Consider the following 1,150,553-nt stretch of genomic DNA (forward strand, 5'->3'; position numbering starts at 1 on the left):
GCTCTTGCCAATTACATTCAGCCTCAAATGTTGCAGCTACAAGGTGACTTTTTCTTCTTCTCCATCACGCACACACTCATCTGTCTTTTTGTGGGCAGGATTGACTTGTCATGTACTTCTAATAGGCAGCACAGGGAATCATTAGTCCACCTCGCCTCTCTGACTGATGGCTATTTCACTCCAATCATCTGAGCCCTGTGCGTGCACATACACACAGACACGCACGACCAAGCCTCCACACCTCCTCCTTGCCGCTATTGACGGAGCGCGTCGGAGCTGAGCGGAGACGTCTTAATCAAGTTGGACACAGCGGCCATTGATTTGACAAGCTGTTGTAATGACCTCCTTGTTTTGCTAAAGGATCACTGTTTATCTGGGCCACGGCTCATGTGCTCGGCATGCCTCATCGTCATGGAAACCGTCATCACGGCTGATTGGCGGGCCTCGGTGTCTTCGGACCGCTGCTTGTCACGCACGCCTGCAAAGAAACGATATATTGGCACGGTGTAGCTGTTTGGTTAGACATTTCTCACATGCTTGAATGTGACAAGTTTTAAGACATGTCCAAATATTACACGTTGATGTGATGGATGCAGTACCACGGCTTCTAATCGATTACCCAATTTGACTATACTGAATTGCTATGTCTCTATACATTTCGTAAATCCGAGATTTGGGTTGGAATTCATGTTTGGGTTTAGAGTAGGATAAACAAAAGTGTTAAAGACCACCTGCTATATGACCACGACGCATCCTGCGGAAGACTATAACGTCTCCCTAGATATTTTTCTTTTTGGCAAGAATTTCACATTAAACTTTATTGGCGCCGTGACATCCCGCGGCTATGCCCAAACGTGTAAAATTGTTAATAAGGAACAAGAGGGCGTTATTGGCAATGATTAAAATCATAGCTTATTTTGCAGCCTGCTACTGACTGGAGAACTTTGTGTTGTCTCGCAGAGGTCACGTAAACGCGGAGTCGTCCTGCTCTCTCTTTGCAATCGAGGATTTTACTTTAAATGATGTACGACGGTCATCTCAAGCGTGCGCTGATGTCGTCTTTTTTAGGTACGGCTGAAAACCTGCTGTTTGTTTACGTGAAACCGCCGTCATTAGTTATTTCAGCGACCTCCTTCAGGGAAAGCCTCAATGTGACACCGTGATAAGGCCCAGAGTGTTCCTCAACCTCACCCCCCCCTCGCACAGAGCAGGTAAGTCATTACTTTTAAAGGCGCACTATCTCCAAGTCACAGAAGGACACGTTGATAGCAGAATAAAGTACACAATCGTAAATGTTTATGCAGTATTTCTCAGCGTACGATTGCATTTTTATGGTTCATATTGTGATACGGCGGCTTGTTTTTTCCTGCCATCACCCGTGCAATGAACGGAGACGCCGAGGGGGCATTTGGACGTCTCTTTACGATACAGGGAGGAGTTGGAATCTCTCGCTCGGTAAACACACGGCCGAGCTAAGCGGCCGATCAATCAATTTCAGAGAGATCGATCGGCATCAGTTCCGCCTGCACGCGCACACCCTGAGCCACTTTATTGTAAATTAATCATTTTGAAAGCATCTCACAGAGGCTTTGAGTGTGTCCGTGTGTGTGTGTCTATTAAAAGGCTTCACTAACAAGCCATCAGTTCCCACTGCCTGAAAGCAAGCTTAGTATCTGGGCACAAAAGGAAGCCTCACAAATAAAACTAAAAAAAAAACTGAAAGGATCATCAGCGTTTGCTAAATGCACGTGCCAAAGTGATTCAAGTTGCGTTGAAGTCGATTCATCGACGATGTCATTAATAACACACTTGGGTGGTCTCCCATTTTTTTCTTTTCCTCCTCACACCTTTCAATGTCTTCATCAAACACCTCCGCCTCGTGTTGTGACTGCTGCCGCGCCCTCGTCACCTTGTCCACTTCTGACGACGCGTCTGGCGAGGGGACGCGTGCCGAGCCCCTCGACCCCCCTCGAGCACGCTCACCTGGGGCTAACTGTGTTTGCACATTAGAAAGAGAAATGAGGACAAATGCCAGGCCGGCTGGCGTTTACATCGACTGCCTCTTTGACGGCAGAGTGTGAAATTGCTCACGAGATGGAGAGTCTTGATGTAAGGGAGGAGGGGGGGGGGGCAAGTCATCATAACACCTCCAAATTGGTGCTGCTGGTGACGTTTGAAGAACTCCCGGCGATGAGCGAGTAGCCTTGACACGGGTGACACCTTCCATCTCCAGGCACCTTATATCTGTATGACGGCAAGGTGAAACCAATCTTTAATGTTTATCTTAGATACATTTAGCTCCAATCTAACCAGTGAATTAATCAGGTTCATCACCAGAGCTAGCAAACTCCACATTGACCTCAGAAGTGTAAGGTAGATATTTGAACTACTACTCGACCCTGCTGCCATTTTAGTAGCAAACACCCGAGTCCCGTTTTCCTGGATCTTTCTTATGAAAAGCTCCAAAGAAACAAAAAGTTCTGATGCTGCATCTTATGTAAAATTAATGCACGTGCGACATCTCGTCCTAAAGAGTCGCCTTGCCTGCTGATGCACGGCCCGAACCATTTCATTCCCGGACATTACAGTGGACTGACAGAGTTGACAGCTGAAAGTGATGGAGCAGCTAATAACATGTCACTATACGTAAATCAAGACTAATGCCGCAAGAGCGTCTGTATTGGCGGTGGCTCAGAGCGAAGGGTCACCGAGGAGCCCCTGCGTCGTCCTCCCTGCAGCTTGGGGCTTGGCGGTGGAAGCCGATGGATGATATTTTACATTTAACACTCAAGGTCAGACAGTGCAATCTATCAGCACCTGTCATTTAAGGGGAGTCAGTGTGAAGCTGCGCACTGACATTTCTCTGACCTTTATAAACACATACCACACCGGCATAGGAATTCATAATCCTCTGGACATAGTTCTCATTATTATATACGGTTATTACGAAGGCCATCACGTGATGAAACGTTAGCTTCAACGTGGGTAGGGGCGAGGTATGTCAGAAAAGTTTCAGGAGTGGTGTCACAAGAGATATATATATTTCCAACCCATTTTTCTCCTTCAATGAAATTCTTTTCCACATGCTTTTCGATACAAAGTCAAAGGTCAAGTTGATGGCATTCCTCCGTCTTGCCAGAGGGCCACACAAAAAAATACTGCGACTTACTTCTTTGAATAGAGCTGACACGCTTCAACGCATTTGGTCACAACGCCGGTTCCTGGCCGATAAGAGCATTGCCATGCAGGAGCAAGCTCCAGTCTCCTCTGACGTGGATCTGTGTGAACAGGTTCAAGAGGGTGGACAACATTGCTTTGATGGAGATGCCCAAACTTCCATTTAGCATTTAAAACAGATCATTTGTGACAGGTGTTTCTCCATCTTATATTTGAAACTGGTAGTGAAAGAACAGAAAAGTCAGTTTTTTTTTTTCCGGTTTAGAACACAAATACATCCATTTTAATTTGAGAAAAATACAAAAAGAAACCATGTACAATCTATGTACAAACATTTTGTACAAGACAGTATAATTATCAGCAGATTATATTTGACAGAGTCAGGTAGATCAACTCAGCACCATCAAAATAATCCATCATGTCTAGACCACATCCAAAACAAATAGACTGCTTTGTCAAACTCCCGATTTGCTGCGGTGGACGGCGACGACGACGACGTGATGCCTGAAATCCTTCTTTAAATGATGAAAAGAACGACGACAACAACAAAAAAAAAATGCAAACTTCAATGCATTACTTAAGACTTGAGACCCAACTCCAGTCTCTGTATGTGTGATATATTAGAGCTAGTACAACTCCCAGCAAATAAGTTCATCTAACCATTCCTTTACAGCAAAAATAGATCAACTCATGAAGTGCAATGTACAGTCAGTCACATGACGATGGCTTAAGTGGACAACGTGTGCATCGTTCAGTCATCTGTACTCTAATCCCAACGAAATACGCCTAATGCCACTTGTCGCGAATAGTTGGGCTTGACCCGGGCCCTCCTCTTGACCTTTGAGCGCTGCCTGGCACTGCACCGGCATAGAGGCGCAGATGATTCGGATGTTCTCCACACCGGTGCAAGACAACAACGTCACAGTGAAAAATGAACGGAAAGCGAGCTTGTGTCCCTGAATGACTGAAGGATGCTCATCTACAACGCTTCATGGCACTTCAAAAACAAACAGAAAAAGAAACCACAGAGCAGACGCCTGACAAGGAGACGCGTTGGGAAAATAAAAAGCCTCACAATCAACAAAAAATCAGACAAATATTGCATTCATCGGTGGAGTCATGTTCAATTCGGTTTGCAGCGTAAAGCGTGTGATATTGTGATTATATTTAAGAACCTCAGAAGAAAAGAAAAACATCTGTAAACAAAAAGACGCCCAAAATGGAATGTTAACGCTGTGTGAAGACGGACGGGGGTCATAAAAGGCAGGAAAATTAAGCATGTTCTCTCAGATTGGTGCTAGCTTGCCATCTTGATTCCATGTTGCTGCTATGATCAAATAGGAATCCAATTTCGGAATATTCTCTTTTCTTTTTTTTTTGTTCTCTGCGAAATCTATTTGCTACAAGTGTGACGACGATGTGATCACAGTTCAAAGTTCACTTCAGGACAATGCGCATGAGGCTTCAGTATAGTTGCACCACAGCCAATAGACGGACATTAAAGCTTTTCCTGGCGTGCTTTTTAGCTCCGATAAAAGAAACGAGCGTCTATACCGTATAAGTAGATGGGCTTGAATTTACACAAACACCGACAGCACAATATCATGTTCTTCTCCACGTACGACTTGGTTTACAGCCTATAGACGAGAGACGCGGCAACAATTTCTCTCTTTCTTTTAAATTGTAATTTGTCAAATCAACCGAAGAAATGAACACAAAATAAACATACACAGGCACACGCACGAAAAACAACCGACGTGGTCACACTTTGCAATAGTGTGCACTTTCTTTCGTCTCGGGACCTAATTTAGGTCAAACGCAGTCGGAGGAAGCGACGCTATCATCTATTATTGTTATTAGTCTTGTAGATATACATTTAGATCCGTTACTCTTAAACCATTTGTTCAGTCCGCGTGTTTGTAGCTAAGGGTGCTTATTCGTCCGCTTCGGTTTCAGCTTGTGCAGGGGCGAGCTGCCAGGCTGAAGATGGCGTCGTTAGCCAGTTAAAAAAATACTCTTTTGATAAAAGCATAGATGTCGGGCGGGGCGGAAAGCAATGCGATGTAATCGTCTAGCTTTTTTGCCTCTATTGTGAAGGCCGTACGTTTTGGGAAATGGGAAAACCACGAGCCGTTGCATCTCCGCCCAACCAGGTTTGAGCTTTTCCTTGAGCAGCCCAGCGCAAAGCAGCTACACTCCTGAGAGTGTTTTTTGATTTCATCGAAGCATCTGGGATTGGCGACGGAGAACATCCGAGCGCCGCCGTGCCAACCCCGTGCCAGGCAGTCTCGAGTAGGTCAGAGGAGGACCCGGTTGGCGCCCACCTTTACGCGATACGTGGCAATTCTTTTTTTTAAATGTATTTTTTGTGATCCCGAAAGCTGCTGCTGCTGCTGCTGCTTTTGTTGCTCAAACGTGGTGGGGTCACGGTTGGGATGCAACGTCGACCTTCCGAGGCTACTTGGCTGTTTCTTCATTCAGACGACCCTCCGGATGAAATGATTTGCATGATAGCCCCCTTCGTAGTCACAGTTCCTCGTTAACGTCACCGTGTTGTCGTTTCTTCCTTTTTTTTTTTAGTGCAAATAGAACAGAAGTACACAAGATGGAGAACCGTGAGCCCGGCTGGCTGGAAGAGTCGCATCCGGTGGGATCTTTGGGGCAATGACGCGAGCCTCGTCCTCCGGTCACCCTTAGTCAACTATTGCAAAGCGTTACAGGAAGTACTTTTTCTCCTTCTCTCCCTCTCTTGTTCGCTCTCGTCGACTCTTCAAATAATAATTCCCAAAAAGTGCTAGGGGGGAGGTGGGGGTCTGTACAATGCCTTATTTGATTGTCATTATGTACATCTCTATTGATACATCAATAAATAAAACAAAGTCCAAAGAGCATGGAAGTAACATTAAAGGTATACACATAGCAGGGCCAGTTTGGTTCCCTGTCCAGTTCTTATTGTCCTCGTCATCATGACTCCAAGACGTCCGCTGAGCGGGCCAGCCAAAACGTTAAAAGCGGTTCAGCATTCGTCTTCGACTTCTCGGATGGGGGGAATTAGACTACTTGTGGATTTGTACTGGTTGACTTGGTTGGCCATGTGAGTGCTCATGGGCTTGATCTGAATGTTCCGCGGGTAGGCGTTGTCCGGTTCATCTGTAAACCATTTCTTTTCTAGAGACAAGGACAAACGAAGGCGACACAGACACAGAGAGACCAGAGGTCAGTCGGAAGAAGAATCACGTTGCATCAATGCAAACAGCCTCAGTTGAAGGGATGGGTATTGTGGTCAGCATCAAAATCGGGACAACTAGAAGATAGAACCAGAAATAGGACTGAACCAGCCTGATCACTTGAACTCTTTCTGATCTAGAACACCATTTGTGTGCGTGTCCACGTGCGGCGATTCATCTGTGTGGGCTTCACGTAGGCCGCCAGGTTTTTGCAGCCCATTTGATGTGGGGCAAAATGTCTGCCGTCTCCTCACTTTGGACTTGTCGCCTCAAAGCAGCACATCAGGTGTGCTGCTTTAGGAGGAGAGGGACTCGTACGACTCACATCTCCTCCAATTTCAGATCGGTCACGCCTCCTACTTTCTCAGTGTGACCAAAGCTGGTCGCAACCCCCCAAAAAAGTAAGTCCCACGGCTGTTTTAGGAGGATTCGAATCAACGTGACCTACATGCGTCATTGGCCCAAATGGCGCTACAAGTCGACTGCGAGCAACAGATGCGCAAACACACGGCCCTTTGCTAAACATCTTCAAGTGGAACGGGAATGATAAGAGGGGAGCGATAGATGGCACAACAAAGCCACGATAGCAGGGAGCGTTCGTACGTAGACCAACCAAAGTTTGTCAACGTCATGCATTGCAGAGATGGGCTTGGGTGGTGAGGATGAGGAGGAGGAGCGGGAGGAGCGGGAGGAGGAAGGCGCGGCAGCAGTGTTTGCTTTCAAGCAAAACTGAAAGTGAGGCATGTATCCAAGTGAAGGTCGTCAATAAAAGCAAAGGCCCCGCCCGCCCGCATCATAACGACGTCCGCAGAGGACGGACGCGGTTATGATCCAACGTCAAGGTTGCCAAGTCATGCAGAATGGTTAACTTGCGTACCTGGGCCCATTCTATTCATCCTTGTTGCACTTCAGAGAGAGAGGCGAGCAAGCTACGGTAAGTGAGTGAATATTTACAGTCTACACAGCAAATACACAAGGGACAGATCATACACGCTCACTTTAAGGGCTTAGCAGAGTTTAGGAATGAGTACAATTACGTTTACAATGCAGCTGATTTATCTGCATGCTTTTCATAACTGTATCTCAGTTGTACAATGATACTTTAACTTACTAGAGATACCAGGGCCACACTAAATAGAAAAGAGAAAAAAAAAATCATAAGATTACTTTTATCGGAAGGGGAACAAACAGAAACCACCATTTGAAATTTGATTATTTTATTCTTGTAAGACTCTGATTTTAAAATAGCTATAATAATAATAATAATAATGAAAGGTACATGAATTTGTAAAAATATGTCCATGTTTTATGATCTTTTTATGTTAAAATTATGAGTTAATTCCCAAAAATGTGGCAATATTTTATCTAGGATTTTTAAAAATATTTTATTCTAAAAACAAAAAAGCACCTTTTTGATGAAATGAATAAATGATTATGTAAAGCTTTATTCTTTTGAGAGTTCCATATTTTTGTTTTACTCAAAAATTCAAAGATTCCCCTTACTCTAAAAAAGAAGAATTCTATTATTGTATTATTTATTATTGAGATCTTTCTTTCAATGTGGCCCTGAATGTAATTTAATGGCAACAGTCGGCTTATCTCGTATAACAAAACAGGAAGTGCCTGCTAACATGCAGTGAAGCACCTTGAACAACAAATGTCAAACACAGCTCATGAGCGATGACATTTATCTACTTGTGTTATTAAATTTGCACAAAAATTCGGCAAGAAAACAGGCAGGTGATATTATGTAGTCCCCGCGAAGTAATAACTGTCCGGGCACAGTGAGGAATCCTGGTAAATGACAATTTTTTTATACTTATACAACAAAGTGGCATGTTAAAAATGTTTTGGTGTCTCGTAATAATTTTTTTTAAAGATTCTACCGGTCCATGAGTGTCGCAGCATGGTTAGTGTTGGACTGGAGAGCTTTCACGTTATTAGATATGTCTTTGATAGAAACTACATAAGAAACATGGATTGATCAGTGATTCTCAAAGCTCTCTCTCGTTCTCCAGGAAAGACTTACTGAAATAAACAAAAAGTGCAAGTTTTCTAACATGTCGCTCGTTTGACCATGGATCCAGTCTCCACTTTTCAAATCATCCCCAAATTTAGACTGGACCATAAACTTCGCAGGGAGTACAATGCCTCATAAAAAAAATTAGAATTGTCTTATGATTACTACTGAATAGTCACAAAAAGGACAAGACAACAAAACAACAGGTCCACCACTATTGACAACCATCAACGTGAGTGTAGTTTTAGGCTACTTTCCAACCGGGGTGACACAAACAACGATAAATTTGTGACTTCATGTCATGTTCTGACGACACAGTGGATATGACGATGGCAGAAAAGCATAAGCAAGGAAGCAGAACACAACAAGCAAGCAAACTCACAACACACAAACACACCAAATAAATCACACATATAAAAGGTTGAGCTTGCATGCATTGGACGTTCTGTGAAGGGCACGTACTTTTGTTTGTCGCGAGCTTCCCGGGTTTTACTGCTGCGGTTCTGCCGGTTGGAGGCTGTGACGGAGTGAACGGACGAGCTCTTCTTGCTGGAGGAATGAGAGGAGTGGGACGAGTGGGACAAGCTGGTTCGGGACTGGCCCGCGTTGTGGTCGAACTGCATGAGGCAGAAGATCAAGTCTGTGGGCACCAGCTCAAACTCGTACGGTGGGTTGGTGATCACATATCTGCACACACACGACAGGAATGTTAGGATCACGCCTAAATAAATGGCCGCCGACGGGTTGGGCCTTCAGGCCTGGCAATGACATCATATTGAAATGTTACATTTTACCGTTTTGTACACTGGCTTGGTATACTTAGATGAGCGTCTCTCAATCTGTAGATTCCAAAACACAGCATGTTGTACGTTTTGAGTGCTTTGCAGAACAAATCCCCATAGCAGCCACCGTCCTGGTGAGAACACACAAAGGCACGTTAGAATGCTCACAACATGGTGTCGAAAAGCGTTCCGCATCCACCAGAAGCTGCTGGTGTTCACACGGGATTAAGAACGGCGACTAGCGGAGGGAGGCGTGGAAATGCACGCTGCCGGCAAAATGTGTCATCTCCGCTTAAACAAGCTCTTACCCCCAAGTCAGCGAAGGGCCCGTCGTAGAGGGCGAGCTGGGCCACGCGACACCTGTCTCTGTTGGCCAGCGTCTGCGGCGTGCTGTAGCCTCCACGCAGAGCGTTCTCCTCGGCGAGGAGGGCCTCCAGCTCTGGCGTGGCTCCTCCGGTGACCAGAGTCCTGATCAGTGTGAGGATGTTGTCGTTGAAATAAGTCTGGGGAGAAGACGGAGGAGGTGAGATACTTTCAGTTGCGATGGGATATTGAGCGGCCGTTCGGGGACACTCCCGAAGTTCAGTGACGGTAAATATTTGTGTGAAGAACACCCGCCATTTGGAATTTTCAGTATTCGACATCTGCAATCATGAAGGTAAAAAAAAGACCCTCCATCACGCTCGTGCAGGATGTATTGTGATTTAGGGCTAGCTCCACTCTGCCTTCACAAACATGGGACATGACTGACTGCCCTCTGCGGGCGTCAGCGTCTCCTGTCCGTCAAGCCGATCACGTGGCGCTTTTGGCGGCGCGCGAAGACAGTCGGTGTCAGTCGGCAGGGGAAGCCGAGAGTGGCAGCTCCTCTCGGCGGGCCCCTGACAGGCCTGCGGAGCCTCATGATGGATGAGCACTGTCCATTAGCCGCCTTCACCTCTGACCGCCGCCACGCTACAGCTGATGCCCACTCGCGCAGCTTCTCTAACCCCTCGCTCACTAAGCGAGCCACTGGAATGAAGCCATCACGACACCGAGTGGAAAAACACACTTGGCCAAGAGTGGGGGAAAAAAAAAAAACGAGGTGTTGAAGGTTATATTTTCTCCCCGCTTGCCTCTTCTTTTTTTTCCCCCCCTGATCTTTGATGGGGTGGTGGCATTGTCAGGAGATGAAAGAACGTTGGCGAGGCCTGTTAAAGCGGAGCTGGTGTCAGTGCCATTACGCTAACATTCCGTACTTGCTTCATTAAAAGACTCTAAGTTGAATTGAGACGACTTCAAGTGAGGAGCCCTGCCAACTATCTGGCTTTGATGTCAGGGAAGCTGGCAGATGTGTCGGATCAATGTACCAGCTCCGGCTTCTTGGTGCAGTCGCTGAAACGTGAAGCTCCAATAGCGCTCCCCAAACAGAAAATTGTGAATTCCCCCAAAGAGGTTATACATAGATACGATGGTGTGGATTCCTACTCACAGCGCTCATCAGGGAGTCGAGGACGCTGATGGCGAAGGCGGTACCGCAAGCAAAGGGCTGAGTGAGGTACAGCTCGGTGTCGGGGTCGTCGTCGTCGTCTTGGTCCAGAAACTGAACGTTTGAGTCGTTGACTGGGAGGACGCAAAAGTAGCAGAGTTAGCTGCAACGTGCAGTGAAGACATGAAGACAACTTTTTAGCTGGCCTCTTCGAAATCAAAATGGACACCACATGAATTCTTTTAAGCAGAACCATGTGCTGTGTCCCAGCTCATCCATCAAGGAATAAAGCAATTATGATAAAGTTGCCGTTTCATTTAAATACAGTAAAATAATGTATGTGTGATTTTACAATTTATGTCAAATTAAGTTGTCACACATACAGTATCATTATGAGTATACTGTAATTTCACTCACTGATGCAATTATCAATCAATGTATGAATGGTGAACCTTTGAAAATAATCTACACAATATCTCATGCAGGAAATTAATTTCAAAAATCAAGATGTGACATATTGCCTGGTGTCATAACCATTGTAGAAGTCCACTGTTAAGTGATATTAGGATTTAAAGCAAACACACAAAATACATTTATTGTAAGGATAAAATGGAAAAACAACATCACTGCCAATAAATCCTGATGACATTTTTTCTTTTACACGAGACTTCAACAATGGCCTTCGAAACGTCCAAAATCCATGCACACCAAATGTCATGCTAGTTTTCTCGAGTTGATAGATGCTCTCTCACATCATCCATCACTCCTCACACATTTACCTGAACCCTGAAAATGAATGTTGTCATCACACTTTTGATAACAATAACAACAACAATTGTAGTTTTCTCCCCAGTACAGTGGTTCAATACCTGCAATGAGTGAAGACTCTAAAAACAAGCATCACACTAGAGCTAAGGAAGACAGTTTGAGCTTTGTTTGCGTTTTATTTTGAAATCTGATTTTGTTGCAGGCTCCCTGAGTGCTGGGGATGTCAGTCAAAGAGAGAAGAGGCTGATGCAAACAGGCCAAAGACGTGAATTGGGGGGGGTTGGACGTGTGAGCGTAGGAGGAGGAGAAGGAGGGATGAGAGGTGTTGCTATGAAAACAGCCACAAGGACAGAGTGAACATGATCAAAGGTCTTAGCGAACACAACTGGAGGGCGGGATGAGGAAAAAAAAAAAACAAAAGCAAAAAAAAATCATTAAAAAGAAAGGGCGCCGAACAAGACAGTCAATTTCAAGAAGAAGGAAGAATAAGAATGTGTTCAAAGTGAAGCCATGGGAGCAGCGTGGGCCTTGACTGCAGCCAGATAAATCAGGACAAGCTGATGAGGCGACGGATGGACGGGCGGGCGAACGGGCGGGCCGACGGCTAGCGGAGGACAAAGGCTCATCTTACCCAGCTCTGTTATCATTTGTATGTTGGTCCCGCTTTTTTTTTCCTGACTGAGTGAAAGCGATGGCAGCGCTTTGCCCGGCTTATCTAATGGCGACGAGGCAGTGCAGAGAGGGGAGAGATGGCGTCGTTATTGAATCCAAACACTTTGCACAAGAGCGAATAAAAGACATCTCACTGGCTCCCTCCCATCCCAATATAGAGCAGCTTGGAGTTGAAGTACCAAAAGGGCGCAACAAGAGGAACTGGATAGTCCAAGTGTACCTAATAAAGTGTCTTTTCCTGTCAACTCTCCAATTGAAGAATAGCTCCGAGCTTTCCCTGCTTTATTTCCTGCTACCTTTCACCGCATGAGAGCGTCTAGCGGGGGCCGTGCTGACGCGGGTAGAATGGCGCTCACGTGTGCGGTCAAGCTCTCTGCGGGTAATGGCCGACCCGGTTACAAGTAACATTAGCTACAGCTCCTTTTTCTTGCTGGCCTTCTCTTAGCTTGCGCTCATGCTCCATTGCTCCCTAATTGGGTCAGGGGAGACAGAGCAAGCAGTCTCTGGTGCTTCCCAGGACCCCTCGGAGATCTGAAAGTTTCATGAGTCCCCAGCACCGTTGGGAATACAGCCACTGCCATTGTTATTAATAAATGGAGCCATTTTGCAACCAAGGCAGTTTTCACCCCCTTTTCGCTCTCTTTTCTACCCCCTCTTTCCATTCCCTCCCGTCAGGCTGAGTTGCTCTTGTGCATTAGTGGACAAATTGCAGAGGATGTGGTGGCGGTCCTTTAAAAAAAAAAAAAATCACTCACGGTAGAGTTAGTCCGTGCTGTTAAATTAGCACTGCAAGAGTTAACAGTTGACACGTCCACACGTTGGTGTTAAATGAAGCAAACGCCAACACACAAGTGAACCAAAATTCCATTTGATCGTGAGTTGGAACTTTTGGGAGCGGGATGATATTTCATAGAAGGGAAAAATGTGATGACGACAATAGAACGGGAAGTGGGACGGAAGAAAGTGAAAACACGTGTCGCTTCAAATCAATATGTATTAAAGGTATTCAAATTGCACGGTCAGCGGCGGGTAGTTAGAAGAGACTCACTCTGTGTTTATAATTTGACTCTAATGCAGTCAAGCAGCAACATGTGTTTGCCAATCATTTTTTCACGTCACAGTCCAATGAGAAACATGGGAGGCCAAATCTTCATGCTTTCATTTTCATCTAAAACACAATGTCAATATCGTTCGCTGTGTTTCACATAAAAAGAAGAAACTCACAAAAATTGGCTTTCACGCTTTTTGTTGGACAGTGACAATGATTTGTTGGCATTTGCACTGGAGGTGACGTTTTACCTAATTCTGTGATGATGGGGATGTTGGAGCCGGTGGTGACGGAAGCCTGACGCACAAAGCCATGTACTGGACTGCTGTCTGGAGATGACCTGTCCATTCCAGGAGGCGTGAAACCTGCACATCATTCAAAGAGGTCAGTGAAGAACCATCAATCTGGACTTTTTCATTGCAGTTTCATTGTTTAATTCTACAGTCCGAAACCTCTCAGCAACATAGCCTTTAAAATTGTGACTTAATGGCGTGACATGACACCATTTTCTATGAAAAAAAAAGTTTGAAAGGTCAACTAACATCATGTCAACTTTGAAGGTACCACTGTAGAGCAAACACGGTAAAACATAGATGAGTGCATGTCAGCTAAGCATAAAGTTGTTTGGCATTTTTCAAACTTCACAATGACAAGGAAGATGACAGCAGCCTAATAAAAATAAAAAATAAAAAAAAGTGCAGCAGTATGGATGTGGTGCTTTTAAGGGTCAGCTAGGACATATTTAGCATTCATGGCCCTCCATCAGCAGCCCAGCATCAATTTTACATGTCGCTCATTTTGTAACAATAAAAGTTGGCGGAGTGGATAGCAGAAAACCTTTTATGGAAAAGAGCGTGGATGGCGACAGCAAGTGACAGCCACGCAAATGCGCTTGACTTGACATTTTTGCTTTGCCTCAAAGTGACAAGTAAACACCTTAAATTGGTAATGCGAGATGCATAATGCATCAGCCGTGTTTTGACATCCATCATTTAGTGCTGACTACAGCGAAAATGCCACCAACCAGGAAGTATACAATACATTCAGGTCACCGTTTTATCACTGTGTGCGTCTTCCCTGACAAGACACTCAATGAGACACACAAAAGAGAAAAGAGCCACCTAGCCCATCGGCGGTGCGGCACCGCTAATCATAAATCTTCTTACTCTAATTATCGCACTTGGATTGACATTCTAAGTCATCAGGTTGACTTTTGTCCGTGAAGGACAAAAGGATGATGTTATCACTTTTCTGGACTCAACTTTTATTCCCTCTTTCCCGTCGGTTTGTAGACTATGCAGCTGTTGACTACCGCAGCGAGTCAGTGAGAGAAAAAGACAACAGCCTGACGCTGCTGCTGCTGCTGCTAATGCTGTTACAAACCTCTTCGACACGTGAGATGGTGAAGATGACTTCTATCTCGTGCAGTATCTGTCATAGAAAAGATCATACGCCATGCATTGCCACTAAAGTTGCACGAAGGCAACAAGCCACCCGTTACCTTTGAAACAGAATCCGGCAAAGCGGCAACAACGTGGGATGACATCAGTGACCATGCAAAATACTTCACCATTTTGTTGCATCTTGAGATAAAAGCGGGTGTGTTTGTCCGGAAGGACACCCGATGTAAAAATAAATCCAAAAATCCACAAGTCACTTCTTCACCGTGAGTAGTTCTGTTGAATGTCTAAATGTGTTGCTGCATCATTTTTGTTCAATATCATTTGCTCATAAGCATGGGCCACCATACAGTGCTCACTGCTTGCAACACACTGTCAGAACCTCAAATCATGTTTTTGTATCAACACACCACTGCACTCTTCTCAAAATGACACATCACTCCAAAATTTGAGGATTTTGTGCCAGAGATGTCCAAAACGTGCTTTCAACACCAAAAGTTAGAGGATCGAGTCTCTGGTGTGAAACTCCTGCAATGTTTCTTTTCAACCGTCTGTATGAAATGGAGCCATGACAAAAAAAACTATTGTGAAGGGCGACTTCGTACCCCTTCATTGCGTGAAAAATAGCCCACGCAAAAAAAGAAATACCAGCTTCACCGCATCCACCTGCCTAGCTGTCAATGAAGTGATTGTGTTTTTAACACACAACATCACCTCGAGGCGAGTGCTGCCTTCAAGTGTTCGGCAGGATGTTGCAACAGTGGAGCGAGATCTGGCTTAGGTAGCCCCCACCCCTCACCGCTGTAGCCCCCCGGGCACAGCCATGCTCTGCGGTTGACTACAGGCTATAGCCGCCGTGAGAAGCTCTCCCCCAGGAAAGCTCTTGTTTACTTATTCATTTGCGCCTTCTTGTTTTCAATCCCGCAGACGCTACGTGGATTGGGAGCGTCGCTGGGAGGGAGGAAGGAACCCCCCAAAGCGTTACTATGATCCAACGCAAGTGTCTGGCTATGTGTGTATTTCCCGATGTATGCACGAGTGCACTGCGCTCAAGTGAAGTCTTTTTCACCGAAATGAGTGAGACCCAATTATTGACGACAATGGGCGCCATCCATCGACCCTGGGAGAAGACACGGGCAAGTGGCTTCTCCGTATTGGGGTGGCTTCCTGTGAATAGCGCTCGCCTCACTGATTTACCTCTTCTTATTGTTAGCCGGCCGCACGGCCATTGACAGCGCATCAGTCACTCAAGGCTGCAGGAATAACAGCATGGGCATTCTCCTAAAACATGTGCAGGTGCTCGGCACTAAAACCCTTCCGCTTTGATTTGTACTTACAACAGTAGCACTAAATAGTCTGCAGCTCGAGCCACGTCGTCTTTTAAGCTAATCATAAAGTGCGGATTAGGCGCACGTGGATGGCTTTGACCGCGCTGGCGGCCGCGCCATCCATTGGGGAAGTGGTCGCTGTTTGCTCGTGACTAATGAGCGCCACCCGGTGTTTTGTACTCGCCGCTTAATGTTGATGAGGCCTGATGGGAGGCCCGGATGGCGCGTTTGTCAGGCAACATCTACAATCTGTTCCGGACGAAGCGCCAGACATGGGAAACAACAACATTAAAAATGACACCAGCGTGTTGGGATTAAAAAGTATTAGCGGGGAGCTTGTAATTACCAGCGAACAAGACTGGAATGATTAGACAATGACGCGGGGTAAACACTCTTCAAAAGCCGCTGCACTGTCGGAATATAGAGCCCACTCAAAAAGCATCGTGCTTGCCGACCGCAATTTGACGTCATCCCATCGGTTGCTTGACTTGACTGAAATGGGGAAGACATCAAATGGACCTTTGACTCACAACCGATTGATGGATTGAGCGTTCCAACAGTGTGATTCTTAAAGTGCCTAAAATATAGTCACGGTGACTGTCATCTTCCTATTTCAAAAAAAAAAATCCTTGACTTTCCTTTTTTCCCACAACCTGTCCCCTTGAGGCAGAGGTAGACCCAGAGTTCCTTACCTTGGGAATTAGCCTGCAAGACCCCAATGCTGTCATCAAACTGCATAGACTTGATGTTGAGTGACGCCAAGATGCATTCTTTATCTTGCAGCGAGGCATCCTCGATATTGTTCTGATTGGCTGACAGTATTACGCACATGTCGCAGAGGTTGATGTTGACAGCCCTTAAATCGGCTCGACTTAATGGCGTACCCTTTGGGGTGAGGCGGCAAGAGAGAGAGAGAGAGAGGGAAACAAATTGAAGAAGTGAGCAAAGGTAGTTTTGTGCTGTGGAACGCTAGCTAACACGTTTCACTTATTAGCTTCATTTTGGAGGCCTGGACTGAAGACTTGCTTCATTCATCACTCAAACCAGACTAAACAAGCTACAGTGGGGTACACTCACAGGCAAGATGGAGACCTTGGGGAAGTTGTGTAACGTCTCCCACTCTCGCCGCAGATAGTCCAGCGAGCCCACAAAAACGATGGGCTTGAGTTCATGATAATGAAAGTTGCTGGCTCTTAAAGGCATCACCAAGTTTCGCAGCCCCACTAAAGCGGACGTGACATCTCCAAATATACAGACCACCACATGGCCACTCAGTACCGTCATGGAGGCTTCACTTCGAGTCTGCAAACACAAGAGGGACAGGGAGAGAGAACCCCGAAAAATAGAATGAGGGGATGAATTGCCTGCTACATCTGCTGTGAAGAGAAAAAGTCAACTAATACATGAGATGTCATATTCAGAGCAGCTGACTCAGAGTCAGTTGCTGATGAAGAAACGCAGTTTAGAGACTTCAGGCAAGTTGGGTCAAAAAGCTGTAATATTGTAAAGGGTAATGTCATGCAAGTCGGAGAGAAGATTGCTCTTAAATCTTTAGGCATGGTTGAAAGAAGTATTATCAAATGGTTTTGAAAGAGAAAACAAATAAAAATCGTCAGCATCTATTTAACGGCATCGATATACATAGTACAAAGTCTATTTGAGAGGAGGTCCTTTTTTCTACAGCGTGAAGCAAAATTCGACGAATTCTATGTGCCCATTTCCTCTTGGCTCCTATTAATAATGCAGTGTGGTTGGAGCCGGAATCAATTGTTGACTACAAGGTGAGGTAAGGCAAATCCTGGTAAAAAAAAAAAAAAAAAAAAATCGGAATGAATGTCGTGGCGATACTGAGGACACAAATGATTAATGGGTGCACCGGAATGCTTGCAAACTGCCCAGTTGCAGAGACATCGCAGCAAAGGCATGCGTGGACGACTTCAACCTCGACGCAGAGATAAAAAGAAAACCGTAAACTCACCTTGAAGCAGAGAGGCAGAGAAAAAAATGTCAGTACATATTAGTATGGGATTAGACCACTTGGCAAGTGTGTGCGGGGGGCCACTCCTTAGGATACTTACATTGAGTTTTTGTATATGTTGTGATTTGCTTTTCTTTTGATAGAATAAAGTCAAGGAAGCAGGTTTCACTCACCAGGATGACTTTTTCGATGTCTTTTGATGGGCACCAGTGAAACATCCCGGTGGAGTCATACCTCTTCACATTCATGTCCATGTTTTCCATTTGTTCATTAGCAGGTATGAGAAGAGGGTCGTGTCTACTGTAAAACAACAACTATAGAGTCAGCCACTCCATTTGCATGATGCGTTCAAACCTGACAAAAAACAAAGCAATGTTTCTCATTGGAAATCATATAAATGGAATCAATCCGTTCCAGAGTCTGGAATCGAATGGGCCCAAAATATTGTCACACACTTTGACCTAATTGTACACGCTTGATGTGTGAAAGATGAAGGGAGAGGACAGTTTTGTACGATTGAATTATTTATTGAGTTTTATCATCACGTTGTCTTTTTTATGAATCAAATGTTTGGAACGCTTCATTTCGTTTATTTCAAACATGTGGGAAAAAAAGAAACGTTCTGTCGTTTGGACTACGAAGGTTTAAAAAGAGGGCAAGGTGTGAATCCTAAATAAACATGGACACAAATGTCCGCATTTTCAAAAGGGGAGGGGTTTGTGCCACATTGCATCATTTTTTGTATAAAAAAACCCCCAATAGATGTGTTTGGGGAGCAAAAACTAAATAGTTGGCAAAGAAGGGCATGCAAAAACAAATAGTAGAATTTTACCTCACTCATTTCCTACGCCGTTCACAACCCCTCGGGGACACGCAAGGCGTCGGGGAATTGCTATGATACGCTGTGATGATGTGTGATCTATTAATCAGCGTTAGATTCTCCATTTCTTTTGTTGCCATTCTGCCGGGGCGACAGCTTTTCTCAGCGTAGACACGCAATTTCTGAGGGAATTGCAATTTCGACTTGTGCTCCTTGATGTCAAGTCATCAGGAAGCTCAAAGGCGCTCGCAGCGGCGGCAACCCGAAGAGCGGCAAGACTTGAACGTTGCAGACTGACACGGCACGCAACACAGTGCCAATTAGCAGCTTTTAGCCTCTTTTTCCAGCTCCTGACGCCACGCCGTGCAAACAGTAAAAGGTGCCAACAGGCGCCCACTTTAAATATTTCAAGCCTTTGCCCAATCACATTGCGCCTCGCCAACTGACGGCCATGAATGTTTCAGCAGCGTGTCACAAGCAAGCGGGCTAATCCACAGCAGTGGGGCGTTGAGTTTTATCCACTGTAACACTGACCATGAAAGGGTTCCTGTCAGTCCGACTTTAACGCTGCTCTTGCTCTTGCCTTTATTCTACAAGACGTCTTCTCGCACTTGCTACAAAGGCAATGCAGACATTTCGATCCACAACACTGACTCGTCGGGATATAGAGCAGAAACAAACTGCATGCACAATAGCAATAATAGTAATCATGTATTTTGATTGACTTTTTGAAATCAGGGTATTTAGGAAGTACATTTTAGCATAAGTTTAAATCTTGGAAGTCAGCCAAGGACCACTTTGTGTCATCCAGTTTAGTTTTTTTACTTCTGAGTTTTTAACCTAGGTTGAATCATTGCTCAAAATGTTTTTAATTGACAGCAAGCAACAGAAGTTGACACTTTTTTGCACGAGTATCGTGCTACTCAAATACGATACGGTTTTACGATCGATTATGGATATATGTGTGCGTCTGCTCTGCATTGTAAGGTAAATCAATAATAATAGAGAAGGAAAATCACCCAAATACAATTCATATCTAATGTATTTTTCTGGTTGAAGTCATTCAATATTCATCTAATATATTGAACTGAAGGGGGAACAGATACATTTGAAAAATATAGGGGGGAAAGAGCTCTGGAATTTGACAGATATTGTTTTCAAATCCTCACTGTCTATCCTCCGTCAGAGCTGTCATTCACTGACAAGGCTTTGATGGCGATGCTTTCTTCACTCTACATTTGGGTTGCAGGGACAAAAAAAAAAAAGAATGGGGGAAAGAAAGCTGTCAATTAGCCACCCACCTTTCTGCTTCCCTCTATCAGTTAGCGCAGATGATAATAACACTGAGAGCATTTAGTGTTTTTACACTCAGCCTGAATCTTTCATCGGGAGCCCCGCGTTGCGCCAATCAACCTCCGCCGCGCCGCTGCCGTCACTTCAATCTGCTCGGCATCGCTCGCCTCCTCACCGGCGCTGACTGGCGCATGGCTGCACCTCCCTCCCTCCCTCGCTCCCTCTCTCTCTTCCTGCGTGTCAAGACAGCTATCTTTCACCCGACTGTCAGCGACGTGACTGGCAGCCTGTCAGTGATGCCACACACCTCCTCATCCAACCCCCTCTGTGCCTTCTCCCTGCCTCAGCTTGAACCTTCCGCCAAGCTCAGGCAGAGCAGACGGCGGTGCCACGCCCAGGGGATAGCGCATCCAGATGACACTGTTTTTGCCATTTTGGAAGTGCGGCCGGCCGGCCGGCGTCACTTGCGGCGGGCCCGTCACAAAGCTTGGCGAAGACGGCGTTAATGCGGCGCTGACAATGCACACCTCGTTAGCGAGGTGAGACACGGGAAATAAACAACAGCGACGTGGCCGGGTCAACTCAAATGATGAAGTTCTATTTTTAACTCTGATAGAAGAGATGTATTTCTGCACCGCTACTTTAATATGAAATGGGTGAAAAAGAAAATGAAATTCTGGCCTAATCCAATTCTACTTTTGTTTCTTTCATCCGGATTATATCCACATTGATTGAGGTCAGAAGAACAGAATTTTACAAATACATCTTCAGACGGGCCATAAAATAGACACGATGCATATAATTCAGTATCTTCCTCACGCTGACGCCAGTGCAGAAAATCCAATCTATTTACTTTCAAATGGCCAGAGTTGCACATCTAATCGACCGTCAGATCTAAATTACGATTGTCTGGAAATAAAGGAGTCTAAATTGTAGTTGAAATAGTTTTGGGCCTAAGCTATAAATCTTTTGGAAAATAATCTATTGTGATCGTTTTGCCATCGCTGGTCAATGCAGAATTTGACGAGAGAAGAATTTATATAGGACAAGTATTTGCTTTACAGTACATCTCTCCCCAGTGCCCCCCCTATTCTTCAGCATGTATTTCAAACACTTGAGTTATTTCAGCGAAACGCTCGGCAGTCGCAAACTGGGGATGGTTCGGCTGCTCCCCCAATGCCTCCCTGGCAGACTCCGAAGGCGCTTTGAAAATTTTCCCCATCATGCAAACTGACAAAGGCGTGCTTTTCAAAAGCCCACAGCCAATCTGTTGATCATTATTTATTTACAAAGGCCTTCGGGCGGCGAGTCCTGTAAAAACCACGCTCGCTCGCTGGCTGGCTACGCTACGTATGCTGGCTCTCTTGCTGCATCCCACCACCACTCCTCCCGCCTCTTTCCTTGCTTGTAGAGTAAAGCATCCCTAAGGCTACCTCAAACAATCACTTTTCATTGTGCATAAAACCCACCTCGTAAAGCATAACTGTTTAATATAAATGCTCTTCTATGTTGACAGGGGCAGCTGTGGGGAAAGGGGGCTGGCTGCCTGGGCTGTGATGGGTAATTTGATGTTGTGCTGTGGGCTAAGTCTCGGAGAAAACATCTACACCTATAACGGAGGACCTGTCACGGCAGTACCCGAGAGCTTTCAGAACACCGAAGCATCCCTAAAGCGGAGAAAACTTGAACGCCGCTTTGAAGCCGCTTGCAAACTGAGAAAGTAACTTGCGCAAAATGATTATCGCTGCAAGATCAAAGCTAAGAGGCAGATCGTATAGATCGTGGCAAAAGGGGACCGAGCGTCTTTAATGCCGGAGAGGAAGAGGAAAGGCTTTCGTGCGGGAAATTTAGGCAAACTAAAGTAACTTTGCTGGAAAGCTGCCAGGCTGAACTTGTTTTTATAGTGCACAGGGCATCGCAAATAAACGATAGTCGGACTGAAGGCTACCGCTCTTGTGCTAGCCTAATGGTTTTGCCAAGCTTATTAAGTGCTTGTTGAATGCAGAACTGAGGGGGAGGCCCACAAGTGCACCAGATTAAAAAACATATAGATTTGCCAGAGCAGTGGGAGGGATGCTGCCTCAGGGAGGAAGACTGAGGACAAAACAACTTGCTCCTAACCAAAATAGAGGGAAAATAAAGTGTTGGCAATTATTTTTACTTTTAAGTAGTGTGTAACTTTCACTTATCATAGGAGACTTTTTTATTGGGTCTCATTGGATCGCGTATTTGATAGTTTTACTTTATAAATACTGACAAGTTGCGTCGAAGCGCACGGCTCTCGCCTCGCATTCATTAAGACCCGGCCGGCATAGCTCTGAATGTTCCTGTCCTGTCAGATCTCCGCCACCGCGGTGGCCTCTCTGTTTTTCATGAGGCTAACCCCCTGCCTTGTAGCATGAATACCTTGGCCCCTTTTATCTTTCAAAATCAATTAAGAGCAATTTAATAGCACAGGACAGGATAAAAGGAAGGTAATATTTGAATTCATATTTGATTGTGGCAATGCAGCTCGCATATGGCCGTTAAGTAGCAGAAAGACTACTCACAATAGAGAGGTAGCCTCGGGGCAAAGGAACTATGCAGGTCTTTCTGATTGGCCGCCGGTGTCATTAGTGTCAGCAATGTTTAAGGACTACATGCGGACCTGACCGGAGGAGGTGACAGCTGGGACTTTAAAGGCAGCCGAGGGGGGCTGGTGCATTTCAAACGACTCCTCGCTGACTTTTTTTTTTACTGAAACATTATTTCAGCTCTGTCATTAACAGCTGACAGCGTGCCAACCTAAACAGCTTCAGCCTATCAGGGCGCATTTTTCTGCGCGCCCCCTCCCACCGTGAGCAGCATCACCTCTGAAGTGTCTGCTGTCTTTCCGTCCAATCCCTCCAGCCCCCCCTGCATCTGTCTTCTTCCCCATTTGAAGAGGGCGAGGCGAACGCAAGCGTCTCTTACCTCATCATTTTGGGAGAGCAGTTGGGCGAGTTGCGCATCCCTCCGTTGCGCTGCTTTTTTTGGGGCGACAGCGTCGACGGATGCTCGTCTTCGACTGCAAACACACGCGCGCAGTGTCAGAACAGAGACGGAGACGGATGGCGAAGTGAGCTGGACCTGACATGAAACTCAACAAATAAACTGTCAACACTCCATCATAGCAAACACAACAAAAGTGAACAGAAAGAAAAGGGGCAATTAATAACTCGAAGAAAACCAAGATCGATTATTAGTAACGGGGGAATCTTTAAGGCAGGAGACAACCCCGGAGAAAAACCAATTGATGACCTGAAAATGACCTGAAAAGGACGTAAGGGCCTTATGGTTTTCTTTGCATTAGGTGCACCTGGCTTTTTTGGACCTGGAAGCAGTCTGCATCAGAGTGACCATGCCTACCTACACCAATAACTGCCATGTGATTGGCATTGTCAGTGGGTCGTGGGCAAAAGCAATGACAATGAGATCAATTAAAAGGAGGTTATGGCGATGGATCTTATGGTGGCTCGTTTTCGGGGGGGGCTAAAAAGCCTATCGGGCCCATTATTCCGGTTCTAGCGCAGAAAATGGCTCTTCTACTGGTCTACCTCCATGCCAAGAGAACACTCCACACACATTATGAAGGACACGCTAACAGGGGGATGAATTAGTGGGCTAGACATGTCAGAAGCGGCTAGTAAGGACAAATAACCCTCCAGCAGACGAAGGTCAAGACTAGCTTGGGAATTAATGATGCGTGTAAGATTAAATATTCAATTTTGGGGGCTTGACACTTTGGTCGTAAGCACTTTGCAAGACTTTCCCAGACTGAAAGGACAAGGAAGAGCAACCAAAGTGAGGTCAGGGCCGACCGGCACTAGTCTGATCTTCACTACTGTCTGCGTTTAAGAGCTTCCACCAGACACCCTTCTGGCTGCACCACTGCACACTTGTATTAGTCCTTGGGTTAGAAATCAATAACAGCATGTGATCTTAGCACGAATCAGAGGACACAAAGAAAGCAGCGGCATAAAAGTTGCTTACCCTTACTTACGTTGTGTCATCCGTTGCTGCTAATTTCACAACAACTTCTCATTCGTTAACCATCAAGGTCGTGTCATTAGTTAAAATGGACCACACAAAATGATATCAGCCTAGAGAACATACTAAGGATGGGCAGGGTAAACAACAAGAGGCAGTCGTAATGGATTTTCTAGCAGGGGGCGCAGTTCATTCAGACCCAAGCAATTTGCTGCCTAAACGAGGTGAAACAAATGGTAAAGAGGAAGCCCAAAAGAGTTTGTCTTGGACTATTCTGAAATGGGAAGCTACAGCCCAAAGTGAGAAAAGAGCGGCTAAGTGAGCATCTTACTCGAAGCTTAAAATCTTAAAACGAAGCTTCAAATTTGCTTCATGAACCGGTTGCATTTTTGGCTCCTCGAGATGGCACTCAACATTGGCGGAAAGTTCACTGACTTGCCATTTCTTAAAGCTCTTTATTTAAAAACCAACAGTGCCATCTGGAGGAGTCAAAAAATACAACAGTGTTCGTGAATCCAATTTGAAGCTTCATTTTCTCATCACTATCACATGTTTGAATATATATGAAAAGAAAATTCCCAAACATCCACGAATAGTTCTTAGACTGCCCATCCCTAGTACGACATAGCAAGTCAAAGAAGGTAACACCAACTGGACACCCAAAGCTGAGTCTCCAAGCTACGGGCTACTCACAACCCCTCAGCCTGATGGCTGCTAAAACCGTGCAAAGAGTGGCAGCCCCGGCCGGCCGGCCGGCGGGCGGATTGAAGCATCATGCAGCAAACAGCACAGGCAGGCTACCGACTAAGGGGGGCAACCTACAGTGGCTACTGTGACTGTGCAGCATGGCATTACTGGGGTGGTAGCGGTATTTCACCGGCAGACTGCGGGCCCGGTTCAGCCGACTCTCCGCCAAGGATCTGGCGTCTTCTGGCACCGAGATACTCAGGCGCAGTTTGGTATGGCGGGCCGCAGGCGTGGGAAGCAGACTTCCTTTACGGTTATTAACAAGGGGGACGTTGATGGCGCCTGGCTTAACCGAGGCGTTCTGGTTGCTTTGCAGGGCGTTGGGCGACAAAGCGTTTGAGGTGATGGCGGTGGAAGGGCAGCCGGCGCTGGTTTTAACGGATCGTTTTTGAAAAGACGCTCTAACGTCATCCGTTACTGTCAAACAATGGAGAATACAAAGTGTGAGAATGCTTTTAGATTAGCAATTAGAAATCAACAGATTGACATTTTATATCATCACATGGTTTTATCTGGGATTTCAGAGAAAAGTCAACGACTAGGAAAGGAAAAGGACAATATCCGACAAGGCTCATGTTGTGCAAAAGAATGAGGAATAGCTTAGCTGACATTTATTTCCCTTTTGAAAAGCTAAAATAAGCAGGCACGATCATTTCTTTGTTATCGGACTTTTCTTACTGTCTTGTCATCTGCCCGCATTTTTGTGACAAACGTGAATTAATTACAAGCGAGGCTGGAACAAAGCACGGGAGAAAGGCAGCCAGTCATATGACGTTAGATGTTTTGTCACGTCAACATACACAACGTGAACTCATAATTTATGATAGCGCTCATTTAAAAGCATTCGACACGGGGAAGGGAGCACTTTGGATTAAAATTGCGCGGCTTCGGTCGTCCCGTGTGTCTCCAGGCATCCTGTTTCCTATATATGACAATAAATTGTCACAAAATGCACTAACGGGGTCGAGGCGCTCGGCAGGGAGACGAGTCAAACGTGCGCTTGTAAAGTCGGCCGGCAGAGGCCTGCCTTGGGTGGGAGGGTGGCCGCTTGGTCCTTTTGGAGGACAGAGCATGCTTGGGTGGCCCCGGGCGATAAACAGACATTTATCCCAACAGTCAGCTGCCTCCTTGATTTACAGGGCGCCACCGATAGCTCCTGGATTCATCTGGCCCTTGTCAAACATGCAGAGCATTAGAGCACGCTCAGCCGCCTTGGCAGCTCCACTGTGCTTTCTGAACAAGCCAGACGGCAACTGTCCTTTCCTGAAATGCTAATCGCATGACGCTGCCGCGCCGCGTGCAAACGGATGAAGAACAACGGAAAATGTTGACTTGAGCATGTGAGGGCTTTTGTTTTTTGGCAAACGTTTTTCGTCTTCTGCACAAGAAAGGGTGTTTCGACCCCGGCTTTTTGCTACAGTTGAATAAAAAAAGAAATCACATGGATATTATGATTACGGCAGATGATTAAAGGAACACCTTAGATTGCTCTATATTTCTGCACAAAACAACAAATGAAATTATACATGGACTTCCATAGCATTTTTATAGTTTTATCCTTAACCAGAAGGGACAATTATTTACCTAAATTGCAATCAGCTTTGAATCGAACACCAGTCTCTTTTTGGCTTCCACTGTTCCCTGGTGTTGTAGCGCCATCTGCTGCTAGATGCAGCACAATACAAAAGAACAATGGTTCATGGAACGCCAAGTTGTTATTCTTATTATTATTTTTGAACACAAAGCCATTTCTTATACAATCTACTGTCAATATAGAAAAATAACATTATTTCTGGTTGCATTAGGTATTAACAGTGTTTTCAAAGTTATATCGCTGGCAACACTGTTGGAACACAAATGTGCTCTTAAAATAACAATACGAAAGGGTTACATGCTAAGGGAACATTAGACAGGGAGGAACTAATCGTGTTACATTTAAAAGGGCCTATAGATCCGAACGGGGAAGGACAGAGAAACACACTTACGTGATCTGACATATCCGTTATACTTATATTTGGCTGAGGAGAATGCAAAGACAAGTGGCAGGTCACACGGGGGGAGAAAGGATGCCGTGAAGCACACGGTAGGAAATAAGAGACATCAACGTAAGAGTGTGGCATGGGAATGAGGTGAAAGACATCAATGCATACATCGGACTAATGGAAATGAATGCGGAAGATGAACACAATGAAGATGGTTTGTGGAATGCGCTTCATAAAAGGGAAATGAAATGATTTGTCCATTGTCAGGATGTGCTGTGCTTCATCTAAAGAGCTATTGAGAACATTTGAAAACTAACCACGATTGATGTGAACAATTAGAAAACATTTGAATACGATAAATGCTCGATGAAATCTGGAGAACAATGCAAGACAGTGAACAAATCTATCTGAACAATGATATGTTTTAGAGATGGGCATTTCATGAAATCCCAATCAGAAAATCAAATTTTTCAAATATTATTTTAGATGAAAAAATAAAAAATACCATTTCAATAAGGGAAAGGTTTTGGCCAAATAATCGATGATGATGCCCATCCCTAATATATGAAAAAGAAGTGTTTTTCCTTTACACTGACACCTTTCTGGAACTGTTGAATGCAAATAAAATTGGGGCCATTAATCCGCTTTCTGGGTTAGTATTAGAGCCAGGACGACAGCTGGCGGAAATGCCGTCATGCGGGCGAATCCTCCAAGTTGTCGTTATCTGACTCGTCTAAATGTGTATACTGCCAGCAATGTTCAACTTTACCGAGTTTTGCGTAAAAATCAAATCTGACTTTGTCACGGTTCTGATGTTTGTGTTTAGCAGCGTAATTATCCGCTTCCATTATATCATACGCCAGCGACCCTGACTCAGGAGACACGGAATGAACATAGTGGACACTTAACTCAACTGGGCAGCGCTGACACTCTCGACTCAGGGTCTTTTCCATCACTAAAGGTCACAATGAGCGCCTAAGGCTGGCCTCTGACACAGATCCTCATACAACAACCCACAGTGGCCCTGGCATCTGTCCGTAGCGATTTGCCCGCGCCACCAAAGCGGCGGACTAACCGGCTAGCATCTCGGGAAACAGGGTAGGGGGGGGTTGTGTCCCCGTCTGCCTGGTGGACAGCAGCTGTCAGGGCAAGTTTAGTGACGGACCAGCAAGGCCGGGAAAATGAAAACATAATTTCGGTGTCGGGAGAGATAAGGTCTCCAGCAATCGGATGCAGATGCACAAGGAGAGGCAAGACGCATGCCGGTACGCACCGATGGAAGGTCACGGAAAAGCCTTGGATATAATAGCACAAGACCGCACCCCTTGTTCCTCATGCAAACGTTTGATGATATCATCTTTTGTATCTCAACACTTGGTGGTCAGGACATAAGACAGACCTGAGACCGCTATGAGAATTGAGTACATCATCTTGGCAACCTTTGGGCATTACAATCAGGTATTCAGTATTCTTTTTTCTGATTTTTGTAAACATCTTACACTGTTTGTAAAAAATGTCTCTTTGTAACTTTGGATTCATTTTGCATACAAAATAGGCAGCTCCCATGTCTGAAAATTATTTAGCATATCTGTTTTCATTCACTTCAGCTGCACACTTAATCAGTACATGAGAAACTATGAGTGGTGAAGCACAATCTAATATGGGCTAATATAACCCAAATCAGTGGCAGCTACCAACAATCACAGGATTCCATAGCAACTTCGCTCGACAAATTCGCCTAAATAGCGCAAGCGGTAAAAGTTTTCCGACCAAAGAAAATCGAGTCCAGATGCACAAGAAGGCATGAAGTCATCACGTATAAAGATGTCTTATCTGGTCGCAGAATGAAGAAGAGGAAATGGCAAGAGGAAATCCAGTAATCCTCAACTTGACAAGCACTCTTTCGCTAAAACTTACTTTGTTCATACAGATGGGGGGGGGGGGGAGGAGGATCCAAGGAAGGGGAGGCTTTCCTGAAATCCTACAAGGAGCTCCAGGGAGAAGTGAGATCAGTAACCATGTAATGGCCAGTAATTGGTACCGAGGGATACCAGCGCAGTGCCGAACCAAGTACACGGGGCCAAACTAAACTCATCATGGCACGTTTGACATTAATCTAGGCTGAGTCGGCCGACGTCGGCAGAATGCTGAAGAGGAAATCAGATCTGCACGTCGGAGGCCCGGCCTTTGATAGCCGGGCCTACCGCTGCCATGTCGAATCCACAGACAATTTAGTCCTTCCAAGCCTCTCAAGAGCAAACGGCAGAGAGGCCATTTGCCCACTTTGTGCGATCACAATATCCCTATCGAGCCAACATCTTGTTTTGGTTTTTCATTTCGTGTTTTCTGCCGGGGTTCTCTTTGGGATGATGATATTGTCAAACACGGAGATAGACAGTGTGAACCAACTCTGATCGGTGAGATCAGCGATATTACAACATAACTTGGGGCCGATGGTCTTATTTATGATTGTCCTAAATCTTTCATTTGAAGTAGGCCAACAAAAACATGAAAGAAAGAAAGACAGTACTAACTGTAACAAAAATACAAACTTAAAAAAAAGTGAACTCAGGGTTTGCTACACCAAACGTACATTGCAGAATAAGAACAAAGCATTACATTGCAGAATAAACCTGTACAATGAAACATTATGTCCATTCTTCCCGGACACACATCTTACCTTAGATTGTCAACAATCGTCAAAAACACAACAGTCAGTCTCCAGAAGTGATTTTTCATCACAGAACTGCATGACGAAATGCAGCATGCCATAGCTAGCTGGCCATCTACAGTATTGTACAACACAGCAGCACCACAGAGCCACAACACTACACACCCACCAAAAGACACGATACACTGAGTGAAACTAAATGAGCATGATAAATCAATGAAGACGGTGAGGAAAAACCCAATCAAAGTACACAAGTGCTAGCTAGCAACGTACGATTAAGGATAGATAGATAAGAGAGTTGGAAAGTGATTGAAAGAGAGCAAAAACTAGTGATTGCTATCTGCTATCGATGGACAACTGAGACACATATCCACACACCTAAACACAAATCGAGAGATAGATAGATAGATAGATAGATAGATAGATAGATAGATAGATAGATAGATAGATAGATAGATAGATAGATAGATAGATAGATAGATAGATAGATAGATAGATAGATAGATAGATAGATAGATAGATAGATAGATAGATAGATAGATAGATAGATAGATAGATAGATAGATAGATAGATAGATAGATAGATAGATAGATAGATAGATAGATAGATAGATAGATAGATAGATAGATAGATAGATAGATAGATAGATAGATAGATAGATAGATAGATAGATAGATAGATAGATAGATAGATAGATAGATAGATAGATAGATAGATAGATAGATAGATAGATAGATAGATAGATAGATAGATAGATAGATAGATAGATAGATAGATAGACAGACAGATAGATAGATAGATAGACAGATAGACAGATAGATAGACAGATAGACAGATAGATAGATAGACAGATAGATAGATAGATAGACAGATAGATAGACAGATAGACAGATAGATAGACAGATAGACAGATAGACAGATAGACAGATAGATAGATAGATAGATAGATAGACAGATAGACAGATAGACAGATAGACAGATAGACAGATAGATAGACAGATAGATGGACAGATAGATGGACAGATAGATGGACAGATAGAGACAGATAGAGATAGAGATAGAGATAGATAGATAGAGATAGATAGATAGAGATAGATAGAGATAGATAGAGATAGATAGAGATAGATAGAGATAGATAGATAGAGATAGATAGAGATAGATAGATAGAGATAGATAGATAGAGATAGATAGAGATAGATAGATAGAGATAGATAGAGATAGATAGATAGAGATAGATAGAGATAGATAGAGATAGATAGATAGAGATAGATAGAGATAGATAGATAGAGATAGATAGAGATAGATAGATAGAGATAGATAGAGATAGATAGATAGAGATAGATAGAGATAGATAGAGATAGATAGATAGAGATAGATGGATAGAGATAGATAGATAGATAGATAGATAGATAGATAGATAGATAGATAGATAGATAGATAGATAGATAGATAGATAGATAGATAGATAGATAGATAGATAGATAGATAGATAGATAGATAGATAGGTAGGTAGGTAGGTAGGTAGGTAGGTAGGTAGGCAGGCAGGCAGACAGACAGACAGACAGACAGACAGACAGACAGACAGACAGACAGACAGACAGACAGACAGACAGACAGACAGACAGACAGACAGACAGACAGACAGACAGATAGAATGATAGACAGAAAGACTGCTAGCTAGCTACACCATTAAAAGTGGCGCCTTATAAATCAAATGTATTATTATTCTTAGTGTGAAAAACAGTGATCGACAATTACAAAAGAAACTAAAAGTGAATGATGCCACAAATCCACATCTACACAAAGTCATGGGACCACAACCGCACGTGGACAACGTCAGCGCGACACGTGTACACACGTTACGGTAGCTGCAGCGCATGGTAACGGCACACACGGAAGCACAGGTCACAGACGACACGTAACAGCATGTGTTGGGCGGTGTCACTTACAGGCACGTAACGTGGTTGCGCAATCATGAACAGACACAGAGGAAAGTGGGTAGGCCCTCTGAAGGGTGTCCATGTTACTATGTACACTGCCTGACATGCAAGAGCAGTCTCGCTCTGAACGGCCGCAATCAAAACAACATGCCAGTTTCATTCGCTTGTAGACGGACATCTTGGCTACAGTCACGTGTCAGGATGAGAGGAGAGGAGAAGCAGCAGGTTAATGGCAAGAGGAGAAACTATTCATCCAGGGAGGAAGTCGGAAGGTCACTTCATCAGAATGTGCAGGCCTTAGCAGACTTGAACCCCCGTCCGTGAAACAGACATGCCCAATTGAGTCACGTTCACACGAGATTTACACGAAGATCTGCTCGTGACGCTCAGCTCGTCCCATCAAAGTCGAGACACGAATGAATTCATCGGCGCCGTTCAGGGGCTCAAGCTGCGTGCTAAGGCCGAAACAGGTCAAAAAGGCAAAACCATAAGAGTGGGAAGAGGGTGAGGAGAAAGAGGGGGAGGCATTCAGGGGGGAGGAGGGGGAGAGGCATGAGCAATGTCTTCAGCAGCAAACTATGTCATACATTTTACATTGACATCCCGCAAACCGCTGGGTCTGAGAAGAGCGGAGCACGTACCTGTATCCCATCATGCAGCAGCGCTACGGAAGCGCGCCTCGGTCCAAAAAAAGGCCATGGCGCTATTCTACGGGCGGTGCCGGACGCACGTGCCAACTCATGCTGTCGCTTGCACAAATGAAGTTTCACTGCTCCACGCCCAAAGGGAAGCTTCACTCTAACGTGCATTGTGTTGTTGTTGTTGCAGGGGGGTTTATTTTCTGGGACTTTTCAAATATGTCTGATAAGCATGTTGACATGTTTTGGGGCCATTCGTCAAATCTAAAACACAAGTTGACTATTTAAAACAAATGGGGAAAAAAATACTGTATGGGCTGCTTGATGATGTCATTATGATATGTATCACTGTTCTTTAATTAATTACATAAATTATTATTATTATTTTATTATTTCAAACAAACGGAAAAAAAACGATGTTTTTCAATGGGCTGCATGTTGATGTCATTATTATTATTATTATTATTATTATTATTATTATTGTATGAAACAATGAAAAAACAAGAGATTCATATAAATGCTTACGACTACAATCAAAACGTAATGTAAACATTACAGAAAGTCTTTTACGCAAATAAAATATTTACTATTAATCATTATGCTTATGAGTGTTTTCATAAGAATCGGTGTCATCAAAACCTATGAAAAATACTTTCTGATGTATTAGATTTTTGTCGAGCATACAAATAATTTTCTGTTTTTGGAAAAACAGATCGCATCATCTAACGTACTGCTGCAGGATTACTTGATAAAAGCACATGATTGGTGCCAATCGACAGTAAATAGTCTTGCAGCTGTAATGCTGTCACGCTCGTTCGGATCTGCTCTGCCTGCGTGTGAAGCCCGAGGGAAGCGGGAGTGAAAGTCCCCTGAGTAGCGTCTCCAGATTACCGTGTGCACCGCTCCCCATGCTCTCATTGGCCAGGTGCAAAGTGACGGCCGACTAATAGCGTCTGGCGCCTTGACACTCGCGGCTCATCTTTGACGTGACTTTGACGCACGTACGACAATAACGTCCCCAATGAAGCCCTAGGTTTCCAGGCCGAGGAGAGAATGGGACACGCGGGTTTTCGGGGATCGTCCAAATCCCGTGCGTGCATGCGTGTGGCCTTGTAGAACATGCAGAAAGAAAGTCGTTTGGGTCTCAGCGACAAAGGGGGGGAAGGTGCAAAGGTAACTGTTCACAGTCATGAAGCAGTTTGGAGAGAATGGCAGACAAGAGCGGCGAGGCTATCGGGTCATGCCGGAACTTCTGCGCTTCAGAGTTTTCACTCGGGGATGGGGGGGGATACTGGGACCACAGTCAACGTATGTTATGTTCCAGTGAGAATTGACACATGGTAAGTGTGCTGTGGAGTAATGGAGAACACGACACAGACACGCTGACAATGTCTTCTGACTTCTCGCAAAGAAGCAGATTTCCGCCTAGAGGATGATGACAAACGAACGGCTGGATTTACACGCCACGCTTTGAGCGCAACAATCCCCAACAATTTTGGGCTTAACCACAAATTGGAATCAGGCCTACGCCGAATGTGGATCTGGCAATGCAGAAACACCCGTGTGATCGAAACAAAGCGACAGTTTGATTCATTTGAGGTCCACTGACCAGTTTATGTCGTACATTTTCTATTTTAATTAAACATTTGCTGCATGTCTTCCCGCTGAACATTTGAAATGATGGGGTTTCATATCCTGGCACAATAGCACCATCTAGTGGCCAGCTATTCATTTGACAATTGACAGTCGCTGAGATGACCTCGAAAGGTTAGCCCAGATTGTTTTCATTGGGTGATTTTTTTTTTTTGTAGGGTTTGTGCTTGGTGGGATTTAAAAAAAAGTTCCCACCAAGCACGATCACACATACAAAACTTCGTCTGACAGATTGAAACCTCACTTCATAGCTTAGCTATAGCTCTCACATGTGCATTGAGGACTTTCCTGGAGTGTGTAAAGTGTGGGTTAGTGGTGTTTGGTCACGGTGTCACGCTCTCTACCGTTGCCTATTCAGAGCACCATCTGAATGGAGCAGTGATGAAAAAGGCTCCTTTCCGCTACTGCTGGTTTGAGCACAGTGTCAAAATGAGAGGCGAGGAGTGGGATGCAGAAGCTACACTGGTACATGCAACATTGATACAGTGTGCTATTTGCTGAGGAGGAGAGGAGGAGGAGGAGGAGGAGGAATAAAAGAAGACTTTGAAGAGAGTAGGACACTCATTTCTTTTGGGTTTTACTCACAATAAATCACTAGTTAAAATTAAGTGGTGTTTTCCAATGGCAGCAAGGGGAGGAAATACATCAAAAAGTGTGTCATTGGTCAAAAAGAAACATGGAAGGGGGAAAAAAAACAAAAAACAAATATGAGAGAACAGATTTTTGGGGAGTTAACAGTTTGTCTAAATGAGGTGAGTAAAGGTCAGCCAATTCTAGTGAGTGGGCAGGCTATGCATTTCCCTGATGAATTGAGGCGACACACAAAATCGGGAATTAGCGAGTCTCTCGTTTCGAGCGCCGCTTTATCTCGCTAATGTAATTGTTACTGACCTTTTAGCTCAATATGCGCTATTCACTGGATGGCTCAGGGGCTTGGAGGTTCATATAAATGTTTCGATGGGCAACAAGAATCACACTTTGGGATTGTAAAATGATATACACTGGAGCGCTAAGGGTTAATCGAGTTGAGAGGTGTGAAGGGACGTCGAGTGAAACAACAACTGAATTCAAATGATTTGTGTCGCAAATGTGGCTAGCGCATTTCGTATTTTCATGTTACTATATTAACCGCTGTGAAAACAAAATATTATCGTAAGTTTTGCCACAATGGACACAAGTTGTTAAGAGTGTAATTTGGTGTTTGCTTCACTGTATCATTTTATAGAAATGCATTGCGGCTGACCTTTATGTCGATTGACAAAATTGAAAGAAATATTATTGTTAAAAAAAATACAAATTGTCTCTATAGATTTCCCATTCCTCAAATGAAAAGTGTGCAGGTGTCAACAAATACATTTTTATCGCATAATATAATTAATTAAGAAATGTACAGCAAAATAAGTTATTAATTTCCATCAGACTAGTCAAGTGACGCAATGGTTAAATCAAATAAACTAAAAAAGGATGACACTAACTAAATATTTACCAAAAAGTAAAACCGATGATCATACTGTAGCGCGGCATTCGGAAATCGATTTACCTTTAAACACACACTCAGCAGTGACTCGACGGGAAGCGTAATAGCAAAATTGAAAAAGTAGCAGACAGAAAGATCCACAAGGGAATGCTGGGGAATGAGGAGGGAGGGGAGGGGCAAGAGAAGGAGGGAGCACCACGTAAAGGCCGGGATACTCACGTCGTTTGCAGCCGCACTTTTTGATCCGCTTGGGGTCGGTGATGTCGTCGTGACAAGCTTTACAGTAGAAAAAAGCTCTGGAAAGGGACAAGCGGATCTTGAGTAGGTCTTCAAGCACCAGGGAAGCATCAGCGTTTACCTCTTGACTTCCTTTGCATCGCTGGCGATAAAAAAGCCCAGCGTTCCTTCCTGCATCTTCACATGGTTGCCCGGATTGATGAGGATACTGGGGAAGGAGAAACATAATAGAACAAAGCACTCATTATTTTTGGAGGGACAATGCTCATGCTTACGGCTGGACACCACATGCTAATCAAGAGGAATGGTACATACACGCTTTCGTCAGAAAGTCAAGGGGGGACGGGTTCAACTCATTGGCCAGGTGAAACATTTAATATACATAATTTTTGTTGTTATTATTTAAAGGTATTTTAAAACATTTTCGCAAGCCTCCTCCAACTGTGTCGCTACTTTTTTTGGAGACTGTCATTTGAGAAGAGTGAGCAAAATGGCTACCACGCCGACGAGTTCCAATTCAAGCGAAGCAGAAGTAACACGGCTAGTGCTACAAATAGCATTGAAACACAGATTTGTTTGAACGTGCATTGAAAATTACATTTACAAATTGAAGTCGAGTTTAGCTCTTAGTGGGTTTGCGGATGTTAATCATGCGGCGGAACAGAGTGTAAAACAATATGAACGCAGAGGATTTTATTATTTTTCTTTACTTATCATCACTTGGACAAATATTGTGATGACTGCAGATTTGTTTTATAAGAAAAATGATTATAGTATGTTATTCTTGGACAGTGGGATGCAGGGGAATGAACAGTGGCTCCTCATTAGTTCATCCTAATTGTTAAAAAATACATTATTCGGTTTGGTTCGTAAAAAGCGATTGAAATATTGATTTCCGTTTTAACTTTATATGAAAATATGAAAGTGCAACAGGATGGGAGTGCGACTGTACTGTAAATGGCTGTATCATTCCCCGTTAATTAGACTGACATGAAGAGGAAACATCACACACCCACGCACTCATACGCACACACACTCACTCACACACACACACACACACACAGGTCATTAATGGTTACCTATGGGCAACAGTCATCAATGATGTGAGTGTGAAACCAAATTGAACAAAAGACAGAATTCACAGACCTCGAAGGTCACACTCCTCCACAACATGAGCCCAGGTGAAAGACTCTTCATCAGATTTGGACATTTGCTGTATGTCTAAAATCAATTTGGAGTGTAATATCTTTCCTCTGGACTCTGCCACACTCTAATAATCATATCACAAATATCAAGGGAGCAATTGAATCCATATCTCAAATTGTGCAAGTCATGCGGCTAGGATTTCAAAGTCCACATTCAGTCATCATGTATAAAAAAAATAAAATAAAATAAAACATAAAAGTCAGAATTCATTCAGATTGAATAGCCCCCCAGAGAGATAAGCATGCACATTAGTGGAAAAACAAACAAATAGAGCAATTAAACCACTTGCACAAAACATTGCTGCCCCAATCTGAGAATTTCCAGGTGCACTGCATGGTCAGGTGGCGAATGGAAACTCCCAAGAGCGTGGAAACCTCATATTGTGAGCAACAAGGTAGGCGGTCCATGTGAAGGCGTCATATTCAGAGCATGCAAAGATACCAAACGACATGAGGAGGAGGAAGAGGAAGAGGAGGGGGGGCCACTGCAGGAACAAGTAGACGTAGATGCAGACGGTTGCAGTAACTTCTGTGCAGTTGGATTGTTTCTCAAACACCAAACTGACAGGAAGTGACCTTACTTGAGGACATCTACTCGAGAGACGTACACACACGCACGCACACGTATACAGTGTATGGGAGTGAGCGGACAACGCAGCTTGACACACACGTTCGCACATCTCTTCCCAGTCCATCACATACATCAAGCAGTGACGACATGAGGAGGTGATGGAATGCAAAAGTGAATGCATATGAGAAGGGAGGGGGCTGTGAGAATTCCACTTTGGATATGCTTAATGTTATCCAAAATGTCCATGCCTTTTTTTTTTTTTCTCTGAATGAATGGTGTAATCAACCCGTGTTGGACGAGACGCGTATTAAACACTGCCGGCAGATAAAATCAGCGGGTAGAACAAGATTATCAGCAGCAAGTCTTCCATATTTTGATGCAAAAACTTGAATTGACGTAATTGGATCCCCCCCCAAAAAAGATAAACACACATAGTTAGGTCACAACTGAAAGAAAGGAACTGAAAGTGAGAGAAATCAACTAAGCGGCGGGTTAAATCAAATAAGAGGTAGATGTGGAGAGGGTGAGCGTTTGGCCTTGGTACACTGACGACAGCAAAGACACGGAAACAGCACTCCTACAAACATGTCCAATTCATCTAGTTGCTCTCTTTCTTTCTTTCTCTGCCTGCAAAGAAGTTAGTGCATTGAGCACATAGGGACACCATCAAAAAGAGCAACGAAAAGAGTTAGGAGGAGGGAGAAACAAAACAAAAAAAAAAAACAAGAGGCCTGTGTGAGATAGCGTTTGGGGAATATTCCTTTAAACTCCCAAAGTCAGAAGCATTAAAGTAGTGGCGGAACTTTGGAAGTAAGATAGGGTAGAGGGCATACCGCTTTCGGCTTCTGCAAACAACAAGAACAAAATCTCAAATCAAACAGGAGAACAACGTTTGCTGATTGGCATGTTTTTTTGCGTGACCGGCTCATAAAAAGCATGATGTCTAGTTTCTTCAGAATCCATTGGGATAAAGCCGACATTTCCAAACACATTGTAAAAACAGATTATTTATAAGGCTTCTGGTGTGCTGAGCATAGGAAAAAAAAAACACCGGAGAAGTGTTCAAGGGGAAGAAGGAGTTTAGAGTATTAGGGCCACACAAAAAAGGAGAAAAAATACTCAAGTACACAAAAATTAAGCACCAAAGTGTCAACTTATGTTGATCATAAAAAAATCATGATCACTTTTAAGAGTAATAATTTTACAAGAATAATTTAAAGCCAAAATATTACAATAAAATTGAAAATGTAGGAAAATAATTACTTTTTCCTGACAACTCCAAAATTGGATTTGATTTGTGATGTCATACTAAAGAAAGAAAATCATTTGACTTCAATACCAATTTCTTAAAATTGACAGGAAAAGTCATCATTTCACACAATCGTGACAATGAAAAAAACTTAATCTTATGAGAATCAAGTCTTGAATATTGATATTCTTAACATCCTTAACAAATATATGCCATGTCTCCGATTGCTTTGCTGACCCCCCTTCCTCTTTCTTCACAATATTTATTCTCATAACATTAAGACTTTTTCTCCTAACTGGATTTCTTTTCAGTGTAGCCCTCATACTGATTTGGCAACTGAGATGGCCGCTATTTTGGGAGGGGTTATAGGTACAGTATTAAAGCAGCCAAGGAAACACGAAAAGTTAAGAGGGGGGGGGGGGAATGACATGAAATTGAAATGTGCATTTCATTATCTTAAAAATGATCCCAAGATATTAAATTTTGTGTGCTGTAATCTATTGGTTGGTCCACTAGAAAGAACGGGTTATTAAATTGGTGCTGAGGTTCCGTAACTCTGTAAAAGAATCAAGAAGACACCTGAGAGTGTTTTGTTTGACCAAAGTAATGGCGGGAGCGTTCGTCCCGTACAAACCTGCTCTCTCTCTGCTCGGACTTGTACTCGATGGCAATGAGCAACAGCTTCAGCTTCACGTAACACAGTCTGGAAGACAAGCGGCCCGGAGAATATTAGGAGCTTCTTGTCGGTCGACACGTGCGTTCTGGCTCCCGCTCGACACAAAACCTACCGTGGCCGGCGGGCCGGCCAACGAGGGGGTACTTACTCGCACACGGTGGGGAAGGTGAGGCCCACAAAAGCACTGGACAAATACTCTGTGTACATCTCGTTAGCCACGCCCTCCAGATAATATTTCTGCCAGGTGTCCTCCTCGATCTGGAAAGAAGCGGTAGAGAAGTCAATATGGCGCGCAGATGCGGGGCCTTGCTCATTATGGACGGATCCATCATCGTAATGTCACCACAACGGTTCTTTGATGGAGGCAAACACCTCTCAGGGCTCGGCCGCAGAAATGGATTCCAGATGAAATATTACGGTAAAATATGAAGTGTTGGGACGTCTGAAGGCACTAATGGGAAGTCTGTCTGGCTTTGGACGAGGATGTCTCGGTTCTGCCTTGCATCACGTCGGCCTGGCCTCATGAATCGCTTCATTGAAGCCAAAGGCAACGTGAGCCCCTGCGTGACGGCGGGAAGGAGTTACCTCAATGAAGGACCTCATGGAGAAGAGGTTGGCCAGCATGGTGGACAGGCCCTGGGCCAGGCAGCTCTGGGCGATGAAGCCCGCTTTCAGCTCGGCCAGGCAGATGGCATCGTCGCCCTCCTTCCAATTCCAGCTCGGAATGTTCAGCAGATGGGCCTTCGCCACAACATACAAGCGGAGGTTGTCATGAGGGACTTTAATGAGTGAGCCCTTTTTTTTTTTTTGCTGTTTGTGAGGTTACATGCAAGGAAGCTGTTTCAAGGTCGAGGGAATATCTGTATTGGTTGAGGCCCTTGTGATGAAAATGTATTTGTTTTTTTAAAAAAACTCATTCCCATGGTGCCTTCCTACCTTCTGGTGCTCAGGTTTTAAATCATAAATAAATCTGCAAGCAGCAATGAGCTCACCAGGGCCTCACCAACATTGCTTGGGGCTCTCAGACGCCCCGCCCGCCCCCCGAGATTGACACCCTGGCTTGCTAATGTTTATTGTTCTTGTGAGTCACAGCTTCGGTCCGTCGACGGCGTCTCACCTTATTGTGATACTGAAGCATCTGTGTTATTATTCTGATTTTAGGATGGTAGTTCTTGATGGAGATGACCCTATTGAAGAAAGCAGATTTAGGAAAAAGCACACAAAAACATACAATTGAAATTAAAAATAGAGATGATGTGACCCAGTGAAGCTGATGTGCTACCTCATGATGTTGGAGGCGTCTTCAGCATCAGGATCAGCGCAGTATTTATTGGCCAAGATGAGACAGGCATCTGCTGACTCAATCTATGCGCCAGTGGAGGTTTGAGATTCAAAAGTATTTTACGAGAATAAAGACAACACATTCATGGTCATGACTTCCATACCTGTAAACTTTCCAAATATGTATGAACATTTAGTCTCAAGATCAAAAAAAAAAAAAAGTTGACTTTAATTCTACCGTAATTTTCGGACTATAAGTTGCGGGTTTTTTCATCGTTTGGGTGGGGGGGGGGCGACTTATACTCAGGAGCGACTTATATACATATATATGTTTTTTTTTTCACTTTTTTGGGCATTTTATGGCTGGTGCGACCTATACTCCGGTGCGACTTACAGTCCGAAAATTACGGTAATCATTATTTCAGCTTGGTCTACACTAGATGTATGCTTTTTCTGACCACCTCATCTGTCACTTTTCGTGGATTCTCACTCTAACACAGATCAGATTTGGATTGATAATCCCAAATTAAAACATTGCACATGTCTGCTACATTTCAATCAATGTACCTTGACTCGAGCCAGGTCGTGAGGATTGAGCACAGATCCCTGGTAGAACTCTACTTGTGTAAAATGGCGTTTGAACAAGGCTTCCAGCTCAAGATTAGGGGAAATACTGGCGCACAAGGACAGATTGGAGGAATACATGAATGCAAACTTCCCATTACCCATTGCTTTTGGAGCACAAAGAGGTGAACTTACTTATGGAGAAAAACAATTTCTACATTGACATCATCCCTGTCCTTGTGTAGGAAGTCTTTGAGGAAGTTGGAGACACTTTCGAGGGTAATATGACCACAGACCACAATATGCCTGAAAGGAGGGGAAGAAATCATTTTGAGTGGGCAGCATAAATCATTGCAGACACTGGCATGTCTCCCAAACATCATCAGCCAAACCCAAAGCACCAAAAGGAAAAAAAGAAATGTCTTTTCAAAGCAAACACCAAATTGAATTAGATTGTTTTTGCCATTAAAGTGAATATTTTCCCCCCCTTGTCATGAAAAGTGGTTTAAACCTGCAGGACGAGCGCAATCAAACACTTAACCGTGAGCCACTTTAGCTAATCTAAGTTATAATCACGCGGCCCGCAGCCCGCAGCGGTCGGCCCCTCATCCGTTCTCAATCTTGGAGTCGTCCCTCTGGCCAAACCGCCCCCGTGTGAGCCCAATGGATGTTGACAAAGACACGTACATCAATCTGATGGCACTCTTTTGCACAACGCCGCCAAAGACCTTCAAAGGGATTCGGGAGGCCTCCGCTTGACTCCAAGTCTAAACAGGACCCGGTGACAAGAACTTGGCAAGAGTCGGTCGGTGGCGGCCGGTGATTAGATCCGCGTTTGGATGTACGCGCCGCGCCGCAGGCTATAGTGATCAAGTGCGACTCTCAGCGCCGCCGCCAAACAAAAGCAACATTGATGAAAGCGTGGGGACTTTTGGCTAATTTCTATTCTGCGTGATCAGCGCCATGTCGCTTGGATGTTTGTTGTCTCTTTGGTTATTCCGACTCTTCCTGTGAGAGTGAATAGCCTGCGACGGAAAGTCAAAGCTCGACTCCTCTGACTCTTTTTGAATGTCAAAACAAATCAAGAAGAGCATAGCTTACCAGAGCAAAGTTGTAATTTGATGATGAAAACCTTGGCGTAATTTGAAGGCATACAATTTATTGTGGAAAAATTCAGAATTGATTTTTGTATAATGTATGAATTATATTGGACATCGTTTCACAAAAATGACAAAATAATATCTAAAATAATACAAAAATAAACATAATATATAAAAAACAATATATAAATAGATAGGAATGATTCCTTCTTGGAACATTTGGCTAAAATTGCTGCTTATATTGTCTGAATTGAATGCTGATGAGGTTATCATTTTCTGCAAGATGATATTGTCATGGGTTATGAGATATGGCGCCTATGACAAAAATAGAATTACATTTTTTTATGAGAAAAAAGATACAGGTCACCCCTCTAAAATGTGCGCACCATTCCAAGTATATGGCAATGCCCATAAGTCTTGATGAGAGTTTGTAAACGGAGTTCCTCTTAATGCGATTCCCTCTACATAAACTGTTTGTACCCCAGATGTTTTAACTAAGGCCCTGATGAGACATTGTTAACTGCGTAGTTCCAGGATGAATTTAAATGCGAGTCTGATGGCGTTCCGTTTCCAACCTTGGATCCAAATGTGCCCTTCTCCTGACGCAGATGACTTCGGACACTTGGCTGACGTACTAATTACCCGATGGACATGTGTAACGATATCTCATCATGACGACGGGCCTCATCCGCTTCTTAGCATGACGTGCCAGGAGACAATTGGGACACTTTAGTTTTGGGCTGGCACCGAACACCTCTGCACTCCAAAACCAAAAGGATAAAGTTACTCTTTCCTCAAATTAACTGCGGTCATGTTCCTATTCACGGCTACAGATTCGTCGTGACGGCTTGGCCTAACGTCGTCGTTACGCTCTCGTACGGCAGGAGGAAACTTTAATCGTCAATTGTATCGAGTGAAATCAATTGGAGGAAATACAAGTTGATGTCGGTCGAGAGCTGCGGTTGCAGATTGATGGGCAGCGTCCGGTAATGGACGTCGTGGCGGGTGATGGCCTTCCCAGATGCCTTTTAAAAGAATCGAACAGGCAGCTGGGACGACTAAGCGAAGAAGAGGGGCCCTCGGGTCTGATGAGCTGACATGCGCGGCCAGCTAGCGGCATTTGGCACAAAACGACGGGAAACATCGCTCACGATTTACGGCGTGATTTCAGTGACTCTACGCCCTTCTCCGAGTTGATGACCATTGGGTATGACTCGGGTTATAGACAGACGTTATCGATGCAGCAGATAAAATGCGTGGCCAATAATAAATGTGAAACAAAAATGAACAAAAACCCCAAGTTAGCTACACAATTCATCCCTATTTCATACTGTATTATAAAAGAAATAAAAATAAATACAGATTAGATACAATAACGTTGAATGCAAGCGGGCAGTGCATAGCATGCACACAGGACATGCAAGTCGGGGCAACATCCCAGGATGTGGTCTGGAATGATTTGAAAATGAAAACCAAGAGCTCATCAAACATCAGCAACTTATACAAAAACTGGCCACTGCTCTAATCCTTTGCTTAGCCGGAACATGTTTGCATTGTAACTGGCCCAATGGAACAGCCTCTTCTTTACATGGGGGTTGGGGTATTTAATTATAGTTTTTTTATTATATAATATAGAATAATATTACAAATAAATATAAATTGAAATAAAACACACACAAAAACAAACTATATATATATATATATATATATATATTCATTCTGATTATTTTTATAAGAAATGGCTATAAGAAATTCTTTCAAAAGGTAGACGTCACAGAGTTCGGGACCAGATTCCGTGCCAAGCCCTTTTCAAACCAAACTCGGGCCTAATGAAAACCATAACGTCAAACCCAGCTCCGCCCCGAGAGCGCCGCTGCCAACTCAACGCCACTCTCATCATTATTTCATCAACACGCACAAGCCTGGCGCCGTCACTCAGCTGGCGGGTGTGCGCTGCGCTGCGGCGCTACGCTACGCAGACTAGCGTGAGCACGAAAGAGAAAAATCCCGCTTTGTCTTCCTCTCACGTATTGCGGTTTCACATGACAAGATTCAATGAAAGCAATAGTTGACAATGTATCGTGACCTGTAATCAGTCATATACTTGTAATCAACTAATCTTATTTCCTTCTCTCGATGCAGGCCAAATTTTGCCTAAAACCTAAACGCACGCATACATACGGACGATAGGAAGTCATGTCTTTGCTTTGGGTTGATATCATGATTGTAACCACATGTTCTCTGCGGAAGAAAAGTGGAAGAAGAAAATAAAGTGTGTGGGAGAAAGTATCCCAGATTTTTGACAAGGGCTTCTCTCAGCACCCATTTGTGAGTCCAGCCTGGAGTTTCTAGCCAAACATAACATTTCATCAATCTTGCGCCGCTGACAGGCAAACACCGTCCAACAAAGCTTTTCTCTGGCCTCTTTTTATTCGAACATCAGAAGACGAGGCAGAATCGCAGAAGAAATGAAAAGAAAAGAAATCTGCTTGCTGAATATCGATGAGGTTTGAGCCACAAAGAGAAGAAGCACAAGCAAGACGCACAATACTGTACAACGAGCACTGTGTACAGCGTCACGTGCTTCGAGAGCCTCTGGAAACAACCAGCAGCGGACAAACAGAGGAACCGGGCAAGCAACTGAGAAGAACCAAGCAGGATAAAAAAAGAAATGAAAAAAAGAGACAATAAAAAGCAAGCGAGAGCCTCCAAATGGGAGCGAGGCGAGGCGAGGCGAGGCGAGGCCAACCGGCATTCAAGGGTGTGGGAGCTGACTGAAGATCAGGGCCAGAGTGGTGTCACACGTTGATGGTGTCATGGGTCGAGCGGTGACAGACAGGAAGGAAGGGAAGGTGGCTTTTTCACAGTGGATGGAGAAGCCACACGTCATTGCCGAGGACATGCCAGAAATGAACCAGACGCATCCCACAAAAGCATGCAAGCAAAATGAAAGCAGAAGAGGACATGGATCATGATACTCCGGCAGACCGCCAATGCTAATGCATTTGCAGATCTTTTATTCGATGATTTTTATCGGAGATATTTGAATACCTTGTTGGGTTTTCATGACTACGGCCAATGTTTCAAAGAGTCGAGAAGGAGAAACACAGCGCACAAATGACTTGAGGAGTATGAGGGCCACAGTGAAAAGGAAATAACAATGAAATCAGAAGAAGAATTTCATTTTGGGAGGAAAAATTGTGCAATATTCTTAGGGAAACATTTGAGGGAATATTACACGTAGAAAAATATATATATATATTTGCAGTTCAAAATTCATTTATTTAATTTTTTTTCTGGGCAACTAATCTATCTGATGAAATATTCACCTATTAGTGTTTTTATTTTATTTATTTTTTTGCAATAATGTTGCTACATGTTTGTGTATAAAAAATAAATGTATAATATTACTTTTAAATTTTACCTAATAAATAGGATTGATACTGCTTTTATGATTACTGAGTGTCACATTAACACACATGCAAGTTTTAACATTAACTCATGAAACATTTGTCTTCTTAGGATTCTTAAGATTTATTGATCCCATTTAATTTCAAATTTTACTCACTGACTTTTTTTTTTTCCTCGTAACCTTTTTCAGTGTGACCCTCGAATGAGCTCAAAGTGAAGAAGATGGCAAAGAGCGCCAAGATGGGTGGACATGTGAGTTTTAATGGCCGAGGTCTCCAGTCACGCAGTGTGACTTTTTGTTACCATTATTTTAAATGCTATCAAAATATAGATACCACCCCCCCTGAGTGAAATGGGGGTGGGGAGGAGAAAAGGGGGGGGGCGTTCTCGAGTCACACAACCACACCTTGTATGCGTTCCAACTTACTTTCGGCCTCGTGTGGAGTTATAAGTCCCTCCGTATTTCTTCCGATTAAGGATGAGAGCAGCAATTTCTGGCACGTAGCGAGCAAACATGGCCTACATGCATGGAACAGAAATAAAAAAAAAAAAAAAAAGCACAGAACAAAAGGCATGCAGAGAGGGTTCCACCGCACACAGAACGACAGCAGAACCGTCTGGAATACTTACTTTCTCCCATTAACTGCACTATAGGAACCACCGTATTTCTTGCGGTTTCCTATTAACTCTATGATTTCAGGGACGTAGCTGGCAAACATGGCCTAAGGAGAAGATAGAAGACAGAAGCAGAAGCTAAACACGAGACTGGAGAGCGGGTGGCCGGGGCGAGCGTCGACCCACATTTCTCCAAAGGAGAGAAATATGACTTTGGAAATCCGGTGGGTCACTCACTATGGAGGCCTTCATTTTGGCTTTTGGGGGCAATTTTATCACAGAAGGTTTATGCGGAGTCTGTGATAGGAGCGTTTTTTTTTTGTTTCTTTGAGAATGTTAACAAAAACCCAAGTGCCATGTTTCGTCCAACAAACACAGATGATCGGCTAGGTTGATTTGAGTAGGCCGTCCTGGTGTCCCGCGGCTGCAAAACGCATCGACACTCATTTGTCGGGAGTCGGAGAATGAGCTGAATGCATTTTGCCCCAACCCTCTGCCTGATACCATCCCTAGCTTTCAAAAGGTGGAAAGATTTCCAGAGCTCTCAGCTAAATACACAAGCGATCACCATGGCGACACCGCTGGACACAAAAACAACCGCGGGCCATCATTGCCGATAGTGACAGTTGTCTGGCGAGATCTCTCTCTCTTTTTTTTTTTTTTTAAACGACAAGTGTGTGTGGTGTCACACGGAAACTCACGATAACATATTTGATATTGATAAGGTAATATTATTTTGTAAGGCACCCTGGTTTTTATTCGACAGCATTCACAATTTTGGGGGGGGAATCTATTTGACTTTGGAGTTTCCACTAAATGTAATTAGTTTCTCAAAAGCCTCTCAACTTATTTTTCTAGTCTCGTCCAAAGTTCTCAATGGTTTTGAAATATAGCAAAACTTGCTGCTTGATGATTATTTTTACAAATTTCATCAAGCCTGTCCCCTGTTATTATTAGCGTTAAGGTGGCCGGACGGCGCTAGGAAATGAAGAAAAAAAAAAAAACCTGCCGGGAGGCTGCTGTTGCCGTGGTAACAGTCAAGCCGACCTAAGCCTCATCTCCCTGCCCCTGTGTTTGTTGGAATTGTGGGAAGGGGCACAAGAGGGAGGGTATCCTGAAACCGCAACTGTGAATATTAACAATATCGTTATAGAATAGCGGCAAGTGAGACGTACAGAGAGGAAGGGGACAAAGGAGCACAGAGTCATTGCAATGCACAAGAGACAGGAGGCCAAAGAGAAGGATACAACGTCACAAACATTTTCTCATTTGGGAATGGTAACTTAGCATTGTTTCATTTGCATCATAGTCAAGTCTATGCAGTATATTGAAAGGGACGGACAGGTTCCAGGGGAAGATGTTCGGGGCAGGGGAAGGAATAGGGGAAGGAAGGGAGGAAAAATTCAAATGGCATTTTACCAAACCACCGAGGATGAAGAAGACCATGAACAGGCGCCCCAAGGTGGTTTTTGCATAGACATCCCCGTATCCCACTGTGGACATGGTCACCATCAGTAAGTAGACACATTCCCAATAAGAGAGTGACTGGAAGTTTTGGAAGTTTTCCCAAGGATCCCCTGAGTTTTCCACCTAGGATGAAAGGAGGGGAGAGAGGATTTGGAAAGGTGCTGATTATTTCAAACGTGTGTGGTAGACCAGCTTTTATCTTTTGCTTGGGGCGAGGAGTTGTCACTATAGCAAGGTTATACTCCCATCTAGTGGTAAACCTGGTCAATGGAGCAATGCAGATGAAAAGTATTCAGTAAATGTACGATACGGTCATTATTTTTGCCATCTAGTGCACAGAATATTCCCCAATTGTCTCTTTAATGTCACACAAATACGACATTATAAGACATACAGTGCTACCGACCAATGTATTTTATTTTATTATGTTACAGTAGACAATATGTATAACCTTAATGTTATTTTTAGTGGAGATTCAATCATAGCAAATCCAATTTTTCAGGCTGACAATTGTAAATATTAAATGAGATCCCATTGTAATAGGACACAAGTAGAGGAAAGACGGTTTGAATTGATTGGTTGATTGATTCCATGAAAAATGCATGTATAAATTAGCACGCTAACCGGGCGAGAAAGGGTCTTGAGGTGGAACTTGTTTAAATAGAATGTGACACGTACGGTTATGCACAGACGGGTGGTGCCCTCCCTCGTGGGATCTCATGCTGACGCTGTTAATTAATCACCGGACGGCGCCGGATGTCATTTCTGCGCACTTACCAAATGTATGAATCCTGCAGCGGTGAGCCATGTGCTTATGAAGATGGAACACAGGTTCACCAGCTTTATGGAATTGCTGATGAGGAAGAACCACACAAAAAGACAAATATTTGAGTGGGAAATAATAAACAAGAAAAAACGATCGTAGAAATTCTGAAAGCTTGGGTTAGTAGCATTTGACTAAACATACAGTAAATCTTCATTACGTGCTGAATAATTAACATGTCGTTTATAATCATAGTCCCTGCACTGCAGTATTAATAAATACTATCATTATTTATTTCTCTGCCCGAACCCATAATTATCTAGTAAAACATATCATTGCGCTACTAATCATGGCAGTTCTAAGTGAATAAATGACAGTTAAAGCTGGATGTGCTTGAAGGGAAGGAAAACGTTACCTTGTTTTCAAGATATTCAAAAACTGTAAGATTTCCGAGAACTGGATCAATCTGAGCGCTCTCAGGAATCTTAAACCTGTGAAGCAGATAGAAGGGAAATTAGAATTGAATCAAGTGGAGGGAATATAAATGTAGCTTTCACAAGACAGGTCAAAAACATGGCAGGGGGTTAAGCACAAAGTCACTTAGCTCGCCGCACTCTCGATGATATCTTGATACCTTTCTGGATCTTTAAAGGGTTTAGCTCTCATGAGCCGACACCCCGGAGCAGCTCGCTTGGGGATTATGACGCAACACCTATCTGGCTGGCTTTTTAATAACACGAGCAATAAGGGTGTGCTATTGTTTCCAACACTGCATCCGCGTAATGGAAGAGGGAAAGTACATCAAACAATTAGGACTAAAATGACAAAGGCAGCAGCATCAAATCTGTTTTTTCATTGTTTTAATTTGTCCCAACATTACGTGATCATCCTGCGTAAAATGATTCAGACGCTCCGAGAATTATTCAAGCCCCTTTTGAAATGTTTTCACCTTTAGGAAATGGAGGCCTCAACAAATAAAATGGACAAATCACATGAAGGCCAGAACAAGCAAGGCTTGACAGGCCTTCAAAAGAAAAATGTTACCCCAGTTGAAGAAGTAGCGCAAACAGGAACGGAAATGATAGTACGCTCCCATCTGCCTTTCGGGCGCCTGCACGGCATGGTGGCTCTGCTTCACCCGGTAGCCGTTTTGAAAAAGATCGCTAGAGGACTTCTTTCGTCGAGGGGTTTCCTGAAGACCGTCCAAATGAACCTCGCAGAGCGTTCGGCGGTACACGAGCAGCTTTGGTGGTATCATGGCTCCCGGGGGAATTTTTGATTCTGAAAGGATTCTTGGACGGATGTCTTCAAAGAATAAATAGCAATCAATGAGGAAACCAGAACCTTTCTACAAAGATCCAAAGGTGACTGCATCTGCAACAAAACACAGCTACACCTGCTAGAACTCGGAGAGCTTATGTGGCTCCGAGCAAAATCAAATCTCATATAATATTTTTTTTTTTTTCATTTTGTTACAATGCTTTTAATCCTAGACACTCAAACAGTTTCAGCGCTCATCAACCTTTGTTCAGTGTTCCCATCAACGCGCGGTGCTTTGCCCAAAATCCTTTTTGTCAAATGAAAAATGAACTTTGCAGGGGATTAACAGCAATGAAAACAACAAATGGGAACATTTCAGAGCAATGGGATGATCTAACCCTGACGGACGTCAGCTTTATTTTGTCACCAGGCAAAAGACAATGAGCAGTAGCTCATGTGAAAAGTGTTCACGTCAGATAGCCGCACTAAAATCTGTCAGGCATGAAAAGAACCACTCTGTCAAGTGTGCTGTATTTTCTCAAATGGTGGCCTCAAGTGGACTGTCCACCTAAATATATAAGAAAAGTACTTTTCAGCCAAGATTGTATTTAAATATGTATTTAAAGATAAAAACGTAAAAAAACACATGGAGAAAGTTTTCTATTTTATTCTGAAGATTCTTGAGTTTTAAGATACAAACCGATGGGAAAATTAAGATTCAGATTTGCTTCATGAACCAGTTCTATTTTTCTTTTTTACTCTCTGGATCACATTGTTGTTTGCCACCAAAAAAAAAAAAATGTCGAATTGTTTTTACTTGTATATCTTTAAATTGGGGGACAAAACAAGTGAAAATTAGCCGTCTTAATTCTTTGTCGGAAATGCAGCAAAGCTAATGTTCACATGAGTCAAACATATATAAAACATTTTGTTGGACTGAACCACTTCAAAATGTATTGAAATATGTTTTCTTGAAATTTAGAGTTCAGTAGTTTATTCATTTGCCTGAATAAACACAGTGCAGTGTCTCTACACGTGTTATGTTGCTGGAAGGGGGGGGGGGGGGGTTACCAAAAAAAATCTCAATGAACTTCCGGTGCCTCTGCAAACACGTGCGCTCTCCTATGAGGCAAATCTCTTTGCCACACATGCCAAAGCCTCTTGTACACATGAGGTCGAACACACGTGTCGGCTGGCCAGATGCTCATTGAAGAAAAAAAAAAAAGGCTTTTCCGGAGGCTTCATTGAGGCTTTGCGAGGCAGAGCGTGTGTTCTGGCATGGGCGGGTGCACCGGTCGGGGCCTTTTATCAATCAGCGGTCTGCAGGATGCTTCATCTGGGATTATACCCTGCTCAGATTAGATGATGCCACGCTCGACACGCATTCGACAGTCATTCATATTGAAATGATGAAAATCTGCAATATTGGTCCGCACGCAGTTTGGTCTGGCCAGGTGGGCTAGAACCTCTCCAGGCTGACTTTGGGAGAGGTGAGTTTCAGCCTGGATTTGTTGACAGCCAATCACAAGGCATAAAGACAAACAACCAACCAACCATTCAGTACATTCTTCGTCAAATATGCTCAAAAGTCATGTAAATTTGTTTATCTAACCTAAATGTATATTGTGGCTTACTGCCAGTTTCTAATCCCCTAAACGCCCGTGAGCATGCATAATATCAACACGCAGTGCACAAAAGCACCACTAGGGGGCAGTATCTGTTCGTATTATGGGAGCCAGTGCATCCCTGTCATGAACGGCAACACACCAATAAATTCATTGATTCTATTTAGAGAAACCAACGATGTGGATCCTGACTGAAAAAGGTGGACTAGCTCTGGAGGGTTAGCATATGCTAATGCCTCTTGGGGGCAATACAAAATATAAAATCAGTTGAAGGGGGATTCATTTCTGCAGGGACTCTTTCATTAGCCACCCGCACATCTCTTATGCTCCTCCACCGCCATCCCACTTCACAGCGGCTGCGCTGAGAGGACAACTTGACATGCACATCATGCCCTGTTTGGGCTGGTGCACCATGCACTGGACGGATGTCATGGGGAGACTGGGAGGTGCTCTCATTATAATGCATTACACTTGCTGAGGTGTGTATTATCCTTTGGGCGCCAATGGAAACAAAAGGAATACATTGATTTAACAAGTCCCTTTGGCTTCTCCTTAAGGGACACACTTTAGGAAATGAATGGGCCAGCAATTACAGTTTCATGTATTGATTGCCGCCTGGCGGGGAAACTATTGCACGTCTTCTTCAATGTAATTGGTGCAAGTTGAACCTTGACCCCCAATAGGAAAGACCCCTACCATACATTAAAGTTTCAACACTAGGTTAGAATAGTTTTTGACTTGACATTTGTCTTTCATTTTGAAATTCAATTTTAATTAGTTGATAAGGTTTTATGGAACATCTGAACCTTCTGAAACTCCATTTTGGTGTGGAATTTTTGACCAAATATTCGCTGAAAGACTTTTGTTACTTTTTTAAATGCTGCCACAAGACGGCAAAGTAGTTGATCGGTGTCAACGATGTGTGATAACGGGTGTCAATTCTTCACGTTTCCCCCCCCCCTGTGAATCTTGGCAGTTTGACGTAAAACTAAAACATTCTCGAATCATGGCCCTTTGAAATGTTTACGGTTCTTATCATTCCATCGTGAAAAGAAATGAAACAAGACACAGAGGAACTAACAAATACATTTGCGGTGGTGCGGTGAAATTGATCAACTCTGGACCGAAGAGGTTCCTGCCCGACAATGACGAGAGAGCGCAACTCTGACTTCTACTGCGTGTGATTAATTGTGATGATTCACCCGTCACACGAGGGTACCCAAAGTCCACATGACACAATACGCGACCTGTATATTAATCACCGCTCCTGTCCAAAGTCATCATAGCGTGAATATCAACGCTGACTCCAAGTGTCTCATTAGTATTCCCAAAGCTTTTTGCCAGCCCGCCAGGCCGCGTAACGTGCGCCGACAGATATGCATGTTAATTTCATAAGCAACGCTTTATGAAGCCCGTGGCATGCGGGGAAATATTACCCCCAGTAAACATGCCACTGGGAATTTTGCGACAATCTTTTCCGCCGTGGTCATACATGTCCGACGCGATCGAAACAAAAGGGATATTTTCGCTTTCATAATCCATCTGAGGTTTGAGATTTCACTCAATTGAGCACCTGTTTTGTACAAATCCAGTCGCAAATATAAGACATAAGAGAGTCACAGGTAGTTACACCGTACAGAAGCAGAAAGCCCGAGTGGCGTTTCACTGTCTTTCATCATCCACATCAAGGCCCAAGCTTGCAGTGATTTGGTGAGGAAGAGACAAGGACACCTTGCGTCATGAGCACCAAGAAGCGGATGACTTGACCATCACTAATTCATTACACCACTTGAACCCCTGGTGGGATTCATTAGCGACGGCGGGGCGTCTCCAGAAGGCCGCAAATCCTTGGCTTCATAATTACGCAGCAATTTTGTGACTCGTACGAAATCGCTCACAAATGATGGATGGGGCCTAAATCTGGGTTTCAAATGAGAAAGCCAGGTGCGATTTAAAAATGTGGAGTCTGTTTCTTCCCATTAGGAAGGAGTATTGCATTTCTTGGTAGGGGTCCTTATTTGTGCCATCACAGTTTTATGACACTATATTGTGGCCGTGTTTTTTTAGTTTGACGTCAACTCAGGCCTCTATTAGGAGTCAGATGTCTTCATCTACTCAATTGTAGAAAGACTAGCAGGCATTTAGTCTGACAAAGCGGAAAGAAATAGCGGGAAGAAATGATTCCAGCTGGATTTCATTACGCTATATTTGATCAAATATTGTAGTGTCGAGTTTTGTTTACTCCGTTGCAAAGAGTATCGAGCATGGTAGGAGTAAGTAGAAAGGAGGCTTTTAATTACAGAAACACAATCTCATAATGGTATTGTATAATACCATATTAAACGGAGCGCAGGTTAACCAATTCAAGTGGAAGCATTCTATTACCACATTAATATTCTTCCAGTTTTGAAAAGATTATGACAGCATCATGGCTGAGGCCACGTACGCAAATCTCGGTTTGGTCCTGAGGTAGCAGTATTACTCATGGTATTACAAGCAGAGTCGCCGTGCGCCCGGGCAAGACCCAGAGCCTTTTAGACCACAGCGGAATTGAGGTCGCCATACTCTGAACTCGCAATTAGAAGAGGGCCGTTACGTAACACAGGCCGGGGTGTTTTCCAGACTGCTCATGCAAGATGTGTGGATGTATGAGGAACCAAGCTTTTTTTTTTCTCAGTGATGTGTCCCTCTAAGCTATTTCAGGTCCAAAGTCGAAGCAAAAAACACACCCACACAAGGAAAGAAACTCTGCTGTGCTTGTTCTCTGAAATATCCGAGGAGATTTACTGTCACTTTCCATGACAAGGCCTAGAAGAAGTCAGGGAGACTCAGAGAGCCATTTGTGGTAATAGGAAAACAGAGGCTTTGTGACAAAGAGGAAGCTTGACAGGGAAAGATTGAGGTCCAACGGTAGGAAGAAGGAGCGCTAGGTAAGATGCGAGGGGTTGAGGAAATAATTTTCACACTCACCGAGCCAGCTTCTGTTCAGGTAAACGGACACGAAGACGGGAGGGACAGTGAAGAAGTCCACCACCGAGTTGACCTCCAGCCAGAACCACAGTTTGTCGTTGGCCGCTATAAACTGCGAGAGAGGAGAAAAAGTGGGAAATTCTAAAGACAAACACCTACGTACGTTCACAACAACATGGTGGCGGTGGTGACTCCACTCTTGCATCAGCCTACTTGCTGATTCATGCCCCGTGGTTGGGGGCAGAAGTAGCTTACGAGTTCATTTAGTCATTTGTTAGGATGTCAGACTCGCCAGAAGACTTTTCTGCCATGACAGCCATGTAAAACAGGGCACATTTGCTCTGGTACACTTGTGCATACAAAAACAGAATTTAATATTGCAGTATTAAAAGGGGGCGTGGCTAAGGCAGTGTTTCTTTGACGGTTGATTTGCCAAATGAGCCCTTCACTGACTCAAGCGTGCATCGGTAGTTATCCAGCACAATCACGACATGCGGTTAGCTAGCTAGTGATGCTTACAACCCGAAAATTCATCTTCCTTAATTGACTTTTTTAAATATGAATTGAAAAACTCACCTAAACCCCGTTCAGGAAAGTCGTACCGTATTTTCCGGACTATAAGGCGCACCGGACTATAAGGCGCACCTTCAATGAATGGCCCATTTTAAAACTTTATCCTTATATAAGGCGCACCGGACTATAAGGCGCACCATTAATGCATCATGTCAGAATTTTAATCCAAATCAAATCATTCTCCATTTTATCTTTTTTATTTCAACTTCAGACGGAGCAAATTACTTTATAATCATAAAATAATGATCCATAGTCTTTTTGAGTCATGATTCATAGTCTTCAGCGGGCCACTTATGATTGATTTCATGACACAATACTTCAGGCCAGTTTGAATTTAGGAATTTGGTCCATATATAAGGCGCACCGGACTATAAGGCGCACTGTTGGTTTTTGAGAAAATCTTAGGTTTTTAGGTGCGCCTTATAGGGCGGAAAATACGGTACTTTAAATTGTTAAACACCGTCCTCATTTTCACGACAAATATTGCCGTGCTTCATTCGTCCTTTTATTCGAATGCATCAATCAGAAGTTTAAAAGTTAAAAAAGAGCGAGTCGAGTGCTGCTTACCCGCAGACCGAAATAAAGGAGGAAGAAGACGTTGAAGGCCATGTCGATCTGTAACGTGAAGTCTTTGTAGAAGTTCTGGCATGATTCTATAGGGCTGCAAAATAGAAAGAGATAAAGACATAAACACATGAAGTGAGGACCATGCAGCTGAACATTTTTTTCATATCCGACAGAGAGGATGAGTAATATGGGTGGAATCAATATCGCAATATTAAAAACATGATTCAGATTTCTATGTGGTGTTCAGACCACCTTGTGAGGAATTCTAATATGCGTACAAAAAGAAGAACAATTCATCCACTCGTACTATATCTGCATTTTTGGAAATCGCAAATATCCGACACAAGATATTCCCCCGATATGACAGATGTTCCACTTGGCAGAATCTCCTGCATCCTTGCCTGTCAAAGAGGCGGCTGCCACTAACCCGATGTATCTTTTCCAACCCTGTCATAATATCCATCCTCACGTTTACCCGATGATGATAAACCATTCGTGAGACGGCACAAAAAGCAATCACAGGCAGCGACCGAAGCCATTCATCACTTGGATGTGCGCCGAGGAAACAAGAAGCCCCCCCCAACCCGTCCAGAATATCATGAATATGCATTAATAGATGCGACCCATAGGAATCGTTTGAATGATTTTTTTTTCCCAGAATCGTTTATTTTACTCGACTATTCATAGATCCCAGTGGGAGGAGCTAAGTGAGCTCAAGGGTTGAGTTGACAATGATCTCTGGAAGTGAGGCTTCATTTTTATCATCCATAAAACCGGATGAATGAGTCAAGACGCGCCAAAGAGGACTTATTGCTCCGAGATAATGATCCAACTTTTAATTCACACTGCCCATCTCAGGCGTATCCTTAGGACTGTTCTGCTCTTTAAGATGATGTAAACGCCTCGCTCGTGTCCAAAGACGTTAGAAGCACCGGCGGCTATTGTTAAAAATAAACGCTTTGATTTGGTTGAAAGGCAATTTCCTCGTGAAGTGCAATCAGATTTCGGTTGGAGGTTAAATTGAATCTGTGCCCAGAAAGGAATTCACGTCAATGTTCTAAATTTTCAATTAGAGTCATGCATCAACCCAACACATTTCCTCTTCCGTCCTATTATAAAAATAGCTTTCTGACAAGACTGAGCATGCACACATCCACGCAGATGGTGCACAGTGAAGACACCGTTTGGAGTGGTCACCGTAGCGTCTAGCGACCCCCCTCCCCAAACCCCCTGGGGCTCCGCTCTGGCCTAATTCTGACTAACTGCTCATCTCGAGTCATATGACCCAAAGTGTTCTCGATAACCCCCGCGAGTGCATGGCGGCACGCAGCACGGGCTTCGCTGGTTAGTCAGCTTGAGTCTGTATCATCAGGAAAAAACGTGTCAAAAATTCGGAATGCTTTGATTAGGTCAAATGACATAAGTCGACAGAAGAAGAAAAAAAAAATAACAAAACAAACTGGAGGACAGTTTGCAAGTGGCGCTAAAGAGGTTTCACCTATTGTTAATAGCGCTTGTAATCATGAGGGTCAAAGGTCAGCTGGAGCCTATCCCATATATTAAAAGTCAAAGAATTTCTGACAATTTGATGCTCAATGGTGAAAGCCAATCTTCACCATAATGTTCCGCCCACGCGCTATGACCAAAAAAAAAAAATCGCATCCATCTGTTAAGTATAGCTCTGCACTGAAGAAAAGAGAAAAAAACAACAATGAAATTGTATCATTTTTTGGGCTCACGACTCAACAAGTACATTCAAGCCTAGTCGTCATGGTAACAAAAGCTCGACTCTCTTGGCCTCGCAGTACAAGTGGTTTCAACTCAAATACAAATCTATTCAATGGAAATGAAAGGAACTGTTTCATGCCTGCAGCTACCAAAGCAACGCTGCCCCCAAATAATACCAACTTGGAGCATTGCAATAAACGCCTCGGAGACAATTGCAAAAAAACGAATGGTGAATCATCATTGCAGCCGATTTCGTCATCTCATCCCGCGTCACTCTTTCCAACGAGAAACCAACGTAAGCAAGACCAAATCCCAATTGCCGCATTAGGTGTGTGTGTCACTTCACACCACGCAATCTCAAGGGATTTCGAGCTGCCAGCGTCCCGCGGAAAATAGACCAAGGCCCAACTCTGCGACTCTTATTACTCCTTTAAGCCCTGGCGCAGCCTGAGGTTCAAGCGTGGCGATGGCAAAGGGAGAGACACGCTGAAAGAAAAGCAGAAAGATGCGACAGTCACACGCGTGTGTGTGCGAATGCCAGCGTATCCTCTTAGGCTCGATGGGAATAAATGGGTCCAAATCCCGGGGACTCCAACGCGTCTATAAAAAGCTCTCGTATTCATCCGCTGTTTATATTTATGAATGCCTCTGAAAAGAAAAATCAGTTTAAAAAAAACCCCAAACACGTTGCTCTCATTCTAACCCCCATGGCTGCTGCTTATTTGCAAAGGCGGAGCTGATGTACGCACATTTGCATAACGACATACAGACTGCCCGAGGGGGAACGCCACGGAGCACGTTTGCCTATTTCGGGACTGAAAATGTTTGCTCGCGTTAACCTCCTCTGACCGAAAACAACACATTGGCACATACGTAAATCCTCATTTGCTCGCAAGGGCAAGGCTGCTTTTAAAAATAGCCCAAAATACCTTGGGTGAGACAGTAGGCCTTTCTTTGTTTGCCCTATCGCGACCTTGACAAGCCGCAGGAGCAACGGTGAGGGATTTTGCCGCCTATATCATAACGCATCATCACTAATGAATGTTTTGATTCCACGCCCGCCAGCGCCCGCCAGCGCCCACGTTGAAAGTGGTTTGGCCCTAGTCAGTTCATGAAAGAATCTCTTCTAAGCGACTTAGCGGGGGGACATCTGGTTAGCCAGGTTAGTATTTAAATGATTCACTTGGGTCAAGGTAAAAATAGCCCCAACAAGGGCGATGGATGAGTGCATTGACAACTCAAAGGAGGCTAAAAAAAGAAGGTTAAAGACTAGACAGAGATTTATTCATAGGAATAAGTTGTAAGACAAGTGAAAATAGAAGCATCAGTTAATTTTGCAAGATAAAAAGGGAGCGATCCGTTATATGATTGTGTACAAAAACGAGAAAAAGGATATTGAGATTTACTTCGGGTAATGAAAATGAAAAGCTCAGTGCGTTAGCTTGCGTCCCTAAAGACAAAATAACATACTTTCATCTTAACAGCATTATTGGATTTCTTTAGTTTCTTTTTGTATTTTTTCCCCTCACAATAATAAAAACGAATATCACTGTGACCCTACTATTTTTTGCAAGAACAGAGAAATGATAAAAATAAGAATGGTTTAACAATAATCCATGTATTACTGCATACATTAATTTCATTCAGAAAAAATCCATCCTCCCGTTATCTGAAAAATACGATGAAAAAAGCAGAGTCTGTTTTAAAGAGTAGCTCATGCTGCGTTCACCCTTTGTACTAAAAATAGCTCATCCCTCTGCATTGTGGGATACCGGGCCTCCTCCACATCACCATGGTGACTTTGATTTCCCCCCAAATATAAATTTAAAAAAAACTGTCCGGGCCACTGAGCGTGTGACTGCTGACTGAGTCGACTAATTAGCGACACAGACATTCCTATGATTGGATTTTTAATTAGCGTTTTCATGCAACCCATTTGCATTGAGCAGATAGTGGAAAACACAAATCTCATTAGAAGGGGGAACCATGTTGTGCTAGCGCCGGGGTGCATAAGCTTACACACAGGAATCCTTAATAAAGCTTCAAATTTGCTTCATGAACCAGCTCGAGTTTTTTGACTCGGCACCATATTGGATGAAAGTTCACTGACTTGGTTCATGAAGCAAATTTGAAGGTTCATTTTTTTCATGATCAAGGTTTTTATGAATTGAAATGTGGGGAATAGTGTCAGCTACTAACAGAGTCCTCTAATGATTACACGGTGTTCTCCGGTCCAAATGGCGGCTCTGGTATTCCATCCTGACCTCACTGCCAGGTACACGAAGGAGGTCCGTCTCACCTCAGCCAGATTTCTCAGTTTACTTCATTAATTAGGCATTTGAAGTCGCTTCTGTTTCCGTCTGTTTTTGTTCCATCAGCTTAACGAGAGCGAGGAGCGGAATACAGAAATGGAGCGGGGACATCCCTTTAAGAGCAGCCAGCGGTGACTTTGCCCTACATTTCTTTGATCAGCGCACCCAAGGGGAAAATGAAGGCAGAGGGATGAACCAAGGTGTCCAAGTTGTTGGAGGACAAATTATATCATTGCTGCTGACAACGCCATCATACAGCATAAGTGTGTGTGTGTGTGTGTGTGTGTGTCAGAGAAAGGCTGAATTCAAACATGCCATGGGCACAGATTGGAGGTAAACAAGCTCTCTGCAACAACAAACAGATGGGCGCTCATTCTCCAAGCTTACTGAGAGGCTTCATTCATAAACAGGCCTCTCAACAACAGCATGTCTGCTAAGTTAATGACTACTATGCAAGCTCATTTGTGACAACAAACAATTAAGCCTTTTAAAACTAAGTCCATACCGGCCGGCTTTGTAATCTATTCACGGTTTGAACTACTAATATAGACACCGATGAATATTCCAGTGGGGATGTGAGCTTTGTTTTTTTTCTGTGCACGCTTCCTATCCCCTGCGACTATCCAGGCTTTACTCTCTTAAAAAAATAATAATAATAATTCAAACAAATCCATAAAAATTTTGTCTATTCAATTCCCGCATAAATCACTAACGTAACAATGTTTTCTTTACCACAGTGCCATCTGCTGGATCTTATCGGGCACTGCCCTACTTTTAAGTCATCCAAAAATATTGCTGTGTCCTATGGCCTGTTTGCCACGTAAAAACGTGTTGGCTTTATATGAAGGCCATGATTACTGTTAAGGAAGGGAAAGGCGAGGAGCCCCGCGGTGACCGTAACACGCGGCGGTCAATATTTCGAAACGTAATTGCAATCATTAAAAAAGTGTGAGGTACAAGTCTTCATTCATTGACTTTTTTTCTTCTGCTCTTGTTCATTTGCAAGGAAAACGAGGTGGTTTATTTTTAGACGCTGTATGGGAGTGAGTTAATTGAATTATGCCTGCGGTGTAATGCTCCCGCTGCCGCTTCGTCTTCTTCACACTTGCACGCACATGAAATGCCTCACACCAGGTAATAATAATGAGTCAATAAGTGGATCTTTGCCCATCACAGCGAGAACAAGCTGAAAAATGAATGAAATGCTGCAGGACAGCTCGTGTGTAGGTGACAAGTCCGAGCGATAATGGAGAGCCATTTGCGCCTTCCTTGACTGCTGCATTTCTCGTTAGTTTGATGTCGGCAGCGTGGGCCGCCTTCGACCAGCTGATCAAAATCGAACAGAATACAGCGATTCCTTATCGAGAGACTCTTGAGTTGCAGTCAAAAATGGAACGTCGAAAATTACACAAGCTCCGCCGTGTTTGCGACCGATATAAAACAGCCTCAGAGTTTGTGGAACCTGCTCTGGTTTGATAAGAAGTCCCCCAGTGTGCAAGGCTGAGTTAATCACAATGCCAAGCATAGAAGGGGGGGGGGGGCAATATGGACTGACTGCTGCAAGACGGATTAAGCAATGCCTCTGATGTAGGGAAGCAATACGTGTACTGTCCAATGAATGTACAACCAACCGCCAGCCACGCTAATATATCTGTCATCCAAGTGAAAGATGTTTGGAATATCTCGGTCGGCTTGTTTAGTGGACCGCAACGGAAATGTTTATGTCATCGTGTCAGACAAGCGCATCTAGTGTTCCGATAACGCACACGACCAACGTCTCCATTTGATTGCTACTTCCATTCATGTTAGCAAATGTCATTAACATCTGGACCATTTGAAAAGGACAAAAATACATCCAAAGATTGTGTGAGATTTATCAAGCATATTCAATTGGTTCTCCTTCACAACTTTTACCTTCAACCGAAAATTGGAACCTCAAAGGAACTCAAACTTTTTTTTTTTTTTTTTTTGGGAAGAACTAATTTTGGGAGTGGATATTGCTGCAGTGGTTGTCGGAGTGCTGGCAGGCCCGCAATGTGACGCTGGGTGACTGCCAACTAGGGAGATGCACAAACTGGCAACACACGCCCTTTTCACTTATTCATCCACACACACAACTAAACACACTCAGAGTATCTCCCTGTCTCTGTTGCCATGGAAACTGACATGCCTTCCATTGACAAGATCCGGCACGTGTGCGCGCACGTGCACCTCCGTGTAAATACGAGCATTGGATCGACTCGACACATGATGCATCGGCGGTACGAACGGCAATGTCAACACACCTCATGTTTATTTTGGAACATCATTCGAAATATCTCCAAGGAAATTTGAGATACTTACTCTGAGGAGTCTATAAAGTATATTCCAAGGGCCCCGATGCTGAGTGCAAATACTAACACCACCTGAGGAGACAGAAGAAAAGAGCAAATGATTTATATGCGGTGACATCAGAAAGTTCTATTTAGACCCTGTTGACGCCACACATTGCCTTGTCATGTTGGCCTTAACGTCTTAAAGTCATCTCTAAATATTGAATGCTGGCTTTCATGCAGTATGTGGGACGCCACCGGGGTCCTGCCAGGCCACATGGCACACTATCATTAGGAGTGCTAAGAGGAAATGCTTTGAGTTGATATCAAGTGTTGAAGTATAACTATTATTGCACTGCTGGATTAAATGAGTCTGTATGATATTGCACATATTGCACAATAATGGTAAAAGTAAGGCCTTGAGAAACCAAATGAGTACTCCTATAATGGCCACGATATCATCTTGCCGACAGCTGGTCGTGATGCACAGTAGTCTCCTTTTCAGCCCATTCAACAATAGCAGCAAACTGTGCCACCAAACGGTGGCATTTATTATTGATGACAAAGCTTGATTACTTTCATGCAATGGACCTTTAGATTGATCTGACGCATTGTGCTGGAGGTATTAAGCACTTGTCTTGCATTTTTAATGCATTTAAGTCGCTTGAATGCAGCACAATGGGGCCATGCACAGGGGCAGAATGACCCTGTCATGTAACACATCGTTGATTTTGCACACACGAGGAAGACGGGGAGGCTCAAGATGAAAAATGAGAAAAAGAAAAAGGTGATTAGGAAGCTAGTGGGTGGCCAGAAATGCTGTTGTGTCATCCGTATAAAAAGCAAATGTCCCTCGGGAATAAATACAAAATGTCACGATCTCCATCTGTCACAGCTCTGCTAATAATGAGCTAAACAATAAATAAATAACCACATGAACAACTATTGCACTCGTGAAAATGATGTACAAAAAATAGGAAATTATAATAATAAAAAAAAATACATGTGCAGTATGCTGTAAATAAATACCAATACCAGGTATGAGTATCGGGCCAATTTCAAGGTATCGGTACACACTGATACACTGTGATAAAATGGTTTAACCATCCAGGGATGTAATGTTTCTCCTTCCCTGTCTTTCATTTGAGCCGCATCATCTTGCACGCTACACTTACTTGAATTTAGGCCACCGTGTGAGTATAAAGGTCACGTTGGTTTGAGCGACCCGAGAAGAAGGAACAATCGGCGCTCGCCATTGCGGCCGGCCGCTTGCTAAAAAGGCAGCGAGGAGCCGAGGAGATAAAGCGCGTCATCATCTTAAAGTGACCTAGTTATTCAGCTGTGAACAACCCATCTCACCATCCCCCATCCCTACATCGCACATTCACTATGATGTGCAAGCACCGCTGCAAAAGGGGAAACCTAAAAAGGCAGAAGGGGCATCCCCCTTACAGATTTAAAAAAAAAAAAAACGATGAGCTAAATCTGTCAGATGTTTTCCGAGGTGCCATTTAGCCAACGTTCCTACGGGACTGGACATGTCGGGAATGTCGTGTCCGTGTGGGTTTCGGGTTCTGCCATTGCAAGCTAACGCGCTAAAGGGCCAGCTCTCATATGACAACAGCAGAATTGCGTATATATTAAACGCACATGAGAGGATGAAGCTCTCACTTGATTTGAAAGTAGCCAGGATTAAGTCACAAAGCTCAGCTTAGATGTAACACTTGGTCCTCATTTTTTTGGAGCATAACCATTGAACAATTAAAAATAATTATTCCATAACATTGGAGGTGGAAGTTATTAGTAAGCCAATATTTGCTCATAATCCATGCTGATTGGCGGCAAGTACAGACTGTTGATATATGCTCTCATTAAATTGTCAATGTTTGCGCCGCTTCCGTGTTCTGTGTGTTTTTCCTTTGCAGAACAAATCCAACGCCATAATTGTGCTGTCGGAAGCACAATGGACACAATCACATGTTGATGCGCACACACACACACAAACACGGTCAGTGACAAGAATCACACAGCACAAGGAATGAATGGCAGGAAGCCGCACAAACACACACACGCACACACAAAAGGTGAACCAAATGACCTGACAACGTTATTGGGAAGAGCACACTTTGTATTCCGCTCACACGCGGGCATAACTCAGGCCTTCAGCTGGCAATGCTTGCCATGCAACACGTGAAGCACAATACTAATTGCGGTTGTTGGTTTGAACAAACACTTCCCGTTCCGTCTTTCTTTGGTAAAGTGTACCCAAGTCCTTTTGAAATCAAACCCTTCGGATTTTGTGTCTCTGACTACAAAAGCTCCGCTTCATTTTGTAATTCTCCTGCAAGAAAAACATTTTAATGAGCCATAACTGTCAAGCAAAGAGGGACCAATTATACAGCAACACCCACCACAACTAACTAATGAGAGGAGCAAACAACAAGATGCAGTAAACAATGGCAAGACTGCAAGTGTTTTTAGTCTCACGGGGTTGGGGACCCAAATGTAGGATGATAGGGAAGCATGGCAGAAGTGCTTGTGAAAAGTAAAGAAAAAAACAAAACAAAAAAACAACAAGGCACTTTGGAACCATAATCATTAAAAAAAAATATATATATATATATATATACATGCAAATACGTACAAGAAGCTACATACTCTTTCTACTGCACCCTTACCTTACATGCACAACGGTAAAATAAATCTCGTGTTACATTTGAGACGTCAAACAGGACATTACGATCCAAGGCCGACAGCAATTCCGTCACATAAAGCGACCATTATAGTCGGACCCCTGCAATTTGCTCCCTTTAACCCGCGGTGGCCTCGATGAGACGGACGCCAAGTTATTGTTGTACCACGGCAACGGTCGCCGTGATTGATGGGCGGGGTGGCGCGGCGGCCCGGCGAAGAGGGAAGCCACTCAGGTTTGACAAGATGACAGCTTCTAAAATGAGCATCTGTCAGCCAGAGATGGGCTTGAGAGGAGTGTGGAGGCAGCAGACAGGCAGGACAAGTTCTCCTCTAAAACTTACTCCATCAGCATCATTTATTCATATTGTACGTCTGCTGGCTGAGCTGTGACACTGCAAGATTGACATTCCTTTACTAGACAAAAGACTGTCTCTAAAAATGATGTAATCCCTGAGAAAAATCCTCGGTTGATTTTGCATCACTCAAAATGTTTTTGCTGTACTTGACCTGTCCCTGAATATAGCAGTGGTGTTCTGCCCCGGGGACAAGATCCAGAGCTTGTGTCAGCAACTTTGTCACAGCTCCGGGCTTGAAATTCACTTTCGCCATTGGGATGACTCCGCACAGGGAGGTCGGTGTGTTCGGAAACGCTCGAATGTCCACGTGGCACATTTTGCGCGAAATGATCCGATTATCGCTATCAGCAGACGGGAAGAGCTGGACAACCAATGAGCAACTGGCTCAATTCATTCATGCTCTTTCCTCTTCCTATTGTGAGTGTTATAAATGTTTTAAGAAAAAAGAAATAGAATTCTGGATGAACGTTGGGTCAGAATTCGAAGATTGGAAAAAGCAGTATTAGACACTCGAAGAAAAGGTCGAGCGCACTACCGTTTGAACATTTCCCTTCTCCCAGGCATCAATTGTGTGGTCATGACCTTGAAAGTTATTCCAAGACGCCAAAATGACAAAAAAAGAATTGAAGCGAGGCCACGAGAGGCGACAGGAGATAAAAAGTCAGCAAGAGACGGAGGGATGAGGGAATATTGCTGAGACACCCCCAGTGGGATGTGACGAGCATAGAGAGGTAGCAGAAAATGGCTCGTGGCAGCGACAGAATGAGAGCAGCTGACGAGAAAGATGGCTGGAGAATATTAGAACGTGTCCTCTAAGGCACAGCCAGATCTTAAATGCCACAGCGTGTGCACATACGCACGCTCTCTTTGCGTGTTTATTTTATGTCGACGCCTTCACCCGTGCATTAGCTTCCACCTTGTGGGACGGAAAGGGAGGAGGACCCCGACCACGATTATACCAGCGCCCAGAAGATGAGGATGCATGTGACCAGCCGGCAAAGAGCTGGCTGCTGCCTCGACATGAAGCTGATATGATGCCATTACGTAGATGCACTATCGCTGCGGGCTTCTATTATTTCCAGTCAAAGTGTTCCGCCGTGACAGCTCAGTAAGATAGACTCAAAGAGTCAACGCCGGGCGGTTCAAGGGATAGAGCCGATCAACAATGCGGGAGTTGCGACTGGGAACAACAAGAGCAGCGACAGTTCTTAAAACTGAGCAGTTTTCGGAAATTCGGTATTAAGAATTTGGCTTGAACTTTTAATCATTTTTTAAGGCGATGGAAAGTCAACGGGTTTTATTCTGCTGATGCGATAGCGATCACATGGATTAGCTGCTCATGTCTCAATTTTTGAATTCCTCATGACCGTAATTTTAATAATCAATTCATCTGTCAATTATATTTTTTCGATGATTCGATTAATCGGATTTTAAAAAAACTCCCACCGGATTGCATGTGTAGTATCACAGAATAACTTCTATTAAGTCAAAACGGCACAATTTCTTCCATTTTTAAACAATAAAAATCCTAAATGTTCAGTTTTGCTGTGACAATATTAATAGTTAAGTGTCAAGAAAAGAAATACTGCTATTAGTATTATTTTTAGATCGATGTTTTGCTTCTTTTTTTCATTATGATTTTTTATTCTAAGCAATCCATTTTGAAGAATACTTAAGACTGTATAAACTAGGGTACTTTTCAAAGCATGTAATTAGTCAAATAAATGTGTTTCAGTTAAAGCAGATTTTTTTGTTGCCAACAAAGCTTTTTTTTTTCCCCAAACATAATCAGGAAGAGAACAAACCTTGACGTTGGCGAATACATGTAAAATTTAGCATTCTCCAAATAATTGGCCCTCGGAATCACCGATATATCTTTCTTGAATCCATTCAATAATTCATTGTTGGAATAAAAGCGCAGCAAGCTTGGCATTTACACAAAAAGCACCGACCGCCTCTCATCCCATTAGCAGTCGACTTGCGCTCAGAAAAGTAAAGCAGGAGGAAGTTTGGTGTGATTGTTTCGTGCCTTTTCCTCTCCATCTGTTGCCTTGCTCATAATGCATTCAGGTCAGTCTGCAATTGCGACATTCCTGCCCCGCTCTCCTATTATGTCGCTTTAATCATGCCATAAATCACGCTGCCATACTTAATGATGTCAAATTTTTATCACAGCCTCGCCATTCATATTACAATGCAATTACCTGGGCCGATGCATATTGCAAAATCCGCCGGTGCAGCCGCATTGGATTAGAAGCATCATTTCTTTCTTTGAGCATTCCACACAACCTTCCCTATCTCCGCCGAGGGAGGCTACCTTTCATCTCTGAGGAGAAGCGGCAGTGACACTATCTTTATCTAATTAAATCGAGGTTTCGCTTCATTTCCTGAAGGTTAATGAGAAGTTTATCATCCGCGTCAAGGCCCACTTTTACTCGGTACCGTCATGTAGCGCTTCCCGATGAGCGCTGCTTCCCCTAGCAGCAAGGTTAAACCTGAGATCTGCAAAGGCGGCAAGGTGATTAGGATTCTACGCTTGTTGAGCGGGTACGCTCACATCAGATCCAACCTTATCCGTGGCTGTCAAGCCAACTCGGAAGGTGGACACCGGCGACCTGACGCAAATGACCTCGAGTCATCTTTCATGACCACCGACAAGACGCACCGTGTTTCTTATTGCGATCACCGAGCTTCCGGTTAAAGGGAATATTAATATTAAAACCAAGGCTGATAAATTTCCCGGCAACTAATCAGGCCCTCCATATGCTCTCATAGGCTGGAGAGACTGAACGCAAGGTTCATTTGCAAACTGTCTTCTCTGCCCGTTGGGGTAGGTACTGGATTATTAATTGAGCTTTAGTTTTTATTAAATCCGTGGATAATGAATAGTTTCACCGACAGAGCTAATTCCGACATCGATTCTATTTTCAACCCAATTTCTGTCTGACTGATCATCCGAGGAGGTGAAGATCTATCACAGGCCTCTATTAGGAAGACATTGAGCCTAGCTTCACTTTGGTGTCCATTAGCTCCACCTCTCACCTTTACTTTGGCGCTGGCGTGATTGATTGTCGACCAGCGGTGATCACCGCTCGATACCCAACACGCTCGTCGTTGGAAAGTTCAATCGGTCTTGCTGTCTGCGAGGTAATTAGATCCCGAGACCAATTGAGGGGTTTAGCCGGCATGACATCAATTCATATCAATCGATATAAAGTCATTATATACACTACCGTTCAAAAGTTTGGGGTCACAAAATTGTTTGGGTGACCGCAAACTTTTGAACGGTAGTGTAAATATTATTATAATAAAATATTATGACTTAAATATTATAAATTACATTTTATATTTGTATAAGATTATATATAATCTATGAATATAAGTATACATATATATTATAAGATTTTTTACACAAAAGATTATATATATAATCTGTAAATAATTATCTAAATAAATATATACACTACCGTTCAAAAGTTTGGGGTCACCCAAACAATTTTGTGACCCCAAACTTTTGAACGGTAGTCTATATGCTATACTTACAGCGCAAACTAATTAAAAAAATACATAAAAGTTTGGCTTTCCATAAATATTAAGTTCAACAAATTGAACTTGCAGTATTTTCTCCCTTCGTTCCCATCTTCGAGGGATTGTTCTTCACATGTTTGGAATATTGACACTCATTTTAGCCATATAAGCTTACATCAATCTGTCTTGAGTGACAGTAGCCTAAAAATTTTTTAAATAAAATAAAAGAGTCTGTAGCGCAGGCCGGTGCCTACACACTCAGTCAGGATGCCTCCGCAGCCAGCGGTGGTGACCAATACAAGACCGTAAACAAAGCCCGGCATGTGCAATATGGTAGCAACGTGATGGAGCAGCAGGAATGTTACAGAGGAAAATCAATTTCGTGGCTTGTGGCACAAAGAGCATTCTTTGGATACATACCTGAAGCAATGTTCAAAAACACAACACATCGTTTGAATTTGCTGATAACACCAATAAGCCGAGCACGATGCGGATTTTAGAATCGTGCCATCGTCCCACTAATGGACACCTCATCATCCACCTCCCTCAAAACTACTTTTTCCCATGAAGGGAAAAAAAAACATAAATACATAATAACTATAATTACCTTAGCTCATTAAAGCTATCATTCACACACGGACATTGCTTTTTTTTTTTTTTTTTTTGCCTGATGCAGCTACAGACTCGCTGAGGGCAAAAAGCATGTGAATTAATTATGTAACGTTGCCACGGTGATATGACACAATGTGGTAGCCACGTTGTTAGATAAATTGTATATATATGTTATCATGCGTTCCCTAATGAGTACTTATTAATAAGTTATTGCGCAGAATGCTTGCTGTTTCGCCTTGCAGACGTCCACCAGTCCACAACAAGTCATACGATGCTGTCTGGGGCTTCCTGACCTTCTACACCTCTGGGAATCCAAGAAAGTTGCTGATAGCTCAATCTACTCTGTTGATGTCTGCACATGGCATTCTGTCCTTGCACTCCTTTCCCATGGCGTCCTGTCTGTAACTACTTGTTTCACATAGAATTTTCCCATGGCGTCCTGTCTGTAACTACTTGTTTCACATAGAATTTTGTCCTTGCGCTCTTTTTATTTTGTTTCTCATGAGACTAGGCCATGCTTTCCCCCCCACCTGTTAGGGGCTAGTCTCACATTGTAGGTAGGGCATCCCTTAATAAAAAGAGCGAGGGGTGTGACAGATCTTTAGTGTATTTTGGACTGCTGTAAGTCTGGATGCACTCCTCGCGAGAAAAGACTCAACATTCTGCCTCACTGGTTTTGTCTGCTGATCCTTTTGCTGATTTTGAACCTGACAGATTTTTGGGGGCTCGTCCGGGATCTCAATAGACCTACTTCGGGTTCCGGCTGACTTTTCGACGCAGGACAAGTCCTTGGCCAAGGCATATGAAGGAAACCCTTTTCACGGGGCTGCCTCGATCAGTCAGCTGGACGCCGGAGTGGTTGACGAGATCGTCCGAGGGAAAGGCCCAGCGGACTGTGAGTATGAATGTTGATTCTGTTGAAAGGAATGAAAATGTAGTGGCAAGAGGTCACTTGAAACCTTGACAATTCTAGACCCTATCAAGTGCATATTTAGAGACAGTTAAATTCTGTATGGGATGCTGGAGTCCCCTGACGTAGACGTCAGTTAAATTCCACAGGAGGGCAGACTCCTCTGTTTTCTAAAGAAATAAAGAAGTACAGGTAGTTGGAGCAGTTAAATCCCGCTGAGGTGTGGTGGGGCCTCCTCACTAACCTTCCTACTGTGTTAGTTTTCTGCTGCCATCTGTGGTGGGTTTTCCTTATCCCTTGTTTAGCTGGTTTGGCTTCTTTCTCCGTGAAAAGATAGGTTTTATATTTACTTTGGGAAAAAGGTAAAGATAAGTTTTCCTTACACAATAGGAAGGTTAAAGAGTTGTTAAAATCCACTGGAGGGCGGGCTCCCCTGCTTGCCTGTGAGACGATAGGAATGCGCATTGTGTGTGTGTGTGCGTGTGTATGGTTTGACTGAGAGTGACCTCATTTGAGCTCTGATTTGAGGTTTGAGATTCCTCTGTATAAACACGCAGGAGTGTAAACAGTGGCTTTGTGTGGATGAAAGCAAGGATTCTCCGTTTCCTCCGGAGACCCACCACACATCGAACATTTATCCACTGTCCTGTAAACTAAATTGGCTTTAGGACACTGCGGGTGCCATTCAAATTGCCAAATCCGTAAACTAAACAAATAAATCATGGGGACAGCAAATAGCAAGCAAAAGCCGCTGCCCCGACATGAATTGAAATGCAAAGATTGGACATTGATGGAAGAAGTTGACCCCGAAAATGTAAAATATCTTGACAAATGGATAACCGATTACAAATTTGACGGTCAGCTGAAAACAAATTCGTTGAATAACCTAAAGCAATCAATTGATGCTAAATGTGGTGTAAAGAGGAATAACGACGGATATCATCTAATAGTAAAATGGGAATTGGAGGCTGAGAAGAGAAAATGTGGGCAGATAAGAGAAAGACTGAGAGATAAGGAAGACGGAGGAAAGATAGAAAAGAACTTGTTGTTGCACAGGCAGGAGGATGATGAGACAGTGTCAGCGCGGGCTCGCTTGAAGGCCAAAGCTGACGATGCGATGAATGAGGATGAAAAGAATGATCAATCTATAAAGACGGAGATTGCAGCACGCCAAAGTGAACCAATTTTCCCGTCTCTGTACCCCAAATTACCAAGCACAAATCATCCTCCTGAGAATGGTGCTTCTGCTCGTGGTATATTGACGCGGAGCCGTGCTCGTGGTGTGTTGACGCGGGGCCGTGCTAAGTTGGTTCCTTCGGCTGACGCAGACGCATACCCGATGATTGAAGTGGCAAATCCTCATGATGAGGGAGGACCCACAATTTTGGTATACAGAACATGGACCCACGCTGATATAAAATCAGCAATTGAGGGTATAGCGTTGCCCACTGAAGATGTTAATCAATATTGTACCGACATGAGACAACTCAGTGCTTCATACAATTTGAGAGGCGATGAAGTACAACAGGTTTTTATGGCATCTTTAACCAAACATTGGGCAAGCGTTAAAGGCACCTGGGATCCCTTTGATTCCCGGGGCCGTCCATTGGAATGTAACGGGGTGCCATTACAAAGAGAAATTGACCAACTATTGGGCAGGATCAAAATAAAATTTGAACGTAGAGCAAATTACACAGACATTGGCCGAACCAAACAAAAAGAAGATGAGTTGTTTGAAGACTTTAGGCACAGACTCGAGAGAGTGTTCAAGGCCAATAGTGGCTTGGAGCATGGATCTGATGTTTATGACCAACAACTCAAAAACGCTCTACATGCAAATTCGCGACCAGCAATCCAGAGCTGGATCACTAAACATATGATCACTTTCCCGACATCTACCTTGCCACAGTTCATTGATCATGCTATACACGCCGAAAAAGTTGTCAATGCGAAAAGAGCGAAAGAGAAGGGGAAAATGGGCACCGTGTTTTTTGTTAAAGGAGAGCAGTCTGAGATGTTTTATCAAAATAAGACCTTCGAACCACCTCATGTAATCAGCTAACGTGGCTTCCTCGGGGATCTCCCATGTGTTTTTGAACTGAGGAAGCCTGTAAGGTCTCCCAAACATAGTTTCATAAGGAGTTAGCCCTGTTGTACTTGTAATATTTATGTACATTTTAACCAGGTCTAAACACTGAGTCCACGGTCGTTTTGTTTCTTCCATACATTTCTTTAATCTGTTTTTTATAGACTGGTTCGCTCTCTCAACCAGGCCAGCGGATTGCGGTCTGTATGAACAATGGTTCTTTACATTTATGTGGAACATTCTCCCAATGTTATGCACTATTTGATTTACAAAATGTGGACCATTGTCGCTATAAATTGTTTCTGGAATACCGTACCTTGGAATGATGTCTTTGCATAAGGCTTTTGCCACTGTGAGTGCATCTGCATGTTTGGTAGGAAATATTTCTACCCATTTAGAAAATGCGTCTATTATGACCAATCAATATTCTTTCCCTTCACATTTATGTAATTGGATATAATCCATATGTATTGTCTGAAACGGGTACAATGGAGTCGGGAATTTCCCTCTCTGAGGTCTTAAATTGCCTTGTGGGTTATGTTTAGCACAGATCAAACACGCTCTGCAAAATCGTTGTGAAAAAGCGGCAAAGCCGTATGTTGTATAAATAGCCTCGACTTGTTTCACCATACCTCCCGCCGAGACATGGGTGACCCCGTGACTTGAAATAGCAGCCCATTTGAACAAGCTACGAGGCAAGACAGGTTTGCTCAAAGGTCACACAAAAAGACCATCGGTGTTTTTAGTTGCACCCCGCTTTTCCCAAGAGAGTCGTTCCTGGGAGGGGCTCTGAGACTGCATGTCAAGCAACACATCAGGGGAGATGTGTGACATTGAATCATGAGCCGTGAGAGACGAGAGGACATGAAGCAGGCCTTCCGCAGCGGCCTTAGCGGATTTGTCAGCAAAAGCATTACCGAGAGAAACAGGATCAGAGCCCGCAGTGTGAGCAGCACACTTGCAAACCGCTACCTTCAAAGGCAGCTGGACAGCATCCAAAAGTTGAGTTAGTATAGCGGAATGGGAGACGGGCTTCCCTGTAGAAGTTATCATGCCACGGTTGCTCCACTGCTGAGCAAAAACATGCACTGTAGCAAAAGCATACTGACTATCAGTCCAGATAGTGACGGACTTGTTTGCAAACAATTTGCAGGCCCCAGTCAAAGCAATGAGCTCAGCGGCCTGTGCCGACATATTGGATGGCAGTTTAGCAGCCTCCAAAACCACGTCGGCAGTAACAATGGCATACCCAGTAAGGGTCACACCAGATCCATTCTTCTTAGAAGACCCATCAACAAAAACCACATGACCATCTGGCAGAGGCGTATCGTCCAAATCAGGCCGAGCCTTTGCAATCTGTTGGGCAGCATCGACACAATCATGGAATTCGCCATCGTCAGGAAGGGGAATGAGAGTGGCAGGATTGAGTGTCGTGCATCTTTCAACGGTCAGATGCGGCTGAGACAGCAACGTAGCCATGCAAGAAAGATGACGCGCAGGCGACAGAAAGGTCATATTAGTCTGTAGCAGAAGAGCCGAGACAGCATGAGGAACTTTCAGTGTTAAAGGATGAAATAACACAACACCAGCACTGCTCTCCACAGCCATGGAGGCTGCCACCACGGCCCTCACGCATGGTGGGAGAGCACATGCAACACTGTCCAGTTTAGAGGAATAAAAAGCAATAGGACGCAATTTTGAGCCATGTGATTGGAGCAAAACAGAGGTCATGTAATGACCTTTGCAGTCAACAGTCTGGACAAACACCTTATCATAGTTGGGAGTGGACCGCCCTGAAACCCGCCTCGGTCCAGTTTCCAAGCCTCTGCACGTTGTAATGGACGTAGTTAATCCTGTCAACATTTTTGTTAAGAGTACACCACCAACACAGGGCGGATTCAAAACCAGCTGCTATCTGATTCACCAGCTTATACTCATCCGGCACTCCCCTAGGAACACCAATGGCGTCGATGTAGGTTGGATTAGCTGTGCCCCGCCATTCGGCGTCTCGTTTCGTTCTCGGCCAGAATTTGGGCACTACGGACTTAGCAAAAGACGTTAGATCATAAGAGGACATTGGTATCAAATGAACAGGTAGCAATAGGGTTACCAAAGCGCAAATCCCAGCGCTGTCGAAAGGCAACCTATCATAAAGTTTGTTACTATTACACCAAAACCAAATATCACAACGAGCAATGGGCAAAAAAGGGGCCGTGACCTTGGTCACGGACCCACACCACGGAGCAGGTAGGGCGCAGAGCATCACACCGGTACCCTTGTGGTAACCTTGAAAAGGTGTACCTTGAGCCAGCATATGTAAACGCAAACCAAAACTGACTCTCTTTTGCAATAGGGACAGAGAAAAAAGCATTGCTAATGTCAATCACTGTGAAGATTTTCGCATCAGGTGTCAATGAATTCAACAAAGTATGCGGGTCAGGGACACAAGGTGCTCTCTGAATAACAGCATTGTTTACAGCTTGCAAGTCTTGCACCATTCTCCACCCCACAGAAGGGGGTGCCTTCTTTACAGGGAAAATTGGGGTATTGCAAGGAGAATCCGGGCAAGGAACGATGACACCTGCTTTTAATAAATCAGAAATAACAGGTGCTATACCCTGTAAGGCATCAGGTTTTAAAGGATACTGCCTCACACAAGGGCGGTATTCAGTTTTAGGTCTTATGACAACAGGAAGCGCACCTTTCACTAAACCAACGTCAGAAGGACCCGCAGACCAAAGATGACTTGGGACCTCAGCGAGGATGTGCTCGTCATCGGACGTCAACACATAATCTCAAGATGAGGGTGTTTGCTCAACACCAGGATCAGCGTGGATTCCACTAATGAATGACAAGGCTTTAGTCATATTTTGTTTGAAGAGCTTGGTGGAAGGACTGTAAAAGGAGTCAGGATTAACCTGAGTCCAGTCAGAAGCTGCCAAGGCATCACCAGCCATAAATCCTAAACTCTGCCAGGCTGCGGTGTGAGGCCTGTAGAGAGAGATGTGGAGCGGAGTGGGAGACACGTGTAACTTCTGCACAGCAGGGGGAGCCGCTTGTATGACTACACAAGCACGGCTCTCACCATCGTGCAGAAGGAAAGAAGTCGTCAAGGTGGCAGGTGTAGCAGCCTCAAGCATGTTCTCGTAGTTGTGATCAGGACCCGGTGTGTCTTTATGCCACATAGTTATGTGTAGTTGATTGGCTTCCATCGCTTGTTCAGGGCAGCGCAAAAGGGTGGCCACACGGGCCAAAAGAGGGGAACCAAATTCCATCACTTCTGCGTCAGCCAAATCCAATGAATAAAAATAGTAGCAGTGAAATTGGCCAAATATCTGTAACTGGTGTCGCCTTTTGACAGCAATTTGACCATTAAGAGACACAAGGGAAAGCCCAAGGGCAGTGAGAGCGTCTCTACCTAGCAAATTAATAGGGCAACTGGGCATCAGCAAAATGGGAATGCAACAACTTCCCCCTTCTGGGTCCCGTATCCAAACTGGTCGAGACTGGGGAACTGGGGTTGCCAGCCCATTCGCTGCTCTCACCCAAAAGGATCTACCGTTACTTTGCACATCTGCAGGTATGTCACGACACGTGGTCACACATGCCCCTGAGTCACACAAAAAGGTTATTGGAGTCCCGTTTACGAATAGAGTTATCACTGGCTTCTCAACATTGTTCATCAACAAATCTTGAATGTTCAAATCTACATCAACAGGGGGAGCTGTTGGCAAGACAGTTGTTTCAACTGTATTTTGACCTTCGGCCAGTCATAAGGGAGGTCTACTCCCACCCTTGTGATTATCTGGGCAGTTTCTTGCTATATGGCCTGTTTTCCCACATGACCAGCAAACGGGAGGTCCAGCATTGTACCGTCTTGACTGACCTGAAGCGGGCTGGTCATTTGTTCCATAATTGGGAGAATCACGACTGTACCCCCCTCTACCCTTGCCACGGAATTTGTTACGACCACGCCCCTCCAGGTACTGTGAAAGCCCGACAATTTACTCCCAGGTGATGGCAGCCAGCATGGCTAAATTTGTCCCGCCAATGGGAAGTCAGATCTTGCTTTATGTTGATGACATTTTGATAGCATCTCCTGATTTTGCCTCTTGCCAAAAAGACACGCTTGCAGTGCTGCATCACTTGGCAAGTGAAGGCCACAAGGTCAGCAAGAACAAGCTTCAACTGTGGTCTGCTGAAATTAAGTATCTAGGCCACAATCTAAGTTCCCAAGGTCGATCCATAATTGAAAGCAGAAAAGCCTCTATTTTACAAGCTCCTAAGCCACTAACAAAGAAGCAAATGATGTCTTTTTTGGGTCTCACAGGTTATTGTAGAAACTGGATACTTGATTATGCCCAAATTGTTGCTCCTCTGTCCAAATTGATGTATGTGGAAGACATCTCAATGTCCGCTCACTTAAAATGGACTCCTGAAGCCGAGGATGCTTTTGTTTTGATCAAACAGGCTTTGGTCTCCAGCTGGCCGCTACTTCCCTCATGGCTTTCCAGAATCGGATGGCCCTTGACATGCTACTCTCAAGAGAGGGCGGTGTCTGCGCCATGTTCGGTGAGCAATGTTGCACTTTTATTCCAAATAACACTGCGGCCGACGGAAGCCTGTCCCAGGCCCTTGAGGGCCTGCGGGCCTTGAACGGGAAGATGAAGGAGCACAGTGGAGTGAACACGGAGGTTTGGGCCAACTGGTTGAACGTGTTCGGAAAGTACCGCACCCTGGTTTCCTCTGCCCTGGTCTCCGTTGCCGTTTTCTCTGCCATTTTGACCTTGTGTGGATGTTGTTGCATCCCTTGTCTCCGATCCCTAATTAACAGGCTAATTACGGCTGCTATCTCTCCACCAGCTGAGACTTTCCCGTTGCTCCTAAGGGATGACCTTTCGGTCGACGGGGGTTCCTTCTCTGTTGACGACCCGGTCAGCGAATCTGTTGTGGTAAACTTGTCCGATTTGTTTTCTGACCCGGGCTTTGCCGATTGTGACTCAGTTTCCTCCCGTGTGTAAGTTGGTTCCTGCGAAGTGTGATCCCTTGGCTGAAAATCTTTTTGAAGTGGCCGTATGGGTGATGGGTTGGTCTCCGGGAACTTATGATAAACAGGGGGGAATTGTTAGATAAATTGTATATATATGTTATCATGCGTTCCCTAATGAGTACTTATTAATAAGTTATTGCGCAGAATGCTTGCTGTTTCGCCTTGCAGACGTCCACCAGTCCACAACAAGTCATACGATGCTGTCTGGGGCTTCCTGACCTTCTACACCTCTGGGAATCCAAGAAAGTTGCTGATAGCTCAATCTACTCTGTTGATGTCTGCACATGGCATTCTGTCCTTGCACTCCTTTCCCATGGCGTCCTGTCTGTAACTACTTGTTTCACATAGAATTTTCCCATGGCGTCCTGTCTGTAACTACTTGTTTCACATAGAATTTTGTCCTTGCGCTCTTTTTATTTTGTTTCTCATGAGACTAGGCCATGCTTTCCCCCCCACCTGTTAGGGGCTAGTCTCACATTGTAGGTAGGGCATCCCTTAATAAAAAGAGCGAGGGGTGTGACAGATCTTTAGTGTATTTTGGACTGCTGTAAGTCTGGATGCACTCCTCGCGAGAAAAGACTCAACATTCTGCCTCACTGGTTTTGTCTGCTGATCCTTTTGCTGATTTTGAACCTGACACACGTGGTTACGGTCGAGCAATAATGACATGATAGAAATCAAAATGATATGATTTAACATTCAGCCTTAAAGATGGCTACGGTGCTTCAAATGTATTGCCTTGGAAAGTAAATGGCATTTATTTAATCTGTCAAATTCAATAAATCCTAAATTAGACAAAGCAAAACTGTTCAGAGAGAACGAGTAAATATTTTGGAGTGGCATGAGGTCAATCTGCCACTAATGCTGGACGTCTACACTGATGCAATTGAAGACCATTTTCAGGGAGCAAAAGGGGCAACAAATCATTACTTATCATTTGGCTGGACTTCTGATATGAAACCTCAGGAGCCCAAAAAAAAAAAAAAACTCTTGAATCTAACTGGCAGATTCTATTACAGATATTGTTTTTGGAAAAAAAAAAAGAACAAAACAATTCTTCCAATAAAATTAGGTTTGCTTTGTAAAAAATGGATTTTTCTGTCAAATCTCTTTACCAGTAAACTGAAAGATATTTGCCGGTTTTGTTTTTGGCCATCATTCAGAAGAAAAAGTGTGTGGTGACTTACTCTTTTTTCATGCATCCCACATTTGGAATTCACATTCTCCAATTATCATACACTCATTTTGCTGAACAGCAGCATTCAACCCTGACTTGATTGATTAATAAATCAATACACAAATAAAATTGGGCCACACAGTCTCACATCAACTCTTTTCTTCCTGCCAATGACCGAATGGAAAGTATGAACAGCAGGGCCGGTGGCAGAGGTGAAATACGTCAGGGAAGGTGCGAGGCCATCCCGTCCGAGGGAACGGCGAGACAGCGGGGCTCAACGGATGTGGTGAGAAAAATGGCGAAGCAGATGGTAGGAATTTTGCTGACTTCACCCATTACGGGTGACGTCAGCATATGCTGAAGAAAATGGGAAATCACACACCGCACACTTGATGGAGTCGGTTTTGGCTGCCTTTGATTGGGCTAATAGATCCTCTCACTGTTGTCGCTCCAAAAATAACCTGTCCGCCCTATAAAGAAAGGCGAGCTAGAGATTCAGTCAGCCCCATCCCCGTTGCACCCAATCTCTTTCACTCCCACACTGCCATTCGCTCGCTCGCTCTGCGTGACTCAAACCTGCTGATGTATTTCCAGGCTGAGCCAGACGGAGAAGTGGAGGCATCCACTGACTTGCAGCATTATAAAGCCTGCGCCATGGGCGACAAAAAAATAAAAAATGCTGAATATTAACAAGGTGGAGCTTAATCAGTCCCCAGAGGGAATGTTTTCCCCCCGATTGGAACTCTGACTGAGTGACAGTGCCAGACCTGGGTTGAGCTGGAAGCGATTTCTTCTCCAAAGAACTCCAAGGTCATTCTACTGTCATTCAGCAGAAGTGGATAATGAGGAACCCGAGAAAGTAAAGCATTGGCATCCCATTTTCTTCTCAAAGATAGGACACAGCGCTTGAGGGAATATCAGAAATGTTGTGAGTGGGTGGTTGTTCAGTGCATGAGTTGGTCAGAAAACACTTGCTGGTGACTGAAGCTTAGAAACAAGGACAGAACGTGTTTTGCTGGCAGGAATATTGCAATCATCTCACTTTACAGATATTTAATCATTCGGCGTGTGGCATCTCATTAGAGAATACCATTAAACGAGTTTTAGTTTAGATTTGATTTGTTTCAACCTGTCATGAAATGATATTGCTATCATAGATTTGATATATATTATAGGCAACCAGTCAAAAGTTCAGAGACACTTTGTAGTGCTGCTGAATACGGTTCCCTTTTAACTGCTTGAAAATAAAAATATTGATTCCGGCAATCCCATGGTAGCAATTTGGTACAAGATCATTTGCTCTAATCTCTTTGAATTAAAAAATAAGAATCATACAATATCAAGCAAACAGATCATTTTGATTGCACGGTAGGCAAATTTGAATAGACGTTGGTACTTTTATGTCAAAGTCACAAAGATGAAATAGCTAAAGCAGAGAAATATGCATGCAAATATCCTCGTGGACAAGGGAAGTGGATATGACCTTCTCCAAGGCCGCATCTCAAAATACTTGGTGACTGCAGAGTTCAGGGGAGGCTAGTCAGACAGCAGACCTCATCGGGTACCGCAACGGTCTCTAAGAAAAACAGTCTAATATCACGACTAAGCAAATCTTTCCATCAATATTTCTGTTTTGACACGAGAAGAGATGGCTTTACATTGGAATTGATTGACAGACTGTTGTGTGCTACGAAGCCTCGTGCCACCGGGTTGAATGTCAAAGGATGACACGTTGCTATCGGATAGCCCGGGTTTGCATCATAGCTCTTCTACAGATCAGTGACAAGGTTAGAGCAAATATAGATGAAGCGATATGAACCTGGTCAGGTAAACCCTGCAGAGACAGCTCTTGCTGCTTGGCTGAACTTTTAGGACGACATTCTGCTGCGCCTCATTAAACGTCTCAAAGCCAAGATGAATATTGCTGACTAAGAGCGAAACCGTTTTTGTGTCCCTAATATTTCAACAAATAGGCTTGTATTTATAGAAAGATTTATATTCCAAGCCTGGCGGCGACAACCTTCTTGGGGGAGCGTTGGATCAACGTGACACAGCAAGTTGTGATGATCCATTAGGGTTGCGTCATACCGGAGTCAATCAAGCGCTCATCCCCGAGGCTAGAGCGAGTCGGCGCGACAACCATAAGCTCTTATCTCGGAGGTGACGGGAAGGCCGAAACCGACAACACACGGGAAAACACCTGCATTCGCACGTGCTCGTATCGTCTCATTTCAATCATCCGTTTGGGCAGCAAAAAGTAGCGTTTGGAAAACGGTCATATTTTAATTCTCTAATAGCAACCTCCGACTGCCCGGGCTTTCTTGCAATCAGCTAAGTGGTTCGTTTGAAGACACTTCTTGAAAAGGTAGTGCAAGCACAGCAGTTGGCTTGTTAGAGATGGAAAGGAAACTACAAGACAGCAAGACTTTTTTTGGGGTATCATCTCTTTAAAGGCGACATACTAGGCCATTCCCAGGTGTCTGAATTAAACATCGGAATTATAGCTCAATAGGTTTCAAGTGAGCCATTTGCTCGTCCTCATCTACCAAAGTGAGCGTGGCTTTGCGTTGACCCATACGTTCATCTGGTAAAACGTACTTGTCATTAAACACCCCAAGCACTCCAGAGACACAAACAAGTGAATGGAAGCAATAAGAAAAGTTACCTTTCCACAATATTGCCCCGTTCTAATCTTTACACAATGCGTTCAGCGTCTTATCTAGCAGGAGCTGAAGGATTCAAATGTCGGAGACTTTTTCTAAAGGGTGGATGATAAGAATCACAGCTGAGCCTCCTCTCTTGACCTTGCTGCCTGAGTGAGGGACAGACAAGGTACACGGGGGAGTGCAGGAAAAGAGAAAATAAAGAAAGAAATGGAGGTCTGGGTGGTAAATGGACTGGTTAATAGATGAGAGTGAGAGAGCAACACAGAGGTGCGATGAGTCATCGCGGAAAGACCTGCAGCGTTATGACGGGCCTGGACTGAGGGCACGGGAGAATTCATGGATGGGGTTAAACTCCAGACCTGCCATTTGACAGCTGTAAAATTGACCCCAGTGTGCTGTGGTAAATTAAAAAGCAATAAAAGGTGGATCAATATGGGAAACAAAAACGGACTGTCAAGCGTTGCCCTGTGGGAGGCGTTAAAAAACTAACCTTGATACGTGGAATAAAAAAAACATGTAACCTTAAAACCTTTTTTTTTTTTGCAGTGTGGGAAATGGTAAAAATATGTCAGTAATAACTTAACATCAATGATAAAAGATTTAAACGTAAACATCGCTTTGTCTTTATACGGAGAGACTCACCTCCAACAATAAATTGCAATCTCTAGCTACCCATTCACCGACACGATTTATCGTTTTTAATTTTTACAATTTACGGTGGGTAACTTATTTTTACACATTGGATGACCGTTCATTTGTCTTAACAGTTCATAAAGAGCTTTTGACGGCAACAGCAGATTCATTTTATTTCCTATGGGAAAACACGGTGAGCGCACCAAGCTTCCGATGCCATTTCTTTCCATTCTGCTTCTCCACTTCCATCTTTTTCTCCCTCTAAATTATTAACCTCATGGGATTAATAAACCACACACATCTATCCAACCTGTATAGGCACATTTCTCAAGTGGTAGCATCCCAGAAAAAGCCAGACTTTACACAAGGGAACCTGTGACCATGGCAACCGTAAATCGCCAGCAACCTGTGCTTGCAAATCACAAGCTGGAGTCAAACAACAATAACAAACGGCCGGTTGATTGCATGAAGCGATGAAGGCAACGCTCATATTTCATATGCGTTTATAAAATGCCAAACACATGTGCTCTATTCTGGGATTTATTTGGCATCAATAAAACTGCAATACTACTAACAGTAAGTATGCTCCGTGTATATTCCAACCATAGCGGGTGTTCCTAATCTAAAAATACTTTGCATCAAAAGGACAGGCTCAAATTGATCGATGCAAAGACAATTATAGGCAGAGAACCGCACCCGCCGGCCCCTCACTGGGTTGCAGACATCAATATTTCATAAAGATCACTTATGGATAAAAAAAAAAAAAGGATGGCTGTCCTTTAAGGCAGTGTTTTTGTGATTTTTTTTCTCGAGCGGGAAGACGTTGGCGTGCACTTTCTCCCACTCAGTCATTCCGCTGCAGGGTTGCTTGCACGGGCATAAGTAACTATTCATCACCATTCGGAGGATGCAGCTTGATGCCAATTGGATTGTTATTGATTGAGCTGATAAATGACGAACGGATATGGCGGCTCAAGGAAAACATTGGAGAGGAAAAGCAGGGGACACAGAATTTGAGTGAAGGAAATCTGCTGTTGACTTTGATGACGGCGGGAACACACTGGCGAATAGCAAAAGGAGAGGTGAAAAATGGATAGATTTGTCCGTGTCCACTGCTGTTAATTTACGGTGAGATTGGCTCGGGATGCGGCCATCGATTGCTTATTTCACACAACATGACTGATGGGCTACCAGAAAGCATTTTTTTTTTGCTGGACAGCCAATGACTATGAGAACGGAATGCGTGTCATGTATTTTTCAAGGATGCATTTGTGTTCTTCTTGTTTGTATTCATTCATAGCACGTTGTCATGTTTTAATGAACAAATAATGTAGCGTGATACCATACAAGGGATATATTAAAGTTAAAATTCTTCGTCTTTGATTGACACTGATAGAGAGGTATATCAAAAATAAATAATTGAAACAATAAATAAAAAAAATGAAAAAATAAATGTAATGGTAGTTCAATTGAAAGATATTATTTTACAACTGTGCTCAGAATTATTTCATTTGTAAAAGGATTCAAATAAAACGATAAGACATTTCAGAAGTGCGCAATTATTCAACAAAACATAGCAATACGGAAAATAATTATTCTCCAATTTGTTGCTAGGGTATGTAAATATAGGATTAACAACAGAATTAGAAATGATCAGAAATCTTGGACACGCTTTTAGTTGGCTCATTTCTATCGATGGTCCGCCTGCCACAAGGACGTTTCAACTCCATCATATTCCCCTGTGCTCCTTTAACACTCTGGGACAATTTGGGGTGGATTTGCTTTGTTGTCCAACTTCCTCATGAATTCCCCCACACATGCCGGGCGGGCGGGCTCCCTCCCTTTGGCTGGACAAAGCCACTGATGCAAAACACTCAAGTTTGCAACATTCAAAAGGAACGGCCGGCGCAATGCGGGCGGGATGCCGCCAGTCATTTTCATGCGGAGGGATGAAACTGTTGTCACGACGCAGGAGCTGAGGCTGTTTTGACAGCTGTACCCATGCTGAGGAGTTTGCTGACAGCAATAAATTAGTTACACACACTCAACGGGAAAGTGTAATCAGTGAGGCTACAAACACAGTCGTGCAGTTGCACACACGGGGAAGCAAACAAAGATACAGCTGCCCCAACACACACACACACATTCGGTGAGCAGAAAACATATTCTACTGTTCCTAGTGATAGGAAAAGGTATCAGAACAAGCCAAGGGTGCAAAGTGAATTTGTCAAACTGTCGGTCCAATGGTGTAAAACAATGAGGTAAACACCAGCGTGGAAAAGAGCGCCAGCTGTTCTCGGATCAGGGAAGAGGTCGAGAACACTTTCACACTCATTTTCTCCACAACGGGACGCACGGGGACACGTAGCCAAAACCATAGGCCCCGACGAATGCAGAAAGAAGTGAACCACAGCAGTCTTCAAATTACGATTCGACATGTATGACCATTTTAACGTTCACTAGTCTGGCAAAAAAAAGTAGGGCCATCTGTTGGGTCAGACAAAGTCATTTCAACTTTTACTGGCAAGGACAGCAAAAAAAAAAGAGAAAGATAGAGTGGCAGATGTGGTGTATTTGATCTAATATAGAAAATGATATACAATGTTTGGGTTGATGCGAAGGCGGAGGGACGGATGACCACGGGCTTTGCGAACAGATGGTCCCCGGTTGCCGCCCAAGATCCCATTAAGAAAGATGGCGGGACCTGACCTATTTCTGGAAACCACCATACCGTGCAAATCCATGGCGCGGGGGAAAATAGTGCAAAATAGCCACGCCCGTAGGTTCTAATCCTGTTTTTCTTGGACATTACCAGATTACATACATTACGGGTGGAACATTAGCACATGAATCAATTAGTCCCAAAAAAGAACGTCAGGCCGCTCGCAGCTGTCCGATGGGAAATTTCCTTGGACGGCCTGCCCTTGGGTGCTTAATGAGGTCTATCCGCAAAGCTAGCGGAGTGATTCCCCCGTCAAGAGCTTGATGAGGCATCGAGAGGTGCCGTGCCTTTCCACCTCCGTGCTGCCCCTTTTGAGTGAACAGCTGCTCACAGGGCTCTCAAAGACACTTCCTCCTTCGACTGCGAGAGGCACTCCATTGCTAAGTTCCTTCCTGCTTTGCATAAGACCACGCAAATGGCACTTAATTCCACCTAGCGGTCCATTTCCTTCGCTATTTCCCAGGTCACGTGCGATTACTTTTATGACGCTCGATGTCTGTCGCTATGACCCTGAGCTCAAAGTGAGCTGAAAGCCACACGAGAGATGCTGTTAAATATTTGATGCGGTGCTACGGTCCCCAAAAAAGGGATAGGCCAAAAACATAGACGAGGCTAATGTTAGCATTAATCTTATCCCGGCGCGCAAGGGGCGACGCCACCTTATTGAAAGGAGATATATGGCGTGTTTCGGTGCGACGCTGACCGGACTATTATTAATGAGGACTTTGACATATGACCAGTCAGCGGTTACGACGCGTTATCAGCACAAGGCACGACGACCGACTCGTAAATTGGAATCCGAACTGTAAATGGCTGTATGTGCCCGCGGCTCTTTTCTTTATTGGGACGGCGTCCAAAGTCTGAACAATGCTACGAGCCTTAATAGGTTTCTGCTCTACTAGCCGTCTTGCTAATCACCACAATGAGCTGTTTCTCATGCAGCACGTGTCACATCGTAATGGTTATACGCCGTGGGTGGATATTTAATTTCGCTCTCATCAGAGCCGACCGGTTGGGAGAAGTCAAATCACGCATCACGGACAGGCAGAAAAAAAAGGGAGGTTCTAACAGCACTCGATCAGCACGGCGCGGTGGATTAAAATGAGAGGAGAGAGGCAAAGCCTCTGGATTTGGACTTGTTTGTTATTCGGGCTTGGCCTTTCATCGGTAGGGCACGGCAAATTAACAAAAGTGATTTGGTTTGTTTTGCCATTGAGGCTGAGGCTTGTTTCAAATACATTCACGGTCGGGTTTAAAGTTTGTCCGCAAACCTTCGACGGGGAAAGTTCGATGCTTATGTTGTGGACGCTTAAATGACCAAATTAGCAGAAGCGCCTCGTGGTGAAATATTTGACAAAAAATGGTCACCATCTTCAATAGAGCAAAAGCACAAGTGTCATGTCAATTAGAAAATTCATCGAATGCTTTGGAAAGGGTGGAAGGCGGGTGGAAGATTCCTCGGCATCTGCTTAGAGGATAAAATGGTGACGAGCGGACGCTCCAGTCTGATTTCATTGAACTTCAGTGAGATTTCACAAAAGGTCAGAAGTAGGAAGTAGCATAGTTCAGACTATAAATTCAAGGTTGTTTAAACCACAATTATCTGTCAAGAAAAGTTTGTTGTGTCTCATTATGGGTTCCTCTGAATTTTGAACCCCAACTTTTCAACAGTCCGACACTGTCTGGTCTAAAAGGGTGCGTTCCGACCGAGTATTAACATGCATCTCCACATCGGGTCTCATCCCAACAGCTTCTTTTTCTTTCTACGAAAGCCTGCTGCACTGTAAACAAAAAGACCACACTGGAGAAGTTCTGACTGCAAATTTGTTTCTGAAACATCCTAGGCTTAAACATCAGGTGGTCCTTCAGTGTGGCTCAGGTGTTACCCAAATTCCACCTGAGTGATGAGATGTGAAAGCATCCTGAGCGCGGCTCTACTTGTGACTGCGTCCTTCTGACCTTGGGCTTCTTTGCTTCTTCCATTTGGACCGAACGGAGTCGGCATCACGTTTCTCTAATCCCACCTGTGTGCGCGTGCGTGTTGCAGACACCCCCTTAATATCAGATGACTGAGCCCCACTACACAGCAGTTGCTATGGTTACCGGCCAGGTTCTGTGTACATAGATTCTCGTTGCAATCTTGATCTGCAGAGAAACACTGATGGGAGAGCACGAGTCTCACAAACATCAGTAAGCCACCTACACACACACACACACACACACACACACACACACACACACACACACACTCTGCGTGTGTAGTATACGGACAAATGGGAGCGTCCGCAAATGTACATAGTCAGCCCACACGAGGAGATACTCATTCACCTACACAGAGAATTGACCAGCATATATATATTTACGTCCGCGCACTTTCTGCCGCACGCCATTACATCATCTATGCAAATTAGGGAAAAAAACAGACAAGGTCCCTATTGGACGTTCCACACTCGTTTGCGTATCCCGTAAAGCAAGCGGCGTCTGTTTCCTCGCCAGCTCTCCCCCTGCCGATGCTTCCGTCATTGGCTCATACACATTTATGCAGAGCGGCTTGATGGAGCCGGAGCTTCGAGATGAAAGTGCGAGTCCGTGCCAGTGGATGAAAGAGAGGCTCATTTTGTAAATTGACAGCTCCCCATAGGATTCTTCATATTCCAAACCCCTCCCTCCCGGGTTCCTCACTATCCTGGCCAAGTATTAAGCAACTGTCACATTAGGGCAAACTTCAAAGTGGCGGCTCCTGAAATGACATTCCCACTTTGCTCATTTACGACTAAGCAGAGTGGATTCGTTTCAAATTGCACTCCAGTGTGAGTACCGTTACTTTAGAATAAAGCCACTCAAGTCAAATCAAAGTATTTTCCCAGCCCGCCGTGATTCACGTAAATGAGTCGCTTTGAAAAGTTACCTTTCGTGCAAGGCCAGACACGTCATGTGAATGCCTGGCTCGGATTGGTGGATTGGCGTTCAAATCGAGGTGACGAGTCCGTGTCGTCTTTCCTCAGACGGCAAAGCGGTCGATGAAACGGAATCAACAGCATCTCTGCTGGAGGCGACCAATTACTGCACTCCATTTTCTTCAATTGCTCCAATAATTGCAGTCTAATGGCCACATTCTCCATCCAGCCCATTTCGTGGTATCTTTTAAATCGTTGGCCAAAGAGACTGCTTTTAGTGAGACATGCATATGCTGTTGGTTAGGCAATCATTGGGACAGTACTATTAAACCATTTCAGGAAAAAAAAAATACTGTGCCCTTTTCCGCCACACACGACTCGGGCTCATACCGACGTTGTTAAAGCTCATCTCGAACAATTGGGATCACGCATACTCGTTCGAAACTTCTCTAATGAGCTCCGATGTATGATGATGCTCACTTTTGATTGACACCGCCAGAATCGCATTAATTAGCACTTGAACATGAAGGTGCTGTCTGTGCTTCAAATAGCCGTCCGTCATTCCTGAACGTCACACTTTTACGAAAGCGCTTCGATATAGGCTTAAAGTCGACAAGCCGATCATGTCGGGAGTGTTTCAAATCATGTCTAATGTACTGCCATCAAATTTCAATTTACAGTGTCAGCTTGTACTTGTACATATTTGCATAGTGTAAGCATGCTCACTCATTGGTTCAGCTGGCAGAGTAAACAGCACCTTGTACGACAGACAGACAAGACAGCATGCCGCAAGTCAGCTAGAATTGCTAATTGGGCGGTGGCGGCCAAATCAGTCAGAATTTGACATAAAAACGAGCTTCCCTATGGAATCTAATAACGTCCCTTCAGTGTGGGGTGGCAATTCATCCAGACAATCCAGACAAATTTATTATAGTCTGAATTAGCCTTCGCTTTTAATTCAGTGAACAAAAATGTTTTTCAGTGATGAAAATTGAATCGGGAAGATGCTTGAGGTTAGCGCTAATTGGAACCTTAGTTGTATATCAAAACTCAAAGGTATACAGAATTCATCCAAATGTGTAAATATAAACATTTATAGCGCGAGGCTAAATATTGAGCGGAGCCATTCTGGGCCCAAGCCAACTTGAATGTGTGAAACCAGTTGCGGTGTGCTTTTCTCAGACCAAAATGAAGCACTTAGCTGCAAGTGTGGTGGACACTGCACGACACACTGCTCAGGAATTTGAACGCAAAGAAATGACATTTTCAAATGGGAGGAAATAAACAACTTACCAGAACTCTGCCGGTGAGAGTCTGGGCAGAGATCATAACGCCGGCCCAGTCTTTGACCGAAGTCATCCATCCCACCTCACTGGCCGGGACCTCTTCCGTCTTCTCATCAGGACCCTTTAGCGCGCTATCTGCTGCCTGATTGTTGGCGGGGTTGTTCACTTTCTGAGCCTCCTGGAAGACAAAAAAAAAAGTTTTTTATTAAGGGCCAACAAAGAAGAGATAAACAGAGCCTCGAACATTCTTGGAATCGTCACTACACTTGTCATCTTGGCCACACGAGCTCCTGAAACATCTTTGCTCGGTGGGGAAAGCTTCAATAAGCACATCCGCATTCATGATTAGCAAAAGATCCTCTGAGGGCGGCAAAGAAAAAGCCATCACGCCATAATGGCATCCATCTGCGTTACGTGTGCATGTGCTTGAACGGCCGCAGATTAGATAATGACAGAATGATATATCGTAGTTGCTCTTTCCATTCCGCACATGTGCTTCTTTAAGTTAATTGCTCCTTGGGGTGACTGTCATGCAGGCTTCTCAATGCTAACTCGTGCATGCGGGACGGAGATGGGGGGGGGGGGGTCATGTTGCAACATTCCTGCACCTCTTTGGATTGATCCAAATGTCACTCAGCATATATCTCGGGAGGAGTCTTACAATTGGAATCGTTTTCAAGTTCGAGGACAGTGGCCCCGTTCACATGAGGTTGTGTTTGACCTCAGAGGTTCTACAGTAAGTAGATTAGAAAAAAGAAAAAAGGGGGTCATTTTAACCGAGAACCGAGCGACCTGATGGCCAGACCATCTCTCAGGCCAAACGGATCAAACCAGACGCGGCGCGACGACTTGACTCCAGAGCGCGCTGCTATCGCAGATGAGCCCGAGAGGTTGCTCTGTCCATTTCAAGAGGATTTTCTCATCAAATTGGATTACATTTGATAATGGTAAGGCATGGACACAGCTGCCATTTTCCTAATTTGATTCCCACCCCCAGAACAATGCCAATAAACTAGCCCTAAAAGAGCCAGACTTAGTCATTAGATCATTATCTGCTCTTGCCACAAGGCCTCCATCTTTAAAAGGCCAGTAGCTAATTTGCGCTTTATTTGGTTATTAGTGTTGGGGGACTCAGCCTCCAAGTGTCATGGCAGCATGTAATCAAACACATGATTCGATTACTTCAGAAAGTTGTTTCGGCCTACTGGAACGGAGCAGAGAAACTCTGAAGAAATTTAATTATTTTAACAACACATCTTGCAAACACTCATTTGATAGTGTCAAGATGATTTTTAAATATCCCAATTAAAAGTGCAACACTGTGGTTTTTGCATTCTCAGAAGTCACGACGCCGTTAGCATTCGTCTCGCTGGTCACATGGTGGAGCACTCTGTGTCAAGTGTGTGTCTAAGGTTTCACTCGGATTGGCCGCACGCCTGCTCCGAAGCACCCCAAGCATGCTGCGATACCGAGGTCGATGCCCTGCAGTCAGTCCGTAGACGTTTCATAGCCGAGAGTCGCTTTCAGGCAGATCGTTAAAATGATACATTAAAACAAACATTTGGGATGGAAGCAGGAATTTTTAAGTTTCATATTTCATTTTATTTCCTTGACTATTTGTGAATATTGCTTGAAACCACAATCAACAATTAAACATTCCCTATCAGAATTGAACTTTAAAAGTAGGTCGCTACAGGGAGGATAAGCTAGAACGAAAATAACAAAGGACCTTAACTTATTTGAAGATTATTTTGAGGGGGGGGTTTCATCCCGAAACAAGCTAACAACAATGGGTTTGGCGCACACCTGAACACAGGACACTAGCATGGCACATCAGCCATGCCTTCAGTCAGGCGTGTTGATGCGTGCGTGCCAGCTGAGGAGGGCGACATGAATAACGCATGCAGTCACCAAGCGATGGCTGGACAGATCAGAGAAGACAACGTAAACAAAAGGGACGACGATGCGGCCTGAGCCCTGGGAGGAGAGCAAGCGGCCTGCCATGGGAGAATCCATCTGCCGGCTATATATACACACCTGTGATGTCAACACAGCGCTGTGGGTGGGAGAGGATTTGGCCGCTAGCTCATTTGTTCCTGTCCAACCTCAAATAGGAGGGCGGAGTAGGATGAGGGAATTGACGGAAATCTCAACAAACCATCTTCGCGAGCTACTTCCTGGTTGACACGGATTTTTTTTTCTATTCTGGGGTCGACTGTACAATTTAAGTCAAATGGCCAAAAGGACAATTATTCACATCTTGTGAACGTTGGAGACAATTCATCTTGCAGGTCAGCTGAAAGAAATCCTCCCGTATGAACACGAGGCCGGCGCTATCTCCTTTTAGAATTCCCATTTTTAAACGCGTATTGAGTTCATATTGCTCCTTCAAGAGGCGTCCCCATAACGAGAGCCGTGAACACAGTTAATATTAGGATTGCGCCAATTAGAAGCATACACAGGGGAGGGGAGGCAATAATGAGAAAGGAATAGAGACCAACAGGGACGGAGAGAGAGAGAGAGAGAGAGAGGTAAAACATGACACAGGGAGGGAGACAAAATCGGAACTGACAGCAGGAAATCTACAGGACGGGGTAACAGAGACGGATGAGGTCAAAATGTCCAAAAGGAGAGAGCGACACAATGACGGAGCGAGGTTGACAGCGATAACCGGGCAAATTAAGCCAACAGAGCCAAAACCCCCAAAATCTGCAATGGGGAAAATACAAAGCTGATTCAGAGAAAGAGCCTCATCCTCATTGGTAAATTTAGCTTTTAAGAGTGAGTGACCGACGGCCGGCCGGCCGCCCGCCCGCCCATGTGATCTAACAGGACTTGGCTTTAGTGCAGCTGTTCCTCTGGCTTTCGTCTGCATCGCTGGGGAAAACTCTATTCCAGTGTGGCCGGCCGGCTATTTATAGACTCACCCGAGGAGACAAGTAACGAGCAAATCTCAGAACACGCTCCGTTCGCCCTGTTTGCTATTTTAAATGGCGGTACAGTTACCCGGTCGGTGTCCCTGGGTTACAGGCCAACACCGGGTCACGGCGCAAAGGGACGAGAGACGCAAATGCACATGCGCTCGAGTTGGAAGGCTGAATCGGATAACGCCGTGTATGGAAACTGCATAGGTTGTTTTCAACCAACAGACTCATCAATTGTCTGGACGTGGCAAAAGTTAGACGACCCCTCTCGTCCGACAACCGGATTACCGTGCATGTTGCCATAGCAGCACTTTTTACCAGAACACCAGAAACACGTTTAATGCCTCGGCGAGTCCGTTTAATCATAATAGGCTCTCTTGTTACTAATACTACAAAAGCTCTTACTTTTTACTCCATCTAGTATCATAGCAACAGCATAATAACAGGAGCCATTCATGTCACGTGGAAGCCAAGGGTGAATTGTTGCCAGAGTCTAATGCACTTGGATATAAAATGGATCCAAAAAAAAAAAGATAAATAATTCTCAATCTGCCATTTATTTCCAAACGGCTACAGGGTCAGTCTCATCCAGTTTGCTGTTAACATGACGTCTCATGCTCATTTTTATTTGCACGTGCAGAGCTCAAGTGAATCAGGCCCATCCAACGCCGTTCACAATCTGATTGTCGGTGTCATCCATACATACCAAGTCTATCATACCGAAGCTGAAAAGTTAAGGTTCTTCCGGTCTTATATTGGACCCATTTAGAGACCTTCAGGCCAGAGCGTGTTTGGATATTTTGTGGATGGTGAACTAAATAGATGACATCCGCCAGCAGAATCGTTTCAACTCTATCAAGACACAAGGAGAGGAGGGCATTCGGTCTGTCTTCACAATAGCCGGTCACTAAGTACACTTTAGCCCCATTCGCGAGGTTCCTCCCGCCGCTGGACAGAAACTATCACGGCATCACAAAGGAAGCCTGCCGGCGGAGGATGTCGGTGATGCGCATTCTTTTATGACCCGCCACTAAAATAAGTCACTTTATTCCTTCGACCAAAAGAAGTGATGCGTAAGAAAGAAAAATCTTGAATGTAGCATCTATGAATTAAACCATGGACTGCTCCTCTCCCATTGATACAATCTTTAAAGCTCCGGCGGCTCTTGGCTAAAAATAGGCCACGCTGTGAATTGTGGGGCATTAAAAAGGTCAGCGCTCGTCATCCATGACATCTTTGAATTTGATCATCTTAATGTCAGCAGAAAATAGATTGGACGTAGCTTAAATGGGTGGGAGGACGTTTTAGGAACTATACTCAATCTGACATGAAAGATTGGCTAAAAGCCAGGAATGGATTTATGGCATCCATTGGAAGACACCCAAAAGGATTTAGAAATAAACAAATGCAGGACAAAGACAAACAATGATGAAAAGATTCAAACATGCAGAAGGCTTTCCTCAAGCCAAAAACCTCTTAACGTTCGGCTTAGATGAAGGCGGCGGATTCATCAAGTTGAGTTTTAAATCTGAGCGCGGACGGTAAATCTCAAACCGGGCGTTGGGAAACTTCATCCCGGATGAGAAGATCACAGAGGAACACACGGACTCATTAGTTCCAAGCTACAGAAGTGAGTTTCCCCAGCCCCGCACGATAACTTGCAGCTTCTCGAGCCCATCGTTGCTCTGCTTTGACTGCTTGCGACAGCACATGAAGAAGTCATCGAAGGCGCCAGCAATTTATGGCCTCACGCAGGCAGGCAGTGAAAACAAATAATGGAGCAAATAATTACACGCAGACGGAGGGAGGCGTGCCGTTTTAACGAATGACTAGGCAGCGAGAAGACAAAACACAAAGATTATTCACGGGAAATCATCCCATTGACAAAAACAAATAAACCGTTTGTGTCCCAAGTAATAAATTGTAGGACGCGTTTGTCTTTGTCCCAGTGAATGCTATTCCATCCCAGAGAGACACAAAGATGTTTCATTAACAAGCTGAGATACGATGCTCCAAGGAATACCATGAGTCTGAATGATATTCCAATATGAATGTTACAATAACATTCAAATATTGAGGATATTTTACCAAACAAATCAGCTGCATAATGATGGAATATTGAGTGCCACCCGAAAGCTTTTGAAATTGTCAGCAGCACCCACAAAGCGGCCATCTGTTCCATACCACCTTGAAGGTTGAATGTTTTCCACGGTCCAACACAATAACCGCTTTCATCCCGTCAAGGTCGCCGGACAATTTTCCGAAGTGTGGCGCGGCCGCGTGGGAGTAAATGTACAGCATAGACGTGTGTGTGCGTGTGTGCGTGTGTGTGTATGTGTGTATGACTGATTGCATCCAAATCACTTCGATGAGGTATGAATCAGAATGTTGGGCCTGAAAAGTGTGATGGCTGATGGAAAAACAGAACAAACTCCATCAATCATCTGTCCTTCAAGCTTGCGTGCTTTTAAAAAATGTTCCCAAAACGTGAGGCAATGTTCCAGAAACTTGATGCATTCTTTCTTTCTTTCTTTCTCTTTCTTTCTCTCTTTCGAATAGGACCAATGATCCGATTTTTTTTAAAAACTACATTTCCATATCATGTCTATTTTTCTGATTGGTCAACTATTTTTAGAAGCATAGGCCTGCACATGCCCTTCATGATTTTTTTTATCATGTTTAATTGGATGTTTCCTCCCCCAAGGTAGTTTTAAAGGCTTTGTAAAAAGGTCTTAGGGGAACTAAAATTAGAAACCTCAATTCTTAAAAGGTTTCTTCCTCCTCCAGTGGATTTTAAGAAGGAAAAGCAAAACAAGTCAAGTGCTGTCTCCACGCTGAACCCGATCAGCCTGGCACCCACCTCTAATGAGCTTCCCTCCTAAACGCAGCTTTTCTCACACTCAAGCGGGCCCAGAGCAAACACGTTACCGGCGGACAGGAGGCGTCGGGTGCTTTTCGAGCCGAGGTTGGAGCTTTTGGGCCTAATTGGCTCCATGCTGTCGAACTTGCGTAAATCAATGAGGCCGCTTAACAGTTCGAAAGAGCGGCAACATCTTTTGTGGCGACAGAAGCGACTCGCTTGAAGGCCGCACTGCGTTTGTGACATTTAGCACGGGACGTAGCGGCTGGTGTTAGTGGACTTTAATGAAGCCAAGACTATGCGTGCTTATAGAAAAAAGAAAGAAGGACAACAAAATGAAGGTATGGGGCTGCTACCAGGCACCAATGGGAGCATTCAGTGTCCTGCTCAAGAACACTTTGACACCAGGGATGAGGATCAAACCTGCAAGTTGGTAGACAAACACTCTACCACTGAGCTACACCGGATATTCTCAAATTGTGCCCTTGGCTATGTTCGATGCGTAAGTCATGGTCCCAAAAAAAGTGTTTACTTGTAGTTGGTTTTGTAAATGTTAGGAGAGAAGAGGAAAAAAAAAATGTTTCCGAGACCTGTCCTTGATTTGAGAGCAGCTGAGAGGCTAACAAGCGCAAATGAAAATGACTGCAGGCTTGTTACATCATTTTACATTTGAATCTCACGCCTCCCACAGGGGAAAAGAAATCATGCACAATTTGCACGCTTTTCTGGCCGCAGTTAGAAAACGGGGACACTAGGGGAATCAATGAATCCTTTTTTTTTTTTTAGCTATCCCCAATCGTCTGCGATGGCTGAGGTTTCTTCAACGGTGACCCCGTGCACAGGGAGCAGCGTGACCTCAGCTAACAAGCTCCATTAAGACGAGCTGGAGCAGACAGCCAGTGCGTGTGCCCGTTGAAGCCTACAGAGAATCGGCGTGTTTATGCGGCACGCCGGCGTGGCTAAGCAATCTGCCCGTATTTATAGGATAGGTCATCCCCTTTGAAGGAACACTGGGTCGTGCGGCGGCGGCGGCGGCGGCGGCGTTGAGGCTTCGTGTGATGCGGAGAGGAAACAAAGCTGCCGGCGAGGTTTGCGGCGTCCTCTGTTCGTCTCTGATTAACGCTTCGCAAATCAAAGGCTTTAAGCGGCTAAAATAAATAAATAAAGCAGGGAAGCGTCGAGGATGAGGAGGGATCGGCTTGATACTTTAAAAGCATGTTTATTTATGCTCTGTCGGGCAAACAGTGGATTGTATAAAATGGATGGATTGGTGGGGGTGACCATTTGGAACCCAAAAAATACATTGCAATTAGAGTGGGGGGGTCGTATTATGCAAATGACTAACTGCCAGATCGGTGCGTTTAATTTAGGCCGAATGTGTTGGCTGCCTAAACGGGCTGCGGGATGAAGCGGTATATGATATGTGAAGCTAATCTGGAATAAATATAAAGTTTGGTGGACTTCCATGAATTATATTGAACGATAAATAGCAACGATGACATTTGGTGGAATGTGAATGAATTGAGCTGGCCAAGTTGTAAATGTAGCCATAAAAGCCCAACTCTCGAGCAACAATTTTTAATGCTGCAATGAGGTTATATTTGCTGGTTAACCATTAATCAATCATTCATTACCTATTCAGAAACATGTTCATCTGAATTAAACCACAAGAGATATCTGCAGGCGTTCCACTTCTGGTTTGTTTACAATGAACTGAATGTAGACTTTTCCTATTGTTTATTTTAGCAAAACAATTTTATTTAAAATTGAGGTCAACGAGGTTGCTGCCTAAACGGGCAGCGGAAGTAATAAACACGAAGTAAAAGTACATTCCTAAAGTGTAAAACCAATCTTCAAACTAGTCTTAACTAAAAAAAGAGACATGCAAAACTATTTTCAGATTGAGGGGGGGAAAAAAAAGTCTAATATCGCAGAGACCTCCAATTGGTGGAAAGTGAATGGATTGCGATTCTTCTCTCCAAGTTCCAGCACGTCCACAAAAGTGTAAAGTGTGCAGTTCTTCTATTTAACTGCTGGATTGGCTGTCACTACATGGGCTGCCTTTGCATGAATGACTTCCCGAGTTGGCAGCCATCAGCACGGGCTGCATTAAATTCAGGTTGAATGGGTTCGCTGACTAAATGGGCTGCAGGAGGCATCAAAATGGCAAGAAAATGTACATGACATTTAGTGCTTACAACATGTACAGAGAAAAGGTTCTCTTACAGTGCAACGCACCTCCAAATTGACAATCGTTTGCTGCAAATTATTTTGCCAAATTCTAGCTCGCGCCGGCATTCACGCCGAGGGAAAAATAAGCGGCCCCCCTTCTGCATTTCCGCCCAACAGTGTGAAGTTAGCGAGGGTGACGCAAGGACGAAATGTCTTTATTGGCATGCGAGAGGGATTTGTTTTATGAGATCGCATTGTGGAAGCAGACAACAAAGTGAGGCGTGTGTGTGTGCGTACAGGCGCATGAACGAGCGAGAGATCAACCACTAGAACAAAGCCATTCCCATCATCTCTTACTGTCCTTGCGGATGACAGCGGCAGTTGATGTGCGGCCTCGCTCCCTCGGTATGAGTACACAGACCCGGGCAATCATCTGGGCGACTCAACATGGACGCTAAAGATTTAATGGAGGGGGTTCATCACAGCCAAGAGAACCAAGCTTCTGGCTTCATCCTAAAACCTGGCATTAGTAATCCACTCATCTGGATGCATTATGCCTGTTGCAGCAAAGGAAGAGCCTGATGGTGAGCTCCTCTTTGGTGAGAAAATCCACAATGCTAATCCCTGACATCAGTGTACTTTATTTAACAGCGCGTAGTCGGCCAGGAGGTTGGTTGGCCGCAACAACTGTTTCCTCGCGTCTTCCGCCACGTCGCCGATAGCCAGCCGCAGATCGATAGGGGCCTAAGTGCTCTGCATCATGCTTCTTTGTGAAAATAAAAGGCGGCGGGGCATGAGGGAATGAATTCTTATGCGTGGATGGGGGCAAGCCTGCTCAAACATTTCAAGTGGCAGATTGATATTGCACTGAGCCAATTCATACGATTTGAATGTGAGCAGAATGGCACCCTTGTGATCATTTAAATAGGAGTTGTCGGTGATTGAAACATCGGTAAATAAAACTAATAATAAAATAGAAAGAGGTCCCTCAAAATAAAACAGCGTGCGCATGCAGGGGTGAGCCGATGACGGACAAGCGTCGTTCTCGTAAGAGCAGTCCATCGCTCACTGCTGGTCGCCTAGCAACAGAGACCTGGCGGGCAGACGGTAGGTGTGTGAGACAGAGCGTGTGGGAGAGGAGGCTTGGAGGAGGGGTGTGTGTGTGTGGTGGTTGGCAAAGGGGGGACTGAAGCTGAGCAACAGGGAGGCCTGAGATGTGGTCCGTGTCGACGCAGTGATGTGCAAAAACGATTCCGTGTAAGGTGTCAAATTCCCCTAAATAATAAACATCATGTCCCAGTTAATCGTCAAGGCGCTCAGACCAAATAAAGCTTCCCTTTTCCCAACACAATAAAAACAACCAAAATGACATTAAACCTGCATTCGGACTATATTGCTAACCAAAACAGCAGCACAAAAGCACAGTAACAGTCTTTCAGGTCACTCAACATGTCAAGACTTATTGCATGTGACGCGAGGTCATTAAGATATGGTCGATGACTTCAAGTCAAGTGAACTAATGACTTTCACCAAGATAGCTGGTATCGTGATGGCGACAGTCACGTTCCGCTTTGGTTTGAAGATGAGAAAGCCCTCGCTGCCTCAGGGCAGGAAAAATAAGTATTCATGCCTCCAGCCACAAGTGCCATACAAAGGAAAATCAAGATTTTGAGGGCCTCACATGTCAATGAGGCCCCAGAGCAGGCATAGTCTATCGAGCGACGAGGTTAGAATGTGCGTGCGTGTTACAACCAATAAAACTCGACCATCTTTGTGCCGCCGTTGCTTAAAAGGTTCTAAAAGCACGACGACCGATGCTAACCATTAGCATGTAGCTCGAAAAATAGTGTCACTCGTATCGCAAAGCATTGCTATATTGATAGTTTGTCGTTATAGTACGAGAACCATTCCAGTGTGTTCTCTTTTTTACCGCATGAAAAGCCTTTATCCACATATAGAAAAATGATTTCCATTCATCCTCCCGAAGCAGCGGTCAGCACTCTTCTAACGCTATGCTGCTAAATGTCGGGCTCCTTGTAAACGACTTCTGTGAATTTGATAACAAGCGCATTTCTCCATCGCACACTCGTTTCACGCCTTAATGCCTCCCGACCAAGCGCATAATGACCCAAAGGCACGGCCGCGTTGTCAATGTCAATAGGAGCTCATTTTTTTAGGGCTCAAAGCGCAGCAAATGTCAAGGTTAGATGATTCTAATCTTTCATTTCCATATTAAAAAGGTGCCGCCGTAGGCCGAGGAAGGGCGTTCTAATAATGCAAGTGCTAAAATACCAAAATACTGTCACGTTATATTTAGCCGGGAGGAGGGTGAAAAATACTCCCAAGTGCAACCTTGGTGTACGCTCAATCCTCCGGGCGTGGGCCCGACCAGACACTTTTGATTCTATTGCAGACACGTCTGGAGAAAATGTCACAGAGGGCCGACCGACCGAGTCGCCTTTAATAGCGTCCACGGTAGCCCGAGCGGCCACGCTGCGGAGGGAGGCGTCACATGCTTCGGGCGCCGCGTCATTCATCTCCCACTATGTGTGTGACCCTGCTTGCTGAGCCCTTAAACTCGCCGTCAGTCAAAATGTTCGCATGCGGCCTGACCTGCATGCGCACGAGCTCTGCCACCAAACGACGCGAGAGCAGAAAAGAGGCTCAAGCCAAACCACTTTTGCTACTTCTGACATGATGTTATTTAAGTTTCACAGCCACCGCAAAAAAGACTTCTCATAATAATCGCATTTTACATGTCGCCCAAAGCGCCTGTTTCGGAAGCATCGAGTAACAACGTAACGCAGCTGCGGGGCGATAAATTTAGAGAAAAAAAAAAGGGGAGTGACTTGCTGATGGAAAATATCCAAGCGGCCATAATGGACTCCAGTGACAGCGCTCTAATTCAATCACGTGTGGTCGCAGTTGCAACTAAGCCGCCTGCAAATAAACCCCCCCCACCCCCCCCCCACCGTCTATTTTAAAGTGCGCTCAACAATGACACACCGAGGGGGGCTCCAGTAGGCCTGAAAAAACATTACGCAAAAGGAAAGAAACCGTACACCTCAGCCTCTCGTCGTGGAAGCGCGCGTATTTGCAGAGCCGTACGTGCCCCTGCACAGCTCGGGCGCCATTAAGCCAGCAGCTACTACTGTAAAAGCGCGACGGTACACAAGTACCGTTTTTTTTCATGTATAATGCGCAAAATTTAACTAATAACTATAACTATTATTGCACTGCTGGATTAAATGTGTCTGTATGATATTGCACATAGTGCACAATAATGGTAAAAGTAAGGCCTTGAGAAACCAAATGAGTACCGTTTTTTCCCATGTATAATGTGCAAAATGTAACTAGTTTATTGCCCTAAAATCTGGGGTGCGCATTATACATGGGTACAATTTTTCTTTCATTTTTTATTTTTTTTAAATCCGGATATGATACGGAGGCCGCCATTACAGATGCGCTTTCTTCTCTGCTGTTCACTTCAAACACGCTCCATACGAACACAATGCTCTCGTATCAGACGCTTGCTCGATCACCTGCTCGTTTGCTGTCTGTCACAATGTACCCTACACAAATCCGAAACATTTCTTCGCTATCGAGTTTGCTAGCGCATGCGCAGTGATACTGCCCGGCAGAATAACATCCGGTTGTTCCCAAAGATGATCTTTTTTCTGAGATAATTTTTACTTTTCCGGACTTAAGTAGGAGTCAATATTTGGGTGCGTATTATACATGGGTACAGGCTTTTTTCCAGCATCAACATGCCATTTTTAGGCTGCGTATTATACATGGGGGCGCATTATACATGGGAAAAAACGGTACACGTCTGGTGAATTTGGTTTGCTGTCAAAACATTGCGATATCAATCATGAATTACATTTCAGAGGCTTCTATTTCATCGACGTGAACAAAAGACATAACATGCACTTTCCTATTGATCCCAACACGATTTACACATTTGTATATTCATACAAGTGGTGTGGAAAGAGCCGTCTCAAGAATGAAAAATACAATGTTCTCTGCGAGGGAAGAAATTTAAAAATGTTTGAGGGATTTTTCATGATTGATTCATGACCCTAAGGGCAAAGAATGCCGCCTGCCATCAATAATTCAGCCACGGTATCTGTGTCCGCAACACAAATGAACAACACGCTGCTTCCTCCATTATTCATGGGGGATTCCACCTGTAGCCCTGCACGCTTGCATGATGCCCGCCACAAGAACAGGCTACAGATCCGCCGCTCATTATGGATGTGCGGCTACGGCTACATGGATAGACAGCATGACGTTCGTTGCAGCTGAAACCTGCAGTATTGGACACGGTCCATTTTGAGGGGGAAGGCATCCACCATATACACTGTGAGTGCACAAAAACAACTGGGGGGGAAGCTGGCCATGAGGCAGCAATAAATCACAATTTTGCATCAGGCATGGGGTTATCCTGCCCACTGGCTGACCACTGCTGTGCTCTCCATAACACACACACACAAACACACACTCACGCACAATCCACAAGTGGCGGTGGGAAGAATGTTTGGGCTAATTATATGTCATTGCGTGCAAAAAAATACAAATAAAAAGGCAAGGCGGAGGAGGAGTAAATGATTCTCGATGTTATTTGGGATGGGGGATGGGTGCAGTGGCTAGACTCGAATGGTTAGCAGCTAAATCAAATTAAAAAAAAAAAAAGTAGCCCTGGCTGGAGTTGTCACATGAGAACATGCAGACAGGTCCATTTCTCCCACGACCTTCGCCACCTCGACCCCCCCAGTGGAGACAGGTGAAAGCGGACATGTCACGGTTTTCCATTTCTGGTGCGATCAGCAGAGGAGGTGCATCCTTAAGGGAAACCATGATATATATACAAAGTGAAAAGAGACGCAAGAAGAAGATCCCAGATCGAGTTGGAGACGGATCCGATCCAATAGCAGTGACAGTGGCGGATCGCGTCTGAATGTGCTTATCGGGTATCGGGGTTAGCGATCAACGTAGTGACCTAGATTCCGAGTAGAATGCGCAACAGTGCTGAGGTTCAAAGGTCAGGTCAGCTCCAGCTTGAAGCTTATGTTAAATGCTCCATACATTTAAAAGGAGCGTTTGTAACGCGAGGTATTTTTGCAAGAGTTGGTTCCGTTGGAGCGCAAGGAATGAACTGGGTTGTCGGCACAAGTCAAGCATTGGCACTCTGGAACCCGTCAGGTACATTTTAGTCAGACAAGAATGAAACAAGCATTTTGGAATGAACAAAGCCTGACGTCGCTGTCATCGGGGTGAGCATCCAAACATCAACGTCTCTGGTTGTTAAATGGCGCGTGGCTAAGTCTGTTAGCGCCACTCGGCCCACCTGAACAACGAGGAGGACAAGAAAGCACTGTCGGCGCGCCTCGGAATGTTAAAGCCTCTTTTGTATGGGTGGTGGGAAGGGAGGGGGGGCTGTTTTTCCTCCAACCCACGCCCCCGCTTACTGACACAACGGTCGACTGGCTGTTTGTGCACATGTGCCAACCCACTCCTGCCTGCTTGTCACATTTTTTTACAAGCGCGGCCGCCAACAAATGGTCTCTATTGGAAATCCGTCTGCCGTGTCGTACTCCCGAGATGCTTCGCACTTGACAAACAAATGACTGTCTTTGTCACTTGCTTTGTTTTTTGACATCGCCGCTCTGCAACAAAAAGTATTCATCTCACCAGTCATGATTCTTTTTGAATGAAACACGAGGGATATTCTCATTATCATTTTTTGGGGATGAAAAATATTTCTGGTTTTGCATGAGAACACGAGGGATATTCTCATTATCATTTTTTGGGGATGAGAAATATTTCTGGTTTTGCATGATAATGTTTATAGTCGATGTCATACACCTTGAAAGTTGTGAAACTTTTGACAATCTATATTTTTTTTCATGTTCTATTTTCATGATGAAATAACAGGTCGCAAATAAATTATAGTAATCTAATGATATAAATAATAATAAAATGTGAAGTTATTCAATTTGTTTCAACTTTAAAATATGACTAACGATAATAATAATAACATGAATATATATTTATAATTTTTTTTAATTAAATCTAACATGCAATATGCTGTTAAATTCCAAAGTGCAATGAATTGTTTTTAATCCCATTCTAAATAAAATCTGTGTTGATTTTAAGAGGACATGAAATGAAAATCAATCAGTAGACTACAATCACTTCACGTCAGACGAATGGCTGTCAAAGAATCCATTATGGATTGTGGTCTGTCTTGCTTTCCCATTCCATATTAATACACACTCACTGGCCACTTTATTAGGCACATTGGCATTTAAAAGCAGCGCCACATGAAACATTCTGCCTTTGCAAAGCTAATAATGCTTGCCGCAGACCACACGATCTACTTCCAAGTAAGAGACAAGCACCATCGCTCCCTTTTTACCTCGGTGTTTGCTCAAACAATCAACTAAAAGGTTCAAACAAAGAGCCAAGATGACATTCAAGCACTTGATCATACTAAACAGCAGCCAGAGAGCCACTCTCGTCTACTTTAGTCGTCCCCGCCGGCGCTCTCCGTGGTGCTGAACAGCCTTGGCTTGCGCAGAATAGCCTGCCGTTCTGTTTAATACAAGCTTCCAAATCAGGGAATTGTGCCTGGGCAAGTGTGGCCGATGGATTCCACCTCTCACACCGCCGGTCTGAATATTACAACTAATCCCTTTGCAATAGACTTTTGAAAAAGTGCGTTCGCATAGAGACGCTCACCGCTCACAACATTCGGGACGATTGCACAATTGACAAGAGCTGTATAAACAAATAGAAGTGGAAGATGAAATCAACTGGAAGATATTATTGACGCCGGGTGATGATGGCGGTAAATTGTACGCTTGTCAAAATGTGTCAAGAGATGAAGCAAGCAATGAAAGACGACGTGCGCGTCAGTTACACATCATCCGCCGACGACGACGCATCCGTACGCATCATCCCGCACCTCGGCACACGCCGCCGTTCGAAGCGCATCCTTTTAACGCACCTCGCCACGCTCTCAAATGGGGCCTCCTCGCTCACTTCCTGCCTTCAAGGATTTTCAAAGGGCAAAGAAAAAACACTAAACGAGGCTGTAATTGGCGGCGGGGGTTACTTGTGCTGTGCAGGCAGACTGGAAAATGTCAGACCGATGTGCAGACGGCCAACTAAGTTTGTCTGAGCGGTCGGTGTTCAGCGAGCGAGATGCTGTTCGCTGCTCGTAAAAACATCCCACCGTCCTTGTTATCTGCCACGCGGGACATTCGCTGAATGGTCGTTTTGTTCGAGTGCAAAGATCCGTCTCCCTGTGACAATATTTCACTTTGGGGATTTAACCGGGGTTGAATTTTGGTTTTGACAGGGAGGATCAGAGAAAGGCGGGCAAGCTGTTTCTGCTGAACATAAACGATCCTATTTTGATGACCACCTTGGCTGAGGTAAACCATAAGCAAAGTCACGACCCAGTTGATTTTATATCAAGTAAAAAAGATTCCCATGACTAGACAAAACGTGGTGTTATAATCCCTGCGAGAAGTTGAAATCCAGAAGAGCACAGCTGACATTATTATTATTAGCCTATTAAAATAATAGCAGTTATTCTTAGACAGGGCACAGCACATGGCTGGCACGCTGAGGAAAAACGAGCTGCCGTCGGCCCGCTCGGAAGACGACCATTAGCAATATTAGCCTAGCCCTCACTGAGGTTAACCCAGACATGTTGCTGCGAGCGCTGGGTCGCCGTAGTGATAGCTGACTCACACACACACACACACACACCGAACCCCCTAAGAGAGTGACAACGCTCTTGTGTGTGAGAATCAATCTGGAAATGCCTGCCGAGATCTCTGAAGGTCACCGCAGTGCCCCTGACGCTGAGCCTCCATCCGAGGGCTAATTATGACGAGTTGCGATGTCCACATTTCACCCCGATTGCTAGGGCGGTGGCGTGCGCTCGTGGAAGCGCTGGGTAATCAAAAACAGAAAAGATGTTTCATTTCTGATTTGCATGCAAAAGGCTCGACTGTTTATACGCAAACACAAATGGCCATGAAATGAGGCTTTAGATAAACACTCTGGTTTCATTAAAAGACAATTTGTGCTTGGTTACACAGTTTTTTTTCTTAGCAGTGAAATAAAAATGTTGAATAATAAATATCTGTTTTAATGAGAATGGCCACCACTTGTTTTTCTGTTGGCTCACTAGCACACTACTTCCTGGTCCATGGATAGAAATAGGCGGACTATATTATTCACATCATAGTGAGTCAAATCGTGGAACACTAAAATGAATCCCTCAATTCAAACAATTAACTGTTTATTAGTCGAACCGCGTTTACGTTCTCCTGCGAGCCAGCGATTGGTTATGTGGCCTTTGACGACATCAGCAACATTTTGGAGCTCCATCCATAAACAACACGTGTTAACATTGCACGGCTGCAGGGGAACCAAAACACCAACTTTCCTTTTTAAGGAGCCCAGGAGAGACACAAAAAGCTGTCAGCCATGATTGGGCTTGCCATCCAAGTGCTAAATGGCAAGGTAACAAGGCAGCTAGCACCCTCCTACATCTTAGCTGGTGTCAAGCGGCACATTTATTTTGCACATCCAATTTGACACGTATCACCTATCGCACATTTCCAATCGGGGAAATGCTCCCCTCCACTGCGGAGCCAGGAATACCTGTCCCGTCCCGTCCCGTCTAACCTTTAACCTAGCAATACTTCCTGCGGTGTGGATGTCCTTTTAATAGCACGCTGACGGGCCAAAGAAGACATAACAACATGACAGCGGGCCCACGAGCCCGGCTGGAGCTGTGCGCGAGCGGCCTCATGATATATATATATATATATATATACATAGTCCTGCTTGATATATGGCCGCTCCTCGTCTGAGGATTAACATACATCAGCGCGGCGCACTAAAGTTGTCCCTAGATGGCCATCACATCACGGCTGGTGAATTAAGGATTAGAGCCGAGAAAAGTGTGGCTGTTCCAAGGAGAATAACTCATGAGTCATAGATGCCACTTTGGACCATTGAGGGGGACAAGACAGATGATCGTTAGCTGTTGTTGACTTCAGAGTCCATACAAAAATAAAATTATTTTCCAATATTAAGTAAGAAAAAAGCAAAAACTTGGAACATGTGTTTTGGCTTGGATGTATTGTCGGTGAGTACTCGATTTCTTTCGGCTAAATTTAACACCGCTGACACCTTTATTGCTGTTGTGGTGGAAAGTGTTCCCCCATCGCCCGACACCCCAAGCAGCAAGTGAGGGGAACCCTGCAGCGAGAGCGACGACCACAAGAACACGTTCCAGCCAGGCATTCCTCACATGGCAATGGGAGAGGACACGCTCTACTGCCAGATTCTTGGCACAAACCACAAATACAAACTGCAGCCATACCGATATCAGCTTCTTATGGTGTAATAACTGTGAGGGAAAATATTCCTGGCATCATGCTGTTAAATTCTGCGGATTTTTAAAAACATCATAAGCCCTTTTTTTGCATGTAACTGTACGTCCAGCTTGTTATGGCAGAACGCTACAATAGCGGCATTTTATTTTGGTGAGTGCCGAGGTCAGCGAGAGCGACAGCTGACGTCGGGGCGTGAGCTCTTCAAAACACAGCTGGTGTGTTGCCGAGCACACGACAACACACGCACACACACATCCACTCACACCGGGTCTGCGCAGACACCTACGCGAGCCATTAGCATTAACGGCAGAGCACTCCTCTCATTTTATTGTGGTCGAGATGAAGAGAGACATACTTGGGAAAGGATTTCCAAGCATTCAATTAAATGCTCGCAAGCTTCAGTGCACCAAAATCAATAGCAACGTTCACTTATGGAAATGAGTTGTTGTGATGCAAAAATTCCCTTCAGGCTGCCGCTATGCATCACTGGGCGGTCGGTGCACATTAAGTGGAATTTATCTAGCGGTATTAAAACAATAGTAGTTAAACTAGTGAATGGAGTCCAAGCAACAAATGTGATGCCTTGTGGGAATTGAAGATGAAATCAAATGGGATGTAGAACACAATTTAAACCGGAGCATGAGAACAGCAAGGCACTACACAAACAAAGCCGCTATGTTTTGCTTTGGGAAAAAATGATTCTAATGCAAGGAATATATCAAATGTCCTGGAAAGACCGCCGATTCTCCATTCCTAAAAAAGGCGGGATTTGTTATGAATTCTCGGAATATGTCAGAGCACCGGAGCTGAGTGGGCAACGTAAACAGCACATCAAAATCTGGACCAGACAGGATGAATTTTTAATAGTCCCACTAGACGCTGGCTGGCTGGCTGGCGCGGCAAGAAACAAACATTTAGAACACACACAATCAAGCAGAAAATCGGTGTACTCGGAGTTATGAGTGTGCTTCCTTGCATTTCATCTAAATTCCTCAAAGCATTTGCTAAAAGTTGTAATTGTAACTCGTCTAATACTCTGATTTATTTTTTCCTGTTCACCAGTCACTTGTTGCTAGGCAGGGTTTAAAGGGCTAATTCCTAACTGCCCCACAAGCCATTAAAATAATTTTGCTTCACAAAACGGTTTAAATCAAATAATGAATTTACAATAAAACCTGCTCTGATTTGTGACCGCTCACCACGGGGAAACAATTGCAAAGGCGAGAACATGTGCATGCCACAAAGAGTCCCATCAAACTGCGAGCTAGATTAGATGACAAAGCTAAATGTCACGAGTGGAAGTTACACAAGACGGGCGGGGGCAGGTACGCTGCAACGTCAACCTTCTACTTGAGCTGTTTGGACAGAAACAATTGTACAATCCTGACAAGTGTCATCTCCAAAGTGCACTTTAACACGCATGTGTTATGCCTTGCTAGGGGGAGGAGCTTAAAGCTGCCACATCAGCTGCTGCTCGCCAAAACACACATTGTACCTCGCTTGTACTCTCTAATTTCACGTGGGCAACATCATCATTCATTAACAACCTTTACGGCGCTTCCAAAGTGCTTCCAAAGAATAAACAACACATCAAATGCTGATATTAAACAAAGTATGTGGTCTTAAGCAGTAAACATCCCCGTGTCCTTAGCTGAACTACAAGCTGATGGAGCTGAATTAGGAGTCGGGAGGTGTGGTCAAAAGCCCTGGTGCAGGTCTTTTGGAATCATTTGGAGCCAATGTCTTGACTTATTGGATGCCAATGAAAATAATGTTGCAGTAAATCAATGACGGACGGACGTGACCGGCGCAAGAAATAAGCTGAAGGGAAACTTGCCCTTGTGCAATCGATGGAATTGGGCCTGTGTGATACCAAGGAGAAGAAAATGAAGCAGATGTTAGCAGGAATGCTAAAGAGACAAAGTGAGGACAATAAAGAGCAACATTTTAAATAGTCTGAGAATGTTGTTGAAATTTGTCTTAAACGAGAAAGTACAATAAGAGAGTGCAATGAATCGCAAAGGGAAGCAATAATGATCCCTGAGGATCTCCAAATGTAAATACCGCGGAATTATTTCTACACAGACAACATATTTTATCATTTGTTGTTGATTCATGAGGCTAAATGATTAAGTTCAACTATAAGACCAAAATGATGTCAGCTACGGGAATTTGAGCGACATCCATACAATCTGCCGGGCTCGTATTTTACTCCCTACCTCTAAATTCAAAACATTTAGTCAGAGATGGTCCCCATACTATTCGAAGTCTTTTCCTCTGAATCTAGCAATGCCATGTTTCCAGCAGCCTCTCAAACAGACGTCATGTTCCAAAAGCTTGGACGCTCCTCCCTCCCACACGCATCTCCACTAGCAGAGGCATCATGTAAGAACTTCTGGAGGTGGCATGATGCAGAGTACATCAACTAGACCATTAGATAACCAAACAGCAGAGAGGGAGGAGAAGAAGCATAGCAAACACACAAAACAAGCTTTACATTCAGCAAAACCATTCAATAATAATGGCAGGCAGCCCTTAAGTGATTCTTTCCCGTATTGGAAAGCGTTTTAGTAAGACAAGAAGGCCAGTTGATTAAGCAAGACAGGTGCTTCTGTTTTTTTTGTTTTTTTTTCCACAGTTCTGTTATTAAAGTCAAAACAACAACAACATCGGGGGCCTTTCTCAATCGACCACTGTAGTTGCTATCTGGTGTTTCTGGGAAGACACTTGACATTTCCAGCATCTACTGATCTCCCTCTACAATGATCCTCTTAAAGCCCGAACAGAGACTCCAATGGCTTCCTAGAATTAGGACACAGCTGCGTGTCAATAGCAACAGGCGGCTTCACTTCCGCCTTCCTCTTGCATTCTCACATCACGTCTTTCCACCCGCAGCCGAACGAAGACACGTCTCGTTCTTGACACTCGCGGACTTAGCCGACCGCCCGACCGGCCGATCCAGTCAGCTGAACGCGGGCGGATCCTGTTTCCGCCTCTCTAATACTCCTAACAAGCCTCTTCCCTCAGCGGCCGAGTGTGAAGCCCACCAAAGTCACCCAACGCAGCCGTCCAGAATAGAGTGGAAGCTCTAACATGGTTTCTTTTTTTTTTTTTATTTTATCTCTAAGGCAGATCAAAAAGCCGACCAAATGGCAAACCGTTGCCGTTTCATCAAAATCTAATTTGGCCTGTTCGATGACGCGACTGGTGTTTACACATTTTTAGAGGCAAAATAGATCAAGCGAGCATGGAAGTTGTCACCAGGTTAATTACCATCTGCGTTTGGTGGGATTACAAGAAAACCGATGAACAGATTTTCAAGGAAGCTTGTCCTTTAGGCCCAGAACAAATCAATTTGGACCTTTTTCTGAATAGATCAGTAAGCTGATAAGTTGATGTAATTGTTCAAAGTAGTTCGTTGTAGTCAGGTTTGTGATGATAAAGATGTTTCTCAGCAAGAAAAAAAAAATGACCTAAGCAACATGAGGAGATCTTTGCTATATCACCCTTCCATTTGAACTGGACACACATCAAGGTCAAAGCAGATCACGCAAGCAGCCACTCATCCATCCATCCATCCATCCATCCATCCATCCATCCATTATTAAGGCGCTTTAAAACGAACTCCCTTCTCCTTTCACCTGAGACGGAGCGACAAGGCTAGCTTATTTACATCTGAAATATCAAAGCAGCTCCCGGCCGCAGCCATTATGAAATAAAACACACTGCAGTTCGGGAGGAGTGGGGACTGACCGCTTGACGCCCCCCCCACTCATGTGAGTCAGAACCATGATTGAAACCAAAGTAGCCCACTATTTGGTACAAGTGCATGGATGAAACAGACAGCTGGGAGCGAGGGAGAGTGATTCTCAGGCAAAGCGCTGGCAAAGCGGACCTGCCGCCGACCCCTGCTGAGATTTGGGCGAATGAAGCAGGGAAGGGTCTGCTCAAGCACTTCACGGGAGATCTTTGGTGACTTGTCAATTCAGGGCACATAGAGAAGCATTCCCATTGACATCTATGGACTGTTTGGGGCGCAATGATTTGGGGTACGATCCAACAAAGAGTACAACCGAAACTCTGGTCCTTGCACAAATGGAAGCAAACATGTTCAGCCACACTTACCTTGCTTTTAACGTTGCAGTGGCAGCACACGGTCCACAGGTACTTGAGGGTCCTCCACAGCAGGATGATGAAGAGCCCCCCGAAGAAGGTCACCATGGAGGAGGCGAGGAACGCCCACCACATGCGCTGCCCATTATTGTCACAGGGCACCTCGGACGAGAAGGGAATGACGACGTCTTGCATCTTGAAGATGAGGATGGAGGAGTCGGCGGCGGCGGCGGCGGCTTTGGGCGGCGGAGGGTCGCTATCGCTTGTCCTCATAGAGCTGGCGCTGCCATGGGGGAGCGTGCCATCCGCCTCGGCTAGCATGGGGGAGCCTTGGAGAGCCTTGGCCGGCGTCCCCAGCCCCACTCACCAGCCATATCGCCCTGCTTTCTACCTTTCAATGAAAAACCTCCTCCTATCGACTCTCTTGCTGGAGATCCCGTCAATTGTTCAGCGTCACGTGAAAAAAGCAAAATAGCATCCGAATTGGCAGTTTGAGTCCAAATCTGACAAGTGCGGGTCACCCGTTGTTCGCCATGGAAGACGACGTCGGCGGCGGCCTGCCTGCCTGCCTGCCTGCCTGCCTGCCTGCCTGCCTGCCTGCCTGCCTGCCTGCCTGCCTGCCTGCCTGCCTGCCTGCCTGCCTGCCTGCCTGCCTGCCTGCCTGCCTGCAGCCGCCGGTGACAGCTTTGGTCCCGCAGGGGGGTAGCGGTGGGGAACAACCTTCCAACACTTTAACAGTGAAAATGAAAGGAAGAAAACGCTCCACGCTTGGGACACCTTGCACTAGCCGTCTTCCATCCGGTCCTTTCCCCCGTCCACCTTACTCACTCGATGACACTTGTGCCAGGCGACTGTTGCGGGCGTTTGTTGCCAAAAGAGCCGCAGAGGAGCTCTGCTGCTCCGCTCTGGTGCTCTGCTCCGGTGGCCGTCGTCAGTCGAGTAAAGGAGGCTGCATGGATTCGACTAGTGGACGACTGCGTGCGTGCATGCGTGCACAGTGAGAGAGCGAAAGAGACAGAGAGACAGAGAGACAGAGAGAGAGAGAGACAGAGAGAGAGAGAGAGAGAGAGAGAGAGAGAGAGAGAGAGAGAGAGAGAGAGAGAGAGAGAGAAACGGGCGTGTGCCATGTGTGTTAGTGTCTCCCTCCACAGCTGTGCGCCTGTCAAGAGGATGCGAGAACGCTCCACAAGGGGGCGCTAATAAAACCGAAAACAAAAAAGTTCAAACTTATTTTTTTTTTAAAACCATGTTAAATGTTAAAGTCGCAAACTTATTTATCTTACAAAAAGATTTTAATTGCACGATTATTACTCATGTGCACGTTTTCATTTAATTAAAGCAGTAGTTTATACATGTTTTTCATTATATTCATTGAAGAAATTGCAAGTCAATTGTGCCTCATGACTTGACTTGTCAATCAAATCATTACGTGCCACTTTCATTAAGCATAGTGCTTCCATTTTCCCAGTTGCGAGTGTTTGTCTTTCCATGCGTGAAGTTTTCATTTGGTAAACAACTAAAGTGTGATGAATGTATTTTCCGCTCATGAAAGATCACATAATAATAGGCTAAAAAAATAAACAGGTGCAGATTGGTGCGGCGTAACTGTAGCAAGAGCACAGGGCATTCATAAGGGGTGTCCCAATACTTTTACCAATAATTCCTTTATTTTTAAGTCGTATTTTATATTAATTTTTTTTTTAGGGGGGGACCTCTGCAGGTTTTTAAAAGTTAAATCATGTTACCCTTAACAGGGGGCCACAGTGAGTTGATTGCACAATAGATCATATTATATATTGTTTCAGTATATTTTATCCATATTGCGAGGTTTATAATTTAGAGCATTTATAAAATACTTTAAGTTTTGAATAAAATATCCAAAGTTGATAGCATTTGAAAGCAGCAGTTTATAATATAAATACGTACAGCAGTATAGCCTAATTAAAGCAGTAGTTAAAGGGGACGCCCCCGGCTGGCAAGATGAGGAACTGCCACAGTGGAAGTGAATAATGAAAACACTGATAGTTGTGATACGGACAAAAAACAAAAGACTTTTATTATGTTAATGTCTCAACATACAAATCACATTCTGTTCATAAAAAGAGACGTTCAATCAGTACCTGCATCGCATCGACAACCATACATGTAATATACGGCATCTTCCTCTAACGTGCTAGTATCTACACAGAAAAATAATAACATTACACTTTAGACTTTTTTTTAGTTCTTTTTTTAAAGCCCAATAGACAAACTGGTGGACCAAATTTCCTCTGAAAAACTGTGCAAGAATAGATAGATCCCTTTTTTTATTAATTTTTGAATCATTCAAATATGTGTTCCTTTTTGATCTGGTCAGAATAAAAAGGCCCTTGATGAAATGTACGGAACTGATGTGAGACATTGAAAAGAAAATATTAATTAGTTACAGTAGAAATGATAGTACCTAGTATTGGTAGCCTACTGGGAAACCTGGCAACAGTTACATGTTTACAGTTCACAGCTGAACAAGTGCAAAACAAACATAAAAACGGCTTGAGTCGTTTTTCTTTTTTTAGTGGATTTTTGGCACGAGAAAATTGTTTGCGGGAAGGCCGTCCATAGTTCTTCCTCCCTCCTCAAAGCGAAATTAAATAACAAATGTCACTAAACGAATGATGACTCGAAGATATTACCCTGCAAATGTTGCTTCATACCGTCTCTTCTTTTCAAGAGTACATTGATAGGTGACTGACAATTAACCACAAAAAGAGAAATAAAACCAACATGCTAACTTGACTGCCGGAACTTCGTAGGCACGTGACCTAGTGAAAATACACGGAATATATTCTTTTCTATATAGATTTATATACTGTGTGCGTGTGTGCATATATATATATATATATATACATATATATATATATACATATACATATATATATATATACATATACATATATATATATATACATATACATATACATACATATACATATACATATACATACATATATATATACATATACATACATATATATATACATATACATACATATATATATACATATACATACATATATATATACATATACATACATATATATATACATATACATACATATATATATATATATATATATACATATACATATATATACATATATATATATGTATATATATATATATATATATATATTTAATGTGTGTCTGCATACTCTATGTTGTTAAATACATGTTAAAGAGAGAGAAAGATATAATTACACAGTGGTCTGTCTAGCCCTGGAGTGCATTCTGAGAGGTTGAACCCGTTTGGAAGCCATATCGGCCTCCGACCTTCTTAAAAAAACAAACAAAAATAATACAAGTCGGCCATTGTCACGCGCTTGCCGCCACAGCCCCGTGTCGGAAGTGAACACATACACACAAGTCTACTTGGGGGAGGGGAAGGGGGCTGCTTGGAGATCAGGCGTCTTCTACAGAAGGCACTTTCCGAAAGGCCCGTGATAAACGCTGCCACACTCCCTGCTACTACAAAGAGGAAACGATGCATAGAGCTAACGTGCGGTTGGCGTCCGTCGGCGCGGGCAATGTGAGCGCAGCTACAGTACGTCATGACAACCGCCTTAACACTCGTTACAACAACAACAACAAATACAACAGACTTGAGCACAAAAGAAATCCACGATAGTTGTCAGCCGGGTGCATAATTGTGTGGTGGGGTTCGTCCATGGAAACTGCTACACCGAGTGAGAGTGTTAGGGCCATGATGAAAAGTACCAAAAAAAAAAAAAAAGACGTCATTGATAACTGTAAAGTCTTCGCATTAAGAGAGGAAAACATCGTTTTACAAGAATAAAGTTATATTTATACAGGAATGTCATATTATGGGAGGGAAATGTCAGCATTTTCCAAGATTCAAGTGAAACTAAAATAATAGAGGGGCAAAAATAAAGACACAATTGTGCATCATAATATAACACGCAATGTTGTGTTTGTCTCATCCCATGACAAAAATCCACAAATGAAACAACTCTCAATTTAGTCAAATAAAATGGTAGTGTTTTAAAAAACAAAAACAAAGTTAAAGAATGTTTTAACATAAAAAACGGGCACTATTCGTTACCTTTTCATATAAAGCAAATAATTATGTAAATATTAAAAAATGAATCTCATTGTTTTTCTTATGTACAAAAATAACCTTATTCTTGTAAAATGACAACTTTTTCCACTTTCATTCTATTCCATTTGAATTTTTTTTTTCCTGTCCCATACTTTTCCTTCCCACCTTTCGGCATGGCCCCAATGCTCCTTTGCTAGGTTGTGAACATAGTGTTAAGGTTCTGCGTATACAACAGAGGGCGTGGAGGCTGGATTAGGCTCACTAGAGTCAATATTGATCACACACACACACACACGCAATTTGAGCACACATTCAGCACACACACACACACATATACACCACCAATGAGTCCTTCAGGAAGACTGAATGAGCTTGAAGGTGGAGAGCCAGTGCTACGTGCCTGCTCTGAAGGACTTGGGAGAAAATAACAAAAAATAGATATCAATAATTTACAATGTAGTGTACCTTATGTATGTTGTGAGGAAGCTTTCATGAATTAGTGTTGAGGACGAGCGCTCCTTTCGCCTCGCTAAGGGCAGCCGAGCGGAGTCCACAGGACTTTACTTTGTTCTTGATCCACTATGGTCATGATCTGAGTGCAAATGTACGGGAGGGAGCCACCTTGGACAATACCTGCGATGGAGACGCGTTGCGTTAAACACACTTTTCCAAACGTATACGCGTGCGCACGGACACACCTGTGAAGAACTTGCTATAGTCTTGCTCGATCTTCTGCGCGCTTTCATACTGCTCCTTGGAATGTTTCTGAGACACTTTGTCTCGCAGATAAACAGGATCTTTCTGCTCCCTGGGGACAAACGGAGACAGACACATGAGCTACGAACGTGGAGTGTTAAATTGTTTTTCACCATTTCTGTTTTCCTGAAGATAAAAAAAAAACAGAGCTATCTTTCAAAAATACAAGATACAAATAATACCAAAAAAAGAATCATTCTTAAAACAGTCTTGCTGAGATGAGGCACATTGTAATTGATTTATGAGAATTAACATACAACAATGACATCCAGCCATCTCCTTGTGTGTGTTATGATGCCACTTACTTGATCTGCTTGGCATTTTTGTAGCGAACAAAGACAACAATGGGATAAATGTGAATGCTGTGGAGTCTCTCGATGGCGTATGGCGCAATGTCCAGCAAACAGTGACAACCCTGCAATGAAAAACAAACAAATCCCTCATAAACCAAAGGGGATTTAAAAAAAAAAAAAAGATTTGCTGTTTGCCGGCATCTTTATTTCACGTCCGCGATGAAGTACAATAAACCCTTATGGCAAGAGATTAACAACAGACAAATGCAGAGTTCTCATGTCGGATTAAAGCTCGTTGAAATGGGGCAAGTACCTTCTCGGTTATTTCCTTGATGGACGCGACTGTGGTAACGTCAAAATGGCCGCTGCGGCGCTTGTAGTCGATGAAGAGGCAGTCCTTGACGCCACGCTCAATGGCTTGTTGGGACGCCTTCATCACCTCTGCGGAAACAAAGAGAAATGAAAACATTTCTATTACATTGTTTTCTAAAAATGACTTGGGCAATGATGCTATTAGAAATAATGTTAGGTATCTTCAGCCATCTAGTGGAAGAGCATTGTTCTGGATCATTCCCTGCGCAAGAATAAAGACCAAAAAAAACTTCACCTAGCACACATCTGAAGAACTTCCCCGGAGACTCTTTGACTAGCATCTCTTTGATGGGGTCCGTCAGCGGGCCAAGGACCAGAACGGGTCTAGGAGAGGCGCACTCCACTTTCTGGACTCTCTGGTAGGCCAGGCTAACGCAGTCTATAAACACAAAGTACACACGTGAAGATGCCATCAGCGGGGACTTCTGACACCGTCGGTCCGTGTGCTCGCTCGCTCCCTCACCTTCCAGGAAGGGGATGGAGTCGGTGCTGATGGCATCCAGAGCCACCGTCTCCTTGCTGTCTTTGGAGCTGCTGCGCTTGTGCTTCTGCTTCCTCCTGAAGAAGGAGCGGCGGGCGGCGGCCGAAATAGTCTTGCCAGATTCCTCCTTCATCTCCGTCACGCTGTGCCGCCGGTAGAACTCTTGGTCCATCCTGGAACGTCGGAGTTTGTGTTAATTGTTATTGTGAAATCGACTCAAGTGCATAAACGTGGAAAACAATGTAGCCATCGAGAGCATCTTCCAACTCTGTCAATACTGAAGAATTAGTCCATTATCGCTTATTTCAATAAAGGTTTTTTTTTTTTTTTTTTTTTTAAATGGCATTTCTAATTGATATTAACTATCATGGATTTACTGGCATTAAATGACTAAGCATTTGTTTGTATGCAGGTCTGTTTTCTCAACGCACATGTACTTGCTGGGGATCTGCCCCCTCTGAATCTGCTGCGCGTTCTCATCCAGCTGCCAGGCCATCCACGTCCCAAAGCTGCCCTTTGGTAACGACTCGTCCACGTAGAGGATGTCATCCTTCTTGAACGTCAGGTCGCCCTCCGCCTCGCCCACGCGCTCATAAAGTGCTCTGGATTGGAGGGGAGTAGAGATGGCCGGTTATGTTGAAGATGGTGAGGAGAGACGAGCGGCAAGTTTGGCGAGTGAACTAGACAACGAGGACGAGTTTATCCACACGTGCTGTGAGCCCTGCTCGTGTCCCGCTGGAGCCTCCAAAGTCATTTTATCTTTGACAGCCAGGCGGACCGAGTGTATTTACTGCACATGACATCACCAGCACACTTACCTATATGACAAGTGACTGCGGCGGCGGCGGCAGCTGCTGCCCCTCCCCTCCCCTCCCCTCCCCGAATCACAGAAAGGATGAGGGACGTAATTGGTTAGATGAGAAAAATCCCTGCTTGTTCAAGGGCCACTCTGGCGGCTGCGCTATTAATAGCAACGTATCGTAGAACCACACGGGGAGCATGCGTGGTGCAATGTGCAAGTGTGTGTGCGTGTACCTAATATAAAAGCCATCTCCTGGAACGTCTTTGAGCACATTGAAGTCATCCGCCCGATGCTGCACCTTGAACGCGACGGTCTCGGCCGGCTTCAACATCTCCACGTAGACTTCTTCCGCCGTCTTGTTCTTCATATTCACCGAGTTATACTGCAAAATGAGCCAGGGGCGAAAGAAAAGGAGTGAGATTACTGGCGGTGCGGGTTTACCTGAGAAATCATTTGCTGAATCTTACGTGGTCGGCATAAGCTTTTAGCGGAATTAAAGAGGCGCCGTATTGATTTGAGCCAGCGGGAAGGAGAAGAGCAAACAGGAGGGAAGATTGAAGGACAGAAAGGGTGACGGCGCTGAATGCTAATTCCATGAAGCAGCTCCATTCGCCAGGAGATGTTTTGCTATTTTACCCGCAACTACATTGCCCCATTGCCCAAGTGAGATGACAAAATACTGGCGCTGAGATTAATTGAACGAATGAGCAGTTGGAAAATGAAAGGGGCCTAATCTAAAGAAGACATGACAGGAACAAAAAGATGCTCGAAGTAACCCTTTGGCACTATTTAGGTCCGGAACTGCCATACCTCCAGAATGAGGTCGCCGGGTCGCAGGCCGTCGGCTCCTCTGGCGGGACTGTCCTCGTCCAGACTGTCTACGTAGACGCCTCGCAGGTTCCCGCCACACAGCGTGATTCCCACCTCTACTCCCGGCCGGTGCACCGTCACTAGCCGCGGCTCGCCCGCCTTCCCCTTGCTATCGTAGTGCGATCTGGGAAGCAACGATAGCGAGCGATATGGTGTTTTGCTCTTTCGTCCTTTGGAGACTGTATTTACCTGACATAGTTGCGGGGGCTGGTGGTGGGCGTGGTTTGCTTGGAGGACGGCGTGAGGGTGCCCTCGTCCTGCTCGCTGAGCGTGTCGATGGCGGAGTGATTTTCCGGGGTGGCGGCGCCGCTGCCCTGCGGTGTGGACTGAGTACTGGCTGGCTCCAGGCGGGAGCTGTAACCAAGCACAGAAGCTAAGCAAGCGCTTCGAGTGTTTGCTAAGTCTTCCTATGGGTTGTTGCTGCATTCAAATCAAACATTTCGATATGCGTGTACCTGGAGCGAGAATGGTTGCCCAGCTGGTACATGTGTGGGTTGTACTGGGCCATGATGGTGACGGTGTCGCACTGCTGGCCAATGATGAGTCGAGCCTGCTGCTCCGTCGCGTTTCGCAAGTTGATCCCATTGAACTGAAAAAGGAAGGGTGAAATTAGGTTTGCATAAACCAGGCGCTATAAAAATAAAGTAGGCTAGGGCGAAGTAACTTACCTCCAGTAGCTGGTCTCCGTACTCCAGTCCCGCTTGGTGGGCGATGCTGCCTCCAGTTACTTTGGAGACAAAGATCCCGCCGTTTTCCCCGCTTACGATGGAGATGCCCAGAGGCTCGGCGCCTTTGTGCACGATGACGTTGCGGGGTTCCTCCAGGTAAGGCCTGCGAGGAAATCATTTGCTCTTTTTGTTTGTCCATTTTTGAATAAAAGAAGGAAAGGCTCAGGATTTCACAGCGGTTGATGTTTCTTTCAACAAATTGATAAAAAAAAGGCCATTTCCTCAAAAAGTGGAACCGATCCAATCGCAGGGCACAAAGACAAACATGGACAATTTAGAGTCAAAGTGGATGTCACTATTTGAGGAAAATTGCCCGTTTTCATGTGTGTAACATCAGTTTCCATTGAGTTACCGGGAGGAATCCCAAAATGATTAGCGGGTGATGGGTGTGTGCGTAACCTCTACAAACATGGCGGGATTGGGCATGGCGCGGAATTCCATGAAGGAACATCAGAGGGATGGATTAGCAGCCAGAGACGAGGGCCAAAGAGAGTGGCGTACAAACACGGCCAAGCCCAAAAGCTCACGGTTGAGTAATACTCGTAATGCCGTTGCGTAACATACACACTGCAGACTGCAGGGCTTGCGGCCAATGTACACACATGCATATTGACCGTGTGGACGACACATGCAATATCTGAGAGGGATTTCCGCCACGTGAAGGGGGACAAGTGCAGACAGGATCAACACATGTATTATGAATACAGTGGTGCCTTGAATTAGGAGCTTCGTTTGTTCCGTCACCGCGCTTGTAACTCAAAAGTCCCAAAATACAACACATTTTTTGCAAAATGTTCTTGAATAAGAAAAATAGCACTAGCTGTATTGCACTACATGAACAGTAATAATATAATATATCAAATGAATCTGCATCGTGAGATAATTAAATTCTTGTCTTTGTAACTTGGCCACAAGGGGGCAATATAATGCACAGAAGAACGACACCGAGCTGTCACTATTGCTAAAATCTCCTTCTTTTGCTTAAAACTCAAGATTAAAAAAAAGTATAGTAGTTCAAAAGAATGTATTTGCAGGTTGACTTATAAATCAAAGTACCACTGTATAGTCAAAGCGAAGTAGCAATCGTACAAGAGGCCTCCTCCTGGGCTGTTGGAATGCAGCATGCAGACGACTAGCAATCTACTTTTGCATTCAATATGCCGCACAGGATTTTCTGCCTCTGCCCGTGGCATCTGCCTAACAGTAGACAAGCGGGTGAACGGCGGGGGGGGGGGGGGGGGGGGGGCGGTGACGGGAGGGGCGAGAAGAAGGCGTCGCAATGCCAACGGCGCCGTGAGGCAAAACGAACCTGAGGCACCTGAGAGAGGAGAACCTCGGCCTCGCGGCCAGAGGAATCCTCAGAAAAGATCGGTTACGGTAAAGCGATCTGGAAAGCGGAGGTGTGGCGGAGAAGCGGGAAGCAGAGAAGAGAGGGAGGACACACACACACGTCAAAGTGAGACGGCAACACACGTGTGATTCACTGAAGGCTGCCGTCGTGCCGAATGAGAACAACAACAGAGAAGCAAATGATGAGCACGGACGGGAGATGGAAATTCTTAATATCGCTGAGGGGCCGCAGTGGCTCTGACAGTGATGGACCTGTTGCTTGGCAACACCTTTGGAGTCTTCAAGGAGCATCTCGGAGGCAAGTGTTTGAGATGATCCTTATTATCATCCTCTCCGTCATCTCTTTAACTCAGTGCGCTCTCATCAACTTGACAGCAGAGCCAAAAACGTCACCGAGCATTAGAGGAGCGCGGATGTGGCGCCCAGACGGGAATGGACGGATTAGCGCTTTCCTACCTGTCCTTCCTGCGCTCGCCGACCGGCACCGGGCTGACCGAGATGCGAGGTAACGTGGAAATGGAGCCTTGCGATTGGTTGCTGGCGAATGACGATGTCTCCAGGTTGAGCGGGGACTGCGGCGGCGTGATGAGGCTGGGGCTGCTGCACTCTGAATGCGAGAGGGAGCCTGTGGGGGGGGGGGGGGGGGGGAAGCCAGAAACAACGTCTACCTATGAAAGAATTGGAACATTTTACTCAGGAGTGCCGTACCTCTGTCTGACCCCAGCATGGAGCGAGGATAGCGGGGAGTGGAAGGGATCTTGATTCTCTCTGCCCGGTACTGGACATTATTAGAAGAACCTGTGGCGGAAAGGTAGATGGCAGAGGAATGAATGGGGGCAACGTCCAAAAAGCGGATCGGGACAAGGGAGTGTGCGACCTTCACACGGACGCCCATGCGTGCGTGCGTGCCAGACTGACCGAGTCGTGAGCTGGAGGGCAGTGAGTGTGTACCGTGTGACGCTCGGCTGCCGCGTGACGACGATTCGGTGAAGTCGCCGCCCCGCTTCTGCTGGCTGAGATCCAGACTCAAGCGACCCTGATGTTGAGGGCTGGCAAAGGAAGAGGAGGCATGAAGCTTTGGGAAATGAAATTAGGCGTACGATTGCGGGAACATGCAAGATGTTTCAATTGACGGGCTGACCCCAAGAGCCACTGTAAAACATTGAAGCAAAGCCACACTAACTTTTGAAACTATTAGTCATCAGTAGATGCCCCCTGAACCAAAACGAGAAGCGCAGGGAGGAGATCACCTGGTGGGCGCGTGCTGGTGACAGATCTGGGAGGCGACTGACGGACAGTTGCCGGTATGGACGCGATGGCTGCGCACCGTGTACACGGGATTCCTCATCACGGCCGTCACGGCGGGGCACGGAGACAGACCCCTGTGGGCCGAATCTGACGAGACAACGGATGGTGAGTTGGGTCGAGGTTGCAGACGGAGCGGTTGAGAGACTCACTGGGAGGGAGGCCGCCGTTGTAGACGCTGGGCACAAAGCCGACGCTGTGCCGATGGGAGCGGCTGGGGGAGGAGCGCAGCATGTCCCGTGGCTCCGGTGAATGCTCGTCAGAGTAGCTCTGTGACACATGACAGGAACTGGTGAGTGTTCTCCCCCTTAGGCAAGAAAACACCATCAAGCACCACGAGGGGGGGGCGGCAGCATGACATTGGGGTGCTTTAAAATAAACGTTTATCTCCACTGTTGTGGTCCGGGGGCTGTCTACTTCTTGGCTCGCTGGTTGACTGAGCCCCGGGGAGTGAGTCAGCTCCCGGGCTGGGTGCTTGGTGTCAGTGCAGTACTATCGATCACTCTGACACGCTGGCTCAAAAAGCAAAGTCCTTTGGCACAATGTAGAAGGAGCTGTAAATTCTGAGGGTGGAAAAAGATGCAGGCTTTGGCCTGATGCGAAATGTGTCTCTATGTTGAGAGCCCGCACACCTCTGAACAACATAGTGTCACTTTAATAAACAAGCTATTGATCTATCAGAGGGGAGGAGGCGCGATGATTTGAACAATGGTGATTTAGTGCATTGTTATCCGAGTTTTAATTCACTTAACGGACTGACCTGGAACGCGGGAAGAGTGATGGTCTGCGGCGTCATCCTGCGGCGAAGGGCGGGGGCGGATTTAGGTCGCGGCCTTTTCACTTCTTGATCTTCGCCTCGGGTTCGCCCGATGTCCTCGTCGCAGGATTTCCGCGAGGTCAGGACTTTGCCGTCCAGGAAGTAGTGGTTGCCGTTTCTGTCTCGCTCCCGCTCGCCCGCCGCCGCGGAGACGCCGCCGCCGTCGCCTTTGCCGTCGGATGTGATGGTGCAGTCGGACGCGGAGCTGCTCTGATGTTTGTGTTTGAACTTGAAGGAGTCACTGCGGGTGGGGGGCGTCGGTGGGGTGGGGGTGGAGGAGGAGGAGTGGGAGTCGGTCTTTGAGGGCTGGGGGGAGTGCGCCGCCGCCGTCGCCATCTGATTGGCCGCCATGTACTCCAGCTTAGAGGAGGGCGTCTCAGGGCGTTTGAATGTGTCCGGGTCGAAGATGGACTTCCTCTGCTTGGGGGATTTGTATATGGAGAGCTGCGCCGCCGCCGCCGAGAGTGGGCCGCTGTTATCCGGCGCCACCGACATGCCCCCCACAACCATCTTTGGCCACGTTCCTCCGCTGTGCTTCCTGTCCTGCGCCGCCGTCTCCATGGTGAGGCAGTCAGGTGCGGAGACGGGCTCGAACGGCAGCGAGGACGGCGCCTTGGAGTAGGGACAGCACTCTTGGAAGGCGCTGGGGCCGTAGCGGCCGGCGCCCAAGTCGGACGCCGGCCGCAGGCTCGTGGCGTGAAGAGAACCCATGGAGAAGGGTTTGCCCATGTCCCCGTAAAGCTCATCGGGTTCCCCTCGGCGCTTCCTCCTCTCGCCGGAAATGCCGCTCGTCCCCATGTCAGGGCAGAAGATGTCCGTCTGCGTGGAGCTGTTGTGTTTGAGGTTGCGGCTATTCCGGGAGTGGATCTCAGACGGGTGGATGCGCCCGTTGGACTTGTCCGATGAATCACGCAGACTCTCAAAGATGTTCTGGCCGGATGTACTGTGAGGGAAAAACTGCGAGGCGGAAGGCGGACATGTCAACCACTGGTTGAATTTCATCCAAACGTGCCTTTCATTAGCCAAAACATCAACTTTGTGCATGTCACAATGATAAGAAATGAATCCCAATGAACAAAGAACGCACCCTTCTCACAAGACCCACTTACGCAACTGCTATGTAGGGCAAGAAAAAAAAGGAGGATGAAAGATCTTTGAAGGATTCAGGAAAAGAGGCTGAGAGAGCAAGTGTGCGGCCCACCTTCATGAGAGAAAGGCTGAGGGAGTCTCGGCAGTTCCTCAGCAAGGCCTCGCACTCTGTCACCGACTTGTTATCCAGAGCGATGCCATTTATCTGGGGAGAGGAGATGACAGCAAGAAGGACGGGTCCTTCTTCATTAAGGTGCTGCGCTTTGTGGCTTGACATTTCCTGTCAGGCGTGCGCTTCAAAGCCATGTAACGCAGGTGACAGAGCAACGCCCGGGGATTGAAACAACGGTGGAGGAAATCTAGGCCAGCGTGGTTGGGCGCGCAGGACCTCAATCGTCCCATTTCCATGAGATTGTTGAAATAAGACGCTCGGAGATAGGAAATAGAAGGGGGATGTCATATTGGGCTAAGATTAAAGTTGGTCTGAACAAGGAGATGAATGCATTTGATCAAGTCGTGAAAAGTCTCTTTTGCCTTCCGGGTTTGACATTCAAGCAGTGAAGCGGACATCTTTTCTCAAATCAAATGACTGGTCAATTTTTGGACGAGACAAAGTTTCAAGCGTGATTGCAGATTCAACTCGAGGCCGAATTTATAGTCATCTTATTATCAGTGCGCCATTTCACCTCCAGAAGCGGCGTGAGCGTTTAAGCGAAAATAAAAGAATTCACTCTTTTTTTTCTCCCCCCCCTCTCTACTTTCCATACTTATCTGAGTTGCGTGTAACGGGGTGGAGAAAAAAAAGCCCAAAGGAATAGGAGTCAGATACAGCGTGATAGATTTAACAGAAGGCAGCATATATATATATATTTTTTTAATGTGAGGAAGAGAGAGAGAGGATTTGTGAAAAGTTAGTGTATGACTCACAGCGATCAGTCTGTCTCCAACAGCGAGTGTGCCCTCTCTGGCTGCCGGGCTTCCCTGCACCACTGTGGTGACAAAGACGCCGTTTTCTAGCCCTATTCCGCTGTCTGGAACACATCAGCCATTAAGTACTCGGGGATGAATGTTGTCAAATTCACAAGCTACCTTTGTGCCCCATGAGGTTGATGTGAACGGGAGTGAGCAGCCTGCCCCCGAGAGATCTTCTCCTTCGTACCACCATGTTGATGAGCCCCCCGATGTTGAGGAGCGCCTTCATCACCTGCTTCCTGTCCTTATTGGTCAGGTCGATATCGTTTATCTTCAGTAACCAGTCGTTCACCCTGGAAGCGCAAAGGAAGCCGTGGAGTCTTACTTAAAGGACGTCAACGGGGAGCTCCCGGATACGAGCGCGCTCACCTTAACCTTCCGTCTGCAATACTTCCTTTGTCCACCCGCGTCACAAATATTCCACAGTCTCCCGGTAAATATGGATCATTTACCCCCTCGGCTATATCGAACCCAAGCGCCTTCAAGTCCATGTCGTCCTGTAAATTGCACGCCTTCAGTAAATGTCCTTAAGTGTCACACGTGTACAGGGTAAAGTTAAACACTGTGGTAATTACAGTTTTTCATTTGATAATAATAATAATACATTCAATTTATATAGCGCTTTTCAATAACCCAAAGACGCTTTACATGGAATAAGGAAAAAAAGAGTGGGGGGGGGGGGGGGGTAGAGAGACAGTAGGTTATCTCATGATTGTTTTACCTTCCTGCCCAACAAATAAAAAGAATATATATATATTTATTCAAATGATTACTTGACTTGAAAGAGGTGAGTGGTAGAATATAGTACGTTTTAAATTGATTCGAGTGTTCTGGAAGATGAATAGGGCTATCTTTTTTCCCCCTCAGAATTCTGACTTTAAAAATTCTGACATTAAAATGAAAATTCTGACTTTAATCGCAGAATTCGGAGAGTAAAATCAGAATTGAAAGAAAGAAAAAAAGTCAGAATCCTGTCAAGTTGTTTTTTTTCTTCACTGACTTGGGTTACATTGTTTCAATCAAAATGGTACAATCAAAGATAAAAATAACCTCCGAATTGAATCCCGAACCAGAAGGCAGCTCTTACCCTGTCCTTCTCAAATTCCACAACCTCAGTCTCCCACTCAAGGGAATCGGTGTCGATGGCAGAGTCGTGAGAGCTGTGGGCCATCAGCTGGCAGAAGTGGGCCTCCTTCTCCAGCTGCCCTTCCATTTTCTCCCTTTAAGAACCAACATGGTCAAAGGTCAGCCGATGGAGGATGAAAACAGATGTCAGCTATATTTTTAGTGCGTGTGCATGTCCAGTAGTGTGCACATAATGACGTTTGAAATAAATGCAAGCTTGCTGCATTCTTTGTGATTTTCTGCTTTGCGGCCTAGAAAATCATATGCCTACTCATTAATCTGAATATCTGCTCTCTGAGTGATGCCCTGAAGGTATGTGTGACCTTAAAGCAGCAAACTGCAAACTATTTGGACTAATGTCCATGATTCCCACTACAGGCCAGCAGAGGGCGCTTTTGCATGCCATATGGTCCAATCCTATCCAACTAACAGTTGTGTTTTAGGATTACATTTTTAATCTTGGCAGGACAGACCGCGTTGCTCTGTACTCGCTCACACGGAGGAGGATTTTGCTCGAGGTTCTTGAGTTCATTAGTCTTTCCCACAAGTGATGGCCGGAACGAAACGACTCACTTCATTTCTTTGAGCTCTCGCAACGCATCGTTCTTCTGCTTCCTCATGTCGTCCAGATTCCGCAGGGCGTCGGCCAGATCGCTGACCGCCCGGTCTCGTTCCCGGCGCAGGTTGTCGCACAGTGTCCTGCGGAGAAGGGTGACCTTGTGACATCTAGTAAGCTTTCATAAGAAGTGGCCAAGTCACAGCGGCCACACCTGATGCTCTCCCTCTCCGCCACAATTTTATCCCGCTCTTGGAAAGCCCAGTCCCGTCGACACTTGGCCACCTCGGTCTCCTGCGAGGCCTCCTTCAGCTCCTGGGACATGGCCTCGTACTGTTTCCTCAGCATCTCAATCTCCTTGTTGGCACGCTCCATGTCGAGCGTGGCCGAGTCTTGTTTCTGCACCAGTGCGTTTCATTAGTTGGCCATATGTCATATTCGTCCTTGACTTTTTTTAGATTTCAGATAAATAAGAATTGCTGATGAGATCCTATCGCAATTCAATGAGGTCCTATCGTACGATTCTATCGAGGGCCGGCTCACCTGCCGGGCTTGATAGTACTCCCGAAGGAGCTGATCCCTTTGAATGATGGCCTCGGTCCTCTCTTTGCGCGCGACGTCTCGCTCCTCTCGGACCATCTCGATGTCCTTGCAGGCCTGGCTCAGCTCTTTCTGTGTCTCGGCTTTGTCCTTCACCTCGTGGCAGTATTTCTCCAGCAGCTCGTTCCTTTCGCAGATGGCCCTGTCGCGGTCCACCAGCGACGAGTTTAACTCCTGCAATGGGAAAAAGTCAAGAGCCGATGAATCTCGCTGGCGGACGGGCGGGCGTCCGTCCAGCACATTCTTCAAAGAGGACGAAAGGTGAAACTATTTTTTGATGTGGCCTTTATTCCAGCACATGGTAAGTTAATGTTTCATCATCTTCCTGTGACAAACTCACTGATGCGCGCTTCAGGCAGAAACTAAAAAGGTACTTTCCCACTATGGGCAAATATGGGCAGGCAACATCTCAGCTGCTTCAAATACACACGTCCAGCTGCATGGCGTACCTGTCGGAGCGCTTCCAACTCCTCGCTGGCCACGACCCTTTCCGACGAGGTGTTTTTCAGCCGGGCCTCGGCCGCCTCCAGCTCCGTCTGCAGCTTGTCCAGCTCCTTGATGACCTGGTCGCGCTCGCTCATGATCAGGCGGTATTCGTTGAACACCGAGTCGCGCTCCTCCTTGTACTTGTCGCAGTCCTTGGCCGATTTGAGCTGGAGGTTCTTGTAGCGCGTCACCTCCGACTGCAAGCGCTCCATCTCGCGCTGGAGCTCCTTGTTCTGAGCCGACGACTTATTCAGCTCCTGCTGCACGGAATCGAACCTGTTGGGATGAAATTGTAGACATGCAGATTGTAAGATGATGCTGAGCAAAATATCTTCATGCTTCAATCCTGTGGAATTACGTCTCGTATTTTCCGAGGCCAAGCAACAATGACTGGATTGCCCTTGGCAGATGCTGCTTTGGGATGAAGAGCTTGCTTGAAATAGCGTTTCACACATATAACGGAGACAGGTCGCGCTTTCACCTCCTCATGGAGGTGGAGTACTGCTGCTGGTAGTGCATTGCCGAGTCCCTCTGTATGAGCAGCGCGTCCATCTGCTTCTGCAGCCGTCGGGTCTCCTCCTCGGCCTGCTCCAGGCGGCTCAGGTCCGTGTTGTGCGTGGCCACCTTCTCGCCGTAGCGCTTGCTGAGGGCGTCGTAGTCCTTCTTCACGCCCTCCAGCTTGTCCATGGCAGTGTCGTACAGTTTGTTCAGCACCTCCGAGGAGCCCTTTTCTCGCATGACCTGCCATGTACGACAAACATTTGGATTTTGAATGGGCAGCAGGTGGCAGTAAAGAGCAAGCATTGCTCTCGCCTTTCACAGCCACATCCAAATCACAACGTTACCATGTGTAGGTTGAAGAGGAGCACTATACATTATTTAGACGTGCCAGTGCACATGACTGGAGCAGCGAACAAGTCAAATCAAAGGGCTCGCAATATCAACAGTAGCGTGTGTCCTTGAACGTGCATTCCTCATTGGAGTGAATATCTCATGATAGTGATCTTCCTGAAAAGGCCTGCTAAATTCGTGCGGGAGCGGCAATGGTCGGGGGGGGGGGGGGGGGGGCTGTGTTGACCTTGTCTACGCAGCATGTATCCTCATCTTGTAGCAAGATGCTTTGGGGCCGTGTGTCCCTCGAATTTTCCCTTTGTTGACCAGAGTGCAGCAAAAGTCACTTCTTCAATGCACACATCAAAGAAAGACCTGGGCAATCACTCGCTATCCATTCAATTGTCACCGGGCAACGTTTGAACTCATTGACTGCCATTGACGGCTATAGACGTCAAATATCCATTTGAACTGGGTTGGCAGTGAAGACGTTAACAAAAATGTCAAAGTATATTTTTATAATACCGTCATTTTATAAGTCGCACCAGCCATAAAATGGCCAAAAAAAAGTGAAAAAGAACATATATATGTATATAAGTCGCTCCTGAGTATAAGTCGCCCCCCCACCCAAACTATGAAAAGAAAAAATACGCGACTTATAGTCCGAAAATTACGGTAACTCTCGTGTGTCCATTTCTTTGTGAGCATACCTGCTGCTGCTGCAGTCGGAGGTCGGACAACTCCTTCTGGTCTTGAGCGTGGAGCCGCTGGAGCTCCTCGCAACTCTGCTTGAGGTGATTGTGCTCTCGGACCAGCTGAGCGTTGTCCCGCCGCAGCGTCTCCATCTCCTCCTTGAGCTGCGTCTGTTCGCCCAGGACGCGGCTGTGCAGCATGCTGGATGAGAAGAAAAGCGAGCATGAAGTGACATGCCAAAGGTAAAAAAATAAAGGGCTACGTGATTTGATTTATGGCCCCTTTTTGCTCAATGCAACCCAAAAAGTCACAATTACAAATATTTGGGTTCCATTGTAATCAGAATCCAAGGCGTTATCTTACCCCAGCTGACCAATCAATAAGTTATGTAGTATCAAGAGAGATTTGGCAACCAGGCCTACTCACTGGTAGAAGTCAGCCTCTTTGACAGCCTCCTCGCAGCGCTTGAGTGTTTTGGTGTGCTGGTTCTGGAGAGACTGCAGATCTGCCATGGCTCTCATGCACTGGCTTTTTAAGCGCTCATAGTCATGGCTGGCTTTGGAATTCGGCCTTAAAAGAGAGACGCCACAAAAAAAAGGAGTCGACGGGGAGAATAGCGGAGACATAACCAGACCTGGGCGCAAGGACAGTAAAGAAAGGGTTGAGATTCCTCTCGTAGGTGGGAGGCGCGAAAAAAATAGAAGCGCTGCTGATAAGAAATATTTCATAGTTGGCCTTGGAAAAGGACGCTTGGCTTTCTACCTGCAGTCATCGAATGTGGTGCCAGGCGACGCCAGGGCCAGACGCTTGCGGAGCTCGTCCCGCTCCCTGGTCACCTGGCGGAGCTGGAACAGGACGGTGTCCAGGTGGTCGGGGGGCGGCCGGTTGTCATTGATGGCAGGGGGCGGGGAGGACGCCTCGCCGTTAACGGGCGACCCTGTGACAGCCATGTCGTGGTCGGACACAGGACAAACCTCATTCATGGGAACACTTCAAATACAAACATGTTTACCAGCATTTTTTTATCTTCAGTGCCTAGTGCTGGCCAATATCGTCAACAATGTCAGGAAGCGCGTACTTATCTATATCGGAGTGCATGCGGTTTTGAAAAAAGCTAACGATTCAATTTCACCATTGCAGTGGATAAGTGGAACGAAGGAATTGCGTCGATTTGCAACTTGAACAAGGGGTTGTGATTCTAACATCATCCTCTAGGGTTTCTGTGGTTGACTTCCCATGTGCTGTAAATCCCGACAGATGTATCTTGTAATTACGAGACGTGTAATCAGTGAAGGGGGAATGTTAAAAGTGAAGCTACATCGCCATTTGGGGAGCGTGTGCTTTTGGTGTGGTTTCACAAAGCATTCCTTTGGTTCGACTCGACTTACTATAAAGGCTTACAAGACACTTTGGATTCTCTGCCAAAGACACAAGCAAATGTGTCACTAAGGAGTCGGCGCTATACAAAGGAACGCATCCATGGCGCGCAGACTTGGGGCAGGAAATTTGAGGATTAGGTTCATCTTTGACTCAACAGTTTGGCCCTTCTGAAGGTTTACGTAACGCAGCTGAGTCATTTGGACCTTCGTCAAAAGCGGCAAAAACACGCCGCTGATCTCTTAAAGAAAGGGGGAGGACATGCCAAGGGTTTTTCAGCGCCCCAATGTAGTTCAAGATGGAAAATTTTGGAATCTTCTCCAATTTCCTTCTACATCCCGTAAATCATGACGGGCTCATTTAAGCACAATTGCCAAAATGCCCAAGCTCAGGGGTGTCATCAAATATTGATATGATAATGTTTTATTAAAAGATTCATTAAGCTGTTTTAAAATTGGGTCGCTCCGTGTCTATCACATGCTCGCTTGAGTCCCGCAAGGACCGAGCGAGCCCATTACGTACCGACGCTGCTGAGGGAGCTGCTGCTCTCCGAATCGGACGGCATGGTGGAGAGGACGCTGTACGTCGAACCTGGCAACACAAAGCACAATTCCGACATGCGTCAAATTGACGGAGTTGCTCTTAGGCCCGCTTTGGGCCGTATTGCCGCCGCGATCGAATCGGTCGAAGGCTTAGGTTGGGGGTGAAAGCCACGTCGACGTTCTTCCTCGGCAGACTCCACATGACATGTTTCTGCCGCACAATGTCACAGCTCAAATGGGATTTTCTCTTTTATCATCCACGTGGCGCACGCAACATGGTGAGGAAGGATAATTCTTCATGTCAACGTGCCGTTAAGATGCGGCGGTATTTTTGCACGGAGAGGATGTGCAGTCGTTTGTTCCACTGCAGAGCGTCTGCTCTAAAGGGCAACTGCAACCTTCCAGCAACATGAGCATTTTTTTTTAACAGTCCAAAAATGGAGCTTGGATTTGTGATGCAGAAATGCTTTTTTTGCCTACATTGTCGTCTGACTTTAGGATCCGCTGAACATCAGTTTTAGCATCACTGGACTGGATCAAGTTTTTGTCTCTGCTCTAAAAAAAAGAACATCTTTATTTATTTTTTACAACACTCAATTAAAAAGTGCTGTTTCCTCCTGCAGTGAGAACCTGACGCCCCTCCTCTCTGAGGCCAACAAAACCCTCGTGCATCCATCAAAGCTCGTAAGTGCCAGTAAATCACAAAAGGAAAACAGATCTGCCGGTGCGTGCCAGCCTCCTCTAAATGGGCCTCGACGATAAACGGTCAGTGGCGCTGAAAATCTTTTTCAAACGGCACGAACATCAATAAAAAAGGTAGGATTTTAAATTCGGGGGGGAAAAAAAAAAAAAAAGCACGCCATGTGTGCGTGTGAGCTATATTTACCGAGTCACACAAGTTCCCGTGAAGCGGGTTTAAGAGATGGCTGCTTTTGTAAGCAGCAGGCAACAAACCCGTGCCAACTGTTCCCTATCTCCATCTCCATCTTTGCCTTCCCACTGGGTTTGAGCCACGCTCTGGCTCCAGTCCTTCCATGTGTGACAAGGCCAAGCCTAATTAAGCGTGAGCGAGACCGGGCCACTCCATCTTAGACCGAGGAGAGGCCGAGGGGGGGGGGGGACGGCAAGGGGGCACACCGGGAGACGGCTTGGAGGCGAGGCGAGCGGGTGAAAGGATGATAGTTGCGCCACACAAAAAGAGATGACGGTTGTTTGAGAGAAAAAAGGGAGGATACCCAAGTCAGATGGGTGGGAAGAAAAAAAACCTTTTAATCTGTTCTGGTGATCCGCGCTGCTTAACACATTTGCTGTCGAGCGCTTTGATTTGCTCCCAGCGTATGAAGCAGATTCCAGGCTGTGCGTTCTTACATGGCCACAAAAATAAACCCTCTGAACTCATTTGCATGGTTGCGAGAGCTGACTTCTTGAACCCGCCGCTATCTGCCTGAGCGAGTCTCGCGCTAAACAGACATAAGCCACGGCGAGTCTTTAGCAAAACTCCTCCGCGGGCTAAGTCCCCCCTTTTTTTTTTTTTTTTTTTAAATCCGAAGCAACCTCGCTGGAGGCTGACAGGAGAAAAGCGGGAAACATTGCTTTTTGTTTGAAAGGCACTCAGATGAATTAAAATAGTCCGTAATCCCTGTGACAGAAATTACTCAGCAAATGACTCAACAATGCGACCCGGATTTGCTTGCACCGTAGCGGAAGTGACTCCACGTCTTCATTGCGACTCAGTTGCCTGAATAAGTGATGAGGCGGCCGCCGATTCCGATTCAGAGATCAATAAATGATAACGCCACGTCTGCGCTTCCAATATCCGGCATAACACTCCCACAAACGGGAGGATTACTGGGCCAATCCTCAGGATTTAGCCACACGGACAAAATGTTTGGATGAGAATTGCGAGCTTACAAGCAATTAGCTCCAATGGCATCTTTCTGGAGGTCCGCGGGCTGCTGTCCGAAGCCCGTTTCATCACAGATACTAATTAACACCATCGGCGTAAAATGCGAGTGATCATTTGTAATGGCCGTGTCAATAAAGATTTAATGTCAAAAATGCAATAAAAAGAACCAAAAAGGCATCGGGTTGAATTGTGATTTTGACACATTCCATTAGTGACGATTAGATGTTGATGGTCTTTGGGAAGGAGACACAGGAGGTGATAAATGTAGCCTCGGAGGACCTGAGGCAGCCTTAGCCTGTTGCTATGATCTAAATAGGTCAGGAGAGGACTCGCCTCTACCTTCGGGGGTCTCGCTACCCCTACTCGCTTCGCCGCCTTCTCTCCCGATCAAGCGATGTGCTCGGCGGCCGACGCTCGCTCGCTCACTCTCTTCAGATGAATAGATGAGGTGTTCGACCACATAAGGCGAGGTGACACGTGTTGCCATGGTGAGGCCGGATGAGGAGAGGCAGAGGCGAAGAGGGCTGCGAGAGAGCGCGAGGAGAGAGAGGCTTGGCGGGCCTTATCAAACAAAGACGCAAAGTCTGGCTTGGACTGAAACTGAATTATTAAACGATTCCAGAAAATCAGCACGGCTGCCAACTGACACACAAAACGCTCTGATAAATATCTTGATGGGAAGCGGCCGACGCGTGAAACCTCCGTGCCGATACGATTTGTACTTGCGCTTTAACTACGCCAACAACGCAGGGTCACGCGGTCAAGAAACAAAAAAAAAAAACAACAACCCAAAACACACAAACCAAGAGGCAAATAAAAGCATCTGTGCTTCCTTTGACACGCCTTTAAACTGGAGAAGCGTGCGATAATATCGGTTAAAAAAAAACATGGCCGGGCACGACTGGCTTGTTTTATGTTACGCTTAAGTGAGACGGCGGGATGGTGTGTGACGACAAAGACGAGAAAGCAAATTTACATCCCCGACCTCTTCCGCTGCAGTTTATGGAGCATGCGAGCTATTGGACTGAGCTGGTGATTCATTCCTCTTCAACCTCAGCTATCAATACAGAGCACCCCAATCAGGAATGGCCATTCGACTTAATTGATTGGGTGAGATGGGGTAAGGGGGACAAGCTTCAATCATGATCAGCGGGATGGGAAAAATCTCTTGGTGTAAAATATTCTCAACGCTTCTTTGAAACAAGGGGCCAAGTCAATGGCGCCGCCGGTATTGCAGTTCCCACACAAAGAGCGGTACCAATGGTCATACTGATCACTGCCGGGTGATTTAAACGACACGGCCAGCAGTGAGCCAGCGTGGGAATGTCACCAGAGACACCGGATTAAAAACTGTGACCCCCCCCTCCGAAAGATTTACCCGTCGGTGATGCACTTCATCAGTGTTGTGTGAACTTGTTTCCCAAGAGCTTGAAGGCAACAGGCTTAACAAGATGGCCCATTTAAATGTCACCAGTGTGACTCAAAACAAAATGGTAGAAGGAGTACGGTTGAGTGTCTGTGAGGGAAAAGTCCAATAATGCTTCAGAATGCTCCAAACAAAAAGGAGTTTCTTCCATGTGTCTCATAAACGCCAGTTTTATGGGGAACAAGACTTTTGGGAGAGAAAAGTTCAATGGAGGGACTGTTTGAGAGATTTTTCCCCGAAACAAATAATTTAGATCACGGAATTGAACAAGATTCTCGCCTTTTGCATTATAAATCCGGCAGTTAGTCTTTGAATAACACGCTGGAGTGTCTCTTGCTGAATTTGACATACCGTAATTTTCGGACTATAAGTCGCAGTTTTTTTCATAGTTTGGGTGGGGGGACGACTTATACTCAGGAGCGACTTATATACATATATATGTTTTTTTTTCACTTTTTTGGGCATTTTATGGCTGGTGCGATTTATACTCCGGTGCGACTTATAGTCCGAAAATTACGGTAGTCTGATCTAAGACTTGTACAACATTAAACTTTGTTGTTGTGGTATCATATTTTGACTATTATCAGAATCGTTAGCGCAGCGTTTGCGAATCGAATTTAAAAGGTTGATTTTTAGAGACGTCTGACAATCGGAAGTCTGACCGGAAAGAAGGAATCCCCCTCATATTTGTCCCAATCCTGACTTGACCCACAGTACTTTTGGTTTTTTCCCCCCTGTTGTGAGCTTCTCGACTCTCAACAACTAAAATGCTGTTTGACTTCTCCAAAACGTGTTTGCGTTCCATGTTCTATCCGCTAAAGTGCGCAAATACAAGTTTAATGGCTCCATCCGACTCCCTCCCTCTGCTCCCAATAAGACGTGAAATGGGCCTTACTTGTGCTGGGCCAACATTCTGGGCAGCGAGCCAGGGTAGCTTCACTGCTGATGCAAAAAGGGGCGAGAATCTGATTTCAGGAGTCCACTATGCTCAGCAGAAACATAAAAGATGTCCAAACGGGATGACTCCATGAGCCGGGATTACTCGGCGGCACGCACAGTGCCTGACTCATGGCTCCGTGTTCTTCTGGGCCCCTGGTCAAAACCCAGCCACCCACCTCTTTGACTGTGGGGTTTGTCACGCTGTTTGCTCTTTGACGCACAAGATAAAAATGATCTTTCGCGAATAGAACCAAACAGTCACGAAGACAAAGTAAGGTCTTCGGCCGAGCAAAGCTGTCGGAACCACTGAACTGGCGTCACGTTGAAATATACGTCCCCAGAGTGCAATCGGGTCTGCTTTATTATCAGCCAACCTTTATGGGTCTCCACGCTACAAAATAAGCTCTCGTTCAACGTAAGAGGAGACATCACTTTTGTCCCAAACATCTTGCCCGTGCCAAGAGGCGCGAGAACCAAAGGGTGAGAAATGTCTTCAAAATGTCCGCCAAATGGGAGCTGCCGGGGAGAAGCCCGCCTGAGTGGAAGCGAGACACAAATGGAATTTTGGACCATCTTTCCGACATTCCTTTCATCTGTAGAACAAGGGGCCGGTGTGTTGATTTAGATCGACTTTACACAGTGTGCAGAGATAATTCGCTGGACCTTTGTAGAGGTCGAAAAATATGCCGAGAAGAATTCGTCAGACTGAAGATAGGAATCAAATGGAACCTCCCCTGAACTCATTCACCGCCGTCGACGGCTATAGACGTCAAAGATCAATTTCAACCGAATGAGTTAAAGTCTAACTGACATTCAGATCAAACCGGTTGACATTTCAAACAATCTGATCTCGTGTCGTGATGTCTTTTTGTTTTCGGTGGACAAACACTAATTAGCTGCAAACTAGTACAACAAAACTAACTTTATTTGTCAGATCCAGCACGAGGGTTGGGAGATTTTGCAATCTGGTCTTGCAAAATCATGCCTTGTCCAGAAAAATAAGGGATCAAGTACTGTCAACTCATTTGCTAGCCATCACAACACTCAAGCCAGAGCCTCACGTGACCCGGGCGGACAAATGGGTGCAGGTGTCGGCTATACAAACGAAGGAGTTGCGGATTAAACAGATGGAGAGCCGACGACACGTGCCAAGAGCGCCGGAGGGAGCTGGACGCCCGTACTGCGGCAGGATAGCAAAGGATGGAAGAAGAGACAGGGTGGGAGGTAAGGTAACGCAAGGTCAAAAAGCGGTTTATTTCCATGACATCACAAGGCGAGCAAATATTTCCAAACGGGCATTTCCGCTCCAGTCGCTACTAGAAAAGCGCCAATTGAGGCCAGCTGTGGTGTAGATAAATTTAAAGCAAAAAATACACAAGAGACATGCTTAATAAAACCGCAGGATTAAATTGGGAGAGTAACACTGAGACCCAGTGGACACAATAAGGTCAACCTCTTATTAGCTCCTTTATAGGCCTTGATGGATTTATTGAGCAGCATCTCTGACAAGGACGGCCATGCTAGCCGAGAAGCTAATTACAACTTGTGTAAGGCTGCAATTATTTTGTTTGTGCGTTCAATCTTTAACCTTGTTCTTAAGATAAATAGAGTCTTTATTCATAAAAGGCCAACAATTTGGCTTTGGAAATCATGACTTGCTAAGGCTTCTTTCACACACGGTTCAAGTGACACGATTCTACTTTTGACTCTTGGCACAATCGGATTTGAATCGACTGAATTCGACACGGAAATAACCAGTAAAAAAAAAAAACAATCCGTATCGGCATTCCTGCACTTGGAGCCGCGGCGGAAATCCGATCTAAGATGGCAACCTGTGCTGCAGGTTGAGCGGCGATCTGGCGGTGCGATAAAAGTGCCTCGTCCAAAACGTGATGCGCTCCAACGCCGTCAATCAAAGAAACGCTGCGACGACAATCGACCGCGGGTGAACCCCGTGGCGCTGGGCGAGAGTGTTGCGGACTGGCTGCGTCATGGCACGACAGCTCGCATGTAGAAACGAGCACCCAGATGCACAAACACTGAGGGGGGGTGGAGAAGTGAGGCCAGGTTCAGCCCACGGGAGATATTCAAAGTCAGCAGTCATGACAGCGGCGTTAAGGTCACAATTCATTCCGTCGTTGCCACTGCTTTATGGAGTGGGAAAGACGACACACACACACACACACGCATGCACATGCGCAGAGTGTCTATGCGCTGGGCTGCTGTACACAACAAAGTGCTGAACAGGCTCTTTCAAACAAAAGGCCTGTTGTCTCCCCTTCCTCTTTGTATCGCCATGCTCTTCTTCTGTCTCACTGGCGTGCTGCAAACATGGTTGAAAGAGCAACGCATCCTCCATCAAGGCCGCACAAATAAGGCCGGCGTATTTTCTCAAATTGAAATCTGCATTGCGGTGGAGCCTCCATTCATCACTGTCTACTTGGAACAATAAACGCTTCACCTGAAATAAATGCCTCGTTCCTCGCGTGGTGCCGGCCGGGCTGGCAATTACTTTTAATCACCCTTTGTGTACGACTAGACCTAAGGCTGTTAATATATTACAATACTGATCGAATGGAATAATATTGGCAAAGGATGTTTGACCACAAACGGTCCAGCAACACATGCAAACAGAACTAATGGGAGTCAAAAGTGCGGTCACAGAAAGCATTAGAGTTCCAAGTCAAGGTCGCACCCCGTAATAATGTGAATTCTGTAAATCAACAAGCCTACGGTGGACCCGATTCGGTCCATCCTCAATATTGCTAGCGCCTCGCGAGGTCATCGCAGGATTTAGTATCGAAAAGGTTGCCAGATCAAGTAAGGGAAAAGGACAAGAAATCAGGACGAGGAGAGAATGCAAGAGGGCATCGAGGACGCCGCAACTTCTCAGCTGAATTTTGCTGCCCTCTGCTAGAAGTGCGTTTATGTCACTGTCACATGGCAGCGTGCGAGTCCATCTTCAGGTCAGTTGACAGCTTGGCTGCGTAATCAGCTTGCGGCCCTTTGCATGAATATGAATCTGATTATATTTACTCGGCGGACGAGGACGTGCCGAATGACTCCCGTGGCTCGCGGTTTAATGAGTGACTTTGTCAAGAAGGGGATAAACGACACGAGAGACACACGCACGCAGTCCTCCGGTATTCTGACGCACGCCATGACCGGCGTCGGAATAATGAACGACTTGTTTGTATGTTTGTGAGAGTGTGAAGGGCTTGCCGAGGCCTAGCCATCTGAATTTGGCACTCGGGAGACGGGAAGACAGTTTCAGTTCATCGGTGTAAAAAGGAAGAAACTGGTCCATTCTCAGTTGACCAATCAACAAAAGGCAACGTGACAAGTTCCAGCCATGGCAAGCGTACCATTGCCACTGGTTGCCAGTTCCCAAAAGAATACCGTATTTTCCGGACTATAAGGCGCACCTAAAAACCTAAAATCTTCTCAAAAGCCGACAGTGCGCTTTATAGTCCAGTGCACCTTATATATGGACTAAATTCCTAAATTCAAACTGGCCCGAAGCATTGTGTCATGAAATCAAGCATAAGTGGCCTGCTGAAAACTATGAATCATGAATCAAAAAGACTATGGATCATTATTTTGTGATTATAAAGTCATTTGTTGCATCTGAAGTTGAAATAAAAAAGATAAAATGGAGAATGATTTGATTTGGATTAGAAATCTGACATGATGCATTAATGGTGCGCCTTGTAGTCCGGTGCGCCTTATATAAGGATTAAGTTTTAAAATGGGCCATTCATTGAAGGTGCGCCTTATAGTGGGGAAAATACGATACAAATATTTGTCAATCACAGTGGCTTCTTAAAAATAAATATTTGTTTCATCATCCTTCGATCAACCGTTCATTCTGTTCCCAATTCGTCTTTCCCCATTGAAATGAATGAAAATTCCATTAATCCGTTCAAACCCCCAAATAAATGACAAAAAAATTCTTTTTTTTTTTGTTTTTTTTATCATGCAAGCTCCACGAGCAGAGAGCAGGTCGCTTATCAGTGAGATTAATCACACACTCATTTACCCTCTGCGCTCGAAAGGCCTCGCGGAGCCGAGACAAGCGAGCGAGCTCGGGAAAGCTTGCGTTCCGATATACAGTGGGAGTGCCCGGAGGCTTCGTCTTTGCTCTCTCCCTCTCAAGTGCACTTAAAAGGCGGTAATCGCATCAACCGAATCGCTACAGCAAAGATAATGACAATAACAGGAGGGGGGGGGGGGGGGGGGGGGGGAAACCAAAACACTCAACGCTCCAGTCGGAAGACGGGCGGCCAAGGAGAGCGGGGCGGCGGAAGCGGAGGGCTGCAAAGGCGTGATAATAACGACAGTTTACTTCAGCCAGAGAGGCAAAGGCAGGGCTTAAGCCATAACTACAGGCTGAGATGCACGATGAACATCCTCGCTCCTTGTACACACAAGGTCAACACACTCGGAGAACACTTCTGGCCCTTTAGGGACACAATGATACTTTGATGTCATTCGCCACATTTGGAATAGGGCTCAACAATTTAAGGAATTCAAACCCACAAGTAATTTAAAATTGCTATGGCTGAACTTTTAATGGGGGGAAAAAACACGCTGATTTTGCATAAAGTAAGCTGTAGTTTTTAAATCCAATGGCCGTTAGAGAAATAGTGACAAGGCAAAATCATTTCTTTTATCGGATTAAAGGATTTGATTATTGGTAAAATCGCTTCTCTGGGAATCTTCGATAACTGCAACCCAACTTGAACCAGAACCTGCTTTTGATAGTAGAAACACTTTGGAAAGGAGCCATTGACCCCTTTTGGAACGACATCGTACTTTGAGGGACAGAAAACGTGTAAAGAAAGACTCGCCGACGGGTCAGATCACGGACAATGTTGGCAGCCGCGATAAAAAAAAATGAACAGTATTTTAGGATCAGCGCTAATCCGCAGCTGTGACAATCAATGTGAGAGGTATTACGGCTTTGGGAGGGATTGGCAGTAGCAGACCTAAACGTTTCAAACAAAGCTTTCCCTATGCCAAAACGGATGGAGTGGGGAGTAGCTCCATCTCCCGCTTACATTGGGGTCTCTAGGCCCATCCTGCTTAGAGGTACCGTGCCGGCCGGCGGAAAACGAGACCAGCGCTCACACATGTTCGCTACAAATGAAATATACTTTCATTAAGGTGTGGATGGATTGGGGCGCTGAACGTAAATCAGGCTGACGCGTATGTGCGGGTCGACGTGGTACGACGGCGGTACGTTCGTTGTCATGGAAACAAGTCAGCCGACCTAATGCGCCGTGACCGCGACGCGCCACAGACAGAAAACTTGATGCTGATGTCGCCGAACCGACGCTGGGAATCGAATGGCATCGCGCACTGAGCGGATGTCGCTTGTCAAACAACATGAATCATAGCTAAGGACGGTGCCGTCGACACGGATTTGGTTCGATGGTTCACAAATTTAATTCGATGGGCGACTGTGGATAGAAGACACAGATTGACATGTGGACAACAAAAGTGATGTATCTCCTCTTTTAGTTAATAGTCAGTAACGTTATATTTGTCTACATGTGTTGCTCCACCATTTTTGCAATCTCAAGGTACAAGTGTACATTCCGAACCCCACATATGATAATTAAGCAGAACAATCTAGCCATTTTTATCCATCTCAGGGGGCTGCCATTTTGCTTTGTACTCCCACTTGTTGTCAAGTGAAATAACCTGTTTTGTGAGTCCGACCATGTGATGCTGGCAAACATCCTTAAATGTTGGGGCTGTCACAGATCTTTTCAGATTGTGTGTAGCCGGCCTTAAGGGAGAACTTGTGGTAAGCTTTGGTGGCCCACTTCAAATGATACGGAGGGCCAATCACGAGCCAGAGGCTTCACGTTTGACACCTGAAAGACCTCAAATTAGAAAATGGATGGATTGAGATGTTGCAATGGAATCAAATTGCCCCCTCTGGAAGACCAGCCAGGTCAGAGGCAACCAAGAGCCCATTTCCTACCGGTGTTGTGGTCCACGGGCCCTCCGCCGATGTTACCGCCGAAGAGGACAGCGTGCAGGTCGGGGTATGCCTTCTCCAGGGCCACGCACAGGTCCAGGAAATGGTCGCTCTCCTTGTTCGTCAGCATCTTCAGCAGCAGCTCCACTTTCTCCGCGCTGGACGAGCAGTTCTGGTCCAGCTCAAAGCGGTCGAGTTGGCTGAGAGCCCCCGAGACGACGAGCAGCTCGATGACACGGTCGGCGTCCGTGATGGACTCCACTAAGTTCGGGTGGCACTGGTCGAGCAACTCTTTGTGCTTTGGATCCATTGCTACGCGCGGTGGTGGTGGTGGTGGTGGTAGTTGGCGTCAAGCCTCCTCCTTAGCTTGTCTGAAGCTAACGCGCTGGAATATCCCTAAGCGATCAAAAGTACCGAGAGATCGGGGAACTTAAGTTAGTTGGCCGGAGCGGCATCTGGAGAGGGTTGTTTAGAGCATAGTAGTGGGAAAGGCACAAGGAGCCATATTGGTTGCCCGGGGCTGTTGACTGCACGAAACGAAACAGCGATACATTGTCCCATCTTACTCGCGTGTGGCGGCGATTCACGTCGTCTTCCGCCTCCTTTCCGAGTAGCGACACATTTCTCTGCCCCGCTCTCTCTTCTCGCGAAGCATTCAACGCGCCCTCGGACGAGTCGATTGCTGGCTTACGGGGAGGGAAAGGAAGCAAAAAAGTCATGCAACTCCGCCGCCGCCGAGCCTCTGCTCCACTGTATCCTCCGCCATGTCTGGGCAACTCAGCAGCTGCTGTCCGCTGTCAATCAAGGCACCGTCCAATGCCCGTATACGGTAAAAGAGGCGGGGCCTGTTGGATAACACGCCCACCTTTTCAATGGGCGTGAACGTGACCTCACGTTACGTCGGAATTAAAATAAAAAGTGACGATGGAGAAAATATTTGAGATTTGCAGTAGATGCTGCATTTAAATGATTAAAATTCAAGAATATAATTTTTTTTATCCTCGTATTTATTCTCAGTGAGAATGAGGGCTGATATGAGGCATTTATCTAAATAAATGCGAAATCATTATCTAAAACACAACTATGTGTACAGTCTATCTGAAGCACTGGTTAAGAGGCACATAAAATAATTTAACAATAGTAAATATATGTTCTCATTCATTTACTATTGATTAGATTTTTTTAAAAATATGGTTAGGTAAAAGAATATCTAGTTGAACTTTTCCTTTTCAAGAGATGCTGAATCGTAATCATACGCAAATGTGTCACTATAAAATGTGCACCTTTATAAAACCCAAATCCACGCTTACGTAATAATGTTGCTGTAGCCACGGGCGTATGCACCGCACCGTGTACCGTCTCCATTCAAGCTGCAACACTGCAACCGATTTCCCCGCACGTGTGTGGAAGCAGCTTTCAAAAGCTATTCAAGTGCTGACAAATGATATGAGCATTTGTGAAATACAACAAGAAGATGATGGATGCCGTCCGCTCTCAAGATTGTTGCCACAGAAGCAGCCGTCTGCAGGCGTTTACCTCTCTCGGAAAGCGTGACCTTATTCATGCATGCGCTGAATCTCATTGTGACATCTCCAATTCCTTTCCTCTCATTCTCCCATGCAGCCTCCTCTCCGTCTGCCATGTTGGCTCCACACACAGCCTGAGCAATGTGATGTGCTTCCCCTTTAGATGAAAAATTAATAAGGATTCATTCATAAGCAGGTCCTCAGCTTGCACGCTCGTGTCTGGAGCCTTGGTCTAACATTATTTATGTTGCATTTATTCTCAGCCCTCTCATTTACTGAGAGCAGATATTTTTTTTATCAGTACTGATAAGAGAAAATAATATCAGGGAAACCTCAAAAGCCGAACATAATGCATTCTATAAAACTAGTTGACTTCCAAGCTGTTCTCATTTTAAGATGGCCCAAATGGGTGGGGAACTCAACCTGAAGGGAACATATTGCTGACAATCACTGCAACATATTCTTATTTAGGATGTAGTTAATGTTCAATGATGGGTAGTTAACTATATTTTAAGGGTGTCACAATAAAACTGGCATAATGACGAGGAAGGACATTGTTGATGTCCTTTGTCCTACATGATTATGCGGAGGGTGTTCTCTGAGGGATCGAATGAGAAATCAAATTAAAACTCCGTCTTTTTTAATTATGTGTGAATTTCACTCGCTTCATGTTGATACCTGCAACAGTGCTCATAATGAGGAAACTTGATTACCACCTCATCGTCTTGCAAACTGATGAGATGGCGTCTTGTCTTGATTCAAATTAGGCTTGATTATTATCTCAGCATGTTGATAATGCCTTCACGGCATCTAAATTCAGCAAGACGTCAGGGAGGGGCACGAGTTTTCCCCACACATGCTAGATTTGTTTAACATGACACAAGCAGCTTTTGTGGACAAGTTGTGTTATGTTATGAGGTTGGAATCCAGGCCGCGGCCCCAAGCCACGTTCTGAACTCACTCAAGTGAGAATGACTTCAGTACTTTGCTGCCCTCTGCTGGCAAAAGAGTAAAACGCAGTTCAATGTTGATACAGATTAAGTGTTTTTTTTTTTTTCCCAGGCTGTAATAAGAACAACTGAGTGAGGGATTATTTTAACACATTCACCAGTCAGAAGAGATTTCTCATGATTTTGAAGTCTTGTTTTGATTTATTTGACCAACAAAACTTAGCAGGGTTGGCTGTAAGCAATATAATGAGCGAGTAAGTAGTCACCCGTGATTGTTTATTTTTTGAGAATTTTGAATATAAAATTTCCAGGCGAACGTTTGACATAGAATCATACGAGTTTTCCTAAACCATAGGGTACAGCATTGACAGAAAATGTTAAAGCAGGCTTACTATAGCCATCACAGGGCACAGCGTGATATGTAGTGCAATTGTGCAATTTCATTTCAGCCCAAACATTTTTGAGACATGAAGTAGATATAAAATATCTCCTCATAAAGGCACATCTACATTGGCACTACAGCATGATTTTATAGGGAGCCAATAAACATACAACAATATTTATATATTTTTAAAAATATAAATCATTCTTTCTCACTTGTAATATTTTGAAATTCTCTCAAGTTTAACTCAAATAATCAGCATGTAAAAAATATAAAAGCTTTTTGTGTGCATACATTATCGCAAGTGGCCATGTAAGGTTACGATAGGATGACGCTGGCATGACATGCATTTTTGCAGTTTGTGTATATTGCTCGGACATGGATTACTATTGAAGGCCCGTAAAATGTGATTGCTTCAGTCATTGCCGCCGCACAGCTTGAGGAGGAGCTTCTTGTAGTCTCCTGACGTGTCACCCTGTCGAGATTGGACAAACATTTGTATCCGAGACGTCACTTTTGGTTTCTGCACAGGCTTGCACATCGAATTGGGCAATCAAGCTCATGAGAATACTTACAGAGATGTGCGTGTACAGCGACTTGCCGTAGGTTTTCACATATTCCTGGCGGATATCCAACATGTCGACCTCAGAACGGGACACCATGATTCGGATGAGAGTGGTGTCTTTAGTACCAGCCCCCTGAGCACGCACGCACACACATTCAGGAAAAAATGGCATGGACTTGACTTTCATCACGTTAGCAAGGACTTCAAAAATGTAAATGTCTCACCTTCATGGCCTTGTAAAGCCGCTCAGCAAAGTAGGCTTGTGTATTCTTAATACACTTGACTGGAATAGAGAGCATATACGCTTAACACCAAATACACGGAACAACCTTGCGCCTATATTGCAAAAACAAAAATATCATGCAACATGCACACTGCAAAAAAAAGGAAACGCAGCAGTGGACTAATTGAAACACAAAACAGATCAAACACTTGAGATTACAGTACCATAACTCTGATGGTGGCAAAAAGAAAAAAAAAAAAACAGGGTGTTAACAATGTACTGCATCCAAAAGTCATAAACGGGGTTATCTGGAACCAAATCTGCGTTCATAGCACAATGTGGCAGTTGGACGACAATTGTTTATCTTACCCACAGCCAGCATGCCGCTTTCCAAGTCTCCGGACATCTCCCTGCTGATGCTCTTTTCGATATCTCTGCCACACATCTTTTGGTACTCCATAAAAACTGCACACAGATTGGAAGATTAGCGCAATGTAATATAGCACATTCAAACCGTTTCAACTATCAAACACGCTGGGATTGTGCTTATCTCGTGCCTACCTGCCCTGAGATGGTATTTGCTCCTGGCACAGAGGATGGCGTTAAACTTGGATTCGTCCGTCCCAAGCTTGTTCTCTCCAGCAGCGTAAAGGGCCTAGGAGGAGAGCGGCACATCCGGTTCTATTCATGATGATGAATTTGTGTCCATTCGATTGTACCTGAGCGTCTTGCTTGGCCAGTGAGACGTCGACGTTTGGTCTTTCGTCTCGATTACCCTAAAGTGATGGCGGTGGGGACTGGATGAGTTCTCGCTGTACGTATTGGCAGACAAATATTTCACTGGGCTGTTGTTGTACCTGTGCAAGAGAGATCAAGAGTCTACGGAAGTGTCCTGAGGTGTCACTGCTGATGGCGTCCTCCATAGACTTCTTGTATTCTAAATTGGAAAGAGAATGCGAAGCATATCAATGACGGATTGTCGAGTGGTTTTGCGTTTTTTTTTTTTTTTGCCTCCTGTTGAAAACACACAACGCCGTACGTCGTCAATTCTGATCAAACTCCGAACGTGGCTATTAGTGTCTCACCTGTTTTGTAAATACGGCTTATCTCCTTGATTTCGGCGTTGGAACGTGACGACAGGATCTCTATCAGACAGGCTTCGTCGGTCCCAGCGCCCTGCAGGGATGGCGTAGCAAATTATAATCTCATCTGCTGCGGCTTTTCCAGTCTAGCAACAAACCTTTATTTAAACTGACATTTCATTTTGTTTTTTAATTACAGAGGCAAAATATCACCATTTATACGACATCCCTCTCATCATTGCTTGCGTTCTGGAATCTTATTTACTAAATGCAAGTCTGGAGTGAATGTTGACCTTGATGGCATCATGAATCTCCGAGGCGTCAAACGCAGTCGGGCTCTTCAACGTGGCCATGACCAGCTTCCTGAAGTCACCCGACAGTTCAGAGTGGAGGTCCTTAATCAGATCCTGAAAATGGAAACAAGCTTGGAAGAACTAAAAGTCCATCATCGATGACAAGAGCTATGAAAAACAATCTATAATGAGCACTGAGCGCTTGTCCTCCATTTCCATTTAGCTGGCAGCACCTGTCATTAACTCGTCAACGGGGGCTAAGCTATGTTCAACACTTGATATGGAGAACGCCGTATAAACCCCAACACTATTTTAAAAAAGCGTGGCTTTTCCTCATGATAGCAACAGGAAGCCGCGTTAAGAATAAGAATGGACAGGCCGGATTGGTTCACCTTCCCGTAGGAGGTTTTGTAGGCACGGAGCAGAGGAACACGCTGCTTGTTGGAGCGACTCCCCAGCAAGTCGATGATGGCCTGCTCATCCGTTCCTGCACGCACACACATTTTTTTGCATATTCAAATACCAGGAAAATGATGGAGCGTGAGCTTGACCAGGATAAAGCAGCTTCACAAACAGATCACTCACCAAAGCCCTTCATGGCCTTCCTCAGAACTTCCACGTCTTTGAGAGGGTCTGCTCCAGGAAAGTCTTTGATTGTCCCTCTGAACCCTTTCTGCAATCACACCAATTCAACGCCAATCATATTTGGTCCAATATTCTACGGTAAACCGTCTCGTTGGTTCTTACATTCACCTGCGGCGCCATCGGCATGCCTCCGCCTCCGTAGGCTTGCGCGGAAGGATTCGGAGAGGGGATCTTTGGGTACCCGGGCATCGGCGCCGGTGCTGCTCCGTACCCGGCGGGGTTGGGAGAAGGTGCGCGAGGGTAGCCGGGCATAGGCTGGCCGGGGTAGCCCATCCCTGGCCCTTGAGGCATGGCTCCTCCTGGCTGTGAGTACAGGCCATATGACTGATGGTTAGGGAAAGGGGCAGCATACCCGCCTGGTAGATAGACAGGCGGGTATCCCCCGGGGGCTTGGGCGTACAGGGAGGGGTTTGGAGAAAGACACCCTACACCTTGGCACATCTGGTAGGCCTGCAATTTGGAGAGATTGGCATTCCGTAACATGGGCAGCATTACACCTTTCCCGAGGTCTATGGAACTAGGTTTCATGATAGGCAACAAAGACACAAGTATGCAAACAAAATGTGGGCCATGCTGTGCGGTGAAATGGGAAGTTTGACATCACAAATGACACAAACAGGCTACACAATGACAAAGAAAGCAGCACAAAATGGGAAAGCATGAGAGGAATGGATGCTAATTTTAATGTCCGGATGTAAATTGTTTTCTTCTCATGCAAGAAAGCGAGGAAAATAAGCTGACTGGCAAAAAAAAAAAAAGCAATGCTCTTTTTGTTTTTTTAATACAAACTTCAAGAACTGACTTACCCATAAAGTGTAAAGACGGAGTTATGGCTGTGAAATTCATTCTAACTGCAATGCTCAACGCAACCATCTCATCATACATATGTTTAGAAATCTCCTAGAGATTTTTTTTTTTTTTTCTTCAAATCAACCTACCATGCCGGCATTGTATCCCGGGTTGCTAAGGTTGTCCACACCTATGGAAGGATATCCTCCAGCTGGCCCACCTCCCCAGCTGCCTGCAGCACAAAACAAACATTCAACTGTTAAGCACATTGCACTGGCTTCAAAATACCTAATGATTAAGAATAGAAATAGACAATGAATAGAGGAATGACTCCTCTTGCTGGAACTTTCACACTCGTCAACAAGTAGAGGGTTGAATTCCGAATGGAAGCATTGTAGGAGTGAAAAGAGGAAGCAAAAGACAACTGTGCGACTTGCGTTTCTTAGCAACGGCAGACTTTTGTTGGCTTTGGGGGGGGGGGGGGGTGCGTACTGCAGGCTACTTTCAAAGAATGAGGAAAAGAAACAGGAAAAAAAAATTGGGGGGAAGAATTGCATGGTCCTTCACGTCTTACCTTGTGGAGGTGCTTGTGGATAGCCTCCAGCCTGAGGTGGAAAACCTCCTGCCTGAGGTGGGTAACCTCCCGCTTGGGGTGGGTAGCCGCCCGCCTGGGGTGGGTAGCCGCCCGCCTGGGGTGGGTAGCCGCCCGCCTGGGGTGGGTAGCCGCCCGCCTGGGGTGGGTAGCCGCCGGCTTGGGGAGGGTAGCCGCCCGCCTGGGGTGGGTACGCACCGGGCTGTGGTGGGTATCCACCGGCCTGAGTAGGGTAGGCACCAGGCTGAGGAGGGTAGCCGCCTGCTTGGGGTGGGTAAGCACCAGGTTGTGGTGGGTATGCACCAGCTTGAGGGTAGCCAGGGTAACTCATGCCTTCAAAGACAAAACAGTAAGTCAATTCAAAAGCGATTAAAGAGTTGGAATGATATACTGCATGAAATTAAAATAAAAAAGTTTCCTGGGTGTCGGCCCTTTGCCCTAAAATTACTTCAATTTCCTATGGGAAAATATTGTGTACAAATGCGAATAAATTGGAAGTCGGCCATCATCCAGGAACAGAAATTTCCACAGTTCGCATTGCACAGCAACTCTACCAGTTCCAGGAACAAACTTTGCCAAGAAACACCACCCACACAAAACTACACTCCTTTAAAGGTACATTCGACATACATTGACAGTAAAATATGTCAATATACTTTTCTTCTAAGACCACAAGGCAATAATTCCTTCTCAAACAAAAGACGTGGAAGGTGGATTTTTTTAGCAATAACACTAGCAAAAAAAAAAGCATAGTCATCCGTAAAGTGGGGAAGTCACCAAAACTGCATAGGTAGTGATGACAACTCATGACAATACTTTGCAAAAAAAAAAGTTGATTTATTCTTCAAGCTTCCCCAAGGCTAGCAACACAGTTGTCAACCTATGAAGCACTACAGGATCGGGGGAGGGACATGATTTTCTATCATACCCCCCTCTTATGTAAGGGGTTTTCATATTTGTGTTTAACGTTCTTGAATAAAGAACAATGTAAGTAATACAAGTCTCCTTGTTTCATTTGATCGTAGTTATGATCAGAGTCAACAAAGGGACATTGGCTAACTGTTTACATGGAGTGACAACAAAGCTTCACTTTAGCTTAGCTTTGCTGAGGTTTAGCTGACAAGTTTGGACGGTAAATCTGTGAAAAATGCGAAATGATCTCACGATCACAGAATTAGACGCATTAAAGGTAGACGGCGGTGAAAAGAGGGCCAATGTTTAAGTCGAGTTAAAAATAAACATGGGGTGAGAAGATAAGAAAGGAAGGCGGACGAAAAAAAACACAGTAACGTAACACCACGAAACGCCCAACAGAAATAGTCGCGACGTCTCAAGAAATAACTTGTCGACGAAGTATTCCAAAGCCATTGTTCTGGAAACAAATGGACTTGTGGAAATCAAGAACTTACTTGGGCTTGTTGGGCTTTTTCCTGGTGCTCGCCGAGTACTCGAATGTTGCTGAACGACGTTCTGGGCTTGCCCCTTCACGCAAGAGTTTCCATCTTGACGGGAGGGGGAGGGGGGAGCCGCCCACCGATCCGTGTGTGTGTGTCACACTTGCGCTGCCTGTCACACCGCTGTCATAAAACGACAACGCCTAATATAGAAAAGGAGCCATTTTTTCCACTGACGCCGTGCATACGTCAATGGGATTGAGACTGAATCATCCATCGTCATGATCCATGACGTGATTTGTCTTTACACCGCGTGTGTAATTCCTGCAATGACAATATACGAAATCCACATTTCAAAAAGGAATCAAACTAAATGTGCTTATCTCATTGACCTAATACATTCTCAAAATTAGCATTATTTTTGGAGTGTCATATTTGCGGTGTCACGTGTTAGGTGGTGCAAAAAGAAATGTATTATTAAATACGCCACAAGAGGGAGCCACTTTGAAGGCTTTCACGTGTTGGTCTTGCCTGCCCCATGCTGATCGGTTGGTAAATCATTTAAATCGTCAAGCGACTCCATCCATCATATTTTTTAGCCATCAACATTTTTATCGATGTATTTTGACGTTAAACTTTTCCAACACTAGCCCATCACTCATTCCAGCCATGAAATAAAATATTGCACCATCACTTCCGACACGTCTTTATAAAATGCATTTAATGCAAACACTCGCTGGCTAATGTGTTAAATTAATTTAGTGGTGGGTTTGCAGAGAGATTTGGCCAGCGAACCATTTGGCCCAAAACGCCGCTCATGGATGCTCACGCAGGCCAATCGCTGATTGGCCAGCGTTCTCGACGACTCTCCGCTGTCCTCATCTAATATTCAAAGCAGCTCTCTCAGCCCCGCTGCAATAAAGGCAGATAGCGGACCATGGGGAGCAAGGGGGGGGGAACTTTTTTATACTGACATGTCAGCGCTATGACTTTAGACTAAGACTTGACTGGGGCCAGGCTCCGGGCGTGAGGAGCGTGCAAGTTGTTGTTTCTTTCGGGATCAAAAAAGGAGAACGCTACTTCTCGCCCCCCGAGGAAAAAAGGCACCAAGAAACGAGTTCCATTGAAAGTTTCAGCGGTGGCAAGTCGAGTTCAGCCCTTTGGATTGAAGATGAGCTTATTGTCTGCCATCGACACGAGTGCCTCGGTGTACCAGCCTGCGCAACTCCTCAACTGGGTCTATCTCTCCTTGCAAGACCCCCACCACCAGACCAGCGCCTTTGACGCATTCAGACCCGAGCCCAACTCTTCCCACCCGGACCTCAACTTCAGCAAGAGTCCCGCTTCGGCCGACTTGAGCTCTTCTCTGAACTCCAACTATCTCAACAACTTCTTTCAGCTACAACGCAATGAGGTGACATTTATGTGTAATACCCTTATATATGCTTTTGCTTTTTTTTTTTTTTATCCATTCATTTTTTTGGGAGTGTGTTTCAAGTAACCGAGCTGGATGCATGCATGTGCAGTGAAATAACAGCACGAACTATTCTGCAATGATACTGTGATCATTTTTAGAAGGACCATGACTTCAGCCACCCCTATGGGGGTGTTATGAAGTTCCAGCGAAATTTTTTTTGAATTAATTCAGTCATCATGCGAGAAATTCCACGTATGGAATGACCGGCAAAAATTCCACGTCTAAAATGACTCACAGCTTTTTGACTCTTGATTTGCTACCTGTAAAATGATGAGTTTCAAATGCATGCTGTTTAAAGTCTGCAGGTTTTGTTATTGTGTGTGAGACAAGTGTTAAGAAAGCCTTGAGTCGGGAGGCGTGGGAACCGAAAGGCCATATTAAGTTGAATAAAATTATACAATGTGGGTTGAATGGTTTTCTGAAGTTTTTATTAGTTTACAAATTGTAAAGTATAATATATATATAATATATATATAATAACAATATATTGCAGGCAGGCCAAATGAAAGGCTTTCACGGGTCTTATATGGAACACACGCCACAGGTTTTCTACCAGTGTATTGAGTCATTCGAGCCAAGTCTTAAATAGGTCCAAGTTTCAAACAGAAAACAGATCTCATTAAGACTGTGACCTAACTCAAACCTGTTACCATGGCCTTTCGCACATATAACAAGAAGCGGGCCCAAAATGTCTTCCCTGTAACATTTGCACAAATACAACGATGTCAAAATGTTTTGCATTCGACCAAATAAACGTGGACTAGTTTTAGACTTGAACGAACCAGCTGAGCAGCACACACTATCCTTTTTTTTTTTGCCTTCTTCAAATAGACCCGTCCAAATCAACTGGTGTTTGCATATTGTCTATTTTTGAAGCACTGTGTAATTTTAGGGACAAACATGCCGCTAATGTTTGCTGCGGTCAAACCTGATACTACAAACTGTGCACATCGCAAACACACTACTTCAGCCAAGGCACACTCGCTTATCGTTCTCGTGTGTTTATGACACCGCAGTTCGAACACCCAAAGTAGACGTGCTAGTGTTGTTTATTACGGCGATGGCTATAGACGTCACTTAACACGAAACAGTCCTCAGAAGAATGGGTGTGCACACAATGCCATGACACGCAATTGTGTCATGCAATTCAATCCACATGAGAATAACGTGTTTCAAAGTGAACGCGCGTGCGTACGGGCTGGAAAGAGTTTAGGGGCACTGGGGGATTTTGCAACTTTCTATGTCGACTGCGCCAAGCTAAATAAACCAACGCGGAGGTTTGATGATGAGATGAGTAATGTCGTTGTTTTCAAGACACGAAAGTGCAAAAATCACGTCGGCGTAGCTTTCGGACGTAACTTAGCTCTGATTCGAAAAGACATCAATGCTTATGCAATAAATCGTTACAAGCTTTCTGTTTTTGTTTCCAGCTTGCATTAACCCTAACCTATAGCGGTTTCCTTTCTAACTTCCTGCAGTTTGATGCCGACTCGGGTCACCCACCAGGCACAACAGCTCCGGTTTTAAAAGAGCAGCGTGTGATTGGCCCCCCCGATGTGCCGACACGCAATGCTAAATCTGGGAAAAAACAAATGCTGGCTTCCACGGGACATTATTTACTAGCTTTGGTAGTACGCGATGTACACATCCATCACAACGTGCCAAACCCAGCACATTCTTCGACTTAACACTGACTCACCTAAAAGATTCCCCCCAACTTTGTATGAAATCACCTTGGTTCCGTCTGCCAGCTGGACAGCGCAAGCGAAGAACCAAGTGTTTGTCAAAGTAGCACCACAACAACTGCACTAAGTGAATCCACAAACAAGTGCGTGTGCGGTAACGCACAACACAGTCATACCCGAGGCTGAAAGGCACGGCAGATGGAAAACCTGAGAACGGACGATGCTTGATTTACACTGACAACATGTAATAAATGAACACGGCCTCAAAGCTGGAGCTGGTTAGAGAGGCTGCTGCAAACAGACTGGAGATACTATAGGATCTGGCGCCGAGCCACGGCCGGGTTGCCAAGTTTTAGGTTTCTGCGCAATGCAACATTAAACAGCAACATTATTTCCCAGACACCGGGCCGGATCCCAAAAAATGCTTGACCCTCTGTGACGAGGATGAATTTATCTGCGGATCCCATCAAGACCACTGCCCGAGCTCTTCACATTTATGTGGCTTCTCAAGTCATGAGAGCAGTTAAAGGATTCGATGCCAGATGTTGCGGTGGTTGGTGAACCGTGAATATTTTCATAAGACCAAGTCCAAAGGAATAAATTGTTATTTTTTCAAGTTTCATCAAAGTCTTTTGGTCCAAGTCATTCTCCAAGTATTTCTGAAGGTTTCAAGCAAATTTGAAGTCGTTCGATCCAAATTTAAACCAAATTTCCAAAGACTCATTTTGGGATCAAGTAGGATCTAAGTGGCATCGTCGAAATTTCAAACAAGTCTTTTGGTTCAAGATCGTTTGATACCGGCCCGCCATTCTCCCCATTTAGTGTCAAGCTGGTCCCCAGTGCGATCTACGAACAAGTGCCTGACCCAAGACGCAGTTCACCTCTTTCTGGGCTTCATGCAATAACTCCAGACCTGGGACTACCTTGGACTTGGCCCAAAACTTTCATGACTTGACTAAGGGGATCAAATTCATTTGGATTTGTTTTGAAGTATTTCCCACTTGAGACTTTTTTAAGACGTCAGCTCAAAGCTGGGTTGAATAGCGGTACATAATTTGGACAAAATTGATTTCTTGGGACTGGCAGCAAATGACCCAAGACTTGCGGAACACAAGATTTGTCTTTTACTGGACTCAGTCCCTGATATTTACCCAACACAGATTTGACATTTCAATGAATCCCTGCGTAGCAATGACGGACCAATAACACCAAGATCTTAAGATTTACATGGTAGCGTCTAATTTGACTCGTATTTTTAATCATGGAGTTCTCGAATGTGCTTTTGGGTCATAAGTCAACAGTGACAAGAGGCGACCCGAGGGCAGTTTTGGGAAGAGCAAAGTTCACATGATCCAAAGGGGCTTTTCTTCAGAACAGAGGAAGGGAAATGAAGCTCAGTGGGTAGCTTTGGTCCTGCTATTAATATTCAGACGGCATTTTCAGTGCCACAGCTGGGTCAGCGCCACGATTCTCTGCGACAACGCAAAGTGACCACGGCTTGTTTACCACCGGGAGCATCTGGTGACATTGGTGATGTTCCGCAGACTGGCCGAGGAACATGCCTCCCATATTGTTTACAATGACTCATCCTCTGTAAAGTCTTGTTCTTCTCCTCTCTCTGCGAACCTGCTTAGTACTTTTCCAGCTCATGAGCACAGCTGGGACTCTGGCCAGATGTTCTGAATTTAATGAGGGAAAAGATCTTTGGGCTTAGTTTCTTTCCTCATTTTTGTTTTTGTCCAGCACAAATTGGAGAGGACACATGCGAAAGGAATTGCTTATGAAACGCAGAATCTTTCAAAATGCTAAAGAATGAAATAGTCAGGCACCATCGAAGTTTAAGAGCATATTAAATGTGACTTTATTGGCTTCTGACAGTCTGCGCTCACATGAACATTTCAGATGATCGCTCTCAAGTGAACGCAACTGAGACGACCCCAGGCGGTGGTCTCAGTTCCGTTGACATCGGGTCAGTGGAACAGTTTGCTTAACCTCTGCGACGTGAACAGTAAGGTCACCGGGTTCACCTTTCTTTCCTGACAATCCTTTTGTGTTTATTCTCTTACAAATGAGAAACATAAAAACACCTGCTCGTCCTCTATATGAACAAAAGATGTTCTCCTCATTTTAGCCGGTGTGTTTTCTAATCCAGAAATAATAGTATTCATTTCTTTTCCAACCACTTCTATTTTCTCGTGTTTCATCCCACAGGCCTTAAACAACAACGTGTATAAGAACGTATCGCCCTACGGCTCCCTGAACAACATCGTGGACGGACTCAACTCGCTGACGGACCACTTCTCCGACCTTTCCCTTTCATCGGAGCCGAGAAAGCCCAACAAGAGACCGCCGCCTAATTATTTGTGCCACCTGTGCTTCAACAAGGGTCATTACATCAAAGACTGCCCTCAGGTTGGTTACATAAGAGAAAGATCAACGTTACGTGTTATCGCCCGTGTTTTGTTTGAATTATCTTCTGTTGATACTGCGTCTTTTAATTTGTTTCACATGACAAGCGGGCGGACCCGTCTGCAGTCTCTCTCTGGCTCACTCCCTCATGCTGCCTCTCTATATCTCGGCTCTGACCTACTTGTAAAACAGGCCGGCCTCTGTCTTCGGAAGTCATGTGTGCGAGTGTGTGCGTGTATTTGCGCGCTCGCCTTCCTCTTGACCGCAATGCGTTCAAGCGGCCGCTAGGAATCATCCGGCGTAATAAACAAGTCAGGCTAGTTCAAAGGTTAAGTTGTGTATCGCTGCATGGATTCATCATTTGATGGCTCTAAACATGAACGGCTGTCTTCTTTGATTTGGCCGAATGGGTTTCACGTATCTGCGCCGTTCCTCATGCTCATCACAGATTCGTTCTTGCATCTTTGTTTGGGCCCAGTTTTTCGTCAGCCCAAAGACGACTTCTCATCACCACTCATCGATCCTGTCTTATTTTTTGTCGAAAACTTTAGATTGGCAAACGACAATCAGAAAGCAGGTTTATTACGGATTGTGAGGTCGACCGATGATGTGGTTTTGACAATCCCTCCCATTTGGAACATTTTGTCCTTCGGTGACGACAAAGATAAGAAAATCTTGACAGCATTCTCAAAGACGCAATTTAGCGGGTGTGTGAGCAGGCCTTCCAAAGTAAATAAAAAGACGACAGTTATCTGTTTGAGTTCTGTGATTTAGCGAGCGGCGATTTTGCAATACTTGTTGAAAAGTTCTCAAAGTCCAAGAAATGTGTGTCCGATGAAGCAAATGTAGAGTATCTCAAAACTTTTGTTGGTTTTGGAAAGACAAGTCTTTCCTTCTACAGTGTCGAGAGAACTTCGAGTAACTTCCTCTAAGAGGAGTTTTACAGATGTTGCAGGTTGGTGTCCTATGGTGACCTGCAAACGGTGAGGAACGGAACCTAATAAAGATCCCATTTCATTGGACTTTAGTATAAAATATATTACACTAACATGTTTTCTGGTTCCTCATTTTCTCTCCCATCGCCTGGGTGAGGCGCGAGGGCTATGTTCCTTTTGCATGGAAGAGTAACGAGGAGCAGATGTGAGATTAAAATGCTCTGACTGGCTTTATGACATATGATGGCTGGTCCCCAGGAGGTCCGTAAAAGACCTGCGCAGTGATGAAATATCTTGTGCACCAAAGTCCAATGTGTGGGAATTAGATCATCTATTGACCACTCTAATGTAGATCTGGCTATCGAACAACGAGGTTACGTTGGCCTCCGTTTTCGAAGAAGTTAACGATGAGATGTGAGCGTGAATCAAATGACGGCAGCAAGCGTTGACAAAGTACCCCGTAGTCTAGCACCTTTGTTATCTTTTCCACAACCAGTTGGAAAAACCACATGATGTCTACTTTAGAGTGCGTCCTCTTAAAATGATACGTTGAAATGCCGTTTCGAATAAGCCCCCCGACAATGTCCGTGAAAAACCCAAGAAAACTTGGACTCAATCTTGCCAAAGATGTCAGGATTCCAGGGTCAAACACAAAAATCAAGACTCCTTCTGGTTTTTGTTTCAGCTGTTGTTAAACTGCCAGCTGTAATTCAAAATGCCGCAAAGTCTCCAAACGGCGTCCACACCTACACACTTCATCAACGTCCTGATCTTTTTTTTTTTTTAACGCTCTCCTGGGCCCTGTGACGTTTTCTTGCAATTGTGTTATATCGCTTATTACCTGCGGTGCCGTCGCTTGAGCCCGATCATGTGCATGACATACATTTTGCAATTATGTCCTACTCGCATATTACGCAACACTTTGTTTCGAGCCATACTGATACGTAAGAGTTCTGATTTCTCTTGCACTGCTCGAGTGTAAAGTAATTGAATAGCTGAGGCCACCAAAGTATGGAAGTGAATTACAGAAATCGTAAGCCCATTTTAGTTGGTAATAACATGTTCCCATCGGAACCACAAATGGAGGAGTGAAGACAATGGTTCTTGATAGTCGAGAGAAAACCACAAGCCTGGCAGCCTGCCGCTTCCCTTCGTCACGGGGACGGAGGTGTTATGTAAACTGGCTTTTATTCGGAAAATGAGGTCGCTCCCCCAGTCATGAGCAGAATGCCCCTCACTGCCGCCGCCGCCGCCCCGCCTTGGCTGCCTTCCAACATGTCTTCCACTTGCACTCATGATTTGCCTCAACTCAGGGGACTAATAAGCCCTCCGACAGTTGGCCTCACCTCGGATACGATTGATGAAAATGATGCACGGAACGATAGTCTTGTATTTAGTTCGAGGGAAATTCGACGGTTATATATGGGTGGTCTGTGTGTGTAATTATTGACCTATTTAATGCAAAACCTCAGCCACCACCTAAGGAATTCACTGACTGTTTTTAGACTTCCAAATCAGTCAGCAACACAAAAATAAACACCTCTCTCAAAATGAGGAGAAAAAAAAAGCTTCACGTTAGAAAAGCAGGCACGGACGATTTATTTATTTGTATTGATCTTTAACACTCCCTGGTTTATTGTTTGAAGCGTGTCACCGACATGTCAGCTAGAATTGATCAAATTGAATGAAAGATGTTTTGCTGCGCTGTTCAAAAGATTGATTGCACCCTCCTCCCCTTGAACATGTTGAGCTTTGTTCGTACCGTTCCTAATAAAAAGAGATAAGCGGGATGTAACAGAAGAGCAAGACATGATCACAGAGTGTTCTATATGGCCTCAAGATAATGCTCCTTTTGTTCCATTGCTGGAATGTGAGTATTTTTAAGACGAGTACGCAATGTTCAGTAGCTAGCGTTTGTTTTGGGTGACAATCTGTCGAATGAATGAATTCATTCACTTTGGGGTCAAATGGCAACACGGTTGTATCCTGATCAAGACCATATGTCGTACTTGAACAGGCCTCACACCTAAAGTGGTGGTCATTTTGTGGCAAATGGTGGCGGCGGCCATTATCTCCTTAGAACGGTGCCAAAATGTTAACCTAAGGCGAGATGTTCACGCTAGAGGAAGATCACGACTCATTGACTTGCTCAAATGTGTTTTTACTGCAGTGTTGGCGATAAAGCTAATGGCAACCCATCATGGCAGCCAAGTGTGTGTGTTTTTTATCGTTATTATTCCGACGGAACACATTTGGTTTTAAGTCTTGCAGTGTTTGTATTTGTCAGAGCCTCCTTTAAATAGCTTGCTGGGAGAATTTCGCAACTCTTTTGCAACAAAGTTCTTTTTGTTGGATTTACTACGCTTTCTTCCTTGTGGCCAATGTTCATCTTTTACATCTATTGAGAGTTATGTTGCGTTTTATTTGTTTCTTGCTTTTCTCTGATTCCAAACGACAACGCTGACGACAAACGTTTGTTTGCCGTCATAGCTTGCAAATTGGAATGTTTGCAAACAATGTATAATCTGCTTGTTTGATGTCGTCAAAAATAAGTTGAAGACTAGGAAAGTCGAACTTTTCCAAAAAAAACTATACTTACATCTATTTTGATTTTGCATTCTTTTGCCGCATTTCTTGTTTTTGTGAAAACAATATCGCAATTGGTTCGGGTTTCCTTTGGTTCGGGTTATTCGCAGAATTTGGGGAGAATTGCTACGAATCGGATTTCTTTCAGCGAGTTCAGTAAATGATTTAGGAAAGCATAACTCTTCTAAGCTGATCCTGTATTTATAGCAATACATGCAGAATTCATACTATCAACAACATACCAATCGAGCATCTGCTACTTTCCGGGTGAAGATGACCAGCTAAAATGGGCCAAACTTAGAGTTTCCAGGAACTCCAGTTGTTATCAAAACATTCCACATTCACACATGCTGAGGCAGGTTTGTAAAAGATCCCTTTCCACATCCAGATCACTGGTTGTGTTCTTAAAATCGTCTTTAGAAAGTGTTTTGTTTGGATTCCAACTTTACATTCAGTCCATCGATCTGATTTGCAAATGTAAGTTTCAAAAATGTAGACTGTTCCATTTTTTGTGCCTTCGGACTCCACCGCACTTGTCTTCAAAGGGCCACAATGACACAGTTGTTATCTATTTCCAGTTGAAAACGTTGCCACATCAAAAGCCCCCACTGTCTTGAGATCAGAACTATCCGCTACGCTCTCGTCTCATTCTGGGAACCTGATGAAATTCATCCAAACAACCCTCCATCATTCGGTACAGCTTTGTTAAAAGTTCCAATTACAAGGTCTTAACGCAAGAGACAATAGCGGTGTCCCGCGAGGCTAAGAAGGAGGGTGAGCACAGAGCTTTGTGCAATCATTATTTAATAAATCCCCATTGAGCGGGAAATGATTTACATTCTCGTTCCCCAGCTGTTTTTGCTCGCCTTGTCTTTTCTTCCTGCACTCCTTTGCTTTTGTGAGCCCTGCTGATAAACAATCTTTCGACACCACTGCCATGAGAGAGGGCTTCACATTTTCTACCCATGATCTCTGCAGGCCCCTGGGCCACTTCTGCATGGCTGCTGTTATGTGCCGTGGCAGGCACTTTAGATGTTTCCCTGTAATGGCACAGGACACAATTGATTCACACACAGGAAGAGGAGAAAAAAAAAAGGGGGAGGCTACAGACAGCTTGAAGGCCTGAGTCGAGTTTGGAGACAGTGAGCCAAGGAAAGCAGTGTGAGGACACTTCCCATGCTCGGAAATCAAAGCTTGAAGAATGATATGAAAAAAAAGGGCGGTTTCCTGCCAGCTGGTTTGTGTTCGGTTCAGAAATCCCATTCTTCCGCTCACTTTTTGCTGAGACAACAATCGCACCACTTCCTGTTTTGATAAGCGTGACACCCAAGCTCACCTCACCTCCGCAAGCCACCGCGTGGGTCATAGGTGTGGAAAGTAGCACTAGCGCTAGCATTAGCACGACTACGAGGAAATTACGAGGGAATATTCAAATTGTCTTGAGTTTGAGGTCAAGATAAGAGTCATGTGTAACCCTAGCCTAAAATGATTAATGTTGCATTCCGACTCGGGATATTTCGTTTAAATGGTGCTAAATTAGCGTTTAGTTCCATGGTCTTCCAATTATCCTGCCAAGCCAGCAATAAAATGTAGACTCTGCTTAACTGAAGCAAATCAACAAAATCTATTCATCTTTGGACATAAATTAGTCTTCACGGCAGTGAGTGATACTAATACTGTCATTTCTTCCAGTCATTCTTTAATACTAGAGTATTTGGCCGCATCTGTTGAATACGTCTTCCCCCCTGCTGCCCGGCAACACGTCGAGTGATTAACTGCACAGTAACCCCACTGTGGCTTGTGTGCATAACACAGCTACAGTGTCACCGGGGTCCTCGGCCATACCGCGGCTGCAGGAACTGGGTCGCCAGGATGGCTCGCCTGACACTGAGGAGGGAGTGTCGTAGGTCAGATATTCACTACAGAGTGATATCCTGGAAGGACAGCAGTTCCAAAGATGTTTGGTAGCTTCTTTTGTGTGTGTGTTTTGGTTATATAACCAAGAGAGAGCACAGAGCTTCACCATGGCCAATAAGCAGAAGGCGACAAGCAACTGTCCAGAACATTTTGTTTTGAATGACTTGAGGTTTTGTGACACATTTTTTCCGCTGGCCCCTGAAGAGAGTTGGAAGAGGCTACTTTTGCACAACTATAGTGACAGAGGACAAACTCGGAGAACTTTCACCCTAATTCAGTTGGACTTGTCCAAAAAAGTTTCACGTTGTTGGCCTTTATGGTACCCTTGAACAAATAGCGGCAAACAGATGGAAAACACAATTTCCTCGATGGGCTAATCCCGTCACGCTCTACCTAAATTGTCTCACTACTTTGTTCGGTAAACTCTGGTTCTGATGTCAATCTAGGTAATGTCAAATTCATATTTTGCTCTGGTGGAATGTAGTCAAATCTTATCACGTTGGGTCAGATTACAACTGTTGTAGAACGAGGTTTGATGAAATCATTTTCTGGCTTATTGATTTGGGTGCGGTTCCTGAAACAAAAGCCGCCTCTTAATTGATGACGAATGGTTGAAGAGTGTGACAGCTTCCACATACTTAGCGCATCCTTATCTTGCCTGCGGTATGTCGACTGGCGTTCATTGACATTCGTCAGAGATATGAGTTTGAATGACAAAGAAGGCTGAGACACTGTGAAGCTGTGAGCGCTGGCATACAATTCTGGATGTGGTGTCAAGGGATCAGGGAGTGACACTGCCTGCTTTGTGTCGGCGTCTGAATGGGCACCTTAGGGAGAGGCCGTGGTTCTGAATGGGCACCATTGGGCAAAGCCCATAGTTGCCGGCCGGGAAAGAAGGCCAGTAATTAAGGGCAGCATTGTGCGTCTGCAGGATCTGCTAGACGAAGAGGTCAGGAAGGCAGTCCTGTATTGTTGCCTCAGCAGCAATCTCAGAGGTGCATAAGCCTTGTACAAGTTTAGAGAGTGGGCCTTGGATCTCTGGGAAGAAAAATATAATTACAACAACAAACCACGCTGGCCGCCCTATAGAGTTTTTTCATCCGTATGTCAACATACAAACTATAATGGTCTCTTCTGCGGTTTGGATTTTGTAACTCTTATTTTCCTCCCTCCTTAAGTGTCTTGAAGTACTTTTCTGGCATCCTACCCAGAAACGCCGGCCTCCTCGAGGAATCAGGGCCGACCGAGTTAACCATAGCTTAGAGAACACTTGTGGTCAGCATGTGAAGCCACGGGGGTGTGTGCGTACGCATTCGAGGTAAGCCCAAATCAGCCTTTACAAAGTGCAAGTGGACATGATGTGCTCGGAGTTTTATTTATTTGCACGGATTCGGTTCAAGGAGATTAGACTAACAGCGGGAAGAAATGTGCCGACAGAAGGAAAAATCCCATTAATCATACATGTAGGAGAGAACCTGCGGATTATGCAATAAGGTGGAGACAGGTTCAAACCTTCAAACATGAATGAATTGAGAATAAACAAGATGATAGGACTTCATGTTTGTTTTTTCAGGTTTTGAACCGGATCCCCAAGAGGAACGTGCTTTACATCGGCCAGACTTGTAACATGGTTTGGATTGAACACAGAGAACAGTTGAAGGCTTCTTCCCTGTCTTGATATTTTTCCTCAGTAACTCAGCAGATTTGGGGGATCCATGCTCAGAACTTCATTGAAGTTTTTTCTTCTCCTGTATCTCTTTGCCCTGCAGTGTGCCAGGAAGTTTCTGGAGGGGTTGAGGACTCGGGGTGGCAGATGGTGGGCGGTTCTGCAGCATGGGAATGTTTTTACAAGGCGACCCTTGATCTTCCTTGCAGTCACAGTCGGAGACTCTGAACGTAGCGTGTCTATCTCTACCCTCACACTCACTCAGGCAGGTTACCACAAGTGAAAGGAGAAAAGCTTATCAAGAACACCACTTTCATAATAGAACCATCCTCAAACTGCAGATAAGACCGGAGCTAGGAAAGTCAGGCAGAGTAGAGGGTGAACAAACTAGATTCCTCAATGGTGTTTGGAAAGAAGGGGGAGTTTTCTTCATGGTTAAAACCACCGGCTCATTGTTGTGGGCCTGCCTGTAACTACGGAAACTGCTTTGAATGGAGATAACCTCTGCAATTACTTTCCATATTGACACATCTCATCAACCACATTCACACAGTAGAAGATGTCGATGGACTCAATATAGTATGGTGTAGATGCAAACAGCACGACTTGGTATACGATGTGCACCTCTGAGAACTGGCCTGCCACTCAACCTGCTCTTGTCATTCACTTTGCTGGTAACCCAACGCTGGCATGCAGCTGCGCCGCTTGCTGGGCCTAGTGGGACGGTTGTTAAGTCCAAGGCTAGTCTTGAGCCATGGTTGGGAGGGGGTTCACACCCACGGCTCCACTTAGCATTAGCCCTTAAGCCCTCGTGAATACGGTCAGCATAGGCATAAGGTTCATTTTCATTAGGTGGTGAGAATGGTGTGATGATGGAAGAGAGCTTCTGCGTACAGACTGTAAGCTAATTTTTGTGAATAAAGCCTGAAGAGAGAAGGATTCTGATTCGCTCCGAAACAAAACCAAAAAAAAAGCTTCTTTGGCCTGCAGCAAAATACCCAAGTTTAATCCCCTGAGAGGTGATTCCACCTGACATCCAAGAACATGAGACATGAGATCCGTGGCCAATTAGGGAAGCTGGGTTGTGGAAATGTAGGAATCTGGGAATAAGCGCTGGCTTGGCGTGGTGATGTGCATCTGCAGCTGTCTTGGACGTGAATGACGCAGAGCTCCGTTGAGATGCACACCCATACACAAATGCAGACGCACACATATGTGTGTGACTTGGATGACCTTTCAGGATGAATTTAAAATGCACTATGAACAGGAGAAGATTTATTGGCCAGTTTAAGAAATTCACGTTTTACAGAGGGACCAATTATTGTATGCAGTCATTGTACTTTTTGTTTTCATTTGGCAATTTTCACTTGAAAACACTGGCATATATATATATATAACTAGTTTGATTAGTTCATTTAGTTGTAATTCCTGATTACGGTGGACCGCTGCGTACTAGCAGTTTGGCATCTGCAGATTTCCAGATTATTTTATATATCATCTTTTTTCACCCCGTCTTGTACTGGCAAAATAAGTATTTCATCATGAGACGGTACCCAGCTGCGTTCGGCATGAGACCTCTACCATGGGTTTATCAAAACAGCAACAAATTGCAACTTTAATTTGTAATAATTAAATCAGACTGAGCAGAGATTTGGTCTAATCTAAGTCAACAGTGCTGTATATTCTAATATCATCATCATAATTGAAACATCAAGTGTTTTACCATACCTGGAAAAGAGCAAAAAAATTTCAGTTTACACATAAAAATGATGCCCACATTTCCTTATGTTTGTATGGACTAAGATTACAACGTCATGTCTACATGAACTATTTTGGGGACAAAAAAAAGAATGTTTTAGGCTACAATTGTTTCTCAGTGAGCTCTGATGACATTGGAAACCACTAAAGGTCTTTTTAGCCCCTGGCGAAGCACTTTTACGCCGTATCTACATGACTGATGGCTGTGGGATGTTTTAACTTTAGTACAGCTGTCTTCATTTACCTTTCCCTCCCCCCCCCCCCCCCCCCCCCCTGAGATCCCTCAGCATGTCAGCAGAGAGACTAAACATACTGTACGCAATACGCCAATACGATATGTTACGGGACTTTGCAGGAATTTGTGGGGGAAATATTAAATCTGGACGCTTGTTCTGTTTTGAGATCAAAATAAACAAATAAAAATGGATGAGAATGAATGCTTGACTCGCCGTGCAGACTTTTAACTGACTAGTCAGTGGCTGGGAATTGTGGTGATTTGATTTCAAGTATTAATGTGAGTTAATAAAGTCATTTATAACCACGGTTAACATCAGGGGTTTAACCCGGAGGGAAAGTTGTAATTCGAGCTAAGCATGGTCGCCCTCACAGTATTCAGATGATGTTGTATAGCGTAAAACTCGCACGTGTGATTGTAATTCTTTTTTAAAAGCTTGCACATAGCGCTTAGATACGAATATGGTCGTGGCGTCTTCCCACGGATCAATTTTCACCCCAGCTTTTGTTCTTTGTTATTTGTGCAAGAGCATAAGAGAGGATAAACCCTGCTACACGTATGCATATTTAGAGCCGGCAACAACTGGTGTGCACTATTGTGAGTGAGCTGCTTTTAAAGGTGTTGTAGCACATACAAATAAAAGCAGGAATTTCTAGAATATGAAACGGTAGTTTAGATAATCCACAGGTTTAAGTGGGGGCACGTCAAATTCACAGTCCTACTGTACGGAGCACTCACTTGTTCATGTTCCCAAAAATAAACAATGTTTGTCGTAACTTTTTATTCATTAACTTAATATTAGATTGACATTTTACAAGATTATATGAATGCATTTATAGTGGAGCCTCGGTGCTAAACACAGACGCTAGCTCACTTAGCGTTGCCTTGTTTATAGCTGCTAACAGACTTTCTATTTGGGTGACTCGTGGTAATATTCAGTTTGCATGGCAACAGAAACTATTGATAAACTTTTGCTTCACTTAAGAAAGCAAATTACCGTAATTTTCGGACTATAAATCGCACCGGAGTATAAGTCGCACCAGCCATAAAATGCCCAAAAAAGTGAAAAAAAACATATATATGTATATAAGTCGCTCCTGAGTATAAGTCAACCCCCCCCCCCCACCAAAACTATGAAAAAAAAACGTGATTTATAGTCCGAAAATTACGGTAATTTCACCATTACTGGATTTGAACATTTTGCCCAGCGTACACAACTATAGCAGCTTGGCCAAAATGTTTTTTTTATTATCATTATTATTTTGAAGTACTGAAAAGATGGGGATATTTGGATATCTATTTTTTTTAAAGACTGAACTTTTCTTATGGAAAACGCTATTGTTTATTGATTATGCAAAGGCAGCTAGGCTACTGAGCTAATACAATTGCAACTTTATTACTTTAAGGAATTCATTTCTTCTGCTTCTTTTTGATTCAACATATTTCATTGCACTTAACAAGACTGATAAATGTCTCCTTACTTGTTTCAATAGCCCGAGTTCAGTTATTATGATATATTAGAGTGTCTACTATATTTTTTCCAAATCAGCATGCAGCTGATGTTTTATCGCCGCACTTAATGTCAAAGAATGTGCATACAAGTGTTATATTGCATTCCTCCTTTAGTGGATTAAAATTGACATGAAGCAAATGTTGCCGATTATAGCTGCGTGGAAACAAACAGCAAACCGCACGATTAATAGACGTGTGTTTACTGAAAGGCTAGATGTATGAAAAAAGCGTGACAGTGTCACGTATCGCAGAATAATCAGGCAAAGCCAGGATATTTGTTTTGCAGATTGGTTTGGGTATCGGATTGCATCCAGTTTCTGGATGGCTAACAAGCGAACTGGAACCATATTGGAACAATTTGAGGTCTTATCAGAAAGGCTACGCTTAATGAGAAAACAAAAAAGCTGAGCTCACACTAAGGACTTGAACCTCATCCGCTCTATCTGAAAATGGATCTCATGATGAACAGCGGCCAAAACAAATAGCGATCAAGCAGTGAGGACGTCTCCCGTACACACACACTGTAGGTTCTGGGCCTGGTTTGGTGTTCTTGTATTGATGTCCTGGGGGATGTGGCGAGGGGGAGAGCGGGGCCAGAGCTCCTCCGCTCCTCCTTTGTTTACACTGATGGTTTCCAGATGCTAGCAGCTAGCCATCAGAGCAGTCCGGAACGCCGCGGAGCTGCCCAGGCGTGCAGGGCCCGACGCCAGCCAAGCAAGAATAAAGCCGATAAAAACATTTGCCTTTGTGCTGCAATAACGCAGATAATTGTTTCCAAAGGTGGAGAGCGTTTGAGAAAAGCCATTACGCTTTGTCAGCTTGCACGTGGCTGTCGTAAAGTTGTTGTCACGAGTGATGAGCCAACTCTTTCTTGTACACATGGGTGATTGAATCTTACAAATGTTGTTGCTTTTTACTGCATATCAATTAATGCAGAGTTTACATGATAATTACCGTAATTTTCGGACTACAAGTCGCGTTTTTTTCATAGTTTGGGTGGGGGAGGCGACTTATACTCAGGAGCTACTTATATACATATGGTTTTTTGGGGCATTTTATGGCTGGTGCGACTTGTACTCCGGTGCGACTTATAGTCCGAAAATTACGGTATAATAACTCTGAAAACCTATAACCCTAAGTCTGAAAAAAGTTTGACCCACAAATGCTTCGAAGAAATATTGGTGGCTCTTTCAATTACACTTCTTCATCCTTAATAAGGCCCTGGGACAAATGACACAAGTGGCCGTCGGGATTGTTTGCAAAAACAAGGAGCCATTGTGCAGCAGCAGCAGGAGCAGCAATTGCAGATTGATCACTTTTAACAGCACACCTGTTGTCGCCATCACTTTCAGCCTCAGCCACTTTCCTTTGCAAGAAGTAGAAAGAGACAGCTGCACTCGCAAAGGAGACGGCCACTGGTGAAAAAGATGCACGGGAAAAACACTGGCTGTATTTAGAGCTTGCACTGCATGGCGGGATTGACAAACAGTCTCCCATGATGCACCTGGCTGACGTTTTAAGTCCAGCAGCGGAAACAGCCAATAAAAAAAAGCTTGTTCTGTGTGCGGTAGCACACAGCTGAGGTGGTCACGGGGTCATTTTTTGTGAGGCCTCGAAGCAGCGGCCATCTGCAAGACCTTGCTTGGGCTCTGATCGACAGACCGATCGCATCCTTGCCGCTTTATTCTGGAAACGCTCTGATGTCAGTGAACGTCCAGACATTTGACATGAATGTATCCTGTGTAGCCAGTTTCACTCCGTAGCATGAGCCAAAAAGTCTCAAGATCCAAAAAGACACAGAAGGCTACTATTTGAGATAGGAATGGAGAAGAGGCCATGTTAGGGTCACTAAAGGTATTTCCAGACAAAGTCGTTTTGGACCTCCCGTCCAATCGATACCAGATTGGAACTGAATGTGCATTGCTAATCTGCAAAACAGCTCCGTTTTTGTCATTGTGTGCGGGCGGAGCATGACAGCAACGCTGTGAAACTCCCAGAAGACATTCATACTGTGGGTGCCTATTACTCTTCTCCCGATCTTCTCATTTCCACTCTAAACTTTGCGGCTTGTCATAACAAAGTGAACCAAGCAGCCAATCACTATAAAAACCAACATCAAATAAAACCATTCATAGGTTGTTTGAACTTGTAGTTGTGACAAAACGTGGGGATTAAAAAGCTCTTGCCAAGAATATGCCAAGAGTCTCACAAAATGTGGAAATATCAATATCAAATTGATGTGTAGTCAGGGTGCAGCGTCGAGATATAACGCAATGTTTTTGTTGACTCCACAATGCTTTCTTGTAGCACATTTCTACTTTGATGCGGTTAACCCAACAATCGGCGGCTCCTTTTGCAAGTACAACTCGTCCAACACGTCTGTGTTGCGGTCTGACAAACAACCTCAGGCGTCGGTTCTTACGCTGCACTCAATGGGATGCTTTTGCCGTGACTCACTGACCTGTCTGGGTCGCACTGATGACATTCTTCTTTTTGCTGTGATGGGAACGGCAAGCCATGCCAAAGAATGCCAAATGCTCATAAAGGGCTTCAAGTTTGTGTACATTAAAGAAAAAAAAGCGTTCTGGCTCAATCAGCCGTTGCTTTGTTTACATTTTAAAAGGTTTACATTAGCAAATGCATGTCAATGAACCAGAATGCACAAGTTGCCCCCTCAAGATGAAGACTTTTGGCACATCTGGTCTCAGCAGAACGTACGTCTCCAGAGCTATTCAAATACAGTGAAAGGGGACTTTAGAAGCTCATTATGAACTCTTGAGTTAAATGTCACAATGGGCTGGGAGCAAGAGGACAAAAAGACTGAAGTGGAAACAGATTTTCTTCTTTATGTTGTGGTGCTATTTTATTAAGACATATTTATGTCTGTGGTGTTTCTGAGTCGATTCATTTCGAATACTACTTACTACAAGAACTTCATTACAGTATCGTATCAGCGGTTTCGAAGATTCTGCTAGAATCTCACGTTTCTTTCGCTGACATTTTACCCCAATCCAAATGTTCGTGTTATGTATATGCTATCAACAAACGGGCTCTGGCATCGTGGGAATAATATTTCCAGCTGGACAAGACATTCATTTTTAGACTTTCTTTCGGGGAAAGATGAGGGATCGAAAACACAACTGTTTCCACAAAGTTGAGAGCAGAAATTTGTCCGGGAGTTCTTGGAAAGATCAAGAACTAAGATTCAGGAGAGACTACAAGACTTGAGGCTGTATTCCAATCTTGATATATTTATGGCTGTGTTTAAAAAACAACAACAATGATAGGACACAGATAAAAAAGCTGATTATTATTTGGCAGGACAACCTGTGATTCCACTCTCCTGGTATCTCGCAAGCAGCAAGAACGTCCAGAAACGAATAATTGATTCTCTTCTTAGAAGTATATGCGTGTTTATATTTTTGCTAATATTCCCGGCAACTCCTTTAACGCCTGGCTTCTTGATATTTCCCGTTAGATCCATCTCTTATGTCCATGGCTTTTTATTCTTAGTGTTATACGAAGAACCGTTGGACTCCAACCTCGCTATGACCATGAAGATGAGAAGCAGTTCAGAAAATGACTAGCTGGATGAGTCAAGTCCTTGTGGAATATTAGCAGCTCTGCGGTTTTCGCAAGAGGTGTCTTACTATTGCTACAGCGTTCTCGAAAGCCTCAACATTGTTTCCTTACTCTAACCTGATTTTACAGTTGCCTAAAAGCCTAGGCAGCAGTATTTTCTTCCCCTGCCTTTATCAAAGTGCTGCCAATACCCCGGGCCTAAAACAACGGTAGGTAAGATGTCCTCTGTAATATTTAGAAAAAGACAGACATTCCAACCTTGAGAGTGGTGATCTGGGCTGTGGGAATGTTTGCTCATGGTTTAGACTTGGACGGACGGGACAGCTAATATTAAACGGAGACAAAACCATCCTGGTGCTGCAGACAAAGGATTAAGGGTTCACATTTGAAGGTGAAGGTGAGGTGAGGGAGTGTCGCGTCTGGTGTCCGTCCACTTGGTCGTTACTCTCGGCTCGGAATGTGAGATTCGGGACAAAATGTGGGTTCGCCTTCCCTCTTAAGGCCAGGTCAGTTGTCCACTTGTTGGTCATCAGATATCTTTCCAAATTGGTCCTTAGGTAAACAATTCCTGGACTGTGTAACTTGACATCGATTACACGCTATTAGCCGAAAGACGTTTTTACGACTTCACCAATGGGTGTCTGTCGTCTAGACGGACGGGATCATGGTGTGTTTACAGTGCATCGTCTCAAATGCTTGGGATTCCTAAGTAGTTCTTCTTTTCTCCTTTAATAGGAGATTGGCCTGCACATTCCTCCGCATGATAATGAGTCTAACTGTAGTGGCGGTCGCAGCTACAGTTGTTAGTTCCCCCCACCTTTCCAAAAATGGATGACTTAATTGAAAGCAGAGCACTGAATTTTACGACCAGTTCAACCCCCACGGAGGCCATCTGTTTCTGATTTAGATTTCCTGCATCTCCATCCTTCAGTTGGCTCAGACGACCGTGGGTCTTGTTAGGGCGCGAGCGCCGGACCATGAGAAAGCTCTCATGAAATTCCATTTTTTTCTCATTACTGTACTTCCCACTCACCTGTTCTCTAGCATTAACATCTGAAAATCACTGAGCTGCGTGTCACGTTTCCCAGACGTGAGCTCTTGTGAGAAGAAATTGTGTCACTCACCAGTTTTACTAATGCTCCCAAAATTCAATAGGCACATCTATCATGAGAGGAAACGCAAATCATTTGGCTAGGACTCACAGAAAGTCAACCATTTTGAGTTCAGCATGCACGCGTTGGACTCTTTTGACCTAAGGTATGTGCTTCGAGGCTACAACTATTTCGTCGAGGTCACCCTGTCCCATCCGTTCAGTTAACTCCAAGAGTTAGATAAATACACGTGGAAACGCTGCCCGCACGTCAGTTTAAGAATGATTTTACTCGAAAGCTGGCTAAGGCAAAATTGTAACGCATCATTTTGTGTTTTGAAAAGCCCTTGCTCGGGACACAAACCAAGAAGATCCATCTGTTCCAGTTCTGCCTGGTTTTGTTTTTACTGTCTGTATTTGTTATATTTATTGCAGACATAATCTCATTAATCCCGCCATAAAAAGGATGGAAGCTGTATTCTCGTAGGAGGCTGCAGTGGGAGTAGCGCAGTTGTCTCCAGAGAGTAGTGAAGGCTGCGGCGGACGGATGTGGGACTTGTGCAGGGTTCTTGTTGCTTTGTGTGTGTTAAAGGGTAACAGGAGGCCAGCGGGACTTTTGACATGTTCATGTTTGCTTGTGCTCGCGTGTGGCCGTGTTTTGCATTGTGTGTTTGCAACTCAAATCGAAAGATGTGGTTGTGACGATGGTGACGATTGAAGCTCGCCCGCCTTCTCTTTGGACACCCAAAAAAAAACATCCGTAGCCTCCGACGCTAAAACAAACATTGACTTTAGGTGAGCTGCCACTGTCCTTGGCACACGACAAACACAAAGCCATCTTCTCTAACCGAACCCGTTCAACCGACGTATGGTCCTTAAGTGCCTCTAATGCGTAGGTCCACTTAGCTTTTAGATCAGCTTGATTGGCGAGAAAAGCAAACATAGCCTCCAGTGGAGGCCAGTTTTTCACAACGTGATGACGCAATTCCATTAAAGTGGTCGCGGCTTGCGTGCGTATTATAACGTTACTTGGGAGTGGGCTTATTTTCCTGGAAATGGAGCCCAACTAAAACATTTTGTTGTATTCGCAGCGGAGGAGTTGGAGTTGTCGCCCGTAGCTCCAAGTGAAATGGAAATGGAGTGTGGATGAATTGGTTAAAATTCCAAAAGACTCCCTTTGTCTGGCAAAACACAAGCGAGTTGAAGAGCCCAGATGTTTTTCAAACATGTTTGGGTGGTCAGTGAAATTGTGACTGTTCCAAACATCAGCTTGGTGCCTTTCGCAATGATCCGATCTGACAGCAACGCAACGCTTTGGGCGAGGAGCTCAAGGACACCACAGAGTGATACAAAGGATTACTGTATCATCGACATGGGCATAATACGTCGGAATTGGTCGGAAAATTCGGAAAGTACAGTCGATTGAAGCAAAATTGGACATTGGGATTCGGTTTCAATTGGTTTGCTGTCGAAAGATGATGACAACAAACAAACGTCTGGTGAAACGCTAACAACCTGGAAGGCGGTTTGACTATTACGCAAGATTATTATTTTTTGGCTAAGCCTGGAAAATAAGACTTAATGAGAGGCTGTGAATAACTTTGCGCAACGGTCTTTATGTGACGCTGAATTATAAAATTTATAATCTTGTTGGGCGAGGCACTTTTAATGTGTGACACTAATATAAATTTATATTGTATTTGTTCCAGTTCGTCATATGTTTTGGACTTGCACCAAATGAATCTGCCCGTAACAAAATCCATTCGTCATCAACTTGCAGCGAGGATTTGTTTGCTGTGTGCACATTATGAGCATCTTCCAAAGGGAGCTTCATCTCCTCTGACAACATACAGCTGCAGACGGAGTGTGCGGTGAGGCCAAAAGTCACGATTGGAACTTGGACAAATTTTGTTGAGCCCAAATAATTTGGGATCTTTTCAGCACACTATGTTGATTCTTAGCTTAGATGTTGTCTCTACTAAGATGATCTAATGTGGACGATATGGTAATAAATTTATTGCAATTTTGCAAAATGTAGGAGTAAGAAGAAATCTCAAAACAGGACATTTTTTGCCCCACCAAGCTCCTTCTCCCAGCCTCCCATTTCAACAAGGTGGTGTATTATTATTATTTTTGAAATCCACTGTGTATTTTATTACTGAGGACTTGCACTGGCAGTTAAGAATGCACCCAAACAAAATGTCATCACACAAAAGTCACATTTTCCAGCTTGCGTGTTGTCAGGGCGGGAGATGCGAGACTGACCCTGAGTGGGGCGGGGAGGGTGAGGTCATTCGGTTTTGGGGGCCAGCCGTTGGTGCTTATGGGCGCCTTTGCCGGTGCTGATGCAAAGCGTTGACGTGTGTTAAGACAGCGCCAGATGCTGCTGATTAGACTTGCTATTACTCACACACAAGCTGGGACGCACTAAGAAAAGCCCGGAAATGTGCATTGCAAACACACACACACACACACATTCGTGACCCTATACCTTCTATGCGCTCCCGAAAATATGTGTCCAAAGTCACAGCCGCTAATGAAAGCAACGTGAAGTCTTGCAGGGAATTTAACAATGCACCGATTAACACCATCGAGTGCAAAGTAAAGATTGGCTTTATTAGGTGGGTTGTTAAGATGTGGCAAGAACTGCACAATCAAATTTCTGGGAAACTTTGTGGACCATTTCATTTTGGTTCAAAACGGGGTAAAAATGCAAATGGGCCAGGGGAGGGGGGGGGGTCTTTTTTTTTCATCCGATGGGATCACACAATGGAATGACTACTTTATGAGTAGCTTTGTGTTCTGTTCCGCGAGTTAGATCCAACTTTGCAACGGCTGGCTTGGACATGCATGTTATTTGCGAGAGTTCCCTCCTCCCTGGAAGTGGCCGAAATCAAGTTGCCAACACGGAATCAGGGAAGCGCACTCCTCCCAGCTCCATTTCTCTCAGGCGACTGTTCCCAATCATCTCCCTCACGAGAATCGTAGCGATGATTTCATCCCGCAGCTGCAATGTGCATCATTTACGCAAGCACGCGCCGAGCCGACCGCCTCCGTCCGAGATTGGTGACTGTTGTTATATTAGTGATGAAAGGATGGACACGCCTGTTTGTCAAATATTATCATTGCGGCGAAATCAAACAGCAAGGAATGAAACTTCTCAACCGGTATGGCTTTGTTGTGTGCAGGCCCGACCCAAAGGAGAAGGCCTGACCCCCTACCAGGGCAAGAAAAGATGCTTTGGCGAGTACAAGTGTCCAAAGTGTAAGAGGAAGTGGATGAGCGGTAACTCGTGGGCCAACATGGGGCAAGAATGTATCAAGTGCCACATCAACGTCTATCCACACAAGCAGGTAGGCTAGGCCAGCCCAGCCTCAAGCCTGGCGCCTCAGCTGCCAAGGCAACAATTCCTCTATTATCATTTGGACCCGAGATGGCTAAAGTCGATAAGTTCAGGTTTCATGCGAGGGCTCTGCCAGGCAAACATGATTTTTTTCAGGGTGTGACCTAAGACTCCGCATGGCCGCGTGTTGACTCGAGGATATCACATATGGTCCTATTCAAAATGTAATAAAAATCAACAATTCATTTAGTCTATTCGACATGAAAACACAATTGTGTTTCCTGGATTCCATTAAATCCTTCAATATTTCTTAAGTTCAAGTTTAATAGTAGCTGTTGCATAATTGTACCGCCGGAATTTCCCTCTTACGGAATGAAAGCGGCATGAAATTTCATTAATGGAGAATGATGCTTTTTCCAAAAACAAACATAAATGTTCCACACAGGGGGAGGAGGGCAGAGCAGGACTTGCTCCTGACAAAGAGATAGTCACCGGCCTTCTTTGAAATAACTCTAACTCATCACAGACTTTTTTATTTAGCCATATCCTTCTTTGTTAGACTCTTTAAAGCAGCAAAACAGGCACCACATGTGCCATGTCGACAATTTATGGCGGTAACGATGTCTAGGACAAAAAAAAAAAAAAAAAGAAAGACTGCGTCTATTTCGGGCACACGCGGCGAGCTATCTTTATCCTCGACTTTAATGTTCATCTCAGCGAACATGAAGACGTGAGAGAAAGCACATTGAATGATTCTATTCCTCTCGTGCTGGCCGACAGTCGCCGTAAATGGACTTTTCCGATCGCATCCATATGCATGGGACGAGGGGAAATAGCGAAGCCAGCCAGTCGCTCGCTCGCTCAGTCCGCAGTATATTTGGCATTTCAGATCAAGCGCATAACTTCCACAGGACCTCCCCCACTTCCCTGCCTCACGTTGCAAATAATAGTCCACCAATCATCCACATAAAAGCAGCCGAGAAAGAGGTGCCGGTTAACATCTTAAAAGACAGACGTCTCCAAGCGGGAACACTCCGAAATGACACTAAATCGTGAAAATGTTTGTTCAGTGTTACTCCATTAGTCCAAGTGAAAGCAAGGAGATTTACAAAGTACAATAATGTCGGAAACATCATCGGAAAGCACAACCGATTTTTAAAATTGGGTTTCATGCATGGCATCAAGTCAACATCGTTACACATCTTTTCAGCCTTCACACACAAATGATATCATGGTGATCAACATTATCGATATATCGAGACATGCCTTGAAATGTTAGCTTTGTCAAATGTCATTATTGCGTAAACTGGCAGCCAAAACCACACCTTTTTTAATAGCAGAATGATTTATCATGCATTAATAATTACCGTATTTTCCGGCCTATAAGGCGCACCGGACTATAAGGCGCACCTTCAATGAATGGCCCATTTTAAAACTTTATCCTTATATAAGGCGCACCGGACTATAAGGCGCACCATTAATGCATCATGTCAGATTTTTAATCCAAATCAAATCATTCTCCATTTTATCTTTTTTATTTCAACTTCAGACGAAACAAATTACTTTATAATCATAAAATAATGATTAATAGTCTTCAGCGGGCCACTTATGATTGATTTCATGACACAATACTTCAGGCCAGTTTGAATTTAGGAATTTGGTCCATATATAAGGCGCACCGGACTATAAGGCGCACTGTTGGTTTTTGAGAAAATTTTAGGTTTTTAGGTGCGCCTTATAGGGCGGAAAATACGGTATAAATGTCCTGTTAAAGTAGGTGGGCAGAAATCAAATAAAAGCTTGGGCCATTTTTTTTTTGTTGTTGCCAGTACCACCTTGTTAAATGTCTGCATATCTGTTTAACGTTTCGAGCCTCGTTAGCCAGTTTAAAACGTGGAAGGGATTCCAAACCTAATGGGCCCAATAAACCTTTGGAGGATTTATAATGTGTCAAACGTGACTCACCCCGTGCTGTTGTGTGTGTGTGTGGCAACCACAGCGTCCATTGGAGAAGCCGGACGGCTTGGACGTGTCCGACCAGAGCAAAGAGCACCCGCAGCACCTGTGTGAGAAATGTAAAGTCCTGGGTTACTACTGCCGCCGCGTGCAATAAACGTCTCCCGTCGCTGTGGCGTGACGAGCCAAGAACGCTTTCGCCGTCTGTCATCCTCCGCTCCATCATCGACCCTCAAATCTAGCAATGGTGATGACAGAGCATTTGCGTAAATCAGCTTCTCGTGCGGGAAAGCCTTTTCAATTCTTTTCTCATTAGGCTCATTGATTACCTCCTTTCGGGGTTTGTCACCTTTGTGTTTACAGAAATCCGCCTTCCATTTCCCCGCCAAGTGAAGTGTGTCCATGCGTGCGTTGTGTACATCCACACGCAAACACCACATTGGCACATTTAGGGTCAACAGCACATCTTTATTTACTGTGAATTAACTGAGGGATAATGTGCCATACATCCCAAGCTTACATGTGGCCTATTTATTTTCTTATTGTCTAGTGTGCAATTTGACTGGGACAGGAAAACATATGATTTTTTGTTTGTTTGTATTCCGCATTGTGCAACTGCTTCCACGTCTTTAGAAACTACTGCGGGATTAGTATAGCTCCGTTACGTTCCGTGACCATCCGTGCAGTTCCTTGGGTAAAATGTTTTTGAAGCAAGACTTACTCGTCATGCATGGGGTGAATCTATTTCTTGTCGTTTTAGCGCCAGTTGCGTGCTTGTCGGAGGCGGTGGAACTAAATGGAAAATACCGAATGTTCTGATTGCGGTTTGAGAAGTGCAGAGAAGGTCAATGAAGGTTAGCAGGAAAGCAGCCATTTAAAGGCTGGGCAAGGATAGAAAAATAAAACAAAAATGAATACGAGGAAAAAACGGCTTGTTGAGATACGAAAGAATGCTTGGGCCATCGTGAAAATAAAAATTACAGTTATGAGGAAAAACAATTATATTTTGAGACCTAAGTCTTTAGAAAATCTTCAGAAAAAAAAATGCATTTACGAAATGATGCAAAGATGTATTTTCAGCGTGTGAGCCTAGCTAGCTCGCTAGCTAACTAACTAACTACATGCTAACTGCTAACGGCACTCGGAATTGCGTCAATTGCTTTAGCCACGTCAGTTAAAGAAAATGGAAAACTGAAATGGTGCGAAACTCTTTAACGCTTTGTATTTTTACAACTGAACACTACGCATCTCCGTCTTTGCACATTTCTAGCAATTATCTTCATTTCAAAACACACCTTACAGGGTCTTAAAGAGAGATTGATGAATTCATCTCCATGATAAACAGTACACTATGTCCTTAAAAGTCTTTTGAGCAACACAAGAACACTAAACATCGTTTGAATCCTTTCAAACTTGAGACGTCAACATTCTCAATTGTAGTCACCCACAATGTCGGCCATCTTTTTTCATGACAATGATGTGCCTGCCCAGTCAGGTATTAGGTTTCCCCAAAATTCATCAGCACTGATGAAAGCTGCTTGGAATGTGTTTATTCTCATGTCCATCATTGGGAACAATACTTTTTTGTTGTTGTTTTGGGGAGAGCAAACTTAAAAGCAATGTGAGAACCTTCAATCTGGGCTGACAAATAACCTACAAATGCTGATTTTATACGACAATAAACCCTTGTTTGCAGCATATTTTAGTCTATACCTGTATATATAAATATATATATATATATTGAGGAAAAAGGTTCCACAACCCTGTAGTGGGAACACACCAGAAGGCCTTTCGAACACACCGTAGTGCGCCAGTGATGCCTTTTTTTGACATAACCGCAGTGTAGCGATTAACACAGTTGGCCCGGTGACAATGTAAACGGCACATGAGGAGCAAACGGAAGCAGAACAAACAAATAAATCTCTTCTTTTGTCTTGAATTGACATTTATACTTGACTTTTCTATTAGCTTTTCACTATAAAGCCTATTAAAAAAAAAAAAGGAAAAAAAGGCGTATATAGATGTGTATTTTGCAAAACGTAGAACATTTTATAGCAACTTAACTCGAGTTATGACAAATACTTTATGAACCAATATTTATGTATATATGGCCGTCATTTCGAAAGTGTTATGGAATATGAAGCCTTTTGTGTGCGTGTGTGTACGTGAAGAAGGGCCTTTGCCGCCAAGTAAACCTAGCTGGGAGTTTTCTTTCTTCTTCTTGGAAGTTTTACAATAATCTGCAGAAGTATTTATGGATTTTTTTTTTTTTTTTTTACAACTCTTTGTATAGAATATGCAAACAAATTTACACTACGGAGAAAATATTGATGTCTACTTAGATAATTAAAGAAAAGAAAAAGCTGGTACATAATTAATCTTTCTCAATTATATTTTCTGTGAATAACTGACATTAGCGTGACATTATGAGTTGATAGACAAAAATGTATCATTGTTTTGTGGCTAAAAAAATATATATATAAATATATTGTGTAAACATGCAGAATGTTTCGTCGCCACTGTATGAGCACGTTAAAACTGTGAGACGCAGCTTGTCTCGAGCTGACCTATTATGGGATGTTCCAGTGTTATCGCTAGCTGTTAGCTCACGACAAAGAACTAGTTGAGTTTGCATGTGCATGTCGCCAATCAAGTATTACGTTTGTGCAATCTTACCCATGTTACTATTTATTTCTGTTTGGTAGTTGCCGTATTACATTTACAGCTTTTTAAAATACTATTCACAGAATGTATGTAGTGTGTCAACAACTAAATGGTGTGTATTATGTTACACAACATTGCAAGATGTTTCAAGACAACCACAAAAGCTGGGAGGTTTTCTGAGGAAAAAGGACTTTCATGGTTTCCGAGAGTTGACCGACCGCGCGTCTGTTTTTCATGTCCATGAAACGGCATTCCAAAATGTGCCTTAATTGTTTGCTAGGAAATAATCTTTTAGTGCTCTAGTGAGGTCTACTTTGATGAATAAAAGTCTGACTGAAAGTCTGCCTTCTGTTTGGCCCGCTGTGTGTGTTTTTTCTCGGTTTGGATCAAGACAAAAAGCAGCGCATGGTGGCCGCCATCATCAGACAGGAAAGGGAAGAAAAGCAACTTTGGTTGAGCTCACTTTCTGGCAATTAATAATGCGCAGAGTGATATTTAACATGAGTTTTAGTGTGACAGTCTACACAAAACACCCCATAAATAACAACGTGATCAAAGTTTGCGTGTAGATTTCCGTCATTTATTACAAAAGCGAACCACACACACACACAGCTTTAACACTCCGTTTCCAAATAATAAAGTGATGAAGAAAAAAGCAGAAATGGTCAAAAGACCGTATCGAAAGGCAGGTTGGGCGCCCGAATTCTGTCGTGTTTGTTACGTCTCAAGCTGGAACAACGTGCCAGCGTCTCCACGGCAACCGCGCAACGTGAGAATGCAAACAAACGGTGGTGGAAGGTCAGCATCCAAACTTTTTTATATTTGAAAGGGGGGGACGGGGTGGGGGGTGGGGGGGGACAGTCCACTATTTACTTCCATAAAGTATGAGCTAGATAAACAGCTGCCAGCCACACGTGAGAGCTCAAAGACATTTTCTGGTGTGGAAGATTGGAGCCAGCGCATGGATGTCACCTGATGTCACTTCCTGCTGGGATGGACAGGAAGCGGTGGTGTCTAAAAAAAGCCACTGGCTGTTTTCCAGGAAGGCTGCAACGCAGCGGGGGCACCAGCCAATGTCCTCAGAGCGGGAATACGGGCCGCTTATTTGGCAGGAAGTGGTCGGGGGGGGATTGTACACTTTAGACTAAAAAGGTCAACCCTGGATTTGCCATCACTTTAGATCGGGGGAGTCAAACTCGTTTTTTCAGGGGCCCGCATTGTAGTCATTTTGAGGGCCGTTATGACTGTCAACCCAAATCAATGTATGAGCACCTCATATTATATATAGTATAAGTTACAAAACAGACTGACAAATAACTCGTTTTCAAATCAGACGAGTAAAAAACTAAGTAAAAACTGGTCAAATATTGAAAAAAAAAAAGAAGATATTTTTAAAAGTGAAGACAATTTGCAATTCTAGTAATGACACCCAAATTTGTATTCTCGGGCCACATAAAATGATGTGGCGAGCCGTATGTGACCCCCGGGCCTTGAGTTTGACACCTGTGCTTTAGATGAATGACACAAGAAAGAAATACAAGATGCACACGATTTGGAGAAGTCCTTTCATCCCAAGTGGAAATCTATTTGACTTGCCCGCAATCTGCTACAACTATTTTCTTGATCACGCCGCCATCATGTAAACCAAAGGTTTCCATTTTGGAGACTACGTCCATACCGGACGTTACCCGTCCGAAGACCACGTGCTTGCCGTCCAGCCTGCCGACAAAACATAGGAAATTACTTCTCTGGTTCTTCTATATCAAACAAATTTGTTTTAGGTTCATTTACCTGACATGTTTCGGTGGAATCTTCCGCCTTCATCAGAGTGTCACTGATGTGTTTGTGACTCACCTGTCAAATCTGACAGGTGAGCCACGCCTTCATCCATCAGCTGATAAAGACGCGTCACAAACACATCAGTGACACTCTGATGAAGGCGGAAAATTCCACCGAAACATGTCAGGTAAATGAACCTAAAACAAATTTGTTTGATATAGAAGAACCAGAGAAGTAATTGAAAAAGAAAAAAACAAGATAAACCTAGTACAACTATTACGAAGAAGTTATGGAGAGAACTGCGTCAAAGAGTTTCGCCTCCTTGAAAAACTGACGAAAAAACGAGCTCGCTATAGGAACCACCTGAGGTTCAATCTACGCTGCCGGGATGAAGAAGTAACGCCGGCCAGCCTGACAATCAAAAACCCAATTCCGACAAGGAATGCGGAAAGGATTATAATGAGAGTGCGGATGGCTCTGGCCAAAGAAAGGATACGCTGCACAAACAACAAACTCAACAATATCAACGATGAACTACAGCGACGGACGGAACAATTCAAACACCGGTATGTCCTGGACAATGACACGGAAACAACACTACACGAACATTTAGATAATATACACGAACAGGAATTTGTCGCCACAAAAAACCGACACATCGGGAAATTGGACAGACTCATTGCACAAAAGAAGACACAACCGGATCACACACACATCAACGAAAAATGGATTCACAACATGTCACGCCATAAACTCACCCAGGTAGAACGCAGCATATTAGCAAAATGACTCAACTACGCGGTCACATCCAAAAACATACCCCACGATAATTTTATTTTAGCCACGGAGTTAGCATGCGAAAAAATACATAACCCAGGTCAAAAAGCAGCACTACGCAATGAAGTTGCAGGGATATTAAAAACGGCTAAATCACCACCCAGTAATATTACAAAACAGGAAGCAAACGCAATGATCACACTAGCGAAAAATAAAGACATTCCAATCCTCCCGGCGGACAAAGGCAGAACAACAGTGATTATGGACACGGACACTTACGAAGAATCAATGCAACAGTTACTACAGGACAATACCTATGAAGTAATAAAAAAAGACCCAACAGAAGACAAGAAAAATAAAGTCAAAGCATTACTCAAACCACTACTCATGGAAAATAAAATAGACAAACAGGCATACAATCACCTAATACCCACAGCAAACATCATCCCCAGAATCGATGGCACACCAAAAATCCATAAACCAGGTACACCTCTCCGCCCCATTGTAGACAGCATAGGGTCAGTCACATACAACCTTTCAAAAGCACTCACAGAAATAATAAAACCACTATTAGGACACACGGATCAACACTGCAAAAACTCAAGACAGCTTGCCACGGAACTCGCACACATAAAAGTACAGAAAGATGAAATGCTCATATCACACGACGTCATTTCACTCTTCACAAAAACGCCCACACAACCCACCATACGCATAGTACATGACAGACTATCAGCAGACAAGACACTCAAGAAACGGACAAATCTAACAGCACAAGACATCACCCAACTACTTCATTTCATCGCTACCTCCACATACTTTCAATACAGAAACACAATATACAGGCAAAAAGAGGGATTCCCCATGGGAGACCCTCTTTCTGCCATCATGTGCAATTTTTTTTATGGAAGATTTAGAACAGAAGGCACTCTTAACAGCCCCGGCCGGACACATACAAACCCACTCTATGGAAACGTTACGTCGACGACATTCTGGAAAAAGTAAAAACAGGACATACACAACACCTCACAGACCATCTCAACACCATAGACACCACAGGTAACATCAAATTCACCCATGAAGAGGAAACAGCTCGATCCATAGCCTTTTTAGACATCAACATACACCACACAGACAATGGTGACATAAGAACAAAAGTACACAGAAAACCCACACACACCGACCAATACCTCCTCTGGACATCAGAACATCCCACTATACACAAACTGTCAGTAGTCAGAACACTATACGAACGTACAACAATAATCACAGATCCGGACGACATAACACAGGAAGAAAAATACATACAACACGCACTCAAAAAATGTCAGTATCCACAATGGGCAATAACCAAAGGTGCAGAACAGGTAAAAAACAAAAAATACAAAACACAGGAGCAAAGAAAGAAACAAACAAGGAAACAGGAACCCGGCGGAATGGTGACGTTGCCGTATGTGAGAGGAATTACGGAACGCATCAAAAGAGCCATGAAAAAATACAACATAAGCACACCTATCAAACCACATATAACACTCCGTCAGATACTGGTCCACCCAAAGAACAGAGTAAATCCGGAAAATAAATGCAATTCCATATACGAAATTCCATGCAAATCATGTAATAAATCATATATCGGGGAGACAGGGAGGAACTTCATCACAATAAAAATGGAACACAAGAAGGAATGTGAGAAGGAGACAGCAACAAGACAAACAAGAGCAGTAAAACTACAAGCAGAACAGGAACACTACAAGTCAGCCATCACCGACCACTGTAAAAGGGAAAACCACATCATGGACTGGGAGAAGGCCAGAGTCATCCGCACTGAAGAAAACAAACATCATTTGCAACTCCTCATGCAGCATCTGTGCTTTCGTTCACTTCACGACCTTCAGAACGGCTCGGGAGGTTGCGTTTCATCCTTTTTTTTTTTTTTGTTGCTGATTTCATTAACAGTTGTTTTTTGGTTTTCTGTTACAGTTCTCAAAAGGGTAATGTCATCAAGATTAAATGCATTGTGCAACTCCTGGTTAAGTTAATTTTACACTATTAAATGCACCCAATGAAATGACCAGTCCCTAAATGTTAATGTATTAAAAATAAAAAAAAGTTTTACCATTCTGTTTTTGTAGTGCTGATAAAGAACTGGGATCCATTGGTGTTTGGGCCTGAGTTGGCCATTGACAGAGTCCCTGCACAAAATGGATGAGAATAAACACAATCTTAAAAAGAAAAAGATTTAATTTTGTTTGGTGGGTAGATCTTTGTGACTTGGTCATTTCAAAAGTGAAAAGGTTTGGGCACCCCTGCATTATATGATGCACTTGCAAGTTTGCATAAAGAATAACTGGTCCTGGTATTCATTGACACCAACAAGCATGAGATAACTGACATTAAAAGAAAAAAAACAGCAAAGAAATGTTGTGGAGTTACCTCAGTTGCCAGCAGAGGGCAGCAAAGGATTACTTTTATTCAAATGAAACCCCTCAACTCACTTTACCGTTCCTTGGGGTCAAGGTACAGTTTAATTGCATTATTCATGTTTAAAAAAATCAGGAAATGGCAGAATTTGTGGAAATACGAGAAACCACTTCAAAGAAAAAGAATAGAATTGAAGAAAATATTGAACGCACCTGCTCCAGTGTGTTTTAACTTAAAGTTCTCATCCTTGAAGGTTTTTCCATAGATAGATTTCCCTCCGGTACCATTGTGTTTGGTGAAATCTCCTCCCTGTGACAAACACAAAGTCAACAAGAAAAGTGAAAGAAACAACATGAAAAGTATCTTTTGTAGTCTGCATGACACTAATCTTACTTGACACATGAACTGGGGTATGATCCTGTGGAAAACACCCCCCTTGTAGCCAAAGCCATGCTCTCCTGTACACAAAGCTCGGAAGTTTTCTATGAAATTAAAACACATTGATGAGTCTTTATACAGTTGGAATGATTTTAGAATGTTGTTTTTACCTGCAGTCTTTGGCACCACATCTGCATTGAGCTGTAAGATCAATACCAAAAGAATCACATGGTGTTTACAGGCGCCCTGCAGGGGACACTAAAGGTCCTGTCAAGAGGCTAAACATGCTATCAAGATGGTGAGCTAGCTACCTCAATGATTATCCTCCCTAGCGCCTCACCGTCCGCCTCGATGTCCAGGAACACGACGGGGTTCTCGGCCGGACCGGAGGAGAGCAGCTTTGCAGTGGCAATGCCCAGCGGGCTGAATTTGATTCGGTTTTTGACGACAAACATTGTAGCTTCGGCTTTAGCTTAGCACGTCGCAGCTGTGACACCCATGCTGGTGTGTGACGTCACGGAGTCTCAAAAGGAAGCGGAGGTTTAACAACGACGTCATGCGGCAGAAGGAAGTAATGCAAGAACGTCTTAATTGGGTTAGACTTCATGAAACAAATTTAAGTCTATTGTTAGAACATTTTAATAAAACGATCATAGGTACCCTGTATTTTCTTTTTAACCATGGACAGTGCTGAGTGAGTCTCGTGAAAAATTCTAACTGAGAAATGATTAAATGTATTTGTAATTAATTAAATAATTATTTGAATATTTTTTTTATCAATCAGAAATAAATATTTTATATATATATATATATATATATATATATATATATATATATATATATATATATATATATATATATATATATATATATATTAGAAGTTGTGTAGTTGGCGATAGGGCATTTTACAGCATATCCCTGTGACATTTTATTTTCTGAAATGATTTAAACAACTTGTGCAAAGCATGAGTGTGAAATAAATTAGCGGTATCTCCTATCGTGACAGTGACTAGTCAAGCCCCAAAGAATGCTTAAAACAAATTGTCGGTGTAAATTACAGTTTAGAAACAGTTAAATTTGAGTATCAAGAGGCACGTCACATTGTGTTTCATCGGAATACATATTTATTAGATAAATATTAGGATGTCACGTCATCTAACTACATACAGATTTGCAAGACTAAAAATCACAATGTTTGTCTGACCAATATGAACCGACACCAAGAGAGAGAAAGACAACTGCCACTTGTTGTGCCAATCACTTGCGATTGTACCTTTATAGTGTTGTTTGCCAAATTGCATAAAAACTATAAATTGGACATGATGACTTTTGTTTTCCTTTACAAACTCTAAAGCTTTTTCTCCAAGTCCTAATGAAGGGCGTGAATCCTTTTGTAGCACCTTTATAAAGTACACAGGCCATAGAGAAATACACAGAATAATTACACAAAGGGGAAAAAAAATGTATTTTGTGTCGTGGGCCCCCCCTCCATGCAAGGGAGGGCTTACATAAAGTCATTTACATCAATGAACAGGCGAGGTGAGCGAGGTCTGCGATCGTCAAACATGATTTCAATTGGGACGTCTGACAGGAGGATGCAAGCTTTACAAATTCTAAATACACTATGCACACTCCCTCTGGAGAAAAATGAATACATTTCTGTTAATGGGTCTCTATTTGTCATTTACATTATTTACACACATGCGCGCGCACGCACGCACGCACATCCCCTTACAGTCACAACCTCGCAATCCACTCTTGCGTTTTTCTTTTGCATGAATTTTTCTTTCATTGGCTAAAAGTGGACAGTCCAATTTGGATGCAAACATGACTGTGTAGGGCGTATCCCAATGCGGCAGTGCATCGTCTTACATTGAAACTCAAAGGAATATTCGACAAGTAAAGTAAATCATATTTGGTTTGCATAAAAAGGATTTTTAAAAAAAAAAACTATAATGGGGTGAAAACAAATATATTTTGAACTTCACTGACTGCATCAAACGAGAAGGGAAAAAAGAATTGTGGTTAAAATACACAAAATGTAGGCATTTTTTGCAACGAACATTTTCTTGTTTAATAGTATCCAATTAATGTATATATGTATACTATATATACTATTTTTGGGGAGAAGATGGGGATTTGGACCTCTAAGCTGCTTTTACACATATTTTAGACACAATACCAACACATGACATTTAAAATTAAAAACAAAAATGAAAGGATGACAAGGGGGGGGGGGGGGGGTATACACTGACACACACGATACAAGGCCAGAGTGCATTTGGAACAGTCCGGAAGTGGGTTTGTGAGTACAGTATTTGTGTGTGTGTCTGTGTGTGAGAGTGAGCGTGACACACAGTACCATGTCTAGTTGACAGTAATCGATGGGCACATCACTGCACAGTCACAAAGTATTCACAAAGCGTATATACAACAGTTGTGCACGCACAAATAAAGGAAGGAGGCTGTATGACTGCAGATGTTGCATTCAAATAGTAACAAAAAATAGGAAATATCAGCTTTGGTGACACGGGACGGAGAGGAGGAAAAAAAAAAGCACAAGACAATGACAACGATGTAGAAAAAATGACAGATGTACTAAAGCAATAAATATAGATTGGATAAACAATGTTTACACATTGGCACAATTGCGAAGAAAAAAAAAAAGATGTGGAAGAGTGACAAGTGATAATAAATAGAGCGTCTGCGGGGTGGAAGAAGAACATGGCGGCGGATTTGCTCCCCATTTTACATATGCTGCAGGCGGGATGACCACAACACACACACACACACACACACACAACCACACGAGCACTCGTCCGTTCAGTGAGGTCGTGCGCTCCATTTGCCGTGTGCACTCTGGAGGGGGAAGGGGGGGTTCAAAGGTCGCGGCATGTGCTGCCGTCTTGGAAGAACACGTTTGAAAAAGTGGACGAAAACACACACACAAGATTTTTTTTCCTACAAAAGCCAAATCATGCTTAGATATAAAATAAAATAAAAAGAAAAAAAAAGAAAAGCTTTTCCTTGTCTCCTGGCTTTTGTCGTTTACAGGTGATGATAGTAATAGCTGCACACTTGATTAGGTATCATAGACATGTATATCAAGTATATACATATGCATGATGTTGCCTTTTTTCTTTTAGGCCTGGGATGTTGTTGGTGGACTTTACACAAAAAGACGTGCCGGGATGAGCGGCGTTACCGTCCCCTCTTTTTTATTTTCTCTTTCCACCGTCCAATGCAGCACATCTTCTAGAAAGACAGTGTGCACGTGTGCGCATAGGAAGCAGTCTCAAGTGTCAAAGTGGGAGGCGGGCAACGGGTCTGTGGACCGGACAGTCAAACGCGTCGCCCTGTGAGGTGAGCTCCAAAGGAGGAAGTGGGGATCGGGGTCAGGTTAGTTATTCTCAAAGAGGGAGAGAAGGTCATCGTTGCTGTTGGCCGGAAGGTCGGGAGGATCCAGGTACGAGAGGAGCTCGTCCGGGTTGGCCAACTCTGGAAGCAGCTGTGGACGACCCGAAAAATGGGAACAATTAGCGTTAAAAGTGAAGGAGGTGAAAAGTATGAAAATACAAACCATCGTGAGCATAACGCTAACACATAGTGGGAAATGCTATTGACGGGCTAACAAATAGCATCAGCGGTGTTATAATGCTTTGAGATGGTTAAGGTGGTTGCAAAACTGTGCACACCATCGAAAGCTTTTTTTGCCTTTCATAGATCCCTTCAAGAAAGATCCTATCAGCCCAATAGTGATACCTGGTATCGGTTCTCCGGCATCCCGAATGATTACTTTCTTTTAATTGTGCTTTTGCCACATCAAGCTTCATCTGATGCACTTGAGGTGACCACGCAAACAAACACACACACACTTACATCCAGCGAAGGTTCGGGCATGTCCGGGCCATCTGACGAGGGGTTAAACGTCAGATCGGCGTGCGGGTGAGCGTTCTGGCCGGGCGGCTGAGGCTGCGGCGGCGGGCGAGGCGGCTGCGACGACGACGGCCCACCGCCGCCGTGATGCAAGGGCGGCCCCGATTGGCCGTTGCCGCCGTGATGCAGGGAGGGCCCCGATAGGCCACCGGGGTGGGGAGAAGCATGCAAGCCCGGCTGCATGGAGTTATGGGACGGATCGGGATGGGACATCTGCGGGAGCCAGAGAGGAAAACAGCAGATGGAGAGAGAGAGAGAGATGTGTAGAGAGGGGAAGAGTGATATGAGTCGCAGCGTGACTAATGTGAACCGGGCCCTTGAGAATGGAAGCTGTGATGAGCAGACACATACAGCTGCAACACTTTATGGTGAGCATATGAGCGCACACCTCCGTCCGTTTGTCCGGCCGGTCTCGGCCCACCAAGCAAAATCTCAACCTCTCATCAACTGCTTTTTGACTATATGGTGGTCTATATATCGAGTTGTGCTTTCTCTAGTTCTGCTCGAGTACTCGGGTGTAGGATAAGTAAGGGATTTCTGAACCTCTTGTATCCTCAGCCTCAATGTAAAGTAGCATCGGCGCTACTCACCGTGTCATTCATGCCGTGGTTGAGGGACTTGTCCTGGGACAGAAGACCGCTAGGCCCATCTGGCGGGTGGGAAAGCTGCGGGCCGTGGATGAAGTCACTCATAGGGGGACCCCCTATTCCTCCTCCCCCTCCTCCTCCACCACCGCCTCCAGATGGGTTCCCATGAGGGAAGTCAAAGTTCCCTTGGCTGTGGTAAGGGTGGCCTTGATAGAGCAAAACAAACAGATTCAGTGACCTCATGGCATGTGTACCGTACAACCACAGTGGGATGACTAATAAAACATGAGTTGACATTAGAAGAACTTGTTTGTTTGACTTTTGAGGTTCCCCTGGATAGGAAGTGCAAACTCTCCCACATTTTCTCATTACCTGCTCCCGGGTAATCTCCTCCATTCCCACTAGCATGTTGGCCGGGATGATGCGGGGGATAAGGGCTGGGACCGGGTCCAGCACCGTGGCCGGCCCCTGGCCCGCTTCCGGGCCCTAGCTGGGCGATCATTTCCATCACGTTGGGCATGGTCATCTGACTGGGGCTCATGGTCTTGAAGCGCTTTGCCACCGGCCCGTCGGGGTCCTCTTTGATGTGCAGCTCAGACTTGATGGCCACGGGCCGCCAGCTGCACGTCGGGTCGATGGTGACCTCCTCGAACTCTGAACTGTTGACGAAGCAATGGGCAGCGCGTTAGTTCAAAGTGCGGACCTGACATGACGTAGCTTGTTGTTGTCGCAACTTACTTTTGGATGGCGTTGAGGATACCCCACATGTACTGATCCACTTCGAGACCTTCTAGTAATGCTGTTTTACTGCAGGGAGAGCAAACATGTTTTTTTCAGTTCCTAGCTGAGATGTAGAGGCCACTATTTTGAACCTAGAAATCTTTTCAAAATGAAAACTAGTTGGCCTACTTGCAAACTGGACACCTCCATGTGCCTCTCTCACAGTTTAGCTGCAGGTAAGACTCCAGGTCGAAGCACTGCAGACATTGCAAATGACATCATGAGCACTTCTTTCGAAGAATGAAGGAATTTCTGCCAACGGCTCTTCGACATGCCCATACCTGCACGTGTTTGCAGTCATGGCCTCGCGCCGGGAGCTGGATGCGGCGGAAGGTGATGGGACACTTGAGCGACACTTTGATGGCCGTCTGCTCGACGCCGTCCTCCCCGTTGAGGGTGGTGCTGCCCGCCGAGGCTGCCACACTGCTGAAGTTCCTCTTGACTGCAAAAAGAGAGGAAACATTCATTTGTCTATTGGCTTTATTTCATTTCTCTCGGCCGATTGAAGTCAGGTAAGCCCGAGTAGCAAACGCACAGCCCGCCCTTGTGGGAACATTTTGAAAGCATGAAAAGCAGCAGCAGGGTAATTGAGATATTAGCACACGGTGGCGTACTTTTGGTGATGCAGTGTTCCGCGGGAAGGAGCCTCTTCTTTAGGAGCCCCTGGAGGACGGAGCGCACAGATGGCCTGTGGACCAGCTGCAGCACAAACAGATGCGACTGCAAAGCAAAACACACAAACATGCATTCAAGTCCAATCCTCACAGCGGCTGCCGTTTTCGTCCCACTAAATATGGACTCTCTCCGGATTGCTGAGCCGCACTCACGCAACAGCAGGCGGTGACGGTGATCTGGATGGTGTTCCTTCCCGGCTGGCACACGTGTTTCAGGTGCAAGGGCTTGTGGGAGGTCTTGTTGTCGCCTCGCTCGATGGTGAGCGGCGTGGCGTTGACGCTGACCTGGACCGACGCCGGCCAGTTGGTGTTCATCTGCCTGTCCTCGTGGTGGTAGCACTTGAATTGCAGTTCCAGGTCTGACCTGCGGAGGTGATGGATTGGCAATATTTAGGAGCATCACTGGGAACGTTTTCAGCGTCATCTGCACTGCATTCATCGCTTGGAAACAGCCCGCAAAAAAGGGCAAGAAAAACATTATTTCGACTTGTTGTGGTTTTCTCGGTTAGGTTATCATGTGCTGTGCTTTTGTTTGATCCGATGACATTTCGTTCCCGTTTTTTCATATGCTAGCAATTAAAATGCTCGGCTCCTGTCTTATTGATCTTCCCATGTTCCCATCATTTTAAAGAACAAAAAAGTGTGAGTTTTAAAGCGAGCCCCGTTACCTCCACATGAGGGTCTGGTGGACGGACGGCCGCAGGTGGAAGACATGGTTGCTGACAGCCAGGTTGTGCTCCAGGCGGAAGGGCTCCAACACCACGCCGTCCCGGACCGGGAAGGTCAGCCGCAGCTCCTCGTTGGTAATAGCTGTGAGCCCGACAAAATTATATTTTATACAAATAAAATATGGGTCAATTATCGGTTGACTCACAAGGAGGAAGCGCTGTCATATTTGGTTTCATGTCAGGTGGGAACGGGGGCTTCACGTCCTGGTTTGGCGACAAGTATGGTGGAATGCTACTACCGGGCGTCATGGGTGGTGTGGGGTTGCCAGGTACTGGCGAGTGAGGGTAGTTACCGGGCCTGGGGGGCTGGAAGAAAAAGGCAAACAAATAGGAGTTGAAATCCATTCATGAAATAAGAGCATTTAACAACTTACCCCATTTCCTTGCCCGTATGAGTAGCCGCCACCCGAGAAGTTGGTGCTCTGCCCGTTAAACGGCTCTTGCTGCAAAAAAATCCCCATGGATACATTTGAAATGAAGATCATCCCTTGTCGATCTCGATAACAAACTAAGTTTTATCCCACCTTGTAGTATTGGCCTATGGGCATGCCAGGTGGGTACTGTCCTTGGCCCTGCTGGACGGGCATCCTCTGGCCCGGGTAGTTGGGCGAAGGCAAGGGTCGAGAAGCGTTGGGAGTCGGGTACTGTCCCTGCTGTGGCTGGAACTGACTGTTAGGTCCATACTGACCCCCGTAGCCGGCCTAGGGAAGGACATTCAAGCACGACATGAGCGCTCGTATTCATTAAGAGCATACAGATACAGACAAGGGTGGCCCCTCACCTCGCCGGGATACGGCCGCTTCATCCCCTGCATGGGGATGCCTTGCCGAGGTCCCCCCGGGTAGCCCTGCTGGGGCATCCGCTGGCCGTGAGCTCCGAAAGGTCCCATGCCGGGGGTCCGGGCCTGACTCATGCCCATGGGAGGCCCGCTCATGTTGGGGTTGTTCATCCCCGAACCCATGCTGGCGGGATTCATCCCTCCGGGGGGTCCTCGTGGACCTGGCTGGTTCATGAACTGACTGTTATAGGCCTGAGCGGGACCCATTTGGAAGGATGAACACATCTGGAGGCAAGAACACAAGGTGTGAGCGTCTCGGCCACACGGCTCTCCAAAGTACATGTTGAGAGAACCGTACCTGTCCATACTGGTTCATGTCTTTATTCTGCGTCTCCTGTAGCGCCGCCACAGTGGCCGTTGCCGTGGCGGTCGCCGTAGCAGCAGCCGCAGCGACAGCAGCGGCGGCGGCGGCAGCGGCCGGTTGCGTAAAGTCGCCGGATTGACGCGTGTGGGAGGCCATGCCCATACCTCCAGGAGGGGGGTTGGGGCCTCCAGAGTAACTGTAGGAAATCATACATGTCAGTGTTGCAGCAGTTTGGGATTGCTAATTGCTAACAAATGGAAAATGGACTTTTTTTAGTGACGGTCCATCTAAGGATTTTTTTTTTTTTTGCATGGCGGGCCGGGCAGCATCAAATGCTCCCGCAGGTGAGGAGGATGGGATGGAGCCTGTTTCTTACCTGCCGCTGTATCCTCCAGGACCTCCGGGATATGCGGGCCTGCTGTACATGCCCTGCTGCATGTACTGCTGGTTGGAGCCGCCTTTGCTGGGGAACTGCTGCTGCTGCCCGCTGAACTGCGGAGAGTTGAGCCCCCCCGCGCTGGCCGACATCCCCGACGCCATGGGGTTGCCGCCGGGATTCATGGGATTATTGCTGTTGGCCATCGGGTTCCCCAGAACCTGGATTGAATCGGCGGGTGATTGTTTTGGTGAAGCGGCAGCGAGGCGGACATGCGGGGACCTACCTGGCTCTGCGATGTGTTGGTGACGCCCCACACTGTTGTAACCACAGACAATGACCCAGGGGGCTGGTTCGGGTTTTGTTGCCAGGGGACAGAGTCGTAGGGGAAGGAGCCATCGCTGGAGAACAGACGATGACACTGTTACTCTCAATTTTTAAACAAGGTTATTCAAGCTTCATACTCCAGGCTGTTAGGATCCTGAACTCGCTCCCCCGTTCTGCGTAGCGTCCTGTACTTTTACTGTCTGTACTGTCTGTATGCACACTGGCTCTTATTTGTTGTGTTATCTGTTTATTTATTATTTATTATTACTCTTGTTATTTATTGTTTGTGCCTTTTTGTTTATGATGTTTTTTACTTTTTGCGCTATGCTTGCTGGCTCCGTTTTGCTCCTCTTATTTATTGTGTTATCTGTTTATTTATTATTTATTCATCACTCTTACTATTGATTGTTTGAATTCTTGCCTTCTTGTTTTTATATTGTGTCGCGTACTTGTATGTCTATCGTGTTATGTGTCTCGTCACCGTGGGATAGAGGAAAAACGTAATTTCGGGCTCTTTGTGTGTTGTGACATGTGGCGAGATAGACAATAAAGCTGACTTTGACTTTGAATGAATACTAATAAAAGAACGTAGACCAAAACAATGGTGAGGTAGCTAGGTAGAGGCAGCAGAGGAAAACAGCGAGCAAAAAAAAATTTTAAAAAGTCAACTGCTTTGGCCACAGTGCCAAAAGTGTTGGGCAACGAAAAGATCCCTTTCACAACAAGACCTCAGCGCCAGACTATGCGCTGATAGGCACCTCCTTAAAAAATGAACAAGTTCAACATGACTTGTTGAAAAAGGCTTCGGGTTCGTCCGATGGCTCGGAATGCCAGGCATTCCTATCCAAAACAATCCGAGCGGCGGGTTCCATCCAATAAACAACCAGATGGGGAGAGGCAAGTGGCCAAGCGCAGGGTGCAGGAGAAGCTGCTATTTTTGGATGGGAGCTTGTTTTCGCTCCGAGGTTACAGCTCGGGATGAATGACATGTTCAATATTTCCTCCAACGGGAACACCAAAGCTCCTGCAAGCAGGAATCTTGGCAAAGTGCGGCTGTCTTTCTTTTCCTTTTTCGATGTGTTTGACTTCAACCCTCCTGATTTGATTGAGTGCCATGAGCACACCATGTTGTCCAAAAACATGACTTAAGTCTTCCCTGCTGGTCCCCCTCTTTAAATCTGCTCAGCACCCTTCAAAGTAATTCTGCCTGCACTCCAAAAAATGCAAATCCCGTGTGTCCTTGAAGACTACATAAGCACTTGACTTCAACAGAATCGTTTAGTCGAACAAATCACAATCAAGAGGTGGATTTCAAAAAAATGAAAATAAAATTGGAAGAAAAGGTTAGACAATGTTGTGGCTCTTTCAAAATATAGTGTTTTAAAAGAGTAAGTCAATCTTTTCCTCGACTTTCTCCATCATTGAGTGACTGGGTGAAGATCCAAGTCCACTTCCAAGAAAGGCTTGGCGTCACAAGCTAAGCAGAGCAATTTGGGCTTCTTTGCTGACACTGACCTGTGCGTGAGGCCAGCCTTCATGCTGTTCATGCCGGGCTGCATGGGCACTTTCCCCTGCGATTCGTTCTGCCGGTTCTTCTGGTGACGCAGCAGGAGCAGACGACCCAGCTCCTCGCACCACGACGACAGCAGGGCTGCGAGGACGACAACACACAAACAACGTATGCGTTAAGACTTCCTGAATGAACTGCGGCGCCTTTCATTTCCTCCATGACTTGTCATCTTGCTCGAGCCTCTAGAGGGCGGCCTGACTCAAAAGACCGGCCAGGCTTTGATGACCTACAGCTTTGAAAACTACAGCTCAGACCTCCTGCAAGGCAAACGATTGGTTCGTTGGCTCCCAGGTTACGTCTTTGCCAGCCAAACGGTTTTATTGATTGCATAATTGTAAAACCAACTTCTGGAATCTGCACCTTAGAAGAGACTTTGAAATGGAACCTCCATAAATAAGAAGAATTAAAGAAGATCGCTAATCCGTGAATAATAAATGGGAAATTGCAAACATGTAGATTTAGCTACACATCGATATATGAATTAAATACATTCATATAAACTCACAATTATTCATACAATGATGTCATGTTTATAAAGATGTGATATTAGCGCATAACAAAAACAAAAGTATTGAAACGGCAACGGCCTTTGTTTTTGTTGCTTTTATTTCATCGAGATGTGGTTTGAAGTCACACGCTTTTGCAGTCAGCCAAGTCTTGGTGACTGATGGATGTTTCGAGTTGGCTTTTAGATTGATTGCTTAAACGTTAGATAGTGCTTGCTTTTGGCTTGGGCTTGCTCCTGTGAAGATTGCATTTGCTGTTAAGCAAACAGGAAGACCTGAGAGCTGTCAATGAGAGAAAAGAAACCTTTTGGAGTGGATGGATGTATATATTTTTGAATATTATTCATGCATTAAATACAAAGTACAAATGTAAAAAAAGAAAACATTTCTTTTCCAATAAGTGTGTCAATTTGCTTCAATTCTTTCAACCTATTTGTTTTTGCCACGAGTGAACTTTGCTATTGTGTCAATCATCTCGCCGGAATCGCAGAAGTGCTTCAATCCAACATTGTGTTTAAAAATAAGCAGATGTGCAAATCAAGTGTGCAACAACCAAAACAGAAACAGCAAAAGGACTGAAAGAAAGAGCACGTTCTCTGTCCCTGTGGGCGGAGAGTGCCAAGCCTTCTCGTTTAGGAGGAATTATTCCACCCTGCTATTACGCGGCGCTTATCTCTCCACTAAATCACCACCTCCACACTCGGCCGCTGACTCTTCAAGCTGCTAACCCGCCATTTAGACTTAAACGTCAGCTCCGAGCCATTGCTGCTGTCGCTCCGGCTGAGAGGAAGAGCGGCGGTGACTCATGACTTTTTGCGACGAAACGCCGCGAGTCATTCATAACGGAAGGAGCGAGGGGTTCGCCGTGGGGTAAGGTGCATATTTAGTCGAGAGGGTTGTGGCCTTGTCTTCACCTCCCAGTCACCGGTGTTAAAAGCCCTGCCAACACCACTACCTCATGCCGTATGGTGACATTCATACCTGCTTGGGGTAAAATGTGGCATCATATTATCATTTAAAAGCAAAGTTCCCTGACTCTATGTGAAGATGCTTGAGGGTAAAGAAGAAAAAGAAAATCCCTGAGATGTCAAAATCGGAGTCAGTTACATCGGTCCATGGAAGATAACCTCATTGCGGTTATTTTTGTTGGCAATAACTCATGCCGAACAAAACAAAATGTCAATTTTAAGACTACTTAGGTCGTGAATTTCTACGTCAAGAAAATATTGCAATACATAAATGTATTGTCATTTTTCCCCAATGCATTTCAATAGGCGTCAATTATGTGCGCTATTTGTGGGCGGAGCCACTCTCAATATTACGCAAACAGCAGGGGCCGACAATAAAAACACACGTTTAAACAGATGGGATAGAATGGTCCATTTTCTGATCGATTTTTTTGAATTCAACTTGCTGATCAGCTCCAAAATCCTGATTGTGTAAAGCCAAAATGTTTGATTCTGTCAATTCCTTGTGCTAAATTGAGTTATGTTACCCCCCCAAAAAAAACAAAGCTAGAAATCATCAATAAAGCACCAAGAACAACCTTCCCTACAGATGAACAAAAACACTCACTCACTGAGTGACATCACAGCCAAGACTGCAAGAACAGTGACAGGAAACTAATGCCTTTACAAAACTCTACACGAGTTCAACAAAAACAGAAGCGGAAGAATACATACCGACCGAGCAAACTGTTTACTTGAAAGCCTTTCTAAAAATGATCCCTCAACAAAATCCCTTCTGGTTATTGATTGTCAGTCAAATGCAGTTACAAGCGATACGTACTAGTGAATGCAAGATGAGAGCCTCCACAGCGCTTGCTCTTTCCTCGTGTCAAAGTAAGACGCTTCAAAGAAAACAAGAAGAGGGACAACCCTTGTGTAATGAGGGGAAGACAGCATGGCGGTGCATGTGTAAATAGCATTTTCTCAGGCCGATTTGCAATCGTGTACAAGTAAACGCTCGCTCGTTGCGAGTAAATAAAGCAACAGGAGAGATCTGGGAATAGATTATCTCCTCACGTAGCCAGGCTTGCATTTCTGGATGTTCCTTTTGCGCCTTCAGTTTCGGACGTGCTCCAATTGAGGGGCGAGGCCGGTGAAAAATGTCCGCAAGCTTCCGAGCACGTCGCGAGTTCGAAGGAAGCGACGTGAAAAGTTGCCGATTATACAATGTCATGAATGTCATATAAACATGGGCTGAACTCCACAATGACATTTTCTTCTCTGCAGTCCCGATTTACGTCACAGAGGAAATGCCTTTGCACAAACATAACGAGAAGCACTTATCGCTGGCTACCAATCGGTGGCCTTTTCTCAATTTAGCACGGTCCAGTCAAGCATTTGAAAACATGACAACTCTTTGGAGACTGATTTGCTTCTACTTGAAGAGCACGGCGGGGTAGCAAATGGCACTCTCTCAGGCCTTTAGAACAAATCAAAGTGTATTTTTGTTTTTTTTACAACAATAAACCTTGAGAATAGAATGATTGCCCAGTATTCAAGTGACTTTTACATTTGCTATTTAATTTAAAGGTAAAAAGCTGCAAGAAAAATCCATAATCTGCCACATGAGATCCATATCATCAAGAACGGGAGCCACCAGAGAAATGTAGAATTAGTCAGTGTGCCATACAGGCATATAAAGTAAGTCATATTAAAGCTAAATGTTTAAATGTATTCACAATTTTCTATTTCTATTTATTTATTAAGTCATTCTTGATGTTTGTAACATGACACTATTAGTCCAAATCAAATCAAATGGCCTTATAGTTAGGGATCACAGCGCCATCTGTTGCTCTGGCATGCAAATGACAACCTGAAAAGACATTTTGAAGTGCTAATGGTACAGTTGTTTTAAAATTTCTTTTTTTGGGGTTACTGTTTTGTAACTTCCGTGGAATCCCAAAACAAAATGGCTTTAGCTAGGTGGGATATGACAGTAACTGGGCTGGACAGAAACCATAATGGAAGTATTAATTCATCTCGGTGCATTAACTTCACACACTGACAGTAGGCCAGCACTCTTATCGCCTGTGCTCGCACCTTGACTCCATTGACACTATTTTCCAACGCGCCGCCGGTGATGAGCTTTGATAACAAAAACACGTACAAGTGCATGCGGCTCGATTGTATTTACACGGACGGACGGACAAAAGAGCAAAAAGACTACATGGAAAATGTGCAGCAACAAACAAAGCAGCCCTGAGAGAGAGACAATGTGTGGGATGATTAAAGGAAACATCCGTAAAAACACTGGCAGGTAGATTTACGCCGTGTGGGCGCTCAATATTATGCAAAATGGAGGGATAATAAAATCCCGTGGATGAGGGAGGGGGGGGGGGGTCATGCTTTTTTTTCGCGGGAATGTGATGGAAGCCATTTAAGCGGTGATGCCCCCGCCCTCATCCTGCCCCGCCTCCTCTCTGCTCAGCCATCGAATTGAACAGCTGACAGAAACCAGACTTGGAATGAAACGACTAACACCATTTGAAAGACTTGTAAAAATGTGCAACCCCCTCCCCCGAAAAATGCTTTCGAATCCATTGCTAGGACCTCTGAGGAGAATTTCATCCGTGACCTCTGGCAGGACAACAGACATGAGCGCACAGAGGGGGGGGGAAGAGGATGGATGGAGGGAGGGAGGGATGCTAGACAGAGAACAGGTGGCGATGGAGGGAGTGGGCGGACCCCCTCCCCGCCAGGGGATGTATGTTTACGTATGTCACAAGGCAAGAGATGCTGCAGCCAGGAAGAGAAAGCAGCTCTACCTGAGTCAGTCTGACATCTCCTGCAGGTGCTGGTTTCTGTGGGGTTCAAATTGCACATTTTAAACGGGACAGAGGGACAGAAATCAGCAAACACCAAATACAGAAAAAAAAAAAAAACTTTGCAGTGCAGGGAAGGCATCAGAGCAATTTGATGCCCTTTTTTTCCACTGCACGGTATCGCTACGCTCTACTCGCCTTGCTTCGGGGCGGTGGGCAAAGCATCACGACAATAAATGACATCGGGGCTGTGTTACATTCACTTCTCGCTCAAAGGGTGGCGACAAGGTGGATTCAAATGGAGGCCAGCAAAAAAAAAACAAGGACTGCAGCCAGATGGAGACTATGGGCTAGTATTCTGCAAAGCTAAAACACAGCTAACATTAGCGCGCTAGCAGCGTGTGGAACACAAACTAACATTTGACTGCAGCACATTGGAGAATGCGGAGCATGTCAGGATTTATGATGATGGAACAGCAACTGGGTGCGTTTTAATTGGCTAACATGAGAAATGGGGGATCGACAATGCTTTGGAATCGATTTCATCATTGTAACTATTTGGCTCCAGATTTTGCGCGCCAAAAATGAATGTCAAGCAAGTCCATACCAGGACGAAGGAGAAAGCTCTTCTCCCCCTCCTCCCAACGTCAGTAAATATCACATGGCTAATTATAAGCAGACGTGCTACTTATCTCCATGACCGCCTGTTCTTTTAAGGGAATCACAAGGGGGGCAGGAAAAATCAAATGCAATTACATAAGGCCGTGATTAAAACGTGATGACATTCCGGCGCTATTGCAGCGAAGACAGCAGAGGAGACGAGCTGAATGGATGACGCATCATAGCCCCAAGCAATGACAGTTCCACCCTCGCAGCTATCAATACTTGACATTGGCTCAATCGTCACACTGAGCTCTTTCCGTTTAGGTGGGAGGATGGCGCCGAGGCGATGATTCACAAGTCAAAGCCTCTGCGAAAACAACGCCGGCCGGCCGGGGCCGCGCGAGTTCACCGTCAGAATGGCACCGGTGAGTCAGGAGGTCACTCAAGTGTCTCTAAACAGGAAGTGCTGCAAGTCATCCCCGCCCTCAACTGCAAGCGGTGCCGTGTAATCGTTTCCGACACGCTTCAGCGAGACATTGGGTTGTTGTTTGCTAATCAACTTGTCCACTTTAAGGTTAAACGCTGATTGAATGGCCCGCAGGAGCTTTTATGGCTCGGGCGCCCTTTTGTGCTCGTCTCTTTTTAACAGAGATGCATTTTACAATCATGATGACATCACTCCCACGAGGCACAAAATCTAAAAACCCTTTTTGAGGCAAACGAATGTCGATGTTTTCAACAATGACAACCCACGTAAAGTGTCAAAGCAACAGGTGGCGCTATAACTTCAAGACGACTTCAGCCATGAAGAAAGTCGTATCCGGAATAACAATAACAAATCAAAGAAATTCACCCTAATTGGTTCTTTGGCGTATAATAATTCATACAAAGCGGTCACCATTTATTTAAAATGGCCGTCAACATTGCTAAAAAAAATACGAGAATAAAAATAAACGGTGCTTACGAAGGGGTTAGCATGCCAGTGAAAAGGTTTCATGCAATTTCTTTTTCCTCAAGCCTGAACACAGAAGGACCATTTCGTCCAACGAGCAGATAACTAAGTCTCCAGCAGCGTACACACAAGTCTGACCCCCTGTTACAGCATGTAGGTCAACGTGTGGTCAGCTGATCCGTCCTGATCCCGCTTTCTTAGTCTGCTCGTACTAGCGGCGCACTCATACTGTCGAAGCACGGCGCCGCAATTCCACGTTGAGATTAACAAGCAGGCTAATTCAAAGGACAGCACACGCTCGCTCGGCCTCCGTTCAACTCGGATCCCGTTCCGTACAAGACGCACTTAACTTACTTACCCTGATGTGAACGCAACCCCCGCACGTGTCATCCCCTTCAAGTCCCTCTCCTGTTGAAACTCCCGAGGTTTAGCCGCTTCCTGCACCTTATCACTGGATTTTATGACTACCCCCCCCCCTCCTCAATTCTTACTTTTTCTTTTTTCTCACTCTCTTCTCCTGCTCTCTGATCTGTCTGTTTCCCCTTGTCCGGGCGGCGTCTGCACAATGCACATCAATTATTCAGAGGCAGTCTCCCGGTTCCTCCCGGCTTATCCAATCAGAGCAGGGGGCTCTGCGCTAATGGGCTCCCGCTGTACCTGCTACCGGCTCCAGAGCGCCGGAGACGGCTGGGAGGTGGAGAGGGGGTGGGCGGCTTGTCGGATAGACGGGGCGGGGGATGTCGGAAGAGAAAGGATGAGAGTCAGAGATAAAGACGGAGAGCGGCAGCAAAGTGGAGCGGAGATGGCGAGATATTGCGGCGCTTCTCACCCGTCCGTCTTCAAGGTGATGTGACGGATGCCTCGGAGAAAAGCACCTGCATAAATACATCATCTGACAACTGCGTCCACTCGCGGCAAGGGGCGGAGCTTACTGCGTCGATCAATCGAAAGACGGGCGACTAGATTCCGATCTTGCGGTGACAGGCTTTCGTCCGTCGCGATGCTACGTCGTGACTAATATGACACATTCGAGATAGGAGCGAGAAGTTGCGGGTGAACACGAGTTCAACCTCGCTCGCCCTGAGAGTCAACCCGACGTAGCGATGATGATTGAGGGCGAGAAAGCCCCACCTGTCAGCGCTATCACGCCTCAACCTAAATGTCGGTCGGGATGGCGGACTTGCGACGGGGAGAGCGTGTGACGCTCGGTTATCGATACGGACTTGCACAACGGCAGGATTGTTACGAGCGCAATTTGACTTGAGGGTGTGCCGAAAGCTCCTGAGGGATGACGGCGGGGGCAGGGGGGGCAAAGGCGGCTTAGTTCTGAGGTGTGGGTGCCAGATCAGTCAACCCCTGAACAAAGGAGGGATTTAAATTATTTGCTCATCCGGTTTTGACAAGACATTGTCTCGCGCGTGCAAAGCGGCGCCCCTTCGCCAGGTTGAGCGTCTCGGGTAAAGCAAAACCAATTAGCCGGCGACTGATGGAGGACCCGCGGAGCCAAGAGGGCTGCAAGTGAGCTAATGAGTGTTTAGTCTACAAACTCAACAGCGAAGTTGGAAAGGTACTTTGCTGTTGCAGGCGGATTTCATCATCCAAAGCAAAGCCGGTGTCAAAGGAGAGGCCGATGAGCTAAAAATAAAGCGGTTAATAATTCAGTGCACTGCTCTTACCCTCGGTAGTAATTAAATATAAAAAGTCTGTCAGGTTGATTGGGTCTGTATAAAAGAATGTGGCACTTTTGCCAGAGTCGTCCTCAGCGACAACACGACATTTTAAAAGGATGCGACGGCTTTTCTGTCTGTTTGTATTTTTGGAATCGCAGTGAGCTGGCAAACCGATGAAAATGGCAATAGTTTTCGAAACGGTAAAATCTTGATATTTTGCCAGATGTAGCATCAGACGATTGATATTTCAGTATTGATACACCCAACTGTTCATTTCCGGGATCCGGGATTGATTATTGCGAAGCAAATTTATTTTAGGAAGATTTTAATGTGAGTCTAATGTTGGATGTTTTATTTTTTTAAAACTGGAAAAATGCAGCATGTTTATAAGTGTCTTGACTAACCACTTTGTTTTTGTTTTTTTAAATTGGGGATTTTTTCCCCCACATTGAGGATAATAATACAAAGGCCACTGTAAGCTAGCATAAACATGCAGTTTCTTCTCAGTACAACTTATTTTGTTATTTTTATGAAAACTAAATCTGCTTTGGACTCCTGGTTTACAGTATGACACCTACGACGGAGAAGTGAGGGAGATCTGTTCATCGTCTTCCACCCACTTTCTGTTGAATTACGGCGGCGGGTGGACCACTTTAATGTGTGTGTGCGTGACAACGTTTTCCACGGCCGCACCCTGGAAGTTTTCGGTCACTGTTGACACAGCCCTGAGCGCTTGTTTACCTCGCTGGCCCTGCTAAGGGCGAACGAACCACACGGACGGAAAGAACGAGATGCCATCGGCGGGCACGTCTTGTGAACTTCTCAGAGAATCATTTTGATTTTGAGGAACGGACAAGCCACAGCCTGCTCCAGACTTAAACATTAAACGTTGCTATCATTCCAAGAACAGCTGCTGTTAATCCTCGACATGTCAATTCATGTCGGATATTTTCGTCCAGACTGAAGAAAAACTCAAATCATTCATACACAATTTTTTTTAAAGTGATTCAATTAAAGATGTAATGGTGTTATCAAACATTGAAAAGCACCCATACTGGAAAAGTGTTACTACTGCATCCCTTGTATCGTTTGCATTGATGCTAGTGCTAACACGGCCAATACTATAAACCAGTGATTATAAACCAGTAGGCCACTAAGAGATTTGTTAGTGATGTAACTGGAACAATTGGATGGAACCCAGCCTTGCTAATTATCTTTATTATCACCGGCACCCTTCGGAGATGCCGCGGTAGGCAACGGTAAGACCCTGGACAGATTATGAAGATAATCTGATTTGTTGCCTGAACTCCTCAGCTAAGTCTGTCAGGGTCGTAGTTGTTTGCGCAACAATGGAGTACCAACCACACTGTCAATTTAAGTTTTTAGAAGACAATCATAAACATTAAACATTAGTTTTGTTTTCCTTTGTCAATGCGCTACCATCTAAACAAATACATCGAATGGCAGTCAAGCTTGAAATAAGATGATCGTTGCATGTGCTCTAACATTAAAGCTACTTGTTAATAGCGCTAATGCAATCTGACCTAGCGGCAGATACTGAAAATCTGTTCGTGGGATTATTTGTGGATTAGAACAATGAGCTAATCCTGCAGACGACCAGACTATCAGCAGTGTGGAGTCTGTGAGCACTTGAGTAGTGGTGTGTGTGTGTGTGTGTGTGGGTGTATTTTATGCACTTTTTATTTGTATATTCACAGAGGTGGGAAGAGCAGTTATTGCTCTTGAAGAAGAATCTGAGCCATTCTCTTATGGTTTCTTAATTACCCGTCCACCAAAAAAAAAAAACACTCGCCTTGATAGATTTTTATACCCACATCAATGTGCACGCTGTATTAATTGTGTTATCAACTTCCTCGTTAAAGTGATGCTCCGAGAGAAAGCGACGGTGTGATTGATCTTTTAAGAGTCTGGCTGCTCCTGAGGGGCCCCGTTCTGAGCAGCCCCAGACAGCTTCGCCCCCTCTCCGATGTCACATTGGCATCCCGGTGTCGCCGCGGAGGCTAGCCCGCGATTTGTGCCGAGCTTGCACGTTTAAACGCAAGTCATAAAGCGTTGGATCAGAGCGCTCACAGAACAGTAAATGTCAGCTTCGTGCTTTTTCGACAGTCGCGTTGCAGTCTCTGCTCCTACGTAATGGAGGCGAAGCTATTCAGTGAGTAAGATGTGCCTTGAGTCACATGCGAGCCTGCATCATCCCCACCCTTGGTAATTAGACTCCCCGCCCCGCCGTGCATTAACGGGCCATCCTTCCTGAAACCATTGCGCTCCCTTCTATTAGATGGCATGAGACCCCAGGACGAGTCTCTGGCCGTCAGACTGCCGGGCCGGGCCGAGCCGAGCCGAGCCATGCCTGCACAACAATTACATTATCGCAGACTGAGAGAAACAAGACGATCGATATGGTGCACTGACGTCTGGCCGCCCACTTAAGTAGCTTCCCTCCCGACGCAGCTGAAAAACGACTTTTGGCAAATATGAGGAGCCACTTGGTGTAAACTTGCTAGCACTAATTGAACATCGGACATCTAATTAGATGGGGACAACAACAACATTTCACAATAGTTTGGTACAACACAAAATAAGCAGCATACTTTAGACATGAGTCGTAGAAAATGACTAACTGGGATAACTTTGGACTTCTAACTGCGGCCCGTTGAGGTCGTTTATCCATTTAGTTGTGGTTTTGTACGTAAACAAAATAGAGGAAAATTAAAAAGGCAAATGGCTGCCCATTTGGAAAATAGTTGGCTGGGATTACTTTTGTCCAAATGTTTGCTCACAATAACCAACATCAAGAAAACATGTTGTGCCATTTCAGACTGTTTCTGTTTTGGTCCACTTGAAGGTGGGTTGAAGTACTCACCGGCAGATTTGGGGGTGAATTTGTCCCTGTTGGCTGCACACACAGCTAGCAACCGGTAGCCAAGGTCCAAATCAAAGCCTTGCTGCGCCGCCACGCGACTCACCACCTACAGTAAAACAACAAGAGACTTTTAGAATTAGTCATTAATTTGAATATGCACATAAACTTACTCAAAGGCTCTTGACTCTGACGGAGATGAATTATATTTTGTGATTCATTAGTTAAAAAAGAAGAGAGGCGTTTTTACACGAAGCAGCGAAATGACAGGCCTGAATGCGAGTGCCGTTGAGTGTGGTAATAAAGAGAACTCGGGAGGGCAAATCTTTGAAAACGCCTTGGCTTTTATCTAACACATGACAACTCTGTTGGGCTTCCGTCTGATCTCCAAACACACTTTGCTGCTCATTACAAGGTCAGCCAGGGTGCCACGTTGTTCCAAGATTCATACAAAAAAAAAGTATAAAGTGGAAAAGGGATGGATATGCTTCATGAATAATCTCTATTTTTCTCAAGTGCTTAATCATTTAGGTTGCAGGTGAATCGGAACCCATAAGAGGAAGACGCTAATTTGTTGCTGCTGTTTTGGTGCGCAAAGGAGTCCAAGAATGAAAGTTGAGAAATGACTGTTTCTTTGGATATCAATTATTCCCTCCCACAAATATTGCCTTGAATCTCATACGAATCGGTTTAGTCAGACTTTCTGGAACGGATTCATCACCAAACCCCAAATGTTGCAGTATAAAGCAAACCAGATGTCTACAAATATTGCCATTTCTACTTGACTCCAATAAAAGAAAACAAGAAGCCCCACATGGAGGGACAAAAGCAGCAGCGGTGTATCTGTACCAGCTGTCATGTCATCCTTTATTGGTTGGTTCCGTCGCTGAAGCTCCACTAGGGGGAATGACCTCCTCAGCACGCAGCAAATCTCATACGGCGCGCGGTGCTTCTAATATTCCGAGCTCGGACCATGACGTCACAAAGACGACAAACTTCCCGGCAAGAACGTACGGACCGCCCGCCCGCCCGCCTGGCCGGCTGTATATCTCTTGATAAGGAGCTGTTTGCTCTCAGAGTCTAATGAAGCAATTTAGCAGATAGACGAGGGTGAGTGCTTGGCTGCATTGTATGGCTCTTTATCAGACTCCAAGAGGCTTTTATTGTGATTTACACATTAATGAGCCTTTATCTGTTTTCGCTCACGCTACCACTTGTGATAGGAACAATGCTCCTTGGGTGTTTTTCGACGATCTGGCTTTTGATTTCAACGTGCGTGCCAGTGTGTGTGTGTGTGTGGTTTATTTGATCACACACCTGCTGGAGGATGGGCAGGGCGGCACTCTGGCCCTCAGCCCACATTGGTGAGCGATGATCGGTGAATGGGGAGCTGCGGCTTGAACGGTACGCTTCGAGTATCGCGCGTGGTGGGTCCGCAAGTGTCAAAGCTAACAGCGAGCGAGCTCACGACTCGCTCGTAACTAGAAAGCCTTGTGAGCGTTCGAACAAATAATAATAGAATACATTTGTCTTTTTCGGTTGTCTAAGACAAAAGCAGTATTATGAAACCATAGCTGGCCATATCTTCAACTAGAAGCCTCACGGGACAAAAGCAGAGGACATTTCATGCCAAGTATTTATCGAAGCAATTATTTTTTTGACGTCATCTCAAATTCCAGCCCGAAACCACGTTTGATGTTTGCTTACCGTCAAGCATCCCATGAGGCTTTGTTCAAAAGGTCGCTGGAAGGCCCGGGGATCTCCGCACCAGTCGAGCAGCTCCGTGGCCGCCGAGTGGAAATTGGCCGGGTTCTGTAAGTGCTGGGCAAACACACAAAAACCATCAAAAACAAAAGGAAAAAAATGATGTGCGAGTGTTAGTTCCCTGCTTTCTCACGCGAATTGTAAAAACGGTCGGAATGGAGGAGTGTTTGCAGACTCCTCTAGATTCAGGTCTTGTGTTTCTACGCGACCCCGCCAGGACCTCCACCGTGTCCAATGTACGCCCACTCGCTGCATTGTGGGAAGAAGATCACACCCTCGGCCACAATGATGCCAGTGTTAATCTTTCTTGGCGGCGGACGACTAGCCCTCACAACCGGCACAAAAATCCTCTCTTCTCTTGTCTTTCTTCTCCAGAATGTCAGCGAGCCCGAGCGAGCGGCAAAAGCCTGCTAACTGGCTTGTGCCGGTGCATAAAGCAAACAACCTTGGTCCTGGCAGTCATGTGTGCACACTCCATCGCCGACGGGTGTGTTGTCTAATCTCTTTCGGTGTCTGTCGGTGTCTCTGTCGCTTGTTCGCCGAGACCCCTGAACAGTCGAGTCTTTTCTTCCCGCTGTCTGAAGGCTACTCCGGCTGGCGGGACACAATAAGCGATTTTAAAAATCGGGCTCCCTTTCTTGGCGGCTCAGGAGGTTAATAGCTCCGAAGCGACACGGAGCCTCGGTGAGATTGAGGCCACTTGAAAGCGTTGATTATGCTCATGCGGAGCCCGAGCGCCTTGTTTTGCGAGTTCCTGCCGAGAAGGTGGAAGCATTGTCCTTCAGGGGCGGCGAGAGGTGAAGGCTTCTGAAAGAGTAGATGGGGGGGGATTGTTCGGTGTGACAAAAGGGCCCACCCGAAGCACCCGCCCACCGAGAAAATCTCTGCCAGCCTCGAGAGCTATCACGAGCCTCGAGGAGGAAGACCTTGAGTGACTCATCCTTTGGGACGATTGAAGCTCCCGGGAATGGGGAGACGCTGGAACGGAGCGAGCCTGTTTTACACGGGTTGGCATCACCGCCACTCAACGGGAGGTGCATCAGCCGCCGGCAAGGGAGGAATCCGAGCCGGCGCTGGGGGGGCCTGTCTGCCCGCGTGCAAACTCAAACTCCTTGTTGCCGCAACACGCTCGCCACTGCCACTCTGCCTGACAACATGGTGAGAAGGACAGTGGCGAGGGAGGGAGGGAGGAAGGGGCTGCGGTTGGGTGAGGACACGGATAGGAGGGGGAGGTGGAGATAAGGCGACGCAGCGGTGCTGCTACAAATTTCCCATGATGGGACTGATTCCTTCTGAAGCTTGCGACAGATCCGTCAGCTCACCTGAGTGCAAAGCCAGTTCAGCGCACTTTACGGATTGATCGTGTCTGTTGATGACAAGGAACGGGCTTACTGAAGATGACAGCGAAATGTTTTTTTTCTTCAACACATCAATCATTTGGTTAGGAGCCGCTGCCTCAAAGCAGAAGGTCAGGTGAGTGCAAGGATCCCTGTGAAAGAACGTTGTGGTCTTTCTGTGTGGGTTTTCTGCAGATCTCTGGTTTCCATCCTCCCGAACAAAAACCTATTCCAGACCAGGCCAAGGTGTTGACAAGAGATCTGGAATTTCTCTCGGGTATCCTGGGCGGGACACCCACCCGCTGCTCCTCAGGGACGTGAGTCAATTCAGACAACGACAAACGACCACACATGACAACTCCGTGGATTGCAGTCTGTCTGTCTGTCACCAAAGTCAGTCGTCTGAGTAGCTGGCACAAAAAAAGTCGATGGATGGATTCAACGGCGAAAGCGCCATTCCGAGACGGTTGCGGGATGGATCGTGGATGGTCATGTCTGAAGCGCATGTTAAGAGCAGGATAGAAAAGAAAGCTGAGGCCAAACCTGTTTGATACACTGCAGCCTGTCATTGGTCTGCTGGATGTGCCGGTCCATGGATGGTAGCGTGTTCATCTTGGCGCTTCTACCGGGACTCCATGAAACTTCGAACGTTGATCTGCAATACAAGGTCAACCATGTGAGGAGGACAAAAGTATTCTACTGAGACTTTATCGTAGCGCAAATTGTTAGCATGTGCGTCCCACATCTCGGTCCAGGCTTTCGTTGTCCTCCATGTGCTCGGGTGCGTACTTCGACGTACTCAAACATTCCCAGAACATGCTGATAAGGTTCTTTGAATTCTGAACCCTAAAGAAAGTGGATGGATGGAAAAGCAAAGCGTCTGTTTCCGGGAAACGTGGATGGTACTAACTGGGACAATATTTGAGAAAATACAGCGTGCAGAATTAACAGTAGTCCAACAAAACAATTTCCCACCGTAACCAGAACAACAATGAACATCTATTGAACATCATCTCCGTAATAAGCAGGCACATGAAATGCTTTGAGCGTGCTTAAAAGAAAACCTCCCAGTCAAGCCTAGAAGACACCCCCCCCCCCCCCCCCCCTTTCGTCACAAGCTCATTGGCTCCGGCCAGCTCTGGAAAATGGGTTAAATCAGGATTAATAGGCATGGTGCTGCTTTGGTAGTGAGACCTCTGTCCCTCGCCATCCCAATGTGTTTATCTCACCACAGATTCCTCCACACAAAAGGTGAAACCACAGGTGGCGGCGGCAGGGGTGGATGGGCGGGGCTATAACGCGCATACATGTGTGCGTGTTCTCAAAACCTGCTCGGTACTGATAAAGGCTCCCTCAAGACTCCCCGCGGTGGCAAACGGCGGATGCTCCGCCAGCAAAATGTTCATGTTGATCTTCCGGAAATGTCGCAAATGCGCACTCTCCCCCTCCCTCCCTCCCGTGCATGTCAACAGAATAGCGCCAATACTCCTCTTTGATTACGTGCGTAAAGGTAAGACTTCAAAAGCGGAAAGAAGAAGAGCCCGTTACTAATCCTCCGAGCTTAGCGGAGTAGACGTCTTGAACATTAAGGAAAATTTGGTCGAACGGAGGGAGGACAGGAATGTCGCCTACATGTGCCTTGACTGTGAAAATCAGCCCAAACTTATCACCACTGTGATTTGGCTGGCGCCTATGGCCTAGTTCCGCTGTCGCGCAGTGTCACCTGACATCCAGTAGATGTCTCCCTCCCCTGTGACTGCTCAAGCTTCATTCACACACATATCACACTCCTGAGCTAGTCGTAGTGCAGGGGAGGGGGGGGGGGGGGGGGCTCCTTTAAGCCCTGACAAGTGCTACAAATCCCTCACAGTCTCTTCTGCGGCCCACTAGCAGGGCACGCTCCAGCCGCCCGCCCGCCGGCCGCCTGCCTGACCTTGTGGCTATTGATTAACTGCTCCTCTTCTTCTCCACTTGTCGCAACACATACAAAGACACCGGACGAGGACTAGCGCAAAGAACAGCCTTGACGGGGGAAGTCAACACACCCCTGCGGACAACGGCACTTTTCCGGGTCTTACGGAGACAAATATATGCATTGGCATCAAATCACTCATTTGTGAACTGAATAAGTCCAGTTGCTAGTCGTTTGTTTTCCTAGAAGTTCATCCACAAGCAACACTGAGGTGGCCGACAGTTGTAAAGAAAATGAAACGGCTAAAGTGACAACAAAACCAACATAGTGTCATTTGGTGCTGCTGTTTTGGTCAGCAACAGGGATTGAATCTAAAATCTAAAAAGGCCAAGAAGTGTAAAGAAATGGACATGACTAAAAAAGTTAATGTTTCATGAAACCAGTTTTGCAGTTGCTACCCATTCTTCACAAATTGGAAAATGATGGAAGTCACCGTAATTTTCGGACTATAAATCGCGGTTTTTTTCATAGTTTGGGTGGGGGGGCGACTTATACTCAGGAGCGATTTATATACATATATATGGTTTTTTTTCACTTTTTTGGGCATTTTATGGCTGGTGCGACTTATACTCCGGTGCGACTTATAGTCCGACAATTACGGTATTTATTTACTAGTGAAAACTTCAAAATGTCCGCCATTCAAGTTGTATTTAAGATGAGCAAAGAGTCAACGTGCAAAGAGAGAGCGCTCATGTTTTCTACAATCCAAGTATTTCATGTCAATTTGTTTTCTGCTCCTCCCTACACAGGCTCGCCTTTTATTGAAGCTGGAAAAGACCTGGCCTGAAGAGTTTGTCCAGGGAAAACGCACAAATGTCCAAAATCAATAAACATGGGTTGCCTCAGCACCACACCCCCATCACTCACGGGATGTTGCATAATGTGAACCCCCCCCCCCATCCCTTCCATGTTTACTTTGTAAATAATCAGCAATAACAAACATCCTCGTCTACCATGCCATCATAGTGAAAGGGAGGGTGGGGGTAAAAACAAAAAAACAAGTTAACTGTTGTAATGGCCCCCGCGACGTGCCGTGCCCTTGTTTTCCAGAATTTTCCAGTCTTTCTATGGTAGATCTTAATCGTCTCCCAAACATCTTAATCAGCTCCACTCAGCAGAGGTGCAAAACAAAGGATTACACATCCAATTATGCTGCGACAGCACCAGGAGGAGGCCCGAGTGACAAAACACAAACAAAACTCGACAATTGGAAGCTTCTGCCTCTTTACTGTGTAAATCACAAAGAAGGCGGGGAGGCGAGGTGAAAGCCCGCTAAAGTGAAAGCATTGAAGATGCACCAGCACACAAGTTAATGATCACCTGCACACAGGCTGAAGATTTATCGTCACTCGCTTGTAAACAAGCAAGTTAAAACTGCTGGCTTTTGCTGCTTATAATTTAGAATTACCGTATTTTCCGGACTATAAGGCGCACCTAAAAACCTAAAATCTTCTCAAAAGCCGACAGTGCGCCTTATAGTCCAGTGCGCCTTATATATGTACTAAATTCCTAAATTCAAACTGGCCTGAAGCATTGTGTCATGAAATCAAGCATAAGTGGCCTGCTGAAGACTATGAATCATGAATCAAAAAGACTATGGATCATTATTTTGTGATTACAAAGTCATTTGTTGCATCTGAAGTTGAAATAAAAGATAAAATGGAGAACGATTTGATTTGGATTAAAAATCTGACACGATGCATTAATGGTGCGCCTAATAGTCCGGTGCGCCTTATATAAGGATTAAGTTTTAAAATGGGCCATTCATTGAAGGTGCGCCTTATAGTCCGGAAAATACGGTAACAGCATTTTTTTTTTTTAAATAAACAATTTAACTAATCACCAATCTGAGTTATAGTAGTGGTGTGACAAAAGACATATTTCAAACCCCAAATCCACCGGTGCTTTGCAATCGGAAAATATTTCAAGACTAACTGCCAGTTGAAGTTGACTGTTGATTTAGGCACTCACACGTTGTGTGTTTAAAACAACCACGTATTTTAACCTTTCAGTCTGCTAGCTTAACGCTAACCCTAACTAACATTCATGTTGCAGCGCTATAACCCGGGTCTAGAGACAATATAAATTCTCAGTCATAGATTTTCTATCATAGGTGAACAATATTAGTGCCGTACTGATGATCGGAGAGAAGTTGAGAGGTGAATAAAGAGTCTTACGCTGCCCACGGGTAACCAAGGCAGGCATACCAGAGCACAATGGCTGTTCAAGTGATAGTGTGACAAAATGAATTTATTCTTCATCCCATCCAATTATGTCAATACTGAATGTTTTTACAAAAAACCTAGATTATGGACTTTTTTTTGGGTTCTTCTCATTAAAATAGACATTATAAAAAGCTGGAATGAGAAATCTTCTGGTTTGAATTAATTTGCCGTGGATTTACAATGTGTGCAGGAATAATCCAGTGTTCCTTCAGCCTGTCAAGCGTAGAGGGCGGTGGTGAACAAGTAGAGCTTATTTAACAACAAGAAGTGTCAATGCGGCTTCTGTGGACACAGTGGGGGATCTTCTCTCCATCCTCTCCTTGCCTTTGCTGACATGGCTCTCTGTCTCTCTCTCTCTCGCCCGTGCTCTCTCTCTCGCTCTCTCTTTCTCGCCTCCCATAGACACTTTGTGCTTTTTGCTCTTCTATTCTATAGCCCTCAGACATCATTAGAGGCGCCCAGCACGTCGCTCTTTCTCCACCACCTTCCATTTCCCTCGCTATCATTTTCTTCTCTGGCGAGCCCACCGTCCTTCATATCTCAACCCCCGCCCCTGCCGCTTCCTGGAGGCCCCTGCCATAACAGGAGGTGGAATGGATTCATTTGCTCTAATGCGGTTGGGGCTGCAGCGTGGCACGGCGCAGCACGGTTGTGACACTTTTTCCCCGGGTACGCGGAGCCTCTGTGTCGGGCCGGCCGCCTGTAAGCACTTCATGTGTTTTCAAACAGGCCAATCAACACCACTCAGCTGCGCCGGCCCTCGTGACCCCCCCCCACCTCCCTACAGTCTCGGTGCACACGCCATCATCTCGAGTGGAAAACTCCCATGGCCAGACAGCCACTCTCATTGCGTTTATTACGCCCCACTCTATTCTCCTTTTTTTTCCCCTTCTCGAATTGTTGGGATGGGCAAAATAATCAATTATTTGATTGTTAAAATTTGCGCTGATTGAGTCCAATCGGTTGTTGATTCATCGGGGCTGGCAATGCTCGGATGAAACCAGCAGAGGTGCTGTTGAGTCAGTCTAGTTTGCAGTCAAAGGCGGAAAAACAAATCGACAGTAAGTTCAGTCTCTACGTCTTCAGTATTCCTAACATATTGCGTCCTAAAAAGGATCTATTTGTAACATCTTACACCATCTCTAGTACCGTAATTTTTGGACTATAAGTCGCGTTTTTTTTCATAGTTTGGGTGGGGGGGGCGACTTATATACATATATATGGTTTTTTTTCACTTTTTTGGGCATTTTATGGCTGGTGCGACTTATACTCCGGAGCAATTTATAGTCCGAAAATTACGGTATGCAATAAGTAGTATGCTAGCAAGCAGATGGGTAAAAACACAAATCAGCCACTGTGCGCTGTTTTTCCACCCCTGAATACAAATCAGGACTGCCCAGTGGCCACGCCACGCAAAATACAGACAAACACAAATATTAACAGATCAGCCTCGGCGGAGGTCTTACCTCCACTCGTTTATTATGTTCTACAATCTACTAATCTAATCTTCAGTCCCTTAGCAAACTAGCTAATAGTCACATGGCTCCCCCAGGCCTTAATAAAACATGGTGTCACCGTCGCCAGCCTCGGATATAAATGTGCGATGATGCTGTTTGTTTATCTTGTGTTTTAATGTGACAAGCGGCGGAGCAGCGGGCGGCCATGCCCCGCGAGCAGCTGTGATGTGGGCGACATGCGAGGAGGCGCTACGCTCGCTTCTATAAATACGTCACTTCAGCTGCGCAGCATTGCAGGTATGCGCCACCCGATACGCTCCCCGCAAGTTGATTATGCTGCGAGGTGCGCCCTCTGATGGCCGATGATGCACATTGCCGCCACACCGGCGATTCCCGACGAAGATGCCGACCCCCGTGAAAGATCATCGGGGTTAACGTGGGATATTATCATATGGCAGAAGACGTCTACCAAAAATAGGATTTCAGCCTCAGCTGAAATGCACACTGCTCAGACAGAGAAAAGAAAAAAAGAAAAAAAAAATACACCAAGGGTTTTATGAAACGTAGTGATCTTATAATTGAGCTTTCAGGTCATCATGAATTAACAGACGTTTTGACTATACGTTGATTTTGATGAATTAATTACAGAAAAGATAACACGCTTCTTTCACAGCTTGTGTGACAGCTCTTGCATAAAGTAAGCGCTCAAAACGAGACAGGTTAGATTTCTTTTTTTTTTTAATATCACATTGGATGTTATGACTTTACCCTTTTGGCCAAGGATGATGTTAGGGATCCTAATCTTCTACTGCACTACACAAAACGAAATTGACATTTATCTTTTTAATGAGTACATATTTGATTGAAATGCAATGACAGTAACTGTGATCCACTCATTGCAAAGGCTCTACCTCATTAATCCGCCATTTAACGGCATCTCGTCACCATTTTTTTAAAGTAGGCTACAGTAGGAAATCAGAAGAAGTATAACACACCCCTGAAGAGCAAACAAGAGGAACGAACACTTCAATGAGAGAGAGCGGAGTTTGGCTTCAGTGTCTCAACAAAGGTAGTTAACCGAAAACAGCGCAAAGCCACATCACAAGTGATACAAACATCGTTCAAGCACTGCAGAGATTCTTTTTTAATGCATCAATGTGCACTCTAGTGTTGTCTGAAGTGATGTAAGCGACGAGAGGCCCCGTGAGGATGGGCAATGGAGTCATCAGTGAGATGGGGAAAAAAACATCATGATGAATGAATGAATACCATAATTTTCAGACTATAAATCGCACCGGAGTATAAGTCGCACCAGCCATAAAATGCCCAAAAAAGTGAAAAGAAAACCCCATATATATGTATATAAGTCGCTCCTGAGTATAAGTCGCCCCCCCCACCCAAACTATGAAAAAAAAAAACCGCGACTTATAGTCCGAAAATTACGGTACTTTATTTGATTTTTTTCTCTCTATTTTTCATGTTTTGAATATGTTCAAGATAAAGATATCAAAGCATGTGAAGTGATCAACTATACTAAAAATAACGTGAAGTGGTCAACTATACTTGTAAGTGATGTGTTAATGAGCAAGTAAACATTTGTGAAAAAAAAACATATACAAGTCAAGTATAAGCTGCCCCCGCCACCCAAACTATGAAAAAAAAACCGCGACTTATAGTCCGAAAATCACGGTACATGAATGAAGGAATGAATGAATGAATGTCCTGGCTGCCACGTACGATTCTCCACTTGTCACCAAAGGCGAGATTTCTATCGTGTGTGCGCGTGGCAAGTGCGCATATCTGTTATCGCCACACTAGGTCATCACAGGGAGGAGATGAGAGTGACAGCGGAGTTTGACATGCTTGTGGAAAACACACCGTATGGCCACTTAGTACACACACATTCACACACATGCGACTGCCAAACGGGTAAACTGACAAATTCCATGTCCTTAGGTTGCGGTAGCAAAGCGCTGACCCAAATGCAATTAAACAACGTCCAGCGGGGTGAGTGAGTGAGTGAGTGAGTGAGTGAGTGAGTGAGTGAGTGAGTGAGTGAGTGAGTGAGTGAGTGAGTGAAACACGGGCACACGCGCCCGCCCGCATGTGCAGGAAGCGTGTGCACGTGAAAGAAAAACACAGCGACGGGAGGTTGCGGGGTGGGTGGGGGCAGAGCGTGAGACTTGACAAAGAGCGAGTGTGGTTCAATGTGCTCAGTAAGCCATGAAATGGTATTGGTGCCATTATGGGGGAGGGGCATAAATATATCTGTGACATGCTACCTTGTATCTAATGCGGGTTCATATTCCAAATGAAAACAGTTCTTGCATCCAGATGAGATCGGTTGGGCGGGAATAAATGTATTAAAGAATTAGCCACGGCGCAACAACGAGGCGTTCTAATGCGACACCACCAGCGCAAAAGCCTTCCCCGCACGTTGGCTTTCACAGCCGAATCACTTTTTTACCCTTTCTTCACTCGTTTGCTTCTCTCTCCATGGCATGCGTGCACTCAGAGCTGACGGGGCACTCTAAAATGTCCGCGCCAGCTCACATTCAAAATCGATAGAGTGGTTCGTGACTGGAAAGTCAACGGTAGGGCGCCCCCTTGAGGAAGTACACGAGTACAAGGGAGCAGAAGTGTCGCATGCATGAGCAGCCAGCGGGGCAGACAAATCCCAAACAAATCATATTTTCAATCCTCTGACATGGTGAAAGTGTTTAATAAGGCGCGAGGCGGCGAGACCTTCCCGTGTGGGTAGAAGGGGGAGAACGATGCTGCGCTCATTCATCTTACCGCGCGCGTGTGTACGTGTTTGTTCAACGCGGCGTGTCAGCACGAGGGCACGGGTAGCGTCGAACACAAAAATGTGTACTCGCTGTGAAAATGAAACCGTCTAATGGCGCACACAAGGAGTCGCGCGGCGAGGGAGCGCGTTTACTTGTGATCTCAGCATCGGTTACAGAAATACACATTAAAAAAAAAGAAAACAACTCCTGGTTAACATCGATTCCTAACATGTCAACATGATGCTTGACGGCGCGCGGGAACACAAGCCAACAATGTTTATCTGTTTTTTTTTTACAGCTCTGCTCGGTTTGAACGGATCACTTTTGAAGCTAAATATAACTGAATATTTGACAACTTCATTTCTTGAATTACCGTAAATTCCGGACTATAAGCCGCACCGGACTATAAACCGCACCAGCTAAAATTGGGGGATATTTTAGTTTTTTTCTTATATAAACCGCACCGGACTATAAGCCGCACGTGCACACGCGTTTTTTTACAAAGAAAGCGTTCACAGAAAGCCTTTTTAAAGTTTTTATAACATACTTCAACATGTCTTTCTCAACATTGCCTGTGACGAAAGGTTTAGAGCCCTTTGACGCAGGTCACCTAGCGTGCATTCCTACTACTGTAAAGCTCATAATAGTCACAAGCAACACAGCCAGAATAAGCAGCAGCCATAGTAGTGTTTCAAAATAGTATTTTTGTTGTTGTTTTTTTTCTTCAAGATACCGCCGTGTATAAAAGTGATCAAGTCATCACAAAAATCACGAAAAAAATCCTTATATAAGCCGCGCCTGACTATAAGCCGCAGGGTTCAAAATGTTGGGAAAAAGTCGCGGCTTATAGTCCGGAATTTACGGTAATAGCAAGTAAATCATTAGCCGTGCACTTAATGTCAGGTCATTTACGGCGCTAGTGCTAGCTAGGGCTGTTATTTGATTGAAGCTTCAAATGCGTTCTCCTTGACTATTCATCGCAACTTTGCACTTTGATAATCGTATGGCATTATGAATAGCCATGTTTGAAAATTGTGCTGGCGCATGTTAATGAAGGGCTCAGTTCGGACAGGGGATTGGTGAAGTGAGGCTACATTCTAATCTTGCTAACAGTTTTAATAGCGTGAAATCCTTACTTGAAATACTTTTTGATACAGTTTTTTTTTTTTTAATGGCGACAGTTTGATTCTGGAAATTCAATGTTCATTACTTCCGATAGTGAAAAATAGCCACTGAGGTTTCATTGTAATCAATAAAATAGCCGTTTTTTTTTTTTTCTAAGACATTGTCGGAGAATTTTAAGCATTTTCAAGCCCCCATGGACACCCTGGTTGCAGGTTATTAAACTAAGCTTGCGCTGGAGGTATTGTATGTCTGAGGCAGGGCAGGGCAGGGCAGGACAACAGATAAATAGATGGCAAGAGAGCAACAACAAGAACAACAAGACACAAAAATCCACTCGCAACACATTACATGGAGTGGGAGGCCAGCCAGGAGGAACGTGCAGCGGGAGATAGGAGGGGAAATGGCTGCAGAGCAGGAGAAAGGGGCGGCAAGAGGTCGTCCCTGGGTAATTTGTTCTGGGCCTCTCCCACAGCAGACACACAAGGAGCAGGTAAAGCAATTACAGTATGACATGAATCACAGAGAGTCACCAGCAGGCCCCAGCACACCGCAGCGGCTGAAGGTGGTGGGCTTAAGACCCAGCAGTTGGTCAATTGTGAAGCTCCCTAACCCTATCCACTGACTGCTTTCTTCCCGTTCATGATTGCATTCCATTTATCTTGGAGCTTTATCAGGCCAGCTAGCAGGTATTTGTGTGGGTTAAGTGGGCTGTTCAAAATGGACCACTATGTCTGTGAAATGTTCACACGAATAAAAACTAACATTGAATATCACAGCGTTAAATTATGAATAAAAAAAGGAATGAAAACAGCTGTGGTCATCCCACTCCAAAGAAGATGCCATATAGAAATGTAAAATAAATATGAATGGATACATTATTATTCTAAATGAAAATCGGATCAAATCAAGCAAATTTGGAACGAAGCGGAAAATGAAATAAACGTTTTGGGAAGTATAAATAAAATAGTCATAAAAGAAATGACAAGTCAAGCAAGTAAACTGTGTAGCCCGCTCCTCCAGTAGGTCACTAAGTGTGTGTACTTGCTGCATTATGGCTTCAACACACGGGTCAATAAAAAAAAAAAAAGGGCTTATGTCTGAATATCAGCTCCCAACGGGTTTCAAAGGTAGACATCGGCTTTGGGGGCGCTAACCTAACAAAGCCGAAGCAATTACTTTCATTTTCCTTCATCGCCAAACGCCTGTCACCGGCAAAGTCGTGTCACCCAAACGCCATCGGCGACGACTTAAACCAGCCCGAAACAACTTGTAAATAAACAATCGTCTGCGGTAGGGGTGCGGGGTCCCGGTCTCCCCCTTAATCTTCCAGTTGATGCTAAACCGACAGGAGCGTGGTAAAGGGAAGAGAATGACTTTGACAAGAGTGGATTAGATATCACACTCGGCCCTATTGGAGGGGGCTTTATTGCTTGTAGATTCAGGAGGGGTAAACATTGGACGAGAGAGGGAAGGATGAAGACGGCGACGGGTAGGCGAGATTGGACAGATGTGGCGGCAGGGGAAAGCGGCGCCTGGCTTTGCCAAAGCCGCATGCTTGCTCAGTGGGTAAAGGCAACACCGGTGAGATGCAGTTGGCAGACATTAGCCAACATGCTAAATGTCCCATCCTGCTGCCTCTTGACATTAATCAGATCCCTATTTTGTTTAACTTTGCCGTGGAAATGATGTTTTCGTAACCATTTGCATGCCAGGTCGTTGGAATCTGCCAAATATAGCAAAATTAAGCTTCAGGAAATTCCGTCGATGTCGTGTCCCGGGCCAAGAAGGAATCCGTCCAATTTTCGTCGGGATGTATTTGACCTGCTCTAACATCATGCTAACATTTACAAGAATCCATAATATCATCTCAAACTGCCTCAATCGGAGACAGAAAGGAGAAATGTTGTTAACAACCATGCCGATAAGTCGCCAAGTATCTAAAACGACTTCATCGAACATCTTTGTCATGCCTCCACATGTTGGAAGTGCCAAAATGTAGCCGCTTAATAGCCTGCAGTGGCTGAACTATATCCCGCTGGGTCATCATGGAACTTTTCCGCGCCGCAACCACGAGGCGTTCTAAAGCGCTACCTCGAAGCCACACAATGGCCATCACATGGATTTTTTTTTTTTTTTTTCGCGCTAAACTTCCAGTGGGCCAAAGAATAGAATTCCTTCCGCAAATATGTCAACGCTTTCCCTAATTCTTTGTTGGCTAATAAAGTAGAATTCAGCCATGCGCAGGAATTGCTGTGCGTTTTTCTGCTGATCCGATTTTGGATCATTGGTCATCTTCTCTCATCACACCCATTGCCCTTTCTTTCCACATTTCAAGCCATTCTTTCCTTGTTTTTCCCCTCCCTCCCTCCATCTCTCTATTGTCTCACTTCCATCTCCACCCTCTTCATCCTCGGTCCCCTCTCTTGGCTCTTTCCACCACCCCCACTCCATGTTCCCTCCCTTTACCCCCCCCCCCTCTCCATTCCTCTGGCCCTAAAACCAGCCCCTCGGCCGCCCGCTTGCGCTCAGATGGCTGTTACCATGACAACCCCCTTCTTTCAGCTCTGGCTAAAAAAAAAAAAAATAATGAAGACAATGTGTTTTCCATTTAGATGAGTTTTCAGGCGCGGCAGGGAGATATGGAGTGTCCATCTTGCCTCCTCTTTCACTGCGGAGGAAATGTAATTAAAAAAAAAGAGAGGTTTCTAACTCTGCCTCTTTCTGTCCATCTGTCTGTCTGTGTGTCTGACACCCCGCACGCTAGCAGCTTGTAACGCAGCCGGCTGGTAAAGCGAGCTCACTATTGTGACCGCAGCCGAGAAAAAGCAGCGGGGGAAAACGTCTGGCTGCAAACAAACGCCGACCAAATGCAGCAAAGGGCGGCAGGTGGAAAATGAGAAAAGTTCTTGGCGCCGCAAACGCCGATTTCTCTATTGATCGATTACGCAGCACAATGATGGCAAAATAATGAACTTTGCAGGTTTCGTTTGAGAGCTTTATGGGGATGAGAGATGAGGATTTCGTTGCATCACGCTCCAGGCCGGGAATAAAAACCGTGACTGGTGGAGTATTTGTTTTGCGGGTGATTAACTTATACGGAACACAAGCAAGGCAAAACATGTGCTTTATACTTTCAAGCTCACACCCAACAGGGGGTGAATTCAGTAGCGACCGCAAAAGTAAAACACGGCCGGGGGTGCAAATCGTTTTTAGATCGTGCGATACAAAATTCGTGACAATATTTGAAGCCACAAGCCCCACTGAGGAAAAGTTAGCACGTCTGCCTCACGGTTTGACTCAAATCTGATACATAACAGTCCCAAAAAAGTCCATGAAGCCAGTTATAGGTCATTTGGTAGACATTTCCATCATAAGCAGACCCACAAAAAAGACTTGCATCAAATAAACAGTTTGGTAATACGTAGGCAGCCCATTTGGACACTGCCAGCGGTCCGTCAACAACATCATCGATTTTTTTTGCCAGCATATTTGAAGCATTATCCAAAGATTGCAAACTTGATTAGACCCGCAAAAAAGTTACCAGCCTAAAATTAGCAGGCCAGTTGAAGTGTTTTGGCTAGTCCGATATAGGCCGCAGGTTGTCGGTTCACCAACCCTGCGCTCCGATAATATTCATTGTGTATGAAAGGGAAAAGCCAACTATACACAAGTCACTAAAAATACAACTCGCACACAAAATTATAAGTTAAAAGTTGGTGTTTTTATGAAGTGCTGAAGTATTTTTTCTGGATCACAGCCTCTCGAGCTGGATGTTCCGTTCGCCAAATGGAGGAGCAGGAAAAAAAAAAAAAGAATCACTTGAAGAAATTAAAGTTTATTGTGCAGTCTAAGCGTGGTGAGTCAATGAAGTACAGTAATAAATGAATGGAGAGAGGCAGCAGTATATTAAGTGTATGTCTGCCTGTTTACAGTGGAAATAGTGAGTCAGGGACATTTTCTTTGGGTCTCTTTTCCAGTGTTTATGGAGAGTGGTGAGGAACAACACTTCCTGAGAGGAAAGCCAGCTTTCCGACACCAGAGCCTCTTGCTCTCTCGTTCCTCTTCTAGGCCCCTGCAGAAGGGGAAAGAAAGCTCTGTCTCCAATCGAGCTTTTCCATTGGCTGATACAAGACTGCTTTACGTGTATGCATGCCACAGCGATGATGATAAACACTAATGCTGGATATGACCCAGAGAGAGAAGATTAATGTACCGTATTTTCCCGACTATAAGGCGCACCTAAAAACCCAGAATTTTCTCAAAAGCCGACAGTGCGCCTTATAGTCCGCTGCGCCTTATATATGGACCAAATTCCTAAATTGAAACCGGCCCGAAGCATTGTGTCATGAAATCAATCATAAGTGGCCCGCTGAAGACTATGAATCATGAATCAAAAAGACTATGGATCATTATTTACTGAGTATAAAGTAACTTGTTGCGTCTGAAGTTGAAATAAAAAAGATAAAATGGAGAATGATTTGATTTGGATTAAAAAATCTGACATGATGCATTAATGGTGCGCCTTGTAGTCCGGTGCGCCTTATATAAGGACAAAGTTTTCAAATGGGCCATTCATTGAAGGTGCGCCTTTTAGTCCGGTGCGCCTTATAGTCCGGAAAATACGGTATGTACAAAAAGCAAAAATTAAATGACTATGACTGATTCAAGTCACTTACTACAGGGACACATTTATTCGCATTAAAAGCCTGATCGGAATAAAAATAATAATAATGTCTTGTCTTCTTTCAGCCTGTTACTGAGACAAACGAGCTGGCTTGTATGACAACATGTGCGCTGGTGTCTGTCGCAGCAACATGTTCTGCATTAAGGTCAGCCAAGTGTTTGTTGTTCAATTAGCACACAATCGTGTTCTTTGGGGCACTTTTTCAAATCCACTCAATGCACTAATAAACATGTGTTTTTCGATTGAATTCATCCAAATGAACGTGTTACAGTCTAGCAAATGACAACGCAGCCTTTAGCTTCATGTCCTCATAAAGCGCCCGCCACTATGTATCAATTACATCTAGAGCCGAGTCAGCCTGATAGTAACATGCCCGTTGTGCACGTAAAGGTGCTCAGCCCTTAAACACCTGATCATTAGCCATTCCGTCGCCGTCTTGCAAGCCTGTTTACACGCCCGCGGCGTTTGATCCTCAAAAGGATTCCAATGTGGGTGTTGCATGGTATAGACTTCCATATGTACACAACCTTTTGATGAGCAAGTTGCCTGTGCAGGGAAGGAGGAGCTCCTCGAGTGCCCCACTGATTCTTCCCACATGCATCCATATTTGATGTGCAGCACATGGCGACCACGACGGAACACGCTCCAGGCATGAAGCCGCAACACGAGCGCCACCTATATGTTAGCTCGCTGTAATAGCCTTCATGTTGCCACCCGCCCGCGCACAAATCCCACCGGCTCAAAATGGCCACACTCCAGCAAATCCGGCCAAATGCCTGTTTACTGATGATCCGAGGCAAAGACAACGGGACGTGGGTATGGAGGGTGAGGGAGGGGGAGGTCAGGGAGTGGCGTGCTGCAGGAAGCCTTTATTATCAGTCATTGGAAAGGAACTAGGTGGGATAATTGGTCTCTCCAGCTCAACGTGCAGCATGCATTTTTAATGAGGCCCGCACTGTTGCTCATTTCACATAGATTGCAGATTAGGGCCAAATGCTGGTTGTTTCTACTGTTGTGGCAGCGGTCATGGGGGTGTCAACGGAACAAATGGAAATGTTTAATTATTCTCTTGCCTTTAACTACTGTTGCTTACATCATAAGCGGTGAGGCACATAATTGCGGTTTACTTACATTAGCAGGCTAAATTGATTGTGGGAGCTCAGCGTGTGCTGGCAGGTTAATTCAAATGATTTTCCTGGCTAACTATGACCTGTCCAAATAATTACCGTAAATTCCGGACTATAAGCCGCACCGGACAATAAGCCGCACCAGCTAAAATTGGGGGATATTTTAGTTTTTTTCTTATATAAGCAGCACCGGACTATAAGCCGCACGTTTTTTTTACAAAGAAAGACCGTTCACAGAAAGCCTTTTTAAAGTTTTTATAACATACTTTAACATGTCTTTCTCAACATTGCCTGTGACGAAGGGTTTAGAGCCCTTTGACGCAGGTCACCCAGCGTGCATTCCTACTAAAGCTCATAATAGTCACAAGCAACACAGCCAGAATAAGCAGCAGCCATAGTAGTGTTTCAAAATAGTATTTTTGCTGTTGTTTTTTTCTTCAAGATACCGCAGTGTATAGAAGTGATCAAGTCATCACAAAAATGCCGAAAAAAATCCTTATATAAGCCGCACCTGACTATAAGCCGCAGGGTTCAAAATTTTGGAAAAAAGTCGCGGCTTATAGTCCGGAATTTACGGTATATAAACATGTATTTAAAAAAAAAAATGAAATTAGTTCAACTCAACGTGTCAGACTAAAATATTGACTGTTAGCCAACAAGCTACTCAGTGGATAGCTAAATTGAATTGAGCTCAAAGATAACACAAAGTCGGACAAATGGATATGCAGCTAGCTATGCTATGATAGACTTCTTGAAGATTAGACGGCTAACTAATCTGCACAGCCTAAAATAATTCACATTTTAATTCTATAGCTCACCAGCTGACCAGAGCGTCAATGAGATTTGCGCCCATGTTGTAGTTTCTCGTATAAGCCGTTGCCTCAACACACAACCGGCTTCCGAAAAGACTTGTGACCTCTCCAAGTGGCTGCTAATGTTCTTAGTGACCTGAAAAGAGCAAGCCTGTGCGGCGTCAGAGAGTGTCGCACTCGACCGGGAGGGAAGTTAAGAGGCTGACGGCGGCGAGCAGAAGCTCCAGAGTTTAAGTGAATTAAGCAAACTAATTCGCATTTAGCGGCGGCACAAGTCGCGCTCACTACGCGCTGGAGGGCACGGTGAATGGGCCGCCACCTCGTAATAGCATTGAACACCTTCTGCCGTGATGAGTGGGTGTGCGCAACGCTGCAAAGGGGCTCCGATGTTCCCCGGGAATACACCTTTTCATAACGTTTGGAAATAGAAAGAGCGTAAATTGACAAATCCTGATTGAACTGGAAAAAAAAAAGACTTGTGTTGGGCAGAATTGAGGGTTTTCAGACTTGGCCAAGGAGGAAGATGGCACTTTGGACAAAGAGAGGCAGGCCGACACAGCTAGGTTTGATGAATGGCAAGCCTTCTTGCTTTTCTCACTCCCTGCTTCAGGGACCTCCCGCTTCCCCCTCGTTGAGGTCCACAGCCCGGGACACATCCATCAAGCCGGCTAGCGTCGCGCTGGCGTGAAGGCTAACGGAGGACCTCGCCCGGGCCCGTTCTGTCTGCGAGCTGCTGTTGGCTCTGCCCAATAATCCTTCAGCCTGTGCAATGTCACAGTGTCACAAGCTAATACTCAGGTACTTCATGCATCATTTAGCTGCGGAATGCACATCGGATTCAGTGCAGAGGCCATAATGAGCTGACACCAGAGAAATACTACTCTATATGACTTGGTTGTGGGCTTGGTGCTAACACCGCCGAGTACATCCGACAACACCGGGCAAGCTTGTCAAATGTTTCAAATGAATTGACAGCAAAAACAAGCACTACGCTTGCCTTTTGGAAGCAAATCCTGCTAAATTCCCTTGAGAGTAAATTCAATCACGTCACACAAGAATGAAATGACATTTACTCATCATGCGTGCGTACAAACATTGTCGTCCCGGGAGTGTCTGCCCATCCATTAAGTGTCAAATGACACAAGTAATGTTTTGCTTATTAGCAGAAAATGGCTCTTTAAGCATGCCGCACTGTTACATCACAATCAGGCTCATTTGAAGTTTGCCGATGATTTGGTGGCTCAGTAGAATGTGCCAAAAACAAACGATGCGAGTTAAACAGGGTGGTTAACAGACAAGTGGTGACCCTTGTGGTATTTTTACCAAAGCATGTTGCAGACATTGTCGTCGAACAGCCTGGGAACTGTTTTAAGTTGTGTAAAAATGGCATTCAATGGCAAAGTTCAAATAACGGCCAAGGCGCCGCCGCCGCCATCGCTCCCGCGAGCCGGCGGCCCCGCCTTCCCCTGCCCGGCCGTCAGCCTTTCCGCAAAGCGCAGCGCAGAGCAGAAATATCTGGATCAGACAAATGAATTCTATTTTATGACGGCAGACAGACCGACCCACTTCATCTCATCTCCCCTTCTCATCCTCCTCCTCCTCCCTCTCCCGCCCGTAATCCCAATCATGCAGTCGGACGACGAGGAAGAGCCTGTTTGGGGGAGAGCTAGCGAGGAGGAGGAGGAGGGTTGCATAACAATGAAATGGGCTTGCTGTCATCCCCTGGGGGCCTGAGATGGAATGGACTGCCCAGCGGCTGAATCAACACTTGTTGGTCACATTGCTAATACTGCTTAACACAACCAATGAAGCTTCTAGTCGCTGGCTTGGCGGCCTCCTTTCAGCTAAGAATAATACACAGCTGCAGAAATAAGGAGCCGGACGGCCATTTGTCTCCCGATTACATGAAGCTAACTAATTTAGCTCCTGTGATGTTTGTGTGTGTGCAATCAACATTAGAGATGTGCGTGCATGTGTGTCTTGCGCACTACAACGTGTGCTCTGTATTCTTACCGATAACACGGAGCTGCTGCAGGAGAGAAAACAGCACTCATTGATTTTGTGCGTTTCTCCATTGCAAAGACGGGTCGATAAAAAGCCACAAACACAAAGACAAGCCAAGAGGGTGTGCATGCGCACGCACACCCGTGCACACACACAAACACGCGCACACACTTTTGCGGTCGACTGACACTTGAAACGAGGCAGGCAGGTAATCATGGCTGCCTCATTACTTGCCAACATGCTCTCACACTAGCATGCACAAAAGTGCACGTATGACAAGAATGCAGTTACATGAAGTATTTCAGGTGCGGTGGAACCTCCAAAGTCGTAACTGTGGCCGTCGTAAAAAAATTTATGAACTGGTACGGCCAATGTTTTAACATGGTATGATAGTCACGGAAGTGTAGAGACAAGCTAGCCACTCCATAACGCAACGATATAAAACTCAAATAAAATAAAGGTACCGTATTTTCCGCCCTATAAGGCGCACCTAAAAACCTAAAATTTTCTCAAAAACCAACAGTGCGCCTTATAGCCCGGTGCGCCTTATATATGGACCAAATTCCTAAATTTAAACTGGCCCAAAGCATTGTGTCATGAAAGTGGCCCGCTGAAGACTATGAATCATGACTCAAAAAGACTATGGATCATTATTTTATGATTATAAAGTCATTTGTTTCCGTCTGAAGTTGAAATAAAAAAGATAAAATGGAGAATGATTTGATTTGGATTAAAAATCTGACATGATGCATTAATGGTGCGCCTTATAGTCCGGTGCGCCTTATATAAGGATAAAGTTTTAAAATGGGCCATTCATTGAAGGTGCGCCTTATAGTCCGGTGCGCCTTATAGGCCGGAAAATACGGTACTCTAATTATAAATGTGTGTCTTGTACCTACTCGGTAAAATGATTTGTTTGTGTAATTCAGTAATTGTGCGGGTGCATCTCATTAAATTGTAGCCAAGTTAATATAGTATTTTAATTGGGTGATTTAAAAAAATATATATATTTCAATTTTAAGTGACAATATATTTTTCACTTTTGGCGTCAGTTAAAAAGCAGCAACTAAACAAAATAACGGCGAGCTGGTTGGTCCGTTTAGGCGCCCGAGGGAAGCAGCTTTGATCAAACACCGGCTCGGCTAAATCAGAGGAGCAAATTGATTACAGCAACATCCCCCCCAAAAAAAAGCCCAATCAATCAGAAAATCAAACACTGTCAAGTGTTAAGACAATGTTTTCTTTCCTCTGTTTGCGACAGCTAAAAATCGCCTTTTGTTATTTGTCGCAGTAATTGATTCACTTAGAAAAACAACCCGAGAGTCGTCATACATCATCGTTGTTGACGGCCAAGTGACAAAGAGGAATCCGATGCCGCGGCGCTCACATGCTCGGCGTTGCGGCCACCGAAAATACCGCGACAGCTGTCAACCTCGCGTCATCGCCAAAAATCTTAACGGCAGCATTTGACAAGAGATTAAGGGAGCCCTTAAAATAATTGAAAGCAAAAGTGGGCCGAGGTGAGATGGAGGACATCTCTTCTGTTTAGAATGATATCCAGCAATGCAATAAATAAACATATCTTAAATCTTTCCAAATATGTAAACTTAGAATTGCTTACTCAATGCGTGGAATATCGACTAGTCCACGAGTCTCAATCCACATTTTGAACTTGAGAGCACAAAGGTGGAAAACATCAAGCCCCGATGACATGGAACCATTGTGACGTTTCAAGGCGGACTCACACATGAGTGTATCATGGAAAGCACGCTCAGGAAAGGAGAAAAAAACTTGGCCCGTTCCAGACTCAGGAAAAGGTACTGTGGAGACGGGGGTCAAACGGAATCATAACAAAAAGGAAAGACAGACAAGGTGCCTTATGTAACTCAGCGCTCGACTCTTTTCCGACACGTTTAGACCATCCGGGCAGCTGTTGCGAATGACATCGCTCGACACGACACGACATCCTTGCTCACTGCAAACTCGGTGTAAATAAATTTTAATTTTGATCATCACTGAGGTGCTTCATTTTAATGGCTTATCCAGAGAGTAATAAATATTTAGCAGCTGCTATTTAATCAAGCGATACACGGTGCTCATTTTAAAGCCAGAACTAATCAGGTAATAAGTCGTTACCGAAATGAAACAAATGACAATAACGGGAGTAAGTCAAGTTAAAGGGAAATTTTAAGTTTGAAAACGTCACATTCGAGCCTGCTTTTGTATTGATGCACTCCAAAAGAAATGGAACTTCTCTCACTGCCCGAAATCCTCGCACGCGAGAACGATTGCTGTTAGCATTAGCATAGCATTCATTCTCCAGACACGGCTGGAATGTCATTTCTCTGTTGACACTTTTTGCATCTATTTATTCATGCAAACAAAATGCATCTGAATAAAAAAAAAAAAACAGCTTATTATTCAATTAAATCCCGATGAACTGCACCAAATGACTAACAAAGCCTCTAATTAATCAGATTATTTGGAAATGGAGTCCCATCGCTTGTTGTCTAACCATTGTGTTCTTGTGCATGTTTGCGTGTGAGTCTGGGGGTTGTCTGGCCAGACAAGATCCCAACCTCCCCGCTTCCTCCCCCTTGCGTCAACAGAGCAACAGATTGACCCCGTGAGGCCCCCGGAGCCTCACGGCTGACCCCGGCTGAAATTTGAGCCTTTAGCTTTCCACTCGGAGGTGAAAGCAGACATAAACACAGCAAACGTACCAAACACCTGCAGCACAAGGAACTTTGCGCCATTATTCGCTGGCATCACCATCCGTCACGTGGGATTGTGGTTATGTAGTGCGAGCGCAACAAGTAGTTTGACATTTTAAAGAGAAAGGAAAGGGTGCAGCCGTCAACCACGATACATCCTCTTGGGAATTATACAATTGTTTAAGGTTTAAAAACATAAACCTCCACAACGTATCCCTCGAGTTATGGTCATAAGAGGGCCACCTGTATTAGCGGTCAAGAAAATAGATGTCGTGTTGTAGCATTAGCATCTATGCTATTGTTGGCATGTCAGCCAACAACAATCAAAAGAGCCTCCGGTTGAATCCCCTTTGGTATGAATTTCTATGTTTACATTTGGCCAAGGATACTTTTGTTTGGGTTTCTACTGTTCTGGAATCCACCAAATATGTTCTGTTTGGATTCAAAGCTCTGATAAGCACCTCCTGTGTGGAGTTTGCATGTTCGAACCGTGCTTGTGTAAGTTTTCTCCAGTTACAAGCCAGTACTTTTCCACGATAGCTAACACTTTGAGTTGACTCATTTCTTATCGCTTTTCGGGGTATTTTCGTCTTTCAATCGGACTTTTGACTCGCCGGGTTTCTGTTATTGTGCGACTACGAAGCAGGGAAACGTCCGTCGGAGAATTAAGGCTCACGACCACTGTACTTACAAAACACATGTGATACATTCCTTTGCATAAGATTACGTTTAACAAATGTGTTAAAACAAAACCAAACTGTTTTGTAGACGAGTAAATTACACCTGTAGGGGGAGCCCTCGAGCAAGTATTACTCCAACACGTGCCATCGGGGAGCTGGAATAGGCTGCGGGAAAGAAAAGATGGCGGCAATAGCTGAAGGTTAGGCTGGCGCATTCATTAGACCGCGCCACGTGGACGTAAACAGATACACATGATTAATGCGCTCATGTATGGAAGCGTGCTCGTTTCCTCTTCGCAGTTCATTAAGAAGAGCGCAGCCTATCTCACTGTGTTGCTTCCGTTCTTCACTTGGGGTGGGGGGCATTGTGGTAGACCGTGGCTTCAGATATTCAATGAGCTCAATCCAAGATTTATTAGCCTTTTGAAGCAAATTAAATATAACGCTAAAGATTAGTTTCCTATCAAACACGCTTTTGATGACAGGCAAAAAAAATCAAATGAAAAGTGTTTCCGGATGTAAAATGTATGCAGAGGAGGAAGGGGAGTCTTATCTTTGCAGCAATAAGGATAAAGGCTCTTTTAACAGGATTTGGCCTGACCCACTGCGTTATAGCTGGAAGCTGATGCAGCAGTGGATCATTTTTCCTCTCCAAATCTCTTTTGGCATGGTCAGGAGTGCCACAGTGTGTGAGTGCATGCGTGTGTGTGTGTCATGGCGGGGAGGGGTTAGGCCGCCAGCCGAGGAGAGAGCATTGTGGTCCAATCTCGAGCCTTTTTTTAATGGCGCGACTCTGACAACACAAGGCCGGCCGGGTCTTCCCTCACTGCTCAGCTGAGCAATCAGGTCACCTCGTCTTGACAGACAGTAACACACACTCGCACACACACACAAGCGTGCACTAAGACGTAAACATGCACAAGTACATGCAGCCCGCAGCTGTTGCCAGTGATGTCGGTCCCGATTTGGCCAAAATGGTCTTTTGTTTTGCGAGCGACAACACAAGACCGATGCTTCGTATTGTCGCTCTCGCCCCGAAAATTCTTTGATTAGCGCTCGCTTCTTGGTTTGGGGTATTACGAAATAGCATCAGGCTTCCTATTGCCCAGACAGCTTCTTTTTCAACGGACTGATCAAAGGTGAGATGTTTCTGCAAAGGATGACATCATCATCATTCCGTTCCAACAGCCTTTTTGTTGTGGTTCTTGGCAACAGTTGAAAGGACTCAAGTGTCACAAACGCAGAGTTTTCCCATTACTAAGAGATCCTCCATTTGCGTGAGAAGATACACCTCCGTATATTTCCGTCATTTCCTACAAGATAAACCGCTTTCTAAATCCGAAGAATCACATTTCCGCAGGATTTACTCCGATGAAAACTAACGTCCACAGAAGACAGTCTGGTGAAGAACGCGAAAGCACTCTGGCAAAGCCGAGTTCTCATTTTCACTCGTCTTGTGTGTGTTCTCCTGTCAAAGGCCGAGCCAACTGCAAATCTTGGACCGACCCCGTCGAGGAAATGAGAAGTTGCGCTCGTGCCCGGGAAGTGCTCATCCTCCCGCGCTTTCTGCCTATCACGTCTTTCGCTTGTGTGTGCGTGCTCTCAGGAACACAGCTGACATGCGATACAAAGCCGACACGACACACTTCGGGCCTATTACGCCGCTCGTAAATAATTCCGCTTCTCTTGACATGTCACGCTGCGGCTGGTTATGCTCCGGAGTTGATTGGGTTTGTTCTGATTACGGGCCAGTTGGTTACAATGAAGGGCTAAACGGCCCCTGTGCTCCCTTTTGTCAGGCGGGCATGGCGAGAGATGCAAAATGTCATCATCAAGGCGCATCGGCGAAGGCGTTGATGTAATCTGTTAACAGTTATTAGCGTGCGAAAAAACGATTACAATAGTTTTTTTTTTTTTGCCTTGTATCGGCGTCGCGCTCGACGCCCGATGCACAGCTCGAGTTTGTTGCCTGAGAAGAGTTTATCTGAAAGCTTTCCTTCTGCTAAGCCTCATGAAATATTCACCTGATAAAGTCGTGTTTTATTTCCCCCGAAGGAAAAACGCTGCCCCCGCGGGTTCCTAGTAAACATAGCCGCCAGTTCTCGCAGGTTAATTGTAAGAAAGAGCAATTTTTCTGATCATACAAAACCGGAGGAAAACTACTGGATGTCATATTAATACTAAAATGCAGCTTCTGCTGCGCTTTTGGCTTGAAGAAGGAAAATTCATTCAGAAAACAAAAATGCAGCTTATTCGCGTGAAAGCGAGTCGGTACGTAGACAGCCTGTAGAAAAGACCAGAAATTGTTTGGAGAAAATGTTCATTGTTTAATTTACCTTGGGGTCAGGGATGGACAACTGGGGGCCGATTAGAAGCCCCTTGATTCATTTTCATCCCATATTTTTCTAAAAGTTGTATTTTTAAACCCCGTAAATCTTGAAAAAAAAAAAAAAAAAAGCTAATATATTGACTGTTTTCGTGAAAGAATTTGGATAAAATGCAAAATTTGAAAAATAAATATTGAAAATAAAATGCTGATATTTTCCAGCTCACTCACTTGAACGAGCGCTACACAAAATGACAAAATGTAGCGGACGCATCACCCAACCAACATGCATGACGCTGCAATTCAGCAAAATTTACTTTGTAGGTCTCATTTCACACTTGATTGGTGGGCGGAAGAAATACAAAAGTCAATTACCCATGATACATCCCTTTTTAATTCTATTAATTAGGACCGCCTCAACAAAGGGCCAAATGAAAAGCAGAATAATAACACGGTGCGCGGGGCTTATCGAGCAGTAGCGCGGCATCTGATCGGAGGGTCAGATTTGCACACCCCGCCAAGATATTTTTAAAGAGCGGCCTGTTTAGAGAAGCAATTTCTCCAGGCATAACAAAAGGGCAGAGTTCACACAGAAGAGAAAAGCTGGCATCCAAATATGTGAGCAGAAAATGAGTGCTGTGAAGTCAAAATCATTGTGTGGGATTTTAAAGACTGCAGATTTAATGTCCATCTGATGGCCCAAAAAAAAAAAAGAGCTCAGGATTAATCCTCTTAGTTGTTTGTTTGGTAATCTGATTTTGTCTGATTTCTCAGAGCTGCCGTCTGAGGTTACGGTTAGCGATGCTGCCTCTGGACGCACTGTGGCGATTTTCACCTCCAACACCCTCCCAAAGTCCTTCCTTCCCCCTGGCGTGTTATTCTGCACATATTACCAACGTATGAGCCGACTAAATCGCCCAATCAAGAAGATACTGTATGTCTGCCTGTGAAATCATCCCCCCCCCCACTGTGTCAGAGCGGCGCTCTATGCTCCAAATAAATGACCTACTTTGCACATTAACACACATTTACATGCAGGGCGAGATCAGGGACGGACGGACGGCTTCGTCGTTTATGAACCCGTCTGGCTTTAAAGTGCAATATGCGGCTCCAGTCCAATTCTTAGAAAACATCAGCCTCTTCTTACGATGGCAGGGGCATCGCAGCGGAATTAAAATGAGGTAATTTCCTTTTAGAAGGATGAACGTGCTGTTTGGAAGGTTGTCTGGTGGCGCTTTGAAGGCACGCTGGGTGCGGACCCATCTTCAACAAACGATAGAATTCCATTTAGCGGGGATGATTTGGACTCTTGACAGCGATAGCATTTGCATCTGATATCTGAGTCTGGAGATGCTAAATATTCAGTAGGCACAACGAGGAAGTTGATACCATCTGAAACGGTAGCGATGATCGTCCCTATGATTACCGTAATTTTCGGACTATAAGTCTATAAGTCGTTTTTTTTCATAGTTTGGGTGGGGGGCGACTTATACTCAGGAGCGACTTATATACATATATATGTTTTTTTTTCACTTTTTTGGGCATTTTATGGCTGGTACGATTTATACTCCGGTGCGATTTATGGTCCGAAAATTACGGTACTTTGGTAATAATCCTGATGATTCAAATAATTTTTGGGTACATAACAGGAAAATGTGGAGACGCAAATAAATATATAGTATACATACATATTGGGTGAAATTAAACTACTTTTATTTATGTTCCATTTATGTCAAACAAAGTGTTCCAAAATTAGCTATTTTATTTGACAAGAATCGTTTTTTTTACGATTACACCATTTTTTCTAATCATGGAGTGTAATCATCAAACTTGAATATTTTGCCTGTATTACATTTTGACAATTCTCTGTTAACAAGTCTGAGAATAATAGCAATAATAACCTAGCGTATTTTAGGAAGTCCAAGCTAGCTAACCCCAAGCTAGCTTAATATGACATTATAACAGGGAGCCAATGTGTAACACGCCGAACAATTATTTGATGTCATCTACTCGCAACATGGAAGCGATGTTGCCGATGGCTCTCAATGCACGACTGTGTCGAAAAGGTGCCATTAGACAAACCTCTGTCCGAGAACGAACCCATTATCCCAAGTTGCCGTGAGGGCACCTAAGCATCACTGAAACGCACAAGCAGGCAAAATACATAATGAGCAACATGGCTCTAATTAAAAGAAAGCAAGTATCAGCATCCCGGGTTTTGGGCCGTTTGCGAACTTGGTGGGGAGTCGAGACTCTTAACGGGTTGACATGGTGCACGCAATGAAACACAACGGTGCAGAAAAATGTCAACAAGGCTTTGGACACGCGTCATATTGACTTGGAGGAACGCTCGAGCGCACAGCCACACGCGACTTGACGTGGATGAATGTGGAAGTGCTTTCTCTTTTCCCGACCATCACACACACACACGCGCGCTAGCTAGATTGCAATCCATGATTGCTCATGGAGCATGATAAGAAAATGTCGTAGATGCGTCATCTGATATGCATGACTTGAGGTTTCTTTTTTCCTCTTGGAAATCGCAGGTTGCATCCATAATTTACAGAGGCCTCAGTCTGTTTTCCTCCCTTTTTCCACTCTGCCCCTCCCCTCCCCTCCACTCCACTCCCCTCTTCCTCACCCCGCATCTCACTCCTGGCAATCTGGCTTTTGCAGCTCAGCTCATTAGCATATTGCACAATGTGCAGATGCCACCAAAAATGATTCACCTTGCAGCGTTTTTGATGCTGTTGCACACAAACACAAATTACTCTGTCAACAATTTTGCCCCAAAAAAGGTAGGGGGGGCGGAAAATCTCAAATTTGGTCTTGGGTGTGTACTTTTATATCACAGTACCCTTTTGGCCAGACTGTTCTCTACTTGTGAGGAAAACTGTAAAAACCACGCTGCATCGAAGGCATCATGAGGAACGCTAACCAATGTCAAATATATTGATTTTTTCAGCAAGGAGACCGTTTTTTTATTCAATAGGAGGCTGAGGGCAGCAACAAAATGGAGTGAAGGTATAATAACAAGATAAACTAACATTAGCCTGTTAGCAATCCGTATAATTGGTGTGCTACATTCCATACCCATTTTACGGACTGCAGCGGCAGCAAAGTAGAGACTATTCGAGTATAATACTGAAGTTAAAATAAGATGACAAACTTGCATTAGCATTTATATTTTGTTTGTTCCGCTCAGTAGTAAGACAGATTTAATGGGGGTGGAGACAGAGGGCAGCTGCAGTAAGGTGGAAATCTATTTAAGGCCCAGTAACAGCTAACGTTAGCATGAACGTGCGAATACTCATTCTTAGAGTACTCCTCGATACTGAGTACCGATACTTCAAGGACTTTTGACGGATTCAAAATCATTGAACGCAATCGCCAAAGTATTTTGAATAAAGACCTTTCTTATGCTGATGATTTGCCGCTGTGCGGTATAGCGCCAACTACTGCAGAGGACGACTTACATCATTTGTTTGCCTTAGCTAATATCAGCGGCCTCGGCGAGTACCCGATACCTCATTATTTGTAATAAATTTAAATAATTTTAAATCTATTTATTCTGTTTATTTTTCATCTCATGTGCGGATCGGTTGGCACTTTTTAAATTTCGTTGTACGTGTTACAATGACAAATAAATAAAGATCTATCTAAAAAAAATGAGAGATCTATCTCAAAAATAAACGGATTTTTTTCTTACTGTCTTTTTTCTACATTTAAAAGGAAAGACAAAAGGGTATAATTCTGCTGTTGCCAAGGCACGGCAACAGGCTAAGATCAATTTAGCGTGTATTCATTGCTGTCATCTTATATTTTACATTGTGTATATGTGAAAAATATCATGTGTTGATGTTTTATCATAACTAGCGATCATGATGGAATCAATTTCCTTCCATTCAATAATCTCGTTCACATTCTTTACAAGCGAGCAGGCGCTAATATTGTCTGCCTTCTTCACTCCAAGGACAAAGTGCGTGAAGCATCATTCAAAGCGTGCACGTCTTTTTCCGGCCGGCCGGCTGGCTGGCAAAACTCCAGCGCTCGCTCCATTTCCCCAGCCCAAACTCGTAGGTGTGAAATCCCCACGCTTACCGGTGGAGGAGGGCGATCCCGCGTTTCACTTTGACCAAATGGGCGCCTTAATCCTCATCGATCACAGGCCCGCTTCTGAAACGAGACGAAAGGAAAGGAGCTTGTGACAAAACACAATATGCTTTTGGGTGATAGGCAAACAAGACTGGAGGTGGTGTCGTTTATCGAGATGTAATAAAGCGCCCCTGTCGCTCCTCTGACAGATTGGAGGCGCGTAACAAGGGCTGACAACGTGCACGTCTAATCCCTGACAAATATCGCACTTAAAACACTTGAAACGACAAACGCCGGTTGATGTTTTTTTCCCTCTCTCCGGTGTCGTGCAGTTGCCAAAGCAGCTGTCAGTTAAGTCTGTAGGCTTTCATCATCCCTGCTAGATGAGCGGAACAACTTCTTCTGTCTTTATTGTTAATATCTTGTCAGTCTGCACGGTCCTGCGAGGACCATTTAAATAGTGTATCTTCACAGGCTTGAGTTTGCCCCCGCGTTTAATTACAGTTAACAGCTAAATACGCCTCCGTGCTTTATTCACCCTCTCAACTAATGCTCGAGTCCAATTTAATTAGTCATATGGCTTTTAATTAACTAAATATGATCTGATACCGTCATTTCACACTGGTGTACGGGATATAGACGGGGCAGTGGAACACACGGCATGTCGGGTGCTCATTAGGAAGTCTTTCTGTGCAATTGTGTTGGCGTTTCGGTGTTTCCACACTTAGTATTGGCCACTGCATTGCTGTTTGGGCTCATTCCATTATTGTTGCAGGATAACGATGTTAATTAAGGACAATCGTACAGTGAGTGGTGAGAAGTACTGTGAGGAAATGATCATGCCTGCTTTAGGAATGTACACGCTGGCACAAAGACACTGCTGATTCTTTCTCTCAACTAGCCTGCTGTCTAAAGAAGGGCAAGAGTGAATTTAGGCCTTTTTATTACACGAATGAGATCGAGATAGATCGTTTCAAAACTTTCCAAATGTGATGGGTAAATTGTACGACGTAATTGGGAAAGAAAAAAAAAAATCCCCATTGGGTATAGGTGTTAAGTGGTGTATTTATATGGACCTTTGCAACCTTGAAAGCGTAACGTTAAAAATGAAAGCATTATAGCTGCAATGGATTTTTTTTTCTTACAAGCATGAATGGCTGGAATTCTTGTCAAATTAATTATGACTCAATGGTTTCGCAACCTCCAACGCTTCTCATCAAGTGAGCACAGTTTGCAATAATTACAATGCAAACAACACTTGATGCTTACACAAACACACACACACACAAACTCAAGCCACTGCTGGCATTTCCTTAACAGTCGCACCTGCTCATTTGTCTTTGCTGTTGTGTTTGTTTGCTTGTTTGTTTGTTTGTTTACACAGCTATGCATTTTATATATGTGCTCATTAGGGTCAAGGCTAACTAGAGTCTATCCCCGTTGACTTTGGGGCAATAGGCATGCTAGTGCTCGTCTTGAGTTAGTCATCAGCCAATAGCGAGGTACGTATAGACAAACAACGCGTCTTCAGCGTAGCACCACATATATGGTTAGCTTGAACCTTTTGGTACATAGATTCATTCTCCTTTTGTTTTACAGTAAACATGAACTGTGGGTAAAGAAGAAAGCTTGAAGCAAGCACGCTGTGTCTCTTATTTGGAGTTTTTTTCCTTAAAATAATATTGACTGTCATGTTAAGTTGGATACAAAAGCCAGGCGGTTGTTTATTAATTCCCATTAATAAAACACGAGAGCGGCGTGGTGCATTTTTCGTCCGCTGACGACGAGGAAACGAGGCAACCGAGATCACAGAGGCCGCAAATGGTGCTTAGTTGTTTATTTACACCCAGGAAGAAGTAGAAGAAGAAACTAATTCCCCTGTCTCGGCTTTGTCCCAGCATCACGCGACACAACAGGCCACACACGCGCACACACATACTATATTAATCTCCACTGGGCGTCATCACAGATGCCATTAAACGTAGCAGAAGGCGAGAGACGTGCAAGAAAACGAGAGGCTGCCGTCTCAATAATTTATTCCAAGGCTCATCTTGTCTCACACCACGGGGGGATTTCTGCTTTCAATTTACGCCGCGTTTTCTTTCCTCGCCGTATTCAAACGGAGGCAGCGGATTTGTTGTGATTGGCACGCGGAAGGTCAGCGTTAGCGAGCTAGCGTTGACGTCGTCCTCGGCGGGCTGCCGCGCGGGTCTATTAGCACGCTAGGATGGCGTTGCATACGTGCGTGTGTTTATGTGTATTTGAATGTGTATTGGGGGTGGTCTTTGTTTACTCGAGTGTGCGCTGGCTGACGCTGGAGAACGGGTCTACACAGCGGTGTGTGTCGGAGCTTATTAGGCGTCTTTCCAAGGACACGGGAGGCATCAGACATTACAGAGGACGCACAAAAAGAAAGGGGGCGGGGTGGGGGGGGGGCACGATTGCTAATCATAACGTGAAGACATTAGGAGTGCAGAAGGTTGAAGAGGAATACAAAATGAGCAGAAGAAGAGATGTTAGGGATGAAGTCACGGCTGACGTATGTCCTCACGATGCGTGTCACAGAGGTGCATTGGACACATTGCAAAACTCCTCAAAGATAAAAACAAAGGAAAAACATCCGTTTGGTTTGTGAAGACATTTTCTGGGGTAACATTTGTTATTTTAAAATCAAAGGGGAAGAACTAGCGGTTAGCACAGTGGTGGCTCTGACCTCAACGACTTATGTTTTGTTATGAGTGACATTGGAGACCTGCTTGGGTGGAGCGCGACTTGTCTTCATGTCTTCCATGATGTCACTTCATTAGACGGCAAATTAGTTGTCATTTCACTGCTTCAAGATCTCCCTCATAGTATCATTCACTTGGATTCATTGATTAGGCAACGCGGAAGTACAGCGGATGTATGCCGAGTCAAAGTATGAAAGAAAACGTAACATATCCAGCATTAATGTTTGTGTAAAATGTGTCAAAAACTCTGGAGGGGCCGAGCGTGCTCACCCAAACAAAGTGAGAGTTCGAAGCGAAGCAAGAGCGAGTGCCCGGTTGTTTGGTCCGATTCTGGCGTGAATGAATGGCCTCCCTAGCAAGTTCAACAAGTTCTGGTGAAACAGACAGTCAGGCGGCGGGCCAAGCGCAGACGTTCGGCTGCTGTCCGCGTGCCAGTCCAAACCAAGAATGAAGAAAAAGAACTTGTGGTGTGAAGAGAGAGAAGGTTGGAAAGGCAAATTTTGCTTCCATTCTATCTCCATATGAACAATGTAAAGCATTGTCCCAATCAGAATACTTCACTAACGAAGCGGTTAATTCATAAGTAAATAAGTGTTTTAACAAAACAAAACAAAATCTCCAGCGTGAATATAAATAATGGAGCGTGATGGCATTAACGGAGGATCCCTGCACTTGTGTCACAATCTTTACATTGGGTCGCCTCGGATCCTGATTGAAAGCCTTGGCGGAGGTCGGCGCTCTCGTTATCCTCCGCAATGTCCTCGGCAACGAGCGCGGCGCCGGCAGCCCTTTGCACCCGCGCGCATCGAGGGGGAAACTTAGCACCAGCGTGACTCAGCATGAAGGAATGCGTCGATGGTTATGCCCCCCCCCCCTCCCTCCTGATGTGGGCAGGTCTCTTCTCACTCAGTAATTATCGAGGTTATTTTCTCCAGAAGGCCAAATCCCTGTTTATGGGCAAGAGCGTGTGTCACTGAGCCTCGGCTGTGGACAGGCTTCGGCGGCTCTGCGGTTGCCAGATCGCGCCGTTGACCCGCTTTCAAAACATTTTCGGCGTGGAGGTCTCACGCAACGTTGCTCTCTTGCAAAAGCCATTCAACAAAACGGCGAGGAGAAAAGTTCATATTCAAGCAAACCCTAAAATACGGACCCTTAAATAAACAGAACACGGACTGGATTGGGACGGGACGTTTATTTACCGCGGATATTTATCGAGGATCGAGAGTTCAACTTTTACGGCTTTAGTTCGACAGCGTTGTAAAAACGTTGAATAGTTTTCGACTGTTATTGGTTCGATTCAATCCCTTTACCAGAGCCGACCGGGCCCTCTGGAGAATTGCAACCTGGGCTTGCTGAGCACATTTCCTTCTGGCAAGCATCGCACCAGGAAGAGCCACTATGAAGGGTCAATGGTTAACAAGGCGTTTATAAAAAAAAAAAAAGGCAGACGAAGAAAAAGCTAAGCAACAAGCTAGCTATTGTAGCTGTTAATGAGAGGCAAACAGAAGGCAACTGTGTCTAGTGAATGGCATACAGAGGAGGCTTGTCCTCGTGTTACAGCGCAAACAAAAGCCCGCGGCCAACTTGACTTGAGCTCTTAAGTAAATTTGCATGTAACAAACTGTTGGTCGGGGTCAGCGGTGCAACCATCACGCACAGCAAAAAACGCCTTGCTTCCTTCATAAAGGGGCGACTTCCTCTGCGTTTCATCGCACGGGCCGGGCTTTGTTCGTGTGCGGAAATGCCTCCAGAGGGAATGAAAATACTGGCAAGTCCCTGCAGCTCATTCTGCAAAGAGAGCGAGAAAAAGAGCGAGAGAGGGAGAGAGGCAGGTCTTGCAGCTGCAAGATGACACACACAGATCCGTATGCCAAGTGGCCGTGTAGGTGGAGCGCTCAGGTTACGTACAGAGATAACCGTGTTAACCCAAAGAACATAAACACGGGTGTGTGGTTACAAGGCTGTCAGGGGAAACCGAGGCTGGCGGCTTCGCAATCTAAAGTTGGACTAATGTTGCCATGGTTGCCACTAAATTACAGACGGTGTTACTGTGCTCATCGCTAGCGCTACACACTTTGGGGGGGTTTGGGAAACACACCCCGTGGGTGTGCGTGCGGTCGGGAGATTCCCCTCAAGCAAATGTCACGGAAGGTGAAGAGAATTGGAATCGGAAGTGGATCAAATGATCCATTGTGGCTTGGACGCGTACCAGGCGAAGGTTTTATTCGGAGTCATCTTATTTCTACCTTGCATGAATGGGCTTGATTTTTTTGGGATTATCTACTCAGGATGGAGTGCTGTAAGTGAGCTCGTTGGCAGCCTCAATGGGTTGGATTCGAAATAAAAATAGCCAACAAATACAAATCTACGCCTGAGGTATCTTTGGCAGAAGTAAGCTGACTCCTTAAATGGGCTACTGCCGAAATTGTAGGATCCACCAACTTCATATCTGCAATTTGGGTATTTTTAGCATTGTTAGCTAGCTAGCTAGCTAGCTAAAATGGGCTGGTGCCAAAAATTGGAAAACCACTTGTATGTACAACTTGGCTATGATTAGCAACACAGAAAAATGTCATGTGTTGAACATCTCACCCTTTAGCTACCTTTCCAGCATTAAAACGCTGACGCTAGCCGCAGTAGCGATAAGCCGCCATGTCGACGGTAGGAAATGAAGGCTTTTCAAGCAAGTGCAAATTGGTCTTCTAACCGATTTGGATTTTCAGTGAAGGAGGTTTTCTTTAAAAGCCAACATCCTTAGCTCTTTGGTTTCCAGCATCCGCTCCTCACGCATGCTCTTACTCTTTTGAAACATTCCATTACCTCACACTGTGACCATCTTGGCCACAAGCACATGTTTGCGATCTAGGCGACGGTACTCCAGAAACAGATGATTGCAATCAAACAGTCGATGGCAGGCAGGCAGACACTTAAGGCAAAAAATGGGAGCGTAGAAGACACACGGTAACATTTGGACAGATTGTTCCTGGTACAGCTGGGCTAATCTTTCACTTATTTTATTACTCATAAGTGCACTGCCCAGTTAATTACAACATGATCAAAGAAATGAAACCTCCAACCCGAGCTTTTTGATCAATTGTTGTGAAGCTTCGCGACCCGCACTGACTCGGAGTTGACCCGGGAAATATTTTCCTCAATATTTCATGTCATTTGTACCTCCTCCTGCACTCATCCGCCTACCACGGAGTCGTCTTGCTTTGTTTTACGCATTGCGAATGGAAATCCCTTCTCAATTGCCTTCCTTGGGCAAGAAAATATTGGTAAAGACGGTTTCTATCCTATTTCATATCAAATAAGCTCTTTCCACGCGGTAAAGGTGGACCAAACAGCATCTGACCGGATGATGAAAGCAACAGTGCAGCTCGGCGCTGCGTTCAAGACAGCTGCTCGAGTTTCTCTCCCTGTCACTGTCACTCACACACAGTCGTAGGCAAACACGCACACGGCCGCTCTTCGTTTTGGCCAGTGACAGCAGGCACCCAGCGATGACATGAGGAGTGTCTCTGGCAGGCGGCGCTAAACAGAAATATCTGCTCTGACAGTCGCTCGTCCGCATCCACCACGTGCACGCAGCTGTCACTGAACTCGCCACTCCTCTTCCCGACCTTGGCTTTTAGTCTTGCCTTTTAAGCACTACGCTATGGACAGCGTTGCTTTGGGCCGGTAGCTTTGGTCTGTGAGTAAATTCCTCGTCGTGTCGATATATTTTTAAGACAACTTTGAGGGAGGGAAAAATCTCAACTACCGTATTTTCCGGACGATAAGGCGCACCGGACTATAAGGCGCATCTTCAATGAATGGCCCAGTTTAAAACTTTGTCCGTGTATAAGGCGCACCGGACTATAAGGCGCACCATTAATGCATCATGTCAGATTTTTAATCCAAATCAAATCATTCTCCATTTTATCTTTTTTATTTCAACTTCAGATGCAACAAACGACTTTATAATCACAAAATAATAATCTATAGGCTTTTTGATTCATGATTCATAGTCTTCAGCAGGCCACTTATGCTTGATTTCATGACACAATGCTTCGGGCCAGTATGAATTTAGTCCATATATAAGGCGCAGCGGACTATAAGGCGCACTGTCGGCTTTTGAGAAGATTTTAGGTTTTTAGGTGCGCCTTATAGTCCGGAAAATACGGTACATCAAACAATGTCAAATTTGGTCTTTGGAGTTATAACCACCAAAACTAAAGAGTTTGCAGGAAGTACAAAACGGAGCTACAGAATGCACGGCAACAGGTGGAACCACGCATGATCGCGTACGACAATAGGTGCCATTTTGAAAGTGCAACTTAACAGCAAGAGGAGGCGAGCTGAGCCAAGCAAGGGCGCCCGGGTTCTATACAATGGAGCCAAATCGACATTGACGCCATTGTGCCGATCTGCGCTTGGCCGCCGGCCAGCGAGTGGTGTGTACGCCAAAGTATGAATCATGGCGCATTGGGATGGAGGCCAACTGTTGAGCGTGCAGCCGTCCCCCCACTTGACCAGCGTTGGCCTTACGCAGGCTTAGCTCCTTACTGCTTTCATTTGGCCGTTCTTTTGTTGCCACTTTCTTTCTTCTCACGCGAGAATCTGCTCGCTCGCTCGCTCGCTCTATGCCGGTTGCCGCTCTCTGTCTGCTTAGCGCGTTCTCCATCTCGGCCGCCACAGCCGTTCTCAATTAGGAGGGTCAGGGAGAATAACTGGGGCTCCGGTATCTGAAACTCGGAAGATCAGCGGCGGGAAGGAAACCGCTGCTGCGAGGCGCTGGGCCGCAGAGTACTGTGTGTGCGTGTGCAGGGGAAAGCGAGTGTGCGCTGCATAAATCTGCTCTGCGTCAACGGGTTGTCGGTGACCTCTGACCTCTGTATTTCAAGAGACTTGAAGACGGGCAAAAACATTGCGACTGGCACCGGAATGCAAGGTTTTATTGTGGCTCTGTTTTTTCCAATATCTATATGCTTTATGCAGAGCCTTAGCTGTCTTAATTGCTTTGTTTCGACGGTCCCCTACGAGCGAGTAGAGGGACAGCGGGCAGCTCTTTGCAAGACACATTTGCAGGTGTCACCATTTAAAATGAGAAACCGGAGCTGTGTGAAAATTCAACCATGCACACGCACGTGCACAAACTTTTCAGACGCACTAGTCACTTGTCAATGATCAACCACACCTCGAGGACTTTTGATGCATACAATTTCATTTAGCAGACTGTCAACAAAACCTATCTATGTGTCAAACAGTCGGCATATAGCGCCAACTACTGGCGAGGAGGATTTACTTAAGCGGCTTGTATCGGCAGCATCCACGAGTACCCGACACCTGAAAATCAGACCCGGTATCAATAGTCGCTCTTCCCTATCCATTAGAATGCAGAACATCGATTTGCGATCTGGCAGTCGCTCGCCACACGCTCGTCACAAAACAAGCTCGTCGAAAACAATTTGCGGCTTTCGGGAGTGGCGGCCGTCTCAGCGAGGCTCACATCTGTTTGTGGAGTAGGGGGGGGGGGGTCCTGAATAGCGAGCTCTCCTAATTCACGGCGGGAAAGAGCAATCAAGCTCAGCTTCCGTCAAGCCACTGTGACGCCGGCGCTGGCTGCGCACGTGCTTGATAATCTATGCAAATAGGCCACAGATGGACAAGGATGCCTCTAATAGAAGAGCATATGGGCTGCGCTTTTAGAAACAATAATTCCTACGCGTGCTCTCGTGTCTGTCGGCGTTAGAAGCGAGCAAATCGTTCAAACGAGACCGCCGCGCTTCTTTTGTTTACCGCCTTGAACGGCGCATCGGAAACGGAGTTCAACCTTCTCGACTGCAACGACCAGCCAGCCACGGCCGCGGAATTGGAGGAACGTTCCGGACATTATGAGAAGCCATTAATGAGCGCGTGGCGTGGCGTGTTGTGATGCACGGCTGCGTATTGCAGCCATTCATCAAGGGCGCCAGACACTTGACAGGCGGCCGGCCAACAGGTTGTGTAATCGTATAACACAACCATGTCAGGCCTGCCGCCACTCTGTGTCCCATTCAGGCCTCTAATGTTGTTTTCCTGCGAGTAATTGATGACGCTAGACAGAGTGCCAGTGATGGATGACATCACAGAGCCGCCGCCGCCGCCGCCGCAATGATGCCGGGGCGAGATTCTGATTACGCTGGAACCTCTGAGGTTGAACGTGATCCGGTTGATTGGAGATTTCTTTGCATTTGCAAACATTTCTCCCATAGGAAATAATGGAAATTGAAATAATCGGCTTCAGGGGGCAAAGTGACATCATCGTAATATCGGGATTAAGTGTACTGATAATGTTTAAGACTTTGGAATGTGGCAGAATGTGAATCTCATTTCTTTCCTGGTTTGCTTAAAGGGCCATAATATTGAAATGTCATTCATCCGTCCCAGCCTCCAAAAACTACGAGGTCAAAACTAGAGTTGAACAATTTTGCAAAAATGCAAACCCCCCCCCAACCACTTCAATAATAAAGAAAGGCTTATGCATCGAGCCATTTCTGCTTGTGTATTTCATTTTGCTTTTGTATCTATAACCGTGCTCCAAGAGTTAAAATACTTGAGTCTCACTTTGCCTGCTGTCCAGAAACACTTGCCAAAGAGATGACAAAAGACAAACCGCAAGATATGTCATCTAAAAGTAATTTCCATCTATCTTAACAAAAGAACGCCTTAAACAAAATCACCAGTTTTGTTTCAAATAAAATTCTATCTCAAGACACTTTGGTGTGTTTTAGTCTATCGCTGATGTTTATTTCCAACATTCAGCTCTTGTGGCTGCTTGTGTCCCTTTTAATTTGCATGCCTTGTGTAAGGATCTCATCATAAATAAATAACATTGGCATTCAAAAGCGTGCTGAGTGGAATGAGACAAACCACAACACTCTTGACTTGAAGGCGACACACAAAAAAAAAAAGTGCTAGCGTGCACTGAAAATGCCTCCCGACGCCGAGGAATGTTCCCACTCCCGTGCAGCATGAGCGAGGCGGGGGGGGGGGGGTAAAAGGTGTCCCCGAGGCAAGAGTTAGACATTGTTCTCCACGGCAAATATCCTCACACAACCTGCTCCACTCTGTCTGTCTCTTAAGCTGGAGAAGAGAATACAATGTTCCCTCTCATCCTCCCACTCGCACCGTTTTCTACCTCAGTGAGGCGGCCAGCTCGTGTTTGCGAGAAAGGCGCTGCGAGACGACGATAACCGCAATGACTATCGCAGGGAGGATAAAAATACACCTCCTAGCATCTTAGCTGGAGAACCCCGAGGCGGATTTCCTTGAATTTTGTCTAATTCTATCATTGATGCAGATATGTGGGCAAGCATTCGTTCACCTGGGGAAAATAAAACATGAGGAGAAAGTGATGCAAGAGGATGCAGGCTGCGCCGACTCTCAGGAGCCTTTCATATCCTCTTCTTCCAAGGTAAACAAAGAAAACACTGGAAAAGCCCCAGACGCTTCCAATGACGAAATACGAGCTAAACATGTTTTAATATTTTATTCAAAGTGAATAACATCAACTAAATTTGGAGCACCAAAGAGAACTGGGTTGTTAAAAACCCAGCCAAATCTAAATGGTTAAAAAGATGTGACTGAAAATGAATGCTATTACAAAGTGCGATTTGCTAGCTCGCCTGCTTACTTATTGCTGCACAGCGGAGATTTGGGACAACAAAATCATACCCGCACCCTCATAATGACTTAACATTGCATAATTAATTTGAGTCCTGGATGGACACGGCAACTCAAAATAAGTGTACATTTTATCCAGGACGTTAATGAGTATATTCCTAAATATTTATGTTAATGTTCTGAGCTCTTGTTTGCCAGCATCATATGAAGCAGCACAAGCCTGCCCAGAGGAATTGTGTTTAGCTTGGACGCAGTTCAGATTATCATCAATGACGTTGTGTTTGGCTAGTTTTCCTCGCCAACAAATTCACCCAAATGTGTCCATTGCTTTAAGATGCGAGCACACAAATGATGAGTTCTTCGATGATCATGTTGATTGCTTGGTTTCTATCATGTCATCCTTGCCACAATGTCACAAACACATCATCCCCGCTATGTCAAAGTGATTGACAAACACAGCAGAAAGTCACCCTTCGGACCTCTCCAAAGCGTCTACTACTCAACAACACCTTGACAAGGTTGCGTCCTTGTTTTCCGAAAGCCCCGCATGTTAAATGGCCGCCCGTGTTAAAACGTCCCAGTTGATTTATTTTCGAAAAGCGTCGCATTCTACCGTAGCGTGCGGCACAACACGCCTGCCTCACAACGGCCGCAGTGTTCGTCCGGCGTGTCAACAGTGGGCGCTAACATTAAAAACTCGTCCAATTAAAGCTCCGGGGGAGGAGGTTGGGTCCAAACGGCAACAGTCTGTAACATGTTTACAGCCATGATAGGCCCTTTGGAAACAAATTAATCCTGCTGTGCTCCACATTACTCATCCCGAGTCTGGACCCATTCTGCTCGACGTGTTATGACGTGGAAGGTGGATGGAAAAAAAAAAAAAATTATGAATATAGAGCGACGGCAGCAAAAAATAAAGTTGTCTCCCCGCACTTTCATAAGCGTGTCACATTCCGTGGGCTGAGTCGCTCCCTCTTCATTGCACCGGGCTTTGTGTGTGTATGTGTGTGTGTGTGTGTGTGTGTTAAAGCAGTGGCTTTCTATGCTCTGACGTCCGTGCGCTAATCGCTTTGGCTGATCCCCGCGAGTGGCGCATGTGCGTAGGTACTGTGCTCGCGTCGAGCTGTATGCGCATAAGGATGAACGCCCGTGTGTGTGTGTGAGGCAGATGTTTCCCGTGTGGTGGTGTTGCTCACCACACACACACACGCCAAGGAAGATTAACCGGGTCGTTTACTTATTTGCTGCCTGAATCCCACCTACCCATCGCGCCTCAATCCTCATCCTTAATCCCTATAGTAGCAAACTAGGCAGCAGGTGAGGCAAAAGCAATATATGAAGGATAACTTTCAAAAAGCTCCGGTCCAAGCCGGCGAGGACAAAGGCACGTGCAGCGGTAGCTAGAAACAATCCACAGTCAAGTAAAGTCCAAAATACAATCAAGTATCAGCGGGGAAACATTGATGAGGTGTCGCGTGGTGATTAAATTGGGATTGTTCCTTTTTAAGGTATTCATAGCGGCAACCTTGAATTAATCTCGACATTCAGATAAAAGGTCAGTGATTGCTCATCTCATTAGCTTCTCTACCTTCCAAGGACCAAATACAAACACACATATTTTCAGTGTTGTTGAATAGCCCTGCTTATCTTTTGGCCAAATGCAGGTTCTTTGATGAGCTTGCCTGATATCAAATATCAGTGTTCTCCAAAGCCAAATCAAATCTTTTTAGTTGGAGTCAACACAATCACTTTGACGATAGAAATGGGAGGATATGTTGGAAGCTGGAATGAAAATCTCAAAGGCCATCAATAGCGTGGATTGATTTTAATCTAGCAGCCAGCGATGTGGTCGCCTAATGAAGCATTTCATCAATTAATACTATTCCCCGATCAACAGTTTTGATTTAGCCACTCAAGAATGGTAAAAATGTGGCACTTTTCGAGGAATAAGCATCTGCGGCGCATTTGTGTGCCGCTGACACAGGCCACTGGCTTCTCGGCGGGGACTGACTGCCTGGCTTTTTCCCTTTTCTTTCTCTCTCTCTTTTTTTTTTGGCCAGAGCCAAACAGGATCCTGCGCAGCTCCTCATAAACAGCAGCTGCTCAGTCCCTCCCCGGCTGGCAGCCCAGGAGGGTCCAATCAAAAGCAGCCACATTGCTCCCTCACTTTGCCTTTGCGTGCCAATTTTGCTCAGAGAGTTCGAGGGGGGAAGAAAGAAAGAAAGAAAGAAAGAAGAAAGCAACAAAAAAAAAAACCACACAGCCAAGACCAAACACAGAGCAAGAGCGGGAGGAAAAAAAAAGGGTGCACAATCCCCGCCTCGCCCGTATAAGAAGCTTGCGTGAACTCTGACCTTGTCGGTGCTGCCGCTGCACCTTCGCGGCCCCGACCCCTCATGTATTCCTCGCGCGGTCCCTCGCTGACTACTCCTCAAGTGGCCGAGCTGAAATCGAAGAAAATGTTGTTTAATGGAAAGCTCGTCTCAGATGTGCGGACGCAAAAAAAAAAAAGTGGCACGCTGTTGAAAAATACATAAGTGAAGAAAGACGTCAGGGATTTGCCCATACAACTATAAGTTGCGTTTTTTTTCATAGTTTGGTTGGGGGGGCCACTTATACCCAGGAGCGACTTGTATACATATATATGGTTTTTTTTCACTTTTTTGGGCATTTTATGGCTGGTGCGACTTATACTCCGGTGCGACTTATAGTCCGAAAATTACGGTACTGTATATAGCAGTGGAGTGGCTCCCCCCCTCCCTCCACGGAGAAACAATGCCCTTCCTAAAGGTTATCAGCAGCCTTGGTCCACCTCATCGCGAGTCCATTACAAACTAAATTCGCAGGCTCAATCGGGTGCTTAGCCTCGCCGCGCTGCTCCTTTTACAGGCTGAGACAGCATCTGTTTCCACATACATCATGCAAATGACTTCATTCAATCACCACACAGGCGTGAATATTAGCGCATATCATTAGAGGACAAGAAGGGCTGTTTTACTACTTTCCCCTTTTGATTCGAAAGCAAGGTTTGAAAGACATTTTTCAGACAGGATTTCATTTTTGAAGAATTCATCGTCGATCGGGTTAAGTCATTAAATTGCAGAGTTAGGATTTTAAATCCAGGCTTGAATCTAGAGACAGTAGGATTTTATGGGATCAGATCTGCTCGCATACATCTTCACGTCAGTCCATTTTGGCGAAAGATCGAGGGGGGGGGGGGGGGGCGCTCACTGTGGGAGGACGTTTGGAGCTCGTCCAAAAAGAAGAGGACAGAAAGGAGGGGATGACGGGACGGCATAAATAAGCAGGGAGGTGAGCAGGTGTCACAGACAAATGTGATTTACAGGCTGTGTGTTCCGTACAGTGCTGACATGTAAGCCTATTAGGCTGATATTACCCGCCCATAACATGCACCGCTGGACCCCCTTAAAAATGTGTGTGCTGGTGCAAAAATTGTAATAGCCACCTTCTGTGAAATTGGACAAACATTAAGTGCTGCGATGCATTAATTACATTGGAATGCTATCTTGAGTTGGTCGTTAGCATGTCATGTTCCACGACGCGTTCAATGCGACGCGGGTTTTAAAGTTTCCTGCCCCAAAGCAAAACAATTAAGAGCTACGCTGAAAGCCCACCAAGGATGTCGTGTTTGTTATTGGGGAGGCACTTTGGGGAGCCCGGGCCACGGAAGAAAGCATAAAACTGAAGAGTGCTTCCGGATAAAAGTGTTGATCTGGGACTGTATTTTCATTTTTATGAACACTTTTTATATTTTCTTTGCTTTTCGAGTGGATAACGCATGAATATTAATGCGGGGCCATTGCGGGAGGTACGTCTGAAGGCGCTGATCCAAATAAGGCTGATTTGGTCTCTCTGCTCTACCGAGTGCCCTTCCAGTTGTAATTGGCTAAGATGAGTTGAAGTTAAACACGGTAATTCCACAAAGAGAGGTCTCGATTGTAATAGATGGCCTGCTTCAATTATTCACTTGGAATTTTTTTCCACTTGAACCAAATGTTGTTCACAAGATGAATGAGCCCGTTTTAACTAAATAGCAAATATATAAAATACGCCAAATGGATATTAGAGATTAAACGGTATGAAAATGTCATAATCACAATTATTATAAGTGCATGAATAGTATCAGGAACAAGCTTCAATCTGAGAGACAAATAAATATGTTACAATTAAGCAATGAAACCATGGGAAATATTATAATTAAAATACAACGACTACACAATTACTGGATTTTTTTTTTTTTATAATACCAATGAAAAAATATTCGATTTTTTTTTAAAAGACAAAAATAGAACAAAAGAAAACAATTCGATATTTTTTAAATGATATAAATAATAAAACACATGGCAAGTACAAAAACCTCCCTTCTATTTGCACTTGTTAGTGTGAATCCACACCTTGGACGACTTTGTGCAAACACACTCGCACAGCCATAATGTATCCACCTCATCGCCCTCGGAGGAGAAAGGCCTATAAAAGCCGACCTCATCTCCTTAGAGCGGGCGCGGCTGTCCCTTGGCGTCTTAACACAACTACTCATCAAGTGTTAAAGCAGAGCGAGAGAAGGGAGGTAAAAAGAAAAAAAAAATCAATGACACCCCCAGCCGGGCCAACACCAGTCGATGATGTTATGTGGAAGAGCCAGACGCTGCAGCAAAAAGCAAAAGACGGAAGGCAAAAGTCCATCTCGGGCTGAGAGTGGTCGGTTAATATGTGTCATTGATCACCTCTATGCAAATAGAAGACCTCGACAAAGCAAAGAGTGTGATTTAAAGCGCGGCCGAGCTGGAAATCGATTGGACGCGCCCGCCCGAGGAACCGTTTCCCTTTTGCCGGGATAAAACACTTGACTGAGGAGCTGCGAGATTCTTATCAGGAGGAAATTAGTGGAGGAATAGCAGTTTACCAAAACAAACAGGCTTCCTCCTCCCTTTCTCTGATATCATTGTCATCTCTTATTTCCTCCCCTCCAGTTAAATGCCATCAGTGAGAAACTGCATTTCATTCAAACAGGTTATTTGTAATCGAGAGAAGCAAAAAAACAACAACAACAACAGAGCGGGTCGTCGTTTGAAGGAGAGAAAATGAGGTCTCCGGCTTTCCTGGGCTCCCGGGAGCAGCCTCGCGAGCCTGCCAGCTCCCGCACGCACACACTGACGCAAGCCCGACGCCAATCTCGGAGCCAGATCGCACCAAAACAATATTTGTCTTGTTGGCTTACCGCCCGCCCGTGTTCCTGGCTTTAAAGAGAAAGGAAAACACGCAGCAAAGAGAGGCGGAGGCAGAGTCGACCCACACCGGGCGGGCGGCCGGCCTTGTCAGCGTCGGCAGGTAATTACGACAACGCCAGCGACGCGGTGATTCGGTTTCGGAGCCTTCCTAAAATCTCCCCCGAGGACAACATCTGATAGGATTACAAAGAGTTGTTTGGCGTAGTATCTTCTCGCTTCCCGTACTTGCTTCCCGCTCCCTTTACGATAGTCGGAACATTTCGAGAGAGTAATGCCGTGACATAAAATAACCTCACCCCAGTGATTCTTCGCCAGACCGAGCCCACCGTCTGAGGGTCCAAACATTTGAAAATAACTCGGTTAGTTTCGGTTGTGTTTTACAGAAACGATTTTAATCTCCCCGCACGTCCTCATCGGGGAGAGAGTTTATCTCGTCATCGAGAACGTTATTGTCCGAGACGAGCCGAGTTGACCCCGTGATTACCTCGCCGGCTTGGCATTTTCCCTCAGCCGACCCCTGGAAGAAGCCAGCGAGCCGCTCGGCAACAAGCGCACGGCTGTCGACATACTGAAGACATTTAAGATAATCCCGGAGATGTCTCCGTGTTTCCCCGAGATCGGATCTTCAAAGGGAACGTTGGCCTGCTACCTCCACTTGAAAGGGAGAGAGACGCGCAGTGCCCTTGTTGTGAAGGAGGGGCGGAATAGCACAAGAATGTAATCATGTTTTCGGAAAGGGGGTTCGGGGGGAGGCTGTCCTGCCTAGCAAAGGGAACAAGTGAGGGGGCGGAAGATTGTTTTGACACCAGAGGGCGTGAAAGGGGAAGCACCTATTGGCTGCGCCGACTCTCACCTGCGTGACCTGCCGAAAAGTTGTAAATCGCACACAGGTCACGCGTGGCCCGCCTCGGGCTTTTACGATGTTTGCTTTGTTGTCATGGTCAGCGTTAGCGGTTAAAGTACACAGGTGTCAGGAATTCCATCCCGGAATGACTAACCGAGCTACCTTGATATTGGAACATGAAGGAAATCACGGTGAATATTTCCTGTAAGTAGTTTGACAACAAGGTGCCCGAGTTTAGAAAGCCATAAACGCTCTGTCGGAAATGATTTTGTCGTGAAACACAACGATGAGCAACGTTGATGTTTTTTCGGGGTGACGTTTCGAACTAGCTAGCAGCTGCTTCGAAGCTACTTATCTCCTGCGTGTCGATAACCAACTTGAGGGATGTCAAGTGGAAAGTGCCACGACCGTGTCGCTTCAATGAAAGCGAGAGTTGTGAGTCATGCCTTCAACAAATGTCAGCGCTGACGTCCTGTGTGACTAAAAAGCACCTCAATGACTCAGCAATCTCCTTTCCAGCGTTGCGACATCATTAGGACAAATTACAATGACGCAGCGCTCTTACGTTGAAGTGTTAAGAATACTATCGGGATAAACGTGAGGGAATAAAAAGGAGATATTTTTGTCATTGGCTTCATCGGGAGAAATGAAGGAGGTCTGTCACATAGCGTTACGCCGTGACGAGGCGCCCACGCGGGCGTTAAGTGGTGAAGGGAAAACAAATATGTCATCAGCAGGAGGCTCAGGTTGAGTCAAGTTGACCGGTAATTGATTTTGACAGCGGCTCACTTTAGAATGAGCAGCGGCCTCGTGTAGAGGAAAATAAAAAAATAAAAAACACTCATGCAGCCTCATGGGCCGCGCTTAAAAAATTCATGGCGTAAACCCACGACACTTTTGCAACTCTCGTGTACGATCGCGGTAAACTGCGCCCTCCGCTCGGGAGAATACCAAAGCTACGGATCGGGCATTTTTTTTTTTACACAATTTGAAACAGTTAAGTCAATAATATTGTTTTGTCTCGCCCTACTCGAGCTATTTGGGGAGGGCGGTCCTCGTCTTATGCAAATGAGCAACTGCTGACATCGCCAACCTCTACGGAGTGTGTTGGGCACTTGGAGCGCTTCCCTCATTTGTATGCAGGTATACACTTGAAGGAGTTCCATTTCCATCACATCAGCCAAGTTATTCAAATGCAGCTCGAGTGACTGGAGAGGATAACATAAAGAAAGGCATCAGCAGAAAATGGCAGCAGGCAGTAATCCCCGGCCGGCCGGTCGGCCGGCCTGCCGGGCCGCCGCTTGCGCTCGCCACGCCGCGCTGTCAGCATCGGACGTGCGGGGCCTTATCAGCGGCAGCCATGGCGCTCCGCTAATAACCCCGCTGATGTTCTGCGGCACGAGGACAGACAGGGAGACGGCGGCAAAGACAAGACAGGCGGACAGGACAGGTTTTGCACTTCAGCTCACGCTATCAGCCGCTGTGTGTGCACAGAGGGCGGCCGGACGCGTTTTCCTCACTTAGCAACACGTTGTGACAGCGACATGCACGCTTTGGCGCCCTTTTGCCTAAATGGACTCCGCCTTATCAACATACGGTGCATTTAGGTTAGGCTACAGCAGTTTTAACACCTCGGCACAAATGGCGTACCTCCCATCCCATAACCTAAAAAATAGGCAAAAGACATCACCACCCAAAAGATGTGCCTCGAGACTAGCCTGCATAACAAAATGCACTTTTTTTGCTGAGCTAGTCATTAGTAGGTTTTTATTTTGAAGGTATTTCCGGTAGAGCGTATTGGCTGCTTTCTGGTCGTCTTCGCAGCTTCGCAGTTTTATAGCCGTCACAAACAGTTAGCACTAATTAGCACAAAGTCATCCTGAAATCATGTTCAATCGCTAATTGAAGACAGTAAATAAAACTACCTCCAGATTAATTACGCTGACAATTGACATACAGTGCCTGTTGTTAAAATAAGCATCAAGTAGCTGCTAAGCTAGTGCCCGAAGCCAAAAGCCGTAAATTTATAATTATCATACCAGACCGCAATTGAACCTTTGATCCATTCAAATAAAAAGTTTTTAAAAATGGTTTTATTATTATATAAATTATCTTGATTAAATACATTTATTATTATTTTTATTAAATTATTATTTATTTATTTATTTAAGTACTTTACCTTCGGAAAAATTAGCTGTAGCGAAACGAGAACTGAACCAAGCGAAACGAAAACAGAATCACAATACGGAACGACGAGAGCACAAAACAAGCGAGGTGGGAGTCAAAGGAGTCCAAATAGAGGCTACATTGGTCCTGAATCGGCATTCTGTCCCTCTTTGAATGTTACCTTAGTATCTTAGTCTGACACCTCCAAATGACGTCTGCCTGTACAAGCGCATGTGACTCAAATATTATTATCATCCCCTTTTGCCAAAAAGGTCAAGCACAAGGCTTTCTTCTTGAAGACGTATGCCTTGATGCTATCACGTGCGCTGGTGTGAATCTCCTCCATCCGTAAATCGAATCACGCCTGCCGTACGAGTAGCAGCCCCCAGAGCTTCGGTCGGGAGCTGCGGCCGACAGGAAGCAAGCTTGAGTAAACACACCGCTGTTGACACAAGACGGGCAGCACATGCTCCCTTCGCGATAGACGCCTCGATGAGACGCGCAGATTAGGCTTCGGATGACGACTACGACACTTCACTTTCCTTCTTGGCGGGTATCGGGAGCAGGATGTTGGTTGACTCAAAGCTTCAGACGCGGAGCGCCGCAGGGCTCTATCTATGTTCACACCCACGCGGGGTGTTTTGAATACCACTTTTCACCATTCCAGGGTCAGATGAAATCTGTCCAAACCAATAAGCAGTTTGAGAAAATCGGGTTGGGGTGCTAACACCGAAACAAAAGGCTATTTTTTTATCCAATTTAAGAAAGTCACTTCAGTTGGGAGACGGGCTGGAATGAGTCGGCGGACGATTGCAAATTACAAATCCGTTCACACTTCAAATCACAGCAATGCTAAATTTAGAGTGAGCTTGCATGGAAACTTCTTATTTCTAGAAATCTCTTCGGGCACCATCAAAACGGAATGTTTTGCAGGCGTCGTCCGATCGAGCCAATAATGGCGACCTTCACTTGAAGGCCAGAAGTAAATACCTGGCGTGCCTTCCAGCTGCCTCGGAGCGCTCAAGGCTTGAGCGTGCCGCCGCTCCGCCGCTGCCACATGCAGCATCAACGACTTAATCAGGTCTCTTGTGCGGAAGTACGGACCCAGCACAGACTGACGGAAAAGGATGACACAACCCCCCGCGGGCTTGTCAGTTCGTTTCAACGGAGCTCAAATCAGAGCTCGGCATCCGGCCGACACAACTCCGCGGCCATCGCCGCCGCCGCACGTTCGCCTCGACGTGTGCCGTGCCAGACGCTCGGGCACGGACTGAATCATTGCGGCTATTCAATGAGATGGAACGTGGCACACATAGGGGGCAGTTAGGCCGAAGTTACGCTGCAGGTCCAAGTGGCCAGTTCTGATTTGATGCCTACATCCCATGACAACTTCTACCGACATGAAGTGCCACATCCAAGATGGAAAACAAAATCGCACTTTGTAATCTGGTGCACCTCTTATTCGGAAAAATACAAGACTAAACGCGGTCACATGTTTGATTTTTTTTAAATTTACATTTACATGATACATATCCCAATTGTGCCACCAAAACAAACATGAAAATTGTCACATAAACCTGGTAGTGCTCGGTGTCAAACTCAAGGCCCGGGGACCAGATACGGCCCACCGCATCATTTTATGAGGCCCGCGAGGACAAATAGTGCATCGACTTCAAGTGTCCGTACTAAAATTACAAATAGTCTTCACTTTTGGAAAATAGCTAAATTACTAGCAATTTCCCATACCATTCATCTTTTTAAGTTACCGTATTTTCCGGACTATAAGGCGCACCTTCAATGAATGGCCCATTTTAAAACTTTGTCCATATATAAGGCGCACCGGACTATAAGGCGCACCATTAATGCAATCACAATATAATAACTTGAAATGGTGAAAACAATCACAATATATCAATAATGTTAATATCACACAACACACAAAATAAACATGTAAAGCTTACTTTAATAAGTACAAAACACAACAGCCAGATAGATCAGTAAACTTAAAAAGGTAAAGTTCCATCCATCCATCATTCTCTATATGGTCCATATATAAGGCGCACCGGACTATAAGGCGCACTGTCGGCTTTTGAGAAAATTTGGGGTTTTTAGGTGCGCCTTATAGTCCGGAAAATACGGTAATTGAACAATTTTTATTATTGTCTGATTTCAAAAGTAGTTATTCGTCAGTTTGTTGTGTAGCCTATACTGTATATAATAAGGCATTGACATCATGGCCCTCCAAAGGAAACAATGAAAACGAGGCGGCCCACCACAAAAGTAAGTTTGACACCTCTGATGTGGTGCATTCAGAGTCTTCATAATGCAGCACAATTTTTCTTTTTACATTTTTACAGACAAACACAATCAGTTCAATGCCGCTTCTATGACAGATACTATCAAGTGAAGAGATCGACATGCTGACTGATATTTAATGTGCCACCAAAACACGGGAAGCGAGCGGGCTTTTAATAATTGATGCCGTTGGAGCAGGGAGATTTTTAACCACTCTCCTCCTGCTTTCAATCATTAATGTGGTTTCCATCAAAAACACTTCAGGCTCTCTAGTATCACATCTCTCTTGAAGGTGGAGAGCCCACATCTAAGCATTAATCGGCGTGATCTTTCCTCAGTCTCATTCTTGCTTGGGCGGATTAGGATAATAACAGCGCAAATTGCTAAAGTGTGCAAAAGTAGGTGCGCCCAGCGAGGGTCTTGGAGGCTTAATGGGAGCGTTTGAAATGTTTCAATGACAAGAAGGGCGGGAGGGAGGTAGGGAGGGGGGCGAGTCGACCTCGATCCTCACGTTCTTTCTGCCTGTTCGAAGCCGATCAATCCGCAAGCGCTCGATCGGCGTCGCAAAAAAAAAAAAAAAAAGGAAGCTGCAGCGCTGTTCACTTCAAAGTCACACAGGACACGCTGTGTGCATCGACATGGCAACACATCCGCAAGGTGACCAGAGTACGTGCTGCACGCTCGATGGACACTAGCCCTCCTTGCGCAGTACTTTGACATCATTACAGGAGGTCCTGGGTTCACGCCCAGTTTCGCCTCCTATGATCTTCTTGTCTATTGGGCAAAGCGATGATAACCTTTGAACCGAAACGGAATCATTCCAAAATATTTATGTGCTGCACAAGAAACTCATTTACAGAAGGACTACATTAATCCACCTGAGAAACTGCATGTGTGCTGCTGTTTTGGTTAGCAACAGAACCTAAAAATCCTTTAAAGTATTGGATTGATTTGGCCTTTTTTTGGAATTATCCAACGCTGGTAAGGCGCATATAGAAATATGTGGCACTTGGTTGTGCACTCAAATTGTTTTTCTTCCAAGCCCCCTCCTCCCTCAGCATTCAGTTCTACTGGCTCAACCTTGGCTGTCCTCTGCATCAAACACCTTTCAGTGAATGCCACAGAAAAGCGACAGAGAAAAACTGCACGTCTAGGTTTTCAATAATCAGCGGATGACTGTTTTCAAAATATATATAACTTGTGAGTAATGCAATGAATCATTGGGTGTAAAGTACCAGCGAGCGACTATTTGCTCCGTGACTATTATTTGCAATTTAAACAGAAGCCAGTTTGGTGTGTTAATTGTGAGTTTATAAAGGTCAACCTCTCTTTTGAATTTTGAACAAGCGCTATAGAAGAGAAGTTCATATGTGTTTTGCGGAACGAACATATGTCAACGTTGGTTTTTGAGCCAAAAGCCTTTCAATTTAGAACAAGTGCACACGATGGTCTGAAGCGCCTGCCAACAAACATAGGTCACTTATCCTTCAAATAATAACGGCTGGGCGTTATCTAATCTCGGCCTGATTTCCATTCTGGGGATTTAAAGCGAGTGAATGAGATGTATTTTTTTTTTTAAGAGGGGATAGGCGTCATGAAGGGGGACTAATCTGCCAGCCGCACATGCTAGCCTTTTACTTAGCTCCGACTCACGCGAGATGAGCGGAATCAAAAGCAACTCTGGGCGCTCTGTGCGTAAGGCAATGACTCCCAAGGCCCTCACTTTGCCAGATGGGTCCACAACTTTATCTCCAAAGCACCATTCCGCCAGTGTTGTCGACTGGTTGGATAGGACAGAACTCGAACTGCGCTGGTCCTTGTGGACAATCTGCACAGCGTGTTTTTTTTCTCGTAATTCTCCAAACAGTAGCTAACCATCAAAGTCAAGCACCTCAGGCAGGGCTGGATAACAAAGTCATACGGATACAAACAAAAAGAGAATAAACTACTCCTACTCGATAAAATTGCTGTAATATTGGTCATTTCTTTGCAGAGGATAAAGAATAAAAAAATATTCTGGCTGATTTTGAGCAACTGACTGCCAGCCAGGGCTTGTTATTGTTAATTGACCAAAGAGAATAAAAAAAACCATTAAGTGTATCACATTACAGGTTGACTTCCTCAGAACAGGAAAGCAAATTTCATCCGGTTAGATTGATTGACGTGCCAAGCGAGGTGCTGCACAGTAGCTGCGTGTCGTGCAAGTTGGAGTGGATTGGATGATAGCCGCGTTGGGAGAGCAGGGTGACTCATTTCTCAAACACTCGCGCACGTTAAGACAGCGTTTGATAATGACCAGCTCGACATGTTAGACTGGTCCGTGGCGGAGTAGCAGTCGTTTCACCTCATGTGTGACGCCACTCGGCCGACCATTGTTTGTGTTTGGATAAGCGATTAAAAGCACTAATCTTAGCGGTGGTGCAGTTGGTTTTGTCTTAAAAACAAATCGTGCTTTTATCAATTTGATTGTGTTTTGGCCCAATTTTCTTTATTTATGTATTTCCCTCTACTCTCAATTTCCTCCTACTTAATTTGTTTTACTTCACTTAATGTTCGTTAGAACATACTGATTATAGCGTTTAATATTATTAAAAAAAATATGTTTACCAATAAAGTCCTCGCCAAGAACAGATGCGTCCCCCACGCCATCTGTACTAGAGTAAATAAATGCCGCTGGCCACTACTTGTAGAAATACAGTATATTGCAAAGTATGTAATCTAATTTTACACCACGGAGCACTATGGGACTCTTGTTCTATTTTATTTCCATAGGTGTATCCAATGTTTTACCAGGACATTGCAAAATACGGGTGGTTAGCGGGTGTAGCGGTTTGTGGCAGACCCCAGAGCGAACAATAGCTTTCATTTAATGAATTCAGATGGACTACGACATGAAAAAGTAACCTGTGAACAGGATCAATATCCAGCTATTAATCTCTCAAGGAGCAATGTAAATTGCCAAAGCTGGCAGGGGCCAAGCACGTCGAACGGCACTAAACAGCCACGATCGACACCCTTTTTTATTCGTGCGGTCATAGCGTTTGTCAATAATGGTGCGGCCACAGGCATAGAAATCCAGTTCAACTGTCAAAGTCACCCCCCCCCCCCCACTCAAAAGATCAAGTACACGTCGCCGGCAAACAGCTCAACTTAACTGACTTTTCACTCTTTTCTCTGCACCTGTGAGGCCCAAAAAAAAAAGAGGGAGGGGCGTTGAGATGGGACACAGCCAAAATGACAGATGTCGCAAGCAGAAGCCAAAAAAAAAAACAACCCCAAAAAAAAAAAAAAGCTCCGAATCGACTTTTTGTTTGGGTGCAGCACTCAAACCAAAACAAAGCTTTCCACTATGGGCTGCTACTTTTGGTGACCCCCACGCTTGGAGGCTCCGATCAAATCAGGGGGACGCTGCGCGACAGATGTCTGCCCCGCCGCCGTTCGGTTTCCAGGCGTGCTGCTGGCACACGCGCCGAAGAGCCGAGGAAAAAGTAAAGAGATGATGAGGAGGGGAGAGGAAAACGGAATCCATGGTGTTATTAATATTGCGAAGGGCAGCAGCCGCAAACTCAATATAGCACATTGCTATCATTTCTAAAGACAAAAGGCCGATAAAAAAAAAAAAGAGCCCTTTCTAGTGCATAACCTCCGCGCAAAAACAATTCTCCACATCCCACTTCCGCTTTGAGGAGCCGCACGGCAAAACAGAGCGGCGGCGAGAGCGGCTAATTATAGCCTCGCAGCAGGATGGCCAGAAACAAACTTGATTATCATCATCGTCGTCAAGACGGCACAAAGGAAACCTGCCGCCTGGCCCCTTTTCCGTCACAATCCAATAGAGAGGCTTTTAGCCTTCGTAATGATTTACAAAGTGACACGCCATACAGATTTACTGTGACAGTCTGAAAGGGACCAGCAGGGACGCCATTACTGATCACGTGAGCAGACCTTTTGGCCCTTTGGATACCCTTCCCGTCACCCCCCCCCCCGCCCCTACTCCTCTGTGCTTTTGCAGAAGGAGCCCGGCCGGCTAAACAGAGGCAGGCAGCCAGCCTATTCAAGCAGACCCCTCCTTCCCGGCTCAACACGACCCCCCCAGACAACCCCCACCCCTCTATCCAAGACGACAAGGAAAAGCATGCTTAGTAGAAGTTAGTTAAAGCGACAGCCACCCCTGATAAGCGACCGGTCACGGACAACTTGTGCTACAAAGTAAATGGAGATACGTTTGTACAATTCCGACACCATTATCTGGGGTTTATCACACTTAGTGAAGCACGAGTGTGTTGGGGAGGGGTAAGTGGAGGGGATTTGCAGTGTGTAGCGGCAGCCGAGCGACACTTCACTAAGCACGAGTGCAAACAAATGAAGCAATCCTGCGCCCACCTTTTTTATTTCTCAACTCTATATATACATACATGGCATAAAGATGAGCGTGTGTTCAGATTTCAATGAGTTCGTTCTCCATCGTTATTCACAGGGACAATATCCTCTCTGATGCCCTGAGTGGCAGGATTTACATTTGACTTTCATTTCCCTCAAATATGGAGCACATTTATGTTGGAGGAGCACCAGTCCCTACGGATTCATTTCGCCCGCCCGCCCGCTCTCATCGTTTTTATCGCCTTGTTCTCTCTCTGCCGGTCTTTTAGAAAGGTGAAGGGGGAAAAAAAAACACCTTGGCTGTTCCGCCGCTTCTGAAAACAGAGGCGCCCCCCCGAAAAACCATCAGAGCTGACGGTGGAGGGATGTGAGCGGAGCGCAGAACCCTCGGGCTAAGACCGGATTCAGTCCCCCCCCCACACACACACGAAAAACAAAGAAATTCCAGAGGAAAATCAGGGCAGGACCTTACGCTGCCTCACCCCACCTCCGCTTTTAACAGTGGCAAAGCAGCCGCAAAAGACCCTCTTGAATTTCCAAGCCTGCCAGCGGATCATTAAATCTGCGATGACGGGATCTGGTGCGAGGTGAGCAACACTTGTTGGGCCGTGACAATTGCTTTCAACGCAACAGGGCAAGAGAAGCGAGTGTTAAGTGTTAAACTTCACACCTATGTCGCCCCGCCTCTGACACAATTTCGGTACGAGATGGGAATTTTGATACTAGCTGCGAAAGCTAGCGTTCGCAGACAGCGTAACTGCAGAAGAGTCACGCAAAAGCACAGAATGGGAAGGTGAAATTGACGAGGCAATCTTCCACATTCTGAGGATTGTCTGAAAGGTTGTAGAAAAGGCAAAAGCGGTCTTCTCTTAAAGGCCCGATTCGGCAAATTCGCAGAATCACAACGTCGGTGGTATTCCCCTTTCACAATGACAATCAAAGTCAGTCTTCCCTGTGTTGCTGTTTTGTGTCAACAGCACACATAGGGGGTAAAGAAAGAAAAAAAAAGTACCAAGCAGGCTGTCTGTAAGACTTACAAGGTCTCGCTTTGTTGGGTTCTGTGTATAAGGCAAACGTGATAGAGTCCAGGACTTCTGGAAATTCTTCAGGCGTCATACATCAGCCAATGAGATGCTTTTGTAATACATTCATTCACAGTGATGTGTCATCCAGGGAGACATGATTCTGCAGACATAGCAGTGAGGAGAGGATGGATGGATTGAAGCGGGGGCACACCGTCTGCAGCCCAAATGCATATTTCAGAGCTGTCTGCGGCAGACATATAGACACCGAGCGGAATGCGTTCAAGCCTTACTCAGCTACACCTACTTACAGAACATTGCCAAGAGATGTTCCAGGTCACGCTGTGGTCACCGCCCCCCACATCCACCCCTTCAAAGTACACAAGTCAGATTGAGGAAAACGTGTGATGACCACACGTGTCTTTCAATAGTGTCAACACATGACGTTCAGATTGCCTCCGGGGCAAATCAGACAAAGTTGCGGCCGTGAAAAAGCAATATGGCGAGATGTATGACATGCCGCTAATGTATTTCGTTTGGATTAATGGAGCCATGCAGAGAATTGGCCGAGCTAGGGGTGGTGCATGGGGGCACTGCCACCCCTGAATTATGGTTGGAGCCCATCGGACGCCAGGGCGGATAATCAGACGTTTTCCAGGATTTTGTTTTCTCTACATTCAAGCTTCATTCCGGTTTTAATAGATGCATAGCGTCTGGATGAGTTAAGTGCTTGCAAATCACATTTCTCAAAATTGCCTTCGGTGTTGCAAATTTTAGCGACGCGGTCAATACGAGTGCTATGAAAAATGCTTCCGGGCCATCAATTCATACGAGTAAACACCAGCAAAAAGGGGAGTAATTGAGTGTGTCTTTTCGTGCCATCGGTAACCTCAAAAGTGGTTGGGCTAAAGCATTCAAAGCCGCATTGATTCCTTTTTCTCCCGCGCACATTTGTGCACGGTCACCCAATACCCTTTCAAATCATAAAACACACGGAGCCTTTTGTCGATAATGTTTTGCCGGGTAATTAGCGAGCCGACGCGGACAATAATGAACATTGTTTGGGAGGCCGATCGCTGGCGGTGCATGGGCGCTCTCTCTACGGGCCGCACGTGATTAGCCCGTTCTCATTACGGATGTGATAAACGACGACTTCCGTCGTGGCTTTGGTTCACCGGGAGGACATGTTTCCGTCGGAGGGGATTTACTAGAAAATGGCGGGTTAACCATCGAATCGTATATCGGAAATGTCGTCGTGTGTAATGGAGTTGACTTTGAAATCAAAATCTGTCGCCGCTTCACTTATGTCGTCGTCTCACTATCCTTTTTTTCTTTTTTCCGAGTTGCCGTCTCCACACTGCCGTTTAAAACATGCCTCCTTTATCTGAGCTGCCCAGGCGGGAGAATGAAAGGGATGTGGGTCCTTAGAACCCTGAGAAAGCGCTTTGGCTCTCGCGCCAGTGTCAAAACGGAGGGGAGGGCACAGAGCGGGCAAATACAAACACATGGCACGCACTAATGGAGTTTTCTGTCACTAGTTATATATTTCAAAGCGTTCTCAGCATGATCTAGTTAAGATGCACGCCACTCTGAACTACAACCGCTAACAAATATTTAAAGTCAGTGCTATTTGCTTAAAAGCGGGTCGAGTGCTATATTTAGTCAACTGCAAATGTCGGGAGGCATCGAATAGGAGGGGAACTTTATTTACATCATGTATAGATTATTATTATTATGATTATTATTATGATGATTATTAGCACATCTCGGTCATGAAAGCATCTATTCCTTACAAAAACAGTTCAGAATCGATATTTATCGAACAGCTAAATAAAATCCTCACTCACCAGAGTTGATATTTATTTAATGTGTCTACAGATTTTTGCTAGTTTATGTTGGCTAAAACAATCTAAGCTCTGATCAACCAATCAGAGGACAGAAAACGGTTGACATCATCAAAGGCCAATGCTCTCTTACAGGGCATGAGAATTCATTTGAAATACGATGGGTCCAAGGAACTGTTCTCATATAGTTAACGTTACGGCTGGTTCTGAAGGGTCAAAGTGACATGGCGACATATGCAAGACAAAAACAAAATGACACTGAAGCAGTACAGCCAAGACTAACGCTATGAAACAAAGAGTAGACTGTCAGGATTATATTCATACAATTCTATGGCACAAATATTAAATCTCAGGTTTTAAATGTAGGTCAATGGGATTATAGCACTATTCACATAGACAACATAAACATCTTACAAGTCTGCTGGAGCCATAACACCTCACTTGCTTTGGTGTTGCTGTTTTGGTTAGCAAAAGAGGATCCGACATGTTTTTCTTGATTGTTGAATTGACAGAGGATACGGATAATGGACTATTGGTGGACAGTCCGTCATAAATGAAAAAAGTGCCATTTAGTCCGAGGCGCCTCAACCAACGAGTTTATTTCTGCCCCGCGAACGCCTCGTCACAACGCGGGAGAGCAGCTATTGCATGACTCCCCGTCGGCAAAGAATAAATGCTGTCGTTTTGCATTAGTAAATCCTTCCTAATTTTCCTTGTCATAAAACAACTAAGTATGCATCCCTGGAGGCGATGTTGGACACGCCTTCAGAGAATCTTCGCCATCGCTCGGCTGCTCCCACGCAAACCTCAGCCACCGAACCGGCAGCTCTGCGTGCGCACAGACAGGCGGGTGTTTTAGAAAGCCCAATCAGATCACAAATGTGTCATGCTCTCGTGATAAACGACACTGACGAAAAAAAAAATCGAATCTCATAATAAAAAGCAGCTTTCTCTGTTCCTTGAATTTTCTTTCTTGGCCTGCTTTTGCACACCCACTCGGCTCCTCTTGCAAATCTCTTTGTCAACAATTTGATTGGCTCAGCAGTGTCAAGCTCACAAAGGACACAATCGCTCTGTTGGCTTTTCTCTGCATATATTTACTAGCATAAAACAGTACATTTCTTCTTTTAAGTCTGCCTCGCAAGCACTTAATAGGATTTCCGGGAATCCGACTGGCTGACTCGTGCCGTGTTGTTTTGTTTTTCTAAAACTTCTCCAAGCTACTTTGCTAACAAAAATGTTTTGCCGATATTAGCTTTAGTTATATCGTGAGCTATTATAACCTTGCCTGCGCAACCACTTGCTCTACTCGCAAATATTCATATTAAAGAACGAAATATTCTTTCATAAAGAAGTTGACTAGATGAGTCGTGTCACGTTGGAGAAGTTCCAATCTGTACATTTTGTTTGTGCATGCATCTACTACAGGGAGAAAAAAAAATCACTTCCTTGGATTTCTCACTTAAGACCAGTGCTTCTCAATTATTTTCTGTTACGCCCCCCCCTAGCAAGAAGAAAACTATTCGCGCCCCCCCCTCCCCACCGTGACTATCCTAACTTGTCTTGTAAGTCGTAAAATGTTGCACTGTCGCAAACGTGACAGAAGTAACAATGAGAGCGCCACTGCCCCCTGCTGTAGTAAACGCGCAATTACACTTTATTCTAGTACTGCCAAAAAAAAAGCCTGTTCCCCAGGGTCACACGCGCCCCCCCAGGAATAGCACCGCGCCCCCCAAGGGGGGCGCGCCCCACTATTTGAGAAGCACTGCTTAAGACACATCCACTTGTTGAGCTTGCAAAATCATTTTTTAGACAACTTGATTTGTTGAAAAGAGTTACGCGAGTGTGCGTGTTTGGTCTGCCATTTTGCTGAAAGGTTTCCAGAAAAGTAAATCCTAAGGAAATTGCATAGGCAGGTCCGAGTCCAAATCCAAAGCGGAGCTCATCTTTCAAAACCCATCTGCACTATTCCGCACAATGAATTTTCAAGCGTTCTCCTATCAACTCACCCTTGTAATTTGCTTTATAGACGAGACCGTCTGCAGTCCCACTTGGCACCCACTCAAGCTCCAGGTGAGCGTTAAAAAAAGCAAAGTCCCGGGAGGCTGCCCGGCAAACGGACCCACGTGGGACGCCATGCGAGGTGTGAGAAGCTTTTCCGGGCACGCAGCGGCATCAGAAGGGGCAAGGCAAACACGGCCGACCGCCGGCTGAAACAGTAAACCTACTGACCCAGCGTGAAGAGGCGACTAATTAGTGACTGTACTTACAAAGAGAGCAGGAGGGGGACGGGGGGGGGGGCAACGGGAAAGGAGGGAGGCTGCAAAGCGCAATTGGAGGATGGGAACAATGAGTTTGTTTAGCTTAAACGGGATTTACGAGCCCAAACGGACACACGCCACTCGCTCGGACATACTATCGCTTCTCTCGTCTCTCCGACGCAGTTGAGGATTTCATCGGCGGCGATGGAAAGCAAGCGAGAGCCTAATCGCTTACGATGGTGCAAAGTACTGGGTCCAGGAGGAAAGACAGAAGGAACATGTTGTACCCGCGACTCCCGCGTTGTTCCCGATGAGGCCCCGGCTTGTCATTTACGATTTGAGGGCCTCGGACGGGAACGGGACGCGGTGGTCATTGTGTCGTCCCGTGCACTCGTTTCTCAAAGAACATTGAATCAAACATGCATGAGACGGTGACAGGGTGGGCGAGTGACTTTGCTCGGCACTCCGTCTCAGAAAAAGCACTTAAGATGACTCTGTGCGTGTGTGTCCCCTGAGCCACCTCCCACCCAATGTTGGGGGAAGTCAAGGGTGAAGGGAGAAGGTGGATGCGAGTTGACGCTTCGCCTGTTTTCCACATATCAGACATCAGGAACAGACGTAGGAGAGAAGAAACGTCACAAATGTAAGAAGCCTTTCAAGCTCTGACACAACAGAGTCTTCAATGAACTAAGCATGCTGGCAAATCAGGAGAAAACCTCAACATCTCCAGAACTTGCCAAGCACGGCGAGAACTCCTCACAAGGAAGGCCAGAGCTGAGATTGGAACCCGAAACGTCAAAACTGTAAGACAGACATGACCTACGAGAACTATAAAAGTCGTAAAAAAAGAAAAAGCTGACAGCCAGGGTGGGTCACTGAAAATAAAATCTAGGATTTAGCACTTTAGCAGAGAACGTGCGGCGTTTGAGCTCCGTCTAAGTTATGAGATTGTATAAAATGGTGCCAACAGCTGACAAAGACGATGTTCATCCCATTACTTGCGGTGCAATCGCATTCCATACGGCGGACGCTCGTGTTATAGCATGTGAGACATGAGAAGAAATGTTGTTTCATCGCTGGGACTACACGCACACACACAGAATGTGTTGCGTGTCATGTTAAAAGGGCCGGAGTTGTCCACATTTGTCTCGTTTCACCAAGTAGCGTTTTCATTTACAGCGTTATCCTCTATCCCGTAATTACTTAGAAAGTGGCTCGACTTTAAGTGCACGGCTGGAATGACAAGAAAAAACGAATGCGTCCGACACCGATGGCGCAACCTCAGCTTGCGCTTAACCTTTCCGTTCAAAACGTTCCTTTCAGCTCTCAGTCCGGCAAAGGAAACCTTGAAAGTGCTCCGAGGCGACACGAGACTGAAAAGCAAGGATGAAAAGTAGCGCAAGACAGGTTCCCCGGCACACGAGTGGGAGGGGCTTGATAGAGAAGGGAAAAAATAAATAGCTGACAGAAGAAGTCTGACGCCAAACATCGAGAACTCGTGTCAAGTGAAGACGAGTATTTCCCAGCAATGCAGCGGGAGCAGTTTGCTGAAATGTCAAGCCTGTCAAAACATTGATGAGCTTTTGCCAGGTCTTAAACAATTAGCCGACTCGCACGCAACAACATGTACTCTGCTGCGGAGTAACATCAAGCTCGTGCAGCATTACCGCAACCTGCTTTATAAATTAAAAAAAAAAAAAAGATAGCATAGACCAGCATGATTTTGTTGTTTATTTAACTGGTTCTTTTATCACAAACAAGATATTTAGGTTGAAATACCTAACATGTTTCGGCTTGCACTTCCGCCTTCATCGAAGATGAACCTAAGTATCTTGTTTGTGATAAAAGAACCAATGAAAACAAAATGAACATAGTACAACTATGATTTTGTTGTGTTCTCGTGTTTGTCTTGCTGACATTTACCGTTTTCTTTTTAGCAGGGAAGACATGACAAACAATGCTAGCTAACATTAGCGTGCTGCGAATCCTTCAACTCATCATGACAATGATGACATATTTGCTGAAAAATCATCTTGAGTGGTCCCTTGATTCACTTAAAATTATATATCTTTTGTTGGGAACGGGTGGACTTTTTACAAACTCACAAAATTCTTCAAAAACATTGAATAATCAATCTATTTTTTTCTTTACAAGAAAATGTGGGTTCCCATAAAACCATAAAATATTTTACACGTGAAATGAGAAATATTTTATGGAAGTACACGAAGAGCACATATTTTGCATGTATATGCATATTTTAAAGTGGCAAGTAGTCCTATGTGGCTTCCCAGTAGCACTGATGAAAGATGGCGGCCGCCTCCAGCATTTAAGTCACCCATCCCTGTCGTAAGCCAAGTGTGGCAAAAACTGAGCGTGCCAGGACGTTATTTTTACACCGCTGTGCAAACTAGGAGTAGTGACCTTCATAATTACAGCAAATATTTGCGAGAAAAACCCAAGTGTTGAAAAGTCGATGAAAAACAGTACACCTCTGGACCGTCATAAACTCGGGCCCCCCTGTAGTCGGGTTTCATTATTTCCGACAAACTTCTTTTTAGAGAAGGACCGGCGCTCCCTCGGCGGTCGTGCACGCATTAGCACTCGGCACCGTTTTTAAACAGACTTAGAAGACGTGCAAAATGGGATCTAGTGGGAGTGTCGTGAAGCATTTCGCCAGCTCAGTGAATCAGGCACTCTTGTGTCTCTCCTCACAGCCCGGCTGGCTGTCTGGCCGGCCGGCTGTAGAGGGGCCCCAGGAGGGACAACAGAAGGAAAGCAAACGCACACATAAACACGCGGACTTCCAAGTTTCAAACACTTGCAGATGGCTTTCATTCTTTGCCCTCTTTCCTGCGTGATTTATCAGTTAACCTGCAAGCCTCTCCGTGACTTAACGACACTTTAGTGGGAAATGAAAAGACAAATCAAGTAACCCCCCCCAACCCCACCACCACAAAAAAAAGTGCTCATTAACGTACTGCAGCTGACAAGTGTTGCTGCTGGAACGAATTCATTACATCATCAATTACCAACAGCGGCGGGTGCACCGCCGCTCCCCGTTTCCTTTCCCTCCAAAAAGCTGTTTACTCCCTCTCTCTCCAAGATGCAGACATTGGACCCCCGCAATCCAACGCAACACTGCTGCAACGCCAAACCTGAAAACAGTTGCACTTGTCGCGCTTCGGGTTTGACACGCTGCCAGAATAGGTGTTTAATCGAGGACGCCGCTTTCTAATCGCATGCCAAGGTTCTTTCTGACCCCCGCTAAGATGTCCTCGAAAGAGGAATGAATAAATGGGCTCCGGCCTCTCCCCGCCCCCTCTCGTCGGGGAGCCCCCCCATGCACTCGGGGCCCGCGCTCTTCCCCGGCTGGCCTCACATCCAGACGGAGGAATTTAATGGGGAGGATCCTACAGACTCTAATAGGTTGGACAAATGCGCCTGGCCTGGCCTCGCCTGGCCTGGCCTCGCCTCTACTGCTGCTGCTAGTTCAGTGATTCCGTGTCAAGGCGTCCAGGTGTTTCTCCACATGTGCACTGACTTGTTGTGCAAAGAGATTACACTCACACCTGTGCATTGTGTCATTTCCATTCTTATTAGCGCTGCCAAGGAGATGATGTTTTCATCGCCGTTTGTTTGTACCGGCCGGGATGGCGCTTTGAAAAAAAAATAAAAATACTTAAAGGATTTTGACAAAACTTGGCAGAGGGGTGGGATACGGGCCAAGGAAGAATCCACTGAATGGAACAAGTAGTCATTCATTTCTCAGTGAACTAAAGCATGGATTGTAATAGCAACAAACAAATTGCATTTTTTCCAGCTTATTTTTAGACTCCTTGAACTTTATCCAGACAAAGCTGATCAACTCAAGTCACCAGTGGACCAGAATCCTACAGATCGCCCTAAACCGTCGATACCATCCCAAAGTGTTGGTTTTTGTAGTTTAATCAGAATAGCACTGATGTGTTTTTAGAATATTAAATATTCATCACATGCATTTCATTGGAAACAGCTTCACCGTTAGTAGCTCAAAGAACTCTTTTCATTAGCACAAGTTATTGTGCTTCAGAGAATATGAATATATATTTTTAAATATTCCCAGACCCCCCTCTAAAATTGAAACAAGGACCACATCGAAAACACACAAAGTTGCGAACCACCACGTACAATGTCCTTTTATTCTTAGTAGCGTATAACAATCTATATTATCTATCCAGCTAAGGTGTTCAATGGTGCCATTAAAAATCCACAGACAACATATCTGTAGTTAATGCAACACTTCTACCTATTTCACCATTTATCGTTGGAGATCCCATTAAAAATCCACACTACCCATAAGTGTCACACTTTGCTAATAGTATCTATGGAAGTGTTCAAGGTGCTGGTGCTTGTTAGGATGATCTAACCTTGGAGAGGTGCCATCGTGGGTGCACCCTCAAGGTGACAAATGACACTGATGCTGCATTATTATTGTGCAAGGCACAGCAACAACCACCCCGTTGCTAATTGCATTACAACAAGTAGAAGGGCGATCAACATCAGCTTTGTGTGACACACATTATGGCTTTACTAGCATCGAGACAGAGTCATCAGCCGCCGGTCGGTCGCTCGGTCGGTCGCCTGGATGCACCCGGGCGAGGCGCTCAGCGGCGCCGCGACGTGGGAGCCAGGCAGCCGGCGCATGCAAAGCGCCCAGTGCGCGGATGTCCAAACGTGACACGGCAGACCAACAATAACAAGCCGACTCGCTCGCTTCCCGTTTCCCATATGAAGCACCAGCAGCGGCGAGGAACCAGCAGCCAAGCCAGCCTGCCCTGCCTCCGACGCGACTTCAGCCGCTTAAAGGTTCCGAGGAGGTCAAGCCTATTGTTAGCAGGTACCACCCGGCCAGCGTGAGCGTGCAAGCCGCGCTACGAGCTCCGAAACACGGCGACAAACTTACTTGCAGCTTCGGGGGTTCCGAGAAGCGAGTCGTCGTTCCTCCGCGACGCTGAAATAAAAAAGCCTCCGCGTGCGTGCTTTTCTCTCCCTCTCTCGAGCTGCTCCTCCGAGCACACGGTGCAACTGAGTGACTGAATCAACTACCGTGGAGCACGGCAAGTTGAAGTGTCAGATTACACGGGGCTATTCGGTTACCACCGCCGAGGAGAGGACCGGGCACAGCGGCGAGGAGGAAAATGTGAGGCGGACTTCCCCCTTCCACACCCCCGCATCAGCACAAGGACTGTCTGTCTGTCTGTCTGCCTGTCTGTCTGCCTTGTCGAGCCGGTGGACGGCAGCCTCTACCGGCTACCGGGGAGTAGGAGTGGGCTTCCCGGAGAGACAAATGCAACACAATAGCGTCACGTTTTGTCATTTTCAAGGATCCACCTTTTTCAATGGAATCAAGATCGGAAGTGGAAATGAAACTATATTTAATGTTCACAATTGCATGTGTTGTACTAGAAATTGATATTTCATTCTGACTTTGAATTGTATTACGTCATAACAATGGGCGCCACAATAAACCAACTTGATTCGTGTCAATGAATATTTAAATATTTGTATGTATTGGCAGACATGGAGTCAGGAATGCTTTATTCATAAATATGTCACTTTCCAAAAAGTCGATTCTGAGGACCTGGCAAGTAAAACCAGTTTCACTTGACAGGCGAAACCAAGTTTTCCGCTGCAGTGGGAGTCTTGTCTGACCATTATTACGTCAGTGTTTTTACATTTTGCATACAGTAGAACGTGAAAAACACATTTGACACGACGGATTTAACAAAGGGCCAAGATTAAAAAAAGAGATCACAGGTCATGCTCTGTTTTGATGGACACTAATAAACATATTATTATTATTGCGGTATGCGGTGGTGTAGAAATACACTTCATCATTCTGACAGCTAGTTTCGAGTATTGTGGGTGTTTGACTACATGAGAAATGCGCAAAATGTAACTAACACAAAAAAGGATCAACATCGAGCAAAGGGGTCATGATTGCGCAAGTGAATTAACAAAGAATGGCGTTTAAAGGCATACTGTTATTGTTTGTCGTGACACTGATGAGTAATTATACATTTGGACTAATTATAATTGCCTCTCTGTCAAATGTCATCGTAGTTATTATCCAAACGTTCGTTTTCTATGTTGCTTGTTGTCATTTGTGGTTCGAAGCCAGGCGAGTGATTGAATGTCAAGAGCAGGGCACAAAAAGACAATCATTTGCATTACTAGTCACCCCATGGATGATTTTGAGACTTCATGTTTTTCGGAATGTGGAAGGAAACCGGAGTAACGGGAGTTTTTAGTATCTTGGAACCATTTACAATAGATGTTAGTTTGAAATGAAATTCATTTGGCTAAATGCCATATTTGTACACTGTAACTACTATTGCACGATGACTATAGTATATACAACTGCTGTGTGATTTATGCTGGTGAATTCTTGTCATGTGAAAAATATTGTGCATGAATTAATGGATGTGCTGATCTTTATAAAAAAAATGAAGTAGCTTGAATATGAGGTGAGAATGTGCCCGATCATTTGGAAATTCCAGGAATGTTTAACAGTTCCTGAGAGGTCAGGTCAAGTTGTGATAAGTGGAAAGATGAGCTATATTTGGAATTCGTCTTCATTTGTGCTTTTGAAGTTGTGAATTTAAAAACAGCAGGAATTAAATGAGTTGGAGTAGTTTTCGATTTGATTTGAGCGTCTCGTCGAGTTTGCACGCCGGCCGGCTCCAGCAGAGCCAGAAGAAATCCGGTTCCGTGTTTTGCGAGCGTCCCGTCTCGCGGTGGAAGCCTCGGAATAACAAAGACGTGTTTGAGAGCAGCGGCAGGCTGGGCCGAGCGAGCGAGCGAGCGAGCGAGCGAGCGGTGACGTCAAGGAACAATGTTCTATCCTCGCGATGCGCGCGGCACACGCACGGCGCACGCACGCTACCCACGCACACCAGCTCGTTCCTCTCTCTCCTTTTTCTCTCTCTCTTCCGCGTCTGGCAAGGCTGGAAGTGGCCAGAGGGAGGGCCGCTGTGCATCAGATAGAGAAAATGTCTCACTCTGCATGCTGCGCCTGCACACACCATTGCTTCATGCTGTCGTGCAGACAGGAATACATAAAAAGGTGGCACATTATAGCGACTAAAAAAGAAAAGAAGGGATGGTTAACACAGCCAAGCAAAAAGAGCTTCTTCTCTGCCATTTGGTTTCAATTGGTTTCAGCACATCTGCCGCCTCACAGTCAAAAGGTTCTGGGTTCGAATCTCAGCTCTGGATTTCCACAATGCTCGAGTGGTTTTTATATTCCCGAAAAATGTCAGTGGGTGTGAACGTGAGGATGAATTCGATTTGTTTAGACGGCAAGCGATCAATGATCACATTCAATTGAAAGGACACACGAGCGAGGATTGGTGCGACGGCGGAAGTATTTACATTAGGAAAGATAAAAAACAGATGTGTGCAGCTTGGTCACAGGATAGAAACATCTTATGTTGATGATTCAATCAACAAATCAATGTTTTTGTGCTGCGGAAAAGTACAATGTACAAAGTACATTTTAAACCAATTGAAAGATCCGATCCAGGTCACAGGTCAAACTGTCATCAACAACGGCCGGGCGGGTTACTCTAATCTCTGAGGGGAAGGAAGTGGCTGCTATCCTTGTTGCTTCCTGCCTGCGGGCCTCCTGTCACTGATGCAGCTTGGGCATGTGTGTGTGGGGGGGGGGGAGGGATTGTCGCTCCGGGGGTGCGCTGCGAGCGGAGGGAGGGTCTCTACCACGACGTCTCAAGGACGACCCGGCCCCCTGGTCGGAACGGAGCAGCTCTGATGGGGACAAATGCGACCGGTGACATCGACGGCAGTGAGTCATTTTTATTTCAGAGAAGGTGGGCCCCAAACTGGGATGGAGATTGGCTAAGGGGTCAATGTCACCATGCTCTGACAGTGAACTCGCCATCAAATTGTTTTGGTTTTATTTTACAATCTGGAAACGCCTCGTCGAGAAGACCAATGACTTTGTTTTGTCGTAATATCGGCAAGGTGATCGGCAAACAGTCAGTCTCATCTGCATCCGATGACTCGAAAGTAATTCATTAAATGGACTACACCCCGAAGGCTTGAGGATTAAAAGCAGACCTATCAATTGTTGTCTTTTGTCATTTGTGTTTAATTTCGATCATAATATCATCTGTTCTAGCTCATCCATCAAGTTTTTGTCCATGGCCAGTTGTCAAGGCCTGTTAGGGGTTGTCAGCCAGTCCACTCCTTCGCCGCTGACATTTTGCGGTTCAAAGAATGCCTTGTTGTCACATGTCCTCGCTTTCACGGCAAAGCGTGCTCCCCTCGGCCTCTCCAAAATAACGTGTCCAGATGGCTGCCAACAAGATGGATGGATTATAGGTGGGGTGACTCCGGCTCGACTTGGCGCTGTGTATAATTTTCTTACGAGCTGTATTTCAAAAGGGCAGAGTGAATGAATCCAGGGGGAACAAAGGGAAGTCTCCGTCTGGCATGCGCCATGACAAGGTTAATTCAGATTGCATCGTGTTGTGGGAAAAGATCCAATTACCGGAAGAGAACACATTCAACTTTAGAACACTGGGGTGTTGATTTCTCTTGGTCACCTGAAGGCTGGTTTTTATCCAGAGCTGCGGGTCACTTTATTTTAGTGCTCAAACGATCTGACAACTTCTTGGCACCTCCGTGTTTTGGCGCCACAATACGACCAGAACCTTGGATTAGAATCCTTCTGGCTCACAATAGAGCATTGCTATCGGCGATTGTAGGACAACTGGTCGTCCGACAGCTGAGGCCTCAAAAGTGGCGAGGACAACTGGTCCTCCAGGACCACACTAGGTGGTCAACATGGCCTCGGGTAGGATGTAAAGAAACCGCTCTTAACCTAAGACATTACGCAATACGGCTCGATGGAAACGAGGCTTTATCTCAGAAGTGCTGACATCAGCTTCAGTGTTCACACCGAGCTGTGATGCTTGTTCTGGGGTGCCACCCTGCTGTCACTAGCAAGCTGCTGAAAACGCCCTGCCTGAGAAGTAATAAACAAGTTAGACTGACTGACTGACTGACTGACTCTCATGTCTTTCACACTGGAGCGAGAGGATGGACACACATTTTTCACTGGTGTGCTTAAATGGGTTTTCCAGCTCCGGTCAATGAGTCAGACACGCTTCATGTTGGATTTTAAACAGGGCCAGCACTGGTGTAGAATTGTGAGACTAAAGCAACCCAGCAAACCCAAGAGAGGAATTCTAGTTGTTACAATGACTACGTTTACAGAAGGTCGATATTCGGGTTAAGGTTAAAATTCGGTTGTGCATGGTATATTTGAACGGATGGAAAATGTATTTTCCATCCGTTCCCGTGACTGATACTATTGAACAATGAGTTCCTTCTGCAGTGGTATCTCTCTGTGCTGTGTCATGTGCTATGAGATGTCAGAACAAAAATGCCACCACCGAAGAATAGCTGAACTTTATTTGGGGTTACTCAGAGGCACATGAAATGCTGCCCACTCCCATTTAACATCAAGTTTGTATGTGATTGATCAGTTTGAGAAATGTCACAGCTTCTGTAAGCGGGTGTGCACACTTTTGCAACCACATTATCTCATATTGTGTATATTTTTACTTCTTGGGAAAATGTTTCAATTAAGAATTGACCTCATTTTCCGTATCACAAAAACCTGTTATTTGAACAAGGGTGTGTAGACTTTTTATATCCACTGCATAGACGCTAAAATAAATGATTACATGAGACGGCAAACCACCTCGAACACTGAAAAAAAAATGGTATCGAAGTTACTCTTGATGAATGCAACTCTGGGACATTTTTTCCGTGTAGACGCGTTTAACAGATTGGCGTCATGATCCTCCCGCTTGTTTGACCACCGTAATTTTCGGACTATAAGTTGCGTTTTTTTTCCATAGTTTGGGGGTGGGGGGCGACTTATACTCAGGAGCGACTTATATACATATATATGTTTTTTTTCACTTTTTTGGGCATTTTATGGCTTGTGCGACTTATACTCGGGTGCGACTTATAGTCCGAAAATTACGGTACTTGTATTGTTTAAAAATCATCTCAAACCGCCAACGCAATGCAACCGCAAAATCAATAGTCTATTCAAAACCTTTAAAGGTGGGTTGAACATGTGCGCCATTCAATGTCATCGTGAGATTTTCGGGTGAGAAGCTAAAGCAAGCGATTGAGCCAGCCAAAGGAGCCGCGTCGCCGAGTACGGAGGACAAGCCGATACGCGGGGCAATAAATGGATCAACCCCCGCAGACAAGCACTATTTTAAAACGGGACCAGTTTGCTCCAGCGCGCCATTGATCGTCTCGGGCGGCGAGAAGTACAAAGTGAGTCGAGGCGACAGATAAGCAGCGTGAAACACGCAGATCGGCCTTTTCTGGAGCCGCTCTCGATGTCACCCTCCGTTCGTTCGTGCTTGTTTGTTTGTTTGGCGTGCATGTGGGCCGACCGGGAAGCCAGACAGGCAGGGGCCCCGTGCCGACGGGCCCGACCGGCTGCGGGGAGCGCAGAGGTAATCAATGCGTGCTCACAATAGAGCCCCGGCATCCAGAGAGCTAACAGCTCCCTCAGGCCAGGGCAGCGAGGTGGAGGAGATAGGGGGGGGGAGGCAGAAGGAGAGAGGATTGGATGTTGGGAAAGGCAGGGAATGCCAGAGGGAGGCGGGTAAGGAGATTTGGGTGTTGTTTCTGGTAGCCGTGCACAAAAGGAGTGTTCCTTTAAGGCTGCGATGGCTGGCTAAAGCGATTGGAGGTCCACAATTCACTCCCATCTCAAGTGGGACTCTTCATTTAGCGTAAATGAAGTGTGGTGGGCCGATGCTTTGGGGGGCTGTTGGGCAATAGCTGCCGCCATGAGGCTATTTTCAGCCGCCTTCCTGCTCATCTGCCCGCTTTAGCGCACTTGCATGTTTTCAACCACAGTTTTTTTTTGCATTATTACGCAATGCAGTATGTGACCTTGGGTAGAACATGTGCCAGAGGGACACTGTGAGAGCTGAGTAAATGTGTGACCACTTCAACCTCTGTGTCATCCTTGACTGCACAACGAGCAAGCTCACTTGTCACAGAGCAGCTCTCGGGAGGATGCGGAACATTAGAAGCGCAGTTAGACGGCGTGTCGGCTTTGTTGCCGTGCGCGGTGCTTAACAAATGGATGAGACCACCAACCAATGGAAGGTTCGTGCCGCAGCTGCCCATAATTTAACAGCAGTGCTCATTTTTCTAAGGTTAATACACCGATATGTGGAAGCTCTAACACAAATATTATTATAAATAATACACACTATGTCTGAAAAAAAATGTTTTTTTCTTCCAAACATATATATATACACACATATATATACATATATACTAGGGGTGTAACGATACATCGATACACATCGATTAATCGATATAATGCTCTACGATCTATTGGCATCGATGCTAAAGGTAAACATCGATTTATATCGCCGTGTTTGACCTCGGACATTAGACGCGACTTTATTTTGAAATCCAGTTCATTGTTGCTTGCTTCCTCTTTCCGGGAGCAGTGCAGGGGCGTGTTGTGTTGTGAGCAGAGCAGGCAGGTGAAAGGGGAGTCGACAACTAGTACGCGGCTCCTGGGCTGGTGCTATGGCTCGTGTCCAAAAAGACGAGGAAATTGGCTCCCCTTTAGGCTTCAAGTCATTCTTTGGAAGCACTTTGGATTCCAAAGAAAAGATGGCTCAACGGACAAGACACGTGCAGTTTGTAAATCCTGCCATGCGGTGATCAAATATTCAGGGAGCACAAATCTCGCCGCACATTTCAAGAAAAAACACGACATCAAAGTTCAGTGTTAAAGTAAGCAATTTGTATACTACAATACTCTTGTAATTTCCTAAATAAAGAGTTTGCAGTACCTTGTTGATTTTGCGTATGAATTGTTATAAATCAGGATATTGTTCTATATTTTTTATTAAAAAAAAAAAAAATAATCGATCGTAGAGAACTATATCGCGATATATCGTGAATGAATCGCAGCAGGCTTTAAGATATCGGCAAATATCGTATCGTAGTTCTTTATATCGATATTATATCGTATCGTGACAAAACCCGCGATTTACACCCCTAATATATACATATACATATATATACATATACATATCTATATATATATATATATATATATAGATATGTATATTAATTTTTTTCTAAACATGTTCAAGCCTCCCCCTTGATGGTGTGCCTCAAGATTTTGACAAAAAGTGACGCAATAAACATGTCAGTTTTTAAAAAGGTTGCACCACAGTAGTGTAGAAAATGAGTAGTTTTGAAATAAGCATAAAAAGCACCGTCTATATGGACAGTGCTTGCCTAACTGTTAAAAAAAAAACAGGCCTGCAGACAAGCCACCTATAAGCAAGAGCCTATTTCTCAGGATGACATTAATATAATAGCGCGGGTGCCCAAAACAACTTTGTATTGATTGGCATCGGCTTTTAACCAGTCGATGGCTGCACTCTAACTTAGACTGCTTTGGCGTGGCTCTGTTTTCCAGCAAGGATTTGCGGCATATTAAAACGCTGTCTCGCTTTGCTGTTGTTTGAGTAATGCGTCCGCGTTGTTGTTGTTGTTTTTTTCCTTTTCATTTCTCTGTCAGATGAAGATGCAGTAAATATTAAACGAATCAATAAATCTGTGTGCATTTCTCATTTGAAGTCAGACGTAATTATCTTCGACGGTCGCGTCACAACCTCGTCAAAGGTCGTCGATGTGTTGTACGGTGCTTTTATGCATGCCTCACTGACTCATGCTCGCCCTTTTGCTGCTCTACGTACTGGAGATTGTGACTCACCCTGAAACCATTTAGCGTTTGCTGATCCTGGAGTGAGTTCATGAAAACGAGACACGGCGCTTCGGATTTTGTGGCGATGTAGGTTCGAGTGAGGAGCAGGTATTATGTTAACTTAGCTTGGAATGGGATGTGTTTGTTTCAAACTTGTGCAAAACATTTACCTCATTTAAGCTTCATAATGAAACGTCACTGTCATAAATAACTCATTTACCGTCATCAATAATATGTAATATATATATATTTTTTCTTTGATGCTGCTGTTTTGGTTAGCAACAGCATTCAAACGGCCACAGCAGTTAACTAGTGAATTGTGTGCAAACAAAGTGACTACGAACTGAGCTATTTACAGTTGCCACCCTTTGTTTCACCCCGATGGAGAAAGGGAGGCGTCTATTTGAGAGAGATAGCCCTTCATTTGTTTTAAGCAGAGCGAGGCCACTTTTGGGGGGAAATAAGATATTTCCCATTGGACCAAATTGTTTCCTTTGAGGTTGCACTGTACTTTAAACACAATTTGTGAGTTCTCAAAAGTGCTTTTTCAAACAGCTTCAGTGGCTGTGTGATTTTGCGAACAGATGTTGGCTGAGAGCCATCGCTCTGGCTTTTACATTGAAGCCTGGCACATATATATGTATACACACCTGTATGTATATATACCGTAATTTTCGGACTATAGGTCGCGTTTTTTTTAATAGTTTGGGTGGGGGGGGGCGACTTATACTCAGGAGCGACTTGTATACATTAGTTTTTTTCACTTTTTTGGGCATTTTACGGCTGGTGCGACTTATACTCCGGTGCAACTTATAGTCCGAAAATTACGGTAAATAAAAAAAAAAATGTGTTTGAGGAATACATGCACACATGTACACAGTCGCGCACACACGTTTACTGCTTGTGTGTTTTGGGTTGCGTTAGCATGGCTTCTTTTATAAATATCATTCTCTGTAAGTGTGCAGTTTAAAGGACACTGTGGTGCTAAACTTGCACACAATACAAACATCACTTGAATTCCATCTGAGACACAGAGGGACAAATTGAGCAGTCATTCAGCAAATCTCCATTGGTTGGATGTCTCGAAAAGATTATCCTGAGTGATTATTCTGTGGTGTATACAGAACCTCAGATCTGACATGAAAAATGAAAGTAAAATGATAGCTATCATAAAAACATAACTGCACATCAATGGCTAATTTGTAGCGACAAATATTTCAATGTGGCCACAAAACATGCTTATGAAATACTAATTTGTGAATTTAATATCATTGCCATTAACATCTTGGGACATCTGGGGATACAGAACGAGCGCGGCTTCACCATTAACTACAAACCAGGATATCCTGTCAACATTGGATGATGTAGATTTAGTATCATTTATGACAATCTGTTTAATTTCGGTTGAACCAGGAGTCAATGTCTGATAAGTAGAAGGTAAGGGAAGAGAGTGGAAGTGAGACCTTGGGTTTACTGTCATCCGTGAAGCAACGGAAGACAATATAAAATGGATAGAAAATAATACCAAGAGGGAGGAGGTGAATGATGAACAGTAGGGGCCTCAGGACAGAGCCCTGGGGCACACCCCAAGTCACCGGGGAGGGAACGGATGAGAAGGACTTGAGATGAGAAGAAAGTGGGGCCAAGTTGATGCTGTTTACACATTGCGGACACAAGTCTGTCAATTATAAGGAAGTCCGCCTTGACAAAAGCAATAAGAACACTCGTTATGAATTTCTGAAGGTGCTTTTCAAAATCGCTGCGAGCGCGCACAGCTTCATCAACAAAATCATCGCCTGAAGCCTACTTTGGAGTCTGACACGTCCCAAACCGCTGTGATTTAGTAGATTAACAGTGACTAATCGTTACAAGCAGCCACTCCTTGGCCTCTCCAAGGAGCTCTTCAGCCACCTCTCAAATGTCTCCGGAGGAAAAGTGCTTTGTGCCTCACAGTCCATCTCGGGGCGGCCGGGCCTCGGGAGGAGGTATTGAATCTCCTCCAGAGAAAATAAATAACGCCCTTGTCTGCGAGTGACCGGCGCTCGCTCCCAGACTTTTAAGGCGGCTCGTGTTACCGCGGCCTCTGACAGGAGTAGACAGGTTATGTCTGAGAGAAATACCTTGCCACGTGATGACATCATGCGCAGAGAGGGCCAAGAGTGACTCCACCGCCGGGGCGCAATAATACTCAATCACAACCCCGTTTTGTTATGTTGCGTGATGTTATCCGCAAGAACAAGCCGTCTTATCTGATCCCAACCGTGACTGTACGTGTCGGCGAAGGCGACGGCGTCATTCTTTATGTGTACGTAAGAAAACATGACCTTAATTCCTCAAAGCGGCTCGGGGAAAAAAGGACTGTTCTTCACTTAACATCCGAGCCCTCCTCCCTCAACGCACGCACCGAGTCTTCCCGATGAAGTAATGGTGTGATCTAACGAGGCAGACTCTATTGTGTGGGTTGAAATTAGCTGCCATCACCCAGCCTCCCAGTGAGGGTGGTCTCCCCAGGGCGTTGTGGCTGACATTAAAAGGGATTTGTCTGTGAAGATCTGACTCTATTACTGCAGATAATGCCCCCACCCGCTAGACAAGCGCCGAGATCACACGGCAAAGTGTTTCCCCCCCCTCGCATCTCGATGATCTAAATTTGCCTCGTGTCGGCTTCATCCGCAATGCTCGAGAAGCGTATGTTTAGTCACAAAGATGTTGTGATAGTTGCGGTTAGAGCAAAAAGCGGCGACAGCACCACCTGCTGGAGGGTGGAAAGGGTTTCCTCCACGGAGAGCGCGAGACTGGATCAAGCTCTCCCCCATGGAAATCGCATTAAATGCTGCTCAGCGCAGTTCCACTTCCAATTAAACGGAGTGAATGGGTTAGTATGGTGCACAAGTTGCTGGTTGCAACATAAACTACAGGAATGTTTTCCAGAGATGAATATGGCCTGAGGCACTGTCTGTTTTCAGATGTTGTTTGCAACCAAGACTTCCTATAAGCGTCAGCATCCGTTAACAATTAGCAATTATTGAGTCATTGATGTCGGTTAAAGTTTGAATCAATGAGCTTATGCTGGAGGTTATGACATGGGGCTAGAATTAGTCAACTTGATAAGTGTAACTCAAGCATCAAGCAAAAAATGCCAAAAGAAATTTTGGAAGGACTGGAACAAATTATTGGCATTTCCATAGATCGGGAGGAGATACAAGGGTTTGGTGTTAGAACAGAGTTTGTTGCGATGACTCTACCGTAATTCTCGGACTATAAGTCGCATCGGAGTATAAGTCGCACCAGCCATATAATGCCCAAAAAAGTGAAAAAAAAACATATATGTATATAAGTCGCTCCTGAGTATAAGTCGCCCCCCCCCCCCCCCAAACTATGAAAAAAAACGCGACTTATAGTCCGAAAATTACAGTACATTGCTTTTACTGTTATATCAAATCCCAAACTCATGTATAAGCTATAATATATATTTTTCCTATAAATGTAGCCGTTAGTCTTCCTCCCATATTACGGACCTTCCCTCCCCCTATGTCATAAATGGCCTTTCAGCTGAGCAAACACCTCAATCAAGATGGACTCTGGACTTTGGTGACCAGCCAGCTGTAAACCCTCCCTCATGTTGCCACATTTCGGGGTGCAAACCAAAAGACTAGTCGTCCTTGCATAATAGCCCTTCCCCGCTCGTACTATCTCGGACCACCCGACCGCGGGCTCACCTCCTCTGCATGTCGCACTACTGTTTGGAATGCGTTGCCGGGCAACTGTCTCTGTGAGTACGGCACTGGAGGGAAACTTGACAGGAAACCTCCTTGGCCGTGTGGAAAATGAGATGCCATTCCAGCGCGTGGTTGGGTTTGTTAGATAAGTGAGGGAAATTGTTGGCTCCCTCCGTCAGCCCTCTTGCCTTTTGCGTCCAACCCTAAACCGTACTCATCTTGTAAAGTGTAATGCGGCCATTTTCCAAACAATCAACGGGCTTAATCTGCGCGTGTTGGTTCATGAACTCTCAACATCAGCTCCCTCCTCATTACTATAAGCAGCCTTTAACTAATTAAGCCCCACCCCCTCCCCCACTTGTTATTGGTATTAGCGAGCTACCATTAGAAGACCTCTACACTGCTCACTGGGTCCTATCAATTTCCTGTTATTGTTGGCAGTTGAGCTGAAGGCCCAGTATCGATCCCTCGGCGCAGGAGAAGATAAGGTGAGGAATCGAGATGGATTCCATATCTATTATCTAATGGAATTCCTCCTCCCAGAAAGGGCTATGGATTTTCTGCCACTGAGGCTGTGAAAATGTGTGTCCACCAGCTTTTGCTGGTTCCTCACCCGTTTGTGGGTGCGAGTGTCCCATCTCACAGCACGGCATGGAAGGATGCTTTTTTTTTTTCCCCCCCAGGATGGATTAACGCGCAAAACAGAGAATGGCTGAAAGTGGCAGAGAGGCTTTCTGCTTTTTTTTGTGTACAGAATATACACTTTCAGATGATTGTGCAATTACAGTAGTGCCTTGAAACACTTTTTGGTCTCCTACAAAAACAAGGGAAGACAATTAGGGGGAAAAAAAGCACTCGAAAGTCACAACTAACATGAACCTCGGACCTCGGAACTGTGAGGCACCTAGAAAACACAAAGCCAGGATTGTCACAACAATGGATTCATTTAATATTGAGAACAATCGGATATGATCAATCACAAATTCCACAAAATGAATTCATTTCTTGAAGATGAATTCATCGACCAATCGTAATCGATACTCCTGACACCGTGTCAAATGTATACTATTGTTGTGGTCAGCACATAAGAAGCCAAAAAAAGACAAAGACCAGCATAGCAAAAAAAAAAAAAATGGAATGAAAAATGAACACATACGTCAGTCCTCTTCAACCAGATGAGTTGAGAGACTTTCAAGTGCTCTTTAGTGCTGACAACAGTCATTAATTACCTGTAGGTGAAAATGTGTACTTCACATTTCATACATATATATTTTTAAATAGTCATTAAAACAACTTCACACCACAATTTGGATAGTAAAGGCAGAGGTTAAACGAGCTACCTTGATGAATCAATGATGAAGATGTGGTGCAATGCGACAAGCGAACAAAAGCGCATTTTAGTTTCGATATAGCCGGAACGGGAAATCGATCCATTTGAAATTCATTTGCGGCGTTTTTCCAAAGCAAAACCGCATTGAAACGGGTCGGCAATGATACAATTGCTGTTTTGTCAGCTCTTTTGTTCCCCCGTGGCCCAGACGCTGGCCTTTATCAGCAGCACATCAGATGAATGGCGCAGATCATCCTCCGCCTTCATTACAAACAGACACCGGCTGACCTGCTGCTGATAGCGGCTCTGATGCTCATTTTCTGACCACCTAAGGACATTACGGGAGAATTTAATCCCCCCCGCAAACATTGGTAACGACGTCAGCGTTCCATCTCGACACATGTAGACTAGAGTCCAATATGCAAAGTTGGAACCTATACAAAGCTAGCTGTGAAGTCATAATTGTGCTAAAGGGGGATGTATGAAAAAGACACACCCTGGGTCGTCATGGTAACAAAGTCCATACACTGCATTGGATGCACAGGAGAGGATGCGGTGACCAGTCGCTCATTTCCATTTTAATGAGAGAGGATGCACGTGCCCCCCCCCCCCCACCTTTGAAAGAAAATTTGACTACATTCCAGAGATCTTAAATAACAGGGTGTAGTAATTGTGATGTAATTAAGGTCATTGTAAGAACACGTCACTAATATGGAATTAAGAATCGCTTTAAATTGTGACCTCTTTAATTAATATGTTTATTTTATGACCAAATTACCAATAGCCTTGCGAGGTGCGGTTGGGAAATTCTGCTCGACATTACCAACGCGTTGCCTGAAAAGCACATTACAACCTTTTCAATCAATTTGATGGCAAACAGCAAACGCACTGAAGTCAATTTCACATGCTGTGAATATTTTTTTTTCCCCCCCGAAAAACACCTCGAGTGAGCGCGGCGGTAGCAGCGGGAAATGTGAGACGTTTTTACACCCTCGCACAAGCTAGTTTCATCGTTTATCGGTGGCGTCGTTAATCAAGGAGCGCTTGTGAAAAATGTTTGATTTTTAATGTCCCACCTGACGTCCAAATAGTGTCGAAATCAGTATGCGCATTAATGCGGACTCAATTGCTTTACAAGACAAACCGAAAACAGCCTTCCTGTTTGCATCCATTTACCTTCACCCAAAACATAATTTCCCTGTAATAGAGAAGATGATACAGCCTAAGTGAGTAAATGAATGTCATCAGCAATTAGCGGCTGCTATGATAGCGTCAAACAGAGCGGCCACGGCGCAGACAGGTCAGGAGTTTGCCATGTATCACCGGGATTATATCCGCTCCACGTCGGAGCAGCTTCGACGCTTCCAGTCAAGGACGTCTCAAGGGCAGAGCCGAACAATGTGATACCACGGCAACATCATTCCCCGCTACATCTTGTTGTCTTTCAAGCACATCTTTGGTTGGCCCTCTGATCATTGAGAGCTGTTTGTTAGAACGCTAATGGGTTCATGGGATTTTAAATAGGTACATTGTGTAAGAGGTAAACAATAAGAAGAGCAAAATGAGCCAAAGGACATAGCGGCTGAGAGGATAGGAGAACTTTTAAAAGTGCCGCATTCACCGACCGTACGTGTCACTGTCGGAGACTCCTCACGCTTTGCTTTCAAGCCACAGTCGTGTCATCAAGCCATTAATATTGTCAATTACCGTATTTTCCGGACTATAAGGCGCACCTAAAAACCTAAAATGTTCTCAAAAGCCGACAGTGCGCCTTCTAGTCCAGTGCGCCTTATATATGGACTAAATTCAAATTGGCCCGAAGCATTGTGTCATGAAATCAAGCATAAGTGGCCTTCTGAAGATTATGAATCATGAATCAAAAAGACTATGGATCATTATTTTGTGATTATAAAGTCATTTGTTGCATCTGAAGTTGAAATAAAAAAGATAAAATGGAGAATGATTTGATTTGGATTAAAAATCTGACATGATGCATTAATGGTGCGCCTTATAGTCCGGTGCGCCTTATATAAGGATTAAGTTTTAAAATGGGCCATTCATTGAAGGTGCGCCTTATAGTCCGGTGCGCCTTATAGTCCGGAAAATACGGTATTTGTAAAAATAGCAGAACCCTACTGAACAGTAGTATCAATTTGTGACAGAACGATATAAATATGTATATAGATTTAGTATACTACTACAAGTAGATCGCAAAGTTATCCACGCCAAACATTCTGCAAGAAAAAGAAAAACTAACACAACAGTAAACAAATTTTATAACAGTAAATAATGACTCCATGGGGATAGGGATAAAAATAATAATAAGATAGCTAGTTGTGTGAGCACAGAGGCTTTCTTTTTTCTTTTAAAGATTCTCCCAAGAGGCTGTCACACTGAGCTAATCTCATCCCACGCGGATAGAGTCTATTAGCAGACAGCGGGTTCGAGGGTAGGAAAAGGTGAGTGGTAAAGCATGAGCATGATGAAGAAGGGAGGAGAGGAGATGGATGGCAGGGCAAAGGAGGAATCAGGGAGGGTGTCGAAGGAATGTTTTCTTTCGCCCTCCCTCCCCACCTCGACGAGCTTGTCGTTGTCGGAGGCTTTATTTCAAAATAGCAGCAAGACTAATGAGATACAAACACGGTACCGTGCTCACACTTAATATACGGCCCCTCTGTTGACGATATGAAACACCATCTCTTAATGTGTTTACAGTCGACGGGAAAATACGGACAGCTGAGAGGTTTCCACTTTTGACACCATTAACATGAATCTCCTTGTCCCTGGGTGCACACTCTGGCGCCAGACAAGACAGTTTGTCACCTCCCTGAACATTTAAGAATGACCCTCGCTGCTGAGGAGGGGCGGCTCGGCTCGGCTCGGAGGGTTTCAAACATTACAAGATGGAGCCGGAAAAGCCGACAGCACGCGAAGGCAAAAACATATCTGATAACAATTAGGCATGTGGCGGAGGGGTGTAAATATGTGCCTCCAATCCGGACTACAAATCTCCCGTCTGTCACTTTGGAGCCTCTGACAGCTGTGTGATGAATGACTGTCCTGAAATTGAGCTTGAAGAGCAAAAAAAAAAGCCAAAGAGAAGACCCCATGATGTGTCCAACTCAGCATCCTTCAATTGTTTGTAATAAAGTATATCTATGTGCAAATATATTCAGACATATTGTATATACAGTTTATCATCGCTGTCAAATAAATATATTGTATGTCGCGTTTCCATTTTTCTTTCTTCAAAAGCAATAAAAGTCTGTTTACAATGACTGACTTCATTTCAATACACACCACTAATGACTTGGGTTAGGACAATTTAGTACCATCAAAGTATGTCAAAAATGTTATGTTTTGATACTTTGAAGCAGACGTAGTCATAAAGTCCATGTCAAAATGACGAATCGCGTGATGTTCCTTTTATCTGGTAACGCGAGGGGAAATGGCGTTTCCACAATGTCATTAAAAAACCGACCATCTATTTTCAATCTCTTAGGACTATTTTAGATGACTTTTGGGTGAATGGCGGAGTAAGTCAGCATTTTACAAAGACGATTTAGAGGTCCCTATCTGATTTGGTTCACTGGAAATATTTCAACATTTGTCATCTGCTTCAAAAATGACATTCATAATTCAAGATTAAAATTAGGACATAGTAGGAAGTAGTTACCGTAATTTTCGGACTGTAAGTCGCACCGGAGTATAAATCGCAACAGCCATAAAATGCCCAAAAAAGTGAAAAAAAACCCATTTGTATATAAGTGGCTCCTGAGTATAAGTCGCCCCCCCACCCAAACTATGAAAAAACCGCGACTTATAGTCCAAAAATTACGGTATCACAAATTTACATTTTGTGACGTATTCTGGCAAAAGCAGTTTTCCAGTCAATTATTTTTTTACAAGAAAGAGCTCAAACTTGTTTTCTTTTCCCTCTTGTGACCCTTGTCGTCAAATAAAAAGGTACAGGATAAATACTACAGGTGCTGTTCTATTGTTATATCCGTCATGGTTTTTTTTTTTTCCTCCTTTTCGATTTTCAAAACCATTCCAGACAAGAGTAGCGAGGGGGGGGGGGGACTCTCGGTCACGGTGGACACAAGATACACATGTAAGATTGATATTGCTTGGGCTAAAAGGAGCCGTGTGGCGCCGAGTGCTATATTATGATGCTTCTGGCGTCTGTTTGCCGATGCGACCTTGCCTGTCAAAGACTCCTAAGTGGTATAATTGCTGGGACAACCTTCAAGAGGTTGTGCACGCTTGTCCCTCCCATTAGATTGAAGCCACTCTGGACAGCTTGGACATTTTGCATTAATGGCAGCCTCCGTTGCTTCCTTTCCCATCCCCGTCATTTCTCTTCTTTATGAGATGCGTCACATTGATTCCCCCTTGCTTGCCTGGTCTCATGAAGGTTCACCTCTCCGGACACCGGACGGATGAGTTTTCGTTTACTACAAGTTGACCTGGTTATGATTTCATAGCTTAGCTAGCATGATTATGCAAAAACAACGCCAAATCCGGAGGGATGAGACGTTTTGTGTGGATCCAGAAAGACAAGTGAGAATAATAATCTCGCTAGCAATTCTGCCCGTCATCCGCCACCGAGATTTGTGTCTTGGATCAAGCGCAAGACAAAGGCAAATGATGATGGATGGGATCAGCGAGAATGCAAAGGTAGAGCCAACACAAAGACACCACGGTGGCTCGCTGACCGGGCTAATGGTTGCCGCAATAATCCGGCCCAGTTCGGCGAGCAAAGCCTCCATCTGTCACTGGGAGTTCCCCTCCAGGTGGGAGTGTAGTGTCGCAGGGCAAGCGATGGCCTCCTCTGCCGCTCCCAAAGCGTTGGAAGCCATGCCAGGTAGCAGGGTCGCGCGACGACCTAATGTATTCACTCTAATTAAACGGCGCCCAGCACCACAAGTGCCCGGCTTCGAAAATAGAAACACCAACTGTTTGTATCAGAGGATGGCAAGACTGTATAGCGACCCCCCGGTTACCATCTGGATCACCTGGATCCGAGTGAAACCACAGAGTGGCGGATTTTTTTTTTTCTTTTTCTTCCTCCCTGCCTTAATTAGATGTTGGGAGTTGGCAGGAAATGAGGGGGAAGAGATGAAGGATCACATTTAGTAAAGCGTATCAACATCCGGAATCCCTGGATAGCAATCACATCTGTTACCATCATTTCCACCTTACGAATTTGAATTTTAAAAAATTCCTTTTTACAAGCCAGAGAGAGGAAACAATTTTTAAAAAATGATCCAATTGAGTCACACTGCAGTCAAACTGGCTTGAGGGGGATATGCTCAGACTATTTTCAGACAAAGCCAGTGTTTAATATTTTTGTTGTTGATTTTGTCGTCAAGGGGGCGTTCCCTGGCAGCGGCGAAAACATTAAGTGTTATTGCACCAACGGCGGCCATTGTGAATGTTTATTGACAGCACAAAAAAAGTCATTATTTGGAAGTTTTAAGAAAGAAACTCCTCATTATTTGCAACTCCTCATTCTGCACTCGCTGCTCCGACTTGGCTATCCCGTCGAGTCGCCCACATGCACCTTCTTGCCACATTATCGCGGCTGACCCACAAGCACTTCCCTGCCAATTTGCATAAATCACTGTCTGCATCTGCCAGTTACTAGGCAGCCATGGCCAGAGATGCCCAGAGCCCGTGCGGAAACAAGGCCACCTCAGAAAAGAAAAAAAAGAAAAAAAGGGAAGCTCGCATGCCACAGTGACAAATGCGAGCGGCTCTCGACTTTGGTGGAAGCTGTGTCTACGAAAAGTTGAAGGACTACATATTTTTTTTGCAACTGACTGTAATGTGATTCAAGTCGAGTCAAGGTCGATTAATGAATCATTTTGTTAATCTTTTGATGAAATTCAACAAGCTGGCAGGTCTCATTGACGGGTCAAAAAAAATGAGGTTTCCCTGTTTGTATTTTCGTTCTGATTTTGTGGCTTGCTACTTCTTCACTGAAATTGAAATTGTATTGCTCTTTATATCTAGGGATGTACAAACTAATTTTTTCGATCGATAACAATCCGAGTATTGACTCTTTGATGACTCACCAACAGCCGAAAAGGTCATTTCGCACAGTAACCCAAAAAATGTGAACATACATTTCTTTCTGAAGCAGATGATTTGATGATTTACCAAACTGCCACAGTATAGCGCCAACTACTGGTGAGGAGGACTTAATGTCAGATTTTTGTTTGCCTGAAGTATCGTGGGTGTACAGAGACCTCAAATTAAGACTTGTATAGATATAAATTGCTAAATCACTTTGATTGAGGAAAACAAAACAAAGACTCACCCAGAGTTGCAACCGTTGAACGCAACGACATGGCTCTTGATGAAATGAGTTTCTTCTGATCTGGAATTCATCTTCATTTCCCTTGACTTGAGGAGTACTGTAGAGAAATGTAGAGAATTAGAAACATTTACAAAATATACATTTCTCTAATTAGAGAGCGGATTCTTATGTGGCGACCCGAAACGAAGGACGATAACTGATGGTGGAAACGTGGAATGGGAGTCATCAACCCATGATGACATCATCGACATGTGGAATACCATCAAACTTGAAAGGGAACACCATGAACCAACCATAAAAGCAAATCTGGGTTGATCATGAATAGGACGTTGCAAGCGAACCAATAAATCCACATTGTTCAAAAGAAGAAAATAAAATAGCCCGCTGGAGGCAATAAGTCGGATCGGTTGAATAGGACTGCGGGAAAACTGTGTTTAAATTGCGGCAACAGTAGCCATACCACATAAATAGTCGACGTACTATTAAGATGGAAGCCACGTTTCATCAAAAAGTATTTATTTATTACTGTGTTTTGTGCACAGAAGGTGCCTGAGGTCTGGTGTCACGCTGTGATAATAAAATGTACCCATCACTGACACTGCAGCTGTTTGTGCGTCCCCCTACGGACCATCATTCTCACTGCAACACACGGCCCCCGGCTTACGTAATGCTAACATGCACAAGGGTAGCATGTGGAAGAAAAAGACAAAGAGAGAGGGGAGGGGAGCTGGAGGAGTCAGCCATACAGTGCAAGCATTGTTAATCTACTCGCTCAGTCAGGATGAATGATTCTTTTTCATTTTGATGGCGCAATACAAACGTGGAGACGAGGTGAACGTCGTACAACCTCGAGATGAGTCATCCGTCACCTCGAAATGACAGCTCACACAGAATTCAAGTGGAAACCTTTAGTTGGGGTTTGACAAAATTCCTTCACACACTTTTGATTTTTGCCCTCTGTTCCCCCCCCCCTCCCCTCACGGGCCTCGTGCATCAGTAGGTTTGTGAAAAACACCGTCGCTGCGACAATATTAGAAAGGATGCCCGCGGGTGGTTCTTTGAAGCTAAACGCCACAGCCAGGCGGCTCCGTCGATGGCGTGCTACACTTGCTAACTGCGCCGCGATGAGGATGATGCTGGTCTTCAGCCAGGCTGGAGGGGAAGGCAAAGCAGCTTCCATCTCCAGTCAGGAGTGATGTTAAATCTTAATATGGCGGTGGCGGGCTTCAACAGCAGGGCCCGGGAAAATCTAACAGTCATTTGCTTAACAGAGCGTGCAACATTTGGCATGCAGCAACTCAAGTAGTTCATAATGCACTCATTTCACATTAATATAAGCAAAGTCACAGGGTGTCTGGTGTAACCCTTTGCTGAGTTATGTTATGTCAGCGGTGTTGTATAACTAACACCATGCACTCGGGTACATACCAGGAGAGAAATAAAAAATGGCTTAAAATGGCTTTTTAGGGGAATCGTGTTGGATGTTTTTGGGGGGGCGGGGCATGGGGGTCAGATACATCCATTTTTGTGGCCCGCAAAAACAAATTGTGCATCGACTTCATGCGTCAATACTAAAATTAAAATAAAATAAATAAATAAAATAGAGAAATTGCTAGCAATTTTGATTACCATCCTACGGGCTTTACTAGTTGCTCATTTCAAAACTAATTATTCATCAGTTTGCTGCGTTGGCCCTCCGACGGAAACTATGACAATGATGCGGGCCGCGACAAAAATGAGGTTTGCAACCCTGGCTTCGTGTCACAGAGTGTCATCAGCAGGATGCAGAAAGACAGGAAGTGGATGAAAAGTCCCACCTTGGTCCTATCTATCACTTTGAAGAGGAGCTACTCTGCATGTAATCAATAAGAGTCAATGGGGAAATATTTCTCATGGTGGCAGCAGAATGATACACAATATTTGTTCAAGTGGCGAAAAGGAGTTGTCATCGCAGCATTGTACCTTCAACCCCACAGCGGTGACAACTGTCAAAACCGCACAAGGTACAAAGAACACTCTGGAAACCTGCTCTGAACAAAATCACTTTGCATCACAAGTGTTGAGATGTTGCATCTCCCGGCTCATACCACCGCTGGGATTCTTTGGCACTCAGAATGGCGGCGCCAACAGGCATGAAATCAGGCGCGCGCTACAGATGCCGTTAGGGATTACCTTGCTATTTTCTTTGATGACACCGACGGAAATTCTTCAATTAATTGCTTCTCTCGTAGCAGGACGATAATTGGAGTTGTATGAAGACAAACAGCGCTCCGTCCGTCGCCGTGCATGGCTCACAAACACTTTTAAAATGCGTCCTAATTTTCAACTGTTATCACTGTTGAGTATTTGCAACTATCACTCAACTAATTAAAGACTTTTTCCCTGGCAACTTTCCTGGACTGCTTTCTTCCTGATATCCATATTTCATAAGCACTTCTCACCATTACCACTCTCCTCCTCCTCTTTCTCCTTCTAGCCCAGCTCTTTTTCGTGCCAGTACAGTTGACTGCACAACAGGGAGCAGCTTATATTCTCGGCTCTTCTTAATTATTAAAGCCATCCTCGACACGTAGTGGTCTAATCCATCCACACAACTTGCGGCAGAGTGACAAGTCTGCCTTTTTCTGAGGAATGATTTGTTCGTGCCAATCAACTTTCACCAGAAGTGAGAACTTCAGTGTGGACTTAATATGTACAATTCCGTTTTATCATATTACTCATTGGATTTCAATCGGATTGCAATTCACTTTTAATGTCATAAACAGGAGCATGGTGGCCATTGGGAATTTTGGGAGATTCGAGTGGCTGCTCCATTTCAGAAGATTCATTCTATACATTCTAGTAATCCTTTTATTACTGTATGGCAGCCAGTTCATGCTGTTCATTGTTTTAAAAAAAAAACATGTTTTTTTTTTTGTTGTTTTTCAGGGGAAGGCTAGGACGAATTACTGCCATTTTCATTCATTTCAATGTAGAAAGATGATTTGGGATGCGTACTTTGAGTTGCAAGTATGGTTCCAACAATTAATTAAATTAATTAATTAATATTAATATATATATATATATATATATAAGCATGCATAGTACATATAATATTTACACTTTAACACATTTGCATTTAAATATCTGAACTAGTACATGTGCAAAAATGATGCAATACTACTAAAAAAAAAAAAAAAATCACATTAATATTTATGTGGTTTACAAACGCCCTGATGTAAATTTGCTGAAAGTCGTTTAGTCAGTAGTGCTCATACTTGAAGGGGTGTGGGGTAGGTGTCTGTACTCTGCCTGATGGGGTCCTCAGCATGGCCTCTGACTTGGGTAAGGTCAGAGCGTATTGATTTTAAACAGCGTTCAATGAGACTGCATGCAGCACGGTGCAAAAGAGACCACCCCAGAATCAAGCTTTGTTCCGTTGTATATTCATGACACGGAGTTGAAGGTGGCAAAGCAGGATTTTTATACGACTGGCTTTGCGTCCAGCTTTGTCGCCCTCACCTTGGAGAAAGGAGCAGCTTTGGGCAGCCATTGACGCTCCATCCGGCCTTTGTGTGATCTGTAAGTAGAGCAGGGGGTCTTTAATGTGCATGTAGTATACAATATATCCTTTTAATCGGAAAGCCCCCCCCACACACCCACACACCCGGCGGCAGTTTGGGATGAGAGTGACAGAGAGCCAGCACAAAGCTAATTCCGCCCCTGTCATATCTGATCGTCTCTTAGCTGGTAAACGAGCGGCAGTAATGACGCTAGTCCGATGGCCCGTTACACATTTGCAGGGCTAATGTTTGATTGAAATCAATCTGTGTTAATATGCGGGTTGGATGTGGAGATACTGGTGTTGTCCAGCTAATGTTTGAAATGAAATGACGTCTCTTTGGGATAACAAACGACTTGTCATTTGATGTCCACCGATAATATTTTGGTTTGAGGTCTCACGTAACATGATGTAACATCTTGCATGCAAATTGTTTTCTATTTCCTCATATCATGGCAAAGGGGTGTAGTCACTCAACCACAAAAAGGATTCATTACAATATTGCTGTCATCATATTTGTTTGAATAAAAACCTTTAGATCTTGAAATTTATTTAATGCAGTATTGCTTGGTGTTACTATGTGCAGTGGAAGGAAAATTTACCGGACATAAAATTGAGGATTCATGCTTGATTTACGAAAAGCACTAACCATAAAAAACTTTTTGATTTCTAGATTCCAACATTAGCTTGAAATGAGTTAACCACTCAAAGCATCGAGACGAACGTACCCCATTTTCATTATTTAAGTGTGAGATTGGCCAGTAAATGAGGAGTTCCACACTAAAACAGGAAGCATCATTTAGTCATACTAATTTGCCTTTCATTTTGCTCTATGGACTTAACACGAGAGTAACTACATAACAACATCATAAATCAAACGTCTCACCAATGCCGGACGATATTTTTCGGCGTCTGAGCGGAAATATGAGCAAATCTTCCTTTTTATTCACTCCGGTGAATCACTGGGAGATTGCTCTCTCCGCTGCCATTAATCACAGCTTTTCTGTTGCTGATTGAAGAGGCTAATATGAGCAGGAATACCAATGAGCGCAGGGAGGGAGAATGTGAAGCTCACTCCAAAATGGAAAAATAACTCAAGTGTCGGATTTGCAATCCAAACCTGATTTTGTCACGTCTTTTTTTTTACATGTATAAAAATTTGACGAATCAAGTTCATCACAATTTGGTCGTCTTGCCCTGTGGTACGCGCAAACTCCATCAAACTAACGTGCTCCCCCCACAAGGGGCAATTTGGTGTCAGTGTGCAATTGAAAAAGCATGTAAATGAGTCAAGATGGTACTTTTGGGGAGTGGCATCATGCAAAGTCAAATCCAAAAATAAAAATTTGCTCCGCTGATTGAAGAATATATATATATATATGTATATACATAGGAGACTCACTTGGGATTCTCCCGATGCTGACACTGCACTTATGGTACGGCGTAAAATTGCCTGTAAACACACACATATATATATATATATATATATATATATATATATATTTTTTATTTTTTTTTCTCAGGAGAACATTAGAAGAGGAAACTGTGCTCATGAAAATCTAATTCATTTCAGTTGTGAATGCTTTGGAATGAAAAACCCATTTCAATACTAAATATTAAAATATATAATAATATTAAATATTCTTTCTATACTTGGTTTAAGCGACATTTGCACATGTGTGTTTGTTACACTATTGCTACGTTTGCTAAAGCTCGCAAAACCAGCCAAGAAATGTGTCCATACGTCTGTCAGTTCAACACGACCACTTACCCCAAAGTGTCTCTCTGGTTGTCCACCATGATACTGTTCATCTTCCCTTGTTGCTGACAGTGAGAATTGTTTTGTTTTTTATTTTTTTTGCCGTAACACTAATATCATGCTCAAAATTTTGCTTGCATTAACTTAAATCTGTAATCCTCCATTGTTGTTACCGGTGCAGGTGGCGCAATTACTTGCCAGCACGTCGTTGATCATTCCGGGGGAATTTGATTGAGGGGAATCAGAGCGCCCTCTAGTGGACCAATCGTGTATTTATCTCCTTCTAAGTGACTCCGAACTGAACATTTATTATTTTGTTCCATGAAAAAAAAAATATCGGTGTTTATTCGATCGTAATTGTATTTTACCCATAAAATTGCCTAACCGGTTAATCAGTTGCTTTCTAGTATAAACAGAGCATGCGTAGTTTAAAAGTGTATATCAAGAATTGAAACAAAACCAAAAAAATCAGATGAAGGAATATTTCAGATTTAAATGGACCACTTTTAATATAAGACCTTGCCTGAACCTTGCACAACAAAACTTGTGTGCAGAAAGACAGAGATGGGGGGGGGGGGGGGGATCAAAGTGCATATAGGCCCTGAAGGAAGTCATTGAGCTTTATCAGGGCTTTCTTTATTTGGTACATAGGAGACTCACTTGGGACTCTCCCGATGCTGACACTGCACTTATGGTACGGCGTAAAATTGCCTGTAAACACAGAGAGCAAAAGCTGTGCGCACTTCACTTCCTTCCTCATCTCTGTTTGTTGGTGTGCCGTGAGAGATGTTCAGCTGTGCCGTGAGAAATTGTCCAACATTAAATAGCGAGCGCATTAAAAAGATACACGGATAAACACGAGCCAGTCAAAACTCCTCCGAAGACGGCAGTAATATTAGTGGCTCTTTGCAGAAGATAAAGAATATATACTTGAGTATTGTCATATAATTTATCTCTAGTGGCTCTTTGCAGAAGATAAAAATATATATACTTGAGTGTATTGTCATATAATTGATCTCCATATTTTGTTCTGCTATTTACATTCAGATGGCCTTCCTAAAGTGTTTTGCAATGTTTGCTAAGCTTAAGCTAAGCTAAAGCGATGATGTGATTATTTTAAATCTCCATCTAGTTATCCTTGTTTTTCTTTTGAGAAGAATTGTTCAGTAGCTGCTGGTTGTGAAGTGAATTGAGTTCCCTGCCATCACGCATTTGTATCTCAAATGTTTGCTCCCAAGTCAAAGCTTAATCCTCTCGGCTACAGCCAGTCGTCATGGTAACCAAAGCCGGACTCGGCATCGGCCCAGCGGCACATGGGGCGGGATGAGGGCTGGCTCACTTACTGATTTGAGTAAAAACAAGAAAAATAGTGTGGAAATTTAGAAAGTGCACTTTATTTCTTGAACCTTGGCGTTATTTCGAAGTGTTTTCACTTTGGAAATAGGAAAGCACGCATAGCATCATCTTCAAAATGTATCACCTAACACTCCCAATTGCATTTGTCCCTTTACACATCCGTATTACATCAGTCACCCACTCGCTGTCTTTTAATGAAAACACAGGAGAGCGGGCTCATTCCGCTCGCCCACCCCGCCCAACAAGGGAGCAGGAGGAGATAAGAATGTTGAGAGACATGCTAAAGTGAAAAGAGACAAAGACTGGGGGAAAGGGAAGGGACTCCTGGGAGCGAGTGCAAAAGCTGCTTAATTTCCCACCACCATCTGTTAGCAGTGGCTGGCTTTTGAAAGCTCCACTTGTGTCAAACCTCCCACAACTGCACACCAGTGGAGCCGCACTCACCCACACTTCAGCTGAGATGAATGAATCCACCTGCCTCTTTTCTAGGTCATCGGGAATGGCAAGTAAATGGTGGTTTTCATATATCCACTCTTTGCTTCATAATCAATGGGGGCGGTGTTGATAGTGTAACCCTTCCTTATGTAGTGCCGGCCTGCAATATTATCTTTGATAAACAGTCTGATTAATCTCGGCCGTCTGGCATCGATTGAAGACAAGCCCACAGGGAGTAGCGGGTGTACTGTATATTTACACTGGAGATACTCAGGACCTCTGGGGGAAAAGAGGGGGAGGCACGGAAGTACCTCCAATGAAGCGTATTTCCTCATTCTCCAGCACATGCAGGATTCCAAAACAGAACATGTGGCCTACATTTAGGATTTCAGGAGAGGTGGGTCAAATAGCAGACTGGGTTCCAATCAATTGGGACTGATTATCAGTCTGACAAAAAGTGTTATCAAACATGATCCCTATTTAAGACTGAACATTTAAGGTGGACATTAATTGCCAATACTTGGATGCCCTGATGAATTTAATATAAGGTCATTATTTACAACAAAACCATGGGGGGTCATTGTAGTCCCTCTCTGAAATTAGTTTGCTCATTTACAAAGAAATTAACAGCCGCTTTTATGGTTGTTTTATGTCCAACCTGGCCAGAATTCTGGTTGCCACAATTTGGCTGTGCAAAACACGTAAACCCAGGAATACTTTTATATTGCATTTAGAAAGGCGGCACTGTTGTTGTGCTCTAGAGTTTACAAGGGGAGGATTTGTTATATGCAGAGTTCAAAGTAAATGTGGTTTTTATTTGGGAAAAGAAGTGTATATGATTCACACTGTGGTACGAGTTATTCTAATTGTACGCGGGCGCCCTCTCGTGGCGAATGAAGAAAATACATTTTCCAATTTTTTTTATGGCAGGGGGTGTCAGCTGGTTTTGTCCAAGGACCACCATTATAACCAAGAAGCTACTCGGGGACCACAGCTTTGGCGGCATGTTATTTTATTTTGCACCGTAGGAGGATAGATCTCTACAATCTATTTACTTCCATCTGTATGGCTATTTTGGGAATCTCAGCGACATTTAACACAATTGTGATAGCTAAATGATTCACAAAATTACCTGGAAAATAAAACAAGTATAAATAATAAATCCATTTTATTTTCAATTATTTTCCATTTCGCAGACCAACTGCAATACCGTCATTGACCACTAGAGGGTCGCGGACCACCGGTTGACAATCCGTTTTATGGTAATGGATATTTTGTTCTTCCATTATCAAATCCAATTACAATTCCGTTGTGAATGGACAAATTCAGCAGAGGGCAATTCTTTCCTCCGTATGCACACAATATTTCTTTATAGCATCCTTGACAAGAGCAAATTTTCAACGGCTTTGACAAATGCCCCTGAATAAGATGTCATAAAGCAGCAGTGCCGACCCACAGGGGAGAGCTATTCCTTGGCATTTTCACGGCTTAATCTTAACATTCTCTTGGGGTGTATTTCTATGCTAATTCACTAAGAAGGTCACGGTGCAGATGCGGCAGTTCCAAATGGTGTTTAGAATTGAGGAAAGGTAAAGTGTGCGCGTAAAAGGGTGAGCCTGCTGGTGCATTTATGCAAAGTATTCATCTGGGGGTTTAACTGTATAAATTGGTAATTAGAAAAACCGTACACTGTACTGTACTTGTGAATGGCGGGGAGTCACCGTGTGGTCATTTACGGTATTACAGATAGAGGCAAGACCCACTGTACAGTTTGAACATGTTGGAAACCATCTTTAGCACCTCAGTAGTAATACCTCATGTAGAAGAATCCATTCCCAGATAAATTGTCTTTTCTCCAACTTTTATTTGAGAACAATATACAAGAACATCTTGAGCACGAGAACCCTCCCTGGCTGTCCAGACTCACTGTGGAAAGAGAAGAGGGGTGGGGAGAGAAAATAAAATGACTCTCCATTCGACATGGATGCACAAGGTTATATATAAAATTGAGTGAAATTCCAAACTAAGACTTAGACAGTAGGACGCTTCAAAATAAAAACATTGTTACGCATGTAACAAGTGTTTCATTGTGGTAAGAAATAAACAAGTAGGCTTTGAGTCTAAACACACCCTCCACACTCGCAAAACGTCAGTGACTAGGCCTCTAAAGGATAGTGGGCAAGTTTCTACTAACATGTAGGCTAGAGTGGGTTCGCTCCCAAAGAGCAACACAGGGCTCCCGAGAGAACATTTGACGTGGGGTTTGAACCAACACCAGTGAGGGGAAACACCAAGTGGGTAAAATCTACTGGGGGAAGTGAGCGTGGCATGCGCTTAAGACTTTTGGATGTGCAACACAGCGGAGCGGCACCCCATGCTCGCACATGATACCTGTACACTGACACCTCATTTCTGCACGAGTATTCCACGGGAGGCAAAGTGGGGCACAAAAGATGCAACAGGATCACGTTAACACATTGAAAGATGAGGCAGAGAGTGTTTGTTGGTTTTAAAAGTGAGCTCCTCGTATTGACAAAGAGTGACAAAAGTTTGCCACAACCAAATTTGTAAGATGAATTTTGATATAAACCAATTAGGCGTTATATCATTAGACTTAAAAAGAAGTCCAATTAAGTTGAGCTAGAATCTGAGCTACTTTGACAAATGAGTTTCCAAAACATGTTTGACCTTGTTATTTTTACACATCACGGATGTCTTCATGCATCTAATTTAGGTCAAATCAAAGTGTTGAATGACCCAACACAGCCTCAACAACTAAGCTTGGAATTTTGCAGGACCTCTGGAAAAGAAGCTGGAAGTTTTGCGTTACACCTTTGTGTCAAACTGAATGCATTATAAGCACTTGGCAGGTGTTTTATGAAGCTTTAGGTCGGTGAAAATATTTGTGATGTTATTTTCTTTTTGAGGAAAACTGCATAAAAAAACGTACACGGACGTTTTTTTCCGGGTGGGTTGGTGATGCGGTAAGGAGAGGTTAGCTATTATCCATCACTGGAGGATTATGAGCACACTGGAGTTAGCCTACTCTTGAACATTGATTTACCTTCTATGGTTCCCAAAGAACATTTGACAGGGTTGGGAGAATGACAAGATGAAGTTAACAGAAGAAGCGACGGCTCCACGCATTTCATTCTTTTCAGCACAAAATCAGTATTGCCTCCAACAAACGTACCTTTTTGCTGGCAGCGCCCACGCTGGTTTTCTTGGTGCCTCGTACTTTCTTCATTCTGTTCTTGCGTTCTTTGCGCTGCTTCCTGGAGGTCTTCTTTTTCTCATATAGACCGTGCTGAGGAAGAGATATTTGAAGTTAATTTCAGTCAACACAAAAATGACCACAAGCTTTTCAAACTTACCCTGGCCAGTCTGTGTTTGGGCTCGTTCTTCTTGGCGTAATCTAAGGAGTCGTAGACCATGGCGAAGCCTGTTGTCTTGCCACCGCCAAACTGAGTCTTGAAGCCAAAGACGAACACGACGTCAGGGGTCGTCTTGTACATCTTGGCGAGCTTCTCCCGGATCTCAGTCTTGGGGACTGTGGCCTTGCCGGGATGCAGAACATCAACGACCTGGAAAGGCAGGGATTGACAATGAATACATATGAAGCAGGTATGACACCGTGAGTGATTTAGGCGTGTTATCCAAACTTACCATTTGCTTCCTCTGAAGCAGCCGGTTCGTCATGAACTTGCGAGTCCTGACTGTAACTGTCTCGTTCTAAACAGAGGAAGACAACATTGAGCGCGATTATATTGAAGCGGATATGGCTGGTTTCATGCTCTCTTTGCAGATATGTATATTTTGGAAATGTTCATTTCAGTTGGCCACACGTTCAGAATGTTAGTAGTAACCAGCTAACATACACATGAGGGCCTAAATACACAGTTGATCGTGAGGTTGCTAACGCTAGCCTCCAAGAAATGTAGATTAGTCAATAAATGTGGAAAACAATAGTCTCAGGGTGATTGTACAGTAACAGTTGGTCATGACAGTTACAATAAGAGAGAATAAAACTAAACGAAGTCGCAAAGCCTTCGCAAATAACGCGGTGTCCTTTATTGGGTGATAACATGTATCTTAGCATTTGAAAAGTGCCGTTTAAGCTGTACTAAAACGAACAGAAAATATCAATATCGGTAAATGCTAACAGACTGGGACGTAAACTATCACTTGGCTGAGACAAAACAAGTGACAATCAGTTGATTGGCTTGATGATGAGTGGATTTTTGTTCAACTTTAGCCCTCAAGACTCACCATTTTGACGGCGGCCTCGCTCAGGGACGTAGAAAAGGAGGGAGGACCAGCGGGCGACCGAATTAATGCCTGTTCGTATATGGCTGAGTACCTACTGGATATGCCTGATAGAAAATAAATTCAGAAAAACAGAAATATTGTACAGTAAATAATTGTTTATCTATTTCATAACTCCAAACATAGAGGACGAAAGTTTTTGATTTAAATTAATCAGGATTATTATTATTATTATTACACATTTATTAAGTTTTTTTATTTTAATTCCTTTGTTAGAAATTAGGTAAAACACAAACATATATTTTACTTATAATCGCTCTTAAAATCAAAGCCTTATAATTAGATTATGGAAAATCATAATATATACTTAATGGGATTTTCTACCATGTGTTTACTCTAATATCTCATTGAGACACACTTGTATTGCGTATTTGCATGTATCCATATTTGTGTTTTCTCAGGGTACTCTGACTAAATTCAAATAAATTGCACACAAGTAAAATTAAACACATGCCTAAATATGTTTTAAAACAAAAACATGCAAATGTATTGAATTTAAAAGTTATATACAAGTGAATACTGCCAGACTGCTAACAACAAGCAGCCTTCTGTGATAACTTCCTAAACATTACCACTAAGAAAATGGAATTAAAAAAAAGAGCACACTCATTTTCCTTGTTGTGGGACTTTTATTGATCTTGTAGCAAGAGCGTTCACTGGCATTTGGACTTTTGAAAAAAAAAAAAAAAACTTCAAAGCTTTTTTTCAAAATTTTTGTTGTTTTGAATTATACATTTTCTTGCCCTCATTGTCCCAAAAAACTGATTTGAATGAAATTTGCACTCAACAATTGTGCATGGGTACTTGTATCATAACCGTATATTGAAGAGAATAACAGTGATGCAATGTTTGCTGTCACTCTTTTCAACTCCACATCTACAAACGAAAGCAAAAAGAACATTTTTTCTTTAGTTTCTGAGTACAATGTCCAATGTTTGCAGTGAAAAAATAAACATCTCTTTCGCAGTAGTACAAAGTGATGACTCGAACTTCATTTAGACTGATGTACTGCAATGCACTGAAGTAAGGCGTATGCACACTTAAATGACAGAAAGAAATGAAGTCATTACAGTAGTATGGATTAAGGACACTGGGGGAGATTATGGAATGGCACCATCAAGCTCAGAAACACTTTTGACAAATCTGACGGTTGGTTCCACTTCCAGTCAAACAAGACTCCTTAACTGTATTTCATACTGATCAAAATATAATGCATACAACAATTCTGGATCTAGGAAAAAGATCCCAAAAATTAACGTTGGAGTCAAATAATTCCCACATTGGGTCAGAATATTCAAGTCAAGTATCACCTCCCTTCTTGCATCATGGTTGCAAAATAATCGGAATTTTCGAATAAGGACACTGTAACAGTAATGCATGAGAATCTACAGGGATAGCACGCGTACTCATTTATTTCATATTGTTGGTTGTTCAATGCCAGAATTAGATGGAAGAACATATATTGCAATTTAATTTTTATGCCCGTCTTCCCGTAATAAAACTAAATGTTCATCGCAACTTCCTGTTGATTCCCATTAATTGTCTTTAGATTTTTTTTTTTTTTTAAGTGTCCCACTTTGAATATTTCCAAAATTTCACAGCTGAAGCTCCCATTTCAGAATTTCCCACTCCTTTTTGCGTATTCTTCAAAATAAAGCTCTTGTCAACCAAAAATGCCTGTTCTGTACTATTTAGCCTGGGGGGGTAAAATAGAGTATTTTCTTTTGTACTTGCTGGAGAGTACAATTGATTACAATTTCCAAACTTCGATGATCATCTACACAGATGAGACATCTCAGAATGTTGGTTAGAACTGATGTGCTTCGTTAATGGGATCACTGCCATTTATGTGTGCGCGTGTGAACAATCATCATGCCAGCTCCCTTTGTTGTGTGGTGGAATTTGACAGCAGCTATGGAAATCTATTCAAATAAACCCAGTTTGTAGACCCCCGTACCAGACAATATGGACTGTATCCCGGTGATTTTTACACATACACACACACGACATCAGCAGCAGCAACAGCGAGGTGGAGAGCAAAAGAAAATGGCTGCCATGAGGGCTCAAATTTGTTTCTCTAAGCCAAGCCACTAGCATGACAGAGCATGCCAGGTCAATTACTTGTTTGGGTTGTTTTGTGCGTGTGCTGGCGCCAGTCTGTCAGATGTCCATTTCAAACTGGGCGTCGTCACCTTGAACACAAATGAAAGCAAGGTATTAAAGACATGAGACTGGAGAATTCATTACAAAAAAAAAAAAAGATAGAAAATATATTACAATGTACTGAAGCTGGACTGTAAAATCAAATCAAAATGACTTATGGTAAAATACAGCTAAATGGCATGAACTGACATACTGGAGGACAAGTTCTGTAGGTGGTGCTGTTTTGGTTAGCAACCGTGCATGACTATAAGCTTTTTTTCCCTGATGGGAAAAGTGATGCATTTTTGTTACCATTCGTAGGCTTTCCGGCGTGGTTGTTGACATGGTTGTTGGCTTCATTCTTCCGGTTCTCACGGAGCGTGTTTGGGCTGGTCACACCGGGGATGACAGGCAGGTGAGCGGGTGGTGTCTGGGCGATGGGCGAGTTACGCATGTCCAGCAAGAACTTGCGGTCGTAGATGATTCGCGTTCCTGCACCAGGGCACACAGGGTGGATTTTACATTTGACATCCTCATTATCAAATTTGGTTATCCTTAGCATCTCTTCTTAACAGTTATAACTTTCAGAGTTTGAATCTCACTTCTGACTTTCCTGTGTGTGACCTGAACTGTGGCCACAAACCGAGATTGTTACATCCCTTAGGAAGCACACAAACTCCCCTTTGTGAGTTGATATCCGTATTAAACGAGAAGTCTTCATTTTAAAGGCATTTCTAATCTCCTGTTAAATAATATTTAGTATTTAGGTCAGTGCTCTAAGAGACCACTTTAAGTTGGTGTCCAGTCAAAACAAGCACTTCTAACGTGCTAACAATAATTGATTACACTCAAACAGTTCCTATTTTGTAAAAAAAATTCAACTTGCTAACTTGGAACTATGATAACACCAGAAGGTTTATCGCTTTCTAAGCTATCAAGACTCTTTTCACTGTGGACAAACTGACATTGTACAGCAGGAAACAATTTTATCAGGGCTCTACGTGGAACAGTTAAAACCAAACACTACGTTCTTCACAAAGTCGTGCTGGTGTGTTAATAACTTACCGTTTGTGGCCATAATTTAATGAAAGGATATGGCTGGAAATTTCCGAGGAGGATTTGATGATAAAAAAAAAATAATAATAAACGTTCCGTGGATACCTGCTGCAGAGCAGTGGCCAATCAGAGAACACCAACGAGGGAGGAGGCGGGACTAACATTGTTTTTGTTTTGGATGGGATGACAAGGCAGCGAAAGCCCATAATAGCAGAAGCGGCGATGGTGTGATGTTGGGCACCGCCTTCTATTTTGTTATTTTTAAAAAAAATGGAAGAGAAGAGCCATCTTACCTCCGGGAGTGGTAGAGAATAAAGTGCCTCCAGGGGTGGTACAATAGTCATGAGGTAGCTGCGTTGTATCGTTGATCAACACCGTCCTGGTCGGGATGGCCCTGCTCTCGCTAAGCTGACGACTGTTCGACATTTTTCGGCGCCGCTTCGGTGACAAATTCGGCCGCTATGGAAACTCGGGGTGCTTCTCTCCCGACTGACGGTGCAAACCAGGGCCGCTCCCCGCTTTCTTACGTCTTTCCAAGGGCTTTCTTGTCGCTCCTCGCGTCCTCCCAGCCGTCAGCGCTGTCCTCTTCCTCAGCAAGGCAGGAAGCAGGACCACCAGTGGGCGGACGTGACACCAAGAGGTGTGGCCACGGTGTTTTTTCTTGTTTTGTTATGTTTAATAGATTTGATATTTGGTGATAGTACTGTGGGAATGTGTATACTAAAAATGTATTATTTTTTTGTTATTTTATCATTGCTCTTAAATGTCAAAACGAGTTCTACTTGAGCCGAATGTTACGTGCTGTTTTTTTATACTAAAGGATTGTACGTTACGAGTATTTTTCTTGTATCTGTAGCTCCACCTAAGTAAAAAGTATACAAAATGAGTAGTTCTTTGGAGTATCACGCCACTCTCCGACAGTCCCTGAACGTCTCATCGGTGGTGTGCGACTGTGCGCATGCGCATTGCCTTTCCGCCTGCCCTTGCGTCCAGTCCACCGCCTCGACAATCCTCTTTTAGTCACCATCCCTCATCCGAGTGAGATAAAGCTCCACTTAATCATGAGCTTCACTGTGGAAGAGAGGGGCAGCCCCAACTCCTTGAGCTACCGCTTGTTTTTCAGTAAGTACAACGTACATAGATTTTGTGGGGAGAAAGAAGTGTCGTTCTCTGTAAGAGTTGCCTCACACGTGTCACTTACTGAATGTCGCCGTAAATTTCATTTCTGTGCGCCTTTTTTTTCTCCCCTGCACAATATTGTCATTGTGTTAGAATTACAGGGTTTCCATAGCATGTCGCGTTAAACTGGTTGATCAGGTTATCGACAACTCAAATGGGAGGCTCCAAATTTCGGGACTGTATTTGATCGTTACTTATTATGTAGCAATTCGACGGGGAACTCGTCCAGGGTGGCTCCACACGTGACGTCATCAATTTGGAAAGCATAAAGTGTTACTGGTCGGGCAACACCCATTGATTACAAGACTCTGGCAGAATGCATTGGCTATTCTCCAACTCCACTGACTATTGTGTGTGACTGTCTCAACGGCACAGTGTTGTAATAGAACAGCTATTGTTAAACACAATTTCCTGAGTTGAATACATGTTTTCCTGCTTCCATTGTTTTGCAGAGAATTCCGAGGGGAAATACATCTCACCGTTCCATGACATACCAATATATGCTGATGAGGGACAGGTACAGTAACACTTGTCTTATGAAGTAACATTCCAATGGAGTCAGTATGCATTTATGACATGTTAAGACATACTAATGTCTTAATTGCATGTCTGTCATCAGCATTTGTAAAAAAAAAAAAACCCCAAAAAACCCACCACCACACATTTTCACGTCTTGCAGAAATTCATCTGTTTAGAGGCAGCAGACCTGTCCTAAACATTGCCGGGTCATTGTCAAGTATGGCTTATGTTACCATGGCAACTTGGAATGGTGCTAGGTGGTGACTCTATGTTAAGCCAGGAGTCTAAAAAAAGCAGGTGGAGTGTACACAGAGGCAGTACTTCGTTAATCTGTGCATTTGACAACAGAAATCTAGAGATTTACCTGGTGGGTAAATTTCACACTTGACAGCATCCAATCATTTGTATACCAGTAATTACAGGGTGATATTTTTATTTTTTTATCATATCCCTTTTTGAAATCAAATTGTTTAAGTTTAAAATGCTTTCATGTAGAGGTGGCCACACATTGCATTAGGTAATGTTTTCCAGAAGGAGTGAGGTCATAGTCTAGCGAGGCTTGATATCATCTCTTGTGGCTGTAAAAGTCTGTATAAAAGTCATTACAGTCGGTTAAATTTGAAATAAAGAGTAACCACGGCGAAAGATAACCCACTCTTTGGATTTCTTTCTCTTAAGAACATCTTTCACATGGTGGTGGAAGTTCCAAGATGGACAAATGCAAAAATGGAGGTAAGTCATGTCACTATTGTGGATTTGTGTTGTAATTAATTAAGATTAACTTGTAAGAAAACAGTCAATAAATCAACAGATCCATCTGGCTAGTTTGTAAAATAGGTTTCTTAGTTAAATTCCCTATTGAACAGTTTTGGAAATTTCTTAAAAAAGTTCCTGACTCTGCCAGTCTCCCTTTGTTGTTAGCATCATTGAAGCTCGTATAATTTGATAATGAAGCAATAGAGCATTGATAACTGTCCGGTTGTTTTTGTAGATCGCCACAAAGGACCTCTTGAACCCAATAAAACAGGACGTGAAGAAGGGCAAGCTGCGCTACGTGGCTAATGTTTTCCCCCATAAAGGCTACATATGGAACTATGGAGCCATTCCTCAGGTTAGGACGCTTTCGCTATGCTCGTCATTTTTAAAAACATCTTGCTGATTTTTCTCGTGCTGTTTTAGACGTGGGAAGATCCAAAGCACAAAGACACAGACACTGGCTGCCACGGGGACAACGACCCCATTGACGTCTGTGAAATCGGCTCCAAGGTAAATACAGTCCAAGGTTAAATCTAGCTACTGTCGAGCGCTTGAATCAGTTTCTACACATGCTGGTCAGGTGTGTTCCCGTGGCGAGGTGATTAAAGTGAAGGTGCTCGGGGTGCTGGCTATGATCGACGAGGGCGAGACCGACTGGAAAGTGATAGCCATCAACGTTGACGACCCCGAGGCCAGCGAGCTCAACGGTAAGCACGACTCCTTATCAACTTTTCTCCTCTTCTTCCTGCATTTTGACCTTGTCTGACCCCGACTTCAGACATCGGTGATGTTCAGAGGTTGAAGCCCGGCTATCTGCAGTCAACGGTCGACTGGTTCAAGCGATACAAAGTACCCGACGGGAAGCCAGAGAACACATTCGCTTTCAATGAGGAGTTCAAGGACAAGGTCTTGTTTTGTTTTCCTTGGATTTCAACGAGTGCTGTTAAAAGTTAATACTTTGCTTATTTGTACTTTTGTAATCTTTTTAAAACGTCACCTGCAATCAAAATATTATTATATTTTGGGGGTTCTGGTCAAAAGCATTAGTGACTAAATGATGAAGTGTGCTGTGCTTTCAGGACTTTGCCATTGAAGTCATCAAGAGTACTCACAACTTCTGGAAAGCTCTTATTTGCCAACAGTCAGACGGTGGTGAACTGAACTGGTAGATAAGTTGTTGCATAATGTTGACAAACACATCGCCTGCTTATGTTTATTTTTGTATATGTATATAATTTTTGTCCTCCCTTGCAAACTACAGCAAAAACACTTGCATCTCATCCAGTGACAGCCCTTTCTGTTGCTCGGTGAATGAGGCTAAAGCTGCTGTCGGTGATGTAAGTCCAAGATCCATCGTGAATAAAATTGCAGTATTGTGTCCATATTGTCATTAGATTATTTTATTCTATATTTTCAGGCATGCCCTTGTGAAAAGGAGGAACCAATCCCATCATCAGGTATTTTATTGATAATGTCATGGTGTAGATGATTGATTTTCCTGACTGCGTTGTTTTAATCTGCGTTTTTTTCTATTGACAGTCGATAAATGGTTTTACTACGACAGGATGTAACCTTCAGACTGACTGCGTGGGAGAACAAATTGGACGTTTCATCTGTCATAGGTTTATTTAAAGATGATAGGAACTACGGAATGAGACATTGCAGGTTTTGTAAGGTGTCTGTTTTTCTTATGGAAAGGTTAGTTTCTAGAGATTATAGTAATAGCTGCCATTGAAGTCATCAAAAATAGCATTTATTTCTTCCCTTATTTATCAAAAGATTTCCCTCCACGCAAGGTGTAGGTTTAAAACTGACACAGGTACGATGCCGATTAGTGTGTGCCATGTAGAATACCCTGAATTGCTTGAATAAAGATACCCGTATGTAAATTATGGTGTGGGAAGAGTGATTTTTTTTTTGTTTTGAATGTGGTGGCGGTGTAATAGTGCCACCCCGTGTTCACAATAAAAATGCACGTCACTGCACATACATAGTGTATTTTTTTAAAATTTATTTTTACTTTTACTTGTGATATTTTGCAATTCTCGCGTGACCTAATAAGGTAAGAAAAAATGCAGATGTACTACCCGCACTTGGTGTGATGCTAAAGATTGAAAATTGCAAGAACAACTGATTGCAGGGCAAAATATTTATGCGTGCTCTAACTGGTGCTGTAATATAAAGCAACATTTTCTCACACGTAGTCTTTGCTTTTAATACATCATTCAAATAAATAAAATCAAACGAAAGAAATATAATTAAAATGTTTGCATCATAATATTTTGGCATTACGACTCTACAAATTAGTTTTGGGTAGTCCTGCATTTAGAATTGGAACGTCATGTATTTTTTCTATGTTATGTTGTATTGTATGACTTTATCGTGAATCTCATCAAAACTTTGTTTACATATTACATCAAACGATACCGTATTATATGAGACGAACTAAAAAATAGAAAACATATTAATACTATGATGAACTTTTATAGCTGAAAACAATTCATATTTAGAGAATACATTCCGTATTCTATTTTATTTGATCTATTTTTAACCGAGGCGGTTAACATGGTGAGCTAGCATCAAACGGGCTAGCGTGATGACGTACTTCCGGTTAAATGTCAAACTTGCGTAGTGCTTTACATCTGACAGGACAGCGGACAGTGGCATCATAAATCGGTCGGAACAAGGTAATTATTGATCAACTTGCACTCGGTAGCGTCAGTTACCATCAATGTCACGACCCGTCTTGAAATTACTTTTTTTTCTTTCGAGACTTTTCTGCTCGCTTGTTTACTTAAAAGAGTGTTATTGTTTACTTTGGGGCGGCTAAACGTTTGTTACATCTGTTCTCGTACGATCACCTAAAGTCGGCGGCTTTCACTAAATAAGAGTTGAAAACTGCTTCTCGACGTCATTAAATAAAACATATATCTATCAACAATTCTATAGGAGAGCTCTTAAATCGGAAAACAATGACGAATTTACTGTAACCTTTTTGTGGGAGGCCTTTAACGTTGTGGAATTTGAAACCAAATCGTTTCATTTAGTTCTATTTTCCTCAAATGAGGCCCTCGTACGCAGTACATTAAGCCCAGAGAGTTGCAAACAGGGTGACTGACAGGTGTGTGCATGTGTGAAAGAGACCCTTGTGGAGATCAAGTGTCCTTGCTACAACTTGTCATAACAAAAATAGTCCAGGGATGATCAGCATGTGTATGTCTGGGAAGTCAGCAAAACAAAAACTCACTTTATTTTAGTTTTTGGGTATCTGTGATTATTAACTCAACACGACTTTATCCATAGAGAATTTTGACAACAATTGCGGCTCTAGTGATGTAAGATGGAACATAAAATGACAAAAATAGACTAACAATAACAATCAGTTCAAGGAAAGATTTATTTTTATCTTCTTATCTTTCTTACAGCTTACACATACCAGCAGTATTAAGGCTCAAGAAGAAAGCGGCCTACTTGGTGATTTTGCAATACAGTCAGCAATATTTTGACTTTTTTTTTTTGCTTTGTTTTACATGATTAATTTACGCTTATCTGCATTACAGGCAGTCGAGCACCATGTCCTTTATTCTTAACTGGATCTACAGAGGCTTCAGTGGCGTGCTGCAGTTGTTAGGTATTGTTGAATAATCACTAACATTGTTTCTTACAATTTGTTCTCTCAACTTATTTCATTTAAGTTCTATTTAGAAGTTATTAAATCTGGATGTTCCAGTGTATTTTTCATGCAAGTCAGGAATAGTATGTTTGATGATCAGCAACTGAAAAAAACCCTTTTCTGACTGTGCAGGACTGTACAAGAAATCCGGCAAACTGGTGTTTCTTGGATTAGACAATGCCGGCAAAACGACACTACTGCACATGCTCAGAGATGACAGGCTGGGCCAGCATGTGCCCACGCTGCACCCAAGTAGCTATTTACCTATCCTATCTGTATATCCATCCATTCCTTCTTATTATCCATCCTTACTGTATTTCAATAATCTCATGCCACTTTGTCTGTGTTCAGCATCTGAGGAGCTCACCATTGCTGGAATGACATTTACCACATTTGACCTGGGCGGTCACACACAAGGTAAAGGAGAAGAGGGCTGCTCTTTGGTCATCTGGTAATTTTGAACTAAAAAGATTTTGCTTTTTTTTTTTAATTTGTCTTAGCACGACGTATTTGGAAAAACTACCTCCCAGCCATAAACGGCATCGTCTACATGGTGGACTGTGCTGATCGTGAGCGACTAGCTGAAGCTAAAGTGGAGCTGGATGTGAGTTGGAACCTTACCTTTCTTGGCCTTTACGTCACAACATTTGTTGAAATGTGACTCTTCCTCTTCTGTGCTCAGGCGCTTTTGACAGATGAGACCATCTCCACTGTGCCCGTCCTCATCTTGGGAAACAAGATTGATCGTCCAGAGGCCATCAGTGAGGACGCGCTCCGAGGGTTGTTTGGTCTGCATGGACACACAACTGGAAAGGTGACCAACAAGGGACATGGACATTCAGGAAAGATTATTATACATATTTTTTTTTTCTTGAGCTTTATTTATCCAGGTAATTGAGAACCGATTAGCATTTGCGATGCCAACCTGGCAGCAGACTAGCATCAACAAGTAGTCAGCCTTTTTTTACATGTCCCAAATGGCACTGACAAAGAAATCTTTTCTGCCTTGATAAAAGAGCCTTGTGTTTGTCTTTTAGGGAAAAGTGTCACTGAAGGAGCTTAATTTGAGGCCAATGGAGATTTTTATGTGCAGCGTTCTGAAGAGACAAGGATATGGAGAAGGATTCCGCTGGCTGTCACAATACATTGACTGATTTCATGTAAATTGATCCAGTTTTCAATGTTTATTTACATAACACTACCAGAAATGGGAGATTTTTTTTTATCAACATACCTTTAGAATTTTGACTGTACCAGCTGAGAATGCATTTAAGATTGTGGGCAATATTCTTTGCTGGAAAAACATTAATGCCACAGCAACTCAAAGATAACTTATTGAGTGCAGCCAAGGATCTTCATGCTGTGTATTTTTTTACCTTTGGGTGCCATTGAGAAAGTGTAAGTGTCATCAACAGCAAGTCAGAGCTTATTTTTAGCAGCCGGTGTTGACTTACAGCAAGGGTCGGTTTGGGTAAAGACTGTATTAAGACACACAGGTGCCATTGAAGTTTTAGGGGGGTATTTTTGAAAACAGGGTTTACCAATGAAAGTGTTTTTTTTTTGTGTTTTTTTTTTTTTTTTTGCTGTGAGATTCACTGTCAACCAGTGTTATATAGTTAAAGTTTATGATGAAGGTGGCATAGATAATTGCTATGACAAAACTGGAGTACTTTGTGATTACTAGCTGCTCAACACATGCAGTGACATGAGAGTACTTGCATGGTGGTTCTTAAAAGCAGGATACAAAAAAATATATTGTGCATGAAGGAATGGTAGATATATTTTTGAATGTTATTTGTACATAGTTATTTATATATCTACATCATGGAGGCCAAGTTATCTCTTCAGCTGTTACAAAAAATGGGAGCTGGGTGACGATAAAGACTTTCTGCAAATGTCTTTCTTATTTTTTTACCTGAAAATTCTAGTATTGTTGAATTTTATACGCCCTACAAATATATTTTCCATAATAAATACACAGTATATAATTTATCATTTTAAATATACGCATTTATCTCATTGGATAAGCATGACCTCATTGTAGCCAATCACAACAACCAATAAGTGTCACCACGAGCCAATCAAACCCCCCTTCCTTATTCTCGTCGACACTCTCGAGCCAATCACAATAGCAAGTTAGTGTCGTCATTCCCTCGCGAGAAGAGACCAGGAAGTTCTCGAGCGTTTAAGTACCCAAAGTACTTGCTTTTTTTTTTTTTTTAACTTTCGGGTTCAAATTGGTCATGACGAGTCTGTTTTGACATTTCCTTGTGATTATTTTGTCGCCACCGATGCGCGTATTTTTAAACGTTACATTTCAACATGTCTTTCAATAGTTAAATATTGTTGATCGCCAACATGGTCAAAGTTCATTTGCTCGGCTAACATTATGGACGTACAAGACGTGGAGAGATGCTGCTGTGTTCTTACCTTGACTGAAGCTTTTTCAGCCCGTGCGCCCGTAAGCTTTAGCGCCGTTGTCATCCATCCCAGCTCGGGAGTGGTGATCTGCACCGGACTGCCGTTTTTTCGTTTCATAGACAAAAAGTCATCTTATGATGGCGAACGTCGCATCCTGTTACGTCACAACTTCCCCAAGAACCTTCAAATCAGCGTCAGCTTTCCTTCCCGGAGTCACGTGGAGGCCAATGCATGTGCAGTGAGTGAAGTTTGCACACCCAAGAGAAGACACAGGACACATGAGCATGAAGCTGAGCTGCTGATGCTGGTCCACTGCGTGGAGTTCAAAAAGACTTTCCAGGCACTTTTCCAAAAGGCTGACCAGTGGCGTTTCCATGGCGATGAAGATGACACCCTGATCCAAGATGCTGACTACCTCAGCTGGTTCGCTGTGCTCAAGGCCAACGCGTCACATTCCGGGGCCGTCTCATGGCGGAGGAGCGCGTCTCTTCGGAAAGGCGACCCCGTCTTTGCTTGCGGCTCGCCGTTTGGTTCCCTCTGCTCAGACCTCTTCAATGGCACTGTGAGCAGGGGCATCATCAGCAACCTGGCGGGCGAGGACAACACCCTCATCCTCACAGACGCCCGCTGCTTGCCAGGCACGGAGGGCGGCGGCTTGTTTGCAATGGAAGATGACTCCCTGCACCTGGTCGGGGTGATAGTGTCACCGTTTGGCTGGAAGGCCAACGAGTGGATCGGACTCACGCTCGTGTGTTCCGTCCACTCGATCCTCCGCAACGTTGTCCAATGCAGCGACCTCCAGGATTCGCTCCAAGATGTCTGGCTTCACCCTGCAGAGACCCAAAAGTTCCATGCGGGTCAATACTTGGACGTGTGCTTGGTGGACAGCGGGCAGCAGTGGGGTTCAGGGGTCCTCGTGACCTCTGACCTTATTTTAACCTGCCGACATGTGGTCAATGGGAAGTCCACGGTCGCCCTCAAGTTTCACCACGGAGACAGGTGCAAAGATTATTCATCGTAGCATATCAGTGCCAAAAACTATGATGGTGTTCTTTGCTGCCATTTTGTTCATACAGAGTCCTTGACAGCGTTGGCGATGTCCTCTTCTCCACGAAGGGGTCGTCGCCTTATGACGTCGCTGTGGTGCGGTCAAGAGACTCCATGGTGGATGTTGTTGTCCCTCAAATGGCTCACGAGTTCAACACGGGTTTGTTCGTCTATCGCTATATCTTTATTTACAGGTTGCTACACATTGACAAGATGGAGTCTTCGTAATATTGCAATCTTTACCTGCAGGTGAACCTGTGTTGGTGGTGGGCTACGGCGGGCTAGGTCGCTCGTGTGGCCCTTCACTAACTTGCGGTATCCTCTCCAAAGCCATCAGTCATCAACACCTTACCATAATGCTTCAGACCACATGCGCAGTTCAAGCAGGGGCCAGCGGGGGCGCTGTTGTACGAGCGTCCACAGGAGAGCTGCTCGGTAATAAGCCTGCTACTCGTAAACTGGAGAAAAAAAAAAAGCCTCCATTTCATGCATTCAGAATGTACACATTACATAAATGATCTCACTGCTTTATGTGCACAATCACTTTTTTACATAAACAGTATTAAGCCATCCAAAGCTCCATAATACATTCCACTAGATGGCAGCAAAGTCTTGGATGCTTTTGCCTAACCACAACGCCAATGAAACTTAACATGGAGGGCAGGTTCAAAGAAAGAAAGTATACAGAGGTTCTGTATCTGAAAAATGGCCGATAGTAAAATAATGAGGTCTTTGCTACTTCATTGACAAACCAATGAATGAGAATACACTTTGAACATTTCTTGCAGGCATCGTATCCAGCAACACCAGGGACTTGTCCTCGCAAGTGACCTACCCTCACCTTAACTTCTGCATCCCAGTGAGCGTTCTGCAGGGACCTCTTCTTCATTTTAGCCGACAAGGGGACCTGAAGTCGTTTGACGTGCTGAACGCCGCCGACGAAAGCGTGAAAAGAGTGTGGAGGCTTCAAGGCACACACAGCAAACTCTGAGTGGATGATGAAAACCTCAGAGCCAGAAATGGCGTTTACTGTGACATAAGAACACTGGAAGGTACCTGTTGAGTACAACTGATGTCAATTCTATTCATCAGCAAATGCCACTATGTCCATGTCATCATTTTTACTGAGCAATGTTGCGGTAGCTTCTAAATGAGTGTTGCGTGAACATATGTTTGGATTTTCCCTGTCGTTCCTTTTTCGCCGAGCTAGAAACTTGTTGGTATATTAAAGCGCTTGAGTGATAATTAGCTGACAGGTTGCATAGAATGATTGGTCCCATTGGGTAACAGACACTCAGACATCTGCTAGAGGGGAATCGCCCACTCCCAGCACAACACATTTTCAAGTTCTCGCCCACGGACCAACCACGCGTCACGTATTTCGGATAGTGTCAGAATCGATAGTTCTTCATAAGTTGTAACTTACTCGTTTGAACTTGAGATTTTAAGAAAAGAGTGCAAAAGGAAAAAAATGCATCTCCAGTTGTGACTCGTATTTGTCTGTTGGACGCCCCAAATTTTCATCTTCTTTTAAAAGTGATGAAAAGACAAAACCTGACTCATGTGTCGACTCATTCATATTCACAATTTTTTTACATTTAAAACAGAGTTCAGTGTACTATTTTTGTGAAACAACTACAATAAATCATCAAGTAATAAAAGAAAAAATCAAAAAGTTCTATTCATATAATTAAATGTGATAATAATTATTAGCATAATTAAAATTAAAAGTTTTTTTTTAATGATTTCAGTCATTGAATTTTAAAATGAAGACAAAACCAATTTTTACAACAATGTTATTTGAGGGAAAAGTACCGTATTTTCCGGACTATAAGGCGCACCTAAAAACCTACAATTTTCTCAAAAGCCCACAGTGCGCCTTATAGTCCGGTGCGCCTTATATATGGACCAAATTCCTAAATTGAAACTGGCCCGAAGCATTGTGTCATGAAATCAATCATAAGTGGCCCGCTGAAGACTAAGAATCATGAATCCAATATATATATAGTCCGGTGCGCCTTATAGTCCGGAAAATACGGTAATCATTTCACAAAAACAAAACGACGAGCAGCAGCAAGTGAACAATTACGCCACACAAGCTATTCAGACAAAGACTCCGATGTACGGTGGCCAGCTGGGGCCACACAACACTCACGTTTATTGAATGCTTATCATTTCCTTTTTTTTTTTTTTTAATAAACACAACAACCGACCCACACGACGATACGATGTACACTTGTCGCCTTCGGCGGCGACCTCTCTTCTGGTACACGACGTGACTCGACGTTATTTACAAGCTGCGGAGTGAGGCGTTAAGAATGAGACAGCGCTACTGTCACATCGGAGCTGAAGCGCAATGAGATGAGGACGGTCAAGTCAAAGTCAATGTCCTCCGTATAGTTTCCACTTAAGAAAAAAAAAAAACCCAAAACAAGACAAAATGTTCCTAGTCTAATGAAAGCAACAAGAGCTGGTCGGCCATTTTAAACTACCGGATAGCTGCTCAGAATCTGCTCGAAATAAAACGTACTTACAAGGGAAAGATTCACAAATAGGAGGGACAAGCTTTTTTTTTTTTTTAACTGCACACCCCACGATTACTGCTAGTGATATGTTCCCCCTTCCAACATCCACCTCGGGAGTTTCCTCGTGTTTGGAACATGGAGATGCCGTCGGGGGAAAAAAAGGAGAGGCTGCAAGGACAAACGCTCGACCTTTTTACCAGATGTAGCCCTCGTCATCCGCCTCTCCCGCCTCGCCCTCTTCTTCCTCGGCGGTCTCCTCGCCGCCTTTCTCTTCCTCGTCCTCCCAGCCCACTCCGCTGCTGAAGTCGCCCGAATACACGACTTCATCGTCTACGTGGGGGGAGCAATTAAGATTGTCATGTACCTTACCTGTGACAATTATCTTTAAAGGCACAATTCTTGATGGAACTCGGCATTGTCCTCCAGTTAACTTTTGAACAAGTGCACGCTTTGCTAATGAGAAGTAGTCCAAACAATGGCGGGAGTTTGACTTTGTGCTGATTCAAGAGTTATTTCTTAAGCCCTGTCGGAGGAACAGTTCTTATCAGGAGAAGGTTCTGTCTGAGCAAGCCTTCATTTATCTTGAAAAGACTTTTCTCGCCGTGACAAGACGCGCTTTGGAATGCAAATGACCGCTTGATGCATGAATGTGCTCTTTGCAGTGAGGGGAAAGTCAGTTGACATAAAAGATAGCTTGTGTCGGGTGGATTGCAGAAAAAAAAGGGGGGGTGGGGGGATCCGAAGAGATGTGGAGGTTGTGTGTGTTCAAAAAGAACTCACCGCAGTCTGGTTTGCCACGAATCCTCGACCCGGCCACTTCGCCACCGTACTGGTCAACGCACCAGCACTCTCCCCTGTCACACTGCAGCTTCCTGTAGAAGCCGTCTTCATCGCAGTTCGGGATGAAGCGACCTGGCAAGTACACACACACATACCGTAATTTTCGGACTATAAGTCGCACCGGAGTAGAAGTCGCACCAGTTATAAAATACCCCAAAAGTGAAAAAAAACCCATATATATGTATATAAGTCGCTCCTGAGTATAAGTCGCCCCCCCCCCACCCAAACTATGAAAAAAACCGCGACTAATACTCAGAAGATTACGGTATATCTTCACATATACAAGGATGAGCGGAGGCTTGCGTCATGCTTCACTGCGCTGGATTCCCAGTAGAATGCGTGCCGCATACATTGAAAGCATTCCCAAAATCCATGAATAGCAATTTGGTTTCCAGAAAATGCTGGTGATGAATATGTAAAATCAGAATGGTGGAGGAAAAAGTTCTCACACACACGAAGGCCAGCATAATATCATCCACACAAAGTCTTTGGACCGTGGATTTTCACCAGATGGAGAAAGTGGAGCTTATTAAGCTTGTAAGTTGCAAAGTTAGACAGCCTGAGCTCCACATAGATCAAGTACAGAACAAAATTGTCCGCTTCAAATATTTGGGAGTAACCTTCAGAATCCAAAACTCATCACAAGCTCACATTATCGTGTTTTTATTGTAACCATTATTTTTTTATAGAACGATTACTGAATATCAATGACATTTTGGAATATAATATTGTAACAAATATGTGCTGAATACAAATAAGACGGTGTGAAAGAAAAGCGTCCTTGCGCTCTTTCAGAGGAGCATCTGAAAGTCAGGCTGGCACTGTGCCCTCGGTGTCCTTGCAAAGTCCTGACTCAAAGCACAGTCAGCCAGCCAGCCAGCCAAAATCTGCATTGCGCACGAGTCCAAATATACACTCACTCATTCAGCCACTTTGACGCAAATTTACTCACACACTTTGGGCCTGATTTTCCCTGCAGTGTATTAAATTCTAATCCATAAGCCTGATCATGACTAAATCCCTGGTCCCTATTAGGAATCCGTCGTAGTCAAATCCTGATCCAATAAAAACGAATCCCAAAAGGATTTGTGCGAGAATACGTACCAAACTTCCTTTTGCCGCCATCTAAGACTTGGATCCTTTCCAGCTCAGCCAGGCAGGGGGGCTCTGAGGGGGGTGACAATTAGGAAAATTCATGAAAAATTCCACTTTGATTCTGTCTGTGTGAAAGTACCGTAATTTTCGGACTATAAGTCATGTTTTTTTTCATAGTTTGGGTGTGGGGGGGGCGACTTATACACAGGAGTGACTTATAGTCCTAAAATTACGGTACATTGCGATTATTTATTACATTGTGACATTTGTCTTTTTAAATTAAAACAGTAGCTAAGCTTGAGTTTCTTGAATCCTGCCTAGCAACAAGCGGCCAGCCGGGCCACGTCAAAGAATCTCAACCTTACAGCAATATTAATCTTCCTCTGCATTGTGCTCTCATACGCCGGGAGGTTGGGGACCTAGATTCAGCTCGGCTGACGGCTTATATCGGAGAGCTGAGGGAGAACTCGGCTGTCAACAAGCAGTAGCAATGTTCTCCTTGCCTGGCGGTAGCCATTTCAACCCTCCGGGGAACAGAAGGGAGAGATATTGAGAGGAGGAGATAAATGGCGACAGACACGAGGAAACTACGTACTGGAGAGGCCACCTTCCTGTCTTTCTTTCTTTCTTTCTTTCTTTCTTTCTTTCTTTCTTTCTTTCTGTCTGTCCCGAGGGCGACCTTGATGTTAGACAGCATGGCAGTCGAGGTGACGGGTGAACACGTTCCACTCACTCTCTCTCCAGAAGCACAGGCACCACTCGGCCGTCGACACCTTGCCGTCTTTGTAGGAGTCACACGAGTTGAAAAAGGGACGGATGCAGATCTCGTACTTGTCCAGATTGATGGCGGCCAACTCGGGGTGATCCAGGTACAAGTCGCCGTTGGTGTCCAGCTTGGAGAACATCCAACCTACGGAGTCCTTACAGCTGGCCACCAGGCTCCTGTCCAGCACTTAACAAACATGTTTTCATTTTAGATTTTTTGGGCTTTCTATCTGGTGAGTGTCATTTAAAAACATCACACTCAAGAATTGGCTCAATGTTTTTTTTTTGACAATCTATTAAAATCTCAAAGAGAATTTCATTTTGAAGGACCCATGGACATTTTAGGCTCATTCAACATGACCCTAAAATGGCCGCTTCAAACCCAAGTCTTCAAAGGGGGCAATTTATCTGGCTTATGAATTACAACAAAGCCAAAAGAAAACCATTTCAAGAGTTCCTCGGATCTGCACGCCCAGACCCAAAATAACACATTGTAGTAGTTTCTCCAACCTGATGCCGTGTTGGCTGCGGTGCTTTTGGCCCCGGCGGGCTTGCTGTTATTGTTCTGCTTGGCATTATTCTGAAGGAGTTGGAACCAGTCCCGGAGGCGCTCGCCAAGATCAGCCAGATCCTGTCCGGTGCAAGTCTCTGCGGGGAAATCCGTATTTGTAACAACTTCTCACTTTCATGTTTACATTTAACCCACAACTGCATCTTACCGTGTTTGGGAGCGGCGGTGGAACACGGACAGAGACCCGAGCACTTGAGGCTCAGCTCCTTCCCCGTGAGACACGCCTGCTGCTCCAGCTTGCACTGCGACATAAACACACACATTCACACGCACACACACACGTAGCTGCGACAAGGACACGTGAAGGTGAAGTCAAACGACTTATTGCAAGGACACGGATCAAATATTCATGAGGCAAGCCACTGTATGGCTTGGTTTCTGTGCGGGACTTGCGCAAGGTCAGCAATGGCCATGTAAGAGACAAAGTATAAATCAATAAAACAACCCCCCTCAAGCCCATATTAGGGCTTCTAATTCCATACTCAGTCCCCCCCCCCACCTTCCCCACAGTCCAATGACTGTGATGCATGCCCGACAGGGTTGTTTACACATTTGGGGACTATGCAAGGGTGTTGATCTCATTTTTTGGCCCGGGCCGTATTGAGGTTATGGTGTCCCTCGAGGTGGGGGGGGTTCATTATTTCGAAAGCGTGAAACTGTCAACGCCGAGTAAACGTATTTGCGAGTACCGTATTTCCCGGACTATAAGGCGCACCTAAAAACCTCAAATTTTCTCAAAAGCTGACAGTGCGCCTTATAGTCCGGTGCGCCATATATATGGACCAAATAGAGAATGATGGATGGATGGAACTTTACCTTTTTAAGTTTACTGATCTATCTGACTGTTTTGTTTTGTACTTATTAAAGTAAGCTTTACATGTTTATTTTGTGCGTTGTGTGATATTAACATTATTGATATATTGTTATTGTTTTCACTAGTTCAAGTTATTATATTGTGATTGCATTAATGGTGCGCCTTATAGTCCGGTGCGCCTTATATATGGACAAAGTTTTAAAATGGGCCATTCATTGAAGGTGCGCCTTATAGTCCGGTGCGCCTTATAGTCCGGAAAATACGGTATGTTTTAACATTTTGATATGTTTAAGCCTACTTGTATGCTAAATGCTCAACACTTAGCAATGTCTAAGCATACTTGTAGGCTAAATGCTAAACACTTAGCATTTGTTCCCTGCACCAATAAAAAAAAAGGGAATTATTTTAAGGATTTGGCCTCCTGTTTGAAAATAATGTGACATGTCAGTGTACCCTTGAGGCGTAGTTGTGTCCGTCAGATCCACACACAGGCCCGGTAGAGGAGATTGGACATGGCTGACAGTTGCCATCAGAGGACCTGAGAGCAGGCTGCTTAAGTCTTGGGGACAAGAAGGAACACTAGTTGTTACTGTCTGGCTTCTTGTGGATTTCCTACAAATTCTTGGGATCTTGCAACCATCCTCCCTCACCTGTGCTCAAGCTTCTTGCGGTTGATGCACACAGCTCTCTGGTAGCCCTGGGCGACACACACCTTGTGCCTGCTGCACTTGACCTTTTGACAGGGGTCCTTGGTGGTGTCCACATCTGAAAAAAAAAAAGGGTTCTGCTTGGTTCCATCATTTTTTGTTGTTGCATCCATGCTATGATAAGTTGTAAACTGAAAACATTAGTAAATAAATCTGTCTGCGGTTGCCAACTGTTGTATTGGGAGCACACAAGCAGCATAAGGTATCTGGCTGAGCCTCATGTTAACTTAACAGGCTTCCGCGGATTAAAGCAGCGGCGGGTGATGATGACGTTTCCATAGCAACAGGCTCTCGGCGGTGCTGGAAATCATTTCTGGGCTGACTGTGATTTGTGGCTCAATCTGGTTTGTTTGTGAGGACTCTCGCTCGCTGCGCAATCATGTCAGCGTGGCCGTCTTGGAGGCTTTGTCTTCATTTCGTGATGGCACCCTCATCATCGTCCATTCCTGCGCCGTCCTACCTCACCTCGGTCTCTGCTATGCGATTAAACGAATGCGTAAATCGGCGGAGCACTTCCCTTAATAATTAGGTGCTTTGGTACGATTCAATGCAGATTCCAATGAGATTTATCCGTGCGGATTGAGAATATGAAGATGGAATTCGGGCCGCGTCCTCATAATGGACCGTCTTATCGTCGGTGCACACTTGGACATAATCGCTCTTAATGAGGAGGCAACGCCAAATTGCTTGCACTTGGAAGGATGTGAAAGCATTTGTCACACACTCTTAGTCACTTAGTAGGATGAAAGTTCCTGGTTGCCTAGGTAACTGCCCTTGCACTGGCTGACATTTCAAATGTCATCGGCATCCTTCTCCCACTCTTTGCTCTATATCGATGATCCACCCATCTATGTATAACTGTGATGTATACAGTACAATACTTTATTTATTTAAGGCTATTTTGTACAGTAATCTCCAAAATGAGATCATAAATAATAATAATAATAATAATAATACATGAATAAATAATAAATGAGAATATTGTAGGATATTTTTTTCCCACTAGTTCAATTCCAAAAATGACACTGCAGGCTGTCAACCACTAAAATGGGGTCATTGATCGATTGATCAAACTGACCTCACAGTTTGCGATGACATCTATTTTTCCATCCATTTATTATGTAAAAAAAAAAAAAAAAAAAAAAAAAGCTTTCTCATGCCTGCACTTGTTAACGCGTGATACATCGATGAATCGACAAAATAATCAAGCAATTAACCCATTTAAAAATAAAATGATAATAATTGCAGCCCGAGACTGGAGTGAGCTAAACTGTGTGCAATTTTCATCTCAGCAAAGCGGGCGCCTTCCATTAAATTAAGTCTTGTCTGGCATATATCATCCGCCATGCTTTTACTTTCAGTCTGACGTACAGGTCTGTCCGGCCCTCAACTGAAAAGCATAATTAGGCCTTCAGACAGTGCACTAATAGACTCTGCCATTCACAAGACTTCATTTAAGCTGCAAATTAAGCGGCAAGGACACGACTGGTGTCATAGCTTGCCTTGCCGCAAATTCGCTTCATGCTTAGCTGGGAGCTGAGGACGCTCTCGAAACTTAGAGGGAATAAAAATGGAACAAAGACAAATAAGAAAGAGAAAAGTGCTGCAATGGGTTCAAGCAGACGCAATGTTGGGCATCTCCTTGGGGAGTTGCGTCAGATCTGCTCAAGCGTGTCAAACAGAATAAAACAATCACTCAACCTGCTTTTTTATTCTGCTGCGGCGGCATCAGACAGCGGGTGACCCCGGTCTACTCACAAACACACACACTCGGGGCTGTGTAATACAATACGCAAGCGACGCATGTGTCCAGTTCAACCGAGGGTCATGGATTCTGAAATACGATATTTAATTTTCATCGACTTCTTCAGGTTCATGTTGCTATGAGTGCGTCATGTCGCATTTGGATGAAATATCTGTGCGACGCAAAATCTGGCACAGCATGATATCGAGTAGCAGCTTCAGCCACTTACTGTTACATATGTACAGAAAAAAAAAAGATATATTTTTTTATCTCTTTGGCCTAGCATACCACAGATTTTAAACACTTTCTGTTTCAAGTACGAAAATGACAACTCACTGTCACTGGAGCCTTGATTTTCATCCCAATTACGCACATAATCATCCTGCAAAAAGAAATAGAAAAAGAAAATCAGTAAGATGGCGAATAATTGACAATGAATGCAGTTCTCTAAGTAAGAAGAGCCTTTAGCATTTCGCGCTGATTATAATGTGCACATTTTATCTTGAAAGCGTGATGAGGAGCACAGCCAGACGCGTACGAAAAATGCATCTGCATGGAAATGAGTTTGACTAATTGTCTTGCTGTTTACCTGTATGCCAGACATATGGCGCCTACTGCTATTCAAGCGGAGTGCTTAGAATTTCAATCTAACTTTCAAGCCATGCACAGATAAAGACGTACCACGCCGTGAATGCACTGAAAAGAACTGACCTCCACTTCCTGATGAAGACAGCCAGAAGACAGAGAGAAAAACATTGAGAATTAGTGGCAAGTCATCACTGCACTTTATGCATACTGACTCTATGAAGCTAAAACGAGATGCATTTGCTTTAGAAATCAGTCCATATATTAATTATGCAGCAAAGTGCAGCAATAGGTTTTAGCTAGAGCTGTAGCAAAAAATAAATTCTGCCTTTAGCACCCCAACACCCACTCAAGGTTTAAGTGTGGCGCATGATTTTAACACAGGCATTAGGTTGAAGTTATTTTAAATAAACAGTTTTTGAAGTTATTCTTAATAAACCGTTTGATTTTTAGGGGGTATTTGCTGTGAGGTTATCTTTTCATAGGTGCTGTTTGTGTTGTTTAAAGGTTTATAACTACCGTAATTTTCGGACTACAAGTCGCGTTTTTTTTCATAGTTTGGGTGGGGGGGTGACTTATACTCAGGAGCGACTTATATACATATATATGTTTTTTTGGGCATTTTATGGCTGGTGCGACTTATACTCCGGTGCGACTTATAGTCCGAAAATTACGGTATTTGAATGCTAATGCTAGTTTTGTTAGCCCAGCAAGGTTTATGGTGTTTGGTTTGTTACACACTGAAAACTGCCGGGTTGTTTTCTGAACCCACTTTTTGGGTAGCTGTAGACTTTCAGCAGGAAAAAAAAAAATATCCGAGAGACGGCTCATATCTTGATAATCTTGTTGTCGGGTCACTCATAAATGGAGGTAGCATCGTATACAAAACTGTGTACCACCCAGTTTGTGGCTAATCTAGTGATTGTGAATGAGATTAAATATCTCAATAGTCTTTGACAATACAAATCTTCTGTTGAAGATTGTTTGAAGATATTTACCATGCCTCAGCGAGACCTTATCACAGCGTGATAGGCGCCAAACATCTCAGAGACGTTCTTTGAGCCCCGCAGTGTGATCATATGCAAATCAATATTTTCATCACTGTCAGAACCAGCACCAAAACATTTCCCGCCTGCGTGCCTTGCTCGTCTCCATCAACACACGCCCTTGCCAGGAAGCCAACGTGTGCCCGTGGAAAGAACTCGATACTCCATTTGGTTGGTGATTAATTGTCTGGCTTTTGTAGTTTATAGTTTACAACCTGACCATTAATCTCGTGTTTACCGCATCTCCCCGATTGATGACTCACGATCTGAATTATTCAGTCATCCCTGTTTGTGCTCCAACCAGGACCAGTGAGGAAAATGTTCCGCTGCACTGACACGACTGGAAATCAATGACTTGAGAAGGTGCATCAATGTCCGCAAAGAAAGTGGGAAACAAACACACACACACATCCATTTGTGAGTACAATTTAAGTAAGCATGTTGTTATGGAGGCTAACGACACACTGCATCTAATAACAGTGACTCACTGTGACAATATTTTATAGTCTACCGCAATAAACGTGGCGAGCAGTGCACGGCGGTGGGTTGATTATTTTGCAAACGTGCATAAACGAATGTATTTTTAAAAAAGGGTGGTTAGCGCCGTTGTGGGTGTGAACAACAATGAAAACACGTCTACCGCCCCATCTTCTTGTTATTCTCACAGATAAACTGAAATAGTGCCAAGCAGTTTCATGCTATACTGTATATGTAGCTTCACAAGTCTGTCAGTTGTTTGTGTACAAACGTGAAAAAGAATTGATTCTGACAGTGTGACACTTGTGTAAACAAACCCTAAAATACAACTAACAAACCCACATTGTGATTAAAGAGGGGGAAAAAATCTGACATATCCAGGACAGAAAGCCTGTGATTTACCTTCCGCCTGTTAAACAGAGTTCTCCCTTTGCATGGCCGCGTTTGATTGACAGCTCCCGGTCCCTCTTATAAATAATCCGCGGCGGTTGCTGTCCCCTTGTAGGATTCAGCACAAGTCAAGAGGAAGTGTGTCAAAGAGAGAGAGCTTCCCGCACTTGCTGGGTGGATGGCAAATGGCTTTGAAAGAATGCGCCAGTACGTGCGTCTGTCGGCAAGTGCCGCTGACTGACAGGTGCTTCTCTGCAAATGTCGACTGTCGGACACACTCGGCGCCGAGTCGCTTGCCGTCGCACCACGAAAGGACGCCTTAATAACACTTGGATAAAATTTGGGCTCTTCATAATCACTGCTGATATCTGGATTCATCACACACAAACGCAGAGCGGTAATACACACTGCAACTGCTGTTGTTAGCCATATTCAGGCTTTTCTTATGACACCATTTTGGGTGATCAAAATGCTGTCACAAGAAGGATGAATTTCATTTCATGTGTGTCTTCGTACTGTACAATGCAATTTTAAGTTTAGCATAGCTTTAGATTTTTAGCTTGGGAATTTCCATTAATTTATCGGGGTAAAATAATTAAGTTAAATATAATGCAATGCACAAAATATAGCACATAATATTGTCTTTAATCTTAAATGCATTTAAACTACCGTATTTTCCGCCCTATAAGGCGCACCTAAAAACCTAAAATTTTCTCAAAAGCCGACAGTGCGCCTTATAGACCGGTGCGCCTTATATATGGACCGAATTCCTAAATTTAAACTGGCCCGAAACATTGTGTCATGAAATCAATCATAAGTGGCCCGCTGAAGACTATGAATCATGACTCAAAAAGACTATGGATCATTATTTTATGATTATAAAGTAATTTGTTGCGTCTGAAGTTGAAATAAAAAAGATAAAATGGAGAATGATTTGATTTGGATTAAAAATCTGACATGATGCATTAATGGTGCGCCTTATAGTCCGGTGCGCCTTATATAAGGATAAAGTTTTAAAATGGGCCATTCATTGAAGGTGCGCCTTATAGTCCGGTGCGCCTTATAGGCCGGAAAATACGGTATGTATTATTATTCGGAGTTTTTTTTTTTTTTTACCGTTCCTTACTATATACATTTTTGTACTATTGCTACAAAATTCCCTGTTCGAAACCACACAATGTAACATTCTAAGCACTTTAAAATATTCTAAATAATCTAAAATAGTCCTCCAGAATTTCTACCACAGAGTTTTAGACAGTGATGCTCTGATTTGTCACCTGCACTGCAGAATGAGGTTCAGCCCCCTCCACATCCCTGGAGAGCTCATCAAGGATGCCCTCCACCTTCTGCTGCTCAAGTCCTTCTCATCCTCTGCTACCTTACCCCGAAAAACAAATGCAGCAACCTATTTGTCGACATGTTAGACATTTTTGGTTATTAGCTCTTTCAAGACGATCTCAAGGAAGCACGTTTGTGAATTAAAGTAGGCCAGATAGTGCTGGAGTACACCGATGGCGTCTGATGAAACGCAGTGAAATATCCTCCGTTGCTTTCATGAGCCACTTATCACTTCTACCCTCCTTCAGGGTTGCACTCTTGCCGCCAGCGTCAATTTATAGATTGCACGAGACACCTGAGATGAAACAAAAGCCTGTATGCTTTTGTTATTCGGCTCTGTTATGGTGCATGGATGTTGAAGGATTGCAGGGGACAGATTTGCTTCTCAAAGCCCAAAGGGAACATTCAAAATGGATGTGCACAAGTGCAACAGGTTCATTTGTTTGCTTTTTTTTTGTTGCTGACACCACAAAATGATTGATGAACTGAGCCGTGATATAGAATTACAAGCAAAAAAAAATGTGCCTGCCCAGAAATGACTCAAAAGTGATATATGGGATCATTTTACTACTTTGGGTCAGCGAAAAGTTTGACTTTTTAAAAGCCTACTGAGGTTTTGTATTGATTTTCTTTTGTTTCGAGTCATGCATTCTATCTGCAAGAGTGTATATCATTTCTGACAACCAATTTTCAATTGCAGCTTTGTTCTTATTTGAACATTTGCGTTTGTTGTCGCGTTCAAACTTTGCTTTGTATGTTTGCATTGATGTCTTCAATAGAAGCAATACGCAAAAGAGAATGGAAATAAATGAAATATTTCACAGCTTTACAGATGTGTATTTTGTACTACAAATGATTCAACAAATAAAACAACATTACAAGGAAAGAGCTGTAATGTGAACGAATTGAGATATTATGATGAATGGTCCGGTACCATTAGGATGCGTGCCAAATACCAGCTAGTGTTAGCACAACACCCTAAAAGCAGCCCAACATTTTCTTTCTACTTTCTGTGCCGTCCAACTGGTTGAAACACGGTGTCGTGATTAATGTTTAGTTTGTTTAATATGAATTAAAAAGGCACCTCTTTTTTTTCATCCATCTCACGGGGCGGCCATTTTGCCACTTGCTGTCGACTAAAAATGACATCACAGTTGTCAGGTCACAACCAATCACGGCTCATTATTCTTCTGAAGCTGAGCCGTGATTGGTTGTTCAAATATGTTCATTTACGCTGGACCTATCGCTCAATTAGCCTGTCATGGAATGAACTCTATTCCTCGACAGTTTGCAGTTGGCTCTCCGGTCATTTTTTTAGGCTATTTTATGTCTGTACGGTGACCTTGAGTGCCTTGAAAGGTGCCTTATAAATAAAACGTATTATTATTATATTCAAGTGTTCGGGTTCAGTAGAAGCAGAAGCAGGTCTGTGGGGAAAGCCCTCGCAGGCAGTTTTTTGGCACCTGTGAGGTAGGACCAGGAACAAAAAGAACGCATTAGCTGAATGCTAAAGCAGCTAAATGAATTGGATATTTGTTCCTGTTGTGTTATTGATTTGCAAATTCACACCCTGCAGCACCTGCGTCCTTCAGAAGTGAACTAACACAGCAGAACGGAAACGGGCATTTCTTTTCCCCTCCGCCCCAATTACAGTCGACGTTGGCTTTTGGTGGGAAGCCAGAAACATCTCAGCAGTCCGCCCCTTACCTGCCCTCAAAATATCCTCCTCTCTTGAGACGGATGAAGGTGCCCTGCTTTTTCAACACATCTCCGGACTTTCTGCAGTCTCATGCCTAATCTGGACTCCAATAAGGAGCAAGCAGCATGACGAGCTCGACTAATGACTTTTTGATGAGCTCTTATCGTCGTACACATCTGCATCAGCGCAGCAAAGCGCTGTACGCATGAAGTGTCGAGCTGCAAAGCTACGGTGCGCAACGCTGATGGAACGACTCGCTGTTCACAGCGAGTGTCTGCACCTTCAGAGACACGTTGCCTTTTCTGTGAGATTGTCAAAAGTGACCATTTTCTCAACTGAATCCATTTCACAATAAGCAGCTGTTTGGCATCATCAGCAAATATAGCTAAGATAACGTGAAATGCTATAGACTGGCTAATCAATAGCATCTATACGGTGGTGCGGCAACAATTTACGCAATCGATATTTGAACACAGACATATGTTGATGGACAATATAACAATACAATATCGGAGAGTGCTATGTAGTCATAAAAATAAAACATAACATTTTTGCTTGCTGCGAGTTTGCAAAATAGCGTCATTTCATTTATTCGCATCTCCCATACCAAATACCGTAATTTTCGGATCAACTATACTAAAAATAACATGTGAAGTGGTCAACTATACTTGTAAGTAAGTGATGTGTTAATGATCAAGTAAAAAATTGTGAAAAAAAACAATATATAAGTCGCTCCTGACTATAAGTCGCCCCCCCCCCCCCCAAACTATGAAAAAAAAACGCGACTTATAGTCCGAAAATTACGGTACATCCTCTCAATTGTTCTCTCAGGTGATTTTGGATATACTAGTCAAAGTAAGGTTCTGCAATAATAAGAATTGCCAGTAGCTTCAGCAAGTGAATTTTTGCATAGTTTACGTGCGAGTCCGATGTGTGTCACGAGATTGGCGGAAAATTGACTTATTAACTAGCAGGCGCCAATCGGATCAGTTGGTCCTGGGCTGCAAAAATGGGAGAGAGGTGTGTTCGTTTCAGATAAGGTTTCAGCGGGCGAGTATGAAAAGGAGAGGGGGCGATAGGCAAAAATGGCATCATCAATGCATGCTGACATGCATGATGAATGTCAGTAATAAACAGAAACTTGCGTTGCAGATTCGCTATTCATCATCTAGTTCATCTCGTGTCTGAGTTCCAAATCAGCGCAACTTTGGGCCAATTTCATGCTCGGGTGATATCATGGACAGTATCGCTTTCGCAAGGGAAATGGAGCAAGCGTATGTATTGAATTCACTTTTGATTTAGTGCTAGGGGAAAAAATGAACTAGGGTACAGAGATAGGATAATCACATTTTTGGGAGGTGCGAATTAAGAAAAATACGATTACGGTCAACAAAGCCGCATTTTCGATTTGAAAAAAAAACCCTCCCAGGTAGGATCGGAAATATTTTTCAAGATTCTGCCAAAGAGTTCGAAAACTCATGCATCCTCCATCTGCTTCTTTTTGTTTCCCCACGTTTCTTCTCCTGGGTGGATTTGGTGCATTAGCAGAATGAATCGTTGAGTGCACCTGTCAGATTAAAGGATTGAATTCTATTATTTGTTGACTGTAACTGTTCAATCTAATCCGCTTGTCTTCCCGTGAAATAGATTGAATTGGAGCGTGGACGTATTGGAAGTGAGAGGCCTGTTATCCTCGCTCCGTTCTTACCGGGAATACATATTAAATATTTACAGTATTCACTCTGCTGCTTGCTTATTGTGCCTCCCTTCTTCGCAAAAACGGGATTAGCGCATCTTGGTGTGTTTACGGAAGAAGCAGGACGACGACGACGATGATGAGAAGGAGAGCTCCTCTTTCATGTGCTGTAGCTTTGATTATTGCTTTCCAGTGCCCGATTAATATTCAGCATGCTTCTCTCGGAGGACCGTGCCAGTCAACATCAATTTGTGTCATCGGAATACCTACGACGACCGCATGTAATTCCCACCGTTCGCTCTTTGTCGAGACGCGGCGGCGGCTGATTGCGTATTATCATACATATGAAGATATAAAGCCTGCGCCGCCTCTCGTGAATCAAGAGAATTCCCAGCTAGGGATGCATTTTATGTGGACTGGGAGCTGGCCCTGGGATAGAGTGATCAAGTTCATAGAGATGCTCGCTGCATTTCACACACAGATTGGTGTTGCTAAGGCAGCAGGCTGAAATCAAAGTGGTTTCTATTGGCAAGACCCCCCAGCCACCCCCCAAACCCCTCCAGGAGGCTCAGTGGCTCTCTTCTATGTTGCTTCTCCTGTCATCTTAATCAGCTGAAGAGGCAGCACCATCACTACTGGCCTTTAAAACACACACACATGCAAATGTGAGCCCACACAAGCACCGCTGGGGGCTATGATCACAAGAGATGGATGCAACAATAAGTGAGTGTGTGTGTTTCACTCCAGCTCTGATGATAAATTAAGACGTGGGACGTCTTTATAGTCCTTTCATGTTGACATCGTTGCTCCACATACAATACACAATGTGATGTTATGGCATTATTTGCACAGTCTAATGGTCTAATGAGATCTGAGACGAGAGGAGGGAACATGAAAGATGCAGCAAAGATAAAGGGACATTTATTTTTACTGCTTTTCCCCGTGTTGTTGTTTGGACGGCAAAGACATTAAGTGTGCTTAGATGAAGTCCATCAATCCATTTTCTATAGAACGTGTCCCGTTCACTTTATTTGCCACCATGGAGGCAAGAACCTAAGGGACACTTGGTTAGCCGCAGTGGTTAGCCATAGCTCGTATAGAGCAAGTTAGCACCTTTGTAGCTCTGACTGTATACAATATGAGGTGCTCATACATTGATTTGGGTTGACAGTCAAAATGGCCCTCCGAAAGAAGCTATGACTGCAATGTAGCCCGCCCAAAAAAAAAAATGAGTTTGACACCCCTGCTACAGGCCAAACTTCCACTTTGAAGCAAACTTAGTGATTTAAAATCCTGTAATAACACAATTTCATTCCCAGCCCAAGTACAATTTCAACTCAGACTAATCCATTTCCTATATGCACATGTACCTCATCTTCTGGGCACATGCCTGATCCACGAATGTGATCACCGATGGTACCGCAGTTCCTTCCATCACCTCTAGTATTAAGCAATACTGACACTCATATTTCAAATCCTATAATCATACCTCCTCCCGTCCTGCAGGACTCACCCTGGATCAATTAAAATCCAATTGTATTGGAACCTAATCCAACTGTGTTATTGTCCAAATCCCATTGAGGGTCATTTGTAATATGTTTTCCATAGCTGGGGGGCAAAAAAAAAATATCCATACATTCACAGACACGTCTAATGCATAATGAGCAGGCTGCAGACATTGGTTGATCAATCCCTGCAGCTTTGCTTGAGCCCTCTCCGTGGGGGGAATTTTCACATCAATCTATCTCCACCCCGCCGATGCGCTGCGCTGCGCTGCACTTGCTTAATTCTCTTGTTTAGGAAAACTCCCGGGACACGTCGGAAGAAGGAAGCAGTAGATCGCCCACATTAGACGGATGCGCACCCTGTTAATTGCTTGTTATTATGAGAAAGCCCCAAGTGAAGATACAAGAAGGAGTGATGAGAATCCATTTTTGCCTCTTATGAAACATCACGTTAGGGAGGAAAACATTTGATAGAAATAGATTTCCTTCGTTTATAGAACTAATGCACATTTCATGGAATAATAGAAAAATCATCATAGTTTTTTTTTTCCCGATTAAAAATAAAACAGTATTTTTGTTTGCACAGCCTATGTTTAAGCACATTGCACCCTCGTTGTTTTAAAATAAACAAGTTTGAGCAAGTTGCGGTGCTACTTAATTATTTGGTTGATGCATCTGGTTTTTGTCGCATTATCGCGCCCGCACGCACGCACTTACGTCTCGGAAGCGGTTCCAGTGCTTGATCTTGCGGCTGTATTGGGAAATGGTGGACAGCCACTGCTCGTCCTCCATGAAATTGCCCGTTTTTTCCGCCTCCTTCACGGTTGCAGCAGCAGCGGCGGCGTTGGCGAAGGCGGCCTGGAGGCTGGAGCCGAGCAGCACCAGCACCAGCGGCGGGACCGCGAGGCACAACATGTCCGTCCTATGGAGCGCAGTGAGTCGCTTACAAAAAAACACGCGTTCCCGGCTTTCCTCTTCTCAGCAAGATGAAGATGAGGAGGATGTTGAAGCTGGAATGGGAAAGTGATTAGCTTCGAGGATGCTCTTCTTCTGCGGGGAGGGGGCGAGGGGACCCGAAGGGGAGGGGGGAGCGCAGTCTCCATTTGAGCGAATGCAAATCAGAAATGCAATGGGTTCTCGGTTTACGACAATAGGCGACGTAACCCAAGTCAGTCGGAACGCGAAATGAAAAACGACCACATAGTTAGCCTATATGGTGAAATAATTCATCAAATGTGTCCTCTTTCCTTCCAAACGTGAAATCCGTGTGACTTCAAATGCAAAAGTAGACATCCTTATTTAAGAATATTACCTTATTGGTTTTAAATTATTTTTTCCCCCCATTAAGCTTATTCTATATGGGGGAGTTGGGAGTCAGCTTTAGATGAGCATAGATTTAAATGTATTCCTAAAAAGTAGCATACGCCGATGAGGCTCAGGTGTGCATGACATCGGCGTGAAGGTAGTGCGAGTACGTGAAAGGTGACACGGCCCTGCAGGTGTTCCAGAAACTCACCTCGCTCTTCACACCAACCACAAACACTGAACAGCTACCAACCTCGAATTTAGATGAAACACGATGGAATACTAACATAATGGATGTGAGCTTGGTGGAAACATTTTGAGAATGGCAAAGCAATGACGTATGTGCGGGGTCTCATTTAAAATAAAAAATGGAAGGACTACTAAGCCTGTCCCCCCCCCCCCCCCGCCTGAGAAATGCATTATGAAAGATTGCAATTCGAGTACCTCTCTGCATGAATGCTAATGCAGCCATTGTGACAGCTTGGTGAAAAGCGACGTGCAACTTTACATAACTCTCACACCAGGATTCAGTTATTTCACGTCACATTGCAGTATTCCGTATTCTCACCACCAGCAAGGCAGCTGGGAACATCGCGCATGATAAGGAGAAAAACCTAAAAGTAGCTGCTGCACCTGCACTAGCTCACATATGCGTCCATTATGTATGTGAAGGTCTAAGCACTCAGGGAGTGAGGGAGACAACGTGGCTGATGGTATTCAAAGCTGCAGTCACATCCTTTAAAATGATGGACGGGTGCATAGATGCAAATATTTGAGTTTACCATATCGACTCAAAACAATATGCAGCCCAAATCACAAAGAATCATTTGATTTTTTTAGATAAAATCAAATAAAATGAAAATAAAAGACACTGAGGTTGCCTCGCCGTCTTAATGCAGTCCCAGCCCCAAGTTAAAGTCAAATCATAAAAAAACATCATCTTGACAGAGGATCTAAATATTTGATGGCACACCGCTAAAGTGAGCAAGCGAGACACTGTGAGACGAATTATAAATAATGATGATCAGCATCTCCTTTTTTTTCTGTTGATAGTCCCGCGTGCTCACTTCATCATGTCACTATCGACAGCATTTTCTACCCCCAACTTCCCCTACATCAATCATTCCGCAAAGGCCAATGACATCCGATCAATACGCACAATAATTGTCATTCTTGGGCACGGTGCAGCCAAGTGGAATGTGCAAGGAATTTGTCTCATTGGGGAATGCCATGTCACAATGTGCACAGGCTGGAACAGAGTAGGAATGTTTTATTGTTTATTTATAAAGAAATAATGCAGACGTGCATTTTATAGTGTATGCACTTTTATTTTGCTAAATCCTGGCGCAAAGACTCTGTCAATTTTGTGATGCATCATTGAAACAACCAAACAATGTAGCCTTAAAATGACCTGCTAAATAATGCTACCATACAGCGGAAAATGCCTTTGACATGCTAACATCTAGCATCAACAGTTGCGGTCTTAAAAACATATTTGAACACAAATGGTGGAGGCATACTAGGTAAACAGATACTATACTCACCGGCATATATTCTTTATCCTCTATGCAAATCATTACTATTCCAGCCTCTCATTAAGATACAGATTTAGGAAAAGTAGTTGGCGATTATTCTTTGTGCCTATGTAACCTTATTATACTGCCCCCTGGCGGCCAATGTATTTTTAATTTATTCATTATCAACTCAATAAATTGCAGCATTAAATCATGATGATAAATCATTTTTAACATAAAAAAAAAACAAAAAAAACTGAAAAAAACAAGTAGTGCACCTGTCAGCACAACTGACTAAGAGCAAGCGGGTCTTTTTCTGCTTCCTCCAACAGTAAATCACAAGCGGAACGTTTTGCAGTCGCACCTTGTGACACGCGTAAATGTGAAGATGCTGAGACTCAGCGGCACCAATGACGGATGAATGAGTGGACACTCTGTGACATAGCACTTTATGTCATCCGTTTTGATAGACTCCGGTGCTACTTTATGGAGGTAGGAGGAGACCATGCAGAACCCTCACTCACATCTGATACAAATATGCCAGTGTGTGTTAAAGTGCAGCTTTTTGGAGTAGAAGGAATATCAGCGAAAAGCTTCACCTTCCTGCCCAGAACCTCGGAACTGTGAGGCACATGTGCTAATGTGCTAGCCACCGCCCTGCTGCTGTATCGTAACTACTGGACACAGATTTTTAACGCCGGTGGCAGCAACGTGGTCGCCCGCCATGGCGACGGCATGGCAACCACCACAACCTGGGGACTCTTCTAAATCCCTCCACTCAATTTATGTGCGGCCTTGTTGCATCACGGGTGACACGTCGGGATGGAATCGAGGAAATAGAGCACGCCACTCGCCGTGTTTTACAATTCAAACGGGCCTCGGAGAGGTGTTAAGTTGCTCTGCCTCGGGCTAGCCACTTCATGTATAATGAATACACAAAGCAAATGGATGGCTGAAGATGTTTCCACTTCATTTTTTGTCTATAAGGTGCATCTAGCTCAGAGGCATAATGGTGGAGAAACGCATAACTTTATGATAAATGTGCTCTGTGTTATTTGGAAGAAAACCATGTCAGAACTGGACTGTTTCTAAGAAGTGCTTCAAGTTGGAGACACTTCCCAACCACGAATGGTTCTGCCTCCAACAAATAACAAAAACACTCTCTTTCGGATGCAAAGGTAGCTGTCCAACTCTACACCTGAATAGAATAGTAATGAGGAAGTTCTCACCCAACAACTGTCACTATTGTTAAACAGATGCAAGGAATCTGAACGTTTTGCATTCCCAAAGAATTCTACCATTCATAGTTGAGGGAGTGACACCTGACAAAGCCTTGCATAACCTGATGAAGCCTGCGTGGATGAGAAATAAAATGTCTTCTATTTTGAAAATGTGCCCAAAAAGAAATCAAATTCCGTTAGGTTTTTTTTTGTTTAGATTAGATTATTGTGTACTGTAATAGTCACCCCTCCTTTCCAGGTGAGGAACAAACAAAGAATAAGCTCTTATATAAACAAACATCATATCCTAAGAGCAGTGCGGTGAGGGCTCCACGTGGAGCGTTATGTTATTACATCGTGACGCCAGGAAATATGACAAAACATAACACGCCGCACTACCCCTCCGGTCCAGCAGGAGGCGCTAATAACGAAGCTGAAGCTCAAACAAGCACTGTCGTCATAAAAATGCGACCGTCAAGTTCGTGTCGTCATTTGATGCGACTCAAAACAACCAAAACAAACACAAATTGATGCAATTCAGACGAAGAGGGAGACATGTTTAAATTCGAAAGCTCCGCGACAAAGACCTTACTGGCGCGTCATCGTGAGGTCAACATGCTGGCGAGAGTTAGCGGATATAAACGATTCGGTTGCTAAAGACTACCGTGATCAAAATGTTGCCAAAAACTCGCACACTTGGGAGAGCCGACAACGAGATGATGCTGAAGTCAGATGCCTCTTAGTAGGATTTACTATGGATCCCTCTTCATTGCACTCTATACGATATAGTATTTAAAAAAATAAACACAACCTTGTTTATGTATATATACATTTTTGTGGTTGCCAAAGTGTAAAACAGGAGAAATGTTGAATACTTGAGTACCTAATTTTTGTATTTATTTATTTTTTTTACTTCTACTTACACAAAGACTGCAAGAAATTTCAAATAAACAGTTGTAATTCAAAAACACCGTCCTGCTGTATATGTCAGCTTTTAATTCAACATTCCTTTTTTAAGCACACACTGGAAAGAGGACGGTTTTGGCCAAAGTCTTTAGACACTGAAAAATTAAAGGAGACGACAACCTGTTGATATTTGCCACATTTGGTAAAAATATCCCCAAGAAGACACCGGAAAAAGTCCGTTGATGGCTTTGAGATGGAATGGCAGCGCTTATGTCACGGGTTGACGTCTTCTCATATGGCTCCTGTTAGAATTAGTACCGCAGGTCCCACTTATCTGTTTGAAATGAAAATAATTTCCTTCAGCAAATTTGACATGTCACAATGTGTCTATTCCAAAACCAAAGAGTTATTAAAATCATATTCTACCTCAAACCCTCCGCAGGCTTCTCTGCTATTATCCTGATCCTGCTGGATCCTTGGCAATTTGAGCAGCAAATTACCCCAATACCACTTGTTGGCTCCTCAGCTTTGAAAGAAAGAAGCCATGGTCTTACGAAAAATGGAAATGAAGAACCGCAGTAAAATGCAGTTTAATTTTGATTTAAATATAATCCCAATTTATTCCAAGAACACTTTTAAAGTACACACAATTTCCAGCCTGAAGGAGATGGCATGGGCTTGTTTTGAAACAAACAATAATTATCAGCACGTTCCAAAGATCAATAAATCAGTCAATTAATCAAACTTTATGCACGCAGATCGTTTCAAACATAAAATGCAATTCAAGAGTGCTTTACATGGATTAAAACCAACACCTCCACAAAAAAAGCATCCACAACCAGAATGAATCCAACCAATCAGCTCCCTTTCTTGTTGCTGGAGTTTTACAATATTCTTTGATCATTTGGCGTTCTGCTCGTGTGAAATCCGTCTCCTTCACATCCATCCCATTCCGACTCTCTTGCCGGTGGCTCTCTGTCTGACATCAAACCCAAACATCCTCCCGCCTCGTCTCGTCTCTGTCTTCACTTTGTGATTAGCTTCACAGTTATTGTAAAAATAGAACGTACGGTAGTCTTAAAACGGAGGAGGAAAAAAGACCTTCCATTGACCTAAATATGCTTATTTGACTGCATTTACATTGGAAAGGATTGCAGAATATTTGAAGAGTCTTCCTTGTCTATTGTTGATTAAAACCTGCAGACACGCTTAAAAAAAAGGTGAAATTTCAAGGGAAAAAACAAAATAAAAAAAGCTGGTTTGAAGTTGGGCAATTCAACACAATCATTTCAGTTTAGCTGGTCTGAAAACAGCCATTTGTGTATTTCACAACAAATTTTGTTCGATTAAAATCACGTAGTCTTCTTTCAATTCAACCCAAGTCTCTAAAATGACAAAAAACATGAAGGATTTCCATCATCATAAGCCACTCAAGTGTAGAAAATCCAAAGCAGCAGTCGCACCGCTCTTTAAAACCACTAGAGGGCAGAATGACCCCATCGCAAAACAATGTTATTTTCTCATGACTGACCTACATCTTCCGTCCTCCTCAAGTGCTTTGCGGGCTAATTCCACCTCAAGCCATTTAACAATACCTCCGCATTTACAATCTTAAACTTCTTTTTTTTTGCTCAGCGTCTTTCCTTCCATGTTTTTCTAGCCCATTTTTCTTCAATCAACAATTGACTTTGCAAGAAACCACCCCATTTTAGTCCCATTTTGCAATTCTTAAATATTATTTAGAGAGCTACGTCTGTGTAGTGTTGCACTAAATATGGAATTTAAAGGCTAGGTGGTCACAGCTCGACCATTATGGTATGCACACACACATTCCAACGTGTTTTAAGGACATATGAGGCGCTTCGGCCTTGGTGCAAACTAGTGGGGCGTGCAACAGGGATCTTGTCAAAAGTGCCGAGACGCTTGGGGATGTCAGGGACGCCGACAGTATGGACATCCGGCCCGACAGCGGGGCGCAGTCTTTCCTTCCTTCCTTCCTTCACCTGCAGCCGGACTAACTAAGCAGCATTGGTAGCCGGAGAGACAATTAATTCTGCCGCACTCCATTAGCCAATAGTTGCCCCACTGCGAGGACATGAGGCAAAGTTTCAGGAGGAGGGAGGAGATAAGCCAAGGAGAGGATGAATGAGGGCGGATAAATGCAGTCGGGGACACAGAAAGTGATGTCATTGCTTTGCAGCGCTTGTTTCGTCTGCTAACACTTCAGGCTATGCCACTTCATTGCAGGGATCCCCCCCGTTATTTATTTTTTGAAACTAATCCATTTCAGTTTTTTTTCTAAACACCCTAAGATGCCACCAAAACAGTCCAACTAAGAAAGTAGTGCTTTAATTGGTTTCAAGGAAGTGGCAAGGAATTGCTTTTGTTCCATAACTGATCAAATTAATCGCCCCACCATTGAAGTTAATTGATATGCTATTAAACTGTTCAGCCCTTCCGAAAAGTATTTCTTTTGTTATATTCATGATGAAGAAAAACACTGCATTGTAAAAAAATGCATTCCTCTTTTGCATATTCATAGTTTATAATATAAGACAAGGTGTGAATGCGACTAGTCGATAAATCAGTCATACGGTGGCACCTTGACCTCAACCTGAAAATTCTACTTTACAGATGTGTTAAAAAAATGTGGGCGATGTTGCTGAGCTGGCATATTTGCCGTGAGTAGAGAAAATATCGTAAAACAAGTGCGGCGGTGGTCCTCGGTGGCCGCTCCTGCCCAGTCGTGGATAAAAGCTTCAGCTGGTGCAGCCGAGTTTGTGGAAATGTTTGGCTGAAGGGAGGCGGCCTGCACATTAGTGTCTGCCGTGCCGCAGGGCAGCTCTCACAAGGCGGGCTTACGATTCCAGCGCCACAGGCACATTTTACAGGGACGCTGATGATGAACTTTTCCTCCAAGTTAGTGTTATTACTTTTGTCCATTTTCTGCTCATACAGTGTGTCTTAGTGTGAGGACCTTTTTCAACCAGCGGGATGCACAATTCCATTCAGCTCCATGAGTTTGTCTTGGATAGTTCCAACTAGTCGAGGGCTGCTCATCGGGTCGTCAAGTGAGTCAAGTCAACCAGAAGTTTAGTTTAGCTCAAATTATTATTATCATCATCATTATTATTATGCATTTGAATTGTTCGGTCAATCGTAATCGGGCAGATTCAATTCAAATCTTGGCCAACGTCTCACACGGCATATTTCACCCACTTCCAGAATGGCTCTGATTCTGAGTCAGTAAGGAAAAAGGATTATGAACCGCTAAGTGGTCTCTAAGTGGCAGGTGTGGATTCATTTTTTTATCCCCCTATCAGTTGTTGGACAACTTCACCTCTCAGCTTGACTGAAATTTGCAAAGGCGGATAAAGTGAAACCTTTTATAGCTTCTAATCAGAATAAGTAGCAATAAAGAGACTAAGGCCTCCATACAACGCACAAGTCAAGTCAAGTCAAGTCAAGTCAAGTTTATTTGTATAGCCCTAAATCACAAGCAGTCTCAAAGGGCTTCACATAGACAGAAATTGACAATTATTCTCAAAGCATCCCCTGATCTTAAGCTCCCGTGTGTTCTTGGAAAGCACGACATGATTTGGGCTCGAGTGTTCTTTAATGGTATTTTACCAAGCCATTTTAGAAAACTGTTTTAATCATTGTGGGAACAGTTTGTGAAATGTCCCAGCATGACCATGTCCCACAAAAACATCCTTAGATGAACTAGTCCCCATGAAAGTTCCAGCAGCTACCCAAAAGTAACCATCTGCCAAGTGGGGAGTTCCTCAGGGAACTGTTTGAGGTCCATTCATTTTCTGTTTCATTTGAACAAAATGTCATTTTCTTCACCTCCTGGATGGGTGGCGAAAAATATGTCTTCAGCATCCATCCAAAGGATAAAAAAGTAGTCAAAGACTTTTTTGTGGAGTTCTTCTGGGAAATGCTTGACGTCCATTCATTTTCACTTCCATGAAATGATGGATAAACAAAAAAAAAACCCAGCAAGACTTCAGGATCCATCCAAAGTATCAAAAAATATTCAGACAGTTTTTTTAGAGGTGAGTGTTGGTGGCCCATTCATTTTCTATCCAAGTTTAACTGATTCCTATTGAGGTTATTTTGGAATTACGTGAATTCAATGTAATTAACGGTTAAGGTACGGCGATAATCTCTCGAGTTAAACCTGGAACTCCTGGTGCCGACATTATTCTCCCGCTGAATCCCCTCACCGTCCCCGACTGCTTGCACCCCCCCGCCCGGCTCCTCGATGACTCTGACTCGTTCCTTGCCATCTGTCTGCCTGGGAGCCTGAGGTGCTGCTTGCTATTTAGATGATTTAGTCGGAGTGGGAGAAAGGGATTTCATTAGCTGTTTACCTGCGGGCCTCTGGTACCTGCAGTGCTGTACGGGCGCTTTATTAAAAAAAGGGGAGCAAGGCGGTTCAGCGGGTGAAAGTTCGGCCCCGCGCATCTGGCCGCGGGTGCGAGTCCTCAGAGTGGGTCTTCATTTCAACGCTTTATTTATAATCCTTCAGGTCGAGGCGCGGGTCATTTTCTGGCTTCGAGGCCCACCGAGAACGAACCGCGACGAACCCGTCGGTTCTGCGTGATGCCGCGTTGGGATCGGGATTTTCGTTCCTCTGGCAAGTTCATTTCAAAGGGAACGAAGAACACAATTGTTTACTTGAGCGTTTTCATGAGCTCTTAATAACACTAACTAAGGAATAATTGTCTTCCTACACTTTTTGTACGCTAATAAGAAGTATGATTCCTTTCCATCACTACGTGATGACCTGCCCTGTGTTTTCAGAGTCCTTGACAACTTTCGCACTGTCTGAAGAAGTCATCCTGGGTGTCAGTCAGGAAGTGCAGCGTTCCTCGTGGCGTCACGCGGAAGAAGCTGCGCTGACTGACAAGAGGCCCGTCGGAAAGGTTGCACTCTGGGAGAGGCCTCGGAGCAGGTAGCGCTACGACGGGGTGGTCGCCCTGGGAGGCCTCCCCCTCTCACCCCACCCTCTCCCACACAAACAGTCGCAGCTGGAGTTGAAACATCTCAGCCCTCTCTTTGCTTTGCCCTCATCGCTTCCATTTTCCTCCCTGCAACCTTTTCCCGTGACCTATTCTCCATCCCTCTTCTCCTCCCACCTGCGCTTGGTTCCACCTCCCTTCCCCCGTAGCCCCTTTCTGTCATTTATTGTCTCCCTCACCCACTCGTCCACCCCGAGTGCCGCCGTCACCTTTCCATCTTAAGCCGCTTTTTCAGCCTCTGCAGGTTTTCTCTGTCAACCTTCACCCCCTACCGAAGTCTTGAAAGCCTCATCCTGTCACTTCACCTTTTCTCCCCCCCCTCCCTCCCCTTCACCTCCACCTCCTCCTCCTCTTCCTGTCAGTCAAAGTGGTTGCATGACCCACTTACATCCAATGATCCGTCCTCATCCGCCACTAAATGCTCTCGTTGGCTTGAGTACCTTCAGCCAACCTCTGCATCTGGTGGCAAATTTTATTTGCAAGGGTCACTTCTAGCTTTTGTTTCTGTCCATGGAGTGATCAGTTAATGCAGCGGAACCTTGACCCACTGCTTTAATTTATTCTGTGACCATCCATATTGCTCCAAAGTCTCTCAAAGCATCTTTCTCCATTGAAATGAATGGAAATCCCATTAATCTGTTCCTATCCCCCCAAAATCCAACCAAAAACTCTTATACACTTTTTAAAAATGTTTTTCTCCAGGGAAACCGGCCTTCTATAATGTACTTTGTAAAAATATAATTAGGTAGGAGGGTACAAATTCAACAAGTTGTGCATTATTATGACTTTAGTCAGGTGCACGAGGTCTTGAGGATCTAATAGTTCCCGTCGCTTATGGCGCTACTAATAAGTAAAACAGGTGCTGTGGAGTATGGCATCAACCAGCTATTGACAAGATCAAGCAAGTAGGACCATTTAACATTTAATCTCCTCCCAAATGAGTCATCTTTTGTGTTAAACTAGTGAGCACTGAAAGGAGCGATGAGGACTGAAAAACTTTGCGCCCTTCTACTCAAGCGTTTCTTTTCACACTCCTACTCGACCTGTGACCTTTATTGGCGTCAGTGCACAGCTTTGGTGCTGCCCGTGTCTGCAGCAACGTGTTGAAGCATTGATTCACCGTTGGGTCTTTTCTATGTGAGTGGCTGAGCACAGAGAAAAAAAACGAGCAGGTCGTTCACCTCTTTCTTTCACTCAAGAGGAATGAAAATGAAGCAACCTTAAGAAGGCCATGCCACCGTTTAACTCACTCGTTTAGGTAGAGTGGCACTATTGCGGGAACGCACATCCAAAACACTCCGTTCGTAATTGGAAATATTTGGGGAGCTTTTTGAACATTCATATAAGAGCATTTTGATTTAGTCGTCAAATAATCCAATTTATTTATTCATCTTTGGTAAACATCGAGGCGATTTAGTCAGCGTGAAAGCAATTTACGTATTTTTGTAAACAGCAAAGATGATTTTGTTTTCTCAGAACCTAATAAAGGTGTTTTCCTTGAAAGGAATGACAATTCTGTATGTTTTTTCTAAACCGCAAAGACGATTTAGAGTCAAAGACGATTTCTTCTTTAAGTAGGTATGTATGGAAGTATGGAAAGTACTGTTTTTTTGTGGGGTTCATGGATAGGATAGAATATCCCATGGAGGTCACCAAAACCTTTTTTTTTTCCAAACTCCCAATATTCTTCAGAAAACGCTGATTAAGATTCATCGTATGTTCCTCACAGGGGACAGGTAGAATGTGGTTAGAAAACAAAATCCTGGGGGGAAAAAAAAAATTGGAAAATACCAAAAAGTCAATTATCTGGCCTGGCACCAGGGTGGTCAACGCCCCCTGTGACAACCCCCCCCCCCCCCCCCACTCTAGCTCCGCTAGTGAGTAAAAGCAAATAGTTATCAGAATAATAAACAGCCAAGTACAGATACCTAAAAAAATATACCTCACTACAATAATCAATGTATTTGTACTTGGCCACACCAGTGGAAGGAAGGAAGAAAGGAAGGAAGGACTACTGTTATAGAGAAGGAGGGATGAGAGGATAATGTGAGATTGTGTTGAGAGCTATATTAGACAGTGCAGTGTAGCAGGGGAAATTGGAGTGTACGTGTGTGTGTGTGTGTGTATGGTGGTGGTGGAAATTGGTGTCGGCAGGACCCCAAATGGCTGTTTTCCTGCCTGACAGCAGATAAGAGAGAAAAAAATATAAACAAGGCAGCATGATAGCAAAGAGAGGATGAGCAGGAGAATGGGAAGAAAATGTGGACGTGATGTGGTTCGTGAACGTTTTCCACACGCAAACCCCTCGGCGCCAATCCCGTGATTTATAATCGATGTTTTTTTTTTGTGGCTGATTGAGCCTCTCAAATCGATGAGACGAACGTCTTTCTCTCTGTGATTGGCTGAAAGGCTTCATTGTGAGATCTAATGAGATTTGTAGTGCATTTAAGTAGATTTTGAAAGTATTACTGTGGGGAGAAAAAGTCTACACACCCTTGTTCAATGCTCTATTTTTGTGTTCTAAAAATATGGCAAGCTAAATTTTCCCAAACATTTTCTACTATAAATCCATTAACATCAAATAATTTTGAGTTGAGTGGAAATAAAGCTGATCAACCGAGACAATGCTGCATAAGTGTACACACCCAGGCATTTTCCCGTGTCCAGAATTAACCAATCGTATTCCAACTCATATTGGAGTCATTGCACAACTGCCTCTGATAAATTAGCAATCATGTATTTTTACATTTTACATAAGCTCATCCGAGTTGACTGCAGATGAATCACAATCTTTGACTTAAGTCCAGTTTTACACAAGTATCCGTGCTTCTACTTAAGTACAGAGTATGAGTACTTTCACCACCTTTCTTTCCTTTTTATCTCATCATCACTTGCAATCCTCCCTGCTTGCACCCATCTATCCATCTGCAGTAATGAGAAATCAGGGACCGCTGGTTCACCCACCTGAGCATGTGTGTGTGTGTGTGGGAGAAAATGTGTGCGCGAGTGTGCTTATAAGACCATGGGGATTGCATTTCAGATTGCTCTGCTCTGGTTCTTTGCGCCATCTGTGTGTGTGTGTGTGTGTGTTTGGGGATGGGAAGGATGGGTGTGGGGCCCTCTCACCAGCTTCCAAGGTGATGACACAACACACCTACACACACACCTACAAAATCCTTCTTTTATTGTATCATACTATGTGTGTATGTTATTAGTCTAACAATTTTATTTATACCGTAGTCAACTTTGAACTCTTTATAGAGGAAGAGTAGAAAAGCGAGCCGGAAATGTATGTCTGGTAATACATATACTGGTAATATTGTATCAAGCATCAGTTTGGCCTTCATGAAGCAAGACTGATGCAAGCATCCAGAAGCCACCTTGGTGCCGTCGCACATGATGAAAAGCCTCTGGTCTGACTCTTAACTACCTTCTAGCTTCTTTCTTCACTCGGCCGTCCTTTTCCTCCCCTCTCACATTGATTCACTTGATCCCCGTGCCCAAAGCCATTGCTTTCCTCACCGATGCTTATCTCCCCACAGTAAAGCATTGTCAGACGTTTTGATCACACGCCAGACTCCAATCGGCCCTTCTCGGGGCTCCTTTTGCGCATATTTGGGGAGTGCTCTCCGTATAAGTGACACATGGAGCGAGAGAAAAAGCAACAGTAGCGAAAATGCTGACTTTCCTTCAGAACCAGAATGAGGCAATACTTAGCAACGGGTTGTAGCGTAGGAGGAAAAGCCATCTCCCGCGGTTACGACATCATATCCTCATGAGTGGCGTGCTGGTTAAGACTAGATGAGGACCATGTATTTTTGGCAGTGTTACTGGAGAATCTCTTTTGGCATATCAGTTCTTCTGTTTTGGAATTCAGTATGTTAAAACCGCCAATAGACCCCACAGAAGAATTTTTTTGGGGGGGTGAAAAAAATCCAAATACACGCCATTTGAGCAGGGGTGTGTAGACTTTTTGTATCCATTGTAGATATTGGTAGAGCCTGTCAGTGGTTGGCTGGATTATTTGATTTTTTTTGCCATAAAAGCTCATGTCAAACAAATCTGCCATTTTAATGACATTCACTTGTTCTTCAACATGGAACTGGTCACGTCGCTGAATCTGATTCACGTGGATTTGCATGAACGTTAATGCTCAGCTTGTGGGCTAGCATGTGGCTAGTGCCCATACGTGATTTTCACTCGGCTGATCTGATTAGAAAGGTGACAAAATCAATAGTAGCTAGGAAACCTGTGAGAATAAAAGGCTAAGTGCCTGGACATCAAAGATGGTAACAATGACACATGGTGACCTCAAAACACTTACTCGGTGTCCAATTAGATTGCTTTAGGATGAGACCAATTCAAATCAATCGCGTTCTTGCATGTATTTACTTCGTGGTCATTTAACGTGAGCGTTGCGGCAGAGGAGGCTAAATGTGCTTTTCTCTTTCAGCATCACGCTTTGCCCCCGCCGACCCTCTTCATCCGACTTTTTCTTTCTCCAACTGACGAGAGACTTCCCGCCTCAGGCATCGCTGGTGAGTTTTGCCTCCGTCAGCACTTCACGGAGAAGATGAGAGGTTGACGGCAAGGAGTCCGACAGACGTGTCAGTACAGGTAGGACACTGGTGGCAAAACACAGTCTGACTAATTTACAAGCTAAATTCTAATATTGCTCCAGATGATTTACACAGCACAATTGTCTGCAGTGATTTAATCTTTTTGTGTGGCACAGATGCTTTGTATGTATAATTGCGACGTGATAGCGGTGGATTAAGCCGATCGGGTAAGTCCCAGGCAGTAAATTCACCAAGATGGAGACCAACAGATAAGCGCGGACCTTACGCACCGCTGACAGATGGCGGCAGAATGACCGCTGCGATTAGCCGGCCGAGAGGTCAGCGTGTCGAGCGCAAGCCGAGGGAGAGAAGGACATGATGGCACACAAGAAGAAGATGAGAAGTCGTTCCTCCTTTGAGGCAGAATGTGTCAAACTGGAGGCGGAACCATGTTAGTAATAAAAATGAGATAGAGTGTATGTGTGTGTGTGTGTTTACTAACACAACTCAAGCACACTGTAAGTGAACTAAAAAAACTGCCACGTAAAGTGCACAAGGCAAACAGCACAATGGAGCCTGACATACTATATTTTCATTGATATATAGAGTGTGAAAAGGTTTAATTGTAAATTTTCCCGACATTGATTAGATTTAAAGACACCTGTAAACTCTGTATTGAGTCTATGTTAGTACTGAGAATCCACTCTACTTTTTTTTGGCACTTCTTGCTTGTTTGCACATGACCTTAGTCTCTCCATTTTATTGCCAGGCAGAAGAAATGATGGCATGTTGACCCGCGCTGATAAATTATTGAATTTCACCAACAGAGGAAGTCAGAGGACATTTGGCATTGTAGTAGGGCTTTTTTTTTCTTCAGTAAAAAATAAATAAATAAGGAGCATGTATAGTAAAGTGTTTTTTTTTATAGTAGGGATTTTTCTTTTGTAAAAAAAAAAAAAAAATAAATAGGCTTTTTTTTTCGCAAAAGAATGCTAAAAAAAATAGTCTGGCTTTTATTTGGAAAAACTAAAAATTGAGCAATCTCTGCAGAAATGTTGTGTGAACGCTTAAATGTGAACATCTGAATGCAAGTGTAACGATCAGTGAGAATTAAATTGAATGGATTAAAAAAAAATCTTATTTACAAATACAAATGAATAGTAATCAATGACCAAGCAGCTGGAGGTAGGAGCAGCAAACAACACAAATAAAGAAACACTCAAGTGCATTCGGCAGCTTAAATCAAGCGCCCCCATGCTGACTGCTGATTGGGGACAAGCACCACCCGGCTGAGGTCTGCCGTCTTGCAGTTATGGAGCTGCGGGAGGGAGGAAGAGGAGGTCCTTCCATCTCTGCTTCCATACATCACAAGATGGCTCAGTCGTACCTACGCACTCATCACGGCCATATTTCACTTTAATAGCGCAAGCCATTTCTTCTTCCTTCTTCTTCTTCTTATTGGGCTCACACCAAGGCAGGAATGATGAGCTCATGGGTACATCTCCAAATCCAGCAATCGATATGTTGTAACCCTTATCTTGTCTTGGAACCTTCCGACCGATAAAAAAACATGACTCAAAATCCTAATTTTCCCAAACGCTGGCACATCAAATCATTTTCGTCATGAAAAAGTCAAAATTTGTCTTTGCAGGCCACATAAAATGATGTGGCGGGCCTTATCTGGCCCTCGGGCCTTCAGTTTGACACCTATGGTCAAGTCAGGCATTTAGTGGCTCCTTCATGCTGCAGTCAAGCATAAGCGCCTCACAGCGGCGGTCGCCCAAGCCAATTACGCAACTGCCGTAGTTTGCGTGAAACAAATGCTCCCTCGCAGGGCGGCTGTCGACAAAACGAGACCCCCCACCCCGCCTCCGTTGCTCAGGTGAGAGATGACAAGTGGCCTTCACGTGCAGGCTGTCAGAAGAATGAAGCGCTCCTCACCGGCGTGCCCGGGGAGCGTGTGAGCACGTTTGTGTGCGTGTAATTGCTTTGAGCTGTCATAGTGAAAGCAGCCAATGAGATCCCACCCACGGGCCCGTGTGCGTCGCCAACGCCGCCAGTTCGGAGACACGCGACAGCGCTTTCATGTTCCTCCTAGCAGACGGGGAGAACATTTGTACAAGTGGCCTGTCATTGACTGTGTGTAAAATTCTCTTGACACCCTAATTTAAAACCTTAACACTTGCTTTAAACCCAAACTCAGAAAACCAGACTCAAAGTCTATTCTGAAACCCCCAAACTTCAACTTGAACCCCTCGACGTATGGTATCACGCGTGAGTAGGGGTGGTATATACCGTAATTTTCGGACTATAAATCGCACCGGAGTATAAGTCGCACCAGCCATAAAATGCCCAAAAAAGTGAAAAAAAAACAAACATGTATATGTATATAAGTCGCTCCTGAGTATAAGTCGCCCCCCCCACCCAAACTATGAAAAAAAACGCGACTTATAGTCCGAAAATTACGGCACGTAGTTGTAGACAAGAAAACACTTGTTGTATACCGTCGCCTTATTTGTCCCTCTTTGAAATACAAGCATCAAAGGTCACATTTGACTTACAAAATGAACAGATAGCCTGAAATGTCACTCGAAAAGTGCACAGAGAAAATATTAACATTGAAAAAGTCAATAAATCGGCCAACAAATGAACTAAAGTGGAAAGCTAGCCCCCGAAAGAAAACAAATAGAAACCAGTGACACAATCCCTCGCTGCTCCTTTTGCTCACATTTATATTTTGCTACGCTTCAGACCGGTAAATAAACAATCTGTCATTGTTAGCAGGCCGGCGTCTCGGCCAATCGGCGGTCTGGAAAGCCGTTACCGGGCGGAGTAGGCTGGCGAAGCCGGCATGATAGGGCCAATTGCCTCTGAGAGATTGCTGCTTCAAATAGAGTCTATCTACGTATGTGTGTGTTGTGTGTTGGTGTGTGCTTGCCTGGCTTGAGTGTTGCCTGTGGAGGGAATTTATGGAGGGGGGCATTGACATTTGAGCTTTTTCTTGAGCTTTAATTGAGTTTATGCTAGCAATTAAGAAAAGATATTGGCTACTTGACAGCAAGATGCATATTCTTAATTAATTCCATATGTGGTTTTTTACGGTTCTTCACAGAGCGCTCACATCATAAACAACATCATCAAGCTGAGATGATAGCGATCTCCGCTAAGGCTAAATTAGCGGTCTGCATCAAAAGTGAACAAACAAATAAATGCATGAAAAAGAAAGTCACTGGTATATTTGAGGAAATGAAGAAAAAAAAAAAAGGCCGCCAACTGTACATTTACAATTTTTATACACTAGTTGTATAACTTATTTCAAATGTAAATGAATGCAAAAAGAATGTAAAATAAATTCTGTTTAAATTTTACAAGTTGATTAAATACATTTAAATACAAAAAACTGTTAATTCAATTATTAAAAAAAAAAAAATACAAATCTAGGAACGAGTTTTCAGTATGTTGCAGTGATGAAAACCTTTTATTGTAAAATCTAATTACCTTTCGTCTTGTTGAAAAGCCGCTGTCAGTGCAGTGCGGTGATAAAGATGTTTATGGAGTCCTTTGGAGTCCACTTTGTGCTCCCCATTGATTTTGTGAGAAAGTCGCGGGCGGCTAAAATCCATCTAACTCTCATCTCAGAGAAAGTCTGCCAGGGCGACTTGATTGTCTGTCAAATGAGAGAAAGCAAGATAAATAAGGATTGTTCAACAAGTTGGGACACTTTGGCAAACTTTGAAATGCCAAAAAGCTCAGTCCAAGCCTGGTTTTCTTTTATATGCATTTGTGTGCTTTTCAAGTGAGAATCCAGACAAGCTGAAGTCAGGTTTTTCTTTTTTTGGGGGGGGCTTGGTGAGGTTGCTTTTAAAGCCCGATGTAAACAGATGAAAATCATTTCTAATTAAATATAATATAAATAATTGTACTTAAGTAATATGACTTTTTTGGCAGGATAATGAATGCATCCCTATATTTTGTGTCTACATGTGTTGCGCCACCTTTCGTGTTCGATCCGCTAGCCCATCAACGGAGTTTTCAAAATTCAATTAACATTTAATTTAACACAGTGACATTTTCCGTTCATATTTGCTCAAACAACAGGTCATCATTAACATGTACGACACGCGCCATTCAAATTGCTTCATTTTCATTTCACTCTCTGGAACGTGAAATGGAATATTAGGAAAATAAAAGAAAAAGGTGGGAGATGGTGTATTTTAAATTGTGTTTATCTTTTATGGCTGATGCCTCCCTCCCTCCCTCCGGCGATTAAAATAAACTCAGTTTTTCGTCCCTCGTTCCCCTTGTGAGAGCGCTCTGACTAATCTAAGACACATTCACATGCCCGCCATCTATATATCGCTCGTCAGTCCTCACGTCGCCTCTCGTATTAAACTCAAAATAACAGCGGGACGGGGGGGGAGTTTAATCTCATTTTCCATACTTCTTGATTCTCTTTTGCTCTATCGCTTCGATTACATTACAAGTTGGTCTTATTTCAAGTTTGTTTGCAGTCGCTTCGCTCACGTTCTGAGACGCTGAATGCAGTTGTAATGCTAATCATTTTCAATGTCTAAAATGTTATCGCTGAACCATGAAGGCTCAACAAAAAATTAGATTATTCCTCCACTTAAAATTCATCTTGGGGCTCTTTTCTTTCTTTTTTTTTTTTTAATCATCAAGGCGCCGCACTGTAATTTCTGCTAGTGGTGGCGCTTAGGGGAACAATGTTATCCCTGCACATCATTATCGGACATTAATTGACTCATCCTATCGCCGGGTCGCCCTGCGCGGACGTGAGGCGGCTCGATGATGATGAATTCACGCCTGGGGTGTTGGCTGAAAACTTGGGAAAATCTTCACACATAATTTATGGTTTGGTCTATAATGTGTCAGAAAATATGCAAAAATGCCGATCATTGTTTTCCAAAGGAAAAGGCAAATGATTTATTCTGATTCAGCACAAAGATAATTTGCCCACTTTCAATCATACAGACATCAGATATTTACTGCTGAGAAGCTGAAATTCTGAGCACTATGACATTGAATAAAAATAAATACAATCATTCTAAAAATAATCGATTGGTTGTCGATTAATCAGTGCATCGCTATATTCCACTAATTATTTATGAAAGTTAGTAGAAAAGAATATATATTGCTAATGAGAGAATATATATTGCTAATGATGAGAAGCTACATGAGCAACCAACCACGGGACACATTTCAAGATGAGGCCGACACATTGCAAAGTTTGATTTCTGCTCCTCAGATGCTCAATCAATGCACTTATCAATGGCCATTTGAAGATTAAAGCACCTGCACTCGACTTGGCCCAGTTAGCGGCGTAATGGACAGCCGAGCTCGGCCCGGCGTCGTAGCTTCACTGGAGCACGTTATGAGTTTTTGGCCCGCAATCGATTAGGTAGCTCGAGAAAAAGCTCTACGGAATGTCGAAAAGTTGACAGTGACCTGTTGGGAAAACGATTTGCTTCACTTGACTAGAAGTTTGCGCGTGATTCTGGAAATGATTTAAACTGTTTGGCCAATATATTTGTATAGAATTATGAATTATCATTGAAACAGCCAAACTGAGAAGACACAGGAGACACTGCCATTTTGTTCTGAAGTGGCTACCCTACGTTTCAATTTGTTTCTTTCATTTCCTCATGACGGAGAAGGACAGAGAGGTCACCGGAGGACACGCTTCGATAACGAGGAGGAAGACGTCTGGACGGAACGAGTGATAGCCCTAATGAAGGCCAGCGGAGGAGGTAGCAGCGATTCCCATCAGGTGCGCCGTGGTGATAGTTGCCAGGGTGACCTCTCCACCGCCGAGGACAACCTCATTGGCGTCCTCTAATTGGCCGCCAGATAACGTTGGAATGCGATTACGAGCCGACGCCATGTCCAAGAAGGGCAAAGAGAACATCCTGAGAAGAAAATGCATCACGCAGCTGGACTTTTCCAAATGTTGCAAAATAGAAATGTTATGCGAGCTTAATGGCTTGGAAGGGGAGACTGTAGTTTACATTTCAACATGTAATTTGATTTAAAAATAGTTGACATTATTGAGGGACTGGCTAATTAATTGACATTTTCCGTTGCTTCGATTAATAGCACAAACATGTTATCATTTTTGAAAGATGGATTTTCACCCCCGAAGTAACTGTTTTGTTAGTAAATTCTCTTTATGACCTTTTTGTTCCAACCTAAAATATTATTTCATTCTTATTTCATTCCAGAGAATTGGAAATATTCACTGATGTCACCCACTAATATTTTAATTTCATGCTCCAAGTCACCCCAATACATTTCTAATGGAAGACAAGGCAGAGAGACAAATAGGGTGAAGGAGGGGAGAAAAAAAATCATTTCCATTAGCTTTGCTTAGCTGAACCCCAAAACATTGTTAATTAATCTGGACTTTTCTTTAAAAACTTTTTCTTTTTTCAAGCTGTCACCTTTTTCTCCTGGGACCGACGGCCCACTGTGGAGTCGTTACTCAGAACTAAGACACGCCCCTGATTTGCTTTTTGAAAAAGTAATTATCGAGAAATGATGTGCACGAGTGACGCCTATCCAGAGAGGTTAAATACAAGCAGAAATCCAAAACCAGCCCAGACAGACAAAAGTGGCCAAATTGGCATCTGCAAAATCAAATGAAAAATGGCCAGGATGCTGCAGGGGCCAACATCCACTTCCAGGAACATCACCGCTTAACAGTTTCGCCGTGTGTTCCTCTTACGTAGTGTGTGTCAAAAAGACGAGAAGTGACAGACTGAAGCGGCGCCAAGTCGGCAGTATGCGCAATGTTGATGCGGGCTCGGGACCGGTGCTCGCCTCTCACCGTCCAGCTGTCTGTTTTTATTTAGCTTTGGGATTTGTTCGGCATGTATGATTCAAAAATGCTCAGACACCTACACCAACACGCACAGACTTCAAACTGCCAGCACACTAAGAGTTGTCATTCCACACGTCAAACCAGATAAAAAAAACGCTCTGTGACAACCCAGTCTGTCTTTCACTTCGGTGTTTTGTGTGTGTATTTGTGCTGTCGACACACACACATATACACCCACATGCAACGTATCTGGAGCTCCAGTGAACTTGGCTCTTGACATGTGGTCAGAAGCAAAAAAACTGTATGCATACACAGTAAATAATTGTCCAGCGCCCCCCGCTGGCTGTTAGAAGAATTGCGCAATAAGAATAGACACTCGAAGGATGTTCCGCCTAACTTGTTCTCCAATAACCTTCAAAGTTTTGTGATCCAACAGTTGAAAGTCACATTTTTAACTTTAATTCTCTACAAGTATAACAACAACCAGCTGTCAAAAAGCTTTATTAGAACAACTGCTTCCATTCCGAGCTTTTTGCGTCCCATAAACGACCGGGAGAAGTCGCATGATATTGACCTGTGGCCGACACAACGTCACCACTCTGGTGAAAACAGCTTTTAGTGTCACCAGGCGGAACGCGACGTACACACACACTTAGCCCACAGCCACTGTTTTTGTCGAGATTTTCCTGCAAATGTCACGACCTCTTCTACTTGCAGCCAGCTGCTGTCTTTATTGGTGTAGGTTGGTGTGTGTTTGCAATTGTAAACTTGTATAGCGCTTTTCCACCTGTTTATTCATTTACCATGTGTGTGGAATCTAGAGCTCAGACTTGCAGCCAAAATCTATCTTTGCTAGTCTTTTAATCAGCGAGTCCATGAATCTAATTTGATAATAGTAAATTGAGTATGTTTATATAATGCTTTTGTTTTTTTTTACACCATATGTTGTCCAAAGCACTTTACCAAGCCTCATATGTTTTTTGGAAGCACATTAGCATGTTGGCTAATGCGCTAATGTAATAAAAGATTTTCTAGTTCAAATGACCCCGCCTTACTTCACGCACACTGGCCAACGGCAGAACTTAGTATCTTCTTTTGGACCGATTTTAAATCCATCTGCTTGCGTCATAGTGAATAGCTAGAGCTAAGCTAACCTGGCTGTTTTTGTACTTTTGCTAGGATGGCGAAAGAGGCCAACAGCAAGTAAACAAATTATTAATGACTGACTGTACTGTATATGATTTGTGTTTCCTTGCAACCAATAAAATAAAAATGAAAACATAACAAGTTGGTGTGCGAGTGTCTTTGTGCACAGCTAACTTGAGAGCCTCACTTTGCTCAAATGGTTAAAAGCAAACAGAAAAGTCTGTCAGAGGACAAAATAGCGAATGTATCTTTTTTGTTTTCTTTCTGTTTCAGACATGTGAAGAAATGAAAGTGCTGTTATTCGCAGGATGACTGACTGACTCAAACAGAGCCATTAAAGTGGGTCAGACGTTAGCGATTAACAGTAAACAACGTGTGGGCTCGAAGCTGAAAGCCATGCTTGGAGTGCCGAAAAAAGAAACAAAAGATGCTTCGACATAGAGTGGTAGTTCAAAATCATCTGGGTGCTTGCTTTTATAGCTTGTCTTCTTAACACAGGAACCAAATGTGTGACATGTCAGTTTGACATTCCTCAGGAATCACAGCTAAGGTGTCTTTATTCTTTACTTTGAGCTGGAAATGCCTGGCTTCTCCATTTCCTGCTTTTCTCTGGCCTGGCCAGCCATCAATATGCAAACGGTACAGAGACTGGCGCCTTTGAGATAACCCCAGGCAGATTCCTCGGTATAAACAATACAGCTGCAGTTTATCAATATATATTTTCATGTTGTGTTTTGACAGAAGCCAGGATGAAGTTTGTTGACTTTACTTTTGCTTTGCTGACGTTTCTGCTGTACCGGCAGTCGACTTTATTGTTCCCACAGCGACAGTAAAGAGCACGTTACATTTGAATGTGTGTCACATCTTTTTCTGCTCTCGTGTGTTCGGAAAACAACATTAGCATGCACAGAGAGGGAGCTAAGCCCAGCTAGCTTGAATGGAATACCATTTAGTTTGCACTGGGGTGGAACAAATAGAGGAAAAAGTTGAAGGGCTTGAAAACCTGGTTCCACAAATTTATGTCGACACTCAAGGTATGCATGCGTACCGTATTTTGGAGAATCACGGTGAGAGATGAATGGCGGATAAATGCCATCCCCATACTGGCCTCAACTAGATTCAGACATAATGCAATTAAACGGCGTCATTCATCACCGAAGGACGCGACGAGCGCTCCGCCAACTAAAGGTCGCCGTCTTGGGAGCAATTAACGCTCTTGTTTGCTGTTTCTGTCCAAAAGGGCACCAATCAAGCCGACGTGGGCGCAATCCGCAGTCCGGCGTTATTAGACGGTGTCTATTAAAACCGGCACGTCACCACAGACGCCATCACGTGACCGCTGATTAAGTGGCACGGACGAGACGACAGCCAAACATTTCCGGAATGTAATTTGCCATTTTCAATGTGAAAAACACACACGCACATATGCTGCATATCTCAGTTCCACTCACGAGTGACAAAAACACAAATAAATCATGCTGACAAGGCTTTTCTCTGTCGAGGAGACGGATACAGCCTGCGGGAGGCAGCACACACACACACACACGCGCACACACGCAGGGTCAATCCCTCTCTCCTTGTCTTAAGAGATAAAGTAGACCGAAGGACAGATGCTTGTTGTTATTGTCTTGTACAAGATGCTCATGTGAGCGGTTTCTGCTGGGTGTCAGTGACTTAAGTGACTTAAAGGTGACACCATGTTGTCGATGTGTATGTGTTTCTCTTTGTCCGAACGAAATGCTGTCCTTTTTTGTGATGCCTGCACTTCCCACCGTACTATTTTTCTTAAGTTTGTCTAGCCATTCATCGACTTGACCATCTTCCGATCCACCCACCCATCCTTCCAAATACAGCATCTCCTTGGCCACTGTCCACATATTTGTACATTCGTTTATCCATCTGTCCATCCGACATAAACAGTCAAAATTTGTCGACATGCACATCAGCCAATAGTTATTTGTTTTCCATCTGCCAATCCCTCCGTAAAGATGTCTGTCCAGCCACACATCAAAATAGTTATCTGTCCGTCCGTCAAACCAGCAGTCACTCGCTGAACTTTCAAAGGGTCAGTCTCTCCATCCTTCAAACAATCCATACCGCACTCTGTCTGTTCGTCCATCCATCCATCCATCCAGCCGTCAGGTCCCAGCTGCATGCGCTTTGTGACCTTGCCACAACCCCCATCTGTCAGCTTCGATTTGACCCCCCCCCCCCTCTCTTGTGTGCACGCACACACACACACACGCACACACACACAGTTATCGATGTCGTACACTGGCACAGGGTAAAAAGGAAAACACTGAACAAGTACCGACCCAGCAAAAGAAGTATTTTGCTTCTGCTCACACAGTATGTGACCTTACAGAGTAAACACATACAAATGCACACGTATAAGCAAACACACACACACACACAGACACACACATCTCTAGAGGGAATTGTGAGCATTCCTGTTTGTCTTTCGCACCACTGAACTCCCTTTAAGCGACACAGGAAATAAACAGAGTGCAGCAAGGAGGATGGACACGTTCAAGGTGTTCTTTGATTAAAGGCCCGAGGCTCTTATAGAGCATTCTCGTCTGTTTGTCTTTGCCTCCACTCCCAACAGCTTTACTGGAGGGGTGCCTGTTAAAACAAAGACTTTCTTTTGAGACCTCTGCCAGGAAAAGTGGTAATTGCACTTTGCACTTTATGATCCGCCAAGGAGAATTAGTAGAAGCCCAACAAGAGTGTCCATATCCGACAAAATTGAAAAATAACATGGGGTTCAATAGTGAACCTTGCGGAACACCACAGGTGATTGTATTACTTATTTGTCCATCCGTTGACATCCATCTGCCCAAATCTGGTCATCAATCAATTATCAATCTAATTCCTATTTGCCGGCATTTGTCTCCTAAGTGTGCACACTTGCCGCTGAGGTAAAGAAGGGAAGTCAAGACGACACAAGCGGTGTACGATTTGCTGCCGATTGCATTATGAAGGGCTTGAACGCGAGTGAACAGCAATCGCGATGATGTCACTAACCCTTGATGACACGTCAAGATGGCTTTTGAAAATCTCTCCAGGGTTGCCACCTGACAATGATATCTCATTCGCTATTCCTTTTGTTATTCGATACAGCTCTCCATCCGTCCACCATCCCTCCATCCATCTATCAATTCATTCCTCTGCCCATCTATTCATCTCGCAATGCGTCTATCTTTTGCCCAGCCGTCCCTCCGTCTTGCACATATCCTGTCCTTACAGTCAACGGTCCATTTGTCTATTCATCCATCCATCTCAGTCTGTCCATCTATCTGTCGACCTTTCCATCCATCTTGAAAATTGTCCATCAGTCCGTCCGTCGACTGCATGTCTGTTGACCTGTCGTCCATCAACTGTAAACTATACAGTAGAAAGAAAACAACCCACATGTGTCCCATTAATCAGTTTCTTCTTCGCTTTTTTCCTTCTTGGCTGTAATCTGGAGCGGATCAAGATATGATTCCATACGAATGATATCACCCTCCCCTCTTTTATGGCTCCCGCCATCATCTGTAAAAATGAGTTCCTCCGTAATGGAGTTGTGAACGTCTGCGCTCTCAGCTCTTCCAACAGGATGAAAAACGGCAAACACGTAACATATGGAAAGAAGTTTCACCAGCGGAATGGCTGCCATTAGGACTTTAACCTCCTGCTGGCTGCTGACCAAGTATGTGTGTGAGTAACGTGCGTGGAGATGCATGACGCCACGCTGCAATCCGACATCCTTGAACATCACTCAGTCTGATGCAACACTCAGCCAAGCATATTCTTTCTTTTTTTTTTACTTTAACACATAGCAAGAGGAAATGCTTACACACGCACACACACGAAGGAGGCCAAGTCCAGAGTCAGGGACCCTGCAGTTTAATTAATTACAGTCCAGAAGTGAGCAAGGTCAGAATGGAGAACTTGCAGAGGTCGCGACCTGTCCGTCCGTCTGCTGTCTCCCGTGAAGCCGTCAGCTATGTGCGATGGGCTAAAAAGTGCAACGCAAGCCACCTGTTGAACCACCTGTCACTTCTTTTCCACTTTTTCCTCCTCTACTTTGCCACCAGACCACTTTTGAAACTGGCTCCATTCTGAAATCTTCAATATTGTTCAAATAGTTCAATAGAAACTGCACCCAAAATCCCAGATCTGTCATCTGACCTCGCATTGACGACGCCGTCGCCGTCGTCTCACAAAGGACTTTGATTATTGATCTTTCCACTGCTACTTGACATGCCACTAAAAGATATTTGACTGCCACTTGATAGCATGCATGTTGATTTCTTATTTTGCCTCAAAGCCTCACGCAGCCAGCAATCATCAAAGACTCTTTGGTCTTCTTTTATCAAACCGTGACGGATAATTTCTCTAATGCTCTCTAGTCTCAGTTCAAGTGTTTGTTCAGTCTCTCCTCTCCAACAAGAAGCTTCTTAGCGGCGTGCCAAGCCATATGGAACTGGTGTGCTTTTTAATTAATCAAAGTGTCAGTCAGTGATGAGGGTTACGAGGTTGAGCGTGATGGAGTGTCTCCGTCTCACCGCCGTCTCAAACTGCTCTTTGTCACCAGGAAGGGAAACAACTGGAAAGTCATTCAGTCGAGGGGAAAGTCATATTTCAACATGTGGAATATGAAAAGCACATTTCCACCGTGAAGTCCAGCTGTCACCTCACTTTGAAACCATCCACGTCTTTAGACTCAGCGAAGCAGCATGTCGTCGTCGTCCATTTTGTTAGGGACCGTATTTTCCGGACTATAAGGCGCACCTAAAAACCTAAAATCTTCTCAAAAGCCGACAGTGCGCCTTATAGTCCAGTGCGCCTTATATATGGACTAAATTCCTAAATTCAAACTGGCCCGAAGCATTGTGTCATGAAATCAAGCATAAGTGATGTGATAAGTATGAATCATGAATCAAAAAGACTATGGATCATTATTTTGTGATTATAAAGTCATTTGTTGCATCTGAAGGAGAATGATTTGATTTGGATTAAAAATCTGACATGATGCATTAATGGTGCGCTTTATAGTCCGCTGCGCCTTATATAAGGATTAAGTTTTAAAATGGGCCATTCCTTGAAGGTGCGCCTTATAGTCCGGTGCGCCTTACAGTCCGGAAAATACGGTAATTGTCATGTGTTAATCCGAGTAAAGAATTGAAACTAAGAATGAGATACAGTCGAGCCCAAGTAATCGCCAAAAGTGAGTTGGAAAAAGACACTAATGAAGTCACTTGAACACACTTTAGTAAAGTGCAATAAGCCAAGCACTGATATTTCTGATGTTTCTCCTCCCTCGGAAGCTCCTCCGACGCCTCGGGAGTTTTTATATATAAAGCCGACCTCGCAGGGATGGAGCTCGTCTCCAAGAGAGTAATTACTTTGCGCACTTTAACAAGGTCACAGCGTGCTCATTGCCAGCCATGAAAGAGTTGCAAAAGTCAAACTGTGTGACAATTTTCCTGTTGTACTCAGGCTGGCTGCCAGTTGCAGAATCCTCTCGTGTTTGTCATTTCAATGGTTTAATTGTATGTTATTTTCATCGTCACACAAAGGTCTTTAGTAATCAGGGTACGAGAAAATGATTCCTCGATGATGTTCCAAAATGTCATTTTTGAGGTCACATCTCGATGATGCGTGAGTGATAATAGGGAGTGACACGGCTAATTGATGGCTGGATACAATGGAAGGTACGGTGTCCCCAAAGGGACAAAATATACTTTGTGTTACGAGTCTAAAGGCTTGTCACCTGGTCGGTAAGTCGAAATAAGTCGGTTCACGAGAAGCTTTGTATTTTGATTAGAATTGGATCGGAAGCCCAATTCAGATAAAAATGCTCTGCGTAAACACTTCTATGGGAATAAACAGAAATGAAATTTAATTTGATTACACAGGAGTACAATATACAATTCCTACAATTGAGTCATTTTTCTGAAATGACCATAAATCACAAAGACGCAATGGTCAGCAAAACGAATTCATGTTTTTTCTTTATGATACTGGTCCTCTATATTGGATCAATATCTTCACTGATAACTAATGTATGCAACTTCCATCCAAATGTTAAAGCAGATGACTTTGCATCAAGTGAAACTAAATCGAACACGGTTGAAGTGTCATTCTTCCGAGCCACGCCGAGACCCAATTAAAAGCAGGCGGATGGCTGCGGGGCGGATCGTGTACGACTTCACCTCAGGAGGAAGTTGAAAGGCATCGCCGCAGGTTAGACGACGGGCGATTGAAGTCAGGCCGGCGTTATCTTCGGGTTTCTTAAAAGTTGCCTCATTATTTGCTACGTGGCTGATTTGAATGGCAACATGCTGATGAGGAACAATGGCATGAGGTTTTTGATAAGTGCAAAAAGTATATATGATTCAATTTGAGGAAAAAAACAATCTCGGCTTGTGTGCGTCAAAGTTTATTTTCGCTTTTATTCAAAAAGAAAGGAAGACATGTTGACAAACTGAAGAACGACGGACTGACCCAAGCAAACTCCAAGAGTGGGGACAAAAGCAAGTTTTAAGGCCGCTCATGTTCCCTGAAAGCTCTCACGTTGAGTGTATTTGTGTGCGTGTCTTCACGTGTGATTTTAAGCAGGCCCTGACAGGCTGTCAGCACTCAAAAAGGCGGCAAGACGAATGAGCGCGAGCACGGGATCGAGCCCCGGGCACCACGCGAGCCTGATAGATGGGTGAAGGCTGATTTTAAAAACGTCTGCTGTTATTGATGACCGGCCGCCGGCGCTAAAAATACATCGTGGCCGGTGCCGATCGAAACGCAAGCGCGCACGCAATCACAAAACACCAAAACGCTCGTGTCGTCCATCGTTGCATTTACGCCGATTGTGTCGCGCTGAATAGAATCGTTATTTGTACGCTCAAATCAGAGACTATTGCCCTTTTTATTTTGAAAACTGACAAGACTAAAGAGATTGCCAACTTCCTTTGCAAAAAGTGTTTTAAATACTTTCAAATTGGACGTTTTAAACTGACTCAACATTTCCATTATTTGCAATGTGAAAAATAAAATAGTATACGCTTCTCACCATAATTATTGGCACTTCTGGTTATGTTCTTCAGCCTGAATAAATGGACTTTTTGTCTACATCAAACCAAAATGTCAAATTAACATACAGCTTAAGTAGCCAGTAGGCTAGCTGACTAACTAAATAACCAACCAAGGGAGCGACCAACCGACTGACTGATTAAAGAAGGAATATTTAAGAATATATTCTTACAAATGTGTGTGTTTTTGTATGATAGGTTCAACATATATTGTTTACATTTAAAAACATGTCAGGGCAAATTCTGGGTCCACTCGTTCTATTCAAAACACATTTAGACTAAAAAAGGACTTTAAAAATGTCGATGTTTGGCATATAAGCGTCAAACTGCACATTTCAATGGATGTTTTGTCGCTTTTTGGTCAAAATCCTATTCCGGCCGGAGATTTAGGTCACCGTGATTCACACACGCAAATGAATTCATCAGCTCACTTATTGCATGTGAGTGTGCGTGTGCTTAAAAGGGAAGAAGGTCACTTTGAGCAAAACTCATTGTAAATCACACACACACATAAGCTTGCGCACACGCACATTAAGGAGCAGAGGTCAGTCGCTGAACTGTGAACGGTTGGTTGAACTCTTGACTGTTCATAGCAAGACCGGATTTCACTTCCTGCATGACTTGTACACCCTCCTGCTGTCACTTTCCCCTGCTCATCCTCTTTTTATCCTCCTCTTCCTCCACTTATCCTCCTCTTCCCATCCACTTCCTCCTCTGCAGGACTTATTTAGCGACACTCGCACAGAACTGAGATGTTTTTGCGGTGGACTAAATAGAAAGCTTTAAGAGATGCAATAGTGGCGTGCGTCATTTAGTTGATTGTTTTCCCTAGTCACGGTGTAGTGGCAATATTTTTACAGTTGTGATGTGCGTCGTTAGGGACAAATGAGCACATTTAAGGGGTTAACGACTTAGTGTCTGGATGAACAACCCGATCATCTGTCATGAAGACGCATGGAGGACTAGCACACACATTAAAGTGCGTGCGCGCGTACCACATTTTGAACATATTGCCGGCTAAGTGGGTCGAAGTTTTGAGGCAGAGAAAGCCAATTATCCCCTCGTCGTCCTCCTCCTCCTCCTCCTGCGAGGCCCGTCTTTAATTATCAACTTTTTATAACTCTGATTTTAATGATGCGAGCGTCTGTCTGTGTCCCTCCATCTGTGCTTTGACAACTGCTTTATAATAAGACTTCATTTTCACATCCCATCGGTGACGACAGCTGCCGGAATGACAAAAAGTCGGGTATTCAACAAGAGCAGCATTAGCGCTACTTGACAATCACGCCACTTGATATCGCTCCAAAGTAATCATTAATTGACGAAAATGGAAATGAACGCTGAAAGAAAGTTTTTTTTATTTTATGCGGATGATATTTGTCATTTTCCATGTCATTTTTCAGACTCAATTTTACTATTGATTATGCTCGATTAGAGATGCTTCTAAAGAGATGGCGTCAAATGGGAAATTAAGTTACTGGATCCAGTTGACTGAAAACCGGAAAGGCAACATGTATGTGTAAGTGTGTGCGAATGTTTCTTTTAGGAAGGTAGCAGCATGTAGCAAATATAGTATCACTCGTTTTTTCTTTTTCCATTCATTAGTGATTAGACTTAGAACATGGACTGGGTTGACCTAAAAAAATGGTTTCTGATTAAAAGGTGGAGAAAATGAGCTTCATGAAGAGAAATACAAACCGAACTAAAACCAAAAACTTCGCTGCTCACTACTCATGTCTGTTTGCCATTACAGTAAATTACAAGCCCGACAAGACAAATTTTTCACGCCAGAATTTGTCGGTGGCAGTGAACGGCCGGACGACTATAAACGTCAACAAAGAGGCAGATGGACGATGCTTAATGCTTTGTCATTAAAGGGTGTGGGCAGAGCTTTGTGGCAAAGTTGAATGATTTCGCCATAACACAAAAAACTTGTCGTAGGTCCCCTCAAATGGTCACCGTACCACTTTACACCTCCTGAGTTTCTTCCCAGGCAATCCATGGCAGGTTATCAACTTTGATGCCTGTTGCCCAGCAACCAATTCTTTTCTGCTTTTGTCGTGATCTGGAGAGACGAAAAGAGCACCAATGTCCTGCTGTGCCTTCTTTTTATATATTTCTGATTACAAGACATTTCCTTCTGCACTTAAAACATGTACTATCAAGACATTCTATTGCTTTTAAATGTCTCAATTGATTTGAACGATTACAACTTTGAAAGATTAGAAAAATCAGAACAAAATTAATCTTGAGAATAATTATCTTGTTTCTGATTGCTTTTTTCAAATTGGGTCCTTTATGGCAGTGCAAATGTTCCTAATGAAATATCCAGCAAACATACAACAAAAACGAATTTTCTTTTCCTTTTTGCAGAGCTGCAGGTTGCTGATAGCATGTGTGCGTGTGTGTGTGTATGAGATGATGGTTCATGAAAGAGTGGCAAAGTGTTGGAAGTGTCGCCGTCTGCGCTCGTGAGCCATTTGGAGCTCGTTCAGTCTCAATTTGGCAGCGGGCAAATGAAAGAGAGGAACACAAACAATGACGGATGAAGAGGAACGCACAAAAGAAATGAAGGCACTGCAGAGGCAGATGCATTTTTTTCCCCTCTATTCTGCGCCTCTTTTCATATCATCATTTCATTATGCATGAATACGACATGCATCAAGTGTCATCGATCGACTGTGTGCCAAAGATATAGAACATTTCATCATGTCAGTAGACAATAAACACGAGCTGACTTTCTGCCTTGAGCTGAAAACAATGACGATTATGTTTGAAATTTTGCCACCAGATACACGCCAAATGTTTTTTTTCCCCAGATTTCCTTAATAAAATGTTTAACTATGTCTGTATTTCCACCACATCAATTTTGAATGAGCTGACTTGTTGAAATATGGGTTATTAAGCTAGCATGCTAGCGTCAGAGCGGACAGAACCAACACGTCAGGAAGGTGAGCAACAATAGTATATACTATTAATGCCATAATCAAGGAACAGAAATAGATTTTCTAAAACTTTTGATCTGCTATGAAGAGAACATAATCGACGTCCATTCCAAGCTAATGCTAACGTTGCCTTGGAAATGCCACAGCGCATCAGAGACGAACTGATGTCTGTGCACCCAAACTCAATTTTCTCTCTTCTCGTGTTTGACGTGTTGGAAAAAGTCGATACAGAAAATGTTGCGAAAAGTGTCATAAAAAAACACATTTGCTTTGTCAACTCTTCGAACTAAACTACCAATGAAAGGCTGTTTTATTAGGTTGTGGTTTTTACAGAGTGTCTCCATTAGCTTCCAGCTTTTGCTGAGCTATGTGAAAGGGGCTCATTAAAAAGCTGCCAAACAGAACACTACCTGAACTCCCCCCGTAAGTGACCCTCCGACCCCTGCACCCTCCACTTTCCAGCGTCCATGCTGTGAGGGTAGCAGGTGATTGTAGGGACATCGCCTCCTTCAACCCTGACACAACCCCATGTTGCCTCGTTATCTTTTCGCACAACATTCTGCATTATTCATGGCGGTGCACACGGACACATGACACACTTACACACACACACGTGGGCAGGGCAGAAATGACCAACAGGAGTTGTCACTGATATAACAGAAAGTGTTTTTTTATGTTGTTAGCAGTGTGATGCTTTAAAATTTCAAGGTAGTCTGTGACTATTCTACTAAATCAAAAGACAAATCATTTTTTCCTATTGAAATGCATGGAAAATGCCTGTAATTCGTTCTGGCCTCCCCTAAAAACAACAACTTTATGGATGTGTTTTAATAAATTCCCAAGTCAGGTCACTTGTGTATCAATGCATCAGTTAAGGAGTCACTTTAAACTGACCAACACAAAATGAAGCCAAGCACATTGAGTGTACTCGATTACATTTTCCCCACCGCTATTTGCGGCACTTTCATAAATATTCCATTGCGCAAATGTGGCAACATAAAAGTGTGTTTGTTGCTCTTTATTCATGAAAAAGTGATGACGAATCTCACCAGTCTCATCAATATGATGATGACGACAATGAAGACTTCATCATCTGGTCCGGTCAATCGAATGAATTCACATTCGTTTAAATTCAGCTTTTCATTTTCTTTCTATTTCTACTCTCTAACGTCCCAACATTGAAGTGACAATTTTGTTGCAACCAATCAACAAAACATCCATCAACACAACACCCAATACAAAAAGAAACCTTTCTCGATCCATGCCCACTTCCAGTAATCATCTGTGGGCTTTCAAAACCCATGATGATTTTTTTTTTGGGGGGCTGGAAACAAGTATTCCGCTTCATCATAACAACTTCAAAGGTCATTTTCTTGCCTGAGTGTTTCCTTACTTCCTGCCCTCTTTGTCAACATCTGCTACTCTGTTTGTCCCGAAGCGTGTGTGTGTGGGGGTGTCAAGCATACATCATGCATGTCCTGTGTGTATGCTGCAAGCAGCTAGCATCGAGTAAGTTTCGCCAGGCAAAGACAAAACTATGTCAGCCAGAAATAACCCGTCACGACCCGAGTGGCCTCTCAAAAACCCACAGAGCTGAGCGGTCGATACCCGATAACAACGTTGAAAGTCTCCTTCCAATTAAAACGCAGACACTTCTCCGCGAGAGTGGATGTTTCACATCACTGGTCACTTCATTAGGTACACATTGTGACGCCACCCAATGTTTTGAATTCTTTATTTGTGTTGACATGTTTTGATAAAAGACAGCTTGGTGCTCCGAGTGGTCTGCTCTCCACCTTTAAAACAACACAACAGCTGCTGTTGACATGACAAGCTACACACGCGATTGTGAGTGATGCGAGTCACCCCGCTCACTCTTTGTTCGAGCTTCTGCCCTCTGGGAAGAGGTACAGAAGCCTGCGCTCCCGCACCTCCAGACTCTCAAACAGCTTCATGCTCCAGGCTGTTAGGATCCTGAACTCGCTCCCCCGTTCTGCGTAGCGTCCTGTACTTTTACTGTCTGGACTGTCTGAATGCACACTGGCTCTTATTATTTATTATTTGTTATTACTCTTATTTATTGTTTGTGCCTTTTTGTTTATGATGTTTTTTACTTTTGCGCTATGCTTGCTGGCTCCGTTATTTATTGTGTTATCTGTTTATTTATTATTTATTCATCACTCTTACTATTGATTGGTGGAATTTTTGCTTTCTTGTTTTTGTATTGTGTCGCGTACATGTATGTCTATCGTGTTATGTGTCTCGTCACCGTGGGGTAGAGAAAAACGTAATTTCGGTCTCTTTGTGTGTTGTGACATGTGGAGGGATTGACAATAAAGCTGACTTTGACTTTGACTTTGATACACACACACAGAGCGGCGGCCCTAATTGCTCACTCCCTCCGACAGGGTGAGGAAAATTGGCCACCTGAAGGCATCTCTCACCCACTTGTTACCTCCCACCACTTCTCCTCCACCTCTGCCGCCGCCGCCGCTGCCTCCCTTCTGACTTACATCATCATGTTCTCTTTTCCACTTGTCTCAATATTTGTTTTAACCGGAGGTTGTGTTTTCTGCTTCACTGCCTCTGCTTTTAGCTAGAGTGGAACACTTCAGCAATGGGCGAATCATTTCTTGAGAAGTTTGCCTTTTGGAGTTTGATTTTTTTTCAAAGGGTGACAAATAAAAATCGAAACAAGCGATAAGTGTAGCAATTTATCGAGTCCCAAATGAAGTCATGACAATTACATGTTTGTTGGCTATGTCATCAGGGGTGTAAAACTCTTTTTTGTCACGAGCCGCATCGTAGTCATAGTTTCCTTTGGAGGGCCATTATGATTGTTTAGTCTTCTATATACAATATAGGCTACAAAACAAACGGAAGAAAAACCAGTTTTGAAATCGGAGACCAGTGAAAACTGTTAAAATGTCTTAAAAAGACCAATGGTCATAAAAATTGCAAGTAATATCTCTATTTTTTTCTTAAAGGTAAGACAACTTGTAATTTTAGTAAAGACACAAATCGATGCAAAATTTGTCCTCGAGGGCCACATAAAATGATATGATGGGCCATATCTGGCCCCGGGCCTTGAGTTTGACACCCATAGAAAGGTCATCAAAGCTTTATGTGGCTTCCGTCATTGCTACCGTAATTTTCGGACTATACGTCGCACCAGCCATAAAATGCCCAAAAAAGTGAAAAAAAAACATATATATGTATATAAGTCGCTCCTGAGTATAAGTCGCCCCCCCCCACCCCAAACTATGAAAAAAAACGAGACTTATAGTCTAAAAATTATGGTAAATGACATCTCGTCACCATAATGTCAATCAACATCGAGAACGTCCAACTACTTTGGAGGTGGTCACAAAGTGTGTCTGCGGGTTAAAAATGTAAGAAGTAGGTCACCCCCCCTCCCACGCATCACGAAACGCAACCGTCGTATAACTGGCACCGCGGCTTTCATGATTTCTCCATCCATGCAGGTGTCAGATGTTGTAATCACATCCAGCACACCTCATCATCTTCCTATTATACGCACTGCGCTCTAATGGGCCTTTGGAATTTCAATGTCTCTATTAAAGGGCCAGCGCACAATGAGAAAGAAACAGCACTCCGAGCTGAGAGGGGTGACGGCCACCGACACAATGCGGCGGATCTGCGCGTGGTTTTGGCCTCCGGGATGAGAGAAGGTCAACACGGATGAATAAGTGGATTTGTGACATCGCTAAACAACTCGGCATAACCATTTTCTCCATTCAACTTGCTTCCATCCAACGGGGTGAATCTAGTGAATGTTTGCAAGGTTTTTCAAAGCAGGGTTGAGGTTCTCACGGTCACATTAGTGTTTCGGTTTCAAACAATGGATCGGGTTTCAAAATGGAGTTTCAAGCTAATGGTGATGGCGGCACATCTGGTCGGCACATCAGTCGTTCCCAACGATTATGATGAAGTGGTAGATGAAATGTCATGTTGAAGGCCTAGTTTGTCAAGCTGCCTTTCAAGGAATAAAAAAAGACAGGGAAGGAAACATCAATTCATTCTCGGAATTTCTGCTGTCTCTTTGGCTGTTAATTACACGCCGATGAGATTTGGTGTTTGCCGGAGAAACGAGCGAAGGGGATGATGAAGCGCTGACAGGCCACGGCAGACAAACACAACAAACGCACAACGGGGGTCATCAGTCTTCATCTCCGGTGTCATCTTCATCTTCATTGTGACTTTATGATGATGAAGAGCACCCAGAGAAAATGGGGTTTAAATGCTTGATCCTTAGCAATTAATGATTATAAATACGTAGACTGAAAATAAATTACCTTCTCTTTTCCAAGGACTGGGCCACTTTTTAGTGTTGTTCAGAATGTTTTTTACAAAATTATGATGATGTATTTGTCTTTAGACTTGGTGAAGCAGCATGTGGTTCACTGGCCAAGGTTATTCCCAAAAGCTAGGCCATTTTAGATATTCAATGAGGTGACCACTTTTTAGAATGTTGTCAAATACGATAAATGTGACGAAATAATCTCGTCTTTAGATGTGATGAAGCAGCATGTGGTTCATTCACACAACGCTATGGAAAAAAATATCAGGTTGTTCTCTAAACTGTTCCACACCGAGTCCATCTTTTCAGATGTCGTCATAGTGAGACACTGGAAAAGGTCTGCATGTGATCACCTAATCATAGCGACAATCATATGATTGTTTTCATCACAAGAAAATTGGTGAACAAGCAGGCAATGGCGACGTGATAACCAGTTTGTGTGCGGCTCACACTGCACCTGACAGAACAATCTACGCAAGGACAAGGAGGCAAAATAAGCCACACGCGTGCAACCAACAACACTAAATTGAAGAAGCACACACAACACGCACACCACCTCCGGAGTCAATCAGGGAAAGAATTGGCCAAAGCAGACGTTCGTCAGGAAGAAAAGCCTCACGGGGGCATCGGGTGATCTCTCTAAGCTTTGCTTCTCTCACTCTCGCACACCCACGCACACACGGTATAGACGTATACCGTAATTTTCGGACTATAAGTCGCGTTTTTTTTCATAGTTTGGGTGGGGGGGCGACATACTCAGGAGCGACTTATATACATATATATGTTTTTTTTCACTTTTTTGGGCATTTTATGGCTGGTGCGACTTATATTCCGGTGCGACTTATAGTCCGAAAATTACGGTATCTTGATTTAGGTCCATGTCTGGCTTCCATAGGCCTCTGTTGTGTTTCAACTGTTGTGATTTGGTATTGCAACAACTAACCTGACTCGAAACTCTAATTCAAAACCCAACTCGACCTTAAACTTTATCGGTTAGACAACTTTAGCAGCAAATTAGTTTTTAAATTCACGAAAGCGGAATCCTAGAGTTTGGCCATTTATCAAAGAAGTTTGCGACTCCTTTGATTGCCGTGTAGAAAACAAGTACGCAGACATCCGTCTTGGATCTGACAGCCTCCAGGTGCTTTTTTTTCTTCCCTCATTAAACCCACAAGACCCGCTTGTGTTCCGCTGGAAACTATTGGAGACGCTGGACGACACGGGGAAGAAGAAAAGTAATTTCCCCACACGGGCTAACTAAATTTATGTTTATTTCTTCATCTGTCATGTTCAGAGGCAGTCAGAGCCGCACCTGATTATCAATGCCAAAAGGAAACAAACAGCAAATAAGGAAGCAAAACCAGCTGTGCACCAAGATAACTTGTTTACTTTCACAGTTGGATTGTTGATTGAAATCGCTTTTTGAACGCTTGGTAGCGGTTTGCTCTTTAGTCTGAAAGCTTAGTGAATGTTCGTACATTTGATGCTTTCATATGTTGAATTGAATTCATTAATTACATGGAGAAAGTCGTTAGCTTAGAAGGTTCGCTTAGTCAAATGGTTGTTTTCTTCAGCGTCTTTAAAACATAAGCGTCACTGCTAACAGCGTTCTCATGCTTTAGCGCTCTCAGCCGGACACAACTCAACAAAACGAGCTAGTTTGGGTCCAGAAGACGTACTTTGAAACCTCAATCCTTGCTTGAATTGATCCCAAAACAAATTAGAGCCTGCTGACCAGAAACACTTCAAGAACCAAAACTCCCAAGCCAAGTATGAAACGGAAGTCTGACTTCTTAACTCAAATTGAAAAGACCTCTATAAAACTGTAACCCAGTCTTAAAATGTTTCCTCGAAACCTAGTTGGAGCGCCTAACCCAGAATCGATATTCTAAAATGAATTGTAAATTTTAAATAAGGATTTTGTGACCCAGTCCAGATTGATAGATGTCACTTTATATCTCATCTTTTTAATTTCACTGACATTTTGTTGCAGCCTTCTGAGATCTTTGGCCAATTTATTTGGTCAGACAGGTTTTCCTGATTGAACAGGAAGAAATTAAGTTTCATGGCACCTTATAACAATAAAAAAGAAATGAACTTCTGCTTTCTTTTGGTTATTACTAAACTTGGAATAAAACAGTTATTCAAAGTTTCCGTATGAAAACGAATTTAACATTTTGATGGAGGCCCCTTCGTTGCCCTCCATTACCGCCCTGCGCAGTCTGGCGTGATGATTTTAGCGAGAAAGTAAGTTGAAGAGTAAAAGCAACAAAGTTTGTCTCCCTTTTTTCCCCCCACTAATGGGTCACTCCCAAAGTGCTGATTTCAGCAGAAAAAAAAAACGTTAGCTATAGTACGCGCACGATTATTTTAGCGAGAAAGTACGTCGAAGAGTAAAAGCAACAAAGTTCATCTCTCTTTTCTTCACTAATGGATCACTCCCAATGTGCTGATTTCAGCCGAAAAAAACCCCGTTAGCTATAGTATGCGTGCGTTTTTGTATACACGGTACATCTAGAAGACAAAGATCCAGATTTAGCAGCGTGAAAGAGCCACACTTTGTCGCACGATGACAGGAACAGATTTGTCGTGAATAAAACATAACGCGCCACCGCCCGAGTCGTCGCCACCTAGCTTTTCGCATGGCGTCACAACGACAAAGCGGATGCCACTATCGCCTGGCCACTCAGACAAAAAGCGCTGACACTTCACATGCGCAGGCGCATCCGAAGACCTCTTTCGGTCTCCACTCCCAACATCTTTGTTTTTAGACAACCAAATGGATCCAGGTAGGACCCAAATTTGTACTTTGACCCGCTTAAGAGCAAAAGGAACAATTAATATTTGATTGGGATTTATTTTGGTTCTGATTGGACTTTGTTTTGTCTTCAGAATGAACCCCGTTCGTGCGCTGGACATTTTGCGAGCTAACTTTTCGACTTTCCCAGAGCTGTCCTTCTGTTCACCGTCTGTACCTTTCCATCGCTTGGATGGGCTGACTTGTCCCCCCCCACACACACACCAACACATCCTGTCAGGCCATCCATCACATAGTGTGGTCACTGTGTAAGGGACAATGACAAAGACCAAGCAAGCTGAGTGACATCAATTTTATATCCCTATTCTGTCAGTTCCCATCCACTAATAAGAACAAACATTTGTGATTTAATCCAGCATGCTAAATATTTGGTTCCAAAAACCACATCATATTTTCCATTGGGAGCTTCTTTCAGAGACCAGCATCTATATTTCATCCCATGGAGATGCTGTGCTGAGGAGGCCACTTGGTAAGTGGCGGACAAAGATGGGTGGGTGGGTAGCGGCGGGGAGGTGATGAAGCATATTCATAATTCAGCAAAGGCTCATCTTGGGGAAGGGACAGGCTTGACCGAGGGGACTCGCATTCATATTTCAACACATAGTTAATAAAACAGCAAAACAGCTCAGATTGGGGACATGCAGCCAAGAAGCTAATTTATAACTCTTGGGGCAGGGGACGGGGCGGCAGGGGACTGGGGGGCAGCGGCACTGGTAAATGGGCATGAGGGACACTTTATTTGAAGGAGAAAGGGGTCGTGAAACAGAGCGAGCATCCATATTTGATCAGCAGGTTGGGAGGAGGGACTAACAGGTGGCTATCATCACACGCGCATCCTCGCCACTTCGGAGAGCGGCTGAGTGCACTTCGGTGGGAGAAACTTGATAAGCGCCTCTTTGGCGACAGACACGTCCTGGCCGGTATTTATAGGCGGCCATTAGACGTCAAGCCATTCGTTTGCGGGACGGTTTACTGCCTCCCTCTACATCGTGTCGCACGGCAGTTATCAAGTTCACATATGACAATTCTGAAGGACGCTGGAGAAAAACCTCAACATTAGCATACTAGCATATTAGCATTACGATACATTATGTTATCAGCCTCGGCCCAGACATTTCAAACCTTCTCTGGGGAGGATCTGCTCTCGGGTCGTACCAACGCGGAGCCTTTTTGCACGGCCATAAAAAAACATGCAAAATGACCTTTCACTGCTAAACAATAACAACAAGAAAAACAAGATAATCTCGCTTGACAAGCACAAAAAGAGCGAACGATCCGTTCTGCCGCACTGCATTGTGGGTAGGCGCCTGATTAATGGCCGTGCCACAAGCGGAACGCTCTGCTTGTCTCAAAGCCAACGCCTCTGTGTTGATGTTTAAGCTGTTTGAGCATTTTATTGTTTTCTTATACTAGTAAGACAGATATTGTGACATTTACTGAATTGGCAGCACAAAAGTAAAACTGAAAAGCACGTAAATCAAAGAGCTCGTAAGTCAGAGCGCTCACAAGTCAAGGTAACACTGTTGGCTCATTAAAGTTTGGGAAATGTACGTATGTGGGTGTCACTGAGGTAAGATGAGCGTTCCCCATTTGGCACGACAGGGCAATATGTGCCGCTAAAATGAGTCTTATTTATCGTTATGCGTGTGCACGTATGTGCACTGACAGCATAATTGCCTGGCCCGCCATTTCAATTGAGATTGCCGCGGGCTACACTCCATTCTCTGCTCTGTTAGCCACCACCACCACCGCTAATAATTTGGGAGAGGCTGGAGCTTGCAGAAATATTCCTTTTTTTTTAACTTTTAAATATTTGACATTGTTAAAATGAAGCCAACAGATCCTGGATCAGCAGTGTTCCACACTGCAACAACAAATCCTAAACCTGTCTTGAAACCTTAATTTGGAACTCAGGTCTGTGTGAAGGAAAATCTGATTCGTTAAAAATAAAACAAAAAAAAAAACTCTTCTCCGCACTGTGGTGTAAAATTATGACTCGAGTTCCTTGCAGAATGACGTTATAAGTATAAAGTGCCCTGAAGATCTAATTAGCGCAGAGGCAGCAGCAGAAAGGTGAACGCAGGTAAATCAGGACAAGAATCCCCGGTGGCGCCTTCCCGTGCCCGACCCAAACAAAAGCATCCTAACGACTATTTAACATTTGCATGCGCCGGCGCCGCGCTAACGAGACACCGCATCGGCACTCGGGGCCAGAAGTGACGAGAGTCTCCATGAATCAATCGGCTTGCTCTGCCGTAATGAGCTACGGGGAGCACGTTTGTTCCTGGGTAGCCCAAAATGGCTCTCTGCCGTTTGGTCCTCCATGGCTAATTAGGGGCCGGACCGGTCCCAGACAAAAGAGATTCGGGTGTCGTTTGGCCGACACGGGTGCGACAACAAGAACGCAAAAAGCCATCATAGAAGTCTTGGAGAGCTAATTGTGCATTTTGGTTGTGTGTCACTGTCAGATGACATCAAACAGCCAATAAAAACGTCTTGCCTTGCTTCCAGCGGCATTTTCGGCAATCATATGGGTTTGAAGTCATTATTGTGTATGTGTGTTTTTAATATCGTCAGCTTTTTTGTTGAAATAAAGTCCATTCATATTTTTTTTGGAAAAGGTGACTTTTATGTACCGTATTTTCCGGCATATAAGGCGCACCGGACTATAAGGCGCACCTTCAATGAATGGCCCATTTTAAAACTTTATCCTTATATAAGGCGCACCGGACTATAAGGCGCACCATTAATGCATCATGTCAGATTTTTAATCCAAATCAAATCATTCTCCATTTTATCTTTTTTATTTCAACTTCAGACGGAACAAATTACTTTATAATCATAAAATAATGATCCATAGTCTTTTTGAGTCATGATTCATAGTCTTCAGCGGGCCACTTATGATTGATTTCATGACACAATGCTTTGGGCCAGTTTAAATTTAGGAATTTGGTCCATATATAAGGCGCACCGGACTATAAGGCGCACTGTTGGTTTTTGAGAAAATTTTAGGTTTTTAGGTGCGCCTTATAGGGCGGAAAATACGGTATATGACTTTTTTCTTTCGAAATTTTATTTATTTATTTATTTTCACCTATATTTTTTTCATCAGTTTGTGAACACACACACACACACACACACACACACATAGACACAGACAAATGCAGTCCTCCTTAGCTGCTTGGGTCTGTGCTGCCTCTTTTTTTGTTTTCCCCTCCAAGTGGACTGAAAGCAAAGCGCGTTAGACACGCTGGGATGCGGCAGGAAGGAAATGTGAGCGGACTCCGCTGGAAAAGTCGTGTGTTTTTGACTCCAATGTTTGTCATCCAACTTGTTTCATCCCTTTCTTCTCCTTCCTCCCTCATATCCTCTCTGTTTTCTTTCATTTGCTATGCCAAAGCCTTACACTGCCTCTCAGTGTGGATGTAAATGTAGTGTGTGTTTTTGTGTGTGTGTGTGTGTGTTAATCCCACTAACAACACATGTGAATTGAGGGCTGAAAAAAAAACAAAGTATTCTCGGCAGATTTATAGATCATTGAGAAGCGTGGTGTGCATAATTTGGCCACCGGAGGACAGTATAATCCATTCGTGCCGACGTAAATGAGGGAGCATTTTAAAACTCCTCGAAGTGTCTGAGAAGGTACAATGTGTGTAATAATAGGTGTGTTCCCACAGAGGGTATAGAATATGCGCAAGCGAGTATTGTTGTATCGTCTGTCTACAGGTGTTGCTTCACTGATTATGTTCAAGCATCCACGTATAGCAAAATTGCTACATAAATGCTATTATGCGTTAGCCTTGCTATTCCTTTGGCATTTTGTTGGTTTGTTATAATTATGTGTTTATTTTCTTTTGATGTTTATTTCGGATTTTCGCTCACAAGTCAAAGCAAAACCAAAATGGCTTGTTTGTATTAAAGTATCAGATGAGGACAAATCAACAGCAGTCATCATGTTCCTTTTGCCTGCAGGAATAAAGCAAACCTTTGCTGACCTTCCGAAAATAAGGAATGCACCTTACATTTTATGCCTACTACGTTCCGCAAGTACATGAAACCTGGTCTTTGAAGCGTCGTGAGGGATTCTCAAAACAGGCAAGAAGTCTATTAGTGCATTTAAACGGGACAGCCATCGTGTTTACTAGAAAGTTTGAAACAATCCTTTCCCCCACAGGTTCCTGCAGAAACATGCAAATGTTAATCTTTAAAGGGTCATGGGTCGAAGCTAAAAAAAGAGGAAAACTGCATAAGAATAAGTTAACATACGAAACACCCATATTACGATTTTTTTACTAGAGTTAAACCTCCACATTTCTTTTCCTCCGAAGCCTTGTCTTCAACATACAATGCAAAGGATATATCATTAAAAAAAAGACAATTTGGACATTGACCTCATTTAAACTTGTTTAGTTTATGATGCATTGCATGCGCTAAGCATCCTAATTTGCATCCCAAGTAGAATTAAACGCCTTAGGTTCATGGCCTCGCATTTGTGACCCTGTGAGCTTCTCAGGCGTGACTGCAGCAGCGATGCCTTTAAGAGAATCATAATCACGCTGTTGGGGAACCAAAAAAAAAACCCCGGCGTCAATAATTAACAGGGCGTAATGTTAGAAAAATAACGATGAAAACGCCTCCAGGGGCAGAGGTGGCCGGCGTCACTAGAATCCCTCAAATTGCCAGCCAATTTCTTTAATAATGTGTTATGTTGACATTGTGAAAATCAACATCAAAGTTCAAATACATCTCAAATCGAGAGAATTGAGAGAGATGCTTCACCTCATCTGCAAATCCAACTATGTGCGTGCGAATACAGATGAGTGGCGTGTCGTGCTGTGTTGTGGCCGCAGGCTCGTGACGAGGCGTTGCGCAGAACTAACTCAGCACGTAATGAGTGATGCTTATCAACAGACGCACGCACGCACACACACACACTATACACCTTACGACACTTAGAACTTCAGAGGCAACATCCAAATCTCTGGGAGCACTTTGATATGCTTTGACCTGCTTCAAAGTAAGTGTTGTTTACCGTTTTTTTCCATGTATAATGCGCCCCCATGTATAATACGCACCCTAAAAATGGCATGTTGATGCTGGGAAAAAGCCTGTACCCATGTATAATACGCATTATACATGAAAAAAAAAACGTTTTGTTCTATTTCCAAACCGTTCAGCACACATAATGGCTGACGAGTTAGCCAGTTCACTGCTAGCCAACACGACACCCACGTCACTCGCATACAGGCCCCGCCTTTTGAAGCCACATATGTTCAAAGTCATCCTAACCCGTGCCTCACATCTGATCAATTAGGGACCGAGTATAATTGTTGTCTTTTGCTTTTGGCTCTGGTCTCTGTTAGCGCCCTTTTCGAACAAGGTACCAGGTGACAGCGTTTTTTTTTTTGGTTCTGTTCAAAATCTATTTCTGTGATGGAAACGATCTTATTTCCTTATTGTCTTTTGTAGTGTACAGTATTCTCTGTTTTGTTTTTTATTTCAAAGCAAAGAGAGACGTTTGTGCCTCTGCTGTTCAATCAACTCATTTACCGCGATGCAAAATTTGCTTGTTTGTAGCGGCTCATTTGTTCTCCAGCATCCACTGTGTTGTTTTCCCATCTCTTAAAAGATTAAAAAAAAAAGGAAACAAAAAGAAACAAGCTCCCTGCTGGTGCCCGCGTCACATCATCTAGGTGTTTCACTGCTAATTGAATAACGCCGCTGGTGTTAACAAGTACAGGAACAATTTTGTTTTTTATCCCCACACAGTCTGTATGCAGACTGCCTGTGAAATTGATTTTGAAATTTGAAAAAAGAAGTAAATCAAAGTCAGAACCTAGCTCGTCTGCGAAACATGAATGATGAAATGAAATGCAGGTTTGGAATGTCATATTTAAAACTTAGAGAAGACCCTCTGCCCCTTTGATGAAATAAATAACAGCCTGCGCAGTTAATTAATTTGAAACCAAATTACACCAGACATTTTTTTTTTCTCTAGTTCACTGACAAGTCAATTAAACGTGATGCGACGGTAAAATGAACAAGTGCCAGAGACAGAACCGACACATTCTAGGGCAGTTTATTGATTAAAAGTGCACCTCTGCAATATTAATAAACACAAAATCAACATATTGATGTAGTGCTTAACACACTATTAATATTAAACCATCAAGTCAAATATTTCTGCAAATGAAGGTCAGGGGAAATTGGCTCTATGTTTGAGAAAAATGTTAAGTGTGTGTGTGTGTGTTATGGAATGCGTTTGTGCGGCACCCCACCTCATATTTTAACGTACAAGCGAATTTTGAAAATTATGATGGCTGGAACAAATTAGTTCAAATGTCATTACTTCCTATGGGGAAAATGTTTTCGTTTCAGTTTATGTAGATGTGTGTGTGCAAATGTGTGTGTGTGTGGGGGGGAGGTTGTGCGTGTAAGTGTGTGTGGTTGGACTTGTTTAATGCATATGTGTGCACATGCAAAAAGTCATTGGCCTGAAAGGTGCATTGTGGTGAAGAGTGCAATCTAAATGGAGATGCTTCCTTCAGCCTTTTTAGCATCACAAACAAACAACCGCACATGCACACTTGAAAAAACTCCCCTCCCAAAACACACACACGCGCACATACTCAAGCTTATTCATATTATTGCAGCTCTCTCGCCCGCCTAGCACTTGGTGTATTTATGACTGCGCCGAGATGTATACTGGGCATGAATAGTCACTAAACAGAAATATGAGCTCATCTAAAGTTTTTTTTTTTTTTTTTTCAAGTGCATCAAGGCGTGTTTGTTAGCATTGAAAGTGGAGCTTTTTGGAGAGTCGGAAGGTCCAACTAGTAGGTATGTGTCACGCACTAGTACGCTCCTTAGCAAAGATATCGACGGATTTATGGAAAGATATTTCACAATTTATTCAATATTCTTGGTATTGGATGGATGGATGGAGATTAGATAGATAGATAGATAGATAGATAGATAGATAGATAGATAGATAGATAGATAGATAGATAGATAGATAGATAGATAGATAGATAGATAGATAGATAGATAGATAGATAGATAGATAGATAGATAGATAGGTAGGTAGATAGGTAGATAGGTAGATAGGTAGATAGATAGGTAGATAGATAGGTAGATAGATAGGTAGATAGATAGGTAGATAGATAGGTAGATAGATAGGTAGATAGATAGGTAGATAGGTACATAGGTACATAGGTACATAGGTACATAGGTAGATAGGTAGGTAGGTAGGTTAGATAGGTAGATAGATAGATAGATAGACAGATAGACAGATAGAGTACGTCGTCTGAGAAAATAGCTGCTCGGCTGTTGTAATTACGCCGGCGCTCACGGGGAACCGCTAGTTAAACTTACGAGAGGGGGGGGGGGGGGGGAATAGACATCACGACAACGGGAAGCCGCCACACAGTCACCGCCGTGTCGCTGGGGGAAATCACAGGATGTGTTCTTGTTAAAGTCAGATAGGGGCCAATCTGAATACCGGCCAAACAAAAGAATTGTCAGAGGAAGGACGGGCCAAGCTTTCTTTTTAAGAAAGGCACCTTGACTCCCTAATGAAAGTCGGTGTCCCCAAGGTGCGAGTGCTCTTTGTAAACCTTCATCTTTGTGTTTATTAAGGAACAAAAATAATTCCTCTCGACAAAAAATGCTTCGATTAGGATGAGCGACACTTGTTGTGTTGCTTTCACCCGAGGGTGAGTCACTCAGTTTGAATGAAAAACAAATGTTTTCAAATATGTGTGAACTTTAAAGCCAGTGATTATTAGTCAACTTTGACATCAAAACTTGCACACACTAAAAAAAAGTTTGTCCACTGCAGTGGCTGATAATGTGTCGGATTTTTTTTTCCCTCAATCCATTATTTCCAATGGGGTTAAAATATTTCTGCAGATACGAGTCATGCGTTGTTAATCAACAAAGCTGACTAGCCTAGCATGTGGTTTGCATTCTTCATCCGTCATGCTGATTAAAGCCACAAAAGCAAAAACATTCATTCTGGACTTTCCCCTTTGTGATCCACCAAGGGCACACGTGATTTTGTGTAGTGCAGATAAAAGTGTATGGATGCTGTTTACCAGCCGCTGGTGTCATTGAGGTCACCTTGCTACTTTGAGAGGAACACACTGCTGTCATGTCACTCAGAAGATCAAAGGTAACTCAACCAATCAATATTTTGTCGAACAGAGTATCAATTCAACCATTCCGCATTCATCTGCGCCACACCCGACGCATGCTTCCATTCAAAACAGGAAGCTTATTACCAACCCGTGTCGCAGCATAATAACCTTCATCGTGTCCCGTTTCATTTAATAAATAGCTTGTTTATTTTCCTCTGAGGACGGCGGAGCTCATTAGCCATTCCTCATGCAGGATGTCATTTATTAATCCGCTCATTCGTTGGCCGGTGGCCATTAGAATGCACCACGCGTGACGTACATGCATGCGGAGAACAAACGCTTCTTACTTTGTGTGAAAACACAAATGATGGCTACCACTGTAAGCTCAGCTACCAAAGAACAAAATGGACGCAAAATTGACGGTACATTTTGATTGGATCGTTCCCTGATGAAAGTAACAGAGTAGATGCTAAATATGCAGCTGGTGAATAAACCAGGATGGGACAAAGACTTTTAACAACAACGCAATATAAAGAATGTTTTTAAAGCCTTCGTTTGTTGCATCAGATTGGAAAACAGTTGGAAAGATACTGGACTTGAAAATTTTCGACAGCTACACTTTGAATCAAACCGGTGAGAGATTTCAACATGTTGAAATAATGCCACTGAAAACGTGAACGGTGCGCTTTCATCGGACAAATTTACATGTGCTGGTCATCGAGACCAGATTGGCTTAAGGCTTGTCGCGGTGTACTAGCTCAAGATGTGGAATTTCGAGTGAAGATTAGTATGTGCGCTGGCAGAATCGTCCTGATGAATATACGATAAGGATTTGATGCTGGATGGAAAGTAAATGGTCTCATATGAGAGATACATAAAGTCATCAAGCGGTTCTGTGATCATGTTAGTTCACATGTAGAAGCTGGAGGAACACGATTTGATCGACAAACGGCTTATTAGAGACGTTCACGAATGCTCGGCTTTGTTAAATGAAAGACCGGAGGTGCTCGACACAAACGGACTGCCAACCTGCCGCGTCTCGAAGCTTAAAGAGCGAGCTCCGCTAACGAGGTAAACGAGAGCCGGAGGGCGTCCGAGCACGAAAGCGACTCCGGAGGAACGTTGTCTCCTTGAAAATGTCTGTCTGATGACGGAAAATTGTCAGGTCTTCAATCAACTGAAGATCGATTTTCCTTTTAGAGAATTTTACAAACTAGAGCAGTTGTGTCTTTTCTAAAAGTCAAATTTATCAACCTTTAAAGCACCTGTACTTTGAGGAAAATGCCTTTTGGGTCAAGCAGTATTTATACATATTTTAAATACATACATGTGTTTTTTTTACACGTCTAAATATGCTTCATATACTTTAAATTGATTAATTTGTCATTTTTGTGACAAGCCAGTCACCCACTCACTTTTTCCTTGGCGTCGGATGCTGACTGACAGATAAAAGGCTCGGTCGGCAAACAAAGAGAGACTGTGCTGACAGCTGGAGGAGGAGAGGTTAGCCAGGCTTAAAGGTCCACAGACCTTTTCATAATGTTTGTAAACAATAGGCGGCGGGATATGCCGGGGTGGCAGAAAGTGATTGACTACTACTGACCTGAATTGAATTCACGACAAACACTTGGTTGCACTGTCAAATATACAGGGACGGGACGTCATCAATAATTCGACACGAAAGGCTGCCTGATGGTGTTCAAGCCATTTTTAAAAGGACATACCGTATGTTTTCCATTCCACTGTTACAAAGCCAAGAAACAGAATTAGCCATTTCCTCAATGACCGCGTTTCCTACATTTGAATTTTTACTACATCTACTTCAGCATTCAAACACGGACGAATCTGACAGGTTAACAGGAGCTGTGTGGGAGGCGGCTGCCTTTGTTTGCAAGTCTAACCGCGACGACTCAGTGCTCCCACCAAATAGCGTTCATCTACCTGAAGGCTGCTCAGCAGGCTGGCTTTGCAGCTGCAAAAGGTCATGTCTCGCCTGGCGACCCGGCTCAGCCCCTCTACTCTCCTGCTTTGTCACTCTGCTCCACAGAGAGCACAAAGAAGCACCTTTGTGGCCACGCAGGTGGCAGCTGGGATCGCTTTTTGCCTCTTTGCGGGTCTCAGGTGGTCTGATACGGCATATCATTAGCCTTTTAGCATAATTGCCCAGAAAAAAAGAAAATAAACCTCAATTTGTAGCCACAAAAATTATTACACATAAAAACTAAAAGTCATTTACATGTCCTGGATTGAATCATACAATTCCCAAACGCAACAGGGGGCACTATTGCACGCTCTGTGGATTTCTATTAGTGACAGTCCCGTTAGCATGCTAACAACCGCTCGGCGGCCCTGCAGCGGATGGTATTACCGTGCTCAGCGTGGTGCCGCGACTTCGCTAATCAAGCTAGCGTGCTGGCACTCGGGGCCCGCTCGCAAGCGTTGCTAGCGGCAGCGACTTTAGCGAGGTGAGCCAGGCCATTCATGACCTGCTGGGACATTGATTTCTGCAAGTGTGTGTGTGATGTCAGCAAAAACAATCAAATGGACCACAAAGTAATGCTTCAAAATGATTTGAGATTTTTCAGGTGTTTGTTTAGAGATAGTGTGTTGTGTGTTTTGTTTCACTGTGTGCATGTGTCACATGAAATGGAAGCAAAATGCTTGTAATTTATTTTAGGCGTTCAGGTGTTTGCTCAGAGATAATACAGTGTGTGTGTCGTGATCAAACAAAGGCGTGGAAATATCACCACGAGGGAAAAATGCTTTTCATTCAAACAATACACGCTTGAAAAATTCTACTACAAGCAATTCGTGGCGAAATATCTGTAGAAACAACCCTGGCATGTTGGATCTATTCCCAGTTCTTTATCTTTAATGCTCGCTATGCTAACTAATGACCAGGAGGCAGCCTTCACAGGTTTAACTATTTAATGTATGCCAGAAAGATTGATACACAACTATGGAGCCTTCTCTGCGAGATGCGGAAGAAGGGCTAACTCCCACTACCAAGGTTCCTGCTCTTATACTACTTGGGAACGCCCTCCTGCATGGAGGCGACTGCCTAGCCCAGGGGTCGGCAACCCGCTTTAGCACGGCCCTAGCGGCTCCCTGGAGTTTTTGCAAAAATGTATGACAATGGAAAAAGATGTTGTTGTTTTTTTTGGTTGTTGTTGTTGGTTATTTAAATATGGTTTTTAGACTCTAATCGTGACACAACCATTCTAGGCATACAACTTATGTATTGACAGTCTATGTTGCCTTATAAAAGGCTTTTAGATTTTTGCTGCTCCAGACCGGTATGTTTTTTTTTTGGGCCAATAGGTCTCTTTGAACATTTTGGGTTACCGAACCCTGGCCTAGCCTGTGATAATGTGTGACCTTGTAGTCTTAACTGAGAGCGACTATGTGCAAAGAGTGTCAGAGAAGAGAAAGCGAATGACGCAAGAGAAGGGTTACAGCGATATAATGGCCTTTGGAACTGCTAACCTATTGTGTGTGTAATTCTTTTCTCTTGTGCGGCCTTGCTACAGATCGATGGGCATCTGCAACATTTTGTGTAGGCGTCTGTGTGTGTAAACAACACAACAACAAGGTGACGCTGCCTTTGCACTGACATAAAATAACCTTGCAGGAGCAGAAAGGACTGATGGGTAATGGAGTTGGCTCAGCCTCAAGACTCATTATAAAGACACAATAGGAAAACAGTGGAGAACCATCTTTAAGGGCAAAAGTATGTCGAACCTTTTTAGAATATTTTTTGCAGTGTTCCAAATAACCTTTCCGCATTGAAATGAGTTGAAATGTCATTAATTCGTTCCTGCCATCACGTTAAATGCTAACTGGATTGAAATCTTGATTTAGTACGTGTTTCGAAGCAGATTTGTATAATCATAGGACATCTACGGAGGTTCCATTGCAAATAAAATGCACGTTTTAGTGTTTAGGCTACTGAAATATGTTGAGGAGTCCTCCGGTGCCAGATTGTGTGCAAAATGAGGCTAATTGTAAAACATGACACCACACTTGATGGGAGTCACGGCAAGTTTGTGGACTAATGTGAGATGTCGAGGTAGGACGTCGTCTGTCAGCGCAAATAAGCCGATGGTGTGAGGACAACAGGCGTCGCTTTAATTGCAGGTGTAAAGGGAGACATCAGGGCACCGATGTCACATAGAAATAATTCTCCAATAACTTTTAATTTCCCACGAGAAGTCATTCCGCCGCCGTGCCCCGCCGCACATCCATCCGACATCTTCATGATACTCCTCTTTCCCTCCTTTATCGTTCGGCTAGCTTGTCGCTCGCTATCCGTCTTCCGCTTGCCCCCCCCCTCCAGCTGTGCCCGTTCTGATGTCATTTATCCTACTTACACTGTTGCCATGGTGCCCCCCTGGAGCTAATGGCAGCGTGGGTAAACAGAGTTCCGCATGACTGCAGATTCATCAATAAAAACACACTTAATGGGAAAGTGGCGGAAACACTTACATATGCGCACACACAATACATATGCACAATTGGATGCGTTTGTGGGTTGGCGAGGAAAAGACTCACATAAGTGTTTTGGATGACATGAATCAAAGGTTTCAGAAAGTTTTTGACGAGTAAAATTTGTGAAAAGGTTTTGGGAAACATTTATAGGAACCAAATGTACCAGTTTGCGCATCTTTTGATCAATCCGATGTTTGTGGTTTTTTTTTTTTTTTGGTAAAAACAAGGTAATTTTGAGTCTTCCACAAAACTACCCCAAACTCGTCTAGTCTTTGTTGAACTGGTGTTTCCGTCAACATAATGTAAACATATAATTCAATCTATTCCTCAATGACACTTGCTGTTGATGCCTTTGGTTTGTTGACAGTCCAAGTTGACAAAAACTTATTTGCTCAGTTTGTCATCGATCAACAGCGCCTTAAGTGCAACAAGCCAGAACCATCTTGAGTGTATTGTGCAAAGAGTAGCAGTTTATTGGCCCCGCGATATGGCTCTCTTCACTCTTCCCGTCAGTCGCCAATAATCGTTTGTTTTGCTTTTATTTTTCACTCTTTGCTTTGCCCGTAACGCTTGAAGAGATTCCGACTGACACTAAAACATCCATTAAGAGCCAATAAGGGGAAAACAAAGATGTGGATGGGTTCACTCGACACCACTCTCCTTCTTAATTTTGACTTGTCTATGTTGACTTATTGTTACTTAATGAAACCCCAAAACGGAGATTTATTTGACCTCGTTGTTTTTCTCAGCTTCTACATTGAATCATGCGTCGAGTTTCCTAGAAACTCACCAGCCTTCTTTCTGCAAGCTTATCTGGTGTGTGTCAGTGTGCAAAATAATGATTGTCGTACGTCTTCTCCGAGAGTAAGAAGCCATATTCCAAACGTTATCACCACACTTCCATAACATGTAAGCCCAAGAGCGGCAGATATGTGCGCAGAATTATTTCCAAAACAACTAAATCATCCCCAGCGGATGAAAAGCAGACTTTCTGGATCAGCCGGCAGATAAAGTCGGCGCTTCCTCTGTGCCGTGTATGAAAATGAATCAGGCGCAGAGTGTTTGGGTTTTTTTTTTTTTTGCATAATCCTTCAAAGACACAGAAGCAGGACCTAAGCAATGGTTACTAAGTAGCAAACATACAAAGTGGAAACTCCTCAGAGATCCTGCCAAATACCATAAAGCCATTTTTTGTCTTTTAAACAGATCTAGCTTCCAGATTCCTCAATGCAAAAGTGTCCGATGAATCCACGATACACCTTTCCGTAAACATCAAAGACACTTAAGCATCTTGTAAACATCCTTTCCTGGCAGGTGAAAGGATGAAGGATGAGATACGTTATCATTGTTTATTGCGTGGGTATCACATCTAAATGTGAATCAAGGAGCAGCCATCCATCAATCGCTCAAAGCAAGGCGGGAGGAGGAGGGACGTGCAAATGAAAAGAACAGTGTGAATGACAGGAGAAGAAGGATGACGAGTCGCCGCGTGGACCTGGGTGACAAACAGAGAGGCTGCCAGAAGATGAATGACTCCTCTCCAGCGCTTGCACTTGTTCGCCTTTCATGTGAGAAACGTCGGTGAACGACAAGGGGCCAAGGTGAACGTCATGCCAGGTGACAACGTGTAGCTTCCATACGGATTGGTAGCATGAACATGCCGCAGTGTGTGTCAGCATCATGCTCTTAGAGAGGGACATCTTGTTCTTTATAGAAACACACGTTAGAATAAATGTCCATTAATCGGCGATTAAACACAATAGCATGAAAATTCCCCAAAATAATTTCATTTATGTGTACTTGCCCTCCCTGGGTGATCACCGGGGGGGCGACCTGGCGCCCCCTGCAGGGTGTTAATTATTGCGCTAACTCTCAAAGTGCAGCTCCCTGCGAAGACCCTCTCATCAGCAACGCAACACTTTAATCAAGCCACTGTCTGTTTCTTTATGGCTCTCAGTGTAGATAATTAGGAAAAATGTTGGCGGCATAGCAGTGTGTGTGTGGGTGTGTGTGGGTGCGTGTGTGTTTGGAACGCATGTTTACAGCACTCATCATTCGCCTACGATTATTCATCATGTCCTCATTTTTATCACCCCGTGATCTCAAGCTCGTGCATGTTGTAAAAGTTTAGCGTCAACAAATATGATGCTTACATTTATATCGCTCATTTGGAATTTTAGCAGCGCTCATTAGAATAAATTGAAAAAACTCCTGACATACATGTTGACTTGGAAATTTTGTTTTCAAACAATTTCGTATTTGAAACTCAAATTAATAAAAGCTTGCACAAAGCATTTCAAGTAAAACTATTAAAAACAAAACAAACAAAAAAAAATCATCAAAATTAGCAAACTCGCTCTATATACAGATTAAAACTTAATAAATTTAAAAAGTACAAAAGTGGAAATGAAATATAAACAAACTATAATGAAAAATCACAAACTACTATCACCCTGCTCTGGACATGGCCTCCTACTTAGTGGGCTAACTTAATGCTAAGGTCATGCTAACTTGGGTACTTTTATCACTGGAAATCTGGGTCAAGGTCAAACCTTTGGGGTGTTGAAAATGCAAGGAAGTCGTGCGAGTGAAAGTACACGATACAACACACGACGGCACGACCGTTGTAAGGCCATTAAAATTTCTTTCTCCATTATGCTAATGGCTCCAAAGAGGCTAAACGAGCTGGCATCTAATCTCTAATTTTACCTTTTTTGCCTTGATTGTCTGCTCTGGCATCACAATGGAATAATTAAGCGAGACGTTTGAGAACGCGGCGTGATTGTGGAGCTAGTTCCAGCCGAGGAGTCTTAATGCTGACGCTTTAATAAGACAATAAGACGCGCGCACTTTACATCGGAGAGTTCATTAAGTTCACACACTTGTCACCTCAGTTTAGCACGGATGCACTAAATGAATGCTAACACGCAATCAAAGTTAGAAAGGAACTTTGAGGTCTCTATGTTTTACTTTAAAGTTTTGCTCGATATTACTTCTGTGACCATGTTGTTTTGGGTGACAAGGGCAGTTAGAGTTTCCAGCAGGAATGTGAGTTTCAAAGCAGGATTAGGTTTTAAAGCCCAATTTAGTCTCTCAAAGTAGAGATTCAAGACATGGTCGGGGTGGGGTGTCAAGACAGAATAAGGGTGTCAAGACTTCGGATTTTGGTTCTAAAGTAGGGTTTCAATGGGTAGGATTTAAAATTAGGGCTTCAAGACAGAGGTAGGGTGTCAAGATAGGGCTATGGTATCAAAATTAGGGTTTTTAGATATTGGTAAGGGTTTCAAATGAAGATTTCAATGGTTGGATACGGTTTCAAATCTTGGTTAGGGTTTCAAACATGGGTTAGGGTTTCCATTTGGGAATTTAAACAAGGCTCACAGTAAGATTCTACTGGGTTCAAATCAGGGTTAACGTCGTAAGACTGTGTTGGAGTTTCTGGCCTGGGTTAAGGTTTCAAATTGGAGTTAATTAGAGTTTCAAATCTGGGCTACCTGCTTCCGTCTAATGTGTCAGTCAAAAGTACTTTTCTGGAAGATTCCCGATGTGTGTGCCTGATCCGCACGCCTGGCCTGCTCAGTATTCATCAGCATTAGACGAGCTTCCCTAAAGCGCCGCAGACATCAGAGCAGCATCTCGCCAGCCATCTTCGATATTTGTCGCACGGCTGCGAGCTGGATATTAAAGGCGGAGCCGGAGGAGCTAATCTGAGATGTTTGTCTGAACGCCTGAGATGAAAATGTGAGCATCGTGACGGACGTCAACATCGCCATCATCTTCGACGTTGTCTGCAAAGGATATTTGGACAACACTACCGATAAGATGCAAGAGATGAGAGCTGGCATCCAAGTGGTTTCCGTTTAAGATCCATTAGCGTGAAAGCATATCTGCGCCGTTGTTTAAGGCCTTTTAAAAAATGCCACCTAGAATGCTGAAAATCATTTGGTTCACTTTTATCTCTTGCCTGGCTAAATAGCTAAATGCATCTTCACCATGTCTTGAGACAAAGAAAGACATCATTATCTCATAACATGTTCTTTTAACTTTAGCCTATTAGTTCTTTGGGCCTAGCTCAAAAGCGGCCCAACATTGTCGAGCTTGCGAACGCCAGAATGGCATACGTGGGCGAGCCTTTTTCACGCCTGGTGGTGTCTACTTTTTTAATTGGCTTTCGTCTTTCTTTAAAAAGCACTTGACCTTCTCCACTTGGCCGAAATGATTCGTCGCCGTCTCATTTGTTGAGATCAGCGAGGAGGCTGCGCGAAGGAACGAGGGAGAGGGATTCGCTGCAATTCGTGGAAGAGGAAACTAATGCAAACAAAAACTAATAGACCAGGAAAATAAATAAATATATATATATATATGTGTGTGTGTGTAAATAATTCTATTTTATAATGTATGCAAAACTCACACATACAGTAGCGCTTACACTTTCTAAGAAGAAGTGAGATTAAGATTCATATCAGTGTGCACTGATTGACAGCTAGAGTGACTAATGTCGTCTCTCGCTGTGCTCCAGGCCTGCGCAGATAAGAGGACTTTGTTTGACGCGGGCCAGATGTAATTAACACACGTGTGATGGAAGGTGCCATCTTGGTCATCTCGGGCGGATATGAATTTAAATGCAGATTAGCTGGTGTCGTCATGGAGATTTATTACAAGGGAAATATCTCCCGATATATTTGGGTTCATTTCAGTCATCTGAATTTTTTTCAAAATATAAAAGAAACCTGACTTTCCAGGAATGAGATTTAGACATGAGTAGCAAACTAAAATATGAACATTAGCTGAAAACTTAATCTTTGTTGGAAATGCTCAAAGCCATATTTGCCCATTGTTCAACATGTCCATGCAACCTTTTGAGATTGCAAACCCAAAGGTTTTTAGCCAAACTCCTTTTGGGAACCGGAACGTGACAGAGCGAGCAACAGGAGCATTTTGTATGCTCATTGCTTTGTTAGCATCGCGGCTCATGCCAAGCCGCCACGGTTCAGGTCTCGGCAGGAAACAAAAAGGGAGCGAGGAAGCCAAAGGACTTGTCATTCATATTCAGCCGACGTTGGGCCGGTGATCATTGCACCATCCGTGCATATTCTCGACACATCAAACACTCTCAGATAGAATGATTGAAAAATATGGAAGTCATATTTCCAACCTGACACACAAATACAATGGTGACTTGATCCACGTTTGATGCGTGTGTATCAAAACCCAAATCGTATTTTCACATTCAAATCAATAGAAAGGCCATGAATCCGTTCCAAAATTTCCCTCAGCTAACGGAAGTGACAAATACTTTCCCTTGAACGTGGCTAATCGTCTCCAAGCCTCGCTAAATGTCACGTTCGTATCACAAGTCATCAATACTGTCGGTATATCGAACGGATGGACGGGTAAAGACAGATAAAGCAGAATTTCTTTTCTGGAAAGCGTCAAGAATGTTTTCCCATTTGGATCCAGTGTCCTAGCAACACAGCGTGACTCAGGAAAGCGTCTCTTTTCATGGCCTCTGAATTCAATCAGCGTTGAGTGTTCAATCAAATAGGTGTTAATTTCTCATCCTGACTCAAAGCTTGGAGTGTCTACTTGACACGCTGGCGACGCAGACGATTGGTTGCCTTCACTCCAGCGCAAAGAAAGGCTCTGCTTTTAGTTGTTTTGCATTGTATTAGCTAACTCAGACTTTTATTTCAATTCAATTACAGCAATAGAGTGCTGAAGGTGTTTTAGAATAATAATAATAATAATAATAAATTATATTTGTAACGCACTTTACATTCGGAGGAATCTCAAAGTGCTACATGGCAAGTAAAAACAAGAAAACAAAGCAAAGACAAATATAAAACAACCAGGATGCGGTTCTGCAGGATTGAAGGACTGGATGGAATAGAATTACTGCACGTTAAAGCGACTTTCCACAAGAGGAACCAAAAACACTTTTATACTAAACTGGCCTCATGACAAAAACGAATTATGTGTCATCGTGAAGATGGCTAGTCAACATGTGTTGGTTTTCCAGTTTGCAAAGCGGCGTCTCCACAAGGACCGGTGTAAATCACACGTCCATCTGGAGTGTCACCTAATCGCGTGTCACAGTCACGGCTTCTAATTGGGCTGTCCCGCCAGGTCGGTGCCAGTTGGAGATAAGTGTTTTGGAACCGTGCCATCAAGCAATATGCAAATGAGATGGGCACGAGCAAGGAGGAAGGATCTCCACAGGCTCACTTGATTTTGAAAATGGAACATTTTGCTGCTTGCTAATTAACAAAAATATGAAAAGAAACGACATGAAATAGTTAGTCATAAAAATATAGCAATTATTTAATGGAGTGGCTTTGGCACTCCCTCGCCATCTCTCTTGTGCCTCCACCCAGACCTCCCGGAACTAGGCCGGTTCTGTTCTTAATCCCAGCCCATGCTCGCCTTTGAAGTGGGCCCAACTTTCTCCTCCCTTTCCTCATCCTCTTGTAGTCACCTCGCCCCTGCCAAGCCCACCCCAAGTATCCACTCCGGTCTCCGCCATGCATCAGTGCGCCTACCCCCAAGCACCTTTTGCAAGCGCCACCTGCTGGTGCAATGCTCCCAAGAGAGATCACCTGCATATGGGGGGGAACAAAAGAGAAGTGTTCCATCATCCGGAACAGCTGGAGATTTTGTGCAGACATCCCACACGGCATTGTGTGCGCGTGTGTGTTTGTGAGTGTGTGTGTGTGTGTTCGTTACTGATGTGTGAAGAGAGAAGAAAAAGAAAAGAATGGAGGAAACATTGCTGCCATCCAAACATTTGTTTATATATATATATATATATATGTGTGTGTGTGTTTCATTGTTGCTGCCGCCATTATAGTTGCACTTGTTGCTGTTTTGCGTTCAATAACAATTATCCAGCCATGCACAATATGGAGCGACGCAACCTGTTAGCCAATAAAACCCCAGGCCAGCTATTAAAAGCTTCTACCTAAGAAGAGACATCTTGTTAGGAGACACCCCCACTCTCCCTAAAAAAAAATATTTTGAAGGAAGGGGGGATCAGGAGAAGATGATGAAGATGGATGAAGGGAGATAAAACGCCGACGTCACGTGACACGAGAGGCGTCTGCACTTCAAAGGAGGCGTGCGGCAAAAAGTGGAACACTTTTTCACGAAGGACACCGACCGAGGGGCAGATTGCAAGCGTTGTCAGGGACAGAGGAGGAGCAGGAGGGATGGAGGGAGGGAGGGAGGGAGGAAGGACAGGTGGCCTCAGCTGAGGTAACAAGCAGAGGTGGTCTCAATCTGGCGGCTGATTGTGTTTCCACACCAATTTCAACCACTTTGACTTCTCTCTGGGTTGCAGAGTATCTCTTGCATGCAGCCGGCACACCTTTGTATATTGGATTTGAACATTGCTTTTTCTTCTGCGAGAGAATATTTGACTGGCAAAATGTGCCTTGTAACTGCAAGCCCTTTTTTTCTGTACTTGCTTCTACCAAGCCTTTAAACTTTGATACGTGTTGATGTTCGCTCACAGACCGTGAAGGCTTTGACGTCTCACCGTAAGACGATACATTTACTGGGGGAAAAAAAAAAGTAATCAATATATTGGCAATATTATATGAATAACACCACCAGTGTTGTGTATAAGATTTAAAAAAAAAATCTCACACTATGTTGTGTAAAAATGATTTCACTTGAGCCGTGAAGTTCAAGCTTGCTCAAAAATGAGATTGCGGCTCCAAGTACAAAGTCACAAACTTTACTAGACTTCTGAATGCTTAACAACAAAGGTCAGGAAATGGAAAAATTGAACAAAATTGTAATATTTTTGGATTATTTTCAGTAGATTTGACTCAAGTATATTTTGTACACTTTCTCCACATATCACCAATGTCATCTGTCCCAATACTTTTGACCATAAACCCAAATGAGTCGGAATTTATCGCTTGCATATCAACATAAACTCTCTCCAAGCGCGGCACAAAACTCCTACCCTGTGTGTACTATTTCTATTTGTCAAATTCTATTTTGTAAGTGTCAAATTGTGCATAATGTATGTGTGTCAAAAGTCATCTTGTAGCACCGGGACAGACGGCCGCGCGCGTGTGTCTGTTTCTGTAATTGTCCAGTTCCCTGGGAGCTTGTAAGTCGGCCACAGTTCATTTAGCGCCCCTATTACGAGTCTAGCGAAGGGGGATTTGGTAGTCTCTCGTATGATCACCACGGTAAAATGTGGCCGCGACCTAAAAGAAATGTTTTTAACGACCTCTCCTCCTCTTCTTTTCCTTCTTCGTGCTTCTCATTCTCAGAGCGGCACTAACGTCACTTAGATCCGCCATTAAGAGCACTCCGCCCGATGTATTTATGGATGAAGCGGCTCCAAAGTGTCCATTTAAAAAAGCCTTTCCTTTAAAAAGTTTAGCAGGGCAGAAGTACTGACTTGACATTTTTTGACTTCCCCCTTTTCGGGATGAAATAATTAGCCTCAACACAATGCTCCCCAAGAGTCGGACGGCCCCGCTGCGAGCCGTCAGAGTGGCCGCGCCGTTTCCATAATGGTGCAAGACAGAGGAAGAGGTCAGCCGGAGTTCTTTTGCTCTCGCTCGCCCGCCTTCCGCCCGACTTGACTGATTGGAGGCGACACTCGCTCACAACTACACCATCGAAAGAAGGAAAAAAGAAAGAGCGAGGAAGAGGACGCCGGGGCAGTGAAGGAAGCAACATGTTCAATGACAGTTTACAACTGCGATGTCCCTCAGTGGAGCGGAGACAGACTTCTGCCAAGGTTGAACCGTTAACAAAAAGTCAAACCAAAAATATTTGTGGGGTCGACTACAAAGAGCTGTGACAATATAAACAGTGTGAGTAGGGTTAATCGGAGTAGAAGCAGGTTAGGCCAAGTGTGCTAGTCACTGTCTTTGAAAAGGGGGTGTTTGCGCTGTTGTGGGCGCGAACACAGCTGACTTGATTTGCCGACAATGAAAGCTGCTCTTCTCATTTGCTTTAAATCATGCACGATGACAGTCTGGCAGTCTGGCTGGATCATGATGCAATGGAGTGACTGGAAAAGACATCGTACGGTGTACGATACCAAAAAGTGCGCCCTCTTTTGGGGAGATGTGTTACTACACCCATCCCACTCATTTTCTTTTTTTGTGGAGGACATCTTTTGACCACAACGTCTGAACACAAAGACCTGACTCAATGTCAACACCACATTTTTAGGGCGATGTCTTTGGACACTGTTACCAAGATCCCATAAAAATAAACACGTTTCAAAATTCCCACCATTGCTACCATTTTTCTTGATTCAACATATGAGGATGAATTTGAAATTAATTCATTGTATCTTTGGAAGAGTCCTCCAATTTGTCAAAACAAGATGTAATGGTGAGCATCTTACAGACTAGTCTCCCTTCTGTCTTTGCAGAGAACGAGGACATTTGGAAGGAGCTGCCAGTTCTCAATGCCAACCCGATGTCCCTCGCGGACATTTTCTGTGTCCAGCTCAGAAACAACGGGACGGCCCTGCAACAAGCTGGAGGCACTACAAATTCCCATCTGGCTCGGGAATATACCGTGAGCCACCTGGGAAGACGCTGGCTTGTGTTGTGTGCGTTCCAGAAAATGGACAGATTTTCTTCCAATTTGACTTCTGATGACCCATCACTTCTCAGGATGCAGTTTATAAGAAACTAAATTGAAAGGAACATCATAACTTAAACATGAACGCACTCCTTGTTGCGTATAGTGTCAAAAATCTCACTGAAACATTTGATAAAAGAAAAAAAAAACAGAAACGGGATCCTTTCCGACACAGACGAGCCTCCTCGCTATGTTTGCGCAACGTAGGGAAGCCAAATAAGGCCGAAAGGCGATACCGCCGCTCGTATTTGGACGCCAGATTGGGTCCTCATGTTTTCAATCGGGTCGTCTTATTGCCAAGCACGCTCATAAAAAGCCGACTAACTTCATTACACAGCGCTCAATAAGAAACACATGAGCGCCACGACGCAGGAATACTCGCGCTCGGAGGGGTGAAAGGAGTTCACTGGAAAATCTAAACCATTAAAAACATTACCGCCTTATTATGTCTGGCTACTCGACAATATACGACTTCAAGGTTGGTCAAAGGACAAGCATGTGGAGTTCACGCACTGATGCGAGCGTTCAACACAATTTTAGTCACGATATATTTCAAGAGAAATTTCTGTGGAAATGTTGACAAGCTGAAATTAATTCATTGAATTGTTGAACTAGATTTTCTTACTTTGAAGACTTTTGTGGCCCAGAAATTAAAAAATGCCACCCCACAAAAAATAGCTCTTAAAATGAAAAAAAAGCTAAATACAACTGAACTGCAATTTTGCTGATTCTTTCATGTACCACTAGAGGGAGCTGAAGTAGCAGCAGTGGTCCTCATACCACACGTTGAGACTCACTAACCTAGATCAGATGAAATGTAAATATCAACGGGAAACGTCTATAAATACAAAGACAGAAGAAGAACGATGACTGCAAAGAAGCAACTGAGGAACCAGCCTCCTTTCTCACTATGCACGCAACCATACATGCATACACAAACACACACATGGCATCATACATCAAGGTTAATGCGTTCCTAACAGAACATCATTTGCACGCCGTACGGCAGGTTGCGCACTTTAATGTTTTAATAAAGCAGCGGCGAATGGAGTCTTTCAATTTAGCCACCACTGTGACGGAATCATCTGTTTTATGGCTGAAACTTAATCTAGCTCCAAATTGCTTTGTTACAACCTTCAGTGCGTTTACACACCAACAAAATCACACACACACACGACCTCGTTCCATCCAGGCTTCACTGCGGTGCGTGTCTTGAGATACGAGTGCCCCGACTTACAAACTTTTAAGATACCTCCTGTCTTTTTTTCCCAAAAAGTATCTGTACTTAAGACTGAGAGTACTTTTCCCACCACTTGCTAAAAGTACAAAATCCGCTTGCAGCGTGAGATATGAATGCGTGGCATATTCCGGGGCGTCGTCATCCACAGACTCGCTCAAAACCGCCGAGCTCCCGCTGTGCGAACACAACCGACAACATGTGAGGACTTGAAAAGAAGATTCCCATCACCCTTGTGCTTTCTTTGGACTTCCCCCTCGTCATCCTCCTCTCGCATCATCATCAAAACGCAGCATATTTCTCCGACAGCTTCCTGCTGGGTTTTTTCCTACCCCTCAATGTTTCTTCATGATCAACTCTTCAGATTTCTTGTTTTTCCCCATTTTAGTGCATTCCTGGCCTCCTCCCCCTCCCCTCTTTTCGACCTCCATGCCACCATCCTCGCTCAGGGTTCACCCGACAGCCGCTAAGAGGACAATTGCGGCCAAAGGTGCAAAAACCTCATCAACTTTTACTGACCTTTTCCCACTTGGGTGTGAAATATGTTCTCGTCAAATCGATACTGTCCTGATCCCTATGTGATGTCGGAACACTATATGAATAAAGCCATTGGCAAAAAAAAAAAAAGAGTCTGTATAGTGAATAGCAAAATGCTAATATAATATTTTGCATATTAAGTATGTTCCATCTAAAACTGGGCAATGTTGGGTAACAAACAGGAGGAGGTTTTACTGTGATTTTTAAATGAGAGAATACTGGCTGGCACATGACAAGAACATCGAAGTCGATTGGCCTTCGGGTTCAAAGAGGACGAGAAAGGCTCGCCTCGTGCCAAATGTGACTGCAAAAGCGCCGAGGGCTTAATGTGCCCTGCAATTAGTGTTAAGCTGCATCGTTTTATTTTATACAATTTAGATGTGCGATATGATTGTGAGTGTGTTGGCAAAGGAAGTGTATTTAAAATCCAAGAGAACAAGAATAGCCAGCACGTTAAAACTGATTGGAGATTTGACAATATTTGATGATATAGTGTTTAAGTCCCTACCGTGAAAACAAATCATGGGAGTCAGGAAATATTGGGGGCATTTATGGCACTGGTTTTAGGAGATTGTCAATTGGGGCAGGTTCAGATTAGGAGGTAAGGGTGTCATGGTAATCTGTTTTTAGTAAGGTTAGGGTGAGCCAGGGTGGTGAGGTTAGTGATAGTATGGGAGTAGGTTTTAGCAATGGCACTGTAGGTTGGGGAATTGTGGTTTGGGTCGGAGTTCGGGATTAGGGTTGCAATCATTTTGTGGTCAACGCAAGTTTGCACAGTGTGGTTACTTTTCCAAGCATGAACATGCAGATGCGTCATCCACTGCGTCTTTCTCTGTGCAATGGCGGTGTCGTGGGGGAGCTTACTTGTTGTTGGATAATAGAAGGCGCCGGGAACACGGTGTGTCTTTGAGGCGGCGTCGGGGTGCGAGATAGCAACATCGGGGGCGCCGGCGCCCGGTGAGTCAACAAAGCAACATGAATGCAGTCTCCAATCCTGAAACCTTTGAGAAAACACAACGACAGCAGAGTTGGTAAATGTCTGAGCCAGCATGCCATCTGTTGCTGCAGGCGTGGACATTCATCATGTGAGCTATAGGGGGCGCTCGATTTGACAAAGAATTCCGAAAGAATTGTTGTTTTGCATGTCAACCCTCAACGGTGATTTCAGTTCCGCTTGGACCAGAACGTTTGTTACCTTAACCTCAGATGGATATAGTCGGTTTGCTTTTTAACTTATGCCAGAGCTTTGTCTTTCTTTTGACTGGATGTAGAAACATAAATATGAATTGAAATGGCCTCAAGTGGCTTGAAAGAGTGTCGTCACGCTTGTCGAAATCAACCTTTTCAGTCCCTACCGCTGAAAGAAAATAAATGTTCCCGGCACTTACAGCCTTTTAACTCAAAGCTAGGTATAAACCAAGAGTTTTTTAAAGTTTGAAATGCATGCAGTCGTTGAGTAGTCTTTTTGTTCGTCATACAGAACATGATGTCAAGTTCATACTTACTTCCACAGAAATAATCCAATTTCTTTTATGGTCTTAAAAGAGTATGAATGGCTAATGTTATGAATATTAAATTATATTTTATGTTAATAAACACTGAAAAATCCAGAAGTCTCGCTCAAGTGAAAGTTTTTTTTTTAAAACGATTTTAATGAAATAAGAAAATGTAAAGTTTTTTTATTAATGTTAGCAAATTTGAATTTGACATTTTTTTTGTTACCGTAATTTTCGGACTATAAGTCGCACCGGGGTATAAATCGCACCAGCCATAAAATGCCAAAAAAAGTGAAAAAAAAAACCATATATATGTATATGAGTCGCTCCTGAGTATAAGTCGCCCCCCTCCCACCCAAACTATGAAAAAAAAACGCGATTTATAGTCCGAAAATCACGGTAATTGTCAGACAATTTTTTAAATTCAAAGTTTCTTACATGCATTTATTTACAATCTCTTAAATTCAGCAGCAACTAAATGTTCAGAATGTTTCAATGATCCCTGGAAAAGATTATTTTGCTGTGGGAAACAAAAATGTTCTGAACGGATGAGTTCAATGTTTTATAGATATGCAAATATCCCTCTTGTGGATGTCTAAATATTTTCTCTACATGCATATTCAGATTGTCCTTGGACTGACCTATCTCCTTTCTCAAGAACGTTACATTTATGTTGGCCGTCCGCCTTCGAATTCCTCCCCCCCTTGCTCCCGGTGTTTCCTCTGGAGCGCCTCCCTGTGGGACGTCACGCTGACGACGGCTACCGGCTGTCCTGGCCGGGAAAGGAGGATTTAAGCCACAGCTGACTTCCATTACAAAAAAAATGAAAACTGAGACAACCCTACATTGGCAGGTTGCCTTTTTTTTTTTTAATACACTCGCTGAGGCCCCCGTGAGAGCGTCGCCCCCGACAAATCAGCTTCTGTCCTGTACCGCCTGCGTGGATCCGTTTTAAATTCAGGTGAGTCACCGGACCGCACATCGAGAACGAATTTGTGAAAAAAAAGCTGCGGAACATTAATTGAAAGCTAGGATAGAATATGTCAGAAAAGCAGCGGAGTGATGTATTAAATGGAAAATGCAAACTCACTGCATAACAGCGAGCGCATCATTAGAGTCACTCGAGTGCATGGTGACAAACGAGTTCACAGACATGAAGAGAGTGTGCCTGAAACTCTTCAAGAAGAAAAAAAAAACTCATGGAGGACATTCATGATTATGTATTTTTAACACCAAACTTAAAGAAAAATTGAGAGCATGGAGCAATTGTGGCTCCCAAATCATGAAAGTCGAGGTCAAAGGTCATGGTCACAGCAATGGTCAAAAAGCTAAACAAGAAAAGCATGCTTTTTTTTTTTTTTTTACTATTGTGTTCAAACTAGGCAAAATAATTATTACTTTTTGGTTGCAATCAAATTTGAACTTAAAGGGATCGCCTGAGGTCAAAGTTCACAGATTGAAAGGTCAAAATAAAATTACACCAAAGCCGTTAAAGTCTTGGTGAGAGTTTTCTATATCGTCATATTGTTTTTTTCCCACTATACACTCATATGACATGATTGAAAATGTGTCTTTTGTTTGAAAATGTCACCAAACTTCTTCACTTAATGAAAGAAAACAAGAACGTAAAATACTATATATAAAAACAGACAGATTACATTTTTATGATTCAAAGGAAAAAGTGTATTTTCTTAATCGAAAAATGCCTAAAGCATCAAGAAAGAAAAACGAATATTAAGTCTGATTATAACAATAAAAAGTGACTTTCCTCAAGAGAAAAAGCGGCATACATATTGACATTTTGAACTCCGAGTGACCGTTGACAAAGGTGGAGGTGCGCTCACATGCTGAGTGACGGCCGCTGTCAGTCCAATACCAGCCCGCCGTAAGTGGCTTTCATTTCACACCGCGGGTACAGGAAAAAGAGGGCGGCGCGGCCGTCTCAGAACGCTGAGATCGGCGTATAAAAAGACCCCGAGAGAGAGAGAGAGACCGAGCCGACAAGGCGAGTTGGCGGGAGGAGGGAAAAGGAGGTAGGACAATGAGGCTTTTGATGAGGCCTTCCAAGGGAGCATATGTGGGTCACGACATGAATAAACACACTTTGACGAGTCCCAATTGATGATTTACACACATTGTGTTGTTTGTGTTGCACACGCACGCAGACACACACGCAGAAACAGTGGCTGCTTGTCTTGTATTCCTTGTTTATGCTTCTCCATTTCACTCAATTATGGACGTGACCCATTCAGGCCACCTCTGTAAATCAGAGAACTCGTTTCCTTACTGACTTTTTTTTTCCCCCCCCGCAGGTTTTTCTTTTTTATGACATTCTTTATAGGGCTAGAACCACATATGGAACATACACACTGTGCCGGCATAATGTTTGATAGAAATCGCCATCATGACTCTATTTGATTACATTAAGGTTGAAAATGTTTCAATTTCACACTCAGTGTACCATATTTTACCAATATGGAGTTGAATTATTAGGTTTTTCATATTTCATGGCGAGGAACTTTGCTATGACGCTTTCCGGACCCCGGAAAAATGCCCCTATAATGACAGTTTTCACACACTTTTTTGCCATGACTTCTTGTAATTTTTTGGTGGGTCTATTTCGTGTTAAATTAGATTGAGCTTAAAATGGTAATTTTAACCAAAATTGCAGACTTCTTTTGGCTTTTCAGGCATGGCTTCTGAGGCAAGATAGACACCGAATTTCATAAAAATGGATCCGGAGGCCGAATTTTCAAAATATTCATATTTGTTGAAGTACCTGAAAATGACTCCATGGTAGTTTCAAGTAAAACAGGAGACATTTTTGGGCATGGATGCTTGAGATGTTTTTCTTGGTCTACTTTTGATGGACATGCCTACTAGAGTTCATATCCTACATTAAATTGTCTTCCAAAATTGTGAGTCATTTGTACTATCAAGCACATGGAACAAAGTACAGCTGCTTGGAGATGGCCTGATACTTTACTCCACATATTGCTCCCAACCTGTTGGCCTCCATCATCAGCACTCTTTTATCCATCTCAACAGATGTTCTCACAAGATGAAATAAGCCATTACAGGAAAGTGCGGCGCACTATTCCCAGTCAACAAGGAGTCAACAAGCAGGTTGCACAAACGCACAACAAAAAGACCCTCGGCTGAAAAATGAGATGAAATGGTCATGTCAAAGAAAAACGGCAAACAATTCCTTTCCAAGTGAGGTTTCTTTTCATTTTTGGAGCATATATTTACGATAAACAATCCTGCCAAATTTCATGCTTCTATGTGAAACTGGCTTTCAAGCTTGAATTTTGAAAACGATATCATGATAGAACCCTAAAATGGATGACTTGAACTCAAACCTGACATTTCTTCAGGCATGGCTTTTTGTGGGTCCACTCATGACAGACATGACTACAAATTTTATTTTATGAGGTCAAACTGGCTGGCTTTCTGTGGGTCTATTTAAGGAAAGTTCACGTGATATGAGTCGTGAAGGCTGAACTTTCCAAAAAATGCCAGATTCATCTGGCTGAGGAGTAAACAAAGCTATGAAACAAAGCAACCTAAAGACACCGTACCCTTGAGGTGTCCTAATACTTTTGTTGTGGCTCAACAGATGTTTTCAGAAGGTGAAATAACCCATTCAAGATGAGTGTGCTACTCCCCCGAGGACAGCGTGGCGACAAACGAAAAAAAAACCCAACCCACAATTCCCAAGCTGACATCTGCACAGTTGACCTGCAGTCTGCAAATACTCACAAACACAACAGCGGCTGAAAAATGAGCCGCGCTACATTCGCCTTCCCGCAAGCGTCATCTGAATGCAAAGATCGGTTTCATCGTATAATCTCCACTCGCGCGCCACCGAGTCACTTTCGAGAGTGCCGTCAGATTATGAAAAGATGAATATTGTAAAACAGTCCAGCGGCCATTTCGGCGGCGCCGACATGCCACGGCTTAGCCTCGCCGAGGCCGTATTGTTTGATGGCTTTCATTACTTGCGCGTGCTGTTTTCCCAGCCTTCTTTACATGGTTAACTTATGAGCTCATTTCCCACGGCGGGCAGCGCCACTACATCATCCGGCGTGCGGCGGCGTGGTCCGAAGACCATCGGTCACGTTAACGCTCCAACGGACGTGATTCGGCGGACATTTTGCCGCCGTGTCGTGGCGACCGTTCAATTTTGTAGCATTTGCGGGCGTCCTTGTTCTCCCGCTGGTGAAAAATGGTTCCCAGGTGTGACGTTTATAGATGACAATATGATTGGAAGCATTCCGACCCGTCTAGAGGTTGTTTAACCGAATAGGACACGTCGTACTTGGGGCTTACTTTACGAGGTCAGACCTCTTAGTAGACAAATGGTAAAAGTGGTTGAGATTGGATAGCAAAGGGTCGCTAACTTCATCCCAGTCATACCTTGACTTGCAAGTACCTCAACTTAAGCGTTTGAGTTGTGAGCCAATTTTAATTCCTACTGTGTAGTCTGAAGACACGTCATGATCCTGTACTAATTTTATCGCCCATTAGCGCCAAATTTACGATAGATAGCCTTGTTGCTAGGCAGAATAATAGCGAGCAACTTGTTGAGAATTAAATTAAATTAATAGCATATGACCCAAGTTGCTGATTTGATTGACAAAGAAGGCTGACAAGGGGACAACAGAAATGTTGATTATTCATAGAAGTATCACAATTTAATATCTACTCCATATTTATTCACCCATCTGTCTAGTTAAGGAGGTTGAAATTTGATGGTAATTGGACAAAATCTCCAGGAAACTTCCTTCAGGGGTTGGATTTTTAATCTGAATAAATAAGTCGTTTTTTCTTAAAAACAAAAATATTTAACTCTTGCCCCATTTCCACAGATCAACACAAAAATGTCTATCATGACGTGTGGGAAAGACCCAATGACACATGCGAAAAAATAAACAAGAAGTCCACCATTTTGTTAACTCCTCTCAGTCATCCATTTTCTGTCCAATTAGGCTCAATCTCATTGAGTTGACTTTAAATGAGAGCCTCTATATTTTGGTCAATTCCTACTAGGGAATTCTCAAACAAGCCACCCTAGAAACAGGTCAGCTCAACAGATGGCCAATGCTAAATTGTCAAGTTTTATGCCCAGGGCATCTAATGTAGGCAGAGTGTGGCTTCAAAAGTTTGATGAGCATTTGGAGGATCGCCATGAAAAAGAGGGTTCATCGTTCATCGCTGCTCGCAGTTTTAGTTTATTTGCTCTCTATTCTGCAGCTGTCTGCACACGACACCCAAACGTGCGAGATCAATTTGTCCAAATAATCCTAGTTTCGAATGGTTATTTCTCTCTATCAAGGAAATGTTCGCCATTTGCGTGTGTTGACACTGCAAATTGCTTCAAACCCTGCAAACGGGCTCATGTTTGGCTTCAAAACTTCCCCCCCTCCACCCAAAAACAATCTTTCTAACTTGGCCGCCTGCTCGTATTTTCCTCGACCACGAGTCTTTAATTCTTCGTTTTTTTCCCGACTGGCCTCCCTGCCGTATCTCCTAAAAAAACACGCTCTTCATTTATTTTTCCAAATGTACTAACTCAAGGTTGCTAATATCGGAGTCACTTCGGGCACCTGGAGGAGGAGGAGAAGAAGAGAGATTGACAACACTAATTTGAATCCCTTTGTGAGCTCCAAGTCACATTATTCAATGATAAATGAATATGTTAATAGGTTCTTTCAGCCACGAGAGCAATGAGCGAACCATCTGCACATTTTACGCTGCCATTAATAAAATCGCACGTACACTAAACAATGGTCAAATTATAAATAGAAGCCTTCAGGTGTAATTGCAGAGAAATATTACGGTGATTATATAAGAAACAATTCAGGTGGCTATTGGGAATTTAATGAAGGATCATTTGGGGCTATTTCCAGGGGTGTCCATCAAATACAAACAACAGAGTAACATTACAAAGTTGTTCATCAAGAGAGGAAGCTTCAAGAAGCCATGCTTGAAAATATACACCAAGTTGACCATTTGAATTTTAATTCACAATTTTTTTTCAGTGGTCCTCTTAAAGTGAAGTTTCTTTCCCAGAATGATCTTGAAATGTCAGCCCCTGAAGCAAGTTTGATTTAGCAACATACAATTTGGTCGGCTTGTTTACGACCGTGACGAGTCTCAAGAAGCCATACCGGAAAGATTTTGGACGTCGGCCATTTTGGAATGAAGTTCGCCATTTCCAGGGGCTCTTTTGGGATTATATTTCAGAGTATGTGATTTTTTTTATTTATCTTTATCTACCACGACCTGGCCACCTCACTACATAAGTCACTATAGAGTGGATAAGGATTATTTTGGACCCTAAACGTGTGCTGGCTTAGCCCGAGTTACCGACATACTGATGTAAATGCTTAATAAGGAACAGCAAATGACATCCAGGGGACACTTTGCCCACACGACTCGTATCAGATGTTGGTCACATGACCCGCTGAGCTGTTCTCTTATCGTGGACGGCGGCTCCCGGCGGACCAGGCGCGCGATACCTTAAAGAGGTTGTCTCCTAGGACGTGCCAAGTCTCTTGATGTGCTGGCCAGTGGCGCTTTGATGCCAGCTTATCGGCGAGAGCAAGGCTCCTCTCGTCCTATTCTCCCCGCTCGTCGTACTGTAACGCCTCCTTCTCCTCTCTCAGTTTCATCCTCTTCCTGGCACCGCTTCCCGTTCTTGCCGTATCCATCCTCCCCCTTAGCCTTCCTATGCCCCCCATCCTTCTTTTGCCAATCCCTGAGCCCTCTTTTGTCTAAATGAAAAGCACGAGTGTACATTGGAGTCTGCTTTTTTCCAAATACGCATTTATATGTAATACAGAGCGTTGCTACGCTAAAAAGGTTGGTGTGATTATAATGTGCAGTGCCATGAAAAAGTGCTTCTAAAATAGCTTCAGTGTTTTAGAATTTCAATGACACAAATATAAAGATTAGAAAGGATTTTATTCCTTGGCCAAAATAGTTCAGCTTGATTTCACAAGGAAGACAGTTTCTTGTTTGACTGTTTGCGGTGATGTGTCACGGCTAAAAGTGTCTTATAGATCCTCGCGCTTGCCGTTTCTTCCAACCGCCTCGGTAACACATCAACAGGAGAAAGGCAGAGTACAACACGTTCCCTTTCGTTTCTTGACAAGATGTTCTCCAGATTCCTTTTAAAAGCGTTCCCTCGCCTGCTTGATGGCTTGTGCACTTTGGGGGTTATGGGGGAGGCAGACGTTTGAAAAGATAGTTGTATCGAACCATCGGAGTAAAATCAAGGAGGACATTTGTAAACATTGCATTAGGTTGAGCAACAAAATAACGTAGCAGAAATCAGATGAATGCAATATCGGGTTTATGTTGTTAGCATTAGCGGCAACATTCCGCTATTTTCAGTTATGAAATCGCAAAAAAGCAGAGTGGAGTTATATAAATGAAACCATAAAAAGAAACTAAGGCTAATAAAACACATTTCCTGCAATTATGACCAAACTTCACTTATGTCGTTTCGTACGTTATAAGTTATTTCTGTCTGAGAGCGCAAGCGATGATTGCTCCAGTTGAGCATCAGTTTTAAAGTTACACATACTTTTCTCAAACATTTACTTTTCATGTTGGCACAGACGTCTTTTGCTCGGCGCTCTCAAGAGAGGACGCTTCAATCTCGGAGACAAAATGCTTTCTAATTCACACAGATTTCCATTCACGGTCGTGGAGAGGATCCCTATAACAGATACAGTTTGACAACTAAAGGAAACGTTAACTATTTTCGCAGCACTTTCCCTAACATTCAAAGCGGCGGATATCAAATGGAAAATCTTATAACGCTAACGATTGGAATTCCGTTGAAACGCAGTGCCGCACTAAACCTACGTTCAAGTCCTATTTTCTTGTTGTTAATTCATCCCAATCTACATTATAGCTGTCACATGAATAATACATCTTGAAACGAGGTTAGCGCGCTATTTATAGATTGGCAAGCACACGTTTGTAAACGCCAAAAGACGCCTTCATGATTGGTGGCATGAAATAGATGGCCAAGTGACAGCGCTTCCAAGACGGTTTAGGGAAGAGCCACACGGAAAACGTCACCGAGAGACAAACTGGAGCACCTGTGGCCTAATTAGATGAGAAACCACCAATCGCTCGCCGCGTGCGACGAAAGTACGTTTATTGGAGAAGACAGATGTACGTCAGTCCGCGGGGAATTCTGAAGCGACGTAATATGAGGCTTGTTAAAGCTTGAAAGGCTTTTTCAACTTGCGCCATTTCCAAATTACTCCCATTATGACAGGACTTGTTAAAAATAGTAAAAGAAAAAAACACAATCTAACATCATAGGATAGATTCAACACCAATCACTAGCTGAGAGCTAGGACAGCACAACTTCAGAATTTCACAAGATTTAAATTATAATTGATCACATATTAAAATGAGTTTCAACCAGAAACATGTCAAAAAATAAAATAGGACAAATTAAATGCATGAATGGAGTTAGTTCAATACTTTTTGGACTCTTTGGCAGTTTGTGGAGTCCCACTGGGCTCCATTCGCAGACCACTTGGTTTTAATTTGCTATTTCTTATTTTCAGGCTCTTTCATGGCAATGAGAAGAAATGTAGCCAGATCTTTTTGGACAACAATATCGGGCATATTTCTACATCTAATGAAATTGGATTCATGGGCTGCATAAAAAAATATATATAAAAGGTTTTGAATCTTGAAATAAAGTTGACTTGTTTTTTATTCATTTATGGTCTCTATGCTTGTTTCGTACTGTGTAACACTACTGGAAACTAGAAAATATTTGCTCATTTTAACGGTGTCAAAAATAATGATGGAGTTTAGACTGCTGACATCTGGGCAGAGGACACATTGACTTTGGATGGTCAGTTCACAAACGACAATAATTCACAAGTTTAGTGATTAGAACTGAGTCTCACACTGACATTTGGCTTTGTCTGGTTTCAATCGACAAAACACACAAACACACACACAAACACACACAGTCCAGCAGCCAGCCTGTAGTCATGAATTTATGAAGCAATAAAAGCTCATCTCTTGAAAAAGTGTCACACAGCACGCACACACACACACCCCCACACAAATAATGGCGCCTAGTGCAGGGCTTTGCATATTTTCCTACTCCAACAAAACACCAGAGACAGATGTTCAGTGTGATTATTACATCTGTTTCCGCACGGCACACAAATCAAACGCAAAACAAAAAGCGTTAGTTGCAGAGATGACACGTTTACCCCAGTGGCACAGTACAGTGTGTGTGTACGTGCGTGTGTGCGTCTTAGAACTCATTTTAAACCCTAACTTGTTCAAAACCCTAACCTGATTCCAAGCGGAAATTCGACAACCCTAATTCTATCTCGGAAACCTTAACTCTATCTGAAAATCTGACTTCACCACCATAAATTGGAATGTACTGCATTTTTTTTCCTGCTTCTCAATAAGCTGCCATTAAAAGACAATCAAATCGTAAGTGCTCGCTTGGCGAAAGAAATAAAACAATAATGACTTTAATCTCACTCAAACTGGGGAGCAATGTCTGCATTAATTTTGATTTTTTTATTGAGTCCACTTTTTTGGCTCTCACTTCTTTATAATAATAGAAGCAGATTGTGTGCCCAGCTCCCCCCCCCCCCCATAAAGTGTGCACTGACATTTTCTTTTAAATCAGACTGAGCATGTTCCAATGGAAGCAATTTCAAAAAAAGATACTCTAGCTATACAACCAATAATTTCTCTCATCTCTCTCGCTCTCTTGTTCACTCCCATTTTTTTTTTGCACACTTACGAAACATTGTATTTATAACAATGGAAGTAATTGTAGCATGGCTTTTAAAGACGAATATGCTCTGGCAATCAGTCAAACGGCCTCCCAACACTCGCCCTCCCCTCGTTCCCCCACCTGTCACTCTCGGCGCACGCCGTGCATTTACAAAACAGACACACAAGACCCTAGTTTCCTTCTCCGCTCATAACGACAAGCGCTTTCACAAACGGGCTCTTTTTTGTGGGGCTGTCACCGGCTCGTCTCAGTCGGGTTTCGTCAGCGGCTGACATTGAGAGACAGAAACAGAGAGGATTGTTATACCGCGTCACCCACGCTCCGGCGGCCTTTTTCAAACAGTCGCACGCCACCGACTGACTTGACACGTCTCCCACGTTCAACTTGGGAAAGAGGAACAAAAAAAAAAAAAAAACCCCACAGTGAAGAGTTTTTGACTTTTTTGTTAAAAGTCTTTCAGGGTCTTTGTAGACTTTGGTAAAGGGCGCGTACGTGCGTGCAGAGATTCCCGGTGGAGCCAAATAAAGCGTGGAAACCGTCTCAGGTGAAGTTAAAGCTCGTCAAAGGGTGAAAGGCTTGCCGCGCTTTGCCGAGTCGCGCGGCTTCAAGAACAATTGAAACAATGTATGTCAGGGAGATGTTGTTGTTTAAACAGAGGCATGTTTGTTTTACACCCGCCGCGGCATTAGCTAAACCGGCACAATCGAAAAAAAAGGCAGGGAATTTGTCAGTATTCACTTTACTCTGTTTTGATTTTGGAAATTTGGTTTGAAACACAAATTAAAACCACCATCTTATCTGAAAGTATAACAAGCTCAAGCTTCAAAAACCTAACCCTGTCTGGAAACTTTATTTCGAAACTAAAGCCTTGTCGTCAAAATAGTTCCTTAAGACCCTAGTACTGCCTTACAGCTCTTAATAAAACACAAATCTCGATTTAAACCTAAATTTGACAAATTTGTAGGAATGTTTTTTTTCCTGTTTTGGGGACCTCGACAAAAATCCAATACAACAGAGTATTTAAATTAAATTTAAATTGTAGCACTCCCGTATACTTGTTCTGATAAATTTGCCTATCGTACGTCTTCCCGGTTCACTCGCAACGACGCCTCCGGGTTGCTCAACCTACCTCTGACCAATTCAATCGATTGGAAACGCTGAGAATTAACGAAACCATTGTAGCTTGATGCTAAAGTGCCGTGTAAAACTGCAGATGAGGTTTTCCACTCGAGCACGCCGAGTAAATTAGAGATGGTACGCTTTCACTCTATAAGGTAAACACGTATATACCCATAGGAAGCCATGGCGTTTAATGTGCTCTCTGGCAATGCACAATCAAAGCTAAGCGCTTTATCTCATGGTGCCTCTTTTTTGCTTTTTAAATCCCTTCTTGAAGGAACAGCTGGCGTCTAAATACGAACAAGGCTTTCTCTTCCTCGACAGCCTCGGAGGGACCACCGCATGTTTGCATGAAAACAATTACCGGCGGCCGCGGCACATGCTTAATGTCGACTTCTATGTTGAATTTATATGAATATATCAAGCACAAGCACGCTGCAATAAAGAGATACAACCTCCAGGATGAAGACGAGGAGGCGGCGAGTGCGGTAGGCCAGACGTTGCAACACAATGTGACTCCAAGTACACGTGCATGGAAAAAAAAAAATGGCTAAAGAGTAATTGGTCTATTCTGATAAAATAAGATGTAGTAAGTCTGTTCTCAAACTTAGAAAGTGAAAATTAAAAAAAAAAAGTCAGAAGTAAAAATTTTATTCAAGGACAGTTACTCGGTATTTGTACTTCGTTATTTCCTAAGATTGCCTCCGAGGCAATAAAACGAAGGCCTTCTACATCAAACTTGCATTGTTAATGCACAATTGAGGAATAGCGCCTTAATTATTAAAGTGTACAAAAGCACGCTGCTTACCTCGATGCCGCCGCGCGGATTCATTACGACCAATTATGCAAATCAGGTCAGTTGTTATGTGGCAACTGCAACACTTGAGGCAGAAGGGAACCTAAGTCGGAATGTGATTAGAAGGAAAAAGCTGCTAGAAAGCTGAAGGCTGACTGCACACATAATATTAACCCTCTTGAAATTGCTTAGTTTCGCCCGTTATTAGGTTGGGGGAAAAAAAAAAGAAAAAAAAATGGCCTTTTTCAGGGAATTTTCCATTCTTAAAAACTCACCACTTTTGGCAGTTGCGTTCACCTTTGATAAAATCATACGTCCGGGAAAGCTGGCAGGTGAGTCTGTCAAAATTTGGCCAACCTCTTAAAAATTCATTCCCGGCAGCCAGCCTGCCTTAGCATCATGAAGCTTGTCAGCTATGTCTACTTTAAGATGGCAAAAAAAGCAATCTAATCCTTTTGACTTTTTCTTCATGGGTCCTGCAGACAAAACTAGTCCTGCCGAAATATGCCGAAACAAAAAACGGAATTAAATCCGAAACACTGGCTTCTTCTACTTGAAGCAATTTGAAGCTGCAGCCTTCAATACCAGGAGCGATGCTGCTTGCAAGAGTTTATCAAAGTGATGAATAGCCACTCTTTACAAGTGACTCCTTCTCAAGTGACTGCAACATTAGGTCCAGCAGCCCAATTTCGGGAGATCCAATACAAGACAAGCGGATGTTCTGCTGATAATGCTTAATTGTAATCGACATTGACGGCGGCGCTCATCTCGTTGCTCGAAATACTAATTGAAACCTGCCTTAAAATCTGGACTTTAAAACCTAACCATGGCTTTACTTGCTTTAACTTTTGTTTGAAACCAAAATGTATCCACTCAAGCATTCACCTGTCATGTCCGCTCAAAGATTGAAGATTTAAAAATCTTTTACACAGCACAGTTCATGCTAGGCCTACTATATATCACATTCTTTCACACCTTTATATTGAGCTTAGCCTCCCTGGTTAGCCTAGTGAGAAAGACGAGAGCTTAATAAGCACACTCGAGACAAAATAGTTCACTTTTTTTTTCCACATCCACCAACCAATATTGTTAAACACTTCAACGTGTTCAATGAAATACATATTTAATGTTCACACATTTTAAAAGTGAACTCATTAAGGTACCAGGGTGTACACCTAAATTAAACAAATGGGATGGACAATGCTCGATACAACAAAGGTCACCTCCATCTGCCTGTGACATAAATGCATTTGCGTTATGCTATCGTAGCAGGCCTAGCCAACAGAGCTAAGAAGAGACTTACGCCAATGGCTAACGAAGCTAGCTCTCTCTCTCCTGGGCTGCCAAATGGACTCCATGGCGCACAGAAGGATGTTAGCCGAGCTGACATCCATCACGGCCAACACTTGCCATCCCCTGGCTTACTTGTCGGCTCCCTGATCAGCTCCTTCAGTGCCAGACTTTTGACACCCCAGGTGCAGGAAGGAGCGCCTCGGACGGTCATTTCGGCTCACAGCAATAAGAGCGAAAAAAGCACTTTCACTTCTCTCTACAATTGAAAACAATCTGCAATAGCTTGTTCTATGAAACTGTCCTTTTACCTAGACAGCTTCACATAAATCCATCTAAATCCACCTGATTCTGGATTTTTTATTGGTGCCTTGAGGTTATGTTTGCCTCGGGCCATGTGGACTTTGTGACCTGCCGGCTTCACTTCTCAGACTACTACTTCTCTCTTCCTGCTTTTTTTTTTTACCACACTTCTAATTCACCTGCATTGTCATGAGCTGCTACTGGATCTGTTAGCCTTACCATGTTTGGAAATCCCGTACCCTGTTTTGAATTTGAAATCCTAACCCAGGCTCCAGATGCAAGACTTACCATTAGCTCATCTCTAATCGTAACATAATAAATGGACCCTGACTTGAAAGCCTTTATAAAATATGCTAATGAAACAATACATACGTGCTAATGACTTGTACAGGGAATGTACAGGCCTTATAGGAAGTATTGTTTGGACTCTTTTGTACAAAATCTTGTTTGGGCTGGAGGACTTTTGAACTGACGTCCTCTATCCCAATTGTGAAGGTCCCTTATCAGCGAGGACACGGGCTTTTATCAAACACATAATGAGCGACGACCAACTAAGGGGAGGAGAGGAAGCAAACCACGACAGGTTTATGAATTCATCATCATCGGAAGGAGGAGGAAATGAAAAGGAGGACAAAGGGAGGAGAGTAGACAGATGTTGTGACAATGGACGGCGACTTTGCGGATAATCCTCAATTATTCTGCCTGATTTCACAAGCCGAGGGTGTCCACGGGAGCTCATTACGTGCTTATAAATCTGCAGGATACACTTTTTTTTTTTTGTGCGTCATTTCACCAGCATTCTTAAGTCATATTCATTCATGTGAGAAAAAAATGGATTTCAATATATGGAAATGAAGTCAGACGATATTACCAAATAGAATCCAAAAATCAGGGTGACTAGACAGGTTGTGGTCCTTCCTGGAGTAGTTTGAAGTTTTATCCAAAGGTGTTTGGATTGCCTTATTGTGCACCAAAGGCAGCACTTAGTAATCGGATGCTACTGATCTTTAATGCAAAAATGAATGATGAGCCAATTATCCATCACGGAAGCGTGTCATTACGGCAAATTAATGAACCAGCTGCACTGTCATTAGATAGGAAAGCATTTTAAAACGGGTCAGGAAAGGCGTGGACGCACTCGGACCGCAGTCGGTGTCCATAAAAGCATTTCGCCTCCAAATGATATGTATCTGATATTTTAGCCCAATTCAGAAAATGTCAGGAAATAAAAGATGGTAGAGGAAGCGGAGGGAAGGCAAAGAGGAGGAGGAAGAAGGCGGGTGAAGACAAAAAGAATGACGAGGACGCCGAGATTGAAGGGGCAGGGTGCAGTGATTAGACTGTGATGGCCTCTGAGCGCGGGCACACGCGTGCGTGCGTGTGTGTACGCGCTCGACTCGGTCTTTGAATTAATGAGAATCTCAGATGAGAGCGGGTCATCATGACCTGCATGCAAATGACATGCCTGACTCACTGGCACATGAAACACACTCACTTACTGGTGGGAATGAAAGGTGTGCCATGGAGCTGATCGGACATCGCTAGAAAATAGACTGGAGTACTGCCCGGAGCTTCTTTCTTTTTGTGTGTCTACTCATGAGAGACACAAATTTCAAATTTCACGTTGCTAAGTCAAACTGGCTCCAAGGACTTGAATTTTAAATATAAATCTCAAATGGTAACTTTGGGAATGATGAGGTACGGAAACATAACCGAGGGGGCCGTTCAGAGTGGGCAATGTTCTCCATCCCGCACGCCATTCTCTGGCTGTTGACGTTCTTATCCGCGTATCCATTATGCATGACCAATTTACACCAGCGAGCCAACCAGCAAGCGGGAGTTGTGAAATAAAGCGAGGGAAAATGGATAGTCTCTATCCGCATTAGCAAGGATAAGCAGGACGGGGGTCACGTAGACACATCTGTGTATCAATCCATTATGGATGACCCACTTAAACAACAGGAGGGAACAAATATTGCCACTCTTTTGCCCGCAGGCGTCTCCATCCTGGAGAGTCAATAACGTCAGCGTGTTGCCGAGGAGGAAGTCCAGGATGAAGTGGGACGAGTGTCGGAATGTAGTGCAGAGGAAAACCGGCCATCTCGGCTGGACTCAATAGAACCACAAGCAACCACAGTAGAATGTTCATTCATAGCACCTTGGCTAATTTTCTTTCATTTCGGTACTACAGGTTCTAGAAATGACACATTTTTCTTCAAAAAAAATTCAAAAAGTGTTGATGCCTAGTCAAAGTTGAATGTAAAATGGAAACTTCTACTACTTCCGTCCAGTACATAGGCCGTGTAATAATCTCACATCATGTGTTTGCAGAAAAGCCAGCCTTACGGCCCATTAGCTCATTTAATTCAAACATCTCAACAACGTCAATCTGCTTTGAAAATGTCAGTGCCAACATAACCAGCCAGAACTAATTTACCATGTTGAAGGACCATTGATAAATGATGATGCTTAATTGCTTACATGGCAGGTAGCGCTCTGAGGTGATCCCCAGAGTGTCAGGGCCATCCAGAATACCATCAACGATTTGAATCGTTTTGGAATTACCTACTTAAACTGAATTTGATATTAAGATTTTTTTTTTTTTTTTTAAACACACTCTCGTTTTGAGTGGTATAGACAAAGTGAAAGAAATGACTCGTGAATGAAAAAAAATCCATAAAATAAACAAACGTGTAAGGATAAAACATGTACGCTAAATTAGAGTAATTCAGACTATATTCATCCTTTAAGTCACTGCACATTAATTATCAATATTGCGGACGTAACGAAACCATAACATTGTGCATAACTACATGTAAATTCGACTATTATCCCTTTGAAATCCCATTTTTATTGCCAGTCAAGTGCTCCATAATTAGTGATGCGTCGGGGGCCCTTAAGCTTACGTGACATGCAAAGAAAATTGACTCCTATAGAATATATTTCTCCTTTTAGTATCCTACATTGGATTCCGAGCATCGTGTATAGTCATCTTTTTGGTACCCCGTTTCGATCGCCAATCAACTCCAACGTAATATCGCTGCGACCCTAATAGAGTCGTGGCTATGCATGCGGTGCTGTAGCTCGCTTCAACTAATAAAGTCATTTCACGGCGAGGACCACTTGACCAGCACTGACAGAGTTCTTCAGTTATGCCAACGCTCGACACACTCGATCAAAAAGTCGCCCGTGAAATGAAAGGTGCTTCCCTCCCACGCATTGGCTATTGTGAGGCAGGCCAAACATTTTTTGAAAAGTGTGTGCATGAGGGCACTTGTACCTGTGGAGTCATTTTATATTTGCATATGCACCATTTTTTCCCAGAATGTGTGTGGGAGGAAGGCCCAGACTGTAAAACAGTAGTCTCAGTTTAAAATGGAATGGTGTTGTGTGTGTTTATGTGTGTGGCCTTAAAGTGTTGAAACTGATGAATCACAACAGGCAGATGGAGCCCCGCCGGTAGTGAAGATGATGCACTTTATTCTGACATTTTGATAGTAGGAAACAACAGATTTGGGCAGCCCACTTCTCTTGCCTGTCGAGGCCTCTCATCAATTGTAATTAAAAAGGCTAAAAATGTGGACATCATTTCTGATGCATCCAATGTACCTTTAAGTTGCCATCCACCCACCTGACACCTGAATGTGAATAACCATGGCTACCCATCTGTTAAGTGGATGTAAAATAAATACAATTTAGACTGGATTAGAAGAGCCATCCCACTTGCATCACTCAATTTCCCCCATCTTTCAACTCCCCCCTCCCTATTTACACCTCTATATGGTACTGAAAGCGCAAGGGTGGGCAATGGACTTAGAATTTACAGTAGCAGTTTTATTTGATATATTAGTGCCTTGTAAAATATACTGTATATTTTAGTGAAGAAAGTAAACTAAATTAAATAATCAATTAATCTCAAATAATTGCTTAATTGGTTGAATATTAGTGGAATAAAAATAGATAGAAAATTATATCCTTTTAATTCTAAATAAAATGTAAAAATATATATATATTTTTTCTGATTTGTTTAAATCAACATACCATTTATATGTATCCATTCATTTTTTAAATATATTTTGTATTAAATTATTTTAATATACACACTGCAAATACAGTTTATCACATAATTATTCTCACTAAATTTATTTTCAATAGTTCACCAATTTAGTTGATGATTAAACTATTTTAAAATCATTTTTAAATCATATGGCCCTGGGGTCTATTTTTAAGACTCCAACGTGTGCCCATCAAGCTCAAAACTTTTAGTTACAGCTTATGCACACAGCAGCAGTGATTCATTCAACACGTCTGCCCTGGTGCTGAATGCTAGTCTGGGCTGACTACGTAGGTGCAAAAAAAGAAGCAGGTGGTACAATAACACCCGCTTTGTTTTGTTTGCTGTGCAGCACCATTAAGACCTGAAAATCCTTCAAATTTCACTCGCCTCACCCCCCCACCCGCTCTTTGCCCTCGTCCCCCACTCCTCTTCCTCTCCTACTGTTCTCGACATTGCTTTATTGTTTGACGCCTCCTCTTTCCCCAATGCTTCATCCACTTCATCATGTTAAAGAGAACATGAATAAAACATGCCATTATCACACACACATACACACTGTGTGCGTGTTTGTGTGTGAACACCTTCCAAGATGCAACGGAGCGGGGACAGTTGAGAGTAAACAAACCTCTCATCTTTATCAAATGAGATAAAAATGTGGAGCGCATGTACGCCGACCCTCCTAATAGCAACGGTGACCTTCAGAGTAGAAGAAGAGGCTCTAGATAAGCGCTTTGTGTTTTTTTTTTCTTTACATGTTAACACGGCGTGTCATCTTATCGCTGGCGTGTGTACTGTGGATGTGCGTCGAGGTGATGGTCATCAGGAGACACAACTGACTAGACCTGAAGGCATTTAAAATGTCAGTTTCTGTGTGCGTTCCGAGGATGGTGAGCTAGGCATGCCAGGCCAGAATTATATGTACCGTAATTTTCGGACTATAAATCGCACCGGAGTATAAGTCGCACCAGCCATAAAATGCCCAAAAAAGTGAAAAAAAAAACACATATATATGTATACAAGTTGCTCCTGAGTATAAGTCGCCCCCCCCCCACCCAAACTATGAAAAAAAACGTGACTTATAGTCCGAAAATTACGGTACTTGTGATACATAACCAGAAAGAAGAGCGAGAGAGAATAGTGTCCCTTTAGCGATGGTTAGCTAATATGACCTTTTCTGAGACTGCCCCCACCCCAACATGGCCGCCACGCACTGTATGGCCATGCAATGCCTTTGATGGAAATGCCCACCCCCTGCCAACATGGCCGCCACTGGCATATGTTAGCCTATTTGAATCTTACGCTATATTTGCGACAACAACCAACCAAATATATGAATGAATACAGATTCGATTGATCGATTCAAGTTAGCAAAACTCGGCTTAGCGATCTCACAGGAAACACGGAAGACTCAGGTAATTTGGTCCATCCAGCTTTATCAGATATCCCAGTTGAAATGTACCTGGGAATAGACATGAAGTCGTAATTGAGAGCTCACACCTGCAGTGTAAATCCAGCTTAGAACATTTGAGTCTAGTCATCAATTCCTCTCCAACAATATCCGGGAAGTTTGCTGGAAAGTGCTGAAACAAACCGTCGTACACGCCGTGTAATCGCGTTTATAAGCCGTCCCAAATCCTAAAGTACATTTTGGATATGAATGCAAGCGCTGCGACAAAACCGAGCCTCTTGTATCAGGCTTGTGCACAGATCACAGGGAGCTGCTGTATATCAGAGGTAGGCAGGCTGGAGGCAAAACGGCATTAAAAGGTGGCCCTCAGTCAACAGCCTAATGCCGAATATTTATGCAGCCATAATGAAGAGGCGCCATTTAACTCCAGCCAGGATTATCCACGTGTGTTGGTGTGGGTGTATGCCGCTGTGTACATGACACGAGGCAGCAGTTACTTCTAGCATGGCCTAAGGTGTACATTAGACGCACGTCATTAGCAGGCAGGCTGCATTCCTAACACCAACCACCTACCCAACACCAACTGGCTGCTTTTTCTTTTCCTTTGCTCCCTTGCTTGTCCTTGCCTGGCTTCTTCCCTCCCCTTTACACAAAGTGAGAGAACTTTATTTATTCCCGCAGGGTAATTAAATGAGCAGTGAGCGGCACACTCGTTGACAAAAGTTTAGGGTCATAGGTAAAGAAATAGATAAGGGTTTAAAATGTGGGGTGGTGCAAGCAGAGTCAAACAGCAACACCAAAAGTGCTTGGCTACTAGCCATTGGAAAAGTCCATCAAATCATTTTACGACTCAACAGAGTACACTCGAGACAAAAGTTATCATCTTATAAAAATTCATGTGAAGCAAAGAGACAACTTTCGCATCCTGGCTTGTTAAGAGTAGCTTATTGTCTAAAGGAGACATTTAACCGCTTACAAATAAATAAACATAAAAACAAATATTCTGAGCGACTGAAATTCTGAGCAACAAATTAGTGCTAGTTGGCCATGATGAAAGAAGAGACTTCTTTTTTCTACTTAAAATATGATGAAAAAAAATACAACAAAGGGAGCAAACTCATCACCCGAGAAAAAAGTATCTGAAAAATGTTATTCCGTTTCCGCATATCAATGCGTGATAACGTTAATGAATCGAGTAAAAAAGGAAATTATATACCGTAATTTTCGGACTATAAGTCGCACCGGAGTATAAATCGCACCAGCCATAAAATGCCCAAAAAAGGGGGAAAAAAACATATATATATGTATATGTCGCTCCTGAGTATAAGTCGACCCCCCCCCCCCCACCCAAACTATGAAAAAACCCGCGACATAGTCCAAAAATTACGGTAGTACTTGAGGATTAAGATCAACAATCATAAAACACACCAAAAAAAAATTGGTTTGACCCAAAATAAATAAATAAAACACGATTTGGAATAGCTCCCCGAGCCATTTTTCCCCCTTCAGTCCATTGTCAGTGATGGCAAAACAACAAATCCCAGACCAAATGAACATTTTGTCATCCAGTGTCTCAGACAACAAACATTTCAGCTTCCCGGTGGATTCTCTACTTGAGTGGCTCAGTTTTCTATTCTGACAGCTCCGTCTATATCTGTGAAAAATTCTGCAGTAGGAGATGTCGACAAAAAAAATAAATAATAATTCAACCTTCAGTCTTGACTGGAAGCAACCAGAATGCCTCTTTGCTTTCGTTCCCCGGAGAATCTCTTGGAAAGTAAACTGCATTTAAGTGCACCAGCATTGGGAATGACCGGCTTGCGACTTCAATACCCTGGCGTCATTTTAATTTTCACCGCTTTATGGATTTCGTCTCACTACCCAGTAAACAGTGAAATTGGGAGTAATATTATTGTTGAAATTGGATTTTGCGACAGGAATGGAAATTGGATTTCATTTAATTCTTTGCAATGTTTTTTTTATCAGCGGTAAACCATTGATAATTATCTATAAACAACAGTTAAAGTCCAAATGTGGCTTCTTCGACACTACATTTATGCTCTATTCTCACAATCTGAGAAACTGTGTACAAAGAGTATATATATATGTTTTTTTACAGTTTAGTCCATTGTCCACTGCTTCCATCTTCTCGCTTTCACCGCTTGGCAAAGACATTTAATTCCTCCCGTCTGGCTTCTTTTTCAAAAGCACAGTATATATTTTTTTTCTTTTTCCCAGGGAAACAACAAACAGCAAGACGCAAGTGTTCATTCGTCTTGTGTGCATCATTACTTCACCGCCTCTCCATCTCCATTGTCACACGGCGTCCTCCGCTCTGACGTTTTGTAGGAAGTGAGGATGCATTTGCTCTTTTTTTTCTTCAGTATATGGAAAGTAAAGGATCATTACACAGCTGTTTAAAAACACAACGCCATGTAATTTTTTGCTGTGCAAACTCACAGTTGATGGTTATTTACAATGTATTGTGTGCTTTTGTGTACGTGTCTGGCTGTGTGTTGTTTTTTGTATAATATTTTGTAATTTTTTGTTTGTTTTTTTAAATTAAAACTGCTTCAGATTGAGATTTTATATTGCCAACGGTTTGAGATGTTTTTGTTGGCTAATTTGTCATTGGTATGAATGGTTAAAATTATAATAACTAATTGATGAAAATCACATTTTTAATTGGTTCTTGGTTTGAATGGGGATTTGAAAAATGTCATAGGTTTGGTTTGTCAATGGTCTCTTTTTTTTTTTCTTGTATTTTGCCTGCAGGCAAGCACATTCGTTTAAGTGCACACTGACAGCAACGTGTCCAAAGTTATCCGGGTAACGTATTTGTTTCATGCCGCGGAATCTTTGCAGAGTTATTCCGACTGCCGGCCTGTCTCCTCCCCGACTGAGTCAATCAATCTACCTCTGTCTTTCCGCTAACGAGCGTGAGGAGAATGTCAAAAGCGGCAATAAAAGAGTAAAAAACAGTTGGCGTTTCGCCCCACTTCTCTGCAATAAAGGTTCGTCTCTTCAATGTAACGTCAGCGTTAAATATTCACCAAGAGTTCACAGTGGCAAAGTCAATTTTTATTAGGGCTTCATGATACTAGAAGCTAGGCTAACTACTGCTAACACTACATATCTCCTGTTTTCAATGATAAAACGTAAATGAAAATTCATTCTAACAAAATTGCATGAAGAAAATAATTGATTTGCCTTCATGAATGAGACCATAGCATCACATTAAGCTAACAAGGACTAGCCAACTAGCAACTACCGTAATTTTCGGACTATAAGTCGCACCGGAGTATAAATCGCACCAGCCATAAAATGCCCCCAAAAAAACCCCATATATATGTATATAAGTCGCTCCTGAGTATAAGTCGCCCCCCCCCCCCACCCAAACTATGAAAAAAAAGGCGACTTATAGTCCGAAAATTACGGTACTTAGCATGCATAATTGAGTCTTTAAAGTGAGCAAGAAAAAAGTCATTTGTCTAAACTTTTCATTTATAAGGGAGACAAATAAAAGCTGTTAGCTTGGGAAGATAGAGATACTTGGGGTTGGGAGGCGTGTGTTATTTTTATTTGTGGAAGCGTAAACTTTGCCCCTGGGCAGCCTTAGGGCATTGCGGATTCAAGTATCAACCTTGTAGGGGGACGGGGTGGGGGGTGATAATATTTCAATTAAAAATGTGTCTGCTCCCATTCTCCTCAGCAAAATGTGGAAAGGAACGTTTTTGGTGTGGGGTTAAAGCCTCATTTGGTATTACAAAAAAAAACATTTGAAAACAGCTGGTGATGAACGAGATAAGTGTTAATCAAACATTTTAACCCGATATTTTCCTGCTAAACATGATTCCACGTTGCGAGGAGGAGAAAGCATTTTGCCTCACAACTCATCGTGTTTGCTGATTCAATGTTTCAGCAAAGTGCTGTCATAAGCCATTTATTAAAAGTTTACTCATCGCCCGCCCTTGGAGAACGAGCGAGGAAGCGGGAGAAAGCGTACGCTAGAGAGAGCGAGCGGCTGTTTTTCACAGAGAAAACACTTCACAAGTTGACCTTTATCGCGGAATCATTAGCTGTTACACTCCAGCCGTTTTCTTTACAGCGCCTTTTGGATGTTGGCCTCGCTGCTTCTCCAACCCCACACTTTTCATTTTCCGTCGATGCTACTCTGCTCGATTCGATACTCAAGTGGAATTTTAAAACATGGATGGATGGATGGATGGATGGAGTTACAATAATATGTATATATTTTCGATTGCTAAAATCTATTCACCAATTAATGAATAAAAAAAATACATTTGAATTATGCAAATTGAAGGAAAATCATCTAAAGTAAACAAACTATGACACAACTCAAATAAATAATAAATATAAACCAACAAGGCCCGAGTGATCCAGAGGCACAGTTTGCTATACGCTAAGAACAAGAAGGTCAGGAGAGTTTGGCTCTGAAGGCACGCGTACGTAATTAACGCTTCCTAACAGTCTTGAAATGGAATGTGATGGTCTTTAGGCGTGTCAGACGTTTGTTAATTGGCCTCCTGATAACTCATCATGAGCATTTCATGCTTTTTAATGTGGCTGACTGGCAGCAACATGAACACACACACTGTCGAATTTTTACGCTCAAAATCAGGCTTTCCACTCAGTGTAAGAGTTTCGAATGAAACGTTTCTAATGTTCAAGTTGATGGCACATGGACTCAAGCTTTTGGATCGCTCAAAGTGAGCCACGACACAACAACAACAAAGCGACAGCCATTCATATCCCAGCATGCACCAGTCACACTGTCGACCCCCAATGGCGCAAAACGCAACCTCCTCCTTCCTTTTATGGCGGCCTGCTGGGAAATATGTGACAAAAAAAACGCATTCATCACGTCTGGGAAATAATTTACGAGGCACTCGCCAACACACAAACGCTGTCACGATGCACAAATGCACGACCATTTAAAGAACGCACAGACATACACTCAGGCACACACAATGAAGCTGCTTCCTAGGGAAGGGGCGGAGCTAGTAATGTACACACACACACATTAACTAATGAAAAATCCACATTTGTTCATTACTCGATTTTTTATACCAACTGATTAAAAATTAAAATAGAATGGTGTTTGTTTTGTTTTCACTAGGATGTGTTCACACACGCACCCATGCATGCACACACACACAGACACACACACTCCGTGTTTCCCTGAGAGGTTTTTGATTAACCTAAGAAAGGCATGAAAGCAATGTGAACATTAAATAAATTCGAGGAAGGTCGACAATGAGCACAGTAGAGTTGGCGTTTCAAATTTTGGTTTGACTCATGGATGGATGTTTGAGTTGCAATCGATGGTTAGGGTTTCAAATTAGGGCTTGGATATTAAAAATGGACGAGGCTTCCAATTTGGGTGTCAAGCAAAGGCTAATGTTTCAAATATTGATTGATTTGTGGATTTCAAAGTAGGATTTCAAGACTGGGTCAGGGGTCCAAATTAGGGATTCAAAGCAGGGATTGTGTTTTAAATTACACTTTGGTTTATGGCAAAGGTCAAATTGGATTTTCACAATAAGATCATTATTTCTTTTTTAAAGAGTTACACAGCCAGGATTCCAAATTACATTATTGACACTGGAATTATATTTAGAATTTTACCCACCAATAGAGACTAAGATTTTGCACCATAACTATCTACCAAGTTATTTAAGCCAAACAAGGGCCTCAGTGGTTAACATGACATACAACAGACTTCAAAGTCACTCAGTACACTCTTGATGCTTTTTATTTTCAGTCCCCCACGGACCAAACTTGATCTTGTGGCCAGAACACTTTCGAGCCACACCGGTAGACGAGTCCTGATAAAGACAAATGACTCCACTCGCCACACAAAAGAGTGGTCTGAGACGCACGGGAAGAAGTTCTGTTTGCGCCTCTCGGATTTCCTCCTCTTTGAAATACAGTAACAGCCAACACACACTTATGCGCTGACGTGGCCTGATTAAAGTTGGCCTACTCAGCGTGATCAGTGTGTACCTTAAAAACCTTCCGTCTGCATATGTTGGCAGTTGGATGAGAAAATATTGCTGAACCTCAGAAGTAGAACATAATTAGTTCCAGGACGTCGATTGTTCATGAAATTTTCTGTGCAAATGGTTTATTTTTAAACCCTCAACTCGTTGTGGTAATAAATAAATAAATGAATGAATGAATGAATGAATGAATGAATGAATGAATGAATGAACGAACGAACGAATGGAATAAATGGAATAAATACCGCCGTGGAAATTTGCACAATTTTCTGGCTCCATGTGTTTTCCCAGCAGTCACTGTAAAGGTGAGTGATGTTTAAAAGAAAATAAATACCGCTGGCAGCAGATTGGTGCCGATGTTATTTAACACCGCGTCAATAAATGATCAATGAAACGTCGTCTTTGGAGGCGCCAAGTGTCGAGTCGAGCCAGAGCGTTTTTTCGGAGGGAGGTAAGGAATGCCGACGGATTCGAGGAGGGAATTTAATGCTGATGGCCAGCTGTGTGGACGCTGTTTATTTAGGAGAGGGGAGATTGTGACTGGAAGTCAGACAAGGGGGGGGGGGGGGGGTTGGAGGTACTGTCGGGCCTTGAAGGATGCGAGGGACTCGATGGATTAGGGGGAAAGTGATCCTGGATATAAAGAACGGCAGAGAAAGGGAAGGCGGCGAAGAAAAAACAGGAAAGGGAATAATTAAAGGCCCGAGTGAGTTCCGTGAATGATGCTCTTTGTTTGGAGCGCGCTCGACCAAAAGCTAAAAATATCCCCAACGCCGTTGGGAAAGGGAAATTCTTTGCTTGGACACGTGTGTGATTATGTGTCTGTTATCATTCCATTTGTGCGTATCGCGTTTCTTCACGGTAAAGATTGGGGGATTAACCTCGGAGGTCAGCCATGCACACCACAAACACACACACACACACACACACACACACACACACACACTGTATATCGACACATACTTTAGTCTTGTCTGATATCAGAAAAGGGCAATCAACAATTGAGCTTTCTTGAGCTCACCATGTCCGAGCGCTCTGACATTTCTGCCTAAGGAGCAAAAGAAAAGGAGGTGAAACAAATAAATTGCGGCGCATGAAGTTGAGCTAAAGAGCGCCGGGCCGACGGAGCAGATAAAAGGTTCCAGTGAAATATGAGCAGAGGACGAAGCCATAATGGCTCGATACGCTTGTTAAGCTTTCGGAAACGTACGAATCAGCTCTGTGGGAGATTTAATAATGGACGTATGTATTCTTACGACGATGCCTTCACTGAAGCTGTCTTTAAAATATCACCAAGCCAAGTTGAATCCTCCTGAGGGCCTACCTCCACGTCGACAACAAAGCAGGACTTAATGTTCCAAATGTCCTACTGGACAAGAGAGCTTGGTAGAAACATGATTTACGTTCCAGTCTCTCGTCGCTAACATCACACTGAGCGCGCTCTGAATTCTTTGTAAAAGTCGACTATTAATCAAAGCTGTGACAAGAATACAGCTAAGCTCATTCGTTACATTTTTGCGAGCTTGCTGTCCCTGTTAGTAGCTTCAAAGCCACGTCCTCGCTGGTAATGAAACCGTAGAGGGGTCTTTTCATATTCCATAAGCCCTGAACCGGGAAAGAATGGGATTATGTTTGCCGTCTTCGGAGAGCCGTGGAACAAGGCACTGCGAGGAAATTGTTTTACGGTGGTGTGAATGGTCAGAGGCAGACAAATGACATCAGTTAGGAGGGGAAACGAAGGCACGTCAGAGAGGAAAATGGATGAGAAATGAAGAAACGCGGTGACCTAAATAAAAGAACCACTCATTCAAATTGAATCAGTTCCACCAGCCCATGATCTCCTGTCCTCCTCGTGATCTCGGTACGTCCGCGGTCTTATTCTGCCTCTTTGTCCGACTTTCCCTTTCCCCCGATTCTCGCTTTTTAACACGCGGACAAACACAAACGGTCCTAAATGTCACTTTTCCTCTCTGCCCGTTCTCTGGAGGTTTCTCTCACTCTGTTTGGAAACAATGAATGGACTCATTGGGAGTGTGAGACGAGATTGTAGCTGTCGGAGGATGCCGGATGACGGCCTTCTCTTTAGGGGAATGCTCTGAGAAAAACAGGCCCAGATCAAAAGCTGCACAAAATGCTTGCAAGACAAACTGGGATTTCAAAAAATACCTTAAAATTACGGTGTGAAACGGAAGTAGTCTTGCATTCTTGACGGTTAGCCTAAACGGTTACGGTCCAAGGCTAACCAAGAAGTAGACTAGAATACTCTGCAACCCAGAGGTACGATACAGAATATGATATAAACTAAAATTTAAAGTGGAATACCCCAAGATATACCCGAACCCTTGACCAAAAGACACTTAGTAGCCAAACGTACAAACTAAACCGAGGTGTACTCCAGAAGATACACTTTGACCTCCGAAAGAACCTATGACTACAATGCGGCCCGCCAAAAAAACGAGTTTGACACCCCTGCCCTATGGTGTGGATCTGTCCAGAATAGCCCTTTTACTGGAGGCACAGTGGGATAACCCTCTACAAATATGCATCATAACCCAGAAGTACAACTTAGTAGGCTAAATTTAATATACCGTAATTTTCGGACTATAAGTCGCACCGGAGTATAAGGCGCACCAGCCGTAAAATGCCCAAAAAAGTGAAAAAAAAACATATCTATGTATATAAGTTGCTCCTGAGTATAAGTCGCCCCGCCATCCAAACTATGAAAAAAAAACCACGACTTATAGTCTGAAAATTACGGTACTTTCCTCGGGGTATAGGCCAAGTAGCCCAGAATATAGCCAAAGGTAAGACATTGACAATGATCATTGTTTGCATACGTTCAATCATAAAATCGATCTCCTCTCCAACCGACAGTATGTGACAATATCCATGATAGATCTCGGGGATAAACCGCAAGATTATATCTTTAACCCGCATTGATTAGCAAATCTCAGCACCGGGGCAGGAAATCAAAGGACAAAATGTCAAAGCTTTACAGAGGGCGAGGGCTCTTGAACACAGCGTTTGAGATTTCTACTATATGGGGTGTGAATTTAAATGCTCGGGCATCAGTGAAAGTCAGACGAGTGCAGCGAGATGCTCAAAGGGATTTTTGAAGCCTCTTTCAAGGCTCCATCAGGGCGTCAATCATTGCGGTGAAATCAGCGACATGAGCCAAGGATGGTGCAATCTCTTCATTTTGTTTGACTTTGGTGCTTTTAACGCCTCTCAAACAAATGCCATGTTTCATTGACTACATTTGATGTATAAGGGATGACACTTTTTGAGCAGGAGCTTTGGAAGGTGTTGTTGAACATTATATATATTGACTTGCTGCTGAAGTAGTCCTCAGCGGCTACGTCTCGGAAGTTTTTTTTTTTTATAGGAGGAAATTAATACAGCTTGTCAAAGTTTTTGGGGTGATTTTTTTTTCACTATTTGCGGCAGAGCTCAATCGCTCTTCCGGCGAATTTCGCAGAGCAACGCCGTTGACAGCATTGAAGGAACAAGGAGGAATATAGAATAAAGTCAATGATCATAAAGTGGACTTATGGGGGTATCAAAGGACAGGTCGATATGTCAACTTGTAGACCGTTAACAATAAAAAAGTCATCTTTCGGTAGATCTGATATTGCGGCTTGAGAGGTTTCAGACATTAGATGTCACTGTGTGTGCGTGTGCGATCCATCAAACCATCCATTGTCCAGCCCGGCAGATAGAAAATCAATAAAGGCTGCTTCTATATTTACCATCCAACGTTTTCCACAGCCAGAACACGTACGTCACGTGATCACGTCGACTCGCATAGCTTCCGCAGAAATCCATCAGTGGGCTCACGTTAAACGAACGAGAGACATGATTAAACCGCAATGGCGACACAAAAGGTAATGTCGGCAGTACCGATAATGAGACAGTGAATTGCAATTGTCCGCGGGGCGTGTATTATCATTTTAATATGATTGTGTTGGCCGCCTCATAAATGTGCTGAATCGATACTCGTGACGGACAGGCTTTTTTTTTTTTTTTTCACCCACACCCTGACTGAAAAAGACAATGAATAAAATCCAAAGGACACGCAGTTGAGTGCAGGAAAATTCTATATATAATACATACATATTACTTTTATGTATAATTCATTGTAGGATGACAAGAACATTTACGATTTTGATGTGATATTTTGGGGCAAGAAAAAAGTCTTTTTTTTTTAATAATAGCACCATAATATTGTACTTTATAAAAACATACAGTGATGGCACAATTAAATACAATGTGACTAATATTTGGCACATGTTTTTGCTTCAATTTAATGGCTATTCTGTCGCTATTTCCGGTTTGCACCTTGGCCACCTGGGGGCAGTATAATACAAACTTGACCACACAAAGAAGTGTTTCGCAACTCAACGGGATCTTGTCATTTTGCCCTTGTTTTTTCAGAGGATAAAAAAACAGGCATTTGATTGTTCGATTGCCTTTCTGCGTGTTTCGCTCCACCGTTTTTGTTCAAATATCCATCTCCATCTGTCAGCATTAGACTCAAAAGATTTTATTCACGACGCGATTCTTTTGAAAACATGTCTTTTGTTCACTTCAACAAATTAAGCACAAAGCCAAGACATAGCTCTTGTATGTCGATGTTTTTCTTGCAAGTCAAGGCAATAATTGGCCGAATTGTACAATTTTTTATCCTCCAGTCTTTTTTGGGTATTTTCCATATCGTGCACTTTCGATTGGTTCTCCCTCATCAGCTGGCACAGGTGACATCAGTCCGCGACACCCGCAGCGATTCATTTACAAAAAATGCCTTTAAGCAGGTCATTAAGCACATCCACAGTTTAACCTCACTTTCAATTTCCACCTCTCTCTCAGACGCACACACACATCTAATGAGAGATTCACCCTCCTGCTGTTCATCCTGCTAATGAAATCCTCATTTTTTTGAAACAGAGATTCCTGCTTTGACTTTAATATTAACGCGTGAAAAACACAAAATGCTTAGTCGTGATTTATTAGCGAGCGCGATATAATGATGATCTTTTTCGTTCGGTGATGACATGGATGATTCGCTTCATGCCATTGGAGAAGGTCATGTACTCCTGCGTGCAAAAAAAAAAATTCTATTGAATCATTCAAAAGCATTAAGGGGGAAAAAAAAGATGGAGGTTGTTGGCTGTGATGTATTTTTAAAGTTGTTGCTGGTGGTGATAGTGTGCGCGGGGTTACTGGAGGTTAATTGGTTTTCCTTTCCATATTTGGTTTGCAGTTTGGTGAACCAACACAGAATTGGGGTGTTAGTAATTGCATTAGCTCTCAATTATGCATTTGCTAATTGGGTTTTATGCATACAACGTCAAACCGAGAGGCCTGGACAGGTTTTCCCGAAGCATTTTGTATGATTTGAAGAAAAGCCTGCTTGGATTTGTTGCATTTGAAAGCAGAGGCCCAATCAGCTGCGTCATCCGCATAATGCTATCATTCATCACCTTCTTTGGGCGCTGTCCCCAAAAGACTTATGTGATTAAAGCTCCACTTAAGAGACTTGCTCGAAATCTGTGGACTCCTAATAATAAATCGACCCGTGCCTAACCGCCCGCCGCTCTAAAGAGTCATCGGAGGAGGAGTCGGCTCTTGGTAACTTTCAGCTCAAGTGTCTTTGGGGCCTCTTTGGCTAGCCCAAGGTTCTTTTCATTCAAATTTTTTTTTTTTTTGCTTCGACCTTCTGAGTTGCTGGCGATTTGACATTTGGTGAAGGTGCTTTAAGATCAGATTCAATTTTCGTATATTGTCCGAAATTAAGCTAATTTCCAATTAGGGCTTCAAGACATGATTAGGGTTTAGTATTTGGGTTTAAAATTAGGGTTCCAAAGCAGGGTTAAGGTTGCAAGGTCTCAAAAATTTACATTCTCAAATTGGGGTCGGATTTTAAATGAGGGTATGAGGGTTGGGATTTTGAATTTGAAATTTCGTTTTGAAGCCATGGTCTCCTTTAAGATATCAAATTAGGGTTTTTGAATTTCAAATTTAGTTTTGAAGCCATGGTCTCCTTTAAGGTATCAAATTAGGGTTTCAAGCCAATGTTAGGGTTAGATGTTCCAATTGAGGTTTTGAAATCGTAACCCAGGTTATAGTTTCAGGTCACAGCCAAGTGCCAAAGTGCCATGTAGGCCGACTCAGCACCTTCGTACGTTTCTCCATAACCATCAATGATGAGGACAGCGCTGACAGGTACATTACAAACTCCACTTCACAACCCACCTGGCAAAGCTGCTAGTTAAAAGCTTTCCGACGGCACGTGAGCCGGATCCCGTTTCACTTTAAAGAGCCTGCGGGAAGCGGAGCCGTTTGCCCTCGGCGGGAAAACACGCCGCGTTTATTCCGGGAAGTCGATCCGAGAATGAGGTGATGATGGGCAGAGGTGATGGATGAGGGCAGGAAAACAAAAGAGCTTCTATGCTGAATTAGTTTATCCGCTTATGCCTGCTTGTTGCATGTGTCTGACCTTCTGGATGATTCCGGATGCGAGTTAGCAGCGGGGAACTGAGGGAAAGCGTGCGGCGCTTCGAGAACGAGTTGAAATCGCGGGCGAGATTTCCAAAAGTATACATCACCGAATGCAAGTAAAAATTCAGAATCTTTACACTTCCGTTATTGCTCAGTTTGGAATTTAAAATGTCTCCACCGTACTCTGGTGAACACTAACTTTGTTTGACGTTTTCACGCAGCTCATTTGTTGTTGTGTCCCGGTTTGCTTCATGTTGGCTTTGACAAACATCTCGCGCGTGATTAATGCATGAGCCTTGGGCTTTTTTTATTAAAGACCTCTTCACAGGAAAAGATCCATTTCATTTAGTCCTGGGACGCAAGTGTTGTCGCAAAGCCTCGGTGGACGCTTTCTTAATCTGCCGCGTGATGAATGAACGGCGCGAGAAAGAGAGCGAGAGAGAGAGAGAGAGAGAGTGCACTTTGGGTGCACCAACACGCCGTCTAAACAAACTAGACAGACTTATGAATAAATAGCGGCTGTTTAAAAAAAATTGAAAGAGAGAGAGAGAGAGAGAGAGAGAGAGAGAGAGAGAGAGAGAGAGAGAGAGAGAGAGAGAGAGAGAGAGAGCGAGAGAGAGAGAGCGAGAGAGAGAGAGCATGCTTTTTAATGGAGCTTCCAGGAAGCAAAGTGAAGTAATGCGACACAAATGTTTTCTCTTCCCGTCACTTGCTGATGAGAAATAAATGAATGAGATTAAGCGCTGAAAGCCGCCGGACGACCACTGTGTGTGTGTGTATGTGTGTGTGTGTGTGTGTGTGTGTGTGTGTCCAAGTGCGCAGTTTAAACAGACACTGTGATGTACTGATACACACAGCACTCATTCAACGTGAGCTGCTTTTAAAGTACCCATGCTTGTAAATTGCAGCTTCCAAGTGCCTGATAGCGATTGAGTGCTGATATCGGTTTGATTATTTTTTTTTTCTTTCTCTACTTTCCATTAACAAAGCACCTATTTGTCGCAGGGAGCATCCGTTTCGTGATGTGCTTTAATGGGGACTCTTTCCATTTCAATCAGCGCTCCACATTGGTCCAATGAGGAATTTTGAATTGGATCTCACCCTTTTGATAGCCTTCTAACCCTAACCTCCAAACTCTAAAAGCATAACTCTAATGTTAACGATAATCCCCTAATCCTAACCCTCAAACACACCATCCTTCCAACTAACCCTAACCCGCTAACTCCTTAGCCAGTAATTTACCTGAAAACTGGACCCTAAACTCTTAACACTCAATATCAAACCAAAAACCTTAAAGAGCGACTTTGCAATGATAAAACTGCTAACCAGTTGCCAACAAAATAAAAGCGCATTGAACTGCTTGTATTATTCTACCCTAAAACTTAATACCGTAATCCAAGTACGTCAGGACTTGATTTGATTCCGTGGATTATCTCTATCCTTATAAAAAGTACTTTATATTCTATTCCCGCTCTACCCTACACCGAAATCATTATAAGAAGCATTCAACTAAAACGCGTAACGACGATTAAAGTTCTACAACTCACTGATAATTGGCAGCAGTGTCAAATGATTACAATAAAAATAATAATAAGCATAACTATCAGCCGGAACTAAGCCCTCTTGTTTTGATAAAGATACAGCTTGTCTTTTGATTGTAATTATTACACTAATGGCTTGCCTAAGGAAGGAATTAGCGACACACTACGACAAAAATGAGCACAATTGAAGACAAACTTTGCAGAGGGTAGTGGTACTTGTATAAAGTGTTGACCCCGAGTGCGAGTATTCTTCTTCATTAGCTGCTGCGTACAAAAGAAGCGCTCACAGTTTTCCCCACGGAGGGACGGCAACATAAAAAGCGCAGAAGTTGTCGTCAAAAGCGTGTGCGAGCCCCCCGCGGCTGACGAGAGTTTGCTCGGCCGCGCTTCGATGCAAATGCGAAAAAACTTTGCCGTCTTTGAACGCGTACTGTTCACCTCCCATGAACGCCATCTCGTAAACACAAAATAAATTTTGCTTTTGTTGATCTGGGTGTGTTTTGCCTTTTCATCCCTGCTTGGAATCATAACAAAAACAAAACACATTTGTGTGGCGTACAGTAGGTTACATTTGGCTAATAAATAGTTTTAAATGAAAGTGACCCGTTAATACGGTATTTTATTTGGTGACGTATTTTAAAAACTTTTTATAATGATTCAAATTTAGCAGGCTTGTTAACACTTCTCGGTGATGCGTAAAATTTATTTATCATGCGACATAATTTATCATGTGACACATACAACGAGCGGACAGTTAACTTTTTTTGTCCATAGATTATTTAGAGTTGTTGCATTTATTTCTGTTGTACAAACTAAACTCTAACTGACCTATGCGTTCACTCCAATCATGAGTATTGCTTGTGATTGAAAACTTTGATTGCGACAGTGAGTACACAAATGTTTGAAATGAGTCCCTAACCCAGACGTAACCTCTCCCTTTTTCACACACAAACACACCTCCGCTGCCTCATTTCCATGCACTTTTGTTTGTCACTAGCAGTCAATCTCGTTGTTGATCACAGATTTAATCCTTGGCGGCGTGCGCGCTCATTTCCATTTTGCTTTGTGCCTGCCGTCAAGACAAATATTTATCCATGGATTGTTTTGCTTCCCTTTTGTTTGACGACGCCTCATCAGCCTTGTGTTATTTGTGCGTCTGATTGTGTTGGTGTGTGCGTGTAATTATAGTTGGGGTCTACCGGGATCATGTTGAGTAGATTTTCAGAGATCAGGCGATTGGTGCACGTCTTGTTTGTGTCACTGCAACTAGTCTTCATATTTATGTCGTTAAACGTGATTGTGTGCGTGTCTGGGTGTCCTGATTAGAAAATCATTTTGTGATCATCATATCACTGTTTTTAATCATCTACCTTCATTATCAACTTGCCCTCCCATCATCATCTTGCCGTTATTAACCTCATCTTTTAATGCTCTCATCATCCACTTGGTCATCTCGCCATCCACTCATCAACTGCTCGTTGTCTCTTTTTGCTCATCCTCTCATCCTGTCACTGTGCAATCAATTCACGCGTGAACGAAGAACGCTGGAGGCAAAACGCAAAGAAAAACAAGCATCGTGTTTTCTCTCCTATCACCTGCATGAGGAATTACACACGTCACTCTCTAGCAACCCCCCCCCCCCCCCCGAAAAAAAAAAAACATCCACGCCACGCGTAACACATTTAGCCGCGGTTGACAACAACAATGATCAGAAGTCTCCTTGAGAAGGCCCGGTAAGAAGGTGAGCTGTCCCCTCCACTAAAACCACTCATTACTCAACTCACTCCTTGGATGAATGGCCACCGAGCGCCTGCCCCTTGAGTGCGCACGGACCCCCGTGCATGTGTCTGTTCGGGGATGTGTGTGCAAAATGGAGAGAGAGAGAAAGAGACAAAGAGAGGTATCCCTCTCAAAGTGAGAACAGCAGCAAACTGGATGGAAAATGAAATGAACCTGAAGCAAACGCCTGCTGAATGTGTTTTCAAACGGCAGGCGTATTGATTGCACTGCGGGGAAAGAGTTCAGGCCCTGCAGACATTTTGTGTCCATTGAGCTTCTCGGAAGGAGATCTTTTCTCAAGACTTTCTGACCCTCAAATGTTGCCATACTTTGAATCCATTTACTATGGCAATAGCTCAGATGAGTCAACTGAATCTGACACGATATTAAATACAAAATGGGCAAAATTTGGTTTGCCGGTAATATTACACGACTGCACTTAACGCAAATAATACGCATCTTTCCAACTGTCACCAGGATGGAGGTGTGAAAATGACACCGGGCTGCTCGTTAAGGACAAAGAATGTTAATAACGATCCGTCTGCTTAATCACCACTGATGAAAGAGTGAAAAGACAAAAGAGCCTAGAGGGAGACGGATATTTTGGGACAAATTACCAATTCGGCAACAGGAAGTGGGAACCCATTTAAGTAATGCTATAAGCAACATTTGGCTTTTTAGTACCGTAATTTTCGAACTATAAGTCGCACCGGACTATAAGTCGCACCAGCCATAAAATGCCCAAAAAAGTGAAAAAAAAAAAAAACATATATGTATATAAGTCGCTCCTGAGTATAAGTCGCCCCCCCACCCAAACTATGACAAAAAAACGCGACTTATAGTCCGAAAATTACGGTATCTGAATGGTCCAATATTGCTTTCTTTCGCTTAACTGCTAAATATAGCACAACATAAAACCTGCCCACGGCAAATGTGTTGTTTTTACAAATCGATATTACCATTGGCCATTTTGACACTTGCCAATTGAAAATGACATCACAGCGAGTGACAATATGGCTGCCCCTGAGAAGGATAAAAACAGATGGCTCGCGAGCACACTCCCTTCTTGTTTTAATCATTCAATCGTATTCAATTGAGTGCTATGGAAAAAAAAAGTTCATTTAATCTGACTTGATCTTATGCATTATTCATTGTGTGCGTGTGTGTGTGTGTGTGTTTGTAATGGGCTCAATAAGGAGCTTCATGATAGAGGACTTTAGCGCAGGTTAGTCGATACTTTGAGTCACAGAGGAAGATGAAGACTTACTCTGATTTAATGAAACGTGTCAGCGGATTAGCAGGAAGGGAAAGAGCTCTTCATCCTGTCGTCATTTTTTTTTAAGGGCATGTGGTGATTTAAGAAAAGTGTCTGGCAAATGGTGAGATGACACATGAAATCAATGTCAATGGCCTCGTTTGCATAAAGCCACGCAGAGCTGCCGCCGGATCGATACTACGATGAAAGATTACGACTTGTTTGCAGAAGGAAGGGGAAGACCGATACTTTCTGTCAGGCACTTTATGCGTTTCTTTTTTAAAGCACTTTGAAACAAGCTGGCGGAGAAAGGTGGGTTAGTACTCTGTGCAGTTACTTGTATGTGTAAAATGTATCTGTAATTCGGGTCAAAGTAGTGTTCCAACCACAACTTAACATTTGTTTCAAAATGAAGACGGTACCAAACAAATCTTAAAAACTTTCTAGGAAAAACCCAAAATCACAGCAAAAACAACAAGTGTCCATTGTTAGAAAGGGTTTCCCCCCTTGTGCAAAATGAAAAATAGTGTTGATTAACGTACAAACTATGCATACTGAGGAGACGACAAAAATAAAAAATCACACTGCATGATGTATTTTTAAACCAAGAGCTCACTTGTATTGCCTCAGGCTTTTATGCTATCAAAATAACTAGTAATAATAACTCATCTAGCATTGCAAACACAAAAACATTCATTTAAAGTGCTGAGCCAAACAACTGAAATTATATATATAAATATAAATACAAAATCATTACATTCGAGATCTTGTTCCTCCATTTTGGTTGCGGCTAGTCAACTGTATACTAAATAATTGTGGTTCCTCTAGCCAGACCAGTTGAAAATCACCCATCTCGCAAATGCCCTGTAGCATGTATCATGTATCATGTCACATGCATAATCTAGCGTATAGCATGTGACATGCACAACTTTGCATTCATCATCTAGCAACTAGCACAGCATCTCTCCGCATAATAAAAGCACGAAACACATCCTGCAGCATGTAGCTCGTGTCACATGCCAGTATTGTAAGTATAATATTGAAAGTAGAGCGTGAATTAATTTGGCTAGCATGTAACGAGTTCTCAATTATGTGTCATGCAACAAGTAGCATATTTGATGAAGTGGGCGGGGCCTTTTGAAATTGAAATTTTGAAATGACATTGTCAACATGGGGACAATACATTATTTACATTTGGTAGTGTTTCCGATTATCATAGAAGCAGCACATCTGAAGAGATCAACATATAAATTACATTTTTTGGGGGGTGGGAGGGATGTCAGGCATTTTTTTCTTTGTAACCGTCACAAATAAATCCCTCAACGTTGAATTATGATGAAGTCCCAACAAAGTGCTGAGCAAGAACGACTAGACGAAAAGCAAATCCATTAAAATCCCTACCGAGAGAAAACAAATATGAAAAGGATAAAAAGGTGAAAACCCAACAACTTGGAAGACTAAAATGGTCAATTCATAACAAACTAGAAAACTTCCCGTGTATTTTCTGTAGTTTCATGAGACTGTGCGAGACGATTCGACATTTATATGACATTTCGGGCATATTTTCCAGACAAATATTTGATTGACAGCTCAAGGTGTTGACGTTTGATCATCTGACGCGGGTGTTTGTGTGCATTGCGCTAAAGCAGATGACTTGTCACGTCTCTTCCACAGGAAGTGCATCTTCATTAGCAACCAATCAAAATCCAATTACAGACGCTATCCTGCGCATTAGGGCATTTAAGATTATATGATGTGCGTTTTTTTTTTTTTTTTTACAATCATGGCAGGGTTTAATTAGCAGACAGGGGTGGGGTGAGGTACTAACATCGAAAGTCCTGCACTATATTTAGTGAACCCCCAAGGCATTGGAAAATTAGCCAATGTTAAAAATATCCGTTTTAATGCAGAATATAGTGACAGTGAAACTACCGGAGAAGAAATTTGGTCCAAAGGGAGTATAAAGCATTTGAAACGTCACAAACATCAACCGGCTTGAGATAAGGTGCGGCGCATACGATTTAACGTCTCAAAGAGCTCCAATTGAAAAATGATGCATTTCAACTTTGGAACTTTTTAGTTTCACTTCACCATCCCAGCCAACCCCGGATTCATTTTCTACTCCGCAAGCAGGTGAAATAGGTCTGAGATGTGATTGAAGACGCTTTAAAAGTCTTCCACTTGAATATGACCCGCCTTATGAGGCTTCGCTTCGCCTCCCCCACATGCAGAGCGCCAGCAGTTGAGCATGTTAACGGGTTTTGATGTACTCCTGCTGAGGTGTTTATGTTTTCTCTCAGCGATTCAGAGAGAGATCATTTTTGTTCGGTGTTCTGATAAAGTACTAAGCTTGACCCGTCAATGTAAAATTTCAAGGGAACAGCTGTGTAGTATACACTACTGTTCAAAAGTTTGGGGTCACAAAATTGTTTGGGTGACCCCAAACTTTTGAACGGTGGTGTATATATTTATTTAGATAATTATTTATAGATTATATATATAATCTTCTGTGTAAAAAATCGTATAATATATATGTATACTTATATTCATAGATTATATATAATCTTATACAAATAACATAATTTACAATATTTAATTCATAATATTTTATTATAATAATATTTACACTACCGTTCAAAAGTTTGGGGTGACCCAAACAATTTTGTGACCCAAAACGGTAGTGTACATTATTTGTTTTGAAACTAACTGATACAAACAAAAAAATTGAGACGCCACAAAGGAGCCCCAAAACACAAACATTCATTTTCAGTAGCCGAGCCGAAAGAAGCGTCCCTTGAAAAAAAGAGCCCCAAATTCCCTTCACTACTTCCATCACGTGCAAGAGTGTTTTTGAATTCACTACATTAAAACGGCTACAAGACATGACTCACGGGAGGCATGAAAAATGGAATGTTTCAGAAAGACGGCACTCACTTTGCAAGTTGATCAAAATCGGCTCCCTGTAGAAAAGCTTTTAAAGGAAAGTCAGCTTCTTTCCTCTCTTTCTCACAGCTCTTGAGAAATCACAGGCGGTCGGCCTAAGAACAAAAAACAAAAGGGGAAATTATCTTTTCACACCTTGGAAATAAAGACGCACGATTTGGACCATTTTGACCCTGAGTGCTTTTGGAACCATTTCAAGTCAAGCCTAACTCGTTGCTTGCATCACTGCTCGTGTTCTGAAGAGACTCAAAAGGCAAAACAGGTCTGAAAAGAAAACCTCAAAGAAGCTGAACATGTTGAAATAAAATATAAATAAAAACAAGAAAAATAATTATTACATGTTGATTTATCAGGCTACTTCGGTTCAGCAGTTTAGGCATGATTTACATTTTTTAAAGTCTTATAAAAGGTTATCTTTTATCGGTCTGAGCCGAGGAGATGTGTGCGGGGGGGAGTAGTTATTACTTGTACGCCATCATGGCCTGCAGCTCCTCGCCCAGAAGAACAGATTCATTTGCTTCAGATTTATTACATTCCAGATAGCGCCATCTTTATCTGGCCACCCGTCCATCTGTCTTTACGAGTGCATGCATGTGCGCGTGCGCGTGCGACTTTCATTTTAGAAAACTTTATTACCGCCACACTCTATTCGCACTTTTCTCACCAATGCCAGGCAGAGTGGGGCTTGAAAAAAATAAGTGAGGAAAGTTACATAGATGCTCTTCATAATGGAACGCTGAAAATAACATTTTGTTTTTCTTCTGCACTTGGAAGGACTCAACCACCGACTGGACTGTCATTTAAAAAATTTGACAATAAGCACGCCGGCACTATCCCGCGACTTTAAATCACATTTTAACAAGATGGCTGAGGATGTTTGTTTTGCTTATTTTCTTGATAATGATAAAAAAAAAATGCTGATATTTCTATCAACACGAACCACGTTGTTTGTGCGTGCGCGCGTACTGGAGAGCCGTCTCCATCTCGCCAACATTGCCAATAAACAGCAAGTGACATTTCTGGAGCATCTTATTAGTCAGTGAGCACAGATGAAAGCAACAAATTGCAAAGAAGCTCCTTAAAAAGACGCCGCAGGCTCAGCTCAGCTTGGATATCGTGCATGCTTGATCTTATTAATAAAATAAAAAAATTAAAAAATCATCAGTACTACCACACAGGTAATTGCTGAATAAAATGAATGATGTTTATCGACAGTTGGAGGAACTGAAGAACATCCACGCATTTGTTCAGGGAGTCGTTTTATGTCTGTCAGTACGTCCATCCCTCTTTCCATCCATCCATCCATCCATCCATCCATCCATCCATCCATCCATCCATCCATCCATCCATCCATCCATCCATCCATCCATCCATCCATCCATCCATCCATCCATCCATCCATCCATCCATCCATCCATCCATCCATCCATCCATCGCACCTTTATCTGCACTTGCCTCAGTCCATCCATCTGTCTTCCTCCAGCAAGTGTTTTGGATGGAAACTCAGAGCGGTGAGGGTGAAATACAACTCACTGGAGAGCGTGTGTGTGTGTGTGTGTGTGTGTGTGTGTGTGTGCGTGCGTGCGCGTGTGCACATTAAAGTGAAATTGATCCAGCCCACTCCAGCATGGGGGATCGCACGACATTCCTCCTCGAGTCATGCCAACAGGTTGGCGGCGTTTGTGCAGGCCTTGGCCAGCCTTCAGTCCTGACAGTTGACACCTCAAACTGCTGCTTGGCTGTGCCGGGCCGGCTGGCCCGCCTTCAAGTCACAGCTGCGAGTGAAGCTAACCTCGCTCTCTCAGTGTTTATTACAAAGGCAGACGTGAGGCTCGGCTGGACGTGTTTGCCGCGCAGCCCCGAAAGGCGCTCCCCTGTGTGTGCGATCCTGACGTTTTTGATTTGACGCTAACACACTGAGTGATGGATGCGGCGGCCGGATGGTGTTGACATGAAAACATTAAATTCGGTTGAGTGAATTATGGCCCACAACCCAGCTGGGGCGGACGAGATCAACGAGTACATCCCGGATGTCGAATGTCTGTGTAGGCTGACGGAATGACTTGGATATGTTCTTTTTTGTTGTCAATCCGTACTCTTCTCAAGTTTGGATGTAGTTGTTGTTTCTGATCAAAGGGAAATATGAATATTTCAATCCAGTTAATTTGGGTTTTTCCGTCTTAATGATCTCGAGATAACCAGTGGTGTTTTACTTTGAAAACCTTTAGTGCGGTATATGACCATATAGAAAATGGATGGATGGAAGATAGTCAGATGATGTTTATGTGACAGCAAAAGGGTTGGCGTCGAGATAAATCGCTAAGAGAATACACGTGCGTGTGAGCGACACACTCGGAATGCTAACACGTCCCTCGGAGGCAGCGACGCATTTTAATGTGTGGATCTGCTCTTCAATTCCTCACATTTACAGCACAAGCTGGTGCAGTTAAGCAGCAGGTGAGGCGAAGCAACATTCCGAGTTCACACAGATTGAATAAATATGTATGCCGGGCCTGTAGGGGGCAGTGTCAGTTGGTAAAGAAATATTTCATAACTTTGCACTTTCTGGATTATTGTTTACCGTAATTTTCGGACGATAAATCGCACCGGAGTATAAATCGCACCAGCCATAAAATGCCCAAAAAAGAAAAAAAAAACATATATATATATGTATATAAGTCGCTCCTGAGTATAAATCCCCCCCCCACCGAAACTATGAAAAAAACCGCGATTTATAGTCAGAAAATTACGGCACATTTCTGAAAAGTAGCAAAATGAACCGTCGCGCGAGGTGAAAACGAGGCTTTTTCAGTCTTGTGACTTTTCTCCCGCCAATATGAGCGCATTATATTCACGGGAATGTGATGCAAATCTTCCTCCAGTCGACTAAATTTGCACGCACTCGGTACAACGTGCGCATGGGATTAGATCAACTGGTTCCCTTGACGCCTGCGTCGTTTCCATGTCTTTGCGTACTTGCATTGATTCAATCTAATCTTCACACGTGTCCACGCATCTGCGAGAAACAGGGGATCCCTACACGTATGTTTGCAAGCACGTATGGGGATCTCCTGCCGGGTTAGGCATTGATAATGCTACGTCGGAATAGATGTATTCCATCAAAGGGAATAACCCACTGCGTGTCGCACCGTGCCAGGCGTCAATCAAAGGCCATCGGGTGGTAGTGTAACTCAGCAGGTTGTTCAGGAAAACGACATGTGCAGATTTAGAAAGAGATTGGGCCTGAGTTGTTATTTACACACACGGAAGCCTGCTGGGGATTATTTCGGTACTGTAAACCCCCCCGTGAATAGGGACCGACCCCCGCCACGAACGGTAATTGATGCCCCTGCGGAAAACTGTTGTTCTCTCGTTACTATTTTGGTATTTATTTAAAAAAAATGAAACATTCTAAACCAGATGATACTTTTACAAAGTACATTTGGTTTATATGTGGAAGCTTGGATGATATTTGTTTGAGTATGTTGCGTAAATCAACCCCATTCTGCTCTCATATCTGAACCTTTTGAGATTAAAAGAAAAAAACATGTTGGACAGTGGCAATATTGTAAACAATGCCAACAGAGCTGCACAGAGGGATTAGTCCACCTTGGCATACTTAAGACATCTCAGGATGTTGAAATATCAAAACTCATGAGGGTAAAAAGGCAGCTAAAGCACCACCGCTCGTAAAAATCGCTGCCCCTCTCTTGTAAAATCCACGGAGCTGTCGTTTACGAGACTCGTCAGTCTGCTTTCAGCCATCGACGTCCACTACAGATGCCAGGCGCCGCTAATCGTCCACAATGGAGCGCTGGCAGGGAAAGCAAAGCGAGGCTTTCACTACCTTATGCTGGCCTTACACCTCCCAATTTTTACAACCGCAGACAAAAAACAGCGCGCTCCCCTCATCTCGATCGTTTTGTGTAAGGTGGGAATCTCAAATGTTTTAGATGTGCCTTTTCCTAGTCTTGACCTTACAACAAAAGCTCAATAACCACCGTATTGTAGAAAACATCAAACAGTAAAAACTATCCTTGTGCTGTTGGAGTCACAGAACTATTTCCCTTAAACATCTTGGATGCCGTTAACAGTACACAGACCGGACAGGAAGTGCTCCATCATTCGGAAAGCGATAGTGAAACTGAATCTTGTTGTTTCAAAAGTAAAAAGAAACAAAACCGAGTTCGAGTCTACTCGGGGTCATGCACTACATAAACTATCGACATTCCCGTCATACCAACGAGGCCCCCTAAAGGACACGTTAAGCCTTAAAACAAACACGACCCCGGCCAAGAGTCATGACCCTTTCGAGCTCCACTGCGGCCGATCGGTTAGGTACACAACTTTAAGGCTAACGTGATAAAGCGCTCAAAATATTAGGAACAGAGACTCATTAGCATCATGTCAATGTGTGGTTCTATCTGTTCGTCCGTATGTTCACTCTGTCACCCGCCCATCTGTAGCGCGCACGGCCACGTTCCGCGCTGCATTTTTAACGTCTCCGTTGAGATTAAATTGTCACCCTCGACAGCTGTCACTCAAACTACAGCAGATGGGTTTCTATGGCGATTTGCGGCGACGACCGTCGGGTTCTAACGTGCGGATTTGAGATGACTTATGAGAGGGTCGACATATTGAAAACAGCTAGGTCGGTTAGCTGGTTGCTTACGCCATTGATTTGTCAATACTTTGAGTTAAGAGGCAATATCGCCTCAGCTAACGTTTGATAGACATCTTTTATCGGATCTCGTGAGATTCTTGTGTCATCTTTCTTTCATATTTTCGTTTGGAGGCTCCCATGCATATGTGATGATCCTTTTCTTAGTGTCCATGTAAACATCCCTTCCAATGAAAGAGGCAGATGAGAGAGGAATGAGATGCTGGATCAAACTCAGACTCATTTGGCCTCAGCAAGAAGGCGCTCTCTTATCTCAAAAACAGCCATTTAGTGTTAATTAATCCTTTGGAGTGAAACCTCCCCCGACAACAAATTCTCTTTGGTTGTTAGGCTTTCATGCTCTAAGTGCTAGTTCTCATGGTTGTAGTATAAAGCAAAAAAAAAAAAAATCCCAAACCTGATTATTGTTGCGGGCGCTTATGTTGTGCCAGCTGCTTTCCAAACCGTTGTGCCGTCACGCTTTAAAAGCCACACGGACTCGGGGAATTGCGGGAAACTTTTCATGTTCTCGTCGTAGCGTCCAGCTCGGAGCTTGTTGGCCTTCAACAACACAATTAAGCTTCCTGGCGGCTCTTGTTTCTTTGATGTCTCAAACGTTGCACATTTGTGCCCCGCATCGACTGGACCGACACCACCGACTCGTCTTTGTCATGAGCCGCCAGCTGAATTTTGTTATGTTTTGGCATCCGTCGTGCTACAGACAAATGCCAGCAACCGATTCCCGCAAAACTTTGGGGATGCTTTATCGAGGGAAGACGCAGGAGAAACGGTAGCGTGGCACGTCGGGGACATTTTTAATGGGAGTAAGGGCAATGTGGAAAATCCCACCAATAGGTACGTTTTATTTTCTAATTAAAAGTGAGAAGGTGACCTTCACTCCGACTTCATCCCGAGGAAGTGCACCGACACGCTGGATATGAATTTAATGTGAAAAGCAGCGAACTGCTGTCCTCCCCTGACGCGGGATATCAGCTTGTTGACAAACACCAGGAAAAGGCACAACCGCCTTCTTAACAAAATTTGCTGCAAAAATACTTACGCTACTCGGATGACATTTCATCAAGGTTACCAAGTGACTTGTCCTGTGCAAGACTATTTCCGTCTATTTACAGTCAAATCAATATTTACTACCAACTAGCTTTGATACATTCTTAAATCAATGTATGGGCTACGTAAAATTGCATCCAGATCATTTTATTTCATGCTAGGACTTGCTGAAATAATTCAACAAAACATAGGCAGGAAATTCCCATTTTGCCAACTCGGACACATTGCTCTTGTCCAATCATCCCAGCGACAAGAAACCGGATTCCCCTTACATATCGCTAGCTTCCTGCCTCTAACAGATCTCCCACACAGCCTTCGTCTCCCACCACCTTTGATTGTGCCAGCCTTTCACTCAGAGGGGGGCCAAAAAGAAAACACTGGCAGCGTAAAAGCTGATTTCTGTAGACCGCCGAAGAGAGGTACAAAAGGAAACAGTCGAGTCTTTGTTTCATTGGACAAACAAGAAGTTAGCCGACAGGCTCTCTGGAGCATCCAACAGGGAATTGTGTGTGGGGGAGTTCAGGTACATGGCGCAAATTTTGATGGGTTGCAGTCCGGGCTTTGACGAGCGGACTGGGAAAGATCCGAATGAGTGTTTCTGACATGCCCAGGGGACACATTTACTTTCTGCACAACGGCAGGAATGCGCCGTCTGTCTGCTTTCTTTCCGGCTTTTTTTTCCGTCCATCGCTCCGTCTCGTTACCTCGCCACCCAAAGGTCAGCCAAATGTCGAATCGGCCAGGCCGAGATGGTGTCATCACAGAAGTTTTGTCAGCCGCAAAGCAACCTGGGTGCAATTAGTCACTCTAATTGACCCGTGAAAGGTCCCCCGACTCAGTTGGGGTGCCCGATCCCGACTTTTTTTTTTTTAGAGGTGCTGACATGCAGGATGTGCAAGCAAAGTGTTAAATATAGTGCCTCGCCCCGGGAGCCGCTCCAGTGAAAACATTCCTTAGGAAGCAAAGTCTCATTTTGTCAATGTCGGCTTCGGGAGCCGAAGTGGGTCATGGGAAGATGCTGCTCGGTTGTTCACAAGAAATTCAAAGTTGTAATTTTGGGGATACGGGCGTTGGGAAATATACCGCTGAGCAACCAAACGGGACGACTGATTGCTATCCATTGACCAAGGACATTTTTTTTTTTTTTATCACCAGAGTAGACACACCCACGAGGTATAGAGGTTCCGCAACTGAAACTTTAAAACAAAGAGCCTTTTGGCTTAAAGGCAAATCTCAAACAAAAAAAGTCCAGTCGGCGGTAGATTCGAGGCTAAACCGACCCAACAAAGAACTAACAAAGTCAACTAGGTAACTAAACGGCAATTTATACGCAACCTCCTGCCTAATCAATGTCATGTGGGTCGGACAAGCTTGACTCCGGGATGGCCGTAAACACGTAGCTGCTGAAGGCATGCGTCTTGAGGAATATTCCATGTGACTGGAAAATATGTTAAGTGTGTTACTTTCACACGGCCTCACAATTTGTACAAGTTGACATATTTCATTGGAAACGTAAGCGAGGAAGCATTTTGGCTGCTGCAATGTCTGAAAGGAAAAATGGAACGCACTGTTTCTTCCGTCTATTTTGGCATCTGTTGTGTGTGTGTGTGTGTGTGTGTGCGTAGCCACATATGGAGATCATTACGTCGCGGGTAGAGCGTCCAATGGCGGTTCGTCTGTCTCTCAGTTTACCGTTTGATGATTTGATGATTACTGGATCTGAGTGTCTAGTTATCTTGTAATGCTAAAAAAAAAAAAAAAAAAAAGAAGAAGATTAGACTATCCAATTTCTACTCTTTGCCATCCATCCGTTCACCATGCCACTCATTTTCTTTCTTTTTCTGCATTTTCCGTCTTTTGAAAGCCGCCGGACCGCAATGACGGGTGTCTTTAAAAAAAAGAAAAAAAAAAAGCAAGGCAGCAAAAAAGCTTCAATTTCAGTCTTTTATCCTCTTCTAGCTGCCAAAATGTCTACTGGAAGTGAAGTAAGTGCAGTGGAAGCTGCAAAAGTCAAACATAATTTGTGTTCCGTGACGTTGGTTGACTTCCAAGTTGTTTTTGTTTGCAATTTTCCCATAGGAAATACGGAAAGTGGATTTATCACAAAAGCTTGTGGAAGTTTCATATGAGTGTACTAGAGATACGGTAATAAATAAAATAAAATAAAAAAAATAAAAAATAAAAAAAAAAAATAAATAAATAAATAAATAAATAAATAAATAAATAAATAAATAAAAATAAAATAAAATAAAATAAAATAAAATAAAATAAAATAAAATAAAATAAAATAAAATAAAATAAAATAAAATAAAATAAAATAAAATAAAATAAAATAAAATAAAATAAAATAAAATAAAGACTACTGATGTCCCGACAAAATACATTTCCTGGAATTTTGTGGTTGAGGTGTAGCACGTTTGGGGGATTCCACGAGTTGAACAACTGTCTTATATTACTTTTAAAGTGTGTCACCACGTGTACAATCATGCATGTAACGTCAGAGGGCGAGTGTTTAAAAGCGCCGTATCGTTCACTTATGTAGGCCGCAAAGCGCATCAGTAGTCCAAAGACGTATGGATGGAAAGAAAATTGATGGATGTGTCACAAATAGAAGGTGAAAAAGGTCCAAATAAGAACTGCATGACTTTTAAACTTTTTTTTTTTTGTACGCAACGCATCAAGATTAGAATTGTTCCCGCGTCTGTGCCCTCTCGTCTCCTTACTCTCGTCTTTCCATTCGGGACGTGCGGCCGCTTAGCGTCTCGCCATCTGTTTTCGGAAAGGTCGGAACAAACAGAGCGGAAGTCGACCCTCTGGAGGGCGACGGTGACTGAAAAGTCATTGCTTGCGAGGAAACAGGAGAACAAGAGTTAATAAAAGAAAGTGGTGCATGAACAAATTCAAAGTTGTTGCAAATTTAGAGGTTTCAAATATGAGCTTTAACAGTGGGATGTTTCAACACAAATTAAAGTTACAAATCAGAAAGTGCATTTAAATCAATTTTTTGGCTTGAAAGCGTCTGTCTGTGTTTTGACCAAAGTCAAAATAGTGTTCCAAATAGAAGCTCGGGCTTTTAAAGACAAAATGCCATGCAACTACTGCATGCTGACCCAACTTTGTGCGCCTGTGTGTGTTTGTGTGCGTGCAAGAGAAATGTTATTTTCAATCAGTAGTCTCAGCGAGGGGTGGTCCAACATTTAGAGGCAGACCCCTGATGCGTTAAGGGACATTTTCACCATGCATGTGCAATTTTGTGTGTGTGTGTGTGTGTGTGTGTGTGAGGGGGGAGAGAGAGCAGGTGTGCGAGTTGTGTGTCTGTAATAGAATGATCAGCGGGAAGTGAGCAACAGTTTTGGCATGGATGCAGGCAGCAGTATTTACTGCGCACGCACACACACACACACACGCACGCACACACATACGTTGACAAAAACTCATTTACAGCAAACCTTTTTTTAAACTTGAAAGTAAAAGGACCTTTAAGGACCACCATCGGTCGCACGCACGGACGGCGAACCCGTATGTTAATCTCGTCATTTTACACCGTCGTCATTTGGGCGGCCATTGGCAGTATTTCACTTCCCGTTGCCCCGTCGGCGGCGGTCATTGGGGAGGCCATCGGGGGGATAAACGAGCAGATACACCATTCCGCGCTAAGCTTGCAGGGATGCCACAGTTTAAGCAACAGGCCGTGAAATTACTACTTTATCACTGGTCGGAATGTAATTGTTATCGTGTTGGGATGCCGTGTGCCAAAAAAGGCGTGCGTGTGTGTGTGGGTGTAGACGTGTGAACGGGTGAAATAGCATTGAAGCTAATCTAAGTGGAAAGAAGCGGCAGCTGCAGCTTTTCTTGGCGGATTGTTTGCATGTCAGTGTCTCCTTGCTGCCTTCCTATCTTAATCTGGAGGTTTTAGCACGGCTTAGCGAGGTATTCTTGTGTGTGTGTGTGTGTGTGCACGTGTGGTTTCGAGAAAGTGAAAACACACATAGCGGTGCAAACGACACCTGCACAAATGAGTCCCGAGACACCTCGTAACCTCTTTACGGGATTCACACCAGATGTGACCTTTCGTATTTGTTCACGCGCAGACGCCCGCATCTGGATTTTGAACATGCTCACCGACAATGACGATGTCATACTTTTGTTTTTGGTTTGGACCTCCAAACTACGACTACCGTAATTTTCGGACTATAAGTCGCGTTTTTTTTCATAGTTTGGGTGGGGGGGGGGGGGGGGTACTTATATACATATATGTTTTTTTTCACTTTTTTGGGCATTTTATGGCTGGTGCGATTTATACTCCGGTGCGACTTATAGTCCGACAATTACGGTACTTTTCACCAAGTAGCACATTTGTTGCACAGTTTGAACTTGAACAGGAAGATGTTCATTTTTATTTTAAATTGCTGTCGACTGAAAATGACATCATAGTTCCTTAGGGCTAATGGAATTATTTTTTTTTTCACTTTAAAAGAGCGGTGTAAAAAAACACATTAAATCCTAAAAACAACCTCATCATGACGTCTTCTTTTGGGATTCTTTCATTTAAGAGAATTGTTCGTTTTTTCACCAATTAAGGGAAGTCCAGACGATATAAAAAGAGCTTTTAAAAAGTGTCATAAAAAAGTGGGCTGATCTTGATGTCACCGCGGTTCATACACACCTTTAAAAAGATGCTTCATGTTCGCTTTTTATTGCCTCATAATCACGTCGCCATGATAACGAGGAGCAAAAGGGAGCCGACACCTCAACCAATCTGAAAAAACGTCCTGGATTGCGGGTTTGAGCCTGGTGGTACATGCCTCCAGCACACCCACACACGGTCTGGGCAGCTCCAAAGTGTATTTAGCGCCACATCACAGAACGCCTCACTGAGACACACTTCAACACTCTAATCTCACTATGTTCTGTGAGGGGAGTCGTCTGGAATTAGACGGAACGCCAAGACGACTTTTGTTCACTCCTGAAGTTGCCCCCCCCCCCATCCATTTTTAACTCTCGCTTGCGGCCATGACTGCTGCATCCTGGCAGCGGGAGGAAACGCTCCAGGCCTTCCCAATAAGTGTGTGTGTGTAGTCCCCTTTGTGTGCATCTGTACCACCAGCCCTCGGCATCTTCTTAGCAGCGTTGTGGAGCTTTGGGAGGCCCATCATTCAAAAGGCACTCTTAAACTAATTTTGAAAAAAAGATCTCACTGACGGATGTGCTGTTTTTGTGGTTAAATGACAATGAAAGAGAAAATTGTCAAAAGTCAACTCTGGTCATTACCTTTGCTTTACTACCTCGAATTCTTTTCTCACCCTGCGCTTTGTCTTCTTGAAGGATCTTATTACAAATGTAATCAATTCCACATGCTGACACTGTTATGGCTCGGTGTCTCAGCCTCACACACACACACACAAGTGAAGATGCTTTCAATAATTGTTTCCAACTGTTGGCCGTCAGAGCGAACTAAGGCCTTTGCGCTGGAACGCTGACAAACTGCCAACTGAGGTTTGACGACAACATGACAAAAAAGTCCGTTTTTTTCTTTTTAAAGAACAAAAGTGGAAGTTGGAAACTCACCCTTGCAGGCATTTTTCTCGGTCTTGCAAACAGGTGTCAAACTCAAAGCTCCACGAAGAACATCTGGCCCTCAGAGTCATTTGTAGCCCATAAAAGCTGAAAAAAAAGAGGATTCCTTGATTAAAATCAAGCTAAAGCATAATTTTAAAGTGATATGCAGGAAAAAATAGCAAAAAGCGGTCTTTCAGACTGGTCTAAATTGAGGTTAGGTTAAATTCTCAACATATGAACGGCAGACTGATCTCTGCACTCAGCATTTTGATAAAAAAAGAATCTTCAAGCGGTTTATTGCGACTGCAGTTGGACTGAACATAAGCCAAAGAAAACTGCCAACTGCACAACTTTGCCTTACAACTCTCTGCTAGCACACAACGCTAACACATCATGCGAAACGCCATAGCCGAGCTAACGTGTAGCATTGATAACCATGGGGTTGAAACCCTTTCTGAACACAAACGGTGAAGCAGCCCATGTAGACAGACAATATAACAATACTCATGTGCATATTTTTTTATTTTCTTCAGCAAAGGTTCCAAATCGGCTGCTGCCATACAATTAACATCATATTTACTTAGCTACTTTTAGCGACCCGGGGGGATGCCTCACCTTGGCGTTTTTATGGCTACGCGTTCCTCTGACAGAGACAATGTCCGGAGTTTTAAGTCATAAAAAAAAAAATGAAATAAGTGTGTTTTTTCAAGGTGAAGCCCATAAGAGAAAGCGCCTGAAACGTGACCCGGGTCTTGTACCACAAATAGATTTACAGGCTCTCATTACAGCAGCTGGACAGAAAGGAGGCTCCTGAATGACCAGCTGCATGGGACTTTAACTACAAGCGTGTGTGTGTGTATGTGTGTGTGAAGCCCTCAATTGCTTCCAGAAGTTTCCCCAAGACGCACTCCTTTCTTACGGCCTCAAAACGACCGCACGACACAGTGCCGAGTTGCAATTTATTTTCCTCGCTTCTTTGACCCGCCCTCATCTTCCGTTTTTGCTTTCATGGTTACAGTTGGAATGGGAACAAACAAAGTCAGTTGTGTATTTGTAGTGTTATTTTGGCAGTGGTGGAAGGGGGGGGGGGGGGGGGGTTATTTGGAGGAGTAAGACTTGTCTGGTTTCCAAGCGCTTTAAATGGGAACCACCATGCTCTATTTTGTTTTCCTCTCATCGTGAAGATTTTTTTTCATCAAAACATGTTTACGTTCATTTACAGATGAATCAATCGGTATAAACAATGAGATCCAATACAAGCTTTTTTATTTATTTATCTATCCATGCTGTCCAAAAAGTATTAAAATATTTATTCGTAAATGCATTTTATGCGTTAACGTTAATTTATGAAAGATGCTCAATGTGTCATCAAGGTAACCAAAATGCTCGTTTGCAACACGTGTTTGGAAAAAACAACAACATCTGGATAATTTATTTAAATAATCATCCACATTGTTTATTTACATCTTGGAAGGTCTGATGGCCCGTTTTACGTAACGTCTCTTTTATTTGGTGTTTATAAACGGCTCAGAAGAACATGATAAGTGCATCCTTGAAATGTCAACTCTTCCAGGTAAACACACCCAGACAGAAAAATAAGTGAAGGACGACCATCATTCCATTAGCGGCAGGCGCCACAGGTGCACACAAAGTGCTACAAAGTGGCCACGTTGAAACGCTTACGGCTAATTATTGTCACAACAAGCACCACATAGAGTTCACACAGTGAGACTTTTTGTTTGTGCACCATTCCAACCAAGCCTGAAATAGATTGGCCATGCTTCCGACTTCCAGATGTGGATGACTCAGACTGGCATACGCGTATATCACCCACTTTGATTTAAATGTTCCCCCGGTGTAATTTCAATGTTTTGCATCCCGCGTGGTGATTAACTCGCTTTGTTATTCAAAGAATTAGGACCGTGAAAAACAATAATAAAAGCATCTAAGACTCAAAACAGCAAAAATACAGCTATTATAAAATGCATTTGCATTGATATAGTATGATGACATTTTTTACAGAGGATACATGGAAACAAAAGTGAAAAATACGTCTGTTATAAATGTTTTAAAATGTACAAAATATTTTTAATTGTCATAGTAATAATATTTGGAGTCTCCAGGGCTTCCGCTCATGCACACAATCTTCTGCTGGTGCAGTTTGAATTTATTGGATTGTGCACCGCTCTTTATTAAGTGACTTTGTTGCGTACGGGCGTGCACATTCATGTGCGCGTGTGTATTAATCCAATGCTCGACTCCCCTCAGTTGATCCCGCTCATGCATCGCTAAAAGGAGCCATTAAGGCCCCTGGCTCATTTGAATTGCTGATCAGATCGGGGGGTGGGTGCTTGATGTAGAGGGTGAAGATGCAATAGAAAGAGCAAATTTATCATTTATGTCATGTAAAAAAAATACATTATACTTATTTTTCAAGCAGCAGGATATGAGCTGGGTCTCTTTCTGCTGTTGTCCATATTCAACGAGGAACTAGCTCGCACTGCTATTTAGAGTAATGCGAACAATAGTTGCTTAGGACTGATACCTACGGTTTAGTTAGCTAGCAATAACGTAAATAAAAAATCTGATTAATTTGGAGATACCGTAATTTTCGGACTACAAGTCGCTCCGGAGTATAAGTCGCACCAGCCATAAAATGCCCCAAAATGTGGAGAAAAACATATATAAGTCGCTCCTTTAGTTTGTTAGCATTGTATTTAGCATTGCTACCTCTAGTTCACAGGTGTCAAACTCAAGGCTCGCGGGCCAGATACGGCCCGCCACATCATTTTATGTGGCCCGCGAAGACAAATTGTGCATCAAATTCGTGTGTCATTACTAGAATTGCAAATTGTCTTCACTTTTAATCTTTTTTTTTTTAATATTTGACCAGTTTTTACTCGTCTGATTTGAAAACGAGTTGTTTGTTTTGTAGCTTTTACTGTATAAAATATGAGGTGCTCATACATTTATTTGGGTTGACAGTCATAATGGTCCTCCGAAAGAAGCTATGACTACAATGCGGCCCGCCAAAAAAATGAGTTTGACACCCCTCTGCTCTAGTTCTTTAGCATCGCTACCGATAAGAGAGTTCATCGAAGAGGAACGTGATGTAATCCCATGCACGCACATGAAACTGGTTGGCAGAAACCAAGAAACATTCCTACAATAGTGAAAGTTGCATCATCATCTAATTGTTGTGGCAATTTATTGCATTTGGGAGATTTGGACTCAATTCTCTGTACAACAGTTTGCCGTCACGGACAAATGGGACCTAAATCCACCACCGCAATAAATGCATTTGATCAACAACTTTAAATACAGGCCGCAAAATATTTAATAAAAAGTTTTTTATTCTTGTTCTTACCAAATTTATATAAACAGCTGATAATAAATACCATTGTACATTAACGAATGCGTGTGCGCATGTGAGCGTGTGTGTTTGACTTTAACGAGCTTAGAGAGGTTGATATATGAGAGGCCACTTCCCATCTTTTTGCTCCTTGATCATGGTGATGGATTGTTGCTGCAAGTGTGTGTTTTTGTGTGCGGGTGTCGTTCATGTAACAAATCTTTTGTCTGCAAATTATTAAGAATTGAAATTCAGGCCATCATCTACGTATGAGAGCAAGATGATCGTGTTCTTACGCCATCCGTTCTCCACATTCCATTGACATCTTCCTGTCTTTTTTTTTGCCTCGTCAGCATTCTGTCGACACAGCGACCCACGCTCGTTTGTTTCTCGCAGACAATCGCGAAGGAGTAGGCGAGGGACTGAATGCCGATGAAGTGTGACAGGTCACCGGACTCGACTTTTCTTTCGCTCTTGAACACCCAAGTGTCTGGGGAAATCGGAGATGTTTTGACTTTGATTTAGGGCCTGTTCTAAAACCAGATTAATCAAATTTAAGACCGTTTTAACTTGCCTCAAAATAGGGAGGCACTTCATTATTCCCATAAATTTGGGAAATTCAGGGATCTCACAAATCCCAGCCAGTATGTGTCCCAAAATACACATATTCACAAAAATACATAAATAAGAATAAACAAGACAGGAAATGAAGGAGTATCAAACACACAATACGACGTTTCACCACAACCTTGCTGAGTTTATACCTGCCAGAAAATCCATAGCTTCATTGTTTTTTTTTCCTCCGAGCGCAAGCATGATGATGCGAGGCGGCAGTCGTTTCAGAACGTCTCCAAAGTACTCAATGCTTATTTATTGTTGCGCGAGCAAGTACACTGTGTATTTTGACGAGCGGGGAGGATGACAGTTTGGAGAAACATGTCGAGGAAAGTCAGAGCTCCTGAATCTTCCCATGTTAAATCGGCACGCGACATAACAAATGCGACGCCGTTCCTCGACACTTTTTCGAATCTTCGTACACGACAGGCCTATCAAATTTAAGACTGATTTAAGACCACGTCTCATTCGACAGCAGTGGAATGCAGACCTCACATCGCTGGCTAAACATCGACTCCAAAACAATATTCCCACAAGCTTTGGACCATAAGTCGGCCCAAACGAGTTATCGATCCGCAAAGACGTTTACGGCCTCGAAACAGGCGAGCGCCCGCTCCCAGGAAAAGTTGCTCCGAGAAGACACGAAACAGCCAAGCGGCCATGAAATCCATGGACGGTGGGACAGCAGTCAAATCATTTAGCGCGGTAATTACAAGTGAGCTTTAACCGGCCCTCTGCGGCCTCTGAGATGGATTCCACCAGTCAGATTCTCCCCCGAGGGTCCGCAGGAGAATTGTGGTTTCTCTCTCGGCTGTTTACAGCACATAGAGATGTCTCGTAACTGTACCTCCTTGTGGTCCTTTCCACTTCTGGAATCAACACAACTGGGGTAAACAAATAGCGCTGAAGAAAGCAACGAGTTCTGCAATGCGTTGAGGATGTTGAATGTTAATCAGTTTCATGCTGTTTGTGGCCCTTGGCAAAGCTTTCCGCTTGATCTACAGAAGCAATTCATGTGAACGCGGCAACTCTTGCGATTTGTTAACATGTCGCATTGCGCCGGGAAATTGTTGTCTATCGCATTTCCGTGCTATCCTTAATTGGGTTTATTGCGGATTGAATGTCTTTATATTATTATTTCAATCAACCTGTGTTTATTAGAGGTTGTACCGATTAGTTGACAGGAGTCACACTTTTCATCATTTGTTTGGGTTTGATGCTAATCTCAAAATCTTTGTTTACGGGAAACTGGTCAGAGGAGCAAAAGATGTCTGCTGCACTGTGATGAAAAAATATCAATTGATTATGGATCAATCGTCCGCTAGCTTTTTCTGTGTTCCTGTTTTTCCAGTTGTTCTGATCCTTTTGATGCCATCCTGGCTGTAATTAGTGGGTTGGCGCTGCCTGCTGACGCTTGATATTGCCCCTAAATTGGTTTTGCTCAAACCCCTCCGATCTCCCGTCTGCATCGCCGCAGAATTGAAACCGAGATGTTGGAGGTTGAATCATCAAACAACCTGTGCACGTTTGTGTGTGCGAGTTGTGTGTTTGCGCAACAGTCGACGACAACAAAGTTGGCGGGAAGGAAGACTCGGATGGACGATGTTTGCATTCAAATAACGAGAGCTAACTGCATCATCTTTGAACACACCACCATGTTTACTTCCAGATGACCACATACCTTGTTAGGGTGAAACTTGTTGGCTAAAAGCACGACTGCATGCCGGCAGCCGACAAAAAAATATTTTGTTTTTATAAGTGGGCCTACATGTTAATGTAGCTAACAAGCACAGAGTCGTGAATGAATTTATTCATTATTTTTTTTTATCTTAACCCATTCACTGAATTGATTACTGACGATCTTCTGTTTTGTTTTCCTTGGCATTTTGGATTTGTTCTTCTCACTTGCATGTTAACTCGTGTCACTCATTAGTTGGTGGTTGGATTTATCTATGAACAACAAGTTGTTTTTATTTTTCAAACGCACTTTCTTGGCTAATTTCAAAAGAGATCCGCGGGTCTGGAAAATAGTTTACAAGAAGCCCTGCCCACCGGGAAATCACTCGCACGTCCACATTATGGTGCCTGGCTGAGCGACAAAAGCAAAAAGGTCCTGGTGGTAATTGATACATTGTGGGAGACTCATTTTCTCACTGGCTTACGGAAGTCATTGTGTGTGTCGGCGGAAACATCATCAAAATGTGGCGCAGGCAAATTTGATCAGAGCAGATGTTGAATTAATTGCTTTTGTGGCTGATTGTATTAATGCTTCTAGCCTATTAGCAAGACGGACAAGTAATTAACACCCTCTGCCTCCGTCGCATACACGTGCTAGCCTGCTAATGTCATTGCATAACGCTAAATCAATTAACACAAAAACTTGTTGCGGTTCTGTAAACCAACAGTGGTTCTCGATAATATGGGGAGCCCAAAGGATCTGCGAGCTATTCTGTAATTCGGAGGCCCACAAATAAATCCACAATAAATCATCAAGCAATACCGTAATTTTTTTCATAGTTTGGGTGGGGGGGGGGTTGACTTATACTCTGGAGCGACTTATATACATATATGTTTTTTTTCACTTTTTTGGACTTGTAGTCCAAAAATTACGGTATCTATTTTTTTAATCTTTTCTCATTCTCTACCTTAGTATTCATCTTTGCCAATGTTTTCATTTTGTATTTATGCGTTTGTCTGCTTGTCCGGATCAATAAATGGCGGAAAGTGCATCGGTGAGTGTGGCTCTCTTTTTTTTGTTCCCGCTACACTCAAACTCAAATATCAGATCACTCCTAAGTCTACATTTTCAAAACACAATTTTGTTTGATATATTTGCGTAGCCATCGAGGTTAAAAAAATCAAATCAAATCAATCTACCATCCCTGAAAACTATCAGCCACGTTTGCTAAAAAAAAAAAAAAAAAAAGGGACGACTCATCTTTTAATATTTGTCATGGTGGACTGGTTCCAGCCGACTGCAAGGACTCAAAATCCGGTTAAAATTGAACTGAAATGCTCACAGATGCCACATGGGAAATAAACGTGTGAGGGTCAAATGCGGATTCTCGAAGAGCTGCAGACATTCATCAGCTTGTGCCTTTCACACAGGATTTTGTTTTTCATGCAATGACTCTGCATCTCATGTAATGAGAAAGAAAGTAATTAAAAAGATTAGACGAGAAGGTGAGCGACAATTGTTTTCAACGCAACAGGTCATAATGAGTGTTAAATCTTACATCCCTGTCACAGCATTAGAGATTGGCCTTTTATTTCATGATTAGGGAGTGGCCAATAGCAAGCAGCCGATACTCCCTCCAAAGATGACCATTTTCAATCTCCTTCAACCCCACATTCTGTTGTTAATGTCTCACACACATTTCATGGACGCTAACACACACCCCAAACACGTCAGTCCAGGCCTTGAGCCACATCTCCTCTTGCCAGGATGCAAGGATGCAAGGAAAGAAGGAAGGAAGGAAGTCACAACTCACCCCATTTGTGCTTAAAAAGTAAAATTTTGGCCAAGAAAATCTTCAAGCGCCTTAATTACACCGGAGATGACAAACGGGTGGAAGCGCTCAATAATCAGGGGGGCGGGAACGGCATTGCTCGTCGGCCATTCGTTAGGGCGACCTATCGAGCACACAGTTAGCAGACGCCATCAATAGTACTGAAACCGGTCGCCCTGAGAGATCAACAGAGGTCATTTGGGTTAGGCGAGGATTGGCGCGACTATCTATCAGTCGTTCTGTAATCCCTCAAACACACACACTCAGACACACAGTGATCTCATTTCCAGTAATAAAGAAGGCGAGTGGTCGCAGCACATCGCCTGACTCATAAGTCACTCCGACCTCTGCAGCTGACTTTTATTAACGACAAATTCGGGCGGGATTTATTTATTCAAGTGTTTAATTCCTTTCAAAGACGGGCTGCCTGCAACATTTCTCCCAGCGCCGTAACATTTGAATGAGTCAATGAGACTGGCTGGAATTAAGAGCGCATTACGCCGCGGGAACAGCACTTTGAAAATCTTGCAAAGTTAATTTTATGACTGGCGCTGCCTGCTGCGCTGCTAATTGTCTCGAAAACAAAAGATGGCCGCTTACACGCTGCCTTGCCGGTAAATTGGCCCTTTGCAGAAGAGCCTGGATTCGTTTGAGTGTGCCTTTCAGACAGAAGACATCAAAGCGCTCGGTCCTAAGCGCACCTTCACACAGCCGTTGCGACTTGGACCTCAAGTTGATGGCCAAGATGGAGAGTCCTGAAGAGGTTCCGCTCGACGGCATGGAGCCAGGTGATTCATTCAGTCGTTCAAATGTCGAACACTCAATTTGACAACCCCCCCTTCCCTGCGCCTGCCTAATGGCAGCAATCAACCGATGGCCGAAAGTCAGACGGGCTGATCGCTCCCTCAACTTCTCCATGTCTTCGTTCAAGGCTTCTTTCTCGTGGCGTCAAGCAATCCCTCCAAGAGAGGTGAAGGAGAGGAGAGGGTTGGACTAAATCTACAGAGAGACGCATTGTGGATCCCCGAATGAAGGAAGTGACAGGCGGCGGCGAAGGAGGAGACCCAGAGGAGTAAGGATGAATGACAGTCGATAAAGATGACCTTCATTAGGTTGATACGACGGGAAACGGCGCGGGATAATGGCCGCCATCACCACGATGGAGTCACAACCGTGGCCTTGTCTGAGCTTTGCCCTCGAATTCTGCATCGCGTCTACCACAACCTGCACGTTTGCCAGGAAAACAGGAACATGATTTGAAGGCCTCCTCCTGCTCTGACGTGTTAAAAGCAATTAAAAGCAGACAAATATAGGGGCCGGGAAATGAAACACCATGAGCTGCCTTTACCAGCCTTTCACGCAAAAATATTTAAAAAATGAGTCCATATTGGTGAGGAAAGCGTTTGGCTCACTCATCCGCTGCACGACGGGAACAACGTAGCTCAAATACGCTTTTACGCTGCTGGAGCCCATAAATTAGCTCACCTGGAAAATGTCAAGTGTGAGTGCGTTTTCTGTGTCAGCAAGAAGAGGCTGGAGAAATCCCGCCGAGTCACGCTACGGCCTCTACTCTCCGGCTTTATCTGCGCTGACCTTTCTTTGCGGCATTTTAGCCGAGCTATTTTTCTTTTGTCCAACTTAGCCAAAGACCAAGTTAGCGTTTGATTACCGTTGAGCTAGTTGCTGAAAAGATTATAAGTCGCAGTGGGACGAAATGATTCTTTTTGAATCTCTGATTCGAGTACAAAAACATGAACTCAAAGACCTTGTGCTACACACAATAATACAAAACAATGAAAGTGACAGCCAAGAAGGCGAACGTCACAGTTTGCCGGTTTGAAATCAAAGCGGCAAGGACGCAACGGAACAGAAAAGACGATGCGTCTGTGCTCCTAAAAGTAGAAATCATCCAGCGACATCGAGCCACGCGGAGATAGCGTCGACATGTACGAGTCTTTTGTTTCTTAGCCTTCAAGGTATGTCGCGCTAGCGTACGCCGGCTTGTGCTGTCAAGACTTATGAATAAGTAGCAAGCTGGGCTGACATCACTCTGCTCTTCTTGACAAGGAATTACAGCTTTCGCCATGTTTTATGCCAGCGCCAAACAGAATATCCATCCTATAACTGGCGACTGCGAGGAGTTTCTCAAAGGATTTGTCAATTTATAGATGTACGCGCCATTGTTATGCATGCGCTGTTCACCTCGCACTGCCGACTGATTGTTGCTACATTATGCATTCGCACACAGCGGCGCTGCTGCTCGGCGGGGAGCTGTCAGAAACATCAGTCAGTCATTAGAACAGCTCCTCAATTACCACAATGTTTTGTTCTTGCTTGGAATATTGACTTGGCCGGAAATCAACAGGCGTACGTAATAACATTTTCCAAGGTTCCTATCATATTGCACTTGAGAGCAAAAAAGCGTATCGTAATTTTCGGACTATAAGTCACGTTTTATTTCATAGTTTGGGTGGGGGGGCGACTTATACTCAGGAGCGACTTATATACATGTTTTTTTTTTCACTTTTTTGGGCATTTTATGGCTGGTGCGACTTATACTCCGGTGCGACTTATAGTCCGAAAATTACGGTAATTTGTACCATGTCGTGTATATCCATCCCAAGTGTATTATTTGTGTAACTGTAAGACATGCACGCTTACATACAATTAGCCTACAGTCCGCCCGGTCGCCGACTGGAAAAGTCAACGTTGACATTCACGCGGAGCACCCCCGAGGCCGCGGCCAAGCAGAACACTTCTGCCCAAGTGTCACGTTGGCTGGCAACGGAGAATAATAGTGGTGTCTCTGCCGCCCTTTCCAGGATGATTATTCATACTCTACCGGACTCATTCGCTTGATGTCTGGCCTTGGGGGATATCAGCTAAATACTCCTTACTTGCTGCCTCTGCACCACGTAGTTTGTTGGCAACCGTTTGCGACTAGGAAGGAAGAAGCCATGTTAAGTCATGTTTACTATTACTTTATCATTTTATTATATTTTATTATTTTTAGAGGCCAGCAGTTAGTTTAAAACAAGCATTTTGGGACTAAATCGGAATTGGGAGTTCAGACTTACAACTTTTGAGGTTGGTTATAAACAAACTCAAATTAATGTGCGGAAAAACCTTAAGAGGCGTTTTAAGATTGAGGGCTCCATTTCCATGATTGACATTATATCTCTGTTTGGAGGCAGGTTAAGATCCTGTGTTGGTAATTTCCAAGCAAATCCAGGCTGGTGGATCTGTAAGAGGGACGTCTGCGCCGCTGTGTTAGTGGCCATAGCTGACTTTAAACATGGCCACTTACAACAGCTCCTTTCAATCAATTCAAAACATTTAATCTATTTGGGCAAAAAAAGGTGATCCACTTGCTTTGGGCACACAGGTCAAATGTCAATTTGTTTATGTTAATATGTCAACCCTGTTTTTGAAGCCTGCTCCAAAAGAATTTCATGGTTCTTTGATAAGCTAATTGAACAAATGTCAAACTGCACCGGAGATGAGCACTAAAATAAATTCCCCATTTTCTGTAAGCCTAGCTTTAGGTTTTAGTAATAATATTCCTCGCTACTGTCTGTCTGAGATTTTTATGAAGTGCCGTTCTCCCTCTCTGCCTCAGTGCTGGCTTTCATGTTGAGATTGTCGTCAGCATATTGTTGATATCATTGTATCTAAGATCCCTGGCGGCGACGGAAAGACTGGAAGAGGAAGGGGGGGGGGGGGGGTGAGCTGCCCTGAAGGACATTGTGTGAGATGCATTGAAAAGAGCAAGACCGAGCTAGTATTTCCAGTTCATCCGATCCTGTCATTCCCTCACTGACAGACAGGGGGCGTGACGAGAGGCCGTATTGGAACAATCCGGACGACAAGAATCATGTTTACAAAAATAAAGGGTGACGTCATAGTGAAAAGGTCTATTAGTTACATTATTACGTTTGTTACACTAATTGCACAGATCTCGAAACCTCCATGCCGAGGAGCACGTTGGAGGTGGTCTGTGGCGAGAAAAGCAGATGAAGTCATTAACCCAGATACAGTTCACTGCTGAAGGTTCATTTAGAAAAAGTAGTGAGGCTTTTTTTTTTTTTCCTCTCCCCACCATCGTCGTGACGGTTACAGAGGGAAGTAATTAACAGACATACAGAGGGAATTGGACTATATTAGATCCGGGATGAGTGGACCTCTGGGAACGTTTGTTCTCGTTCTTTCACTGCTTTCTTATCCGCCTTCCTGCGACTGATCTGTTTTCGATTTGCCCACCCCATCACCCCCCCCTCCAGCCACGATGACTTCAATTTTTTATTAGCCAGTCCTAAGTCTACCTTTAAAGATGGCCTAAATTCACAGTCTGCTGCTCGAATGAAAGAAGCCACCGTAGTTTGCTATTCACTGACCACTTCCACATTCTTAACTGCTGATCCTTGACTGGAATATTAAAGTTGGCATCTGTGCGCCAACCGGCCAGCGAGCTCAGGACCCAACCGCTTTCCCTCCCACGGCGCTTCCAATCATCCTTCCTCGCAATCCGGCCCACATTTATTATCCGTCTTCCGTCAGTCACACAAGGCCTACGTTGGAGTATTAGCCTTCGAGTGCAGCCCTGCCAGATATATGAAAGGCTGCAGACGGCGGGATTTGTCTGGGCTTTTTCTGCCGTGCGATAATATGAACAGTAGAAGCAGAGTGGTGACATTCAATGACGTTTCGATACAAAGTTTGTGTCTGTGAAGGTTAAGATATGTTGGATTAGATTATTATTTTCTTTACAGTAGGCACTGGCAGTCTTGACATGACTAGAGTAAATGAGGAAAATGATCTGTGGGAAAAAAAAAACCGCGATCTCTGTCTGGCTCTATTTGTTTATCTCTAATTTGATATTAATTTATTTTTATCATTGCAGCTATTTTTGTATTGTCAACATTGAAAATATAAATATGTAATGCTTTGATGTCGTTTGAGTGATTGCAAGCGTTTTTCTTTTACTCCACTGCTGCAATCTGTATCGCTGCTATTGTATTGCCTGACGAAAAAAAATAAAAGCAAAACAATCTCTTGCAAAACTGCCGAGCTGCTGTGGACATTATTAAAGTAGGAGAGAATTAAGTCTGGACAAAGCTGGAACTCCTGCGGGATGCCATACAGGAAATCATATAACAAACTAAGGGTGCCGAGATGTCGACGATACACAACACCACGGTTAAAGGGTATGGGGAAAAAAAGACATCAAAATTGCATGATGGCTCCACGAGGGACGTTCACCTACAGACACTCTCTGTACTTGGAGCGGCTGTATCTCCAAAACAAATTGTCTTCCATGGCAAAGAGTAAAGAGAAGTTGGTGTTCTTCTCTGCAGCCATCATTCAATTTTAATCGTAACTTTTTATTTATTTTTGTTCAAACTGTGTTCCCCCTAAAAGTCGGACAAACACGCGTCTTCAGCTTGCCTCCCTTCGCTGCCGCCCCCGGGGCCGATTTTATTTCTTCCCCAGTCAAATAGTTGCTTTCAACAAAATGATGTAAGTCACATTTGCTTTGACTTTGCTGTTCATTTATTGAGTTTAAAGAATCTAATCTACCGTTCCTTTTCATCTTGCTCCAATAAAAGACACACCATGGTGGCAGGAACCAGACGGTAGACGGTCAATATTAGAGTTGGAGGGAAGAAAATAGAAGGAATATTACCCAGCAGAGGTCAGAAAACAAGAACTCTGCATGAATGAGTGTAGAAAATGGTTATTTTCAAGCGGCAGTTTATGAAAAGAGACTTGGTGCGCTACTCCGCAGAGCAGTGACGGGCGTGTGTGCCCTTTGGCCTCAGTTTCTGGAAGCCCATCAATACAAGAAGATATTTAACCTTTGATCTCCCCTCTCCATGGCTTGAAATCTAGTCAAATGACTACACTCGCAAACAGGCACTTGAATTGCTCCTCTGATGCGGCAACTCCAAAATGATTTGCTCTCAAGCTATTTCATCGTTATAATTGTATTTATAGCAAAACTTTTTAGCATCAGGTTGAGTAGCCAAATTAATCGCAACATGTTTCGCCGCATAGCGTTAGCATAATGGCTAGTAGCATAACCTTTACATATAACATTTTGAAGCATAGCACTTTTTCGTATTCAAATAAACTAGCATACGCTCAGCAAAACTCTCGGATCCCAAGTGGACACTTTTGGAGTCTTAGGATTCATTTCGGATTCAGATGGGTGAATCCATAGAAGCACTTGGTTAATCTGATAACGTAGTCCAATAAATCTTGTGATTAAACTTTACTACTTTGCAATAACGTTAATTTCCTCTGCTGCGACACTGATAAAGGATTATCTCATCTTGTCTTAATTACTTAATTAATCAATCTGTGACCGGACTACTCGCCAAACCCCTTCCCTCACCTAGGACTTGAATCTTAATGGTTTATCTTATCAGAACAATTTTATGCTTCTAACTTTTGGAGAATCACTTTTGGGAAGTTAGGGGTTAGGGTTAGGTATGGCATCATCTACAAATGTCTGGTATAATGTAGGTAGTCCAACCTTGGATTAGCCCTCGGTCAGTATACACACACACACACACACACACACACACACACAGTCATTTTCACTTTGCTGGCTTTCATATTTCACTCATCCGGCCTCATCATCAGGCCATAAAACAAACACTGGTGATATCAAATTACACCCGTGGCTTTGTAAGGAGCTGCGGAGGGACGATAAATTGGACTAGTCGCGATCCAGTACATGCGTGCGTGGGCGGAAGCATTCAGGTAATGAGCCGTGAGCACAGACAGAGACTAAGCGCAAAGGACAATTAAGCAGCAGACTCATGCTGGACTTTCATTTTCGTGTGTGTGTGGGTGCTAACGGCTTATGTTGGTAGGGCGAATTTCCTTCAAAAAAGTAAAGACCAATCAAGCTGTATCTTTGGGTGAAGAAGATAAATTGAGTGGAGGTTGGAGAGAAAAGATCGCAAGATTGTCTGGTGGCTATTTTTAAAGGGACCAACTCCATGAGACTTGCACGAAGACCTTTAAACATTAAGGGATTACGGCCTCTCCTGTGTCCTAACCACTGCGGACACGTGCATTGAAAAGGAATTTTCAGACTATGAATCGCGGTTTTTTTCATAGTATGGGTGGGGGGGGGGGGCGACTTATACTCAGGAGCGACTTATATACATATATATGGTTTTTTTCACTTTTTTGGCTGGTGTGATTTATACTCCGGTGCGATTTATAGTCCGAAAATTACGGTACATAGCATTTGTCACAACATTGAACAATTAAGCAGCACTCGGTCATAAATATGAATCTGCCGCTTGGCCCACTTTGCGGCGTTCCACGGTGTCGGCCACGCTGACCGAACACAAACGTCCTCGCCTCGATGGAAAGTTGTTGGTCTTCAAGACCTTCTAATGCCTGCCGGCCTCGCTAATGATAATCCTATCTTCGTTGCTAAATTGTATCGTCTTAATTTATCATTCCAAGACGCAAAAACAATTAGAGGCATTTTATTTGATCCAATTACATGCATTGTTGTGTTTTGTATCAGACGATGATAAAAGAAAAGCTCGGGAGATTTCGGATGAGAATCAGATATCTTTTATCGGGATCAGGGATTAAAAGATTAACAACAATCTCTGATCTAATCACAAGGTGTCGTATAAATCGAGCACGGCGGGTCCACTTCTTCAATCTGCCTCACCCGGAGGGGTTTTCATTTCGGCCTCTTGGATTCACGCCATGTTTAATACAAATTGGGTCCAAAAGGTACATTCGGATAAATTAATGACCGTAATGCGACTATTCCGTGCATAGTCGAGAAAAAAAAAGTAATAACTCAAAAGAATACACAGTCACCAAAAGTCCACTGCAACATTAAATAAGAAATGCGGTTGCGATTCATCACGATAACCATCCCGCTGCACAGTAGAAATAAACACAACTTGAAATAATACATCGTCAGCAAGACTTGAACGTTTAACCTCGAGCTGCATCTTTTTTGGGATCTTTGGCATTGTTCTCCCTTTCGTTCACTCTTCCTCCACGAGTAATGACATGTTGACACTGACGACTAATTGGCTAGGCTAACCTCTCGGTGATGCTTGGCTGCTTTGCGCTGGATTGGAAGGAAATGCAGTCAGCGGTGAAAACCAACAGACCGCCCATTCGTGGCTTTGAAGGGGAAATGAGACATGTAATTTAATCCATAATGGGCTTTTTTGTATAAATATACAAAATAGCTGCTTTTAGGTCATTCCCCGACTTCTAGCCTGCAATTGTCTCTCTGAGAGGGAAGGAGAAAATACACTAAAGTACGCACTCCTAAAAATGTTGGGCAAAAAAGGCGCACGGTGAGAGCTTACTGTGAATGATTCAAGGCAAAAGAATAAAAGTGTTAATTTGTAATAAAGTGTAAAAAAAAAAAAAATCAAATAGCACAATGAAATTGTTCTGCCTTGGTGGAATTTAGTGGATAATTTCAAGTTCTCCAACGTCTCTTGAATCCTTGAAAAATGTTGACAAAATTGCAGCTACTTTTCTCTTATTCAATCACGCTCAAAGCCTGACAGTGATTAGTCATTGAGTTAGTTGTTTCGTTTGGTCAAAGTCAAAGTCACTCGTATGTGAGATTGCTGTTTGTGGACTTCAGTTCTGCCTTCAACACCATTGTGCCACAACGCCTCATCAGCAAACTTGACGCGCTGGGCCTCAGTAACTACCTCTGCAACTGGCTACTGGACTTCCTCTGTTGGTTGGTTGGTCAGCAGGTTGATTAATCAGTTAGCTAGTTGGTTGTTCAGTTGGTTAGCAGGCAGGGTAATCGACCAGTTAGTTGGTCATTGAGTCAGTCTCTTTGTAGGGTTCATTGGTCAGATGATAGTAAAGGTGATCCTTCAGTTTGTTAGTTTGTTAGTTGAGGAGTTATTTACCTAGTTAGTTGATTGCTTGGCTAGATAATTAGATTGTTGTTTAATTAATCTAGGCCATTTAGTTGGTCAGGGTTGTTATTTATTTCCCAGGCTAAATGGCAGCAGTGGTGTGTGTGTGTGTGTGTGTGTATGTGTGTCTATGCCATCCATCCATCCATCCATCCATCACGCTAAGAGGCCATTTCCATAGATCTCACCCCGCCATGGCACCGTATCTAACCCTAATCACCCTCCGTCCGTCTCTGTCCGTCTGCCTCCAATCGTCCCCGTCGACCGGCCTCCGTCGCCAATAATGGCACGAGTCTGGTCTGGAGCCCCCGCCACTCATCTTTTCCTCAACTCGATGAGCAAAACAATCATTAAGCTAAGCATGTCGCAGTCATATTCATTTCAGTTGAGCTTTGAAAGGATTTTAATGGGAAAATAACTCCACCTTAGATAGTCACTATGCTCAATGACTGGGAGATATGGGCTACACTAAGTGCATGATTTGTATCATGTGAAAATGTAATGTCAGCAAAACACAAGTGCTCGCCAGTCATTTATGCTAACCACCGCCCTGCAAATTAATCCATTGAGTAGAAAGTTAAAACAGTCAAGTTAACCACCACCCTGGACAATAGAAAGAAACATACCAGGTAAATAATACCCAACAAGCAAGCGCACACATCCATGGACTCCTCAATATCTTAAAGGACGGTTTAATTTGAGTGATTTTAGAGGCTCATAACAACGGTGATTTGCGAAGGTTGACACCCTCGTGATCCGGCACAGAAACATAAGTAAGCTGCGGTCTTAATTCCGCCAAAGACCATTAAAGCAATATTTATACGTGTGCAACATACGTTTGAACTCGCTGGCCCTCACATCAATAACACTTGGTACACTTGCTTGTCTTGGGGAATTTAGAGAGAGATAAATATCCTCGCCCCCCCCCTTCCACACACACAAGTTCCTCCATCCGTCTGCAGATATGAACGCCATGATGCGTTCAAGGTCCGCCTCCCCTCTTGGAGGCTTCAGTGTGATGAGATGGATATGACACGGCATGTTTGGAGGGAGGGTGGCAGGGGTCAAGGCTTGCCGGGCTGCGTCTGCAGATAAGGGCGACGTGCGTTCTTGCTGGTACGACAGCTACTTCTCCATTTGATGTGATGACTGTGGATTTATTTTTAAAATCGGCCTGGTTTCTTATTGTTTACCAGCTAGCTCCAAGAACTTAATGTTAAAAATGTCAATTTATCAGAACCTTGTCTATCTCACCATTTTTTTGTTGTTTTATTTTTCCATTATATCTTCCGAAAGTGCTTAATGAGGTTCCCGGCATGTCAGCCATGTTAAATGATTTAATGACCCTTTATGCTCCTACTCATGTCTTCTCCTAACAGATCATCCCGGGAAAGAATTTCAATCTTTTTTACTGAGATGAAAGAACGTTAATGAAGACAATTTATCGCATCGGCTTTCAGAATGAAAAGGTCAAAAGTTGACTTGGAATTTTGTCTTTTTTTTTTGTGGCTCTGTTGGACGTCAAACACGTTTGTAACAGTCTTAGCTTATCAGAATTTGGTCATTGAGGCTAGCTGGGGTTGGAAAACCTTGAATATTGATCAGGGGAATAATCCCTCAATGTTTGAAGAGTTGCAGAAAATCTTTTCCAATAAGAACTTCAAGTCCGGGATTAGTTTTTAAGTTTTGGTTTTTAAAATAGGGCGTTTATGTGGCTTCAGGTTTCATGTTTGGGTTTCAGGAAATCTCGAGACACGGTTTGAGTTCAGTAAGGTCTGAAACAAGGTGTAAAAGGGTTAAAGCCTGCATTAGGGCATCAAACAGGACTTTGGAGGGCTACACAACGGTATGAAACCGTTGGAATGACGCAACAATTGTGTACAAACTGAGTAAAAGCTTGCATCATTCAATAACCATCACCTCTCGCTTTATTCCATAGTGCAATATAGTTTGGACTGTACAAGTCTTATGTGTACTACAATCCTTTTTCAGACCTTGACTCCTCAGTGCTTGCTTTGCCGACCTTGGCATTGAAGTCGAGCAGAATCAGAAGCGGCGCATCACAAGGCCGAGCACTCCCGCAGACTCTTCAGCAGGGTCCAGAGCTGCTAATATATATATATATATATAATTCGGCATCTATACAGTCATGTGTTGTTTACGTGGGTGATAAATCAGCGCATGTGAATAATTGACCAGCGTGATGGAAGCAGAGAGAGTCAATGATAAGATATTTAAACGTAGCATGGCGAGAATGGAAAGAAGCCTTGCATGTTTGTCTAGCCGTCTCCTCGCTAACACTTTCCGTCTGGACATGTCAAAAGGCTTTTCACGCTGCTGCTGTTGTTCCTCTTAAAGTGGCTGACCAACGTTTTAAGTCCTGAACCTTTTGTGTCAAGGCAAACTTGGTTGAACTTTATCAGTTCTACCGAGAAGCCAGACGCATGGAAAAGCCATCCACTCGCTTGTTAGTGACATGTTGAGTTGTTTGCTAGCACGCAGGCGAGCTTAATGACATGTTATCCCATCGCTCACATCAGTCATCAAGCTTAAACTTCAATAAGGACTTTACAAGGCAGATGTTTGACTCGCTTTCCCAGCGTCGCCATTGTATGTCTTTGGGTATGATGGGGGGTCTTCACGGCCTGATCGCCCGGCACCAAAGAAGAGGGAATGAACACTGGGACGTTTATTAACTGGCACTCTAGGACGTTCACTTTTTCATCTTTTCTTCAGGGTCACTCAGGCCTTCAAGCCCTCCCTTGGGGATGATGATCATCCCCCCCCCCAGCCACCCCTTACCATTAACTCCCTCACACACAGACTCACACACACACACAGACACACAAATTCTAACGCTGCATTGGTTCCAATGGGAGTAAAGCAGATAGTATGGGATGAAAGAATGTTTCGTTCGAGTAACTTAACTGTCTATTAATTTATCACTAGACTATGTGGAATGCATTAGTGTGGATGCAGGACAGCAATGTGCAATGTTCATGTTTAAAAATAGGTTTTAAACCCAAGGTGGAGCAAAATATTAGGAACAGCCCTGATCCTCAATTTGCTTCGTCTGTGTATGTGAGTGCACATGGTACAAAAGAGGCAAAAAGAGGAAAAACGTGGAATGAACGATTGTGAAGATAAAGAGCGGCCCAGAAGAAGATAGAAGGCGGAATTAGCAGAACACAGCTGAGATGATAATTGCTATCATGGCGTGCGTGTGTGTGTGTGTGCATGAGTACCAGCAGAGATTAGCATGTCAAATCACCAGCACACTGTGAGCAAAGACGAGAATAATCATATTCTATCAAGGCTGTGCTGATCCCTGCTGGCTTCTTTAAAAGTGTGCCAAATACTGACAGCCAGCAGCATCTTCATCAAGCTCAGCTCGATATTGTGTTGGAAGACTGCACGTGTAGTTTTATTGGCTCTGACAACCGTTCCTGCAGCTGCGATCAAAATTTCACAAATATTATTCTGCCGCCTAGAAATTTGAGGAATATTCCTAAAGCGACTCATATAAATTAGTAAAATTGTTAGGAATATCGGCGACAGTACATATGTAGTGGATTTTTCTTAATCCAAAAATGAGCGGTGGTAAACGTAAAAAGAAAAAAAAAATCCCTTTTCGATGAATCATTTATTAAGGATTAATCATCCATGTATTAATGTTTGATGGGTTCTGAATATATTTTGAAAAAAATAATTATTTGATATTGACGATTATTACAAGGGTATTTTTCCCCCAGTAAAAAATTGATCAAGTTAAAAAAATGTCACATTCTGTTGTAAAACTGTATTCTATCTTTTCTTCAGTTTGGAGTGAAACATTGGGATTTCCCGCTTCTGCCCACGTGTGTGTTGGCAGTTTAATGTATGAGAAGGCGGGCATTATTAAAACATGGAGATTACACATCCTGAATGGGGCCCTCAACGAGTGCCATTAAAAATGGATGCCGAGCGGAGCATAAGAGCGAGAGGACGAGATGGCAGAGGAGAAAGCCCGGAGATGTCAGAGGGAAACTGAGTGACGCGTTAAAGCTTTCAATAGATGAAGAAAAGAACGACGAGAAGAGGAGGACGGGGACGACGAGGGGGGAGGACAGTTTGTGCTCGTGACCTCCCTGTTCTTGACAGTCAGCCTCTCACACCAACATCACACATTCAATTTAACACGGTAACACTTCATTCCGCTCAGTCACATGTCAGGACCAGATCTTAAAAGTCACGTTTCAAGTCCGGGTTAGGGTTTCAAAATCAGGATTTCATGTGATGTTTACCAAGACAGGGCTATGACTTCAACGGTTTGTTTTTGATAAGTTATGCATGGCTGCTGTTAAAGATGGAACTATCTTCATCTTCCATCACGGGGAGATGAAATGACCACATGACCAGCAAGTCAAAAAAACACACACCAAACACACACACGTTGTCTAACATTCACTTTAAAGGACGTCCCATCGACCTCGGCGGGGTCTGACTAATACCTTGTTCAGTCCTATACGTGCTTGACACAGATGTAATTACCGTATTTTCCGCCCTATAAGGCGCACCTAAAAACCTAACATTTTCTCAAAAACCAACAGTGTGCCTTATAGTCCGGTGCGCCTTATATATGGACCAAATTCCTAAATTTAAACTGGCCCAAAGCATTGTGTCATGAAACCAATCATAAGTGGCCCGCTGAAGACTATGACTCATGACTCAAAAAGACTATGGATCATTATTTTATGATTATAAAGTAATTTGTTCTGTCTGAAGTTGAAATAAAAAAGATAAAATGGAGAATGATTTGATTTGGATTAAAAATCTGACATGATGCATTAATGGTGCGCCTTATAGTCCGGTGCGCCTTATATAAGGATAAAGTTTTAAAACTGGCCATTCATTGAAGGTGCGCCTTATAGTCCGGTGCGCCTTATAGGCCGGAAAATACGGTAAGTTTAAACAGAAGCGACGATAAACGTGATGTAAAGATTCCCAGGAAGCTGATGGTGTTTGATTATCTGTCCCGCCGTGACTTAGCGATCTGCTCGATGTGATGCTGAAGCGCTTTAAAGACGACATGCGGTAACCTTCACAGAAGCAAACCTGATGAGTGCTCGACATCGCTATTGACAATTTTAGGTTGCTTGCAAACAAGAAATGTTGAAGGTTGAAATTTCCCTGGCATCATCAGATATCAAAATGCTAACTACTGGATTATGATGCTAGCGTTGCGCAGATTCTGAATTCCTTCCCGTTCATTTTGCTAATATGCAACCATTTACTTTCTTGTTACTACATTATCATCTTCCGGCTGTCCTAATCGAGCCGCCTAATGAAGTCATGAAGCTCTCAGTTTCCGAGTCAGATATATTTGAAAGTGGCTCGGGAAAAAAAAAAAAAAAAAAAGATTTTCCGTCTCTACAAAACGGCCCTATAAACTTTTATGATATGATATCATTTGTTTTTTATGACATTGGACATAGTACTCTTTGGCATCGTCGCTCATTTTACCAAAGTGGAAATGGGAAGTACCAAAAGCTATGATAGCAACAACTGTGCAGAAATATGCTCATGCTCAAGTCATTTTTAAAAAAAAACAAAAAAAACAACAACTAAATTTAGAGTTCTACACACTTTGAAGGAAGCATATTTGCAAGCCAACAAGGCCTGCGAGTTTCGAACCCTCGCTGGTAATGTAACAAGCAGCCACTTACAGTAAGGCTGCCGTCTTTTAAAATATCAGCATTAGCGGTTTAGGCCGGATGCTTCCAGAAGAGTGCGTCTATTAAAATCTCAGCAGGCATAATAGGTCCACTCGGTCCCGGTGATGGCATCATGCGCCTCACTCCAACACTCGCGTGTAGTGTTGTGGTGTGGTGCTGCGGGTTTGCTCCCTGCAGGAGGTAACACCTTGATTTCAAAGTGGGTTAATCTGTGTTTTGTAGTTATTAACCGGTTGGCAACCAATCAACGGAATGGGAGTAAATCTTATGTGGTGGTTGAGGTTAGGTTAATTCCACAAGCCTTTAAAATGGATGAAAACAAATAAAATGTGGTACAAATGGGTCAAATTAGATTTACTTAGCATTGGCATGACTACAAAGTCAGTTTGGGGAACTTTACAATGGAATGTTAAAATGCTTTGTTTTAGATTAGCTAGTAGCCAAACAGAAAACATCCATGGCGGTGAAGGAGTCAATAGCCCCAAAAAGTGAGAAAATCTGAGGAACCCTAAAGGGAGAAACTTTTATATCATATTTCCTGGCATTCATTTTTCATATGGCAGCAGTAGCACCATGGGACCAGCACTTTTTGGTCCATTAAAACGTGGCAAGCATGTGAGTGTATATATGTGATATCTCCTTTCGAGAAAGTTGAACAGTGTTGCAGCAGAAAAGAATGAATAAATAAATAAATACAACTCACAGCAGAGTACATTTCCATCTGCTGCCATCCACTTCAGAAAGTCAAAGCCTTGGCGGGAGGAGGACGATGAAGAAGAGGGGGAGGGAGGAGGAAGAGGAGACAACGGATAGGATGAAGTCACTTAGATCGTATCAGCCCCATGGCTCTTTTGCACGCCGACTCTCATTTTGTGTATTTACTGTACAACCACACTTGTGTATTTCCCACTGCAACACAGCCACCGCTTGCACACATCAACGTGAGCAACAAGTTGCCATCCATCAATGTCAACAAAACACGGATGCTTCTTCCTTGGCTTCTCCTCAGAGAGGAGCCGGTTGGCAGTGTCAAAGCATCATCTACTGGATGTGTACAATACACACATTTTCCTCTCGGATCAAATACCGTAATTTTCGGACTATAAGTCGCGTTTTTTTTTCATAGTTTGGGTGGGGGGGCGACTTATACTCAGGAGCGACATATACATATATATGTTTTTTTTTTCACTTTTTGGGGCATTTTATGGCTGGTGCGACTTATACTCCGGTGCGACTTATAGTCCGAAAATTACGGTATATGTTTCATGTTATATTAAATGCAAAGCTAATAAGCACAGCAAATTACAACTACAGCCAGACAGACGCTGTTTGTTTACAAAGTAGGCTGCAGTACGCCGACTATTACAATTCCCATCCTTCCCTAACATGTTCTGCACCGAATGTTCTCGATCATGAAATCTGACTGCAAATGTCAGTAGTCTCGTAATAAAGACTCCGGAGAGCTGATCAAATAAAATAACAAAGTAACTGACAAGGGCTGCATTTAGAGCAGGCGCAGCAATAAGTCAGCGCTACGTGGCCGGATAGCAAAAATAAAAAAAAAAAAGCAGAGAAGGCGGAGAGCATGCGTTGGGCTGCGATAAAAGGAGGAAATAAGATCACTCGGGCCATCGAGATGTTGTCAGCGGAGAGAAAACACGATAAAAATGTTGTTGCCGTCCTCTTTCAGATGATAGCCATCACGTGTTGAAACGCACGTTGCGCCAATAAATGAGATAAATGCCCACATAAAAGCATTTGGGGGAGGGACTGAGCATTACGTTCTTGCTAAAATGGGTAATCGGGCGATCAAGCCTGCATCAGTGCATCACTAATGGTCTGAAATCACTAAAAAAAAAAAGACAACAGCTTGAACATTTGCTCGCGAAATCAATTGACTCTTTTTACACGGCAAATTTATATTCATGTGTTAATCATGCTACTCATTTAGCCACAAGGGGTAATTAATTGAATCAAAACTACTTGCAAATGATGTAATTACGCTGCGGGTGTCCCAAACAACACTGACTCTACAGATAAACTTTGGGAACATGTAGATTTTCATTTGATAATTACTTGACATGATTAATCTTGATATTTTGTCCTTATTATGGATTTTCCTTGCAACCACATTTGCGACTGTCAAAAAATATATTTGCATATGTGATTTTTAATTACAACGTTTGCTGCCAATGATTACGTTAATATGAATCTTAAACTTCTTGATGTGGTGATCATGGAATGACGAATGGAAAAAGGTTTGGAAGAAAAATAGTGATGAGGGATACTTTTCAAATCATAACAATATTAACTCAACAAAATAACAAAACAATCAATAAACGAAAAAAATAAAGCAAGCTGTTTGAAACGTCGTCACAGTTTTGTGAATATCGACTGGAGACAGTGGAAGTCACGTTGCTCCTTTTGCCAGCAAAGCAAAGCTCATGTTGAAGTTAAAGCAGATATTAAAAAAAAAAGGTCACTGTTTGGATTGGATTGCACAAATGGCATAAAATGGCACACCCGCCGTCTCGAATGCACTTGTGATGCATGAGAGCTCGCTGGGAATTTGGAATCCTGACCGCTTGTGGCTCTCCTCCTCATTCTATTTCACACACGCTTTTACGATCTGCTCCTTTTTCAACATGGTCCCCTTCATCCATCCTTCTTCTTGTCTGACCTCAACATGCCAGAAAACATACGTGTGTGTTTTTTCCAGAGCACGGCAGCAAAATCCAGTGGTCGTTTTGAGGATTTTTATTTTCTTTTTTCCTGAAACTAGGAGATGCCGGGGCTCGGCCCGTTCATTGCTGCTCGCGGCTTTAATCAGTTTGTTTTTACGGCTGCAGTCGTCAAACTGGTTGGTGTAACAGGATTACCTCGCCTGCGTCGAATCCTCTTTTTGCCGGCGGCTCGCTCTCCTCCTCACACTTCTCCTTTTAGCACCTTCTCTATATTCTTTGGAGTAGTTGAATGGCCACGTCAGCTGTGAAAATGTCTCGTGAAATAGCAAAAAGCCTCTATCGGAGCGAGCGCGCTCGTTATTTTCCCCTCACAAATACAAACAGGTGTGTTAATATATTCCGAGCTTATCGGCCCATGAGCAAATACGCCGTCACTCATTGGTTGCGAGTGATTTACTCGGGCCGCTCAAAACGGCTTCTAATTTCGTGCTTTCGTAGCCATTTCTCCAGCCGTCCGCGAAGGTTAAAGTGCCACGAGCAAAGGCGTATGTGTCGTTTTGCTACGCAATTACGTGTGTTTGTGTGCAAGCCTATTACGGCCTTAAAACAGAGAGCAGAACCAATTTTACGTCAACTAAAGCCATTTTCAAAGCTTTCTCTTATTTACATACCGATAGTGAGTGAAGGTTTTACACGCTCTATAGCCGCATAAACTCAATTCATAAAAAAAACAACCATAATGACCCATGGCACTAATGAGACGGATTTCACACTGAGCTTATTTAGCGATTTGGTTTGAAATACAATTACGGCTTGGACTATATAATGAGCGATGTCATATTTTTAAGACGTCTGGAACAAACAGTGGCAAGAAAGAAAACAAAATGGCGTTTCACACAGCAGGGTCCGAGTGAAAGCTTGCCCATATTTGGAAGTGGCTTTCCCCGCTGCTTGCGAAATTAGCAATCTGTTAGCCATCTGAAATCACTCCGCCATTCCTCTTTATTGGATTTCACACTTGTATGATCAATTAACGTCGTCATTTTAATCTAGCACGATTAACCTCAAGTTATGCTGATCCATCAAAAAAATCTTATCTAAAGAATGCAACAAACATCTTGGGCTGGAACAGAAGACCCGGAAAGTCTTGCCGTTTGTAAACCCAACAAACAGAAGACAATTTTCACATGGGAAGTCATGTGAGTTCAGAAAATCACGCAGGATTTCAGAAAATGTTTTTCTAGTCACGAACACAAAACCAGAAATGCTCTTTGTACTCAGTAAATTACGGCTAATTTGACAATGACGGAATTAGAAGCTAACGTTTCGCAAACAAGCGAAGCTTCACATTTTGAGAGCTGCCAACGGCTCCACCATTTTCTATCTCGCCGTTCTTTTCCATTCATACTTGACATCAAGCATAGGTCGAAGCGATTTGTCTTTCAAAACAAAGTTGCCGCATTCAGAAAAACAAGATTCTCGGCCCGATAAACCGGGATGAAAAATGCTTCTTTATTCCCCGGAGGGAGTCCTCGTGACCCGTGTCGAGTAAACGTCAGCTCTCGGCGAGCAATTTTACGCGGGAGTCCGCCTGCGTGTCCATCTATCTGTTGGACTGTCACGCCAAATGTTTCATTTGTGAAGGGGGATGCAACACCAAGCAACCTACGAGCCGACCTGTCCCTCCAGCTCCGTGCATCTCCTGTATGATGTTTGACAAATAGTCCAAAGGAAGACGCAGGCTCCCTGGAGCTGTCTGCATGTGGGGAGCAGAGCTTCCTTGAGAGTGGCTGTACCTGTTTGATTTTAGAGGACTGTCATGTTTTGGCTTCGGGGGGTTTTCACTTTAAAATAGTGTACTTTTTTGACTTAAGAGTGCTGTACCTCTTTGATTTACCGTATTTTCCGGCCTATAAGGCGCACCGGACTATAAGTCGCACCTTCAATGAATGGCCCATTTTAAAACTTTGTCCATATATAAGGCGCACCGGACTTTAAGGCGCACCATTAATGCAATCACAATATAATAACTTGAAATAGTGAAAACAATCACAATATAATCAATAATGTTAATATCACACAACACACAAAATAAACATGTAAAGCTTACTTTAATAAGTACAAAACAAAACCGTCAGATCAGTAAACTTTAAAAGTTAAAGTTCCATCCATCCATCATTCTCTATTTGGTCCATATATAAGGCGCACCGGACTATAAGGCGCACGGTCGGCTTTTGAGAAAATTTGAGGCGCCTTACAGTCCGGAAAATACGGTATTTTTGGTGTAAAAATAAAGTGTATAATTTCTCAAATATGGAATGCTACGTGGTGGATGGAGACCGAATTTGTCAAGAAAAGGTTGACTTCCCCTTTGAGTAGGTACATTCCTCTAAAGTCAAACAGGTTCACATTTGAGCTTTTCGCACGTCGTCCGATGTATTATTGACAAGGTGCTGTCAGAGATACTCAGGTGGATGAGCGGGAGAAGATATGGACCTAATGGTACAACTCTGTGATGAAAGAAAGAAAAGAACAAGCCAAGTAGAACAAGATGACGTTATGGTGACCATATTAAGGAGAGTGGTGGTACACACACGCACAGACACACACACACACACCGCAACAAGTGTGAATCCTCTGAGAGGGAAAACTGCCATGTCTCAGTGTCAGCTTGCAAAAAGCATCTCCTCACTTTTGTTGCACACAATACACACACGCACACTAATCCACCCTCAATGATGGCATCCATCATCCATTCATCATTCATTTATTCATCCCCACGAAAAATTGCTGACTATATACTTCAATGTTGCTTTGTTTTACGGTGCTCATTGTAAATGACAACCTGTTAATTGCTTTACCTGAAAAACTACAAGTTGAATGAATAATTTAACGTTGAGCTTCTCTGGCAAAATGTCCATGGTGAATTCCGGCAGCTTTTCAATGCAAATAGATTGAGCGGGGCCCGAGACCTGAGCGACAAAACGCTTCCATTTCACGGCTAAGCCTGCGAGTGTGTTTAGCCGCAGAATGAGGCGGAGAAGAAAGCGAGAAGAAAAAAATGAGCGAGATTGAACGAGAATAGGAAGGCCGCGGGAGGTGAGCGAGCGTGTTGATGTAGCCGAGAGGAGACGGGATATTAGATACAAATTATTCATGAGCCTTCGCCAAATCCGCCCTCTCGTGAGAGACGATGGAGTGTTTGTACCTCAAAGATGACGACGCTCGGACGCGAGAGGCGATTGCGAGAAGAGAGCTGCCGCTAATCATTTGGCATTCATTAGCCGGCTTTATAGTCAGTCAAAGAAACAACTGAATCCATTGCCTCAAAGGTTCTTTATATTGGATCGTTTCTTTTGAGGAATTATTTTCCACCAGTACCAGTACTCGAGTCTTTAGTCACCGATACTATTTCCAAGCGCCGATACCATTGACGCAATCTTTCAAGCTGAGCTCACACAAAATTCAGTTTAAAAACGGATCCTAGCAACGCCTGATTGGTAGTGCTATTATTTCCTACGGGGATGAAAATACCGTAAATTCTGGACTATAAGCCGCGCCTTTTTTCCAAAATTTTCAACCCTGCGGCTTATAGTCAGGTGCGGTTTATATAAGGATTTTGTTTCGTGATTTTTGTGATGACTTGATCACTTTTATACACTGCGGTATCTTGAAGAAAAAAACTACAAAAAAAATACTATTTTGAAACACTACTATGGCTGCTGCTTATTCTGGCTGTGTTGCTTGTGACTATTATGAGCTTTAGTAGGAATGCACGCTAGGTGACCTGCGTCAAAGGGCTCTAAACCCTTCGTCACAGGCAATGTTTAGAAAGACATGTTAAAGTATGTTATTAAAACTTTAAAAAGGCTTTCTGTGAACGGTCTTTCTTTGTAAAAAAAATTGCGTGTGCACGTGCGGCTTATAGTCCGGTGCGGCTTATATAAGAAAAAAACTAAAATATCCCCCAATTTTAGCTGGTGCGGTTTATAGTCCGGTGCGGCTTATAGTCCGGAATTTACGGTAATCTGTGTTGAACATTCAAGGTTTAGCTGTTATTTCGAAAATGCAGACGCAAAGCGGCACAAAAACTCGGAATAATTATGCCGGCAGCGCCGACTAATCAGCCGACAGAAGGCATGTCGAGTGCATGGTCGTTGTGTTCTGTTTGTGTGACTTGACAACACTGCGTTCACCGTGTAGTCGCGAGCTCCACTGTGTGTGTGTCTCGTTAATGAAGACGGAGCTAACGTCTCCGGCGCGCGTGGGGAAAACACTAGAGTGCATACACACGTCGCGCAGAAGAAAGAAATGTTCCCACGGTCCATCCTGCTTTCGAGTCGGATGAATAATTCAGCACAACCTAATGTTGTCTCGGCCTCATCGCGCATTTTTCACCGCGCCGCGCTACACGTCTTTGCTCTTGTTTATATCTTTTTTTTTAGGCCACGGCGGGCTTTCATTTCCTGGTCCAACGCGACAATACTCCATCAAGTGAATCACCTCTACACAAGCGCAAACATACGTGTTGCAAGGATAGCCAAGAAAAAGGCATCTTTCAATGACATACATGTTAAAACCTTTGTGTATGTGTCTGTGCCTCACAAGAAATAACCCAGAAATAGCCGAGGAATTTGTCAAATCAAACAAAATACCCACAGGGATGAAATATGCGAACCTAACCGAGGAGAAGGTTGCTGATTTGACATGGTAGCCCACATGGCATTCACAAGTTAGCACTTAGCATGCTAAGCAAATAGCTTGGGTAAACTTTGCAAAAAGCGTGGGCACCCCCAGGACTGGTCGCCGGCCAATATGGACAAACTATGGACTGGTCGCGAGCAAATCACAGGGGAATATGTTTGATCAATCTTTTATCGCACGGGTGTCAAACTCAAGGCCCGGGGGCCAGATACGGCCCGCCACATCATTTTATGTGGCCCGCGAAGACAAATTGTGCATCATATTCATTACTAGAATTACAAATTGTCTTCACTTTCAGTAACATCTTATTTTTTTTTAAATATTTGACCAGTTTTTACTCGTCTGATTTGAAAACGAGTTATTTGTCAGTTTGTTTTGTAGCTTTGACTGTATATAATATGAGGTGCTCGTACATTTATTTAGGTTGACAGTCATAATGGCCCTGCGAAAGAAACTAGGACTACAATGCGGCCCGCCAAAAAAATTAGTTTGACTTCCCCGTTTTATCGGATATTTTAGGTGCCGAGCAACAATTTGCAAATGCGAGTCATAAAACATATGAAGCAAATTTAAGACAACTGTCCACTGATAGAAACACGAGTCGTAAAATCAATAGCGCGATGCGGCTGAGGCTGAAATGTATTTTTCGATGATTTCAAGGAGATTACACATGCAGATGTATTCGTCTCTAATGACTCCCCTTGCATGCAATCAGCGTCGGTCGGAGAGAGGCTCCACTTTCACATTTATGCTCTCATTTTCTGTCCGTGCGTTTGGATTCGAGACGATGCTCATTTTGTCCAGGTGAGGATATAAAAAATAAAGGCCAACTGTCAGGCTCATGGCCTAAATTGGAGATGGGATTGAGTGGTGGACGTGGACTGCTTCACCTGCATCTGTCGTGTCTTTATCTGCCACTGAAAAGGTCGAACGCTGCCAGACTGCAGCTGACTGGCTCAAGTGTAATCAAGCATGGCCGACTTTTTCTGACATGCGCGCACACACACACACACATATAACCAAGCTATTTCCTGGCGCTGACACTTTGTCATTCATAACAAAAACATTTCTCCTTTACCATCCTGTATAGGCGCAAGCTAAAACATACTAGATAATAATAAACCTGAAATGTCCGACTGGTGTTCATTTCACTGGATTCTGGAAGTCAAAATATACAAGGATTGATGAAGAACAAAAATGGGAGCGGCAAAGCAATTCCAAGCTTGAAAATAATAAGAAGCTGAGATGTTCATATACAACAAGTAATAAAATAGAGAAGTTTGCCTACATAGGATTATTGCAGCCCCCAAAAGGCTGAATCGACAAATGCGCAGCAGAATTTCTTTAATCCTATAAAAAAAAAACTATAATCATACAGCCGTGCAAATCGGATAGCAAATGTATTTATATATTTTCTTTACTGTTCAAGTGAGCCGAAAAATGTCTGGCATTACGGCTATATAGAGAGACAGACTGCTAACCCAAACTCAAGATTCCAACCTAGACCGCTTTACCATAAGGAAAGACAAGCACTTATGCAATTTGAGTCTTAAAGTTCAGAAAGTTTGGCCAATTCTCAACTGTCAACAAAAGACACCCTCAGCTATTTTGGAGACAAAGACACAGGGCAGCTAAGATGGAGAGGAAATGGAGGTAGGACAGGAGGATGGGAGCTAAAGTGAGATTTAGGAGAGGAGCGACGGGTGATTAGTGGGCAGCTGATGCATGGAGGGAGGCGCTGAGGGGAAGATGGAACTGGGGGCAGGTGAGGTAAGGGGGGGGGGTCAGAAAGAGAGCAAAAGAGAGAGACGGTCCATCTCAGAGAGTGGAGGAAGGACAAAGTTTAAGCAGGATTGATCACCTGTGTCTGTCTCCGGAATAAGGCTCGGGATGTACATCATTACGGAGGAGGACGCTCCCACACCTGAGCTGCATGAAGGAGGGCATGAGTTTAAAGGAGCTAACAGCAACCCTGCTGTGGATCCTTTTTTTATTGGGGCGCTAAACCTAACTGACCTCTGACACCTTTGGAAGGAGAGAGCCATCTGTGTTTCTGGTTTGAAAAGAATAGTTACCTCTTCCAAAACAAAAGCTATCAGAAGGGGGCAATGGATGGAGAACGACATTTTGAACGTACAAAATAGTTTAAAAAAAATAATAATAATAAATGTAGCCCGGACAAATAAAGCATGTAAAGCATTAAAATTTGGAAAAATACATCCGTTCAGTTATATTTAACTTTAAACTTCAATTCTTTTGCATTTAATGTTTGAGAACTATTTGTTTTCAATCATTTACATTGGTAACATTTCAAATGATTTTTTTTTTTTATTATTATCTTGTATCCACGCACAGTGTCTTTCCAGAAACCATGCAGTGGCTTATAATATTGATTCTATTTTTCAAGGTTTGGTGGCAGGTGGACATGATGGTGTGACTTGAAAGCTTCACAATTTCTTTTGAGCCAAATGAAAACATCATAGGGAACAACATTCATTCAGCTTCCAAAGGTAGCATCGAGTCCTTTTCCCGTATGGATTAGCCATTTGAAAAAAGCCAAGGGTGAGGACAGACGAGAAGTGAGACCTTGCAGGAAGAAAAAAACATGACGCCTGAATAGCAAGCTTACGTGGAGGAGGCCCAGTGAATTAGAGCGTGGAGGCCATTGACGATGGCTTGACAACGTTAAGCGCGTGTGTATGTACATACATCGGACTCCATTATCATTAGGGTGATTCATACCACATGCTGGCAGAGATGGATGAGAGGGGAAGAGGATGGTGAGGAGGAAGAGGATGTGGCAACCGCAGAGCATGATTGTAATGACTGCAGTGAGGTCGCCGGTGCAATTATTGAAGAGGGCAACTTTGGAGAAAGGAGCCATGTTAACAATTTTTAAAGCTACTCAAGTAACCTACGTTTTTATTTCACGATGAGGGGGAAACGACCGTGAAAGGTTTAGCGTATCTGTAAATATTTGTATCATTTTGATGGTATTTTAGAAATAAAACTTGAGAAACTTAATTGATGGTTATGGAATTTAAAAATTAGTTACATTTTTTTTTTTTTCAAACTAAAATTACAACACTTCAGGTTTTCATCATCATCATAATTATAATAATAATAATAATGGCGTAAAGGCACAATTCTCTCGTAGTCTTCTCAGGATTTAGTAGCGCCATCATCGTTCATCTGAAGAGGCCAACTTTAATACTCTTTACACCAGAGTTCCTGTTTGCGCTCCCAATTGATTTGAGGCCAGCCGCACGGCGTGATCCAATAGAGGGATTTGCTGATGATGTAATATGCGCGGGGAATGAAACAATGCCCGGGCGAGTCGGGCATATTCCATTATTCACGTCTTATTTCATCATTTCACGTCACAGCGAGTATCAGGGGCCCTATGTTTGCGCTGCATTTTCATCCCTTGCCGGCTGGGTGCAAGTTACTCTGACAGACTAGCACGCTTTCAAAAATTCTTTTGATTTGTGAGATTGACTGGAAAATATTCATCGCTCAGGTCAGGCCCAACTAGTCGTGGAATTTACTGGTTGTTCAAATATTTTATAAAGAACATTTCAGTAAATGCTGGATAAAATTGTATCTCACCATAATTCAAATATTAGCATCGAGTAGCAGCAAAACTCAACAGTGAAATTTGATGATAAAGATAAAAGGCATGCCGAGGCTAACGTTAGCCAATCGCTGGTTACAACAAAGATGTTCGATATCATGAATGAATATGGAAAATAAATAAAGAAACTACTGCACTGTGAAAAAACATTGCAATTCAAGCAGAAAATGTGAGTAAATGTTTTCAAGACTCAACATTGACCTCAGTTGAACACAACACGTGTTGCTCCGCTCCATGTAAATGTTAGTGACCCCGACTAATTTATATTTTAAGTCAATGAAAATGTGTTATGTCACATTATCAATCAAGTAATTTTATTCAAACAGATTGTTTTAGGCCATATTTTCAAAGCTTGAGCAGAACTTGTAGCACATGAATCCATTTGTCACATTTTAAAGGATAGCATTGTGATTGTTTACTTCCAGTGAATCAGATGGATTGAATCATGTTTTCCCCACAGAGCATAAAAGCATTTAAGCTGAATGTTTGTTTTTATTTTGCAACAAATCAAAATCTAATGTTATGAAGTGCTTCAGCACTCTGCGAGTGACCTTCACTAGTCATTATGTTGACTCAACACCAGCTCGAGCCCACATCCCGCATACCAAACAACATGACACCAAAGAAGCCACACATTGTTATTACAAGAATGAAAACTTTGTAGTCTACGCTGGATATTTTTGTGGTAAAGTCTCTGCTGTTAAGTCCACATCCACGATAAGAGAGGACAGATAAGAAGCAGCTGTTTGTCTATATATTCAACTAAACATTCTAACAGCCACTATTTACCACATTACCGTAATTTTCAGACTATAAGTCGCGTTTTTTTTCCCCATGGTTTGGGTGGGGGGGGGGCGACTTATACTCAGGAGCGACTTATATACATATATATGTTTATTTTCACTTTTTTGGGCATTTTATAGCTGGTGCGACTTATACTCTGGTGCGACTTATAGTCTGAAAATTACGGTATTTAAATTAGCAATGATCAAAAACTTGGCAAGAATAGCGTCCGCTTGAACTTTGACTCCGATCGATTGGCACTGATAGCTGCAATGAGAGCATTGAAGCGTTTAATTAAAGGAAACGTCGTCATTTAGACTTTTATGAGGTGGGTTACGATGCCATCTAAGCACACGCACAAACATGTTTCTGTTCTACATACACGCACTTGGAAGGGCTTGTCGACTTGTTTTTTTCCCGCCGCTTGTTTGCAGCGACCACTGCGCCTCGCCCTGTCATATTTACAAGGGGCCGCGATGCGAGCCGACAGCCACGTCGCTTGCAGTGACTCGGCACAAAGTTACCTGCCGATGCTGGCGGCCATTGAACATGACAGCGTGCGTGTTTGGGTGTGTGTGTGTTTGGGCCTCGGGGTTTATGAGCTACCAAAAACACAACCTGCGTGTGAAAAGAGGAAAGGACTGTTGCTGATTGTAGGATGAGGAAGCGGCATCCTTGTCTGAGTATGTCAAAAGGCCAATTCCAACTTTTTCCACTTTTGTAAGAGTTTTTTAGACCAACATGGCTGCTTGGATAAAAGATGGCGGACTCTTGTGATTTTCCAGATTTTTAAATGTGTCTACTCAGGGGAGAGCTGCCAACCAAATTTCATGTTCAAAGATAATAAAGCTAGCAATTTAGCATTATCCATTAGTCTAGTATACATAATGCGGTAGCTGTGTGAAATAATCTCTGTGACAAATTAGTCTTTGAAAAATGATCCTAAATTAGCCGCCTGAAACTAGCATGGCAGACTTCCAGTGTCTTTTCAAGTATGGGAGGTTATTCTTTTTAAACCAAAGGCGGTTTATAAAGAATAACCTCTCATGACTTACTCTTTGAAGGAATAAAGGAAGAAAATCAACATCGGGATATTGCTGCTCAGTGGCCTGCAATGGCCACTTCAAACTAAAATGGCAGACTTGCTGCATCTTTTCAGCCCCGGCTTTCTGTTTATAAAGAGTAACCGCTGATGACCAACTCGTTCACCTTCCCCTCTACTTGAGAGAAAATAAAGAAAGCAAATCAAAGGATCAGGAGAAAGGCTATTGCATTTTTATGGCCCTAGAATGGCCACTTCAAATGTCCGATGTTTCTTTTCAGACATGGCTTTTATTTTTTTGTGTAGGTTTATTCAGATGAGTTAAATTTCCAAACCAAAACAATGTTTTAGGGCAGGGGTCACCATGTCTGGTCCTCAAGGGCGCCAATCCAGTTTGGTTTAGATGCATCCCCACTGCAACATACCTGATTCAAATAATCAGGATTGTTATCAGGTTTAATAGAGCTTGCTGATACTACGTTGAACATTTGAATCAGGTGTGTTGTTGTAGGGCTGCACCAAAAACAGGCTGGATTGGCACCCTTGAGGACCGGACTTGGCGGATTTTTTTTTTTTTTTTAAAAATACAATAAAATACAAAAAAAAAAATAATTTTTATCAGGCATGGCTTTTTGAGATTTTTTTTGTGGGTCTGCTGATAATAGAGGTGCCTATCAAGTTTCAAGGTGTAAAGTTAAACTGTCTTCAGGCGTTTTCGGGAGTACTTTGTCTTTGAAGGATCAGGACGTGTTCAAACCAAGATGGCAGACGTCCAGTGTTTTTCCACGTATGGCTTTTTCACACTTTTTTGTGTGTTTAGTCATGATAGTTTCATGTTGTAGTTAAACAGGTCTTGGGGGTGGAATTTGAAAAAGGCATCAGGTTTTATGGGCAGGTATCAAATCTTGCCACCCAGAGTTAGTGAGGGAAATTTAACTCATCTCACTTCACTGCCCATCTGGCAAGCATTTGTGGTATAAATTTGGTAGCTGTCGTAGAAAATCTCTAGGGCAAGTCCGTCTTTGAATGAGCAGTTAGAGTTCCTGGTTTGCGAGGAGGGGATTTAGAGCAGTGGAGAAATTCCAGTCTATTCACTGCTGGATTTTCACACATCAGTGAGTTGAGAGGAAGAGGAGGATGAAGAGGAGGAAGGAAGGTTTTCAAATGTCAAGTCCTCCGAGATTAACAAGGCAGCGAGGGAGGCCCGAGCTTCGATTCCACACCGCTTCTCAACTTCTTCCTGAGTCCGCCTCGGAGATGCCGCCATCCCTCGCCGTCCCTGCAACACGACAAGTGCCGCAACCCACATCCTTTGCACTCACTCGCCTCTTCTCTGGGTGGACATCTTTTTTTATGCACACACACTGTAGGGACTCGAGCAAAGAGGGCCATGGATTGAACTCCAATGGTGCTCACTTGAGAGCACAGACCAGGGGCAAAAATCCTGATTCTGAGTGGGGTCAATTGATTGGGGTCTTGTTGGGTGAATCTCGTGGGAGGAGTTCAACAAAACCCAAAATGGCTGCTTTCAACCAAAATGATGTCCTTGAGACTTTTGTGTGTCCTCACAATTCTATGTCCATGGGTGAACATGGAGTACATTTTTCAAGTCTTCTAGAATTTTTTTTATTATTTCTTTTAAACCAGAGAAGGCCTTCATGCATTTTGGGAGGAATTAACAGGCCTCAAAAAAGTTTATTGGTCTGAAGACTAATAATGAGGACTGTTTCAAGGTCCTATTTGAACAATGTTTGTTCTTCTTGAGTTAATATATATACACCGGTAAATATAAAATCAATTTCAGTAGATACAGGTCAAATTTAACCATGACATATGGGTTTTATTTATTTGGGTTCACTTTGGGTCAAAATTATCAAATTTCAGGGAATTATATTCAGTCTAGTTTTATTGCTCACAAATGTCATCGTGAGTTATACTGGACTAGAATAATATGGAAGGGATAAGCTACATTTCCATACATACAGATACAGCAACAGTTGAGCCAATAAAAATAATAATACAACAATATCAGAATACAAAATTGCGTTCTTGATGCAGGCAGACTATATTTCCAAACAACCAATCAAGTTATCCCGATGAAAGGATTTACAGAAGCACTGACCCCCGATTCTGCGGTAGATTCTATCAGCACAAATCCGATGTCTTTCTGGCAAGATAAATTGATTCCTTCGGGTGAAGTTGTGCGTGTGTGTCTGTATGTATGGTCTTCAAGCGACAGTGACCTTGGTCATACAATCCATGTAACGACTGGCACTGACTATTTGAAAAGCTCACTTCGCAATGGCGTGACCTCGGTGGAGCTCGAAAGCCGGGCGGATGGTGGCATTTTTTGAGAGGCTCAATCTGTAACAGTCATGTGTCTAAAGAATGCTCACAATGTTGTGGATTTTATCCTTGTATTGATATGATGATTTTTTTTTTTACAACACAGTGCTAAGACAGGACAGTATATGTTGCTTGTGCTTTCCATGAATTAATTACAGTGCAAACACACACAAAAATCATGCCAGCACACACGCACAACAAACACACGGAGCAGCAAATGCATGCACACAAGCATAAAAACAGTGTACACACACACGCACACACACTCACACACACAGATGAGTCGGATCAATAAAACCAACACATCTCCATGACGATTTAGAAAAAGAAGACAAAAGCTCATATTGGTCTGGTGTTTGGGGGCAGGCTTAAAAAAACAACATCAAGCTTGCTCACATTGGCTTTTTCCAAACGACACCAGTGTGCCATTCCTGACATTTCACCTTTTACCGAGACGACCGCCTGACATTTTCTCGCCCTAGCTGGTCATGGCGAGAGGGATGAATGCTAATCATGGAAATCTTGGAGAAAACCAATAATACTGGCAAGTGACCCAAAAAAAAAAAAAAAACGGGGGGTGAATAAATGTCTGCATTGTCTTACTAGTCTGCGTCTCAAAGCAGCATTAAAACATCTTAATACACAAGATGGGCTAGAATACACTGACACGTAAAATGCTTACGAGTCATTTTGTTGACCATTTTTAGAAAGAACACAACTCAACAGTGCTTAAAAACATGCTTCAGCAAAATTGGAGTGGTTTGGAAGGGCTGGAACGGATTATTGGCCTTCCCATTCATTTCAATAGGGAAAGTTGATTTGAGATGCATGTATAAATAGCAGGGAGCACAGTCGCAGAACAATTTAAACTCCATAGTTAGCAGGCACTTGCATTCATTATTTGGGATTTCCATTTAATCCGTACATACGCTGCGGCGGCGGCGGCATTTTTCAAGGCATTCCACGGTGGGTGGTTTGTGTTGGGCTTATTGTGTGCTACAAAATATGACAAGTTGCTTGCTCACACCGCACGCTAATTGTCCCCGGAGCCCGCCACGCGAGCGCTCATTGAGCGCTAATTGCCGCCCGGAGGGAATGCGTTACGCCTACCAAAAAAAAAAAAAAGCAACACTGATGCGGAACTCGCTCTTATTATTAAAAGCAAAATTGCTAATTTGCGCCTTGGAACTGATAATAACCGTTTTCCCATTATGGGAATTGAACATGTATTGACTCTTATTGATGAGGTCGGTCATTGTATTGAACTTTTAAATTGTCAGTTAACCGGCGAGAGACTCGATCGAATGCGCAACGTAAATCTGTCCATAATTCACACGCAAATGGAACATTCAGACGATGTAATGAAATTAGCGTTGACTATCGAGACAAATGGTAACATGGGAGGGGGGGGAGCTCCCTTCATTTTTCTTCTTTGCTGAGGTTTCTTGCTTTTATCTCTGAAATATTTTAATTGTGCAACTTTTTCCACCAGCATGATTCATGACGTGCCACAGGGATTAAAAAATAACAATTCTTTGATTAAAATGATACAAATGAATTCAAACTACAAGTAGCTATGAATAAAATGATGCACCCTTTTTTATAATACCGTAATTTTTGGACTATAAATCGCGTATTTTTTTCATAGTTTGGGTGGGGGGGGCGACTTATCCTCAGGAGCGACTTATATACATATATATGTTTTTTTTTCACTTTTTGGGGCATTTTATGGCTGGTGTGATTTATACTCCGGTGCGATTTATAGTCCGAAAATTACGGTAGATTAAATAAATAATCCTTGAAATGATCATACATAAGCAATCAACCTTTCCAATATACCATAAAACATCTGTGGAAGTTTGCAGGCCGTACAATTCACTCAAAATGTCTGTTTCCCACTAAAATGGCTGACTTGAACCTTTTACAAATTATTAATCATTATGATAGACATGTTGACCCAATTCCGTGTTAGTTGGTGAAAATGGTGTCTGGGTAAAATGGGGGCCACAATTGGGTACATTTTGGGCTGTCCTGGTATTTAAACATGTGAATTTTGTTCATATGGTATTTAAAGCCTACAATGACCTTATAAGTGGCAAATACGAATGGAAAATGTCTCTCTCTACCTTTTGAGTGTTGCGAAGCAAGGTCATCTGTTGAACTTTACATCTCCTCACCTAACAAACAGACAAAAACAACAAAATAAATGTTAAACATCAGCAAAGGCCAGACGGGGAGTGTTGGCTGAAAAGCGAGTCTGCATTTCCTCCGTCACATCTTCTTATCGCCGCTTTACTCAGACATGTGCACTCAGTCAGCAGTCAGCGATAAGATAACGGCGGGAGATGGACGAGCAGAGAAGCCCCGCTGAGATGAGTGATGCCGAGTAAATAAAGAATGTGCGGGCTGTTTTCCAGTTAAAGAAAACACATTAACCATCAACATGGAGCTGATGATGGCGACGGATATTTCCGCGGCGGCATATTTGGCACCTTACGACAAAAACACGAGTGTAAATGTTTGCTTCCAAAGGGATTCCGTGTTTAAATGATTAAATCTTTAATTATCCGTGCTTGTTTTCAAAAAGGATTGGAAATCTCAACGTAAACAAAAGCCCTTTTTCCTCCGAGCCTCTGCCGGTGAAGGAAAACACACCTCGGAGGAAGCCCACCGAGAGTTGCGGGGGTGCGACGGCTGACAATTGCGCTAAGTTTGGATTCATCGACAGGCGCCGAGCTAATTGAAGCCTGCGGCTCACAGTTCAGATCCCGCAATCTTAAAGACGTGCGTGGCCAAATGGGGACCGCAACATTTTGAAAACGGCTGCGGATTCTGTTCCAATGGGATAAGCTGGTAGTGAATTGTGAGTCAGAATGAGAAAATTCCCAGTGAATGGGTGAAGTTGTCATTTGCCAGTGAATGACTTAGTTGAGAGTTTACATAAGCACGATGGTGGGATACTTTGGGATGCCACAAAATATCAAATCAAATTTTTGGGCTCTGATTTTCTTTCCAGAATTGACCTTAAAAACAGATAGCTGTGAAAACACTCATTTATCCCGCAGTAGCATTGTCTTAGTCCTTTTAGCTACCAGTTGCTAATTCATGTAAGGCACAAAGACAGACGACTTGCTGCAGTGCTGTTTGAACAAAAATAAGAAAGTCCCAAATTAGCATTGGACGCGAGATGCACATTAGCATAAATTTAAAACTTGTTTTTCTTCATTGCAGCAGACATTACAAAAAGCCCACATGGGTTCAAGCGTATGCAAAATACCGGACCAAAATAAAATAAATAAGAATGCATGTGACCGCTTCAAAGCCCTGCCGAGCTACGGCGCATCGGCGGGGATCGGCACCTTCAGCACCAATCGGCGCTTTGTCGTAAAATCATTTTTACACCTGTAGGCAGAAGAGGAATGCGTGGCGGGGAAATGTTTCCTCCCGCAGGGAAGCTTTGTTCCCGCAATGGAGCAAATGAGGGGAAAGCCAGACGAGTAAACTAAACAGCAGCACCCACGTCCGAGGCAAAGAAACACTTTGGTGCCCCATCGGTGGCGAATATTTAATTGGCCTCAGCCGAGGATTATTCAAACGCACCAACGACAGCTCCCTAACACTACTGTGCACTTTCTGAGCGGGAAAGAAAAACAACAACAAAGAGGAAAAACACAGTAAACGTTTGTCATAAACAGAAAGCTGTTACTTGGGATTCAAAGCACACAGTGTAGCGTGCTAGCCGGCGTCGCGGAACTCTCGTTGGAACCAATGGAAGCAGAAGGCCGGAGTGTTTTAGTGAGTGAGTTATAAAGAGTGAGCAAGTGGCTTCGTAGTTGACTTTTGAGGGAGTTAGTTGTGAACAAATGAGTGAGATGTGCGTTATTGATTAAATGAGGTCGGCGTGAAAAAGTAAATTTTGTTCCAGTTTTTACACTTAAACTCATTTCCCAGAAATTGATGCTTGTTCATACGAAGCATTTCGTAAGTTGTTTTTAAAAGGTTCAACAAATAGGCAAGGCTTATTCCACAAGGCAAGCTTTTATTTCCAGCTCGAGGCCATTATCTTCCCTGCAAACACTCAAGCATCGTCCATGTCACACATCCTCCTGAAGGTCAAAATAAAAGTACACATAAAACGGTTTCAACACACTTTCTTGCGTCACATATTAAAGTGTGGAAATTGCTATTATATTGTTGTGTTTTGATTTTTGACAGGATTTATGGACAAGAAACTCTCATCAATAGTCTTCAATAAAGATCAAATTGAGGTTAGATCTTCATTGAGCCACTTTATTTGGCATTTATATTTCACACACAGATATTGAATGTCAAGTTGTAGGAAATAAAATGTATTTATTTGCATAGCTTGATCCTGTTAGAACGGATTAATTTGATTTACATGAACCCCTATGTAAAAGATTGCTTTGGATTTTGTTTGACTCATTTTAAATCGAGTTTTCCGGAACAGATTATTTATGAAAACCGAGGTTCCACTGTTACCAATTTTAGTAATTACATATTTGTAGTTCATTACTGCCATTTTTTGCAAAGAATTAAAAAGTGGCACCCTATTGAAAAAATCTCACATTCTTCTCCAGGAGACAGAGAGCCAATTAAGTAACAAGAAAATAAACACATTCAAATGTACTATAACACTTCTTCCTTGGCAGAGGTATCCTATTGTAGTATTTGATGGAAGCCGGCCTGAATCTTCCCTTGAGTGTTTATTAAACGTGCAAGCTCACACAAATCAACCGTGTCGCCTCTTTAAAAAAGTGTCACCTTCCTCTTTCTGTATGAGGCGAGCAGACGTCTATTTTCTCTCTCTCCCGGTGTGTTTGTCTCGGAGGCTCCTTTTTCCATTCTTCCATTCATACGCTGTTGCTCTTTGTGCAACGCTGATGCATGCAGACGAGCCGAAGCTCCGATTAAATGAGTCCGGAGAAGGGAAAGGGGGGTGGGGGGGGGGCATGTTTAGCGCATGCAGGGCGGCTGATTAAAGCGTGAGGCGAGAGGCCATTGCTATGCAGCGCCGCTCCTCTTCGCCAACTCGCACACAAGGCAGCTTCTATGCAAGGCTCGCTTTTCATTGGCCGTCTTTGCCCATTTGGACTCGTTCACTCTCTCTCTCTCTTTTTGATTTAGCCGTGTTGTTTTCTTATTTATTTCCCAACTTTGCGTTGACCTTTTCCCTTCTCATTTGAGGCGAGGAGACGTCTTATGAGGCCCATTAGCACAGACAAACCCAATCAGGGAATGTTTAAATGGAGCCTGAGGGGAAATGCAAGTGTAATGTAAAGTGCATTTGGAATTTTGGGGGTGGGTGTTACTGCTTTACTTTAAAATGGATTCGTTTTGTTTTTCCTTCCCTCTCCAAATTATTTTGCAGATGTTTGCAGTTGATACGACATGGTTTGGGAAGGAACACATTCGTCTATTTATAGTTCACCCAAGGAGTATTTACAACACTTCACTTATTCCCTATTTTATGTTAATTCATTTTTTCCTTACAATTCTACGCAAAAGATGTTTGCTTGTTTTTGTGGGTGGTGTTTTTTTTAGGGGGGCTGTTGGTTGATTGGGTTTCTTTTTGTGTGATAGGTAGGTTGTTGTTTTTTTAGCTGGAGGGCTGGTTTTTTTTTGGGCTATAGTTAGCTGTTATTTTCTTCACTGGAGCATTGTTTTGTTTTTTTTAATTGGTTCTTACAAACATTACCTTGGAGTCAGATAAATAAACTCACGCTATATATTATTGTCGAGTCTAGATCGAGTCATAAAGGTGCAGCATTATTGCCTGACGAGTTGCGACCATGTGGTGAGTTGCGGCGTTGTGTTGACGAGACTGACGAACCAGACTGACGATTACACTTTTATCGTTGCATCCTGATGTTATGAAGGGCAAAGCCATAAACGTTATTACTTTCATAAGGCTTTATTAAATAAAAGCTTTATGAAGGCTATGTGTGCGGGGCTCGAGGTGAAAACCTGGCGAGATGGTGGAATATGTCTCTTGTCATTAAAAACAACAACAAAAGTAAAAAAATAAGATGTTCCCGGGCAGCCCCAAAATCCCCCTGCTCACTTCTCGTGCCGACAGCTAAGATTCAATTATGGCCAACTGTGCGATAATCCCAGCCTGCTGATTGGTCACTGCTGCCCTCTATTAAACCAACACAGCGGGGAGGAGAACGAGGAGTTACATAGAAAGAGTAAGAGCGGGAGAAGGCGGACAAAGGGAGGAGTAAATTAAAACATATAGCCCGCTTGTGTGATCCCCTCAAAGCCCCTGCTATCCTTCAGGCTCAAGTGAAAACAAACAAGCTGGCCCTTAAAAGGCCGCTCCGTAATCCCCCATGTAATCACCGGGGCGGCCTCCGGCAACACACACACATACAGAAGCCAAAAAACACATACATGCACACGTGTGTTTTTCATTCGACGACCAAATTTCAACATCAGAGAATGTTGGAGCGGAAGATTGTGCAAAGATTGTCGCCATCTGTGCTGTTTGCAAAAAGAAATGAATAAAGATGACAAGGTCTGCAAACGGGAACAAATGCGAAGGGTTTTGGACGAGCACAAGCAAGAATGGAAACTGGAGAGATGTTCATTGACTACTTCTGGGTTTCATACAATTAGGAATTTGGGACTTGAACATTTTGTTTTTTGGGTCAGTTTTGTGTTAAATATGATAATAGTCACTTCATGTATAAAATGAGGCTTTAAAGAAATGAAAAATAAAGCTGTTCTCCCTGCTCTCAAACGCAGTGGGTGAGTCCTTTGAAAGCAAGCGGCGCTCGGCTATCAACTACTTGGAGTGGGAAATTTTGAAAGAGTTCAGGTAGGAAACGTCCCTCAAATCAAGCACCTCAAATTAAAAGTTTTTTTTTTTGCATCCTACTTGCTGGATTTCATGTCAACCAGACACTGATGCTGGGTGCTAATAATTTACAAGTTCCTTGGTGTCATGTTGACATGTTGCACTGACAGTAACAAGCACCTTTGTGCACAGTTTGCAGGTGTGTTACACAATTTGTGTATTTGTGATGATGTCGTATATTAGCTAATTGGAAACAAGGATACAAACGAGCACATATTGGCCATACAAGAAATCAACAAGATGTGTGAAAAGATGCAGTTTAGAATTAGTTTGCATCTCACACTCTTGGAAAAAATTGCCACCGTTGGTTAAGAGAGTCCCCGTAATTATATTTGACAACATGCCCTTTATCTTAATTTAATTATGTCATTCAGCCTCCAAACTAATAAGGTCTTGCTGAATGTCATCATGGCAATGTATCCTCCTCCATCTATCATTACAATCACTAAATAAATTGGTTGTTTTTTTTATGTTGGCACAGCGTCAACGACAGGATAAATAAAGCAAAAATGTTTAAAAATAAAAATCCTGCATCGAGCTTTGATTTATGAAGGAGGACCTCTTAACGTGAAACTGTTCTATTTGTAGTCCGCCGAGAAATAATCCAACAAAGCAATCAAACAGTCTTCTCGAGTCCCCCTTTCTGACGCTCTTCATCGCCTGGAGACATTTAAAATCGTCAGCCTATCGCCTTCCTCGGACAGCAGGGGCTCCCGATGGGGTCCCGCCCACTCCTACTATTGGCTCTATGCACGGGACCAATGATGGAACAGCAACTGTTGCATTGCCCAAAAATATAACAACCAAAAGTTGAATGCATATAAAGAAATACATTTGCATATAATAAGAAGGAATACATTTGGATGGGGGGGGATCCCTTACAGCGCACTGAGAGAATGCGAGCGCTACTGTGGTTACTGCGCTTCCCACCCCTCCTCTCTCTCTCTCTCGCTCTCTCTCTCCCTCACATCTCGTCCGAGACTCGCGAAGAGAGGACGGACGCACTCAGAGCGGCTCTACACATCGCAAGAGGAGGAGGAGGAGGAGAGCGAGAAGGATGCTGAAGTCGCAGTGACATCTACCCCACTCGCATTGAGAACACCAGAAAGACTCCCCCTTGTCTACCTGATCAATCATTCCGTGGATAAAAACTAAATAAATAAGGGGGATTGCTCTGAACTGAACTGGACTGGACTGGACCACCAAGCTGCGGATGTTTTATTTCTTGGCTGTGAAGGATTTTTTTTTTTGGGTCTCTCTTGCTTGGACTCACAGAGGTAAGAGAAGCGTGTGATTTGCCTTCCTCAGCACCGCACAAGAGGATTGAGATTGAAAAGCTCCCCCCCGTGCACCTTTGGATACAGCCCATTGCGCAAAACGGGTGGATTTGGGCACGCACGTCCGATTTGACGCACACGTTTACGAATCAGGAGACACGCGGGGTGCGATTGTACGTGCGTGGATGTCATGATTTGTCATTTGTTGTAACGTTTGCGGTAGAGTGTGGCACTCAAGAGTGACTGCGACGCGCAACTTTTATTTTTCATTTGGTTGGTTCCTCGAGCCGGTGCATCGACCTATCATCGCCGCTTGGCTCGTAACGGTTCGGTTCTACCTGGGGATTGTTGGAATGAAAAACGGAGAGAAAGAGCTCATTGGACGAGCAGTGCTTCCTTTCTTCCAAACAATCCTCTCCTTGTGGACTGCTCTTATGGTTTGATTTTGCAACTAAATAAATAAAATTAAAAAGTAAAGGCTGTGTATAATTAGTGATCTTGTCCTACAGTGTGGTTACATTTTTATTTATTTTTTTCTTTACTGTGGTGGCTTTGTGATGTGGATAAAGTTTTCCTATGTATTGCTGCTCATCAGCAGCTCTTTTAAGAGTGTCGCCATATATTGCATCACTCTTGCAGCCACTTAAAAGATTTCGCTTTTTTTTTGTTTTGTGTTTTTAGATTGATAATGAATTCTCCGGACAGGATAGTTAGTAGCTGGGAAGAAAATGCAGTGTGGAAGCAAGGGTGGTGACTTCTCCCGGGCTCTTTTATGTCTTTCTGCAGCAATGCAGGATGATCTTGTTGCATATTGAATAAAACCAGCACAAGGATGAAGTGTCTGGAAAATGTTTCTTACAGTTCTTCAATATGAACATTCCAAAGAGTTAAGCTTTGAGGAAGGCTAAGTGTCACTGTAATGGTTACCTATTGATTTGAAATGTAACCGTAATGTATTCAGTATTCCAGTAATTAGACAGCCCCCTCAATGCTCTTAGAGGGCTTTGGCAAGGGACTCTTTGGAATCTTTCAAAGATTCTCCGACGCGTTTGGAATGAGTTGAAAGAGCGCTGGTGAAGCTCTTGAGGTTCTCGCGGAAGGGGGTGGGTGGGGGGGGGGGTATTAATTTACGACGCTGTAATTGTGGTATTTATATTTCATTAAGCGCCAGCTGCGAAGGAGTAGAAAAAGAAGATGAATGAAAACGGAGGCGTCATTCCGCGAGTAGCAACAGAGGGAGCTGTCGGGCTTCGCTGCAGCGGTGGCGGCGAATGCCCTTCGCTCTTTTTTTTGTCTTCCATCTCCCCCCTTGTGACCCCCCCCCGCTCTTCATCTTCCCCCAAGGGCCGCTCTTGGAAGATGGAGAGCTCGTTGCTCTCTCCCCTGGGACAACGATTCAATCTCACACAAGTCTAGTCTGTCTGGATAAGTATGTCGGCCTGTGAGTGGCTTCTGTTACCTCCCAGACTGACTGGGGATGGGGGGGGGGGGTTAACACTGCTACCATTTTGTCCTTGTGATGTTTTGTTTAACTCCACTTGTAGCTTTTTCCGACTCGGCGTTAACATGCGGCTTCTACCATTCTTTCTGTACATGCTTGGAAGCACTTGTTGAACTTTCCGGCACAAAAGAAAAGCAACAATGGCGCCAAAATCAAAACCTTGACAGAACTGTAGTGTTAAGAGCTTGTCGATTTTTTTTAACTTCTTTTTCCACTTGATTTTAGAATTTCGTGTACACAGATCGTTGGCTTTATTCTATCTCAACAAGTCGAGTGGCTAGCAGGGTTTTGTCTTTCCGCCCTGCGTTGACGTTAATCTTTCATGTGACATCCCGTGGAGATGTGTAATAACATCCAGCGTTGATGCCGATGATGGGATTATAACCGTAATCTGCCGTCTCGGGCGGATTGAATGTCAAGCGTGTGTAATTAGTGTTTTCTGACCTCAAATCCTTTTAGTTGTGTCTCTTCGATTGAAGTTACCAAACAGTGACTTTCTTGTCTGCTCAAACTGAAACGTCCATTCAGGTGTTTGATATTCACAAAGGAAAATACTTTCGACATAAATTTTGCTAGCGCTCAAATGACTAAGGAATGGAAGGGCCAAATGATGCTATTGCTAACATTTTGCGTCCAGCCTGGTCCATCACCAATATAAATGCTCGTATTTTGGAAAACAATAGACCAGACATCCGTCTTCTTCCCCTTAATGCAATCTAAGATAGCATTAAAGGGATTTTGACAAAAAGAAATGATTGCATATTGCTACTTGACTTACAAGTTCGCCGAATTGTGGCCGATTCACAAGATAGCAAGGACATACTATTCGAACATCTTCAAGCAAATGTAACATCTCACTGTCACTTAAAGGTCAAATTGTTCCATCGTCTTGCTTTAAGAGCAGTTTAATGAGGCTGAGCATGAGACCAAAGATTGGCTGGTCCACCACTTAAGTAGCTGATATGGGGTCAACAAGATAACAATTTTCTGTATATATATAAATAAATACTGCATATAATTGCTTAGTTGCTTTATTTTGGAATGGCGGCCATATTGCTCAGGGCATAATTTTTTAATTAGTTTTATCAGGAGGCAAGCAATGCACCCCCTGTCTAGAAACCTCTGCGACTGCAACTATGCGGCATGGCATCATCTGACATCAATTAGCACAGATGAAGAAGAATTTCCCGCATCAAAGGCCACGACCGGTCCCTTCAAGTCGTCCGGCTGCGCCCGCCTCGGCACATGGTGAAAGCGGCAACAAGTTTGTTAGACAACTTGCCGCTCCACAGAAGTCAAACATCTGCCATGCATCACAAAGCTCGGGGCGGGTGTCATCAACATCTGTGAGCTCTTCTTTTTCTCTGATTGGTGACCCGCTTCCTGCCTTTAGTCTGATGTGGTTCTGATCTAAACTCTACGAGCCATTCGCAGGAAAATGAAAGTGGAACCTTGATTTACAAGTTTAATATGTTCTGTGACCAAAGTCGGTTGTTTCATTTGATGAAGTGCAGAAATTTGTGACGGAATGCAGTAGCCAGAGTTTTCGGCTGTGTTTGAGCTAAGACAATATTTCTACTATAGATAATGAAAACGGAAAATTAGTCTTGGGTCGTTTTGGCCCTCGAAATTTTACAGAGCTGCAGAAACGGTACAGAAACGGACTACAATTCTTTGGAATGTACAAGAGTAATCCTGGGTAATGAGCCAAATGCTGCTTCACTAAAGCTAAAAACACAATCTAATCCCTTGTGGTCCGTTTCCATTACGGCACGTTTGTTGTTCGGGACTCATTGCCCAGCGCGAACGGGATCGATGCTAATTTGGGATTAACGAGCGAGGTCATCCGTTCAGCTATCGACGATCAGAGCGCGGCGTTGACGGCCTCATCGAACGGATTAGAATGAGAATTAATTACGCCCGATAGAGACCTATTGATGGCGGCACGACCGTGCGTGTATGTGTTTGATGCGAAACCAATAGTTTGCATGTTTTCATGCATGCGTGTAATCTGGAGTAATTGGTTTACTGTGTCAGGTGAATGGCGAGGTCTCATGATAGTCACAATATGTGGAGGTGGAACTAAAATATATATACATATACATATATATACACACATATATATACATATATATACACATATATATACATATATATACACATATATATACATATATATATACACATATATATACATATATATACACATATATACACATATATATATACATATATATACACATATATATATACATATATCATCATCATCGGCGGTCACTCGGAACGAGTATGACGGTCTTCTTTTCAGGGTCGTCTACTTGTGGGTCCGCAGGTGGGCGTAGAGGCCGATCCGGGATCCACATATTTTTGTGCAGTGTGGGCAGGGGAAAGTGGTGGTGGGTTGTGGTCGTGCTGGAGCCAGTTTTTGTCTTTCCTTTCGGAGTTGTCGTTTGGTTTCTGCGACACGGCGGAGTTCCTTTTCGTGATGTGCTGCACCTTCTTGCACCGCTGCCCTCCAGCAGTTCCTGTTCAAGGCGATGCGCTCCCAGTCCCGAGATGTTATTTGGAATTTCTTGAGATTGGTCTTGAGGTTGTCCTTAAAGCGTTTCTTTTGCCCGCCCGGGGCTCGCGGACCTCTCTCCAGCTGGGAGTATAACATCTGTTTGGGGAGGCGGGTGTCAGCCATGCGGATGAGATGTCCTGTCCATCGGAGTTGGTGCTGCATTATTAAGGTGGTGATGCTCGGTATCCTGGCTTCCTCCAGAACGCTGATGTTTGTGCGTCTGTCCTCCCATTTGATCCGGAGTATTTTCCTCAAGGTTCTCTGGTGGTGTTGTTCAAGAGCTCTTAGGTGCCTGCTGTAGGTTGTCCATGACTCTGCCCCGTAAAGTAAGGTGGGGAGAACCACAGCTTTGTAAACCAGGAGCTTGGTGTCAACCCGGAGGTCTCGGTCTTCGAAGACTCTTTTCCGGAGTCTGGCATACGCTAGTACATATATATATACATATATATACACATATATACACACATATACACATATACACACACATATACACATATACACACATATATACACATATATACACACATATACACACATATATATACACATATATACACATATATACACATATATACACATGTATACATATATATACATATATATACATATATATATATATATATATATATAGAGTCACATTTCACTTGTCACTTGAAATGATGAGGTTTTGAAGGGGCAGTTCTGTCACATGCAATCACAGTCCAGTTTGTGTTACCATGACGACCTAGGACAGAGGAGGACGTTGCAACGTCAAGTCACTGTTGCTAACTTGATCAATTTTCCCAACCCATCTTGAGACTATTAGAAAAAGACATTAGCCACAAACAGACTGCAAATGGACGGTGCATGTGCAAATCCACTACTGGCTGATAGAATGAATGCCAATAAAGACTGGGTTGTATTTTCACCCTTGCAGGCAGTACTTCATCAGTAAGTCATCCAATTACACTTTGTCAATTAGGATAGCGGATTGTGACAATCCGAGACTCCCTCCAGAGGAGGTCGTTCCTCCTTATCCAGACTGCAAATGAATGGTGCTTGCTCAAAGCCAACACTGGCTAATTTAACAATGCCAAACATATTTAATGGGTGGGCAGCCACTCTAGAGACCCAACGAATACAAAAAAAAAAATCACTTTTCCAAAATACCTCCCATATTTCTACCTGAATGGAACTTGGCATATGCATTTCAGGCACGGGGGGCTCCTTCTCTTCTCTTCTCATTGCGATGTGGGTCAGAGAAAATTCGGAGGCCAACTTGACTGCTAATTAATAATTCACAGCTGAAAGGATCCTCTCTCCTTTGCGACGGAGTTAAGCAAGACGACAGCGGGGAAAGACGGGAAAAGAAAGACTTTGCAGTGCGCCGGGTCAAGGAGAGATTTAATGAGACGTTTGTGTCTCATTATTACGGATAATAATTAACACAATGTGTGTGTGCGTGTGCGCGCGTCATTCAAAGCTGTCTTTTACTCGGATTGTCTTTCAGACGTCTGCTAATTTATCACCGCAACGATATCTTGATTAAGAAAAACAAAACATCACACTTTGGGATTCATTGCTAATCAATAATCAAATAGGTTAAGTGTTAACGCACATACACATACACACACATATTTATACATTAGCATAACTAATGTGGTTATGTTAATTACAGCTGCTCCGTAGTGTTGATGTAACACTTTTTCCTACACGTATGTGTCTGTGATGGTTAAGTTCTTCAGGTGCAACGTGTGCGTGTATGTGTGTGTGTGTGTGTGTGTGTGTGCGTGTGTGAATGTGTGTGAGACCTTTCCACACCCAATGTGTGTAGTCACGCTTTGACACCGTAAACCTGACCAAGATGTTTTCCGATAACCTTCACCTATTCCACATTGATACGCAACGCTTGTTGTCCAAACATGTGATTTCAAGGACTGTACCATTTTGTATTCTAGGCGGGGTGGTTATATATATATATATATATATATATATAAATATATATATATATATATATATATATATATAAAAAGCTGAATGAGGACGCCATTATGACGAGTAGCGCAATCCCACTGGATGGCTTCATTGCCTTCGACCTCCTCGCCCTAAAATTCTCGGTCTTCACTCAGAAAAGTAATAGCGCCAATGTCACAAAGAAAACCTTGTGTCCTTTGATTGTCGCTCAAACCCCTCGAGTGATTCTGCCGTTGTTAAGTACAACAGAAAGTAGCAAAATACAACTGATTTTGTTTTGATGACGGCGGACTTGAAGCGTATGAAGGATCATCATCTCCCAGCATTGATACGATAAAAGATTTGGATGGGCGTGCTGACAAAACGAGAGCGTAGCGGACACACACACACACTCGCACACAAAGGCCTGTTGTCTTTTCGACAAGACAGGGCAATACTGCATGCTTGACCTCTCCACCATAATAGGCTCCCTCAATGTTGTTGCTTTTTAGTCGCCTCGGTCCTCTGTTATCAATAACTCCCACAATGCATCTTCCCTCACCATTCCTTTTTCCACTCCACTTCTCCCTCCGACACTTACAATGTCATCATATGATTGAATGGCACTGCTGATACTTTGCCGCGCAGTATTAATTTCACTTTTTGGGGGGGGGGCGGCTTATTTTTTTTATTCTGCGCTCCTATAGGCTGGCATTTTTTATATGTACGGTGTACCTTAATTTTCAGACTATAAGTCGCACCGGAGTATAAATCGCGCCAGCCATAAAATGCCCAAAAAAGTGAAAAAAAACATATATATGTATATAAGTCGCTCCTGAGTATAAATCGCCCCCCCCCACCCAAACTATGAAAAAAAACGCGACTTATAGTCCAAAAATTACGGTATTTAAAACGTACATCTTATTGGCTTTCTCTGACTGCGCCGACCTTTGCAGTGAATGTTGTCTTCCTGTACAACGATCATGGACATTTCATTAGGTACAGGGTGTGGGCAATTATGGACATTTTTAGCAGGAGCATTCAATTACTTGCTTTTTTCTTTTAATCCTTCGCTTTTCCAGTTAGGGCTGCCGTTAATAGTGTCGGATTTATTGTATTAAGGGGTTCCCATGCGAAAAAGGCAAGGCATTCACTGCATCGATACTATTAACAGTTGTTGTAATTGCTTGCTACTGCCTGTTCAGAGATGCACGGTTCTCCCGGAGTCGTTTGTTTTGAAACATTCGCTCGCCTCGAGCCGCTTTCATTTGGTGTTTGCGTCCTCGCCGTGTACAACACGTTGGCAAATGGGTTTATATTCATTGTGACGTCGAATACACAAGTGGGTTCGGGTACGACAAGGTCGCTGGGTTTGAAAGGTGGACTTGAGGGGATGGGATGCGGAGAAAAGAGCGAGTAGAGAGAATTTAGCCTGGAGGATTGGAACATAATAGAAGCGCTTGGTGGTAGGAGACCACAATTTGGATTTTTGGCATTGTTGTGACATCATTGCCGTTGCTTTTGGAGTTCTCAGCTCCTGTGAAACTATTCAGTACCGTTTGAATGGAAAAGAGACAATCACGCTATCAAAAAGAACGGTTTGATTTCAAACTGTTTTACGGGCATTACATTTCATTCATCATTCAGGCAGATTTTTTTTAATCATAATATTTAAGTGTCTAATGGTATGCACATGTTTCGGAATAAACCGCATTTTTTATGAACATGTCGATTTACTAGGCGAATCTTTTTCACACAATGATGATCCTGATGGTGTTTTTTTTGGGTGGTGCTGGGTGTAAAAATGTCTTGAAATGTAGAATGGAAAACGTGTGTGAGCAAAAAGTTGGCTAGTGTAGGTTGCATCTTGTTTGGCTTCCCGAAATCATCCAGACGGTTTATTCGCCGCGCTACCGATAACCTGGTGCCACGCGTTTGCGTCTTCCTCGAGTGGCGCGTCAACGGGTTTTAGATGAAAAGGCCGACGTGAGAGACAAGTGTCTCGCTTTGACACCTGGGCGACGAAGAGATCTCATTTGCGAAGATTGTCGTATCGTGTTTATCCTTCAGACGCGCGGGAAGGGATCTGATCAAAGCCAACCGTTTGTTTGCCAACGAAGACGGGGAAGAGGTTGAGGTGGAGATGTCGACGGCAACTAAATTGTGTGAGTGAAAGTTGAGGATTCTATTCAGCGGAAATTGTTTGACGTAAGATATCTTCAGCCATGGAGGGTGATGTTGTTATTTGCTTGAAAGAAGTGTTTATCCGAATTTGTATCGGGATTTGAAGACAATTGAGCGGTTTCCGCCACCTCTTTTGTCAAGTTTAGCTTGTGTATGCGTAACCGTGCTGAAAATCAATCAAAACAACACCTCTCGCCCTTGGTGGGGGTTGTGAAAAACATTCACGGTCCACACACGAGCCTGGCCAAGATCTTTCTTTTGGGTTTGTACAACCCCCGAGATAGAAATGAGTCCTTTTTTTTTTTGGCAGGGTTTCAAACTTTTCATCATCAATCAAAGATCCCCCCCAAAATTCGAAACAAAAGGCACACAAGGAAGCTCCGGGAGGTGGCGCCGAGACAAGCCCAAATTGGCTTTGAGGGCTTTTGGCAGAAAAGGAATGAGCTTTATTGAGACTCAAGATGGGGGATGAGATGCTAGCGCTGAGGAACAACAACAACAACAACAAGGGTTGCTCTGTTAACCTGGACTGGGATTGGGCGGGAGGGGGTAGGCGGTTAGTATCCTCTTGTTTGTACACTACGGGTCCTAATTGTGGAAGGACAAAATAAGGTTGTTGGGGTCGGGTCTTGCCGGCGAGGAGCTCCTTTTAAGCGAGGCTAATTAGGGTCATCACACATGCAAGGCGACACTGCTAATCAATCGGAAACCTCAACGGTATTCGTGATCACCCGCCTCGTCCCTCGACACCTAATCATGGTGTTGATTCCCGACAATTGGTGATCAATTGGAAAAACACAAACATGCTCACGTGTCGAGACCCCGGCGTGTACTCCAACGCCCGACGTATAATTACTGAGGATCAATAGTGAGGGGAAATTAAAGCTTGTTGGCTTCAATGGGCATGTGGGCTTGTGCACAAGTGAAATCGTGTCGAATTTGCCTTTCAAGCTAGGGTTGGGTGTCAAATAAGGGGTAGGGTTTCAAGCAAGGGGTTCAGGTTTCAAAAATGTGTTGTCTGGGTTAGGGTTTGAAATCAGTTTCATTCGGGTTGGGGCTCAAAAAGCGATTTCGCGATAGGGCAAATTCCAGTTTCAAACTTCCGTTGATGTTTTGAAAGGATTCGTGTTTGGGTCTGGAATTAGAGTTTCAAATTAAGTTTTTAAGGAAAGATTAGGGTGTTAAGAGGTGTCAGGGTTTTCATTGTTTTTCTATTTTAAAGACAAAAACAACAGTGGCCGCAATGCACGCAAGGATTAGCGAGCTTTAGAAGTTTGCATGAAATATTGATGCCGTTTTATTAGCCACCCCAATATCTTTACTTGCTTGCTGCACCATGCAAATTCTGCTGTGCAATCAAGCCATTAAGCGTAATGAATAAAAAATGCTTCCAAGCTATTAAAGCGCTCAGGCCGGGGAGGCGAGTAGATCACACAGTTGGATCTCCGAGGGTCCACCGGGGTCACCGTGTGCTAATGCCACCGTAAACGCCCTGTCACTGGATGGATGAATGGGACGCCGTGGATGTCAGGCTGACGTGTGGGGGTGGGCTTCTTTAAAGGCTTATCGGCCTTTTCTGAGACCTTCTGTTCTGGTCCTTGCCTTCTCAATAGAGCAAAGCTAATCAGGGGGGGGCTCCTCTTCGGGGGGGGGGCTCCTCTTTGCTCTGGGATGAGTTTCAGACCCGACACGGAAGGTCTGACTTACTGTCTCACTCAAGGACACTTGACGTGGAGATAGTGGTGCCAAAGTCCTGAAATCCATTTCAAGACAAGAGCGAGTCCCCAGACCTGAATCATTTTGACAACAAAACCTCAATGTGCCGCACATTCAAGGTGCTGCAATAGGTCATCGAAACCACTGCGGGTTTCCACTTTGAGATTTCCCTCAAAATGTGAGCAACACGCAAAGCGCTAGCCGCAAATTTTGGGGACTGCTCATGTATCCGAGAGGCTCTCGCGTTATCTCCCTCAGAATTAATACTTTTTCCGCATGAACGAGTCTATCAGAAAGCGCCGTGTTATCCCAAAAGACAAAGTAGAAGTGGAGGGGGGAAAAAAATGGTGTGTGTGCATTTTAGATGTATTTAACCTCCCTCACTCAGTCGTCACCTCACTATCTCCATCTCTGGTGAGCCACCCCCCCCCCCCCCCGGCAGGCTTCCGGGGGTCATGATGTCAGTTGTGGGATAATGGGACAGCTGTATCCAGATGAGGCGCAGCACAACAAGATCCCCGGGGAGGGGGCTGAGATTAAGCCAATTAGTGGCCGTCAATCACTGTGACTTATCGCAGGCGGCTGGATCAATACATGGATATTTAGGGATGGTAATGAAGAGGAAAAGGGACAAAAGAGGAGCGGTGGGAATGCTGACCTGTGTGTATGCTACCCGAGGCGGGACATGAGGGGGGGTGAACCCCAGCGTGTATTAGAAGCCTAAACGAGGTGTTGTTTGACGTTGAACACCGAGACTCACGACGCTTTGTGTTAAAAGTAACTATCAGCTCTGCTGGCAAGCCACATATCTGATACGGTGAAGCAGCAACAAAAGCGTGAGGAAAAAAAAGCATTTGTTAGTAGCGTTAGCCTACAAGTGGCTAAGTCGCTATTTTTTCAGGATAGGTAGGCCTCAAAACAAACCGGCCGTTCAAGAAACTCCCAAAATTCCCGATGGCCACCATGCCCTTCAAATTGAAATAAATCGGTAAAATGTCACTCAGGAGAAAACGACAACGGCAAACGACCACAAATCAAATGATCTGCGTGAAAATGCAACGGCGGAGTGAACGCAAAGTTGAGAGAGTTTGAACAGGACCTCTTTAGCATTCACAGACGGGAAAAAAACAGAAGTGCCCCTCTTCTTCATTTGTTTTGACAGTTGGAAACAGTTAGCAAACTTTTTCGTCTCTTTTTTCCAAATTCGATTACGATAAAGTGGCAAGATTTGAATGCAAAGCAGATAGAAAACTGTAAAATGCCACTTGGGGAAGATAACGGCTAATTACATTATCTGAATACTTTGCTGCATCGTTGTTTTGATCATAAACAATGTCGTCTTGATTTGTTCTGACAGTAGCCAACTGCTTGAAAGCAACTTCTCGACACTTGGAAGATTGAAGTGGCTATTTTCTTTCGATTAGGTTCAAAGTAAACTGTTGATTTCGGGGCATAAAGAAATCTCTTAGGAAGAGAAGGGAAGAAGCAAGGTGAGGACACAATCCGGGGAGAGATGAAGAATAATATTGAAATCATACAAATACTAATAAAGATTCCGCCTGCGTCCTCGAGAGGTATTCAAATGAAAAGGTGTGCAAATCACCTCCTGCCGCCGTACCCGCTTTTCCATTCCCGTATTTGTTGCTTCACCGCTCGGAGAGTTTCAAATGAGTTTGTCACGACTTAAGGACGTTGGGGGGTGGGAATCCCAGCAGAGGAATAAAAGCAGCACAGGGTGCAGAATGACAACGAGGCTTCGGAGCGGATCTTAAGATTTTTACCCGATAGTGAATGAAGGCGACGCTTCCACCGTATTAGCGGCGTCATTGAGCGCCATCCTCGTAGGAGTCAATGGAGGCAAGAGGAAGGCCGTGTACAAACATTAGCGCAAATTATATTGAAAGCAAAATGGGTATAAACGAAGAAGGATGAAGAGGAGAAAGGAATGGAAATGGAATAATCGAATGTATGAAGGAATTTTTTTTTTAAAAAAAGGACGAATGAGCTTGAATGACGGAGGAAATGGGACAGAAAAATGAGACGAGGGAGGAAAATGATGAGGGGAGGAACATCTGGTATGAGTCTCAAAAAGTTCCATAGAATTTCAATATGTGTGTGTGGAAAGAGGAGGGAGGGAGGGGGTTGTTAGTCTAACGCAATGATGCACAAAGACAGACTAACCGGGCCTGCCACACTCACTTATGTTCAGCTGGGCGCATTCAAGGGAAAAAGGAACCAAAGGTTTGGGGAAGTTGAGACGATATAGTAACCAAAAAATAAATTTCATTCCACAAGATAAATCAATGTTTATTTTTATGTACGCATAAGTTGTTGGAGTTGTATCCAACACTTTTTGTCATAAAGAAAATGTACGATTGGATTTAATTCAAATCGAATATGTGGATTGCATTATCCAAATTATAGATGTCATTCCAAAAGTTTTTTATACTCAACTGTCACAAAAATTGGCACAACCAATCACCTTTCTTCCTCAATGTAGTAAAAACATTCATGGATTTTTTTTTTCATATATTTTTAGCTCTGAGTAATTTGAGAGGACATCTGGAACATCTAACAAGCCGTCTGCACTCCTTCCTCTTTGTGACTGAGGGTTCCGTTTGCTTCTTTGAGGGCTTAACAAGTGTATTTTCCGTCCATTTTAACTCTTATGCTGCCACTGAATTATTCATTGGCCGGGGCACACAAACACACACATAATGTGGGCTAATGGCGTCGTCGTAAAGCTATACATTTGTAAATGAGCCTAAGCCACCTTCTGTGCGTGAAAGTTTAGATGGGTCGAGTTTAAACACAAGAAGCCTTCTGGTCGACGGGGATTTTCACGTTGTGTGTAGCTGTTGAGCGGCGCACCGCAATGACCCTTGCGTTTTTAGAATCACAGAACTGTGTGTGATAGGGAGGGTCTTGCTTCTTCGTGACCTATTTGTACCAAAACAATAAAAGATGGAGGCCCTAAGGCACAAACCTAAACGGGCCAAATAGGACAACGTATAGATAAGCAGGGTGACACATTTAAGACTCGTCGTGGATTCCGGTCACACACACACATTTGAATGACAATACGGTATTAGTCAAATGTTAGACTGGACTAACTAAAATAAAGAAACGTGACAATTTGTGTTATGTGGTGCTGGAATATTCTGAAGGAGCTGTATGATACGTTGCGAAATGTACTTGAATATTCTCAAACATGCAACGGTGGTGTCTCCAAGGCTGAGTTTAAGTGCTTTGAAAAGAATTAAATTGCTTTTGAAATGCCAGAGTGAAGCTTCTTATCAGGGAGAGACCTTGGACATGCTTAGATAAATGGCTGTGCAATGAGGCACGCATTGGTGAGGCGAGATAAGATAAGTAGGGTAGGTAAGTAAGGAGAGTCGGCTAGTAGTGGAGGTTGACGGGGTGGTGGTAGGGGAAGAAAGTCGGCAGTATTGTAGATGGATTTTAGTCACGAGAGATATATCTGTAGATAAGGTAGGTCTGTGTGTTTGTTGTTGTTAAGGTAGCTCATAGAGTTAGCTAGGTACAGAAAATCATGAAGGAGGAAAGACAGGTTGACGAGGAATGCAGACAAGGAATGTACCGTAATTTTCGGACTATAAGTCGCGTTTTTTTTCATAGTTTGGGTGGGGGGGCGACTTATACTCAGGAGCGACTTGTATACATATATATGGTTTTTTTTTCACTTTTTTGGGCATTTTATGGCTGATGCGACTTATACTCCGGTGCGACTTATAGTCCGAAAATTACGGTAGGTAATAGTTCCCTAAACAATCCACCGAAGTCAAGTAACTGCCGAGGTAGTTATGGATGGTTGGTAGGGTAGCTCGACAAGGAAGATTAGGATTAAGTTTATTTTAGAAGGTGTGATCGATGCACTATTGCAAGACTTCAATAAAGACCAGGAGAATTTAAGGGGAATAATCATAATTTCTAGTTTTTTCTACAGTTATTGGAACAATAGTAAATCATTTAAGGGGAAGCTGAAGAACAAAGAATCCAAATAGGAAAGAAAATTGGTACGGGTGAGGGGGGGGCAGCGGAAGACTGATGAAGTGAGTCCAAAGGGAGACTCGGAATGGAAACTAGTGGAGTGGAGCACTTTCTTCTTCATCGTGCTATTGACCTGTGTGTGCGTGCGTGCATGCATGCATGTATGGGATGCAGGTTTAGCAGCTGTGAAAATTTCAGCTGAGACAAAGCAGGTCTGACAGCAGTCATACACACATGCACGTAGCCTCCTGCTGCCATTTGAGCAGATGTTTGCTTTGGCCTTGACTGGATCTCACTTTGATGAGTTTTCCATAAGAAGGGTCACCCCCACCCCTCAACCCAAGCCGGTGGCTAGAGCTCGCACAAGCGCTGTGGTTTTGGCAGACGACTGATCCTGATTGGCCAGACGTGCAAACCTAAGCAAAGTCTGATTTTTTTTTTCCGCCCCGACACGGCACTGACGCTCATATTTCACATCTCCTCTTTTTCACTTCTCTCCAAACCTTTTGAACCCACTTGTTCACGTTAGTGGGGTTAAATCAGAGGCAAGAAGTACCTCCGAGGTAACTGAATGGAAAAACATGAATAAACATCCTGGACGGGAGCAGGGTTCAAAGTGGGGTGGACATCTGCCTCCACTGTTTGGCTTAAAGGAGGGATGGTGGAAGGAATGCACGGAGGGATATTGGTGATTATTCATAGCAACTATGACTCATGGAACGCTGTAAATAATATACATTTGAAAGCTACAATACATAGATAAGAAAGGAAGTCAGTCTGTAATCAGTTGGGTAGGTTAGATGTTAAGTGAGCTAAGCGAGGAAGCTAAGCTAAGGTAATTTTCTGTTGCGACCGAGCTTGAATTGGATGGACAAGCTGCGAGTTGCTGAAAGGAAAAAATCTTTAACGTCCTCTGCGTCCGTGATGGACGAGGTTGCAGTTTGCATCTTTCTCCTCTCACCACCGTTCCGTCATGTTTGGTTTTCTCCCCGTTCTCTCTGGGGGCCTTGACGTTTATTCGCATATTGGTGTTCACCTCGCAAGCGAGCTTGGCTGCTTTATTGAATGCAGAATTGCTAGTTGCAGGGAAGGAGCCGAGCGTTTACCGATAGCCTTGTGTGTTTTTTTTTCCTTCTACCTTGGCATCAATTCAAAGAGCATACTTGTCCTGAATGACCATTTCTGGACAAGACACATTGACATCGCTATCAGGAGGGAAATTATTCCTCGTATGATAAATACATAACTTCTCTTAAAAATATTGCCATGTGGAATTGGATGGATTATTATTATTTTTTTTTTACCAGAACACTGCTAGTTAGATCTTCAGCCTCTTTTAAAGAACCTGTTGCCGCATCACTGTGGTAGCCAATACGAGTAGCGCCAACATTGCTTTTTACGTATGGAAATGTCCCCCCAAAGTCCAAACAACCCCCTCAATAAAACACAGTGGTGCCACATAGAAATAAATGCTCGGAATCTGTCCCAGTGTGACAAAACGTGACATCGCTTTCGTTTCCACCCGTCCCACTAAAGTCCGGGTGGTCTTGTCCTGTCCGCCCTAATAAAAACGTTTTGCCTTCATGTTAAACAGGAGGGACGGATGCCGTAAACTAGCAGGTCGTCTGGGCCGGAGAGAAAGTATGGCAAGGGAGGCTCATTTACATCACACTACACGCACATGCAGTAAAAAGGACAATTACACGTGTGTGTGTTACAGTGCAGGCTTTCACACACACACTGACAATAAATGGGTAACAAAGGAGCAGAGTGTGATGTAAATGTGTGTTCTTTTCACTCTCTTTCCTGTTGGTTGTCACGGTGACCAATAGCGTCTGACCTTTGACGAATGGCACTCGGGAGACGGCCGCTCGCTGTAGATGCGTGTTGTGACACTCGCTGATGTACAACAGCGCAACTGATCAATACGACTATTACGTTTCTCTGCTTTATGTCGGAAATGCGATGAAATGCTTTGGAGATATTCGACGTCTTTAAAGCTCGGAGAGCCATGTTGGGATACTTGAGAGGGTGAAGGAGTGTAAAAAAAAAAAGTATTGTTTAAGGCAGTATTCAAAATGCAGCAGTGCATGCTCACAGAGGGATTTGGGATATTTGCTGACGTGGAGACTTCAGCTTGGCTGGAGGCTTTGGAAATATCCACATGACAGTGGCTTCAATCGCAAAGCACTTTGTTCAAAAAGCAGTTTAGTCAGTGGTAAATAAATACTTTTACTTGGAGTATGAATTTCTCGGACATATTTACTTTAGGCACCTCTTCTCCGAAGTACAGTACAGATACAGGATAGGCTGCTGAAAGACTTCCTCGACCCTCGACCCTTTAACGCTAATGGCGATTTGCCAGACTTGTTGACGGTGCAGCTTTTAAAAAGGGACGGGCGAGCGTTTAGATTGCTTTGACCCCGTGCTTTCCTTTCTAATCAGTCCACAACACTTTGAGGCCATCGATCGCAAAGGGCAGACCCTCGCCTCACCAAAGACCTGAAAAGGCTTTTGTTTGTCTTATTTAGGACTAAGCTAGCACGTGGCCTGATTTTTTTTAAACTAGTTAGCACCTGGTCTAAGAGATTTTTTTTTTTTTTAAATACAGTGGTACCTGGACGAGTCAAATTCCGCCCTTGCAAGTCTTATTATTTTGATGGCTGTTACCTAACCCCGCAGCCCCCCACCCACCCCATCAATTTCCCCCAGGGCTTTTTTTTCACTAGCCTCCTGCAAGGGCTCTTGGTATTCTGCCGCCACTTTCCTCTTATCTAAATCTCCATTCCGAGTCAGTCCGATAATGCAGGTCGCTTGCCAATGACAGGCCTAAAAGGCATCCGGGGAGCTAAAGAGAGCGGCTCGTGATGGATGGATTGATGGCTGGCTGGCTGGCTGGACGCTTGGATGCATGGTTAAAAATCTTGCAGACGTAATAAGCGGCTTGATATGAAAGTGAGCATGCATCTGTTGTTTTGTTATTTTAAGAGCCGCGGGCTGTGATAGATCAGCGGCAAATACTGGCCAGATGCCCGACTGTTGGAAAATAGCCACATGTGCTTCCTCCTTTCCTTTTGCTAAAATGTTGTTCTTATTAGAATTTACGAGCACAAATTTGATCAGAAAAGGATGACAACAAGCTCAGTGGAATGCCATGAATCATTGTTTCTTTGATTTGATTTTTACCTGCAATTTGTGTTGCAACTAACCCTTAAATTGTATGTGCATTCTATAGTAAAAAATAAAAAAAAAGTCAGATAATGTTTTTTTACAAACAAAAAGGTAAGATTATATATTATTTCTGCTGTTAATTTGATTTCATGTGAAATTTTCAAGTATTACCGTTACATTTGACAGAATTTATTTAAGGTCTTGGTCGTCGAAAAATCACTTTGATTGAAAACCTGGTCAGGTCTCCTAAATGTGCGACGTCGCTAACTTTCTGTCTGGTGGCAGCGCCGTGCAAAATGCTGACTGACCCGACCGAGGTGGGCGGGAGTGGGAGGCTGCGAGAACAATGTTGTGTTCAAGGACACTCAGCCAAGAGAGATGTTGAGACTGACCCCTGAGTCATGGTCAGCTGTAATATGTTTTCATCCCAGGGGAGGGAGTTGATTCTTTCGGGATGAATTCCCACTTTGGATAAAAGTCACACTTGAGTTGGAAAGCCTGCAAAGTCTGGCAATTGGCTCGTGGCTCAGGTCAGGTTCCAGGTTGCAATCATCGACCAGGATTCCCGGGAGGCAAAATTTGTAGCGTGGCTAGCGAAGCCTCGCGGCGATCAATACAGCTGAACTATCTGGCTTTGTCTCAGCATCATCGGATTCACACTTTATTATTAAAATCATTGAAAAGAGTCATTAGGATGGACACGCTCTTTAAGGATGGCCCGGCCCATTCTCAGCCTCAATCTTGCCTCCCATCTAGGTAGCAGGGGTGGCACAAATATCGATATGTCATTATCTCTCTTGGCACAGTATTCAATCGAAAAATGGAAATGGAGCGGCCCGACCTGGCAACTCTACTTATGTCTGTCAGGTTGAAGTTTCTTTCTCAACTTTGTCTCCTGTCGAAGCGTTAGAATATAACGATATGGCATCTCTCACGGTGCAGCATTGTCAAGAGCGGAGATGACCAATTAGGATTATCTTTATAGCAAACCATCCACATTGGATTTTATGTTTTAGACGTCGGTCGATGGTGATTTGACGATATCATTTACGGCGTAGGAAAACAATTCCTTTTTACTTGACTGGCTGAAAGAAAAAAAGCCATTAACGCCGTGTCGACATTCTCAAACAATGACTATGTCATTATAGCTAATTTCTCATTTCTCCGCCAACATAAAAACTATTATCCGAACATGGGGTTGTACTAGCTGGACAATGGAGGATTTTTGATTTTTTTTTATCCTGATTGAGTTTCAAGTTTTGTCTTTTATAAAGCAAATGATCATCATCATGAGCAAACAAAAGCAATATGCTAGCTGTTACACGGGCCTTTCCGTGCTTCCCAGTCTTTACCGAACTTCAACCAGAAAAATCAGACGGCTCATCCCACTGCGCCGACAAAAATATGTCCTGCTCGACACCGTCGAGTCCTTTACTCGGCTGAGTGTTCCAAATTGATCTACACCCCGGGTGTCTCTGCGAGCCCACACGTTTTATTTTTAGTCGTCTCCCTTTCCACCCTCGCATCTCCCCGGTATGCTTTCACCCATCCATCCGTCCACGTCGCTGTGCGAGCGCTACCGCAAGCACGCTCCAAATGTACCTTAAAAGCCCGATTGGGTTTCTTTGTCTTTGCGTAGGTAACACAATGTGCGGTCTGCGTGTGTGTGTAATGCGATGCAGGCTTTTAATTCAAGCAAGGGGATGGGAGTTAGCAGGTGGAGGTCACGACCCCTACTGGAGGACACACTTGTAACCTGACAGCAAATTGATTTGGAGGTAAAAGTAGAAGAACACAGCAGGCGGGAAAGCTGCTGGACTGTGTGATTGCTGCATTGTGTGGGTGGGTGTGAGGAAGGAAGCATAACGGAAAGCGGGGTTAGAGGAAATAAAAAAAAAAAAGGGCCCACCTGAGAAAATCATCAATAAAGTTAATTGTTCTGCTGTTTGTTGCCGTTTGCTCGTTTAAAACAAAAAAAGACAACTCAGCACATAAGCTCCCCCGGCCGATTCCCTCTTCTTCCTGCCCCGCTGCTTTGCTGGCAACCACTGTGCCATCAAAAAAAAAAAGCCTTTATTGACTAAATTGGAATAATCGCAGACTCTTCTCGTCATTTGCGTGGAATTCCACCAAAAATATTGGTACAAATCTACTTGGAAAGTAGTACAACCCATTGTATTGGATGGCATTAGTGTACCTAATGTAGTGTCCCGGACCTTCACCTCGACTTAAACAGTAGCGTACTAGCCGAGATGTTTTTGCACCGAGGCGATGACGGTCATCTCGCGGGTGGGGATGGGGAGAACCAAGGAACTATTCCACCGCTGATGCCTCTAACCCGATCGATGGGAGTTAGAGCGAAGTGGTGGCCGTAATCAATTAACCTTATCACGGCCAGAAGGGAATGGCCACAAAAAAAAAAAAAACTCAGGCTGTGTATAGTGGACTATAGAGTGAGTCGCCATTTTGTCGTGCTCTTGAAATGACCTCAAAGTATGTTTTAGTGAACAATTATTGCTCAGTTAAAAATGGCAACATAGTGGTCTAGTCAGTGAGTAAGCTTATCGTCACACTTCCACGGAATGCTTCGATGCTAAGTAAAGATGCCGGATAAAACTCATGGTAGGCTCCGTAAATGGTTTACGGTGCCATTTCGGGCCACCCACATTGTCATATCTGTCTCTATGTATTCATCTAAACACACAAAAATATACACATAAATATCTAAGTGCACACATCCACAAATAAATACACACACACACACACACACACACAATCCCTCAAGCATCAGCCATGGAATTGAAAAAGCTCTTCAGAGAAATAATGGAGCCGCGGCCACCCCGCAGCATTAATGTGATAGTTTGTGTGTGTGTGTGTGTTTGTCATCATTCTCGCGGTGGGAAATGGACCTGTGTGTTCCCAGATTGAAATTGCTGGCTCAAAATTACGCAAGTCATGATTGGTTGCTTAAAATTATTTACTCTTATACAGTTGTGCCTTTAGAAACAATTTGACTTCATTCCATGACCACTAACTGAAAATACTGGTGTGTTGATTTATCTTTTAGCACAAACTAAATGGAAATGTAATAAATCAATTTCAGCCTCCCGCCCGGAAAAACAAGATTTGTTTTCTAATAAACAAAAAGCACTTTTTGTCAAATCTACAGTATTGGCACAATTTAATAGACTGGGGAAATCATTTCTTTGCTGCAATTCAGTTGGCCACTGGGGGCAGTAGAATTCAGACATTGAGATGCACACGCAGAAGAGTTTCAGCAAATACTGGTCTCATTTTGCAAAGGATAAAGAATCTATGCCTATTGTTCCATTGTAATCGGGTATTGTTGGTGCTCCAATATCCATTGTTTAAAAGGGTTATAGCACCAGGACAACATCGCTAGTTGTTAGCCTGTCTATGGTGCTAGGTGTTGTATGGTAACATAAATTCAAAGTAACTTTATGAAGGCAAAAGAAATGTCCTTGTGAATACAAAACATAATTCTCATTGGATATAGTCCACTACTGTATAAAAAAAGAAAAAATCCCTACATAACGATTATAGAGTCGGGAATTCTGAATACAGGCAAAGTTTGCGCAGTGGTCATAGCAGTGAGATGCTAAAGAGCTTAGCGGCCGGTGAAGTAAAGAGGATTGTCTTGGAGCTGCTTTATATGAAGATGTAATATTATGTGCATAGATGAGCACATGAATGAGGCCTGACGGGGAGGGAAAAAAAAAATGAGATTATGCATGATTATCAGAATGTTGGATGGGTTCCCATGAATTGAATAGATACAAGAAATTAATGGATGGATAAATAGGCGGGTCATAGCGTCCTCCTGGTTTTTTGGAAGGTCAAGGTTTTTCCAGCCTGTGTTCATGTAGTTGTGTATTTTGTCGAATTTGAGCTGATCCAAGAAAGTTCCATGTTTTTATTGTCAAACTCAGACATTTAGGGTATTTTCGCAGTCAGACGGGAAAAAAAAAAGCCTTTTAACCACACGCTGCTATTTTAAAACTGGCCGACTGCAAGACTTCACATTGAGAAGTAGTAGCGGGGGAAAAAAAATAAAAATAGAGGTTCTGCTGTCTGGAGAGAGCGTAGGAGCGCGTCTGAGCATGAATAATAGTCACTAAACAGCACACTGAGTCAGGTTAGGATGAGAGGGAAAAAGTAGGTGGAAGAGGAGGAAGGAAGGAAGGAAGGAAGGAAGGATGGATGGATGCACACTTAATAGTCACTAAACACCACGCCGAGTCAGGTGAGGTTGAGTGGAAGAGGAGGACGAGGAGGACGAGGAAGGGACAAAGAAGATGAAGGATGTTCACTAAGCAGGTGATGCTAAAAATACACAAATATGAGGACAGACGATGATGTTTTTGTTTTCATACTCATTTAAGGTGGAATCTTAGTGATGCTTTTTAAGATCAGCGTGAAAGTTTATGTTAGCTTATGTGATAAATATGATTCCCGAGAGGCAAAATTAAAAAAAAATCATCTAGAAATGTCATTTTTCCAGTAATATTTTTCTAATATGCACAGACGATGCAGACACAAACATCATACACACACGCATCATACACACTTTTTCACACGCGTTCCGACAGCTTGAAAGCTTCGCCATGAGCGTCGGAGCTGTCATTAGCTAAAAGGCCCGAGGCTGGAGTGAGACCAGAATAATTATTCTGATTATAGTCCCCCAACTGAGCTCTATCCAAACAAATTATGCTCCCGCGGATTAAAATCTGCCGTTTCTAAATGGAGACCCTGGGATTGATGACATCATCAGCCTATGCCTTGACCATAAACCTTTTTTTTTTTCCCCTTTCCTGCATCTGCTTCCACAAACCATCTGCAAGACTTGGCCTCATAAATACTCAATACTCGTAAATACTTGATCCTTTTCTACGGACTGTTCAAGCTATAATGCCGTGAACGGCCACGTCTAAAATCAGGTCCAATAATCCAAATGATATCTTTATATTTGCTCAAATATAATTATTGTTATCCACTGCTTTTCAGACCATATTTCTCATCCTTGTTGCTTTTATCATCTGACTTGAGCTGGCCTGATCTCTCTCACCACGAGAGGAAGAAAATAGATTTGGTGGAACTAAATCAATACAAAACGTGTTCATGTTCTAAAGGCTGCGACCGCGCATATGCCATCAAACTCCAGCATGACGCGAGGTGGCACCCCATCAAGAGAAAAATAAAAATTAAAATCGATATGCTTTAATTCATGCATCACACACTATTATGGTATTGACACGGTCGTCTCGCCGTGTCACGCGACACAGCGAGCGAGGGCGAAATCGATTGTGCCCACTTAATCATTCTGCTTTTCCAAAGCATGGCCACTCTGGAGTGATTTGTGCTTGTATCGTGTATAGTCGACTGACTGAATGACATTTGGCGAGCAGTTCCGTAAATACAGAGTTGCCTTGAGTTACAAGTGCCCCGCCTTACAAGTTTTTCTCGTTACAAGCTTCCATTTCTGAGGCGAAATAGGTTTTATCATTCGAATTTCAGATCGTTTTAAAAATGACAAAAGTTAGTGATGATTGAAAAAAGCAACCAAATGTAAAATAAAAACTGGGGCCTGACAAATCAGGATTTTTTTAGGCGATTCCCGTATTTCAAAGGTTTCGAAAAATTCTGATGACCGATTAATCAGCCGATTCATTTAAAAAATTTTTATACGATGGATAAAATAACTCTTTTTGTCCCTTAATGCTTACGGCAAATACAGATATTAATCCCTGGCAGATTATTTGACTGTCCTTAAGTATTTGTTTAAATTCACAATAGAGAAAAAAACTCTCAAGAGAGGGTTGTACTGATACTGTGCAACTGACAATAAAAAAAATTGTCAGTTATTAAAGCAGGCTCTCACCCCTTTCGGGTTTTTTCACTGTTTGAGCAAATCACGCTCTCTCTCTCTCTCTCTGAGAAGCGCTCAGTTCCTTCGCCGAACTCCTGCGAGATTTGAGGTTAAGCCACTCGCTCGAGGGCGTCTCGCAAAGAGCTGACTGATGGGGACGCCGTCACATATAATAACGATATTAGAAACGGCCTTTGTTAGAGCTACATCACTATAAGACGACACAGGCACTGTATGGTGTCGCAATAGAAGAAATGTTGCCGTCGAGTTTTTGAGTAATCGCGTTCATTGATCGACCTGTCGACGTACGCTACAAAAAACGAATATTGATCTCACTTGTTTAACGTATCGTGTTATGTAAGCTTTTAATTTTCAGTTTTCATGTATTTAAAATTTTTGTGTACTGTCATTTGAGAAGTGAGTGAGTGAGTGAGTGAGTGAGTGAGTGAGTGAGTGAGTGAGTGAGTGAGTGAGTGAGTGAGTGAGTGAGTGAGTGAGTGAGTGAGTGAGTGAGTGAGTGAGTGAGTGAGTGAGTGAGTGAGTGAGTGAGTGAGTGAGTGAGTGAGTGAGTGAGTGAGTGAGTGAGTGAGTGAGTGAGTGAGTGAGTGAGTGAGTGAGTGAAATTTTATGTCATGAGCTAAAATTGTTTAAAATAGGAAATCCGAAATAAACATATATCACAAAAATGGTTGGAAAAATAAGTCGTACTCTGAACATGTCAGAGACATAAAATTGAATATTCCAAACGTTCTCGGGCTAGCATCAGAAATAAGCATATATCACAAAAATGGTTCGAAAAATAAGTCGTACTCTGAACATGTCAAAGACATAAAATTGAATATTCCAAACGTTCTCGGTTTCGGGTCAAAAGCTGCCGAGCGGCGCAGAAAACGTCTCTGCAAATTTATTTGCGGGCGCACATGAATTAAATATACTCGTGTTGCATTTCAGCATCGGCGGTCATGCGCGAATCGGTGTTGGCTTGTTTTGACGCACGATACGCGCCAGTCAACAGCGACACCGACAACAATTTAAAAGACTCTAACCGGTTCTCCGCTGGTGCACCGTCAGCCTGCTGCTGCCGCCGCCGCTCCTACTTAGCCTATTCAATTTTGTTGTTTTTCCCCTCTGCAAATTACTAGCAGCAGAGCTTTGACAGCTAGTTGTTATTTTTAGACATAGTACGTGCGCAGGCTCCGGATAATGTTTTTTATTTATGGTGACAAGTGAACAAGACAAAGACGTATTGTACTTTTTAAAGGCAAAAGGTTAAATCTCTTATTCTTCTCTCCGCAGGCTGATTGTCGAGCCGAGAGGACTTTCATTGGATGTGACGGCGGTAATGAGCTAAAGGTGGGTGCTGCCAGTTTTGACCCTTCCGTTCCGTGTGCGAGCGTGTGTCGATTCCAAAGGCCTGTGAATTGACGTTGACACGGCTCGCCTGCTTAGCATTCCGTTAAACGTGCTTCCTCCCTCACACGGAGGGCGAGTCAAAGCGACAGCTGAAAGGAGGCCATTTTCTTTTTTTAGTGCAAATTTGCTCTAAAGGATTTCCCGTATGCAAAAACTCACCATATAGAGTATTCGCAAGATAGTTTGATATAGCCAAATGGAATTTGAGGTTTATCATCATCATTTGGCCCCCCACCAAAAAACAAATCTCAGGAAGCCATGCTGGAAAATCCGCAAAAACGTTTTGGTTTTGGACCGCGATGACTAATTTTACAGCAATCCAGCAAAGTTTATAGAGCAAGCTAATCTTGGAAACATCCAAAATGATCCTAAAATGTTTTTGTTTTGTTTTTTAAAGCAAAATGGCACCTTTTCCTAAGACCCGTCTCACTTTTTTGCATCATCCACCTTCTTTCCATGCTTCAGCGGAAAATTATTTGTTTGGCTGGCCTACAGCGACGTCTTTAAGAGAACTTGTAAAAACACATTTTATATGATCTCATGTTCAGAAAATAAGACATTTGCCTTCTGGTCAGGCCTTGTGAAAGTCATGCATATCGCACCCACCACAACTGCTTGAAGCATCCACCCCCCTTCCCCCAATGGCCTAGAAGAGTTGAATAGATTAAAAAGGTAGATCTAAATCGATCCTGAAAGCGCTTATCAGAGGCTGGCAGGCTGACGAGCCGATTTCAAAACGACGCCTTCTAATCCTTCCAGTTCAGGCTGGAAAACGGAAAAGACGAATGACGTTCGCACCGTCTCAAACTTTGGCTCGTGAATCAAAATGTCAAAAAGATCTATTTCAATGTAGAGTTGTGTGTGTCCCTAATGAAGTGGCCGCTGAGTAGAGTCAAATATTAGCATGTAGCCTTGCAAGCGTCACACTTATATTTTTTGGGGTCAAATAGTGACTGGTGTCTGGCAGGTGTGATAAGCGGCAGGTATTAGCCGGCCGGCGAGGGCGGAGATTCGCAGAAAAACGGCAGCAGGCCGAGTTTTAATGCCCTTTACTGGTATTGATTAGCTTGCGGGGCTGACTGATCGGCAGTGAGATACAGGAGAGCACACATCAATAAAAAGCCATGGCCAGCTTTTTAAAAGGTGTTCCGACACACAAAAGGGGAATAAATTACACTTTGCTCTGCTCGGCTGCAAAAGTTGTTTGCTGCCTAAAAACCCGGGCGGACAAGTTAAATGAACATTGTGACGTTTTAAACCCTTTAAAAATGTGACTTCACTTTGAAAACTTTTCCTTTGGAGAGGTAAGGCTGCATTTGTGGAAACTTAAAATGAGATTTGAAACTTTCCGAATCACAACACATTTTGATTTGGTTATTGAGTATATTTTGAATCAGAAATCATTCATTTGACAGCTTTTTCTATTTGACATGAAAGACAAAATTGGAAATATATTACAGAATAATTGAAATTATTTCCGATTGAAATATTTTGCTTTTTTTTGGCTAGTTTGACTTCTCTCTTTTTTATCAAATCACACAAATTCCCCAAAAGCAATGTTCGGAATGAGGAGGCCTTTTGTGTGTGTAGGGGGGGGGGCACGTATGGAGGCGGGGAATATTCTAATATGTCAGATAGACGAACGCACACACAAACAACAAATGTAAGCCTCTGAGGATTAAGTCACTGAGGGGAAGAATGGAGGGCTGGGGGGGGGGGGGAGAAAGAGGATTTCAACGTAGCGTTGCAGCTTCCTCTTTGATATCTCACTCATGTTTCATATTTAATATCTTTACTCCACAGTCCTCGGACACGCATGTTTGGCCGAGCTGGACACCAAAGCCTGTATTTTCTCTCTTCCTTCCTTCCTTCCTTCCTTCCTTCCTTCCTTCCTTCCTTCCTTCCTTCCTTCCTTCCTTCCTTCCTTCCTTCCTTCCTTCCTTCCTTCCTTCCTTCCTTCCTTCCTCCCTACCACCTGCTATTTAACGAGGGTCACTAATAAAACGGACCAACACCACCACCGCCACTTCACTGCCCCGCAGTGCTGTCGTAATTGAGAGTTTCTAACGCTGAAATGACGCTGTGCGCTAAACACAAAAGTAATGCCCCCTTGTGGCATGGAGGACCACTGAACATTATTCCCCTTTGCCGAGAATCACCACCTCTTTATACGCTGAGCCAGCGTTTCTAACCACATGCACTTCGAGACACACACACACACAAGGAGAGAGAGAGAAAAGTCGAAATATTTGATTTTCCTCAGGTCTGGCCTCTTTTTAGTCATCATTTGGTTTCTCTCTGCGGCCGATTGTCCCCCCAAAAAGAATCCCAGGCATTTTATTTTTCCTTTAGGCTCAAATCGTTTCCAGACGTTTCCCTTTGGGCAAAACACACACATACACATGGACACACACTGTCACACTAACAAACACACACGCTGACTCAATCTCTCACACGCTCATACAGTACATACACACACATGCGCTGTCGGGACTCTTTCGGTCTGTCTCTCTCTCACGCACACAGATGTCCTAAAGGGACACGGGGAGCTACTTGATTTCTTTTCAACACACTACAGAGTGCTGGTGTGGTTTGTCTGAACAGGTTGCTCTGCTTGCTTCTCGACTTTGGATTAAAGAAAGCAGAGGCAGCCAAGGCTACCTCGCCCGTGACCTCCTCAGAGTCGTCGGTTAGCAGCTGCAGAGCACTTTAGGGAATTTGAGGGGAGCAGGCTTGAAACTCAAAATCAGCAGTGCTGCCCTCTAAATGTAATGGTTGTACTGTATTAGTGGAAGCCCTGGGTCTTTTTTTCCACCCTCTCCAAAACTATTTCCAAAGCCTTGCTTGGGTCATATCCAGTAAATTGGGTTTAGTGTGTTGATAGCATCATTGGCTCAATTACAAGCATGCTTATTATGCAAATCAGGTTACTGGCTGCAAGTCAACTGGCATTAATTCGGAACTTTAAGTAGGACTGCCGGTCTTGCCTCTTGGATACTTTTTTTTTTTTTAACATTGTTCTTCCATCTCATTTAGACTGTTGCTAAAGTAACTCTCCGACTACATTTGTTACTTAACACTTTTTGCTAGCTTGTAGCCGTATTTTTTCCCCATTTCTGGAATGAGCTTTTTGGACAATGTTCCTGGTTTATTTTTTTTTATTTTTTATAAATAAAACTTATTTTACTCTCTGATGAGCAATCATATATATTTTCCTCAATCGCTTTATTTAGCCCACGACCCCTAACCCTCGTTTGAAAGTGTAATATTGACTCTTTTTCAAACCCTAGATTTAAAACCTCGAGTTAAACTCAAATTTAACATCATAACCTGAGTTTCAAAACTCAATGTCTTTAAATCTTACATTTAAACCCTAATGCTTCCTCGAAACAACCAGCCTACTTGAAAGCATCTCAAACCTTAATTTAGATCCATAATAATACACGAGAGGCTGGAACAAAAGAAAATCATCAGCCTGTGATTATTAATATTCACTTTGCAGCATGTACGGTAATGTAGTGCAACAGTCAATTATTGTGTCATTTCAACTGCGAGTCAGTAATTGCCATTGCAGACACTACTGAGCTGTGACAGAGAAGAAGAAAGAGCCAAGGAAAGGCAGATAAGTGAAGAAATATGGCGCCCAAGTGAAGGCGTGAGGAGTATTCATTAAGACGCCAGTTAATTGAGGGTGCCCTCCGAGTTTCTATTTGAGTCAATAATGACCACGGCTGTGACATTAGCGCAAACCAACACCCTCTTTCCCCATTTTAAATTGAACATTGGAGATTAGCGAATGGTAATTAAAAGGGCTAAACGCTGGAGAAAGTCGTTAAAGTGCGCCAAAAGCGCCGGTCGACGGGCTAATCGGCGACGGCTTTGTTTCGCCCCTCCGGCTTGGACGCATCTCATTTGGACGGCCATTGAAAACTTCTGGAATTGCGAAAAGAGGACAAATCGGGTAGAGAGGAAGCTCGGGATACGCATTTGGATGTTTGTGAAGGGGTAATTGGAAGAGAACATTCATTGTTTGAAATGATGGCCACATCATTGAGAACATGAGGCTGCTCGCGCAGTTGAGTCACAATCACGATGTTCTCGTACAAGAAAACCAGATAAACTTACAAATGATTCTGATTAATCGTTCTGCGTTCCATCGAGCAGTGTTGCAAAAATACTTACAAGCGGAAAATATGGCCGTTCCGTTTGTGTTTTAGCATTAGGCTGGCTGGTTTTTGCCAGGCAAAGAAAGCTAATGCTATTGCTAGGACAAGATGAGATTTTATTAGTCAATACATTTTCGGATGATGCGGCACCACAAAAACAGTGATGCCTTGAGATATGAGTGGAATCAGTTCTGTGACCGCAATCATAACACAAAGCATTTGTATCTCAAATTACCGTATTTTCCGGACTATAAGGCGCACCTAAAAACCTCAAATTTTCTCAAAAGCCGACAGTGCGCCTTATAGTCCGGTGCGCCTTATATATGGACCAAATAGAGACTGATGGATGGATGGAACTTTACCTTTTTAAGTTTACTGATCTATCTGACTGTTTCGTTTTGTACTTATTAAAGTAACTTTACATGTTTATTTTGTGTGTTGTGTGATATTAACATTATTGCTATATTGTTATTGTTTTCACTATTTCAAGTTATTATATTGTGATTGCATTAATGGTGCGCCTTATAGTCCGGTGCGCCTTATATATGGACAAAGTTTTAAAATGGGCCATTCATTGAAGGTGCGCCTTATAGTCCGGTGCGCCTTATAGTCCGGAAAATACGGTATTTGACATTTAAACGACTAGAAAGTTTTTGGAACAAATTCAACGCCCATTGTGCTGTTCCTTCTCGTGTGCCCGTCTTTCCACCTGGGGGCAGTATACCACCTGTCCATCGTAAGCTCATCACTACAGCACTAATCTAAGCCGTTCTACGCAGCAGATAAAGAATTGATGATAATCGGTAATGTTACGGGAACGTGAAAATTGCAACACAAGGCAAAGAACAGAAGGTGCAACCGCACTGTCGACAGACAAGGACAAAACGGCAATCCCAAAACACGAGTAAATGACAATAGACCAGGCGAAAGATAAAAGATTGCGAGCGAGCGGCTCAATGACGCGGAACGTGCATCAAAGCGTGGGCGACTCCGCAAACATGAATCAAATGGCCTAGCAAAGCGGATTGTTGTGCGACCATATGACATTTACATTCATCACGCTAATGTAGTACTACAGTCGTCATGTGTGACTGTGCCTGCAAACGCTGGCGGCTTGTGGGCGCTAATTAGCACTTGAGCTGCACAAATGGCTCAGTGCTGATCAGACACGCACGCTCACACACAATGTAACACACACATACAGTCATGGACACCTGTACTGTACATATGCTTAGACACAAACACAACTTGGTGTTTCAGTGGTGCTATTAGGTCATTAATACTAATTTACATGACTGCTGAGAACACTTAGAAGCTTCTTCTTTGAATCGCAAGACACACAACTGGTCATCCAATTGAAAAGCTTTCGCACTAAATTGTGTACCAAATTTCAAGCTTTTACTCGACTTCCATGCAAATGAGTCACCCTGGGTGAACTCTTGTGTGGGTGTGCGTGAGTAACAAATAAGCGTCTCCAAGAACACCGAAAATGAAAACATCAAGAGTGCAGTCCTGGAGAACCCACATGTATAAGAACGAGAATCCATGAGATTGCGAGAAACCAAAAGAAAAATAGAAGTCACACTGGAAAGGACAAATAATGAAAGGATGATGTCCTTCATGTATTCAAATGGTAAACGTGACAGGAAATAAAACCTTTGTGAAATCTTGTTTGTGAAAGTTTTCCTGCTCTCTGCTTGGCCACACCCCTCACCATCACTCCTATTTTTTTCACATCGTGTCCGATCAAGCTAAGTAAAAGTTCCGGAGGTACAAAATCGAAATAAATTCGACAGCTTTGTGCATCTGGAGCCTTACAGACAAACTCGAGAGAGTTTGCTTTGGAGAGAGACTTTTTTTCCCTCTACAGTAACAGAAAATCTCATTCTAACCCTCACATGACCTCGTTTTGTTTTTGTTTGTATTTCATCCGTGGGATAAACACGGGAGAAAATAGAGCTCACATCTGGTGAGGAGGTTTGAGTCCGAGTTCGCGGGCGGATCGGGAAATGGTAACAACAAAAATTTGCATTTCAGTGGTCTTTTCAAAAACTTTCAGGACTGGTGCTAGATACTCAATGTTAACAAGGGAAAATGATCAATATTAACCTAATTTAAACTAATTACACGATGTGTATTTAAAACAACAACTCACTTTGGACAAATCTGCTTAGCTTAATGCTAGCAAATAATGTAAAAAGCCAGAGACTGGCTAATGAAACTAGCTTGTCCCTTTTACGCATTAAACAATAGTTATTTCAACACAAATGGTGGATCAGCACATGGAGACAATGTAATCCTTGTGTACGCAGCCCACTGACCTGAAAAAAGCCAGTTGGCATAAAAGTACTTTTATATCATTTAACCTTACAGGGAAGTATTTTAAAATACGTATTTATTAAACCGGCTTGCCGTGACATCGTAAATCTGGTACGTGGGGGCTGAGGCACACTTTGGGCAACCCCCCGCACTTGACCCTGAAATGTACTCGTGTCGCTTAAACAGTGGCGTGTGAATTTCCAGCTTTGTTCGGACACATGTGGTGTCGGTTAGCGAGGTCGCAACCCCCCCCCCCCCCGGCCCCCCCCTCAAAACAGCGTGGAGTCTAATGTTAGCCAATGAATCACAAACGTCTCAGCCAACCCGTGACTCTTGCCACCCGAGGGACACGCGCGTATATAAATATATACAGACACACACACTTTGTCTATTGTTCTAATGCGACTCTTGAGTCATGTGTTGAGACACAGGAAGTAGGAGGGTGAAAGAGGGCTTACTCACCCGAGGGAGTCGTTATCTCATTTGCTGCACAGCCAGCTCTTTCTTGCACCTCTGGCCAAGTCTGAGGAGGAAATAAATACATCAAAATGGTAAATTAAACGAATATGCCTTTGTGCGCACCCCCCTGGGCGGAATCTGAGCGGTGCCACAAAATTTCGTTTTATAGCACCTCATCAAATTTTGCCGTCATGTTAGGCCCACATGCCGTGCAAACTTAGATTTGCAATTGAAAGTTGTTCACCTGCCTAGTAGATACGCTTCAAAAATGTTATGAGCAGGACACAAAATGGCAGCTTCCAATTACAATGGCATATTTCTTTTTGTGGGTCTTTTCATATGCACCAAATTTCACAATAAAACCAACCTTTTCCAAAATGTGTGACAAGATGTTCCTGTCATGTTTTTTGTCCTCAGAGAAATTAATTCAACGGTGGTGTTATCAAGTTTTTGGAGGGTCACACTGTTGCACTTCTTTATGAGATATCATGTTTCTCTATCAGAGCGGCACATTGCTTCTGAATAACAGATGAGGGGCAGCCAAGCAAAATAAGAACACCGCTGCAATGTTTGGTCCATTTCAATATTTGGATCTGGTTGACGCCGACACACTGATGATCCTTTGACAGCCGACTGAGATTCTGCACAGTTTGCAACCATTAAAATAAGTTGGTGGGATTCTTGGAGTTTTATTAACAGTTTGGGCTTCAAGAAATTACTCAGAGAAGTGTTTGGCGTAGAAATTTGCTTCTTCTCTTTCATTAGCCTTCATACAATTAATTGGCTTTTCTAGTCGGTGCACAATAAGCTTGAAATGTCATTAATAGAACATTCTTCCTTTCAAGGTTATCCCCCCCCCCCCTTCCCCAAAAACATACCTCGCCAACAAGTCCCATCCATCAAGTGTCAGGCATAATTAGCCAGTCCTGAGCCCAGGTAGGATTAATTGGTGCTACCTGCTTGGCTGATCATGTGTTCAAGCAGGGGGCCAATGAAATGACCCCAGAAGGCCTTATAGAGAGGAAGTGTTTGGCTGGTCATGTGATCAAGTGGGCAGCCAATGAAATGACCCCAATGGAGAGAAAGTTTCTTTGGCAATGATTGACTCAATAAACGATGCTTTAAAACGATTCGAGATTGAATTGAATTGAATTGAATATTTATTTATTGATCCCCAGGGGTGGGGAAATTCAGGCCCCAGCAGTATTCATACCACAGAGTGGGTATACAAAAGACGCACAAATGGCATGAGCGCAACTCAACAGGCTCTCATAAGGCTGCCACACAACGGCGCCACAAAGAAAGCCAGAAAGTGCTCAAGATAAAAGCCATCAAAGCAAAACAAAGATAAAAGACAAAGGAAAAAAAGTAACTGTGGCCAACCAGCACCCCTCAATACAATAGAACACCCCAAAACACACTAAATAGCCTCCACGGGGTCCATAGACAGGTGTAGGGGCAGTCCAGTTCAACGGCGCCCAATGGACCGTGGTCGTGAATCGGTGAAAAACATCACAAAGCAGGCAAACGTGTGAGCAGCGTCCTGGGCACCCAGTCGGGTGCACGTGCAGATGGTCACCACGGGGCTAGCATGGCGAAAGTCGTTGGTTCCGACGAGCACGAGGGAGCGGACTCCCCACAGGGGTTGCGGCTGCAAGGCCAAGGCGAGGGACCCGGTCATCACTGCCCGGATAAGCAGGAAGCCGCCGTACAGTTACGCCGGTCTCGACCGATGATCCCGGTCCCAGGAAGAAAAAAAAAATAATACAAAATATCCGATCCGAAGAGATACCGAGGTGCGGTAGAAGGCAGCAGCATCGCCGAATGGACAAAAAGACAGAAAGAAAAAGGAGAAAAGAAAGAAATAAAGAGGAAAAGAGAGAACACTGCTGGGAGGCAGCCACTTACGGCGCCATACCGAAAGAAAAAAAAAAAAAAAAAAAGAAAAAAAAAATTGACAGTAGCATCAAATTAAAAATGATTCATTAAGTTTGTTGATTTATTTCAATAAAAAGAACCATCAGTGGGGGTGAGGAGGCCAACTTTAATGTTGTAGCATTTTCTTCACTGTCATATTGTGATGATTGATGTTTGATGAATAAAAGCATGTAAACAGAAGCAGACATGCTGTTTCACACCATTTTCACAAGTGGACTCATCCCTGTCCAAATGAATTCAAGCTAATTAATTAATTTCCAGATAGCCTTGATTGGCTAATTAAAGGCGAGTCCCATAACAAGGCTGCTGAATAGCAGACAGGAAATCTTTCTTTACACTGAGCATCATCGGAATTTCCAACATTTTGTTTGCTTCCAGGCTCGGCGGATCGGAGGAGAAAACGACGCCGACAACTGTCCCGCGTGAAATCAAACTCCCAACATTCCCTTCGCCAAACAGGAAGTCACCTCAGTGGGGGCTGAGCTCCACTGAGAGGAACAAAAGAGAGAGAGAGGTCGGCTTCCATGACGATGATGACGCTGAGGGTGTTCCTGGCGTTAGCGGGACTCTGCGCCCTTTGTAGCCTAGCGACGGCGAGTCGGAGAGGCCACGACTCCTTCGGTCATCGCCCCCACAGACATAGACACGCAGGTGCGACATGTTGGCGTTAAATTGATACATTTGTTGCTGAAGCGGGAGGGGAGGGGGGTACTTTCCCATTGTTTTGTCATTAAAACACTACATTTGCCACCCACACACATTTTCTCACTCTGATGTCCAACTGGGATTTCCATTGACGTGTTTTCTTGCAACCCACACATATCTGGGCGCTAATCCCGATTGGAAAGAAAACATTTGTGGCAATGTGTGTGTGCAGGTCACACGTCGATGCACAGACACCGGCCCAGGGTGGGCAAGGAGGGTCAGGTGCTGCACAGGTCCAAAAGAGGTTGGGTCTGGAATCAGTTCTTTGTCATTGAGGAGTACACGGGACCAGATCCAGTTCTGGTGGGAAGGGTGAGTTGAGCCGCTGACAACATGCCAATGAGGGGAAGTGGGGTGGCGGGCCAAATCCATTCTCGTCATTGATTTCAACTTTTTTCAACTGCGACAAATTCCGGCCATTTATATTGTGCTGATTTATATGGCAATGATTTTGTCGGACGGATATTTCTGCATTTTGCGATATATAATATGTTTTGTAACTTGGATCACTGGTGAGTATTGGATTTTTACTGAGGTACTTACTGCCATGTCCGAATCTGCTGCTTCAGTGATTGGATCATATAAGTTGCCTGAAAGAAAAGAAACAAACTGGGGTTAGAAGAAAAAAATGAATAAATAATGAAGTTAAGTGCATGGGGGTGGTGATTGGTGGCATCGCGTCTTAACAACCGAATCAATCAAAACAAGTGGGGAGCGTCATATTTCACGCTCCAGAGCTTGTAAAAGAACAAGAACTTAATAGAACTGAGAACATGTCACCGCTCATTTCCAATCTACATACACAAAAGTCTGTCTTAGTGTCTTCCATTCAAAGGGTGATATGATTTTCTCCCGCAGCTCCACTCCGACGTGGACTCGGGCATCGGCAACATCAAGTACATCCTGTCGGGCGAGGGCGCGGGAACCATCTTTGTCATCGACGACAAGACGGGCAACATCCATGCCACCAAGACGCTGGACCGCGAGGAGCAGGCTCAGTACACGCTGACGGCGCAGGCGGTGGACCGAGATACCAACAAGCCTCTGGAGCCGCCCTCGGAGTTCATCGTCAAGGTGCAGGACATCAACGACAACCCGCCGGAGTTCCTGCACGGGCCCTATTACGCCAGGGTGCCCGAAATGTCCAACGTCGGTGAGTAAAACAAACACTTCCTCAAAGGTCAACGTCCAAAGGCTAGCAAGTGAGTGGCGGACGTTAATGAAGTATTTGCCGAAGCTCATCACGCTCGTTCTTTCTCGGGAAGGATCGATTGTCACGGTAACCCGAGCACAGGAAGCCAGGCTACACAACCGCGCCATTAGCCTGTACATTAAAAGGAATCAAGCGGCTGCGGCTCTCCAGACTAAGAGCTTCCGATATTGATAGACTCTCGGGTCCGGATTGGTTGTGGTCACGGGGACTCTTAACGCCGCTGAAATTGCGGCTGGCCGTTCCAGAGAAAGGACGTTTGAGCGATTTCGTTTCAAGATGGTCGGCCCGCTTGAAACTTGAACACTCGAGTCAGGCGTGAGCAATGATTTTCAATGATGGTTCAAGAAGGGGTTTGAGCCAGGGTTAGCTAAATTAAAAGCCTAAGCTAACCCTGAGGTTTCAAAAGTAGGGCTTTAAACTAGAGTGAAGGGTTCCAAATATGGTTTCAATTCAGGCTTTCAAACTAAATGTAGGCCTTCACATGAGGCTTTCAAGCCTCCAGGTTTCTCTTGCCACGTCCTATCTGCTTGGAATCCAAATTCTTTCATTCCTCAGTGAGGTTTGAACACCGCAGCGTAGCGTGGCACTAACACAGCAGCGTGCAGACTAACAAAGACGGCCGAGCGGTCCCGCTCGCTGCGCGTCGGTCGACGTGCTCACCATGCAAACGTTGCCAAGCGCTGCTCGTTTCCTGGCTGTGCAGAACTACTCCTTTGTTTTGGTGAACAAAGTCAAACTGGGTTTTTGATTGGCAGGTACGTCGGTGATGCAGGTAACGGCCACCGACGCCGATGACCCCACGTACGGAAACAGCGCCCGCTTGGTGTACAGCATCCTGCAGGGACAACCGTACTTCTCAGTGGAGCCTCAAACAGGTGAGAAGGTTGCAGAGTTTGAATTTTCAAATTGCTCCAATTTTTTTGCAAAAGTAAGGTAAATTATGTAATGACTCCAAAGTGGTGAGAAAAAAAATAGAGCACGGTTTGGTGGTCACGGAGTCCTGGCCGTGACATTTGGACAGCACAAAGTGACAACGGGATGGATGTGCGGGGGTCACGCAGAGTGGAGATGACAGTGCTTCACATAGAGAAACATAAAGTCGGTGGGAGATGGGGGGGGAGGGACGAGAGGCGGTTGCCGTGGCGGCGGGTTTTCGAAGGTGGATTTGCGCAGAGTAAATCGGAGCTAATCAGAACGGTGTCGGCCATTTGACTGGCGCGCATCCAAAGCTCACATTTCTAATTGGTTTGGAGATTATCAGCTTTGCGTGCTGTCACACATGCACACACGCACAGAAACACACACACAGCTGGCCCGACGTGACCATAAAAACTTCAACACACATCAGCAGATTATCAGTGTTTGAAATATAGAAAAATAATCTCACACTTAATTTCTGGAGGTCACGTCAACCATTGCTATGAGATCACTGGTTCCCCGGGTAAGACGTGAAGAATCAAACATGCGATCACTTCCTCACCGCTCGAACGAGGCATCAAGTGGATTGGCACTCTGTAGAATAATCCTGCTTTTTTCCCCCCATTCGTCATCCTAGAACGAAGCAATGAATAAAACTGAATTAGTCGAGCTTCGTTTTTCACGGCGACTCGTCAAACGTTGGCACCATGCTTCGCCCACACATGGTGGTGAAAAGCTTGGCACTTTAGCGGGAACCATCTGTCTAGTACACCTGGTTGGAATGTGCTAACTATTGAACTGCCTTGGAAAAGTCTGTTCAGTTACAACAGGAGCCGAGTAACCGTTTTAACGCTTCGTTTACGGAGGAGCCATCGTCCAAATTTGTCAACTTGTCCCGGACATATCCCATGGTCCAAAGTCAAAAACATTCCGGTTGAGTATTGCCCATCTGTCTAGTACACCGATTTCAAATTTGGTAGCAGTTGTGTCTCGGGAAGGAGTCTGTTGAGGTATGACAGAAGCTGAAGTCTTATTTGTTGCCATGCTCCACCCACACACCATGAATAAAAATAATTAGGTAGGCAATTTAGCATCGTTCATCTGTGCAGTATACCTGGTTGAAATGGATAAATTCACTGAGAGGCTTCGTAGCAAACTTTGTTGCCACGCTTCGCCCACGTACCGATAAAAACTCCGTAGCTTGGCAATTTAACACGCTCCATCTGTCTGCCAAACCTGATTCAAATTTCTGAATTGATTCTCTTGGACGAGTCTATTCTGGTTCAACAAATGCAGAGGTATTGAAGCTTGAGGGCGAGTCCAAATTTGTCACTATGAATCCTGCCGAGAAGCACTGGCGGACCTAGAGGGGCGTGCCACAGTGCCCTGCTTGGACCCCCCCTGGTGCCAGGCTAGCTAATTGACTTTTGGATATTTTCAGATTTTTTTTCAGGATTTCTTTCACCTGTCCCTTGTAGGTAACATGTGTATCATTATTGGCATTTTCTGGATATTTTTTGGGGTGTAAAAAAACAAACAAAAGAAACCGGAGATATTTTCCATTGCCTCCCGTGTCAACCGCTATCACAGATTTGATTGTAAAAGTTGACCTCTCAAAGCGCATGTCCACACCTGCAGGCATCATTCGCACGGCGCTGCCCAACATGGACCGCGAGGCCCGGCAGGACTATGATGTGGTGATCCAAGCCAAGGACATGGGCGGCCACATGGGCGGCCTGTCCGGGACCACCGAAGTCAAAATCACACTCACCGACGTCAACGACAACCCACCCAAGTTTCCGCAGAGTGAGTGCTCGTCATTTTTTTACTTTGAGTCAAGGATATCTCATGAATACACATGTCACCAAATTCGCTTCTGTGCGCGACATGAAAAGCAGCCGTAAAAACCGCCACGCAGTTACGGCGTACACTTATATCACCAGTCGGAGCATCTGGAAAGTACGAGCAGGAGCACCTGTGAAAAGAATATTCCAGATGGCGCCAATGAGGACGCTGATTACATATTTAACACTTTGAGAGAGGCAGTGGAGCTAAAAAATGAAAATCCCCTCTCCCCCCCCCCGACAATCGTCAAGGATTTTTCTGCCTCTTTCTTTTGTTCAATAAAAATATTATCCACTTTCCGGTTTCTCTTCCCGTCACCGTCATTATTTCTCTTTTAGAACAAGCATTGAGACTTGACATATACAATTCAGCGACACTGGCGATAACAAAAGCCCAAGCAAAAAGCTCTGAAAAAGAAGAATTTCTTTTGCTCTTGATCCGTCACGTCGTTGTTGGCACGTATCAATTACTCGACAAACTCCTTTTGTGAGCTGCCACCGCAGCTCGTCGAGCTTGTCGCCCTGGAAAATGAAACGAAACGCACCGCCATCCGGCCATACAAGATACATCCTGACCTGAAAAGATGATTGCCGTGCTTGGGAAATAGTAAAGTTAGCACCTTATCCCGCTAGTAATGTCACACTACGAGAGTGTTGATCTTCCGTATGAATAAAACCCAAATGGATGTTTTGCTGGTGGAGGTAAACATGAGAGAAATAGGACGAAGGAGGGAGGAGAGGTAAGAACCCATGCCGAGATTTGGAAGTGGAACGAGGGCAACGGAGAGGCAAGGGGAATACAAATGAGCGAGTATTGGCCCTGCAGGAGAGGGCGGAGCCTGAGACAAAGAGCATCCATCTCCCCATCATCTACCCATCGATTCAACTATCTACCGGCCCCATCGATCCACCCGTCGCGTTTTCTAGGCTCGTCTTATTTAACAAGCCACGATCCGATCGGACTCTGGTGTCACCCCTCCCTGCAGGCGTGTACTCCATGGCCGTACCGGAGGACAAAGTCGAGGGTGAGGAGGTGGGCCGTGTCAAGGCCAAGGACCCCGACATGGGTGACAACGGGATGGTCAACTACCGACTGACGGACGGAGACGGTCTGGGGATGTTTGAGCTCAGCACCGACTCGGAGACCAGGGAGGCCATCATCAAGCTCAAAAAGGTAATTATACTTCCATTAAAAAGAATGTTTTGGACAGAAGAAGTTTGGAGGTCAGAATGTTCTCAACTCAGACTTGAGCCCAGTAACTGCACTTCCTGTCTGCGAAGAACACAAAGCCGTCCGTCCAGCTGGACAGCCAGCTCACTCTTCTTCAGTATGTGGGAAAATCTCTGTCCATAACCCGACTCGATCGATACAAATCTCCTTTTGTCTCGATACAGCAGCTCTGAGACTCCGGCGGCTTAAGTTTTTTTCTTTTCCGTTGCTATCAGGAAATGAGAGCATGAATATAAAAAAAAAAGAAATCAAATGAACTCGTTTGAGTGGGTCGGGGTGGTGTGGTTAACCTCGAGTTCAAGCGTCATCCAAAAAAGTGCGTTGGAGGCGGGCAGCTGTGCGAGCGACTCTTGACCACATCCAATGCCGAGAAGACACATGAGAGATGACTTGTTGGCCATTGAAAAAAAAAAAAGATGAGGGCACTGGACGTTCCCGTGTGGTTACCAGGGAGGAGCCCCACATGTCAGCCTTTTGTCCTGCTTGGAGCTCATATTTTCCATTTTCAAATAAGAAAAGAAAAAAAAAAATGCCACATGGAATCTATCAGCTGCGAATGAAGCTGGAAAAAGCGTTTGACACATTTTACAGAAAGAAGACTGAGACAAAGATTGTGGAATATAATAGTGGCATCCAGAGTTTTATTCGAGAGGAAATTGTGGCGATCAAGCAGAATGCTTAAAATTGTGAAACTGCAAAAAAATGGATGGAGTTGAAGGACTGAGGAGTGCAAATGATGACATAACCCATATTGCACAAAATGTGCCAATTATCTGCCAATCCAATCTAGCCAAGTCTACTATGACTAGCAATACATAGAGCGCCACGAAATATGCATAGGTTCAAAGAAACGATTATAAATACGTATCAATATTCAATTTCACATCACGTAAATAATCCTTAAATCAGAATTGTTTTGTCAGATTTTCTGTACGGGGCAATTGGAGGAAAATGTTTTGGCGCCTCCGATCCATTTAGCTTCAGTGTGTACTTAAGCGTGTGCATGTGTGTTGGATGATGACACGAAGCAATCACCCGAAAAATCCTTCATTCCAATTCACTACGACTCTTGTAATAACGGCATCAGAGCCCGAGGCTGATTTGAAGTGTGTGTGCGTGCGTGCGTGGTTATGCGTGTGTGTGCGAGTTGCACACGTCATGAGACCCACTTGGACTCGATCTGATTACAGTGTCCTGATTCTGATGCGCCGCTTCGTGATTATTGAGTCCTGATGCCTCTCAGGGGAAATCATCACCTGTTGGCCACTAGAGGCAGCACAAACACACACACACACACACACCTGAACACTTTGAAACCTGCGTCGGGAGAAGCCTTCACTAATCTCTATTCTCCCACTCACACATTCACGCACACCGGCATGAGCTTTAATCAACTATTCTCTTTCAACTGTGTCCTGACGAAAGCACTTTGTGGAATATTAAGAAGCGTGTGTGTGTGTGTGTGTGTGTGTGTGCATACGCGTGTGTGTGTTTGTGGGTGTGTCACTGTGAATATTGTCATGAATGAAAGTGAGCGAGCGATCCAGAGTGTGACCAAAGCGATGGAAAAAAAAAAAATAAAGAAGTGGGACACCTCGGTGACATTGGCTTCCCGCTGAGTTTGTCGCTGACACGTTTAAGTTCTGTCGGGTAGGGATCTGGGTCTGTGTTAAACCTCACCCAAAGACAGTTTGACACTTTGTCGTCACATGGCAAGTTTTTCGATTCGCTAGTGTGGCAGCTATACAGTCAACCACTTTATATTATTGCATCATTTTATATCATTTTATAAAAAGAGGTTGTTGCAATTTGCTGTCAAACTAAACGGAGAGAAAATGGTATGTTTAAAACAACTAAATAACTTTTGGTCATCTAGCTTAACGCTAACAGATAATGAGAAACACCACAGGCAGGCTAACAAATAGCACCTATGTGACCGTGTTCTTTAAGGAGGAGATATTTGATGACAAATGGTGGCGCAACACACGTAGATGGGTAATTGACAAAACTTGGAGGCATATATTTTTTATCCCGTGTGAAGAATGACTATCGCCACGGGTTCAGTTTTACATTTCAACATCAGACCACCGTGACTAAACGCTTAAACTCTTCCGCGTTGTTAACCTTTTACGAGTCAACAAGTTCACTTGAGTTTGACGCATCTGCGTCGGGGACGACGGGCAGCTCGTCGAGACGGAACAGATGTTTTGCGCCGTTCTGTACTGCCGCTAATTAAATCTGTGATCACTTAACTGCTGTCATCACGCCGCTCGTAAAAACACCCGGTTAATGCGGCGAGCCGCATTTGGCTACAGGTGGTCGACTGTCCGTGTCCGACGATTGGCTGAAAGGTGAGCCGCTCGCGATACATTGAAAGATAGCATCTTAGAAAGGGAAGCTAGGTCTCCAGTGCTTCTTTGGGGGGGCGCTGAGATGGCATGATTAGGCTATGAGTAAACTAGCGTAATTTTCGGACTATAAGTCGCGTTTTTTATCATAGTTTGGGTGGGGAGGCGACTTATACTCAGGACCGACTTATATACATATATGTTTTTTTTTCAGTTTTTTGGGCATTTTATGGCTGGTGCGACTTATACTCTGCTGCGACTTATAGTCCGAACATTACGGTATTCCGAACGCAGCCGAGCATTTTAATCTACGTTAACACCAGCTCATACATGCACAGCAGACTTACGGGCCTGCCTCCTCCCGTCGGGATTCCATTAAGCGACGCTCCGGACTGCCGATGAGGAGATCAAGCTCTCACCCGGGACGTCTGCCATGTTAAAGCTCCCGCAGCTGCTGGAAAAAGTGTGTCGAGGGAGGAGAAAGCGTGTTATTATCCCGCTTTCTCGGGAGAAAGGTTGATGCGGCGAAGAGTGTTATTTACTGTCATTACATAGACAACAGAGATGCGGATAGGCCGAAACTGGTACTCTTGGCACCGCACGAGAGCGTATTATGGTTTTCGTACAATGGCTGACTATGCAGAACTTGAAACTTGCTTGCCCTGGAGGAGGTTTAAAGCAGTGGTGCTCAAACTGAGGTTTCTTAGTATTGGTATAAAAAGAAGCGTTTCGATGTATATAAAGCAATTAAATTTCCTGTCCTCTTTCAGACAATCCTCCCAAGCACAGCACAGTTCACCGTTCAGTGTTCTTGTGTGTCAGTGCCTTCCCACGAATACAAATAATTGAATCATGGCTCTGTTCAATATGGGACAATTGAATCTCTGGCCGATGACAGTCATTTGAACACTGGAGTAGAACATTACTCCACCACCTAATCAATTGCGTTCTCTCGATGGTTGTGGTGGTATTATAGAAGTATGGTACATATATTTTGGGGTTCCCCACGTACGCTTGTCAGTCACTGCGAGACTGCAGCAGCTGCATTCGTGTAGCAACAGCTCCCCCTAGCAGCAGATGAGGACAGCGCACTGGCCGGTCCAACGTGTGGAATGCTGACACTAAACTGATGAGGGTTCTTTTGTGTGTCGTCCTCAGCGAGTGGATTTTGAGACCAAGCGGTCGTACACGCTGAAGGTAGAGGGATACAACGTGCATGTGGATCCCCAATACCTGGCCTGGGGGCCTTATAAGGATGAGGCCACGATAAAGGTACGTTTTTGAGAACTGTTTCAAGAAGCACCTGATTAATATTAGTGTTGCGATGACTTTTGCAGATTTCAGTGGAGGATGCAGACGAGCCACCCGTATTTGTGGCACCCTCGTATACCTTTGAGGTGGAGGAAAACGCCCCCCCTGGTACTCAGGTGGGACGCGTCCACGCCAAGGACACGGACATTGCCAACAACCCAGTCAGGTATGACGACATGACAGTTTGATCTGAGGCCGGTTTGGGACTACAGGTTCATGAACGCCTCTTTGCAGGTACATGATTCCGCGTTACACGGACGTGGAGCAGTTCTTCAGCGTCAACTCGGAGGATGGCATGATCACTACCACCAGACCGTTGGATCGAGAGACTCAGGCTTGGCACAACATCTCTGTGTCGGCCACTGAGATCGGTGAGTCATGCATGGTTGGGGTTATGGAGTTCCTCCAGTGTGCAGCACAGAAATGAAGAATCATATCAAACTCTCAAAAGGGCACAGGGTGAAGTCATGCGTCGAAACATCCATGCCGCGTAGCTATGACTTCAATAAAAATGGCCGATGCAGCAAGAAAAGACCAAAGACAGAAATCCAAGTTGACCAGTCGGCTCCCTCGTGTTTCGCCCCTCGCCACAAGGGGCCCCACCCTGGCATTCCGCGGCCAGCAGCTCCGGCTCTCCAAGTGCCGTGCGGTTTCCCCGCGGCGCTGTCGACGCCAGACGGCCAGATGGAAACCGGCTCGTGGCCCGCAGAGTCAGGCTACGCTAACCACTAACGGGGGCCCTGGGAAGCTAAGTAGAAGCCTGCTAATGACGGGGTGCTGGAAAATTCAAATGAGAGGGTCCAGTCGCAACAGAAACTGAGCTGCAGTTTCCGTTCCTGAAAAAACAAATGTGCTCCGTCCTATTTATGTCATAGACAGGGCAATGGTGCTAAAGGAAGTCTACGCTTTTTTGAATGGACGTTTTTAAGAATGGAGGACGCGTGCAGGGAAAGTAAAAACAACAACAAAGAGTAGCAAAAGAAAGAAGGGATGAAGTAGGATGGAAGGGAAGAAAACTGAGTGGAAGGAAGGAAGGAAGGAAACAAGGATGCATCCTTTATGAAGCTTTTTGATTACGCAACCGCTCAGAATGCTTGTGTGAGACGCGTGGGAGGAAGCAGCAAGCATGATGACGGCACTCTCACAAGCCGGGATACTCAAAATACATCCCCGGAGCTTGATTGACAGAATATTTTTTACGTGTATGCAGGTGGCCACCACCAGGACACCAAAGTGCGCGTGAACATCAAAGTGAAAGACAGGAACGACAACGCTCCAGAGTTTGCCACCAACAACGAAGTGCTCATGTGTGAAAGCGTTGCACCGGGAAAGGTAAGGATGGAGATCATCATGAAAACCACTTGAAGATCTAATTGGAAAGGCTTCAAAGGCTCACTTCAAACCTGAACTGCAACAAAAACCCTTCAGTGAAACTCTCCATTCGCAATTCCAATTTGACACCCTAATTCGAAACGGTATGTTTGTCTTTGTGTCGTCCATCGCAGGTCATCGAAACAGTCAGTGCAGTAGACAAAGACGAGATGGCTCATCGTCAACATTTCACCTTCCGCCTGGCGCCAGAGGTGGCCCACAACCACAACTTCTCCCTTAAAGACAACAGAGGTGAACCACCTTAGCATCACCGCTAACTTTCTGCTGCACACAAGACACACACACAAGTGTGGCTCCATATCCTGGGGGCCGCATTAATTAGATTGCGGTCTCGATCCATCTGTCCGTACGTCTTCGGGGGGGCGTCGTGATTGAATTAAGCTACGAGAGAATCTTCAAGTAACAGCCAGAGCGGACGAGTGGACACAGAGAAGGAATCCGTGGTGATAATGAAATAGAAGCAAAGACACGAGACAGACGTGTTGGCAGCTTAGCACGTAGCAACAGACGACGCTCACATCTGAGCTAATGAAGCGTTGCCCTTTTGGATTCAAGCTGCTCATCTCGTGTCATTTTCAAGTATTTCTTTCCTAATCCTGGCTTGAAACCCAAAAAAGTACTCTGCTGACCATCCAGTATCTATCCTCCGTCCACACAGACAGCACGGCCAGCATCTACGTGCTGCGTAAAGGATTCAGCCGTCTGACGCAGGACGTCTACTTCCTGCCGGTGGAGATCAACGACAACGGCGTTCCGGCCATGAGCAGCACCAGCACGCTGACGGTGCGCGTGTGCTCCTGCGACAGCAAGGACACCATCTTGTCCTGCAACGTGGAGCCCTACGTGCTGCCCGCCGGCCTGAGCACAGGCGCGCTCATCGCCATCCTCGCCTGTATCGTCATCCTCCTGGGTAAGCTGGAAAACATTCTGGTGATTTACGTCTGGACGGAGAACCGCCCGCCCACCAACCGCAATTAGATATCCTCGGATGACAATTGGGTCGTAATTAAACTGCCGGAGGTTCGGTTACAATCTGCTGGAGCAACAGTTTGATTGTGTGCCCCGCAGTCATCGTGGTGTTGTTTGTGGCACTGCGGCGGCAAAAGAAAGAACCTCTGATCGTCTTTGAGGAGGAAGACATCCGAGAGAACATCATCACCTACGACGACGAGGGCGGCGGTGAGGAGGACACGGAGGCCTTTGACATCGCCACGCTGCAGGTAACCCGAATTTGAATCCCGATGCTGATTCCCGATTCGAAACCCTAACATCGAGTCTGGTTTCAGAATCCAGACGGCGCCAACGGCTTCCACCCTAGGAAGGACATGAAACCGGAGCTCCAGTTCCCCCTGCGTCCCGGCGGCCACCCGGCAGCCAACAGCGTGGACGTGGACGACTTCATCAAGACGCGCGTAGCCGAGGCCGACGGCGATCCCACCGCGCCGCCCTACGACTCCATCCAGATCTACGGCTACGAGGGTCGCGGCTCCCTGGCCGGCTCGCTCAGCTCTCTGGAATCGGTGACCACAGAATCTGACCTGGATTATGACTATCTGCACAGCTGGGGTCCACGCTTCAAGAAGCTGGCCGATTTGTACGGCGCCAAAAACTGCTCGGTTGACGACGCCGATGACGACGATGACTGTTAACGCTGGACCTCCTCCAGAATAACAACAAATTCCGATGATTCCATGAGGATTTTTGCGCCGACGCCTTCCCAACTTTCTCCCATTTCCTCCCGAGTAACAAATGCCGAGAGCTCCCGACTTTACCGCTTACGGACCGGAGCGGAATCGGGCGGGGAAAAAAAATGTATCACTTCACCAGTGTGTGTTTGGAATTTACTTAGTGCAACAAAAAAAAACAAAAAAAAACTGTTTAGCTGAAATTAGAGGTTGTGTACACTTTTGTGGACTGGATTCACAAACGTCCTCGAGGTTTTACCCCCTTGACGGGGTCCTTCAGATCGCCGTCCGAGCCGGACCGACGGGCCCGCCGTTTGTTGTTGCTGTGCGATACTGCTAAGGACTCTCTGGGTTGTTGATACTGTCTTGGCAGTACGGTGGCCTTAAAATAAATCAACAACAACTCCGGAGGCCAACACACACGATACGAGACCAACGACGTAAGACGCTTCAGTAGCTGAGAAAACCAGGACTGAATCCCTGTGGTGAAAAACAAACAAGAAAAAAAACAAAGACGGACCGGATTGGACGTACAAAACGGTGGATGACAATTTGTTTTGATCCCTCGATTTGTGTCCTATCAATCATTCCCACTTAGGGTTGCAAAAGGCTGAAATATTTCCAGTGAATTTCCATCTGAAGTTAAACTGGGGGAATTTTGAAAAATATTCCAAACCGGAAATTTTTCACAGGAATTTCTTTTGAATTGAAGGTAATCCAATCCAAAGGTAATTCAAGCATTAATGTAAAGATTTGTTTTACCACAAGTAGACCACCTCAAATGATCTCCTTGCCCACCTGCAACTATCTTAACTCATTCACTCTGCCATTGCCGTCAACATCGATTTGAACTGAATGAGTTAAGAGGCAACTTCTTCCATCTTGTAAATTCCTGGGTTAGGGTCATTTCTTTCAATAATTCCCATTCGTCCCCATGGAAAGTTTCCAATTTGAAAAAAATTCCCACAATTTTGCAACCCTACTTCCGCTGATGATGGTGATCAATCATAAACGAGTAAAAAAAAAAAACAACCTGTGAGATCTTAAATACCGCCTTAACGGACACTCGCCGTGCATTCTATCCATCCGTTGTTGTGTTTTGTTCATTTGATTATTTCCGAGTCAAAAAACGCAAGCTAGCTAGCCTCCGTGTTTGCAAGAGAATGTGCAAAACGAGTGGAGCGTTACACTCGTTGGAAACAAACAGGATGTGACGTGTTTTCTGAAAGGCCGGGCGACATCTGTTGCATCAACATGTGTTGCAATCATTTCAGGAAACACATAAGCCCCCCCGAGAAGCCAGGACGTCATTTTTTTTTTTTTAAGTGGTTCAATTTCATTTTTTAATTATTATATTATTATTATAATTATTATCACTTTGTTTTTTATCAGTATTCTCATTATTATTGTTATTTGGATTGTTGTTACTTTTGGCGACACGTTTAACTCTTTGGCCCAAATGTTAAGCGTTGGCTTGTTTTGCTTCCTTTGCCTTTTTTGGTTTTGCTTCTTTTCCGTCATTTGGCGTTTCATCGCGGTTCCTCCCCGCTCGAGGAATCCGGCGAAGCGACCTGTTTGTCGCTCAAGAGAAAAACGCCTGGTTTTTATTCTTCAGTCGAGTTTTATGGTACCGATTTGTACAATTTTAAAAGTTCTTATTTTTTAGTATACATGCAGATATTCCAGTATTATGACAAAAAACATGTTAAGATAAAAAAAAAAATTAAAAATAAAATGAGTCAGCATCACACTTATATTTTCTGAACATTGTACCGTTGCTTTACTATGTGCTTCAATCTACGAAGCGAAAAAAAACAAAAACTTTGAAATAAATGCTCTTTTTATAAAATGATAACAAGTGTTTTCGCCACTTTCAGATTGCACATTTAACGATGTGCGATGGACATGAATCGATGTTTTGGAGTCTGAACCAATTAAAACGCAGGATAAGATCACCTGAAGGAAGCATCTTCCATTATCGCTTTTATAATTACACTGTGTATCGGATGAAGGGTTGGAGCCATCCCGGGCCTACTGAAGCTTGATTGCTTTTTAAATCATCAAGTGGCACTTGAGCAAACAGGGAAATATATGTGTATGTGGGGGGGGTGCATTGAATGGATGTCCTTGGGTGGTCCGACATTGAGTTAATTAAACATCTCTGGTCTACGGCGTGTCGGCAAGTGTGCCAGCGAGAGCGCACTTGAGTGGTAGGCCTCTTATTTTTGTTGATCAAATTTATCCGGCGTCCTTGAACGCAACACCGGGTTAATGGAGAAATGTGCTAAGCGATGAGGCCATTGAGTTCATTAGTCAAACGTGCTCACTTCGAATCATAAACTCCAGCCAGCCATCCAGCCATCCAGCCAGCCATCCAGCCATCCAGCCATCCAGCCATCCAGCCATCCAGCCATCCAGCCATCCATCCATCCATCCATCCATCCATCCATCCATCCATCCATCCATCCATCCATCGGATTTTTGTCTCTATTGTGTTCAATACCAATTTGCAATTGCTAAACAGTTAAACCACAAAAGAAAAATCATACAAACTGTGCACAAGGTCACAAAGTGTGTCTGTGTGTTTACGTGCATTTGTGCGCGCAGAGGACAGTGTCGGTCGGCCCGGGTGAGAGTGAAGGTTATGTAAAAGCAATCAGAGGCCTGTTTAATCTTTCAGAAAGAGACAGTGCTCATTTGCATAATCATCATCTCCCTTTCGGTAGCAGTGCAAGAGACTGACGCTCAAGCGTGTGGGAACGCACACGTGCGCGCGTGGAATCCTCCTCGTCGTCGGAATTATCGCGGGGCCGCATTGAAATGCAAGGTCCAAGTCCTGGGTGAGAGAAAACTCCTCAAGTATGGAGATCACAGCGCGGCTAGCCGGGTCTCAATTTGCTTCCGCGCAAGACAAGCAAGCAGGCAGCCCGAGCCAAATCCGTGTCAAGACTTTGAAGGAGGAAAAGACGACGAGGGCGAGACCAATGTGTTTAAACAGGATGCAATTAAACGCTGGGCCTCCTCTGAGGGTGGCCGCTGTCCCGCCGATGACTTTGGACTTTGCACTTTGACAAGCCTGAACGGAACAAGACGATTCGGATAAAAGAAACGGCGGCGGCGGCGAAATGCATTCGGGACAAACACTGCCGACCGCTTTAACGACAAAGTATTGAATTTGTTTTGCAGGCATGTTTGTGTAAAACCGCCACAATATCCGTCGTTTTACCGACTGTCGTCTTCTGCAATGTTTGCCGCACGTCTGAGGGGAATATGGTGATGATCTGGATTCCCCTCCTCCTTTCATTTAGCATCAACTGAACCCGTTGACACTTAATGCGTTTTTAATGAACTGATCTTTCATTGCGAATCTACAGCTAATTTGCCCTATTATCAATCCTCTGTGGCGCGGGTGTGCGTGTTGCATTTCCGTACGCGTGTTTGGAAGTTGTGCAGATGGCTCGGTCACGCCGTTGTGGTCGCGCCCGCGCTATGGCTAGCAGCAAAGCACAAGTCGTGATGCAAACGGTGTGTGAGAGTGTCTCCATAATTGATAAGACGCCGTCGTTCCACCACGCTCGTGTCGGCTTCAAGGTAAAGAAATAGTGTCATGTGGCCACTCTTTGATCTGCCTTAGCGAAAGGCCGCCACTTAAGTGACATGTGGATCTTGTCAGAGGTTTCCTCAACTTTTGAGGACAAAAACGATATACCGTAATTTTCGGACTATAAGTCGCACCGGAGTACAAGTCGCACCAGCCATAAAATGCCCCAAAAAGTGAAAAAAAAGACATATATGTATATAAGTCGCTCCTGAGTATAAGTCGCCCCCCCCACCCAAACTATGAAAAAGAAACGCGACTTATAGTCCGAAAATTACGGTATATTCACTGATAGCTCGACTACTCGACTGAAGAATAAAAACCAGGCGTTTTTCTCTTGAGCGACAGTTTCCTCCAAAGGAAATATGGAGCTATTTCAAAAGTTATTTTCCTCACAGTGGGTGGCGACTAAAAACAGTTTAGCGTTACGGTAAGTAAATCAACTCAATCCCAAATGACTGTTCTTGATGGATCGTTCCTTCTTGTTTAAGAAGACGAATGGAGAGCGCGTCTCCGGCTTTGGTTTTGATGTGACAGGTTCCAGCTAGGTGCTTAATTGAAGCCGGAGGCGTCGACGAAGACGAGTCAACACGCTGCTAATTGATTTGTCAGACGCGAGGGTGGAACCCACTCGGAATACAGCTGAAATGATCTTAAAACAAAGTTCGCTTCAAGGAAGATGTCCAATTTTTTTTTTTCAAACTGTTTTAAATATCATGCGCATTTATTTATTTATTTTACCTCGAAACTGCCAACGATGACAGATTTGGAGTATTTTTAAACTGAATTAGAGTCTCAAGTCAGGGGAAGATTTATACGGTTGTATTGGTGTATGTGAAGCCATTTTTAATTGTTTCCAGGCTATTTTTCTTTCACACTAAGTGCAAAATAAAATGTTTGCATACTTGTGTTTTTAGTCACCATTTGGTATTCTACTCACTAATCACGTTCCAACAAATGCACGCACGCGTAAATTTTCACCCCCTCCCTTTTGAGCCCGTATCCTCGGCAACAGGCCTCCTCCTCTTTCTTATCCTCCTCGGTGACACACAGAAGTGATTTCAAACTTTTAAATGGTTTCTCTGCGACTTGTATATCCTCTAATTGTTATTCATAGTGCTGTCAGGAGAGCAAGAAGAGCAAAGTAGGAGGAGGAGGAACGGTGGAAGGATGGTCACACAGGCTGATGGATGGACTTGTAGCCATTGACAATATTACAAGTGTCAGCAGTGTGTCCTACCAATAATGCATTTTATTCATAGGCACCTTTTTGGCCACTGAAGGACACCGTACAAATCCATATCGTCATAATAAACACAGAAAACGTATCAATCAAACGGATCAATAAATGCTCCAGGTGTTTAAAAAGTACCGTAATTTCCGGACTATAAGTCGCGTTTTTTTTCATAGTTTGGGTGGGGGTCGACTTATACTCAGGAGCGATTTATATACATATATATGGGTTTTTTTTCACTTTTTTGGGCATTTTATGGCTGGTGCGACTTATACTCCGGTGCGACTTATAGTCCGAAAATTACGGTAGTTGCGGAAGACTTTTTAGTATTTTAGCTTAGCAGTTCAAAACCATGTGTTGGGTTTAAAACTCGTGAGGGAGGGGCTAATATGAAAATTAGAAATGAAAGATTCACCGATCTTATCTGCTTTGTTGGACATTAAAGATTCACAGATCTGATCTGCTTTGTGGGACATTTTTACTGGAGCATGTAATCCAATGCTTGTCTTACATTCATCATAAGCGGACACCCGCAGCGGCTAATAAGGTAGGCGGTAGAGAGCACGCGAGTCGGCCGGACGGCCGGCCGGGGTGCCCGGTCAGCGGCGGACACGATGGCGAGAGGCTAATTGCATCTCAATTATTCATATCAGCGCGCGGCTCTGTGGAGAATTCTGTCACAGCGGCGCGATATGTCTTCATCTAATTAGCAGCAGGAACAGGAACATGAAGCGGAAGAGGCACGAGAGGCAAACAGCAGGAGAGGAAAACAAAAATTAAGTCATTCAATAAATAAGGCGTAGCGGAATAAAGTTAGGCGCAAGTCGGGAAGGCGTCGTCACCAGCTTGCGTTCGGCCCTCCGGCTTCTTGTCGAGCATTTCCTGTGTCCTCAAAGCTTCCCGTGTTTGTGTGCACGCGCGACATTTCTATGTAGGCTACGTCTCGGGTGGCTCGCACAACTTCCTTATTTTTGCTGTGCGCTTCACAAAGAGCCACTGATGTGACATTAGATTTTTTATTTTTTTTTAATTCCAAATTGAGGACACAACGGGGGGATCATTGTCACACCAAACTTGGGGTATATCGTAGCCGGCTTATTTTGATAGCCTACTTTAAAAGTGTAATCATCGCTTAAAATCCAGATTTGAAACTCTAATCCAGGTTTGAAAGACTTGTTTGAAACCATAAAGCAGTCTCGAAACTTGTGTAATATATTAATGGCAAATTCAGAAAGGTCATTTTGCTCCATGGACTCGTCAAGCTTAGATTGTTTGTGTTCAATAGTCATCAATCATTTTCCCAGTGTAAATAACGCATGGAAAATGCTCACCAAAAACATAACTTTGGCCCGGCAGTCACTTTTTATTTCGTAAGTTGACAATATTCGCCCGAGTGCACACACACACACACGCAAACACACACAAAGAGAAAGAAATGCAATCAGAAAAGGTATTTGCTTTGTGTAATTGGGGCAAAGCAGAGTCAGACTGCATTCTCTTTCTTCCTCTACATTCTTCGATTTTCTATAAACCATTTTATTTGTATTACTTTCTCCTTCGCGTCCAGACCGCTTCTCTCGTTTGTTCTTTGGCTTCCGACAAACAATCTCGCGCTAAGCGACATTAGCCTGCGCAATCTCTTTTAAAGTCAAGTTTTATCAATCACATTTTCGATAATCATTTGGAAGTTTCAATGATTTGCATAAGAAGTCCAAATATGTCAGCCGTGTAATGAATTTTTTCTACGATTGCCCCAGATGCTTACAGATGTTCCACCTTTTGAAACCCGAGCGCATGTCGGCTGCGTTTTGGTTGGCGCCGGAGATGAAAGTGCACGCAACACCTGCAGCTTGCGGGGTCACCGGGGAATGCAGGAAAGTAGGTCAGTCTTATTTACTGATTGATTTATTTATGTATCTGGTGTTTGCTGTTTAAAAGCCAAAGTGAAACAGGAAAAAAAAAAAAAGATCCCGTGAAGCTTCTAACGGCAGGGAGAGAAAACAATTAGTGTCATTTAATTAACACCGCTACCTTAGTGTTTAAACCTCCAGGCCCTTGGGCCGCGGGAGACGGCGCTAATTAAAACGTATATCCTTCTTGGCGGCCTAATTAAAACATATAGCGGCCTTCAGTTGTCAGGAATAGCTAATTTTATCCTACATTGCTCTCTCCACTGTTGATTTGTGCTTAATGAGAACATATTAGCTCCTGATGTCTTGGCGGGCTAATTAAAAAAAAAAAGTTTAAAAAAAAGTTTTCAAAAAAAGAAAAATGCACTTTTATCTTCAAGCCTCTTCGGAATACAGCGGAAGCTATTGATACCTTTTTTTGAAACTACGTTTTTCAATTGGTCACACCATCAATGAATAGATGATCAATATGAACTAGTGCTAAAAAGTAGCAAAATAACAGGATAGAAATGGTTAGCTTCCTCAGCCGTTGCCACGGCAACCCTAAATTGCCACTGTGCTTGCGTGGGTGCAAATGTAACTGCATCAAATTGGATCAGGTGAAGCAGCATGTGGCTCATTGGCCATTAGCATGCTTGTAATGTCATATATGACAAGACTATGGACACTAATCTCCCAGTGGCATTCTTAAAAAGAAATAAGTGACACTCGTGGATATCGTAAATGTGTTTGCGAGTGCAGGCGATAGCACGAAGAAGAAGAAACACCTTGAATTATTCAGTGAATTCCAACAGTCAACATCTCGGATGCTAATTCCGCAAGCAACCACCTCCCATTAATCATTTCTGTTTGTTTTTCCGGATGAGGAAATTCATATCCAGCGTATTCCCATTAAACGCCTAAGCATGTGTGATTATCTCCACTCCTGTCCCAATTGGCTGGAGGGCCTCTCCACTCTCTGCTCACCGCTCATCAGCTAATCACGCAACGTAAATCACCCGACGCTAGGCAGCCGTGCCCTAGACGGACCGGGGGGGGCACTGAAGAGATTCATTTAAACGTGTGGAATGTGAAGGTGTTTCTTTGATTCATTTTTTTTTAAGACGATAATTGGACACGACAGAGCAGATAAAAACAAATCGAAATAAAAATGACGACAACTTCTCAGCCGTTTATTAACCACAAATAGAAATGAAGCCTTATCGGAGTCTCATTTGGAGAACAGAATGTATGCCTCTGTCGGATAAATACCAGACTTGCCACAAAAATGTCACACTGCTTAAAAAATGGATCCGTTTTCGAATTAATGATCTCGGCCGGTCGGTGGACAGTTTACAGGCCGCACTGACTCAGCATGTTCCATTTCCGCTCAACTTTTAATTCAATTACAAAACTAATCAAAAAGGGCCCTAAAAAAAAATTGTTTTCATCCGAGGCGACAACGTAGCCTTTTTGTGTAAAGGTCGAGCTGGCCGAGGGCGCTAATTAGCACGCGCGCTCTTCCCTAAAAACAGGCGGATGCTAACGAGGTTAACGAGAAGTCGGCGGGCAAATGTGAGCGACAGCGAGGTCTTTTTTGATACCTACGAGCTGAACGTGCTACGGCCGCAAGCCGTAACGTCGCTCATAATAAGTGCATGTTAATAAAAGCCAGTCCAGCCAGAACATGTGATTGTCGATTCATCACGCATGTTTTATTTCCCCAAGCTGGAAATCCATCATCCGCATGATTGTCATTCATCGAGCCATCGCCGAACCTTCATTTAGCTCTGTGCTGTCTTTTTAATATCTGACTCTTGTTTGCATATGTAATGCCATCTAAGCTCATTGTGTCGTTTCAGATTAATTTCGGGAGGGTCCGAGATGCTGCTTGAATTAAAAGTGAAGCAGATAAAGAGGCAGGGAAATAAAGCAAACAACACAGAGCAGAGAGGAGGAGGAGGAGAGGAGGAGAGTATTATCACAAAAGTGTTTAAGGCGCTTGCAGGCGCCACCATACAAGAAGAAAAATTAAAGACAGCCAACATGGCAAGGCATCAAAAGCAGCTTGTTTGTTTTTTTTTGCACAAATCTTGGACACACTCTGACTTGAGTACAAAAATCTGATACTGAGAGAGAATAATTGCCCAGTTCCCTTTTGTTTTTGTGTTCACGCTTGATTGAAAGCAAGTCAATAGCTGCTAGCAGCACTTTAAACAAGTGAAGGCAGAGCTGAGCAAAATCAAGCAAGAAAGAATTAAATATCGCACTAATGTCAAGTAGTGTACATTCTATTTGATATAGTTGGAAATGTAATGCCGGTGAATTATTCCATCCAATTAGAAATTCTTATCTTGAAAGGTATTCATTAATTTACGACTTGTGTTTTTCATGATACAAAGAATATTCTGTATGATGACATGATTTTGTAAATTGAATGATTTAATTCTTTCAATAATTGAACTTTCCAATGGAGTGTAATGGTTATTGTTTATAATAAAATAATTGAAATAAATTGATTCGCCCTGGGTGAGGTTCAGAACCTTAATCGGCTTTCACGGCATTCTCAGAGAAGACGCAAGAGAGATCAGAGTGTCATACATCAGGTTAAAAACAAGGTTAGCGCTGAAGGAGAACATCTTTCTCCATGCGCCATTACGCGCCCAAAGCGGCCTTGCTGAAGGAAACATGGCGGCCGATCAATTCGACACGTGTTGTCCGCGCGCGCCGTTGTGCTTACGTGCCGCCGTGTTATTGATTAACGACGCGAGGGCGCTATTTTTAAACACGGCGAAATGAGAACGACAAGCTGGGGATGTGAAGGAGAAAAAAAAAAAACGAATGCACGTCACCGTAAACATGGCGGCTCATGATTTAGTAATGACGGCAAATTGAATCGGAAGGACGCGGAGAAGATTACGCTTGGAGGGGAGGAGCGCGTGTGTGCGCGAGTTGGGCCCATTTGCGCTAATGCGTTTAGAACCATTAGCCGGAAAAATCATCCATCACCGACAACCTATGCAAAATTAACATCGGGGCGTGTGCGAGTGTGTTGTTTTTTGTGTGCTTTTCTGGGTGTGTGTCCCCTTGAAACCCTACCTCTTAGTTTGAAACCCTACTTTGACACCCTAAAATCTTCGTTTGAAACCATACTTGAACTTTAACCCTAACTGTCCGTTTTAATACGCCATCCTATCCATCCATTAACCAAAAGGAGGTTATTTTCTCCAGACTTGGTGTCTTTTCCACAACGTTGGAAACAAAGCCTTGCTCAACAACATCATCACTTTTCTTTTGGGTTTGCTTGTTGTGTTGCTCTGCGGTGGCAACTGGTTGGGGGGAAAAAGAAAATATTAGCTCCTGGCAGCTAAGACAACTTGCTAATGAAAAGAGCAGCCACAAAAGAGACCAAAAAGAATGTTCTCAAATGCTAATGTGGCCTCACAGCACATATGTCTGAGTCTGGCCCGTGATTGTAATTAGGGTTGCAAGATGTCCCCCTTTTCTTGTCAGGGTTAAAATGATTTGTCCATTGGCAAATGTGCTCATTTGCTAGCGTTGGAAGGCGTCCATCTGTGGATAATTAGACGCCTCACATTCCCATCACGGGGAAAATCCTTGTGTAATAGGACACAAGAAGAGACGCGAAGAGAGATGACTCACTTTGCCTGTGTGTGTAAATTGTGCGAGTTTAATCGACCTTCTCTTCATGGTTTAACCTCGTCGATTGGGTCGAATGGATTATTTGTGATGTTTCATGTTGAAAACAAAATAAAGTCAACATTTATGACATCATTACAAGATGTGAGCGCATCAATGGGTAAAAGCTGGAGGAGCAAAAGAGAACATTAGTGAAGAAGTCTTTTGAATGATTTGAAAATCCAACCGGGGGAGGGCTTGAAATGTTCAATTAAAAACCTATCCCTGGCTTGAAACTCTTATTTCGAACCTTAATTTGACCAGCTAACCCAGAATTGAAAATGTCACGGCTTGAAATGCTACTTTAAAACCCCAAACGAGGTTCAAAAGCCTAATTGGACACGAACCAAGGTTTGCAACGGCAAATCGAAACCGTGACGCTAAACGGTGCCTCGTTCCGAGTATTTTCCGAACGAAAAAACATCGCCCCCCTGTGGAGACATTTATCCAACTGTTGACCCATCCCACTGATAAGACTCATCTTTATTCAGATAAGCTCTCAAGCGCCACCAGGTGATTTCTCGCCACTCCAACCGGAATTGCGGCAACGGAAAAAACACCTCGCTGAAAAAGAGCCCTCATTACACCAACCTTGCGACAGAAAGAAAGAAAAAAGAAGAGAAAGAAAAAAGGGGGGCCAAATGACTTGGTTTGACTTCCTGCGTGGAGTGAAGAGCTCTTGACTGGAGTGTGCGTACGTGCCTCGGCATGCTAATCTACTCACGATACATTTTGTTATCTGCAGCACAAACACGGCTCCATCCATTACTTTGGATTATTTTACATTTGCGTCACGTCTAATGGAGGCGCTTCATCATGTGCAAAGTTAGAAGAAAGACATTCCGCAAAGATGTCCTCCGTCGTTAAAGGAGCCCAACGCGGTTATTGAATAAACTTGAACCTTGATGTACTTTTACGGTTAAATTGGATTCATTTGACATGAGACGGATATAAAAATACAGACAACAGAAATTTGGTTTTCGTTGCTAAATCCGTTCTAGAAAGTCTGACTGAAACTTTATAGTACAGAATCCAAAGCTCCATTTCGCATAGGAGATAAGGTAAATCCAATTAATCTGTTCCAGACACCCACAAATATTATCCCCCAAAAATCTTCACATACTTATATTATGACATATGCTTGCTAAACACAACTTAAGAAACTGGCATACACGCTAAAATACTTATTACAACAGATAAATATTATTCTTACCCCAGCACAAATGGTTGAAAACATTTTTCAAAATGCTGTCCCTCTTTCTCTAAAACGTTATGAACACATCTTGAAAAGCGCTCTACTTGATTAATTTAGTCGCGACAATCATTAAGTGGATATTCTTGGAACATACCAATTGTGAAAAATGAAAGGTTAATGAAACGTGTCATTGTAGAGTAATATGAAAAAAAATGGCTGCCCTCTTAACCCTCATTTTAGCGTCCATGTAATTCGACAAATTAAACGCCTCCACACATCACACTCGAGGTAGTGGAGGAATAGTTAGTTCCAAACTAGTCATTAAAATAAAGACCGCATTCCGTCTGTATTTTTGCTCATCACTGTATTGACTCAATTTGGCTCCTGAAAGATGAAGAAGGACAAACTAAAGTGTCACCACCCACTGATTTCTTAGCCGCCACCACCCCCTCGACCTCTTCCGCCTCTCCAGATAATAAGGCTCCACACTGGGCTCATTACTTCCTCAAAGGAGGTCGGCGTGCAAACGCACAGTTTGCCTTTGATTCCTGCTGGCGCAACAAGAGGAAGGAAAATAGGACGTTTTATTCTCCGTTTGCTGCCCGTCTCGTCAATATTAGCGTTGGAACTGACAGCCGAAAACTTACGGAACGAGTAGAAGACAAAATACACAAATTTCACACGACGGACGTATAAATGAAGAAAATGTCGAAAGAGGACGAGGACAAATTTAAGCAGAGCAGAATGCTTTACTATTGAGCAGATGGTGGGAAGTAAAATCCAAATTTGTCATGACTGGACTTTTTGAATTTCAGACGACTTTAGAAGAAGTTATTCAAATTTCAGGGTGAAAGTTAGGCAATCGTTACGGCCGTCAAGAATGGTGAACGGCGAGTCAAAGAGTATCCAAGAGATGACGTCTTTTAAAACTATACTGGGGGACGTCGTTAGAGGGGCCGGCCCGTTCCATCCCGAGCTATTATTGCACATGGGCGAGATTGATGGCACGGGGAGAGCTTCCGTCTTTTTCGTGGCATGCCTGCCTGCTTGCCTGCTTGCCGCTTCCAAATTACAGCTGAGGTAAAGCAAAGGCAATGGGGTCAGCGTGTAATCTGCTCCCGCGTAATCACGCTCATGAATAATAGAATGACGGCAGCGGCGGCGGCGGCAGCGGTCGGGTAATCATAATGCAAACGCGCTGATAGCTACTTGGATGGTGATCAATTACAAGCAGCAGACAGCAAAGACACAACAAACGTTATTTTCCAAAGGTAAGTCACACATATGCGAGTCTTAACCTTTCTCCAAAAGTTACTGCGGCGCAAAACTATCGAGTTCCTCGAATCACAGTGATGTTTATTTGCACTCCAAAACATCCCTAAAAGCTGCCAATCATGCTTTTGAAAGCTTATCCTCGTCAAAATGGCCACCGAAGGCCTTCACCGGTGCATTACTCTATTTTTGGCGGTTATAAAAAGCTCATCATCAAGTGTAACAATCAGCAAAGTGCTTGAGGAGAAACACATCGAGTGTGACTGCAGAGCCTGCGCATGATGGCGCCTGTGAGGGAAAAGTTCTCAAGGACGGCCTGAGCGCCAACAAGCCAAGCCTCCCTCCCACTCTCCATTGCTCTCCGAGAGAAAGAATTGCTGCAATAACCCGGAGCGCCATTAAGCAGAGGAAAAAAACAAGTAAAACACAACTAAAGGGCTCCCCGGGGTCCCCTTTCTACTCTCGATTTGTACAAAGCTGATGCATCAAAGCCCAATCATACGGACGGACGGAGCAACAAGTCGGACAAAAGCAAATCAGTCACTATGAGGCAAACAAAAAAGTCCCCGCCATGACAAGAGAGTTAATTAAGAACTCATGCTACATCACGTAGATCGGCGGTGTCAAACTCAGGCCCGCGGGTCAAATTTGGCCCACAGTGTAATTAGATTTGGCCCGCAAAGAAAAATTGTGCATCAACTTTGTGTCAATACTAAAATTGGAAAAAAATAGAGATGTTGCTAGCATTTTTTTATTACCATTCATCTTTTAAAAATGTGAAGTTTTTACTCATCTCTGTTTTCAAAACTAGTTATTCATCAGTTTGTTGTGTAGCCTATACTCTATATACCGTAATTTTCGGACTATAAGTCACACCAGCCATAAAATGCCCAAAAATGTGGAAAATAACATATATATGTATATAAGTCGCTCCTGAGTATAAGTAGCCCCCCCACCCAAACGATGAAAAAAAACCCAACTTCTATTGATTGACTTCAATCAATTCTAGGATTGGTTCCGCCATTTTGTTTTGAAGGAGATGGATTGAGGTCATCTAGGGGAGTCAAAGGTAAGCAAGCAACTGGAAGGTGAAAGGAACTTGGCAGGAGGAGCGGGTCTCTCCGGGTCAAAGTTGACGTGGAGATGAATACCATGAATACAGATCTCAAACAGTGATCAAGAAGTCAGACGTGCACGTTAATTAGGGCGGAATGGAGGGCACGGCGCACCACAACCACCGATGGCGTCCACCTCCGCGTCTCCAGACGTACGACGAGGAGAGGCTGGTAATTCAGCAGGTGAGAGCGGGGGCTAATGGAATCCCCAGCAGGAAATGAAGCCTTTGGAAAGCCAGCGACAGCATGAGTGACAGCTACATTAGAGCGGACGACGAGCCGAGCCGAGAGGCAAGAGGAGATGAAATGAGATGAGGGATGGACACGCAAGACAGATAGAAGAGAGAAGTAGACAGCAGGAGATAGATGCCTTCACCAACTTCTCAACTTTCAATCCAAATTCTATAGCCTTGATATATGTCCCCATTCAAGAATCTGAAAACAACCAAATCAATTGTCACTAAAATTAGCAATTTGATGCCAAACAACCTGTTGTGCTAAGCCATGTTTCAAAGCCACAGGAAGGTAGAATTCCGTGTGATCCGTGACTGGGGAGGAAAAAAAAAAAAAAGTGATTCTCCGGTGTACACTATTACTGCGGTGACACGCTTGGCCTGCACCAGATGGAGGGAGCATGACAGTCGCTCGCAAGTCGGTTGTCGCCCTGATTGGGCCTTGATTGTTTGATCTCCACAACATGACAGCCAAAGCCAGGAGATTGTAATTCCGCCTCTGAGAAAACACTGCTTTTGGAGAATAATGTGGTCGGATTAATCGTTATCCTCTAAAAGTGATGGATTTTATTTGTAGCTTTAACAGGATCGGCAAAGCCGGTGCAAAAAAAAAATAATCCTGATGTTTATCACCTACTAGCAACTTAATCTTCAGACACTCATTGTATTCCATTCTAAACTGCATTTTTTTTTTTTAAATATATTTTAAGGGACATATTTTATAAAAAATATTATTTTTTTCATCTGCCTGTTAATTTGGTGTTGTTTTACTCTCCCTCGCCGATTTAAAATATAAACTAGCATTTTCTCATCCTGCTGCTTTCAGCCCAAATTAGGAGAAGCGAGCCAACCAAATTGAACAAACTTGACCTGAATGCGCGAGAAAAAAAATCGGAATCCTCGTCACGTTCCGTTCGACATCACAAGAATCGGTCTTGATTCAGGCGGGATGTTTTATCACGCCGCGTTTGTTTGCCGAGCAGAAGCTTCATGTGCATTGTAATCGTGTGCAGAAGGTAGAGCGGGTAACCTGACACCGCAGATGTGTCACTAAACAGTTTGGGCGTCAGGGAAATCGAAAATAAAAAAAAAAATGGGTGGAAAAGAGCAAGCACAAATCTAGTGATAGGAATGGCCAAAATTTGAGGCGCACGCATACCGTACCAGTAATTGAGACAGTTTGAGCATTTTCATAAGTTTACAAAGGCTAAACTATAAAAAAAAGAATAATGGAGAGCAACAGTCGCCGATACACACGCAAAATGAATGGCATCACTCTCATGGAAGGACAGACAGACAGATCTCGATACCGTTGTGCTTGAGGAACTAAGTTGAAAGGAGCTATTTCGGCCATAGCCTTGTCTAATAGAAAAAGTGCTTTGGCGCCATCTTGTGGCATGTGTAGGCAATCACGAATCTTTTGGAGACTTCAGTCCACCTCTCAAACCGCGCTCATCAAATATAAGCATTGTCATCTTTGGAAAGGCAGACTTCTCTCTCCGAGTCCGAACGCGCATTTCCTTCTGCTACGACTTTGATGTTTGTTGTTTTCAATTACAGCCGTTGCCATTTTTCTATCTTGGGCTCGTCTCGAAACTCAACTTCCTCTTTGTGAAGATTACACACGTCGTCTGTTTGCCGTCTGCGCTGAGCTTATTCCAAACGTAAACATCGTTTTATCAGAGCTCGCCGCCTCCTCCTCCGTCTTCCTCACGCTTTGGTAAATACGACTTTGAGGTTAGACGAGCCGCCGTTGTTCTTCCTCACCTCGGGGTTGTCAAATGTTCACTTTTATTATTTTACTTGGTGCTTGTTCTCCCCTCATATTGAAAAGATCGTTTTTAGAAGGGGGTTTTTTTTTTTCCCTCTCTTGTTCTTTGGTCACACGCTGCTCGGCTGACAGCTCGGGTCAAGCGAAGCGACCCGGCTCGCATCTCTAATGCCGATCGGGGGGAATTACGGTGAAATTATGCTTGCCGCCAGGGGATGGGAGGGGCGGCGGTGGAACACGCGCCATCAAACTCCTCAAGGTCGTTTAAGGCATACACCCACACTAAGTTTGTTAGCCTTGTTTTCAGTTAGGCAGCACACTCAAACTAAATAGGTGTACCGCCATCTAGTGGTTAATGGTGGAATTACACCGGAGCAGAACGAGTGAGCCCAAAGTAGTATTTTGAATTGCAAGCGTGTTTACGGGATGACTTTTAGGTTGAGGCGCCGCTGTATTTACTCTATACGCCTTGCCTTCCATATAATGTAATATCGATCCAGGGAAGTTAGTGAAGCCGTGACATTTGGACAGAGCTCAGTGACACGATATGTTGAACGTGAGCGGAGGCTTGATGAGGTTATTGATCTCCCCGAGCCCGTCTTGTCTCTCACGCTGCCAAATCGTCATTTCTCAGCACCGCGCCGACCGAAATAGATCAACAAAGAGACGTGCGAAGCCCCCCTGGGGAAAGACGGGACGAGGCGGCGAAGACGATCACAACGCATCCGTGTCACAAACCACTGCTTCCACAACTCGCTCGCTCGCTTTTTCCGGAGTATCTTCTGCTACTCCCCAGTCTGCCACCTTTTGTTTGCTTGTCATAACTGTCTGCTTTCATCACGTCGCTTCACTGCCGCTTCTGAGTGTATGAAAGAAACAGTCAAGTCAAACATGTTTTAGAAAACATGGAGGCGCTGCTCCAGCCCAAATTGGCAACACCGTACCATGTTGCCGGAAGTGTTATGAATTCATTTTCCCACTATGAGAAGGTTAAAGGAGACATTCGTTTATGATCACTTGTCCTCATTTGGTTTGTATGTCACTGGAAATACGAACTCTGATTCTTCACAAAAAAAAAAAATCTAATTTGAATTATTTTCCTTTCTTAGGGAAAACTAAAGGACAATGGAATTATTCAAAACAAGGTCAGCTTGGTACCTTGGTACTAAGGTGGGGGGGGGGGGGGGGGGGGGCATCTGGCGGCCTGTCTGGTGCATGGCTTTCAAAAAATGAATATTATTTTTTTACAAAGCCAAATAATTGTATGAAAACCACTGATCAACTTTCAGAATCGATTGGCTATGAGACAAGTGGAAAATGGTGAAAAAAATCCCAAGAAAAATTTGAAAACATCCAAAAATCTGGCCTGGGAACTGGGATGGGGGGTCAGTGCCCCCACAGGCCCCCTTCTAACTCTGCCAGTGCAAGGGAATGGTCAAAATCATGTATCACCGGCATCTTCAACCCAAAATGGCCAACTATCTCCAGCATAGGTTCTTCTGAGTAAAATAAAAATATTTTTCTCCTCTACATAAACAAGATAACCTTCAAAGAGCCACATGCTGCTTCACCACTCCAATATACTTCCTCACTTTGAAGCTCTCACCCAAATGTTCATTTTAATCCATCGGGGAGGTGCACCTTGTGGATGTAGGTAAATTAAAAGGCTTAGTAAATATAGAATCGTATAACCCAGAATCCTCATTAAAATATTCAAGGACGCTTAGCATTAAGGGACGTGAGTAATCGTCTCCTCACCTGGAGCGCCTCCAGGGGGACGTCTGTGTTGGGAATCGTCTCCGTCGGAGATGTTCCTTTTTGAGAGAGAGAAGCTCAAGCGAGAACTAAAAAAAAAAGCTAGCTAGCTAAAGAAATGACATTTCATCTCGTGTGTGGAAAATGTGACAACTTTTCTTCTGCTTGTGACGTTCAAAAAAAAATTCAATCTGTGGGAATGTTCCAGAATGAGAGACATGCTGATATTATCTTGTCTTTACAAATGACTTGTGAGGACAAGAGAGGACAACACAAAGCTGCATTTAGGTCTTAAGAAGACGACATGATGATTTAGGTTGTTGCCGGGAAGGACGCAGCGACATGAAAACATTGCGAGGAGCTTTGAGGTTTTACATTGCTACATTGCTGTGCCCTTAAGTCTTGAAACCCAAACCATTTTTTTTCTAAAAAACATAACCTAGGAATCCACCAATAAAAACACAAGGCTCACAATAAATAATGAAAGGAGCACCCTCTGGTAATTGTATCATTGTGTTCATATCACTCACTAATAATTTACTCAGCACATCTTCACCAAACGTGCAAAAATACTGTACTTAAAAGCAATTGCTCTTAGTGGAAGCCGTTTTTCATCCTCTTTTCATCTGCCTCAGTGCTCTCACATAATGACAAGAATCTGCATTTTGTGTGTAATCTAATTTCATGTACACGGCAGGAGGTTTCTTCCCCCTGTCAACAACGGGGGAATTAAAGCCTCGTGATGCACTAGAGCGCTTTTCAAAATCAAATGTTGTCGAGGTCAGAGGACATCATCTGTGTCTGATTATCTTCTTGCTTCCTTCCAATAAGCCAGCAGGCGCGTTCAATTAGGCGTGTTTGTCCCATAAAAGGCAGAAGTGTCACATCTCGAGAATTTTCCCGGGTCTTTGAGTCACACAATTCACGGAATTTGGCAAGCCTATTTTGACACTCAAGTCAAACCTAAGCCATTCAAGTCAAATTCAAATCAAGTCCTCAGCTTTGCTTTGTACACTCGGAAGCTTTGTTGCGTCACCCCCCCCCAACACCATAATGAAAGTTCCGCTGTCAGCAGAGGAAAGTTAAAATGAACTTCTAGCAGATATGCATCTGCCGTGTCAGAGGGGGCCGCCGCCGCCAAGGAACAAAATGGACTGATATTATCAGCAATATATTACAGATGTATTGAAGGACTAGGAGGAAATATTCAAAGTCACAATGGGGAGAATTAAAATATGCGTTGTGGTATAATCGCTGCGGATATTACAAGTCGGGTGACTCGAGAAAGGGGATGCGCGGTGTTTCTATTTTAGGAGAGTGCCATGAAAGAGATGTCAAAGGTGTGTTTGGTTACAAAATACACACTCAACGGTGTTGCTAGTGGTGGTGGTCTTACTATGGGGTGGCGTGATTTGGTTAAGTCGCCAGTCAAGTCCCAAGATTGGTTGTATGGTGTGCTTTTACAGTGCTGCACTGACACCTAGTGGCAGTAGTTGGAATGTCTTGCGTTCAAGCTTGTTGGAAAATCAAACCGACCCTTCGAAATTCAGTTTGTTTTCAAAATGTACAGGTTTGAAACACTAAAAAAAAAAATGAATTTTTATATGTTTTCTACTTTATGCTAAAAGTGGGCTTTTTAAAGACGGTCACTGCGTCTTCAATTAAAATGTTAAGTCTTACATATTTAAAGAATTGACGTTGAAAATGGCAACACGCTTTGAATTCATATTTGCAGTAGAACTAAAATAATCCCCAAAAAGTAAGTGAGGTTAAGATAAATGGCCATCATGCATTTTCATCATTTCCACTCACGGGTTGAATGAAGTATCAATCCATGTGTCATCTACCCGGTGAGAAGAGCCAAATGTTATTTTTAAACGCAGCACATATGCTACGCAAGCAAAGCGGTGACTGGGTGGAACTATTCCGTTGTTCGATGTTCACTTTTCTGACAGTGTGCGTATGAGTGTGTACACATGCCTCGCATTCCTGCAGTGTGAGCCTTCAGCTGTCCTCCGCGTCTGTCATCCATCACATCATCTGTCTGTCTGTCTGTGTTGTCCACATGATGCTAAATCACACACACACACAACAGAATGATGACATCACTTGCACTGCAAAGAATCACATTGTTGAATTGAACATTCCACCTCCTGTTTGCAAACTCAAAAGTGTTTCGGAATCTTGAGTCAAAACCCTAATTGGTCATTAAAACATTAAAACTGACTTGAAAAGCTCATTTGAAAGCCGAGTTTAAAACACCAGTGGAAGTAGATAAATATTTTTAGAACCCCCAGATGCCAGGCCAGATAATCAATTTCCGGATATACCCGAGAATTTCCCCCCCCACATTTTTACCTGTCCAGACATGAAATTAATCTTTTTCAGCATTTTTCGAAGAATTTTTCGGTTAGTATCATTTTTTTTTTGGTTTGTTTTCCCGACCCACTGAGCAGTACTTTGAAAGCCTGAATTTCTCTTGAAAATCAACTTTCAAACCTTAACAGTGGTTTGAAACCCAAATTTGAAAGTGAGAAAACACGCACACACTCTCCCAGCTGTCTCCAAGCATGCTGTGAGGTGTGTATGCTGTCCCGGCGGGTTTGTGGGGGGTGGACTTCGAAACCAGAGCCGCCTTCCTGTCTTCTCCTGCTGCTGCTGCTGCGGCTTCACTTTAGTCGCCCGGAGGCCGACGGGAGGCGAGCCTTTCACCTCCGCTCTTATCGAGGTTTTGTGTCTAACTCTGATATGAAGCTGTCAAAGTTTGACACGCTGCTGTTCTGGATGGTCTGCGCAATGGCTGGTGAGTGCACGAATGAGCATGTGAAATGTCAGTCCCATCTCCGAGATCCATTAGAGGCACTTTAAAGGAATCTCATTTGTCATACAATATTATTTCATTTTTTGAAAGAGTGAAAATAGTACTGCATCATTGTATACTTTTTTAGAAGTGACATTCAGGAATGACATCATTAAAAAGAACGGAAAGAAATTTAACAGTTTGCACATCAGGATTTACTGACAGTAGGAGTTTTTAAACCAAGATTTCACAACTACTCTGTTGCAGGGAACTCAAGTAATACAACTCTTTTTTTTTTGCAGCAGGTACATAATGACTCAATTTTGTTCACCTACGTGTGCTGCTGCACCATTTGTGTTTAAAAAAATCAGACGTTAAAAGCGCCACAGTGATGTCATTCATTAGCCCGTCAATGCAATTTCTCACAATATGTTAGCATTGTGCTAGTGGAGTTAAAAACATATGTGTCATCCTTTTTGTTTAATGTATGGTTTTATTCACAATCAGCTGAACTGTGGCTCATAAAAAAAAACTCGTCGAGGTACCACGCCTGCTACTAGTCTTCTAAAATTGCTCAGAATCCTCATTTAGATTTACTAGCATGTGTCTCAACAGAGTGGAAGCTGAACCTGTTGTTTTCCGCACAAGTGAGTTCCCCTCCTCGTCGTCCTTGAGATTCCCGAAAAGCGACAGCTCCGCATTGTCAGCATTCTCGCCCACGTTCGTATTTGAGGCCTTTCGTCAGCGCAGGGCAGGGCAGCAGGTGTCCTCCGCCGCACGCTGATTTACAAGGCGGAAAAAGGCGGACGTTTAGTCACTTTGGACAAGGACGCAAGGGGGGACTCGGAAGCTGTAAAAATCCTCACCACGGAAAATAATAGAGGACGTGCTGTGTTTGACGTCGCTCTCTAGTTCTGTTTGCAGATATTAAAGTGTAAAAACGAAGTTAACTACCGTATTTTCCGGACTATAAGGCGCACCTAAAAACCTAACATTTTCTCAAAAGCCGACAGTGCGCCTTATAGTCCGGTGCGCCTTATATATGGATCAAATTCCTAAATTTAAACTAGCCCGAAGCATTGTGTCATGAAATCAATCATAAGTGGCGCGCTGAAGACTATGAATCATGAATCAAAAAGACTATGGATCATTATTTTGTGATTATAAAGTCATTTGTTGCGTCTGAAGTTGAAATAAAAAAGATGAAATGGAGAATGATTTGATTTGGATTAAAAATCTGACATGACGCATCAATGGTGCGCCTTATATAAGGATTCAGTTTCAAAATGGGCCATTCATTGAGTGTGCGCCTTATAGTTCGGTGCGCCTTACAGTCCGGAAAATACGGTACTATTAACGGGAAAACATCATAACATAAGACTATTGTGGAATATTGTGTTTTCAGCAGATCCATTTTTCTATTGTTTTGGGGGGCATGGCTTAATTGGGGTCAAGCACAAGAGGTAGGAAAGTTAGGCGGGTTAGCATTAGGCTACTAAGAGGCGTTTTTTAATCAATTCCCAATTTTTACTTTTGTGGTTAGCATCTCAGTATTATGTACTCCACAGGTATTATTCAAGTGCCCCGAGCGTAATTAATGTCATCCACATTTTCCGATTCAGCGCGCAGGGCCGGCTGCGTGAAAAATGGACGCCGGGTGTTTCTTGCCACCAACGAGCGGATAAAGACGCCGTAAAAGTTGCTAAATCACCGGACGGCCTTTTTGTTTTATTGTCGGCCGGTCGGTCGTGCGCTCCGAACAATATTTACTAGCTGGCCGTTACCAGGGCAGGGCGTAATTCAAATTGCATGATTCTGCCCGCTTGATTGTTCTCAGGAGACGTTCCCCTTGCAGGCTCTCTTATGTGATCAATAATATTTACGGCCCAATAGTTCATCCTAAACACGTGCTTAACAATGTAAAAGTAATTAATAATATCTATTCAGCTATTGTCAATTGCACCCGTACTCTATGAGGCCTGTCTGTTCGGGACTATAAAGGTTGTTTTATGCTCCGATAAAATTGCACCGCCGTGTTGCATTATGAGCAACGAGATGGTGTTGACGTACCGAGCGCATTGCTGCAGCATCGACCCAAAAGATCTTCAGAGGGGAAAAAGTGAACAAAAAGATTCCGTGATATAAACTTAAGCCAATCAGGAGGCTGCTTTTTTTTCTTCTCAGGTAAACCGAGAGGGGAGGGGTGAGCAGTTACCACGCTAAATGGTTTTAGCATAATGCTACTGGCTAGCAACCCAATGGCTATTGTCCTACGCCCAGGTAACAATTTCACAACATTTTAAACAGCAGGAATAGAAGCTAAGTGTCAGAAAAAGCTCCATGTGCCATTTTACTTGGAATCGGTCCGGAATGTGAGTGGAGGCCAATTGTTGATTGACAACTGCAAGTGCACGAGGGGTCACGTCCCCTTTTCTATTTTGGTGGGCGGCCACATCAAAAACCATGACAGACAGAATAACAAGTATCTCCGTCTTTCTGGAAAACAGTCAAGAGTAGACAACACAGCAAATGTGTGTGTACGTGTGCGCCAGCAGCTGATTCCACAAATAACACACATTTGTATACACACAAGTTTGCTACTAAACAGCATCATGATCCATTCTTCTGTGTTTTATGGGCAAAGATAGCCACTAAAAAATTCCCATGAAAAGTTGCCCATCTTGATTTACCTCTGAAATGAATGGAGCACTTCTGAAAATCGACTTAAATCACTGGCAATGAGCCACATGCTGCCTCATCATATGCAGCCTCTTAGTGCTTGCATTAAGTTCTCTTCTCCATCGCCGCGATAACAAAGGCCGGCCTCTTGTTGATCCCAACTGAATCCATCAGTATGCGCCTGTTTCGCCACGTCTGTCATGATCATTCCGAGCCGTGGGGGTCTCGGATTGCGGATGGGAAGCTGAGCAAATGGGGGTGGGGGGGGGGGGGCGGGGGTATTTGGTGGTTCCGGCATTTGACGGGACTAACATTACTATCATTAGTCAGGGACTTGAACATTAGTCAGATCAGGCGCTATAACGTGAGCCCAAAATAACATCGATGATGACAAGGTGGCGTCCATGTTTGAACTCCTCAACTCCCTTCAACATACCGAGATGCCACCAGATGGCCAGTACACAAAATTTGCAATATTGCAGTTTTCATTTGTGTTTTCTATGAGAGAAAATACATTTTGGTGAAGATATTCAGATTTTTTTTCTGTCAGTCATGTCACACTGAGGTTGGTGTCGCAGGTCGGGCGCTGTGCTCGGAGGACGAGACGCGTCTGGTGAATCATTTATTCAACGGCTACAACAAGGTGGTGCGCCCAGTCAACCATTTTAGCGAAGCGGTGGTGGTCACCGTGGGGCTGCAGCTCATCCAGCTCATCGACGTGGTGAGTAAGCAAGTCGCCCCCAAATTTTAGAAATTGGGAATTAAATTTGTGCAATTATAAGATAAACTGGTCTTAGACTAGCTTCCAACTCAATAACCTCAGGACGGGAATTTCATTCTTTGGCTACAAAAGGTCAACGTCAAAATAATAAATACATTTCAATTTCCATTTCTGTCCTTCAGGATGAAGTCAACCAGATTGTGACCAGTAACGTTCGTCTTAAACAAGTAAGCAAGCCCATTCTTTGAAAAATAGTTCTGTTGATTCCGATTGTTTTATAGTATCAATTGTTTCACAATATTTCACTATAGAATTGTTTTCAGACGACATCACTTTGCTAAAATATTTAACCTGTGTCTCTTTTGGTCATGGATGTTACGCTTAGCAATTAAAATTGGAAAAAAAAAAAAAAAAACATTTGATTCTCTATAGAGAAATATATTTCATCCTTGTCACAGTCTCTTTATAGCAAATTACCAGCAAAGTAGAAAATGCAATCTTATTACTGCATCACTGTCCAGGCCATTGACAACTTTACCATTGCTATAAAAGGAGCTTTATTTATTTTATTTATTTTTTTCCCAAATTGGAAGCTATAAAGATTATTTTGGCAACAAATTGCGATTAAAAATACGAGCCTTCATTTTCTTTCCAACAGTTAACGCCACGATCAAAGTGAAGAGCAACGCTTGCACACGGAATCAAAAATTTGTTTGACTTACTTTTAGATGACTTCAGTGCCATTTTCTTTCTTTCCACGTTTCCGCTTGCTTCGTTTAAAACGTGCATGTACGCGATATATAATCTACAACAGTGGGGACCGAGTCACAAAGATCTACTCACTACAAAAAAAAAAAAACGTTTGTAAATATTCATTATAAATCGTAAAGTGACGTTGCACAACAAACTAACTGCAGGTATGGTTGACAAAGTTTTCCTTTCCCGTCAAACTTAATCTTCTCACCTGCGTGCACACTTTGATGCGTGCATTTACACAAATTGGCCAATAGGTGTCACAATATCTCATTTTAATCACTAGTTCAAAGAAAATTATATTGGGCTTTTTTCCATTAACAGATTGGTACTAACACATTTCTACAAGTTAGTTGTGAAATTTAGGATGCTGATGAATCAGTAGAGAACACTACATTGTCTTCAAACGCCACGCTATCGCCATCTCCTGGTCAGTACTGGAAATGCTTACTCTTTCCGGACAAATGAGAAAATCAAGCTGTATTTCAATTTTGGTATTTATACATCAAAATCAAAACAAGTTTTTTTTTTTTAAATAATTTTAATAACTGCATTTAAACATAATGTCCAAAAGAGATAGGAACAATATTTGAACAGTCAATTTAAATGAAGAATTCCACCATATAACCAAGAGTCCATTTGATACTCATGAAGCTTTTGAGTCACTTTAATATCAACATCTTTTCACTTTGACATGTAGCAATGGACAGACGTGAACTTGAATTGGAACCCTGACGATTACGGCGGCATCAGGAAGATCCGAATCCCTTCCTTGGACATTTGGAAGCCCGACTTGGTGCTTTACAATAAGTAAACCCATTTTGAGAGTTGTATAAGGTCAAATATTGAAAAATACAGCAAGATGTAGGTGAAGCTGATGTTCTGATGTTTCTGTCATCTTTGCCAGCGCCGACGGCGATTTTGCCATCATTCACGAGACGAAAGTTTTGCTGGAGCACACTGGCAAGATCACGTGGAACCCGCCCGCCATATTCAAGAGCTACTGCGAGATCATCGTCCTTCATTTCCCCTTTGACCTGCAGAACTGCAGCATGAAGCTGGGCACGTGGACGTACGACGGCTTGCTAGTCGTCATCAACCCGGTCCGTTTTCCAATTTCCAGTACTTTAGCATCACTCGGACTAAAAGATGCATGAAGTGTATTTTGGCACACTTGTAGGACAGCGATCGTCCTGACCTGAGCAACTTCATGGAGTCTGGAGAGTGGGTTCTAAAGGACTACCGAAGCTGGAAGCACTGGGTCTCCTACACGTGCTGTCCTGACACGCCCTACCTGGACATCACCTACCACTTCTTGATGCTGCGCCTGCCGCTCTACTACATCGTCAACGTCATCATCCCCTGCATGCTCTTCTCGTTCCTCACCGGCCTTGTCTTTTATCTGCCCACTGACTCTGGTGTGTGCAAATGTGACAATATTTGGGAACATGAAGGTTTTGATCATCAGTCAATTTGTTTGCCGCAAGTCTGCATTGAAGTCGTGGGCATTTTTTTTCCTCCAGGGGAGAAGATGACGCTGTCCATCTCCGTCCTGCTGTCCCTCACTGTGTTCCTGTTGGTCATCGTGGAGCTCATCCCGTCTACGTCCAGCGCGGTGCCTCTCATCGGGAAGTACATGCTGTTCACCATGGTCTTCGTCATCGCCTCCATCATCATCACCGTCATTGTCATCAACACGCACCACCGCTCGCCCAGCACGCACACCATGCCCGCTTGGATTCGGAAGGTAGGGCAGGTCATCTGATGTACAGCGTTAGCCTTCAACGTTAAGGATTCAATCTGGAAAAGTGCTGTCTGAAGACATCCTCATCGACTTGTGTGCTGTTCTTGCTCCTGCCAGGTTTTCATCGAAACAATCCCCAACATGATGTTCTTCTCCACTATGAAGCGTCCCAGCCAGGAGATTCGGCAGAAGCGATTGTTTCCCACTGACATGGACATCTCCGACATCTCAGGTTAGAAGACGCTCGACGATTCCAAGGGGAAGGTGATTTGACGCGAGGATTGTGCGCTTCAGGTAACCCCGCGCCTACCAACGTCCCCTACCAGTCGCCCATCATCAAGAACCCCGATGTCCGCAGCGCCATCGAAGGCGTCAAATACATCGCAGAGACCATGAAGTCGGACGAGGAGTCCAACAATGTAAGAACAAAAGACCTCCACTAAGGTTGATATAGTTTGCGGTACAATAGGTACAGCGCCCTCTTCTGGGTATGGAGGGTCACTGCCTCTTTGTGGCCCATGATGTAGTGTTTTCCAAATCTTTGCTATGGTTGCAGGCGTCCGAGGAGTGGAAGTTTGTGGCCATGGTTCTGGATCACATCCTGCTGTGCGTCTTCATGGCCGTATGCATCATCGGCACGCTTGCCGTATTTGCCGGTCGACTAATCGAGCTCAACACGCTGTGAACATCTTCCTCCATGTCTCATGTCAGAGTGGACATTTTGGATTGATTTGGGCTTTGTGAGATGGAGGTGTCAACGAGGAAGTGTTTTTTTTTTTTTAATACGTTATTTTTCATGTTTTTTATCAATCATGGTAAAGTCATTGCTGTGTGGGCCAACAAAAAAACAAATCACGGTCCACGAAATGGAGTTTGCACACCCCAGCGCTAACGGCTAACGTCGCGTCTCGCGATCTACGCTGGTCATACTTGAAATAAATTTTGTTGCTTTTGTGATTGTATTTTCTTTTTAATCCTGTCATATCAAATACATAATCTTGAGTACTATACATGTTTGCAAATATTCAGAAACAATATTATTTTCGATTGACAGATGCTAACCGGCTATCAATTTGTGTCATACTCTAACAGTAAAAAAGGAATAAATGGATTGTCAATGCGAAAATTGAAGCTGCGTTGTTGCTGAGCGTTTTGCCAGCAACGTGATTGATTGTGCGGCCACAATGGATTCGATTTAACTCAGTTTGCCAATGAAGTTCATATTGAGCTCACATATTATTCTTGTTGTTTTTAATATATTTTTGAAATTCTACATGAGCAAGTTGGAAATAAAGTCATTATTGTGAAACCATGATTCAAACGATAGCATGCGTACTCACATTGCAGCCGAGAAACTTTCATTTTAGCAGCCACGGCGTCTTGAAAATCGGAGAATGTCGCTTTTTAATCTAGCAGAGCGACAAATTTGAGGTCATTTAAATGTGAATATTCAAATTCATAACTACTAAGGTCATTCAGCAATCATAACTACTAAGGTCATTCAGCAATAAGCTCTAAAATTACTTTAAAGCAGTCATTCCCAACCACTGTGCAATAGTGTACCGAAAATGTTCATTTCAGTCCTGTAATTAAAGATGAAAATCACAGGAAGAAATATTTTGCAATAATCTATATTTACTTACAATGGTAATGAAAAGTAGCACGCTAGCGGGAGTGTAAACAAGGGAATACAAATCCGTTCTATACACAGCTGCATGGAAGCCAGACAGAGAGCCTAAAACTAACAGTACCTCATCATCTGCCATTGTCCATAAGGCCGAGTAAGTACTAGGAAAGTCAGTGCAGATGCAGTCGAGAAGACATTTGGCAAACACTTCTAAAAATGGACACGTGGCATTTAAAGTGGCAGTTTAAAGTCACCTCTGATGAGTGGTCTTATTATCCTGCTCATTTTCTATTAAAATAAACAGCGGTGCCAACTCTTTTAGGAAATAAAGAAATAAATCTTACACTGCTAAATGAACGCATTGAATATAAATCACAAAAAAATCAAATATTGCAAAACTCTTGGGCCTGATTTCCTGTGACTAACATAGGCATGTTTCAGATTCCTGCTTCAAGACAGTCTTAACATTGGCAACCATTGCCTTTAAATAGCAGCTCACTCGCAAAGACTGACTAAATAAATACGGGTAGATAAATAATGTGCCGATTAGCGTTTAGCTTTTGTTTGTGGTGGCGAATACCTTCAAACAGCGCAGCTACGACAGATGAGCGGGGACGTCTTGGTATTTCTCTTCCGTGTCCTCCTTTTCCTCTTCCTCTTCCGGAACCTGCTCTTCACACTCTTTCTCACTCTCCTCGACACGGCTCTCGGTCTCCGCCATTTCAGCGGCGTCTTGGCCTCCTTCGCCCGTCTCTCGTTCGTCTGAGGAGAAACGCCACGGAGGTCAACGTGAGGTGATGATAGAGCAGCAGGCCAAATTGGGGAAAAAAATGATTGCTGAAAAGATTCAAATGATTTGCTGTTAGACTGCTTTGAAAGTTGAAGGGTTGGATTTAAGGCTATTACACACATTAGGAATACAATATTTCTATAAATAGTCGCCCTCGGGTATTTAAATTAAAAAAAAGTTGATTTTATGGTGACGATTTAGGGCTGTGAATCACTTTATTAGAAGAGTATTTCAATCCAAGTGAATCATAAAAAAAACATTGATGTGTAATTATAGAGTTGACAACCTTTCAGAAAATCCCAATTGCAGGAGGAGTCATTTCCAACGCAACTTTTTGAACTAACTTTTGACTTAACGAGTCCAATAACTGGAGACTTTTTTTTTTTTTTCTGACGAGATCCAACACAAAAACCCCATCCAAGATTCTGAAAATATCATTTCCACACTTCCATCATGCCATTGAAATAAGATGGTGTGCCTAACCAAGTGGCCTGTAGCATAAACACCAAGAAAAATATCCCTTGATCAGAAAAGCTCCCCTCCTGAAAATGATCTGAATGGGTGCCAAACAATCAGGCGCAATTTGTGCACAAAATACACAAATTTGTCATGTGAACTGATCCGATGATGTAATTAAAATGTCTTTTATGACTCAACGTAATTGAAGCACGCAGTGAGCCGTGTTATTATTGCCACCATCTGCTTGTTCCCACGCAGATCAAATCAACTGAAGTGATGGCAGATAAAGAGGAACAGGAAGGAGGGGAGGAAAGGAGGAGGACCACGTGGGGAATGGGGAGGATGGACCTGGACTCTGTCGAGCTTGATTCTGAGGGTTCTGCTGGACGGGGAAACTATGGACCAAACTCCACGGCGCCGCCGCCTTGGCTAGAGGCAAGATCACAGCGTTAAAACGCAGTGCTTGGCAATGTCGCTCAGACGCTCGTGTAATTAAAGCTCGCACGACGAGAAGCAAATGGAGGTTAGAAGTTGGAGGGAGGAGGAGACAAAAAAACGGGAAAAACATTTTTCAGCAACTACGTTAGTATTTCGTGTTGATATTGTCACAGTAAGTAAAAATTGCTAAGGCATTTATGCTAATAGGTTAAGGATACACAGCTGAGATTGTATTTACCTCCAGAAGGGGGCGCACTGTCCTCCGTGTCAGTGCCCGAGCGTGGTGTCCGTAACGGAGATGGCACTTCGGTGCGCAGCTTCCTCTCGTAGCTGAACTCCGGCAGCCTGGGAGCTTGCGGCCGCGTCTTTCGGGCGGGGTTCAGGAAGTAGCAATAGGCGCAGCGGAAGGCTGGCAAGAGCCACGACAAAAACAGCTAACTCACAATAATCGACATCAGGTGAACTCAAACAAAGGCTTAAAAGCCTTTTTGGACCATAAAATATGACTGATGTACAGTATCAAAATGACATGGGTTTTTTTTCTTCATTATTTCCAATAAAATTAAAAGTTACACTTTGAATTGTTATTTTGCTGTTCATACCAATGTATTGAAACTCTTCTTTCAGGGCCATGCCATTGTGGGAGAAGCACTGCTGACAGATTAAGGCATATCTGAGGGAGGGAGGAAGCAGAGCGGAGGATTTGATTCAACGACTAAACAGCACCACCTTGCGGACAATTTGCAGATCGCCGTCAGTGTAGAGGATTTTTTTTTTTATACCTGTTCTGCGGTCCATCTCCTACCAGGTACTCAACCACTCGGTCCAAAGCGCCCCTCTCTCTGGGCAGAATGGGTCGCGCCAGTGGAGGACCGGGAGGATGCATGCCTGGACATCAATATTGACATTATCACACATAGCGCTCCATTCTTGGCTTTGACAGTCATTTTTAGCTTACCTACACCTGGTATCGGGGAGGTGGGAGTCCGGGCTACTCCCCCCTGGTAGACAGCAGCAGACAGGGCGACTCTCTCGGGCGGTCCGCCTGGAGCTGAGAGAGGGACATGTTCTGTAGAGAAAGCGAGACGAAGGAAGACACTACAGCGCGTGTCGAAGTGTCTTCGGACTCCCAGTTGCACGTATTTCGTACGTCACATTCAATTAAGACAAATGATAAAAACTCAATAGCTGCTTGATGTTCACTCACCCAAAGGTGTGACCCCGGGGCCCGGCGTGGGTCGAACACCTGGCGGGGGAGTCATCACCATGGCGGCGGGTGTGCCCGGAGGTCTCGTCGCCACGCCACGTTGGCGAATGTCTGACAATAATACGAGGCGATGAAAAAACTAACGATGGTAAATGCTTCATATTTGTGCAACACACGTTAGGTAGGTACCTTGACCAGGCCTGGGGGTCATCTGAGGTCGCACCGGAGTTGATTCCAGCTCCTAAATAGGAAAAATCAGCGGACAAATAAGAACACATTCAAATGTAATGAAAAGGTAAAAAAAAAAAAAAAAAAAAAGGGGATCACCCACAGCTTTCTTCTTGGCATCTGGATCAAAGCGTTCGAGGATGACTTTGGCATTTTTGTATGTCTCTGTTTCCATCACTTCTTCTAACTGCAAACACAAAGTTTCGTTTTAAACAGGGACACAATTAAGACAGATGAAGAAAATTACTGCTGACAGGAACTTACAATCTTTTTTTTGGTAACCTTTAATTCTTCCAGGATGTCACCTGAAAAACAATAAGAGGCCAAAGCATCTCAGAAAAGAGAAATATAATGTAAAATGAACTTTTTATTTGTATACTTACTATTCCTCTCAGTGCGTTTAGAGAAAAGAAAAATCAGCAACTTCCGGATGAACCACACCCTGATGGAGAGACGGACGTTCATAACAAAGCACAAAACGGGCGACAGTTCAGGTCGGTCCCGTTTACTCACAGCGCCGGGTACGCAAAGAAAGGCAGCGCCATTGCTAATCTGTGAAGCCACTGCTCAGGCAGGTAGAGGCAGTAGACCACCAGGCAGGTCAGCAGGTAGAAGACTGACGAGTAGAGGAGCAGGCGGCCCACCCACAACTGCACGCGCAAACACACCGATGAGCTCAAAGAAACAACGACGACATCGTCTGCATTTCGTGAACCTTTTGGAGTCGCTGGTTTTTGGCTCGAAACTCCTCCAGCTCCTGTATCTCCTACAAGGGGGCGGGGGATAAATGGTTATTTTAAAAGATCCACGTGGGTTATTAGATTGTTTGTTGTGACACGTTTTGGGGGTTCATGGAGAGGATGTGAGATGAAAAGCACACCTTGTCCAAGTTCTCCAACTGCTCCACTGTGGTGGCTTTGGTCTGCAAGGAATCATATCGAAACACATCAGAGTACTGTAAAATGCTCCGTTGGGTATGTAGTTGCTCTTTAGCTAAAACACATACCTTCCATCGTGAGATCAGCGCCCCCATGGCACGTCTTTTAGCTGACACAGAAGAAGCAGTGTTAAAGCGTGTAATCCTCCTTAAACGAGGCAAAACGTACTGTTTATGTATTTAACCACCACCAATGGCCTCCAGCGTCATTGTAGAAAGGGTTGAGCACAATGGGCTCTATTGTCAAAGGTTTAAGGTTGCTAAATGTTGGAATTACAAAACTATGCACGTGCATTCAACAGCCTGCTCTGTAATAATTATATTAAACTACATGCATATTGATCAGTGATCAGTGTAAAGAGATGAAAAGGCACTCAGAAGTCGTTGTAAGCGAAAAGCCTGCAGGCTAGTAACCACCATCCGAACTCAGCATTGACGTAAATGCTTACGTAAATTTTATATCTATATAAAAACAACGGAGAAAACAAAAAGTTGCAAACTACGCGACAGGATACTTTTGATCAAAACTGTTTGCTCATTTAGCTGCTTAGCTTCTCCATAACAATTGTGATGCATACGCAACAATGACGGGATTTAAAATAGATTTTGCGTGTAATTATCGGAGTTCCATTCGGTGGTGTTTGGGGCTTTAACTAGCATTTGATAAAAGACGGAGTTAAAATGTAAACAGATTTTTTACCTTTCGTTTTTGGACAACAGAGCGAACTGACAGGATGGAGGTTTGGGTGCGCGGGGTGATGACGACAGCGGAAGAGGCGTGAAAAAGACTACAGATTCATTTGCATTGTAGTTTTTCTTTCCAACGCTCAGTAACCGGTATTGTGGTCAACATTATTTGCATATCTATTCATTTGTAATGATAAGATCTGTTTCCAAACATGACAGAGGTTTGGTTAGTTTCCATAAGAGAACGACTTGAGCGATGAACACTGAGTAGTGATGTTCAATGTTTATTTCGGGAAAGAAAAATCAAACGTAACAATGATTTATGTCATTTAAATGATTTTTTTAACAAAAGATTTTTTAATTGATCACGTATTTTGTTTATTTATTTATTTAGTACCTTTCAAACAATTCAAGTGGAGAAGTGTCGCACGTACTTAGTTTATTTCTAACGATACCAATTCTCACCGCTAGCCGGTGCTATTTGACTGTTTCATTGGACCTACGAGCACAAGGGCCGGGCCACATTAGGCATACGCTGCCTTCAAGACTCGTCATATTTTTAACCAACTCCACGCCATTTCGTAGACTGTAAGTCCATCCACGTATTTCACACACTAATGGAGGCGTCATAATACACATTTCATTGTCTTTGGATATTAAAATTCATAGCAGAACCACCTTCTGCCATAAAATCAGAACGGCACGTCCTCCCAGTTGTTTTTTGGGTTCAAGTGACACCAGCTTGCCAGTAAATCGTCCGCAAAAGACACTAATTGATGCTACGCGCACGCACTATGGCTCACACGTGCACTGTATGGTGTGCATATAGCATGGAATATGATTATGAATCAATGCGTGCATGCATCATGATGCGTGTGGCCTTGCGCTTTAAAAAAGGCGGTGCATGTGGGTACTTCCTGTGCACGATGAAGAGTTATGGACGCCATCAAATTGAAAATCCTCAAACACACGCATTTGTGTTGAATCAAATTCAGCTAACATAACCCAAACTTTTTTTTTTTTTACCAAACACCCAACCTCACTCAGCCCCACATACACATTAGCCCGGTTGACTGAGCTGTAATAAAGCAACAGACCTCAGCCAAGGCCGTTGGGTTATGATGCAAATCAGCATATATTTCCACCTAACTATTACGCATGTTAAAATATGCGCGCGGATCCTCATTATTTCAGCAAAGACATTAAGGTGCACGCCTGTGCAGCCCCCTTTTATAGCCCTTGTAGTCGCTGAATTAAGAGCAGCCCACCGTGAAGACATATTTTACACTATAGGCAACATGCACGGCTACTTTCAACCTCATTTGCATGAACAAGGCTCATTTGCATGAACAAAATGCAGAAATATGCTCGAATATGGTATTTACATGACAGAGCAATCCGGACCTGAAAGCAACAACGTAATGTGATTTAACGTAAGCACTTTTCAATTGGATTGTTCTTAAAAAAAAAATCACATTGTTTGATTAATTTATTTCTTGTGTGTTATAATTTAACAATAGAAATATACAAAATCAAATAAATCACTAAAAACTTTCAGAAAATCCTATTTTTTTAAATTCAATTTGTTTTAATATCTTATTATTCTAAAATAAACATTTTTTTTAATGTACATGTGCTTCCAAGTATCATTAGCCTTTTTCTCGACCCCACAAAAATAAAATACCATTACATATAATGTATTTTCACGTTGAAATGCATAATTTGGTTGTTTCTTTTCTTAAAAAAATGTAATTAGGTATTACGAAAAGATGTTGCCAGTTTCCATAACGCTCCTGTAAAATATGATTTAGTATTTTAGTCGGCGTCTAAAAATAATCACAGAATTCCACACAATTGACAGAATAGGGGCGCGCGCGCGTGCGTGTGTGTGGGGGGGGGGGGTCTATTGACAAGACGTTTTACAGTCCACCATTTGCTTGCATACATGCAGCCGTTGTAAAGTGTCTATACTACACAGTTTGTGGCATACACTTTGGTTCAAAGTCACTTTAGTGCAGAGGACGACGGGGTGGGGGGGGGCGTCGTTTATTGGACTTGGCGGTCTGAGAGTGTCAAAATAAAACAGAAGACGGCAATAGCCGCGGGTCCGTGCGGAGGACAGATGCCCGTACACACAAACACACAAAAATACACACGCGGCAGGTTGTTGTTGATAGGACTTCAACGTGCAAGGTGAGTGGAAAAAAATAATTAATACACTGTATGCAGAGTATGAAAAAGTGTGTGCGTGCGTGCGTGCGTGCGTGTGCTTGCAGTTTAAAAAATATAACAGAATCTCCGTTTCATTCAAATACTAGAACAACATTTTGCAGCGGTCTCTCAATATTTTCCAAAATGATGGCCTGTTCCGATGTTGCAACGATGCCATATGAGAAAGAAATATCACATCATCAATAATAATGCTGTGATTATGATGACGACAAAGACAAATGTAAAAAAGCTATTTTAATGTTCAAGTTAATCTCCGCGCGATAGAAAGACAATTAGACATCAACAATAAGATCTTATTTTAATTACCGTCTTTTGTACAACGGCATAATTTTCTTATTTTATTTTCTATTATAATTACCTTGGGTAACGTTTGTTTATTCGTATCAATCAAATAAATGTGTAACATTTAAAACGAAAAAGCTGCGCAATGCTGAATAATTAGGAAATATATCCGCGATAACTTGCGGTAGGCCTATAACGGGATATTTTTGATAGAAGACGGGTACATTATTATTGTTAAATCGTGCTGATATTTTTCGCTTCGTTTTGGTCGTCATTATTAGACTGCATCGGGTCTTTTATTATTATTATTATTATTATTATTATTATTATTATTATTATTATTATTATTATTATTATTATTATTATTATTATTATTATTATTATTTATCATCTCTTATTGCTTTGTTTGCTTTTATTCGTTTTAATTGAACAGAATTTTAAGTCAGTTCTGCCCTGCCTTGCAACGTCTTCATACCAAGTCCTCCCAAAAGTTGATTTTTCTTATTTGCCGTGCGGGTCAACGAGGACGATGTGAGCGTTTTAACAGTTGGCGTCCAGATAAGCTTTTGCATCGATTTGGGCCCACTTTCGCTGCGGGGAAGCTCGCAAGAATGCACGCAAACTATCATCATTAAAAAAAAAAAAAAAAATCTTATATAAGGAAAAAAATAGATTGAATTGTCTGCACTTGTATACGTGCGCTTTTCCCAGGCTCAGGACATTCCATTTAGCACATGCACCTATAGCTTCCAATAATTAAAAATATTTTAAAAATATCATAACGCTGACTCTTGTTTGAAATTGCCAGATAAACTTAACATTGCGGCTGTATAAGTGCACCGCGTCACATTGACAATCGTTGCTAATATTTTGTCTTCACCGAAAAATAGAAAGTCCGCAGTTACACTTTTACAATGTATGCGGAGCCCAAAGCAAACAGTTTAGCGAAGCCTTAATTCATAAGCGTGTGTGCGAGTGTACGCGCGTACGTGCGTGTACACCAGAGGGTTGTTAAACTTTCACAACAGTGTTACATGCCCAGGTAATGGGCCGTTTTAGTACTGTTGCATGCGTAATGACATCCAAAACAGGTGAAGTTGTTAAAACTAGTTGACCCTGGCCATGATGTCACACACACTTGTGACACAACCAGTCCCTGTCTCTGCACACAAATATGACGTCATTTGATTGATACGCCAGGCTTGACCTTGCGGAAGGAAGTCATAAAGGTGAAAAATCAACAGAAATTGGAGTTTGTTTAACAAATGGTTATTATTGTGCCATAATTGATTTTTGTCGATGAAAAGTTCAATTTGAGAAGAGAATAATTGGAATTCTTGTAGGTCTATAAACAGATTTACCTTATAAGGAAAAAGGGAAAATTAGTTTTTTTTTTATTACCATGCTATTAAATAACAATTTAACATTCAGAACACAAAATGAAAACAAAAAATCTCTCAAACTTGTAAGTCGCAAGTACGCTTCATGCGTCTCACAAGAGTAAAAAGAACCCAACCGCTGTTTAATAGTAAAGTGTAAAAACAATAAAACAGTCAAACTTAACTTGTTGTCCCTGTAAAGCAAAAATAAAACTGTCTTGTAAATTTGACACATTGGAGAGAAAGGGTCCTGACCAATAAAAAAGATTTCAAAAATTGGAGTTAAAATAAAGCAATCAAATTGTTTTCAAAATCAAGCCATCATCTCCGCTACCAAATGCTGAGGGTGTGGCCATGCTACTACATGTAGCATCTTGAGCCGTCATAAAAGCTATTCCAAACATGGAGAAAGAGAGATTCTCCATCAGGGAGTCTTGCTTCCCAACCAGGATGCCGTGCAACCTGCAAAATCCTACTCCGATTCATGCAACTAATACACCCTATAAATCATGGAGAAAAAACAAAGACGTACTTTCCCTACTATAAAGTGACCAGGTCAACTAAGAGCGAGATTTATTGCTGTATTTGCGGCTCAGCTGCTTTATTAAAGGCCTGACCCTTCTATGTAAGGCAGCACCGGTGGTAGCAGTTTTAACGAGATACCGCATGCCGCTAGGTGTTGTTAGCCCCATGCTAACTAGCCAGATGAGGAAAATGCTGGACTAGTGTGAATGTAATCACTTTTAAGAGTTAAGATAACTGTTCTTTTACCCGGAGTTGACTTTTTGTTGTTGCGCTTTTATGTATTTTTGTGTACAACGGAGCACAATGAAAATAATGCCCTTGGGCTTCATTGTGTTTTTATCCTCTGTGATACTTGATTGTATGTTGGGAAGTGCTAATGTGCTCTCTTAGGTGCTATTGCCAAATTAGTCAACCACCCCATGGGGTAACCAAAATACTAGGGATGGGATGATAAAAATAATGGCCTGTATTGCTACTAGCAGTGGTGGATGCTAACAGTTGATCAAGATGCTAAGGGCTAGCTGCTCACGGTGAACTATATTGCGTTTTATGGGATTGATTTTCAAAGCCTATTTACTGTATAGTACAACTGGCTTTAGTTAAAATAAAAAAGAATAAACCGCTTTGGTTCAGTAGACACCGTTAGCTAATAGCGTACCGTTCTTTGACGACCTGCCAATGGCCTCAACTGACGCTATCACTCAGCAGCACCGGTTAACAGTTTAGCTAGTTAACAACCAGCCAGCACTAGATTCTCATTTGCTGACTCCCACGTTATTCAAAAGTATTCTAAAAAAATAGTAAATAATAAAAAGTAAAAAATATTCTACTTTTTTAAAGGTACACATATATTCAACGTCACAGATACTACAGCGCAGCAACCTTGGATTAAATCCGGGTCACGACGTCAATTGGAAAGTTCTTAGCAAGCTTTTACTGGTCCTGTCTTGAATGCTCACAATATTATACTAAAAGTAATTCACAGAAGATCTTAGATTCTCAGCTGAGCTTCTAAATGGATGCCAGAAAATATTGCCCGTTTCTACTCGATGTGGAAGAAGTTCCATCTGGTCCAAAATGTCAAAAAGGACATCTCTTTCACAGGACTGACTGCTTTATTGTTTCGTCATAGCCACATTAATTGTGGTTATCTTATTTTGAGCTTAATTATCATTTGCAAAAGTAGAATTTTGAAATCATAACATCTTTTTCTATGTAATTACGTATAAATCAACAGAGAGGCAAACACGCGCAGACGTTTGGCTGCAGCCAAGATCAGGAAATCTTCCCTTTCACCCATAAAAAGCATGAGCAGAAGCAGTACCGGGACGTCGACTCTCAGATTTACAGGACTTGAGCGAGACGGCTGCCAAGCCAGCTCCGATTGGATGCTTTATTTCAGAGCCCAAGCTCCTGTTAGACTCATTCATTGACATTCAAAAGTAGATCTGCTTTGGACATCAGCGATGCTGTCTATCCAAGATTTAGGAAGTGCTGCTCATTCCCACAACCCAAAGGACCCCAAATAAAGTCCCAAAGTCGACCCAGATGTCAGCAGCCTCATTAATTCTGGTTATCAAGTAGACCATCATAAAGGTGTGATTTGAGCAAATAAAAAGCATTGGGCGATGTTTGTTTTCCTCTACGGGATGATATCATTGGTCCGGATTCAGTGAGAGCCACTGTGATTTTTATGGGGCAACAGGATCCCTAGGAATGTTTTTCCTTCTTTTTGCACCATCCAGGAAAAATTCAAAATCAATTCAAATGCATGGAGACAGTCCATGCACGCAGACCGGTCGTGATCCTAAGAGGAAAAACACTCGGTGCCTTTGTTTAATTGTACCCTGCAGACCAAAAAATGTGGGCAGGCTCAAGGTCAAAGTCTTATTATGATATTTCCAAACGTCTCCCCAATCGCCTGCAGCTGCTGCACTTTTATATCGTACGTGATATGAACCTTTTTATCTGGAAATAAAAATGTATTTACCCAGCTATAATAATTCGCCGTCGGATTCGGGCTTGGTCGGCGCGGGTCTGTGGGACCACAACACGGCAGCGGCTCGGTCCGCAGGGTACCGGGACCTCTGCTTCCCGGAGCCACGCACGCATGAGCATCCTCCCGCGGAAAGGTGGGCCGTGTACCAGGCGGGCCGTCAACCCATAACACCGCCGAATTTTTACCACACCTTGCCGGAGACAGCGGCGGACCCGAGTCAAACTTATTTTCTCTACGCGGGAACCCAGCAACAGAATCTCCTAACCCGCCAAGGAGGAACCGAGGGAAGCCGGTCGGCGGTGTTGGGTTTCGGGGGAGGAGCGGCGGAGGCGGAGGGGTCACCCGGGAAGTCGAACGGGGACGGAGGGGAAAGGAACCAGGTTGCGCCGGTCTGCGAGTCACCCGAAGCCGGGAGGAAGGACCAAGTGGACGCGCTTTATTGCGGAGGTTGGTTGAGGCGCGAGTGAGTGGACGGCACGGCACGCACTTGTTAAAAAAAATCTCTAAATATATTCTTACCTTAAAAAATTTACTTTTGTTTTTAATCAAATTAGCCTATGGAAAATATGACTTAAGTCATAAGCGAGATGCGCATATACAGCAGTTTTTTCGGATACAAATTCCAACAAGCGATCAAATAGTACTTTAAAATGTGTAATATAGAAAATATTTAAGATCAAAAGTGACTTTTTATTGAGGAATTATACTGCCCGAATATATGGCAGGGTCTGAATTATATTTCTTTTTAAACTTAAACACTTTAATATCTGAAATTAATATTATATTAAGTCCAAATTAAATGATTGTATCAGTAAATTGCAGGACAATTTTGCATTTGAATTAGAATTAAAAAAAAAAAGTAAGGTGCCCTTATAACGCAAAAAAAGAAAATCCTTCAATCTGCCCTTCCCTTTCTTTGCAACATTTCTTCTGCTATTAAATATGACCATATCGGATTTCCGAAATTTTCTTACTAACAAATATGTTCTTGTATGGCAGCTGCAGCAAGGAGGAGTAAGAAGCGTTGTCCTTACTCCAAGCAGCAGATCAGAGAGCTGGAGAAGGAATTCCTCTTCAATGTCTACGTCAATAAACAGCGACGTGCTCAGCTCTCCCGTCTCCTGCACCTCACTGACCGGTAGGCCTACTACGTGTGTGGATCACCTTGCGCAATGCATAAAAATAACAACACGCATGCACTCACACGTGGAAAGCGGTCGAGCCTCATTTCTTGCAACGTCAAAGTTTCTTCGATGACACCTCAAGTTTCCCCGCGGGCTCCTTCCTGCAGGGCGGAAAGAACATTTGACATTTATTTGGATATGCAGAGCCGTTACATAGCAACAGTGGCTTGAACTATTTGGCAAAGTCCGCCGCATTTTTTTGAATGGATTCACGGTTTCGATAGGCAAGAATGACTTTTGTTATGTCTTGGCTTAAGTTGAGCCTAAACACAAAAGTAAAAAAAGAATCAAAGTAGTCCTTGTAAGAACATTCTTCTACTTGGAGCAATGATAATGTGATATTAAAGTTTTTTGTTTTGTATCAATCCTGTTTGGATCATTAAACATGCCCTGGGTCAATTTGATCCGGAAACATTGTATTGGAGGAGTGTTATATCCGTTCTCTTTTTCATTTCCAAGCAATTTTTTGGCTCTGTTGAATGTGTATAAATATCTCTTAAATCATCCCCAAATGGCCCAAAAAAAAATCTCATTGATAAAAATCATCGTCAATTTGTTGTCAAATGTGTCCACCAGATGGCGCTACTTAATCTCCATTCAAAGCATGCAGCACAATTCCACACCTTTTATTGTTTGCAGCGGTCACAATGGCAACCCGAGGCACTGTGATGTCATTTTCAGTCGACAGCAAGACGGAATTCATAGTCAGACAAGATTCATATTGCGCAATTGTAATATTCTTCACGAAGGTTTCAGATGTTGCCACGTCAATACTTCACATACTAATGTTAATAGCATATTCCTATTTGCATTGAATATTGATGTTTACGATGACGCCAAGTGACATCATGGCTCTAAATCCGACCACTTGCTGTCATATGTTTGGCGAGCAAAGAAGCCAACACCCAGTATCCACATTAAATCAGATGTCTTTTTTGGAGCCTTCACATCTTTTTTTTTTCTAATTTACGATCTTTCTGTAAATCAACCAAGTGTGTCTTGCTGTTGTGCAGGCAGGTGAAGATCTGGTTCCAGAATAGAAGGATGAAGGAGAAGAAGCTGGGCAGAATGCAGTTCTATACCAACGGACCTCAATATCTCACGGGTGTGTGAATTGGAGATGATTAGGTGTCAAATTTCTGGGATCTAAATGTCTTCCATTGCAGCAGTTCTTTTTCAAAGAATCACTGAATTCAATAAACTAATACATTTGTATGAATGAAGTTGTATTGTGTTGTATTTTAGATGATGGTTAGCTCAGTTAGCTCACTCCAAATATATTAGCATATACTTTCAACTTTTTGGTAGAGCAGATGATGGATTAACACAAGAATTTGTTGAAATTGGATTATTTTTTAAATTTGAACGTTTCCTTTTACATGTCTTCGAGTAGCAGTCAAATGTTACTTGAAACAACACAAGCAAAAAAATGTACCCAAAAAAGTGAAACGTTTCTTTTTTTCCTTTTCTTGTGAAGGGAAAAAATATTGCATTAAGATTAAGTTGCGATTCCTTGCGAGGTGAGATGATACATCTCAGGGATCAAATATAAATATGCAAAAATATCCTTTCGCTTTTTTCGAACATTCTGAATAAAGACATGAAACAATACGACGGTGGATGTTAACAATACGGCCAACGATATGAGTGCTATCAAAACATATTTGTTGCCAGGTTACGACACTTACATTTGTGTATCATCCATGTGTGAAGGGTACTCCAAGACACACTCATCCTTTCGCTTGTGTACGTGTGTTTGCGTCAGTGTGTGTGTGTGAGTGTCTCAGACGAGTCCAAGTCTGAAACTTGAACCGCACACATCAACACCTCCCAGCCCCGCAATTTCCTCCATCTCGGCCACTTTTATTGGGGGCAATAGACTCTCTTCACATTCACTCCACAGCCTGTCTGTCTATACATGTGCGTGTTGGTGTGTATTTGCGTTCATTTGTGTGTGTGTGCGTGACGTGAACGCACACCCACAGACGGACAAGCACATGAAAGAGTAGATTGTGTTTTAAATGAGCAGCAATAAAGTGCAGCAGCAGCAGCAGCAGCAGCCTGTTCAGCTGTGTGGGCCAACACTGATGCACTTCCACTTTATTGTGCATTAGTGCCTTGTTGCCATTTGATCAACCTTTAAAGTCCAATGGGGAAAAAAAAAAAGATCGAGTGGGCTTTGCCACCTGAAGTGTCTAGAAAGCCATTTGTTATTCAGAATCCTTGATTTAGCTTAAGGTCCAGGTACTAGTACGGTTCACCCTAGTAGAATGACTAACTAGTAATATTATTTCCATATCTGGAAAGCCACTTAGATTTGAAATGTCTCTAATGTGCTGAGTTGTCTGACTAATAAGGTCATAGAATTTACTAGTACACAGACCTGGAGCTGGATTTCAGAGATACGGAATGCATTCTCAAAGGGGCGCTTTGTCGAAGTGGAGCCCACACACTTTTTGTGTGAGATAACGTTGCCATTTACACGGGCCATAGCGCCATATGCGATGAAAACACATCATAATGGCTTCTGATTGATTTCTCGGTGTCATTTTGATGACCCGAGTCAATGCAGACCGGGAATACAATTAACATCTCGCTAGAAATGCAATTATGCAAATTGGGTCGGTTCTTTTATGTATAAAATGTGCACTGCGGTGATATGAGTGATATCATGTGTGAGGTTTTATGGAAATCTGCCAACTATTGGAGTCAAATCTACAACTGCTAATATATAATATATTGATTTAAAGGTTTAAAACGACCATAGCATCGATGCTAGTTTCAAGAGCGAGTTTATAGTGTTTTGTAATGTGTTAGCATTATGCTAGCTGTCATCCAGAAGGCAAAGTTATGTGGATTTTTTTTTCCAATTTTAAACCGTATGTAGGCTAAACAACACTTAACACTTCCTCTGTGGTGATGTGAGGGCAAGATTGAGGCTGCTAGGAGAGAGCGCCCCCCGGAGGCAGGCACAAACCTCCGAAGGCTGCAGCAGGCGAGGCGCAGCCACTAACTACGAGCGAAGAGCTCAATGACATTTTAGGAGCTGATTCATGCCTTTCTCTCTTTAATCCCAGACCTGCTGCCGGGGGTTTATTCTAGGCCGATAAAGCAGCGAAGACATTTTAGGAGGTGAAATATGGCCGCGCTCAAGTGTTGGCTGCATGCAAGCTGCTCACTGTTTTTATTTTTTTTCTCCCCCCCCCCCAAGTCTGCAGATGGAAAACTTCATGTAGTAGCCTGATTGGTGAAATATAGCTGCAGTAGTGCTTAAATTCCAGGGGGATGGCTCACATTCAAATGTTTGTTTAGTGCCAATACATAATAATTAAGCTTATTGAACGAGATTTCATAGAGGGGAAACGTGCATGGGACAAATGAAGGCCTCACTGTACAATTTCTATTCATCCAGCCAATAGGTGGCGCTAGCCTGTTATAATGTATGTGCTAGGAAGAGCAGAAATCTGAATGATCTATTCATATACAGTGTATTACAATACTTATTTTTTAAGATCTCGAATAGCAATTGTTTATACTACAGAATAGAATGTGGAATAATAGTTGCAAGCTATATCTGATTCCTTATTGTAATTATTATAGATTTATAAAAAGATCTGAATCCTGAGTGCATAGCTATTTTATATACAACATGCAATTCAATCCATGCATGCTTTATATAACTGTGGAACATTGATATTTATTATATATTTTTGTCACCAACGTGAAAAGAATTTTGGAGAAATAAACCCATTGATAAATACTGTTGTATGCTATCCGTTATGAATGTTTTGTTTTTTATTCTCATTTTTAGATTTTACTTTTACAAGATAACACTGGAGCTTTGCATAGAAAAGAGAAGGAAATAATGAGTTATTTTTATTTTTTTTGCTTGTACTGCACATTTACAAAGTGCATAAGGCAATTGAGTTTCATTTGGGGATCTTAACCATGTAAACGTGTACAAGTGGTCAACAGCGGTGCTCGTTCATTCATATTTCTAGTCATAAAAAGACTGGAAGCAGACGTCACGCGCACGCACGCGCGCGCGCACACACACACGTATCCTCGTTACCGTGCTTGTAAACGGCTCTGCTATTTCATTCAGCCCGTAAAAGTGTTTTTTGTGTGTGTGTCTGCGTGTGTGCAATACGCACGTCCATCTGGCATTGCGCGGGCCTCCTATCACATTTGCCAGCACAAAAGAATGATTTGATTTATTTGCGCTGCTGGGTAAATACAGTGCGACCATGTGATCGGCGCCATAACCAATAGGCGGCTGAGGAGAAGGTAAGGGCAGGAAAAAAATTACTACCATTTTAGGGGAGGATGGAAGCCACTATACTGACCCATCTAAGGTTTTACAGTCGCCTTTAAGTGTCTTTTTTATTGAAATAATAAAATAAACATGTCGCTAACAAATTATTATTCCATGATGGGGCTGCAGACTGAGGAGCCGTACGGCGCACATTTCCTCCCCGCAGGCTTGCAGGCGTCGACGGCCGGCTGCGCAAAGCCATCCCGCGGCGCGGAGGAAGAGGAGGGGACGCCCGGCTCGCACATTCCGGATTTTGCCCACTTTCCCAACAAGCAAAGCGCCTTGAATGGCTTCTCCCCGTGGACGAACCCCCCTTCGGCGTCGTCGCCGTCCTCCCCGCCGCTGCAGGCCGCCCCGGGCGCGTCCATCACGGGACTTTTCCACCCGCACCACCTCCTCGGCCACCACCACCACCACCACCACCACCAGCAGCAGCCTCCGCATCTCCAGCCGCAGCAGTCCCCTTACTACAGCGAGCACCTCGCCCCGGCCTCGGAGGGCCGCTTCGTCCGCTGCTGGGAGGGCCCCGGCCCCACCGCGGAGGGCGCATTCGCCGCCTGCCTGCCCCAGGCGCAGGGCTGCCCCTCGAACCCGAGCTCGAGGTACGAGGCGGTGAAACCCGACAGCTCCCCGACTCGGTCGGGCGGGAGTCCCGGGGATTCGACTTTTGCCAGCCCGGGAGAGGTGGTGCTCGAGCGACTGGGGACGGCCGAGGAGCTCCGCCGGAAGACGGAGCCCAAAAAGGAAGACGAGGACGACGACGACGACGAGGATGACAGGAGGAAAGGCCGACCTGTGCAGCCGGACCCAGGTAAACATGCACGTCCAGAACCATACGCTGACAGCTGTGTGCGTGTGCACGTGTGTCTATATGCAAGTGTGTGTGTGCGCGCAGGAATGTGGCCATACGTAAGGAAGTGTGTGAGAGACTTTTATTGGCCTATAAATGTCCTCCAAGCCTCAACGACAATGTATAAAACTTTATTGTCCATTAAAATAATTAGAGCGACTTTTGCTGTTATTTAGCACGTTTCGCACCATGTGCGCCGCCGCCGCCGCCGCACCGGTGTGTTTACAAGGCCCTATGCACTTGACGGACACTACAATAGGGACACCTGCGCAACCCCAGCAGCATGCAGAATCGTGCACAAACGGACAAATTGGAATCATGAGACAAAGTATTGTTCCATCAATTGCGGTTGCGTGATTTCACCACTGAAAGAGTGATTTTGAAATAAACATCACAACTGAGCATGACTACCTTTAAAAGGCATAATAGCCAATGAAGGGTCCCGATATTACGTTTGAATATTTTGACTATAAAACGATATAATAGGTGCAGGAATATGTCATAGGAGGTGTGGTGAGAGCATCATAGGACTGTTGGCTAGTGGCTGACTGAATAAATAAATAAATCTATAATTCCCCCACAAATACATGGTACATTAAAAAAAAAATCCAATTATAATTGATAAATAAGTGTACTCAAGTATACGTCATGCGTCATATGAATAAAATAAGTTAATAATACACAACTGGTCATCTGTGATGGTCTACAGTTTTACTGTGAAGAAATGTATTTTTGTGTGGGTGCAAAATGAGGGTCAACGAATCCTTGATAGGAACAACCACACGAATAAAAACAAATCTTAACAGGAATTGTGTATAAAGTACTGCTATAGGTGTGGTTGTGTGAGGAAAAAAGTGGAAAGTGAAGCTGGGAGGTGAGAATATAGCACTGCACTAAAAAGAGAGTGTTGGACTTCAATTAAAAAAAAAAGAATATGGACATTGGTTGCACACATCAATCAGATTTCATCAATTATGAATTCATTTTGTGCAATATTTATGTTGGCACAATGTGATTGTAATGCATGCAACCAATCAGTGCGTGCGTGTGTGTGTGTGTGTCGCGTGTGTCATGTCTGTCGGTGAGAATTTCCTGTCATCTCTTAAGAAAATAAATAAATAAATACATATATAATGAAAAGTGATTTGATATCGAATTTTCCAGATGACCCCAATACTGTATAAATAGATGGATGGAAATGACAACAAAACAAAAGTGAATGACGGCAATTTTGCTGTTTAGCTCTTACAGATTCGGTCATGAGACGATGCTGTTCAAAAAGAGTGAAAGGTCAGGCTGGTCAGGGGGAATTTTCCAGGTCATCGTAGTGCTAAATAATAAAAATAAAGAAGCTTTACAAATAGCTGCGAGCTGCTTAGTGGCAGTGTGAAACACGAGCCTTATTTATACTTGTTGCTCGGTGCGCCTGCAGGTCCAGCACCAGCCGTATTTTTTAACCCCAGCATCTCCAAGGAGAGAGCCCAATAAAACAGGCAGCTCGGGATATCTCGATTTTTTTTTTTTTTTAAACAACCAAGGCCCCAGTGCTGCCAAAATGGGATTTATAATTGCACTCCTTCCAAAACCTGATTCGATATTTTGGATTGGGGAAGCAGAGAGAGTAGTTGAGAATAGCAAAAGAAATAGATCAAAACATCATCATGCCCTGATCTGCAAGGAGCCCAATAGCCACGCAGTCATAAAATGTCTTCCCGGGATTGTTTTGGGGAGAACCTCATTTTAAGAGTGTCAATAAATAGGATAGAATGCCGTAAGGGAGACGAGAGTAGATTTGTATACATCTCAAAATTCTTTGTGCGCTTCTCATCAAACCTCCTGGTGCAAGTTGGAATGATTTGTAATAATAATATTACACTGCAACTACATTGAATGTATATTTTTTAAACATGGCCACCAGAGGGCAGACTAATATTTACATTCAGTACATATGGATGGATGGAAAGAGTGCTCAGGTAGTATGAGTTGATTTTTCACATGATAAAGAATATCTGCATCTAACTATTGTCATGTTTTCTGTCTGCATGATATTGATGCTTGTAAGTTGGGTCATTCCAAATTCAAAGTACAAAGTAAAATGTAATTTTAAGTTTAAAACTATACGCAAACTTCTTTTTTCCGCCACCCCACGACAGAGAACCCGTCTGCAAGCTGGATCCACGCCAAGTCCACCCGCAAGAAGCGCTGCCCCTACACCAAGCACCAGACCCTAGAGCTGGAGAAGGAGTTCCTCTACAACATGTACCTGACTCGGGACCGGCGCCTGGAGGTGGCCAGACTCTTGAACCTGACCGAGCGGCAGGTGAAAATCTGGTTCCAGAACCGACGCATGAAGATGAAGAAGCTGATGATCCGGGAAAGGAGGAGCGTCAATGAATAGGATGGGATGGGGCGGAATGGGTGGGGGGGAGTGGAAAGTGTAACATAAGCTTGTGGACATCTAAAAAAAAAAAATGGACGTTTTTGGGTGCTTCTCCTCAAACCTCCCTGAATGGACGTTACGGGACTTTTAAGTAACAATAAAATTATGAACTGAAAGACGTTCACACTGTGACACAGTTAAGTCCACATGAATGCAAAATATATTTTTTGCTTCTGTCCCCACTTGTCGGCATGGTCTTGTGAGAATTTAGTAGGATTTTCTACCCCAATGTTCTAAATTAGTGGCAAAGTGACATTTTTGGGAGGGGAAACTTGAAAATGTGCGTTAACGGATGTTATGAAAATGTGCCCTAATCACTTTGAAATTGTGGTCAAATATTTCTGTCGGATGATTTTATGGTCAGGACACACTTTTTGTAACGTTGCCAATTAGATTCTTGTAATAATGTGCCTGAAGTTGTCGAAAAATATGGCCAATGAAATTTCACGGTAAAAGTCAAGAAATAATACAAAATGCTACCAAATTATGTCAGAATGTTATTTAACGTTCTTTTTTTTTTGCAGCACTTTGGCTATATTTGTGGAATCTAACAAAAATATTACAAACTAAAATGAAGACGAGCCCAACTTGACACACGTGGAAATGCAAATGATATTTTTTGCCGCCCCTTGTTGGCATATTGCAAGAATTTAGTAGGAGTTGGTACAAAAATAATAGCTGCAATTCAAATTTTTTTGATAGCGGTAACTTGTGAAATGAACAACTACACGCTCTTACCACTTTTAAAATACGGTGAAAGAATGTGGTACGCTCCGAAACTGTGACGAAACGTCACATTTTTGAGTCCGATTTTGTGCAATTTGTAGTCATGTCTTTTGGAAAGTGATGGAAATTTTATGCTTTAAGTACTAAAATTGTGGCGCATGTTCTTGTGAAAATTTAGTAGGATTTTGTACAAAAAGGGATTTTGTTGAAGTAGTAGTCCATTTATGAACATAATTTCTGTGGTTAACTGTGTATTATTTATGACTAAATTATCGCCACTACAGACTGGATTATGTTTGTAAAATAACGCATCGATTCGTAATCTGTAGAAATCCTATATTACAAATGTTATGACCTACCAAATAATGTCAAATATCATTGGAGCGGCACTGAAAACCTTTTGTTGATTGAATTTAGTCAATTTCATTTTGTCAAGTCATCAAAATCCAATCCAATGGTTTTGGATCCAGATAGTTTTTGTATCATGTCCTACTAAATTTTCATTGTGACATGCACCCCCCCCCTTTTTTTATGTATGTGAAGTATTGTAATTAGTAGAAACTTAATGTCAACTAATAGAGCACCATGTTGAAGACCACTTTTTGCACAGATTACTCATCTAGGGCTGAAGTTTTCGGACAACTTCCGACAAAAAAAAATCTCATGACGTGTCACAGCCTCCCCCCAAATTTTTGTAGTATTGTGTTTAGGTGAAAAACGTAAGTAATGTATGATGTCAAATATAAGGAAGTTCAATTTTGCATACACGGGCGTAGTCACGCTCTCGTAACACATCCCGGATTTTTTGTGCGCGATTTTCGACGAAATTGCCCTCTGACGTGTGATCTCATGACTTGGCATGACCCGAAATGTACAGTAAAGATGATTTATGTCAACACATAAAACCTCACTGAAAGAGCAACCAAAACACACTCACACCTCACAAAAACAGAGACACACAATTGCATAAAATTAAAATGATTGTAGCAAATTCTTATCTAAAAGTGGATTCTGTAAATATTGAGTATCTTATGTTCAATTGGGTGACATTTGCATGGCTGCTTATTGTTTGCTTTAGAGACAAAAAGGCACTAAGTCTCCATATTTGGTTTCATTTGTTACGAGAAATGTGCTTTTTTTTTTTGTTTTCATTCTCTGTGTTAAATGTGAAATAATTGCTACGGGACACAGTAGCGTCACTTTTAAAATGGCGCGTCGACATCATGGGTTGTATCCAATGTGAAATTGTTGTATACACCATTTTCTAACAGTCATGCGTACATAACGTGACAGTTAGCATGTGACTCAAACGTGCGGTCTTTGTCACGCAAGCTAACCGCTGCTGTGTTGTTTTTGTAAACACAAAAGGTACGATTGTATAAACAAGCCCACAAAAAAAAACACCATTCTTTGACAAATGCAAATAAGTAACCGTTTGTTTAGCGTTAGCATGTAGCAGAGAGTTGGCGTTTCCCAGTATAATGCACATTAGCGAGTAGACTAAAAATCTATACGAAACATAATCGCCAGCCAATTGCAGGGCACAGTTCGAAAAACAATTTACACCGATGGGAAATTTAGAGTCTTCACTGATGCGGAGGCAGGGACTGTGAGACAGATGTGCTAACCACGGGCCTACCATGCTAGCCTAAGCTAAACGATATCAATTGTTATTCCTTTGTTGGTGTGTTGACATTGTTACTCTTACTCATGATGAAATTGACAACAAAAACATTTTCATACCACTGACCGCAGTCTTTACTTCGGGCCAAACCACAAGCAAACCAAACGGTTATTGATTGTTTGTTTTGATAGCGAAGTTGTTGTGGCTATTCAATCAATTTTTTTTTTTTTTATATAAACTGCATGTAGAATTCAATCGGCATCATCGTATATTTTGTTGCTAGTCACACATGCAGGCGTGCACAAACATTTGTGGTTGCTAGGTGTCAGCTCACACAACACAAATGTGAATGATGCTGCTTCTTTTTTTTATACTTTTGGACACACTCAACAACTCAATCCAGCCCACAGTGTGTGAGCGTTCCGTGGAATGTCCGCCGCCACACAACTGGAGCCCAGATGTCATGGCTGCCCCTCCCCACACACACTCTTTTGAACAATGATTAAATAAAATGCCCTCTACAACCTCAATCGTGCATATCATATGCATTATGAGTCTTTTGATTTTTAATGATTTGATATTAATTTCATGGGTATTTTCACGTTTATTTTTTCTGTGTGAAAAAGCTCTGTAAGCTACATTGATTTTTTTTTTTTTTCTATGCTGGGGGAAGGGGGGTAAGAAACCACTGCAAAATGATCACTTTCTTTGATTTCCTTGACAAGACTGTAATTGTAAACCATGCTATCTACATTTATTGGTAGAAATAACAAACAAAATGTCAAATTACAGCTCCAGCGTGTTTTTCTTAGTCTCTTTTTGTTTTTCTTCTGAGCTATACCGTATATATAGTGGGTGTGTATTTGTGTAATGTGGCCTATATATGGTTGGTGTATATATATATATATATATATATATATATATATGCACTTTGGTCCCCTTGCTTGTTTTGGCAAAATATGTGCAGCCTCCTAGCTCCTCACTGCGCGCCTCTCGTTTATGGCCGCCATATAAAGCGCATCCTCCTGCAGGGTCATAAAGCAACAGCATGCATTTGGAGAATAAACGTGACTTTCCCCCCCCACACATCGTACACACACACACACACACACACGCATATATAGAAAAGACGTGGCTTTTCTTTCAAAAGAGGAAAAGCGCGAGAGAGAGAGAACAAGAAAAAGCCATAAAGTAATTAAAGCCAGACAGTCTCAGTGACTATATGGTTTTATTGGACATCCTTTTCCTGCTTCGACTGCACCTCGAAATGTTAAAGTCATTGTCTGACCTACGTGGTGGGTGGAGCTGACGGCCTCGAACCTCGGTGCAAAAGCGCCAGACCACAAAACGAGCCAGGAAGCCAAGCACATGCTGCAGCAACCGAAAAGAATGAAATGAAATGAAATGAAAGTATTTGGTGTTTGTTTGCTCGTGCACAGCAGTGCGAGCGAGCTCGTCGGTGACTGGAAACGACAAAATACGTATTAGAATCGAGACTTCGATCCGATTTCCCTTTTTTGGAATTGCATTCTTTTTGTTTATTTGCTACATTTTTTAGTTGCACGTATGGGCGATCTTCCCTTTTTTTTGTATTGGATCTTTTAATTAAACGTCGATTTTTTTTTTTTTTTTTTTGCAAGTGCCAAGTTGCATGATCCTATGATTTCACATTTCGTTTTTTCTTTCCATTGATAAACCTGCTATTTTTCTTTGAAAAATATTTATTTTAAATATTTATTTTCTTATTTCTATAAAAATATTTGTTTCCCTATTACCTTCGATTTCACATTTGTAATTTCAGCATTTAAAGTCGCAACTGTCAACTGGCATTTTATTTTCACTTTATGTCCTATCATTATTTCATTATAGTGTAGCTTTCATTTTTAATACATTTATTTTCTGCATGCGAGTTTTTATGCGCACTTTTTTGTTTTTAAAGGTCTATTTAGTTTCATTTCCCTTATGTTTAAATATATATGGATTTCCCTCTTAAATTGAGATAATAATTTCATTATTTTAACTAGTGTTTTTTTTGTATTTACAAATATACAATAATTATTATTATTGAATAATTAAAATGACATGTTCATCAATTCTCTTTTTTTGTCGAGAATCCGTCGTGACTGTCATGTCGGGCTCTAATACTGAAAATCGATGTAGGTAAAACCTAAAATAAAAAATAACAAGTGCAAAAGCACTCCCTTCAACCTTGTATAGCGATAAGAGAAGTGTGAATTACATTTTGAGATGGTCTTGTAAAAGTGGAGAAGAAAAAACACACGAACACAGACAAGAGAATACGAGCGTGCATTAATAGCAAGGCGGCGCGGGGGCTGTTAAAGTGCCGTAGAAATTAAATAGAAAGTATGTAACGATGAAGTTATTGCTCGTATAATGAAAAGTTGCCCCTGGTTCTACTTGGTGCTATTATTCACGCAGTAAACGAGGACGACTAGGCTCTAATCGATTATTTCGAAACTAAATGAGGGGAGAAAAGATGACTTTTTAAAATGTAATTCCGAAGCAAATCTCTTTTAGGTTCCAACATCAAGACAAAGAAAAGTAAGACGTAAAATTGGGTTAAACAGTTTGTGGTTTCACGTGTGTTTTGTAGTTGGATACATTTTCCGCTAGGTGGTGCTGTTGTCTCGCAAGAGTGATGGATGCTTGTTTGAGCTACTCATCTTGGGAAGTGGCAAATAACCATGTCATTTATTAGCTGTTTATCCCCCTGAAATGATTCCAGACTTCATTGTAACTTTTATTTGACAATAATCAACATGTGATGTCAATCAAATATTATTCTGCCATTTAGATGGGCTGTAGGTATAGATTGCATGCTAACTGAAGATGTTGAACATGTCGATATAGGTCTTCTTTCATTCAATACTGGAATAAATTGGGTCACTCTTGGCTTTTTCCATTAACCGATATTGATTTGAAAAGAAATCCAACACTATTCTGCGCTTAAAGGGCTTGATATCATAGAAGGGGCCATGAATGTGTCGAAAATGATATTGTCTTATTGGAATGTTCATTCCATAACTGCAGTGCAAGTGGGACCTAAATTTAACGTGGCAGAAAAGACTTTAGCTCCAACTACTTCATTCTCCATTATTTCCATTAAACCGTATTTCTTCACCCAGGCCACAGCAATGCAAACTATACTGCTATTGCGTTGTCTTGTTTTTGTACCCAGGGATATATGTTGAAGGGGGGAAACTTCATTTCGTTAGGGCGTAGCCTTCTCTAATAGGAAAAAGGTGCTTTGCTGCCATCTTGTGGCAATAACAAACCTGCGTGGGCGGCTGCATCTCTACTTTTCCTTTTCTCAGTAAAACACTGCTAAGCATTATTTATCTATTTATTGAAATCAGACAAAAGAGTAATAGATTTTGAAAATATCGGAAGTTATACACTACAATCTGGTAGATCCATAATTTTTTACAAGAGCAGCTCGGGTCAAAAGTGACCCTTGTGTGCAACAGTATCCGCGTTCAAATACTGTGTTTAAAAGTCCCTTTACGACCTGAACTGCCCTATGTTGTGTTTATTGGCAATGGGTGGGTGTCTTTGGTGTTGGGGGGGAAGGGGCTTGTTGATACCAGGCCGTCTTGACCTTACAAGACGCGAGTCGTGTTTCTGACAGCCAGCGGGCCCACGAAAAAAAGAACACTCGACAATCCAGATTGAAGAGCCAAAATGCAACATTTAAATAACATGCAAGGAGGTAATTTGTTTCCTTTGATTTTGTTTATATAATTGTGCTCAATGGATAATTTTGCATAAATGATAAGGTTGAAGTAGGTTTAGGAAAAAAGATAAACGGTGAGACCAACCTTCTAAATGTCGATGTATCTGTTTTAATATGAATAACAGTAAGGATTTTTTTTTTCGTTTCTGAATATATTTAAATATCGTCTAAAATATATTTTCCTTTCATTACATTTAAGGGCGACGGAATATTCAACTAAGAATGACTATTTATTGATCGATAAAACAATTATATCTGAGGTTTTTTTTCTTGAGGATTGCGCATGCAGTTGAAAGGGAGAAAAGCAATAAACACACGCACACACAAACACACGCGATATGATGTCATAAAAACCAGTAACCATAGAAACGTGTTACAAAAAACGTAGCTACAACGAAGGTGCAGTGGTGGAAAAAAACAGGTCTAAACGAAATGACGCAAAATAGCACGTTGCTGTCAGTTCCACCTAAATTATTTTTTGTTAAATGTCGCAGGCACATATACGTATATCGATTTTCGGAGGGGGGGTCAATAACACAAATAATGATTTTAAAAAAAAAATGTAACGCCATAACATGCATGTACATTATTCTAGAATGATTAGAATTATTATACATTTTTAAATATATTTTTTTTAATGCCAACCACTGCACTGCGTATATTTCTACTTAATTGCAGTGGCCCTCTGCAGACTCACTGCACACTACCGCTGAATACTAATTGATACATACAAGGAAAAACTAGACGTGTGAAGAACAGAAAATAAACACAAGATAAACCCTAAAATACAAGTGAGGGGACAAAAACAACTGCAGTATGAAATTGAAATGATTTTGGCACTTAATTCTCAATATTCTTTAACTACGACATGATGCTGATTATTTCACGTTCGTAGTTGTGGCTAAGAGGACAAAAGGCTGTTTTCATTTTAAGTGGGTGGCAAATACATTCTCGGTAATGGTCGTATCATTCTTGTAGCGTATTTTATTTGGATTTTTCATTATACCTGTCTATTTAAGTTCTAATTTTTTATCTGATTTGTTCTTCGAGGAAAACATTTTCCTGATCATCAGTTGGAAACCAGAAATGTTTCCACCTTATTTCACGAACAAAGTAGGCCATATTTTTTTCCATCACGTTTGTGCGGTTGTCTCAAACACTCCAGTAAAACGAAGTAAAATCATGCGGACCAAAGATTTAAAGTAAATGTACCAAAAAAAAAAATCCTACTGGCGTTGTGACATCATGCTGCTCGAAAAAAAGCACGCAAAAAAAAGACTTATGAAAAGCTACAAATTTCCAGAAACAAAAGCACATTCGTATTGCTGCCCCACCTCCCAAACCGTCTGTCTTATTTGCGCATTGGAATTGCAGAACGAAATAAAACAAATATTCGTACTACAAATGTCCATGCAGTAAAATATATATCAACGTATTTTAAATTCTTGAAACAAAAGTCCAATGACCAACGACTGCAAAACGAAGTACAAAAAAAAATCTTGTAACATCTACAACATAAATGCAGTGTTAATGACGCATCGAAATGAAAGACTCTAAAATCCACATTAAGTGTATAATAATGCACATTATGAACCCCCACCCCAGCCGCAACATGGAGTTTTCAAAATGGATTCTTCTGGCTTCCTGCAGCTGCCACAAATCATAGCCCCCCTAAATTCCCCTCACGCCTGAGTCTTGAGCTGCTGCTGTATTTTACGAGCGCGCGCCCGCCCCGGCCATTGGCCCTCCGCATCCACGTGACCAATCACGTCTCACTCTTGCTTCCTTTCCTTCCCGTCGCGCGTATAGACGCGCAGCCGCCTCGACGCACGCACGCACGGTAAAAAACTCGTCTCTTGTCACACCCACACAACCCCCGCACTTTCTTTAAGCTTTTTTTTCCAAGTGTATTTCTGCACTTCTCATTCGAAACTTATAGTTTGATGCACAATGACGTCATAGCCTCTATGGTGCAACTTGCTGCAAACTGAAATCGTCTGTTCTTTTTTTTTTTTTTTAAGATGCTGGCGTGTATGCGGATGATCACATCAGCAGGTAGGCTACTCTTTCAATATTTGCATGATAAATAATAACTGAAACTGTTCTTATTGCAATTTCTGAGGGCTCCAACGATTACTAAATCCTTTCAGATGCCTCCGAAGTCATTTGGATGCGCATTTACTTCTTTAAATGTACTTTGGCGACCATAAATGCACAATTAAGTAGGAATTACAAACTAGGGTGACGTCACGGTGAGTAGGCGGCAAGGGAAAGATTCGGTGCAGATTTAGTCTTGACATTTTCTGACACATGCCGATGGCAGCAAAGTGGAAGTGGAAGTGGAAGTGAGATGACTTCACCTCGTGGTGACGTCATTGCCGCATGATGCAAAGCATTTGGGATTATCGCAGGATGATAAAAATGGCTGCACGTTTGTTTCTCATAATTGAGAGACGACAGATACAAATGGGGGGAAACATTTTCAATCATAAAGTTAACTTCAATGAACTCGATATTAAACGACATCTTTTGGTCTCACTCATAGGTAGTGGAAATAACTAACGACCCCCACTCCTGTGCTTTTTATGAGGGCCCTGTGACTGGGGCTCTCACACACAGAGACACAAAGATGGCAGTATTTTATGTTTTTCTTTCTCCTTTTACAATTGTACACTTCCTATAGCGGAGGAGGGGGCGGGGTCTGTAGGGGGTCAGGGAGAGAAGGATAGAGGAGAAACAAAGACACTATTTCACTGGTGATGCTCACTGGAGCTCAGCTGGCACTGACAGTATTTACAACCTACTGCAATGCGGCAGAGGAGCCCATTGCCGTGTGTGTGCGTGAGCCAGAGTGTGTGTGTGTGAGCAACAAAAGGGACAAAGGGTGACAGTGACGCCACACAAACCTGGAAAATTTACACCAGGAGACAGACAGATGGACGGTTGTGTCGTGCTGCTGATTGTGGCTTTGCTCTTTGTACGTGTGTAGGATGACAAAAACGACGAGTGAGAAGGTGAAGGAGAAGAGCAGCTGCAAATTTGTCACGTAAGAGCAACTTATGCGTCTCCTGCATCTGCACATGTGCAAAAAGAATGACTTTTAAATAAGAAGCAACATGAGGTTTGACATCATTTCAACTCCAAAAAAGTAACTCTAAAGTCATTGATGAACCCCAAGACGGACTATCAAGCACAAAAGTGAAACTGCGCAAAAGAGATCCAATAGAGTTAGATGCCTTTGCAGACATTATGATCAATTTGGAAAATGGGCGTGACCTTCGCAGCTCTGCAGTGCACATCCATTTAATATTATAATGTTGACTAACATTTCTAAAAAAAAAAAAACATCTAATGAGTTCACAAACTGAGGTATTAATAGAAGATTTTATGCAAAACTTTACGGTTCGTTTGCGGTTTTGGCCTACGGCCGCATTATACTAAGGAGGGCTGTTTCTAATATTTTGGTGCAAAGTTACGCACTGCCGTCACGATAACTTGCAAACGATATTGTTACATCGATGCCTTAAACTAAACTTTATTATGGCAGAATTTGGAATTGTATTGCTTATAAAATGCTGCAGGTTGCCTATTTGATTATAAATGTTAACATTTCGATTCCAAGCAGTAAAATCGTATATATTTTTTTCTTTATAGCAAGATTGTTCAATGTTGAACAATGAACAAAAGGGCTGTCTGTCATAGCGCCGCAAAGCGGCAGGTAACGCCCATTTTTTTCTTAGCGCAGTCTGCTGTTGCTACTTATGTCCACTAGGGGGCGGTAAAAGACAAAGAATAAAACTGCGCTCCGAGCACTGCAGACAAGGCGACATTTTTAATGTATTCAATGTCTTGAATTATTTTGAATGATACGTAACGTTACGTCATGTTTGCAGGATTCATGTCATGTTATATACGATAATGGAATTAGACCATAAATAAATGACAGTAATACTCATTCAAACATTTCAAGCTCAAGTACAGATGAAGATGCTTCACTATATCTTTATTATATCGCAAGACTAAGACTCTTTGGGGCGGGTATCTGTAACTTCCAGCTACCTTGAATGCAGCTTTATCAGGGTGCGTTCGAATCAATGGGAAAATTAATAATTAATAGTACAGACGTATTAATAAGGACGCTTGTTGTTTTAAATAATTTAAAATGTTAGCTGTGCATTCAGAATGATGTTTAATGGATATAAATGATGCAAACATGTTTAATTTTGCGCAATTTAAAAAAAAGGAAGTCAAACACAAGGTCAGTTTGCGCGACGTCATTACCCGAGTTGTTTGAACACACCTCCACCAGGGTGCGTTCAAATCCGTTGCAAAATTGAAAATCTTTTAACGCCACAGACGTTGGAAATCACGAAGTCGGTTGTATTATAGATCAAAATTTGATTTCAATTGATAGGAAACAGACAGACATCATTCCAATCCATGGGAATATTGAGCTTTAACATTATATAGGACATAAATGATGTAAGTGCGGTTAATAACTACGTGACAAAAAAACATTGCCTCGTGTTCTATAAAGGATGTATAATAATTACAAATGGCGCATTTGTCATACATTCAAGACGATTGTTCTGTTATTGCATGGTGGTGTCGTTTTGGTCTTGTGTTTTTGCAGCGTTTGGCGACACACACACACACATGCGCACGCACACACACACGCACGTGTGTTTTCACAGCGCCTACTTTATGGCTTTATTGCTCCCCATTTACGGAAATCAAAGCAGGAAACAAATGTTCCAGCATTCCAGGGGCATCCGGAAAAGTGCAAAAAGACTCGTTTAGGTTTGTTTGCACAGGGGTCAGTAGACGTCTGGAGGTGCGCATGCTCACGAGTTCAATTGCCAACATATAGAAATATAAATAGAAACGAAAAAAGAAAAGAAAATCAACAGACTGTTGGATGTGTTCAGAAAACACTCGCAATGCATATACTTAAAATATTTTGTTTTTAAAATAAAGATACAAAAGGGGTTCCCCCGTTACTTTTCAAAGTGTCCTCTCCCAGGACAATTTATGGACCGGCGTGGGAGACGTGAAAAAAAAAAGCGGGTGGGGGTGTCGTGGGGGTGGGGGAACACGTGATAGCAATAAAGTGTGTTTTATTGCCGGTGGCGTGACAGGGCCCAAAATATAACTCAGACGGCAGCCGACAGGCCACCACATCGCATCAGCGGCCACACACACACACTTCGAAAAAATTGTCCCCGCGGTTCGACGTGGACGAGAGGACGGCGGGATTTCGCTTCCACGCGAGACCCGGACGGCTGCGGGTTTTCATATTTGCCAGCGATGATGTTATGAGATATGAACGGGGAGGGGGCTATAGGAGAAGGGGGTGCAATCGATGGTCCGGGGACCCTGCGTTGATCCTGGTGGGATGAGCGAGGGGGTCCAGAGATCCACCTGTGCTCCACATATGGGATTCAATTAAATCACTCGGGCGGCAAGGGGGACACGCATGGAGGGACACTCACTGTCACGGAGGACGAGCCCGGCTGCAGGTGACATTTACTCGGCCGGTAAGGAAAGTCCACTCATGGTTCACCTTTTAAAAATGCTTTTCCTCAGTGATATCGTCTAAATGAAATATGTAGAATGGAAATTATACAATAATTGTGTTTATTAAAATAGAAACGTGTTTGTTTGGATGCAATTCTGCAAATACGCAACTCTGCCTAGTCGGGGAAAATAAGAGACAAATCGGGTTTTTTTTGTTGTTGCGTTTTTCATTTCATTTCCTGAAACTAAATGCAGCAGCAAGAGTAGGGATCAGTATAGGTTATTTTAGAAAAAAAATCTATTGAAATATACATTTCTAGATAGAAAAATATGACACGTTTATTTTACACTGGTCTCTTATTTCGCCCGAGAGATAAATTACCTTTTATTCTATAGACATTCAATTATGCACATTTAAATTAAAAACCGCCCAGAAAAAATGTAGTATTTATTCTGATATTACTTCATTAGTCTATTCATTTAAAACTTTTAAGAATAAGTGTAAGAATAAAAATAACTGCCGCACTATTTCCTGCATCTTACTATAAAAACATACTGCGCCAGGTTTTTCAAAAATTTCAAAAATAATGCAATTACAGAAAAAACGTAGCACTAATCGATGTTTTTAAATGCACGCTATAGCGTGTTTGGACAAACCCACGTATGAAAAAACGACAATTACAAACAAACAAATGAATAAACGTAAACTACATATTGTTCTATGCAATTAATCCGAAAGACCCCGTAGAGCTCGTGCGGGTGGATGTTTTTGTGGAAGTGAGACACGACGAGTCATCAGCATTCTTTTTTTTTTCCGTTTTTTTTTTTCTTTCACGTACTCGTGTTGGCTGACAGTAAATCAGGCAAGCTAAAGAAATCTAGACCGTCGTATGAGCGCCCTGTGCGCAGTCATGATGGGAATTAGACGTCATAAAACTTTAAAGCACACGTTTTTGGCTTGTTTATTGCAGGTTTATGTGTTTACATGCATGCTCCTGGGGCAAGGCATTCATCTGAATCCATTTGCACCGCGCAATAAAAACGACTTTTCACCAAATCCATATTTTACATTCAAACGGAGCGTTGGAATTGCGCTGTTTTGCAGCAAATGAGCTTGAAATGCGAATTTGGCGTCACCCCGCGAGACGGTGCACGCCGCAGCGCTGCAGGAGGGGTCGTGCAAGTTAATGTCTAAACCGGCTTAGAGGACCGCTCTCAGCCCGGCTTTGACCCGGCTGCAGGCCCGGGGGCGAAGGGGTTAGCCGGCGGTCAGCCTGTCTAAGATGAAAAAGTGAAACGACCCCCGAGAGAAAGAAAAGCCACCATCTGAATAGCTTTTTTTTTTTTTTTTTTTTTTTTTCGAAGAGTGGACTACACATGTGCACTGAGAACGGTGTAATGGCGCATTGGCAATAACAATAATGCGTAGGAATTGTGTGAGAATACAAATACAGTTTACGCATAGGATTTAAAAAAAAAAAATTGCATACATGACGCAAAAGTGCTCTTTCAATGGTTGCACAAAGCAATACAATGAACAATCCCGTAACAATGGCCTATAGCGACTTTTGAACTCTGCGTGCACTACCCCCCCACCCCCCCCCTCAATCCGTGCGGAGCCCCAACCGTCCTGTCCAGCTCGCATAGGACTAATGGTAGGTCCGGTGAAGCCTCGGTCAACGCTTGTGAGTGACCCTGCAGCGACCCGCTCGGCAGCTAGGCTACATTCTGACCGCACAAGAATGCTCGCTCGCTTTTGAGCTCCCGTTGTTGTTGTTGGTGTTGTTGTCTCCTATTAAAAAGGGAGGGGGGGGGGGGGGTTGCAGCAAAGTTCACAGCTATTGAGTCAAAAGGTGTGAGCATGCATGGAGCTGATGACTACTAAGAAAAACTCATTTGGGGCTGAAGAATTGTTGAAAAAAAAAAAAATGAAAATGAAGGCGTAGATTAATAGTTACGTGCTGAATGCATTCGTGCTGGCCAAAGCGTCATTATTCAAACACATCCATTAGGAGTCTTTCGTCAATTTGCCTTTGTTTCGGTTGGCATTTCACTTTAAAAATGGACTTTTCGCACACAAATAAGCATATTTTAAAAAAGCTAAATACCTAGCCGTTAAATGAGCCAGCAAATTCATCGGACAGACCCTAAAAAAGTGGATATATACGGAAGTGAATTACAAAATATACATGAATAAATAGATGAAAAAAACGAGTCAAAGAGGTTTCAGTATCGGAACAATGTTACTGATTAAAATAACAGAACGTTTTCGAGCAAGCCAAAATGGGTGAATTTTCTTCTAATTGCAATGTAGGGATGATTGATTTTTCAGACATTTGCTCAACTATCAAGTTACCGATCCCGATATCAAGTACCGATACCACTACGTTTGATAAATAACCCCCCCAAAAGGACAATGACATATTTAAAGAATAAAAAAATAGATCCTGATCGTATAAAACGGCTGGCACAGGAGAGCAACCGATACAGGTATCGACTTCCGGCACAAGTACCGATAACTAGAAATAAGGTATCGATGTACCGGTATCTGCCCATCCCCAAATCTCTGCAATTGCAATGACTAATTAATAAAAAATGTCATTAGCAATAATTAGAAAATAAAAAAAATAATTAGCACTGCATCCGTATGGGAAAAATAAACCAAACTGTTAACGCACTCAAATAGCGAGTAAGCCGAAAATCGATTTCTACTAATTATTTTACTTTTAATTCTTACAAAATAGGCAGAATCAGTTTTGCACGGAATCCGATGAGAAAAGGTCCAATGACTCACATCTCTGTCAGCATCCTTAATGCCTAAGGATTCATTGAGGATATTTCAATGACTTATTAAAGCAACACACGCGACACATGTAACAAGCGTGTTCCCGAAACAAAGAGCGGTATCGAGACAACTCCTTTACATCCGAGGACACTGGAGTGTGGAACAGCAGGAGCGTACATGCTTCGCCTATAAATACCCTGTAGAACCGAATGTGTGTGGACTTTGCTCGGTCACAGATTGGGTTCTAGGGGAGTCTATGGGCGGCGACTAACCATCTATCACACGCAAGGGAAACCCGAAGAGCTTCACAAGTGCTTCTTTGTGTTTTCAATTTGGGTTGCTTCACTTTCTGATCAGCAAGAAGATCCAATGACAGGATGGGCACTCAAGTCACTTCAGCAAAGTATCATTTTCCGACTATGTTTTTTACAAGAATCAACCAAAGGAAAATAAATGATTCAGGTCCTGCTTGCGTAAAGCCGCAAAATTTGAGGGCAAGCTCTTGCATCTGCCATCTGATGGTCATTGGTGATATTACAACCTAAAATGAAGATCGGGCCGGGCTGGGTTGCGTATAGCAAACAATTGCGTATAATTGACGGCCATTGGAGTCGGGGAGGGAAATGTTTTTTGAATTGTAAAAACTAAATAATTCAATAAAAATCACTTCAGTATATGAAAAATTAGAAACAAAATCTGCGAAATGATTTTAGGGGTGACCCATGAGTATTTAAGGGCCCATTGTAGTAGAAGAAACATGATCCTTCGAACTTTGATTATTGGATACCTACTGTACTGGGGACATTTGGGGAAAATGTTTGTTCAGAGTGGCACCCTCTGGCTGACTAATGACATTCCAGTGCAATGGATGCATGGAAGCATAAGGGGCCTTTTTGTATGTACTCTATACCGCAAGGAAAAAATGAGCCTTTCAGGGTCACAGCAAAAAAAAAAAAAGTACAATTTCACAGCATGACGGCAAATTGACCCAAAATTATCACTTGAATTGATTGCTTAAATGCTGTAATGTGGAGAAACTTTTTTTTTTTATTGTATTGGTATTATTACATAACATACACCCGCAAATTCTACAAAAATTGCAAATGTGCAAAATTGTAAATGACACTTTCCACTCTGCTTACCCTTTATAATGGTGGATGTAATTAAAATGGTCTCTAATTAAACACATCAATTTAGATAAGAAAACTGAGCGACACTTTCCCCCTAATAAAACGATCAAGCATGATTAAAGCAAGCTACTAAAGCAAATGTTTGCCTGTTTTGGGCTTATCGCTGACATCCATTAGTATCTGGAAGCCAGATCAAACACATTGGCTTTAAGGTTCACTTGCATTAGGTCCGATTAAATTAATCCTCCACTTGAGCCAAACGCATGCCAAAACAATGCGGCAGTTTAGGGGGCGCCATATGCACGAATGAATGATTATTGGGGGGGTTTAGAATGGACTATCATTTATTTCTCGTCGTGTGAGGGCTCAATTTGGCCACTTTCGGGGGTTCTAAACCAGCAAGATCATTTTTAAACGCCTTCGCTCAGTCCTCCCCCCCACCTCCTCAGCTGCATCCTTTTTCCAATGTGGCTTTTATTCAGAGACGGCGATGATGACGGTGAGATGGTGAACGGGACACCTCGGGCTGACCCCTACCCGCAACAAAGCCAACTACTAGTCACTGTCTGGGGGCCTTTTTGTCCCATTCTTGTGTGCGTGCCCTCTGCGGAGCGGTCACGTTTTGTTTTGCGCCCTTTGATTGCGGCCACAAGGCCAAATATGGCCCCCTCGTCCCCTCAATATGGGCCCGATTAATTTTTCAGCTCAGGGGCCCATCTGTGGGGGTCGATCCCGTACGTCAGCTAAAAAGTCATAAATCTACTGTGCGTGTTCAATAGGAAGGGGTGAAAGGAGGGGGGGGGGGGGGGGGGTTAGATGGATGAGCTTATAAAATAAATAATGATGCAGCAGTTGCAATCCACAAACATCTCATTTTTTTAATTTAGCCCCCGCCAGCAAATCTTCCTGAAGCCAATTAGGCACAATTTTGCTTCTTTTTCGACTTTATTTAGAGGGAGAGCGGCAAAAAAGCCACGCCTCCCATTGGCTGAGCTACCGGGTCACGTGCTCCATACGGCCGTCCGTCTATTTGACAGCCGCGGGGTGGCTTGATGCCAGAGGGGGGAAAAGGGGGACACAGGGCGAAGGGGTAGAGGGAGAGAGAGAGGAAAAAGAAAAATTAGTATTCTCCTACCAGCCTCGCTATAAATCAATCATGGAGTCCTACGCGGTGAGCTGCAAATACGCCGAGCCGCACTTCCCGTCTTGCGAGGAAGATTACAGTCATTTCACTGACCAAGGGGGGTATTACAACAGCCCCCCGGACTGTGGCACGTACGGCGGTGGGCGCTACCAGCCTACGGCCGCAGCCCACCCGCCCGAGCCCGGCTACGCACCGCAGTCAACCGCCTATGAACATTCCTTGCAGGCGCAACCGCAGCAGCAGCAGCAGCCGCGGGAGGATGCCGAGCGGCTGCCGCAACAAGGTGCGCCTTTCCCCGGCTTCACCGAGCACGACGACGCCGAGGGGAAGGAGGGTGGCTTTCCCGAGATGTGGATGACGTGCGCGAGTAAGCCTGCTCAGGTGCAGAGGAGAATCGGTGCCGGAGGGGGCCACCAGGCTAAAGACAAGCCGCCAATCGTGGTCTACCCTTGGATGAAGAAGGTGCACATCGCCCACGGTGAGGAACACCATCATCCTATTCTCTCTGTCACCCTTTTTTTTTTTTAACACGTCCAATGTCATTTTGCTTTTTCATTTTATTTCTCCCTCTTGCCCCCCAGCATCTCATCTACACTCTCACTCACACACACACACACAACACACACCCTTAGTGTTTTGTCCATTTGGGAGCACCATTTCTTGTGGTGAGTTATTTATGATCGCAGTGAGTGTCAGGCAGAATTACAGCCGCTATAAACTTTTATGGCTCTGCCGCAGCTTGTGCGCGCACGTGAGTGTGCGCGTGCGTGAGTGTGCGAACACGGCCAGTGAACAAAGAGATGCGCGTTAATAGTCCAGAATGGTTTCTTAACCAGTTTGCCGGTCAACCGCAAATCGACGCGCTTGCATAATAAAAGTGCGCAAAGAGACGCACGCACGCACGCACACGTCCAAAATACCATCAGGAATAACTAACTGTGATAAAAATTGACCATATAATATGGAAATATCAATTCAAAGATTAAAAATTTAAGTAAAAAAACGTTTTTGATATACATTATGTACATTATTAAGTATTTCAGGGAATTGGGTTTTTTTTTTAGACGGGAAAAAATAGTTGTCAGTGAATGGGACCTATTCTTATACTTAAATACACGCACACACACACGCACGCACACACGTATGTAAACTGATTCGATATCATGACCAAAAACGCTTCATCTTTAGATAATAAAAATGTTACATGTTCAATCTCATAATATTAATATGGGAAATACTCAACATCCATGTCGCATGTTTTTTCCAATATCGTGCGGCTTTACGGATGCAGTTATGCATTTATTATTATTTATTATTTATTATTGCAATTTAGCCAAAATCCAATTCGTATTAATAAGAGCCACGAAATGCTGCTATTTTTAATTGGCCTCTCGGAATATGCTATCAAATAATAAATGTATGGAAGAATTTTTTTATACTAATGACGTCACACTGTCCTTTCGTGTCCCCCAGTGAACCCGAACCACCCTGGGCCGGAGCCCAAGCGTCTGCGCACGGCCTACACGCGTCAGCAGGTGCTGGAGCTGGAGAAGGAGTTCCACTTCAGCCGCTACCTGACGCGCCGCCGCCGCGTGGAAGTGGCGCACACGCTCTGCCTGTCCGAGCGCCAGGTCAAGGTGTGGTTCCAAAACCGGCGCATGCGCTGGAAGAAGGACAACAAGCTGCCAAACACCAAGGGGCGCAGCAAGGCCAAGAAAAGCGCGGACAAGGCGGCCATCCCGATGTGAGATTCAAAGGGGTTAGGGTCAGGGGGCTTTTGGACCCCCCCCCCCAAATGACGATCCAGGCCTACATTCCTCAAGCATCCATGTATTAGCCTTATATATAGCCTATAGTCTTGTCATTTATGTTCTGGATCTCCTGGAAGAATTTTGTTGTGGAGACAACAGGGTTATTTTTGTAATTATTAATATTATTATCGTTATTATTATTTCTACAGGGTAAAAAAACAAAACAGCATAATACAGGGTTGTATAAGAGTGAGGCAGCGTATTAGCTATACTTATATGCACATGACCAAAATAGCAAACGCAAAGATGACACATAAGCAACAAATGAGCACGCACTGTTGATTTTTATGTGCCAAAAGCAATAGCGTGCAGCACACACACATACACGCACCAACACGTGCACGCACGGACACGCGCACACACATACACAGCTGAGCTCCAAAAGGTGTTTGCATATTTGTCTCAGGGTTTCCTTACAGGGTTTTAAAGTCCATCCAGCAAAGAATAATACGTTTTTTTTTCTTTATTCCAGTGTGATATGCCAATTGGCCACCATAAGTACTTATCGTTTTTTTATTATGTGTATGTTTCATCGCATATTTTTATTCTTGGTAGCAGCACGTGTCGTTTTGTATGTGAGAAAGTACAGCAAAGGTATCCGTGTACGACTTTTATATGTGTGGAAAAAACATTTTGATAAAAAAAAAAAAGAACTTGGTTAAGTGAATAAAAAGCTTTACATGACAGCAGATTAGTGTCTCCTGCTCTCTTGCACACAAGATTTTATAATAAAGTAAGAATATACAAAAGTCTCAATTGCGTATGCGAATGAAATATTATTTGGTCCGAAAACGTTGGAAATAACGTCGAATTATAGCAATAAGTGGGAAATAAAAGATAAATGGGGTAACTTGTCGTGGCAACGTTATGTAGATAAATATGCAACGAAAGGAAAATAAAGATGTAAATATTAAAAGGGTTTTGCAAGCAAGTTTGAAAACGTTATGAGTATTCACAAAATAAGGACTATTTTTAAATGACGTAAAAACGTTACATATAATGTTGTACTATATGAATAGAAGCATTGATTAACCCAAGATCAACCAAGTTTGAAATCGACAAATTCATTGCATTTCACATGTTTACGTCAGAAAGTTCCAAATATAGCATGTTGGGAGCAACACAAGTCGCTCCTGGTGATGGTTGGTGGGAAATGAGCTAGTTTAATTGGAGGCTTCCGTTGGAGACAAATGGGCAGGAAAAGTCACGAGAGATTTATCAAAAAAGGATCGCGCACCGCAAACTGGCTGAGAACATTTGCGACAAATGGATCCAAAGTGTGACTTTAGGGTAAACAAACTGGAAACTTTGACACGGATCCAATTGTCTTAATAATCGCAGTATTCGACATCACATACATAAAGTATTTTCAATATTAAGAAGCTAAACGCGAGTAGAGACAAAAAAAATAGTACCTACTTGTTCTTTTATCCACCTTGAACTGTTTACGTGCTTTCCATTCATTCAGCTGTGTTGGAACAAGGGCGCCCTCTTGTGGTTCATTTGTCAACTGCATTTTAAAAGGAAAACAAATCAGCGCAAACGCACCAGTTTCTGATTTAAAAAAAATTAACAAGGTTTTCATATTTCTTACGAAAATGTATGTATCTATAATTTATACAATACAGCTCTCTAGTTTTATTGGGCGAAAGAAGAAAGGAAAATATACATTGAACATTTCCGGCCTTCAAGGGGAACGAATAATCTCGTTCAATGTTCCTCACCGGACCAAAGATTTCCGACGGACCAGTCGGTGTCCTCATACTCCCAAGAAGCTGAGTTGACCTCAGATTTGTATTAAAGTTAAACGTTTTTGTTCGTATTTAAAGACAGGAACTCAGAGCAAAATGTCTCTTGCAGCAGATGCCTTCGTGTCGCAAATGGCCGGTAAAGTGTTGCAGCTTTTGCAGTTTGGGCATGATGATGTTCGCGATGCTGCTAGCTCATGCATTGCATGCTGCAAAGCAAATAATAATAATAAAAACAATCGCAATAAATGCTTCATTGTAGCATTAGCAGTAGCGGTGAGTTTAAAGCTACAATGAAAGTCCTGCAATTCAAATGAAACATTTACTCCATTAGCAAAGTTTGGACTTAAACAATTGAAGGGTTTGACGTAACTGATAGTTCGGTGAATTTACCTGCAAAATTTGGTTTGCCGTAGAAGATTGTCAACTAAAACACCCAGTCTATTTTATGCGTGTATTATTAACTTGAACCACATCATCTAGTTGTCTTACGTACGTTTGTCTTGTTGCTTTTTGGTTTTGAATCTGTGTTGGCAATCATCCGTTCATTCCTGCTGCTCTCTCGTGGACTCGAAACACGTCTAAGGGAGCCATATTGAGTGAACTCTGACCTCGTCAAAATTAAACATTTTGGTTTTGACAAAGGAATCACTTGGATCGTGTCTATTAGTATTTAGTAGTAAATAAAATAAAATATGAATTTCTTGTGCTTTTGTTTTTTTACAGCTGCTGAGCCTTGGCCCGAGAGTGCAACCTTGTACCAGCCGCTTAAGGGTGTGTGTTTTTTTTTCTGCTGTATCACATAAAGTATAAACCTATCCACTGAGATCTTGCTCCATAACTATTGAGTATTTTTTCCTTTAGATTAATACCTGAATAAAATAATAACAATTATATATGTTGTGACTCGTGCAGAGGATCAGATTCTGCTTTCGGACTGCGCCTCATCCCTCGCTGTGCAGGTACATTTCTGCATTCTGGATTCATCTCGCTAGATAAGGTGCCCAATGAAGTGTCATCTGAGCCTATTTTGTCTCCTGTGCAGGCCTACCTGCGGATGTGTGGTCTGCCCGTGCAGGTGGTCTGCAAAGTCAATGCAGAGTACATGTCACCCTCCGGTGAGTTCGTGTACAAATGCAGTAAATTTCCTCATCAACGTTTTACGCATGAATGAATTGTGTTTTTACGATTCCTTTTTTAGGCAAGATCCCCTTCATCCATGTGGGAAACCAGGTGGTGTCGGAACTGGGCCCAATAGTGCAGTTCACTAAAGCCAAGGTAGATGGGGATGACGCAATCATTTTTGTCCTTTCATTATTTGTACGGGAAAAGTTAGAAGTCAGATTTTGGCACGAGTTCACAATGGTTAATATTAAGAGGACTCTAAAATCAGTACGGTATAGCCCTCAGTGTTAGCTGTGTCTTGTTTTATCTTTAAATCTAATTTACTTGTGGCTCTTTCGTATCACTTGAGGGTCATTCTCTGAGCGATGGCTTGGATGACATTCAGAGGGCCGAAATGAAAGCATACATGGAGCTAGTCAACAACATGCTGCTGACGGCTGAGGTATCATTTTTATCTGACTCGTATGCCATTGTGGTGTGTGTGTGTGTGTCTGGCTCAAACAAAGTTTTTCTTCTTCTCTAGTTATACATACAGTGGTGTGACGACGGCACAGCTGCTGAGGTGAGTCCTCTCTTCTCATTGAGCCTCTTCAAAATCCCATCTAGCCCTCCTTGACACATCTACATGGGCTTTAGATCACTCGTCCCAGGTACAGCAGCCCCTACTCGTGGCCCCTCAGTACCATCCTGGCCTATCAGAAGCAGTGGGAGGTGCGCCGGAAGATGGACGCCATTGGCTGGGGAGGGAAAAATTTGGAGCAGGTAAGCGATTATTATTACAACAATTCACATGACATAACATTAGGCGGAGCAGCCACACACTTTTATTTTTCTTTCTTTTTTTGTGTTTCAGGTGTACGAGGACGTGAGTCAGTGCTGCCAGGCTCTCTCGCAGCGCCTCGGAACGCAGCCCTTCTTCTTCAATAAACAGTATGTACTCTAGCCTGTGAGACACCATTTTGAGTTGAGTGAACAGATGCTATTCCTAAAATCACTTATTAGGAAAGAAAACTTTTAAGCGTAGGAAATTGTGCATATAGCACCGCCCTGTGGCAGAAGGCTGTAATTACTCAAACTCTCCCTATAACTGTTCACACTTCCCAAATAAAGGTATGCTAATTATTATGATTAATAATAATGATATACCTTCAGGCCGACGGAGCTGGACGCGCTGGTGTTCGGTCACCTGTTTACCATCCTGACCACTCGGCTGACCAGCACCGAGCTAGCCGAGCGCGTGCGGAGCTACGAAAACCTGCTGTCTTTCTGCAGGCGCATCGAGCAGATGTGCTTTGAGGATAGGACCTCCTGAAGGGGACCGACCACCACCATCATCTTCATCACACCACCACCACACATCTGTTTGTACATAACAGGAGAAGCTGGTAAACTGACCATTCACACCATTTGACTGCTGCTGCTTCTGCTTCTTCCTGGAGAGCCAGAAAAGAAACAACTGCTGGTCCCTAAAGGATTCCAAAAGACTTATTTATTATTATCATCATTGTTATTATGATTATATTATTATTACTAATAGCACTTAGTGTTATATTATTATATTAAAATATGAATATAAAACATGAATATAATGATAAAGAGTAATATTGTTTTTGTGAATGCAAAGTGCTTGTATAAAATAAAAGTGATTGCATTAAACAAGGAGTTTGCAGTTTCTTTTTCCAATTCATATTAGATAACAAGGTAATTTGTCTCCAGAAGAGGACTGTGACAATTATTGGTAAAAAGAAAATTTGTCAGGAACTTAACTCCACCCCACATAGTGCTGCACGAATTGCAGGTCACAATGTGACAAAATTCAAAATGTCTTGCACATGGACACATTTGACACTGTCGGAGATGTGTTACCTCGGTGTGCCCCCGCCCGGTCTGTGTTTCTGTCTCGCTGGCTTCCTCCCAGGTCAGCTCGTGACCTTTGAACTTCCCGCTGCCGAAGCAGTCTGAGCGATGGCCCCGTCGGGTTCAGAGGTCTTTGGCGCGGTAGCAGATGCACAGAGCAGGAAGAAAAATAAACACAGAGACAGAAAAGAAATGAACTTGTCGTTGATGACTTTGAATTTTACAATTATAGGTTGTTTTCAAAACACATGCTAATCACGCTTGGGGCTAGCTTGGGCGTCCTCAAATAATGGAGTGGTCCTTCCTCTCATTCAAAAAGATTCACGGCTGGAATTACTGTCAAAGGTGCACCGATTAAGGATGTGAATATTTATGGCTATGTAATAGCTTTGTGTTTTATTTCATAAATAAACAATAAATACACATTTTTACGTTATTATGCTGTGTTATGTGTCGATTTTTAAGAGGAAAAAAATCATTCATTCCATTTTGGGATGACGCTCTAATAGTTTGCGGATGCACGTTATGTAAAGTAGTTGTAGTGACATAATCCTTCCACACGAGGGCAGCAAAACCACACAACAGTCGTCTGGTGCCGCTCGACTACTGTACAATTAGCAGTAAAATGGATAACGACGTCAATTAATTACTTAAGTATAACTCTAAATGCTTGTTTGAATAACAGTTAAAAACAAAAGTAATGATTCAACTCTTTTACTCAGGTCAAAGAAAATTACACAGACAATGAAAAGGAGTTCGGGAAAACAGAACATGAAACATCCTGGGAGCTGACATCAAATCATGCTCTTAAAAGCACCACCATTTACAATAAAGAGTGTTCATTTTTTCATTTAATCTCGAGTTCCAACTGCTCACAACATGATTGTGACAACTGCCACCCCACCAAATGAACATTATCGTCTCGGTTATTGTTACAGCACTGACACGTGAGGAGTTGCTGATTATCACTTTCCTGATGTGAGCAGCTTCATGACGCAACCCACGGCAAACACACACACACGCACAGAAATTATAAATAATGCGTGGAGGTGTCATATTAAAGCAACACGAGTGTCTATTTTCACATTGCTGCTGTGTTTGATCCGAGTTGACGTGTAACACATGTAAACAAGTCTTCTGCCTTCCTAGGTTCCGTCTTCAGGGATATGCAAATGATTCCAAAAGAGAGAGGAACTCAGCGTAGATCTAAATACGTGGAAAAATGTCAGAAATGCGCGTGAGAATGAAGGCCGTGACATTAAGTGGGTCGACGAAAGGTCTCCGTGAGGACACGAGCGAGTGGCTTCACGCAAGACGAGGTGGCCGGAGGCTAATCAGCATCACGCGTCTTCGTTAACGCACCAGACTCCATATTGACTCAACTGGAGAACGAGCAGCGAGGTCATCAACACCGAGAGTAACGAATTTGAGATGATCAACACGTCAAATATCAGTTTCAATTCCTAAAGCAGCCCGTTTAGATAGCAATAAATTGGGTTTGAATTCACTGCACCTGCCATGAAGTGAGATAGATTTGCCAGTGATATGGAATTTCATCAATATCACCGTGTGTGTGTGTGTGTACGGGTGTGTTCTCACTCGCAATTTTATTTTTCAGTCTGGAGGGGAGATGTACTGTAGATTTGAGTGGAATAAAGAGATTAGCTGTGGTGTGGATAATCCTTTCCCTCCATCTCACACACACACTCACACGCATTCAGGTTTATAGCCATCAAATCAATCACGGTTGAAGTCAAACAAATCTTTACCGTGGCGAAGGCGCCTCATTGGGAAAAGTGTGCGACAGGGTTAAACCGTTCAAGGCTATTCTGCCGATTTGTTCTGAGCAACTCATTTTGCATTCAATTGCTGGTTTTGTGCGTGCGTTTGACACCCATTCAAAAAAGCTCCGAGAAGAGCCTTGAGTACCTCCAGAATGTTCCCCTGCAGAGAGGAATGACGCACATACGCTGGCTAATAGCATGGCATTGATTTTGAATGCAACAATAGCAAAGAAAGATGTTACAATCCACTTGTATCGAGGCAATGACGGTAGAAGCTTGCTTGGGAGAGGTCTTTTGACACTTAACAATAATGTCACGTCCAGTTTGATGGTTAGCTGTCATACCACATATAAAAAACTGATCCATCGAGACTCCCGTCTGCTAAAAACCAAGCACTTAGCCGCCGGATGTAAAACTCCCAAATATGTAAGAAATACAAATAATTGAAATGAAAAGAGACCCATTCGAACCAAGCCTGAATGACGTAGTAATTGATCTCTTAATGGTTTCCTAATGTAAGCGGAGCTTCCTGATGACAGGCGTCATGTTGGCGTGGCCTTTTCAACTCTCCGCACTGCGACCAGTCGGCGGTCTTCCCCGTGTAAACCGAGCGGTCCCAATGAAAGGGAGCTTATGGGGCAAAGTGGATTAAGGCGCATTAGAGGTTTTTCACTCAGACATCGCTACGAAAACACGGCCGAGCCGAGATGATCTCAGCGTAGACGTTCTGTACAAGAACTTTATTGATCTTGAGGGATGGATATACAAGACCACATGGCACACGAGTGATCACATCTACTGATCTTTATCAGGCCACAAAGTTCAAGGTGGACCCCACACATGAGTGAGAAGCCTTTTATTAGTTCGGAAATGATTGGCATTAAAAAAACGACTTGTCCAACCAGGCCAGGCTAACGTGTGCTAGCTAGCTTTGCTCGTTAGCCATCACGCCAATCTTTAGGAACATGACTGAACTAAGTTTGAGATTTGCTTGGCATGAGGAAGTTCAATCTCTTTCTTTGTTTATACCGTCATTTTCGGACTATAAGTCGCACCGGAGTATAAGTCGCACCAGCCATAAAATGCCCAAAAAAGTGAAAAGAAAAACATATATATGTATATAAGTCGCTCCTGAGTATAAGTCGCCCCTCCCCACCCAAACTATGACAAAAAAAACGCGATTTATAGTCCGAAAATTACGGTAATTCGAATGCATAATGCATAAGGAAGTTTTGATATTTATTCTTTCCAGCCATCATTCACTTATTTAGCATTTTTGTTTGTCAGTTCAAATATTAGCATAAAAGCCTTAGCCAACTCAAGCTAGCCCAATTATTTTTCATTGCGGAAAGTTATCAAACTAGGTAGTATTGTACATATATTGGCAGAAAACATACTTTTATTTTTTTTTACTTTAATGACTGTCAATCACAAATCGGCTGCGGTTAGATTTGTGATTGTACGTCGTCGTAATTTGTGTCTTTAATCTTCCTTAAGTCGGAGTACTTTTGCCACCTCAATTTCACATAACAACGGTGGAAGAAAGCGACGCAGAAACCCAGCTGGGTTGAGAAAGCCCAGTTTGTTTTCACACTGGCCTCGTGTGTTTTGAAAGCAGAGGGAAAGGTTTCAATCAACGCGGGTCAGCAAGCCCATCACGATATGAAAATGTGGAAAAGCCCACGTTGAACATGTTAGCCATCCTTGTTTGGCTGTAATCTGAGGTGTGTTTCATTTCCTGGACCTGTCACTCTCTCGCGGATGACCTCACTCTCGACGAGTGTGTGTGTGTGGCCTCAAAGACCGCAATCACACACGTAACATGGGCCGTGAAATTTAATGATCATGTGAAACGTAAAGAATGTGTGTGTATGTGTGTGTGTAGACTAAACACTGTGGCTTTACTGATTAGCGTAAGGGCGGGCAAACGTGCAATGGCCACTTGGAGTTTTTAAAAGGACAGATGAGTGTAATTGGTAACTTTGAAGCTATTGTAAATATTTAATTCACGTCTATGCGGTCTCACTTCAACAAAGCTAAAAGAAACGTGGCCAGAAGACTAAAAAGCAATCTTTTTTTTTTTATGTTTATGCAAAAGACTGCTTTGCATTTGAATTTTTTCTTCAACATCACAAAGAATGTCCAACTTGGACTTTCCATGCACACACATACTATAATTCAACATTAATGAGCTGGACACAAAAGGAAGAGGATGCTTCTATCCATCGTGTGTCTGTGGAATGTGCATTTTTTTTTTCTAACACAGCTGGAACAACAGAGCGTGTGCATGTAACGCGTTTCTCATGTTTATATTTAAACACCCGAGTCGAAAAAGTGAAATGCAATGTGTTCCATGACTCTGGTTGACTTCTGATTTCGATGTTTCTCATTGGAAATGATGAAAATAAAGATTTCAAAAGTTTCAGGGTCTTTTGGAAACTTTTTACACACACGTACACACACACACGTGAACGTGGGCCGCTAAATGATGCTAAGCACGGAGATCCTCTTAATGATGCTAATGTCATTTTTGCTACGCAAGATTAATGAGGGTTATTTATAGGCCATTAATCCATATTGAGTGGGACTGAAGAGTCGTGTGTTAATCGCACAACGCTGAACCCGAATGCAAAAATAAATGGATCGGTGTATGTGTGACAAGAATCACAACTTCTCGTCGTCTTCATCTCAGAATCAACGGAAAGCATGGGGAACTGGTGGCCTGTTAAAAAAAAAGTTATATCTAGCGGAGCAGTTTTTGGCTGTAATAACAATGTTCACCAGTAGACGGCAGACATAAGTCTAAACTATAAACGAGAAATATAGCGTCGGCTTTGAACACATTGGAGTTGACAACTCGTCTCTATGTTGTAATTCTCAAAATGAATTTCTCTTATTGTCACACTTTAAGCATCAACAGATTCTTAGAAAAATCACTGAATGGGCTTTCGTGATGGGGCAGCACTTTGTTGTAATCCTCCTGCTGCCTCTTAACAATCAAGTGTGTTGTTGTTGTTGTGTAGCTTTCAGGGTCGTGAGGGCCGCAAGCACACTGCACAGCATTCCAAAATCCAACGCCGGGAGTGGGAGAGAGATTATCTATCTCGGAGGATCTGACCCGAGCTTCTAATAACAAGTTTAGGCCGCCCCCCCCGCACCGCTCCCATCATTTCAAAACACACTCGCACACAAATTCGCATCGTCCATTCGTATTGTTGTGGAAACTTTTTAATTATTATATGAATGGCATGACAGTTAAAACGGGTAGAGACGTCGACGTGATAAAGTGAACAGATTATAATTGATTGATTTTACTATTGTTTGGGTTAGAGGAAAATACATTTATTGATTTTGTTGAGGCGTGGCTTTAGGGTTTAAGAGAACATGATTATAATGATTGATTTAGTTCGTTTTAAAAAATGAGCAGACACTTGACAGCAAAGTTTGAGGCTGCTTTTGCGTTTGTGCCTTGACTTCCTAAATTCCAACACACACTAAATTCACCACTATGGGAGCCATCAATCTGTAACACACCTCATTTTTACGATTGAGACAATTACCTTTGTTCTAACTTTCACTTTTGGAATTTAACATCTGCACAGACCCACCCTCGAGTCGTCGTGAGGAGGAAGAATTTTCTGGAACATTTTCCAAACTTCTTGCAGGCCATTTGGGACCACCCACAAAGACTTGAAATCCTATTCTGAAACACTAATCTAGGTTTATAATTCTAATATGAAACCTTAACCCAGGATCAAAACCCATATTTGAAACACTATTCAAGTCTTGAAACTTACATTCAAAAGCCTATTTTACCCAGCTTTGAAGAAAATGTCTTGTGTATGGTCAATTCATACAGTCGGTGTGCCTCAAGGCTCACTGCTCGACACCTTCTGTTTTCATTAGAGTAGAGTTCCAAACGTTTTGTACAGATTAAGATTCAACCTTCCACGTATTGTATTGAATTGAACCATCGTGGCACCTTCATGTACTTGAGGTCATGTTTTTACTTGATTGATATTCACATCTATAGTCAAAATAGTTTTCATTTGATAGCCTTGTGCATTGTCAAGGCGCCACTCGTGCAAAGCTTTTGCAAAGCATTAACATGACAACATAGAGGGGATTTTGGTCAACGTGGAAGAAGAGAAAGAGGATTTGGGACTTGTTCAAATGTCAAAAAGAGGCTTGAAAGCACTTTGGAAAGAAAGATTTGGTTCTAATAAGAGAAGAGCATCCTTGACCCAAATCGACCCACATAAGCTACACACTCTTAACTTTCTTTCCCTTTCATTTCTGAAAATCTGAATTCAAACCCTCATTTCAAACCTTAATGCAGAATTTAAACCCTAATTTTAAACAAGAACCCTTATTTGAATACTTAAGCAGATCTAAAATTTCCTTCCCCTCAAGGAAATCCGAGGGTATGAGTTCAAGCGTGTGTGTGTGTGTGTATGATGTGTTGCTACTGTTTGAATGGCAGGAAGCAGAGTGTGACTCAGGTCAATGGCACAGCTGCAAAATGTTTTACCGCCAGCGAGGCCATTTTTTTGTTCCCATATCACAATGCGGCTTTCGTATTTTTTTTTTCTTTGTCCGTCAGGTCAGCAAAGGTCGTTCCGTGATTCATGAGAGCGGACATACCAGGTGACTCATTCCAATGGATTACAGGTGAGAAGCCATCCAATCCCGTCCTGTCCTGTCTTGTCATAGGCTAATTATCACAAACAGGCTGCTGTTGATAATGTTGCGAACATGCAGGGCACAAGGTCAGCACGACGGGCTGCAAACCAAATTGAAAGCCTTATCTAGGCTAGAAACCCAAATTAAAAAAAATTAACACACATATCTGGGCTTCAAGCCTTCATTTGAAATCCTAGACCCTAATTTCAAACACTAACTTGAAATTCTAATCCAAAGCCTGATTTAAAATGCCAATTTAAAATCCCAACCCTTGTTTTGAGGTTTCCAATTTGAAGGCTGACTTAAAAACCTCAGTCAATTCTGAACACGGTTTGATTTCTTTCTTTATTTTGCAATTTGGTTTATCCAAACAAAGCCAGCTGGCCTTCATACTTTTTTGAATTTGAGCTTTAAAGCGAGCACGCAAACAAAATGCTGCCACTCCCAGCCTGGAGGACACTTGCAGGAAGTCAGAGCTTGTTTCCATGGAGACAGGAGGAAGCTCTGGCGGGACCTGATTTGGGATCGGCCAGATAAGACCAAGCGAAGTCTCCCAACAATGTTTGTTTGTACTCCACATTATCTTTGTCAGCACATTCACAGATAGAAAACCCCAAAACCCCAAAACTACTTTGTTATTCGACTTAAGTCGATTATTTGTACTTTGCACCTTCCACTCCTTGCTTTATCAAAATAGAAAGATGAGTGAGAATAGATGAATGTTGTTAGCTCCAAAAATTTAGACAATCCTTTTTTTAAGATGCTTCGAAATTATTTCAAGATGGGAAATAAATCCATATAAGGGAATGATTGGAGTCTCGTCTTTGAGTTCATCGTTATTGTGTGACTCTTGAGTAGGTCTGCGTCAGTTTCCTTTCGTACGCAACAATGAGGTGAGCTCACTTGCTTCAAGGAACACTTCCTTTTAAGATGGAACGTAAAGTGCTCTTGAAGATGACAAAGACTCGATTGTTTTCAGAGTGACAATGCTTTTTTAAAATTTATTTATTTGTTTGTTCATTTATTTATTTATTTTGGGCATAGGTAGCAAAACTATATATTGCAAAAAAAAAAAAAAAAAGATGAAACCATGACTGAATATATAAAATCGTAATTACGCATTTAAAAGTATTCACAAATAAAATGATTACAACTTTTTGTTACATGTAAAAAAAACTTTTTTTGGGGGGGTGGGGAAGAACTCTTGTTTGTATTCTTGGATATCTTCTACGTGCAGACCAGTTTTCAAGGAAATAATGTTTCCAAATCCTCCCCCGTTTTGCAACCATGCAGCCGCCCGCATGTTAGCGAGTGCTAAACAGCGAATGTTTGCACACGTCTGCATGTTTAGTAGCGAGAGCCGAGATTGGGTTTTCATGATGAAATTCTGCTGCAATTTGACGTCGGAGCGGAAGGGGGCTGGGAGGAAGGTGGGGGTGATGGGGGGGGGGGGTAGGTGTTAAAGCGGGAGGGATGGAAGGGAAAGCGATAAGGCAAAATGGCGGAAAACAAAACAAGATGGGGTGAGCGGAGAGAGGACATGAAAGCCATGACTGTGTGTGTGTTTTCTCCAGCGATTGTGTACGTGTGCGTAATTACACACTCCGCAGTGTGTACAGCTGCCGTTGCTGGCATCCTTGCACCGGCAAACCCTTCGAGGAGGCCGCTTGGATCACCTTCAGGCCATTAAAACAAGAGGAGGTTTGGGGAGTGGTGGTGGTGGGGGGGGGGCGAATTTGGCAAGCGGTAAGGCTAGGTTGCGTCATCAATGAAGGGGGGCGGTGGGGGACCCCTAACCCCCCAACTGATAAACATGAAAAGTGTTTAACCTTGATGCTCCATGTGGAGCAGCTGCACGGTCGAGCCTCAAAGAGAAACCTCCAGTGAGCTGACCTTGACTTTTTGGGGAGGGGAGGGGGGGTTTGTCGGGGGTTATCATTTATAAATGCATGTATGTCGGCGGGACTGGACGCATTTTTGATTCGGGTACTCGGGGACAGATTTAGCCGAGTGAATAAGTGGATTGAGTTGCTTTCAAATTAGAAGCTTCTGGATTCAGTGTTTGAAACACAGTGTGAAACCAATCATATTTTGGCATATAAACAACAAATTGAGACTAAGGACAAAGGTTTGTTCAACTGTGGTTGAAGTTAATGTAGAAAGACGTTTGCTTGAAATAACGCAACGTTAATAAGTATTATAAATATTTATATGATTTGTATTTGCAGGCCACATACCATGAAGGGTTGGGCCGGATGTGGCCCCTGGGCCATGAGTTTGGCACCTGTGCTTTAGACCAACTAAAAGCAGGTCTAAGTTGCGGTGCAGGTGTAACACAGGCAGACAGATTCTGCACTCCAGCAATGGGAGTGGTGGAGATTATTGTATTTCATTCATAAATATGACAAGAGCGTGCATCAAGCCCTCTGAGTCCTTGATTCGATTCAATTATCTGAATGTGTCATCGGGCTTCTCTTCAGATTTGTTGGTCCGTTCACGTCCACGCATGACGCAACGATGACGAGACCGTATGTAGCAGCACCCGCCCTGCATTCTAACATGAAACCTTGACGTCTACGAGGACCATAGCGTGAAGTTGAAAACGATCGGCAAGTTCCTCCGAAGATGCCTCGGGAGCAGGAGGCAGCGGCGAGAAAACAAAGTGTGAGGCGCATGTTTATTTGGCGCGCTCCGCCTCGGGCTCACTCTGCGTTTGCTGGGTGCCTTCATTTCAATTCAGTCATTTGAGAAGATAAAGGCGCCATTTCGTTCTTTCTCGCTAAACGGGGAGCTTGTCTTTTCTCACCTTGTTTGCCGAGCTAGGCGACCAATCAGAGGGGAAAACAAACAACAACAGGGAGTTTCTTTACAGTAAACCCCCCACTATAACACGGTTCATCGTTTGCACCCCTGCGATTGTAGATTTTTACGCGACAATTTTTAACGCGTATAAAACATATACCGTAATTTTCGGACTATAAGTCGCGGTTTTTTTCATAGTTTGGGTGGGGGGGGCGACTTATACTCAGGAGTGACTTATATACATATATATGTTTTTTTTTTTTCACTTTTTTAGGCATTTTATGGCTGGTGCGACTTATACTCCGGTGCGATTTATAGTCCGAAAATTACGGTAAGTATTCAATTTTTGGCGTTGCTAATTTGTGTGTGCCAAAGGAGCAGCTGTTTGAGGGTGTATAATTATTGTGACATCCATGCTATTTTCCATTAGCCCATCTGTGATATTTCACATCATATGTTAGCATTAAGCTAGCATCCATCCATTTTCTATACCGTGATTGATAAAATGAGTTGGTTTGGTCAATATACGATGAGTTATTTTTTGTCCATTTTACAGTAACTTCAATTGGGGATGCAAAATAAACACATTAAAGCGAGGCTAATATTGGAAAAACCATGTGTTCTTTTCATTTCCTCAACGTGATGCTACGCGATAGACTCCTGTTTCCTGACAGTGAGAGAGAACAGGCACTACAAAAAAAAAAAAAAAACTTGAAAAAGTGTGTCAAAATGGGAAAACGCTCCATCTCTGCCTACCCATCTCAAAATATTGGACCCAAAACAAAACACATTTTTTGAATCATCAGATCCAAACATGTTGATGGAATCGGTGGATTCCCAAACATAAACAATGCCAATCAGGACAAGCATGCTGCGTGAAGCGGTGGAAAAGCTGCCTCCAATCAGCAAGGCTGCCAAAAACAACCCGCTTGGACAAAACACACACACATAGACACACACACACACACACACACCGGGAGTTTTCGCATTCACTAAATCAAGTCTTAAAACAATCGTTTGTTTACCTAGGAGAGCCGCTGATTGCCGTCTGTGATCTTTGCTCTTGTTCAAACATACAAACTGCGAGGAAAAGATGTCAAAAGTGATACTTTGAGGGATGGGGGTGGCTGAAGACCCCCCCGGACATTTTTGACCGTGCAAGAATTTCCTTTCCCTCTTCAGTCACCGCAGCACCATAAATGGAGGCAAATTGACCCCAAGGTTGTCACTTTACGCTCTCACGGAATGTGTCCCAATACTTTTGTCCGTGGAAACTCGTACTCGAAATCCTTCTATGAACTTCATTAGCGACATGAAAGCAGCCAATCCGACTGTAAATGTCAGAAAGGAGATATGAGTGGAGTTGACAGACTAATAAATGATAAACAAGTGTTCGCCTGACCTAGTGTGCGCGCGTGTCTTTGTTTGCGTGTGCGCTTTTGTCATGTCAGCCGCTTGCTGATGAGAACGAAGAGAGACACGAGTGTTTAAAGCGCAAATATTTTCAAAGCCCGCCTTGCTCGTCAAGGATGTTGACGGGGAGGAGAGGTGCTGCATTATTTAGCGCCCGTCGCAGACAAACACGTTTTGTTCAACCCTTTTTGGACTCCATTACATTTTTTTTTTTCAAGGGAAAATGTCACAAATGATATAGTTTGGCATTTTTGGATGAAAAGAAAAACTTTTTTTTTCCCGGACAACCATTTGTTAAAAAATAGAGGTGCAACAATTACCGTTTTTTTCCATGTATAATGCGCAAAATTTATTGTCCGAAAATCTGGGGTGCGCATTATACATGGGTACAAAAAATATATATATATATTTTTTTTAATCCGAATATGATACGGAGGCCGCCATTACAGATGCGCTTTCTACTCTGCTGTTCACTTCAAACACGCTCCATACGAACACAATGCTCTCGTATCAGACGCTTGCTCGATCACCTGCTCGTTTGCTGTCACAATGTACCCTACACAAATCCGAAACATTTCTTCGCTATCGAGTTTGCTAGCGCATGCGCAGTGATACTGACCGGCAGAATAACATCCGGTTGTTCCCAAAGATGATCTTTTTTCTGAAATAATTTTACGTTTACGGACTTAAGTAGGAGTCAAAATTTGGGTGCGTATTATACATGGGTACAGGCTTTTTTCCAGCATCAACATGCCATTTTTAGGGTGCGTATTATACATGGGGGCGCATTATACATGGAAAAAAACGGTAATTAACAACAATCAAATGAATTGATAGTTTCTATAATCGATTTAGAATAAAGTCGCTGTTTTTCAAGACATTTTTGAAAGAGGTTATGCAGAATATAAAATGAAGTCCGTGTTTTTCAAGATGAAAAGTTATGTCTTTGTGTTTCGATTCAATAAAAAAAAGAAATACGAGATCTTGAAGGAAAGAAAGTCTCTATGTTACGAGAATAATTCTCTTTTGTGAAGATCTTCAAGAAAACATCCCCCCCACTTCACCGCATTGCTCTTGGTCTCCCGGCAGCGACTTCAAACAGCATCGGTAACGCTGCGTTTATTGGCCTCCGTTTAGAGATAAACACGCTTTCAAATGGAGCATAACAGCGCAGACTGGCAAATACACCAGGAAATGCAGCTATTCCAAATAGATAAAACTGAATTAAAAACTACTAAGTGATGAAAGCATTTTTAATCTTATTTCCGACAGTTTGTACTCTTCTGAGCGCCATCGCATCAAAATAAGAGAGCCGACAAAATTTCTAGCGAACTCTTATGTTATAGTTCTAAGAGAGACAAAAAAAAAAAGTCATGATTTTTTCAGTTTAAAAAAAAAAAAAAGCCCATCATAGTCACAAAATGTTCCTTTAAGATGAAAAGTCACATTATGGGAATAATAAGGGCGATGCAATGATATTCGAACAAAGATAAAATTCCATTTGTTGGCCAAATGACCTGTCCACAACCTCTCCCAAGACCTGAATGATTTTGTTTTTCCAAGATTTTTATGCTAGACAGCAGCACATGCTATTTGACCAACATTGCATCATCCAGCTCACGCCGAGCCAAGACAAGAAGACTTACTAGAACCAAACGTCATCTCAATAGTGGATGAACCAAAAAAGTATGTGCGCTTTCATTCACACCTCCCTGTACTCCCCTCCTCCCAGCACTCCCCAGTTTGACTCCCATCCCACCCCCACTCTAACGCCATTTATCCCCCCCCCATACTCAACAACTCCATCACCCCTGCAGCAATGTTTCACATTAGCGAGTGTGTGTCAGGTTGGAGAGTTGTACGTGCACACACATGCTGGCGCGCACACAGACACGCAATATGTAGCACTCAGTCATGCAGGCTAACACTTTCTAATAGTTGGTGCCACATTTAAGACAAAGAAGTACAGTAGACGAGAATTTATGAAAACACCCACGGACACACGCACGTCTAAAGGCAAACATCGTGGAAAGCAAGCCTGCTATTTTGAAAGGGCACACTTCACAAGATATCATCTCCTCGTCATTGGTCCTCAGGGACTTTGGGCTATTTACACAATACACACACACACAGTCAGTATCAGGGTACCAACACAATTAAATGCAACACTTGCAATGCAACTGTGTCTACTTTTCTGATATGACAGGTTTTTTTTTTCAGAATAAAAAACATTTATTATTTATATCTATTATTTTTTTTTAGTTAAAAAGTCGTATTTATCAATATAGTAAAAATAAAGCATTTTTTATAAGAATCAATATGGAGGTTGTTTTTGAAAAAAAAAATAATGCTGAATGATATTAATACAATAAAGTCATATTTTTTTTAAAAAAGTAAAAAAATCACAAGTTTAAGATTTTTCTATTAAAAATAGCAACATTGTTGAGGAAAAGTTTTACATTTATATTTTTGATTTCCCGAGAAAAAAGCATGAAGTCGATTTTTATATGAATGTGTCATTTAGGGAGAAGACTTCACATCGAAATACTAGTTTTGATTTTTTTTCTCCTCATCAAATCCTAATAAGTAGTCCAACATTTTGAGAAAGACGTCATAATACTGGAAGAATAAAGCCATCTTTTTTTCCACCCATACACACACCAAGCTTTGACCGCTGCGCCAACATTGATATTCCTCAACATGATAGACATGTTGTAACACTTGCTACAACGTGTTAGCCGCGTAGACGCTAAAGGGCAACTTTTAATGTCGCCCTCCCCCTCGTCCTCTTCTTTTTTTGGTATTCCCTGTGTCTCGTCTGCCGGCCGTCCGGCCGGCCGGCCAGCACGTGATGATGCAAGCGACGGCCAAGCGGCGGCAAGAAGCAGCGCGCGGTCGTGAGCTTAATCCTCCTTACTGGATCACACTGGGAGCTACATGAATATTCAATGTGCCGCTGCTGGAAGGGTTTTGGTTAGCTGTGCTATTAATTCTTGAGGTGGCGCTGGCCATGTGTAGCGAGCCATGTTAGGTCATTGCCAATTGGCAACCACTTCCAAACATGCCCAAGGAGGGGAAGTGCACTGACCAATCATGATTAGTGTAGACCAGAGCACGCTATTGGATCATCTGGAACGGTGGATTAGCATCATGAGCACAGTTCTAAATTGGTTTCCTACCTCCACCAAGATCTTGTTCAGTATTCAGAAGGCCGGGCCTTATCCTCTCTTGCCCTGTTCCTTTTGGTGTCCCCCAGGGTTCAATCATGAGTCCTGTCCTTTTCTTGCTGTAACATGCTCCCCCTAGGCAAGAGAAAAAAATAACATTTCATTCCATTTCTTTGCAAATGACTCAACTGCACATCACACATAGGTCCGGCAACGCCGTGCAGCCTCTATGAAGACTTTTGGGGGAAAATTTAAATCTAAATTGAATTTAAAAAAGTCACATTGGGCCAAGTTTGAATTTTACAGCTGTTGGGCTAATCAGGGAATGTGGATGTTTCTCAGAGTAGAAACCACTGAGGGACTGTTGGTCCTGTTCTTCCACGCTTGTGGTAAAACATTGTGTTTTGATTAGAAGGAATGAAGGAAATATTAGGTTTGGCTATGAAAAAGGCTCCTTCAGGCTGAGGGAAAAAAAGAAGTGTCGCATTCGACATTCTCTTGGTTCGCCTCGTTCCTGTCGCGTCTGGCTGGCGGTGCTTGATGTCGGCCTCCCGGCGGTCCTTCTGCCGTCCCGCCGCCATCCGGGAGAACATCAACCACTTTCTTACATGTCAGCCAGCCAGGACGGCGTTTGGAGTCTCTTTTTTAAATTTTTTTTAAGGAAAGTAGGCCATGAGCACGGCGAGCTGAAGCGCGAACACACAGGAGGCAAAGTAGCGGGTAAACAAGAGATTTTCCATCATGTTTGCCATGTTGCGTTTGATCGACTCGGAGACGGACGTCATTCTTCGCCGAGACAACTGACACTCAACGCTCTGCTCATCACTCTCTTGGTATCCCTTCAGGAATTGTTCAAATGCGTCATTGTTAACTCTATTATTAAAAGCCATCAACTATTAATGTCCAATTCAAGAGGTTTTGATGCTCAAAAGTGACGTATATCAACTCTTTCTAATGTCACATTGTCACTTTTCCCCAGCCTGTCTGTCTAAAATGACACTTAAACACACAAATTCATGGCGGGAATTCGGAAATTCCCAAAGACTGATGGCAAGTAAACAGATGACAAAAAGTGAACCATGCCAGCTCCGAGAATTTGATCGATCGGAATATAAACCATCAACTGATGCCGTATTTTCTATATGCAAATCCAGTGGACGTAGAAATAGCCGTAGCCCGCTGCTTTTAAGAGGAGAGCAATCGAATTGGTCACGATAAACACGTATAATGTATCTGGAAACGAATCCCTGGATTCCTTTTACGGGGTTTTTAAAATCAGTCACCTCTGCGAATGGACATTAGGAATTAACTGGTTGCAGAAAGCAGTCACGACGCGACCGCTGGGGAAAAGGGCTGATGAAAAGTCTGTTGTTTTTTGTACGATCAAACCACTTCTCTCCATTTTGCTGCAAGCTGAACAGCTATCTCACTCTGTCGTTTAAGTGTGTGTGAGTATGTGTGAAAGTTGATGCCTCGGGGGTTCGCTCCAGAGTTAATTGCCTGCTCGTTGCACCTCCCACAGCGTCAGTGATTTTCAACGAGCTTCTCCAAACCTCATCATGGTGACTTTGTGGGATGACAAGCAGATGACTTAATCAGTTTCTTAATCCCGCCCACCCGCGGGTTCTGATTGGGCAAGGGTCGTTAAATCCGTCAAACTCCGGGAACTAACACATTGTGACACTTATTTTTGGTAAAAAGTCAATTAAAAGACAGAAGCAGAGCTTTGAAGTGACACGAGAAACTCTAAATAAAATGCTTTAAGCTAATGTAGCATACGGATCGAGGACGACAGCATTGACTGGAAAGACTGTTTGCTCTCTATTTACTTTTACCTCGTTATATAATGTTAGAAACTTCAGCTAATAATATTTAGGATTATTAATGGGCAGATGTTTTTGAAGCTTTAATCGAACACAAGAGTATCAGTATTATAAATATTTAAAGTATAGTCTTAACATTTTGCTAGCACCGTTAGCATCGTCTGACATTAGAAATTTGAGCTAGCAAATTCATATCGTTTTAAGTAACATGGTTAGCGTGCGATTATTAACTATTACGGTCACTCAAAAGAAAACAGGATTGAGCATTTGGGGGGTACATTTTTCGAAAAGAAAAAGAAAAAACTAAACTATCGGTGCACTGCAATTGGCTCACTAACCAAAGATGGCTCAAATACACATTTCACTCACTCAGAGGCTTTCTTTAAAAACGTCTCCAGGGAAGAAAACATGTGTCGTATAATAATGAGAAGGAAAATAACAACATTTAGGAATGCACTTATCCACTCTGGGGATTTCAAAGTCAATATTTGTTTTCCCTTATTTTCCCCCGATGACACGCAAGGCGACAATTTGAGAAAAAGAAGACATGAGACAGCATGATATTCTATTAGAAAAATGCACACACACACAAACACACTAACAGACACGCAAAATCATACACACAGACACACACACACGCCCAAACACAGCCCAAAACACAGTGATATTATCATAAATATGTGTGCGAGTGTGAGTGTGTCTGGTAGGGCGTCGCTCTCATCTCATTTGCCGGCTCAGACAAGATCTTTGTCTGACACTCACACACAGACACACAAACACACACACACAAACACACACACACACAAGCACGGCCGCCTCATGTGGTGAAATCTCTGTGGATTATCCCCAATAACCTGTTTAACTTAATCCTTATCGCAAACACATGAATAATAAATCCACTCCTTCTCTCCCCTCCCTTTTTCCACTCTCTCACCTTGCTCTCCATCATCCTCCCTTGCTCCCTTCCTTGCATCCCTCCCTCCCTCCCTCTCTCTCTCGCTCTCCCTCACACTACTCGCTCCATCATTTCTACCAAGCGCACACCCCTCAAAAAAGCTCAGTGTCTGCTGCTTGGTGGTGGTGGTCTTTCCCTCCTGGACAGGAAGACGAACAGTAGCAGGACTGGACACAATAACAGGAAGGGGAAGTGGGCAGTGACCTTTTATTTTTTTGGGGGGGCAAAAGACGTTAAGAGTGAAGTACAATCTGAGTGGAGGAGAAGGAGGAAGAGAACCTGTTGGTGCTCCCAAAATATTCTCCGGTTGCTATCTGGAAGTGTGTTTAGCACGGCGTCACCACTTCTTTGGGAGGATTTCGACTTTTGGAAGGTTGGGAAGGAATCAATACTACTAAGAACCTATACGGGATCAGGAAGGATTCGGAAGGACCCCCAAAAGATTCTGCGGTCTCGGACGCTTCAGCACTGAGAGGTAAGACTTTGATTCTGCTCATGGGACACTTCATTAGGTACACCTGCATAGTCTGTCGGGAAAAATTCTGATGGATATTTTAAAAGAGATAAGGTCGGGAGATTTCACGATAACCCGACATACAGGACTCTTTATTAGGTACAGCCTGATTATCTAATAACAACCAGTGCAAAATTTCATACCTTGTGTTTCCGTCGACAGCTAAAAACCTCAATTTATGTTTTTAAATATATTGTCACTTTTTTTTTTTTTTATGTGACGCACTATCATAACGTTCCGTAACTTTTTTTTTCCCCACGAGTGAAAACAAATTCAACCAAACAAATTAACCCTGGAAGGCTCCCGGGTGTAGCCACTGCTCTAGTTAATTGGGGTTTCAGATACCACTAGATGGCGCCACATCAAACATTTTCCAATTAGACATGGTTTTGGCCTGAGCACAAAACTGTGAACGCCAAACCAGGATTACGCAGGGAGTGACGAATGACTGAATTTTCTTTTACTTATGTAAGAAGACTTTAGACACTATTTGTTGCCATCAAACAAGAGAGGACATTTTAAAGCGTCTTTCAATTGCTGTATTTGCACAACTTGATATTTTTCACCCCCACTCTTCCCTCGATGGATTTGCATCCTGGAGGGAGATGGACGTGATTTGATTTGTTGTTCCGTTGCGTCGGAAGCCATTCATGCAACTAAAGCCACTGGTCTAATTCCTGGAGAGGCAAAGATGGGGAAAAAAATCTGGGAAAATCCTTTGGGTGCCATCTGGGAGACTTGGTTGTCCCGCCGTTACGCGGACGCAAGCTCGCGCACACACATGCGCAGACGCACACGCACACGCACGTACGTGATTAGACGCATTCATTCAGATGGATGTCAGAGTGCTCGACAGGCTGTCCAGCTGTGACGAAAGTTGCTGGTTGATTGCTTCAGGAAAGATCATCTTTGATTTATTCGGACTGACAATTTGTATGCACAATAAAGATAATAGTTATAACAATTATATCATGGTTGTCATGTTACAAAAACTCTTATAAAGCTTTGAAAGTCTTTTTTTTTTTTAGTTTTCCATTTGGAGTCTTTCCTACTGCTAAAGCTGCTTTTATTTTGCAGTAATTATTTCTTCTTATTTTAAAGGCTCTACTTCCTGTCTCCGTTCCCTCATTATCGTGATTAGCCGTTTCTGAATTTGCGTTATTATCTGTTCTTATGCCCTCGCAAAACGTTATCAGTGGCAGCCTAATTTTGTCCCACTTGAAAGTCTGAATAAACCGAGAATGCGCAAAATGTTGTTTTTATCAGCGATCTTAAACCAAAGATGCATTAGTTGAAAACTTGTGAAGGCTTGGCTAAGAAAATAGTAGCCTACATAGCTGTTCTGATTTCCAAAGAAACTTGTGCTCTTAGAAAGAGCGTTCTCGCGAGTTCACGAGAGCGATGATGAAAAACGTGGCCATTTTGTCTCCACCCGTGCCCAAATCCTTTTGTATAAATAGTCTGCGGCCACTGCTGTCCTTTCGAAGATAATCTCTGCCATGTTTGTAAGCTTGACCTTTTTTCATGCGATATGGAGCCCGTGCCTTTTTATTTCTTGGCTTCCTATATTATTTTTTGTGACCTTTTGGTGCTACCATTGTCCCTCGTTTACCAGCTTTGCTGAGATTGTAAACTGTTACTTTCTTGTATTGTTTGTTTCCCTGCCTTTTGTTGAGATCTTTTGTTGGTACACTCACTAAATCTTTTTTACACTTTTAACACCTGTGAAGTGTGCATTTGGGTCTTTTTTTTTGCACCTTCTCTTGCTAAAAACAAAAGCATTACGATGTGGCGCCTATGGAGTGTTAGCTCACGGAAAATGACATGTATAACAGGTGTGGAATTTGACAGGGATCAAGGAGCACTTACTCTAAATTGCTCCAAACTTCTACAAGTTGTCTATAATGACGTCTAGTCGAAAGATGGCTTGTCATTTTTCTCACTATTCTGCGCACCAAAAATCCTCACTTCCATTCATGGGCCGTAATTGGTCTCTATTAAAAGCTGACCGTCAATTTTCTCTGACATCGGGACATCGGCTATTAGTGTCAGACCGAATGAAGCTGACGTTGCTGAGGACAACCTCCATGCACTCGTCTGACTTCACGAAGCATATACTATGTTATTATGTACTCTGCGCGTGTGTGTGTGTGTGTGTGTGTGTGTGTGTGTGTGTGTGCATGTGTGAGCTGGTGTGACTTGCAAACAGACAGATTGTTAGAATCTGCTATGTGATTAAACCTGTTTTAATCCCAACACACACACACACGCATGCACACACACACACACAGAGTTGTAGGAGGATAAAAGTGGAGCTAGTATGTGAGAAGCAGCCATTAGAAACCGAAACAATAATGACGGAAAGCAGAACTTTTTTTTATTTGTTTTGCTTTAGGAGCAGTGGCAACCAAAATAGTCCAAACTTATTTGAGGTTATAAATGTGCAAAAAAAAACATTCAATTCGAATATATCAAATTGAATTCTACATTCAATCATCTAGTGGAAAAGCATACAAATGTTCTGCCTGTCAATTTATGTCGTCGGGATAGAGTGGATGAGCAAAGATATATTGGTTTGGGTATACACATAATAATCTGATTTATTGAATCGTTTCGAACCTCACACCTGATGATCACTCAAAGCCACGCCTTAATAGACGTCTCATCCCTCTGTGATGAAGTAAATAAACATTAATTATGAAGACGACAACATTTTGTCTGGTTTTGTTTGCTAGCGTAGCGCAAGGTAGGTCAGAGTCATCTGCCACTCAGTAGCAGCGAGGACCGAAAGCGTGCCGTTGTCGTGGTTATATGCTCGCGCACGCCACAGCTGCTGCCTGCGGACATTGCTCAGATGTAATTACAGATATTCTTGGAACTTGTTTATTCGTTTTGCACTTCTGCGGTAAATAAGGTAGGGGGGGGGTTGGACATTTTCGCTTGAAATTAATGAGACGATAATTACCGCACAGAAAGTGTGAAAAAGAAAGAAAAACAGCCGGTGCAACAGCACAGGTACAAAAATCTTTCAGCACGTTATCAGAAATAAAGACATATACATTCATTCTTCTATAGTGCGAGCAACAAATTTGAAGCTTGTTACTGTATTGCGTTGAAACGGCACTATTAATAACTGAACTACCGTAAATTCCGGACTATAAGCCGCACCGGACTATAAGCCGCACCAGCTAAAATTGGGGGATATTTTAGTTTTTTTCTTATATAAGCCGCACCGGACTATAAACCGCACGTGCACACGTGTTTTTTTTACAAAGAAAGACCGTTCACAGAAAGCCTTTTTAAAGTTTTAATAACATACTTTAACATGTCTTTCTAAACATTGCCTGTGACGAAGGGTTTAGAGCCCTTTGACGCAGGTCACCTAGCGTGCATTCCTACTAAAGCTCATAATAGTCACAAGCAACACAGCCAGAATAAGCAGGAGCCATAGTAGTGTTTTAAAATAGTATTTTTGTTGTTTTTTTCTTCAAGATACCGCAGTGTATAAAAGTGATCAAGTCATCACAAAAATCACGAAAAAAAATCCTTATATATGCCGCACCTGACTATAAGCCGCAGGGTTCCAAATTTTGGAAAAAGGTAGCGGCTTATAGTCCGGAATTTACGGTATATGGAATTAAAACAATTGCAGATTTTTTTGGTTGACGCTATCTTCCGTTATGAATAAAAAAGCGATTTGCCGTTGATGTGTTTAGGCCAAGGAACTATGTTGAAGTGAGTTGAGGATCTTCATTCAGACAAAAATTGTCTTTCCCTGCCATCTCATGGCACATTGGTAACAAGAACCTGAGTTCAATTAAATAAAAACTTGAGTTGAAAGTAATCATATCAGTTCAAACTATAAATTCCATTATAAATGTGTTCAAATATGTAGTTTCCTAAAAAAAAAAAAACAATTGTATGAAATTCTGGTGAGAGATTTCATTGCAAATGCTGTCAGATGTGTAAGTCGACCGAATAAAAGTAAATAACGAGCTTCCATGTGAACAAGAGGATGAGTGACGGAAGGATGACGAGCTCAAGACAGATGACATGTCGGCAGAAAAATGGGAGAATGAAGGAGGATGAGTAGGAAGCACGCACACGTCCACAGCTGGAAAAGCAGGAAGGGCGTGTCCTCCTGCGCTAATGACCGGCCTTCATTACGCATGTTTTCCCAGAAGGCTTTGTGTTTACACTTCCTGTGGCTGATTAAAAGGAATGGCTAACACCCCTGGAAAAATAAAATGCCCGTTTCTGGAAACCATATTGTAACTGGCCTCATATGCATTAAGAAATGAGAGACATCTTTTACTGTAGACGTTAAATATTCACTTTAACTGGACTGGTTCTATTAGATGTCCTTGGAATATCTGCCGTGAAAGAAACCGTTGTAATTTCAAGCACTGGATCGTCAGAATAAAAGAGACCTTGAATGCCGTATTTATAGTTTCTCGTTTAGAAAAGTCACATGATTAGAAGTCTGCAGGCGCCACTAAATGAGATGCGTCCATTTTGAAGGTAAACTAGTTGGCTCCAATTTCATTCAGCAAATAATTCAAGGGGAAAAAAAGTCATCACATTTCCACTTTAATTAATTTAGCTGGAAGAGGACAGAAAAGACTGGCACACAAAAAGGAGGACAAATGAAAAGTGTTGGTTGGCGTCTTTGTTTGAGCTGATTTACGGGTGAGGGGGGTCAAGCACGACGGGTCGCTACAATATGAGATTAGGCCATTAAAGAGAGGCGGGCCGGTAATCCCGGCATCCTAATCCCGCTTTCTCCCCCGGCAGGCCGCTAATGGCTGACAGACAATAAGATCCCATAATCTATCGAGCGGCATGAGCGAGAGATCGACAGCGACGCGGACAACGCCGGGATAGGTTGGGATATGGATGAGATAAAGACGGTTCGTTTTATTCTCAGGGTTATCGAATCCATTGCAACTGGAGCGATCTGGTTGTCTTTAAGGATGTTTCACCTCTCATCCGAGAAGGCTTTATCAGGTCACTCAATAATTCTTGGTTGGAGCGGCACCAGCCTGCTCTCCTCACTTGTTTCTCTTTAGTTCCCCTCATGCAGAAAATGTTCTGCTTTTAACTATGAGCTTCGTTTATTATCAGTATCGAGGGTGTATCAAAATCAGGGCGTTCACATCGTGAAGTCAGTCATCAGGAATGTTGGCTTTTCTGTATTTTATCACCGAGGTTGCTGCCAGATGACGTCAACCCCGCTGAACTTTTCCCCCACATGGCGGACATGCTTCATCACGTCCTTTTAGCGCTTCTTCCAGTTATCTTCCCAAGCGAGAACAAGAATCGTCGGAAAATGTCAAACCGTCGCTTGCTAAGTGTCCGATAAAGACGAGCGCGTCCTGAGTGCTCGGTTAAAAGTGGGCCGGCGTGTTTAATAAATCCCCCCGCGGCCTCCGGAGTGAAATGCTTGGTCCTAAATGTTCCGCCGGGTCCTATTTCTGAGGAGCTTTAAAAGTCCTGGTTGTCCACGATAGGCCGTGCAGGACTTGCGGGTTGTGTGCACACAGTTGATAAGTGGTTTTAATGTCACACTCTTCTTCTTCCTGATCTTCATTTCTTCATCCCTACTGCACAGATCATGGCTTTGCTCCGGGTCTGGACCGCGGGGCTTATTCTGGCCGTCGCGGCCTGGTCCGTCTCACCCGGCGTCTCCGAGGACTCGGCTGTGGGCACGGAGAGGCGGCAAGGACTTGCCGAGGAGATTGCGAGGAAGGAGACCTATCCTGTTCTATCACGGAAGAAGCGGGAGTGGATCTGGAACTCGCTCTACGTGGAAGAGGAGAAACCCGCACCCATTCCTTACAAGATCGGACAGGTAAACCAGAAATGACCCCAACCACATATTCAAAATGATCATCCGCTCGGACAGATTATGCAGATTTTTGTGGAGGAGTTTTACATAATGAGGCACTCTGTTTCCTTTGTCCAGCTCAAGTCCAGTCAGAAAGTGGACGTGAAGCGGTTTAAAATTGAGGGCGAAGGCTCAGATGGCATCTTTACCGTGGACCACAAGGGTGACCTGTTTGTCAGCAAGTCTCTGGACCGCGAAGAGAAGAGTGCGTACCACCTGATCGCCAGGATGTACGACGGCAACAACAAACTCATCGAGGACTCGGGAGACTTTGTGGTCCAGGTGACCGACATCAACGACAACACCCCCGTCTTTCCTAAAACTTACAACGGATCCATCTTGGAGAGGTCTACCATAGGTACGTACAGTTATAGAACGATTTTTTTTAATTGTTTAATCAATAAAGAAGCATTCGTATTAAGTTGGACTGTCACACTTATTATTTTCACAGGAACCAAAGTGGTCGAGGTCAGGGCGACGGACGCCGACGACCCCACCACCGCTAACGGCGAACTCCGCTACTCTCTGACGCCCGACGGTGACCTGTCTGCCTTTGAAATTGACAGCATCACAGGTTTTATCTCATTGCACCTTTTTTCTATTATAAACAAATCTTAACAGGTCTATCGTCAGCAAGAAGTCTTAGCATTGTAGCGTTCCCTAACTAACTGACGTGCGTCCAGGTATGATCAGCTGCAAGGTGAGCACTCTGGATCGCGAGACCAAGAGTCAGTACATGGTGGTGGTCCGGGCTCAGGACATGAGAGGAATGGCGTCCGGCAGCACGGCTACAACCTCCGTCACCATCAGCGTCGGCGACATTAACGACAACATCGCCTCCTTCACCAGATGTAGGGATCACTGTGATTTCGTTGCTAAAATATCCTGTTTCAATAACGTACTGTATTTTAACACACTTCTTTAGCTTGTTTATCGAGGATATACGTCTTCATTCTTGGTGTACTCTTTTTTTTATCTTTCAAGTTTGGTCTTAATCCATTAGAGTACTTTCGAGAGCAAAGTGTTGCAAACGGGGGTAAAACAACAGATAACAGGCCTTCTGGGAATGAAATAATTGCTCGTTTTCCCCCATTTGTGTAAACGCTGATTTTGAAGTATCCCGACGACACGTTACTATGTTTGACCAGAGTTGAATAACGACTAATTGCGTTGTATTCATTTCGTAGCCACGTACGAGGTGCAGGTTCCGGAGAACCACAAGCTGAACACAAAGATCGGCACTTTGGAAGTGAAGGATGGAGATCAGATCCAAAACAAAGAGCCCATTTTCTCTCTGCCGAGCAACAACAAAATATTCTACGTGGAGCTCGGCCCTAGGAAGGACGGCAACCTCATGCTCAGACAGGTAATTAGGACCTAATTATTTCTAACCATGGATCTAAGAAAGAGTATCTATAGTCCTGATTATCCGGAACACGTTTACTGGGGATAGCGTGTACGTATTTGTTTTTGGTCCCAAACAAATCCCCTGCAAACAGTAAGGCTCATCTAAGTTCCAAATACACAGGTTTGTGGTTTGATGTGACATTTAAGCGTTTTTATCCTCGGCTGACTCCAGGCACATAAATAGAACGTGGCACACGAGCATTACAGAACATCCGCGAGCAAGAAAGAACATAAGCATCCGAGGCAAAAGCCACATTTTTTAAATGCCCTCACGCACATTCGCACGGGCGGTTTGATAAATAACAATGTAGGGCATTGCTCGTCTGTTGAGTGGAGATATTTCACACTCGCAAGGTTTCAGATAAAGTATTTAAGAGACATCACAGAGCACAAAATGTATTCCAACGGCACGGAAGGGAAGCGCAATCCTCCGGTTCCGCGGCCCGTTTAGTCGGCGATGGGCCGCACGCTCGTTAAAGGTGTTTACGGGATGCTTTCGGAAATGATCGCGGGCGGGAATAATCCAGTTAGACGCACGCTTCGTCTACCTGTCCGTGGGTAAAAATAAATTTAAAAAAAACGCAAAGTGATCTGCTTCTAATACCCCAAGAAAGTGGAGCAGGAAGGGGAAAGGGGAGAATTGTGGTGCTTAGCACTGGATGTTTGTTCACATCAAAGTGGAAGGGGAACACAAGCACGGATTTAATACATTTGGAAAGGTAAACTGTGCAAACAAAACACGTTTTTTCATATATAAAAATTCTCAAAATTTTAAATTCCAAAAGTATTTTTATCTAACAGTGTTAGCACTTTGTAAAAAAAAAAAATACTGCATTAATCTTTCAATACCCAATCACCCAAATACTACTTGCTTCTTGTATAACTAAAATGTATTCCAATTAAACTAAACATCCATTTTTGAGTTTCACTGTTTCTTATTATAAGACTTACTTTTGAACTGTCTATTGGGTGTTATTCAGGCTCTGGACTTTGAGACAAGAAACAGCTACTCATTCAGTGTGCAGGTGCGGGAAAACCTGCGAAACTTGCGCTTTCCCGCTGACAACGTGGTCACTGCTGTCACCACGGCACAGGTAAATATTGCTGGCATCAATAACTTCATAAAGTACATTGCTTTCTTTTAAGATATACAATGAAAACAGCAGGGGCCCCAAAATTGAGCCCTGTGGAACACCATACAACAGTGGGCCACTCAGAACAACCAAGGCTAATTTAAAATGTGCCAAATGAAAAACAGCACCAAATGAAAAGCCCTGGAGGCTTTTTCAGAAGATCAATTACTTCATCAACATATGATGATCATCCAAAAACTGCGTGCTTGCGTCCACGTGTGCAGGTGATTGTTAAAGTCTTGGATGTGGACGAGGCGCCGGAATTTTCCCAGCCGATGTACACCTTCAAAGTGCCTGAAGAAAGACTGGTCAACAACATCGGCATTGTCAGCGCCAGAGATCCGGACAAAGCTGGCAAGAGTATCCGGTAAGAATCTATTGTGGCACCGGCGGCAAACATGCAGCCATGGTTTTATGACACGATTGACAATACGGAGGAAAATATGGTGGAAGGGAGGAACGAATGTTGTCAGGAAAATGAGTTGCTACTCTGTGACTGCCCTCAAGGTACTCTATCTTGGACAAGGATTGTCCAATCGCTATCAATCCAATCACGGGGCAGATGTCCACCCTGAGGACTCTGGACCGCGAGCTGGAGGCCACACACATGTTCCAAGTTAAAGCCCAAGAGGAGCCAAGCGGTGCGTCATACACACACATAAACACACCCTCTTTTACACACATACACACTTTTATGAATTCAAAACAAAAGCTCCTCACAGGCAAATGGAAGCCATGTGTCGGATAACATGCACTCAGGGAGAGAGTTACAGAGGCCAAACTCACAGTTTCTCTCGCATATGTTGGAAACGCAGCATGTAGCCAATCACCAAAGGAAAAAAAAACAACACATTAGACACCTTGCCAACGCACCTGGCCGAGCCTCAGTGCGAGCAGAAAATCACATTATGCCGTCTCTTTGTTCATCTGCATCCTCCCAAAGCAAAGTCTGTATTTTTAGACGGGCAGCCAACAGCATTCAAAGATCTATTTTCGTGGTTTGTCATCATGTTTAGGGCGCACAATGGTCCCCCGAGCCCCGCTCGACAAGGTCTCCGTTATAGTGAACGGCACGCGGCAAGGCACTAAAGATAGTCGCTACATTAAATGGAAGACATTAAAAGAGGTAACGAACAGTGAGGCTGCTTTAATGTGACAAATAAACAGCTTGCAAATAGAAACCCTTTTGTCCATTGGCCTTAATCATCTCAGCCAATGACAACAACATCTGCAGAGAGCTTTGGGAGGAATAAAAGTGAAATTAAAGCCGTAATGAACAGGGCCGAAAAAGTCGGGAGGTGCACTGAATGACGACTCAAAAGCCATTTCAGAATTTGCATTTTTTGTCTGTTCTTATGTCCTTGTGGTTATATTTGATATATTATAGTATTTGGAAGGTTATTGCTACAATTTGTAGGTCTATTCATGATAGAGAAATGAAAAAGGCTTCAGGTCTGAATTTGGAAAGGCCCTCAAAATTCTAATTTAGTTTAAGTCAATAAAAGGAGACATCCTGAAAACCAGTCAAGAATAATCAATGTCTGACTGAAGGCCATGTGACAAATCCAGATGGGATTATTTCCTATAGAGCACAGTTGATTTCTTTTCAGCCAGCGGCCAAGTCAAAAGCAACGCCTGGAGGCAGCTCAGTGTTAGCGCTCGCTCAGTGACTGCTGGTTGATTTCAGGTTTGGAGTCTTTCGTCAAAGTCAACATTGTCGTGGAGGATGTCAATGACAACGAGCCCGAACTGGATGTGGACGAGATCTTTGTGTGTGAGAATGACAACGCAAACACAGTAAGTTTCAATCATTCTAAAACTTGTACCACCATTAACTAAAGATGAAAAGCTGAACTTTATTTGAGCTTCATTGGAGGCATTTTAAATCATGCTTTTTTTTTTTTTTTTAAATGAAGTTTTAAAGATTCTAAGTCAATGGATGTTTTGGGAGAATAATGATGAGCAGTGAGCAGGTTTTGGTTTTGCGTCAGATGATGCAGTTATGCGGGATTCCCCGCGGACTGGTCGCTAGTCAATCGTAGGGTACACATCAACGAAACAATCACTATTATCTCACAGTTTGTGTTACTTTTCCAACATGTAGTTCCTGCTAATAATTTTTAAATATCTGTCTGTTTCTCAACGATTTTCTTATTTAACATTTGTAATTGTGTTTTTGGTATTTTTATATTTTTTCGTAAAAATGTGAATATCTGATAACGATTTTGTATTGTAGACTTTTTTTTTTTTCACAATTTGCGCTTGTTTGTTTCCTCAGGTGATCGGAACTTTGAGGGCCACCGATAAGGACGACCAGCCGGCCTCGTTCACCTTCACTCTGGCTTCTCCCAGCTCCAACTTTTCCATCAGAGATTTTGGCAGTAAGTTTTTTTTGTTTGTTTTTTTGTCTCTTTCTTAATGCTGACATGGAAGTCATTCAGATGGCTCCATTTTGTTTCTGGCACCCACTCAGGAGCTTTGAAGCTTGTCTGTGTGCTAAGTAATGTCTGGAGCTGGAGGCAGCAAATATTTTACAGATGTCCTCCTGTACAACAAATAAATGACACAGTCGGTTAAGAAAAGTGTTGGTGCCAATTCAGCTTTTTAAGGTGACATTGTACTCGAATCTGTCTCCACTGAGTCCAATTAGTACAAAATCAGGAGCGCACGTTCATCACAACAGGCAGCACGAAAATATTTATTTGGTTGTTGCCATTTTGAGGAGGTGGCCCATTTCCAAGAGTTGTACCAGGACAAACTCATCCTAGGGAATTTGCACAACAGCTACCAAATGTGAACCAGGTATAGTAGACAGATGGGTGTCGTTAAATCACAGTTGTAACTCAACGTTGAATATTTGACGTGAAACACGAGATTTTCACTGCAATGGGAAATGTCTGTCCGAAAATGACAGTTATGTGTCGTTAACCTCTTCATAGCGGAAGCATTGGATCTCTTTCAAATTTGAGATATTATAGACAGATGGGTGATTGTAAATTGCGAGGCATGTTTTCATGAGTGTGGCAGAGATCAGGCTTTGCTGTTGACCATCAAACTGTAACGCCATTTGTGTAGAAATTATGTGCGAATGAAAAAGAGGTGAGGCTTAAGTAAAATGTCGAATGAATTAAATTGACCTTGGGAGTAATTGCGAGAATGAGGAAAACGGTTTCTAAGAATTTCTGAATGAGGTGAATAGTTTGAATTTGAATGGAACTTGCTTTTTGAAATTCACACAATAATTTCAGAGCGGTAGCTGTCATGTCCAATATGAAATATAAAAATCCAAGCCTGAATGTTTTAAAAGTGAACCTCCCACTATTTGGTTCAAACATGGATGTTCAGCTATTAGTCAAAGTTCCTGGTTGCATCAGATGTCAGTCTTTGGACACAGAACGTCTTGAGCCAAACTGATCGTATGCATAAAGAAAAAAAAGGAAGAAAAAAACAAAGTAAGTGAATAGTAAAGGTGTGCACAGAGGGAAGCTGCAGGTCATCAAACGAGACACTCAGGTGAAGCGTCGCCTTTTAATCCGAGTCAAACGTGGAATAACACGCATCGTGCGAGAAAGATAAACAGGAAGGGGGGAGTGGCTTCGTCCATTTCCTGCGCGCTGGTGCCCGAGGGAGGCCCGACATGCTGTAGCGATGACGGAGGGAAGACAGATGAGGATGATTTGGAGGAAAAAGATGAAAGGAAGCCGAGGGGGATGAGAATTAAGGGAGATGGTTCAATGGATCCAGGATGACCAGGATGACGAATCATAATGACAATGGCACTCAGCAGAGCCTCAAAAGTCCGAAACATGTCCATTTTGACAAATATCCTTTAACAAGGAGCTGAAATATGCTTCTTCTTTTTTTCTGACTATCTTTATTTTTTACTATTGGACTGTATTTTATTACCTTGGTGTAGTACCGCTTTCTGCCACAACATGCCAGGCAGCACTGGAATAAATGCTGTGTAATTGACAAGAAGAAGAAGAGGTTGCCTTATCCCCAGAAATAAGATGAAATAAATAAAATAATATATAATATTTGATAATATATAAAATAATAATATGTTCTCACAGAGAAGTATTCTCCGTGTTGCTGCTTCATGTGTGTTGAAGTGGCTGATGTTTGAAGATTTATAAGAACCATAGCTTTGATGCTAATTTCATTAGCCCAGCCTATGGCGTTTTCCATAAAATGATGGCATTAAACTAGCAGACTTTCATTGAGACGAATTGATATAGTTGGGTTGAACATTTTGGTGTTTAAAATCTACGTTTGACTCATTTGACACAATAAAGCTTTGGGAACACTGCAGTGGAAGGTGAAAGCTATAAAGTAAAGGAGAAGGAATGAGCGAAGGTCAGACAGAAAGTAAAATTGCTCGCCGACATTTGGTCATCAAACTTGCAGCGGTAGAAGCAGAGGAAGAGGGAGGGAGTGAGAGAGAGAGAGAGAACCAGACAGATCACTTCAGAATCTGAATTTCACCATGTAAAGTTTTGGGCAGGTGAATATTTTGGAAACATTGATGGTTAAATCGGTCATGAAATGTGAAAGGGGAAGGAACATTTCTTCCATTTGCCCTTATACTGCAAAAATGTAAAAATTCTGGAAGTGGATAGATAAAGAGTGGGAGGGAACTAGACAAGGTCATGCAAAAGTAAAATTCCTCTCAGACATTTTAAAAAAAAGAGACGTCGCAAAGGATGGATGGCTGGCAGGCTTTAAAAAGACACGAGGGAGGTGGCAACATGAGCGATGAGTGCATTTCACAACATGTCATGTGTCGTCTGCTCGCACCACTTAACACTCGCTTTACATGCACAAGAGCCTCAAAAGTGATGGTCCTGTCAAATATTCATGCATACAAGGCCGCTTTCACCACCTCGCCCTGGTCCGAGTTACCGCCTAACCTCCAACCACTCTCGTCACATTCCCCCATGGCTCTGAAGTGACAGCCACCGGCGTCAACATGGATTCCGCCACATCAGATGGCCAAGTAAACACAAAAGTGCGGCGAGTCGGGATAACGAGAGTCAACAAAGAGAGTGACAAGAAAGACTGCGAAGGGATGCGGGGCGATCCGGCGAGACTTTCCCGCCAAACAAAGACGAGCGAGGCGGGAAGGTGCAGGACAGGAGATGTTTAGATCTTTTATTGACATGCCCTTTGAGACACTACTTGTTTTTCATTGGACAGTAACAAGATAAAATAGAAGTTGTCTGGTGGGATGTATCGTGTTGTGTTATGAAGTGTGTCGTGAGCAGCGACTTGGGTGAGGTGCACAACACTGCATCACTGCAACTTTCATGATTTTGCGGATTGTTTGCGCTCGCATTAGTCACGGAATCAGTCTGTGCTCAAGTTCTTAGCCTTGGTTTCATTAGCTTTGGCTATGCCGATTGCCGTCTGTTTGAACAGAATTTATAGCAGCCTCAGGAAACCTGTGCATATGTGGTTCGTGACTTAAGAGAATATTGCCCGGAGTTTGAACGTCAACATTGCTTTAAAGTTTAGTTCTGTGCTCCTTTGAGATGGCCAGGCTCCCGTTTTCCTGCCATTGTCAACTCTGGAATTCCTCAAGCCAATAGAGAGGAAAAAAAAATGGCAGGCCTGAGCAGGAAGCTCTGACCGCTTGACAAATGGGTTCATTGTTAGACGGACGTTTTACGTTGGTTTCTTGGCTTGGTTGTTTTTGCTTTTTTGTCTTTAAAAGGTTGCCCGTTGACCAGGACGGGAAGTAACAAATACTTGTCGTCTATTTGCGTCCAGACAACAGTGCGTACGTCCTGGTCAAACAGGGACCGTTCAACCTGGACGACCCCACAGATTACAGCGTGGACGTGAGCATCAGCGACGGAGGGCAACCCATCAAGTCCAGCGTCACCAAACTGGCCATTAAGGTCGGTATTTGTGTGTCACGACGTGACTTAACCCGGCGATTCCTTAAATGTGGTGTTTCGTAGGCGTGCCGCTGCGACGCCAGACGCATCCCAACTCAGTGCAAGGCCGTGGCGCAGAAGATGGGCGTGAGCGTCCACGTCCTCATCGCTATTCTACTCTGCATACTCACCATCTTGGGTCAGTTCGAAATGGCCGATCCTGAAATTAGCGTCGAGTTCAACCCCTTTGGAATTCATGTCGTGTTCTCGCCCTTGCATTCCCGCGGATAAGATTTCCCGTGGAAGAATTGTACCGCCTCCCGGTGTTGTCGGTTTAATGAATAATGGAGAGACAGATGCGGAAAACAATGCCTGCGGTTTCCAACTCGTTGCTATTCTCTTTGATACCTTACCCCCGCCCCTCCCTCTTGGCGTTCTGACTTATACTCATTCAAAACACTTGTCACTGCAAGGGGGATACAAATATTTTGTTGTACTTGAGTACAGGTATCGACAGTTACTGTGTTTCCAGGAAACCGAACAGCTGAACTTGACACGTTAATTAAAAAGACAGTCCACCGTGGTTGTGTTGGATAGAGATCTTGGGGTAGAAAACTGGGAATGGAAAATTGTGGGAAAAAATGGTAAAGAATAGCAGAGTTAATGAGGAGTTTATCAGCACGTTAGGTGCCGTCTGCTTATCAAACAGCGGCAAACATTAAGTGGATGAACTATTAATACGCTCCGCTCGGTCTTTGTCGTCTGGAGCCCCACCGGGTCTCCTTCTCTTTATCAAATTCTCTCACCGCAGGCCAGATTAACTATTTAACGCTGTTGTCGTTATCTGCCGTGCCCTGAAGCAATTTAGCGCCATCGCGTTAGCTCGCCACGAGTCGCATTTGACCCCCTTGACAAAAAAAAAAGAAAAACTTCGAACATTTTCTCACTGGTTTGCACGTCTTTCTTCCTCTTTTTTTCCCTTCTTCTGAGTCGGCTATCTGTCAGGCTTAATAAAGTGCGGAGCATGTGTTGTAAAAGATTAATCTGTTGCTTTCCCAAGCATAGCGGAACGAGGCACGCTCGCCCAGCGCTAAAAGGCAAAGCGAATGTCGAACGTCCGGAGAGAGAGTAAGAAAGAGACGAGTTCATATCAGGACCCCGAAGCGTGCGGCCTTAATCTAATGTCAGAAGCGTCCTTCACTTCTCCCCCTTTTTGTCCTTCACTCCCTTGCTTGCTTTGTCATTCACTTCATCCATTCTTTCTTTTGATGAAAATGAAACGTCTTTTCGTGCCCATTTTTTTTTTATTCATTGATTCCTTTCTCCCTCTCTTGGTTTCTGCCTTTAGCACCGTGCCTCCTTCCATAACTTCTCACGTTATGTCCTTCACTTCCCGTCTCTTCCCTTCCATCTTCTTTCCCACCTCTTCCTCATTGATATTCCCTCCATCCGTCTGGCCGTCCTTGCCGAGTCGTCGCTGTGTGTTTTTCGAGCTTCTCGCGCTGGAGGCAAACTTTGCAGACACCTAAAACCGTTCGGCGGCTCACTTTCCCCTCTGTTTTCCGAGCTCGCTCCCTCGTTAGCGCACCGCCTCCTTTCCTCTTCCTTCTCGCTCGCTCGCTTCCTTCATGGCCCCATTCTCGTTCCTGCCCTAATTTCCCCACATCTTCACAGAAAAGCCTTGCCTGACCGCTTTAATCTTGCCAGCTCGAGTTTTCACGCACTCGTTAATCGCGTCTGTCTGTCAAACATCTGAAAATTGCCGGAACAACTTTTCCTCGTGTTCCAAGAATGAAACAAGCAGTTTCTCCCTCCCCCGAAAAAACTGAAAAAGTCTGTCGTGTGTCCTGCAGTGATAGTCATCCTATTTGTGATGAAGAAGCGCTACCACAAAGACTCCCTGGCCGGTATGAAGAATAGCGGCGAGATCCACGAGCAGCTCGTCACCTACGACGAGGAAGGCGGAGGCGAGATGGACACCAACGGGTATGTCAAAATTGCGTGTTGTGAAATAAAGTTCATTATCATTTTTTTGATGGTCTTAAAACGTGGACATATTCATGGCATACTAGGTAACCCACGTAAAAGAATTACCGTTTTTTTCCGTGTATAATGCGCAAAATTTAACTAATTTATTGTCCTAAAATCTGGGGTGCGCATTATACATGGGTACAATTTTTTTTAAAATTTAAAAAAAAAATTTTTTTTTTTCTTTATTTCTTTATTTGATTTTATTTTTTTAAGAAAATCATGGTACAACAAAACCAACAACAGGACTGACCGACAAAGTCGTGGAACAAAAAGACATTACCAAAGACAGGAACAGAAACCAAACAGACATCATGACAGTAACACATGCAATGATCCGACGGTGAGCGAGGGGCAGACAGGACTTAAATACAAAACACGTTACATTGATTGAGGTGACACAGGAAGGGAGGGGCGACAATTTAATTTAAAAAAATAAATAAAAAAATTGGGTGCGTATTATACATGGGTACAGGCTTTTTTCCAGCATCAACATGCCATTTTTAGGGTGCGTATTATACATGGGGGCGCATTATACACGGAAAAAAACGGTACTTGAGATCAGAATAAACGACCAAAAAACATCAACACTCTTGACGACAGCTGCCAACTATGGTGCATTTAACAAAAATAAAAACAAATATTACATCTCAGGATGAAATAATCACATTTAAGGTATTTTTATTGCTGTCAAACATGAAAACGGTAAATTTGCTTATTGCCGCATTTTGCGAAATGAGATGCCGCTTTTTTTGCGCGTATCAATATTTATTTAAGCGACTTAGTCACGCGAGAGACACTTTGTACTTGAAGAAAAGCCACATGGCGTATTAATCCTCCTCCGTTTGCAATATTTATCCCCTCTGCCGCGGCCTATCATTTAGTGACCTAGTTTACGCTGAAAGGAATCATAAAAGTTTGATGTAATCTGAATCTAATCTAATGAGAAGCTTATTAAAAGGCGCCCGCTTAATGCATTGCTCATGTTTAATGTTCAAATAGCATCACCGTCACGATCCTTATTAACCGATTATGTTCAGTTTATTTCTGTTTTTCCTAGGCTGTCACTGAGTGGCTTTTTTTTTTTTTGACTAGGCCATGTACATTTTTGGGGGGAAAGGTACAATGGAAAGAAACAACACAGCCAAGACGAACCCTTGTTATTTCCCGTTAGACTCCCAAAATCCTAAAATCTTCTTTTCTCCTTCAGCTACGACGTTTCTATCCTGACATCAGCATTCCACGACGGCTCCCTCCTCCGCCACCCTGATTGCCTCCCCCACCCGTCTCTCTACGCTATGGTCCAGAAGTCCCAGCCCCACCATCACCCGCACCAAATGCAACCCGCCTCCGCTTGCAAAGGCGACATGGCGGCCATGATCCAGGTGAAGAAACACGACGCGGACCACGACCGCGAAGGCTTCCCGTACGACACCCTGCACATCTACGGATACGAGGGCCCCGAATCCATAGCGGGGAGCCTCAGCTCGTTGGGAAGCTCCTCAAGCGGAGGCTCAGACTCGGACTACGACTTCCTAAGCGACTGGGGCCCCAGGTTCAGGACCCTGGCTGAGCTGTACGGCGTGGAAGAGTCGGATTACTACCACTAGTTGACCTTTTTACCATCACGCCACATGTATTTCCAGGTGGCAAAATTTCAGATCAGTAAACCGACCATTACATGCAACTTGACCACAGAGGCGGACTCAGGCATAGTTAACATGACCTTGAAGAACTGACTTTGCTGTTGCTCTGATAAATGCGACTTTTTCTTTTGCTGGTAAAATGGATGCGGTGAAGAGTTAATGTTAGCTAGCAGGCTAGCCAATATGTTTTGCTAAATTACTAAAAAAAAAAAACCAACCTGAGATTTTATACATTGCTGTGAAAAAAATGAGTCCCGTAAACCTGTTGATGGAAGTTTGGTTTGCAGTCTGTCCTTTTAGAGTCTTAATTACTACGCCCTCAATTTATCCTCCTCACCCACTAGTTCCACTTCTAATTCATCTTCTGGCAACATCCAAAAACACAAGTTTTTGCTATAGTTTTAGTTCACGTCAGAGGTTTTCTGCCACCCGGAAGTAGCATGGCGTCTACTGTTTACAAACATTAGGAACAGGTCTTCGGTCTACAGCAACAGCCGTAGAAACGGCGAGACAACAAGACACTTGAGCGGGAACTGACAACTTTGACAGCGTCACTTTTGTTTTAGGACCTAGAGCTTGGAGAGACTTCACAAGCTTCATTCTTCTCATCCAATCAGATTGAAGGATGTCCCATGAGTGGGAGTGGCCGCATCAACACAAAAATTGCCATTTCCGCAAGATAGTCATAAAAAGTACTTTTTGCTGAGATGAAGATCCTCAGCTCACTTCAACATAGTTCATTGGGATCAAGATGCCAAAATGGACAATGAAGGATAAATAGGTTCTCGCCGTCCCCCAAAAAGTGAAAATAGGTGAATTTGCTCAACTTTGACATTCCAAGTAACTTCTACGTAACTATAAATGCAAAATGAAGAATTTGACCTGGTGTTGATTAAGCAATTCTGCCAAAATACATGAGCAAAACAAAGATTTTTAGGATTTAAGTTTTAGCATAAATAAAAGTCAAACTTATTTGTTTGTTTTTTTTTTGCTCTCAGTAAAATTTCGCTAGTTTTCTTCAAGTCATTTGGTCAATTTTGAAACTGCAAGCGGAGAGAAAAATTTGTTGAAATCCAGTGAAGGGAAATAGTCCAGCACAATTACTGACACGGCTTTCCCGTGTTTTTTTTGGGGGTTTTTTTGACACTAGCCATCATCGCGCTCATTGTTTGGCGAGGAAAGCTCAACTCTCAAAGGCCTCCTTGCCGCGCACAACTCAGGAAGCGCACAGCAGCTCGGAGGTGCTTCAACTACTTTAACCTCTCATCCCTTCTGGCTACTGGCAGCTGGTACATCCATGGAAAATAAATAGACAACAGCTGAACGGGGTGGGAACAAAAGGCCGAAAAGTGTGAATTGGGAAAGTTTGAGGTTATAGATTAAGATGAGTAAATCCAATTTGTCCAAGTTTAACTGTAGTAAAAAGACACCAGGTCAAACGGTTCACTCATTCTAGCCAATCATAAACAAAAGAAAGTCATTTATTTCTAGAAAAGGCTCAATAGTGACTTTATAGTAGGGCAACATTTTTGGAAGATCCTATGTTTGCCAAAGCAAAACGAGGCGTTATAACCCTTAATTATGAAATCGTCTTTGACCTATACGAAACTTGAAGAAAGTCAATTCTGGAAAACAAATGAGTGGAGGAGTGCATTTTTAAAGGAATAACGAGCACTATGATGCCAAGCTGCCATGCAAATAGGAAACTTGAAGAAAGTCATTTCTGGAAAACGCACTTATAGTCCAGTGCGACTTATATGTTTTTTTGTTGTTTTTTTTTACTGTCGCGGCATACTCTGGAGCTTATAGTCAGAAAAATATGATATGTGAAAAGTAGTTGTCTTTAAGCCTTGATGCAGGTCTACGCTCAAATGTGAAGAATGCATTTTTGTTTATTGCTGTTCTTGCTTGGAAGGCCGCCGTCACAATAGCCGGAAGTCACTTTTGTGTTTCCCGTCGGCATTCACGTGTGAACTTGGTCTTCCCCTGCAACCTCCCTCTAATCAGAGCTAAGCTAAACAGCGCTAAGCTAAATTTCCTGTCCATCTGGGGGAGGGTTCGAGGGAGGCGTTATCTGCCCGGCGGTCCAACACATTGTCCCAACTTCCTGTTCAGTGGGCTTGATAAACTATCTTGGAGAGGAAAGCTGAGGGGTTGAAGGTTAAGGAACAAGACAAGAACAAAGAGGCCATTTAAAAAGCTCTCAATCGCAACCGCACAATAATAAACTTCCAGCATCACAATATTTATCATTTCATAGTTATACTTCTAGTTAGACACAATACACCAATTGTACGGAATTTTCCGCTTCTCTATCATTCACTATCAAGAAACTAAACTGACAATGAAAATGAATCCCTTATTTCTTCAACTAATGGCCATCTCTGTAATAAATAGCAATTACTACATATATTTTGGCACCATCTTGTGGCCTTCCGGTGCTGATGAGCACTAACGCGTTCGACCAAACAATAGAATTAATATGAAGAGCTAAAAATAGGAAATGGAAATTAGCATGGAATGAATGTCCACTCGTATAATGCTAACATATATCATGCCAAATGCCATAGACGGGAAATGGAAAATAGCATAGATGGCAATTCTAAATTTTGAAACAACTACGACTTGACATGGAGAAGCAACAAATACGACAAAAATGTGTGTGTTAAACACATTACAGGCGAACTGGAGACAATTTGGCCACTGACTAGAGAGTAATGCATTCATTTTTTTCTTTTGTCCACATCTCCCTTTAGGAAATTTATTTTTGTCAATGTTGAGTTTGCCGGACAATCTAAACTTTTGGTGCTCTCTCTCACTGAGAAAATGATTTTTTTTTGCCTATTTTAGCACAGAATAAGTGTAGACAGCCAAATTGGCCTGCCATTTTCTCTCGCCAGCACAGAACAAAATGTGCAAAGAAAAAAAAAAAGTCAACCTGAAAGAGCAAATAAGTACTACATATAATGAAATGTTTTTTCCCTTCACGTGTTATTGACCATTAAATTGGTCTTTTGTCACGTTGTCGAGGCAACAGCTGAAAGCAGCAAAACTATGAACACTGAAATTATTTGTAAGCTTTTATTTTATCGATATTTTTTTGCTTTAAGGTAAAAAAAAATCAAGCGTCATTGTGATGGCTAAAAAAAATGTATATGTTTCGATGAATTAAGTCATTGTCTTAGGTTGGGACACAGAAATGGACTTGTGTGTGTGTGCGTGTGTTTTGTGTTCTACTTTTAAAAATATCACTTATTTTCGGTATTTATCGCGTTAGTGACACACTTTGACATGAAAAACATAGAAAAAAAATGTGCCTCTCCTTGTGGTCTTCTTATTTGCTATTTTTGAAATACTGTATTTAGTCGTCAATGCAATCACAATTTTCCAGTAGGGCTGTAAAAAGGGTCACTCATTGGAAGCATGGAGACGACGTAGGATGCGTGCAAACATGTTCTCGATAAATTGAGATTTCCTTTGAATTTGTACAAAAGAAATGCTTAGATGTTGCCCTTAATTACGATTTTAATTTTTAATAATGCCAATCACATACGTTAATTTTTCCATCCAAATTATTTACAATGATAACATTATTGACATTTACAATAATTTGTTTTTGAATGTGTTGGTTCCCGTGCAATTTTGTACAACGTCGCGCTAAATGCTCATGATGAGTTTAAGGTGATCATGTGACCTTCACCAATATTCGAAAAAATATATATCCTGTATATTCTTTGCTGTGTAAATAGAGAATCTGTGTGCCTTCATTATTTCAAGAAAATGATACTGGATTTTTGTTTTGTTTTTTTTCTATGATATTGTTTTTATGATGTGTGTAAAGTAAACAACTTTTTATTACCTGACATTTTTGTAAGTGTAGAATTAAAAAATAAAGTTTGGAAATGTTTGCAGCTGGGGAGTGATGTTTGAATACATTTTAGATGCAAGAGCGATGTTTTCTTTTCTTTTTTACTCTGAAAATTTGAACTTTGTGAGCTTTGGTGAAAGACGTTTGACTTTTTCAACAGCGTTTGGTTACTGCAAGTGAAAGCGGTGTGTTTGTTTTAGTTTGTGTATCTGTCCGTGTGTTTGTCTCGATGTCTGTCTCTTAAGCTGTGTGAATGGAAACTTGATCATGTAATTATAACTCAGTGGATAAGAGCATAAATACAAATGTCCATTCTGTCCAGTCAGTTGTTTGTATGATCAAATGCAAACACGTTACGGATTTTAACGTTGTCGTCGTTTCGTCCAATTTGTGGCATCCCAATGATATCACGCGTGCAGCACGGGCTGCGAGTGGATTACACGCTGTGGTCATGTCAATATCTCCACTGCCTTTGATTCTCCGCCCTAATGGGATTAATCACAGCGTTATGGCGTCGGAGGATGATTGATCCCTTTCGTAGTTTCATGGTCACAACGCCATGTTTACCACCAACGCGCCTATCCCCCTCTTTTTATTTCCTTCTTGCAGACATCTGTCATGTGTTCCCAGCAAGCTCCTTGGCTTGAATAAATGATGACAGGGATGATTTGGTGCCTGTGGAGCTCCCAAATAAAAAGCATCCCTGTCCTTATTAGCTGCTTTAGAGCGTGTAAATACGAAAGCACACTCAGGCTCAAGTCGATTGCAAAATAGACGTAGTGGAAATTCAGATATGGTTTATATCATCCAAGGACTGGTTGGTTAATTGACTTTTCCGCTGCTGATATTAATGACAGAGATGTGCTCTTTTATTTAAGCGGTTATTTCGAATTCTGTAAAGAAGTAGTTGCTGATGTTGAATTGAAGTTTGAAATACGAGGGAAACATGAGCGAGGCGTTTGTAGACGTCTTGGCAAAGCGATAAAGATTACTACGCAAACCCAGGGCATTAAAATCATTTCTAAGATACGGCTCTCTGTTGCAATAAAAAGATGTAATACTATTTGATGCAGATAAGAGGGAAAAAAAATCACTGTCCTGATTAACACGCATACATAAAACGCTATTGTCTATTTGGGTCATGCACTGAAAGTCCCACCCTTTTTGTTTGGTGTCCTAGTTGGCCCAATACCGCAGATGTGTTTTGTCTGTGGCTAACCAGGTAAACAAAATGTCATCCCTGTGTTTATGTGCAGGATTACACATCGGCGCTGCCACTTGGACCTGCGCCCGCCGCCTTATTGCCGCGCAAGCGTAACGCTGCAGTCAACCATCACAAAAAAGGCCAAATAAAGCCAACGTTGAAACCCTGCGCTTTTGCTCTGTCTATGTTCAGAAGAATGTCATTAACTATCCAACTTTTGACTTGGCTCACACAGACAGGAGACAGTCAACAATGGCTGCCACTAGCTGTTTGGCTAACAGGATGTTAGCGTGCAGAGGCTAACAGGACAAAACGCACTGAAAAGGAGGATATCCCCTTTTGTAGTCCTCTCATTCTCTTTGTTTGGCCCCCTTTTGTTGGCGCCAAATAAACATGCCTTCAGTGGGAAATAATGCCAAAAACATTTGCCTGTGCATGTGTACATGAGATTGTGTACATGTTGAACTACGGGTTTGTTTTGTTCAGTAGCCACGCTTCGATTGGATTTCAAAGTCTCTTTTGCCATTGAAATGAAAAGAAATTACATTAATCTGTTCTATCCTCGCCCTAAAAACAACAGAAAATGTTTTTAGAAAAGTAGCACTCCATCCATACTTCATAAAAGCACACAGAGTTGATAACTAAACAGGATGCAAAGAATTAATTTACACTTCAATAACATTTTTGATTCTTTCCAACTAGCTCAGTGAGATGTAGTAATATTAGCTATTATATTATATTTCTGCGAGTATTACACTTGACTCTTTTCACTACTTTGCGCTGCATGAGAACTTTGAAAGACTTTGTCACCACACTGTGGCCGATTCGTACAGTCAATGCTGAATCGTGCAGTACTTCCAAGTTATATCATTTATAAAATGCAAAAAAAGAAAAAGCATACTGGTTCAGTTTTATGTCTGAAGCTCAACAGAATAATTTAGAAATCTGATTTTGCCTGATTGTGTTTTAGGAAACGCTTTCATGTTATGCGGTTCCTGTGTAATGAGCCTTTGTGGCCACACGGAGACGCTGCTGTTCTTTTCAATGATGGGTACCAGTGGTTTGATCAGGAGAATAATTGCATCAAATAAAAAACGACTGGGATCTATTCTAGCAAACTAAAGAGGACAAAAATATATTTATTTTACCATGTGGTGGACATGAGTTGCACATGATTAGATATGGTATACCGACTGATTTGAATATAATCAAATAATGCCAGTTTACCATATTTGAACCATGTGTAACGTAGAAAAACAAAATCGTCTTAACTACAGTATCACTACCGACCACAAGGGGGCGTTAATGACACAACAGATGCCGCTCCTGTGTATCTGCATCCTCTCCATTCTTGTGTAACTGCAGACCTGACGAAAACCCGAGTACGTTTTAACCGTCTAAAGTAGACCATGCTTCAACTCGTTAGATCTGACACCATGGTGGGGGAAACGGGGTGACATATCCTGCGAGTGTCTGACCCGGAGGGCCTATCTTAGCTGCTATCCTGAGATGCGGGGGGGACAGCTGCAGCGCAGAGCTGCCAAAGAGAGCAGCTATCATTGGTCACCTCCAGTATAGCGTTCATATTAGCCACACTGCAAGGGAATCCAGGCCTATTCGATATAAATAAAAAGACTCCAAAGGCCAATCGGTGCCCCAAAGGAAAACTGTACATTTGTGTATCGTACAATTCAAGATGGGCCCCATCTGTATTTCATTCAATGGTTACATTGGAGACACATTTAAGTCAAGCTATGCTAGCTACTCATCCTCGATTAATCCCAAAAGCTTCACGATGACAACCTTGAATGTCTTCTTTCCCAGAGGAGCTGACTGGATGCCACAACAGGCTCAAAACAATCAACTAAGTGACTCTTCCCATATTGTAAACAGGGGATGTTAGAAGTAACAGTACAAGTGGACTTGACATATTCAAGACACGGGGTGGGGCACGTATGGGCCACGTATGATTCAAAGATTAGTTTCAGTTGAAAGATATAATCACTGCAGAAAAATGCGGAAAGAGTAAGAACTACGTAGTACTGAGTTTTGGAGATGGAGCATTAAACTGATTTTCTGTGGGGGCGTGGCTAAAACAGACGATTTTACGGTGACACACTTCTGCACCTGGCATGAACCCCGCTTCTACAATATATGAGCGGCCTAGACATCAGTGGTTAAATTATTCGGCACAACTACCAGTTAAATTCATAACTATTTAGAGGCTTAACCACGCTTTAAATAAGACTTTTTTTTTAATCATTCAAATTTAGCAGCATTGTTCCCAACAATTACATACTTTTGCTCGTCCTTATTTTATGTGACTAAATTGTGAGGCTAACTACTCCATTAATTGCCCCACAATGTCCCAATCACATATCCTAAATCTGCAAACCTTTGCCCACTCTTGATTTAAGCCATATTTGATAGTCATTTAATTCATTTTTTATTCAGTTATTTTATTGCTATTTGGGAGCACTGAGCACTCTTTCCTCGGTCTCCAAGAGGAGCTGGTGGAGCAGTAGAAGTAGTGGGGAACTATTTTTAGAGGGGCTATCAGCAGCCCAGCGGCATACTGCCGCTCTGAGCGACAGGACAAGTGTTGCGCTCGAGCCATCCCTCACTCATTTGGGGAAAGGCATTCCTCGGTGTAAGCGGACCTACCTCCCGTCGTATCCTTAGCCAGGGCGGTCGGGGCGGGGTGGACCCCAATGTGTGTGTGTTCAGGTATGAACCTCGTCCTCTGGGCTGGACTTTGAAAAACGTCAGAGCCTGCACAGCGTGGCAGGCAAAGCGTAGGTTGGAGTGTTTGAGGGGGGCCCTTACTGCGCACCATGGGGCCAATGCATTGAGGGCCCCCACCCAGGCAAGAAAAAAAAAACTAAAGACCAGGGGCTTTTCCAGGAAAAAGAAGAGAAGTTTAAAAAAAAAAGGTAAAAAAAGAAAGCATCAGAATGGTTGCAGAGGAAATTTTGATTACTCTGTCCGGTGGAGCGCCGTGGGGCTTCCGTCTGCAGGGTGGCGTGGAAAACCACAAACCTCTACAGGTGGCCAAGGTAAGATGGTGCACAATGTTGGTTTTTAAAAATGGATACTAATCAACCATTAAACTTCAAATTAAAAACGAGAACATTGGACACATTGCCTTTAAACCTCATCAATGGAACTCCTGGATGGAAAAGTCGGGGCAATATGACCTTGGTGTATTTTGCAATGACTTTGTCCACACTTAATAGGTAAGGTTGTGATTTATAATTCAGGTCATCCTCTTAGCAACTGTTAATGTGTTTTCATTGTATGAGGTGAACATGCCATTGGCACTATAATCACTCCGCTCAAGTTCAAGCTGTCCGGTTATTTGAGATTTATATGGAGACATGCACCAAAGCGCAAAAGTCAAGATTAAGATGCCGCGTAGTGTGATGATTCCCGGTCCAAGCACGCATTGCGGTCTTCTGCTTTCTCGAATTTGACATTTTTGGATGTTTATTAGTTTCAATTCGGCATTTATCTATATATCGGACTAAAATGAAATTAAAAGCGTTTGTTTTTGTTTTTGAAGCTACATCCGTCACATGAGCTGTATGATATCTATGAAGGCTTTTATGCTCACAAATGATTCAAGTGCTTTTTAGTGTTGACTGAGCAGGTTTCTATTTTTGCTCAAGGAGCGCTGGGCCATGAGGTTAGCCGGGGTGTGTGTTACAAAAAAAAAAACTGCACTTTGGACTTGCCAATCTTGCTACAGAACTGCTACTGATTTGTAGATCAATATCTGTGACATTTTGGGGGAAAATTTCAGGATGAACCTTAAATGCACGGCAACCTTTACAGGTGAACTTAGTTTGACCTCCCCTAAACTTTGCACAACTCTTTAGTCACTCTGCACAACTTGCTGTTTACTAACAAGAAGCTAGTTCAACGGCAAAATTCCCAACAAGAATGACTTTTTGGAATTTTTGGTGGACTGTACACCCTAAAATAAACCTTTCAACCCCTGGTGCTAACACCGGTTGACGACAACACTGCAACGGTGTTTCTGTTTACATCGCGGATGACCCCGGGTGGGCGTTAGAAACAGACAGAGCATCAGGGGACCAGGCAATTATGAGGAGGTGGTAAAGAACATCCTTGGAAATGTATTGATCGATTAACGACTCAAACAATACACTTCTACAAGCTACGTTTTATGTAGTTGTAAGGTTTACACCGAGTGACAGGGACGTCAAATCACCTACACGGCAAAGGACAGCTGGTCCTGTTCCTAAATTGGTGTGCTCCCTCACCCCTGAGAGCAAGGAAGGCATGGTCCCATCAGACGTCATTTACGCCAACAGGTGTAAGAGCTCTGACAGTTTGGAGTTTTGGGAGCGCTGTAGACACCGGTGCCTGTGCGCGTTTGTGTGTTTATTTATGAGTGAGCGTGTATTTCTGTATCAGTGGCCTGCTCCCGTGTATATGAGGTTGGGCATTTGTGGGCTTGCAAGGGTATCCAGAACTGTTGCGCTTTTTGACCGCGAGGTGACTGAATGAATCATTGATATTCTGCACCACAAGCAAGGCACTTTGGAAAAAAAAAAAGATTAGCTAAATGAGGATGTAGGATTGCCTTACGTGTCAACAAGAATAGCTGAGGATAAAACTAATTAAGCTGACTCAGGCGATTCTTTTTTTAAGTCTAATGGTACTGTCGGTTGAGTAGTTACTGTATACGGCAGCCAAAATGTATTTTGGATGCTGATTTATAAAAAAACCTTATGTCTAGCACATCAGGTTTTTGAGATATTTAAAATTTTCTGTTTTTACCTTTGACTTGTAAAATCCATATTACCACGCATTGGAATTAAAATCAATGAAATCTAAACTTGCTTGAAATGTAAAGGTCTGTTTGTAATGAGGCTTGCTGACATGGTTTGTACTGGACCCGAGACACTTTTGGATAGGCACACTGCCACGATCTTGACAGAGCTCGGGCACAAATAGCAAAGCTTCAAATGTTAAGTGTGTATGAGTGTCGCACTTGAGCGGCAACGTGTGGCCTATGTTCACAGCAAGGCAATGCTGTCAGGGAGTAAGCCTACCGCAGACACAAGACACAAACATTGCCGTAGTCAATGACATCCACCGACAATCGAGATCAACCAACCCACGTAATTTTAATCATTTAAAAGAATTTCATTAAAGCACCGCTAAAAAAAACTTTCAATTACCTATCGATGCCACAAGATGGCAGCAAAGCAATAAATGAAGTTCATCAACTCACTTCGACGGTTCCTTGGAACCAAGATGCCACAAACAGCGGTTTACTGTAATTTGCACTCAATTTACTCTAGACCTTGAGCACAAGAGGCCCGACTCGGACTGTTATGAGTGACTGCGTTTCTTCCTATCTGTGCCGATGTAGGTGCGCAGACGTAGCAAGGCGTGCAGAGCCGGATTGAAAGAGACGGACGAGTTGGTGACCATCAATGACCAGCCATGTGATGTGTTATCTCATGCCCAGGCTATGAGCCTGATCGATGCCTCCCCAATGATATTACACATCCGTGTTAAAAGGTGAGCACAAAAGGATTACGTTGGGAATGAACCAAGCAGGTGCCAAGTAGGAAAAAGCAAATCACATATGACTTGAATGATGTAAATGATGTGGTTCCAATAATTTAAGTCTAAACCTTCCGACTTGCAGAGTACCTGCTGGGTTTCAGTCCGTGGTGCTCATGACCCGTGCGCCTTCCCCTCGTATCGACAAGGAGTACCGTGCTTCCCTGTTGACACTGTCACCCAGTGACCTCCACCACGCGCCTGTCCGTGAGGTCCACCGTAGCCGATCTTCCCTAACTAGCGGCCTCACTTCGCCGCCTGGTAGTGAGGCCTACTACGGTGAGACTGATAGCGACGCAGATGTGGCGGGCTACGAGAGGCAACGACGTCAGAAACGACGCAGCCCTAATTCCAACAAACCGACGGGACGGACCTCTCCTGAGGGAGGGGAGACTTCGGAGATGAGCGGCTATGACAGCGCCCCAGATGCACAGGTTTATCTGTCAGAAGGACACGGGGGAGGTGGAAACGGAGGGCTGCCCGGGGTGGCGCGAAGGGAAGTGATTTACCAGCCCCCTGCTCCAGGATTGTGGTCTTCCTCCCAAACATCAACCGAGACATCTTCCATCATCTCGTCAGCAGACGACCAGGGGCCCCGGGATGGAGAGCAGGAGGAAGACTTCATCGAGATTGCTAATGTGCCGCTGGTATCCCCCGAGAGGGCAAAAGAGGCAATGATGCTGAGCTCTCGCAGCCAGCTAGTGCCCATGGTGGGCCCTGTGAATAACCCTGTTGACGAGGAACTTACAACCACCTACATGGAAAAGGCCAAGCAAGCCAGTAAGTAGAGCTGCCTAAAAACATTCTTACAGTTGACCTTGGTTGGAAGGTGCAAAAGTCAGACAAAACCAGGCCCGTGTTGTACCCTGTAAAGGGCATGTCTCAATTCTTCCAGTCACCTACACGGCAACTTTGCAGCGTTCCACTGGCTTGGACATACATTAACCAAGTCACACATTTCTCCTTCAATCCAGCTAATGTGAGAAGCTTAAGGCTTGCCTGGAATTTTTTCCAGAAGTGCTACTGTGGCAGATGAGCTGATTGATGGCTGCTAAGCTCTGCCATTCAGGTCGGGTTTGTATGATGACCTCAGAAAGAATTCAGAGAAACCTGACCTCTGCTGCTGCATATACAGTATTAACACAAAGTCTTGCGCTCAGTTTATATTTAGATGGGATTTTTATGCAACCCAAACCAATTGTGATTAACAGCTGTGGATTTTACATTCTACAGAACTTAACCGAGGAGATACGCCGCAGGACAAGCATGTAAAGGAAGCCAGAAGCAAATGTAGAACAATCGCATCCCTCCTGACGGACGCTCCTAACCCTCACTCCAAAGGGGTGCTGATGTTCAAGAAAAGGCGGCAGCGCTCCAAGAAGTATACCCTCACGAGCTTTGGTAGTGTGGATGAGGATCAGTCCCTGGACTCACAAGAAGAAGAAGAAGATGGTGTGTTGCCTGGCAGTGAGTCGGAATTTGAGGAAGAGGGCTTTTCAGCCGCTCCTGATCCAACCTGGGATAGTGACTACTTGGATATGCTAGAGAAAAGGGCAACTGCGGGTGTGGAGGGCCGAGGGGATGGGGAGGAGGATGCTCCAAGTCCGGGCTTGAATGCCACTACGGGGAAGGGTGCCCAGTTGTTTGAACAGCAGAGGAAAAGAGCTGCTGAGCATGCCAAGAAGGTGGAGGCATCACAGTCTCAGGTGGCCCAGCAGGCTATCAACGAGCAAGCCCACATGTTTTATCCAGACAGTCAAGGGAATGCAGCCTTACAACAAGATGTCTACCAAGCCCAAGCGACCTTTAACATGTCAAATGGAGATCTATCTCAGGCCACAGGTGGAACAGCTCGAATGGGTATGCAAGGTGGAGCCCGGCCAGCCATCGCCTCTGTGGATATGTTCATCGGCACGACGCCACCAGTTGAGACATCCGTTCCAGAAGCACCTGCCAGTAATGTTCTCAACAGAACTGCACGTCCTTTCACACCTGGCTTCATTACTTTGCGGGCCGCAACTGCTCCAGTAGCATTCAATCCATCTGTCACAAAGACACACCATCGACCTACCTCAGCAGCTGCCTTTCCACCGCAATTTTCCACTGTCCCAGGGCAGGCTATTAATTCTACATCAGTTATGTTACAGCTGTCACCTGGTCCTCAAGTCTCTTCTAAACCTTCTGTAACTCGCACAGCGGAGGCTTCTGTCATCCTAAGCCCTTCGGCCAGTTCCTCTTTTATAGAGACAGCACACACACCGCAACAGATGACTGCTGCTTATCCAGTTCAACATGTAAATGTGCATCGAATGCCTCCAACTCCACCACAGCCCACCTTTTCAGCTCCACCACAACCAATGGTTTCAGCTTTACCGCAGTTCAAAGTTTCAGCTCCTATTCCTCCCGTATCTCAAATTCCTGCTCCAATTCAACGAGTTGCACTGGGTCCACCAGTTTTGCCAGGAGCACCTTCATGCCCAACTCAAATTCCCATGACACCTGTAGCACCAGTGTCCATGGTCTCCCACCCAGAAGTGATGCCTCCAACCCCTGTTGCTGGTTTCGGAGGTCGTTCCGGAATTTTACTTGAGGCTCGACGCCGTAGTGGAAAACCTAAACCTATGTTCCATGTACCAGAAGTCAAGAAGAGTTCACCCAATCCTGAGCTGTTGTCCATGGTGCAGAATTTTGATGAGAGGGCGACACAACCTAAGCATATCCAACCATTCTCTGAAGATTTTTATGGCTATGCGCAGGAAGGAGGAAGTGAGACGGTCAGCAAAGGGAAGATGCCTCCTCCCCCAGTGGCACCAAAGCCTCGGGTTCTGCAGGAGGCCCCGCAGATCATTCAAGCGGGAGGAAAGGGGGCTCAGCTCTTTGCCCGCAGACAGAACCGCATGGGTATGTATGTAGTGGATGCGGCTCCACAGACCCATTACCAACAGGAAGTGTCCTTTCATGGCCCTACGCAACCCCTCAACTCCTCCTCCAACCCCTCCATTCCCTCTCAGTGGAAATACTCCTCCAACGTGCATGCCCCTCCACCCATTGGGTATAATCCACTCCTTGCCCCTTCTATCCCCACAGGGCCTCAGAAGAACACAGCCAAGACGGCTAGTAAGAGTAAAGGTGGCTCCCAGCGTGAGGGCATCCAAGCTCTGGATTTCATGAGAAGGCAGCCCTACCAGCTCAACTCTGCCATGTTCAGTGGAAGTGCTGCTAACCCTTCTCAGCACAATCAGAGACAAGGACATTATACTGCAATGGTGGGCAGCTCCTTGGTTTCACCGAAGCAGATACCCATAAAAACAGCTCGTACCTATGAGATCAAGAGATTCTCAACACCAACGCCTATGTCTGCTCCCACTTTGGTTCCCAAAGTCCTTGCACCTCGCTCAGCCACCAGCCTCGGAGAGCGCATAAATCACTCTGATGTGACCAGTCCACCTCCTGGTCTGGCTTTTTCAACCCCAGATGCCAACTTGGCACAAGCTCCATTCAGAGAGTCAGCTTCATTCTCCTCCCAAATCGGTGGATTGCCCGGCCTTCCAAAATTATCTGCCATGCCGCCTCCGAACCCTGTGCCCGGTGTAGCAACACATTATAGCCCAGTGTCTTACAACACTGGCCTCCAGGCAGCCAAGCAGTTCCAGAGTGCTCCAGAGCTTAGTTTTCTGTCTTCATTGCCCCCGCTCAAGTCCACCCCAATTCAGGCACCCAAACCGCGTTTTGTTGCTACCAAGGGGGGTGTTCAGCCTCATGTGTGGCGACCCGGGGCAATATAAACAACTGGAAACTCGCCACTACCGCACTGAATCCAAGTGTGCCGGTCACTCATTCGTCCTTGTAATTGTCTTTGCTGCTAGTGCTGGTTTGCTTGTTTTCCCAAAGAATCAGGCAAGCATCACATGAATAGATTTCCGGTTGCTTGGTGTAAAGCAGGGGTCCCCAAACTTTTTCCTGTGAGGGCCACATAACCTTTCCCTTCTCTGATGGCGGGCCGGTGGCAGTTTGTAACAGAAAAAGTGTGACGATCGTAGGGGAGCTTAAAAAAATTATTGTTTTCCAGAAAGCCACACATAACCAAATAACGGTTATTTAATAACCCTTTCCAGGTTCTTTACAGAAAAAAAGTCAGGAAACAAATAATAACACTATTAATGAAATAAATAATAACTAAACCCTCTCTGAGTTCTTCACAGAAAAAACAGGAAATAAATAACTAAATAACTCTCTCTGGGTTCTTCATAGAAAAAAAACCATGGAACATTAACTTTCTGTTGTGCCATGCACAATCTTAACAGATAAAAGTTCAGCTCAGTTGTCAGAGCAGAACCTCTCTGACACATATGAGCAGTCTCTTAAAGTTCTTGTGTTCCTTCCTTATAATCCTTTTGTAGGTTCCAGTAGGCTTGTAGATACTGCTGTCTTTTTTGTTAAAGTTTGATAGTGCGTCATAGTCTGGAGTAAAATTTGTTGTGGCAATTCTTAGGCGAGATCCGAGGTGTTGGTCCGTTTACCTCGATCTGTGACGGGTAGATGTTGACGTTCATGTGGCTGAACGTCACGTCGCGTACGTCGAGCCAAATTGGCAACTCTTTTAAACGCTCGGCACTGTTCACCCTGCTTTACTTGGGCGACATTTTAACGGAAGGATTCCAGGGGAAGGTTTGTGGGTGGCTTTAGCGCAAAACTGCATCTGAAAGCTCAGCGCGCAAATTACAAGAATGCTGTCGTCACAGCCCACGCTCTAAATTCGGGACTGATACAAATAGAGCGCGAGTGCGCCATGTCCGTACACGCACTTGTGAGTGTGCACCGAGCTTTCTGACACGGCTTCCGGTAGTAAATGCGCAGGCGAGCGCTTCCCCATCTACTGGGGAAACGCAGTCATTGCAGGCAAAATGAGCAAAAAAAAAAAAAAAAAGGTTTAATAATACAATTTATTCAGGGTTGGCGGGCCGGATTAAACGGTCCCGCGGGCCGTATCCGGCCCGCGGGCCGTAGTTTGGTGACCCCTGGTGTAAAGGGATGTCGCCCCGCATAAACAAGCAACTCTAAACATTATAATATATTAAGCTCAAGCTTCTAGACAGAAACATGTTCATCACTTTAATGTTGCTGCTTACGTCTTTAGATTAGTTACCATACTAACACACTGTATACTGCAAAGCAAACCATAATTTCAAATGTATACAATAACATTAAATGTCAATTAATATTTGTAAAACCACAATGGTTGATTACTCTTTTGGCACTCCAGCATGTGCACTTATGTACTTCACATCACATTATATTAGTCGTGTTAAGCTTCCTAATACAACAATGACACAGCTGCTAAGTGTGGTCTTGACAGATGTGTTAGTCATATCTTTTATTTTATTAAATACATAACAGAGATGAACAAGTGTGTGTTTTATTGATTCTATATGAAGTTGTGCAAGGGAAAGATGATTTATAGTGAGTATTAATAAAAGCGTTTGATGATATGAGAGAGGCTGTGGAGAGGTGGAAATGATCGGTAGGATAATAATAGGACAGACGTGAATGTGGTCAATGGTCAAAAATACACATGAATGATTTGATCGTATTTTTGTTTGTACGTAAGATTCAAAGTTGTTTAAGTCGTGAACACCCACAGCATGAAGATGTTAACAGAGGAGGTTGTCAAGATGACAAAAAGTCAATGCACTGACATGTTTTTTTTGTTTTTGTTTTTTTACTGCAATAAGAAAAAAAAAAGAGATGAGAGATTAGAGGTTCTAATTTGTTTTCTACTGTACGGATGATCTCAAGGGTGCAAAATCACATTTGTGGATATTATGGTGTAACGTATGACAATTACAAATGTGTCAGGATGTTAACAATGAGTGAAGATGTTTATATTTACAATAAAATGAGACATTTTTAGATGAATAAAATGACATCTGAAACGCACCACTTGTCTGACGTGTCTGGTTTTATACTGCCCCCAATTGTTCATTATAGAGATAGCCCAATGATTTTTTTTCAGGGTCAGTACAAAAAGGACTTTACTTGGAATTTGCAACATGTTCAAGTTTTTTTTTTTGTTTTATCTTAAGCAAGACATCTTTATTTTCAATTGCTAACAAAAGGTAAGGGGGAAAAAAAAGAGTTCCCTGGATAAGCAGCATGTTTTAGAAAGTTAAATGAAAATGTCAACATATAAATAACTCCATAAAGGTTTTAACAGAAAATACAAGTTTCCAAAGTTCCATTTCACTTTAAGTTGAAAAGATGACAAAAAGTGCAGTGGGCTCTCAGGTTTAGCATAATCTAGTCTTAGAATGTTAAGTGAAATTAAATGAATAAATCCTTAAGGGTTTGTTCTTCTCGAATTTTCTTTTTTGTGAAAAAAAGAATAACAGTGATTCTCAATTCCCCCCCCCCCCCCCCCCTTTTATAGGGGGATGCTAAAATAAATGTTTGGTTATTTTTTTGTTACTTTGTGGCACTGTAGTATGGGAGTGTGTAGTGTGGGGCACATACAGATGGATATTTGAATGTTTTGCCAAAACAGTATAAATAATCAGACAATTTACTTTATCTTAAATGTCCTACCTCTTGTCTCTTACGTACCTTTAATACGTAGAAAATGATTGCTTTCCCAATGTCAAGTGTGCATTTTCACTTGTGGCTCATCATCTCTGGTGCCACAGATGAGGAGTGTGCTTGTCTTTTTAGCATTTCTCCTTTCCGAGTCTAAAAAAAAAAAATGATTGAAAAAGAATTCAATAAGAATAGGTAACGTGAGCAATGCGGAACGGCAAGAAACATCTTGAAAGAGTTCTTCAACATGCCCACAACTCACGAATATTTGCGTGCACTTAATTTGAGGTACCGAAGCGGAACCTCTCCACTGCAAACCAAGCATGTAACAACAAAAAATTTCTAGCATTTGTCTGAAAATAAGTCTCTAATAATAGGCATGTTAACCACTAGAGGGCACTGCCACCATACAATATAAGTATCTCAGTCTTGAGCTTGCGTGTCAAATAAAAAACTTTAAAAAAATCATCCGAATGATCGCTCGTATCTTAAAATATTTTATGTCCACTCGCATCTCAAGTCTTAAATAAAATAAACAAATACATGTTCATGGAATTAATAAATGATTCATTTATTGGATTAAAAAATGTAGTTAATAAATGTGAGTTATAATTTCAGCGAGCGGGAAGACAGATGAATGCAAGTGCTCGATAATATAAAAAAAAAAATTGAAAGAACAGGCAATAGTTTGCATTAATATTGTCCTGTAAAAGTATAGTGAGAGTGACTTTGTCAAAGCCGTGGAGTCACTTCAACAAACACATGCTTAACCTCACACCTTCACTGTGAGCATATGTGCATTTCCACTCGCCTTCACGTTCCTCTCACACTGCGTGCAGCCTAAACACACACACTTGTGGTCTCTTGGGGTTATCTTGTAACTGATGTGGCTTCCCTGCGTTCCTGCTGCTAAATATAAGCTCTGCAACCATCTGGGAGAATCATTTTGTTCCCTTAATATCCCCCATCAGCACTTTAAGCTGGCTAAAGGACTGACCCCCCAGATACCACCCGCCCTTCCATGCCTTAGCAGCTCCTGCATCCCTATTCATACTGCTCAAAATCCACCTCCGCCACCCACCCGTAGCCCCCAGCCTGGAAAAAGACTACCTGCCATTTGAGTGTAGGGTGGGTGTCGTGCTGACCCCCGAACTGGGATTCAAGTAGTCGTACGCTTTTGGGGGATCCGTCAACTCCGGATTTTGGGTCTCTTACTTGTCTACCTGCCACAGGATTATAAAAAAAAAATACAGGTGAGTTTTCGCGACATGACAGCTTTGATTCAAATGTACAAAAGTACTAGCGATAAACAAATACAACATGTTTCTTTCTGGAGGGGCCTTTCCAGAGGAGCACGGAAATCTTAACAAAGATTCATTTTCTGCAATACCGCAATTGTTTGAATGAAAATCCTTTTAAAATGATTTTAAAAAGATTCATTTGATGCCACTTGGACTATCCGCTTGCATCTTCAAATGACCAAAGGAATGGGCTGGTGTGCTGACCCTCCCACTCCTGGCGCTGCATGCATGTAATATGCCGTCACCAAACCCAGAAAAAAGGGGGTGTTAAACCTGAGAGCCCGCTCCTAAACATCTTGAGGATTTCAAAACTGCGCCTGACAATTTCTTGCTACACTGATTACATTTGTATTCCATAAGAGATTGAAAATAAGGATTACATTGCCGGTGTGTTTTTGTGCATTGATGGATTGTATCAGACCCGTTGATGGTCAAATGACGCATTTACTTCTCTCTCTGTCTTGGCTAAGGATGGAAATATTAAAAATAGCCCTGTGGGTTGTGTTACAGTCACTCAATGTGATGTTTTTCCTTTTAACAAGAGAAGGGTGCTTAACATGTTTGTGAACTGCATGTGCTTATAATATGGCCGTCTCGCAAGAAAGAAAAAAAAAATACAATAAATGACCATTTCAATTAGGAATATGCAATTTCACACTCATGCAAAACTAGGTCGACGAGTGCAAAATAAAACTAATATATTTTGATTACAGCCGTAGCATTGCTGTATAACAAACAGAAGTTAGAAAAGAATACACAAAATGATTCCTTCAAGAACCTAAGCAGTGATTTTATTGCCTTAAACGTGTATTTTAAACAACTATAAGCCACTGTAACATCAACACTTAAATATAGTGAATAAAAAATACAACTTCATTAAATGCAATTGTTTTGTACCTAAAATTTAAAAACAACGATCGAATGTACTGTACTAAATAAAATCAACTGTAGCATAATGAACGAGTTGGACATTGAATTCCGTGATTCTTTGATTACCATTAGAGGGAGCCCAAGAAGTTTGACAAGCGCCGTCAGAGTTTGAACTGGGTTTGACTTTTTTTTCGAAAGACTTTCATCACAACATTTTTTGACAATTCGGGGCAGGAAGTGTTGTTGGATCTTACAATCTAAGACTGACTAAGTTTGACTTAGCAATATGAAATTCAGTAGGCGTGTCTGTTTTGAGTAGACTCACGATAAAGTCTCAAGAAACCATGACTGAAAAGATTTATGGAGTCTACTGTTTTGGTTTGAATCCAACCATGATGGTATGAATCTGTAAATCTATTCGGTCATTATAAGAAGACCTTCAAAATTTTCGCCCCGATGGGTCCCAAATTTAAACGATACTATCGATGGCCATGCTCAATAATAAACTTAAGCTTTCATGATTGCATGCAGTAAGGCACCTTAACACCAAAAAAACGCAAAACTCGAGTCGGCGGGGTCGGAGCCAGAGGATGATCCGAACATTAAGCCATTCATTGGTTCCCCTTCTGACCTACCTAATAAATATTCTTCTCTATTCTCTCTCCCAACAGCCATGCCTGCAAGAACACCAACCCCAATAAGCAAGAGGAAAAAGACTACAAAAGTCGTCATTGACATCGCAAATATCTCTCAAGACGGTAAGTGATCGTTTGGAGAATCATCAACCAAACTTGACAAAGACGAGTTGGTGATTTAATGCCATGAATGATCCAGACTACGAGCCGATGATAAAGATATCCGAGTTTGATTTGGGAAGAAAGATTGGAACGCCAAAGGACATCATGCTGGAAGAGTTGGGACTGCTCAAGAACAAAGGCTCCAAGATGTTCAAGATGAGGCAGCAGCGGGTGGACAAGTTCATCTACGAGAACAACCCCGACATGTTCTGTGGCGACTCCCAGGTAGCCTGCAGCAACATAGTGCAACGCTGGCGGGCTTCATCAGCAAATAACATTTGTCTTCCCTTTAGGACGAGTTGCCAAAGTATGACCCAACAACGGGCGCTCCGATAGGCAGCAATACGATACATCTGGGTGGGTATCTCCTCAGCAAGGATGCGAGTCGACTGCATTATGGAGGGATGGTGTTTGGGGGAGGGGTCCCCATTCCTCCACCAAAACCTGGAAGCAAGGGAGGAGAAGCTGGAGGAGCAGGGGGAGTCGGAGGAGGAGTTGGAGGAAGTGCGGCGGGACAAGGCGAAGGTCAGCATGGGAAGGATGGACATGGAGGATCGGGTGAGGGCTCCACACAGAAAGGTTGGTATGAAGGATTGTCGAAATCACAGAGTAAATGACGGTGTCTCGTTGTCCAGTCAATGACTTCCCTGTTGGTAGGTAGCGGAAAAGACGACCCATCTAAGATGCATGCGAAGACTTACCTGTCACCATGGGAAAAGGCCATGAAGGGCGACGAAGCTTTGCTCGCCACCCTAAAAGGATCCATGCCCGGTCCTATTCATCATATTGAACTGCGCAAGTATAAATCTTTCAACAGGTATTCATCAGAGTATATTTAAAAAAAATATTTAAAAAAAACATTTGGCAGTTGTGATGTTTGTCTAAAATAATTTACTGGTATATTTAATATGCTGTAGAAAATTGTGCTTTGCTACTTTAAGGAGTACCTCAGGTTTCTATCCTTGGACCACACCTGTTTTTATTTTTTTACATGACTGATCCTACGTGAGTTTTTTTTTTAGTTTTTTTAACTTTAGCTTTTTTCACAGCGCTTTCAAAAAATGTAGACATTTATACAAGAACCCCTATTTGGCGCAATTTTCAAACAGCTGGCATCCAGCAATCAGACAGATGCTAAAACGGTAGAATTAGAGTAAGATGTTGACAGCTTTTACAGGCACATTAGCTTATCCTTTTCTGTAAAAACAAAAAAAATGACAATCGTCTCACATTCCCAGGACTGCCATGCCCTATGGTGGATTTGAAAAGGCCCTGCAGTTTATGAAATTCCAAATGCCTGACACCGAGAAGACCAAAGTGGTAGCTGAGCCCACGGTGGTGTACGGATCCGAGATCAACCTGCGACCTTGCTTCAATCGCACACCCATCGGCTGGGTGTGCAGCGGTGAGCCCGACAGCATCCACATGGAGCTGGATGGCGTGCCCTACGAAGGCGAGACCGAGGAGCTCTGAAGAACCTGTTACTGACACCCTCTGAGAGCGCGCGCACACTTACGCCTAACAATTACATGCTGGCATGCACCCTCACGCTAGATGAGCTTACACCTGTTTCTTTATATGATGCCTCACATTTGGTATTGTCGATGCCCGCTAAGGCAAAACAACAAATGGTTTCGAGAGAATAAAAAATGGCGACGTGTTTGACAACATTTAAAGGGTCTGCATGCCAACGGATGTTCCAACTGTTGTAAAAACCGAGCACCTCTTTGTGTTTAAGTTCCTATGACCTCATCATCAGCTTGTCAAAGTGAAGTTGCAGTCGTTGATCTGAAATAAACCCATTTTTAAAAGTGCAGCCCTTGTCTTCATTCTATAACTCTTTAGGAGGTGAAAAGAGCTCACAAAGAACAAGTATTGTGTAAATATAGACCCCCAAATGGCTTATAACCGCAGCATCCCTAAAAGAATAAATGTTTTTGGTCACACAAGTCATGGTACACGATTGGCGTTTGTGTAAATTACATTTTAGTCATTGAGCACTGACTAAAAAATAAACATATAAATTAGGTTATCGACCTTCAGCTGCTACATACTCTACATACTCAAGTTACTAGAGTATTATTTAGTCTATATCGCAAAAACAGAAACTAATACAAGTACTCACCCTACACTTTCAAGCGATGAGTCATCCCGGCCTGAAGGGGGCGGCCATCTTGACGAAGAGCAAGCATGAAGCACAATAGAAGGAGAGAAGAAGGCGGAAGTAAGTCTGTGTGATTTGTACCACTTTTATGAGCTCTAACTTTGAATTTCAACCAAATATTCGCTGTCGGATAGCGTGGACTGACGTAAGAATAACAAAAATGGACCGCAACTCGGCATTTTTAGGTAACATACCAAACGTGACATTAATTTAGCCACCGCAGAGATGGTCCAGTTATGGAAGTTAACTATAATGGAACAGCTCGGGGAGAAAAACCTCACTTTTTCACAAACATGTCCACTTTTACCAGCTTTTATTTTTAAAATGCACTCACCGCCGTGTATATTAGCAGTTTGTCCACTCGAGACCCAGCGAGTTAGCCGCGAAAGTGACTGCCGTAAAACGTTTGGCGTTACCTAGCAACCGACAACTTCATCGCCACTGCAGTCAACGAGGTCACAATTAAAAACAATTAGCACGACTTAGTTAAGGTTTTGGTATTATTTTACCTAAATAGAACGACGTGCAGCCCTTATACTTGTTTAAATTAATTCACTTTGTCCAGTGGAGCCGCAGAGCGTTAGCCTCGAAAGTGACTGCCGTAAAACGTTTGGCGTTACCTAGCAACCGACAACTTCGTCGCCACTGCAGTCAACGAGGTCACAATTAAAAACAATTAGCACGACTTAGTTAAGGTTTGGGTATTATTTTACCGAAATGAAACGACGTGAAGCCCTTATACTCGTTCAAATTGATTCATCAATTGACTTTGAAAAGTATTTACGGTGGAATGAGTCCTTGTTTGTGCCAAGGAAAATATATTTACGGTGGAATGAATCCTTGTTTGTGCCAAGGAAAATATATAAATATAAGAAACAGCTCTGAGGATGCAACTAAACCTGTGGTGTAAAATTGATTGTATTTTCATAATCATATCGCAGGCCCACTATAGCGCAGCCACTTGGACCAGATGACATCCATCCAGTCGGTGAGACTGCCACAGACGGAGCTCGTTGTCTACTGGCTCTTGTCCTTTGGCTCCCACTTGTACTCTTTCTATCAACTTCACAGGTTCTCAAAAGGTAGGAGAAAAATAAATTGCTTTTTCACTTGTTAGAAAAGCTTGGAAAAGACAGTGTTTCTGGCTCTTGTGTTTCAGAGCATGAAGCAGGATTGGATAGAGAATTTCAACTGGAAAGAGGCCTCTTTAAGGGCTTCAAAAGGGTATGGTTTGAAAATTCTTATTGCATAAAAACATTAAAGTCTGTGCATCACTATTAAAATACCTGGGTTTTGTGATGTTTTTTTATTTCTTGTGTTTTGGTCAGGATGTGTCAGACTTTGAGTGGACCTTTTGGACCGAGTGGGCTAAGAAGTCCTTGCTTTGGACTCTGATCGGACATGCTGTCATATCTCGATTGTGCATCGTCTTTTACCCACAGGTTGGAATCAACCCACATCACACAAAAAAGTGATTAAAGAGTGAATTGTAGGTGGCTTTTTAATAGTTTATATGCAAATAATATGCAAAGTGACACCCACCAAGTGTGAAATTAGATTATTAAATTCATTTTATGTGAGGATTTCTGAAAATCTGTATGGATATGAACATGGGTTTTGAATTATGTCATTTATGTGATTTTTCGATCTTGTGTCAACAGTTTCGTGTTGCGGTGCTCACAGTTTACGGCCTCTCTGCTGCCTCCAGTGTGTTGGGACTCAGAGGTGTGGCCATGTTACTTCTCCACGTGGCTTTGTCTTTTTCTGTGGCTCAGCTCAAAAGGCCCATTTTGTGTTGGACCTGCAACCTTCTGCTCCTCTGCACTCTTCATGTGCGACCACTTCAGGACATTCAGGTGGAACGACCACCTAAATGCAAATGCACATAGAAAAAAAAAAACTCTACCAATCCAACATTAACAAGATTTATTTATATTAAGAGACAGAGAGGATATCTTTCCTAACGTTTCCCGCAGAGAGGCTGGTACGAGCACGAGGAGGAATACTACCTGCTGCTCTTCAGCGTGGCCGTGGGCACTCTTCGGCTCATCAGCTTCAGTTTGGAGCACTGCGGGCGCCCATCGATCCACGGCGCCGCCCTCCCGCAGCTGTGCTGGCTGTTGTCCTACACGTTCTACCATCCCTTCTTCTACAATGGACCCATCATCACGTATAATGACTACCTAGAGCAGGTGAGTAAGCGACAGCCTGTAAAATGTGACGCTAAATAGCGTGAGTAAAACAATTTCCATGTTTAATTGTTGTTTGTCAGCATTTCATTTTGTCAGAACGTCCCAGGCAGCATAATTAGAGCGAGAGGAGAAGGTTACAAATTGCATTCCTGTTATAGTTGTTGTTGTTCCCAAAAAGCAGAGGGAATATATGTGTTGCTGGTTTGTGTTTTTTTTTTTTTTTAATTTGCAGTTGTTTTAACGTTTTTGATTAACATATGTGCTATGTTTCTTAGCCAGACTATGGCATTTCTCATTGCTTGTTAGCATTAAGCTAGTGAGGTCTGGCACAATTATTCCACTGTTAAATTCTTCTTTATTTTCATGTGTCAGATTTACAGTAAACTGTCACTAAGATTTTTTTTTTTTTTTTTTGCCCGGGCCAATTTGAACTATGTTGAATTAAGTTGAGGAACTTTATTTAAAGAAAATTAGAGCTTTTCCGCCATCTCATAGCATCCATGTGTATTTAAAAAAAAAATAATTAGAACAGTTTTAATTACCCTTCTTTTGCTATTTTTGCTCAAAGTATTGGAAGGCCATCAACAAATATTAATGCCATTTTTATCACTGCGTGTGTTGGCTTCATCAATATCAATGCGTCACCTTGCAGATGCAGAAACCCGTAGAGGAGAGCGACCGGCACAAACCAGGTGCTTGTTACTTGTTGCTTCGTTCGGCACGGATCCTGATGTGGTGGTGCATCGCCGAGTATATGATTCACACCATGTACATGCATGCCATCCAATCCAATGAGACCTATCTGGAGATTCTGCCACCCTGGGCTTTAGGTAAGTGAAAGTGTTCTCATTTGAGCACAGGCACGGCTCCAGGATTTTATTTTTCTCTGTGCTAAAAGAGGGCTTAAAAATATACGTGGGCTGAGTAAATGAATTATGAATATAAGGGATGAAATGGAGCTACACAGATTTCTGGCAGCTTTGTAGAAAGGTATCGCTCGCTTCAAAAAAGGATTTAATGCATTCTTATCAATCTATTGTTGGGCAGGTGGTCTGGCTCTGGCCCTGGTGCAGTTCTTCTTCGTCAAGTATTTGGTCCTCTTTGGACTTCCGTCCATGTTGGCCACGTTGGACCAGTTGGTTCCTCCTGGTCTACCTCGTTGCGTCAGCATCATGTACAGTTTCACCGGCATGTGGCGGTAAGTCGCATCCACTCGGCGTCCCCCGCATTCACTACACATCCTTGAGGGGGGGGGGGGGAAGGCTTGCATTTAATGTCAAGTGCTTTTTAAAGTATGTCTGCTTTAGCAATCAGCTAAATTGTCTCACCCGCCATTACTCGCAATCACCACAACCGGTCACCTCCACACGACATATGCTCGTCTCAAGGACTCTTCTTTTTTTTTTTTTTTTAATGGAGCTTTAGGGTGACAAGTTAATGCAGCAAAACACACATAGCACACACTCAACAATCAATTTCATGAGTGAGCTCCAGTGAAAATATTACATTTGTCAGAGAAGTGGCTGTTGATAACAAGCTACCTTTATGAGCATTGCCGGCGCATGACAATTCTGACTTTGATCTGTTGGGGGCGCTGTTGGAAAAGTGTCACACAGCCATATAAGCTCCTTCCTTGGCAGAAGAGAGGTTACAATCAAATTTCCATGCAGCAGAGGCGGACAGTTGTTGATGTATCTCATCTAGAAGAAAGCATTCCTAAATACATCCAAAGTGAAATGCTCAAAAATAGTGCAAAAAGAATGTTCATGGCGCCGCTAATGAAATTCGAGTTGATCAGTAATGTATTTGCAAAACGGTTTTGAAACATCAACAAAATGTGCTGAGTCAACACACGGTATAGTACAGCACTGGCCATCCATTTAAAATGCAAGACATTTTTCGACACGGTCGACCGTAACGCTGAGATGGACGGCTGGGCTTGCGCGAAGCTCTCCAAAGACAACTTGGTCCAATAGTGCTGACCGGTGACGCACGGCAATCCCGCGTGCGCTGAGCTGGCCGGCGTCGACAACATTGACGGAATGCATAAAGCTGTCGGCCGACGTCAGGGGGCAAACAGGCAGCGTTTTATGGGTGCGAGAACCCCGGAAGACATGCTTGGTCTAATCTTCTTAATGACCAAAGAGAGTGGGAAGGAGAGCGCATCTGGCATGCAAACAGGATTCTTCTCAGCATGCCTGCGTTTATTTAGTAGACAGCATGATGAAGCCGGTGGAGCTCAGGTGTTCCCGGCTCGTGGTATTATCATGTAAATGTGCGAATCCAATTAATGTTCCCCATCTCTCGCTTTGTCTCTCCACTCTTATAGGCATTTTGACAAGGGCCTGTATCGATGGCTCCTCAGGTAAGATGCCCTTCATAAGATGCACACACATCTTGTCTCGTCTGGTTCTTTGTTTATTCTATTTATGAATCCATCCATTCATTCACTCAACATCTCTTTTGAGCCACATCTAGCTAGTCTTTCTATATTTCAGGAAGGAAAATGTATTTAATAAAATATAGACAACAGTTAACGGAATATCACCACATAAATACACAAATTATTATTTATAAAGTCCATGCGTCTGGTTGATGTTAGTATTAGCCATGAATTGCCACCAGGTAGCAGTCTTGCCCTCCAAACATGTTCCTGTTCCCTACCCAAAATGTCAAGTGAGTAGTTTGACTTTATTTTTTTTTCCCCCCCCTTTTGGTCTGCATTGTATTTATTGCCTACGTGAGCACATGTTCAATTTGGCAGCTTATTGAAGTCATCAATATGTAACTGTTTAAATAATCTTTCCCAAAAAAGATGTGGGGGGGGGGGGGGGGTCCCATTCTGCAGCTGCCTAGCACATTTGGTCATAAATAGACAAGGGTGCTGCATTTGCATGGAGCCTTTCTCATGATTATGAGCTTCCATGTTGTGCTTGTTGGCGAATAATAGCAAAAGCGTGTCTGTTGTTGTGCTTCCGTCCGCCAAACCCTGGAGAAATGCCTCCTTTGTTGAATATGTGCATAGGAAACAGCCGGCGCCGTTTGCCGGCGATGCCTCGGACGGCTCGCATTGTTATTATTAGTTTGCCCGCCTCCTAATGAAGCGAATGTGCCGCAGCCTGTCGGGAGTTTGCGATCCGCTTGGTGGAGGCACATTGCTTCGTGAAGGTGCAGATCCTTGTCTGAGAACATGCTCCCTTGTCTCCTTTTTGTCTTCCGCTTAGTCAGGGTGCCTGCTTTGCTCTGATACGCATAATTATAGCGTTTCTCATCATTGCGTTAGGAACCGAGTCGGTACCTGTTGTCTTCCAGCCGGATAAATGGTTTACCCCGTGGACCAACTGTCAGCCAATCACAGTGCAAATAGATGAACAATTTAGATGAACACCTAAAGATACGGTCACTATACGTGCGTGTTTTTTGGAATGTGGAATGAAGCCGAAGAAGTTGTTTATATAATGATCGACTTTAAAGCAGTGCCACTATTCAGTACACTACCAAACATGGTCATGGCTGACAAGTTAAATGGAAATGTTCTGGGTTTAAAAAAAGGTGGCCTTTACGCTTAATGGCAAGTTCTTGCAATTATCCCACCGCGGATGCAGAAACCGATAAGCGGCACACAATGCGCCGCACGTCCGCTCTTTGTCAAAAGAGCTTTTAAAAAGGCTTTAATGCGAGATTGCGCTCAAACGGTCCGAGGAGGATGGTGTGGGTGTGAAAGCATGACTCACTGATAGCCGTCTCCCCTGGCTGCTAAGTGGCTCCTTCTTTGTCATTCCATTACCTGCCGCAGGTACGGCTATCAATCCAGCTGGAGGGTCCTCAATGGATGCTAAATTAGAGTTTGTGCAGCTGAAGTGCATATGAGAAGGAGCGTTTGATCCCAAATTCATGGAAATGTGCATCTTTGATGAGCAAGTTGGGCATTTGAATTCTCATTTACTTCAAGTGAGGAAGAAAATACGTATCACACCTCGACTATACGTTAGTCAACCAAGCGGCGGCATGCTACTTCGTAAAAGTACAACGCTGCAGGTCGCCATCCATCTGCTTCCCACACCTGCCGTCACCCGCCAATGCGGCCCACTCTTTTCAAAGAACCTGGCTCGTCTTTCAGGAGCTTTCCATTGACCACGGGGTAGCTGAAATAATGAGGCTGCGGCTCTGCAGCACCAGAAAGCCAGAGAGCACCTTTCCCACTGAGAGCCTGCTGTATATGTTCAGCAAAATTTGAGATGACAATCGGTCAAACTAGTTCAGAGGCTGGCAAAGTTGTCAGAAGATGATATGCTCTCACGGAGTGTGCATCATTTCCTCTTACTTCCTTGACACCGATTACTACGACACAAGTAGCACACCACGTACAGCGAAACATTTTTGCGAGTCATCTTTGGTTTTTCGCAGCAGTGGTTCTGAGAATATGTGGAGAGATGGATCACATATAAACAATGCCAACATACTCATGACCACCAGGAGACCATCTCTCTGCCCAGAGCATGTAGTGATGGACGATGTTTGTGTGACTCACAGAGAAAACAACTAGTCCATTCGGTTGCGTCATTACTAACACCGGGGCCACGATTGTTATTCTAGCGATCGTCTATTTTTTTATTTTTTTGCTCCAGGTACTTTTATCTGATTAAAGATTTGCGAACATGACATGACGCATTATTTCGCATCGGCGCTAGTCATTATCTACGTACTGAGAAATGCTAATTAAATTGTGTGGGTTTTTTTTTTAAACCGCTTTAATTGCCGGTTTAAATCATTCCTTTCCCGCTCGTCTTGCAGATACATCTACGTGCCCCTGGGAGGTTCACATCACGGAGTGATGTACAAAATGTTCTCCACGGCGCTGGCGTTCGGCTTCGTCTGCCTTTGGCACGGCGGCCATGACTACCTTCAGTGCTGGGCCCTGATGAATTGGCTGGGCGTTCTGGTGGAAACCAGCCTAAAGGCTCTCTTTGGCTCAGCTCTCCTTCACTCCTTTTTTGTAAGTTGCAAAGGGCTCCGCACACATACATACACGTACAAATATGACAGGAGCACCAAGGCTTTTCGTCTTTTCTACCACGTGATCATTCATAGCAAAACAAGGGGAGGCGGGTGTTCATATCATTTGATTGAATAAAAAGCAAATGCTTGGACTACATACGCACACATTCTTTGGAGACTGTCACATCTAATTGGTGTGTACAGTGGGAGTGAGTAAAAGTGTGTTTGTAATACATTAGCAGCTGCGGGGCACCATCTTCTCTTTAGAGAAGCTCGGCCTCCTCGACGCGGTAATAAGGTCCGACCGGGCCGCCCGACACAGTTTTGTTATTGCCGCTCGGCGGCATCTCCATCACAGCGTTGTGCCGCTTCTCCCGGCACTTCACTTATTTGCGCGCTGATTTCCCAGGAGCGGCGATCCTCTGCGGCGACGAGGAGGCGTTGCGCCGCGTTGCTTTCAGCCTTCTCCACGGCCATGCTCATCCTCTCTAATCTGTTCTTCCTCGGGGGGGTTCACGTCGGCAGGATCTTCTGGAAGCGCGTCTTCCTTCAAGGTAACGCCGGCCTTCCATGCCGATGCGCTCTCGTTTCACACGAGTGTACAAAAATGGTGGCGTTCCCCAGTGTTCGACATTAATGGCGATCCGTGACCGCCTACCCAACAAAAGAAAGCAGAAACCAGATAATGCGATGAGGCAAAAAAATAAAATAAAAATGCGACCGGCACATGCTTGACATAAATTAGGGTTAAATTCACGTCACTGGCCTCAAACTACAGGGGCGGCGATGCACAAGTGACACTTTGTTGCCAGATTATTATGTCCAGTGAAGAAGCATTTCAGCCAGTTGGAAAGATGCCTGTCAGGATAACTTTGGGTTCCTGCAGATTTTCCGCCCCTCAAGAGATGCTGCTGTTGCATTTGGCTACGTTTCTTTTTTTGTGCCTCTCAACTCGAGAGACATCTGATTGAAGCTCGGTTCATTTGCTCACCAAAGTCACTGCGTCATCAGTCCAGCAGCGAGTTCGCCTCAACACCGCCCTTCTCCTTCAACTCATTACTGGCGTGTCGACCCAAAGCCACCTCTCTGTCTGTTAGGAATCCTCACGCTCCTTTTTTGCGGGCCTCTAAGGGACCGTGCCGTAAGGTCCCTGGCGGGGAGCTCCTAGCTTTTATTGCTACGCGCAGTTGTTTTCAGCTGAGGGCCAATTAGAAAAAAAAAAAAAACTTCTCCATTGTTTGTTTCATCACCATTAAGCACTTTTTAATAGTCCATAAAAATGCTTTCTAGTCATAACTACACAGCTTTTTATGATCTAAATATACACATTATGGACGGATGTTTTTGGACACCATGCTTAATTTGGTGTGTGTGTACCTCAGTTCAAAAAATAGTTTTTTAACACAGATAATTCTCTCCATAGATTAGAATAACAATAATAATAATTTAAAAAAGAAAAGAAATACATTTATTCCACCGTGAGCTTGTGGACTAGCTGGGCTTTTCATTTTGTTGCAGGGAAACGTAGCGCAGACATTGTAGCCTAACTAAAAATATAGAGAAGAGTTTGTAATTGCTCTGGGATAAAAGCGGGTGATTAAAAAGTAATAACGCACTCATTCAGTTCCACGTCTTGTTAAAAAAAAAAAACTTGAAAGGTTATTAGATTACAAGTATAAATGTTTTCAATATTTTCGATTGGGGTCTTTTCAGACTTGAGGCAAGAAGAAATCCACATGAGAGTTGCATTCATTTCCCTGCTTATTATTACAGTTCTTCCTGTAAAGACAGAAGTGGATTCAATTCTAGATACTGTTCTGAACAAGCGCTCTCCTTGGTAGTCTAACTAGTGGTCAATTTAACAAAAACATATCTAGCATGCTATTTTAAACAACTGTCACATTACCAACATTGTACTTAAATAAAAGTTTCAAAGTTCCTAAATAGTAAGCGCTAAAAAGTGAAAGACAACTGAACAGTATGTTGGCAGTGATTCCATCACGTACCACTAGAGGGAGCTAGTTTACCGCTAATGGTTTCGCACTAGGGAACAAGGTAAGCGTTCCGATCAGTAGTCACACACACGCAAAAATGAAAATCTGAGAACACTATTTTTAGTTTTAAGTATTGTCATTATTTTGTCCTTGTACAGACAAAATGTTGTTTCATGATGAAGGCCGTATTTCAGTCACTAATGTTTCACAGCTGACCTTCTTTGCGCACACATAACTGTCATGCGGCTGTAAATAAGTGAAGAGGGACGTCCAAAAAGAACCCCTGCGTGTTTAAAAATGCCATTTCTTCAGTGTGAATTATTCACGCCGAGGAACTAGAAACTCAAACCGCGACTCCCAGTCGGCCAAACGGTTCATTTGGCCGCTAATAATAGAATGCTACAAGAGACCATCCGCGTGCGTCGTTAGACACCGTAGCGCTTCATCAACAGCGAATCAATGCTTTTAAATCAAGCCCGGCCACGGCGGGACGCACCTCTGACCCCGCTGCTCATGAGTCGTGTTCGCAGTCGGGTGAGCCTCATCCCATAACAGTCACTTAAAACGCACACTTTTAGTCGAAGCCTCTTGCTGTCATCATGTAAGAGGTTACAGTTGTGTAATTCATTTCTGTGAATAATATATACAAAGATCTTAACACGTTTATTAGACCAGTGCTTCTCAATGTTGCCCAGGGCAACATTATTATTATTTTTTTCCATGCTATGTCGCAACCCACTTTTATAGGACTTAATGTCACAGTCACGGCAAGTGGCAGGCAGGCTGCTAGTAGGCGTGATTCTATTCTGGTTAAAATGATGCTTGTTGCCTTTTGTATGAGGACTTGTTGCTTGGTTGCCATGGCACCAAATTGCGTAAACTACGGCCACATCAGACAAGTTGCAAGGTCTTACCTTTGTAGCTTTTTCGGACAGCTTTGGCAGTAACTTCAACCCACTTGTTTGAACAAAAGATTACTATGGCTATCACAAATGAAGACATAGCCAACACAATCCGGCCACATCATTTGACACTGATCTCCTTTCAGAAAAGTTCTTTAACAATCAAAAGCGATAGATCATTCTGTATTACAATCAACATGTAGACTGCACTTCTTCAATGGATGTGCCGAGGTGCTGCTGTTTCGGTGAGCAACAGTATTCCAACGGGTGTCCGTGTATGAACAATAGCATCGGAGCAAGCAACCTCGGTCGCACTACTAGCTGGCAAATTAACGGACTTTCTGCAGATTCTGTGAATATCGCTGGTCCTGTATTTCTCGCCGCCGCTTTTAATGGTGCGCTTGGTCCTTCCGGTGAGTGGCCTGCGTGACAGAAGAGTTAATCAAGCGGCAGAAAGGGGAAAAGAAGCTGTGGCGCAATTAAGGAACCACTTGATTAAAGCCTCAGAAGCAATCAGTGGAGGGAAATTGGATATTTATTGTTTCTGACCCGTTGTGTTGTGTCGCTGGGTGGAAACCTGCCAGCTCATGGACCACAATTGCAAGGCGTTCTTTTTTCACTGTACACACGTTTGACATATTTAGCGGATGCCATTTGAGCATGTGTTGTCTTGAAGCTTATAAACGTGTGAAGACAAAACGCTGGGGTGTCTGACCTTTGAGGGTCAATCACCAGACCTTTGCGAATGTGTTGTTAAGTGACAGCAAATGGAAATGAAAAAAGGTGTTGTGGCTGCAGATGCATGTTCCTGCAGGGAAGCCAGCCAGCTCTGGTGGAGCTGCCAACAGCTGCCGTTACCTGTTCATACCGGTTATAAATAGAACACAAACACAACACGTAGGCTCATTAGCTTACATTGATGTTCAAAAGCAAAAAAAATTCTCCTTCCGCTTCTCTCCCATTCCAGGCTGGTCCACGGTGGCGCCGCCCATGCTGGCCTTCCTCTATTGCTTCGCCCAGGTGGGATTGGAGTGGGCTTCTCACCCACCGTGAGTCACCTTGACTTTGCAAACGCAGCACAAAAGAACAAAACTCACCCTGCGCCAGAACCACGCTCGGAACCTGGCACGCCGCCACGCTACCCGACTGAAACGGCACGGCGGCTGAAGTCAAGCGGTAAGACAACACCCACCTATCCGCAGGTTAGGATTTTGGGTGGAAATATTATGGGATGGCTTACTTGTTTTTCACATAAAGTCACGTGATTTGAAAATCATCATCATGTCGCCACTGTGAAATGAATTTATCTCCAAATTGTTTTCATTTTCATCTTCATGCAAGGCATGAAGAAACAAATTGAAATGAAAGCCTATAAAGTTTAGAGAAACAATTTCTGTCATGCCACAAGATGGCTCCTAAACCCTGTCCAAATAGGAAGGTAGTAATTGGTGTCACGCATGTACAGTTAAATGATATCACGCCAAGTTTAATCGAGACAATTAGCAAAAGTTCTGAGTCATTTCTGTATAGGCATGTTTTTGATCTGCTCAGTAGCAAATCATCTACTAATGAATTTGAAACGATAAAGTGTTTGACGACCCAACTATCATTATAGGCATTTGCAAGCATCGACGTCAATTGCCGCATTTTTTTTACTCATTGTGTATCCTCAACGGGGTTCACTAAAAACGGAATGTGACTCAGTAAAAACTGAAAAAAAAAAAGCTTCTGCTCCCTGGCGACGGCAGCATTGGCTTCACGAGTGTCGTTACTGGCCCTCCACATGTAATTTAGCTGATGCTAATATCCCGAGATGTATTACTGAAGAGTTTCAGCCGGGCAGCCACCAGGCAGCCGCCAGGCGCTTTTAATGGACGGCATTTATCCTCTGGAATGCTCACACTAATTGCTTTGAGAAGGTAGTTGAGTCAAGCAAAACATTTCTAGCCAAAATCACACTCAAAGTCAGCCATTTAGTTGTTGTCATGTTTGTCAGTGTCCAAATAATCGACCTCTGAGATTGGAAGCTCCGGATGTTGCGCACAATCATCAATAGCCACTGTATGGTTAGCTCAGAATAAAACTGCGTTTTCGAGCATGTCAGTTTTGGTCTCATCTCATTTTTGCAGTGGAAACTTTCTGTTTTTGGAAGAAAATAGGCATCAAACCGTTTTTTATTTTTATTATTTGGGCATATTGACCGCTTTCTCGGTCACCCGAAACACTCGGAGCCAATGAAGTCGTGAGGTTCGGGACAGGAAGTCGGCAATTTTTGTGCAAATGAGTAAATTCCCCAAAGTAAGCAGAATTTCACATTTTTATAATTTTTTTCATGTACGCCATCTAATGTAGGTGAGCAAATTAAAATGTTTAAATGCCTGTTTTTTTTTGTTTGTTTTTGGAAGGGGCCATCTCCAATATCTGTACTTAAATTCGACAGCGTAACAAAATGAAAGTTAAATGCCCGGTTGAAAAAACTCGGTTGTAATCCAAAGGGACGAGCGGTACTTTTAAATTTCCATTAGTTGATGTGCGCCGTCGGGGATGATTGCGTCTGCGACACTGAGCCGGGGATCAGTGTCCAATCCTCTTAAAAGGAGCAGCAAAGTGTGAGCTTTATCTTGGGTAAGGAGATCGTCGGGGAAAATGAAAACCTGCTGAGTTCCATTTTGGCGTGGCCCTGAGGGTCACACAGACTGCAGTCATCGTGTACCCTGTCATTCATTTTGTGTCATTGCTCAGCATACTGTAAAAAATCACGACTTGTATTTTTTTTTTTTAGGGGGACCTAACACTAATTTTATTGAGAGCTAATTTTCACAACAGCAAAACTTCCAATATGTCGTTTAACTTAAAATGTTAAGTATCTGTACTCCCTCCTTCTGTTGGGCTGCAACTAAGAATATTTCAACGATGGATTAAAATATGAATTACTTTGTTGATGAATTGATGTTTGAATTTCCGTCACTGTATTCAAAAACAGGACATTGTTATGAATCAATTAGTTGTTCATGAATCATTTAATCATCAGTACTTTTGCCACCTCCGCTAAAAACTGCAAATACAAAGTGAATAAATAAAAAAGGTCGCTTGCATCCAATTGGCAAGTTGTCTCCTTGTGTCATCCAGTGACAGTCAGAGGTTGTACGTAATGAAATGAGTCACGTGTTAATCCCCAGTTTACATCCAATTCATTTCAAATAGCCATGATTAAATTCAGCATGTCTTGGATTACTCTTACAAGCCTCGTCGAAGCTTTTATAAAAAGGAATATTGGCAGGGAGCGAAGGACGTTCCTTTTTTTTTTGCGTGCTTCCACATTATAAATGAAATGATTTATTTATCAATTTATTGAGGTTATTTTCCTCATGCGGCCACAAATGAGTTGCCGCCTCTGACAACAGACCAGCCTCTCTATTTTTAGTCAGCTAAATTTTTGATGGACCAAAGAGGAAGTAAAGGTTGTTTTTTCCTCTTTGCTCCATCCTTTCCTGATAAAAGACAAGTCATGTCAAAACCATAAATTATCCATATGAGTATAATGAATCATATAAGTACAGCGCTTCCTCTTTGACACGGAAAAAGGACAAGTGGACCGAGTTACCGCAACAAATCGAGGATATTAAAAAAAATTGGGGTTTGGGGAATACAAACTGTGTTAAAATAAATGATTGGCACAAACATAATATATTTATATACATATATATTTACTTTATATGTAGAATTACTGTTTAAATCCAGGATTTACATTTGTGAGTCGAAATGTTCAAAAAGTGTTTTTCCCCCATTAATTCCCGTCTATTTCACCATTTCATTAAACTTCAAAATATATATAAAATGTAAATAAGGACTTGAAAGAGAGCACATAGGCTAGGTTATATGTAGACATGATTTTTATTTAGGCGGACAGTCTCTGAAGAAAATACCATTCGTTACAGGGACATTTTTATTTTGAATCATAAAATCCTCATACAAAATAATTTTCATGTACAGTGGTTGTGTATATTTGGGAGAATAAAAAAAAATACATTGTGTGGAGATGATTTGCCGCATAGTCAAGTTCATTTCTTGGTTTGTTGTTTATTGTTGTTGTTTTTGTTGCTGTTCCTCAAATTGCAAATGATTGTTAACCTGATTTCTTCCTGTATAACATTACAATGGAACCCACCAAAAAGAGGTCAACTGCATTGCAAACATATTTGGTATATTAACCTCAGGAATAATTCAACTTATCCCACAGGAAGTTTTTTTTTTTTTTTTAACAAAGCCTGCATGCAAACCAGTGGCACAAAATAGAAATATATTATGTTTCTCCCCATAAAATGCATCTCCCCCACCTCACACTCTATAAGAACATTTGTATCCTGCACTAAGATTCATCGTGGAAATAATATCTAGTAATATATAAATCTGTCTGATGATGCATGGTGTTCATGCTATGTGAAATTGTCTTCTGTATGTGGTTCTCGTAGTGTTCCAGTGGGATCTTAACACCCACCACACGATCAGAACCGCGTTCCATTTATCATTAAGCATCTTTCCCTCTGAAACTGTTCATCACAATAACTGCTGCTCGCCGCCGTAATAAAATGTGTACATCAAGCGCGAAGGGCCAAAGTCTCGACAGTCCTCTAATCACGCAAACAACCTCGCTTAATCGAACCCGTCGAGGCACGTGGAGTACCGCTTCACGTTTGTAAACACCCCGGTACTTCCGGGTGGCAGAGAAATGATTGGTAACCACTGACATGACCTAACTGATTTCCTTTAAAAATTAGATATGAATCGAGCGCAATCTGTGGTTAAGGAGGATAAATCCAGTTGATGTCCTAAAGGTTGCTACAGAAGATAGCTAGTAGCAAATCCCGAACGGATTCTTAACTGGGAACGACCTCGATCATCAAGTTAGTGGAAGACATTTTCTTATAGAGACCCATAAAATGTTCTCTTACTTTGAGTCATTTGGCAAAACCTAATGGCTAGCCTGCTAGTCAGTTAAAATGTAAATCCAGCGTTCTGTCGCCCTTCCGATCCGTTAACCTCACAAAAGATCGTCTTTTCAATCCACACTACGCATATTCAAACCACACCGGTAGAAAGAAGGCTAAAGTTAGCATTGGAGCCATTTAGCCTGTTTTCACAATCACTCTTCCTTAGTCATGTTAACTTTGAGAACACGTGAGCTTTTGCCACCCGGTGGTACATGTTGACCTCATGGTGAAAAGGTTTATACTTGATGTGACATGCAAGGAATCGTACAAGCGTACAACGTTGGGTCATGCCGTTTTACTTCCAAGCTCTCAAACGTTTCGAGCGCCGTGCTCGGTATCTACATAGAAAAAGCCGTTCAGGTTTACCCGTGCTGGGTTTCCGCCTTAGTATCTCGGCCGTGGCATTCGCGTTCCTGCGCTGGAGGCCTGCGTGTCTTTACAAGACTACGCCCAGATGCCTAATCTAAAAGGCAACCCCCCCCTATGCCAGTGCAGATTCAGCTATCCCCGTAGTAATGCGGCCATTACTGGATTGCAGCTAAATTGAGAGTAAAATGTCCCTCTAGCGCTCAAGAAAAGATGTCCTCCTTGTCGGCTTCAGGCGAGGCGGGTCTGGAAATGTCAAAAAGACCTTGCGGGGAGCCTGTGATGGGCGTCCTGGCTTTCAGGAGCTGCAGAGCTTCGGCGAGCTGAGCCTCCAGGCCCGACATTCGTACGTTGAGGTTCTTCAGGTCGTCCTTGAGCTCCAGCTTGAGTTCTTGAAGCGAGGCTTGGAGGGTCTGCTCAGGGATGGGGTAGAAGGAACGTCTGGTTTCGGTCGGCTGCACGGGACTGCGGTCCTGCGGCGTCAGGCGGAAGTCGCTGACTTTGTCGAGGCGCAGGTCGCTTTTGGTGATGCCGCTGTCGCACGAGTCCGTCTTCTTTAGGGACAGCTGCGACTCGTGGCCCTTGGTCCGCTCCGGTAATGTCTCCATGGATTCGGATTTGGACACCGTTTTCCAGTTGTCCGGCTTCGCTATGGACTCCTTAAAGCGTCCCCAGCCTTTGATTTTGCCCGGCTCGGCGGCCCGACCGCCCACCAGGGAGACGGGAGGCGGCACCTGTAGCTTCACCTTGTCCGAAGGGCCGCAGCCGGGGGCCGCGTGCGACAACTCGTGCGCGGACGACGAAGGCGTCGCCGGGCTTTCTGTTACCGTCACAATGCTGGTAGTGGTGATGATGGCGGTCTTGGGGACGTCCACGTAGACCGGCCCCTTCTCGATGTCGTTGTCTTCGCTGGGCTTGTCCGTGACCGTGCGAGCCTCCCGCTGCTGCCGGAAGCGCTGGAAGAGTTTGCGCACCGGGTGGTCGGGCGGCAAGTTCAGCGGGGCCTCGTTTTTCCGCCTCTGCCGCTCCTCTTCTTCTCGTTTCACGTCGCTGATTTTTCGAAAGACCATCTAAAAAAGAATTTAGCCCGCTTTGATTTAGGGCTAATTGCAGCATCAGAGGCATCATATTAAAGTCTGCATTCATTTTGGCATCAGGTGTGATGTATAAAATATATTCAGGCTGCAACAATGGGGGAAATTACAATTAGTTTTGAGTTTTGCGGTCGATTCTCACGCTAATAAATAAAAGACTAGGCATGAGTCGATATTAGATTCCGACGATATGATAACCGTGATGGGTAGAGGGGCGCTCCAGAGACCCAACTATTTCTATCCAGGCTATTAAAAAGTCCCTTTTTCCACACTACCTCCCCTTTAAGACATAGAGAACCGCGTTTTCCTTGAGGTCATTTGGCACAAAATCAACGCGGGCAAAGTTCCAGCGTTTTGACAAAGCTGAAGGTTTCTGCGTGTGTGCCAACATGCCGAACATGAAGCCGAATGGGGCGAAAGCAGTGAACCGCAACCATTTTTCTTGTCAAGTCTCACTCGACCAACAAGCGTATCGGGGCTCAGGATGTCATCGGCGGCCAATACAACCTCGGTGAGCAGTTATTCAATCCACCTCTGGATTTCCCAGCACGGCGCAACAAAGCCCATAACCCCCCCCTGCCCCCTCCCGCTGTTGGCCAAGCGTTATTTCAGTGCCTCAGATGAGATTGCCTCTTCATAGGCCGGCAATTCAATCTCAGCCTCGCTCTCTCTTGGGCAGGGTGACCTTAATATGAATGAGGTAATGATTGGTCACAACTGTGCTTGTTCAATTCAGACTTGAAGGATGGGGAGGAGGCTTTAATATACGGAGGCAATTTACAGTCGCTGTCTGTCTGCACGCGGCGGAACTCGTTCGGTGTCGTGGACGGTGCGTGATCCCTCGGTTGGGTGCAGGAGGGTCATGTTTTTGTGCCAGCGGGGTAACGTCACTCACCCTCTTGCGCAGGTTGTAAGTGAGCAGCAGATTGCGGGAGAAGTGATTCGAGAAGGCCGTGTAGAATTCGAGCACTTTCTGCAGGGCGTCGCGCTTGATCACATGGAGGTCGCAGTACGTCAGAGCGCGCACGTTGGCGCAGGCTTGAGCCAGCGTCACCTCCTTCCAGAAGACGTCCCCGAAGACGTCCCCCTTGCCTGCGGGGCAAACGAAGAAAGGCGTTCAAGATGGATATTTTGTGTCTCCCTAGAGACACGCTTATGGGATTTTGTCTCCGGCTACGAGAGCCACCGTCTAATTGCTTCACAGCGCTCGTAGGATTATGCTCCTGGGCTTTCCTCTTATTTGCACTAGCGTTCTTTAAAGGAGTGTTTGGCTCTGTCTCGCCAATTCCAACACACGCCTGGATCATTTCCACTGTCGTGCTCTGCTTCGTCCTGTCTTGTCCTTTGCTTCCTGTACCCTGTCTCGTCCGATTTCCAATTCGTCACCTGACGTCCTCTCTAGGTTTTTTTTTAAACCTTTGTTTATCCAGATAAGGCAAATGGAGAACAGATTCCTCGATTCTGAACTGCTGTCTGTTCCCTCGTTCCTCACTAACCTAAACATTTACCGCTATTATTATATACGGTAGCTTTTGTTGTGCTCTTCTTGCCTCCGACTGCCGCCTCCTCAAAACTCATTCGGTCATACTGCATTTCCAATAAATATCCATGACAATACAAATTGCTTGCATTCCGCAACCAAACAAGAGGTCTCTTCTCCCCCACCATAAGGTTGGCAGGTTGGATCTGCTCGGCATCTTTTTTTTTCCCCCTACCCTAGGGATGAGATCTTGTCTGCATCCTTGCGGGGCTTCGTTATCTTCTCTTCTGTGTGCGTTCTGCAGCACCATTAGGCTAATGAGATTTTGATCCATGGGTGTAACTTGTTTATCGCTAGAGGCTGGGCCCGTGACTTTTTCAAGAAAGCTTATTGCGACGGGAAGACGTTTTGTACGGATCCGCCTAGCGTATCGGCTCAATCAATTATGTGGTGAAACAATTGATCGAGTTGTAAGCTGCGAACATATTACTGGGATTTAAAGGAGACGAGTTTTTTTTTTCTTGACGCAATTCAAAACTCTTATGTGGTTCGATTTGGACAGTTGGTGGCGATCCAAATAACACCTCCAGGATCGAGAACTAAAGAACAAAGTGTCTTCAAACTGCCAACAAACCATATGTGCTGAGTCTTCCTGACTAAAGTGCAAGTTTATGACTCAGAAAACAACAAGCTGCTGGCCTTTCAAAGTAGTCGGGAACATTTTTTAAAAAAGGTGCTGGTAGGGTAGAATAAGGAACCAAGTTCTGGAAATGCTACTAAAGGGCTTCTGCTGTTCTTGCGGTCTTGCAAATCATCGATTGAATCGCTTCGAGATAAACATTATTCGTCCCACGATGGGGACATTTGCGGTTTATCTGTTTTGACCTCCGGTTCTCTTAAAAGAGTCTGTGTTTTTTCCAAGGAGAATTTTCAATCTCCACTAATATGTCCAGTTGAAAAAGCCAAACTCACCCAGTATGGCCACGACCTCGTCATCCTGGATGACTTCCAATGACCCCGATACTACGAAGCAGAGGCTGTCCACACTCTCGCCCGCGTGGTAGATGAGGTCGCCGGGCGCGCAGTGAATGGTCTGGAATTCCATGGCCAGTGCCCGCAAACATCCATCGCTTGCCAGTCTGAAGGCCGGGTGCTCTTTGAACACCTTCCGGTTGAGATGGACGCAAATGTCTGCTCGCATGTCTTTTGGACAAATCTGCAGCACCTGAAAGGTAACAAAAAAAAAAAATCAACAGCTAGGCTACAATATCGATTTCTCAAAATGATATCATCCAATGTGTGACATTATCAAAACACACAAAAGCAGATTATCTCGCCGCCCGATAACAACAACAACACTAAATTGCTCGGCAGGGCTGTAAACACCTGCTGGTTGTATTATTCCAATGGGCGCTCTGCCTTTCAAACTAATCTCTTTGTAGATAAATGTCACAGATGGATTAGGCGCCATTTTGAGACATTAAACCATCCAATGTGCATATCTTAGACGGAAGACAGAAAGTCCAATATTTGAATGTTTGGGCTTAGCTCAACACGTTCATTGAGAGCCGCCGCCACGTACCTTTTCGGTGTCGATGCCCCGCGACATGGACCAGGTCGACGCAATGTAGTCCATAACCCGTTCACTCAGTCCTTTGGGCACTTGGTAGAGCTTGAGGAAGTCCCGCACACTGTTGAGCATCTCGTGGTAGCGGTTGGTGTTTGCGTACATTTGCTGGAAGATGGTGGTCACGTTACCGAAGATGGTAGCGTACAAGAGAGCTGTGGGAAAGTTGAAGAAAGTATTTTTTTCATTTTTAGGGAATCATAGATTTAACCTAACACGGGGGTTAAACATTTTACCGCTCACACGGCAATTAATTTTTTTTGCCTTCGGGTGAGTTGGTGAGAAACGAAATGGAGACGTATAGGGCAGCTGGGTTGTTGAAGCATCTCCAACAGCTGGCTGGCATCTTTTCATGCGTGTGTGCGGGGATCAAAGCGGCTGCTGTGTGGATACATGCGTGTGTGCGTGAAGGTCTAATTAGCCCTTCTCCGACGAGGGTCGGCGAGGAGGCACGCCAGACGCACATTTCAATTATCCTCTGATGCTGATGACAGTAACCTGTGTTGTGTTTGTTGGCGTTGGCGCCGCGCAATCAAAAGTGCGATCAACACAATATCGCTAATTAAAAAGTACTCCAAAACCCCCCCGAGGATGACCTTCCACGCTCATTCGTGTTATCCGACATCGCGTCTCCTACTTTGGAAAGACAAAGGGAAGCAAAAAGGAGTCTTGTATAACCCTCTCGCGGGGCAAAATGAATTGCTTTAAAGTTTCAAACTTTTCATCTGTTTGTATTTTTTATTTTACAAATTGTTCGGATGCAGCTGTTGTGAATTGTTTCTTGTGTTGGAACAGTGATGTGATTATTCGTTGGCTCTTTTATGGCTGCATCTCGCTGATTAGATTGTATCAATGAACAAAGATCTTCAGTCTGATTTCAAAGAAGGCGATAGAAATTGGAAAATATTTTTAATTTCGAAATGCTGAAATTAGGAGAATTTTGACTTTGTGCGATGCAAAACGGCAAATATATCACGAGCATCCAAACTTTATCGCGCCCCGATTTTAACCTGGCAAATCCAACTAGGTCATAAGCCAAGCGCCTTTTCTACTTGCTGCCGTGGTTGAAGATGGAGCAGGTCACATAAACCCACCGGCATACCGACGAAACAAAGATAACGAGATGTTTACAAGGTTAGAAGATGCAAACAATGCGGATCTATGAAGTCATTTGAAGACAGTTAGTTGTCAGCCCCAAGCCAAGAGTTGCCATGGCAACAAGACATATACATAGCACTCCACTTCTACCTCGCTTCCTCGTCTTCCCCCCCCCCCGATCTCCTCTTTGCGCTGTGATCTTCTGCTGGCAGCACCGGTATCCAGCGTAGATGTTAAAAATAGAACAGTATCAGGCCATCCATATTTTATAGCCAAGCACAAACGGACGACAAGTCTAATTGCAACTACATGCACATACTCACGGGGCTGGGGGCCCAATGATGCTTTAATAGCATGATTTCTGTTGGGGGGGGGGGGGATAATCGGGCTCTTGTCAGCAGAGGTGTGATGGCTAGATGGGCTAACGCAGTCACGCGTAAATGGCATCACGACACCATGCGGCATGCTGGGAAAGAAAATTCGACACACTCCTGGCAGTTAAGACCTTTAACGTAAGCCATGGTTTCAAGGAAAGCGGCAAGATGTTGGAGGTCTTAAATAGAGGTGGAAAAGTTTCCAATATGAATGCAAAGCACTGAACCAAACTTTTGATACCGTTTACCACCTCATGAAAATTCTAAAAGTAGATCGTAGGCCTAAGTGTTCATTGAAAATGTAACAAACTACATTTTAAGTAACATTAGGCCCAATTAACACTGAGGAAAATTAAAAACGTAGCTTAATGACGAGTCAATGAAAATGTATTGTGCATAAATGGTAAAGAAAATTTGTAAGAATGTAAAAGATGAAAACCAAAGCATTGGTTTTTTTTTAGCTTAAATGCAAATGTTTTGAACCTAAAAGTTAAATACAATTGAACTGTTGACAGGCAGTGCTTCATTCGCATACCACTAGAGGGAGCGCTCATACTAAATACTATTTCACACTTTTTTTTTTCATTAAAATGTTTCCTATTTTCCCTCAAATTCTCTGCATAATGAATTTCATGAATTTATCGATCATTTTGACCTAAAAAAACAATATGGTAGAAATCTGCCTGATTTGTTCAACTGTGTCCAAGATTTGAAATATTTCTAAAAGACAAACTTATTTCATATTTACTTTAATGGCCACATCCTTTCGGACAATTTTGTTTTTCCTCAGCTGACCATAAAATTGGCATGATATTAACTTTTCAACAATTTTGTCATGAAGCCTCAACTAAAGAATCTTGCTCCGTCCATTTTTCTTTGGATTCCAGACATTTCAGCACATGAATCATCTTAATGACAACTTTCAGGCATACGAGGAAGGTGTTCCATCTAAATTAAGATTGTTCGTCCTTGGTGGATGTATGCACTCTACCGAGAGCCGTAATCATTTTAGTATTTCTTCGCATCCCATCAAAAGCATTTGTCTGGATTTATCCCCCTTCAGTGCTCAGCATAAAAGCGTCCATATTATCTCAAAACGCCTCTCTCCAGCCTGCGCTCTGCCTTCTTGCTGGTATTATTTTTTACGAGACGTTTTTACGAGAGGCGAGCAATGCATCACGATCGGCACATCTTAATAATTCAGGAGCGGGGCCGACTGGAGCTAATGAGCCCGATGAAGGCAAGAATAACACAGACGCTAAAGGCCAACTGTCACATGTCGACAGATACCAGGCCGTATTCAAAGTATCGCTGCTTGTTTGCATTTGAAGGAAGACACCAAGTGCAAATACCGTATTACAGTACTTAAGTACAATTTTCAGGCTCGACACACTCATTTGTCTTCAAACCCAAAACCTGGCTGGAACAAATCTCCGAATTCCTAAATAGGAGCGACATCGAACGGCCAAGCAAAACGTTAGACTCACATCCGATCATCATCATGGCCACGGCGAAGAGCTTCTCTCCGTCCGTGGTGGGCGCAATGTTGCCAAAGCCGATGCTGGTCAGGCTGGTCATGGTGAAGTAGAGCGAGGTGATGTAGACCGAGTCCTTGTTGGGGCCGCCCTCCCACTTGCCCGAACCGCTGGCGTTGAAGCGGTAAGGCCTGCCCACCGCCTCGGCCAGAATGTACAACCAGCTGTCCATGCGGGCGATGTTGGTCTCCTCGTCGATCACTTCGTAGTCGCCGATGCTGTACCTGCCATCGGTTGCAAAAGTTGAGTTAATGAATTGACCACTTTTAATTCTCGTTTAATTGACTAACAAGTTTAGCCCGGGTGTTAGTGGAAATGAAGTCTTACAGGCCATGTTTTGGAAGTTAAATCATCTGTAAATTGAGAAAGCTAGATGGCTAGAAAGTGATGATGCGGCACTTCTATCAAGTCTTATTTCATTTTTAGTTTCACACGCTGACAAACCCCGAGGATGCGCCATAAAAGAAAACGGGCGAAACTAAAGAGAGATTTCAAGTGACAACGTCACTCTCATCCAAGGTAAAGGCAGTTAACCTTTTTTTTTTTTTTTCTTCTCTCCATGAGCTTGCGGTGCGACCATAGCAACCACCTCTGTGGGAATCCGCACAGCAGCTATTTTTACCGGGGCTGGGATTCATGCGTTGTGACATTTTATTAGGTACACTCGGCCCAAAGGAATTATTGCATGTCAACTAAAGAGCATTGCCAACTTCTTTAATCCGGCCCACTGAGCATTAAAATGATCAAACGTCCTTTTTTATTTTTGCAATTTAATTTCTCTTAAAAGAGATTTATTTAATAGTTGACTGATGAAATTGCGGCAAAAAAATAGAATAAAAAATAAAATAAAGCAAGCCATGCTCAGTGCATTAATTTGGAGAGAAAATATATACCTATAAAGAGAATGTTGCAATTTAATTTCTCTTATAATTGATCAATTTAATAGTTGACTGATGAAATTGAGTCAAAAAAAATATATATACATTGTCAAAATAAAGCAAGTTCAGTGCATTTTATCAGTCATTCATTTGGAGAGGAAAAATATATACCTCTATAGAGACTGGTCAATATTAATTTCTGAAAATAAATGTGAAAAACTGAAATTAATCAAATTGGAAACTACGTAGGGGAGATCACAGCCTCTGATTAGTACATAATTAGCCGATTGGGTGGTCTTGTTGTGACAATTGGCTGAGGGGACGATTAAACGTACCGGATGTACATACGTACCAAATGCAGGCCAACCAGTGAGCGGCCAGACCAAACACGCACACCAGCAGAACCAGCACGGCGGCGCCGTACTCGATGTAGTGGTCCAGTTTGCGGGCCACTCGGCCCAGACGCAAGAGCCGCACCACCTTCAGGGAGCTGAACAAGCTGCTAATACCCTGCGGCGGCCGGAGACAAATGGAAAGGAAAACATTTGTTAATCTTGAAAAGTTGTACCCTCAACACACAAATGTGTTTAGACTAGAGAATCATGTTAAGCTAAGTTAACCATCTACAGCGGTCAAATCGTTGTTCCCTATTTAAATGAGTGGGAATGCTATTAATCTGTTCCAGCCCGCTCCCCCAAATGTGTGTAATGTTTCTATAAGGAAAATAGCACTTTATAAATATAAAAGAAATAAAACTAAATCAATACTTGTTTCGATTAATGTCAATCTAACTTTTATTATAGGCAAGGAGAAAAAACACACAAAAATTCTATGTAATATAGATATCACCAAGCCCTAGTAGGATATTAAAGTGGGTTTTATTTTCCCTTGGAGGTTCCACATTGTATTCCAAGCCTCTTCATCCTGCCACATAAATTACTAGATCACATTCCTTTCAAACGACAGGCTCTGACACTTACAGCGTAATAGACGTCACATTGCGTTAATAGATAACTGCAGACATGAATGGGTATGCAAATGCTGAGATAGCCACACACACACACACACACTGTCTATGTCTATTATGAAAGTGATTCAATTAAAAAAACCATGCGGAAAATGTCCAGCTTGGACCGCAATGTCGACTCAGCGATTTGTCCAAACACCCACCACCAGTGATTCAAACGGACACGCACAATCCCCGCACAGCGTCAGAGACTCATTGCCCACACTTGACTATCCGAGCGTGTGTCTGTATGAGAGAGAGAGGCGTATCGATTGGGCTAATGCTTGGCGGTGCGGTGCGACTGCTGCGCTGGCCGTTACCTGATCCGATCTATTTGGCTTCTGACGGACACATCGCCCTCTCAAAAAGAAAATCACTCAGAGGAGCAAAAATTCAATTATACCAGATGACAGAACTGATTTGGAAAACATTTCCCTCCCAAAGGAAATAATAAAAAATAATCGGATTTGATGAAATAGTGGCTCGCACGTCTGGCTGGGTTTGAATCTGTCTAGAATTTGCATTTCTCACTCATCTGGTTACCTCTAAAAAGGTACGTTGGCTTCATGGAAGACTTCAAATTGTCCTTGGGTGTGAACGTGAGCGCAAATGCTTGTCTACGTTCTCCTCTTGCAAGCACGATGAGTCCTGTCAATTGCACCATGTGATTCGTGATCATACTTAGCGTAATGCTACTTGCTAATAAAAGAGAAAGTGGCTTTGATAGCAAGTAGACGTATTCCCAAATGATTGTTCGAATATTTGCTTCAATGCTGTGTTGGTCGTCGCAGCGTGAAGCTGATGCAATGTTTGCTTTAAAGTTTCAGTGTCCTGCTGCTGTGGGACACCACGCAGCTATTTGAGAATGGAAAAAAGGTCTTATTTGTTTTGGCGCATCAACGTCGTCAGCAGGGACCCTTTGCGAGCTCTGGGCTGCCAGATCAGACATCTGTTTACTCCTTCACGCATTTTTTATTTTGTCCTTGGAGCAATGAACTCTCTTCAGGTGTAGCATAGATTTTTTTTTTAACCATTTTCACATCAAATCCAACGCAAGTATGAAGTATTACCGTAATTTTCAGACTATAAGTCGCGTTATTTTTTTCATAGTTTGGGTGGGGGGGCAACTTATACTCAGGAGCGACTTATATACATATATATGGTTTTTTTTTTCACTTTTTTGGGGATTTTATGGCTGGTGCGACTTATAGTCCGAAAATTACGGTATGTATATTGGAGCTTCCTGTCTTTTTAAGTTTTCACATGAAAATGAAGCAGTGCAGTCCAGTCATTGGAATTCAGAACTGTTGCACAATCTGACAAGTGACATTGTGTGCGTGTGTAAAACAAGTAAAACTTGTTCATTATCATATTCTCATCAAAGAGAAGCCTACTTGAGTGACAGCTCGCCGGTTCCAATTCTTCCCACGTCACGTCCCGTGCATGCAAACAGGCCAAGAGCAAAGTGGGGGTGAGGGGAGGGGGGGCATGCAAATAACAAAAAAGGGGAAGTGAAAAAGAAGACAAAAGAAAAATGAATACACAACAAGTGATGAATAAAAACATGACAGAAAAAAAAAAAAAGCAACACAATGACAAGGCCAAGAATAACCAAATTGCCTGTTTGGAGGCCATCACAGTTATTCATGCGGCTCATTAAGGCTGACGACTGGACGGCGGATCACCGTCCAACTCAGGAGCAATTTAGGAGGAAATTGGCAGCGTGGCGCAGAATGGCCCCTCAGAGATTGTGGAGAAGAAGCTGACCTCGGAAACAGCATGTTCATCAATGTAATATTTCTGAAGTTGCAATTGGGACTGAGCGGTCAGGGTGTTCAACAACATTTGGCACGTCACCAAAGATTGTTGTGACCATTAAAATGGATGGGTCACTTTATCCCTGTTGAATTATTACACTGTATGTTAGAGTAGCTTCATGAAAATAGATTTTGAATTTGTGATTTCTGTATGGTTTGTTGCAATTTTAAGACAATTTTTATTTGGAATGATTGACTCTACAGTTCTCATTTGATTTACCTGTATGTCCGGTCTTTATTAATATTTGTGTCTCATCAATAAAATTGAGTTGAATTTGGTTCTTCATGTAATATGTTTGTCATTTCTGTTTGCTGTAATATTTATTAGTTTTGAATCAAAATCTTCATTTCTATTCTAATATTTCGTTGTTGTTTTTTTAGTTTGCCAGGTTTATTTTGACATTTTTCTACCTTTAAAAAGAAAGTACTTTTATTCTTATTTTTATTATTGATGTTATATGTGTAAATAATTTTTCCTTTATTTCCAATAATATTAAAATATTTTGTACTTTTTATCTAGGGCCCACATGCGAAATCACTATAATTATAAGAAATTATTATATGAGTGGATTTCATAATAGTTCAGCTGTTTTGCTTCCCATTTGATCCTGCATAGCAACTGCATCGTGTCCAGTTACGTGTCGACGACCCCCAAGTGACCGCTCATGTTCTCCTGATGCTTAAACACGTCAGCATCCGTGATGCTGAAGTTCGGAAACATGAGACCGACGACTCAAAATGCCGCACATGCATTCACACACACACAGGCATGGAGCTCCCTTTAGGGTGTCTGATAACACCCCTGAGGGCCGGCGCACATACGTCTAGCAATGCTAAATGCCTCGCACTGCATTTTACAACACACACACACGCTATCACAGGCAGAAAACACACAAGCACACACAACATGGAAACACACAGTTGATGCATTGGTATAATGAAAAGTTCAGAACCCTATAGCGCTATTCAGTGTGTGTGTGTGTACTGCATACGTGTGATGTGTCAACTGGAAAAATGACATACAAAAGCTGTATGAACAATTCTGCCGCCATTACAAAGAATCACCACTAATGTGGACGACCCCTTTCTGCTCCAACAGGCAGCGTCCAATTGGGTACAATTCTGTCGCTTTGACTGAATAATTTATTTTCTTCTACGACCCAGCTCGGAATAATCCGAAATCACGGTATAACTTTGTTTATGTCGCATTCAGGTTGTAGGGGAAAACCAATTGCAGACAAAAGAGCTGAAGTTAGCAGTTGCCATTCCCCACAATGCATTGCTTCCGTCAGCCGCCTTGAGCTTTTAATGGTTGGAGGCCACGGATGACACAGCACTGTGTGTGTGTGTGTCTGTTGAATAATGGAAAAGCTTCTTCTCCCCAATTATAATGTGCCAATTATCTGAAAAGCTCCAGAAAAAAAAAAAGCAAAGGGGACATTCACAAACCAACAAAACAAAGAGAAGAGAAAGTGAAGAAATAATATGATGACTGCTTATTAAATGCATTCAATGTGATTGAGCAACTGTATTGATGCTGAATGAATGTGCCGCTAAAAAAAGTTTGGATCAATGAACCAAACATAAAGCTAAATTAGCACACGCTCACCTCGTCGACGTTCTCAAAGGCGTTGATGACGTCGTAGGGCAGACAGGAGAGCAGGTCTATCACGAACCAGGTCTTCAGGTAGTTCATGCGAATGAGTTTGGGATCCGAGATGACCTCGCCGGCCGGCCCCACGAAGGTGGTGTGGAAGTTGAGCACGATATCCACCAGGAAGATAACGTCCACGATGCTGTCCACCACCAGCCACGTCACGTTGTTCTGCTTGGTCTTGAAGGACACATTGTAGGGCACCATAATGGCCGTGTAGAAAGTGAGGATGAGGATGACCCAGTCCCAAGTGGTCTTAAAGAGGCAGTAGTGTAGGATGATGTGCGGGGGCGTCTTGGGGGTCTCCTGCTTGTACTGGGGCAGGATGTCGGAGCCCAGCTGGAGCACCTGTCCGAAAATGCAAGTGTGGTACTGTCCGGGACATTTACAAAAAAACAAATGGACAAATCCGACTCCTATAGACAGATGGATGAATAGGTACCTCAGCCAGGCGCGAGTGCTTATGTACATTCTCTCCTTTGTGGACGGTGGGCTGGAGTTGCTGCAGGACGCCTCGGCTGCTGGTCAGAGCTCGAGTCAGTCGCGCAAACTTCCCCCAGCCTGCAGCACACCAAAACGAACGCCTGAAGTCCTATTGCATTCTATTCGCATCGACTGGCTTTTCTCATCCCCCTGCAGGATTCATCTTTTTACACTTTATTTCATCACTTGAAAGTGCGGCAGTATCTCCCGTACACTGGTAAACACAATTTGATGCAAAAAATAGAAGTCTGCCCGTATGATCTCGTTCGGTAGCTGGTAGCTGCAATAAAAACACCGTAATGGTATTTTTTGTGTTTTTCTCAAAGGGGAGATACGATCATCTCCATTTCAGATTTTCACCTATTGCAGTCGTCAAATAAAAAGTGCTATAGTATTGTAGTGATGACATGAAAAGATTAAGGGAATTGATCCGTTTTTGTCATAATGTTTTGCTTTGGGCCTTGGCCACATGGGGGCAGTATAATACACACATGTATGTCTGATCCGGCTCCTCTGTAAGCCATAATAGTGTTAGTCATTCGTCGCAGAGGATAAAGAAGATATGACTGTGAATGTCGTCTACATATGACTGCACAGTTTGTGTTTCAATTTGTGATCGTTATGACCCGTGTTAGCATGAAGCTAATCGGATTTGTTTAAGTTATGTGGTTGTTTCAAGTGCGATATGTAATTCTCTTTTTCTGATTTGCGTGACAGAACGTTCAGGCATGAGCGGCAATTAACAGCTTGAAGCCTCTTCTTTGAGAAAAACATCACCATCATCCCAAAGCGTTGCTTGTTGTGAAGTAAGTTGAGAGGACTTCACTCCCATCGTACGGCGCTGAAGTCATCGCGAAATATCGGCCACCTCGTATGCTTTGAAATGTAACGTTTAATCCGACTTCTCAGGTGGCCTCCACGCTACCTTTGGTCGAGTCATCCTCGATGGGTTGCTTAAAGGCGGTGATGTCACTGAAGGTGCACAGGAACAGGACCACCTTCTCCTGCTCATTTCGAATGGGCGCGATCTTCACAAAGAACCATACGGGCGTCCCTAGAAGCACAAGAATCATCTTACAAGGTAAGTGACGACACAGGTGGAAACAATGTCTGTCCACTATCGACTAGTGAGGAAAGTGAACATTCCGGAATACATTTGCATGATGAGGGGAACGCCGTGTACTTACTGTTCTTCTTGTACATGAGGATTTCAAATGAGTTCATCTCGTAGTTCTCAAAAGTCAGACGCACTTTTTCCGTCGTGTCTTTGTCGGTGAGCTCGCCGTACATGAAGCTACAAAAAAAATAAGAATATTATATTTCGTAGGGAAATAGTGAATGAGTAAATATTTTAATATGTTACTTTTGTTCTGAATATTCCCTTGTTGAATATTTTATGTGCTTTTAATATTAAGGCAGTCTAAAAAATGAGATGTATTATCACTTATTTGCAATTTCTTTTCTTCATTTTTTGGTTGCTAATTGTTATTTTATGATGTAAAAAAATACCAAATTAAAAAAAGAATATTTGGCTGTCTCAAAATAGCAAAACAAATTAAATCTTAGCATAACCCCACAAAAAATACCATTCTTTGTATTTCAGATTATGAGACAAATAAAATGTTAAGCTTATTTTAGACCTAAAAATCTCAAATGGCCAATTTTTGGTTTTCCGATACAAAAGGGACATACTAACAAAATGAGCTGTTTTCCCTTTTCTGCAAACCATTCTTTCTTCATCAAATGATGGATAAACAATCACAATTTTTTTTCCCGAAACAAAAACAAACCATCCATCTTGGATGCAATGCTTTTTGTAGAACTTTGTTTTTCCTCCTTAAATTGCTCCCCCAAAAAGCCTAAAATGACAAGCCATTCATCAACGTATACCCGCAGGTACCAAGCCTGATTGCTGCATGAAAAATTGAGCAGGAGCAGATGAGCATTTATGCTCTTCATCGGAGTAAAAAAAGCAAAGATTATTGCCTGTTGTAATGAATACATTAACTGGAGGACGGGTCACCATGCATGCGCTTTTGCGCCGTCAGCCCTGATCTAAATATACCACGCGGCGGATTTGTTATGAAATGAAAACTAAAGCTAATTTTAATTAATGAGGCTACGTTTAGACGCCGCGGGCCGACTTCTCAGACAAGCGCCAGATGTTTTTTTTGAAATGTCCTCTCTCTTTCTGAAACCGCTTTCTTCAAAAAAAAAGTCAATTACCGTTTTTTTCCATGTATAGTGCGCCCCCATGTATAGTACGCACCCCTAACAATGGCATGCTGATGCTGGAAAAAAGCTTGTACCCATGTATAATACGCACCCAATTTTTATGAATTTTTTTTAATTTTTTTTTAATTTTTTTTTTTTTTTTTTTTTTTTTAAGTCCCAAAGATCGTCACACACGCAGGGAGGCAATGGGTCCCATTTTTAAAGTCTTTGGTATGGTCTTAACTAGGCTGGATGTCATTTTTTTTGTTGGCGTTGATTTCTCCGACTGCCCCTAAACGCACCACCGCGCTCCGTGCGCGCACGGCGGCTCTGTATGGGAGAGACGTTGAAGAGGAATAAAAACACCCTTGGAAACCAAAACTTGCCCCTCGTCGTGACTCGGAGCCGCAACAAATGTTTCGGATTTGTGTAGGGTACATTGTGGCAGACGGCAAACTAGCAGGTGATCGAGCGAGCGTCTGATACAAGAGCATTGCGGTCGTATGGAGCGTGTTTGAAATGAACAGCAGAGACGAAAGGAACAAGGCAAAGTGTTGTGAAATAAAATATTACCTGTAATACGCATTTTGTTATTTGCTGATTGAAACTGCTAATTAAACTGTGAATTGAAACTAATAGGTGGAGAACTGAACTCTCGCTCTTTATATAGCTGACGTGTCTTGCGCAACAGTTCTGCGCATCTGTAATGGCGGCCTCCGTATGACGTCCGGTCCGCGATGGAGATTAAAAAACAAACAATATTTGACAATAACACACCATCGAGGATTGCACCATCGCATCAAACGATGTGTCGTCAATTATGAATTTTACTAAGTGTGTTGGGCAGGATGGCTGAATGCGATGCGCGATTGACAACAAACAAGAAGAAAGGTGAGTTTTATTTCGGGGGAGATTTGTCATGTCTCGTCCCCAGTTTTGCTATGTGTCTAGGTTGCCATAGTTTCTGTTCGTGTCACCCCGCTCTTCCTGTGTCACCTCAATCGATGTAACGTGTTTTGTATTTAAGTCCTGTCTGCCCCTCGCTCACCGTTGGATCATTGCATGTGTTACTGTCATTCTGTTCCTGTCTTTGGTAATGTCACCCTGTCTTTTTGTTCCACGACTTTGTCGGTCAGTCCTGTTGTTGGTTTTGTTGTACCATGACTTTCTTTAAAAAAAAAAAAAAAAATTAAAAAAAAAAATTTTTTTTTTTTTTTCTTTGTACCCATGTATAATACGCACCCCAGATTTTAGGACAATAAATTAGTAAAATATTGCGCACTATACACGGAAAAAAACGGTAAAAATTCCACAAGCCACTGACTTGTCGCGTGTCGGGAATTCCCGCCGGGTTTGTCCTGAAAGACTCCGGACACAAATCTTTGATCCACAGCAAAGCAGGCTCAGATGTTGGAAATGAGTATGCATTTCATGTCATCTTGTCAAAACATCAAAAAGTAGCTGCACACACTGTGAATGTTTTATACTGTAGCTTCATCGTCAAAGTGGTGGGGCTAGAATTCTTTTTGCTTGAGGGGGGCGCAAAGATATCTTAGGGGATCCATTTAAAAACAAACTTACAAACTCCAAATATTCTTCAAAAATGCTGAATAAAATTTTCAGAAGAAATTCCAAAAATACCCAAAAGTCAATTATCTGGCCAAGCATATTTTAGCGGGGAGGTCATTGCCCCCCGTGGGCCCCCTCTTGCTCCGCCATTGATCCGGCATCAAAAGCTTTGAACGTGTTGAAAAGTGGAAGACAGCTAAATCACACAGTCCCCTCCAAAAGTATTGGAATGGCAAAACTTTGTTTTTGTTCTAGGTATACGGTCGACATTTGAATTTCAGCTCAAATTTTGAACCCAAGATTGTTTATTTTTAACCTAGCATTTTTAGAACGGCAGCGTTTTTATAGCGTATAACAGTGACTTTAAAAATCCACCCACTGATTGTGTAACTGTGTTAAAAAAGCTGTGAAATACAGTCAGATGATTTTAGGTCTGGTTCCTCCTAACAAAAAAAAGAACTAAAAATAACCCTAAAACGAATCTGAGCACACACACACTATTGTGTTCAGTGTTGGTCCTGGCAAGTGTTCTGAAGCTTATGCCGGAGCCCCCGAGGGTCCAAATCAGCAATGCTGGCAGTGACAAAACACAAGAAATCTCACACCATTTGCAAATCTGGCAGCGGAAAGCCATGGTGATGTGATCCTATTAATTTACCGCTTACTGGCACACTCGTTAAACGCTACAGTCAACACGCGGCGCGTCTACGCCAAGGCTGTTGTCATTTACAATATTTCCATCGGATCACTCGAAGGACGTACCCCCGTCCCGCCCCCCAAAAAGGAGACGTAAATCGATCCTCAATGTTGTCAGAACCTCGTGGGAAGGAGGCGGGGTTCTCTCGCCCCAACGCATTTTTCATCGGCACGCTCCGCCTCATTGCCCCACTGATTTTTTCCAAATGACAATCTTTAAATTGTTTCCTTTCTTCAGCTGCACGTACGAAAAGCCGCTTATTGGATATCCTTGATATCCATCTTAAGGTTCGCTCTTTGTCTTCACGAGTAAGACAATCGCCGCTCGATTTTTCCACCGTGCTGCAAACCAGCAGGATAACTTGGGCGAGCGAGAAACCAAACTGTGCAGCAGTTGACAATTTGGTGCTAACATTATTATTAATGAACCAATGTTATCTAGCCAACATAACGAGTAAGTCACGGATGTTCAATTTGTATAATGAACTGTCTGACGAGTGAGAACAAATTGTCCACAAGTACACGTATGCATGTCGGGGAAAAAAAAACTCTTCTCATTTGGAATCATTTAATTGAGGGAGAGCAGAAATGATGACGTACGGCCTCCATTTTGTCGATCAACAACGGAAAACCGCTGTCTAATTGGAGCCGCGGTTACATCATGCTCGGGTAAAACGAGCACCACCACGGCAAAAGAGCAAGTGACTGCGGCTGAGCAACGCTGCGCTGCGGCCTACCTGCAGGTGCTGCTCTTCTGCATGACCTCCGCCCTGTGGTAGCCCGACAGTTTGCAGAATCCGTCGTTGCTGTAGACGATGGGCCAGTCCACAATTTGCGCGTTGCCCAGTACAAAGTTGGTGTCTGGTGGCCCAGAGGGACAAAAAGCACAAAAAGCACAAGGAGGCTTGACGCCAGTATCTACTCAATACGGAGAGGCATTTCGGGGAGGTTGGAAATAGTTGCCTTTGAACAGAATCAAAAGCAAATATTGGGGGGAACGATTTCGGAAAGTCATTCATTCATCTTCCTAATTGCTAATCCTGGCTGTGTTTTTTTTTTTTTTTTTTTTGCGCAGTGTTCTAGAGCTCGTCTGTAGTTATCAATATTACCAAGCCTTTGCTTTAAGAGTTCCCAACGCACTTGATCAATGTTCATTAGCGTCCGTGACGCTTCATTAGACGCGAGGAGATGAGACCGACAAATTAGACTACACACAAATACCTCAGCTGAGTTCACAAAGGTTTGCCTGTGATTTTTTTTCAAGGCTAAATGGAGAAGAATCACCGAGGATAATTGTCATTTGTCAGCAAATATCGATAATTGCCGTCATTAGTTTTTAAAGGTCATAAAAAAGGGCTATGGCTTTAAATGGCGTCCTATTTTGCATATTAAAAAGGTGAGCTGCGCCTCGGAGCTACACTTACTCATAGTCGATATGCTAATAGCCTGAGACGATCAGTGCCGCTCTGCCACGTCGGTTTCCCGGCATTGTGTGATCTTCGAATATTAACTAAAACATTTTTGGGGAATCTTGTAAAATATCTTGTGTTGCTTCTGGCTCTAAAAGCTTGTTTATTGATAATTCTTGTTTATTGAAAGGAGCTGAGAAAAAAAAAGCTGAAAAGCATATATGTGCCAGTTTCCTCTTTTTTTGAAATGATGTTGATTTTTTTGTTTTGTTAATTTACCAACCAGTTCACTTGACATGATAAGCACATTAAGAACTAAACTTGCAGGGCAATTATTCTTTATTAAATTGTACTAATTATGATTGTGCTCATAACGTGTAAAAATAATAGACAAGTGATGCACCAAAAAAGAAAAAAAAAATCTTTGTATGCACACAAATTACACGTGGACAAGGGAAGGAAATTTTCAATTTCATACCACATACTGTATACATATAAAGCAATAAATCCACTCACACACACCAAAGCACACGTTTCTTTGATCACGTCCAACGGAATACATGACAACACAATAAAATGCACAAGATGTTCCATGCCAATGTGTTATTTTACAATGATCAGATGGATGTTACTCTTGGGAAATCCAAATCTCTTACTCTTGTCTTAAAACGTATATATTTGGAATTATGATCTCAATAGTTTGTGAGTGCTTGTAAATTAACAACATTTGGTATAGAACATTTAAATGATACACTGGGATGAGAAGGGGGATAAGGTAGATAGTGTCAAGAAAACAAGAAGAAGCTAGTTTAGATAAGAGTACCTGTCTGTCTATGTGACAGTGTCCAAACTGAAATTTGTGAAAAGAAAAACAAGAGTTAACAGATTCATATGACAAACATCTGGTTGAATGTGTGACCAATAACAAAAAGAAAAAGGATGTGATGAGACAACAAACAACTAAAAACTCAAAATGGTGCTCAAATTCTGATCAATACTTTTTTTTTTACGAAGCAACAACTTATGCACAAACTAAATTCAACCCAAAACAAGGTTTATATGCAGCGGCTAATGCCTTAGCATAACATCCAGCGGATGCTAACAAATGTGAGTGCCCGTAAATAATAAACAACTTACATATAATTATTCGGATTAATTCATTCAATAGCATTGTTGTTTTCCCGGGATTGTGATGAGCCGTAGCTTTCTGTTTAGCATGTTGAATGTGATCGTTGATATTTCGACAAAAGGCTGCGAAACGGTTAGCATGGTAAATTAGACATTAGAAATTAGACCAACATTTAGACTGAAAAAATCAATATTGTTAAATGAAATGTTGATAAGTTAAATATAATAAGGTGGTAGGAACTATACCAAGCTGGTTAGCAAATAACCATTGTTTGTTTTATTTTGTTAATAACTAGACGGACGTGTTTCCAACTATGTTGAAGGCCTTATTTAAGCGTAACAAGGGACTACTCATAGTTCAAGATTGAAGAAAAAAAATGTAACTCATGAATATGAAATGTTAGAAGACAACAACAACAGAAATCCAATGAGTGAGAGACTTTGTAACATCCATCCATCCAAGCAGCTAGCGCTCTTTTCAGATTAGCACTCTTGGCTCCCGTTAGCTCCAGATTTAGCACCGGCTAATCCTCGGACCGCCCAAGGTCGTGTTGGCTTTTGTTTGAGAGGGATGGATTTTCACCCACTTTTTGTGAATTTTGGCAATCCCCCTATTTCACACCTCCACACTCAGGTGGGGTGCACACAAACGTATAATCGGGATCAATAACGATTATGTTCACGCCCTTTCCATCGGTTAGCAAAGGTCATATTATTGAACGTCATTTCTTCTTTACCAATTCACCAGTAGTATGGGACATGTTAAAACGGAGTTTCTTTTCTCTCACGACCTGATGGCAAAAGTGTCACGGGCGACATTCCTAACCTGTTCAACCTTTTCAATATTTACCGTAATTTTCAGACTATAAGTCGCACCGGAGTATAAGTCGCACCAGCCATAAAATGCCCAAAAAAATGAAAAAAAAACATATGTATGTATATAAGTCGCTCCTGAGTATAAGTCGCCCCTCCCCACCCAAACTATGAAAAATAACGCGACTTATAGTCCGAAACTTACGGTAAATACATACCGATAATTGGGCCTGAATTTTTTTCAACCTTTTTAACAGTGCGGTATACGCGGGTGCTCGACAGCTCGACCCCGTTTTAACAACTACCACAGACGACTTCAGAGTCCCAACGATTAGCACTTTCTTCTGCACATATAGTTTAACAGTGTGCAGCACATCTGCAATACTGCTCGGATAAGACACACGAGAGACTTGTGTCGCTCTTGTGTAATTATGCAAGAAATTAAAAACGCATTGCTTTAATGGAAGTGAGTAAAGGAACCATCTTGCTCCCTGTGAGAATTCCAAGAACTTCTCATATGAAAGTTGCTCTAATTAAATTTTGCAAGGGATGATATTCTTTGTCTTTTGGGGAGGGGGTAATATTTCTGGTCCTGTCCAAATCAGTCTTGTGGGAGGCTGTGTGTCATCTCAACTACTACAGTTAATCTTTTGCTTATTACGCATGTTAAGAAAAATCAAACGCACTGTTACTATATTAATGCCCCTTTAGAAAATAAAGAAATGAAATTGAGCTATTGTGCCAATATTGGAGGAATTCATCAATATGTTACCATCAGTTCCCCCCTTTGCTTTAATTGTACAAAATCAGTATTACGGTAGCGTCGTTAGATTTAATACTGTATTAACTTATACCTGGGATGAAGAAAAAACTTGTTTAAATGTAAATTTCTTCAAATGGGTTTGTAGTCAATTGGAAAAATAAACAGACGGGTTTTTGACCATTTAGGTGAATAAAGTATCTATTTATCTATCTGTCTATCTATCTGCCTTTCTGTCTGTCTGGATGTCTGTCTGTCTGTCTTTCTTTCTCGAAGAAGTGATTTTGAAATTATCCATACTGACAGGGTGTGGTGGTTGTTTTTTTGGGTGGGGGTTGTTCCCAATTTGCAGCATCGTTTAAACTGTAACTTTACTCATCCAAACACCATCAAAAAAAAAAAAAAAAAGAGTCCGTAATTAGTCATTGGATTAATTCAGACTCAATGGATCAATAACGGTCAGAAAACACACACGCGCGCACACACATATTCAGAGAGAGAGAGAGAGAGAGAGAGAGAGAGAGAGAGAGAGAGAGAGAGAGAGAGAGAGAGAGAGAGAGAGAGAGAGAGAGAGAGAGAGAGAGAGAGAGAGAGAGAGAGAGAGAGAGAGAGAGAGAGAGAGAGAGAGAGAGAGAGAGAGAGAGAGAGAGAGAGAGAGAGAGCTGCAGGGCTTACCGTTGGAGCGCCGGACAATATTCTCCAAAAAAGTATTCTGAGGGGCCACAAGTCCTCGGCGGCCCCCCGCCATCCTGCCGCTTCACTCGTCCTCTTCCGGGCGAGGCTCCGCGCGGTATTCCGGCGTCATGGTGCCGCGGCGTGGGTGAGAGGGTGCTGCTTGTGCGGCGGCGGCGGCGGCTGGCTCCTCAGCCCGCTGGTGCTGCGTCTCCTCCTCATCATCATCATGCAGGAGGAGGAGGGAGGCAGGGAGGGAGGATGGAGAACGCCTGAGATGCTGACTTGGATGCGGGGAGGGGAGGGGCCGCCCCCACTGTGGGGGGGCTTCCTCCGCCTCCCGGTCTTCATCATCCCTCCCTCGTCTCGTGGACGAGGTGTCATAGTGACACCTGCAGGATAAAGGCGTGTGCGCAATTGCGGGTGAGCTTTGCAGATCAGTTGACTGAAATGGATTATGACATTTATTTATTCGGGGAAAAGTGTTTCGGGGTAAGAACGTGGCCACGTCATGAATTTAACTCGTATCTTAAGGCAGCACTGCGATCACACACTGCTTAAGTAGTTAGAGATAGTACTACTAAGACAAAGTCCTAATTTAACTCTTAAATTACAAACTACAACCTCTGAAATGTAAATCAATTTAATACCACATTTGTGGAGCATCATTCCTTAAATAAGTATGATGTATAAAAACGAATTTGCTCACGATGATTATCGTGATCATCCAAACAACTGAAAAGTAATTCTCCAATTGGACATATTTTGGATTAACAAAGCTAAAAATAAAGTTATTCTCCTCAGATGGTCTTTGTATGGCCCTCGGCAGACGACTTTAAGGTGCGAAGAGTGGGCTGTGGTGGTTGCCATGGAAACCAGCAGGGCTCAATGTACCAAAGAGGTGATAAACTCATTAAAAATGAAGACCAGATAGGTGAAGCTGCCCTTCCAGCTAGAGGGCGACGAACTTTGGCTTCGGAAATATGCTGGACAGGAAGCACAACAACAGTGTTATTAATAACTCAAGTGTCTGAAGATGTTCACACATTTGGCTCGAGTTGTTCTCGCCACTGTCTGGTGTTACCACATAGTTCAAACAATTATGTATGTCCATTTCGAGATTGCTATGTTGTTAGGTTGTGTGAAAAAAAACAGTATGCTCGCTCTGAAATATTTAAATTAGCCCCACTGTTACATAAATAAAAAAATCACAAATCCAATTGCAGTATTTCAAATGAGCTTTATATATAAATGACAAATGTGTGGCGCACATACACTTCTGGAACAAAGTTGGAAATATTGCGCTACTTCTATGCCTTGCTGTGTGTTTAAAAGGCTCCAACATAATGTCGAAAAGTCTCTCTGAAGCTGTATCTGAAGCATTAAGATACCCAGTTCCTGGAAATGTCCAGGTGAGCGAGGTGGTCGGTGACGCTCTTGTGCTTGGGGAAATTATTGAACCGGGCCTCCTTGATATTCTGCCACTTAAGAGCCCGTCGCTCCGCCGAGTGTCCAAACTCCTGCTCCGGCGTCATGTAGGGTCGACTGAGCCAGTACTCGTTTTCGGCCTCGCGCTCCAGGTGCTTCACCATGTTGCGCTTCATCTGCCACGTGACGAGCCGTGGGCGCCGGTATTTGCCGATCCACTGCTTGCCTGGGATGCCCTTACGCAGCAAAGCCAGAGTGAGGAACATGGTGCACGCTTGCTTCTCTGTTGGCACATAAAGTAGAAATGTGATTTTAAGGTCAATGAACAGATCAGGCACTATATTTTAAAGCCACATCTACTCAAGGTCACAGATAGACTGTTAACACGTAGATGGCGACCTCTAATCGATACTCATATTCATAACAAACAGAAACTGAACAACAAAAGCTGCTGCAAAGCATGCTGGGGAAGAGCATTATTCGTCCTTCATGCGTGACATTGAGTTCTTTCCACTCTTTTTTCTCTTAGCTAAATATCTATGCATTTATTACACTTCTGTACTTAACGTAAGGAACCAAAGTGCCATGAAAACCAAAAAATACGGGATGAATGGAGTTGAGTGACAAAATAAGGCTGTTGCTACCATGAAATGCTAACGTGCTAACTGACTAGCGATCTTAGCTGTAGATTTGATGATAAGATTAGTTTTTATAACAACAAGCGACAAGCAGTGTGTTCACCTTACCCTAGCTTTTTACTAAAAGGTTTTTAGTAAGCTAGATGAGATCAGCAGGATAAATTAAAAACCCGGTCTTGGGACGGTGAGCGTGAAAGTGTTGCATTCGAGTGTTTACTTCCGGGTTGCTGTACGGCGCGTGAGAATGTTCAAACTTCAGCGTGTGAGCGTTTTTTTTATTTTTATTATTTTTGCTCGCCACCCAACCGTGAAAAATAATTTAAGCGTTTATAAAAGGACAGATAACAAAATGTATTTTTTCTAATGATTTTATATTCAGTGTTTTATGGACTGAAATTTCAGAAAAATCCTTAGTTGAACTTGAACCCTCTTTTGGGTTCACAAGTGTGCGTTCGATTGTTTAAAGGTCCGATGTTGGCGATCAAGCGTATATCTCTGTGAGCAAAATATTAAAAATGGAAACGGAATCAATTAAATTGCAAGAAAAGGCGGAGTTAAGACACTTGACCGTCCCCTAAACGCAGTCAATTTAGTGCTACTCGTTGTCTGCCCCGTCCGGTGAAAGCGTCCTGGTATTTCCTTGTTTATGCATTCGGGCTTGGATTTCAACACAGGCACAATGTTCCCTTTTGAGTTGTTTTCGGCCACAACTTGGACTTTAGTTGCTTTATTTTTCGCATTGCTTCTACTGTGAGTATGCTATTATTTATATCTACATAAACATACTGTACATGTACCTAAAAAATAAAAATAAATTACATCTATATTATGTAATACTTTTTGTGTGTAGGTATGGTGTGTGGCCCTATGGACACTTCAAAAAATTAGGAATACCTGGACCAAGGCCACTTCCCTTTGTAGGCACAATGTTGGTTTTGAGAAAGGTGGGTAAGAACTATGGCAAATGATCCACTTGACTGCTTTTCATCCATGCAATCTGATGACATAATTTCTGGCGGAATTCCAAGTAGGGCTTTCTTGCTGCTGATCAGGAGTGTCACACCAAATACGGAGATGTATGGGGGTAGGTGGTGTAGTTACACAACTACACATTAAAATGACGACACGATGCAAGCGTAACCCTGAGTCGGCTATATTCCCGACAGGATGTTTGACGGCCGAACTCCGGTGTTGATGGTGACGGATCCCGAGATCATCAAGGCGGTGATGGTGAAGGATTGCTACACTACCTTCACCAATCGCAGGGTAAGCCACGCACAGATGAAAAGCAGGCCCAAGGGTACGACAACAAATCACCTGCTGAAGGTCCCCTAAGAGCAACTGCAATCAAGTTGTTTGTTTATTTTGAATTATTATTTTTGGTAGCCGGACATACACAACTCGATTGAGCCTTGAACCTCGCATGGCGATCGATCACTTTCTGAGCCCTACCTACCACCACTCCCCCACCCTGAAATTTGTTTTAGTCCAAAACTTGTTAGATTTGAACTCGATATGTATTTTTTTTTCTTATATTTAATCACAGTGTTAATGTTCAATCTGTGCACATGCATAATTTGGACACAGGACACTCTTGTGTTTGGCGCGTTTGCTGATGGCATCACCGTCGTTAAAGATGAAAGATGGAAAAGGATCCGCAGCTCTTTGTCACCATGCTTCACGAGCGGAAGACTGAAGCAGGTATGCATTCTTCCAAATTCGACTACTCGATTTATGTGACTTTACTACTGTTTTTTTGTTTTTTTGAAGGTGTTCCCGCTGGTCACTCGTTCCACAGAGCGACTGGTCGAGAATCTGTCCAAACAGGACTTGAGTGAGCCCGTCGACATCAAACAGTGTGTAGCAATGACATTTCAAAGTCAAAGTCAGCTTTATTGTCAATCCCTTCATGACACACAAAGAAACCGAAATTCCGTTTCCTCTATCCCACGGTGATGAGACATAGTACACGATAGACATACAAGTAGACGACACAAAATAAAAACAAGAAGGCGCAAACAATAAATAATAAATATGAGTGATGAATAAATAATAAACAAATAACCCAATAAATAAGAGGAGCAAAACTTTACATCATTTTCTTGCGAGATCTCGACTTGGTGGTCAGCAGCCACATTTATCTTTTATTTTATTTATTTTTTTTATCCTCCTCAGAATGTTGACTTCTGTGTTGTAGATTATTCGGGCCATATAGTTTGGACGTGGTGACCAGCGCCTCTTTTAGCGTGGACACCGACTCCATCAACCGGCCGAACGACCCCCTCGTCGTTCACCTGAAGAAAATCCTCAACTTCACTTTTTGGCCGATCATGTTACTGCGTATGTAGAGTACGGAATGCCAGTGATCAACTTTCCAGTGTGTAAATGTCAAATATTCATCATGCTATCCTCTTGCAGTGCTTTTCCCCGCTTTAGGAAAGCTGTTCAAGTTGCTAAACTACGACATTATGCCCAAAGCCAGCACCGATTTTTTCTTTCACGTCATTAAGAAGATTAAAGACCAACATCGTGCTGAAGAGTCGGTAAATGTTTCAGTATTGATGTAATCTTGCAACTTTTTTTTTTTACCCCATAGCGTCATGGCTTTAGAATCCCATTCACTGTAACTTTACATTTTCTTATTATCATTGCATATTCTCACAAGTTTACAATTGAGGAAAACCTCAAATATATTCAAGTATTTTGTAGGTCCGAAATAATTCTTATGAATGAATTCATGCAGAGTCACGCGGACTTTCTGCAAGTGATGATCCAGCACGAAATACAAGAGTCGGAAATAATGAGCGAACATGAACAGCCGAGTAAAGGTACCAGTCATCCAAAAAAAAAAAGTTGACATTTTAGGTTTGAGTGTACAGCCAAGTTTTGTTTCCTCTTGTGATCGTTGTAGGTTTGACGGAAAAGGAGATCCTGTCGCAAGCTTTCACTTTCATCTTTGGGGGCTTTGAGACCACCGCCACCACTCTCTCCTACATCCTGTACAACATCGTCACCCACCCGGAAGCCATGAGGATCCTGCAACAGGAGATTGACGACAACGTTCCTAAAGATGTAGACTAACTAGTAAAATACCGATTTTTCTTTTTCGTCTTCAATCGTTTGCTAACAATAATTTCCATGTGTCCACTTTAAAGGGTTCCATTTCATATGAGACGCTGCAGGGTATGGAGTACCTGGACAACGTGATTAACGAATCATTACGCATCGTTCCGCCGGCGCCTCGGCTCGAACGCGCGTGCAAAAAGACCATCGAACTCGGCGGGCTCACCATCTGCGAGGGGACCCTGGTCACCGTCCCCGTGTCGCTGGTCCACAAGGACCCCCGCTATTGGAAGGACCCCAATAGCTTCCGACCAGAGCGGTAACAGTATTGCCTCACACAATGACATCATCGTTTGTCTTGAATGTTTATCGGCCAACCCTTGACACGTGTCAGGTTCAGCAAAGATGGCGGTGACGAAATTCACCCCTACGCCTACATGCCCTTTGGCCTGGGCCCTCGCAACTGCGTTGGAATGCGCTACGCTCTCCTCACCGTGAAAATGGTCCTGGTCCGCCTGCTGCTGAGCTACAACGTGGAGACGTGCAAGGACACGATGGTAAGACATGTGCAATCACGTTGCCTTTCCTGCCTCTGACATCCATGTCCTCCTTTTTAGATTCCTCTGGACTTTAACTGGAAGTTCCAACCCGTCAAGCCAATAAAGTTAAAGTTTGTGCCCAGAGAGTAGGAGGCCAGAATGGGGAGGGGTGCGGTATGTAAGAGCCCACTTTTAAATTGAGTAATATATTGCTCTTTATAACACGAGAGTCAATCATTAGATGTGGTTAATAATTAAGAGGGCATGACTATACAAGCTGCAGCCAACAGAGGGCGCTTTTAGCGGCATGAATGAATTTTTGGATTTTGCTTGTTTGTTTTACTTGATTTATCCAACTAATGTACACCAATTTGAGATGGATAAATCATCTCACTGTAGATTTATCCAACTAATGTACACTAATTTGAGATCATCTCACTGTAAATGTTTTTGTATGTTCATCACAGTAAGCAAATGTATTTTCAATTTGGAACAGCTCATGGCAATGGCAGAAAAAAAAGCATTTGCATCTTAGGAATGTTTTGACATTACTAGTGCCATTTGGCCTACTACTAAGATTTTAGGATTATAATATCGATATGGCTTTCCATATGTAACAATGTTCAGGTGCAAGAAACGAGAACTCACTGTCAGCAAAAGCTATACATGTTTTAATTTTCATAAAATACTGCCACCGTGTGGGAATGGTGACAACTGCACTAAAAAGCAACAAACCTGATTTCTTGGTGTTTGTTGGAAAATAATGACCAAAACCTTTTCGAGGTCCTGAGTTTATATTGAAAAAGAGGAAAAGGTAGAAAAATCCCATAAAAGAAAAGTGCTGCGCGGTCCCGTCCATTTAAAGTCTGACAACTAAAATCAGATAACCTCAGGAGGTGTCGCTGTGCTCAGTGTTTGAAGAAAAAGAAAATCAGATAAGAAGTTGGGTTGCTCTCCCTGGCGAGCCAGCTCGAAGGCACCACGGCAGGTTGTTGCTACTATAAAACAAGTCCTTCTCCTTCGGTCTTGAAATGATGGGAAAAAAAAGGATCCGTGGAAGGTTCAGTCCTTTAAGAAAAAAGAAAATCAGCAAAGTCCACATGGGGACGTTTGGCTCGGATTACCTGAAACAGGCAGAAGCACCTTTCAACCTAGATGGTCGAGTCCTTATGTGGCTGGTGAGGATTAAAACGAGAAAGAGACCGTTTGATGTTTGTAAACAACAGGAGCCCAGATACTTCCAGTTGGCAGAAAATTGATTACCTAGCCCTGACCTGAACTGAAATCATGACAGGCCATCAAGTAAACAAAACTAGCGGTGCTTTCTGCCAGCCAGAAGTAAAAATGACGTCATTGTGAAATGTCTTATGGTCAGGCCCGGCGGTTTTCTACCGCCGCGGCTGGTGGCGGGTGGTCGACGAGGACGGCGCCACGGCCGCCAACGAGGCGGAGGCGGCGGCGTCCTCGGCCTCCTCCGGCTCGCTGCTGCTGGCGTGCAGCTCCTGGCTGACGCTGGACTGCAGGGCGGCCGGCGTCAGCCACTCTTTGGGCAGGCAGCTCTGGAGAAAGGGCACGCAAGAGCTGAAGTAGGCCAGACGGTTCACCCAGCGCGGGATCTCGCGGCCGCACAGGATCTGAACAAGGAGGACGAAGAAGAGATGGTGAGTGGGACAGCAACAGTATGTTATCATGAAAAAGAAAAAATCCATGTGAATATTCTTGCACATCATAATTCAATGTACTTCTATCGCTGATGCGTGCAACATGGCCACCAGGGGGCAGAAAAACAGAAATACGACACATTTCTGATGACAACACACAAAAACAACCAATATCCAACAATTGAGTTCTTTTTTTTGCAGAGGATAAAGAATACATTGTTATATAATTTAAATATAATAAATTGACAAGAAAATGCAAAAAGCTATTAAAAAAAAAAAAAGCAACCCAAAAGAAAGTCTTATCTGAAGACAACAAAACAAGGACATTCACATCAACTTACATCACGGTGCTTTCAAAGAATATTGGGAAAAAAAGCCTTGCCTCACTTCTCCATTGCGACAACTGAAGCGTCCAAGCGTGTACCTACGTGCGTATTTCTGTGTGTGCGTGTGCCAGCTGGCTGTGCATGCCTAGGCTTGTATCGTTCCACTTTAATCCCCATCGCAGCGTCGGGACTAACTGTAAGACTCCCTGCTCATTAGTCGGAGCAAGATAAGCCGATTTCGACCTCACACACAGTGGACACTTCAGTTGCTGCATTGGAGAAGAGCGGCAATCTCCCCCCCCCCCCCCCAATATAAAGCGGCACAATGATTTCCTATGGGAACATTGAACTTAAATCGAAAATGGATTCTATTCAACCTCACTACATTCAGCAAACAAGTGGCGCTTTCAGGCCTTTGTTTTCCTTCACTGTACTAATTACGTGGAATGCAAAGACAGCCAAGCATGCGTGTGTTGTGTGTGAACACGTGTAGATGGCGTACCTCTGACAAGGCCGAGGAGAAGTGGTTACAGTTCTTGTGCATGAGGTGGTAAGCGTTGCCTTTGTACTCTTTGCCCATTTCCTCCATGATGCGCTCCACGTCGTCCTCGGTGAAGTCGGTGGTGCCCAGGACGATGGCTTGTCTGCCAACACGCACGCGTCATCATCATACATGCTGTCGTGACTCAAAGGTGAGTCAAAACATGGATGATACTTTTCTTCTTCACATTTTTTTTACAAATTATTAACAACTGTCTTAGCGTCAATCCCACTCTATTTATTGGATTATTGTGGATCAGTAGGCAGCAAAGACGCGCGTCTCTGTCAAACACCTCAGGGAACATCAATTAGAGCAGAAGAAATGGGACACGGCCTAAATGTGAGACCAGGAAGAGTTCAAAACGACTTACTTGAATTTAAAAGTGTCGCCCAGCTCGGTGGCTTCGCCTGGTGTGATTTCAAAGATCCCTGAGAAGGGGTACGGGTGTCCCCCGTAGGCAAATTCTACAACAACAACACACGTGTTTTGAAAAGCTTTCAGTGGCGAGGCACCACGTCAAGAGATGAGCTCACCTCGGCCGTAGATCTCGATCCCTGAGTGGAAGACGCCGATGCCGAGCGTGCTGGTAAATTCGTTGATCCAATACTTGAGAAACAAACAAAAAAATGCGGGTAAAATTCATTTGCTATGTTGCGGGTTATTAAATTACATTTTTTAAACTCAATATAAACAAGTGATTTTGTGAGCATCCAAATTCATTTTTCCAACCCGCTTGAAAATATCCACACGAAATCAGATGTGGTCATGTGAAAAGGCTTAAAACAAAAATTAAGAGACGTGACATTTCGTGTATGCGCTGAATTCGAAAAACATCATGAGAAAATGACTTCCATGTCTAAGTGTATCAGCTTCTTAAATTGCTAAGAATGTTAATATGAGACTGTCCGTCTGTCTGACGTGCATTTGTAGCACAGGCGACGCAACGAGCCGACAAAAGAAATGCTGCTTTGTATCCTCCTCGCACTCGTAGTGACATAAGACTCTTATCTCAGAGCTTGTTGAAACCTGCTGCCTCCTTGACTCATTGTAAGATTTTAATTTGCTGTGCTGTGAGATGTTTGTAATCTAAAATATGTTCCTTGGTTCCTCAATAAAGGACGGCAGACGCTGCACTAAAGCACTCACGGGGCCAAAACAGGAAATGCACTTAGCCGGGGCGGGCTGGCGGCGGCGGCGGCGGGGGACGGATGAGCTTTAAGGTGGACTTCTCTCTCGGTGTGATGATACGGAAAGTCATGTGACACTATTGATCCTCAAATGGAAAAATGAATGAGGCGTTTTGACGAGATGTTTTCTTTGGACGAACGCTGAGAGGAAGTGAAAGGAGGCGCGAGGGGCGGAAGAATGACAAAAGGAAGGAAGGAACACCAGGGGCCTCTGCACTGTCTTGACAAATCCAAATATGAATCAAAGTACAGAGGCTACGAGATGAGACTGTGTCATGTCGACAACCAACAACCAAGGCAAGGCCAGCGTGAGCATTCTGAGGCCTTGCAACACAAAGACCCTGCCCCCATCCCCACGCCTGCTGCAGAAGAGTCCACCAGTATGTCAATCAATGATTCATCAATACTCGAGTGACCGACTCCCCCCCCCCCCCCTTTGCCCCTTTTTGCATGATGACCACGCGGTGACTCTGCCAGCATCACCCGGTTGCAAAAAAAACGCTTCGATGAGGAAACATTCATGGTTCCCGAACGCTACAGTTTGAAGTCCCTGCGTGTGGAAAGCACCATTCACACAATTCCATGCTTTTTGCTAACCCGTTTCAAATTCAATTACTCTAGTCATTAAATTAGGCTTTGTACTCTCACTAAGAGACTTTAGCAAAACATCTAATTGATGTTAGCTTGTCTATTTGTTGGTAGAATATATGTTAGCATTGAGCTAGTGACAAATGGAATGAAATGGTTTGGTTCAGCATTTTGGGGTTTGACACTCTCCTGTTTTATGTTTCAGTTCTATCGTTGACCTCAACTGGGAGTGGTGACCCCTTGCACTTTGGCTTTTCTTTGGAGAACTGTGCAAGCAAGAGTGAGAAAAGACAGCAACATATATTTTGAAACGGCTTTTGGTAAGTTGAAGTGTGTTTTGCCTCCTTTTAATGAAGTAAAAAGCACGTGGGACAGGTCAAGCTTTATATGGTTTTCAAATTGAAGAAGGATATTTTGTGTGATCCCAAATACACAAAAGAAATGGTTCGAAAATGGCAGAGATACATTTTGAAAGCAGCTCATGAAGCCAAATAGCTTTTCTCACCATATCGTAGACATTTAGGATGATCGGCTCGTTTGCCATCACACTCTATAGTGTTGTCCTCCTCCAGGCAACCCGGTGATGGTGCTTCTCCAGCGGGGGGTCCTCGTCCACCTCCTCCGTTTGCCCCCGACTCCTTCCTCCCAGCTCGAAAGGCTCCAAAAATAACCGTTAAGCCTCCCCCGTCAAACTTGAGCACTTTCACCACAAACGGTCGGTCGGAGGGGGGAAACGCTTCATCGGCTCCGTGGCGTCCAACATCTGACAGCCAGGCTTTTGTCAGCCACCGATCTCGTCAAAACCTAAAAGAAAAAAAGCATCAGATGACGTCAGGTCGGTGAGGAAAAAAAAAAGGTTGACTTTAAACGGGATGAGGAGTTTTTGGGTGGCTAAAAAAAACGACATATATATCAAACGATTCGTTAAATGACGTAATGACGTTGTCGCACTGAAGCGAAAGCTCCTCGAGCTAGCTAATGGGGGACGGAGAACGAAACAGGAAGGAAGGAGTCCGTGGGAAGGGAAAAAAATTGGACCGTGAGTGATAGTGGGCGAGAAGGCGAGCGCACGATCGAGCGATTAGCGTGGCGCTCGATTCATCGTCCTTGGAATATCGCGGGGGATTCTGGGTAACGTAGTCGTTTAGCCAAAGGAGCTACAAGGCAGCTAAAACATTGAAGAACGCTGTTTTACTTGTCATTTAAGACTTTTTTTCTGCATTAACATATATTTTCTGTAATGAAACACAATATTTTTGTTTTCAGCACAAAATTAAAAAAATAATAATTAGGAGCTGGAGATACAGAATATGCTTTTATTGCGTTGTAATATGAATGCTTGGACTATTAACATCATTCAACTTGTTTTAAAAGTATTGGCAACTTCCATATTTATTCATCCTTCCTTATGGCCGTTTTCCTCCAGAAGTTCCATGAGCTCTTCCTGGTTGGAGAATTCCTGGAGGGAGGAGTTCATCTCATCCAGCAGATCCTCTCCCAGCAGGAACGTCTCGACGTTGTGCAGCGTCATACCGATCCGGTGATCGGTGATGCGATCCTGGGCAAAATTGTACGTACGTATCTTCTCAGATCTTCCTTTGGTGCCAATCTGTGGAGAAAGTGCAGGGATGAAACGTAACACATTTACAAACCGAGAGACAAACATACTTGAAGCAGTGTGTACCTGCACTTTGCGCTGATTATAGCGCTTGCTGGTCTCCTCCTCCAGCTTCATGCCGTAGAGTTTTGCCCGCAAAGCTTTCATGGCCTTCTCCTTGTTTTTTATCTGAGAGCGCTCCTGCTGGCACTCTGCCACAACACCTTGGACAGCAAAGAAGCACTTACTTAAGGTCATATCTTGTCAAGGGGCCAAGCTCCAGAATGTGTTGGTACCAGTGGGCAGGTGCACAATTCTGACAGCGCTGTCTGTGGTGTTGACATGTTGACCCCCCGCGCCGCTTGCCCGCTTTGTTTCGATCTTCAGGTCCTTTGGGTTTATTGTGAAGGAGATCTGAAGAGGAACACAACAAAAGTGACACACAAGGCATCTGAGACAAGAATTCTATTTTGAAACGATTGATATTTTTAAAAATCATTTTCTTCTAAACTTTCTACCTCAGTGGGTTGAGGCAGCACAACCACAGTCATAGTGCTGGTGTGCATGCGGCCCTGTTTTTCCGTCTTGGGGACCCGCTGGACACGGTGAACGCCGCCTTCGAACTTCATCCTCCTGTAGCTCTGACGGCCACTGATGCTCGCCGAGGCGTGGCGCAGTCCGCCTAGGCACAAGTGAGGAACCGTATTCAAGCATTTTGTACGATTTCTTACATTCATTCGTATATCCACCGACTGACCTATGTCACTGTTCATGTGCTCCAGGACGTCAAAGGACCAGCCGTTGTACCGAGCGAAGCCTTCATACATTTCAAACAGCTTCACACGGGGGGGGGGGGGGGGGGGGGGGGGGGGAGCGAATTACCTCAATGATGTCAGCATTTTCCTGTAAGTTATGTTCCTAGTATTGAAGGCCCTGGTGCCAAATGCACATCATGCCACACTACACATGTATTATTTTTTTAAATTAAGGCCAACCTCAGCGGTGAACAGCATGGCTTCCTGTCCGCCAACTCCTGCTGTCACTTCCAACACGAGGTCGCTCAAATCATCTTCCTCCTCTTTGATCAAAAGGTGTAATATCTGAAACGGTGGGGCAGAGTGAATTAAAATGCAGCACTCGGAAAGCTTACATTCTAGAAGCCCCTGTAATAGAAATGAAGGGGCCAGAACTAAACTATACTTGACTTCTGATTTCAAAACTGGTATACATCGACATGGAATTTAAATGTAATGGTTATGTTAGGATGCCTCAACATTCTGTGTGGCTCACAAAGTTGCAAATAAAATCCTAAATTACAGGAAAAACATGTTTTTTTTTTAATGATAGAAGATTAATTAACTACCGTCTGCCTAAGGTCACGGATGTTTTCCAAACAGGCTTCCCTCTCCTGCTCAGCCAGTTCTCGTAGATCTTCATCTGTGGGAACACCCATCATCATACAATGGCTTTCTCACTTCCCGAGAAGACGGTCTCACCATTGAGAAGCTCCTCCGTCTCGCTCATCTCCTTCTGCTTGATATCCAACTCCCTGATGGTGTGAATGAGGGGAGCCAGGAGGGCCACTTTGGTCCTCTTGGCTCTCAGCTCCTCCGCACTGCTCTGCTCCTGCTCATCACTGTTGACCACTCTCAAGCACTCACTATAGTCCGAGTCTATCTTTTTCAGGTAGTCCAGCAGTGACGTCCTGGAGAATAGTTCATCGAGGGATAATAACTTGGCTACCTTCAGCCGGCTGGTAGTGTGAAAAGTTCTGATGCAATGATGATGAAACCTAGCACATGTAATTACACTTGAATGATTTCGAAACGCACACGTGAGCAAGTTAAAGGCAGACTTCTTTTGTTTCGGTAGAAGGTGAACAGCTATTCTGAAAAACATGACTGAATGATTGGTGTCTACTCCATATCAGAAAGAGTCAGGATTCTGTGCATTCTTTGCAGTAAGTAGAATAGCGGCAGAACATTCAATCAATAAAGTTGCACGTTAAGAGAACAAAATACAGAATGGGTCACCGGAGATTGTGATAGTTCATGACGATGATGCAAATTTTTTTCGTACATGTTCCAGACTGACAAGCCTCGTTCAAAAATTCAAAACACCCCCTTGCAGAAGGGCGCAGCCATATTGAAAACTAGGCGCATGCGCCGTAGTAACATTCTCTTTGGTCGAGAAAAAAAGATTATCCAATCTTGTTCTAAAAAATAAATTGCAACGTCGACAACAACTTCTACAATTGTTTTATTTTTTAATTTCTTGGTTTTTGTCGCTCGCATTGCTGCCCTCGGCTGCCAACTAAGAGTAAGGTAATGTTTAAATCAACTAAATGCAAGTTCTATAGATTCTTAACAAATTGTACCTGCAGACAATAATGCAACACACTATAATTATTAAAAGATTTTTTAAATGTTTTGCAACTGAGGTTCACCCTCAATAAAGACGTAACATTTCTTATTTTCATTCCATATGATTTTTTTTCCATTTTCCTCCTTTTTCCTGAACGAATGGTTTCTTGTATTGATTGTTATATGATATTTATATTTGTTAAATGTTTCATTTTAACAGAAACAGTATCTTGCAGAGTAACTGCCCACTGCGCGTGCTCGGTAAAATTTCGCCGGCCTTCGTAAGCCCGCTTCCACGCGTCGCTCTCGATTGGTTCTTGTTTTAAAAGGCGGAGCAAGCGCGCTTCACCGCGCATGCGCGGGTTACTCTCCTCTCCCATTTCCGCCCCCGCGCACTTCCGCCGCCGTTGATTGGCCGTCGATTTAAATGGTGAACCGCCCGCTCCTCTTTGAATGATTTTGCGCCTTCTCTCCGCAGACTTCGAAACGGCAAGGCGATGAGAAGACAACTTTTATGAACACTGAACCTCTTCTAATTATTATTTTAATACACTAAAACGCAGCCGACCAACGAACTGAGCAGCAACGAAGACAAGCTGTGCGGAAACTGGAAGAAACATTCAGGTAAGTCGCTTTAGTTCTCCTCTACTACAACGTGTGTCAACGAAAACCATCGATACGTTGGAGTAAATTCTTCTGACCATAAAGCCAATAATGTGATTTTATTGTAGTTAATCCCCCTCAAGGATGTATTTGATAAGACTGTACGGTTTTTTTTTTTTTAAGTCTCTTAATGTGTGTCTATTGAATGAGTCAGTTTCGCTCCGAAATGGCTGGCACCCGCCAAATTTCTATCGCGTCAAAATGGTTACGATCGAAATTGTAACAAAAAATGGATGACCACTTTCAATACCGGCTGTGTCAACAACTTGGTATCAATCTATTGTTAGTTGCCAATTTATACATGTTTCAGGTAGCTGAGTTAGCTTGCCTACAACCTATTTGGGGGTTAACCTCCTCATGCTCGGTCTGCAAACAGGGAAAACAACCTTAGCTTAGCTTAAAAAAAGAGACTGTCCGTCTAGCAATTACATACTACTTTCATAACTTGTAGTTATAATTGTTAATAGTTTTGGGGGTGCTCCTGTTTCCCCATGCACTGAGTTGCAGGACATCCAGAACTAGAACAAAAGCACAAAAGTTTCATTGCTTTTATGAAATGTGATCTGTTAGCAAATCATACCCAAAGAAAAGAGTAAATTCCTTTTGCCCCTGAAACTGAATAATCGTTTAGCATTTTAAGTGACATTTTCAAATGCTGAATTCTGAGTTTCAACCCTCGCTTTTGTGTCTGCAGTTTGTGTGCTCAACCGTGCGGAAGCAAACATGAAGTGCCCGCGATACGACATGGCTAAGGCCAAACCCAAGCCCAACCTTGAGATGGGTTCTCCAGAGAAGCCCTCAGGCCTCCATGGAAAAGATTCACCTATCAAGGATCCCCTCCCCCTCAAGCCCCTTGCTGAAAAGGTGTCCAAAGTGTTGTTCCCGCATAACGACTCTCTCGGCGTGGCCCAAGACAAAGAGAACCAGACCGCCAAAGAGCTCGAGAATACCTTTGACGAGTCGCTAGAGGACAGCGGCTACTTGTCCCTGTACAACAGCCATTTTGAGGAAGGTGTAAGCCGCAGTCAGGAAAAAAAATCGACGTTCTTAATGCCCCTCCCACCTCCAACTGTGACACCAAAACGATGTGAAGAGAACATGGTTTCTGGTTGCCCCGCGTTCTTGGGGACTGCTTCCACACCTGTGGACTCCTACAGGCGGAAACCAGTCACGTACTCCTTGTCTTCCACCCCCTTGGACCACTACGACAGCACCAACCTGCCCATTGTCAAGTTTCAGCAGGCAGCGTGTCAAGAGCTCGCCAAGAGTTACAGCAAGAATAAGAGGTACTGAATTGCACGAGTAATTGATGCCCCAGTGTATTAAATAGGTCCCTATTATCGATAGATGCTGTAAGATGGCAGCAAATCACTCATTTTACATAAGGCAGGGCAAGGAGCGGTCTTTAATCAAGCTCTTTCCTTGGCAGCAAGAGCCGTGAGATAGTGACTGGTGTATTACTTTTATGGTAGGGTTGGAGGTTGACCCGAGTCCAAAAAAAATGGAGGTTGGCTTCTAAAAAATGTTAGAAGTTTGCCATCTTTAATCATTTTGTTGCTCTTGTTTGTCATCTCAGGTACGACTGGAGCGTCATCTCCAAGGTGGCCGAGGATCATCTGCTGCACCAGGTGATCGGCGGCCGCATGGGCCTCGACTTTGTGGATGTGTTCTCGTCCCTTCTGTCCAAGAATATGAGAATCATCCTGGCCAACATCCTGGCCTTGCTGGGAGACATGGACCTCATCAGGTAGAAGCACAAAGGAGTTGTTTTCTGGCGGACGTCGGGTTTCTGAGGCCGTATGATATCAACTCGGTATGTTTGCCCGCCCGCAGTTGCAAGAAGGTGAGCAGAACGTGGCGGAAGATCATACGCGAAGACAGCGCTGCTCTGCAGCGGTGCCGGCAAGCCGAAAAGGTTCTTCAGGTGAGTGCGTGCACATGCAAGCGCTGTTAAAAATCATATTCCTTCCATTCATGGCTACTAAAAAGCTTCCATAATAGGTGATTAAATACACAAAAGTAATTTGAAAAATGCCCATTTTTCTTCTTCCCCCACCCGCCCCCCCCCCCCCCCTTCATTTTAGGAGTCGTTAAGCTCTGTGACGCTGAAGAGTTCCGGTCTTACGAGGGACGTGGTCGTATCCCGGATGGTTCTGTCCTGCGTGCAAAAAGTGGCCTCTCCAAACACGCCATCACCAGCGACAGCATCCTCTGTCAGCAGACGGAACGCCACTGTGATGAAGAACAACCCATCAAATTCGCAGTGTTCTCGCTTCAACGAGTACATTCAGGTCAGTTCCCCGCTATGGATTTGAAAGCAGACACAATTATTGGGGCAAAGACACCTCGTAGTCAACAAAATTGAATATCAAAAATGATTGTAAGTCCTAAATTGATTTTTTGCACAGATTAAACTGTGTTTTTAAAAATTGTATTGCACAATATTTCCAGTCACTAAATTTCAGGCGCAGTCCAAATACTTCCGATTTGGACCGAGACAACAGTACATTGCTGCTAACAGTGATTCCACAACTGCGAGTAATTACGCGTGTGTGCCGCTAGAGGGCGGTAAAACTGTATTTATTTTCTGTATGACTAAGCTCCCTGAGTAAGCGCTCCATCCCTCATTAAAACCAAAGTCCTATTTTGATTCAAATATTCTTTAGCTCATAAAGCCTGCTGAATTAAAGCTTAGTCCACATTTTAATGACAATGATTTGTCTTTTCTCAGGCAGTGCTTCCTAACACGGTTGCCATACTTTCCCATCTCTTCCCTCAGGCTGCCAGCACCTTGAAGCAGCACCAGTCGCTGCGGCCGTGCAAGCAGTGCGGCTCGCCCGCCACACACTCACCTGACGCCCAGCGGGCCACGTGCATGCGGCCCTCCTGCCAGTTTGACTTTTGCACCCGCTGCCAGGAAGCCTTCCACGGCTCCGCCCCTTGTCGCGTGGTGCAGTGCCGCTCCGGCTTCTCGCCTTCCGGCAGCGCCCGTTCCCTCCTTCCTGGCAGCGCACAGAGCAAGAGGAACATCAGGAGGTTGTGATGAGGTTAGAGGTGATTTTTTTTTTTTTTTGTCCCCTCTTGCCAAAGAAGAGGGATTTCCAAAAAGTTGTTTCTAAATGAGTTGGTGGTTAAAAACAATGCATTCTGAGCACACCTGTGGATGGCACCAGTTCTCCAAAGCACCCTGGACAATCAGCCGATCGGCCCTGTTATTCCAGCACATGCTGCTGTTAGTGAGCGCAAAACATCTTGACCAAAAAAAAAAAGATGAAATTGTGACACTTTAAAGTTGGACATTTTAATAATGTTTTATATTGATTGTAAATATTTAAAGTTTTTTCTATATATAAATATAAATGGAGCAAGTTTGTTTTAAATAAATGTTAACCTGAAAAATTGTAAATATTTGTATACTGTTTGTATTGCCATTTCCTCATAAAAGTTTGACACTATTTCTTGTTTGCCTGTCTTTCATTATGATAAAGACTTGGGATTTGTTTGAAACATTGCATAACCTTTCTGGTGATCCGGTCAACCAATTGGCTATGATAGAACTCATCTCATTTGGGCTCAAACTTGTACAGTCAAAACTTTGCTCTTATTGTGTTTAGAAAAGTAAACGAGCGAGCTGGGATGTGTCAAATTAAATCTTGTATTTTATGACTGGAGAGAAAACCTTCACTTCCATTTGGCCTGAGTCATTCATTCAAACGGTAGTGAGGAGGTAACAATAGAAATAGTTTACATTTGCTTGTTTTGGGGGTACACAACCACCATTGTGAACACACCCTATATTGTGTCCATTTCTGGACTGGAAGGGTTTTCATCTACTATTTCCCTGAAAGTTACTTTTTTCTTTTCAAAGTTTAAAAAGCATCAGTGTTGTTGATGTCAGAGTGGAGGCTGCTGATGAATTGCCACTGTGGCCTTTTAGTCCCTCTGCAACTGGCTATCATTTATCTGCCCGTGTTATTGATCGCCTCCTGCACTGACTCACACAAAGTGCCCCGTGTGTGTGTGCTAATAAATAGGCTCGTCCTCAAATTTCCTACAATCACAAGTTTGACATTTTTAAGAGACACTAAATAATTCTTTTTAAAAAAAAAAAAAGTGGTTTCAACCTTATTCTCATTCATACTTGAAGTTTACACAAAAAATATTTAACTGCCATTTGCTCCATTTATCATAATGCAAAATGCCGTGAATGAGTTTATGAAATTAGCATAAACAGACTGTATATGTGATCACAAATAATAGCAACACATTCAGACAGAGCTCAGCATACAATACAGGAAGGCATAGATTCTTTATCATATTGTCTGAGATGAGCAGCACAATGCCCATTGAGTATTCATGATGCACAAACTGTTTAAAACTTTACATTCTGTTTAATTGTGTGATTGTTTTTGTAAAGTTTAATACTGTAGAAAGTCATTTGGAAAATGCTGTATTTTTTTTGGGGGGGCGAAACTGACTCACGTGGTTTTGAACAGCTCGAGCCCTCTCTCTGTTGTCTATTTTTACCCTGTTTGGTCCATTAAGATCATCAGTGATGAGTTCATGAGTCGAGCCACTCCACATAACAGACAGTAATTACGTACCTATGTACTGAAAAGCGGGCACACGTATGCACACACAACATATGGATAAATAATGACAGCCACACAAAACACAGGACATTGTCAACAATTTTGATTTATTCTCAGAAAAAAAGCATAAATCGTGAGACTTAATTTTTAAAGTATAAATCACGTGTTGACAAACTACACAATTGATTTTAAAATATAGCCGCCCTATAGTATTGATCGTATTATTTTATTTTTTTTTTGATTGTGCCGAGTCAGCAGAAACCAGTCGCCCGTCCATTATAAGAGGGACGCTTGGGCTGGTTGCAATTATCGAAACAAGTCAGCGTGCGGCCCTGCAGAACGTTCCTTGTTGACATTTATGAGTCAAATAGTTGCTTCCATGTGACACTTCGAAACCAAATGAGTCACAAAAACACTGCGGAGGAATCATTTGGCTCGTCTCGCAGCAAAAGGAAAATTTGGGCACATCCGGCCGGCTTGACATTCTTGTCATTATGACCTCATTTGGATACATGGCCTAAGTACATTGACCATAAATACATATCCGGTTTATTGTTTTATATGAGTTGAATAATACAGCAATGTTATTTGTTGGATACAGTGCAAGTTGTTTATTGAAGAAACTCAACAAATGAGGTGATTTCACTCCAAATAATATTGCATTTTTTTTAAAAATGATGATTTTGCTGTCATTATGATTTCTTTTGAAATGTATGTCCGAATCAAAATTGAACTTTGACTTTTTTCTTGTACATTTCATGATATTGACTTTTTTTTGGGTGTAGTATTTTGGTATTTTGTCTGATGAAATTTCTCTTTTTCTCCCCAGGGGTGGTGAAACAATGAGGCAGACCAAAGGACTCAGCGTTGAAAAATAAAAGGGACATCTTTTATTTGGTGAGTGGCGCACATACATACTGTACATACGTCATATGTCGTCATGATATGATGCTATAGGCAGTTCCATGCATGGTTAGGACTGTGTTTGCTCTACAAGTGCAATAGTAGAAAGTGATGAAATGCATCTGGGGTCCATCGGAAAATCAATCACGTTATTTCTTTGCCTCCTCAGCATCAGTACGTTAGCCAGTCGGATATAGTTGCAATTGAATAAAGGTATTTCCATTCATAATGTGAACAAAATGGTCGACCGATATGTTCCAAGAAAACGGGTTACTTGGAATTGTGGGGAATTCTTCAAAGTCCAAATATGATGGGGTTTCAATCTCTGCAGTTTCACATAACTGCAAGTGGGACTGGCCCAAATTGTTTAAAGTAAATAAGTGCCAAATGCAAAGGTGTCAGTAGGTATTTATTGGGGAAGAAAGTGTCGCTATTAAATGTTGCTATTTCAAAGAAAAGTTCTGGGGCAATTTTGTGTCAATGTTCATGTGTGAAAGCATTAATAGAAGATAAAAATTGTAAACATATATACAGTGCTTAACAAATGTATTAGACCACCATTGGTTAATTTTTTTTTTTTGGTAGGTAGGTTTCTGTAACGTTGCTCACCGATACAGCACATGTAAAAAGTGTACACACCCCTAATCAAATGGCAATTTTTTGCGATATAAAAATAATGAGACCAAGATTAATCCAAAACTTTCCGCAAATGCTTTTTGGGAACATTGATGATTGATGGGAATTTATATTTGCTCCAAATATAAGTCAGTGTTGGCATAAAACGTCATTTTAAAATGATGGAAAGAATCCACATCCAAACTTTTCTTCATCTGTTTTCTTTTTTAAATGCCTGGTGGTCTAATACGTGTGTTAAGTGAGGAAAACTAGATAAGAACCACACTGGACGCGTGTCTTCCTTGCTGGGCTCTTTGGGTGAATGCTGCAATTTTTGTTGTTGTTGTCGCTGGAAGGGATATTTTCGCCACATTGACTCCAAACGTCGGGACCTCTTCTCAAAGCGGCTGGGTTAGCAAAAACAAAGACACCGTTTAGACAGTTGACTGTGGAAGATGCGGGAGTTGTTTTTACGTTTCGTCGTACCAGCTGTAGGTTGTTTAGCAGGTGGTCGACGTTGATATCGTCGTAGTTCTCCTGGAAGGTGTCGGGCTCGTCCCTGGACTCTTCCTGGTCGCTCGTGCCGGCATTTTCGAGACTGTTGAGGAAGATACTTTATCCATTACGTGACAAATGCGTGGTCTAAATCAGCCATCGTCAAAGCGTGGTGCTGCTATGGCTCCCTCTAGTGGTATAAGAAAGAATCACAGCTTACCTCCTCTTCCCTGTTAAGACCGAGTTGAGGTACTTCTTGACGGCCATCTGTTTACGGAAGCGGCTGTAGTTGTCTGTGAAGATGGCGTCCGAGTGGCGCTTGACCGGCTCGTCCATCAGCTCGTCACTGGTGACACGGTAGAGTCAACGTGAGATAAGAGAAGGCATTAAGCTCGCTCGCTCGCTCGTCGTCGTCCGACCCGGCTGGCTGGGCAACAACGTGCAAGCAGGCACTCGTGGCATCACTTAACCTTTAACAATATGCATCATCAGGCAAGTCCGCTCTTATCATTGCAAATGTCACTGGACCTACTCACATAAATTGTATTTGCAACAAAAAAAAAGTGGGTGGTACATGTTTTTAATTTTTTCTGCAAAATAGTTACCGTAATTTTCGGACTATAAGTCGCACCAGCCATAAAATGCCCAAAAAAGTGAAAAAAAACAAACATTTATATGTATATAAGTCACTCCTGAGTATAAGTCGCCCCCCCACCCAAACTATGAAAAAAAACGCGACTTATAGTCCGAAAATTACGGTAGTCATTACTAAATTGTTACATTAAAATGCTCACTTAAGGCAACCTAAAAAAAATTAAATAATCAAACATGCTAAACAAGTCCAATCATAAATGTGAGCATATTCAAACGAAATGATTCCCCATTTAAGACAATATTTTCTCAACAAGAATAATACAGGAGCATCCACCTACTTGACTCGCTTCCCAATCAGAGACTCCAAGTATCTCCTGGCTGAGAGCTGTCCCAGAAGTTTGCTGTAGCCGCTGGTGAAAAGACCGTCAGCGTGTCTCGTTGGTCTGCACGAGACAAAATCATTCCAATGACTCCTAATCAAATCAACAAAATACCAAGCACGTACCACTCCGTATCTTAATGGCTCTTTCAACTACGTTTTTAACCTTTCTTATGACTTGTAAATGGAGACGACAACAAAGACGCAGACAGAATCGGAGCCATGCGGTTGTTCTGACCTCATGGATGCATAGGGCAGACTGAGAGTCCGGGAGTAGAGCACACTGAAGAGGGCAAAGAGGAGAAGAAGCTGGGGGCCGCTACGTTGTGACATCGCTTTACACCTGAAGACAAAGGGAACTTCATTCGACTGTGATGCAAAATGTAAGTGGCGGAATTTCCTTTTGGCTAAAATGACCAAATGCCCACTATGGTAATCTTAATGATGTGTCACGGGTCTTTTTGCTTTGGGTGGGGGCACCCAAGCGTGTTTAGGCTCGGAATAAAATTCAAATGAGGATTGGGCATGAATTTACCCAACAATCATGCATTAAAACACATCAATAATTATATTTTGTTAAAAGGCAAATTCAGTCGATTTTGTCACCAATCTGCATCTAGAAACTACATTTCGGATTCGATGTTTCTTAACTGAAAAACGCATTTTAAAAGATGGCAAATCTTGTCAAACGAGAAAAAGAAAGTAATGCGTAATTGCGCACAGGACAACTTCCACATGAGAGCAGAGCAATGTGATTCAAATCTATTTTCGCTTTAGAATATTTTTTGACCTTCTTTTCTTCCAAACGTTACGAGCGTTGCAAGCAAAATTATTTTGATTTGCCTTGTTTATTGCGGCACCACGATTCAACCAAAAATGACCCCCAAAAAAACACCCCAAAACTTGTTAACCGTAAATACAAAAACTTATTGTGCTTTAAAAATCATCTTAATAGCTGATCAACATCGTAAAATAGAGAGAACGCACGGCGCATCCACTGCGTAATTACGCACGGAGCCGACTTCGGACGACCATTCGAAAACCACCATAATCCCGAATCTTTACAAATCCACGTAAAAAAAATATTTTATCTTTTAACTTTTTGAGTCTCCAACACGAGCAGGTATTGAGAACAAATACAATATGCAGCATGCAGCCCAAATTCTGGAAAAGTCTTACATGTGCCGTAGAAGGAAGGAAAGGCTAGTAAATGCGCAGGAATCCTCTTTGGCTTGCTGTCGTCCTTTCTCTTGTTGTTCTGCTGTGTTGTGTCGTCTTCTGTTGTCCATTTTATACACTTGCGCGCCCCGTGTGGACCCCCAAAACAATTAGAGGGGGGGGGGGCGGTTGCTGAGACGTAAACGTCTCTGCTGACGTCACCGCCGCGACGCACTGCACGGCCCATGGTCAAATTAGTGTTTTTTCTTTTTCTTTTTTAATTATTCACTGGACGCGCAAATGAATGACCCGGGCTGAGTTCACTGTATGGGCAATTTGGGTATGATGACGTTAAAAAAAATAAAATTTAAAATTTAAAAGAGACAAAAGACAAGTTCTTATTTCGACACAGTGGCAGTTTTAAGGTGTTAGTAACCCTATTGTATTATAAATTGAAGTAAATGGCATAAAATGACCAAATAAAGATGACATTAGGCTGTACTTGTTTTGGACCCATTCCAGCATGATTTTGTTTGAATTTCCAGTGATTCCAACTGGCCTATTTCATAGGTTAATGGTGCATTTACTGTTCCCACCACCTTGAAATCCTTTGTCTTCCAGCACAGATTTGAGATGTTAGCTTCCGGATTATAGCAACCAAGAACTTGCCTGTGGCGTTACCCCTAGACTTTTTTTTATTCTGTGTCGTATTCAATCCACATAAACACACAGAGAGGGTGGATGTTGCAGATTATCACTTGATCCATCCATCCATCCATCCATCCATCCATCCATTTTGAGTGCTCTCCTAACAAGATTTTTTTTGTTTTTTGTTTTTTTTTAAATTTCTTGATAATGGACTTTTTGGAGGTCCAGATTCCACTAGATGCCACCGACACACTGTACGGATGATCCAGCTCATGCCAAAAGCAACTTTTTCGTGCCACAATGATTCCAATGGCAAGTCCAATATGACATCAAGCCCACGTCAAATATTTGTCAGACTGACCAGCCCCCCCCCCCCCCCTCCCCACATCCCCTACTGCATCTCCCACCTCCCCATCCACCCCACCATGATGGCACCATTTGAACTGTAATGTGATCAGGCCGCAGAGAAAGTAGATTAGGGGCCAAGTTGGTCATAATTGACAGCAGTGACTGGAGACAGAGCCCGCCAGGAAGGGGAAGCGAGCATTATTGTGTTGATCTTGATGGAATGTTTGCATGGGAGGGGAAACGTTCCTTTGGACCAGGACCGTTGCTGCCGTGGCTGAGTGTGCGTGTCTTTGTGTGTGTCCACCATCTTGGATTTGTAACATTACGTCTTCACTCGAAAAGTGCCATCCAATAATCTTACGTGCGTCAGGTCAAAAGGTTCAAGGGCTGTCTGTTAGTACACTAACTTAATATAGAAAATATAGATACATATTTGACAAAAGTTATCTCAAATGCCAAACAACAGTCACCTTATTTTAGTGGGGTTTTTTTGGGGGGTGCATCTTCTCTATTATGGCACCAAAACTCCTCATTGACTTTTTTTGGTCTACCGTAATTTTCGGATTATAAGTCGCACCGGAGTATAAGTCGCACCAGCCTTAAAATGCCCAAAAAAGTGAAAAAGAACATATATATGTATATAAGTCGCTCCTGAGTATAAGTCGCCCAAACTATGAAAAAGAAACGCGACTCATAGTCCGAAAATTACGGTAATTTTGGAATTTGTAGAAAAGTTACTGCCAGCCAGAACTTGGGGGGGTCTATTTCATTTTCCCATTCGATGTGTGTTCCAAAAATACTGTTTTGGGTCAAAATGGATCAAAGAAGCCACATGGTGATGAGGGGAATCCCCCGGCGAACTGAGTGCCTCCCGTGGGCCGCTTCATCCAATTAGCCGAGCCCAGAGTGGCGACTCTGTGATGGGGGGTGACTGCTGACATCATGGCGGCGGCGTGAGAGGGGCGGCTCGATGCAGATGATAAATGTGGCGTTTGAAACAAAGCAAAGCGGGGCCTGAAGCAGAAAAGATGACATGACGGACAATCAGAATGGAAGAGTCGTTTGTCGGAACTATTGAGGTCAATGTAGTCGAAGACGTGGCGTAAATGCTAAATGAGCAAATGACAGAGGAGTGGTAGATTTATGGTTCAAAACATAAGAACAATAAAAGATTTGGATCATCAAACAGTATTCAATAATATGGATTCAAATAAAGACAATGAAAATGCACCAGTCAACATTAAAGCAACACGGAGGTTTAAAATTGGCTTCAAAATAATGACTTTCATGAATAAAAAATATTGTCTCTTATTGATCTATGACATTGTGTAAAAAAGAAAGCCTATTTATTATCTTTCTAAAGGAAATCATGTGATCCTCTGTTGCTTGCAGCCAAAAGACATTCGAGATCAATTCCGGAGATATTCCCTCGATAGCGAGTCAGGTCCACCTGCTTCCAGCTCAAAATGGAAAGTTGAGGAAATGAGCCATCTTAAAGCAACGATGACACGCTTCCCGGACCAAATACAAAAAGTGTTTCATGAAGATTAGTGCGAGACCTTCTCATATGAGCTCATGGTCAGAATTCCCCGGAGGATTTGCTAATGGGGGCTCTTGTTTTGGCCCTGTGCGTTAATTTGACGTCCAGAGCTCGTGCTTGCATCCTGAATGAAGTAAGCTCATAAATTCATTTGGACGACATTACGCACCGACATGCCAGCCATCTTTAATTAACTCGCTCGTTAACCGGGCCGAGAACCTTCCCCGAATGCATTTGGGTCAGTGCCAATGTAATTATCTATCTATCTATCTATCTATCTATCTATCTATCTATCTATCTATCTATCTATCTATCTATCTATCTATCTATCTATCTATCTATCTATCTATCTATCTATCTATCTATCTATCTATCTATCTATCTATCTATCTATCTATCTATCTATCTATCTATCTATCTATCTATCTATCTATCTATCTATCTATCTATCTGTCTATCTGTCTGTCTGTCTGTCTGTCTGTCTGTCTGTCTGTCTGTCTGTCTGTCTGTCTGTCTGTCTGTCTGTCTGTCTGTCTGTCTGTCTGTCTGTCTGTCTGTCTGTCTGTCTGTCTTGGAAGTACGGTACCATCCATCCATCCATCCATCCATCCATCCATCCATCCATCCATCCACAGAGAAAATGTGTTCAATAATGAGATAATGGTGGCGGGCCGCTTTCCACCATTGTGCGGCAGGAGGTGGCGGCAGGTATCATTAATGTTGTTAGCAACGTTAGCACCACTGCTGCCTTTTCTGTGGTGACATGTCAAAATGTCTTGAGAGGACTTGAAATGTTGTGTGTGTGTGTGTGTGTTAGGGGGCATATAAGGTTTTTGCTTTGCCTTTTGTAGGACTTGTCAATTTATTGATATTGAATGATCATACAGATTTGAATCCAAATATAAAAATAATTGTATATATATTCTGGGTCCCAAATACAAAAGCAGCCTTCCCAAAGTATTTGCGCGTTATGGCGAGGATGAGCCCACCGAGCAAAAACCAGCAAGCGAAATGGATGATGGTTAAGTGGCAAATAAGTCCATTTCCGTGTTTTCAGTAAGAGATGAAAGAGCAATTTTATCTGTTTTCCTTTTTTTGTGTGACGGATGTCTGCATGAGGTCCATTCGGCTGTTTTCAAATGTTACGCAACACCGAAGCCACTGCAGCTATGAGAGACAGGCTTTGTTTAAAAAGCAGGAACTATACAAAAAGTTGATTTAATAACTTTGCTTGATGTATTTTATGGGCAATATTTGAGAAACTTCTTTATCCAGTTTGTTAAGAAAAATATCAAATGTGGGCACTGCATCCTGCCTAGCTCAGATGTCAACTTCCGCCTGTGGCAAAGTCCTTCACAAATGGTGGGGGAAACGCAGGAAGTGTGAGTCAGAGCAGAATTAAGATTGCCTGCAATATTTGGGACAAACAGTAACACAAAAATAAAAGACTCCCATTGACCACAACTGCAAAGACTTACAGTGAATATTACAACATAACTTACAACAATGATTCTGCAGATATTGTTATACGCACCCACACACATATATAATGTAGCTCATCTGATATTGTGCAGATTGTGCGCCTTATACACAACAACGTTTATTCACATGCTTGGTCTATCGTTCCAATTGCATAAGCGGTATAACTGGCAACATGAGATTACATGAGTCAAATACAACTAGTAATGAAATAATTTCATATTGTTTTAGAACAAACGAGAATAATATAATATCCTAAAATGTTTGTTTTAATGTCATTCAATCAATAATAACTGTGCTGTAATGAGTAATTACTATTTTTTCATTTAGTTTTCATTTGATGTTATTTTTTTTAAATTTTGCACCTACTTTTCATTAATGTGTTTATTTTTTAGTTATTTTTTTTATATTAATATGTATTATATTTATGATAGGCCAAGTCGACGTAATATTGACGTCACCATATTTCGCTCTCTGATTGGCTGAGTAGACGGAAGCGGAAGGATGCCAATACAGCAAACATGTCGGCGGTCAATTGAAAAGTTGCCGCTAGTCAAATTGTAAGTGCGTGTGTGTGTGTTTGTGTTTTATGTTCTAACTTTGCGTTTAAGCCGCACCTTGACACGTTTAGAAGACGAGGACTCCACGATAAGAGCCAGAATATTCGTTATTATCAGGTTGGTGCTTCTGTTGCGTGAGTGGCAGTGTGATGCTCCTTTTAGCCGAATTAGCACACTAGTGTGGTTCGTGAACGCACCAGCGTCTTTGACGCGTGCATAGCTCACCCGTCAAAACGCGTATGATACCTCCAGAATGTCAAAAACAAAGTAATGATTTACATAACTATAGATCGCAACTAATAGCGTTTTAGCATGTAGCTTCTGTAAAAAGTCAAGTTTAAGAATTACGCGTGCAAGATTGGTGTAATGTGCCACCTATGTATATATGCACACATATATAAATCTTTCCTACTAGAACAATGATGCCAAATCTGTCTGTCTTGTCGAACTATATGTTGTTTTCTGTACCTTTATTGGAGGTATACTGAAATAATGTTGATCGAGTTTTTGTTGTTGGGTTGAACACAATCCGATATAAAGTCAACCCTGCACTAAACACACCATGACCATCAGTGCAATTTCCTTTTCAGAAATAATGCTGATATCTGGGACTCATGTCGGACGTCGTGTATGAAGAGACAGCCACGATGATTGCCGCAGGGGAATTGCAGTCGTTTGTCCCGTTTGGCCGTGATCACTGCAAGAACCACCCCAACGCTTTCAACCTGCAGCTGCGGGAGCTGCAGCCCGCCTCAGAACTCTGGACGTCGGACTGCGCCGCCGGCCTGGCGGGCTCCCTGCAGGAGGTCAGCCTGCAGGAGAGAGAGCGGGTAAGCATTATTTACAAGCCCGATGAAATTTTACAGATGAAAACTCCGCTACTGTAATGACCTTGAACCCGGCTCGTGAGGATTGGAATTCATTGGTGATGTGTTTGATTGGCAGGAAAGCTGGCAGCTGAGGAAGGGCTGCATGGAGGTCCCGGAGCAGGGTGTGGAGTTCGAAGAGGAGCTTTACTCGGCAGGGAACGTGGTGGTCTGGACCAAGGGTAGCCGGGCACATGGCTCGAATGTTTACAAGGCGTTCACTGTGGACAGCCCGGTGGAGCAGGTTAGTGGAGGATTATTGTAAATTTGAATTTCAGATTCATGGTGACAATTTGTGGCCGTTTTTTTTGTGTGTTCCATCTGCAGGCTTTATGGTGTGACTTTGCTGTCCCTCCGAGCAAGAAGGATGGTACAGTGTCATTTTTGTCTTCCAAGTTCTTCCAAGAGAAATCGGATTGGATGAAAAAAGAAAATCGACTAGCACTCAAATTCGAATTGAGGTTGTAAATATGTCCATGCTTCTGATCATGCTAAGGCGTGGTTGTGTTTCACAGAAGAACAGCTGGAGCACACGGTGTGCATCGTCCAGAACGGCTGCATCAACATCCACACCGTGACCGGCAAAGATTTCCTCTCGCCGCTGCCGTTCCAGGTGAAAACAAACACGCACCACCCCGTTCGTCGACCTTTTTTTACTGATACGTGAAAAGTCGGCTTAAAGAAGTACTCGTGTATTTATTCTCCTACAGGTGTCCAAAGCCTGGCCGACTAAGTTCGGACTTGTGTTTGAGCGTAAAATCACAGCAGCTGACGGCCAGCTCAACCCTTCGGGGTAAAGGCTAACACCCGCAACTCTGCACACACACCCGCGGGGTTACATACACACATTCTTTTGACGTGTTTTCCTCCACAGCGAGCCACTTCCCTACTTGTTCAGCATGCTGCATCCGATAGATGAGGTGGCACCAGTGGTGTACAAACCCTCTGGTAAAACAATCAATGCCGTGAGTGGAGCCTCCAACCTGGAGCAATGTATCTATTTTGTTGATCACCGTTTGCCTGCCAGGTCCGTTTGACAGCTCTCGCGTGGAGTACATGACGGAATCCAGCTCAAAGATCGTCTTCACCTGCTGTCAGCCCTCCGTCATCGTCACTTACGATAGTGAGCACGGAATACACTCGGTGTGGAGGCTGCGCAAGGTCACATCTGAGGTATGATAAGATCTTGTACGGTAGCTTATGTTTAGGGATGGGCTAGTAGCGACACAATGATATCGGCATCAGCTGGAAGTCAACCTCCAGTGTCTCACCTTCACCAGGAGCGCTCGATGGTGCTTAGTTGTCTCGCCGAGCCCTTTGCCGAACCTCTCGGCTTCCAGGCCACGGGCCTCCTTATGTCACACCTGCGCAACCACTCCCGCTTGGACACCCCGTGTGGCAGCAAGGCAGCCAGGTTCAATCCCGGCGCTGGAGCAAGGTACGTTTATAAAAGTGTATGGAATTCATTTAGCTCCACACGTGGATGTCACAAGGCAGCATAGCAGACAAAGTGACAAGCGATCAATATTTATTTTAAACTGCTGCCTTTACCTTGTCAGTATAACTTTTCAAATTTTTATTCTGAATCATAATATAAATGAAAAAAAATAGAGCAATCAACTATCATTACATTTCTGTGTATAATAAAGAATAAAGGTGATGTCAGAGCTTTTCTTCTTGTTAATATTGCCCTTTTTTTTTAATTTTTTTTAAGTGGTGTCATTGGTGCCAACAGCCCTCATCACTACAGCACCGTGCACAGCCACCAGAGCAGAACCCTCATGTCCTCACCAGTAATGCACTCCCGCGTCCATTCCCCGGGTATATCCAAGATGGCTGCCGTCAGGTCAGTTTCTTGCATCTGTTATTTCCGCCTAGACAGAAGGATGTGAACACAGCTGCTCTTTTCACACCTAGTCGCGACCACTCTCCGGGCATGGCGATGCCGTCCTTATCGGGCGCGGCTCGCTTTAACACGACCCTGCACTCCTCGTCACCTGCGGGCCACCATCACGGCATGGCGCACTCGCCCAACAGCACCATCAATGAGACGGTGCCGGAGCCCATCATCCCAGATCTGTGCATGGAGCAGCTATGGAGCGAGACAACTGCGTGCCACAGGTTGGAAGCTGTCATTGACCAAATTTGGACATTGCCAGTTTCTGCCAAAAAGTCACTGTTTGTTTTTTTTTCCCCCCAGCCTGGACAGAGAGATGAGCAGCCAGGCGTCCAAAGTGTTCCTGACCTCCGACCTCTGCGAGAACCGCTACCTCTGTTTCCTGGTGGAGTCGCACCAGCAACTCAGGTTGGAGTCAAAACATTGTCTGAAAGTGGGGAGAGGTATTGTAGCTAGTTTGTATTTCCTAGCCTGACATCCTCTCTTATCTCCGGAACCTCAGATGTGTGAAATTCGTGGAGAGCAACGACACGTCTCAGCTCATCTTCGCCTCCGTGACGAACATCGCCGCCAAAGATGCGGAGCCTTTGCAGGTGAACCAACGACCATGCTAGAGAAGCTTGATTTAGCCAAGGTTTACTGTACTTGACATTTAAAAAAAAAAATCCTACTTTCAGAACATTGATGCAATGCTGGTATTGGAGGCCTGCGGCAGCCTAATTCTCTACACGGGTGTCACCCGGGTAAGGACGACGACAAATCCGTCACCTGCACATGTGACGTGTGTTTATTTTGCGCTTCTCCCCCTCAAGGTCAGCCAGGTGTTTGTGCCCGGCCTCCTGCCATCCACTTTCGGTCTTAACAACAACCGTGTCGGTCCCTACACGCCGCAGGAGCAAGTTAGCACGCCCACTAATGCAAGCAGCAGGAATTTGCAAAGAATGGACGAGGTAATCAGAGCTGTTATTCCTCTACTTGATAGAGACATAATACACGAAATTCAGTAACTAATGAACACTCCTTTTTAATTGATGTGAAATAAAAATCATGTAGAAACCACAAAGGTGTACTCCGGTGATAAATGTGGATTTTCACTGCACTGTACTTTGATTTGGTCATCCAACGACGCCCTCAGGCCGCCATGCCCTCGCCCGTGTCCGATCCAAGGGGCCCAAACATGAAGCACCACGAAGCATCTTTTTTAGAGGACTACACTTACCAGCAGGCTTTGCGCTACATCCACGCCCTCCGGGACCCTGTCAGCAACCGTGTAACTCTGGTGGGATTTTTTTTTTTTCTTTACACACTCAGTCGTCTAATAAACATGTTTCCAAACATTGTTACAGATTGTTGTGTCTTGCAACAATGAATTCAATAATAATCTTGGGTCTTTCTCCAGGAACTAAGTAACGGCACCATGCTGAGAATTTCCATCCCGGACATTGCTGTCTCTGAGCTGGGTAAGCTTTTTTTTTTTTTCTTGCATACCAGAACGCTACAGCTGCTTCTATAGAGCACACCTTCGAAAAATAACCAAATTGTATTAAATTATTATGATTGTAATGACTGTGCATCTCCAAATCAGTATCCATCCGTGTATACCAATGCATAGAGAAGTTATTTCTGACTAGTATATGCATGCTGATGTATTCAAAACCTGCTTTTGGTCCGACGCAGACAGACGCATGCGCACGCACACACACACACACACACACACACACACACTGTTCTGGCTGAGTCAGAACAGTTGGGTCCTGGAAATTAAGTTTGCCCTACATTGTTACTGTGACGTATTGAGGATGCCATCACAAGGTACACAAACAAACACACACACTGCTGTAATCATGAAAACAGATGATGAAAAGTTGTGATTTAAGAAGACTTGAAGCAAACTAATCGTTTCAAGCTGTAACCGTTGAGCTCTCGCCCATTCTCGGAAAAAATACAAACCGCTGATGATTTTTCAGCCTTTTGTGACACGTATGCACCCAATTACAAGTGCTTTGTGTGCATCAAACTTTTTTTTTTTTTTTCCTCTCTGCCCATTATATCATTATCAATCTTGCAGATAAGTCTTTTACCAGACCCTAATGAAATGGCATTGATCTGCCTCGCCACTGACCTTTTCAATTCGGGGTGTCCAATGGAGATATTTCGGTCCACGCCGAATACGATCGGGTCAAGATCAATCACCTGCCGTGGGTCTAAAAAGGGTGTTAATCGGTTCTAATGTGTCCGCCTTACGTTTCTCTTTTCATTTAGTTCGGAAATGTCTTCAGGCCATTCGTTTCATCCTGCCCAAGGAAGCTGCCATGAAGGTTTGTGGAGACTTTTCATCATCAGACCTGCTTGTTTTATATATATATAAAAAAAGAACTAAAAGGCATGACCTATTTCTCTTTTTACATTTTGTCATGTTTCATATGTAGGTTTTGGTGAAATGGTACACAATTTACAACGCCCCTGGCGGCACAAGCCCCCACAGTGAGTGGAACCTGTTTGTCACTTGTTTCTTGAAGCTGATGGGCTACAACACGGAGCGCCTGACCTGGACCCGGAATGTCAGTTTTTGTTTTTTTTCCCCCTTCGCTAATTAAAACCAGAAGAGCTAATCCTGACTTGAAATAGTGACTCTCACACCCTTCCCCTACTTCTTCAGCTGAATTTTGAAGTGCCTCTCTCGCCGGTGATTGCGGCTAAGAAAGCTCGTCCCTGTGATGGAGGTTGCGATGAGGTGTGTGACTAACGATGAACTATGCTTTGTTTCATGTTGTAATGTCGATAAGCTAGCTAGTTTTTGGTGATTTTTTTTTAAGAGCTAATATCAGCCGATTAATCGGTTAGGCTATTGTAAAAAAAAATTGAAAACCACTGATTGCAGATTAATACCCAGGCTATCATGTCACATATTTTTATTATACCACACGAAAAAATGAAGTCGTGTCATTTGAACCATACTTTGTAAAACCAGCCGTAAAGCAATACTACCGTACATTTTTGCTTTAATGATGTCAAATAATTAACTAGCGGTAATCAAAACCATGCATCTGTTTCGTGTTTAGGATTGGGAGTACTTGCTGGGAAGTCATTACCACCGCCAGATGGATTCTCATTCCGACGCCAAACCAGCAGCCTCTAGTGGCTTTAACGCCAGCGTCATCCCGGACGATGGGGACCTCTCATCTGTATGCGACCAAATCGATAACGATCAAGAAACAGCAAAAGCCAGTCCAGAATTCCAAATTGTTCAATTCACTTCCCGTGTCCCCCTGTTTGCTTTCCAGGCGCCGTCCTCTTCCTGCGTCTTAGACAACACGGCGCCCCTCTTCGTTCACATTCCGGCCCTCTTCTACGTTCTTCACCTGCTCTACCAGGAGCTGCTCCTCAACGAATTGCACCGAGAGAGGGCCTTGTCCCTGGTGTGTCTTCTGCAGCAGCTCGCCAGGTAACCACCATTTTGTCCTTTTCTAGCAACTGCATGTGGTTGGGTTCATAGGATTTTGTAGTTTGCTTGGCTAGACAAAAGGCAGTTTTTATATAATCGGCTTTTATTCTGTGATTCCGCCTCCGAGCTTCTCATGTCAGGCTGATTGCTATTGAAAGGTTGCCACCTTCTCATGAAACAAACAGGAAAAAAAAAAGCACTTCAAGTCCATTTCCCAGAATGCCTTTGTTGACATTCAGAGTGAATGTTGAACCGTTTGCAAAGTTGAATAAAATGCAGAGGTCGTTTCGTCGCTGAGCTTCTCGAGGCAAAAAGCAGCGCTGCACAATTACGCTCAAGAGCGCTTCTGCCTCCCACTCGCCGTTCATTGTCACCAATCACGGCGCTCACTTAACCTCTGCCAGTTTGTTTCTCACCACACCGAAGAAGCCTGATTGCGTGCTGGTCTTTGTGGGCAAACAGCGGGGCTTGTTAGGCAAGACTGCAGTCGGGAGAAATAGTTTAACCCATGACCATACAGTGAAAATCAAAAGTGTTCACATCCCTGTTAAAATTCCAGGTTTTTGTAATGTAAAAAAAAAACCCAAGATGAATACATTGCAATACCAACGTGTAGGTCGTGTGGTTGCAAAAGTATTCACGCCCTCTTTTGGTGAGGCTTGTCAGTTCTCTTGTTGATTGTGTTTTTCTTTTTTTTTTTTTTTTTCTATTCCACCCCATCTTTTTTTCTTTCCTTTTTTTTTTGTAAACTATAATGCTCCCTTTTAAAGTCACCCATTTTGGTTAAATGGACACAGAGCCGAGTGGGACGAAGCGCTCGTGCTGAATTAAAAACTATTGATTATGTCAAGTTAAACAAAAGGACCAGGTCTGACTCCGAGTTTAATTACCACAAAACAATAACGCCGAATGTCACAGGGAGAGGAGAACCGTTTTTTTGTCCTGGTTTTAAACATGCACGTGTCCTGTATTCTTCACTGTGTCCTTGTCCCGTGTTTTTTAAAAAGCTGCCGAAATCATCATCGTGTAGGTCAGCTGTCATTTTGCTCCACTCAGGCTGCCTTCTCCGCCTCCTCCTCTTCTTCCTGCACTCGTTGCATGAAGATGAAGGGAAGGCAGGTGAAATATTTATAGCACGGCGACTAACTCAACAATAATCCGGAGAGAAGCAAACTGACCGCGGCAAGGGAGAGAGCTTAATATCGCGTGGCCACGATCATAGGCTGTGAATACACATAATCTTTTGCTTGTATGATTAAGAGTAAAATTACAATTTTGTGCTTATGTTTGTTTTAAACGAAACTTTGAGTGATGGAAGAATTTTTCTTTTTTTTTTTTTGCAGAGACCTGCAGTTGGAAGATTATGTGGATCTCTACTGGAGAGACTACCCATCATTAATCAATGGATTCACAGAGAGCTGCCTCATAGACCAGTGTAGGACTTTCTAATTCAACGATTGTAATATTTTGGGGTGCAGAAAAGGCCACTTTTCACACTTCTTATTTCTCCTCAGCTCTGATTGGTCAAATGCAGCATCCGTCTTTCCTGCGTGCGGAACCTCCCTGCATCTTCAGCTGGCTCAGTAGCTGCCTGCAAGGGGAATCGGTCCCGCCTTTCCCCTACCTGCCCGGTGTCTGCCACAGGCTCCGGCTGTTGGTTCTGGTAGGTCTGCTCATATACACAGTCCCTGGGTCCGAATCTTTGCTCTGGCCTTTGTCATGCTTCATCTCTTTTAAGGGTCAGCGAGATAGAAAATTGACAAATGGAAAATGAAGTCTGTCTTATATATACTTTCTCTGCATCTTCAGAGTTATGCTCTCTACATCAGCGGCGACGACAAAGCCACCACATCCAATGCGTCTGAATACTTGGTGAAGCTCTCTGCAGGTCAGTGGCTGCCATGACGTCACCCGCCGTATGCGTTTGTGCGCGAGCTGTCCCGATGCGCCACCCTTGTCAATCCCAGCGCACCGCCTCAGGAAGCAAAAATAAAGGCGTGTGATGCGATGCTTTTGCTTTGTAAAAGGATACCGTGATGATGACAGACAGCTCCTTGCAAGTATTTGATGGGGCCTTGAGAATCACTTGGACATTGACTTTGTAGTCTGACAGCATTGTGGTGTTTTTTTTGTTTTTCTTTCACCCAAACCATCATCACCCAACACAGGAGCAATCGAAAGTGCAATTTGCGCTCCCGTGTTTTCAATTTGTGCCGGCTGAATGGAGACAATACAGCAGAGCCGCGGATGTCTGATGATGGTGCTAATTATCGAGCATGTTGACCTCTTTCTGTTTTTCCCCTCTTCAGGCCAAAAGACCAGTGAGCAGCAGTACAAAAGGTGAATCAGCTCACAGTGCTATGAGGAGCCGATTTGAAAGGGCAACTGTCAATTACACACACAAAAAAAAAAGGATTCATGCAACAGTAGGGTAAAGCACTGAAAAACAATTACATACATTCATTTATTCTATTAAATATATTTATAATTAAAGCAAATAGTTAGGAGGAAATATAATTCATTAGGATGTTTCTAGCTATTTTCCATCCCCCAAGATCGAGTTGTGTTTATTTTGATGATTGATTTATTTTCAAAATATATTTATTGTCTGTATTCTAGACAGACGAGCGTGAATCAAGTCAAGTCGTGCAGCGGGAGTCTGGCTGAGCAGCTCGTGGTCTGGCTCACCTCGCAAGGTGAATGTCTTTCGGACTTTACCAATCTCACAGTATATGATCGCTTTACGTTTGGTTGCGGTTCAGGGTTCACCCTCAAAGACTTGGAGTCGGTCCCTTTCGGCGTGGCTCTGCCCATCCGAGACGCCATCTACCACTGCCGGGAGCAGCCCTGCGCCGATTGGTCAGAGGAGGTTTGCCTGCTGATTGGCCGGCAGGACCGCACCAGACAGGCCCACAACATGACCCTGGTGAAAAGCAAAGCTGTGAGTGTAAATATGAGTTCAAGTCATTAGCACGGTGTCAAGTTACTGTTTCATACTGCGATTGTGTGCGTGTGTCCAGTCTGTGAGCTCAAGTTTGTCCTTGGAACCTCCCGCGACCACAGAGGCCGACGAGGAGGAGGACGGAATGTCGGACATCATTCAGGAGGTACCCTCGCTCGTCGCATCTGCAAATTATTATTCGACGCTGAGCAAATTTCATCTCACACTCGATAGGTCACAGGACTGATCTGGAGTCAGGATCTTAGGGTCCAGGAAGTCCGAAGGCTTCTGCAGAGCTCCAAGCCAGTCCGGGTCTGCGTCGTTCAGCTCCCGGAGGTCTCGGACCACGAGTACATAGAAGAGAAAGAGAACAAGTGAGTTTTGTCATTGAAAGCATGAATGACATCTTTCATTGGGTCCATTTTAACGCCCTCTTTGTCATTGTTTACATTTCCCAGACTCCTTCAGCTGTGTCAAAGGACCATGTCCCTCCCAGTGGGAAGGGGCCTCTTCACTCTGTTCTCCTACCAGCCTGTACCTACAGAACTTTTACCCATCCCGAAACTCAACCTCACAGGTCATGAAACGCATTTGTGGATGTTAGGGACCGAGTCAACATATAAACTTGCTTGAGCCAAAATGCGGATTCATTTTGATATCTTACCAGTTATGTGTTCACGGTCTCGCATGTTTCAATGTGGTCTAGGTCGTGCCCCACCCAGGAACACCATGGTCAACCTGAACAGCGGGAATATTGACGTCCCGGCCAATATGCCCAGCTGGCCCAGCTTCCACAACGGCGTCGCTGCCGGACTCAAGATCGCCCCCGCGTCGCAGGCGAGTCCCCACGTCCCCACGACCGAGCTGCCACGTGACCGCGTGTCGATAAACGAAGCGGCCCTCTTCTTGCGTCCGTCTTCAGGTGGACTCGGCTTGGATTGTCTACAACAAAAACAAGAACCAAGAGATGGCCAACGAGCACGCTGGCTTCCTCATGGCGCTGGGCCTCAACGGGCATCTCACCAAGCTTGGGACACTCAACATACACGACTACCTCACCAAGGTGCACATCACTCTGTGAATACACATTTGTCACATTTGATCTTGGAGCCGTGTTGGAAAAAAAGGACCGCAGCTCAACTCGAGCGTGTCTTCCTCAGGGCCACGAGATGACCACCATCGGGCTTCTCCTGGGCGTGGCAGCAGCGCGACTGGGTACCATGGACGTGTCCACCACCCGCCTGCTCAGCATCCACATCCCTGCCCTGCTTCCTCCCACCTCCACTGAGTTGGATGTCCCACACAATATACAGGTGGGATTGGGACAAATGATGACTTTTCTGCTATAAAGTGGAGTTCCTCGAGCCGGAGTTTTCCAGACCCGCCCATCCCTTTTGTAGGTGGCGTCTGTAATCGGCATCGGGCTGGTGTATCAGGGAACAGGACACAGACACATTGCTGAGGTTCTACAATCAGAAATAGGTGAGGGACCATTTGTTAATTGTTTTAGCTTGTTAGCTGTGTACAGTCAGTGTTTCTCTAAATATTCTTCAGGGCGACCTCCAGGTCCGGAGATGGAATACTGCACCGACAGGGAGTCCTATTCCCTAGCTGCGGGATTAGCTCTTGGGATGGTCTGCCTCGGGGTGAGCCACATCCAAACCTTTTTTTTTGTTTTGTATACAGAAAAAACAAGGCAACCACTGCAAAATATTTCTGCCTTGGAAACACAAACTGGTTTGAAACATGTTTTTAAGTCACTGCTTTCACAACACACATATCATTTGCTGTCTTCTCTTGCAGCAAGGCAGCAACCTAATTGGGATGAGTGACCTGAACGTCCCAGAGCAACTGTATCAGTATATGGTAGGGGGCCATCGAAGGGCCCCAGTCGGAGCCAGCCGAGAGAGACATAAATCTCCCAGCTACCAGATCAAGGTACGCTGAATGGGACTCTCAAACCCGGCTCATCGTTAGCATACTGGCTGAAGGGTATTCATGGTCGTTGACAGGAGGGCGACACTATCAATGTGGATGTGACGTGTCCTGGGGCCACGCTGGCACTCGCCATGATCTATTTGAAGACCAACAACCGGTGAGAAAAGTCACCTTTTGAATTGTTCTGAACAAGACGTCTGACTTCATAGTAGGCTTTCAAACGAGTGAAACCAGTGAATCAAGTGAATGTGTATGAACACTTGGCCCTCTACCAGGTCCATAGCTGACTGGCTGAAACCTCCAGATACTTGGTTCCTATTGGATTTCATCAAGCCAGAGTTTCTTCTGCTCAGGGTTAGTGCGGCCGGCGTGGGAATTCATCTTTACTAATCGTCACAAATAAGTGTTTATCGTCTCGTTGCTCCTTCAAGACCCTGGCCAGGTGCCTCATCATGTGGGATGAAATCCTCCCTAATACAGAATGGGTCAAAAGTAACGTGCCGCAGGTGAAAAGAAAGACTCAAACCGGTCGCATTTAGTACATTGTTGATTTGCATTCCATCTTAGTTGTTGGCTCTTCGTATTCAGATCATGAGGGGGTCTCATTCGGACTCACCAGAAAACATCAACATGGAGACGTGGATGTGAGTTTCCGTCTTCACACAACAAGCACCCGCCGAACTTAGCCGCTAAACTTCCATTCCGCGCATCTCAGCCAAGTGCAGGATTACATCACAGCCGGAGCTTGCATGGCGCTCGGCCTGCGATTCGCCGGTTCCGCCAACTCGGATGCCTTCGACTGCCTCTACGACTTTGCCAAGAACTTCATGAGGCTGATGTCCTTCTACGGTACAGCCGCTGCGGTAAGTCGTTGCGTTTGTAATGATCACATGGCGTTGATGTCCACCAACATCCGCTGCGGTTCCCGCAGGAGCCGGGCTGCTACAACATGCAGACGGCGCTGTCCATGATCCTGCTGTCCATGTCCATGGTGATGGCCGGCACGGGCAACCTGAAGGTGCTACAGCTCTGCCGCTTCCTGCACTACCGAACCGGCGGCGAGATGAACTACGGCTTCCACATGGCTCATCACATGGCGCTCGGCATGCTTTTCCTGGGAGGGGGAAGGTGAGACGCCACCCACAAAACGCCAATTGAAACGGCGACGCCACCGCTGTAGTTCCATGGCACCGGTATGCCACAAGATGGGGGCAAAGCACTACTTTTATCTAAACAACGATCGTTACCGTCGCATTTGAAACATTGACTTGTCATACAAGAATTGAGAAGAGAAAAAAAAAAAAGTTTAGCCCTGGCAAGATTAAACTTTTGAAACGCACAGGAGTATTCGTCAAGTTCTTCTTGCTCCTTGTTTTGTTGGCGGGGCTGCACATCATTCAACTTGGGATAGCATACAAATGAAGACAATATAGTCCTCTCTCGAGTTCATATGCACGCCGGCCGAACGTCACAGCGCATCAAATAAAGGGAAGCCACGTCGCTGTCAACAGATCACGCTTTTGTATGAAAGCTTGCTCGTATTTGGTTGAAAGGCATTTAGCCGATAAATGTTTGGAGCGCAGTCTGAATGTCAGGACGTAGGTCGGGTTCAAAAGTCCGTCAAAGTGTGCCATTGTTGCATTTGATGCCTTTTCATTCAGTTCGCTCTCATTGCGGCCACTTTTGTGTCGTTATCACGTCATCCTGTCACTCGCTTTTTACCTCCAATTGATTTTCATTGTGCTTTTTAATCCGAGCAGAATTATTTATATTTACAGTGGACAAATGGATCATTTCCATCTATCATCTCTAAAAGAAAAAGGAAAATATGATCAGTTGATGTGAAATTTAAAAATTCAAGGCCACCGCCGTCACCCAGCGAAATGCCTTCAACTGACGGCGAGTGCCGTGACGTCTTTTGCCCCCTCTTCTTTTAATCACAATAATGGCTCCTTTCGTCAAAGTACGATCTTCAAACAGCAACAGCCATTATGATCGAGAGCCCGGCGAGTGGCCCGTGACGCCGAGAGCTATTATTAAAACACAATGAGAGCGCGGCCGTCCTCGTCAAAATGATTTTCTGTGGCTTTTTGTGTTTTGTCCCACCTTTGTTTGTGCCTCTAACATTTATGGCAATAATTGATGGTTTAATAATGGTAATGTTTGTTTTTATTATTATTATATATATATCTGATCAGGTTCAGCTTGAGCACATCCAACTCAGCCATCGCTGCTCTGCTCTGTTCCCTCTATCCTCACTTCCCCTCACATAGCACAGACAACCGGTGAGATGAACACAGCACTCATTTGAAATACAGCATTTAAATCGACATGAAGTTGATTTCTCACGGCCGGCCTCACAAATGTCACATAACACGATTTGGCATTCCTCCTCAAATTTGGTTACGTCTGTATTCTTCAGCTATCACCTGCAGGCGCTGCGCCATCTCATTGTTCTGGCCGCCGAGAGCCGGCTGCTGGTGCCGGTTGACGTGGACTCCCTTAAGCCTTGCTACGCCCTCCTGGAGGTCACCTACAAGGTAAAAGGCAGTGAGGTCTTTGATTCATTCCTACCGTGTCATCGTACTCGCTTCCTCCTCGTGGTTTCGTGTTCGCTGTGTGACTTCCTCACGAGCGAGCAAGTAATGCGCGTCGTACGCTAGTTTCACTTCACCCTAGAAACTGCCGCTGAATCCGCCATCTGGCAGTTAGCGTGAAGAAAAATGGCTCATGAATGGCCGCTGTAATTTTGTTTTGGTCCACTTGTGGTTGGTTCTTCAAGCTCTTTTACTAATATGTTGGGATCAGTCATAACATTGCGACATCGGCGCTGATGTTTAAACTTAATAAAAATATATCAGATTAATAATGCTTACTTGCATTGACTTTTTTTTTATATATTCATATTTATTTTCATATTTATCTCCGCAGAAAACCGACTGGTACGACGAGACCACGGTGGAGCTGATGGCTCCGACCATGCTGCCCGAGCTGCACCTCCTCAAGCGGGTAAAAAAAAATAACAACAGCCACGTCGCCTTTGGACTCGTGTCGTTCTAATTGAATCCGTTTACAATCTCCTGGCAGGTTCGAGTGAAGGGGCCTCGTTACTGGGAACTTTCCATTGACCTGATCAAGGAAGTGCAACACCTCAAGTGAGGAAGATGCTGAACCACCCTTAAAATGAAACAGATTCTTTCTCCTGAGGGCTTACTGATGACACTTTGTGTCTTCTGCCACTCAGGTCGGTCCTTTCCAGGGACGGCGTGTTATACGTGAAACTCCGAGCGGGGCAGTTGCCCTACAAGGATGACCCCCAGGGCTGGAAAAGCTTGCTGGGCTCCGCCGTCACTCAGCGCAGCTCTGGAGTCCGAGCCTTTAAGGTCATTCCCTTGGACTTATTGAAGATTCCAAACCCCCAATTTTGAGATCTCACAAATTTCCCGTTATGTGCGCAGCTCGAGGCCATCTCCACCTTCACCTCCGAGCCGGCCTTGCTCTCCTTCGCCGAGTTCTTCTGCAAGACGTCGGGCGGAGCGAAGCACGTGAGTACATGCAGTTTCTCACAAGCTAGATGTCCGCTATTGCGTCATCGCTAGAGATGAACTGCTGATCGAGTTTCACGAGAACATACCTGAGATAGAAACTCTGGGATATCTTCACAGCGAGTAGAGACCGTGGAGCTGTTCTCAGCCATGTTGTACGAGTGCGTGACGCAGGAGTGTCCGGAGATGCTGCCCACGTACGTCGCTATCGAGCAGGTAAAGGCAACCGGTGCTCCGACATTTCTCGTTGCAGTTCTCTAACGGAGTCTCCTGGCTTTAGGCGGTGGGCGCTCTGTGCCGTGGTGAGCCGCAGCACAGTTTCGCCCTGTGGCAGATGCGCCTGGTGGTGGAGCTTTGGGACAGCAGGGTGCTCCAGCGGCCTGCCCACGGCCGTGACGCGCTGCTTTCCTCTGAGTTTTTACCGGTCATGAAGAACAAGGTGGATGTGGTGCTGGACAGCTGGCTCAAAGGTCAGAATGGCTTCATAGTTTGGAATGGTGCTAACTTTATCTGTGCATAGTTTCATTTTTCCCTTCTTATTTTAGTAAATCACATTTTTTATCTTATTTTAGTAAATGTCCCCCCCGCAGACCAAGAAAATAACAAATGAAGATGGCGTCAAAGCACTATTTTTCTTTTCGGCTATGCTCTGATGAAGCTCCTTCACTCAAAACTTTTTTTTTTCTTCTTGCAGACAACAGCTCAGCGTTGAGGTCCTACATAGGCAGAAAGGCTCTCCCCGATGGTCCCGGGTCCCCCATGTTGGCTTGCTTCCTGGTCTACCGCTCTGTCCCCTGCCTCAGGAACAAACTGGCGCAGCTTCAAGGTAGGAAATTGCTGTGGGTCGCCGCCAAGTGGGAAAAACGCGGCGCGATGGGAATTCGCCAATGTCACGCTTCCCTCTTCTAGGCTGCACTTCACTCGGGCACTTGTTGTCCAGCAGCAGCCGGTTGGGAATGCCACTCAGAGACCTGCTCAGGCTCGCTCCGGTCCTGCTGGAAACCCAAAGCAGGCCGCGGATGCTCCTTGGTTCCCCGTTGCTCGCACGCTGAACCTTGAAGCCTTATACTCTGTTCACGCAGCAGAGAGACAGGATGGCCTTTCTGCATGCCTTGCAGGTAACCTGTTTTAGGAATACAAACGTAGTTTGTTCCCATTTGTAATATAATGTTTTTGTAAAGTGCAACATTTTTGTCCAGAGAGGAAAATAAAAACTTTTCCCACAGATTAATTTGATATTTCTTCCTGATCAGGTTCACTGCTGGGAGGATGCCAGTTGTCATCACGTCACACAAAAAAAGTTAGGAATTTTGGGGATGAATGTAAATACACAATTTCATTTGACCTAAAAGTTTTTTCCAAGGCCAAATTAAATGGACCTATTATGGTTATGGCATTTACCTGAAAATATACTCACTACTTTTTGGAAGTAGTGTACTGTGACTTGGTGTATGGTTGCCAATGTTTTTTTGACAGCCTTGGAGACTAGGTGTTCCCAAACCACGTGTATCCATTTAAAACATCAGTGACTCAGCCATGTTTGACTTTTTATGTGTCTGATGCAAGGAAATGAAACAGAATTACTTTCACACCAACGCTTTAATCGAGCTGTGTGATGTTGCACTTGTGGAAAAAAACAACAACTCCTTATTAGTCTTTAAATTCCCAAGCCTTTTTTTTTTCCACCCCAAGTCCAACCCTTGATGTTCCCTCCTAGACATTCATGCCAACAATGTTCTGGCAAGTCCAGTTTACCAGCAGCTATGCCAACATTCCTCAGAAATGAATAACATGCAAACACATAAACAGCCCACGCCTTGTCCTCATTCCATCATTGCTTCCTTTATGTCATGTCGCTATCTTGGTGGAACTTTGAGCGAGATAGCCAACGGCCAGCTGTGTGTTTCGCTCACTGATAGCGCGGCTCTTCCGGTTCCTGGAAGTCGTTTTATCTTGTCTTTAAATGCTAAACTGTGGGCGTTTTACTGGCTGATCAAAGACAACCAAGTTTAAGTGTCTCCGTTTTTTTTTCCCTGAGAATTCTTCTCAAGAAAACCAGAATCAAGTTTTTCTACTTTATACAGATGTTGAGGTTGAAAAGAAAGTAAAAATAGCATTTCAAAACAAAAGCAAGGCAGGTATGCACACTATGTTGCCTTTCATTCTTTTAATAGCTTCCTCTTTTGAGTTGAAAACCATTTCCAGTACGAAACCTTGCGCCACGTGGTTGGCTCATTCTTCACATTCTTTCATCACACGTTGCCTGGATGTTTGAAAAGTAAAAGTGCTTGTGCAATCCAACGGCATTTTTTTTTTTTTTTTCTTGAGCTGTGTTGTTATTGGCAAAATAGTGTTTGCTTTGAAAAGGTAATCTGGTTCGCCTTGCTTTGGAATGCCTGACCTTAAAACAAGAATTCTCTCGAGGTGGCCTCCGCCCTCCTCCATACCAACCAACAATAATCATTATGATCATAATCATTGCAATCACTTCCGAGAAGCCGAGTGCTCGCTTTGAGCCAAGCAGTGCTTTTTTTGAATTGAATTGAAAGTTCAAAGTTCAAAATCAGCTTTATTGTCAATCCCTTCATATGTCAAGACACACAAAGAGACCGAAATTCCGTTTCCTCTATCCCACCGTGATGAGACATAGTACACGATAGACATACAAGTAGACGACACAAAATAAAAACAAGAAGGCACAAATAATAAATAATAAGTAAATAATGAGGGATGAATAAATAATAAACAAATAAACTTATCATTCCACCCGATTCTTGACTGTGACACATTTCAGTGCACTGTATTTCAAACTCAAATTTAAAAAAAAAAAAGAACCGCGTAATTCCTGTCAAGGGTTTCACCGCATCTGCACTTCTGCTCACCTTGCAGGACGTCACCACAGTGCAATTACTTGATTTTACAGTCTATTCCGGGAACTTGCCAGGTGATTTTAACATTCTAGTTTGAAATAGAGAACTAGAGAAGTGTCACTACGCTTTTATGAAGAACTAGAGAGTGTTGGCGCCTTTTTTTGTCTTATCCGGCACCACTTCTTTGACTTCCTCTGCGAACATAAAAATGAAGTCGGTGCGAGTCTAATTTTAATATTATTTGCATATGGAGAGGAAGTTGGATAAGAGCACAAGTACGCGTACATACACTCACCCCCGAGTGGTAGTTTTACGGTGTGCAACAGGGTTTACAACTTTGCCCTATTTTTTTTTTTCTGTTACTGTATTGCATATATGTTACATACAGTATTTTGGAGTGGTCACACACCTTAAAACCTGAAGACCACCCTAAAGACACACACACAAATACAGTCTTAATAATTTTGATCTATTTAAGATTTTCTCCTTTGTCTCACTTTTTGCCTACATTTTGCATAATCAATGTTTTTTAAAGAGTTTCCATATATTTTAGGTACTTTGTTCCACTTTTTGCCTCCATTTTGTATACTCAATTGCATATGATGCTTTTAGAGTTTCCAGTTTTAGGGTGGTGGATGACCTTAACATCCTAATGACCCTTCAAAATACTACAATAAAGCAGCTTGACTAAGTGTGTACTTCAGTTTATTGTTGACACATTTCTCCAAACTGTTTTACATATGATACTTTTACAACTCATACTCAGTCACTTATAAAAAAAAAAAAAGATATATTAGTAGTATGTATAGAGCCATTCGGGTCACATGATTGTAGACTGTCCAATGATGACATGTCTCCCTCCATTCATCGTGGGTGGAGGACCGTGTGGGCGTGAGACCAGAAGTTGATAGAAGTTAAATTGTTGAGCTGCGTCACTGTGAATGGCTTTTGGCTGAGAGACGTTTGGAGCAAGACTTTCTGCAGGCAGAAAAGCGATTGCAAAGTGCTCTAGGCGCGGTTTATTTGGGCATGCATGGCATTCGTTGAAAAAGAAAAAAGATCCCTCAGTGCAAAAAGTTGACAGAAAATTCGTGTTTGCATGTGGCGTTGTTTAAAGACTGCAAAATCAAGAAAGTTTGGCGCCCTTCTGCTCATGACAGGTAAGCTCACTTTTGAAATAAATTTAACGTAAGTGTGTGTGTGTGACATGACAAGAAAGTGTGTGTGTGTGAAACAGTTGGCCTTCCTCTTCCCTTTTTCTTGGTTCGAAACTTTCAATTCATTGAATCTAAAATTTCCGGATGGATGTGAAGTCAGCACAGCTGATCTGCTCTCCTTCCTCTTCAATACTGGGAGTGACGTCACTGCGCCTGCAGCGTGGAATCTGAACTGTGACATTCCGCAAATGTATTCATTTATTTTTGTGTACTTACCACCTGCATATAAAGTGGCATTGCGTTTGCGAATGCGTCGTGCAAATATGATACGCGTCATTAAAGCAGAACGGGAGTGTAAACTTAGAAGTTCGAAACCGCTTTAAGGCAGGAAGTCAGTCGCCGTTAAAGATGCTGCGTTCAGGCGTCGTCGGAAAATATAGCAACCAAGTGAGAGTGTTGCAAAACAGAGTCGCGTATTAAGTGCAAACAAATAATAGCAGAAACTCGTGGGCAAAATGAGTTATTGTAAGCTACTAGTTACTTTACATTTGAGTAAAAACACTTTATTATGTGAAAGAGATGTCATTGGCCAAATCTGAACAGAATAATTGAACATTGATATTGTTTACATATTACAAGAAGAGCACACATTTGTACCAAAGGATCACACACATGGGGGAAAAAGTAGAATATAACTTTCTTTTTACAACAGATATATTTAATTGGATTTAAAAAAATCATTTTAATCCATCTATCCATTTTCTGTACAGCTTGTCCCCACTTCTTCGATTAGGGGACAATGGAGCCTTTGAGGACCTCTGATCAAGATTCTTTTCAAGTGTAGTTTTTCATGTCCCAAAACACCAAAGGAACGTGACGATATCAGTCTTTCAAGGCCTATCAGGAACCTTTATCCACATGTTAGATGAGCTTTGAAGCTTCCTGCACCTCAGGATGTGTGTTGGGACAATCCACAGAGGGACTAGATGTTGATTACAGACAAAGATCACATTCCAGAAACCTTGTTAGCTTCTTTGAAGACGACATTGTCCATTGATGTGAAATGCTGCTTGTCCGTGCAGGTTTCTTTCACAAGCACAATGAATACATGTTTGGGTCCCCATGACGACATCATGCGGTGTGCAACCCAAACCAGCCACAGCTTCTTTGTAATTATGTCGAGAAGTGCCATGTGATTGAAAGGCTACCAGTCCAGGTTGTTTCCTGCTTCTTCTCTGTGGAGCTCTCCTCACCACCAGCTCAATGAATACATGTCCTAGTCCACTGTGTCATGTCAAGTAAAAGCCAACGTAGTGATTAATATTGGATTCATTCATCTCGTCTCGTCTTTCACTTTTCCGTTTGTACTTGAACTCCTCCTCCTCCAGAAGACTGCAAAATGTCAGTGGTGCCAATTTTGAAATGACAGATGCATCACGTGGGCTTTCCCTGGCCCCTTTTGCTCCATTCATGTGGCTTACACACACACACACGTTAACCGGATGTGTGTGTACGTAATTAAAAATAGTTTATTGAAACAGTATTGTTCTGACGTGCGCGTGCACGTCAGCAGTTTCCTGGTTGTGCTACTTGGCGGGCTCAAACTTCCTCTTGATATCTGTGTGCCGCCGACACTGAGGCGTAGTGTTGATGGTCACAGTCAATTGTAGTTTGCAGAAATAGCTGCTTTGTTTATTGACCGTTTCCAAAGAGAAACATTCAGTTGAGTTTGTGTTTGCAAGCGTCTTTTTAAAGCTGTTCTATGGTTGGGTTTGCAGTGTTAGCGTTAGCAGTTAGTTTGGCCTTGAGGCTACCAAAACAACCTGCAGGCATCGATCCGTGACTGCAAATATGAGCACATTTACGAGTTAACAGTTTCTTATTACGTTAAACATCTCGACTCTTGCGTCAGCGACGGTGATGTGTCAATCACATTTCACAATTCTCCTATCTCACATGTGCAATTTTGGCTCGTAGTTTATCACACCTTTATTAGGGTGTCAAATATGCTCGGGAACAATATTGGCCAGGACGCATTATGCTGAAGGCATGAGTTAATATTGGCATTTAGCACACAAGCATATCACGTTTCAAAAGTTGTCTAAGGTGGAATATATGTACAAACACACATATGTATGACATCTCTACCCCCCCACCCCCCAGCAAACCGGTATCTAAAAATGTGTGAATGTTACAAAATGTATGTTATACGGGTTAGATATTATAGTCCTAATTTTCTTATTCAAATCGATACGGTATATACATGATTACACTAAAACCAGTGTGGCGTACATATACTTCTTCAAAAGTTCAGCAGTATCGCCACCTAGCGGCAGAATAGGAAGATGACGTCCTTTCCCGAGCCTTGGTTACATAAATACTCTGCTGCCATCTGCTGTACGAATTAAAAATTACATAAAAAAAACACTAACCTCAACGCCGCCATCTGTTGTACAAATGAAAAACTACATCTTCAAAAAAAAAGAGAATTACACATAAATTAAATATTTTTTGTTTTTAAATGAATTGAATGAGCTCATTTTTTGACACTCTAGTGTAACAAATTTAATATACGTACACTTGTATGAGTGATACCGAACAATTGTTATTTTTTAAGTATCAATTGAGGCCAAAGCAAAGTTCTAGTCATGTAATTTTCACACATTTGTTTCACCAGACTGCTATGTGCGCAGCAGTATTGATTTCCCGCACTTTTCATGTTACATCTTTGAAGTCCCGCCAACCTAATAGGCGCTATTGACTAGCGAAAGCCGTGGGCCGCATGTATTGATCGGTTATGGTGTGTAAAGCGAAGACTATGGGAGGTTGGTGAGAATCCGGCACGGTTTGGTTCACACGCAGCATGTGTTTGTGTACTTTACTACTGATAGGTGCGTTGCAGTTGTTATATTGCTATTTATGTGAAATAACTCCATGTTATGACTCACTGGATCGACAAAAACTTTGGTGGTCAAAATCAGAACACGCATGACTACTCTGTTACTCGCATGATTCATATAGACCACGAATGGAGATAACAAAAGTTCACACAGATGCTGGTCAACAGTGCAACGTGATGTGTGTGGTCTAATAAGAACCACAAAAGGCCCTTTCTCCATGTGAACTGGAGACTGAGAGTGTTTAGAGTCTAAACGCTCTCAGTCTCCAGTCTAAACTTTAGACTATGGAGGATGTGAGTCAAATCCTTTTGAGTCTGACTCATGATCACACAGACGGCACAGAAAAAAATGTCAGGAAGGGTTCAGGAGATGGGAGTAGAATTCTGTGGTAATTTGATTTTCTGATCATAATTCTTACAGGCATGCATTCTTTATCCTCTGTGAAGAATACAATTATTGCGGCTCACTGAGGACTTTTGACCCGTGACATTTATGTCATTACTGTTTTCTTATAAATTGACGATAACATTTTATTTTTGACACATTTTGTTGGTTTTTCGAGTGGCGGCGTCGGAACGCATGAATGGCATTTTCATTTATTTCACTGGAGAAAAAAAGTGGAAGTCCAAGACACCACTGTTTGAACTCTGCTGGTTAGATACAAGGAACACTTCCGCAACATGCCGGGGTAACATGACTCCACTTATGCAATGTACAAGTCTTGTGATTATGCCATGGCTCCTCTCTGTGGTCCTTTTGTGATAACAATGTCGAGTATAAAAAGTCAATGTGCAAAGAAACGGCTTCCCAGCATGCATTGCGTGTCCTTAATATGGCATGTGAACTGAAACCTCCATTTCGTCCCCAGAGATGGACAATGTCTCCTGAGATTTCTGGGAAAAGGGAAGTTTCTTTGCTTTTTTTTTTTTCTCTTTTCTCATGACACATGTGCACACTCACAAGCTCAGAAGTCATAAGTCGAAAATGGGGTGGGGTGGCTGTGGGGGGTGTTTCGTCTCCGACTTGATGACTCAAATCAAACCGCACTGCTCATTCTCTTCATTCTTTCCGCTTCTCATCTTCAGGTTCTCTCCATTATTTCCCTTCTCTTCTCTGTTTCAGCCATGAGCTCATTCCCTGCCTTTTTGCTCTCCAAACTTCTGGGAGACTTATCGTGTGTGTGTGTGACTGAGTGTGTGTGTGTGTGTGATGTTGATGCGATGTATGCGTGGGAAGCTGACTCGCCTCCATTGGAGTGATTAAAACATTCCTACTCGCTCTTCTTTTTCCCTTTCGACTCTCTCAGGCTTTAGTGAGAACTCCTCCACTGAAGAAGAAGAAGCGAAAAAGATGAAGAAGCGCAAACGGTGAGTGAAAATCATCCGGAAATCAATTTTTTGTCGAAACTTTGATGTGGAAGGATATCTGGAGGTTGTTTGGTGGTCTGTCTGGGTTCAATTTGGCAATGCTGCTGCAGTTTGGTAGGAGCGTAATTCTGAAAAAGGTCAAGTTGTGTTTTGGGGGATGAGGTCAAGTGATTAGTGATGTCATCAGGGCTACTTGTTGAGTCTCCATTCTCTAGATGTACTTAAAGTTGTTTGTTGAAACGGTGCTAGCTTGATGCTAAGCAATAATGTGGAAATCCATACATGAGCTAATGTCACGCAGGGCTGAATGTGACTACTCATTTGCTGTGATAGACTGGCGACCAGTCCAGGGTCCAGACGAGTCCACGTGGATAGCTTTTAGTCTAAAACTGTTCCCAGGTTTTGAATTACAGCAAAATGTTGCAGATCTGGGCATGTGGCGCATGCAGCCAACACAAGTTGCTCCACTCATTTGAAAGGAAAGAGGTCAACGCTAGCTGAGCCGGGTAACAAGGATGGGAGGGGCCACATAGAGAGGGACACCAGACACGATGACTAACCAGCGTCTGTGAATATGGCAAAATATGTGCCGGACGGTGAAAATCCAAGTATACCGGTCTATCCAAATGCATTGGGATGAGGTGGTGCTGCCGGGTTTTGCACAAAGTCTGCGTGGGTGGAGCCGTGTGGGAGGGCCATGACACGAATGACTCAGTGGCCTGTGTTGCCGAGTCGTTTGAGTAGCACACACACCCGCAACCCCGCGTTTGACAGAATACCGGTGACATCACTTGAAAACCTCATCCTGCTCTGGAGGTAGCACCACAATGACAAGTTGACCCCAGCTAGAATAAATATATTTCGATATATATTTACATAAATACAATATTTATCCTTTTCTCTTTCTGTGCTATTGGGTGTTCAAATATTTGAAATATTCAATTTACTGTAGTTTTATAAGTTTTTTAATATTTTATGATTTATGTACAGTATTTGAAATAAGTCATATATATGTATATTTTTGTATATTCTGAATTGAAGAAAAAAGGAATTGTTGAATAATGAATCCCATGAAGGGAGGTACTAAATGGCTTGGATTAGAATAGATTCTTGCGTGGGCACGTGTGTTCTGTTGTACTTTTTCTTTTTCCTCATACACACACACACACACACACACACACACACACACACACACACACACACACACGCAGGCACACTTATGACTGTGCTGTTGACTCAAATGACTAAGTCACTCATATTTTCGCTCACTTCCTCTTTTCGTCTTATTTCCCTGCTTCCTATATGCACTTGGTGAAGCCGCTTGAGAGAGATCAAGAAAAATGATTAATACTTTATTTATCCATGAGGGAAATACTTTTGGAAATTCTTTTGGTGGTCTCGAAAAGGAAATCCCAAGGCAAAGCAAACTTGTTGAATTATTATTATTATTATTATTATTATTTTTATTATTATTATTATAACAACCGTAATAGTGGCAACTTTGGTCAACACAACACGAATGATGTACATCCAAATATTTTTGACTCCTGTCCTAGTCTTGACAACTTTTGCCTTGTCGAGATGATTCTGATTGAGAATGGGGTTGTTGTTGTGCTAATTATGCCAGCGGGAAAAGTGTAATCCTCGTCATTTTCAAATAAAAAATTAAGCAGAAGTCAGCCGCAGCTTGTTTACCGACAAGTTGGGTGCAGCATCATTTCTCCGTGGAACAAACGCCAATCCACCGCAGAGGCTGCCAGTAATGTGACGTCATGATACGGCGAGTGTCGTTGCAGTAGTAGCTCCTCTTTATGCCACGAGAGGGCGACTCGTCCCCATAGTTTCAACGTTGAAAGGCTTGAGTTCTTTCCACCATTGTCACTTATTTCCCCTATATACACAGTATATATCTCTTTGTGAAATACACATTTATTATTTATTCAGCACAATCCTAACAACTGAATTGTCTTAATTGATTTTTCTATGTTTTGTCTCATTTTTATGCAAAAACAATCTCACTTTAATGCGAATGCTCAACAACATACTCCGCAGGAATTAATCACAATGTGTCCTAAGATAGATCTGTTAAAAAAAAAAAAAAAAGGATAATGTTAAGGCTTCTTTTTTTTTTGTAAAAGTCAATTGGTTATTTTCAATTTAAGTCAAATGTGAAGTCGTCAAAAATGAAACAATATTATAATGTTTTGAAGTACTAAATGAAATGTATTCATAATCTTCCAAATATTTATGGCTTTGCAAGTACATTGATATTGTAGTGATTGACTCCTAAACGACTCTTTTGATCTGATATCACATTGCAGCTTATAAAATCCGTCCATGAATTTGTTGTGAGCTTTATAAAGTATGTTTTAATATTTACCTTTCAGTTTGTTGGCCTTCGGAGAACACACACAAAAGACACTGTATATGATCATCATATATATAATCCGATTTGGTATGTTTCGGAAACATTGCGCGACTATTAAACTATTTCCGACGTTTTTTTTTTTTTTTAAGGATGGCCTAATTACTGCCCAACGCCGTCTCAATTTTGTTCGACAAATGACCGTTCAAAATAACCATGCATCATCCTTGATTTTCTTTCTTTTACCAGTCACACTTTTAACCTTTAAAATCGTCTTTAAGAACAGTCGTGTTATTATTAGTTTTTATTTCCAACGACCTCACGTTTGATTAGAGAGGAAAACAAATTAATTAACGTTTACAAACTATTCAGTGTTAATAATTACACGAAGCAGGGGAAATGAGGTCGAACGCGTTTATTAAAAATACGCACCGTTCGCATATAACTAAGTTTTTTAAATAACGAACTACTTATAAAACATAAAGGGTTGTAGGTTAAAGGCGTAAATATTTAAAAGGAAAAGAATTCATTTGGTATTTTTTGATAGAATTACCGTGAATGTTGAAATGCGCATTTCTGCTTTTAAACACTCAGAAGGGCTAAGTTGGCATATTTTTAATGCTCACCAATGCCATTTATTAATTTATGAATATTACTTATTAAGTACGCGTGCGTTAAATGGGGAGAAACCGCGCAACTGTCGCGTCGTAAAAAAAGGTGGAAAAAAATCCTAATAAACGTCAGAAACGAACAACCAAAAACATTATTATAAATGTCAAGAATTACAAAAATTAGAATATATCCCTGTGTCATTTACAATAAACCTTTAAACGCTTATTTTGCACCATTTGCCCCCCCCCCCCCCCAAAAAAAATATAACTTACCTTATCAAGGTAGAAATGTTTAAGAATGACGTCTTTTCATCCAGGAGAGGCAGAGTTGCGTCTTCTTTCGTTAAATAACAAAAACGTCGTCAAATAAAAGTCCCCTCAGCTCATGAATAGGAAAACGCTCATCATTACAGTAGTGATGATAATGTCACATAAACTTCCTGTGTGTGATTATGGTACGGAATAGGGCTGAAATTTTCTTTTGGGGTTTCACTTTCTCACTCAAGAAAAGACATATTGCCATAATATATATATGTTAATAAATGATATGCTGTACATGGATTAAGTACTCAAATATTAGCTTTGTACTAAAATATTCGACTACTCACTGCATATGTACACGTAATATCACATTGGTTGCTTGTGAAAGTGTCACATTCACTTAGGAATATGATGCAAGTATTTTTTGAAGTGTATTAATATTCACCTTCCAGTTCATGTCGGCATGCAGAGAACTAAAAAAAAAAACATGATCAATATATTCTCCTCTGTCTGTATATTATTTTTAACATGATATATTATGGAGAGGCCAAAAATGTTGACAGAAAAAAAAAAGAGGAAGGACACCTGCTCTGAACAAAAAAGGCCTCAAAACCGTATGGCCGAATTTTAAACTGACACTTTTTTTTTTTAGGCCAAAAAACACAGAGTTGACAGAGTTTTGATTTATTGAAACAAATATGGCTGCCTATATTGGAATAAGTTTGATTTCCATAAAAGACAAAGCTAGATGATAGTTACTGTATATGGCCAGTTTATCTTTCTGGTAGGGTGTAAAAATATGCTCAATCAATTATTGGTGAGGTTACAGAGGCGTGAACAAAAATGACTTTTTATTAAACATTATGACACACATAAAAAAAAAACTACATTTACATTCAAATGAGAAAATGACATGCTCCATTTCAACGGGGTTACTCTCAATAAATACATTTATTTTCACAAATATACACTATGATTTAATAGTTTTTCTTCTTTTTCAGCACTTTATTTCATTTCAATGCATGTTATTTTTTTGTATGATTCCTTCAGCTAAGGACTCCGAACCTTAGCTGCTAAATAAAAAAGTTCTGCGGGGTTCTGGAAAGTTGAAAGCTATTAGAATGTTTTCGTGGAATTCTTGTGTGCATTTGCAAATTTGCTTGAGGGAAATAGACATTTTATTTACATAAGAAAATGTTGAGACTCCCATGCCAGAAAAGAAATGGTAAGTGGAGGTTATATGAGGTCCTCAGATGTTAGAAACACAAATTTCCTTCAATAATGATTGGAACAAGTGACATCAAAATTTTTAATTGGTTTTTTTTCTTTAGATGGGTAACATTAAGGATAAAATGCCCCTTTTTTTTTTTTTTTTTTTAGGCTATTCCAATGTACTTTAAGTGCTTAACGAGTTTGCTCATTGTGTTAGTGTTCTGCTGTCTTAATGAAGCTTCAGCCCTCATTTGGAAAGTTTTCCTTGGTCCCAAGATGCCACAGGTTGGCGCCAAAGCAATATTTTTATAATAGACATGACATAAGTTTTCTATCAAAACACCAAGGAACGATCCCGCCATATTTGCAAATTGCTTACAAATATTTCACTGGATACAATTATCAGGACTAACTGAATACTTCCATGTTTTTTTTTTAACAACACTCCTGTTTTTATTACTAGACAAGCCTGATGTTTGTTTTGTTTGTAAAAAAAAAAAAAACGCAGTCATTAGGGGATACGATGCAAATGAACAATTATATTAATATTTTCTCGCACGCATCACTTCTCTGTACACCTGTCAAAGTATGTTTGACCATATCTCATAAGTGTCTAATTCAGATGCAACCCCCTTGTTGAATTATTTTTAGCACAGCTCTTGCAGATTAGCACACCTTATCTTCTGATGACCTTTTGATCGAGGCTGATATCAGCACCAACCGTACAGTTTGTTGCCACGGCAATGAACTGACTCACTCGGATTGACGTGACGGTGAGAATCTTGAAACTCTAAAACTGCATGCCACCAGTGTCCTTTTTTTTTTTCTTTTCTTTAAAGGGCTGCTAACTGTGTTCAAAGGGGAGTTTGAAACGGTCCTTTCGGAGTGGCGTAGGCGAAGCCATCGTTTCAGGAGTGTGTGTGTGGGGGGGCTGAAAGAGTTCAGATTAAGTCTTCATATTCTGGTTGCGATAAAACACAATGACGGTAAAGCACAGATAATACCTGTAAATACATAATAAATAAAGAATAGATAAAAGAATAAATAGAAAGACTGCCCTGTTTGTGTTGCGGTTCCACGTACGTGTTGTGGCGTTTGTTTATAACTACCATAACATCTATGCTAATTCCCGTTAGCCAGTCTATGGCTTTTTCCATGATATGTTAGCATTAAGCAAGTTGACAAATTGATAAACGGGGGTCCCATCTAAGCAGAAGAGAATTTGAGAATGGAAACAAAAGAATTATTTCGGATTCCAGCGTGCCGTGTCACATAACTCTTGCCTCATTTACTGTAGCGATTATTAAGAGAAGTTGTCTGAGACGTCATGAAGGGACGAGGGATGGTCCCAATTAAAGCTGCCCGTAGTCACACTTCCAAAAAAAAAAAAAAAAACTTGCTTGGCAGAGTTTGCGAGTGCTGGCGAGAAGACGATGCAGCTGCTCCATCGGGCCAGGCCGTCCTGCCGTCATCTGATGCCAAAACCAAACTTGTGAATATCAACATCCTCAACATCTGGACTATTGGACCCCCCCCCCCCCCCCCCCTCAGCCGAGGAACTAGTCGCTGGATATGATTAAGATATTTCAAATGAAAAATGTATTAATACTTTGATTCTTGCCTCAAGTGTAATTTTTTCACTAATTTGAAGTGTTTATATGCTCAATAACAGTGTCAGATTTTAGTACGCCGTTTATTTCTTTGATTGAATAATAGCCAGCAGCCAAGATTGTTTTCGTCTCTCTACAGAGGGAAGGAGACACAATATCGGTATATTGCAGTGTAAATTACCCCAGTTTTTAATACTCGTGCAAAATCAAATCCTAACTATAACTCGGTATGTTCAATATGACTTTTTATAAAGCGCTACCAGTATAATCACTCAATTCTTAAGCAGCCACCGATGGCCAAGGACCGATACCGCACGTACGTTTGACGCATAAAATTCCCCCTAAAACAATGACGGACGATTTTTGAAGAAGATCTTTATCTCCCAACATACCAAATGTTCCTTCAATTTGCATAAAATAAAAGTCTATTTTAACTTTAAATTTCTAGTTCCTGATTGGAGGACGGTTGATACTAGTACCGAGCGGTCAACGTTACATGAATGGCTTTTACGTTCCATTTATGGTTGGATTATTTTCCACCGATGCCAAGGACCGATACCGCACGTACGTTTGACGCATAAAATTCCCCCTAAAACAATGACGGATGATTTTTGAAAAAGATCTTTATCTCCCAACATACCAAATGTTCCTTCAATTTGCATAAAATAAAAGTCAATTTTAACTTTAAATTTCTAGTTCCTGATTGGAGGACGGTTGATACTAGTACCGACCGGTCAACGTTACATATTACGTTCCATTTATGGTTGGATTATTTTCCATAATGACCTTTTTATATTTGTGTATTTGTGGGTTCTTTTTAGTGGTAGACTGTAGGAGGACTGTTGTCATGCTACAACACTCCTACATGCACGTACAGACGCACGAGAAAACAAAAGTGCTCCTGACAGTTGCTTCACCTCCCACACCGACTAGACAAACTCACACATGCGTCATTTCGCATAGACACACAAGACACACACATTTGCAGGTCTGTTTGACAGTTTGAAATCATCTCCACCTAGTATTGGTAATAAATCCTACGCCCTCTGCCAAACTACTGCTTGGTACAATTTGTACTCTCAAGTCAAAGCAACATTTTGGCAGAACGATGGATTCAATTTCGTATCTCAAGGCACCGCTGTAATTCCGACCTGACGAAAATAAATACGTGGATAAGTGCATCTTTAAGGGGTTTAATATTTTGCCAACTTCCACCACAATGCTTTTGTTTGGTTCTCGGGATCGTCACTGCGGTTGTTTGACTGCGACTTACGGTTGCAAACAGGAAATGGTTTCCTGAGACAAAGCCCACACACACACGCACGCACGCCCTGCTCCTCGGTTAATTTGAGCCCAGTTTCCCAGTTTCCGCCGTATTTTGGAAGTTTTATGTTGTGGTGATATGCTGAAGCATGGGAAACATGATTAGGTTTGGCAGCAGCCACTGACCTCTGACCTGATTGTCTAAACGGGGTGCCGGGGTGCACCAGAGTTGATCACCGGCCATCCGTTATTTTTTTGTGTCTTAGCTGTTATGTCGTGATGTAATGCAATCAGAATTTGTTTAGTCACTAACTGGTTGATTTGGGCCTGACCTGTTTGATAGGCTGCAGATGTACATCTCTATTTTACCAGCTCTGTTGTTTTTTTTTATACTGTGATTAAGTATGGCAACAACCCAGAGGCTCGCGCTGATGGCCAAAACCACACACACACACACACACACACGAGTCGATTTGCAGCAGCAAAAGCATACACACGGCAACAGAGATATAAATTTGAAATATTTGACAGAAATTAAATATAGTAAGTGAATGGATGACCTACTTTTTTAATTCCATTCATTTGAACTGTGATGTTTTTCAAATTTTTTTTTTTAATATTTGATTTTGCCCATTTCTTGAAACACGATCTACCTGCGGCTTCTTTTTTTTTTTTTTTTTTTGAAAGGGAGTGACTATTCAGTTTATTGTCATTATTTCCCCTTCAACACAGAGAAATGTCAAAAGTCATATCGGGCTTTTTCTTGGCTTCCTTTTTCTATCTTTTGAAACCCGATCACACCGGTCGGTGTCCTTCCTCCGGGGTTGTTGTCTTTAAGTGGCAGAACAAAGAACCTCTGCACTTCCCACATATTCTTCTGAATTTCTCTGCTGTTGAATCATTTTGTGGCTGTGTGGGGCATTGGCTATTATGTTACCGCTCCTATCTGATGCGATTGATTTTTGTGGTGTGCAAATAGTCCCGTCGGCCTCCGTTTGTTTGTGTGCCGCAGCACGAGTCCGCGTGAAACAAATAATCATTTAAATGCTTGTGTGTGTTTGTTGTTACTTTGAGGAAAGAAAAAAAAAATACACTTTGCTACTAATATTGAAACTATGATTCAGACTGAGACAAGATCTTATTTCGGGTGACATAAATAATCCCTTCAATTGTGACGGAGGGGAAGATGTCATTTTTAAAAGTGTATTTGTTTTAAAGAAAAAAAAAAAAGTCAGCCTTTGTCTAAATGTGATCTGTAATTTAAGACAAATGCACCGACAAAAAGCTCCACTTTAAAAAAACATCTTAATTAATAGTGGCAACCATGTGTACTTTAATAATGCCACTTGCCAATTTCTATTTCAATGAAGATTCAAATTCCATCAAATCCAATGAAGGACATTTTTCAAATTCTATTTTAAAATTGTGAAATTTATAAAATCAGATGCTAATTTTCTCAAAAATACTCCTTTATTAATGTTGCTACTATACAATTGAAGAATTACAATCAAGAAATAGTCATAAAAACACAATTATTGCTTTATATTAAGTTTTATCCCCAAAACAAAATTAAATTTGTCATGGTTGTAAATTTACTCTGTGACTAAGAAAAAGTCATTTGCCTCAGAATTGACTAGCCAGGAGTATATTTCCAGTTATGTTTCGACTTAAATGGTCATAGAATTGTACAAAGACGTACATAAATGTGAAAAACAAATTTATTATATTAAAAATGACTTTTAGTTGACAATGGTGTCACCTTACGATCATTCTACACTTAAATTCTAGTCTAAATGTAAAAGCTATCAATGTCTGGGAACCCGCCCGATACCTTAACTACACCGTTACCTCGCATTGCTTCAAATTCACAATTTAGCCCACAAAACTCTCATTCTCATCTTGCATCTATATTATGTGTAGCTGACTTGATGTCAAATGTTTTTCACACAAATAAATTCATAAGTCAAAGTGAAACTGCATGACGCTTAGGTGGAGCGATAATAACCAGCAAGAACAGGAAGGGAAATTTCCCTCATCGAGTCTTCAATTCTGTAACAACCCACTCACTTTCGACTGGAAAGAAAAATAAGACAGAAAATGCATTTTGACCTTTTCAGCAACAACAAGTAAAAGGATGAAAGAATTGTATGCGTGTGTAACAAATATGACCTTGTTGTTGAATATGCATCATTTCATTTTTTCACATTGACAAGAGCAGGTCATGCCAATCTCAAAATGACAACCTTGCGCAATATTGACGATATTTACACCCACGCACGATTCAAATATAATTATTTGAAATCCAGAGTTTCAAAAATGAATGTGTTCATTAGAGTTGAGATCAGTCGATCATTTAATATAAATATGTAGTTTATGAGATAAATATGACACATTATTTATGGTGGTTGTTATTTTGGGTGTTTATCAAACACTGGTGTGTCTGTGACTTTGTCTCATAATGCTTATTTTGATTGTCACTGTCATATAATAATAGCGGTGGTGAGGGATTGCTCTTCCTAATATTGAATATAATTTTCTGGATGTGATTGTATAAACATGTAGTGCTTCACAGCGTACTGCTGGTTGCTTATTTCTGACTGCGTGTATGTGCACACTTCTGCAATTTGTTTTTCTCCCTGGTTTGGTCAATACTATTTTTTATTTATTTATCTTAACAAAATTGATTTCAATTTTTAATCAACTCAATTTTTTGGGACAGTGTGTGTATATATAGTTTGCATATTATGCTTGTGTCCTGTGCATTTGTGTATACTGTAACTAATGTTGATATATTTAGTGTTTATGGTCAAGCATCCACCGAATGTATTTCCTCGCCTGACTGAAAAGGTTATTTCGGGACAAGTTTGGCTCAGAAAAAAAAAAAATTGACAAAACTGTGACACTTCACACAGAAAATAGCACAATACGGAACCACCCTTATATTAACATTTACTGTATGTGTCTGTCTCCGTTTGATTTGCATGCGCCTGCACACGGGAGCCAGATGTGAGCGAGACTGTCTGACATTTACACATTCAAATCGAGGCGTCGGAGACGCTTGAAAAGATTAATTTGGCTGCCCGCTTGTTGATAATCTGTACAGATGAGGCCCATGGTGAGTCGACGGCCGCCAAATCAACAGTAGCTTTTTGCTTCCTTTGTTTTGAGGCTCTTGTTTGCTAGTTGAAGCAAGCACAGAGTAAATCTTGCAAAAAGAGGATTCACGTTTATTCACTATTATTAAACCCTGTATGAACGCATTATTAAACTACCCTGTGATTATGAAGCATTAATCCCTCCAAAATTGCTTTCTTATTGTAAACTGCTGCCGTTTACAGAATCTATTTTCAGCAAAAAATGTGTTTGAGTCTGAGTAATCGTTCCTGAGAGTAGTCACTGTAATAAAAACTCGCTATGAGTCAGATTTGTTGAATGCTCACTAGATGAGTGCAATCCTTGTTATTTTCCGCAATATTTGGCCCACACCGGACCATACCAGGCTCCTGAGTCTCACGCCCAAACGTTACTGACGGGCTTCAAAATCTTCCCACGCCAACACAAATAAGGGGAAGTGAGAAGTCGAAACTATTCCGGCTGTTTATTGATAGCCACTGCATTTATCTTTTCATCCCTTTCTCTTTCCTCTTCTCTTGAATGACAGAACCCCCTTCCCGCCACTGTCTTTTGGGATAAATTAGCTAAAGTGGAGAAAGTCCATCCATCATTATGATCAATATGAGCCTTAGCCAGGCCACACCTCCGTGACTCACATCCTACTGTATCCTGTGTGCGGAACTGACTGAGAAGCGTGTTCTGTGTTTGTGCAAGACTTCCAAAAGACATCCGACATCTTACGATTTTAAAACCAAAACCAAAAAGGGCAACTTCAGATGACCTTTTAGTTACAGTGACACCCTGTGATATGAATGATTTGAAAAGTGCAAAATGCATTAGCGCGGGCTAACAGCATCAGTGTTGCGGTGTGTTTAAGCAATGGAAGTTAGAACACAAATGGTGCGGCAATACTTGTAGACAGACAATATGACAATGCTCAAAGGCATGTATTCTTTAAACTAGGTAGTCTTTAAAAAAAACATATATGTATATGTCACTCCTGAGTATAAGTCGCCCCCCCCCCCCCAAACTATGAAAAAAAACCCGACTTATAGTCCGAAAATTACGGTAATATTGGGAAACCTCTTTGAGTGTTTCTCCGTTCGTTTTATATCACCCCCAGGGGGCTAGAGTACGCACACCCAAAGGAGCAGCACAATATCCATTGAAGGGTCAAACTATCCCAAAAAGATTCTTTCCCCATCTTGTTCCATCGCTCTTTCTGCTCATTTTATCTGCACCTCCATCTGATGAGTCAGCACATCTCATGTCAAACGAAACCATTTTGCCAACAAAAGAAAAACTGGGACGGCGGCCAACGGGTCCAGTGAGTTTGCACGTCGCTCACTTTTAATTGTTTCATGCCGCGGCTGCTTTTGTGTCCTCGTTTGACCCCGAACTATGATGGCACGGCCCTAATGAAAGCCATATGACTAAAGCGAGCGAGTTGCTTCACTTTGAAGACGTAAATCCACATTTGGCTTGTTAGCAGGATGTCAGTCTATGTAAGCAACGTGACAACAATGAAGGACAAATTCAATTTTTGTCAATATAAAATGTTAAAAAATTATGTATTTTAAAGACCTCCTATTATAATAGATTTTTCTTTTGAGCACTTTGCTAACATCGTTTGATATTATCATCTCCTTAGATGCCGATCCCATCTGCAGGTGAATAACAAAACCAGTGTTGTTTAGGGCGTTGGCGTCATTCCCGTTAGGTGAGCGTGATAAACATCTTGGGTGTAAAGGTTAGAAAAAATGCGATAAGCTCCCGAAGGAAGACTTTTCCTTCGTACCATTCGCTGGCGTTCACCCTTTGACCCGCCGCCGCTTAAGTAAGTAGTCTAGAAACATCGGCTCATCCATCAAACTGGCCCCAAACTCACTCGACCGAGTCATTTATCAGTACCATGATGCACTCGCTCATGTGTAATTTGTTTTTATGGCTAATGTGATGAGTGGCAGGTTTTCTAACCCCAACAACTTGTCCTTGCTATTTATTTATTTAGTTAGTTAGTTAGTTATGTATTTATAAATTAAATTTTATTTAATTTGTTTATAAACTGCTACTCAGTGCATTACCACAATCAATACATTCAAATTTGGTTTTATTTCTTTGTGACAAAAAAAAGTGACCTCAAACATCTCACCAATTATATATCAGTTTTTGATGCTCGTGTTTGACCTTTTATAAAGTTGTTTGTGACGTCTGCTGAATATGCAATTAAAGCTGCGGCGTTCGTCTTTGCCTGCAGTGTCGATCAGGCTCGGGGGGGAAAAAAAAAAAAAGTGACAAGAAGGTGCTTTGTTCGTATTCCCTCTGAAGTCTTTTAGTATCAAAACAAGTTAGATCACCCAAGATATATTTTCTCACAACCTAAATAGACTTTTGCTTTGCCACCACACCATTTTAACTATTCACTAAAAAGTCAGACATTTTGATTAAAGGGCCCGTAAGAAGTGTTGAGATAAATAACAGTCGTCCATTATAATCCGTCAATTAGGATGAGGCCATTCGTCTTACTGCTCTTTAATAAGAGCAAGCGTAGTTGCCATTCCTTTTCTATCGTCACTTTCAATACGCCTCGCGTCGTAAGCAAACTTGATATTGAGCAGAATTGACAACACTAAAAAAAAAAAAGGCCTTTTAAGCTTTGTCTCGGGGGTACTTGACTTGATGAATTGCCCGCATGAATAAATCACATCGGGGACACGGGCATGTTCCCGAGTCCTGATGGATGACTCGGCACTTTGTCTTCTTGCAAGATGAAGAGCGTATATGCCTCCAACACATTTATCCAAATAACCCTGATGAGTGTTAAAAGCTTGCCTGGCGACTGTGTCCGACCTCCCTCCCGCTTGCCGTGCAGCTGACTGAATCGATAGTTAGTAGTGGTTACCATGCTGCTGTCTCTGAATTGTAATGTGAGACGTACGTTCTGTTTGATTTTGAATTGGAACGTGATTTTTTTTTTTTTTTTCGGATAAGCAAATGCAACAACGATCCGTTTTAATCTATGCTCGAAACGTATCGCACTCAAAATATGATTCGAATATGGCACTTGGAATTCACCTTTGATGGATTAGCCAATTTGACAATGGGACTTTTGTTTTTGATGACTTCGGTGTAGACGCATGACCGAAAGGGTTGGAGATGAATGGCTAGGCTCTGCATGTTATAACAGGAAAAGCAGTTTAATCACTTCAATCTTTGCAAACATCATTTTACCCACAATGACACACTCATAAGATGAGAGCAAACCCCACCCACAGGCTTTCACTTTTTTTGGCTGTTACACTGCAAGCTGACAAATATCACAAATAAACCTTCCTTTACCCATCCAAAGAACTGGACCTATTTTTTTTCCATATGCGGACACTTAAGTGTTGACTGCTGATAGCGTTTGAACTCTGTTGCTAACCAAATCAGCAGCACCTATGGAAGATTGCAGTTTTTCAGGCAAATGAAATGTGGACTTGCTGTATGTTGTAAATGATGCAATGAACTTTGTCCATGTCGTCTTTGACGCATCACTTTCATGCTCTCATTTCTTCTCTTCTTGCTAACCAAATCAGCAGCACCTATCAAGGAATGCAGTCTTTCAGACCAATGAAATGTGGACTTGCTGTATGTTGTAAATGATGCAATGAACTTTGTCCATGTCGTCTTTGACGCATCACTTTCATGCTCTCATTTCTTCTCTTCCTGCTAACCAAATCAGCAGCACCGATCAAGGAATGCAGTCTTTCAGACCAATGAAATGTGGACTTGCTGTATGTTGTAAATGATGCAATGAACTTTGTCCATGTCGTCTTTGCCGCATCACTTTCATGCTCTCATTTCTTCTCTTCTTGCTAACCAAATCAGCAGCACCTATCAAGGAATGCAGTCTTTCAGGCCAATGAAATGTGGACTTGCTGTATGTTGTGAATGATGCAATGAACTTTGTCCATGTCGTCTTTGCCGCATCACTTTCATGCTCTCATTTCTTCTCTCTGTCTTTGTATTTCAGCTCCATATTTGCTGAGTCAGCCTCATGACTTCATCGACATCACGAGATGGTGCGAGGGCGTTGCAGCAGCAGCAGGCCCGAGAAGCACTCTGCAGCTGCAGCTTCATTTGTGGCACCGCACTACCATCACTCCCACGGAGAGTTCTTTTTTTCCCACCATGTAAGGAAGTAGCTGTAAATGGCGATAAAGCACCTACACCGAGGTTGGATTTTGTGGTTTTGGCTGTCCAGGTGTTGCGGTTTCATTTCCGCTCTTTCCGGCGTTGTTGGCGCAATGGCCTGCACGCTGAGGTCACGTCGGATGGCGCAATGGCCGGCACGGCAGCTGAGCACAAGGGGCTGTTGGATGTGTGTTTTTCTTTTTAAATAAAGCACGAGAGGAAGCCAAAATGTGAACATCTGCCCTTTCAAGTGCTCGCAATGCAGGCTTTTGATTTTCACATCAAAAAAGAAAAATCACACAATCATGCTGCGTGAGCTTAATGTGGAGGTTCTCGTTTAAAAATATGCAAATATTACAACAATTTACGACGGATTAGGGCCAGTGAAGAAAAATAAAACGAGGGGTGAATTCTGACTTTATTCTCTGAATTCTGACGGAATTCTGAGAATAAAGTCAGAATTCTGATTTTAAACTTTCTGACTTTAAAGTCAGAATTCTGACTTTATTCTCAGAATTCTGACTTTAAAGACGGAATTCTGAGAAAAAAGTCTGAATCCTGTCACCCCTCGTTTTTTTTTCTTCACTGGCCCTATTTCTCAGACAAATTACAAATTTATTATTTTGAATTTTATTCTTTAAACTCACGAAATCTCAAGAAATATGCACTCTGGAGACTAATTCCTTTTACTCTTCATTGGTCTCTATCTACACATACTAAAAATGTGTTTAAAATCCCATTATTTTAATGATTCTCATTTTCTAACATGGTTTCATTTTTATATTGAAGCCTTCTGATTGTTTTCCCCTCTAAATTTAATTACGCTGTAGACACGGCACAGCTGTTGTCACAATGGTGGGCATGTCATAAAAAAAAAAAAAAAAAAAAAAACACGTGCGTGTGCACGCATGTTTAAGGGGTCAAGTTATATTTGTCTCGCTATAAAGCTCTGCGTGCTTCTCATTTCCAGTCATTTAGCAGAAGTGAGCGAGTGAGTGAGTCGCTTCGAAAGAAATGACTGTTGCAATCTCAAGCCAAGGTGAAAATGATTTGATGTTTTAATGATTTGATAAGAAGCACTTTCCAGGCTGGGAGGCACACACAAACAACTTGCATAAATACAAATGACCCCTTTTTTTTTTTTTTTTATAACTGTGTTAGCATGTTGCATAATAGCTAATATTTACTACCATGTTTTTCCTTCGTGTGCACTGTGCACCACTGACTGACTGACTGACTGACTGAGAATACGTCCGGGCATGTCTCAAGTCCCACAATTGCATTGACACACGTACACACAATCTGTTTCAGGCTCACAAAAGAAACACTGTCTCATGCTCATCCAAGCATTTTTGAAACAAAAGGGAAAATGTTCCAACAGTGAAATTGTCAAGGGTGCTGCTGCTGAATTATTGTGATTGCTACTGCTAATATAATAACCAGCTCAGTGGCTCTAGTGGTTCGAGTGTCCGCCCTGAGACTGGAAGGTTGTGGGTTCAAACCCTGGCCGGGTCATACCAAAGACTGTAAAAATGGGACCCATTGCCTCCCTGCTTGGCACTCAGCATTAAGGGTTGGAATTGGGGGTTAGAAGGAGTGGAGCTCTTTACAAGCCCTAGGCTTCATCTCCCTCCTTGCACAGTTATTGATATAATAATATGTGCGTCCTGAACTTTTACTGTCTGTATGCACACTGGCTTTTATTCGTTGTGTTATCTATTTATTTATTATTTATTGTTACTCTTATTATTTATTGTTTGTGCCTTCTTGTTTTTTATATTGCGTTGTTTACTTGTATGTGTATCGTGTAATGTGTTTTGTCACCGTGGGATAGGGAAAACGTAATTTCGATCTCTTTGTGTGTCTCGGCATGTGAAGATGTTGACAATAAAGCAGACTTTGACTTTGACTTTTTTGACTAAACAATAAACTAAAAAAAAAAAAACTAATATCACAGCAGCATTCGACGTAAATACTGACGAGCGCATCGGAAATCAAACTGTCGTGAAACGTAACACCCAAGTGACATACTATGTGCATTATTCATAGTTGGGAGACTTTCTTAGTTTCCTTTTTTGAGGTTTGAAAAGTGTTACAAGTATTTCCCCGACTGTGAAATCCCTAAGCGTTCACATTTTCCTTTTGACCATTTTTGAATTCTCTGAGGAAATGAAGAACAATAGCGACATGACAAAATGTCTTTTGGAGATAACCACTAAACCAGCCGGTTGATTGATAAGATGGAAAAGATTAGTATGGCCTTCATACATCATTTCTTGTAAGAAAGGGGTGTAATTGTATGAAGGTAATGTACGGAATGCTGCAGGCAATAAAACACGACAGTTGCTAGCATTATTGCAACAAACAAGTCGCCTCGTTAAATCCGACATAATTGGGAAACTTTAATCATGTTTTGTACCTTCAAACTGTTTTCATCTTTGCTTTGCCGATACTGGAAATTGACGGAAAATATGGGCAAATCTGGAATTCACCATGCAAAAAACCCCAAATACTCAAGCTGCTCTGATGTGGACGACCGCTATTAGTGTGGAAATAAAATTTATGAGGCCTATAATCCCTTGAAGGGAAGCTCTACTTTAAGAATGTTATTAAATAAATCCTATTAAGATGAAGCAAGAAAAATAAATCTCAAAATGTGTTTCTTTCAATGTGTTGGAGTGGGTAAACTTTTTTTTTTTTTAAATATAATTTGGTTTTAATGTATATTGGAGATTATTGAGGGTGCATCAAAGTGAAACATCTGTTATTTGAAATTGCCTTTGATGCGTACAGTAGAAATAAAATGTTGATCTTCCAGCGGGAATGTGTCATGCCGGCCACACCCGCTCGGCTGGCGACATCGTTTCTTGTGGGGAGATGTGGGCAGTGCGAGAGAAAAGCAAAATAAAAAAATAGCTGGGAGCAGAAGAGCAAATGAACCTCAATGACCGCTAAGCCTCACACACATCACGGAATATTTCCAGTCACACACACATACTGTGTTGTGGCTTCAGCTCATTTTGACAGCTTGTAATAACACCCATGCGAGCAACTTGTAACGGAAATAAATCACCTGGGTTTTTCTTTTTAAATTCTTCCCATCTATAGAAACGGAGGTCAAGTGAACGTTTCACCTCATGAACAAAAAATGAAAAGGAAGGAGTCAAATTTTGTTGTGTTGTGTGTTTACGAACATTCGGGATGACGATGACTGCATGGTGTGGAAAGTACCTGGAGATTTGTGACAGACACACTATGAGATTTTTTTTTTTTTTAAGCACTGCGTACTTTAACTGTGGACTTTGTTCAGCCTTGTGCCTGCAAGCTGAAATGACTTTTTATCACAGCTAGGCAGGGTGAGTCATTTTTTTTTTCTCGTGTAATATAATAATGCATTTGGGTGTAATTAACAAATTAGAAAAAAAACTGAAATAAAGTAACACATGGACACGTCGCAACAACTTTTTGTTTTATGGCTATCATCACGCTTTTTCCTCTTTGCTATCTGATAGTGAAAAAAAAGTTCATTTTTAAAATCCCACCCTGAGTTGAAGTCTCGGGGGATTCTTTGAAAGTCTCACATGATGTTTTTGTTTTTTGTTTTTTTTTTCCTCTCTAAATTTGTCAGTAAGCTTGTTTGAGCCCGTGGCTGCTAAATTTGCTGACTCATCTTTTTTTGCTCTTCACAGCTGCAGCTGGGTTGAGCAAGCGGAAGGTTGACAGGTGAACGCGAGCCCGGAGGAGAGACTCCGCCCCCAACAACATCATCAGCAAGGTGTGAAACGACGACTGTTTATTGTTTGAAAAGCAAAAGTGGACACAATGAGCAGTTGTGTGAGGATTCACCGCTGTCTTTTCAATTCAATTTGGAGTAAGAGATTTGCTTTATTAGAAAAAAAAAAGATCTTATCTGGGAATTTTTCTTTGCCCCACGCTTTTCTCAACCAATCAAAACCATTTCGAAAGAATCAAACAAAACAATTGCATGTTTTGAACCACATACTAAAAATTTCCACTCTTCTGGGATTCCAACATTTTCCACATGCAAATTCCCATCGAGTAAATTGGAAAAAAATGCACGGCTTCATTTGATTTGATTGGTTTCAATCTCTAATTGTAAATATATCGATTAATGCAAAATGCATTCTCGATAGGGTTCAAGTCTGGGTAAGTTCTTCCTCGTTTGTTGAGTTTATACAGAGGTTGAGGTCCTCGTTGTACGACTGCTTTTCGTTTCTATGACGACAACGTAGCCCGGTGCACTCGTGGCTATCGCGTCTGCAGTCCCCAGGTTCTGGGTTTGAATTCTTGCCGTTCCGTGTGGTTTATGTAGCAAAGTTTTGGCTACAGTTCAGATTTTCTACAGGTGTTTTTGTAACAGTAGACAATGCAATGCATCGAAAAATGGTGAAAATAAATCAAGTCATAGATACCTCCTTGCTTTTCAACTCTTTGATCAGTTGAGCAGAAACTGGGCGCGTTGCCGCAAGTGACGCACTTCTGATAAAGTGTGTGTGTGTGTGCGTGTGTGTCTGCAACTGTACAGACGTATTTTTCTTTTTGATTGTGAAACCTGTGCCACGGCTTGTGCAACTCGCCCTGAAAGATGTGACGGAGGCTGGATGTTGTTTGCTGGTAGATTTTCTTGAAAGTATTGCTATTGTGAAGATTTTCATTTCGACACAAGTAGTGCTTAATGCCCCCAATAAAACCAAACCTGTGGAGTTTGTTTTAGTTGGAGTGACTTAACCACTTTAGTTTTTTTGGCGGGAGTAAATAGTTTAACCTTGACCTCAATTTTGTATTTATTCTTTAGTGTGCAAAGGTGTCCGAAGATAAACAATTGTCAGGCACGTCTGCACGGCTCAGGCTGATGCAACTCTGAGCCAAAGAGGTGCAAACACTCCACCTCGTTGGACACAACATTAGGGACACGTGCACCAATGCAGTACAAAATAATGCATACAAATGTTCACTTTATTTAAAAATAGATCTTGATTATTATTTGAAGCTTCAATGTGAGAGGAAACCCACACCGGCCCATCATGCAAATTGTACACGGAAGGGCCGCAGCATATCTGCGCTTAGGTTGTTCACGGAGGCAATCCCTTCTGTTCCGACGCTAAAAATGGAACATATTTATGAGACTTTATCATTTATGTGTGCCTGATAAAGGACTGGATGGGACTGGAACCCCGGGCGTGGGCGGATGGACACGTGACTCACCCGGCAGCAGGAAGACGACGACCGGAGGTGTGTGTCCGCGTCTCGTGTGTGTGTGTCTATCATGTTCGACACCTGGTCCCAGTAAGCACTGTTCGAGGACAATGCAATAGCCATGCAGCCAATTCAGTTCATTTGGTTGGGGGAAGATTCCATCCTCCGCACCAATTTTGAAATCTTAAAACGTAAAAACGAAAGACTCAATTTGAACTCGTTCAATTCAACGCTTGCATTTACAGTATCAAAGAAGCAAGGTGGCATTATGATCATTTCAGCATTCAAAAGTTGAGCAATTGTTCTGAGAAAAATTGAGCCAGACTGAGTGAAGCAGCTCGCTTCTCCTTTTTCCACAGATGGATGGAGCAATCCTTACCGCCCGATGACACCATGCACCGATATGACACTCTGTATGTTGTTTGCATGCACTTAGAAATGTATGTGTGTTCATAAGATTTGTGTGTATGAACAAGTGTGTCATTATCTGATTATTGTTTTGCCAAATTGTGGAAGGCACTGGACTTTCCAGCAAATGAGCTTGCACACACATTCACACACAATAAGAAGAGAAAAAAAAAAAAACCCCGAATCTTTCACATGTTTATCTGACATTTTGATGAGTTTAGTTTCCTCGGCTATTCATTTATAAATAAAAATCTTAGCAGATTTTGAATTTGATGACTGTCTTGAAGAGAGCAATCGACGGACATGAATCCGTCTGATCTCGAGATGACAGTTGATGTGCAATGTTGTCTACACGTTGTAATTTTACAATGTAAGTACCACTACAATAAAAGAAGCTTCAAAAAGGAATTTTGGGTTTGTTTTGAGACCGTTATTATTCATGTTACTACAAAACGTGTGGTCTGAACAAAGGTTCATGTGGGAATTTAGACTTCGGAGACTCCGCATTCTCTCAATCTTAAAAGATACAATGCAATTCCATTATTGAACCAAAAAATATAGAATGTCATTGATTTTCTCAATTTTCTTTGCATCCCCCCCCCCCTCTCTCTCTCAAATTATTATTAAAGCAGATTTATTTTTAAAAATCACTAATTACTGTTGCAAAGGATTTATTCTTGGACTTTTTTTGGTACTTTGATACACGAGTATATGTTTTTTATCAATGTAGATTTATAATAAAAATGCACTTTTAATACTGCAGTTTGAATAGAAATACCTGTGTACTCCTACTTGTGCAAATATTTACATTCCAGTGTTAACTAACAACTGACTTGTCGTATCAATAAGCCACACTGCATGTAGAAAGATGAAAAAAGTTTATTTACAAAAGGCAATGAGACAATACAATTACTACTTCAGTGTGTCATCGTATAAACCGACCTATAATAAAATAATAACAAGACACATGCCGCTGCTACAGTCGCACTGGGTCATTCAGAGTCACCCGCTTACTTAGTTCCCCTCATTATTTGTAGTCCCATTGAAGAAATGTCTCAAATCTCCAATACAGTCATTCACTTTGAAGACAAAACAAAATACAAAAAAAAAACCTCCAGCTGTGTTGTTTAGCAAATTGCGTAAAACCCTGAATGTCACACACAAAACGGCTCATTGGTCGCTGTGCTTTTTGCTCCCTGCCGTTAGACCTGACCATAGTTAGTTAGTAAGTAAGACGTGAGGTCTTAAGTTTTCACAGGGCACCACATGCCGTCAGTCTACAAAGAGTGAAGTGGTGGTTCAGCCTGAGGATGGGTCACATAGAAAAATGTGTATTGTTTTTGTATGAAAACAGATGAAAATAAATATTTGATTAAATGCATGACTTGATGAAGCAGGTGTACTTCAGTGTAGGGCGTAATGCTGGCTTAATTCAAATTGTGTGGATTGTCTGCTTGTAACTTGGACGGTAACGTTTTTCACGGTGTGGCTCAGAAAAAGATATAACAATCTCTTAATTAATCATAAAAGCATTCTGTCCTTTATTTGATAGTAACTTGGAATTGTTGTGACAAAATGATGTTTTTCATTAAATAAAAAGTAATAACTCACAACTACAGACTGACAAGGTTTGGCTCGGGGGATATAATCGCTAAGATGATTCAAAAATATTTCAATTGTTTGCGAGTGAGTTGGAAGAGTTGCATCGAAAATGTCTTTTGGGACCGATTCTTAAGAAAGACGTAGTAACAGTTCTGGACAGAGAAGGTGTGGTGATTTGAATTCGGACTCCCTCGGTGGAGGTTGAAAAACTGGAAACAAGTTTCGTTCAGTTCTTCTTGTCCTACTCTTTCGCTCCCGGGAAAATTTTAGTCGGTGGCGCTCAACCCAACGTCGTACCAGTCACAATGTCGTGAAACAACGCTACCAAGTTCAGGGACAAAGTCATGTAAACTGTGACGCGATACATGTTGACTTAACTGTGCAAATATCATCCATGGATGCCGCACCAACATGCTCATCTGAGTTTTAAAACCCTGCGTGGGAGGTGCGGCAACCGCTACGAAACCATGACTAAGCAATGGTATTAATTATCAGATTTATTTTTGGTACTTGAAATGATTTGAGTCATGTTTTGACAAAAAAAAAAAGGGATTTGTTAGCTTTACTTGACATACGATATAGAATTGAAAACAGCAGATGTATTTCCTATGGCGTTAAGATAGAATAGTTGTAAAAGTAATACCGTAACATCTATGCTAGTTACAGTTAGCCTCGCTACAGCATGATGCCAGCAATATGCTAACGGACACTGCTTTAGAAGCTTAATTCGATTTTCCTATGTTTTAGTCTTTCAGTAACTTGAAGTGAAAGTGGCAACTTGAAGCAAGTATGTATCTTATTTGGACAACTGATGAGTGAACAATCAATTTGTAGCATGCTAGCTGGCCTATTAGCTAACCATTCATTTGCTGCTCAGAAATCTGTCATTTTCTGGGAGTGTTTGAAAAAACGGCAGGCGAGCACAGACTTGCTAATGAACGGATGGAGACGGATGTCTGACAGATGATGATGACGACGATACTTATGCTGAAACCGTGAACGGAGAAGGCGATGTCCTAGAAAGCAGTCTAGGCCCTAAACGGGACAAAAAGTGGTCGCTTGATTTGGCTCTAGTGGTTACACAAACACCGACATCTCTTTGAGATGAATGTTTTGCATAGTGGATAAGATTTTCATTCATAAGTTCATATTAGTTCTAAACATTAGACGCTTTAGCATCTTTTATTTATTTTTTAGGGTGTCCAAGGGGTGGGCCAACTCTGTCGGCATGTTAAAAGTTTAAATCTGGGCAAATCAGGACACCTACAGGAGTTAAATTTGGGAAATGCTGCGTGTTGGTCTAGTTTTGTAGGGCAGGAGACTGGATTTGCTAACTCCATCCCTCGAAATTGGGAAACTGGGAAAGCCTCCTTGACAGAGATGCGATATATTAAAAAATGGGTCAAAAACGGACATAAAACATCGTAGAAACCGCGGCTTTTGAGCTGTGACAAGAGTTTTAAAGATCCCTTTCATCTTCGGAATTGATGGACCCACACATTTAACAACCCTGTGTCTGCTGAGTTGACTGTTACCTTTCTGTTCAACCATATCTCAAAGAAGTAAACCAAAAGGAATTAGCAGGAGAATGTACAAGGCACGTTTGGATTTCCACAGGCGTCATCTTCCGGGGTCGGGGCTGAGGGGTTTGTTTGCGTTCTGGATGGGAGTGCAAATTCCCAACTCTGGTTTCACAGCAAAGGCTCAGAGACGAGAGGGGAAAAAGTGGAAATTCCAGACGTTTTTAGAGTTCCTCAAAGTATCCACTTCCTGAAATAGTAAGAAGAAGACTTGTCGAATGCTACGTCTGCTGGGTTTATGGTTTTTTTCACCCCCCCTCCATGAGCTAACCCTGAGGGTGGTGCGGCTGGCCGTTGGGGTCTCAGCCAAAGTACCATACGATCACGAGAACCAGGAGGCCCATGCAGAGGAGGAGGGCGGGTTCCTGGTGAATGTGCAGAACCGGCAACTGGTTCTGAAGGGCTGCTGCCCCTCTACGTGCCGCTCCCTGGATAAAGACAAAATAATCATGTCAAACTAGAGAATGTGATTTGTGTACAAATAAATGCTAATAACATGAAGGAAAACTGAAATGCTTGAAATTAATCTGAATCGTTGACATGGAGAGTGTGAGCCTCAGCAAGTTCTGGGAAGAGTTCCTAAGATATCCTGAATGAGCTCAATAGTTTGGAGTTGGAATAGTTTGAATAAGTGCATTGCAATTCTGTAAATAAAAACACCAAAAATACAAATATAGAAGAGCCCACACAATGATGTCACTCCCTGAGGAATTTTGTGTTAGCCTCATGGCAGGAATGAAGTTTACCTTAGAGATGGTTGCTATGGACCATCAAATTAGTCCTTTTAGTCATTTTTCAACAGACGCTTGTTTGTTTTAACACAGAAAAGGTCTTGTTGCTTGTTTTTGTGGATTTTTTCCCAGAGCCATCATGCTAATCTTAGCCCCAAGATGGGTGTTGATGGCTTTATTTATTGTTGACAATCTAGGCATATTAATTTTATGGCAAGATTGTTGCTAGTAAAAGTAGTTAATCACACCTAACAGTGATTTCAGCATCATTATTGTTTCTGCTAGTAAGTGATGGTGAGAAACCCAGAGCTAATTTTAACTTCTTAGCTTTCCTGTAAACTAAATTACTGTGCTAAGTAACTTTCTACATTTTTAGAATTGATGCCAAAAAGTGACTTGTATGTACGTTATGGTGGTCACAACATTATTGTTGCTGAACGTGGCTAACTTAGCATGTTGCTAAACTGATGTGTACCAATCAATGGCAACTGCTCTACTATGTTTACATCTACAGGAAGCAAGCAGGTAAGTATAGTGGTCAACATTCTTTTTAAAGACACTCTCCAGGTGTCATATCCTGCATATTAGTATTTACAAGCCTCGCTATCTACTCCAACCCAGTCCAAAGAAAAGCATGCATCTCCAACAACCAAAAAAAGGGACTGTTCTTAGGTTTTTGGTCAGTTGTTTGGCAAGTTAAAATATTTGGTGATCCAACAGTGATTTTTTTTCTTTGAATCAATGCAATTTGGTTTTATTCCACTAGAATTTTTGCAAAATATGGAAAACCCATCCGCATTCTTTCACCTCAACACACCACAAACCGGATCGCTGGTGAACGTAACCACACATCTCTCTTAGCTTCCTTAACACACTTGGCACTGGTTGTGACCATAACAGGTGTTTTGGTTTGGCTTGACCTTTTTTCTTCTCTTTTTCCTTCCAGTCAACAAGCCCACGCTTTGGCCCTCATCCACATCGCCATTCATTGCTCACACAGCAGAAGGGAAATCCTCTCCACAAACCACCACCAGGACTTGAGAGAGGTGGGCCAAGAGCCATGCGGATGGTGACATTGACAAATATCCAACATGGGGAGGAAAAAACTAAATAAAAAAAAATAAAAAACGTAATTTTATAAGGTGGCGTGCTATATTTTATTTTCAAGAAATGGACCTATTTTTTTTTCATTGGTGGTGATGTCATTGCAAATACCACAACAACAATTTTCTTTGACCTCAATATTCGAGTTCTGCCTTACTTAAAACATCCTCTAAGACGAACCGCTAGCAGTCTGACTGAAACGTATTATTTACTGGCGTAGGAAATTGGAGTTTATTTGCCTTGGCAGGAGGACGTCCTGTCTTGGCCTCACGCCTTTCGGATAAAACCTGGCCCTGATGGATCGTAAAACACCAACAAAGAGTGGCACGAGATCCAGCCAGAGAGAGGGGGGAGGAAAAGTCAAGCAAAGCCCACACAGCACGCTCATGCCAGGACAGGAAACAGGTGAGTGGGGAAAGACTGGTTCCCCCGGTTATGAATCATATCGTCTTGTAATTCAGCATGTGACCCGAGTTGTACATTTACAGGACAGACTAAGAGGCTTTTCCAGCTTTTCCTGTACACCATCCCTTTGACCCGACTGCAAATATGTGGCACCCAAGAGACTAGTCCATCGTTTCATGACGACGAGATAAGAGGTGAGGATTAATTCAGACGTCGACATTTTACCAGAATTATAAAAGTCTCCAAATATGCAAATCTGTTATTCATCTTGGTGATGGCAAAGTCGAACCAGTGAATGCTATTATGATTATGATCCATAAACGCTATTATCGTAAACAATTGCTGGGCAATCCGGCCAATTTTTTTATTGGATCGCTCCAGGTAACACAATCCGTCATCATGACATAGAGGTGTCAATCATTGGGCGGTTTTGCTGATGGCTAACATCTGTTGCTCTTATTGCACGGAGGTTCAAATTGAAAAACGTTTTGTTGTGTCTTCGGGGAGGGATGCGATCAATTATTGCGTCAGGGTTCTCGGGGCAACTGCAGGGATCGGTAAAGCAAACACAAGAGTGACTTTGGTCACGCAACTGGTGTGGAATGACTCATACATTGACCTTTAAAAAGGTCGATTGTAGCTTTATTTTTTACGACTTTCCTTTCTGTTGTTATTGATCTGTGTCTGTGTGGTAAAAACATTGCAGTTAGCCGTTACAAAACAGCTCATGTCCTTTTTGTTTTCTAGCCACAACTTACTATGCGGCCACCCAAAAATAGCTCAGGCTGCACTTAAATGGCGTGCGCGCTCGCACACAGAAAAGAGAAACTGGCTCAGGCTTTGTTATTGTTAGCCTAATAGCATAGTTGCCTTAGTCATATAGTTGAACATTTTCAAAACAAGAAAGCACAACAAATTCTACAAACAAGAAGCGTCCGCTTGCCTCAATTCAACCTCTGTGGATTACCACGAACCAAATGACTAATAAAATTCTAAAAAACTATTAAATTTGTAGCAAGCACATTGCTAATTTTTTTATTTTTTTTTTAATGTTGCGACAAACCCGTGATTGGTTGTTAACTGCGCACTGAGCATGTGATGTCATTTTCAGTTGACAGCAAGGGACAAAATGTATTTTTCTACACAATCTTGTGTAATATATAATTTGTCATTTTTAATTCCCGTTTCAGAACAAATTCTTGCAAGGGCTCTACATTCATGCTAAATAATTTAAAATACAATATATATATATACAAAAATAGACTAAAAATAAACACTTGGTTCAAAACCCCCTTTTTGTCTTTGACACCCGACGGATGCGCACTGGTCCTCCGAGTTATTTTTGTTTGCAAGCACTCCCACTGAAAGACGACAGCCTCTGTTCAAGTGTGTGTGTGTGTGTGTGTGTGTGTGTGTGTGTGTGTGTGTCTTTTGGCAGGATAATTAGACCTTGTGCCTTTGCTCAGCGAGAGCCCTTTAACCGCAAGGCTGAGCAATAATGTAGCTACACTGTCACGGACACCGGCCCCTGACACACACACACCAGACAGTGCTTTTACTGACGTCTGAAAACAAACACACAATCCATAAACCCAACACACACTAAAATTAGACATTTTTGGCATATAATGTGACTCTCCTTGCCCACACGCGAGGGCATTACGATGACCTTAATTGAGTCATGTGACACCAGGCACGAGTACGGGGAACAAGCAGCCGGCTTCCTCTTTTTCTCGCCCCTGCTCATTGTTCTAATAAAACACGTGCACAGACTTTCGGAATAATTCTTTGCTCAAGTTCACGGCCCTTAAGATGCACACACACACACACACGCATGCGTGCACCTTCTTCTCCTTCTAACTTCCCGTCATGTGAATAAGTGTTGAGTCACAGCAGCTACTTATCACGTTATCACACTCTTCTCCAGCCTCCCGCCGGCTTCCTCTGTGGCCTTTAATCTTAGCCAAGCACGAGCAGGGTCGTCAACAATCTGAACGCATCCAAATGGCGTGTTTAATCTGAAATAAAATCCACTTTTATGTGCAATTCCCAAAGGCCGGCGGGCGCCGCAAATGTAGTCATTGACTCACAGTAAAGACGGGGGAGTTACTAAGCTGTGTTAATTACGGGCTTTAGAGCAAGGTCTCCGAAAAAGTCAATGAGTGGAGCTTTGGAACGCTGTGATGAGATTAAACGCGGTCGAAGCCGCCAGGACGAGAAGTGGCGATGATGCAACGAGCAGAAATAATGCCGAACCAAAACGGGAGCCATGCGTAATATACTCGCTGTTCTGCCTTCGATCAAGTTTGAAACAAGCTGAGCCTTGAGGAGATGATGTGTAACCTTATGCTGGAATTAAATACAGTAAGAAATCATTTTGCAATCAAGCAGGAAATATCCAAAGTTAAAATTAGGAATTTTCAAGAAATGTTGCAGTACTGTATTTTATGCATGGCTCTTTGTGTTGCTGCTCCATTTGTGTTAAAGTAGCAGTTGTTTTCAAGTTTACAACTATGCTCATTTCCATTAGCTCCTCTAGGTGTTAGCATTAAGCTAGTGGACTTTCATGCAAGAAGTGATCAATCTTTTGTTTGTTTAAAATCTTATACCAAGAGTGAAGTTTCTATGCTAGTTTCTGTTAGCCAGTTTATAGGGATGTCCATTATTTGTTAGCATTAAGCTAGCAGATTTTTGTTTGATGAAACATGATTTGGAGATTTTTTATACTGTACAATGTAACAATGGACAAATAAACGCCTTGAGAATAGGATGCTTTGCCATTTAAAATGATGTTGTACGATAGTCACCCATTTTGTGATATCAAAATATCTCCAGCAATGTCACTGTTCTTAGAAGGCAAATGTAAATACGTAGACTCATTAACCCTGACCCTCATTATGTAGTCGTTGTAGTCATCTCCGATGCGTCGAAGCTCCTGTCCGACCTCCACGGCCTGCATGTCCCCAGCAGCCGGTCCGAGCCCGGCGCTCGGACGCCAGACAGAACTTCCTGCAAGCAAAAAAACAAAACACTTCACCCCTAATGCGATCAGAAATGCGTTCGCTGAATATTATCGTGTGAGTTCGGCCAATTAGCCCCGCGCCATCCCGCCGTGACGATGCCATTCATCAAAAGTGCGGAAAGATGGACGGGCCCCGGTCAGTAATTACACGATTGGAGTGGAGCTCAGTAAATCAAAAGAAGCAGGGGAAGAGCCGATTTGCTGGAAGGAAATCATCGCCTTTGGAAGTCCCGAACGGGTCCTTACCCGGTCACAGATGAGCTTTGTGACCGAGACAACCCATCGACTCATCCCTAGAATTACTGCTCGTGTGTGTGTGTTTAGTGCTATCAGATGGATGCCGCTGAATGAAAAAGCGCTGAATGACCCATGTCTGCGCCACACAAAAGACTAGCAGGACTGTTTTGACTGCCACACACACACAAATATAAAGCATCCTAAAGCCCAGAGGTCTTAATGAGCCATGTTTAGACTCCAGCCGTCTGTCTGATAAAAGAAAAAGAAAGAAATGCTGAGATTTTGACTCTGAACCTGAATAATTTTGATAGGTAGAAAAACCTATTGACGGTTCAGCAGAGTTCAGACCTCTGTCAACACTGATGAGGGGCTGTAAATTCCTCAATTCTGAGAATAGCAGCAAATTTTGGACTGTAAAATGGAAGAAAGAAAAAACAAATAAATCTTGCTTGGGTTTGTTTTAAATTTTCAAAAAAAAAATTGAAGCAATCTAGTGAGTGTTGTTGATAAAGTTAGATAACAAAACTCCAATTTTGGATTGTCAAAAATGTTCCAATAATCATACTATGTTGGGGTGTGTTGTTCCCCTCCAGTCCTCTAGGTGGCAGTCTGTAGTAGCCAGTGTTGTACATTATCTGAATCGTAAGTTCCTGTCTTTACTGTTCCACTCCAACCCTTTAGGGGTCAGTATTGTGCCAGATTCCTCCCACCTAGTTCAGCATCAGAAAAGTATCTATGTGATTGTAATAAATATTTAAGACAAAAAAATGCAAAGAATTGTCATTCATTTTAGGTGGTTATAAATGTTGCTATGTTGTGGCTGTTCCACTCCAGCCCTCTAGGCGGCAATATTGTCTATTTGTATTCCTCTAACTACCTAACCAAATTACTGGCGAACAGAAAGAAATCAAACACATTATCTAATATGTTTCCCATTCTGCAAGGCTAAATGAGGTCACCAAAATATTTGAGGACAAATATAAACTAGAATGTGCAGTGTGAGTTCATTGTTGTTTGTGTCAGAGCAAACACTGCGAGGGGATTAGCGCTGGTCGTTACTCCCTATTTTGTCCCACGCCGCGGCCCGTTTGTTACCAAAACAAGCGTCAGAACATTGCGGTGGCTAAAAGTAGCTGACAAATCAAAGCGTACATAATGTTAAAAGAGCACTTTGGTGGCTGGAGGTGATGATATTTTAAGACCATAGTGAAGAGAGAGCTAATAATAAAGATCCTGAAAGCGCCTTTTGTATTACATCCCAGACGGAATGAAATTTAGCTCTGGGAAGAAAATGATGTCCCATGTTGGAAAGATAGAAGACAAGTGACTTTGCAAACATACCAGGAAAAATAAGATTAAGAATCAGGTTTTGTTATTTTAAATGGAGTCATTTGACAGTAAACCATGTTGACTACTTGATGTTGTTTTGGTAGCATATCTTTGGGCTCTTGCGTCATGATACTTTTATTTTGTTTTTTTCCCCCTCTAGTGTAGGTCGGGCTGGTTCCTGTCAACTCTCCCTGTTCTTTGTTGGTGCCGTAAATTGACGATTTGACATCTTTTAGCGAGCGAGGGGAATCTGTTGTGACTCATGTTGTAGTTTCATGTTTCAATTTGACATGCACACTGTAGTTAAATATGCGCCAGCTGCTTCTGCACGAGTAAATACGCTTCAATCACTTATGGGATCATGCACGAGCTATTTTTTCCCAGTGGCCTCAGACTGATGACCTTCAGTGTGTGACATGGGCTTTCTAAGCTCCAGCTGCACAAGAGATTGTTTGCACACAGTCTGCTCACGTGACCACACATGACGTGCACTCACCCTGCAGCGTCGCCCTCGGGTAATGCGCCTCCTCAGCGACGCGCGCCAGGGCGTGCTCCAGCGCCTGAGCCGAGGGGCTGGGCGTCTGAGTGAAGGCGGAGACGCGCGTCGAGAGCGGCGAGCTCGGCAGAGATTCTCCCTCGATGGAGAAGTATCCGCTGGACGATCGCCGGTACGGAAAGTGAAAGATGGTTCTGGTCTCAAACACGCCGCGGCGCTCCGGGGAGAGGAGGGGGGAGATGTTGCTCCGGAAGCGGGACGGCGAGCGCAGCGCGCCCGCTGCGGGTGCTCCTCCTAAATGGTCGATGTCTTGCAAGCAGACGCCGGAGCCGTGTTGCTCTTTGCGGCTCTCGCTCGGCTGCGGCCGCGGACGTCCTGCGCTCGCTTCTGTGGTCACTGCGGTTCCATGGGATCTGCTGGGGTGAACGCAACGGCACCGTCAACTTGCGTCGCCAGAATCGGCGGCGGCTTCGTCCCTTCTTCCCCCGTTTGCGGTGTGTTATTTCGCCTGCGATCGGATTACCTTTGACCGCCGAATGGATATTGGCCGTCGCCCTGCAGATCCTATTCGGAAGCTCCACCGCGTTCGAAGGGGCGCTCGTGGAAGTTTTAAAACACTTTTTTTTTTTTGCTCGTGTGGAACTTTATCGAGCCTCGCGTGTTAAAAGGAAGCAAACTGCGTCACATGTCAACTCGGTCCGGGGGAAGGAAAAACAAAAGCTTTTTATTTTTTTTTAACAGCAGACACCATGTCTTTTTATTTACCCTCAACCACCACATCGGAACACGTTGACTCTATCGGTCGAGAATTGAACGTCTTTACGCGTTGACTAGTACATTACATTTTGAAATATATTTCTATATTAGGCTGTGCGTAGGGGGGTGGGGGTGGGGGGTGTCTTCCTGTTTGTCCATACTGAAGCGGCTTCCTCGGCGAGCAGCCCCACAATGACGCTCTCCCGGGTGCCAACACAATCCACGCACATTTTAATGCTACCAGGAGTTGGACTTTGCGCACTAGAGCCAACCTTGCGCCAATTAAACACAGACAGCGGAATGATAATGTGCGGACATGAGTTTGTCCAATCTGTCAACATTAAATCGTTTTTCTAACAAGCCTTTTTATTTTATTATAGCGCGCCCGCGTCATGGTGTGCGCGCAAGGCGTGCGCGCCATCAGCAGGCAACTCCGTGCACCGGCATCTCATCTACCAGGAAGACGCACGGCAACCGGCGTCCGCCTTTTAACTCCTTTTTGTTTATATTATTATCATCCTTACCATTCCGAAAACAACGCGGGTAAACCAGTCCTATGGCGTCATACCGCAAAAGAAATAATCACGGGCGGGGGGGCGGGGGGGGGGGCGAACCCCGTGAACTCAAGGCAATTTTAAACGCTCGTTAGAACAAACTTGTTTTGCGCAATTATAGCGTTTTAAATGCATTTCGTGCGGAATTTGTACGCACCGTTTATTAGGGACGCTTAAAAAACAGTAAAATTTCTATAAACGCTTTGGAAGGGGAAATAATATACTAAAATTGCGCTTAATAAAGAATAAATGTAACTATTAAAGAAGTCCGTCATGAGCAATTGTGTTTGCAAATGCGTTGTCTCGTCTCGACACGGCGTGACAGCTGACTCACACCGGCGAGCCCCGAGGCAATCGTGATATTGTGAAGATTACAAAAGTCAATAAAAGCGAAAATAAGCACGTACGTACCCGGTTTCGACCTACCTGTGCATGTCAGTAGTGGCACATGATGCGTATAAGCAAAGTCCGGTAGCGTGTCTTTTGTGTGAGCTAGGTTTCCGTCCGATGTTCTTTTAGATCCACTCTGGCCGGTCGTCTACTCTTCTCTGAAGGGGTCGCGGAGCTGCGCACCCCTTTTTATTCAACCCTGGTGGGTGGGCGGGACTAGTTGGACAGTCCTTACTCTGTCGCCCCCTGGCAGGGCAAATGCAGTCAGGCAGCATGAAGACGTTTATTTCTTTTCCAGTTCAACTTTTTTTTTCTAAAAATATTTACAATTAAAAAAACAAAAACAAGACAAATTAGCAAATTGCATTACTATGATTATTAATAAATTAATAAATTAATAAATTAATAAATTAATAAATAAATAAATAAATAAATAAATAAATAAATAAATAAATAAATTAATAAATTAATAAATTTATTTATTTATTTATTTATTTATTTATTTATTTATTTATTTATTTATTTATTTATTTATTTATTTATTTATTTATTTATTTATTTATTATATTATAATTATATTTATTAATTATATTATAATTATAATTATAATTATTTATTATTTATATATAATTATATATATATATATATATATATATATATATATATATATATATATATATATATATTAATAATTATATTAATTAATTAATTAATTATAATTATTAATATATATATAATTATATATAAATTATAAATAATAAATAAATATAATTATAATATATTAATTAATTAATTAATTAATTAATTGCGTACAATTAATTAATTAATTAATTAATGTGTATTTATTTATTTATTCATTCATTCATTCATTCATTTATTTATTTAAAAACAAAACACAAGAAAATTTCAATACAATGAGCTTCATTATGTATTTTTTTTATCGTCACCTTCCTAAAATATTAATTAAAAGGGTTTTCGCCCCAGAAAACAAGACACTGAGCCAAACACAGACTGTATTGTGTTTATTAATAGTTTTCTTTGAGGACTAGAATTTTCCAATTTTTGGACTCTGAAGACCTCTGAAGGGATAGTAGGGTGTTTTTCAACAAACTTATTTTGACAGCTTCACCCTGCCAAATTGACTCCCACTCAAAGCCACACTTCCTGTGTCCTTTTTTTGGTCAGACCCAAGCCCCTCACCCTTATGTACTCACTTCCAACCTTCTCATCTGAGCAAATTGTTCTCAGGGAAATTTAATCTTGTTTTTGACAAGACGAATCCAAAGAATATCCTGGTCTAGTCTCTCATTGCAACTGGCAATGTGGCTGTTCCAAATGATTTAATCACATTCATGTTCGATGGGAATCAGTTCACATACCAAAATAAATAAAGCTGAGATTCTCTAGTAAGCGTTATCTGGCCTGTTTTGCTTTTCCCTAAAAGCTGGTTATAATGCATGTTTAAAAATATAAAAAAAATTCTCATAGCCCAGACAAATTAAGAAGATTGTTGTCTTGTTTACTAAACAACCAGTACTTGCCAGAAAAATGTCTGCAGCCCTGAACATTTTTTTTTTTATACTTTCGTAAAAAAATCAAATTTGGATGAATGTCTTGTTGTTTTGCCCGGAGCATATTAGAACATTTGAACTTTAGTTGGGACTTTTTGGAGTCATTTTAAATAATGGCAAGTCTGTCTGACTTCCAATAGAATTGGTTAACACTACTTCGTTTTTTTTATTCTTGCTACGCATGTCACTTTGATTTTAATTTACAAACATGCAATAAAGTATCTGTGTCTGAGTGGTTTTGTGCTCTCTCCAGCATGTGCTGGAACAGTTGTTCTCACTTATCTTCTGATTAAACAACAGCGGAAGACACACATGACATTTTCTCACCAATCTTTCCTCTCCCCATACTTTGAATTGCAAGTTTTTGTGCTCAGGTTTCCTTTGACTGCACATTTCGACGCACACGCATGCAACACGGTGATATTTTGGCAGCAGGATGCAGATATATTTAGATAAAGGAGGCAAAGGGGAGACAGGTGCTGACATGCGTGTGTGGCTTAGCCGCAATACAAAAGATGCAGACGAAATGTAATTGTGCAAAATAACGTCTTTTTTTAATCAAACGTTTTCTTTATTGACTTTATTTTTTAATTTCATAAAATATAGACACACGAAATGGAAAGAAAAACAAATTAATTTAAACAACCAATAAACATTTGGCAAAAAGTGTTTGGCACATACTGTTAATTTATGATTAAGAATAATTTATCTTTCTCTCTCTCGACCATACAAAATATTCAACTATTCACTGTAAGGTTATGCAGAGGAAGCTGACATTGTTGCTTTTCCTCCCATTACAGGTGTTCATGCGTGTGCATGTGCCACACAGACTGTTTGCACCTGGGTAGCAAAGGCGTGCGTGCAGATGTGGTGTGGAGCCAAACACACTGCACGTGTGAGAGTGTGTTCAATTCAGTTTTATTTTTAGATTGCAAATAAAAAAAATAAAAAAATTAGCTTGGGATACCAGCACTCATTTCATGCATTCATTTTTTTTTCAAAGATGTAGTAAACAATACTGACCAACAGAGGTCATCAAATGTTCAAAGAATGATTGGAGTTATAGAATGGGGGGGGCAGAAAGGAGCGATTATCCACGTGACCAAACAGAAGCTGACAACATGACAAGACAGAAGGAATTTTGAAAGGAAGGAACAGAAGAAAACCCTTACCATACTTTCTTTTTTTTAAAGCCTTACTATACATGGTGATTTTCAAATAAAAGTCAAAGACTACAGTCGTCACCATAATTTATTTATTTATTATTTATTAGTTATTGTTTGTGCCTTGTTGTTTTTATTTTGTGTCGTCTACTTGGATGTTTATCGTGTACTGTGTCTCGTCACCGTGGGATGGAGGAAACGGAATTTCGGTGAAGGGATTGACAATAAAGTGACTTTGAACTTTGAACTTTGATAACCTCAGGCTCAGGTCAATTAGTGCAGCCCAGAGGTCAAAGCAAAATCAGTGAAGCAACATTTTGGCGTTAGCAATTTCTTAGTGACTCAATTGATTGATGGAGCAGGAGTGTGTGCACTTTTGTGACGTCTGATTTGGTTGCAATTTGGTGTACAGTGTGATGCTCTGACGTCTGTCTGGGCTGCTTCTGCACAAACAAGGATCTCTTTGTGTGCACAAGACAAATCACAGGACTCACATGTTGTTTGCAGGGGAGGGACGCTAACGTGGAGCCTTAACTTAATCATTTTATTCTTCTCCGTGTTCTTCACGGGAGGCGTTAGCACCAGCAACAAGTGGACCTCTCCGCAAGGATTAAAACATGGACGATAATTCACGAGACGCTCAGGATCACACAGAAGATAGGTCACCACACAAAAAAGGTATGAATATTTTTTTTTTTATTTATTTTGCTCAGAACAGTAAAGCATAAATATAGTCTGTCATATGAATGACTAATATTAGTGACGTACTAACAAGCCAAAAGATGAGCTGAGTCTGAAGCAGAGGGGGCATAAGTATTTATAAAATGTACTTAAGTAGAAGTACAACAAAAAACAACAAAGAAAAAAAGTGCCTTCACCAAATTGTCAGATGCATACAGTGTCTCACACCGATGAACAATTATAAGGCAATCAATGAAATGAATAATAACTGAAATAATCAATACATGGTATGTATTTCAATAACACTTTTGTAAATTGCACGACTGTCCAAAAGTTTGTTTTCTGGTGTAATGACCTCTTCGCAGCCTTTTAGCAGCCCGCCCGCTGTGTCCGTGAGTCTGTTCACATGACAGCGTCGTTAGCATTGTTGTGCCTTCAGGCTAGGCTGGCCGTGTGGGTGTTGTCAGTGCTGAGTGTGTCCTTCTGGTGTATGGGTATTATACAGTCATGGACACACAAACGAAGAACAGTTTCATAACTAAATGACGACAATGATAAAATCAATGCTAGCCTCCTTAGCCAGTCTTTGGAGCTTAACATTGTGTTTAGCGTTAGGATAAAAAACTTTTTTGAAGAACTGTTCACCATCTGCTAAAATGTTGCTTGTTGTGAAGTTGACTTGAGGTCAGTGTCACTGCATTAAAATATTCATTTTGGTGGCATCTTCTTGCCATGGACCAATATTGAAGTGAGTAGAGGAGCTTCAGGTAGTCAGGACATAGCTATGTCTAATAGAAAAAAAAATGCTTTGCTGCAACATTGTGGCTAATACAAATATTTTTCTAATTTCTGTTGTGAGCGGTGTTGGAACAATATGTTTTATTTTGTTGTTCAGATGAAGAAGATACAAATTTGCAGGACGCCAACATGGAGGTAGCTCAGGTGAGAAGATCTCTTGTTCTGCTATCTATTCACATGCACAACACAACAGTTCCATACGCAAGCTCCGCTAATAGCTTGTCAGCTAATCGGAACAAGACATTCATCTCTGGCTCCATCTTTCCATGGCTGGTATGGGTCATGTGAAAGGCATCAGGCGGAAAGCATGTGTTTGTCTTTTCCCCTCGATGCTATCAGTTTGTCGACTGTACCTGAAAGCGCAAACATTAGTCTCGGTACATACTAGATGCTTTTAAGTCCTCGTCAAGTGAAAATAATGGTCTTGTAAATTGTAAAAAAAAAATCCATGACTTACTTTTTCTTTTACTCTTCGTGCACCCACGGCCAACAACGAGGCACTCCAAAGCGCACCTTCTCTTTGTACGTCTTCACCAATTAACTTCCAACGTGTTTTATGTATTATGAAAGAAATTCATTTGACAGAATCTTCAATCACTTTTGAAATGAAGAGAAATAAAAAATCATTTTAACCACACAGCTGCAGGGCCTGGTGGCAGAGCTGCGCGAAGGGCTTCGCATTTCCGTGGCGGAGCTGTGCGAGCTGCGGCAGAAGGACCGGCGATTAGAAGGAAGCCTGCAGGCTCACCAGACCGACGTGGATGATAAGATTATGGGCCTCAAGAACTCACTCAACACTTTCAAGGTGCTGGACACACTATCAAGTCGACCTCGCTGACCCAATACACACATGTACACACAATGAGTGTATTCTGGATGGAGATGGAAAAGCATCAGTAGCTTAATGAGGAACATCTGACTCAATGGAAGCAGCGGGGTAATTTAATAGATTAGACAAGAAGGCAGCAAGGCTTAGACGTTAGAAGCAAGCAAGCTCCAATTTTGGTTCTCGTTCCAACCCTGTCTCAAACCTCTACCCGGGACACATCTCAGGTCCCATCACCCAAAACGAGCTAATTGTTTCCGATTGCAGGAGGAACTGAGCACTGCGTTCTTCCACATCCAGCACGTATCCAACAGACAACAGGAGATGATCAAGCAGCTAGAACAGCTCCAGCCAGACGCCCCCATCAACGTCCCACAAAGGTAGCAAACTGTAACGCGATAAGAAAGCCAAGACACACACATACAGACTTCTGATGGGTCCAAAAAGCAGAAGAAGTTCCAAGTCGGATGTGTTGAGCGCATCCGAGGACGAGCGCATCTGTGCACCCGGCCGATCGGAGCTCAGCATCTTCCAGCGGTACTTTGGCGACTCGCCGCAGTCGCAGAGGAGCGTCACGTCTTTACAGAGTGAGCATCGAGATGGTGCATCGTGGAAAGGCTTGAATTAAATGAAATTCGATAATATGTGTTGTAGCATCTGTTTCGGAGCAGCAGAGATGTGGTTTGTCCAGAGATCCGGCGTGGGGGGATGGCAGGAATGGTAAAGAGGACACAGACACGCTCAACAGCCTGACGGAAAACAGTAAGAAAACACGGCTGTCATGTTTTCATTGACCCACAACTCAAAATCAAATAGAGCACGTCAACAACTGTCATTGTCACAAAGTGCTGTACAGAGATTAAAGATAAAAAAAAAAGAAAACGTCAAGTAACAATAATAATCAAATAATCAAATAAAAATACATTATTTTTTAATGTCTCCATTATACAAGAATGCCACAAATAAATTAAATAAAGGATCAAAATAAAAGCCAATCAAAACAAGAGATAATATTAATAAATACAATAAATGAAATACAATTACATAGATAAGATCTAAATAAAATAAACCAAATTGAACTTTTAATATGGGAGCAAAGACCGAATCAGAAAACATTAGCTTGTTTAAAAATCAGACAAATATTTCTTGCAGGTATGAGACAGAAAGCCGCCTTGGAGCTTCTGGAGTCGGAGAGGATCTACGTGTCCCACTTGTCCTTGCTGCTGAAGGCCAACATCTCTTTCAACGGCTCGGAAGCGCTCGCAGCAAAGGACAAACGGTGAGAAGATCCGATTCGTTATTAGTCCGCACACCTACCCGCTTACCCGTGATCTAAATTTATAGGAATTAGAAGGCAGGAAATGAAAAAATCTAATAACTTACTCCAGCTTGTTAATGTCATGGCTGTTAGGCCTCCATGCACGAGTTTACACAACGGGACCATTTTTGAAATATCGCCGCATCATGCGCTAACATGCGGACAACCAAAATCCCCTAAATTGATGATGGCACGTCTTGGTCCAGGCCGTTTCCCAGCTCTTTGAGGTTCCTGATCCAGCAGCACTTGGACCTGCTGCACGCCCTGCAGGAGCGCGTCCTCAGGTGCCAGTGGCAAGGCATCATGGGAGATATCTTCATGAGGCTCACCAGTAAAGAGGTGCCCTCATCATTATTTCGAAGGATTAGTGCCAAATGATTGTGAATGCGTGGAGGTCCAACGCTTGGCAAATACGTCAAATCAATCACAATCCATGACTTTACTGTTTTTTCCCCCCACCAGAGTGATTTCCTCGATTTGTACGTTTCCTATCTGAAGGAGCTGCCCGATTGTCTGGCCGTGGTCACTGTGCTGGCCTCCAATGCTGTCAAATCGTCCACCTTCCTGGAGGTAAAAGACACAACCATCCATTTTTTATTAAATAAAATAAAACATGAGTAAAAATAATTAAAAAAAAAATGAAAAAATAACAATAAACAATAAATAAATAATCAAATAAATAAATAAATAAATAAAATAAATAAAATAAATAATAAAATAATAATATAATAAATAAATAAATAAATAAATAAATAAACAAACTCTTTAACCCTAACCCTAGCTCCAGCTCTAACCCTGGTTTTGTGGAATAGCTCACAAGCGAATAGCAGCTTTATTCATGCAATAAACTTAGCCGTTAGCTTAGAGAAAACATGCATAAAAGAAGTGAGTGGTACTTTCTTTCCTTGGCAAATCGTACATCGACATTCTAGTTTACGTAGTCCACGCCAAGAGGGAGACGCAACACGTTTTCTGACTAATCCGTTGATGCACGGGAAGGAAGAGGCAGTTCACCCATTAACTCGTTGGCGAACGGGGAAGTCAGGATTCCTTCCGTCACTGATCCATCCATACGTAAAATAGTCTTACACAAATGTATCCAACCTAAACATTCCGTTGCATAAGAATGGGTGACGCTTGACTGCAGTTTGACCTATTTTTTTCTGATTGGTCAACATGAACCGCGCCTCCTTTTTGCTCTGATTGGTTGTCCCAATGTTTTCAAGAATGACGTCATGGGCGACGAGTCCAGACCCTCACTGCACACGTTGCTCCTCCAACCGGTGCAGAGAATTCCGGAATACTTGCTTTTGCTGCAGGTGACAAAAAAACACACACAGACAAAAAAAACATTTTTGTCCTTAATTCCATCCATCATCACGTGTGTGTTTAGGCTTTGCTGAGGCAGACGGAGGCCTCGCACCCAGACTACTATTTGCTACTAGTGTGTATTCAGCAGTTCCGCAACTTCAACAGCCAGCATCAGCACCTCCTCCAGCGTAACCAGGAACTCCTGATGCACAGCCGCTTGGAGGTCAAGAGGTCTGCACGACAACAAAAACAAAACAGCATTCATCCTTAAACACAACATAGGGAAATACAGACAACGTGTGCGCGTTGTCTCCTAGTAGCAGGTCGTCCATGAAGCAGCTTCTAAGGAACATGGAAGGCGGCCTTCAAGTATCTCCTTACCCTCATAGCAAGTACGGCTACAGATAGTGATAGTGGAATAATTACATATCAAATCAATAATACCATACAAATGATCTTCATTTGCTTTTTTTGGGGTCTTTTTCGACATGGACAGGGAGCACGCTAATCAGGCCAAACACAGCAAGCAACGTCTTCTGGAGCAGATCCAGTCCAGCCATCGCTTCCACGAGCGGGATCGTGTGCAGGAGCCTGAAGTTAACTGTTACGATGCCGAGTGGGGGACTCAGCTGCAGTTCTACAGCCCTGACGTGGACTCGCGCAAACACAAAGCCACAGGTGATATTTGCAAAGTTCTTGTCAAAAAAGAATAGCTAAATACAAATTTGAACGATGAGCATCTTTTGGCTTGCAGGTTTGGGCAGCATTCCGGAAACAGAAGCATCCGAGGGCTCCGGCCAGCATCGTGTACCTGCCAGACCCTCAGAATTCCGGCAGGTCCAGCCAGGCTCGGCTTTGGCCGACGCCTTGGAGGAGTTCCTTCTCCCTCCGGAGCCTCCTGGGATGGAGTGTCTCTACGAGGAAGAAAGCAACTCCCTCCACGATGCGTCCGCGTTCGACGGCAGCTCTACGCCCTCGTCCGACTCGTCCATCGACATCGCCTTCGTCAAGTGTCCCAAAAGTCCCATCACTCCATCGCGCCACGCGCCGACAAACCGGGATTTCTTCGGCAACGGTTACAACAAACCCAATCGAGCGTGCGGCTCCCCGGACGAAGCTGTGCCGATGCACCACGCTTATCAACGCCCCCTTCAGGCCAGCCAGCGTAAAAAAAGCAAGGTGAGCTCACACGGTACTCAAGTTGTGAGATTCTTTTGACGCTTTTGCCCTCTTTGCAGTCACTGAACGGACTGCAGATGGACAGCACAGCGATGGAGAGCGGCCACGCCAAACTGGAACGGCAGGGCAGCAGAGGGTGCGCCACGCCGTCTCGTAAGATCCACAGCTCGCCGGTGGTGAGCAAGAAGGACTGCGAGAAGCCCAGCGACGACCTTCATGGGGTGCTCAACATTTGAATGGATTTGACGGGCAGAGTTTTACTCTATGAACTAAAAGGCTCACCCTTGTCAGGTCCCCGCTATGCCGTCGTGGGCGGATGAGGAAGATCACCATCACACGCCCCTCAGCGAGCGAAGCCGCAAGCAAGACAAGGGAGGCTTTAGGAGCTCCTTCAAGAAACTCTTCAAAAAGAAGTAAGAAGAATGATACCGTCTGTCCATTATGAAACGGTGGCTTTATGAAACGGTCGCTTTCTCGCAGGGGCGGTGACGACGATAAGAAGAAAGCGGCGGCAGAGAAAGGTCAAGAGAATCAACAAGTGGATGTTAGAGGCACTGCAGTGTGAACCTTTGTTGAAGTAAAGCACAAAGCAGAATGTTATACACAATATACACCGAGCGCTGCCGCATATCGCAAACGTCACGACGATTTTGATAAAGACATCAAAATGGCCGCAAAGCACAACCGTTTATATCCGAATGAAGCTTTTCAACGTAGTTCACAGAAGAGTTGGGAAACTCCTACTTCGCCCATCTCTAGCTTCAGATTGTAGACATGTTTATATGTTTGAAGTATGACAGTTAAAGGATGTAGAAAAATGGGTTTTGCTTTTTTTTTTGCTTTAAATGTTCCAAATAAGCTGTTAAGTGTAATTTTAGTACAAATAAATGACATGTATTTCCTCACTTGACGATATGGAGTAAATTGTAGTTTCAGTATAAAATCGGCAAAGGTATGTATTTAAAAAATAAAATGGCCTATATTGGTTTATAAAATCGACCGATTTCTGCCCATTTCCAAAGAGCTAATAACAAAATGACAATTTGGACCAATCAAGGCGTGACATCCTTTTTTTTAATGCGTTAACCTCTCATCCTCATAAATCTTGTTACACTTCTCAAAACAAAATATAGGCAATTGTACAGTATGTAAAACAAACCCAATTTTATTTTACACTATATACATGTCATGATGTGCGCATCGCATCGTGAAAAACAAACAAAGCAACGTGTGTGAGGTCAATATCAACAAAAGCGTCAGAACAGAACGGAAGGGCCGAGACATTTTAGTGTGTTGGTTGTGTCAGTGATCACGTTAAATATGCTGGGTGGTTAAAGTCATGTAAAAGGAGATGAATTCAAAACACATTTCGGTGGAATGTCTCATTCGTGCTGTCAAATGTGGCGTTGCAAAGCCGCAACGTCACAAGGCCGACTGAATCCAAATTGACACTGGGTGCTTATCACATGAAATGAGTCAAATCCACATTTTAACATCCATGTATGGAATGTGAAACTTTTTTTTTTTTTTAATTTATAATTGGAGTTGGTTAAAAAAATTTGCAACATGCAAGTGGAGTGATCATTCGTGGAGATTAAGTTTTGGAAATATTTAGTTTTCTTATACTTGATATTTCACAGCTTAAAAAAAAATGATAGGCTAGTTTTTGGGGACATCGCATTTCCTCAAATAATGGCCTCGCCTCTGACAGACACCGTGACTCAATTAATCACCAAGTCTGTCATCAAAATGAACAAAAAAAAAAACTTCCCCAAAAAAGTAGCTGATATGACCGGTGGCTGTGAATCGTGTTTCAATGTGTGTGCATTATATATTACTATAGTGCAATATATTATTTGATTTAAGTATAATTATGGGAAACGTTTTGAAATATATATGATGATGAACAATTTTTCATTTGCTCTCTTTGAGACACACTGCACATAATTGCATTTGCTCCAGGCCACTATTAGAGGAAAGTACAGGATTCAGTATCTTGTCAAAATGGTTTCATTAAGGTCGTTTTGAATTTCTATTTACTTGTAAAATTTTAATTTATTTGAAAACTTAAGCTGAAATCACATGATCCGAAACATGAAAAAACACAAATATGTCAAATTAAAAAAAATAAAACAAAAAACAAACGTGAAGAGGCAATATTTTTTGTTTCAATTCGAGTATTGTTTGAGGTTTCATAAGTGTCATTTAAATTTATGGGAAGGAGTGTTCTATTTTATCCTTTTAAGTTTTCCAAGAAATAATTTGAACCAAAATTGCCAAAGGGTTGAGAAATGAGCTTCATGTTTTTATGTAAGTAAATCAATTTACGAGGAGCTTGTTTTAAGAAGTTTAAAACTTTTATACTAACGTGAGCTCTGTGTACGGACACATGTGACGCGACTTGTGTAAGTCTCCCTTTCAATCTTACGGAATTGTTTTAATCATGAAGCTCCTTTAAGTTTCGATGTCGATATTGTGACAAAAAACTTCAGTTGTTATTCACTGGGGGGACTGACGTGTAGCCTGCTAAGGACAAAATGTTTGTACAGACGCACATTCATAATACACACACTCACTTCCGCAGGCATGACATCACATTTTTTTCGCAAACACCCTATTCTCTGTGCAAATGTTTTAACACCAGTGGTTCAAATAAAAAAACATAAAAAGCTTTATGATCAGAACTGCATAAGAAAAAGACGTTTAAAAATGACAACAAAAAAAAAAAACCTGTGCAGGATGAGCAAGTCGTCATCTTGTGTCGGCATTTCAACAAAGGTCCACGTGAGTCGACGTTTGCGGGTTACGCAAGTTCCGCTTCCTCCAGAGTCGCCTACTTCCCCTCGTCTGTCCGTCTTTCCGCCGTTATTTGTTTGTGCCGAGCAACTACGCACGCGCCTAACTACACACGAGCAGTTTTAGTGTTCATATCTGTCCAAAAATACTACATTTATATGTACATCAATTAAATAGACATCAGTTAAGCACTTATGTGGCTGTTGTTGCTAAGCGGAGGCGGCCGGAAGCCTTCTCCTCTTTTTTTTCTTTTCTTTTTTTTTTTAACACACAGATAAAAAACAGGAGAGTCGTTATCCTGCTGGCGGATTAACATCATGCCACAATAAATAAAAGTGAGGGAGGGGTTTGATTAAGGAGGGGGGGGGGGGGGGGGTCTGTGCAAGATGGCCGCAGTAGTAGCACAATGTGTACAACTAAGTAGTACAAGTGGTGTGGAGGTCCAACCTCCTGGGAGGGCATCGTGAGCGCGAGTGTTTCTTACATCGTCATCTGCCCTTGAACGCACCGCGGCGCCTCACTGTGAACGGGGGATGCGAGGGGGTTGCAGGAGGAGGGAGGGGGTGAGCGCACTCCCCTTTGCTAGTTGCTAGGCTCTTAACGCGGGGTTGTTAGCATGAACGTGTGTTGCGTTGTGTGTCAGTAGCTGTTTTCGTGGCCTGCCAGGATGTAGAGGTTGCTGTGGGCCGTCGGGTTGTCGGTCGGCCGACTCTCCAACACCACCACCCTGAAGATAACACACACATGGATTATAAAAATCAGTTCATCTCAAATTTGATTTGTTTGCTTTAACCACAAACTGAAAGAAAGTCACTCTTTGAGAACTTGTAGAAAAGACGTCATCAAAGAATGATGTTAAATCATGAGCGTGCAGACACCAAAATAAATCAAATTTTTTCCAAACCGTTTATCTACTCATGTTTTGACGCTTTATTAGACTTTGATGTCTTCACTCTCATTAAGTAAGAACCGCTCCCCAACACCAACACTTCCAGCCCCACCCTCACCCAAAACACACACCAGGATTCAAAAATCCCAACAAAGTCAGCGATACCTTGGCAGAGTAACACCTTTGTCATGGTGACCTTTGTGGTCGTCTCGTCTTTTTGCGGGAAGGCATTGGAAAAGGTTAATGCCTGACCGTGTGTGTGCGTGTGCGTGTGTCTGTGTGCATGCGCCCACCTGTCTGATCCCAGTAGTCTGAAGATACGCGTACTGTCTGAGATCTCTTGTGTAATCTGTGGGCAACGTGGAACATTTCAGAGTTACATCATGGAAAAACACTATGGCGCGGGTTCCGGGCCAAGAAACCTGGCTCACCTCGTTGGTCTTGAAACTCCGCCCCTGCATGCCGTGCCTCCAGAAGGCCAGCACGCTATCCTGGAGACAAACTGTGAAGAAAAAAACAAAACATTTTGTTGAATTAAGTCCAGTGGTGTCTTCAGTTAATTCAGCATATGTTTTCCTACCCGTGGACTCGATCTGGAAGTTGAAGGTGAGCTCGGCCGACAATTTCCTGCTGGATTTCAGTCGTCCCTGGAGGTTAACGATCTTGATACACCCTGATGAAGAGAGACGGGGAAATGAGGCGACGTGTTTTCGAGGCGCTAGTCAGACCTCCGGCTGACTCACGATCGAGGCAGACGAGGATGGTGTCCCTCTCCAGCTGCGTGACGTGGATCACGCATGTCTGAGGCGTGTCTGTAGGCCAGAAAGAACACATTTGGAGAACCAAAAAAAAAAAAAAAAACCAGACCCCCCAAAATGCTCAGTGTGCATTCTCACCCGTCTCTGTGAACCAGGAGGAGGTAGCGTTGGGGTTGGGGTTGACCGTGCCGAATCGGACCACTTGGTTGAGCTCGCTCCCTTTACTGACGGCCACGCAGATGAGAGGGTACGTCTGCTCCGGGACCACCAACATCTCAAACACCTCCAGCGGGCACGGCAGGGGGAAGTCGATGGTCTGTTTTGCCACCAAAAATAAGAATAACCATGAAGTTTGAGCCGACAATATAATTGTGATGACAAACGTAAGTAAAATGTCCTGGTGACCTTAATGAGCATGAACTTCTGCATGGATTCCACCCACTCCAGCAGCATGACATGGGACTGGAAAGCCCCGCAGAGGTACTTGTGGCCTGTATACGGGTTGCGCACTGCACACCGAAGGACAACAAGTCAGAGCCAAGACGCACGGTGGCTTGATAATACAAACCACGTCATTAAAATCCACTTGAAGCATTCATTCTTAATAGAAGAAAATTGAGGGTAATACAAATACGTACCCACGCAACACTTTTGGCACCCTTTAGTGTCTGGAATTTTTGTGGAAACAGCAAACTTCCTATTGGAAAAAAACAAAACAGCGCAACTTAAATAGTGACATTGCTGATGGTTCCATTCAAATATTATTGATGGGATTTGGACCTTTTACCTGGGTATCATCTTATCAGGCAGCTTGTGTGTGGGAATGGCTACGGGTAATTTCTGCAACTGTCTGGCCTGGTCGAAGATTCCCGGCAGGGCGTGAGAATACAACTGGGAGGCTTTCCCTGGACAAGGCGCAAATAAAAAGTAACATTTCATTGTTTGGTGAAGAAAAAGTCGATTGTTGGGGCAGCTGCGAAGCAACTTACCGGATACTGACAGAAGATTGTTGTTCATGACGTACAACCACGTGCAGCGTCGAGGAAAGAGCTACCGCAAAAGGTGCAGCATGTTGTTGTTGTTGTGACTTCACATTTAAAGTCATTTACAAATAAGAGCATGACTCACCTGTTCCATTGTGGTCTCATGCAGCTCATTAAGGTTCAGTGTGTAAATTCCCTCTTCAGCGCCAAATATCAAATACTGATCTGGAAAAAAAAAAACACACAACACACGCAAGCTCTAGTAGAACAAAACACGACGGTCAGAAAGGTAAGCAGAGCTGCAATAAGCGCAAAATATCCCTCCTATGTATATATTTTTTCTACCTCTAGTGTCAGGGTTGATCCAGGAAGTGGCGCAGTGGATTTTGAGAGGGCAGCCGTTGAACACCTTGGAGAAACACGCGCCCATCTGCCAACAAAAGTGGAGGCGCGCTTAGAAACCATCAATGAGCTCAAAGAACTGCCGCACGAGTTCACAGAGACACTTACATGGACTTTAGGTGTCGGTGGGAGCCCGTTGCTACTTGGCATCTAAAATAGATCGACACACAAACATAATTGTTTTTTTTTGTTTTTAAAAAGAAAAATGAAGATTCTGTTTCGATCGTCATGAACAAATTACCGGGACATCCTTCTTGTCCTTCCGTAGGGGGACACTAGGGGGCATCGTGGACTGTTGTCTATCTGCAGGACTGCTGCGCTCGCCGTTGTGTGAAGCGCTCAGGCCGTTCCCTGCAGATATACAACACGCATAACGTCAGTTTGGGTGAGGCCGAAGGTGATCGCGTATCATTGGACTCACGGGACTGACGACATGGAGGAGAGCGAGAATTAACTACAAGGCGGGTGAGGGAAGGTGGAAGGCAGCGAGGGAGGGAGGGAGGGAAGAGGGGAGCCGGCTGGCATGATAAATGCAGCCACGACTTCATCTTTACTCTTGCTTCCCTACGGCAAGAAGTTCTCTCCTCTTCCTCCATCCTCAATGGAAGGGCCGCTGTTAAATGATTGACAGCACTCGGCAACCAATCAGGTGTCTAACGTTTAGTGTCAGGACATGTATAGCGAAAAGCCGGTGGCTACTACAAACATGGGCTGTGTTCGGAATCATTCATTCGCTCATTCCCTAATCAAAAGTATTTCAAATGAAAAGCCACTTTGGAACTTTGATCGATGATATAGAACATAAAAATAAGCTACATTGCAAAATGGATACAATGTTGTGATGTTTGCTTTATCTGTCTTGGCAGCCCTTTGCAATAATCAATCGCAAAGTAGCTCTCAGTTTCAAAATGGTCGGTGAGCCCTGATACGATTCCGAACATAACCCAGGAGACATTAAAAGTGTTGCTATTAATGGACTCATGGGACAGATAAATCAGCGGGAGAGGACAACTGGAGGGGCGGGGCAAAAGGATGCTATCAAGCTACTGGCTCTTACTCTCGTCCCCATTCTCTTTTTCCTGCTCCTCTTTCACCTCCTTCAGCACCTCCCACGCCTCCTCCAGCTCCTCCTCTGTGTGAGGCGTGTGGAGCCACTCCCAGAAATGCCTAAAGCTGCCATCGTCCTCCGGGGCGGACGTGTCCGCCGTGTCCGTGCGCTCGCTCGCGGTCTCGTTACCTAGGCTGCTGCGGCGGTGCGGCGGCAGCCTCGGGGGCGGCGGCCGCGGGGGCACGTTGGAGGCGGGCTTGGCGGGGCTTGCCGTCTGCGGGACCGGACAGCGCTTGATGGTCCCGCCGCCGCCGTCATCCTCGCTGTGCGATTGGCTGTCGTCCTGTTTGGGGTGTGGCTGGGGCGAGCTGATGGACTTGGGCTTTTGGCGGGGGGGCGGAGACAAGAGTCTTACTCGAATTTTAGGCAGACAAGTCGTTTTGTTCCACACCAAAGGTCTGTTAACCTACCTTAGGCGGCAGCGGGGGCGGGACCTTTGGTCTCAGGATCGTGTTCATCTTACTACACCGTGAGAAGATGGAGAGAGAGAGTGACACTGACTTTGCATGACTGGACAGCGCATTTTAAGCATACAAGTAACAGTTGTCAAATCAATCAAAGGGGACATATATTTTTTTTCTGGCAGCTTCGTGCGCCACGTGCACTGATCAGCAGACTTAATTGGCAATTTAGTAGCTTGAAGTGCTACCTCCATTTCGTGAAAAAAAAAACCGCAATATTTATAATATGTCTCCTTTAAGTGACCAACCACGGCATCTGGGCTAAACAAAGAGCACGCGAATCAAGCAAGCTGTTGTCAAGTCTCTGAGAATTGTAGCGCCGACACGGAACTTCATACATGCTATAAAGTCAATTTGGAGGTGTCGTTAGCACTCCAAGGACAGAGATTTGACTCCATTTTGCTTCATAAGAGCGCAACTGTATTTTAACTAGCTTGTTAATGAGAGCTACAGGACTGACATGAACACGCAAATGAGAATGGACAGCAGCTGGATAATAAATATAAGAGAGACATGTTGAACCTGTAAATAGATTGCCGTCCACACGCATCCCAAGATGCCACATTTTAAATGGGTTATTATCCAGCTCAAGGGCGGGGAAGGAATACAAAGCAAAGCGCAGAAAAAAGTTCCACTACGTTTGCTTTTCGACATTAAGAGAGCGCATGTTGATGAATACTTGGAAACAAAGATGCAGCGAGCAGCGTCGGCATCAACACACAAACAAAGAAGCACACGGAGAGATGGCAGCGGGAGAACAAAGCAGCACTTCTGGACCAACTCTGACCCTAAACTGGAACCACTCACACTCATCTTTAGTGTGTTAGTGCTTTTGTTTTTTTTTGCTGGCTTCCAGGTGAGTTTTAGGGTTAGTTGAGATGAAAAGCTATCAAGATGCACACACACATAAACAAAAGGGCGTGATGGTGCGCTGTGTTGCATTGAGAGATGCGTGGATGAAACTGTAGCACAAACAGGAAGCCTTCCTCCTCCTTTCCTCTGCTCCTCAGCCTCGTTTTGATGCGGGCGAGGGAGGGAGGGGAAAGGAGGACAGAGAGGCTTCCCGTTCTAGAACTGCATGGAGGGGGGGGGGACTTACTGAGTGTGAGTTTCATCATCATCTGCACCATCATCATCATCCTCATCCTCATCATCCCCTAAGTGTGCCACATGGCCCCTGGGAGCGGAGGTGGAGATAGGAAGAGAGGGCAGATTTTGGGGGGATTCGAGGGGAGCGAAGATGGGGGGAGGAAGGATGCAAGCAAAAAGGTGGTAGGAGATGACAACAGGAGGAGGAGGAAGATGAGGAAGAGAGGTAAGGATGGGGGAATTAGAGCTGTGTGAAGCTTTGTCCACAAACAAACCGCTAAGCCTTCAAACAACTTCGAACAAAAAATTAGACACAATGAAGCCTAAAAAAAAAAAAAGGTTCCACTCCTTTCCCCCCCCCCCATCTTTAAATGTGATATCACCAGATTATCAACATATACTTTTGCGGTTACCAACAGTATCGAGAATGTCGCGACAGATTGCCGCGTGGAAAATGAAGCCAGAAGAACCCCTGCAGATTGGTGAGTGGAGCTGTTAAAATTAAAAACGCTACAACCACGTGCCTGTGTGGAGCGCCAGTTATCAGCGTGTGGAAGCCATGCTCTGCGGGAAAGCGGCTAATAAGCGCAACCTTTCAACTCTGGAACGTTAAAGCGCCACCACGCAGAGTGCAAAACGCTGACAGACCGGAGACGGCAAAGAGTCGTTAGTGGCGCGTGATCAGACCCGATTAATCGCGGGTTAATTGGTTGATGCGGTGTTTAGAACGCCAGCAGAAAGGAAGGAGAGAGGAAAAACAATCGAAAGGTGCTGAGTCAGTCAGACTCACCTCTGCTGCAGCTCCTCCTCCACCGATTTGAGAAGACTCCTGTTTGGAGTCGAGAGGACATTTTTATTAACAGGGAACAAGCAACAAATATTGGAATCAATTCAATCTGCTGCCAGTCCCCCGTTCTGTCCCGAGACAGCAAATAGAAAACACAAAGCGCCCTCTACTTGCCATCAAATGTGACACAATGAGGAATGCTAAAAGGAAAGCAAGACAATAAAAGACCAAGGGGACTTACTTGTTTCCTCCGAGCAGACAAGGCGAATCGTGACCATACTCCAACTGCAAGTCCTAGAAAAACACAAAAGTGCAGCACTATTGGGATATCACATCCAAAATAAATGACGCACTTGAATTCACAATCAAATAAAAACAACTAATAAAACCGAAGCCCGGTTGTCCAATGACGGACGGGGGTGGGGGGGGGGCTTCAGTTATGGCACCAAAGAGTTTTGCAAGTAGAAGATCATGACGTGTTCAGGCACAGGATGTATTCGTCTTGTGCTCACATTGTGGCCTTACAAGCGCAGCTGGAACAACGCTCATCGCAAAAAAAATAAAAAATCTCACTCAAATAATTTCTTAGTGGGCATTTACCCTCCAAAAATTATTTGCTAAACAAATCTGAGGGGGGGGGGGGAATCGTGCATCTCCAGCCCCATCTTGTATCTCTAATTAGATTTTCTAAGAGACCACCAAGAAAAAAAACCAACAACAAAGTAAAAAGAAGGCATTTGGGACTTCAAAACAGCATTATGTAGGATGACTACTGACATCTAGTGGTCATGTCGCAATTTGGAAACCCCGACGTGACCTCACTTGTTTGACGCGTCAAAGTTGGGCCCCACCAAAAGTGTTGCGACGCCACATGGTAAGCCATCAACATCGACCGCGTCTTCATAAAACATGTTTGGAATTTATGGGCGGTCTCGCATGCAGAGGACGCAAAAAAATAAATAAAAACAACTCTGTGGTAGGGCAAAAAATGGAGCCACTTTGCGTCAACGTTTCACCATCCTCGTCGATGGCGTCTTCCCTCCATCGCGATCCCAACGGAAGGAATTTCTGTTATCCGCAGCGACGGAAAAACAAACGTAATTATAAGCCGTCTGCCCTCATCATTGTCTTTTTGCTCGCCCTAATGTGGTCGTCATGGAGACCGCGGCGGGCTGTTCGGCGCCACCCGAGCCGCTAAACCATTTAGCATTCCGGGGTGAATTCTACAAGGGCTGGCCCCTTTCAAATGTTTCATCCAAAGTAACTCCGATGTTCAACGGAGAGGATGGAGCTGAACTTGATGAGGTTGTCCACCAAAAACCACCAAGTAAAGCCACAATGTGTCAAGGCGGAAAGGGGGGGGGGGGGAAGAGACATCTTGAAAGGGAAAAAGGGAAACAAGGAGGGGTGGAAAAAGAGAGACGCACTTGTTCTCTTCATCTACTGTACGAGAAGTTAGAGCAGAAGTGTACAAAAGACATAGCGAGACATTTCGCGGCGAGAAATATCCTCGCGTCAACTCCCCCCTCCCCCATCGGTGTGCCTTGGAGCAAGGCAGCGGACTGTGATTGTTCCATTCCGAGTGCTTTTATGTGATTGTACAAACTTCTGAAGGCAGGAAAAGAAAGAAAGATGACAGCTACAGATAATGAGGCTGAAAAGAAGAACAACACACACGAGCAGAAGCGCAACAGGACAACAATCGACCCAAATGAACACACAACAAGAAATAGGCGGAGATTAGGAATGGCGGAGAGAGAGAGAGAGATGGAAGAGGTTAGTGTTGATTGTGGCAAATGAATAAAAAAAAGAGGGGGGGGGGGGCGGGTTGAGAAAGAAGGAGAGAGACGAGAGAGAGAGTACTACCAGATTAGATCTCGCGGTATAGTAGAGCTCCTCAACACAGTCCAGATAGGGCTCAGAATCACACTGGTCAGCAAGACAAAGCCAGAGAGACCTCAAGTTAATACATCAACCTCGGACGATGGAGGGGAAATGGGGCGAGGGAGGGGGGGAGCGAGGGATGGCAGGAATCGGTGCATTGATGCAAGACAGAAGATGATGTATGAGGGGGACACAAAATGGACCAAGGCCAATATGGGCTCTGGAGAGAAAGAGAGAGAGGACACAGAGACCAATCCTGGGATTGCGGATTTCCTCACTTAATGATGTTTGTTTACGCAAGTGCAGATGGTCATGGGAATTGAGTAGGGCAGGATTCAATTTGTTGAACAAGTAGGAATTTCATGTTTTTTTGACAAATACATGTTGCTGGTTAAAATGATTATTTTTCGATTTTCATTCAATAGTCGAATAGTGACTATGATGCGATTTATATGTCTCCTCGCTGTCACAGAAAAACAGGAGTGCCTTTGTTAAAGGCGATAAAAGGAAATGGTCATTTTGGATTGGCGGCCATATTGGCGATTAATCAACTTCATTGTTGTTATTTGTAAAGTCAACGCCTCGACTAATCAGTCCAATCCCTACACCGCAAAGGTTATAGTGCATTTTAGGTTCATCCTGGTATTTCCCCGAGGAGCCCAATATTTTTGGGGTGGCGCATATTAAAAAAAACTACTGCAAAAAGACATCATCTTCTGCAAACATCGACTTGACATGACTTCAACTACAACACATTCTGCATCGCTCGTACTGTAAACAACTAACAATGCCACCTGTCAAAAACAAAGTTTCAATGTAAGCAGGAAATGCAGCACCTTCCCGAAACCTGGAAATATTTTCTATTGCAGCAGCAGCAGCAGCAACAATGGAGGACAATGATGAACTGACTGGATGTGACAGTGAAAAGTGATCGTTACATCAACGACATTCGGCAATTTAAAACTCGACAGCAAAACGTTTGCACCGATTATGTGTTGACCCAATTTCATGTTTACACTCAAATAGCCCAGACTTCCTCCAAGGCACATTTTGGAACCCCTACCAATTATGCACCTTTGAATCCAAAAGAACACCAGAGCAACTCAATTCAATTGGAGCCCAAAGTGTTGATCCAGTGCCATCAACAACGGTGATCTTAAAACGGGAGAGGACAACGACATCAGGTAACAACTCACCGGTTCGTGATGGGGCTCCGTCTCCTTCCTCAGCGGCGGGTCAAACTTCACCTGTCCGACTGCGAAAATGACCACAGGTGGAGGCGGTGAACATTTGAAGGTTATTGTTGTGTATGTGCTCATTCGCTTATGCGTGAACTCACAGTTGATCTCAGAGAGAGTTTTTCCTTCTCGGGTGCTTCTGCTGGTGGAGCGGATTCGGTGAGGGACGGACACGGGAGACTGAAAGGGTAAGAGAAATGGAGTCAAATGAAAGCTCAAATGAACCACCGCGACAGTTTTGCTCGAGAAGATTACACAAGGTGAATAACAGAATAATCTCTTTGCTATTTCCTCTTTGGGAAGGGAGGTGGGGCCGATTTGATGACACAGCAAAAAAAAAAAAAAAAGCCGCCAGCTGCACACAGCAACAAGGTCAACACAATCAAATCAAACAAACGCTCCCACGTCAGGATGTTTACATCTATTGATACGGCGGGAGAAGTGCAGCCCGCTAAATAAATACGCTCGAATATCTTCGATCAATGATTTGTAAAAACCTTGAACATCGGACGGCAAATAATCTCTCGGTTCCTTCGTAACACAGCAAAATCACACCATGCTACAAAAAAAAGGAGCATTCGATAAACACAAATTAGCATTCCCCGGTTCCGCCACTAGGTGGCCGGAACACCTTCCCGACCCACGAGCCACTATTTGAGGAAATAACGCTATTATGCGCCACGGATTTCACGGTTGCCACGACAACATCAACTCAACACACGCTTTGTTAAGACAAAACATCACTGCAGACACCGCAGCTCCGAGGTGGTACCTTCCGACGAGCGGGAAAGCGGGGCGCGCGCCGAGCGCCGGGGCTAACGGCTAGGAAGCGGCCCCTGTACTTAAACTGTGGAGGAAGAGGAGGGGAGAGCATGGTGGGAAGGCAGACAAGAACAGAAGAGAGGAGAGGAGAGGAAAGGCAAGAAGGAGAAGGGGAAGCGCTGCAGGATGGAGAAAAGAGGAGAAGGTTGAGTGAGGCCGGTGCCATGGAGGAGGAAGAGCAGGAACGTGGGAGGAGTTAAGGCTGCCGGGAGAAATTGTTGACGTGGGGATTGGAATTTGACAAATGGAGAACAGATGACACACGATTTGGGGAGGAAGGAAAAGAGGCGACATCCAGTGAAAAGGTCATTAGCACCGCCACGTGCTTTTGTATGAGGGGTGTCAAATTTCCAGTAAATATATGGGAAATAAAGTTCATTTTGGAAAGATTCTATTTGGTAACAAAAAAAAAAAAAAAGAAAAATCAAAAGATTTATCGAATCTAATCCATTGGCTTGGAGGAAAAAAAAAATCCTGGAATTTTGCAACCCACCAAAATACAATAGAAGGCCCGAGCGAGGTTACCTCCGGTTCGGGGTCGTCGTCGTCAAAGTCGTTGTAATTGTTGTGCTCGGGGTTTTTGGCCCGGTCCAGCAGCTCTTTTGCCAGCGTCCTGCTCAGGGGCTGAGACACAAACGGGTGCTGCAAAGACAGGAAATGAAGCGTTCAAATTTTTCCGGGGCTCCTACGAGAACATAAATAACAACCAAGTTTCATTGAATCTACTTTCTGAACAAACACGTGGACGTTACTTGGAAATCTACCGCAATCAAAGGACAAAACCTGTTCCGTATTTTGGTGATTGTGTTCTCAAAGTTACTAAGACCTTGGCGGTGAGCGCAGTGACTTAAAACACAAAGCGCCATTGTTTTCGATGCTTCGTTACAAATCCCCGGGCGACTTGGGGAAATGAATTTGTACATTCAACGAGCCCACACACAGTGAGGAAATATGTAAGAGTGGGGGAAGTTTAATAGCTGGGTTCCAAAGAAAATCTGTTCATTCTTATTAAATATTACAGAGAATCAACACTGACAGCAAGATATGAAAAAAAATTCTATGACTTTCTCACCTGGAGTAGCTTCTCGGCCGTGGGCCTCTTCTTTGGGTTCTTGGTTAGGGCTATTTTTACAAAATGGTGGAAGTTGTCCGTCCTGCGGTCCGGAATAGGGCACAGAATATAAACAAGCAAAATGGTTGTTTTTAGTGTGTCTCGGGAACGACGCCTTACCACTTGACTTTGTCTTTCAACTTAGGCGGCTGGAAATTACTCTTGGTCATTAAGAAAAGAGCCCTGTGTAGGGAGAAGGAAAGGGGGGGCGGAGCTTAGAAAGGGGATCACTTTCACTCCAAAAAATGGTTTCACACGCAACCTCATGGGATGCAGCTCAAACATGGGCGGCTGCAGCTCGGCCAGCTCGATGGCGGTGATCCCCACGGCCCAGATGTCGCACAGTTGGTTGTAGCCGCCTTTTCTCTCCACGGCCGCCACCTCCGGAGCCATCCTGTTGCGGGGAGGAGAGAGACAAACACATTCGTTAAAGTTGAACAAGAAGCGCTGAGTCATCAACTAATCAATCAAATTCTTTCATCCGGCTGCAGTTCGTACACTCGGCCCCTCACAAGCGGCATCGACGACTCACCAGTAAGGTGTTCCGATGAACGACTTCCTCTTGGCCAGAGTTGCCGTGATCTGCGCTGATACGCCAAAGTCGGCTATTGAGAGAAAAATGAACCGAAAGATGAATGACCCCTCAATAAAGCGGAGTGAGTACAATATAGAGAAGGGGGGGAACCAAATGGAGATCGACTCGTTGGTCTCACCTAGTTTGACGTAGCCGTTGTCTGTCAGGAGGATGTTGGCGCCCTGTTGTTGACAAAATGCGGTTATTAATTTAGTGTGTGTATTTTGTGACGCATGTTCCCCCAAAGCTCACCTTGATGTCTCGGTGCATTTTGCCTTTATTGTGAAGGTAGTACAAACCCTGCAAATACATAATCACGCAACAATTGTTAAAGCTATGAAGAAGAAAAAAAAAAAGAAGAAAAATCAAGGACCAAAATAGGATGCTTACCTGCAGGGTCTCCCGTGACATGTAAGCTATTTGGGACTCTAACAAAGGCCCGGTTACTAAAAAAAAAAAAGGGAAAGAATGAAAAGGTCATTACGTGGACGACCAGACGTGACTAAACAATGAGAATGCGAGTGTCACCATGATAGATGTCCTGTAGCGAGCCTCCTCCGCAGTACTCCATGCTGATCCACAACTTGTCTCGCCTACGCACACACACACACATTAGTTGCGCCATCTTCCATAATGTAACAACTTAGCAAGAAAGATGTTTCATTCTAAAATATAGTAGATTGGAATGTACCATTTGCCGACAATGGCTTTCAAATTATTCACCAAAATACACCACAACAATATTAACTTTGAAATAAATATTTTGAATTGGGTTCTTCCTTACAATTTATGTTTTGGAGCTATCCCTCGTATAGTCCATCTATCACTTTTTTTTTTTTCCCCGTCCGTTCCGCATGCTCATTATCCAAAACACCCAAATAGACGTCAGTAAAATATGTAAAGTGTTCGTACCGGAGATAGCTGCCAAAATAGGCCACGATGTTGGAGTGCTTACAATCCTTCATCATCAGAATCTCCTGCTGGACAACGGCAAAGTCTTCCCCTGGATGGAAGCAAACAAAGCGGAGGGATGAAGGGAGCGAGGCGGATGGCCGGAGAGGATTGAAGGCAAAGTGCTCACCTGGCTCCAGTTTGATGACTTTGATAGCCGCCAGCTCTGCTGTGTTTACATTACGAGCCTGGAGGAAGGAGAAGGGAGGTTAGCAATCAGGAGGCTCTGAAAGTATGAAACGTGTGGTGGACGGCCAAAAGGTTTCCCGCTGTGAACAGCATCCTCCAATTGTTTACGGGATTGTACGTACCAGGAGGCGAGTGTTATACATGACACTGACTGGACATAAAACGTACGGACGGGAAATGGAGTCGTATTCCCGAAAAGCCGGGAATTCTTTGCTAAGCGGCGTATTGGCAGGACAGCAAGGAGGCAGATTTTCTAAAAATAGCGAGCTGTGTTTACATCACTTGCGAAGGAAGAGAGAAGTTCCTCTGTGAAACAAGACATGAATAAAAGATGATTCCAGAAGCATCGCCGCATAAGAAAGCGTGAAAGTGAGTGGCTTTAATAGCCGTTGATGGTTTTCTGGGCGTGACTTAATAAATCTTGAGAATGGAAAGTAAAATGGGTAAGAGCGGCCATCTTTGAAATGTTCACGACATAGTGACAAAATATTTTTGCTACTTTACAGCCTCTTTTTCAATGATGAGCCACCGTTACTGAATTTACTGCGTTTCATCCGGCACGCATTATTTGCTTTTACATTGAGTCCTATGGGAAACGTTGCTTCGACTTACAAACTTTTCCACTTACAAACCCAATTGTGGATTGAATTAAGTTCTTAAGTAGAGGTGCCGCTGTATTTTATTAACTTCTGCAGCTTTCAACACAAATTACAGATCCTCACCATGTGTGGGGGAAACAAGTTAGCCATCCTTGCTAACAGCAGTTAGCCAGATAACACCTCGACCTTGAAAACAAGACACCGCTGCAACGCTGTACGGTTCTGAAAACACACACCCCCATGGGAACTGCAGCCTGGCCTGCATATTTTGCCAAGATTTTGTACACAGCGAAGCGTGACATTTCACACAGCGCTCCCGCTCACTTCATTACCCGAGAGTGAAAGCTTCTAATGAAAGAGACCTAAGGACACGCTTTGACTAAAGTGCTGGAAATGTCAACACGTGGACATTTCTTTTTCTTCTCCCCCCCCAACACTTGTCGATGAGTCTGGTAGAAATGCGAGGAGCACAAGTGGAGAACAGGGGCGATGATTGACAGCGCACGATACGAGAAGGCAGCACAAGAGCACGTAACAAAGCCCGTGGCAGGAGGGAGGAGGCACAAAGAGACGTCCAAAGGCGAGAAAGGAGACGTACACAGCGCGCCAGTGTGTTCGCTCGCTTTACAGACGGGCGAGGGTGATGACTCATTGCTCTCGCGGCGACAACACACGCTTGAATGAGTCCGATTGATTGCGGCTGGTGTTCCTGTTCGATCCCCGCTGCGCTTGCGGCAAGTGTTTACATGCTTGATTAAAATCTTTTTGGGGTTTTACTGCTGCGAGCGACGACCGATGAAAAATGTGCATTGCAGGATTTATGCTTGGGGTGGGACTGAGGCCAGGTTAGCCCACAACGGAAGAATGGTCAGGTGAGGTTAAAGTGCATGCCAAAGTCAACCACAAGCTAACGGCGTTAAATGAACCCTTTCGGGAGTTCTGAGCTCGCTTGATGAATGACTTTCAAGGGCCTTTGCATTTTGTTCGGTGGGTGAACAAGAAGGGGGGGGGGGGGGGGGGGGAGTTGGTCCGCCGGCCATCTGCGAAGCTGGTGACGGCACGCAATCGCCTCGGTTAGCGGGCGGGTCATGCCGCAAGCCCTCTGCGAGGTCGCCTTCCTCTGTTGGCGCGGAACAATAGGACATGAGGGCCTTCGTACGCGCACACGTAAACACTCACGCACACACATAAAGGAAGCCGTTGCATTCCTGCACCGCGGTCGTCCAGATGTCGTACAAACACACAACAAGGCCCGGTGCGAGGAAATTGCTACTATAAGCACATTTTAATTCAGACTGGCGTTAAACTCAGCAGGACGTACAGGCACAAGGAATTAGCCATTAAAAAAAAAAGAATCCTCTAATTGCGAATAATCCTCTAATTAAAATTGATTTCAGTCTTCAGTAGTGGATCAGCTCTTATTTTATAAATATGTACAATATATATCACCAACCAATAAACCGACCAATCTCGATTCAAATATCGGTGATGAGCTACCGTGTCAAACGCTCCGCAGAGGTAAAACAGGAACACAGAGACAAAAAAAGATTTCTCTGTATGCAAGCGACACATTGCCCTGCGGTTAAAGGCAACTGCTGTCGTGGAAAATAGGAACCGACTTGAATCTTTTGTTTTAATGCGATGCCCTTTCACGCTCTGATCCTTGCCTGGGAAATATGCTCGCAATGTCGAAGAGGAGAGTGTCAAATGACTTTCCAGGTGACAAGTGCGCTTGGTATAAACAAAAAGGACAACCCAAAGTGTGACTGTACTTCCTCAATCCGAAGCTGGAAACATCATCAATTTGCGGGAACGAGGACGTCATCCTATTCTAATTTCCGACTCAACGTCGCATCCTGTATGACGGCAAATCCTTGAGAGGAGCAGCTGTTTCGGCCGTGATTATTGACGGCGGCAAAAAATGTCGTGCACGACCAACCGGTCGGATCGTGACACCTTCAGCATGCACGCTGTAGTACTGAGAAGCAGGTATTCCTAGAAGTAGCACCACATCCCGTTTGTTCTAGAGCTGAACATGTTTACGTTTGACCGGGGGAGATTGTGAACTTTTGACTAAACACATTTTTATCACAAGTGCAGCTCAAGTATTGGTATGGCAATGATGCCATCAATGCAAGGTGCTAGCTAACAAAACACGCTAATACAACAGCCACTTTGTTAGAACCGAACAGACTCAAATATGCGGGGAAAGGTCGCCCGGCATCCCCGTGCCTCCAGGAATGAGATTCCAAGCGTCCGAGTGCAAAATGCTAATTCTCAGCAGACACGTAATGGAGCCCCTCTGCAAATTGAAGACGATCATGTGTCGGGAGGCTCACACGTTGCTTCCTGCTCAAACATTCCGATCCGAGTCGCAGATTTTCACACAGCGGTAGAGCCAAATATAGGCATCAATGAGCTTTTACCGAGCAGGCCGCCCCGCTGCTTAAACAGACGTCCCAGTAATGCGGCGAGGGTTTACAATTTAACTCTCCAAAACTGTCATCACCTGTTTTGGGGATTTGGTCATGAGACACGTACAAGGCGAGCCCAGGAAAGTAGATATTACGCAAAAATGTGTAGCAGCCGTTGACATCGTGTGATTCCTAAACATTTGGTGAGAATTATTTAGAGACGAACAATGTATGATGAACTATGAAACAATGGACCAGCGGGGACAATAACAAGTTTGTCAGAGCCCGAGTGGCTGCAACAAGCCAAGATAAAAGACCTAAAATTAGAAACACACATGATTGACTCCAGCAAGGGAAGCATGCATGCGAGATGCAAAACAATGACACAAAGTTGCAAAAATCAGCATCAAACTAAAAGAACATCCAACAACGGGCCTCGGAAATGTTGCGGTGACATTTTAGCAACGTAAGAATCCTGGAAGAGGACCAAACGTCAGTCAATTAATTCAAGAGTGTTGCGTGTTTCACAGAGCTGCGCTGTGCCAGCTTTGTCTGTCGTTTAAGAGCCAGCGGAACGTTATTTTGAAACAACCACAAACCTGAGACTTTATCCGAAACACCTCTGCAATCCAAATTGTGTAATATTGTGGCCAGAAGCGCGCTCCGCGTGATAAATTAAAGTAACTGGTTTTATATTATTACACATGGGTATTTTAAAACACGAGCTAGAAGCCACAACAATCAGAACATAGCCTATTTTTTTGCCTTTTGTCTGCTAGCTTAATGCTAACACATGTCATATACAATATTTATGTCTGTCCTATACTGCCCCTGGGCAAGACTACTAAATTTATTACAGTATGTCTATTGGAAGACTGCTGTTTTTTCTAATTAAAAACATTACAAAAGGTTTTTGGTTTTCCATAGGAAGGTTAGAACGGATTAATGACATTTCTATTTATTTCGATTGGGAAAGTGGATTTGAGATACGAGTCATTTAAATTGTGAAGGCATATGCGAAAAGAGGGCAAGCAAAATTAATAATTGACGACATTTCCTGATACTATTCTTTAATATGGTGCTTGATTACACTTTGTCAAGAATCGCAAAACATTATAACTTACTCAGAAAGTTTTGATTTTGTTGTCTAATAACTTCAAACCATCGCGAAGGACACGGGCTGATTGTTGATCACAGAGATAACGGACATAAATCTCAATAAATCAAACTGCCGAACTATTTATGTGTTGTGTATTAACCGCATAGAATCGATTTTATGGTGCTAGAGCTGAAGAGATGTTGCTAATGTTATTGTTTATCGTCGCTTGTTGTTGAGTTAGCATCTTTAGAGGGTGCTTACGACAGCTCCAACTAAGGACCTTTTTCCGGCAGCTGTGCAGAAAGGTAGACCGTCAGTGAATATTTGCGCACACAAATCAATGATCGTTGTGATTTTGTGACATTATTCCACTACATAGCCATCAGGTTTAGCATCGCAATGCTAACACAAATCAACTGAGTCCATTTTCGGACAGCTAGCTTTGCACATGTCCGCTATCCGGTGCTGTTTTCTTCTGACGTAATCGCACTAAAGCAGGCAAGAGAATGAATGCAGAAGCTGACATTGAAATGCAAATAAATGCATTTAATAAGATAGTGTGACAATAACATCCAGGATTTCAAGCGGCGGGGCTAGCATTAGCTGTATTTGACGCACTTTTAAACGGGCCACAGCTTCAAGTTGTGACAGTGACAACGTTGGGCCTTCCCAAATGAGTGACATGAGTGGCAAAAACACACATTTGATTCCATTTAAGAGCCACGCCCAGCACTTATGAGTGTCCGATTATGGAACCCCGAGTCAACAGCGCTTCTTCCCCCACTCTGTCTGCAGTTTTTTACCTTGTAGACGTCTCCGTAGGTGCCGCTTCCTATCCTCTGGATCAGCTCGAAATCCTCCTGCGGATTGCGGCGGGACAGGTCGACGCTGGCGTTCATCATGGCCAAGTGCCGCTCAGGGCGCCGGACGACGCGCGCGGTTGACGGACACCGACGATGTTATGTGCGAAAGGGGATAATTGTCACGGAGAAAAAAAAAAACATACGGCGTCAGAAAATAACAACCCGAGCCCACTCCTGCTCCAACATGGCGGCCACTGCGCTTGGAGCATGCGCATTGGACGTGCCCTCCTCTTCCATGGAGCCTTTGCAAGGCACATGCGCACACATGTATTTACGGACAAAATTATTATTTGAGTTAAATGTAATAAAGGTCAACAAAACTGTATTCCATTATTTATTTATTTACCCTAAATTTCCATTTTGTTCAGGGTCATAATCAGAGTATTTCATTGATTCCTGCAGGAATTGGATATGCAACAGTAGGTACATTTTATTTAAGAATCATGTAACCGTTTTCACACCTAAAAATACCGTCATGTATATAAAATACACAATCACGCCATTTTATATTCCTTCATTTTACCTGCCTTAAGTGGCGCCCTCTGGTGGTATGCAAGCGAATCACAAAGAAAAGTTTTGTTGTATTTAACTTTTAAGTTGAATGCGATTGGTGTTTCGGCACTATCAATTTATTTGTATAGTACATTCCATACTCAAAGCAACGCAAAGTGCTTCAAACAACAAAAAACGCAACACCTAAAAACATTTACAAACAGAGCAGATGAAGAATTCAAAGAAAATAAAAGCGGCATATTCGTTTTTATTTTAACATTCCAAGGAGGCTACTTAGTGCATTTTAGAGACCGATTAAAATCCATACATTCTTGAAAGGATATACAAAAACTTTTTTCAGTCATGTTGGACTGATTAATCTGTTGTGTATATGAATGGATGGATAATAGGCATTAATCCAAGATGCTGCGTATTCCATTGTTGGTGTGCTGGCATCAAGCGACTGGCTTAAGGAGAAGTGAATGGAAGCCTGTAAGTAAGTAAGTCCAAAGTGTGGTCGTGTCTGGCCCCTTCACAGTTCAACTAGGCTAAGCGGGGCTAAACGCTAGCAGATGGCAGCATTGTGATTCAGCTAATGGGGGTCAGTGTGTGAGCGCTGCAGCGCAACAAAAGTGAAGTGATCCCTGAATTAAATTGCTGTGGTTACTTTTAGCATTTACACTGTACTTGTATAAGAACACCATCCAGGTTTGCAATTCCCATTAAAAATATTCAATTAAAAAATGTCCAACCTGAATCAATTAAGCGTGTGTTTTTATATATTTATGTAGAAGTCCATCTATGGTACCTAAGCTGAGTCTCAGAGAGGTCTGGTGCTTCAGAGAGGAGAGAGGCAGGCATGACTCGGTCATTAGCCCAATTGAAGGCTCTTTTCCCTGGGTAGGCGTTGAAGTGACATCCTGGACTCCTTCCTGATTTGCGGCTTCTTGTGTGCCCGTTTGCGGCGGCGTGAGGAGTTTTTTCAGGAGACATGAGAGCTGAGGACTCAGGAGGAGAACCAAGCTTCCGCCAACACGGAGGACTCTGCAAGCACAGGATTGTTACCTTCTACTTTTTCTTACCATTACGGCCAGTTCAACGGACCTCTCCATCTCGGCGAGGATGAGCGGCAGACTGGCGGCCATGTCGGTTTTGGTGCCAAACTTCTTGCCGAACGGCAGGTCGCACACCACCGTGTCCACGCTCGCGTTCGGTAGAGGCATATCTGCCAGAGGACACTTCTTGAGAATTCTTAAGAGAACCACATTCTCTTATCATTTTGGACCGGATTCCTCACGAGTAGATGAAGCTTTCAAGAAGTGCATTCTGTCTCGCAGCTCCGCAAACGCCACATTCTCACTGGCCTTGTGCAGCTGTCTGTCATCAATGTCCAAACCCAGGAAACAAGCGAGCTGAAAATCCAATTCAGACAGAAAACATGGACATGATATAATTATCGCCTTCACATTACAACTGCGCTGATCATCTTACGCGCTAATAAAGTGACCTTGTGTTCCTGTGCTGCCTCTATTAAGATGGTTCCTACGCCGCACATCGGATCGAGAACAAGGGAACCTGACTGTGAATCAAATCGTCATTCCCGTGGTAAATAAGATGTATTTGTGGAAAAGGAAAATCAAAACACAATGCACGGCTTTAAAAGAACCTGAATTTGAGCCAGTTCGCCCATCGCCCAGGCAACTGTGGATCTCAGTCCTGTCGTTTTGATGTAGCGCCGATTAGCAAGAGGTAACCTGAGGGGAAATAAACAAACGCCACCAAATCAAAACAATGCATTCAATGTTTCCTTTTGGGGTCAGTTGAGCGAGTGCCAACCTGGTGAGCGGTATCCCGAGCAGACAATGGTCATCCCTTAAGTACACGGTAATCTACGAGTCAAGAATAGGCAGCTCTAAACACCCTGCACAACGACAGAACACGACTGGAATAACGAAAATTAAAATACATTTTTGTCTACCTCAATCTGGGGGTTCCTCAAATCAACCTTCCAGCCCAACTGTCCACTCAGACTGGTTCCCAACACTTTACTCACTTCCTTTGGATATAAAGAAATGGGAGATATCAAGCAAAATTAAGATTTTTATAAATACGTTCCAGTTTTTACATTTTCACCTGGAGACACACACACGTAAGAATTGTTTAACATTTGAATGGTTAACATTCTCAATAGGATTTGGTTCTGGGGCTCTCTGACGGGACCATTCCAAAATGACCGTACCTGAACACTGAGGTGGCGGGACACAGACCCAGAACACTTGCAGCTGATCCGAAAGGAAAGTGGGCCAGAACAATGCCGGTTAGCCTGTGGTCTTGTTTTATCCTGGTCTGAGTAAAATAACACAAACATCAGACTCTAAAGTTGCCTGTACTTCAAATCCTTAATATGACAGTTTCATGGCTGAACTTTTTGTACAGTACCCCAAGAAACAAACACAACAGGAGAGTTAACGTATAATTCAGCATAATTACCATCTCCCGTATAGACGTACTCATCTTCACAGTCCATCATTCTCCTTTTCTTCATGATTGGGATGTCGCCCTCATTGTCTTCCCCACAAACGTTCTCCTCTTCCACTTTCCTCTGCTCCTCACACTTGCTCTCCTCCTTCTTCTTGTCTCCTACTACCCCCTGCAGGCGCCTCCATGTCACTTCAGCACTGGTCCAACTTTGCAGGTCACCAATCAGCGTAGACTTCAGCACAGACGCAACTCTGGCTGTGAACATACAAAACGATTCAACATTCATTATCTTGTTTTTTTTTTAAATGCGTGCTGGCTACCTGGGTTGGCGTGGGCGGACAGCTTGAGAGGCGAGTCTCGTTTCATCAACAAGAAGAGTCTTTCCGCAGACTTAAGCTCCTTCACTAAACTGATGTGGGCGGAGGAGCTGAATAGCACTTTACCTTGCAACCGCTCAATCTGTAAAACAATAGATAATAGTGATGAAGCAGTTAAGTAAGAAACACTTATTCATTTATTATATATTTAATTTCCAATTTGCAGAATGAAAGTGGCAAATATTCTTTTTTTACAGAGCCTGAACCCAAAGTTTTGATCCCCATTTCTTGACTGTCTCCACTCACGTCGTGAGCTGCCAGCTTCTTCGTCACCTCATCGATTACAAATTGTTCCATCCCGTAACCGGCTGTGCAGAAGTAGCGAATTTGACTCGCTTCGTTGCCTATATTGACCATTACGTTCACTGTAAAGTTTCATCTGAGGATAAAAGGGGGGCAAAAGCTCATATTCTGCCAAGATGAACCGCCATGTTTGCTGACTTGTTTATGTCGGAAGCGGAAATACGTCATCAAGCTGCATTTAATTTGCTGCTCCAGCAGGGGTCTCCTTTGGAAAACAAGTTGAATTTGCAACAGTATTCCACTATAATGAGCAAGTACAAATGTTGATGAAAATGTGATTTTCTTTTTGTAAATTTTATTTCTATTATTACCTTTGCTCAACTTTGTGAATGCAGTAATATATTGCCAATTGCAAGACGAAAAAACCCTTTCCCCACTTCTAGGTTGAATTTAAAGGGACTTTATCAATACAGTGGCACATTAATTTTCAAGTTTAATGTGTTCCATGCACACTTTATATCATTTTATTGAATTTCTTCCCGCTTTTGTGTACAATGTTTGACATATGTAAATGACTTCTTTAAATGGAGTACTGTATTTTTTTTTAATGTTATCAAAAAGCACCACACGTTCTCACTTTCTTGTTTGACGTGACAATGCAATGCATTTTTTTTTTTTTTTTAGAAAAATCTAAATAATAGTAAGTTTTATTCAGACATAAATGAATTTATTATTGGGTTAATAGAGTGTGAGCAAATCCACAGACGCACACAAGCCTCAACCTAATTTAGAGTCATTTTAGTGTAGTGACTTAACTTAGAGCGACTGATGCACTGACAGACACACTCATGAACCGTGGCCTTTTTAAATGGCATTTCCCCTTTAGGCCACGCTTCGGGACCAAAGTGACCCAGGGGACAAGTTAAAAATGTCAAGGGATCTAAACGGAAGGTCAGATCGGCCTGCTTGTACCCATTTTAGATTTTATTATGTTATAAGGTTGACGGAGATGTTAACATGTTTGACTCACAGTTATGCGGATCTGAGTATAAGGCTCCAGAAGTTTTAATGTAGACTCAAAATTGTCCATAGAAATACAGAAAATGGATATTACATAATTATTTACCACACCCAGAAGCAATGCAGGCAAATTGCTAGGTCACAAGTTCAGATTGGACGCTTGTTTGGCGTAATGAAATGTATCGACGTGGCGCAGAACAAAATCATACACAGCTTTATTAAACCCTGAAAAAATCAATACGAGCATTTGGGCCAGAGTTTAGAAGAAAAAGTTTTTACTGTTCTGGTTGTCTCATTAAATCATGGATTTTTTTGTCATCCTTTTTTTGTCATGAAAAAAAGATGCGATCAATATTTCGAGAGTTTGAAAGTTTTGTAAATCAATCATCACCTGACACCGGTTGTGAGAAAATCACATTTACTCGGGAATTTGCCAATTGGATTTTTACACGATTCCGTTACCTAATCATGCACTTTTAATCCATACATTATTTTATTTTCACCCCAGCGTGGATGAAACCAGTTTAGCATGAATCAATACATCAGCCAGTGGCAGGCGTGTGACACAGCATCCATTTTGTGTGTCCACTTATCAGCAGCAGGGCTAATGACGCCAAATGGCAGCAGTAGAAAAGCAGAATTGATATTGGCGTTCTGCACGGCCACGTCGCATATCACAGCCCGGTGAAAGCTGTTGCGTGGGCAGTAAGAAAGCTATTCGTCTTGCTTTAAATGTACATGCGTAGCGGCTTTCCGGGTCATTATAATCACCATCCATCTCACAGGCGCACATGACAAGTTTTAAGGCTTTTAATGGGACTCTGAAAGGCAGCAAAATTATAATGCAACCTGCCAAGTTTGCATAATTTCCCGAGATGAATGCGAGTGCTATTTCATTCGTCAAATTGCTTGAGTTCACAAAGGAAAATTGTTCTATTTTTCCTGCGATATGGACGTTACAACTAAAAGTTGAACCAGGATTTCGAATTACCTGATGAAATGAATCCTCTTGTTATTTGTATTTCTCAGGAAGTATAACACAAAGAACAGTTTCACAAAGGTATTTGTCATTTTTTTCTTAACGATATAAAATATACAGTATGCTTGTGAGTATTGTTACAATATTTGTTTACATGTAATGCTCCACCTAATGTGTTCAAATATCAGTTACTTAAAGGTTAGAACGCAATGAAGCCGATGGCATTCGTTAGCCTCTCTATGGTGTTTTGCATTGTTTGTTAGCATCAAGCTAAAAACAATTTTTTGATCTTCCAATTAAAAAATGAAATTGTTAGAACTACTGTTAGTTTCTTGAAAAAAAACTTTTTTGTTTTGTAGTATATCAAGGCACCTCTAGACCATGTACGTATCAAGAGGTCATTTAGAGGCTAAAACTTTTATTTTTCTGCCTTAATCTTTCCCCAAATGTTCCGACGTGGCTCACCTCTTAAGTAAGAATTGGGATTAATGCGTCTGGCCTGCACTTAATCATTTTCCCTTTGCTGTATCATCTTATCTCTACCTTACTTTTCTTTTTCTTCCTTGTGCTCTTTTTATTCGCTTCCTTGCAACGTGCTCTCTCATCTTCAAAGTCTAATGTAAAAGAGACCTTTACAACAGAGGAGAGTGGAGTCTCAGTATATGAATGAGTGTGTGTGTGCGTATGTGTGCGACATAAGCACATTGAAATATTCATTACTCCTAGAGGAGTGTAAAGTGTGTCAGCAATGAGTCAGCACCAGTACACAAAAACAAAAACAATACGTCATGTGAATGAGGGAGGAGCATTGTTCGAAAAGTGTGCAGATGAGAAGGGAAAAGGATTGGAAACATGCTTTTGCACAAAAAAAAAATCATTTATACCTGTTGGCTAGTGTCAGGTGTATTATTTGGTGATGGGAATTGTAATTATTTGCATAATAAGTGATTTGAAGAAGTCTCTTAGCAGAAAATCTGAAATTTTTGGGTCGCAATACTGAGAAAAATAATAGCACATTGCTCTCAAAAGACATTTTGTCCTTTGATAAGTGGAAATTCGCTAAAAATTGGACATGCAGTAACTTGAGTTGCAGACAAAAAGGATATCACTCTATCAAGCCCTTGTCCCAGATAACAAAGAACATTTCCGACGCCATCTAAATTTCCACACCCTCTTGTCCCATATTTTATGTCGAGAAAAGAAAAAAAACCACCACCACCATCAAGGTCTCTCTCTGTTCCATTTAGCTCAATAAAAGCCCTTGGCCTATTTGTCAGTTTGTAGCTATTACTTCCAATCCCACGGCGCCGCTGGCTCCTTCTACCCCTTTAGCACGAAGAGGATTAGTTTCATTTGCATCCACTTCAAGATAGCACTTGTAAAAATGTGCTAGTCTTTGGAGGTAAATGAGGTCAGCGGGCCTTTGGTGGGTCAGAGGCTTTAAAGGGCCCACGATGACAAGTCCTGCTCCCCGTGGCTAGGGGGAGGTCTTTATTTACAGCTCAGCTAAATTCTACTGCAGTCTACTCTTGGAGAAACTTTCCTGCAGCAGGAAAAGGAAGTGGGACTGGAAGCTATGAAGAGGCCACACACAAAACTTCAAACGTGACAGTGATGCTGCAGTCTTCTCTGTGTTAGCTTAGCATCTTAGCCGTTCCAGACAACAACATGGGCCAGCTGCTGTCATCAGAAGAGGAGATCTCTGCGGTGAAACATGCCATTGGTAACCTTCTGTACCGGACCATGCTGGAGGGTGGAGCTGTGCGTCATCTCAGAGTAGTGAACCCCCTGCTGTTGGCCAATCACAATGAAGACCCAGGAGTCTGCTTCCAGGCGCAAATGCTACAGGTTATTGCCAAGTTATGTCACAGTATGTCAATATTGCCCTGTCATTCTGCGGGCAGTGACTTTGTAAGTGCTTTGAAACAATGTCGTGACATCGTTGCACTTTTGTTTTCGATGTACAGTAATCGTGCTTTATTGCACTCGTTGAAAACGTCCGCTATTTTCTTACCTTGACAGACAAGTGACGCAACTTACTCTTTTTTCAAAATACAAGTCATTACTTGTCTGATTTTCCATAAAAGTCATAATTGGATACGTGAACACAAATAGTGCAGCAACACTTATAGAGAGAATATATATATATCAATATTATTCACGGGCATATATTCTTTATCCTCTTTCTATAACATTGCAGCTCACTGTGCACATGTGACCATCTTCTTTTTGTTGTCAATTAATCATACTGTTAACATTTTTGCCTAATTCCAGCTGCAGGGTGAAATTGGCAACAAGGTACCCGCCTACCTGAAGGATCTGATTGGACGACTCTCATCATTCTCGGACGAGCCCCGTCTGGCCGGGCTGCTGGGACTGGCTGTCAGTATGGTAATGGACCTGCTTGTCATGTCCTCATCCGGGCTGAAAAAGAAGGCGACTGGTTCATCTTCATCCCAGGTTCCCATCGCTTGTTGTAATATATATGACCATGAGACTCTTTGGATGGAAGTCAAATAAAACATGATCTCCAGCAGAGAGTGCGAGAGCTTCAGGAAGTTATGGAGGAGTACTTGAAACGCTGCAGGATCAACTTGGCTGATAAATCCCGACTCGTGCAGGACTCTCTGAGAATGGAGGCCCAGCTCAGCTTCTCGCTGACCCAGCTGAAAATCTCCCTGGTGGGCGGAGATTGCGACTCACAGTGAGTTGCTGTGAAAAAAATGATCATGGCATCACACGCTATGCTTAAATAACACGTATTCAACTCTTCATTAGCGGAATGGCAGCTAATTCCCAACATGCTAACCATCGTCTAACGTGGGCTAAAGTTAGCCAAGCTGTCAATTATTAAATGAATAAGTAAAAAGAAACACAATTATGTACGGTATTTCTATTGAGATCCTTGCCACCATGTTGGACTGACACTTTGGATCTCCAGGTCTTTGAGGTTCTGGGCTAGCGGAGCAGCGTTCCATACCCAAATGTTGATTCACCTGGCTGTTCTGGAGGGGCTGGGGGAGCCCCTGTCAGCAAGAGCTGTGCTGGACCAATACAAGGAAGACCTGGCCCAGATCCTACCCGCTTACAGGTGAAACCAAAAGCCAATTCACACACAATAAACGAAGCAGCTTTCCATAGAAACAGGGGCTCCCTCTAGTGGAACGCAAAAGAATGACTGAATTATCAATATGTAACAACATGGCATCTTGTTGGAGTACAAATTGGGAATCACAAGACAGTCATATTCTCCTGTGTCTTTTATAGGTGTTATAAGATCAATACGGTGTGTGTGGTGAAATGTCGAGGAGTCATGTCTGCGTTGTCGTGCGAATTGCACGATGAAGGATCCATGACGGGGCTGACGCTCACCGACAGGGAAACGGGAAAGAGCGTCAGTGTCACTCTCGCCGCCCTGGAGGCAGAGATAGGTAATGTTTGTTGGTCAGAACCACTCAAAATATAATAATAATAGTAATAATAATACTTATAATCATTATTATTTATTACCTACTACAATCAATCACAAGTGACTAGTGCAATACCTGGTAGTAAAAAAAAAAAAAAAATCCACTTTATATTCTGGTTCCAAAAACTTTCTTTGCATTAGCATGAACATGACTTCCATTTTTCTTTCACAGCACTTAACCTCCATGTTACAGCTTCGTCATCCTCGCTCGACCCCGACCTGATCACTTCACATCAGTACGCCCAGGCGTACGTGGACCGGCTCTTCTCTGGAGAGGGTCCCGTGGAGGAGCTAAAGAACTACTTCACCAAGGCCAGCGACAAGCTGAAAGCACTGAGATTCGGACCGCCGCCGGGTTGTCTGATCAGGAGAGCCAAAGACCAAGGACAATGTGAAGGACACACGCTGGAAACACAGGACAGAACAGAAAAAAATGAGCAAAGGAGCGATAAAAAGTTGAAGTTGAGTATTGTGGAAAGCCATGTAAAACAATAACACCAACAGAACTAACGCCTTTAACTTTACAGCACATTTTTTTCCTCCTGACCTTTACTCTATCCAAGTGAAGGCAACGTGACACACCGAGTGACATTCACAGTCACAAGTTACGTGTCGGTTTAAAACACGCAAGCGCGGCTTCCGCTCCGATTACTCCTCGCCGAACGGCGCCCGATTGCTGTTATTACTCTCGTCTTGCTCTTTTCCACACAGGCTGGCGGATAGTTGACTTTCACACAGTTCAACAGAGATGGATAGCTGGCTATTTCTTTTCTTCTCAGGTGGTTGTTGTTGCGGGCGCGTCGCTGCGGCAACGGGGAAAAAGCGCCGCTCTAACTCCACAAGGGTTTGCACTACCGCCCACGGGCCCTCTCAGCAGAGAACAAAGTTGGTCATGCAGGAAAGAGACAGAGAGGGAAATGGATGGAAAGGATAGGTGATGAAGGCAAGATGATAAATAGGATGGAGCAGAATGGTGAAAGGATTGAAGTGGTACTTGTGCTACATACTGGCGGGAAGTGAGAATTTTTTTTTTTTTATCTAGAACTGCTTCGAACAAAGTACATGAATGGAGAAGAGTTTGTTGGTTGTGATTGAATCGTTCTTTTTGGGGTCCCTAATATTGTGGACTGGCAATAAAAGCATACCATACACTGGAGGGAAAAAAAACTTCATTAAATGGTTTTCTTTTAACAATAAGCAATTTGGTCTATATTAATGTATTTGGGTTGGGGCCACATCATTTACTTTGGTTAGTGTGACAAAATGATAAAGATCGGGCACAAGTGATTTATTATTATTTATTATGGGTAGTACAGTAATAATGATAAACAAAAAAATATTCTTAATTTCCACCATGACTCTCATAAAATAGTATATAATAATAAATAAATAATCATCTAATATAATAATAATAAAGTGTCAGTGGAGCATAAGGTCTGAATTGATTTAGAAGCCTGCTGGCTGAACTCATTTCATTTGAGCGGAATTAACTTTCAGTCACTTGGAACAGGCTCTAAAGAGACAATCAATCAGAGTGAACGCACCATTTGTCAAACGCTCATTGTTCCCCCTTTACCAACGAGTTCAAACGGTGAAAGATTAAATTCTCCTTTCGTCTTCACCTCACTACTACTTGTGTTCATCACATCTAAAATGCTTAAAATGTCATCAACACACACGCTGGATGCCGAGCAGAGTTCAGGCTTTGGTATTTGCCTGACATTTGGGTCTAATCTGCGTGTGTGTGTGTTGCTTGTACATGGACCCACATGGGCGCAAACACATGTTGGTCCTTCTGACCGAGCTTCACGTTTTTGGTTCATTTTGGTTAATGACATAAATGAAGACTGGGGAGCACCAAGACTTGGTCTTTAGATGTAAATATTTGCAACGGCAAACACTGTGGTTGACGGACTTAAATAGTAACCGGATGATTGGATGTCCATACCTGGGTTTTGCCAAGCACATGATCTAGGTCGAAGCCCTCCAAATCTCAAGACCACCTCTCCTGATTGAAAGAAATCAACTTGATAAACTACAATGAGTGACACAGTCTTTAAATGAACTCATGTTCTTAAATAACAAAGATACAGGGCTAAGAACAAAGCCCTGTGGCACACCCCAAATTAAATTGCTATTTGTGCGATTCCAGAATGTCTTGCCTAAATCTTTAGACACTATTGTAATGCTCTATATGTTACACCCTGTTCTCTAAATCAGCAGAGAGCTTTAGAGGCTTTGTACCTGTCGGAAATCCACATCAAATGGACATGTGGAGCATCTCCCTGTAGACCAGCAATGGTGGTGCTTCTATTACTTCACACAGGTAGAGCACACATTGTGATTCCAGCCACGTTCTGAAGGCAGAATAAAGATTCAGTCAACGAGGATATGGGATGGAAGCCAGATTCACGTCTAGACAGTCGAGTGACACATAGGCTGATTTTATCTTCTTCTTACCTCCACATCGAGCAGGCATCACCAAGGTATTGAAGTGTCAGCAACCTTCTGCAGAATACAGAGAGGAAAAAACATTCATATATATGTATATGGGTGTGTTTCATATTAATAATGCTTCGGAGAGCAGATGCACTTTTCAACTTTCACAACGTGCAACCTCACCAGCTGCTACGAGCCCCCCCGAAGAGGAAAAGTCATTTTCTGTTGCTCCTTTCAAGTGGCATCAGCATACCAGCCAGCAGAAGCCAGGCAGCTGCTCTCACCCAAGGAAGCAGAATTAGATAGTGACACACGATGCGCAAAGACCAAAGAGGCAAGTGAGGTTCAAGCATCTGGCGAGCCACCCACTGATATATCTGTAATGGCTTGTTTTATGACTTTAAATGTGGAGCCCAAGGAAGAATATCTTTTTATGTGTTGGAAATGACCGAATCTACAGTAGATTGCAGAAGAAGTTGATGGATCAAGCAGGCAGTTTGTTTGCAAGCTTCTCATTAGTTTGTCTTATGAATTCATTTTCTAAACCTTTATAAAAGCATCTATTTTAGGGCAAGTTAGTGAAACACAGTCACTCCTTGAGGATGCACGGCACAATGAATGACAAATGACATTATCACGATTGAATGAATAAAAAAGTGGTTTGTGCTAGCGTCTTTTTCTACCCAAAGGACATCATGAATGCAAATACAACAGAAGAAGGCCTCCACTACCATTATTATTATTATTATTAATATAATCATTACTGCCGAGCACCGCAAAGCAAGTGGAGACAATGCTCCTTTATTACAAGTCTACGTAAACAGAATTAATCAGCCGCTGCCTGTGACTCAAAAAGACGAGACAGTTAATTAGCATTGTGGTCGATGGTTGCTAAACACAAAAGAAAGAAAGATTACGCCCGCACAGTATAAAGGATGAACATGACCGTGCTTGGCTGCGTCGCGTCGTCGAAATGAAAGGAGCATTTTTATCTTCACGTCATGAAAATTAAGTTGTACTAGGATATATTCGAGAAGAATAAAAATCATTTATAGAGAGAAAATGTCCCATTTTCAAAAATTAAATCGATAAAACATTGGAAAAAATGTCATTTGTTTTTATTTTGGAAAATTATATCTTTCAATTATTTTTTAAATTATTTTTTCCAGGACTGCACTCGTAAATTAAAAACATACTTTTGCATCCTTTAGAATCTAAAGAATAAATTGCTAGCTTGCGAGCAATTTCTAGCTGAAAGTCACAACACACACACTCAAGAGTAAAACACTGAATTCGCGGTGTCTCTGAAACAGGGTATCTCAAACTTTATTTGATTGGATTTTTAATCAGTACCATGGAGAGCAGTCACAGTTAGTGGCAACACGCACACGCGCACAAACGCACGCATGCGCACACGCGCTTACAAACAAACGCACAAAGAACTTTCCCGTTGGTCTCTGACAAATAATATTAAGAATCAATCAACAAAAACCAAAAACACGATTACATACAAAGAGGACAGAGGCAAAAGAACAAAGTCCCTATTTGACCAAAGATGATTTAAAAGTGGCAAACTGTGAGAGAAAAGTGGATGACGCAAAGCATGATAGGAACGACAGCAAGTTGTTGGAGTGAGTCGTGAAGACAGACCAACACAAATAATGGAGGAAAAAGGCCCGTTGGAAATTCCAAAAAAGGTGAAAAAACAAAGCAACGTCCCACAAAGCAATAAACGTCATTGATGACTGCACCGACTTTCTTCCCCCCCCCTAATAAATATTTCGCTTAAGGGCTGGCGTTGACAGCCACCTGCGCTTATTTTTTTAATAACACTGTACAGTATATACACAATAAAATTTCTTTTGTGTCAAAATAAACTTTTACGTGAAGTCCCAGCCATCTTTATCATTCAACAACAGCAGATATTGCCCCTCCCTCTTTTTTTTTTTTGAAGGACCAAAAACTGAAATGTATGAAGGAGAATTAGGACCACATTGAAATGAGGAAAAAATACATTGTGAGAATAAAGATTTGTATATTTTCAAGATTAAAGTCGTAATTGTACGAGAATAAAGTTGCTCAATTTTGAAACTTTTTAATTTAATGAGAATGAAGTCATATATTCGATGATTAAAAGTTGTAAATTTTTGCGATACAAAGTCAATTATTAGTCAAATATTATTTCGAGGAAAAAAAATAACTTCAGTATTGTCATGTATACAACTTTTTATCAATAAAGAAATGTAAAATTATGACTAATATATAAAATGTAAAGTATAATGTTCTGAAATTTGAACAAAATTTACATTTTCCGAGAGTAAAGTCATACACATCAATTTACGTGGTAAAGAAAATATATTTTCCAGATGAGAAGCATTTATCTAAAAAAATAGATAAGTCATAATTTATCGATATTAATGTTTATTTTTGAGAAATTTTATTTTGAAGCTGATAGTATTAGCTGTACAAGGATGAAGTCATATATTGTCAGTCTAAGAGCATCGTTGCTTAAGTCACATTTTGAAAAAAAAAACACAAAAATGCCACAATTTCTTACAAAAACTATTATTTCATTGATACTGTGATGGCAAGCTAAAAACAACTTTTGGTTATTAAACTTGATATCAATAAACAATACTAAAAAAAAAAAAATCCCCCTCAAGAACATGTGACTTAAATCCTGAAAACATTCAACTTTGTTCTCATGTGCATTTTTTATTTCTTTGCTGTGTGGCCTTAATACGCCTTTGCTGCAATGTGCAATTTCCTCCCAAAACAATTTAGATCAAGAAAGTGAAGAGAAATCCTGAATCTGTACAGCATTCAGACCTATTTTTTTTGTTTGTTTGTTTTTAATTGGAATAATGAGATACGATTCTCTATAACTCTACTATGTACACACACGTTAGCATTCATGCACTGTGTCCACAAGTATCACGTCGACATTCCCAAAAAACATGGAGATAGATGTAGATAGACAAACTGGTCGCTGCCTTATTTTCAGTTTTCCGGTAGTGAAGACAAAAGCAATGGAGGACAGATAAGACACCAGGACGATACACACATATGCTCGCTGACCCACAAATCAACGAAATATGGCTGTAACTTCATTTCCCCCCCACCTCCGCTTCCTGTTTGGTATCGTTTCACGCCGTCGTCCCGGTTCCCGTTCCTGTCCGTTCATTCATCCATATCTCAAATCAGTCAGGAAGTTCACCAGGAGGTCAATTGCGTCGTTTTGTAGTTTTCTCCGTATTTTTTTTTTCTCTTTACATTAAGTACAAGGTGGTTGTTTACATTGTAAGCAACTTTGACATTAGAAAGGAAAACTAACATTAGAGCAGTAGCCATTTCACAAAAGCCACAGAGTCAGTGCAAATCTTTTTCCTTCATTGATAAAATAAACGGTCCACTTCTGCTCTGTTAGCATCACTGCTAGCTTGGGCTAATGCTGCATTTAAGAACTCTTGGGAAATGGACAACACACAGATGAGTTATTATTGGCTCCCATTATGGTCATAAATGTTTTTCTTTGCCATCATTAAAGACATTCAAAGATAAAACCAAATGAATGTGTTTTTTGAGTTACAGTTTTGAGAAAAAGCACAAATCTATTGTTAATGTCCATCGTTAAGTGCTGTATCCCAATTGATGATTAATTTGCCATATTTGGTCCGGTTAAGTGCGTGTGTTTATTTTCGGGTGCGTGACCATTCTAACTTCAAATTCCCAGCGGTCTCAAATACAGCATCATCTCCAGCAGAGAGTGTTTGGACTCAAAGAATCGTCATGGAACAATAGCAAAATCATTTCATTCCCCATTACAAGACAAAGGCTAACTAGCTAATTTGATGCAAACAACTATGAACACGTGACTACAAGCTTTTCATTCCTGCGCTCCAACAAATATGGCAAGCGTGCACATTTTCAGTAAGTCCAACCACATGAAGCTACCACCAAAGCTAACAGTTGAAGTTACTCAAAAAGTGACAGCCTCCACAAATAAGCACAACTTTTTACAGTGTATAAACCTTCAGCTCCATGCCAGTGAAGAGACAAATACATATTGAAATTTTCAACGTGGTTAAGGTTCTCACAAGCTCTTAAGAAGGTGAATCGATTTTGTCTGTGTGTGGTTTTTGTACGAAAACAACCCCTCGGCTAGAAAAGCCTTGTACAGTCAATATTCGCATAGAAATATTTCCCTTTGACAAAAACAGGGGTAAACTGCCACTCGAAGGCCTTCAAGGAGAATTCCAAACGGGGGAAAAAGTCGTGCATCATGCAAGAGTTGGACGTATATTATTATTATCGTTGTTATGACCATGAGTGAATTCAGTCGTTAAAGAGGAGGAAAGTCGTTCCAGAGTTGTATTTTTAAGATATTTAAGCCAAACTCACCTCCAGTTTTACATAGAGCTGTGTTGAAAATTGATTGACACTTCTAATTGCAAATTCTATCTTTAAAATAAGATATCAAGTAAAAGAACATATCATCGGGAAAATTCTGCCCAATGACATCGGTCATCATTAAATTAGAAACAATTTCAACAAATTGAAACAAAAGTTGGAACAATTTACCCGTCATCAGTTTCCGTCACAAAATTGATAAGAAAGACTTGAAAAACCCTGAAATGAGATTTTAGAGATTTGTTTCTAATTATGTTTAAGTGCTGAACACGTGCAAAGACAACAATTAACAATTCAGTTTTCAGATTTTTTGGGGCATGGCTAAAACAGTACCTAGACACACTTGGCTGTTATAGAGCGCCTCGTTGTTGCTGTGTGGAAAAGCCCCGCGGCAACTTTCTGAGATATATTTCAGCCACCAGTAGGATTTAAGATCATTTGTAAATAAGAACGACATGAGCTAACGTAAGCATCCATTTTTCCAGGACGAGCTGTGGTAGATGATCGGGGGTGTGGACTCCAGATTTTTTCACCATTTTAAAAAGTTCCCAGGTCTCTGAATACATTTGGTCAAAATACTTTTGGGCTTAAGAATGACAGAAAACCTTTACTCTCAACAGCTGGAATCTTTTTTGAGGGGGGCTGTCCCGTCTTACGCAACCTCAGCTTTAGCCATTGTTATCAGGTTTGTACCCCGTAGACAAAACTACAAGCAAGGGAACAAGTTCGGGTTAAGGGTAAGGTGGTAATAAATGTAGGTCAGCCCTTAAGGATTTGGAATGGTCCATCGATTGTGTGGAGGAGTGTAGTAGGGTTTTGGTTTAAGAACACGTGGAAAACAAGAGACAAAGGGTGGTACCTTAATGTTATTTGTATTTTTACATCTACACTAGGTGAGAACAAACATAATTTATTTATTTATATATATATATATATATATATATATATATATATATATATATATATATTATATAATATATAAAGTATATATATATATATACATATATATATATATATATGCACTTGTAATACTCTTAACAGTTTTAAACGGTATAGTGGCCATTTTGTCCGATCAGACGAGGCCTGATTAAAGGTATATAAGCTCTTGTTGTCTTGTCAGAACCGCATTCTACAGTATAAAGCAAGAGAAAAGGGGTCCAGCGCGACCGGGGAAAAACATTCGCTTCGAACTGCGAACGCAACTCGTGAGTAAGCTGGGCTTTATTTACATATCTCACGGACGACGACGACTCGGCGTTTCTACAGGCCAATGGAAAAAAACCAACGCGTTGAATACTTAAAAGCATTTTCAGTCTCGCGGCGCAAAAACCAAAGAGGCGAGTTTATCTTGTTGTTTGTTTTCACAGTACTTGACTACTCAGTACTTGAGTCCCTAAGCAGCAGTGATGTCCCACACACACCCTCACACACACACTGGCTCTCATGTGGTCATATTGTCAGTATCGTCCACTCATGCACGGAGTCACAAACGCAACAAATCAGTCTGGAAAATTCTACCTGGTGCGCGAACTCTACGGACGGCAAATTTAAGACCATTTTTTCTTAGTGGCTTTTGTTTTAAATGAAGAAATGCATTCGAATAGTTCCGGTGTGATTCCGCGTCCACGTTTTCCTTCGCTTGTGTTTTCAGATGCACCGGTGCATCCTTCGCTCCTTCATCCATTCAGCCGCCAGTCGATCCGCAAAAAGAGAGGGAACGATAGACCGAGTAGGCCACCTTGACTCCGCCCCCTGAAATCCCCCCTCCCCCTTCTGGATCGTATTTCACCATCTTAGAAGCCCTGGATGTGGCAGTAGGCCTCCAGTGAGGAGAAGAGGATGTAGAGGAGCCAAAGGCTGACAAACATCATGGTGGTCAGGGCCTTGGCAGTCCGCGGCCCGCCCAGCTCGCCGCCAATTTCGGGCCGCCGCCGGTACATCAGTATGGCGACGCAGATGAAGGCAAAGATGGTGAAGAGCGTGACGGAAAAGGCCAGCTTGCCCGGGTCCACCCGGAAAATGTTGCCGTTGCTCTGGTGGTAGATTGCGGCGATGGACCACGCCACCTGTCACATAAACACCAACTTTTAGAATCCAGTCATCTTTCCTTCTGGTCACCAAATCAAAAGACTCACCCCAATGCCTAGGAAAACATTGACAGCATTGGAGCCTGTCACGTTGCCAATGGAGGCGTCGGCGTACTGATCCTGGATGGCTGCCACCTTGCTGGCAAAAGTGTCTGAGAAGGAAACACACACACAAGGCATTAGCTCCATAAATTTAATGCTGATCCCATGAGATGATTAGCGGTACCGTAATTTTCGGACTATAAGTCGCACCGGAGTATAAGTCGCACTGGCCATAAAATGCCCAAAAAAGAGAAAAAAAACATATATATGTATATAAGTCGCTCCTGAGTATAAGTCGCCCCCCCCACCCAAACTATGAAAAAAAACCGCGACTTATAGTCCAAAAATTACGGTACTTTTTTTTTGGGGCTAGTTAATCACACTTCATTGATTCACAAAGTGTTCAATTTGTCCAACAAATTCTTCTCGTAACTTCCCAATGACTCAGCAAACTGTCTCGAAACTTTTCCCTAAGAGAAAGTTGTGCTCCTAAAACATCTAAAGAGCGAGGAGGAAGTCACAGGTCAGCAGCTCCTCTTCATTACGGACTCTTTCACAAGCGTGCAAACGAGGGCGATCGAGTGATGCTTTCCCTTGAAACGTCAGCCAAAACGGATGATGGTGGGAAGAAAGAAAAAGGCATGAAGGGAGCACCCAAAGGAGCGGAGGTGCAGAAGGGTGCGAGGCAATGGGCCGAAGAAAAAAAAGGACGGTGAAGATAAATCTAACTCGCCGTAAAGCTTCAAGGACCTTCTGCTCTCTCGCTTACCACCTGCCTCCATTTTGAGACGCCGCTTCTTTTCAAATCCTGCACGTGCACCCCACGCCATTTCAATGTTCATCAACGAGCGTCATTCTCCGCAGAGAGCTCACTGCCCCGTTTCCCAACGACTAGCTGTCAATCAAAACTCCGCCCTCCCGAGCAGAAGATGCCGCTAAAGGCAAGCTGCTAAATTACCTTCATATACCTCTCGCCTCCTGCCGTGGCCTCAGGGGGACCATGGAGGAAAGTCTCTTCACTCAGTTTCTTCCCACTAGGGCACAATCAACCGCCACCCCGCCAACATGTCGAATAAATGGCGAGATTTTTTCTTTTGTCCAATCCCATAAATGTTTTATTCGCTTCGCTAGAGGTCTCAGAAGCTCCATTTCGCTTCTTCTCGCGATCTAAAAGTGTCAAAACTAAAAACTGTTTATGAATTCCTTGAGTGGCCCAAAGCGCTATTTTTCTTCTCACTTGTAAAGGTCAATGTGAATAAACGTAATGGACTCCGCCATCCACGCTTCACTTTCAATCATCGTCGCGCTGGCGAGAAATGATTGGCTATGTTGCTAAGCGTAGCATGAAGCAAGCCTTTTGTACACTTTGTCAACGCTTCCTACTCTTTCAAGGACTTTTACTCGGCAGCGAATTCAACTTGTGAATTCATGCAGCTTAGGTGTTTACAACCACCATTCTTTACTTGTTTGCTTTCTCTGCGCGAGCGTGCGTGTGGGTCGAGATAGCTGTGATAAACGAGGTTAATCGTCACGGAAATCACGGCGGATTTATGAACTGCCAAAGCCAAATAACTGCAGGTTACGCTTTTGTGGCAACTGTGTGTGTGTGTGCTAATAAGACTAAATGGGGAGAAGGGCTCCATTTTGTGCACCACGCTGTATATCTATCTGTATGTGTGCGTTGTGCATTATGTTAATGCTTTTTAAGACTGCCTGATCCTGACATGACAAATAGCCGCATGCTAATAGCACACAGTGGTGGCGGTGCGATGTAAACACAGCTTATATATACAATCAATTGGTGTGTGTGTGTGTGTATTAAAACATTAACCAGCATTGTATAGCTTGGGGGTTTGTCTATTGAAGCTGATATTTTTTGAGCCTATATTAGTTTGTGCTGCCTGAAGTGCACTGATGCAAAATACAGGCATGATAAGATCGTATCAGTTTTAAAAGATGTCAAACAAATTATGGCACGGAGGACCTTTCATTGCTTGATACAGTGGCGCTACGCTGCGTGAAAAGTTCGTTATTTTTGGAGGGATTGATTTTGAAATAGTTTGTTAGGTTAGCTGATAGCATTTTCACAACTTTTTGGCTTCATAAATACAAAATACATTTCTTTTTTTAGAGTACTACTGCAGTCCATTTAGGCACATGAAACTATTTCCTTGAATTAGGAACATTTCAAATACCGTAATTTTCGGACTATAAGTCGCTCCTGAGTATGAGTCGCCCCACCCAAACTATGAAAAAAAACGCGACTTATACTCCGAAAATTACAGTAGGTATTTTTACTTCATAATTGCAGCTCATTTATGCAGAAAATAATCTAATATTTAAATATTTAAATTTCACAAATACAGTGGTAGTTTTCATTCCTCTCGCTCGCGACAATGTTCTTGATTGATAAATACGGATTCAATGAATTTATCCATCACTAAGAGTGCATTTAGTGTCTTTTTGTTCCTTTCATGGTCATTTAACTGTACGGCTTCGACCCTAGTTTCTGTACTTCATCTTGCCCTCCCCCTTTGAATGATTGTTTCTAAGAGGCTGCTTTAGTACTAAATCATTTACTGCGGCAGCACAGCCCTGCTTTTTTTTCCCTGATGCTTCCCAGTCGAAAATGTGCAGAGAGGAAATGGGAGGAATAAATCCCTGGTGCAAAATGCCCGTACTGAATTGCAATACAACACAAATCTCTAAAATGAGAGACCCGGGGGGGGGGGGGTTGTGCTCATAAAGGCCTCGTGAAAGCCGGAATGGGAAGAATATCCAATTGCAGGAAAGGAGTGAACGCCCACTCCGTAGGCATTCATTGCAGATTTTTAATCGACTTTTTTTTTTTTTTAAGGGTTTCCACTGTATACAGGCAAGTCTGAATTTAGACTTGCATGCCTTCACTGTGGTATCACAAAGAAGCTTCAGTAAATCATAGTTTGAATTACAAGTTGTCGATTTAAAACTAGCTAACTTTGTCTGCTAGCTTCATGCTAACACATCATGGGAATTGCCATAGACAGGCTAATGGACACCAATGGTCACTGTAGCTCACCTGGTACCGACGTTCCCAAGGCGACAAACACCACCGCTGTGACCGAGTCCTTCAGGCCCACGGTGCAGCCAAAGTGAGACGCCAGGTCGCCTGGGACCACACATTCGTACGGAAGTGTGACATTGGGAACACACACACAAGCTTACACACACATATCGGTGTTGCGGCGTTGTACCGATGAAGGCGGTGAGCAGCCCGATCATGCAGATGGACACGACGAAGCACGCCCAGCCGTTCCAATAGTCGGTAGGTGGCACAAAGGCGAACAGGACTTTCCAGAAGACGGTGAGGAAGTGCATGACGTAGTCGAAGCACGATGGCAGCTTTTCCTCGCCGCACTCGTCATCGTCGTCGTCCTCACCTGCATGGACAGGGAAAAAAAGATGGATTTATTGATATAAAAAAAGTCAAGAAAGAAAATCGAAACACACATATGTGCTTAATGATACTCAACATAAATTAAATGAACCAAAATGAGAACCTAATCAGAATAATTAGTTGCAATCTTGGGCCTTTAGCTGGGCCGTAAAATCGTTGACTTTAATGTGGTTGAAAATAAATGTTTCCTTTTTCCAAGGGGTCAGCACACAGCGGCTAATTTGCTCATTAAGTATAAATGCAACGGCGACTAGAAGGTCAACCCCCCGCCCCAAGTACCTCTGTGTTAATTATAAGGGTGTACCCGTCCACTGGGAAGCACCAAAATAGAGGCCAACATGCTTTGATTGGCTACGTAATGAAAAGGTTGACTTTAAGGTGTGATTATTTAATTACAGCGTATATATATATATATATATATATATATATATATATATATATATATATATATATATATATATATATATATATATATATATACAACACACATGCAACACACATATATATATACATATATACACACATATATATATATATATATAGTATTCTTATTTTACACTTATTTTCTTAGGATTTTTTAAAAATAAATACTGTCTTATAATATCGTTTTTGTATAAATACGTCTATAATTATTGCACTTTTAAAAGTAGTTTTTACTTTTCAAAATAAATGTTCACTTTATCTCAAACATTTATTTCCATATTTTAATGTGTTGATTATATTTGATAAGTGAGTCATAGTCTGTCAAATCCACTTTTAATTGCATCTCGAGTTCGACTGTTTTTGTAAAAATAAAAAATAAATCCCTCAAATGCATAATCCCCTGAGATTCAGTATCTGCTAATCTGAAATTCTAATCGTTTTGCATGACGGCTTGGCAGCTCCGATTTACAGCGCAAACGTCGGCCGCATCTGCATGACAGCAGCCGTCTATGTGTGTGTGCGTGTGCAAGCGCGCGTGTGTTTGACTTGTGCTGACATACTCATGTTTATATTCATGCGATGCCACTCCTGCCAGATATCCTGTCACATTAAATCCCTACACACACACACAGACAATCTCCAGATAGATAGCTGCCCATTAAACTGATTGTTTCTAGTAAACAAGGCAAGGCAGCTCTTCATCATTAAGAGCAGTGAGTCAATCAATAATGTCAGAAAAAATTACATCAGTCATGTTCGCACCTCAATAAATAAATAATAAATAAACAAATACATAAATAAACAAATAGTATAATGTTGGAGTGACCATATACTTATTGAAATCATTGGTAGACCATCAAGTCACAAAAGCTTTATAATCAAGCTCTACTGGACATGGATAAAAGTAGTTTTGGATTGAATGCGGACATTCAAAGTAGCACTGTATAAATGAGAGGTCCGAGAACACATCCCTGGGGAGCGCCTCTCTTCTCTTTCATCTTGCATCAATTACAAGTTGCAACCTCGGAGACAATCGCCCCGACGCAGCCAGGCGGTGATGTCGTGGTTGGGTTTGACACGCTTTAACCGTCCAGAAAAGGTAATTAACCTCTTACCTTGCACTTTAAGCAGCTAATGAGGTGTGGGAGCCACAGCAAGGGAGGAGGGGGGGGGGGGTCCTCACAGAACCTCAACAACAATTTTAAAACCAATCGGCTTTCGGTTTGATAGGCCCCAAGAAACAATTAGGTGTCACTTTTGTGTGGATTTAAGAGATGAAACCTCAGTTAAGGACCACCAACCCGAAACATGTGTCAGGTCCAGTCCTGTCGGTGGCGGTAATTGCCATATTTTGGTACTGTGGTATTTAAAAGTAAAGGGTGAAAGTAAACCATTGCGTAACTTATTCCAAATGAGTAAAACGTGTATGAAACGATGCACATCTATTTAGATTTCAATAAGTTGCTTATTGCATGTTAGTGAATACAACGAAATGAGGCGAACAAGCAACAGTTGAAGCTCCAATCACTTCTAAAGGTTTCATATGCACGAATATAAACGCATCAATTACATTTAAATGCGCCACAAGCACCCCCGGGGCTCAATAATCAGCACATTAGATGATTTCTTGCCCATGTTTCTTTGAAGTCTCGACTGGTTGCCTAGCAACAACATCCTAACCACACTTTAGGAAGTAGCACCTTTCAAAGTAGACAGATGGCCTGACCTTTCAACATAATGGAGCCCCGTGAATAGAGTCTATGAATCAACAATTAGTTCATATGTACTTGACAATCATTGGTGTATTGTTCAAAAAGATTGAGGGGGGGAAAAAAGGGTATGTATGAATTCATATCCGTTGCATTGTAAGCGAGACTTACCTGCGCTGACCGTGATGGCCTCGATGAACTGGTCCCTCCAGCTGTTGGTCCCCACCAGCAGAGCCAGATTGGTCTTCTTTATAAGCTTGTCCACTGTGTTCTGCCAAAAAAATGACAAGATGATTAAAATGGTTCTCTTCTTGAAATAAAAGAAAAAAAACAAATCACACACACATCCTGTTTGAATTTTTGATTCGTAGCAGGTGGGAATTTGTCCTACCGGATCTTTCATTTGGTTCTGTGATGAAAATAAAGATCATTTACATGAAAAGTCCATGTGTAGTCTTTATAGTGTTCCTGAACTAATTTTCTTCTTCCCAGGTCTTACTGATTTTGCTATAATTCACAGCAGAGCTCCAAAGTTTTCCGTGTGTGTCTTTTTAATGGTCTTTGGGGCAACGTAATTTATGCCAAAAGTCATTATAATGGCAAGAAGAGAAAAAAAAATAAATCAGTTTGCATATGTGTGTTCCCATGCGTGTGTGTGCTAAGCTTTATCTTCACTCCTCCAACATCCATTCAACACGATTAGCAACCCGGTTCTCCCTCTGAAGTGCGAAGAAAGGAGGAGGATAACAGTCGCGGCCGGCGCTGCTCGCTTAATTAGCACTGTGCATGTATGTGTGTGGAAGACTATTATCTCAGTCCTCCATAAATGAGCTATAAATTAGTCTAAATTGGATGGCGAGATTACAAGCCCAAGAATTTTTGCAACATTTTTAGGAACTTCTGGTTTGGAGAAAAAAGCAAAATGTCAATCAAGTAAGAGCTGCAGTTTCACTCCGGTCCAATGGGTGGCAGTAACAGACAGATGTGGGCAATGTGAAATGGGGGAAATTGTGTGCTATTTCATGAACTCATTTTTTCACTTGTCAAAAGAGTAACAATTGATTCCCCTTAACAATATACTCAATCTCTGTGACACTTTGTGTGATTGCGGGATATGTGTGTGTTGTGTCTTAAATGCAGCAATCACAAAACACTTTGTCAGGTGTTAAAAAAGAAAGAAAAAAAAAAGCCCTTGGCATCCCAAGATTGGAAGAAACAGCCTCATCTCACCACTTGTTTATCATGGAGTGGAATGGCGTCATTGTTGCCACGGCGATGACTTTTTGATGGCTTAATGCTCCATTGTAAGTAGTCACATAACTGCATCGTTTTCGCCTGAATGTCAATTTGTGTAGAAGCACTTTTTAAAGAACGACATTAAAAATGTTTATTTCCTGAAGTGAGAGGAAAAAAAAAATAAGGTGATCCATTTGCTGAGGATAAATTAAAGGAGAGGCTGCTTTGAGGAAATATTCCGAAGAAAATACACGTCTAGTCATAACTTTGTCAGCCTTACCTTGAACTCGTAGGATTCCTCAATGACCACCTCCAGTTTGACATGATCTCCCAGCATGGGGCGACCCATCTCGGCGATGCGCCTCTCCTCCTCGTCCATCCCCGTCAGAGCTTCTTCTTCCTCCACGATCGCCTCCTCTTTCTGCTGCAGCTTCTCCTCTGCACAAACACAACACAAATTAACGTATAAAAGACAGTGGCATCAACCTGGAGGGAAAATGATTGACAGTTTGAATTAATGTCAGCTTTCGTTTGGTTCTGTTCAACTGTTGGCATAGCAATTAGCAAGCTAGCTTTTTGCCTATGCATGGCGTAGGCAACACTTTAGCTAGCAACTGAAGCAAAACCTTCGCAAATGTTACAACATTCTCACGTAATGTGACATACAAAAACCCTGTAATTAGTCAAAAGTATTGAAGTAGCACGTTTACAAAATATTTTAAATACCGTATTTTCCGGACTATAAGGCGCACCTAAAAACCTAACCTAAATTCAAACTGGCCCGAAGCGTTGTGTCATGAAATCAAGCATGAGTGGCCTGCTGAAGACTATGAATCATGAATCAAAAAGACTATGGATCATTATTTTGTGATTATAAAGTCATTTGTTGCATCTGAAGTTGAAATAAAAAAGTAAAAAATGGAGAATGATTTGATTTGGATTAAAAATCGGACATAATGCATTAATGGTGCGCCTTATATAAGGATTAAGTTTTAAAATGGGCCATTCATTGAAGGTGCGCCTTATAGTCCGGTGCGCCTTATAGTCCGGAAAATACGGTACATATAAAAATAAATGTTTTGCTGCAAGCATGGAAATTAGCAAGCTAGCTATGACGCTTTGCCTTATGACATTTTAAATGTTAGATGAAGTTTATTTAGTTGTGTTTAGCGGATAAAATGCAAGTAGAAAATAACTGCTGGGCAACAAAGTAGTGATTAAAGTTAAAGCGCTGGTGGCCATGGTGACAATGAGACCCTCCAGGTTACGCCGCACCACTAAAGAGCTGTCGCCGCCTGTTTGAGCACACATTAGCTAACAATGCAGGCTTAAAATGTCCACAGACGCTCATAGCGAGCGGCTGAATGACACTTGATGGCTGTGAAAACTGCAGGAGGTGGACTATCATTCGTTTTTTGTCATGGTGCAGGAGAATGTAATTTCTGTTGTGTTTAAATGCTGACGCAGAATTATTATCGAAACACCGAATAGGCGAATTGGCAAACTCGCATTCTGAGCATTGTCCTTCGTAAAATATTTGAGCTATTTTTTTTCCCTCAAGGAAAACATAATATTGTTGGAAAGTAGGAATTTTTAGAAGGTGAAAATAATTTGAATCAGTTGAGAACTATTGAAGGAGAAGAATGTGAGAAAGTGGGTGTTCACACAATTAGCAGATGCTAACACTGATGTTATGCAACACAACATGGACACACGCACGCGCACATATACACACAAGGCACACACACAAACACACACAAGGAAAAAGGAGGGCGAGAGGACATTGCTGTCAGACAAAATCTGTCACGTATATTCCCACTGAGATGTGCTGGATGCGTGTGTGTGAATCAGTGTGTGTGTGTGTGTGTGTGTGTGTGGGTCTTGACCCATGTGTTTTGGGCTGTTTCCCCCTCTCAGGGCTGTTCCTTCCTCACACTGCACTTTCAGCCTCTTGCCTTTTGCACTCCCTAGTCTTTTTTTCTTTCTTCATAAACTCAAACTCAACGTGTAATATCACAAGGTCATCCGCAAACGTCTCCCTCACACACAAGTCGCGTGTGTTTGACCTCACCTGTCGGTTGAAAATGAAATTAAACTCGTTCTTCATGTCTCGTCTAACATCTATTTGAAGGCAAAATTCAGACTTGGATGATCAGCCATATTGAAATGTTTGAAATGGCTGACCATTTATTAAAAAAAAACACAACACAGCCAGTGACAGCCCAAACTATTAGATCACATTAGATGTCAAAACTAATTAGGTTTAAGGCAGTCCTTGATGACCACGATGATATGACGAGCTCATCTGATGACTTTTTCGATGACACGCAAGTACGTGGGTATGTGAGATGGAGGTCATCAAAAAATGTGTGTGTGGGACCAATCTTGAGCTCGAAGCAGACCATAAAACAGAGATTAAATACCCACAAAGCACTGCAGCACTTGAAGACACGCGACTTACTACTGACGCAACATTGTTGAACATCAAAAATGTCATAGAGGAATTTAGTATAAGACACTTGTGAATATTTAATGTGTGTTTTAGACTTTGCGTCACCCTCTTGTGATATTTTTTTCTTCTTACAAACAACCTTTATGTGATTGTGGGTTTTTGCGCCCACCTTCTCTGCACATTCCACCTGTGTATACTTTATAAATGTCACAGTGAGAAAGCTCTGACATTTGAAACCCCAGCAGCAGATTTCATATCTTGCACAAGGAGCTTTTGAAAGCTCCCGAGTGGTGGGGAGAAGGAAAGAAAGAAAAAAAAAGCCAGGAGGAGAAAATGGAGGAAGATGAGAGGACAGGTGTGATTCCCACTCAAGCAAACCTCTGAAGGGAAGCAAAGGAGGAAAAGAAGAAAAAACACTGATTTTTGTTTATATATAAAAATAAATAAATAAGAGAAGCAGGAGAAGTGCTAAACCTCAATCAAAGAGCCTGTTTTGCGCAGCCAATCAGCAACGAAAGGTCATGAAAATCACGGAAAAGTGGTCGTCATTATTCGTAGGCTGACGCTTAGAAAATGTGAAAAGGTGACTTCATTTAAAAAATATATTATGATGTATTATAATTAAACATAAAACTGCTTTGTACTGTTTTATTATTCTTATTATTAACAATAATTCAGATGCTGGATTCAGATTTTTTTCAAGTTTCATTTTTCATTATTTCAAAGTCAATAACATGGGACTGTCATTAAATACTACCGTAATTTTCGGACTATAAGTCGCACCGGAGTATAAATCGCCCCCGACCCAAACTATGAAAAAAAAAACGTGACTTATAGTCCGAGAATTACGGTACTACTAATAATAAAAAAAAACAAATTTAATGCAACATTTGATCAAGCTGCTGGACTCCATTTTTTTTTGGTTATGATCAGTGTAAATTTGGTGTTGATTCAAATTAGATTCCAATTTGGTAGTATAAACAGGTTGGCCAGTTGATTGAGGGAGCAAGGGGGGGGTCTCACACCTGTCCACTCTGTCCCGCTGCCTCTCCTCCACTGGGGGGTTTCGAGTAGAAGGTAGAAGGAGGACTGCTTATTGTACTCCTCACGGTCTAAGATCCTAATCGTTATGCTCTTCCTGTATGGAACACACACCACGCAGCACAACACACACGCACACCGAGGGGGGATGGTAAATGCATGCATGGTATAAAAACAAACAACATGGCACAAATGAATGCACAAAACACACACACACACATACGGACGAGGAGGAGTGTGTGGTGCACAAGGCGGTGATTCGCTCAATGAGGCTCCTGCCGACCTTTGGAGTTGTCGCTCTCCACCAGGCGAGGTTCTCCGATCTCTACGTAGAAGGTTTTGTTCTTCTCGTACTCCTCGTCGTCAATTATTTTCACGTTGATGGTTTTACTGAAGAGGAGGAGGGAGGCCGGCAAGGAGGAAGAGAAAGGGAGGGGAAAGAGAAGCAAAGAGAAAAGTGAGGAAAAGGCTGGAAAATTAAGAGGAAACAGGAAGTTTGGGATTTCCCACCGTAAAGTGTTCAACTATTATTGGGCAAAAGGAACAGAATGTTTAAGATGTCATAAATCTCATTTTTGATGGTTTTACAATTCAAAAATGAGTCATCCGTAACCCCCCCCCCCCCCCCCCCCCCATATATGAACAAATTAGTCTTGGATTTAAACTTTGCCATAGTACATGTGGGAAATGGCCACATTCCACCAACAATCCAGCCAAATATATTTGCAGCCATATTGTACGACATGCCTTACTATCACTTTAAAAATGCGGTCCAAAACAGACCGTTGTTTTACAAGGTCACGATTCAGCCTCAGGTGGAATTTAATGAGATTAAATGGGAGCACAGAGCCGCCAAACCACCGGGAACGATAATGTTCCTCAAGGCTGGTTTGCTTTTGTAACAAAATTAGGCAAGTTATAATGGGATTTGGTTTGGCTGAATCAGAACTGGCAAGTGGCAGCACAGTTTAGACTTTGAGATCATATAAAAATGCAGAAAGGAGAAGACAAAGATCTTAAGCAAGTTCCCCATCAACAATTCGAATTGCTTTCATGGCCGATAACTAACAAAACACTCGATAAAATCCAGCATGTCTCTCGAATACTATCCAGCGAGCATGTTTATGTGTGTCCTTCCATCTGTGACCATAAACACCCCAGATCCAAATCCATGACAGGGACCATCTGAAAGAACGCTTATAATCTGGCCTAAAAAAATAATTGTCGGTTTGTATACGCGATGATGATACTAAAGCAAACAACAGAATGCATTAAGACAAGATGTTGCGGTTTGGAGCCACTTTAATGGACTTAATCGTCATGGCGGCGGAAGACGTGTAACAGCTCTCTCATTAGCTCATTACGCACACGCAGGTTGATCTATGTGCCGCTTGATTCAAACAAAGCGGACTTTAATCCTGTAAATTACCAGCTCGCGCACAAAGCAGTGGGGATTAACCTATTAGAGGGCGGCCGCGCTCGTTTATAAATGTCCCATAAGAGCAGACGGAGAACCTTCTGGATTGGAGAAGAAGCCAACCACTGACAGACTGCTGCTCTCACGGCAACTGAAGGGATGACGGAGGATGAACAGGTGAGAAATGAACACGTTGGCTACTATTGACAGATATAGATGTCAATTTTAGTAGAGCTGGTAGTGAACGGGTTAAGGAATGAATGGAAGAAGGGATGATGGATTCTGGAAGGATGAAGGACTTACAGTGAAACGATGGATGATAGATGGGAGAAGAAGGGATGACAAATGGAGAAAGGATATGGGAGGCAGATCGGAGGAGGGTGGAATAATGGATTGCGGATAAATGCAGGATTGATAAAGAAAAGGCAAAGGAAAGATGAAGGTCGAGAGGAGAAATGAACAGTTTGTGGACTTGCTCTTAATAGGCAATGAGAACATTTTCGGATAGGAGGACACTTTTGGTTTAAAGGAGATATCGAGGATGGATGGAGGACGTCTGTGATGTATAAAGGAGGTGTCGAGGGGCAATGAATACCATTTAGTGAAGGTAATGGAGGGGGCATGTCAGGGCGAGCCATAATCAAACTATCGTGTACGAGCTTAATCAATTACCCTCGACGTGGATCTTCATGTTGAACGATTAGGATCAAACACAATCACGCTCACTCGTAGCTGTCAATAGAACCGCATCAATATAAACGAAACTAAAAATGCCTCCCGTCCTGTAGATGGCAGCGTTGAGGGTCACTGCAGCGCCATTTGGTGGATCTGGTGGGTCACTGCCCCACTTGCCCTCAATGAGGAATCAAAATCGGAATCTGAACTGAAACGTAAGCGTGTAAAAGTAGTCTCGCTCGTCCGGCGCTAGTGGAAGTACCACGTGGTGGAATCTAGTGAGGTCATGTGGAAAACGGTCAGATCAGGTCGTCGTCCATATTAGTTACGTGGCAAGAAATTACCAATGGGGTGGCGGGCGGGCTATTTTTTTTCCCCCCCTTAAATTCGGGAATGGTGACTTGTCTGTTGAAGCTGGCAGACATTGCACATGACCACATACACATTCCCAGACGGCACACACGCACACACTCATCATCGTGCGGACTGTACGAAAAAAAGATGAGGCGCATATTCTGCACGTGACCAGCGCGTTGGCTTGTGTGTTGTTATGGCGACGGGATATTTGCTCCGCTAACAAGGGCGAACAAGATTGTTTCCAGACCAATGTGCGCGTGTCAAGTCTTTTGCTCACACACAAACACACTAAGTAACACAAACTTGTGCGTATAATATTTGACAGTAGCCCACATTGTTTGCAGTAAGCGTTGTCTAAGCGCCTGCATTCAATCATCTGATCATATATACGATGAAGACAGCGACTCTTTGCTGCCGTGTGCACGCGTCCGCACAAATGTGTGTGTTAAAAGCCATCATTTATTCGATATCCTTGAGATCCACCTTAAGGTCTAAGTACAAGTTGTATGCCAAAGTTGTCCTACTAGTGAAGATAATTTTTTTTCAACGACTCTAGGACAACTCCATTTTACTAGTGAGGCTACTCGACTAGTCGGCAGTAGCTGTAGCGGGGGAAAAAATTATTCGTAAGACAAAGTTTTCTTCTCACTAGTTCCCATTGGGAAAAAGAATGGAGGTCCCATCTTAATTTGATTCCCCGCGGGTGATCCTCACTTTTCCACACTACACTTGATCCTTATCAGGATTGAAGACAGTGGTGCCTTCTTTCATGCATGGCAACACAAACACACGCACAGACACACACTTTGAGGGAATCTGGGCTTGAAAAGGTGCACCCCTGTGTGTTTACATCCCTGACAAATGGTCTCCATCTGGCCGCTCTGAAGCAGCTGAGACGTATCACTTCTCCTTCCTCGCGTCTCTTTTCACACATTAGCACCTTTCGGGTATTTATAGCGATACCTTGTCACTGTATGGAGTGAGGGGAGGGAGGGAAAAAAAAAAAAGAACAATGAAGTTTACTATTGCAATGTGGATTTTATTGCAATCTGTGCGATTGTACTTTTCTGATTGTACTGTTGATTCATTCTGTAAGATCTGTAATCATATGTGCATTGATGTACAGTAATAGAAACGTGTAGGTAAATTAAGTACATTAAATATGTATTCATTGCATTTTAGGGCTGTTAAATGCACTGGATTTTATGACTTGTATGAGGGATAGCAGCATTAAAAATGCAGTGACGCTATTGTTTGTTTATTAAAAGCATTGCGAGCGTTTCAAATGCACTGCGGTGTTTGAAGTAGACGAACAGCATTAATTATGTAGTCCGATAATTACCTTTTATGTGTACGTTATTGCATTCATTTCATATATATATACTCAGTAGCGACTTATATACATATATATGTTTTTTTTCACTTTTTTGGGCATTTTATGGCTGGTGCGACTTGTACTCCGGTGCGACTTATAGTCCAGAAATTACGGTATCTTTATTTATACTACTATCTATAAGTGGGATACAATATTTTTCTTTCCTCTGCTGTTGCGATACTTACAGATTGAATAACGTACTTGTACATGGGGGGGATTTATGATGCACATGAATGTAAACACTCTCCCCAGCACAAAGTCAAGCAGGAAGTTGTAAAGCACAATCATTATTATTATAATACAATTTGATCATGGCAAACCTCGCCCCTCCATGACATATTTGGATCGGAAAAAGCGAGTTTGGGAAGCCAAGGTTTTATTTTAAGTTTGACTCCGTGTGTGTGTGTTCTCAGGCTGCAAGTCACTGTTTGCGCAGAACAGATTTATCGTAGGCTAACTTGTGAACGCAACGACTATATTCTAGTGCACTTGCAGGTCGTATGCGGCCATTTTTTAATCGTGTGTACACATAATTGACTCATAATTTGATTCAGCAAAAAAATGCAGCAGAAGTATTATAACTCACGGCGAAGACTCTTTGTAACTTCCTCTTACAGCCCAGGCTAAACTTGGCTCCTTCCTGACATACAAAGATGTCATCCTCCCAGTTGAATCACTACTACTTTCCTTTTAAGCAAGACTTTGGCGCCACCTATAGGCATTACAGAAAAAGCACAGAAACCGCACAGCTTTTTCAGAGCTAACCACGGAGTGGAAGAACAACCGTACACACTAACAGGAAGTGCGGCATTTGCATTCAAGTGTGCTTTTACAAGCTGATAATGTCGTTAGCCACAGAAGCTAACCGCAACAACATTGTGTCAGTGGCAGGCTAATGAGGTTATACACACACAAACACAAACACACAACACAATGTGGTCTTTTCAGGGGTTAATAAGGAGCATATGAGCTCACGCAAATATTCACACCTGGGAAGCGGCGCTACAGTTGAACTTCCAAATTAATTAAGGCGCGCATTGACGCGCCGCTCCGCTTGTCTCTCGTGTCCGCAGCTGTACGGCGGAGCTCATTTAAACATGGCAGCTGCACAACTTCACACATGAGTGCATTTACACTTTTTTTTTTGATATTCATTGTGTTGTGGGAATCTTTTGTTTATTGTTATGAAACTCCAAGAGATGTCTTTCATTTGCAAGAGAAAGGAATGGCCTTATGGCCTTAAATATTATTATTTTTCCCTCCTGCAAAGGTCTGATTTACAATTCTAATTTATTTTTCTCCTTTGCTTGAAATAAAACGACTTCATTTTAATTGCATTTCGATTCATTTCAATAGGAAACATTTCCTTGAGTTTTGGACGTTTCAAGTTCCAAACGAGCTCACGGAACTCAATGTTTTTCCCAAGAATTTTGCCCTATTTCAGGCAATTTTGACTTTGGAGGTCCTTCAAGATACATAAAAGCCTTATTTTCACAGAGGCTTCTGTTTTGCGCACTGTTTTCCGTCGCTCATACTCGATTTGTGATGCCTGGCAGTCCTGTGAAAATCACATTACGGGACTGCTCGTCTTTATTGGACGGCATAATGAAAAACAGTCGATGGAGTCATAAACAGATGCTACGTCTGTCTCTCTCAAAGTCCCTTTGTGTTATTCCGATTATTTTATTCGGCTCATCCTCATAGGGAGTTTCCCCCTGATGTCTTTTCTATCTTTGTCCCTATCTGAAGTATGGCTTGCAAACCAAATAAGGCCTTTTGGAACATCCCGGGGACTCCCTAACACACACGGACACACACATCGGAAATGTCAGTGGTACGCTTGTAAATCTTGATTGGAAGCACACAAATGTGTGTGTCTGTGTGCGTGTGCACGTGCACACACCGTATAACATGATGATAACTTCCACCGACTTGCCAGGAAGCTGTCGGGCTGTTTTCTAAGTGATGTCCTTATTAGGTATCCTCACCTTTCTGTGTGTGCGTCTTGGTCAATGGGTGTGTGTGTGTGTTTTGTCCAGATGTCGAGCACCTCTGGGTGTGAACAAATGTGTTGATGTAACATCTGGTTGGTGCATAATAAAGTCACATGGTTAATATCTAATTGGACAAAATTTCAATCGTATTCAGCAAGGCGAAAAGGTTGAAGAATAGGCGATTAATCCATTCTATTGATTATTTTTTGGTCAGGGTAATTCTTTGGATGAAGAATATATACCTGTGAATTTTTATTATATTGTCTGTCTACATGAGCTGCTTCACCTTTTGTGTTCAAATATCCATTCCCATGTTTGTTATAATACTATGACATTCATGCTAGTTTCCATAGCCTGTCAATAATGTTTTGCATTCTTTGTTAGCATTAAGCTAGGAGACTCGTCTTAAAGAAATGAATACTCACTAAAGTAACTCCGCAAAATAAGTGCTTGGAGACTGTTAAGACTCATTCCAGGAGACAGTTTACTTAATTTAATTAATCCGGTCAAGGTTGATGAGAGCGGTGCACACACAAACACACCCACACACACACACACACACACACACACACACTACCAATGCGCAGGTTTTAATTGCAATTAGGCCAGCAAACATGCTGTAGGTGAGCAGAGGAGGAGAGCGGTGCCAGATGGCCAGGCTGTGGAACAAAGTCATGTTTGAATGTTTTCATACTAGCTAACCGCTAATGAGCACACACCAAAACAACAAGAGGCCACGTGCTTGCGTGTCTGGATATTCTTACCTAACCAGTGTCAAAACTCCAGCTGCAAGTATCCTGGGTCCCAAACATAACACTCAATTGCGGCAAAGTTTTACAGATGGACTCGAAAAAGGGCCGACATGGATTTGATTTAATGTCAACGAAACATCTCAAAATGCAAACTGGTGGGCGAGATGATGAGAGATATGAGATCAGCTCTCCAGAAGCAATTTAGCCTGCTTTGACGTCATGGCTCCGGAAGCGCCACGTCAAGAGATGTCGAGAGGACATCAATGTCAAGTGGAACGGCTAACTATCGACCGGGATGTGATGTACATGACCGCACTTAGTCACTGACAGAAAAAAAATGACTCGCCAAAACTTTTCCCAAAGCATCCAGTTGTCAAAAAAAAAACGTCTCGCTGAGATCAGCGATTTAAACGCAGGTGCAATTTAGCGCTCGGTCAAACTTGAAGACAGGAATTATTGGGCTGTAAACAAGGCAAGACTGAGCTTTTTTTTTCCCCCCACTCAGTGTGTTTTGTGGTTTCTCAACAAACACAGATAACCCTCCTTCATAAACATGCATTGAGCAAACTCTGGCTGCCGTCTCCCCGGAGACGCAATCGAGTTACACTGCCCGAGGCGACAGATGGAGCTTGTGGTTAGCGCGCCGCGGACGGACAATCACATAGAGGAATGGAATCCAATCGATTAGAATCTCATAGAAGAGATAGCATTTTCCAGCAGCTACCTACAAACAAGTTTGACGCTGAGATGTCGTGATAGGATCAAACTTCGATTGGTTCGAGGGTGTGCTCATAAAGCTTGGATTGTTTGCGCAAAAAACTAAGCGCACGACAGCCAGAGGTAGAAAGATTTTTTTTTTTTTGTCTCGCAATCATGTTTCAATTTTTCAGGAACAAATAAGTACTGAGTATAAATAAATAAAAACATAATAATCGTAATTGCAAAGACAATAAATCAACCTTTGCATTTGCCATTTACATTTCCTGAGAGATAATTTTCAGTGAAAAATGGCAAATGGAAAAAGTCAAAATATCTGCAGAGCAGAGTTTGACATTTCCCGAGCAACCTGAGATTGTGATTAAAATGGAGTCAATCAAAAATCAAAAAGGTTAATTATTATGGCTAAAGGCTTCTATATTATGCTAATTAAACCTCGATCCTCAATGTGGTTTATGCAAATGAGTCTCGGCTCCGACAAGCGATTGGGAGAAAAAAAAAAGACGCGCCTTTGAAATGCAGTTTAACATAACGCTCGCGTTTGGGATGCTAGCAAAGGTTGTCGAGGTTAAAACGAGGTGAATTGTTCTGAAGTCAAATTTATCCTTTGTCTTCAAGGTTCAACGAGGTCAGCGATGGGACATTGATTGACTTGCATCACCTGCTTCCTGTTCCTGCACGCTTCCACTCACTAACGCAGGCTCAGCAGCACGTCACCTCAAATCATGCTCGACAAAAGACGAATGAAAAGTGAATTTCGAATTTTCCTTTGAGCTTGCGACGGGCCATTCTTTCCCTCGGCTGCCGTGGATAATAGATGAGCTTCTCTATTGATCAGAAATAGTCTTTCTCCTTTTATTGATCTCTCGGCGGCAAGCGGAGTGGCTTCTCCATCGAGCGGGCCGACTTCAGTAAGAGGCTGACGGGGGATTAGCCGACTTTCATTGCCTTCTGAATTCACATTAATGCGGTGAACCGGAGGATTTTCCTCCCAAACGGATTTTACACACAATGCATAAGAGATGAGACAGCACATTGTGGATTAGAAATACGCTCCAAAATATGGTAATGCTTAAAATATGGCATGAATTATTATTATTATTATTATTATCATCATTGAATGAAATCAAACTACCGTTTTTCCATGTATAATGCGCAAAATGTAAATAATTTATTGTCCTTCAATAATCTTTTTTCTGAAATAATTTCACGTTTATGGACTTAAGTAGGAGTCAAAATTTAGGTGCGTATTATACATGGGTACATGCTTTTTTCCAGCATCAACATGCCATTTTTAGGGTGCGTATTATACACGGGGGCGCATTATACATGGAAAAAAACGGTAAGTCAAAAATATTAAAACTTCCTGTAAGATTATTTTTTTTTACAAGTTAGCATTCGGCAGAGCCATTATGAGAGTAATGCGATGATTTTTTTTTTAAATGTCAAAAGAAGAACGTCAAAAGATATTTTTCGTAAACAGACTCCTCAATTCATAGCCCTCGAAATTTGCTCCACTTGGAAATTTTTAATTTAAGGCACCGTTGTCAGGTCAGCGTCTCACCAGAATAACGTCCAGTAAGAGTAACAGTCAGCATCCTCATTACATGACAGTGACGGAAGCCGCTTGTGACAAACGCTCCGCTCACTTCACCCCCAAGTCAACAGACACCTGTCAATCAGCCCGTCGTGGCTGGAGACGAGCTGGCCCCAATCGGAGTTGCGTGATGCCTTGTACCGCTTGACATGCCGATGACATCATGCTAAGAAAACACTGCCGCAACTCATGTCCGTTTTTGTTAGCTGTCGCGTGCCACAACGACAAATCATTCTAATCGTTCTTTCAAGTTGACAGAGCAGAAATTGGATATTTACGATTGAGTCGCTGAAATTCCAACCATTTTCACCACTTTTATTTTAAAAAAGGTATTTAATCGATTAGCAAAGACTAATTTATTCATACGCTAATTAGCTAGTATTATGCAACATGGCCGAGACATCTTTCTGGCAATTCTGTCTTTAAGTGAGCACCAAAAACTTTTGCTCCAGTGGCTCGGGTGACCTGAAAGAAACTCCCTGTTTGAAAAAGAACCTTCTGTTTATTTGTTTTGCCTCTATTTTTACAGAAGGACCGCGGGCGGTGGCAGCTGGAAACTTTACTTGCGTGCGGAAGAATCTTTCTAAGGGAAGCTTATTGGATGCTAGGTACAACTAAGGTGGGCAAGCTGAGTGAATGGAGGGGGGGGGTTGCAGGTGTCCACTTTTCTGATTGTGTGAGCAATGGTTTCATCTTTGTTTTTTGTTTCATTAGCTCCTCCAAAATTATCCTGTCCCATCTGCTCTCAGACCTCAGCTTCACCCCCATCGCTTCTACCGCCACCACCGACACGCTACCTCTCATTTCTCCCAGCCACAACCCCCCCGGCTCTCATCCCTGACACGCAGAGGTGCGCTAAATTGCTGCAGTCATTGTAAAATAAAAAAAGAAAAAGGAAAAAAAAAAGCATCCCGGATGTCCACCCCCCCCCAGAGCCAATTTAAAGTGCAGGGCTGACTTGCTGAGTCATGGTTAGCCATAATTTGCCCTTTTCATGTGAAACTAAATATAAAAGCATGAGGTAAAAGATGTCAACATTTAATTATTATTTTTTTTTTAAATAGAACATCACACTTGTCCAGGGGTTATTTGAATAATGTTGCTAACCAAAACAGCAGCACCGAGAGCCATGTCAACAATCTCTCAGGTAATTTAGAACATCTTGTATGAAAGATCATTTACAGGCTGCTACACGACCAAATCCTGCCACGCCGGCACGTTCTTCAGTTTCAATTTGGAGTTTTACTTTTTATTTCCTGCCAGTTCCCCAATAAAGCCCGCAGACAAGTTTAGGAACAGAAAGTAGCAAACCTAAAGGATGATATTTCTCCCTGGAGGAAGTTCAATTTCCTCCAAATAATATGTACTGCGGAAAGTCAGTGATGTGAAGCCAAGATTTTGTTTTCTTCAGCGAGATTGTTTATCTATGGAAATATACCACGTGATCTAGATTCAAATCGTGAAATTCCCGTCTAAATTATTCATGATTCTATATCTCTGAAAAGAATTAATTAGAAAGCAAATCCATTCAAGACTGACAACAGAATTGAATGAAAACCAATCGGCGTGCTGATTTCAAACTGAGTTACATGCATAATAATCGGAATTCCGCTGTGCAATAGCCAGAACAAACAGGTGGTCCCCCAGCGGGGCGGCGAGCTCGGCAAAGGTCTCCACTGCCAGGACGCAGCGACTGATGGGGTGTGCGGGGAGTGTTAGACCATTAGCATGGCAAAAGGTGCCGCTAATTGACTGGAAAATTACATTCTCGGAGCAAAGTGTCGAAGTCGCTATGTGGTGATGGAATGTGTGAGTCGTAAAGTTCACATGCAGTATGGATAGAAAGACCAGATGTTTTTTTTGCCTCAACTCTGTGTTTCAGCGCTAGCTTCGGCAGCTAGCCGCCATCGCTCGGTGGCCATCTTGACTCCGAAAGCCCGTCCGCAAGTACGAGAACGGCGAAATCCGATAAGACCTTTGAAATCAAGATTCCCATTGGTCTGATAGCGTCCAGTAAGTCCAGACATGATGTCATTGATCGGTCACCAATAAAGCCAAGGCCGTTTTCATGTCACATTAGACGCTATCGATCGCCTTTCTGACCCGCCACTCGCTCACTAGTTGTTTTATTTTCAGGCCTGGGAGCTTATTCAGCAAGCGCGTGACACGTAGATCTATTTAAGAGCTAATCGTGCTTTGCTTGCATTTGTACCGTAATTGATACTGTTGATGGAGCTCGCTGTGCGATAAATGTAACCAAACACGTTGACCTCCACAAGACGTTTAAAAACCCTCAAAGGGACTTTAACGAGGACTGGTGTAATTTCACACCTTTTACCATTTTGAACGACAAACCGAAACATCCGTGATCACGAAGCCTCTTTCAATATCTCGACGTTTTGACTGGAACAAGCGCCAAGTCACCATGTGGTCATTTAAGCGGCACTCAACATGATTGTCTCGAAAACAAAAATGAACATCCGGCAAAGTGAATTGCACTTTCCAGCTCATTTTTTTTTCTGATCAACTTGAACAGGAAGGACAAACCACCTCGACTGCCCTTTTAACAGCACTTTGTCAGGATGGAGCTCGGCAAGAGAGACCCAAAATTAAACAGTGATTTAATTTCATGCAAGACTGCACTCGCGTTGCAAACAAATAGCGAGTACTTTTGTTGCCGCTTATGTAAAATCTAGCGGTCAATATGGAGGACGTTGGAGAGGTGGCGGTAAGGTTGAAAAGTCAGGGCAAGAAAGAATGAACAATTTGTGCTAACCTGACACCAAAAGTTGAGCCGTTATTTTGAAAATCAACAAAACGCGAATACAGCGCAACTACTCGGCGACAAAGCAAGCTTGGGATTTTGCCATGGTGATCCAGACAGTTTGCAACCTTTTACACACGCCAGCTTTCATTGACATTTACACAGCTCTAGTTCAGATTGCCGCAGGCTAAAGTTGCTAACTGCCAAAATATACAGTACACTAACAGACACCGTGCTGCGCTATTAGTAGATGACTGCTGTCAATGCAAAAAGGATTTACAAAGTTAGGGGCTCAACAAACATACCGTAATTTTCGGACTATAAGTCGCACCGGAGTATAAGTCGCACCAGCCATAAAATGCCCAAAAAAGTGAAAAAAAAAACAACATATATATGTATATAAGTCGCCCCTGAGTATAAGTCGCCCCCCCCCCCCAAACTATGAAAAAAAACGCGACTTATAGTCCGGAAATTACGGTATATTTCTTCCAACTGTAACCATATCGGGATAGGCTTTAAAACGGATTAATTAAAACCTCAGACAGCAATCGATTGTGCACAATCGATTGGTTTTTAATCATGTCTGGAAGCAGGGAGGTAAAAAAAAGGTAAGTGCACAACTTCAGTCTCAGTTCAAATGGATGACACGGGGTTGAAATCAGGAGCCCAGAACATAACACAAAAAATAGGCAAGAAAATAACGCCACAAACAAATCACTGAATCCTTGAATCTTAATTGAAATATACTATGAATGGCGCTGATTACATCCACGCACCCATTTCATCATCGGCCTCCGACATGGAAATAAACACACTTCTTGTCAAAGAGCAAATTATAAACGGTCAAATCAAAATAAAGCTTTCACTGGAATTTTGTTGATTCCTCCAGGGCGGCCGCCTACGCACATCATACATGTGCACAAGCACACGGATGGATGCCGGGAAACTGCTGGAGAGAGAAAGAACAGCGCGGAAAGATGGAGGCGGGATAGAGACAGTCTGTTACCGCGACGGCCGGATAAATGAAATCACCGGCTTGCTGTATCGATCGCCTAACAGGACGCTGGGCTGGAAGTGCGTCCGCCTGAGAGCCACTTGAAAGTGACTTCTGGACAAGCTGCTTTCCTGACGTGGTTGATGAAATTGCTAGCTTGTAGCCTGTTAGCTTAAATGTAACTGAACAACCAATGAAAACATGTTTAGTCATTCAACCAAGTATCCAACTTCACTTGAAAACAGTCCACTTTTTAGTTTAGCATACATAGCTTGTGCTAATTTAGCACCGTTTCACATTTTAAAACGCCATCTGGTTTATTGTACATCGATTTGAGTTGAACAGGCGGCAAGTCTATCGGATGATAGTGTCAAACAACACCTCTGGCCCTGCCATGCAATTTCCTTCCCGGCTTCTTATCCAATATGCGACGTGAATATTTTAGCGGCAATGCCTGTTCGCACAGCAGCTTTCCTTGAAATTGTTACATATTAATTATTGTCACGGCGAGCTCTTTACATATTTGCACACCGCTGCGTCACACTCAATAAGGCAATGCTCCTCTTACTAGATGTTGTCATTCTCTTTCTTCGAGACTCTTTTCAACCCCAATCTGTCATGAGTGATTTCGTTTGGGTTTTCCCTTGAAGAATGTTGTCTGTTAAGGAAAAGCATCAAATTGGCTTCCTTGAAACTCTTTGTGCTTGCATGAAAAGGAGGATAACTGTCTCAATGTATTTTACGTGCACTGTTTGCAGAACTATAGGAAAGAAACGACATTACGAAATTACTGACGATCATGAAATTGATTAAAAAAAATGGAGCACAATTGCGGCAAATTCCTACTTTTGTTTGAAATTTTTTTATTTTAGTCAAGAAAACATAAATGGCCCAAAAATGTAACCCTAATAAAAGTTAAGGCCACCTCAAGACTTTGGTCATACAACATTTTCTTGTCTTTTTTAGCGTCCCAAAATGTTTCTGCAGAACATGGCAGATTGAGAAAAGTCCCACTGGAAAATTAAGCCTTGAACTCAGCAGCAAACTCTGCCTTTGTGTGTGTTTGCACAAATGCGTGCGCTTACTTCTTTTCCACTCATTTATAAATGACCAAGTGTCCCCCCCCCCCCCACCACACACTTATGCACACAAAGACATAAAACAGGCTAAAAATAGCAGCCCCGCGCATGTGTGTACGTGCGTGTGTGCTGCCGTCCACATCTGTCATGTTAAAGCTAAAAGTTAGCCTAAACATGGAAACTTTTTACTTCCCTGCGTGTCTGAGTGTGTGGAATTACACACGCATATGCACACACTGTGGCAGAACAAACGGAAAGATGCTCGCCACATAGCTCGACGGTGAAGTGATGCGGCAGGCGGCCTAGTGTGTGTTTAACTGCATCGGCTTGAAGGCATACTGGATTTTAGCGGTGTGTGTGGATGCTTTGTGTGTGTGGCGATATAATATTAATGCTCCCTGATGGAGCGTTGCACCACTTCCTCATCAAAGCGGAGGGAACAAGACTCTTTAACATAGAGCATAACAAAACACTTAACGGGCTAGGCCCTCTGTGTTAGCATACAATGGGCGGGAATTGCAGAATTATGCCAGATTATAGCATATATAATTCAGTATATACTCTGTAGACTGACAAAAAGGTTGAGTGTCAGTATTTTCTTTTGTAAAATTTTGATTTCTTTTGTCTTGCAGTGATGTGATTTTTTTTTTCAATGCGAAATTTTGTGGGTATGTCTATATATTAAAAAAAAAGCCTGAATAAATAATAATAAATAATAATAATAAATCTGTAAAACAAGTGGCATTTTTAGGTCCATTTAAATATTTCTGTCCACGATATCACAATACTGCTGTTACTTTTTTTTTTTTTACCCGTCATCATCTCATTGCTGCTGACTCGTGAAATATATGACATTTTGCACGTGGCCAACACTGGTGATTATTACTCGACGGTGAAGTCGGTCAGAACAGGCTCGGATGCGAGGTTAAGGAAGGCTGTCAGGTGCGTTGCTTATCAAGCAACAACAGCGCATTGCCAGCGGGCATGCGTGCACCATGTGTGTGCAGATAATGCTGCTTCAAAGCTGCGAAGCCGAGACAGACTCCGCTGGTGTGATATCGTGACACTCTGTGCACTCATATTGCCGCATTAGTGTGTGTTTGACGTACACTTTATGGCGGTATGATGCTTGTGTGTGTGTGAGCCTGAAGTCATGGAAATTATGTAGCCAGTTTACACTGCTCCTCTAAACAATGACGAATTGACAGTGAGTGTGTTTGTGTGTTTTTGTGTACGCGTGTGTGGGAAGGGGGCTGGGTCAAGAGGGCTGATGAAAAACGTGCAAAAAGAGAAAAGAGTGGTGATGTAAGGGGAAACTTTTTATCAGCTCTGTCTGCCCTTTCTTGGCTGGAAAATGATGCAAAATCAAGTGTGTGTGTGTCTTTAGTCAGCAGGACCAGAGTCAAAAGAAGCCCAAGTGGCATTTTCCCATTTTCCATGCATGCAACATCACTTGAAGCAAACAGCGGGTCAACATCTGCAAATGTCTTTGGAAATCGGAAAATCAGGTGATCTTGAACGCATCGTGCAATGCTGGCCAATCAGAGAGAAGCGTGTTTGATGGGGAATGGAAGACGCAACCAAAAAGCCTTCAGCCTTTCACGTGAAGGCAATGTTTTACGATGGATGGTCTAAAAATTGACCTTGACTATTGTCAGATTTTTCTTTTATTATCATTTTTTGAAATTTCTCCATAGACAAAACACAAACTTTAATCGTGTCTAATAGACGTCCATTACATTCCACCAAGTGGTGATTTTTATGAGCTATAAAATAAGAAATGCATTGCTTTCAGGTTCCTGATCAAGAACCTTCCAGAAGTGTTTTATGCCACATCACCACCAATCACATTTTACATCTCCAACTTGTCTTTCTGGACATGCTTGCTCTTGCCCAAGCCCACCACGGCTCGGGTCCGCAACAGACCGCCAATCACACTGCCGGCCAATTAGAAGTGGGTTGCCTTGGTTACCGGTGCACACGCTGGCACTCTCGCTTCTCACCTCCGACAGCTTCCGCCTACTCAAACGATGGAATGAGGAACGGGTGAACGAAATACAAGATTGCACGACTTTGATTCCAGCATTTTTGTTGTTGTCGCATTTTGAAGTGAGTTTGTTTGACGAATGCAATCACAGTAAAAAAAAAAAAAAAACACGGAGGGCCGCACACACCCAGGGTCACCTCGGAGGAGCGATCAATTAAATCTCAGAGAAAGGGCATTCCTCTCAGGCAGGAGGAGGTGTTGCCGGAATTGAGGGGCTTAAACCAGACGAGCAGCAATTGTGGAAAGGATGGAGAATGGAAGGAGAAAACACGGGGAATCAAGCAGATGGCGGATAATGAAATGAAAGCCAAGTGTGGAACTAAATGGAGGCAGGGGGCCCATGAATCAAAGCGCCCAACACCTTCATAGCTGTTCCACTCTTGCGTATCTCTGAGTTTTTTGCACGACATCACTTTTATCTCGCCAGAAAATTAAGCAAAGTGATGGAAGATGCTGGCAAAAAGAGAACTAACAATGCACATGTTAGAAAGAGCATTTTTTGGGGTTACTGCTATGGGCTGGAAAGTGGAAATCCAGTTTGATGACTCGGCATAAAAGATCAAACTAATAAGTCAGCCACACAAGGTCAGAGCTGGACCAAATATGTTGTGTGATGAAGGTCTCGCCCCTGAAAAGATTCATAGCACCAAGGATAAATACGTTCCCATTCCTGGGAAAGAGCTACAGCCTTGAGTTACGGCCTTGAATTTGTCGCGCTCATTTTACAATTTTTTTCCCCCCGACATGAATCCCAATGCCATCATTTTTCAAAGTAAAGTCACTGTGAGATTTGAGATGGGCTATTTATATATGTTGAATTGTCTGTCTACATATTTTGCTGCACTGTTGGCGGGCACATTGTTTAGCATTAAGCTAGCAGGCTGAAAAGCATACTCAAATATTATATAAAGCAACATCAGCCAAAAGACGGCTGGCATAGATGTCAGCGTGGATTTCCGCGACAGACAGAGAAAAAAAACGGTTTACCCGACCATCGCTGTGTTAGGAGGCAATTTAAGGATCCGATTACCGTAATTTTCGGACTATGAGTCGCGTTTTTCTTCATAGTTTGGGTGGGGGGTGACTTATACTCAGGAGCAACTCATATACATATATATGTTTTTTTTTTCACTTTTTTAGGCATTTTATGGCTGGTGCGACTTATACTCCGGTGCGACTTATAGTCCGAAAATGACGGTACATCAAAAACACAGCTAACAACAAAAACAATGTACTGCTTCATTTAGCTTACGGGCCTTTTCAGGTTTTTCTGATGGTGTGCCTGATGAGCACAGTTGCAACGTGTCCATCACACCAAAACAAGAAATTTGAATGTTTTTCTTCTTCAAGTGAAAAAGAAAGAAGGATAGCAAATGCTGTGACTCGGGTGACGTGTGAAGGCGCGAGGAGGTCCTGCCACACCGCCTCCACCACCATCTTTAATTCAACTGATGATTTATATTTCATACGGACTCGCGGGTGAGTGAGCGCGTTTTGATGTTTGGGAGAGAACAGAAAGAAGCAAGAGGATTTTTAGTGGAGTTGCCACCTCACTGACTAAAGCTTCCACGTACTGTACGGGAAATGAAATGGAACGGAAATAAACCGTTTTTGTAATTAAAGACATTTAGAAAAAATTGGACGTATGATTTTGATGTCTATAGAGATGATTTGATTTCTCGAACTGATCTCTCAAAATTTTTAATTTCCAGAATGAATAGTTAGTAGATTTAAGTCAACAGGATATGCACGTTTAAAATATAACAGGAAGTTTTGCAATTTTTGGTATGAGTTCCTGAATTGTGGTGAATGTGTCTTGTGTCACCCTTATCATGAATTTAGAACTTCTCCATCTGATTTGAAAAACCACAGTCGGGTAGTTTTTCAGTCATTCATATCATTAGCTTATTTCCCATTTTTAGTTCACAATGTTAGCAAAAGCTGGAACACGTTGCTAACGCTTACTTACTTAACCCTCCAAGTTGACATGAGCTCAGACAGACATAAGTGGAATCTATGGACCTGCTAATAAACGTTTCACCGAGGGAATCTCTGAAGTGACGACGGGAATGTCATCCTGATTCATGACCTCCTTGTTCTGTCGCTATCCCTCATTTCCCCCCCCCCTATTCTAACATCTATTCTCAGTTCACCGGCCTTTTGAAGCCGTACACACTCAAAGTCAAAGCTACAGTAGAACAGAACACCCGAGTTCTGATAATCAAATGCCTTGATTATCCTTGAAATGATGATGATTATGATGACGAAGAGCAGAGTCGCGATTACGATCCACGATGTCCGAGCTTTTGTATCCTCGGCGGAGTCCTTCCCCCAGCTCCCTCCGCACAACCTAATCGCTATCGATCGCTCCCTCCCAGCCTTCCTCCCTCCCGCTCTCCTCATCCTCTTTTCATTTCCTGTTTCCCCCCTATCGCCAACTCGGGATCGCCTGGATTTCTCGCTTTCCATTCCACGCCAAGCTGGCTGTCTTTTCCCCTGCTCGTGACCGATTGTTCCAGTCGTCACCTTGTGTTTTATTTTGATGATCAGATCTTATGTTTTCTCTTTCTGACCTTCTGGCGGTTGCACAAAACACGTTCTACTGTTTCATAAATGAGAAATTGTGTCTGTGGGTTTTTTAGTAAAATAACACTTGAGACTTTTATTGTCCTCAAAAAGGAGACATAAGACTTGAATCTGCCATTCAAAAGTCTGAAATGCTTTTCACCAGTAAGTGAAAAATAGCTTTGGGGGATGAGTTCTAGATAAATTTTACGAGTGCTACTGAGGCAACTTCTTTGGGTGAAGCACACATTTTAGCAAACAAGATTTTACCAAGAATTAAAAGCTTTGAAAATGACCGAAGAAACAGTTCCAAGAGGGACTTTGTGTCTTGTCTGAAGAGAATCTTTTGGGTACAGTGCTTTCCTTCAAGTGTGGAATAACACATCAGATCAGTGACAGTGTTATTATTGCCTGCAGATCATCACATAATCCTCGCGTAAACCTCCGCGACTGTTACGTCAGAGGGGAAAAAAAACACCCTGTTGATGTTTCTTGGAGGAGAAGATTAAGAAAGTTCACATCTGGCAGACTGAAAAATAGAAGGATAGGAAGCAAAAACCCAGACAATGCTGAAACGCGATGAGTTGTCTTCCTTTCGACTCTTAACCTGACGGACCCATCTGGTTCTGGGAGAGCTACTCGAGCTTTAACGATCGAACGTGGGCGGGCGCCCTGACCCCGGAGCACATCTGTCGCACTTTGAACGATTCAAGTCACTAAGACAAGTACAAACCTGTAGAGTACAGCTTGTTGTTAGATTGTGGAGTGTGCTAGCGGAAATAGCTAACGTTGCACAAAATGCCCACTTCAAACCAAAATGAGAGATTTTTTTGCGTCTTTTCGAGCATGGTGTCTTAAGATATTTTGCTAATGTTGCTAATAAAACTAACTTTGGGGGATGCATTTTTAAAACAGTTGATTTTGGAAGTGATCCAAAGCACGCAAAAATGTCTCCTCTTTTTTTTGTGGGTCAACTCGTGATCGACTTGCCGACCAAATTTCATGTCACCGAGTCAAACTAGCGTCGGGATCAACATTTTCAGAATACTCAACGATACTACTAAGCTCATTTTCAGGAGTAAAGCTACCAACGTCCTATCTACACTACTTTAAATGTAATTTTTTTTACCAGGTTGAATAGAACTGCAAAATATAGCAGGGCTTTTTTTTCCCAAAATGACAAGCCACACTTGGAGTCTTAATCAATAAATGAACGGCAATGAATGCATCACATTGTGCGTGCCAGTTAAAAATAAGTGTCGTCAAATGACTGCTATGTAGCGTGCTGATAAATACATGACAGAATGTTCCCACAATATTCAGCCCAAATACAAAACTAATTAAAACCAAGGACAAACATAAACATGAATGCATTTTGTGGCATGAAAAGCGGTGAAGGAGAACATTTGGCCTATACAAACATGCACTCGACTTCATTCTGGGTTATTTATGTACGTCTTTGTGCCTATGAGACAGACACACACATGCGCGCACACATTCTGGGGATATGCGCTCTTTCAAGCCATTCAATTACACAAATTGCTTCGCTTCGGCCACGCTCGGTTAGTTTCGGCTATGGGGTAATGGCACATGTTTGCAAACATGTCACACACTCATCCACGCAAGCACAAACACATGCACAGTCACATGGCAGACTTTGTCTGGTGTCCCGAGTGTTAAGTTGAGAGGAAAAGGCCGACTCAGCACAGTAATTCAGCATTTTGCAGCATTGGCGTTGCGGCGGGGGCTTAGCTGGGTAGCTCTGGATTTTCAGCAGATTGGATTACCTTTACCAAAAGTTGGGTAAATTATTTTGACCCAACAGTAAATCTAATGTGACATTTGTAGAAGTATTTTACTTTAATTTAGGATTTTTTTCTTACAGTACGGTTTCCTCCCTACATGTGGAGATACTGCCAACTACTGGCCTGGCATGCACACTACAGCCTCAAACCACCATCAATGAGAGATTGGTCACCAGGTTTATTCAAACAAATGGGGGTGGGAAAAAAAAACACCTCTCTTAGTCGTCACGGCAACAATGTAGCGAGCGACCTTCTACTTTTTTCGGGCTAAAGACACACACGGAGGTAATCAAAACCTCTTTCGACAAGATCATCATATATATTTCAGCGGCAAAGGCTCTTTTGAAAAGTTTCAGTCTTCCGCCACGGGAGGCTGAATTTTAATGTCAAAGCTCGGGGTAACGACGCGGCCGTCTCCCTTGGCAACAGCGGCCAACGCAAACGTATTCTCTGGTGCTTTTGTTCGCCTTTCCAGTCGCTGCCAAATCCTCAATCTTTGTCGGAAATGCTTGCATTCGCAGCAGGTCTCGCACATGGCAGAGTAATTTATGGACGAGGAAATCAAACTTTAAAATTCACCCTTTGTTTTTCAGAGAAAAGGGAGAGCGGAACTTCACACTCAGCTTGGGCTTTGATGAAAATCAAAAGTTCTTTTCAGGGGGATAAAAAACACTGTGGTGAGGCGACTTCTTTCAAATGTCAGGAAGATTAGAAGGATCGCGGAGAAGGTCCGCTGATGAGATGAAAGAGTGAAGGTGAAGTGTTTTAGGGGGGAAGAGGACAGAGATGACGAAATGACATTCTGCGAGTGAATCAAGACTGTGAAATATGATAAAAATATCTCCTGATATCAGGTACAGCGATCCACCGGAAATTGGGTCTTCAATTATAATGGGACGCACTAAATCGTCTCAAGGACCCATGCCGGAAATTGAACAGGAAGTCGGCCATTTTGATTTGAAGTTGCGGTCGAAAGATGTTCAAGCAGCCAATAGAGATGTTTGATGTAAACATGGCATCACAAAATATGTTTTCATCGGTTGTTAGGCTACTACACGCTCTTTTTACTTGGGAGCAGTGTCGTCGATTTTTCAATTACGCGGCTTACATGTCGCAGTCGCCCTTGGCTAGAACTCTCTCTCACTTTCCCTTAATAGCCTTGAGCATATGCTTAGAACGAAGCCCTGGTCTCAGCAGGCGGTTCTTTTTGGAAGTCAGCGTCGGCAGATGATTAGCAAAGATAATGTCGAGATGGAACAGAGAAGGGGAAAACGATAGCCGAAGTCATCCTCGGCTGCTTTTTCTCTCCTTTGATTGGATTGCACAAGTGCGAGAAAGAGCAAAAGTTTTATTGAAGGTCCCAAAAGTCGATTAATTCATCAGAGGGAGAAGACTCAAGTAGCCTAATAATAAGCAGGTCGCTTTCAGAAAGGAGACTGCGTGTGCGTTATTAATAAGTACGCTAAGTAGGTCAGACATTGTGGAATTGGCCTTCTTCAGATTATTAATTTTTTTGTTACAAGAGTAGATACTGTGCTCACGACGGGAGACTAAGACGCTTAAGCGGCTTTAACACCTTCCCTCATTAAACTTTGCTGTTAGCGGCTACGCTACGTAGCGACGTGTGTTTGTGTACTGCTAAAACACCCCTGAGAATTAGCCCGCTAGAGGTCAAAGCACAATAGACGGAGGAGTCAGTGTGTGCGCCTTCACGCCGAGATAACGTATTACCGCAGATTTGTATTCATTTCACAAAGATGTACTTAAACTCTGACATGGAGCCAACCGCCGTGCTCGAACACTCATCGGTCCAAAGCGTACAGTGTCGAAAACGCGGTACACACGAACTCCGCTAAGTCGACTGATGAAACCCAAAAAATATTTCCCTGTTCTAGATCCAGTGAGCGTAGAAAAGATCGCAGGTAGCGGCTATTCTATTATTACCCGCCTGAACCAGGACAGCGCAAGTAGGGAATGGAAGCAGGCCGGAGTCCTCTGGGAAACACGTCGCCAACCTTGCCTTTTTTTAAATCCCCAAAAGCAACCCGCTGGGAAAATGAAGGGGGGCTGACCGGTGGGAATAGAAACGAGAAGGTCTGCTCAGCCTCTGAGAAAATCTGTGACCTCACCGCATGCCAGAGAAGGAACGCTTCAACGTCACTCGTCCGTCGTTGGAGTTTTGCATAGGGCGGGACGCGACCAAATTTAGCCGATTGAAAAGGGCGAGTTATTGGGGCAATGCGACTGAGAAGATGGAGTTGGAAGGAAACTCCAAGATGTTCATTTTTGCTTTTATAAATGTATGCCTATAGGGGGCATATAAGTAACAAATGTGATTTTAGGAAATGTTTGTTTGAAGAACCCCTGGAAATAGTCAACAAAATGGCCGCTCTAATTGCAGACGTGTTTTTATTGGCCATGGCTTCTTCAGACATTTTGGGGTGTCTACTCATAATAGACTTGCTTATCGAATTTCAGGTTGCTAAGTGAAACTGACTGCGTGGGCTGAATGTTCTGCCTTAAACCGCATGTTCAGACTCTAATGAAAATGGATGAACTGCCATCCTACTTGAATGCGTGTGTTTGTGTGTGTGTGTGTTGTGACAGATGTCCTTCCATGCTGCTTCCCAGCAGAGGAACAAGCTTAAAGTTCACTGGGGAACGCCTCTTGACATTCAACCTCTGACACGAGACAAAGTGCTGGTGAGACAACAAAAAGGCCGCGCACAAAATGCAACGTACACAAAATGCACGCACTTAAATACCTTAGTCTTACATTTATTGATATATAGTAGTGCCAAAAAAATGACATCGTTCTGACCTTTTCCAGCCCTCTGCTGGTTTCTAAATAACGACAGGAAGCAGCCTCCACAAAACAATCTTCCAAATGCTATTCATAAAGACCAAAAGTTCAATTTACATGCCTGGAAGGCAGAGAAAGATCTCGGTGGGTCATCATTGTGAATTTTCATCAGGGCGGACCCGCGGGGGACACTTCACCATGCACCTAGCTGCCTTGTGGGTTTAATGTAATAGTCTGCTTGGAGAGCTGAGCGAAACTCATCAAGTGGCCAGCCGAGAGGCCCGGCTGCGACCTCCTGACCGCCTTTATGAGGAAAAAAAAAAATGGTGGCGGAATGTCCCGGGAAACAAACTCATTAAACGCGAGTAATGACTTATCCCGGGCTAGAGAGTCGTCGAGATGGAAGGTGATAGAAGCCGCACCGTAGAATGATATATAAGCGAGCTGGAATACGGCCTTCGAAAAAAGAGTATTCTGTTATCGCTGTGGGGATTAGGAGTTAGTTTAAAAAGCACCTTGGAAAAATTCAGAAAACAATTATTATGCAGTCACACACACGGCCTTCGTTGTAATGGGGTAAACAAAGAAATCGATGAGTGTGTGTGTGTGCGTGGACAATGAGTAATGTGTGTCAGTGTGCATGGCCTGCTGCCGTATCTGATAACCCATGATGAAGTAGGAAGGCCCGATCGATAACACACACACACACACACACTGTACAGTGGTTCTCAAAACCGGCTTGGATTTCGCCTGAAAATTTGCAATAAATATAATATATTTAAAAAAAAAAAAGGAAACAAATGTAATGTGGGAATTTATTGGTCCTCCCTTCCCAACTTTTTAATTGCAATGATATTTTGGGGTACACAAGCTTGTCATGTTTAAAATAATAAGGGGGGGGGAGTCCTTAGAAAAAAAAAAATCTTCCCTCTAAGTTGGAGAAACTATACAGTTTATACACATACACACATACCAGTGGAACTTCCCTTTTTTTTTTTTTTTTTTTTAATCTTCGCGAATGGAAACATTCCTGCGAGAGTCCCCGGAGACAAAGTGAGAGTTGGAGGGCAGGAAAGGGGTGAAGAGAGTCGAGGGAAATACAAGTCTGTGCGGCTCGGCTTGAGACAGAACCTTTAACACTGCCCCTAAATTCAACCTTTTCTCCATGTTGCCATTCTTTGGACAAAGACACCAAAACGTAACGCTAACACCAAATTTAGCCGATTTTAATTGAGAGGCGGGACAGATGGGACCGTGTGTCAAGTGCGTGAAAATGGAAAACTGGATGATGTTTAACACCCAACTATCATCAGCATTTAATGATCAGGTTGCAGGAATCATAGTTACACTGATTAAGAGGAAGATTTTTTATTTTATTTTTATTTTGCCATAAGTGGACTTGTTGAAAATATACTTCCAGTAAAAACTATCTGCAATTAGTTTGGATTCAACTTTAATTGGACTGCACTTTAAAATGCAGGAGAGATGACTTTTCAAAATGTCAATTTAGAGAGCTCCTGGTCAACAAGTTGTGCTTTTACATTCTAATTAAATCTGAAAAAGACTTGAGTCTACCTTTTAGAGTTTTTTTTTTTTTTTTTAAACTGCTTCCAGGTGCCCACCAACAGCAAACAACATGGCTGAATGCGAATGAAGTGGACCATCATGAAAATATGTTAGATTGCGTTTGAGGCTTCACACACACAATTAACTGTACTATTTTTTTTCTTAATTAAACCAGAAAGACATGGTCTGATTGTCAAGGAAGAAACAGAAACCTGGTATGGAGTTGTTATTAACCGCTTTGATAAATGGAGTCTTGTATATTTTGTCTTTTTAATTTCATACCTGATTTGTTGGCAGGCACCGAGCGATTCAAAGAGGCCGTCCCTAATGGTGACCCCGGTGCTTGAGGCTAAGAGCGCTACTTGAGTGTGAGGTGTCTAAGAAGAGCTCACTTAAGATGACTGACCTCCGTTGACAACGGCTGTTATTGACCCACTAGAAATTTCTCACACACAGCGAGCACACCCTGAACGCGTTTGTGCTTGTTTATGTGTGTCGTGGGCGTGAGCTTGGATTGAAAAAAAAAAAAAAAACATTTCTGGGATACTTTTTGTGCTTAAAGTGCTGCACACTTTTAATGAAAGTATTCGCAAGATGAAATTTAATTGTTTTTTTTAGAATGGTACACGTTAATCGGAAGCCGCTCTGACTTTCCAAAATGTTGGTGACCCTTGTTGTAAATAGTCACACCAAACGGGAAGTGTGTACTTAAGAGCTCCAGCGCCAATCCAGACATGAACGGGAGAAAGGCTCATCACAGCTTTAATTACATATTCGACTCACTCCCTGCCTCTCTCCTCCTCTTGGCTCCAGTTTACGACCAGACGTTTGTCACTTGGCCATCTTCCTTGCGGCTTTCTCTCTCTCTCTCGGTTTCCCTCTGGGTGAAGCAATGGAAATAAGACCGTGGCTCTTTCCATTTCCCCTCACACCCCCTCCTCCCGCCTTCCCCGGTTAATGCCGAGACGGCGAACGAGCGAGCCGAGGTATCGGGAGTGGACGAAGGATTGGCGAACTTTTTTCCCATTCTGGCAAAAGTACCGTATTTTCCGGACTATAAGGCGCACCGGACTATAAGGCGCACCTTCAATGAATGGCCCATTTAAAAATTTTGTCCTTATATAAGGCGCACCGGACTATAAGGCGCACCATTAATCCATTATGTCAGATTTTTAATCCAAATCAAATCATTCTCCATTTTATCTTTTTTATTTCAACTTCAGACGCAACAAGTTACTTTATAATCACTAAATAATGATCCATAGTCTTATTGATTCATGATTCATAGTCTTCAGCGGGCCACTTATGATTGATTTCATGACACAATGCTTCGGGCCAGTTTAAATTTAGGAATTTGGTCCATATATAAGGCGCACCGGACTATAAGGCGCACTGTCTGCTTTTGAGAAAAGGTTTTTAGGTGCGCCTTATAGTCCGGAAAATACGGTACCTATTCATGTAGTTCTATCAAACTTTGAGCTTGGTGTATTTCTGTGTGTGTGTGTTTGAATCAGTCTACGTCAGCGCTTGCTGCCGATCTCTTCTCCACAGGTGTGCAGATCAACACTTTCACAAATAGAGCCGACAGACGCTTTCACCCCACAGCGGGGTTCCTACCGCACACTGATTGTCCTCTGCGGGCCCTTTGCACCGGAAGCGTGATTGCAACCATTTAAAGTTGAAAGTCAACTTAAAGTTAAAAGTTACAATGTATTATGACCAAGAGGCTAACCAATATTGAATCAAAGTTCAGAAACAGAAAGTGGAACTGCCTCATATTGCAGCCAAATGACTCGGTAAACAAACACAGTGCGGCTCAGCTTCTTACTAGCTAGCATCATGGCAATGTTTTTAGCAGTATAGCAGCTCTTCAGATTGAGCCAAAACAGAAGACTATCAAACCAGTGATGTCGCACTTTTTATTTTGTAGCCATCCAGCGAGTCCCCCTTAAAGGGAATCAAACCGTGACCGTTCAAAAAAGGTATACGTGCGCGCTAAGCTTTAACATCATTAGGCTTCTTTCATCTCTTGCTTGTGCTTTCATTGTAATTTCCTCCCACTCGCCAGCAATCTGGACTAATATTACGGCAGAAGACGCCCACGGTAGGAAAAAGAAGAAAAAAAAAAACATCCCCGGTTGATTGAAGGGAGACCGGAGACCAACTGGTGCTTTAATATTTGACTAAAACGCTTCGGGGGCTCGCTTGTAATATGGCGTCGCCACTTTGATGCACTTGTAAGATGTGCCGGAGCGATTGTGTGAGTGTCCCAGACTGACTTTTTATGCGTCTAATGGCGGCGTATGCCAAGAGACTATAAGACTATAAGGCAAACATTCAAATTACTCTAATCTCACGCACTAGCCAGCCATATATATATATATATATATATATATATATATATATATATATATATATATATATATATATATATATATATATATATATATAGATAGATATAGATATATAGATAGATATAGATATATAGATATATAGATATATAGATATATAGATATATAGATATATAGATATATAGATATATAGATATATAGATATATAGATATATAGATATATAGAGATATAGATATAGAGAGATATAGAGATATAGAGATATAGAGATAGAGAGATAGAGAGATATAGAGATAGAGAGATAGAGAGATAGAGAGATAGAGAGATAGAGAGATAGAGAGATATACGTAGAGATATAGAGATATACGTAGAGATAGAGAGATATACGTAGAGATAGAGAGATAGATAGATAGATAGATAGATAGATAGATAGATAGATAGATAGATAGATAGATAGATAGATAGATAGATAGATAGATAGATAGATAGATAGATAGATAGATAGATAGATAGATAGATAGATAGATAGATAGATAGATAGATAGATAGATAGATAGATAGATAGATAGATAGATAGATAGATAGATAGATAGATAGATAGATAGATAGATAGATAGATAGATAGATAGATAGATAGATAGATAGATAGATAGATAGATAGATAGATAGATAGATAGATAGATAGATAGATAGATAGATAGATAGATAGATAGATAGATAGATAGATAGATAGATAGATAGATAGATAGATAGATAGATAGATAGATAGATAGATAGATAGATAGATAGATAGATAGATAGATAGATAGATAGATAGATAGATAAAATGGGGAAATAATTATTACAAATACACAAGTGGACGAGCAGATGAAAAGGAAAATGTATGTCACGTTCAAAGAGACGGCCGCGGCAATGAGCGCATAGCGATGAAAGGCGTCGAGTATCCCTGAGAGAAAATTAGCGGGAGGTTGAAGGAACATCATTTGGATGTGGATTTACGAGAGGGGAGGAAGAGGTAGAGCAAGAAGACGGCCCCAGGCCTTTCTCTTTAGCTTCCTCCTCATTCTCCACCTCATCATGGGAGTCTGTTAGAAAAGGATGATAACCTACAGTATAGCCGCTACTAGTTTAATTGTGTGAATATGCAAATCATATTTTCAATATCTAGTTTTACCCTTTCCACATGCTTTCAATGCATTGATCAAAACAGACTTCAATCTATTAAGACACTTTTTAACGTTAGTGCCTGTTCTCATCCTTTTATTGTAAAAAAAAAAAATCATGCAACATAACCTCGAGGGAATGTAAAAAAAAAAGACTCACGAGTTCTCCTGGTATGACTAATTCAGCAATTTTGCAGGATCCCTGCATGAAAGAAGCTTAAGTTACATGACTATGCTTTTTTTATTCAGTGTTGTTTTCAAAGCAAACACTTCCAGTTTTTTTTTACTTTAAGTTGAGAAAGGGGAAGCTGTCAGCGGTTGGGTTAGTTCAGTCTAGCTTCTGGCCCGACGATAGGATTTCCTTCTTGTTTTATTTTTTTGGCGGACTTTAACCCAACTAACACACACACAGTTTTAGCATACGATGACTTTAGCAGTGATGTGCTAATGCTCAGGTCGACGGTGACATTTTAGGGTTTTTGGTCCGAGTCATAGGAAGCTTGGCGCCGGCGGCGGACAGATTGTGTTGTTCTTCAGAGTGTGTGTGTGTGACAGTGTGTGTGTGTGTGTAAGGATTCTGAGTCACCACAATGGCTACTGGTAAATGAGCTACATTCTGTTATGCTGTTATATTGCAAGGTTGGGATGAAACATGCCAAATCATATTTTGACATCAAGATGAATGGAAATGCCATTAATCCATTCCAGTCTTTACAAAAAGATGATTAAAAAATGTAATACATTTTTTATGGAATGTAGTTACAAAATAATCTGCACGAATGTTGTTGTTTTTTGCAGAGGATAAAGAATATGTAAACTGTTATAGTGGCAGTCTACTTGTGTTGCTGCACCCATTGTGTTCAAATCCCCAACATTGAAAGCCTTTAAATGTTGCCACATCGATGCTAATCATTAGCCTGCCAACGGGGGTTTTGTTTTTGGCCACAACTCCTTTAACTTACCGTTTTTTTCCGTGTATAGTGCGCAATATTTTACTAATTTATTGTCCTAAAATCTGGGGTGCGTATTATACATGGGTACAAAGAAAAAAAAATTTAATTTTTTTTTTTTTAAATTTTTTTTTTTTTTTTTTTTTTTTTAAATAAAGTCATGGTACAACAAAACCAACAACAGGACTGACCGACAAAGTCATGGAACAAAAAGACAGGGTGACATTACCAAAGACAGGAACAGAATGACAGTAACACATGCAATGATCCAACGGTGAGCGAGGGGCAGACAGGACTTAAATACAAAACACGTTACATCGATTGAGGTGACACAGGAAGAGCGGGGTGACACGAACAGAAACTATGGCAACCTAGACACATAGCAAAACTGGGGACGAGACATGACAAATCTCCCCCGAAATAAAACTCACCTTTCTTCTTGTTTGTTGTCAATCGCGCATCGCATTCAGCCATCCTGCCCAACACACTTAGTAAAATTCATAATTGACGACACATCGTTTGATGCGATGGTGCAATCCTCGATGGTGTGTTATTGTCAAATATTGTTTGTTTTTTAATCTCCATCGCGGACCGGACGTCATACGGAGGCCGCCATTACAGATACGCAGAACGGTTGCGCAAGACACGTCAGCTATATAAAGAGCGAGAGTTCAGTTCTCCACCTATTAGTTTCAATTCACAGTTTAATTAGCAGTTTCAATCAGCAAATAACAAAATGGGTATTACAGGTAATATTTTATTTCACAACAAATATTATTATTGTTCCTTTCGTCTCTGCTGTTCATTTCAAACACGCTCCATACGACCGCAATGCTCTTGTATCAGACGCTCGCTCGATCACCTGCGAGTTTGCCGTCTGTCACAATGTACCCTACACAAATCCGAAAGATTTGTTGCGGCTCCGAGTCACGACGAGGGGCAAGTTTTGGTTTCCAAGGTTGTTTTTATTCCTCTTCAACGTCTCTCCCATACAGAGCCGCCTCTTCCCCTGCGCACGGAGCGCGGTGGTGCGTTTAGGGGCAGTCGGAGAAATCAACGCCAACAAAAAAAATGACATCCAGCCTAGTTAAGACCATACCAAAGACTTTAAAAATGGGACCCATTGCCTCCCTGCGTGTGTGACGATCTTTGGGACTTAAAAAAAAAAAAAAAAAAAAAAAATTAAAAAAAAAAATTAAAAAAAATTCATAAAAATTGGGTGCGTATTATACATGGGTACAAGCTTTTTTCCAGCATCAGCATGCCATTGTTAGGGGTGCGTACTATACATGGGGGCGCACTATACACGGAAAAAAACGGTAGCTCTCCCTTGGCTCCGCAATTGTTTGTTTTTACCCATAAATAACTCAATGATTTAGTGTTGATTACGTCTCTAACTAGTATGTCGTACATGCACAAGCCACTTTGAGGATCTGAGCTTTAGCGCTATTGCTATCAAATCGCTAAGCCTGGGATTGTACACCCCTGGCGCTCCTGCAGATCAGTTTACACTGCAGTAAGCGTGGGTGTGTTTCTTTGTGTGTGCACGTGTAATTGTGTGTGTGTAAGATCTATAATGCCATTTCCAGTCTTCCCCTCCGATCCACCGCAGTGATGTGGGTCGCCAAGCGGCACAAATCAGCTTCTCCTCTGAGTTATCATCACTCGGTTCATCATCCTTAACCGCTGTACATTCTCATCGACAGGAAAATGTCAGGATCATGTCGCAATCGCTCCGAGAAGCCAGCTCTGCTCTCTAAATGTCAAGTTCATCTTTATAGACGAGTTGGATGCGAATCACCCGATTCTTAAAGGACAGAAACCTTGCTGATTAGTCACAAGTCTTCCATGGATTCTAAGTGACATAAATGAAAAAGGTGCTGACTTAATGAAGAAAAAGACAAGTGTTCCCATTCAACTGTCGTGGCCTAATTTTTCGGGGAGAATTTCCAACCCCTGATTGATGAATTAATAGATTCGACGCCATGTTTTTGCGCAACCGTCATTGGCAATATTCCGTTTGGAGTGCTCATTAGATTGGTGCTCCTGACAAAGAAGGCTGAGCAAAGTGACAAAAAGTGCTTGTCTTACAAAGAGATTGCTCCCTCGTGAATATTCCCCACTTTGCAAAATGCATGTAAATATAGTCAGTCGCAAATGAGCGCAATCTGGAGTGCGCTTTCATCTCACCCAACAATCTGTGCTTTATGTTATGTCGCCGCCAGGAGCACATTTGTACTCGAGTCCATTTCTGGTTCTGTCCTTTTTTGGACAAGCTCCTCTGGTGTCGTACATTGCCCACCAAACTATGCGTGCTGTGCTAACGTGCTGTAAACACACAATGGCTACACAGTGAGGAAGAAAGCCAATGCGCTAACGGCGAGCTAACGTGTATAGCTAACGGCCGGGCGCTATGACTGCAGACTTGGTTCTGTTGAATCTCTCGTTTGAAAGAAGTGGAGCGAGTTGACGCAAAGGACAGAGCTAGAGCTGAAGGAGAAGAAAAGGATCTAATTCGTAAGAACAAGGCGCAGTCGGTGACTCGCTCTCCAACTGGAATGAATCCAAAGGAGAACAAAAGGGAGGAGGTTGAAGAAAAGATGACGTCCTACTAACAGTGAAGCAACATTTAGATTCGGAATTAAGGCCACATAAACACTACTATTAGTTTGAACCCTAACCCCTAATTTCGAGCCCACCCTTAACTTGTTATTATCCAGACCATAATGGAGAAATCCAAGAACTAATATTGGAAAGAAACAAGTAGTCAATATAGGAAGTATCTTGCCCAACACTGCATCGTACTCAGTTTTTTAAAAAAAAACTAGCTCCACAAAATACAATATGGACACAACATTGTGTCACTGAGTGTTTTTCTCTCCTGCACTTGCTCCGCATTCATCCTTTCCTCTGTTTCTCTGCATTGATTACTCTGTGGCACCTCTTCTTTCAACCCATTGATTTCACAGAGGCCCTCCTCGGCGTCAGCGCGGTACAATAAGCAACGTGGAGTACGAGAGAGGCTCAGCCGAGTGTGAAAAGAAAGGCTCACGACTTCTTACTACAATTTGGCCGCACAACGCTACCGCTGTTAGCGCCGTAACCCACGGCAACACGGGACGAATAAGACGGCATGAGGCAGAGTGGGGGGTGGAAAGACACAGAAATGACACAAGATGTGTTTAATATTTGGATTAGTTGGAAAAGAGCACTGAAGAATACCGTTAGCGCTATACTTAGCGCGACACTTTGACAAGATGTGTTTATTGTAAAAAACGGTTGTACCAAAGTCGTAACGGAGTTAGGATAGGGGTGTGAAGTTTAACACATGACATTTACTTCTCACGCCCAGTTGTGTTGAAAGTAATTGCTGCTGATGTCATGGAGTGTCTTGATCGTGGGACGATATTGCCACTGAATGGGTTCTACTGTTATAACTCTGGGGTGCTCATAAAACTGAAACAATGATATTAATAAATAATACATGATAAATAATACAATTATAATTGTAAAATATATTGAGTGAGTTTTGGGGGTTCGTGGGAAAAAAAGTCTCAAATTTTATTTATTATTAATTGCTGATGTCATTTGTTTCATGCAAGCTTGGCCAAATGATAAAATCTCCACGATGGAAATTTCTTGACAACAGATTTTGATTGACTCACCCTGACGTCTCGTACTAGTAACCTGGGATTCCCTAAGTGACGATGATGATGAGCTTGCCAATCCCTTCGCCAACCCAAAACATTTGGCCACCACTGGAGTGCCCCAGTGACCGAAATAAAACAAAGATGGGCTCCCAGCAGCTGCCAGCCAAAAAAATACAAAATAAACACTAGCGCTACGCAATTAGCCTGCACATCGTCATCCATTAAAGCCACTTAGCCCAAACAGGCAACCCGGCCAGGAACTTTCACAAGCTTTTTATGACTTTGTTTAAAGTTGTATAAGGATGCTACCGCTTTAAATTCCTAATTATAATCCAGGGGTGGCCAACCACGTCCTGCCCCAGGATTTCATCTGGAAAATGCAGAAATGTATAATGTGAATTTTAAGGATATATTATATAGATCATTTGGGGTAATTAATCAGGAATGACCTATTAATACATTTTTATGTATCAATTGCATCACTGAGTCAAGAGTGTAGTTGAATGCCGAATAGGAAAGTAGTAATTAGTATTTTTACAGGAAGCTCATCGATGACACATACAAGCGTGCTCGCCTTTTCAGTTCTTATTCAAACAATTTCTCCCAACTGTCTTGTAACTTTGTTTGCATCCCAATTCTACAATTAACAATAAAAAAAACCAATTAAAAATCTTTACCGTCGCTTTAAGATCCTCAAACTGAATACACACATATCCACATCCAGTACATTTACACACGGAGGAACCCAACACTTGTGTAGCTGGTGAACATGCGTCTCAAAAGGCCAATCTGTGCTGCTTAGTGGAGTGTGAAGTCCCAGTGTGCTGTGTGTGTGTGGTGGTTGTGTGTGTTTGTGTAGGAGGGAGCCTCATTTGAATCTGCGCCTCGTTTCTCCTGCCTGTTTATGGAAATTGCATAAATGGCGCGGAGGAATGTGTGTGTGATTGTGTTTAGAGTCAAGAGTATTTTTCAAGATCACAAAGTCCAAAACTAGACAAACAATTCGTGAGTGCTCCATCCGTGAAGCTCTTACAGACGTCATTAACCAACGTTGGCTACATGCGAGGAACAGGCTGCCACTCCTCATCAGTTTGTCTAATTTCAATAAAAAAAGAACCGCTGACCTACTTCTAGTACCAAGCCCATCTGGACCAGGTTTTATAGAAATGGAAGATGAAGTGTGCCGTGAGGTGCTCTTGATAAAGAGCCTCCATCAGGAGATGCCAGGCTTGGTGGAAAAAAGGCTGCAAGCGTGAAGATTACAAATTCATATTAAAAGGTGTCTATTGTCCCTTAGTAACATTTTAAAATGAATCATTTGATGGATGACTGACGCCCCAAAGAACGAAAACGTGATTGACGTATTGTAAATACTCAACTCGTCCTCATTTGGGAGAACGGTAATCCGCTAAAGTGCTTAAGGAAGATATTTTAATTGCCATATAAGGCCTTTGTCGATGCTTTTAACAGACATGCCAATATTGGCCACTTGGGAATAAATAAGGCAGTCGAGAAAAAAAACAACTTTGGCCCACTATATAGACATGTTGCACTATTAATGTATAGCGGTTGTTATTCATGAGCCACCTTGCAGAATAGAATTAAACAAAGCCATATTTTCTACAAGTTAATATCCGCTAACGTGCACGATAGCAATGAACACAACTGCTAGAAATAATCAATGAAGTCAGAAACGTTGATGTAATCGGGGCGGCAGTAGCTCATCTGGAATGACGAGAAACAGTGCAAGCAGGGGTCTTAAACCGATAATCACCGAGCCAACACTCCAATCATGGACCGGTCGAAATACTCGTAGGCGTTGGACATAAACCAGCGAATGGTCACCATGGCGAAAGGTCCATCGGTTCAAAGCTGTGAACTTTATTGCGGTCTAGGAAGAGAGAGACGGGGGGGACCTTTACCGCAATGGCTGATTTACGATACAGGCTCGCCCACCATGCGCCAGTATAGAATCCCCGAATGAGCGGTTGCACAAAAAACAGGTTTCAAGGTTAAAAAAAAAGAAAAGAAAAAAAAAACGGGTTTTTGCTCTCCCGTTTATAAGTTTAAATGTGAGCCTTGGGGTTTGTCCGAGGGTGAAGTAATGCTTTCCGAAAAAATACAATGTAATAATCGCTCCCGAGGGTAGGCGTGAGTAATTCTCCTTGTAATCAGTCAGTTTCAGTTTAAGTGACAATAGCACAATACAAAATGCGTCATGAGCACAATGATTGATGAGCTTGCTTCATCACCTCATGCACAATGAAAACGCGTCAACCTAGGTAACTCGTAACAATTGTTTTTTGTCAGATAAAGAGCATCCGGTGGTAAATAACCGGTTCTTCTTTTTTGGGATGGCTAATGGCTCAAACAAAAAGCCCGACTGTTAATGATTGCCCCTGCAACGCTCCCGTACGACTCATCTGAAAAACGGGCGTTAGCCTTTGGCGTGCGTCAAGTTGACGAGCTTATCGATCGGCAGGGCTGTTCGCAGGGTAATCCTCCCCGTGTGATTTATCGGTAACTGCCTCTGCTTTTAATTCCTCCCTGCTTAAGATTCGAGCAACAAATAACCCAGTTTCCCAACATCTTCAGCCCAGTGCCACGCGGCGGACGGAACCTGCTGAGCGTGCAGAGCGGGAGCGGGATCGATAAGAACCCTAAAACAGATTAAACAGACGGCCGGTGGAATCCAAAGAGCAGTGATGGATGCGAGCCACATACAGTATGGGAGTTGCAAAAAGGTCTTAGGCTTAAAAGTCTTAACCTATGACCCCAGCTCTGCCTTCAGCAGATCAAACCAATGTCCTAATGGAAACCGAAAGACAAAGGTGAGAGGACAGATTGATAGAGATGAAGAAAATAGGTGGAAGAGTTGAGCGAACCATCGTTGTGACCACATCGCACCTCGCTTCTTCATCAACAGCAGACACGATAGTGTGGCTACTCACAAGATCTCGTCGTTCTGGAACTCCAGTACGCCGTGTGCGTCCTCAAAGTCCTCGCCGCCGCCCCGCGCCGTCCCCTCTACCGTCTTGTAGGGCAGCGTGACCACGCCGCGGGCGCCCGACGTCCTCAGCACTTTCACCTCCATGGTGCCCACGCTCTCGCTCACGTGGAACGCGGGCTCCTCGAACGTGAAGATTCCGGCGTGGTCGTCGTCAAAGATGGTGACGGTGGCTGTGGCCGGCAGGCCCAGGCAGGCCACCGAGTCCACGTGGTTAGCCGACTCGTCCTCCGTGGGCTCCTCGCCTTCTGTCGTCAGGACTTTTACGTTGGACAGGTGGATAAGGAAGTTCTCGTCCTCCTCGAAGATGTCGTCATCGATGATTCCCACGCGGATCTCTTTGACCGTCTCGCCAGGTTTGAACACCACCACGCCCTCGGTGAACTCATAGTCCGAGCCGGCGTTGGCTGTGCCGTCCTCGGTCCGGTACTCCACGGAAATGGTCTTGGCCAGGTTGCCGCCGCGCCGCATGACGTTCACTGCGACCGTGCCGCAGTTCTCCAGGCACTGGTAGGTGGCGGGTTCGAAGAACACCTTGGAAATCGGGTCATTGTCGCCGGCATCGGAACACATTTCGTGCATGCTGACGGCCTTGCGCGCCTGGTCGGCGGCGTGTTTCTTCAGGATGTTGCCCGCGCCCGTCATGAGCCGGGTGGCCTGGCAGCGATAGAAAGCCCGACTCTTTTGCTGCTGGCTCAGAACCTGGTAATTGGCCAGTTCTATTAGCTGCTCCACCTGGATACAACACACACAAAGGTGTAATATGAGAGTCAACACTGGGACGATGTATTTATTCAGCAAAATTCTGGAGGACTTTCTCAGCGACATATATTTCATGAAGGCTGATCACAAAAGACGTACTTGTTTAATTTCACACTTGATTGGTGAGCAGGCACTGCAGAGACCCAGCCATTTGTATACAAGCTATTAAAAAGTCAATTGTTCACAATATGCAGCCTGTAAAATGCGCCAGAAGATACGTTGAGCTCTCTAAAGCATTCTAGCGTGGCTTGGAAAGTTCACAAAAGGCTGTTCTGCAGAAAGATAAGATCATTCCGATTCTTCCCTTGCCGCCGTCTGCCGTATTCCCCTTTGGCATGTCAAGTCAGATCATAAAAGTATAGCAAAGGTATTATGTCAGCAGATAGGATCTAAAGCAATGCTGGAGAGCTTAAATCATGCTGTGAAGACGACCTCACAAATGCACCCGTACTGGAAACAAGACTATCTTGGGACGTAAGAGAGTGAGGAAGATGCTACTATAAAGCAGAGGAGGTGAAACCTGGAAATAATACTTTGGACGCTCAGCTAAGAAAGCCGTGTAATGCCTCACAAAGCCTTGCATGATCTGTTTTAGGGCCTTGTTAAATCTGTGAGTGCGCCTAATGTCGGAATTCATCAGCACGGCTTACCGTTTGCGCGTTGGTATAAGTTGATTGCAAGTCTTATTCAGGCTAACAAGGATGGAAACTGTTTGGCTGCACGCTTATCGGCTTCCATTTTGTGAAGAGGATTCTAACTCTGAAACTTCTCAGAACTCTAATGCAAACTGCTCAACCAATGTCTGGTTATCAAAGCCAAAAGGTAAGCAAAGCTTGCTGTGTTAGCATTGATTAGCATTAGCTAACACTGTTACCAGTGTCTCCACAATCACTACAAGAAGACAGTTTGACAAGTGGAGTTGAAAACTGTAAGCGCAAAATACACAAAGATATTTTAACAAGAGTACCGTATTTTCTGGACTATAAGGCGCACCTAAAAACCTAAAATGTTCTCAAAAGCTTATAGTCCAGTGCGTCTTATATATGGACCAAATTCTTAAATTTAAACTGGCCCGAAGCATTGTGTGATGAATTCAATCGTAAGTGGCTCGCTGAAGACCATGAATCATGAATCAAAAAGACAATGGATCATTATTTTGTGATTATATTTTGTGATATATATTTTGTTGCGTCTGAAGTTGAAATAAAAAAGATAAAATGGAGAATGATTTGATTTGGATTAGAAATCTGACAAGATGCATTAATGGTGCGCCTTATAGTCCGGTGCGCCTTATATAAGGACAAAGTGTTAAAATGGCCCATTCATTGAAGGTGCGCCTTATAATCCGGTGCGCCTTATAGTCCGGAAAATACGGTACTTCGATAAAAAGCTAACCGATGGTGTTTCTCCTGCAAATAATGGCTCATGCTTTTTGGTGTCTGCCCTCGTTCAATCAGAACAAAGAGCCTTGTCAGGACCTAGTCAAACCAGTTCATCAATTATTGTCGGCGTGACGTAGACACACAAGAAACAGCCTCGGGACAAAGAAAACTCACCTCTTTGTCTGGATGCTTCTGTTTGAGCTCCTTGAGAATCTTGGCCATGTCTCTACGGGTTTCCTCCTCGTCCAGGTCTTTCTCGTCGATATCCAAACCCAGCGGGCCGTCCAGGAAGTCGACTCCGTGAGAGTTGAGCATCTTGCCGTCCATCTCGATGTCCACCTTGAGGTGTTAGGGAAGCCAACTTTAAAAAAAATTGTGCTCGAGGGACACATTTGATTTTTAAAAGTGAAAGTTTCAATGTAGAAAGTCAATAAAGTAAACAAAGTGAATAACAGTTTTGGATGATGTAATGCAGATACAAATTCAGCTCACTTGAAAAGTGGATGCGTGTTTGACACGCTACAATCCAAAAACCAGCGCCACTAGTTTTCGTGCAAGTGGCTGCCAACAAATAATTTCATCAGGCAGAAACAAGTCCATCATCTGATTTTTATTTCATTTTGCAGCCGTCAGGGCTCTCGAGGTTGTACAGGCTTGATTGAAAATGACTTCCTTTTTCTACTTGAGGCAAATTGGCAATTTAACACTGTAGGAATTTGCATATCGTCACCCTCCGAGGCTGCGGTTTGCTTTCTCGTCCTCGTCTGTCTGTACTACGACACTCCATATTTGGAGCGCTAAGCTCAAAGAAATGCCACGGGTCTTTTGAATGAAGACGAGATTGGAGATTGTTTGGAAGGAAACTGAATCTGAACTTTTCCTAAAAGAAATCCCCCCATTTTCAAAGCACTAAAGGATTGCGTTCACTGGCAAGATTCCCATCAAAAGAGTATTTGCTGACAAACACAGACATTTTTAAGTACCGTAATTTCCGGACTATAAGTCGCGTTTAGGTGGGGGGGGGGGGTGACTTATACTCAGGAGCGACTTATATACATATATATGGGGTTTTTTTCACTTTTTTGGGCATTTTATGGCTGGTGCGACTTATACTCCGGTGCGATTTATAGTCCAAAAATTACGGTAAGTTCCTTTTTCACTCTCTTAATAGTCAGCTTTTTTCTTCCTTCTGGAATAGGGGATGATGACCTGGCAATTACCTCTCTTAAGATTCTATTTTAATGGTAAACAGTGGTACCTTCCTTTTACACCACCTTAAAAGTCAAAACATTTTTAGGGGGGGGGGGGGGGGGTTCAAATCTCATCCCAGGGTTGGTTTTCAAGTCTTGGATGTTCAGTAACGGTTTTGCGAAAAGAGTTTCAAATACATCGCGAGCTAGCCAAAACATTTTAGCATCGGTACCAAATGCAACGATGGAGCCCGTTTACATGACCGGTCCTTGACGAGTTCTGATTTTATGTTTGGAATGGGAAATTTTGGGACTCAACTCCAACACTCAGTCCTCCGGACATGGCGAACGTGAAAGTGCCTTTTATGCTTTTACTTTTGTTTACAGTTTCCAATGTGTCACGTCATTTTTAATGGAACCAAGTGAGTTGAAATGAGACACCTGTGACAATCACTGATAGCAAAGACGACCAAAACGAAAGGTTGCCTGGCGACGACAAAGACGAAACTGTCCGGTAAAATAAAACAGCGCTAGACTTCTAAAGATAAGCCTCTGAAGTCTAAATGTGTAAGAGAAGCTTTGAAGATGATGGCGAGCTCAAACTATACCTTAGAAGGAAGCGGCCGGTCGCCTTCGGTCTCGATGATCATGCCGCGCTGCTTGCCCGTCCTGTAGCGCTTATACACGTACTTGTAGAAAAGCAGACGTCGGTCGGCCACCCAGGCAAACACCACGCAGATTGGGAAGAAGAAGAAGGTAAGCAGGGCTTCCCACACCTGCACTACGCCGGGCGAAATGACCGACAGGATCAGGTAGAGCCAGATGTAGGCAAAGATGCTCCAGGAAGCGGTGACAAAGAACACCCGCAGGTGCTTGACCTTCCTGGTCTCGCCGTCAGGCACCACCCAAACGCAAATACCGATGATGACGAACATGTTGAATGCGGCCGAGCCCACGATGGTGGAGGGACCCAAGGTGCCGGCGTCAAAGCCGTGGCCCACCACCTCTATAACAGACAGCAGGATCTCCGGAGCCGAGGAGCCCAGGGCCATTAGGGTGAGGTTGGACACGGTCTCGTTCCAGATGCGCACCGTGGTGGTGCTGGTCTCTCCGTTGGGTTTCTTGATGGTGATCTCCTTCTCCTGTGAGGTGATCACCTCGATGGACGCCATGAAGCGATCGGCGACGATGGACACGCCCAGGAACATGTAAACCAGAGCTACAAAGTACACAGTCGCCCGGGCTACTTTGTCGCCAAATGACGGGTTCATGGGTTCCCACACGGGCAGCATGACGCCGGGCGTGCACTCTTCTGGTTTGCTGCACTCCGTTTTATTAGTGGACACCGCCGACACTGAGCTGCCTAAGCTGGGCTCAGGGGGCGCACCGGCCAGCAAAGGCTGAAGCCTGACGAGCAGAACAAGGGCGATGACTGACAGCTTCGGGGCCATGTTGACGTCTGAATCGGAGACGCGAGGTGACGATCGATGAGGAACCTTTAAGAAAAGGACACAGGAGGAGAAGAAGACTTGGTTAATGCTTCAAGTGCTTCCTTCTGACTTTTAATTGGCTATAGTACTACTTGTTGCTTTAAGAAATCAATGCTGTGAAATATAGCCTAGCTTAGATTGCCTCTGCAAAATTAATGCAGTGGTTCATTGGGAAGCAGAAGTTCAAACATCAAAAGGCATCTTTCAGATGTTTGCGTTGCTTAAAGGGCGGGAAGTTCAAACGACTTGAAGATAAACTTGAATTTCCATCATTCGATAATATGCTTGTTATCCCTACTCGGCCCACGCCGAAATCTGCGGGCCGACTGTCCCCGCGTTCACCGATAACGGTCTCCGGCTGACTTGTGGTAAAAAGGTTTGCCGAGTAAATGAGGTTACAGCGTAAACACGTTTGGCCAGCGGTGATGCTGGGCTCTAAATTGTGTTTTCAATCTGGCTGGCAAGATAACAAACCTCGCCGTACAAGTCAGGAATTTACAAGCGCTAAGCAAACATTCAGTGTTTATGTCAGTTGATGGATCGACGGTAACACGTGGCACAGGTGTCTCTACCTGTTTTTAACTGACAATTTCCAGGATACCATTGTGCTTTGGTCTCATAGATCACATTGGGTGTTGAAATAACGATGTATTAAACAGACGAGTGACAGTATATCACTTTAGGACTCGGCCCCTGACTGAACAATGTGGTCATTTTCTCGCCTAATAATCGTGTTTAAAGCTCAGCGGTGCGCCACTGACGCAGACGGTTGGAGGGGGGAAAAAAAAGAATTGTCTCAAGTGAAGAAAAGGGATGAAAGATCCCAAGATGGCTGAATTATTTATCATCTCAAATGCCACGCAAAGATCGGCGCGACGGCACGAGACGAGGAGCTGCTGGCTGGATCAAGATGAGGTAAGTTTGGCCTAAGGGAGCTCATGGGATTTACGCTTCACGTACGCATCATATCTGAAAAAACCTGAGATTAATGCATGTAGGATATTATTAATGTAAGGAACATCAAGGCGGCTTTTGTGTTATCTTGGGATGGAAAATGACTGACACGTGAGTTAGGATTATTTGCACGGTGAAAACATTGTGCATTTACGCATCGATTACTAAGATGCTGAGAGACTATCGATAATTACGTGGCTGCAAATAAAGCAGAAAAGTGTTGATGCGCTTATCGATATTCGGTTGGTTGTTTTCTCGCGCGCTAAGCGCTAATTGTACAGCAAACAAACAAAGTTCTCCGTGCCGGGCTTTGTTATTAATCGCTTCCTTTATCTGCGCAAATTAGCTAGTTTTGTCGAGCTATAATTCCACATCATTTTATACGATTTGTGGTTAACTGATGGAGCTAAAAGGTTTGCTTGATCAAAGGATAATGGTTTGAGTAGTTTTTCGAAACCTTTTTTCCCTCATAGGACAAAGAAAAATCTAAGGTCAAATAAAGTCAAATCTTTCTAAAATCTCGTTTTTTATTCTTGAGACAGTGACCTCATTGAGCCAATCAACAAGGCCCAGCCAGAGACGATTAATCAACAATCGTAACGATCATTGAATCTATTATTATACTCATCCCCAATTCAATTACAAAACCTTCATGTTGAGCCAATGCATCTCCCTCATCCATGATCACGCCGCGTCTCGTTTATTTCCTGCGCACAATAACTAGCGCGGTATCGAGCGCCAAGCAGAGCAAGGTGTTTATACACCCCCCCCCTCCCCGAACTGGAACTCATCAGAGGGAAAATACCGTAATTACAGCGAACTGTGATCATCCGTTGTCACATTACTCTGTAACTATGGCAATCAAACAATAACCAAAAGGTTTATTAATTTTATAGCTGCTGTTCTAACCAAGTCTGTACTTTGTCTCCGCCGCTTATAATGGAAAGAAATGGCAAGTGTTGATTGATTTTTATGCCCAGATGATTGTAAAAGTCCAGCAGACTCTTCTATTTGTCATACTTAAAATTCAATCAATAGACCGTGTTTACAATTTCTTGACAAATTAAACACTGCGTATACTCAGAGCGTAATCCCGTTTTACAATGGGTGAAATAGAACTTTTGTTATTTTAGGGGGGTAAAGTACAGGAAGTGGAACTGCCTCAAGCTCTACACACATTTTGATTACTCAGTAAACAAACAGTGCAGCTCAGCTTCTGGCTAGCAAGCAACATAGCTAGCGATATACTTTTGAAAGGACATTAAATCTTCAGTGTTTATTTCCATTTTAAGCATCATTAAATTATCATCTAAAAGGCATCCAAGATGAGTTTTAACAGAGAACAAAAGTAAATAAATGACGAGCTTTTAATCGATAGGCAAAGGGAATCAAAGTGTGCATTAGCAGGTAGCAGTATCAAGTACGCGTGCGGCTAACACTGGAGAGCTTTGACCCGCTGAATGCTGGCAGCTCCATTGATTTCTAATTGAAATATCACATTCCATAATATCCCCTCGCGAGCCGACATGAAAATATGCTGGGCTCGTGTTCAAAACGGAGCTAACTCGGCGGGGAAAATAAAATAAATCGAGCTCATGCGGAAAAGAGCCAAAACGTAGCTTTGACGCAACGGCATCAAAATTAGCCACGATGTCAAAACCTAACAGTTGAGATTAAAAGTAAACGAGGAGAGCATAATGAAATTAAAATAAATAAGAAACATCATTTAAAAAAAATAAAATAAATAAAGAGTAATGGTGCGTATCATGAAATCGAAGTTGACCTTGAGCTCTGCTTTTATGTCCCATCCAGAGATGACAGCAGTGGGGTATTTCATTTTGGAAGTCCAATGGGGGCACCCGAGGTGTCTCATTTCATGACAAGAACATTTGTCAGCTCGCTGTTTGGGCTTTACACACGCCTGCGGTTCCATCCATCATTAATCATCTTTTCTTTTATAGCCGCCGCTTCCGAAAACGATCACAGAATGGTCAGCAACTAGGAGGGTAAACACGTGCTAAAAATAGTATCCACACATCAATGTAACCATTAATCGGTTCAAGGTCCGGTCAGAGCCGCACAGGTTGTTCTGTAATGCCGTCGACATAACTTTTTGGCCTTTCCCCCGATTGGATGTCCTAAGTCATTGTGACAAACTATGAGATGGAGGACTCTGAAATAATGGATTCATTAAGAACCTGCCCCGAAAATGGTTTCAAGACGCACATTGTTGCTTTCGCCAATCATCAATCAATTTGAGTCACAGATTGCAAGAATGCTAATTCCATCAACACGCCATACATTAACCAGGCTGTTGCGCTCGCCTGCTCATTCCTGAGCTCGTTTGGATCGGTCCATTAGCAGCTAACATGTACGCGTGGTGTACAGTTTATCGAGAAGCAACGAGATGGGGGTGGGAACATTTGGTATACACATGATGAATAAAAAATGCATGTTGTCGTATTACAAAAAACAGATGAAACAAGAACGTGAAGTGAAATATGAATATTCAGATTAATGAGAATGTGCATGCATCATCTGTAAGCTACATCATACTCCCCATGGGCTGAAGTACGCCATTGTTCATTCCAACAAGGATTGTCTAAGAAGATTACAATGCACGCATAAAAAATATATATATGTATATAAGTCGCTCCTGATTACAAGTTGCCCCCCCCCACCCAAACTATGAAAAAAAAAACGTGACTTATAGTCCGAAAATTACGGTAAAAGCTTTTTGCCCAAACCCTATCTACTGGTTCTAATGGGGCACAGCTACACTTGCCCCAGCTACTTGTTGCTAGGCAGAGTTTATGGGGCTGACTCATACCTGTCCCGTGGGCCACTGACAAATGGCCGCATCCAGCAATTAAAACTCTTTGAATATATTTTCCAAACTTTCCTTTCAAAAATCATCTTCCGGACTATACTGAGTCCAACATGACTCGCTTAGCCGCCATTTTTAACCACGAGATCACACCGCCGCCACTGATCGGTGATGATGAACGACCAATGGATTGAATTGCCTCATCGATTGAAGCTACACGGGGTACTAGTACCGTACTCCTCCTGCGGGATGGATAGATAGTACCTGTCAGCACATATCACATCTTAAAAAATATCTTCAGAAAAGATGTATATCATTTGTTTTCCCGCCTTACTCAGTTCTCCATGAACACCTCCAATCCCTGACCTTTTTCCGTGTTTACCGTAAACAGCGGGTTTACACTTTTATGCACTGGCGGATCAGCATCTCACGCTATCTTTATGATCATTTCAGCTTCAACGCCAACCATTAGACAATATGACTGGGGGGACATGAGGGGGGGGGGCATAATGTGACAACCTAACACGTCACTGGCATCATGAAAGCATTTACATGGAAGACCGTGCAGTCTGGATTTAACAATGATTAAATTCTATAGGCGTGACACCCCCCCCCCCCCCCCCTCTCTCTCTCACTTTTTGGGGTTAAATCTGCTCTGCAATCTAATTCCACAGACAGCCATCAAGCTGGAGGTGCAGTCAGGCAGGAAAATGCTTGGAAAGCCTTCCAGTGATGGACCGCATCGTAGTAGTAGGCGTGTGATAGCGTTTTTTTTCCCGAAAGAGTAAACTCATCGGAGTATTTGCAAGAAATCCCTCAAATGTGATTGGGTGCATCAGTGGTCCATTCACATTTAGCGGGGGGTCCAATTTGGAGCGCAACTTGCCACGGTAAAAGTCTAATTAAAAAGGGAGGGAATGGCGCAAGGACGTGCTCGGCGTGCGTAATTGTCACTCGTGCACAAAAGAAGAGGGAGAAAAGCCGGAGCCTGGAGCGCATTGAATGAAGGCTGAATGGGGGGGCGTCGGTATACCGCCGGCTGCGCGCTCGGATGAGCCAACCGGGGGAACGGAGAGCTCATCCAGGTGTTCCAATTCACTTTGGCCCAAAAACAGTACGGTGAGGGTAAAAGTTCCTACCTTCCTCGCCGAGCTGTGATCCGAGCGGAGGTGAGCCGAGTGGAGGTGAGCCGAGTGGAGCTTCTCTTATAACCACCGAGACGGCGGACGGGGCCCCCGAGCGAAGGCACACACAAGTCTGAGGAGGAGGAGGCGGAGGAGGAGGAGGGGGTGGTGGTGGTGGTGTTAGTAGTGGAGGGGAGGCAAACCGGTCCGAATTCCCATGCACACGGGCACTTTTTTCTTCTTCTTCCTGCAGCTTCCTGGTGTGTTTGTTTGTTTATCTGTTGTTGGTGGCGAGAGTGCGGTCGGCGTGTTTCCATGGAGCGCCTCCGGAGCGACCTGAATGACCGCGGCGGAGCTTCATCAGCAGAGCCCGCATGTGTGCTTGGGTTGGGACCGGAGTGGAGAGAGAGAGAGAGAGAGAGAGAGAGAGAGAGGCTCGTCTTCCTCATTCTTCCTCTTCCACTTACCCCCACCCTCTCTCGCTCTCTCTTTCGCTCTCTCTCTGCGTAAAGAGATCTGCGGGGAGAGAAAGGGGGGGGGGACAAGTGAGCACTCCTTTTTCCTTCACACGCCTTTTTTTTTTCCTTTCTTTCTCCTCATCGTCTTGATAACAGCTGGGGTTACGTGCGCCAGCATGACGATAGTGACAGAGCATGCAATCTTAATTGCACCATCGGAATGCTTTTTGGCATTTTATGCAAAGTGTTAATCATGTGGCAAAAACTAAAAGAACACGTGGGTAGGGGTAAAGGTCAGTAAAAACGGCTTTTTTTTTTTTTGTGAGAATAACAGGAGGATGCTTTTGCACAGGTGTAAAAAAAAAGATGCAATGTGCATGCTAGGCCAGTAGTTGGCGATGTGACCAATTCTTTGTTGTTAATAAAAGTAGTCAATTAGGCTAATTCACAATAATCAATCTTAAGTAAATGTGCATGACAAAACGAGATTTTTTTTTTTAAAACAAAAAGAATCAACATATTGGTGGCAACGGCATTTTAATATTTGTGGAAAAAAAGGAAAACGTAATTTGATTTTTTTTTTTAGAAACAATAATGTATTATGTCCAATAATGTTTCTTCTATAAGTGCACCTGGAAAAAAAAAAAATGGAGGATTACAGCCAGTAGAGTCTACAAAATCGCATGAGTGATCACATGACATGTCCACCACATTGCCGTGCCAACGCATGGCATGCCACTCTTCCTCTCTTTCGCGTCCTCTCTTTTTCACCTGCAGCCACTACTGTCTTATTGGGGGCAGCTGAAAATAAAGGAGCTATTTCAGGGAAAGGGAGGGGAGGGACGCAAGGCCGGGCCAAAAAAAAAAGCCCAGGGTTCCTCTCTGCCACCCCCCACTTTTCTAGTAGCGGCGTTAACATGACACTGCTAAATGAAATTCAGAAAGATGACACAAATCGGCTTGAGGATAACAATATAAAAGATTTGTGCCTTTAAAAAAAAGATCTGTGTTGCATGGTAATTCAGTGCATACACAGGGATGGAAATAGTAAGAGAGGACAGAGAAAATAGCATCAGAAAGACAAGCGGCAGAGAAGTGAGACGACAAGGCCGGTTTATTTATAAAGCAGCGTTCACACCGCCTTGAGTGAACAAGTGAATTTGAGCACAACAATTCTTGCTGTGTATTTAGAAAAAAATCAAAAAAAAAATCATCAACTACATTTTGTAAAGAACAAAATAAAATAAAGGTTGCAGTTTGAATGGCAAACGAAACGGCGCCAGCTGGCAAAGCTTTGCCGTAAGTCAAAATATGTCTGCTGTTTATTCACGCAGGGAAGCAGAGAAGGTATTAGAGGAACTGATGGAGCTTGGGAGAAAGAAGATGGAAAAAAAAAAAAGAACAATCTGGAGGAATATGACAGTAATAGGACTTGACGTCCATATATCTACGCGTGAAGGATAAAACGCTGCTTTTATTGTAATTGTACCCACGGAACAGACACTCATGTAATGTTGGAAAATAGCGTTTGATTTTTATCCACTTTATCTGTTTTCTTCGCCTCTTTGCTTCTTTTAGGAAATGACATTTTAAGCTCTGTTAACATAGTAACACTGATTTTTGGGGGAAAAAGACAGCTATTATTCATTTCTTTTTTTGTAATTATGTCTTCAAACTAACACTATTATTAAGCAACCAGCTGGTAAAAAAAAAAAAGATGACATCATTATCAAAAGCGAAAAAAAAAAAGCCCATCCGTCACGTTTCCATTGATATTCAAACATGTTTCCTAATTTTGCCCACTTTTCCATCTTTTGTCCCCTTTTCGAAGTCTTCGGAGCTTTCTGTTCATTAGCAGCGGCTCCAAACACGCTTGACATTTCCGTGTGCTAATCAGAGGACACGTCCTCATGATGTTTCCGCTTAATCTCACATGCACGCACGCACACACACACAGGCCGAAATGAGACAGACCCCGGGTCACCTGTGGACATAAAAAGCCTGCAGGAGAACACAGAGTTGAGTTGAGGGCGGTCGGTGCAAACTGGACATGTCACACTATCAGATGAAAATGTGTGTGTGTATTCCAACGAGTAACAAGAATCACATTAATACGCTTTTAGGCCCCAATCGGGAATACATGGGAATATTTCTTGTAACGGCGCATACCCATCGAGGCAAATCCGTCCAAGAACATTTGTCCAATTTCATATTTCGTGTCACATACGCTCAAGCGTGCTCACGATATCAAACGCTTTCCATCAAGTGACATCATCTGACTGCGAGGAACAATGCTCAGCATATTACATCATTTTAGCAGTTTGAGCTAATCTTCTCCAACACAATTGCGCTTCGGGCTTCCCTGGCGTCAGAAAGTGTGTCTGGTCGCTCCGCATGTCGCAGCCTGGTGCCGCATCCCGGGGATTTAATCAAGTTAAAGGCCGCCGGTCGTATTTACGCTGCACTTTGGTGCGACATTTCTCAAAATCAAGCGGCAGATTTATCACAGGCGAGGTGTGTCACCGCCTCAGGCTCCATATGAGAGATTTAGGGAAAGCCGGGAGACATGCTGTGAAATGATAATACAAAGTAAAATGGAGAGTAGAAAGAGGATCTGTCTCAAAGCACAGCCAATATGATTTTCCGATAGGCCACTAGTGAGGTTAAGCGGTACGGATCACGAATGGTTGAATGATGATGGAACGTGCATCACTGCCCCCTACAGGAATGGAGTGACTGACACGACTTTCACTTTTTTTTTTTTTTTACTTTAAACTTATACGCAATAACTTGTGATTTCATCCTTGCTCCATTCTGGTCGTATATAATAAAAAAAATTAAATCATAGAGCCATGGGGTCTCATCAATAAATGGATGTGCAAACCATATTACGAGCGGCGCGGCGCACCCAAGCCCGCCAAAAGAGACATTTTCCCAATTTCATCCCTTTCATCCGTCGCCGCACCTGCTCGTTTTGCCGAGGACAAGGTCGGACGCCCACTGTCAACCGAGCGCGCTCAGTAAATCACACGGGAATAAACAGCCTTAGACCAACAAAAGCGGGGGATGGAGTCACCTTCCAGGCCGGGACTTTTACAGGCCAAGTGAGTCATCGTGCATGAAAGGACTGCAAAGTCTCCAAAGTGGAAATAACATTATGTCTTCTTCCTGGTTAAAAGGAAGGGATGTGCTTCATTTTGAAGGAAGGCTAAAAATATACATGACGGAAGACTAGGATGAAGTGTATTTTGCCCGCCTCTGCCAATTTAGTTCATGTTGATAAATTTCGAAGGCAAGTGGCTAATCTGCTACACATGAGTGACTTTATTTAATTGAATTATGTTGGCATCGCCCCATTGTTTTGTGGTGTTAGTCGTGTCGTACTTTGTGATTGTGTTGTTTCATTTTTAACGGGGAGTGATGTCACTACCGGCCACAAGATTAAGTAAACATTGGGTCGAGTTGTTTTTGATGACGCGTCCTCGAACCTCGCTGCTGTTCTTTGACCACACGATATGGCTAAAGTGAAAATATTTTCATAATTTGGTGTATCTTATCTGGTTTAGTACATGTGGTTCAAATTTGATAGCCATTTGTCATTAAGGGACCTCTAGGAATAGCCCAAGTCACTTTAAAATGGCCGCTTCAAATCAAAATGGGAGACTTTCCTGTATGTTTTCAGGTTTGGCTTCAGAAAACTTTTGGGTGAGTTTACTCTTGATGAAAAATGTCCCCAAATCTTAAGTAACATTGACTTCAGGAAGTGGATTTTGGAAATATTCGAGAGCCAATTTTGTCTTTGAAATGGCCTCCATTCATCTAAAATGGCCAGTTCAAACCAAAATGGACGACATAGTGTGTATGGATTTCAGGGTATGATTTCTTAAGATTTTTTTTGTGGGTCCAAACTTATGTTTGACATGCCAACCAAATTTCATGTCGCTAAGTGAAACTGTCTTCGGGGGCTGAATTTCCCAAACACTGAACATTCCCGAATAAATCTTTTTAATTCTTACGGTTTTGGTTTGAATTGGCATAGAGCTTCACTACATCACACCAAGTTTTTTTTTTTTAATTTTACGTTTTGAAGAAGCTAAATAGGTTCACCCAAAACATCCTAATTAACTCCTATTCACATTTGTCTTGTTTATCATTAGTCACTCTCCTTTTAAGGCAATTAAACGGCGAGATCTGAATGAGAAAGGGACTCCTAAAGATGAGTGATGTGACTTCACCGCAGATAAGAAGCGGCCTTCTCTGTGCGGGAAACATGGCAGGAAAGCCAATTGCCACAATAAATCTTGGAGATAATTGTGACACCACTTGTCCCATAATCTGTTTTGTTTAGCAAGTTTTTTAAATTTGTATTCATGGAGGTATAGGCTACTTTCTTTGGAAACATTCTGTACTGTACAGTACAAACAGCAGATTATATTATACTATTATTATAATATATTATAATATATTATATTATACTCTTCTCATAAGACTTGATACAATTGTTGGATTGGGAAAATTGGATGCATTTAATTGTCCAAAATGTCTTTAGAAGAGGACCAATTAATTAGCTAAGTGGTTTAGTCCAACTTCCGATGGATTTGTTTATTGATTACAAGGTGCGTCTAAAAACATTGGTCAATAAAGTAAGTGTTCATTAGATTTAAATAAAAAAAAACTAAAAAAAAATTGTCAGTTGGTTTTGCTTTCCTTGCCGGATGTATTTTCACTCAAAGTGTGTTTCAGATTGTAACCTTTACCTGGACGGAAAATCTAAACCTCATTTTCAGTATTCATTTGGAGATAATGAGTCCTTGTGTACACACTCGGTTGCAAACACACACAATCACGCAAACACGCCTGCGATAACAAGCAATATCGTCTTTCTGTCACGTTTGCTTACTTCTCTCATTGGTGGAGCAGACGCAATCTGTGAATGTGTATTTGTGGTTGCGACTTTTGATTGTCTCGGTCCTGTTTTTGTTCCTGGCACACAATAGCAAAACATCTTAATAGTTTGCAGACACCATGCAGATTGGCTTTTTTTTTTTTTTTTGGGACATTACGGCTCTTTTAGAGGGGACACTGGCGGAGCTAGATTGGGGGGCTCTGGGGGCACTGAATCCCCCAGCCCCAGAAATATGCTTGGACCGCCTCGGTACCAGGGTGGGTAATTAACATTTGGCCAAAGGAATTTTTTCAACATTTTCACTTGTAAGGACCATATATTGATCAGTACTCATCAGTTTTTCTGAAAAGTAGTCAATTTTCAGCCTACAATTGAGCCTCAATCTTGTGAATTAATATGATGATAAAATTCAGTCATAACAGTCAATAAAAATGAAATGAATCACAGTTTTAATTAAAGGTACCCTTATCGGTTTCATCAGCGAGCTTTTCAAAGGCTTTCACATTTGCATTGCTTTTTTTTCTTCCTTTCCTACTTTGGCATTTTCTCATTTCCATTTTAATACCAAGTAGCGCATTTTGCTTTCCTTTCATTTCCCGTCTTTCCCTCCCTGGCACAAGCTGCCGAGGAAATTGTTCAAACTCCCAGTTTGCACCGAATTGATTTAACAATGTCGCATTAGGGCGTTTTGTCATGCAAATGCAATTGTTGACAGGGTGAACGCGGTTCAAATGTTTGTCACAACGGGGCTCATTGTTGGAAATAATTGCGGGGCAATATTTGGTGTATTTAACCCGACAATTTGCATTGCCCTGACAATGCTCATTTCTGATTGGCATTGTCAAAGAGGTTATGATTGGTGCTGCAGTTAACAATTGCGTATTGAAGTGCACTACATCATTAGGAGAGCAGCCGTCTCTAATATTTTGGTCATCTAAACAAAAGTTTAGTACGAGGTGCCTGCCGTGAAACTGGGGTTAAAATTTACTGAAAGCATTTAGGTACTAAAGGGGACATGTTACGCAAAATTGACTTTTTAATGACTCGTATCAAAATAGTTGGGTCTGTGGAGTGCCTGCTCATCTATCAAGCGTGGAATTAAGAAAAGAAAAAAAAAAAAAGCTAAATCTGCCCTTTGAGCCCTTCTAGCCAACTGTGACAGAACAGCGAGGCTAATTTACATAAAACCAGTCTGTTTACACACCCAAAACATGATCAGCCAGGCTGGGTGAAGATTCAGCGCCACTTTCAAGCAACTGCTATTACTGAATACAGGACTGCTCATTTTTTTGCTACCCTGAGCTCTGTCTCGTAAGTCGCTCTCCTAGTGGCAACACCCTAGCACCACTTTCTAATGATAGCTAGACTCACTATTGGTCCAGCAATAGGTCAAAGGTCGATGTGATAAAAAGGTGCTGGAATTCTTCATCCTTTGTGCCGAACATCACGCGCAAGTTGATGTAAATAAACCGCACAAATTGATGAGTCAGTCCAGAGAGACTTACAGACGTTGTAAGTGGCCTAATGATAATTCCAATAATAACAATGACATTTTTAAATTGGCCCTCCTTGTCTTCTTCCATCACATCACCATGAGCAATCCCGCCTCTGCTCGCCACTCTTTGTCGAGTCATTTCTCCCGTCACGTGTAATCACTCGGGCGACGCCGTTGACGACTTTGTCTCCGAGCGGGTTCAACTTTCCACGGATCGGAAGCGTTAATGAAGTCAACGTTTGGCTGCGAGCTTTAAAGTGAGATATGCTATATATATATAATAACGCAGTTAGTTCAGAGTGACATTGAGACAAGTTGGCAAATATTGACATCAACATTTTTTGTTAGGATAAATGAAAATAAAAATGTTCTTATGATGTACAATTAATTGTAGAAGAACTGAATCTGGAGATGCTTGCTTTTGAATGGACAGCCACACTTGGAATCTGAAGGGCTCACTCGTCCGCATTATGATCAAAGATAAAGAAGATTTACAACCCTCTCCGATGGCGACGGCGTGCAGGGATTCGAATGATGTAGGAAGGAGTCATGTTTTATGTCACGTCAAAACCGGGACGGATTTACAGTATGTATGGCCGCTTGTCTTTGCGTTATTGTTCGCTGGAGATTGAGTCAACTGTCACTGTTACGCTACTAAAACACGATAATGTTGATCCCAGTTCATCATTTGGTTCAAAACAAAGCAAAAATTCCAAAATGCCTTGACATAGGGTGAATTTAACTCAAGGTAGCAGTGTACTTGAATATGCTAGCTTGCGCGTATGCTACACGTCACATGTTGTCTCCTCGCTAGCAGTGAGCAGTGGTTTGTTGCCAAAAAAAAATCGTACAAAGTGCATCTTTTGATTCACGTGTAAAAACCGATGATTCAATTTCATGCTTCATTATCCTCCCCATTTAAAATTACACACAATTATTCCTCCTCCTCATTATTCCGATCATCCTCCTCTCTGGGATCTTCCTAACTAGAAGCTTTTCTGCTTTTGACAGACACAGCTGGAAGTGAAGCGTCACACGCAAATACACACTTCACTCGCACGAGGATGGCATCGACAGCTCCGTGATGTCGCCGCACACTCCATCTCGTCTAAAAAGGGACCCACGGGGAGCGCCACATCTATGCCAACTGTCGTCCAATAGGGCTTAGACAGCGTCTCGGCATCTGTTAGCACAGCTCTGTGCTCTGCTAAATGTGTGGAAGACATTTGAGTGTTTTCCAAACTCAAATGTCTGGATAGGACGGGTTTGCCCAAGGGAGTCTTGGAAATTGGAGAAATGACCATGAAATGGCTGCTTTCAATCAAAATGTCGGATTTGGTGACTTTTTGGGAAGGACTTTTTTCCGTGGGCCTACCAAATTTCGATTCCAAGATGGCCTTCGCATCACATGCTCCGTCCCGAACATTCAACAAGGAACGAAAATGGTGACGCCAGATGACTATGAACTCCATAAGTCAAGTCTTTTGCCACTTCTTCATTTTCTTTCAAAACACATTTCTTTCAGTTTCTGTGGTCAAAGGAAGTAAAGCGTCTTTCCCATGGGGTCAAATCCGATAAAAGGAAATGTGTCGCAAGATTGAAATAGAAGCGTAAAAGAGGAATAAACCAAAGTTATAATAGTTTGGGATTTTACATGACTCGAGTTTTTATTTCACTTCAGGTTAGGGTAACCTTGGAGAACAACCAGCTCTTTGACAGCAACTGCAAGCGAAGCACGGACGACCAGTGACAGCTTTGACTTCGACAAGACTTGGATATATGCTCACACACGTAGAGTCAAGTGATTGGGGTCAGTGACAGGGGGGGCAAATTGAGCCCTCTTGCCTCGGTCCTATACGTTCCTCCCTTGAGGCTCCCTGAGATCCAGTGACAAAGAATCCTAAGGGGCCGCAAGTCGGCCGGATGCTGACGCCTGATTGTTGACAGCGTGTCCCCAAGGCACAAACACTGACAACAACATGCAATTCTACTTCTTGGCTTTATTGTTGCTGTTGAGGATTTTCAGAAAAAAAAAAAAAGAGCTTCGATACAGAAGTGGGTGGACGTGACTTTCATAAGAGGACACACAAAAAGGAGAAAAAGTCGGCCATCTTAGGCAATACCCAAGGTTTGTACTTTGACAAACTCCTACTAGGCAATTACGGCATGTGGGCAACATAAAATTTCCAAGCTTTTTTTTTTTACTTACGCAAGCTAGTCTGAGCGGAACATGACATCAAACTTTGATGAACCTACTAATAGTTTGTCATAAAAAAAAAGGATACAGCAGCAAGAGCCTGTCAAGATAATAAAAATATTTTACAATCGTGGAGCACTTAATACTATTTCAGACTTGAAATTGAATATTTTGGGGTGGCAGTGCCCTCACGACCCACCCTCTAGCTCCGCCAGTGGTGGGCAGACAAACTGTAGAGACACAAGAATTTTTGCATCAATTTGTCTTTTTGGAGTCTGCACAAGGTGACTTTTAATGAAAAATCGAAACAGCTCAGCATCACTCTCATTTTGTGGCTAGAATAAGCAAGCTTCTCCTCGACTCTTAACATTAATAATCCACCATGAATTATGAATGAGACCTACTTTTAGACAAGGGCACTCATATTTCTATTGATGTAATATGATTAGAGTCCCGGGCTCATTAAAACAAATTCGTCGATAAATGCCGGACAGCAGTTTAAAGGCAGCACATCAGATAATTAGACGTCGTAGCGGGCGAATAAATTCATAAAAGTATTTTTACAAGACTCCTGTTCTCTTTAAGATAACAACTTCATCTCTTTGACATTCAGTCAACAAAGTGCAATTTTTGAAAGACCCACGCAAGCAAATTCATCTGCCTTGCGTCGAGATGTTTTTGTCAGACTGATAGCTTTCGTTTACAAATAGAGCCAGAGTGACAAGGAGCGAAATTAAGACATTAACTGAGAACGATGCAACGTTTGTGGAGGAAAAAAAAAACTTTTCTCCTTTTTCTTATCAGATTCTTTTTTTTTGAAAGGATTGATCTTATCTATTCCTGGATCGCTCCTCACATGTGATGTGACAGCAAAGGACAACAATAAAACAAGTCCGACTGCATTAACACTTGTTTGTTTTTTTCCTCATTGTTTTTACAAGAAAATAGCATTACCTCCGCCAAGGTGGTTGTGTCGTCATTCGACAATGTTAAAACGAAACATTAATTCTGGGCTGGCATTTTGTGTCTCCCTTTCTCACCAATTTAAAAGCCAAAAATGTATTCAATGTGCTACCATCATACAACACATACACAACTGGTCAGATCTGCCAATATTATGGAGCACTGAAGTAGATCATTGCTGTCGCCATGGGAACGACAGAGATGCTACTCATCACAAACCAGCGTGTCATCAACATTAATTTTGAAGCTGTTGTTCCAAACTCCACACAGTTGTTTTGAATCAGTGGGTTGACTTCTGGCAAAAAGCTTTGTAGATAAACCCAATCATCGAATATTATCTCTTGTTGGTTTGTCCGGAAGCGGACTGGAAGGTCTCGGTGCTTGCCGCTGAAGAGGTCTGAGCCAACAATAGCGGAAATCTGGGCCTGAAAGGAGGATTTGCCCGACTCATGTTTAAGTAGCTAGTGCGGGAGCCGATAAAGCGACTCGCTAATGCCTTCCACGCTTTCGCCGCTCTGCCTCAGGAGCACACTCGTTAAAAAAAAAAAAAGGATGCCGAGGCGAGAATGGATTAGACAACTATTTGGACTGCTGTCTTTATTCCTTTTACATTATTGGCGGTAAAGCTTCCACAAGAAGTCTGGAGTTTTAATCTGACACCTTCCTCGTGTTAGCATGTCCTACGATGACCTACAAACATACTTTGGTCATATCGAAAACAATTTTAACGAAGCAACTTCGAACTGCACAGACTGTAATTGTAGCCTGAGGTGCCGCTCCCTAGACGGGTCTGAAACTGATGTGGTGGAGTTTCTATCAAAGAAAACTTTTCTTCTGATTTTTCTTTGGTTACATTTTAACACCGCATTCATGCTAAATTTCTACAATTTATTCGCCTGACCCTTTTGGAAAGAATTCTCAGTCTTTATAGTAACAATGTAAAAACAAGTACAAGAGAATGAATGCCATTAATGAACTGCAGCCAACGCAAGCTAGCAATTGTTAGCATAAATGATTCCTTTTTACTTGTATAGACAAAACTGCCGAATAAGTGACAGCGAGACTCAAATGCTAACAGAGCTCAAACGATCGCGGCCGCAGATAGCTTACTCTACAATAATAAGATGAGTGTCTATAAATGAATAATTCAAAGCACGGTGTGGTCACTTGGTGTTAAATCTTGTGTACAAACAATCAAGTATCTCGCACTCAGCAGGACCCAACGTTCCCTGGCAGGGGGGGCTTAGCATTGCATGTTTAGCCACAGGACAAATCTGATGATGAGCGCGTGGTTGTGGTGTTTAATCCTACACGTCGCAATTTAGGGAGCACAACAAAAACACGGCGCTTACATAACGGGGCATCGCGGGTACGCCTTTTGTTTGTCGTTTGGAAAAAAATAAAAACAACAAGGCTTGAGTCATCTCGCTCGCATTCGGCGAGAACGTTCTTTGTTTTATGGCCTCATTCTGATGTGGGTGGATTCAGAAGTGGATGCTGAAAATAAGACATCCGCATGACGATATTTACGGAACGCTTATAGAATATGTATATTGAGGTGCATCGATATAAAACAAGCATAATTCTGGTGAAAATGTGGATAATGCCATGGTTAAAAAAATCGATAAAGAAAAGTGTTAACGTTACTGCCAAATTTGTATAATTTAAACAAATATATAAGAATTAAAATAATGAAAAATCAAGCCTTTTTTCAGCTTTTGACCACTGTGGGGGGAAAAAAATGCTTTTACACTGCTAAGAAAAATCTTGATAGCCAAAGAAAAATCAGGAATGTTTGTGTTCAGCCAAACTACTTTTGTAGCTGTCCGGCTAAGCTAATGTCACGCTTTGCTAATAAAATATTTTCTTCGCCTCGTTTGTGTAAGTGAACAAAACTCCCCAAATTAAGTCTGCATGCATCGTTACTGTCGACAGCCTCAAAGCGATGACTCTGCATTTTTGGTGGTTTTCTTTAAAACACAATGTTTTACAAATTCACACCCCTGGGAAATGAAGTAAACTGAGGAAAGTTTGACTGCTTCCGAGACTTTTTCAACTTCTGGCCACCCTGTTTGAGGTTGTTATCAATCTGACGATAACAATCTCTTACATTTGCATTTTGCTTTCATAAAACGCTTATGCCGCACCAGTTTTATGTGCGGACGGACCAGGGCCGATGGTTATCTATTTTTTGCTTGCTATTGATTTTATTCCTGCGGGCAAATTTCTCACTCAGGGTAGAGATTCACATCCAGAAACACTTTTACACGCTGCTGCTCTTGAATGCAATCATACGAGCCATTTGAGGGTTAAGCGTTCATTTGGGAGAGTCAACGTGTGCTGGACGGTAAAAATCACACCATGAAAACCTCAATTTTGCAATCACCGACATACTCACACTGGTTATTTTCATCTGTCTGTCTTGACCTTCTCCATTGCTCCTTTCATTCAGCCGACGTCGAAAATAGCAAGTGCCGCTAGCTGGTCGGCTGGCTTCATCTGGTTTGCGTTCACCGTTTTACCGTCAACGTAAGCAAGGCCGATAGATGCGGCGCTTTGATTCTTTTCCTGCACCCTCAGCAACATCGGTGAAGCCCTACAGGCAGCCGTGTCGGTTTCGATGTGTGTGCGTCTGCATGTGCGGCTGTTACAAGGAGATGATCCATTTTGTAGAATCGCTAACCACTTGTCAGCTTTGGAAAAGAATACAAATTGAAATAAGACTTTATTTGTATTCTTACGTCTACGATCTTTGAGTTCATCCTCCACTGCCATAATGTTCATGGTGTTAATCAATTACAATTACGCCGCCGAAAAAAATAATCAATTCGTCCCTAGAGACTGTTCAGTGGGAACGTTGTATGCGCATTTTGATCCACTTCGAAAAACAAAGTCAGGACTTTTCCATCTTGGCTAGCGCAGACATATGGATTAGCATTTGGACAGTTGACAAAACAGCGGACTATATTTAGCCCGTTGGAGGAAAGCGGCGTAGACAAGAAATAGCACCGGATTAGCTTCCAGGCCCAAACTTCCATTAAGGATTTTGGTTAGCGCTCTGCCGGTTGTAATTCGCGGGCAATTATCTTCTAACCTTCAGGGATTATTGGCCTACATCCAAGAAAGGGCTCGATTGAATTGAACCGTTAGCCAACGCACAACAGAAGCTACAATCGCTCTATACGTAAACTGTCAAATTTAGATTTTTTTTTTTCCCCACATCAACGCCGTGAAGTAATCGCCAATGACATTTCCTTATCATTCAAACCCTGACAAATAATCCATTTAATTTCGGTTTTCACAGACGGATGATTGATTCGCATTGATCGTAGTGTATACCGTTTTTTTCCTTGTATAATGCGCAAAATTTAACTAATTTATTGTCCTAAAATCTATCCTAAAAATTAAAAAAAAAACTTTAAAAAATTGGGTGCGTATTATACATGGGTACAGGCTTTTTTCCAGCATCAACATGCCATTTTTAGGGTCCGTATTATACATGGGGGCGCATTATACACGGAAAAAAACGGTAATCGTCAATCCCCTACAGTCGCAACTTTATTCGTATGCACCTGCTTGCTTGACATTTTTCCTCTCAGTCAATAAGGTCCTTTGTTTGTTATTCGATAATGACCTTAATGACGACAAGGGTTCCGGATGTGTTGACACCCTAACTCTTCCTTACCTCGCCAATAATTCACTAGCATCAGATGTGCTAAGCGCAGAAAAAAGACGTTGTCATGTTTTGCACGAGCGCTAATGGCCAATTTCGATCCGTGACTTGACTTTGCCGTCGCCGGAGACTGCGCAATTACAGCCGTGAGCCGGGTAGCGACGAACAATGTGAGGGTCGAATTACCCCCAAGCAGGAAGCCCGGTTTGCGCGTAAGTATCGGGATTGGATGACAGCAGCGGTGACCTTGGCAACAACCCATTATCGGGAGGGCTCTCCACAGACAAAGTGGGAGTTTGGCGGAAGACTGCGGCAATCTTCCCATCGGGGGAAAAACTAATAATCGCAAAGAGGCTTGAGGGATCCCCTTTTCCGTCCTCTTTGCTGTCACGGCAACGGTTGCCATGATGCTGACTGGACCGGAACACCATCTCACCTCGCCGCATTTCCCTTTTCTTTCTCGATAAGTGGAAAAGTCACACACAGGCTGCCTAGTTGGCTTGGACAAACACAAGGATGCTAGGTGACAATAGGAGATTAGTGCGAGGGGAATTCAAGGTCAGGACAACATCAGATGGGAGGGATAGGGCGCATCTTGTTTCAAAGAAGCAAAACATGCTGTTCACTCTTCACAAATTCACTTTTTTCTCCTGCCCATGTGTTCTGCTATTCCTGAAAGACTCAAAGATGGCAAGGCCAGGCAAATCAATCGAATTTAATACACAATGTACTTCACGTAAATTACCGTAATTTTCGGACTATAAGTCGCGGGTTTTTTTCATAGTTTGGGTCGGGGGGCGACTTATACTCAGGAGCGACTTATATACATATATATGTTTTTTTTTCACTTTTTTTGGGCATTTTATGGCTGGTGCGACTTATACTCCGGTGCAATTTATAGTCCGAAAATTACGGTAAAAATAAAACTACTGCTTAAAATATGACAGCAGCAAATTCCGCAGGTTAAAATAAGTTGGACAAATTTAAAAAAGGTACGACTGTAAATCCTGCAAAGATTTTTTTGGAGTCTTAAAAACAAGACTTGTATAAAAACATTAAGAATTAACATAAAAAAATGAGACTTCCATTAAAACATTGAAAGTTACCCAAGATAAAATTAACATAAAAAGAAAAAATCAACTTCAAAACAAGTAAAATAGTATCAAATAATAGGTCACAGTTGAGCATCTGAATCGGGAAGGTGTGACGGGCCAGCACAGTGGGACGAATTGATCAATGGCGACGTCGGCCATCTTCAACTGCTCTACTTTTTTTTCCACAATAAAAGCCCCACGCTTCAAGCGTGTACCGTTAATCCACCCCCCCAACCCCTTCTGCTCTCATTACGCAATCATTTTATACACACACACGCACACACTACATCCGAGTGGTAGACAAACAACAGCGGCGAAACATCAGAAATTCAGAGAAGTGGATGTGAGGACTAACTATCTATTTCCATATCTATCCCTTATGGTCGTTTCGAGTTTCTTGTTTCAGGCAGACGGTCCAACACGAGCTCTTCTCATCTCCGCTGCCAGGAATTTGCGAATGCGAGTGGTGACATTCTTAGATCGTTTCGGATCTTATATTGAACAAAAATTGCTTTGATTGGCTGTTATGGCTGTTTCAAATTGCAACGATATGTCGCGTTTCTATTTTCCAGGGTGCTTCTCAGATTTCTTAACATTGCATTTTGTTTGTAATATTTCAATTTTGTTGGCAGCGACCATAAGGCGTTAATGACTTGTGAAAACAGGAGCTGTTTCCGCTTTAAAGCAACTGTTGCATCATAAGCGGTCTGCCTGGGGACCACACGGCCTGCTTTTGTACTGTGGAGCAGCTGATCCCCAGCTCCAAAACAAAAAAATCAGTTTGTCCCTGGTGACTGTTCAGTGGAGACCATGTATGAGCTATAGGTCAACATTTGAGAAGCACGTAATAAAAGATTATTTATGGGCTAACCACAGCAGAAGCTGTTTTGATTGGATGATGGGATTAATCAATGAGCAATTGTACTGTGAGATGACAATAGCGAATGTGACACTGGATTATCAGCGTGAATAAAAAAATTGCAAGGTCACCTCGTCGAGAGAACGACACCGGGAAGGAGCTGAATCTTTGGGAGGATGCGCATGGTCGCTGAAGGCTTCGGGTTTGTCAGTGACAGCTGGCAACGCAGAGCCCTGCGGACAAACGCCAAGACAGATCAACGGCGGAGCCACTGAGTGCACCGGACAGCTTTTTAATACTTGGGTTCTGAAAAGACGTCCCTCCTTTATTATTTGTGAGGGAGTGAGAGATTTGAAATTGTTTGAAATATCATTGGCCTAATAGCATGGTTGCATGTTTGAAAATGATTCAAACACAAAAATAAAAAGGAATAAGTGTCCTGTTGCCTCAATTGTCTTTATTTAACCTTTAATTATGATCAAAAAGGCTTTTTTTTTTCTAATTTATCTTACATTAAAGTTTGTTATTGACCCTATTAGCACAGCAGCTAACAACAGCTAGCATGTACTCTTGCGGGAAAAACTCTTACATATTGGTTTGCGAGCTTGTTTACTTGAGCAATATTTTTGGAATTGCCTGAGGAGCTAGAACAAGGTCGCGGGAAACAGAGCAAAATATATAAGGCAAATAAGAATATCTCGTAAAAAGTGTGCCATTGACTATTGGGCTAGATCAGGGGTGGGCAAACTACGGCCCGCGGGCCACATCCGGCCCACGGGACCGTTTAATCCGGCCCGCCAACCCTGAATAAATTGTATTATTAAAAATTCTTTTTTGGTCATATTGCCTGCAATGACTGCGTTTCCCCAGTAGATGGGGAAGCGCTCGCCTGCGCATTTACTACCGGAAGCCGTGTCAGAAAGCTCGGTGCACACTCACAAGTGCGTGTACGTACTCAGTAGTACGGACATGGGGCACTCGCGCTCTATGCTGTGACGACAGCATTCTTGTAATTCGCGCGCTGAGCTTTCAGATACAGTTTTACGCTAAAGCTACCCACAAACCTTCCCCTGGAATCCTTCCATTAAAATGAGTGGCCCGAAGAAAAGAAGTGAGTGCCGAATGTTAAAAAAGAGTGGCCAATTTTGCTCGACGTACGCGACGTGACGTTCAGCCACATCAACGTCAACCCGTCACAGATCGAGGTAAACGGACCAACACCTCGGATCTCTCCTAAGAATTGCCACAACAAATTTTACTCCAGACTATGACGCACTAGCAAAAAAAGGAGACCGACAACACTGTTCCCACTGAAAATGAAGGGGAGGCTCTCAAGTTTGTTGTTAAAAAAAACAAACATTTTGAATATGATTTGTACACAGCAGGGATTGAAACTAGCGACCAATCTCACTTTCAAACAATGCAGGATGCTCAAGGACATTGATGCACCACCTGCTTGCGACTAATCTTAACCTGTAAAGTTCTTAAGGCTTACTTTAAGGAAGTGTTTCCCGTTTCCTCACCTCTGTTACCAGGTGTTTGTGAGTTAAAACTCTGCTCTGATTTTCAGATACCCCTCACCCTGTTGCAGTTTTGATTACTTTATTTGGATGTATGCTTCCACCGATTCTTCAAGATGTTATATTTGGTCAGAATGTTTGCCGTTTGATGTGATCTCATAAGATCTTTCCTTAATCTGACCTGCAGCCACTGAAGTGATGGAGACTGTTATTCATAATAACATTTTATGAGAATCACTGATAGCAGTTTTTTAGCGATTTTTTTTTAATGCTGTTAATAAATGCATTTGTTTTCAAAAAAACGTGTTTGGAATATCCATGCTTTACTACCTACTAAAGGCCAAAATCTTTTATGCAATGACCTTTACAGGTCGCTTATATTACTTCACACAAACACTACGTCCATCTGCTCCTGGTTCGGCCCTCCGGTCCAAATTTAAAACCCAGTTCGGCCCGCGAGTCAAAAAGTTTGCCCATCCCTGGGCTAGATGAATCCAGTTATAGTATGGCAGACATGAATCAGTTTGTCAAACTATTGGTGTCGAATAATTGTGGAACTTGCAAACTGGAATGTTTTAAGAATTGCTATTGAACAATACAGAACTGAAAGTTCACGACAGATCTCATCATGTCATGTGCTCCCTTGCCATTCCATGCTGACGTAACCACAAAAACCTGCATGTTTCCATCCACGTAATCACAATATTAATCTCCCGCAACCATCTGCATGCTGACTAACCAAATGTCAACATGGAACAACACATTTTCCATACGTGTCATTTAGTGTATGCGGGCGTAAGCGCTTTTTGTACCATTCGTATTGGTCACTCGTGTATTTCCACCGTCACGCCGTTTCTTCAGAGTGATTCAATTAAGTCGACAGAAAGGACAGTAAGTGGCTGCCGTCCTTGCGCACCATCTAAATTATTGATTGGCTTCTTGTTTAAAACACAAGTTTATTTTGTGTAAGAAATCCTCGGGGGGGGGGGGGGGGGGGGGTTGTTTCATTTTTCATTTCTTTGCAGTTTTTTTGTTCCACCCTGTCAACAAGCTCACATATATCTTATTAAACAGCACATCAATTTGGGGGTATTTTTTAGGAGGCTGGAACGGATTAAAGGTATTTCCATTCATTTCATTGGAAAATGTTGACTTGAGATACGAAATAAATCCTCACAATTGAATCTAGGTTTAAAAAATGTAGCTGTTTTTTTTGTAGTTTCAGTAATTTTCCAAAACCCCCCAAAAAAGTTGATTTCCTCAAAGTACCTTATGTAACGGTGACCTAGAGTAACCTTGCAATGATTTCATTTAGTCTGCGACGCTCTCTGGCTGGGGGGCAGCCATGAAACAAACACTGTCACTGCACTGTCACTAAGCTCCCCCGGGTAGGACTGATATAGTTACGGACACTTTTTCATAAAACTCCATCCACTCCAGGCTACCAGGCGGATGTTTCCGCAAATCCGTTGCTAAGCTATTTCACACGACGACCGCGACCACACGTTAGATCTCACGAGGTCCATGAATAATGTAAGTTGTACGCTCAACTGCTGATAGATTGCGGCCGACGGGAATCACAGCTTGGCCTTCGGTGATGTCTTTCACCGCCATTGTCTAATTCCGACACTATTTCCTGTGAAAAAAATGACGATGGAAAAAAAAATCGTTAGACCTTTACACTGTAATGTCACTTCACGGAAGATGGCACTTTCTCTGACGGCAGCGCTAGTAAATAAGTCCTTCAATGTGACTTGAAGGCATAGCACTCAAGAGAAGTTTTTTGACTGATGGTTTTAACCTTCTACTCGACGACCGCAGGAGTTTGAAAGTGTGAAGTAGCAGTCAAAAAATAGATGACGTGAGAAGATTTGCATACAAGGGAGGCGAGGCGAAATGCTAGCTGTTATTTATTTACTTTTTCACTCATTCAGAATTTCCCCAAAAATCTAATTTTTTAGGATCAAATTTTTTTTTTTTTTTAATTACCGTAAATTCCGGACTATAAGCCGCAACTTTTTTCCAAAATTTTGAACCCTGCGGCTTATAGTCAGGTGCGGCTTATATGAGGATTTTTTCCGTGATTTTTGTGATGACTTGATCACTTTTATACACTGCGGTATCTTGAAGAAAAAAACAATAACAAAAATACTATTTTGAAACACTACTATGGCTGCTGCTTATTCTGGCTGTGTTGCTTGTGACTATTATGAGCTTTAGTAGGAATGCACGCTAGGTGACCTGCGTCAAAGGGCTCTAAACCCTTCGTCACAGGCAATGTTGAGAAAGACATGTTAAAGTATGTTATAAAAACTTTAAAAAGGCTTTCTGTGAACGGTCTTTCTTTGTAAAAAAAACGCCTGTGCACGTGCGGCTTATAGTCCGGTGCGGCTTATATAAGAAAAAAACTAAAATATCCCCCAATTTTAGCTGGTGCGGTTTATAGTCCGGTGCGGCTTATAGTCCGGAATTTACGGTATTTGAGTATTTTGTTTCTTCCCAGTACCTTGTTTGCCTGTTTCTTTTCAAAAATATATTTGGGTGCTGCACCCCACCCCTGCAAATTATGACAAATAAATGAATTATGGAAACATTTGCGGCACTGTTTTGACGCCTCTCACTTAGGTACATTTGAGAGTGACTAGCTCGAAAGAACTTAACAACCCGCCAGTGCCGACCTCATCACCCACAGGATAAATTTGTACATCATCCAACATCAGCATGGCTTGTTGACCTCGCCGACACTCCCGAGGCTCCGCTTGAGCAGATCGTCACAGACAGCTCACCGAATCTTGCGAAAAAGCCCTTGCTAAAACAATGAGCTGTTACGAAAGCATACGAGCGGCCCCTGTGTATTAGTCATTTATTTCCTTTGCCATTCCGCTGACGACGCTTTTGTTTTCCTTTTAATGGCTCGTCCTGCGCGATTAAACAAACAGTTGTCTAAATAAACGGCGCTACGCTGGAAAACCAATTCAAACAAGAGTACCCGAAAGAGACTTTCCCTAAGGCTTAAACATTTGTCACTGGCGAAATTATACCAATATATTTTTTAATTCAAGAGTGTCCTTGAGCAAAATACTGCCCCCCCCAGTTGTACCCTTGAAGGTAATAAAAGTCCATTTAATGGGTTATTAAAATACAAAGAATTCTTTATTACCCCCCCAAAAAAATCCAATAAAAAAAAATAGAGTACAAATATGACAGCACGGCCAAAGATTTATGTGACACTCGCTCTCATGCAAGAGTCGCGATGCCCTTGAGTGACCTCCGACTGTCAAATCATGGCCGATGTAGAACAAGTTCAGCTTCCAGCAAATGAATCCCCAAAGCCGCCGTCTGCTTCCGCATGAGAGCCCCGCGCTCTACGCCAGCTCCAAACTTTTCACGGCAATCTCAAAAAGAGCCGAGTCATCGATCCGCTTCGTGTTTTCCCTGAGTGCTCGGCTAATCTGCAGTGTAGTCACCAATATGTATTTTGTCAACAAACGCTCACACGGGAGTGAAAATGGAGGCAAGCGTATCTGCGTAGTCGCTCGCTTTAATTCGACTTCATTCAATTATGACGCTTTGAAGCATTACATACGGATGCCAGAGTGAATCCATTAGCGCTACACTGAGCTAGTTTTAGCAGTCTAATTGAAAGTAGTGTAAGTACTCTTCCGTGCTTCCTATTTTAAAGCCATCATGAATAAACTGAAGTAGAAGGGGGGCATTATTTGGGAGCGGTAAACGGACGGACGTGGATGTAAAATGCAAAGTGGGCTGGTTGTTTGAATGTTTACTTCTTAGTTGCTCATTTTCCGTTTTTGACTCGGCTCCATTTTTTTATGACATTCAGTCGCTCTTCTTTGTGTTTTAGCTTCCGCTTGCATGAATGACTTTCGTTTGATTCCCCAGGGCGTTGGATTTGGTTCTGCCTGCCACCACGATTGCAAATTGTGACGATTAAAGCGGATTACTGACATTTAACGGAGAATGACCTTTATTTGATTTATTATTTACCGTTTTTTTCCATGTATAATGCGCAAAATTTAACAAATTTATTGTCCTAAAATCTGGGGTGCGCATTATACATGGAAAAAAACGGTATTTATTTACACATTTATTTATTAATTCATTAATTTATTTATTTACACATTTATCCATTCATTTTTTTACATTTTTATTTATTTTTCTATTTGTATCAAGCCCAAGTGGCTCATTTGAAGATTTCTGCCTTCACGTTTTGATTGAATCTTTGAACTTTTCTGCCCTCTTGCTTTGTTGCATCCATCTTGGCCCAAGAAAGCAATTGTGCAAATGTTTACTCGCGAGCGCCAAGTCCGAAGAGGATATCCGCCGTGAATATGAAATGTTCTATCAGGCGGAAATGCAATCTTTCACTTCTAATGACTTTCAATTTCATTTAGTCCTGCTCAGCACCATCCATACTGATGATTACTGCAATGTTATGTGGAAAATGCGTGGTGTGTTTGGTGATGGACTCAGTTTTGCGTGTCTGGCGCCTGAGCCAGAAGCTATTACGTATAGTTCACGTTTAAAACGCCGTCTTGGTGGTTTCAATATAAATTCCACCGCTTGTCCATCAGGAAACAATAGATGTCAGAATGAGAAAAATGCTCAAGCTATAATTTCAAGAAAAACGGCTCCAAACCATTGTGTGAACGATGTCTTGCGCCGATTCTTTTTCCTTTGAGCATGTTTTCCGAGGATGATTGTATCCATTAGCCCTGGCAGCTGATGTATAATGACTAAAACCCTTAAATTCTACTTAGTGTGGATGCCAGCCAGTCACACAGCACATTAGCTAGCCAAACGAGACAAAGGAGGGAAGGAAGGAGTGGGAGGAAAGTAATAAGGGCACAGACGCCGACAAATTTGGCTCTGGGAGGAGACGGAATGACATTTTGAGGTTGAACGCGGACATCCGGAAATGCCTCACAGGATCACCATATAGCGTCGTTGTTTTTTTGTTCATCAATATTTTCAGTTGTCATCATCTTCCCTCCAGGTGCTGTGGGTGGAAAATATTTTATCAAAAGACTTTCATTTTCAATTTACAGGGATTTGAAGTTCCCTATTAAGAGCCAACCTTGAATTTTGTCAATTTATTTCCACCTATTTCCTTAAATCATGATCAATTCCAATGGAGAGTTGCCAACTTAGGAAATTCCCGGAATGTTACATCCCCCCCCCCCCTCCGTCTCCACGGGTAGTAGCTTCAAGTGTTTGCCGTCCATCAGCAGTGGCAGTAATAGATTAAAACAAAACGCCGGGGAGCATGGAGGTCATCGATCCGCACTGCGTCCTCGCAAGACAATGCGGTGGCGGAGAAGCAGGTTACGTTGCGACTTGTCCGAGAGACTCGGCAACACCTTCTCATTTGTAAAACGCCAGGGAAGATCGAAGAGCGTAATTACAATCGGTGTGAAGAATGCGCCCAAGGCTCGTCAACAACAATCAATTGATTTGTTTTCGCAAAGGGAAACAACGCTTTGTCTTTATCATTATGACCACGTGAATAACGACATTTTGGAGTAATTGGACGATTGATTGTATTGAAAGCGCAAAGGCTAAGATGAGAAACATCTTTGACTTTCTTTACATCACTTGTCACTCACTTTATTTATTTTTTACAAAAAAAAAAAGAATACCGTAATTTTCGGACTATAAGTCGTGTTTATTTTCATAGTTTGGGTGGGGGGGGGGGCGACTTATACTCAGGAGCGACTTATATACATATATATGTTTTTTTTCACTTTTTTGGGCATTTTATGGCTGGTGCGACTTATACTCTGGTGCGATTTATAGTCCGAAAATTACGGCTGCAGAGTCTGACCTGTGTAGGTTGCTTTTACAGTTAAGAGACGTTTGTTGCTAATGGGATACACTGGCACATACTAGTGGCCTTGCACTTTTCCTTGGAAAGATTTCTGTGCTTTGTGGATGAATAGTGTCAGCTCACAAAGATGTATTTTTAGAGGCTTGAAAAATTCGTTTTGGCTTGATCCCGCAGGTAGTGTGGGACTTAATTAGATAGCTGCCTTTAATGCCTTGTACAGAACACAGACACCATTTGTCACAGTGCTACGAAGGGAGCATCTTGTGATTGAGGCCATCTTTTTTTGTCGATGCTGCCTTCATTTTGGTGCCGTCTTCCCACGAGGGAAGCGTTAGCCGCCTGTTTGTCTTCACTCACGCCTCGGGCAACCTCCGAGACAAGGCGGCCTCTCTGGAGCTACATCAGAGCAGTCGAGGATGCCAAAAGATGACACGCGTCCGAGATGAGACTCTCCCGATGCACCCGGCTTTGGATAGCCGATGCAGAGAAGCTTTGTTTAGGAAAGCAGACGCATGAAGTAGGCCTGCAAAACTAAATGAGACGCAATAACAAATTGAAGCTCCGATGAATGGACCTTCACACCGCTATTTTTTGGTTCACCATTTTTTGCTACCATCAATCTCAGCATTGTTACGCTCCTGGAACTATAACAGAACTGGTCGCTAACACATGTGATTAGCTAAAAAAGTCAGTGAAGCAACATGTGGCTCATTGGCAGGGTTATATTCTCTGACATTTTTTTTTATATATTTACTGACATGGACTATTGAATTGGGAGTAATGGACAACCACACAACATGTAAAAAGCATCAAAGATTGTCCCCACATACAAGCTAAGTAGGTTGAATGAGAAATATCGGCGTTATTCATCAGTGAACAAACACACAAAGTCACACACACACACACAATGCACATACCGTATTACCACTGCAGGAGTGCCTCAGTCAATATGAGCGAGACCGCTGGGAAATAAGAAACTCATAAAAGGTTTGTGCATGTGTGTTTTCACTCACTAGCAATTTAACGAGATTATCATTATAGTCTCGTTACCGTGTCGACTCCGCTCAGAAGGACAGAGCAGCTGAAAATGGATTCATCACCTCTGAAATACACTTTGTTGAACTCCATGTGTCATGAAATGAAATGTTTAAAATGCAACAGATGTAAATGAACATGCTGTACAGTGATGTTACAACCCATTGTATTGTTTATGTTGAACCACATACATGGACAAGACATGTGGCTCTTGTTCCTCTAACGGAAAAGCATGCAAATACATTTTATCCATAGAGCTGCCTTTTTTTTTTTTTTTTTTTTATGAACATTTAAATAAAAAAACACATTTGCTTCGGCAGGCGTTCTTGTGATACACAATGTTGCCTCGAGATACAAGTGCTCCAGTTTACTGTACTTTTTCATTTCTGTTGTTGGTTATTCTGCAAGCGTGGTCACATACGGTATCTCGAGAAAACTTCAGCCAGGTCATTTGTATATATATATTTTTTTTACTGTCAGTGAAAACATCCAGTCGTCTTTGATATCACCCTGTCGGCCTTGTAACAACCGGATGGACTAGCACACATCAATCGACCGAATGGCATTCTAGTAGTATAGGATCATTACAACACTGCTAAAAGAGCTTTTAATGATGACTTATACAAAGTACAGTGGGATTAAATACAAACTATAAGGACATGTCATTATACCTGCAATCCACCGTGGTAGGAGCAGCGGCTGTCGCTACGGCAACAGTTCAGATGATTAAGATCAGCCCATCTCGGAGGTCTTGGCAGTTCCTTGCAGACTGCCGCTGCGATGTCACCGGGCGGCATGTGTTGATGCCATCAGAGCCTTGTTACATCAGATTCGGGCTTTGAACACACACCACCAGAGCATACATCGCCACGTGTCGGCTATAGTGAGAGCATACTTAGCGGCGGGCTATGCTCGCTACTCTCCATGGATATCTACAGTGAACGTCTGTCTCGGCTGGTAGAGCACATCCCCCCGGAGACGCTGCCCCTGCTGCCCGACGTGGTGGTGGAGTGTATCCGCCTTCACGCCGCGCAGCCCGGGGCGGCTCTGCGTAACCGGTCCGAGGCGGCCTTTTTGCGCTGGATGTGCTCGCAGATTGAAAGTCTAATGGCCAGAAAGGCACATTCCAGGGAAGGCAAGGGACCCGACAGTAAGCCTCGCAGACCTCAAGAGACGCCGCACAAGAGAAAGGGAGTTCATAGAACATACAGTCGTGAAAAGAACACCATCACGCCACCTCACACGCGTTACAGTCTTGAGGAGACTACGGACCGACTAAGGGAGAACGTCGATCGAACCGACGGAAACAACCGTAAGACCCTTGCATCACACACCTGCCAGAACCTTAAGGAGACCAGGGACTTAATAGACACGGATAACCACTATATGCAGGACAGTCCTATGGAAAGTAAAGACCGAATAAGAGAGAGAAAAGGAGTTGATGAAAGGAATGGAAGCAACCACATCCACTTCAGTCTGAAGGAGACAAAGGAGCCCAAAAGAGTTGAAGACACAAATGGAAAGAAACGGAGACCCCGCACAGCCCACTTGACGCACGACAATCTTTCCGAGACTGAGGACTTCATGGAAATTGATAAAACAACTGGAAACTACCAGAAACCGTCTGAATTTTACACGCGGGACAGTCTAAGGGACACTACGGATTTCATCGGAGGTGAAAACGTAAATGGAAACACCCGAAAATCCTGTACATCCAGTACGCCTGAAGATCATGAGGACACTATGGAACAATTGAGATTTGAAAACAAAAAAAGAAGCCGGGACCATACCTCTCACATGCGTGACAATCTTGATGAGACTAAGGAGGTAATGAATTTCAAAAACACATCCGGTAATAATCACTTTGAACCCCAAATGGGTGACAAACACGAAGAGACGATTGTGCTGATGAGGGCCGAGATCCCAAATGACAACCATCACCTTGCGGCCCACATAGGTGACAGTCTTGAGATAAAATCCGATCAAAAAAGCGTACATACGCAAGTAAACTACAAATACCATAAATCCCATATGTACGACAGTCTACGAGAAACTAAGGACTTCAAAAGGGAGAGGAGAAGCAGAAATAACTACGCTCACAACAGTTCTAAAGACACGACGCAGTTAATAGGAGGGCGCAAAATAAGCGGAACCCACCGGAATCACCTAACGTCCCAGGCTCACGACAGACTCCCGGAGACCAAGGAGCCGAAGAGAGAGCGAAAAGGGGTCGATAAAAGAAACGGAAACAGCCACGTTCTCAACACTTTTAAGGAGACTAAAGACATAAAAGTAGATAAAACAAATGGAAACCAACGGAAGGCTACCCCGTACTCCCTGTATGGCAATGTAAAGGAGACGAAGGACTCAACGCGAGTCGATAAAATGAACGGGAACCACCGGAGACCTCCCCAGTCCCGTGACTTTCTTAAGGAGACTAAGGACACAAGACTGGAGAATACAAATGGAAACCACCGGATGCACAAGAGTCTCAAGGAGACTGAGAAGAAACTAGAAAGGGTGGAAATGATTTCGTCCCACAAAGATGACAAGAGTACGGAGACTAAAAAGCAGTGGAGAGGACCCGGCAGGTCAAACACAACCCCTTGTACGAACCACAGTCAAGAGAATACGCCAAAGCGGAAATACATAAACTCGCCAGAGAACGTTTCGGCCGCCACGTTTCCGAGTTACCCCATTCAGTCGGTGTTCACCTACCTGAGTCTTATCGAGACAGACAGCGGCGGGACGCCAAGCACGAGGTACGACTGGACGCCGACCAGCTCCATCGGTAATCGCAACGCCCGTGTCGCAAAGCAGTCGTCACGCCCCAAAGGGAACAAAAGAACGACAAAAGACTGGAAAACCGTGGGCTCTCACACCTACCTGAACCCGAAGACCGACAAGCAGAAACCCGATCGATCGGGCACGGTTAAGCGATCGGCGTACGACCGGAAGCCTACGAACGGGTCTGGTGTGAACGTAACCAAAGTAAAGGACAAAATGCGTAGCAGCTGGATGCCCCTCAGCCCATATCAGAAGACCCAAACCATGCCTAAGCACGTTCAGTTCCTGCTGGAAAGCGGCGGGGTATGATGGAGGGCGTCTAACACATGGACGCGGAGTTTGATGTATGAGAGGCACCCCGAGGCAGCCAGCTGTGAAAATTAATATCTGGCGAGATTGTGAGGGTTGTGTATGATGATATGGTGTGTGTGCCTTGCACGCTATGCACACATTAAAAGTGACCTCGGTGTCAAGTCATTTTTTACATTTTGGGAAAACAGGAGAAAAGCTGAAGAGGTAAACGGGTCAATTGTAGGTTAGCGTAGCGATTAGCATGGCTTTTCGAACCGCATACTTCATCAGAAATCTAGTTTATTCGTCACCATAGAGACAACAATTGACTTCGGGATGACTAGCACATGTTGAACCGTACTAGTAACCAGTTGAAGCTTGGTACTAACTAGCTGGAGCGACGCAAGTAGCACTACGGTGACGTGAACGACGTGCGGGCTTTCAACCTAGCGAAGGTTCACGTTGAAGCTGTCACAGATGCCTGTTGGGCTCGACTGAAAATGAGAAAGCATCAGGAGATGACGGCCGAGACAATGAAGCGCTAGCAAGGCTATTGGTCTATTTTGGGAATCTCAGCTAAATTTGACACAATTTGGATGGGTAAATGATTCACATTAGCTAAAAAATAAAGTTGAAATAATGAAAAAAAAAAATTCTTTAAAAATGTTACAATTCTTTTCCATTCCGTATTTCGCGGACTACCTGCAATACCGCCGCGGACCACCGGTTGACAATCGCTGGTCTCGCATGTTTACGTTCAAATGCCTTTTAAGAGGACCTCGTGGATTAGCTTTGCGAGTTCGTGGTTGTCACCCCCTGCTTGGTGTTAACGACCTAACACTCAGTTGCACCTTTAGGGTAAAAGTCTTAAGCTACAGTTTCTTACGCTTTAAAAATAGCTACGTTAGACGAAGACCACGTGTCCTCACTCCCGAGTGCAGCTGTCAAGAGTGTGAGGTTCTTCCGTGACGGATCAGACCTAGTCTACCACATTAGTCCGAAAACTATCTTGACGAAAATTTGCTGATGGGCTGAAAGTTTTCCTTCAGAACTTTTCCAGTGTACTGCACGCTTAAGGAAATATTAAGCGCTGGGTGGAAAAACAATTCAAGCTATAATTCCGTAACTGAATGTACTTTGCTAAATGACTTTTGTCCTAATGCTTTGTTTCCCTCAAGTGGGTTATTTCCATACGCTAACAGTTTATTGGCCATTGTGATCAAAAGTGATGAAGTTCTTTGGTAGATTTAGTTTAGTGAGGAATGGCGGCGCGTGAATGATTCACGAGTACATCCAACACAATACCCCTCAGCAACTTCTTCTGCACTAACAATAGCAAATGGACAACATCATCATCCATTGCGGCCGCCTTATTTCCATTTCTTAAATGAAACTGCGAGAGTTTGATGATGCGGCAAATACTGAAAAGCGGGAAATACAGCTGCATGAATGTTGACAGCTGGAGCATTTTGCAATGTTGTAGACTTGTTTATGGGGGAAATGTAATAAAAAATATTCCTCCTGCAGGTCATGTTTTTTCACACAACGTCACATGAATATTGTAAAAGCAATAAATTGAGACAGACTGGAAAATATCAACACACGACTTGGGGGGCGAGGGAAATTGCAGAAAATCCAAATATTCTATTAATTATTTGTACTATTTAGTTTTTAGATTGCATTTATGTTTCTCTTAATCCAAATATACTCCAAATATTTTGCAATTAATTTGCATTATATTAATAAATATTTACCTTTAATTTAATCCAAGTAGTATAATAAGTACTTTTTTCCTTTTTCCATCCAAATATGCAATATTTAAAAACAAAAAAAGTGCTTCTACAGGTAAGCATGTCGATAAGGGAAATACTTGACATTGAGCCATACAAGCGTCGTGGGAAAGTCGTAACGTTTTGTCCCCATTTGAATTTCCGAGTATGCTTTTGTTGGCGTGTGTTTACACTGCAAACACATTTTCCGCCGAGAACGCACATTTCACGGCGTGTTGTTAACGTACATACACGATAAAGCATATTTAATGTCATACTCTTTGTATACACTAACAAACATTGTACGTTCATGCTTTTATTTTGAAGGTCCGGCTGAGTAGAAGTTCTTACTCCGTTGAGTGTCGTCCTACTAAATATCCAATTTTCTCTTTGCCATGCTTGGCATTTAGCCTAACACACGACAGCGGCACGCCTCGTTAGCATGCAGCGTTAGCCCTCTGACATTTCTTACCTGGCCAGCGAAACGGCGAGAGGAGGTTGACATGACCTTGAGGATGTGTCATCATTTTAAGCCTACCTGGTGTTTTTGAATCCAAAATGAAGGATTTTGAAATACAACACGACTTTGCAGTAATGATCAAGGTTGTAAGAGAATAAATGGCGACGCGTGGGCATTCGCACACATGAACCTGCGTGGCCTCGGCTTTGGGTGTCGCACCTCAGCCATTGTGCGTGTATGCAAATCCGATTGTACGCTGTATATAATACGACCCACAAACACAAATTAGCATGTGCGGCAGCTGGAGATAAGAAGGTGGTACCGTGAGGATCCACCTTTCCACCTTGAACTTCCACAACCAAACAGGTGCAAAACAAAGGAGTGCCGCATTGATGGATGACAGGATAGAGTGGGAAGTATCGCAGTGTGTGTGCGTGTGCGTGTGTGTGTGTTTTCATTGCAAGCCATTCAATTCCACTAAGTGCAGCAAGCAGGGAGATGGTTTTTCATCCAAAGCATAAAGATGGAAGAGAAGAATACAGATTGCTGGCTAAATGTGAGCGCAAACACACACACACGGACACACACACACACTGATTTCCTCAAGCAAGCATTTTATCATTGGGTAAAAAATAGCATTTGGAGCGTAGCCTGGCCATGAAATAGCCAGCCTGCGTCTTGAGGAGGAAAGATAAATGTTCACGCAGTCGGAGACACTCCAGCTGGATGTCAAAGAGAAATTGGAGCACAATACAATAAAATAAGATAGAGTTGTCAATTTTATGTATCTAGCATTTGGACATAATTATTGCTGTAATCATATTTTAATCAAATTATAAAACAAGATTAAAATGATGGCATTGTCGATTTTATTCCCTACTGTAATTGTAATCATATAAAAGATGAACTGAGAAATTAAATCATTATAATAAGGTGAAAGAGCCTCTTTTGCGTCATAATTAGAATCATAAATTTATACTCATGATGAATGCGGTACAGTTTGTTGTTACATAAGCCTCTATTGTAAAGCTACGTCAGCTGACAGCACCCCCTGGCGGTAAGAGTGGCGCAGTATAAGATCTTGCTCATTCATGCATTGATTTTTTTTTTTTTTTTGCACTCCCATTGATCAGGATAAGTGTTAGTGACGGGGCAGAGGCTTGAACGGAGGAAACCAAAGCTGGGCTGACAGCCATGTGCATGCCCTTCCAACATGGAACATGAAACGGCGTCCGTCCAGGGTTTTACTTTCTACATTCTTTTTCTGTCAATAAAGTGCCTCAAATGTTTACCAAATGCTTGGTTAGTTGAATACTGTCTTGATTTATGGGACATTCAGAAAAACATGAAATTGCCTTGTGTTCATTTGGCCTCAAAATTGCTTTTGAGAGAGAGACATTTATTATTGAGAGAGGTCAAAAAATTAGGATCAGCTCTGTCTTTTGTTTTCGTATTCATCAAAGACAGGAAAGCGGTGACCAAAGCAGGCAGGGAAATAAGACGGATGGACTGTCAAAATTGAGCAAAGAACGGAGAGAGAGAAAAAGAAGGACGACTTGAGCATGAATGATGGAGGGATTATGAAAAAGCGGAACATGAGGGAAGGAGGGAGAAGTCATGGGCAGAAAGTCCCTTATGCATTTGGAGTGCAAAAAAAATACTGTCACTGACTATTTATTGAATATGAAAACAGACAAAAAAAATGAGAGGATGTTGGGAGGGGGTGATGTCACCAGTGTTCTACAGATGCTAAGCTAACCAGATACTTGTCAGTTCTAGAGCTCCAGTTTAGTGGTGTAGCAGTTAGCCACTAGCTATACGTGCACGTGTAGAGTTGACAAATTGCGCCTGGCTGGAATTCGTCAGAAATCGAATCAGCTTCTGCAAGGAAATGGAACTGTCACATCAGCTAAAGTGATGGATTAAAACTGCTTACATGCATACATATATACATATATATGGATATGTTTATTTATGCAATTTGGGTGTGTATGTGTGTGTTCAAAGTAAACATGCAAGTGATGATCAACACTAGCTTCCGCAGAGCAGTGTTAGGACGAAACCTTCAGGTCACTTCTAGAAAACATAAAAACATCAGGAAAAGTCTACTGGATTATCTGAATTTTAAATTGTTACAAATTGAATGGTGGCAGCTGCTTGTTTGGATGTGATTGGTTAATTTGGAACACAACTTTTCCAATTTTAAGGAGGGTGTGCACACTTGTGCAACCACGTATCAGTTGTTTATTTTTTGTTCCATTTTCAAATAGATTTTTCAAACGTGTACCGCGAGGTATACGTCTCCATACTAAAATAATACTATTATCCCACTTTATTTATTTATTTATTTATTTATTATTATTTATTTATTTATTTATTCCTCTACTTGAGTTTTCATCCATCTCACAGCATATCACGATTGATATGTGAGGCGATTGACAAGGCAGGTCCAAACAACAGCATTCATTGTCGTCAGGTGATAAGAGAAGGGCCAAACGTCAAACAAACAAACAAACAAAGAAAAAAGAAAGAAAATTAACAAATTGGCTTACCTCTTCGCGCCAAGGAAACGGGGTTGTCATCTGTCATCACCACCGTGCGATCGAAATGTTTGCTTTATATCGAGGTGTTTGGCATCCCCTTGCTGGGGTTAAACTGGTCTTCTCGCACAAGTGGAACCTTTGGTTTACTTTTATGTTTTGGGCTTCGGGAAACAAATGAAGAAGACATCCTTCGGTCGTAGTGTTAATCGCCGGGAAAGTTGTTGACCCTTTTCCGGTTTGGGCTCTGACGTCATATATCTATATCTATAGATATAGATATAGATATAGATATATATACATATATATATATATATAGAGAGAGAGAGAGAGAGAGAGAGAGAGAGACAGACAGACAGACAGACAGACAGACAGACAGACAGACAGACAGACAGACAGACAGACAGACAGACAGACAGACAGACAGACAGACAGACAGACAGACAGACAGACAGACAGACAGACAGACAGATAGATAGATAGATAGATAGATAGATAGATAGATAGATAGATAGATAGATAGATAGATAGATAGATAGATAGATAGATAGATAGATAGATAGATAGATAGATAGATAGATAGATAGATAGATAGATAGATAGATAGATAGATAGATAGATAGATAGATAGATAGATAGATAGATAGATAGATAGATAGATAGATAGATAGATAGATAGATAGATAGATAGATAGATAGATAGATAGATAGATAGATAGATAGATAGATAGATAGATAGATAGATAGATAGATAGATAGATATGTAATGCTATATAAATGTGTATGTGTATATATAAATATATGTATAAATGTATGTGTACATATATATATTTATAGGATATATATATGATATATATATAAATATATGTGTGTGTGTGTTGTGTGTAGCTATATATGTAGATATAGTATAGATATATAGATAGATAGTCTAATTTTATAAAGTTGAGCATTTGAAAAGGTGCGTAGACATATAGTTTCTGTATGTTTGTTCATGTGATGGCACATAGATGATCTCTTGGCCTGATTTTATGGCTTTCAGAGGCACGCTCTACTGGACATATCGTATACGCAGCTATGGCAGTGATTTAGAGAGCGGAAAAGGCGTATAGTACACACACATCATTCTCACGCAACTCTGATGGAGAGATCAGCATCATTGCACCAGTGGCTTCTATCAATGACTCCTGAAATTGTTCTGAGGATGAGAAATTGAGACCACATTGGCATTAGATGTTTTTGGCACGGGCGGGGCGGCATTTTTTTATGTCACACTTCCCCTTGGTGACACCATTGGGAACATAAACAATTTTTTAAGAATTTTTTTTTAACCATCATATTTGCAATGGCATTTTCAGGTATCTGTACTTGGTATTACCCTATTCGACCTAAAATTTATGAATATTAAATATTCAGCCTATTAGTGCGTGTGCATTAATGTCATTATTTCAAGTAAAATAAATGAATGAGAAAATAATGATTGACAGGTTGGAGTCATTTTACCTTTTCACAGAAATCTTGCTATCGCACTCATTAGCAGGTCACAAAGCGGATTGAGAAGCCATTCAAGGTTGCAAGCGCTGTCGGGTGATTCAAAGTGATGCGGAAGAGGAGGCCGTCAATCAAAGTGTCAACATCCTTGCCATGCTCACCTGAAAACGTCCACACTTCTAAACGTCTCCCAAGTTTCCCACTCCCAAGTTGAAAGCGGCCAATGTTTTAACTTTCAAAGAAAGGTGATCAATATGTTGCTTGCGTTGTTATAATGTCTTGCTGCTCCTTTTGTATGAATATCGCACATAATATGGCGCTCAGAAAAAGCTCCACTTATCACTCTGCTGACAAGCTGATAATAACATGGCTTTACGGCCACCGGCTCCCACGCAAACACACTCGCACACGCATTGTATTGTATTCCTTTGAATGCATCAATGATTCATGTGTCCATGTTGTTTTGCCTTCAGCCAAAAATCCTTGTTTGATGTTTTCATCCACGCACTGATTGTTTTTATTCTCACGAGGAGCAGAACATTATGTATGACGTCAGACGCTATTGCTTCGAGAGGCGCAGGAATGGGAATAAAGCCTGAATGGAAATCACAGGTGCTTTTCTAGGGACATGGTGAAGCAGCATGTGGCTCGTTATCGAAGGGTACCGAAGGCGCTGTTTCGTCCCCGTCACAAGAAGTGAATGTGATATTGTCGCGTGTGTGTTACTTTTCTCCAGAGGTGGGAAAATTGCAAGGTATTATATGCCTGAAGGGCCCAAAAAAAAAAAAATCATTCTCCCACCTATACTAGGTGTTGTAAAAAAAAAAAAAAGGTGGAGCTTTCACTCATTTTCATAGTAGCGGGAAAATCATGGCGCTGAGCAGGAATTAATCCACCTTGTGTCACATTTGAGGATGTTTGCCTGCAAAATTACTTATTGATTTTGTTTAGGGGACTCTTGCTCTCTGCTCTGGCCTTTTGCTCTCTCGTTTATCGACTTTTTGGCGTGTTAACACCATCATTCTTATGTCAGCTTCGTCGCAAAGGTTTGCGATTCATCTTACTGCTGAAACAATGGTTTTCATGATACTTTGGTGGCAGCATTACCAAACAACAGCAACAAAATGTTTTTTAAAAAATCCCAAAAAAAAACAGAAATGATGTTTAGCCATAGTTGTATTTACAGAGATGATACGAGATTTGCTGGGCTGTCTGACATTGACATAGAAGGGGACCACAGTGAGATAGTGATGTGTTCATATTAATAGCGGCGTGCATGCTTTTTGCCCCTCAAGCGAGCAAGCGTGTAGTAGCCACATGCCAAAAAGAATTAAAATGACACCGCTTGAGAGCAAATGAAGGCCAGTGCTGCTTCATATGCTTTGGACTCCCAGCCAAAGTTGCCATTTAAAAAAGAGCAAACAGATTTTGTGTCTTATACTCTTCCATGCGGAAAAAAAAATGTGCTTGTAACGTTCTATAGGAATTGTATCGGGAACTTTTCAAATATTTTGCATGTAGGGCCAAAGAGTCAAATAATGCCTTGAAGTCAATTCTTTGCGCTTATTCAATGTGACATCACAAGTTGAGCTTTCGGTGCCTGTTGGCCGAGTCGTGATACACACACTCGTTTTGGAAGGGGGAAATAATATGACACAACAGTATAATACTGAAGAAGATACAGTGTGAGACCCAAGCACAAAACTGATGATATCAGCTCGAAAGTAGAAGCTTAAAATCGACTGTTAGCTCGCCACTAAATGCTTACAAAGATTTACCGTTTGGCCTGAAGTGGAAAGTCAATGACTGCATTTAAGCTTGGATTCATGAAAATGACCTTTGTTGTTATTCAGGATGCAGGTGGACGAATATTGATCCGCGATCAAAGGCATATAATGGCTCACGTTAGCATCCATCTGACTAGGAATAGCTAAAAGTTGGCTTTTTGTTTGTTTCATTTGTGACTTCAATTTATTCTAATTGTTCCTTGTCCCTTGATAGGATCATTGATGCCAAAAAGGGGAAATGAGGCTCTGCGGGATCTTGCACATCCACTCAATCGTCACAGAAGCATCTGACTGAAAGAGTCTGTCATTTTTTTTCTTCTTCATTAATGTTACTAATTAATCACATGATTATTTTCAAAGGAGTGAGAAAATAAAATTACAATCCTATAATACAAATCCTATATTGCAAATAAAATAATACAACATAAAATTAACAAGAAAAGTTTAATATAGAATAGAATAGAAAATATATACACGTATATATAACGAAATTGTAATTGTAAATATTTTAATTTCGAACAGGCAAAGCTCGGCCACCTCTCTTCTGCCTTCTGAGGACCCGTCAGAAATCCAAAATGGCGGCGGCCATACGCGCGTGTTATGCCCTCCGCATCACCGTTGGAGGTGAAGTATTCCTTGTTTATATAATTCTTCGGACTAGTTTATTGTGTTTATGTGTTGTATGATATTGTTTATAGTTTAAAATGTCACGTCTGTGTTTCAATTGGGACAAATCCTTCATAATCCGTCTGTCATGACTGGCGACTTAACCGTATACCTTCTATTAAGGCGCCTGTCCTTTTTTTGCGCTTGCTATTTTTGCGTCTACAATGTAGTGGAGGGGTGAACAATAGCATACACTTGCACTAACTCTGACTGTCTGAATATATCAAATAACGCCTCGGTGTCTTCTCAGGTACATATTCCTTCCGCGCCATAGGCGGCGCCGTCCATGGATGCCAGCTGCTCAGTCGAGCGAACCCCGCACTACCTTGTGTGCCCGTCGGGTGTTGGCAGCCAAGCAGACACGGCAGCTTCTTCAACAAGCGTAAGGACACGTTATCATCATAAAGCATTACCTGCTTAAGGTAGCACCAATAGAGGGAATGATATTTTGTGAAAATGTCTTGTCTCGCCGTAAGCAAGTACATTGTGCAGTAGTAAAGATGATCTTGCAAGGTGATCATTTGCTAAAGTGCGTTGTCATTTCCACGTGTGCCAGTGACGGCCGAAGAGCTTTGGAAAGGCGTACTGGCCGAGTCTGGAGCTGGCGCCAGGAAGGGCAGAGGAAAGAGAACCAAACGCAAGCTGAGGCGCAATCTGAACCGAGGCCAAACCATCGGAGAAGGTGACTTTGGACTTCTGAAGTGTTCATGTGTTAACTTTAAGAGACCATTTTGTCCCTGACTTGACTGCGTAGGTCACGGAGGCTTCCTGTGGCCTGGTCTCAACATGCCCGTGTTAAAAGACGGCACCGTGCAGAGTATGAGCCGGAGAGGTCAGGCAGAGCAGCAGGAATTGAAAGCTGACCTCGGTACGCGCTCACATACACACTCCCATTTTTCTACATGAACAAACGCACGCTCTTTTGTCGATGTTGTGAAATGGAATATACGTTGATGTCGTTTCCTCCCTTTTAGTGCGTCAACGTGACGAGTGGGAGAAGAGGAGGAAGATGAAGGTGAAGCGGGAGCGAGGCTGGACGGGGAATTCCTGGGGGGGCATCAGTCTGGGCCCCCCTGATCCAGGACCTAATGGAGGTAAGATTTACTTTTTCTTCTTCTTTAAAATCACTGTATGGAATAAAACAATTTAGTTACAAGAAGATGCAAGTACAGGCACAAATATATATACTTTTTTTTTTTTTTTTTTTTTTTTTTGCAGAGACCTATGAAAACTTCGATTCTCGTGTCATTGAGGTCAGTGCCGTTTGTTAGCATGCAGTCACACAATATTATTAAAAAATAAAATCGAGAGTAAAAATGACCCTCTATTCTCTTTTATTGGTGTACACACACGCACACGCTATTAATTTATGCGCGTGTGCGTTTTATTGCCGCTTCTAGAGCCCTCCATGAATAAAGAGCCCTGCTGCCAGGAATTAGACTCCCCCCGATGGCCACTTGAGTGCTTTTCTGTGCCCATGCACATTCACTGTAGCCTAATGAAATGAAAATGGCTTACTGGAATAAAAAGGCCGGGCTCCCAAGGACAATGACATCAGCATGCAATGACAGACTGCAGTCAGTGAAGAGGAGCAGGAAAAAGAAGATAGTGAGTGCGGTGGAGAAGGATGTGGCTCGAGAAAAGGGAATGGGTTTGTGTTGACTCAAATTGGAAGAGAAAGCGTACACACCGATTAAAAAAATAAAATAAAACATTGAAATAAAGTTGGGTTCGGCCGAAAATCAAGAACAAGGCGATTTATACTTGTTTGAATGTGCACGACGTCCTCACTTTAGCGATTGTTGTGCCGCAGGTGAAAAGCGTGTTCAACATGACAGCAAAGGAAGGCAGGAAGAGGTCCATTAGCTGTTTGGTTGCCGTGGGCAACGGTCAAGGCGCAGCAGGTACATACTCACCCGGGACTTCAATTGTCCGCCAATGCAAACCACGAACATTAACATTGGTTATATTATGTGAATAATTGTGTTTGAATGATCCCATTTCAATGCCCTTTAGGATTTTATATGAATATTTTTTTGTCTGTGCACCTTAAGTCTCATTTCTGCTAAAATTGACGTACGCCATTCTCTATTCAGATTTAATACAACATTGATCTGTACAGGACGGATTAAAAGGAAAACAATTTCACTGCAGAATCGGTAGTTCTTTTTCAATCTAGTCACAAGGTCGGAATGTGTGAATGGGGCGGGCTCCGTTTTGTGCGCAGGTTTTGCCTTGGGGAAGGCAGCAGACAGACCCACAGCTCTGAGGAAGGTGAAAGCAATGATTATTACTCTTTGAAATTATAAGCACCTTGAACATTGATTTTTTTTTTTCATTCTTCACTTGTTGGCGGACGTAATCGTCCTGTCAAAGCAGAGTTTTTCAATCGGCTCTTGAACCAGATGTTTTATAGCGCAGACTCTGAAGTGTCTCCCATTGTATTTTATTGACATTGGAGTCGAAATTGCTTTTATTGTGTGCGTGTGTTTGCGCAGGCAAAGAATCGAGCCATCCACTACTTGTACTACATCGAACGATACAACAACCACACCAGTAAGTACAATCGCAAGTTGGCTCCCGAAACGCCATCGAGGACGTCAACAAGGCATTTTGTTTGCCTCGCCGCTAGTCAACTTCACTTGACAAAGTGAGCGGTAATTGTTTTCTGCTCGAGTCACAATCGTAAAGCACCCAATGTGCCCAAAGTTCTTTTTGTCTGACATTTAAATATTTGAGACTACTAGAAAAGCGATGAGCAATTCACAATCATTTCCAGCGGTCAAAGATACAATGACACCTTTTTGTTTTCTTTCAATTTGATCTCTGTGTTTGCCAACAGTTTATCACGACATTGAATCCAAGTTCAAGAGGACGACGCTTCGTATGAAGAAACAAAACGAAGGTACTCAGTCGACTGTCTAACCGTGTCTCGGTTTGAATGATTTCTAAAGCGTGAAACGCATCTCCTCCTCCGGTGTGCCCGTCCAGGTTACGGCCTTCACTGTCACCGCGCCATCATCACCATGTGCAAGCTGATTGGCTTGAAAGACATGTATTGTAAAGTGGAAGGATCGGTCAACATGCTCAACATCACCAGAGCGCTCTTCGCTGGCCTGGCCAAGCAGGTAAAGGTTCACATTTGGCGAAGTAAGGCAAAGGCAAGGCGGCTTTATTTATAGTGCACCTTTTGATACAACCAAAAGCGCCTCTAAACTGAACTGAAGAAAAAGACAGCAAAAGTATCTTATTAAAAATGCTAAAAGAATGTCGGTTGACATTTGCAATCAAAATAGACATTTAAATGGGAAGAAACAAAAAGTAGCCTAATATGGGGAAAAAAAAATATTTCCTGGAAATATCCAACGGCACCAGCAATATCTTCTGCAATATTTTTTGACGTAATATTAGACGATATATAGAGAGACACAAATACCTGCAAGAAAGCACGTGGTCACCCTGCCACGCCGCCATCCTCATGCATCTCTCAGGAAACCCACCAGATGCTAGCGGAGAAGAAACAGCTCCACGTAGTGGAGTTTCGGGAGGAGCGCGGCTTGTTGCCCGTGGTGGTGGCGTCCCCCAAGAACCGGGCTCAGGCCCAACCGGAGCCGGAGGACGAAATTCCAGACACGCGTCTGCACTGGGACGACGTGCGCGCCTCCCAGGGATTCAAACGGTCCATATGGGCTGGTGTCAAACGCACCATCTGGTAGAACTGCAATTCATGTGAGAAGCTTTGTTTTAGTTTGCTGATTATTTTCTAATTATGTGTTTGTTGTATAATATTATGAAAATCATAATTGCAAGCCGACATTCTTCTGTGACGCATTGAAATAAAGTGCAACTTGAAAATGAACTGGATCTCTTGATTCATTCTTACATTTTGTTTTCATGCTTAATTTTGAGGGGCTCTTTTCATCAAAATGTCTGACTCCTTTTTCAATTCCAGGTATTGACCATTTTTTTGTATGTCCTGTTACTTATCCACCTAATTTTGTATATATTGGTCAAACATTTTCACTAGGATGCATGGCACTTGCAAAAATGTACTTGTCAGTGTTGATGTATCCAACATGAAAACAAAAAAGCTGGAATAACAAGTCAGACCAACATGATTTATTTTTTGGAAGTATAAAAGTAGTCGAAAAGCAATAAACGCCTAAAGCTAGTGCAGGTTAATGTGGAAATGCTAATGCTAAAGGTTTTGAAATGTTGCTCAACAATCAAATTGTCTTTTTAGAAGTGTTTCCATCGTAGGGACGACAGGACGGCGTGAATGAAGTAGAGCAGCGTGGCCATGAAGGCAAACACCTGCAACACACGAAAATATAATAGACAAAAAAAAAAAGAAACGACTCAATATATTTGTGTGTGTAAATGTTACCACAGCAGCAATGTCAATCCGGTAGATTCCGACCTCTCCAAATTTCATAACGAAGGTGATGTAGGCTAAATTGACCCCAGCGCTGAGGTAGAACAACGCAGCCAAAGAGTGATAGGCAAAATCCTAACACACACAGAAAAGAAATGAATCCCAATCTCATTTCATCTTTATTTCCCTTCATGTGTGGCCTTACAGCGGCGACCCACGCTGAGCTGTTCTTGTGACACCCGGCGATGAAGATGATCACCCAAAGGAGCGTCATGACGAAGCAGAAGACAGACACGAACATCACCCAGCCCAGAGGGTTGGGGGGCTCCACATGGGTGGAGGCCACCAGGATCCACACCAGCCCACCCGTCACCTGCACGTCAGGTGAAAATAATTTGTGCTAGTTTGTCATAATGAATTTATTACACATTTGTCAGATGCCAGAAAGTAGGTGAAGATGCACCTCCCATAGAAGTGCCTGAATATTTTTTTTCTCCTGTTACCAGTGGTGGAGCTAGAGGGTTTGCTTTAGGGGCACTGCCCCCCCCACCAAAAATATGCTTGGGTCCTCCAGGTGCCACGGGATTGACTTTTGGGTATTTTCTGATTTTTCCGGGATTTTTTTCCACATTACATTGAATCTTTATCAACATTTTCTGAACAGTGCCCTTTACGTAAATTGATAAAAATTGCATTTTAGGGAAAGTGGAAACATTGTTGAACAATTTCTATTTATAGACATCTTACAAATCACATTTTACATTTTTACAGTTGATAAAAAAACAAAATTGATCAAATTAAAGTCTTACTCCAATGCATATGTTTTAAAAAAAATATTTAATATTAATATTTTTGGGAATATGAATTAAGCAGTGTATGGCTTTATTTCGATTATTTTATGCTGTTGACAGAAAATGACATCATAGTGCCGAACGGGCTCAGCTAACGACCGTTTTTTTTTTTTTCTTTCAACCAGATTATGTTAATTATCCATTTTCAGAGAAGTTAGCAACTTCATGTAACATTCTTTTTTTTTTGTGTCAAATCAAATGAATGATGTCATTTCACATCTGAATGTTGTCATCGGTGAAGGTCACTCACCAGTTCGGGCAGGTAGAACAAATCCGGCACGGTCACGCATATTGCTAGTCCACTTGGCAGACTCCCCATGGACTGGGTAGTGGTCGCCGCCATCCCAGAATAGTCGGACCTTTGTCTTCGTTCCGATCGGTGGGGACTAAAGAAACAGCAAGCAGGTGGAAATGCTAGTGAGGCCAATTTGGCCGCCAAACCTGTTCTGGTATTGTTAGTGTTTCCCCTCATCTTCATACACGCCCTCTTTTTTTTTTTTTTTTTGAACAGCTAAGGTGAAATTTGGTGGCCCCGGGGCCTCAGTGAAGCCAGATGGAATATCACTCTTGTTTTCTTTTTGTTTGAGTTTGACACACTGGACAAGAATCCCAACACATCTATAAAAGATCCAGCCTTCAACACGTTTGAAATCTAGTTATTTTATTTCACATTGTGTTTTTGTAAATAGATGTGTAAAGTGAAATCAATCAAATATATACAACATGTAAGTGTTTTCAATCACTTTGGAACATTCCTTTGCACGTGATGTTTATAGTCAGCCTTTCAGAAATGAAAAGTAGGATTAAAAAGGTTTTACAGGTTTGGTTGTAAACACGAAAGAAAATGTATTTTGTATACACGTGTCGCAAAAGGTCGTCGATATTGTCGAGTCAATGTCGGCAGTTGGTTTCATCTATTTAGCTCAATTCTTGTTTTAAAAATGGACGTGGTTTTGTTAGTAAAATATAAAACGATTTTTAGGTCACTGACTGTTTTATGACAGTTTAGTAGGCAATTATAAAAAACACAATTGTAACTTTGAAAATGGTGGATGCGCTGCACTGAATGTAGTTTTTTTTGCATTTAAAGAATTTTGTTTTTAATTTTCTTTTGTATATATTTTTTTTTCTTTCAGATTTATATTCCAGACAAATGCATTATTTTAACATGGTGCACGTGCGGTGCTATAAATGCTAAATTTAAGCGCAATTTGAAGAGTTCATTGATTTTTATACATTATTTTATGTTATATTGTGTATATAGATTGGACAAATCCTATTTTATTATGTTTGAAGTTGGAACTGTTTTTGCAATGGTTCTCCATTTAATGAAAACAATAATATTTAAAGTGTCCAAAAAATAGAAGTGACGATGACTTAAGTGTCTGTTTCCACGACGTAAAAAGTAATTTGATATTTTTTAATACCAATCTGAACAACAAATAAAAAAAAAAATGCTTTTAGGATGCTAAATATTTCATAATTTGATATATTTTGCAGATTTGATTAGTTAACCTCATACATGTGACATTTAGTTTGTTTACCGCTCATTCAGTCATGTGACTTTTGCAACTTGTCTGTAACAGCTTATAAAAGAATGTATGTATATAATAATCAGAATAAAAGCATGAATAAGTGTTTCTGTCTTCAGGATGAAGCGTTTGACATCTTTTTGGTCCTCGCCTTTAGGCTCTGTGCCATCGGATGGCGGAGAAAACGGCGTGCAGGAAGTAGAGCAGCGTGGCCATGTATGACATCACCTGGATGACATCACAAAGACGGACGGATCAGCATCAGGTTAGTCATTTTTAAAGTCGAGAAAAAAAAGCTGCCTCTCTAGGAATGTGGAATGGATCGGACAAAAAAAATCATTGGTTGACTTCAATGAGACATCCTACCACGGCGGCTATGTCCAGCCTGTAGATCTTGAGGCCTTCTCCGATGAGGGGCACAATGCTCAAGGTCCCCCCCGAGTTGATGGTGACTCCCCAGCCTTTGAGCACGGTAATATAAGCCAGGATCACCGACGCGCTCAGATAGAACACCACCGCCAAGAAATGGTAGAACGTGTCCTGCGAGATGGAGGAGGGAAATAACGATCGGATTCCGCTAGACGTAGGCGCCGATCGGACAACTTGAACGTTAGCCAATCGGTGTTCGGGGTGGGGGTGTCTTACCAGAGCTGGCCAGACACTGCTCTGATTGGCCCCGCACAGGAAGAGGAAGAACCAGAGCGTGGTGAAGACAAAACAGAAAACGGAAACAAACATGACCCAGCCTAACGGGTGGTCCGGATACACTCGAGTGGACGCCACCAGGATCCACACCAGACCGCCAAAAACCTGTCGGGAAAATAAAATGGATCAGAGTATGGGAAGATGAGCCAACCACGGGCTTTGTGTCGGATAGTTAGGAAGTCAAAGTTGAGTTTTTTTTTTTAAGGTAGTTAAAGCGGTGATCAAACAGCTCCTAGCACTTGTCGGCATCTCTTACAAGAAACCGTAGGGGCACTCGACAAGCCTTCAAAAAGGCCCAACCGCCCCCACCCCGCCCTCCTTTGACAAACATTCCCAATGAGAGATGTTAACATGGACACAATCCACAATGGTGAATATTTAACTCTACAGCCCTGTTCATGAAAGCATGAAAAAGTTGGATTTTACGCCGAGATATGACTAGAAAGGCGCCATTGTTGGCAGAATTAGTGCCACCTGGTCTAGTCATGTGACCACACACAATGACCAATCTGTCTACAGGCTCATTTACCAGAGCAGAAATTATGTCGTGAAGCAGCATGTGGTTCATGCTCTACTATATTCCTCGTCGCAGCGCTCTATGCAATTTTTTCTCTTATCGTGCATGCACACGATCGGCGCCACACCCCGAATATTACAGGCGGCCTTGTGTACTTCTCAAATATGAAACGCTCTATTTGATCTCGGGTTTCCGCTCAAGGAATTTTCTTGGCTCGTGTTTGCACTCACTGGCCACTTCCTTCTTGAGATTGGAATATAATCAAAAGTTCGCATAGACAAAAAAATAGCACTTAAGCTAGCTTAGTCGGTTGGCTAGTCGGCACTTAGCAGTTTAAGTACGTTCGCGTTCATTAAAACATGCTTGAAGCAAATCTTATCATTTGAGCTAATGAGATTTTGCTAGCTTAATGCTAATACAACGAGAAACGTTATAAACAAACAAAATCTTAAAAACATGAGATGTCTATACGATGAACCGTGATACTCCAGGAATTGACTTTTTGTGAAATTTTATTTGGTGGTGAGCCATTGGATTTGTCTAAATGACAAATAAGCACATGTCACGTTTTTATTGAGTCTCGCGGCTAAATCCCCGCCGCCAAAAGCAAACATTTCGAGTCTGCCGCGCTCCGGCCACTTGTTGTCGGAAAACACGGCCCGCGTTTGTCCCAAAACCAGACTAGCCGGTTTTTGAATGATTGACTCGACCGGCCCACACCGTAAAAGGAGCCGAGAAGATGCCCGGTTTCGATTTACGCCCTCTTTGAGGTTTTTTTTTTTTTTTCCCCCAACTGAATCAAACAGATTTAATGGCTCTCTTTCTACTACACTAAAGAACAATTGCCTCCAATTGTGGGCGGGAAGGAGGACGTACGATTTTTGAGGCCCAAACGGCTCAAGGAAAGGACGTTAGCTCTAAAAGTAAATAAAATACCAATGCTGACCATTTAGGAAACACAGATTTAATTATAACAAATTGTCTCGATAAAAACAATACTCCATTTAATTTTGTCAACTGGTTGCAGAAAAAAAAAACCATCTGGATTCAGATACATTTAAAAAGTTGAATTCAGATTGTTTTATTTCACACAATCAGTTGAAGAAGTAAATTCTGTACAATATTTTCTTTTTTTCTCAGTGAAGACATGTTTTGTTGCTTTTTCGCGCTTTTCATAACAAGCAAAAATTGATATTCGCACATAATGTACTTTGACCCCTCCTAAAAAATATATTTAACGCTCCCTTTAAAACTCCCTACATTTAAAAAGCCTTTCTCGCAAATTGAGTACATATTAAGTGTCGTGCATTTCTCCCGCTCGGGGACATAACCAAACTTTAGCTGACTCAACGAGTTTGTTTGAATTTGTTCAGTCAAATGTTTTGTTTGTCACCGTTATAACATGACGATGAACCAAAAAGTCAACAGTAACCTGCTAAAGTCTGCTATAAAATGCTCCAATGTCCTGATATAAGATAGCACATTTAAACATTTTGATGTTTCTCTGTGTTTTTTTTGTTGTCCATGTACTAGTTGCCATGGTGCCACTATATTGCGCTGGCTCAAAAAAAAAAAAAAAGTCGATTGGAAACGAAATAGTAAGTAAAACTAACATAAAAACAACCTAAAATTAAGTATAAGAGTGCAAATAAAATATTGAAAAAAAATCAACCATAATGAATTTTAAAAATAAAAATATATATTTTTGAAATCCTTTCTGGTTGTGGTTTTCCAAACTGAAATGATCACTTCCTCATCCTGATTGGCCAGGCGGTCGGTCAGCTTCGCTCATCCTCGACACCCCTAGCAACACTCACCCCTCATTTGAGAACAAAATTCAGACAACTACACACAACAAACCACGAGCTCAAGAAAAAAAAACACAACGCGCGACACACATCTCCGTATCCCAAGTCACCAAAACGACTCACAAATTCCGGGATGAAGAACAAGTCAGGGATGCTGGTGAAGATTCTGCCGCCGGTGGGCAAAACATCTGCCGACGTGGTGGAGGCCATAGTCCTAAACGCACTATCAATGTGTGTGTGTGTGTTTATGTCGAATGAGATGTGCGGCTGCTTTTAATATGCTTTTTACGTAAAGGCCGCCTCCCGCACCTCCTCCTCCACCACCTGCCCTCCGCCTACCATCCATGTGTGAGTGTGTGTGTGTGTGTGTGTGTTTGTAGAAGGACCTGTAAGAGTCAAAGTGGCTGTTTACATACACATACAAAAAGTGATTGTGAGGCAAATTGTGCATGTGGGACATGAAAAGGAGATGCGAGTCTGCACGGAAAATGAGAATTGAATGTGTCAAAATAAAACAGGATTGTTCTCCAAAGTCTGCTAGCTTGTTACTAACATGCAATGCAAAATGCCATAGACGGGCTAACAGAATTAGCATTGTCTATTGCAAAATGTATATTTGAGCAAAATCTTCCGCAGCAAATGCAGACAGAGCAGAACAAAATACTCACAGGAGTATATTTTCTTATCCTCTGGTTAATGTCTCCAAAATAAAAGCACGGGTTGAACGATGTTGACAAAAGTATTGGAACAGGTGGAGTAGAAGCAGTAGTTACATTTGATAAAAATGAAGAAAAAAAAAAACACAAGTTTAGGATTCAGTCCATGTTATTGAAATTGCGCTTTTATTTTGTCACATTTGGCGACTTCCTACAATGAGTCCTAATCCGCCCGTGTCGAATACCGTTTTGTACACCCCATCTTGTTGATAGTGCAGCTATTTGGAATCTGTCACCGTGGAAACCACCTACACTGTGTTTGGATGCATCGCTGCCAGGAGACACACACACACACACGTTTGCAAATGACTCACTAAACTGATCCATTGATTGATTGATTTTGTCAGATTTAACACCTCCTGAGATTTTTTATATACTACATTTATATAGATTTTTATATACAGATGTTTTTTAATTGTTTCGTTGGGAGTCGTAGCGGTTGTAGCAAAGGACTATGTCATCTGATGGCGTCTCTTCTTTCCCAATCCTGCCTAATCTTTTGTCAAGGCTCAGTTCTTGTTGAACCTGCTCAAAACTTCCTAATGACCCCTTTTGTGTTTTTTTTTTTTTTTTTGCTTTGCCTTTGTTCTCAATTGACTTAAGTAAATCGACCAAAATAGAAAACACTTGACCGTTTCCGCCTTTATGAAGTACAAAAAAAAAGTCTGCCGCACTGACTACCTTTAAGCTGTTCTTCCACACCAAACTCGTTAAAGCGGAAAAGGGATTTTCTTTCAAACTGGAGGGAAATTGAAGGTAAATCTGTGCTGTTGTTATCTGGGCTTATAATAGCGTGACCTATGAGGGTTAAAAAAATAAAATAAAAACACAGAAGACTGTATGGTCACCTAGGGGATGGCAATGGAATGTGGAAATACACGCTCTATTTGCCAGCAGGCCGGGGGATAATATGTTTACACAGCAGCATTGTCAATTTTGAATTTGAATTCAATCCATAGAATAAAGTATCATATTAAACTTTGTCAAGGGATTTGTGGCTCTACCACTAAAAACATAAAAGCAGAAAAATAAATAGAAAGCTACAAAAGTAGCTGTAGCAGGGAAGCTGAGACTTCACTCCAAAAAAAAATTAAATGTGGACCAAAGCAAAACAAATGTTCTGAAGTCATTCCAGTGGACTGACCAAGTGAGTGGCGACATGGCTCCTTTTATAAGGAACTATAAAAAGAACGCACACTACCACTAATAATTAACACACAACACTCCTTTGGTACCCCATAACTCTACTCTACACTACACACACAGTGAGTGATGTTGACTTTATGGGTGGAAGTGGAAGGATGCAGTTCAGTAAGCACTTTAATGGCAAGCCTAGAAAAATGTGCTATCAAATCATAGCAGGTGAGCATGAAGATTTGGGATTGGACCATGATGTGCCAATGTACAAACTAAATCATTCATTTATAGCTATGTGATTTAAAAAACAACAACAACAACAATTGTAATGGTTCACAAGATATTTTGTAGTTAAAAAAGCAGGACTTTTTTTATGGTAATTTACATTTGATTAAAAACATTACAAAAATATTCACGTTTTTTTTTTTTACTAATCTCAATGTGTTCATTATAAAAGTTGAACTTTGCTGTGTTCTCTCTTTTGCTCTAGCGCGCCACGCGCAGGAGGTCAAAAGTCATCTCGTTGATGTCAAAGGCCAGGGGAGAGTGGGCGGGGTCGGCCAGGACCTCCAAGCTCTCCGACTGGCCGCGGGTCCGCTTGAGCGCCTCCAGAGTGGACAGGATGAGACGGGACCGCTGCTCCTCTGATGGAGTGTCGGCCCAACGGTGGGGCGGGAAAGAAGACGTGTGCAGCAAGAAAGATGCCGACGACTGGAACGCCTTTGCGAACTCTTGCTTCACCTGCGCCTCGTCTCTCTGAGTACGTACACACGCACACACACACACGGAAAGCAATTTAGGTAGGTAGGCGAGCTCCCTCTATAGATGAAACCAAGTACTACACACCTTCTGTGCCCTGCTCATGTTGCTTTCCGCATCCATCCAGGCACTCTGAAAATTTGAAAAAAAATGTTTGCATGTCTAGAAATGTATTCATCATAGCATAAAACTAATCAATTACAATGTTACAATTGTATTTTGATTATGTTTTGATTACTTTTTTAACAACATTCAATCTTTTTATGAAAAACCTCAGCCTTGAAAACCATTTTATAAATAATAATTACAAAATGGCAAAGTGGATACGCACTCTGACCGCATCCAGCAGATCCACTTGGTCCAGCAGGATCGGGAAGGTGGCAACCACGGGACTGAAGATCAAATCTGAACAAAAGAAAGTTGAGGAGTGATGCGGAAACAAAGATGTGTGTGTGTGTGTGTGTCTTACCTGCGTTCTGCATGGTGGGCCGGTTCACCAGCAGCTCGTCGGCTAGCAGTTGTCTATACATGGCCAACAGGGGGAGGCAGCTCAGACAGTGCAGCAGCGTGTCGGGGAGGAGGCTGGAGAAGGAAAACACACTCGCCGCTCAGTTCCACACACACTCGTACGCACGTCAAACCTCTCACCTGAGTTGCGTCTTGACGCGGCTGTTGGGCGTTTTGAACTTGACGATGAGTTTGGATAGTCGCCGCGCTTTGAGCATCTGCTGGAACACGCCAGTCGTAGCTGAAAACAAAATAACACGCAAATCCTTTTAAAGCTCGTTTTTTTATAATACCGTAATTATGATGGGAGAATTTGCAGGTTTGTGCGTCGCTCTTACATGATCGAGGGAGCAACCCCTCCGCGTCGACGTCCTTCTCGTAAGGAGTGCCGCCGCTCACCGGCATCTCGTATGTCCTGTGCGAGAACACAATTTAGTCATCAATTAAAAAGAAAAAAGTGGCAGGCTGCTATCGAGTGTAGTGTTACCGTAATTTTCGGACTATAAGTCGCACCAGAGTATAAGTCGCACCAGCCATAAAATGCCCAAAAAAGTGAAAAAAAACCATATATATGTATATAAGTCGCTCCTGAGTATAAGTCGCCCCCCCCACACAAACTATGGAAAAAAAACCGCGACTTATAGTCCGAAAATTACGGTATACGAAATATGAAGGCTAAATGTAAGAATTTTCTCTTTTCGATTCCAAACCAAACAAATGAATAAGATACCTGCTCGGGAGTGGATTTCCTGCAGCGTCGTTTAGTTTGAGGAAAGCCCAACCGCAGCTCAGGTCGCCTCGCTCGCCTGTGGACTAAAACACAGCTCCTTCAAACGACTGCTCGGCTCAGCGCCTTTGAATTTACGCTCTTGTGTTTTCGTCATTACGTTGCGGATGAAGGTGACGCCGAGCTCAAAGAGGATACCGAGATCGGGGCTGTGGGCGTCGCAGCGCAGGAAGCAGTCTCCGTCCAGGAGGGTAGGCAGGATGCCGGTGGTCTGCGACAAACATGGGGTTAGTCTAATGTGAAGTTGCTTACTATCTGTGTGTGTTGGGGGGGGGGGGGGGTACCCGTGGAGAGAAAAGCCAGGTCTTGGGGCTCTTGGGGTTGTAGGTGGCCCTCACTGTGTGGATGTTACTCAGCACCTGGAGTGTAACAAAAGCAGCATTTAAAAATTCCAGGGGACATAACTGATTGACATCGGCAGATTTTAAAATGGCGTCGCTGTAATGACTAAAATAGAATAATAAAATAACAATGAGTAGAATATCTTCGACAAACCCGAGTGCCATCAAAGGCGCAGAGTCGGATGTGTCTGCTAAGGACCTGGACGCCGACCCCGGGTGTGGGGATCCTCTTGCAGCTCCACAGGCTGAAACAAACGCACGTTCGAGGGTGTCGTGGGCGCACCTGCGTGGCGGGAGGAAACCCGAGAGTGACAGCGGCGACGCGTTACTCGTATAAATACAAAGGCAGAAAATGATCTGAACTAGTTTCTCACCCTGCCAGTGTCAGGATCCAAGAAGAGGTCGCTGAAGGAGAGCTGTGATTGGCTGAGCTGTGGTTGCATCAAATGACTTCCTCTGTATTTGGCCCCTAAAACACAATAATCACGTCGACACTCAACTATGCATTTTCTGCATCACCCATCTATCTTGATTAGCGGTTCGTTTAGCAGTTTTGTTTAACGAGATGACACCAACCTTCGTCTGTCAGCAGTTTACTGAGAGTGGAGGGCCTGAACCCGGAAGGGATGGCGCCCATTGCGGAGAGGACATCGGTAGCGTCAATCTGTCACGCGAATCATGCAGGAATTAAAACAAATGGTTTGAGTGGGCGGTCATCAATTATTTCTTGTACCTCGGTCAGAGCCTTTCGTAAAGTGGACCAGTTGGCGTGAGGAGCGTGGCTGTGGAAGAGCAAGTCGGTTTTCGATGAATGAATAAACAGACATTCGATGACTTTGCAAGGTAAAGAAAAGCAAATCACATCAAACCTCTGCTTCTCCTCGTCTTCTTCTTCTTCGTTTTCCTGCTCTTCTTCTGAGTCCTCTCGCTCCTCCTCGTCGGACTCTTCATCTTCTTCCTCCTCCTTGTCGTCGTCACCGAGGACAGAACCGATCTGAAGAAAAGTGTTTTGATACAGTTGATGTACCATCGCTGGATTATGCAGCTGTGCCTAATATTTTGAACGGCGAGCCCGGACCTTGAGGTATGTTCTCGGCACCACTCCTCTGTCGCCTTTGGCATTCTCGGCCAGCCACCAGCCATCGCTTGTCTTCTTGAGGATTTTCAACGTGTCACCACGCTGAAGCAACATAGAAACAGTATTGTTAGATGGCTGAAATGGTGTTTGCTATAATGTTCCAGTTTGGAACCAGTTTAGAACCCCGGTGATAAACACATCACCTCAACTGTCAAATCTCCTTCCTGGTCCCCCTTGAAATCACTCAGCACCGTGTAGACGCAAGGCTCCGACTGCGGGGGTGCGGTCGACGCCTGATTCTCATTTTTGGGGCTGTCCTCCTTATCGGCGGTGTCTTCGTCACTGTCCTCCTCGTCACTTTCTTCAGTTCCGTCCTCGCCATCTTCTTTCTGGGCATCACTGCGAATGAAAAGGAGGGGGGGGGGGTTCGCGAGTATGGCCTTTGGAAATGATACCATGAAAGCTACGGACCTTGTTGATGGCTCCGTGCTCGGTCCCGGTGGCGAGAGCTCCACGGAGAGTTTGTCCAGCTGCTCCAGGACGTTGCGCAGTCGTCCTTGCTCGTCTCGTTTTCTCTGGTCGTAGTTGCCCACAGGAGCAATCTCATCAGCCTACAACGTACACCGCTATCTGTAAATGTCTTGCAACAAAGTCACCTGAAGACACTTCATGAAAATGTCACCTTGGTCAGTTTTGTCAGATTCTTCAGTGTTTTCTCTGCAGATATCTGAAGTTCTTGGCATCTTTAAAATTGGACGTTTTTAGACGCAAAACACACAAATTTAAATGTTGAATGGTTCTAAAAGGATGAGAAGTTCACCTTCTAAAGGACTCCTCTTTGGTTTCCACCTCACCCTCAACATCTTTCAACAGACTCTCCAGCTGGGAACAAAGAATACAAGTGAATCATTTATACATAGGACTAAAATGTGTCATTTAAACAACTCTAACAAAATACGTGCAACACTTAGCTTTTAAATGTCTGCGATTGTATTATTGTCAAAATATTCTCCTGAAGTGTAGCGAAAGCTAAAGCTAGCTGGAGACTGACGCGTTTGGAAACACCCCCCATCGAGTTTAACGTCATAAAAGTCTGCGTTTTCGATGACAAACCTTCCCCCTCATGTCGTCCACCTCTCTGTGGACCACCTGCAGGGGCCCCTTTCCTTTGGATGGCATTTAATCGTCGTTTTTAGCGACCATTATTTGAATTTCTGTGCATGCCGGCTAGCGGCTAGTGACGCCGTGCGGCCATTGGTCAGCTGGTCGCTTAGCAACAAGGGTTTACTTCCGGGTAGTGTCGCTTCCTATTCAAAACAAAATGTTAACTGTTCGACCACTTTCACCAGTCTACGGTTACTTTAGGGGTGCGAAGGTAAACCTAATGTCACCTTAGTTAAAAAAAAAAAAACTAAATTAGCTTTGTGTAACTACTCAGATGACCTTCACCGGGCGTTGTTGTGAAACGCGTTGCCTTCTAGAACAGCTCGTTATCTTTAAACGTTCTAAACTCAGCGCAATATATAATTAAAATAATTTTAATCCAAACTTCGTGCATTAAATTTTCAAGTCAGTTTATGTAGTTTAGTATGTTCCGCACATCCAACAACACTCATCTACTACTATCCCGTGAGAACGGATCTATGTTAGTTAGAATCCCCACGCGTTTTTTAGACAGTGAACTCAACAAACACATGTTACTTTCTTCTCCATAGCATTATGTCATTCCGGTGTCATGGCGGCTCCCGTGGCCCTCGTCCAAGGTGCCAGCCGGGGTCTGGGGCTGCAGTTTTGCAAATACATTTTAAAAGACAAACCCCCAGCGAGTGTCATAGCAACGTGTCGGAACCCGGACGGGGCCACGGAACTGCAGGGGCTGGTCGGACAACACCCGAACCGGCTGACGGTGCTTCAGCTGGACGTGAATCGCGAGGAGGACATCCGCAAGGCAGCTGAGCGGGTGAAGAAGAGCTTTGGTCGGCTTGATTTGATGGTCAACTCATCCGCTCTGCTTCACCCCTCCGGGAAAGGAGAGACGAGCCTGAGGGATGTTTCTGCACAAGTATGCCATTCACTCCAGTTTTTATTCAACTTGCTCATTAAGAAGTGCTTCCATCAAACTTCTAATGAATATATTTCCCCCCCCCCCACTTCACATGTTACTCTTCAAACGATGTTCTGCGATCAGTTTATTTTTATTTTACTCCTGGTTTTGTCTTTTCAGGGCATCATCGCCACCTTGACCACAAACACGGTGGGTCCGCTCGTGATGGCCAAGTACTTTGCTCCACTCCTGCAGAAGGGCGGAGGTGGCTTCGGTCAACAACCAACAGACCAGGCCAAGCGGCACAGCGGCATTATCGTCAACGTCACAGCCAAAGTCGGCTCCATTGGCGACAACGGTAACCTATAAGAACCATTACGTATATAATTGTGTTTGATGTATATTTTTGAACCTGAAGGTCTTGGCGGCTGGTACAGCTACAGAATGTCTAAAGCGGCTCTAAACATGGCCACAAAAAATCTTTCCATTGAGCTGGGCCGAAATCGACCCAAGGTAATTTAATCTTATTTGCATTTATACATCAGTAAAGTAGCAGTGGCCTACCAAATGATGCTGTATCCTACCCCCCCCTAGGTGGTCTGCGTTTCCTTGCATCCAGGAACATTGGACACCGACTTGTCTAAACCGTATCATAGGAACGTACCCGAGGGGAAGCTTTTCAGCACGGAACGCTCTGTGGAGTACCTGATGGGTATCATAGAAGATCTGGATGTGGAAAAGACAGGTAACGCCTACAACTGGGATGGAACTCAACTGCCCTGGTAGCAAAAAGAAGGAAGAACAAGGACTCTTTCTATATTAATCTAAGTAATGGAATTGTCAATATTCATTTGACATTATGGTGTGATGTGATTTTCATATATCTCATGTAAAGTTGTGCTCTTGAGTTTAGATTTGGATCAATTTGAGAAATATTGGCAAATGACCACTCTCTTTATTTCATCAAATTCTGCAAACTCATGATGATAAACTAAATGTTATTGTGCATTATTTCCCTTTTATATGTTTACAGATGCTTTTTATACTATTATATCAGTAGCCTATTTTTCAACTGGCTCACTTTTTTCCAATATATTACAGCGCTGTCCTATGTGTCATACTCTAACCCACCGCCAGATGGTGTAAAAGTACCTTGTGAAGAATCGAGCTGCTACTAAAGCATGCAAAAAAAAAAATCATTTCTATCTTTCCCGACATCATGAACTGCTGCGTTTTGCACGACACGCTTGCAAAAAAATCAACGATCCTCTTCTTTGTTTTTACAGCATTCAAATACTTTGTTACGGTATCTTATGAGCTGTCACTTTATCTCTTAATCCGCGCGTCTTCTCTGCAATTGTACTTTGCATTTTTGCGTTGAGGCGATCGATAATGTAATTATGCTGTGGCGTGCAATAAAAGCAACATGTCGTGACTGTGTGTTGACAGCCGGCTTTGTCGTCAGTCCGGTATGTAGAGGGGAGGGGGGGCACTCCACGCTGCACAAGGGAATGACAGCGGGTCTTTATAAATAAACCCCCCCCAGCTGCACACTCCCTCTCTGCTTGCTTGCGTGGGCAAACACACACCCCCGCTTAAAAAGGTGGGCGAGGGGAGGAAGAGTGGACGCATTTGTACGTTTTGACACGGTTGGAAGAAAGAACCGGTCCAAGGAGGTTAACGGGTTTTTTTTCCGCGGCTTCGCTCGGTGACGTCGAAGACGACGCGGAGTCGTTCGGTCCGTCGCCCGCTTTTCGACGCGCTCGTCAATGTAGGGAAATGACCGAGAGTGACCTCGAAGCGACTGCTGTGTTGTTTTCAAACGATTAGCATCGCCAGTGCGTTATATCTGAAAACAATAACATGCACCCGTGATAAAGGTTTTGACCTGTAGGACGGGTTCGGTTGGGTTCATTTGAGAGGACGGAACGGCTGTCACTACGGGGCTGGCTAAGGCTAATTTAGATCCCGTGTTAGCTTCGCCGCCATTCAATTGCTTAGCCGAAGCTAAGCTAATTTAGCGCTTGCGCCTAGCTTCCCGGCACCCGTAGATGCTTCGGCGAAACTAGGCCAGTTTCTCCGGTTTTTAGCGATTCGCTTCCCCCTTGGCGTCGCTATCTTTGCTGCTATGGATAAAGCAAAATCAGTGATGGACAAAAAGGGGGCGTCGGGACCTTTTTGCGTCAGCAACGGCCCGAGTCAGAGGAGCTACAACGGGCACATCAACGGTTGCGGCAGCAGCGGCGCGCTCGCATTGCCCAACAGCAGCGGCAGCGGCCAGTATGACAACAATCGCCATATGCACCGAGGGGAGAATGTGGAGTGCAACGGCTCGCCGGCCAAGAAGAGCAGGCTACGGAGAAGGACCGAGTCGATCAGGCGGCACAGACCCCGTAAGTATGAGAGGAAATGTTTGGTGAATGAATTCAGGATGTTTACACATCAATGAAACATTTTTTAGTCATTTTGAGTTTATTTTTTAAAAAAATAATCAAAATTACATTTATTTTATACAAGCTGTGGTTAAATATTCACAGTTCTCGTTTGTTGACGGGCGATGTCGCCTTCTCGGCTCTTATATACCTCGGCTGCGTTAGCCGCGTTCTGATTGGTCGACAGCCGGCGGTGGAAAAGCTCCTGATAAGTGGGCTTGGCTTGAGGCGGCCAATCAGCGCTCGACTCTTGTCTCCAGGCTGGCGTATGAATGGGACAAGACCACGCCCCCTTATTTACTCAGGGCAATGTGAGTGAAAAATCACCCAGCTAAAAACTTTCTGAGGGTTTTATCAGTGCAGGATATTGGAAACTGTCAGAGTGAGCATCACACTGGGATGCTTTGCACTTTTGCTAGTCATACGTGACAGTTTTTATTTTTATTTGGTAAGCTGATATTTTGCCTCATCATGAAGCTCAGAGATCAAAAGAAACCTGGTGAGTGTTCATTTGCAATACTTCCACACATTTTGTATTGCATCTGCGCTAGGTATTTCTCACCTTTTTAATATTTAACCCAACTCATAACTTTACAAGGTCTAAAGTCTCTTCGGTATGACGCTGCACATATCTTTGAGATGAACAGAGGACAGCTTGTTGTAACAAAACCAGTCATTATTGTTCAGCCGGCAGAGATTAGCTGCACGTTTAGGGACTTGGTGATAACTGTAGACTGTCAACATTCCTAACTTAAAGAGGGCGGAGAACGTGGGGGGTGTGCTTCACTTTTGTGTTTCCACTCTCAAGGAAACTCCAGTCACGTTGTGTCTAGGTACCGTAATTTTCGGACTATAAGTCGCACCGGAGTATAAGTCGCACCAGCCATAAAATGCCCAAAAAAGTGAGAAGAAAACATATATATGTATATAAGTCGCTCCTGAGTATAAGAACGCGACTTATAGTCCGAAAATTACGGTGTATTACTCCTGATCCCCAATTTATTTCCTGTGAAAGTTATTTGATATTCAAGCAGGTTTTTAACTTTGTCAAACCGAGGTCGAAATGTGACTGTTGCCTTGAAAAATATTTGCCTCTTGTAATAATATGAATAAGAAATGAGAAGCATGAGCCTTCTGTTGCCGCTTAATAAACAATGCAGAAGACCAGAGCATTCCCAATGTATACCAAATGGACTTCCTGGTGATAAATGATGGTTTCAACAAGATTAGCGATGGGTGTGCATTACGGCAAGCTGTGATCGGCCGGCAAACATGGCGCTCTTACGTAATAGCGGTTGCGGGGTCCCGCTTGCGCACCCGCCTCTTTTTTTATGGTCATGTTATCTTTGTATGAAGGCCAGTCAGCCGTCCCGATGAACCCGAATGCCACTCAGATCCTTTCGGCGGCAATGTGTGTCCCCTCGAGCCCCGTGTTTGTTTCCTGTTCCACATTTAAGCACAAAAGGCCTTTCTTTTATCTCACAGCATCAGCCTTAGGCTATGTTTAAATGGCTCAGTATGAAAGATGAAACTTTATTCTTTTGACCTTTTCTGAAAAGTCTGTAAAACGACACCGGAAAACAATCGCTATTCATACAAACCAGCAAAAAAAATGACTCACACGGATGTAATATGCATGCCAGGCCAGTAGGTGGTAGTGTCAATATTTATGGATGATTCAAATCAACAACAATGAAATAATAAATAAAAAATTTGGGGGGAGAACCGAACCTTAAATTGGTTTCATTTGTCGTAGACTACGACCAAATTTGCCAGTCGACTGCTTTGTTTCATGAGTCAAATAGAACCTTGGAAAAATGAAGAACAAGATCTGAAACATATTCAGAAGAAACCTGATTGAATGGCTTCTGTTTGCCCTTCATAAGTGCAAGTAAGTGCACGTTTTGAGTGTAATTAGAATGTCCGCTTCACTCTCGGCTCACGTTGGAACACTCAAGAAGTAGATGAATAATTTTGACTTGCTTTGGGGGAAAAAGGTGTGTCTGTTCAAAGTTCCAACAGTAAAAAAAAAAAAAAAAATTGCTTCATAAAGTTTAATGTCAACCAAGCCCGATTCGAAATGTGCTAAACTTGATGTACGTCACTTTAATCAAACTTCTCTGGTTTTCTTATCACACAGCCACACGAGTCAAGTCAAAGATAAGCGTAAAGGTTAGCTAGCTAGTTAATTAAAAAGTACAGAGAAAAAAACACATTCATGCCAAGAGGCTGATCAGTAAGCATTGATATAATAGGAATCACTCGAGTACTGGTTGTACTGGTACACACACACACAGTCCTTTTAACAACATGGACGTATTCCCGAATCTTCTCCCTTGTCATGTTGACCCTTGGCTTGATGACAAAGCGTGCGTGCAGGTGATAAGCGTGATAAATCCGTTTTTGGTTGTTCTTCAAACAAGTTATGTTGTGGATTTAGCTGCTTGATTAACTCAATCATAAGCAAGCAACACTGCGGGATTTTAAAGTCAACAATCAAAATGTTTCTTCAAGATTTATTGAATGGAAGGTAAAAAGTTGAGCAAAGAAAGTCATTTAAGTTTATTGTTGTATGCTGTTGTGGTATTTGGGAGGGGGGGGGGGCTCATGTTTGCAGACCTATTATCAGGTCAGTGGGTGAGGGGGCAGTCGAACAAGGGTCGAGGTGACCCGGCCGGGTTTAGAAACGGAACACGGCTCATCCAGTGGCGGCGTCACGAGCAGCAGGTGCGTGACAAGATGGACAGAACGTCTCCTGACTGCTCTGTTTACGTTATTGTGATCATATGGAAATGGAGTTTCCAGGAACTTTTTCCAATTGACACCTGTCGTTCCCGAAACCCCAAAAAGTTTCCGTTGGGCCAATAGTGACTTGAATCAAGTCGATTAGACCTGTTCAGAACTGCAAGTTTCTGGTCCTTTTGGAAGTAGCACCTCTACTCTGTCATCGTCTTGTTTTCTGGGTTCATGAACGAAACATTAAATGAGACAGCATAAAAATATGAATGAGATGAGAGCAAATTTCGATAAGAGATCAACTTGGAGGTGGCGAGGAAAAAAGATTGATGGCTATATGAAGGTGTCTGTCTCCATGCCAACCCGCGCAGTATGTTCTCGCCAACCGGACGGGCAAGTTGCGCTCCTGTTACCCGCCGTCACCTCCCGTGTTACACGACGACAATACGTTACACGATCGCCTTTTGTTACGGCCGAGCTCCAAAACAAATGACGCATCCTCCTTTTGTCTCCCGCTAGCGTTCCCATGGTTCGGGATGGACATCGGCGGCACGCTGGTCAAGATGGTCTACTTTGAGCCGGTGGACATCACAGCGGAAGAAGAGCAGGAGGAGGTGGAGAACCTCAAGTCCATCCGCAAATACCTTACCTCAAACGTGGCCTATGGTAAAAAAAAAAAAAAAAAATGCTGACTTGACAAGCTAACAGAAATGAGCATACAGGAGATAAACGACGTCCCCTCTTCCAGGCAAGACAGGCGTGCGCGACGTCCACCTGGAGTTGCGCAACCTAACCATGTGCGGCCGCACGGGCAACCTGCACTTCATCCGCTTCCCCACGCAGGCCATGCCGCTCTTCATCCAGATGGGCCGCGACAAGAACTTTTCCAGTCTGCACACCACGCTCTGCGCCACCGGCGGCGGCGCCTACAAATTTGAGGAGGACTTCCGCTCCGTGAGTGTTACCCCCCACACACACACACACACGTACTTCCATGTCCTCACTATGACATTGAAGCGTGTTGCCCAGATGGCCAACCTGGAGCTACTGAAGCTGGACGAGCTGGACTGCCTGATCCGCGGGCTGCTGTTCATGGATCGGGTGGGCTTCAACGGTCACCCGGAGTGCTACTACTTCCACAACCCCTCGGACACGGAGAGCTGCGTCAAGCAGCAGTGCACGCTGGACAACCCTTTCCCCATGCTGCTGGTCAACATCGGTTCCGGCGTCTCCATCCTGGCCGTCTACTCCGAGGATGACTACAAGCGTGTCACCGGGACCAGGTCAGTGTCTTTGATGGCTTTATTCGGGACAGCTACACAAATGAGATGGGATATGCTCTGGTTTTGTCTTCGAAAGCTTCAATGCGCTGATTCTCAACGTGTGGGGCTCCCCCTGGTGGCACTTCAAAGTATTACTTAAGTAAAAAGAATTGAGAAAAAAAAGTGTAATCCTACATTCTAGGAGGATTCAAATGTTTTATGTGCTGCCAAGAAAATACCTTTTTGGCTTAATGTCTATTTTGATATAAAATTAATTCTATGATTATGATGTAGTATTGCCAATATAGTATTTTGTATTATATAATAAAGATTTGGTAAGAACACCTCAAAGTGGCTTTTGAGATTAAAAAAAGATAATGTTTCCCCTTAACTGTCAAATGAGTGACTGGTAAAGCTGCTTTGTCACCAAGAAAACATGATAAAGGTGAACATAGTTAACATATTTAGGCCACTCATCTTTATGTAACATCTCCTTGCATTATGCAACAAATAAGATAAGATGAAAAAAGTCACTTTATAACACACGGCTAGCATTCCCACATTAGTTAAAGTAATTGTCCCTGTCATCAGATTAGTTTTCTCACTCGTTAGTGTAATTGAATTAATTGTCATAATTTTGGTTAGACACATCCCTACCGACACAAAAGACAAAACACCTTCCGGTAGTTATTTGCGGTTTTCACTGAGGTGAAGTGAGGTGAACTTTATTTGGACTAATTTTTTTTTTTCTTCGTTCTAATTTTTTTTTTTGCCTTCATCACTCAGTAGTGGTGTTTGGATTGTTGTATAATGTTGTTTTTTTGTTTGCAATATCTAGTTTGAATTATAGTCCCTGCCGGATACTAATATTAACATTTCTTTTTGAGTTTTATTTTTTCCATATACTTTAAATGACAGTAATATTAGTAATTGTAAATCTATTTTATTGATATAAACCGTCCCCGCCCCCAGTCTGGGAGGTGGTACATTCCTCGGCCTTTGCTGCCTGCTGACGGGCTGCGAGACGTTCGAGGAAGCTCTGGAGATGGCGAGCAAGGGCGACTCCACCAACGTGGACAAGTTGGTCAAGGACATCTACGGAGGCGACTACGAGCGCTTTGGCTTGCAGGGCTCGGCCGTGGCGTCCAGGTGAGAGAGTGCAACCACAGAAAACTTTCCAATCTCGATATCATAATTAGGAAGTTAGTTCTGCAAAATCTGCAACTCACTTCATTATACACTCTTAAGCACCAAGCAAACTCAATTCACATTGAGCAAGACTTCAAATGGAATTTTTTTAAGATTTTAAGGTGCGGTACACAATAGCTGCTACAAACGCAACTCCGAGCTTTTGCCTGTTAATCTGCATTCAGATCAGATCAAAGGTTAAGCCGTAAAGCAAAAGTTTGACCAAAAGCGGTGGTTTTTATCTCCGCCGTTATCTGTGATGGTGTCAAAAACAACACACGCCATCACACGGAATATGATTTTCTTCAGTTTCGGTCACATGATGGGCAAAGAGAAGCGCGACACCATCAGCAAGGAAGACCTGGCGCGGGCCACGTTGGTCACCATCACCAATAACATCGGCTCCATCGCGCGCATGTGCGCCGTCAATGAGGTAATTGTGGGAAAACGATGAATCTTCCAAACGTACGACTTGTGACTTTCTGCGCTCGGTGAGCTTCTTTACAGTGTTGTCTTGTGGCAATGGCGATCAAGCAGCATTGTACAGGGCTATCACGGCACGCAGAGCCGCAGCAAACAAATCGTACGATTGGTATTGAATTTTCACCTGTTTTGATATTGCTTTTGTAGATCCAGCGATTTTCTCAAGTGCGAGATTCACACCACGATTCCATACAGCATTTATTTTCCCAAAGCGCAAATATCTAAATGTTCAACGCTAATTCTAGTAAATATTTTAAATGTGCAATTTCCATTTCCTCTAGGATGTGCCCTCTTTAGGGTTGTGGGTAAATTGGGCTCTATTCCAGCTGACTTTATATTATTATATAGATTTAAAAGTCAATACCGGGTAAAACGGTGAGTGTACATTGTGACTAGTGTCCAAAATATTGTAAGAATCTTTAGAATTTGGTCCAATTTTGCCCTGATGTGCTCCTCATTCCTCAACCTGCTCATGAATTAGCTCACCCACACCACCATGTGGCGAGGAAGTGGCATTGACACATGTACTCTATATACGCTTGTATCGATATAAAATGCATAAAACTTTTCTTATTGCTTCGATAGTAACACGAATGTTTTTCTTAACTTGACAGAAAATCGAGCGTGTGGTGTTTGTGGGCAACTTCCTCCGCATCAACACGGTGTCCACCAAACTGTTGGCCTACGCTATGGACTTCTGGTCCAAAGGACAGCTGCGAGCGCTCTTCCTCGAGCACGAGGTAAGAAGTCACATTTTAACAACATTAACTCTTACATAAGTACGACTTGCTCTCAACCATTGCAAAACATGTTTAAACATAACACAAGACACCCATAAAACTTGCACCGCAAAGTATGCAATGAAATTAGCTCGCGGCTACTACGACAAGCTAACAAAAACACATTTGGGCTGGTTTCCCTCAGGGTTACTTCGGAGCCGTCGGTGCGTTGATGGAGCTTCTTAAGACAAGCGAAGACCCATGAGTGGCCTCTCGCCCTCCAATGCTGTGATGTCATCAACTCTGGAAAAGCTGCGAACGCCGCAGAGGCTGCTAAAGGAATTATTACTACAAGAGACGACGAGAAAGCAAGAGGAACTGGGGAAAAGCCATCGGGTGATCGCATGTACATAGCCTTCAAAGCGTAGAGGTTGTATAATCACTAATTTATGCTAATTGACTTCTTGCCTGAGTTTTTGAGCTACTGTAGCATCTGCCCCCCTGAAAAGGGAGCGTCTATTTATGATAAGAGGAACTCCAACAGAGGATTAGCCAAAATGTGGCTAAGATCATGCAAAGGTTGCCCCTCTGTGGTCAAATAGGAATGTCATTGCGTAAGGCCTTTTTGCTTTTTCTTTGGCCTTGTGGCTCCCTGTGCGGACCAACCTTATGTCTTCTTCCGAGCTACGCTTCAGGTAGCATCTCTTCCGCATGTCTTCGCCTTGTTTATCGGCCGTTTCTCGCCACCCGCTCGGACCAAGACGTAGCTGTCCATGTCCTAATATTTATAGACCTGTCGCCAAACCAATGTCCAGCAGTTAACAAAACGGTCAAGCCAATGAGAATGGGAACACGAGCAGGAAGTAGAAAGCCCGCCAAAGTAAATAGTAGTAACCATGGCCTTCTGCATCCATGCTAAAAGTGCAGCTAACGATGGAGCGGCTCACACAAATTGCTAACCAAGTAGCTAAAGGTTTGGGCAGTAATCATGTTAAAGCGACTGCAATGGGAACAAAACCAGGAAGGAAACAACACTAAAGATGGCCTTCAGCGTCCACTTGACCCGAAATGCTAAAAGTGGACCATCTCAAGCTCCTCTGCCACTTTCTTACGCCTTCTGTCACGGTTCTTACCCTTTTGTTAAATACTGTTGAAATATTATCACGGACCCTCTTTTTAGAATTTTAAATTAGCTCTAGAATTGTTTTTTTTATCACATTGTTTCCCTCCCAGGTGGTTGATTTAGTCAGGTCTGAATCCAAGAAATGAAGAGTTTTGCGGAACTCCGCTAAAGAAATAACTCATCGACCATTTTCCTTACACCTTCTGTCTTCTCTGTGCCACCTCAGCCAAATACTTCTGTAATGTCTCTTGACAACACATTCTAGCGTAAATTTTTAGCATTGCGTTAGCATTAGCTCTTACATTTGTTTTCGTCAAACTGTAGTTCTTACCCCCACTGGTATAGTCCATTGGTCTTGTAAGACTCTTATTATGAGCCAAAATTTTGTAATAATGACAGCGGGAGTTAGCATTAGCATAGCATCTTTGGCAGGTCAAGACGTACCCTTGAAAATGCACCCGGCTAACTTGACGGTACTCCACGGCCTTGCTCGATTTTCCAATTTCAGTTTGTTAGCGCTAGTGGAACGTCTCAAAGGTTTCACACCTGATAAAAAAAGAACTAACCCACAGATTCTCTTCACTGCTTTTTACTCTTTTTTTTGTTTTTTTGCGGTGCTGGTTGCCTTGGCGGCGCTCGAGCGTGTCCTCGAACCCCGAGCCCTTAACACCGTCTGTTTGCATCCATACCTTCATGTTGTAACCTCATACTTCAGTGTCTTTTGCTGTCGCACACCGAGTCCTCAAAACCGTTTGTAGCGGAGCCGTAACAGACGATCCTTACAAACGTTGGCAACCGAACCTTTTGTTACGGCTCTGACGCTAACTCCGACGTGTATGCAATCGTTGTCGGCCGGTGGCAATTGTTTTCAAGACGGTGTGAAAAGTGAGTCAGGTCTTCCCACCCCCCGGTCCCACCGCCTTCCCGGCCTTACCTTTTTACGCAATCTCGCCTTTGTTACGGCTCTGATACTACCTCCAAAGCCGGAATATTGCCGAATAGATGTTTCCCCTCATTCCATGTCAGTGCTGTAAGCCCCACTCTTGTTACGCAGTGGTACTCAAATTTGAAGAACCTCAACATTCATCGGATACTGTACATACAACTGGATTGTTTTATTGGATTGTTCTTGTTATTAATATTTAATTGTTTGTTTGTTTTCATGTTGGTTTACAAGTTCTGTAATGACTGCGAGCATGTGGTGCATCTGAACCGCAAAATGTTTTCCCAGGCGGCCATTTTGTGGTTAAAAACACCAAGTACACTACAGATTATTTATGGTTAATATATCATGTAAAACTCACAGGGTTTTTCCTAGCTCAAATTGAGGCTGATGTGGTCCCACTCTGATCAAGTATTTACATTTATTTTTATTTTTAACATTTTTTTAAACACACCACCTGCTTTCATAGATATACTTCAAACACTTGTGCGTATTTTCTTGGACACATTGGCAAGAAAATGATTTTCGCAGCATTTCTGATATGTAATAATTTCATTTATAAATAAATGGTGGTTGGTGAATAATTAGTTTTCATGATGTCAGTGCCCCAAATTAGCAGATGGACTCCTCAAAATTTTGTGCTGGAAAAATCCTGCAATTTAAGGTACAATTTATACAATCTCTTGATGATTTAATGTTAAATAATAACGCTAACAAATTATGTCATTAATTTTTAGTGTTTTTTTTCCTATCAAACCTTAAGATCTGTGATTATTTGTGTTAGCAACAATGCTAACTCCAAAAAGTGCTGGGACCACGCCTATATTACAAAAATAACTTTTGCCCATGCGCTACTTGGCTATGCAGTTAGCATCCTAATATATGGAAGCATTTATTCGATAAACTTGATATCCATTTAAGGTCCATGTACTTTGACCTATGCTAAAAAAATCACCAGTTGGATATGCAAACCTGACAGTAAAAAGAGAGAACTCCTCCTCCTTTTGTCTGGTCCTGCTGATTTTTAATTGTTTGCTATTTGAGGCGTATTTTTTTACCCATTTAACACCAGTTAGAGTGGACAAATGTTTCACGATGAGCACTTTGTATCTGGGTCGACCTCCCTTGTTGTGACTTTATTGCCTCTTGCACAACTTGAGAAAGATTTTACTTTTAATTTTTTTTCCTTGTCGGTTGTCATAAAAACATCCTGTTGACCAGTCCAAGCCTTTAAACTAATGATACGGAGGAGAAAACGTTCATTTAAATGATTGTCTGAAATGCTTGATATGTTTAATTCGTTGTGTATGTGTATATATAGACAAAAGATTTTTTTTTTTCGTTGTAAATATGAATAATAATGATCTATCCGACACCAGCAATTTTTCTCTCATTTTAGCCTGGCAAGCTTTCACATACATCGTCTGTATTGTAATACGAGTGATAGAGACACGAATTGACAATCGTGAAAAAAAACATCAGCGATACGAGCAATGTCTCTGGAAGTATGACGATATCCTACGATTATTTCAACGATACAAATCGGTATCACGATACATCATTTATATGATTGGGGGGGGGGGGGAAGTCATGGCAGACAATAGGAGTTACAAGGGAAAATGCACGATATTTTTACTCACTTCAAATTGTGTCAAATACGCTGATTGCACGTGAAATTCATCGTAAGAAAACGACATAAGATTGATTGTATATATATGGATCCATATAAAAAATACCTGTGTGATATAATGGAAGAAAACGAATTACTAAAAATGAAATCTTATCGTTACAACAAATGAAAACGCGACAATTTTGTCGCAGTAAAATCAGTAGTTTCACGATACAGCTCCACACAAATTCAATTTTAGCCTTTATTTGGGGTAATGTAGATTTGACATGCTTGTGAAAGCTGCCGCTGGTTGTTTCGTCATCTCTTCTGCTTTTAACACGAAAGAAAGAAAGAAAGAAAGAAAGAAAGAAAGAAAGAAAGAAAGAAAGAAAGAAAGAAAGAAAGAAAGAAAGAAAGAAAGAAAGAAAGAAAGAAAGAAAGAAAGAAAGAAAGAAAGAAAGAAAGAAAGAAAGAAAGAAAGAAAGAAAGAAAGAAAGAAAGAAAGAAAGAAACTATGCTATGTGCAATGCGTATGTAATGGTGTGAATAACACTTTTTCTGAAAAGGAATAAAAAGTGAAACTGGATGAATTATTCTCAATGTTTATTCACCCATTGTGGCCTTTTCAATATCAACCATATTTTGTTATTTATTTATTTATTTATTTATTTATTTATTTATTTATTTATTTATAACAATAATTTCAGCAAGCTAACTTTTTTCTTTGTTTGAAACGTGTGTAGCAACTTATAGAGTAGGAGTCAAAGTTAAGGTCTGATAAAACAGCTAAGCTAATGACAACGCACACAGTATAATGGGGTGTTGTGCATAATGTAGGGATTCTCCTCCCACTTTCTCACACACACACACACACACACACACACACACACACACACACACACACACACACACACACACACAGATATATGTTGTTTGCTCAGCTACAAGTGTTGCAGAACACGGCGGTGTGGCAGCAGGCCCAGCGAGACTGCACTCCTCAAGGTCTCTGGAGGTGTGATGCCGGGAAACTGTAAGTTAAAAAACAGCTATTACTATTTATATAAAGTTATGATCATTCTTGTTGTTAAGTGAGTTTTTTTTCCCAAGGCTAATTTGCTTCTTGTCACATTTGAACACTTTGCAAACTTACTGCAAAAGTAACGCTCACTTTTTGCTGTGTTGTAATACTGTGAAGCGTTACACATTTGCCAGGATTTCTTTTTTTTAACCGACACTTGCTAATCAGCAAGTGTTCTAGCTACAGCTTTCTTGGTAACTAATTCATTATTTTGCACCTAGTAGCTAAATGAGCATTCTGGTTCTCTTTCTGTATGTCACAAAATCCGAGCTTCAAGTCGAATAAGTTTGCTATTTTTTCCCCTGGACAATATCTTTTCAGTTTTTCCATGTCCCCCTGTGGGACAAGATCAGGAGAAGTTAATATTTGCCAATTATGGTCTTCAGACTGCTGTGCTAAATAATTTGATTTAATGTTGATTTTAATAATGGGATTCAGTATATATTTAGTATTTAGATTTCGCAAGATTTATGACCAGGTTGATTTTGGGTAACTAGATTTCTTGGCTTTAAATTGGTAGCTGTATTGTATGTTGCTTTATATATCTTAGCTGGTGAAATTGAAATTAGTATCTTGAAAGGTGTGCTCCAGCGAGTTGGCAAGTTAGCTAACTAGCTTTGACTTACATTTATTCATTTCATCATGGGCGCTAGTTTTAGGTATGTACAATACAGATCGCTGCTTAGATTTACATTAGAACTAAGAATGTTTTCTTATTAGTTTCATCTTATTTACCGTAATTTTCGGACGCGTTTTTTTTCATAGTTTGGGTGGGAGGGCGACTTATACTCAGGTGCGACATATATATGTTTTTTTTTCACTTTTTTGGGCATTTTATGGCTGGTGCGACTTATACTCCGGTGCGACTTCTAGTCCGGTGCGACTTATAGTCCGAAAATTACGGTACCCGTTTGATGCATATAAAAAAGTTTCAATGACCCAAACCTGAAATAAAAGAAAGTCAGCCATTTTGTTTTTCATAAGTGGTCAGGGATTGTACCTCAGCAAAGTGCCATTGTCAGAAAATATATCTAGACATATGGTCAAGTGCAAATTGCCAAACTTCTGTTTCCCAATTCATCTAATCTGGGCAGATCATTGTCTCAAAAGAAGGCCTTGTGTGTGCCTCCACGCCAGCTGTGCTCTATTTGCGTTGGGGCCTTTCAGAAGAACTCACATCACGCATGAGCTCCAAGAATTCACAACAACACACGTGCACGTGTGACAACTAAACATAAAAGCAGGCATGTTGGAGAAGGATTTAATGCTGTGATGAAAGCGTTAGCTACAGTGGACGGGTCAAAGTTCCCTTTTTTTTTTTTTTGCTTTGTCATCTTTGGCCTCAAAATGTTACCCATGCAGTAAAGTTCAAACTTGTGTCGATTGACAGAAGTGTTTATGCAGACGTTGTACTTCATCTTTAAAAAGAAGCACCAAAAATGATCGAATGTACTTTATGGGGAAAGCCAAGTCAGATAAATTGTGAGACAAGCTACCAATTCAAAGCTCATAAAAAAGTTAGTTAGCTACCAAGCGGAAGCTAGCTTAGCTTGTAATGTAAATATAGCGAACTAAAAGATATGTTAATATAGCTGATGAAGAAAAAAAGACTAAGTCTGAACCAATAGTAAAACATACCAATGTTGGCTAATAAGAAATTCCATCTGTTAGGCTACGGATTTTAGTTATTGATCTGACTCCAAACCGCGATCAACACTTAACACAAGAGTTATTTCCAAATCCACATACTGTCACACCTAACAATTTTGCGAGTTCGTTCTGTCAAAGAGAAGACCGGTAGATCAATTAGGCCGAATTTACCAATTGTTTAATCCTGACAACGCAAGCTAATACAGGCGCCTGGGTCTCGACACATTCTTCCGGGTTGGCCAGTTTTAAAGAAACACAATATGAATATTCAAGCATGCAAAATATTGTGTGGTGATTGGTCGATGGTCATCTTCTCCTCGTTTGGGTGTTTTTCTGCTCAGCGCAGGTGTCTGGTCTCAGTTGTGGGCGGTTGGGTCTGGACCACCATGACGGGTCGTCCTTCGCGTTCCTCACCGGGCGTGAGATGTCCTCCCTGTCTGGACATCCTGTTCCACAATATTTTGTGGAAAATAAATTCATGTAGCCTGCACATTCCTTTCCACTTATTATGCGACCACACAAGTACACTACTACTGAAAATTATGTTGTGTCTCTCTCGCTGCATCGGTTGCTAGTCCTTTATGCTTTTATCCTTTTATTATGTCAGCTTTGATGCTTTTATTCTTTTTTTTTTTAATGAATTTGTCATATATGTCGTTGTCGTATAGGCCGCACTCTGCTGAAATTTGATAATGACACAAATCCAGCCCAATATGTGACACTTGAAAGGAGGATGCAAAATTAATTATTATTATTATTATTAGAAATGAATTGAATAACAACTGGAATGTTTGTGTGCATGTGTGTCAGAGAAGCCGAGGCTAAGGGCGGAGGGGCCACTGATGACAACTAGGCCCGTCATTGGTCGGTAGCCATGGCTGTCAGTGTGCAGGAGAAGCCTCGCGAGGGCGGCTGGGGGTGGATGGTTGTTGCGGCCTGCTTCCTTGCAACCATCTGCATACGTGCAGTCACCAGGTGTGTTTGCACCATCCACTGACCCCATCGTACAAAGATGTATTAAAAGTATATATTTCTTTAACATTGCCATAGTTGTGACTTTATTACCACCACTAAATTCACTTAGCAGGAGTGCATTCCTAAACAGCTTCGTGTTTTTTTTTTTTAATCCACTAAGACTCTAAATTCCTCATGAGGCATTTCCATGTTGACATTTTTTTTTTTTTTTTGCAAAGTCAGCACAATTCCCTGACTCAAAACGTACTGTGTTGATTTTGTTGAGGAACACGTGTGATGCTGCTTTTCCAGAGGCGGTCGATCTCCTCTTAAACCCGAAAACGGTAAAAGGCGTAAATGAGTGTCTTTGATGACCTCATTTTTGACTTGTCCTTATCGTCCACAGCGGGCTAGCAGAAGAAATGACATTATATAAGTGTGCTTATGCAAGGCTCAATATAAGCAAGGCCTCACAGTTTGCGTACTTTCTCACCTCACACGTTGCTGAGTACAAACAAAACGTGAAAGGATATCATGCAATGAGGAAACGATACTGGTACTGTGCTTTCAGAAATAAATTAAACAACCCATCAAAATTAAAATATATTTGATATTGGCCTATTAGTACTGTGCTTTGAAAGACATTGGTATTTAATACTATTTTTGATACTCATGCGTGACATCAAGGATATTACAAAACACCTTAAAATATTAGATAAGAGAAAACAGAAAACTTTTATTGGCCTGTACGAGCGGTTAAGATTGCCTCCTACAAAGTCTGCCTAGCAACAAGCTACAAAAAAAATCCAAGCAGTTGATCTAAATTACTGCTCAGGACCAGTATCAATAAAGGTTCCAATGCTATACATATTTATTTTTTATTAAGTATGATGATGTCCACTGTCCCTGTGTCCAGATGTGTTTCCATGTTCTTCGTGGAGTTTCAGCTGCACTTTGAGCGAGATTATTCCACCACGGCCTGGATCCACAGCCTGATTGATTGCACCACTATGCTCTGTGGTATTACAACACATCATTTTGATTATAAAAGTGATTTAAAAGAAAAAAGTATTTTAGCTTGCTTGATTCAGACATGTGTTTCCAGCACCTCTGGGTGGTTTCCTTGCCAACCGCCTATCATGCAGAGCCACAGTGATGCTGGGGGGTCTCTTGTCCTCGGTGGGTCTGGTCATCAGCTGCTTCGCCTCCAGTCTGGAACATCTCTACGTCTCGCTGGGCATCCTCACAGGTACGGCCTCCGGCATCAGGTAAAAATATGTCTGTTGTAATGGTGTACACACATTGTTGAAGAAAAAAAAAAAAACCACTGTTACGTTGTCTCGATACTTGATTTTTTTAGGTTTGGGCTTTGCTCTGAGCTACACTCCGTCCATCGCCATGGTTGGCCGCTACTTCAGCAAGAGGAAAGCTTTGGCGTACGGCATCGCCCAGTCTGGTGGGGTCTTCACTGAGTTTTTCCGCCTTTCCATCACTCGGCTCTGTCATTATCGTCACATTCTGCCATTCAGGCAGCGGCATTGGGACCTTCATCCTGGCTCCGGTAGTTCAGCTGCTCATCGAACGTTACTCGTGGAGGGGGGCCGTGCTGGTCCTGGGGGGCATTGTTTCCAACTTGTGTGTGTGTGGAGCCTTGATGAGGCCGGTGGTGGAGTCCTGCGAGAAGAAAAGGTGGGATGGCTATGAAAAACCATTGAGTCATTTGGAATAGCTTGAATTGAAATCAACCTGAATAATGCTAACACTTGATTTCCTTATAAAGGATGCCAGATGAATCCAACAAGGAAAAGGAAGAAACCAAAGAAGTCCCAGCAAAGATGGCAGAAATCAGCAAGCTCGGCTACAGTGAAGGACTACTGATTGCTAACGGAGCGCTGAGAAACTGCCAACTGGAGAACAACAAGCTAGCCAAGGTGGACAAGCTAGCCCAGGCTAACATGCTAGCCTTTATGTCCAGCGGGCCCGATGCCAGGATAACGGATCACAAGCTAGCAGAGTGCCTTTTACTTAGCAACTCGCTAACGGCAGCCATCCTTGAGGAGGTAGCCGAGACAAAGCTTGCTAGCACTGTGGAGAGTCGTAACTTGTGCAACAAAATGGCTGCCGCAAAGACGGAAGTTGTCCTTTCTGAACCGTTGGCGAAAACTAACGTCCCAAGAGATCGTTGTTATTGCCTCCAGCCAGGAGAGGACTTTGGCTTCCTAGTAGCTCCGGACTTCCTGGTTTTGTGCCTGTCCTTCTTGTTCCTGGCATATGGCTGCAGTACTCCTGTGGTCTACCTGGTCCCTTATGCCCTTAGTATAGGGTTAGAGCAAAGGCAGGCCGCCTTCATTATGTCCATTTTTGGAATCAGCGGCATTGTGGGTAACATTACCTTTGGTTGGATCACAGACAGGAAGTAGGTAGTGGCTTAAAACCTTTTGATCATACTGCAAACAAAAAGCTAATAATGATATTTGATACTGCTGTGTCCTTTGCAGGTGTCTGAAACGATACCGTATGCTAAGCTACATGCTAGCGATAGCAGTGGAGGGCCTGAGCTGCCTGTGGGTTCCACTCCTCCACTCCTTCGCCCCGCTGACCGTGTTCGCCGTGGTCTACGGTTACTTTGACGGTGCTTATGTGGCGCTCATCCCTGTGGTCACTTCGGACGCCGTGGGCTCCACTTACCTTACCTCAGCCCTCGGCATGGTCTACTTCCTGCATGCTGTGCCTTACCTCGTCAGCCCACCCATAGGCGGTGAGACCTTGGCGAGTCATTTATTGTGTTGTTGAAAGGAAAATACTGTACAACTGTGTGTTCTTCTCTAGGTTGGTTGGTGGACATGACTGAAAACTACACAGCCACTTTCTTTGTCAGCGGTGCTTCGTACATTTGCAGCGCTGCCATTCTAGCGGCGGCCATATTGGTCCGACGGGCCCGTCGGTCAGGACCAAAGGAGCTCTGCTCAAAATTTGCCACCACCACCTCCACTGTGTGTCATCAGGATATCATCTAAGCACTCTGATGTGTGTTTTTTCGTAATAACCAAATACCCGTATTTCTTTTTTTACTACAACTCTGATATTTTTGTATACACAACTGTGTGGTGTATTGATACCGTACTATGCACGACTAAGTAACAACATATATATATGATATATGACAAAACAAACAATAATTGATACCTGTTCGACTACTGCTACAACGAAGTTACATAAAATATAAAATACTTGACGTTGGTGCTTTGATACTTGGACTGTGAGCAATATTGATACAATTGATCAGAATATCTATTTGTTATCAGTGTAACAATACTGTGAGTGACAAGTATTGATATTTGATAGTGGTGTATTGATTATTATACTGTGAGTGATAAGGATTTGGTATATCAAAAGAAGGTGATCCTGGTGTATTGCTGCTAAGTAATACGAAACATGGCATATCGGTATTTAGTATCTGCGTATTGATACTGTATTTTTGTTTCAATTCATTTATGCAACTACTATACATGTATGTACGTGAAGGAATAAATGAATTCATGGGAACAAACATGAGAATTAATAAATTTATTTAAATTTATTTTATAATCTAACAATATTTTCAAATAATAGTTTGAAAATATTCCTCCATGCATCAGTTACACCTTTGTCCAGCAGACGGCAGTGTATACAAGTGATTGAAGTATCAAGTGATGTCGTCACATATAATCGACCATTTCGGCTGGCGCTTACCTATGACGACGGTGACGTCAGGACTCGGAGATGATGGCTGAATTACTAATCGCCTAAAACACCCACAGCAGGACTAACGTGATTTAACTGGACAGGTATAAGTTGTATCAGTGTCACTTTTTGTTATTAGGTAGTTGTTAATGGTGTGATTATTGTTTGGACGGGCTAAATGCCTGTCTCGCCAGTAGCGATCCATCAAATTGCCTTTGACAAAATGGCAGAATGTAAAATGTGTGGGATTAAATGTTCTTTACTTTTCGGATTGTTATTACTCATTTAATGAAAAAAATCTGCTTTCGAGATGTTCGGTGGTAGTCCTATTAGTGTGTTGTCTTGATTTGAGGTTTTTCATACAGGCACCAGGACACCTGTCAATCACCAGATTAGCGACCATATTAAGAGTCTTAAAATTGGAATTTGGGTAAAATTTCCAAGATTAAATGATTGTCATGAAATGATTATTAAAAGACGATTCAAGTGGTAGAGATTTGTCTGTGACAAATATCAAAAAACGTTCGGATTTATTACAAGTCTGAAAATGCATTAATATTTGCTCAACAAAGTCAATGGGGGGGTTGACATTTTAGCTGGGAACCTTTTGTACAACTCAAGTATTAGCTTGCGACCTACTTTTCCATTGTTATTGTTTTGTTGGACTGCTTGTGAAATGACCAAACTAATATTGGCTGTCTCCTTCAAGTGAATGAGTGAATGGAGCCAGACGTCCTGACGGATCAACAGCCAGCAACTCGCGCTTCATTGGACGATGACATCGAGGAGGCGGGATCAGACAAGGAAGAGTTCCGGGGATTCTCTCCTGGCCTCGTCGCTTCCGCTATTCCGGCGTCCCAACTCAAGTGCAACTTTCTTCCGCCTGGAGGGCCGCTTTTGCCCCTTACTAACGGGTTCTGCCACGGCCCTGAGGAGGAGGCCGGATTTGCCGATTTCGCCGTATTTGCGGAGCAGACGACCCACCCGTGGTGTTGCGGCTTCTCGGGTGCTACGACACCCTCGATTGGGCTGAGGGAAGCACGAGACATCATCATGGACTCCAAACCCGCATCATCCCACCGCCGCCTCCATCTCAGGACTCAGAATGTTCCTCAAATGCCCCCCACCTCTGATGATCAGGACTCCCTCTTGTTGGAAGAGCCGTCCGAGGGCACGGAACCCAACGTGTCCTCGCTTACCTCCTACGGGGATCACACCGATGACGACGATGATGATCGCATGGTAGAGGATATGTGTGCTGCATCTCAGGAAACATGTCCTACCTCCAAGCAGTCCTCGCAATTCCTTCCCGACAACTCCCGGGGTCCGCCGAGTCTTCCACCGAGTGAAAGTTTTGCAGACTTCTGCTCAGCCGCTACGCAGCAAGATGGCGGTGAAAAGTGGGCTGACTTTAAAGACCAGAGCAACCACACGCAACAAGTAGGTCGACCTCAGGTGGTCTAAGAGTTAGGGTTAGGAACAGTAACGCCATTTTTTGGTCATGTCCACTAGCTCCTCCAGGTGTCTTTTCCTGAGACTGTGGGCAAGGAAGAGGAAGAGGAAGAGGAGGTGCCCAGGTTGGAAGCACTGCTTCATCCTCAACGTCATCCTGTCTGTGAGGAAGACACATTTGATCGGTATGAGCCAAAAAAATAAAAGCCCTTTAGGAAAACATTTGAGATTTATTTCCCTTCTTGAAAAGTTTCAAGTTGTGTCTAAAAGCATCTCTGCTCTTATTTTTGCCAGTGCCCGGACTGTCTTGTGGCTCCCTCACCAGGACGTCCACTGCGCCGCAGGCCTGAAGTTCCGATGGGGCGGTTCCCACGCCAACAGGACTCTGCTCAGGTGTCTCGGTGTGGTTTCCGGGAACATGGTGAGTTCATGTGGTTACAATTGTCGCTGTTCCCATCTGTGTCAAAGCGGTACTTTTTATTTTTATACCAGGAGTCCAGGAAGGACTGTTATCTGGGGCACACAGTAACCACCTACAAAACCCAAACACTCAATCAACTCAATGCTGCAAGTATGCGTAATTATTGATTTCAGTTTTGTGGATGCCATGCCACTGTAATTGTTGTCATTTCTTTCTCTTGTAGAGGAGAAGCCCAGGCCTTAAGAGTTCTCAGGTGGTCCTCCTTCTCTTCTCGCTGTGTTCCGTCCCTGCAAGCAGAGGTTGGGGAAAGTTGTCATGGTAACGCTGTGCACAGTGTGAAATGACTAGGATTTGCACTTTTTTTTTTCTTTATCTTTCCTGGGACCTGGGACTGATCCTATGAATGAATTTATTTAAAAGAAACCACACGACTGTGACAGGACTTAATGCAAACTCCAAAATGGTGCGACTCAACTTTATCAGGTTCACGCGTCTGTATTTGTTTATGTCCTATTTATTCATCATTCCCTGACCACTGAAGCGTTAACTTTACAAGCATGTTAACTCTAACTTCTTAGTGTGCTGTCATAAAAATGTTTCTTCTTGTTGTAAATATGATCTCCATCCATTCATCCATTCTCCTTGTTAATTTGTGCATTTTATATTTGCATCCCAAAAACAATTTTTGGACCTATTTTTCCTTGACAAATGGTTTTTTTCCCCCAAGTCTTCAGGGTTACTGCTTGAATCAAAACGGAATGCAATAAAGATATGTAATGCAAAAGTGTAAATACTGAAATAAATCAGATGATACTACCGAATTGTTTCACATCTATGTACTAAAGATCCGCAACTTCGTGCATGGGTTGTTTTTTGGGCCTGTTATATTTATATTTTGAATTTCAAAATTCAAATTTAGAGCCAACTTCCATTCTGCATTTATTTTACCCAAAATACTCCGCTGTTTGTGATTTATTTCAACGCGTATTTTTCAGATTTTATTTAAAAAATGTCCCACACAAAATAAGTATACATTCGCACCACACACACACACATACAGATACACACAACCCGGATGAGCGCTCGTCTCTTCCGCCTCCTTTCGTCCGGGCTGGCGTGGCTTCCTTCCGGGCTTGCCGAAGAAAAGTTACGGGGAGGTTCAGAGGCAACCGGGGCTTTAGACAGAATGGACAGCCATGGACGGAAAGTGGTGGTGTGTGACAACGGCACCGGAGTGAGTTTGGAATCTCGTCCCCTTGTTTAGTTCGATCGTCGCCATTTTAACCGTTTTGCCAGAATCAGGAAGTAGAGCCGCTGTGCTAATTGGGCGTGTAGCTAACTAGCTGGGCTAATTTTCATTCATCCAGACGTGACATGGAAACGACATTTAGAGACGTCGCTATTATTATCCCCTCAAACCGAATACAGCAATGCGACATCCGTAACATAATGTCGCCAATGAAAATAAAATCGAATTAAACACAAGTGTGTAGTATTCTACCCACTGGTACGACTGCGGCTAGCCACCTTAGCTTGCTAGCTTTCCAGCTGTCTGTCTGCTGTTTTCCGACGGGCTACGGAAACCTTTGATGTGCTTTAACGTCAGGATAATGTCCACATGTCATGAATTTAATCTGAATTTAATATTTCAACATGTTACAAACTCTAGAAAGCATCTTTTGAGGAGTATTTAATATTTTATAGCAGCGTAGTTGTCTAGGCCGTGTCAGGACAATTAAGGTTTAATCGTTTTTCCATCCGCTAGTTTATGAGTTCCCACTATTAAAACTGCGGATTTAGTTTTTTTCATCTAAGTTTTGTGTCACGATACTAACAATAATGGTTATATTAATCACCATAATACGCTTTTTTTGTGGGGATAGACCCACCAGGAAGTGGCCGATTTGCTAAATCATTACAGATTCCCCACGCACACGTCGTACCTGCACTTTAAGGTATCGTTTTATTTGAGTTAATAATGTTGTCTGATTGTAGTTTTGTTTAATTGCAGAGTTAGTAGCCGGCCAATTAGCATGTTGCTACGTGGTATGCATTACTGCGGTGTGCAGGAATGTCCGAGTTGACTCTTTCAAAGAAGAGACTTCCTCTCATGCTGCTTGTCAGCATTGAAACAGGATGTTGCAGAAAATAAGCCGTAAAAGGTCTTCATCGGTACACTTTTTAAAAGGTCTATTTATGGGTCGAAAGTTTCCTTCACCCTCTCAGATTTTTTTCTTCTTCATCTTTTCAGGTGTGGCTTGCTTATGGAAGGAAAAGACAAAAACGAAACTTGTGTTTTTAAATTCTACACGAGGACTTAAAGAACCAAAATGCTGTTTAAACATGTTCTTTTAGAAATGTAAAATAAAGGAAGAAACTGGTGACTCGTGAAAGAGTGCTACTGGACTCAAGGATGATTTGAAGTGTGATTTTAATATTGATTTGATGATAAGGAACGTAATTCCCATTCTTTTGAATGTCTGGTAGATGTGAAGAAATTGACAATCACTGAATATTCTTTTTGGTTTGGTCATGGTTTTCCTCGGGCAGTATGGAGTGGAAAGAGATTCTCACCCCTTTCCCAAATGACATTTATTGTTGTTTAAACTACCAAGCACTTGATGTTGTCATTCTTAAACGTCCTCACTGTTTCCTTTTTGCACCTTCTTTTGTTTTGTAGTTTGTCAAGTGCGGCTATGCTGGCTCCAACTTTCCAGAGCACATCTTCCCCGCCTTGGTGGGCAGGCCCATCATTCGCTCAACAGCCAAAGTGGGAAACATTGAGATCAAGGTAGACAACGCCTCCTGTTTATTTTTCTCACGTCAATGGAAACACGACAATTGATTAAACAACAAATGTCCAGTTTTTGGTGTTATTGTGGTTTTATACGCACAAACCTCCTCTCCCTCCATGTGTTTCCCCTCCGTTGAAGTAGAATTCCCACAAGATGGTAAGTCTAGGTTGGCGTGTTCTCCTTTGCATCATCATCATCTTACCTGCCTGGAATGTTGTGACCACTTTCTTCGCTCTTTTCCCTTTCTACTCACACGTTGAAGCCGTCGTTGTGACTGAAGTAGCGAAGCATTGTTTGAATTTGGATTTTGAGTGAGTGCCAGCTCGGGGTTATGCTATTGACCAGCATTCAAATGTAAATGTAGGAACATGAAAAAAAATGTACTTGAGTAATGATTTAATTAAAATGTTTCAATTAAAATGCGTATATAGCAGCAGATAAATAGTTTGACAAAAATCATGGCAACATTTTTGAAAACTGCTCCAAAGTTTGTCTGGTCATAACCGATTTTACCGATGAACACCAAATTGGGTGGCTGTTATTGTGATAGTAGAATTGATGAAAAGGTCAGAACGTCACCGGATTATAAAACAGGATGTTGTCAAAGCTTCCTCCTTTTTACGGGAGAAACGACAAAAACCACAAAATTAAAATGGCCGCCATAGTCATCTGCTTGAAAGTTGCCAGACGCAATGTTGACACTGGCTGCACATAGCTGATGAGCATCATTGAAACAAACAAAAAGTATTTTGCGCATGCCGAGTGATGGTGCAATGCCTGCTGGGTAATGTAGTTCAAAGGCAAGCATTGGCGTGATGGTTGACTACCGCTTGGAGTTCTGATCTGTAATACTCACAGCTGACCCGGTTGCTCTTCAGATGAATTTGGACTTTGAAATCAAATGTCAACCTTTTTTCAGGATTTGATGGTGGGGGACGAGGCCAGCGAGCTGCGCTCCATGCTGGAGGTCAACTACCCCATGGAGAACGGCATCGTGCGCAACTGGGACGACATGAAGCACCTGTGGGACTACACGTTCGGGTCGGAGAAGCTCAACGTCGACACGCGCAACTGCAAGATCCTCCTCACCGAGCCGCCCATGAATCCCACCAAGAACCGGGAGAAGATCATCGAGGTAGGCCAAAGCCACGTAGAGTTTATTTATATCTGAGGTTAATTGGTGTCGATGGGTGAGGAGCTAAGTTTAGCCTCTTTGCGGAGCTCTGCAAAAGGCGCCATACATGCCGGCTATCTGTCTTGCAGATGATGTTCGAGACGTACCAGTTTTCAGGCGTCTACATAGCCATTCAAGCCGTGCTGACGCTGTACGCTCAAGGTAAGAACCGAGACGTCGGCGTTCGCTGAAGGACAGCGGCTTATTAGCCAGCGCGTGGTTGCCACGTTTGTTTGGACAGGCCTTCTGACCGGCGTGGTGGTGGACTCTGGCGACGGCGTGACGCACATCTGTCCCGTGTATGAAGGATTCAGCCTGCCACACTTGACCAGACGTCTGGACATCGCCGGGCGGGATATCACCCGCTACCTCATCAAGGTTAATGGCAGATATATGGAATTTAGCTGTCGTCATAAAATTAGAAATGATTATCTACCTTTTTTTTTTTAACCATTTTATTTCATTAATCATTTTATTTTTATTCAAAGGAACATTTTTTTTCCATTGCTCTTCTCACGGACGTTTATTTTCTCTGCAGTTGCTGCTTCTCCGAGGCTACGCCTTCAACCACTCGGCCGACTTTGAGACAGTGCGCATGATGAAGGAGAAGTTGTGCTATGTGGGCTACAACATAGAGCAGGAGCAGAAGCTGGCACTGGAGACCACCGTGTTGGTGGAGTCCTACACGGTAAGAGGGGGTGGGTGGCATGGCTGGTCTTTCCGGCCGTGTCATGTGGCGGACTGGTTGGTTTGGTGCACAGCCAAACACACTGAAGCGTTCAAATCGCCACCCGATTTGCTTCCTTGACAGACGTGACAAATTCAAATGTTCCAGTCCAGCTGCTCAATGCCACGAAATCTGAGATTTTACGTACCACCGCATTTACAAAGAGACATCAGTGCATAATTAAAGCGTTTAGCACAGAAAGTTGATTTGAACCTATTAATATTCCACTTTATGGGAGGATTTAATGCGAAGAAAATAGTCCAGGGTGTTTGGGGAAAAGAAAAAGGCACATTTGTAATTTTGTTCAACATAAACGCAGCTGTGTGTCTTTTTATTTTATTTTATTTCTAGTTTGACAAACGGCATGTTTGTAGCCTGGTGTTTACCCATTTGGATGACAAATGACCTCTTTGCTTAAAAGCACGGGTTTATAGAACAAGCGTGCACTCTTAATTAATGGCCTTTGTTGCGGGGGCCGCTGTAAAGTCGAAATTCAAACATCTGGTGGACGGCGCGGTGGTGCTCCTCCGCCAGTCTTGCTTTTCTTTCCGATGTCTTTTTTTTTTTCCCCCCCTTCTCTCACTCTCCGGAACCACAGAATCCAAAAGCATGCCTTGGCTAGCTCGTGTTGTGTCTCTGAGCTCACTGTGACCGCATGTGTGCGTATGTGTGCGTTTGGGTCCCCTCGAAACAAGGAGGGCAATGTGAGTGCGGCCCGTGGACCGCCCGTGGCGTCATTTCCTGCGCCGCCACTTTTGCAGCAGCGGCGGCGGCTTCCTTTGGCTGCCCTTGCGGCTCAATGAGGCCTTTCTTGCACACGCATGCACGCACACACTTGTACAGGTACAAGTTGTGCTTTAGCGTCAACATTTTAGTCCCACCCAAATCTTTTGCTAAAAATAGCGTGCGCGCAAATTGATTTGAGTTAGCAGCTTTGTCACAGATTAAATCAAATGTGTAAAACTACCAGCGTATTATTTTTAGACAAGCTCATTTTTCTACCTGTATGATTGCCTGAAGAGTTTTTCCTGATTCTTTATTCAAATTCAAATTTTTTTTTTTTCTTCACGCGTGTCCTCCGTCCCACGCGTCTGCAGCTCCCAGACGGCCGTGTGATCAAGGTGGGCGGCGAGCGTTTCGAGGCGCCCGAGGCCCTCTTCCAGCCTCACCTCATCAACGTGGAGAGCGTGGGCGTGGCCGAGCTACTCTTCAACACCATCCAGGCGGCCGACATCGACACCAGGTGAGCCCGCCGCTGCCACCTATATGTGACGAGCGGGGAAAAAATAACATTTTCGACCAAACTCTTTCTCACCAGGCCCGAGTTCTACAAGCACATTGTGCTGTCGGGAGGTTCCACCATGTACCCAGGGCTGCCCTCGCGACTGGAGAGGGAGCTCAAGCAGCTGTATCTGGAGCGTGTGCTCAAGGGGGATGTGGATAAACTATCGGTGAGAAAGAAATCCATTTGTGCTTCCGCTGTCATAATAATGAAGCCTTAAGTGAAGTATAGTGAACCCTTGCTAACATCCACCACGCGTAATAAACATACATATGGTTTTAGTTCCCGAAAGTTGCTGTTGAATCCCAAAATGTAATCATAACACCCTGCCACACGTTTTAAACGCAGTAAATTTGCCTCGTGTAAATTCAACTGGTGCAGTGCATTTGTCTGCCACCAGGTGGTGCCCTGAGCCCAATGCTTTATTTACTCTGCGTAAAGATTTAGTGCGTAAGTGGTGATAAGAATGCCGTTTTCTCACATAACTACTATCTAATTAACTAGTTCAGTGCTAAATAAGTCAATCACTCTTCATATTAAAATTGGTCAAACACTCACGATTAAATGCAATGTTGAATCGTGTACTGCGACTGTCAAAAAGATGATTACTACTTAAAAACATGAATCCTTTTGGCCAAAGAAGAAGCAGTGGATGAAAATAACTAAAGGAAGGTGTCATTTAAAACCTATACGTGACCTCATGGGTGTGTGTTTGGTGCTTGCAAATATAGAGGTGCCGTTGTAATGCATGTAGGTTAGAATAGCACAAACAGGTGATCGGGGGCCAGAATCCAGGCACGGATCAATCCGGACCCCCTTAAAGTTTCGCGCTACTTTCAAAATTGCAGCAAAATAATGTGCCAATTCTGAACCATGCCATCTCATCTGACGGTGATGTTTGCAAATCAGGAAGTGTGCTTGACATTCACTTCCTGTCTCTTTTTTTTTTTTTTTGTGTTAACAGAAATTCAAGATCCGCATCGAAGACCCTCCCAGGCGGAAGCACATGGTGTTCCTGGGCGGGGCGGTACTAGCTGACATAATGAAGGACAAGGACAACTTCTGGCTCACCCGCGAGGAGTACCAGGAGAAGGGGGTGCGCGTTCTGCAAAAGCTGGGTGTCACTGTCAGATAAAAACACACACACACACACACAAATCTATTTATCCTTCTCCTCTTTCCGCCTTCACCTCTCCTCTTTCTCGCTGTCGCCTTTCCCCTTTTCCGCCTTCACCTCTCCTGGCAAACGGTTCCATCTTTTTTTTTTTGCACAATTCCCAGTATAACGTTAAAAATACAAGGTCGACGTCCCCGCCAATTCACGGAGAAAGTCGGGGACGTCTCGAAGGGAAGCCTACAAGTTTTTTTTATATCACAATCAGGGTTCACCCAGCGTATTTTCTTCCCCCGTGACTAATCACATTTTTATAAACAATTTTCTTTTTTTTGGAGAGGGGTGACTTTTCTTTTATTGCGGGTTTTTCAGTTGCTTTCCCCTCGCCATTGTTGCAGTGCACTACTACCATTGTGAATGGAGTGTAACCGTGGTAACAGAAGTTTGCTTTTAATGAAGTCGAACTCCCTTCAAAGCAGGGTTTCCCCCCCCAAAATTCGGGCCCATCCTCAAAACGGTGGCGCTGAAACCCAAATTTGGAAACTTCGTCGGAACACTTGCCAACCATATTGTAAAAGCCATTAAATACAACATTATGTAGCACACGCGTATTGATAACTGGAGTGTTATCGCTTATTGAAGAAACCTGAAACGTTGGCGACATGCAAGGCTTCGAGGTCACCGAATTTGCCGCGATGCGATTGTACTTTGTCGCTAAGCTACGCTAATGCAATATCAATGTTGGAATAACAGTATTCGTATCAATTCACTTTCTGACAAATATTTGAAATCCAATCAAAAAAAGCGATGTCAATTGTTTCACCATGTAAACCGAGTATCAGATTTGTGAATTTACCAATAAAAGTGACCCCGGAACGGTGTGCCGAATTGACGAAAATGTACGACCCATAGAAAAATGGTGTTTTTTTTGGGAAACCCTGTCTTAAAGGAGAACATAGGTAAAAATGAAAGACGACCAAGAATCCTCCGACGATTCATTTGTGTGATGGTACTTTGAGGGGGCGTTTAATCTGCCTTAGTGTTGATCAAAAAGGCCTGCTGTTGTATATTTACTCAAAACGCAGCAAATCACAGAAGGTTTAAATGAAAAAGGCTGTTTTTGAGATTTTTTTTTTGCGATCCCCCCCCCCCCCCCCTTTTGGCCTGATCAATACTCGAGGCACTTCACCAAGATTGTTTGGGGGGGGGGGGGGGGGTGACGGTTGATAATGATTCTTGGATTGTATATTTTTCTTTTCCTCCTTTTCCATGGATATCTTATCCAGTGCCAAGTGCAGTTCATGTTTTGTTGTACGTTTCTGCTGGCTTTTTATTTTGTTGTCGCCGCCATTTTGTTTTGACTCTGTTGTTCATAGCATAACTGCCTAACGCTGATTTAAATAAAGAAAAGTGATTTATAAGGATGCCTGCCTCGCTTTTTATGAGTTACTTGTGTATTTGACGACCCAGCCATTGTTCCAGCCGTTCATTATTCCTCTATTGTTTCATCCTCCCTTAATCTATTCCAGTCATTCCTCCAGCTCCCATTTATCATTTCACCAATCAATGATTTGATCCATTGGCTATCCCTTCTGTCATTCATCCATATCTTGTTCATATATACCCTTAATTCATCCATCCCATCATCTGCCATCCATCGGCCATTTATACAACTATCGCCTATCCATTTATTGCTCCGTCCATCTTTAATGCATCTTTTTTTTGTTTAGCCATCTCTGTATCTATCTTTCTACCTCTCTATGTATCCATCCATCTCTTGGTAGACATTTGAAGTAAACGGGAGGAGGAGGAAATGGAAGAGTGGCGCCAGCAGAGGAAGAGGGTGTCTTTTCCTTGTCTGTAATAAAATAAAAAGCAGAAGAAAGCCCTTTCCAGCCTTGGTTCCATTTTAATCCCTCTACTTCCCCGGCGGCCGTGATCTCTTACCTCCTGTTTGAAGTTTCCCTCTCCTCAGACAGGAAGCAGGGAAGGTCATTTGGCAGTGGAGCGACTTGTTGCCAATTATTATTCTGCCATTGCATCTTTTTTTCCTCATTATTTGGAGAACAAAAGGTAAATAGAGAGTGTTCCTCATTCAAGTTCAATTGGAGCAAAGAGAAGAAACTCTTCGTTTTTTTTAAAAAAAACTGCAATTTCACGGGCAAGTTCCATGTGTTGCTAAAAAGCTCGACACGCTCCATAAACCTCAGGAACGAGCAACTCAATACTCCATTGTCTTTTTTAGGAGTTGAATTATGTGCTGATTTTTTTTTATTATCAATTCAATCAACAGTTGCATGCCTCCTTCAAGGAGGATAAATACACTACTTTTTCTTGTTGATTTTACAGCAGGGCTTAAAAACCTGCATTTACTCAAAATGAAATACATGTTAGCTAATAATATTCAAGGTCTCTAAAAGACTTTTTATTTATTCGTTTTCGTCAAAAAACTAAATTAATGAACAAAAAAAAAAGAGTAAAAATTGTGTTTGGAAAAAAAAGGTTAATTTCAGTGTTTCCTGAAGAATGTGATTGGTTGAAAGAAACCATATCTAACAATTTCCTGTACCACTTTGCCCTCACGGGGGTCGCGGATTTTCAAAGCTTTTTTTTTTCATTATACTGCCCCTCAAAAAGTAATTAACGATGATACGTTAGTATTCAAATACCTAATGTCACGTCTTTACCTCGATTTAGTTTCATAAAATGACGCCGTTGCACTGATCGAAAGTCATTGGTAGCCTGGCAAAAGAGTGGCACGGTCCCGCAATTACCGCAAAAGGTCACTTCCGGTTATCGGAAAGCCCGCGATATATAAATGGAGTAATGAAGGTCGCTGTTTTTAAATACACAAAAGCAGTTAGCTAACCTCGCTCACGGTTAATTTCACTAGCTACAAATGTGGCAAAAGATGTCAAGTTAAAACATTTGAGTTTAGCTGAGGAGAAAAGAACTATGAAGAAGGAAGGACGTCCACTTTACCTGAACACTTCCTCTGGTATGTTTGGACCATGAAAATGGCTAATTTTTCGATTTTATTTCCAACCTTATTTTCATATCTACATTTAAGTTTGTCGTCGGTACACGAATTTCAAATTGTGCCATTTGTTTTTTCAGTGCACTTGAGGTCAGAACGGTATAAGTGAGCTTTTTTCAGAGAATATAAATGAGGTTACATTGTTTAGTTAGCCTGTCTAGGGTGTTTTGCAAATGTTGCGATTCTCTGTTTTAAGAATAATTTTAAACTTCAGTTTGGACCCTCCCAAAAGAAAAAAAAATTGAGTGACAACCTGTGAGTCGGGTCACTTGAGATATGACTATTAGAATTTAGTTAGGCCTTAAAGCATACTAAGGTCTCGGTGTGCAGATTTTTAAAGTGTATTTGAAGTCTTCGACTATCTTTGGACATGCAGCACCATGGCGGAGTCCGTTCTCGTAAAGAAAGCTCTCGCAGAGGGGCCGCGTTGACCCTGTTCTGAGCGCAGCTATCTTAAATGTTTGCACATGTGCACTGCTGTGACTTTTTTTTTTTTTTGCATCCTCCCAAGCTGGAGCAGGCCCCCCAAAAGCCCTGCGGGACCCTGTTTTTTTTTTTTTCTTCCCCCTTTCTCTTTTCTCTCTCCAGAGCCTCCTCGCTCCGTCATTATCGCCCACATGCTTTTTGCAGAGACATCTTGAGCATGAACGCCCTCTCGATGGCTATCACATGTTCCTGCCTAGGAGGGGAGGCAGCTGGGAAGGAGAAGAGTTTTTTTGGACACGTTGGGAGCTTGAGGAACTTTTGCAATAATAGTTTGACATTTAAAAGCAAATAAAGTGCATTGCCTTAAGTTACAAGTTTCATTTAGTCGGTGACCAAACTTGTATATCAAATAATCTTTCCTCATTGAAATGATTGGAAATGCTGTTAATCCATTAATAACCTGCGATAATGGTAGTCGATCTTCACAGATGACAAAGAATATACGTCTACCTGGCACTGCAAGTCTTGATGCTGTTTGTTAGCTTAGCACTGTCTATAGCATTGTGTGTTAGCATTAACTAGCACACATTCCAAAGGTAAGGTTAGGAGGTATTTTTAAATTCACATGCAATTTTCTTTGTTTCATGTTTAGGAAAAGAGAAAACTTCAACCGGTTGAGGCAATAAAAGCTTGAATCATACTGGAGAAGCTCAAAAAACAAAAAAAGAAATCGATACAAAGGTGATTATGTGCTTATTGGATCATCTTCCTCATTTGCATAATGTTCCGAAGACGTCGTTGGATATTGATCCGGTCGTGGAACTTTCCAAAAGCATTTTTTCTCCTCAGATTCTCATAAGGAAGTGAGTTGTTTCCTACTGACAATCATCAGACAGGCTCAGATATGCTTTCAACATCTTCTTAACTTTTATTGGCTGCGGAAGGCGAAGACACATTGCATTTCAGATTTTCTCACAGAACCGACCACCCTCACGACACACCCCCCCCACCCCACCTTCCCCAAACACACGCACACTCATTATCTACAAAGTACTTCCTGTTCCTTCGCAAAATAGCAAGCGCTACATCCATCGTACGTTAGTTAGAAACAGTTATTAAAAAAAATAGAAATAAAAAATGTACAACATACACTTGATATATGTAGAATATACATAATATATATACGGTATATTTATATTATATAGATATACATATATATATTATATATACTTATATAATGTTCATATGCATTTTTTTATATTTGTTTTTTACAGAGGTAAAAATACTAAGTGTAAAAAAATGGTTCTGATTCAAATACAGGGAGTCATTTTTTTTTTCCCTAATAACTTCTCAACTTTAATACAAGACAGAAGAGACGATGCGTTCAGGCACTTGTAAATTGGCTCTGAAAGGACACGTAAAAGAGTGGACGGAGAGGACAAAAGACAAACACACACTTTCCTATTCTGATTGTCTCTCCCCCGATATTTGACACTACAAATGGGATGTTTTGTTTTGTTTTTACTTCTTTTTTTAATCCCCGCAGATGCAGTGTCGGGAGGTAAAAAAAAAAAAAAAAAAACACACCAAGGACACAAAAGCACAGGACGTGGGAGACGGACTCAAGGTAAAAGGACATCCTCAGCCATTCTGGACTTCAACTACAGTAAGTGACATTTCCTTGGCACCTCTATCCGGATGGGAGCTTGACTTCCTAGGTTTTAGTTGAGTGGGGGGGGGGGGGGGCACCCTTGTCCTTTTAAACGCTCCAGATGCCTTAAAAAAACATTTATGTGAAGCATTTGTCAAAATGATTTCAGCAAGAGATGGAACAAAATATTGCAATATATGTAAATACGGCGTCGATATACCAACATCAAATATCAAATACAGTATCAACGTGCTGATATTAGTAAAGTATGGCTACACCGATATCTTATTATTACAGAATTTATATGGCATAATCTGAGAATCAGTCAGATATCAGATACAATATAGATATGCCAACATGAGATATCGATTTAGTATACTTGAGCCAATATCAGAGATTGTACAGTTGTTGTTTTTCTGTTACCAAATTGAGTTTTTTTTTAATATCCTTAATCACATTAAATAACTACATTTCTTGGATGTCTGCATGTTTTTTTTCTATAGCTTGACTTCGTCACTTAGGTAGTAGATACTTCAACATAGATGTCGCACAGTAGCAATGCAATGTATCACGACTGATTTTTTTTTTTTTCCAAAATATTGATGGGCGTGTAATTGTATTTTGTACTTAAGGAAGGGATACATTTAATAATAGTTGTCATGGTTTTGTCCGCATCACTCATGGCACAGTGCTAGTATTGCTTTTCGCATGTTGCTTAATGTTTGGTCAGATTTGACAAAAACGACACGACGATTTTTAAAGCACACAGAAAGCAATGCTAACACTTGTCATAAATGACTCTTGTATTTTGACACCTAAAATGTACAGTATAAATTGAGTTTGTTGGGATTTGTGTTGCTCCTCTAATGTCACCATTGGTCTGAGCCGATTGTACGCCGCAGATAAGTCTTGTTCATTATATCTTTTTTATTTATTTATTTATTTTAAGTATAAAAAAAAGTTTTCAACCAAGTTTGTCACCACGCTTTGAGTTCTGCGACGGAAATCTTCACTCCAGATTGTTAAGGCAAGTGGCAGCAAAAAAAAAAAAAGCATGAAATTCTGACTCTCCCAAGAATGGCAGGGTTTCCGAATTTGAGTGATTATACTTTTTGAGGCACCTTTTGTAATAATCCTAACAATAATGGGTGAGTGTGACCGGAGGCACCACGAGTGAACCACAAAGCCAAAAAATTTTTGTTTTTGTTCTGCTTGTGGATCAGTACAATGAGAAAATAAATAAAATCTTTGGGATATTTTGATTGCTAGGATGTGGCCTCATACTTTTCAGATGTAGTGTTTCGATTGGAACAAGGATGTTGAAATAGGGAAGTAAATAATAGAACAAAGAAAAGAGTACAGTATTCCCCCGCATATTCCTCGAGTTTATTTTTGGAACCGATCATCTGCAGAAAAACTCACATTTGCTGTTTTTGGGCTCAGGCCAAAGCCATGTTTCATATAAAAGTATTGCTTTGGTGCCAAGGAACTATTTTGAAGTGACGGGGGCCGAGCATCATGTCATCGAGCCGTAGTTCTGTCTAATAGACAAGCAATGCTTTATCGCCATCTTGTGGCATCTGTTGGGGATTATAAAGCTTTTTAGACGTGCGTCAATTACCGCGGACGTCAGCTTTTTTTTTTTGCGGCACGGCTCGATCCTTGTATTCGCGGGGGAACACTGCAATTTAAGTTCTCTGATGACAAAGTCAGTGTACAAAATATAAAGTACCTGCATATGTGATACATATATATTCAGCTATAAAACAAAAATAAAAGGCCCCCTGAAAAAAAAAAGAGTGCGGTCTCTTGCCCGGAAATGGAGCATGGAGAGACGAGACAAGTGTCTGCCTTTCGGGGTAGCTTATCTTCCCAGGCCTCTTAGAAAATGCACCAGTTTTTTTTTTTTTTTTTATGACTTTTTGGCTTATATCAATTCCCGGAATTGTCAGGCGATCAAGCGAAACCTCAGCGGTTGTCCCCTGTCCTTCCCTGTGCTTGCGTTGGGTTCTGTTTTTATTTCCCTCTCAGCTGAGGGCCTTATGTCGGCCCCCGCAGCAACCGCATGCCAAGCCGGCCCGGTGGCACGCATTCAGCGGTGGATACAGGCAGAGGCACGGCGCCACCAGAGACAAGCCCAGCAGGGCCAGCCAGCGCGTGCCCAACCGGCCGCCCTCTCCCCCATCGCAGGAGCAGGGATCCGAGTAGTCCCCTTCGGGGTCGGACATGCAGTGGTAGAGCATGGTGTCCGCCAGCCACATGCAGCTGACCCGCCGGACGCATCCCCGCACGGGATCCGGAGCGTCCTGGCACCGGCCTCGCCTGTTCTCCGCCACCGAGAAGGCCTCACCGCAGTGTTCGCAGTGGGCCCGCTCCAGACCGTCCTCCTTGTGGCCCTTCCCGCCGTTGGCGGACAAGGAAGAGCTGGGTAGGAAGGAGCGAGGCTGGCTGGAGACCACGGAAAAGCCCTGGCGGTAGGGCCCGTCGTGGTGGCCCTTAACGGCAAAGGGTCCTAGGGCTGGATCGGAGTCCGAGGGCGAGAGGACAGGCGCTAGCGGGTACGTGTAGTCGTGCTTATGCGCCTCCGTCTTAGCAAAGTGGACGTAGGATTCTGAGTCGTCCATCTGGATGAACTTGTCGCGCATGGTGGCGTGGCGGTAGTCCTCGTAGCCCGTGAGCCAAGAGCGCTCTGACGGGCGCGCGTGGAGACGCTCGCTGACGCGGTCACCCAGCCGCTCCCAGCTGCGCTCGCGCGGGTTGATGCGCACAATTTCCTCATCCTCCTGAAAGGTGACATGGGGAATCCGGGACAAAGGCTGTGGAAAGAGAGAATAGTTGTAAAGGTTGTTAACGATTACCGGGGTCCTCGGTCTAACAAGTTCTTTAGTTTGTCTTGTCGAGGATGGAACATCAAACCCAACCTGGTCCAGCAGGTAGTGGTCCGATAGCCGGTAGGAGTCGTGAAGGTTGTGGTGATATCCCAGCATGCACCTGTGCCTCTGCGGTAGAGGTGAGGACTCGAGCGGCGGCAGGCAGCTCTCCAGCTTCTGGGAGGAGGAGTTGGACGAGCTGTCGGTGGCGTTCTAGGAGGAGGGCGACAAACAAACACAGGATGCGTCTGAGAGCCGCGTTGTCATTGGACGCGGCGGGAAAAAAAAAAAAAATGCTCGGTCGCCGGACGTCGAGATTTGACAAACAAAAACAGGAAGGCTCTACTCCGATTGGGCAAAAAACAGGAAAGTACGACTTTGTTTTTCAGTCCTTGGCTTCCTCATTTGGAAACGGGGGCAAACTTTTCAACGCATCTGCCTTGAAACGGAACCGTGAAAAAAAGGCCGGTAGTCTTTTAATGGCTTCAGGACGATTACGGATGTGGTTATCATGGCGATGGAGTCAAAACGTTTTTGGGAATAGTCCCTTAAAGTTTTCGATAGCGCTTGACCTCATTTGAGTCGAACCTCGCTCTTTCGCTAAATTAGCAGACTTCCAAGATGTTCAACCACAAGCACTTTATCAGTCTTGTCCTTGTTGTTTGAGTTGTCACATGAGCAAAAGATATTAGCGTCAAAGTCAGTGTATCGCTTTGAAAATTGAACGCGTTCAACATCTCTGTCAGTAAGGGTTAGTATCTGTCTATTAGCAGGACATCCAATTTGGGGTCAAATCTCTTTGAAAAGGCTAAAAGCTCATTTAGTTGAGAAAAGGCTTTGGCTGGGATTAGCCCGTTCCGACATTTCCAGCAGCTCTCCGGGGAATTGTTCTCAACGGGAATTCCCGATGGAAGGTTGCCGAGAAAGCCATTATGGAGCCTCAAGTCAGTAAAAAAAAAAACCTGCTTCTTAAAAATATTATAGACACGATTCCAGGAGTCCTGAGTGTTGACTGGTTTGGATGTTCAATCCACTTTGCTTGTTCATGTCACCCGTATCCTTCCTGCCTTTCTGCCAACAGACCGTCAGGGCGCCGCTCCAAGTCAAATCTTGGCCAGACACCACACACGTCTGGCCACGCAGTTTGCGGGCAGATCGATTTCAGGTCAGCCTCGGCAGTCGGGGGGGGGGGGGGGTATCCATGTCCCAGCTGACAGGCACGTGTTTGGCGATGCGGTCTTTTGTGATGAGAAATAAACTATCAGGATGTGTTGGTGTTTGGAGATCTAAGAATTTGATCCAGAAACACTGTCCAGATTTGGTTAACATACGAGCCATGCTTTTCCTGGTTCGATATGGTTTAGCGTGAAGTTTTCTGGAATCTTCTCCAGAAAATGTGTAGACTACTACAAAACATGATGGGGAAAAAAAAAATTGCGAAGCAGTGTATCAAACCAACCACCGTAGCCTATCGATGCTTTTCATTAGCCTATTTATTGCGTCGGGTTAGCGTCATGTGTTAGCGGAAGGCAAAGTTGTGAACGAGTGGTATTATATAGCTTGAAGAATTGTTCGCTCGCTACCAAATTACCAAAATAAAAAAAAACATTTGGTCTCACTGTACTAGCGGGGCTTACTAGCTTAAAAGCGACATCCATTTAAAACAATGTTTCTCGCATGACACATCTGTTTTAGCCACGGTGTCATTTTCACCCCTCGGAAGTTATTCCTAAGAATGATCACACGGACAAACTGTTCACCTCCAGCGCTTTGATCTGGCACATAGCGAGGCCTGAACTCTATGAATTATTTGCCAGATTTATATGACCCAGAAATGCGTTTGTGTGCCCGGTGGAGCTATACCCGTTATATCCTGGACGCGTTCCTGAGCAGCGCTCCCCACATGGACACTGCCATACTGAGAATTCCAAACGCCCACCCTTCCACCCTTTCCCCCCCGTCTTTGCTTTCTTACAAAGCTCTTGCGGAGCAGCCGGCCAAAAATAACAAAACATACCGCCTGTACTCTGGCCTGCTAGGCTGCGACTAATTCAAAACAGGATCGGATCGCTAGCGGATTCTGTGAGCTGAGTTTGAAAGTTTCTTCGATATGTCTTTTCTGTCATTTCAAATTCTGGCTACTTCCAAGTTAATTTTCTAGGCTTTTTTGTTGTCCTCCTGGGATGAACCTAGAATTTACACCCAATTTTCTCCGTCGCGTCTACTCCCACTGTTCCGAACCAGCCGAGACAGGGGAGACCTTCTGAAAGGGGGGTGGAGGACGATGAGGAATCATTTGTCCCGCCCCCTTCCCACCGTCCCCCGATGACTGTAAATCTGCCGGCGCATTTCGTGCCGTCCACGACTTGGCGAGCCCTACCGGCCGCCGCACCGCCAGATCATTAACAGAAGCTAAAAGGAACAGCAGATATGGCAACAACATTGAAAATATCACATTACAGCCTTCCCTTAGTTTATTTCGGCTTCAGCTTTTATGTGTTTTTACAGTGATTAGGCACACCCCCACTTCCAAATATCTGCTACAATTGTTCAAAGTATTGATGTTGCAAGGGAATCTCCTTGCCTATAGTTCCCAGTGTTGTGGAGTCCCGTGACGGCTTTGTCGAAGCCTCTTTTGGTGTTTGTGTGCGTCTCCGCGGTGGCGGTACACTCCCAGCAGAGCACCTATTAGTCTTGGCCGTAGCAGACAGCCAGAGTCCAAAAGATGAACCCACGAGGCACTTCCTCTCGTAAATCAGCCGCCCGGCTCTAAGCTGGGAAACAGCTGCGAGCCGCTAGTTTGCGCGCTGTTGCTCTCTTTTTAAGTTGCTCGAGTGGGTGGAGGGAGAGTTTGGGGGGGGGGGGAGCAGGAAGTAACCTTCTGACCCTGCCTGCTGCTCTCGGTGTCGTATTACAGGGGGGGGGGAACCGTCTCAAGCAGACAAACTTTTTTTGTTTTTTTTAAACTGCAAACAGCTCCAGTGTTGTCTGAGTTGAGCGAAAAGAAAACACTCTTACGGTGAAGACGTCGTCGTCGCCCAGCTCGCCCTCGTTCTGGAGTGCTGTTGAGGAGGTTGTGGAACCTACGGGACAAAGAAAAAAAAGAAACACCTCATTTTTTGTTGCAGGCCAAATTGACTTTGTAAGAAACCTGCAGTTGACACACTTTATTTGCTTTTGTGAATGAACCCCCCCCCCCCCCCGGGCCTTGAGTTAGACACCAGTGTTTAAGGTCGTTTACTACTTCCTCTACAGTGTCAATTTGCAAACCTTATTCCTGTAAAGTTCCTTTGGAAGGAACACTAATACTTGTGTATTGGGAACCAAAAAGGGCCTTTCCCTAAAAGTTCCCACAAAGTTTTTGGTTGGCTAAAATTTCAATAAAGCCCAGTAGTAAACACTTCTTAGTCAAGAATAGAAAACAATCAAATGAGAAATAGTAAGCACGGCGGTTATTGAGCGTACCTGTTTTGTGTGGTGCGATTGAATGCTAAATGTTGTTAGCAAGGCGCTACTACGTACCTTCGGCCAGGTCCTCGATGGCTTTGCGCACTCCCCTGTCGAAAGCCCTGGCATCGGCCGGACTCTGGAAGGAAAGGCCGCACCTTCGGTCCTCCACCTTCCAGTGGTGAAAGGTGGGCGTGGCGATGGTGTACACCAAGTCCTTCCTCAACGGGCAGTCCATGATCACCTGACAACCCAAAGGACATCAGTCAGGATGAGGCTTGCGGGAATTTCAAAAAGATGGAAACTTTCCACAGATAGTTAGCTCTGGGATACATCATGGCCGCCTTCACCTGTTTGTCCCGTAGCCGCTCGCCCCGGATGAGAAACTGGGAGCTGCCAGAGGGCGGTAGCTGGGGCAGCTCGGGCGGCCGTAGCCGGCACACCCCCACCCGACTAAGGGCGCCCCCATCCTGGGCCAGCCAGCCTCCGCTCGAGTCGTCCCGCGTCATCACCACCGCTTTCACACGCACGATGTAGCTGTCACTGGAACATGACAATAAGAACCACGCTTAGACAGTCGGCCCGATTGCGCAACCGTCGCAACCTTTACGCGGTAGTTCACTGTATCGTCTATTCCCGGCATGGAGTTTGCTTTCCACACATCGGCAGAATGTTCGAGGGCGTCTGCAGTCACGACTTTGCCTCGTCCCGGCTCTAACGACGTGGGAGGTGTTGTACGCACACGCGCACGACCACGCGGGCCTACATAAGTGACCATATTTTATAAACTTAAACCCGGGCTCCTAATTGGTGGCATTTCCATCCTAAACTCATCTACTCGCACCTGCGCGATCATTTTATACGGGATTTTTTTTTTCTTGGGGGGGGTAAGAATAGAACGTCAATCTGTCGGCGATTCCACACGAAATGGAGGAAGACGAAAAAAATACGCAGACGGAAGTCCCTGCGACAGTTTAGTCTACCGAGTCAACCAGTACGGAACAAAAGAGTCGTCATGTTCCAACATGATGGTCGCCACCCTCCAAGGGGACACAATGACCTCCGTGCACCGATCTGACAACAACAGGAAGGAGTCTTTGTGTGTGTGTGTGTGTGTGTCTTTTAAAAATGAACATGCAAAGGGTGTGTGGACTCCACTGTTTGTCTGTCGTCACACCGTCCACAACGCTTGTCATTCAGTCACTTTTATGAATGTGCGTGGGTGTTGGGGAGGGAGCTGCTCTACTGGTTTCGCCACCTGTGCTCTGTGTGTGTCCATAGATGCGTCAAATCCGCGGCACTGTCTGTAAGCTAATTATATAACAACACCTCTCTCTCTCTCTCTCCTGCACCCCCCCTTTCCCCCTCTTCATCTCTCACTTGCTCGCCCACACGCACATCTGTATTTCCATTCTCGTCCATTGACATATACAGTAGCGTTCCCCCCGGCTCCTGAAACCTTAACTGAGACAGTCTTCAGTCATAACGACGGCTCGTATAAATAACTCCGGGACGGGCAACAAGTTGTCCGACTGACCTCTGACTTTTTGGTCAGATTCTCTGTTTGTTGCGTTTACCGTAATTTTCGGACTATAAGTCGCGTTTTTTTTCATAGTTTGGGTGGGGGGGCGACTTATACTCAGGAGCGACTTATATAAATATATATGTTTTTTTTTTCACTTTTTTTGGGCATTTTATGGCTGGTGCGACTTATACTCCGATGCGACTTATAGTCCGAAAATTACGGTAGTTTAGTCAGTTGTAGAAATGAGGGACATGGTAAAACTTGGCCATTACAAAGACAATAGCGCTTAGATTTGATCACCATCACGAGCTGACTCTTGGTGCACTTGAAAACACATGTGCGACAGGTCGGGCGGGCGGGCCACCCACGAGCAGCACTAACAGCAAAAAAAAAAAGAAAAATCCAGACCTTTTCTATAAGCACACATGGTTGAAAATAGACAGTAGCGGCTATCAACGCTCTCAGTGATGTGAATATGTCACATTTCGGTCTCGCCTTGTGACCCGTGTTTAAAGCCCCCGTCTGCTGACAGGCCTTGTAATCTGTGGTGGGAACACACAAGGAAGAGCCACAAGCGCTACTTTGATACACACGGCGGCGGAGGCGGCCGCCGCAGCGTGTTCTAGACCAACGTACAAGGATGCACGTAAAAACATTCAGACAAAAATGACCAGCTTGATTCGTCAAATTCTAAATTGTAGTCATATGAGTTTTTATGTCGTTATTTTTTTGGCCAAATGTTGGAACTCTCGTCACTCATTGGCAACTGCGCTGATAAAGGGCAATTCATGAATCACCTCTTCTAATTTAATCAGCCGATCCGTCGTCAGGTCGAAGGTCCACTGGCGTGGTTAGCCTCCACTTCCTTCATTTGTTTGTGATAATATTAGAAAAATATAATGACCCCAAAAATGTCATTCAGTAATGGCTATCGTTCTAAGCAACTTAAAAAAAAAAAAAAAAAAACACTCGACTGGGCTTCACCATTATGTACCAATTCAGAAAAATAAAAAATAATTCAATAGTACACAATTGGCTTCTCTTGGCAGTCACATCGGTGAATACGTGTGTAATTAATTTTATTAGCCTCATGACATAATTGTCATTTTTAATTTACTCTTACCAAATCAACACACAAATACACACCGTGCTTGGTGAAAATTGTTTCCGAAAATGTCTGACTTATAGGCAACTTGGCCCTATCTAGAATCCAGATAGAATCTCAATAAAATCTCGATTCCAGATGCATCGGAGGATGTGATTTACGTGTAACAATGCGAGTCACCTAACAGGGACGGCCGGTCGTCATGTGCGGCATCCGACTCATGCATGACTGTTTGCGATAGTAAAAAAAAAAAAAAAGAGCTGGTGCTGTGTGATAAGGGCGGCGACACTTCCGCTGACAAAGGCCACTCCTTGGTCTAATCAACACAAGCACGCATACCCGTAAAGGCTTCGCTGCTTATGCCGCACGCACCTCAAGTCCACGCCAGCAGGAAGTGGCGGTGACTTTTTGATGCGCCCGTATTATTTCAGGCCAAATCTGTAACGACGAGGCATTCTTCACGTATTTGATATTCAAATTCCAATATTGGAATTTCGAATACGATGTTTGGCTTTTCGAAAGATCAAATTAAATCGCAATTAAAAGATTTTAAAATCACAATTAACTTTTGACAGTTGACTATGTTGATGCGCACAGTTTGATTTTTTTTTTTCTTAAAAAAATAACATTAAAAATGGATAATATTCAGTGAGGATCAAACTTTACGAATGCTGCTCCCCATTAGCTACACCGTGCGCAGGTCTTGGGGAAAGAAAATCGAATTTCCAGTCCAGTTTAATTCGCTAATTATGTAAACGCCTTTAATTAATCTGAACAATCTTAAGCATAATGCAAAGCATGACATCTGACAGCCGGAGGCGGGTGAGCAGCGCCGAAAGTTGTTTCCAGGTCAGCGAGTGGCTCCGAGGTTTTGGTGTTCTGTGCACTCCAAAATCAGTTAGGATTTTCATGAAAATGTTTTGACAGCGATAGTCAAAGACACCTCCAAAAATGGCTACTCAAGAATCGGTGTGAACTCGTCACGTATACTTTGCGAGGCGGCTACTTTGAAAAGTTCCACATGTTGAGAAGAAATAGAAATGGAATGAAAAGCTGCCCTATCCCCTCCGCAAACGAAAAAAAAAAAAAGAGGCCGAGGTGAAGCGAGTTCATTCCCAACTATTGACACTGATGTTTCCCGGGGGGGATGTCGCGATCGGCTTCTTGCCAATCCGACCCCCTTATATGGAACACTCACTCACGTGTCCAAGCGGAGAGGTTGCCCAGCCAAGTCATTCATCCGGACGCGTTTGGAGTCGAGATAAATTCAACAAAAAGACGATTATTTAAGAAAGGAAAAAAAAAAAGATTGGACTATATTAAAATAAATACGCCCTTTGTTCTTAAAACAGGACTTCGTTTTTGTAACGATACGGATTTGGCTAAAAAATAACTTTCCGGAGAAATGTTACATTAATGTGATAACGTGACACAATCGTATCCGACATTTGAATGGGCCCAAAGCTAATTGGGTGATTCTCAGCTGCTTTTCTATTTTTAATCTTTTACCCATTATTTGACACACTCAAAAGCTTCCGGATCTTGTTTTGAAAAGCGCTGCCGTTGGGTCAAAGTGCGGTGGATAATGCAAACTGGAAGTGGTAGTTCTTAGCGTGTGTCATGTTAGCGCTACATCTGATCCGTTGAAATCAAGGTGGAAAATAAGCTGATTGCTTCTAAACCTCTTACAAGGTCAAGCAAAACTCCCCATAATGCTTCATATCCTCTTAGACTTGAGCGGCTAATACTTTCAGTCCAACAACATTGTATTTAGATGGAAATGAATAAAAAGCGGATTTTTCTCACGCTATCTTCAACCCTCCTTGTGTTTGATAACTTGTCAACTCTGTTTACATAAACACTCGGATGTTGCGGTTTTCGCTCGCGGCGACGCTTATGGACCTAAAACTCAGCCGGCCGATAGTCAACGTGATTTCCGGCGGAGTTATCGCCGCTTGAATAACCCTGGAGTCATTTTGTATTTCATATTTGCTGGGAAAAGCTTTTTCGGGCCTGGAAATGCAAAGCGCATGATACGTGTACATTGCGGTGGCGCTAACCACGTTGATTCACATCAATCCTCACCCTAATAAAACGTCAAAGCAAAGGGCTTAGCTTGTAAGAGTCAAAGTCGACGTGGACCCTGGCTATTATTAAAATCCCTCGGTCATTCCGTCAGCTGATAAGCAAAGATGAATTATTGTTTTAATGAAAAAGGACAAACAATCGGACTCTGTTGTTTGCTCCGGAGATATAAACAGCTCAGGCTATTATATAAAAGCTGTGATGAGTACAACACAGGAAACACTGTTACCATGGATCTGTTCCACATGATAGTGTGTGTGCGTGCATACTTGGCTATACCACGGTTTATTAAGTTCATAGAATTGATTGGAATGCGCTACCGACATGGTATTTTAATCACACACCAACAATGTATGTGTATTTCCAACAATGCATGTTTAAAGGCGGGCCTCCGTTGGGTTACTTTCAAGGCGGAAGTATTCTTATAACCCTTAAATCCACCGGTTCTCGTGTCTTGATTGCATTTGAGCCATTAAAAACATTTTGGGGCAAATCTGCATCAAAGATTGTGTACCCCGCAATCACTATAAAAAGGTGCTCAGAATTCAGAAGTCACATTCTACGGACAACAATGCTCTCTGTTGTATGTATCTCCATATACCGTAATTTTCGGACTATAAGTCGCACCGGAGTATAAGTCGCACCAGCCATAAATTGCCCAAAAAGTTAAAATAAAAAAAATATATATATGTATATAAGTCGCTCCTGAGTATAAGTCGCCCCCCACCCAAACTATGAAAAAAAACGCGACTTATAGTCCGAAAATTACGGTAGTTATGTTATATTTTCGGAAATTCCTCAAAGATGACGCCCGTGTAAGTAAACGTAGGTATGTCGGAGGTAATAAATGACCAAACAAGGCTACTCCAGTGCATTTAGCAAAGGCTGTTGGCACAAATTTAGTGTGTTATTCTTGACGGTTATTACCGGTCGACCGCCATGAAATTCCACACCAAACAGGGGATAGTCTCGATATCAAATGCTGACAAATATAAACATGAGGAACAGAACAATCTTAGCAAGGCGTTCGAGGGGCGGGGCGGTCAATATGTAGACCGTCTAACTCGAGCGTCCGCTACGTGATGAGTGCTTTTTTGTTTGGAGTGGATCGCCTTTCCGTGGGATGCCAGACTGACCTCGGATGAATGTCAATGGGCATCTTGCCCCCAAATTGCAATTAAAAAATCTGCAAGAGTCCGTCATCATTTCGTAATTGTCTTTCGTGCTGTGAAATGTGAGCGTCGGCGTGTATTTTGAAAGTTGCTCATCTGCCCTTATTATAGCTATTGTGATGTGTATATATATATATCTATATCGTGCATGAGCTAGAATAGACAGGCTTGTGCAGAATTGTGCAATTTAGCTCGTAGCTATAGCGCTGAAGTGACCTTCCAAAGAGCCGAGGCTCTGTCACTGTTGCTCCCGCGGAGCCGAGTGCGGCCGGCGGGCATGAATGGGGGAGACAGCTCCGGAAAGTTTCGAGGGCTTTTATGAATGACGCCGGCGTCACGCTAGCGCAGCGCAGACATCCCTCTCCGATGCCCTTCGGGCCCCTTCCACCACCCCTCCCTCTCCAAATGCAAGTTCCCACCGAAACATACTCTAATCGCAGAGCCAAAATGGCGAACCAGCATAACAAACGTCTCCATGTTGGATCGATGGAGAAGCCTCGTGGGTGCTCACGGAAGCGAGGCGATTAAGGCATGATGACGCTATTTTAACCAACATTAACGTGATGCATGTGGGATTTGCGAGGAAAACGTCACGGTTGCAAACCGGTTTTTTTTTTTTTATGAATGGGGGTATGCAAATGAGCTGCGATTGAAAAAGACATGGCGGATGAGGCGTATCGGATATCTCATATCCTGTGAGACTTCCCCTTTCGGTTAGAGGCACCACACACACACGCGCGCACACACGGAGCTAAAAGCAAATATTATAACAACACACGCGCCGATATGATCACTTTGTGGCCTTGTCTCGTTTTTGTTTAATTTGACGTGGTGAGAGCTCCAAGCTCTCTCAGCCGGGGGAAGTGTTTGTAAAACGGGGGGCTGCTGGCAGACGATCCGTTCACAAAATGTTTCCGATCCACCCACGCTTCGACTCCTCCACCACCACCACCACCTCGTTTTTCTCCAAACACAAGGTGGCCCTTCAATCTCGCCACCCAGCAACTCCTATTGCGTTCTGTTATCTTGAAAAATCTTAAACGGAAGGTATTTTTAAAAAAAGTAGCCGAGACCAAGTTAAGCACGAGAGGGGGTGCAGTGGGAGAGCGCAAAGGGGGGTCAAATGTAGGGGTGGTGGGTTTTTTATATGGCTACTTACTCGTTTGGGTGTGTTTCTTCTTCTATCATGTTTCCTCGCTTCACCTTAGGTCACGTAGCGCGGCGGATGCGTTCTCCCTCGTCCTCGTCATCGCGTTGATCCCCGCTACAAATCCACATTTACCACTAAAATATCCTCCTGGAAATCTTTGGTGTGCAGTGCGACCCCCCCCCCCCCTTCACCTCCCTGCTCTTATTCCTCGTCAGCCAGCTGCTTTTCGATTGTAAATGTCGAGCCCCTCTCCTCCGATATCCTCCAACTTTTCAGCGAGCCAGCAGGTACTGTTAGTCCGACGAAAGCCTTCCCTCCCCCCGCCTTGCAGGAGAATATGGACTCGCCCTCAGGTGCTGGCTGGTTGTCGTTTTTTTTTTTGCCCTCCCCCCCCCCGAAAAAATGTCCTCCACACGACGGTGGTTGTTGTTATTACAATGTAAAAATCGCGTTGTAGTCGCCGTGGGGTGGCCCCGCTAGAGCCCCATCTCTCGCGCTGCTACTCCATGTTGGTTTGCAAGGCAGCCAGGCAAGCAGGCAGGCAGCCCGAGTCGCTCCAGCGATGCCGGGGGAGGAGGAGGATGGGGGGGGGGGGGGGGGGTGAGCTGGGCGGAAGTTGTGACGTAGGTCTCCAGTTTGGTGCTGGGGCTGCAAGCCACATGCCCCCACACCCCCAATAAATAGCACCCCAACTTAGCTCCTCATAACCACGACATTGCGCATAAAATAGCATGCAGTAGTTTTGTCCTCTGATCAACTTGCATAGTACTTGTACTGAGAAAAAGAAAGAGAGAAAAAAATCACTGGACACATGTTCATCAAAACAATATGGTCCTATAGTTTGTGGCATGAGTCTCAAATCCAAATCTAACAAGCCTGCTTTCACAAATAGCAGAAGTAAAATAACAAATAAATGTTTTCAAGTACAGTAACAGTACAGTAACTACAGCAAGGTAATAAAATACAGCATTTGTAGTTTGGTATATGCCTGTGTGTGTATTTGCATGGAAATGTCAGTGTGTGACATAGAAATAGAAAATACATAGAAATTTATAGACTATATTTGCATTTTTTTCTTACTGTTTTTCCACAAAAAGACCCAATAAAATGCTTCTGCATAATTGTATTAAAAAATATATATGATTCATGCCTAGCATTGGATTTTATTTTTAAATACAAATCTAGACGTGCGGAATCTAAAGTCGAACTTTTCATGCCTTGTCGGTTAATCTCACCTCTCAGTGTGAACTAACGTGCAGTTCCAAACTCCACATGCATGATTTACTCAAAAGCCCGATTAATTTTACCGAGACAATCGTTCTGGGTTGCTCTTTTCCCACACCTATTGATCCGCTTAAAGTGTGAGCAAGTCAGATGATTGAGCGCTTCTGTTTACACCACTCAACACTAGACTGCATTGTTTGTTTTTATAAAGAGAGGATCAAGTCGGAACTAATCCCCCAGACAGGATTTCAGAAAGCGCGATGTACTACCGCCCTCTGCTGGTCATTGTTGCCTTTCGTCGTACCATGACTTCGAAGATTAATTTACACTCATCGATCTCCTTTTGAATAAATAGAAATGTCATTCAACTTTTCCCTATTTTTGTAATGTCTTTTTAATAAGAAAATGAGCACTCTACACTCTGTGCTATTGCACCGTTAACATAGAGTTATAATTAAAATTAAATAGGATAAAGTATTTACAAGTTTGTGCATAATGATGTTTAATCCTAATGCTGTTTTAATGCCCACTTCGTTGTGTTCCATGTGTGCCTTGGACACCAGGGGGCAGTGTAATACAAGTTTGCATCATACAAAAACATTATCCACAAGTGATTCAGTAATCTTCAGTTGATATTAGTTGTTTTTCTCTGAGTATTGAAAAGTTGTCTGTCTACATGTGTTGATGTACACTTTGCGTTATTTAATTAAAGTGTTATTACTGCATAATTGCTAATTTTGTGAGCCTGTCTATGGTGTTTTGCATTGTATGTTAGCAGTAAGCTAGCAACGTTTTGAACATCAATTCGATTTTACCGCGTTCATGAGCAAAAATATAATTTTTTTTCAATGTTTAAAAAAAACATTTATTTACAAATGAGTTCCACTTGTATTCTTTTCACATGGCCAATGACAGACCACTGGATGCGGACCTATACTGGCACCGTGTGGCTCAAATGGGAAAGGTTCTTGCTCATGTATACGTGCTAAATTTAGGATGGAAAAAAGTTCTTCAGACTAAGAAATTTCAAGTCCTTGATTTTTATTTACTATTATTTTCTTTTTACAAATACAAGTAATAGACATGCGTACACTTCTGTTTGGGTATTAGTTACAGCCATACTCTTAAAAATGTGGTCTGGTTTATATCAGTGCACGGAAGACTCAATTCATCCAAAAGGCCTCGTGTGTGCATACGTATGTACACAAACGCTTAATAAGAGAGAAGACTCGTTCATCATCGGCCGAGTAAACAGCACTGAGTATTTTTCACCATCTCCCTCGGCGCTGTATTGTGTAACACGCTGTAAACATTGGGATTAAACTGGCAAAGATATTATGACGATATATTTATTAGTTATTGGACGAGCAAAAAAAATACTTCAAATAATTCTCACAAGAATTCTCTTCTCCTGCTTCTCTCTTTCTGGTTACTGGACTGAGCCCTCCGAAGCTTTTGAGCTCCTTTCACACTAAATTTGAGCTTGAAAGGAACCTAATTTGTCTTTAATTCAAACCACACTGTGAAGCCCGGGACACATTCGTCAGCTCTGACTCCGTGACCCCTCTCCATCCCCATGCGCAGCCCCCACGGCCCTCTCCATCCCCTCAGCCAATCAGAAACTATCAAGCCAGCGTCTCCATGTCTGTAACTTTTGTACACTTATGAAGTCTGCCCCCCCCACCACCAACTCCAAAGACCACCCCTCCACCCTTTTAAAATCAACAACACTAATGACTCCCACCAACACACAAACACACACGTCCTACCTATCACAACAGCTCACATCCAGGTGATAAATGAGGTCGCCCCTAGTGTGTGGTATGAGTTCAAAGGTCACTCCAACCATTCTTGTGGGGTTCGAGGGCATTGGGAAGTCAGGGGGACCCCACTTCCCCCAGTAGACAGTCTCATCCACCAGGGGGCGACAGACAATCACGTTGTGCTCTGGATGCGCTTTCAGGTCAAATATGAAAACAATCGAAGTAAAAGTGAAAATGATAAACCAAACAATAGTGCTGTTTGAAAAAAAACGGAAAAGATACAAGAAATTTGTTCAAAAGTGAGGAGAACGAAAGCTAAAAGAGGAAGTAAAATAATATAAGAAATAAAGTTTCATTCAAAAATAATCTTAGAAGGGAAATAAACTATAAACCCAGTCAAAACAAACATTCAATATATAAAATCATTATAAGATAGGCTTTTATTAAATACTTAATCATTTCAAATCCCTTTGATGTTTGGAACAAAAATATATTTTGGCCAAGTGTTTGAGAGGCCGGCCGGATCTTGGCATCAAAGGCACATTTGTCTCACGCCAAAAACGCTCGCAAGCTAAATCATTTTGACATCTCCAGGAAATGGATGGAAGTCAATGTCCTCTGAAGTGATATGGAAGCATGACCGCATGCGTGCGTGCATGTGTGTGTGTGTTGCAGGTCAATACCGAGGTCATCAGTGTTTAGTCTGTGGTTTTCGCCCGAGCGGCGGCTCCACTTTTCCGTTCGCCTAGCTGAGATTTACAGCCAAAGCGTCTCAACTTCAGCCATTTTAGTTGAGCACTCATGTTTGGAAATATATCAAATGAAAAGGATGATTGTGCAAAAACTGCAAAAATCACACATTTTTGGACTGGCTTCATATCAGAGTCAGGGGGAACATATCAGTTAAGAAATCTAAGCCGGGCCTCTACGACAAAGTGGAGACTGTGGAGTCTTTCCAGCGCGGTAAGCTAACATTAGCGTGTTTGGTTAAGCGTTTGCTGCAACTGACGGCAAAAGATGCGATCGCAAAGAGGAAGCTCTGGTAATGAACTGGAGCCTGGCAGAAAGGGAGTTGAAAATAGAATAGATCTATCCAAATGAGTTTAAAACCATCTTCAGACTGACTCTGTGGGCTCTTTGAGTACATCAAATGCAATAAACAAACAGTACCATTTGCCCCCCCTCCCCATGTGGGTGCGTTAGCTGTTTGACAGGACTGTACATCATAGTCTTGGATGGCTTCTAATTGAAAGTGACGGCTCTGTGTTTCTGCGGTGGTCAGTGTGGATACTTTTGGGGGTGGGGGTCTGGAACCTAAACCTGGAGGCGCAGACGGACAGAGTCTGAGAACCATGTCAAGAATTCCAGTTCTGTTGTGGGAACCGGTTACTCAGTGTTTGGATAATTCAAGGTTGAAGGAGCCGCCCATCCTTTTATTTTATTATTTTGGCCCGGTCCATCAATTATGCAAAAATGTCCACTGCTGTGTTTCGACTCCACAGTCTCCACTTTACTGTACTGGCCCATTTTCTTTCTTTTCTTAGTCTCCTCTTCAATAAAATTGCTTTACTTTATAACATATTAGCGTACAAGGCCAAGGTTAATTCTAAAGTCTTAAATTGTTGTCCTCTGGTTGTTTGTTTTCTATTAGCATCCCTGCGCTAGCTATATATTGTAACCACACAAAGCAGTATTTATTAGCCCCTTTTACTCCGTTGCACTTGGTCATCAAAATTGTTTGCAGCGGCCTGCCAATCAGCGTCGATCCGCCTTGAGCGCTTGTTTTCTTTGAACACATTGGAAAGGCTCAGCCGGCGTGTCTTGTGTACGCCGCACATGACAAGTCCCAAACATTTGCAATTGCTCATGACAGATCTGACATAAACAGCCTCTCATCTGCCCGGTCCGGAGCTAAACAAATGCACCGCTGATCAACCAAGCTCACTTAATCTCCCTGTTAGATTTTCCAAACAAACCCTCCACACACACACGCACACACACATTGTAATTCCGCTCCAACCAAAAATGCCTCGCCGATCTCATACGCCTGTCAGTTTTCCAGATTAGCCGTTTGGCATCAACTATCAAAGCTAACAACAGTGGAACGTTTTTTAAAAAATACTGCGTGCGCGCAAATCGACCCCGCGCCCCCTGCCCTCTCGATCGGCCCCCCTTTTATTGGCGGCTTGCTCCAGGAGAGCGTGTTGATGGAGCAGCATCGATGTTCGGATTAGGGCACGCGTCCGTGATCAAGTGCTCAAACAGTAGATAAGAGTAGAAGGAACACACTTTAATCCTGTTAGAGTAGCAACTCCGACGGGCGGACGACGCTTTGTTGCACGCCTTTTATCGTCAAATATCAAAGACACAACAAACTGATTGTATCGCTAGCTCTCGGACAAGCTAACTGTACCAATTAACTGACTCGTCGTTTCTATGTTTGAAGTATCTCTAAATATACTCCGGGCCATATCTATACATAAAATGTCAATCGTTCAGCGAACAAAAGAAAGAACATCAGAAGAGAAAAGCCAGGCGTCCATTCACAAGTTTTGTCTCGGGACGGCTTTTCATTTTCACCCTGACTCGAGCGAGGGTGCGCCGCAAAACTGTTGAAATTGGCCGCCGGCATGGCTTTGCTTTAGCGGCCTGTCACTTTGAGGTAGACGTGTGAAAAGGTAATACAAGCTAGGATTTTATTCTCCCTCTCTCTCAACCCCTCCCGATCCTTCTTTTCCGTTTTTTTTTCTTCAACTACTTAGCGCCACCACGACTTTGTCCTTGTCCACGCCGTCCAATGACGACACTTTTAAGACAATTCCTGCTGGTTGTTTTAAAAGTACTTCTGCGCCCAAAGGGATAAAAATGATAGACTATTAATTGGGGAGGGGGAAGGGGTGGGTCACATAATTTTATGTCCCTCTGGCATTTCTTAATTTCTGTCAATCATCTGTTGATTAAACCGAAGCACTTTCTTACTTTACGTTTACCCTTGCTCTCGGTTTCCATTGTGCCTTAACGTTTGCCCATCAATCGGACAAAGAAAGTAGAGCAATTCTAAAGACACCACTGAAAAGTAACGAGATATTCAAACCCGATAATCAAACAAATGATACAAATGGCTTTGGAATGAGTGAAGTGGTTCTAAAAGGTACTTAAACATGAGCCCTGAAGTGGTCATTGGCCAATCCGAGCTCAAGGAGAACATTCAAACTCCGAGATTCGAACCTTGAACCTTACAACTGCGAGCCAGACAGTCGAACCACAAGACCAACGCGCCGCCCTGATTAAAAATACATTCCGTCAAGTTGAATACAAGCCTTGTTGACTCCGCCGACAAGTCCCAACACGTGGCGATCCCACCACGGCACAAAGATTAAAAACAACTGTTGGTAAACAACAAAACGAGCATCCCGCCGAGGCCGCCGCTAATCACACGCGCGTCCTCCAGTATCACGACTGTTTAACATTCATCGGCGCCACGGTGACGACGAGAAGCACGTGCGTTAAGACGCCGGCAATCCCAAGCGTGGGCGCAATTAGTTCTTAAATAAAGTGCCTGCCCTGCTACGCTTTGGCAACATTTTAATTAGGCAATCCCGCTCTAAAGCACCCCCCCTCGCCCTTTTTTTTTTTGTTTTGGTCAAATAAACAGTCCTGTTTGCCTCCAAAGAACTCCCTGGGGGAGGCACTCAGTGGTGAGGGTGCTCATGGTAGGAAATGGAGAGTTTACCCGAGGAGATAATGGCTGTTTCTTTTGAAGGAGATCCAACGCTTCCACTTTAGAGCCCATCGATTAACTGCTTGCGTTGCCTAAGAATACTACTTTTGCTCATTACATTGAAAGAATTCAGCTCCAAAAGTTTAATAGTGTAACGCCGGTCTTGATTCTTCATTTCTTTTTAGTGGCTTATCATTAAAACTAGATGCTACTTTGTAAACTTAACTCTAGCAATTTTTTAAATACTTTTTATCTTTTTAGCAACTACTTACCTGTTTAAACTTCGTAAGTAGATTTGATTTTGTTATGTTATTTAAGCGTGTGAGTACTTTGTCGACCTCTGGCCAACCTGGATACTGATGTTTCTTGTCGTCGCCATAGCAGCGAGTTCTTTTTTTAGCCTCTGGAGGGCAGTGTAACCCAGGTGCTGAGCTACTGGTCAACACTCGTTGACTGCCCTCTGAGCAATTGCGTTTGGCCTCCTTCGATTTCATCCACATACTTTGACTTTATTTCGTAAATTTCCAACATTTTTTGTTTGGCTTGAACAACATCGACTATACTCTGTATACGTCCTTTTTACCGTTTCTAGCTTTTACCGTCATGCCACGCACGTAAAAGTTTAAGCCCCGCAACCAATGCACCGTTGTTGTTGTTTTTTTTTCAAATTCAGAAAGTGCTCGTTTAGTTGCTTCGACCCGGACACTTTCGTCTTGTTTCTTGTCAAGAGTGTCTCAAGATAAACTCCTTTGACAGGGTTGCAATCTCTCACCGCCTCTTCTTAGACACGCCAATCAAGATGTATTCACAGTGAAGGGCCAATGACTTATTTTCTTAGATTCTTAGATTAGCTTGGAGAAAGTTTATAGCCCTTAAAAGGCTTTGTTTTTCATCAGCCTTTGTTTTTCCTCGACGTTTCCGCGATGGGAATTAAGGCGTAAAAATGGGAGCGGACCCTCCCAGAAAAGATTTCTGGCCTTCTAAAGAGTAACAGGATACTCACAAGTGTCAGTGATTTTTCCACTTTAATCGTTTTTGACTGATTTTCAGCTTTTATTTCCGTGCTTGTAAGCTGACAGGACAACGGGGAAAGGACTATTGGGGAACTTCAGGACTTGGAATTCCTGGAACTTGATGTTCCACTGTATGTTCGACGCCAACCCATAAGGTTCCTCCAAGGACTCCAGAGTCTTCTTTCGGCGGGTTTTCTTTTCGAGATGGCCCAAGAAGAACAACCGGCAGGATAGAAAACATCACCTCGGCATGACGGATATTGTTTTCCGATATACGGCAGAGAGAGAGAAAGACTTGGTCAGTCCAAACAGAGCCGTAAAGTGCCGCATGGTTAAGCCTGATGAATTAATAACAGGGAAGGCAGATGGGTCCCAGGGGCATAGTGGGAGCGCGGCAGCATGGCCGACAGAGTGCACCGTCAACACGCACGCGCACACACACACGCACGTCTAAGTGAAAAGTGAGCCATTTGCATAAAGTGAATCAAAGGACAAAGAGAAACATCTCCTCGCTAAACGCAAACACTTCAGTTTTCCAACTCCTGACCTCATTAGTTTCATTTGTACAAATGTGGCCGAGTTGAGTCATTAGCACACCTAATGAAGGCCGGCCCAGCTCAAAATCAGCACCCAACGCGGATCAGCATTTCAGCCCGGATGCTCAATCGTGGCACTTTTTTTTTTTTTTTTTTTTGCCAAACGAGGAATTGTATAGCGTGGCTTCTCGGGTTTAATGATCACACGGCCCTCTTGCTCAATTAGCCGGCGATTTATTGTAGGGAGGGTTGCTTTTTTATCATTTAAATTGCAACGCAGGGATGCAATTAGCTGGTTGTTTTTTTTTTCTCATTAGCTTGCCCGCTAACGTCGTATTAGCCCGTCCCAGGACGCTTGCTGGACTCACTGACGCAGTCGTCGCTGGGAGATGCAAACTTTTTCCTTGTACTTGAGCTGGGCAATAAAATAAAATCTAAAGAAAGATCTGAATGCGCCACCTGCTTCGAGGCCGAGCTTCCCCGGTTTGCTTTCCTCTTTTCATCTCCACGTGATTGTATTTGTTGGTAATGTCACATCGCTCTTGTGTGATTGCAGATGTGATGACAAGCCGGAATGAGACTGCGGCATCGTTTACGACGGGCGGATGGGTCAAGGTTACCGTGCAATCTTCTCCCGGATGCGGAGGAACAGCATGGTGAGACACTTTTGCTTACAAAATAGATCGAATGACTTTTTATCACTCGGGTCGGACCATGTCAAATAATATAACATCATAAAGGGTTTCCGAAGCCTAAACTCCAACCGCCGCCTTTCTTCTCACCGTCGTCAAACGGATCCTGTTGGAAACAAAACAAAATATCCATATTTCATCGGGCGGCGGCGAACGGCGTTTACAAATGTCACATCAACTCGCGCGCTAAAAGGTCTCGGCGCCTCCGTCGACATCTCGATCGGCCCGAGCTGAATATTTGAGCGTTCCTCCCAGCCTGTCCGTCTCGGGCGTAGATTTCACATTGCGGCGAAGCCTCGGAGCGTTCCTGCGCCTGCGAGGCCTCCTTTCCGGAAAGTGTGTGACAATTCAAGAAAGACTTCAAGAAGTCCAACACACCACAGACGGCTGCCCGCACCTGTACGTACGCTCGCGCAGTCGTCCGAACCCGAGGCTATATCGTGCGCCTGTCAGGCCGATGGCGCTCACGCGTGTTTGCTTTTCTGTGCGCCTACGCCAACTACGCTGCGCGGGAAGAAGGCAATGGAGAAGATGGTTGGAGGGCCTGTTTCTTTATTCATTACCCAACGGCCGAGGGGGTTCTCACGGGGGACCTGGCAACAACGCTTCTCCCCGGGCCCATCAGTAGTGTCGCTCGGTCGGGGGCTACAAGCTAGCAGCCATCTTGTTCCTTTTCCTGAGATGATAACCTTCCAACAAAAACCCCCTCAAAAATAAATTGTAGCTGATACAAATTTGAATAAGTGACCCGGAAATGGAAGTTCTGTTGTGATAGGCGATCCTTGGAGAAAAAAAAAAATTCCCAGCCACGTCCCACCCGGGATCGTTTCCCGCCCCCTCCCCTTCCGTAGAGTGAGCATCGATTACCGCGACATGACACATCTCTCTGCTGACCCTTTCCGCCTTGCCTCAAATCCTCCCCGCCCCATACTGATCAATGGCAATGCCGGGGGATCAATTCCTCGGGCTTTGGGGGTGTCAGATGCGATAGGACACGAATGAGGGCGCGCCGGCGGACGCTTCAAAGCTCGTTGCTCATCAGACAAACAATTCAAATTGAAGACCGCCATTGATACGAGAGATGAGAGGCGCGTTGAAGCTTTTTGTTGTTGTGTGTTTTCGATTTGTTGTTGAGCATGAAGAGAAGTACTTTTGACATTACCTCTCCTTCATCTTAAGATGTAGTCACTAGTTGGGGGTCTCTAGGTCTAGACTTAGAAGCTCTTCTATTTGCCTTTATTTTAAGCAGAGCAGCCATTGTAGGATTTACGGTAGGGTTTGAGTGAAATTACTTTTTTCTTTTTAACTGCAACTATTTGTTCAAAGTTCTTTCATGACAAAACAACAGAAAAAAGTCACATCAAGAAACGGTAATGGAGAAAATGGCAACACAAAAAGGAGAGATTGTGGAAGAATGAAAAAACCCACACACAAAAGCATTAAAATTTCATTGAAAAATAAAAAGGATGCCGTCCCATGAAAAACATCCTAAATGGGTCTTGTGTGTGGCGGGAAGCAGCTCAATGTACCTGAGGCACTGCAAAGTGTTAACACGGAAAACACATCAGAGGAGGAAGCGGACGAGGCCCGACGACGGCCTGTTGGGGGTTGGATGCTAACGTGCACCCTAACGTGCTCGATACGTCCCACTTTGCAATTGTTCCGCATGGCGGGCATCGGGTCGGCCATGCTGCTTAGTTAGCTAGCTCATCGTCGAGTCTCGGGCAATTAGACGATACCGACCGACCAACTTGAATCCTCCACCAGTTTGTATTCCGTGCAAACACCCGAGTGAACATTTAGCTCCCGCGTTGGTATTTATATCTCGGTGTTAACATCCATATCAATACTTTATTTTTTTTCGGGTTGCTCCTCATAAACACGTTTACGGCTTCCTAATGCGTTATCATGCGGCGTTATTATTTAGACATATACCGCCGATTACGATACCTATATATAAGTAACGGCCTGGCGGCTGAAAGAGATGTTTTTTAAATCCCAATCATCCATCGCACGAGCGCCGTTTCGTGGAGTTCACATCTATTCCGGCGTGGCACATTTAATTGCCTGAAACATTTCGAGCTGCCGGCGTAAAGACGAGAGCTCTCAGGTGGCTTCTCAAGAGGAAGGCTGATGAGAGGCTATATTAAGGCTGTTAAACAGCGGACAGGGGAGGGGGGGGGGGCTCGTGTTGGGGGAGGGTTCGCGGCAGGCCCGAAGAGACAAGAGCCTTTATTGGAAATGTAATTTTTGTTTATCCGCAATCACCTGCCGGCTCGTTTGTTTTTACGCACGCGGGCGCTTATAGCGAAGGGCGGCCGCATCCTCCCAAGGATTGCTCTGCGGAGAGGCTGCGCTTTATTACAAATAGGAAGGCTTTCATTGCAGATTGGATGGGCGGAGCTACGCCGCTCTACTACTGAGCTTGCCCGACCGAGCAAAGAATCGCAGCCTTGAGTCATTTAGGTTGTAGCATTGTTATTAAATAACATGAATTTACTGTAAATTTAAACTGAAAATAGCACACTGAGGATTAATTTAGATTTAATTTATTATTAATTTTATTATTTGATTTATTGTCATTATTGTTAGACTTAATTTATCATTAATTTAGACTTTTTTTTCAGTTCCAAATTTTATGAGGTACCTTCTGTTTTAAAAACAAAAACAAAAAAAAACACAGATTGACAGGAATACCAACGCAAACTTAAACAAACGAGAGAAATTGCACGTCAAAGCTCCTCGTTTATTAAATTAGTTTTGAATAAATATTTGGAAAAAGAAGGTCTCCCAAAAAAAGGTCTTGCCCTCTATTGCGTTCATGCGATCCTGTTGATCGGCCGCAATGATGTCACGGTGTGCCTGCGAATTCACATTTGCTCTCTAGTTGCAGCTAATCGCTTTATCATCAGAGAACATTTCTCTAATAAGGTCGCCACCCTGCCTAACCTCCACCCTGTTAATGATCAGGCCGGGTCATGGCTATTAGTTTGCCCTTCCCCACCATTGGGAGGCACCATTATCGCTGTTCTGTAGGAAAAGTGTGTGTGTGTGTGGGGGGGGTTAGGGTTAGGGTTAGGGGGGGGGGGCTTTGAGGAGGTAATTTGGTCAGCGCAGAATTAGGGAGTCCTCGGGTGAAGTATGATGGGGCCGGTTCCTGGCGGGTCATTGCGGCTTCCTCCATATTTCTAAGCTTGATTAAAAATTGATCGGCGGCGGAGGCAATGTGAATATATTATTGCGGCCATTATTCACCTCTGACACATAATTGGACGGTACACACGGCTCTATTTGCTTGGTCGCCATCGCTTTGTGTGTGCGGGAAGAAGTGAAACGGAGGCCGTTTGAAGCCATTCTGGATGCTTTAGTTGGAGCGTGGATATGGATATAAAAATGGATACACCGCGTGTGAACGTATAATGACTTTGCTGCTTATCAGTCATGACCTATCCCCGCAAAAGTTAGAAATAAAGCCTTGAAATACACTGTTGGATAAACCCAACATGGATTTGGGATTTTTTTACTTATCTCCGACTATATTTTGTCCTAAAAAGCAGCCCAAGTGTGGAGAATTCCCATAGTAGCGGTTAGCTAGCGTAGCCAGCGGGCACATCGATATAAATATATATATGTAAAAAAAAAAAAAAAGTGGCGGCTAATGCTATTTGCAATTCACTTGAGGCTTAGTGTGGTGCCATTGTCACGCCTTTTTAGCGTATTAAAACAGCGTGACGGAAAAGAGGCCTCGCACAACATGCTCTGCAAATACACCAGGGAGACTTTTTCATCTTTTGCTCCGCAAATTATCTTCAGTTGCAAGCTAATACAACAAATGCTCACAGCAATGGAAAAAAAGTGAACAATTCAGCCCACCAACCAACCAAGATAAATATTGTTCATAATGATCCATTATTTGCTCTAACTATATGGTACTCCTCCGTGTGGGAGGGGGCAGGGGGGGGCACACCCACCCCTCACTCACAAAGACATTACCCCTCCCAAGTGGAAATCACTGGTGGAGATTAATAACGACATTAAGGCGGTAATGATGCTGCGACGGTTGAAATATTTAATAAAAATCCCTCTGCTAGCAATTAGCGCAGCATGTAACGGTAGCGCACAAGAAACGGAAGCCATTGTTGTCGGTCACCTTCATCACCCCCTTCCCTCAATTTAAAGCCACCATTTGTGAACAGCGTTGCTCGAAACAGCCTCTTCTCACCTTGACAACAGCAGCCGTGGGAGGTGTGGCCGCAGTGGTGTACAATCTTAATTACAAACACGCCGCCTTAAGGAAATAAGCAGGGGATAAGTTTGTCAGCCATGCAGACTCATGAGGACCAGTCCAAATAAAACAAAGTCAATATAACATTCCAAGTTTCCCGAGAGCCGTTCAGGGAACACCATTTTTATTGGATGATCGACTGGCATCTTGGGGGGATTTCTTACTTCCAGTGCCTGGAGGGGGGACGCTGTGAAGTTCCCCACTCAACTTTTAGAAGAAAAACCTCCAGAAGGCGAAAAGTGTCTCTGCTGGCTAACTGTCTAAAAAAAACAAGTGAGGTCGCCAACTACATTTCCAACCAGTTTGGCGTGTCCAAGGGATTGTTTTGACACATTATCATTCTGTACGTCCTTGTTTGCGTTCACACCTCTCGATTTTCCAGTGGTCAGCTCCGATAGCTGACATGAAATGGCGGGAAGGCAGGAGGGGTCCCATGTTGTTGTCAGGAGGAAGGTCAGGGGTCGGACCATCCGATGGATCCGTTTATTGGCGGCGACGTGCGACCTCCAGGTGCTCATCAACAACGTCATTCAGGCGTGAGGCACGGAGCAAAGAACCAAATACTGTGTGTGTGTGTGTGTGTGTGATCTTAATGTAATAGCCGCTCACTTCACAACGCTGACAAAGGGAGAGCGATCAATTTGCAATATTGTCCACTGCAACAAAGAGAGGACATGAAAGCGAGCACATTAAGCGACGCCATTGTGTGAACTCTGCAATCAATAAACATCAGGGCCATGAGGAACTGTGTGCGTGTGTGTGAGAGAACAATAGAGAAGATTGTTTAAGTTCCTGGTAAACTTTCTTTTCCCCCCGCTATTGTTAATTAGATAGTTATCTTTAGCCTCGCCGATCGAGTGGATAAGACCTTAATTAATCTTCTCATCTAATTAACTGTCTTGCCGTTAATAACGTCAGACACGTCGTTGTTGTACCTTTGCCTGTCAGCGCGGAATATACGATAGTGAAAGCCGTTCCTTCATCAGACGCACTTCACGAAAAGGAATTGAAGTGGTCTTCAAAGATTTTGAGCATGATAGAAAGTTGGTGTGGAAAATAATGGAGACTACCGTATTTTCCGGACTATAAGGCGCACCGGACTATAAGGCGCACCTTCAATGAATGGCCCATTTTCAAACTTTGTCCTTATATAAAGGCGCACCGGACTATAAGGCGCACCATTAATGCATCATGTCAGATTTTTAATCCAAATCAAATCATTTTCCATTTTATCTTTTTTATTTCAACTTCAGACCCAACAAATTACTTTATAATCACAAAATAATGATCATAGTCTTCAGCAGGCCACGTATGATTGATTTCATGACACAATCCTTCGGGCCAGTTTAAATTTAGGAATTTGGTCCGTATATAAGGCGCACTGGACTATAAGGCGCACTGTCGGCTTTTGAGAAAATTTTAGGTTTTTAGATGCGCCTTATAGTCCGGAAAATACGGTAACTTGCATGTCAGACTAAATGACATGGAAAGGGATACCAGTCTGAAAAATATTCACACACACACAGAGTCAGTCAGTCAGTCTGCTCGGTACAATCCCCGCTGGGATCGAGAGCCTCATTTGCATTATGATAGCGGGCAAATTAAGTACATTCCAGTGAACTCAAAAGGGCCTCCGTCACAACAACACACATGCGCGCACACACACACCAATGATTATTTTTCCTACTGGGGAAAATTGGAAGTTTGGAGGGCGACCCATCCTGGGTAGGAGCGCTACAGAGTGGGCACCTTCCCGCTCAGTCAGAGAGGAAACTGGCGTTATGATGGCATTAATTATAAACTAGGTTACTTTCAATTCCCACGACTCCAATCATTGTGGCAGCTCGACAATACATTTCAACTTGAGCAGATGTAGAAAGGAAACGTCAAACCACCAGGGGCCCGCAACACTTTTACATGTCGCTTTTGGGAATTAAACCTGGGAAGACTTTTTAAACGGTTAACGCTAAAGCGTAGCTCATAACGTTCCTGACAAAATCATTTCTAATCGGAAGAACAAGAATAAAATGCTAACAATAATCAAGATACGAGCTCACATTGCCGGCGTGGCTCCTTCAGGTCCATTTAGTTTTGCCGCCCCTGCTGCTCGGGTCTCATGAATAACCAAAGCAACGTGATCGTTCTCTACATTAAAAACTTCTACATTTAGATTTAGATCTCCCGTCTCGACCTCAGGTAAGAGAGCACTGAAAAATTTAACAGCCTGTAGAACCTTCCTCACCGCTCCTTCCTCAAATTAAAAAGTAATTCACATCTCGGCTACTTTTAAAAAGGTCCGGCTCTGGCCTTGCCCTTTAAGATGAGCTCAAACTCACAGACTCCACACCTTGGTTGAAGGTGGATAAAAAAAAAAACCAACAACCTCCTTATTGCATTAAGGCAATTAGACCATCTTTGCCCTAAATAATAAACTCCCAACCTTGCAGCACGTGTTCAATATTTCATCTTTTATTCAGATTCGGGGAGTGCTTCTATAGTGAATGCAGACCTCTCCGTAGTGCAGGTGGGCTTCCAAGGAGGCTTTTAGATGGCGGAAGGGGCGGGGCCAGTTGGGTAAAAGCCATTGGCTTAATAATAAATCGCCTACTTGTATAAAAAAAATACACACAAAAAAAGAAAATCCGGTTGGCCAAATGGGAGAGCAAGTTAATAATAAAGGTCAGGATGAAAAGTAAGTAAAAATGCTGAGACTTGCTGAGGCAAAGGGAAAAAAATGGCGCGCTATAAAAAGGCGCCAATACAAACATAACCAATATTCTGCAGTGCTTTTAAATACAATACTTTGATAAATTGCCACAAAACATAATATCATACCAAATAAGATGTCAGTAAAGCCCTAATATCATGGTTGGATCAATTCAATACAATTCATTGATATTTTAAAGAATGAACATGGCCCCGCCCCCTTTAGCTCAAATTTGACCTGCGATAAAATATGGCACAAATCATAACTTTTGTCGCTTCATTTTTAATCGTTCTTAATTTTTGCATAACTGTTAAAGGATGTTACAGTAGATTGACTTACTGGGCTGAGTTTCCGCTAGCGTCTTGTATGACGCCACGCTCAACCGAGCCGAATCGTACGGCGTCAGGGTTATTAATCCACAAACAAAAAGTAGGTGGCATTGAGAAGTAGATTAGGCGTGAAGGTAACGTAAACCGCAAAAATCTCTTCATAGAGACAGTGACCCATCGAATAGGAATGGAGGATTTGTGTGTATGGGGGTTCTTGGGCGGTAATTAGCGCTGGTGGTTGCCCCCCCGTAAAATTGAATTTAACGACAACACAGCAAGTCTTAGCCGGCGCCAGCTAATCCGGCACTCCGGAGCATTATGCTTAATGGGCTCGAAAAGAAAATGATGGCCGCTCAAAAGCAAAACCAATTAACACAGAGCGGAGAGCTGATGCGGAGTGCTGAGCTCCACACATCGTCCGCTCGTCGTTATATAACGCCATTTCTGCTCATTTTGAATAATGGAGGCCGAGGAGGCGTGACATCATGTTGCGACCGCCGCACCTTTGAAAGAACCCGGTCGGGGACAGACAGCGCTGTTTTTATTTCCTCTTCTCGAATCTCTTAAGTTTGCCAATTCACAAAAACTTGGCTTCCTCTGGTTTTCACATCTTCTTGCCCCCCACATTGTTTTGGGAAACTTGGATTAGCAAGTCTCATTGTAGCATAGCAGGCTAACTAGCAACACAATAAAGGATCTGCTCCGTCGCTGAAACACTCGCATGTTAATACGAGAAGTCTGCTCAGACTCTGTAAGCTCCTGTGCTCCCTCAAGGCACAGCCCTGGCCATACATCATCGTAATTAAAGGCCGGCGTAATGACGCGGGGTCTCGGCAGCATGATTTCTGTCGGATCGCCATGCTGCTTCATTAAGACCACTCAAGCTAACGAGCTGTGGCTGTAATAAAGTCCTCCCACCGGTCTGCCCACCGCCGGTGATGAAGGGGCCGTGAGCCAAGGCCTGAGATGGAATTAGTAGAGGAAGAGTTTTAGGTGGACCAAGGGACAAGCCGCTGCCCCGGTGATGGGGGTCAAGGTGCTTTTAGATTGCTCGTCGACATACGCCAAGCAAAACGTCAAGGAAAAGAACTGTATGGCTGGCGTTAGCTAGCACGCTAGCCATTATGGTTTGCTTGTCGACATATGCCAAGCAAAACAAGGAAAAGAACTGTATGGCTGGCATGCTAGATGTTCTATTTTGCTAAACAATTGAAAGACAACCCAAAATGCATCCCATGGAGCTCACATGGCGGTTTAAGAACTGTATGGCTGGCGTTAGCTAGCATGCTAGCCGTTATGTTTTGCTAAACAACTGAAAGACAACCCAAAATGCCTTCCATGAAGCTCACATGGAGGTTTAATTCCCAATCTGTCCTTTTCGATGTCTCTACTTTGGCACCAGGCAGTCTCGCAATCTTTTAGGTTCAACTATTTACAATAAGCACTCTATTTCCCCTCCCTCCGCACCCGCTGGATCCATTTTTAGTCATTGATTTTCTTTTATCGAGGAATATCTGCGTCCGTAGACAAGACTCGATCAGGAAGCCGCATTTACGGCCTCTCCTTCCCCTCCGACTGCTTCATCGCCGCGCTCGGCTGTGATTAGTCACACGACGCGACATTAACCTGTAAATTAAAATTCTTCCATGCAATTTGATGGGTGATTTAATTCCAGTATTGTACCCCCCCCCCCCCTCCCCTCGACCATTCTTCAGACACCCCCCCTTTCTCCGTCTCCACCCGCCGTGGGCTAATCCCATTATGAATTCTTTATATAGCCTTTTCCCTTAATGATCAGCGGGGCCTGCTCCAATCCTGATTACTATTGTACACTTAGCACTACATAAAGCAGGGGATTAATACGCCCCTCCAGGATGGTTGCTATGGATCCACTCGTTGCCTTCCGAGAGATGTTGCCCGCCGCTTCAATTGGCCGTAAATTGCTTTCCCTGGTGGCTTCCCACGTAACAGACAAGAATAGGGGGGTGAATTTCTCTCTCTTGTGGTCCAGCGCCGTCTCCCCGGAACGAGACGAAAGTGATCCGCTCTATAATTCATGAGCCAGCACTTTCGCTTTCTTCTGCCTTCAAATTTTTCCCCTCTGCGGCCAAGACGCTGTAGTAACCCTGCTCTTCCTAATAACAATGCGAAAAGGTGCTTTAAGGCTAGGCGGGCCTCGTACGCCAACGCTAATTGTGAAAGAGTTGACGACGTGATGAATTTAGACCCTGGTAATGGGCTTCCCTAAAATAGTCACTGATGCGAACCAGCAACACAAGTGTTGGATCCAATTGAGCTCTCAGTTTAGCTCAGTGCAACAGTCGATAAGGGAGAACTTTTGGAGTCCGATGGCGACCTGCAAAGTTTTTACTGAAGTAACTTTCGAAGCAGGCGGGGTGATGTCATGGCGGCTACAATATGTACAGCAACAGTCCAGAGAGAGACAGCGGCTTGTGTTTACGTTGTTGCGCGAGATTGAAAGTTTTGCTTTCCTTGATCCGCCATCTTTGGAGCCCCACAGCAACTCTCCCTTCCCTCATAACTTGACGTGGTCAAGCCTCATTGCCCTCCGAGGGGCCCGGCCGGAGCCAGGCGGCTACAGATGTGCTTAGACAGCGTAACATCCCGCCGTAGACACCCGCCGCCCCCAAACGGTAAAAACTCACACTCCGGCGGCGCTCGCCAGGTCCACCACCTGCCCTGGCCTCTGCTGCTTTTCCCCCAGCCAAGGAAGCTCATGCATGGGCACACCGGGCAGCGGCCCAGCCTCTCACATCCAGGGCCAGGGCCAGGAGACGACGGCCAACAGCTGGCCGAGTGCAGAGGATGCCTGGAGGCTTCCACAGTAGATGAATCACCGCGGATTAATATTTAACTCCAGACTCCTGCTTCCCTCCAGCATTTCTCTGTCCTCCCCCTCTTTTCCTGCTTTCTCCCGCCGTCCCCCAATCCTGCAAAGAAGTTGGCTCAAGGAACCTTCGCTGGAAATATCATACGGGGGTTGTGATAGAATTTGGGTTAATGTAACGTGAGTCAATACCTGAAGGATTTTTGCCTTAATATGCGTTTTTATGAAATATACAGGGGTTCTCGGTTTACGACCTCGGCGGCGACATGACGCAAATTTGGACAAAAAGTCGATACGTGGTGTTCTACAGGTTTTGTGCGGTTGGGCCGATATTTTAAGACTCTTTACCAAATTCCCCAATTTTGAAAGAAACTCAAATGTCATTGGTGAGCCTTTTATGAATGAATTGAATTTTGGTTTTGGATGGTTTTGCGTTTTTAACCGTGAGGTATTTTCCATTCGAGTTGGCAGATATTTTATTGATTGCAAGGGAAATTCCAGATGATGAACGGAATCCAAGGTGTCATCCTGGGAACCAAAAAATGAAAAAAAAAAAGCTGTAATCATGACTTTAAAAGTGCTTACATTGGTGATTTTGATGGCTTTCTGGAACTTTGCAAAACTGATTGACTTAAACAGTTTCACGTTTTTAGCCGCGAGACAATTTGAGTTGGATTAGTTCGATATTTTATGCATCCCAATGGAAATTCTTGATGACAAAAGAAACTCGAGTGTCATTGCTAAGTACTGTAGCAGCCTGAGAACCAAAATGACATAAAACAAGTATTTTTTTGCAGGTACTAAAGCTTTCGTTAGCCCCGTAGCGATGACAACCTGAGCCACGCGGCCCCGCGATGGCATTCCCAGATGGGACCCGCGTCGTGATGACTGCTCTGATTTTGCGATTAAATAAAAAACAAGACGGCTTCTCTTCATCTTCCTCCTTCTTTGTTTCTGCGACGCTGCACTTTCCATTCCCCCGCCGTCTTTTCCACTGTATATGTTTGCGAAGATATATCGTCCCCCCGCGGGTGCCTCTCATTCACATGCATGTTCGGCAAGGCTCGGACATAAATCCACCTCTTTATGGCCCGGCATAAAAGCCAAAGGGGAGGGGGGGGGGGGGGGGGCGTGATTCTTCTACTGTACGTTCCGATCCCACTTGTAACGGATCAAGCTCTTGTGTTTGGTCTTCAGACCAGTGGTGTCCAAAGTATGGCCGTGGGCCGTTTGCGGCCTGCTGTTGATTGTCTTAGCAGCCCATGTCATAGTGACCAACTGCTATACTACAAGGGTTTTCAACCGGTGGTCCGCGGCCCTCTCGTGGTCCGTGGCGGTATTGCACATGGTCCACAAAATTGGAACTGGAAAATAATTGTAACATTTTAAAAAAATATATTTAGAGTTGGTTTTTGGTTATAATGGCGGTCCCTTGGACAAAAATGGAAAATGTCAAAATGGCTCTGCGGCCCTCTGAAGAAAAAGTTTAGACGAGCCTGTTTGGGATGGCATTTAGTCTCTGCCTATATGCGTCCACCATATATGAGACTGTGAACTTTTCTTTGTGTGGACACGTAACCAAACAACGGGCCCGGCGGAATTTGCGGGGGATTTGGTGGGAATCGCCACGGGGATGGAGGTCCCGGCGGGACCGCTTCCCGTCCTCCCGATTCAGGGTCGCTCGGCGGGTGCCGTCCCGCCACGCCATCCCGGACGAGTTTTCAGCAGAATACGACTCTCTTTTGTGCGCTAAGGCCCGAGCATAATCGGAGAGGCCGCAGATTGTCTTTCAAATATGAATATGCATATTCATAAGCCATACCCCTCCCCCCTCCCCTCTTCCTGCGCTATTCATTCCTCTCCTCATTTTCCATTCCAAACATGGCGCTCTGCAAATGAAAGGTTGCCGTGTCACACCCCTGAAGGTTTGACAATGGTAGAAAAATCCTAATTACATCCTTTTTTTTTTTTTTTTGTGATTATTATGCTATGATTATTATTGAGAATGTGTGGGCTGATGTTTGGTGAGTCTCCATGGAGACAAAAGTACTTAACAGCTCCGCTTCAGAGGCCAAAGCTGTATTATTTTCACTCAACACCGGTTTCCTCGTTAAATGTCAACGGACGCTTTTTTACCTAAAGAAAAATCCCGTAGGGGTGGGGGGGAGTGAAAACATTTTGGATTCTGAATAATACTTCCCAATAAGTTCAACTCCAAAACTTCTCCACCCAAACCACAGTGGTGAGTATTTTTACTCAGCGTGGAAAACGATACTTTGAGCAGTGATGGCTCTTTAGCGCCAAAAAGACAAAGCCAGTGTTTGTTTCCAGGCGCTGTGAGATAAAGTGGTATTTTCAGAACGGGATGACTCACATGTGGACTGCGTATGGTAGTAATCACACAGCGGGAGACTCTTCAAAGTGCTTCTGTTAGTCATGTTTGGTCAAAGTAGTACATGGCCAATGAAGAATAACTCGCTTAACATTTCTTGTCGCTAATGGGATGAAAGTCAAGTCGATGTCACCTCCTCGATGATGTCATTGATCTTTTTCCAGCCGGTGCCCTCAAGAGTGACTGAGACCACCATCTTTCTTTCCATTGTTCTCGCTCCTTTTTTTTTGGAAACCATTTCTTCAATGTAGCAAGCGTGTGGACCAATGGTGCAGTTTGCTCCGAGCGCAAAACTAGGCCAGGATTACTCTTGCCGGCTTGTCCCCAGTGAAGCGTGTGTTTTGAATGTGTGTGTGTGTTTTTGTGGGACCCGGGAGAACTAGCAAGCTTCCATTCTGTCCAACGCAGCAGTGAGAAAAAGTGTTGGGCATATGGAGGCTGGCTATTGGGCCAGCAGGTATTTTTCCCAGCGTCTGCTCTCTCCTCCTTTTTGTTTCAGACTTTCATGTTTCACGCGCGTAGGGCCGCTAGCGACCCGCAGCCGCCGAAGCTACAAAGTCTCTCGTAAGGAACCCTGCAGGAGGTCATCAAAGATAAATGACAAGTCTGCTTATTCTTGATCGTATAGTGCTTTTGCGGCGTCAGCAGTTTTATACGTTTAGTTGGCGGGATTTAGAAAGAAACGAGTGTTGGATTTGTTGCCTTTATACGCGTATAATGTACAGAAGCCGAATATAGTATATAGGACTCCTTTGCATATGACAACCATAACACAAACACAATTTTTCAGTTCACTTTTCTGCAGAAAGAATTTATATTATCATTTATTTTTGAACCTCTTATAACCTCACTAATTAGATCAAGTGTGGAGAACACGTGAAGATTTTTTTTTTTTAAATCGGAAAGTCCCACACGCGCACACACTCACCCGTCATATAAAATCGTCACGCCTCCAAACTTAATTGTCCTCTTAATTAGGTTACAGATCAGTGCTTATGGCTGCAGGGAACACCAGCATATCAAGTCATATATCTGCGTGGGGGGGGGGGGGGGATACAGTCCATATAAAGTCCAATACGTGCTGTACGGTATCATTTGATATCAATACTTTCCATAATGTTATTTTTAATGAAAAACACAATTATAGAGTTTCCTTTGTTATAGATCACGTTTTTGTCTTCCATTGTGTTGCTCTTCCGATCGCCGTATCGGGATACCGTTGATATCAAAGTGTCGTATCTTGTATTTACTACATTTAGTTTCCAAGCCGCTGTGTTGACATTTTAAAAACCTAATTCTTGTAATTCTGTCATCTGTAGTGGAAACAGCAGTCAATACACAGTGTTCCTGTGTATTCCACATGTCCAGGTTGTAGCGTTTAGCTCTGGCGTAGCGTAGCGTAGCGGCAGTGTTGGCGCGGCAGGTGAAAGTGTTTAGCGCGAGCGAGCGACCTCCTCACTCGCGGGCCCCCCGCTTCTTGCAGCTGGGCGTCATTACAAGTTTTCCTTCTCCCGCTCTTGATTACTTCCCCGTGTAGCATCAGATTAGCCGACAGGGGGAGGGGGCTTTTTTTTACATGAGAAGGTACAGTGCGCTCGGCCATGTTATTTTTCTTTCTAGTTGAGTCATTCAAGAATGTCTAACCGTTCAAAACAGTTGTACGGTGGACGTTTGGGAATTTTCAGTTCCGTTCACCGTCCTCGGATTGAATCTAATTTGGAGTCTTTTCATCCAAGCTGATGGTGGGATAAGACTCTTTGTCGGGGGAAGGCGAGCGTGGCGGCTTCCAATCAACTGGGGCGGAAAACACCTGTTATCGCTACAGGTGCGCAACGTCGGCTCGTATGTAGCGGCTTCTTCTGCAAAGCCACCCAAAGCCCAGACTATGACCTCCTCCGTTACAGGACTCGCATTCCAATCTGGCAAGAAAGCGAGCGTAAACGGAGAACAGGGCGAAACCGATAAAGGATAACAACCGGATTGATAACGGCGAAAAAAAAAAATACCGCAACTGAAGACAACATGAGGAAAGACGCAAGAAACGAGAGAGCTGGGTAACAATAGCACCAGATAGTTCGGGGTTTAAGAGAGGGCGTACGAAAAAAAGAAATCAAGAACATAAGAATGCATTAGCGCCGCTAAAGTAGCAAATCTGATGGTATCCCAGAGCGCCACATGGCTCTGCACAGTAAAGATAACAGCGATGGGCAGCAAATGAGAAAAAGACACTGTGCAGATAGATGGACTGATAGCACAGATGGATGGATAAAAGCACACTTGCAGTAGATGAAGATGGCTACGAGCCCTCCAAGCCCCTCTCGTCTTCATCGCAAACAGGCGGCTAGCGCAGGAAGCGGCGCGTGGCTAACGCGGTTACGCCGCCACTGACGCAGGGAGCCTCATGGAGCAGGCCTTTCTGCTTCTTGTCAAGACCTTGCCACCAAAGTCAATTTGTCCGTGCCCTGGCCGAGGCTAATAGTCCGCTAATCGCATCAAGCAGGAAATAACGTCGGCCGCTCTGTATCGATACCACCGGACATAATTGAGCAATCATTTGGAACATTACTGTAAACCCCGTAAGACAACAACAACAAATATTTCATTACCTTGCATGACAAGACCTCAGCTAGATTCAAGCAAAAGCGCACTTGGATTAGCAATTTAGTCGTAGTTCAGCGTAAATAAACCACACGATAGTGCTAGCTAGCATGCTAGCATTAGCAAACACGAGCATAATTGGCAAATTTGTGAAACCATAAAAATAATTCTTTAATCTACGTTAAAGCCGAGCTCTGCCGTCATCTAAATTCATGGCGGATGTACCGTCATTTTCGGACTATAAGTCACGTTTTTTTTTCATAGTTTGGGTGGGGGGGGCGACTTATACTCAGGAGCAACTTATATACATATGTTTTTTTTTTCACTTTTTTGGGCATTTTATGGCTGGTGCGACTTATACTCCGGTGCGACTTATAGTCAGAAAATTACGGTAGTGAAATTTCAAGGCCTCCGACGCGAAAACTCCTTGGAGGTTACACCTCCCTCCCGTCTGTAGCGTGAGGAAAAGCTTGTTAAAAGTCTAATAGTCGCTATCAAAGGCTATTGATTAGCTTTCCCGCCCTGTTTGGGTGACAAAGTGAGCATTAAGCCCGAGCTACACGCTAGAGAGCTTTCTTAAGAAGGCGCAGCTCCTCGGGGGGGGGGGGGGGGATCCCCCCCCAAAAGGACTCTGTCCACTCCACACATTGCTATCCTTTCACCCTCCTGCCGCCAGATAATCCATTTTACAGCCAGGGATCAAACACTGAGCCCTCTGGCTACCATAACACACACATATACACACACACGGTAAATAAACCTTCCCAGAGAAGTTACTTGTTCTTCCTTTTGGCTCCCTTCACCACAACCGAACATGACATTGCACCAACACAACAGGCGAGTCGTCCTTAAGTGCGTTTTGGGGTATCTTTAGCGGGGGCACTGGTGCAAACGGGAAGAATGGGTTATATCGGGCAAGTCGCTACAACCAAATTAATGGATGTCTGTTCAAATATTCATTTGATTAACCCCCGCGCTCGCATTGAAAGGCACACACACACAAAATCTGCATTGATGTGTTTGTGTGGTTTTCGCTCGGCTGCACTCCAACGGGAGTGCACTCTTCGCTCGAGCTGGCTTTATACGCTACGGCGTGCCACATTTAAGGTGGAATTTCGCTTCTTGTGCATCGAGCTAATTATCCAAGCGACGGTAAATACGACGGGGTTTTAATTGCACGTGTCGACGTCACGCGACAATTAGAAGCTAACTCTGCCCATTAGCTATAGCGTGACACCGAGGCTGTATTTAGGAACTTACTAAGAGCTTTTTCCATTTATTCATGATCAAAACCACACAGTGCGTGAATGTGTGTGTGTGAAGAGGATATGAAGTGAACCATGACATGAAAACACCCTGCAACCATTTCAGCGCATCTCTCAATTAGGACATCGTCTTTGCCTAGCGAGTGTTCACCGGCTTCTTCTTCTTGAATGTTTACAATTTCTTGACTTTTATTTTTTCTTCATCTGTTGTGCACGTAATTAACTTGAGTCTAGTCAACAGTGCCCAGTCTGGTCTAAATCCAACCCCCAGCTGAGGTCCATTGGAGTCCTCTTTGGATCTCAAGGCCCCATTCCATCCCCTCATCTTATATTTTATACATGAAGCTAGCCACTTACAGTCTGATGAGCAAGCCTGGCTTATTAACAACACAGCGCCCAGCAAATACTCATGTAAAATTAAACCAAATTTGTTTACACGGCACCTCGGAACAGCCCCACCGTTGGGATTTTGTTGCAAAAAGCTCCACCATTTTAATTTGGCATCAAGTGCTCACCGCCAAGCTTGGCAACCATTTGCTGAAAAAAAAAAAATCGAGATGTTTGAGAAAGGCGATACCCACTTGAGTGTTTGGGACGCTCACATTTGCTCAGGGATACTCTGCTTGAATGAAGGCCCAATGACTCAGTGATGGCTCCACTTTGGGGGAATTATGTTAAGTATTATGATTGCTATGCTAAGTATTATGATTGCAGCTGTTTTTGCTCTGGCCCAGGCTGGTGGGAAGCGATCAGCATCGCTCACTTGTGTCAGATTACCACCACGGCAAGCCTAAACACTGAAAAGACAGGAGAGGCAGTCCAAACAAAAACACGGTTCTTGGAAAGGGCCCTACACTGACTTCTCTCGTAAGTTCCTACTTGCCCAAATGATCCTAAACCGGTTCTGAGCTGGTCCTCACTAAATGTTCCTTCTACTTTGCCAAAGTAAAAGTGTCCATTTGTCAGAGTTCTTTGACAAGTTTGTCATGCTCCTAAAAGATAATTACGGTGTCTGGGGAAATGATCGTCACATTGTGCTTCGGAAGAGATAATTGCAGTGTTGAGTTATCGTACGGTAGTGCAAATTAAACGCACCCGTGACACTAACAACCCTTCTACATGGGAGTTGATGTGCTGGGACAAATTTCCCCTGATGGTGGCAAATGAAAAACAAAATAAATATGTTGTTACATGTCGTGTGTTATTACTGCCAGCAGAGACCAGACTAGATGTGTTAAAAAAAAAAAAAAAATACATTAATGGATCCATCATCATTGACGCCCACCGTCGCAGGTGCGCAGTCAGGTTGCGATTTAGGTTGATGGACGACTAATCAGCAAATCAATTAGGCCTTGACCCAGAAAGCGAGACAAAAGGAGAGGAAATTCCTTTCTTCCTTTCCCTCCTCCGGCTCGTGCCTGTCTCAACTCGGACCCTCTGGTGCCGTTGATGGCTCCGAATGAATCCTCTTGGCTCCGGAACCTATAGTTGCTTTTTAATAGATCCATCTATCAAAATGTGTAGTATTCAAAATGTGCACAAAAGACACTCAAGATACTTTGTCAAACTTCAGTGGTCGTGAGGAAGCGAGTATCCGTTGACAGCTGGCATGCTTCTCATGTCCGGTGGAGCCCCCAGCGCCCTCCCCCCTTGTGTGGAAGACCCCCTGAACTGAGCCCCTCCTTCCTATCCAGTGCAATCAAAGAAAGCTTCATTATTTTCCGACTCATTTGCCCCCCCACCCCCGACATGACTCTCAGGTAATGCCGAGGCAGGTTGTCTAACCATGGGGCTCCCTGAGGGGAGAGACTAGTACACCCGCCCCCCCTTTTCGCCTGAATCCTCAACCCGGAGGAAGGAGTCAGGAAAAAAAATAAAAAATCTCCGCATCAGGAAGCGAGCCAGCGTGGGGACACAAGGTTTGAATGCGTGGAGTGAGGGACCCGCCGTCGTGCCTCTCCAATGAAATTACCCAGTAGACAAAGGCGAGGCCTGAGAAAGGGACACTTCCTTTGAAAGGGTGTCAGCAGCTTTGCGCCACAGCCACCATATCCATCTCTCGCGACAAAAAAACCCCCAAACGATTTGCTCCTGAGGGAAGCGACAATAGCAGTGCCGATCCTTCTAATACTGTTAAAAAAATGGGGATGAGATTTCGGAATTTGAATGCTTTACTCGGGGAGTTTAGTGAGAATATGTCTGACAAAGTGGGACGGCCGAGTTATTTACAAGTGAAAATCTCTCAGGACTGAGAGACACATCACGGGGAAAATAATCAAAAACACTTTAGCGGGTCACCTTTGCTACGTCTGAAAAACTTACATGTGTGATCTCTCCGTTTAGTGTGCCTGGCTAAAAATACGGGTTAGATAAAAAAAAAAATTGTTCATAATTACCGTAATTTTTGGACTATAAGTCGCATCGGAGTATAAGTCTCACCAGCCATAAAATGCCCAAAAAAGTGAAAAAAAACCATATATGTATATAAGTCGCTCCTGAGTATAAGTCTCCCCCCCACCCAAATTATGAAAAAAACCGCGACTTATAGTCCGAAAATTACGGTAATACTTTTCAGACCACTTAAGTGAAATCCAACCACTTTCCGTAGCATTTTGAATCCGAGTTCTTAGTCTTGTGTTTTTGCGTGTTGCAGCTCAATAAGCACAACAAACATCATGGCCGCCTTCCAGGGACGCAAGCGTGTGTCCACCAACCATGAGGGGCATCCAGACAACGAACAAAAAGCACAAAAGATCCACATCGCTGTCTCTGGACCCGTCTACCTGACCGTCCTCCCCCCCACCCTTACTGCGATTCGCCTGCCAAGAAGAGGACGTTCTTCTTGACTCCCTTTTTGGAGGTAGCCTGACACAAACATTGCTTTCACACCCAAAGCAGAAACATAGCAAGCTAGCCAAAACTTTTGCATTGAATTTGTGTTGAGCAAAATGTCGCCAACTGCTTTGCTGAAAAAACACATTTTTCAATCGAAAATAGTCTATAGAGAAATTTTGTCGGTCTGTATCGGTTTCTCTCGGCTGGTCAGTCAGTCAGTCGTTCGTTCTCTCAGTTGGCCGGAGTCTTTGTTCGGTGGACAGTCAATATTTCTGTGTGATTATCGGTCAATCTGTCGGTCCCTCGGTGTGTTTTTCAATTGATCTCCCGGTTTGCCGATTTCTCAGTTGGTCGGTCTAGATCTGTTTCGAGGTTCCAATGCAGTCAAATTGGCAAAACTTTATCCACAAACTTTTAAAACAACCCTGTGGTCCATTATTGATGACATCACCATAGTCCTCTGATCGAAACGGTCATAAGCGACCGCAACGGATCAATCCGACTTTATAAAGGAAAATGCAAAGTGTCAGGTCAGCGACATGTAAAAAGGGTGAAGACAGGCAGTGTCGACTTGCTCTTTAGGCACGTCAGTCACTCTTTAGCCCGGCGATGTGACACATTAGTCACTACAACCACGTCACTTCATTCAAATGGTTGCGTTTAACCCGGGATGACACGTCGTTCACACTCCAAGCCCATCTCTCAGGCAGAACGGGTATTCAAGAATCCCTTTTGAAATCGTTTATTATCCGACGTACGAAACCCACCAATTTGTTGGAAATGCCCCCTTGAGAAGGTTAAAAACAGCCCTTGACACCAGTTTTGCAGAGCAACATGAAACTCAATGGAGGAAAACAAATCTCATGGATCCATCCATTGGTCAAAATTTCTGAATAAAAACTTTGCACAAACTTTCCACCTGTGAAGGTTATCCACTAGTAATCTCCCCCAATGAAGTCACAAAGGCAGTGATTTACAGTTTGGGCTGAGAACAGGACCTCCAACCTCCTAATGAATATGACCTCAGCGTCCTTCCCACAATTCCCGAGACTCTCATTCTTTACTAAAAAAAAAAAATCTGCCAGTGTTTAATCATTCCAAGGACTCTGGGGTGAGCTCCAACTCTAACCAATGAGCCGGTGGTATCCCTAGCGACGCCGTTGCCAAGACAGTTGTGCTTGGCAAGCTCTTGCTTCACCATGGAGATGCATCCCCAAGCCTCCACCCCTTGATGCCATGTGCAGGCTTGCTGAACTTGCTGAAGAAAAATCTGGATGACACATTCATCTTTTAAGACCCCTGGAAATGGCCACAACGAGCCACTTCAAATCCAAATGGCCGACGTCCTCTGGTTTGTATACTCATGATAGATGCATAAATATGGCTAAAAAGACCACCGTGGAAGACTCCCCGTGTCTTTTTGCCAATGGTTTCTTCAGACTTTTTTGTGGGTTGACTCCTTTTCGACAACGTCTACCAAATTCTATGTTGTCAAGTGGAACTGGTTTTCGGGGCTGGACATTCAAAGTTGTCCAACTGTCATTTTTCAGTCCTTTCCACTTGTGTCTTCTTATCACAACCTTTCTCCTCTACATTGACTCCAAACTTGATTTTCCAAAAGCTTGCCAGCGACTATTTTGTTCCCTTTTCACCGCCTCTGCTCAAAAAAAAGCACCCCAAGCGACCTTTTAAAAAAAAAAAAAGGGAAGAGCCTCTTTTTCCAGCGCTCTTCTCATTGATGAAATGTTTCCTCTTCCTCTTCAATTATTCACAGCGTTTTCATTGGAGAAGTCCCGATGGTGCACCCAGTGAGATTCGCATCTTGATTTATTTGTCATATATCCTTTCTAGCGCTAAATTCCTGATACCTCTCCGGTGGTGCCATCCATGCATCTTTCATGGGGAGCAAACACGGCCACGTTACGCCTCGACTCTTGTAGGTTGGATGAAAAATGCATTCGGTCATTCATTTCTTTTCTCCCGACTCGTGTTTTTTTTTTTTGTCAGGATTAGCACTTTTCTGTTTTTCAGACGCTTTGGCTGTGACCTGGAAAATGAATGAGTGACACAATTAGGTGAAGATGACGCTAGCCACGGGGCAAGACGCATTTATTTATCAAGAACATTCCGCAAAGTTCATTTGAAGTGGAAGCTGCTATTCCTACCCAAAATCCGGTTTTGGAAAAGACTTTTTTGGAATTCTTTTGGCGCAAAGCCCAAACTTGAAAGTTGAGCGTCAGACTTGCCAACCACAAGGCTACCGTTTCGCCCCACTATACTGTATCTGATATTATTTTTTAAAAATAGGGGGGCATTGTTGTGGAAGACCTCGAGGATTATTTCTTTCTTTCTTTTGTTCGGCTGACAGACAAAATCCAGCAAAGGAGACGAGCGGGTGACAAAGCTTTGAACCGGCGTCACGCAGTCAACACTTGAGCCGCGGGATGAGATAAACATGTTTGCCATGGCGTACATTTTATTCCCGCATCTACGCCTCTCTCTTTCGCCCTCGCCGGAATTCGCCGTTCCCGATGGACTAATTCCCTCTCAATTATCTGCCACCCCCCCGCCTCCGCCTCTTTCTCCGGATTTCTTTTCCGCGCCACGGCCTTCGGCCCCCCGAGTCGGCGCCAGCAAATGCGAGAATGCGCCGTCAAGCCTCACCATCTTCATCTGTGTGGCCAAGTTGGGGATGAAGGAGGGATGGAAAGAGGGCAGAATGATGGAGTGCGTATTAAATATACAACAGGCTGCAGAGAACATGTTGTGGGGAGATTTTATTTTTGCATTATCTTGATAACATAACGTTTCTTTTTCTGTGGCTTTTCATTGGGCAATGGGTGAATTTCAAAAATGTCTAATTTTGTTCCATGCAACTTCTCTACAAAATAGCGCTTAACCTCTCCTTCTTTTCCACCGTGGCATCACATCATTTCTTTTCTCACTTTGTCTTATTTTATTGAATCGTGCCGCAGTGTTTGCTCTCAAAGTGGAAAGTCTCTCCGGATACCCGTCCTGTCTTCATGACAGCTCGCTAACGCATCTCCACATTCTCGTCGTGTTTGTCGTCTGATTCACACGTCGGCCGAGAAGCTGCCTGAAGGAACTCGGATGGTAAAACATCGTGAAGACATCTTGGGATGAGGGTGTCGACGAGCGAGGGGCTATGTGGGTCACGTATGCGTGTCCGGATCGCTTCTTTTCAGGGTGGAGGGATGCTGTGTGTGTGTGTGTGTGTGTGTGTCGCTAGGTAAGCCTGCCTGGAAAAGCGTGTTGCTCTATTTCTAATTCATGCCGTACCACCTGGCTAATGGTGTTTTTGGATCCAACCCCTCTCAGAACAGAACTTGCTTGGGATAATCAGACCTCCACCAAATGCATCCAAATTATTCATGACCATCCACATTATGTGGCGCTGATCAGAATATTGGAATATTCAAGCAACCGGCAGGGAAACGTCAGGTGGCATTAGGGTGCTGTCGTGATGATTGTTTCTTACCGTCCTCAGGTGGAAAGGGTTATGGAAATTTAGATTAGAGTGAGCAAAATTGATCACGATTATTATCATATGGCTTAAACAAATGTAATGTCAGGGTGTGGATATGTATATATAAATATTTTATATATTTTTTAAAATGTATTTATTATTTTTGCAAAATATACAATTCAGGGAAATATATGCTGATTTTTGTGGTAACGTTTCAAAAAATGTGGTTAAAATATTTTTGGTGGAAAAAAAATAAAACGTGGCAAGTTATTAAGCCAAGTGAAGTGCACTTGAATTGGAGTGGTTTGCTTCAGGGCACAATTGAAGAAAATTGTTAACAATCGCCCCGTTGTGCCCGTTTCGAACAATGCCTTGATAGCATTGACAGTGACAATTAAAATCCAAGTTGCCTAAACGCTGACAGTGACATGCAGGCTAATCCTCTTAGCTCGCGCTGTAAAGCTTTGTTGGTAAATATCAAGCGAATCAAGTTTGCCGGGGTTGGCAGTGCGACATTTGCGCGTGCATGCCATGGAAGAACGCTCAGGAAAGTTCCAGCCTTGTTAGAAACTGCTTTGCCAAACTCCAACAACGTATCCACGCTCGCAGTTTTGTGTGATGTCGTCAAAGCGCAGCTAACAGCTTTGTTAATCGCTTTGGCAGACTTGGATGCATCATTTTATCTTTGCCTTAGGCACCGTTAATCAAGATAAACATCGCTGACGAGGGCCAGTTAAGTAGAAATGAGTCAAAAGACCTTCCAACAAAACACTTCTCTGTTGACTTTTTCAGCGCTCCTTCAAAGTCAAACTTGCCCAAATTTGAACCATGTCAACGAGACAAATTACCGTAGTTTCCGGACTATAAGGCGCACCGGTCTATAAGGCGCACCTTCAATGAATGGCCCATTTTAAAACTTTGTCCTTATATAAGGCACACCGGACTATAAGGCGCACCATTAATGCATCATGTCAGATTTTTAATCCAAATCAAATCATTTTCCATTTTTTCTTTTTTATTTCAACTTCAGACGCAACTAATTGCTTTATAATCACAAAATAATGATCCATAGTAGTTTTGATTCATGATTCATAGTCTTCAGCGGGCCACTTATGATTTATTTTATGACACAATGCTTCGGGCCAGTTTAAATTCAGAAATTTAGTCCATATATAAGGCGCACCGGACTATAAGGCGCACTGTCGGCTTTAGAGAAAATTTTAGGTTTTCAGGTGCGCCTTATAGTCCGGAAAATACGGTATTGCCATTAAATGACAGAAACGTCTTTTCGCCTGTTTGTTGACTAAAATACAAAACTGAACAATCGCAACACGCTCAAGTCCAGACAGCCACAACTGAAGCGGTCAACTTTTCCATAAGACCACTCTTATTAATATTTCATCATGAGGTCATACCGTACACCGTGTCTCAACGCCACTTAATGCGTTCGTGTTAAAGCGAATTACGCAATCGCATCACGGCCTTGTTTTCTATCAAGATGACATCACCGGAGGACTGTTTCCCATCTCCTCCCATAAATGATAAGCGATTACGGCCTCTCAATATTGAACGGCCTGATTTAAAAATGATGAAGAGGAACTGAAGGCAAAGGCGTTTTTCCAGGAAGGCCTTCTTCTTGACTCCATTCTTGTTGATTCATTATTTAGCACAATTAGCCTGCACGGAGCTATTTTTACAAGCATCTATAAGGGAGACTCAATCTACACAACAATATGGATTTCACCGCTGGGTTATTTATTTGGTACATTAGGATGCTATCGACGTTAGCTTTTATCGCTTCACTTATTGGGTAGGGCTTTTGTTGCGAAGCATTGACGACATCATTGGCTCCTCTGATCCAAACACAAGTCCTTCGGAAATCGGGAAGATTCTGAAACCAGTTTCGTGGATGGATAGGAAATTGCGTATAACATAACGCATAAAAAAGTCGCTATTATCCTTGCTCGGGATTGAACAGGAAGGGCCCAATCAGCTTTGAGCCTTCATCAGTTTGACGAAAACTTTGCACTGCATTGACAGAAGAATGATTTTGAATCACTGTCCAGTCTGACCTTTAGTCATGCATAGAGAAAGAAAATCGGTTGACTCGAGCGACCGACGCGCAACTTTAAAAAATGTCAAATTACGACTCCTGCGTCCAGGAGAAAACGGCTTTTGAACAGCTGTCCGCTGTAATGACCACTGAGCATGAAAGGGTTAAATCCCCTTCTCTTGCCTCCGAATACGTCCTCCCCGGGGAACTCCGGAGGCTTTGATCCGGCTCTGCGCACCCCCAGAATGCACCCCAGTTAGAAGTCAGCGTGAGGGGGGGGGGGTCATAGGTAAGGTTGCTGCAGATGAGAGGCAAGGAATGAAAGGGAAAAGGGAGGGGTGTGGGGGGGGTCTTGTAAAGATCAACTAGGGTTGACTGAAGGGGTGGATAAGCGGAAAGGGGGGGTTGGGCTAATGAAGCCTCTAATACCCCCCCCCACACCACTCCTACACACACACATCGACACTTTATTTCCCTAATTAGTCGCGATGACGGCACCTGCGAGGAGAGGTCAAAGAGGACGTGTGAGGTGCCAAGCACAGCGGTAACGAAGGCCTCATGCTAATAGAAGCTAATCACGCCGCGCGTTAGCACGGTGCTAATACGAGCCGGAGAAGATCACAAAACCAGCTTTTTTCATCTTGAAAGTAACGTGCTATCGGATGGGTAAAACACGGCGGTTCGTGCGTGCGCCGCAGCTTTGATCAATCAGCCTCATTTCCGTCGGCCGACGGGATCGCCCCACTCTGGGTTGAATGGTTACAATACAAAAAGTAGTTTGGAGATTCTCGATGTGCTCGGGTATAAAAGAAAGTGTGAAGCTCTAATCCGGCATATCAAAGCGCATCTCAGATAACCGCACCCGTGCGCCTCTATCTCATCAAATCAACGTTCGCTCCGATAAAACGCCGCTCTGATAGAAGTCCGTGTGTGTATGTGTGTGTGTGCAAAGCTCACTTCAAGAGCAAAAAAAAAAGAAAGCAAACAGTGCCTGAGGCCCCACCAGGAATGGCGGCCAAGTTTTAAAGAGGGGGGGAGCCGAGCGAACATCATTAGGGAAATTCAAAACATTAGGGACACCCGCGTGCATATCCGATGCAAAGATTCTGCTCACTTTGAATTCCTTTTGTCTACACGCGATTCATAAATTTGAGCATCAAGCAGTACGGTAAACCCATGTGGGGTGTTCGTACCAAAGAGAAGGTAAATCCCCCTAATGAGGAAAATGAGTACCCCCCCCCCCATGAGCGCCATCCCACCTGTGGCTGCTTTCTCTTTAATGATGCTTGCATCCCTTTCAAAGCCATTTTGTTAGTTTGCTTGTGGTGGATTTGTGCGAGTGGCGTGACGTGCATTCAAGATGACAGAGGCATCCAAAACAACAAAGTGCTCTCTTGAGGCTGACAATATCCTCTATGTCTCTTTCTGTGTGTGTGGGTCCATGTAAGTGTGTGTAGGGGCCGGGGAGAGGGGGGGGGCAAGGCAGCCGGCCGGGTTGACAGGCGCAAACGCTGATACGCTGTGGTGGCGGCGGGAGCACATCCGAGAGCGCATCGGCGGCATCCAACTGGGAGCAAAAATGATATTCATTGGTCTTAAACGGTCCGGGATGGACGTGTTGCCATCTCCTGTGTCATGTCACATTATGACCTCACAGCGAGGAAGGGCCAATCAGATGCTGACTGGAAGTGTCGTAAGTAGGAAACATATGTCGATTTATGAACCTTGAATACAAATGATGACATTATAAAACCAATCATGAGTCATAAATTCTTCGAGACTACCTGCTGTTATACAACCCTTAAAACCTCATTTGTGCCCACTGTGTTCATGAAAGTGTAGTGAAGCTCTTAGGCAACAGGGGGCGCTGCAACAGCTCTGCATTCTTTCCGTCATTCTTGAACCATCCTGACATGTGGGTCAGATTGACGCTTTTTTCAACTAAATATTTGTAGACACATTTTTTTTTTAATAGATTTAATGCACTTGGATTTTTTTTATTGTATTTTTTAAATTTACAAGGTATTTAATGTATTGTGTCGGTGACATCAATTATTTATTTATAGACAGCAAGTCTTGCAGTGCTACACAAAGTTTGTACGTTTGCAAAACAAGTGCAACCGAGTTTGGGAGAAAAAACAAAAAGCATTAGCGCAAACAATGTCATCAGTCGGGTTAAGAACAAAAGCCGGTCTTGATCGGCTTGTGTGGCATTGAGTAGCAGATCGTGAGGAAGAACAGCTGCGCCACCTTGAAGAAAAAAAAAAAAACCCCAGACAGCGCAAGGTCCTCCATTGTCAGGACGCATCTTGACACCTGTCACGTTCATTATGTTTTTGCTTTTGAATTAGTCAATGGAATGATTTTCTAAATTGTTTGGGCAGGTTCATATCTCTCCTCTTTAGTGTATTTAATGAAGGACAGATCTTCAATTTGAGCTGAAGTGCTTTTAAAAACACTAAAACCTGCAGAAGCCCTCATATTGTCTAGCAAACTTTTTTTTTTTTTTTAAATGGAGAGGAAGGCTTAAATTGCATCCAACAATATTTAGGAAAAAAAAAAAAAAAAAAGATTTCCAATTTCCATGATTTTTTTTCTAGAGTAGTCGTGGGCATTTATTTACGCAACCGAGCAAGCAATTATTAGATTTAATGGCGGCAATAGTTCTTCTATCCACAAACAAAAACAAGTAGGGGGGAAAAACAAAAATCAAATGTAGGCTTTCATGGCGCGTCTCCCCGCCGTCTCGCTCGTCTAGCGTTAGCATCTCGGACGTGTTCGCAGCTGTGCTAACATCTGTGCACCTGTGTTCTCCATCCGCCCCGCTCCCTCCAATAAGCTGCCGGTGCCATGACGGGTATGAATAAAGAACGCAACAATCTGGAGTCTCGGGTTGCACAAGCTGCTGCGAGGACATGGCGCGACTCAATAAGGCATGAGGACGACTTTACTTTTTGAACTCGGATTCTATCGATGGACTTCTTGATAAGTTTGAGTTGGAATTTGGTGGGCAGATCTATCATGAGTAGACCCACAAAAAAAGCTGACGGCGAGTCTGCCATTTTGGTTCAAAGTTTCTCACTGGAATATTTTGAAAACTAAGATCCTGAAGTCAATTTCACATAGCAACAAGTTCAAGCCTTGGCGGAGGTCTACGGGATCTGCAGTTCTGGATTGCCGGGCTTTTTACCGAGACATTAAGTCTATTAGTGCCAAAGAAAAGTGGTTATTTGTGTGTGTCGGGAGAGGCGTTTGTGAAATTGGGCTGGAACTGGCGCTCGCCAGCGTGTGTGGGCGGGTCCACATTAATATGGTGCAAGGCCGCTAATGGCTTTATGATTGGATAATTAGAGGTAGGTGGGTAATTAGGAGTGAGTTGTGGGTGCCCGCTTGGCTCGGTCCACACTGCAGCGAGTGGAAACAGGATGACTCCCCGCTGGCTGCTCAAGGGTGTTTATGTGTGTGTGAAGGGAGCTGTGTGTGTGTGTGTGTGTGTGTGTGTGTCATATCCAGCAGCTTGCAGAATGGGCACTTCTGGACTTTGGTGCTTCTGTTATTGTTGGCAAATGTTCTCCATTTTATAGTTGTTGAACAAGAAATGTTTGCTTCAATTGGAATTTTATGATTGCTAAGTGCAATCATTCACTCAAATCGAGTTGCAATATGGATTTTTTTAAAAATCAGGAGTAAACGACTAACGCTAACGACGGCTGCCCTCCCTTTGCGCTCCAGTCCAGCGTCTCCAGACATCATTAAAAGGCGAGGCTGTAGCCGCGGGCTTCCTGTGAAAACCTCCTTCAAACTGTACACTTTATCCATAATTCAGCCCCCCCCCCCCTCTCCCGACTGAATTATTCACGCAAATAGCGGGCAAATAATGGAGTTCACAGAAGCTTACTTACACATCAAACTATTTAAATGTTGATTTGAATTTTTGAGGTGCTCTGATGCGGTGGGTGGGGGGTGTAAGTGGGGAGCAAGTGTGGTCTTTTTTTGCCTAGATCACATTAGTGAGGTAAATGAATAAATTCAAATTATTTTTATGCTCACGTACCGGTCAGCAGAGTTCTGGAATGCAAGGATTTGACTTTCCAATCAGAAGAAACATTTCACACCGAAACCATGTTATATTTTCAGTTTTTTTGAAAATGATACAAAAATAAAATCAATTTAAGAAAATACAATTATAATGATAATTACTTTTTTCCTTTACTGAAATACTTACAAAATAATTTCAAATTTAAAAGACAAGAAAATATACAAAATTAAATCAATTAAACAAAGTGACAAATGATTATTTGTATAAAATATGAAGAATAATTAAAATAAAATAAAACTTTTTTAATACGAGACAATGATTTTCAAATTAAAAATTGTAATTAAAAAAAATATATTTTTAGAGTTAAATAAATAAACAAAATCCATGACTGAATACAGTTGCCAGCCACTTATCTCACTTTTTGTTGCCTAATAGCATCACTGTCACTTTACGTTTTTGTAAAACAAGAAAAAGCATAACACATTCAATAGTCTCCTTTGATTGTGACCAAAGTTAAAAATATTTAACGCAGCTACGCTATTAGGCTAACGACTTGAGGGTTACGCTTTCATTAGTGTGTGGATTCAACACCGACATGATAAATAAAAACCTTGACTGTCGAGGCTAAACGTAGCCGTGGCCCTCACTTGATACCGTACCAGCAAAAGGCTGAATTAACACGCCTTGCTTACTTACCATATCGTGAATCATTTACTCCCCTCGGAGTGCGGGAAGGCCATGCAAGTTTTATGGCGGGAAAAAGAATCTGAATTCCCGGGATAGCGGCGCACGGGTGGCTCATGCATAAGTCAAGCGTGCGCGCTACATGCTAGCACTATAACCTCGCTAGGCGATTTGGCTGGCGGCGTATCAGAGTGCACCACGCAGAGAGTGAACGTGTGTGGTGCTAAGAAGTAATCAAGTCAAATACTTTGTTGTACTTAAGTACGAGATGGAAGTATGTTTGCCACCTCTGGTCATACACATCGACTCACTCGTGGATATTCGCCGGATTGCGCCAAGGTCACGGCTTCTTACCGCCTTTGATAGAACACACATACACACACACGCGCGCGATGAAAGCATTCGGGTATCATGTGAATCCGGCACTTTAGCTTCACGGCTGATCCCGGGCTCAAATGGACAAAATCTGGAGGGAAATACTTTCTGCTTGCTTGGGCGCCACTCTCATTAAAACTCCAGTGGGCTCGTTACATCACTGCGATAGCTTCAAACTGAAGGATATGGAAAAACCACGGTTTTGGAAGTTTACATATAAACCTGTGTCTTAAAATTGAAAACGCTCTTTCGATATGATGCGATACCGCGCTCCGATACATTGCAATATTTAACGATTACGATATCGCGTAACGTGCAAACAACATAGTTAAACGAAGCGATCCGGACGCCACGCAGGTCGCAGAAGGCACGAGGAGGCGTAAGGAGCTAAAGATCACCGGCCAAGCAAAGAGCGAGGAGGCGACAAGCAATTTGACACATCGGGACGGAATTCCAGCAGCGTCTGTCACCATCAACACGTTTATCCTCCTCGACGCGTTGCTGCGGGAGACGGGCCAAGTCGTCTGTCGGATAAGAGGAGACTCAGACGGAGGATCAAAAAGCACCCGATGCTACTCGGGTTCCATCAGACGGCAACAATTTCAATATTTGAAAAGTGTGCATGTATGGAGCAGGCGTGTTTCGGGGGTCTGAATATCCCCCGTCAACAAAGCACTGCGAGACGCATTCTTCCTGCGGGTTTTTTAATGTTTAATGCTAGCGTTAGCGGCGGTGCGGGAGTATCCCGCATTCTGCAGTGTTCCCGAATGCGGACATGAATATTGTTCATGAAATACTTAGTGCGACGACATTTTCCGCCATAAAAAGAGTTTAATAGTCTGAGCTCAGTGTCAGCCAAGCGTTCATTTAGACGGGCGAAACGATCCCAAAAAAAACGGTTGGAGCTTTTAAACAACAGCATCAAATGATTGGAAAAGATTAGATTTGTACATTAGTATTGCAAACTACATTGGAACCATTTTGTTCCATTTGAGTAAACTGTTGACTTTAATAGTAATCTATTGTACGGGACGGACGGACCACCTGCTGTCCCGTCAAGAGGTTTGTTGACCATTCCCAAATGTAAACACAAAGACAAATTCTGTTCTTGACCTGAGGTTGGAGGCTAACTCGCTAACTTCCAGAGGTCCTCCTCCTCTTCTGGGAAACATTGCTATGAGTATAACCTTTCACATATTGATTAACTGGTTAGTAAGAAAAAAAAGAGCCAGTCGCATTAAGGCCTAATGATGAGCAATTTTAGGACCCGGGGGGACCCCAGCTGGTTCCGGGTCCAGACATATTGGCTCGTGATGAGCTAAAGGGAGTCCATTTGCACACAAACAATATGCATAATGGACAAATAATGGAATCTTCTAATCATTTGTTTTGGCGACGGAAGAAAATGACATGAACCCTGTGGCCTAACACTATTAGAATTTCAACGATGAAGCCCACCCCCACCCCACCCCACCCCACCCTTCCCTTCCTTTTTTTCATCTGGAGATGGATTATTGCGATTTGCCGCCGTGGCTTTTTGCTCTCTTGCCAACTCCCCGCGACATTCCCTCAGTGTGACACGTGTCTGCCAATCACTTTGATGGACAGCTGACACAGAGAGCACAAAGACTGTCAGTGTGTGCTTGAGTGACACCTCGGTGCCAGGAGACCTTCCCCACGTCATCTCCCGAAAACGTTAGTTATGCTCAAAAAATCGTGACCACTGTATTTACAACCTGGCGAAAGTACAAATGAATAATTATCATCGCTCGTTCACCGCCAGACCAGTTGAAATGGACCTTTGACGTCTATATCCGTCAATGGGAGTGAATGAGTTCATATAAAATGCTTTAATAACCTGAAAGTGGTCCTTTATCATTTAATGTGGAACATGCTAAGACTAATGGGCTATTTAAAGCATCAGCAAGCAAATACTCGTGATGTTAAAGAAAGTTTATTTGCCTTAAGCGGCCACTTTTGGGCCCTTGTGATGATGTCACGGGTGGATTTTAGCTTTGGAGCTTTGGGTAATCGCTGTGTGGCGGATGAGGCCCGCTGGGAGCCCATGAAAGTTGGAAGGGGATCCTTGTGTGAGGGTGCTACCCGCCCTTCCTCCTCCTTCTTCGTCCAGGGTGGGAGATTAACACCAGTGTCGTATTTGAGTCGGTTTGCCAGAAGTGCACGCTGCTGTCACACGTTCTAACAAGCCCCAACTACACACATGAGCACGCACACACACGGGGGGCAATATAACTGATCACCAATTTTGCATGATGTAAAAAAAAAAAAAAAAGTAAAGTAAAAAAATTTGTGTAATTTTAAAGAAAAACTTTTTCTCAATATTTTTGTTTGGGTGTATTTCCCTCATATTATATTTGTCTTATATACATTATTTTCTAATATGCTTGTAATACTCAATAAATATTTTGTGCTGTTCAAGAAATGTATATCAATTTTTTTTCAGGGGATTGTTTTCCTTCTAATACTTCCCTAGTATTACTGCAGAAAAAAAGAAACATGACATTTAAGTAGAAACACAGACTGCTGCAGTTTGGCCAACCTCTGGGCCTTTTCTGTGTGCATGTACGTGTGTGTGTACGTGTGTGTGAAATCTGTAGACCTGGAGAGGCTTCAGACAAAAGTGAATGTGCATGTGTGTGTGCGTTGCAAGTATATTGCCGCAGTAGCCCGAGAGAAGCCAAACCTGGCTTGGTGCACTCAGAGAGGCCTGGCGGTGGGAAAGCTCCTCTGATATGTCCACACACACTTACACACACACACATGGAGAGCCAGGAGTCAGCTGTCTCGGCCTGTTTCTCAGCTCATTAAACCAAATCCCGGCGACGGGAGTGAAGAATTTCAATTAGAAGGCTGACTTTGATGTCACTCTAGCGGTGATTTTTATTTATTTTTTTGGCGTGTAGCAGGTACAACACCTTTTGTGGTCTCTACTGTATGTTTACATAATTGAAGCATGACGCCGCATACGTGGAAATCTGACAAAATCCCTTTCGGGCCTTAGCCCCAACAATTGAAAGATTTTGTGTTTAGGAAAACATTCTACCGTTTCAAATCTGGCCACTCTGAACCTCAGTTGCACTTTTTGTGAGCAGGATACATAAATAGATCATAAATCAAAGTTCATCTTGTAGATTTTGGCCAGTGGGGGGAAAAAACAACAACACCGAAGACTTTTTCAGCAACATGAAAGAAGACAGTGGTAGATGTAAAAATCATCTGTTTTCTCTCATATTTGTCTTTTATGGGGCGTCTGCGAAACATCTCGGTTGGCCTTCTCTTCTCCCGCCCGCGCATGTCACCTCTGAACTCCTCCTTTTTTTTTGCAAAAACAAAAATCAGCCGTCGTCCGATCCACTCGCATTAGGGATTTACTTGGTGGATCTTTGGAATCAAGCAAGAGGATGGATGCCCATTGTGTCCCAATCAAAGCACTTCCTCCTGGGGTAATCCCTCCATCTGAGCAGGAAGAAAGGAGGGGGGGGGGGTCCTCGATTCTATGATTTATGCTTCTTTGCTGTCATTATTCAACTGTTTATTGGTCCTGTTAGCTTCCCTTTTAGCGTCTTTGCTGAGTGACTGACGTGTTAGCAAAAAGACACAATAGCCGCCTTCATCAGGTTAGCTCAACGTTAGCGTACGGCGTTGCAGATAAGCCTCAGATTTCGTCGCTTTCGTCTGACAGGTATTGTGTCGCCGATTATCGTCAAGTTTGTTCGTCAATAGCGATCTCCGGATGGGAGCTCGAATGACGGCACTGTCATCACTCGATATTACCAACAAAAACATTCCAGCGTGTCTGTTTATGAGCTGTCAGATTTCAAGTTAAGCCGTTCTTATCATTAGGAGATGTATTTCGACCTTGATCTTTTTTATTTTTTTTGTCGTAGCACCTTTTATCGTAGAATTGGGTCAAGGTCACAACATAGTGTCAAATGTCTTGTGTTATGCTTGCAAATTTTGTTTTGCGCTCCAAGTTAAGTGCACCTAACACAAAGTGGCTCACCTTGGTATACGTTGAAGGCCTTCAAATTGAATACCCCACTCCCGGCCGGCCGGCATGTGTGCATTATCTATACGTCGTAAAAGCTATCGATTGTTTGATGGTAACCTTCTTAAAGTTTACTTCTCAAGAGCTTAACTATCATCATTGTGGAAATGCTTGTAAGTGTCAAAGTTGTTCTAACAAGATGGAAAGTTTCTCCGACGCGACGGCGGCCAGTGCCTCGGTCATAAAAGCAATTTTTTCCTGCCTGTGGCGCTCTTAATAAGTTGTGCTGTGTCTGGGCCAACGCAGATGTTGCTGTTGTGTCTTTTGGATCTCTGAGTGGCTTTTGTGTTTTGTCTCTGTGGCAGCTGCTACTTCTGGACCGCTTCGCTCACGTCCGTCCAAGTGTTAAAGTCCCCGCTGGACCAGTACACAAGACAGATGTCAACACTGGAGCTGTTGACTAAAAGTCACAGCCTAAAGAAAGGCATTCATAATGTAAGTCAAATGCTAACCTCAGCGGCTAAGCTAATGATGCTAGCGACGTGCTAAAATAATGGTATGTGGTTATGAGCAAGTGTTATGCTACATTTTACAGACATTGGACCAAATGAGGTTTGGAAAGTCCGCTATAATCACACGACACTTGGCATTGGTATTTCTGTTTCGAAATCTTTGATGTTGAGTTCTCGTCAGCGTCTAATATCGCTCGTCCCTACGGATCCATTGATGTGGTGTAACCCAAACTCGTGCTAGTCTGCTTGCATCAATTGAAGTCATTGAGCGCAACACGTAACCTTTACCGGCCTTGTGAGCTCCTCGAGCGCAGGAAGTCAAAATAGACGAGTGGATTAAGTAGGAGGCGGCAGCCCCAGGAGACTCATTAGAAAGGGGGAGAGCGGGATATCGGAGGACTGATCCCAGCTGGATGGACTTCCCTGCACATGTGACCCATTGCCAACGTCTGCCGGGTCAGGGACCAACCACAAAAGAGCTAGAAGATGCAAAGATATAGTGTGAGGTAGAAAATAGGGCACTGCAGCAAAGTGGAGACTGTGGAGTGTCATCTCGCACGGACAAATGTTTTCACTGGTAGCTTTTCTAGCTGTGGATCCTCATCGGAGTAGAGACTGAAAGTAACGTTTTACGATGTTGAAAGGAGAAAATGCAGCAAAAGGAATTTATTTTTGTGCACTTCCGTGCTTGAAAAGTGCATCCATGTGTGCCCACATTGCGCGGGATGATGTGAGTCATTGCAGCACGGCGGGAAACGGTGCATTAAGGTTTACGACTTGTGAAAAGAGGTACAGTATCATCGCCTGCGTTGGCCGCCACCATGACATCACGCCACGTGGTCTGTCGTCGCCAACGCAGACGGGCTTCCAATTGCAAACCACCGTAAACGTTCCGTTCAGCACGCTCGCCGACCAGCGTGTTCTTTTTCTAAGCCGACCCGATGCGGCCTGGCCTCCCGGGCCGACCTTTTCCGCCCGCCGCTTTCAAACCCGGATCAAATGTTAGCCCCTTTAAGGAGCAAAACAGTTTGATGTGGATGAGCAACTGCTTACGGAGGACGTTAATCTGCAATGCTGTAATGTGTTTAATTTCACACCCTCTCACGGCCCTGTTTGGGATTACCCACGGGAAGGGGCCGCGGGAGCGCTTTGTGTGGTTGGGCACAAGGACATGGCAGCATTGGGAGGGGAGGAGGGAGGGGGCGGGGGGGGCTGCAAAAGAATTAGGAACAACTTAAGAAAGAGAGAGGCAGCAATATATTTTGTACAAGCTTAAATTTATACTCCAAATTTGTCACTTTCTTGTTGTCAGTCTCCCGTGGCATATAAAATTGTCCCATCATGTAATATTTGAGGATGCATGACTAAAAACCACAAGATGCTAACGTTACCGTAGCCTTACCGCCCACAGTCTCCACTTTGCTGCACCGATACAGTTTCTTCTCTCTTTCTGAAAAGAAAAAACGTCTTTTATGATCCTTTTTAAACCTTATGAAAGAAACTGGACTTTTGGACAAGACCAGAGTTGAATTTTTGTAAAAAAAATATATGTATTTAAGATGTCACGCCAACTACTGGCCTGGCATGCAAATGACAGTTTTCTGTCAAGCTCAGTATGCAGGAAATTCTTTTGTCCTTCTGTGAAACTTTCCCAAAAGGAAAAATCTGACTTTTGTTCCCTGGACGAGAGAAGAAAAGATGAAATGTATATATGTAGTCAGTCAGACATACCAAAGGGACCACGGGTGGAGCGGGGCAGGATAAAAAGTGTTTATAGCAAAAGAAAAGAAGAAGAATGCCACTTAACAATTTGGAATGCTTGTATTCAAACGGGAGGCTGCAGCTGGAAAATCCTATTCTGGGCTCAGGGAGCGACGGTCTTTGAGATGAGCATCTATGCGGCCCAGACACGTACGCCGCCGGGGGAGAGAGCGGCAATAATTCCCCGATGACGGCAGCGCACACTGGCTCCTTTATATCAGCCCCCGCCCCCTCCCCAACCCGCCTAATATCCAATTTACGGGCTCAGGCCCCCGGCCAGCGCGGCCCTCCAGAACGCAGCGGCCCCAACGCCAGCATGAGATGGAATTAGGTCCAAGTTCTCTTTCTCTTGCCAAAACTTTGAGGCTTACAGAAATATGAAACTGTTTTCCTCCTTCTCAGTCCCACTTGGAAATCGCCAAAGAATAAGCAACTCGTAATGAGATTAAAAGACTTTTTTTTTTTTCTTCCTGCTCTAAACAACTCAAATGTTTGTGTTACTTGGAGATTTGTAAAAAAGTGGGGAGGGATGAGAGGGGGCTTAAGGTAGAGGGCAGTGAGGAGAGTCCATCATGCTTTGATGAGTGAAGGATTTATCCCAGCCCACCCCCCTCTTCCCCCAAAAGTAAAAGTTAGCAAGTGTATACATGCTTAAGAGGCGTGATATCCCCACTCTGCTGATCTCCTTAGCCTCTACTTAGCCTCCCTAAGCAACACACACACACACGCATACACACACTGGAAGCTCACCTCCAGCTCAGTGAGCATGTTTCTGTATTTACTCATAATAAGGGCTTAGGTCAATAAGAATATCCTGTATGCTGATTTATGCTGTGACCACTCGAGGATCATGCTGCTTTTTTTTTTTTTAATATATATATATAAGAAATGTTTGTTTCTTGATCCCCCCCTCCACTTAAATATGAAGTTCTAGCCTTAGAATTAGCGTTCTCCTTAGTCTCCACATTGCTGTAGCAGTCCAGTTTCTCGCAGCCCTTGGTCCTGTCTGGGATATAAAATTAAAAATGTGTAACATTGGAGAAGGTCCGGGGGGGGGGGGGGTTATCGGGGAGGCGTCAAAGTCTTGGGTGGCGGCGATGAGCAAAAAGGTCCTGAAGAAGAAGAGCAAGCGAAGGGCAGCCCAGTACCATGGAAGGTTGCTGCTAATTCTTCCATATCTAAGCCTCTTTGCACAAACTCGCTTTGTCTTCCAAGTCACAGTCATTAGAGCCTAATCCTATCAAGCAGGGGCTAATCTGAGGCCACGGGGTTCAGCCCCCTCAGCGCCGCTGGCCGGCCCCTGACACGCACATACATTTACGCGCACACACACTCTCACACATCTAAAGAAGCCACCAGACGACACTCCAACAACAGTTTGTCTTGCAAAAAAAAATAAAAAGAGTAACAACAAACAGTGGTTCCAAGACCTAACGATGACGTAATCAGAGGAGTCAGTCATGTCCATCCCAAAAGTCGCAACTTTTTTTCAGTTGCGCAAACCGTTTGTGTGTGTGACGGCGGTGCATCAATTCCCCTCACATTCCGCCACACACCCTTCACCCCGGGCCATCATCATCACTCTGGTCTTTATTTCAGTGCGGACGACGGGCCCGAGATTAGTTATTGATCAGCCGACATATAAATTATGCTCAAGTGAAAGCCAACAACACAGAGACTATGGATCGGCGATCGACCCTCTCCGATTTATCATCCCATTTCCACAGCGCCACCAGCGCCCTGCCAGGGGGGAGGTTGGAAGAAACGTCGGAATAATGAGAGGAAAGGGACGTTTACGACCAAGCCTGGGTATTCTGTTTCACCTTTCACATGTCAGAAACAAAAAAAACAGGATGCATTGAACGCAGCGTCTAGATTTAGAACCGCTACTTCCATCCATCCATTTTCTGTACCGCTTTGTCCCCACAAGGGGTCGCGGGCATGCTGGAGCCTATCCGGGTACTGCAGCTTCCGGAGGGAAGATGATATGCATTGTTACTGTTGTCATTTCCAGCTGTGTATCCTCAAATGTCACTAACGCAGCCATTTTGTTTATCCCACAGGAGACTAAGGGCGGCAAGAAATGATGCAGAAGGAACTGATCAGCTAAAGAGGTACGTGCAGATTGAGGCAGCTTCGTTGATTGCCTCACTCTTACCATTTTAAAGTATAGATCTCCCTACACGTATGCAAAAAAAAAAAAGTCCAAAATGGTTTATTGATATGTCAAGTAGAGGTACCGTAATTTTCGGACTATAAGTCGCCCCCCCACCCAAATTATGGACAAAAAACGCGATTTATAGTCCGAAAATTACGGTACTAACTCAGAGATGCGTTGAGATAAGTTACTTTATACAAAAAAATGTGGCTAATTCTGTTGAGAAATGCAACAGTTGTTGACTTTAATGAGATTTTTCTGTCAAAAAGATGGAGCAACAATGGGTAACAGCTGGGATGGAAAACACAATTGAAATCTTTCCCCAGGTGTTCTCATTGACAACTTGTGATTTTCTTTGGCTCAAACGTTTGGCATTTCAAGGCCGAAAAGGAAACGTTGTAATTAAAGCCACGCAGGTGTGCCACCATCACAAAGGACGTCGAGAATGGATGCTGTCAAACGCTAAACGACGGTCGTCATAATTAACGGAAGGACGAATCGATCGCGGGATTCGTTGACAGCAGGCGCCGCTTTTGTGAGCCGCTTCGACTCAGATGTTCTGAGCTGCGTTCGCCGACTCAACCCCTCACGCTTGGCGAGATTCCTCATTCGGATCATGTCAGCGCGACATCGTGTCACCCACGACCTCTCGGTGAACTTCGGAAGAGATAACTTCGGGGAAGGTCGCCTTTGGACGCAACGTTAGGTACACCTGTACACAAGATGCAGATTTGTTATTGTTAAGATTTGCGCATTATTCCGTCAGGAATAAAAAAAAAAGTGACAATTATGAAGTTGTCATATTTAATCTCAAATACAAAAAAGATCAATGACAACATTTGTCAATCATCTCGCTAAAATAAACCAAAATATTATGACCCATACACATCTTAAAAAAAATTCCAGATCATGCCTGTTACGTCCTCCCCCACCCCCAGCCTAGAAAACCAAATCATTTACACTCAGAATGTCATTCCACCTTTCGTCCCCTAGGGGCGCTCACACCTCAGTTTAAGAACGGGTGTTCTCTAGCAACCAGAAAACAACAACAAAGACTTAAGTCATAAAAAATGAAAGCAGTGACATAGTACAGCTGTAAAAAGCCGATGAATACGCCGCTACATTTTTATATTTTCATATTAGCTAAACAGTGTTCCAAAAATAAGAATAATCTGGCATTTGCTTTAAAGAGCCATCTGCTGCGCAGTCAAGCAGAGGAGCTTTAAATATGAAATTATTACTGGGCTTTGGAAAATTACTAATCTTTCCCTCAACTAAAAATAGTCACTTGCTCAGCAATAAAAACTGAAGTTTTTGGGAGTCTTTTTGCTGTTTAAAGTTTAATGTTCGGTGTGTTATGAGTGGGAATTACTTGGCTGTCATCGCTAATGGTATCACGGTACGGCCGTCGTGCGATAATTGGTGTCGTGGGAATACGTCATCTGTGAAATGAAAGAATGTAGAGTAACAATACGATATGATATTTTTCCAATTATATCAATCGTATCACAATACAGCGATAATTGATGTACCGTAGTTTTCGGACTATAAATTGCGTTTTTTTTCATAGTTTGGGGGGGGGGGGGGGGGGGCGACTTATACTCAGGAGCGACTTATATACATATATATGTTTTTTTTCCACTTTTTTGGGCATTTTATGGCTGGTGCGATTTATACTCCGGTGCGACTTGTAGTCCGAAAATTATGGTATATCAAGAAAAGCTACGTTCCTGCCTTATGATATCATGATAATTGCCAGTGATACCAATGACATCATGATAGAGCAATCGTATGATTTGGGAATTTTTATATTAGAAGAAAAAAAATCAAGGTGGATCAAGTAGTCCAATTTGATTGCAATATCGTTATTTTTTCCTCATCTTGTCTCCCAAAGATCTTCTATTGGTGAACTCAAATGGACTTTTTTTTTTTAAAGTCCTCCAGGCTTTTGCCACTCACACCCGTCGCCATGAAAAGATGAATCTTCACACCTCCCGCCGCTTCCTCCCCCTCTTCTTGACTCACCCTCTCTCCTCACGTCCTTCCTCACTTTCCTTTCTCACATCTCTCCATCGCTCCCTCCCTATGAGGTGCTGATCAATTCACAGCCTCCCTGCGAGGTGTGACCACCCCTCACCCGTGCACCTCGTCTATCCTCACCCTCAACACTTTTTGGGGAGGGGGGGTGGGGGACAAGAGATGATCTTCGTGTGAGTCCATTAGCACACCTGAAATAAAAGCTGCAGCATGGCAAATGTTCAACGGGGGTGGGAGGGAGATGGGTGAGGTCGATTCAGCAGTCTGCTATGACCCGATCGGTCTTTGCCACAATGTGAGAATGGATTTTATTGTGATACCCAAAAGGACTGGCGCAACCCGGCTTCCAATGATACCACTGAGAACATACATTTAACACGCGCAATGCTTTACGATTTATTGAAAATATGTTACGATTCACTCCATTTACGATGCGATATGATACGGGGTAATTTGTTCCGATGACGATTCATTCGAGTATATGTTCCAAAGTGAAACAATTCACTCCAAATAGATTACAGTGCCTTATTTGAAATACGTGACAGCATTGTTCAACCCAATTAAGAATCGCATTGGTAAGATGTGTCACGATGCTGTTCAGAAGTGCAAAAACAGCTTGCTCTTAATGTTGTCTCATCGCAAATAACACCTCACGTATTTAACACCAAGGAAGGGGAAAAAAAAGTTCACACCATGCCGACTACCTGTTTTAGTTCGTCTGTAATCTATAAATCAAAAGTGCGCGTGTGTAGCAAAGCAGATGTGAATCCCTTCAAGGTGTGTGCGTAGGTGTGATGCACTGCTGTCTTTGCACTCCTTTATCATCAATGACGCCACACCTCGCGACGACTTTGACGGCTTGCGTGTGCAATTTGCAATTAATTAGGAATTAGGAAGTCAGAAATGAAAGCATAATAACTGAATGCCTCACAATTTTATTTATTTTATTTTTTTTCCTCGCCATGCCAGATTAGCAAGTTAACTTCGTGGAGACGCCTGACATTTGAAATGAAAAGACAAACACACACAAGGTGCTCCGTTAAGACTTTTTTTTATTTGTACTAAAGATCAGAGGACAAACAAAGTTTATTGACATGAGCCAGGCACGTCATTATGGACATCTGCACCCTGTAAAAATATCCAATACAGAAATGACGCCTTTATTGTTCACTATCCAATGACAAGGTTTTACTAGTCTAGTCCAATGTGATATTAAATTCTGTATATTATGTTTTATTTCCTCATGAGTCAGGTTAAGCATCTTTGATTCCCTCAAAAGCCATCATCTAAATGTAAGTTATTATTATTATTATTATTATCATTATTATTATCATTATTGCTGGCCTTTAATTACTGTTGGTGACTAAATATTTAGGGACAGCTTTCAGTTTGACGCAGGGCAATTTTACACTCATTATGTTTTTATTGAATCACAACATTATACATATAAGGAGAAAAGAAACTCTGTAAATGATCCTTTTCCACATCTACTTTTTATTTTTGATATACATCAGTGTCCTGTCTATCTTTTTAATCAATACAACTATTAAGACTGAGCGTTGCATGTTTGACTGTTCCGGGAGTACCTAATATTGTGGTTGTGTGGGCCAGACGATATTTACAGTGGGATTGTTTGTTTGCGTTGTGCCTGTCATTCCCAATTTGTGCGCTAGGAGGCGCACACGATTAAGCCTTCGTGTGTATGAGAAGCGAAAGGAGACTCGCACTCAACCCTTCAAAAGGAAGCCAACCAGGCGTTATTAAAATGCAACTGTAATTATTTAAAACACAACATTGAAATGGTGGGATCACTGTCATTAAACCAAACGTAATACTTCTATTATTATTTTTCACCTAAAAACTCACATTATGTAAAATTAAAAGGTTGATCAATGGAAGTCGATTAAAAACAAAACACTACGTTGAAAAAAAAAAAAAAGCGAAATTATACATTGACATTTAGTTAACCGGCATTTTGACTTGATGTATCCTATTTTGGCTTGATTTAACTTCGTCTCTCAATATAGAACAAACCGAACATGAGATGGAAAAGTCAATATTTCGTTCATTTTATTTTACTTAATTTAATACTGAGCTAAATGCTGACAAGTTTTTGAGGGTCCGGCTGCATGTTTGCAGATCACAAAGCGTTTCTCCGTCAGGCGACCATGCAAACATCTTTGAAAGTCATTTACTTTGATTATTGTACAAATAAAACAACCTCCCCTAAGAAAATAAAAAAAATAAAAAATAAATCACACCTTAGTGACTTTTTGTCTGTCCAACTGATTTGCTGTCATATCGAAGCCCCCCTAAACGAGGCTGGAGAAAGTGGGGCTTGGCGTTTATATAGACGCTAATTGAAGCCATCTAATGACTTTAAAATGCCTCTGGCGTTACTTAACTGAATGACCAGCTCCTCATAGAACCCCCTTTTGTGCCAAAATTTCCCTACAAACACACTCAAAGTACATCTCAACAAGTTAGATATACTTAATATTCTTTAGAAAAATCCCAAATATTAATCATACTCACCAATTTCCAACTAAAGTGGATGTGCGTAAAAGTCCGTGCGTCCTGTTCGGCTCCGAGGAGCGGACTGAAGGAAGGTAAAGAAGGAGCCCTCGCACGCCTCTTCCCCGCGTCTCGTCGCCCCCAGCCCGGCCTTCTCACAGCCGTAGTCCCCGCTGAATGCGATGGACGACTTCCAGCCACCACAGAAACCGTCTGGAACTTACGCACCCGCCCCCACATTAATATTAGCATAATTATCAAGATCAATAAATACATATATCGTCTAAGACTTGCGGTGACGTCATGCAGTGCACTATTTTAAAGTCCATATGGTTTGGTATGCAGGAATGACATTTATTGAACTTTGCACTTCATACTCGTACAATATAAATGATGCATGATACTGGCAAATATGACGTCACTAACTAGTCATCACAGGTATTGCGATTTGCACACTTCATTACCTGAACATTTACTAATTTATATAGAGTATATTAATGCATTTGACGGCAATTGTGATCACTAGTCAAAGTCCTATCTTGGTACCGAAATCACTTATTGCATTTTACCACTTTATATTAATTATATACTGGAATATTTGCTGACGACACTAGTGGAATTTACATGCAGAAATCACATGTATTTGACTAAATACATGTACTGTACCCAAAAATATGACGTCACTGTAGCCTTATCACAAAATTTCACCTGCATAAATACAAAGGAAATATTGGCGTCATTGGTTGCTGCTATATTTGGCATTTATTTTATTTTGCGTGATTTCCAATTTATATTGAATATCATCATAAATAGAACTATTTGTATAAAAATCACATGTATTCCACGGCTTAAAACACGAGGAATTGTGATGACGTCACTTTTAAGTCCTCGATTTTGCATCATAACATGGACTTGTGTGCTGTCGTGTTTCCACATGAGAATAACTTAATTCTTGCTGCAAGAAAATGTGCAGTGCAACTTAGTGATCGAGTATTCTAGAATCATTTAAAGACACGAGACAAAGAAGTATTTGTGTTAATGTACCAAGTTTAAAATTAAATGACATTATGCATGCCATTTAATTGAAGGAGTTGCGTTTAAAGCATGAATTTTCCAGGCACCGTTTTTTTAAGTGATGCATTTATTGTTATTAACCTTTTCCCCAATCAAACTGACCATAAAGAAGCGCCACAATGTTGTAAATAAACTGAAAGTGTGGCCTGACAATAATGATGATCATGTGCTTGCTTTTGCACCTTTTCGCCAATGTGGCCTCGGACCAATCAATCAATTATTCCGGGATCGATCGATGGAGACGGCCAATCAGAACACCTCCCTCCAACAGCCCCCTTCATGAGCCCACTGCCATTGGCCAGAGCGCCGGCCGACTGGACTGACCCATTCGGCTCACTGGCAGGGGTAGAGATGATGGAGACACTTGGCAAACTACTTCTCACTTGTGATTTAACATCAAATTAAGACAACTCGGCCATCTAGCCACACTCCATGTACTCCTTCATTATTGGTACACGCCGCGAAACCTGACACGGAAACGCGAAAGAAAAAAAAGGATGCGAGTCACCGAAACAGACTGGACCAGTTAGGTGGCAAGAATGTCACTTTTGCATCGGTTATAAAACAAATAATTTACAACAATAGAGTAATATTTCGTGTTATTTGGCAGCGTTGACTTTCAGCGATTGATTCGGCGTCTTTTGCGATAACATATAAGGCGAGGTTCTGGTAGTTTGGAACCTAAACGAGCTCACTGCGGAGCAAGTAAAATGGCGAGTTTTTTCAATGGACTCTGGCTTTTCACGCACCCCCTCCATTCTTCAAGTACGCGTGCGTCACTTGCAGCGGTCAGTCGCGACCTGTTTATGGCCAGCACTACTTCCGGGTTCGAGCACACTCGTCCTCTTATCTCCATATATACACGCCACACGGCTCCTTTAAGAAAAGCCCCGAGCCATAATGATGAGCCCTCCTCCTCTTCCCCCACCTTCTCCTCCTCCTTCTCCTCTTGAGCTCTTCCACACGTCTTTGCATAAGTAATTCAAGCCGCGGGAGAGCGGGCAGCCAGCAGCCGCCGAACCCAGGGAGATACGCTTCATTCCCGGCTGCGAGTAGGAGCGCCGAGCCGGTGTTCATTCCAGCGGACCAAAACTAGGGGAGGAATCCGCGCAAGCAACGCCGGACACCCGGGGGAGCCGACAAACGAGCCATGAGAACCACCGGGTGTCTTCCAAGGCTTTGAATTTATTTTTTTATTTTTGGGGGTGGGGGGGACTCGGAGCGAGAAGGAGAGCCGAGGATCGACTCTCCCCGGCCGGGTTCAACTTGGCAGGCACCGTGGTGACTGGCTGGAGGGGGGAAAAAGCCCCAAAACAACAAACTCAAAGGATTTTCTCTGCAGTTTTTTTTTTTATGTTTTCTCTTTGTAAATGTAACCCCCCTCCTGGCAATTTTTGTTTGGATTTGCTAATTTGCCGTGCAAGGCTGGCTTCCGAGCGGATTTAAGTGGGATTCGAATCACGAACTGCGGGCAGTGAAGAGGCTTATGGCTCAAAGGGTACGTACGACCAAAGCAAGCAACCAAACACGCGTGGACTTGAGGAAAAAAGTTACTTTTGGTGTCCTTTTTTTTTTTTGCACCCACATTACGCACGGACAAGCTGGTTTTGTATTGCACCGAGCCTTCCACTCGCACACATCTACACACACTTCTTTCGTGGACGTGTTTTCGCAGATGACTTGTGACAGCACTGCGTGGATTTTCTGGGTGACAAATTTCAAACATTTGTCTCGTGACTTGAGATACCCCCCCTCCCCAAACCCAAACACGCATTTTCTCCCTGTTAATAAAATTCCTCTCATAAAAAGTCATATCGACGACAAATATGATTTGCACATTGCGCGCAAAAAAAATCTGTCACGCTGACTTGTTTTTACATCTCATCGCCCGGAGACTTGCTGCCGTTGTTTATAAATAACTTCTCAATCCACATCGGAAGACTTCACAGCAAAGCAGCACGTTGTTTAACGCAAAGATCGTTTTGCGTCAAAAAATAATCAGTGACTAGGGTGTTTACTTATTGCGCAATTTTAAGATTTGAAGCCTTAGAGAAAACGATATGCTTATTTAATTGTAATAATTCAACGAGTCCCTTTTTACGTTGCTCCAAACTACGTATGACAAAGTTGAAATTTAGGATTAATCCACTGCATTTTTTTTTTTAATCACTCCTAAACGCAACAGTCATTTTGTTTAAATCACTTGACGTGTCAGCCGCTTCGGCTTTCTACTTTTCTTGCTTTAAAATGCTCAAAAAGTTGTCTTAATTTGCACCATCCATCCAGTTTAAATTGAGGTTAAAACACTGAATAATAATTGCATTTTGTGAGTATAATAGTGCGGGTCTCGCGGGTGTAACCAGTGCACGTGTGTGTGTCGTTCCGGTGCAGTACGAAGACTTGGCCCACTACGGGATGGACGGGGTGGGAATCCCGACCACCATGTACGGAGACCCGCACGGCGCGCGCTCCATGCAGGCCGTGCACCTCAACCACGGGCCCCAGCTGCACTCGCACCAGTACCCCCACACGGCGCACACCAACACCATGCCCCCCAGCATGGGCTCGTCGGTCAACGACGCGCTCAAGAGGGACAAGGACGCCATATACGGGTACGATGTGGGGAGGGGGGGGGGCTTCCGATAGTTTCAGCGAGGTGCTCGGCTCGCTTTCCCCGGGGACAGCGAGTGCTTGCCAGGCTAGACTGGCTGAGACCAAGGTCGATCTCCGTGCATATTTTTGTAAACTCAACTGACTACGTTATTATTTTTTTCTCAATATACACTTTTACGTGTTGTCATAAAAGTTAATTGCATTCTTAACTGTGGGAGTTAGCTAATAATTTTAGGCTTTTAAGCAAGTGGAAATAATGAGTCTCTATTAGTAATTTAATTAATCGTAGCTCATTAAAAATGAAATATGCGTCACGTTCAGACTGGTGCTGCATCTTCATTCAGGTTTGATGGCTTTTTACAATTTGCATAAAATGTATTTTTCTTACATAAAGTTATACAGTACAGACTGTACGTGCCCACAACGTGCAGAATTGTGTTGCACTATGCATGCATCCCTGCAGGGAGGCTCCCCACGGGCAAATCCCTGCAAAACTAAAACAATATATTTAAAAAAAAAAAAAGAAGCATGGCCAAATGCAGCCTGCAGTCGTCTTGACCCAGCGTTGACATTTGCCGCCGTCTGCTTATACTCTGTAAATGTGTGTGTGTTGCCATGTAGGCACCCCCTCTTCCCGCTGCTTGCACTGATTTTCGAGAAATGTGAATTAGCGACGTGCACCCCCAGAGAGCCCGGTGTGGCGGGAGGGGACGTGTGCTCGTCCGAGTCCTTCAACGAGGACATCGCCGTGTTTGCCAAACAGGTCAGCGAGCAGCCCACAAAAAAAAAAAAAAAATCAACTTTGACAAAAATTAATGGAGGGACTGAATGGCAATGTTGGTGTGTGACTGCTTTGACATGATTATCACATGGTTCCTTGGTTTTTAGATTCGTGCAGAAAAACCTTTATTTTCATCAAATCCAGAATTGGATAATCTGGTAAGTCACTGAAACATTTGTGAGCTGTGCATGTCATTGAAGAAAAAAAAAAAAGCTTGATTTGTGTCATTTTTCCCTTTGTAACAGATGATTCAAGCCATTCAGGTGTTACGGTTTCATCTGCTGGAGCTGGAAAAGGTAAGAAAAAAAAAATGGATAACATCTCTTGTTCCTAATTTGCATAAATATATATTTGCTCGTCGCTTATAATTAGCGTTCAAATCAATCACGCCGCGTTTTGCTTTTCAACTTGATCCTCCCCGCGCATGTTAATCAGTGTTGCCAGACCAGTTCTGACCCATTTCTGTTTGTGCTTTGACTTAGTCGTTATTGTGAGGAGAACATGGAAGGGAGGGGGGGGTTATCCAAAAGTGCACGAAATGCGAGCGTCACGCAGAGGTGGCTGCTGGTGGGATTTTTAACACGCGTGTTGAGTGCGTCGTGGCCCGTGTGAGCCCTCGTGTCACTGCCAATTTTCAGGGATATCTCCATCCTGGAGGGGGGGGGGGCAGGGGGAGGTAGAAGTATAGTCATCGTGAAACCGACCGCCCTGGCCGCCTCATTAGGTCCACCTGCATGCATCAAAGAGCCCAGAAACAGAACATTCTTGCACATTAGACCCACTTTGTAAAGTTGGATTTTTCTTGTGTGTGTGCCTAATTATTTGACCAGTGATTGGTACCATTTCAAAGAATTAGAAAGTGTTGGTTGAGTGTAATCTTTGTCTGTTGTGTTAGAAAGTTTGTTTGCATAATTGCTTGTGGCTTGTTTTATGGGGTGTGTGTGTGTGGTTTGGAGGGCTGTTCCTAATAATTTGGCTGGCACACTTTGGGAAGTTTTTGCGCCACGGATTTTGACCGGTGATCGGTTCGGTTGTTCTGAAATTTGAAAGCATTTGTGCCGGAGATAATCCACTCTCCATTTTGCGTGATATACATTTTTATGAAGTGATTTTACGCAGCTCCGTTGTTTTTTTTTTATTGTGTGGTGGGTCAGGGCTGTTCCTAATATTTTGGCTTAGAGGAGGAAGGTAAAATGTTGATGTTTTTGTTTTTGTGGTCATTATTTTGACTGGTTATTGTGTAAGATGAGTTTTTCGTGAGTATTGTTTTATTGTTTGAGAGCTGTTCCTGATAATTTGGTTGAGACTCTTTGAAAACTTTTTTTTTTTTTTTAAATAACTCAAGACATGCCACATACTTAATATTTTGGATTTTGACCAGTGATTGTTACTGGTTTTTCTTTTTTTGGGGGGGGGATAAAATCTCTGTTTTTGTGTTGTAATATTTTGTTCAGGCGCCATTTCCTTTATTTTGCTTTGTGGTGCAGAAGGGCTGCTTCTAATGTTTTTGTTTGATTCCTTGATTTTTTATAGACAGAGTGCAAGTGTACCTAATATTTCGACCTGTGATTGGTACTATTTTATTTTTCTAAAGTTTGCTTGAATATATTCCGCTGTCCTTCTGACTTGCGTTATTTTTTTTCCAAGTCATTTCATCTAACTTGTTCTCTAGAGTGAGTCAGAATATTCATATTTTTTTAGATATGCAATAATATAATGTGCCTAATCGTTTGAGCAGGGGTTGCAATTATTTTTATGCATTAATAAAAACTTGTTTCAACGATCTACATTAATTTTCTGTTAGATTACTTTTTACGAGTGATTTATTGCAGATGGCGTGCGGCAGGGCTGTTCCTAATATTTTAATATTAAAAAATGTTCCTCGAATATTAACTGCGCTCCTTTTTTGGGTCAGATTGAATTTTGCAAGTGTTTTTTTTTCTTTTTTTCTTCTTTCCACGTAAGAGTGCATCTGATTGCTGTTTGGTTGTTCGTGCAGGTGCACGAGCTGTGCGACAACTTCTGCCACCGCTACATCAGCTGCTTGAAGGGCAAGATGCCCATTGACCTGGTCATAGACGACCGCGAGGGGGGCTCCAAGTCAGACAGCGAGGAGATCACCCGTTCCTCCGTGGCTCTCGACCAGGTACACACACACGCCCCCCCGCCCCCCATTTCCTCCAATCATCCCCTCCATCGGAATGAGACCTTTTCTGCATAAATGCTCCCATTGGCTCATTAAGACTTGACCCGCTTTCCCGTCCATTTGAATTTACGGGGCCCTTTCCCAGCCTCCACCCCTCCTCGTGCTGGCCTCGCTCGAGCCCAGCAGAGCGCATCGGCGGCGGGGTGCGAGGCCGAGGTGCTCCCCGGTGTCGCTTCTGCTCGGTCTCTCCACTTTTTTCCTTCCTCCTCCTCCTCCTCCTCCTCCTCCTCGACCGTGTGCACGCTTCATTAAGTGTCTTGTCAGTGTTTCTCCTCAGACATGAGTGCACATTGCTTATCGAGAGACCAAAACCACTTCCCCCACACTCCCACCACATCACAGCCCCTTTTATTTGCCTTTCGCAGTAATAAGTGGCAAATAAAGGTGAAATGAGCAGAGGTGGGAAAATGAGTGCGTAATTGCTTGATGTACTGTAGTATTGGTGTGTTGGGCGTGTGCTCTTAAGGGGTGTGGCCTAATCAACTGTAGTGCTAGTTTTGATGTGAGCGTCTGGGTATGAGTAGTGGCCTACAGCAGCTCTTTGTGAGTGTTTTCATTTTTTGTTCACTTATTGGCGGACATTGTGTTGCTACTATGTTGCTACTCCAGGGACCACTGTGTGTGTCCTCATACTGATCCATACAGTGGCTTTTGAAATATCGCAAGATCCCAGTAAAATTCAGCATTTGTGCACAACGTAAAGACGGTTGCAAGTCAATGAGATTAAAGGCGACATAAAAAAGTCACCAAGCTAAATAATTTAAATCCGCGCGGCGTCCATATGGGTGAGTGGCTGGGAGAGGCTGGATGGCAGGGCTGAGAGTGAAGACTTAGAGAAGGGAGGGAGGGAGGGAGGAATAGACGGAGGGGTATTCTTAGTGTGTGTGTATTATTAGGGAAATGAAGATCAACCGGCAAAGATAACACAGCGCCTTTTTAATCCAGAAAGAGAATGAAATAACACACTAAGTGTCTCTTTGAGGGCTTCCGTGTATCCTCTCGAGGATTTCTTTTTTTTTTTTTTGTCCAAAGTGGCTTTTTTTTTTCTTTAGATGGAGCAGATCAGCCAAGACGAATCCGCCTGTTGTGGCTCGGGTCAGATTGACCCATTATTATTATTATTTTTTGACAGTGCACCTTGTAATGAGTTCATTTGACCTTTTTCCGACAATGTTTACAGCCCAGTCCTTTCTGATCATCAAAACAGTCCCTGGGTCAGATTGACCCAGGGATGTTATTACTGTTCCAGAGAAATAGATTAACAGCAGAGTGAAAGACTCCTCACGTTTGAATGGTGAGGAGGTGACCAAGCCTCCTGTTCAGTTTGTTCCTTTAGTGTGCCAAAAATTTCATAACCCACCATGATAAACCTTTGTGGCAATATAATAGTTTGAGTGTAACTTCAACAACCAGTTGTATAGATTATGAAATTAGCCAGGGTCAATTTGACCCACGATGTAATAAGAGCATTAACGCACTTCAAGTTGATTCTGCCTCTGACTATTGATGGAATAACAAATAAGAATACAATATAAAAACCTTTTGACATCATGCACATGCCTACTTGCAAAGTTCTATTCATTTTTATTTTATTCTTTTACATTTTGTGGTCTATTTTTGCGTGACGTCTTATCCGCACTGGTGACATCCTTAACGAATTGGCCCTGTGTGGGTGCACGCATTATCTTGCCCCCCCCCCCCCTCCCCTTCCACATATGTATTTTTAATATATGCCCCCGGGCATAAAGTTGAAGAGCAAGAGCAAATTTGCACAAAAGCAGCAATGTTAACAAGAAGGCACATTTATTCATAAAGCAATTTATTCCGGTGCGAGGCGAGTGTTGCAGAGAAAAGAAAATGTCAGGGAGAGAGAAAAAAGACTTTGAATTTATTCAACTTTTTTTTTTTTTTTTTTACAAGGCTTGACAGTGTTTGGGAATTATGCGACTGCCTTGCATGTGTCACGCCGCTAATATTCGGAATATTTAAGCCGTGTTGTTCTTAGCCTGCCTGAGCAGGCCGGCGTGCAGAGGTGAAAAAGTCACGAGGCTGGTGAATGCGACCAAGCCAGTTTGCTGCGTGTGTGTGTGGCGTGTGCGTGTGTGTGTGTGTTGGGACTGGCCTGATAAATGCAGCACCCCCTCAGGTCCTGTGTTGAGTGGAGCGACTGGTTAGCACCGGTTGGACCGAGTTAACCGTTTCCCCGCTGCTGTTCTTTCTGCCCCTCCGAGAGATTCCCAACACATTGCCGACCACTTCCATATTCTCGCTAATCCGCAGCAGGGACTTGAAAATGCTTGAATTGGAATGCTCCAGCATTTAAAAGCGCTTAAATGTGTGTGATTTTGAAAGTACTGTGTAATTCTTATTCATCAACCTGCTTTTTCAAAATTGTCAAAATACGTTCAGATAATCACTTTGCAGGTTGAAAAGTCACCTTAAAAGTGTGTGAACCCTGACCTAAAAGCACATCACCCACATTTGGATGCAGAAAGTTGCCACCATTGCCCTTAATTGGACATCCAAGGGTGAAGGGGAGGGAGGGTGGCTTGGCGGAAGAGGCTAACGAAGTGTGAGAGAGGCCAATGACGCTAAGAACTGTCTGGAGAGCCTCTCCACTTCATCAAGTGGGGCTGAAAATAATTGGAACTTCCCTTTCAAAATATCCCCCCCGTCTGACAAAGTCGATACGCCCCAATTCATTCAGCAGGTGTTTTGATTCCGCCCATATATTTTTGTTGAATTTAATCCCACCTAGCCCTACTTTGAGGATGTGGTTTGAGTCCCAGGTTAGGTATTAGCTTAGCGCAAGGACTGCCAAATGCTTTTATTGGTGTCCATTTCAAGTCATGGAGACCTTATCAAAATAGACCCCTGGTATGTAAAGTGCCACAAAATGAGTTTGATTTAAGTTATTTAGTTTAGTTTTAAATTTGAACATTGGGGTGAGTGAGGGTAGGGTCACTTGAGCACCTCTGCGGGGATGCCGCAGAGAATGGCTAACGGGCTATCGTCGGTAACGAGCGACTACGCAGTTATGCAACCCGTCTTTCCAGGTCAGCAGTGTTGGTTTAGGTAACGCCGCTGGTCAATGGGTGACACTCCCTCCCCCTCGCTGAGTCAGGCGGGGAGGGGAGGTGCGTCACCCACCATTTTCCTAATCGGGTCGCCCCGCTATTGCTAATCTATTAGCTGGAATCACATGCGGGCTTCTTTTTGTGCGTCTCAAACGGCTCCTCTCAAAGCAAACTTCTGAGTCGCGCTCAAAGGGGGTATAGAGAGGGGGGGCGGAGGTGGGGGTTGTCGGTAATGGCGGCTTTTGTGGCGGCATAAAGGGGTGGTTTGACCCCCCCCCCTATCCTCGCCCTCCCCCTGTCTTTCGGGGCGGTGGATTCAACAAGTGGCACAAAAGAGGGGCAACCACGTGACTTGTGTCCGTCTTAGCCTGCCGGAATAGCAAGTAGGTGCATTCAAAGGAGGGGGTTCTCATCGTCAATCCCCCCCCCCCACCCCCTCCTAAAAAATGCAAAAGTCCATTTTGTAGCCCCAAAGTTATGACGGCTGACGTGCGGCCATGTTTGAATTCCGAGCAAACAATAACGTGGCTTATGTGTACTTAGCTAATGGAAAGAGTCCCCCCCCACCCTCAACCTAACCCCCTGCCGGCCTCCCACAATGGCCACCGTGGCCATCGTGCTAAGCTAATGGAGGAATGACTAGCACATATTTTTCCACTCCAATTATACAGTATTTAATACAATTTGTGTTTTTCCCCCTTTCTAATGAAAATGGGACGAGGCTCACCTTGTTTTCATACAGCCGCAAAGCATTCTGGGGGATGGAGTTGCATGTGTGTCATTTGCCCTTTAAGAATCAATGTGTGTGTGGTAGTAGTGTGTACGTGTGCATGTGTATGATGCAGAGGGGGATTATGTATATTTACGCCTGTGCCTCTTTAAGTATGCACATATTATTCCTGCGCCCTGGTCGCCTGTAAAAAAGCGGAACAGCTCAAAAAAAGATTTCAGCACCTCGGCCTTAGCCGTTATTATTAATATTATTATTACTGCAAATCAATCAGCGAGGTGACATTTCTTCTTGCATGAGCGCTTGCTTGCTTGTATGCATGAAGAACTCCCCCCCCCCCCCCACACACACACACACATTCGCACGCACACCGGGAATGAGAGCGCACTGGATCGGAATGCCGAATCACAATTTGCAGCGAGAGGAATCTTTTCATGGCGAATTAGGGAAGAAAAACGATGATAAAAAGTATGTGTGTGTGTGTGTGTGTGTGGGGGGGGGGGGTTGCTTAACTCAGGGTGGGGAGTTGCCTGCGTGCCTCTGTGCGCTTCCCTGGGCGGCAGATTTAAGAAGTTTAGCAAAAAGCGAGGCAGAACAGAAGCAGGGAAATTGAATTTACTTGACAATTAAGCGTTGGAATACAACCTAGTGCACACGCAGCAGAGTGAGCGAGCGAGAGGGAGGGATGGATGGATGGAGGGATTTGGGGAATATGCAGAGGGAGGAGGAATGGCGGCTCATTAGGAGAACACAGAATAAATCAAGTGTGTCGCTTTGTGTGCAGTCGGCCCGTCGCATTTTTTTCTTCTCAGCGGATCTTAGGGCTGCTCAAACTTTCAAATGCTTCACCTTTTGCTGTGCTAAACAGGAAAAGAATTCCAGTGTGTTGGCTTTCAGTTAAAGATAGCGCAGCACACTTTTTTTTTTCATTATAATTTCTTTTTTCATTTTAACATTTCATTTTCTTAATTATTATTTCAATTTTTTATTTATAAATAAACTAGACTTGAATTTTGATATATATATATTTTATGTGGCCTAAGACCACACTGAGCGGCTCCTTAATAAAAAAAAAAAAGGGTATTTTTGGGGGAAAATATAAAAAATATTGAAGAAATACACAAATGCGAAACTGCGTATATGCAGAGTGCGACTGTAGGTTAAAGTTGTAATTTCACCAATCGCCACTAGATGGCAGATATTGCACTGCAACTGTCTTATGTCTTTAAATTGTCTGTTTTTTATGCAAGATAGCAAAAAAGGTCATTTTATTATTTCGATCTTCATTCCTGATGTAGCCTATACGTGTGTGCACAGGGCGTGTACGTGTGTGTATGCGCACTTTGCGGTCAAGGTGTTGTGTGCTTTTGTTAAATAACGAGGAGTGTGTATATACGTGCATGTGTACCAAGCTAGAAGAAAAGGAAAAAAAGTCTGTTGTGATGTATTTGCCCATGGGTGTGTGAGCGTCTGCTGTGTGCGTATTGGCATGCGTGTGTGTGATCTCAGCAATTAATTGCGCGTCAGATCAGCGCTCGCATCTAAGGGCGGCTTGTGTGAGTATAAATAAACTCCGCCTCTTCCACCCCCCCCCGTCCCCGCGGAGATGCCATCCGGCCCCCCCCACTTCCCATGGGGCCTCGGCGGCCACCTCCCAGCAGGCACTGCGCTCTTTTGTTCAATTACAGCTAATGCCCAACTTTGCCTCCCCACCCTCCATCCACCGTGTTCTAATTATATTTTCAAATTAAAACACAAAGAACTTGCACGCACTGGCGTACGCGATTAGCACGTCTGCCTCACAGGCCCGAGGTTCAGGTTTGAAGCGTTGGTACTTTTCCAAAAAACACTTCTTGTGAAGACTGTACTCCTGGAATATTGTCCTTTTGTTCCCCGTCTTGAACACTCACCAACTGTCTCCAGTTGTGCAGCATAAAAGGATGCAGATTGAAACCAGTTGATGGGGTTTTTTTTTTGGGGTACATCTCCTCTACCAACTTTTTTGTCCGACACCAGATCTTCCATCACTCAATTTGCCATGTTTGGGCTGACTCTTACAGGTGTTGTTGACTGCACAGAACTTTGCGTGCGTGCGAGTGATGCCGTGATGGTTCTCGTTTTGAAGTTTCGTCGTTCCTTTCAGAAGCGAAATAACATCTGGTTCGGTTGCAGTGTGAGGCAGTCGCATCGGAGGAGGCATGTGTGTGTGTGTGTGTGTGCGTGCACAGATCCACATTTGTAGTGTGTGTGTGTGTGTGTGTCTGAAAATAACACTGTCAATGAGAGGTTCCCCCGAGTTCAGTCAACCTTTGGCAGCATATGCATCAAACTTTCGCTTCAGTTTTGTCCCAAATAGTTCTGGTTCTGTTTGAGGAGGACTTCCTCGCTTCTGGTCTGGCTCTGAGGGGTACATTTATACCACAGAAACCTTTTTCCCTTTTGGGGTTTTTGGACCAAAGACAATAAAAGGATTCATGCAGGCTTGCCGAGACTGGAAACATTATAACGTGGGTTATAGAATGTGACGTATGTAAGTAATGCGACTCCACGGCACGCTTTGGTGAATGTGCACTTGTGTCCTCCTTTTTGTGCTGCATCCGAAACATAAGAGAAGAGCAGTCTCTTCTTTCACATACTAGAGAAGCCGGAAAAGTCTGTGACTACAAAAATGTCAGGGAAAAGAACGGCTGAATTTATTTGGAGCAGAGGCACGTTAACTGGTGGCAAATGTGCTGAGTATGATTGGTTGATTTTGAACACTGGCACATTACAAGAGGGTGTGCACATTTTTGCAACCATATTATCATCTCAATTTCTCTTTTGATGCTTGAATTTGTTTTCCATTGGATGTGTAGGTCAGATTAATGGTGGTTCGTTAGTTTTAATATGTTGTTTTATATGATTTTACGATAAAGGAAAATTATAATGCTATATCTTTTTTCTTTCCTTTATGTTCTATTGTACTATGGAGTTATCATTTTTCTGTTGTTTTTTTTCCTGTATTTTTTAATGTTCGAAGTAAACGTTTCAAAAAAATATATATATTGTTTGTCTACATGTTGCTACACCGTTTGTGTTTTTTTATATTTGAATTGATTTCTTTGTGGATGACATCACTTTCGCTGGTCGCTCGCTGTTGTGCTTGTTGTCATCTGCTAGCAGTTTGACCCAAACGGAGACAGACGTGGATTGCATGCTTCAAAAAGCTGGGAACTCATGCAACATGTTGGCTTGCTGCTTTTTGTTTTTCCCCTTCTTCATCTTTTTCTCAACCAACCCTCATTCCATATGACGGTGTCATGCACACTCGCTTGTGCCTGCATGCCCTTATATGAGCGCTCTACTTGCGCCGTATGCAGAGGAAAAAAAAAAAAAAAAAAGACACAACAGCACTCTAAACAGAGCGGAAACCTCCGCCAAGGCTGAGTGACTATGACACATAGTCTTTTTTGTCGTTTTATTTCAACGTGCTAATTAAATTTCGTGTAAGTCGAACCACCGCGCCTCGTATTTTATTGTGTTGTATGCGTCACGCCGCAAAATAAATAAACGAAGTTACATGTCGGAACAAGACAATTAAGTCTCCTATCGTCTTTGTGCGGAGCCTTGTTTATGTTTTATATTGTGTAAAATGGCCAATTATTTTGAATCGAAATTTAAATGGATATATATACGGAAATGGATGATACAATTATAAAAATGAATGTGTGCTTTGTATCCACATTAACATTGAACACCGAGTAAAGTCTAATACGGTCGTCCATTTTGTGTTCCTCCACAGACGTCTTGGAACCGGGACCATGACGACACGGCGTCCACGCGCTCCGGGGGCACGCCGGGCCCGTCCAGCGGCGGCCACACGTCGCACAGCGGCGACAACAGCAGCGAGCAAGGTAAGGCCGGCCGCTTTGTTGCGCGTGGCGCTCGCCGCGTTACATCAGCCGCATCAAGGTCAGCCGAACGGGCGCCTTGCAGGCTCTTTGCAACAGTTGCCGCTCAGAAAGTTTTGCCGAACCCCAGACGCCTTCTTAAAGCCACGATAGGTTTCTGGTGCTGATGGAATGTCGTCATAAGCACGCGGTTGTGTTTGCAATCAGTTACAAAATGATGATTTCACATCTGTGTCAATGTAGGTAGATAAATTCATATATTATTAAAGATGAGTGTAAGGGTTGGCAAGTGGTAGGCGCTGCCACCAATATGGCTTCCGCTCCAGCGAGTGGACATTTTGTGTGTGTGTGTCACCAACACATCGTTTCATTGTTGTCATTTCCGGTCGCAGGAGAAAAACCTCGTTCCTCCCGTTTGGGCAGTTTTACTTGGCTTCGCTTTAAGGGTGTAAGAATGCGGATGAAATCCGCTTGATCAAAGTGTGAACATAAAGAATCGATAACGCATTTTCTACGTATTAAAAGTGTGTGGAGGGAACAAATAGGACTATCAAGGCTTTTTTGAATTGATTATCACATTGATTATCTGCGAGTAATCAGAAGAATTTGGTATCTTGTAAGCAATTGTCAGACCTCGTGACGAATTTCTTCTTAGTGTTTTGCTGTGTTTTTGTGAACACTTGGCAACCTTGGCAAAGTTGCCATGTCACGATCCAGTGGATACTGGCAGAAAATCCCTCCTGGGTTGTTTGATATCATTTTCTGCTGAGGTGTTCGATATTGATATTGTCAAAGGTCATGATTCATTTATTTGATACATTTTTACAGTTTTACTTTTTAAACAGCAGACTCACGGTCAATATCACCATAAAAATCCTAAAATAATCGGCATAACGTTAAATGGTGACTTACCGCGTGATTCTCAACAATCGGAAGCTAAAACACTTTTACAGGGACATTCGTGACAATTGGGGAAAAAAACCAATTCTGACACTGGGTGTGTTTCACTATACTTTCTAGGTCCCCCTGCTGTGTTATGTTTATGGTCCAACCCTTTCCTTCGTGCTACATACAATAATTATGATGTACAGGAACTTCATAAGCCTGTGGTGGGCCGCTGTCCAAATATTTTTGGCCCTGTGGCGTGTCTTATTTTGAATCCTCTTTCAATTATGGAATTAGTTATAGTCCTATACATCCTTCCACTTTCTAGCTTCTAATCATATACTGGGCTATATTTGCTGCGTTTTCATGCTAAATTCTGCACACTGTTGTGGTTCTGCCGCGTGAGGCGTTCAGGCTCCCTCGTGCGTTACGTCGGTGACTCCAAAGGCTTCACTTTTCGTATTCCTGTCTATTGGTAAACGATTCTCTCGAAACAAAGCAGTGACTAGACAAACAGTACCAAGGCGAGTGCCTGGCATGCAATAACATGATTATTACTTCCTTAATTGGGTTAGAGGCTGTTAACATGTGTCTAGCATTGTGTATTGTCTTCACGGGGTTCATGTTGCATATGCTTTGGAACACACACACACACACGCTGGTGTGTATTACGCACACACACGCGGGGACAAGCACAAGTACCGGAGGCCATGTTGGACGCGTTTCAGTATTTATGTGGGTTAAGAGCGCTCTCCGCCGCGTCATATTTGCCTCTGTCAGTCACTCTGTAATCTCGCTAAGCTGGTTATTTATGTTTGTGGCAACCCCCCCCCCCCCCCCCCCCCTTCACCCCAAACGCTTTCATCCGCCACCTACTCTCCCGTGTCTCGCTTTCATTTCGCCGCCGATTGTTTTCGGCCTCCCACTCGCTCCCCCCCAAACGCCGCCTTTTGTTTCTCATCACCTCGCAACTTTCTCCTCCCTCCTCCGCTTCACATTTGCTTCATATCTCCTCCTTCCTCTTGTTGTTGTTTTGCCTCTTGATTTCTTCTCTTTCTTCCACCCTTCCGCCTCTGATTGAGTTCTCCCTGACCTTTTCCCTCTCCCACCTCCCCCCCACCACCACCATCACCTTCCTCCGGAGGAAGATGTCGGCTCCCAGAGTGCTCCAGGCATTTTCTTTCCTCCCTGAACGCCTCACTGGACACCGGTGGAAACATCCTCTCCGGTGCGAGGATACACGGCTAGGAAGGACAGAAATAAGCTCACGTGCAAACGTGCCTTGGCGCTGTTTGCTCCGCAGTCTCCACCTTGCTGCCATAGCCCTCTTTCTCCCTGACCTCAGTCTCGCTTCTTTCATTTCCAATCGCCAAGACGTAAAGTGTGAATAGGTTAGCTTCCCTTTGGGTGCATTTTGTGTGGTTCCCCTAAAAAGTCCATTCACGGGGCTTCCCGGGCCTTAACAAGGAGGCTTGGCTGCACTCTTGCGTCTTCAGTGTGACACACTCAGCCTCGCACACTCCAGTGTAACGGCGAGCCTCACAGGGAGCTGTTTGCCTTGGCTCTGGCCCGCGCTCTCCTCTCTTACAAATGCTGTGGGTAATTGGTGATACATATCTAATACGGCCAGTCATCGCCTCGCTCCCTGGATGCTTCTGACAGGCGGTGGAGGAGGAGGAGGAGGAGGGAGGGAAGAAGGAAAGCTGTGTGGAGCTCCAAAAAAGAGAGCAAACACTCGGCGGTGTGTTCTTGTGTTTCCCTCTCGCACGCCAAGCAAGAAGGAGCACTTTATTTCATCTGCGGGGCCACGTTTGTGATCTGATTGGAATGATCATGTCGTATGAGTGTAAAAAGAAGTTATGGATGTTGCCTGAATGGAAAAAAATCAAAAGGAACAAGCCGATTTAATCATGTACCGCTCAATGAAAAATACATTTTGGATTATACCTAGCATTTTGCATTGTGTTAGCATTAAGCTAGCAGAGGTTGGCAAGTTATGTGCTTAGGGGCACCGATGGTGGCGGCTAGCTGGGCTAACAGAGAGGGGACTAATTAACACCACCGTCACCGCCATTGCTGCTGCTGTCGACGAGGAGGGGCAAAAAAAAAGAAAAATCTTTAGAGACTCTTTTTTTAATGACATGTGCCGAACATCTTTTTTTTCTTTTTCTGTGCATACCAAATGGAATCCAGTGTGAGCCTAGAAAGAAGTGAGGGGGGTGGGAGGGAAATGGCACTGGTAGGCTTGTGGTCAAGGCATAAACACCCGAGTTGGGAATGCGGTGTGGGAGCCACAAAAAGAAAGAAGAAAAAAAAAGTGGTTCTCCTAATTGCTCACAGCGAGACGGCGGCGGTGCCGTGTGTAAAAAGCCTCGTTAAAACCGAGATTTCATATAAAGTCACATTAGCAGGCTTGCGCTTACTTACGCCTTGCTTTGCTACTTCAAAGTGGGGAAAAACACGCTGCATTGAATGCAGCACGACTGATTTTTCGGGTTATATTTCAATTCAATGTTCTCACTTTATTTTATTCATTGATTTTTTTTAATTTAATCGACTGTTTAATCGGAATTTTACCCTGCCAATTATCTGACTCAGCTTCAGAGAATCCATATCGGTCACAACTGCAACCTCGCATGGAGTCCATCAAAACTTGCCGGCTTTGGCCTCCCATCGATCCGACCGTGCTATTTTAGATCCATACCCTCTGACCTCCGCCAAGGTCAGCCGTGGCCGGATCGAGCTCGCCCAATGGCTTGGCTCAGCGCGGGCTCTCCAAAGCGGCCAATTAATGGGTGCCGTTGTCCAACAGACTGGAAGAGGGAACTGAGAGTGTGTCTCTCGCTCTCGCTCTCCCTCCCCGCGGGCTTCGCTCTCTCCTCGCTTTCGGAATCAAAGCGTGTGGAATTAGCTCCACTTTAACAGGCCATCAGTGTCGAAAGAACACAGGGATCGGTCTTGGTTGGCCGGCACTCAACCGTAGCTTTGGCGCACGTCCATGCTTCCAACGCAAACACGGCTGCATTTATGGAAGTAACAGTCGATTTTCAGACAAAAATAAGCTCTTCATTTGCCTTGGCCTGTGCATTATTACCTCCCTCAAGGAAATTATGTCATCACAGTTATGTCTACGTGAATACAAATTGTTTGTTCTGGTTGTAGTTTTCACAAAAATATCGATGTATTTGCCTCTTTGGTGTCCCGTTGTATTAACAGCCTCTTTAAATATGCGAAGATAGCGCAACAAAGCTATAAAAGTCATCTCGTGCTGTTTGTGGCGGCATAAACGACGTTTGAGGAAGCTAGTAGCGTTGTTTGCGTAGAATTTAGTGCGTGGCAAACTGCGTTTATGGCCTCACCTGGGGAAGGAAAGCGCTTTACAACTACTCTGTCAACGCTGGAAAGCGATAAACGCTATATTGCAACGAGCGCGATAAGATTAGCCACGGTGCAGGAATGTGGGAATGAGGAGCAAGCGGACAATATGTGCAGAGAGTGTACCTAATCGTTTGTCCAGTGTGCATTTTGGGATGTGAAGCGGCTCCGCGATGACTTTTCACATGATGGCGCGGTTGTAAAAGTGAGGTGAAAAAGAGGAAACGGGAGTTAGGTTCTCACATGGAGACTTGGGGATGAGCGCCTAGCTAACCTGACGGACAAAGCGACACGTACGTTTGCGCTGTTGGCATCGGAAGCACTGGAATATGCCGACTTCGAGTTGGGCCGGCCTCTCCATTCCACATTCGTTATGGCTGAGTCACCGAATGATTAGAACCAGCTGTCAGGAGGATGAAGTGCCGTTGGACAGTACGCAAAAGTACGACCACTGTATTTTTAATAATAAACAGAATTGTTTCATTCATACCCATTTGACTGACCAAGTCAGTTTTTTTTTTTTTTTTAACGCTTTCGTTTTTAATATTTCAATATCTGTTTTCGAGGTGGAATTAAACTATGTATATTTTAGACTTGTCATTGAAAATAATCTGCCTTTATTGTTTTATCAACAGTATTTGTTTAAATATTTAAAAAGACATCTTTTATATGCATCTATATTTATATGAATAAATAACAAGTACCGTAATTTTCGGAGTATAAGTCGCACCGGAGTATAAATCGCACCAGCCATAAAATGCCCAAAAAAGTGAAAAAAAACATATATGTATATAAGTCGCTCCTGAGTATAAGTCGCCCCCTCCCCCACCCAAACTATGAAAAAACATGCGACTTATAGTCCAAAAATTACGGTAATCATGCTCATTGTATTTATTGATTTTTTTTTCTTCTAAATCACAAATATGAAATATATAAACATTTCCACTTTTTTTTTTAATACAAAATAAGCCCTTTTAATATCGTACTTTTAATCATTTTTCAAGCCTCACTTTATTTTTCCATTTCTTTTACTGTTTAGTCTCGTATTCCCATTATTTGTAAAGTGGCCAGTCAGCATCTATTCACTTCTCAAGCTGTTGCGTTTGAGTGGAGGGGCTGAATAAAACCCGGACATACTTGATTTACTCCAACGCGGCGATGCTGGAGGAAGTCAAGGGTCGCTGAGTACAAAGCATATCTTTAGCTCCCATGATGTAATTGTAGGGCCCGATAATGATGTCTCGCTCGTTTGTTTACGGGATGCGCGCTACTTTAATTTGAGAGCGCCCAGCCTATATCTAATTGCTGGTGTTTTGCTCAAAGATACCATTTACACACAGCAGATTTGAACGTGTAGCAAAGCCCATTGTGGAACGGGACGCTTCCCAAAAGTGTCACGCGAGAGGGCTCAATTCTTTGACTTCATTTTTCGCCGGGGCCGGCACGGTAATTAACGTGCTTTTTCGGCCAAATGACTGAGTGTGATTCGTTTGATTCTGTAAATATAGATATGACACACGGTTCAAATGCGGTACCATGTACAAGTGAGAAGTGGAGCTTCCATCCGTGGGAACGTCGGAGTGCAATATAGTTGGATGCTACGTATTTTTACATTAGGCCTATCAAAAATCAGTCGATTGAAATGTATTGGATGAAAAATTGAGTCCAACCGAACGGTACTTGAAAGAATGTTTCATTCCGTAACTCTTCATAATATGTCAGTTTCTCCTCTCTTGGAAAGACATCTTGCAGATGATCTTCTTCCTCACCAAACGTAGCCAAGTATGCCTTAAGAGGCGAAATGGAAGTGGAAAAAATGAAACGATACCACGAATTATTAATACATCTATGAAGTTCAGAAAAGAAAAAAACAAAGTGACGTATGCTTACTTCATGCTGTTTATGAGTCAGTCCAGTAAAATATGTAGAATGTTTTTATGTGGAAAAAGTCAAAAGTCGGACGAGCGTTCTGCGGTAGCATACTTTACTCCACCCCCGGCGCCAGTATGGCAAACATTGAGAGACATCCGATGCTGCTATGGAAGACAAAGTCTATGAATCAGACATCCAAAATCAAAAATAAACATTGGACCAAATATTTAAGCACCAAAAGAATTGTTGTTGAGTATCAGTCTATTAGCTTAATGCTAATGCAATTTTTTTCCAGTGTCGGTTTAGTATCATTTCGGTATGGTGACAGCCACCCAGTTTCCGGAACTTTTCAAAAACAATCCAGTCGACCGATGACACAATCTCGACCCCCCCCCCCACAACTGATTGTCTTTTGTCCACATTTGCACTCAATGCCTCTTGCCTCACACACACTTGCTCAAATGTTTATTTAGCCGTTTGATGAAGAGATTAGCGCCATCATCATCCTACACTCTTAAGCCAGTCGAGAGGGGGGTCCATGTTGAGGAAATCCAGGATTTCCTGACACGCGGGGGTCCGGGATGGCAAAACTGCGACGGTAGCGACACACACACCCGTCCTGGTAAAACTTGATGAAGAAATAGGAAGTGGTGGTGCCAGCTGGATTCTGTTGTTGTTTATTATCAGGCCCGTCCGTCACAGTGGTCCGGCGTAGAGCTACAAACAGCAAAGTGCTAAATTTAGCTTCTAAAGAGGATGATGAGGATAAATAGCCTGCTGCCTACCACTGTGCCATATGCTGCTCTCGCCATTGTATTGTCTCACGGATATTTACGCCTCCTCCCTACCCCCGACGCCACCTCATATTTTATGGGACGATTTATTAACATATCATTCAACATTGGGAGCTAGCTTAAACTGGGAATAGTTTGGCTGGCATGAACTATTGTCTAAATTTAGTTCTGGGGTTGTTTAACAGGGTCCAAAGATGATGCTGTTATGGGGTAGTACTTTTGAGAGAACCAGGAGCTTCTTGAAAGTTCTTTCCCTACTAGCAGGATCTTCCAAATTTACCCAATGGTACGATCCAAAGACTCCAAACCCTCAATGGTCCTTGGAAAGGTCTGTTGCGTGTAAACTAAAAGTAGAATTTTCCAAAAGTGGCGATAGTGGTTCCCTTTCATCCACTATCGCTTCCAGCTGCAAGGTAACATCCCCCCCCCCGCCCCCCCATCTGTAATCTCCCGCAATTTACTTGATATTCCCACTTGTAAATGTGAGCCTGCAGTGGAATAGAGATGAGCACTCTCTCTCCTTCTCTCTCTCTCCTTCTCTCTCTGCATTATTCTCTCACATGCTCGCCCTCAAATTGAAATAATTCAATTTATGGACACAGTTCCAGACCTCCCCAGCTAAGACCATTATGCACGGATGCCCCCCCCCCCCTCCATCACCACATCGCCCCTCCCCTCTTTTCCCAACAAAAGAACGGGAGAATTTACCAGCGGGCTCTCCAAAAAGACACCCACGCAAAGCCAATTTCATGCCAGCCCAGAAGACCCGCGAGAGGCGCCATTTTAGCCCCCCCTCCCTCTCCTCCTCACCCGCCACCTCCGTTTCCCCGCAGGATTGTTTTTATCATCCGATGTGGGTCGATAGCGATTTAATTTTATTCTTATGGATTATTTTATCACCTCGCTCCGCCACATAGCGAGGGTTCCCTGCTACGATGTCGCCGGTTTGATCCCCTCAATAATCGCCCGATGTTTTTGACTCACTCAAGACAAACCTGACACTTAAAAGGTGGAAAAATGGCGCTTGCTCTCGTGGGAATTTCGTAGGATTTTCTGCCGAAAGGGCGCAAATGTGATTTTTCCTTTTACTCCTGAAAATAGACGACTTGATTGACCTTTAGTATGACGGTTAAGCCTTGAATCGAACACTTGAGTTAAAGATTTCTTGGTCAATAAAAATAGTTAGCTCCAACCCATTTGCATACATAAATGCACAATAAATAGATGACATTTTTAAATATTTTTGTAAAATTAAACAGTGGCCAATATAGATTTTTTTTCTTAATTGAAAAGCTGAGATGCTTGGCGCTAATGACAAGGGCTGAAGCTTGACCTAAGGCTGACCCTCAACAAACATGGACCACTCCCCCCCAACCCTTCGCCCTCCTCACCTTCCATTACCTCCCCTAAGGCCTAATCCCACTCCCCATGTATGCTCTCTTTGACATGGATAGCAGCTTTCGGGCTTGAAGTGGGAGATAAAGACCTGGGTGAGTTGCGTGTTTAGAGGAAAGCCAGTGCCAGATAACAAATACCTGTAGGGAAACACACAGGAGGGAGGGGGGGGGGGGTCTTAGGGGTCTTGTTTTGTTTGTGTGTTTGCAAAGCAACACGAGGCAGGCCTCATGTGCTACTCACATGAGGACGTAACTTGACCATCTGCTGCTGCTGCGAGTCAGTGAAACTCAAAGAGATAAGAGATGCTCACCTGAGATAACCTCCCGACACAAACACACTCACACATGCACGTGGGGGTCAGACTATTTCAGGAAGTCACCCCGCCACCTCCAGGAAATGACTCCACGGGGCATATCACTCGGTCCACATGCAGGAAGTCGGTCCGTAAAAAGCCAGCTCGCTTCCTGTTCCTATACGAGGTCCAAAACTTTATTCTGACGATGGTCTTGAGAAAATGCCTTAGGTGAGGAGTAACGTTCGTGCTGATCATATGCTGTCTAAAGTTTTAAGATTTTTTGGAAGTTCTTGTAGTTCCTTGAACTATAAAACCCAGGGCTGGAATCTCTGCTCCTAAAGCTCCTAGACTTCTAAGAACCTCTAGTGATTGGATCAATACTGAAAGCTCCTTCCCGTGGGTTCGTGGACCTCTCAAACGCCACCTCAAGTTCTGAAACCGTTGAATTCCCGGCACTTAAACATTCACTTAAGCCCTACAAAGGTTCCTGGACCTCTCAAAAATGATCCCCTTGCTGGGTTTTCCTTCAAATCCAGATAATTTACCTCACAACTAAATTTAGACACTGGCACTGTGGTTGGAATAAACAATAGTCCTCCATAAGATCCTCTTTGTGACTCCATAGTCATTTGACGCCCACACAGGGGTCATATCGCTGGTTCCACACGCAGGAAGTAAGCCCGTAAAAGCCCCGCTCACTTCCTGTTTCTTGACTAGTCCTTATCTGGTACGCATGGGGAGACTTGATAGGACAACAAGCCCCTCCCTCCACCAACCCTCGCCATACGCCGCATCCTGCACCCGTCAAGGACGCGCTGACAGCGAGGAGGAAGTTGAAACGTTATTTTTAATCCGCACGCCGCAGCCCAAATGTAAATGAAACAACAAGTAGGAGGCGGCTTATCAGGTCGGACCTGTTCGCCAAGCCCGCTTCCCACACTGAACCCTTCTATCGCCGTTTACTCGGAATAACCGGGTCCTGGCCAAATTGAAATCATCAAAACCACCAAAGATCACCGTAGAAATAAACCGCAAATAATTCATCGAAGCAGGAAGGGCAAATCTCGACCAAGTCTGGCACGGTTGGAAAGATGAAGCATGAAGATCTATTAGTGAAACGTGCCTTCTCACGTTTAACGTGCTCGCTCTCACAATTGTTTGGCCGCCTTTTAGATGGCTTTTGACACCTCCAAGCTTCCAAGTAAAGAGTGGTAGAGCGAGGGGGGGTCAAATGGAAAAGTGTGGGGGGGGGGGGGGCAAACAAAAGCCAAGAGCACTTAGCGGCACAATGGCACGGCGGCGGGCCTTTTTCCAAAAGTCAGCTGACAAAGTCCTTGAATGCGGACGTGGGACAAAGATGGAGACCCTTCGGGCTCAACTAAAATAAAGGGGGGAAACCAACCCCCGCGATTCGATTTAGTCAGGCCAGAATAAGACAAGAAAATGAATCACATGAGCCCAAAAAAGTCAAGGACACGCACTTCCAGGCTGCCCGGAGTTAAGTATTGTTGACTATGTGGATTATTTGTTGTTGCCGTGTTTTATTTCTCTCGCGTACGGCGGCCGCTATCACAGTAACACAAAGGCAAGAGCGGCTTAGAGAAGAAAGAAAAATCAATAGCTATACAGCAAAAGTGCTCGACATGAAAAGGGTGAACTCATCACCCGACTATTCCATCTTAGCTTGTATCGTCGGCCCCTTTCTCCCGGAAGTGGGAATAAAAGCCAGTGACTGTTTATGTGTGTACTCGTGTGTGTGTGTCATAGGTTTAATGTCGTGTCGCTGGCTGGCGCTCTGGGCCGTTTTGCGGCGTGTCAAGGCAGGCTCCCGGTGATGACCCTTTATGGTGTGGTGGGAGGGGAGGGGGAAATGGCACCGAGAGAGCAGTCACATTTACGCTGACATTTTTTGCCGTCACCTATGGCGATGTCAACAGCCCCCACCCCCCCCCCCCCCCCACACACACACACACTTTCCATTGTCATAGCCATGAGAAGAGCCATGCATTTGATGCGGGTTTAATCTGAATTCCTTAACAGGCATTATGTCGTGACGGTATACCGAAATAGTGTTGACCTACATTCAGCGATAACGCACACAAACTGCACGCACATCAGCCGACCTTTTGCCGCACGCACAAAAGCACTTGACTGCCTCCCGTTCATGTCTGTTTAAGAGCTGCACTTGATGCTTTGGCGGGGTCTCTGTGTGAAACAAGCGAATTTCCACGACTCGTCAAAAGGGTTTGAAATTTAAAGGCATTGTTGACAGTGGCCTACAGAAATCCACTTTCAAGCACACATTTGTGACTCAGCGGTGACGTGAACTTGACCCCGTTGCACCTTTTTTTTTTTTTGCTGTCACAACAACTCCACTGCCTCTTTTTTGTTTGTTTTTATGTTCCGCTTAGTGAACTCTATCCTGGCATTGGGATGGGATCCCACTGCATTGCGATCCCAAAATAGTGGCGTGGCTCCCTGGCGCGGGCAGGAAGGGAAAGTCTAGACGAGCCGTGCCGCGCCGCCGTCTTGTTTTGTCCGCAGCGCATGTCATTATGCGCCCAATGTTGTGGAGGCGGGGGTGAATTTCTCTCGCCTCTCCTCCCCCAAAAAAACGTTTTGGTTACTCAGAGTGTTTTGTGTCCAAGTGTGTTTTGGAATACATTTAGTAGCCATTTTTGGAACGTTGTCTTGTGGAACATCCCGTGAAGAAAATAAGATTTTTTTTTTTTTTTGGGTGCCGTAAAAGGAGAGATGCTTTTGAAATTCTAGCTTGGCTTTAGAATCTTGGAATTCCAGTATGTTCAGAATATTTGGCAGATGGGAGGGTCCCCCTTGTAAGCGCCCCCCCAGCCCCCAGCTTTAGAGCTTCTGAATGGCCTGACTACAATAAGCGTCACTTATTTTCCGGCTCCTTCTTCTTGTGAGCCCAACGAGGATTGCTGGGAATGCGCCGTTTGGCAACGGAGACATTTTTTTCTTTTCTGTTCAGTCTTCACATTGCGCTATTTTGCAATCAGAAGCGTTCAATCGTAAATGATCTTCCATCGTTTGATCAGTCTCGACGGGTTTTCAACACCGCTTCCTACATCCGATCTTTTCCAGATTTGATCGCATATGCGGTTGCCAAGGAAAAGTCACACGTGAGCTGAAAGAAAATCCAAGCTGCTTCTGATTTCCCTCCACCGCGTGAATGTTGCCTCTGTGAGCAGCACCTGGATTTCGGCCGGCCGGCTCACCTGCTACACGAGAGTCCGGCGCGTGGAACCTGATAGTGAGGCCCCGGGGCCCGCGTCTCGTCCCGGCCCGGTCTGGCGCGCCGTTATGTAAGACAAGCTCGGTAGAGGTCACTTGACAAAGCAGAAATGAGCCTTCGCGTGACTTCTTCCCTCTTAAATCCAAAATACGCTCCATAAAATCTCCAACTGTAAACGATTCTCATGCTCATGACATCTGGCACGAAGCTAATATTCATCACCCTTTGCGCGTTTGGCACTTTGAAGCAAACAAATGGATATATTAGAAAGCTTAAATGTCATAATTCTCCCACGGGGCACCGCGAGCAAGACGGCACGCTTTCACACATGACGGAGTGACAGAAATTGGCGGCTGTTCATATTTCCAGGCGCTGGAAACAAACGTCCCACACCTCCGACGTGGCGCGGCGCGAGCCACGGCTTGTAATCAGATCATAACAGATTAGCCCAGATAGCGAGCGATAATGTCAGCGTTCGCCTTAAGACGTAACGCTAAAGATATGAAGCGTCATTAGTCGTCTTGATCGCGCTTTTATGTTCAAGCGCAATTTGGATTGTGCTGCTGTTGTTTCAAATCCAATACATGGCCGGATTAAAAAAAAAAAAATCAAATATTTTTAAATATTTTGTTGATTATCTCAAAGCGTCAGATACAAATCCCCCAAAACTGTTTAGTCTTTGTTACTAACCCATCACTTGATTGCTGATTGCATTTTTTTTTTTTTACACAAAAAAAAAATTCATTTCCCCCCTCTTCCTTTTCCAAATGATTTGAAACATCCTTTTTCTGACAAAAAAAATATTTCATAAGGAATCGGGAATAAGAAACAATGAATAAAAGCCACTGCCGCCGAATTAGCATGGAAGCGGCTAATGCTAACTACGCCAGTGGAAATGCTCGGCCAAACACGGCCAAGACTAACCTACTTTTTACGTCATTATCTGTTTGCTCCCAATGTGTGTGTGTGTGTGTGTGAGTGTGTGTCTGTGTGTACTTCAGCGTGTGAGGCGACTGATAAAATATTCTTTCCCTTGGTTGGCCCCGGGGCATTTCAATTGCCCCTGGCTCCTTCCAGTCACTGGCCTGCTCCTTAATTGCCACACACACACACACACACACACGCGCACACACACAACTGCCGTGCTCGGAAACACACACACATAAAGAAAAGGACGCACGCTCACAGACCGATGCACATCTATGCATGCATGCATGCATGCATGTTGCGCACACACACATACACACGCACACACACAAAGCCTCACACCCCCATGGCCAAGCACCACCCTTCATTGATTCAGCCCTTCTTCAACCTCTTCTTCTTCTTCCTGGTTGTTTTGATGTCTTGGGTGTCTTGAGTGTGTTTGGGGCGTTTTGGCGTAAGGCCGGCCATCTTGAATGTTCGGAGCCTTAGCCCTTGCTGGACCTCTCTTTTCAAATTTTAATTATGCCAACACTTCCTCAACATGTCAACCACCTTCCCTCCCCCCCTTTGCACTTCCTCCTCCGCCACGCTTCCCTTCGGCAGAAATTAGCCCCAGACCTGGCGGAGGTGATTGGTATCAAATTGCGGCCAGAATAAAATTGACGGCGCTTCCTCCGTGGTCTAGGTAACCAGAAGCATAAGCGAAACCAAAACTGGATCATAACCCGGGTTAGGAAGAAGGCTTTGAGTTGAAAATTTGTCTTTATAAACATATTACATACAAGAGAAAGAAACGAAAACTAGGTAAGCATCTTTAAATGCGTAGTTTGCTATACTTCCCATGATTGCCTCCATCCCTCCCCCCCTTCCCTCGCTCGCTGGCTCAGTGGCTCGCCGTTGCCAGCGCGCCATTTGCTTCTGTTTTCCCAACTCGCACGGGACGAGCCCTTGGGTTTGTTATTGTAGGCTTTGCTGAACATGAGCTGCTCTTTACAGCGGATTCTGAGCATTTGCTTCCAATGAAAATCTGCTCTTGGATTACAAACGCCTCGGCCGCACGGACGGACGGACCCGTACGCATGCGCCATGTCTGAACTTAAATTGGACTCTTAAAGAAATCAGAACACTTTATTAGCTCGAACCTGCTGTTGCATTCTGGGAATTGTAGTTTTAGTGTGCAAATTCTATTATGGTTGATTTGGGGGTTCTTCGGATCTGCTCTTGCGCTATTTGATACTTGCGGCTCCTGCAACCGGAACCAATCAGACATATTGAGAGGTGCCGAGCCCAGCTTCGAGTGACTCTCCAAGCGGGAAACCTTTTCGTATTGCCCGGCCGCCATTTTCTTGTGCATTATTAATGCTCGCACCTGTGTCTGTGGAAGCTTGTTTTATCACTGCGACTTCATTAAAAAGCTCTCCATATGTGCGCATATGCATCTCGGTGTTGCGGGAGCTGGCAGTACTGATCCGGGCGCGCTCGCTATCCTAATGGCGTGTATAATTCAGGTGCCCCGCAGGCACGCTTTCAGGAATTCTTTTGCCCGAGGTAATGGGGAGCAAAGGCCCCAGGTTTTAGGCCGCTGATTATTCCGCTGATGGCGGCGGGCGTGGAAAAAAAAAGTCATCTCCAGCCGGATTAGCGCCAACATCCCCATTAATTATCAATGTGCTCGAGGTTTAGCGAGGTGTCGCTCCCGCGCCGCCGGAAGCCGAGCCCGCTTTAAAAGTGCTTTGTGTGTAATCAATAAATAACCGCAGCCGATTCTCGCGGCGCTTTTTATTTGTGTTTTTTTTCCCCCCGCCGCGCTGGCAGCTCAGCTCAGTCGCTTGTTTACCGTTTCTTTGATGAATGCCGTCTGCCTTCTTATTTTGAATACTGATAACAACAATTAGGCTCATACAGAGCGCTAACAGTAATTGGTGAGATGTATATAGGTACAGTATATGCGTGAATGTAAAGGGGAAAAAAAAGCCTTTGAAAGAAACGCCCCCCCCCCACCCAACCCGTTTTAAGCCGTCTTCCCCCTCAGGTGAGGTGAACTGGCCTTAATATAGCGCCTTATCGAAGCCCTACAGGTTGCTGTAAGCACCCGTGACGCCATTGTTATGAAAAGCAGCTAGCTTTGTGAGCGCCGTTTTTTCCCGCGCTACCTTTTATTTGCCAGGCTCCCCTTTTGTACTGCCGTGTTACTGTTTTCTAGCGCGAGTCAAATGGCGGAATAACTATTCTATGCCCCCCACCTCCCCCCCTCCTCCTCCACATGAAGGATAATAAAGACTAAATCTCTCTGTCAGTTTCAATTCTGCGCGGGCCAGGATGGCTGAGTGGGGAAATGCGACCTTACAAGTCCTTTGTGCTGGGATGCGCGCCATGTTTTGACTGTGGGGGTTATGAAAGGCAGGGATATTTATAAAAGTATTAAAAATGAATGCGGTTGTGATGCGCGCTATTCACTTTGGGCTATTGTAGCGTTTTCCTACAAACCCCCGCCCCCCCCAATCGCTATTTTATCGCCCTTTGAGGTGCTTGACGTCAACAAATGGTGCTTCTAATGTCTCGCCTTCTTTTTCGATTTTTTTTTTTTTACAGGCGACGGCCTGGACAACAGTGTGGCCTCGCCGAGCACGGGCGACGACGACGACCCGGATAAGGAAAAGAAACGTAACAAGAAGAGGGGCATCTTCCCTAAGGTGGCCACCAACATCATGCGGGCGTGGCTCTTCCAGCACCTAACGGTGAGTTTGCTTTGAACACCACTAATATCATAAGACAAGACTCATGATTTTAAAATGGCCATCCCCTTTTATATATAACATCCAACACGTTGTTCCTCGGTTGCTCTCAGCATTGCATTTCGCGTGAGAACAGCAGCCGCGTTGGTTTTTGGCACGCCAAACAACACATCAATGCCCGCCTGATCACAGCTCGCTCATTCTTCATCATCTTTTCCGACTGTCACGCTGTACCTCTCGTTTATAAACGCACGCTTGTGTTGGCATCTGCTCGGAGCGAGACGCACCCCCACGGGCTCGTGGCTTGTGGGGACGCTTTAACAGAGCGCTTATTAAAAACAAACATGTCATTCTTTTAAGGAGACTTAAAACTGTGAGAAGCACCTTGTGATGTGCTGATAGCAGCTGCGGCGGCTGCGGACCACAAGATCAGTTCCTTTCTCAGTGAGGCCTTGATGGAGTTCGTCTTTACACTTGAACTCGTCCAACCCAAAGTGTCACGCCAACGCTGCGGGCGAGATTCGTCCCCTCAGCACACGAGGCTTGATTTACAATCTCGATCTAAACGCCCAGGAAATAACGGCAAATTAACGGCGGCACATTGGGGTCGGGCGAAAACTCGATTGTCCATGTGAGTGTGGGCGTGGCCAGTGGCGGACAGCTGCTCCTTCGTGCGTGCGCTTGGAGATAAAGACGCAAACGACACTAATTCCTCTCCTTATCGTGATTTCTTTCTCCTGCCTTTTTAGTCTTATTCCTTTTATTTCATGATTCCATGGAAGTTCCCGTAGGTTGTGCCCAAAGCTATCTGGCTGTAATGTGTGAATAACTGCTTCCGCCTGCTTTTATGGCACGCATCATTTTTATTGTATCGCCATTTATTTTAATCGTACTGCTTTCCAGTTAATGCCACACTTACGAGTCGCTTCAGTGTCTCAGCTGCTGCTTTTTGTCTTACACCAATTGGATACATGCACATCAACAAAGACCCCCCCCCCCCCCATTATCTTTCAAGTGTATTTAATAATTGAGCACGCATGCAGGAGAAGATGTTGATACAGCAAAACTAGACTAGAGCAGCGGGCACACCACTCCCCCCCCATTGCTGCCCCCTCAGGGGAGTCGCTGTTGTGCATGAGTGGAAGAGAAGGTGGGTGGCAGGATGAAGCTGCCAGGAGATGGCAGGAGGCGTCGAGCCAGCCGTTTCCGCATCAGATTTTCGATTTGAAGAAAAGTTGCATGCGTAGATTTGAAAATGAACCACATATAGAACCTGAAAAAAAAAAGGACCCCAATTTTTGGTTGCGAGATAGTGAAGAGTGACCCGATGCCTGCAAAGCCTTGGCATAAGTATCAGAGCTGGCCTCTGAGGTAGGAAACCCGGCCGAGTGGCTTCAAAGCATCCCGTCATGCATTTGGAATGTACACCCTGCTGCCCCTAACCCCCTTTGCTTTCATCCAAATGGTATTTTCTTGTTTAATTTAACAAGAAATGAGAAGTAAATGAAAGCTCGGGCCTCCGATCCCCCGACGCGCCCCGTGATCCGCGCTCCTCTCCCCTCTGAAAAGGCAATTTGTGAAATTATGTGATGGAGTAATTAGATGGAATTCACAAGCACGCCCCCCCCCAACTGTTATTCACGTTCATGGCTGCCTGCCTCCACCAGGGAGGGGCAATGGTGTTAGCGTGTTAGCTGGCAGACTGCGCCGCGATCTCGTACACATTATCGCTAACACTCCCATTGCTGGCTGGCTGAGCTCCCTGCCTATTTGTACACACAGTCGCCGTAACGAGAGGCAGCCGCGATCGCAGCTCGTAAACGGAGCCAAGCCGGCTCGGCGACCCGCCCTCCCCCTCCCCGCCTCCTTTTCTCCCATTTAAAACGTATAAAACGCACCAAGAGCGTATTCAGAAAAAAAAATCCAACTGGAAGGCATAATCCACCGTTAATACAATTAGAGGCTAATTTAACCGCACACAAAGTGAGGTTTTGTGAAAAGCGACATCATTCGTTCAGGCACCGGCAGAAAAGCCATGGAACAACTCTTATATCATTTGGGAAGTTTTATTGATAAGTGAATTGGATTAGCGGGCTAGTCCAGTTTTTATGATTGCTATTTTGGTGAACGTCTTCGTCTCGCACATTGCAACTGAGCACTTTCAAGTATAACGCGCCCCTTAGCAAGAAATTAGCATCCGTTGTCGTTGCCATTCGTCACTCTCGGTGCCGAGCTCTCCCGCGGGCTTCCAAAGTCGGCCTCAGACGGCGTCAGTCTGAGGCTGTTTATTGCTGGAGCCTGAACATGTCATCACAACGGTCACCTGGGGCAGGATCATCAGTTCGCCCTTCAAATAGCGTCGCTTTGTACTCATGAGCAAACGCTGACCTCGTGGACAAAAATCACTCCACCCTGTTGTCGTTCCTCCCAAATCTTAATTCTTCATTTTACCAAGAAATTTGGAAGTGCTGGAAAGTCCCAAATGTTGACTCCGGGGGGGTAGGAGGGAGATTTTTTTTTTTTTTTTTTTATCTAACTCTTAAAAGTGATTTTTCTTTTTATTCTTAGAAATGCCACTTCATCCTTTAATTCTGCCATTTCGCCATCTTGCCACAATGTGTCCAATTGAGTCAAAGGCCGTTGAGCCTTAAAATAGAAATCTTTTCACCAATGTTTTCGGGCCTCCCATTCTAAGACTTTATCCAAAGTCTGTCCCACGTGTCTCAATGCTGCTTGCCGCATGATTGTTGTTGTCTCATCAGAGCGACGAGACAGCACATCAGCTGACCGTCCGTCCGTCCGTCCGTCTTGAGCTCCCGTCAAAGACAAACAAAGACGCAATGTCCGTCTCGCCGCGTGCGGTCATGTCTCCTCCTCCCTACGCGATTACAATCGTAATGCAGCCTAATGGCTGTCAGAATCGGAGGCGCCAGCTCTTTACGCTTTTGGAAGAGTTGACAGACGGCGGCGCGCTCGCGCCAGCGGCCTGGCGTGACGGCCGTGACAACAGAGAACAAGTCGTCGTTCTTTGCTCGCTCTCAGATGCTTTCTGGGAGGCGCTGAAAATGCCGCCGGGATCTTTAGGACTTACACTGCCTGTGTGTGTTGGACCTTCCACGGCGTCAAACCGCACGGCGGGCGATTTATCAATGTTATCGATTAGTAGAAGTTCATTGCGGATGAAAACATTGTTCAAGTTTAAAAATAATTGAATTATTTGAATGTCATTGTCGTTTAGGGAAACCATTGATGACAATCAACCTTTTATATAGATTCAGAGATTTGGGTTTACGACTAACTCCCAGCCCAAATTAAAGGTAGCAGACGCCACTTGGTGTCAAGCAAGGAAGGCAGCTGAGTCAACTTCTGACACACACACACACACACACACACACACACACACACGTACATATGTGCGCTCATTCCGTTGCCCCCAACCCCCACTTTGGCCTACACCTTATAATGAAAACATCATCAATTATCCCTCTTGACAGGCCCTAGAGACCAAAGGCAGACAAGGGGGGGGGGGCATCTTTTATTGTTGACTGACCTCCTCACACACACGCATGCACAAACGCTCGCTTTTGTTAAAGTATCAAAAAAAAAAAAAACAATAGCATGATGAGCCATCTTTGCCAAATAGTGACCCTTGGGAGTTTGTATGCAACTGGGAGTGATTCAGTGTGGCGTCAGTAGTGATGGTGAGGTACTGGGATCGGGGGTAGTGCTATGACCAGTCCAGAGGGGTCCCGACAGATTACATGAAAGGCCATCTGTTCTCTGATTGATGGACAGAATGATGGATGATCTCTTTTTTTTACAAAGGCACGGAAGCATATTTGGTAACCCGAGCAAGAGGTCAGAATGGACCCTCGCTCCGAGGCGCTGCCTGACCTCTCCCACACAAAGCGAAAAAAATAACTATTACATATGATTATGAAATGCAACAGAGCCACCATGTTGACGTATCCTAATAAGTTTTGAGTGTGTGTACTCATAATCACCGATGTGATTAATGGTGTCATACACACACGCTTTTTCACACTTTCTCCTCACTTTCATTATCAACTGTGTGCTATCAACTTGCCAGCGTGTACCTTTGTGTATGAGTGTTTATGTGTGTATGGGTTTCATGGAGGGGAAAAAAACCGAATAACTCTAAAATGACAAATTATTCTCTGTTGGGCGCTAATGCATGACAGCAGATACACACGCACACTCAACCGTGACATCAGCGCGTGGGTGGGATGCGGAGTTCCCCACCATGGCTGTGGTATTGGAGAGTGTGTGGCAAGTCCAAGTTTAGAAAATACTGTCACAAGTTAGCTTGTCATATTTTTAGAGACCTCCTCGAGTCTCAACAAATCTAAGTTGACTTTGCACTTTCTGCAAATTTGTCATTAAGATGTCATTCGTCACTGAGAAATAATGACATCATCAAATTAAAAAGGAATATTTAATTTCCGGAAAACACATCTCGTTGATGAGTGAACTGCAATAATGTGGCAGGATTTTGGTACATATTGCAAAATTGCAAGAACATGGACCGGTCTGATCCTTTATCAAGTTACTCACCCAAATTCCAGCCAAGCTTCAGTTAAGTTGTAAAATGGATTAAGCACTTTTTGGCTACTTTTATTTATCAAATCAGCAGTTTTACATCAAACCACTTTAAATTAAGTTCAGCGGCTTTGAAGAAAGTTTAACATAGCCTTAGTGTGTGTGGGTGTATGTGTAGCTTGGTTGTGTTCAGCCAGCAATATATTAACTCTGCTTCAGTGTGAAATCACATTAGCGCTAGCTGTTAGCCGCTATCCATTAAGGCTGTTTTGGTGATCCGCGGGATTGTCGGATCTCTTTTCTGGCTGGAGTCAGCAACTCGATGCCTTGTACTTACTTATATGGCCCCATCCCCGCATGTCACTTATGTTATTTCTGCTTGTGATGGATGCAGCCATTTTGAACCGCTTATAATCAGCATGCTCGTTCGTCAACGGGCTTGTGTGTCCCCGTTGACTCAACTCGTATAAAAAAAATAGTTCTTCCATTGTTTTATTTTCTAATCCAGCGATCTGTGTCCCATTGAATTTTTCTATTTAATTTGAAACCATTCCAATGTGACTTGTTCTATTGCATTTTTAATCCAACACAATGAAAAAAGGCCCAAGCACTAATTTGTGTGCATGTTTTCGGTGTTGTGTGAGGATTTTTGTATTCAGCCATGCTTGCGGTGAATGTAGACAAACGGCACGTCATGATGGTGGAAAAAAGAAAAGCACGACATTTTCCTCACTTGATGTTATTTTCCAGTCGCCCCCCCCCCCAACTAAATCGACTGGTCTTATGTCTTATTGTAAACACCTTGCACGCTTCACCTCCGTCCTGCAATCGGGAGGTGAAGCAAGTGCTGCTCACTTGTTTGTTACGACGGATTAGCTCATTGATTTGTCATAGTGGTGCACTGATGGAGAAGATGAGCAGGAGGAGGAGAAAGAAGGCCCAGCTCGGGCACTTAATGGAAACTTAACAAGAGGAGGGAGGAGGCAAATGGAAGGAAAATAAAAGAGGGGGGGAGAGGGAAGGAGTCTTGTAGCGCGTGAAAGCTAGCAAAAAGCTAAATATAGAAGCGACGGATGGAAGAGGGCACGGGCAGGTGAAAGGATCTACCGTGTAGAGATGAATGAGACGTCGCCGAGCATCGGGGCGCAATTGTGGAATTACCTCACTAACTTTTCAGCTTTATTCACCCTCCCCAAAGCTGACTTTGTAATTAAACCGTCAGGGGCAAAAGGCTAATTATGCTAATAATGTAATAATATCGCCACGGTTATTAGAGTGTGCCCAAATTGCTTCCTGTCGGGGATCGACTTTCGGCACATTTCCCCCCTCTCGTAGTCGAGTGAAATAAATGACAATCAACAACAATAAAGTCATTTCTATGAACCAAGTGGAGGGGGCGGGGCTATAAATACGAAGGCATCCCACTGTTGACCTCCACCCTCATGGCCACCCCCTCCTCCAAGGCGGCAGTGGCGTCGCACCTCCAGCTGTGGCTGCCGTTCACCAATGCCTTTTGGAGTGCCCCCCTTCGCTCAAATAGGCAGTAATTACCAGCTTAAAGAGGTTTAGTGGTCCAGCAAACTACATAATCACCCCTTGAATTAGCCCCGGCTCATCAGGCGCACTCCGACGAGCAGTCCGCCGGCGCGCCGTAAAGGGGCGGCAGGTGTAGCCAAAAGCTCGGCCCAACCCCGGTGATGAAAGTAGCGAGGCAAGTAAAAATAAGTCCGTGTTTGTACTTTGGTACTTCCCAAAGCTGCGAAACCCGATTTCGCACGGCGCAGAATGTGAATTAGACAAACGCCGGCGATGATGATCAATTACCCAAGATGAGCTACGCTTTCCACACGCCGCTAACTCCATTTGTTTCCCATAAGGCCGCCGCATTGAGGGAATTCCCTAAACCAACAAAAGCTGTTTTTTTTGTTTTTTTGCGAGGAAAAGCGCTCATTAATGTGTGAAAACATCTGTTTGCCCGCCTTTATCTCCAGGAGAAATGAAGAGGCACTCGATGACAAAGTGCCAATTGTTGAATTATTCATGTTACAAGCTCAGAGATGTTTATGTAATTTTTTTTTTTGTCTGCGGTGTTGTTATTTTTTTGGAGTGTCTTTTGTTATTCTGCTTTTGAGAAAGCCCCAATCAAAGGAAATTAGTTTGTTTTTGTTTTGTTCCCTCATTTTTTTTGTTTCTCTTTAAGCAACACACACACACACACTCCCACCCTCCAACTTTCCTAAGTAAGTCAATGGAATGCTGTTGGATGTCTCATATACTGAACCTGAACAAAGTACTCTAGTAAAAGTAAAATTATTTTAAAAGGAAATCATTTAACGGGAACATTTCCAATGTTTTCAATCCGTTACCTTACAAGATTGTGTCGCAACTAGACAACGACTGAACAGGAAGCAAATTTAGGGAGTACGCACAGCTTAGTATGTCGGAAAGTCTGCACTTGCTCAGAGTTTTGGCATAACAATGTGCTCACCTCCCCAAATATTTAAAGCAACCTCATACCGGCCTGGCAGCTCTTGCAGTAAACAGTACGTTCGTGAATGTGTGTGTGTGTGTGTGTGTGTGTGTGTGTGTGTGTGTGTGTGTGTGTGTGTGTGTGTGTGTGTGTGTGTGTGTGTGTGTGTGTGTGTGTGTGTGTGTGTGTGTGTGTGTGTGTGTGTGTGTGTGTGTGTGTGTAGCTAACCCTCGGGCCAAACCCCCCCGCACCGGATTAGCCGTCTGGGAGCGGGCCCGCTGCTCGGCTTGTCGCTCGCCCGCCAAGTCAACAAGCAGGAATCAACATCCCGCTTGTTGATTGTATACAAAAGTCGTTCCGAAATGACCCTTAGCGGCAAGCTAGCGCTTGTTAGCGTAAGACCGTTTCGATCCTCCGGGGTCACTCCGGTGTAAAAGGGGTCACGGCCCAGGCAAAAATTTGTAGCTTGCTAAGAAAGTTAGCATTGCGCGTTGGTAGAGCACGACAAATTTTGCGAGTGCCGTTTAAATGATCGGCAGTTCACCACACAAGGAGCTGTCGTAAAAATGTGTTCATGTTTGCCATTTTGCACATCACAGCCGGTTGCAAAGTTGACTGGATTTAGCGACGTCAGCGCTTATGTTTCTTGTCAAAGTGTATTTTTGGTGCTCCTCGGGGGGGTTTTTGTTTGTGCTGACACGGCGAGATGAAGACGTCGGTGAAATAATCCTCCTCCTCACTGTAAACTGGAGCATCACCGCCGCTTTTTAACTTGTGACACTTTTCCTCCCTTTAGGGAAAAAGATTTTGGCACATTGTTTTTTTGCCATAATCATTTAAATGTTATGAGTGGATTTTTTTTTTTCTCCCATCAATATGTTAAGGCAATAGAAGACTGAGGCAGAAAGGATCAATATTTTTCTAATAACATGACAATCACGTAAAATATTTCAATAAAAATAAATCACACATCGGAAATCAAGGCAGCCAATCGGATGTCGGTAAAACGCTGGTGTTATTGTTGCGAGGACGAATTTTGAATCTGAACTAGTTTGCTAATGCGTAACTGGCCTGCACTACTGATTCTGCAGGCCCTGGCCAGATAAGATTAGCAGAGCAACACATACAGGCTGAAATCTGGTTGGACAAAAATATCCCACTATTGGGACTTGTCTCGCTTCCTTTTTTCTTCTAGTGAATCTCAAAACTCCAACATACACATGAGCTGTGACTCGGCGAAGGTCTGACCCTTCCCTCCCCCATTGTAGTTTGATTTGGCAAAGACCCACTTACTTATATTAACACGCAAAATAGCACAGGGTCGGACTGATAAGATGAGGGAAAACACAAGCCTCCCTCGCGTCCTGGCGGCCACATGCTCGCAGCGAGCAGGCTGCGAGTTCTCATGAAAGCGCTTGTATATTTGGAGAAGACATATCATTAAGATAGAGCAGAGGGAATGGGAAGGAGGAGGGGAGGATGCGCCGAAACTTTCCATCTGCTGCTCTCAAGAACACGCTCCCGCTCTCACTCTCTCGGCACGCCCATTCCAAGCCAAAGGCCATTAGGAGACGCTGCATTACACACCTTATTAAAACTTCACAGTTGTGACGGATTGGACTTCATTTGGCTCCAAGAAGCAAGAAGGGAGGATAAAAACATTGTGTGTTGTGTTCTTTGAGAAGATTCTGGTGCGGTTTTTCACTATTTACATGGACTCAAGTCTGTTTGCTAACTTAAGATGACTAGGATGAGTAATGAGCATCATGTTTTTTTGTAGATGTATGGCAACCTGTCCCTAAATCTCCGTTTAGTTTAGAGTCGGGATCAGCAGCAATTTTAGCTACAGCCAGTTGGAGGGACGGTCTGCATGTTCAAGCTGGTTCACGACTTTTAAGAATTTTACAACGTCCGGTCTAGAAGAAGGAGGCGTGAGATGTGTGTCCGCATGCAAAGCGTAGCCACGCAAACAGGCTACATTTGTTCTGCGTTGTAGCCTGTGGCATGGACCCCACCCCTTTTCTTGACCCCCCCCCACTCGATTTTGTTTTAACGAGTGGACGATATAGCCAACGCTCACATGACGAGCACCGACATGCTAGCGGCGCATCTTTTTGTATTAATGGACAGCAAGCAAAAGCCTGAACAATGGCGTTTTATGACTTGTGAAGCACGCGGGCGGCAGAGCGGCGCCTCGTATCTGCCGTCATTGCGTAACTTGCGGTTGAATCGGTCTGATTTTTACACAATACGATTTTCGGATATAAAGCATGCTGTACATCTCATATCAAGATACCAAACAAAATATGCGACGTTAAAGGGCAAGGACCGTAACTAAATAAATATAGTTAGCATTTGGCGTTAAATTCTAGCGTCTTCATCTTGACTTTCTCCACAACCAGTTAGACTTGAACGCACCACACCGCTCATTGACGATCGAAATCAGTTTGTCCGAGTTGATAAATCCAATAAGTATTATTGATGTTGTTGGCAAACTATCGTGACTCAAACACGCTGCTCGAATACACAAACAGGGTGGACAGCATTTTGGCTGGAGGCGACAATGCAATTATAACTTACTGCATGGAATTAGCCTCCATGTATTCCCCCGCCCGCTCCTCCTCCTTCCCCACAGCCCATCACATGGACAAGGGGAATGCTGGAAGCGGAAAAAAAAAAAAAAAGAGCGAGTCTTCCCTCTCTGCTGTCTGCTGCCCTTCAAACAAAACACAGTCCTGTTCATTATGTGGCATGAAAGGCTAAAAAAACAGAAGTAAACATGCTGGCGCCACACCAATTTTACACGTCTTTGTGTATGAGCTCACACTGTGTCGGTTCACACACGTGTCATGTTTTGAATATGAATTGAAAGGACAGACCTCTAGTGTACTCTTCTATGTCGAAATACAAAAAGAGCAAGTGTCATTTCACATTTCTTTTCATACTTCCTAATAGGAACATCCAAACAAGTGCAAATTTAGCCAAGTTCCTTAACTTCTCCGTCCAGTCACACTCAAGGTGAACAGCAAATATCGGGCATGAATATTAATTTGAGTCGTTTAATAATTCATTTGAACCTTAGGGTAGGGTGATGATACAACATACATCAATGATTTTTCTTAAAATAAAAAAATATATAAAAACGTTTGAATTTATTATTGATTTTCCCTAATCAAGAATGATACACAGAAGGGTACAGGCTCAAATATATGCATACATTCCTGTCGATCTTTTAATAAGTAAAACGTCTTTAGATTTGGCAATCTAAGGCCAGTCGGATCAAACCATTTTCCAAACAATCAGAGAATTCCATTCATGATGTAACACCGAGGCAGCATTCGAGCCTATCAGATCAAATAAGCCCCTCCCTTGACGGGAAGTAAACTAAAGTGTGCATATTTTCTTTTTCCTAAAGCATCCGTACCCGTCAGAAGAACAGAAGAAGCAGCTGGCACAAGACACGGGCCTCACCATCTTACAAGTCAACAACTGGTAAGAGAAGCTCACTCGGCATCACGCGTGTACCATCTCATCCTTCCCTCAGGCCATGCCGGCTGCCGGTGATCGGAATTAATGCCGCCACTCCGACATCAGCCCCCCCTAACCCACCCCCATCCTCCGCCTCTGCCCGTTCCCAAACACAGAAACACACGGCTTACGGAATCACGCTGGTGCGGATCAATCTAAACAGATATGGCCTCAAGTCATTTTCCAAAAAGCAGCTCTAATTAAGAGTCAAACAAGCATCGGAAAGCATTAAAAAAGAATGATAATCAGGGCACGCAGAAAGTTAGCTGCGGTGATTAACGCACGGATCAGGCTCGATGTTCACGTGGGCTTGTTTTCATGTTTTTAATGACGTATATTTAAATCCTTTTTTTAAAGGAGTTGGTGAATATTTGATTGGGCTCCACTTGTCTCTGCGACATTTTCATTGGCTCATGTTAAAATTCAGATCATTCAGAAATTCATTCTTTTTTGTAGTTTCAAGTTGTTCCAATTTGAATATTTTTTTTTTTCCAAACTTTCTCCTACCTTTACCCTAAATTCTTGACGGTTAATGATGTTTCTTTGAAGATTTGTGGCCTTTCTGTTCAAGATTTTTTTTCAATTAAGATTCTCAACTTGCTGGTTGACTTAGCTTGAAGCGATTTTTTTTTTTTTTAATTAGGTGCCAAGGTTGACCCAAAACCAGGCTTTTAACCTGAGCTAGCTTTAGAAAAAAGTACAACGAGGGTCTCGTGTTTTTGCGACAAGCTTCTCTTGGCACTTTTCCAAATCCGAGCCTTTCTTAAAATGTTTATTTACATGTATCTGTCAATTGATTTGAATCTCAGTCTGTCTGACTTGGGTTTGTTTCCCTTTTTACACCTTGACTCTAAATCGTTGACTGTAGATAATATTTCTCTGAAGATTTGCGGTGTTTCTGCTTAGAAATTCAACATATTATTCCTTACGACGCTTCACTAGCCGGTTAGCTTAGCTCGAAGCAGCCTCTTTTTTTAATTGGGTGTGGAGTTTGATTCAAAACTAGGCTTTTAACCTGAGGTAGCGTCAGGGGAAAAGGTAGAAAGAGGGTCGTCTTCACGCGGTCGTATCAGATGGATGCCTATCAGCGCACACTTGCCGTTATTAGCCGCGGCTAATTAAAGGGCCGGCGCGGTCCAGCTAAGCGTGGCCCCCATTTGATCTGTAAAAAAAATGAATCGTGGCAAGCGAGGGAGAGCCAAAGTGAGATGAAAAGAAGGAAAGAGGAGAAGATAAGGAGGGAGGAGAGGAGATTAATCCCTCTAATGATGTTAACATGATGCCCGCCATTGTTCAACGGGAAGAGCTCCAGAGACAGGCGGTAGATTAGCATGCCAGGCAGTCTATGGAGAATTCAGCACATGCACACACGTGCACACTGGAGTGGAATAAGGACCCCAGGGAAGCCGTGTGGAGGTTATCACATCAGGTGACCTCGCTGAAATCCATCAGGGGATCAATTCTTTTAGCACAGATAAAAGCCGGTGTGTGTGCTGCCTGAATTGCCTTTTGTAGGCGTCAACATGCCCGAAAGCTCACCAAAACGCAGGTGAAAAGGTTTTTATTTTTGTGGTCTTGAAGATGAACCCCCCAAAAAAATCACTCAGTAGCGTGCCCTGGAAAATTACATGAAATTATCCCCCGACGCCATTTTTGCTGGGTGATGAGAAAATTTGGTGGACTCAACGATCCATGCCTTAAATTCAATAGGAAGTCGGCCATTTTGGTTTGAAACAGCCTGTTGAAACGACGTCAAAATCAATTGATAGCCGTGCGTTTGGAGCCGGAACCATCATTCTCGAGCTTGCTTTTAAGATATTAAGTCACCGAAATGAAGCAGGTTCATGATTTTTTAGCATATTCTCAAACGGCTAAAGACGCACAACCTCAAGGTGGGCGTGTGTACAATGCGTACATCGTGGGAGAGTAATCTCCGTTGGTACGTGCGTCCACGAGGGTGGTTAATCTAGAAGGTATTAGCTGTAAAAACCAACGCTCGGATCCAACTGCCTCCTCATATTGTAAAAATGTGTGTTTGGGTGTGTTGTTGTTGTGTGTTTCCATGTGCTGTGACAGAAAAGCGCACAACAGTAGCAAGCGCAAGGGAGGTTACATGAGGCAAGTGAGAAAGAGAGAAGGAGAGAGAGCACTGCCATTTTGTTGGTATGTTGGTGTTGTCGCGCTGCCCTGGAAGCTCTGTTGCCATTGGGTGTCGCCATAGCAACCCCCGGTGATGGTTACCTCCTGACCCTCTGATTTGGTGGAGTCAATTTGCCTGTCGGCCACTCACTCACACACACATTCACTCACTTGACCACCAATTCTGACATTCTGATATACTGTACACGAAGCAGGCCGCATTAATGTTATGGTATTTCGCTTTATGTATTAGCATTAACCTCGCGGTCTCTAAATCCAAATAATGCGCTTGTTGCCAAAAGAAAAAAAAATCCTTTCACATCAAACCACTTTAATCCCAAGACACCAGAATAGACAAAGAATATGAAATCATCAAGCGTCTTCGGATCGGCAAGATGTTATTGAAGTAACTTAAACTATGACACATCCTGGCTCGCCATGTCCCTCACGTGCACTCGGGCGCCGCGTAGATGTGTTAACACACGTCGCTGTGTATTATTGATGAGGCGGCGGCAGTCGCAAAGCTCGGCAGATTAAATAAGAAATGCTAAAGGCCGGCAAGGGGCGCAGCTCGCTCATGAATTATTGGCACCGGGGAGGTTTCCCCCTTTGAACAGGGAGGGGAGGGAGGAACACTTTACACCACCACCTTGTCCTTAAGGGGACCTGCAGTCAGTCATGTGATCAGTCGCTGGCCTAACTGACGGTTTAGCTTCTTGACCGACTACAGTTTGAAAATATTTTGGGGGGGGATTATTCAAAGCGAAATCCCTGAGAAAATAATTGAAAATACAGTGTACGACTAAGAAAGGCGGCGTGAGCGATGATGACTTCACCGCTCCCGGTAATGCGTTTCCCACAATAATGTCGACTGTAGCCAATCGTCTTAATTACACTCAGACGTTCTTTTCCCCTTACGCACGCGAGTATTTCTCATGCTGTCATTATTCTCATCTCCTCTGTGTCATGAGGCACGTGCGGCGGGGACGCACTCGCACACCAGGAAGCCGCGCTTGTATTGTAACAAACGCACATACGAGCCGAGGAGATTTTCCCTAAGTTGCGCTTACACGCTCCGCTGATGTAAAAATCAATGCGAGGGTCATCAGGTTTCTCCTTCCTGGGCGCAATTTAATCACGGCCCTTTAAAAGGCGGCGTTTGAGCCATTGTTTGGTCAATAAGGCCGCTTTTAGCAACATCTTAAGAGCCGGGTGAAAGCGAGCGCAGGCTACTTAAGCCGGGAGGGGCCCATCATGGCGTTTCTGGAAGGACCAGAACCTCTCATTATGTACACAGTTGCACACAGCGTTGATCAGTTCTCCACCAAGCGTGACCCAATACTTTTGTCCATTCTTTGTACTTGTCTTCTTAGAAAGGGTTGTTGACGGTAAATGTCTTGGTAATGGATGGGCGTCATAAGAGAGAAGAGGAGCAGGTTTTATTACATTTCTGTCGTCTTACTGTATTAAAAAAAAAAAAAGCGTGACTTCTGGTTTATCAGGATTCGACATCGCCTCCCGGGGAATCCCTCGGCCCGGCTGATGCTATCACGCCCGACAATAACAATGATTGTGAAAAGGACACGTTGTCGAGACCAGTGTGCAAACAACTGGTCCGGTGAGTCCGGTCATTGAGTTCAGGCTTACTTGCGTGTGTTGGAATGAGAGGATGCCTACTTCTAGTTAAGTTGGGTCAGTCTACATACTCGCATATTTTTGTTGGGGGAACATCAAAATGTCCACTCTTGGAAGAACTGCGTTAGAAAAGTGTGACACACAAAGATAGAAAGACAATAGTATGCATATGCGCAAGAGTGTGTCTGTGTGTGTTATGAATTCTTCTCCTCCTCACGACTCATAAATCATCTCCATCTTCATGGCGCGCCAGCCCGCCGGCTCACAGCCTGGCCGTGAATTATCAATTCATGCACGCGTATTAAAACCAATACTGTCGTTTTCCTTGCGCTATTAATAACGACGCTGTTTAGCACGGCCTCTGCGACTAAGTCCGCTTTCTACATTCATCTGGGGGAGCTATGACCAATTTCACTGTCGCCATCTTGCTTGTCATAGACGGAGGTAGAGCGGGTTACCTGCGGACTGCGAACACTCACACGAAAGTGCACAGATTTAACAAGCAGACTTGTTGCGAGGTGAGGCAGGGGTCACCTGACTGGGCTCATGCCAGGCTGTTATTAGTCAGGAGGCCTTGCTGGCTGTGTTTATACATGCGAGCAATATCTCATGCACACACACACAGTTGGATCCAACTCCTGCTAACAGTAGGCGGAGGATTACGTGCATGCGGTGCGGGGAAACATAAGAAAAGTGTGAAATTTAAAAGGGGCTTTAAAGTGAGATCGGCTGTGAGGGTCAACTAATCCCCCCCGCCCTCGCATACACACACATAGAAGATACACACTTAGCAAACACACACTCCATGCCTGAGTTTGGCGTCCATTGGAAGTGGAGTGAAACGAATGCTAAACTGGTTTACTGAGTGGGAAGACAAGTTGGGCAACCCCAAACACACATGTATGTCCAAAGACGCATGTTTGTGTTCATGACAGCCAGCTGCTTAAAGAGGAATTAAGACTCTGAAGGAAAAAGTCCAAATCCTGCTGGCCATGTTGCCACTTTCTGTGGACCGAAAATGATATTATTTTATACTATTATTTCATGTCATATTAATTTCAATTCATTTTTATACAAGAAATTCTACACTTGTTTTGAATGACGGAAAAATTGGCTAGCTCCGGCCCATTCGGAATAGTCCGGAAAACAAACAGGAAACTGAATGGATGAGTGCTACGCCCCACAAATGTCAGCACGTCTTCGCTTGACACACACACACACGCACACCACTTGATTGCAGTTAGGCAAGTGCCCAGTTTTGGTCGCCATGGTAATCCCAATAACAAATTCACAACATGATGTCATTCTCATATTGCACTGTATATAGACGCAGCATCAACATGTTAGCTGTAACCTTTTGGGGCATTTTATCCACATGGCACACAAACAGTTACAGGAGACATTTTTGAGGCAAATGAAGAGAAAAGCTGGTGTAGCCTCAAGGTGGTGTTTTGTGATCGCAAAGTAAAACAGGTAGGGAAGTTATGAGGCGCCGGAAGGGATGCTGTAGGGCAAACACCTCCGTGTTTGAGGCAAGTCGACACAAGCTGAAGATCGTGTTCGAAGAAAGCATTTTTTTTTTTATCAACGTGTGCGCGCAGTTTTAGCAGTGTTGCTAATGATCGCATAATATTGCCAAAGTGTCTCATCTCATTTTCCCTCCATTATGTTGTTAATCAATCTGCCAAAAAAACCGATAGATGTTTCTTTTGTTTATGCCAGCGTTACTTATCAAGAAATCACAAATACTGGATATTATTAATATCTTTGTTCATGATGATATTCATGGCGGCGAAAAAAAAAAAAAAGTACTGCTTTTAAGTTATTCTTTACCTTGTTATGTGTGTGTTACACCCCTGACAGTGATTTATGTTCTGGCCAAGTATATTTTGCTGCCAATTCATATTTGTCCCTGACGATAAAGTATGACTGATTATCTGGTTTCTTACACTTTGTTAATGTTTGTATTTCAACAGCGCGCTACTAAATCCTGTCATGTGCGGCTGCTATTATGCAAATAAATCATCCCCTTTTTCCCGGCAGTATAAAGGTCTAACCGGTTTACTGTTAGTTTGCGAGTTTAATGCACGAGCAGGAAGCACATGTGGGCAAGGCGTTAATTGCGGTTTGAGGAGCAAACAATGGATGTCATCCGCGCGCTGACGAGCCCACGATAAGAACCCATGCCGAGTCTTTGCCTTCTCCTTTTCGCTCTCTTAAATCACCTTGAATGGCAGCCGACGGGAGTGTGCACGCCGCGGCGAACGGTTATTTTCAGCTCTCCGAGATTTTGAATATGCATATTGCACCTCTGTTGGCGTGCGTCCAAATAGACCAAATAAGTCCTGCTCAGTGTGTGTGTGTGTTTGGTGAATTTAAATGAGAGGGCTTGCCGCGTAACCTTTTGTATCTCCAATCTGCATCTTTCCACCAGCTCGTTATTAAATTACCTCCCCGATCGGTCACAGCGCCGAGGCAGCTGATGAAAAAGACAATTTCTTGCTTTTAATTGGCCATTTCACGTGCGCCGCACGTACACCTGTGCGCGCCCGTGCATGCGTGCGTAGTACATGTGTGTGTGATGTCATGAGAATAGGACATTATCTTGGCAGTCGCACTCAGTTCCAGTCTCTTTGTAGACCGGCGATGAGAAATTGGTGCAAAAGTCAAACACAATCTGATTTGTTTGGATTCCAAAGTAATTAAATTCCCTCATAGGAAATAATGGGAAAAAGAAAGTTCTGTAAACTAACTGCCAATTTCCACATTTCGAATTGGGCTGTTTAGAAGTTTAGAAGGTGTTTTTAACACAATTTTTTTTTTTTTTTCGTAATATTTTCGTTAAAAAAAAATGTTTCCTTATTATTTGCTTCACATTGTGCTGCTCCTTTTGATACATGAAGTACTTTAGTAAGTTTAGTTCTTCACATTTTTTTTTTTTATTACCTTGCCGTGGTACCAAAAGGCAAAAAGTGGAGCTACGTTGAAGTATGCGCCACAGCTTCCAGGCGTATTACCAACCCTACCCCCCCCCCCCCCCCCTTCCGAAAATGTTGGTGTTTCTCCAAGTTGTACACACTTTGAAGGCCTTGAAACGTTGAGGTCTCTCTGTATTCTGGAGGCGCATCAACAAAGACCGCATGGCGTTCTTAGTTGTGGCGCAACACATGGACAGCATGTGTGTGTGTGTTTGTGTGTGTGCCCCTGCTGGGACTCCAAACTCCAGGCGCTTTGCTCCCACGACGAGGCTACGGGATTCCATTTTTATTTGGGGTCACCCCCTCTCACCACGTTTTGGGCCAAAATAGCCCAACTATTGTGGCTGCACTTGAATAGTGAGCCTCATTGTGTTTTTTTTTTTTGCCTTGGGGGAGGCCGTAAACAACGGGCATGTGCGGTTGGCTCGGGGGGTCGTGCGAAGGTGAAAGAGGAGCTGGCCGTTTACTCCTCGCCTTCTCATTCGGCGCGGCTTGTTAACGCTCGCAGTGAGAGTGTCTGCTTTCCTTTTTTTTTTTTTGTCCGTCATTCTCCCTCTCGTTCCCCCGGCCGCTATTATGAGAGGCATTTTCTCCTTTGTTCCAGGCCCCATGGTGCATCTGGCCTCAGATACGGGCACGTCGGGGACAGGAAGCTGGCAGGAGGAGGGAGTGGGCGGGGGAAGGGGGGTGGGGTGTCCAGTATGAGTCAAAACCGGACCGCCACTTTCCACCAGAGAAGGGAGGCATGATAAGGAATGATAAAACAGCCCCAAAAGCAAATACATTAAAGGCTTTTGGTATTGTTGGCAAATTACAGTGATGGAGGCAACGTCTCCAATATTTATATTCTTTTCAAAATTCTAAGCAACATCCGGTTATGATAGAAGAAAAGTATTGTGATGTTATCAATATCATTGACAACTCTCATCACGTAAGCTTTGGAACGCTTCCAACGGCAAGATTTCGTGATATCGATATCATTGTGCAAAGCAGCACGATACCGTCAAATCATCTCCACACAATCTAGGATGAACAAACACTCAGCTTTCTAAGAAGCCCACCTTGCCAAAAGCTCCTCCGTCTTGCATCAGTGTGTTTGTGGACGTGTCGCAGGAAAGAATATAAAAAAGAGGCTTTAAAACATATATGGGAGAGGGGGGCGGGGTAGGAGGTCAACTGTTAGCCAGCACTGGCCCACGTTTGACCTTCTGTAAAGGGCCCGCAGAGGAGAGGAGTTAGAGGAATGCTCTTTGACGCTCCCATATCTCCCCCAGCGAAACAGGCCCCCATCAGGGAGGGCTGGTTGGGGGTAGGGGGGGGTGTTGGTGATAAAACTCCAGACGTTCCCTCATTTGATGGTGCTCTGCCATGTCAGTCCATTCTCGCATTCCTCCCTTGCTGTCCTCACACCCCGAAAACAGACGCAGAATTCCCCACATTTTATTCCAACAAAGTTCCAAACATAGCCCCCCCCCCCCCTTTGGGATTCTTGCTAAAGCCAGTTTGACTAAGCAAGATGAAATTTGGAAGACATCTATCATAAGTAGTAAATGGTAGTGAAAAAAAAGTTTCTGGAAGCCATGTCTGAAAAGTCAGAAGACATTTGTAGTCTGCCATTTTGGTTCGGTTCCTTCAAAAAATATTTTTAAATTTCAACCCAGACACTAAAAATCTGCCGTTTTAATTGAATTCAGTGGCATTTCCAGGAGGATCTTTCGAAGCGAACCTCTCCCACCAAAATTCAGATTGCAACATGAAACGTGGTAGGCACGTTTATCCTAAAAAAAAAAAACATGTTTGGCAAATTGGCTCAAAGCCGTCAAAGACAAACAAAATAATCAATTCAGGATTTTTTATCTTGCTACCAAATTTGAAGCATGTACACGAGACAAATGGGCGACACAAAATTACCAGGATGATTTGTTTTTGCGTGTGGGTGGAACACAGCGGCCAAGTTTGATGACTCGTCATAAAACACAAAACGCTAATAACTCGACCCAATAACTCAAAGTGCAGCTTTTTTTTTATTATTATTATTTATTTGGAGCCTAAACGGCGCCTAATCTTGTGTCATCTCGCGTTTGTTTTTTCTGTTAATTTGCCGGCACTTTTGTATCCAAAAGGAGACACGTCCCTCCGGTAATGAGGGGTCAAACTTTTGTTTTGCTTCTCTGCTCCCGCTGCTCTCCGGGATGGGGCCCTTTAAATGCTCCCTTTTCTTGGGGACTTTTTGTTTCCTTAGTTTTGGCTAATGCTCCCCTTTTAAGACGTGAAATGCAAGAGTCCGTTGGGGGCAACAGCAGGAACACATAAATCAAGTCCCCAAATCCCCGAGAGGCCGAGCTCTCCTCGGGGTCATTGCACTGGTCAAAGGGTCGATTCACCAGGGGTTAGGTCACAGCGGGTCAGTGTGTGTGCGTGCGTGCGTGTGTTTTTGTGAGTGAGGCGCTGAGAATGAACAAACAGCAGATTTAAACACAGGCGCTTTTATTAGCGTTTAAATTCTATTTTTATTTATGATTCTCCGGCTGTCACATGACTAGTTCTCCGTCATTGGATGTAGTTTTCAATTTAAAAGATGAATTGTCTTCTGTATGTTCAAGAAGAAACACATTTTGTTTTTGTATTGACTTTTTTGCGGGGGAACCATTTCATTTTATAATGATGCAAATGATAATTCAAACTAAACTAAAACAAGCTGTGTAAAAATATAAATTATATTAATGCATTGTAAAGTCATTGAAATTATTTTTATATCATATATGGAATCTTTTTTTTTATTGACTACAATATCTTTTCTGCGGTTACTGCAATACAAAAACAAAATCCCAAAAGATTTATTACTGTGGAATAATTTAACCATTCTAATAAATGAATTTGTTCAGTGCCTGGCTGGGAGACGTCATATGTTTCTCCCGCCTCAATTGAAAGGCCCAAATATGTTAATCCTTGACTCGGGATTAACCCCACTTCACTATCAGTCCATTGCTTCGATTCCCCCTTTCCTAAATTTGTCTTTGTTATTGTCAGGAACGGTTGGGCGTAATAGCGCCACCTGTTGCTTTGCTCCTTTTCCACTCTTAATTAAACGTTGTGCATTTAAAAAAACAGAAACGTTTTCTAGATGTTCTCGATTTTGACTGTTTCTTACATCGCAATGCGTGTTTTCATCTTGACTTACAAGCTTTTCAAGGTCGCCCCTTTTAATCTTGTTCCCCTCCCTTTCCTCCTCCAGGTTCATCAACGCCAGGAGGAGAATAGTGCAGCCTATGATCGACCAGTCGAACCGCGCAGGCAAGTCCTTTAAAGTTGTTGTGCTCGTTTGGCTTTTTGGCTCCAGACCTCCTTGGGCAACTCGCCCCCGTCAGCTTGTCCCCATTTGTGGCCGTTTTAGGGAGCGGTTATTCCCCCCCCCCCCCACTCCCCTTTACACGGCTTAGTTTAGGCTGCTGTAAACTTTATTACCTGTAATAGGGGTGAAAGGTCAGGGCGGTATTAGGGGCCGCAGTAAAGTTCAAAGGCATCCAGAGGGGCCGAGATCTTGCTTCTGCTCCAGTTGACCCACTGACGGCCTCAGTGGGAGCTAAGTGGATTTCTATGAGGGCGTCACAATGGGCCAAGCGTTCTCGGGTTGCACTTAGTTGCCCTCCTCGATTTATGACGTGCGCACTTTGTGTTCTGCGGTCAGCTGTTTACATTAAAAATGCAACAAAGTCCATTTTGGGAAATAAATGTACACCATAAACAAAGAAACAGAATCAACCTAATATGTTTCATTGATTTATTTGGAAACGACAACAACACCTGTTGGAATCTGAAGTAAACAAGGAGATAAAACAGCGAGGGGAAAAAATAGCAGCAGCACCTATTTGTACCTTGGAATAATTAGAGAAAAACTATAAAAAGCCAAAGACAACAACAACACCTGTTAGAACTTGGGTGGCTCACCTGAGAATAGACCAAAAAAAACAAAGCAAAACACGCACGCACAAAAAGACAATTATATCCTTTTTGAATCTGTTAGAGGACCTTGGAATGGATAAAGAAAGAAAAGAGAGCAAAATTAAAAACCAACAACAAATATGAGCGGGGGTGGCAGGAAAATAAGAGTAGCAACAAAAACTCACTGGAATTTGACGGAAATTTTGTGGAGAAAATACAGGCCAAAAGTCACCCAAAACTTGCTTCCATTATTTCCTATGACGGGAATCAATGTATGGATTCTCCTGCAGCCATTGCTCATGTCTGTCTCCATCCTGCAGACTGGAACTAATTGAAACTGGCTGCTAATGTACACGCTGTCCACAAAGTTGTTTAATGAACTACTGCCTATGTGAATGTGTGTGTGTATATATATATATATATATATATACTATATATCCATATTCTTTTTAATGCAGTGTATGTTGCATGTGTGCGCCATTCAAACCTCATTAAAGCCCACCAGGAGCTTAGCGGTATAAAAAGTCCGTTACAAGACAACGGGCTCTCCGCTCCATCTCCCGCTCTTGCGTGCAGTGGTCAACAGATGACCCTGCTTCGGGCACTCAGCCTTAATTACAAACGCTAATTGATCACTCTGCCCCCCCCCCCCTCCCTGATCTCCTCCATATACACACGCAGTAAGTCAAGGAGCTCCCTATAACCCAGATGGCCAGCCGATGGGGGGCTTCGTCATGGACGGCCAGCAGCACATGGGAATCAGACCACCCGGTGAGGAATTTGATGTTCTCGTTCTGTCGTCGTTCACCTGCCATCGTGCAGCTATATACAAAATGCAGATGGCATCTTCAAGACGATGGAGATGCGGCAGCTCCTAAAATAGCATGACTTCATAGCATGACATCATCCATAGCATGGCGTCATAGTATGATGTCATTCTTCAGGGTGACAACATTGTCATGTGACATCACAGAGCGATGACATCATCTTCGCTTTGTCGTACGCAACGGCGTGGTCGTGTGCCACGCAACACTCGTCGGGATGACAACGTAGTGTGACATCATAGCATATGACATCATGGGGTGTTGACATCGGAGCATGGGAACACACTGACTGGTTTGAATGTGCTGTTTCACAGGACCAATGGGCGGCATGGGTATGAACATGGGCATGGAAGGTCAGTGGCACTACATGTAGCCCCGCCCCCACCCCGGGGGTGAACAATCGCAGCAGTGACGCGAACGTAAGTCTGCCATCTAATACTTACATATATTTTCATTTTTTACTGTTTGCACAAAAAAATAAGTGAGGATTATTTTTGCAAAGAAGTCCAAACTCCAAAAAACAGGTGAGGTTTGGCACTAGTGAGTAGTAAGTGACAAAATGGCCGCCCAAATATTTTGCTGCTTAACTTATACTCTACAAACATAATATTAATGACAATGCCTTGTTTAGTGGAAGCACATAAAATATCGTCAAGAAAATTGTTGACTTGACCCTTTTTTTTCCCCCTCCAATCTCTTATTTTCTTTTTTCTCTCTCTCCATCACTACCTTCCTTCCTCCCTCCCTCCCTCGCTTGTCTCGGGGCCAAATGGCCTCCCACGTCATTCCGGGACATACTGTACGTGTACGGGATACGCCGAGGGGTCGCTAGGGTCGTCTCATGTTTAGAAAGCGCACACCAGAGCGTCTGGCAAATTTAAACATAAAATGTTTTTGTGCACGCCGATGTATACTGTATGTGCATACGGTAATAGGATTACTGCTGGCACAGGGAAGGAGGGGGGGGGGTGCAAACTAGTACGAAAAATGGAGGAGGAGGAGGTAGCCAGCAGGCTATGGAGCTTAACGGGGCCTAATTGACTCGATCCAAATTAAATATGCCGTCAGCGGAGGTGTGACCAATGGATTTGACTTATTCAGTTTACCAAAATGGACGCCATTAACCCCTACGTGGAGTGTGCCGCTATTCCCCCCCCCCAAAAAAAAACAAAGAGTCTCATCGTGAGGAGATGTATTTACGGATATGCTGTCGAGATTTTGTGTGCGTGCGTGTTGGGCGTGTCCAAGTCAAACGTCCCTCCTCCTCCCTGGTAGCAGCTGCTCGCCTTCCCAGCAGACCCCGCTTTAAACAGCCTCAATTTGCCTGCTCAATCCCGTAATTGGGCCACCAGAGGAATCCCGGCCCAGTCAAGATGAGCAAGAAACATGGAGGGAGACGGGGAGGGAGAGTCAATGACGAGGAGGGGGGGGGGGGCACGATGGAACGGACCAAAGGGAGGATGAAAAGGGGGGGTGGGAGTCTGACAGCTTCATCAGCTTGTATTGGTGGCGTCTTTTCTAGGTCAATTAAACGATGAAAGTCTTTTGTGAGCAATTAAATTAATAGCGTATGATGATGGAGTGGGGGGGGGGGGGTCATTATGTATTCCAAGCGTTTTTCATTAGCTTCTTCTGCTTCTTCTTCGTCGTGGTCTTCATTGCCACGTTCGAGCCAATTAGTGTTGCTTGGTGACGGTCCAGTTGGAGCCCCCTCCTTGTGAAACAATACACCTGTCAGCATGCATGAAGTCGGACAAGCCAAGCAGAAGACACCCCCCCCTCCCCACGCACGCTCTTTGAACGCCACCGAGGTGACTCGCATGTCACCTTTGGCCCCGTTTGCCATCGCCGAAGACATTCGGGAGCCAAATTTGGTTTTCTTATACAAAATAAAATATGGATGCTTGCTAAAAACATGTCAGACTTTTGCGAACTTACTCAAACACGCAGTTCTTTCACCAAGTCCAAACAAAGCCATTTCATCCATTGTGCTTTTTAAATAAAAGTTTGGGAGTTTAGCATTTGCTGATTTTTCATTTTCCTTGATCCAAACGTGTGTGTGACCGCGTGAGCGATCGGCGCCGGTGAAGCCCCCCCATCAAATGTCCGTCCCCCATCTCGGCTGGAGACGCTTTTGTCCCCCGGCTGCAATCATTAAGCGCAAATTTGTTAACCCTCGGGCCGAGGGGTCGAGATGCGCCCCCGCCTCCTCCCCGCCATTAACTTCCCTTTCTGTTGGATGAACTTTTACTGTTAACGAAGGGCGTGCCGCCCCTGCTCCCTCCGTATTGTCCACGTGAACGCTCGTCCCCCTTGATTCGGCCCCTGCGGACCCCAACGCGGGAAGTCTTGAAGCCTTGCGTATTGATTTGCTTATTAGCGAAAAACCTTATTAGCAATTTGTGCTCCTTCAAGCTCTTTATTGGGACTCGGCATCCATTGACTTCACACGCATCGACTTTCGTAGTCAGCGTGTTCTTGTTAAGCGTGCAAAAGATGGATTTTTCTTTTATTGCCACATTTACATGCTCTGCTTTGGTAGCACAGGTGACCTTTTAAGAACAGGAAAACCGTCTTAAATGGGATTTTACAAAGTGTGAGGCCTTAAATAGGTTATGTCGTTCTTAAATCCGACTTTCAAAGCTATTAAAAGAGAAATGCCGCAAATACATTAAATGTTGCCATATGTCAATAGTAACACTACGCTGCAGCCAAGGCTTTGCTAGCGCTTTTTGAATTCAACCCTTACACAACAAAAAATACTACCATTACAAAGAAAAAGAAAACTTTTTTGTCATGAAAAAAAATCCACTGCTTGGCAAAAAAAATACCCAAGAGAAAAAATATTTGTATATATATTTTTTATTTTTTAACTACTTATTTTTAATTAAAAATTCACTTATATTCTCGGAAATTTAAGACTATAATATTTCCACAAATTTTAATGTTGCAATTGCACTTTGTAAATTGTCTCATGGAACGTGATATTATCATCCAACCAAACCTTCTTGACACGATTTTCAAATCCCTCACAATCTGCTTCTCGTTAGCATTAGCATTGATTGGCATTATTAACCGGCTCTTTTTGTGTGTGTGTTCAGAACCGCAGGGCACGGCAGAAGGTCCTGTCACACAGAGGCGTCCGTACGGATTTACGGGGACGGGATCCCCTTCGTCCCGACCGCAAAGCCGACCATCTTCCTTCCTGCACACTTCCGATACCCCTTCCACTTGTTTATTATCACCCGGCCTGACTTCAAGGCTCCGTGTTGAGCCCGACTCCCCCAAAAGTCAAGACAGACCACGCCCCCGCCCCAGTTTGTGGCCGCCACCATTCGGACACTGTTGAGACTTTCCGTGGCGCTCCTCGAAAAAAAAAAAACTCTGATGGATGAGCAGGACCACGGCGGGAGACGGGTGTGAGAAATAGCCCAATGTCTATAAAATTGACTGGACACTTAAGAAACCAAAAAAGAAGGTGCCCACTTCAAGAGAAAAATCAAGAGAAATAAGGCTGGGGGGGAAGACATGAAAAGTATATGGAAGCAAGCAAATATACTGTCAAGTGGTGGCAAACCATGCTGGACTCTCACAACAACTATTGTAAATGCTATTGTATTGTTCTGCATATTATGTTGTTTCTAATAGAGTTCTTTTTTTTTTTAAAAGGCCTCAACTCATTTTTCCCTGCTTCCATTCTTTAAACATCTTTAGACACTCATGTGCAGAACTATATCAGGGCAGGTATCCCTCTTCCATCTAAAAAACACAAATTGAGAAACGATATAGTCGTGGCCAGAGAGTGTAAAAAAGAGGTGGCCATGGCTACACCTGGCTGGCCACCATGTAGCTCCGCCCCTGGATTCTAGTGAGGATGAATGGATGGATGACATTCCTCCTATCACTTTATGCATCTTTTCTTAGAAGGAGTTCCGCAAAAATACTTTAAGATTCTTGTTTGACTTATATCTGTATTTTTGGAGGGGGTGGCAATTTATTCAAGACAAAGGGCATCTGTCTTGAATGAATTGCCACCCCCTTCAGAAATATGACTATTCAATAGCACCTTTTCCCCGAAGAAAGATGGGCTTTAGAAAAGGAAAACATACATTTCTCAAAAATTGTTTTCATGGAATAAAATTTCCCAGTAAAACTTGCTTTTCCACGAAAAAAAAAAAAAAAAACGGGACTTTTTTTGCTCCCAAACATTCAGTATTTTCCAAGAAAGTTTTTGTTCCTTTGGGGAAAAAAAGACACTTTTTCAATTTAGCTGACTACTTGCCCTTTCTCATTATTATTATCTTTTTTAAATCTCACCAAAGTAAACAGGTTGGTTCTTCCATTGAGACATTGAGACGCTGCACTTTAAGCACCACGTGCCGAACTTGATTGCCACTTTCAAGTACTTGCACGTACCTGCGCCTTCCAAATGTTTGGACTGCTTTTGAGTGGGCACGTTCGTTTTTAAAAATGCCAAGAACAGATCGGCAGAGCTTGGCGTTGCGACCAGTTTGAGTGAGGGTCATTAGTGGAGCGTTCTGCTTGGAGCGGAGGAGACAGTGAAGGAAAAATTCTATAAGGCCGTGTTGGAGCGCCCCCTATAGGGAGGTTGTGGCAATGTTCAAGCGCGGAGCAGAAACGTGCACTCGGATGAGAACTTTGTCAATTAAAATACATTTATCAGAAAAATAATGCAACTTTCTCTGACACGTACAAAAAGTCTCCCTTTGCAGTAATGGATTAGCAAATACAAGTTATTTAATTCTTAAGTTCAAAATTAAAAGGCAGAAAAAAATATTTTAATCACCTTGATTACTGATGCATAGTTTTTTTGCTATATATATTTTGTGTCATTGGAAAATTATTTCATATTTATTTTTGCAGCAATGTAATTTTTAAACATTATATGGTAGTTCAGTCTTCGCCAATATTGCATTTTTTATTGGCCTCACGCCATTTTTTAAAGTTATTTCCTATACCTTCCATTAACAAATGTTTAGTTGAAATAAACAGTGAGGAAATATCTTGCGCAGGAGCGCCTAATAATAATGTCGAAATAAAGAGCGTCACACATTGCTGACCTACATTTCAGCGTGATTGACATTCTCCTTTCAAAGTCGTCTTTTCTGATGAAACACTTTGAAAGCGGACGGCGCACGTTGTATTTTTTAATACATTGTCACTTATTTTTCTTTTTCATCTAACAAAACTTTTTGTTTTTTACTTGCACGTATATGCGAGGCATTGTGCGATCCGTGGTCACTCCATTAGGTACACCTGCTTAAATCGAACTGAAAAACTCGGCCGAAAACATTCAATGGCCTTTTGGAGACAGACGCAAAACAAAAAGGCTAACTTTTTGTACAATCTAGGAAAAAATCTTGAATGATAATGTACTTTTATAAAATAATAATAAACTATTTTTGGTCCCAAAGTAATATTTAAATAATAACTTGCAAATTAAAAATGAAGCCTGATTTCTTATGAATAATCCCCAATCTATCTTTTGTTCCACATTTGGAAGATGGGTTCATGAGAGTCTTCTATGCAGGTGGGCTCATGTGAAAATCTTTTCATCACCATAAATGTGAATTGCTGATGCCAATCACTGCTTGCCATGTACAAGTGATTCCCACGCGTGAGCAAAACACGTTGTGGATACTGCAATTTTTTTTTTTTTTTTTGGCCAAAGGTCAGGCGGGCGGCAGCTGCCTTTGAAACAAAAGGAGCAGGCAGAAAAGGCAAAGGAAGCCGTGGGCCGGGTGGGGGCCATTTTGGATGTCATCTGTCTCCTTGGCGATGGCCGGAGGGGTGGGTGTGGGGTGTGGGGTGTGGGGTGTGGGGGGGGTCCCTCCGAAGCCCCTCGGGCCCGACCGGGAATTGTTTGCGAGGTGGCTCGTTTATCAGCGTCACCTCATAACGATAGGCCCTCGCTGCTCCTTATTGATGTGTGTGACTGCGTTACTTCATCAGGCCGGGATCGATGGAGTGCGCAGTGGGCGGGGTCACGGCAAATTCAAGCTGGGAATTTGAGATTGCGAGCCACCACGTCTTTAGGTTGTAAGTTCAACTCAGAGTTTCTACTCAAACAATGCTCCAGGTGACAATGAGTTCCGTGGTATAGTTAGATACAATTTGGTGTCTATCTAAAGTAATGGTTTCAGGTTTGGATAGCGAAGCAGCTGATGTGGCTGTAGAAACTGTCAAAGATATAAACGTCCCGGCTTTGGCAACTGGGTGCACAGTGGCGCCATTGAGCGCAGGCCGGCCGGAGGCCTCCCAAAGTAAACAGCGAGGGGGCACGTCTGGTGTGGGGAGGGGGGTCTCAACTCCAGCACCGCACTGACAAAGCCAGCCCTCCAGCATTGGCTCGTACATTTGCGAACCGAATACATAACACAACACTGATGACCAAAATTGGCAAAGTCAAACAAGAGCAAAACACAAGGTGACGTTATACAAAATGGATGACAACTGTTGATCATTTTCAAGTATGATGATTCACAAGAATCAAGCTAACGAGCCAACAAGCGCGCTCAAAATCAGTACGCCTTGGTCAGTGTTGTGTCGGTCCTCACAAGACACAAATTTGAATTTGGAAGGTGTGCTCGTTTTTTTGTCACTAGTTCTTTTTATTGTACACTTGGATTTTTTTTTTTTTTAAATATAGTGTCAAATTCTATTTCCACATTACACTGACTTTCAGCACAGGGATCGAATTTGCACAGGAAAACCTTGCCCTTGCTCTACTGTGACATCAAAGTGTCTTTAATAGGGAACAACTGGCCCTTGTTAACGTTTCCTTGTTAAATGAATTAATGACGTAGTTCTGGATTTACGTTTGACGCCGCACTGGTCTTTTCTCGAGCGTCTTTCAGCTTGGGTGTAGGGATGGGAAGGCAGAGGCGCTGGCTGTGTGGCGTTCTGCTCTGCGTGGCATTATTTATGGAGCATGGACAGTTTATGCCGAGCGATGCAGTCAGTCAATGAGAGTAAGTAAGGGGGAGCCCAGGCAGGGTGGAGAGGGGGGCGGGGGGGTTGTTTTCCATGAAGGAAGCTGTGTTGTGGAATAACACACTGTGATAAAGATGTTTCCCCTGCGACGTAAAACAGCAGGGAGTACCAACGGCCACTTTCTCTTCCAACTGACTGTGAGCCAACGCTTGTGTTGCCTTATATGCTCGCTCGCTCGCTCGCTCTCTCTTCCTCGCAGTTACATCATCATGGCATCTGTGGCATCATTTGTCTTGGACAATAATTTGGCAGTCGATGGATGGACGGAAGGACGGACGGATGGATGGATGGATGGAGGAGAGGCCTTCATTGTTCCTCGAGACAACTGAAGGCTTCAAGAGTTTAGTTTGTCCATCTCAGGTAAGGCTTTAAAATTGAGGCTCAAAACCAAAGTCAAGGCTTCAGATGTCTTAGTTTCCAAACTTGGGTTAGCGTTTTCTATTTGAGATTCGAGCTGGAGAGACATTAAAAGAGATGAGATGGTCATACGTGGCGACATAAAGCTTCACTTGCTCTTGTCCATGCTTTCTTTATCCGTCTTGTAAAAGGATTTTCGTCTTCCTCGGTGACCCTGAGCCAAGCTTCATCTCTGCGAGCGTCGCCGTTCGTCCTTGGCGTCCCGAGCGGCGTTAACGGCGGCGGTGAGTTGTGGCCGCGCCGTTAAAAGTGCGCTGCGGCCACAGTCAATGTTTATGTGCACCAATCAAAGGCAATGTGTTGATGTTATATGGTATTATGGACAAGGAGGCTGTGTAAAACATGACGTGACGCGGTGGGGGGCTTTATGGGCCATTGAGCTTTGGAGAAAAATGAAGTGTTGGGCTGGAAGAGCAAACGTGCGGATGAGACAGTTTGACGCTCAGGGTGCAGACTCATCAACGGACAAGGGATTTATTGGAGGATTTATTTGGGCTAGGGGATTTATTTGTGACAAATTTCCGTCTTTCACAGCATGGAGCAGTCGCTCAAAGTCTTAAGTCTGTCATAAGTTGGAAAATACATCATTTGTGCATACTGGCATGGATGTAATAACTGAGGTCTGTAGTTGGTACTTTAAAAGTTATCAAAGAAGTTGTGATATTAAAAAAGATCTAAATGTAAAATCAAAACAACCTTCCTTTTATGCATTTTCCCCCTATTTTTTAAATTATTTATTGTAAACCTTTTTCGAATTTTATGCTAAAGTCAATGCAAGAATTCAAAGTAGGACGGTTGAGCTACCTGAGTTGACAACGAGGAGTCAAGACAAGTAAGCGTAGCCCACAAAAAGTGGTCGTCAGTCTACCTTGTCACTCCAGAGAGCTGGCAACCCGGAGGACAAGCTAAATATTGTTCATGGCGACCGTATGGTATGGATAGAAAGTTGGCAGTTTCGCTTTGTGGCTGTCAAGCGGGGAGAAGGATTGCACACATTGCGGCGTGAGTCTCTGTGGCGCGCTGAAAAAATGTCCAATTCACAGCAAATTGGACCGCACTTCCTCCTTAAATTGCCTGTTGAATTGCTTTGTGATAATCTGCGAGATAATCGCGCTCTCTTAGGCGGTCTGGTTGGAACTTTACAGCTCGCAGATTAAACCGAATAAAGTGCTATTCACTTTAGTGATGTGCATTCCAGTTCTTTTAAGTGAACTGATTCTAAAGAATCGAAAGATTCGTTCAAACCTTAACCCTCAACCAGTAGATGTCAGTAATGCACATTGAAGCCGGTACCACCTCGCCGTAAAACAAAACGAAGAAGAAAATGACGTAACTTCCTGTTTACGAACGAGTCGTGAATTGCATTTCCCGTTCACCAACGGAACGGGAAAGTAAGTGAACGAGTCAGTGATTTGCATTTCCAGTTCATCGCGAGAACGGTTCGGCGAGGGAAGGAATCCTGACTTTCCCGTTCGCGAACGAGTTAATGGGTCAACTGCCTTCCCGTGTATCAACGGATCAGTCAGAGAACGTGTTGCGTCTCCCTCCTGGCGTGAACTGTGAAATTTACTTTTATTATCATTCTTATTTTAATAAACATTTATTTTAAAACTTGTCTGGTGTTTTAATCCTTGTTTTTATCATCGCCAATTGGGGGTGAGGGCGGGTGTGGCACTTTTCATTTTCATTTAAGCTTTTTCCCTAATGAAGTGGCCTGTGATTATTAAATAAATAAGTGTAGCGAACGATTGGGTGAACTGTTCTTTTGTGTGAACCGATTCTAAAGATTGAGTTCCCTTCTGAGTACAGGAATGCACATCACCAGTACAAAACAGTGCAGACGGTCGTCAGCTTCCAGGTTGACATCGCCGACTGGTTAATGACACGGGCTCTTGTTCGGAAAGGGCTCGGTTCGAGCCGTGCTGACATTACAAACTTTTATGTACTTTTAGAATTAGAACCTGGCTTTCTATGCAAATGCAAACAAATGCAGGTATTTATGGGTAAATACATTAGGTGCTCCCCCCCCCCAATTTGGCAGGGCAAACCAATGGATCACGGCCACTACCTAGGGGGCGGGGTGGAATGTGACGTCATTTGGACACTCCATTAGGTACACAGCCATTTTCAAGTGTACCTAATAACAGGCCAATTTATTAGGGAAATATCATGGTCACAGGTGTCAAGCTCTAGTCCTTGGGGCCGCATTCTAACATGTTATCCAAGATAATAAAGTGGCCTGTTATTAGGTACACTTGAAAATGGCGGTGTACCTAATGGAGTGTCCATGTGATTCCCTCGTTAAGCGCACCTGCGTGAAAACTTTTAGCCACTTTCACGTTCCGCAGGAGCTAAAACTTTTCACGCAGGTGCGCTTAACGAGGCATCACAGGGACACTCCATTAGGTACACCGCCATTTTCAAGTGTACCTAAGAACAGGCCACTTTATTAAGGAAATATGGTCAAAGGTCACAGGTGTCAAGCTCTAGTCCTCGGGGCCGCGTTCCAACATGTTTTCCAAGTGACCCTCGTTAAGCGCACCTGCGTGAAAACTTTTAGCCACGTTCACGTTCCGCAGGAGCTAAAACTTTTCACGCAGGTGCACTTAACGAGGGTATCACGTGGACACTCCATTAGGTACACCGCCATTTTCAAGTGTACCTAATAACAGGCCACTTTATTACGGAAAAAGCATGGTCAAAGCTTAACTCAAAGTGAAAAGTGCCACACCCGCCCTCACCCCCACCTCCTGATTGGCTGTTTGATCTGTGACGTCACTTGGACACTCCAGTAGGTACACTCGAAAATGGCGGTGTACCTAATGGAGTGTCCGTGTGATTCCCTCGTTAAGCGCACCTGCGTGAAAAGTTTTAGCTCCTGCGGAACGTGAAAGTGGCTAAAACTTTTCACGCAGGTGCGCTTAACGAGGGTCACTTGGAAAACATGTTGGAACGCGGCCCCGAGGACTAGAGCTTGACACCTGTGACCTTTGACCATGATATTTCCCTAATAAAGTGGCCTGTTATTAGGTACACTTGAAAATGGCGGTGTACCTAATGGAGTGTCCGTGTGATTTCCTCGTTAAGCGCACCTGCGTGAAAAGTTTTAGCTCCTGCGGAACGTGAAAGTGGCTAAAACTTTTCACGCAGGTGCGCTTAACGAGGGTCACTTGGAAAACATGTTGGAACGCGGCCCAGAGGACTAGACCTTGACACCTATGACCTTTGACCATGATATTTCCCTAATAAAGTGGCCTGTTATTAGGTACACTTGAAAATGGCGGTGTACCTAATGGAGTGTCCGTGTGATTCCCTCGTTAAGCGCACCTGCGTGAAAAGTTTTAGCTCCTGCGGAACGTGAAAGTGGCTAAAACTTTTCACGCAGGTGCGCTTAACGAGGGTCACTTGGAAAACATGTTGGAACGCGGCCCCGAGGACTAGAGCTTGACACCTGTGACCTTTGACCATGATATTTCCCTAATAAAGTGGCCTGTTATTAGGTACACTTGAAAATGGCGGTGTACCTAATGGAGTGTCCAAATGACGTCACATTCCACCCCGCCCACTAGGGCCACCTAATGTATTTACCCATAAATACCTGCATTTGTTTGCATTTGCACACAAAGCCAGGTTCTAATTCTAAAAGTACATAAAAGTTTGTAATCCCACCAGGGCTCGAACTAAGCCCTTTCCGAGGAAGAGCCCGTGTCATTAACCAGTCGGCAATGTCGACCTGGAAGCATACGACCATCTGCACTGTTTTGTACTGGTGATGTGCATTCCTATACTCAAAAGTGAACTGAAACTTTAGAATCGGTTCACACAAAAGAACCGTTCACCCAATCGTTCGCTACACTTATTTATTCATTCATTTTTACCTTGTGTAGTGTACCTATTGAAGTGTCCATAAAGTGTATATAATCACAGGCCACTTCATTAGGGAAAAAAATGAAAGTGAAAAGTGCCACACCCGCCCTCACCCCCAATTGGCGATGATAAAAACAAGGATTAAAACACCAGACAAGTTTTAAAATAAATGTTTATTAAAATAATAATGATAATAAAAGTAAATTTCAAACCAGCAATCTAATGTGAAATTGCAGTAGATATATCGGATGACAATATTTAGGCGTATACATGCATACACGTTATTTAAAAACTACTATAAGTGTGATCAAATCAAGACTACCCAAAGAGAAGCAGAATCTCCCCGTTGTTGCATAACGGCGCAGCCCTTCATGCACTAAAGTTAGCCGTTAGCTTGGAGAAAACGAACATAAAAGAAGTGGTGTTTCAGTGAGTTTACTTTCTTTCTTTCGCAAATCGTAAATCGACATTCTGTCTTACACAGTTCACGCCAGGAAGGAGACGCAACACGTTCCCTGACTGATCCGTTAATGCACGGGAAGACCCATTAACTCGTTCGCGAACGGGAAAGTCAGGATTCCTTCCCTCACTGATCCGTTCTCGCGATGAACTGGAAATGCGAATCACTGACTCGTTCACTTACTTTCCCGTTCCGTTGCTGAACGGGAAATGCAATTCACGACTCGTTCGTAAACAGGAGTTACGTCATTTTCTTCTTCGTTTTGTTTTACGGCGAGGTAGCACCAGCTTCAACGCGCATTACCGACACCTACTGGTTGAAGTCATATTCGTTCACTCTCGTTCACTGAAAGCATTCGTTCTTCTGAACGAATCATTCACTCACGGGCCAACACTAATTCACCTGTATTTTTCACACAGATGCTGCAAAAGATGTTTCACACGGCAACACGGCATGAACCAATCAATCTGTGGCCAGAATTAGGTTGAGGACCATGGCAAGAAATAGCTCGGACAGTGAGCACATTGTCTCTGACAGCAGCGACTATAAAAGCCTTCAAAAAGGTTCTTGGACTTTGTATGTTTTGACAGGCACGACCGAGGTGTGAGGGAGTGCTCCACAAAAACGTTGCTGAACATCGCTGACACGGCGAATGATGACATCAAAGCGGATCAAATCATTGCAGGATTTGATATCAGCACATCGGGGGGGGGGGGGGCTGGCGAGCCAGATAAAATACGTCGCAGTTTGTTTGCTAAAAGCATGAAATATATCTGGGAAATTTCAAGCAGAGGGAAAAGTGCACACATCCATCACGGCTTGTTGCTTCTCCCTTCTGACTTCTCGCGCTTATCGCCTGCCTGTTTCACATTGCATCAAACGGCACATTCCTCAGCAACGGTTTATGTTGTTGACTTTTATCAGACCCTTTTAGGACATGTAAAAGGAGTTTTGCGCTTATCCCGTAGATGAGAAAAAGATGGGCAGAAAGGGAATACGGTGGCACAAAGATGAATGGAAGTCAGCTTGACCTCAAGCACAGAAGAAGACAACATGAAGGCAACTGAAATTCTTGTCGCTCGCCCAACATTCTGCGTTGGCCGCTTTCACACAGTCCAATGACACAGGACAGTGTGAAAGGGTCTTAAGATGGACTTTAGTTGACAACCGCTCCATGTCAGTTCCTTTCAGAAAGATGGGCAGTTTTGGGCTCTTCCTTTTCATGGCAACACTTGGCCAGATTCTGTGTGAAAGACACAAATAAATACAGTAAATACTACAATATGCTGTTTTGTACCAAAATAGGCATACAAGTAACTTTTTATAAATATGTTACATCATCACATTAAGTGTATCCAGAAGTGTGTGGTCCATCATCCAAACCCTTTTGTCTCCAAGGAAAATAGATAGGATTTCCCTCCTTTTCTCATTTTTCCACACTCCCCCCATACAGTGCGGGCCACAGAACTAAATCCACCCAAGGTGCTTCCAGACAGAACGCCGTATGTCATGTCAGCGCCGCAGCCCGACGCTAGCTCGGGAGGACAGACGGATGCGAGTAGACTTGGAGGAGGTTGCGCGCCGAGGGGATTTGCTGCGGCCTATTTCATGTAAGGCAACGGCGCTGTCTCGGGAGTTGGGCCGTCTCGTGGGAGCCACATGTGGACTGCGGTGCTTGGACTGTCACTGAAGTGATGAACACCAACTTAAAGAAGAAACTAAATCGCCTCACTTTGAGTCTTTCATGTATTCATGTCGTTGTACTGTTAAGTGCTAGCAGAAGCTGTTAGCGCTAAGAGTCTCCTGTATAGCGGTTACTGATGGTGTTCCACAAGTGTCTATCCTCGGCTTTTTATTCTTTGTGTAGATTGTATTAGCAAGAGGAACTCGTGTGTTATATTTCATTTTCTATGCAGATGATAAATTCCAGATAATGTATTTCTAAATAAGGATATTCTAAGTAGTTTTTGCATTACTCTAATTAAAAACAAGTTTACCATTCAATAAACAAAATGAAAAATCTCTGATCGCACATGTGAACTCAACGCTTGCTTTTTTTGCTCAACTTAAAGAGAACTATCAATCAAATATTCTCACTTAACATCAACAAGTGTCTATTCACTGACCGTACAGCAAAAAAAGTGCAAAAACGCTTTGAATTCACGAGCGAGCGGCCTACTAGGCCGATCAGATGGCGTGCGGCAGATGATGGAACACTTATTGTGATACTTGACACTTGGAGTTGCAACAAAAGAGAAGAAGAAGAAAAACCATTTGAAAGCATCCTTGGCAGCCGCGTTGGAAAACGTGTTTCCTGTTTGCGACCGGCAGTCAAGACAGGATTTGGAAAACCACAATAAAAGTTTGGATTCAGGGCTGAAAGCTTTTTTTCCCCAACAGAGTCAGAGCAGCATCAGTGTTGCAAGTTTTGAATCACCTCTAAAGTTCCTTAAATTTGTCATTGTTTTTTTTTTTCCTTTTGCAATCTAAAACAGTTCTCAAGTATGTTACTTTTTTTTTGCTGTGAAGTTTTACATAGTACTCAATATTCCAATTAGCCAAAGTGTGACATAACAATTCAGCAAAGCATGTCCCAATCACAGATTTTGTCAACTAAGAAGATTTAAAAAAAAAATTTAAAAAAAATTGGATACAAGCTATAACTAAAGTCAGTGTGACATGACATCTCCCCGGACGTAAACAAGCACACGGTGCAACTGGAGGCCGCATTCAAAAATGAAAGAACTTGAAAGCGCTTCACTTGAAATAAAAGTCATATTTGGCATTTCTTCCCATGAATTATGATTCTGTTTCCCCCTCGCGCTTTTTCAATAAATCACGCGATGACCAAAAGTGTTGTGAGCTTCAAACTACGAGGAATGGTAGACGGCGAGATCAGATGTCTTCCATGGAGCTAATACGCACGGCATGCTGATGACTTTTGTAGAAATGAAGACGAATGGCGACGTCGCCGCAGCGCTCTGGTCACCCAAACACATGTGGCTGATATTGGCGAGGGTGCAGGGGAGTGATTAAAGAAAAAAAAAAAAAGCGGAGGAGGTCACGGAGAGGCTACCAGCACATGGAAAAACAGTTTGAAAAAGGAAAAAGACTTTTCGTGTTACACGCTAAAGCTATGGACATTAAAAAAAGATATATATATTTTTTTAAAATAAGTGTAGTTCCTTTTTTTTCTCTATGTTAAAACATGTTCGGCCTAATGGCAAAGAGCTAACGTGTTTTATTTAGCTCCTTTTGTTCATTTCGTTTCAGTTTGACGAACTGATCATCGCGATAAAATCGAATCGTTGTTTGTGTTGATGGCTTCCAATATATCTCCTCATCACTGACTCGTGTTGTTATCGTTGGCAAAATACCGAGTCGACGTCCTAAGTTACACCCGGGTTCCCAGTAAACAACGTCTCTTTTTAACGTTAAATCGTAAAAATGACATGTACTTCGTTCGCTAGCAAACTAGTGGTGAGACACATGTGGAGTACCTTTCCCCCCCCCCCAATTCTTTTGCTCTTCTTCCTTCTCGACGACTAAATCAAAACATTCGCCGAAGTGTCGGGGTGAGGCGGAGGACAGCGCGCCTTGTAAAACATATGCACTTGATATCCAGCTCATAAAACTTGTACAATTAAAAGCTATTTTGGAAAAGAGAGAAAGGGAGGGAAATATTTCTGCGTCTGGCGCTGGATAAAGGTGGTTTTATCTCGGGGCAGCGAGGGCCCGCTGGGGCACAGGTAACAACTGTCAACAGGCCATGGAAGGGTGCTGAAACGCTGTGGGGGCTCGCGGCGGGGTCCTGCCAGATGTGAGGGCGTGGTTTCCTCTTTTTAACTCTTCATTTTCCAAGCAGGGATTTACTGGAACGGACGCCGACTTGATTGCGTACGGAAACTGAAATGCTAAGCGCCATGCTGTGGGAGGAGTTGAACCAAATGAATTGAATTGAATGAACTGATTTTGCATTTCTAAATAGCACAGTTGACAGTCAGGTCAGTAACACGCTCGATTTACTCTGTTTCGATTTCGACAAAGAAATAGGCTTGGCCAGTCGTTTTATTGTCCTGTCTTTCTATTGGACCATCGGCGCCAAGTATCAGGGTCTAGGTACTTGACAATGGGGTCTGATTATTTTATAATGATGTAATTCATTGTTTTAAAGTATTATAGTTGGGTTGTATTAAAAGTTAAACATTCCCATTTAATGTATTCCTTCATTTGGCCTTCATGACCCCAAATAAACAAATAAACAAACGGATAAATAGAAAATAAATAAATAAATAAATACATAAATACGTACGTAAATAAATAAATAAATAAATAAATAAATAAATAAATAAATAAATAAATAAATAAATAAATAAATAAATAAATAAATAAATAAATAAATAAATAAATAAATAAATAAATAAATAAGACACACCCGCTCCAAGCCAAGCAAAAAAAAACCAAAAGAAAGTTCAAGTGTCATCGCAGCTCCTGACGGAGAGCTTGTCTTATTTTGTTTTTAAAGTGTCTGTCCAGTCAGGCTGATGGAAAAGCTGCAAAAAACAATTCTAAACGTGAGAATGTGCAGAGCCCTCGCAGTCGTCGTCGTAGCGGACGGCAAACATCGTAAATCCGGCCGCGCTCTCTGTTTACGTTGCGTTGACCTCGCCGCGCCCTCCGGGCCGAGCTCGGCGTGATCCTCCTGGCTGTTGACGTACGCAACGTGCGTGCGCCTGCTAGCTTGCGCTTGCGTACATGCTGTCTTGAGACTTCGCTGTCAGTAGGTGTGCATTTCAACTGGAAGTCAGAAACCTATGAAGAGTTACTAAACATGATACCCTCATCCAAAACTCACCTCGTCTCAAGAATTTGAAAACAAAAATAACACCGGAGTAGAAAAGTGACCCAAACTATTTAAGTGCCAAACAACCCAATTTTTTGGAATATTAATATTTTTACATAAATTGGGTTATTCTTTGACCAAACCGTTTTCAGGAAATATACCGCTGCCTTGTTACTTCAAATGATATTTAAATATATATACAATATAGTATATTTCAATAATATATGCAAATACTTCAAAATGCTGCAGCATATATATTCCCTTTTGCAGTCATATCATTTTTGGTGGTATTTACAATTCCAAATTCTCCAGAGTACATGTAAGCTAGTCTCTTATGTGCATGTACGCGGCAGATACAACTGAGGGACCATTATGCTTTTTGGAATAATAACGGCAGGGGGGGACGCACAGCCTCTTCTTGTTGTAATAAACCACACGCACACACACACACAGGGCCGCACACACCTCAGCGCGGTCCAAAATGCCGTAAAAATTTACGGGCTGAACATTCCTGCGGGGTCAAGCAATTTATCAAATGCTGCACATTCTGGTTTCAATTACACAGGCCATTGTTGCGCACGCTCGTTTTCAGCAGGTTCATTCGGCCCGGTTGGTCGGGTCACTCGGAACCGCCGGCCGCCATCTTCCCACCCTCATCCGAAAGTCACTTGTCTCGTTTTTTTTTTTTCCTGTTTGCGATTCTGATCTCATCCCCCTTCCTTTCTTTCTCTCTCTCTGTGGTAGAGTGGTGATAAATCCGCATTTTATTGCCGAAGAATTCCTCTCTCCCGGCAGGGCTGACAGCTCCCCACCGTGGGGGACGCGGCCGGGTCCAAACCCGATCCCCTCCCCATCCTCCATCACTCCATCCCTGCCTCCATCTGGCCCTGATTAGGGGGAGAGAGTGGAAGGGTGGCAGGGCGTGGCCGAGCGGAGGAGGAGGAAGAGGAGGATGCGGCGTCCACAACATGTCGCTATGGAGGTTGAGAGAAAACCAAGGACAAGGTGAAGACAAGCGCGGTCGCATCGGGAGGTCCGGATGAAGGATACTAAGCGCTGGTTGGAGCTTTTAAAGTGGAAGTGACACGAGGGATGTAAAAAAATGATTGTGAAATAAGTAAACACTCACGCTCACCTACTTCGCTTTTATGGTCGTGAGATCAAAAGCGGCGACGGGTACGAGGGAGAAGCCACGCGACGCAAGACAGAGGCGAGAAAATGAGGAATGGACCATTAGGAAATAGTGGGGGTGAAAGCAAAAAATGAATTTGAATATAAAATAGAAATAAGCTTTCTGTGGGGGGAAAAAAAAAGAATCCACAATTATTAAAGGACTCAACTTATTTGAACTATGATGAGATCTTAATAAGCAAAGTTACAAGAAAAAAAATCCATATCATAAAGCGGTCGAGTGTTCCTCCGCTCCTGCATTCCATTTGTCGTCGTCAAAGATGAGTTTGTAAAATAAAGATGATCAAACCGGGCTGCCAGACACACTTTCGATTAAATCTTTACGACGTGTGAAAGGTTAGCAGACGTGAGCTTGCCTTTGCTAATTCCGCCGTACAGCCGAAACGTGATAATGACCTCATTTGGACTCGGTGTGCGTGCGTGTGCGTGCGTGCTGGCAGCCATCGTGTGCCACGCAGGCCCGTGTAATAAACACAAGTGCTTTGGACAAGCTGGTCCAGCACATGAAATCCTCCGTAATGTACTTTGGCAACCTCATCTCCACATTAGTGGAGTAACTGTGTGGTCAATTCAAATGGTGTGAAAGTTATTGTGTGATCAAATCATCAGAGATTCTGTCTTTACAAATAGAATAATGCTCTTTTTTTTTACTGGGAGGTTATATCTATATCTATATCTATAAAACAATGTTTATTACTGTTCAACTGCACCACACCATATTGCGCTGTTCCTAATATTCTGACTGTTTTTTTCCCACATTTTAGAATAACCAAGCAAATCATGCAGTTTATCCTCCGACGAATTTGCTGAATTTTCTATTTCCAATCTCAGTTCACCAACTGTCACATTTACCCGACGATTCCTTTCATTTAAATGTAAACTCTTGTCTAATTGAGATTCACTCAGAGGGGAGAGAAAGAAAGAAAAAACCATAGTATGATTTCTATTCATTATTACACGTCCATTTATCTACGAGAGGAGACGCGACGGGGAGGACGGGGGTATAACTCTGAGGAATAACAATACCATTAAAAAGCCTGCGCGGCAAGTATCAATCATGCTTGCCGTTAATGTCCCTCCAAGCCTATTCACGCCCCCCCCCCCCCCCTCTCTCCTTTCTTAATGTCCACCCATCTGTGTGTGTGTGTGTGTGTTACATTCAAAGCCCTCTAATCAACAATCGCTGCATCTGGGCCAGATAATGAATGGCATTGTTTATCACCTCTCTCTCTCCTGCGCTAGGTGATAAATGCATTTAATGCCGTCATCTGAATAGGAAATGAGAACGGTGCTTTTCGGCTTCTTCTTTTTTTTAAATCCAAAGGAATGATCGTGTTAATAACATTTTCGCCGTGGTGATGATGACGATGATGATGTTATCAGGAGGCCCGCCGAGGCAATAAAAGCGACGGGCAAGGCAAATGAGTTTATAGAGCAATTGAGTTTGATTTAGTGGCTAAATGATGACAAATTTAGAAAATATCCGACAAGAACAACTCGAAAAAAGGCTTCGACAGAATTGCAAGAGTGAAGTCGTTGGTAGAAGTTTATTTTTGTTTGTTGCTACTCTAAATTCCAAATATTTGATGGCTTTAATAGCAACATTGGTTCAATTTGTGTGTATTTGCAGTATCCCAAAACAAAAATACTATTTTGTTTATATCCCAGTGGAATAACAGAGGCCCCGTGTCAGAACCCTGTGGGACGCCTCAGTGGAATACAGACACAAGCAGCTCTCTCGACAGTTTGCAAGCGGTCCCTTCTGGCCCTTTAACTGAGGAAAAAAGCCCCCGCAGACCTCCCTCCCTCGTCTTTATCAGTATCAGACACAATCATTGATAAAGACAAGCTTTCTGATAGCTTCTCCACAAGTGATTTGCTGCTCATACCAGCTCCTTATAATGCACACGTGTGTTTTGGGAGACAACGAGGTTTCTTAACCTCTCTTTCAAGTTAAACACAACTGAACTGAGAGCATGCGGAGTAGAATTTAAGAATCACTGATATTGATATGCTGTATAGATGGCATCAAAATGATAGATAGATGGATCTTCAACGCCATCTGAAAAACGGGCAGAAAAAAACTGCGATGCCTGCTCAAATTTGATCAATGTCACTAGTAAAGTGCTTCATGATGGTTTTAATTTAAGGCTCAGACACTCAGAAGACGCTGCCTTAACTCTTCTGTCCCATCACGACCCTCCCTTCTCCCTCCTCCTCTTCTTCTTCCACGCCAGCTGGGCTTCGGCAGGCTGATGCCGGGTCCCGCTAGGTGCCACTGACAGCTGAATTATCCCACAGGCCGCAACGCTTGATTATCAGCGGAGAAGTCATCAGGGCGTCCCGCCGCCTCGCACCCCCAGCGCGCCTCCCCTGTGTCACCCCTCGTCAAGACAGGGCCGCCTCCTCTTGACAGGTAATCTCAACAATAACAATTACCGCCATTACTGGTGTCATACACAAGTGGCGCACCCGCAACAAAAGGCCTTTCTAATTCAGCGTGCAGACACCAACAGGTAACAAGGTATCAGCGAGCAAGGGGCACTACCAAGCTAAATTGAAATGCAAATATTTGATGGCGTTTGCACAGATATGGTCAGAGCTCAAATAAGATATTTGGGTTTCTAAACTTACTAAAATAATCATCATTTACATGTACTGTAGACTAGGAACATTAAACTTAAAAAAAAACTCAAATGAATTAATTGTGATTAGATTGTAAATTTATAAAAACAGTTATATCTTTTTTTCTTTTTTTAAACAAAGTCAATTTAAAAGGCAAAAAATGGCTACCACAAGATAAATACACACAGCTACACTGATTTGAATTGTTTTCTTAATAATGTTAATAAGAACACACTTCGTTGTGCTAAAAAAATAGGAAAAAAATCAAAATAGCAGGCTTCTAAAAAGATGAGACAGACCCCAATTAAAAATCACAAAAGAACACAATCTAAAACGGGCAGATAAGCGCATTGCTAGATTTTTTTTTTTCAACACAATTTTTTTCAAATGAGTTGTTTGCTTTTTATGGTTACGTGCATTTCATTTAGTGTAAAAATCAAAAAGCACACTTGTAAAAAAAAAAAAAAAAAAAAAAAACACTCAGTGTAAATTATCATAAGCATTTATTGAGAATCCCTAATTTATTAGCATTTTACTGGATAAAATTCTAATTGACAGTGAGGTTTTGGGGAAGCTTATGTTAGTATTGTCAGGTATTGATGATGCCATTTGATCAGAGAATTTTATGGATTATTATTATTTTTTTACTAGGCAACTGTAAACCACAGATGGAACGGATAACAAGTGAGAACATCAAACTATATCATAAGGGACAGACGGGGGAAGTTAATTGAGAACACAAAAAAGATGGCATTTATTGCAAAATACAATGCCAAATTACGAAGGAGAAAATACGGCGTTTTAGGATTTACTTATTTTCGTGACTCGGTTGAGTGCGTCTTGCCATGCGCGCAACGACGTTCGACTTATAAATACTCAGCTTTAATTCGGCGCCTAAATAAAGCCAAATCACGCAAGCGTAGTGGAGCGGAAGCGCAAAGTAAACAAGGCCCGCGGCGTCAAATAGTCAAAGGAGAGACCCTAATGAGAAGACGTGGGCTTCAATTAACACGCGTCACAGCCCACAACATCAAATGTCACTCTCGTTCGGCTGCCGAACACAAACTAAACACTCGACTCGGACCGACTGGGTTGTCTCGAAGAAGGACGGCTTGGATGTGGAAATGGGTCGGAGAAAAACTGCAACCATCGCAGCTTCTTTTTCCCTTCCGTTTTTTGTTGTTATTTCTCTCCGTTTTTTGTTGCAGTTGTATTTTTGTGCAGCGTCTTGCAAAAATAAATAAATAAATAAAATCGTGCAAGAGTTGCTGCGCGTGTTATAAATAAAAGCACTGATTCGACATTTTGGCATTTACGAAAAAATTTTTTTATTTGCAAAATAAATAAATAAATAAATGCAACACCGGAAATATACGTACATGGATAAAAAGCAAGATATCTTATTCGTGTTGATCATTGTAAATGAAAATACCAATTATATAAATTGCAAAATGAGCCTAAATTCGATGTTTTATCAAATAAGTATTTTACTAAATAATGAACACCTTACAGGATTTATAATGTTGAGCATGTTCAATGTAAAGCACGAATAATGTGATCACTATAAATATGTTCTCCACCCTATCGAAAAATATACTTTAAATAAAAATAGAGAAGCTAAAACAAAACAATTATTTTGAATTGTTAAATCGGTTTGAAATGACTACGGTTCAGTGTGCACAAAAATACAAAACAAGCTTTCAAACCACTAAACAAAAATAGGCCAGAATAATAAAATACTTTTTTCACAATTGTTTTAAATGTCATTTTTATTCATGTAAAAACAGTTCATACAACTTACATGAAAACAACATAAAATACAAATTCACTTCTACTGAATTCATTTATCCTTTTTTGCCATCCATGTGAAAATAAAAAAGGCAGTCATTTGAAATCAATAAAATCTACCTAGCAACAACATTTTCCTGCTCAAATGCAGGATAAAAAAAAAGAACATTTTAGTCTTGATGTTCTCCTGACCTGAGCCGCTCGTCTTCCTTGGCCGGCGTTTTTCTGGCCCTCCCGTCTGTTTGGGCTCCTTTTTTTTTTTTTTTTAGATCTTGCGCATATCATTTACATTTTTCAGCACCTTGACGAGGCCTGGCTGTCACATCGTCGCTGCCGCTGGACCGCTAGCTTCTCCGCGGACGATTGCCGCTGGCAGAAACAAAAGGCCGAGGAAAAGTGCAGCGAGGAGAGAGAGGGAGGATAAATGAGGCCTCTGTGTAACCCCCCACCCCCACACACTATGCTCCCCCCCCCCCCACTCGACAAGCAGCCTGGCCCTATACGTGACTCTTGAACCAGGCTGCGTTTTGTGTTAAGCAGCACCCCTCTCATGACAGATCTGCGGCGGGGTCGGCGGTCAAAGTTGAGGACCGGGTCGTGGTGGTGGTGGGGGGGTTGTACTCTGCAAACTCTCCACCCGCATGCCTCCCCCCCCCCCAACACCACCACAAATTTCTTTCTGGCATTACGTCACTCAGCTGACCCTTCAAAACAAAGCACATTGCCGAATGTTTACGTATTAAAAGCTCGGCGAAAAGCAATGATTCACACGCCGACTCGATGTAAACACGCCGTCGAGGCTGGGAGGATGAGAGCTAGCGCTTGCTAAAGCTAGGCTCAACACTTTGGAAGTTGTTTGCGTTTAAAAGCTCGACCGCTGAGTTGACGGCAGACGATACCGCAAATTTGATGCCATTCCAAGGAACGGGCGTCACCAATGTTTGGTTAAGATGAGAAATAAAAACCTTCGTTTCATCATCACTACAGCATGTCAATATAATCAAAATTGGTTCGGAACTTTTCAACACTTGCTCAGAATGATGATTTTTCCAGTGGATGTGAATTTGTGATAGCACACATTCGAATACCGATGCGATACCAGCAAACTTTACAAAAACGTCGGTATTAATATATATTCAGTAAAAGAAGCTTGGGAATATATCAATTCGTTAATCATTACAACTTGCGAATGAATTGTACACACAGCATCACTTCACAATGTACGATACGACGTGAAAATCAATTCCGGTACACGATTCATCATTATTGGTTGTAAATATATCTCAGACATGTATCATGCACTTCAGTAGGTCATTTCTTTTGAAAACAACAATGTGATGGGAAAATGGACTTTTGGATTGTTAGGAATGTACCCTTTTTTTTTTACAATAGTTAATTAAACAAAGTATTGTGGTTTTGCCTCGCACACATGCTCACAAACACACTTTGATATAAACAAAGGTGGAGACAAACCACATGAAGCGGAACTCCGCCGACCACAAGCAGAAAGACGGAGGGAACGTGTGATGGAGTTGGACTTGAGGATCAAACAATAAACAGTCCATTAAGTGTGTGGTGGTAGTGGGGAAACAAGGTGGGTGGGGGGAGGGGGTGATATCAGGGTGGGGGGTGAGGCGGAGGAATGATGGGAGTTTATTTAAAGCACAGTGACCCCGTGGCCGATGGCTGCCTCAGTGCAGGGATGAATAAAACTTTAATGGCTCATAAAAAACAGCGACCCCCCCCCCTTCCCACTAAGTCCCCCACCACACACCCCTTTGTGTGCGACTTTGCTGCGTTTATTCCCGCCGGCCAATCAGGTGTCTCGATTCTCCAAACAGCAGCAATGAGGAGGAGGGGAATGATGGTGGGGGGTGTCATGTGAAAACTTTGGGGAAGTACGCTTGTTAGTGTTCAACTTCAGTACGTCTAATAAGTAGCAGAAGTCATATTTGCAGGAGTCACCTTGATAGTGGTTAAGGATCGCGTATCATTGGTCAACGCCAAAGCGGTTCTTAGATTCTCTTTTAGATTTTTGTGCAAGCTGAGAGCCCAGTGTCATCAAGTGAGAAAGAGAAACAGGATAGATGATCCTTTCTTTCAGTCAGAATTATTATGGACTAGGATGCTAACGCTAAGCTAGGCTAAATGGCTTTCAACTGAGGGACAAACTGGATTCCTCCATTCCCCGAGAATACGCAAGACAGGAAATGAGGACAACACGCAAAGTCGAGATTGAAAAGTAGAGCGATGAAGAATCGAGCGGGTTTTCACATATGCGAGGAAATCACACACAACCTTTCCACCTCTTTTGACAGAAAACTGTGAAGGTTCAAAGTGTCGGCAGCGGTCAAATCAAACCTATGTGAAGAGAAGAAAAGCCAAAAGCCCGTTTGCCTCTTTGGAAACAACCTGGGATGGTCTAAAACACTTTGGACGGGTAAACAAGATACGGAAATGTAGAAAAAGTTCTTATTGACACACAACTGGGGTCAAGTAGTAGCAAAAATGGATTTTATGTTGAGAGGGTGGTACAGTATATATTTAAAATATTTATATCCTTATATCATTGTCATACTTTTGCCATTTGGCCACTGGGGGCAGTATTATCATAAAGTTATGCAGACACAAACGAAGAAGAGTTTCACTACTACTTTAAAAGAGTCAATCTATTTGTAATTCTATGTTTGTGTTAGCATAGTGATATCATTTTATGATATAATATTTCTGCTCAACTCCATCTAAAACCGAGGAACCCCTCGCACAGTACTTGTATTGGTGTGGTCCAGTAACGCGTTCACGTCAAATGGGATGCGATGGACTTGGCCCTGGCAAAACCAGTGAATCATTGCGGGACTTCCTGCGCTAAATTACACGTAATCATCGAGTCATTTAAAAGACTTGATCAAAGGTGTGAAAAGTGGCGAAGAGTAGGAGAGTATTCACCACGCTTGACAGCCTGGCAACGGTTTAGAGCAACTATCCCAGACCAACATCCAAAATCTTGACATCATCTCCCGCACTGACATCACTCCACGTGTGATCTGGGCAAGGCGGGAAAAGCTTTCGCCGGCCATTATCGTGTCATCAAAGCATATGAAAGAAAAAAAATAAAACGCCGCTCCCCGGAGGCCCGCACTGGCCCAATTATCGCTCTGTTATGTCAAGTGCATTTGAGCCCAAAATTGCTGCAAGTTGGACGGTTCAAAGCTATCGGGTTGCCGTGTGAAAACACAGCGACCGTGACATCACTGCCACTCAAGCGCACATTAACGCACACGCAGTTGTTCTCAAGGTGACGGAATGACAGTGTATGGAACTATCAACTTGGCTTTATTGTCAGAATAAAAGATGGCGGTGCAATACTGTGGGATTCGGTATCAATCTGATATCAAGCTAACACATCGCCATTAACTGATAATGACACGTTTTAATAATTATGGTAGTTGCAGCATCAGATTGTTAAATCTGAAGGGATTTTTCATACTTATTGATAATATTAGTCACCCAATGTTTTTCAAAACATGCAAGTTATAGATGATTCTGAATCTGCCCTCATTTTTATTTTTTAGCACAAAATAATAAAATGAATGCAAATAATACTACAACTAATAATGCCGTTCGAATAACGGATGAAATAACACATTCTCCAGGTGAAATACAAAATAGCCCTCAGGCATGACCCTGATCACTTGCTCATTAAACTTGTCCTTTAGCAACACAATCCACTAAAGCGCTCTTTAGCGTCTTCACAGCAACACACACTGGGCTTTGTGATTACAGGGTGTGAGAAGTTTGTCAGCCCAGTGAAGGCGTCTTCTTTTTTTCTCCCCGAGATGGTTTGGACCATTACACACGACCCCTGACCCTGGCGGGCACCCTGAGGTGAAATAGAGCAGGCCTGCTCTCACTCAGCCGAATCCAGTAACAGCGAGGCAGGCGCTCGTGTGTGTGAGAGAGAGAGGGATAGGAAAAGAGAGAGAGAAATCTCCAAGAATGATTTGGCTTGGTGACTTTGACTTTTCTTTTATTTTCTGTCCCTGATGTTTTTCTATTTATGGCCATGACAAGGAATGGGCGCAATATACAGTAACCAATTGGTCAACATTTTTTTTTATTTATTGTAAATCATAAAATTAAAATAAATGAGTAAAACTAAAATCATTTCAATTTTATAACTCTGGATTAATCCAGTCCAGCACATAGTAAAAATAAGAAGGTAGACTCACTTCGAGGCATACTTACTATTTCATGGCAGATTTTTGAAAAACTCTCCAGCTGCTCCAAAACGCTGTCGCTTTGCGTACTTGACGAGAGCCCTAGAAGATGACATCATAGACAAATTGAAATTATTTGTTGTTTTGGTCCACCACTAATTGACTTTTGCCTTTTTCTCGATGAAGTATTTAGTAAACAAATATAATCAATCAATATAATCACACTGTGCCTGGACTTGTTATGTTGACATTGACGTACACTAAAGCGACACAAACGTACAAATAGAGCGGACGTGAGAACCAAACACGAGTGGTCATCTGAGATCCAGTCACACACACACATTTAATTTGAGCGACGGTTAATTAGCGACTGTCCACTCCACTACTTAACATGTGACCACTCATGCGTGGACCACCATGCTAATTATGGCTTAGCCTAGCCTCCACACAAAGGTTGGATGACTTTACTGGCCACGTGCAAATATTCTCAATTCCTCATCATGGCTGCTTTGCTCTTCTGGCAGCAATTAAAGCAAGAGCAGTTCATTCATGGCACCACGCTAATGTTTTAAGTGGTTATATAATGTTCCCTTTAGCTGTAATTTGTTTTTGTAGTTCTGTTTGTTTTGGTGCTGTTTTGAAATGAAATACGCAAGAGTTGAGCTCATTTCCTTCGAAATGAACGCAGCCCAAAAAAAGTTGACAAAACTGTGCACGGTCATCGTGTGAAGGAAAAGTAAGAAAATAAGTGTTGACAATTGATTGATATGCAAATAGAGGTCAAGTCAAGTCTGCATCCGCCGGCGCCCACGCGCTCAACGCTTTTGTTTTGTGTGCAGTCACACGCAAACAATGAGGTTGGGGGGGGGGGGGCAAGCCTCCTTCCCACCAACAGAAGATTGGGGTTGGGGGGGTGATCTCTCTCTCTCTCTCGCTCTCTCTCCAAGTCCAACCAAAGCAAACGTGTGTTGAAGTGAGCCGGAATTCTCTCATCTGGCGCAAAACGTTCGCCGTCACCATGAAAGGCGCTCGGAGAAAGCCTCAACATCTCCCAGCGATTTAGAAACCGGTCGAGGACAAGTGAGGTCATCGCTCGGCGGTGCCAACTTGGCTTCGACCTGACGCTTGCCGTTAAATACACATCCACGCATTAAACTATACACACAGAAAACGTGCACTTCCCGCACAGCCATGCAAATAAACACACATGTGCATATGACACATGAATACATACAATTTTCCTGAGATCATAGATCATTATCTCCATTTCCATGAACGCACACACACAGAACGGTTACACATGGTTACACATAGACAGGAATATGAAACATTTCATATTTAAGATTTTCGGCCCGACCCGTTTCAGGAGACAAATTTGGTCTTAACGCACTTTAGCCCGCAAGATCATTTTAGAACGCTAACAAGTGTCATCGTTGTAAAGGATTTAAAAGCAGCTTGAGGGAGCCGAGAAAACTGTCCAAACATTTGCAGCATTTGTTCTACGTCAAAGTTAGAACGACACTTGAGGTAGAAGGCAAGATTTATTTTGCGCTTGAGTGCTAACCATAATTTTCGGACACTGTTTATTGCGATTATGTAGCGTTCCGTTCCAGTTTTGCCCATTTACACTAACAATGCTACGCTTCACGCTAGCATTGGCTCACGACTGTCTCGAGGAGTTTCTCCAGAGAGGTGATCATTATGAACCTAAGATGATTTTTAAGGTTTCACTTTCATTAAATATGACACTTAAGCTACATCAAAGTATTTAGAATCGTTCACCTTGACAGTTATGCTAACCCCCGAAAAGAAATCTGACAGTGGCCTTGACACCTTCAAGGCCTGGAATGTACTCAAATTATAAATAAATCCTGCAAAAAGGAGGTGACATCTTTAAAAATGGATCTTGGAGAGATTTCAGCCACACACACACACATACATGCACGTCAGATTAATTGATTGATGTTATGTTTAGCGAAATGTTAAATATACATTTGCACATGTGCTCACGGCGTTTAGAGAAAAATAATCAAGCCGGCGCTGGGGATCTTACCTTGCGGTCAGTCAGAAGGAGGAGGGTTCCATTTTGGGAAGAATAACGTCATATTTTTGGCATTGACATCCCGATGGAGGCGTGAAGGGCTTAGGGTGAAGGCTGGGTCAAAGAACACACAAAGGGCACCATGAACATTAAGGACTTTCTTAACACAAATTCAAAAAGAGAAGCTCAGAGTTGTACTTGAAAAAGTGCTGCATCTCCGCTCAACCTGTTTTGTCTCGACTTGTTTGCGGATCTTCAGTCGACAAGTCTTGGAAATCCACCGAAGGTACGATGGCAACCCGAGATGCTTCCAGATGCCGTTTAATTAAAATGCCGACACTTTATTCACAACATCTGATCCGTACACACGCATGAAACCCACCGGTGGAAATGTGCATACGATCACGGACATCCCAGCTGCAAAAAGCGCAACGTTGACATTTGCGTGTTTTCAACTTGTCTCGCGGCGCAAAGGCTAATGACCTCTATACGCCTGCATGTGTGTGTTGCCTTCAAAGGCGTGTTGAGGGGCGAAAGGTGTTCCCCTTGCTGACGCCAGGCACACTTGTAGAGACACCCTGGCACGGGAAGATGAGAGTGCCACCTCGCCCCTGACATAGGATTCGACACCTGTATAAAAGACACACGCAGAAATGTCGAAATGAACAACGCACAAAAGCACCCCGCCCGCCAAATCGCTCGCGTCTTCACGCACTTGCTGAAAGACACACACAACATTTTCTGCCACCTCAGCGCCTGTTGACAGCCCGCACACACATACACACACACGCACATGGGTTAGTTAAATGATCTCAAATTTCCTGTGCATCTTTTTCAAAGGTTTACACAAGTTTCAGCTACATCATAACAAAGGCGGACCAGAACCACACAAAAAAAAAACAGATCAAAATATCAAAAGGATCCAGAGGGCTGTTATGTAAATGTGGTAAGAATAAGGTCATATTATATATTATAATGGAAGTGCCCTCTTGGCTTCCATCTTGGAAGAAAAAAAAAAAAACATTGTAATGTGACATTCAGAGAAGTGGGACGATGGTTGCCCACCAGAATGAGGCCGCGAGAAACGACAATCCTGTTCATGCTAAGCCTAGCTAAGTAAAGGGCTGGCTGATGAATTGTTGAATAATTCAAGTTTTTTTTTTTTTATCCAGATGAACATTGTAACCAACCGAATAATTTGATTATATTTTATTTGAAGCCTATATTGCTCAGCTCTACCAAGCGGGCTAACTTTGGTACACCCTCCCCCTTCTTTCACATTATTAATAAAATCAGCACTCCCTCGGCTGTTTAATTTATTACCTAGAGATAGAACTCGATGAAATCCAATATTTTAATTGAATGTTTAGATGGCGCGCAGCTTCGGTGATAAATTTCCACTAGCACCCTGCGCTGCCATATCATATTCCTAGCTTCTAATTACATTTGCATAAATGATGCTGGTCGTGATGATTGCCGCAGGGTTGGCCTGGATCGTGTGGTTATTTTAAATAAAAAAAAAAAAAAAGCAGAGAGGAAGTTATCATAAGTGCTGATATCAACCTAATGTGACCTATTGTATGAGATCAATGGAAAACAAATGGAGCTCCTCTTGATAATGTCAGACGAAGCTAATGTAAAAAACACTGCGCTTTATAACGTGGTGACCTTTACTTGTTGTGCCTCATTTGTCATAGTTAGCGTCAAGGCAACTCAATAAAGCCACGCTTGTTGCTAATACCCTTGAAAACTCCAAATATGTTTAAAATTGATTTTAGGATGAAGTGTCACTTTGTTAGGTACACCTGCACACTCTAAAGCAAACAGAAGAACTTCCGGTCAAAAACAAAATGTCTGCCAAACAACGAGCATTCATTTTGATGTATACAAAATCGAATGTATACATCTTCTCAACTCAAAATTTGATCATATGCGTACGGAACGAAACAAAATATCATTTTTTTCATGAATTTGTATTATCAAACTAAAGCCCCTCATTTGCATAACAAGAATTTTTGGCCTAGAATTACAAACTACAAGAGACAACCCCGTGGATAATGTGCCTAAATTTGATCATACAATTCACAAATAAATGTCTATGCATACCAATATGATATAATAAAAGTTTATATTTAAGGAGAAAAGGGCAGTTTATGAGTTTGTACATGATAGCAACAGCTTGTGCCACCCGCTGAGCCTCATGACAGACTTATGAGCGATGGCGGCGGGTAAGGCGATGCCTGGGAACAGTCCGAAGACATTTGCGGTGTTGTGTAAACGCCGCGTCACGGCTCTCGAGTGGGCGCTAACCGCCGCAGCGGGCGGCCTGTGGGAACCATGTGTTTTGGAAGAGGAAGAGGAGATGAGGAGGAGATGAACACACAGATGAGCGATATGGAACGCGGCCACCATTCCATTTCTAAAAGTTTGGAATTTTGCCTTTTGAAATGGAAAAGATTAGTTCTGTATAAAATTTTGAGTGTATTAGTTTTCTCGAACTACAAAAATATTTGAAGTGGATTTTGAAATCAAGACAAATCTCGCAAGGAAATAGGGAAGGGTTACTTTTCCTCGCCTGTGAGTGACGTGCTGCTTCTTCACTCAGTCGGAGAGGGTCGTTAATTCATCCGCAGCGGAAATATCTGCTCCGATGTCTTCTTCACCACTTTGGAATGTTCTCCTGCTCGCCCGCAGACGCTCCATTTCCTCCTCCTCCTCCTCTTTCTTCATCCTCTCCTTGGCTCTCTCACGCTGTGAAAAGTAAGTGAGAGAAATGATGACGTCCGATGTACCGGAGGAGAGCGACACTGTAGGTAGCAATAAGAAGCCATGTTGGAAAGACGCTGACGGGCCGTTACACAGCAGCCCGCCAAGTGGACCCGCTGTTTTAAATACGAGCGTGTCTGCTTAGAGTGATTGAGAAGGACCCCTGCCGCAAGGCCCTCACTTCTGTGCGGCTCATCAATATATCACTATTTTATTTTATCTTTGGGTTTATTCTTTATAGGCTCACTTTATTCACACTCACAAATGATTTTTTTTTTTCAGTATTTTATTTTATCATCGTTACTCCTCGGAAGGGAACTGCTTCAAAGTATTGGCTCAAATTTAATGTATTTTCTTTGGGCTTTTCATGGTGTGCTGCAATGATTAAAAACTGTATTTATTTTATACTATTTTGTTGGAATATATTTGTTTTAATTGAGTTTTTATGTAAACAGTTTTACATTTTTTATCATTATTTTATTCGATATTTCATGTTTCTTTTACTTTATTTTACATCTTTTATATTGGCAGTTCATTTTGTTATATTTCATTCTAGTTTAGCTTTTATTTTAGTTTATTTAAATAGTTGTGTTTCACAGTGTATTGCTGTGTTTACATTTATAGGATATTTATTTAAATCTTTTGACTATTCTACTTTCATTTCTTTTCTTTTTTTTATTGCCTTGTGAAATTTTATTACATTCATTATTCATTCATTTAAATGTAATTAAAATGTAATTTATGGCATTGATGCTGTCCAATAAAAAGTCATTTCTGTTGTAAAAATCAAATATCAGTTGTATGGATATTCAACAATTATATGTACTGTAAGATTTATTTGTTCATGTATTATCATCACACCATTCTCTGTCTTTCTTTTCCCATTTTTTTTCTGTTTTGTTTCATGATGGTTAGCATGAATATGGATGTGACCTCTTTCTCCATAATGCTTGACTACACGCACACACATGTACGCTAATTATGATTCACACATACATGCATATGCTTTCTCTTCTGACATTTCCCATACATTGAGTTTGACAAATTAAAAATATATCTCACCAGTTTACTACATTAATAACCAGCAGGCCCAGATTTGGTCAATTTAATTGCCCTCGCCATATCTTGACGGATTAATTAGAGAATAGCGATGTAGTGCTAATTTTCCGCAGTTCCTGAGCGACACGTAAGAGACGTTTGCTTTTATGAACAAAAATATGATTTCGCTCAACCTCAATTATGCGTATTAGTGTGGATAATCACGGAGATGAGGAGAACTTGTTGGCGAGTTTAAGACCGCAGATACGATTGTTATTTTCAGTGGAGATAATCGTACAATGGAACAATGAAATAAATGAAGTGCTGCCACCATGAAAGAAAATTGGGCTTGCAGGGGGATCGGGTAAAAATAAATAAATGGCTTATCACCGTATATACATATATATATATATATATATATTTGAAGAATCACATAACGCAGCCCAGATGATTGCTAAAACCGCCATCTCAGTCACATCTTTGTCAGTGGTACTTTCCCGGTTGGAACATTCCAAAAAAAAAAATAGCCGAATGAGTGTTATGTGGAGGAGGCCTGCAACATGAGGGAGGGAGGGAGTGGTGTAATTACACATTGTTGCTATCAGCGCCCTTGAACTCTGCTGTTTGTCAAGCCGGTCCAACAATGCAGCCTCTGTGCGATAACGGCCGGCGAGATTCGCGCAAGGACGTCGGAGGCCTCAGCGGGGAAACAAAATGGTGCGGTTGAAAAAATGAGCCGGGCATGTCTTGTCAGGCTGCGGATGTTGTTTGTATACACGTGTGAGAGGTTGAGTCTATGATGGGGTCCGAACTCAGACAGGAATCTCACAAATCATGTCCATGCAATGTGATCTGAAGGGTTGACGACGGTGAGATTTAAAAGATGCTCTCGTCCCTTGCTCGCTCGGCTTCCTCCTCCGCCTCACACTCGGGGAAAGTTCAAAACCCAAATTCCTCTGGCCACCATTTGTTTTCTTTTCCATTGATCACCGAGCAGCTGCTGACGGATTCTCTCACACGCGCACACACACACACGGTCTCATCACTATGTGTAACACGGCCTTCATCCTTCTTTGTCTCGCCCGGTAATAAACGAGACTTGCTCGTAATTGGCCGGCCCGAGACGACATCATCGCTCATTCAAGTGTCCGATAATGACACGCACACGCGCAGTGGCGCGCGCATGCAGATCCATATCATTGATCTGCGCTTCCCCCACCCGTCCTGTCTTTCAGAAGAAACGAGAGGCTAGAGGACGTCGGACATTTCTCCAGCCACGTCATGTCTCGGCTAGGACAAATGCACTTGCTGCAAACCCCTACTTTTAAAACCTTGACCCAGATTAGAAACCTGAAAAGTAAGTCATTTTTATATACATACTGTAAATATATATTCTTCCGACTCATATTTTTGTTTGTACAAAGTAGTATGTTGGCGTAGTATAGTCGTGCGGTACGTTTGCGTGGTCCGCCTTGAGGCAGGCTCATCCCAGCGGCCAAGTAAAGATTGATGTTGCTCATCTTCGGGAATGGCCTCGTAAAAAAGAAAGCACTGCACTGGACGGGGAGGGCTGGCTCTGCCTTGCCGTCGTCGTCGTCGTCTTTTCTCAATGTTCATTCATGCCTCCTCCTTGCTGCCGTGATCTACAGTAGGCCACGTCCTGGCTCGAAGCCACGTCGTCTTTATACACCATGTGAGCTCTATAGCGAGATAGACAGTCCGAGTCCTTAACAACCCACAATGCATTTCTCCGTCGACACGCCATGCTAGTTGCTCGCCGACTATTCACTATCTTTTACTCCATGGTCTCCTTTTTGCTGCCCTTAGTCTCCTCTCAGATGTAAAATTGCCCAGATTTGACACATGGCTATAAAAGACAACAATAGTTTAACTTAATGTCGTGCTTTAGATCTGGACTGTCCACAATCTCATTCCTGCTGTCCACAGTGTTCACTTGGCTGTTTATTTGCTGCATTCCCTCTCCACTAAGACATATAATTGCCCCCGTCGTAACTTTTGAGCACAACAATAAACATGACATCCAATTACCGTGTTATTGGTCCTAGTTTTTGGACACTACTGCCTTCTACTCCAGAGTCTCCAATTTGCTGCAGTCGCCCTTGATCTGCTCGCCGATATAAAATAGTCTCATCAGCATTTGAGGATACGTGGCTAGAAATGCCAATCGTCAACACATACGCTAGCTGTTAGCTAAGTCTGCCACTGTGCCTCAACTGCTGTAACAGCCCTTAGTCTCCATATGGATACAATTTCCACAAGGACAGCAGACCTTCATTTTTCATAGCTGTTTGTTTGTGTTTGTCATATTGACCGATGTGTTCAATGTTTTTCACAGATTGACATCAAAGCAGGAATTATTTCATTTTTCATGCCGAGACAATTTTTTTCCAAAGCACTTTGACGCCGACTATAAATGGTCACCATGGCGATACGTTCAATATGTCCAACAAGGCCCCTCCGGATAGCTCGCGGAGAATTACCATGTTGGAGAGCAAAGACGGATCGAGCGAGGGAGCATAATAATATCCAGTGGTCTGCTTTTCCCCAAACGGAACGCCCGGGCCGCTTATTTCCCATGGTGCCCTTGGCGGGGCAGTCACACCGTTTGCGCTCCCAGCACATCCTCACTTAATTTCGCGTTCTTTAATATTGCATGAAGCTCATTTAAAGGCGGTGGAACACGCACATGCACACACACACACGCACGCACGACGCTACAATGGTTCCAACGTAATTCTCCCACCACCAAGCGCTCTCAAGAGTGTATTTTAGGATGGAGCAGTGGGTTGTGGATTGATGTGGTTACAATCGGTGTCTGAGCACCGTGTGTGTGTATAAATGTGTCAGTGCATGTGTGTTAACGGAAGCATATAGTTCCACAAAAAGACATCAGCAAGCATCTTGCCGCCGTTCTCAACGTCATCAATCACTTCTAGTTCTATTGTCTTCAATACTGAGGAAAGGAAAGTCAAAGTAGGGTTTCAAATTAGGGTAGAAAGAAAGAGTTAGGGTCTGACATAAAGACTTCAACTAGCAACTCACATTCACCAATGATTTACTCTCGTAATAATGTTAACATGCTAACAATTCTAACATATAGCCTAGCATGCCATGCCCAAACACAATAGCATAGCTCAATGCTAACTCCGCAACAAGTAATCGTAATAAAAGCCCTCAGAAGTGGAAATAAGAGAACCCAACTTTTTTTTTCCCCCTCAGCCGTTTTTACGGATTGTGTGCAGCCATATTGATTTTATTTTCTCGCGCGTTCGGGCCGTGGCGCCGACAAAATGAGGTCTGGCCCGGAGGTTTATGTCCTCGCCGCCGTTAGCCGGAAACGTGAGCCGAGGCTTCGGCCGGCCTTTTATTGTAAACGCGCTCCCTGTAGATGGTCGGAAAGTGTCTGTTTTCCTGCCGATAGGAGGGGAATTAAATATGAAGGCTATCAGCGGATGGGCAGGAAGACTCCAAACGAGTGCTCAGGGACAGTTTCCCATTATTGTCATCCATTATGGCCGACAGATAGTCATTCTGCACGTCCATTACGGCATTGGTGGCAGGCGGAAGGCCTTTTTTTTTCTGGGAAAACAGTTAAGTGCGAGAAAAAGCAGCGTCGGGGCCAAGTTGGCTGAAACGATTGATAAACATTCATAATTTATGCAGAAAATGAGACAATACGGCCGAGCGGCGCAGTGCTGCACTCATGCCAGGACGTCACCAAATAAACAGCTGCTTTCCACTACATTAAACTGTACTCAAACACACGCGTGTTTGACTTTACTTGCTGAAAGGCGGGGGATTCAAAGTAAGGTTTCAAACCGGGGTTAGGTTTCCAAACAAAATCTTATTTCATTTCTTACGTAATTCATTAATTAATTGCATCTCCATTTTCTAATGTAGGTTTGGATAAATCAGGGATTTATTTGGGTTGTTTTTAAATTGGGGTTTTAAGGCCAAATTGGGAGATCAAATCAGGGTTTTAAGTCAAGGTTGGGGTTTCAAATTAGGGTGCAAAGTCTAGGAAATGTTTGAGATTACTGTAAATTTGGGTTTCAAAATGGAGTTGGGGCTTCAAATTGAGGTTTCAAGACAGATTACAGTTTTGAGTAAGAGTTGTGGTTTCAATTTAGGGTTTTAAGTCAATGTTAGGGTTTCAAATTATGGTATCAAGTCAGGGATGGGATTTGAAAGGATCTTTTCCAGCCTGTCTAACCGTCCACCGTGACCTCCGAGTGTTGCCAGGCGATGACTAAACTAAGCGGAGCAGCTGCTTTACTCCCACATTTTACTTCTCTTGTGTGGTTCAGTGTTGGACTTGGCTTCTTGGAAACACTGTGAATCCACACCTAGCGCCAGGAGGACCAAAACCGGCAGGATGCTTCCTGGTCCACAAGCTCCAGCTGTCTTCCTCTGCTACCTTAATAACTACTAGCTTAGTGACTAGCCTAGCTTCCCGCTGCCACTGTGGTGCGAGTGTGAATAATGGAGCCGCTGGCTGTAAATGTCAGGCCTTTAAATCAACACAGTGCAGCCAGCGGAGAAGACAAGTCTTCATCACAGTTTCACGTACGTTGACTTTATTTACTTACGGTGTGTGTACGTGTGTCGTTATAAATCATTACGCAAAACACACAAGGGCAAGACGGCTCGGCTCGTTTGTTTTTTTAAACTAGGTTTAGGATTTCAAATTATGGGGTAAAATGAGGAGTAGGGTTTCAAGTTAGGGTTTGAAACCTGATTTAGGGATTCCAATGAGGGTTTGAGGTTCTTCCTGTTCTGCGATGACGGGTTTTAATCCGAACGCGCCTCACAAACACGTGCTGTGAAGTGTGAAGAGCAGCACGTGCGTGTTCAACTGTCAAGTAGAGCTTTGACGCCGAGCCCATGCCGAGAGAGCGCACAATGCTTGGCCCGCGTTGGACTTTCCCAGGGAGCTGACTTTCCCCCACGGAGGAAACAGCATCAGCTGCTGACATTCCGGAGCTCACCTAGCGTCGCATAGCCACTAGGCTGGCCCTGAGCCTCGCTTTCAAGCCTTTGGGTTGAAGAGGCCTTGCCAGACGGACAGGTTGGCAAAATAATAATAATAATAATAATTGGAAGAGTGGCCTGAGGGGGGTGAAGCAATCGGCGTGTTTGAGTGACACAGCAGATCCTCGAGTGTCGTTTGTCTGGAGGAAATGTGAGGGAAGTCGAAGAAAAAGCTTGACAGCAGACATGAGGCTCAGTCAGGGGAAATGTCAATCAGCAACATGAAAACTAGACTTTTTTTTTTAAACTGGACAAAGTATACAAAGCAAAAAATGGACGCCTGCCTGAAAGTGTATTTTGCAGGTAGACGTGGTCTGGTCGTGTGTGTTGGTGGTGGGGGGGAAGAGGGGGTGTGGAGGGGACAAAAGGGAGAATGTTTTGAATTATACATTCCTGCCATGAGTGACAAATGGAGAGAAGGATTCGTCATAAATCACAAGCAGCCCAACACAAAGTGCTTGCTCGGCAGCAGCCTGAAATTTAGTGTTTGCTTCGTCTGCAAACGCCACGATTGTGCCTGTGCGTGCGCACAACTGTGTGTGTCTGTGTGTGCGTGTGCGTGTGCGCTGACGTAGTAGTGCTCAGCAAAGTTAGCCAATTAGCCGGCTACCATACAGTTCATTTTTGTGGCTTTTAACAATCTTTTCCTTCCTTCCTTCCTTCCTTCCTTCCTTCCTTCCTTCCTTCCTTCCTTCCTTCCTTCCTTCCTTCCTTCCTTCCTTCCTTCCTTCCTTCCTTCCTTCCTTCCTTCCTTCCTTCCTTCCTTCCTTCCTTCCTTCCTTCCTTCCTTCCTTCCTTCCTTCCTTCCTTCCTTCCTTCCTTCCTTCCTTCCTTCCTTTTAAAGCGATGAGCAACTGCGTCAAGCATACAGATATCTGCATTCCATATAATCTGATGTTTATTTAATATAGATAAGCAAACCCAAAGAAGACAGTCGTTGTATATTGGAGACGTGGAAATTCCGAAGAGACGCATCGGGGATCAACGGGAGTGTTGACTAAGCATCTGCGAGTAAATAAATAACCTCAACCGCACGCGTGGATCTTCCCGGCTTCAACCAGGAGGCCGCCCGCTGTCAAATATTTTGTTTGGTGCGGCGCTAATATCAGCGTTTTTCCTTCTTCTTTTACGTTACCTGTAATGGCATTCTTATTGATCGGCCGCTTAATGGTCGGCCTCATATACTGGATGGTGTTCATTTAAAGTAGAAATGAATAATGGCCGTCTGAAGCAAAGCCGTAAAACCTCGCATGTACGTGCGTGCGTGTCCATGTGTGTGCGTTTTCGTCGTCATTGAGATGTGGAAGCGGAAAGAAGGGGAGAAGGGATGGAGTTTTTCATTTGCAGAGTATCGTGAGGTTGGGAAGGAGCGGGGGGGTGGGAAGACTTTAAGAACGTGGGCAATAAAAACTAATTTACCCTCGCAAACAGAATTTGTACTAAAGTATTTCTGCAAACGCAAAGCATTTCGCCTCCGAACGCTCGTTCATCACTTCTATGCGTTGGCAAACAACTCCCCCCCCCCCACTGCCTGCCTCCCCTCCTTCGTCCTGCTCCCTCTTAGGTCATCAACCGGAGAAACCACAACAAAAGGGGATCGGGCGGGTAGTGGCGGGGGGCCGGCGTTGGCGCGGTGACCTTGGCTGTGACATCATGTGGCGGCAGAAAGAAATGAAGCCATTAGGCCGAGGCAGCGCTCGGCCATAAATCAGACTGTTTCCAATAAGCTGCCTTAATGGTCATCCATCACCCCCGCCAGCCTGCGCCCTCCGCGCCCAACCGCCTGGGGAACGGCCGCTGGGAATGGGGTGGGGTAATAACGGCGGGGAGCTGCGCGGGCGGGGGCGGGCTCCGTCCAGGTAGACTCTACGGGATACGCTCGGAGAGGGAAAACACGGCCGTGGTTAGACGGCAGAATGAAGGATGAGGTCGAAAATGGGAGGCGAGGGGGATCGAGAGGTGAGCCGAAATGAAGGGATGGGGGTGGTAGCAAAAATTGCCATTGAGGAACAAAAGTAAGACATGAGGACTATGACTTCATTTAAATGTTCAGCCTAAAAACCGATCTCTCTATCCAGCTGTTTGTCTGCACATCCATTTTTTTAGTCGATTCAGATGGACAGCCGCAATTCTGTGCATGGCTGAATGGATGACGGATGGACGGACAGAAAGAAAACATGAAGAAGCATCAACCTTCAAGCGGGTTGACAGTTGGATGATGGATGGACAGATGACGTCCAACAATAGAAGAAAGCAGTCGGACGGATGGACGGATGGCATAAAATGCCGCACCACTGGCTTAGGAAACAGCCGTTACACAACAACAACCGAAAATTCATCCCTGACTTTTTTCCTCAGGTTTTCCACTCGTTACCATTTCGGTGGCTTCCAAACCCAATGACAGCATTTTATAAATGGTGGCGTTTAACGACATGAGCTAACACTCGTTCCGACAATTAGAGGGAATTTGCCGCAGTTAGTCAAAGTGCATCGAAGGAGGAGGAGAAGAAGATCACACGGAAACATTGGCGGTGCAGCCAGACCCGAGCGTCGCGGTCGCCAAGCGGGACCGCGGGAATGACTTCACATGCTGCGTTTCAGCAGCGTTAGCCACATACACTTTGCGTCAAAAGCTTTTTGGGCTAAGCGAGCTGCATCCGGATCCTTCACAGCAGGACTGGGAAAAAGTTGATGCTCGAGGGCCAAGTTGGATTTGTAATGCCAAACATTTGGCTTGGTCAATGAAAGAGATCATGATAAAGTAACAATTCATTCCTGTGTTTTAAATTAATTTGTGTAATTATAATAACATTTTTTTATTCTATTATTTGCAACACATTGCTGATTCAGTTATTTCATTAAAAACATTATGAGTGAAAAAAATTAGATGTGAAATTATTATTGATTTCTAGTATAATATTTAGAATGGTTTGTTCAGTCTAAATAATATACTTCCAAATAAAAAAGTTCCAGAAAATGTAAGAAATTTATCTAAAATATTAATATTATTTCAATAAATTCATTTTCTAATTTTATGTTAATATTTACAGTAAAGAGACCAACTAATTATTTGACAGTATTGTCTGCTTTTATGTATAAATTCGTTTAGTTGACTTTTTTTTTTTTATTAACAATAAATGAAAGAATTCTTCCACAAAATAACCTAATCTGTACTTGTGTGCAGCACTGCACCACTGTGGATGTATGTACTTTTCCAAAATGTCTGAAAACACAGAAAAATAATGTGCCAAATGATTTTTTGTGAGCCTTAGCTGGGGTATGATCCATCATGCAAAATGAGCCCTCTAATTGGGATTATTTTCGCAAAAAATATGTTATAATAAATATTATATTACACATCAGCCTACTCTTGCCTTTGTGACATTGAGAGGTTACTTGTGTGATGTGAAAACGACCCTTTTTGAAGGACACACTCTTGCACACGTACACACACACCGGGGACCCAACGTGGCCCCTCTCAGCTGGTACCAAGCCCCATATGCTTCACAGACTCCCGTTATTATTGTTGTTGTTTGGCTCATTTGACATGTGGACCCATGACAGTGTCCAGAACCCCTTCTGAGCTGCATGTGTGCGCACACACATGTGCGTGTGTTCAGCCACACTGTTCAGCCAAGATGGCGCAATAATGAGGAAGATGGTGAATTGTGGTAGACTCAATATTTTGGGATTTCTGTGACGCATCTGTGTGTATCATTATTGATATTAGAATGATTCCAAAAAATAGCACAGCATGAGTTTCTCTGCAATTCCCACCTCGAGTTTGGGCTGTCATCAGTGCAGGAACGTATTGTGGGAGACATCATCAGCTAGCCACTTGAGGCCTGGCTGGCGGACATTGTGCAGGCGTGGTGCGGAAAAACAGGAAAAGGGGAAGGCTTGCCTGTTAAAAAGCCAGAATGACATTTATATGAATATTTACATTTGTTCACAGCTGTTCCTTGCGGAGTAGTAGCACTCCCCAGCTAGTAGAAAGGTCACAGCGCAGTTTTTACTAGCTTAGCATGCATATAAAAATCTTTGTTTGGATCAAATGCTTCTCCTTCCTCTTCTAATGTAATCTCACAAACGGCAGTTCAAATGAGGTTTATATAAGAAGGGGAATGGTGGGGTAATCGCTGGTAAGCGTATGTTTATTTACAATTACCGTATTTTCCGGACTATAAGGCGCACCGGACTATAAGGCGCACCATTAATGCATCATGTCCGATTTTTAATCCAAATCAAATCATTCTCCATTTTAACTTTTTTATTTCAACTTCAGATGCAACAAATGACTTTATAATCACAAAATAATGATCCATAGTCTTTTTGATTCATGATTCATAGTCTTCAGCAGGCCACTTATGCTTGATTTCGTGACAATGCTTCGGGCCAGTTTGAATTTAGGAATTTAGTCCATATATAAGGCGCACTGGACTATAAGGCGCACTGTCGGCTTTTGAGAAGATTTTAGGTTTTTAGGTGCGCCTTATAGTCCGGAAAATACGATAGATGGAATGCTAACATGCTAACAGTCGGTATGCTAATGTGTGCAACTTGGGCAGAGAAAGAACAGAGGTTGATATCGATATTAGACCTTGCCATAGTCTCTCATCATTTCAGAATGCTAACATGCTAGTTGTTAATGTGCAAGCAAGTCGCTAATGCATAAAATAGTGCAACATGAGTGAGGAAAGCGCTATGAATGGGAAAAAAAAATGCTAACATGCTAGCAATTAAATGATGCAGATATAATATTATGACCCAAATCCCACCTTTCTTCAAATGTAGGCATCATTCAGCCTTGGAAAGCGCCCCCCCCCCCTTCCCTCAACAAGCCTCCTTCTTTCTCCCTTTTCTCAAAATGGCTCCATAAATCACAAGGCTAGATGTAATCTGCAGTGTCCAGAATGTGAGGGGCGAGGCCGGCCGGCATAATGCGAGCAATCCTCCATTGTCATTCAGCTGCATGCAGCAGCAGCAGCCCGAGTCTGATAAGAGTGCGCTGAGAGAGGGCCATAAATCACGAGCTGTGCCAACGCTTACTCCTCTCATCTCAGCGTGGGATTGGGGGGTATGGTCACACACACACACACACACATGGAAATGTGTGACAGGACCAGACTGGTCTTCAAAGTTGCTTGTGACCTTCACCAAATCAACACTGCACTTCGTCCATTCATAATAATGACTCAACAAAAGCCGACATCGGATGAAGACTTTTTATGCATCAAAGAGGTTGCACTTAAAATATGTAGAATTATTTTTACACACCTATATTATTCTAATATTGAAATATTCGTATATTTATTGCTGTTATTTGATAAGTGGATTTAAATATTTGATTCAATTCAAACGCTATCATTTGAAAGGGTCACGATTTTGAGTCTACGTTGACTTTTCAATCGGATGACTTCCCAATTGGAATACATCTTGAGTCGCTCTTCATCCTGATTTTTGTGTCAGCTCTCACTCTCAAGCGTCCATTCAGTTGGCCTTATTCATATGCTAAAGGCCTTAGCGCACCAGCGCGGCCCCTTTGGCTGGGCCCACTGTGAGCTCCGTGTTAACACGTGTAATCCCCCATTAACGCCCGGATGAGACAACGTATCCCACGTTCCCGCTCGCTCGTACCCCCTCTTGGGATTAGCCCGGGGGGCTGCTGGCTAGCAATGTTCTGTAGACCCCACCCACCCACCGCCATCGGCACCCTCCTCCACATCCCTGGAGTTTGACTTTGGGATCAAGGAGGCTAAGTGTGTTTGCCTGGAGGATTTCACTGATTATGTGCTATGAGAAGCTGTTTAGCAGATTTGCATTCATTGAGAGCCAAAAGGGCTTGTTTGGATTTGCACATTATACCATACAACAACAGTAAACAGAAAAATCACTTCAGCGTTTTATCGAGCGGCACACATCATGACATCAGCGAATCCTTCGCATGTTGCCGTGGTTCCATCACGTCTGCAGGACGGGGCTTTTTTTTTTTTTTACATCTCAGTCTGAGGCCTCGCTGGCTCGCACATTTTGTACTCGGGAGGATTTTCAAAGGCAACACGAGCGCGAGAAATGTTTGCGACATTGTGGCGAGCTGCTTTTTAGATCTGTTCCCAAAAAAGAAAAGTCACGTTTCTTGAAAATCAGCAAATTCCTTGTGCTCTCCGGGAATGTGAATCGGTTGAAAACTGAGGACAATTACAAGAAGAATAAAAATCCGGGGGAGCGGTGGGGGTGACTAGGAAAATAAACATCTCGTCTCACAAATGTTCTTTACATAACACACCTCCTGTGAAGTCCAGCCAGCATTGTGCCCTCCTCCGGATAATTCGTGCCTGACCAGTTTTGCACCTTGAACAAGGCAGCAGACACTCCGACGCATTCCTGTCCTTTGTTCCTGGCGAGCCTGTAACATAATTTTAGAATGATGTGATTGCAGTTAACTATGGAAGAAGTCCTTGAAAGGATTTTTTTTTTTTTAGGGTCCTCAGGTCGTGGTAGGGACGAACTTCCTGCCTGTTGAAAAAATCAAAACAATCTATTTGTGGGGCACAAAGGAATGTGCCCCACTTTGTTGTATTGTTCAATGCATCGCATATTCGTGACGGTTATGTAAGTTGACGGCGCGAACCGTGCCGCCTTTGACTTCTCATTTTCTTCACACCCCCCTCAGGCTTTTCATTTTGATGCTTAGCGTGTGGCGCTTGCATCCAATAACAAACCTGGTGAGGGGCAGGGTGGCACCCCGGCACTATTAATACGCCACCATGCATCTGTCATCTCGAGGCCTCCCTCCTATCACCTTTTCGCTCAGGTGGACACACGCGGATCTTTGGCAGAGGTCACTTGGGCTGACGCCAGCGGACGTAGGGAGTAAACTGACAAAATAGCCAAATGCTCATTAAAATGAAGGCAGCTGGATACTTCGAAATCAACAAGGGGTCACTTGGATGGCTAATTTACAGCAATCTAGTCAAAGCCCAGAAGCCAAGAATCAGCATTTCTTATAAAAAAAATATTAAACACAAAAAAAATCACACTTTAAAAAAAAATTTAATAATAATAACCAAAATAAATCAATTAGTTATTTACGTACTGAAAACAATATTTCAAACTGCTAATAAATGTCTGAATATAAAATATTTATGATTATTATTTAGTATTTAAAGCAGAATCGTCATTGCCTTCTCAATAACAAACCACAATCAACTTTCAAAAGTCACGACTTTTAACACGCGTGTGCCAAAATCGAAAATAAAAGCGTACAAACATTCCCCATTTATGACGATAAACATTTTGGACAACTGTCCGCTTCGTTAACATCGGGCTGCCTTTTAATTGATCTTCATTTCCCTCCATTACGATTATAATTAAACACCGGAAAGCTGTCGGAGCGAGCGGCCATCTGTCGGTGTTGATAACGTGCAAGTGGGCACACGCTGTGGCGCTTTTCTGCCAACGAGGCCAACGCACCTCCAAATGGCCCATGTGGGAATTGGTTTGCTGTGAATTCTTCACTGTTTTGTGTCAACGACCAAATGTTTCAACATTCCACACATGTGAGGGAGGACTTGTGTACCTTTTTGATTCTCCCAAATTATCTTTGGCACATTTGTGTACTAGGCGTCAGATTGCCGTATAGACTTTAGCATGCTAGGTTCGAAAATAAATGACCTCACCGTTCCAATAGAAGAAAGGATTTTTTTTTTTTCTTCCAAGGAACGGCAAACAACCGAATTCCTATATCGGCTCTCATTAGTCACTCGGCACAACTCAAAAAATGGCTTTGTTGCACAATTCGAGACGTCAATAGTCATCCGGTGGGAAGGCAGCGAAGGAAGCTCATAAAATGGCCGACATGTTGATTTTCATCCGATTATGTCACGGCGTTAGATTTATAGTCATTGCTTTTTCTTATTTTTCAAATGGCGTCAGCTCAAACCGAGTTATGAACTTAATCAATGGGCCCCTGCTTGCTCTCTCGCGTTGAGCCTTTTAATGCTTGTCCGAGGTCGCCGAGTTTTATTGACCCGATAACCCGCTATGGAAACGGCGGCGTGTATTTGACTAGCAGAAAATATGAAGGCACTTGATAACCCCCTGCCGGTTAAACGCATCGTAAACGGGAAGCGGCGTGAAATGAATCGCTTCCGGAAGCGTTCCCACCATCGCTTGACGGAGCCGAGATGGGCCCGAGTGTGATGGATGAGGTGGAAATCTCAATCGCCGGCATTCCTTCCATTTAGGCTGCGTTGCTTCACCTGCGGATCCGCGGCGGCCATCACCAAGCACCTACTTCGTCTACCGAGCTTTCGCTGCCTTTTGCGTACGACAAACGAGTTGACGCGTTAAAGAGACTTTTCCGCGATGAAGTGAGAAAACCCAACAAGACAATTCTATCATTGCACAAGCCAAAAATGTCAATTCTTTTTTTTTTAATGCACTAACAAACCACACCATCCATCAATTTTGCTTGTCCTTGGCCTACTCCTGTTGAATTTGGTCAGGAGAAGCAAAGTACAGTCTTGGAGTACTCGGCACCAGCCAATCACAGGACAAATATAGAAAAGAAAAAAAAAAAAACATTCACACTATGAACTTGATTCCCAAACACTGATCTGCTATGGTGAGGATTTTGCATCTCGTAAATATATTCATAAGGCTTGTGAAAGGAGCTACCGTAATTTTCGGACTATAAGTCGCACCGGAGTATAAGTCGCACCAGCCATAAAATGCCCAAAAAAGTGAAAACTATGAAAAAAGAACGCGACTTATAGTCCGAAAATTACGGTACATAGGAGAGAAGTCGGACAAAAGAGCCAAAAGTTACAACTGGATTTAAATATGAAGGTGGAAACGACCAGATCAGGTTTTAATACATTTGCATCAACCCGGACACAAATGGCCTAAATTATGGAAAAAATGAACCAATGTTGGTGTGGACGCGGCTGGACGCTTTGGAGAGAGTCCAGCCTGGTACATGAGCACATATGGCTTTACCTTACATCATGACTTCCATTAAGTCATTAAGGGCCTGGCCCGACCTGAGCGAGGGCCTGTTAGTTAGTCACATTAAAGAGTTAATACTTTCTGTCTCCCTGAGCCCACGGACTGACAAGACGCTCCGTGCCGCATAATTAGGAAAATTGCTCTTGTAGTAATGGTCTCATTTCTTCCATCTCGCTATGACCGGAGCAAACTGCAAGAAGATGTCCCCTATTAACACCCGCTGCCAAGGCGGGCAAACTTTTGTGATCAAGGGCTGCGTTACACATTGGATGGACTGGCCAAATCCTTCGTAAATGAAAGAAAAAAAGAAAAATCTAAACATGTAAAATTATGAGAAAAAAAGGCAGTGTTTTAAATATGAAAAATAGCATTTAAATTAAGAGTAAATAATTCAAATGTTTTAAATGTCTTTTTTAATGGTCACTGTGACGAGACGTCTATTGTGTGTGTGCCCTGGCCACAATTAACTGAGCAAGCTGCAATAATATTGGTCAATTTTTTTGCAAAGGATAAAGAATTTGCGAGTGTTATTATATTGTCTTTCTAAATGTGTTGCGCAACCGTTAGTGTTCAAATCTCCATTGCTGTTATAACACTGCAAAATCGATGCTATTTGTTAGCCCAGACTTGATTAAATTAATGCAAGAAATAATTTGGGACTTTTGATAATAAAGGACCAGATAAAAAGAAAAAAAAGAGCGGGCCGCAAGTGACCCCCGGGCCCCACTTTTCCCACCCCTGCACTGGAGCCTTCTAATGGGCCTAATGAGCGACGCCATGGTCTGCTCCCCTCGCAGATCTTTACCATATTTGAGGAGCCCTTTGATGGAGCAGCTATCATTTGAAACTTTTCAAGGGGGTGTTAATGCTATATGTGAGGAGAGGGGACGGATGGGGTGAGGGCAGGGGAGGGGGGGGGGGGGCAATTTAGGAAGAATGAAGGATGGTGAGACCATTGGGGCGCTGAGCTTTCATCTTGTCCCAGTCCGCCATCCCTTCATCTACCCCCCCCAACTCCTCTCGCCAAATTCAATTGAAAGCAGATGGAGCCGGGGCCTGGACTGTGCGTTGTGTCAGGTTGTCATGGAGTATTAGCTATCATTGGACATCCAAACAGCATGGAAGAAAAGGAAAACGCATCAAGAGACAAAGATAGGGAGCGTTCGCATGGCACAGCTGGCACACCAAGCGACACGGAGACAGCCTAGCATCGGGGAGCTTCGGGATGGGGCTGAGGTTTCATCACGGATGACGCACCCCCCACTTCACTGAATCTGAATACAAACCCAATAATCACGTAATTAACTTCTGCATGTGGCAGTGTAAGAAAACAAACCACAGACCTCCCCTGTTCTTTGTCAACCATCTCAATTTGGACAAGGAAGCCGATGTGTCTCGACTACAATTTCAATACAAAAAGAAGGAAACATTTCTTATTTTATCTTAGTTTAGCAATTTTCGATTCGCTGAATAGGGGCGATAAGAAATCTATAAAGCAAAGTATGTCCAAGAAAACTTAAGAGGACCTCAGGTTGAGCCCAGGTGTATCCCGAGAAAACCAGATGGACTCGTCTGAGGCTATTTCCCACCCAAAAGTTATTCGAGTATTCAATGTTCCTTTAGATATGAAGACTAACACATGCGTGCAGTGCTGACATTCAAGCATTCGTCTTCCCGACCATCACCGTCCCACTTAACCTCTGGCGGGGCGGGGGGACGGAGATTCAAGTTTGACTGGTAACAGCGATACGGTGTCATTGCAGGTGTCATTAGCCCTGCTCGTAATTGACAGAAGCATTAACAGGTCATTAACACATAAGCTTAGACTTATATTTGAACCTTTTAATGAGGCAATCAGTCAACATTAATAGATTAGTTATCATGCTTAATGTGCCAGGTGTCTTTGCCTGTCCCCGCGGGGCATCATAAGGAAAATCACGCCAATGCTTTTGCTTGAGGAGGTTGCGCAAATAACGAGGTCGACGCGGGCGAATGTAAGGAGAAAAGAGCGCATACAGGCGTCCATTAGCTTAGCATTAATACAAATAGAAGCTTTTGTCCTTGTCCTAATGTGTAGTGCTCAGGACGGCTTTTGGACTTGGGAAATTCACAGCTTGACAAATTCGGACCTTTCCCATTCCGTGTTGGTACGTTTCACACACTTGTGAAAGGGAAAATAATTTTTTTCAGTGAATATTTTCCACCAATTGGCTCATTTGCTGTCCAACCATTCAGCTACTTAAAACTCCACAAGCAACCCCCCCCCCCCCCCCCTCTCCCTCCAGTGCTGCATACTGATCCCTACGAGCTGGAGCCTTTCCTTGTTTACATCAGGCCACAATTAATCTCCCGGAATGTCTCCTCCCCACGGACGCCACGGCTGATTGATGGCGGCCGGCTCGGGCCTGGCGCGTCGGAGTCGCTCAGAAACTCGGGTTTCAGGATACGCGAGCGGGTCAGTGCTTTCAGAAGCGACCAGTTGTGGCCGGCGAATGAGCCGAGGCGTCTCTGATGTGAAAAGCAGGTATCCATCCAAGACCCCCCCCCCCCCTCATTCCCGGTTGCTAACATTTCCACCCGAATTCTACTGCCTGCCTGTCCAGTGGGTTGATGGATGATATTTTGCAGCTCAGAAGCACATTGTTTTCTTTAGCACAGCAGGCTATTCTGTTTGCGGAGGCCTGGCCCGTGAAATATGGAGAAGATCCATCAGCGGCCTCCGTTAAAGCCTCCCAGATTGATAGCTCCGACCGTCTGATCCCGTAAGTCCGACACAGGCAACCGAGCTCCATAAATCTGCGTGAGTGCTAATAGATGATAAAATTCAGCATGTCATTCAAAATTCCAAGGTGGATTTGTGAGTGTTAGTATTAGGCTAGCAAGAAATAGGAGTGGCGCAGCAAAGTGGAGACTGTGGGCTCAAGGAGCATGGTGTTGTTACATCAACGTGTTGCCACACAAAAGGCAGCTGAACTTGTGACCCTCCCCGGGGTCTTGGGGTGTGAGGGCCAGCCTGGGGGTTCTGCTATCACTGAGCTGATCCACTCCATGCTCCCCCCCTCTCTCTCTACCCCCCCCACAGGGTGTACCTACCACATAAGCTGATGTCGGGTTGTCTTTCACTCCCACTGCTTCAGCCTGTAAATGGGAGAATACAGAAAATATTACTACAAATTAAAAGCAACAGGTTGAAAGAAGGAGGAGAAAAAAAATCATGAATAGAATCACTCATATATATTCAAAATACGCATTCATATTTGGACAATGACAACTGCGACATGATGCCATCATAAAAAGGCCTTGACAAGAAATAGCTAATTTAGCTAAATTGGACTTAAATGAATAAACCTAGTGAATTTAATAAAAATGGAGTATTATTATCCCCATTTTGATACCACTCCTGCAATGGATTTTCATAACATGGCTGAAAATGTGAGTTTAGCAAATGTACGCACCCCCCCCCCCCACCTCCAGTCTATTAAAGGAACGTCATCGATCATGTGGCGCAATGGTGTACATTTGCTGTAAATGAGGCCAAATGAAGTCATAAAGGTAATATTGTCATCAAACATCAATTAATAGAGCAGGATGGAGCTGGCACAGTCGAGATAACTCACGTGAGGGGGACGCTTATGGACGTTCGAACGTTATGATGAGAGATATGACGTGTGTGTAAGAAGACGTTTAGGAATTATTAGTGTGCACGTTTGAATGGAAGCTGCATTTATCAAACGCAGGCCTGGGAGGCGACACTGCGACGAAATACAGAGGCACTTATTTTATTAATTACGTATTAAAATATCAATAAAACCAGTGCGCTTTTTTTTTATTCATTGTGTTAAAGAATCATGAATTGTTTTTTGATCACTTCAATAATGTCAATAAATCACATCAAGTTAATTATGTGTCTGATTATACAAACTACCAAGAATAATAGATTAAATTGTATTGAAATAGAATACAAAATCATGGAGTACAATAATAGTTATTGCTGTTCATAACTTACTACGATTATTTTATTCATTCATTCTTGTCTATGTACAGAAATATTTGTGCTATAAAACTTTTTTGTGTATTTATATTTATTGTGCAAAATAATACATTATTGGTAAACAACCTTTTTATAAGTAATCATTAATTCAGTATTTTAAATTTAGTATCAACCAATATGTCAAACTTCATCTATTTTATCAAACATCAGTCTAATTCTAATAACATAATTATATCAATCACGTTAATACTAATATGAGAAAAGTAACAATACAATAATAATATACAGTTGGTGTTATTACTATTATAACACTATTATTTTTCTTAACTTGATTCTAAATATTTTTTAAATTGTGTCATAGCTTCTTAGCATTGTTGTAAATTACAATAATGCTAAGAAACTATGACACAATTACAAACAAAATTATGAATTACAATTTGTAATGAATAAAATCACATTTTAATTATAAATTCATCCTTCAACACATTAGGTGCTAGTATTATAGCTGTTATTACTACTAATGTGAATGTCTTTCACCTTAATTTTACTTTGGTAAAATGGTATTGTGTTTTATTAGATTTTTTTTTCCAGATTTCTGTTTACTGTGCAAAACAATTAGTAGCAATACGTCATCCTTACTTCTCATGCTTATCTTAATTTCTTTTTTTAATCAATCTCATTTAACAAAGTGACAAATCGTCATCTACAATGTCACATGGCACTTCCATTTGAATGGCGGGGATAAAAATAATTAAAATGGGAATTAATTACCAGCACACACATTGGTACAAGTTGAATAATTGGGGCATGATTGAAAGTTATAATAATTAGGATTGTGTAATTAATGGGACATTTCATGTGACCCTAATAGTTCAACGTGGTGAATAAAAAGCACTTTTTAATCATTAGAGGCGGAAAAGTGTGACATTTGACAAATTATGCACATCGACGTGCACTCACATTTTTGCCTCCCCCTCCCAGTTTATTAATATTACGTATATTTTTTAAGACAAATGTCAACTATTTTCCTGCTTGTGGCTTTTTTTGCGTGAGAAATCATCTCAAAGAATACATTTTGATGTTTCCTTTTTGCATGAAAAAAAATTAATCACAAATTTTGGGTGTTAAGACTAAAAACCAAAAACACACCAGAAGTAAAGAAAGGATGAAGAAGAGGAGGAGGGGGGGAAGAAAAGTGGATGTTAGCAGGGAGAAATGGTTGTCAGGGTGTCAGCACCCCCTGCTGGTTTTGGCTACTGGACTGTTTCGGATGCTCTTGAGTACCCCCCTCCCATCTCAGGTCAAAATGATGACGTCAACTCACACTTCTAATTAAGGTACTTTCACTATTCTTATTTTTGCAAATTGCTATTTGAACAATAACCATATAATCAAGCAAAATTAAAAACAATTCAATCTGTGATAGATTGCTACATTTACGAGCAGGAAAAAAAAATCTTTTTATCGCTACTGGAAGCTGATTTGCATACAAAGGCTCAGCACGGCCACTCGTTAGCCTTAATGGCAAGAGCCCCCAATTTAGCAACACGAGGGTGTCCAATCAAAAGCGAGATGTCACCGACATGACTGACACGCGGCCCTGACCCGGGCCCATGTGCGGAAGAAGGCTGACACCTCCGGGAGTGGGGCGGCGGAGGGGGGGGGTTACACGGTGTGGCGTCGTTATCCCAGAAAGGGCTCCTCTCTCCGGGTTATCAGCCTTCTGTCACGACCCCCCACCGCCGCCTCCAGCATGAAGGCTGTTGTGTTGTTTCATTATCGCAGTGCTTCACGTAGCAGCGCCATCATTATCCATCAGGCTTAATGAGACTATCCCGCCTGCCGTAAAGGTCAGGCAATTACTGCTGCAGCAGTTTTTCCGCCTCTGACATACACGCGCACACACACACGTATTGACGCTGTTTGATGACTCCTTTACACATAAAAAAAGAAATAAGTCATTAGTGCTCCACCTCTAGTTTAAAATGTAAATATAGAAATCTCAAAAGATATTATTAAATTAGCCTTTTTGTTCAATTGGGCCACTTACTGTACTGTACCTTGACAAGTTTACATTTTGCATTTTGTCCATTGTTAGCCTTAAGTTAGCTTCCGACTATAGCTCCAACATGAATTTCCCAAATTACAATATCATTAGCTTCTACAATTGCTTCCAAGATTAGCTTCTAATGTTACCTCTATCATTAGCTTCTAAAGTTAACGTCAACCATACCCAATAAGGTTCCGGATAAGTAAAATGTTAGCTTGCTTGTATTGAGTAAGGTGTCAATTTTTGTAAACAGTAAAACACAATCCCAGTAAATATCTATCACCTACCTATTAATATTTCATCATGCAATATCTTGTCTTCAAGTAGACGGGTTTAAAAAAAAAAAAAAAAAAAAAAAAAAAAAAAAAAAAAGCTGAGGCAGCCTCAGGCAATGGCAGAACAGCTTTTTATGCACCGGAGCGAGCGCAGTTACCCTGTTTTAACAGCGGGATTAATGGGGTGGCAAAAGTGGCCATAAATTGATAATATAACCATTGAACGTACTTGGCGGGACAATTAAGATAACATGGCGGGAAATGGCGGCGCACGCATCATCATGCGTGGCCTCGTTGCTGGGCACAATCGGTGTGGGGGCGGGGGGGGACGCGCTGAAGGGTAAGAATAAAAATTTGCAGGGCGTAAAAGTTTAGGGGTTCACCGCCCTCCACTAGCGTGTAGCATTAGCACCATTGGTGAGATGTTGGCAGCAAAGAATCAATAACGTTGTCGAACTTCCATTATTCATTGACGAACTCACTGACGATATGCTGTTTTTGTGCTTTTGGGACAAAAATAGTGCTTTACTACAATTTTGTGGGATCTAGAGGTATTTATAAACTTTGTATAGCATCGAAGGTCTCATTTCCATGTATTAATTGGTGATTCTGCCTTCTAAACACTGCTTCGATATACAGAGGTCAACCGTCATTGATTATGTGGACGCGGCAGCGTTGCTCCTGAATGCTCAACTTCACTTCAATGGACTATGTCAATGGATTAAATAAAGAGAAGTTTAAACATTCTTCTCATTGGTATTTATTTGAAAAAGGACCGGACAAAAGCCTCCATCACACTCAAGTGGAGGCAATATTCCATTAAAAAAAATATTAAGACTAATTTTAAAAAATACATCAATGTAAAACATTTGATATAATAAAAAGTTGGAAGCAAATAATTATGTATTAGGAGTATTAAAATGAGAATTGAGTTTGAAATCGCATGATTCTGGATGCTCTGAGACAAATATACGTATAAATAAATATTTTTCTGAATATGCTACAAGCTAATAAAGGGAGCATCGCCCCACCTCTTAACGAGCGTATACGCGGCAGGGGTTCGTCTGCGGAAGTAAAACAAAAGGCCTAATGAGAGTGTGAAGAACGATGGCGGCGCATCTCTAATGAAGATAAAAAACGTCACTCCGACGTCTAACGATGATGCATGACACCGTGCTAATTAGCGGCCTGCCCCGCAATTAATAGCTCATAAAATATCACTTCATGCACACTTTCCATACACACTGCTCATTGCCTGAGCTTGTTAATACTGTATGTATGTTGAGATTTGATTCTCCGATATTTTTTTCCCACTAATGTTCACTGGTTGGGTTAACCTTCATAAAAGATAAATGGACCTCGGACAGTTTCCTGGGGAACACCACTCCAAATTGAAAAAGATCCACTCGATTGAACCGGACCATTTGGTAGAAAGGCGGCTTTAGATTACAAAGCATATCGCCGTATGGGTGTGCGAGGGTCCGTGCGGGTGGTGATTGTCGGGTGGGCTCTGAATGGCACCTGTCAGCCTGTTGATTAACGAGGCCCTCTGCCCTTCAACCCCTACCAACGCCACACCTGTCACTCACATAAGATACATTCATCTTGGTCGGCCTCTTGTCAGGTCAGAGCTGCTTCTAGTGTGTGTGTTTGTGTGAGGGGGTGCTGTGTGCATGTGTAGATTAAAGGCATGTGTGCAATGTGAAGTTGTTACAAACAACACCAGACTTGACAGTAAGAGTAATATATATATATATATAAAAATACCCCAAATAATTAAAAAGTCATAATTTGTTGAGAAATGTGCGCGGTTGCACGAACATTTTCTCGTGTGTGTGTGTGTTGTGTGAGAACAGATGGAGACGGTGTTGCAAGCTAGCAACACCATTGTTCCGCAGCCAATCACGGGCTGCTGCTGCATGTGAAGAAGCCAATCAAAAGAGCCGCAAGCTCATTTAGAGAATAATAAAAAAAAATAGGGCCATTCATCATTCAATCACGCCGCTGTCAACGCCAGCCACACGACAGAATATGTAAAAGTAACTCATGAAGTGCACTTGGTGTGAAAACAATAGAAGAGGCGATATGAGTGAAAAACAGGATAAATTTGTAACTAGCCTTCCTCCTGACAGCAGAAATGATCGGGCAGACCTCCACCAAGACTCAAAAGTCACGCCACATTTTCTAAAAATCAATCATTAACGACAGAACCCAATTATAAGACAGTCAATACTGTTCCGCCCCAGTCCTGCGGGGGGCGATAATGGTTAACTGCCAATAGAATGATCCATTGTTTTGTTACGGTGAAATAAAGATGCATTGCATTATATTTTTAAAAACATTTATGGGATTGTAGATGTTTGATGTTCCGACGCTAAGTGCCTGCACGTTAGCATTGCTAACCTCAAACATTTTAGGTTTTTACACATTGCTGTGGAAGATCGGCGGTCCCTCCTCCACCTCCGCTTCCCGCTCCCCTACCAGGCAGGAAAATGATCCCCGCTAAATAATTTATCAAGATAAATGATAATTGCTGCCATTTTTTATGTGGTGCACACTCCTTAATGAGCGCCATCAATTAGCCACCAATGCAGCTGACAGAAGACGGAGGAGGAGAATCGAGAGAACCCGAATCAGGAGCACCGGCCTTAATTTGCACGAATGGAAGGACGAAGGTGCATTATCATAATAAGAATATACTGTATATTATTATACAATGATTATTCAGGAAGAGTTTGAGTTCTCTTTAATACAAGAGATAGGATTACGGAA

General features: G+C 43.4%; 48 protein-coding genes and 13 long non-coding RNA genes across 123 annotated transcripts; 32 read left to right on the plus strand and 29 right to left on the minus strand.

Annotated features, from left to right (window-relative positions):
- Positions 1 to 3,429: 3,429 nt before the first annotated feature.
- kcnma1a (potassium large conductance calcium-activated channel, subfamily M, alpha member 1a) lies at positions 3,430 to 110,067 on the minus strand. Of its 10 annotated transcripts, XM_061285440.1 has the most exons (33): positions 109,705 to 110,067; positions 88,206 to 88,376; positions 61,613 to 61,674; positions 55,230 to 55,323; positions 54,090 to 54,201; positions 48,650 to 48,725; positions 48,249 to 48,324; positions 47,424 to 47,594; positions 46,020 to 46,111; positions 41,074 to 41,184; positions 40,882 to 40,987; positions 40,316 to 40,398; positions 40,151 to 40,220; positions 39,619 to 39,774; positions 39,182 to 39,291; positions 38,992 to 39,060; positions 37,942 to 37,953; positions 35,454 to 35,540; positions 35,315 to 35,391; positions 26,719 to 26,751; positions 26,318 to 26,395; positions 24,809 to 25,150; positions 22,931 to 23,024; positions 18,039 to 18,165; positions 16,965 to 17,189; positions 16,580 to 16,772; positions 13,411 to 13,524; positions 10,675 to 10,805; positions 9,515 to 9,709; positions 9,219 to 9,337; positions 8,887 to 9,111; positions 7,282 to 7,310; positions 3,430 to 6,345 (listed from the first exon to the last, which is right to left on the minus strand). In XM_061285440.1, exons 1-33 carry the CDS (start codon positions 110,011 to 110,013, stop codon positions 6,194 to 6,196), a joined length of 4,101 nt encoding a protein of 1,366 aa, XP_061141424.1. In that variant the 5' UTR covers positions 110,014 to 110,067; the 3' UTR covers positions 3,430 to 6,193. The 10 variants fall into 10 exon arrangements, with proteins under 10 accessions (XP_061141424.1, XP_061141420.1, XP_061141421.1 ...); XM_061285436.1 differs by lacking the exon at positions 7,282 to 7,310; XM_061285437.1 differs by lacking the exons at positions 7,282 to 7,310; positions 37,942 to 37,953.
- A 3,356-nt stretch (positions 110,068 to 113,423) lies between these two features.
- Positions 113,424 to 140,893, minus strand: dlg5a (discs, large homolog 5a (Drosophila)). Of its 3 annotated transcripts, XM_061285162.1 has the most exons (34): positions 140,660 to 140,893; positions 140,097 to 140,489; positions 129,814 to 129,882; positions 128,677 to 128,851; positions 128,341 to 128,484; positions 127,932 to 128,115; positions 126,872 to 127,131; positions 126,354 to 126,666; positions 125,848 to 126,078; positions 125,519 to 125,703; positions 125,322 to 125,447; positions 124,711 to 124,843; positions 123,993 to 124,120; positions 123,741 to 123,916; positions 123,579 to 123,682; positions 122,764 to 122,856; positions 121,506 to 122,519; positions 120,898 to 121,015; positions 120,691 to 120,835; positions 120,359 to 120,489; positions 120,149 to 120,238; positions 119,897 to 120,065; positions 118,031 to 118,193; positions 117,818 to 117,951; positions 117,552 to 117,716; positions 117,303 to 117,486; positions 116,726 to 116,874; positions 116,122 to 116,292; positions 115,673 to 115,863; positions 115,445 to 115,588; positions 115,151 to 115,278; positions 114,850 to 114,959; positions 114,487 to 114,596; positions 113,424 to 114,421 (listed from the first exon to the last, which is right to left on the minus strand). In XM_061285162.1, the coding sequence occupies exons 2-34, from the start codon at positions 140,401 to 140,403 to the stop codon at positions 114,318 to 114,320; spliced, it is 6,048 nt and encodes a 2,015-aa protein (XP_061141146.1). In that variant the 5' UTR covers positions 140,404 to 140,489; positions 140,660 to 140,893; the 3' UTR covers positions 113,424 to 114,317. The 3 variants fall into 3 exon arrangements, with proteins under 3 accessions (XP_061141146.1, XP_061141147.1, XP_061141148.1); XM_061285163.1 differs by having other exon boundaries at positions 120,392 to 120,489; positions 140,097 to 140,893; XM_061285164.1 differs by lacking the exon at positions 129,814 to 129,882 and having other exon boundaries at positions 140,097 to 140,893.
- A 1,931-nt stretch (positions 140,894 to 142,824) lies between these two features.
- LOC133158343 (annexin A11-like) lies at positions 142,825 to 180,084 on the minus strand. Of its 3 annotated transcripts, XM_061285512.1 has the most exons (16): positions 179,887 to 180,084; positions 174,695 to 174,791; positions 147,123 to 147,473; positions 146,698 to 146,780; positions 145,862 to 146,209; positions 145,700 to 145,787; positions 145,507 to 145,601; positions 145,115 to 145,228; positions 144,825 to 144,915; positions 144,597 to 144,676; positions 144,459 to 144,515; positions 144,301 to 144,394; positions 144,109 to 144,204; positions 143,741 to 143,799; positions 143,527 to 143,649; positions 142,825 to 143,426 (listed from the first exon to the last, which is right to left on the minus strand). In XM_061285512.1, the coding sequence occupies exons 1-16, from the start codon at positions 179,902 to 179,904 to the stop codon at positions 143,367 to 143,369; spliced, it is 1,854 nt and encodes a 617-aa protein (XP_061141496.1). In that variant the 5' UTR covers positions 179,905 to 180,084; the 3' UTR covers positions 142,825 to 143,366. The 3 variants fall into 3 exon arrangements, with proteins under 3 accessions (XP_061141496.1, XP_061141497.1, XP_061141498.1); XM_061285513.1 differs by lacking the exon at positions 179,887 to 180,084 and having other exon boundaries at positions 145,862 to 146,062; positions 174,695 to 174,796; XM_061285514.1 differs by lacking the exons at positions 174,695 to 174,791; positions 179,887 to 180,084 and adding an exon at positions 148,550 to 148,754.
- zcchc24 (zinc finger, CCHC domain containing 24) lies at positions 149,428 to 154,438 on the plus strand. The gene is made up of 3 exons (XM_061285516.1): positions 149,428 to 149,948; positions 153,908 to 154,108; positions 154,213 to 154,438. The coding sequence occupies exons 1-3, from the start codon at positions 149,706 to 149,708 to the stop codon at positions 154,279 to 154,281; spliced, it is 513 nt and encodes a 170-aa protein (XP_061141500.1). The 5' UTR covers positions 149,428 to 149,705; the 3' UTR covers positions 154,282 to 154,438.
- ppifa (peptidylprolyl isomerase Fa) lies at positions 174,696 to 183,240 on the minus strand. The gene is made up of 7 exons (XM_061285515.1): positions 183,016 to 183,240; positions 182,875 to 182,905; positions 182,720 to 182,808; positions 182,539 to 182,635; positions 182,022 to 182,097; positions 178,899 to 179,068; positions 174,696 to 174,791 (listed from the first exon to the last, which is right to left on the minus strand). The coding sequence occupies exons 1-6, from the start codon at positions 183,157 to 183,159 to the stop codon at positions 178,933 to 178,935; spliced, it is 573 nt and encodes a 190-aa protein (XP_061141499.1). The 5' UTR covers positions 183,160 to 183,240; the 3' UTR covers positions 174,696 to 174,791; positions 178,899 to 178,932.
- Positions 183,241 to 183,949: 709 nt separating this feature from the next.
- On the minus strand, positions 183,950 to 289,158 carry zmiz1a (zinc finger, MIZ-type containing 1a). Of its 7 annotated transcripts, none has more exons than XM_061285505.1 (25): positions 288,969 to 289,158; positions 247,047 to 247,136; positions 234,323 to 234,397; positions 206,850 to 206,961; positions 204,913 to 205,026; positions 203,209 to 203,314; positions 197,103 to 197,138; positions 192,770 to 192,905; positions 191,214 to 191,328; positions 190,928 to 191,148; positions 190,546 to 190,747; positions 190,191 to 190,472; positions 189,934 to 190,110; positions 189,784 to 189,852; positions 189,556 to 189,715; positions 189,350 to 189,491; positions 188,835 to 189,045; positions 188,622 to 188,727; positions 188,289 to 188,449; positions 188,137 to 188,204; positions 187,966 to 188,034; positions 187,600 to 187,886; positions 187,231 to 187,433; positions 186,584 to 186,853; positions 183,950 to 186,212 (listed from the first exon to the last, which is right to left on the minus strand). In XM_061285505.1, exons 4-25 carry the CDS (start codon positions 206,916 to 206,918, stop codon positions 186,105 to 186,107), a joined length of 3,312 nt encoding a protein of 1,103 aa, XP_061141489.1. In that variant the 5' UTR covers positions 206,919 to 206,961; positions 234,323 to 234,397; positions 247,047 to 247,136; positions 288,969 to 289,158; the 3' UTR covers positions 183,950 to 186,104. The 7 variants fall into 7 exon arrangements, with proteins under 7 accessions (XP_061141489.1, XP_061141488.1, XP_061141490.1 ...); XM_061285504.1 differs by lacking the exon at positions 288,969 to 289,158 and adding an exon at positions 269,696 to 270,103; XM_061285506.1 differs by lacking the exon at positions 288,969 to 289,158 and adding an exon at positions 250,426 to 250,445.
- Positions 289,159 to 297,903: 8,745 nt separating this feature from the next.
- rps24 (ribosomal protein S24) lies at positions 297,904 to 312,263 on the minus strand. Its single transcript, XM_061284469.1, has 7 exons — positions 312,141 to 312,263; positions 310,332 to 310,500; positions 300,329 to 300,432; positions 299,726 to 299,791; positions 299,434 to 299,643; positions 299,253 to 299,366; positions 297,904 to 297,985 (listed from the first exon to the last, which is right to left on the minus strand). Exons 1-7 carry the CDS (start codon positions 312,246 to 312,248, stop codon positions 297,983 to 297,985), a joined length of 774 nt encoding a protein of 257 aa, XP_061140453.1. The 5' UTR covers positions 312,249 to 312,263; the 3' UTR covers positions 297,904 to 297,982.
- eif4ebp2 (eukaryotic translation initiation factor 4E binding protein 2) lies at positions 301,892 to 304,193 on the minus strand. Its single transcript, XM_061284471.1, has 3 exons — positions 303,877 to 304,193; positions 302,840 to 303,019; positions 301,892 to 302,577 (listed from the first exon to the last, which is right to left on the minus strand). The coding sequence occupies exons 1-3, from the start codon at positions 304,007 to 304,009 to the stop codon at positions 302,546 to 302,548; spliced, it is 345 nt and encodes a 114-aa protein (XP_061140455.1). The 5' UTR covers positions 304,010 to 304,193; the 3' UTR covers positions 301,892 to 302,545.
- ppa1b (inorganic pyrophosphatase 1b) lies at positions 304,477 to 307,926 on the plus strand. Its single transcript, XM_061284468.1, has 11 exons — positions 304,477 to 304,705; positions 305,215 to 305,279; positions 305,960 to 306,013; positions 306,273 to 306,392; positions 306,461 to 306,547; positions 306,618 to 306,744; positions 306,816 to 306,943; positions 307,117 to 307,202; positions 307,299 to 307,374; positions 307,455 to 307,494; positions 307,577 to 307,926. Exons 1-11 carry the CDS (start codon positions 304,645 to 304,647, stop codon positions 307,606 to 307,608), a joined length of 876 nt encoding a protein of 291 aa, XP_061140452.1. The 5' UTR covers positions 304,477 to 304,644; the 3' UTR covers positions 307,609 to 307,926.
- Positions 312,264 to 312,432: 169 nt separating the features above from the next.
- Positions 312,433 to 314,169, plus strand: tysnd1 (trypsin like peroxisomal matrix peptidase 1). Its single transcript, XM_061285626.1, has 4 exons — positions 312,433 to 313,130; positions 313,208 to 313,338; positions 313,428 to 313,613; positions 313,967 to 314,169. The coding sequence occupies exons 1-4, from the start codon at positions 312,433 to 312,435 to the stop codon at positions 314,167 to 314,169; spliced, it is 1,218 nt and encodes a 405-aa protein (XP_061141610.1).
- A 1,131-nt stretch (positions 314,170 to 315,300) lies between these two features.
- On the minus strand, positions 315,301 to 322,843 carry spock2 (SPARC (osteonectin), cwcv and kazal like domains proteoglycan 2). Its single transcript, XM_061285627.1, has 10 exons — positions 322,829 to 322,843; positions 322,576 to 322,621; positions 320,439 to 320,553; positions 320,242 to 320,347; positions 319,123 to 319,216; positions 318,914 to 319,051; positions 318,372 to 318,590; positions 317,648 to 317,710; positions 316,484 to 316,615; positions 315,301 to 316,033 (listed from the first exon to the last, which is right to left on the minus strand). The coding sequence occupies exons 1-10, from the start codon at positions 322,841 to 322,843 to the stop codon at positions 315,897 to 315,899; spliced, it is 1,065 nt and encodes a 354-aa protein (XP_061141611.1). The 3' UTR covers positions 315,301 to 315,896.
- A 1,129-nt stretch (positions 322,844 to 323,972) lies between these two features.
- On the plus strand, positions 323,973 to 326,792 carry LOC133158537 (uncharacterized). Its single transcript, XR_009715232.1, has 3 exons — positions 323,973 to 324,287; positions 324,853 to 325,134; positions 326,026 to 326,792. It is a non-coding gene; the product is annotated as an uncharacterized LOC133158537 (long non-coding RNA).
- A 9,562-nt stretch (positions 326,793 to 336,354) lies between these two features.
- Positions 336,355 to 527,759, minus strand: LOC133158535 (uncharacterized). The gene is made up of 9 exons (XR_009715230.1): positions 527,592 to 527,759; positions 526,262 to 526,308; positions 523,079 to 523,139; positions 485,723 to 485,773; positions 446,284 to 446,379; positions 434,979 to 435,082; positions 395,536 to 395,672; positions 349,005 to 349,173; positions 336,355 to 336,446 (listed from the first exon to the last, which is right to left on the minus strand). It is a non-coding gene; the product is annotated as an uncharacterized LOC133158535 (long non-coding RNA).
- On the plus strand, positions 491,445 to 539,509 carry cdh11 (cadherin 11, type 2, OB-cadherin (osteoblast)). The gene is made up of 16 exons (XM_061285781.1): positions 491,445 to 491,753; positions 516,015 to 516,071; positions 525,392 to 525,664; positions 525,891 to 526,030; positions 526,577 to 526,871; positions 527,687 to 527,806; positions 529,488 to 529,655; positions 530,680 to 530,867; positions 534,431 to 534,544; positions 534,610 to 534,749; positions 534,818 to 534,954; positions 535,794 to 535,915; positions 536,089 to 536,206; positions 536,634 to 536,885; positions 537,044 to 537,195; positions 537,262 to 539,509. Exons 3-16 carry the CDS (start codon positions 525,538 to 525,540, stop codon positions 537,622 to 537,624), a joined length of 2,436 nt encoding a protein of 811 aa, XP_061141765.1. The 5' UTR covers positions 491,445 to 491,753; positions 516,015 to 516,071; positions 525,392 to 525,537; the 3' UTR covers positions 537,625 to 539,509.
- A 17,964-nt stretch (positions 539,510 to 557,473) lies between these two features.
- On the minus strand, positions 557,474 to 606,507 carry lnpk (lunapark, ER junction formation factor). 5 transcript variants are annotated; one of them, XM_061285784.1, is made up of 19 exons: positions 606,433 to 606,507; positions 605,608 to 605,698; positions 578,113 to 578,193; positions 569,874 to 569,914; positions 569,748 to 569,789; positions 569,583 to 569,633; positions 569,381 to 569,517; positions 569,251 to 569,309; positions 569,132 to 569,172; positions 568,971 to 569,054; positions 568,829 to 568,880; positions 568,640 to 568,750; positions 568,391 to 568,501; positions 568,215 to 568,320; positions 568,035 to 568,105; positions 567,671 to 567,841; positions 567,343 to 567,423; positions 566,326 to 566,507; positions 557,474 to 557,492 (listed from the first exon to the last, which is right to left on the minus strand). In XM_061285784.1, the coding sequence occupies exons 1-18, from the start codon at positions 606,475 to 606,477 to the stop codon at positions 566,341 to 566,343; spliced, it is 1,542 nt and encodes a 513-aa protein (XP_061141768.1). In that variant the 5' UTR covers positions 606,478 to 606,507; the 3' UTR covers positions 557,474 to 557,492; positions 566,326 to 566,340. The 5 variants fall into 5 exon arrangements, with proteins under 5 accessions (XP_061141768.1, XP_061141767.1, XP_061141769.1 ...); XM_061285783.1 differs by lacking the exon at positions 557,474 to 557,492 and adding an exon at positions 565,353 to 565,527 and having other exon boundaries at positions 606,433 to 606,506; XM_061285785.1 differs by lacking the exon at positions 557,474 to 557,492 and having other exon boundaries at positions 565,734 to 566,507; positions 568,391 to 568,483; positions 606,433 to 606,503.
- LOC133158531 (acetylcholine receptor subunit alpha-like) lies at positions 558,066 to 565,072 on the plus strand. The gene is made up of 10 exons (XM_061285789.1): positions 558,066 to 558,224; positions 561,479 to 561,621; positions 561,804 to 561,848; positions 563,075 to 563,184; positions 563,282 to 563,477; positions 563,555 to 563,792; positions 563,898 to 564,121; positions 564,236 to 564,350; positions 564,413 to 564,537; positions 564,675 to 565,072. The coding sequence occupies exons 1-10, from the start codon at positions 558,170 to 558,172 to the stop codon at positions 564,801 to 564,803; spliced, it is 1,380 nt and encodes a 459-aa protein (XP_061141773.1). The 5' UTR covers positions 558,066 to 558,169; the 3' UTR covers positions 564,804 to 565,072.
- On the plus strand, positions 576,860 to 579,261 carry LOC133158534 (homeobox protein Hox-A11-like). Its single transcript, XM_061285792.1, has 3 exons — positions 576,860 to 577,355; positions 577,908 to 578,046; positions 579,106 to 579,261. Exons 1-3 carry the CDS (start codon positions 576,890 to 576,892, stop codon positions 579,203 to 579,205), a joined length of 705 nt encoding a protein of 234 aa, XP_061141776.1. The 5' UTR covers positions 576,860 to 576,889; the 3' UTR covers positions 579,206 to 579,261.
- LOC133158600 (homeobox protein Hox-D9b-like) lies at positions 582,334 to 588,838 on the plus strand. Its single transcript, XM_061285886.1, has 2 exons — positions 582,334 to 583,218; positions 585,411 to 588,838. Exons 1-2 carry the CDS (start codon positions 582,498 to 582,500, stop codon positions 585,653 to 585,655), a joined length of 966 nt encoding a protein of 321 aa, XP_061141870.1. The 5' UTR covers positions 582,334 to 582,497; the 3' UTR covers positions 585,656 to 588,838.
- On the plus strand, positions 593,587 to 595,891 carry LOC133158536 (uncharacterized). The gene is made up of 3 exons (XR_009715231.1): positions 593,587 to 593,641; positions 593,823 to 593,856; positions 594,791 to 595,891. It is a non-coding gene; the product is annotated as an uncharacterized LOC133158536 (long non-coding RNA).
- Positions 602,296 to 604,944, plus strand: LOC133158533 (homeobox protein Hox-D4b-like). The gene is made up of 2 exons (XM_061285791.1): positions 602,296 to 602,855; positions 603,851 to 604,944. Exons 1-2 carry the CDS (start codon positions 602,390 to 602,392, stop codon positions 604,123 to 604,125), a joined length of 741 nt encoding a protein of 246 aa, XP_061141775.1. The 5' UTR covers positions 602,296 to 602,389; the 3' UTR covers positions 604,126 to 604,944.
- mtx2 (metaxin 2) lies at positions 605,918 to 608,694 on the plus strand. Its single transcript, XM_061285790.1, has 10 exons — positions 605,918 to 606,075; positions 606,663 to 606,710; positions 606,852 to 606,898; positions 606,982 to 607,054; positions 607,138 to 607,214; positions 607,411 to 607,503; positions 607,585 to 607,623; positions 607,698 to 607,823; positions 607,915 to 607,991; positions 608,214 to 608,694. Exons 1-10 carry the CDS (start codon positions 606,036 to 606,038, stop codon positions 608,371 to 608,373), a joined length of 780 nt encoding a protein of 259 aa, XP_061141774.1. The 5' UTR covers positions 605,918 to 606,035; the 3' UTR covers positions 608,374 to 608,694.
- A 232-nt stretch (positions 608,695 to 608,926) lies between these two features.
- On the minus strand, positions 608,927 to 661,437 carry LOC133158538 (uncharacterized). The gene is made up of 3 exons (XR_009715233.1): positions 661,313 to 661,437; positions 622,780 to 622,902; positions 608,927 to 609,049 (listed from the first exon to the last, which is right to left on the minus strand). It is a non-coding gene; the product is annotated as an uncharacterized LOC133158538 (long non-coding RNA).
- On the plus strand, positions 625,617 to 647,950 carry cdh5 (cadherin 5). The gene is made up of 15 exons (XM_061285782.1): positions 625,617 to 626,020; positions 631,671 to 631,910; positions 632,025 to 632,304; positions 632,398 to 632,520; positions 632,630 to 632,797; positions 633,134 to 633,312; positions 634,334 to 634,447; positions 634,711 to 634,853; positions 634,994 to 635,127; positions 636,174 to 636,283; positions 636,765 to 636,867; positions 640,256 to 640,386; positions 640,450 to 640,564; positions 642,219 to 642,351; positions 643,604 to 647,950. The coding sequence occupies exons 2-15, from the start codon at positions 631,674 to 631,676 to the stop codon at positions 644,001 to 644,003; spliced, it is 2,370 nt and encodes a 789-aa protein (XP_061141766.1). The 5' UTR covers positions 625,617 to 626,020; positions 631,671 to 631,673; the 3' UTR covers positions 644,004 to 647,950.
- On the plus strand, positions 651,769 to 660,649 carry synpo2la (synaptopodin 2-like a). Its single transcript, XM_061285161.1, has 4 exons — positions 651,769 to 652,167; positions 654,516 to 654,667; positions 654,798 to 655,492; positions 655,946 to 660,649. The coding sequence occupies exons 1-4, from the start codon at positions 652,066 to 652,068 to the stop codon at positions 658,495 to 658,497; spliced, it is 3,501 nt and encodes a 1,166-aa protein (XP_061141145.1). The 5' UTR covers positions 651,769 to 652,065; the 3' UTR covers positions 658,498 to 660,649.
- An 846-nt stretch (positions 661,438 to 662,283) lies between the features above and the next one.
- Positions 662,284 to 666,064, plus strand: LOC133158446 (myozenin-1-like). Its single transcript, XM_061285661.1, has 6 exons — positions 662,284 to 662,535; positions 664,125 to 664,211; positions 664,288 to 664,475; positions 664,544 to 664,829; positions 664,908 to 665,067; positions 665,489 to 666,064. The coding sequence occupies exons 2-6, from the start codon at positions 664,127 to 664,129 to the stop codon at positions 665,721 to 665,723; spliced, it is 954 nt and encodes a 317-aa protein (XP_061141645.1). The 5' UTR covers positions 662,284 to 662,535; positions 664,125 to 664,126; the 3' UTR covers positions 665,724 to 666,064.
- A 350-nt stretch (positions 666,065 to 666,414) lies between these two features.
- hhat (hedgehog acyltransferase) lies at positions 666,415 to 696,322 on the plus strand. 4 transcript variants are annotated; one of them, XR_009715209.1, is made up of 14 exons: positions 666,415 to 666,474; positions 667,356 to 667,496; positions 667,574 to 667,638; positions 667,743 to 667,856; positions 668,076 to 668,270; positions 668,391 to 668,606; positions 669,259 to 669,436; positions 669,654 to 669,804; positions 670,936 to 670,971; positions 673,401 to 673,602; positions 674,014 to 674,158; positions 677,468 to 677,676; positions 695,621 to 695,709; positions 695,813 to 696,322. XR_009715209.1 is itself a non-coding variant. In XM_061285615.1 (12 exons), exons 2-12 carry the CDS (start codon positions 667,385 to 667,387, stop codon positions 677,551 to 677,553), a joined length of 1,500 nt encoding a protein of 499 aa, XP_061141599.1. In that variant the 5' UTR covers positions 666,415 to 666,474; positions 667,356 to 667,384; the 3' UTR covers positions 677,554 to 679,595. The 4 variants fall into 4 exon arrangements, 2 of the variants coding, with proteins under 2 accessions (XP_061141599.1, XP_061141600.1); XR_009715210.1 differs by lacking the exons at positions 695,621 to 695,709; positions 695,813 to 696,322 and adding an exon at positions 689,492 to 689,621; XM_061285615.1 differs by lacking the exons at positions 695,621 to 695,709; positions 695,813 to 696,322 and having other exon boundaries at positions 677,468 to 679,595.
- On the minus strand, positions 680,407 to 684,363 carry LOC133158395 (potassium voltage-gated channel subfamily H member 1-like). Its single transcript, XM_061285617.1, has 2 exons — positions 683,847 to 684,363; positions 680,407 to 682,927 (listed from the first exon to the last, which is right to left on the minus strand). The coding sequence occupies exon 2, from the start codon at positions 682,925 to 682,927 to the stop codon at positions 682,061 to 682,063; it is 867 nt and encodes a 288-aa protein (XP_061141601.1). The 5' UTR covers positions 683,847 to 684,363; the 3' UTR covers positions 680,407 to 682,060.
- LOC133158404 (potassium voltage-gated channel subfamily H member 1) lies at positions 683,607 to 700,810 on the minus strand. The gene is made up of 12 exons (XM_061285628.1): positions 700,807 to 700,810; positions 700,120 to 700,243; positions 696,091 to 696,197; positions 695,829 to 695,957; positions 694,863 to 694,981; positions 694,376 to 694,768; positions 690,296 to 690,453; positions 689,018 to 689,289; positions 686,014 to 686,213; positions 685,404 to 685,656; positions 683,847 to 684,043; positions 683,607 to 683,636 (listed from the first exon to the last, which is right to left on the minus strand). Exons 1-12 carry the CDS (start codon positions 700,808 to 700,810, stop codon positions 683,607 to 683,609), a joined length of 1,986 nt encoding a protein of 661 aa, XP_061141612.1.
- A 4,574-nt stretch (positions 700,811 to 705,384) lies between these two features.
- mrpl57 (mitochondrial ribosomal protein L57) lies at positions 705,385 to 706,492 on the minus strand. Its single transcript, XM_061284977.1, has 2 exons — positions 706,339 to 706,492; positions 705,385 to 705,875 (listed from the first exon to the last, which is right to left on the minus strand). The coding sequence occupies exon 2, from the start codon at positions 705,856 to 705,858 to the stop codon at positions 705,547 to 705,549; it is 312 nt and encodes a 103-aa protein (XP_061140961.1). The 5' UTR covers positions 705,859 to 705,875; positions 706,339 to 706,492; the 3' UTR covers positions 705,385 to 705,546.
- A 56-nt stretch (positions 706,493 to 706,548) lies between these two features.
- Positions 706,549 to 710,571, plus strand: LOC133158090 (cytochrome P450 3A30-like). Of its 2 annotated transcripts, none has more exons than XM_061284974.1 (13): positions 706,549 to 706,980; positions 707,081 to 707,174; positions 707,259 to 707,314; positions 707,397 to 707,496; positions 707,818 to 707,931; positions 708,001 to 708,086; positions 708,428 to 708,570; positions 708,649 to 708,773; positions 708,974 to 709,058; positions 709,142 to 709,302; positions 709,386 to 709,612; positions 709,688 to 709,850; positions 709,911 to 710,571. In XM_061284974.1, exons 4-13 carry the CDS (start codon positions 707,398 to 707,400, stop codon positions 709,980 to 709,982), a joined length of 1,275 nt encoding a protein of 424 aa, XP_061140958.1. In that variant the 5' UTR covers positions 706,549 to 706,980; positions 707,081 to 707,174; positions 707,259 to 707,314; position 707,397; the 3' UTR covers positions 709,983 to 710,571. The 2 variants fall into 2 exon arrangements, with proteins under 2 accessions (XP_061140958.1, XP_061140955.1); XM_061284971.1 differs by having other exon boundaries at positions 706,563 to 706,980; positions 707,262 to 707,314.
- On the minus strand, positions 710,481 to 715,225 carry desi2 (desumoylating isopeptidase 2). Its single transcript, XM_061284976.1, has 5 exons — positions 714,641 to 715,225; positions 712,894 to 712,966; positions 712,731 to 712,824; positions 712,322 to 712,463; positions 710,481 to 711,466 (listed from the first exon to the last, which is right to left on the minus strand). The coding sequence occupies exons 1-5, from the start codon at positions 714,677 to 714,679 to the stop codon at positions 711,221 to 711,223; spliced, it is 594 nt and encodes a 197-aa protein (XP_061140960.1). The 5' UTR covers positions 714,680 to 715,225; the 3' UTR covers positions 710,481 to 711,220.
- Positions 713,956 to 716,583, plus strand: LOC133158094 (uncharacterized). Its single transcript, XR_009715132.1, has 3 exons — positions 713,956 to 714,455; positions 715,562 to 716,424; positions 716,515 to 716,583. It is a non-coding gene; the product is annotated as an uncharacterized LOC133158094 (long non-coding RNA).
- On the minus strand, positions 715,438 to 717,887 carry mtrf1l (mitochondrial translational release factor 1-like). The gene is made up of 8 exons (XM_061284975.1): positions 717,229 to 717,887; positions 717,096 to 717,169; positions 716,728 to 716,832; positions 716,490 to 716,568; positions 716,251 to 716,414; positions 716,029 to 716,146; positions 715,820 to 715,956; positions 715,438 to 715,744 (listed from the first exon to the last, which is right to left on the minus strand). The coding sequence occupies exons 1-8, from the start codon at positions 717,629 to 717,631 to the stop codon at positions 715,532 to 715,534; spliced, it is 1,293 nt and encodes a 430-aa protein (XP_061140959.1). The 5' UTR covers positions 717,632 to 717,887; the 3' UTR covers positions 715,438 to 715,531.
- On the plus strand, positions 716,595 to 717,828 carry LOC133158095 (uncharacterized). Its single transcript, XR_009715133.1, has 2 exons — positions 716,595 to 716,637; positions 716,722 to 717,828. It is a non-coding gene; the product is annotated as an uncharacterized LOC133158095 (long non-coding RNA).
- A 627-nt stretch (positions 717,888 to 718,514) lies between the features above and the next one.
- Positions 718,515 to 722,231, plus strand: fbxo5 (F-box protein 5). The gene is made up of 6 exons (XM_061285958.1): positions 718,515 to 718,719; positions 719,453 to 720,044; positions 720,335 to 720,505; positions 720,592 to 720,682; positions 720,843 to 721,049; positions 721,538 to 722,231. Exons 2-6 carry the CDS (start codon positions 719,482 to 719,484, stop codon positions 721,799 to 721,801), a joined length of 1,296 nt encoding a protein of 431 aa, XP_061141942.1. The 5' UTR covers positions 718,515 to 718,719; positions 719,453 to 719,481; the 3' UTR covers positions 721,802 to 722,231.
- Positions 722,232 to 724,217: 1,986 nt separating this feature from the next.
- Positions 724,218 to 727,673, minus strand: vip (vasoactive intestinal peptide). The gene is made up of 6 exons (XM_061285961.1): positions 727,516 to 727,673; positions 726,575 to 726,679; positions 726,296 to 726,400; positions 725,584 to 725,709; positions 725,355 to 725,466; positions 724,218 to 725,275 (listed from the first exon to the last, which is right to left on the minus strand). The coding sequence occupies exons 1-6, from the start codon at positions 727,623 to 727,625 to the stop codon at positions 725,267 to 725,269; spliced, it is 567 nt and encodes a 188-aa protein (XP_061141945.1). The 5' UTR covers positions 727,626 to 727,673; the 3' UTR covers positions 724,218 to 725,266.
- Positions 727,674 to 731,997: 4,324 nt separating this feature from the next.
- anapc1 (anaphase promoting complex subunit 1) lies at positions 731,998 to 786,854 on the plus strand. Of its 7 annotated transcripts, XR_009715202.1 has the most exons (61): positions 732,007 to 732,186; positions 732,660 to 732,899; positions 733,015 to 733,179; positions 733,263 to 733,305; positions 733,451 to 733,548; positions 733,646 to 733,728; positions 733,810 to 733,883; positions 733,963 to 734,108; positions 734,216 to 734,373; positions 734,650 to 734,781; positions 734,853 to 735,056; positions 735,136 to 735,235; positions 735,330 to 735,425; positions 735,510 to 735,575; positions 735,645 to 735,782; positions 735,968 to 736,111; positions 736,232 to 736,292; positions 737,095 to 737,150; positions 737,262 to 737,393; positions 737,492 to 737,566; positions 737,895 to 738,017; positions 738,117 to 738,277; positions 739,621 to 739,712; positions 739,792 to 739,940; positions 740,087 to 740,165; positions 740,587 to 740,617; positions 740,897 to 740,973; positions 741,040 to 741,218; positions 741,298 to 741,384; positions 741,453 to 741,592; positions 741,677 to 741,795; positions 741,925 to 742,055; positions 742,141 to 742,281; positions 742,379 to 742,531; positions 742,619 to 742,700; positions 742,773 to 742,864; positions 743,022 to 743,156; positions 743,231 to 743,313; positions 743,432 to 743,510; positions 743,588 to 743,662; positions 743,745 to 743,800; positions 743,872 to 744,019; positions 744,088 to 744,284; positions 745,355 to 745,441; positions 745,579 to 745,696; positions 746,088 to 746,165; positions 746,244 to 746,311; positions 746,401 to 746,539; positions 746,615 to 746,701; positions 746,822 to 746,917; positions 746,982 to 747,171; positions 747,396 to 747,527; positions 747,611 to 747,819; positions 747,955 to 750,731; positions 754,935 to 754,995; positions 769,447 to 769,606; positions 773,297 to 773,382; positions 774,783 to 774,860; positions 780,092 to 780,191; positions 780,497 to 780,654; positions 780,738 to 786,854. XR_009715202.1 is itself a non-coding variant. In XM_061285519.1 (53 exons), exons 2-53 carry the CDS (start codon positions 732,684 to 732,686, stop codon positions 747,751 to 747,753), a joined length of 5,934 nt encoding a protein of 1,977 aa, XP_061141503.1. In that variant the 5' UTR covers positions 732,007 to 732,186; positions 732,660 to 732,683; the 3' UTR covers positions 747,754 to 747,928. The 7 variants fall into 7 exon arrangements, 1 of the variants encoding a protein (XP_061141503.1); XR_009715200.1 differs by lacking the exons at positions 780,092 to 780,191; positions 780,497 to 780,654; positions 780,738 to 786,854 and adding exons at positions 751,499 to 753,847; positions 775,184 to 775,640 and having other exon boundaries at positions 753,898 to 754,995; XR_009715201.1 differs by lacking the exons at positions 780,092 to 780,191; positions 780,497 to 780,654; positions 780,738 to 786,854 and adding an exon at positions 775,184 to 775,640 and having other exon boundaries at positions 731,998 to 732,069.
- LOC133158348 (uncharacterized) lies at positions 739,020 to 741,457 on the minus strand. Its single transcript, XR_009715204.1, has 4 exons — positions 741,275 to 741,457; positions 740,966 to 741,200; positions 739,902 to 740,662; positions 739,020 to 739,362 (listed from the first exon to the last, which is right to left on the minus strand). It is a non-coding gene; the product is annotated as an uncharacterized LOC133158348 (long non-coding RNA).
- bcl2l11 (BCL2 like 11) lies at positions 776,094 to 787,602 on the minus strand. Of its 3 annotated transcripts, XM_061285521.1 has the most exons (5): positions 787,475 to 787,602; positions 785,739 to 786,154; positions 783,545 to 783,663; positions 778,686 to 778,842; positions 776,094 to 778,604 (listed from the first exon to the last, which is right to left on the minus strand). In XM_061285521.1, exons 1-4 carry the CDS (start codon positions 787,480 to 787,482, stop codon positions 778,717 to 778,719), a joined length of 669 nt encoding a protein of 222 aa, XP_061141505.1. In that variant the 5' UTR covers positions 787,483 to 787,602; the 3' UTR covers positions 776,094 to 778,604; positions 778,686 to 778,716. The 3 variants fall into 3 exon arrangements, with proteins under 3 accessions (XP_061141505.1, XP_061141504.1, XP_061141506.1); XM_061285520.1 differs by having other exon boundaries at positions 776,094 to 778,842; XM_061285522.1 differs by having other exon boundaries at positions 776,094 to 778,842; positions 785,739 to 786,151; positions 787,475 to 787,591.
- Positions 787,603 to 790,681: 3,079 nt separating this feature from the next.
- Positions 790,682 to 799,062, plus strand: arhgef33 (Rho guanine nucleotide exchange factor (GEF) 33). Of its 3 annotated transcripts, none has more exons than XM_061284601.1 (17): positions 790,682 to 790,850; positions 791,749 to 791,795; positions 792,292 to 792,456; positions 792,745 to 792,857; positions 792,925 to 793,064; positions 793,132 to 793,239; positions 793,630 to 793,756; positions 794,002 to 794,134; positions 794,258 to 794,365; positions 795,022 to 795,114; positions 795,189 to 795,337; positions 795,424 to 795,498; positions 795,603 to 795,784; positions 795,861 to 796,285; positions 796,345 to 796,506; positions 796,577 to 796,698; positions 796,766 to 799,062. In XM_061284601.1, exons 1-17 carry the CDS (start codon positions 790,790 to 790,792, stop codon positions 796,848 to 796,850), a joined length of 2,295 nt encoding a protein of 764 aa, XP_061140585.1. In that variant the 5' UTR covers positions 790,682 to 790,789; the 3' UTR covers positions 796,851 to 799,062. The 3 variants fall into 3 exon arrangements, with proteins under 3 accessions (XP_061140585.1, XP_061140586.1, XP_061140587.1); XM_061284602.1 differs by having other exon boundaries at positions 795,427 to 795,498; XM_061284603.1 differs by having other exon boundaries at positions 792,928 to 793,064.
- Positions 797,338 to 817,514, minus strand: LOC133157925 (mitogen-activated protein kinase kinase kinase kinase 3-like). Of its 8 annotated transcripts, none has more exons than XM_061284594.1 (35): positions 817,243 to 817,514; positions 812,269 to 812,326; positions 812,100 to 812,190; positions 811,716 to 811,780; positions 811,578 to 811,633; positions 811,440 to 811,487; positions 811,327 to 811,369; positions 811,146 to 811,218; positions 810,876 to 811,007; positions 810,734 to 810,796; positions 810,575 to 810,656; positions 810,028 to 810,144; positions 808,782 to 808,860; positions 808,639 to 808,697; positions 807,425 to 807,487; positions 805,800 to 805,852; positions 805,562 to 805,600; positions 804,782 to 804,859; positions 803,632 to 803,683; positions 803,351 to 803,543; positions 802,355 to 802,464; positions 802,222 to 802,263; positions 802,057 to 802,141; positions 801,857 to 801,936; positions 801,718 to 801,778; positions 801,516 to 801,633; positions 801,367 to 801,425; positions 801,134 to 801,237; positions 800,867 to 801,044; positions 800,714 to 800,782; positions 800,551 to 800,643; positions 800,402 to 800,472; positions 800,264 to 800,319; positions 800,136 to 800,183; positions 797,338 to 799,808 (listed from the first exon to the last, which is right to left on the minus strand). In XM_061284594.1, the coding sequence occupies exons 1-35, from the start codon at positions 817,339 to 817,341 to the stop codon at positions 799,721 to 799,723; spliced, it is 2,805 nt and encodes a 934-aa protein (XP_061140578.1). In that variant the 5' UTR covers positions 817,342 to 817,514; the 3' UTR covers positions 797,338 to 799,720. The 8 variants fall into 8 exon arrangements, with proteins under 8 accessions (XP_061140578.1, XP_061140576.1, XP_061140577.1 ...); XM_061284592.1 differs by having other exon boundaries at positions 803,171 to 803,543; XM_061284593.1 differs by lacking the exon at positions 800,136 to 800,183 and having other exon boundaries at positions 803,171 to 803,543.
- Positions 817,515 to 818,042: 528 nt separating this feature from the next.
- On the minus strand, positions 818,043 to 821,124 carry thumpd2 (THUMP domain containing 2). The gene is made up of 11 exons (XM_061284604.1): positions 820,899 to 821,124; positions 820,596 to 820,734; positions 820,285 to 820,530; positions 820,034 to 820,140; positions 819,773 to 819,850; positions 819,631 to 819,683; positions 819,461 to 819,548; positions 819,302 to 819,373; positions 819,092 to 819,206; positions 818,899 to 819,019; positions 818,043 to 818,838 (listed from the first exon to the last, which is right to left on the minus strand). The coding sequence occupies exons 1-11, from the start codon at positions 821,007 to 821,009 to the stop codon at positions 818,556 to 818,558; spliced, it is 1,413 nt and encodes a 470-aa protein (XP_061140588.1). The 5' UTR covers positions 821,010 to 821,124; the 3' UTR covers positions 818,043 to 818,555.
- On the plus strand, positions 820,630 to 821,043 carry LOC133157929 (uncharacterized). Its single transcript, XR_009715103.1, has 2 exons — positions 820,630 to 820,770; positions 820,850 to 821,043. It is a non-coding gene; the product is annotated as an uncharacterized LOC133157929 (long non-coding RNA).
- A 2,556-nt stretch (positions 821,125 to 823,680) lies between the features above and the next one.
- LOC133158576 (uncharacterized) lies at positions 823,681 to 829,349 on the minus strand. The gene is made up of 8 exons (XR_009715239.1): positions 828,824 to 829,349; positions 828,608 to 828,720; positions 828,312 to 828,371; positions 826,405 to 826,768; positions 825,891 to 826,309; positions 825,468 to 825,606; positions 825,205 to 825,318; positions 823,681 to 824,717 (listed from the first exon to the last, which is right to left on the minus strand). It is a non-coding gene; the product is annotated as an uncharacterized LOC133158576 (long non-coding RNA).
- LOC133158574 (uncharacterized) lies at positions 824,563 to 827,560 on the plus strand. 4 transcript variants are annotated; one of them, XM_061285849.1, is made up of 7 exons: positions 824,563 to 824,742; positions 825,169 to 825,354; positions 825,429 to 825,598; positions 825,836 to 825,985; positions 826,162 to 826,325; positions 826,536 to 826,824; positions 827,143 to 827,560. In XM_061285849.1, exons 1-7 carry the CDS (start codon positions 824,563 to 824,565, stop codon positions 827,195 to 827,197), a joined length of 1,194 nt encoding a protein of 397 aa, XP_061141833.1. In that variant the 3' UTR covers positions 827,198 to 827,560. The 4 variants fall into 4 exon arrangements, with proteins under 4 accessions (XP_061141833.1, XP_061141836.1, XP_061141834.1 ...); XM_061285852.1 differs by having other exon boundaries at positions 826,557 to 826,824; XM_061285850.1 differs by having other exon boundaries at positions 825,432 to 825,598.
- Positions 829,350 to 830,101: 752 nt separating the features above from the next.
- slc8a1b (solute carrier family 8 member 1b) lies at positions 830,102 to 912,964 on the minus strand. Of its 6 annotated transcripts, none has more exons than XM_061285065.1 (13): positions 912,816 to 912,964; positions 906,770 to 906,871; positions 891,009 to 891,509; positions 885,207 to 886,094; positions 883,583 to 883,747; positions 881,209 to 881,999; positions 845,922 to 846,028; positions 842,426 to 842,583; positions 841,081 to 841,180; positions 838,575 to 838,760; positions 838,400 to 838,489; positions 835,348 to 835,451; positions 830,102 to 835,278 (listed from the first exon to the last, which is right to left on the minus strand). In XM_061285065.1, the coding sequence occupies exons 4-13, from the start codon at positions 886,047 to 886,049 to the stop codon at positions 835,006 to 835,008; spliced, it is 2,817 nt and encodes a 938-aa protein (XP_061141049.1). In that variant the 5' UTR covers positions 886,050 to 886,094; positions 891,009 to 891,509; positions 906,770 to 906,871; positions 912,816 to 912,964; the 3' UTR covers positions 830,102 to 835,005. The 6 variants fall into 6 exon arrangements, with proteins under 6 accessions (XP_061141049.1, XP_061141048.1, XP_061141047.1 ...); XM_061285064.1 differs by lacking the exon at positions 845,922 to 846,028 and adding an exon at positions 845,621 to 845,735 and having other exon boundaries at positions 842,426 to 842,581; positions 912,816 to 912,962; XM_061285063.1 differs by lacking the exons at positions 845,922 to 846,028; positions 906,770 to 906,871; positions 912,816 to 912,964 and adding an exon at positions 845,623 to 845,735.
- Positions 880,657 to 882,215, plus strand: LOC133158137 (uncharacterized). Its single transcript, XR_009715147.1, has 2 exons — positions 880,657 to 880,777; positions 880,853 to 882,215. It is a non-coding gene; the product is annotated as an uncharacterized LOC133158137 (long non-coding RNA).
- Positions 912,965 to 926,682: 13,718 nt separating the features above from the next.
- mrps5 (mitochondrial ribosomal protein S5) lies at positions 926,683 to 930,685 on the plus strand. Its single transcript, XM_061285079.1, has 12 exons — positions 926,683 to 926,784; positions 927,077 to 927,208; positions 927,383 to 927,508; positions 927,581 to 927,694; positions 927,801 to 927,920; positions 928,045 to 928,079; positions 928,640 to 928,730; positions 929,054 to 929,100; positions 929,325 to 929,382; positions 929,669 to 929,731; positions 929,818 to 929,954; positions 930,318 to 930,685. The coding sequence occupies exons 1-12, from the start codon at positions 926,736 to 926,738 to the stop codon at positions 930,540 to 930,542; spliced, it is 1,197 nt and encodes a 398-aa protein (XP_061141063.1). The 5' UTR covers positions 926,683 to 926,735; the 3' UTR covers positions 930,543 to 930,685.
- A 245-nt stretch (positions 930,686 to 930,930) lies between these two features.
- LOC133158135 (myelin and lymphocyte protein-like) lies at positions 930,931 to 932,513 on the minus strand. The gene is made up of 4 exons (XM_061285082.1): positions 932,303 to 932,513; positions 931,407 to 931,574; positions 931,214 to 931,336; positions 930,931 to 931,140 (listed from the first exon to the last, which is right to left on the minus strand). The coding sequence occupies exons 1-4, from the start codon at positions 932,393 to 932,395 to the stop codon at positions 931,066 to 931,068; spliced, it is 459 nt and encodes a 152-aa protein (XP_061141066.1). The 5' UTR covers positions 932,396 to 932,513; the 3' UTR covers positions 930,931 to 931,065.
- A 183-nt stretch (positions 932,514 to 932,696) lies between these two features.
- LOC133158136 (myelin and lymphocyte protein-like) lies at positions 932,697 to 936,955 on the minus strand. The gene is made up of 4 exons (XM_061285083.1): positions 936,738 to 936,955; positions 934,230 to 934,394; positions 933,951 to 934,124; positions 932,697 to 933,812 (listed from the first exon to the last, which is right to left on the minus strand). The coding sequence occupies exons 1-4, from the start codon at positions 936,822 to 936,824 to the stop codon at positions 933,738 to 933,740; spliced, it is 501 nt and encodes a 166-aa protein (XP_061141067.1). The 5' UTR covers positions 936,825 to 936,955; the 3' UTR covers positions 932,697 to 933,737.
- A 1,677-nt stretch (positions 936,956 to 938,632) lies between these two features.
- nphp1 (nephronophthisis 1) lies at positions 938,633 to 943,220 on the minus strand. The gene is made up of 20 exons (XM_061285069.1): positions 943,053 to 943,220; positions 942,760 to 942,821; positions 942,622 to 942,682; positions 942,411 to 942,550; positions 942,143 to 942,338; positions 941,940 to 942,041; positions 941,731 to 941,855; positions 941,595 to 941,643; positions 941,438 to 941,525; positions 941,236 to 941,330; positions 941,016 to 941,144; positions 940,805 to 940,879; positions 940,621 to 940,731; positions 940,464 to 940,546; positions 940,072 to 940,148; positions 939,875 to 939,974; positions 939,696 to 939,808; positions 939,558 to 939,631; positions 939,314 to 939,358; positions 938,633 to 939,223 (listed from the first exon to the last, which is right to left on the minus strand). The coding sequence occupies exons 1-20, from the start codon at positions 943,116 to 943,118 to the stop codon at positions 938,954 to 938,956; spliced, it is 2,061 nt and encodes a 686-aa protein (XP_061141053.1). The 5' UTR covers positions 943,119 to 943,220; the 3' UTR covers positions 938,633 to 938,953.
- Positions 943,221 to 943,404: 184 nt separating this feature from the next.
- zgc:65997 (uncharacterized protein LOC794398 homolog) lies at positions 943,405 to 945,418 on the plus strand. The gene is made up of 4 exons (XM_061285080.1): positions 943,405 to 944,001; positions 944,164 to 944,341; positions 944,402 to 944,496; positions 944,578 to 945,418. The coding sequence occupies exons 1-4, from the start codon at positions 943,675 to 943,677 to the stop codon at positions 944,767 to 944,769; spliced, it is 792 nt and encodes a 263-aa protein (XP_061141064.1). The 5' UTR covers positions 943,405 to 943,674; the 3' UTR covers positions 944,770 to 945,418.
- A 137-nt stretch (positions 945,419 to 945,555) lies between these two features.
- On the plus strand, positions 945,556 to 957,064 carry pank1a (pantothenate kinase 1a). 2 transcript variants are annotated; one of them, XM_061285077.1, is made up of 8 exons: positions 945,556 to 946,376; positions 949,671 to 949,817; positions 949,900 to 950,105; positions 950,181 to 950,434; positions 951,386 to 951,562; positions 951,911 to 952,034; positions 952,699 to 952,824; positions 953,009 to 957,064. In XM_061285077.1, the coding sequence occupies exons 1-8, from the start codon at positions 946,112 to 946,114 to the stop codon at positions 953,066 to 953,068; spliced, it is 1,359 nt and encodes a 452-aa protein (XP_061141061.1). In that variant the 5' UTR covers positions 945,556 to 946,111; the 3' UTR covers positions 953,069 to 957,064. The 2 variants fall into 2 exon arrangements, with proteins under 2 accessions (XP_061141061.1, XP_061141062.1); XM_061285078.1 differs by lacking the exon at positions 945,556 to 946,376 and adding an exon at positions 946,708 to 946,914.
- A 136-nt stretch (positions 957,065 to 957,200) lies between these two features.
- Positions 957,201 to 963,701, plus strand: LOC133158131 (monocarboxylate transporter 12-B-like). 6 transcript variants are annotated; one of them, XM_061285076.1, is made up of 10 exons: positions 957,201 to 957,508; positions 959,548 to 959,686; positions 960,017 to 960,181; positions 961,077 to 961,180; positions 961,266 to 961,409; positions 961,521 to 961,616; positions 961,690 to 961,849; positions 961,941 to 962,576; positions 962,659 to 962,918; positions 962,990 to 963,701. In XM_061285076.1, exons 3-10 carry the CDS (start codon positions 960,081 to 960,083, stop codon positions 963,175 to 963,177), a joined length of 1,689 nt encoding a protein of 562 aa, XP_061141060.1. In that variant the 5' UTR covers positions 957,201 to 957,508; positions 959,548 to 959,686; positions 960,017 to 960,080; the 3' UTR covers positions 963,178 to 963,701. The 6 variants fall into 6 exon arrangements, with proteins under 6 accessions (XP_061141060.1, XP_061141059.1, XP_061141056.1 ...); XM_061285075.1 differs by having other exon boundaries at positions 960,022 to 960,181; XM_061285072.1 differs by having other exon boundaries at positions 959,548 to 960,181.
- Positions 963,702 to 963,856: 155 nt separating this feature from the next.
- LOC133158022 (uncharacterized) lies at positions 963,857 to 966,577 on the plus strand. 2 transcript variants are annotated; one of them, XM_061284812.1, is made up of 6 exons: positions 963,857 to 963,987; positions 964,593 to 965,323; positions 965,396 to 965,520; positions 965,630 to 965,756; positions 965,828 to 965,906; positions 965,980 to 966,577. In XM_061284812.1, exons 2-6 carry the CDS (start codon positions 964,604 to 964,606, stop codon positions 965,997 to 965,999), a joined length of 1,071 nt encoding a protein of 356 aa, XP_061140796.1. In that variant the 5' UTR covers positions 963,857 to 963,987; positions 964,593 to 964,603; the 3' UTR covers positions 966,000 to 966,577. The 2 variants fall into 2 exon arrangements, with proteins under 2 accessions (XP_061140796.1, XP_061140795.1); XM_061284811.1 differs by having other exon boundaries at positions 965,828 to 965,902.
- Positions 966,578 to 966,829: 252 nt separating this feature from the next.
- Positions 966,830 to 974,272, plus strand: LOC133158021 (actin-related protein 2). The gene is made up of 9 exons (XM_061284810.1): positions 966,830 to 966,990; positions 968,437 to 968,547; positions 969,471 to 969,686; positions 969,815 to 969,887; positions 969,967 to 970,103; positions 970,264 to 970,413; positions 971,550 to 971,695; positions 971,771 to 971,903; positions 972,699 to 974,272. Exons 1-9 carry the CDS (start codon positions 966,832 to 966,834, stop codon positions 972,867 to 972,869), a joined length of 1,296 nt encoding a protein of 431 aa, XP_061140794.1. The 5' UTR covers positions 966,830 to 966,831; the 3' UTR covers positions 972,870 to 974,272.
- A 3,366-nt stretch (positions 974,273 to 977,638) lies between these two features.
- Positions 977,639 to 991,897, minus strand: LOC133158168 (sprouty-related, EVH1 domain-containing protein 2-like). The gene is made up of 6 exons (XM_061285151.1): positions 991,326 to 991,897; positions 984,630 to 984,822; positions 984,355 to 984,523; positions 983,851 to 983,915; positions 980,884 to 981,045; positions 977,639 to 980,778 (listed from the first exon to the last, which is right to left on the minus strand). Exons 1-6 carry the CDS (start codon positions 991,352 to 991,354, stop codon positions 979,990 to 979,992), a joined length of 1,407 nt encoding a protein of 468 aa, XP_061141135.1. The 5' UTR covers positions 991,355 to 991,897; the 3' UTR covers positions 977,639 to 979,989.
- A 22,565-nt stretch (positions 991,898 to 1,014,462) lies between these two features.
- LOC133158146 (uncharacterized) lies at positions 1,014,463 to 1,038,799 on the plus strand. Its single transcript, XR_009715151.1, has 4 exons — positions 1,014,463 to 1,014,651; positions 1,019,343 to 1,019,549; positions 1,034,537 to 1,034,666; positions 1,038,508 to 1,038,799. It is a non-coding gene; the product is annotated as an uncharacterized LOC133158146 (long non-coding RNA).
- A 6,236-nt stretch (positions 1,038,800 to 1,045,035) lies between these two features.
- On the plus strand, positions 1,045,036 to 1,098,817 carry LOC133158144 (homeobox protein Meis1). 3 transcript variants are annotated; one of them, XM_061285100.1, is made up of 13 exons: positions 1,045,036 to 1,045,725; positions 1,046,619 to 1,046,839; positions 1,047,462 to 1,047,603; positions 1,047,729 to 1,047,779; positions 1,047,867 to 1,047,917; positions 1,049,621 to 1,049,767; positions 1,057,416 to 1,057,527; positions 1,072,919 to 1,073,064; positions 1,083,507 to 1,083,583; positions 1,093,607 to 1,093,665; positions 1,094,995 to 1,095,084; positions 1,095,452 to 1,095,556; positions 1,098,239 to 1,098,381. In XM_061285100.1, the coding sequence occupies exons 1-12, from the start codon at positions 1,045,714 to 1,045,716 to the stop codon at positions 1,095,508 to 1,095,510; spliced, it is 1,167 nt and encodes a 388-aa protein (XP_061141084.1). In that variant the 5' UTR covers positions 1,045,036 to 1,045,713; the 3' UTR covers positions 1,095,511 to 1,095,556; positions 1,098,239 to 1,098,381. The 3 variants fall into 3 exon arrangements, with proteins under 3 accessions (XP_061141084.1, XP_061141081.1, XP_061141083.1); XM_061285099.1 differs by lacking the exon at positions 1,094,995 to 1,095,084 and having other exon boundaries at positions 1,045,039 to 1,045,725; XM_061285097.1 differs by lacking the exons at positions 1,094,995 to 1,095,084; positions 1,095,452 to 1,095,556 and having other exon boundaries at positions 1,045,038 to 1,045,725; positions 1,098,239 to 1,098,817.
- Positions 1,063,227 to 1,067,024, minus strand: LOC133158145 (uncharacterized). Of its 2 annotated transcripts, none has more exons than XR_009715150.1 (4): positions 1,066,089 to 1,067,024; positions 1,065,842 to 1,065,985; positions 1,063,675 to 1,064,373; positions 1,063,227 to 1,063,572 (listed from the first exon to the last, which is right to left on the minus strand). It is a non-coding gene; the product is annotated as an uncharacterized LOC133158145 (long non-coding RNA). The 2 variants fall into 2 exon arrangements; XR_009715149.1 differs by having other exon boundaries at positions 1,066,159 to 1,067,023.
- A 7,773-nt stretch (positions 1,098,818 to 1,106,590) lies between the features above and the next one.
- Positions 1,106,591 to 1,126,155, minus strand: LOC133158182 (uncharacterized). Its single transcript, XR_009715155.1, has 5 exons — positions 1,124,316 to 1,126,155; positions 1,123,799 to 1,124,230; positions 1,123,613 to 1,123,714; positions 1,121,588 to 1,121,661; positions 1,106,591 to 1,108,138 (listed from the first exon to the last, which is right to left on the minus strand). It is a non-coding gene; the product is annotated as an uncharacterized LOC133158182 (long non-coding RNA).
- Positions 1,126,156 to 1,150,553: the final 24,398 nt, after the last annotated feature.

This window comes from Syngnathus typhle, linkage group LG8, assembly GCF_033458585.1.
Source record: "Syngnathus typhle isolate RoL2023-S1 ecotype Sweden linkage group LG8, RoL_Styp_1.0, whole genome shotgun sequence".
Taxonomy (NCBI): domain Eukaryota; kingdom Metazoa; phylum Chordata; class Actinopteri; order Syngnathiformes; family Syngnathidae; genus Syngnathus; species Syngnathus typhle.

Excerpts from the sequence above, each read along its gene's own strand:
- kcnma1a (XM_061285440.1), bottom strand. The coding sequence starts at position 110,013 with ATGCTAGCCGAGGCGGATGGCACGCTCCCCCATGGCAGCGCCAGCTCT. Across the intron at positions 48,325-48,649 it reads TTGAATATCTTGAAAACAAG|CAATTCCATAAAGCTGGTGA; the intron begins GTAACGTTTTCC and ends CTTCCTCATCAG. Across the intron at positions 9,338-9,514 it reads GGCCCTTCGCTGACTTGGGG|GACGGTGGCTGCTATGGGGA; the intron begins GTAAGAGCTTGT and ends TGTTCTCACCAG.
- dlg5a (XM_061285162.1), bottom strand. The coding sequence starts at position 140,403 with ATGGATCCAAAGCACAAAGAGTTGCTCGACCAGTGCCACCCGAACTTA. Across the intron at positions 126,079-126,353 it reads AGTTGGAAGCGCTCCGACAG|GAGTTAAACTCGTCGCTGGT; the intron begins GTACGCCATGCA and ends TTCCCATTGCAG. Across the intron at positions 124,121-124,710 it reads TGGAATTTGAGAAGGACAGG|GACGACATGGACTTGAAGGC; the intron begins GTAAGAGCTGCC and ends TGCAATTTACAG.
- zcchc24 (XM_061285516.1), top strand. The coding sequence starts at position 149,706 with ATGAGCTTATTGTCTGCCATCGACACGAGTGCCTCGGTGTACCAGCCT. Across the intron at positions 149,949-153,907 it reads TTCAGCTACAACGCAATGAG|GCCTTAAACAACAACGTGTA; the intron begins GTGACATTTATG and ends TTCATCCCACAG. Across the intron at positions 154,109-154,212 it reads ACATCAAAGACTGCCCTCAG|CGGGCGGACCCGTCTGCAGT; the intron begins GTTGGTTACATA and ends TCACATGACAAG.
- LOC133158343 (XM_061285512.1), bottom strand. Across the intron at positions 144,516-144,596 it reads TCTTGATCTCTCTTGCACAG|GGTAATCGAGACGAAAGACC; the intron begins GTACAACAACAG and ends CCATCACTTTAG. Across the intron at positions 143,800-144,108 it reads AAGCGGCATGCTGGCTGTGG|TCAAGTGTATTAAGAATACA; the intron begins GTAAGATAAACA and ends TCTCTATTCCAG.
- ppifa (XM_061285515.1), bottom strand. The coding sequence starts at position 183,159 with ATGTTTGTCGTCAAAAACCGAATCAAATTCAGCCCGCTGGGCATTGCC. Across the intron at positions 182,906-183,015 it reads TAGGGAGGATAATCATTGAG|CTCAATGCAGATGTGGTGCC; the intron begins GTAGCTAGCTCA and ends TTGATCTTACAG. Across the intron at positions 182,809-182,874 it reads TGTGGTGCCAAAGACTGCAG|AAAACTTCCGAGCTTTGTGT; the intron begins GTAAAAACAACA and ends TTAATTTCATAG.
- zmiz1a (XM_061285505.1), bottom strand. The coding sequence starts at position 206,918 with ATGAACACGCTACCATCCATGGACCGGCACATCCAGCAGACCAATGAC. Across the intron at positions 205,027-206,849 it reads GGCTGCAGTGTATCAAACAG|CACTTACAGAACCCGGCCAA; the intron begins GTTTGGCCTCAG and ends GTGTTTGCCCAG. Across the intron at positions 187,434-187,599 it reads AGGAGATTACCCGGGAGCAG|GCCACCCTTACCACAGCCAA; the intron begins GTAATGAGAAAA and ends TGCTCTATCAAG.
- eif4ebp2 (XM_061284471.1), bottom strand. The coding sequence starts at position 304,009 with ATGTCGAACAGTCGTCAGCTTAGCGAGAGCAGGGCCATCCCGACCAGG. Across the intron at positions 303,020-303,876 it reads ATTCTCTACCACTCCCGGAG|GAACGCGAATCATCTACGAC; the intron begins GTAAGATGGCTC and ends GCCCTGGTGCAG. Across the intron at positions 302,578-302,839 it reads CGCCGGAAAGCCTACGAATG|GTGACGACGCCCAGTTTGAA; the intron begins GTAACAAAAATG and ends TTTGTGTTCAAG.
- ppa1b (XM_061284468.1), top strand. The coding sequence starts at position 304,645 with ATGAGCTTCACTGTGGAAGAGAGGGGCAGCCCCAACTCCTTGAGCTAC. Across the intron at positions 305,280-305,959 it reads TATATGCTGATGAGGGACAG|AACATCTTTCACATGGTGGT; the intron begins GTACAGTAACAC and ends CTTTCTCTTAAG. Across the intron at positions 306,745-306,815 it reads CGAGGCCAGCGAGCTCAACG|ACATCGGTGATGTTCAGAGG; the intron begins GTAAGCACGACT and ends CCCCGACTTCAG.
- rps24 (XM_061284469.1), bottom strand. The coding sequence starts at position 312,248 with ATGAAACGAAAAAACGGCAGTCCGGTGCAGATCACCACTCCCGAGCTG. Across the intron at positions 310,501-312,140 it reads CTGAAAAAGCTTCAGTCAAG|ACCAAACAACCCTCGGAGCG; the intron begins GTAAGAACACAG and ends GTGTCCATGCAG. Across the intron at positions 300,433-310,331 it reads TGACGTAAAGGCCAAGAAAG|GCATATCCAGTAGGTACTCA; the intron begins GTAAGGTTCCAA and ends ATTTTCTATCAG.
- tysnd1 (XM_061285626.1), top strand. The coding sequence starts at position 312,433 with ATGCTGGTCCACTGCGTGGAGTTCAAAAAGACTTTCCAGGCACTTTTC. Across the intron at positions 313,339-313,427 it reads GGCTCACGAGTTCAACACGG|GTGAACCTGTGTTGGTGGTG; the intron begins GTTTGTTCGTCT and ends CTTTACCTGCAG. Across the intron at positions 313,614-313,966 it reads GTCCACAGGAGAGCTGCTCG|GCATCGTATCCAGCAACACC; the intron begins GTAATAAGCCTG and ends CATTTCTTGCAG.
- spock2 (XM_061285627.1), bottom strand. Across the intron at positions 320,348-320,438 it reads CGCAAGAAGCTTGAGCACAG|ACTTAAGCAGCCTGCTCTCA; the intron begins GTGAGGGAGGAT and ends CTTGTCCCCAAG. Across the intron at positions 319,052-319,122 it reads CACCGCCGCTCCCAAACACG|AGACTTGCACCGGACAGGAT; the intron begins GTAAGATGCAGT and ends ATTTCCCCGCAG.
- cdh11 (XM_061285781.1), top strand. The coding sequence starts at position 525,538 with ATGACGATGATGACGCTGAGGGTGTTCCTGGCGTTAGCGGGACTCTGC. Across the intron at positions 535,916-536,088 it reads AAAGCGTTGCACCGGGAAAG|GTCATCGAAACAGTCAGTGC; the intron begins GTAAGGATGGAG and ends CGTCCATCGCAG. Across the intron at positions 537,196-537,261 it reads TTGACATCGCCACGCTGCAG|AATCCAGACGGCGCCAACGG; the intron begins GTAACCCGAATT and ends GTCTGGTTTCAG.
- LOC133158531 (XM_061285789.1), top strand. The coding sequence starts at position 558,170 with ATGAAGCTGTCAAAGTTTGACACGCTGCTGTTCTGGATGGTCTGCGCA. Across the intron at positions 563,478-563,554 it reads TGCTAGTCGTCATCAACCCG|GACAGCGATCGTCCTGACCT; the intron begins GTCCGTTTTCCA and ends GCACACTTGTAG. Across the intron at positions 563,793-563,897 it reads TTATCTGCCCACTGACTCTG|GGGAGAAGATGACGCTGTCC; the intron begins GTGTGTGCAAAT and ends TTTTTCCTCCAG.
- LOC133158534 (XM_061285792.1), top strand. The coding sequence starts at position 576,890 with ATGTATTTACCCAGCTATAATAATTCGCCGTCGGATTCGGGCTTGGTC. Across the intron at positions 577,356-577,907 it reads GGACGCGCTTTATTGCGGAG|CTGCAGCAAGGAGGAGTAAG; the intron begins GTTGGTTGAGGC and ends CTTGTATGGCAG. Across the intron at positions 578,047-579,105 it reads CTCCTGCACCTCACTGACCG|GCAGGTGAAGATCTGGTTCC; the intron begins GTAGGCCTACTA and ends GCTGTTGTGCAG.
- LOC133158600 (XM_061285886.1), top strand. The coding sequence starts at position 582,498 with ATGTCGCTAACAAATTATTATTCCATGATGGGGCTGCAGACTGAGGAG. Across the intron at positions 583,219-585,410 it reads ACCTGTGCAGCCGGACCCAG|AGAACCCGTCTGCAAGCTGG; the intron begins GTAAACATGCAC and ends ACCCCACGACAG.
- LOC133158533 (XM_061285791.1), top strand. The coding sequence starts at position 602,390 with ATGGAGTCCTACGCGGTGAGCTGCAAATACGCCGAGCCGCACTTCCCG. Across the intron at positions 602,856-603,850 it reads GAAGGTGCACATCGCCCACG|TGAACCCGAACCACCCTGGG; the intron begins GTGAGGAACACC and ends CGTGTCCCCCAG.
- mtx2 (XM_061285790.1), top strand. The coding sequence starts at position 606,036 with ATGTCTCTTGCAGCAGATGCCTTCGTGTCGCAAATGGCCG. Across the intron at positions 606,711-606,851 it reads CTTGTACCAGCCGCTTAAGG|AGGATCAGATTCTGCTTTCG; the intron begins GTGTGTGTTTTT and ends TGACTCGTGCAG. Across the intron at positions 607,624-607,697 it reads ACGACGGCACAGCTGCTGAG|ATCACTCGTCCCAGGTACAG; the intron begins GTGAGTCCTCTC and ends CATGGGCTTTAG.
- lnpk (XM_061285784.1), bottom strand. The coding sequence starts at position 606,477 with ATGATTGCCAACACAGATTCAAAACCAAAAAGCAACAAGACAAAC. Across the intron at positions 605,699-606,432 it reads CAAAAAGCAACAAGACAAAC|TTGACAAATGAACCACAAGA; the intron begins GTACGTAAGACA and ends TTTAAAATGCAG. Across the intron at positions 569,055-569,131 it reads AGGTTACCAAAAAAAAGATT|TTAGAAGAAGTGATGGAAAC; the intron begins GTAAGTTCCTGT and ends TTGTGTTTGCAG.
- cdh5 (XM_061285782.1), top strand. The coding sequence starts at position 631,674 with ATGGCTTTGCTCCGGGTCTGGACCGCGGGGCTTATTCTGGCCGTCGCG. Across the intron at positions 631,911-632,024 it reads TTCCTTACAAGATCGGACAG|CTCAAGTCCAGTCAGAAAGT; the intron begins GTAAACCAGAAA and ends TCCTTTGTCCAG. Across the intron at positions 634,854-634,993 it reads AAAGCTGGCAAGAGTATCCG|GTACTCTATCTTGGACAAGG; the intron begins GTAAGAATCTAT and ends ACTGCCCTCAAG.
- synpo2la (XM_061285161.1), top strand. The coding sequence starts at position 652,066 with ATGGTTGCAGAGGAAATTTTGATTACTCTGTCCGGTGGAGCGCCGTGG. Across the intron at positions 652,168-654,515 it reads AACCTCTACAGGTGGCCAAG|GTGCGCAGACGTAGCAAGGC; the intron begins GTAAGATGGTGC and ends GTGCCGATGTAG. Across the intron at positions 655,493-655,945 it reads GGAAAAGGCCAAGCAAGCCA|AACTTAACCGAGGAGATACG; the intron begins GTAAGTAGAGCT and ends TACATTCTACAG.
- LOC133158446 (XM_061285661.1), top strand. The coding sequence starts at position 664,127 with ATGCCTGCAAGAACACCAACCCCAATAAGCAAGAGGAAAAAGACTACA. Across the intron at positions 664,212-664,287 it reads CGCAAATATCTCTCAAGACG|ACTACGAGCCGATGATAAAG; the intron begins GTAAGTGATCGT and ends TGAATGATCCAG. Across the intron at positions 665,068-665,488 it reads AAGTATAAATCTTTCAACAG|GACTGCCATGCCCTATGGTG; the intron begins GTATTCATCAGA and ends TCACATTCCCAG.
- hhat (XM_061285615.1), top strand. The coding sequence starts at position 667,385 with ATGACATCCATCCAGTCGGTGAGACTGCCACAGACGGAGCTCGTTGTC. Across the intron at positions 667,497-667,573 it reads ACTTCACAGGTTCTCAAAAG|AGCATGAAGCAGGATTGGAT; the intron begins GTAGGAGAAAAA and ends CTTGTGTTTCAG. Across the intron at positions 673,603-674,013 it reads CTCTCCTTCACTCCTTTTTT|GAGCGGCGATCCTCTGCGGC; the intron begins GTAAGTTGCAAA and ends CTGATTTCCCAG.
- LOC133158395 (XM_061285617.1), bottom strand. The coding sequence starts at position 682,927 with ATGGTCTTTCGAAAAATCAGCGACGTGAAACGAGAAGAAGAGGAGCGG.
- LOC133158404 (XM_061285628.1), bottom strand. Across the intron at positions 694,769-694,862 it reads AGCACTCGCGCCTGGCTGAG|GTGCTCCAGCTGGGCTCCGA; the intron begins GTACCTATTCAT and ends ATTTTCGGACAG. Across the intron at positions 686,214-689,017 it reads GGCCATGATGATGATCGGAT|CTCTCTTGTACGCTACCATC; the intron begins GTGAGTCTAACG and ends ACTTTCCCACAG.
- mrpl57 (XM_061284977.1), bottom strand. The coding sequence starts at position 705,858 with ATGTTCCTCACTCTGGCTTTGCTGCGTAAGGGCATCCCAGGCAAGCAG.
- LOC133158090 (XM_061284971.1), top strand. The coding sequence starts at position 706,877 with ATGCATTCGGGCTTGGATTTCAACACAGGCACAATGTTCCCTTTTGAG. Across the intron at positions 707,497-707,817 it reads CTACCTTCACCAATCGCAGG|GACACTCTTGTGTTTGGCGC; the intron begins GTAAGCCACGCA and ends ATTTGGACACAG. Across the intron at positions 708,774-708,973 it reads AACATCGTGCTGAAGAGTCG|AGTCACGCGGACTTTCTGCA; the intron begins GTAAATGTTTCA and ends GAATTCATGCAG.
- desi2 (XM_061284976.1), bottom strand. The coding sequence starts at position 714,679 with ATGGCAAACGAGCCGATCATCCTAAATGTCTACGATATG. Across the intron at positions 712,825-712,893 it reads GATCGAGATCTACGGCCGAG|AATTTGCCTACGGGGGACAC; the intron begins GTGAGCTCATCT and ends TTGTTGTTGTAG. Across the intron at positions 711,467-712,321 it reads TCTCCTCGGCCTTGTCAGAG|ATCCTGTGCGGCCGCGAGAT; the intron begins GTACGCCATCTA and ends CTCCTTGTTCAG.
- mtrf1l (XM_061284975.1), bottom strand. The coding sequence starts at position 717,631 with ATGTTTTTCAGAATAGCTGTTCACCTTCTACCGAAACAAAAGAAGTCT. Across the intron at positions 717,170-717,228 it reads GACGGAGGAGCTTCTCAATG|ATGAAGATCTACGAGAACTG; the intron begins GTGAGACCGTCT and ends GTGTTCCCACAG. Across the intron at positions 716,147-716,250 it reads TGCTGCCTCAACCCACTGAG|ATCTCCTTCACAATAAACCC; the intron begins GTAGAAAGTTTA and ends GTTCCTCTTCAG.
- fbxo5 (XM_061285958.1), top strand. The coding sequence starts at position 719,482 with ATGAAGTGCCCGCGATACGACATGGCTAAGGCCAAACCCAAGCCCAAC. Across the intron at positions 720,506-720,591 it reads GGAGACATGGACCTCATCAG|TTGCAAGAAGGTGAGCAGAA; the intron begins GTAGAAGCACAA and ends GCCCGCCCGCAG. Across the intron at positions 720,683-720,842 it reads AAGCCGAAAAGGTTCTTCAG|GAGTCGTTAAGCTCTGTGAC; the intron begins GTGAGTGCGTGC and ends CCTTCATTTTAG.
- vip (XM_061285961.1), bottom strand. The coding sequence starts at position 727,625 with ATGGACAACAGAAGACGACACAACACAGCAGAACAACAAGAGAAAGGA. Across the intron at positions 726,680-727,515 it reads TCCTTCCTTCTACGGCACAT|GTGTAAAGCGATGTCACAAC; the intron begins GTAAGACTTTTC and ends CTTTGTCTTCAG. Across the intron at positions 725,467-725,583 it reads GTCTTAACAGGGAAGAGGAG|TCTCGAAAATGCCGGCACGA; the intron begins GTAAGCTGTGAT and ends CTTCCTCAACAG.
- anapc1 (XM_061285519.1), top strand. The coding sequence starts at position 732,684 with ATGTCGGACGTCGTGTATGAAGAGACAGCCACGATGATTGCCGCAGGG. Across the intron at positions 741,593-741,676 it reads ATAGAAGAGAAAGAGAACAA|ACTCCTTCAGCTGTGTCAAA; the intron begins GTGAGTTTTGTC and ends TACATTTCCCAG. Across the intron at positions 744,020-744,087 it reads TCTACGGTACAGCCGCTGCG|GAGCCGGGCTGCTACAACAT; the intron begins GTAAGTCGTTGC and ends CGGTTCCCGCAG.
- bcl2l11 (XM_061285521.1), bottom strand. Across the intron at positions 783,664-785,738 it reads CCCGAGGGCGACGCTGCAGG|GAAGTTCTGTCTGGCGTCCG; the intron begins GTGAGTGCACGT and ends TTTTGCTTGCAG. Across the intron at positions 778,843-783,544 it reads ACAACGACTACATAATGAGG|GGAGCGGCACGTAGAGGGGC; the intron begins GTCAGGGTTAAT and ends GTCTTTATCCAG.
- arhgef33 (XM_061284601.1), top strand. The coding sequence starts at position 790,790 with ATGGACGATAATTCACGAGACGCTCAGGATCACACAGAAGATAGGTCA. Across the intron at positions 791,796-792,291 it reads CCAACATGGAGGTAGCTCAG|CTGCAGGGCCTGGTGGCAGA; the intron begins GTGAGAAGATCT and ends TTAACCACACAG. Across the intron at positions 793,065-793,131 it reads GAGCGTCACGTCTTTACAGA|CATCTGTTTCGGAGCAGCAG; the intron begins GTGAGCATCGAG and ends TATGTGTTGTAG.
- LOC133157925 (XM_061284592.1), bottom strand. The coding sequence starts at position 817,341 with ATGATGAACGCCAGCGTCGACCTGTCCCGCCGCAATCCGCAGGAGGAT. Across the intron at positions 807,488-808,638 it reads CGGAGCCCCATCACGAACCG|TGTGATTCTGAGCCCTATCT; the intron begins GTGAGTTGTTAC and ends CTTGCTGACCAG. Across the intron at positions 800,473-800,550 it reads CTTCCAGATCGAGTCCACGG|TTTGTCTCCAGGATAGCGTG; the intron begins GTAGGAAAACAT and ends TTTTCTTCACAG.
- thumpd2 (XM_061284604.1), bottom strand. The coding sequence starts at position 821,009 with ATGGTCAATATAGGCAACGAAGCGAGTCAAATTCGCTACTTCTGCACA. Across the intron at positions 820,141-820,284 it reads GTACGTCTATACGGGAGATG|ACCAGGATAAAACAAGACCA; the intron begins GTAATTATGCTG and ends TATTTTACTCAG. Across the intron at positions 818,839-818,898 it reads ATCCTCGCCGAGATGGAGAG|AGTCCTCCGTGTTGGCGGAA; the intron begins GTCCGTTGAACT and ends CTGTGCTTGCAG.
- LOC133158574 (XM_061285849.1), top strand. The coding sequence starts at position 824,563 with ATGGGCCAGCTGCTGTCATCAGAAGAGGAGATCTCTGCGGTGAAACAT. Across the intron at positions 825,599-825,835 it reads GGCGGAGATTGCGACTCACA|GTCTTTGAGGTTCTGGGCTA; the intron begins GTGAGTTGCTGT and ends TTGGATCTCCAG. Across the intron at positions 826,326-826,535 it reads CGCCCTGGAGGCAGAGATAG|CACTTAACCTCCATGTTACA; the intron begins GTAATGTTTGTT and ends TTTCTTTCACAG.
- slc8a1b (XM_061285064.1), bottom strand. The coding sequence starts at position 886,049 with ATGGCCCCGAAGCTGTCAGTCATCGCCCTTGTTCTGCTCGTCAGGCTT. Across the intron at positions 882,000-883,582 it reads AGAAGCATCCAGACAAAGAG|GTGGAGCAGCTAATAGAACT; the intron begins GTGAGTTTTCTT and ends TGTTGTATCCAG. Across the intron at positions 838,490-838,574 it reads GCTGCTCACCGCCTTCATCG|GCGACCTGGCGTCTCACTTT; the intron begins GTACAACGCCGC and ends GTGTGGTCCCAG.
- mrps5 (XM_061285079.1), top strand. The coding sequence starts at position 926,736 with ATGGCGGCGGCCATACGCGCGTGTTATGCCCTCCGCATCACCGTTGGA. Across the intron at positions 927,209-927,382 it reads CGGCAGCTTCTTCAACAAGC|TGACGGCCGAAGAGCTTTGG; the intron begins GTAAGGACACGT and ends CACGTGTGCCAG. Across the intron at positions 929,101-929,324 it reads GACCCACAGCTCTGAGGAAG|GCAAAGAATCGAGCCATCCA; the intron begins GTGAAAGCAATG and ends GTGTTTGCGCAG.
- LOC133158135 (XM_061285082.1), bottom strand. The coding sequence starts at position 932,395 with ATGGCGGCGACCACTACCCAGTCCATGGGGAGTCTGCCAAGTGGACTA. Across the intron at positions 931,575-932,302 it reads TGTTCTACCTGCCCGAACTG|GTGACGGGTGGGCTGGTGTG; the intron begins GTGAGTGACCTT and ends CCTGACGTGCAG. Across the intron at positions 931,337-931,406 it reads GCTCAGCGTGGGTCGCCGCT|GATTTTGCCTATCACTCTTT; the intron begins GTAAGGCCACAC and ends TGTGTGTGTTAG.
- LOC133158136 (XM_061285083.1), bottom strand. The coding sequence starts at position 936,824 with ATGGCCTCCACCACGTCGGCAGATGTTTTGCCCACCGGCGGCAGAATC. Across the intron at positions 934,395-936,737 it reads TGTTCTTCATCCCGGAATTT|GTTTTTGGCGGTCTGGTGTG; the intron begins GTGAGTCGTTTT and ends TTTTCCCGACAG. Across the intron at positions 934,125-934,229 it reads GCAGTGTCTGGCCAGCTCTG|GACACGTTCTACCATTTCTT; the intron begins GTAAGACACCCC and ends TCCATCTCGCAG.
- nphp1 (XM_061285069.1), bottom strand. The coding sequence starts at position 943,118 with ATGCCATCCAAAGGAAAGGGGCCCCTGCAGGTGGTCCACAGAGAGGTG. Across the intron at positions 941,145-941,235 it reads TGGATCCTGACACTGGCAGG|GTGCGCCCACGACACCCTCG; the intron begins GTGAGAAACTAG and ends CCCGCCACGCAG. Across the intron at positions 940,547-940,620 it reads GCGTCACCTTCATCCGCAAC|TCCACAGGCGAGCGAGGCGA; the intron begins GTAATGACGAAA and ends GCTGTGTTTTAG.
- zgc:65997 (XM_061285080.1), top strand. The coding sequence starts at position 943,675 with ATGGCGGCTCCCGTGGCCCTCGTCCAAGGTGCCAGCCGGGGTCTGGGG. Across the intron at positions 944,342-944,401 it reads CGGCTCCATTGGCGACAACG|GTCTTGGCGGCTGGTACAGC; the intron begins GTAACCTATAAG and ends TTGAACCTGAAG. Across the intron at positions 944,497-944,577 it reads TGGGCCGAAATCGACCCAAG|GTGGTCTGCGTTTCCTTGCA; the intron begins GTAATTTAATCT and ends ACCCCCCCCTAG.
- pank1a (XM_061285077.1), top strand. The coding sequence starts at position 946,112 with ATGGATAAAGCAAAATCAGTGATGGACAAAAAGGGGGCGTCGGGACCT. Across the intron at positions 949,818-949,899 it reads TACCTCAAACGTGGCCTATG|GCAAGACAGGCGTGCGCGAC; the intron begins GTAAAAAAAAAA and ends CCCCTCTTCCAG. Across the intron at positions 952,035-952,698 it reads GCATGTGCGCCGTCAATGAG|AAAATCGAGCGTGTGGTGTT; the intron begins GTAATTGTGGGA and ends TTAACTTGACAG.
- LOC133158131 (XM_061285072.1), top strand. The coding sequence starts at position 960,081 with ATGGCTGTCAGTGTGCAGGAGAAGCCTCGCGAGGGCGGCTGGGGGTGG. Across the intron at positions 961,181-961,265 it reads TTGCACCACTATGCTCTGTG|CACCTCTGGGTGGTTTCCTT; the intron begins GTATTACAACAC and ends ATGTGTTTCCAG. Across the intron at positions 962,577-962,658 it reads GGTTGGATCACAGACAGGAA|GTGTCTGAAACGATACCGTA; the intron begins GTAGGTAGTGGC and ends TGTCCTTTGCAG.
- LOC133158022 (XM_061284811.1), top strand. The coding sequence starts at position 964,604 with ATGGAGCCAGACGTCCTGACGGATCAACAGCCAGCAACTCGCGCTTCA. Across the intron at positions 965,324-965,395 it reads AGAGCAACCACACGCAACAA|CTCCTCCAGGTGTCTTTTCC; the intron begins GTAGGTCGACCT and ends CATGTCCACTAG. Across the intron at positions 965,903-965,979 it reads CACTCAATCAACTCAATGCT|AGGAGAAGCCCAGGCCTTAA; the intron begins GCAAGTATGCGT and ends TTTCTCTTGTAG.
- LOC133158021 (XM_061284810.1), top strand. The coding sequence starts at position 966,832 with ATGAGCGCTCGTCTCTTCCGCCTCCTTTCGTCCGGGCTGGCGTGGCTT. Across the intron at positions 970,414-971,549 it reads TGTTGGTGGAGTCCTACACG|CTCCCAGACGGCCGTGTGAT; the intron begins GTAAGAGGGGGT and ends ACGCGTCTGCAG. Across the intron at positions 971,696-971,770 it reads GCGGCCGACATCGACACCAG|GCCCGAGTTCTACAAGCACA; the intron begins GTGAGCCCGCCG and ends CTTTCTCACCAG.
- LOC133158168 (XM_061285151.1), bottom strand. The coding sequence starts at position 991,354 with ATGATAGAAGAAGAAACACACCCAAACGA. Across the intron at positions 984,823-991,325 it reads GAAGAAACACACCCAAACGA|TGACAGCTACATCGTGCGTG; the intron begins GTAAGTAGCCAT and ends GTCATGTTCCAG. Across the intron at positions 984,524-984,629 it reads AGCGGCTACGGGACAAACAG|GTGATCATGGACTGCCCGTT; the intron begins GTGAAGGCGGCC and ends TTGGGTTGTCAG.
- LOC133158144 (XM_061285097.1), top strand. Across the intron at positions 1,057,528-1,072,918 it reads CGACAACAGCAGCGAGCAAG|GCGACGGCCTGGACAACAGT; the intron begins GTAAGGCCGGCC and ends TTTTTTTTACAG. Across the intron at positions 1,083,584-1,093,606 it reads ATCTTACAAGTCAACAACTG|GTTCATCAACGCCAGGAGGA; the intron begins GTAAGAGAAGCT and ends TTCCTCCTCCAG.